Raw genomic sequence first — 1,120,278 nt, forward strand, 5'->3', positions numbered from 1 at the left:
GACTCTTCTTCTCAAGGTCAAATTAGTCTTTGAAGAATATTTGGGATCACTGAAGGAAAATTACTCCTAGGCATCCTAATGATAGACGATAGAAAAAGAATTCAAATCCCTTCTTAGAGTTAATGAGAATTAATCAAATGCTAAACTTAGGTAATGGGAGAAGTATGCACTGTGCAGAGAGAGGCACACTCTGCCTGAGATGGGCAGGCAACCAGGCCCTGAGTGAGTTCTGTGCAGGCACCAATGCTGGTTCATGCCAAGTGTCTGACCTGCATGTACGGAAGCTGCTAGAACAAAGTCCCCAGGTGTGTTTGCAGGCTACAATAAACTGTGTTAAGGTAGGTTGCAGGAAACACACTATGCTTACCAGGGGAACAAGACAGAAAGCTGTTACAACAAAACACTGGAAGTTCACATGTCCTCCTGGTTTAAACAAAGACATGAAAGGCACAAAAAATAAAGTCAAACTGTGTAGTTGAAACAGCTTGGGAAAGAAGACACCAAAATTCAACTCAAAGTTAGCTTGAAATTCATCTAGCTTTTGACATTCTCTCTCATTTTCATCCTTGTTCTCTTCCATTCTCTCTGTGCCAGTCCAGGACTGCCACAACCACCACCTTCACCTGGAAATGTGTGTTTTGGGAAGCAGCTACAAGGATGGGTCTGAGTGAAGGGCACAGCCAAGGTCATGGCTCTGATGCCTCTCATTAGGGCGACTACCTATCATCTGTTCTTGAAGGCCCTATTCCCACTCAGGATAGTAACAATTGTTGACATCCACATTCTCAAACATTCATAAACTAAGAGCATTTTCAAAGCCCAAACTGACTTCTTATCAAATTGTCTTTTGAGTGGTGAACATATAATAATGAGAGCCATCTCATCTGCTTCAGTAATAACCTGCATTGACTGTTTACTGGGTGCCAGGTACTGTGCTAGCAACTCTCCCATGTTATCTTATATCTTCTTTACAATGGTAAAGATTTTCATTTCACAGGTAAAGAGATTGAGGATGAGAGAGGTTAACTTGCCAGGAGACATACAGGTAGATGAGGCCTAGGACTCTGGCAGGGTAGCAGACCCCAGAGCTCATGCCATCAATCCTGGATAATTCAAGTCCACCTGAAGTTGGCCCCTGGAGGTGGTCACTGACAATTGTCACTGTGCTACACAAATCCGGTAGCAAGGACCCACCTCAAGGGCAGATCTGCCCCCCAGAACATGGCTTTCCTATTCATTATCTCCACAAATACACGAGCACTTCCCTTGAACCAAACCCTATTCTGGACACTCAAGATGTAGCAGTGATCAAAAGAGGCAAACTCCATAAAGCCAAGGAGCTCATACTCTAGCAAAAGGTAACAGACTAACAAGCAAAGAGTATGTTCAGTGGTTAATGATAAAGAATGAAGCCAAGTGGGGGGTAGTGTTACTTCATAAAAAGCAATCAGGGCAATCAGCCTGGTTGCCTGCCTATCCTGATGAGGTGACCCTGTGCAGAGACCTGAAGGAAGTATCGAGGAAGACATGCAGATAACCAAGGGCAGAACATTCCAGACAGCGGGAACAGTGAGTATCAGGCCTCCGAGCAGCAGTGTGCTTATAGGAACATCAGAGAAGGATGCTGGACTCAAGGGAGGCAAGGCAGTGGGATTCTATTAGCACTTGCTCTCTCCAATGTGTCCTGTGAGCTGCAGGGCCTGGGGAGAAACAGAGAAGCAATCCCAGCCTTTGAGGTGGTCACAAGCCCATTGGTGACTTAGGACACAGAAACCTGTATTACTTGAGGAACAAGAGAGGGTAAGTGCAAAATGACCTATAATGGGAATGCAGAGGAGTCAGGAGAGATCCCTGTGGCCCAGGAGCATCTGAGAAGATATGAAAAGAAGTGGAAATGTTCCCTGACCTTGATGGATGGCAGGATTCAGAGAGGTGGAGGGAAGGGGCAAATTTTATTCAGCACACAGCACAGTGCCTGGCACGTAGAAGATACTCAGTGAATATTGGTTGCACAGACTGAATAAATTAACGAATGAACAAGGAAGCTGTGGGAGATAAAACAGGAAGGCTAATTGGGGTCAGACTTTAAAGAGAGTTGAATGCCACCCTATGTTCTGTAGAGAATTAGGGCATTTCTGTTCATTTCAAACTGAAAAACAATTATTAATATATTGTATAAATTATAATCTTCTTTTTCATAGTCAACCACTTCAGATCACATTGTGTAGGCTTCTAGAGCTACAAGGAAATCCAGCACACGGGCTTAAAATTTTTTCTTTGAGTGACTTTGGCCCAACTGTCATTAATAAGATGGGTCTGTAAAAGCTTGGGCTCAGATTGCACTTTCCACAAAGAGATGCGACGCCAGGCGGCACCCAGATCTTGTGAAAGAGACACTCAAAGATTCACAGGTAATTGCCTCAGTCACCCCAGATCCTTACTAATTTTAGGGATGCATGCCAATATAAATTTAAAGCTCTGATGGGCCTGTTTCTTGGGAAATGTCTGCCGTATTTTAACACAATCACTTATTGCACCAAAGCACTTGAAGGAGACTGGTAAATTATATCACATTGGTTGGGGTGGGGGGAATCTTTTTGTGTTGTGGACAAAGTCTCAGGGTAGGTGAGCTGTTCATTTTCCCCCTCAAGATCCAGGGCAGCATGTAAACTTTAGAAATGGACCATCCACATCCAACTGTCAAGAGAATCAGTTTTGATGTGAAATTGCAATTTGGACTGAAGACCAATATCTTGCATGCCATATTAAATAAAACATCACATAAAGCTCAGAAGCGGTAGGAGAGAGAGAAAAAAAAAAAGGTTGAAAAAATTTAGCAGAGTCACAGATGCCAGTTAAACCGAAGACAGAAGATAACTTCCCAAGATACTATATTATGGCCTATTGCTTCTGGAACGGACTGCATAAACAACACGAGGCACTGAGCCACTATAGGGCTCAGAACTATTACTGGAGAAAGGAATTTGTTTATTTGAGCAATAGAACTCTCTAACAGCAGCATCTGTGCTGCAAGAGGTAATTCACAATCAACATCACTTGGCTCTGCTGCTGAATTTATTAAAATTTTAAAAGAAATCAACCTCCTTTTGTCAATTGGTCTGAGAAAACAAGGCCAAGTTCAGAATCTCAGGCTTGCGAGGTGGGGTGACAATGACACTGGAGAGAAAGGCCACCTACAGAGCACTAGCTTTCGGCTTTCTCCGCACATGCTCTACAAGCTGGTTGCCCCTTCTGCCCTTCCCAATGAGTCAACATGCACACTCTACACTTCAACGTGGGCTTGGTTGGGAGACAGGTGAGAAGGTTTTCTAGCTTCCTGCCATCTGTACACACTTTTTCACCCAAGCATCCACCAAAGGTGTGGGCACCTGACCTTTTCACTTTGTTCTGCTTCTGCCTTGACCAATGGCAAGAGGTCACCTAGAAGTAAAGTTCTCACAGCTGACAGAAAACTTGGCCTGCCTGGGAAAGATTTAGCAGCTTCTTTTTATTTTTTATTTTTTTAAGTGTACAAAGGCCAATAACTGAGTACCTCCCTGAACCTCGTCAGGGCAATGACTCTAGCTCCAAACCCAGGAGAGACAAGTTTGATGAATTTTCAGGAGATAAGAGCAGAGACTGCTGTGATCGATCCCGCAGAACCACATGTCGTTTGGGATGGAAATGGGCATGTTTCCTGTGCCCTGATGAGGACTTTATCTTCTCAGGTCTGGAAGAGGAAGAAAAGCTCAACTGATCTTTCTGGTGACTGCATTATTAAAACTTTCTATCTCCCACCATTCCATTTCTTTCTCACTGTCTGGTGACCTTTTTTATTGGATGGTGACGAGAGAGCCTCGTTGCCTTAAACTTATGATCCATTGCCTTGATTTAGTATTCTATTTACTCAAAAACATATCTATTGCTCAGAACCTCTGGCAATATGTTGGAAATACAGATGGAAAAATATGACTCTTATCAGCTTAAGTGCTTTGTTTAAAAAATAGCCCAGAGCATTATCTAGCAGAAAATATCAGACATCATATGCAATGTGTTCTATCTCAAGCAAAAAGGTCAAGAAAGTGGGAAGGTGGCCAGGTATGGGGCTGCTGTGTTTCCAAGGACACTGGAAAGGTTCGAAGACTGTGGGTGCCAAATTGAAGGCAAGGATCTGCCCAGACATATGGGTAAATGCTTATGTCCTAATTCTTCCTTCTTTGATACAGCCGTCCCATTTATATATTTGCTTTGATGAATTATAATAATGGCTCTGAATGGTATAAGAGTGCTTGCAACGTATATTTATAGAAAGCTAATTTATTCATCAGATAATCTCCGGGGAAGAGGACTTGACTCATGGTGTATAAACCCGCACATGTGAGCAAGCACACACACTTCTAATGGAAAACAAACATGCATTTCCATTGCCTATGCACAAAGTCAGAAGTTCCAGGTAGACAAATACAGCTTGAAAAGCCCAGTTCTTCATAAGAATGTTTGTTGTGGAATCTAAACCTTGGAAATGTGTGATTTTTCTAGAATGCTGTTGAACTCCTGGTGACCTTAGAGAGAAAGGCAATGGGTCAGGATCCTCCTAACATCTGGGGCTGAGAGGAACTGCGATCTTCAGGGGCAGCCGATTAGGAAGTGAAACCAAAGAATCAAAACTCCTGGAGGTTGTCAAGCCTCTGTTTAACATCAGCTCTGACAAGCATGACTCAAGTCCTAAAATGCCTGTGGTAGGAGGTGCTATGAAAACAGCTTTGTGGCTTTTATCCCTCCACTCTTGGTGATTATAGCGTTAGAGGGAAACCTACTGAGGTTTGCACTAGGGTTTTATTTTTCTCTGAATTAACATTTGGCAAAGAATTAGGGAAAGACTTTTTCCAAGGCCCTTCTAATCCTAGAAAACCTAAGTTTGCTACTTTAAAAAAATATTTGCTGGTCAACTATAAAAATCACGTTAAAATTTAAGAAGCAAACACTAGTCAAGAAAAAGGATATTTCTGCCAAAGAGAGAGAGAGAGAGAACTATTTCAGATTCAAGGCAAGTTCACAAGCTAAATATAAGGTCAAAAAAGAAAGAAAGACATTCATTTCAAATGGTAGGAGTTCTAGAAATGTTGGCATGAAAATAACAACAACTACAACAAGTGGTGGAATGCAAACTAATCATGGCTCAGGGTTTGTAGTAAACATGCCCCCCATTTAGGATACTGGATAACATCAGTACCAGTTTCATATATTGACCTGGAACTCCATGTCTAGGTTGGAAGCTATTCCTGAGGATAGATACTCCTCCAACAGGTAGGGGGCCCAGAGGAGACAGACCTGAGACCAGAGGCCTCACAGCCTTCCCACTGAAGTGGCAGTTAAAGCTAAATCAGACAAGTCCTTTAGAGAAAAAGAACACTAGATATCAGGACCTCTTCATAGAATAGGTGCATTCAAGGTGCTGCATTGAAATGTAGAGCACAGTTCCCCTCCCCTGAATCAGGGCTGATACTGTGACTTCACCAGTGGAAGACCGTGGAAGTGACATGGGCCATTTATTTATTTATTTATTTATTTATTTATTTATTTATTTATAGCAGCAGGGGTCAGTGACAGAGGGAGAGAAAGAGACAGTCCCCAGCAGACTCCATGCAGAATATAGAGACTGACTTTGGGACAGGACCATTTCTGAGCCTAGCCTTTAAAATTCTTTCGTCCTGGAACGTGTTTGGGGGGAGGCTGAACCACCAAGCACAGAATCTGGCTACCTCGCTGGAGAGGACACATGGAGAGACTGACTAGAAAGAGACTCAGAGACTACCAGAGAGAGAGAGAGATGCCTAGCCTTCCCAGCATTCCAGTCAGTCTTCTGATAAGTTCAGTTCCAATTTACTATCACCACGTGAGAGACCCAAGTGAGACCAGCAGAAAACTTCCTGGTTGAAGCAATTCAAGCCCCAGAACTGTGAGATATAATCAAATAGTTTTGGAGTAATTTGTTATATAACAATGGGTAGCTGAAACACAAGGACATCTGAGTGTTGTTCTTTTCATCCATTGGTTGATGGACTCATTTATTTGTCCATTTGGCAAACTTGCTGAATATCTGCAAACTAGGAGGCACTCTGCTCATTGCTGGAGAATCAGCAGGAACATAACATACCTGTTGCTGCTCCCTGGGAGCCCCCAACAGAGCAGCAGAGATATCCATAGCCATCAAACAAGCTACTGTAATCATGATGGGTGCCATACAAGGTGAAGGCTAGGGTGCTGTGGAAGGAGACAAAATATTTAGCACCAGATATATAAATCAGGGTGTCTGGCATCCATTCAAAAATTACCAGGCATGTTAAAAATTAGGAAGGAACAATTCATAAGAGGAGAAAAATCAGTAATAGAAGCAAATTTAGGAATGACATAGATGATATAATTAGTACACAAGGATATCAAAACAGTTATAACTATATTCCATAACAAGGACATGTACTACGTCGAGAGGGAAAGGCTCAAATCAAGCTTATGAGATGTAAAATACAATGAGATGGGAAATACATTGGATGGTACTAACAGCAGGTAAGACAAGGCAAAGAAAAGATTGTAAACTTGAAGACAGAGAAATAGAAAATACTCAAAATGGAGCACAGAGAGAGAAAAAAGACTAAAAACAACAAAGTAGAAAACAATGGGGAGGAGGTAGATAAAATATTTGAAAGATATAGCCATTTTTTTTCACAAATCTGATGAAAACTATAAATCCAGATCCAAGAAGTTCAAGGAAACTTCAGCACAAAAAATAAAAATATTTTATATGTATACATACATATATACATGTACATATAAGTTTATATATTGCATATATATATGTCAGGTTGCTTAAAATAAGTTTGGAAAAATATTAAAACCAAGCAAGAAAATATATATTATGAATAGAAGAATAGAGATAAGGATGACAGGAAATTGCTTGTCAGAGGTGATGCAAGCCAGAAAACAGCGGATTGACATTATTCAAGACCTGGGTGGCTGGAGGGTAGAGGAGTAAGGCTCTCAACCTAGAATTCTATAGCCAGCAAAAACATCTTTCAAAAACGAAGATGAGAAGCCAAGTCAGCTCTTCATCTCACAATTTCTGGCTTCAGAACTGTTTTTTTCTCCTTTTAAAGTTGAGGAAATGAGCTTGGAAAGGCAACTTGTCAATTCTCCTCAAATTGATCTATAGGTTTAATGCAATCCTAATCAAAATCTCAGCTGTCTTTTTTTTTTTTTGTCTAAAACTGACTAGGTGATTCTAAAATTTATATGAAAATGCAAAGTACCTAGAAAAGCCAAAACAAATTTGAGTAGGAAGAACAAAGTTGGAAGGCTCACACCAAATGATTTCAAGACTATTATAAGGCTACCTACAGTGATCAAAGCATATGGCATTGGTGCAAGATAGACATATAGGTCAATGTAATAGAAGAACCTGGAAATAGATTTACTTAGGTCTTTTTGACTCTGACAGTTTCCAAGGTAATGTAGAAGGCATCATCTTTTAAACAAATAATGCTAGAATAACTGGATAGCTAATAAATAAATAGCTCAATAAAGCAAAAGAAGACCTGATTGAAAGGACCTTAACCCTTACCTCATACCATACCCCCAAATTTATTTAAAGTGGATCATAGACCTAAAGGCAAATGTTAAAACTTCAAAACTTTTAAAAGAAAAAATAGGAAAAAGTCTAAGTGATCTTGGATTTTACAAAGATTTCTTAAATAGGACATGAAAAGCAGAAACTACAAAAGGGATAAAATCAACAAATTGGGCTCCATCAAATCTAGTGTCTTTGAAAGACACTATTATGAAAAAAAAAAAAAAAGAAAGACACTATTATGAATCAACAATGCAAGCCATAGTATGGGAGAAAACATTTGTAAAACATATATTCTAGAAAGGAATGTGGACAGATTATATAAAGAACACTTATGTCTTAACAGTAATAACAGAAATAAGCTACTTCATCAGAGAATATATACACATGGCAAGTAAGCTCATGCAAAGATGCTCAACATCATTAGTCATTAGGGAAATAGAAATTAAAACCATATTGATATACCAATGTACACCAACTGGAATGATTAAAATTACAAAGCCTGACCAAAGCAAGTATTGGCCAGGATATGGAGAAACTAGAACACTCACGCTGCTCTTGGGAATGTAAAATAGCACAACTGTTGGAGAATAGTTTGACAGTTTCTTTAAAATGTAAGAATATAGATACCATATAACCAGTAATTCTATTCCTAGGTATTTACCCAAGAGAAATGGAAGCATGTGTTTCCATTAAGACATAAAAATTAATGTTTATGGCAGCTTCATTTGTAATAGTCAAAAAGTAGAAATAAACCAAATGTCTATCAAATTGGAGTATATCTATACAATAGAATACTACCATTATTAAAAAAGAATAAACTGTTTATATACACAGAAACATAGTGAATCTCAAAATAATTATGCTGAGCAAAAGAAGACAAAAAAAATCAAGATTACAGGCTGTATGAGTCTACTCCTATAAAATTTTAGAAATGCACACATTATACCACCACATGCAATCCATACTGCCTCTTTTGAGGATAACTTGGCAAAATGTATAAAAATTCAAATGCACCCAGTCCTTAACCTGGCAAACCTACAGATAGGAATTTATATTAGAAATACATATAAAAATATTAGTATACAAACAACCTAATTTAAAAATGGGCAAAGGTCTTGAATAGATACTTATCCAAAGAAGATATACAGATGGCTAATTAGCACATGAAAAGATGCTCCACATCACTAATCATTAGGGAAATGCAAATCAAAACAAGAAGATGCCATTTCACTTCCATTAGGATGGCTCTGATTTAAAAAAAAAAATCTAAAACAACACTTAAAGCAGAAAATAACAAGTGTTGACAAGGATATAGAGAAATTGGAACCCTTGTGCATGGCTGGTGGGAATGTAAAGTAATACAGTCACTGTAGAAAATAACATGACAGTTCTTCAAAAAGCTAAATAAGAATTACTGAGTGATCTAGTAACTCCACTTCTAAGTATTCCCCCAAAAGAATGGGAAACAAGGACTCAGACAGATGTTTGTACAGCCATGTTCATAGCAGCATTATTCACAATACCAAAAAGTAGAAACGACACGAATGTTCATCGATGGATGAATGGATAAACAAAACATGGTATAAACATATGATAGAATAGTATTGAGCTTTAAAAAGGAAGGAAATTGGGACCTATGGTATAACATGAATGCATCTTAAGAACATTATTTTAAGTGAAATAAATCAAACAAATATCATATGATTCCATTTATATGAGGTACCTAAAAAAAGTTAAATTCGTAGAGACAAAAAATAGAGTGGTGGTTAGCAGAGGATAGGAAGAGGGGGGCTCGAGTGGAGGATGGGAAATGTTTAATGGGTACAGAGGTTCAGTTTTGCATGACGAAAAAATTCTGGAAATGGTTGGTGATGATGTTTGCACAACCATGTGAATGTGCTTACTGCCACTGAACTGCACAGTTAAAAATGGTTAAAATGGCCAATTTTACATTATGAATATTTTATCACAAGAAAGGAAAAAAAATACTAGTGTAAGATATTCTCTGCAATGCTGTGTTGTAATAACAAAAGACCAGAAATAACCTAAGTGCCTGTGAACTGGGGGTTGGTAAAAAATGATAGCACATTAAAGAAAATGTAGCCATTAAAAATAATTAGATGGCCCTCTATGTATTGATAGAAAATGATCTCCAATCCTTATTTGTAAAATGAAAAGGAAAAAAACACAATAAGAAAACAGTGTGTGCTCCCAACTGTACAAATAAAAAAAGGGGTCTGGGGTTAGAGATGCACACCTGACACACACCTAGTTGCATATGTAATTCTGTATTTCTCGAAGGCTACAAAAGGCACTGGCACCAACGGTTGCCTCTGGCAAGGGTGGAAGAAACACCTTTTCATTCTCCAAATTTTTACCATGATCATTCATAGCTTTTTTATTTCAAAAAGGCTAATTAAACCAAAACTCCTCATATGCGCACTAGATTTCATCCTTTCTCAGTTCCTGGGAACTCCACCCCCACACCTAGCTCCTCCCTCTAGTAATTTTCCCAGCTGGCTCTGCACCAGCGTCTTCCAGGGTGCGCTCCAAAGAGCATAGGCCCCCTCCCCACCCCCCACTGCTTCTGCTCAGATCTGCTGCCTTCTCTAGAGAAGCTTGTCCCTTCTTCCTCTTCCAGATACACCTGCTGGAATGACAGTGATGGCTGCTGTGTCTTGTGCAGTGTGGCCTCTGTTCTCTCCATCTCCTGAGTCAGCCCACTCTCTAGGCCCCTGGCCTCTGCTGCCTTCTTGCCAAACCCAAAGGCTTTCCTCAGGACTCCTTTTCCTCACTGACTTCTTGGCAACGTTCAGTAATGACTGTTTCTGAAATGCTGTCTTTTTGCCCCACTGGACTGTATGCACCAGGAGTCTGGGAGCTGGTTGGGTTTGGGGTATCGTCCTCACCACCATGCACCGTCAGCACCATCGTGCTGCTTTGCATACAGCAGGCATTCAATAAATACTGAATAAATTCAATAAATAAATTCAATAAATACTGAATGAATCAAGCCCTCCTGCCCGGCTTCCTGCTTCTCCATCTGTTCCTTTTTTCTCTTGCAGAACATCCCTACTGTGGCTGTTCCTTAACACTCAGGCTGTGCCCCATGCCCTTCTCTGCATCCGCACAGGCCCACACCTTTGCCAGGTAACCAATGCCATCCCCCACCCCACCCCCAGTCCCGCGCTGCTCTCTGGGACAGCCCCTCAGGGCGTTGTAGAAGCCACTCCTTGCATGGCTCCTTATCAGTTCAAAGTAAGGGTGTATGAATTTATCTGCTCCTCCAAGCTCCTCCTGTTTCCAGGAAATTTTGTCTGTTAATTCTCACTTTCTCGTCTCTCCAGTCAGTGCCTCTGACTGGCCCTGCCTATCAAAGTTGCTGTCTTCCCTTTGCCCTCATCTTGCCCAGCTCCTGCTTTCCTGGGACCAGCCTCAGCTGCTCAGACCTAGTGCCTGCCCAGCCCTCCAACTGGCCTCCCTGTCTCCCCCAACTCTTGCCCTGCCCGTACATCCTTCCGATCAGATTCACATATTTTAAAAACCCTTTCTCTACCACAACTAGAAATTAAGCTACTCACTTTAAAATGGTTAATTTTATGTTATGTGAACTTCAATTTAAAAAATTCCAATTACTGAACTACTTGTAATATCTTCCTGGTTCCCTCATTAATTAATGAGTTAAATAAAATCTTCAACACACATTTATTTTAACAAATTAAGCTATTTTTACCCTCATGTAACCTGCTTAAAAACCGTAAATGGTTCCCCACTGCCCTCATGAAAAATGTCCATATGAGGCTGTGTTCAACATTGTGGGATGCCTATTAGAACTTTCTACCATGATGGAAATGTTCTATAACATCAATGTCCAATACAGCAGCCACTAGACATATGTGACTATTGAACATTGGCAATGTGACTAGTGCAAGCAAGGAACTGGAATTTTAATTTACTTAATTTAAGCTAATTTGGACTTAAATTTAAACAGCCACATATGGCTACTGACTGCCATAGCAGACAGTGCATTTCTAGAATTTGGTGGGCACTGGTCTTTCTTTCCATTTCTCTTCCTTGTCCCTAGTGTGCAGTCCTTTTTCTAGCCATGCTGGTCTCTTTTGAGTGGGTCATATCACTAAAGATTTCCATTCTCAGCTCCCTGTCCTCTGACTGCCCTTTGCACTCCCCTCTACGTATGAAAGCCTACCCATCACCCCAGGCCCACTCTTTTTTTTTTTTTTTAATTTTTATTTATTTATGATAGTCAGAGAGAGAGAGAGAGAGAGAGAGAGAGAGGCAGAGACACAGGCAGAGGGAGAAGCAGGCTCCATGCACTGGGAGCCCGACATGGGATTCGATCCCGGGTCTCCAGGATCGCACCCTGGGCCAAAGGCAGGCGCCAAACCGCTGCGCCACCCAGGGATCCCTTTTTTTTTTTTTTTTTTTCATTTTTATTTACCAGGCTCACTCTTTACCGGCTTCTCCCCGTCTTACTGTCAGTCAACAGTGCTTTCCCCTTTGCTCAGGTCTTGGAAAACTTCACCTGCAGTGCTTACTCTGGTGCTCAGTAAAACTCTGCTCTTGAAGAAAAGGTGTCTTCTGTGTTTGTCCAGATTCATTGCTCTTTATTGTGAGCTCTTGGTCAAGAACCCTTTGTATCATTCCCTTTCCTCTCCAGCTTTTCCCATCCCTCACCCATGATCAGAGCATGGTTCAGCACAGCTGCAGACTGAACAGGTGACTGCAGTGAGACCTTGAGCTCACTCTTCTGCTCACACTGGCCACTGTGATGTGCAAAGGAGCATGAAGTGTTAAGAGGGGAAGGCTTCCCTGGGCTTCTATACAGAAGAGAGAAAATGTGGAAGAGTCACACTCGGTCTTCATGTTTTTATCCAATGAGAGATTTCCTTTTCAATTTAAACCCTAAAAGCTGGGGGATCCCTGGGTGGCTCAGCGGTTTGGCGCCTGCCTTTGGCCCAGGGCGCTATCCTGGGGACTCGGGATCGAATCCCACATCGGGCTCCTGGTGCATGGAGCCTGCTTCTCCCTCTGCCTAGGTCTCTGCCTCTCTCTCTCTCTCTCTCTCTCTCTCTCTCTCTGTGACTGTCATAAATAAATAAATAAATAAATAAATAAATAAATAAATAAATAATTAAAAAAAAATAAAGCTAAACCCTAAAAGTTGCTTCACGTGTCTCACCAATCATGGGTTTGGGCAGGATATAAAATGGACCAATTCAACCCAAGGTAAATTTGTGACTCGAGCTTGGAGAATGAGAAGCCATTCCTGGGGTAATGAGAAATGTTGGCAATTTAGAGGAAAACACAGTATTTTTCCCCCAAAATTTTATTTATTCATGAGAGAGGCAAAGACATAGGCAGAGGGAGAAGCAGGCTCCCTGCAGGAAACCTGATGCAGAACTCGATCCCAGGACCCCGGGATCACAACCTGAGCCAAAGGCAGACCTCAGCCACTGAACCACCTAGGTGCCTGGAAAACACCATCTTTTGTGAAACAGAGATGGTAAGTCTATGCTTAATTTTGAGCACAACCAAAATTAGACACTGAAAGATCTTAGGACAATGAAACAAAATCTGAGTGCCAGGTTGGAAAGCATAAGGGCAGAGTGGCACATACAGCGTCTTGAGAATGTGGACAATGTCTTGGAAAGCCATCAGTCTTCAGCCATGATGTGTCTTCTCTTTTTAACTATTTATGTTGAAAATTTGCTGGTTTTTTAGTGAAAAAGAACCAGTGAAAAAGAACTAGAAATTAACCAAAAGCTCCCTAAGTATTACCACCACTACTACTACCACTACCGTTACCACTACTTCTACTGCTGCTATTACTTACTAATCATGAGGACAAGGAGCAGGAGGAGACACATTGAGAACAGTAGTTGTACTAAATATCCTAGTTGACTATAGAAGCATGTAGAGTTTTTCTTCCACTATGGTTTCAGTTGTTCCCAACTAATTTGTTGGCTGTCTTTATAGAGTCCCCAGTGAAAGAACATTTTGACATGCTGTTACAGATAAATATCTGAACCAAGCAGTCCCTGCCTGACTTTGCAGCCAAAGTTACAGTGCCCGGATCAGATAAAAGCATGAAAGCAGTCAATTCCCCTACAGAACTGTGGCTTAACAAAGCTTATTTCTCTCAGGATAAGTATAACTCCCAGGCTTAGAAGCAAGTGACCCTGGAAGGTAATGGGTCATTCTCACGGTCAGAGATGTAGGAAAAGACATAACCATCCCCACCTTGTACAACTCTTGTGCAACTATTAGGGGGATCAGAGAAAATGCCCGTACCTGCTTGACACATAGTAAAGGCTTAATAAATAGTGGAGACAATGAAGATTATAGGGACTTGTCAATGAAGTCATAAGGGCCTTCGTGGCCTGTGTGCCTGCAGAAGTGGGCTCTGGCTTTGAGGGGTTTTGCCAAGCCTGCCTCATGGACACAAGGGCTGTTGCCATATGAGCTAGGCTCTCTGCATCACCCTAAATGGATATGATGCCCTCTGACCATGCATCCCTGGTCTGCTGGGATGTTGACTTAAGGAAGGAGGTATGGGGGAGAGAAAGAGAATGTCCTGCCTCAGTTGCTCTGCCTCTGGAGATGCCAATGCTTCCCAACCAGTTTACAGATTCATCTGTCCTTGGTCATATTTATGTAACACATTCTGTGTCCTATTGTCTTTGGGGACCTTTCCTGGCGATTCCAGTCCCCAGCCACCTTCACCCTATTAATTTCCGTGTACAGGGACATGGTGTCTACTTCCCAAGTGGACTTGCCACAATCTTCCTTAAACTGTTCTGTGGCTCTTGCCAAACAGCCAGTGGGTGCTGAGAGCGAAGCCTGCTATCCTGGATCTGCCTTGCTCAACACGGGAGCCACCAGAGAGAGGGATGGGGCTGTTGAGAACTTGAAATGTGGCCAGGCTGAATTGAAATGGGCTGTAAGTATTGAATACACTGGATATTGCAGCCTTAGTCCTAAAAAAAAGGAAAATAAAGTAGCTCATTGGTAATTTGTTTATATTTATTCCATGCTGAAATCATGGATAATACATTAATCCAAATAAAATACATTATTGAGTCTAATTTCACCTATTTCTTTTTCACTTTTTTCACATAGCTACTAAAACATTTATACAGTTGTCTTCGGACAACACAGCTTGAACTTCACCTATAGAGTACTATCAATGTATTTTCTCTTCCATAGGATTTCTTAATAACATTTTCTTCCCTCTAGCTTGCTTTATTGTGAGAATACAGTATAGAATACAAAAAATATACGAAATACGTGTTCATCAACTGCTTATGTTTTCAGTAAGGTTCCTTAGCAGTAGTTGGCTATTAGTAGTTAGGTTTTTGGGGAGTTGGGATGCCTGGGTGGCTCAGCGGTTTAGTGCTGTCTTCAGCCCAGGGCGTGATCCTGGAGACCTGGGATCAAGTCCCAAGTTAGACTCCCTGCATGGAGCCTGCTTCTCCCTCTGCCTGTGTCTGCCTCTCTCTCTCACTCTCTCTCTGTGTCTCTCATGGATAAATAAATAAAATCTTTAAAAAAAAATAATCTCATTATTAAAAAAAAGTTTTTTGGGAGTCAAAAATTGTATATAAATTTTCAACAATGGGGGGCTCAGTGCCCCTGAACCCTGTGTCGTTCAAGGGTCAATGGCACTTTCATGTCTCTTACATTACTTTTCAATTTGACAGCTCTGCCTTAGGCCACAACATCTCCCCCAACACTGTCTTGGCTTCCAGTCCACACAAGGTGAGCCTCTCAAGATTTTGTTGCCACTGCTGCCACCCCTCCCCTGGGAGCTCAAGGGCACAGCCCACTCAGGTGACAGGACCCTGGGGCCTGTGAGTTAACTCAAAGCACCCTCCGAGGCAGCTCCAGGTACACTGGGCTTCGCCGTTTCCCTGTCAGTGTACAAGATCCAAGGGGAGTCAGGGACAGGGCAGCACTGGGTTAAAAAAACTCAGGAAAATCCACATACGGCTCTTATGAACTTTGCCTCCAAAGGAGTTTTGAATAATGAACAGGGGAAATAAAAACTCAATTTGCAAAAATAAAAAAAGAGAGAGAGAGAGAGAGAAATTAAACTAAATTGAAAAAAATAACTTCTCGAGGCCGACAAACACCAGAGGAGAATTTTTGAAAACATATTATTTTAGTTTCAGGGGTTTGCCAGATAGATTGATTTGGTGATAAGGGGCTCCGAAAGCTATTTTCTCAGCTTCAGCAGAAGTTAACCACCTCAGAATGCCTCAGTATTTAGTTCTGCAGCTGACAGCAAACATGTCGGGGAAAAGCAAGATAAATGAATGAACATACTGGATCAGAGCCCCTAGCAATCTCTACAGCTCCATCCCATGTGGCCCTGATTAACACCAAGGCCAGTTTAGAAATCTCACATTGTTTTTCTGGGAGCAGGACAGCAGCCAGAGTTCAGTGACATGGAACCTGTTGTCAGTAGCCCCATAAACGGGCAGGAAAGTTTTAATTGGGTTTTTAGCAGGCAGACAAAAGGGAAAGGGAGGATGCTTTTTTTTTTTTCTTTTTCTTTTTTTTTCTAATCTTCTCCTATAAGCTACTTCCAGCCCCCAGGCCCCAACCCCCAAAACATGTTTTTTTTTACCGTTGTCACTCACTCTTGCCCTGGGTGGAAAGCAAAGCAAAATCGTTTATTTATGTTCCTTACCATGAGACCCAGCAAATGACACACTTATAAACATTTGTTCTTGCAGGGAAAAAGAGAAACCTAATTTCTTTTGTGACACTTGTACAACCCCACTGGGTTTGGATATTTTTCTGAGACGAGCAATAAAAGCTCTGTCTTCAAAGGCTGCTTTGTTCTTGCCTTTTCTTGAAATGAAGGTGCTCTCGAGAACATGTCTAGAAAATGCTCATGAATTCCAAATGGCACTCAGGTTCTCAATCCCTTCCCCCTGCCCAGCCTCCCAGGGTAAATGCTAATTTCCCGTCAGATCCCCAGCCCCCGGATAGGCAATATCACTCTTCTAGGCTTCAGGGAGAGGGAAATGCCATTTATGAAAGACCGAAAGATCCAAGTGACAGGTTGGAAGGTCTTGATGGGATTCACAGGTCTGAATGTGTCCCTGGTCCTGGTTGTTTTGTCTGCATGGGACAGTTGTCTTTCTGACCTCTGTTGTATTCAGAGAATATATCAGAGCAAAATTCCTTCTGCTTACTCCTTCATCAATCAACAAACCCATAGAGAGGGAGGCTGTATGCCCTGCTTCTAGAAGAAACTGAACAAGTCAGCCCATTTCCTGAGGCAAGCAGAGCTATGGAAAACTCCGAGGCTGGGGCTCCATGGTTGATCCTGAAAAGGAAGGACTCTCAGCTTCCGCAGGTCCAAGGAACGTTGACATTTGTGACATGCCATCCAGCTGTGTGAACTACTTAAACACCCCCCTCCTCCATTAGCCCATGGGTGGGCTTTAATCTGTTGTGAGAATCAAAATACACTCAGTGAGCCATAAATTTGGGAGACAGCAAAACGAAATAGCCATGTGTATAGTGTTTAGAGCCAGAAAGACCTGGGGTCAAATCCCAGGTCCTTCAATTACTGCCCACATGACCTTGAGTCATTTATTAACCTCTCTGAGCCCAACTGTCCTCACCTGTAAAACGAAAGTAATAGCACCTACAATCGTGGCGCTGAGGCAGTGATATCCGACAGAAATGCACTGAGGGCCACAGGCTCAAGCCGGGTATGTAATTTGAAATTTTCCAGCAGTAACTTTCAAAGAGTAAAAAGAAAACAGATAAAATTAACTCCTGATTTTAATTATGTTGTTTATTTTGCCACCCTGAAGCTCAACATTTTCCTATGGTCTACCACAAGAATTCTGTGTGGTATTAGAAATTCCTTTTCCTAACAGCTTCATGTGGAATCCCAATATATGGTGGAATTGGGCCCTGGAGGGTGAGCCCTGGGCTAAGTTAGTCAGATCTGACCCTCTCTGTGCTTTTAGCCATGGGAGCTGGACTGTTATGGGGACGAGGATGCACAAGATTAGGTGAACAAGAGGCGCCATGACACCTCTGTCATTTTCTCTGAAAGCTGTCCTAGTCTACTATGTTAGTGTCCTAGGGCCACCATAGAAAGTACTACAAACCAAACATAAATTTACTCTCTCATTTCTGAGGCTAGATGTCTCAGGTCAAGGTGTCACATGCTCCCTCAGATGTCTCTAAAGAAGGATCTGCTCCAGGCCTCCCTCCTAGCTTCTGGTAGTTCCTTGGCTTTTGGTGACATCATAGTCTTCACGTGGACTTCTTCTTATGTGCATGTCTGTCTCTGTGTCCATATTTCCCTTTGTTATAAGGACTCCAGTCACACTGGATTAGGGCCCACCCTAATAACCTCATCTTAACTTAATTACTTTCTATCTCCAAATTAGGTCAGTTCTGAATTACAGTAGCTTATGAATCCCACATATCCTTTTTGGGAGACACAATTCAATCAGAAGCGTCTTTGCTTGTGCCCCCCCCCAACCCCAGCTAATTCCCCTTTCCTCTCTCTCTGTAGTTCTTACTGCTCTGGCTTGAATCTCAAATGTCTCTCTTTCAGAAGGTCTTGTCTTTATATTTCCATAATTAAAGGCTTCAGTTGGGTGTTTCTCCCAAAACAAAGAAATCATTTACCCCAAAGGAATTTTGACATCACTACTTCTTTCCAGATAATCGGTTTGGGTTCTGAAAAGGCAGGTGGGTGTTCTCCATGGCTTCCTCGCTTCAGCCAAATAAGATTTCAAAAATATTAGGGTCTCCTTTTCCGCTTAGGTACTCTGCAACATTAATATAAATTTATTTCATAAGTCCAAATGATTAAACATTTGTGAATACAATGAAGTCAGTCAGTGAGAATAATGAGGCTCTTTTGACAGATGTAAAAACTTGAAATCTGGGTTTATTGAAGAAAACGGCAATCTTCTATCAGCCCCAGCGTGTAATTTACTTCTGTATTCGATTTAAGTTGCATAAAATGGAGAAAATCTTGATTCCTATCAGTAAAACTGACACCATTTGCAGCTTCATAGCACATGCTGCAATCTCAGAATAGTCTCCAATTAAACAGCTATGGTCAGAATTTTATTCAGAGAATTGATCGGGTTAGCACAAGTTAACCCACTGGAGGTCGACAACGTGTTAAAATTTAGTGTAAACCAAATTTGTGTGTGCCGATGTAATTGTATTACTGTTTAAAATATGTAATTTGGAAAATTAAATTTAAATTATTTACAGAGCTCCTGGAGCACTTCTGTAGTGCCCTGGGGCTCTTTGGAAGACCATAATTAGAAAATCTCTGATTTACTCAGCCAGGTCCAAGCTCACCTGCATTTCACTTTCCCCTCCAACCTCCTTCTCCTGTGCTCCCCCTACAGGCACTTCCAGCTTCAGGGGGCTGACTTTCCAGGGCCCCAAGTTAAGCGTTTTTCAGATGTTCTGTTTATGCTGCACCCCTGCTGGAATCACAGCCCTCCCCTGACTAGAGTCCTGCCCATGCTTCAGGTTCAAGTCCATCTATTCACCTCCCATTCGCCATCCCTTATTGAGGTCAGGCATCTGTTGCAAACTGCAGAGTGTAGCGTAAAGGTGAGGAGACCGCAGTGGTGTCCTCCCCTGGCATCCCCAGAAGCACGAGCTGGAGAGAAGGGCAAGAGCAGGCATTGCAAAGCAGTGAGACTGCAGCGCGAGGAGGAGGCTGGCTACCTGCAGGATCACAGAAGAGCAAGGACCTAATGCAGAGGCCTCTAGTGCCCCTTGATCCTGCAGAATGGAAACTTCAGCTTGCTGCCAATTTTTCACTTTGCCCTTCATGAATTTATTCACAAGTTTTAGCTTTGTTTTATCCTCCTCCCCCCTGCACCCTAATTTCTTCAGAGGCAGAGCTTCAAACATCTTTGCATGTTGCTCAGTACAGGCACAAGGATAGGCCCATAAATGTTCAGAAAATACTTGGCTGATGCTGCTGATCAACAGGATAAACTAAAAGGTAAGTGTGGGTAGGATCAGAGGAAGAGACCATTGTAGGTGAAAAGCATGGGGAAGGGGTGCTAGAAGGTTCTACAGTATAGAACAGGAGTCATGTTGGCCCTCCCAGTGTGGCATCTTGTAGGCACACACCTGGTTGTGCTTTGAGCCCTGGCTCCAGTGATGGTGTAGCCTTGTTCTGGCACCTTTTATTCTCTCATATGTCCTTAAATTCAAAATTAAGACTTTGTACCTTCACAACAGATGTGGCCGGCCAGCCGGGAGTCAGTACTGTTCTGGTAGATGATTAACAAAAGCCTGATCTATGGAACTTGCCAATTTCTGTGGTGTAAATGCTCCCACCACAGGTGGTTTCCAGCTACTGCTGTGATGGCACTGAACAGGCTGCCTGGAAGAGATGCACACCCTCAGCCTGTGTGAGCAGGCCCAAGCGCAGCCCTGTTCGGAGTCAACGTTGCATGCTAGGGCTTGCATTCAAGAAGGCTTCTATAATCAGACAGGACATTCTGTCTTTGATTAATTTCAAGTGCAGTCAAAAATAGAATATGCAAGAGCTTATTCACAGTACAAGACAGAGAGATTGTCTAATGCCTCCCTTCCTCTTAACTGTCTGTTTTGATGAGTAAATAATGACAGACTAGTTTACCGATGAGACAGATCAAAACCAAGAACAAGGTGCTGTGCTTTGCAGGACTCTGTGAAGGTCTCGGCTCCCATGTGTCTCATTACATCTGAATTCCAGAAGCAAAGGCCCTTTTAAGATCCTACACAATGCAGATCAGCCTGTAGAGCACGCAGCTTATAAAAGTTCAGGTTTCAGCCTCATCCCAACCCCACTCTCAGAGTCCAATCTAATAGGTCAGCAGTGAGGCCCATGAATGAGCACTAAAACTTAAGAACAACTACCCTACGGAAAGATTTTGGGGGCACCTGGGGGCTCAGTTGGTTTAGCATCCAACTCTTGGTTTCAACAGAGGTCGTATCTCAGGGTGGTGGGATTAAGTCACGCATCAGGCTCCACACTCAGTGTGGAGTCTGATTGAGAGTCTGTCTCCCTCTCCCTTTGCCCCACCCACTCATGCTCTCTTCTCTCTCTCTCTCAAATAAATAGATGAATCTTAAAAAAAGAAAAAGAAAGAAAGAAAGACTTTGGGGAGAGATACAAGAATGTTCCTGCAATAAGATACTATTCTGAGTTTGAGGAAACAGTGACAAACAAACCAGGTGCAGAATTTAAGATTTAAAAGGGAGAAGGAGTAGCTTACCCTTCCCCACTCACCTGACACCCACCTCCTCTTACTACAGGATTTGTCCTCCCCAGAAGACTGCTGGATCTGCTTTCCAAGGGCCAGAGGTCTGGACTTGGCATGTGTGGCTCCTTGGAGCTCAGCCCCAGCCCAGGGGTGAGGCAGGGGATGCACTCAGCCCCGTGGCCCTGCCATCATCTCGCTGTGGGAGCCAGAGAGAACAGGCACCACACGTGCCCGATTCCAAGCCATTTTCAGAGACACAAGCCCTGGAAAGGAGTAGGCTTTGTCAATGCACACCCATCTATCAGAGACGAAACTTTCTCAGAGAGACACTTCCACATCAAATGTCCCAGGGTCCCACCTTTGACAAAGTTAGTGCAGCTCTCCTATTAGCCACATGGTTTTCCTTTTTCAAGGTCACAAGTTCCCACTCCCTGGGAGAAGCTTCATGGGGTGTAGAGAATTCAAAGGAGTTGAGGTCTCTTGACCACACTTCAGTACCACATGTATAAAAGCTGCACGTCAGTAACAGTCGTGGCTTTGACTGATGAGCCCAAATGTTAGTTATTCAAACTTCTCTTTCAATTTCCTAAGCCATTGTCCACATTGATTTTGAAATGCAGATGGTGGACATTATTGTTCTGTGTGCAGAGACCCTCCTTAGAAATCTTTTCCTGCCATGGAGGAAGAGACAATCCTTTGAACTACATGCATTTAGAGCCCATCTGCTGGCGTCCTCCTCTGACAGGCACCATGGGTGTAGGCACTCCTAATTTGTCTCTGTCCTCACCATGGAATGGCCCAAAATTCATGAATGGGATTCTTTGTTTACCTCCTGTAATTAATCTCTGTCTCATTGGGAGAAAACTCTAGCAAGCAACAATGCAGTTTGTGTATCTGCAGGCAGCAGACTCCACACCTATTCGAAGCTCATGCACCAATCCATTGTCCCAACATGAATCCCTTCCGGGTTTCTAAAACAAGACACATGGGTGAGCAAACAAATGAGCCTGTGCACAGCGGCTGGGCCACCAGGGTCAGTGGGAAACGGACCAGGCACGTCTTGATGATGCATCCAGTGGAAGCTCATGATTTGTGGAATCTGTTGAAGCAGAGCTGATGGAGCTTAGGTAGGAAGTGGGAAGGAGAAGAGGGGCTTTTCAAAATGTAGATGTTTGTTATCTGAGGCCAAGACGGGCATACTACCTTTTGGAGGGAGGTTAAAACAGAGTCTTTAGAGGAAGTCTGCACCTCCTTACCACTCCTCTGGGCCTGGCACTTTGGGCACCTGCTCTCCTCCTGCCTCTCTAGAAGTTCCTGCTCAGCCTTTATCAGAACATTCTTCTACTATTGCAGAAGGGCAGCCTTCCTCAAACCGGATATCCAAAAAAAATATATATATATATTCTTACTGAGATCAGAGTGGAGAAGTCTGTCCTTTGTCCTGGACACCCATAAGCTCCAATAGCACTTACACATGCTGGGAGGACTGGTGGACTTCCAGACATTTATTCCGTGTGCCCAGGCCCCAGCCCCAGATGACCGGTCCAACATAGTCATGCTAACTCCATCCCCCTTGCTACCGATTGGTTCAGGAGTAGGTTTGCAGCCTAACCCCAGCCAACAACATTTGAGGGAAAAAGAAACTAGAGGAAGAGGCAGCTTCCTTCCTCTGTTCAGCAGAAGCATCCAAGTCCCCACCCAGGTGAGCCAAGTTATCCCCATTATAGAACTGATTCCCAAATATGCATTTTCAGTTTCATTTCGGTGTCTCTCCTGAGCTCCTGCCCCGTCTCTAGCTGCTTGAGGGAAGCCCGGCTTGGTACCACAGAAAAGCCAATCAGGACTGCCATTGTCTCCAACCTTGCCAAAATTGTTTATCTAAAAATGTTCCACAAGACTCACGGTTGGGTTCAATTTTTGCAGCCAAATTGAGACAGCTAGCTGCTCCTTCTGTCTGTCATCTCTGTTGATAGGTGTCATCACTCTTCTTTCCATAGGGCTCTGTGATTTCTTCAGTAAAAGTTTCCTTCTTTCCAGGCTGGAAAACTGGGGTTCACCTTCAATTCTTTTTTCCTTTATTTCCCCACATCCAGTTATCCAACCCACACCCTTCTTATAATCCCATCATGCTCCTGCCCCTACCTATGAGCTCTGCCTCCTTGCACGTAAGGAGGACAATTATAAAACCCCAGACTGGAGGAGCTGCATGCTTTCCTCTGGAATTATCTACTACATGGATACCACACAGTTTCTAAAGGCACTGATCTGATCCCCTCTGCCCCCTGTTCAGAAAAATGAAAAGGTAACCCATTGCCTTTAGAGTAATTCCAAACTTTGTTCATGGATCTGCATGATCTAGCACTGAATTAAAATTCCAGCTATGTAATTTGCTATACTCCCATTTTTCTTCTTTTTTTTTTTAAAAAAAGATTTTATTTATTTATTCATGAGAGACACACAGAGAGGGGCACAGACATAGGCAGAGGGAGAAGCAGGCTCCCTGCGGGGAACCTGATGCAGGAGTCGATCCCAGGACCCCAGGATCACACCCTGAGCTGAAGCCAGATGCTCAACCACTGAACCACCCAGGCGTCCCTACTCCATTTTTCTGATGCATCTTCCTCAGAGCCCGGACTGGGCTGAATAGTGTCCCTCCAAAATCTGTTTCTACCAGAACCTCAGAATGTGACCTTATTTGGAAATAGGGTCTTTGTAGATATAATTAGTTAAGATGAAGTCATGCTGGATTAGGGTGGGCCCCAATCCAGTGACTTGGTGTCCTTATAAGAAGGCCATGGTGAGACACAAGATATATACCAAGGGAAGATGGTCATGTGAAGGTGAAGGCAGAAACCAGATCTGTGCTGTCATAAGCCAAAGAACACTAAGGATTGCTGGCAACCAGGAGAAGCTAGAATGGCAAGGAAGGAGCCTTCCCTAGAGACTTCAGAGGGAGTATGACCTTGCTGATACTTTGTTTCAGCCTTCTAGCTTCCAGAACTGTGAGGTTAGCATTCTAGGCTAAATTTCTGGTTTAAGCCCATCAGTTTGTGGCACTCTGTCACAGCAGCCCTAGGAAAGCACCAGAGAGCCTTTCCATAAACCACTTTGTGTTGCCCCACACATATGCTTTGGTCCATGTCTCTGGAAAGCCCTTCCCTCACCTCTTGTCCTTTGACATGTCTACATTTCTCAAGTTTCAACTAAAATACCACCACAAACAGTTGTACGTGGCCTGGAAGTTCTCCCCTCCTTTCCTATCGCTTGCATGATGGCTTTCTAATTGTCTTCCCATAGACTGGGAGCCAGATGCTCCAAAATGGGTGCTCTTCCACCTGACGTGATAGGTGCACGCTTGTGATAGGATCTCAAATGTAAGACAGGACAAACAAATGAGTGTCTAATATGCTCCTTGATAAAGGTTGTGCTGGGCTTCTTTTAGTGAGAAAGGGGGAAGACAGAAATACAAGGCAATAGTAACAAGATAGGAAGGGTTATGCCTATCTGTTCACTCTTCCAGGTGAACTCCAAGATAAAGTATTCGGGGGCGCTTGGGGTGGCTCAGTCAGTTAAGTGTCCGACTCGATTTCAGCTTAGATCATGATCTCAGGGTCATGAGATCAAGCCCCATATCAGGCTCTGCGCTCAGTGGGGAGTCTGCCTGAGATTTTTCTCTCTCCCTCTCCCTCTGCCTCTCCCCCCAACACACTCTCTCTCTCTCTCTCTAAATTAATTAATTAATTAATCAGTCAGTTAATTTAAAGAAAAAAGATAGTGTTTTCAAACACTTAAAAAGCATCCAGGCAGACTTCACAAGAACCCAAGTCTTTATACCATTCAATTCCTTTGATTAAACGTTCTAAACAGCTTTACCAAGGTATAATTGGCATATAATGAATTATCCATTTTAAAGTGTACAATTTGATATTATGACATTTGTATATGCCCATGAAATCATCATCGTAATCAAGATAATGAACATACATACCATCTCCAAAAGTTTTCTTGTGCCACCTTTAAAAATCGTGATAAAATGCACTGCAACATCAAGCTTACCATTTTAACCATTTTTAAGTTTACTGTTTAGTGGGATTATGTATATTCACATTGTTGTGCAAATATCATCTCAATGCATATCCAGAACTTTTTCATCTTGTAAAACTGAATTACTGTACCTATTAAATAATAACTGCCTATTGTCCACCTCCCCCCAGATCCTGGCAACAACCATTCCATTTTCTGTTTCAAATCTGTTCCCACTCTAGAGACCTCAGTTAAGTGGAATCATACAGGCTTTATCTCTTAATGACTGGCTTATTCCACTTGGCATAATGTCTTTGAGGTTCATATACATTGTAAAAGGGTCAGAATTTTCTTCCTTTCTAAGACTGCATAATATTCTGTTGTATGTGTATTCCACATCACATCAAATTCATATTTTAATTTGGGGATAATTGACATTTTAACAATATTGAATCTTCTTATCTTTTAACAAAATATTTATTCATTTATTCAGGATTTCTTTAATTTCTCAGCACTTTCAATAAACATGTCTTGCATGTCTTTTTGCTAGATTAATCCCTAAACTTCATATTTTTGATGCTACCATAAATGGTATTTTTGTTTTAATTCTCAATTGTTTGCTTCTAGTAGTTAAAAATATAATTGACTTTTTATATTGATATTGCCTCCTGCAACCTTACTATACTCACTTATTCTTGTTGGTTGTTTGGGTAGATGTCTTTTGCAGATAATCATGGTGACTGTGAATGGAGTTACACTCCTTTATTTCTAATCTGGATATTTTTCACACCTTTTTTTTGCATTATTGCACTGGCTAGTATCTCCCAGTATTGAATAGATGTGATGAGAAAAGACATACATCTTTGCCTTGTCCAGATGTTAGGGGTCAACCAATCATCACCATTTAGTATGATGTTGACTATGTTTTCCATAGATGCCTTTCTCTTTCTCATTTGCTGACATCATTTATGAGGCATAAATTCCAGATTTTGTCAAATGATTTTTTTCAACTATTGAGAAGATTATAAAGCTGTGCTTTTTTTTACTTTGTTAATATGAATTAAATTGATTGATTTTCAAATGTTAAACCAATCTTGTATTCCTAGTATAAGCCCCACTTGTTATGATGCATGGTTCTTTTGATACATTGTTTAATTTTATATGCTAAAATTTTGTTAAGAATTTTTACATATTGGGGCACCAGGGTGACTCAGTGTTTGAGCATCTGCCTTTGGCTCAGGTCATGATCCCGGGGTTCATGATCCTGGGTTCAAGTCCTGCATCACAGTCCCTGCAGGGAGCCTGCTTCTCTTTCTGCCTATGCCTCTCTGTGTGTATCTCATGAACAAATAAGTAAATATTTTTTAGAAAGAATTTTTACATATTTGTTCATGAGGGGTATTGGTCTGTAGTTTCACTGCAATGTCTTTGTCTAGTTTTGGTATCAAAGTAATCCTTATCTAGAACATTTTGGGAAATATTCTTTCCCCTTCTATATCTGAAAGAGTTTGAGTAGAATTGATATCACTTGTTCCTTAAATATTTGGTTATAATTTACCTATAAAGCCATCTGGGTCTGGAGTTTTTTCATTTGTTTGTTTGTTTATTTTTTAAGGGAAGATTTTAGATTAATTTAAAATTAAAATAAACTCAATTTGTTTAAAACTATTGGGTTATTCAGGCTATAAGTTTTCCTTCTTTAAAAAATTTTATTTAAATTCAACTAATTACCATACATTGTATTATTAGTTTCAGAGATAGAGTTCAGTGGTTCATCAGTGGCATATAACACCCAGGGCTCATTACATCATGTGTCCTCCTTAATGCCCATCACCCAGTTACCCCACCCCCCCACCTCCCCTCCAGCGACCCCTGTTTGTTTCCAATAGTGAAGAGTCTCTTATGGTTTGTCTCCCTCTCTAATTTTGTCTCATTTTATTTTTCCTTCCCTTCCTCTATGATCCTGTTTTGTTGCTTAAATTCCATATATGAGTGAAATAATATGATAATTGCCTTTCCCTGATTGACTTATTTCCCTTAGCATAATACCCTCTGGTTCCATCCATGTTATTGCAAATGGTAAGATTTCATTTTTAATGGCTGAGTAATATTCCATTATGTATGTATGTGTATATATATAATATATATGTGGTATATAGACTATATATATTTATATATATATCACATCCTCTTTATCTATTCACCTATTTCTTCTTGAGTGAGGTTTTGTAGCTTTCATCTTCCATGGAATTTGTCTATCCATCCAAGATGTTACATTTATTGGCATATATTTGTTCATGATATAGCCTTATTATTGTTTTGATATCTATAGAATCACAGATGTGTGGTAAAGTCACCTCTCTCATTCCTGATATTGGTCGTGTGTGTGTGTGTGTGTGTCTTTCTCTCTCTTCTTGCTTAGTCTAACTAGAGGTTTATTGATTTTACCAATGTTCTCAAAGAATGAGATTTTGGTTTCATTGTCTCTATTTCCTACTTCATTGATTTCCACTCTGATCTTTATTATTTTATTCCTTTTGCCGATCTTTAGTTGAATTTGCTTTTCCTTTTCTTAAATTGGAAACAGAGGTCATTTAATTTCTCTTTCTTCTTTTCTTACATGGTGTTTAATACTAAAAATAACCCTATAAATATTGCATTAGCTGCATTCCAAAAATTTTGACATATTGTGTTTTCTTTCTCATTCAGTTCAAAGTATTTCCTAATTTCCCTTTTAATCTTTTTTTGACCATATGATATGTAAATGTGTATTATTTACTTTTCATATAGTTGGGCATTTTCCAGATATCTTTCTGTAACTGATTTCTATCTTAATTCCGCTGTGGTCATAGAAATACTTTGTGTGACTTGAATCCTTTTGCATTTATTGAGACTATTTCAAAGCCAGAATATAAACTATATGTTCCAAGCATATTTGAAAAGAATGTGCATTTTTCTGTTTGGGGTAGAATGTTCTACAAATGCCAGTTAGGTCAGATTGGGTAATACTATTGTTCAAGTCTTTTATATTTTTATTGATTTTTTTTTCTTTTTCTTTCAATTATTGAGAGAGGGCTGATGAAATCTCTGAATATAATTGTGGAGTGTCTATTTCTTTCTGCAGTTCTTTGGGGGTATGGGGAATGTGGAGGTCAGAATGTTGAGCACCGCCCCATCAAGAGTGGAGAATAAAAGACCATGGTTGATCATGGCTAGGAAGGGCAGCAGCTTACGGCACTATGGGAGTGTGGTGTGCAAGTAGGAGCCCCATCACAGTGGAAAGATAGTGACAATGTTTCCTTTAGAAAGAAAGATGCTCAGTTGGGCTTACCTTGGGCTAAATGCTTTCCTATTCCTCCAACACACTGGTTTCCAGAGTAGGATGTGCATCAGATCACCTGAGGGCTATTTACACAGACTTTTGGGCCCTGTCCACAGGGTTTCTGATTCTGTACATTTGCCACAAAGTCCAAGACTTTGCATTTCTAACAAGTTCCTAGGTGATGCTCATGGTGCTGGTCCAGACCACAGTTTGGGAAGCACTGCTCTAATGCTACAAACTTTGCCTTCACTTTGGTCCTTATACCTGATATCCCTTTGCTTTGACCCCTCATCTACCCCTACAACCTTGGCCCCCAGCCCTGGCTAACATTTCATCAGCTTCCCTGAATCTCCATATCTATATTAGTTACTTTCTCCAGATGCTCCTAATACCCCATGTCACATTATGCAGTGATTGCCTGTTACCTGTCATCTTGTCTTCTCTATGGACTACTGGACCCCTAGAACAAAGTCTCTGTCTGGCTTGTGTACCATTGTCCTTCCAGGGCAGAGTTCACACTCAAACATTCACTGTACAAGTAATGTCTAATTCCTTGAAGTCTGAGCGGTCACAAAAGCCTCACCTGAGCTTTCCATAGAGTCTGTGAACTGAATAGCAATTATAATGTTGACATCTAAGATATCTGGAGATGGGACCAGAGTCTCCTGAGATCATGCCTTCCTTCTTGGATGTTAGATTTGGGCAAGAGATCCATGGAATAAGGTAGGAGTGTTGGGGGGCGATAGTCTCAAACACACCTCCACTCTTTGGAATTTCTTCCTCGAATGAACACATCCTGAGTCAGTGTACTGAGGCCTCCTCTCAGAGGAGCTATTTTGTCATTTCTAACCCCTCAGGGAAGTGTCTGCTTTGTGTTGGCAGCACCTGCCAGGCTAAAGATGGATGATCAAGGTTCCACCTTGATGGATAGCTGCCCCCAACAAATTGGCACATGATCTGCAGAGAGATCTTCTTTAGGAAATGTGACAAATGGTGACAGATGAGCAAGGTGAGCTTCACTTCTGCTTCCAGAGACACCAGCTCTGATGAAACTTTCTGTGGCAGATGAAAAATAGCCCACCACATGAGATCTAAAAGAAAGAAAACACCCAGTTCAAATAGCAAAATTAATAACCCTGTGCATTTGAATGACTTTGCACTAACGCAAAGATTGCTTCCTCTCCATTTTTATAATTACCATTGAGATAGACAGGATAGGTAGTATTATTCCCATTTGTCCCATGGGTAAACTAAGGCTAGAAGCAGTTAAAGGTCACCCCCCACCCCAAGTTACATGGTACACAAGGACAGAGCCAGGGTTACAGCCTGTCATCTGTTTTTCCATCCAGGGCTTTTCATACCCACTAATGGGACATTGGGGTGGAAAAACGAAGCTCTTTATTTTACTATAAAGCAGCAAAAATAAAGGCTGACTGGTAAGAGAGGTTTGTTTGTACACATGCTTTATTCTCAAGGCTGATTTATGAGAGAAAAACATCATGGGAAAGCATTTGGCTGGAGCCGAGAAAAAAAGAAATGCACTCTGTGTCATTTCAGGTACACCACATGCCATGTTCCCCAGCAAGCCCGAGGTGATCTGCGTGGTGGGCAGGCGGTCTCTGCTGCATGCCTTCGATGTGGCAAGCATGATGAGGCTTTATTCTTCATGCAAAGGGCCTTGCTGGAGCTATTCACCGCCTCCCTGAGTGCAATGCCACGTGCATCGCTTTAGGGGACAAAGCTGGGGTCCATGTACCAGCCTCAGGCCAATTAAGCCTAAAACAAATTCTCAGGCTTCCAGAGCACCGATTACACTTGAAGTGCCGTGGGCCCCGACCTACAGTGGAAAGCCTGCTGGACGCGCCCCAGTAATTGGGCTGGTGTACTGGCTCTGTGTCCATGGCTTTCCTAATGACCAGTGGTGCCGGCTGTTTGTTTAGGAGCATTTTAAAATATGAAAGCACTAGAAAATGCAGTCAGTGAGCCCACAGGCCAGGCTCCCCTGGAGGCCATTTGCTGGGCACACACTCTGGATTTTTTCTAGTAGGTCTGGGGGCATAAGTACGAATGCAGAGATATAAAGGTCAAAGAAGCCAGAGTTATTAAAGCAGGCCTGAGAAGTCCCCAAATGTGAAGAGTAACCTCAGATCAGGTGGCGGAAAAAAAATCATGGATTTTTCATCAAGAAAACACAAGCTCAGCATGGAAGAGGAAACAATTATTCATAAAACCCACAGGTTGCAAATACATGACCTCTCATCCCATTGGAGAGAGATTCTAAATGGCTAATAGCTTCAGGGTGATTAACTTGGGTTGGATTAACTTTGTGTTATAAATGGATCAAATCCACACAGTTTAGAGGTTACAGAATTGTTCTTTCCCACCAATGTATTTTCATAAGCAGCAGATTAAAAAAATGAGACTTAAGAAGATAACTTCATTTGTTGGATTCCACCAATGTTTCCTGAGTGCCTACTATGTGTTGATGAGGAATATGCCCAACTCTGGCAAGAAGTAAGCTCCTGGGAGTTACAGGCTCAGACAGGAGACATACCCTGGCCAAGCATCTGGATGGAGAGGGACACTGATGATCATCATTTTCACCAATTGATCTCCACCAAAGGGCACACATCAAAGTACACAGGCTGCTCCTCCTTCTGAGTCTATCAAGTCTGAGGTGGGGACCAGGCAGGTATAGTGTTAAAAGGCTTCCAGGTAATTCTGCTAGACAATAATCTAGTCTAAGTCTTCCATCATCCAGATGCGCAAACTGAAGCCCAGACTGGGGAGGGATATGATTAGGATAAACTACTCCAGCACAACTGGGGTGTAGATTTCATAGCCCCCAGGTCCCCACCAACACTCTTTCTCTTCCACCTTATGACCACTCAACAACATAAGGCAGACTCTGATGCCCATGGAGCTGGGCCTTGGTGATAGGTAGGAATAATTCCAACCGGGCAGACCTGGGAAAGCTTCTTGGCAGAGGTCAGACCTAACTGAGCCTCGACACCTGGGCAGTGGTATTAACAAGGCCGTTATTTCCAGCAACACATGCCCGTCCACCCCCTGGCCTTACTGCATCCCTGCCAACATCTTTGCTGATAGGCAACTCTCCTCCCTTCTGCTCTGGCAAGGGCATATCTTCTTAATATAACAGCAACTTTTGGAAGAAAAAGAACAATCACTCAATTGGAAAATGGGCAAAATACAGAACCAGACAGTTCACAGAAAAAGAAATACAGATGATATTTATACCAATGAGAAGATGCTCAACCTCATGTGTAAAAGAAAGAGAAATTAAAATCATGCTAGAGATACCATGTATTTCCTGAGAGATCAGCAAAAACACAAAATCTTGCTAACAGTTGGGAAACCTGGAGCACAATGGACATTCTTGATGGGAGTGCAAAATGGTACAATCCCCCATGCGGGGCAATCTGACAACATCTACCAAAATTACAAATTTAACTTATGATTCAACAATCCCACTTCTGGGCATATATCCTTCTTTTCCGCCCTCACATACCCAAGCTCGCATGAATACAGTCAAGGTTGGTCAAGGAAGCATTGTGTGTAGTCACAAAAAGCTGGAATTGGCTAAAGAGTACATCAGTAGAGAATAAATAAGCAGTGGTCCATTCACACAGTGGATCTACTGCACACTTACATAAAATCAAGAACCTGTACTAACATGGAGACATCTCCAGGACATATTTTAAGAAGAAATAGCAAACCATTCATTTATTGTATGAAATGCTGTATAAGATATGTTACATTTTGTGCAAAAAAGGAAGAAAATAAGGTATTTGTATTTGATCAGATTTGTATGAAGAAAGAGTGCACAAATTCTCAATAAACAGATAAAAAGTGAACGTGGATGTGAGATGTGATAGACAAGAATGGGTGTGAACACAATCTGTGTATCCCTCCTCGTGTGTTTTTGATTTAAAAAAAGACTGTTAGAGCTGTTTTAGGTTCATAGGGAAATTGAGAGGAAGGTATGAAGATTTTCCATATACCCTCTGGCCCCACACACCTCCATCATCAGCATCCCCTACCAAAGTGCTACACTTGTTACAATTAATGAGCCTACACGAACACATCATCATCGCTTAGAATCTGTAGTTTACCTTAGTGTTCGTGCTATCAGTGCTGTGCATCCTCTGGGTTTGGACAAACACTATAATGACTTGTGTCCACCATTATAGTATCATACAGAGTAGTTTCACGACCATGAAACTTCTGTGCTCTGCCCATTCATCCCTCCTCACCCCAACCCCCAGCAACCATTGATCTTTTTACTGTCTTTATGATTTAGCCTTTTCCAGAATGTCTTAGAGTTGCAATTCCATACTATTTAGCCTTTTCAGATTGGCTTCTTTCACGTAGTTATATGCATTTAAGATTCCTTCATGTCTTTTCATGGCTCAACAGCTCATTTCTTTTTAGTACTGACTAATATTCCATTATCTGGATAGACCACAGTGTATTTGTCCATTCAACCTACTAACAGACATCTTTACTGCCTCAAAGCTTCAGCAATTATGAATAAAGTTGCTATAAATATCTGTGTGCAGGTTTTTGTATGCACTTTAGTTTTCCTCTTCATTTCTGAATGATGTGAATATATACCTTCTCTAAAAAACAAAATTTCATTTTAAAAAGTTCTTTCTCACGTTCATTCCGAATGTACACCTGTGCCCTGTGATCTTCATGCCCCACCTTGGGACCCAACCACTGCACAAAATTGGCTTTGGAAACCTTGGGGGCAGAGGTTGGGGCAATTGTTTCAGTCCCTTTTAAAAGTCTTCACTCTTCCAAACTCAAGGAGAGAGGGCCCTTTCTTAGCCCACTGTGCATGGACAGGGAAACACAGGATTCATGTCCACTCGGTCTTTATAATTCTGAGCCTGTTCTGGGGCTCACACCTCCACTTTGAGAGCCAACATTTAGGAAACATGCATAGCATCCCCTCATATCATTTTTGCTGCGGTCCTGTAATGTAGCACCCCCATTTTAGAAGAGCAGACCAAGACCTAGGAGAGATCAATAATTTGTCCAAGCACCCCCATTTTAGAAGAGCAGACCAAGACTTAGGAGAGATCAATAATTTGTCCAAGGATACAGAGCCAGCTCGGCCTGGCGTTGGGGCTCTTGGCTGCTGTCTCTGCTCACATGCAGTAACTTACAACCAGCCTGCCTCAAAATGAATAATAGTGATAAAAAGTAATAACAGGCAGCACATGTAGAGAGTGGCCAGTTGCCAGTCTCCATGCTAACCAGCAACACACATTATTTCATATATTCCATTGGACAAATCTGAGCAGTAGGCACTGTCTCCTTTGTACAAAGAGGGAAACTGAGGCTCAGAGAGGTTAAGAAACATCAGTAGGGTCACAGGCTAGTGAGAGTAGAACTGGAATTTCAGCTGGGATGTGACTCCAATGCTACCGGGGCTCATAACACCATCTGACCCTGTGCCTCCTGTTACAGGGTTTCTATCTCTTTCTTACTCCAGCTCACTGTTACAAGGCCCATAATCCCATTTTTTTTTCTTTTACTTTTTTTTTCTTTTTTTTAAAAGGTGTCTTTGGAGAGGGTAAGCAACTTGCCCAAGTGACAGAGCTGAGATTTAAAACCAGGTCTGTTTTCATCCTCAAGCCTGAAATGTCCAGTGACTTTCTATGTTGCTCTTCCCAAAGGAACATTACTGGACAAGGCAAGAGCCAACAGGAGGTTGCACCTCTGGAAGCATCTGCTGGTCTTTGTACAGGGGCTGGATCCATTCAATAAAGGGCCCAGGACTTGGTGACTGAGAACCAAGACAGATAAGCCACTGCCCCATCTAGGTGCTGCCACCTCTGTGGAGACAGGCTGGAGACAGACTGCCCTGTCCTCCCTCTCCCACAACCCCAGGTCCTCATCAACCTGGCCATGCTGATGCAGGAAGCAGAACTTCGGGAGAGTCCCTCACTGGCCATGTGGCTGGTCAACGGCTTTCAGCTACTCTATGTGGGTGATGCTCTCTGGCATGAGGTGAGGCATGAGGTGAGGCCTTTCTGGAAGTGGCATAATGGGATTATGGGCCTTTCTGGAAGTGGCATCCACAGCTTTCACCTGTGTCACAGTGAATCATCAGCCACCGGTGGGCCTTCCAGGGTCTTTACCTCTGCTTGCTGCCTCTTTTTTTTTTTTTTTAAGATTTTATTTATTTATTCATGAGAGACAGAGAGAGAGAGGCACAGACACAGGCAGAGGGAGAAGCAGGCTCCATGCAGGGAGCCTGATGTGGGACTCGATCCAGGGACTCCAGGATCACACCCTGGGCCGAAGGCAGGCACTAAACGGCTGAGCCACCCAGGGATCCCCTGCTTGCTACCTCTTAATTGTTATTTTTTTCACTATTTCACTGACCAGGAGGGAGAGAAGGAAGACACCTACCTTGTCTAGTGATTCCCATGCCTTGGACAGGGGAAGGGCTGGGTGGCTGGGGCCACCGCTCCTTGTGAACTTCATCTCCCCTGCGTGTGGCAGCAGCAGTGGGGGTGGCCCCTTGTCAGCGGAACCCTGGGACAGTTCTGGGGGCTCTAGACACTACAGATGGCCTGTGCATCCACAGGCACTGAATGCAACACGGGGTGCCCTTGCTTTGTTGTATAAACTATGCTTGACATTCAAATACCTTGTGATGAGAAAGCCTGGGCCCCGGGCAGCACTCACGCGGGCAGGGCAGCATTTCTTCTTTCTCTTCCCATTGACCGCAGATGTCCTAAATCCCTCCGGACATACTAAGACTGGAAACCAGAAGGGGGATGACACGAGTCTTCTCCCGGGTCCCCCGGCTCAGGGACCGTCAAAGCCGGGGCACCAGAGAGGACTCCAGGCTCGTGAGAGCAGAAAAAACCCGGGGACAGTCAGCTTTAAGAAACCAAACCCAGGAAAGAGCCTGAGTCGAGTAAAAACTGCATTTGTTAGAATTCTTGGGGAAAGAAAAAAAGTCTTTACAGGAACAAACATGATTTTTTATTAAAACTCAAAACTTTGCCAAGTGCGGGGAGCTCGCTCTCTGTCGTCCACAGGGAATGTGAAAATCTTGGGGAAAATAATGCACTGGAGAAAGTGTGCTGTGTCAGGGAAACGCGGTGCCCAAGCAGCGGAGGCCCGGAGGCCGGTCACTACCGATGCGGGCGTGGCCGTGTCGCGGCTCAGAGCATCATCTGGGGGCTCGGGGAACCGCGGCGGAGGGAAGGAGGCCAGGGGACCCCTCGCCCCTGCATCTTGCAGTGCTCCCCGTGTGTGGCCCAGCTGCCAGGGCAAGGGCCCTTCCCCCGAGGGCCGCACCGGGCCGGGCCAGCCCGCACCACCCGAGATGAGGACTCTGGTCCCACCATGTCCAGGAGCTACTGTCCCCAGTGCCCTCCCAGCGGGGGGCAGACTCTGGCCCGGCCACTCAGGCGGCCCCAGCGACCCCCTGTTTCCTGCCCTGTCTCCAGGCTTCCCAACAAGTCTTTGCTGGGCAGATAAAAAGAGAAAATGTGAAGGCCGCTGGCCTAACACCTTGCGCATACCAGGAATTCAGTGTCTATTGATTCATTTGTTCATTCATTCATTCGTTGTCCATAACATAACTGTCTTTACTTCTTCTCCAGAAATAAACTTGGAGTAGGTGCTATACATAGAGTTGCCAAATAATAAAGTTTAAAATGAAATAAATCGCGTGCAAAAACTCTTTCCGCCAAAACACAACCAAAAGTCTGAGGCAATAGATGTAGTTGCTTCAAACATTGTGATTCTGTACAATTTTTTTGTTGTTGTTGTTGCAATTTTAGCCTGTCTTTGTGTGTCCGGAATAACTGTCCAGCGCTGCTCAATGGAGCCCCAGCCCTGTGAGTCACCCCGTGGTTGTGATGATGGGAAATGTGAAGATTTGTGGCATCACCCACCGCTGGGAAGTGGAGAGCGCAAATCCACGGCCTGCTCCACAGACATCCTGCGTCTGCTTGCCACTCAGATCTCTTGGAGCTGAGTTATCTCTTGGGACAAATCTCAGGGTGGGAGTGGGCTCTCCCTCTCTCCCTATGGCACCTGCTTAACTCATAATTACACCAAGCAGCTGGGTTTTGAACAGACAGGGTGAAACGGATTATGTCACAAAATGGATCATGTTACATATTAAGTAGCATCTTCAAATCTTTGTTTGCAGGTCATTAAATACTTAGTCTGGGGTGAAATGGAGGTGCTCTAAAACAAGTGCTGATTAAGCCACAACTAGACTTTTTTTTTTTTTTTTTTTTTTAAGAAATAAATCTGACAATGTAGTGACAAAATAAAAATCCCTCACAAAGGGAGGCACAGGCATGGAAAGTTGTATTCTGTTGATTGCTTTTATTGTGTGATTTAGAGTAGGCAACTCCAGGGCCCTGGGGTACCCCATCAAGTTTCCTGGGGCTCAGGCTCTGGGGAGACCACGGTTGAACGCCTCCTTCATCCAGGTCTAGGGCATCAGCTTTTCTGCTACTCCAGGTCCAATTTCTGGAACTTGACTTTCAGAAGGGCCTTTTGAAAGCCCTTGAGCTGACGTGCACTCAGAGCTGCTTCAGACCAAGGGTTTCTAAATCCCTTTTCCCCAGGAGAAGGCATAGCTTGAGGAGCTTCCAAAATTGGCACCATTTGGGACAGCATGATATTTAGTCTAACAGGCCTCCCTACTTCTGAGGCAGTTTCCAAAAGTGGAGAAGATTCCGGCTGCATCTGAAAGAGTCTACTCCTGTAGGCTTTCTTTCCTGGGCTCCATGTTCTTTCACAACAAACAAGATCTTGAGAAGAACCCCAGAGCTTTCACCCCGCACACCCTGAGCTGGCCCAAATAATTTCTCCCCAGAAGAGAGGGAAGTTGCTCAGACAGGGCAGGGGAGCAGGGAACCAGGAGGTGAGTAGGTCTGGAAAGGAAGATGGATGGGTCCTCCTCCCCCCAGCAGAGGCCAGGGGGCAGGCCAGAAGGCCAGGCCCCACTGTCGGGCAACTCCCTGGCTATAGATTCTGCTCGACTAGAAGGAAACGGGCCAAGGGCTCACGCTGAGGGCTGTGGTTTCCTGTAGTTGGCCAGTCAGCCTTTCTGGAGCATCTATGAGCTAATTGCCCCAGAGCGGCACAGAGCCCCTGTCCTGATGGAAGGGCCCAGTGAATACATGAACTGGGAAAGGAGCACGAAGACCACCAGTAGAGGCTGCTTGGTCAGAGCCTGCCACGTCTCCCATTTGGCAGAGGCTCAGAGGCAGGCAGAGCAGGACAGCTTTATAGTGGACACAGGGAGGGCGTCCCTTGGGCCCTGAGAGGCCGACGGCAGCCGCCTGGAAGTGGGGCATCCCGTGTGAGGTTAGGGGAGCCTATTTGGCTTTGTTACGTAGTCCTGAATTAGAAGGGGGTAAAAATTAGGGGGAACTGCACTCACTCACCACGTCTGGACCATTTGGGGCAGGCTGCTGCAGAGGCGGTGGGGCAGAGTTCTGTGTCATATACGTCTGGCCACTGTTTGTATATTTGGTCTCACAAACCACCGCGACCCTCGTGTGTTGTTGGTGGAAATGTAAAATGGCACGACCTTTCCGGAAAAGGGCTTGCCAGATGCTTATAAAGTTAAACAGACACATACCACACAACTCCGCAACCCCGCTCCTCGTTTTTTACCCCCCGAAAGGAGAACTTGTGCGTACACAAAGATTTGATCACAAGTGATTACAGCAGCTGTAATCAATCACATTCACCCCAAACTAAAAACAATCCAAATGGTCTCACCCGGGAATGGATAAACGAACCGTGGTCTATCCGCACAATAGAGGGATCGGCAGCAACCAGAAGGAATGAACCATGATACCCACCACCATGAATGAATCCCACACACATTATGCTAAGTCAAAGAAGCCACATGCTAGCTGATTCCATTTATGTGACAGTCTGGAAAAGGCAACTCTATGAGGACAGGAAACAGATTGTTGGGTGCTAGGGAAGAGGTGGGGAGGTTTTGATTCCAAGGGGGCATGAGCAAATTTCGGGGTGTGATGGAGCTATTCTGTATCTTTTTTTTTTTTTTAAGATTTTATTTATTCATGAGAGACACAGAGAGAGAGAGAGGGAGAGGCAGAGACACAGGCAGAGGGAGAAGCAGGCTCCATGCAGGGGGCCCGATGTGGGACTCGATCCCAGGACTCCAGGATCATGCCCTGGGCCGAAGGCAGACGCTAAACTGCTGAGCCACCCAGGGATCCCCGCTATTCTGTATCTTGATGTTAACTATAGGGCTACCTGTTTTCTCAACATTCAGAGAACTGTGCATTAAAAGGAGTGGGTCCCACTCTGTTTAGATTACATTGGAAAAATAGAAAAAAATAAAGTGAGAAGTTATCACTGCTATGAAGAGAAAAAGAGCAGGAGAGAAAGAGGGAGATGTGAGAGTGCACTTTAGATGGGTGGTCAGGGAAGGCAGGGATGTTTGAGCAGACACCAGATGGAACAAATGGGGCAGGTGTGTCTCTGGGAGAGATGCCTCCAGGAGGAGGGCCACAGGGAGGGGCCTGAGGCCCCAGCAGCAGGGAGGGTTTCAGGAACAGTTGGCCAGAGAGTGGGGCGGGCGGAAGGACATCAGAGCTGTGGCCTTAAACCTCAGCAAGAAGTTCAAATTTTAAGTTGTCTGGCAAGCATTAGAGGGCTTTGGGCCAGAGTGACATGATGTCACTTACACGTGCAGAGGTCCACCGGGGGCATGGTGTGGAGATGGGAGGGCAGTACCCAGGAGTGCAGCAGGGCCAGCTGGCTGGTGGCGGGTGACAGCAGAGGGCCTGAGGACAGCTAGATTGGGGGGACCTGGGATGGCAGAGACAGGATTGACTGCTTGGTTATCTGCGGGCTGTGAGAGAAGGAGTTAGGGTGAGGTTATCAATGCCACTGGGTACGGGGCAGTGGAGGGGGCCTGGGGAGACCTCATGCCTCAGAGATCCACCTGCGGATCCTAGGCTCTGGCTTCTGCAGACACAGTCCTGCAGACACAGCCGCAGAGGAAGCTTCCACCCTCTATCTCCAGGTCCCTACCTGCACTGGCCTCCTGCCACTCTCTTCCAGGGCACCCCCCGCCCCCGGGGCCAGCAGACTTCCCTCTGCTGGCTCTGCATCTCCCTGTGCTCACCCCTGCTCCTATTCCCTGGGCCCCGGCCCTGGCCTCTCTTCCTGCTCCCCTCTCCCGTGACCTCCTTGTAAGAATTCTTTCCATTTCGAAATGCCCGCCTCTCCTTAGCCCACTCGCAATCTGCCTTGCAAGTCCTGCCCCGTTCCCATTGGCTGTCCCACGTTTCCTTTTGCCCGTGGGAAGCCCCCTGGTGGCACCCAAATTCAGGAGTTTGGAAATCCAGCCTGCCCCCTTCCCCACACTCTCTGTGTTTTTTTGGGGGGACCCACCCACTTTCCTCTCCCATCGAAAAGCTCCATAGCTGCAAGAGTTTAAGCTCCTGGGCACCTTCCTATCATTGTCACACCCTTGCCTGGGCTCAGGCCACATACCAACCCCAGTGCTGGGCTCCTGATCTGATGAGTCTTCAGTTCATTCCTTCTCTCCCACCTGCCTCTGTACCCCCTATGCCATCATGATGACCTTTGCCACACTTCCAGCCATAGCTGGAACCTTCCTTATAAACCCTGCAGGCCTCAGCACTTGTAGGACAAAAGGTTTATTCTTTCTGTCCCCAGTGACTGTGAGCTTTATCATCTAAACCAGGACATTTCTGAGCAGAGGGGGCACCATTAGAAGCCAGGCTTAGGCAACAGCAAACACTGGGGTTCACAGGCATCTGACTCTGGCCACATCTGCAGTCCCATCTACCCCCCTATCCCAGGCACGACTCCTGGGGTGGGGGGCACTGGCATCAGGTCAGCCAAACTCCAGACCAGTCTTTTCCCTGTGGGCCATGGTGCTTCTTTGGTTTGAAAGGACTTTCCTCCTTTTCAAATACACTTAACCCTGCTTCTTCTTCAGACGTGGCCCTTCGCTCACATATCTGAGAAAGTCAGCTGGAAAGCTGCCGGGGTGCCCTCCAAAACTCATTCTGTTCCCTTTGACTCTGCATGGATGCACATAAGGCTGCAGCCTTGAATAGTTCTTTAAGATTCGACATCTCAGTTTTCACATCCATAATATGGGTGTAACAACACCTTCTGCATCCAGGCTGTTGAAGGCACCAGTTGGCATAACACATGTAACCCATGAAGATCAGTGTCTGGTGAGCAGAAGAACTCAAGTGTTCACTCTGATTATTTCCTCACAGCACTTTATCACACGTACTGTAGATATTACATCATAAAAAACTTAAAGCCTTGGTTTCCTCCTCTCTACAACTCTTGGTACAATCCTGGCTCCTTAGTGGGTGCCCAGCAATCATCTGAACAATGGATGACACTGGAAGAAGGGATGGTGACAGCAGGTTTCCTGGTTGGCTAGGTTGGAGGCACTCAAGGGTCCAGTAGAACAATTAATTGCTCTTTCTCAAGGGGTCAAGGGGGAGCCAGAATCCCAGGAAGGTCTGGGAGAAGGGGTGGCTTATCAGAAGCAGACGTGGAGGGGATCCCTGGGCTCAGCGGTTTAGCGCCTGCCATTGTCCCAGGGCATGATCCCGGAGTCCCGGGATCGAGTCCCATGTTGGGCTCCCTGCCTGAGGCCTGCTTCTCCCTCTCCCTGTGTCTCTGCCTCTCAGAAGAAACTCACTCTGTGTCTCTCATGAATAAATAAATAAAATCTCTAAAAAAAGAAGAAGAAGAAGCAGAAGAAGCAGACGTGGATAAAAAGTCCATTTGCAGGGTCACCCCTCAGGTTCTTCTTCTAACAGTTGCATTGGGTGTGCTGTGAGCTCATTGGTTAGATGCTCATGTCATTGGTCTTTAATCATTGAAAATTTCCCCCATCTTTTAGTACATCTTATATACTGTTTAAATTCCACCAAATGCCACACTCCACTACTGTTAAGCAGCCCTTCCCAGTAAGCCTGTTCTTGGCAGAAACCCTGTGCTTACCCACAAACGTGCTTCCCCTTCCCCCACCCCCACTCTGTTCTAAAAGGTTACAAGAGGCTCAGTGGATGAGAGGGTGGTCCAGAAGTCTTTCCTTACCCATCCTGTGTCACCACGGACTGGATGACCCCCTAATCCAAGGGAGGTGAGAAAGGTGAGAGAGAGCATGCAAGACTCTAAAGCAAAAGCTGTTTGCTATTTTTCTAGAGTTGGAGCAAGAGGGCTTCTTCTGTGGAGGATAAAAGACTAAAAATCAATGACAGGGTTGTCTGAAGACTCAAGTTTCATCTTATCTCAAGAAGCAACAACAAAAAACTCCACATAGGAATCAGTTATTTCAGTCTTTATCAGATTTAGCTCAAAGATGTCGCTTGCATTGGCAGTCAAGCGGTATAGGCTATTTATTTGAAGGATACTTGATTATCCATTTGTTTATTGATTGAGTTAAGCAAGTGTGTGTAAGCCTGTTTCCTTGGAAGAAAAAGAGGTCTTCTATTATGTGAAAGAGAGTCCTGTTAATATAAAAAAAGAGAAAGTTGGACAAAATCAAGCACTGTCTAAGCTCTCAATCAATTCAGGAGAACCCAGAACGTTATGAGAAAATGATAATCTGCAAAGATGACGGGATGTTTCCTGTAAAACTCAGAAGTGGAGAGAAATGAACTAAAGGGCCTGGAAGCAGGGTGCAAGTGGGGGAGTTCAAGAGAGATGGTTCCCCATGTTTCATACTGGATGCCTATGGACATGAATTCCTATGAGGAGCATGAATAGTGTTGGAGGCTCAACCATAGAGACAGCAAAGTGGAATGCTAGTCTGTGTGAAGAGGGAAGCATGCTGGAGGAAGCTCACTGGAGTCTTGCAAAGGGTCAGGCATTTTAGACAACAGTGAATTTCTAGTTGCTTAAAAAACTTTTAGAAAACAAACTACCCATGGACCAAGTTGTAAGTTAGTCCCTCTGAGATGTGAGTGAAGAATCTCATAAACAAATCTGTGTAGCTTTTAATGGCATTCATGTCACCCAGGGCAGCAGGCTCTCTCAGGAGAAAACCACTTAAAAAGCTACCCTCTAATCTTGCTTTGTCTTCTACCACTGGACATCTAGAGCTTTCTGAGATTTCCTGTTTGGCTCCAATGGTGGTAGTAGTTATTGTGGCTATCACAAGGAGTGGGGTGTGCACAAGGCATGAAAGCCCAGAGAGTCAGCAAGACAATGCCATAAAATGCCTTTGTGTGCCCTCCCAACATGGCATCTCTGCTGAGGTGACAAGACAGTGCAGGGCTACTGACCACCAGCAAGATCACAGCTCTCTAAGGAGGGATCTTCAAAATATATGCACATCCCAACCACCTTTCACCACGCAGACTGCTTCCATCCTGGTCCAGGCAATACCCATACCTGCCAGGCCATCCCCTAAGCCTTCTCACTGGTTTCTTTCTGTCCATCCTTGCCATTTTGAGGATGTTCCTAACACAGCAAGCCAGAGTAATTCCCTGAAAACACACTTCACTTCTGAAGCTGACAGCATCCCTTATGATGTCACTTCAAAATATGGACCTATGTTCCCCAGAGAACATCTATGAGAATGTTCACAGCAGCACTTTTTGGAAGAGTCTGAATGATCCATGAGCAACAGAATAGAGAAATACATCATGGTCCATCCATACAATGACACAGCAGGAAGAACTAAGCATCTACAACCACTCCCACCAACAACTCGAACAGAAGAAGCCAGACACAAGAGAGAACATACCTCATCATCTACTGAGACAAAGTTTGAAATGAGACCAACCTAGTCTATGGTGGTGGAGGTCCAGAGAGAAATCACCCCTGGGTAGAGTGGCAACAGGAAGAAGCCGCAAGGCAAGCTTGGGGAGGCTGGAATGTGGCTCTCCATCTGGTTCTGGTTAAAGAGGAAACTCACTCTGAGAAATTTCATCAAGCTGTATGTACCCTTATGATTTCCATGCTTTTATATATGTATGCCTCATTTCAATAAAGTATAAAACCTTTGAGATAATTGTGCAAAGTAAGATTTAAAAATAGACAGTATGAAGATAATGTAAACCTCTGTAGCTATTCAGAGGCAATGGCTGTAGAATATTTGGTGCAAATTTTGAGTCCTCTGGATCTGTGTATATGAAACAAGTACCTTTTAAATTAAAGGAGTTCAGGTTTGTAAAAGAAAATTTGTACTCACAGTGTTGGCTAGGATGCAACAGGAAGTTTCTCAAATAAGAGGGCTGAAAGCTCTCAATAGGTGGGAGGAAGGGAAGAGACAGAAGCAGGGAAGAGATGTGTTGTTGTTGTTTTTTTTTTTTTTTTTTTTTGGCCAGACTAACAGTTCCAACCAAGGAAATGCCCAGCTAGGTGTTTTACCTGGTGGACCTTTGCTAGATGTGTCTCACCTGATAGCCCTTCTGTGAGCCAGTTTGTGTTGATTACAGCTGAGGACCTGTGCAGAAGCCCCCCTGGGTTACCCTGAAGTTACCCTTAGCTCATTATTATACTAAGATCTCCTCCTATGGAAGGACTTTTCCACCATTTATTGAGTGTATATGTATCCACTAGCATGTTGACACTCTAGGTATGCGTAATTAAACCTGGGTTCCATATGAATTGGCCTCTACCAGCAAGCTAGGCACACTATTACCATAGAGCCTTTGGGCTGGCTGCTCCTCTTTCTGGAACATTCTTCTTCCAGCTTAAGTCAAGCCTTGCTTCCTTACTTTTTTTGGTTTTTGCTAAAATGTTGCCTTCTTAGTGAGTCTCTTCCTGCCACCAGCCCTCTCCACCCCTACTTTGTTTTTCTCTATAGCCCCTGTCATCTACTATTACACTATATTATTTAGTTACTTATATTTATTGTCTGTCTCCTACTACAATGTAAGCCCTATAAGTGAAGGGATTTTTGTCTATTCTGCTCATTACTATATCCTCCGTGCCCAGAAAAGAACTTGGCACATAGTAGAAATTCAATGAACATGACATGCATGAAAAGGATGAGTAGATATCGAGAATGTCTTTGAATCCAATACAGCATGGGGCAAAGTGGTCATTTATGTGACAATCTGGTCAACAGAACTGGATTGTAGGAATTCCTCAAGCCAAGTTAGAATCAGATTGCAACTAAGGAAAGGGGGAAATTGTGAATTTCCCTACATATACCCTGATCTCAGTCTCTGCAGTTCTTATTTTGGGTACATCAGGTCACTCCATCATTCACACAAAACTATATTGGAGTGCCCACTATGTGCCAGGCACTGTGCTAGGTGCCAGATCCTGGATAATTGAGCACCTTGATGAAAGATGCTTGCTGACAGGTGAGACAGATGATGATAATTGTTATTGAAGCTTATGCACTATGGGCATTATCTCATAACATTGTCACAGAAGCCACTGGAGAGACCATTACCTCTTGATTTTATATCCTAATTTTACAAAGAGTTATAGAAGGTTAAGTGACCTGCCCATTGTCACATGGCTAAGAAATGGCATAATCAGAGTTTGAATCAGCCAGCTTGACTCTGACCAGTCCTTAACTATGACTCCCTTCTTTCTGTGGAGAAAGTCGGCTTCAGCTGAGTTCTGTGAACCCCTTAAGGAGCTTTGGGGGAGATGAATGTGGAAACAGCTAGTGTTGTAGTATAACATCAGATGCAATGATAGGCACACAGACCCCAAAACCAAAGCACTGGTTTTTGGGGATGTGGTCAGAGAATGCATTACAGACGCTTTTGAGGGGTCCTCAAAGACCAACAGCATTTCAGCAGACAGAGCAGGGAAGTCAGGAGGAGTGGATATAGAATCAAGGAAGAAAGAGCCTGAGCGCAAGGGACCCACATGGGGCAATCCCAGGTAAAAGCAACCCAAAGAACTTTTGTGACATCCACTCCACAGCATGAGTACTATCATAAAGGCTTTCCAGACTGATAAGGGTGTACAAAGGGTCTGGAGCATCGTTGCTATTCAATAAATATCAACCTTCCTTCTTAAGATGCCCCAGGGTGGGGGGATCAAAGACAGGACACAGAAATGGAGTATGAGATTTCTCCTAAGCAGCTCTGGCTCTTATGAATACTTTGGACTGATCGCATTTATTCAGGGCTATATTTCAGTTAGGTGCTATGGCCTGAATGTTTGTGTCCACCCAAACATCATATGTTGAAATCCTAACCCAAAAGCTGATGGTGTTAGGAGGTGGGGCATTTGGGAGGCGAATAGGTCATGAGGGTGCAGCCCTTGTGGTTGGGATTAATATCCTTTTGAAAGACTCCAGATAGTCTCTTCTGCAATGTGAAGACACAGTAAAAAAGATGAAGCAGACCCTCATCAAACACTGAATCCACTGGTGCCATGATCCCATACTTACCAGCCTCCAGAAATATAAGAAATAAATTTCTGTTGTTTCTAAGGCACCCGGTTTATGGTATTTTGTTATAGCAACCAGAATGGAAGAAGACACTGGGGCTAAACCCACTTTACCATAATTAGAGAATAACAGTGTGTTGGAACTTGGACCAGCTCCAGCTATCCCTGATACTCTCATCTTGCAGAGAAGAACATAGGAGAGGTAACTGATTCCTGATCACATAGCTACTTGCTCAGCAGAAGTAACTGATCCACAATCACAGAGCTAGTTTCTCACACCCTTAGAGGCATATCAAGGCTAGCCCATGTGTGTGCAATTAATGTCCACCAACATGAGGGAAAGGTCATTTGAGGAGATGATGAAAGACAATCCTACACTGAGAGATTTCTCCAGAGCCAATGCCTCCTCATCTCATTACTGATGTGAGTAGGGTGGATGGCAGTCAGTGTCCCTTGGGATATGCCTGGCTTTTTCACTTGCAAATGGCACTTCACGGATTTCTAGGTTCCATGTTGGAAATCGTGGTTATACTAGATCTTACTAGCAGGCTACCAGTGGGCTTATGACTTTCACGTGACCTCCATTTAATCAGACTGTTTAGTGTTCTAGAACCCAGTATTTACTGATCATGCCTTATTTTGAATTTGTTTTCTTAACCATCATCTACCACATCCAGTCTCTGGAGACACGGTCTGCTGGGTTCAGGGATATCTAATGTCCCCAGGGAAGTCTAATACTTCACCCTCTCACATTCACTGTTAGGAGCGACTTTAGTTTTTGCTGAAGCAGCTTGCTGGGGAGGGAGATGAGGAGAGCCTGCCTAACAGGAGGGGCTCCAGTATCACCAAACAGAAGGAAGAGTTGTCCTGAGCAAAGGTGGGAGCCAGCAGTGAAGTATAGAGTGGTTGAGGGCAGCACCCCTGAAAGACAGGACAAAGAAAGACTCAAAAAAAAAAAATCTTAAAAACAAAGGATAAAGCAAGTGGCGGGAGGAAAGGCCCAAGACTTTGCCATCAAGCAGACCTGAATGTGAATCCTGCTCCACCCATTAGCCCTCAGTCTTTGGAAGTAACTTAGATCCTCTGTGATTGATTTCCTTGCTTATACAAAGAGGTCAGTGATACCTCACGCAGAAGCATCAGGAGAGTGAGTGGACAATCCGGACCTGGCTGTAGCAGGATCTCCAGGGCCTTGGCTGCTCCCTTACCTTGTTCAAGTAGATGGTACTATTTACCACGCTTGAGTCTATTAGGCTGGAAGTCAGATTGATTGCCCAGAAAACGCCTCAGTTCTCTGAAGCCTGTTGGGTCATTATCTTACGGGCTGTGTCAGAGCAAACGAGTCTTGCCATTCCCAATTTCCAAAGATGTAAAACAAGGATGCATGAGAGGTCCCACTTATTCAAGAAGCCTTCTTATACAACTAGACGTTATGGAGCAACAAGGAAACTGGTTTGTGAGTTCGATTCTGAACCAGCTCCTTGGGGAGAGTTTCCCAGCTGCTGAGCTGGTGAACCCTGTCAGCTGATCCCAAGGCCACTTAATAATAACAGCCAATGTCTTCACTGCACTAACCCCATGCCAGGTGCTGTCCTAAACATCGTATGCATATTACTCACTCATGGGCTCACTGCCTTGAAGCAGAGAGTGCTATTACCTCTGCTTTGCAGATGAGGAAGCTGAGGCATAGAGAGTTCAAATGACTTGCCCTGGACCAATTTAAGATTTGGACCCAAGCTACTGGGCTCCAGAACCTTTGTTTCACCTCTGTGCTCTACTACCTGTCCACAGATGAAGGGCACAGGTCAGGTGAGCCAGGTTGTGTCCGTCACCACGGTCTGCACAAGGATGCTGCCAAGGCCAGGGGACAAGCCACCTGGACCCTCTTCTCTGTTCTAGAGAGAATGATGGTCTGCAACTGATTGCCCTGCTCCCTGCTCCAGCACTTGTCACCAACATGCCCTTTCTCCATAAACTGTCCACTTTTGCCAATGCCCTTTTAGGGCTGTGTTTTCAGAAGGAGACTGAGGCAGAGGGAAAGTGGTGGTCAATCCTCAAATTTGTTCTAAGTTGGCATTTTCTGCCTTCTAACTCTTCCAGCTTCTGTGTATCTTATATTCAGTGTGCTTCTGAGTTTGTTTGGCAAGGCAGTTCAGGACAAGTCACGCATCCTTGGCTGGGCCACCAGAGCTTTGCCTCCTTCTCTGTAAGTGGAGAATAATAGCAGCCACATCCCAGGTAATCGGTCAGACTGAATGGAATAAGGTACTATTCATCATGTTTCTGGAACAATGGCATCATAACAAGTCCTTAATAAATGTTAGTCCCCTTTGGGTGGCTATTTGCTTGTAGCATGAATATTTTTAGGAACGCATAAGCTGCATTCAGTGAGCTCACAGGGTAAATGAAACCACTCAGAGGAAGCTGTCATCTGTGCAGATCTGCTCTGCTGGGAAGGACGGAGAAGGAAGTAAAGGCTGATGAAATGCATCCAACCAAACTCTCTTGCGATAGGGAGCGGAAACCTAGAGCTTAAGACTTTTAAATTCACTGCAGGTGTAATAACTCAGCATATTGGGTATATGACTTCATAAGCCATATCCTTACATGTGTAAAATGGGTAACTATTCCCTTCTAATTCAATCTATTTTTTTCTCAAGCTTCCATTTCAACTGTGGCAGAATGTTAGGGAAAGGCAGCTACTTGGATTTTCTCTTGGGGTTTCCAGTCATTTCAGTCCCTCATGCCATGTCTACACGTTCGTTGGATAGAGTGATGGGTATACTTCCTTGTCAGTGGGGAAGATGTTCCCTGTCCCCTGCCACCTTCTGTCTATGCTAATATCTCTGGTGATGGCCACAACCCTGTTGCACTCTGATCGTGCAACATCTATCCTCACTGGTATCTGCTGAGGCAGCTGGTCTTCCACTGGCCTTGGACTTGCCTGATCCACAGGCTGCTGCCAGTAGACAAGACCTTGCACATGTGTGAACATGAACTCCTGCACACCGTCAGTTTTAATCTAGGAGGGCAAAGGCTCAACTCTATATCTAATTCTCTCTTCTTCTATAGATTCTCCCTATTTTCCATGTAGGCATCTATCATGGCCCCTCTCCATGGCAGGGGACAGCTGAGGGCAGGAGCCTATTGGCTAAATATTCCGTCAAACCTATTAGGTGCTAGGCCCTGGGCCACAGGAATCTCAAAATCCAGAACTGAATACATGTATTTTATTTCTTTCTGTTTTTCACTCGATTCTTCTTTCTTTGGAGAGCGAGGGTCAAGATCTGCTTTCCTTGATGATCTGTTTTATTTGGAGAGATGTACCAACAAGATGATGTCGACAGAGGATTTTCAGACAAAGTCCAAAACACAAAAGCAAAAACGGAAACCGACCCAACAAACTTCATATATGAGCCCTTTCCATTGATGAAAGTTTATACCATAAGGCTCAGCAATGGCTGCAAGGGAGCCAGTGCTGAAAAGTAAGCTGTCTCTTTCCAAGCAGAGGAGTCAGGACCAGGGAGGGTGGGAGGTGAGGCTCCGTGCCGGGTAGAACCAGCGGTAGACAAGATGCCTGGTTCACCTCCCGGCTCATAGGTGGTGGAATGGTGGCCAGAGTGGGCCAGGCATTATTAGCACCATTTAACAGTGCATGGAATTTAGCAGACAGACTGCAGGGCTGAGAGCTTATTTCTGAGAAAAAGCTGTGCTTGCAGGATTGTGACAGCTTCTTCCCCCTCCTTCCCAGCAATGAAAACAATGATTCTTCACATTAGTCTGCCTCACTTCAGACCCTCATCCATCTCCATCCCAATGGCCTGAGATGAACAGTGTCCAATGAGCATCCTTAAAAGCCTCCCTCAGCACAGACGTGCCAACACCAGGAACAGCTTGTTCTCCCCACTGGAGGTCAGGCCCCACCATCTGCAGGATTGTGGCCACCCCCTGGGCCTGAGCTGTGGCCTCTGCCCATCAGGTATCTGCTTTGCATGAGATCTCCCTGTCCACTCTAAGTCTTTTCCAGATCCATCTCATGAATCTTCACAGCTGCTAGTGACCACCCTTTATTGATTTTGGTGGCATGTTTAGTTTCCTCACAGCCATAGCTTTCGGCCTTACTCAGTCTTTATTGTCCTGTCCAATGGTTTTGGTGGAGAGAAGAGTAATTGACTGGGCTCACTATAGAATGGAATCTGGAAAGGCTATGTGAAGTGGGTTTTCTAAGTTTGCTTTTTTTTCTGCTTTATGAGCTGCCTAGCTGTGTGTGTGTGTGTGTGTATGTGTGTGTGTGTGTGTGTTGGGGGTGTGTGTGGCGGGGAAAGGCAGGGCAAATCACAGGCCCTCTCTCCCTCCAGTCACCCTGCTGCTAGAGGCAAGATGATGATGGTGACTGAGGACCTGAAACTGTGATGGGCAGGGAATTGCCTCTCTAGGCTTCTGAGGGCCTAATTTCTTATCCTAACCTAACTAGGATCTTATTTTAACAGTATTTAAGTGTGTTATAAAGAGTGATCTGTAATTCCATCTGTAAACTATATTATTATTATTTTTTAAAGATTTTATTTATTTATTCATGAGAGACACACACACACACACAGAGACAGAGACAGAGACAGAGACTTAGGCAGAGAGAGAAGCAGGCTCGATGCAGGGAGCCCAATGTGGGACTTGATCCTGGAACTCCAGGATCATGCCCTGGGCCAAAGGCAGGTGCTCAACCACTGAGCTACCCAGGCATCCATATAAACTTTATTAAAACAAGACAAAGGTAACATGTCTGGATTTAAAGTTGTGACAAAGGGATTCTAGGGGCTGTGAGCTGGGTGTATTCATTTCCTGTGTCAACTGGAACAAAGTACCATAAACCTAGTGGCTCTAAAACAGCAGGAATGAATTGTTTTAGAGCTCCAGAAGCCAGAAGTCCAAAAGTCTTCTAGGGCTAAAATCACATTATTGGCAATGCTGGTTCCTTCTGGAAGCTCTAGGGGAGGATCTATTCCTTGCCTCTCCCAGCTCTGGTGGCTGCTGACATTCCTTAACTGCATTACTCTGCTCCTTGCTTTTGCTTCCATGTCACCTTTCTCTGAAGTCAACCCTCCCTCTGCCTTACTCCTATCAGGACATTTGCTATTACAGTTAGGGTTCCACTGGCTAATCCAGATCATCTCCCTATCTCAAAATCCTTACCTTAATCAAACCTGCAAAGTCTTTTTTTCCCATAAAATATAACTCATACAGGTTTCAGGGATTAGGACCTAGATAACTTTGGGAGCCATTATTCAGTCTACCATAAAACAGGACCACTTTGAGCTTGGACCCTACTCAGGAAGTGATCTTTCCTGTCTAAGGGAAGTGAGATAACACGTGTACCCTTTGCCTCAGCACTCAAGGAGAATAGTGACACGATCCAAAGGCCAGAAGACAAAGGAGAGACAAAAGGCCAACTCAAGTGGACCAAAACCATTCCCTGGGTTAACATGTCATGTTAGCAGACAGAAATTTGCAGAGCTTTTTGGAGAGAAAGTAATCGTCACCAAAACAAGTGATGATCCCTGTAAAACAATGAGGGAGTACAAGATTGTAGTAGACACTGATGGTTGCCTACCCAAAAGCCATTCCCACCTTTCTTGTCAACCTAATCCTGATTTTCCTAAATTGCAACGTGCCCAGCCCAAGTGGGTGAATCATCTTTGGTCTTAAGTTGGAGCTCCTCACAATTTCATGTCCCCACAATCACCAGCAGAGCTCTTGTTTGATGAAGATTCAGACTCAGTAGTTCTGGGGTGGGTCTAAGACCCTGCAATTGTAATAAGCTCACAAAAGGCATAAATGTTCTTCCTCTTGAGTAAAGAGGTCTAAGCCAGTGACAGCAAGCACATAGTCCCTTGCCATGGATTGGTTCAGAGTAATTATGTGACCTAACCTCAGCCAGAGAAAGCTAAGAGAAGGTATGCCAAAGAGCAGGGTGGGCTTCTGGGAAAGACTTTCTTCCCTGATGAAAGATAAGAGAATTGCAAAGAAAACACAAAATATTCTGCTTATAATATTGCCTCTCTTTTCCCCTTTCCTGCTTTATGCCACGCCACGTGAGGAGGTGAGATCCTGAGATGTGGCAGCTATCTTATGACCAAGAGAGATGGACTTGAGGCTAAAAGCTTATCCACTGAGGATGGGGAGGAGAGGAATGTCTTTGAGCCATCAAAGCCCTAAGATGCACGCTTCCAGAGATTTTCTTGTTAAATGAAACATGAACTCCTTATGGTTTAATCCACTGGTTTTCAAATTGTTCATTATTTGTAGTTGAATACACCTAACTGATGGGAAACAAACATAGGAACCAACACAACAGGGACAAAGCCCAGAGAACTGGCATCCAGATGTGCCCAGCAGAAGGAGACTCATGTCCCTCTACTCTTCACAAGGAGCAACATTAAATGGTGGTCTGAAGCCACCGCACGGCACACTAGCATTGCTGGGCACCTTTGTGCAGTTACTATACAGTCAGGGCACCCACCGTCCTCATTCTTAAATTTGTAACAGAGTCTCAAGAACACTTTAATCATCTTTATAAGCCACAAACTCAAGATTCTCTTGTAGTGTGATGATACCTGCCTGAGTTGGCTAAACTCTCCCTGTAATAATTAAGATTCAGATGCCAATGCTGAGCTGCTAATCATTTGAGTCTCACTTCCCCTTTTATCTGCAATATCTAAAAGCCCTGTTTTAGATCCTCCATGCATGTCCTTCTCAGTATGCTTACTTCGGGCTGGGTGCCATCATGTCTCATGCACACACTTTCCAAATCAACCAGTGCTCCCTAGGCTCCATGCATCACAGCAATCAGCTTTAGGGTTAATTAATCCTGGGAGTAACTTAAGCCACTTTAAAGAAAATCCAGGCAAATAGACAGAAATGCCTTTTTTTCTTGCTGAATTGTTTGTTTCAACTCCCTCACTGATATCGGACCTAATTATGCAATATCTTAGAAATAACACAAACATCTGCGATTTTATTTCTAAGCACATTTGAAAGACAAAGATTTCAATGTCCCGTGTGGTTTCAGCAACATGATGGATCTCCTTGAGTCTAGGAGGTGGGAAGGGAGAAAGAAGAAGGAAAAAATAAACTCCTTTATTCAGATGGTAATGGAATTCAAAATATGTCCAACAACCGAAGGAGAAAGACCCAGGACATTTCATAATGCAGTTTTTAAGTTCTATACTGATTTTTCTTTTAAGAGATAAATCCTAAGGAAATCACCACCTCCTTTGGGATATGGGTAAAGTATGCCTACAGCACTGATTAGCTACATAACTTTTAATCTGGAAGGTTACTGATTTGTCTGACAACTCCCCTCCCATCCAGTCCTGTCTCTCTATTTTCTGAGTCAGCACACTCACTCTTAGAGGAGCCTGCATCTTGCAGAGCTGTCACTTCTATCAAACACAATGCCCTCAGGGTTTATGCTCATCATTAAAGAAAAGAAAAAAAACTTGTTAGAGTATTAGCCGGGCCCAGTGCAGCGCCGTTAAATTAATTTTTAGAGATGTATCTAGGTCATACATCTGCATGTTGCATATAAACACTCCAGCTAGTTACCTAGTATTTGCTTCTCTCTAAACTGTTGGGGCCACGCTTGATGGAGAATTTCCATTTATTTTGGCCCTGAGTGGAGGATGATTGTTACCCTTCAATGTAACCATAAAATAATTGTTATGATCTTTCTAAAAGTTGGCTGCCACAAAAATATTTCCAACGATCTTTTTAGGGGACTAAAAAACATTAACATTCCTGTCTCTGTTAACTAGCAGTTCTTTATATAGAATCTTTTGATGCCCAAATCATTTATTAATTCTCTACATCTCATTTTATCTTCTGAGTAGAAAGAATGTACTTCATAAGGTCCCTTTAGAGGCAATGAAGTTTCGACACATAGCCAGAACAACAAAGTCACAATACACTGTCCTTTGGGTAGATATTAAGCTTCATGGAGGAATAAAATAAGAAGTCAGTGTTTTGGTGGTGGGGAATAAAAAATATTTGAAGAATGTACAGTTCAAAGGATCTCTGTTAGAAAGACTCAGGAAATGAAAAGGCTAGTATACCCATTTCTCTCAATATGCTACCCTACCAATCCACAGCGTAACCAAAGCAGTCCACAATCGCTGAACCCAAACTTTGACCTTGTAAATGCCTATGATAATTTGTGTGCCATTTTAAGGACATGTGTTTCTTTGTGAAACTGAGATCACTTGATGGGTTCTAACACAGCCTTCTTAGGGCTGATGTCATGAAAATCTAAGGCACAGTAATCCAGGCGAGCACAGTCACATTGTCACCCCGTAAGAATTCAGAGAGAACCAGCCGTCAGGTCCAGAGATGGGCCTTCAGCAGACAGGTGAGAAAACCGAGACTGAAAAACAGAAAGAACCTGACTAGTCCCCTGGACATGCTCACTTTCTGTTCTTGTGGGACCTGTATAAGGAAAGACTTCCTAACTTACATTGTACTTATGGTAGCAGCCCTACAGAGCCAGGGAAAGATTTGCGGGCCCTTCATTGCAACCTGTAATGTTATTTGATCTGGTGCAAGCCAGGAGCACCCGTTATAACCTGTGCTTTCTTTTTTGAGAACTTAGAACCCCGGATAGGGCTTGGTAAGCGAGGGTGCAAGGCGGAACCCAGCACGGGAGAATTGCCCCGTAAAGGGCGCGGAGGGAGCAGGGGAGGGTGGTGTGCATAACACTATCCAAACTAAGTAGTAACGTGGGCAAGCGAATCATTGCAAGGGCCCTGACCACCTTTCTGATGACTGTTTGCACTGAGCTTTGAAAAGCATTACAGCTTCAGTCTGGAGGTCTGTAAGTCCCAGCAAAGTGGAATACTGACAATATGATCACATCAAGACGTAACTTGTAATTGCAAAGTCACTTTCGATTAGATCACTAGCACTTTTGTGACCCAATAATATGACATGATTAGGTCTGAAGCCAGCCCATGACCGTGCAGGACGATTGTGTGATTAACCGGGCTGACTCATGGGCACAGGGGTCATGGGCATCTGAAAGTCTGAGACCGCCTCTAGCAGAGTGGAGTAGAGCTCATTTCTATACATAGGAGAACCATGATAACTCCAAAAGATTTGATTGCTCGTTAGAAAAGAGACTATGTCCCCCTTGGTTAGAAATGTTTCTGGCATTAGGTAGTATAGGAAGGGGACGATTGTCGGAGTTTCTGACATCATTCTTCCTGCCATTGTCTGAAGGTTATGTGTTCATCGCTGGCAGATTTGGGGGAGGAGCATGGTGTGTGACATTCCTTCCCACATCTGCCACTTGCGCTCAACTGAGACACATTGGCTAATTCACTGCCTACCAACACAATCATGCCCCGTGTCAGGAAAAGCTAAGCAAACGAGGTCAGCTGGTGCAAGGGGTGCCCTAGACAGAGGCTTTATGAATGGGCTTTCCACCAAAGCTCTATATAGGCAATTTTAGTAGCATTATAAAGAATAGTTCTAAGGGAAAAGAATTGGGTCCTTAAGTAGAGTCCCCCAAACACGTCTGTTGGGTTACTTGGAGCCCTTATTAAAAATACAGGTGCCCGACAGAGCCCCAGATCATTATTATCAGCAAAGTTGGAAAACATGGCATCCTGGTGTACCTTTTTATAAGCCGGTTTGGCTTCTGGCATTGCCCATTAGCACAGCTGTACTAGATCGTTATTTCCATTCAAAAGTTTGTTTTCAAATGTTTGTAACTCCAGCAAACCTCCAGGGGATCTCTATGAATTAGAATGTAGGCATGAATGTCATTCCTTTGTCCAAGTGCAGCACTAGCCCCTGTCCAACTGGTCCAGAAATTCACCCAGAGGCCACTTCAGAGACACATGAGGCCTGCCTGCTTCCTGGCAGCGAACACATGAAAAACACACTGGGATATATGGAGAACGCAGAGGCATTGCCCAGTGCTGCATTCAAACCATGGCCACTTCATCCTGATTTGTTTATAACTAGAGTTCTCCCAGTGAGGTCACCAGCCCCAGCCTCAACATAATCCAAAAACTTGTTAGAAACGAAAATTCTCAAGCCCCACTCCAGACCTACTGAGTCAGAAGCTCTAGGAGGGGGCCCTAGCAATCCATTTTAACGAGCCCTCCAGGTGATGCTGATTTATTCTAAAGTTTGAGAACCACTAGTTTGAAAAAAAAAAAAGTCCGTTTTCCCACCTATTTCAATACAGTGAAGCAGTAAGTATTTAACTAGTTAGGCCTCTTGAGCATTTCTTGAGATTTTTTTTTTCTAGATTTCAGTTAGAGGAAGGAGAAAAACCAAACAAACTTCATTTTCACATGATTGACATTCCTGCAAAGTAGACTTGATTTAAAGACATCAGAGTGAGATGGTCAGAAACTGAGCAGTGGGGAAAACAGAGGCAAGGCTGAGACCACCTCTAGACTTCATTACTTTGATCATTTACTTTCATAAGAGACAGTCACCTGATGAAGTCATCTTTTCCATACACTAAGGTCCAATCATACTGTAATGCCTTTTTCAGGTGCAACGGCTGCATAGTTTTTAAGTGTTTCATGTACACGATGCAATTTGATTTAGCAGCTCAGGTTATGAATGGCCACTCAGGCAAGTTGTCCAAGAGGTGAAAGAATGTCTTAAACCTAATGCTCAGTCATAACATATCTTCCATTATTCTTTGGGTACAGAGATGTAAATATGCCCTTACATATCCATCTTCTACATTTACAAGTATATGTAATAAATAAGAGTGTAAGATAGATGTATAAATACATTCTAGATGGAGAGAAATGAAAGTTGTATACGAGTAGGCTTTAAATGGACAACATCCATTATACATGCATACAAATACATAAGGAAAATGGTCATATGCAATACAATAAGCTCTATTTAATAATTCTCATATCAGTTTATAAAATGTAAAAGAACATAGTTAAATGAACAGGAATTGAAAGTGCATGATGGATGTGTCCCTCATAGCATTTAAATCTCTTCCACTTGATTAAAAATTCCTAGTTCCTCTTCACTGAATTGTTTAGAGTTTTTGAGCAGCCTCTGCCCTGATTAAAACAAATTAGCATCAAAGATCCCCTGTTGAATGAGAAATCATTAATTGAGAAACATGCAATGCTCCTTAATTACCTTTAGAACAGTGAGAGAACAAATAATCTCAGGTTCCAGAGGGACATGCCTGCTCTGTGCTCTGGACTCATTTCGTGTAGCTGCTGGAATAAAACTCAAGTTGCAAACACTATTGGGGAATATCAGTGCAAGCTTCGGTAAACACACTGTAGATTGTTTATCTAAAAGAAAAATATATAGATAATGACTAACAGGAAGAGAGGAACATGTTTTAGTTTATTATTTTGTTGAGAGTTTTAAAAGTGTTTTACATATGCCAATATTGATTGAGGAATAATATGAGCTATTCTTTCAGATACAAATTTTAGTGCTTTGTGTAGAATATTTCATTTTCGTAATTACCTGATAAAACTTCAGATACTTCAGTATGGATGAGTAACTTTATCATTTAATGCTGGAACAGAAAGCACCTAAGTATTGAACTTCAGAGAATCCAGCTACACATGGAAATTCAAACCGTGATATGGCACCTCCTTCATTCATTCCTTTGAATACTGAGACAACAGTTACAGTAGCTTTGGCAGGCTGGTGAAATATGATAGATCTTTCCACCTATAAAATCTAGAAAACACTGAATGATAGCCCAGCATTTCCTAACAGCGTTAGGAAATCAAGTGTTATCATAATGTAAGGCGTATTATCCACAGTGCCATGTGCACAGCCTTCTGATAATGGCAGTGGTATGTATGGGATTGGATCTGAGGCTCTGAAAACTCTGAGTGTATTTCTCACAAGCACCCTGGAAGGAAGGAAGCAGTGTCCTCATTTTTCTACATGGGGTAAATAAAGCATGGTGAGGTCATTCAGCTAAGTATAGCATCTTGGTTTTATTCTAGTTTTTCCAGGTCTCCATGTTAACCCCTAGATCACACATCCTCAACAGACTTTGAAAAAATTGACAACACTGACTCACCTATCACCATTTCTTTGGATGTTTTTGGTTTATACAGACTGGTATATATAACATAAAGCACAAAACGCCCAAACGGTGCTGCCATTTGAGATTGATAGTACGCTTAGGTTAAGACCCAATTTTGGAAATTTGCACTTCATTTTTAATGACATGAAGTGATTTGTTTTATGAGTGGAATTAAACTTTATACCAACAGTCATAATAGGCCTCAAACTCTGTAGAAGTTATTAATCATTATTTTTTGTCCTATACTCCATCAGAATCATAAACCTGATGTTGCCATAATCTTTGCAAATATTAAATATTGTAAATAATCCCTTAGAAAGTAAATTATAATGGAAATTATCAAGAATGCATTAAGAGTATCTATATTAAAAAAAAAAACAGACAAAAAGAGAATATCTCTACAAGGTAATTTGTGCAGGAAGAAGAGGAAGAAGGAGAAGCCCCAGCAACAGGAGGAAGAGGAGGGGGAGGAGTGAGAGGAAGAGAAGGAGAATGGGAAGAAGAGGGAGAAGGTGATCGTTAATTGTATTCATGCAGTATGGAAGGATATAACCATGGTTATAACATTTTGATAGAGGAGTAAAATTGTTATTGTTTTTTTCCCAAGGGTTTTGGACATTCCACTTTAAGACAAAATAGTTCACAATTCACTAATGTGCAAAATGTAAGTGCAAATATATATATATATATATTTGGATAAATATATATCCAAAATAAGAATTACCAATAAAAAGTCGACCGCAAACCATCCTCTGGTTATGGTTTAGAAAAGGAAAATCTGGTCCCTAAAACAGTGTACATTATGTGTAAAAGCACAAACACCACATCCTTAGGTCTTTACCAACGTCTAGTTGGTGGAGCTCATCATTGGGATGGCCTTCCGAGAAATCAGGTGATGCTATCAGGTAGATTTCCCTCACAGAAAGGTGGTTTTCTTTAACAGCCCACACGGATTGAATTTTTGCATTCCAAAGTCAAATTGGGGCTGTCACTTCAGAAATCAGCAAGAAGTGGGCACTGCATACTTAAACTTCGTTCCCTCTTCCCAGAGTCCCTCTGCACATCAATGTCTGGGGGACCACATTCTTTCATCCCCACCAGGCAGGGAGCTTCAAATGAACCCAGAGTTCTGACTGGAGCCAGGAAGACTCTTGATAAGTAGAATATCCTGCTTGCCATTATCTATTTGAGTTGCAAGGTAATCCATTTTGGGTTGAAATCAAATTGTTTTAAGCTGAGCTGTTATTTTTATTGGTGTCCTTCCAGCCGGCCTTCCTTTTAAGTGCCGTCGTATTTCAAACAAGCTGATCTGAAGGAAAAGACAACTGCTGCCAGCGTGCATCGTCACAAGGGAACGAAGATGTGCAAGACCTATTTTAGGTTATTTCTTTATTTTTCAAGCATCAATAGAGGTATGAGATGTTCGTTTACTGCTGGGGGAAAATGAGCTGACTTGTCACTGAAGGGTCAGGAAGGATGTGTGATGATGGGAAAGAAAATCTAACACAGTCTTTAGTATTCGCTGCAAAATTATCATTTAAAGTTGAGGAAGGTAATATTTGAAATATACTATACATGTAAAAAAAATCCTGAAAAGCGCAAATCTGAATCACCAGGTAACATGTATCATTGGTTCCTACTGCAATTTGATTATTTGGGAGCTTTGGCACATATATATACTTTAGCGTTAGCAGGAAAACTTCAAGGGAAAATCATTGCTTGTGATTTACCGAATTTAACCTGAGCCTTTTCACAGTAAAAGTTGAACACATTTAACTCTGATGCACTTCCCGTTTCAACAACAAATACCCATCGCAATACCTAGGTGAGGCAGGTGAGCTTTTTTATCCTGGGTTTCTTAGAAATGGTTAAGACAAATCGCCGAAGGCATCAAAAAAAATAGTTGTGATTTGAGTTTAGAGTGTGTCCTCACACAGGACTAAGTTAACTCAAAAGCACAAAATTTAAGATATCTTTCGGCAACCAGGGCTATAGACACACAAAGAACTGATATAAGAATTTGCCCACTAATGCTATTTTCCTAGGCGGATTTACAGGAGCGGGGTCTCCTATCTGACCATACACAGAGCCGATTTAAAGAAGCTTATGCTTAAACAGCTCTCTTGCCTGAGTGAAAATTTCACTTCTGCCAAAAATAAAATTGGTGAGAACTTTTGATGGTTAGCAGAAGACAGCAGTGGTCTTTGAGGGGGTTGGTTTCTTGCTCTATTAGGACTGCTCTACAACAAATCCTTGAATGGGGCAGAACGATTTCCTGGAGAAAGGGTGGGAGCCCCGGGAAGCAGAAAGGTCAGGCTCGGGGCAGGGGCCTGGGGGGTGGTACAGTTTACAAAAGCTCATCCAAACTTGGAATGTGGTCTCAGATTTGGAAAGCAAAATGCTAAGATTTGCTGCTTTCATTTGTAGGGGTGGAGAAAGTAGAGCTCAACAAAATCTTGGCTGCTCTGGCTATGGCAGGCACTGTCATGCTAAGCAGGCAGAGAAACCCATTCAGATTGGGTGGGAGGGGGAGAAAGGGCTGTGTGGTTCGCACAGAAGGAGTGGCAGCCCCTCACCTCAGCCCCTCACAGGTGACTTCTGCAAGGAAGCTTCTTCAGGGCAGAGAGAGATCAGTTTTGAGCTGAAATCTGCAAATCTGATAGCCATTGACTCATCATTAAAAAGCTGAAGAACATGTAAGAGGCTCAGATGTTCAGAGAAGCTCTTCCTTTTGTTTTAAAAGAATGGGGCTCCAAGATCCACTCGGTGCTCTGCCTGCTTTGGGCACATCTTTATTAGGACCTGTACCAAAGCTTCTCTGCCTGTTCTCAGGCTTCTGGGAGATGCTGGCCAGACTGGGCATGTTTCTCAGGGTAGAGTGGGGCTCCTGATCTCAGCCTCTTCCCTGGCCTGACCCCTGGGAGGTGTGATGGGGGGCTACCTGGAAGGAGACCACCAATCCACCCTCAGGGCACAGGTGGGGCCAGCTGCAGGGTTAGGTCCAAGACCCTGAGCCCAAGACGGTCATAGGTGCTTGGTCCTCCTGTTTGGGTTTCAGAGAGGAGAGATGTTTTGGATCCTCCCTGGCAGCTCCTGCTCAGTAATCCCGGACGGAGGCCCGGCAGAGCAATGTCACTAACATAAATTGAGGACCCAGATGGCCACATGGGGACAAAACCCAAAGCCTGCCAAAGAACAAGCAGACTTCTTAGAAAACTGCTCAGCTGTGCCATGATGCTACCAGTTTCAGAACGCGGACTGTTATTTTCAGGAAGAACAATGTTTGTAAACACAGAACACATGGCTGGGGCAGAGACCCTCAGTTAGAACTGGAATCCTGGCCACTCAGGCTCTTGTGGGCTTTGTTTCTATTCTCAGAAACATTCCAAGTGTGTTCAGCATGCCATTCAAAGAGAACATGTAGAAAAGGCCAGTGAAAATCAGGTGAAGAGGGGAAGAGAGAAAAGAGTGTTTTGAATGTGGAATTTGATAACACAATTTTATGACCCAGACTTTGATGGCTGAAGGTCTTTTTCAGGGGTTGAACTCATTGCCTGTGTGATTTTGGAAGGGTAAAAACAAAACAAAACAAAAAGCTGTATTTAGCAGTGAGTGTTGGAAGATCCGGTGTTTTTATTTCAGTAATTAAACTCTTGATTAATAGCACACTGTAGCATAAAATGTTGACTTTTCAAAGCAGGTTTGAACTTCTACACAATCTGTTTTAACACTGGCATGCACACCTGTGTACATATATACTGATATGGTTATAAGTCATAATTTTAAAAATTTGATCAAACTACACTGTTAAAGGTATAACATGGTGAAAACATGGCTGTAACACCAACCAGGTGGCTTGTATTCCCTGGAAAGTCATTTAAAGCATTTTGAATTAGTGATAACTTTGTTATTTAAAGAAATTCTTCTAACTGTAGATACAGGCAGCTCTTTGGCCTGTGACTCCCTCATTTGCCTAATGGTGAGAATCACTGAGGTGCTTAGTAAGCATATTAATCTCCAGGGTGTAATCCAGTCCTTCTGAGTCTTAATCTCTAGAGGTAAAAGTAGGAATCTGTACAAATTCTTATGATCAAGTAAGTTCCACTCACCGCAGTAAAATGTTAAATGGGCTTTGGAAGTCGACTTGTTCTTAAGTGTGTGCAGGAGAATTTGTTCATTTGATCAATTTTAATTTTTTAAACTCTTTTATATAAAACACTCTTCTAATCATAGTTTTATGTTTAATGAAAAAAAGATATGTACTCTGTACGACCAAATGTAAGGGCTAGTTTCTTCTTGCCTGATTGAATGTGAAAGTGACAAAGTTCCTGACTAATAGTCATCAAGCAGTCCTTTTAATAATATGCTATTAAAGTTGTATATATTTTGAAAGAGTCAAAGCATCTAATGACTCAACTATCAAAGTAGTTGTTTTAGAAATCTCTATACCCTAGAAATATAGGAACTTAGGTTTGTTATAAAACTTTCACCTGCAAAAACCTACTTGACCTTCAGCTATGGTGAAATGATGGATGAAAAATTAATTAGATGGGTTCATAAAAGAGTTGGTAGAAAAAGAGTGGCCTGGGAGCTCCTCGATGGTCAGCTACCAGCTACACTGCAGGAAGGGCCTGCTGTGGGAGCTTTACGGTTATCACCTCTGGGCCCCCCACAGCTCTGCAAAGGTGGGCACCACCACTTCCCCTCACAGATGGAAAGTCTGATGCTTCTAGAGGTCAAAACTTGCCCAGCACCATGTGGCTTGAAGTTGATTCCAGCATTCGTTCTCAGGCCTGTCTGGCAGTCTACACTCTCAATGACCTTGGAGCAGAACAACAGCCATATAGTAACTGCTTCTCACAGAATTCCCCTAAAATGAGCTCTTGGGAAGCACAGCAAGTATTGATTTCACATTGAAATAGGTCCTATTGGAAGTTTTCCTGCTAAACATAACACAACAGTATGTGGTATACTCTTTCGGCCTATGTGCATCATTAAAAATAAATTTCTACTTAAAAGCAATTATGAAAATCACAATCCTCTTAAAATGTATTAAATTGGTGTAAGTATGTACATCTCCTTCAACAAGAATTCTCTAGTTGTCCAAATAGTGTCTGCAGGTAAAGTTTTAAATTTATTAATTTAGAGAGAGAGAGCACGAGTGGGAGGGCTAGAAGGAGGAGAGAGTCTCAAGCAGACTTCATACTGAGTGTGGAGCTGGATGCGGGGCTGGGTCTCATGACCCTGAAATCATAACCTGAGCTGACACGAAGAGTTGGACGCTTAACGACTGAGCCACCCAGGCGCCCCGCCCCCTAGGTACATTTTTAAAACTCCATTCTATTTAACAAAAGCTTTTCATACTTGAAAGAACAAGAAATCCTAAAATCCAAAGGACTTTTCAAAGTTACTCTAAACTGAAAGGTACAAAATTCCATTAAGATAAACTTTTCAAGGGAATCAGTCATTTAACTGTACACTTCTGGAAGAGTATTTGCATATACTTGTGAATTGATTTTAAAAAGTTAAAAAAAAAAGGAGCATCTAGATTTAAAGTGTTTGGGATATGGGGACAGAAAGAACGTGACACAGATTCAAAGTGATAATCTCCAAGGTCTTTTCAATCTACTTCACCTGAGGGTGAAGAATTTTACTGCCAGTAAAAAGCTTTGATAAGTTGAGAAGATATTGCATAATTAGTCACAGAGTTAGCAATATTTGGCCCAGACATATACAGTATGACTTTAACTTCACATTGCATGATGTCCTGTAATTCTCTAAAATTCAAATTTTCAAGTGTTGGGAACCCAGAGGGATTCAAGGTGGATGAAGCTTGGCGATTTTTTCATAGTAATACTGTTTGCTTGGTCTCTCCAAAAGTATAACTGAAATAAATTCTACATACAATTGTACACTTTCATGTTTTTGTTATATTAAGCCTTCTCTCATGACAATCGTTAGAGAATTAAAACAAATTGGGCAATCGTTTTATTTTTAAATGATTATATTTCTGTAGTCACCAGTTTTGTCGATTTATTTTTCCAGGAGAAAAATCAACATTTAAAGGGTTCAAAAAGAAGCTAATAAAGTTACTTGATTGTTTTTAGGAGACATTTACAAACTTTGCTCACTTCTTTTTTTGAGAGAGAAAGTATCACAGGGAGGCAAAAACAACCAGCTCCACTCCCGCCCCCCTCTCCCAAAAACCCACAGGCTATAGATAAAATTATTCTAAGAATTAGTCTTATTTTTAATGCATAGAAAATAGCAAAATTATCATGCCAACATAAGGAATATATACTATAATTAAGAAGTGCCTAATTATCAAAACAATGATAGTCATGGTTAGATGCAACCTAGCAATCTTATATACGATGCAACTACCTATTGTATGATCATTCCTGTTACATATTACATTCGATCCTCATCAAATGAAGCTATGTATAAATGGCATCATGAAATAAACATTGAATATCACAATAGGGTCATATTCTGCTACTGCACGACCACGGCATGCAAGTACTATGCATTAGCTGTAAACAGTAAAGTGTCATTACCTTCCAGAAATCCAAAGAACATGAAAAGTACATGTATCGTACTAAACGCCAATTGTATTTAAATGACTTTCAGAGTGAACAAAGCTAATTGTATGAAACAGCTTTGGATCTCTGTCACTGCTTTCTACATATATCCTGTAGTCACAAGATATAGCCAAACAAGATCTGTTAATGCTACAGAGTTCTAGTGAACCGTTGTCAACACTAGGACACAAATGATTCTCCGTTCCAATGCAAAAGCTGTTTTAAATCATTTTTCCTTTCTGCCATAATTCAGATTTTTGAATCATTAAGAATACACTAAATGTGGACAACGATGCACTTATTTTTTAAACTGGAAACTTTCTCTAGTGACACCAATGTATTCATGTCAGGAATAAGAATACTGTAGCTCCTTGCCAACAAATGCTTTTCTCTACTTATATTCTAAGTGGATAGTTGGCAAGAAGGAACCTGGATTGTATTAAAACTTGGGGGGGGGTGTCACCTCTAAGATACTTTCCATATTTGTAAAAGGTAGATAAAATCTAGCAGCTAGGAGAGGAAGGCCAACAGAAGATGATCTGTTCTTACAGAAATGCAGATGGATCATTTAGGTCTGATCCAATGATTCCTAAGCAATTAAAAAAAATTACCACACTGGAGCTGAAGCTTGCACACTATAAAATAACTATTTCAGCTCTCTTCAGGTTTGGTATTGGAGGGTTTTTGGAAAGAGGGGAAAAATAGATTGCTGGGCAGGTTTTTCCATGCTCTATCAGCTCTGATAATGAGTTAGGCAGTTGGCGTGGACGACAGGAATGTCCTTTTCACTCAGAATTCTAATAAACCTCCTGTGAAGTTGCACATACCATCCATCCAAATGGACTCATTTTGGTCTGCGTTCCAGTTAGGTGGAAATAGTCACATTCTCAAACTGAGTGTGGACATGATATGGTCATGTGGAATATTTAAATACATTACCTATATCCTACTAAATCAAAATCTTGCTTTTACATTTACAGTGAGATAAAACAACATTTAAAGCCATTGCAATTTGTCCATTTCCTGTTCATATACAAGTGATTTAAGTTTGCTTATGAGGCAAAAACTGTACAATTCTCATCATTCAGGCATTATAAAATGTCTTTCTTTAAAGTCTTGGGATATAAACAGTTTGGTTTATATGAATTACATATTTTCCTTCTGCATTAAGAAACAATATACATCTTTTTCCAGAGTAATTTAATGTTATATATGATAAGCCTAAGAGAGTCGTAAAAACTGACTTTATCGCCCGTGACTGTCAATATCGTTACTTTCTTAAAAGTCACAAACGTTCTCTGGCCACTCGGGTCATTGCCCATTTGGAGGGAACTGTACTTGAGCCCTGGGACCATACAGAGATTTGCCTCCATAAAAACTGAGGCCATAGACCAGCCTCAATAGAAGTCATTTATAAAATCAAACATTTCAGAATATCCGGGAGAGTTTCTGTTTCTCAGACACAAGTTCCTTGACGTGTTGAGAGGTGATGTTTTCGATTTCGGACTCCTGAAGTCTTGTCTTTACTATCTGAAGGCTTCTGTTGTGAAATATCTATTAGGGCACTGGCGATTGCAAGGCCTGAAAGAAGAGGAAAAAATCATTCAAATATTTGGTTAGCCATTTCCAGGATACAGTGTCTTAGCACCGTATTTCTTATTGTTTGATATTTAGTCATCAAACATACAGCTGTTTACTAGAAGTTATCATGTAGCTTGTTATCATGTATCATGTAAAATGTTTCTCAACTGAGACATGATCTTCACACATGAAGAAGAACAAGGATCTAACAGTTAATTATCTGTCTGACCTTCGACAATCAAATTCAGTGTGTGACAAAAACATCACAACCAGCTTAGTTCCCACACCTTAGTTCCCACATCTGAATACAGGTTTGTTCTAGCTGTACACAGATTTTTCAGTGTTACTATTATTTTTGTAGAATACAAGCCAATGTATTAAGATTTTTCTAAAAATTTTGAGCAGTCTTAAAGAAAAATTGAGCCAATATTAATACATGATTATCAAGCAAAGTCCATGGTTTGCATTAATGTTCACTCTTTGTATTGTATATTTTATGGGTTTTGACAAATGCATAATGTCACATATTCAACATTAGAGTATCATACAGAGTAGTTTTGCTACTTTTAAAATCCCCTGTGCTTTACCAACTTATTCTTTTCCCGAGCCTCTGATAATGACTGATCGTTTTAAAAAGTCTCTAGTTTTGCCTTTTCCAGAATGTCATATAGTTGGAGACACATAGTTGGAATCATTGTAGATAGCCTTTTCAGATGGTCCTATTATTTTTTTAAAGATTTTATTTATTTATTCATGAGAGACACAGAGAGAGAGAAAGAAAGAGAGGCAGAGACACAGGCAGAGGGAGAAGCAGGCTCCCCGCAGGGAGCCTGACAGGGGACTCGATCCTGGGTCTCCAGGATCAGGCCTTGGGCTGAAGGCAGCGCTAAACCACTGAGCCACCTGGGCTGCCCCAGATGGTCTTATTTTGCTTAATAATATGCCTTTAAGTTCCATCATATCTTTTTTGGTTCAATGGTTCATTTATATTTGTTGCTAAATAATATTCCATTGTATGGATATGCCACAGTTTGTTTATCCATTCCCCTATTAAATTTTCACTGCTTTTAATTTTTGGGAATTATAAACAAGGCGGTATAGACATACGTTTCCAATTCACAAACAGCTTTGAAGGAAACTATCTAACTGTCTTCCATAGGGGCTGTGCTATTTTGCATTCCCACTGGCAATGAATGAGAGCTTCTCATTCATTGTACCACATCTTTGTCAGTATTTGGTGTTGGTGTGTGGGATTTTAAGCCATTTGAATAGGTATGTAACTATAGCTTATGGTTGTTTTAATTTGCAATTCCATAGTAACATATGATGTTAAGCATCTTTTTCATAAGCTTACTTGTCAGATGTGTATTTTTTGAGGTATCTGTTGAGATCTTTTGCCCATTTTTTAAAAAGATTTTATTTATTTATTCATGAGAGACACAGAAAGAGAGAGACAGAGACACAGGCAGAGGCAGAAGCAGGCTCCATGCAGGGAGCCCCATGGGGGACGTGATCCTGGAACTCCAGGATCATGCCCTGAGCAGAAGGCAGACGCTCAACTGCTGAGCCACCCAGGCATCCCCTTTTGCCCATTTTTAATTGAACTGTTTCTTTTCTTATTGTTGAGTTTTAAGAGACTTCATTTACATTTTAGATACCAGTCTCTTTCAGATCTGTGTTTTGCAAGTATTTTCTACAAATCTGTGGTCTGTCTTTTCATTCTCTTTTTTCCTCAAGTGTTTTTAAGAAGAAAACACCCAGGCACAGAGTTGTGTTATGTATAAGCAGACATGGAAGAAAGTTTGATATTTTTTAAACAGGAAAAAAACCTTGAGTATTAGCAGCAGCTATCAGCACAAAAGTGGATCTCTAGCTATCATAGGGAATTTAAAGAATACTATTTTGTTACATCATTTTGTCTACTGATTGACAAGAACATTAGTAAGATGTTCATAGATAGTCAAGACTTTTCTTAATTTGTACAAGCAATGGTCTAGCCAGATACTTTGGTGTATCATAAGCATACATGAATCATTTTAGTTTCTGTTCAGTCTCATGTAATTCTTGAGTAAAACAAAATGTGACAAGTCACCATGCTAAACCAAGAGACCAGTCTGCTTGCTTTAAGGAGGTCACTAAAGAACTTTTGGTTCATTTTCCCATCTCCTGGGTCTTGGAGACTTGAACTTGAAAGTTGAATCAAACCCTGAGCCCTGCAGACATCTCCTCAATGTGCTGCTCTTAAGAAGAAGCCTCACTTTTGGATCTTAAACTATGTAAGATACCATTGAATTATTTTACTCCTGTGGGTCAATTTAGGGTAAGACTTAAAGACGATCTGGCAAGAACAGAACTCGAAAGGCTTATGAACAGAAAGAAATACCAGTGGAAGGAAACAGATAGTGTAAGAGGAGGGTCAACCAGCCTAGGACAGCACTGCAGAAGTCAAGGGATGCCAGGGTTCAGGAGTCGGCCAAGAGCATCAAATGGGCCAGCAGTGAGGCTGAATGCAGAGACCATCAGATCTTTCTCAAAGAAGATTCAGCTGGCCTTTGAGTCATTTCCATACCTAACTGAGGAAGGAGATCTGAAAGTTAAGCAAGGAATGGGGTGAGAAAAAAATGTGGCAACATATATAAGTTCCATGTCTCAGCCATTTGGCCCTGGGAAGAGGTAAGTGAGCTGGTACACAGGGGAGGCAACAGGTCAGATGAGATATATGGGAATACATAGGATTATCTGAGTACATCTATTTTTTAAAGGAAAAAAGGAGTTTTATGTACATGTGAAAACAGAAGAGAAAGTATTTGTGGGAAGGAGAAATTAATGATGTGAGGGAGGAAAAGGATTAAAAAGTTAGAGTAATCACTGGCCAGGCTGATAATCTTAGATATTTACCTTTTAAGGATTCCTATTAAATAATCTGCTCTTTCAGGATACAGATAATTATTCTGAATTACTTAGAGATAATGCAAGTTCAAAGGTTCAAAGTTTAAATAAAAATTGCTTTCTTGGTCTTGGAAGAGCATATATGAACTCCTGAAGTGTCCAACATAGAAGTTTCAACCACTTATTCTGCTGTAGGAAGTAATTAGTTCATTATTTTCTTCAAAGGAGGGAGCTGAAGTACATGTTTAAAAAAAAAAAAAAGACTTCACAGTACATGGTTGTGCTAACAAAAAGTTCAGTTCAGGCAGACTTTAAGTTTCCACAGATCTCTTGGCATACTTCTGTTATAATTCACAACCTTCTGTTATTTCATTCCTGGCACTCTCTTATCCAGAGACAGCCAAATGTGACAAAGAATATATGTCTCTTTTAATGCAGACAGAGACCACTTACACTAATTGCAATGATCACAGCATCTAAATATGAAATCATGTTATTCATTAAACTACTGCATGATCCAGTCCAAAGAAGCTCTGAAAAACCATGCTTTTCCATTTACCTGTGGCTGCAAATGTTGTTTTCCTTACAGAAGATATAAGGATTCAGGAGAGAAGCAAACAGTTTGAGATGCCCAAACAGGAAGTTCCATGCTAATCAGAAACTGCCACTGTGCCTTTGTATTTCAGGGTTTTTGAAATCCAAAGCTTAATTAAAGTAGTGTCTCTCACAAATATCCTGGGTTCACTAGTGAATTTTAAGCTTGGAAACACATCCAGTTGAAAATAATAAGCCATAGACCATATTTCAGTCCTTAATTTATAAGTAAAATCACAAATCATGCTTATTTTTAATTTGACAAATTTTTGTTCTTTCTTATGGAAATGGAACTATCAGCTACACTTACAGATTCTGCATAAATGGCAATATGTACCTAGGAACCTTGGGTTCCTACAGGCAGTGATATTTGAGTGTCCCCCAGGTGTGCTCACAGAGGATGCTCCGAGGGCCACGTGCCCAGCACTCATCCTCTGGATGGGCCAAACGATGTTTTTGTTTAGATTTAAGCTTGGGTCCTTTACAGGACTACACAGCTGTGGCACACCATGAGTTGCTCCTTTTTACAATCTTGTAATTTAATTATGAACGGCATAATAATCATAATAACTGCATGTACGTTCATGTAAAATTGTGTAAGTTTTTATTACTATTTTTGCATTTCTTCATATTATACTATAGGGAGAACTCTAAAACAACAGCCCAGAAATTGCTAGTCCCCAGTCAATCTACAAGAAAGAGGGCCTGGACAGAAGAGTAAAAGGAGAAACCAGGTCCCAGTCTTCCCAAAGTGTCTAGTGTGTGGAAGACTCTTTTATTTTATTTTATTTTTTTATTTTTATTTATTTGTGATAGTCACAGAGAGAGGGAGAGAGGCAGAGACATAGGCAGAGGGAGAAGCAGGCTCCATGCACCGGGAGCCCGACATGGGATTCGATCCCGGGTCTCCAGGATCGCGCCCTGGGCCAAAGGCAGGCGCCAAACCGCTGCGCCACCCAGGGATCCCAGAAGACTCTTTTAAAAAGAAAGAGAGGATTGAGAAATTAAAATAGTTTCTATCCTTGCCCTTTAGTATACTTTATTGTAGGGAATCTTAATTGATAAAAAGAAAAGTTGTCAGTAGCTCTTTAAGAAAAACAGTATTATTCCCCTCTGCGTATAACATGTATATGCTGGTAAGAGACTATATAAATAGGAAACAGCCAGACCATGACATAAAAATAGAACTCTGGCCCACACCTGCAGCAACATGCTCAGGAAATCAATCTCTATCTCCAATAACCAGAGTAGGAAGCCAGCCTGCATGTCAGGTTTGGGGGAGGTCAGGCTGCTATCTCTAGTAACAATCCAGGAAGTCAAACAATTGCCCCTGTAACAATGGGTCCCATCCAGTCAACGTGATTAATAACTGACAAAGTCCCTAATTTTTGTCCCTACTTCTAACTCAGGACCAACCAGAGAAAGGCAAATACGCACCCCTAACCAATCATACAGGGCACGCTGTTTCTAGTTAACCTGATTTTAGCTTTCCTGTGCCAGTGGCTTCCAATCAGGGCATACCTGAAGCCTTCTCTTTGTTCCACTATGTCCCACACATTTGTCTTTTTTTAAGTGTCTGGCAAACACACACACACAACAATGGAGGACTCCATTGCTAGAATAAGTTCTGAATAAATAGCTTTCATGTTATTTGGTTGGTCTGGGTTTATTTTCACACTGGTAATGAAGAGATAAAGGTAGCTTGAGATCTTTCCCGGATTTTTTTTTAATGCATCAATAAAATAAAAACAACTTAAAAAAAAGTTATCCATATTGCCCTTTGAGGGACTTTCTCCTCCTTTAGATTTCCCTGGGAAATTTGTCCCCCAGGGAGACGTTTTCCGGTGACGACCCCACCCTCCTGGTGCCATTGGAGGAAGCACTTCCTGACAATAGGATGCGGTGCAGTGGCACAGGCTGCCTGCAGTTTGAGTTCCATTAAAATCAGGTCACTCTAGAAGATCATTTTTCAAAACGTCACACAAATCATCTGATGAAATCCACTTATTGTGTTCTCTAGGCCTACCATAGTTCCTTGTTATCAAAGCAATACAATTAACTGGGGGAACAATTCATTATTTTAGACTGGTGGTCTAAAGGAATTTCATTTACCATGTCAAGATGATGCACAGACGCTGCAGGCTAGCAGAATTTACATCAAAATATGCCGGTAGATTCAATAAAAATGCTGGGGTTTAAATATTTATTATAAGCTTTACCTTTTTGCACTTTTAGTTCTTAAATACCAGACACTATGACATTTAGATTATTTAAATATGAATTATACACCTCAGAAGAAAGAAAGAACCATCTTCTGTTTCCTATTCCATTTGCCATGGCCTTGTGGTGTTTTCAACTATCCCCTGCTAACGTGGACAATCCCCAGTGGCTGCTCTGGATTACCCAGGGCAGGGAAGGCTGTGAAGGAAGCAGACCCCTTTGGGACCATGCAGTTTTCCTTCAGAACAGGGGCACAATTTAGTAGCTACTGGTTTGAATGCCAAGAGCCACCAAAGAGATTTAGTAATAAGTAGGAGATATACCAAAATCAGACTTTTACCCGGATTCTTAGAAAAAGACCTACTACTTCTTCCTAAAATTAAGAACTTTGGTTCTCAATGAACACGTGCAGACATGCCCTAAAAGAAAGCAACAGAAATGACTAACAGCTACATATTTAAATGATAAATATATCTTTTTAAACCACTAAATTTGCAATGAAAACCACCAAGGAGAAACATTAGGAGTTGAGTTATCTTTAGTAAAACTCTAGTTTTTCCTAATGGAAGTGAAATGGTATTAGTAGACTCCAGCAGTAACAATGTAATCATAAAATTACTGATGTGTGGGTTTTTTTACAATTATGCAGAACAATTAATAAGTACAGTAATAAAATACTGCACATCAAGTGAAATTGCCTTGGAAAGAACACTCTCACTTTATATACAAACATAGCACTTCCATTTTACATTTGAACAAAGCCTCCGAAAAGTCATTCATTTTGAAACGCTCTCCTCCCAAGTCTGTGTAAAAGCAGGCACCACTATATATTTTAATTTTCCAGGAAAACAGCTTCATTAGGCGTGAAAGGTTAATTGCAGGTTTAAGTGGAGCTCAGGGAACGGTGCAGGGTCTGCAGTGAATTACATAGTCTGCTTCAGGACGACTTGAATGAACGCTGTAAACTGTTTGCCCTGCTGAAATGTTTTACTACCTCATTTACTATCTGTCTTCTTTTACGGCTTGTATTTGTAGTTCTTCTAAACCTTTAATGGCTACAGTTTTATTTCACTGTAATCAGATTTAAATGGAAATACCATGCTGGGATGTTTAAATGTTTTCCCTCTGATTGTATACAGCTACATACTACTGATCAGAGTCCTGGCTATCCTTCACATGATTAAGAAAGTGACTTTGGGAAACTTTGGTGTTACATAGACTCTAGCTATTGTGCAGGCTTAATTTAGCATTCAGTCTGGCCACCCTTGCCAATACGCAACTAGGGCTGGATGCATAATTAGAAAATATGCATTTCCATTTTAATTTATCTGTTGGAAGGCCAGGGCAACTGAAGTCATTATTAGGCAAAACTCCAAAGGTTACATTGTTGAACCAAAATTGAAATACTTCAAATAGTGAAAACATTGGAATGACAAATGGACTAGTCATATTCGTCTGAGAGTTTAAAGAAATGTTTCCCTTCATCTACTCAAAACCAATGACAACTGCAGATGTCAGTGTTTAAATAAAAATGATAACTGTATTCTGGTTATACTATTTTGTTTGGCCTTTAACACATCATAACATTTTAAAGTTTGATTTAAAGACACACTGTATAAGCTTTATGAAATGTAACCCTACAGATGCCAACACAGATGCCACCTTGTATAACATTGCCAAGTACTCCCTAAATTGTATATGGACTGTTCTCTGATTGGTTAGAATGTGCTGAGTAAATCATGGTTATTACTGTCTCAAGGCATTGTTTAATGCAAATCCTCATGCTTTTTTAAAAAGTAAAGTTTCTTTTATATCTTACTAGTTCCAATTTTAATTACATGTAAAAAAATTGTGCTGATTCATTTAAAAACATATATATATATATATATTTTATTTAGAGCCACAAACATGACAAGAATCAGCCTTGCAGCTCTTCCACATTGTTAAGTAAATTTCCAATTGAGAATTCCCTTATCCTAAGCTACCTGGGGAAATATTTTCTAGTATTCTCTTCTTTCAATTAAGGAAATCTAAAAAATGATAATTTTTATTTTAAGTCCCAATCACCTTTAAATTAATTAAAATGCTTACTGATCATTCATTGTAAAGATCAAACTGTGGCAATATTATAATCATATCTTATTTTTCATTTGGTAGAGACATTGTATTTTAGCATTTCCAGTACTAAAATGTCATTGATTGCTTTAAATTAAATGAGACTATATGTGAAAACATTTATAAAGTAAAATGTATTACACAAAGCTAATTAATAATTTTAATTAAAAAAATCAGCTACTACTACTACTAGTAAGAAATCACAATCAAATTATAAATGTCCAGAAAACTCCAAAATCCTAAGTATCAAGAAAGTGTCTGAAGAGCAAATCACTTCACTCAACTATTATTTCTTGAGTGTCTACTATATGTTCCAGGCACCACACTGAGTCCCTAAGAATTTAGCAATGAATCAGACAGATAAGACATAAAAAAATTCCATATTCCATGGAGCTTCCATTATACTAAATCAAGCTCTTGTATTATTTTGACCAAGTTATTGTGAAGATTAAATGTGAAGGGCTTAGGAAAGTGCCTGGCACCTAAGAGCTCAAATATGTCAATCATCACCATCACCACCATCATTATCACCATCACCATCATCAAAATGATGAAGTGAGAAGTTTGAAGTCAAGTAGGGAGCAGCTGACAAAACACTGGGCACTCAAAACTTTGCCTCTCTCCTTTAATGGCATTCATTCATTCATCCAAAAAACTAGTGTGCCTTTGTGAAACGCCAAATAAGGAACAAAATTGGATAGAAGGGTGAACTCAAAGACTTGCAGACAGCACCAATTTAGAACAACATTGTTAGTGAGTTGGTACTGTGTTCAGTCCTCAAATCAGAATTATTTTGATGACTTGGATAACAAAATTGAGAACTTGTTCATAGAAGTACAGATGACTTATATGTGTTGCCACTCATTAGAGAATATGAAAATAATTGAAAGTGGCAATGGCAAGATACAGAGATGACAACATTCTATAGAGAAAACATTGTTTATATTAAATTGCTTGTATTACTGGAAATACTACTAATAATGAACTTCTATACACTTTTTAGAGATAAAGTGCTTTTCCATTAATTATCTAGGTTATTTCTCAAGACTATTCTGCTATCTTTATCAGGGCTCTTTCCATCCTCCCTTCACTAATGGCCCAAATGAGTGATGAAATGACTGATCCAGGCTTACACAACTGGTTCTAGAGGTGGTACCTGAACCCAGGCTTCCAGATCCTTTGACTTGAACTCTGCTCACTTTTTATCATTAGAAGGAACTTGCTACTTTAGTACAAATGAGCAACACATGATTTTGAGCCAATGAGGGGGAAACCCCACAAAATTAAAAAAACTGGTAGAGGTATGAAATCAGTTAAGGTCAAAGGCACTGATTAAGGCTGATGGTAATAAAAACAATAACAATAATATTTTTTAAAAGCCCTATTCTATTAACATTGAGTGAATGCTTACTATATGCTGGGCATTGCCCTCAGCACTTGATGTGCATTGTTTTATCCATTTATGCAGATAGGAGTAGATGACAGCATGGGTTAAATGGATGAACATGTGTTGAGGGCAAATACAGCTAGCATGGTTGAGGTGGGCTGTTGTCAAAGAGCTGTTATTAAACAGCATTAAGCTAGGGCAAGAATATAAACGCTCCTAGATTTGCTAATAAGTGCGCAGAGACAAATTCTATGAAGTAGGCCCAAGGCATGCGGGGAGAAAAAACAGTGGAAGCGAGATCTCTGCGGTGGGTGTGGAGGTCAGAGATTCCTAGGGGAGTTGATTTCTGAGCTGAGGTTTGAAAGATGAGAAAGGGCCATTCAGGAGAAGAGTCAGCTTGTGTTCTGGTTAGAGAGAACTAAAACTTCAACCAAGGGCATCTGAAACTTCTGGACATTTGCTAGGGGTGGAGCACAGGTGTGAACAAGAGAACAGTGAGACAGAAGGAAGAGAAGGAAGCAGAAGGGAGTCCATGAGACAACCCCAGGGGGCCAAACCTGGAAAGAGATGTTTCATCTGTAAGCCAGAAACAGCCAGGGGATGATTTTAAGCAGTGGAGAGGCATAACCAGTTCTTTATTTCAAAGAGACACTCCTAGTGGTAGCTCGGATGGATGAGAGTTGGGGATAAGGCCAAGATAATTAAAACCAGATAAGAAAACGGCAATAAAGAGAGAGAAAAATGATGAACAGGAAAGATATTTTGGGAGAGATTAATACTGAAGATGAAAAATAGGGAGTAATCTAGAACAACTCCCAGCTTTCTGGCTTGCGTGGCTAAGCGCATACAAATGCTATTCGCTGATATGTGAAGGAGAAACAGAACAGCCAAGGAAGGTGGTGGATCATTTGTTCAGTTCTAGATGTCCTGAATTCGATGACCTGTGGGACATCTTAGTGGAGACGTCTAGCCAGATATGCTGCTAAGAAGCTCGGGAATAAAGTCTAGCCCAGAGATACCCAGAATGTTTTGCATGGATAGACTCTGAAGGCTTTGTAAGAGGTAGAGGTAAGTGATGCTAGCTGTTATAATAAAGTTAAAGCCTGAAATCTCAGTGGCTTAACATGTTAGATTGTCACTATGTAAAGTCCAAGATGGGCTTCCCGTTTGGTGTCAGGACACATGTGGAGGAAGGAGGAGGGAGTGAGTACAGCATCTGACCATGTAGTTACTCAGGGACCTGGGCTGACTGTGGTTCTGCCATTTTCAGCTGGGGTTTCCACGGTTGCCTTGGGCACTGACATTTGGTGGCAGGTGGGAAATGCAAGGGTAGAAAAGCTCATGACACTGCCCCACTGCCATTAGCAAGTACTGCTCTGCAGAAACAACTCTCAATTAAATGAGGGCGGTGCAAATCTTGGGGTGGATGAGGCTGTTCTTGGTAGAAAGAACAGAGTGAGAAGGAGAGAAGACCGAGAAGAGAGGACTGGCAATGGGGCGGGGGGAGCCCAGAAGAAGACAGAGCACCAGAGAGGTGGGAGAAAGGCAGAACCGAGATTGTCCACAGACTCTGTAAGAAGACTAGTCAGAGGCTAGTTCTAACCCGTGGATCCTGTTTCTGTTTGCAACAAATAGCCACAAAATTCCATGACAACTATAAGCCAGCTGAGTTTGTGGCTTCCAAGCATTTCTTGATCTGAAATTCAGAATGTCCCTTGAGAGATTTCTCTTGGAAGGAAGTGGAGTAGGTGGTTCCTAAGGTCACTCTGGCTCTCCAAATTTATGACTGCAGCTGCCTCTCTTCAGCAGGCCAGCAGCAAGGACCCAGATACCACTGCTGGCCTCCTCTCCTGTACACGCTCTCGGGTGGCAGCAGAGTAGGCTGCCGCAAGCATCACTGTGAAATCTGGGGATCGATAAGCTGAGTCCACTGACTTCCTTGCTAGAGATGTGCATTTGTTCTTGCTGGTTAAGGACTCATCAAGGACTGGACATACTTCTACCAGAGTGAGAACCACACCAGTAGTATTAGGTATGGTTTGTACTCACTGTCAGATGTGGGTTATATGATGCCAGTAACACTAATTGAGGATTGGCTCTAAGTTACATATCAGAGAAGTAGGAAGGGTCAGTGTCAAAGACAAGGCTGGGGTTAACCTTATATCTAGCAATCTCTGGACAACCGAATAGGTTTCTTTTTTTTTTTTTAAGTTTAATTTTCTAACTCTTTATGTGATAATACAATTTTGTATTCTAACTCTGCCTACCCATGACTGGGAGCACCTTAAATATAAGAGCTATGTTTTTACTCACCTTTATATCCCAATGCTTAGTCCAAAACAGTGGGCAATAAATATTACTTGAATGAGGATTAAACGATGTATCATGACCCTTTGCGCTGCTAAGGAAGTAAATTCTGATTAGAAGTCTCAGTGTTGTTTTACCTTGAAGGTATTCAGAAATAGGGGCTGACTTCCTTATTTTCTCTAATCCCTGTACTTAGCTGTAAAAGAGACAGTGAGTGGAGCATGGGAATAATGCAGGACAGGGAGGGACCACCACAGCACCAGTGTACCTATAAATAATATCTTGTCCAAGAAGGTGACCCAGGGGACAGTCTCCTGCATGGTGCCACCCCTTAAGGCCTGAACATGCTTATGACCAGACAGTGAAAGCTACACTAGTGAGCATCTGGCTCAGTACCTTCGTCAACATTGTCTATAAACAGGTTTTAATATCTGTGGCTGTGTGTACAATATTGATGAAAAATTGAAACAGCTGCCACACTTGCTTGGCAGCGAAGCATTAGCAATTCAAGTCTCCCTAAATGTCTTTGGAGAGACTGAGAATTTTAAATCAACTCTGGAAGTTCCATCATAAGCTTCTTTCAGTTCCTGAATGAACCACTTCTCAAAAGGAAAAATCAGTTTGCCTTTCACGTTCTGATCTCTCTCTCTCTCTGGAGATTTGTGCAAAGTTAGGGCCAACACAAAAACACAAATAATTTTTTCGAGTTCAGATACCTATTTATAAGAAACTAGATTATAATTTTCAATCAAGGTTAAACAGTGTTGGGTGGTACTGTGAATCACTGTTCTCCATAGCATTTATATAAGAATACATGAGAGTACAGTAGACAGATTCAAAGCTTAAAATGCCACGTAGTACGTAGAGACCACAATGATTATTTAAAAACAAGCTAAAAAAGAATGAAGTTTAGTATTGCACAAGATGATATTTCTGCTCCCCTAAGTTGATACAATTTATGTCTTCTGTATAAAACTCTCAGATCATGGCAAAAATGGGAGGGAAAAAAAGCTAGATGAAATTATGCAAATCCTCACTTCTAGCCATTTAGATAAAATGGAAGCGAAAAATGCCATACCAAATCATGATTTTTCCATTAATATTATTATAAATTGCTTAAACCCTACCAAAAGTTATTACAGATAACTTAATGGCCAAAGGCATTTTAACAAAAACAGATGTATCTGTAACCAAATTGATCATTGATAAATCTCCTTTGCTGAAGGAAAAGGCAATATAGTTGGACTGTGTTTTTCCCAAAACAGACTCCAAACCATCCCTCTGATGTTTGCTAAGTGATCCAAGACCCCAGATAGTATACACTTTCTCCAGTAATTCAAAACAGGGACTTCGGGGAAGTAGTTTGTTTAAATGACCTCCTTTAATCTAACAGAAAATAGTATAAAAGAAACCTTCTTCATTCTCTGAAGCAATTTTGAGAATCTGACTGAGCATGTCCCATAAATGCTGACCCTTCTGAGTGAAAAAAGTGCCATTTTGCCCCATTTTGCCTTTGGAAACCATCAAAGTGTCCTCTGAGCTACTGTAAATTGAGAAGTGTCATAAAGAGTCAGCACTAGTGGGAATCTTTCAAACTCTACAGGCAGGTAAATCATAGAGGGAACAGACTTCAGAATGATCTGGAACTTTCTGACATTATATCCGGGGGGGATAAACATTTTCCTGCATTCATTCCAAGGTATCTGCAAACACAAAAAGAATTCCCATACATTGTTCTACAATCCTTGACCATAGTTTCACAAATGACTTGCCATACGTATTTATAGAAGGGATATCTTGCTAATCATAGGTTCCTGACAGAGTGACAATGAAATGGGTTAAGAGATGGATGGAGACAGAAATTCTTATTCATACACGTATTATAGAAGTCCCACTGGAGAATCAGAATGTCATTTGTGGGGAGAGATGGAATACTTTGCCTTCTTTATTAGGCATATTCACTTTGGATTTTATCTACCTACTTTCAGTAAGTGCCTTAGCTGGCAGGAAGATGAAAAAACTTGCTTTCAGGTCAATAAAGGAAATCTCTTATGATCAATGGTTGATTAGAACAGGATCTTCTGAGCAGCAGGCTCTGGGCTGCATTCTGTAAAGGGTTTTCAAATTAGTCTTACTCTGAGGTCTGGGCAAGGGGCCAGTTCACCATCCAGCTGCCGCTGACTTTCAGCCCAATGGTTGATGAGTTCCCATAATTAGAGGAAAAGTTTTTTTTTTTTTTTAATAAAGAAAAGAAACTTACATTTTAGAGGAATTAAATCTAAGAAAGTATAGAAGTACAGCAGAAGTATGGTACTATAAAGTTTTAAATATATATTTATTTCAAGACACATAGATCAATGCACTAGGAGAGAGAGCCCAGAAATAAACCCATGCATGTATAGTCAATTAATCTATGACAAAGGCAGCAAGAATATACAATGGGAAAAGACAGCCTCTTCAATAAACAGCATTGGGAAAACTGCACAGCTACATGCAAAAATGAAAGTGGACCACTTTCTTACACCATACACAAAAATAAACTCAAAACGGATTAAAGATCTGAACGTTGAGACCTGAAGCCATAAAACTCCTAAAAGAAAACATAGGCAGTGATCTCTTGGGCATTGGCCTCAGTAACATATCTATGGATATGTCTCCTCAGGCAAGGGGAATAAAAACAAAAATCAACTATTGGGACTACGCCAAAATGAAAAGGTTTTACATAGCAAAGGAAACCATCAACAAAACAAAAAGGTAACCTACTGAATGGAAGAAGATGTTTGCAAATGATATATCTGATACTGGGCTAATATCTAAAATACATAAAGAACTTCTACAGGTCAGCACCAAAAACAACAAAAACATAATCTGATTTAAAAATGGGCAAAGGACATGAATAGACATTTTCCCAAAGCAGACATACAGGTGGCAAACAGACACATGAGAAGATGCTCAACATTACTCATAATCAGGGAAATGCAAACCAAAAACCACAGAGATACTACCTCACACCAGTCAGAATGCTAGTATCAAAGAGACAAGAAACAACAAATGTTGGTGAGGATATAGAGAAAAGGGAGCCCTTGTGCACTCTTGGTAAGAAGGTAAATTGGAAAACAGTATGGGGGTTCCTCAAAAAATTAAAAATAGAAATACCATATGGCCCAACAATCTCAATTTTGGGGTATTTTCCAAAGGAAAAGAAAACACTAACCCCCAAAGATATAAGCTCCCCTATGTTTATTGCAGTATTATTTACAATACCCAAGATATGTAAAAACCTAAGTACCCATTGATAAATGAATGGATAAAGATGATGTGAAACTATATATTGGAATATTGGAATATAATGGAATATTACTGAGCCATAAAAAATGAGCTCTTGCCACTTGTGACAAGATGGATGGACCTCAATGGTAATACATTAAGTTGAAATAAATCAGAAAAAGAAAGACAAATGCCATATGATTTCACTTACATGTGGAATCTGAAAAAACAAAACAAATACCAGAAATGCACTCATAAAGACAGAAATCAAACAGGTGGTTGCCAGAGGGGAAGGGAATGGGGGAGGCGTAAAGTAGATGGAGATTAAGAGGTACAATATTCCAGTTGTAAAATAAATAAGACACAAGGATGAAAAAGATAGCATAGAGAATATAGTAAATACTGTAATAATGTATAGTGACAGACGGTAACCACACTTATTGTGGTGAGCGCTGAGTAATATACAGAATTGTCAAATCACTATGTTGTACACCTGAACCATATAATATTGCATACCAACTACACTTCAATAATAGAAATTTTAAAAATATTCACACATGCATGCAAAAAAGTACATATATTTCATCAGAGAAATTTTAAAAATATTCACACATGCATGCAAAAAAGTACATATATTTCATCAGATTTTGTTTTATATTCCTTACTCTAAACCCTCACTTATTAAAGTTGGAGAATGCAAACAGTAATTTTTATTTAATTTTATTTATTTATTTTTTTTTAGTAACTTTTATTTTAAAAGGTACTTAAGACTTGCCAGTAAAGGATGTAAAGAAGATCTTGAAAGGACAAACTATAAATGATTTATTTATAATTAAGCACATTGAGTCTCCCTTGCTTTTACAATTTTTATTATTTTTTTGTAAAAGACTACCATTTAAACACATTTGGACAAAGATTGTAATAATCAGAACAAATGCACGTGCCCTATGAATAACTGCAGAATTTAATGGATTATATTTCATTCCCATTTCACTTTCCAGAGTTGCAAACAGCAAACCAGCTGTTTTTATTTCTTTGGTCAAGTACTAATTGAGAGAAAAGAAGGTAGAACTAAAGTACTGACCTTGAGTCAATAAGCCACAATGCCAAAGGGCCACCCACTATTTATAGAAAGGTAGGATAATCTGCAAAAGATAGTTAGTGTACAAAATAGCAGATTCTATGGCTCAAGGACTAGATGTCTGAAGTCCATCAGCATTACTCCCAGCTGCATATATATTCTTTGAAGGGGATTATAAACAGTGTTTTCTGTAAAAAATATTGAGTGAACTGTCTTAGACAAAATATGGCTATCTTTGTACAGAAGTACTTGTATGGCCAGAACTGACACAGCTGAATCAAAGAGTTAACCAATTATACCCCAAATTTAATTTTAATTCAAATAAAAGCAACAATTAAATTGTAGGTGGCCAAACTGCCTGGTTGTCATGACATGTCCAGATGATGTCTTGAATTTTATGATCCAACAGGCAGAGTTGATACACTCCAATAGTGAACATAGCCTGTATTTAGATGTGCAATTAAACACGCAGAAGCATCTTAGGAGCAAAAGTCTGATATATATCTCTAGAACTACTGTGGGATGAAATAAATTTTTCAGTCATTTCAGCTAATTTGGGAAAAGACTGGTTTAGAAGAAGGAAACAGGCTGCAGGATGCCACCTGAAGATAATTTTAAAATATGGAGCACTGGTATCAAATTGTAAATTGGACATAGTTAATCAACCCCAGCTACATCCCTTGAATCCAGGTATATGATGAGATACTTCCCTAACTGCTTAAAATGACCAATATTTTAATATGAAAGGATCTATACCGCATTCTCTGAAAGGATTTTAGAAACTACACCACAAACTTCACAAGATGCTCTCTCACAGATTACTTAACCTTTCTCAAACATTTATATTAGACTGACATTTGAAAAGAGAAAAAAATATATTTTTATATACAAAAGCAGTCCGTTCAACTTTCCATCTTTAACATATTGACATGTGTTTTGTTCTAGTATTAACTCAAAATTAGCTTTGAGATAAAAGTTCATATTAATTATCCCATAATGTAGTGTAATCACTGCTGACATTTTGAAAGATGTTAAGGCAGCTCAGATATACTTAAAAAGTGGGTGAAGATTTTACATGTGTTCATCAGAGGAAGCCCATGGTGCTCTTCCATAAGTTCATTTTCTCTTAAAGTAAAACCCAACAGAGACGACTATTGCAAGCAGGATAAAGTAATTGACGGTCTGACCTACTCAAGCACGGTGGACTCCTTCATACTTGGTACTTCTCTGGTTCCTAGATGATGAGCCAAAAAGATTTTGGACCTATTTCAGCTTTAGTCTCATTGTTTTATCGATTCTTATGACTTTAGTGTAACATAAAAATAAGATAGAATGTATCAAAGATTCATGTTTTAGATTTCTCTTTCTCAATTTAAATGATTAGTCCCGAAATTAGTGAGCATTAAATCTAATCTAGCACTGCCTTTTGAATTTAGTAAATGTTGCAAACTTTAATATTAAAAAAAAAAACAGGTACTTTTATTATTACACAAAAAATTCCTGAATCCCAGTATGAAATATATGGAATCACACTTAGCATTAACAAAATTTTCCTTTTTAAAGATGTGAGCATAAATTAGCCACTATAGGGGCTATTCAGTCATTGCAGGTTTATTCAGGTTTATTCAGTCATTACAAAAGTTGAAATTTCTCCTTGTTGACCTGAGTGAAAATCAAGCACAAATGCAGTTATAATACAAACGTAAAGGAAAATATTGACTTTGATTTTCTCATGTTCTTCAGAGAAGGATTCTATAAAATGGGTTAGTTACATCAAAGAACACAAGGATTCAATGAGTTTGATAATGCCTTTGCTTCTTATACTCCTATTGAAGTGAATTTAGACATTGTTATGAGTATGAAAGAATCAAGCTTACAGGACATATTTCTAAAATCATTCTTAAAATCTGATCCTTCCAATGAAGATGCTTTACACACACACACACATACATACACCACACTCACACACACACACACACACACACACACATTATGGAGTTTCAGATTAAGTCCTAAGAACCAACAAATTGCAAAATATTCTATTAAATTTATCCTGGTACTTACTATATTGCCCATAGGAACATAAGCAAAATACTCCCTTATTTTTTTAAGCTGTTTTACTTCTGGTTTTGATGAGAATTTCAAAGGAAAAAAGGTAAGACAGTGATCATCAGAAACTGAATTTGGTGCCCTTGGTTTGGGATAATTAACTAATCAATAGACAATTCTCCTTCTTAGGGACACATAGGACCAGACATTTATTAAGGAACTTTTCAGAGTTTCATACAAGGTAATTAATACAGGCTTCAATATAGAAAATTACTTTTTAATGACTTTCTGTTCAAGTTACATGAATTTTATGTAAGGAAAGGCTTATGAAGTCTAAGATTTTCTTTCCACCCAAGTTATTAAAATTTGTATTTGAATATAGTTCCTTTCATTAACATTAAATCAGTTAGCTTTAATTTATGAAAAAGGACTGCTAAGTTTTACAATAGTTTGCACGGCTTTAATTTGCATTCATGAAAAAACACAATAAATTAATTTGCTACTTGGAAAGAATTTGACAAATGCATTAATCATGAAGAAACTGAATTCGGTTTTCTTTACTCTTTCTCACAAAGATAGATATAAGATAAGAGACTACCGATTTAACCTCCTTTCAGCAAAATGAGATGTCATGATAATAATGGGGATATTCAGAGAACCAGAAAATTTTAGAGCTAGACGGAATCTTAGAAATTTCCCAGTTTAATACATGGGGAAAAAATAATTCAGTATCACAAACTGTCCAGGGGGCAGAGTAGTGAAGGGGATTATTTCATTTTCTCCATTGGAAAACACCGAAAAGTTAGAATTATTAAGGACTAATTTGGTGTTTAAATAACTTCGGTTCCTCCTGAACCCTGCTGCTTCTTGTTCCTGCCATTTGAGACTATAGTTTGAGCTCGAAGATGATGCTGAATCATAACATGAAACACTTAGTGCAGAATTTAGATTTTTAAGCAATAGCATGAAAATAGCACTCAAACTGTTCCTGACACCTACATTGTGCATTGATATTTTTGACAAGTCAATGAATTGATATTTTTGACAAGTCAATGAAATACTGTCAAATACATTTACAAGTTTGTATCACTGTGAAAAGGTTTGGATAAAGAAACATTCAACAGCAGAATACTGTGTTGCAAATATTTCTCTAATTTTGCTATTTATCTTTCTACTTTGTTTTACTTATTCTCTTAGCATAAAACTTGCTTTCATATGTAGTTCAAATTACAGACCATCTTTATGATTCCTATGTTTTATGTGTTATTTGGAAGAGCCTTCCCTAATAACAAGGTATTCCTACGCTGTCTCTGCTTGTTTTATTTTTTATTTATTATTTTTTAATTTTAAAATTTATTTATTTATTTTGAGAGCAAGAGAGAGTTCATATGAGAGGGATGGAAGGGGCAGAGGAGAGGGAGAGAAGCAGACTCCCTGCAGAGCAAAGCCTGATGTGGGGCTCGATCCCACAACCCTGAGATCATAACCTAAGTCGAAATCAAGAGTCAGACACTCAGTTGACTGTGCCACCCAGGTGCCCCAATTGATTTTTTTAAAATTTAAACTTTACTATTAATAAGAAAATACAAAAGTAGTTGCCAAAGGCAACAGCGATCACAATATTCTTAGCAAATGTTCAAACCTTGTTAATCACTTTTGAATGAAAGGTAATTCTAATATTTTATCTACTACATACATATTACATATGTGGTGATATGCATGCATATATATATATATATATATATATATACACATTAATTGCTGGGCTGCATGAAGGTGTGCATATAACAATTTAAATAATTTAAATCATGGGACCACTTTATCATAACTAGAAAAATTTCAATCCTTAAGTAAAGGCCCTGGACAAAAAAGACTATAAGTGACTACAGAATGATCTTAACAAAAAATTGAATAGCTCTTTGTAATTCACATATTACACTCATTTGTGGAAATGATTCATATTCTCTTTTTACTGCAGGGTAAAGAAACACAAATATCTTAAGGATAGGAAAAAATAATCCATGTGTCCACTTACTACACAAGTTGTATTTTCCTTGTGCTAAAAATTCTAAATTAGTTTTATTCTTTTAGGTCTTTGTGTCTATAGAAGTAAATCTAATTTCTTCTCTTAACTTACAACTCTTTTTTTTTCTGTATGTTATTCTTTTTATGAAAGATATCACTTTACTTATTTTCTTACTAATTTTTAAATATTAAAATCTCTTCTTTATACTACCACATAGGCCAGAAAAAAAAGAATATTTTTTTGCTAGAGGTAATCCTTACTACTAAGAAAGAATACTACTGGGGCATGTGGATTGCTCAGTTGGTTAAGTGCTCAACTCTTGATTTTGGCTCAGATCATGATCTCAGGGTCATGGGCTCTAGCCTCGTGTCTGGCTCCCTTCTCAGCAGTGAGTCTGCTTGAGATTCTCTCTCTCCCTCTGCCTCCCCTGGAACACTGCTCTCTTGTGCTCTCTAAAATAAATAAATTGGAAAAAAAGGGATATTATTTATATATGAAAATGGTTATGTTATTTTATTTTAAAGTATACTTAATTTTGATGGGGATATTATTTATATTATTTATATATGAAAAGGGTTATGTTATTTTATTTTAAAGTATACTTAATTTTGATGGGCTATTTATCTTCAGAAAATTTTTTAACATTAAATTTTAAAGATTTATTTACTTATTAGAGAGAGAGAGAGAGAGCACACTTGGGCAGGAAGGTCAGGGGGAGAAAGAGAGAAACTTAAGCAGACTTCATGCTGAGTGCAGAGCCCATACATTGCTCAATCTCACCACCCTGAGATCATTACCTGAGCAAAACCAAGCTGCTCAACCATCTGCACCACCCAGGTTCCCCTTAAATTAAGTGAAATTTTAGCTAATAATTACAGACAGAGAAACCACTTTTGATTCTAGTTTCCTTAGTAAAACATACTAATCTCACTTGACAAATTATGGTGTTTCTCTAAAAAATAAGGATTAAAATAAAAATATTTTCCCAGGAACGCCTGGGTGGTTCAGTGGTTGAGTGTCTGTCTTTGCCTCAGGGCATGATCCCTAATCTAGGGATCGATCCCCACATTGGGCTCCCTGCGAGGAGCCTCCTTCTCCTTCTGCCTCTGTGTGTCTCTCATGAATAAATAAATAAAATCAAATAAATAAATAAATAAATAAATAAATAAATAAATAAATAAATAAATATTTTCCCAAAGACAGGCAATGCTAAACTGCTTATGCATATCCACAGACTTTTTCATTTCAAGTAAATCTTAAGGCCAAAATTTTGGTAAGCATGTGGGGCTGGGTTCAGAGAAGTTTCAGGCCCTCATCCAATACCATCTTGACCAATAGCCCGGGTAATGAGGTGTGCAACAGCCTCATCAGCTAAGTAAACCTTTGTCCTGCTATTCCAGGTGAGTCGAAATCACTGGCGTAGGGAAGCCTAGTGTTTGAGAAACATTTTCACTCATATGTTTGAAACACAGAAACTTTTGGTTAACCCTGAATTACTACAGTATTCAGTTAATCTGTTTTTTTTATTTTATACTATTTGAAAATACAGAGTTATTGGGGTGCCTCAGTCAGTTGTTAGGTGTCTGCCTTCGGCTCAGGTCATGATCTCAGGGTCCCACATCAGCTCCTTGCTCAGTGTGGAGCCTACTTCTCCCTCTTCTCCCTGCTTGTACTCTCTTTCTCTCTCTCTCAAATAAATAAAATCTTAAAAATAAACGAAAATACAGAGTTATAAAAAGGTTATTAAATTTAGGATAATTTCATTTCAAAATCAAGGGATTCACTGATATTTCATACTGACACCACTTTTTAGGAAATCAGCCACTGCCTAAAGATTATTTATGTTGTATTTTTTCTGATATCGATACTAGGTACATTTATGTGGCACCTACTGCTTGGTACTCTCTAACCATAAAGAACAGCATTGGCTAGAAGGTAAATGAGGAATGTATTCTCCAACTGCAGTCCAGTGAAACCTGGAGATGAAACTTAACATGTTGATGGGCACCTGGGTGGCTCAGTTGGTTAAGCATCTGTTTTCATATCAGGTCATGATCCCAGGATCCTCATATGGGATCGAGCCCTGCATCGGGCTCTCTGCTCAGCGGGGAGCCTGCTTCTCCCTCTCCTTCTGCACACTGCCCACCCCTGCCACTCCCCGGCCGCGCTCTCTCTTTCTCTCAAATAAATAAAATCTTAAAAAATAAAACAAAACACCATATTGTAACTTGTGTCTCTTACTTCATCCTTTTTTTAAAAAAGAAGTTGCTAATTCTATAGTTTTCTTTTTTATCTTTTCATACATACTTCACATATAAACTTTTGAGAACTAAATACCGCAGAGCTATGATCTATGCTCATCTCCTTTAGACTCTATGTCATCATTTTTCTCTACCTTTTGTCATTTGTTCTTCCCCTGCCTCTTTTTCAAACACCCTCTTTAGTTTCCAGGCTCCTTGACTTTAAAAAGCAGGTAGTGTGATGGCTGGTATTTGACATTCTTGATTAAATAATTGCATTATATAAACCATCTTCTAAGTTTTCAGGGAGCTCCTTTTGTGAAACTACAGAAATGTGTACTAAAATTTCTCTGAAGCTATCTTATTCTGTGAGCAACTTGGACTGTCATATCATTATTTGATAATGTGGAACATAGAGGAAGTTTCAGATGGTTTCAATAACCATTTCTGTTATTGTGCTATTCTTCTCATTTTGGTTCACGGGCAATTTATATTTAAATATCCTCTATATATACATCAGTTATAGAAAGAAGTACTGATATTTTGATAATTCTTAACATACTCATTTTTTCTCTTAAAAGTTTTTTTTTGGTAATTTTAGTACCCCTTTCTATAAAATAATTGAGTTTATATAACTTCTCTTTGTGATACTGACTAGAAGCCTTTCCTCTTTTATTAATGCTTCCATCTGAGGTTATGAAGGTGATTTTTTTAAGAAGCATAATGAAAATTAATCCAGATTTTGGTTAATAATGCAAGGTCACTTTAAAGGATGGCTTAAATCCATTCCTTGAATTTTAGGGCTTCTTTGCCCCTTGTAAGGGTTCCCCCTGGGTGTTCTAGCAAATAAATCTCCTGCCAGACCTGGCTAGCTGGGTTCTTGTGCCCCTCTCAGAGTCTAGGTGTCTCTAAGGTGGATAAACAGATTACTCCCCAGCAGGAGACAGTTGGGTGTCTCAGAATTACAGTCTTAATATTACCCCCTCTTGCGCATGGTCTGGCTTTTCCCATTTCTTTGGAGGTGCTTGGGATAACTTTGGCTTTTGATGGCCTGAGTTCCACGAGCAGTAGCAATGACTGGGTTGAGGACAGAACACATTTTGGCACAAGTGTGCTAGAGTCAGAAGGAGGTTCTACCCATTAATGAGCACAGAGGAGAGATCAGAAGACAGCATGCACCCAAACACACCGATTCTCAATAGTTGTCACTCCGTCATTGTCTCTGCATGGAGAGGAGGGATGTGGATAGTGGAATCCATCGTGACTCTGTAAGAAGTGTAAATCCCAGATTCACTGTCTTTTATTGTAGCTTTTTATAACCTTTTGTGGTATGGGGGACAGTTACTCTCTGCATCACAAATATAACTGAAAATGCTAATCCATAATGGAAAAAAAAAAAACTCTGGAGATCTCTTAACTTCCTAATAATTTTAACCTATACTTCCAAGCTCACAACTGACTGAAGAAGCTCTGTCTCTACTCTTAAGCTAAATAATTCCTTGTATCTCATTGGGTTTCTCTGTTATTATTTTAAATCATGACTATTGTTAGGTTTCAGAATCAAGCTGGCATCCTATCTAGCACACCTGGGAGGAATAAGCACACCGATTTGCCATTACGGAATGGATCAAAACATGTATTATTACTTCACACGATATGTGTCACTATTACACAATCACAACGGGCCAGGTACTACCCTGAACACTTTATTTTATTTTTTAAAGATTTTATTTATTTACTTATTTGACAGAGAGAGAGAGCATGAGCCCAAGCAGGGGGAGTGGCAGGCAGAAGGAGAAGTAGGTTCGTGCTCAGCAGGGATATGGGGCTCTATCCCAGGACCCCAGGATGATGACCTGAGCTGAAAGCAGGTGCTTAACTGACTGAGGCACCCAGGCTCCCCTACCCTGAACACTTTAAAAGATTAACACTTCCAACAATCTGCAAACATAGTTGTTATTACCTTACTATACAGGTGGGAAAACTTAATCCTGAAAGAAGTAAAAAGTTACTAATCACGTCAAATGGTAGAATCAGGATTTGAATCCAAGTCTGACTATTACTCTGCTCTACCATACTGCCTCTCAGCATGTCTGTAATGATTGAGAGCAATGGTTCTCCATATGGCTTGCATATGGCTATATTATGAGTAGCAAGATACTTCCTACCTACTTGTAGAATTCTTCAGGTATATAGGTTGATGTGAGTACATTGTTGGTAACTTAATACATGAGGATCACTGTTATCACTGAGGTAGTTTTGAACAATTCTAGAGAAAGGTTCTATTTAAAAATATCGTTTATCAACTTACACAGTGTTTCTAAGTGGAAAGTGCAGTATATATTAAAAGTGTTTAAAAATAAAGTGTTCAAAATGAGTTTAATGTGGAATAGAAATTATAAGTTCAGACAGCTTTTAAGAATTTTTTTTTCATCTTTACCTTCATGAATGGCCAGCAGGGCACGCTACATTGGTAAGGGGTAGGATGATTCTTCACTGTGTTGTATTGTCCCATGCTCCACAGGGCATCTAAGGCTACTGTGCCTTGCCTACTAACTGCCTTTAAAGTGGCCCCAATTATGAAAACCCAGAATGATCTGCAAATTTCTCAAAACAATTTATGGGGTGGATTGCCCCTGCTGAGAATCACTATTGTAAGTGCGTCCTCTTGGCTAAAATGTGAAAAACACTAGTGGTGGACCAAAGCTGATTCTTCCTTTTCAAGGCCTATCAAAAAGTGAGGAATTCTCACCTAATTCTTTGTAAGACTTTTTTACATTGGGATAGCCCATTACTCTGTTAGGTCATTGTAACAAACTGCACCCAAAGTTATATACTTAAGATAACAAGCATTTATTAAGCTCACAGTTTCTGTGAGTCAAAATCTGGGAGTAGCTGAGCTGAGCTCCAGGTCTCTCCTGAGGTTGCAACTATGATGTTGGCCATGGTGACAGTCTTCTGAAGGCCTGACTGGGACCTAAGGACCTACTCAAAGCTGATGCTTGTGGCAATCAGCAGAAGCCCTCAGTTCCTTCCTGACTGTGACCAGAGGCTTCCATTTCTTATCCCATGGCACTCTCCTCACCATGGCAGCTGGCTTTTCTCACAGCAAGTGATCCAAGGGAAAGAATGAAGAAAAGCTGAAGTGCCTTTCATAACCCAGCACTGGAAGGTGCACCCTGTAAATTCTGTATTCCTCTGTTAGAAGGGAGTCACTGAGTCCAGACCACCCCCGGGGGTAGATTTGGGCTCTACCTTTTTTTTTTTTTTTTTTTTTTTAGCAGCTGATCAGCATTTAATATTTTCATTTACATTGTAGATAAAGATACAATCTCTGTGTTTCTATATAACTAGAAGAAAAAGACCATACCACCAAAAACCGGGCCACAAACAGGCCTTATTTAAGAAATTAATTAGATAGGCTCTACCTTTTGAAGAGAAAAGTATCAAAAAGTTTGTGGATATACTTTAAACCTACCACAGTCTTCAGAGCCAGAGACAAGCCGTCCCTGCTTGTAATACAAAAGACCTAGAAATGAACAGAATTCCCATGAATTAATCTAACCTGGGCATGGAGCGATGGGGAACCTTATGAGGAGAATGGCCGGCAGCAGTTTGAGGGGAGTCAGGAAGGATGGGGTTGCACTGGGTTGGGAAGAAGGTACTGAGGGACACGGGCAGGTAAGCAGACTTTCGGGGCAACTGTAAGTTTCAATTTTACATCATCTCTACCTCTGTAGCTATATCTCTTGTCTGTAGTCCAGATCTCCAATACCTGCACCATCATTTTATATGACGGAAGATAGACAACATTCACTGGACTTTTAAATGTTTCCACTTTTTGATGATAGACTTAGCAGGAAATAAATAGACATGTGGAAAGCTTTCAGAATGCCTTCTGTCCCTATCACTGGAGAACTTCGAGCTGAGATCATAATGAGGAGAGTCGTATTAGAACACATTCTCCATTCTGCTGCACTTGCTCCAGGCTGAACGAACCCAACGTTTCTTATCAATGTGTTCTATTTTGCATTTCAGCCAGCTTTCCAATTTAGCTAACTTTCAGGTTCTCTTGTTTACTATTTACTTGTGCTCCCAAGAAGAATCGGAATGCCCCATTTGCATAAACACAATCTGTTGACCCCTTATCTTTTGAAGATCTGCATGCAAAAATTCAGGGCAATGTTGGATGCCAACTGGAAGGGTGGGCCTCAGTGGGAGTATTTCCTCTTCCCATGGGGTCACCGCTGTGAAGTTCTCCTGCTGAGGAAGGGCCAACCTCTTTAGCCACTTACAGGTTCTCATGTTTGCTAATTACCAGGAAATATACACTAAAATTGTGAGGGAATTCGCATATTCCTACTGCAGATTAGAGGTATAAAACCTGGAAGGAACATGTTTCCTCTGCATATCCAAATTCTGTTCATACATCCTGCAAAATCCAGCCAAAGACAAGCTCTTTTAGTTACTTACCACTAAAATTCCTCTCCTGAGCTTGAGCACTTGAAGCCTGCAGTACATAACCCAATGGTTATATCATTTATTGTTGTTTTTTTAATCAGCTAAGGCTAAAGTAGATCCTCAAAGCCCTGACCCCACTACACCTCCATTATGGAAATACTCATTTGTTAATTTTTTTTTTAAATCTAGTTCTTAACAGTTATTGAGGCAAATGTCCTTAAATTATTTAAACTTTTCCGAAGAATTTCATAACTGTATAATCCACAAAGAATGTAGCTAGCACTCCTCGTTGATCTACAGAACTACTTAGAAGGCAAGGAGAAGACACTAGAAAATAAATGGCTGTCAGATAGGACACTCATCACCTGAATCTCAGATTCTTCATTTTATGGCAAGGCAAGAAAATTTTTTAAAAAGATTTTATAATGATAGTAATTATTATTTCTGGAACCTATTATTTACTATTTTAACAATTATTAGAAATAGGATTTCATATAAGAAAAGTCAATCAACCAAAGAATACTTGTTTGTAATAAATATAATAGCAGTGATTTCTGTTGCCCCCACTTATTTGTTGTTACTTGTTTACAGGGAGAATACCAGGTGAGTGAGCAATGAGCAAACGTGAAATAGTAATCAAGGTCTGCAGAAAATTTTCATTTAAGCATTTTTATGAACAAAATGTGATTATCAGAGCTATTTGGTGAGCTATTTCACAGGGCCTTTGTTCCTTATGAAATAGGATTTGAGAAAAATAAACAAGAGGTTTTTTTCTTTAAAATATTAATCACATATGGACTTCTTACTCCACAGAAAATCCATAATACATTTCAATAACCCTTCTCATTGAAAACAAAACAAAACAAAACAAACAGAAAAGCACTACATACTGAGCTGACTTTATGCATACTTTATCATAGCCTGTCCATGAACACTCCAGAAGGTGGATATTATGGCCTCACCTTCCTGAGGAAGAAGCATGCCAGAGATTTCCCAAGGTCTCATAGCTCCTAAACTTGAGGGCAGAATTAGAGTCAACCTAAAGCTCCTGCAATATTCCTATAATTACCACCACGCTGCAAGGTGATAGCTTTGCCACGTTCAGGGTGGGCTGCGCAACCCACATGGCAACCCTCTTCACCTGTATTGGAAAAGTGCAAACTTTGAACTCCATTTCTGTGCCATACCTAGAGACAATTACTGATGGAGACCAGTTCCGAGCCTGGTCCTACAAAGCATTATAAATACCTAGACAAAAGAACAGAAAGGTGTTGAGGCATGAAGGCAAGGTATCGCAAGCTGTGGAAGAAATACCTCTCTAGGCCAGAGAAAGAGCTCCCAGCAAAGAGAAGATCCTGAGCTCCCAGGGCTATAACCTGTCCCACATTAAGAAGCCCCTCAAAGACATAAACTAGCTGTGGAGCTGGGATGTCTGGCAGTCCACATCACCTAGATCTCCTCCCCCACAGGAGTTTTCAAATAAGACTTTCATGAGCTCTAACAACGTGGAACTGTAGAATGGATATCAGTCGAAAAATAGGATTTGCTTTACAGAAATGTACAGTACAGCCAAATGCTTAACACATAGTCCATAAGGTGAGGGAGAGCTGAAATCACAATGCTGTGCTCACCGTCTGTGCAAGTTCAGTTGCTTTGAATGTTCTGTTTGCAACCATTTTTCCTCTTTGCACTAGGCTGGTGTATGACCAATGGACGGAGACAATTTCAAACAAAAGGTCTCTGAGGATGGTGGCTGTGCCGACTTAACTTGCTGTCTGCAGCACTGGTCAGAGCCCAATAGGCATTGTAGAAATTTATAATGTTATTTGGGGTTGGTAATTATGATTAGTCTATAGCTTAAATCTAAAACAATTCAGCAGTAAAATTGAGACTAAAATGTGAGGTCATTGCCTCCCAGCAGTCACATCAAATTACTGGTGCATGAGTTTGACACTGAGATTTTAGGGAAGGAGAATGCCCTTTAAAAAGGGTCCATTCAAACTGGAAAGCCTTCTGGACAAACGAGGGAGAAGGAACTGACTCACTAATGTGCCTGCAAACATTTTAAGACTGTACTTTAAATGATGCTCTGCTTTGAACAGATAATTGGCCCAATTCTTCCCTTTCTCTGTGTCTCTAACTCCCATTGAAATCAATGAGAATTGCATATTCAAAAGGACGGGAGAACAAAGTTGCAGGTTGAATTAATGGGATAAAAGACTGCAGATCTCTTAAAGCTTGTGCAATTAAATTGTGGCCTCACACAATTCTCTAGGGTCACCAGCAATTTGCTGGCCTCGGAAAGCCAGCTGACTTGGTTTTCAGAGGTGTCACAATTTATAGAATGCGTTTACTTAGACATCAGCACGTGATCCTTCTCAACTCAAAATCTACCTCCCCACTCTAATCTCTCTTGGACCTGATACCTCCATGTGTGGGATATCATTTACGTGCCCTTATCACTTGCCATCAATCAATGGGCAAAATCTCCATTTAAAAGTCATGCAAACTAAGCACATATGGATATCTTATTTTTCTATAAAAATATTTGTCTATGCATTATTTATATCCATGTTAATTATCTGCTGTCTTTCCCAACCAAAATGAAAGCACCAGCTGGCAAGAATTTTTTTCTTATTTATCATTATTTCCTTAGCACTTGACCTGGTTGTAACTGTCAAATATTTTTAATCATCAAAACACCTACAAGCATATTTGATTAGATACTCATAAAAACCACAGGCACAATATTTGTCAGCAAACATTGCAAATGTATAAAATGCATTATTTGCATTTAAACATTTCTCCACTGAAGGGAAGGAAGGTATTTACTAAGTGCCTACTCTATGCGAGTTTCTTCACAAATATTTTTTTTCAATGAATTCTCACAACAGTGAGGTGGGACATAGTATTTTTATGTTTATGTTATGAATATAGAAATGGAGGCCTAGAGAAATGAAAGTAACTTTCCCAAGGACACAGAACGAGGAAGCCACAGAGCTGAGGTCTGAATCCTCTACGGACTCCCAAGCCCATACTTACTTCTCTATCTCACAGCTTAGCATTTGCAAAAATAAGGAAATGAAGTGTATTTATAAAATGGAAAGGGTCTCAAGCAGTCAACAGCAAGAAAGGGTGAGGACTGTATGGCCATGAGCGTAAAGGATGGAGTAGGTTTACAGAGAAGCTGAAGGAGCATGAAGGGACAGGAAGGAAGGGCCCAGGACTGGCTTTCCAGCAGAAATCCATGACATACCTTGAGGCCATGCCCCTCACGCCCTTGTTTGCTGACAGCCTGACCACTCTAGGTGGGTGCATAGGGAATGTGAACATATTTCCATCTGCTCTAGCTCATTTGTGGCCTTTCTGGGAACCCCAAATCCCTGCTCTTTGGTCCTACTATCTCAGAATTCCATCATTTCCACAGGTTTTATGGACCACACTGGATTTCTTCCTCTGCGCCCTGGTTCTGTTTCTCCTAACACAGAATTAAGGCGTTTTTACATGCTAAACATTCCCAATTTGGGCTCATACTCAAAACCTACCTCAGAATAGGGGCCTGCACTTTGGGGGATCACAGTTTAGGGGTATCCATGAGCAGTCTGGACATCCATAAAGGTTTTCCACCAATACTATTACATCATCTGTGCTTTCTGCACTGGCTGATATCGTCCCGGGCTCCGGAGGCTGCTTCAAACCTCCTTAACCAGGCTGTGCTGGGAGTGGGGGGGGGGGAGGCCTAGCACAAGCACCCTTCCTCAACTAGAATCTGATAGCTGTCTAGGAGTTAGGGGCAGTGGTAATAATAAAACCACTGGGCCTCCGTGGTCAGGTGCTACTTTGGGCAAACCCTTTACCTGGATCCTTTCATTTAATCCTCCCACTACCCCCGTGAGGTAGAGGCTGCTGTCCCCACTGCTGGTAGTTGAGGGAACTGTGGCTTTATAGCACTTAAGGCCCTTGGCTAAGATTTGCAACTGGGTTTTGGCAAAGCTGGGATTTGAACCACTGTCCTGATTCCCAAGCTGGAAGCTGGCATTCTTAACCACAGCGCCAACCCTGCAAGGCTCCCTCCCAGGGAGGCTGCAGCCATCTCCCAACTCTGGGAGTCGTTGGGCGTGCAGGTGATCCCAAGATTCAGGACTGTTTGTGGAGGACATCGCATTAGGCAGTTAGGATGGTATTTAAGGTATTGGCGACAACTGGGGAGGTGAATGTTCTATATGTGGAAAAAAATGAAAATTAGGCATCGGTTAAAATATTACTTATACATATACTGCAATTTAGCTTACAAAGTACATTTCACAGTTTATTCTCTAACTCACTAATAATTTTTTCTCTCGAGTGCCTGTGTTCTGTGCTAAGAGGAGCCTGCTGCTTCCCGGCAAGGTAGTTTGAATACACACCATCTCTCAGTTCTCCTGCGGTAGAAGCAGGGGGCAACAGCAGCAAAAATCTAGAGGAGGGGGGGACTGGGCATCTGGTGACTTTGCCCAGACCCCAGGGTGAGTCGGTGACAGCAGCAGGGGCAGTCGGCCCTTGGCCCAGGGACCGCCCCCACCGCTGGCCTTACACACTGGCTCAGGTGTGAAGCGCCCTGCCTCACCACTGCCACAGTTGAGAATAATCACCTTCTTCCAAGATTGTAGGTGAACGGATTTTGACAACCTGATATTTCTCCAGGTCATTAAATATTCTTTGCATTATTGTGATATAACACAGAGCTACATAATTTCTGTAAATTTTTCTTACTGCTGTTCATTTAAGTTCCAAATTTTCCACCATTATAAATAATGTTGGGTTGACCATCTCCGCTTTTGATTATTCGAGCAAATTTCTGATTGTTTGCCTCAAGTAGATTCTTAAAAGTGAAATTACTAAATGCAAGAATATGAATCATTTTGAAGCTCTTGATACATAGTCCCAATTTATTTTATGGAAAGACTTAGGCTCTACCTCTACCAGCAGTGTTTAAAATGTGCCTATTTCATCATATATATTTATGACCTATGTTTAATTTTTCACTAACTTGTAGGTAAGGATTATCATTTTAATATCTTTTTGTTAACTACTAGTTAGACTGTAGGCTTTTCATATTTTTATTATTCATTAGTCTCTTTATCAATTATTTGTATATTTTGTCCCTTTTTGTACTGATGTTAAATTTCCTTATTTGTATGAGCTTCCTCAATAATAAAGAATCAATGTTGTATCATGTTTGTTAGTAATATTTCCCTAGATTCTCCTTTCTTAGGGCCTTCCCATGTCTTCATCATCAACAAAGACCTTTAAGACAGGGTTGCCTCTGTTTCCTGTAGTTCATCCCACCGCATTCTTCCTATCACCCCAGTGGATGGGAAGCTTTTTATGTCAGAAGCATGAGATTAAATTATTTAATAGTCCTATGTTAGCACAGGGTGTGGTGGTAAGAAAAACAAGACATAAAGGGAGCACATCATACAGGGCCCTGGTAGGGTAGGCAGACAGACATAGGCAATGAGCCCCAAATTATGACTTTCCAGGCTACAAACCTTCCAACTGAGCATGGACAGCTACTGAAATATAAGCACTCAAATTAGGAATAAGTGGGAGACGCACAGGGTGATGTGTTGGAAAAGCAAGGTGGCAGCTCCTTGAGGGGAGAAACTCTAGCTCTCTGGCCTGCATTTCCATTGTGCTGTCATTAATGCCTGGCACATATAAGCTGTGTGTTAAGGGCTTGTGGGAGGAAGGGTACGTGCATGACCACACCCTGTTCTCTGCCTGCCACTGCCTGGCTCTGCTACTCTGGACAAGCCAATTCCTTGTTCAGCCTTCATTTCACCATCTACTTCTTTTAGGATGTTTGTTTGTTTGTTTATAGAGCCCGTTACCAGGGGGAGGGGCAGAGGGAGAAGGAGAGAGAGAATCTTAAGCGGGCTCTGTGATGGGCGTGTGGGGTTCCATGTCACAACCTCGTGATCAAGACCTAAGCCAAAATCAAGAGTCCAGCGCTTAACTGACGGAGTCAGGCGTCCCTACATCACCATCTATAAAATGGGGATTGCACTGGGCTGTTGCTAAGATCCGGTGAGATAATTAATAGGAAAACAATCCTATGAACTATGCAGCAAAAAGGAACTGTAAGTCAGCATTTTCATGGAAGTTTTTGCTGTTCTTTTGTATCTTAAAGGAAACGTTCATTGACAAGCAAGATAAGAAGCCATGTTTCTTTTTTTTCACTTGACAATTCTTATTTCTTTTCATTCTCCCTCTCTTGCTCCCTGCCCTATGATATATGTACAGATGTCCCTAAAACACAAGTACTAAAGTTATTTAACTTGATTTCTATGGTGGCCAGCATAGGCTGCTCAACAAAATGTTTTGATGAAAAATCTGCAGGAAAATTCTGTCATACATGCATACATCCTGCATAATACATTAAAGGTTAGCATACAATATTAATTAATGACCTTTCTTTGCTGTGTGTGTTGGGGTATGCTGGTCATTAGGAATGAAGCTTCACAGATCTGATGCTGAGTACTGGCAATGGGCAGGAACTGCCTGGTGTGCACGTGGGGAGGGTAAAAGGGTGGTTTTACTGGAAGAGTGCATAGGAAGTTCCCGAGGTATGAAAGGGCATGGCATGGGTCCTGGGTAGCTTCTCTGAGAGGCAGAGATGGCTGCTCTGGGAAGCAACCTGTCAAAAATTCAGCCACCCAGAACAATCAAATTGAGCACCCCTATCTGGGCTCTTAAAATTAAAAGACATCCGGGATCCCTGGGTGGCGCAGCGGTTTTGGCGCTTGCCTTTGGCCCAGGGCGCGATCCTGGAGACCCGGGATCGAATCCCACGTCGGGCTCCTGGCATGGAGCCTGCTACTCCCTCTGCCTCTCTCTCTCTCTCTCTCTGTGACTATCATAAATAAATAAAAAAAAAAATACTAAAAGACATCCGTGTAAAGGGTATAAGGACAAAGAATGAACCTGACAATGTAGTAACAACAACTTCTCTCCTCTGTTCTTGAGACTCTGGTCCCTTTGTAAAATATTCTAGTGGTTTAGGCATTCTTCCTCCATCAGAAAGTGATTTGTGAAGGATGTGACATCACTGGCCCTCCAGCCTGAGTTGTCTGTGTTGCTTTTCTCCAGGTAAGTGGTACTAAAGCATCAGGTGAATAAGAAGAGGTATCCTTCAGGATGGATCCTTCTCATGGTTTCCATCCCCATCCCTCCCCGAATCAGGTTGCAACGTCCCAAGTAGAAGCTGACTTTCCATTTATTTACTTACTCCAAATGCCCACTGAGTGAAGCAGGAACTCAGTTATCCTTGGCCCTACCATCTACTTTATTGAGGACAGATACGATTTAATAATGCTTACAACATCTTTCTGGCCAGGGATCCCTGACCGCTACAGAGTTAGCTCTGATCAGCTCTAAGTTCTAAAATGATGCATCCATTTTCTCCAAATTTAAACTCACACACCATTCGTTTCCTTTTTTCAAAGCAAGATACACATTGTAATAGTTTAGAAAATCCTTCCAACAATGATGAACACTTGCTCTCCCCACCCCATCCCTTTTTCCTAGCCATCGAAATGGGGTGGTGGTGGGGGGGAGCCACAGAGAGAGGAAGAGAACTTTAAGCCATGTCCTCTCTTTGGCCTATTGGGGTATGACAGGCAGATGGGTTTTGTGGGAGTGTTGTGCGCAGTGGAAGCAACCGAAGCCGAAGCTGGCAAGTTCAGGTGGGAGCAGAGTCTGAAGAACCTCCCTGCTGAAGCGTTTGGCCTTTTCCCTGTCAGCCTTTGTCTGAGGTAGCCTGATGGCTGTTTCAGAAATGGAATGTGAATGTGTTTTAATAAAGACAAAGATGAAACACTAGCTCCTGAGTGTGCTGTGAAGTGGAAAAGCTGCTATGGAAATTTTATCTTTATATCTATGGAAACGGAGGCCCCACGATCGAAGAGCGGGGGGTACCACAGCCAAGGGGCAGCTCTGACGGGGGCAGCTTTGCCCTGGTGTCACCTCTGATCCGTGAACGGGCCTGACCGAGCAAGAAGGGCTGCAGAGGCCCCGGCAAGGAGCAGAGGACAAGTTCCCTGTGGGCCACGTGCATTGCCAGGTCACCTGGTGTCTTGAAAGGATTCCTCCCATGTGGTGGTAATTTCCTAAACAGCAGCAAGAATTTTTCTTAATAAACAGTAGTGAGAACCCAGAGATCAAGATGAGAAAGGAAAGTGCTGGTATGGATATGTGAGTGTCTTACCCCCGAATCTGGGAACACTGCTTCCCCCAAAGGGTCTCTCTCAGGGTATTGCTATGAGAGAACAGAAGGAAGGTAGTGAGTCATCTTCCCCATCTTAGGTTTCAGGGAAAAGTAATGAGTGGGAAGAGAGGCGGCAGCAACTCCAGAGGTGGAATTAAGGTGCATTAGGGAAGCCGTGGCAGGAAAACAGCAAGAGAAACTGGACAAGCTTCTGGGAATCACTCAAAACAGAATATTAGCATCTGCCCAGGTGCCCCTGCAGCATCTCCTCACTTAGAGTTTGCCAAGTGCTTCTGTGGTAGGCACAATAATGTCCTGCCTCCAGAGATGCCCACGCCCGTGTCCTGATCCCTGCAATATAGCTTAAATGGCAAAAGGGACTTTACAGGTATGACTAAACTAAGAGCTCTGCAATGGGGAGACTCTTCTCGCTTACCCGGGTGGCCCAATATCATCATGAAGTTCCTTCAAAGTGGAAGAGGAAGGCAGAAGAGTTGGCCTGGCTATGTAATGTGAGAAAGACTCCAGCATATACTGCTGGCCTTGAAGGTGGAGACAGGAGACCATAAACTGAGGAATGCTGCAACTTCTAGAAGCTAGAAAAGGTAAGGAAACAGATTTCCTCCCCTAGAATGCAGCCCTTCTGATCCATATTAGACTTCTGACTTCCAAAACTGTGAAATAATAAAACTGCATCGTGTAAGCCCCCCTCGTCTGTGGTAATTTGTTTATAGCAGCATTAGGAAGCCAAAGAGTCTTGTCCATGCTCAGCACTGCGCTAGGTGCTGACTGGGAGTCATGGGATATTTAAAATAATGCAAACAGGCTCAGGGCTCTGGGATACATATTCATAGCATGGGAGTTTCATGGGCCGCAGATGGATGTGCCATCATCCTCTGGGGGATTATGATCCAGGTGGGGGTGGGGGTGGGAGTGGGGGGTGGAGGGAGAGGGGGTTCATCAGTCATTCCCAGCCCTCCACCAACCTCAAGCACTTCCCCTTCTTCCTTATAATGCCGTTCTCTGCTGCTTCTTGTAGGAAATATTCTCGGGATTACAAAGTCAGAAAATGGAGAAGGAGGAAAAATTCATGTATTTGGAATCTTTGGAAAGGTCTTCATAATTTTTTATTTTTAAAATATTTACTATGAGTATCTTATATAACTTTTGATTGGTTATGATTATTCAGTAATGATCCTGCAAGAATTCTAATGAAGTGAGCAAATTAAACCTACTGGTTGTTTGCAAATACACTGAAATATTTATGAATATTAAATGTAACAATTAATAAGGTTGACATTATATTACATTTTATTAATACTTCTTAATTTCAATTTTGTAGTCTCCTTGTTTTAGAATAAAATTTTTGTTTCATTTCTTAAACATTTTCATAGGCCCAAGGCACCGTGGCCATAGTGCTAATGGATGAAACGGTCCTGCAGATCAACATCACACTTAGGACTCTGAATGCTTCTTTTATAATGTACACACACCAGGTGGGAAGAGTTTAGGTTACTATGGAAACTATAATACAAATTCTAGAACTAAATTATTACTAATTCAATCAGCCTGCTACTGCAACTCCCTTTTTGGTGATAGGATCATCATTTTCACTGGGAAGGAGGAACTCTGCTATGGGATCACGAGGATGGAGTTTGAAATCACTGGGCTCCAGTTCTGGGCTCTCCTGCTTACTTAGCTGTGTGGCTTTGAGCCTTCTAAATCTTAGATTCCCCATCTGTAAAATGGAGGTAGTAACAGCAGCCACCTCAGAGGATTCTGAGGATTAAGTGCGTTGATATTTACTAAGCATGAATAACAAAGACTCGTATGTTAGTTCTATACATGTTTTCTGCATTAAAAAATATTTATTCAGAACTTACTCTGTTTAACTGTATGGTCCCCAAGATGAAGACTAGGACACAATCTCTATGCTTAAAGCACTAAATTGGGGATGCCTGGGGGGCTCAGTGGTTGTCTGTTTTCGGCTCAGGGTATGATCTCGGGGTCCCAGGATCGAATCCTGCATTGGACTCCCTGCAGGAAGCCTGCTTCTCCCTCTGCCTATGTCTCTGCCTCTCTCTGTGTGTATCTCATGAATAAATAAATAAAATCTTAAAAAAAAACACCCCAAAAGCAAGCACTAAATTGTAGTGGGAAGCATGTGCTGGGACACAGGTATAAAGAAAATTTATAGGAAAGTTCTTATTTTAATAATGAAAACTGTTTTACCCAGTTATAATTGAAATTATTTAAAACATCTTAAGGATCTCCAAATATTGAAAATAAAATTAATCAAAACATAATAGTGCCCATTTTGTTTGCCGTCCTATGTAGTCCACTGTGATTGCTTTGTATAAAGGCATACAGACAGCCTGCTCTGTGCCAGGGGCTTTTCAGATTTTTTTAATTTAACTCTCTCAACTTCCCAACAAACTTTAAGATGTCCATAATCACTCTATTTTATAAAAGAATTACCTGAGCCTCAAATACGTTAAGGCAGAAAGGAATTTGAATCTGGATAAAACTCTCAGGATCAAAGCCAATTTTACTATTGCTGAATCGGTAGATTCCAAACTTTATTTGTAGAAACTTAGCTTTAAAAAGAAAGTACATGGTTAAATGTGTCATTTTATTAGTATAAATATGTTACACTTACAACTTTTTAAATACCTACAGTTATTTGTCATATAGTTAATCAATGAAAATAGTGTGGCTATTCTGATGAACGTAAAAACTTAAAATCAGAGGATATGGATGATGGCCATAGTTATGCTGGTCTCTGGGCCTGATTTATTTGTGTTTTTCTTTTTGTTACCTAGTATTTAGAAAATCCTGCAACACACAGTTGTAAATCGTAACATATTTTTAACAGGTCACCTTGTAACCGAGGCTATTCTTCAACTAAGGTAATATACAAGCTTGAATGACAGGAGAAGGAATTAATTTCTATTAAATTCTATTTTTATTACAATTACTTATCAGGCCTCTTCTATATGTTAGGCATGGTGCTGGATGCCAGGGATTCCATGGTGCACATGACAGACATAGTTCCTGGCCTCAGGCTAAGTGTTTTGAAAGGGTCAAGAACATTTACTGGAGTGGAACATTTACACAGATGGATTTTTCCCCATTGATAGAAATATATAGGGTCTAATTAACCTCTCATGGAGAGATTTTTCCCAGTAGAATTTATACTCACAGGTCACAGATTCTGGGCTTTAGGCATAGTCTGACTGGCATCCTTAGAAGACTAAAAGATTTTCTCCATCTACCTTCCTTGACTCACTCACCACTGAATCTCTGCTCTGGTTTTGCTAACCCTGGGTACTGGGACAATTACTCTAGGGGCTGGCAACCAGTTCCTTTTCTAGTTTGGGTAAGTTCGAGGCTGAGGTTGTAATAATCTTGAGGTTCCTTTGAACTTGTTTGGATTCTTTGAAGATTAGGCTGTAATTTAGGAAGCACTGAAGGAACTGCAACCATCCCAGTGATGGGTAGTCCAGATTGGAGTTAACGAAGCCCTAACTCCCCTTTGGTATCAAGATCTCCACCAGCTGCCACTGAGCAACATTAAGAAATTGGAGAGAATAACCTACGGACTTTAAAAGAAAAAAAATCACCAGGACAAGAGAACCTAAGATTGTAGACTTTATTTTCTTTGGACTTCGATTTGTAAAGTAATTAAATATTTGGACTTCAGTTTTTCTCCAGGAATTCGAAAATGGGAGTGGGTTTGCATTCAAACTTAGTGCACCTCTGTGTCGGCAGTCTATTGTCAGAGTATCTTAATTGTGTTTTATCTCTACAACCTGTTATGCGTCTTTTGGAAACTTAGCTGTATGTGATTTGGAAGAAGGAAGAGGAAATGATTTTCAGCCCTGGCTACAGCATAGGCTTGGAGCTAATTTAATTGATACATGGTTTTCATCTATTTCAAGGAAAAAAATCTACACTGCCTATCAGTAATCCCATAATAATTCCCAAAGGGGCAGTAGTTGGCATGGGAAGAATGGCCAGCAGGAGCAGAACTGTCCAGATCGTTTTTGCTGATATGCTCCCCCCGAGGGCAGTTGCCACACTGCAGGTGGGAGAACAAACAGCTGGGTGTGGTGGCCTAAAAAGCTGCCAGTCGGATGTCCTGTGTGGCTCTGCCCAACAGCCCCAGCTGCCACCCCTCTGGGCCCCACACCATGTACCCTGAGGCCAGGTCTCACTGGGTGCTGAGCATGGTGGGAGCACTAGGGCGGCCCTATCTCTGCCTGCACGGTGACGTCTCTAACAGGTGACTGACTGCAGGCCTCTCCCACTGTCCTGTCCAAAACCTAGAAGGGTGCCATGCCTACCCAATCATTCTGCCCTCTTGCCTCCACAGGTGTCAGACATATACATACATCCTGATCTGAGGCTCTCCTTACTTACTCATGCTTTCTTCATGCACCCTTCACGGGTACCTCCCCCAACAAAGATGGCACATTGAATCTCCTCTTGGCATCACCCTTTCAGAGGACCTGAATGGACACACTGAGGAATGTTACAGAGAACGAAAGCATTTTCAAGATGCAAAATGTAAAAAAGAGCCTTCCTTCTTGCCACCTCCACTGCCCCTGCCCCTGCCCCTGCCCCAGATTCCACTGGATGTTATTACACAAATGCGTCATAATACCAAGTATGGAAAAAACATGGCCTTCCTGTGGGAAGAATATAAAGATGACTCTAGGGAATTCTGACCAGAGCAGATCAAGGTTGAATCGGATCCCAAGGCAAAAGGAAGGATATTAAAGGTGATAAGTAGAGGACAGGGATCCAGTCATATTTTAAGCTAAAAAAGGAACTCTGGCTAAAAAGTTGAATCTCCTGGCTCCAAAGAAAGTTGCAGGTGATTCCCCAAAGCAGGACATTTGTCATAATTAAGAAAAGAAGTGATTAAAAGCAGAAAACATCTCAGAAGCATTTTCCAGGTCAGTATGAATAGTAACATTCCAGAGGTCGTGCTAAGCAGGCTTGGGGAGGGACAGAGTGGAGGCAGGAAAGATACTGCTGAGCCTGGTTTGAGTAGTAAATGAAAGTCCAGGCCAAGGAAGCCCAGCACTTCCTTGGAGGGACACCAAAGAGAGGGCTGTCACTCAGCAGCCTGACTGCTTATGTGTCTGAAGCACGTTTTCCAAAGGTTAAAATCTAATTTGAACGCAACATCCACCAGATACAAAATGAATGTGTGAATATTTTTAAAGACAAGATGTTAGCATGGGGAGCCGGTCACGCTTTAAATAATTTAACTCCTAAACAATTAATCAAAACATGAAATGATAGAAAGGAAACATCTCCCAATTTGTGTCAGGTTATGTTAGTCTGAAATTTAAAACTTTCATAAGGTACGCAAGAGGGCTAAGAGGATCACAGATTCAGGGGCTCCACTGAAGTCAGAATCAGTTCCCAGATTTTGATAGACTTCAGGCAAGATGTGTCAAAAGATAAGCTTGACACGGACAGGCTGTTTCCCTTGAAAATTAAGCTTCTGTGTACAGAGTTCTTCAGGTAACCAATTTCTACTTTCACCTCTGCCTCCAAAAGCAGGTCTCACAGGACTCCACTTCAGCTAAAACCTGTCAAATCCCCCGACTGCTTTTCATTACTGAATTCCTTCTGCAAGTTGTGCCATTTGTTAAAATAACAAATTCACATCTGATTGATTTGTGAAGGAAGGAACTGCCTCCAAATTATTCACTGATTTTCTTTAATATACAAACAAGCAGAAAGTGTAGGGGAAAAACACATTTGTGAATTGAGCCATTTGCTTTTTGTGTAGCATTTCTAGGGAAAAACATGGAGACGTTCACTCCAGATTCTGCTTTTTTTTTTTTTTTTTCACTTTCTAATATGATGGCTCCACTCATCTCCATGCAAGTGTTTCCCTTCCATTAATGTTAATGGAAGTCACTCTTGTGTATCAGGGGGAGAATAGACCCCTTTGTCTTTTTAATTGGGCCTATAAAACAATAAATGAATGCACTATATGAGTTCTATCTAGAAATGAATTCTGGCCATCCATACTAGGGTGCTTTTAAAAAAACATTTTTTTTTAAGAGATGATAATATGTAGCTTCCTGGTTGGACACTAGCTAGGATCCAAATATACATAAAAAAGTACATCAAGATTAAAGGGATAATAGGTAATTTGGTTCTTTAGGAAGATGATGTTACTAAGTGTGTCTGCAGAGCACGGGGCAGACTACAAAGCACAAAGCGCCTGTTAAGATGAAGCAATTGCAACCGCAATTTAATGGAGGACAAGAAAGCAATTAACAGTGTAAAGTCATTGATGAGAAGGATAGACCTCGAGATTACAATCTTATTAAAACAAAGGCTGGTACAACTTGATTATAATGAGTTAAGTTGAAAGATCTCCAAAACAATCTCAGCGTGCAGATGTGGAAAAGAAAACATAATTTACCCTATTATTATACTTTGGGTCCCTAAGCTGCTGACAGCGTTGGGATCTTTCACAGTTCAATATCTCTAACAACCTGGACAAAAGCTGCCTTCAGGACTCGATTTTTGCAGGACTGCACTGAGGGGTCAAGGGACATTCTCTCCATCACTACTACCTAGTCAAAAATGATGGTTCAAAGCACAGTGATTTTTAGCACTGATGTTAGGAACCTTCTCCAGAACAGCAAGTTTTTCTGTTTTTTGTTTTTGTTTGTTTTTTTTTTTTTTTTTTTGGAGGGAGGCTTTGTTTTTTGTTTTAAATTCTTTTCCTCTCTGGCCTTTTTGTAACATCACTAAGACTGTTTTGCAGGTCAGGGTAACGTAAGCAGTGGTTTGAGATGAACTGAAATGTAATCTTTTGACACTTCCCTTGCTGATTCAATATTTTAAGATAAAGATCCTATAAGAACAGTGAGAAATGAGGCACCAGATTAAATGATGAAAAAAAAAAAAAAACCTAGCCTAAAAACCTGTGATGGCAGGCTGCCCCCAAATAATGCCACTTTGACATATTGATTATTTTGAATTAAAGTTATTTAAGAAACAGCCAGAACAAGAAGGACACTCTGACCCTCCTCTGTCCCCTGGAAAGCAGGAAATATATTCTCCATGTGCCAGGACCCTCCCTGCACCTGGTGGATAGAACGCATCCTTATCACCCAAGATAGGGAATTTAGAGCCTACAAGGCTGTATAAAAGCAAATCTTGTTACTTCTTCATTAATTTGCTACCCCAAGCCCAAACTTTGTCTTGTCAATTCTTCACAAATTTATTGTCTCTTTTGCTGAAAGATATAAAAGCAGCCTGCTTTTGGTCATTTTGAGTCTCATATTTTTATGAGCTCCTGTACGTGTGAAATTAAATTTTTCTCCTGTAATCTGTTTTATGTCAATTCAATTATTAGCCAATGAACCTTCAATGAAGGAAAGGGAAAATTTTTCCTCCCCTACACCTGCAGTTGATTGAGTTAACATTTTGGTTTGTCAACCCCTCCCAGTTGATATAAACCTTCTTAAATAGGCTCCAAAGAACAAGTTAAATAATTTTTTTTCACTCAAAAATGTAACATCTTTTTAATTAACATAAACCTGAACAAGGCTCAATTTTTCAAACAATTTTTAAAGACTAATTTTATATTTTACAAGCCGTTTAAAACACTGTCTATGCATATCCGCTTCCATATTTAGTGGGGCTATGCCATGTGTCCATGTTAGATAAGCTGTTGTGTCAAAGAAAAATGTAGCCTAAAAAGAAAATAGATTTTTTTTTTCCCCACAAAACTTTACAAAGTACTGGGTGCTTCGATAGCTCAGTTGGTTAATCATCCGACTCTCGTTTTTGGATCAGGTCATGGTCTCAGGGTGGTGGGATGGGGCCTCTGGTCAGGCTCTGCACTCGGTGGGGAGTCTGCTGGAGGTTCTCTCTCTCCCTCCCTCTGCTCTTGCCATCTCTCTTTCCCTGCCATTGTGTATACTGGCAAATTTCTTAATCCTTGTCAATCAGGTGATGCGATTGTATTCTTATGTAGCTCTAATTTGCATGTCATTGGTTGCTAATGAAATTGAACACTGTTGATATGTTTATTTACCATAATATTTCCTCTTGTGTGAAGTAATTGTTAAGTTTTTGATCTCTTTTGTTTTTTTTTTTTTTTAAGATTTTATTTATTTATTCCTGAGAGACAGAAAGAGAGAGAGAGAGAGGCAGAGACACAGGCAGAGGGAGAAGCAGGCTCCATGCAGGGAGCCTGATGCAGGACTCCATCCTGGGACTTCAGGATCACGCCCTGGGCCGAAGGCAGGCCCTAAACCGCTGAGCCACCCAGGGATCTCCTAGTCTTTGACCTATTTTCATTGCATTGTCTTTTTGTTATTGATTTGTGGGTATTCTTTATATGTTTTGGATTATCTTCCTTTATTTAATATAGCTAAAGCAGTATAATGGTGTTGAAGTGGTTAAAAGAACAGTCTGCCTGCATTCAAATTCTAGCTCTATTACTTACTGTGGGGACTTGAGCAAATTTCCTAACCTCTCTGTGCCTCAGTACTATATCTAGAAATAGGGATGATACAACTTGTCTCACAGGGTAGTTGTGAAAATAAAAGTCATTCATATATGTAAAGTACTGCATACAGTGTCTGGCACATAGTAAGTTCTCAAAAGCACTAAATATTATTATTTGCCAGTTACAGGTTTTTAAAATATCTCCTGTTTGGTAGTTTGTATTTTCATTTTTTAATCACATCTTTCAATGAACAGAAGTTCTCTAATGTATTGGATTTTTTTTCATGGTTTGAACTTTATATTAAGGAATTCTTTCTCCTCTCTTCCAAATTCATTAAAATCCTCTGTAGAATGTCTTCTAAATGTTTTATATTACCTTTTACATTAAAATTTTAAGACGTGGTATTAATTTTGAGCTATGATGTGAAGTAGGTGTCCAATCTCATTTTTTTATATGGACAACCAATTTTTCAACACCATTTATTGGAAAATCCATTCCTTTCCCACTTGTCCACAATGCCAACTTTGTCATGAATCAAGTTTCTGGATATGAGTAAACTCTCAATTTTTCTTTTTATTGGTTCATATACCTATATTGTGCCAATATCACATTGTCTTAATTACTATAGCCTTATAATAATTCTTGAAATCCTGATAAGCAAACATTTGCACTCTTATTTTCTTTGGGAATGCCTTAATTAGTTTTGTCTCTACAATCAAATTTTTATGAGAAGACATATACTTACTTTTTTGGGGGGGAGGCAGGAATTCTCCAAACAGGATTATTTTATAATGTTCTATGTAGCTTTGAGGTTTTTAAAAAATCATCAATCATGTAAAAATATTATTTTCTTTTTACAAAAAAGGATTTGACTAAAAAAACGCAGGGAAATGCAAAAACAAAAGTAAAAACTGTCCTAAGTGCTACATCTCAAGATATTCACCAACAACAATTTTTATATACCTTTCAGACTTTTATTTCATACATATACCTATATCGAGATATATTTATATACAAGTTTTTACATAAAAAGTTTCATATTATGCATTTTTATTGCTCACTTTTTTTCATTCAATGACACATGGCAAAGGTCTTTCCATGTCAATGAAAATTGTCATACTTTAAACAGTTTATTAGTCACTTTGCTGCAATATCAACCCCAACAGTTCAGTGCTTTATACACACAAATATTTATTCTTTTGTGTACATGGCATGTTGGAGGTTGGGGGGTCATCTCCTATGGTTCTGCTTCACATGGTATTTCATTTTCGACTTCAGGTAGCCCCTATTTAGGACAGAGGTGGAGGGAAATATCAGGTGGAGGAATGTACTGGATCTTAAAGCTTCTTGCACATGGTGTGTGCTACCTCCATGCACATTTGTTTAGTCAAAGTGAGACACGTTGCTGAGTCTGACATTAATAGGGTAGGGCAATATACTAGTCCCACAGGAAGCACTGGTAGGCACAGCAGAAGATGAGAGATAAAACTCCTTTTCAAGGAAGGAAAAGCAGATGTGGGAACAATCTACTACAATGATGTTTATATAGTATTTCATTGTATAAGTCAGATGGTACAGATTGGTTTTATAAGTCAAATTTGGCATGCATATATATGACCCACATAGTGTCTTCTTTTGCAATTAGATTTCAAATCCAATTTCTAACTCCTGTTTCAGAAAAATTGGAAAATCTTGCAGCCTGGCTTAGCATTATTTCATGGCAACAAATAGTTGGAGCTGAGAATGGCTATCCCCCTTGAGAAAGGAAATGCTCTTCATTATCTGTATCCCCATCCCTTTCTACTGTCTTATCCCTGACCCATTTTCTTTATTTAACTATTGTCATGATCCATCTTAGGCATTTAAGTATTTTATATTTACCTAGATGAACTGTATCCTCTTCTGATTAGTATGTAGGATATTTCTAACTTGTCATTATTATATAAAAAGCTGAAATCAACAGCCTTGACTCTACCTTTGAATTCTCATTCCAATATCTAATTCTTAAGAGAAATTGATAAAATACATTCTGCGTTTTGATAAATATTGCCAAACTATTACTCCAACAATGCACAAACATGCTCCTTTTTTTGCATACTGCCAATGCTAGATATTATGAAGTTGTTTCTTCTTTGTTTATCTAATAGGTTATAGGTGATCATTTATTATAATCACAGCTTGCATTTTTAAATTATTAGCCAAGTTGGATATATTTTAATATCCTAACAGGCCTTTCCTCTTTCTTTCATTGGTAACATATGCATGTCAATTGCCTGTTCACTTCCTTTGCCTAGTTTCCTATTGGCATATTTATTTTTCAGAATTAACTAATCAGGACTCTTTATGTTAGGAATATTGACTCTGTTATAAATGTCCTAAAGTTTCCCAGTGGGTTTTAGTCTTTCATTTGGCTTTGGTTATAGAATTTATGCATGAATACTGCAGTCATAACCATTAGTGTTTTCCTTTATGGGTCCTCCCAATTAAATTTGTAAAACGTTTACTTGTATTTTAATTTAATATATTTATGTGCATCTTCTTATAGCATGTTATTTTACCCACGTGGAACTTATTTTCATGGAAGGAGTGATGCTCAAATTCATATTTTTTGAATAGCATGTAGCCAACTCTCTTGTTAATATTATTGAAAAATCATCCTTCCTCCACTTATTTGATATTCTTTATTATTGCACTAAATTACCATGTATACTTGTGATTATTTCATTTTCTTTATTCTACTGATTTCTGTATCTACTGTATTTCTGTATTCAGTTAAACCTGATATTGTTTTAATTCTACAGCTTTATGTTTTAGTAACTAGAATAATTATTCTTTTTCCATTATTATATTCATTTTTTCCCAGATATTTTAATATTTTAATAATTTTATTTTTTTTAAGATTTTACTTATTTATTTGACAGAAAGAGAGAAAGCACAAGCAGAGGGAGCTGCAGGCAGGGGGAAAAGCAGGCTCCCCGTTGAGCAAGGAGCCTGATGCAGAACTTGATCCCAGGACCATGGGATCATGACCTGAGCTGATGGCAGATGCTTAACTGACTGAGCCACTCAGCTGCCCCTATCTCTAGCATTTTAAATAAATTGTATAACCATTTTGTCAAGTTATCTTTTTACTTCTCTGTCATGTTTTGCATTATGGCCTCAAAAAAGTTAACTTATTTCTCTATGCTCTGAAATAGTTTAATTAGCATTGGAATTACATATTTTTTAAAGTTTTTTTTTTAATTTTTATTTATTTGTGATAGTCACAGAGAGAGAGAGAGAGAATGAGGCAGAGACACAGGCAGAGGGAGAAGCAGGCTCCATGCACCGGGAGCCCGACGTGGGATTCGATCCCGGGTCTCCAGGATCGCGCCCTGGGCCAAAGGCAGGAGCCAAACCGCTGCGCCACCCAGGGATCCCGATTTCTTAAAGTTTTAAAACAATTTTCCTATAAAATCATGTGGATCTAAGCATTTTTTTAGGGAGTATCTTTTTTTTTTAAGATTTTTATTTGTTTATTCATGAGAGACATACAAAGAGAGAGAGAGGGAGAGAGGCAGAGACACAGATAGAGGGAGAAGCAGGATACACGTAGGGAGCCCGACGTGGGACTCGATCCTGGGTCTCCAGGGTCAGGCCTTGGGCTGAAGGCGACGCTAAACCGCTGAGCCACCCGGGCTGCCCAGGGAGTATCTTTAAAATAGCTTTCTAAAGTTATTTTGTGATTATTGGTCAATTTAAGCTTTCCAACTTGTGGGTTATGAGCTACTTTGTAATTTAAAAGTGTAGGCAGATAATAATCAACAAGTGTATGTTATATATAGAAAGACAAGAAACCACTGGATCTACATAGAATGGGCAATATGGCTTTTTAAAATCAATCCGGTAATGTATTAGGGGAATGAATTAAGTAAATATGGTTCAATTATGATGAAGATGACAGTGATGAGAGAAAATGAACTGGGTTCCTACATGCACCCCTTTTGCTCCCTTTATAGTCCTTTTCTTGGCTTATGGCATCCTCACCCATCTGATCGATCAAGTTAGCAAACATGCAGCCATCCTTTTTTTTTTTTTTTAAGATTATTTATTCGAGAGAGAGAGAGAGAGAGAGAGAGAGGCAGAGAGAGGCAGAGACACAGGGAGAAGGAGAAGCAAGCTCCATGCAGGGAGCCTGACATGGGACTCGATCTTGGGTCTCCAGGATCAGGCCCTGGGCTGAAGGGGGTGCTAAACCGCTGAGCAACCCAGGCTGCCCTCAGCCGTCCTTTTTGCCTTCATTCCTGTTCTATCCTCTGTCCGGTTACATCTACACTTCTTATTTGATGCATCTGATGACCTTCTCACATCTTTCTAGACCCAATTCAAGCACCAGCTCCTTTGTGAAGGCCTCTCTGATTCCTCTTCCATACATCACCTTTGGATACAATTAGGTGTTCTTTTTGTCTATGTCACTTTCTGGGCATCTCAATGAAGAGTCCTTATCATACTTTATTGTAATTACTTGCCTAAATGTCTGTCTCCTTCATACAACATTAACATCTTTGAGCACAGGTAGTCTAGGTCTTATTCAATCTTCCGTCTGCCTGGTATTTGGCAATGTCTGGTATTAGTAGATGTTCATTAAGTGTCCACTGAATGCACAAAGCAGGAGTGGTGGCTTTCTTGGGGTAGGGAGTGGGGAGGCAGAGGCAGGTTGGAGATATTTCACCGGGCATTTCTCAGGTGGAGGAGTCATAGGCCAAAAGGGGGAGGAAGGAACCATAAGTTCTTGTTGGAGTGTCCCAGAGTTGGAACTAGTGCGTGCACATTACAACAGTAGGATGAGCACAGACTGTCCAACATGCTACTGGAACGGTAACCTTTTGACGGCTGGGAATGTACTGCACTAGAGAAATAGTGAATTACAACAAATACCTCTGGGTGATTCAGCTCATATCCCTAATGGACCAATGTGGCGTTGTTCCTTCGCTACACACAACCACCTTGGACTCAGTGCCTCTTGTTTAATTTCAGGTTATGCAAATCTCTAATCATTTGTGCTACAGTAATGAAGGTACAAGGCTCTTTTTATTTTATTTTATTTTTTTTTTAGGAATCATCTTTGGAGGAACCAAGAGAACATTAACAGTATAACAGCAATTTAAAATAAGAAGCTTTTGATGAAATTGTTTTAATTATGGAGCCCACTTTGGCATACTTCAGTTTTGATCATTATTTTGGATCTCATGCACATGGCAATTTGAGTTTTACTTAAGAAAACAAGTAAACTAGAATTACCCACACACAGCTTGTGAGTGAAACCACAGTTACAACCGAGCGATTAGGAGCCATCTAATTGACCTAGAGGTATAGTAATTAACTACCAGGGGATAAACTAAAAGCTCATTTTGTAGGCTCCAAGTGTTTCTACACAGGCCCCACATGTTATTTCAGTCTGCCAGAAGCAAAAGTCATTATGGCTGCCTTTTTATGAACCGAAGGAGGTAGATATTTGTGGTGGATTTTAAAAGAAATGATATTGCCACTCTCTCTGTCCAGGAATGTTATATGGTAGCATCATAGACACCTATGAATTTGCTGTTAACTTTAACAAATAGGATAAATATTTCTTTTACAACAATGGTCAATATCTTGGTAGCTACTTCAAAAACTAATTTTCCTTCGGGTACTTTAGAGATTGCCAGAACATTTATATTACAATTCCAGCATTTTGCAAAGGCCTGATAAACATCTTTGTAATTTTAGAAAAAAGAATAAAAATTCCCTTGGTACTACTACCTTACATCCATTGCACTTGTCTGTAGACAATTTCAAATCTCTCAGATTTTTGTGGAAGTGGGATGAAAGTACAGCTTACTGGATAAATAGTGACAAGGCCGGCAAGGTCCTGAACAAAGCTCAACGTGACTTCCCAAAGAAGAGCAAAATTAAGGAAAAGCCACACGATGCCAAAGTTCTGTTCCAGTCATTAATTTCATGGCCTATAAAGTAGGGAAATGCAGCTATCATCTCAATCCCATTCCTCCAACCATTCTGGACAATGGGCCATCTAGAACTCCTTCTGGTGCATCTTCAAAGCTTATATTAATTAGCATCACTGAATCTGTATCAATTATGTTCAAGGCATTAAGCTTTATATGTAACACAGGAGTCCACTCAGGGCTTCCTCACCCTCTAAGTCTTATTAGAAGTCCCCTAGAGTCCTCTTGTCTCTTTGCTCATCCTGTGGAAATATAGAGTCCTTTCAAAGATTTTTGTTCATTCTTGAATATGTGGTTTTAGTGGTCTTTTGAATTTCCTTGAATTCTGGCTTCCTTGAGAATCTTTCTTTGTCCTGTTGACAAAGGTCCTTATTTGGTTAACAAAGGTCCTTATTTGCTTAACACCATAGAAATACCCATGTAGAGCATTTGTGAGTCCAAAAGACATTACAAATATTATTTTTGGAGGAGGTTCCTAAGAAGGAGTCACATTTCAAACCATGCAAGCTGCCTGTCCCATGGCTGGCCTTCACTTCTCATCTGCCTTTCCAGGCACCCAACCCCTGTGTTCTGAATCTCCTGTGGGAGCAGCCAGGTCTCTACGCTCTAAATGCAGGGCAACTCAGCTTTCCTCAGGCCTGCTCCCAAAGTGCTTATGCTAATCCATCAATATGCTCAGCAGAACACAGTCTTCCAATTGGACAAGATTCACCCTTCCTAGGAGAAAGCTGAAATATAAGGAAGAAAAAAAAATTCTGCTATATAATCTACATTTAATTTATCCACCTAACAATCTTTTATTTTATTTTTTTCATTTAAGAGAGAGAATGAGAGAGACAGCATATGCAGAGGAAGGGGCAAAGGGAGATAGAAAAGCAGTCTCCTCACTGAGCGGGGAGCCCCACGCAGGGCTCGATCCCAACACCATGAGTTCATGACTTGAGCTGAAGGCAAATGCTTAACTGACTGAACCACCCGCACCTCCACCCAACAATTTTTTAAATTAGGTATCATTATTTCAGTTGTACAGAAGGAACAGATAGTTACTCAAGGAGTTAAACATATTGCTAGAAGGCACATAGTTTGCAAAGCCAAAAACTTGCTCTTTTCTTCGGCACCAACCCTTTAATGAAGTCCTTCCCAGCTGTAGATTGCCATTTTCTCTCCCCACTTCACCTGGCTGCTGAATGATCTCCGTAATCACAGTCTCTGGTCCTAGGCCCTTCTCCCTCCATCTCATGCTTATCATCTTCAAATTCAGCTTTTGCTCTTGCTCATATAATGAAACTCTAAATTGCATGGTGAGCAATGGCTCCTGAGTTGACAAATCCAAGTCTTTTCATATTCTTTATTCATCTATTTTTGAGGCATTTGACACAATTGAACATATTCTTCTTGAAACCCTTTTCTCTCTGGGTTTCTATGACATACATGTCCATACATCCAACAGTGATTTTTTTTTAAGGAACTTGTCTTGATTAAGTGTTTCTAAAGCATTAATTTTAATAGAAACATTTTTTGAGTGAACATTTTATCAGTATAAGGAATATTTAATTAGATCACTTAATTATAATATAGTACAAATATAATTAGAGTTACAATTACAAGCACAGGGGCATAAGCAGCTTATGAAACAACTCAATCCCTCTTCTTTCCCAGTTGTCTGAATTTTCTCTGTCTAAATACTCCTTGATCATGAAAGATTTCTATCAGACTTCAAATCTGTTGTATAATATGCAGTGCTATGACTTATTATCATGGGTGGCTTGAGGGGGCTTTAATTCCCCTGTAATCTCCATCTGCTTCCTCCCCAAATAAGCACACAGTATAGTTTAAATGATATAGTTGCTATGCCTGCTTTCAAAGAGCTCATAGTCTGACAAGATATATGTTATCAGCATGAAACATTGCTAGCCTGGAATCCACTATTCTTATTATAAAGCAATAAGAAAAGCAGTGTTACTTTGAATGATTCTGTGTCACATAAAAGTTTTTAATAGTTTCTGTACATATTGAAATTACTGGTGGCTAAATAGGACAGAAAATGTATTACTAGATGTAAATATTATGAGGAGAAATTAGAGAATTTCAACATCATACATTCAGAAACTGTAAATTTCCGTTTATTGGGTAAATGATTCCTTATGTGAAACTTCACCCTACTCCTTCAGGAGGGAATGATCATTGGCTGTATTTGCACTGTCTAGAGGGTTTCTTTCTTTCTTTCCTTCTTTTTTTCTTTCTTTTTAAAGAAAAGCCATAAAATTTTGCTTTAATTAAAATTACCATTACAACGTCTTGAAATTTAAGAAATATGCTTCTGAGAGAAGAAAAAGTATCAATGTGCTCTGATTCTAGAATAAGCTGGGTAAATATAGCAGAAGAAAAGAAAAAAAAAACTATTTGACAGCACTTCAGCAGACTCAATAGATGCATTAGTATTCCCATTCACATGAGTCTTAGTTCACAAGGTTTTGCTGTCACTCACATAGGATGGGGTTGTTTTCCCTACCCTGCCTCTATGATTCAAACAGTAAATGTATGAGCATCCATACCACATCTTTGTAATAAGTTGATGAGTTGAATTAATAATAAGGAATAATAAGTCCCATTTAAACTGTAGTACATTTAGAATATATAAAATTATCTAACCAATGTAACACAACAGTATGTTTTACTAAGAAATAACAAATTTTTACTTGCTAATCTAGCCAACTTCAATGATACTCATCCAGATAACTTAAATGACCAGAATAAAAGAAAACTGAAGCTATGGTTTCTTATGTTATTTGAAAGTTCCCGTCCATTTTGAGGACAAAAATGCACTACTTGGAACTAAGTGAGTTATAGCATTTGGAGAAAATGCATTTGAAGCAAAAAATTGAGGGAAAAATATCTAATCAATGGATCCAAGGATAGAGGAGTAACTTATGGGAGATCCATGATAATTTACTTTCAAACTAAGTCATTTGCTCCAAACATGGCATAGCTCTATGTGCAATTTAATCCGACATATTGTCCACATGAAGATTCTGCATGAAAATAGTTATGTACCCTTCTTTTATTTGCCAAACTCTGCATTTCAAAAGAGAAGGACAAAGCCATCAAACCTAGTCCCAATTCTGTTCTTGGATGAAGTTCACAGGCTTAGGCAGTTTAAAGGTAACAACTGGACTTCCCACTTCCCCTGGCTTCTGGGACACTACACCTTACATTATTTTCTTCATGACCTGAATTTCCCCTTCCATAAATGTCCTTACTCCCAATTCTCTTCCTTGGCCATATATATATGAAGGAAGAAAGGAAGAAAAAACTATTTTTTTTTTTTAAAGAGAGAGATAACACAAGCAAGGGAAGGAGCAGAGGGAGAAGCAGACTCCTCGCTGAGCAAGGAGCCTGATGCAGGGCTTGATCCCAGGATCTCAAGACCATGACATGAGCCAAAGGCAGAAACTCAACTGGCCAAGCCATCCAGGCACCCCCATATTTTTAATATAATAATTGGTGCTATGTCACATATTGCAAGATTTCATTTACCACTAAAAGAATATTTAAAATATGATGAACATATGATTTTTTTTTTCATTTTACCCACTGAAGATAGGAAACATTTTACCAAAGAAAAACACCCATTAACGCCGTGGCTGGAGATACTCTCATGCTCACACACCTTGATTTGCACCTTAAAAGCCAAACAAGAGTTTCCCTGGCATTTCATGATTACCCAGTTGGCATCAGCAGTAAAAAGTGCCATCTGAGATAAACCAGACTGACTATCTCCAACTTGACAACCATAAATCTAATATCCAAACTAAATATTCTCATCAGAAACCTCCCTCAACACTAATTTGACACAGAGGAAAATAGGCCATTGAGCAAATCTGTAAACCAAAGGTGTCAGATACTAAAAGGTACCATTAAGCTGATAAAATATCTCTGCATATGAGTAGGCATATTATGAGGCTATATTTCTTAGCACCTAAAGTTTATTGGCTCCTTTTCCAAACCTGACAGTGTCCTTCATGAACTATCAAACATATTATAACATAAGCTATTAAAGAAAATAAAAAGTGTACATTTCTTTAAATAATCTTTTCCTATAGAAGGTAAGCTTAGTGCAGTTAGAAAAAAAATAATGTGAAATAACAAGAAACAGCAATTTTCAAAGATGATCTGAGAAAAAAAAATCTTATTTTATAGGCACTGTGAGTCATACAAAGTCCTTTATACAGTACCATTACTGCAAATTTTAACAAAGATACCATGAAAATAGGTGGTGAATGAAGGTGACAGAGAAAGATTCATACTACCAAGTGCTCAATCAGATGTCTTTGTGTTCAATAAATAGCTTCAAAAAATTAACCATATTATAGCTGGTGGAAAATGGACCCAGTTTGTACTTCCTAGGTTCCACATTCTTTATACTACACAAATGGCCACTTTTCCTGATGTGCTTCCCTGGCCACAACGCACAGCAAGAGGGGTGAAAAACAATGATAAAAGGGCTAAGAGGGCTTCTCTGGCTTTGCTGTGATGAATGCCTTCATGATTGACTGTTTTGAATGTAATAAAGCCAAGCATAAAGCCAAAAAGCTAATCTTACTTCTACAAACACAGACGGGTGTACAGATCAGAGGGAAAGAGGACAAGACACTTTGGGGCCACAGTCTCCTCTGGAAACCCCCTGCCCTCCACACACACCAGAAACACGTGATCCCAAACAACACTGACCAATGGTGAAACTATACCTTGGCTTTAGAATTGGTAACTTAATTAAATACAGACACTTAAATTCTTTAGAATGTGCCACCAGTCTTGGCAAAATTCTACAAGTTATCCTTCAGAGTCTATTATCCAAGTCAGGTCATGGAGATTGCAATGGGTAGATGAACTCTACTACTTATATGTACTCTTTCTAGAGGTTGATAAATATTCAGCTGTTTCACAAACTCTGCAGTGTGACATCGTGGTTAAATATGTAGGTTTTAGAGTCAGACACATCTGAGCCCACCTCTTGAGGCAGTTAACTGTGAACTGTGTGATCTAGAACAAGACACATCAGCTCTGAGATAGGAATGACTACATTGGAGAATTGCTCAAAGAATCACCGTGTGGCGGTATATACAAAGCGATGTGTGCACTATTCAGAACATAAATAATTTTTTGAATGAGTTTATGGATTTATTCATGAAACACACAGAAAGAGAGGGGCAGAGACATAGGCAGAGAGAGAGGGAGAAGTAGGCTGTATGTAGGGAGCCCAATGTGGCACTTGATCCCAGTACTCCAGGATCATGCCCTGAGCCGAAGGCAGATGCGCTTAACCTCTGAGCCACCCAGGCATCCCCAGCACATAAATATTATTCTGAAAATTTTCATTTATATCACCATGGCACAGGAAGCAAAAATATTTCATCAAAAACTGACTTTCTGTGGAGGGGAGAGGGACTCAAGTTGTTGACTAGGTTAGTTAGCATTGCCCAAATGTGTGTCAGTGCTGGAAACAAGTATCGATGGGTAAAGAAAGATATGTCTGCTAGTCTGGTTCTGTATCTGCCATTCTGCTTCTTGCTGGCTTTGTCTCCCTCTTATTTTTATCTTCTGAAATCTTTAATTATTCATTGAACCAGTAATTTGTATTAATTGCTAAACATGTGAAATATCAAATACACCCATGTTCTGTAAAGGTGACTCAGACTTAGATCTTGTCCTCTTTGAGGCGTTTCTGGCTCAGTAGAGATGACTAGTTTTCACTCGTATCTGATTCTATGCATGTTCCTGGCATATGGGAAGACTCTATTCCATTGTCCTGTCCATTTAGGAGGGGTCAGATTACTAGTTCTAGTAAAAGTGACATGTCATTTCTGGGCTAGGACATTTAAGAGACTGAGGCATGTCCATGCTGTGTGACAGTACATGCCGTTCATTGAAGAAACGTAAAGTGGATAAAGCCATATGCAAGGAAAACGGCAGGATAAGATGAAGGAACCTAATCCTCAAGTTCCTGGATGGAGAACTGCTTCAGTCAGCCCATTGGACTAGATGTCAGTAAAAATTAAGCTTTTATTTATCTTTTCAGCGGCTAGTGGTTATTTATACCAATTAATACAGAGAGAGGAAAAATGGCATAGTAATTATTGTCGAAGGTAATAAGTACCAATCCTTCAATTGGAGGATTTGAAGGGCACTTCCGCTGTGAAGACCCCATGTTGGAGATGTCATTTTAGTCTAATCTGAAAGACAGGGATTATTTAGCTATCTGACTACAAGGAAGAAAGGAACTCACTATGGGAGAACTACTCACGAACAAAGGTAGAGAGAGGTGAGAACTGGTAGGGCTTGCCGATCATCCACCAGGTTATGAGCTAGGTTTTGATAGCGGGAGAAAACATGCATGGTCCCTGACCTAATGGAGCTGGCTGTCTCATGAGGGAGTCAGATATTAATCAAAGAATTACAAAAAATGAATGTTGAGTTACAACTGTGACAAATATGCAGCTGAATAAGTGGTGTAATGAGATCACAGAATAAGAGGAACAGATTCAATTACAGAGGCCAGAGAAAGTTCCCTGAGGAAGAAATGATTGAGCTAAGACCTAAGGGAGAACAGGAGTTCACTAGATAAATGATGTTGGTGGCAAGAGAGCAAGATGTGAGGGGACAGGAATCTCAGGGAATCTGGCCCACAAGTCTGGGGGAACAGGTGGGGAGAGATCTCATATGACCATATTGTAGATTTTCATCTTTATCATAAGAACAATGTTAAATCATTGGGATGTTTTAAGCAAGATGATGATGCAATCCAATATGTGTATCCAAAGATTACTCTTTTCCACAAACTATTGTGGAAAATAAACTGGGGGTGGTGAGAGTCAAACCAGGGGAATCGGTTAGGATATTGGGAAATGTGCAGGTAACAGACAAGGGACATTTGGGCAAGGATGGTGGCAGAAAGGAGGGAGATGGAGATAAGAGGAAGAATGTGAGAGATGGAGAACTAGCTATGGTGAAAAAAATTATGAGTTCTATTTCGAACCTGTTGAGTTTGAGGTGTCTTTGAGACAAGAAGAAATGCCGGGGAAGTCTTTTGACCTGTAGGCCTGGTTCTTAGAAAAGTGCATCTTAAATATGCCACAGTCAACTGGGGACCCAGTTAAAATGCAAATTCTGATTCAGTAGGTCTGGGATGGGGTTGATGATTCTGCATTTTTAACATGTTCACAGGTGATGCCAATACTGCTGATCTACAGACCACACTTTAAGTAACAAGGGTTGAGGACAAGTCTAGTTGGAGCTAAGATTTATGAGAAACTATAATTGAAGCCTTGGGTGTAGGCAGGAGTGCTTAGACAAAGTCCAGAATGGTAGGAGAGCAGGGACTAGAATTGAGCCTCAAGTAACGCTAACTTTTAATAGCTGGATAGAGGCATATGAGCCCACAAAGAAGGCAGAAAGGGATAGATAGAAAGATAGAGGGAGGGGCACCTGGGTGGCTCAGTTAAGTGTCTGCTTTTGGGCTCAGAGCATGATCCTCTGATCCTGAGCTGAGCCCCTACTTTGGGCTCCCTGCTCAGTGGGGAGTCTGCTTCTCCCTCTCCCTTTGCCCCTCCTCCTGCTTGTGTGCACTGTCTGTCTGTCTCTCTCTGTCAAATAAGTAAATATTAAAAAAAAAAGAAAGAGGGAAACCAGGAGAATATTATACAAATGAAGTCAAGGTAGGGGAGCATTTTAAGCAAGGGGGGCAAGATTGTTTTGGTGTAGGATGAGGCCAGGAAGTAGATTGGAGCAGACATGAGTAGAAGGTAGGGAGATGGGGTCACAGTGTATAGTAAGTTCTTCAGAGAAGCTAAATGTGAAGAGGATGAGAGATGAGGCAACAAATGTGGGGTCCTGGACTTTTTTTTTTTTTTTTTTTTTTTTAGTGCTATAACCTTAAGCAAATCTCCTATTCAGCCCTCCTTTTTTTTGTATTGTCACAGCAACTGTGCATATCCTCAGCATCTAATAATCCTATTCCATAGCTGTGGTTCTCAAAGTATGCACCACAGACCCTGGGGCTCCTTGAGCCTCTTTCAGGGGTGTCACAAGATCAAAACAATTTCATAATATTAAGACATTATTTGCCAAAATAACAGTAGACGTCATTTGCCTTTTTCGTCGTGCAATGGTGCAAATGGCATGGTGGGTAAAATTGCTGGAGTTTTGGCATGAATCAAGGTAGTGGCACCAGACATCAGTAGCAGACAGGTATTCTTTACCTGCTACATATGCGTGGCAAAAAAATAATACCAGTTTCACATAAGAGTGTTTTAATCCACTAAATCCTGACTGTTGTATACATGTCTTTTAAATATTTTGTGTGATGAAATGGGAAGCAAACATAAAAGCACTCCTGCTGCATACCAAAGTGTGACAGCTATCTCAGGGAAAGCACTTACATGATTGTCTGAATTGCCAGCTGAACTAGCTGCATTTTTTTTTTTTTTATGGGATGCCATTTTTTTTTCCTTACATGAAGGACTGACAAATTATGGTTATTCAGACTTGGGTATATGGCAGACATTTTCTCAAAAATGAACAAAATAAGGCTGTCACTTTAAGGAAAACAATGGATAGTACATATGGCCAGTGATAAAATATAAGCTTCAAAGTGAAAATGAGAATTATGGCATTTACAAATTTATTCACTTTCTAATATAGTAAATAGCAATAATATAACCCATAGAAACAAAAGCTCTTTGGGTTCTCAATTGCTCTTAAAAGTGAAAACAAATGTTTGAGAACTGCTGTCTTCTGTCATTGCCTTCCTATTAGTGGGTGGGCTCCTCCAGGGAAGAGATGAGTTCTTTCCATCTTTGAAGGCCCAGTGGCAGCAAGCATGATGCCTGCACAAGGTAAACACTCGATAAATATTTGGCAAACTCAAATGAATGGATTACTGTGGAAAATATTAAAAATAAAGGTGATACTAAAGGGAGAAAAAGTAACTTGAAGAATCTGTACTCACATTTGACGGAAACATCAAAAGCTTTCAAATGTTTGCAACAGTTGACAGTAATTTTATGTCTAGGAAATTTCCCTAAGGAAGTAATTTATTCTAAGGCTATGCATAAAGAAGTAGCTATTCGAACAGTACCCAAACTGAGAAAATGTATGGATCCACTTTAAAATAAAACTTCTTATAGAACTCCCCATATTAAATTATTTTTACTGTTACTTAAACGTGTGAAAATATGAATTCCACAGTAACTCTTCATAATTATAGCTCTTAAACTATACCACCCAAACAAATTTAAAACAGATTTGCAAATTAAACACAATACACACAAACAAATACATTTCAAACCAACAGCATTAATTTAGGGTGCCTGATGATATATTTCTTTTAAATTTTTATTTATTTATGATAGAGAGAGAGAGAGAGAGAGAGAGAGAGAGAGGCAGAGACACAGGCAGAGGGAGAAGCAGGCTCCATGTACCGGGAGCCCGACGTGGGATTCGATCCCGGGTCTCCAGGATTACGCCCTGGGCCAGAGGCAGGCGCCAAACCGCCGCGCCACCCAGGGATCCCGATATATTTTTTAAGATTTGATTTCTTTATTTTAGAAAGAGAGAGGGAGAGTGTGAATAGGGGGAGGGGTAGAGGGAGAGAGAGAATCCTAACCAGACTCTGTGCTGAGCACAGAGCCAAACACAGGACTCAATCCCAGGACCCTGAGATCATGACCTGAGCCAAAATTGAGAACTAACTGAGCCACCCAGTTACCCCAAGTGCCTGATAATATTTATTTGAAGCTGGACTACTGTTTGCTAAGTAAATATTATGTCAACTTCATGTGGATTTTTTGAGTTTGATGTATATACACTACTGTTACGGGATGACAATCTTGTAACTATTGTTCTCTGTTGAACCTGCATTTGTCCTATACACTATGAAGTCTTTTGGTTTCACGTGGTGGATCATTTGTTCATTAAGTTGACCTCAGCCAGTCCATAGCATTGGACATGACGCACCATGGCTCTAGGACACTGAATATAGAGGCAGACTCAGGCACTGAGATTGTCCCAAGGCAATTATTTAGAATGGATGGTCTAGAATATGCTTTCACGGAAACACAATGTTTAAAAATTCTTTTAGAGAATACTTACACGGTGATGAGTAAAATAATGATGATTAATGATGAACACCTGGAAATAACCCAAATGTCCATTAAAAATGGTTACATTATTTAGGGACTGTCAATATAACAGAATATTATGGTATCATGGTCAATATGATGAGAAATAATACTTCATTAGAATGTCATAATATACTGCTTTAAAAAAGCAGGTTATAATATTTGATATATATATATATATATATATATATATATATATATATATATATATGGAGGGAGAGGGAGAGAGAAAGAAGGGAAGATTCTTCTAGAAAAGGGACTGGAAGAACAAAACGCTAACATTGATATGGTATTGTAAGTGATTTCTATTTTCTTCTGTGGTTTTTTTTTCAATATTTTAAAAACTTTCTACAATGGATGCATATTAGCATTTAAAATCAGATAAAAATTAGTTTTTAAAAGAATTCTTACACAAAGCATCTGACACAAAACTACTGGACTTAATAGCTTAGAGACAGGTCATATTTAGTAGGACAGCTTTTAAGTATTTGTTATTTGATGTGCACCTAGAAAAAAAGACAGTGAGAATTGCTTGGTGCAACTCGTCCCTGGCCATGAGATGAACTGCAATGGACATCTTCCTGACAGTGGGGCAGTATTATCATTGTCCCACTTCCAAGGAGCTAACAATATTATTATTAATTCTTGACATACTATACAATCTCCATGAGAACAATGGAATTTAAAATGAGACATGGTTCTTTGAGTCTGTTTATTATTTTTTTTTTTTGGATAAGGCACAAATTTTACCTAAGTACTCTCTACTTATACAGTCACTGTTCATCATTTAATTATATAGTTAATGCCATGGATTACAATAGTGAGTGCACAAAGATGTAATTATAGGATAAGTACCTGGTAATTTCTATTCTCTAAAGTGAAGACTGAATGTTAATTAGCTTTAAGCATATTACAGTAGGTGTAATTATCAGGTAATCTTTGGGAATGTGTACTTTTTGGATCAGCATTTATTAAGAAAATCCCATGCAGTTACTGAGGAATGTCATAAGAAGCTGCAGACCTTTGTGCATTGATAAAAAAGAATAATTAGAGAAGCTGATTCTACTGTCACCTTTTTGGTATTATTATATTCCCACTGCTCCCATGTATTCCTGTTCCTCTAAATGCTCAATTATTCAATATTCCCAGCTACCTGGGAAATCTGGAAAAGCTGTACACGTGATGCACATCTAAGTACAAAATGCCTGAGGAAGCCAAGTCCATCAAATAGAGCCCCTCTTCAGCAGTTTTTGCATTTAAATATGAAATCATAACGAAGTGTCCAGGTGGTAAAATTTTTTGCTCTAGCAGCTGCTGTACCGACTCAGGAATTCAAAAGCAGAAGCCCAACAGATGAACGATTCCCCATAATATTATCTCTGCAACATGCAATTTGTTCTCAATGATAATTAGATATTTAGAGAGTGCCATAATTAGGAAGAAGCGGCTTAATGCTTTTTGTTGTTGTTGTTTGCAGAGAATCTCCTGACAGCCGGGGGGATCCACTGTGGGAGCAATGTGATTCTGTTATTGGAATTTGCAGTAGCCAGCTCTACGGAGAAACAGCTTACACACTCTGCATTGTGAAATAAAACCATCCTAAATTCAAACCTTTCTATAGTTAATTAGTGTGTCATATCTCCCATCCTTGAAAATAGGCCAGGATTCTGTTTATAAGTGCTTCTGAGCATGGATTATCAAAAGAAATATTGGGCCAGATATAAAGAGCAATGAGGTAAAATACAGTTTCAGATCTGTTTTGGAATGATGATGTCTAAAACAGCCATGTAAAGGTAAGGTCCAGATGGAAAGTGCTATTTTCTTTTGCTTGTTTATGATGACTCGTTCCCTTTTTCCTTGGCTCTAGAATTGCTGCTATCAGGGCCCATATCTGAGTGCACATTATTTTTCCTGGAATTATATTTACAGAATCAACTACCAGGTTCTCTTCTATGAACAGAATGGACATGACGAAGCTACTGAAAGATGTCACCCCCCACACTGACCTCAAATGCCCCACTAGAGGCCGAGCGAAGAGGACGAGAAGATTGTATGTACAGCTGAAGGTTGCAAGCTATTTCTGAACAGCGCTGAGACCCAGCGGAAGACCCAAACTTAGAACATTCATCTCTAGAGTCATGGTTTTCTCTATACCCAAATCCCAGGAGATTCCTTCTGTGCTCTCTCTCCTCTCCAGAGGTAACTACCAAATTAATTCCTATCACCAATGATTAGTTGTTATTAAGAGACAAAAACAACTTTAGCAGCGCCTGGCTAGCTCCGTTAGCTAGGTGTCCGATACCTGATTGGGCTCAGGTCATGATCATGAGATGGAGCCCCCATCTGGCACCATGCTCAGCGGGGAGTCGGCTTGAGATTCTCTCTCTCCCTTTCCCCGGCCCCTCCCCTTGACGCATGTGTGTGCCCTCTCTCTCTCTCTCAAATAAATAAATAAATCTTAAAAAAAAAAAAACAACTATAAATGGAATCATGCAATATGTACTGTTTTGTGGCTGGGTTCTTTTGTTCAACCTTACATAAGTGAGATTCATCTGCAATGTACATGTAGAGATGGTTTATTCCATTGCTGTATACTAGTCCTGTGTGTGGATATGCTACACTTTCTCCACATCATCTACTGATGATGGCTGCTCGGCTTGCTCTCAGTGTTTAGCTATGAACTAGCATATTACGCTGCTATGAACATTCCTATTTATGTCCTTTGGTATACATATATGCCCATTTCTGTTGGATTTAGACCTAAAGATATAATTGCCCTGCTGAATCCTAACAGCTAAAACTCACTCACTCATATGTATGACAGGCTTTGTTTTTCTACAAGAGAAGAGGGTTTTGTTGAGGAATAGGTCTGAGATGGAGTGAGAAGTGCAGGAAGAAATGGTGTCTATTTTTCCTCTAGGGTTTGTGGGCTGGATGTGAGCCCCCTGTACAGAGGGGTAAAGTGGTGCTTGTACATTGCAATGGGTCTGAAGATGTGTCCAGGAACCAGAGGGTACACTCCCACCACCTGCATAAAGTGAGTTCAGGTCTTTTGCCTTAGGAAATAGGAGTCCGGGACTATCAAGAGGCTGCAGCCTTGGAAGCTACAGGCACCTGTTCCCCTGACAGGCCATGGCATTGCAAGGTATCTAAAGACTTCATGGGCAAGGGACAGGGACAAGGGACAGCTGGAGTCAGAGGGTTCAAACGGCACTGAGGTCACACGATAACCATGGTTCATTCATCTGGGGACTTCCAGAAATAACTAGCAGTCTACTGGGAGGCAGGAAACACTAATGGCTCTCTATCTGGCAAGGGTTGAAGTATTTGTAGACATCTGGTTAATTATAAATCCAGCCAATACTCAACAGTGGTTAGTGCTATTAGCAGTATGATGAGCAAATACCCAAGAGCCAGTGGGACTAGATGCCATTCCATTCCCCACTCTGCTTTTCACTCCAACTCCGATCCCTTCCTCCCCCAAGCTTTCTCTCTACCCCTCTGTGACAAAGCCAGCAAAACAGTTTTAACACTGCTTGGAAGGACTCTGGAATGCTTCACAGAGGAGGTGACAATAATGTGTGACCCTGGAGAGTGACGGGATTTTTCCAGGTGACTAAATGACATATCATTGGTGACGGCAGAGAAGTATGAACACAAAGGGCACCTGCAGGACACCAGGAAAGCTAAATGTGGATGTCAGAGCCGGAGTGGTGTTTTTAAGGTAACTTATTTAGTCAGTTCGTAAACATGGACCCAACAACCCCCAAAGGGGAGAACCTGATGGCTGGCTTCATCCCCATGCTCACCACACATCCAGCTTGTCTGGGCACCCTGCAGGCACTACAGTGAATGTACTTCTCTGCCCAGCTGTTTTCATTCAAGGCCCCTGGTGGCTCGAGATCCCTCCCCAGAGACAACACCTGCTCATGAATGCCAGGTGCTGAGCCTGCAGCATCTCCCAGTTACCCTTTGTGCCCAGGACCTTGGCTGTCCTGGTGTCAGTCTGGGTGCTAGGAAATGAGTCTGAAGAAGGTGAGGGCTGCCATGTAGAGAGGTTTGAACTTTACCTCCTCAGAAACGGCCAGACCTCAAAGACAGGTAAGTGAGGGAACAGGCTGCATGTGTCTCAGAACATCACCTCTAGCCCTGGTGTAGGGAAGGGAGGAGGAGGAGGGAGGCAGGGAGGCCATGCAGAGTCCCTGGAGCAACTGCTGGTGAAAGGCCATGGGATTTGGAGCATAGTGACCTTGGGCGGTAGCACCCACTTGAGGCCAACATACTTGAATTGTGTAAGCCTTAGTTTCCACGTGTACACAATGGGCATTCGAAATGAGAACACTAACCTAGGGGAGTGAAGGCATAATCCAGTACCCGGCTTTGTAAACTACAGAAGCAGTCTCTGAAATCAGGGGTGGGATCCACACTCCTGTTTGACCACATGCAGAGGTTGATGAGGGGGGAAGGCAAATGTGTGTGTGTGGGGGTGTTGAGAATGACTTGATCCCTTGGGTTAGGCAAACACAGGAAAGAAAGATTTGGGGGAGAAAGCTGTTGAGTGAAGTTATGGCCTTGGGGCATCTGAGTCCTGTGCCTCAGTCAAAGGAAGGCAGTCCTTGGGGTGCTGCGAACGAATGTCTGTGCCAGCCGTCCATGCACAAGAACCCCTGGGGAAGTGTGAGTACGGGCTCATATGCAGCTCGTGCTCTGGGTGCCAGTCTGCAAACTCTGGCATGGACCTACATTTGCTCAGAGGCGGTACATGTGCCAGTGGCCAGGCCAGCGAGAAAACACTCCCATCCACAACTGAGAAGTGAGCAGGGTGGGCCGGAGGGAGTGCTCAGAGATGGGAGGACCCACGCCTCACACCAGCCAGGTGTCACCTTTGGTGCTAAACTCAGAAAGCCCTTGGTGGGGGGAGCCTGCAGCCCCTGAAAAGACAGGTCAGGCCCCGAGGGCACAGATGCCCTGCAGCCCCACAAACACATGGGTCAGGAACCCCCAGCATCTATGAGCAATACTCTAGGGATGTCAGGAGATTCAGATACTCCAAGAATATCAAAGTGGGAAGGGGTGACACAACTGCCCATCCAAAACCGGTTCTTTTTGTTTTCTTAAGTGGAAAAAAAAACCACTCTTATCTTGTGATTAAGTGCTTCCCTCTCTCTTGTAAGGCAGCTTTTCACTCCTGTGCATAGCAAACATTTCAGAGAGCAAAGCACTTAACCATACACATGTGCACGAGAGACTCAGGATGAAAACTCAACACTAGTTTGGCCAGGGCCAGGGCCACCACTGGCCGAGGTATTTTACCACATTAAATCACAGGCTTCTGGGTCCTTCCAGGTCTGTGCCCATTTTAATTATCACAGGACTTCCCCAGCCAGAGCCTGGGATGCCTTGCGTTTCTCCTTACACCCCTCCCATTCCCGTGGCCAGGCGCAGGTTGAAGTCAGTGTCTCTGATCCCTGAGGCCTTCATAAAGTGAGTTTTTCAGTGTGAGCTACTGATCTCCCTCCTGGGCTGACAGCAGCAGCCAGTCTGGGTGAAGCACGCTACTGGAGGGCTTGAGCATGAAGACTATCCTGAAGTCATTCTGGCTCCTGGTCCAGCATATAAACTGCCTCCCATCTGAGGGGGTCTTTGCCTCCGTTCCAGACACTTGTTGGCATCATCTCCGCTGTGTTGGCTTTTACCATCTGGTGAATTTTGATTTCTAGCTTCTCAAAATGTTCCTGCCTCCTGAATTCAGCTTTTATTCCTCCATCATGGCCTCAGGCTTCTCCACACTTTTCTTTCAACTAGTTCCCATCCATCATCCGAAGCCTCTGCCTGGCTCCCTGACTTCCGGGTGCCCATCAGTGAGTGCGAGCTCAGTTTCAAGTTGAAGATGCTCTGCTTCCAGCCACTTGAACCACAACTGGGCCAGAATCTCTAGTATTTCCCTCAAAAAAACCAAACCAAAACAACAAACCAAAAAACCCAACCCTCTTGGTGACAATTTTTTATTTAGAATTTATCTACTGTCTATTTCCAGAAAAGGATTTAAAGGAGCTAAGTAAAGGGAAAAAAAGTTTAAAAATGTAGCTAAGTAACTATTATTTTTATTTTCAGTTCTAGTCATCATAGTCAAAGTCCGGTTAACCTGTTTTCTATTCCTTTCCAAGTCCCTAATTTCTTTCCTCTCAATTCTCTTTACCCTATTCTATAGCCTCACCAAGTTCACATCCACTTTTTGGCTGAAAGAAATCTGCCCTCTACCTACACAATCCTGCCGAAGACCCTCCTAGCCCCCTGACTGCACGGGGTTCTGCTAAGAGTGCTGACTTGGCAGCCAGACTGTCTGGGTTCAGATCCTCACTCTGTGTGATCCTGTGTGAGGTGCTTTCCCTTGGCTTCCCTATCTGTAGAATCTCAGCCATAAGTGTGGGGCTTATCCCGTGGGGCTGCTGTAATGTTCAAGTGAGGATGTGAATGCATGTACTGAAGCCTTTTTAATAACATCTGGTAGAGGATATGTAACATGTATATGATAGCCATTGTAATTTTTCTCTTCCTTATATTATTTTTGTGTCTAAAACTCCACATTTTCATGTTCTCTCATTCTTACCACTGGAATCTTCCAATCCTTCAATCAATTAGTATTTGAGGAGTGAGAAGTGAAACTTTTCAACTACAGACCATGCTGCTTCTGGGCCCAGGAGGAGGATTGCATGCTGCACTACTCATGCATACACAGTACTAAGGTGTACCAGGGTACCACTATTCACAGAACATGTACATTATGTATCAGAGAGCAGAGAATCTAGAAACTATAGCCTTATGTCAGATGGGACCATCTTACTCTCAGGTCCCTCTTGGACAGAGAAAAAGCAAAAGAAAATGGCTCGTAGTGTATATGTTCCCTGCCCGAGATTAATCTGGCCCAACTAGAGACACCGTGATCTAATTATCTGATACTCTACAAGTTTAGACCCCTTTGGCAGGTTCAAAGCATTTGGCTAACATGAGAGTGTGTGTGTGCATGTGCACACGCATGCATATGTGTTAGGCACACTGAGGTTTCTCATCAGTTCTACATATCTCTTTCTTATAATTACGGTTTCTTATAGTTGTCTATTTCTTGGGAGAAGAGTCTTGTAGTGGCACTCTCCTGCCTAAGCCATGCCAATAAGTATGCTGTGTTTCTCATTGCAAAGGGCAAATTGTGGAGCATTAGGCTGGTTAGAATGAAATTCTGGGTCCATGGTGTATGGCTAGTGTGGTGAGGCTGGCCAGCACCGGTAGATTTAGCCAGGATGATATCCTGCAGAGCCAAGGCTCCCCATCTTTCTGCACATCTGACCACATGTAAAATGATTTTCAGACTAAGTCTGCAGAGCCCTAGAAAAGTTTGCCAAGAGGGCAGTGAGGAGGAGGGGAATGGTGGGTTTCTTGCCCTATTTCATTTCTACCAGAGCTGCTCTACTTTTATCCATTAGTGTTCCTTCAAAGGTTTCACTTGAAGAAAGGAGACTGTGGCACCATTTGATTCCTCTCTGTCTCTCAGGGTAGACTGTAAGTATCTGAAAGGCTAGGAATTGGTGTTTGTTTTGCTTAGTGCTATGTACCTAGTACCTAGCACAGTGCTTAGGATTTTGCCTATACTCAGTAAATACTTTTGAGTAAATGGATAAAATAGGGAAATCTACTTGCACCCTTCCCCCAAAATACTTCTAAGTCCCTAAGAGATTGAACCAACACAGTATTTTTATAAATATGTGTTTGGCTGAAATATTTAAAATTAACTGAGTACATTTTGTTTACTGTTTATATTTAATAGGATTTAAATATACTCAAGCAATGCTTTTATTCCTAACGTCCAAATAAAACAATTCCATCTTGGTATTATCATAAAGGAAATATTAAAACACCAGTGTACCTTACTGCCTTGTCACTAACCTAATCCTCATAAAACTGTTCACATGAATAGGTACTACTTGGATTGGCCCAACCTGCACTCCCATATTCAGAAGAAAGAGTTAAGGAGGGGTTTCACTAACTCCCCCACAGACATTGTTCATTTGAACAAGTGTACATAGTCTTCCCACTGCGATTTTCAGAACAGTTTCTAGGGTCTGACCAAACTCAGGGATGTCTAAGTCTATACAGGCAGCTTCATTTCTAGCTATGTGTATTGGCTGCAGATCTTTTTTGCAGGCTACATTCTGAAAAGAAGTGATCTCTTTATTCACATTAATAGCAAATAAAATGACTACCATTCTGCCTAAAGTGAAGTACAAAGCAAGCAACATTCTAGCTTCAATCAGATAGATGCCTTCTTCTCAATTCTGTTCTCATGCTTCTAAGAGAGCCGGAAAAGTATTCTATGGTAATAGCAGCTCAAAGCTGCTCTATTACAATATACCAGTTACTCATTTTAGTTTGCAATTGCTTATAAAGCACAAAAGTTGCATGGTTCTTGGCTTGGATCCATAAGGCAGAAAATTTACAGAGCTGTGCTTCTAATTGTCTACTATCCCTTTTAAAGGGAATATCATTCTAGATAAATTGTGTAGCTGAAATGCTAGGAATGTTTTAAACAGAAAAAATGTTTCCTTTCCCGGAACTGTCAGAACAGTTCTCTAATTAAAATATGGTAGGCTTATAGCTAAGAGAATATTCAGTGAGCAGGAGGTTAGAATTCAGTTTACTAATCACTTAAAAACACAAATTACAAAAAAAATGCTTTAAAATTATTTTTTTAACATATACTATCTTCACAATTAATTAACTATGCTCATCACTGTCAAATGTCTGTAATTAGACAGCAATCATTCATTCATACAGTCTTAATTGAACACAGGCTGAATTTTATTTCTAAATGAGTAAATTTACATACTAATCCCTTGACCCTCCCCCAATCTGGAGATTTCATTTCAAAGAGCCTCCAAGTATGAAACATGATTACAAATCAAGAAAAAAAGTGGAAAAGAGGGGAAGATGGCAGAGTAGGAGGACCCTAGGCTCACCTCATATCACAGATGCAACAAGATAACACTCCCATCAGTGTAAATAACCCAGGAAACGACACAGAGGCCACATCAAAGAGGGTAGGAAGGGTGGAGACATGGTTGGGAACAAAAGGGACTCATAAGACTGTCTGCAGCAGAGAGGGACGCTGCAGAGATGGAGAGTGGGGGAGGAACAGACCTCCACACCTGGAAACCCCCACAGGCAAGACAAATCCCCATAACATTTGTCTTCGATAAACCAGAGGGGCCTAATTTCATGAGTTTTTACAACCAGCGGTACTCAAAACCTGGAATTTTAAAAAATCGATAGGTTTGGCTCTGGGAGAGCTGGGAGGGTGAGAGGAAGCTGAGTCCCCATCCTTAGCACAACAAACGGCCCCCAAAGATACAGCATAGAAGCAGCAGTATGAAAGGCCTTTGGGGAATAAGGGAAGGACAGTTATTTACCAGAGGAACAGAAATTTCTGGGGAACTCCTCTGGGAGCAAAGGAACTGGCAGGCACCATTTCTGTCCCCTGCCCCACAGCATAAACACATAGCCACCTGCCGGACTCTACCTAACTTGCTAGCATTCCTGCCTTGCTCCCTGTACTGTGCTCCCACCAGTGCATCCAGAAAGCTTGTCTCAGTCCCAAACAACCTAAACTTACATCTAAAGGAGCTAGAAAAATAACAAATAAATCCAAAACCAATAGAAAGACATAAATAATAAAGATTAGAGCAGAAATAAACAAATTAGAAACTTAAAAAAAAAAAAAAACCAATAGGGCAGGTCAATGAAACCAGGAGATAGTTCTTTGGAAAAGTCAGCAAAATTGATAAGCTTTTTATCTAGACTCATCAAAAAAAAAGAAAAAAAAAAAGAAAAAAAAAGAGAGGACTCAAATAAAATCAGAAATGAAATAAGAGGAATAACAACCCAGAGAATACAATTGTTAGAAGAGAATATTATGAAAAATTACATGCCAACAAGTTGGACAAACTGGAAGAAATGGATGGATAAATTCCTAGAAACACACAATCTCACAAAAGTGAATCAGAAGGAAATAGAATATTTGAGCAGATCAATTACCAGAAATGAAATTGAATCAGCAATAATAAAAAAAAAGAAAGAAAGAAAAAGCTCCCAACAAACAAAAGTACAGGATCAGATGGCTTCATAGGTGAATTCTACCAAATATATTTTTAAAGATTTTATTTATTTATTCATGAGAGACACAGAGAGAGAGGCAGAGGGAGAAGCCGGCTTTCCGCAGGGAGTCTGATACAGGACTCCATCCCAGGACCCAAAGATCACCACCTGAGCTGAAGGCAGATGCTCACCCACTGAGTCACCTAGGTGCTCTGAATTCTACTACATATTTAAATTAGAGTTAATACCCATTCTTCTCAAACCATTTTAAAAAATAGAAGAGGAAGAAAAACTTCCAAATTCATTCTATAAGGCATGCACTACCCTGATACCAAAACTAGATAAGGAAACTATGAATAATAACTACAGGCCAATAGCTCTGGCACAAAAATCCTCAGCAAAATATTAGCAAACAGAATCCAACAATACATTAAAAAAATCATTCACCATGATCAAATGAGACTTTTTCCTGGGATGCAAGGGTGGTTCAGTATCTGCAAATCATTCAATGTGATACATCTCATGCATAAGAGAAAGGATAAAAAACATATGATCATTTCAATGGATGCAGAAAAAGCATTTAACAAAGTACAACATCCAATCATTATAAAAGTCCTCAGCAACTCAATATACCTCAAAATAATAAAGGCTATATATGAAGAACTTACAACTAACATCCTACTCAATGGGGAAAAACTGAGAGCTTTCCCCTTAAGATCAGGAACAAAATAAGGATGTCCCCTCTCACTGCTTCTATTCAACATAATACTGGAAGTGCTAGCCACAATAGTCAGAAAAGAAAAGGGTATAAAAGACATCCAAATTGGTAAGGAAAAAGTAAAACTTTCACTATTTGCAGGTGATATGATATTCCATATGGAAATACTCCAAGAAATTACCAGAACCGATAAATGAATTCAGTAAGGTCACAGGATATAAAATCAATGTATAGAAATCCATTGCATTTCTATACACTAATAATGAAGCAACAGAAAGATAAATTAAAAAAGCAATCCCATCTACAACTGCACAAAAATAATAAAATACCTAAGAATAAACTTAATCAAGGAGATGGAAGACTTGTTCTCTAAAGATATAAAATGTTGATGAAAGAAGTTGGAGATGACACCAACAAATGGAAAGATATTCTATGCTCATGGATTGGAAGAACAAATATTATTCAAATATCCATATTGCCCTAAGCAATCTATAGATTTAATGCAATCCCTATCAAAATACCAACAGTGTTTTTTTTTTTAAATTTTTATTTACTTATGATAGTCACAGAGAGAGAGAGAGAGAGGCAGAGACACAGGCAGAGGGAGAAGCAGGCTCCATGCACCGGGAGCCCGATGTGGGATTCGATCCCGGGTCTCCGGGATTGCGCCCTGGGCCAAAGGCAGGCGCCAAACCGCTGCGCCACCCAGGGATCCCTCAACAGTGGTTTTTATAGAACTAGAACAAATTATCCTAAAGTTTGTATGTAACCAAAGAAGAAAAATAAAGCTGCAGATATCACAATTTCAGATTTCAAATTATACTACAAAGCTGTAGTAATCAAAACAGCATGTTACTGGCACAAAAATAAGCACATGTATCAACATAACAGGGTAAAGTCCAGAAACATACTTATGATTATATAGTCAATTAATCTTTGACAAGAGAGGCAAGAATATACAGTGGGAAAAGACAATCTCTTCTACAAATGGTGTTGGGAAAACTGGACAGCAACATGCACACAAATGAAACTGGATCACTTGCTTACACCACACACAAAAATAAACTCAAAATGTATTAAAGACCTAAATGTGAGACATTAAACCACAGAAATCCTAGACGAGCGCATAGGCAGTAATTTCTCTGACATTGTAGCAATATTTTTCTAGATATGTCTCCTAAGGCAAGGGAAATAAAAGTAAAAATAAACTATTGAGACCATATCAACATAAAAAGCTTCTGCATAGAGAAGGAAACAATCAATAAAACAAAAAGTCAACCAACGAAGTGGGAAAAGATACTTGCAAATGACATATCTAATAAATGGTTTGTATCTAAAATATATAAAGAACTTATACAACTGAAAAGCCAAAAAACAAGTAATTCAATTACAAACAGGCAGAAGACATGAACAGACATTTCTCTAAAAAAGACACACAGATGGCCACCAGACACATGAAAGGATGTTCAACATCATTTATCATCAGAGAAATGCAAATCAAAACTACTATGATGTATCACCTCACACCTGTCAGAATGGCTAAAATAAAAGATACAAGAAGCAACAAGTATTGGAAAGGATGTGGAGAAAATGTAATCCTCATGCACTGTTGGTGGGAATGCAAACTGGTGCAGCCACTGTGGAGGACAGTATGGAGATTCCTCAAAAATTTAAAAATAGGACTACCATGTGACCCAGTAACTCCACTACTGGGTACTTACACAAAGAATACAAAACCACTAATTTGAAAGGTATATGCTACCTATGTTTATTGCAGTGTTAGTTACAATAGCCCAATTATGGAAACAATCCATTTGTCCATTGATAGATGAATAGATAAAGAAAGTGTGGTATATATACAATGGAATATTATTTGGCCATAAAAAAGAATGAAATCTTGCCATTTTTAATAACATTGATGGAACTGAAGAGTATAATGTTAAGTGAAATAAAACAGAGACAGACAAAAACTACATTATTTCACTCATTATGTGGAATTTAAAAAACAAAACAAATGAACACAGGGGGATAAAAGAGAGACAAACCTAGAAACAGACTCTTAACTATAAAGAATAAATTGATAGTTACCAAACTGAGGGGAGGTAGATAGGGAGATGTTTGAAATAGGTGATGGGGATTGAAGAGTATATTTATCATGATGAGCACTGAACCATGTATAGAATTGTTCAATCACTGTGTTGTACATCTGAAACTGATAGAACACTGATAGAACACTGGAATTAAAATAAAAAACTTAATAAAATTTCAAAAAAGTGGAAAGGAGTCAAACAAGCCTGACAAGTAACAAGGAAAATGTCATTTATAAAGTTCATGCATTTTATGGGGTATGTGGGTATCAAGTTATTAACCAAATAAATATGAGCCAACAAGAATGGCAAAAGTATTGATGGCATATGAAGGAAGAACATAATATCATCCATCAGGCACTGAATTAAGCATGTTATGGACATTACCTCTTTTGAGCCTTATACTGTTTCTAAGAAATGAGCCTTACACCATTGTATATAATGAAAAACTAAATTTGACAAAAGCTAAGTGTTTTCCCAGAAAAAACAAAAACAAAAAAACAAAAAAAAACACCTAGGAAGTGATCCACAGGCATCTTGACTACAATACTGGTGTTCTGACCACCAAACCACACTACCCTTTCCATTTAGTCTGTGCCTGTAGGTTCTGGGAAGGGTGATATGAGGACCTCACAGGTAGTGGTTGACCAGGTTATACTCACATCTGTTCCATTTTTCTTTGTATCCAAGATTCCCAGTATTTGGTTTTCTATTTTGACTTTCAATGTGTCTGTGATTGAATGTTCCACTGAAAAGCCCCTGGTCTTTAATGGTTGGTTTTATCTAGACCCTGGACTGAGAGAAACTCTCTGCAAATGAACTCAAGTCTCTCCATAACTAGATCTCAATCCATGCTGCCATAACTTTGCAATGCCAACAGCTGGTCCTCTGGCCCCCTCTGAATCACTGGCCTCACTTGTGCCCCAAATCTCTTTTGTTCCAGTCTTTGCCCAGCTAATTCCTGGCTATCCTGCAAAGTTTCCACTGCAAAATCATCTACTCAGGGAGGCCATCTCTGACTATGAAATCTAAATGGGGAGCCCTCATTATACTCTTTCATATTGCTTTGTATTTTCCTTCAGTGCAATTATCACAATTTTTTTTAATCTCTTTTTTTTAAATTTATTTTTTATTGGTGTTCAATTTACTAACATACAGAATAACCCCCAGTACCCGTCACCCATTCACTCCCACCCCCCGCCCTCCTCCCCTTCTACCACCCCTAGTTCGTTTCCCAGAGTTAGCAGTCTTTACGTTCTGTCTCCCTTTCTGATATTTCCCACACATTTCTTCCCCCTTCCCTTATATTCCCTTTCACTATTATTTATATTCCCCAAATGAATGAGAACATATAATGTTTGTCCTTCTCTGATTGGCTTACTTCACTCAGCATAATACCCTCCAGTTCCATCCACGTTGAAGCAAATGGTGGGTATTTGTCATTTCTAATAGCTGAGTAATATTCCATTGTATACATAAACCACATCTTCTTTATCCATTCATCTTTCGTTGGACACCGAGGCTCCTTCCACAGTTTGGCTATCGTGGCCATTGCTGCTATAAACATCGGGGTGCAGGTGTCCCGGCGTTTCACTGCATTTGTATCTTTGGGGTAAATCCCCAACAGTGCAATTGCTGGGTCGTAGGGCAGGTATATTTTTAACTGTTTGAGGAACCTCCACACAGTTTTCCAGAGTGGCTGCACCAGTTCACATTCCCACCAACAGTGTATGAGGGATCCCTTTTCTCCACATCCTCTCCAACATTTGTTGTTTCCTGCCTTGTTAATTTTCCCCATTCTCACTGGTGTGAGGTGGTATCTCATTGTGGTTTTGATTTGTATTTCCCTGATGGCAAGTGATGCAGAGCATTTTCTCATATGCATGTTGGCCATGTCTATGTCTTCCTCTGTGAGATTTCTGTTATGTCTTTTGCCCATTTCATGATTGGATTGTTTGTTTCTTTGGTGTTGAGTTTAATAAGTTCTTTATAGATCTTGGAAATTAGCCCTTTATCTGATATGTCATTTGCAAATATCTTCTCCCATTCTGTAGGTTGTCTTTGAGTTTTGTTGACTGTATCCTTTGCTGTGCAAAAGCTTCTTATCTTGATGAAGTCCCAATAGTTCATTTTTGCTTTTGTTTCTTTTGCCTTCGTGGATGTATCTTGCAAGAAGTTACTATGGCCGAGTTCAAAAAGGGTGTTGCCTGTGTTCTTCTCTAGGATTTTGATGGAATCTTGTCTCACATTTAGATCTTTCATCCATTTTGAGTTTATCTTTGTGTATGGTGAAAGAGAGTGGTCTAGTTTCATTCTTCTGCATGTGGATGTCCAATTTTCCCAGCACCATTTATTGAAGAGACTGTCTTTCTTCCAATGGATAGTCTTTCCTCCTTTATCGAATATTAGTTGTCCATAAAGTTCAGGGTCCACTTCTGGATTCTCTATTCTGTTCCACTGATCTATGTGTCTGTTTTTGTGCCAGTACCACACTGTCTTGATGACCACAGCTTTGTAGTACAACCTGAAATCTGGCATTGTGATGCCCCCAGATATGGTTTTCTTTTTTAAAATTCCCCTGGCTATTCGGGGTCTTTTCTGATTCCACACAAATCTTAAAATAATTTGTTCTAACTCTCTGAAGAAAGTCCATGGTATTTTGATAGGGATTGCATTAAACGTGTATATTGCCCTGGGTAACATTGACATTTTCACAATATTAATTCTGCCAATCCATGAGCATGGAATATTTTTCCATCTCTTTGTGTCTTCCTCAATTTCTTTCAGAAGTGTTCTATAGTTTTGAGGGTATAGATCCCTTACATCTTTGGTGAGGTTTATTCCTAGGTATCTTATGCTTTTGGGTGCAATTGTAAATGGGATTGACTCCTTAATTTCTCTTTCTTCAGTCTCATTGTTAGTGTATAGAAATGCCACTGACTTCTGGGCATTGATTTTGTATCCTGCCACGCTACCGAATTGCTGTATGAGTTCTAGCAATCTTGGGGTGGAGACTTTTGGGTTTTCTATGTAGAGTATCATGTCATCGGTGAAGAGGGAGAGTTTGAATGGTAAAAGGTTGGAGAACCATTTACCATTCGGATGGTCCTCAAAAGAAAGCAGGGGTAGCCATCCTTATATCAGATAAACTAAAATTTACCCCAAAGACTGTAGTGAGAGATGAAGAGGGACACTATATCATACTTAAAGGATCTATTCAACAAGAGGACTTAACAATCCTCAATATATATGCCCCAAATGTGGGAGCTGCCAAATATATAAATCAATTATTAACCAAAGTGAAGAAATACTTAGATAATAATACACTTATACTTGGTGACTTCAATCTAGCTCTTTCTATACTCGATAGGTCTTCTAAGCACAACATCTCCAAAGAAACGAGAGCTTTAAATGATACACTGGACCAGATGGATTTCACAGATATCTACAGAACTTTACATCCAAACTCAACTGAATACACATTCTTCTCAAGTGCACATGGAACTTTCTCCAGAATAGACCACATATTGGGTCACAAATCGGGTCTGAACCGATACCAAAAGATTGGGATTGTCCCCTGCATATTCTCAGACCATAATGCCTTGAAATTAGAACTAAATCACAACAAGAAGTTTGGAAGGACCTCAAACACGTGGAGGTTAAGGACCATCCTGCTAAAAGATAAAAGGGTCAACCAGGAAATTAAGGAAGAATTAAAAAGATACATGGAAACTAATGAGAATGAAGATACAACCGTTCAAAATCTTTGGGATGCAGCAAAAGCAGTCCTAAGGGGGAAATACATCGCAATACAAGCATCCATTCAAAAACTGGAAAGAACTCAAATACAAAAGCTAACCTTACACATAAAGGAGCTAGAGAAAAAACAGCAAATAGATCCTACACCCAAGAGAAGAAGGGAGTTAATAAAGATTCGAGCAGAACTCAATGAAATCGAGACCAGAAGAACTGTGGAACAGATCAACAGAACCAGGAGTTGGTTCTTTGAAAGAATTAATAAGATAAATTATCACAATTTTTAATCAGGTACATTTGTGCACTAATTTGTTGATGCCTGTCAACAGCTTGTAAGCCCCATAAGGGCAGGGACCAGGCCTGTTTAGTTTGCCCTGAACTAATACCTAGTTAAGTGCTCAGTGTGTATAAATAAACTATGTGAAACTCTTAGCATTTAACAGTTGATATTATTTTATGAAGGAATGAACTTTACTTAGATCCTTGGATACTTACAGAAATTCCTTTTTTTTTTTTTTTAAATTCCAGGTTTTTTGTCTCAAGGACTGATATCTTGGTATAGAGGGATTTCAAAAGAAATCCCTTTGCTGACTATTAGAAAAATCAACCCTGAGCTGGTTACTCCATTTGTCCCTCAGGATGATCTAACCCCAAAGTGCTATCTGACTCTCTAGTCCCTCTCCCTTCCCAAACTGTGTAGGCAGTACATTTCAATGGTCTGAATGCTTTATTTATATAGATTACATAAATTTTAATGAGTCCTTGCTTTCTAAGATCTTCAGGGTAATTCGAACAGCTCAACAACTTTATTCAAATGGAAAAGAGCTCTCAACTTAGGTTAAGAATTTTGCTATTAACATAAAAATCTCTTTAATGGTTTCACTTGTAGAGATGTATAATGCTGAGATGCACAAAAGAATAAATGACTTATTAGTCAACATAATTCAGCTTTGTCACCAAGTCCTATCAATTCCTACGTTGCCATAACTTTCAAATTTATCAGATACTCTCATTTTCTATCACTATCTGAACACTTACCTGCTTGGATTACTATATTTTTTTCCTAATTGGTCTTCAGCTTTTAGTCTTAATCTTGGACAGCTGAGTTTGTATAAACTGCAGGAAGCTAATTTTCTTAAAACTTATTTTAAGGGCGTGAGGGCCCTCCTACCATCTTCCATCTGCCTTAGCAATCCTCTAGCCCTACATCACTCTGACTTCTTGCTCATGAGTCCCTTGGTTTAGATTGACCTTCTTCTATATTATTTGCCAAAGTCCTGCCCATCACTTGAAGATCTCAAGTTCTGCTGACTCTGTTGAACTTTTAATGTATTGGTCTGCTAGGGCTTTGCCATAACAAAGTACCACTGACTGAGAAGCTTACACAACAGAACACAGTTCTGGTGACTAGAAATCCAGGATCAAGGTGTTGGAAAGTTTGACTTCCCCTGAGGCTTCTCTCCTTGGCTTACACAAGGCTGCTTCCTCACCTTATCCTCATATGGTCTTTCCTGTGTATGTGTACATTCCTGGTATCTCTTCCTTTTCTTATAAGCACACCAGTCCTAGAGAGTTAAAGCCCCATCCAATGACTTCATTTAACCTTAATTACCTATTTAAAAGCTCTATCTCTAAATATAGTCACACAAGGGGTTAGAGCTGCAACACATGAATTTGGGGGAACATAACTCAGTCCATAACATTTAGAAAATGCTTTTTCTCTCTCATTTTTATCTTTTATAGAAATGGAAGTTTTATATATTCATTTATTGTCTGCCCAAGGAAATTATAGTCTCCCTCAGGAAAGTAATTACTGAAATTTTCTATTCCTAAAGTTTGTATATTAATTAATATTACAGTAATTTCCTTCTTCAATAGTGCCCTGTACTTGAGAAATTGACTCTCAAGAAACACTTGTAAAGGTAAACATCTTCATGTCTTAAGTCAGTAATGGAGGGCAACCTAAAATCAGGCAGGAACCTGACTGCCAAGAGATGATGCTATCTCCTTCAATTAGTACTGGTCAGTGTGAGAATGGAAACTTTAGTTGAAAGGTAGGCCAATCAGGGAGGTAATCTTCAAGGTGGAAGAACTCAGTCCAGCAAGTTAAAGGCATCTCTGGCTGTGGACCCTGCATTCTTAGAAGCCATAGGGTAAAGACAAGATGTGGAAGGGGATGTCACTGACAGGCAGAAAGACAACAACTCTTCCCCAGCAAGTTGTCAGAGAGAGCATTCACACCTGCTCCCACGTTGAGAAGCATGGTGATCTCTGTAGGAGATAAGAGGATGGGAAAGATAGATACAAGAGAGGAGAATGGTGGTACCACCTTTGGGCATTATTGCGTGGTCTCATTTTGGTTCTCCCAGACCTACTGCTTCCAACAATTCCCATTACATATTCAGAACCTTTCTTTTAGCCATTCCAGCAGTTATTTATATCTGGGTTAAAATCCTTAACCGATCCATCAATGGAATTACCAAAAACTTTCTTAAAGAATCCTCAATATTACCCTTCCTACCTGAACACTAAAATTAATTAATACTATGAAACAATCTGTAAGTGTTCTGAAACTAGTTTTTGAATAAATGAATGAAAAGCTGCCAGTATATTTTACTAATAGATAATCAGTGGAGTAGATCCCAGAATAAAGCTCTGGAGCAACAAAGTGCTTTCTCCTTGCCAAAAGGGCCCTCACTCCTTCTTTTCCCCAACTAGGAACTACATAAAGTCATAGAATTTCAGACTTGAGCAAGCTAGGGAAAGTATTTTATGGGTGGAGTAGGGTGGTGATGATAGGCCCCAGATCTTAAAGTCATGAAGTATAAAATTTCTTACTCTAACAGGAGCTTTTTGGGTGCTCCTCAAACTCACCTTTTGGATGAATTCAGTAGGATGAAATAGTCCCAAAGACTCCTCCTCATATTGGCTACTATGGGGTCTAAGTCCTGGTTCCTAGTCATCATTGGCTTGGCAACAGCTTTCTCTAATTGTGTCATCACTAGTGACTTATAAAAACAGATTCTCTGCTGACAGTGCAATCAGTACTGTCTGAAGGTCATAGACAAGTGAACAGGTAGAGAGACAAAGGAATATCTTTTTGAAACCAGCCACACTCGGCATGTAGGTCTCAACTGATAATGCTCAGCTGTTGCACAGCTATTGTCTCCCATTTCAGGGTACTTATCTTAGAATGATGAAAACAATGAAAGGACACTGAAATATGATCGGAAGGATCTCCTTAAATGGCCAATAAATGGTGTGTACAGCTAGATTTTAAGGAAGAATAGCCATGCTGTAATCCTCGAAGATTCCGGGAAAATCTAGGCTTCCCAGAAATCTGGCCTGATTTACATAAACAAATCAAGGAAATGTTTTCCTCATGGATTCTTCATTATTTCTCTGACAAATACTAGAAAAATTGGCAAGCTGAAGCATCTGCCTGTTTCACAGTTGCTCTTTCTCTGGAGCTCCTGCAGTCAGGTTATAACAGTATCTCCAGGAAACTGCAAATATTCACTTTATTTCAATTAGTTTTCTCCACACAGTCCACTGCCTCTTCAGCCAGCTCAGAAAACATGACTTTTAGTATTGCTTAAGCTGCTTGACTTGTGAGATAAGCACTGAACTCCTACCTCGTCATTCCCTAGGAAGATTGGGTCCTTTGTGTCTTATCAGTTTACCTGCTGGTATTTATTTAACACCATTTGTGATGAGCTCTCACTTTTTTATGTTCATTTGAATTTTGACTTGATATTAATTTATCTTTATCTTCTGATTAACACAATTCTAGTTTTGTGACCTAGAGTCAAATTTTTCTTTGAATAGGCTTTTCTAAATACAAACCTCAGAACTGAGCAGTAGCCACTTTTGAATAAGACTGTTAAGCTGGCACAGTCCCTATTAGGCTTTTGAACTTTTAACAAGAGAAAGCTCTGACATCTTTCTGTCAACATTTTCCTGAACCACAAATTGCTCATGCATTAGAAATTCTCTAGAAATGACATAAAAAGGCTATGAAGCAAATGTATTCTTGTAGTGCAGGTCTGCAAGTCAGGGTAATTTCAGAATATACCACATAAGCTGAAAAGATGGCAGATGCAAGAATTGGATTTAACCATAGATGATAACCCAATTTTCTCCATAGGGCTGTAACTCAATAAGTCTTTAATGGCTTCTTAGATAAACAGATGGATGTCATCAAAAGGCACAGGATGATAAATCTGATTGGTGTCTGAATAATTTGCACTGCTTTATCCCCAAAACAAGTAGGAAGAGAAAAATGGGAAAACCCACCCTTAAGCCCCAGCATGGGAGTTTAAATTATTTGATTAGAAACAGTTGGATTTTCCCAGTGGCATAATATTGAAAACAACCAGAATGGCAAAGTCTAGGAAGTGCAATATATCTTTTTAATTAGGGTTCTTCTTTTGAAGATTTATACTGTTTAGTTGAGCTGTGTTTATTCTTATTCAGTTGACTCAGTTTATTTTCATACAGATTTCCAAATGTTCAGTTAAAGCCCTTGGAAGATTATGACTTTCAATTATCCATGATTGGCCTAGAGTTTTATATACTCTTAAGTCCATGGCCCAATTTCTGCTGGTCAAGCAGTTCCTGATTCTTTGAACAGTCCCTTTACTTGGATGATTTTTTCATTTAGTTCACTTGTTCATCAGGATCATTCAGTGGAATTAGATTTCAGACAGTTCAAAATTGGAAGTCCTGTGTGTGTATACCATCTATATATTCAATATTATATATATATATACATATATTTTCCATATTATATAGATTCTCTTTATATATACATATATATACACATAATATAATTGGAAGTCCTGTATATATATCATCTACATATTCCATTTATATATATATATATTCCATATTATATAGATTCTCTCTCTCTCTCTCTCTCTCTCTATATATATATATATATATATACGCAAATTCTAAACACACATGTATAACCTCAGTGAGATTTGTGCAGATGAATCTAGGAAGAAAGGGTATAGCTAAAAAAGTTCTAAAAGGAAATACACCTTTTATTGTCACTGCCATTGTTATATTTGTATTGTAAGATTATGGGAAAGTACCATGGTTTTTAAGTGTTACTTTAGGGAATTCTTTACCTTAGACAAGATAGAGTGCTAAATTTTTTTTAATGTTTAAATGTCTTTAGTATAGATACTGCTTTCAATATTTCTGAGAGATCTAAAAGTTTACTTAGTAGAGTTACCATAAAAAGTTTTTCAAAGATGGAACCAGAATATTCTTGGGAACCTAGTTTAAAAAAAGTCTTCCTTTTACCTACAGGGTCCAGGCAAGTGCTTTAAAATACTATTAGCTGACATTAGTTCATGTGTTGAAGTTAATTCTTAGCAACTTGAAATAATAGATTCATACGTAACACTTACTACGGGTACTTGGTAAGTAGTAAGTTCCTTGTACTGTACATGTATTAAAATATTTACTCTTCATGACAATCCTAAAGGAAAAAACAATGAGTATCCTCAATTTATAGATAAAAAAGCTAAGGCACAGAATATTGAGTAGGATAACAGGATAACACAGCTATTAAATGATAGAGCCAGGAATGAAACTTAGGCAGTCTGGCTCCACAGTCTATATTTTTAACCATCTTAATGTTTTACTGTCTTTCATAAACAGCTTGATTGATGTATAAAGGTATTCATGATATTATCAGTAATCAAGATGAGATGTATTGGTTAGGCCCCACTGAACATGGGAATAATTAATCTCTGCTTTGGAATCTGGTTAGTCAGTTATGCAGGTTTGGGAGCTCAGAGAACACTCCATCAGGAATAGTCTCAGATGATCAATGCTCACCTCAAATGCTTTCAGGATATAGGTGGGGTGTAAATAACAAAGTACATACTACCAAGTGTACTAGATATATATTGGCAACCTTACTACCAGCTTCTTCATATGCTAATAAATGTCCTTGTCTTAATTTCAGATGCTTTCTACTATACTTTTCCTCTACGAGGTCTCTGTGGATGCTTCTGGTTTGCTGAGTGCAGGGACCTGTCACTAGTCAGTTGCAATTAATCCCTTTAGTATGAAATCTGACTGTCTCCCTCTGTCCCATGGGTATTTTCATTAGGGAGGGGATGTGGCCATAATTTACTACAATGGTTTTCATGATGTTCAAAGGCCTCAGTCGACTGAACTTAAATTGGTAAAATTTTCCTGAAAAGCAACTTAACAATATGTATTGAAACCTACGAAAAAGAAAAGAAAAGAAAAGAAAGAAAGAAAGCAAGAAAGAAAGAAAGAAAGAAAGATTGATTGATTCATTCTTATGTTTCAGAACTAGTATTGTATCCTGAAAAAATTATTAGAGATGTGGACAAAAGTTTTACATAAGAATCTTTACTGCAGCATTATTTACAACACCCCCCCCCAAAATGGAAGAAGAAACCGGGGAACAACATAAATAGCTAAGAAGAGGAGAATAATTAAGTTTATGACACATCCATAAAATGCAATATTATGCAGTCATTAAAATTATGTTTCTGAAGAATTTTTAATGACACAGAGAAATACTCATTATATAACCTTCAGTGGAAAAGCAGAATACAGAACTTCATTAAAAAATGATGCTCCTGAAGTAAAAAGAAAAAAATATAAATGTATCTAAAGTCCTGAGAGGAAATACATCTTTTGTTAGTTATCTCTGGTTTGTAAGGCTTTGGGCTGTAAGACTTTCCTTTCTCTTTTCTCAATTTTTAAAAATAAAAATTAATTTTATATTCATAAAACCAGCTGATAAAACAAAATACCCCTGAGCTACAGGGAAAAGACCTGGCAGACGTTTGTGTGTGTGGCGGTGGTGATGGAGAGAGGTAGGTGAAAGTGGGTACCAGAAGACAAATAAGGCTTCTTTTTCCATGAGAAATATCCCAAATCTCCTGCACCTTTCTCTACTCCCCAGCCCTTAGCACCTCTGTATGAGAGACTGTGTGTTCATAGGCACATTCACATATACAGACAAAAAACCTGATTACCAATCTCAGGTAGCTCCTTCCCACAAAGGTTGGAAATATAAACAGAGTCAAATCATCCCAATGCATATTTTTAAGCAAATTACTCGGAAACCTGACTCTGATAACCTTTTCATAATGGGGCCTTGAATTCTTCAGGCTGAAACAAGGCTGGATTATCATTTTACACATACCTTCACAGATTTTTGTAATGCATTAGATAGATTGTAACACTCATTGGCTTCTTCTCTTTTCTTTTCACTGAGCACCAAGTTCCTGTACACTTTCTGGCTTCCACTTAGTGAGATATAAGAAATATGAAAACATTAGTTCAACCAATGTTCACCTCCTTCCCTCTGCCATGACAGCTCAAATTCTTGTTTGGGAAAGAACATGAACCATGATGAGTAGAATCTGGACATGTGAGGAGTGAAAGAAGAAGTACGTTCTTGGCAGAGGGCACAGCATAAGCTGTGTTCTCAGAGCTGGGAACGTCAGGCTATGTATGACAAATAGTGAACATTTTCTTTCTATGAGTAAAGGTGCTAGTAGGGGAGAAAGGTGGTCTGAGGCCAGATCAGAGAGGCATTAGGATGATTCCAAATATCAATGTTATCACTCAAGAGAATAAAGATTTGCCACCGAGTATATTCAAGAGAATACACTGTGGGCTTTGAGAGCAATTGGAAAGAAGAAGCAAACACTTATTTTGAGCAATGTCTATATCATGTGAAACCAATTGGCCTGAGAGACAGAAGACCTAGGGTCACCTGCTTTTCTGCCAATAATCAGCTACATGACCTTGGGAAAACTGTACACCTTTTTTAGGGCTTCTGTTTTCATACATATAAAATTACAGGGATAGATTGTATGAATTTATGCATTCCTTCACTCAGCTAAGTATTGGCTCATTGTGTCACACACTATGCTGGACATGGAGGACACTGTGATAAAGAAAGAAGCTCACAGTCTAGTTAGGGAGGCAGACAGATAAATAATGTTTAGTGTGATGAGTGGTTTAGGGATATATGTACTTGTATAATAAGTATATTTAACCTTCCAAGGTAACAGCCTTGAAGGGGGCAGCAACTAATTCAGTGTATAAGCTCTAGTATGTTTGTATAAAAATCAATCATGCAGTGGCCACATTCCAAATACTAAAAGGAAATTAAGATCTGGGAATTATTATAGTGAGAACCTGTGTAGTCTCATTCTGTGGATATGTTTAAAAATATGACATGGAGGCTGCACAAGACAGGGGGCTGAACAAGATGAACTCGAGTTGTCTGATCCTGTTATGCTAATGATCCTGAGATTGAAAGAGAGGAAAGAAGGCCAGTGCAGGGAGCAAAAATCATACCAGGAATCCTAGACAGCCTAGCAGGCTACTGTTTCCAGTAAGCAGGCTCTGACCTTGTCTCGTACCATTCTTCTGCTACCAAAGATGGTGTAAACAAATGGAAGCTTCCTCTGATTATATGACATTAAGAGAGACATTAATACTTAAGCAGTTAGTTAGTTGCTTGAAATTCCTAGAGCATTACCAAGATGACTCTAAAGCCAACAGGTGACATATAGAATACTTGTATTCTAGGAAAATGTAACAGTTTTATTAAACAGCTACTATTTGCAATGAAAATTTCTGGTGATTTTTACATGATCAGTTTAAGACAGGTAAGTTTTTATTTTCTAAAGGGAATACATATAAAAATATATATAAATACATGCAAATAAATAAATAAATATACACACACACACACACATACACACACATATTGAATTGGTTCCTGACCCCTTTAAGGCTGTTACCTTGGGAGGTTAAATATACTTATACAAACACCTATATCCCTAAACCACTTATTACACTACATATATGTTTATATATATATATATTTACTGTGTGAAAATATAGGGATTCCAGAAAGGCAGTTACATTAATCTTTGTGGTCAGAATTCAGTTACTATGGTAAAAGTTCAGATTTTCTTTTCATTAGCATTTTATCGATTGTACCAATTAGTCTGAGCAAGCCTGAAATTCCCAGGATTTCCAAAACTGACATCTGTGCCTTTCTTAAGCTGCTGGTGACACACATGATGTAAATTTACCAATTATGAGACACAGAGACGGATGCGCATCAGCAGCAGTGAAGCCTTGGGTTTGAATCTGAAGTGCTCTGGGACAAAAGATAAAATAATGTTTGATCTCTGAAACACACTTTAAAATCCCTTCTTTCTTTTTGCTCTAGTTTTTTTTTTTTTCCAAATAACAAAATAGAGCAAATTAGATGTAAGCTTAACATATTTCATGTAAGTGCCTTTTTTCCTTTGTATTTTTTCCATGCTGTTTTTAATATTTTCCTAAGTGGGAAATAGAGTATAGGAATTAAATGCATACATTTTAGATTCAGGAAAAAAAATGGGTTGAAATCCTGAGTCTGTCAGTTATTTCAAGTTTTTGAACCTCAATTTTCTTTGCTTGCTAAGTACAAATAGTAGGCTCCAACTTATAGAATTAATACAAAATTAAACGAGAAAATATAAAAAATATTATTACAGCAACTGACTTATACTAGTGCCCAATAAATCGTATGCTTGGGTTTGTGTGTGTGTGTAGTTGTGTGTATGTATATTTTTGCTCATTTCAGACATTTGCACAGCCTACTGAATATATTTTCTAAATTGAGAAAAATCAAGAGAAATGATATTTGCATTATAAGGCTCCTCCTCTCTGCCATAACTGTTCAGCAGGACATGTCCAGGTCAACATAACTTAAGAATATTTTTATTAGAAAGAGCTTCTTAGACTTTTCATGGTCTTGGGATGACTAATTTCTTTAAACATTTTCAAAACTTTAACAAAAAATATGGTAAAAATGGGGTGCCTGGGTGGCTCAGTAGGTTAAGTATCTGACTCCTGATTTCAGCTCAGGTCATGTTCTCAGAGTCTTGAGATGGAGCTCCATATCAGGCTCTGTGCTGGAGGTGGAGTCTGCTTAAGATTCTCTCCCTCTCTCTCTGCCCCTCCCTCTTCTTTCTGTCTTAAAAAATATGATAAAACAAATGTATATCATCTTGTTTTAAGCTTTTATTAGTCTTGCTTTTCATGTTGCATTATAAGTCCTACACTTTCTGAGGTACCCAATGAAAATGATTTAAAGATGGAAGGCAGAATTAGAAAAAAAAATCTACAAACTATAGCAAACTAACAAACAAAATAAAAATGAACATGTAGTTCAAGAATCACGGGGGAAATTCAAGAGGATAGCATCAGGCCTTCATAAGATTTGCTCATTTTCAACATCATTAATATATGAACAAGTGGCCTGGCAGATGTGACCTCAGAGACTTCAACAGTAGGACAGCCCAGCATATGGGTCACATAGACCAGGCTTTAAAACCAGCTCTCGAACTTGCTTACTGTAAAATCTTCAGCAAGTAAAACATTTTTGGCAGGTAAAACAACCTTTCTGAAGTATGGTTTCTTTAGCTGTAAAACAGAGAAAATTTCTCCCAGGGGTTATAGTAAGAAAATTAAATGGTTTAATATACATAAAGCACTTGGGAGAGTGGCTATACATGGCAGGTGCTCAGTAAATTGTGGCTTTATCTTATGTTGTTATTTAGTTATTATGAGTTAAGGTATATGTTTTTATTTATAAGTAAACATATCACGTAATAATGGCTAGATAGATTTTCACCAAATTTGGATGCATGTTTGGGATGGTTTGCCTTAATATAAACTATGTGGTATATAGAAGATTCACTTTGGAAATCCTGCAGAATAGTTTTAAAGACTGTGACAGCCAGTCCCCTGAGCAGCTGAAACCAAGACACAGAAAGCCTACATGGTTGCTGATTGGGAGAGACCATGGACAGACAAAACAGTGCTTTCAAAATTTGAGCCCCAAACTGAAAGTCTCAAGGACAGATATTCCAAACTGCACGAGTAGCGCCTCATACAGCCCATAATCTATAGGTTGATTTTTAAAATATGACCCATATGCAGAAGAATCCTAAAATATGTTTTACTAACCAGTCACATTGAAATAATTTTAAACTTAACAGAAAAGTTAAAAAGGAGTAGAGTTCTCACTTGCCCTTTACCTGGCTTCCCCTGGTACAATTTTATACAAGCACAATATAATTATCAAAACCAGAACAATCTAGTACTATTGAATCATCTATAGGACTTACTTGAATTTCACCAGTTTTCCCACTGATGTTTTATTTCTGCTCCAGGATTTAAATCAGGATCTAATTGCATGCAGATGTTATTAGTCTCTAATTAGTGTTAATTCTTTAGTCCCATCCTTTGTCTTTCATGACCTTGACACTTTTGAAGACTTTTTGTCAGTTTGTTTTGCAGACTGTTCCTCAATTTGGATTTGTTCTGATCTTGCTTCATAATTGCGTTAGACTTAGCATTTAAGAACAGAAGTGAGGTTTTGGTCTTTTAGAGCAAATATCAGGGAGTGTATGATTTCTTTATGTTTTATTATTGCTGGTATTATAACCCTGATCATTTGGATAAGGCCATGTCTGCTATATTTTTCTACTACAAACTTATTACTTCCCCCTTTGTAATTAATAAATGTCTTGTGGGAAGATACTTTGAGGCTTTGCGAATGTGCTGTTTTACATTATATTTTCTCCCATTTATTTTAGACTCTGTCAATTGTTCTTGCCTGTTGTAATTACCACTGTGGTATTTGTCTAAGATAACTTTCCTATCTCCCTTATTCTTTATATATCCATTGACTAGAATTCTACTGTAAGGAAGAGCCATCTTTTCTCTGCTACAAATTAATTTATTAAATTTTGTATCTATGTTAGTATGGACTCACGGACATTTAATGTATTCCTTGAGTCATAATTTAATAGTGTATATATTTATTCTATTGCTCAGGTTGTTTGAGGTTTGGTGGATGGTTGTTCCCTCAGGTGGGTTCCTTTGTCTTCCCAACATGTCTTCATAATGTTTTGAACACTTACTCTTAAACTCTGGAGCCATAAGACCTCCCAAGCTCATCTTGCATTTTCCCTTCCTGGCTCTGGAGTCAACCATTCCTCCCAAAAGCTCTGGTTCCTTTTATTGGATGATATTGTTAGGAGATCCAGAGATGTGAATAAGAGTGTTCATTGCTACCAAGGTTATCCTTGTTTCCAGGCTCTCAGGGGACACAGCTAAGAAACATTCATACATACACCAAACCACATACACAAATCTGAATTTCTACATATACCTACAGGTATGTGAATAAGCTCTTGCTGATGCTTCTAATTCCAATCTGGAACCATAGAACTCATTCTACTCCTCTCATTTTCCCCATAGGTGTATCTTATTTTCTCTGACAGTGAGTGAGAAACCCAGCTCTCATTATCCACAATGTATTTAACTTGTTTGTTTAATAGTGGCATAGACATCCTGTCAGCATTGCAAACCCATGCCCACCCCCTCCACCATTTCCAAAGAAACGAATGTACTAACTATAGTACAATGTTTGCTTATAGTTCTGTGTGCTTTTAGCCTTACAGTGTGCAGTCACAATATTATTTCCCCAAGTTACTAAGGCTGTTCTTTTCTTTACTATCCCCTCAGTGCCAGTATGTTACCATTTGAAATACCCTTAGGCTCATTTTTTATGGTTTTCTTTCATTTTGGGTTGCCCACATGCTGATTTTCTTTGTTTTGAGTATGTGAAACACTACAATGTTTCTAGCAGTATATAAAAAGGTACTTAGAGAAGTGTCACTCCCTCCTCATTCCTCACTCCTATACCCCCCACTCTCCTATTCCTCCATTTTCAAATTCTATTTCCACCCCACTCCCTGTAGGTAACCAATCTCATTAGTTTTTGTTTTATGGTTTTGTAATCTTCCACAAAATTGACTGGATATCTGTATATTTTAAAAATTTTCCTTATTTCTTGAAATATATACATATATATGAAATATATATGAAAGATAGCATACTCTTGATACTCTTCTGCACTTTATTTCTCACTTAACAATATTTTAAAAGATTTCATCTATTTGAGAGAGAGAGAGAGAGAGAGAGTGTGTGTGAGAGAGTACAAGTGGGGGGGTGGAGAGTGCAGAGGGAGAGGGAGAAGTAGACTCCCTGCTGAGCAGGGAGCCTGACATGGGACTCCATCCCAGGACCCTGGGATCATGACCTGAGCAGAAGGCAGATGCTTAGCCAACTGAGCCACCAAGTGCCCCTCTCACTTAATAATACATCCTGGAAATAATTTCATACCAGTTTATTGACATCTTCTTCATCTTTTCTTTAAAGATGCATTGTACTCTATTTGTGGATGTATTATAATGTATTTTATTACTTTCCTATGTATTCTCATTTAAGTTGTTCCCAATAGTATGTGATTAAAAACAATGCTGAAATGAATGCCCATGTAATTGCTGGAAGTATATTTTAGGGTATATTCCTATGAGTGGAATTGCTGGGTCAAAAGAGTGAAGTGTAGTTTTGTTAGGTATTTATTGCCAACTCCTTTCCAATAGGGCTGTGCCAGTCTGCATTTTCACCAGCAATGTGTTGTCATATTTTTAATTTTCACCAACATGATAGGTGAGAATACTTGTAATCTTAAAAGTCCTTGTAATGCAGGTGAAAAAGGAAGTTGAGGTAAAACCTCAGATGGAAAGAAAAGAGCTATACAAAGAGCTAAAATGAGATGGAGTGTCCTGACAAGACTTTACATCATCTAAGAAGATTAGGATACCAGGATGATTCTGAAGAATTGAGGAAAGTGAAAACCATTAATGCAAAAACTAAATTGACCTCTGGAGATATAAAGGGAAATAGAACATAATCTGTAATGCACTAAGCATAAGACAAGTTTAAAAATATTGACTTGTTTTTACATGTGAGAGAAAAAGCTAGTAACAAATATTAAAATAGAGAAACTCAAAGTGTTTGAAAAATCTGTCTTAAAGAATAGCTGTGATCTAAAAACCCACAACAAAGGAATAGAAGCCACATAGCTAAGCAAGAATCAGAGCAGACTGTAAAAGGATGGTCAAGCAACAGAAGCAGAGTCTGGTGACTCACTCCTAAGCCACCAAGGAAAGGAGTGGGGACTCTGATCCTGCTTAAAGCACCCAGAATGAAGAGGAGCCTATGAAGCACTCATTTTTAAGAAAAGAAAAAAGAATGGTCGTAGAAATGGTCAATGATCTTGTGAATGACCAAATCATCAAAGTGAGATTTTTATCTATGAAAAAATATATTAAAAGACACAAAGAAACCTGTTAAATGTAAGGAGAAATAAACCACATATTGCAAAATGACTAACATGACTTGAAACAAATAGTCCTTCAAAATGCGGCTGGAACAATAGTCTTAGTCAGCAATGAAGAATCAAGTGATTTAACCTCAGTAAAGTTTTTGATCCTATTTCAGAAGACAAGCCTTAGGCCAGAGATTAGGGAGGGTGTTTTCATTTTAAGACCAGAGAAATAAAAAATAATAATAACAAAACCAGAGAGATATATAGAATTAATTCATAGTAAGGCATCTATAATAAGTACACGGGCAAAATGCAGTTGAAAATTTGCAGTAAGCTTAAGAGCTGGACTCTGGGAAGTTAGCACCAACAAGGATAGATGAGTAAAAGAAAGGAGTAAAATAATTAAGCACATGTACTGAGTTTCTATTATGTTCTTGGCACCATTTAGCCCCTGGAGATATAATGATAAATAAGGGGGAAAGCCCTGCCCTTAGCTTGTCTGGGTAAAATGGAGACACTATAATAAAAACGTTAGAGTAATAAATAAAAACACAAAGGAGTGGACTGAGGATGGAAACAGGTTTCACAGAGGTGGTGACCCTTGGAGCGACATTTTCCTGTTGGAAGGGGAGGTGTGCGTTGGTATATTTTGGAGGATAGTTCAGGCAGAAGGACTTGTACATGCACAGGACAGGGGTATGGTGTATCCATGACATCAAAGTGTATCTTAAAAAATCACTTTAGCATCCAGCAATGTGAAGTATTTCATATCTCCCTAAAATCCCATATTTGCAGATAACACAAATAGGGCATAGGGCATGAGAAAGAAGCTTAGAATAGGGGGTTAAGCTTCAAAAATGACCTTGAAACATCAGAGAAACTAACTGAAATGAACTGTTCCCTTTTCCTGTGCAAGAAAAACAGTAGGTATAAATACAAAATGCAGAATGGCAGGAAGGGTCAGGAAGGAACAGAGGAGTCCTACTGAACTGTGGGGGAAAGTATCCAGCAGGGCAGAGCAGCTGGTTTTAAGAGAGATGTTAGCATTAAGGCATAATGAGACTAAAGCCAGAGAGAGCCCCCTGGGCTCTAGAACGGTGGGTACTAAGGAAGTCTGTTCAGGTGAACTTCAGTTTCCTCATCTTTCAAACAAAGGGACAGAACTATCTCTAGAATCTCTTTCTACTCCATGACTCTTGAGAGGATGACATTTGGGAAGGTTGAAGAACATTCTGAGAGCCATGAGGTGACCCAAGATGGAAGGCATAGGCTTTACAAGGCATGGATAGAAAGACTGGGAGCAATGTGTTGAACCTGAGCTGGGAGGTGATTACAAAATGTGATGGATTAAAGAACATGATCAGCTGTTCTCTATTTCTGGAGGGATGAGAACAAAAACAAAAGAGAGAGAAAACAAAAGAAAATGGGATCAAAATGCAGTTAAAGACTGTTAAATAACAGAATGCATTAGTCCCAGAAGGTATGCGCATGCCTTTTGGAAAAGTCTTTGGAAACAGTCTATCTGTCCAAAATGATTCTGGAAAGGGTCACCAGCTGTGGCTGCAAGCCGCTGGATGAGCCAGATGTCATTTCAGTGCCCTTCCTATCTCTGTGTTTCTGCAATTGTATAATATTACGCATAAATAGAGTAATACCAAATTACCCCATTTATACATTTTATGTATCTATTAATATGGACAACAGTTTCCTTTCCATTTTACCAGTAAAGTTTTGAATACAAATGTGACTCAGCCTCTCCCCATTACGGTTCTACATTCAGAGCTAATTGCCTCACAGAACACTTAAGGAGTCATTTTTCATTATGATGGTGAGCAGGGGGAAAGCAGATGGCACAGTCATGTTATTGATTTGATGATCCTTGCCTGGCTTGTTGAATAAATGGAACTGAATGTATGGTCACTGCATCCAGACTTTTAGGGCCTTCAAGGTTCAGTTCAAATTATTCAGATAGCCGGTTCATGAGGCAAGAATTCATTTATTCCTCCAATGCTTCTAAGTGAAAATTCCAGGGACCAACTAGGTCTCCTCAAACTACACCTTTGGAGTCATGTTCTTAAAGAAGAGGATGAGCTCTTTCTTAAATTTTGCCAATGCTTTATCTGCATGACTGCTCTGAACTTGCTGCCCATTAGTTAGGGATGTAGACTCAACTTACATGGGCTACACTCATTTGCAAGTAATACTGTGGATAAGAGGAAACAACTTATTCACTTTTCAGAGGACCATTAATTCCTTCCCTAAAAGTCCTTAGAGAGAGATAACTCTGGCCTTAAGTGGTAGTGTTGTTATAATCAATGTTTACCTTTTTCAGAGTTACAACATTGTGATCATTGGTGCTTGTGCCTCCACTGGGTCTTTCATTAAGAATGAAGGGATAGTCACACTAAAAGATGCCTTTGGTAGGTTTTGTGGCACCATTTTACAGTAAATAATAGGGATTAAATCAGCTATCAGTATAACATGGAATTTTTATCAAAACTTGAATAGACTCCATCCCAATGAATTTGCTAAGGGACCACTGGCCCTTTGGAGTGGTCACCAGAAAAATGTTTATATGAAAAGAAGAAATTCCCAGGGCCCTTGACCCACATTTTATCAGTTTGCTGGTAAGCAGACATATTTTCTCAAGCCATTTAATTTTCCTTTTCGGACCTAGGGAATTCATTTCTGTCTGCCATTTCTGGGGCCTGGTGAGGGAAGGTGTGCAGTACTGCCCTTCTGGCAACAAGGGGATTATTACTGTTGTCTTTTCTTGCCAGGTTTTACAACATGGCATAATAAACATGAGGTAGAGGTAAATTCCCTCCCTCCACAAGGGATCCAGAGACCTTGGCTCTGGTCTGCACTGAGCTATGAGCTTGACAAATCTCTCCCTGTCTCTGGCTCTCAAGGTTTTTTGTTTTTGTTTTGTAAAATGCAGGATAGAGTTAGATGGTTTTGAAGTCCTTTCTGAAGCTCCGAAAATTCTAAAATTCTCTGGTATTCCAGGATTACCCATTTCTCCTTGTTAAAGGCAGGAGGTGGCCTTCTGCTAAATTCCCCCGAAATATATGTAAAGCAGGACTATTTAATTCATGACCAATTAAAAGTGAAACATCTTACTAATTGGAAGTTTTACATAGAGACCACGGTGTCAGCCATCATAAGAAATACTGGCAGGCTGATTTAGGCTTTACATTTTATTAATATCTGCAAAGTTCTTATTTTGTTGTTTGGTTGCTTTGAAGGCAGCTTACTTATTCCAGACAAATTTTGATTTTTCCCTTTGGCTTTGTAAGTTGATTTGTTGAGTTGCTTACTTTTTCCTATTTTTCTCTTTGATCAAAATAATTATTGACCAGCCAATTCTAGAAATACCTGAACAGGGTGGCAGGTGGGGAGGAAAAAAAAGAAAAGAAAAATGTGCTGGCCATGCTTTCAGTGCTGAGGGTCTCATTTTTCATGTCCATAAGTTCTGACTTTTCATGTGGGTTTGTTTTTAATTGCTCTATCTTGAGAGTATTTGAGTTAACTTTTAGGCTGTACCAGTCACTTCTACAGTAGGCTTAATTAGCCATGTTCACTATTCTTCATGTTTCTTGTCCTTATTTTCTTCTTCGTTCCTTCTGCACATTAATCAATTTCTCTCAATTAACAATGGCACGAAGAAAAAAATCACAATCTCAAATGGGAGGACCATGGCCATGACACTGGGAAAGGAAGGAAAAAACTTGCACTATCCCACAAAGCACATAGCTAATGGTCTCTGATCATAACCCACCCCACTTCCCACTATCCCCATGGGGGAGATAAAAAGATTTGGAAAGAGCATTATAGTGTGAGATTTTCTGGTTTTAAATTCTGGCTCAATAACTTCTTTATCATGTGGTTATAGGAAAGTGACTTAAGTGACTTACCCTCCCTGAGTTTATTTTTCTTATCTGTGAAAGCAAAGTGATAATATATACTTTAAAGGGTAATGACAATTCAAAGAATGGTAATGAGCACAGAGCAGAATTACAGCAGATGATATGTGTTAATAACAAATACAACAGCAAATTGATACTTTTTATTTGTCAGATGCATTTTTGAGATTACCTGCCCTGACTATAACTAATATGTAGATTCAAAGTTATTTTTCTTGTCATAAAGGATCAAACCTGGTTGTGCTCTTTCAAACTGAAATAACATGGTTTTGTAAAAATTATTGTCCAAGAAAGAAATCAACATTCACATCACAAAAAAAAAAAAACAGAATAAATTTACGGTTTAAGTATATGCTACATTGGAAATATAAAGTGTCTTATTGTTTGTGTCATTTCCTCCTAATATTCTCATTTTCCTTGAACCTTAAATCTAAGCAACCACGTTTTAATTTCTTTCATCAAAGGTACAATGTTGAGCTTGATTTTAGTCCCCAAGACATGTAACTTAAATCCTATATGAATCATAAATACAGACAATCCAGTGTATCAAAGATTATGGGCCTGAAGTGAAATTATAACTAGTAAATTTTACATTTGTATAGCTTATATCTACATATTTTCTACATATTTTTTGGTGAGGAAGTTCTATCATTTAAGGATAATTTTTTTCATCAATTAAATATTTATCAAGCAACTACTAAGTATCAAAAATTTGTTAGCAGCTGGGGATTTGAAGACAAAATAAGACACAGCCACTGCTCTCAGACAGCTTACTATCTGGGAAGAAAGTTCAGAAGAATACACAGTGACTCTGGTACATGTGATGGAGCAGTAAAGAATTGAGCCAGTGAATCCTCTGGGATTTCAAGGAGAGTGAGGTCACATTTATATGGAGGAGGCTTCATGGAAGAGGAACTGGCTTTTGGACTGGGCTTGGAAACAGGTAGGAGGAAGAGGGCATTCAGGCATGAGGAGCAACAGTGAGTATGCCAGACAACACACACACTCATGGAATCATAGGAAGAAACACCCATGTGGGATTACAGGCCTGGCATCAATCATAAAAATATACCACGTAGCCATTGTCTTATCTTATAGGTGAGAAAAGTGAGGATCCAAGAGGTTAAAACAACCGCCCGAGGGCAGGCTCAGCAGCGGGGCTCTGCAGGGAGGCGCGGGTAGGGATCTGTAGGTGAACACCAAACCTGAAGGAAGACTGAAGAGAGGTTGAGGAGAACCTCACACCCCAGACTACATGTCTGGACTCACTTCAACAGGCAATAAAACACCAGCAAAGGTTTATGAGGAAGAGAGTGATATGATTAGAACTGTGCTCTCTTTTGGCAGAAGTCCAGTGAGAGCAGCCAGTGCCCAGATAAAAACTGGAGATAAAATGTCAAAAACATGATGTCTGCTCTATCTGCCACCGGGGGCAAGATCTAAAGAGCTTCGTGATTATTTGGACATAAAATGGGAGAAAGAGAAAAGGGGGCAAGCGACTCCAGGATTTCACACTTGAGCCACTCTGAAATGAACTTTACAAAGAATGGTAGGGGAGTCGGTGATGGTCACAGGGAGGGTGTGAAGGAAGAGGGACAAGCCCGAAGAGCAGCAAATCCAGGTTCCAGTGCTGGTGCTCAACAGGTGAGCGGTGGTGGCTGGAGATCCAGAGTCAGGAGTTTGCCCCCCTGTGAGTGGAGAGGGAATGACCCTCAAGGGATAGGGGGAGAAGGATGAGAGGCTGGCCAAAGGATCAAACCTCAGAGATCCCCACCTGAATGTAGAGGCAGATGAGGCAGATCAAGAACAGAGGGTACTGCTCTACGTTCATCATCTCTAAGTAGGTGCCTCAGATAGGTCACGGCACACCAGAGAGGAGAGCTTCCAGAAGTTGAAGAGGCCAGGTGGGGACTATTCAACTGTCAAGCAGGACAGAGACATGGTGGCAGGTGAGAACTGAGAAAAAGCCTTTGAATGAGTTTATCATTTTGTTACTTCCTTAGAATGATAATACACATTAGTAACTGTGTATCAGTTTCAATTCAACTTTCTCATAGTCTACTCTGTGTCCATAACACCTAACACTGTCTGTAACTATGGGTTTATTTGCATGATTACTTATTTCATGTTTATCTCCACATAGGCTGTAACCCCTATAGGTACAGCAACTCTGTTTTTGTTCACTACCATCCATCCACTGCCTGGCATATAGCAGACACTTTTAAATATTTCTCAAATGAATAAAGGTAGTACATGAAGATTCACAATCACTATATAGCTATATTTTGGATAGAAGATAAAGTTATTTCCTATTCTTGATCTGTGGGCCTTTTTAATAGCAGGTGTATTTTTGACATAGAGTCATATTTATTACAATAATTTCAGATGACTGTGTTTTGTTGTTGCCTGGTCTCTCTGCCTGATTTTATAGTTTATTTTGCCATGAAATGCCCCTTTTTTTTCTTTCTTCTTTATGAAGATACATATGGTGGATGTAAATAATATTTGGATTTGAAGTTAAAAGATAACTACCATGCCAGATTTTTTATAACGAAGTCTTGATATGGTTCAGTAATTTTATTTCCTATTCTAGCCACCTCTAACAGAGAGAGTGCTAAGATTAGATCAACAGGTGTGTTTCTACAAGTGTGAAGATCAAAGTTATGGAAGGAAAATAGAGAGTCTTAAAAGATAGGAAAACTCCAAAGCTTCTGGAAAATGTGAATTATTTTTAAAAACTGGTTTCAGAGGAAAGAGTACTATACTGAGAAACTGCAGACCTGGAGTCTGTTCCCAATCCATCTCTGGGATTGCAGAGGACCTTCTACCTTTCACTGGTGCTACTTTTCAGAATCATGAAGAGGGTAAAGCCAATGACTAATATGGAAAGCGCCAGAGACAATGCTCAGAATTACTAGTTCCTTTATTCCCCACCTCTTTTTCATTTAATTAAACCAAGGTTTCTTCTTTTTGTCATCATTATCCATGACACCACGAGTAGACTATCATTTTAAACATTATACAATATACTAGATTTTTCAAAATAACCTAGTTATCCTGACAAAACATGTAAGCCTAAAGAAAAAAATCAAAACCTTAGACTTTCTATAGTATTCTTTTTGGTAATGTTAGACTCAATGAAACATGAGGCAAGATCAGGGAAAAATTCTACCTTTAGTTGAAGCACATAGCTCCTTTTTGGCAGTGGAAATCTGGGTCCCTGGGATTTTTAATCCACTGAGAAGAGTTAATTTGCTTCTTATTAGTGAGAATCCATAAACTATGAAATCCATAATCTTCCATCACAAAGTGACAGCAATCATTATCATTTTCAATTTATGCTTTTCAAGGGCTCTATTTACTTTGTCCACATTTCATCTTAATGTGACTCTAAAACGCTTGGGGATCTTGCCGTCCAAGGTGATTGGAGACATGCTTGGTTGTTTAGTGTCATGCAGCAATTACTTGATGGGCCCTGTTTTCATGGGGATGTCAGTTTTTCAACAATTCTGAGGTCAGTAGAGAAAGTGGTGTATAGTGTACATATGTCAACAGCAGAGATCTTACATTAAACCAAACAGTCTGGCATGGTTGGCAGTAGTTTCTCTCTCACACACACACACAAAAATAGAGAAATGAAGCAGCAGGTTTACTGGGTGGGGGAGCTGGGAACCTAATTAGTCCAGCTCCAGGAATGCCAAAAAGCCTATTTAATATCTTTTGCTTTTACTCTTCTAAGCCACCTAGAGGGAGAATTGCTACAAACACCTAAACTCATTACATTAAAAAAAAAAAAAAAAAAAAAAAGATTAGTGCATGGGATAATCTGAAGGATGAATCTGCAGTTTTTCTTTTGACCTCTATTAAGATGAAAGCCATGGAAGGGACTTCACACATTTTAGACCCTTAATACTTGCTAAGAATTCCCAAAATATCTGATGGAAAGAGAATAAACTCCAAAGACAGTGTCATCCTTTAAATTAAAAAAGAGTTACTAGCTGCTGCTGAAAAGAGATGACTAAAAACTAGCACCTGTGTGTCACTGAATCATTGATTTGTCAGTGCTGACATTCAGTTTCAAAGAGAAAACCACCATGCTCCTCAGATGCTTCCGCCTTCTCTTTATGGCTGAACTTATCCTTGTCTTAAGGGCTTTTATTCATGGTAATGAAGAGCGTATTATGAAAAGCATCACTCCACATTTGGAAAGCTACATTTCAAAAAAGGGCTTCATAAAAAATTTTGAGACTATGCTAAGTACTGCAAGAGAACTTTTAATCTAATAAATAATACTAATTAGTCATTGAATAGATATACTAGTAACTGGAGACAAATCACCCAAGATCCAGGAGAAGGTTCCTGGCACTGTGTTCCTCTCATAGTGATGATGGGGTCAGGAGTCTATCCATGGAGCTCCTCCTCTATCACCATCATCATCAAAAGTATTTATAAACTGCATTCTATGTGTAGGGCACTGCGATAAGCACAGGCACATAAATGCATTTCCTATAAAATAAGAGATAAAGCAAATTCTGGAAATGAAGATAACCAATGTCAACATTTCCTTTCCAAGAGCTAATATGGTTCTTTTTTTTTTTAATTTTTTTTTTATTTATTTATGATAGTCACAGAGAGAGAGAGAGATAGAGAGGCAGAGACATAGGCAGAGGGAGAAGCAGGTTCCATGCACCGGGAGCCTGATGTGGGATTCGATCCCGGTCTCCAGGATCGCGCCCTGGGCCAAAGGCAGGCGCCAAACCGCTGCGCCACCCAGGGATCCCCTAATATGGTTCTTGAATGATCACTGGAATGCATTTCCTCTCAAACAGTGGATGGGACTATGTTAAGTTTTAATTGGCTGTGTACATACCAAGTATCTTGATGAAGAGTAAAAGAGATAAATCCTTTAATTTGTACATTGTTGTTAATATTTGCCTTGTTTAGGGAAAAATGAGATGTGAACATCAGAAAATCTTTCTCTACAAACACTGTTTTTTTAATTTTATTTTGTTTGTTAGGTTGCAGTGAAGTCAGGAGTTTTCTGTTTGTTTCCCAACATCTTACTATAAAATATTTCAAAGGTGCAGCAAAGTGGAAAGAATTTTAATGACATTATTCCCACCACCTGGATTATACCATTAACATTTACTTGCTTTATAATATATCTGTCCATCCATTCATCCTACTATACATCCATCAATACCATGTTTTTGATGCATTTCAAAGTAGACTGCAGACAGCAGGTAATACTGTATTTTGAAGTAGACTCAAAGAATATTCCTAATCCTATAAAAATACCTTGAAAACATTTATTAGTTTTTTTTTAAAAAGCTCATTCTGAATTATGCACACAGATATTCAATCTACAGGCTCTGTAAAAAGTATGGTAAGTTAACTCAAGGTTTTGTCTACCTGTATCAATACCATGGGCATTTTCAGTACTCCCTCCAGTGTTGGGCTTTGTGAAGACAAGGGCTATGGATTATAGAGAAATAAGCTCTCTGCTACAGATCATCAGGGAAAATGACCTGAAATGTTAGCGAGAAGCTTTTTTTTGTTTTGTTTTGTTTTGGTGTTTTTTGCTCTATACTCTAGTAGTTTCCTATTTATTCCTTGAGTATAGAAATAGATTTCTATGCCTCAATTTCCTCATCTACAAAGTGAGTGTTATAATACTGATCTCACGGGCTTGTCATGAGGATCAAATGTGAAAAATAGGAAAGCACTTCGTAAAGAGTAAAGCACTATGCACATCTAAGGTCGCTTTATCCTTAGTAATCATAATGCATCTGTAATAGAACACAGCTGAGGTAATGATCCACACTGCTATTTGGTTCTTTCAGATCAGTCAAAAAGATTTCAAAGGTTAAAGGGACAGAGTATTGGCAGGTGCCTTCACTCTGCCCATCAGTACATCATCTTGTCAAGGATCTAGAAGAACCTTGGTGTGTATCACACAGACTTGTTTTCATTAGGGAAGTGTTTGCTTTGGAAATCATCCCAGCCCTAAAACAATACTTCCATTAGCTGGGCACAGTACCCATAATTATCCATCTTATCTGACCAGTGCCAAACTATTCTACTTACTGCATACCATTTACATTTACCTTGGTGGTTCTGAAAGAAGATCAAGGCATTCACTCATCATATGAGAAAGTACAAAGAATGTTTATTTCTTTGAATAAACACCTACAAATGAACTTTGGGTAGAAACCCCTGCAACAAGATATCATCAGGTACCATAAATTACAAGACTAAAAGTGATGGAAACCCTCTGTCCTCATATGGGAAAAACTCCTTTACATGAATATCTTAAGTTTATAGGCTATAAAGTAATGGAGCTTCCGTTTGTGTGTCAGGTTGGATACAAATCAAAAAAGTGAGGAGCAAGGTCAAATCTAGCTAGGAAACCAAGAAGAGATAAAATAAGCAGAGAGGTGAGTTCAGCATCAGTTACTGTTATTGAGAACTTGCCAGATCTCTGACACTTTTTGCTTAAGGGGAATTGAAAAGAAAGACAGATCTGAAACAACCCTTGCCCTCAAGAAAGCATCCATTTCATAAGAGTTGGATGGAGCAAATAATCAGGAGACAGAAAAATAAAACATTGTAGTAAATAGAATAGAATATGTAAAAAGAGGAATAAGCATGGTTTGTGATTTAATTGCAAATTATACTCAACACTGTGCATGTGTACAATGTGGACCACATCACAGCAATGTGAAGACCTCTAATAGGACACATACAGTTAGCCCCAAATTCAAAAAATTCAAAATATGTTTTTCATGTAGGAAAAGGAGAATCAGAGGCAAGGCTTGTTGTGATTGGTGGGATGGTTCCCTGGCCCATGAGCTCCAGCTGTCTGGTGCTGATAACAAGAAACTATAATAAACATCCTGAGATGGTGGCATCAAGCTATCATCCTCTGACACCACTACACATTCCAAACATGCAAGTAAATTCCTTAATTTGCTTCCATATTTATAAAGCAAACTTCTAATCACATTTATAATTTGGCATCCTATTTGGGAATAAATAAGCTGCCCAAAAGGGTCAAAAACTTGTTTGCTGTGCTAGTGAGAGTTCTCACTGTAGTTACAACAACTTGGGGATGGGGGTGTTGTGAGCATATATACACAGGTATATCATACACAAACACACACATATTTAACATGTAGTTTTAAGAGAAACACTGGCAAATTTGAATTTACAGCAAGGCAGACTTCTAGATATTTTGTCAAAGTGTGCATTCTAATAAATTCTATCATGCTTTAAATTAGAACCATGTCTTCACTGTAGTGCCTGATACTATTATTTATTTCTCCTGGTTAGTCTGCATGTTTTGCTTAACTGCTGATGGTTCCTCATTCATCTTACCAGACTGTCCAGGAGGAGGGGCACCTGATGATCCTCGTGGTAGACAGAGAAACACAGTCAGAACAGCGGCTCTGTTCCCAGCACATGGTTCAATGGCTATTGGCTTGGGTGCTCCCTGAAAAAGAAAACCCAATTTTAAATTTGCATAATTGACACGACACTGTTATTTTACTTTTCTCCTACTTATGCTTCAGTCAACTAAATTGTACATTTCTAGTGGATGGGGACATACAATGTCTTATTTTTTAATAGTTCAATCGAATATTTCCTCAAAGTAATACTTAGTGTTTTTGTAGTGGTAGTCATTAACATGCAGAAGACTTTTTTTTTCCTTTGGGGAGTTAAGTATAGGTACATATTTTTGAAAAGCATGCTTTGTTCATTTTTAGCTTGTTTTTCTTTAATAGACTTTATTTTTTTAAAATTTTTAGACTTTATGCTTTAGAGCAGTGCTAGGTTCACAGTAAAAGTGAGAGGACAGTACGAGATTTCCCCTCTACATTTTGCCCTAACATATGCTAGTCTCCCACACCATCAATGGCCCCCATCTGAGAGGTATATTTGTTACAACTGATGAACCTTCATTGACACATCATACTCATCAGAGATCTATCGTTTACATTAGGGTTCACTCTTGTATTCTAGTCTATGGGTTTAGACAAACATAAATGACATGTATCCAACATTATAGTATCACTCAGAGTATATTCACTGCCTAAAAATCCTCTGTGCTCCACCTATGCATCCCTTCCTCACTACCCCAAAGCCTGGCAACCACTGATGCTTTTACTGGTTCCACAGTTTTGCCTTTCCCAGATGGTCATATAGTTGGAATCCTATGGAATTTAACTTTTTCAGATTGAATTCTTTCACTTAGTAATATGCACTTAAGGTTTCTCCATGTCTTTTCGTGTCTTGATAGCTTATTCTTTTTTTTTAAATTTTTTTTTTATTTATTTATGATAGTCACAGAGAGAGAGAGAGAGAGAGAGAGAGAGGCAGAGACATAGGCAGAGGGAGAAGCAGGCTCCATACACCGGGAGCCCGACGTGGGATTCGATCCCGGGTCTCCAGGATCGCGCCCTGGGCCAAAGGCAGGCGCTAAACCGCTGCGCCACCCAGGGATCCCTAGCTTATTCTTTTTTAATGCTGAATAACACTCTATTGTCTGGATGTCCCACAATTTATTTATCCTTTCACCTTCTGAAGGACATCTTGGATGCTTCCAAATTTCCACAATTAAAAATAAAGCTACCACAGGGGGTGCTTGGGTGGCTCAGTCAGTGAAGCATCCAACTCCTGATTTTGGCTCAGGCCATGATCTCAGGATCATGGGATCAAGCCCCATGTTGGGTTCCACACTAAGCATAGAGCCTGCTTAAGATTTTTTCATTCCCTCTGCCCCTTTCCCCCACGTTTGCATGTGTTCTCTCTAAAACATAAATTAAAAAAATAAATAAGAATAAAGCTACTATAAACATCCATGTGGAGGCCTTTTTATGAACGTAAGTTTTCGGTTCCTTTGGGTCAGTATCAAGGAGTGTGATTGCTGGATCATATAGCAGGAGCACATTTAGTTCTTTAAGAAACCATCAACTATCTTCCAAAGTTGCTGTACCATTTTGCATTACCACCAGCAATGAATAAGAGCTCTTCTTGCTATACCTCTTCACCAGCATTTGGCGATGACAGTGTTCTAGATCTGGGCTATTCTAATAGGTGTGCAGTGGCATCTTGTTGTTTTAATTTGAATTTCCTATGATGATATATGATATGAAGCATCTTTTCATATGCTTATTTGCTATTCTGTGGGTCTCCTTTGATAAGGTATTTGTAAGGTCTTTGGACCAGTTTTAATTGCGTTGTTTCTTATTGTTGAGCTTTAAGAGTTCTTTGTCTATTTTTGAAAGCAATTCTTTTCAGATGTCTCTTTTGCAAATATTTTCTCCCAGTGTTGTTTGGCTTCCCATTCTCTTGATATTGTCTTCTGAAGAGTAGAAGTTTTTGATCTTGATGAAATCCAGCTTAGTAATTATTTCTTTCACAGATTATGCTTTTGATGTTGTATCTAAAAACTCATTGCCATATGCCAGGTCATCCAGGTTTTCTTCTAGGTTATTGTCTAGGATTTTAATAGTTTTGTAGTTTACAATTAGGTTTATGATCAATTTTGAGTTAATTTTTGTGAAGAGTGTAAGGTATTTGTCTAGATTCTTTTTTTTTTTTTTTTGCATATGGATATCCAGTTGTTCCAGAACCATTTACCTAAAAGACTATCTTTGCTTCATTGCATTCCCTTTGATCCTTTGACAAAGAACAATTGATTATATTCATGGGGTTCTATTTCTGTATTCTATTCCGTTCCATTGATCTAATTGTCTATTCTTTCACCAATATTATACTGTTTTGTTTACTGTAGGTTTATATTAAGTCTTGAAGTCAGCGTCTGGCCTCCTGACTTCAGTACAGTGTTGGCTATTATGAGTCTTTTGCCTCTTCATATAAAATTTAGAGTCAGTTTGTAGATATTCACAAAGCTGCCTGCTGGCATTTGATTTGGATTGCTTTGAATCTATAGATCAAGTTGGGAAGAACAGACTTCTTGACAATATTTATTATTCATATCCACGAACACAGAATATCTTTACCTTTTCTTCTTTTTATTTTGTTCATCAGAGTTTTGTAATTTTCCTCATGTAGATACTGTACATACTTTGTTAGATTTATATCTAAGTATTTCATTTAGAAGGGTAGTAGTATAAATGCTATTGTATCTTTAGTTTTATATTCTGCTTGTTCATTGCTGGTATGTAGGAAAGCAACTGATTTGTATTTTAACCTTGTATCTTGCAACCTTGCTGTATTGTTTAGTATTCCAGGAATATTTTTGTTGATTCTTTTGATTTTTCTACATAGATTATCACATCATGTGCTAATAAAGATAATTTCGTTTCTTGCATACCAAACTGTATAACTTATATTTCTTTTTTTTTTTTTTTGTCATATTGCATTAGCTGCAACTTCTAGTACAGTGTTGAAAAGGAGTGGTGAGAAGGGCACATCCTTAACTTGTACTTGATCTTACTGGGAATGCTTCAAGTTTCTCACCATTAAGCATGATGTTTGCTATAGGTTTTTTTTGGCAGATATTCTTCATTAAGGTAAGGAAGTTCCTTTCTATTCTTAGTTTACTGAGAAATTTTACACAGTTTTAATAGGAAAAGTGGGCTAAATAGTTTATTACTTCTATAATAATAATTTATTATTTATCAATTTTAAAAATAACTACTTGCTACCATTCTCCAAATATGACAATTTATATTATTATCATAAATTTATAACTTTTAATATTTCTGATGTTTCAGTTGATAGCAGTTATAATTTTGTTATTAGTTTTGTTAATTGTTCGAATTGTACTATCTTTGGACAATGAGAATGTCTTCAAATTGGCTCCTGAGTTCTTCTGATACGATCACAAAAGCTTTTGATAGCTTCCTTGTCTTTTGCCTGTCTCAGACCTGTAATTAGACATTTCTCTAAAGAAACTTGCTGGGAAAGTAGTATTAATTCCAGGCATAAGAAGTATTTATTGCTACAGGTTTGGCCATTGTTCTAGGAAGTTTTAGGCAACAGAGCTCAGTGTCATAAATTGGATTCCCAAAGAAGCAGACTCCCTGTGAGACAGAGTTATTAGCAAACAGAGGTTCTTATGGTAAAATAATAATAATAATAAATAAAAAATATAGATGGAAAAGGAAGGAAACCTCATTAGACATAGGAAAAGGGCTGAACTGAGATGCAGGCCCAGGAGGAGACCTGGAGCCAGAATGATCTTTCACAACCAAATTGGGCCAGGAGAGCCAGGCTGTTATACTCCTTCAAAGATCAGTTCTTACATATCACTGCTCTTGGGCAGAGTCATAACCTTGGACAAGGTGGCTCTCTGCTGTTATGGTAATACCTGAAGGGCTAACAGCTGAAGATAGTCAATAGGATTCCCAGAAGCAGGGCATCATGTCTTCACTGAAGGTGATTTGTGTAAAGTATCAATGTGCCCTCCATACTCAGAATGTTTTTAAAGAGGAAAAATATACCATGAATTCATAATGATATTGCCAATTCAAATTTAATTTGTTTTATTTAATTTCTTTGAGTTTTTGTATCTTCTTTTCTCTTACTTTGAAAATCTTGATACCTAGTAATACAGATAACTACTTTTATGCTACAATACAATTTAAATATAGTATTATATATTATATGTGATAATACAATTAATTAAAATTGAATTCTTTGTAGTTTTTTTTCCATCTTAAGGGTATATATCCTACTAAGAATATATTGCATGTTTAAATATTGCATGTGTAAAATCACTTGGAAAAAATAAAATAAAATCACTTGAAATTGGTCCTCTCTATGTGGTTTTGCCACTGATTCCATCCCAATTTAGGTAAGTTTGTGAATTCAGAGGCTGATTGTTTTGAAGGATTGTTCCCCTTTCCATTTTTATTTAATATTGCTTTCTAATTTTAAGACACTTATATAATTCCAGGATCAGATCTAAAAAATAAAGTACACTTAGAGACGTTTACCATCCACCTTTGTTCCCTTCATGCCGCTCCCTTTTTAGCAAGTTAAGTTTTTGCGTGGATTTAAGTTCTCAAATCCTTGGAGTAAATATCAAGGAGTATGACTGCTGGATTGTATAGTGCCATGTTTCATTTTAACACCAAATCCTGGCACAGAAAAGATGTGCAGTAGGCCTACATTTGAATAAATGAATGCATGTCACTAAATTTGATGGATAGTCTGTGTGCCACAAAATTATGCAACTTTTGTTGCTTTCTTATAATTGTTTCCTGCCACCAATGATGTACTACGCAATACAGCTTATCTAATTAAATTATCACAACCTAAAATATTTTGTTAGCATATCTTTAATATCACTTCAGTGAAATACATGTCATAATCACCAATAAGTCACTTGTATAAATAATATGACCTTAGGAATAGAATAAATGAAAATATGATAATTATACAGTAGTAATAACTAGTCTTATATTAAGTACTTACTATGGTTTAGGTATTCAAAATTCTTTACATATATTAACTCATTTAAATCTTATAGTGAGAACACTGAAGCAAGGTTAAAATTACCTATTCAAATTTATACAAGTAGGAAGTAGCAGGGCTAAGATTTATATACAGGCAAGCTGCCACCTAAGTCCATCCTCTTAACCACACAATGTGGTTTATCAAATGTGTGCATGTACAAACAAACCTGCACCTACACACAGTGGATGTATGATTTTGTACATGAACTCATGTGTCAGCACACAAGTGTGTGAACAGATGCATTCCATGCACACATGTGTGGACACAAACATGCACAAGGGATTTAGGTTTAAATACAATGTCATCTCTGAGACAGTGAGGATATCATTTTTGCATAGGAATGGTGATTTTGGCTATTTCACTGAAAAACTGTAGGTGAGATGTGGCTGACATATCGAAGCAACATCTATGCATGAAGACAAAATAGAAGAAAAAGTGCCAGTGGTTTAATTATCAGGACAAATAATTTGTTTAGTTTTTTGTTGTTGTTGTTGATCATATTTGAACTTTTCAGAAGAAAAACAGACATACGTAGTCATTCACCAAGAATATTTTAGAATACTGCCGTTTCCAGAAAGTTTAACGAGGCATTAAAGATAAAATATGTCCCCTTTCATGTAAAACTTAAACTGAAATTTCTGGTGACAACAGTTTTATGTGGTTATAAACGATTTCTCCTTTATAGCAACATAAATCTCATGTTTTAAAATTATCCTCATACAGATACATTTTGGGAGTTTTCAATATAAAGGTGAAAGTGGCCATGATAGAAGTAAAGGGCATAAAAATCTTCCAGGAATATGCTGTAAGCCATGTTGCAATACTTGTATCAAGTTACATGATCTACAGTTTTACACTTTAAAGCTTACATTTAATTTAACAGACTTATTTTTGAAAATGTTAAGTCAAAATCAGCATAAGTACACAGATATTCTCCAATGATGTAAATATTTAGAGAATAGGCTTGTCATATTCCAAGGCTAACAGAAAAATACTATGAATGTTTTGAACCGTATTTCTACCTTCTGAAATTTATTCTAATTTAATAAATGCAAAGTATATGTAAAGGTCAATTGGTTAAAATATACTAAGAGAAAATAAAATGAATTCGGGTTTAAATAATGGTGATATATCAGAAATATTAAAATTCTCTTTAATATACCTAAGAAATACTTATCCTTTCTACCATCACGTAAGGTTTTCTTTTTTGCTTTGTTTTTACGCTCAATGCAATAATTGGAACTATTCAAAATATCCAAATTTATTTAAAAATATTTGATTATAAAAATTAGAAGAAAATAAGTTTATGATTACAATAAAATAAAAGAAAATAACAACCAAAACCAGTTGAAAAACAGTGGTTCTTGGTTTAGGGGATTTAGAAAAACAGTAAACAATTTGAGAGTACATCATTTGATTGTGTTGTCAGGCTACCATTTTGCTGTTTAACACTAGAAGAAAAGGTTTTAAACATCAAATGCTAATGCCAAAAGCCCCAACTGAGAGAAAAATTAGTAAAAAATAACTAAATTTCAGGTGGAAAATGGATTAATTATTTAACATCAATGAATCAGCAACAAATGAAGAATGTAGCAAAATATCTGGACCACTTTTCCGTGGAACTATGCTCGTATAAAAGCCACTTCTGTAAAAGCGTCCTTACAATAATTCCTTACTATTAATTCTCCTGCTATTGTACAGAAAACATTCAGAAATTTCTTTATATTGATAAACTCTATGAAAAGAGCTTATAATTCTATTTTAAAATCCAATTGGCTTACAACTTTTTCTATTTTGGCTATAAGATTTTCATAAAAGGATATTAGCAAAAATATGAATTATTCATTATGTTAAAAATATTAGTGACTAGCACAGCTCTTTGATGCTTCTGGCAAGAATTCACATAACTTAAAAAATTATTTCTGAAGAATTTGTGGCAAATCTCACCTTCAATAAAGAATTTTAAATAAAAAAGAAAAAACCCCACTTTATAGCACTTGATTTTTGCAATGGAATATAGCAAAACCCCACGAATGATATTTCTGATACCTTGAGGTTTGCCAGTTGTTTAGCGATAGATACATAACCATGAATCAAAATCATTTCACAATGACATAACATGTTCACTGAACTGTGCAATTTATCATGCATTTTCCATGGCTGCCTCTGAAAGAGATAAGGTATGGGTTTGTTTGCCCATAGCACTCAGAGACTGTGATTTACTTCCAGGCAGTTTCGTATTTGTTGTACTGCAAGAAGCTGGTGTTAGACCGTGCCAGAAAATATCATTGACAGTTATATAATTAGCAGTCCTTGTTTATTAAGCACACAGCAGTTTTAGAGTGAAAAAGACTTGTTTTGTTCACTCTAGTGGTTTTGAAACTATTGTACTCCTTTTTTCAAGTTCTTGTTTTTGTAGGCAACAATTCTGTGTTCTCTCTCTCCATTTTTCAGCTATTGAAGACAAATAAGTTACCAGAGAAGCTTCTGGAATCATAAGGATTTTCAAGATAATTCTTAAAGTTTATAATGACTGAAAAGAAATATTCTGAAAGTGAGGCTACCATTTGACATAGCCTAGGAAACTGCTACTGTAAGAATCACATGATGCTTGGAAGATACCAATGGGCAAAATGGGCTATGTATGTGTTCTTTCTTTCACTGGCCTGCTCAAAGAGTGAGTAAATGCGGGAGTGATTCACTTCCAGAAATCACACTGAAGCCTCATCACTGGAAACCCTCAGCCCAGCAGCAGAGGATTTAATAGAATTATTTGATGTCCTTGGACTAGTCTTAACATTTAGGTAGGGTTTAGTCTAATACTCTAGACCTCAAAACATTAAAAAAAAAAAAGATGTTTTCTTTCTCAATAATGTTCCCAATGTAAGGTTGCAAATTCAAATTCCTTTAAGGGCTAGGTGGTAATTTAATAATAGCTAACATTTCTTTTTTTTTCTTACGATTTTTTTAATTTATTCATAACAGAGAGAGAGAGAGAGAGAGAGAGAGATGCAGAGACACAGGCAGAGGGAGAAGCAGGCTCCACACAAAGAGCCCAATGTGGGATTCGATCTCTGGACTCCGGGATCACACCCTGAGCTGAAGGCAGACGCTCACCACTGAGCTACCCATGTCCCAGCTAACATACATTTCTTAAGTGCTCACACTATGGGTTGTGCTATGCTACATGCTTACATGAGTTTAACCTGACTCCATGAGCTACAAACTATTTCCACTTTACAGATGATGAAACTTAATCACAGAGAGTTTAAGTAACATAACCAAAGTTGCAGACCTAATAGGTGACAAAAGCATGATTTGGAACAATGTATGCTTGTGCTTGTATGCCTAACCACTAAGCATAATGTTAGTATAATGGGTAAGAAGACCTCTTAACTTTGAGAATAAGACCATAAAAAGTAGTGGGTACTGGAGTGAACTGGAAAGTATAAGGTTTTTTAAAGACATTGAATCTCAAAATTGTTGCTGTCAAAAGATGACATCTATGCGTTTGGTGGCTGGCACTCTGTGATTTCTATAACATGGAGTCCAAAATGGCATTTCAGGGTTGCCATACTCTTATATCTACCCACTCATCAAACACCATCTTTTATTCTGTGCAAGCTCTGTATTTTAGTCAATATAAGTAAGTGTTCACTATTCAACAACTGTGTCCAGGGTTTCCATAATCTGTGTTGTCTTCACTCATAATATCCCTACTGTCTAGGAGATCTTCCTAAAGGCCTCTAATTTTTCTAAGATTATTCATCCCTCAAAGCCAACTCATCCATGAATCCTTCCTTGGTTGGAGGTATTGAATCTCTCCCCCTTTAGTTCTTTAATTATACCTTTTATGGCCCTCCTCATTTTCCACCTTGAATGATACTTGCATAAATACTCTATCATCCCACTGAAACAATCTCTTTGAGGAAAGGCCCAGTTTCTTACTCATCTCCATTGCCCCTTCACTCACTTTCTCTTTTTGAAATGCCTACGTTTGGTGCCTGTGCCACCTTTGGGAACTGACATGTTGTATGTCTCTGTCAGACTCCCGCTCCACCAAGCTAGATATCATGTTGGTTCCTCTTTGCTTTACCTATACCTTCTATCAGAGTATATGTTTCACATGATAAGTGAATGAATCAAAGAATAAATGAAATTATCACATATTAGGCATGACTCAGTTTCTCCAAATTATGGATAGTAAGAGGATAATAAAACATTGAAAATTAATATTAACTAACATTTGTTGAGTACTTACTAGGTTTCAAGTGCTGTGTTAAGCATTTTACATGCATTATCATATTATTTTATAAGAAGAAGAAATTAAAATTCAGAGAGGTCAGATAATATTCTCAGGGTAGCAGAGTGAGGGAGGGGCAGATCAAGGGACAGACTGAAACTCAGATCTGTCTGATTCTAGCATCTTGGTTTTTAACTACCAGATGATACTGCTAAAAATATAGCTTAAAATGACAAAGAATATTTCATTCTTTCAGCTTGACTATTAATAGTAGGAATGAACTTAAGATATCAGTTTTAAAAATCATATGCATATACCTGCCTCATTCTTGACCAGAGTTCAGAACACTTGAATTCTTGAGCCAGCTCCGCTACTGTGTATTTATGCGATACTGGGCATGTTACTAAGTCATTTCCCCAACCAAGAAATGAACAAGTAGGTTATATGATTTTTAGGGTACCTTTAACATTCTATGACTATGATTTATGGACAATCTCCAGCATGTGTGACATACTAATATCTAACACTTTGTTTAAGTACAGTGAAATTTGAAATTTCCAATCTTTAGCAATTTTTTTTCTTGTTCAGTTACTTTAAGTGATACATCTAATTTTTAAAGCATATTATTATACCATATGATGAATACATCACATAAGACTAAATGGCCACCATCGCATGCCAAAAAAGCAATTAGAAAATTGAATCAAGAAATTAAGGATTAATGTGGATATGTTATACCCGTCAGCAGTAATAAGTGTTTTGACAAGGACAGAATAAAGTCTGACAGTGTGCACAAATACTAATCTGATATATGAGTGAAATATTAAAAATGCAAACAACTGCACATTAATCACTCTAACATTTCCCTACGAAACCACTTTTAATGCTATTCTTATCAGAATCCATCTATAAATAAAAATGAGTCTTTTCAACAGCTTGCACAACTTGGAATTTGCAGTTTAATGAGTGTTTATATTGATATGAAATTTAGTTTTTAGTCACATTAGTAAAATAGAATTAATTTACTGAGCATAGAATTAAGTCAGCCTGATGGCTTGGCTTACAGCTAATCAAGGGCCTCAATTCCATAGGATCAACAAATACCAAGACTCCAGATCTCAAGCACAGATTTTCTGATTTCATTGTATACACTTGGGAAAAATGAAAGTGAAAATAATATTCCTTCCTTATTTACTATTTGCTTTGCATGAAATGATAAAGGGAAATAAAACACATTACCAAGCTTTACTCACTAAGAAAAGAATTCATATTAATAAAAGAAATTAAGTTGATGGACACTGTCAAAACCAGGGTTAAACTGCATTAGAAGCAAATTCAAAGAGAATAAAGTATTACATATGGGAATAGGTAAAGGAATAAAACATAATATTCACAGAATCAGTATGCAGTTCTTGAGATTCCAAAGGTATTCCAATTGTAAGCTTAATTTTCATACTGTACCAAATATTGTTTTTTTTCTTTGTTGAAATGCCTCCATGTTCAGTCTCTGTTCAAAATCTCCTGTTACACACACACACACACACACACACACACACACACGCTTATATCTATAGTATAATACCTGATTCAAGCGAGCTTTGCTGTTATTTTAATTGTGTGGCACTGATATGGAGAGTGAAGAGGCTAGTTGTGACAGCAGTAGTTTTACTACTTAGTTTTAAAGAGATAGTTAGGTCCCAGAAAATGAGGATATTATTTTATTTGGAGATATTATATAACCAACCATGCTTTACTCTGCATTGGTCAATAAATATGAAGGAGGTGACTTTGAACACATTATTTTTAAAAATTGATTCCTGATAGTATTTCAAAATTTTGAAATAGATAATTTTCAAATATTTTATTTACTTATTTGAGGGGGAGAGAGAGAGAGAGAGAGCGCATGGGGGGGGGAGGCACAGGGAGAAGCAGACTCTGCTGAGCAGGGAGCCTGATGCAGGGCTCCATCCTAAGACCCTGGGGATCATGATCTGAGCTGAAGGCAGACACTTAACCCACTGAACCACCCAGGTGCCCCTGAAATAGATTATTTATTAAACAATTGCCAACCTGAACTTTTCTCCAGTGCAAAAGCAAGTTATTCACTACACTTCATATATTAATTTCAAAATTGGGACCATCCTTTTTGACCTTGAGAAGCATTAAGTGTGAGAGACAAATGTGCCTGCCAAATTGATTGACTTCCCGTCTTGCTTAAGCCCAGCTCTGTGCTTTTGTTCAGGCCATTCTATCTACCTAGACTACTTGCCAACATCTACTATTTCTACAAGATTTGGCACAAAACTCATCTGCAAGAAGTCTTCCCAGGCCATCCTAGGCCACTCCATCCTAGGCCCTCCTCACTTTATTTTCTCTCAATATGTAGGAGTTGGGGTGTCAGGGTGGCTAAGTTGCTTAAGCTTCCCACTCTTAATTTCTGCTTAGATCACGGTGCCATGGGATTGAGCCCCATATCAGGCTCCATGCTCAGTGCAAAGTCTGCTTGAGATGCTTTCCCTCCCCCCTCCTTGTTCTTGCTCTCTCAAATAAATAACTAAAATATTTAAAAAACATAATTAGGAATATATCAGTTTTTCTATCATAACCATTACAGGGAAGCATAATGTAATGGCTAAGAGAACAATCCTTAGCAACCATTGCCTGGTTCAAGGTCCTGCTCTCTCATCCAAGAGACATTGGTCAAATCACAACTTCTCTGTGCCTCAAGTTTCTGATCTAGAAAATGGAATAACTATACCTTCCTCACAGTGTTGTTATGAGGATTGAAAAAATTATGGCAGCCTGGGTGGCTCAGCGGTTTAGTGCTGCCTTCAGTCCAGGGCCTGATCCTGGAGACCGGGGATCGAGTCCCATGTCAGGCTCCCTGCATGGAGCCTGCTTCTCCCTCTGCCTGTGTCTCTGCCTCTCTCTCTCTTTCATGAACAAATAAATAAAATCTTTAAAAAAATATAATCTATCCATCTATCATCTATCCATCTATCTGCATCTATATGTCATAGGGCAGAGACAGTATTTTTAAAATCTCTGTTAATGGTTTGAAATAGATTTATTAAAAAATTCAGCCTCCAGGAGAGAATTTTATTGATGGCTTATAGGGTGGGGAAAATTCAATCTCAGTGTCAAACTTCCCATACATGTCACATCAATACTGCCACTGAAAATCTGCCTGTTTCCCATTTTTGTTCTCTGCTTTTATCAGGGTGTCTAATCTGACTGTGAGTATTATGTGTTACGCAGAGTGGACTTTCCCTGGCACCTAAGACTGTGCTGTTCAATAAATATTTCATGAATAAATGGATATTTGTTTTTTCTTTTCCAAACTGTGCTCAAGGTAAATCTCTAAATTTAGTGGCAAAAGTCACAAACAGAAGCTCAATCTATTGCAGATAGATATAAACCAGGAGGAAAGTTAGAAAATCAAGATGTTGGTATTATCCTCTAGGCTGGTCTGTTCCAAAACACATTACATTATTAATGCAAGATGTGACCTTAGCCATGTAATTAATAGGTCAATTCAATTTAGAAGGCAAATGTGCTAGGCCCCTGCTGGCACGTAGGGGTAGAGTGTTCCACACACCCAGTGCCTGCCCTGGTGGGGCTTCCCTCAGGAACTATGACTAAGGGCTGAACAGGCTCACAGACCCTTGGAGGTGGTAGAGGGAGTCTCCTGGGGAAGGATTTTACCTGGCAGAGGATGACTAGGAGTTCATTAGGAGAATGACGAAGGATGGACATTTCTAGCATAGGGAAAAGCGTGAATGCAGAGGTACAAAGGCACATAGCTTATTTGGGAAATTGCTAGAAGTTCATTGGGGATAGAGCCTAGGAAATGTTCGGTAGGCAGGGATGAGAAGAGACTAGATAGGAACATTGACCTCTGTGAAACAGGTCCCTCATCAGCCCCTCAGCACACTTCTTGGCTGGGATGGCTGAGATCGTCACTACCTGCCTTGAAAGGCAGACTTAGATGCTCATATGGAACCCTAAGTGTAGCACATAGTGGGTGTCTGTGTGACCTTCATGAAGACATGGTGAAAATCATCCCAAATGGATACCAGCAGACCTTTCTCTATCAGGAACTCACAGTACTCTTTTATTAAACTATTGGTCAAATCTGTTATACCAAGTGAACATTAAATTAAAACATTTATTCCTGAAACTTCAATCATAAAACTAAATCAAGAAGCACTGTGAAAACTAACTGTCAGCAGAAAGAATAAAATTGCAGACAAGGCAATATTCTTAATGAGGAATCAAATGTTAATAGATCCAGCATAATAAATGACTTTCTACTATGGTTATTAAACCAGTCACAGCAGTAATAATAAGTAACAAAAGCATGGACAAAACTCTGAATGAAAGAGTTTATTTGACTTGTTACAAAAACATGTATGCAATTAGGATACAGTAAAACCTACCTGGATTTCTTAGACAATGAGTTATTGTGGCTGACAGAGTTTTCCCAGGAAGCTGAACATTAACCCTATGGGGGCCAATACTTGGCTATTTTGGGTTTTCTGTTTTGTTTTGTTTTTTTTCTTAAGTGTGAAATCTCTTAAAATAAATAACCATTTAGAGCACTTGGGTGGCTCAGTGTTTGAGTGTCTGCTTTCAGCTCAGGTCATTTTTTTTCCTAAAAAGCCACCAATGCTAGCTTCATTTTTGCTTGTCTTTATATAAGGCAACCTGAAGATTGCATGGCTGCCAGTGGCTAACACAACTACTTTTCCATAAAGCTCATCAATGATGCAAACACTAAAGTGACATTCTTCTCAAGGAGTTTTCTCATCCTCCCCAATATCTCTACCCTGTTGTTATCTGTGTGCCATGACCTGTCAGCATTATTCAAAACACTGATGCATGTCTGTATCACCAGTCCTATGGACATCTTCTTAACAGTCTGTAACAGTCCTTCTATGTCCCTTGAAGTTTGTGGGCAGAGTAGCTTTTCTAATATCAATAATTTTGGTGATACCGTTTGGGAGTGATCTTATTTATAAAGTCTAGATATATTCATTAGGCCCAAATGCCTTTACTGCATGTAAAGCAGACTTAAAATCTTATGGGATCTTAGGCAAATTATTTAAATTTACTATGCCTCATGTTCTTTAGATGGCAAATAGAATTTATAACACCAATCCTCCAAAGTTACCCTGAGGATGATAAAGGACAACATATGAGTAAGGTATTTAGCATAGTGCCTGGCAAAAACACAGGTGTTTACATTTTTTGTATTAGGTCAAATCATTTGCAAACACAATTTTTAAAGTCACATCCAACTGAATATCAGTCACGTTATCTATCTTCATACACCACCCCCCTTCCCCTTTGTTTTGGTGATTCATGGCAGTGTAGTAAGGGAGGTTAATGTGTACAGATCTTTTCTTATCTTTCCCTCCTGGGCACTTTCATTCACTGAGACTTGGTTCCAAAGTGCGGAACTGGTATTGCAGTGTCTATACATTATAGTTGGAATGAAGCCCCAAGTTTGCAGGGAAGATGATAATTGATCAGCGCAAGTGGTAGAAAGTTCGGGGGGTGGGGGGAGCTATTAAAAAGATAAATATTCCACTGAAACCTTTTGGCTTATACAGCAAAGAGAAAACTATCTTATGGACGGATAGGCTCCTAAATGTGCTTTTATGTGTCTCCATGTGGCCTGGGAAGCCTCTTTGCCCCACTAGCTCTCTCACCATTATTTGCTAGATTAAATTTCCTTAACTTTATAATCAAAAGGGCTGAGAGGGGAAAAATGAAAGTGAACAGCAGGCAGAGGATGCTTTTAGCAGAACCACGGAACACTCAGTCACCCTGGTCATTCTCAGGGTCTTTGGAACCGATGGGGCAGGCTTGCTGCCCTGCCTAGGACCTCAGACATGTAGACTCCTTACATGACCAAACTAAATATATTTGTATAGCATTCCTTTTGGCCTTTCCTATAGATGATTTGATTGTGTGAACTCAACTACCTCATCAGAGCTTGCTTTAAAAATGAAGTACGTAGAAGTGAATAATAAAGTATCTCTCCAAATCTTTTTCCCCAAAGCTCCTTTTTCAGTACGACTAAAAATTAATGGTCAGAGTCTGTGTAATGATCCTTCTTTTGGTTTTACTCATGCTACTCCCTCTTGGTCCTACTAATTATCTGATTGATTAAACTTTTGAGGAGCCTTCTGTCACTGGGCGTGGCCCACTGAACACATCTGGCTCACTGTGTTTTCTTTAAAAAGGAGAGCAGGTTAATTAAGATTCATGGCACAAATAAAAATGCCAAAGGGGAGGAAATCCTGTTTGTTTCTCACATTGTCTCTATAGCAGATTGAGCAGTATCCCCCAAAAGGTCATGCCCACCCAGAACCTCAAAATGTAACCGTATCTGCAAACAAGGCCTTTGCAGATGTAATTAGTTCAGGGGAGTTCATACTGGATTAAGGTGGGTCTGATATCCTTTTAGAAAGAGAAGAGGCCATATAGAGGTGAAACCTCCATGAGGACACCAGAGACAGCGGAGTGACACAGCCACATGCCAGGGGATGCCCAGGTTTGTCAGCAGCCACCACAAGCAGGAGAGTCTTGGAACAGGTTCTCCCTTGGGGCCTCCTAAAGGAACCAACCCTGCCAAGCCTTCATTTCAAACGTCTGGCCTCCGGAGCTGTAAGCAGATAAATTTCTGTCGTGTTGAGCCATGACGTTTGTGATAATTTGTTATGGCAGCCATAGGAAACAAATAGTCTCCCTGGTCACAATCTGACCTCTAACAGAGAGTATTGATTGGTTGCCAATCTTTCTCTGCTGTTTTGGAAATGATCATGAAGTATAATACTGAAACTGTGACTAATACCAATCCCTCAAGGCATTTCCCCTCTTTTGGGGTCATTCAAGCTACTTTCATTTGAGAAATAAGCCACATATCACATAGCATGGCAAATGTCAATGGGAAAATTCACTTAATTATGGGAGTTTTGTGATCATCATAAAACTGATGACATTCATAAAATTGGAAATACTCATAATAACTACTCCTTAGACTGTAGACATAGTATATGTTGTATGTCAGGTTTCCTAGGAAACGGATTCTGAGACTCTGAGATTTGTGTGCAGGAAGTTTATTGGGAAGTACCCTCAGGAACATCCATGTGGGGTGATGGAATGAGAGATGTGCAGATGGAGAAGGTAATTTGTGATGAGTGGAGTGGTCATTTAGGGTTGTATCAAATGGAGACAAGAAGCCAATACCTCAAACACCTCCATTGATATAGGGAGGTGGCACAGTGTTGGGTGGGGCAGCTTCTTTCAGCAGAGTGCAATTCCTGGAGAGGGACCCTTAGCTGTGAGCTGTGAGAATAACAGGCTCTGTCCTGAAGGAGACCCTAGGCAGTACATCCCAGGCCCACCACAGTATTCATGGTTCTAATAAAAAAATGTCCTTGTTAGCTAAGAAAGTGACTTTGGCCAGATCCATACACAATGTTATAGTGCAAATAAGGTTATTAGACATGTACACTTTTGTTTTTCACGGGGTTTTGTCAAGCTGCTGTAATACTGCCATCACTAATCTTTCCATAAGAATGCCTGCTCTTTGGGACCATGGCTTTCCTCTTTAATTTTTCCTATCTTGCCTGGCAAACTCTGATGGTTATTTTTCCCTTCAGAAAAGGGCAAAAATTATTATCTCAGTACTAACTCCTTGGCTAGGTCAATAAAGAACTGAGAAAGCATTGCTTACCCTTCACACTTAGTTTTCAAACGATTCAATGTATCTTATTTTTTGTTAAGTCATGAAGCTTCCAGAGAAAGAGGTCATCCTTATTTTGCATGCAGGCACAGTGGAAGATGAGAAATTAATTAATATCACTGAGGTTTTATAAGGTGTCAAAAGGAATGGTAGAGAAAATACCAATTTCTTCTTTTGCCCTGCCAAGTCATATGCTTTCATTAAACTATAAATTTATACACTTTTCTTTAATAATAATAATAAGAACAAGAATGGAAACTATTATTCCTTGAGCACTAGTTATTTATTAAGACTCTCTTGGGCAGAGTGAGTAGGTGAACTAAAAAGCAGTTACTGGACACTGTGCTAAATACTAATATATGCTCTGAGTATTAGCAAGATTACAGATTTTTTTTTAACCCAGAACAGGATTAAGTCTTATTTGGTTATAAAATGTACTGTTACAAATTAAATACTTTGGGAGGTGCATTTCCATCAATACTTTTATATAAAGGTAACCTCCTCTCACAATAAGGCAAGAAGATACATACCAGGGTATAATTCCTCTCCTTGAGAATGAATACCTGATAGAAGGAAAGAGGGTAAGGTATGAGATAACGTAACTGTAGTACTACAGTGCAGACATCTAATTAGAGAAAAAACGAGGATGATGTTTCCTTATACAGATTCTAAACCTAACACCAGATACATGGCTGCTGGCAGTCTATTCTGTTCAAAGCAACTGATGATATTATATAACTTAAGTGGTTGACAGTTTCATTTCTTAGGCTAAAAGAATAAAGAAGCGGATATTCTGGAATAAAGAAGCACAGAACCAAACAGGAATGCAACAAGAACTTTCAAGAGCATGACCATGCTCTTTTAGAATTTAAAATACTGGACAAAAATAATACGTTCATCCTACAGATACTTTTTAAGCACATACTTTAAATAGGACTATTGTAGGCATTAGGCAAAGAAGAGTGAACAAGACAATAGGATCTTTCCCTGTACAGAAGGGAAGAGGATGATTAAAAAACACATAAATATTTAATGTAACGTCATAGAAGAATAAGTGATTAGAGCAGGTTAAGGGAGATCATGAGAGGGTACAGGGAAGGCCTCTCAGAGGAAGTGAACTGTACACATGATCTGAATGAAGTGGGAGGTGGGGGTGAAGCATGTGAAGAGCTAGAAGCCAAGGAGAAGCAGCAGTAAAGGCAAAGGTCCCCAGGGAGGAGTGGAAACAGTGCCCTCAAGCACCAGCAAAGAGACCAACAAATGGATTTGGGCAATGTAGGATTTGGCAAAGTTATGGTCATAAGGTTAAAACCTAGAGATTTTTGTTTTGGTTTCCTCCAGCCTTTTTCTGCTGCTTGTGTGCAGAACTGGAATAGACAGAGAACTGGGTCAATTCGGTTTAACTGAGGCTAGAGGAAGTACGAGAGGAGACAGGAGCAAGGGAGGGAGGTCAGTTGTTTGGTGTACTGAAGGAAATACAAAGTAGGGTGAAGAGAAGATTGCAATGATGAGGGAAGGAGGTGTTCACATCTAAGAAAGTGCTTGGGTTTATGGATTGGAGGTCCCAGTGAAGATCAAAGACTGTGAAGTTGAGGTTAATAGAGTAAGTGAGCTGGAACTACAGAGGGGAGGGGTCAGAGAGTAGGATGTATGAAATCCAGCATTTGGAGGCAGTGATGGCGTAGCTTCCAAAAAGGTAGAGAAGTGCATGCCCCGCTTTCAGGTCTAGTGGTGGAAGGGCCACAGGAATGCCTGCTGAGAGAGGTGCACGGGAAGTCGTTTCCTCAGGGAACAGCCAGGTCTGAATTAGAGCAACGAGGTAAAGAGAACATTGTTATCAGCTAAAGAGGCTGAAAATACAGGGGTTTGCTTCATGACACTGGGAGTTCCTGAAGGCAACATGGAAGATTTTGAGGGGCAGGGTCGAAGCAGGCAATTAGGTCACAAAACCAGAGGTACCAAGTGCTATGAGATGCAGACAAGGATACTAACATCTAGGAAAGTAAGTTTCAAAAAGTTCAGGAAAAATATTGCTATAATCCTAACACTAAATAACCTAAAATAATATGGCTCAAGGGACAGGACATAATCTAAAACAACAGAAAGGATAAAGGAGGAACTTTGTGTCCCTTCTAATGGATGGCAGGTAGCTAAGCGAGAGCATGCAGCATCAGAATCAACAGGCCTGTTGGGGGAGCAAGTTGTTGGAGAGGGCCAAGGATGTGGGGCTTGGAAGGATGCGATAGACAGCTGACTCTTGAGAATCACTGATTTTACTCTAGGTAAGGAAAAGGTCAGTTGCAGGTACATCCATCATGGTGTACAAGTGGAGTGCTCCAGCAGTTGGGCCGGGTACTGACAGGAAGAATCGTTTTCTAAGAAATATTTGCTTCCTTGTATTTCTTCACCAAGATTCATCCAGGTATTAAATACAAGTGGTGAAAGGTAGGTCACTGATGCCGATGACACAGAACTTCCCACCACAGCTTTAAAAGACAACACATTGTATATCAGAATTCAGAGCAATTAGAACACAGGAGTCAACTTTAGTAGGGGGTTGGCATAGGACAGAGGTTACAACGATAGCTTCTGATTCAATGCTACCTAGAGGCAATTCTTAACCCCACCCCTTACCTGTGTAGACTTGGGCACATTTCTTAAACTCTGTGCTCAGTCTCCTCATCTGTAAAAGGACAATAAGTATACAATCTACTTAATCAGGTTGTTGTGAGGATAAAATAAGCTGATACTTTTAAAGTGTTTAGGCTCCTGCCTGACCTAGGGCAAGTGTCCAGTAAAAGCTAGTATTGTTCTTTTGTTTTGTTATTTTGTAATAGTCTGTTTAACTTATCATACATTTTATTAAAATATTTATTTATTTTAGAGAGTGGCAGGGGAGAGGCGGAGAGGGAGAGAGAGAATCTTGAGAAGACTCCCCACTGAACCCAGAGCCCAACACGGGGCTTGATCTCACAGCCCTGAGATCATGACCTGAGCCAAAATCAAGAGTCGGACTGACTGAGCTACCCAGGAGCCCCAAACTTACCATACATTTTTACTCTTAAAATAACTTATTCGGGGCATCCCGGGTGGCTCAGCAGTTTAGCACCATCTTCGGCCCAGGGCGTGACCCTGGAGACCCAGGATCGAGTCCCACATTGGGCTCCCTGCGAGGAGCCTGCTTCTCCCTCTGCCTGTGTCTCTGCCTCTCTTTCTCTCTGTGTTTGTCATGAGTAAATAAATAAAATCTTTTAAAAAATAACTTATTCTTATAACTCCGCTTAAATATTCTAATTTATAATAGAACATTTCAGGGTTATATGTGGTTCTGATATGACACAGACTTTGAGGACCTTCTTTGCAGGCAGGTATATTGTACAATGAAAAGCAAAACCAAGTTTGAACCCTTGCTTTACCACTTACAGACCATGTGACATTAGGCTCAAGTGTCTTCAGCTGTAGAAAGGAAATAAAAATAGTGCCAGTAACTCATGGGGTTTTTGCAATGATTAAACTAGAAAACTTATCTATAAGTACTTGGTATATTGTGTGGCATAAGGTAAGCATTCAATAAATGGCAGCTATATTATTTAGCCCATTTTTTCTTCTTAATTAGAGATACCTTAACTGGCCTACTTATTATACTTGAACATCATAAATTCTTAGTTTGCTATTTCAATTTCCTTTTCTTCTCCTTTCTTACACGTCCTGAAAGAATTTTTTTTAATGCACTAAAATGAAATACTGCATCATGAAAATACCTGTGATGGTCATTTTCAATTTAGAAGGGAATTACCTTGCTACTTAACTGCATCTCACAACCATAGATCTTTGTCTGTTGAGACTATAATTTATGTTATTGTCAGAGCTGGGGCAGGGGCAGCCAGGGGTCAGTCAGAGACAAGCTTCAGAGGCACGGATTTGAAGCAAACAAGGACAGCATAAGTAAGGAGAGTTAGAGAATAGTTGGTTGTGGATTTAGAAGTGGTATGCATGATTAATGGTGGTGATTTTTTTGAGTGCCCAGAGCTTTCCTTGTCTGTGCAATGTAAGCAGAAGTGTTGGGACTTGAACCCAGGCCTGTCAGGTTTCTAATGCCTAGATCTTTCTCCCTTCTCTGTCTCATCTAGAAGTTCTGAGATACCATAGGAGACACATGACTATTTTAAGTCCAAGGCTGAGAATCCAGAGATTTAAAGAAATGAGACAAGAATAAAAAAGAATGTCAAGTTATGAAGAAAGGCAAAAAGAATCTCCAAACACCTATCCCTCCTTCAGTATGTCCTCTGGTTCCTGGTGATAGGAGTCGATCTTCCCCACTGTGCTGGTGGAAGCAACAGGCCACTGGTAGCTCCTCACTAAGATGAGGCTCACCCAGAAGAAGCCATCAGTACTAACTGTGAGAAAATTTTCTATTTTACATTGGCTCCCAGACAGCTCTCTGACTAGTTTTATTTTCAAAAGGACCATGCCCCCTTTCCACAAACCTAAACATTTTTAAAAACATAAACCAATTTTTCTAAGTCTAGCAAACACAGCCTTCAAGTTTTTCCATGTCTTTAGCTTTTTTACCCTTTATTTGTCTCAAAAAAGAGAAGGTAGGATCTATTAATCTCTGTAAACAGCTCTTTATTTCCTGAGATCACCTTAGAAAAAGGCTATTTGGATAAAATAAAATTATTTGTCAGAGAATTTAGTCATATCATTTTTCTTGGTGTTAACTGTAAAGTTATTTAATGCTTTTTTAGTTAATAGCAGGTAGTTATGGTAATTTTAAATCACCTCTTTGGATAACAATCTCTACTAATCCCTTCTGTAAGCACCTAATAGTTGACAAAACTATTTAAAATCTAACTTGACTCTTACAGCTACTCTGTTGGGTGGTTAGAGGAACATTTACTGTCCAAACTTGACATATGACACAACTGGGGCTCTGAGAGTTAAGATTTGTAGGGACAGAAATTGCCATGTTATGCCGGCAGGTGCAAGAAGTGAAGGTGTACACAACGCCTCCTGGGCTCTTCCCAGTACAGACGCACATCTTCCCAACTGATCTGCTTTCCACATCCTGCTCCACCCAACCTCATGTCCTTTCCATTGGAGGAATTTTCTTATGATATTATGTGGTCTCTGGGCTCTGTCAGGCCCATCCATTTGCACTCATCTGTGAGATATTTTTTCCTATTTATTAAGGAGTAGCGACAACTGTAATCTGTTGACAGAAATTGTAGATCTCATGTTCTGCCTCCTTTAACAATTCCGTTCACTACTGTAACTATGGAAGATGTAATATGGAGAAGTTGACGGGAGATGCCTAAAAGGAAGGAGGACAAGATGCACAAGGAAGGAGGGGACCACAAACAAGCATCTTTGTTGTCACACTTTCTCTTGAGCAGTAAGCAGTTGGTAAGGGCACTGAGGGAAACCTCCCGGTATGGAACCATGTAAGAAAGGGGAAACAAGCAAACATCAACAAACAAACCAATCTGTGTATGTTTCTTAGCAAACAAGGGAAAGGTGGTATATTTATTCAAGAAAATGGCTTGTCTTGATATTTCCCACAAAAGATGCATGCGGGCAATCTGTGTAGGAATACAGAAGGGAAGGGAGCAGTAGACAAATAGAATATGTGACTCAGTGGGAGCTCACTGGAGTAAGAAGGCAAGTCCTGAACTGTGTTTTTACAGGTTTCCATCTGCACATTTTCATATGAAGTAGAGAAAAGTCACTCAGGCAGTGAGGATGGATGGGTAGAAATTAGCTGACATCTGAAGAGCTGTCAATAAGCATGACTGGCCAAAAGGAATTCGTTTTCCATGAAAATGCCCAAGAAGGTTGAGTGGAGGTGCTCCAAGGGGAAGAGTTCAATTTTGGAAGCTTCTTCAGTATGTTTCCAAGGGCTCCTGGTTCCATCTGAAATCATGAGTGTAAAATAGTCCCAGCTCTGTGCCTTTTACTTGAAAAGCAATAGATTTCCAGATAGTGCAATATTTTCTGACAGAGGGTCTGCAGCTCTCTTACTTGGAGCTTAAGAATTTGTGAGGACAAACCCAATTTGAACTATCATCATCGCAACTCATCCCACTCAAGCAGATGGTCAGACTAAAGTCTCTAAAGCTTATTGCTGCAAAATCTTGGTAACAAGACGGTCATTCAATAAATGTTTATTGAGCATAGCCTATGTGCAAGATACTGTAGCCACGCCAGATTTCTTATTACTCAGTGTGCTGCTCCATATAATGAGAAGGTTGGTCTTGCTGAATTCCTAATGAAGAGATGCCTCAAATCTTACCTCAACCACTTCCAACAACATAAGGAGAAAACAAGAATTTATTCTGGCTGTAACTCTATCTCCACAAGTTCTTAGGTCACTTGGCCAGATGAATTTGTTTTTGCTAAAAAACCTTTCGTTTGTTCATTTGTATATCCACACACCACATATTTATCGAGAGGTTGCAATACACCAGACACTACCCATAGTGGCTAGAGCTGCATGCCTTTGTCAGTATTAGGGAGGAGAATTTTACAGTAACAATGGATTATCTTGTTGCAGGTCTATTCATTAAGCAATAATAGCTAACACTTACTGCACTGCTGTAAAAGAGGGTCAGTCCTTATATTAAGTGTTTTACCCAGACCAAGTTGAATTCCTATCACATAACTAAAATTATGGAATATTAGTCATGGAAAGTTAAAAAAATTAGGGCTGAGGTGGCATTACTGTATGTTGAAAAATGCCTAAGGAACTATTCCCTGGATAATCTGACAAGAGGCTGAACTATTAAGAGTATATCTTCTAGGGCCATCTAGTGTTGACTATTTTTCTGCTTTAGCTCTTAGATAGTCCCCAGCGCCAAAAAGGAAAAGTACATATTCCCTGGTCCTGCACTCCTGAAGTGGAATTCCTTGTGGCATAAGATATAGGGACTTGGGAAAGGGCATCCTTTTTTAGCTTGAAAGAATATGCTAGCTCATAAAGGGAAGGCATAATATATACCAGGGAGCCCTGTGCTGCTTGGTTCTCAATGCAAGCAGCAATACTTCATTTTCTTTCTTTCTTTTTTTTTTTAAAGGAAGCTCTCTGAAATCTCCTGAAGAAGACTGTAAATATGGAAATCAACATAAACTTGATCATATAACACATATAAACCTTTCTAACACTCCTATCTATCCACCTGCGTGTCTCGCTGTGACAATCTCTCTTTCTGCTGGCTCCTGTTAAACCCCGTCCCAGGCAGGAGCTAGTTTCTTCACATGCTGCTCCATCAGTCCTCTACCTAAGTTCTCTCATGCCCTCAACTTGGGTTTGCCAAAAATTTCCCTTATCTTCCCTAGATTAGGGAAAATGTGTAGGGACAAAGTATCATCTTGCTGTAAATCTGGTCTTTCCTTGCATTTTTTTCCCCTCAAATGCTATGTGGCACATCACTCTTGTGCTCAAAATACTTTATAAATCATTACCTTTTGCTTCTGGTCCTCATGTGATATTTATAGAGGAAAATTCTACAGATAGGAAGACTGCAGAAAAGAATGATTATAAAATAATGGCCTTGTGCAGAAGTCAGGACTCTCTCCTTAATCCAAGCTCCTCTCCCCTAACCATGCTGTCACTAATAACATAAAGAATTTAGAGAGGGCCAATAATGTGACATCACACCTTTTTAAACAAGAATTTAGTAATGCTCTTTTAAACTTAGGCAAAAACTCTCAGATGTCTCCTTCAGGGGCTGATCAGTGCATATGGATTTCACTACTTTCACAGACTGGATTGAGGTGAAACCTAGCAGCCATTTAATACACGATTGTGAAGGTTAGATTAGCAAATAACTTCCCCCATAAATGGACTTGTGAAATAGTCATAAAATTTAGGGAGGTAAATACCATGACTAACATTTGAGCTCGCCCAAAGAATGTGGAGATATAAAACATTAATAAAACCCTGAGAAGTTTGAAAGCAAACAACAACAAAAATAGGTAGACAGCTGTGACCACGCTATGCATCAGGGTGAGCAAACATTGGAACTGTAGCTACCCGTCTATTCAAACCTTTCATTGCAATTGAAATGTCCTTTAGAGTAAAATAATTGACAAGCCATGAAGAATCTCCGCTTTATTTCCTTGATTTCCATTTTCCACAGCGCCTTTCCACACAGCCTTAACAGCTGCATGCAGTCTGCTGTTCTGAGCCTCGCGCCAGGCTTTGTGTTTCTTGAAGCATTCATTCCATTCCGCATGTTTTAGGGCCTTTGCAAACATCTCTGCCCTCTACTTTATTTGGGCTGCTGCAGTTCTCTGGGCCCTTCTCTTGGGTGCTGAGTGAGAATCAGCTCTGTGGCACTGCCTTCAGAGGCAGCCCCATGGGAACATTCTTTAGTCATGATTTCATTGTGAGCAATGCTGACGGTTAGTCTGGGTTTCATGTTTGACCACCTGCATGCTCACTGAATCCTGGGTAGTTCCCTTGTGTCAGTATTTGACAACTGTCTTTGCTCTTATGTCATCTCTTACCTATGCCAACATCTGGCACATGGAAGCCATTCTGTTGACAAGGGAGCTCTCGTCCCTCCCCTGGTTTAATATCTATCCTAGGCAGCAGTTTGGTACAGCTGTTAGGATGTTGTCAGAATTCTTTTGTCCATAAGAAAAGTGAAACCCACACCACATTGTGCAATATGTTCATAATGTGGTCATTCCTTTGGATAATCATCAACAATAACATCAACCAATACCCTGCCTCTGATCTCAGAAGGCTTTAGACTGATGCAACAAAACGGGAAACAGTGTCTGAGACAGCTTGGGGCCTGCCAGCATTCTTTGCTGAATGTGTGTGTGTGTGTGTGTGTGTGTGTGTGTGTGTGTGCTGGGTTAATACATTAACTGTAGGCACTAATCAAGCATATTTTAAATTGTGAAATCCCAGAACACAGGCCAATGTTGCAAGTTTTCTATCTGAAACAGTTCACAAGGTTGTAGCCTCTACAGTTGGCAGGCTATGCTGCAATGCTTTATTTCTTCCCTCATGAGTTTAGTTGTGTACTTTCAATAAATCAATGACTTGGAATTATCCTATCAGATTTTCAGATGTTGAGGGTCCCAGTAAGGTAGGGGCATTGTCTTCTGGAGCTCTGACTTTGGGCATATTTATGTCCTATCACATGGCACAAGAGTGGGGCAGACTGGATGCCCACCTCCACTCAGTTTCACAAATGAATCTGTCTGTGGGTATGTTCGCCTTGGTAAAGTACAGCTCCATGATGTATGATACCTGAATAAAGGATGCCAGTGTCCAGCAACTCAAGAGAAATTCTGAGACAAACAGATCTGAAAAAAATGGGATAGTATATTGGTTGATCCATTTCTGAAAATGTAGTGGGGCTACGATCATGGCTAGCATGATCATCTATGGTATCCCCATAAGGATAAGGAACAGCCATCCAAGAAGCTAGTTTTTATTAGATGTGTATATTTCATGTTAGCTCAGCCTGGTAAAAGGCTTCAAGATGTTTACCAACAAACCAAAAGCTAAATCAATAAAAGCTAAAACCTCATGTCACTAATTTCTGTGTACAGCACTCGCTTATTCAGCAAACTAATATTTGTGTGCTAGACACTGAGCACTGAGCTCACCAGAAAAAATGCCTAAAGAAATGGTCATGATGCAAGAAACTACAGTCATACAAGCTTACACAGCTTGCCTAGCCATTTAAGGACTAACCGCTAGGGCCATGGACCTTCCTTGAGAGTAGCATTTGGCCTGGGAGCTGGGTCTTAGTTTATATTAGTGTGTGTGAAGCCTGAGAGAGCTTGGTATGAAGTATGATATGACTGAAACCTAGGAGTTGTAAATAGGAAAAAGGTGGGAGATAAGGCTGGAAAGGCAGAATGTGGAGAGATTTCAAAAAGACTTCCATGACATTTGTAAGTCAAAGATATAAAACTTGAAATATGTTTTAAGTAATTGAAGCCATGATTGAGCAGAGGGTGCGGTGAAAGCTAAGGAAGATTTTAGACATGGGTATAGCAGGCTAATATTTCCAAACACAGGTACAAAGGTTAATATGTGCTAGGTACTTTTCTTAGCACATTGCAGGTATAACATATTTAATCTTTATGACTACCAATGAGGTTGGTGCTTTCATCCTCTCCTTAGAGAATGAGGAGATTGGGGCACTGAGAGGTGAGACGCAGTGACAGAACTATTACATGGTAGAGCCAGAACAGTTTACCTGCAGAGCACACACTCCTTACCACCCTGCACTGTCTCTCAGATGAAGCTCTGGAGGAGGAGTTCTAGAGACAAAGAATACACTGGAGAGAGAACACATTGAAACCAGAGCCCTCTGCCTCTGACAGACTGCAGTAAGTGGATGTGATATAGTTCAGGTTTATCTACCATCATCAGAAAAAAAACCAAACTTTCAGAAGTCAGTTGTTAACTCATGAAAATCTAAGGCCTTGACATGTATAGCAAAAAGTACTTGGTGATTTTTCCAAAAGATGGCTCTATCTCCTTTCTGGATCCAGATGAAGGAAGCAGCATAGTTCTGGGGCACTCAGGTCATGGGGCTCCCTGCAAAGAACACTGCAGAAAGGTGAAGATGCACACAGCTGGAGGAGTCAATCAATACATTCTATGGTAACAAAAACATACCAATCAGTACTAGAGTGAATTTGATGGGCATGAAGATGACATTTACTTGATAATTTATGGAATTGCTGTCATTGTTAAAGCCACAGTGATTTTCAGAGTATTAGGATCAGAGAAAAAGCTGTATCTTACTCATGCTTAAAAAGAGTTTTACATAAATGGTAACAAGAAAGCAGCCTCTATTGGGCCTTGTTCTGGAGGCCATTTGCATATGTGGATTAAGGCATGGTAAACAGAGTACTGTTAGAGGATCTTCTGGTTTCATCTCCTGGGAAACAATCTAACTGCCTCCTCCCAACCTAGTACTATCCCCCTACTTTAATAAGAGGCTAGGAATTTACGAGATGTATTTTCTGGAAAGAGGATTTTATCTTATAAATGGAAGAAGAGAAGAGAGCTGTTTTTGAGATGAGATGATGGTCAGTGTTTAGTGGCAAGGGCCAGTGACTGGGGGTGGAAGAACATGAAAAGAGTCTGCACACCTCAAGCAACTGCATCTAGGCGCGGTATTTTACAAAAGAAAATTTGATTTGGCATAAAAAGTACATGGGTATGGGTGCTATCTGGAAAACAGAGATAGATAGATAGACAAAAAGTATCTTAGAAGGATACAAAGGATACAAGTATACAAGTAAAATGTGAAGATGATGACAAGGGATGAATTCTAGAAAGATGGTGGTGGTATAATTTTTTCAGAACTAAAGAATCACTTGAATATATTTTATTACTAATGAGGGAGACAGAAGAGCAAGAAAACCTCTTTATTAACTCAGCACATGTTTTGAATATCTGTATTTATTAAGAACTTGAGATGCTGACCTGGTCAGAAAAGTTCTCTGTTCTCTAAGGAAATAGTGAAAATATTCTAGGTGGGCAGTGAGGCTATTAACTAAGAAAAAGAGTATAAGTGGAGAGGGGGAGAAAGGTCTGAAGAAAAGATATCAAGTTGATGAGGTCAATTTTGAGGTGCCACAAGGACCCTCGGGTGGAGATGTCTAGCACATTGTCAGCTATTGGGTTGCAGATCAAGGGCATTACAGGCAAGCAGAATGTCAAAATCTGACAAGGGGATAAGATCACCTTTAGAAAACAGGTAGAGTAAAAAGGGGGCTAGGAAGGAAGACTGAATAACAACAGTGTTTAACATAAAGGAGGTCCATCCAGCAAACGATGTGATGGAAAGGTCTGAGAAGACATAAAAATTAGGATTGAATGAATTCATGAAATTAAAGAGAAGAGAGAGTTTTGTTTTTTGCAATTGCTGTTTTCTTCAATTTCTTTGCTGGATGAGAAGCTCTTCCCAATGACTAACACAGCATCTGGCACAAGGGTGGTCCTTAATATCTATTGTTGAATTAATATCTATTAATACAGCTTAATTATTAACTAACACAACATGCTACAGCCATGTGAAGAGAGTCAAGGACTAGAAAGTATCTATTGCACTTGCCAACTAGGAGATTTCTTGGTAATAGATAATATAAATAATAAATAATAATAAATAATAATTGGCTTTTAAAATGTTAGAAATGTAAAAAAAAACTGTTAGGAAGGGCATAGCAAACACATAGTTTCCAGGTCATAATGTCTTTTTTTTTTTTTTTAACAACAGTTTAACTAAAATGGAATTGCATTTTATTACTTGGCTGACTGCTGGACTTATAGGAAAATATAATACAAAATAATTCTAATAAAAGTATTAAAAAACACAGGGTGTTCAGTCATCAGTGTAACACCAAATCATATTTACATCCTAAATAGCACAATAAAGCAAATGAGCTCCAATTGTTGCTTAACCTGAAACTAGTTTAGGAATATAACAAACTTGTTTATAATGTGACTCCATAGAAATGGACATTTCTTCCATAAAGCTTCAGCAGCTCCATGTCTCTGGTTCTTATTCACAGAAAGTATAACTAATGAGTTAAGGATTGGCTGATTACCAAAAAAAGAAAAAGAAAAAGAATCAAATAAATCCTGGATTTTAGCTTGGACTTAAGAAAATTTGTTTCTAAACAAGCACTTAAAAGCCCTGGAAAGTAATAAAATGAAAGGCAATTTGCACAGACTAATGGAGCAGCAAAAGGAGGAGGGAGTGGAGAGTGGGTACTGTGTAATGGAGGAAAAGTTTTGTTTTTGAATTTTGTTGTAAAATAGTCTCTCCCTAATGATAAAACATTAGCTAATGACATCTACAACTTTCTGTTGGAGCCATGATAACTTCAAGTTTGTATAACTGAACATTAAAACAGGAAACAATGCAACATAAAATATAAGCCATATACTAAAATTTTCTATTTGGGGAAGTTGCCTAGGTCACAGGGCTAAGTATCTCCCAATCAAAAACAAAATAAAGCAACAACAAAAAACCCCCACTTTTTATGAACCATTTAGCTTAGACATTTAATGCTAAGTGCTAATTCAGCCCATGAAACATCTTGACAGTTTCTTTTTCTCTTTTCCTTCTTATATAAGAGGTAGTTTTATTTTTCTAGTTAAACAGAAAAGGTAGATGAAAAACGAAGATTAATAAGGTCTACCTCAACACAATCACTCTTCAATATTTATCAGTGGGTACACAGGCAGCTCACTCTTCTTTCATTCCCTTCTACCCTATGTGTAGGTGTTTATCTTTATTAGACTGTAAATAACTTTAAGGTCAAGGGCTATGTCTCATTCATTTTTGCCTGAGCCCCAGCACTATATTTTATACTTAGTGCTCAATAAATATTGGTTAGATAAACAAATGATGGTCTTTCAGGTGCCCTCAGATAATTTGGTCTCATGAAATCCACAGTAGAAAACTAAATCATGTTTTTTTATTGCCTCATAAATAATCTTAAATTTTTTTTTGAAATTTAAAAAAATAACCATAGTCCAGGATAATCATATTTACTCTTCAAAGAGTCAAAAAAAAAAAAAAAACCTTATATTTTTGGTTACTGAAGTTAGACCAGGAAGTGGAGCTTAAATTCTTGGCTTTAAAGGAGATGTCCTTAGAGTACAAGTAAACATGCAAATGAAGACATGGGCATTCCCAAGGAGCAGTAGTATGATACACAGCACCCCAAAGTGGACTATGAGCTCTTCTAATCTGTCCTGGGCTTTGCATTTAGAGAATCAATTTCCTTGCAAAGTATCCAACAATGCAGTAGGGAAAGAAATATTTAGGTAAAGGAAAAGAGTTTCTATACAATGTAATAGGAAAATAAGATTTGGGGAATACCTGCTATAACCCATAATAGAACTCTATACATGATTCTATTCTAATTGCCAAGAAGAGTTGAGAGATATACAATAGACTGAAGATGCTCATTTTCCCCCTCTACTCTTCACATGAGTATATATGATGTAGATGAAAGAGAACATACCTTACAGGCAGAAATATCTGGATGTGAAATATATATTTATTTATTTTTAAATAAACTTGTATGTATTTAAGGTGTACAATATGATGATTTGATGTATATATACATAGTGAAATGATTACTATCAAGATAATTTAGATATCATTCCCATACATACTGACCCTTTTTTTTTTTTTTTTTTTTTTTTTGGTATGTGTGACGAGAGCACCTGAAATCAACTGTCTTAGGGAATTTTATATTCAATATAGTCATCATATTATAGTCATATTATAGTCATCATGCTGTACAGTCCCTCAAGTTACTCATTCTGCTTTTTACCCTTTGACCATAATCTCCCCATTTTCCCTACCTTCCTACTCTGAATAACTACTACTCTACTATCTGCTTCTATGCATTTGACTTTTTCATATTTCAAATAAAAATTCTTACAATGCATGCCCCAGTATGCACACAGAAGATGCTCACTAAGTGTTGAATGGATGGATGGATGGATGATATAATACATCTGATTCTTAAGTCACCGTTTGAATGGATTTCCTATTGTTTAGCATCACTCATGTAGGGCAATATTCAAAAGCATAAGGACCTAGTTACAATGCCAGGGTTCCCTTGCAGAACGAAGCATCAGATTGTAAGAAACTGCAATTGGCAAATCAGATTGTGTGACCACAGGCACAAAGAAACTGAGCAATTTGGCAGGTAGAGCTAGATGTGAAGAGATTAAAGTTTGTGCTCAATGGATTACAGTGATAACAAGAATATTTCTTGTTTCCCACTGTCACATTGAAGAGTGGTTTCTTTTTGCTTAAAATTGTCTTGGTTAACCCCAAGATTGTAATTCACTGAACCTGTTTTTAGATACTGTTCCCCGATAACATAATTAGTCCCACACTGCCTGTGGGCCAGTGCAGAAGGTTCATGGGATCAGCGTGGCTTCCTATTTATTCTGTTCTTATCCCGCAATCTGAGATTGAAATATGATTTTTAAAAGAATTATAAGGCAGGAAATCACTGAGAAGATGAACATATATTCAGAATACTACTACCTTCTCATCTTCTAGCCTTTCTGAAATAAATGTGGGTCTACAGGCTTCTCCCACTATGTTCACTTATTCTTGGCACATCTACACATATATACATTGTTGCTTTTTAAATACTGCCTGATAAGGAGACAAAGAGAAAATATAAATTAAAGAGAAAAAAAATCTCTGAAGTTCTGAAGTAACCCTCCACTTAAAGATATCCATTCATACTGATCTGAAGATAGTAGGCTGTTTCGCAACTAGATTACTAAGTTTTTTGGATACTTATCAAGCTTCACATACTCTGTAATCTAAGAAAAGCACTAAGGAAGACACAAAAAATCATGAATTCAGGGTATTCTGTTCTGTATATACACACATGCCATACACACATACCAATGAGTATCTGGATGTGTGGTGAGGTAATTCAATAGTAACATTATTTTTAGAAAGTTAAAATGAAAATACGTGAACAGACTAATTTTATTACTATTAAGCAATAAAAGCGTACTTTTCTATAATGCAGTATTCTCACAATTTAGGAGAAGGTTCTCATCTCCCAGTCTCAGCTCCTGTCTTTATTATATTCAATTTGAAGTGAAATTAACATAAGCCTGAAGTATGAAATGGATTATGGATTTCATACTACCATGGGACTGATATTTTGGTGTTTGGGGTTTGTTTAATGGCTACTGCCTATTCATATCAAAATTATGTGGGCAGATAATTTCAAAAATGTGCTCCTCACATTTTTCCCTAATTTTATCATGTATGTGAGTTGTAATTAATATATATATTATATATATATAATTAATATATATTATATATATATATATATACACACACCATGCTTTGCATTTGAAAATGTTTTTTTCCACACAACTATGGAATTTAGGAGGCATAATCATTTTTAGTAGATAAAGAAACTTAGGCACAAGAGGCTAGATAGCTTGCCTCTGATTTTATACCTACCAGATGTAAAGAGCTAGAATTCACACCCAGGTTTTAGGACTAATTCCTGCGTGCTTTCTGATTAAGCTAGACATTTAGATAGGCATTGTAAAAATTAGAATACTTTGTCTGCAACCATACCAGAGCTGCATCCTCCTCTTCTTTCTACCGTAAGCTCTTGGCTAAAGCCCTTTCTGAGTCCTGAGGGTTAAGGCTCTGTAGTAACTTCAAGGGCATTTTAAACAACACTATACATAATCACACTGAAGTAAGAAAATACTCCGTTTGCCGAGGCTAGTTAGCAATTGCTCTTTTTAACATTTGAACCTCAACATGGCGAGTAGCTCACTACCACATGTGTGCACATACCTGGAATGCTTCCTGCAAAACAGGAACTTATTTTTAAAGATTCAACCCTGGTATTTTGATTTTGATAAGATCTTTTGGGTAGATTAAAAGAACTAAAATGGTTAAATAAGTATGTATATTTTTTATTAAAAAAGGAACCACTACAACATTCTGATCTCCTGCCAAGAGCAAAATTTCTTTAGAAATAAACTTTTTTAAAAAAGATTTTATTTATGTATTTGAAAAAGAGAAAGAGAGTATGAGTGGAGGGCAGGGGGAGGGAGAAGCTGGCTCCCCGCTGAGCAGGGAGCCCTATGTGGTGCTGGATCCCAGGACCTTGGGATCATGATCTGAGTGGAAGACAGATGACACTTAACCAATGGAGCCACCCAGGTGCCCCAGAAATAAATTTTTTAATTAAAAAAATACATATTTGGGGGTAGGTAAGTTACTATTGCTGACCAAATCAACATCACAATATTTTCCCTGCTATGGCTGATATTATGATGACTCAAGTAGAATTTTAAAAATTATTAACTGATTCACTAATTATACTTTCAAGTTTCATGTTTTCTACTCTTTACATAAAACAAAATATAACTTTAGCTTCCTAACAACAACATAATGAAAATGAGATTCACCATTATGGGTCATATGAAAAAGTAAATAACTCTTATAAGGTTCTCCTTTTCAGATTGCACTTGGTTGTCAAAGAATATTTTTTGTAGGTACAAGATGTTCTAAGAATGTCTGATTCAAGTTAATTAAGGGAGTAAGAAAAAATATACTTGAAAATGTCTGCTATAATTATGTTTTCTATAAATAGATAAACCACATTTCTCGTCAATACTTATTACCATAATTTGTCCTGTAGGGATTTTTTTTAAAAACTACACATTGTTCTTTAGACATCTATCTATTATTTAGTACCATTTTACAATTGCTGCTATCTTGATGTATTAATGGTGATGAATTTTGTAGAAATCGAAAAAAATCAATTTAGAAAAAGTTATTTAAATATTTCATAATAATCTAATACAAAAAGAATGCTGTTTCATAAGGGTACCAAGCACAACCAGCAGCTATCCAATTGCAATAGCATAAAATCAGATTTTGGTACTCTGCCAGTGGGACAATTCAGACCACTACTAGTGAAAAACAACAGCAATGAATTTTCAGCAACTCAGCTTCAGTTTTCTAGACATATACACATGCTTTCTTATTTTGATAAAGATAGAAATTATCATAGAAGAGAAACTTCATTTGCTTCTTCAAAAAACAATGATATAAAAATGCCTAGCTACATTTTAAACAGATTATACGTAAGGAAGAGACATCCCTGCAGAGATGTTAGGGGATTCTCTTATTACTTTAACTGAGATGATACAGGCAGGATGGGGGAAAACAAAACAAAACAAAAAAAACTCTGTAGAACTACTCCAAAATGAGATTCCAAGAGTGTGATGGAGTGGGAGACTCCCATGGCAATCTGGCTAGTGGGTTCTCCTTTTGAAGAAGAAGACTTTCTCATTCACTCTAGCATACTCCTATACAAAGCTTAAATTAAACAACCAATGCTAATATAACACATTGTAGGGTAGGTGAAGCAAAGACAGGGAAATGAACTTACCCCATGCTTGAAATAAAAGAAAAACTTCTTAGAGGGATATAATTTTTTGTTGTAATCTGAAGGATGAGCAAGAATTAGTTAAATAAAGTTGAGAAATAGGGGAAGAAAAGGCAGGATATACTAGGCCGAGAGAAGAGCTTGTGGAAATATCAGGAGGCTGTGAAAATTTGGCCCACTGAAGGAATTAGAATAAACTTGTATTGTCTACATGTAGAGTAGAAAAGAAATGTGAAATATGTATGAGACTGTAGCAGTAGGGCAAGACCTAAGCAAGGGTCTTGTAAACAAATAATAAGAAAATAGATTTTAACCCAACCATATTGATAATTATATTAAAATTAAGTGGTGTAAATAAATGAATTACAAGGTAGAATCATATTGGATAAAAAAGCAATATCTAATTATAGCTGTCTATAACAGACTCATTTTAAATATAAACAGAAGGATTAAAAGTAAAAAGATGAAAAAAGATACTCTATGCAACCACTAATTAAAAGAAAGCTGGACTATATTAAGAGCAGAAAGAATAAATCTCCAAAAAATATTACCAGGAAAAGGAAAGAACATTATATAATGATTAAAAAAAATCAATTCAACAAGATAACATAATGATCCTTAATACGTACAGGCTTAATAATACAACTTCAAAATACACAAAGCAAATCCTGACAGAATTTAAAGGAGAAATAGACAAGACCATAACGATATTTGGATATTTTAACAATTATCTCTCAGAAAGAACAGGAGCTAAGGACAAACTAGTAAGAATTAAGAATGTAGAGTACTTGACTAATATCATTGGTGAAGTTAACCTAATTAACATTTCTAGAACTCCACAGAAGAACAGACTATACATTCTATTCAAGTTATACAGTTCATTCACCAAGATAGATCATATTCTGAGCCATAAAAAACAGCAACAAATTTAAGAGGATGGAAATCATACAAAAATATACTCTGATCACAATATAATATGTTGTGATCAGAGAATATATAAATTTAACAATATTAAACTAGAAATAAGTCACAGAAAGATATTTGAAAAATACCCAAATACTTGAAAATTAAATAACTTATTTCTAAATAACACAAAATTCAAGGAGAAATTCACAAGAAAAATTTGAAAATGTTTTGAATTGAATGAAAGTGATAATACAACCTAATAAAATTTATGCAGTGTAGCCAAAGGAGGGTTTAGGGGAAAATTTATACCTTCAGATGTTTATACTATAAAGAAAGGTCTCAAATAAATCAGCCAAGCTTAATCTTAAGATATTAGGAAATAAATAATAAACCCAAACAGATAGGAAGAAATAATAAAGATACAAATATTCATAACATGCAGAACAGAAAGTAGAAGGAAAAAACATAAAGCCAAAAGTTGTTTCTTGGAAAAATACCAATAAATTTGATAAATCTGTAGCCAGACTGATCAATGAAAAGAGAAGACATATATCTGTAATGAGAGAAGACATCGCTATAGATTCTGTAGACATCAAGAAAATAATGAGAATATTAAAAAAATAATAAAGGAATACTAACTAATTTGAAAACTTAGATGAAATAACAAATTCCTGGAAAAATGCAAACTATCAAAACTCACTCAAGAAGAATTATATAACCTGTACATCCCTATAATTTATTAAAGATATCTAATCTATTAAAGAATTAGTTAAAACTATCCCACAAAAAAAATCCTCAGGGATCAGATGGCTTAACTTGGTAATTTTTAACAAACATTTGAGGATGATATAATATCAGTTCTATACAAAGTCTTCCATAAAACAGAGGAGGAGGGAACATATCCTCACCCATTCTTTTAAAAGCCAGCATTACTCAGGTATCAAAGTTGCACAAATACTTGATAGGTAATCAAAATCAAAGACCAATGTACCTAACGAACACATAGGCAGAAACAAAAACCCTTTAAAATATAGCAAATTGGGGATCCCTGGGTGGCGCAGTGGTTTAGCGCCTATCTTTGGCCCAGGGCGCGATCCTGGAGACCCGGGATCGAATCCCACGTCGGGCTCCCGGTGCATGGAGCCTGCTTCTCCCTCTGCCTGTGTCTCTTCCTCTCTCTCTCTCTGTGACTGTCATAAATAAATAAAAATTAAAAAAAAATATATAGCAAATTGAATTCAGCCATATATTAAAAAGATAGTAAGTCATGACTGAGTGAAGTCAATCCCAAAAAGGCAATATTAGTTTGACACTGGAAAATCAATCAACTTAATTTACCATATGAATAATCTAAAAAAGCAAAACCAATAAGATTATCTTAAAAATTTAGAAAATTATTGTCAAAAGTCAGCATCTAATCCAGACAAAAATTCTCAGCAAACAAAGGAGATTTTTTTTTAAAGATTTTATTTATTTGTTCATGAGAGAGAGAGAGAGAGAGAGAGAGAGGTAGAGACACAGGCAGAGGGAGAAGCAGGCTCCACGCAGGAAGCCCAATATGGGACTTGATCCCAGGATTCCAGATCACTCCCTGGGTGGAAGGCAGGCGCTAAACCACCGAGCCACCCAGGGATCCCCAACAAAGGTGGTTTCTTAAACCTAATAAAGAACATTTTAGAAAGTCCTAAATTTAACATCACACTTAATGGTTGGTAAAAGACTAAATTTTTTTTTTCTAATACCAGAGATAAAGAAAAGATACTGGCTAGCAACATTAAAATTCAATGCTGTATTAGAAGTCCTAGCTAAAGCAATAAGGCAAGTAAAAGAAATAATAGGCATACAAATGAGAAAGGAATAAGTCAAACTATTTGCAAATGACATGACTCTCTACACAGAAAATCCTAAGGAATCTACAATAAAACTATTGAAATTGATAACTTGACTTTTAGCAAGATCACAAGATAAAAGGTCAATATGCAAAATTTAATTGTATTTCGGCATTCAATGACCACAAGCAATTGGGAACTAACATTAAAGAGTATCATTTGTGATAGCATCAAAAACTGAAATAAGTATAAATTTAACAAAACATTTCACTATGAAACATCGCTGAGAGAAGTTAAAGAAAATTTAAACAGGTGAAGAGATACTACCCAGTTTACAGATTAGAAGACACAGAACTGTTAAAATGTCAATTCTCTCCATATTAATCCATAGATTCAACTCAATTCCAATTGCAACCCCAGCTGGGGCTTGGTGCTTTTTTTTCTTTTTTTTAGAAATTGAAAAGTTGGTTTTAAAATTTAATTGGGAATGCAAAGACTTAGAATAGCCAAAACAAATTTGAAAAAGAAGTACAGATTGTAGGACTCATTCTACTTCTAAGACTTGCTATAAAGCCACAATAATCAAGACACTGTAGGACTGGCATAAAGATAAACACATATATTAACATAATCAATACATTGGACAACACATACACAGTCAATTGATTTGCAACAAAGCAGCATGGTAATTAATAAAGTGGGGGCAAGGAAAGTGTTGGAATGATTAGGTGTCCATATGAAAAATAACAACCAAAGAACTTAGGCCCTTACCTCATACTGCTTGAAGCAAAACCAGAACAAAACCTCAAAGTGCAAACAGATCCATATAAAAGAGCTAAATCATACAATTTTTAGAAGGAAACACAAGAAAATCTCTGTGACTTTGAGTTAGGCAAAGATTTCTTAATTTGATATCAAAAGTATTATCCATAAAAAGAAAAAAATTAATTGCACATCATCTAAAGGAAAAACATCTATTCTTTTTTTTTAAGATTTTATTTATTTATTCATGAGAGACAGAGAGAGAGAGAAGCAGAGACACAGGCAGGGGGAGAAGCAGGCTCCATTGCAGGGAGCCCGATGTGGGACTCGGGTCCCAGGTCTTCAGGATCAGACCCTAGGCTGAAGGCAGACGCTAAACCGCTAAGCCACCTGGGCTGCCCATCTATTCTTTTTTTAAAAGATTCTATTTATTTATTCATGAGAGACACAGAAAGAGAGAGAGGCAGAGACACAGGCAGGGGGAGAAGCAGGCTCCATACAGGGAGCCTGACGTGGGACTCGATCCTGGGTCTCCAGGATCACACCCTGGGATGAAGGTGGCGCTAAACTGCTGAGCCACCCAGTCTGCCCCCCAAAACATCTATTCTTCAAAAGGCACCTGGCAGTTTTTCAGGAAATTAAATATATACTTAGTATATAATCTACCACTAGAGTATCACTCTTAGGTATTTAATCAAAAGAAATGAAAAAAAGTGTCTACAAACAGATCTGTATGCAAATAGTCACAGAAGCTTTATACATAATAGCTTTCAAATGGAAACAGGACAAAAGTCCATAAACTGATAAACAGATTATGAAATGTCCATACTTCCTCAATTTCTTTCAGAAGTGTTCTATAGTTTTGAGGTTATAGATCCTTTACATCTTTGGTGAGGTTTATTCCTAGGTATCTTATGCTTTTGGGTGCAATTGTAAATGGGATGGACTCCTTAATTTCTCTTTCTTCAGTCTCATTGTTAGTGTATAGAAATGCCATTGATTTCTGGGCATTGATTTTGTATCCTGCCACGCTACCGAATTGCTGTATGAGTTCTAGCAATCTTGGGCTGGAGACTTTTGGGTTTTCTATGTAGAGTATCATGTCATCGGCGAAGAGGGAGAGTTTGACTTCTTCTTTGCCAATCTGAATGCCTTTAATGTCTTTTTGTTGTCTGATTGCTGAGGCTAGGACTTCCAGTACTATGTTGAATAGCAGTGGTGAGAGTGGACATCCCTGTCTTGTTCCTGATCTTAGGGGAAAGGCTCCCAGTGCTTCCCCATTGAGAATGATATTTGCTGTGGGCTTTTCGTAGATGGCTTTTAAGATGTCGAGGAATGTTCCCTCTATCCCTACACTCTGAAGAGTTTTGATCAGGAATGGATGCTGTATTTTGTCAAATGCTTTCTCTGCATCTAATGAGAGGATCATATGGTTCTTGGTTTTTCTCTTGCCGATATGATGAATCACATTGATTGTTTTATGGGTGTTGAACCAGCCTTGTGTCCCAGGGATAAATCCTACTTGGTCATGGTGAATAATTTTCTTAATGTACTGTTGGATCCTGAGGAATTCTATTTACTTATAATAAAAAGGAAAAATTTCTTCCTAGCACTGGTTTAAGTGTGCTGCACTAAAAAAGACATCACTTTGAAAATTTTCCAAATGTCGTTACTAACATGAAAAACAACAAATTAGCAACATTTTTCAAATAATGTCCTTCTCAAGTGTAGCCCACTTAAACCACTGTTAGGAAATAAAAAAACAGCAGATGAGTGTGCTAGCATATGTATTTTAGTCATTTTATTAACATTTGTTTCAGTTATTCATTATTACTTCATAAAGAGTGTTAGTTTAATAATTCACAGAGCAAAGTAAATCATACAAGATGGAATGATAAAAGGTACCATTCCTCCAACATCCCCCCTCCCAGAAAAAAAAAAAAAATCTCAAAACTAGGGAGCCTGTAAATGTAAGAGAAACCTTTAATTAACTTGGGAAATTAAAAGCAACTTTTATAAGGCAATCCTAGTAACAAGACATGCTCAGATGAGCACATAAGCACATAATAAAAAAAAGAACAAGAAGCTATTTCAGGTATGTCACTGACTAGGCATTTACATGCAGTTCAAATGAAGCCAAAACTAAGATTTGTTAATGCTATTAACTAGATAAACAATACAGTGTTAATTCTACATTTAGTTATGTTTTTATTTAAATTGTAATACATATTGATTGTAGAACGAGCACAAGCATAACTATGAAACTTTTCCATATTCGGAAAAGCCTGCTGCCCTTACCAATGTGATTGAATTGCAGATCTAAACACTAGTAATCTAAACAGCAGTAATTAACACTGCTGTGTTTCTTTGTATATTCTAGACAATTGGCAATATTCTTCCAATTTTTTTTCAAGAATTTCTGGAATCTCAGACAAATTCTTTTTTTTTCTTTTTTTTTTATTTATGATAGTCACACAGAGAGAGAGAGAGAGAGAGAGAGAATGAGAGAGAGAGAGAGAGGCAGAGACACAGGCAGAGGGAGAAGCAGGCTCCATGCACCGGGAGCCCGACGTGGGATTCGATCCCGGGTCTCCAGGATCGCGCCCTGGGCCAAAGGCAGGCGCCAAACCGCTGCGCCACCCAGGGATCCCAACAAATTCTTTTACAGAAAAAAAATTATCAGATGCTTGGAATATGGTACCCATAATATTGACTTAAAAGGTATGTATATGCAACTTCGACCCCTTTGGATTCCTAGGTAAATCATTTAAAAACTAGGCAAAGTTACAGTGAAAGACTCAGAAAGGCAAAACAAACTCTGGCAATATTTTAAGAACTTTAAGTTCTGTTCTAAAGATTTGGCTCTGGTAGTTGTAGGAAGAGATAGCTAAATTAAAAGATTTTTTAAAAAAATTAATATTGAAGAAAAAAACGCTAAGTGCAGTCAAATGTACCACACACTACGTACCAGGTACTACACAGATTAACTCAATCGCCCACATTACCACTACTGGTAAATGGCAGAGGCAGAACTCAAACTTAGACAATCTGTTTCTAGAATCTAGTTTATTAAACAGTAAGCTACATTGTTTAGTAAAGTTTTCTATCTTAACCAATTTAATAATGTCCTTTATATTAGAATTGACCATTTTTGAATGGCTCTGTTTCTTTGTCAAATTCGCCTTAAGAATTAAGAAACTCTGTAGAATAAAAAAAAAAAAAAAAACAAAAAAACAAAACAAAACAAAAAACAAAAAACACCCAACTGTGCAGCTTAATGTATTCTGATGAATTTTAGTGACTTGCAACTGTAGCATGTATTTATTCTTGTTGGCCCCCCTCTTTCATTTTATTAATTTCCTACAGGAAATTGCAAGTTAATAGAAAAAGCAGCACTGGAACTGCCTCACATCCTATAGTTATTAATTAAAGCAAAATCTGGTTCAGTAATTTTGGATACTAAAAATATAGAGTTAAACAAAGCTGACTGCCTCTTGAAATGAAATTTCAACTTCAATAGTCTGTCTAAAAAATTTATGCATTAAAATCCACATCTTCCCTTAAAGAAATTCTCCACAAAATTTTTAGTGAATAAAGCAACTCAATATCTGACCGTTCCTCTCTAAGACTTCAGAAGTGAAAGGAATCCGAGAAACCTGAAATAAATTATTCAAGTTTAAATAAGTTTCTTTTAAAGGCAGTTAGTCATATCATTCTACTATACTCCCATCTACAGGTTATTACCCACAATCAATAAAGCAAGAAACTGTATAAACTATCTTATTAATTTTATATAATGGTTAGTAAACTTTAAAATACTGTACTATAAAACTTTTAAATGTTTCGGATGGTTTTAGATTACACTGGATAATCTATCGTTTTATGTGGCATAAAGTGTTAGGTAAGTAGATATCATGCTGGGAAAATGCACATAATTTCTGAATGTGAAAATCCATTCTACTGTAGAGTTTTCTTACACAATATAAGGTTATTATTGGGTTGATTTTTAGAATCTAGGTCTTTAAAAGCCCCTAACTGACAAACATGCCTGCTATGTCTTCAAGCTGCAGGTTGCCTGTGTGTACATGCATCCTCCTGCTGCTGCTGAAGAAAACCAGGGTCCTGTCCAGTTAAAGTTGCTTTTTGGTTCCATCAGGATATGTGCAACTAAACTCTCTCAACAGTTTTAGCAAAGCAGAGGTAAGTATGTGGTGCTGCAGTGTAGTGAAATAGATGGGGAAAATAGTGATGAGTAAATGTTGGATCCACCTAAAACATGAGTGGTACGAAGTTGCAGATTATCTAACAATTGTTTTATGCATTTATGAAAAGCACCTTACTGAATTGGAAATGGTGAACAGAGAGAATGAACCTGTGGAAGTAGAAAACTCCAAGAGGTGAAGAGAAGAATCATGGCACTGTTAAAAAAAAACATATTATCTTGAAACCACTACAAATTGCTTTCACAGGAGAGTGAAGCATAGAAAAATGATTTTAGATATCCTCTTCTGGGACTGGTAGAGCTTCCCATCATCAAGGGACTAGGACAGACTAAAAGGGTTGCAGGTAAGACCAGTGGATTGTTGGGCCAAATAAAAAAGGAACATCCTTTTCTACTATTAGTAGGAAGATGGGGAATGTTTGAGTGTGGAATGTGTACCGCCTTGAAAAAAAATACCTCCTAGATTTTTGCATGTTTTCCTAAGATGCATACTGTATCGAACTCCATCTTCACTCACCCAACCCACATATAAACACGCGGTTTGCAAATTATTCTTTAGACTGAACTGATATTTTGATGGACTAACCCATAAACTAACCTATGATTACATTAACCTTCTTTAACATGAACTGGGATATGTTACCAAGGAGTTGTAGAAAATAAACTCTTTGCATATTAAACAATATTTTCAGGATGACTTTCCTATAATTTTAATATGGGCTTCTCACTGGTGACACTTGTAGGAGGGAGAAAATCACTACATAATATCACAATGCACTCAAAAAATTGTGGCTTTCATTTTAGGGTTCCTGTGCCTTTGACATTTGTAGCATGCATGCATTCAAGTCTTTTATATGTCCCAGGGAGATGTTAGTCAAATGGACAATCAAAACAAGTTAGTTTGAGAGACAGTGCATAAAAGTCGTGAGAGCCCTCTAGCGAGTAGTTGGTAAACCCCAATTCAAGTCCTTGGCTCCTTTATTGGTTGCTGTGAGTCCTGGACAAGCCATTTAATGTTCTAACCTTCCTGTTGTTTCTTCCTAAAGTAATGATAGCAATGGCTCTTACAAGAATTACAAAGATGATTATGTGACATGCCATTTTAGTCATTTCAGGCTGCTACAACAGAATACAATAAAATAAAATGTCCAATAAAATGAATGGCTTGAACAATCGACATTTATTTCTCACAAAAGCTCTGGAAGCTGGAAATCTACGATCTGGGTGCCAATATGGTCAGGCTGTTGGTGAGGGCCGTCTTCCTGTTCTGCAGGTGGCCAGTTTCTCCCCATGTCTTTACACAGCCCAGAAAGATCATCTGTCTCCTGTCTCTTCTCTTAAGGACACTCCACCCTCGTGACCTAATTACCTCCCAAAGGCCCCACAAAATATCATCACCATGGGGATTAGGGTTCCAACATATGAATGGATGGGGATGGGTACAAATGTTCAGTCCATAGCACATGCTCACCACACCACCTGGCACAGAGTAAAAACAAATTAAATTTCAGCTATATGAACTGACACATTCATTTAAAATGCACATCACTTATTAAATATATAAAAATGTATTTCATGGTTCATACACATCTCATTATATTTGTACCTATTGGCAAGGCCAAAGCCCTAAGTACCAGGGAGTTGTCCATAACTATAGAAAGACACAAGATATAAAACTGGAATACGTGAATATGTACATAACTAAGTACACCTGTTCTGACTCTACTTTTGGAAGAGCCTATTTATATGTGAATAATTATGGCCATTATTACCATAAAAGAGGAAAAATATGTGGAAAAAAATGATCTATACAGAAATCTCCTCAGGATTCAATCTGTAGTAAAGATTGTGCTTAATCAAAAAGATATACAAAAAGACCATTCATTTAAAACTGAAATAGCACTGTGGCAAAAAATAAAAACATGATAGAGTAAAGCCCCTTCCATATTTCTAAGTGGAAAGTATACATGAGAGAGGAAGCTAAAAATAGATGTGATTCTATTTATTCTTATTAACAGTTTACGCAGTGATGTTTTATCTGCAAGGTCACAGAAAATCATAAATGTAGTCTGTGTAAAAATGTAGTCCTTGTTCATATTTCAAGAATGGGTTAATTTACTTCTTTCTTTAATGACTGTTGGTAGATTCTTGTCATTGCAATATATTGTATCCTTCGGGGGAAAAATGATGCACCATTTAAAAATATTAACATATAAATTTCATTGTAAGAGGATTAGGGCCCAAGTAATCCTGCCAAATTAATTTAGGTAAGTATACTAGGTAAATAAATCAGCATCTTTTTACTTCTAGAAAGCACTCCAAGCAATTTCAAGTCATTAAAAATACTTTTAGCTGCAACATTTTGCCTTTTAGTGCAGTCCTAATGGTTACATGACAGCATTTCTACTACTGGCTGTATGGCATTTATGTCCTGAGAGCAGCAGCATTTTAGAGAACTACAAAGAAAACTAAAATCAGGAGTAATTTTTAAACAAGTCTTAAAAAAATTGTTAAATAAAAAAATGACATAATAGTTATAATCTCTTATAAATTCTAATTTTACACTTTTTTTCTTTTTTTGGCCAAACAAGCAATGGGAGATGAGCCCTTCCTAAAAAGACATATAAAACAGGCAACAAATTGCAAAAGAGTAAGGAGTCCCTGGATAGCATTTTAGAAAAGTTTTACCAATTTTTTGATTTACTGATTTATGAACTAGTCTTATAGGCTTGTTATTTAATTTCTCTTAAGTTTACCAATGTCTCATATAGATGAATGTCATTATGTTTCATCTCTACTTAGATTAAAAGCCAAGTCCCACAAGAGATAGTCAATTATTTTCATTTTATGAAATGAAATACTATGAAATACTGTTTTTTTTATGTATTTTTGGAGAATGAGAATTGTTCACCAACATATTTTAAAATGAATTTCAGGTGTCTGAATGCCAGAGAGAATAATGTAATCTCAAAATATAACTTCAAATGAATTGTTTTTATAATGATTTTGTATTTTTCCTCACTGTTTTCTTTAACAAATATGATTAATTCTTTTTTTTTTTTTTTTTTAGTTTCTGTGCCTCCTATTGTAAACTTTTGAAAATTAGTATATGTTTTTCAAGGAAAACTGTGAGTTTATAGATTCTATAGGATAAAGATGAGAGGCCTCTCTTTCCTAGACAGAATTAGGCCTTTTTTTTTCATTTCATAAGCCTGAGAGGAATGGCTTCAATCACTTCTATGTTGAATGGTGACTCCCTCAAATATTGACAAAATTAGTTTTTTAAAAAGCCTGTTCATAAGACAAAGCTGAGTTCCCACAAGAGAGACCGCTTCCTTAAAACACTTTCAGATACCTCCTAGAGAAGGGAGAGCAAGGTGGGATATTTCAGAGATTTCCTTAGGGTAGAGTTGAGGGTGGAAGTTTTGGTTTAAGGTAGGTCCTTCACCAGGGAAAGGCTTGATTGGGGTTGCCCAAGGATTACTAGTTTAGGATTGGTGGACACACAGGTGAAGGGTTCAAAGTGAATCTTGGTGATTAAGCAATCATCTGATGCTATTTATTGAAAGTTGAGTAGTTTAATATTTCTTTAAATGGATTTTCAAAAAGTTCTAAAAGGAACAAGAGTGTTATTTGCCAATTTTATCTTTCTGGGCAAGAGTTTCTTGGAATGGTAAAATCATGTCTTCAGAATAAAGTCATATTAATGAAGGCAACTGAAAAGTGGTTATGTTAATGTAAACACAAAGTTGTGTGGGTATAGATCATTTTGGTTCTTAACCAATATAGTCCATGAACAAGGTCCTTCCCACACATTAAATAATATAGGAGTTTAGAAAGTGAACAATGGTTAACCACATAATTTGCATATCAAATATAATATTCCAATACTCTTAGTGCAAATAAAAGGCAGAATGATTTATTAAACACAACTAGAAGCATAATAATTCACTGAAATTTCAGAACTTTCTGCACTCAAGTTTTATTTTCTCTCCCTTTTACTGACCTCTACTCTTGTTCTTCCTCGTTTGTTTCCTCCATGGCAAAGCACCCTACCTCATTTTAGATTTTCTAAATTGCCATGAGATTATAGTCCCTGAAGGATATGTATTTCCTTAAGGTCAAAATAGGCAATCATTTAAAGTAACACAAGAATTGTCTAACCTACCATTACCAGAGGTCTGAGCCATTAACTAATAGAAAACTCAGGGCACTAAAACAAGAGAGGCTTACCCTTACCAGAGGTAAGGACTAGAGTAAGACTAGATAGATGGGAAAGCCTTGGGTATGGGTGCAGACAATGGACCAAAAAGACAAAAATCTGCCATCTTGATCAAGAGCTGCAAAATGGGGATGTGATCTTGCCTCTGAGGCAGGTATGGCTCAGCAAAAAGCCTTTTACTTTCATAGTTAAAAAAAATAAAAAGTCATTAACCTTAGTCAGTTCAGCTGCTGTAAAAAAAAAATACCATAGATTAGATGGTTTAAACAACAGACATTTATTTATCACATCTCTGTAGGTTAGGAAGTCTGAGATCAGTGTGCCACACTGAGCCTCTCCTCCTGGCTTCTAGCAGGCTGCCTTTTTGGCAGTATCCTCACATGGAGGGGTAAAGAGGGCTGGGACTCTCTGGTCTCTGGTTTCTTCTTCTAAGGGCAATAATCCCACCATGAGGACTTCATCCTCATGACCTCTTCTGAACCTAATTACTCCCTGAGGTCACACTTACTAATACCATCACATGAGGGGTTAGGGCTTCAACACTGGAGAAACACATTCAGTCCTTGTGATTCATGGTGGGACTCTCTGGTGTGAGAGGTAAGCAGGGAAGGAACAGACATAAAGGACAAAGCTGGAAACTTCTATTTCTTGGGCAGAATCAGACCTCTGGGGCTAAAGAAACAGAGATGACAACAGATATCATTACTTTCCTTGTTTCAAAAATGTCTTTCTCTCTTCTCTTTCTCTCCATTCCTCCCCGCCCCCCTCCAATCTCTTCTTCCTTTACCACGGAAATTATGAAGAGTACAGTAGGGGAGTCAGATAGGTCTTGATTCTTACCTTAGATGTATAATCTTAGGACAGGGACTTTTCTTTTAACATCAGATTGATTAACAACAGAATAAAAAAATTAGTACCTACTACCTTACAGTAGGTTACTATAAGGATCAGAGATAAGACATGTAACCTGGCTGGTACAGTATCTGATCTTAAAAAATGGTGCAGTAGAACATTGCCTAATGCAATCAGTGGTGTCTGCTACAGTCTGAATGTATGTGTCCCCCTCCAAATCCATACATTGAAATCCTAACTCCCAATGTGATGATCTTAAGTATTAGGAAGTGAGGAGTGAAGCCCTCATGGAGAGGATTAATGACTTTATAAAAGACCCTACTGCCATGTGAGAAGATGACTGTCTATGACCCGGGAAGTGGGCCCTTGCCACAGGTGGAATCAACCTATATCTTGATCTTAGACTTCCCAGATACCAGAACTACAAGAAATAAATTTCTTTAGTTTATAAGCCACTCAGTTTACGGTATTCTGTTATAGCTGCTAAAATGGACCAAGACAGTGCTAAAAAAACTGAATTGTGTACAATATGAGGTAGTCTTGTTAAGTGACAGAGGTGAGCTTGTGCAGCCGGCCACCTGGGAACTCTGTCTGCTTGATCCGAACTCCACCTATCCTGGGCTGAAGTTTGGTGCCACCTGGTGGTAACAGCTCTAGCCAACAAATTGATGGGAACACTGGGACTTCCAGGATAGCAGCAGTGATTGTGATTCCAGAAATCTCCTGCTTAGTTGATAGACATTTTATTGGCCTGAAGCAGAGACTGGACTGGGGGAACACTGAGGACCTACTGCCCACCTCTCTGCTTCCTAAGATAAAGTTATCCTAAATTTTCCCTGTCCAGCATCATCTTAGACTCCCCACACAAGGGAGTGTCCCTACTCCCCTTCCTGATGAGCTTTGAGTAAAGGGATCAGATAGAGGGCAAGAGTCACTTGCCAATCACTCGATGTTTAAATTCAAGTTATTCTAATCTGTATTATTGTTATGTGCATTATTGCAGGATTACTGTTTTACAAGTGATATTGGTTGTGTTAATATTAAATTCAACAAACATTTATCAATCACATGTTATGTGCAGAGCAAGCACATAGGTATTATGAATGGAAAGATAAATGAGACAGAGTCTCTAACTTAAAGAAAGCTTACTATCCAGTGGGTAGAGAGGTATTTAAATAAAATTGAAGCCGGGTAAGTACAGGCAAACCTCAGGGATACTGTGGGCTTATTTCCAGACCATCATACTAAAGTGAATATTGCAAAAAAAAAAAAAAGGAAAAAAAAAGTGAGTATCATAATAAAGTGAATCAACTAAATTTTTTTCCAGCACATATAAAAGTTATGTTTATATTGTGTTGGAGTATATTAGGTATGCAATAGCATCATGTCTATAAAACAAGGTCCATATATTAATTGAAAATACTAATTATTACTTTAAAAACGCTAACCATCATCTGAGTCTTCAGTGAGTCATAATCTCTTTGCTGGCGGAGGGACCGGCCTTGATGTTGATGGCTACTGATTAATCAGGGCGGTGACTGTTGAAGGCTGGGATGTCTGTGGCAATTTCTTAAAATAAGATTGAAGTTTGCCACATTGACTGGCTCTTCCTTACAAGAAGGATTTCTCTGTACTTTGTGATGCTGGTTGATGGTATTTTACCTTCAGCAGAACTTGTTTCAAAATTAGAGTCAATCCTACAGCTACTTTATCAACTAAGTTTATGTAATATTCTAAATCCTTTATTGTCATTTCAACAATCTTCACAGCACCTTCACCAGGGGTAGATTCCATCTCAAGAAACCACTTTCTTTGCTCATCCCTAAGAAGCAACTCCTCATCCATTACAGTTTTATCATGAGATTGAAGCAATCCAGTCCCATTTTCACACTCCACTTCTAATTCTAGTTCTCTTTCTGTTTCTACTACATTGGCAGTTACTTCCTCCACTGAAATGTTCAACCCCTTAAAGTCATCCATGAGGGTTTGAATCAGCTTTTTCTAAACTCCTATTAATATTGATATTTTGACCTCTTCCCATGAATCATAAATGTTCTTAATGGCATCTAGAATGGTGAAAACCTTTCCAGAAGGTTTTCAATTGACTTTTTGCCCAGATCTATCAGAAGAATCACTACCCATGGCTGCTATAGCCTTACAGAATATATTTCTTAAATAATAAGACTTGAAAGTCAAAACTATTCCTTTATCCACAGGCTAATACCACTGGATGTTGTGTTAGCAGGCATGAAAACCATATTAATCTCATTGTACATCTCCATCAAAGCTCTTGGGTGACCAAGTACATTTTCAATGAACAATAATATATATGTAGATACACATATATGTAATATATAATAAATATACACACAATATATATTTACACACAAATATATATTTTAAAGATTTATTTAAGAGAGAGAGAGTGTCCATATGAGAGACAGCATGAGTAGAGGAGGGAGCAAGAGGGAGAGGCAGAAGCAGACTGCCTGCTGAGCAGGGAGCCCAAAGCAGGGCTTGATTCCAGGACCTTGGGACCATGATCTGAGCCAAAGGCAGATGTTTAATCAACTGAGCCCCCTAGGTGCCCCAATGGACAATAATATTTTGAAGCAATCTTTTTTCCTGAGTAGTAGTTTCAACAGTAGGCTTGAAATACTTAGTAAACCATGCTGTAAACAAATCTGGGCTTTGTTGTTTCATTTATAGAGCACAGGGTATATTGAGCCTACTTCTTAAGGGCTCTGGGATTTTCAAGATGGTAAATGAGCATTAATTTTAAGTTAAAGTCACTAGCTGTATTAGCTCCTAACAAGAAAGTCAACCTGTCTTTTGAAGCTTGAGGTCAGGCATTGACTTCTCCTCTGTAGCTATAAGAGTCCCAGATGGCATCTTCTAATATAAGGCTGTTTCACTACATAGAATACCTGTTGTTTAGTGTACCCACCTTCATTAATTATCTGAGCTAGATCTTCTGTATAACTTGCTGCAGCACATGGTGCTTCACCTTGCATTTTTATGTTACTGATAGCTTCTTTCCTTAAGCCTCATGAACCAATATCTGCTAGCTTCCAACTTTTCTTCTACAGCTTTTTCACCTCTCTAAGCCTTCATAAAACTGGAGAGTTAGGGCCTTGCTCTGAATTTAACTTTGGCTTAACAGAATGTTGGGGCTGGTTTGATCTTCTATCCAGACCACTAAAACTTTCAACATATCAGCAAGAAGGTTGTTTTTCTCATCATTTGTGTGTGCACTGAAGCAGCACTTTTAATTTCCTTCAAGAACTTTTCCTTTGCATTCACAACTTAGCTGTTTGATGCAAGAGGCTTTGCTTTTGGCCTATCTCTGCTTTTGACAGGCTTTCTTCACTAGGTTTAATCATTTCTCTCTTTTGATTTAAAGTGAGAGACATGTGACTCTTCCTTTCACTTGAACACTTAGAGGCCACTGTTGGGGTTATTAATTGGCCTGCTTTCAATACTACTGTGTCTCAGGGAATAGGGGAGTTCAAGGAGAGGGAGAGAGATGGGGAATAGCCAGTTGATGAAGCCATCAGAACACACACATTTATCAAGTTCACCATCTTACATGGATGCAGTTCAAAGCACCCCGAAACAATTACAATGGTAACATTAAAGTGGTAACTGATCACAGATGACCATAATATAATGAAAAAGTTTGAAATATTGTGAAAATTATCACAATGTGACAAGAGATACGTACAAATGAGCAAATGCTGTTGGAAAAATGTCTATAGACTTGATGCCACAAACTTTACTTTGTAAGAAACAACAGTACCTGTGAAGCACAGTAAAATGGGGTATGCCTGAAGTTCATTTCAACCAGATAAGTCAGGAAACATTTTAGGGAGAGGGTAGCACTGGAACTGACGTTTTGATTGTGCCTAAGTTTTCAATAGCGTGAGACTGGAAGAATATATTCCAGAATGAGTAAAAGCAGGGAGGTGTCAATGTGCAACTGATGTTCCATTACAGGAAATAACCAGATCCTCTAATGGTATTTTAGGGATAACATATGATCTTACACTTCCGTATTTTGGTATGAGTGACAGCCACATGGCTGGGTTTCTGAGTGAGAGGACACAGTCAGCTGTGTAGGGAAGATGGGTAGGAAGAGGGAGTAGGCAGAGAGATTTCAAGTGCGGAGTTAGACACCTCTTGTGATAGGTGAGAGATGGCAGGAATCTCAACTGAGATAACTAACCTGGGAAAGGAGATGGAGCCAATGCCAGAAACAGGGTTAGTGATATGGAGGAAGGCAGAGAATGAGGGGGAGACGTGGAAGATGATCTGGGAAAATGGACTTTATAAATAGAAATATTTGTAGCATTGACTGAAGAGAATTTGCATTTGCTCTTCCTTCTGCCTGCAGCAGCAATCTTGCCCCAAGTTATCCACAAGGCTGGCTCTCTCATGATCAAGTCTTTGCTTGAGTATCATTTTAGTGAAGCTTTCCTAACTTCCCCATTTTAAGCTGCAGCCCATCTTCTTATCCAACAATGAATACCCCAAGCCCCACTTTTTTGTTTTATTTATTTATTGTCACAAGATTTATCACTATCTAACTGATACTGCATACACATACACATTCTCACTCATTTTTGATGTGTCTTCTGTTGGAATGCAAGTTTCATGATGCAAGGACTTTTTGCCTGTTTTGTTCACTCTACGGTCCCCAGTGTCAGTCTAGCGAATGGCACTGCACATAGTGTCTACATCCCTACCACTGCCCCCTCTTGCCCTTAGTGCATCTCCTAGAGACCACAGAAATCCACACTTGCCTGATGAGTATTCCAAATGTATGATTAAATAGAAAATAAAAAAAAAACACCATACAGTGAAAAGAGAGACCAGTGTAGAAAGGAAAAAGTGTTACATTTCAATGAGAATAAATGAATGGATGAATAAATTTCCCAGGTATGATACAAATGAATAAAAGCTTGCTCCTGTCAATAACAGGAACTAAAAGTCAATATTGAAATATCTAAAAGTCAGAATAAACTGTCAGTTTTTGTTATTCCTATATAATTCTTCATTCCAAACATCATTTCAATTTTCTTTCAGTGCATTATGATTCTTGGATTAGCTGTAAGAGTGAGCATATATGGAAGCTGATTCACTTATCTGTATTATGAAAATGAAGGAAATAAGCATAATTCTGATAACTTATGATTTTTGCTACTAAATAAGAAAAAAGTTGTGTATCTGACATTGCTGCCATTAAATGTATGGTTTCAAAATAAATCAATAGATTTGGTTCACATTATCAGCAAATTGTATAGAGAAGTTTCAGCCCTTGTGAAAAAAACAAGTTCATTTTGTTGTACTTTTCCAGAAATACCCTTTGAAGGACAACTGCAAAACTGCTTACGACTCACCTTCCTCTCTATAATAATGCTCAGAAGATTTTACCGAGATCATTGATAATAGATAAAGCCTGGAATTATAGAATTCTCAGCTTTCAATTTGGATAAGGTTGATTTAACAAGCATTTATTGAGTTCCTACCTGTATGTGTCAGATACTTTGTTAAGAGCAGAGAATTAAAAGATGTAAAAAGTGGTCCCTTCCCCCACAGATATCATCTAACAGGTAAGAAAGACACGTCAAGTTAAAATATAATGTGAACATTTCCCCCTCCCCTTTCTGAACAGTTCAGTCTTAAAGCCATTAAGTGGGGCAGAACAAGGGAGGTGCCCATTCCAGGGGAGAAAGGGGAGCCACAGTGTGCTGGAACAGGCTGTCAGAGCCCTAGTGGTGAGGAGGCATCTGTCGAGTGGGAAGTTGTTGAGTGGGAAGTTGAGTGTGGTGAGGTGGGTAACCACAAGTGAGCATGGCCTGAACTGTCTCAAGTAGAGTGATAAATGCATCTCCACAGAGACAGCCTAGCATATATGGTGTCAGTAGCCCCAGAAGGGTGAGGAGGGTATGGCCAAACATGGGGATTCAGGTCTTGAGTGGGGTGGGAAGTGTGTACATGGGGCGGGGGGCGGGGTTGGGCAGGGAGGAAGGTCATAGACTTGGAGTCCTGGTACACAGACAAAGTGAGGAGGGAATCCAGGTTTAGGAGTGTCTGGCATACAGTGTGAGAGCCTTAGCAGGGTGGGGAAGGGATCCATGTGGGGCAGAGACCAGCCCAGCATGGGGTGCTGGAGACTGATTTAGGGGAGAATGAATTCTGCACTGGAGAGGGAACGGCCACTAAGACCAGAGACTGGTTATATAAAAAGGATTGTTATTTTTTAAAAAGTTAATATATTAAGGATAATGGAAAACAGGTTCATCACCTGGTTAGAGAAAGGAGTTATACATATGGAAAGAGAATTAAACTCTATGATATTGAATTGGAATTACAGCTATTAGAACAAACTCATGGTTTTCAATATAGAGAGAATACACATGCCACTATATATACATGTACATATATTTTCTTGCTCTGTCAACCTAGAGGTCTGGCAGCAGCAACACCTCAACAGCAAGGGTGTGTCTAATGCCGTATCTTGACTTCTACATACCATCGTCACCTTGAGGAATGAGGACTTGCTGGAGAAATGACTAGGGCAGAGAAAGACTAAGATGAGACCAGAACAGCTTGTGGCAGAAAGCAAGGGAGTACTCAAAGAATATGGAGACTCATCAGAAGGACACAGGAGCCATCCTAAAGAGGATATTGATGCCCAGATCTTGGGCAATTTGAGCATCAATGTCATATTAGTAATGGATTATTATTCAGTGAATAAAATAAGAAACTGTCTTACAGAAATAAGTAAATAACAAAAGGATGGTCTGATGAAGAATGTGAAATAGATGGACTTTCAGAGTACCTTCCATAAAATACTTATAAAAAGAAAAAGAGTAAGTGTATATTGGAGAAGCTCTGGAGACACTACCTTAATAATTAAAGGGAACATCAACAGTACTGGAACAAATTGAAATTGCGCACATCTTGATAGGATGTAATGAGAAGAACACAGAATCCCTTCTGTAATATGGCTGCTAAAGATTAGATTACCTGAATGTAATCATGAAGAACTGTGAGAAAATCCCAATTCGAAGACATCCTAAAATCCACTATAAAATAATTCTTTAAAAGTATCAAGTTCATAAAAGTCAAGGGAAGATTGAGACACTATTTTAGACTGAGAAAGACCAGACACAATGCATGATTCTAGACTGGATCCTCTCACAGTAATTTTGGTATAAAGACTGAGACAATTGGCAAAACCTGAATGGGGTCTGATGACTGGATGGTGCTAATATGGATATGTGAATTTCCCTGTACTGATGACTATATTGTAGCTGTGAGGGGGAAATGTTCCTATTTTCAGGAAATAGATACTGAAGTATTGGAAGGATTTCAGGTGGCAATTTACTCTCAAATGATGGAAGACATAAAGTTCTGACGTGTAGATTTTATATGAATTTTTATTGTTCTTTTTTTTAAAATGCATAATGTGCCACAGGGCCTGAGCTTTCTTGCACATCAATTGTGCAAGGAGAGGAGAATGAACTCTACTCTCAAATGCAAGTGGCCCACCTTCTTCAGGACTGCCTCATAAACTGTACATACTTGAGTAGTTGGTTAACATTGGCTCTAAGCCAGTTTTATCATGAATCTCATGATTTTTTTGTCTTTCATGAATAAAGCTTTTTTTCCTAAATAGCTTTACTGAGATATAATTCATATACCATAAAATCTCCTCTTTTAAAATGCATGAAAAAAAATGCATGTGCATAATTCAGTGGTTGTTAACATATTCAAAGTTGTGCATCCATCATTACAGTCTAAATTTAGGACATTTTTACCTTGTCCCTCCCAAATCTGATGCCTCCCAAGTCATTCCTCATTTTCACCATTGCTAATTTAATTTTTAAAACTTATTTCACTTTCTACTGGTGCAGGATATAGTGGCACATAGTAGGTAGTCAATAAATATTTGACAAATGAATGGCCAACAAATGATTGATAATACATCTATTTATGATTGGCAGCTTTATAGCTATTTGCCGCTTGCTATTTTTCATACTTAATTTAAAAAAGTGGTCCTCAAGTATCTTGTACTAAAATAAATTAAGCTTTCAGCTTCTTCAAAGTTATTTTATAAAATCCATGGTAGTAGTATCTTTATTGTGGTCTAACAGAATATAGATAATGAGATATTATTATATCAATGTATTTTGGAAAGTGCTGAGTTCACTTTAACATAGATACAAGTAATCAGCATAGTTAGACTTATATGACCTTTGCCAAATTGGCAACCTACCATCAATTTCTAAGATGATAGACTAAATAAAATTCTTCAAGTGCAAGATAACTTTACTAGACAATTGAGCTAGGGACAAGCATATAAAAGAAGATATTTCCTTCAACATAAACTTATGACAAAAAAAAGTGATGAGTACAGATTATCCATAACTACAGAATTAGATTTTTTATAAACTACATTTTATTTTCATTGAAGACTCACCAAGACCTTCTTTTCATGAAAAATTCAATGCAGACCCTTGAAAATGGTCAAATTATTATTTTGTAGTAATGGTGAAAAAATGTTTAAGTTTCTACTTTAAAGTACCTCCTTAAATTTTTTTGTACTTATATGGATACAATCATTTATAATTGCATTCTTACAAAAACTACTTATTTGTAAATGTTTGACAGTAATAAATCTCTCAAAGAACAGGATTAATCTGCTACAGAAAATAGATGCTATCTCCAGAAAGAATAATTTTTATATAAAGTAAATTTCTCAAACTGAAAAAAAGTTCAATTATATTTTTTGAAGTAGAGTTCTGTGCGTGTGTGTGTGCGTGTGTGTTAGCCTATTTAAACTTCAATTTATTAAGCAGAGGGTATAAATATCTCAATCATCACTTAAAAATCTGCTTCTTGAATAAAGAAAGAAATGCAAAAATTCTAAAGCTAATAAAGAAGAAAATTAAATGAAAACATTATATTTTTTTCTTACAGAGTTTTCCATATATCTCCTTTACCAAAGGAGCTCCTAGATTATGTATGGATAATCTATTGCTCCACAACTTTTGTTTCCAGTAAAATGCAGCCAAGGAGACAGAAGGCAGAACACTGATAATATCAATGCCTCAAGGGAAGTAAATTTAGATATTATACTGTTAAACTTACTGCATACTGCTTTGGATAGGTAAAATGGCAATATTCTCAATGGAAGATTTAGATGCTACACCTAATTTATGTTGATAGTTTAGTGATTGCAGAATCTAAGAATTCATTTCAGGGGCCAGTGACACAGTGATTGCTGCTATTGTAGAACTCAGATTATGGATGAATGGTACATCTAATTCTAACAACATTAAAAGAAAGTGAGCACTGTTCTCTAGACTCTATAGTATACAAAAGAAAGGTGGACATTGTTCAACTGAAAACTCTATGAAGAGAATAATGGATAACTTCAACCAGATGAAAAGGAAGGACACTTGCAAATAGGCAGAGGTCCCAATGATGATAAAGTTTCATTTGCATCACCTCTGATTACACATTTTGATTGTATATGAAATGATTGGGCACATTATCAAAACAAAATGAGATCATCTGTGAAGCAGTATGCTTGCTAGAATCCTTGGGATCAATCAAAATGGAAATTGTGGCTTGTGCATGCCATAAGCCTAAGCAGAGCAAAGTCATTCTGAGGATTGGGCCAGAGAACAAAGAGAGTTTGGCTATCAAGGCAAGCCTGAGCTTTCCTGCTATTGGAATGGATAACATATCAGAAACTATAGCCATTTAAGTTTGTTTCAGGCATGAAAGAAATGAAGGAAATTATGTGTTATGTGACCAATATCTAGCATTTGCAATCTGAGGGGTGAGTTATTTTCAGTAGAATTACATTACTTTGGTCAGTTGATTCTGACTTAAGTCAAAAACAAAGATTGTCCTGTTAAGGGAATTGGGAAAGAACGCGAAAATCTAGCAAGGGTAAATATCAGAGGTTGAAATGAACGCTAAACTAGGGAATAAAATCTGGGAGGGAGTGGTTGTTTGGGGTGATATATGTAAAGCCAAGAAAACTGGTGAAGAAAGAGGCAAGTTGGTTGGGCTAAGGATGGGCCTGGGGTGCTCAGGAACAGGTCTAGAGACTCATCTGTACAAAGAATGCCAAGTATCTTAATCTATTGGTTTAACTATAATTAATAAGTAAATGATATATTATTAGTACTGTGTACATACATAGATGATATAATAAAGAAATGTAAGGGAATGATTATCAAAAAAAAGTTGGGACAGTGGCTACTTCCAGGGACAACATTTGGGAGCTTCTTATTTCTTAACCTGGGGGGGTAGATACACAAGTGTTTTTTTTTATCCAGGGTTTTTTTTATCCAAGTGTTTTCTGTAAACTTACATATATATTTTACACTCTCCTGTATGAATGATACCTTTCACAAATGAAATGAGAAAAAGCACATGGAAGATGAGGATGAGTGTTACAGAGAAAGATAAGGCAGAGAGGGGAGGCGACTAGGAGTGTGTGAGCATAAAGAAGGGGAACATAGAATTTTACATAGGTGGACTTGGCAAGACCTCACTGAAAAGGTGATGTTTGAGGAAAACTTGAAGCAGGTGAACGAGCACACTACGGGGATCTCTGGTGGTACGGAAAGATTTCCAGGAAGAGGCCACAGGACTTGAAAAGGCCCTGAGACAGGAACATGTCACAATATATTTCCCTGAAATTACCATGGTTGCTAGTAATCATCCGACAGATTCTTAGCGTTCATTGATGTCTTTGATTCTTTTGGGTTGCTTCATGTAAATCACCCAGAAACTGTTTGGTTGGGCAATGGCCAGACTTAAAGAAAATGTGTCCACCTGAAAACCCTCGAACACTCCTTCCTTTTAAAACTAATGAAATTTCTACATGAAGTATGAAATATAGCCGAGGTGAGAAGCAGAGTAAAAAAAATAGGTGTCTTTCATTTTTTTTCCCATGGAAAGCTTATTAAAATAAAGTAGGAGGAGAAAGAGAATATAGCTAGAAGTGTAAATGAAATGTTACCTTAAGCACAGAATCTCTAAATACATTTTCAGGTTAGGTTTCTCTGACAGTAACATAGTCCATTAATAAAAAGTCAAGTTATAAGTTTTTACAGTTAACTGGGGTAAAATATTTCATTTTCCCTCCCTCTTTCCACCCTGGAGCCAATCTGAAATAATGTACCTCTGGTTGAATACACATTTAATTGAGCTACTGTTTTGCCACTGTTTAGGAACAGTTAACAAGACTGTCTTACAATATATTTTAAGCAAGGTCTGCTTATTCTTTATTTGTTGTGTAATTAATGCCTCTAATCCCTCTTCTGTATTATCCTTCAATCAGTTAATTTGTAAAATGACCTCCTGGTTATGTATTTATTTTGGATATTCTTTTCCAGGTGTTAATCCTCCATTGTGCTCCAGTGTTTAAATTGCTCAACCATTATGGCAAATTTGCTTTTGTTTTGACTTTTACTTCAAGGTAAGTGTTTTCTACAGTCCTAGACCCTTTGCCCTGTGCACAAGGCAGGAGGTCCTGAATGAAGTAAACCATTGGCACTGGCAAGAGGAATGCTGGAAAAATAGAGGGTAGGGCAAAGAACTTTAAAAAGAGGGGGAAAAAAGACAAAAGCATTTTTTTTTCCCCATTTAAATAGCGAATTCTTCTGGCACACTTGTTCTATTTTTGGAAACTCTGACCTTCACCTTCTCAGCTCTTCCAGGCCAGGATCTAGGCACCACCCCCAGGCTCAAGGCCTTCTGTTCTCCCAGGGGTGGTGCTGGGGGTTATGGGTGGAGCTCCAGTAGAGCGCTGTGCTTACCCTAACCTCTGAGCACTCTCTTATTTGTGCTAGGTACTCCCATTGTGCAATGTCAGGAGAGACAGTGATTCAGGCCTTTTCCTTTTTTCTTGACACCAGATTTTATATTTTCAGGTATATTTAGAGCACCAACTTTCTCAAGTTTTCTTCTCTTTTTAAAAATTTATTTACTAATTTTTTTTGAAATTTAAATTCAATTTGCCAACATAGTATAACCCCTAGTGCTCATCCCATCACATGCCCTCCTTAGTGCCTGTCATCCAGTTATCCCAGCCCCCAGCCCCCTCCCCTTCATCAACCCTTTGTTTCCCAGAGTCAGGAGTCTCTCATGGTTGGTCTTCCTCTCTGACTTTCCCCCCACTCAGTTTCCCTCCTTTCCATTATGGTCCCTTGCACTATTTCTTTTTTTTTTTTTTTCCCTTGCACTATTTCTTATATTCCATATATGAGTGAAACCACATGATAATTGTTTAAGTTTTATTTTTTTGTGACCTGAGAACTAAGTTTTTGACTTCACAGTCAGAGACAACCAATTTCCCTTGTTACCCTTTCTGGTTTGCATGGGATCAGTTTATGATTGTGTGAGGAAGAACAAAGAGCACAATCAGAAGCTTAATGGGGCAGAAAACCTGTGGGGATTTCAAAATACAACTTGCCAACCACAGGAAGCTTTCTGCTCAGGGAGAATTTGCTGAAGCCTTTGACTGAAGTTCTGTAAAGAAAAGAGCTGGTCAGGTACAGTAGGAAAAACAACCAAAACCAAAATGATGTTCCTCACAGGACCTTTTATATTACAACATGTGGGAAGGAGATGCTGTTAATACAACAGCATCAAAACTCACTACTCTAGATTGATTTCACAATATATTAGTTCCAGAAACCAAGGAACTTAGATTACAGCATTCCTGATGTGCATAGAAGTTTAGGTGCAAGTGTTTTTTTTTTTTTTTTTTTCTTTGACAAATTATTACTGGCAATAGGAAAACAGCCCCAAAGGCAGCCCTTTGCCAGAGGTGGAAAGACTCTTGGCAGCCCCTTGGAAAAGGTGGCTTATAGATCCAGGAAGGCCTAGTTCCTGGTTTGTTTTACTGCTTCTCATTAAGATATTGCCAGATGTAGTAGGTCTCCTATCACTTTCCAGAGACTGGTTTTCTGCCCAGTAGACACTGGTACCATCTTGGTGGGTACAATTTTCATTCTTGTAATTAGTTGTGGGCACTACTAATTGCTTTTCTAATTACCTGCCTGAGAATGCCAATTATCTCCTTGCCCCCACATAAGCATATGCAATTGGCTAATTAGACCTTCAAGTAGGCAACTAGAAATATAATTAGCCATTTGAGAGAACAATTAGTTGTACTATCAATTTTGCACCCATAAAGGAAGGAAGGTTGGGTTTAATTTGTAATTTATAATATGAAATGAAAACTGAACAGAATTTGAGGCTTTATGAAGGAATATGAATGTTTACAGAAAGGGGAAATCTGAATTATACTATTTAGGTGGGGAAAGATGTGACTCTTTTTAAGAGACATCACTGAAATAGTTTCCCAGTTTAAGAACCAATTCTATAGGGAAGTTTGAAGTTAATTTTGGCAACTAGATTAGGTATTACACCTAAATTCAAAGGTAAAATGCTTTACTCAAAATTCAGTATCAACTTAGAGGATGAACTTACTCCATAGAACTACTATGAAACATAATTACTATAAATAAATCGAGTAAGTAATCCTGTTTTTGATGGAGCATGGTGTATCTCATATCTCCCAAGGGAAAATGTTATATACCTGTATTAGTTTCTTGAGGTGGCTATAAGAAATTCCCCAAATTTGATGGCTTAACACAACAAAACTTATTCTCTCACAGTAATGGAGACCAGAAGTCCAAAATCGATTTTTCCTGAGCTAAAATCAAAATGTGGGCAAGGCTAGAGACTTTGTGGGAGAATATACTCCCTGCCTCTTTCAGCTTCTGGCATCCCTTGGTTTCTGTCTCCCGTTCTCCAATTTTTGCCTTTGTGGTCACATTGCCTTTTCCTCTTCTGGTGTCAAATCTCCCTCTCTTTTCTATTTAGACACTATCACATTCAGAGTCCACAAGGATAACCCTGGATAATTTTCCATCCCAATACCCTTAACCTAATCATGTGTGAAAGGCTGTTTTCCCAAATAAGAGCACATTCACGGGCTTTTGGAATTAGGATGTAAATATTTGGGGGTGGTGGGTAGCGGAATGGTTTTAGCCTACAACAATACCCCTATGAAACAGGTGATTGGAACACATTTTCAACATGAACTTCAAGAAACAACATCCCAGTTTATAACCAGTATGAGACAGAATGTCTAAATATTATATCCTTAGTACATAGATTGCTATGAAGATAAGACAAGTAAAATCTAACAAATGTGTTGGTGAAAGAAGGGGCTTTCCTAAAACAAAAAGAAGGGTATTGTTAAATAGATTTCAAATGGTAAAACAGACATATATTTTCTAAGATCCAAATAAGAATAGCATTCTTGGAATTAGCTGTATCATGTGAAAATAATTAAAGCTACAAGCATCAGTCTTAGTAGCCTGAATGGGCAAAGCTCACTATATATTGATACTGTAAATCTCTACTCTCAAGAGCTTAGCAAGTACAATGAATTTATATAGTCTTAGATATCATTCTTTTCTTAAAGAATGACCTTCAATTACAAACAAGGTACAAGACTATTGAATACAAAGATACTTTTAAAATCACTAGCAGCTTACACATCGACTTTGCCATTGATTGATATGTTAAAGTAACAAATCCCAGGCTGGGTAACCATGGCAGACCATGTATTAAATATCAATTCACAGAATCAGTTAAAGAACCCTTGATATTTTCAACTTCAACAAGTAATTATGAACAAAAACAAAGACTATTATTTAACCACAGCAAGTAGCAGACATATTAATCCAATGAATTAAAAATGTTTCACTGTTTCTGACCTCACCTTGGCAAAATTCCCATCTCCGGATAAACATAACATTCAGATTTCTCAAGATATCGCATCAGTGCATCTGTCAGTTTAAAGGTTTAACATTTAAGAAACACAGTTTGAAAAGAAACAGGGGATTAGGATGCAGACAGTAGGTCAGATGAATAAACTGTCACCATAGCAACTTAATATTAGCATGGTCAACCGGAAGAGAGCTGAAGGAGAATCAGGAATCTATAAGAACCTGTAATGAGATGAATAGTGTCCCTCCAAAATTCATGTCCACCAAGAACCTCAGAATCTGACCTTATTTGGGAAGAGGGTCTTTGCAGATGCAATTACTTAAAATGAGTTCGTATTAGATTAGGGGGGGTTCTAAATCCAATGAATGGTGTCCTTAAAGGCCATATGAAGACACACAGGGAAGAAAGAAATTCATGTGATGACAAAGTCAGAGATGGGATTGATAAAGCTACAAATCAAGAACTTGTGACGACTACTGGAGCCACCAGAAGCTAGGAGAGTAGCAAGGACGGATTTTTCTCTAGAGCCTTGACAGACTGGTCCTGCTGGCATCTTGATTCTGGACTTCTGGCTCCCAGGACTGTGATAAAGAGAAATTAAATTTCTTTTGTTTTAAACAATCCAGTCTATGGTAATTTGTTATGGCAGCCCTAGGAAACTGATACAGATTTTGGTAAGAGGAAGGGAAGTGCCTCTATAACATACACCTAAACTCTGCAAGTGATTTTGGTATTGGGTAATGGATAGAAGCTGGGAGAATTTTGAGGCACTTGAGAGAAAAAGACTAGATTTCCTTGAAAAGACTGTTGGTAGAAATATGGATACTAAACGTGATTCTCATAGAGCTCAAAGGAAGTGAGGTGAGCTGGAGAGGAAACTTCTATTGTCTTGGAGAATAACATATATTGTCATTAAGAATGTTTTTTTATAAATCTGAACATTAACAGTGTTTCTGGTGAGGTCTCAGATAAAAATATGGAAAATAAGCAATGGAATAAGGCAAAGTGTGGAAGGTATGCTTGTTTTCTTCATGGTGCTCATAGTAAAGTATGAGAAGAAAGAGGTAAGTTAGGGCAAAAACTGTGATAAACAAAAAGGAACCAGAACTGTGTAGAGAGCACAAATGTTGTAGCTAGACCACATTTTGTTGAAGAAACTAGATATCTGATTCCTGGATCCAGTCAACCAATCTTAGCAGAGATGGGATTAATGGGGTTATCAAGGAAAGATGTGTGGAGACCCTCTTGTGTGATGGGGCAAACTCTCCATATTGTACAGGAGACCAATAAGATTTTTGAGAAATTTATACCAACAGAAGCACTGCCACAGCTTGGATGGAAAGATATGGAGTTGGAAGGAAATGAAGAATGACTCTGAGGGCAGAGCCACAGATGCAGAAGCTAGAAGGGGCCACCACGGGTCCCAATGATAGAGCAGTGAGCCAACAAGGATTATTCTCAGGCCTTGAAATCTAATACAACTTGCTTTGCTGGGTTTCAGATTTGTTTGGACCAATGATCCATTTATTCCTTCCATTTTCTTCCTTTCAGAATGGGAATATCTTTCTTATGCCTGTCCCACGATTGTATTCTGGAATTAGATAAGTTGTTTTAGTTCTTCACAGATAGATAGGAATTTTGCTCTAAGATGGATTGTATCCAACTATACCTGACTTACATGTTGATATTTGAAACTTTCAAGTTGATATTTAGATGAAAATCTGGATTTAAAATTAATACTGGAATGTGTTAAGACTTTTGGGGATGTTAAGATGGGGCAAATATATTTTTCACATAGGATAATATGAATTTTGGGGGACACAGGGCAACTGTACTCGGTTGAATAGTGTCCCCCCAAATGTATGTCCTCCCAAACCCTCAGAATGTGATGCTTCTTGGAAAGAGGGTCTATATAGATATAATTAGTTAAGATACAGAGATATACTGGATTAAGACATGGACCTTATTAAATCTAGCGATTGGTATCTTTGTCAGAAGGCCCTGTGAAGACCATGGCTGAAATTGGAGTGATGCAGCTATAAGCAAAGAACACCAAAGATTCCTGGCAACTACCAGAAGCTAGGAAGAAGGTATGAAAAGGTTTCTCTTTCAGAACCTCCAGAAGGAACCAATTCTTCCAGCTTCCAAGCTGGCCGATAATAAATTCTGTTGTTTTGATTCACTCAGTCTGTGGTAATTTGTCATTAGGAACTAATCCAGAACCTATCTTGCAACTGACACATATCTTACTCATTTGTCAGTCCTGAGTTTAGGACATCTCCTGTAAGAAGTCTTGTCCTATTCTACTTCTCCATGCTCCCTGGGCATACCTTTATCACAGGACTTATCACACTGTGTTGACATTAGCTCTTTATATGATATTTCCTCCACAGTGGTCTATGGATATGAAGGCAGGGCTCAAGTCTTTTCCTATTTGTATCCCCAACATCTAGGACTAAGCCTGGCATAAATAAAAAATCTTAACAATTCTAGTAGCTAATAGGACGTGTGTGCTTATACAGTCCCCTGTAAGTTCCACACCAATGCATAAAGTGTACTTTTCTGATTTTATAGGAAAGGAAACTAAGGTTCAGGGAAGTTAATCTCTTGCTTTAGCTCACAAAGCAAATAAGTGACAAAGCTAAGTCTTCAATGCAGTTCTGACTCTAAATCACTTTATACTTCTCTCTTGATACTATCTGACCTAAGGAATTCCTGCTTACCACCTGTCAGTAATTCACTTACAAGAACTAGAGGAAGAATAATTGCTCTATGAACTGAAATAAAACTGTATTTGAATGTTAAAACCCAAAGTAACCCAAAGGTTTTGTTACTATATTACATGTGTAGGTTCTCTGCAATGTATACATATTTTAATATTTATTGTTATAGTTAATTTTCACAACAAACTTAGGAATTATTGTCCTATTTCAAACACGTGGAGGTTAAAGACCATCCTACTAAAAGAAGAAAGGGTCAACCAGGAAATTAGAGAAGAATTAAAAAGATCCATGGAAACTAATGAGAATGAAGATACAACTGTTCAAAATCTTTGGGATACAGCAAAAGCAGTCCTGAAGGGGAAATACATTGCAATACAAGTATCCATCCAAAATCTGGAAAGAACACAAATATGAAAGCTAACCTTGCACCTAAAGGAGCTGGAGAAGGAACAGCAAATGAAACCTTCACCCAGCAGAAGAAGACAGCTTATAAAGACTTGAGCAGAACTCAATGAAATAGAGACCAGAAGAACAGATATGGAACAGATCAACAAAACCAGGAGTTAGTTCTTTGAAAGAATTAATAAGATAAAAAAAATTAGCCAGCCTTATTAAAAACAAAAAAAGAAAAGACTCAAATTAATAAAATCATGAATGAGAAAGGGGCAATCACAACCAATACCAAGGAAATACAAACGATTTTAAAAACTTATTATGAACAGCTATACGCCAATAAATTAGGCAATCTAGAAGAAATGGACACATTTTTGGAAAACCACAAACTACCAAAACTGGAACAGGAAGAAACAGAAAACCTGAACAGGCCGATAACCAGGGAGGAAATTGAAGCAGTCATCAGAAACCTCCCAAGACACAAAAGTCCAGGGCCAGATGGCTTCCCAGGGGGATTCTATCAAACATTTAAAGAAGAAACCATACCTATTCTACTAAAGCTGTTTGGAAAGATTGAAAGAGATGGAATACTTCCAAACTTGTTCTATGAGGCCAGCATCACCTTTAATTCCAAAACCAGACAAAGATCCCACCAAAAAGGAGAATTATAGACCAATATCCCTGATGAACACAGATGCAAAAATTCTCACCAATATCCTAGCCAATAGGATCCAACAGTACATTAAGAAGATTATTCACCATGACCAAATGGGATTTGCAAGGCAGGTTCAACACTCGTAAAGCAATCAATCTGATTGATCATATCAACAAGAGAAAAACTAAGAACCATATGATCCTCTCAAAAGATGCAGAGAAAGCATTTGACAAAATACAGCATCCATTTCTGATCAAAACTCTTCAGAGTGTAGGGATAGAGGGAACATTCCTCAGCATTTTAAAAGCCATCTATGAAAAGCCCACAGCAAATATCATTCTCAATGGTGAGACGCTGGGAGCCTTTCCCCTAAGATCAGGAACACGACAGGGATGTCCACTCTCACCACTGCTATTCAACATAGTACTAGAAGTCCTAGCCTCAGCAATCAGGCAACAAAAAGAAATAAAAGGCATTCAAATTGGGAAAGAAGAAGTCAAACACTCCCTCTTCGCAGATGACATGATACTCTACATAGAAAACCCAAAAGACTCCACCCCAAGATTGCTAGAACTCATACAGCAATTTGGCAGTGTGGCAGGATACAAAATCAATGCCCAGAAATCAGTGGCATTTCTATACACTAACAATGAGACTGAAGAAAGAGAAATTAAGGAGTCAATCCCACTTACATTTGCACTGAGAAGTATAAGATACCTAGGAATAAACCTAACCAAAGAGGTAAATGATCTATACCCTAAAAACTACAGAACACTTCTGAAAAAAATTGAGGAAGACACAAAGAGATGGAAAAATATTCCAAGCTCATGGATTAGAAGAATTAATATTGTGAAAATGTCAATGCTACCCAGGACAATTTACACATTTAATGCAATCGCTATCAAAATACCATGGACTTTCTTCAGAGAGTTGGAACAAATCATCTTAAGATTTGTGTGGAATCAGAAAAGACCCCGAATAGCCAGGGGAATTTTAAAAAAGAAAACCAGGGCTGGGGACAGCACAATGCCAGATTTCAGGTTGTACTACAAAGCTGTGGTCATCAAGACAGTGTGGTACTGGCACAAAAACAGACACATAGATCAATGGAACAGAATAGAGAATCTAGAAGTGGACTCTCAACTTTATGGTCAACTAACATTCAACAAAGCAGGAAAGACTATCCACTGGAAAAAACACAGTCTCTTTAATAATGGCGCTGGGAAAATTGGACAGCCACATGCAGAAGAATGAAACTAGGCCATTCTCTTACACCATACACAAAGATAAACTCAAAATGGATGAAAGATCTAAATGTGAGACAAGATTCCATCCAAATCCTAGAGGAGAACACAGGCAACACCCTTTCTGAACTTGGCCACAGCAACTTCTTGCAAGATACATCCATGAAGGCAAGAGAAACAAAAGCAAAAATGAATTATTGGGACTTCATCAAGATAAAAAGCTTCTGCACAGCAAAAGAAACAGTCAACAAAACTAAAAGATACCCTACAGAATGGGAGAAGATATTTGAAAATGACCTATCATATAAAGAGCTAGTATCCAAGATCTATAAAGAACTTATTAAACTCAACACCAAAGAAACAAACAATCCAATCATGAAATGGGCAAAATACATGAACAGAAATTTCAGAGGAAGATATAGACATGGCAAACAAGCACATGAGAAAATGCTCCGCATCACTGGCCATCAGGGAAATACAAATCAAAACCACAATGAGATACCACCTCACACCAGTGAGAATGGGGAAAATTAACAAGACAGGAAACAACAAATGTTGGAGAGGATGCGGAGAAAAGAGAACCCTCTTACACTGTTGGTGGGAATGTCAACTGGTGCAGCCACTCTGGAAAACTGTGTGGAGGTTCCTCAAAGAGTTAAAAATAGACCTGCCCTACGACCCAGCAATTGCACTGTTGGGGATTTACCCCAAAGATACAGATGCAATGAAACGCCAGGACACCTGCACCCTGATGTTTATAGCAGCAATGGCCACAATAGCCAAGCTGTGGAAGGAGCCTCGGTGTCCATCGAAAGATGAAGGGATAAAGAAGATGTGGTTTATGTACACAATGGAATACTCCTCAGCCATTAGAAACGACTAATACCCACCATTTGCTTCGACGTGGATGGAACTGGAGGGTATTATGCTGGGTGAAATAAGTCAATTGGAAAAGGATAAACATCATATGGTCTCATTCATTTGGGGAATATAGAAATTAGTGAAAGGGAAAGGAGAGAAAATGAGTGAAAATATCAGTGAGGGTGACAAAACATGAGAGACTCCTAACTCTGGGAAATGAACAAAGGGTAGTGGAAAGGGAGGCGGGCGGGGGTTGGGGTGACTGGGTGACGGGCACTGAGCGGGGCACTTGGGATGAGCACTGGGTGTTATGCTAAATGTTGGCAAACTGAACTCCAATAAAAAAAATTTAAAAAGGAATTATTGTCCTAGTTTTTGAAATAAGGCTGCTGAGGTGAATAGAGGTTAAATAATATGTTCATGGTTATTAAGTTAGTGAGTCTAAGGAACTTGAACCTCTACCTCTGTCTCTAAATCTTAACTCTTTTTATTAGATCACAAGTGAACTCCATATCCTTATCAGTCTAATTTAGAACTTTAAATACATTTATCTTTGTCTTTATTACATGCCATACACGCACACTTAAACATGTGTTTGTGTGTGTGTGTGTGTGTTAGTCTGTGCATGTGTGTGTATTAAGTATCGAACTGGCAATGGGAATCCAGAGCCTCTAATTTTCCATCCTATTCATTAGCTATTGACAGCGGCTAACAATTTGCTATCACCTCCACAGAACCATGACTTTTACTTTTTACTTTTAGGATAAATATGAATCCATGCTGAACAATACCAAGCAGATCACCAAGCACTTTTTGTATCCTCAAATGTAGTATCTAAGACTTGGAGACTTTTATTTATTTATTTATTTATAAAAGGACAAATCATGTGTACTGATTAATAAAACTACCCCCAACAAATATACCCCCAATTAACATGCCAAGCACTCTCCAGGACTTACCACTATCCTGTCAATTTTAACTAATGTTTCACAAAAATATTTGCCCCAAGAGCAATCTCCTGGAAATTCTTCATAGAGTTATAGTCATATTTTTGTGACTACTCTTATGTTAAAAGTCACCATTTAAGAATATTTTGTTGCCAAAGGTTATTGTTTACTTATAGATTGAAAATATGAAGACCAGAGAGGCAAAATGATTTTACTGAAGGCCTATAGAGTGACCCATGGAATCAGAACTAAGGCTCTCGATTTCAACTTCACAGCCCTTTGCTCTTTTCCAAGCACTGAAGGGCCATTCTACAGAGTGAGCACAGTCATTTTATAATTGGTCTTCCACAGCCATGTAAGTGGAATCAGATGCTGTCAGATGACCTCAACAAATAACAGAATAGTAAAATTTGATATATCAACATTTCTTTTCACTATTATTCTTTGAACTGGAATAATAATCAATATTAGGGGTAAAATAATGTCAAATGAACCTAAAGGAGTAGTAATTTCCCCTGGTTTCTTCCTTTGATCCAAAATTTAATATGGGTGCTTTGAAAACATCCTTTGATGCATCAGTTGAAATTCTCTAAGAAGTCTGGTTAAATAAACCATAAAGTTGAGACATTGCATGTAGGCTCTATGGTATATATCTTCCTTATATACCACTTTGTATGTGTTAAATCAGTATGAGGGCACTTAGACACTTGTAGCCCTTCCATTTTCAGAAACAAAGTTTAACTCTTTCTTTAGCCCTTTTCGGGGTTTATGAATGATTGTTTGGCACAAATATCTCAAGTTATCTAAATTTTTCCATGGATCCATGAAGTTGCCATTTAAAGCAGGAAGGCATCAGAACAAAAAAAAAAATGTTGTGGATAAAGAGTTGCTATCAACTGACCATAAGTACCCAACCTAGATTTGAACCAGTGGATGATGACTTACCTTTTTTTTTTTTTTTTTTTTGAGGGGAAGAAGTTGTCACTAAAATGTAACATACAGGTAGATAACTACATAAACTCTTAAATGTATCCCATGATTAATTTTCATGACATAAACATACTTGTGTGACGATTAAGCATATTAATAAAAACAAAACATTCCAGCTTCTCAGAATCTTGTCTTATTCCCTCTTCCAGTCATTTCCTTCTACACTCACAAGGGTAGCCATTATGCTGACTCGTACTGTCATAGATTAGCTTTGCCTGTTATTGAACTTTATAGAAGTGTGATACTCTTTTAGTGCCTGGCTTCTTTTGCTCAATAGTATACTTGTAAGTCTCATTCATATGGTTGCATCTAGTTGTGACTTGCTCTCTCTGGTATTCCATTATGCAAATATACCAAAATTTATCTATTCTAACATTTTTGTGTGTGAGAGAGTTCCACAAAACACTTAGTAAGTTTCAATTATACAGTACAGTGTTATCAACTATAATCACCATGTTCTACATTAGATCCTCAGAACTTATTCATCTTCTAGATGAAAGCTAGGACTCTGCTATCAATTTCTCCCTATTTCCCTCACCCCCTAGCCCTTGGCAACCACTTTTTTTTTTTTTTACTGTTTCTGTGAGTTTTATTTTATTTTATTTTGCTTTTTCGATTCCACACATAATTGATACTATGCAGTATGGTCTTTCTCTTTTTGACTTAGCATAATGACTTCAAGGTTCATCAATGCTGTCTGAAATGGCAGGATTTCCTTTCTTTCTCATTGCTGAAAAATATTCCATTCACACACACACACATATATATATATATACATGCATATATATATGTATTTTTTACATCTTCTTTATACATTCATTCATTGAAGGACATGTGATTATTTCCATATCTTGGCTAATGCTGCATTGAACTGGGAAGGTAAGAGATAGTGGTAGTGCTACATATATCTTTTCAAGTTAATGCTTTCTTTTCCTTTGGATCCAGAATTGGGATTACTGGATCATATGGTAGTTCTATTTGTAATTTTTTGGGAAACCTCCATACTGTTTTCCAAAGTGGCTGCACCAGTTTACATTCCTACCAACAGTAAATACACAAAGATTCCCTTTTGTCCACATCCTTGCCAAGATTTATCTCTTCTCTTTTTGTCAATAGCCACTCTAACAATAGTGCAGTAATGTCTCATTGTGGTTTTGAATTGCATTTCCCTGAGGATTAGTGATGCTGAGAATCCTTTCATGTATCTGTTAGGCATTTATATGTCTTCTTTGGAAAGATGTTTATTCAGTTCCTCTTTCCAACTTTTAATCAGATAGGGATTCTTTGGGGGGAAGGAGAGGTTATTTTGATGTTTAGTTGTGTGAGTTATTTATATACATTTAATATAAATTCTTTATATATATTAATTACGTATAAAACCCCACTTATCAGACATGTGATTTGCAAACATTTTCTCCCACTCCATAGGCTGTCTTTTCATTTTGTTGATGGTTTCCCTCACTGTGCAGAAACTTTTTAGTTTGATGTAGTCCCACTTAGTTTATTTTTGCTTTTTTGCTTTGCTTTGGTGTAATAGAAAACAAAACAAAACAAAAACAAAAAAACATTGCCAAGACTAATGTTAAGGAGCTTATCCCCTATGTTTTCTTCTAGAAGTTTTATGGCTTCAAGTCTTATATTCAGTTTTTGGTCTACTTTGAATTGATTTTATGTAGGGTGTAAGATAGGGGTCCAATTCCATTCTTTTGCATCTGGCTGTCCAGTTTTCCCAATATCATTTGTCGAAAAGACTAATCTTTATAATTTATATACCATTTATTATTACATTGAAAGAATAAAATACTTAGGAATAAATTTAACTAAGGAGGGGAATGATCTGCACACTGAAAACAATAAGATATTGACATTGAAGATGACACAAACAAATGGAAAGATATTCCATGTTCATGGATTAGAAGAATTAATATTGTTAAAATGTCCATACTACCCAAAGTAATCTACAGATGGATTGCAATTTCTACGCAAATACCAATGTCATTTCTCACAGAAATAGAAAAAAAAAAAACCCAAACTTTAAATTTGTATAGACTCACAAAGATCTTACTTAAGTAGCAAAACAATCTTGATAAAGAACAAAGCTTGAGGCACCACACTTCCTGACTTCAAACTATATTTTAAAGCTACAGTAATTAAAACAGCATAATATCGGCATAAAAACAGACACAACAGACACACATTGGAATGGAATGGAGAGCCCAGAAATAAACGCATGCATATATGGTCAATATATGACAAAAAAGTCAAGATGATCTACTTAAATCTTGATGGGCATTTGGCTAACATGAATAGTACTGCAATGAACAATCTTATACACGTGTTTTTGATGAACATGTATATTTATTTCTGTTGGGGTTGTATCTGAGAAGGGAATTGCTTGTTTATAGGTATATATATATTTAAAATATATGACCCATTTTTCCAAATGGTTGTATCAAGGTACACTCCCAAAAGCAATTTATGAGAGTTATGGTTGCTTTCATATCCTAGCCAAGTTTGGTGACGCCTTTTTTTAATTTTAGCCATTTGCGTGGATATGTAATGATGTTGCACTATGATCTTAATTTGCATTTTCCCAATGACTAATGAAGTCTAGCACCTTTACGTGACTTTATTAGCCATTTGGATATCCTCTTATGAAGAGCCTGCTCAAATGTTTTGCTCTTTATCTTACTGAGTTGATCGCATCTTATTGATTGGGAGTTCTTTATATGAAGAATGAACTTCTTCATATGAGTTGTGTATTTTTTAAATATGTATTTGTAGGAAATATCTTGTCCCATTGCATGGTTATATTTTCACTCTCAACATGAAAGAGGTTCTTAATATTGTTTAATATACCAAATTTTCCATTATGGCTACTATTTTTATGGCATATTTAAGAAATCATGAAATATCCCCAAGTTGTAAAGCTATTCTGCTTTTCTTTAAAAACTTTGTTTTATATTTTTACATTGTAGACTTGCAGTCCATCCGATTTTGATTTTTCTGAGATGAGAATCCCAATAATTATTTTTCTTATATGGATATACAATTGATCATCATGATTTATTGAAAAGACCATTCTTTTTCTACTGCAATGCAAAGTCACCTTTGTCATGTATTATACTACACTATCCATTGGTCTCTGTCTACCTTGCATCAATTCCACAGCTTTATAATACGTCTTGATATCTGGTAGCATACAGATTTCTTCTTTGGATATTCCTTGCCTTTTGATTTCCACAAATATTTTAGAATCACTCTGTCAATTTCTACATAAAAAAAATGTCTCTAAGATTTTTATTGGAAATACACAGAATCTATTTTCAGTTTGTGGAGAAATGGCATGATTGTAATACCACATTTTCTGATTCTTGAATATAGTATATCATTCCGTTGACTATGATATCTTTGATTCTCTCAATAATGTTATAGTTTGGGATGCCTGGGTGGCTCAGAGGTTGAACATCTGCCTTCAGCTCAGGGTATGATCCCACCAGAGATCGTGTCCCACATCAGGTTCCCTGAGAGAAGTCTGCTTCTCCCTCTGTCTGTGTCTCTGTCTCTCTCTTTGTGTCTCTCATGAATAAATAAAATATTAAAAAAATAATGTTATAGTTTTCAGTGTAGAGGCCTTACATACTTCTTGTGTTATATTTATTCCTAGGTATTTAATAGTTTTGATGTTATTGTAAATGGTAAAATTTTTATACTTCATATTGTATTGATTGTTATCTCAATTTCATTCTAAAATCATAAAGAATCAGACTTTAAATGTCCCTTATAGGCCAAGGGAAAATAGCTAGTAAGTGATAGCAACATATTTTGGGCACATGTTCTAAAGACAGAGCCTTGAGTGGACAAAATACATCCTCCGGAAGTTAGTGAGATCTTTGTTTTCTATGTTCCCAGCCTCAGGCTCTCGTTGCCTTATGGTCATTTTGCACTTAAGACTTTTCTTCTTCCAATTCTTATACAAGCTACCAGGGTAAAAACAAATAACAAACAAGTTCTGAACATTTCATTCCTCAGCTGATAATCCCTTAGTAGCTCCCTGTTACCAACAGAATAAAGTTCAAAATTGAGCTTTGTATTCAAGGCCTTGGTGGTCTCCCTCTCTTTCAAATACCCTTCTCTCCATACAGTTTCCAGAAAGAACCACAGACTCTATTTCATGTATATGCTTTACTTCTGTGACTTAGTCCACTCTGATTCTTTTCCTTACTCTTTCACCTCATCTCTGTCTAGATTCTACTCATTCCTCTTCAAAGACCATCTCACTGTTAACCTCCCACATCAGTATCTCCCTTATGTCAACTGCAAGAAAACTCTTCTCTGAGTATGCCTAGCATTTTATCTGGTCTCTTTTATGGTGTTTGATACTTCATACTTTGTATATCACAGATTTTTTTTCTTAGCTTTTATTATAGACTGTAAGCTTCAACTAGCCTGGCATACACTTGGCATTTAATAGATAATTCTGCTTACTTATTGTTACTCATAAACTCCTTGGAGTTAGGGCCTCAGCAACATCCCAATTCTTTACATTTATTCTTTAAATAAATACCTCTTGAAATGAAGGAAGTATATAATATTCAGTTACTAATCTTGTGATTGTTGTTAAATATTCTCTTTTTGTTCTTTCCTCCTGTTCATAATTCCCAAGGAAAGGCCGGCCCTGAACAATGCTATCTATTCAATTGCATTTTGCTTCCCATCAAAACCACATGTTCTCAATAAGTTTCTTTCATGTTCTAAAGGGTTTAAATAGGCATAGAATCCCCAAAACTTTCGTTTTAAGGCCATTATGAATTTTCTCTTTTTTGAACTCTCAGAACATATTATTTATATTATTCATTTGGTTCTTAATCATATATTTCTTTGTTACATGTCTTATATTTTTAACTCATGCATTGTTTTTTTTCCCCCCAAGGGCTGGATATTTCTTCCTAACCACAATGAAATTCTTTTGTGGATGAGGGCCTTGTGTTAAGCTCTGTTTTCCCTCCCAACATCTAACACAGGGCTATTTTTTTTTTTTTAATGAATTGTTTTGTTGAAAGTATGTTGGCTAGAACTTTATACTAAATACCTCCCTTTTTCTTATTAGTAGAGTTAAATTTAAATTTGGTAAAATTAAAGTTGAAATACATCAAATGCCATGCAATTCTTGTCAATTAATTTTCCTTAATCTTATAGGATTATAAGACTGAATTTAGAATTATAGAAAATATATTAGTTACTCAGCAAGAACTTTACATAACATTAAAGTCACAATTCCTATACTGAAATTGATCTTTTGATTTTAGAAAGATTTTTTTAAAATATTTATTTATTTATGAGAGAAGAGAGAGAGAGAAGCAGGCTCCATGAAGGGAGCCTGATGTGGGACTTGATCCCGGGACTCCAGGATTATGCCCTGAGCCAAAGGCAGACGCTCAATCACCGAGACATCCAGGTGTCCCAAGAATTTAGGAAGACTTTTAAAGGAAATTAAGATACATAAATTATTTTATTATTCAGTTAATAGTGGATATGAAAACTAGTAACAATTGAAAAAAATTAATATCTTCTGCTCTTTGAATGTTTATTGATTCCAGATACTTGGCATATATTTAATTCTTACATATACAGTAGATGGTAAGTATTATTATACTCCTGTTATAGATGATAAAATGAGAGCTTAGTGATAGAATTAACATGGCCAGGGTCACACAGACACTATGTGTGAAAATAGGGATTCTACTCTTGGTCTGACTATAAACCCTGTGTTCAAATTGGTAGGTTGACTGTTTTTCCAACCAAAAAAAGGACTGTTCCCCTTTTCTACTGATAAGTGCTTTTCCCAATAACAAGTCATTATGAAAATATTCACACATGCAGAAAAGTTAGAGGAATTGTATAGTAACCATCATACACTTGCATTCTAATTCTACAAATCTTAACATTTTGCTATATTTGCTTTATCACAGCTTTATCAAATGGATCTATCCATTTGTCCATTTATCAGTCCATTTCTTTTAAAACATTTCAAAATAAATTGTGGACATCAACAGATTTCATTGCTAAAACTTTCAGTACATATTATTAACCAATGTTCATGCTTAATTGTTTTGAGGAGAGTTTTAATATAATCAGGTGGAATTTTTCTTAATCACATAGACTTTCAAAACTTCCTTAGAAACATTTTTCTTCATGTAGCAATTCAAATCTTCAAACTTTCAGAGTTCCTTGGTGGATCAATCAGCTAAGCGGCTGCCTTTGGCTCAGGTCATGATTCTAGGGTCCTAGGATTAAGCCCTGGGTTCATGATTCCAGGGTCCTGGGATTAAGCCCTGGGTTCAGAGTCTGCTCAGCAGGGAGTCTGCTTCTCCCTCTGCCCCTCCCTCCTGCTTGTGTTCTCTCTCTTATTCAAATAAATAAATAAAATCATTAAAAAAAAAAGAAAAAGAAATGGCCTCACTTTAAAAACAAACAAAAACCCAAATCTTCAAACTTTCTCTACCATCTTTCAAAAATATGTATCTGTTTCATAGGGAATGTGATGTGAAAGTGATGGTTTTCACATTTCTTTAAATGAGGCAAGCATTCCACTACCTATGTCAGTTTTAAGCTGGTAGGTCAAGTCTGAAAATGATAGCCTCTTTATGCTGTCTCTGGCTAGTTCCTTTGATATACATATATATTAAAAAAAATGTCAATGATGTCTAATGTTTCCTGTGGCAGTTATAATTCAAGATCCTGAATAATAGAACAATTTATGTGTTCTAAAGTTTTCTTATCACTCTGACAATATGCACAAATGCACATTACCCCTTGTACACACTCCACACTACTGTGATAACTTATTTGCTTAATGATATTTGCTAATGAAGTCATATTTAAGCTGTTAGCTCTTTAAGGTCTTCTGAGAGTGGTCTTAGAGTTTTGTGGTGGTACTGATATAAACAAGAGATTCACATATTCATAAAGCTCCTCCTCAGTGCTGATTCGTACCAGGACCTGAGTTTTCGGTAGTCTCTGTCAAACTGTGAATTATGGAAGTAGCTGTGAAAAACTGGTATTTTTCTAAAATGCTGTTGTTGGTTTTATTCATTAGGATTCCTAGGTAAGTGACTTGTTTCAGGGTTCCTGCTCTGACACTAATGCCTGCTGGGATAGGGCATTTCCCTGTTATGTTCACTTAAGATTACAGTGGGAATCAGTGTAATCTTACACAGTGGGAAAATCCTTACTTTTTTTTATAAGATGGGCCACAGAAGACAATCCTACCAGTATTGACTGAGTGGCTCAGATTAGAATGTTCTGAGTCTTATTCATTCACTATCTCCAGCCTTCCTCTTTTATACTCTTGCCATTTCGGCAAAAGTTACAGGAAACAAAAATGTGTCATTTAGAGTATTAGTTCTCCATAATTAGAGACTCTAACAGTGGTTAGAGACTCAACAGACCTGATAGGAGTGCTTATTAAACTAAAGAATTCAGAGCCCTATTGAGATTAGCTAATTCACAGTGTCAGAGGGGACTAGGTTTGAGAATCTTCCTTTTAACAAGCATTTCCCTGGTGAATCTGAAACAACTGTAATTTGAGAACCACTGATTAGAACAGGTTTCTCCTAGAGAGAAAAATCTTACAGGTAAACTATAGTTACAATGTAATAAAAATACAGACAACGGAATGACTTGTAGGTCAAATCTTACTTGAATAAAATCCAGAGGATAACTAAGCTGTTTGGAAATGTTTAAATTTTGTTCTTAATAAAATTTCCAATTTGTAAAAAGTGACCTTAACACTTTGGAGTAAATTTTCTTTCCATATCTATAAGTGCTCTGATCTCAATAGGAGAAACACACCACATTTTCAAACCTACTTAATTCTTATAAAATTCCTAGAGAGTTGTTTTGGTTGCATAGTTATAAGGGATTTTTTGTTTCGTTTCGTTTTGCTTTTCTTTTTCTGGTAGGTACCTGAGAGGTTTCTGGCAAAAGTGATCACGAGATGCAAAGGACTAGAGTCCTGCAAACAGTCATTTCTATTTGATGGTAAAAGTAAAAGGAGTAATGTAATCCTTTCTTATCTGTAATGTAAACAGCAGCTAGTCTGGTCCCTTCATTAAGAGTGAATATTTAATCAATGGGTAAATTCAACTACTTTGTTCAACATACCACTAGGCTCCCAGGAGGATTTCCCAGAAATATAAGATTTGTTAATGGCCTTTCAGAATATCACAGGCTTTTGAGAGAGGTGTGATGTGGATAGAAAGAAACATAAAACAAAGAAGTCCATATGTTCCACCAGTCGTACATAGAAGTATGGGAGATGGAGAAAGGAATACCAGCTGCTATGATTAAGAATGGTTTCACAAAAGTTTGAACTTGGTCTTTAGAAGTAAGTAAGACTTTCCGTAGAATAAGAAAAAGAAAAGGTTGAGAATTTAATCTGATCATGCTGCAGAGGTGCATCCAGGTTAAATACGGTTAAGGGGAGAGGTTTGGTCTGGAATCACAAGGTTGAAAAGTGTAAATGGTACTTGATTTCAGATGCAATGGCAGACTAAGGAATTTGAATTTTTTTAAAAAGGATTTTATTTATTTATTTATGAGAGACAGAGAGATAGAGCGAGAGAGAGAGAGAGAGAGGCAGAGATACAGGCAGAGGGAGAAGCAGGCTCCATGCAGGGAGCCTGACGTGGGACTCAATCCGGGGTCTCCAGGATCACACCCTGGGCTGAAGGCAGGCGCTAAACCGCTGAGCCACCAGGGCTGCCCAGGAGTTTGAATTTTATAGGAGGTTCTGATGAACCCGGTTCAGATTAAGGTAATGATTGAATGTGAGTGGGGGATGGGTGAAATAGGTGATGCGGACTAAGGAGGGCACTTGTGATGAACACCAGGTGATGTGTGGAAGTGTTGAATCATTATATTGTATACTGGAAACTAATATTACTACACTGTATGTTAACTAACTGATACTTAAATAAAAACTTTAAAAAAAAAGAGAAAAGGAAAGGAAAGCTGTTTTCAGTTCCTCAAAGAACTGGGTTGCAAACCAAATAACATTATAGTTGATGTACTCATTGACTACATCTTCTTAGAAAATAAAAAGATAATGATTGAATGGTATGACAAATGGTTTTGTATCTTTAGGAATATGTAGCTGAAAAAAACACTTCTACTTAGAGAAGTTGTTCTAATTAAAAAGCAACAACAATAATGACACAATATACCCTACTTATTCTAACTATCCATTGGCACACTCCAATAATTATGGATTTAGCACTGTTCTTGATGTGGGCAAGACCTGTTCTGAATACTCAGTATACATGCATGTGCATTAAGCTTACCATCACCAAACATTCTAAGGACTAAGGATGACACATTTCTCTTGCCTTTGTGAAAGGGATATTATCCTGTTTCCCAATGTAAAGAGATATTGGGGGAAATGTCTAAAGAAAAAAATGTAAGAAAGCCAAGGACATACTCTGTCTCCTTCAATCCTCTATTCTTTCCTACTTTGGCTCTTTACTTCCCAAGCATTCTTATGATACAGTTAGTATCCTGCTGCAAATGCAGGAGCCAATCCCAGAACTCCTTGATTCAATGGAATCTTTAAATTGGGCAGCTTATTTCTTGGAGGGGGTAGCTTATTTCTGAAGATCTCTTCCAAGATGACTCACTCATATGCTAGCAAGGTAGTGCTGACATTTAGCTGTCAGCTCAGCATGAACTGTCAGCAGAGGCTTTAGGTTCTTTTCAACATGGTCTTCTCCATACACTGAGATGTATAAGCTACTTAATAGCGTGGCAGCTTGGTTTCAAGAGTGAATATTCTGAGACACAGAATATGGAATCTTCCAGCCTCTTAAAGCATAAACCCTAGAACTAGAAAGCTTCACTTGCCCTGTATTCTATTGGTTCAACCCAGATTCAAGGAGAGGAAACTAGACCACCCCCTTCTTGACAAAAGGAATGTTAAAAAATTCAGACATTTTTAATTTATCAAAAAGGTAAGATTACTTAGCAACTGTATATTATTATGAAAGCTTCCTTATTCTTTACCAGTTCATATTCCTACAAGGAAGGACAAATGGTACTTGTGCAGTAATATATAACATCTAGGTACAGACACATCATATTAGGATTAATATAGGCCTTATATAATTGGAAGCAAAGATCTACTTTGAAGTAAGTCTTCATATCTGATTTTGGTGCTGAACTTACTTTCTAAAAAACTTACTATTTACTCTTTAACTATCTCATTTATTTTAAAGATGTGTTATCTTGCATTCATGATTAAGCTTGGTAACTAACTGGACTAATTGGCTATGCCATCAAGAAAGCATAAAGCCTATTAACACTGTTTAAATGTTACCTCTAGCACACTAAAGTTCCTTTAATAAGAGTATTTGACTTTTCTGTAGATTTACTTTCTCTTCTCTCCTAAACACTTTGCCTCAAACAAATTATTGTACTGATTGTTCCAGATTTCTTATATATTTTGAAGTCTACATGCTACATTTGTCTTTTTAAGTTCAAACATCATAACTTTCCATATTTTGTTACAGAGCCTTGGCTGCATGTTTATTCTGTTATATTGGATTATAACTGGAAGCCCATAAAATCTTTAAAAGCTTCATTTTAGAAGAATAATCCAACACTATAAAATGATACTTAGTGGGCAAACAGTTTCTGATTGAAGAGAAAATACTGTCAGTTCTGTTTCCTCAAGTCAAAGTAATCTATTGATAGTGGAAGACTTTGCATATAATACATAAAATAAAAAAGAGTACTATTTTATATAGTGTTTTCTTTAAAAAAGATAAAAGAATCACACTATTTTTAAAAACTCAGTCAAGTATTACAAAGATGATTCAACATTTTTTAACCAAACTATTCACATTCAAGGAGAGGTACATTGAAAACTATGGTTGTATATTTTAGAAGAGAAAATTTAGAGACAAATATTTTAGAAGTATATACTTAGAATTGCATTAGACATAATGTACTTACTCTATATTACTAAAAAAGAATTTTAACGGTCAACTATGATCAAAAACAAGATTTACAATTATTTTCTAAATTATAACATTAAAAATTAACAGCAGATTATTCAAAACCTCAATGTTATTCATTTCTCAGCTAATGTCTTATGACTATTATTCAACATCATAAAAATGCCATTATTTCATTTAATTTTTTCGATGCCTGTGGGATGGGACTGGGAGAAAAAAAAGAAAGCCTCATATCAAAAGAATGACCTCATTTACTCTAAACACAATTGAGTAGAAGATTAAAAAGTCAGAAGAGTTATTGGTAACACTTGATCTTAAAAAATAAAATAAGAAAAAAAATTCCTGGGGCATTCTGTCAGTGGTGGGATTAACGTAAACTAATTACTGTGATGTGTCAACAAAAGAAGAGACCATTTAATAGAGGAATCAAAAAGTATCCTACTGTTGGGAATATGTTAGAAAGGAAAGGAATATTGGCTTAGATAACAGTTTACTCAAATTTAGATATGAATGTGAAATCTATTCTACCAAGAGGTGTCATCTACTTATTCATTTATTTATTTGTTTAGTTATTTCTATACCCAAAATGGGGCTTGAACTCATGACCCTAAAATCAAGAGGTGCATGCTTTACTGAATGAGCCAGCTAGTCACCCTCTAAGGGTTACTTTTAATGGCTTTTGTGACCAAGACTCTTATAGGCCTAATTTCCTCATTTCCTGGGATCTTAGAGAATCTTACTCTAAATCACCCCAGCTTTCATTAATGTACTTTAGGATCTGGCATAGCCAGATATTATCCATACACATTCCAATCTCAAATCTGGGGCTGGTAAAATGGTTGGTTGTTCTAGATGAGTGCTTATTTGGGGAGATGCTAGGAAGCAATTCTTGACTTTATGCACCTGAATGGCTCATGAATTAGGAATGAGAAATGGGGACTAGGTTTTTGAATCTCAGGTTTAAGGGTTAGGGCACAAGATCTAAACCTGAAGTAATAAGGTTGGAACTCATGAATCATATACATTCCCAAAGAAGGTCAGGTAAATAAGGAAAGATAGAGAGGCAGATAAAATAGACCATTCATGCAGAATTTAAAAAGTTAAATTTAATTATTTCTAAAGCTCTACATTAACTTACAAAGAATTCGGTTTCAAAATGTTGGTATTAGTATTGAGAATTCAGAAGTCAAAGTACTTGACTATCTATCTCTACAGTGAAATGTTTTTATTAACCAAGCTTAGAGTTCACCATTTCCATTACAATGAATAAAATGAGGATGGACTTCATGGGCATGTGGGCTGTGCAGTTGTACAGAGCCCTGTGGTTAGGAGTGCCCCAAGCTTGGTTAAATGCTCTGAAATTCTTGAGATTCTCCATCTTGAAATTCTTAATAATTTTTTAACAAAAGGCCCCATATATTCATTTTGCACCATATATTATGTACTTGCTCTTGAATAAAATCTCTTATGACTGGGCTATATATTAATATTCAGAGAGAATAAACAAAATATTTAGAGAAAATGGAGTGTTGGCTACAGTAATCCTTTGTAAATACTCTTTTCTGATGCCCCATCTTCCTAAAGCAATTTTTTCGTGTTCTCCTTATACTAAGGCTGGATAGGAAAGTACCTGATGTAGGAAGATTTTAACTCCTTCTGGACATAAGAAATGTAAAGGGAACTGATAGACAAACCTAATGAAGAAATCTAATAGGAATGAATTCCTAGTGATAAATGCTTAGGGTAAATGTTTTTGGTGATAGATTTTTCTCCACTTTTCCTTTTACACAAATTACGGACTTGATTTACTTTAATGCCTGAGCTGAGAAAAGGAGCCGTTTACTCTATACTCTTGCTCCCTACCTTGACTTCACTTCTGCTAGCAAGGAAAATCCCTTTCCCTGCTTCCCCACAACAATTTTCTTTACTAACTCTTCCTCAATGTACTTTGTATAGTTTTCTAGCTCTCTGTATAAAGGGGTGGCAGGAAAACATTGCCTCCCCAATCAAATACCAATTGAAATTGCCCATTGGTTGTGGATGATTTTTACCTCAGTCACTAGACACAATTTCCAAGACGATTTCTCTTTATGCTCCTTTACATCACCCCCAAACCTTCCCTCCCACAGCATAATGAATCTCAATGCAGCTGAATCATGCAGGTCTGATTTAGCCTGCAAAAATGTCAGTCAAAGCAAGCAAGATGTACTCTTTGGCCTTGAGTGCTCTAAGCTGCTATGAATCATAGGTTTAGTTTTTGCCAAATGAAAAGTGATTTTACTTGCAAAAAAATATCTGTGGAGATACTTATGGCTTTTAACTCACAGGGAAAATGTACTAAAATCATCCAGGGGAAAGGAGACTCTCTGTGTGTGTGTGTGTGTGTGTGTGTTTCTTTTATGAAACCTAAAAAAAGGAACCAGAATTTACTGCATTTGCTTTCAATTAAAATCTTTTCATTTTTCAGCTTCAACTAACAGGTGTTAACCATTAGACTAATAAATTGCTTCTTCAAATGGACCATATCAATGAGTTAGATATTTAATAAGGTTCAAATTTTTTGTAAGGGAGCAATTCAGTTAGGAAGACTTTTAAAATTAGTTGCCAAAATATTGAGCAACATGATATTTTCTCTAACTCATACTTATAAGCACAGTATAAAAATGGTTTTGTGAATACTGCATTCTATAATCTTGGAGTTTCTGTTCTTAGGAAAGAAAAAAATTTACAAAAAATTGTTGACCTTCTTGTTCACCTTGGAATCCAATTCCACAAATTGCAAGCGCTGTTCTGTTAGTATGGCACTTCATCCTTAGCCACAGAACACCTATAATGGTCAAAGGAGCTTTCATTTCTTATGAGAACTGTCTATCCTGACTTTTAAAGTGCAACTTAAGACATTGTTCAATATGTTCAGTCTCTACTAGCCTTCAGCTAATCCAAGACTCCTCTAAACAATGGTTATCTAGTACAGTGGCAGCCCCATTAAGCTGTCTGAAACATCTCATCTTATTTTTTCCCCAAGATTGTTCTTGTTATGAACAATTTTTGTAGCATAGAAAAAAATTGTGAAGGAGTAAGCATTTCAGATAACATTTCAGATTAGGCTATTATAGTAAAATTGAACATCCCAATCAAGTCATCGAGCTTCTAAACTGATTTACTACATCGATGATCTTTTATGTTTTTAACTATTTGGAAGAGACAGAAAACTAGAACTGATTTCTCTCCTGAAAATATACTCAAGAAAGGAAAGCACAGAAAAGAGTAAAGCTGGTATATTAGATTCATAGTCTGCTGAAAACATAATAAAAAAGGGCATTTTCTAAAAATGCTGAGAGATGATATGACCTAACAAGATTAAGAGACAGACTGTAAGCAAGAAGCCTGTGAATGCTTGTCTTGGTTGCATCAATCACTTTGGGAAAATTATTTAATCCTGGTTATCCTTATATTTCTTTCTCTGTAAAACGGGGATGATGTTTCTTACCATAGTGCTAAGGCAGCATATCTGATAAATAATGGATCTTTTCTGTTACTAAATATACTTTAATTTCTGTAAGACCTGGCTTCCTAAGAAGTTAATACCATTTGTTGCATAAGACCGAAATGTTGTATTTTTTAAACATTTTTTGCTTTTTAGGTGAAACATTTTTAATATACTTCATTTACCCTGAAGCAGATACTTACTTTTCAAAGGTAGGGACATATTTTTAAAATGCTTGACTTGTAAATCAAGAATATTTTTCTAAACTGTTTGCACTATATGTTTTGCATTTCACACCTACTGAGCATGCAGGTATATTAAGAAAACCCATCAATAAATTCTTTAGAAGACCATGATTAACAGTATGTATTCCAAGGCATTTTCAGTGGTTTTATTATGCTTTATTCAAACAACTAATTAACATCACCAGAAAGACCTCTAAGAATTTTTTTCTCAAATTTTGGAAGCTAACCATTTTAAATAGGCATCTATTTTCTGTAGACTGCAGCTTATTTTTACAATATCAGTTTGTTTTATTGACTTCAAATATGTAATTTTCTCAGCTTCAATTATTGTATGTATGAGTAATAGACATTTAATTGCTAATTTGTTGGAAGATCTATGTCTCAATATGCTTTTGACATACCTTAACTTGAAGAGGACTGATATTCATTTTAAGTAAGTTTAATCAGTTAACTTTCTCACTGATCTGTTCAAACTATTTTTCTTTTTTAAAATTTCTCTTTCTTTATGAAAAACAGCTTAGTAGGGCAGCCCCAGTGGCTTAGTGGTTTAGCGCCGCCTTCAACCCAAGGTGTGATCCTGGAGACCCAGGATTGAGTCCCACATCAGGCTCCCTGCATGGAGCCTGCTTCTCCCTCTGCCTGTGTCTCTGCCTCTCTGCCTCTCTCTCTCTCTCTCTCTCTCTCTCTGTCATGAATAAAGAAATAAAATATTTTAAAAAAAGAAAAAGAAAGACAGCTTAGAAAATATTGAGTATAAAAAAATAAGACAATTCCATATCATTGATTACATATCTTTAGAGTTTTACTGCCATGCTCCAGTGACCTCTAATCTTCATTGCGTCTAATATGCCATTTTTACTTACAGCTTCATTTTGAAGATTTTAAAAATTTATTGGATTTGGGTTTAAAATAGTAATACTGCTATCAATGTGTTCATTAGATGGCATAAATTTTTAGACCTCCTCATACATATTTCCCTTTGAATTTTTCAGTTAAACAAAACAAAACAAAACAAAACAAATAACATTCAGGGCAGTACAACCTTGATCCAGGTTTTATGGAACCTAGAACTTTTAGAGTTTTAGAATCCCTCTTTAAGAAAAAATAATATAAAATTAAGAATACAGTATTAAATACCAGTATTTACAAAGGTCCTGTGCATATAAGGGGCCTTTACACTTAAGCTTCATTCACTTCAAAGCCAATCCACTTCTTGAGCAAAAGCTGTTTGACTCTTCCATTTTGTTCTAAGACACACATGCAAAGAAATCTAGAACCCAAGACACTATGTTTAGTAGTAAAAATAGGAATAATAACCATTACTAATTAAAAAGTGCTTATAAAATGTATTAGGTGCAGGAAAGCCCTTCATATGTATTGATCTCATTAAATTCTTGTAACCACGCTATGAGGCTGCTATAATTATTTTTATTTTATGGATGAGGAAACTGAGCTCAGATAAGTAATATAACCTAAAACATCCAACTATCAGGTGATGCATCTGAAATGTGAAACCAGCTGTGAATAACTCCAAATTCAGAGATAATCATGACTAATTGAAACAAAGAGCCCTTGCTTGCTTTCTTTTCTCTCTATAAAATGTGATTAATATCTTTAATAATTCTATTACTTCTAAATCCTTACATAAAAGGGCATTATAGTTTGTAAACACATCTTTAAAAAAAAGATAACCCTAATGTTGAAGTTATAATACAAATTTTTAATTACTGGCACTACACTATAAAGCAAAATGAAGAACATTTTATTTAAATAAAACAAAGATAATATTTCACTGGGAATAAATCCACATCAAACACATTTTTCTTCTCTATGTATCTGTAGCAAATGGTGGTATTTTATAGGCTAATTTAAAAACAAATGAAAATTAAAAAAATAATGAAAGCCATATTTTTCTCAGGAATACTATTGTATATATACCACATAGATTGTTTTTACAGCAGATATTAGTTTGTCAAACTTCAATGGCAAAACACTATATGAGTTTAGTATTGTCCATTTAGCTGTTTCTCGTGGCCCCAGAGAATCTAGTGGTGACTAATGTTGAGAAACACCTTGTTGCCACCATTTCTCTTCTTACCAGGGACTCCACTGGGATAGAACATCATATCCTTAAGATGCAAGGCCTGGCAAAAAGCCTCCCACAAGTCCCCTGGATATCAAATATTCTATTTGATAAATTCTAGTGCTTCTTTAATTATATTTTGGGTACTGCATCATTTGCTCATTTCTTAATCTGTCTTTTTGCTTTGTTTACATCTTTTTCAGCTCTCTTCCAGTCAATTCGCAGGTAGCTGCTGTGACTGGCAATCTGAAGAAGAAGAAAGCCACCACCTACCGTGGTTGATGCAAGTTTTCCATCCTTCTGGAACAAAAATCTTACATAGCAGCCAGTCACTCCACCCGTTGCAATCAGGGTGACTACTGAGAATTTTTCTACCATAGATTCTGAACTGTAGCCAAGCACTCGATTGCACCAGTAGTGTCTTCTCGTATACTCAGTTAAATCCGACACTTTATAAGATTCAACTCATCCCTTTCATGCTCATGGGGAAGGGGCTTCCAGGTTGCCATAATACCGCTGTGGCCAGCTCTGCTCGTATTCCTCTCTCCACTACCTTTTTCCTTTTTTCCCCATAGAACTCCCATTTGAAACCCACTATAAATCACAAATAGAAAAATATAGACTCTTGGAGAAGACACAATCTGGGTTATGCCTCTCCTCATACCATCTTCTAGAAACAGTATGCTCCTTTACTACAATGTACTGAACGCTATGTGTCAGTGCCCATGCTGAGTTCATTTAATCCTTCCAACAACTGATGAAGTATCAATACATTCATGTAACAGATGAGAATCAAACATACATCTGACCCCCTATATCCACTGTAAGAAGGATAATTCACAAAATGTTTCAAGCACTTTCATTTCAACCCCAAGCCCTCAGTATTGTTGACATCTGCATAAATTTCAGCTACAACAGCTTTGGAAACTGAAAATGTGCACTGTTGAGCAATGCTGGGTCTTCAGGTTTGATTAGCTTATGGGAACAACTGCCATGATAATAAGCATTCCAAACATACCCGCATAGTTTCTAGTTACAGTGTAAGAGGAGTTGGCCTCCATAATTACCTTTACAACTTTGAAAGTGAAAATGAGTATAAATGTCCATGCTTGAAGAAATGATTTTCCCCATTTAATTGCTCTGGACATCTTTTCCCGTATTATGCTTGACAATGTATCACCTTGGTTAATTCCTTTATTATTATTTTCATCTAATGTAATGGAGACAAGTTATTAAATAATACTTGTTTTTCATACATCTGTATTTTTTACTTAAAAGTGCAGTTTTAATTTTTTCATTGGTAAGAAAAGAAAAAGATGAAAAATGACTCACTTAAGATGTAGAACTTAATAAAGGTAATTCATGTAACAACCTTCTTCTGTTGAAAACAAAAGACTATGCATTCTTGCTAATTCTCACCAGAGCACAATAAATATTGTGAGCCTAAATTTAATAGAATAATGTTACCATTCCCTACTTTAAAATTAATTATAAACTGTACAATAAAGTGAGCTAAATTAATAAATTAAAATCTTCCTTTAAAGTGCAGTTAGGAAGAAGAAAAAGCCACTTGACAATGTCAGGTGAAGTGAATAGGATGCATAAATTTATCATGTACATGGCTTAGAGTTGCTGCTGACAAGAAAAACTGTAACAGCACATATTCTCCTATAACCAAGGGAACAATCAATGAAAGGATGGTCAAAAAACAGACACTCATTTGCTTCTTGAAATGAGAGAATGTAATTAGATTTAAAGGACAAAAATGGCACAATTATTTGATAGGGCCTTGCTATCCTGTCTTCCTAATTCCAATAGTAATGTAGATAAGCATATCTACCAAGTCATAAAATAGCATATCTTAAAGTAAGCAAAAAAAGGGGGGGAGGGGAAATTCCCAGTATCTCCAGAAGAGCAGAGAAAATATAATGTTAATACTAACAAAAGTGGCCATTATTTATCAACTATTAGATATGATGGATAATTTATATGCACATACATGTTCTCATAACACTTAGAAAGTTAAATGTTATTATTGTCATTTTACACATGGAGATACATGAGGCTAAAAGAGAATAAGCAATTTAAGTTATAGCACCAGAAGTTGGAGGAGATAGGATACAAATCACAGGCTTTGCAGAAAATGAATATGAAAAACTTTGATGTTCAAACTATTGATCAAACAACCAATTATTGACCATGTATCTTCATCATTCTTACCACCACTTACAACTTCTTGGTTGGGAAGAGAAAAACAAAATAATTACAATATCCACAAGAATGTTCAAGCCTGTCAGTGTCAAAACTACAATGACTAAGCCCCACTAAGAATTAAGAGTCTTCAGAGGGTGGCCCTGGGATTAGGGACCAAGATAACAAACAAAACTCTTGTAAAGTGATTCTGATGTGCAGCCAGGCTTGAGATCCTGCGGTACACTAAGTGAAACTGGCAAAGAAGGATAAGAAGTAATAGGAATGATGTAAGCATTGAAAGATAGTTCTGGTTGATAAGTGAAAGAACAGATAAAGAAAACTGTAGGACAGAGAACATTATGAATAAAAGCATAGGTGCAGGAACGGGCCTGGTGCAATGAAAGGAAAAGTAGTTACAAGATTGAATGGGTGACAGTAATAATGAGCGCTAGTAAAATATAACTTGGATTTTATGTGGTAGCCAACAGGCAGCTCTCATAAGCTTAAAAATCAGTGAGAGGGAACTGAAAAAGGTGGTACTCTATCATAATAAGTCTGGTCATGGAAAGTGGATCAATAAAACAGGGAACACAGGCAAGGTAGATGACTACAAAGCTCCTACCCTTAAGACTAGATTAATAATAGCATTGACAAAAATGGAGCTGTTCAAAAGGAAAGTCAGCTGGGGGGAAGATAATGGGGCTTTATTTAATGTTCACTGAATGAATCAATGAATGATGAGTCTGTCTTGGACTTGCTCACTTATGAGGAAAACTGTACGATAATGATTTAGGACTATAGAGCTGGAGGAAAGGTATGGTAAGGTACAAAATGTCTATGTTTAATAAATAAATGAGTGATAACAGTTAGAAGGGATTACCCAAGCACTGAGAAGTGATAAACTCTCGGGACACTATGAGTCATAAGATAAAGCAGTGGGTAATAAAGCCTTCATAATAATTATCCTACGCCCTTGCCATTATGAAAAGCTTCACAATCTAAAAAAATAATAATTCTTATCATAACTCAGTGATATAGACAGAACAAATGTTATTATCCACAATTTTTATATGAGTAAATTGCAGCTTGGAGTTTATGTGACTTCCCCAAGGTAACACAACTAATAATTAGGAAAACCTGCACTCAAATCCTCATCTTTCAACTCTAAATTTTGTTCATTAATTAAGGCCAATTTATATAATTCTATATAAAGATTCAGCCCATGAAGTCATAATAGTCTGAAAATAAAGGATTTGTAGAAAAAAAAATAAAAAATAAAAAGAAAGGATTTGTAAAACATCATTTTTGGACGCCTGGGTGGCTCAGTAGTTGGGCGTCTGCTCAGGGCGTGATCCTGGAGTCCTGGGATCGAGTCCCACATTGGGCTCTCTGCATGGAGCCTGCTTCTCCCTCTGCCTATGTCTCTGCCTCTCTCTCTCTCTGTGTGTCTCTCATGAATAAGTAAAATCTTAAAAAAAAAAAAAAACTTGGACATTTTAACGAAGAAAAGTAAGGGCATATAATAGCATTTTTTTCCGAGATGATTCTGGACTTCATATATTCCCTCTCTTCCTCTCTACCATGGAAAGCCAAACTTCCTTTAATCACTGTAGTGCATGATGCCAGGGGTTCATCATACCAAAGTTCTATTAAATGTGAATTCATATGGAAGCTTGTAAACTATGAGGTGCTGGTTTTTACCATCATATTTTAAAGAGGAAAATGTTTAGGGTCTTGGCAAGGCTGTAGGAAACAGTCATTACCATAGCTGTTGATGGGAGTCTAAGATGGTAGAAGGTAGAATTTTTTAACCAAGGACACTTGCAATGTCTGGAAACATTTTTGGTTATCACATCTAGTAGCATCTGGTGCTTAGAGGCCAGAGATGCTGCTAAACATCATACAATGCATAGGCCTCCCCAAGGAAGAATGATCAGGGATAAAATGTCAACAGTACCGAGGCTGAGATATCCTGCTGCATAAAGATCAACTTGGGGATCTTTGTCAAATCATAAATGCATATTCCTCTTGAATTAGAAATTTTACTTCTACTACTTTTTCCTACATATAATTACACATGTGCCAATTCATTCATTCAACAAATATTCATTGAATATTTACTCTAGAAGCTAGGATTATATCAGGGAACAAACCTGAGAAAAATCTTTGCTGTTTGGAATTAACATGCTAGTGCAGGGTAGGTGTAGGAACTGAAAATGAAACAAATAAGGAAAATACATAGTGCATTAGATGATATGAATTTTAGAGTGGGGGGCAAAGGATGGTTAATAAGAAGATATGGACAAGAATATTTACTGCAGCATGTTTTTAAATAGATAAATATTGGGAAAAGCCTAATCGTATATCAGTGAGGGACTAGTTAAATAAATTGTCATGCCGTGGAACACTATGCAGCCATAAAAAAGTAGTTTCATAGGTGCTAATATGTAATTATCTAGCAAAATGATGAGCCCTGCATCTATAGAGAAGAGAACATTGATATTAACATCGGTATGAAATATGTCTGTAAGGAAGCACAAAAATCCTGAAAATACTGGTTACCTCTAGGAAGATGAATGGGTGGTTAGGGGATCAAGGTGAGAGAATGGCTTAATTCTCATTTTATTACCCTACTCTGTATCTTTTGATTTTTTAATATGAATGCTATATAATAGGCATTGAATACCTACCTAGTAAAATAGTTCAATATTTTTTCTAAAAGGGTCTTCATGACACAGAAGTTTTAAAAAATATACATACTTAAATATATAGATGTATATAGCAATGTGTATATAGATGTGTATAGACATGTATATATATATATGCATATATTATCTATGCATCATTCATCCATATATCTATATCTATATCTATATCTATATCTATATCTATACACATACTCCAAACACATGAAAGCATCTTAATTCTTAAAAAATACAACATGAATCAAAGGTTTACTTAGAAATCCCCCTTGTATAAAGAAGATGTGGTATATGTATACAATGGAATATTACTCAGCCATTAGAAATGACAAATATCCACCATTTGCTTCGACATGGATGGAACTGGATGGTATTATGCTGAGTGAAATAAGTCAATCAAAGAAGGACAAACATTATATGGTCTCATTCATTTGGGGAACACAAAAAATAGTGAAAGGGAATAAAGGGGAAAGGAGAGAAAATGAGTGGGAAATATCAGAGAGGGAGACAGTACATGAGAGACTCCCTAACTCTGGGAAACGAACAAGGAGTGGTGGAAAGGGAGACAGGCAGGGAGTTGAGGTGACTGGGTGATGGGCACTGAGGGGGGCACTTGATGGGATGAGCACTGGGTGTTATGCTATATTTTGGCAAACTGAACTCCAATAAAAATAAATTAAGAAAAATAAAATAAAAAAGAAAAATAAATAAAATCTTAAAAAAAAATCCCCCTTGTCCTAGACAAACAACTGGGTAAGGGTGGGAAAAGAGTCCCTGAATTCTTTCCTATCTGGGATATAAAATTCACAACAGGAATTTTGTCTGCTTTTTCAGTACTGAATTACTAGTGCCTTTAACAGTGTTTGGCATATAGCTGGAAATCAAATATTTGTTGACATAATGAATAAATGAATGAATAAACAGCCTTACTTTACTCCCATTTCTTTTCTCATTATCTGACAGGCTCCTAGTATCTTTCTCTGCCTTCAGTCTCTTTTTCTCAATTTATTCCCCATAACATCATGAGAGGGATTTATTGAGAATACAGATTTGTTGTGCTTTAAAATCTTCTCCAGTTCCTCACTGCCTACAGGAGTAAGACTCTTTGTGATCCTCCACTACTCCCTTTCTCTGCCTCTCACCATTTTTCTTGGAGTCTATATGCAGCTATACCAAGTATACCATGCTCCCGCTTGACTACCTTTCTGAAACGCCCTCTCTTGTCTAAGGAACTCTTACTTTTTTCCCCCTAAACTCTTGCTCAGATATTGAAACAATTCTAAAATAATCTTGCTTTCACTGGAACAATTACTCCTCTTCTCCTATGATCATAATTAGTTTCTTCTTTCTCTCTGTTCCAGAAAATATGTACATCTCCTTATTATTATGTCACAGTCAAGTGTGTCTGTCTCTCTCTCAACAGATTATGAGTGCCTAAGGGGTAAGGCCTGAATTTTATTCATCTTTGCATATGCAACCTTACCATAATAGCAGGCTTATGATGGGTTCTTGAACTCCATAGGAATGTAACAATTGGAAGAAAGTTCTTGGCAGGCTACCACCCCTAAGGCACTGCACAGACAATAGACTGAAACATATCCAGTCTTCCAGTGGAAAAAGGCCTATTTACTTATCCTGCAGCTTCAGCCTGAGGGACAGGCTTCATTTTTCCCATTCATCTAGAGGCTAAGGAAGTGCTCACAAAGAACATAAACAGAGAGATTCTATCCTTACACATCCCGCTACAGCTTGATGAGACCTCCCAAAAGGGGGCTTATACACTTATCTAGAGCCCAGAATTTTGCAACTGTCACCCAGGGGATAGCTCTAAATCTCCTGGTCTGCAGGCCAGCAGGGATTACAACTGCAGCCCCACAGGACTGTATATATTCATATGCTTTAAAAGCTGCTGCCTGAGAATCTGACTTCCAATCAGCCTGAAATTAGATGATAAATGAGATTTCTCCCTGTGCAACACTGACAGGTATTGGCACACCCTCACCAATGAGTTCTATATCAAGAATAAATCAGGCAGTTTAAACAGTCATGGAGATTTGAGAGACAACTAAGAACTAGAACAAGGTTGAACAAGGTTCATCACCTAAACAAAGCCACCTCTTCAAGACTGAGAGGTTGTTGTTTTACCTAATACATAGAAACAAATGTAGAGTCCGGCAAAATGAAGAAACAGAAGTATTCTCCAAATAAAAGAATAAGATACAATCACAGAAGAAGACTTTAATGATATTGAGATAAGTAATATATCTGATAAAGAATTCACAGTCATGATCATAAAGATGCTCACTGAACACAGAAGTTCAGTGGGAAGTAGGGAAGAATGGATAAATATAGTAAAAACTTTAACAAAGAGACAGAAAATATGAGAGAGTATCAAACAGAAGTCACAAAACTGAAGAATACAATAACTGAACTGAAAGATATTCAGTAGACTAGATGAAGAGAAGAACAGATCAGCAAGCTGGAAGACAAAGCAATGTAACTTACTTAGACAAAGCAGCAAAAAGAAAAAAATGATTTTTAAAAATGAAGATATTCACAGAACCTATGCAACAACTAGTAGAATAACATTCATGTTATAGGGGTTCCAGAATGAGAAGAGAAAAGGGGGCAGACAGCTTATGTGAAGAAATAATAGCTGAAAACTTCTCCAATCCAGGGAAGGAAACAGATATCCACATCCAGGAAGCCCAGAGAGTTCCAAATAAGATGAACCCAGAGATCCACACCAAGACACGTTATAATTAAATGTCAAAAGTTAAAGAGAGAATTTTCAAAGCAGCAAAAGGAAAACAAACAGTTAAGTCAAGGGAAACTCCATAAAGCTATCAGTAGATTTCTCAGAAGGCACTTTGCAGGCAGAGTGTCATGACAAATTCAAAGTACTGAAAGGAAAAAACTTGAAACGGGAATACTCTACCCAGTAAGGTTATCATTCAGAATTAAAGAGAAGAAAAAGTTTTCTAGACAAGCAATAGCTAAAGTAATTCATCACTGGTATACCAATCTTATTAAAACAGTAAAGGCATATCTTTAAGCTGTAAAAAAAAAAAACACTAATTAATAACAGGAAAACATAGATAAGTAAAAATCTCACTGGAAAAGATAAATTTATAGTAAAGATAGTGGGTTGATCATTTATACCTCACTATAAAGGTTAAAAGACAAAAATAGTAAAATTAACTAAAACTATAATAATTACTTAAGGAATACATAAAATAAGAAGATGTAAATCGTGACATCAAAAACAAGATGTGAGTGGGGTTGGAATATATTCAAATGTAAGCTGCTATTCAACTTAAAATAGACTGTTATATACATAATATGATATATGTAAATCTCATACTAATCACAAAGCAAAAACTTATTGTAAATATAGAAGAAAATGATAAAGGAAATCTAAACATAACAGTAAAGAAAACCATCAAACTATAGGGAAGGGAGATAGAGGAAGAAAGAAAAGAACTACAAAAACAACCAGAAAACAATCAACAAAATGTCAATAAGCATATTCCAATCAGTCAATAATTTCCTTAAATGTAAAGGGTATAAATTCTCTAATCAAAAGACACAGAGTGGCTGAATGGATTAAAAAAAAAGAAAAACAAGATAAATCTTTGTACATACAAGAGACTCACTTCAGCAGTAAGGACAGGTACAGAGTGGAAGTGAAGGGATGAAAAAGTGATTCAATGCAGATGGAAACAAAAACAAGGCTGGTGTCATCATATTAATACTAATAAAATAAACTTTAAAAAAACATTTTAATAAAAGACAAAGAGGGGCACTGTATGATGATAATGGGGTCAATGCATCAAGAAGATATAATATTTATAAACACATGTGCAGCCAACATAGGAGTACCAATTTATATAAAGCAAATATTAACAGATTTAAAGGAAGAAATTAACAGCACTATAATAATAGTATAAGACTTTAACACCTCACTTTCATCAATGGATAAATTATCCAGCCAGAAAATCAGTAAGGAAACATTGGCCTTAAGCAATACATTAGACAATATAGACTTAATAGATACGTATAGATCACTCCACCCCAAAACAGCAGAATACACATTCTTCTCAAGCACACATGAAACACTATCTAGGGGTGATCACAAGTTGGCTACAAAACAAGTCTCAACAAATTTAAGAAGACTGAAATTACATTAAACATCTTTTCTGACGACAAAAGTATGAAACTAGAAAACATTACAAGAAAAAACCCACAAATAATGGAAAATAACATGTTACTGTATAGCTCTATGGTTACAAAAAAAATCAAAAGAAAAATAAAAAAATACCTAGAGACAAAAGAAAAGAGAAACTCAACATGCCAAATTCTATGGAATGCAGCAACTGTGGTTCTAAGAACAAAGTTTATAGCAATATAGGCCTACCTCAAAAAACAAGAGAAGTATCAAATAAACAACTTAACTTTACACCTAAAGGAACTAGAAAAAAAAGAACAAAGCCCAAACTTAGTAGAAGAAAGGAAATAAAAAAGATCAAGTGGAAACAAATGAAATAGACACTAAAAAAGATGACAGAAAAGACCAATGAAACTAAAAGCTGGTTGTTTGAAAAGATAAACAAAATTGACAAACCTTTAGCTGTCTCACCAAAAAAAGAGGGATCAAATAAAATGAGAAATGCAAGAGAAGTTGTAACTGATACCACAAAAATACAACAGATTATAAGAGAATACTGTGAACAATTTTATACATGAACAATTTGGACAATCTAGAAGAAATGGGTAAATTCCTAGCAACTTATAATCTTCTAAGACTGAATCATGAAGAAAAAATCTGAATAGATTAATTACTAGTAAAAAAAAACTGAATTAGTAATCAAAAACCTCCTCAAAATGAAAGTCCAGGACCAGATGGCTTCATTGGTGAAATCTACCAGACAATCAGAAAGATTTAATACCTATCCTTTTCAAACCCTTCCAAAAAATTGAAGAGAAGGGATTGCTTCCAAACTCACTTTAAAGGCCAGCATTTTCCTGATGCCAGAACCAGACAAGGACAGCATAAAAAACAAAACAAAACAAAACAAAACAAAACAAAACAAAACTACAGCCTAATATCCTTGATGAACATACATGCAAAAATCCCTAACACAATATTAGCAACTGAATTCAACAATATATTAAAAGGATTATACACCATAATCAAGTGGGATTTATTCCTGGGATGCAAGGATGATACAGCATCTTTAAATCATTCAACCTGATACACCACATTAACAAAATTAAAGATAAAATTATATTATAACTTCAAGAGATACATAAAAAGCACTGAACAAAATTCAACATACATTTATGATTCAAAACAACAACAAAGTGGGTATAGAGGGAACACACCTAATCATAAAACTATTCATGACAAACTCACAGTTGATATCATACTCAACAGTGAAAAGCTATAAGTTTTTCCTCTAAGATCAAGAATAAGATAAGGATACACACTTTCACTATTTTTATTCAACATAGTCCCTGAAATCCTAGCCAAAGCAATTAATCAAGGGGAAAAAAGGCACCCAAATTCAAAAGGAAGAAGTAAAACTGTCAGATGTCATACTATAAATATAAAATAATAGATTCTACCAAAAAATGTTAGAACTAAGAAGTAAATTCAGTAAACACTCATGTCACCAAATTAATATACAAAAATCTGTTATGTTTCAATACACTAATAATGAACTATCAGAAAGAGAAATCAAGAAAACAATCTGATATATAATCACATCAAAAAGAATAATATCTAAGAATAAATTTCACTCAAAAAGTGAAAGATTTATATATTGAAAACTTGACATTAATGAGAGAAACTGAAGATGACACAAATAAATGGAAAGATAATGCATACTAATGCATTATTAGAATTAATATTCTTAAAATGTCCATACTACCCAAAGCAATCTATAGATTCGGAGCAATCCCTATCAAAGCTTCAATGGCATTTTCAGCAAAACTAGAAAAAAGAACTTTAAAATTTTTATATAAAATCACAAAAGATCACAACTAGCCAAAACGATCTTGAGAAAGAAGGACAAAGCTGGAGATGTGTTATCCCTGATTTCAAACTATATTACAAAGTTATGGTAACATTCTTGGGAGAGGAGCTGTGAAGACTTCTGGAGCACTTTGGGGGAATCTGGAGTGTAGTGTGCATGGCCAGGGTCAGACCTATGCTCAGAAAAGACCTGAAAGGACCCTCCACTTATACGTGAGGTTGATCTCAATTCCACACTAGCAGGAGGTGAAGGCTAAGGCAGAGTTGTAGTCAGTTTGGCTTAGCATTGATGGAGTATCCTAGCTCAGAGCCAGTATGCAAAGACCAAGGGAGTTATTTTTCTTTTTTGTCTCTAGGCATTGAGTAGTATCTTCCTGTCATTACCTGACTGCTGAGATAACAGAACAGAGGCTTGAAGGAGCAAACACGACAAGAAATAAAATCTTTGCAAAATTAGTTTAGAGAAGTCAGTAAACAAATGGACAAGAGCAGCCAGGGTAAGAAATGGGGGGACGACTGAGGTGATAGCTAAAGGGAACAAGGTTTTTTTTTTTTAAGATGTTATTTATTTATTCATGTGAGGGTGGCGGGGGAGACACAGGCAGAGGGAGAAGCAGGCTCCATGCAGGGAGCCTGACGTGGGACTCAATCCCAGACTCCAGGTTCACGCCCTGGGCCAAAGGCAGGCACTCAACCGCTGAGCCACCCAGGCGTCCCCAAAGTTTTTTATTTTTAAGAGGACTAAATATTCTAAAACTGGCTGTGGTGATAACTGTACATATCTGTGAATAGACTAAAAATTGTTGAACTTTACAGTGTAAATGAATGAAATGCATGGTATGTGAATTATATCTCAATAAAGCTGTTTTAAACTTGAATAAATAAAATGCGGCACCTGGGTGGCTTAGTCAGTTAAGCATCTGCCTTTGGGTCAGGTCCAGGAAATGAGACCTCCATCAGGCTCCCTGATCAACGGGGAGTCAGTTTGTCCCTCTCCCTTTGCCCTTCTCCCCTGCTTATGTGTTCTCTCTCTCTCTCTCTCTCTCTCAAATAAATAAAATCTTTTAAAAATAAAAAATAGGGGTGTCTAGGTGGCTCAGTCAGTGAAACATCTGATTCTTGATTTAGGCTCAAGGCTCAGGATTGTGAGAGTGACCCCAAATTAGGCTCAATACTTAGTGGAGTTTATTTCTCTCTCTCTCTCTCCCTCTGCCCCTCACCATGTGCTCTCTTTCTGTCTCACTCTTTCAAATAAATAAATCTTTAAAAGAATTAAAACGTAAAAAATAAAAATGAATGAATAAAAAATAAAAATTATAAGCTGTTATTTTCTAAACCCACTATAGAAATTAAAAAGTGAAGTGCCTACAGAATGATTTTAGTGATTAACTGTTCACATTTAAATTTTTTCTGTACTTAGAATCTGTCAATAAAAATTACTGAGTTACTTTCTAAAGTATAGAAGCATTTATTTTATTTTTATACAGTATTTTTTGAGAGGCTTAGCCTTAGATGGGATGTAAAACCACTCTTTTTCCCTAACTTATGTTATAATCAAGCGAAATTAAATAGTAAGTTTCAGTCCCCAAATTGATCCTTAAAAAAAGAATTTGTAAGTCCTGACTTTTTTTTTTCAGATACTGAGTTCTATACCATTTTGTCATTTGTTTTCACATTGACTATCCTAGCAATAAATTCTTAGTCTTGAACTTTCATTATTACTTAGGAAGTACTAGGTTTTCTGCATTGAATTAAACTGTCGCATCTGTATATTTTCAATTGTCATGGATAAGGTCATACAAATCCTAGCAAATCTGTCAAAAGGTTAGGCAGCTCTTTGAAGAGGTCATCACTGCTGTCTGAGCCAGGTTGAATATAACTCTCAGATCTAATGACATATCTACTAAGGGTTTTCAAAACAGGAGGGAAGAAGAAAATTGAGGGTTTTGTTTTTGTTTTTGTTTTATTTCGTTATTTGAGAGAGAGAAAGAGCACAAATGGAGGGAGGGACACCTGGAGAGAATCAAGCAGACTCCCGCCAGGCACAGGGCTCCACACAGGGCTCCATCCCAAGACCCAAGAGATCATGACCTGAGCTGAAACCAAGAGCCAGACATCTCATTGACTGAGCCAATCAGCCCTTCCCCCAACCCCACATTTCAAGATTCCTTTCTCCAAAAACCAAGGGTATTTCTTGGTGGGGTTGGGGCTGCAACTGCTTCTCATACCCTCCACAGTTATGGAGGTGTCTTACACAGAGTAGGTGCTCAGAAACAGTTTGATAAATAAACGAATAAATGAATGCTGATTTCTTCATATAAAACTTGGATACTTTTTCATTGCTGGGCTCTTACATCCTTCAAAGATAATGCTTCGATGGAAGAGAGAGAAAAGAGCCCTTCTAGGCAAGCTTCCTTGAAATCTCCATCTCCTTAGGGAAGGGAAAACCAGAAGGGAAGAAATGTTCATTATTGAGCCTGTCCTTTGTTCTAGATATTCTGCTAGATGTTTTACCAGTTTAAGCTCATTTAATCCTTGCAACAATCCTGAGGTAATCACTACTGTGCCTGTTTCAGTTTCAGGAAGCAAAGTTCAAAGAACTGAATGAATCTACCCATGATGAACATAAGAGAAAAAAGCTAGGATTTATACCCAAGCCTGTCTGACTCCAAAGTTTATTCTACTATGCCACTCTTTTCTAAAAACAAACTAAACCCCCCCAAAACTACAAAAACAAAATCCAGCAGCAGCAACAACAAAAACTGTGCTTTTATTTTGTCTGTCCCTTTCATTCTGAATCACTTCAATTCTTTTTTTTTTAAATAGGAGAGAAAATAATAATAATGATAATGATGACGACAACGACAACAAAAACAATGCTTTCAAAAAGACATTGCTCTTTATTCTTATTTACCCAAATGCAGAATTTAATTGTCAGCGGTATTTAACATGATAAATTAGTTTTTTTGTGTGTCTTTTCAACATACACACATATATACATACATATATACATAGAGATCACCAGGTTCTGCACCCTTTTTTCTAAGTCAAATCACATACTACTAATGAATGAGTGTTTCTGCTTGTCTCACCCAAGTCTTTGTGTCTTCTTTACCCCTCAAATTATTCTACTAGGAGATGGCAAAAGGTACTTACAAACAGGTAAACTAACAAAGTGTAATTACTGTCTTCTTTAATATGTATTTTAGTATTATTTGAAGCCTATTTCAAGCATTTCAAATAATGTATTATTATAATAAAGGTTTTTCTAATAAAAACAGCCTTTTGCTATCATTTTTAGCTTTCTTTTGATAATGTGAATTGATTTTTTTTAAAAAAAAAAGAGCTCCAAATGCACGGTCTTTGAAACTCTATCTCAAATAGGTCAGATTCTTAACTTCCCTAGTTGTGCTGTATGGCATGAAAGGCTGCCTGTGTTTTCTCATGACTTTACTCCTTAGGGGACCTCCCATGGATCATTTCTCTTAGTAAAAAAGAATCCATTGACTGAGCCTATCCTAAAGCTAACAAACTGAGCTTTCCAGGGAGGAACAACAGTAAATTGAGTACAGCTATTGACCAGCCTTCTGTAGTTAAAAATACAACAAACTATATCTTGTCCAATTTATTCTTGAATTACTGGTCATTTTCATGCTCTGCTGGCATTACTTACTACTTGATAACCTTTCAGACAAGTAGGACAAAAAATTCCAGTTACTTTCTCTGTTTTTGTTATCTTTAATTCAGTATATAAAACATGCATTTTTTATTCATATCTAATAAGAAACTGTAATGTTATATATATCAAATACATGTTTTGTTTCAAAAGAAAGGTGTTTAAATTACACTAATGATAGCACATTTATATTTATCTTTTTTCAAAGCAGGATTAATAGGATAACAGAAATGATATGCCCTGAAAAGTAGTATGGGGGCAGCCACAGTGGAGCAGTGGTTTAGCACCGCCTGCAGCCCGGAGTGTGATCCTGGAGACCTGGGATTGAGTCCCGCATCGGGCTCCCTGTGTGGAGCCTGCTTCTTCCTCTGACTGTGTCTCTCCCTCTCTCTCTCTCTCTGTGTCTCTATGAATAAATAAAATCTTTAAAAATAAAATAAAATAAAATACAATCCAGCATCAATGAAAAATATAAAAAAATATATATTTTTATATTTTTCATTCATATACTGCTTTTTAGAAGGAAGAAATGTCATGTAATTATAAAAAACATCTATGAGATGATACTAAATCTACTTAGAGAAAAAATAAAAGTAAACTTCTTTCCTTCAAAAATTTAATTACTATTTGTAAAATCAAAACCAAAACCAATATGCGGTGATGAGTGGCTCAGTCAGTTAAGCGTCTGACTCCTGATTTTGGCTCAGGTTGTGATCTCAGAGTCCTGGGGTAGAGCCCTGCATGTGGCTCTATGCTCAGTAGCAAGTGTGCTTGACAATTCTCTCTTTCTCTCCTTCTCTGCCCCTCTTCCTGCATTCTCAAATAAATAAATAAATCTTAAAAACAAACAAAACCAAAACCAATGAAAACCAACACAAATATATTTAGTACAAATTTAGTTTAGTTTTGATTTCTTTTTTTTTGGTAAAAAGGGTAGGGTGGTGAGCAGTGTTTGTGAGAAGCATTATAGAACAAATCATATGTAATAGGTAAATGGAAAAAATCATATATATATTTACATTTATTATGACTAATATTCACATTTTTATTTCTTTACATTTTTATCAGAATAATTCCATATGTTCACAATTAGAAAATTCTACTAACTCAAATATTACTGACATCATAAAATATCTTAAAAATTATTATCTTTACTTCTAGTATAAAACAAAACACACTAATCAGAACCTCACTAATTAACTAATTAGAACTTCACTATGCTAACATTTAAAGCAATGGTTCTTATTGGTTTTCACTCACTAATCTTTTCTCACAAATATCCTCTGTACCTGGATTCACTTTTTTTGCATGTGGATGTCCAGTTGTTCCAGTTGTTCCAGCACCATTTATTGAAACAACTATCTTTGCTTCTTTGCATTGTCTTTGCTCCTTTGGTAAAGATCAAATGACTGTATTCATGTGGATCTATTTCTGGACTCTCTATTACATTCTATTGATATAATCGTCTATTCTTTTGCCCAAAACACAGTCTTGGTTACTGTAGATTTGTAGTAAGTCTTGAAACTCTGTAGTGTCAGGCTTCCAACTCTGTTCTTCAGTATTCTGTTCGCTATTCTAGATCTTTTACCTTTCCACACAAGCTTCAGAATCAGTCTGTCAATATCCACAAAATTAACTACTGGCATTTTGATTGGGATTGCTTTGAATCTATAGAACAGGTTGGGGAAAAATGACATCTTGACATATTGATTCTTTTTATCCATGGACACAGAATATCTCTCCATTTATTTAATTCTTTTTTATTTTGTTCCTCAGAGTTTTATAGTATTCTTCATGCAGATCTTGTACATATTTTGTTAGACTTACACCTACGTTTTCATTTTGAGGGCAGTAATGTAAATGCTATCGTATCTTTAATTTCAAATTCCACTTGTTCATTGTTGGGATTATAGCAAAGCAACTTATTTTGGCATGTTAACCTTGCAACTTTAAATCCTGCTATAGGGGATCCCTGGGTGGCTCCGCAGTTTAGTGCCTGGAGTCCCGGAATCAAGTACCTCATTGGGCTCCCTGCATGGAGCCTGTTTCTCCCTCTGTTTATGTCTCTGCCTCTCTCTCTCTCTCTCTCTCTCTCTGTCTCTCATGAATAAATAAAATCTTTAAAAAAAATCCTGCTATAATTGCTTATTATTCCATAAGTATTTTTTGTTGATTGTTTTGGATTTTCTTTATTTTATATATTTACTATTATCAGTATTAGAGAAATAGCATGAGCAGGGTGGGGAAGAGAAGGAGTCAGAGAGGGAATCCCAAACAGACTCCACATGCCCAGCAGAGAACCTGATGCAAGCCTCAATCTCATGACCCTGAGATCATGACCTGAGACAAAATCAAGAGGTGGACACTTAACTGACTAAACCACTGAGGATCCCCTCTTTTGGATTTTCTACATAGATAATCATATCATGTGCAAATAAAGAGAGTTTCATTTCTTCCTTCCCAATCTGTATACCTTTCATTTCCTTTTCTTGTCATACTGCATTAGCTACAACTTCCAGTACAATGTTGAAAAGAATTGGTTAGAAGGGGACATCATTACCTTATACTTGATCTTAGTGGATATGTTTCAAGTTTCTCACCATTAAGCATGATGCTGGTTGTAGATTTTTTTTTATCAAGTTGAGGAAGTTCCCCTCTATTCTCAGTTTACTAATAAGAGTTTTTAAATGGGTTTTATAGGAAAAGGAGGCTAAAGATTTATTTCCCTTTATCAATTTTCAAAATAATTACTTGCTAGCATTCTCCATACATGATTTTTATTATCCTTATAAATTCATAAGTTTTAACATTTCTGACATGTTTTAATTAGTAGTAGTAATAACTTTTGTTAACATGAGTTTTGTTAATTGTTCAAACTGTACTATCTTTGAACTATGAGAATGTCTTCAAATTGGCTCCTGAGTTATTCTAACATGACCACAAAAGTCTTTGATGGCTTCCTTGTCTTTTGCCTGTCCCATACTTATAAACAGACACTTCTCTAAGAATGCCTGCTGGGGAATGGTATTTAGAGATCTCATTCTGAACATAGGAGATATTTACTGGTACTGAGTTGGTCATTGTCCTAGGAAATTTTAGGTAACACAGCTCAGTGTAATAGATTTATTCCCAAAGAAGCAGACTCCCTGGGAGACAGAGTTCTTATGAACTTAAAAAAAAAAAAAAAAAAAGATAAAGAAAAGAACCCTCATTAGATAGAGAGAAAGGGTTAAACTGGGTGGCAGACCCATGTGGGTATCTGGAGCTAGAATGATCTCTCAATAATCAAGTTGGGCCAGGAGGCCAGGTTTTTATACTCCTTCAAGGATCAGTTCCTACATTCCAGTTGCCCTGGGAATGGTCATGATCTTAGGCAAGGCAGCTCTCTTCTGTTGTGGTAATCCCGGAAGGGGCAGACAGCTGAAAATAGCCAACAGGATTCCCCAAAGCAGGGAAACACATCTTTAACAAAGGGGAATTTGTATAAAATAGCATCAATGTGCCCTCCCTACTGAGAACTTTTATATTTATTTATTTTTTAAATTTTTATTTATTTATGATAGTCACACAGAGAGAGAGAGAGAGGCAGAGACATAGGCAGAGGGAGAAGCAGGCTCCATGCACCGGGAGCCCGACGTGGAATTTGATCCCGGGTCTCCAGGATCGCATCCTGGGCCAAAGGCAAGGGCCAAACCGCTGTGCCACCCAGGGATCCCGAAAACTTTTTTAAACAGAAAAAATATAGCAATTCAAATTAAGTTGTTTTGCTTAACTTCTTTGAGTTTTTGTATATATTGAAAATCTTAATACCTAATGATATTGATAATTAATTACTTTTGTGCTACAGTACATTATAAATATATAATATTATATATTCTATCTAAAAATACAATGAATAAAAATTGATTTTTTAAAAAGTTTTATTTATATAAGTAATCTCTACACCCAACGTGGTGCTTGACTCACAACCCTGAGACAAAGAGTCACATGCTCTTCTGACTGAGCCAGCCAGGAACCCAGAATAGGTTTGATTTCTTTGTTGTTTTTGTCATAAGAATATATCTCACTAAGGATATATAGTCAAGTACTATGTATTAAAAATCACTTGAAATAGGTTCTCTCTGTGTAGTTTTGCCATTGACTCCATCACTATTTAGGTTAATGGGCAAGGATGGGTGGGGGGTGGATTGTGCTCTTTCTCATTTTTATTTAATTCTGCTTTATAATTTTATGGCATTGGTACAGTTCCAGGGTCAGATCTACAAAATACTGGGCTACCATCTATCCTTGTTCCCTTCATGCTATTCCCTTTTCAGCCCTATCAATAACCACCAAACACACACACACACACAAATAAATTTTTAAAAGAAAATATGTGTATTTATTTATATTTATTTATTAGCCAGTCAGTTACTAAACGTACTTTTTTTTTTCATCTTGCTACTTTCACTTAACAATAATGCTTGAGATCATTTCATAGCAAAACACAGAAATACTACTTTTAATAACTGGATAGTACAGTGTTGTATCACACTTAATTCAACGAGTCCACTATTGATGGATATTTGAGCTGTTATCACTCCTTTTTTTTGCTATTACAAATAGTGCTACAATAGCCTTCTGCATATCTTTTTATATTTTTGACAGTGCAGAGAAAGGTTTGTGGGATCTGAGGGAAAGTATATATGTAAATATAGCAAAATTCTTCAAAGTCATTGTACAATTTCCATTTCCAACAAGATATGAAAGTGTCTGTTTGCTCACAACCTTCCTCTTAAGAGAATTGTGTTAGTTAGCTACTGATACAGTAACAAGTTACCACAAACAATAGATTAAAACAATACAAATTTATCATCTTATGGTTCTGGAAATCAGAAGTCAAAAAATATGTCTCACTGGGCTAAAAGTAAGATGTCAGCAGAACTCTTTTCTTTTCATAGGCTCTAGGGGAGAATCTGTTTCCTTGTTTTTTTCCATCTTCTAGATCTTCCCCAATGGCCCCTTTCTGTTTTCACAGCCAGCAGTCACATCCTGACCTCTCTTTCCCTCATCACATTTCTTCTGAGTGACTCTCCTGTCTCCTCTTTCACTATAAGGATCTTGGTAATTACATTAAGCCTATTTAGATAATTCAGAATCATCTTCACATCTCACAATCTTCAATTTAATCATATCTACAAAGTCCCTTTTGCCATGTGAAGTTCTGGGGATTAGGATATAGACATCTTTGGGAGTCAATATTCTACCTACTACAAGTATGTGGTCAATCTTTCAGATTTTTAAAAATCTCATTTGCAAGCAATGGCAATGTCAGTTAATTTTCATAACATTTTTATGATGAGTAAATTTGAACATATAGATCCATGTCCTATGCCCTTTGAATTTCTTTTCCTGTGAACTGTTTATATCTCTTGTCCATTTTTTATAGACTTGTTGGTTTTCTGTTTCCCTTTCATTTTAAAAGCTCTTCATATTCTAGGTATATCAATCATTTGTCCACGTATAAACTGCAAATATTTTCATATTTTTCATTTTACCTTTTAAATTTTGGGGCATGGAAAGTTTTAAATATTTTGTATAAAGTCAATCTTATTAGTCTTTTAATCCTTATTGCTTCTAGATTTTGAGTCATGGGAAACTTTGGCCACCCTGAAATTATAGAGTAAAATTCATCTTTGTTTTTTTATTTTCTAGAAACATACACCATTTACTGAGAAGCCCATTTTTCCCCCACTGATTGATATGCCACTTTTTATATGCTAAATTTCCATAAGTAATTTGATCTATATCTAGCTTCTTAATTCTATTTCCTTTTTGATCTTTCTTTTAAATATTTATGGTATCTCTTGCCAATATAATAATTACTTGTACCTAGAAAACACTCAACCAACAAGTCAATTAAAGTCAATGACTGAAATTAAAGTCTTTTATTATGTATTCATGTTTTCCCCACTAGAATTTCAGGTGGTTGGGTATTATATTACATACTTTTATTTCCCTAGTGTCTGGCAGTGTTCCTTGCACATTGAGGATAATCAATAAATCATTATTAAAAATGTATAAATGAAAATGTTGGACAGCAAATCTGCTAGAATACTGTATGTTTAGAGAGCAATGTTGCATTTGCCATCTAAATGTAGCAAACCTTATCTGATGCAAAAAGAACTCTGAATTATAGGCATAGAAGGTATTTCTAACCTCTATTTTATAAATGAGGAAACTGAAGCTCACAAATGTTTAAGTTACTTTCTGAAGGTCACATACATATAAGTAAAAAGTAGAACTAAAGCTGAAATGAAGTTTTCTGACTTCAAATTTAATGTTCTTAATGTTAGAGAGGTAAAAGGACTACATTTTTGGCCTGGATTTCATTCTTTTTTATTCCTCTTCCAATTCTGAAATAACATTTATCTAGAGATGTACATGTTACTAAGGTCTAAACCTAATTAATAATTTGATTTAACAGATATTCTCCAACAAAAAGAATGTATGAAAGCTGATAGAGCATTTTAAAAATACCAGTTTTAAACATATTCTGAGTGACAATATTAATTATAAGTTTGAAGGTGATTTAGATTAAAAAGCATAATTTTTGTTTACTTGCTACTGTTTATATGTCTTTTATTGTTTTCATACTTCACTTTTTCACTAAAAAAGCATGAAGACTAATTTTTACTAATTTTTAAAATTTATATAGGAGTCTGTAATGTTCAGATACTACCTCAAGGTGACAGACAAAAGAAACACAGTAAATGCTAACGTGGTGCTTCTAAATACAATTAACAGGACAAACAGAAATGAACAAGAAGAAAAATACTGAATTTTCCTTATTTTGGAATCATTGGGTCATTGTGTCCAGTGATAAAAGAGGAAATAAAATAAAATAAAATAAATAACCATAAGAATACGGTTGAAATTCACTATGTTCTTATATTTAAAAGGCATAAGATCTGTTTAGCAAAGTTGCTCCAATAATATGGTATTATAGTTCAGTTTGTTAGACATATTAACTAACTGATTAATTTAAGAACATCAACTTTGCATTTGAGCTCTGTGATTCATCTTGAAAGTTTTTCAGCAATATTTGTAATTCAAATCAGTTTCATTTTTTATTATATTTAAAATCATCACAGATGCTAATAAAACACCTTATACATTTTACTGTTTCTCTATATGTCTATCATTTAAATATGTATTATATAAGCTAAAATAAATTTGCATTTAATAAATGAACATTCTGACTCTAAATGGAATGCTCATTTCCAGAATTAAGGTTCCTAGGGGAGAAAATGAAATTTCTGCTTGTGGAAGCTAAACATAATGCTGTATAATCGATTGCTTCACTTAAAGGCTTCAGCCATGCTCCCTATGATGATAGATTAAGTAAATATGAGAGGAGACAGCACAAACATTATGAGTATTTTACAGCATATTGTAGTAAAGACTATGAAAATTGGTCATGCTCTAGAGTAAGCAATATGGATGAAAAAAATGCAGCCTGAGAAACACATTTATAAGGAAATTGAGAAAAAATGTTTATATTAATTATATAAGTGGCGAATAAATAGTGATATATAGGGTGAATTAAAACAAAAAAATAGTTTTAGGCTTTTTCAAAAGCAGAAAAGAGTTTCAGACCTCTAAAAATAGCCAAAATTATCATATAGGTTTATTCTTTATGCAAAGAAAAAAACCTGCATTTGCACATGAAATATGAAAATTTAAAGTGAACAAGAAGAAACTCCAATCTAACAATCTAAACTCCAAACTAACAATTTACAATAGAGAGGTAAAAATGGTACAGCTGATGACAAACACTAAACAAATGGATTATAAATCAGATGAGCAAGATGCCCTCTTATCCTTCCTTAACCATATAAAACAGACTTGAAGTTTCATGACAGATAATTGTGCTCCATGCAGCCGCCCTAGGCATGGGATTCTGCATAAACCACACCAGGAGAACCATGACAACACTATACTGCACTATACTCACAGGTTTGGCCAACAAAGCTAGTAGGGCAGCCAGTGTAGGAGTGGTTTCATGCTTAGGGGCTAGCTAGCTATCTGTAAACAGTTAAAGTAAATAGCTTTTTCTCTTCTGATCTTCTATTCCCACCAGAGATATGTACTAGTTCCTTCTCTCCCTGCCACTGTAAAGTCAAAAACAAGAGCATGTATAATACAACACAAACATCGATACTGTATTTGAGTCAAATTCATGACATGTCTTCGTTAAAATCAAGCCCCTGATAAGCACTGGATGATTTAAAAAAATATATATTGTATTTATTTATTCATGAGAGAGACACAGAGAGAGAGAGAGAGAGAGGCAGAGACACAGGCAGAGGGAGAAGCAGGCTCCATGCAAGGAGCCCAACATGGGACTTGATCCCAGGTCTCCAGGGTCAGGTCCTGGGGCGCTAAACCGCTGAGCCACCCAGGCTGCCCAATGGATGATCTCTCAAGTACCTTGAATCTATTCCCAATTTTAGCACTGAATGACTGATCCAGTTTTCCCACCTGCAAGAAGAGACCACTACCTTGGTTTTCTTTCATTGTTAAAAAAGATGTGCCAAAGAACAAAGAGAAAATGCTTTCAACTGTTTGGAAGAATGAAGCACTACAGAAATCAAAGGTATTCTAGTTGCAACTGAAAGATTCACAGGATCATCATCCTAGTACCTGTCTGGGAAAATGAATAAAAATGAATTTGAACCCAAAGCCACTATCAATAGAGGATGACATGACACAATAAGAAAAGGCTGTAGGCTATATTTTCTTTCCTATCTATGATAACTCTGTTCCTTATCAAAGTGAATACCAACTCCTACTCTCATTAAGGCTGTCATGTTTTTCACAGTCTCATCTGGCTTATAATTGAAATTCTTATTTTAACAGCATTATCTTAATGTTATTGCTAGCTATGGAATGTCTTGTGAAGAGAGCAACATTAAAGTTAATTTGGCCCTACATCTTTGGTAATGGATACTGTCTGCAATATAATGAACTATAGATACTCATACTTGGAAGGAAATATGTCAAGGTTACTTCCCCAATTATTGTAGTCATAGGTGCCCCTAACATGGTTGCTTATCATTCTTCACATCTCACTATCTGACTAATCTCATATTGCTCATGGTCTTTTTTGCTAGAGTGGCAAAACTCAGAAATTCCTAATGATGTGAAGTTTCTTTTTCTTTTTTATTCTTAATTAAAACTGGTTATGTACTTCAGTTGAGCTACCCAGTGAGAAAAATTAGATCAGTATAATAATAAGAATTAAGAAAGTATCCTAGGATTATACTCAATTTGTAATTTTAAATATATAATATACTAAATTTAAAAAAATCAAATAAAAAAAATCAAATGACCTCTATTGTTAACTTAAGCAAAGTCTGTGGTTGTTTTAATTTGATGTCTATACAATGCTTCTAAAGAAACTATATATACGATATGTCAATAAAACAAAACAATCTCAATGAGTTTTTATTTCTATTCAGGTGTGATGATTTCCCATTGCTTATTGGATAAATGCCTGGGATAATATACTTAGCAAATACTTTACATATAAATAGGTCAAACCAGAAAACTAGTAAAACCTTAGAGATAAATACTAGAAATTAATTTTTAAAATTTAAACATCTTAAAATAGTTATTTTCAATGCTAATATGATAAATCAAGAACTCTGAGATTCTATTAAAATTTAATCTTTGATGCCTGGGATTTGGCTTCAAAATAATCACTGGTGGGGTTACAGGGAAGTGGGGATAGAGATGAAACAAGATTGGCCATGAGTCACCACTTGCTAAGGGTAGGCAATGTGATTCATTTTTCTATTTCTATGCATGCTTAATTTTTTTATTATAAAAGTTAAAAATTAATCTTTGATATTAATATTTTATTTTGTAGTTAATAGAGTTATTTCACTGAAGAGGATCTCATAGGAAGCTAGAAAAATACAACTATTTTATGAAGATATTTTCTCAAAGTTACTTTCTGAATTCTTGTTTTGTAGGCACATATTAGATATTCCCTGCTCCCTGCCTTTTATTCCAGAATATCCCTCAAGTAATGTCTATCCATATGTCTGTGGAAAAGTAAACATTTGAAGATATGCATACCTATAAACAGAATGGCAGGGCTCAACTATATTGAAAGAAATTTAGGTCTCCTCCAAACCAAATACAACAATGATATACCACCACACACCTATTAGAATGACAAAATAAAATACAAAAAAATCAATAATACCTTATGCTGATGAGGATGCAGAACAATAGGAACTTTCAAAAGCTGCTGACAGGAATACAAATGGTACAGCAACTTTGGGAAATTACTAAATGTAAACAGCATACTTTTACCATATGACCCAGCAATCTTACTGATAGATATTTATTTACCCAAGATTTCCATACATAAATCTGTATGCAAATGTTAATGGGAGCTTCATTCACAACAGCTCCATAATGCAAATAACACAAATGTCCATCCCTTGGTGATTGGATAAGTCAAGTGTAGTGCATCCATACAATGGAATGCTGCTCAGCAATAGAACAAACTGCTGATACCTGTAATGACATGGATAGATCTGGAAAGCATCATGTCAAATGAAAGAAGCCAGATACCACAGGTTACATTGTACAGGTTTCCATTTATATGACTTTCTGGAAAAAGCAAAACCACAATACCATAAATCAAATGAATGGTTTCCAGGGCTCTAAGGTAGATGGACGGTACTGCTGCAGAAGGGCAGGAGGGAACTTTCTGCAGTGGGGAACACATTCTACATCTAGATAAAGGTGGTCCCTACATGACTGCATCCATTTATTAGAGCTGATGGAGTATGGATGAGGCTTTGTATTTTTATAATATACCTTCCTGTATTTTCCAAAGTTTCCATAATTAGAATTTTTAAATTTTGTAATCAGAGGAAGAAACTAACATTATAAACAAAGTAATAATGGGGGGCACCTGGGTGGCTCGATTGGTTGGGTGTCAGGCTCTTGATTTCAGGTAGAAATAAGATAGAGCCCCCATGCCAGGCTCTGCACTCAGTGCAGAGTCAAATATTTAGTTAATCAAATAGTCAAATATTTAGTTAATCAAAAAAATAAAAGAAATAAAAAAGAAATAAAATAAAATATGCAAAAACCCACAAATATTTAGTTAATCAAATACTGGAGTTTTTTAATCAAATATTATGGTGGAAAGGGTGATCAAATATAAAGGTGTAACCTTTATAAAATATCAGTATTACTGATTATACCAAAAGTAAGCTTTCTTTGGTGAGTCAAAAGTATTCTGGGATCTTCTGGTGCTTCAGGCTTATTATGATCATACACAAATCGGTTAGCATGATGCAGGAGAACCTGCACTGGTAACAGAACCAGCCCGAGAAAGGAAGAAGCAGCAGAAGAAGAAGGGATAATTAAATAATGAAAAGTGAGGTAATTCATGTCATCCTCCACAGGAGATTCAGGGTGATATGAGCAGATTTGCACCCTAGAAAGATCACTTTGGTAGCAATGTGGAAAATTCCACAGGGAGACCAGTAAAGAGAGTAATAGAATACATTCAGGAAAAGGGTTTTGAAAGCTTGAAATTACAGCAGTAGGAGAGTGATGAAGTGATGGATTAAAGACATATTTTGGCTATACAATTGACATTGCTCAATGATAGAAAATGAAGAATAGAGTAGAAGGAGAAATCTTGGATAGCTCCCAGTTCTCGGTCTTAACCTGTTATCAAGCCTCTCCCACAAGTGTTCTATGCCTCTTCTATAATTCTTAAGCCTCAAACTTATACCCATAGCTTACTCTCTGCAGGTGACCTTCCTTCTAATATTGCCACACACACAAAAAAAGATCATCATCAAAGATAACCTCCTATCATGTGAAACTGTTCAAATTCCCTTTAATTTACTGTTTTCTCATCCCGTCTTCCCCAAATTAATCATCTTGTTTTCTTGATCCTGTCTTTGCTTTCATCTCTTCTCTATGCTAATGTACAGTTTTTTCCCTTCAATATTTCTTCTCCCAGAGGAGCTTTTTCTCGGATCTGCCAATTTCTTAAATTACCATCTCAATTTCTTCCTTCCTTTTGACATTACCAATTTCAAAATGGTAGTCTAGCCTTGTTGCATGCACCTTCTCGTCTACCCAGTCCTTTAAATCTGGTTTCTGCCATTCAATCGACTTCCTCAATAGTCACTGATGAGTGCATAATTACCAGATTCTACTCCTCTCTTCAGTTCCCCTCTTCCTTGATTGCTTATGAAATGCAAGGCATCTTTTGCCACTTCATCCTTTTTGGCATACTTTTAATTCTTAATTCTAATCGTCCTAAACTTCTCAATTTACTTCTTTCTCAACCTGTCATTTGATACTTTCTTTCATTCAATGTGCCTCCAACATTTTAATTATAGCAATTTTCCTACATTCTGTCTTTGATTCTCCTTTGACTTCTCACTCCCATGACTTCAGGTATGTATGAAGAAAGAAGTCCTGCATTATGGCCCTCCCCTTTGCCCCAGGCTCCATCTCCATATTCAATCCATTATTTAGTTCTGTAAATTCTGCTTCTTTGCCATTTCCAATATATTTATTTCTTTACATTTTGAAAGCCACTAGTTCAGGGCTTAACTTGCCCATGTTTCTCAATTATTCTTTGAAACAGCTGATGCTACAAAATGCTGCCAGTATCATTTCCCTAAAGTCAGCCATAAAATTCATGTGCTCAAAGACCTTCTATGTGATCCCTGTCATTTCATTAAAATCGATTTTCATAGTATCTTCTATACTTCTGTTTTGATTTCCACAATTCATTCCCCAGTAGCTAATCTTGCCTTCTTACTGTTTCACACGTACACCACTCTTTTCGTCTCTGCCTTTTGCTCATATTGCCTCTTCAGCTTGGCATGTCTCTTTACTCTTCCCATCTCAACCTTACCCTTAGCTCTGTCTATTGACATTTTATCTACTTTTAAAGGCCATGATCCCCTACTATAATCTCTCATGATACACTCACCAATATCCTGAGATTTAAATTCTTTCCCCTCTCTTCTTTGTGTTTTTCTTTTAGCATTAATCACATTATATTTTTTAGGAGAGGTATTTTCACATGCCTTATATTTCCTCTTAGTCTTTTAAGTTTCTGGAAGATAGAGACAATGTCTTTCCATATTCATCTTCTCTACTGCTTTGCACATAGTAGGTTTGGTAAACATTTGTTGAACCAATTTTTCATAGTATAGAGATTTTCTTTTTAAGATAGTTTTTCCATTTGAAATATGGAAAAAAGAAATTGGGTTAATTTTGCTTTTGTTTTCTAAATGCGTTGGAGATGAGAAAGACATTAAGAAATAATGACTCTTTCTCCATCAAAAATTGCACATACACTTTACCCATATGATATTTAATCTGCCCTAGTTTAATATGCCATGAATGGTTGATGCAGAGCTTTTCTTTATGAGCCCAAAATTAAAAGGCACTTACAGTACACATGAATGAAATTATAAGGTATAAATATGAACAAAGGCTTTTTGTATGACTAGCATAACACTATAACCGGTGTAGAAGGAAAATGTATATTAAGATACGAGGTAAAATTTCAGATTTAATACCCTAAACTTTTATCTAGTTGCTGTTTTATTTTCTAAGAAAGCAAAGTATGAAAATATTTACTTAGCCAAAGTATAACGTTATTAGTTTCTTTGATGCTACATATAAAATATCTAGCACTACACTTCTAATATCTGAGATTTCACTTTATAAGATTTACATTTTATTTAACAGCATTTTATAGAATTCTTACAGTCAGTTATTCCCTTGAGGATATAAACCTCATCAGACTATCTCTCAATGGAAAGGAGGAGGAAATAAAGGTTAAATTACTAACTGATTTTACATGAAATGTAAGCAAAAAATATATTAAACAGAAACATAAATTTAATGTAATAGCTGTCATAGAGAACTACATCCTAATAAAATATTTAAACAATAATCAGAAAATAACTATTGCATACTATCAGACACACAGAAAGTGCTTCAAGGCAATCTAAAAAGTTAGAATAAGGAGACTAAAACACCATAATAAGCTTTTTGTTATTGTTATATAAGAAACCAGTATTAAGATATTAATATTAGTTTTATGTTAACGTATCATACATTACTAGTTTTACACACATTTAAAAATGATTATTAAAAGTGTTTGACAGTACTCAAAAATACCCTGTGTTTCACAGACTGTGGAATGTTCTTGGTTGCAGCATGTGTAATCTGCCCAGTATTAAGGAGCACTTTCTTTTTTTTAATGGGTCCAATATATTACCTGTTTTATCTGAGAATGGGTGAAGGATGGTGGAGGGTGTTGGAAATTCAGTCTTCTTTATTCAGAGCTGGAACACTGCTCTCAAGAATTGCTAAACTGCGATTATAACTTTCCAATAAATTATATTACGGCCTCACTTTATATAGCTATTTCTTACTTGTAAGACTGTTATATATACACATAATTTATGCTACCTTTGCTTCAACTGTGATATGACCATACCTTTAAGTAGGGTGATGTTCTGCTGAATGATAGCCAATATGAATATGGGTGCTTAGGATTATAAGACTTTGTATTTGCCAGGGATCCCTGGGTGGCTCAGCGGTTTAGCGCCTGCCTTTGGCCCAGGGCGCGGTCCTGGAGTCCCGGGATCGTCTCCCACATCAGGCTCCTGGCATGGAGTCTGCCCCCCCCCTCTCTCTCTGTCTCTCATGAATAAATAAATAAAATCTTAAAAAAAAAAAGACTTTGTATTTGCCAATTTTTCTGTTTATCACTGAGAAGTGAAAGTGGGCTTATTATTTTGTTATTCATTTTCATCTTTATATTCTTCTTCATCATAGTTTATATTCATTTTAAATGACTGAAGTAAGACAACCATAAAGTTTTAATATCTTGATGAAAACTTCCTTTAAAAAATTTTAATTTTGAAAATATGTAATAAATATAAATGTATGCATTTAGCCTTGAACTCACTGAATTCTGCATGAAATATGCTAGCAGTATTTTACCTATATGTAGTTTACCTACGGTATTAACAAGCTATTTACTAAAAACTGTAAACATATGACTATTTTCCTGCTTAAATGTCTTATGACTTCTGATTACATTAATTTAGAACCATGGAGATTCCAATAATTTAAGCATATATTCATACCATGTTATGAGGTAGGTTCTATTCATATCATGTTAATTCTGAAGAATCACATTTAATTCTTAATTCATGCTCCATTCATTCACAAAACTCATGCGGTTATAATTCCAAATCTTATATTCCTAAAATTTTTTTTTGAAAACATTATATTTTAAGTGGTTTTGGTGATGAAAGGTATTTTATAATTTTAAAATAAAGAAAATTTGAAAATGCACCCTGGAATCCTTATCCTTCCATAATTCAAGAACCAAAAGTGTACCTATAAAAATCTCCCATTCACTGTAAATATTTTTCTTAAAATAAGAAATACTTTATCTTCTAAAGCATTTATTATGAGGAATATGAGACGATGTGACCTTCACACCATTTCCTTCTCTCTATTACCAACTGAAAATCATCTCTGTCTTTAAGGCAAATCTCTCCTGGGGCTTACGGGGAGTTATTTGCAGATAGGGCTTGTGTCCTGTTGGGGTTCTGGCTAAGAGAACTTTTCCCTAATGATGACCTCTTGGGACAGGGTAAGTTCATAGAAACTAGCATCAAGGCTCAGGGTAAGGATTTTACAGAGGTTTGGTCTGGAGAGATCTATAAACACCAAGAGGGAAGTCAACATAGTCCGTAAAAGAATATCCTTGGACTGTCTGGCCCCCAAGAGGCTGAGAAAAAAGCAGAGTCATTGGTGAGAGTCCGTCCTGTTCCTGAGCCTCACCTCCGTAAGGTCAATAGGGGGTTGGTGGCTCACTGCTTCCATACAACCAGCCTGCAAAGAAGTAGTGAGACCTCTCCCATCAGAGGTTGCCAGAACTGGAGTCTGGAAATGGTGATGATGAAACTAGCAAGCCAAATGCCAGAGAGAGAAACAGCAATCCAGAAAGAATTCTGTCCAGTTAAAGCAGAGCTGCTATGGAAGACGAACCACAATTGTCAGTAGGGTCCTCCCACTCTAAAATAACCAAATTCTTAATGCTTTTTAATGCATTTCTGGCATTGCAGGCAGTAGAGAATGCTCCAGGCAGACAGCCAGAGGAGGGTAGAAAACAACAAGCAAACAATAAAGCAGAGCAGCCCAGGAGACCAAAGCCAATGGAGTCACCCAAAAGATAAGAAAGCAGAGCTTGAGGGGTGCCTGGGTATCTCAGTGGTTGAGTGTCTGCCTTTGGCTCAGGTCCTGACCCTGGGGTCCTGGGATCAAGTCCTGCATCAGGCTTCTCTGCAGGAAGTCTGCTTCTCTCTCTGCCTATGTCTCTGCCTCTCTCTGTGTGTCTATCATGAATAAATAAATAAAATCTTAAAGAAAGAAAGAAAGAAAGAAAGAAAGAAAGAAAGAAAGAAAGAAAGAAAGAAAGAAAGAAAGAAAGAAAGAAAGAAAGAAAGAAAGAAAGAAAGAAAGAAAGAAAGAAGGAAGGAAGAAAGAAGAAAGAAAGAAAGAAAGAAAGAAAGAAAGAAAGAAAGAAAGAGAAAGAAAGAAAAGAAAAAAGGAAAGAAAATGGAGCCTGAGATTCCTGCAGTATGTCAGGGACCCCGAAAGAAGTGGTTAAAGAATTATGGCAGGCCCTTGGTCTCCGGCAGAAGCAATCCTCTTTGGAGGAAAGCATACTTTATTTAGGCCAATAGAAAACAACAGATTAAGATCAAAGAAGTAGGAGCTCACAAAGCTCACCAAATACACAAGGCAATATGCCACAACAAATGAGAGGCAACAGAAATAAGCAATAGACTTAAGGTTTCCAAGGATTTCAGTTATTGGAATGATCAAATATAAAATAAAATAATTATGTTTGGAATGACATGAAGTAATAAAAACTAGTAAGAAAAGAGACTTTCAAAAACTGCTAAGCAGATTTGAAAAAGAACAAAATAGAACTTTTAAAAATGGAAAAAAAAAGCAATGAAAGTAATCTAGTGAATAAGGTAGAAAGCAGATTATATACTACACAACAAAAAATTAGTGAACTGGAATAAAGCTCTGAGGAAATAAATCAGAAGAAACACAGAAAGAGATGATGGAAGATATACCTGAGAGGGTAAGAGAGCTTGAAGATAGGATAAGAATTTTCAAAATGGATAGAATCAGAATCTCAGAAGGAGAACAGAGGAAATGGGGGAGAAGAAAATTCAGAGAGAGAAGAAATGACAATTTTTAGAACTAAACAAAGACTTAAATCCTCAGACATAGAAGTGCAAAACAGGCCAAGTGATACTAACACAAACAAATTCATGCATAGAAAATCAAGGTAGGGGTACCTGGGTGGCTCAGTGTGTCTGCCTTTGGCTCAGGTCATGATCCCAGCATCCTGGGATTGAGCCCTGCATCCACCTGGCTTCCTGCTCAGTGGGGAGCCTGCTTCTCCCTCTGCCCTTCCTTGCTGCTCATGATCTCTCTTCCTATCACTCTCTCTGTCTCTCTCAAATGAATAAATAAATAAATTCAAAAAAAAAAAAAAAAGAAAGAAAGAAAGAAAGAAAAGAAAAATCACAGTAAAACTGCAGAACACCAGAAACAGAAGCCATTGAAAACAAAGGCTAGATTAGCTGCAAAGGAATGGCAATTATACTACTAGAGGATTTCTCAGGTGTGACACCAGAAGCCAAATGCAAGAACAATTTTCAAGTAAATGAAATATACAAGTATGCAAAATAACTAGATGCTTGATAAAAGTATATTTTAAAACATTTCTTAGATTGTAAGCAAGGGAGGGATGCTCTGAGTCACTGGGTAAAACTGACAAGGAGAGCTGTAAGCAACAAACTAAAAGAGTTTATTATTAAAAGACATATGGTAAAGGAATTTCTAACGATACGACATGGGATAAAGGAAACATTCTGGAAGAAAGCTCTGAATGAAAAGAAAAACAGTGAGCAAAGAAATAATAAATATGTAAGTAGATTTAAACACATTGATTGAGGTCCCTGGGTGGCTCAGTTAAGTGTCAGCCTTTGGCTCAGACCACGAACCCAGGGTCCTGAGAAGGAGCCCTGCATCAGGCTCACTGCTTAGCTGGGAGTCTGCTTCTCCTTCTTCTTGCTAATGCTCTCTGTCTCTATCTCAAATAAATAAATAAAATCTTAAAAAAATAAACATAATGATCATGTAAAGCAACAACAGCAATAATAATGTTTAATTCAACTAGTGGCAAAACTCAGAGGTACAAAAAAGAGAACTATGTCCTATAAGATTCAAATTATTCTTAGGTTCCTACATTGTTTGCAAAGAAGTAGAAGTGTTCACTAATTTCAGACTTAAACTATGCCTGTTATAGTTTTAAGAGTAATAACTAGGGGCACCTGGGGTGGCACCTGGGTGGCTTAGTGTTGAGCATCTGCTTTTGCCTCAGGGCTGATCCTGGGTCCTGGGATTGAGTCCTACATTGGGTTCCTTGCAGGGAGCCTGCTTCTCCCTCTTCCTAAGTCTCTGCCTCTCTCTCTGTGTCTCTCATGAATAAGTAAAATCTTTTTTTTAAAAAAAGAGTAAGAACTAAAAGAAGAGCAAGAGTGCATAACATACAAATTAGTTGAGGAAAAAAATGAGGAAATTTGAGGAAAAAGTTGAGAGATACTGATTTTTTAAAAAGTCTTCAATTCAAAAGAAGGTCAGCAAAGAGGGGAAAATACTAGAAAATTCGGGATAACATAAAACAAGGGTGATGGCTGAAAATACTACTAAGACAGTATGATTAACAGAAAAAAAGAGAAAATGTAAAATTTTAATGGCAATATCCAGAAAGAAAAATATTTATAACAAAAAATATACAAATATTTTATATGTTTGATTTATAAATAGGAAACAATGTTCCAAAACAAATTCCAAAACAATTATTTATAATTGATAATTGAATAAAAATCTGAAAATGTTAGAATAGTTTTCAATTTTTTCTTCATTATATAGAATATCTTGTGCAACCAGATTACAATAATAAATGCTATTAAAATAAAAGAGGACAAAGGAATACTGGTCAATGAAATGAATGAGGAGAAACAACAATGATCAAAGACATATGAAAATATTCAGTTTCACTAGTAATGAGAAATCTGATTAACATTTCATGTATCAAAATTAATAAGACTTTTCTTAAAATGCTTTTAAAATCATTTCTGAGGGGCACCTGGGTGGATCAGTTAAGTGTCTGACTCTCGGTTTCAGCTCAGGTCTCCATCTCAGGGTAGTGAGACTTGCTTCATGTCAGGCCCAAGCTCAGTGTGTAGTATGTTTAAGACTATTTTCTCCCTCTACCCCCTCCCCCCCGCCCCGTCCCCTGCTCTTGCACAGTCTCTTGATCTCTCTCTCTCAAGGAAATAAATCTTTTTAAAAAATCATTTTTGACAAGGATGCTGGAAAACTGTAATTCTTAATCTTTTCTAAAGGTAGTGTGAATAGGGGCATTTGGGAAAGTAAATAAGCAGTACATCTTAAGATCCACAAAAGGTTATAATTTTTATCTAATAGTTTCTCTTTTATAGATTAGGATCACAAGTTACATACAAAAAATAATTATAGTCTTATTTCTAACAGTGTGAAATTGGAATCATGCTAATTGAAAATAAAATAGGAAATAAATTATGTTATACTACAAAATAATTAACATGACATTTTAAAATCAAACCTAGAAGTAAAAAAAAAGTTCTTATTAACACTGAGAAAAAAGGATGTAAAATCAACTATAGAATATATTTTCAATTTTGTAAAAATATGTATACAAAAGGAAAATGTTACTGGAAGGAAATAAAAGTTCTGGCAGTGAATATTTATGGGTGGTGGGATTATGGAAGATTTCAATTTTAACTTCGATTATTTCTGTGCTATTTTTTCTACAGTGAGGATTTATTACTTACATAATTAAAAACTAATGGTAAATGTTAATACAATAATTAAAATTCAAATATCACAAGATGGCTATAACACTCTGAAAAATTAGAAACCCAGGGAAAAGTACATAAGCCACTGAAACCAACCACAGAAACTTTAGTCCATGAAGATGGTAGGTGGGAATGAAGTGCAGGGGTCCACTGGCTGTGCCCAATATCTCATGGCACTCCTGCAGTAAAGCTCACAATGCTCTTAGCATATAGCTGTTCACTTTGTCTGGCCTGGATAATGTGCCACTTTGGACAAGAAGGTTCCTACTAGTGTATTAGGCTGAATTGTCTCAATTCTTCATGTCTATTTGAGCACCTGGAATCAAAGAATACTACATAAACTTCAAGTAACTTCATGTTCACAGACAGCTTTATGAGAAAATAGTCCACTGATAATACATTAGTGCCTAAGAGGTATTCTCAATTTGAACTAAAATCAGCATGTTTAAAGAATGGTATAAGAAAGAAACTTTTTGGTCAGTCTGAGATTCAGACCCTGGTCCTTGTTCTACTGGGGGATGAATTTGTGATCCTGAACAAAGGTCTTAAGTTCAGAGAGCCTCAGTTTGCTCAATGGTAAAACAGAACAAAAGAAACTGCTGTGTGCCTTTTTTCTAAGATTAATGTAGGGCTCAAATGAGGTTGAGACAGCATATGTAAATGAATGTTGAAAAACACTATCTTAAACTCAGTATAAACATTTCAATTGTTCTCATGACCTAGGAAGATCAAATTCAGGCTCCTTACCTTGGCATGTGAATCCTCATTTCTACTGTCTCCAAAGTTCTTTCTGGTGCATGTGTGATGAACACCTAAGTATCTTGTAGAATATACCCCAATTGTCATCTACATTATCAAAAATTGAAATGTAGATAAGTTAATTACAGTGGGTTAAGAGGTAACAACAGAAGAGCCCAGAATATGTGCAATATAAATAAGGAATTTTTTTTCCTAAAATAGAAATGATGACTGGAAATACTCATTTTAAATAACTGGCAAAATTTCAAACCTGAATATATGCAGAGTGAATGTAAGAGTCTAAAAATTAAGAAAAAAATAGCCACATTTTATACTTCCATTAGATTGATACTTTTTATTAATTCTTTGTTTTTTTTTAAAAAAGCAGTGCATGGCATCACAAAAGGAAAGTACAGCTATGTAAGAAGAATAGCATATATATCACCCATCTAGATATAACTATTATTAAGAATTTGCCCCTTTCCATGTTTATCAAAATCAGATCACAATGTATAGACTATTGTGTAACATATAATAAATTAACAAATTCTTTCTTTTGGTTTTGTTTTTCAGTGTTATAAGTAACAGGGTAAGAATAACTAGCTAAAAAATAATTAGAAATATAAATAGAAACAAAGAATAATATCCCAGCAAAAACCATCAGTGATACTTAAGGACTCATACAAGTTTATACTCCTAGTGAAAAAAAAAAGGCAAGAAAACAAAACAAAACAAAACAAAAACATGAATAGGGAATGCATATTTTTAACATCATCATCATTTCAGCTAAGGGGCTATACACTCACTTGTTTGTGAACCAATTGTATGCTGGGCTCTTAGTGTGATACCAGATATAACAAACCTAGTCTGTCTAAGTCACATAAGGGGCAATAGATGTTTTTGCCTTCATTTCTCATGGTTTCTATCAGTTACTGAAGAAAAGCGTGTATTTTGTGGTTTGAGAGATTATATTAAGACAGAATGTGACTATTATGTATCTCAATGAATACATACAGCACCAGAAGAAGTTCTAGAGCTATTACAGTGCCATTTAAAAGGAGAAAATATTTTTTTCTGAAATTTTTTGAGGTATAATTGACAAAAAACACTATTAGTTTCAAGAGTACAACATAATGAGCCAACATAATGATTTGATATTTGTATATATTGCAAAATGATCACCACAATAAGTCTAGTTAACATCTGTCACTGTACATAGCTATAGGATTTCTTCTTGTGATGAGAACTTTTAGGATTTATTCTCTTAGCAACTTTCGAACATACAATATGGTATTATTAACTACAGGCACCACACTGTACATTACATCCCCATGATTATTTGTTTTATAATTAGAAGTCTGTTACTTTGATTCCCTTTATCCATTTTGCACAGTCCCTCACCCTTGCCTCTGGCAATCATCAATCTATTCTCTGTGTCTATAAGATCACTTCTTTTGTTTGTTTGTTTAGATTCCACATATAAGTGAGATCATATGACATTTATCTTTTTCTGTTTGACTTATTTCAGTTACTATAATGCCCTCAAAGTCCATCCATATTGTTGCAACTGGAAAGATTTCATTATTTTTTATAGTTGAATAGTACACAAACATGGGGTATATATGTATATGTATATGTATATAAGGGATACATACATAGTGACATATATATACATATATATATAGTGTGTGTGTGTGTGTATATATATATATATCTTTTTCAAAATTTATTTATTTATTTATTTGAGAGAGAGAGAATGAATAGGGGTTAGGAGGGGTAGGGGGAGAAGAAGAAGCAGTGTCTCCAACGAGCTGGGAGCCAGACACTGGCCTCAATCCCAGGACCCTGGGATCATGACCTGAGCTGAAGGCAGATACTTAACCAACTGAATCACCCAGGCGCCCTATATCACATCTTCTTTATCCATTCATCTATCAATGGACACTTAAAATGTTGTTTCCATATCCTGACTATTTCTGCAACAAATATGGGGATGTAGATACCTTTTCAAAATAGTGTTTTCATTTTCTTTGGATACATATCCAGAGGTAGACTTGCTGGATCATGTTGTAGTTCTATTGTTAATTTTTCTTAAGGAAACTCCATATAGTTTTCCACAGTGACTATACCAATTTACATTCCCATGAACAAAGAGTTCCTATTTCTCCACATCCTTGCCAATACTTACTATTTCTTATATTTTTGATAACAGAGCATCTTTTTCTTGTACCTATTGCATCATCTGTGTCATCTTCTCTAGAAATTTATATTCAGATCTTCTGTCCATTTTTTAAATGATTGTTTTGTTGCTGTTGAGTTGAATGAGTTCTTTATATATAAATACACATATATATAAATATATATACATAAATATTCATCTATACATATAAATATACATATACATTAATCCCTTATCAGATATATGATTTGCAGTCAGCCTTTAGAGGTTTATTTAAATGAGAAGCCGGGCCCTCAAGCTACAGTTAGAATGACAGACTAACAGGTCTCTTTCCCAGAAAGATTGAGCTCCTGAGTCTGTTGCCTCTTTCTGTGCCCTGGGAGTGCTAGGTATATGATGTCTTTCTCCTTTCCTCACAGTCCTATGGGACCTGTGAGCATAAGCCCTGCTAGTTCCCTGAGCCAAGCAATGAAGAGGTGTCCCCTGGCAGCAGCTACAAAAACCAGGGCACCAGACAAGGGTATAAAGTCCACTCCAGAAGATACAAGCAAGCTGGAGCAAGGAAGAGGGAGAGGACAAAGATTGTGTCCACCAGCCCACATCACCTGAGAATACCTCTGTGGCCCCTTCGAAGTATGCCAAACCAGAAGCCTGCTCCTCAGGCACAGCCCCAGTAGTCTTCAAAGTCAGATCTCTTGGGGGATTAACTCCCAGGTAAGGGTCTTAAAAGTTGGTATTCCTGATGTGAGATACAAATCCTTTCTCCTCAGGGAGAAGCTCTGGGTATTGAGTTCCTTCCTGACTGAGCTGTCAGATGGGGTTTATAGTAAGACAATGTCTCACCTTTTTCTACCTGCTTCAATGTGGCATCCCTCTCATTTGCTTGACAGGAAGGGTTTTGCTCCATAGTTTTTAGGGTTCTTTTTTTTTTTTTAAGAGGAAATTGTTCCTCATTCAGTGTGTCTGTGGGAAGAGGTAAGTTCAGGATCTTTCTATGTTTCCATCTTGAGCTGGAACTGAAAAATCATTTTCTTAAATCTTTCTCTTTAGATTTTACAAACATAATTTCACTAGAAAAACTTTCAAAATGAGAACATTATATTCATAGGAATCTTAAAAATATAGTCCGAATGTGATCACTCCCCATGACTTCAACTTTTCTTGCCACCATTATCTGTGGCCTGGATTCCTACAGTAGCCTGCTATCAAGTCTTTCTCCTTCTATGCTCTCCCAGTAGCAGCAAGAATAGGTTGATTTCCATTACCCATCAGATAGCAGGTCCGTTTTTCTGCTGACTACCAATGCCAGAGCCAGCGTTTCTTTGCCTGAGGCCTTTCTCTAGCCTCCAAGGAAGTGTCCCTCAACCAGTAACAGAAAAGAGTTGGGCAATAAATACTTGGCCCTATGCCTCTGGCATCCATAGTCTGATGTGTGGTTCCCAAGGAAATGCAGCTTTGGTTGTTCACAGTGGTATTGGTAGCCTGCCATTTCCATTTTTCATGGCTCTACTTCCCCGTCACATATTCTTCAATCCCAGATGAACAAATTCATCTTCTTGATGACAGTTTCTCAGGGAACTATACAAAGACATTTTTCTTCAAAGTATTCTTAACCCAAAAGGCAGAGTGATCCTTTTAAAAACCATCAAATTATGTCTGTCCTCCAACGAAACCTGCAATTGGCTCTTCTCTTCACTCAGAAGTGAATGTCAAAGTTTTTATAAAGGTCTACGTGGCCCTATTATCATCTGCTTACTCCCACTCCATGCTTGCTGTTCCATGAGCTTGACAGGAATGCCCCACCTGAGGGCTTCTGCTCCAGCCATTCCCTCTGTCTGGAACACTTTTCCCCTCTGGGAATCTTCTGCCTGCTTAACTCCTTTACTTCTTTCAAGACCTGCTCAAATCTCACCTTCTAAATGAGGTGACCCTGACTGCCACCCTATTCAGTACTTCACCCTCCTCCACCACCACAAACCATTCCCCAAACCCTTGTCTTGCTTTATTTTTCCTTTTTCCATTGAACTTGCTACCTCATAATGTATTAAATAATTTCTTTTTCCTGGCTATGATATAAACATGGTTCTTTGGTTGTATTCTCTGATGTTTCTCAAGCACTTAGGAAGTGTTCCATAAAAACCTGCCGAACAATTACCATTAATGTTCATGTTATTGCTGGGTGGAAGAAAAATGACCCATGGGTACTATAGGTCACACTATTACTGCAAAAATAATCCTCTTTTTAAGTTAAGTTTAAACCCACTAATATGTTGTGCTTGTATATAAATTTACATTCTAAGTGCATTTATTAAATTTTAACAATGTATTTTAATTTGTCACTCTAATACAGTAAAATGTAGTGATTTATACTTGCTAATAGAAAATTTAGAATGTGATTATTCAGACTACCTATATATTTTTTCAGTCACGAAAGGTTTTACACCTATGGCTTTTACACAAAGGTCCTATAAAGATTCAACACTCCTCACTCATTAAAAAATATAATTAATATATATGTAAAAATTTTCAGGAACACATCCACTTCATAGAATAGGCCATTTGGTGTATAGTAGCACACAATTACCCGTAGATGTATCAAAAGTAATTATTTCATGTTGTACATTACATTTTCCCCTGACTGTACAGATATGGAACTCAGTGGCACATGAGTCAAATTTAATTTAAAAGAAATCCATTTCTTAACCTACTACATCATGAACACTCAAAAAATATTTACACAGCAGCAATAGCCAGCTAACCTATGACTTTGTGTTGAATTTAAAAACCAAATTTTAAGAAAAACCCAGCAGAAGAACTTTAAAATTACTTAGATTTTTAGGTTTACATAAAATCCTTAATGTGATTTTCAGGGCCTAAGCTTCAGAATTCACTGTGTAAGTAAATCAATAAACTACATTGTATTGTTATGTATATAAAAAAGAAATTAAGACCAGTTTCCAGTATACTATAAAAATGAAAAAAAAAGTTTCACATATATATGTGTATGTTTAGTCATTTCAGATAGATAACTTCCTCTTAATAGTAATTATCACAAAATGCTTAGCAAAGGAGAAAAGAAAATAAAATTTTAAACATTTACTTCTACTGCTATTATTTTCTAAAGTATGTCAAAGGAATATACCAGCAGCTGCTCAGATTTACTTCTGGTGTTTAATTTTACAGGAAGAAATAAACAATTTAAGCTCTAAAACAATCTACTGAACAGCAATGTTTTCAGCTTGTATTTTTAAAAAATCTATGTTGCTGATTTATTTGAAAAGGTTAGACATATGTAGCTATAGGGAATTTCAAATATCAGAAATCATAATTATTTACGAAGAGGAAGGAAATCTTATATGGAATTTAGGATTTTAGGCATGGAGGAAGCATGAAGGTACTCAATTAATGAAATTACCACCTCAATAAGGTAGATGTAAAAATATAACATACTCCCCCAAGTTGATGTACAGATTCAACACAAGTCCTATCAAAATACTAGTGGGCTTCATTGTAGCAATTGACAAACTGATCCTAAAGTTAATGTGGAAATTCAAGAGACCCAGAAGAACCAAAATGATCTTCAAAAAGAACAATGTTGGGAGACTCATATTCTCGAATTCCAGAATTTACTACAAAGTTACAGTAATCAATACAGTCTGGTACTGTCATATGACAGACCTATCAAACAATAGACTATATTGAGTGTTCAGAAATAAATCCCTACATCTATGGTCAATTGATTTTCAACAAAGGTCTCAAGATCATGCAATGGGGAGAGAAATTCTTTCAAATAAATAATAAAAAATTATATGACTCAACGATTCCATTCTTAATTACATAGCCAAGAAATGTCACTCGTTTACAAACATTCATAATACCATTTTTCAGAATATCTAAAAAGTGAGAACAACCTAAATATCTCTCAGTTGGTAAATATATAAACAAAATGTGACATCCATACAATATAATACTATTTGGCAATAAAAAGAAAAGAAGTACTGATCCTATGCCACAATATGAGCGAACCTTAAAAATATTATGCTATGGTAAAGAAGCTAATCCAAAAAAAATACTGTATGAGTCCATTTACATGAAATGAAATGAAAACATAGATTAGGAAAATCTATAAAAACAAAAGTAGATTAGTACCTAGGGCTGAGGAAGAATGATGCGGGATACATGGAAAGTGACTGCTAGGCAGTATGGGGTCTGTGTTGGGGATGATAAAAATGTTCTAAAAATTGATTTTGGTGATGGTTACACAACTCTGTACTAAAAATCACCAAACTGTATAATTTAGTTGGGTGAATTGTATGGTACATATTATTAAACCTGTTTCCAAAAGAACCCCACAATACTGTACATTAATAAGTAGAACTTGACTCCCAGATAAAAAGGGCTTGCTAAAGGAGAATATGGAGGTAGATATTTTTCTTCTTGGGCATTTCACTGAAAACAAGTGGTACAAAAGAAATAGTGGTATGCCCATTATTTGTATAATTAAGCAATGAAATGAGAAAAATAACAAGACAATCAACATTAATAGAATGCTCTAAAAGATACAAAGCACTCGCAGGCATGCCTGGGTAGCTCAGTGGTTGAGCATCTGTCTTTGGCTCAGGGTGTGATCCTGAGGTCGTGGGATCAGTCCCACATCAGGCACCTCTCAGGGAGCCTGCTTCTCCCTCTGCCTATGTCTCTGCCTCTCTCTTGGTCTCTCATGAAAAAATAAAATCTTTAAAACAAAAACAAACAAACAAAACCCACAAAGCACTTGCTCCTGCAGCCAACAAATGATAAACAAATTACCTGTCTCCTTCCCTGAATTCAAACATAGTGATAACATACAAGATATAAAAATGTTGCTGATTATCAAAACATACTCAGCAATTCATACAAAATCTTAAAAGAAACAGTTGGAAAGATAGAAGGGGATTAGGTGTATTATAGGAAGTAAATGGTGGCCTGAATTAGGAGAGTGCCAGAGGTCCACATTCTCTGGATGCTCATCTCACCTGCAGGGGTCAGGAAAGCAGCAGAAACAGCCCAATGCCAGACCAAGGCTGCAAATTAATGGTAGGGTAGCTTTAGAGTTCAGCTGGGATGTGGAATCCCAGAGCCATACATGCAGGAGCCTGGGCAATCCCTAAGCATTCACCTATCCCCACCTCAACTGCGGACCTGCACCTTCATCAGAGGGAGGCTACCATCTGATAGGAATAATGATTGGGAAGGAAGTACTTTAAAGTTCTCAAGTGAAAGGAACATGCATGACAAATGAGCAGTGGTGACTGAACCCAGATTATACACTACAAGCAGCTTCCTCACGCCCAACCACTATATTACTCGAAAGAGCACAATTGAGAGTCAAGGATTTTATCCCTCTTCCTAAGTGTGGATCCTAGTAGCTAAAATAAATATGTGTACATAGAAAAAAAGAAAAGAGAACTCTGAAGAGTGAATGCACCATGAAGAAATTGAAAAATGGAATGATCTATACCAGAGGAAGTCAAATACAAGGGAAGGCATGGAATAGTATTTAAATTAAATATAATGAATGGCTTCAGAAAGACAGGGAGGGCATTAGAAATATGAGGTATCCACAAGCAGCTGTGAAGAAAAGAACAATTGCAGCTATTAACAACAAAATATATCATTGTTGATATGAAGTCAGTGAATGGGTTAAATAGCAGAAAGGATGCACTCTTCAGAAAGCAGTATACTAGAATGGCAGATCGAGGAATGTTCCCAGAGGCAGCTGGAGAAGATGAAAGAGTAAAAATAATGAGAGACAAGCTAAGAAATATAGATGATGGAAGAAGTATCAAGAGTGTCTAGTGGGAATTCCGGGACAGAATACAGTAAGAAATATTAAAAGAAATAGTAACCAAAGATTAGTCAGCATTATACAAAGTTATAGGGCTACAGATTTAAAGGGGGGCACAGATTGGTAAATACGAGGTAACATATACATGTCAGAGAGAGAGATTTAAGAATATTGAGAAACAAGAGAAAATTCTAAATGATTGCAAAAAGGAAGTGGAGATCATTTACAAAGGACAAAGAATATAACTGACATCAGACTTGAGACAAGGGCATAATACCTTTAAAGTTTTGAAGAAGGGAACTTTGAAACTTAATTTTATATCTAATTAAACCATTATTTACATGTGAGGACAAAATAAACATATTAGTAGGCATCTGAGGTCTCAAAGAGCATGCCACATAAAATTTCTCTTTGAAAAATATAGTGAAAGATGAAAGAAATGCATGAGTAAGCATCTAGATATAAAGAGTAAAGAAGACAGTTTATTGTTAAATATACCATAATAAAAAAAAAACTATGCCCATAATATCTGGATTAAAATTTCCAAACAGGGATCCCTGGGTGGCTCAGTGGTTTAGCACCTGCCTTTGGCCCAGATCGCGATCCTGGAGTCCCAGGATCGAGTCCCACGTCGGGCTCCCGGCATGGTGCCTGCTTCTCCCTCTGCCTGTGTCTCTGCCTCTCTCTCTATGTCTATCATGAATAAATAAATAAATAAATCTTTAAAAAATTAAATAAAATTTCCAAACAGATTAACATAGGGTAGGAGGAACACAGGAAGTTGAGAGCATGCTAAAATATTAATTTTGTTTGAGACAGATAGGGCAGGAATGTGTTTTAATAAACTTTTAGGCAGTGATGAGGAAAATAACCATCACTATGAATCATGGTAAGTAACAGGTAACCATCAGAAACCGAGATAGAATGTGGAAAATTGTTTAGTAAAAGGAAATCAATTTATCCAAGAGAAACAGAAAAAGAACCAAAAAGAAGGGTAGTAACAACAAGAACAACACACACACACATACACACAGGTGCACACATGCGTGCGCACACACAATGGAGCCCCTAAAATAAACTTTGGGAGTACAGTAATTATTGTCAATGTAAATAGATTCAGGCAATTAATCAAAAGATAGACTACAGAATGACTGGGTAAATAAAAAGTGAATAGTCACTTCTTTAAGGGATAGGTAAAAAACAAAAGGACACAGAGAAGTTGGAAGTAAGGAATAAAAGGACAGTAGGCAAACGAATTAAAACTAAGTAGAGGTAGAAATCTCTAAACTCTACAAAATAAAATTTAATGTTAAAAATGACAATGATAAAGAAGGAAATAAAATTTGGAAAAAATAAAAGAAATGGAATGATTATGAACACACACAAACACGCACACACACACACACACCTAACAATACATTCCTGAACACTAGTAAGCAGCAACTGACACACTGGCAGTGTGCCCATGCGTGTGAATTACATTTGCTCCTTAAGTTTGTGAGTTTTCTAGTTCTCCATTGGTTCTGTTCCTCTGTGAATTGTGTATGTATTGTTTACATTCATTTTTCTCCTGTGACTTGTGTTTTCACAGTGTTTGACAATGTTTTTAACAGATGAGGAGAAAAAGAAGTCGGATTCAAATAGTCCAGGTTTCCTATTTGTTAAAGACTTTGTACTAAAGTGATGTGATGCAAAGGGCCAACATGATATTACAGTATCTACTGTAACTTTCATTTAATCATTCTGTCTTCTAATTTCTCCCCCAGTAATGGAAGATATACATATTAATTTCCTAATGTTCTAAGCTTCCTTAGAACATGGCAACCTGTGATGTAGAATAGTAAAATATCAAGTACACAAAAGCTAAAAAAAATCACAGAGAAACGTCCTCTAAAAATCAGCTCTCTGGATAACATCCGCACGGCCTGATTCAGTTGTTTAATTCTTTTTTCCCCAAAATAACCAAACTGCTATAGACAGAATCAATTATATTTGTACCTAGGTTTTTGGAGGAGTCTATTTCTTTTGCTTTCCTTGAAGAAAAGCAAGATTTGAAAATAGCAACATGAAATTAGTCACATAAGGGGATTTAAAAAAAAAGGGGGGGATACAATTTTCGAACTTCATAGCGTTTCTTAATCTTTCTACTTAAACGTCTTACCATCCATGAAATGTAAATAAAATAAAAATAATAAGAATACAACTAAATGACTATGCCTCAAAATGCTTTGATTTTTGTAAATCACAATCTGTGGATTTTTTCTCTCTGTGGTCATTCTTTTCTGAAGCCATTCCATGCATTATTTCAGGAATCTAGTACCACACATTTACTTGCACATAATGATTTCTCCTTCACCATACTCTATTTCTGCATTTGCAATAAAAGAATACACTAATATAGCCACTGCTCCAAATAAAAATATTCACTACATTCTACAATTCTCAACATTCAAAACTGAAACTATGTAATTAAAATGCAACTCCTCTCCCCCCACCTGTTACGGTCAACTTCATTAAAGATAAATGTGAATTATTAACTAGAATATTGGGCACTCCAAAGACTAAAAATAGGGTGCTTCGTTTCTTCAATCACACCTGTATCTTAAATTCCTTCAGCTCCTATCTGTCAGAGAAAGGCTGCAGGTGAGCAGTCTGTCACTCTTGCCTAGGCTAATAGATTCTCCAGTGGCTTTTGTTACAGCTCATGTCATGCTATTAAAACTATGTGCCTTGGAAGTGGCATAACATATGTAGCTGAATCTTGTCAACTCTACATAATCGGACTGTATTTGGCTGCACAAGCAGATGCAGATTAGAGAAGCAATATAAATATGCAAATCACAGTGGTCCCCTTTCGGCACCACAGTTCCTACCTCTAATGGCCCTCGTAGAAACTCGGTTTGTTCAGCTCCTACTTCCAGTGCTACATCAACGGAAGCAAAGGGACGGCTGGCCATCTGCTGTCGTTCTCGAAGTAGTTGCTGGAGGGGGTTAAAAATGATTTGTTTAAAATAGGTTAAAAACACATGAAATTCAACAATACCTGGTTCCATTTTTAACAAATGGTACTCAAAACTTAGGAATCATCTGATGCCCGTATCTATAGCTAGATCAATAAAATGAAAATTGTTTTTTCCCCATGGCCAGGGTCATAAATCCACAGAGGCTTTAAACACATGGTACCTGCAAAGAACTTTTCTCCTGACCTCTATCCCACAGACCTAATGAAATGTACCCAAAAACATTTTGAAAACTTAAGGTGGGAGGTGCTACCTCAGTAAAAAGTGTTACTATGATGGTGGCTATGTCAAGTTTTGCCTCGCAAAATAATGCAGCTTTTGTCTCAGCTGAAAGTAAATACCAATAAAAGTGTTTAACAAAAGATAGTAAAAAGTTTCAAAATGCATTAATAGAGATTAAAGAAACATATACCTGCCAAGACTAAGTCTTGGAAGTTGTCAAGATCCTGTCAACTGCTGTGGAACCAGCAGGAATTGTTACTGACAGTGTTTGTAACTTGATTCAAACCATCTGTGTTCATTATTGAAAATAAGGAATGATTAGTAGGCTGCAAAAATTTTGTGCTAGGGCTTCTAAAGTACCCCAAGATACTTGTTTCTTTTTCCTCATGCCTACTCTGGGCTTTGCCCAAGCTAAAAGCAATAAACTAGCAAGTCCCAGCCAACTCCCAACCTAATTTATATTTCTGCCTTTCCTTGTAATTATAATATTCATTAAGTCATGATAAGAAAAAATTGATGACCAGCAGTAGATATTGCAAATCTTGCCCTTCTCATTCTACACAGCTAATAAAATTATTATTAAATATTAAAAGTGGATGAGCGATGCAATTAAACACTTTCAAATGAGAAGAAAATCCTATCACTGAAAAAGGCAAAATCCTTGAACACAATGAATAACTTCATTATTCACAAAGATTTTTAAAGATTCACTGGCATTAACTTAAAACGTTAACAACTGGTATTTGAATGTAAATGTATGTCGTGCTGTGATGCATCATTCATAAAATTTCCTTTTAGATGATGAAGGAACAAAAGCCAATACTTGATGGCAGTTTATTATTTAACATTTTCATTTTAACACTTGTAACACAGCAGTGACTGTGTTCATGAAATGAGCATCTAAAATATAATTTAATACCTGCTTTGTCATTATTAAAAAGAGAACATCCACATGCCAATATGGATGGGATAGAAATAATATAATTATCACTGAGTAATAGCTGAAGTTCTTAAATTTTATGTTTATTTAAAATAATGAAGATACACTATAAACATATTCAAAGTAAAAAGTAAATGATCTAAACTACCAAATTATTCACTTACTATAACCTCAAAATTATATTATTAAAAATACAGCTGCTAGAAAATAGAATCTTGTCTGTGCTTCTCTTAGGAGTGGTCAATAAATCTGAACATTTTGTCTAAACAAAATGCAAACATAATGTTACTTCAAATGCCAAGGGATACTAACTGTAAAAGACACCATACCCCTTGTCTCTTAGATAAGAACATACATACAGACCCACACAGAGACATAGACACACACACACACACACACACACACACACACACACACAAATATACAAACTACCTTTCCTATGGTAATGTACAAATTGCTATGAGAAAACTGTTAATTCTAGTTTGGGTTTAAACACAATTTTCTAACATTTGTATTAAAAAGTTTCTTCATCTGCGGTACCTGGAGGGCTCAGTGGGTTAAGCATCCAGGTCATGACCTCAGGGTTGTGAGATCGAGCCCAGCATCAGGCTCCATGATAGGTGTGGAGCCTGTTTAAGATTCTCTTTCTCCTTTTCCCTCTACCCCTCCCCACCCACATTCTCTCTCCCATTCACAAAAAAAAAATATTTTTTTCTTCATTTGCACTAGTTTTTCTCAGATTACAAATGGCATCTCATATAATTAAGAGATTTTTCTTCCACCTTTTTATTTAAAATCAAGTTAGTTAACATAAAGTATTGTATTGGTTTCTGAAGTAGAATTTAGTGATTCATCACTTACATATAATACCCTTGCTTGTCACAAATGCTCTCCTTACCTATCACTAATTTAGCCCACACCCCATCCACCTCCCCTGTAGCAACCCTCAGTTCTTCATAGTTAAGAGATTTTTAACAAAATTAACAGCTTCTGCTTCCTTATCTTATATTTTCCCTACATCTGAAAGTAAAAGGTCTACAAAATACAATTCATGAATACTCAATACCACATATTGTAATAGAGTCCTATAAATATTCCAAATTCACTATCTTTGACAAAGAATAAATTTCTCTGTACTATAACATATTATTGTGATCTGCAAAACTCATAATAAAGAAAAATCAGTGATTATCGTATACTTATGTTCATTTAAAAAATATTAGTCAAATACAGAGGTATTTTTAAAGACGCTGATTTGTTCTTGAGCTTTCAATTTCCACTTATTTTTAAGAATGGAATGACTACTACAGTAATGTTTGCAAAGCAGAAGAAAAACATTGTTCTTGCCCAAGACCATAATGCTATAGTTCATAAAATGAGACATGGTAATGTAAAAATAATTAGGGTACAAGATAATGTACAGTAAAGGATACAAATAGGAAATTAGCCAAATGAATTCACTCCAGGCTACTTAGTAGAGGACTAGTTCGAGGACTCTGGCTGAGAAATTTGAGTTTCTGACCTTAGAAAACTTATGCAAATATTCTGACTGAAACTCAGAAAAGATAAGTCCCCCTTCTCCCTGAAACACTCTTGCTTCGATGTTATGGCTCTAAAATAATAACATAAAATAAAGTGAGATTCTCTTTGTTACTAATTTCTGGCTTTCAGCCATATCCTTATCAATTGTCCTCCCTCTTGCCAGTTGACATCTTCCTGAATTCAGTCCCCTCTGTGTCAGAACAGACATCCTTGCGACTTAACTTGTGTCAAAATTTGTCTGACATGCAATATAGTCAGACTCTGGACTTTAGAAGGATCTGTGCCTGAATACCAGTTCTTCCACTTATTAGCCATTAGAGCTTAACTGAACTATTTAGACCTCTCTAAGCCTTAATTTTGCTCATTTACATAGTTGGGATATTAATAGTGCCGACACCTACACCTATACCTCAGAGGACTTGTTTTGAATCCCAGCTTCTCCATCCACAAATGCTTGGACCATAATCAAATACTCAGACCTTTCTAATACTTATTATTTCTCTCCATAAAATGGGAGTAGCAATAATATCATAAGGGATAAGGCACTGTAGAGATAATGTACTTGGACAGCTCAACACAGAGGCTGGCACCCTGTGAGTACTCAGTAACTGTTCATTGGTACAATTATTATGTTAAATTTCAAGCACTAATTTTGTCTTTGAAGGTGGCACACTAATTACCACAGGCCCATTTTCTTCAGCACTAGTGACACATTTTGCTCCATTACTCTCCCTCTTGACAAATGTTGCAAATTTATGAGACAGTTGGAAAATGTCATGATTGTGGTAAAATGAATTTAGACTTGGAACGGCTTTCTGCTATTTGTGACTAAGAATGATAAAACCTCAACCTAAAAATTAGCAGGAAAAAATAGAGTACTTTCTTAAGAACTTTTGAAATTTAATTAATTAATTTTGTGATTGTGATTTTTATATAAAACGAAGTTTAACATTTTGCACAGCAATAAGAAGCCATAAAACAGATGATCTGTTTTATAACTAATCTGCTATTGCCAATTATTCAGCATAAAGATAAAGCCAAAAGAACAAATTGACCGTAATACAATAGATTATAATCATGCTGCCATAAACACTGTTGTGAAGAAAATTTAAAAATTAAAGAGATGTTCATAGTGTCATGTTTGTTGTCTATAATAACTTTTATTATTCAAAATGTCTTACAAAACAACCATGAAATTAAAAATATGAAAATCCTTGTTTAAATATGGCAACCAGGAATAGTCATTGATTTTATCAAGTGTATATATGATAATTTTTCCACTCAATACCTCTCTCTCAAATGCTGTATCATTCTTCTAAGTTCATACTAACCACCTTTCCAGCAAAAGGCAAACAACTCTCTAACAGATTTTAGGATAATAATCCTTAAAAACACACAAAAAGCAGAACAGTAACTAACTGTCCCCAGTTGTCTTCATGTCTCCTTCCTGCTATGTCTAGGTTCTATCCATCCTTCTCCCCAAATTCCAAGTCTTTCTACCTGACCCCAAGTTTGAAATGATCATCTTACCTATGAATTACTTACTATATTAGTATGGTACTATCTCTTTATATCCTTATATTTTTCTGAAATCTTCTTCAAGGAAAAAATATCTATTTTTATTTTTTATTCCCCACAGCTCTTAGTTGGTAGTCAGTAGTATTTGTTGAATGAGCAACTAATGAATGACATAAAGTATAAAAAATCTGTATCATCCAAATGTGAATGAAAGCAAGTTATGATAAAACTAATTTCAATTATGATTGAGCTTTTTAAAGTAAGTGTCCCCTGATATTCTAGAACTTATGTTTTATCATCCAAAGTAACATAGATATTTATTTTTTTAGAATGGGGCAATTTTGTGGAAACAACAAATCAATAGCAGGTTTCATGTTGCTTCTCATTTACTTTATTGTAATACTGCAAATATTATGAAAAGAATCTACCATAAAGTCATCATAGTGCATTTATATTTTTAATACCAATTACATTCCTAAGATTTTGGAAAGGCATAAATGGAGCAATCAAAATGATTTAATGATTACTCTTGAGCTTACATACTAAAATGAACAAAGTGTTTGAATTAGAGATTAAGCAACATTTCGTGAAAAGGAGTATTTCAGTTATTTACACAAACACATTTAACAGAGCAATAGAAGTGAACAATCGATTTTGTTATTTTGGTACCAGTATGGTACAAGGAAGTAAAAAGAAGTGACAATAGCTTTTTGTATCCTTAAATTAGGAAAGTATGATATTCTATCATTTTACATAACAGAAAATACAAGGCACAAGTCTTAAAATCTTATTCCGAATACTGGGAATATACTGCTTCCCAGTCTATCAGTTGGAAGTCGGTATTAGTACTTTATTGGAGTGGCCTGGCATAACACCTTTGTTCATGTTACTTTATTTTTTTTTTTAAGATTTTATCTTTTTTATTCATGAGAGAGAGAGAGAGAGAGGCAGAGACCTGGGCAGAGGTTCTTGGGAAGCAGGCTCCTCGCAGGGAGCCCGATGTGGGACTTGATCTCTGGACCTGGGATCACACCCTGAACCAAAGGCAGATGCTCAACTGCGGAGCCACTCCAGCATCCCAGTGCAGGTTACTTTAATTACCCTTTTCTAGATTTCTGTAATCTTTGACCTATTGGGACTATGTTACTCTTGAAATGGTGGTTTACTTAAAAATAAAAAACTTTCAAAGAGCTTCTTGACAGGTATTCATCTAGTTTACGTAAAGTGTTCACTTTAGGGATGCCTGGGTGGCTCAGTGGTTGAGCATCTGCCTTCAGCTCAGGGCGTGATCCTGGAGTCCCAGGATCTAGTCCCACATCGGGCTTCCTGCATGGAGCCTGCTTTTCCCTCTGCCTATGTCTCTGCCTCTCTCTCTCTCTCTGTGTCTCTCATGAATAAATAAGTAAAATCTTAAAAAAAAATGAAAGTATTCACTTTCAGTGACTTTTGAATTGTTTTTTTTTGCAAATTTGTAGTAACTTGCAAAATAAACTTCAGTGACAGTCCAGGAGAGATTTCATCATTCAGAAGATTCCACTAAACCTGAAGTTCACTCATTTTTCTTCACTATTTTAAGGCAAAATGTCCTCAGTTGTCAAATGGCCATAACAAATTTTCCTGGTAGGTTGTTCAGGTACATAGGGTTGTTTGAGCAATTAGGTGACAAAAATAAAACCTACCTTTAATATCATCAAACCTGTGACCAGAGAAGAAGAAAACCAAAATGGAAAATGCATCTAAGTGTTCCAAAATATAAAGTTCAATATTTCCTCTACATTGGTAATAGGTTGTTTCAGCTTACAAATATGTATATTTATACATGCATGTCAATAACTGTGTGAAAGTGTCTATGTGAATACGCATAAAATTCACATATGATAATTCACACTCAAGTTACAGCTAAAACTCATACATAATAGGCTAAGATAAGGATTAAAATATGCCAGCAAATGAAAGTCATTGTTGTCATTTTGATAACACCACGCATATAATTGGTATGCGTAAGGCAAAGTCCTCATGGATTCTTAGCTTGAAAAGGAACTTAGAGATCTCTAAGCCACAAATTCTTCAACCTATAAACCATAGATCTCTAAATGATAAATAGATGAATACCAGAAAATCTCTGCACTAATAGATATTTTTCTTCAAAAAAGGCTTTTTTTTTGTAGTTTCAGTGGATTCAATAATTTAACTTACTGCTATCTTTAGAAGCTAATTGCCCCTCATCCAGAACCAGAATGTAACTCAATTACTTTCTTAAATTCTTTCAACAAATCTCTTAATACATATTAATGCTTAAAAATAAAACAGAATAAATAATGAAAGCAAGAAAGACTACTTTAGAATTCTCTACACATCCCTATTTGTTGGATAAGAACTTGATACATATCTCAAAAGCAGCATGGGTTCAAAAGCTCAAACATCTATTTCTAAAGTTTCTTTTTAATTCTTCATCTAGCTTAGTGGTTCTCAAACTGATGTTTAGGAGGTTGTATGTGCAATATCATCTATAATCTATAGTGAATGATTTTGTCTCCATATCGGCCTTATATACTGACTTTATTTTATTTTACTTTATTTTATTTTGTTTTGGGGGGAGGGGCAGAGAGAGAGAGAGAGAGAGGGAGAGAGAATCTTAAGCAGGCTCCATATTCAGTGCAGAGCCTGACATGGGGCTCGATCTCACAACCCTGAGATCATGACCTGAGCTGAAGTCAAGGGTCAGGCACTTAATTGACTGAGCCATCCAGTCACCCAGTTAACATACTGATTCTAGATAGCTTCTATGTAGTGTAATCTTCATGGAACTCTAGAAATTGTCCATATTGTCAGCAGCAGAGTGGTATAAACTGTATGGCCTGATAGTATCACCATCATTTGTATATAATAAGGTCTTAAGAGCTCTCTACCGACAGGAGTTAAAGAAAACACATCTTACTTTTACAAGTAGGGTCATTTAAGTGTGGACTGACTTTGTCTAGGTTAATTTAGGCAGTGTCAAATAAAACAAAGTATGACAGATCTTCCTTATCCTTATGTATTCATGGTTATGTATTCTTAACATCAAGGGAGCCAAAACTGTACTTCTCACATGGCACAATTTTTCCCAATTGAAGTTTGAATCCAAGAAAATAGAAAAAGCACCTGACAACTGTCTCTATATATCAATCAAGGTAAGTCTGGATGGAAAGTAGGTTTAATCTAAAAAAGATTAGACCTTTACCAAAATTTGATTTTTTTCCCACTACAAAAGCTATCTAGAGCATCCACAAGATTGCTTATCAAATCAGTTAAGCTTTGTATCATTGGATAGACCTTGGGAGAACCATTTTGTTTGGAAAGATCAAGCTGGTTTGTGGTGTGGAAAAAAACTAAGAAAAGTAAAACAAAACGAAACAAAAAAAGAAAAGTAAAACATTATTCCTGTCAAATTGTCACAAATCCACTCCAGAAATTACTAGTATTTGCTAGCATATTTGCTAACATTTCTTTTAATATTTTGAAGTAAGTTAGAATTGGTAACTTCATCATTTCTCTGTACTTTAAGTGAAATACTAACGTGTTCCAGCATAGTCAATTCCTGGTTTTCATCAACTGCATGTGCCTGTTGACTGTATGAATGAAGAATTCCATCTTGTGAACACTTTCAAAAGAAAATCATTTGTATCCTGATAATAGTAAATAGCTGATTTTCTATTCAACACTTTGATAATGCAGATGATATGCTTTGTATATTTCTTTTTATCTTACAGTTGGCAATATATTATTTAATTCGCTAATGAAAAAAGAAGTATGACTGTATGTCACCTCTTTATGCATTAGCAATAAGAAAATAATTCTCAGTAAAGTCTCCCTGCCTTGTCAAGGAATTTTATTAAGGAACAAAAGCAGATTCTGAAATTATTTTTTACTTGTCATTCCACAACATGAATCTTAAAGAGTTTATAATTCTGAGCAGAATTTTTTTCTTTCCTTCCCTCTCTTCCCCTCCTTTCTTTTCTTCTCTTTTCTTTTTCGTTCATTCGTTCTCTCTCTCTCTCTCATAAAAGCTCATTCTTAAAACCATTTGATAGAGAATTTTTTTTTACCTTCATCCACTTAGTGAATAAGTTTGGCTTATTAAAAAAAATCTTTACTGAGTTCCTACTGTGTGCCAGACACTTTTCTATATATATAAAAGGTGACTCTTTTTATTCTATTCAACAAGCTTTGACATGCTATTAAGAAAATATATCAGGGACTCTTTTAGACTATCTACCAGGAGACTAGAAGCAGATAACTGGGGAATAATCTGATGTTGAATGAAGTACTTATATGGACTGGATTTAAAAGCAAAATAGTCTTGCTATTTCTTAGTGGACAAAAACCTTAAGATATGTAAGAATGTTGCAGAATTTTGGAGGTTACTTCAGGAAATTCTAAAATTTGGATTCTTAATCCTTTCTTTGTGACATAGATGGCATCATTGATTTAGACTTTGCCAAAGATGACCTCACTTCTGAATGAAAGAAATCATGCAGAATGGATTTATGTAGAACCGAAAAAAACTCGGCTCTTGCTTGATACCAGAACATCCTTTCTAGTGATCAATAGGAAATACAATGGACCTTTGCAAGACAGTATTTTGTTTTGTTTGCACTTCTTGACATTAAAACAAAAAGTCAAAAATAAAATGCTGATTGTCAATTTTAGAGATTACTCTAGGCACTTAAAAATCATTACTAACAGCATATAGAAGTCTTGTTTGTTCAACATGTACTTAAATAAAATATTACCAAAAATTACTAAGAAAATATATAATGATTGGGAAAAAGAGAGATAGCAGAGGGAGAAAGTGCTTTAGGTAGGGTGATTACAGAAAGTCTAAGAAATGTCATTTAACCTGAAACCTTGAATACTCAGGACACATCCTCAAAAGCTCAGTAGTTTAAAATAGAAAAGTGTATTTCTTGCCCACACAAAATCTACAGGTCTAAGTAACTTCCCCATCTGGTAACCCAGCTATAAAGACTGCTTCAGTCTTGAGGTTCTGCATCCCAACTCAAGGATCCTTTGAGTGTAAGGGTAGAAGTGCTAGTGAATCCTGTACGGACTTTTCAGTGCCTTAGATCAGAAGTGATATATATCACGTTCCATAAATAGTCACATGGCCCACCCTAACTACATGGAGGCCAAGAAAATGTAGGGGAACAAGTGAGGTATTCAGTTAATGGAGCAAAGGAAGCCAGAAAAGATCATTTCACGCAGAGGGAACAGCAATTCAAAGTTCTGGAGGCAAGTGTCTGCTTAAAGTATTCATGAAACAGAAAGAAGTCCGAGTCTTATGAAGTAAGGCAGCAAGGAGCAGAATGGTCAAAGGATAATTCTGGCTTTATCAAAGTTAAGAGAAATAAAAATAACATATATAACTCATCAGACACCATAGATTTAAGGAAATCATATCTATTACTTTTTAAAACATGATTTCTTTTTGTATTATTCAGAGTCCACTCTTATCGTGTCAGAAGTAGCTCAGAACAAACAAGTAAGAAAAATAGGGTTTACCATCCTCATATAAAGTTATTCAAGACATAACCAAGAAAACAGCAACAGCAGTTAATCTCAAATACAATGAACCTAGCTCTCCCAATAAGTATCAAAAGGTCAATTTTGTACGTAACCTTCTTTAATACAAAAGGCCAGGTGGTTGTAATTTATCTGAGCAAATCAAAATGAGCAAAAGGATGAGTGCTGAAAAGGTCATTTAAAAGCTAGATCCCCAGAATACATATTACTCCTCAAAGAGTGAAAATGGGAAATGGATAATTTCAAATTTTGGAACACGCACTAGAGAAAAAAAAAAAAGTTCCCCCCACAGGATACGCTCCCCCCACAGTCATATTGTGGAATACATGACTTCCCCAAGTTAGAGGTCTAAGTTGTCAGAGAAATACTTGTCCTGCTTTCAAGAAGAAGAGCAAATGAATGCCTTTGACATCCAAGACATGCACAATATAATCCAGTCAACCTTGACGAGGGGAAATATAAAAGCAACTGATTACAATAGAAACGACACATCGACTCCTGCCTGTGTGCCGGTAATTTATGACTGGAGACTCTTGTTACAATAAGGCTCAGATCAATTCTTCAGTAGCGTTTCCCCGCTCTTAAGAATTAATTTACTAAAGAAGTATTTTTTTCTCCCTGATTCTGGGAATCAATACGAAGCTCAAGATTCATTTTTGAACCACAATATGCTAGCTTCTAGGTTAAGAAATTCTAAATGTAACATAATCTAGTTAGCTTTTACATTTAGTGTATAAGAGGTTCATGGTGGACATTTAAGTAGTTTGGGACAATAATTTTAAAGTTCTTGAAGAGGTACTTAAATCTTCCTGGAGACATAAGTGACTCAAACACTGGCATTTTCCTCTTAATCAATATTATAAAAATATTTTTTTTTCCTTTAAGGAAAATGTGATTATTTTGCTATTAGTGAATGGAGTCATTTTCAGTTCAATATTGAGAAACTCTAAAAATGTTTTTTCTGTAAAATGTTCCTTTGTAAAATAAGACGTCTGTTAATTACAATTTTCTAAAGTCTATTGAAAGATACATCTTGTGTTCATGTACTAATCATTATGATAGATTAATATGCAGTTACTTGTTTTTAATCTTTTGTGAAAGGAGAAATGATACAAATATTTTCTAAACTAATTTCAATCACTTGAATTTTTAAATGTGAAGGGCAGTTAGATGCAGCATAGATTATTCATGACTAATATAAATTGCCTTTCTTATGTACTTGGAATTGTATATGAAACCACAAAAATCAAATTGTAAGAAAAATAAGTGGTCATAGCAGACTCACTGAAATGACTCATTCTCAGAGTTGGAAGGAATCCTAGAGGTTATCTAGTCCAATGTTCCCATTTAAGCAGGGCCAAAAGTGTTCTGTATTTTCTGACAAATTGTCATCTAGCATCCTTGAATATACATAGCAAAAGAATCACTTTTTATCAAGGCAGTATTTTTTCCCCAAAGGTTTATAACACAGAATTCATTATACTGAACAAAACCTTATATTTTTGGGATCTTTTTGGATCATTAAAATTAAATAGGAAACCTTTAATCTCACTAACAGTCCTTTAAATATATAGTACATATTTGAAACTTTTCTTATATGTTCAAATTAAACAATTCCAGTATCTTAAATTTTGCATTCATTATTCATGCAACAAACATTTATGGGATACTTCAATGTTCTGGGAAGAAGGCCAAGCACTGCCATTTAAGAGATATGAAATATAGTCCTGTCCTCAAGGAGTTTACTCAGACTCTCATAAAAAGGACAAAACTGTTTCTCATTTAACATAGCTTGCAGCATTTCGTTTTTCAATGTTCCTCTTAAAATGTAAAATGAACACATACTTTAGATGTGATCTGGTTAGTGTAGAATATGGTATTATTTCTCTTAATGTAATCTAAATTAACATGCACCTTAACATAGTTTTTTTGTTTTTTATTTTAAGAACTACTCTGCTGTTGGACCCAATCAACAATTCCAGGTCTTTTCTCACATGAACTTTGATCGAAACAAATGTTCCCACTTAACATTTCTACAGGTGAGTTTTAAAATCTAAATTCAGTACTTTATTACTGAATATTATTCACACAGTATTATACTGTGTTTAATTTTTCATATTTTAATGTTATTGTTTTTAACCTATTTTTCCTTGAGTGCAGATTTGTCTTTGATCTTCTGAATTTCCAACTAACATAACTAACAGTTAATCCCATATTATCAGTTATGTTAAGCCTCTATACCACTCTCTCTGACCAGGGCAGCAACATTTGATGGCAAGGAAAACTACCAAACAGTGAGTTGTCTTGCTTGCTAGTAACCCAAGGTAAATTATAAAAGTGATTTATGTCCAAGAGAAGGACTATGTCATAAAAGTCCAAGAGAAGGACTTTGCTTTTTATGTGGTAGGGTTTCCTCCATATAGTAATGTCAAAAGATGAAACAGATAAAGCGTATGGATGTAGAAACATCTGGTATATTTTCATGGGCCACATTCAAATATCTACTCTGGGAGAAAATAGATGGTACCTAAGAAGCTCCATAGCTGGTATACAGTCTCTTTATTTTTTATTATTTTTTAATAATAAATTTATTTTTTATTGGTGTTCAATTTGCCAACTTACAGAATAACACCCAGTGCTCATCCCGTCAAGAGCCCCCCTCAGTGCCTGTCACCCATTCACCCCCACCCCCCACCTTCCTCCCCTTCCACCAGAGTTAGGAGTCTTCATGTTCTGTCTCCCTTTCTGATATTTCCCACACATTTCTTCTCCCTTCCCTTCTATTCCCTTTCACTATTATTTATATTCCCCAAATGAATGAGACCATATAATGTTTGTCCTTCTCCGATTGACTCATTTCACTCAGCATAATACCCTCCAGTTCCATTCACGTTGAAGCAAATGGTGGGTATTTGTCGTTTCTAATGGCTGAGTAATATTCCATTGTATACACAGACCACATCTTCTTTACCCATTCATCTTTCGATGGACACCAAGGCTCCTTCCACAGTTTGGCTATTGTGGACATTGCTGCTAGAAACATCGGGGTGCAGGTGTCCCGGCGTTTCACTGCATCTGTATCTTTGGGGTAAATCCCCAACAGTGCAATTGCTGGGTCGTAGGGCAGGTCTATTTTTAACTGTTTGAGGAACCTCCACACAGTTTTCCAGGGTGGCTGCACCATTTCACATTCCCACCAACAGTGTAAGAGGGTTTCCTTTTCTCTGCATCCTCTCCAACATTTGTGGTTTCCTGCCTTGTTAATTTTCCCCATTCTCACTGGTGTGAGGTGGTATCTCATTGTGGTTTTGATTTGTATTTGCCTGATAGCAAGTGATGCAGAGCATTTTGTGCAGAATTTAGATCTAATCAGGCAGAAATTAAAAATCAATTGAATGAGATGCAATCCAAACTAGAAGTCTTAACGATGAGGGTTAACGAGGTGGAAGAACGAGTGAGTGACATAGAAGACAAGTTAATGGCAAAGAGGGAAACTGAGGAAAAAAGAGCCAAACAATTAAAAGAGCATGAGGATAGATTAAGGGAAATAAATGACAGCCTGAGGAAGAAAAACCTATGTTTAATTGGGGTTCCCGAGGGCGCCAAAAGGGACAGAGGGCCAGAATATGTATTTGAACAAATCATAGCTGAAAACTTTCCTAATCTGGGAAGGGAAATAGGCATTGAGATCCAGGAAATAGAGAGATCCCCCCCTAAAATCAATAAAGACCCAACACCTCGACATTTAATAGTTAAGCTTGCAAATTCCAAAGATAAAGAGAAGATCCTTAAAGCAGCAAGAGACAAGAAATCCCTGACTTTTATGGGGAGGAGTATTAAGGTAACAACAGACCTCTCCACAGAGACCTGCCAGGCCAGAAAGGGCTGGCAGGATATATTCAGGGTCCTAAATGAGAAGAACATGCAACCAAGAATACTTTATCCAGCAAGGCTCTCACTCAGAATGGAAGGAGAGATAAAGAGCTTCCAAGACAGGCAGGAACTGGAAGAATATGTGACCTCTAAACCAGCTCTGCAAGAAATTTTAAGGGGGACACTCAAAATTTCCCTTTAAGAAGAAGTCCAATGGAACAATCCACAAAAACAGGGACTGAATAGATATGATGACACTAAACTCATATCTTTCAATAGTAACTCTGAATGTGAACGGGCTTAATGACCCCATCAAAAGGCGCAGGGTGTCAGAATGGATAAAAAAGCAGGACCCATCTATTTGCTGTCTACAAGAGACTCATTTTAGACAGAAGGACACCTACAGCCTGAAAATAAAAGGTTGGAAAACCATTTACCATTCAAATGGTCCTCAAAAGAAAGCAGGGGTAACCATCCTTATATCAGATAAACTAAAATTTATCCCGAAGACTGTAGTGAGAGATGAAGAGGGACACTAACTGAATACTTAAAGGATCTATCCAACAAGAGGACTTAACAATCCTCAATATATATGCCCCGAAGTGGGAGCTGCCAAATATATCAATCAACTAATAACCAAAGTTAAGACATACTTAGATAATAATACACTTATACTTGGTGACTTCCATCTAGCACTTTCTACACTCGATAGGTCTTCTAAACACAACATCTCCAAAGAAACGAGAGCTTTAAATGATACACTGGACCAGATGGATTTCACAGATATCTACAGAACTTTACATCCAAACTCAACTGAATACACATTCTTCTCAAGTGCACATGGAACTTTCTCCAGAATAGACCACATACTGGGTCACAAATTAGGTCTTAACCGATACCAAAAGATTGGGATTGTCCCCTGCATATTCTCTGACCATAATGCTTTGAAATTAGAACTAAATCACAACAAGAAGTTTGGAAGGACTTCAAACACATGGAGGTAAAGGACCATCTTGCTAAAAGATGAAAGGGTCAAGCAGGAAATTAAGGAAGAATTAAAAAGATTCATGGAAACTAATGAGAATGAAGATACAACCATTCAAAATCTTTGGGATACAGCAAAAGCAGTCCTGAGGGGGAAATACATCACAATACAAGCATCCATCCAAAAACTGGAAAGAACTCAAATACAAAAGCTAACCTTACACCTAAAGGAGCTAGAGAAAAAACAGCAGATAGATCCTACACCCAGCAGAAGAAGAGAGTTAATAAAGATTCGAGCAGAACTCAATGAAATCGAGACCAGAAGAACTGTGGAACAGATCAACAAAACCAGGAGTTGGTTCTTTGAAAGAATTAATAAGATAGATAAACCATTAGCCAGCCTTATTAAAAAGAAGAGAGAGAAGACTCAAATTAATAAAATCATGAATGAGAAAGGAGAGATCACTACCAACACCAAGAAAATACAAACGATTTTAAAAGCATATTATGAACAGCTATACGCCAATAAATTAGGCAATCTAGAAGAAATGGACACATTTCTGGAAAGCCACAAATTACCAAAACTGAATCAGGAAGAAACAGAAAACCTGAACAGGCCAATAACCAGGGAGAAAATTGAAGCAGTCATCAAAAACCTCCCAAGACACAAAAGTCCAGGGCCAGATGGCTTCCTGCGAAATTCTATCAAACGTTTAAAGAAGAAACCATACCTATTCTACTAAAGCTGTTTGGAAAGATAGAAAGAGATGAAGTACTTCCAAATTCATTCTATGAGGCCAGTATCACCTTAATTCCAAAACCAGACAAAGACCCCACCAAAAAGGAGCATTATAGACCAATATCCCTGATGAACATGGATGCAAAAATTCTCAACAAGATACTAGCCAATAGGATCCAACAGTACATTAAGAAAATTATTCACCATGACCAAGTAGGATTTATTCCCGGGACACAGGCTGGTTCAACACTCGTAAAACAATCAATGTGAAAAACAAAAAAAAACAAAAAAAAAACAAAAAAAAACCAAAAAAAAACAATGTGATTCATCATATCAGCAAGAGAAAAGCCAAGAACCATATGATCCTCTCATTAGATGCAGAGAAAGCATTTGACAAAATACAGCATCCATTCCTGATCAAAACTCTTCAGAGTGTAGGAATAGAGGAAACATTCCTCAACATCTTAAAAGTCATCTACAAAAAACCCACAGAAAATATAATTCTCAATGGGGAAGCACTGGGAGCCTTTCCCCTAAGATCAGGAACAAGACAGGGATGTCCACTCTCACCACTGCTATTCAACATAGTCCTAGAAATCCTAGCCTCAGCAATCAGACAACAAAAAGATATAAAGGCATTCAAATTGGCAAAGAAGAAGTTAAACTCTCCCTCTTCACTGATGACATGATACTCTACATAGAAAACCCAAAAGACTCCACCCAAGATTGCTAGAACTCATACAGCAATTTGGCAGCGTGGCAGCATACAAAATCAATGCCCACAAGTCAGTGGCATTTCTATACACTAACAATGAGACTGAAGAAAGAGAAATTAAGGAGTCAATCCCATTTACAATTGCACCCAAAAGCATAAGATACCTAGGAATAAACCTAACTAAACAGGTAAAGGATCTATACCCTAAAAACTATAGAACACTTCTGTAAGAAATTGAGGTATACAGTCTCTTTAATTTTCAAACTGTGTAAAATCATCCTCTGACCATGGTAAAAAATTTGTCTAAAACAAATGCTCCCTAGACCTCCCCCTGAAGTACAGCTTTTTGGATCATATGTTGTTGAATCCTAATTTCAGTAGTTTGTATATATATCATGAGGAACGGGCCCCAAACATTGGGCAACTGAAAGAGGTCCTTGCCTATTTCAGTCTTAGCCAGACCCTCACCAAGGGTAACTAAACAGTTTTCTTGGTTTGAATGACCATCTTATGGTCCAAGAATATTCCCAAGAACTTGATTACTTCTTCCTATGTATTTTATCTGCTTCACTTATCAACATATATATATGTCGTCCTGAATTTATTGGCTTACGGCATATTCCTACTAATAAAACTTATCTAACCATATAATTATTTTCCCTATACCAAATATATTTTAACTCTCACCAAATATATTCTATATGCTTAATAACATACAGATTCCCTTTATTTTACCACAATATTCTTTCTACCAATTTGCCCATAAATCTCTAAATTTCATAATAAAGCTATTTATCTCCTGGTTGATGAAAATTTTAAATTGATCCCAGGGGAAAGAAATGAACACTTTATTACCTTATTAGGAGCCTTTTCTCTAAAAGTGGATACTTACCTAGCATTTGATAATGAATCTATTCAGCTGCTGGGGTCTCTGATAAGGTTTCCAATCAGTAGCCCTCTTATCTACTTAGGATTATGAACAAGTTGAAAAATATAAAGTGAAGATAATGGACATAATATCGTTTTTATTAATGATGCTGTTTATTTCACCTGCCTTTGCAAATTCAGTAAGTCACTCTGCTTTCTTAAAGGCAGAACAAGTATTCAGGGAACCTAACAAAGACACAGATTATTGGGCTTCAGGTAGGGCCAAAACCTTCAGGTGTAACTTATTTTTCAGTATGCCTCTTCCTAAGCAGGTAAGCTGAGGCAATGATTTAACTGTATGGACAAGAAAAGCCTTTAGAAATTGGTGGGCAGAAGAATATTTGCTATTATTAAACTACAAAGAAGTCAAGTCCCATGTACATATTATGTACAAAGAGGCTAAACACTGGCCTGTTTTCTAAATTTGGTAATTGTGGGGCCAGTGCTGTGAAAGCGTTCTGTGTGTAAGGATTTGTATTCTTTAAAAATAAGCCCAAAAAAAAAATAAAAAATAAAAAAAAATAAAAAATAAAAATAAGGCCAATGAAAGACTTGCTACTGAACTAATACAACTGAAAGGAACTTTCATGCATCCTGGAGAGAAACAGACAATTTCAATTCTACCTGTGAATGGAGAATGCATCTGGCTGAGAATACATAATAAATAATATTGAAGGGTAGTCTATGGAATTCATTTGAAGAATTTTTAACTCACGAAGGCAAAATAATTTTACTTTGGACTTTACGAATTTAACTTGAAAACAAATATAATCTTTTAAACTTTAATAATTTCCCCTCAAAACCTGATAAAGCCAGGTGGCTACTGAATTTAGGGCATGTCTACCTTACCGAAATTTTAGTACTAATGTACCTTTATGCATTTTAGTATTTAATGCAATTTAGCATTTAGTATTTAATGAGTTATTTAATGTGGTCATATAACTAGTTAGACACAGATGGAGAATAGATCACAGATAAATTTTCAGGAGTGTCATGAAAGTTGATTTGATATATGTACTGACTGTTGTGACCCACTTCAGAGTTTTCTGGGTATGAAATAAAAACTGACCACCAAGGGTGCCAGGAGAATACCCAGAGAAGCAGTCATTGGAATTGTTACCCTTCCTCCTGATGGTGGGCACAGAGCTGTCCTGACAAGCTGCTGTTTTATTTCCCAGGGTATATAACCACTCCCAAGGTTGACCACAGCAGATGGAAGGTAGAGTGAGTTTCTCTATTGATGAATTGGAGTGTGTTCAGTTTAGGTCTGCCTCTCTTCCTCTTAGAGGCCAATCTGCCAACAGATTATGTGAATTATACTCTGATCCTTTATCTCATAACTTCTTATCTAGGAAGATCCCCATGGGGCAAATTAATCTAGCATTATCCATGACAGGTGACTAAATATGAAGTTCGGAATTAGCAAACTCATTAGGTTTATATACCTAAAGCCATTAAATTTTTCAGCTCACATTTGCTTAGAACGGAGAGAGAGAAGAGATTGCTAATAATTGGTCCCCACTCCTAGAAAGCACCAACAATAATTAACTGTTACCCATTGTCCATTTTTCTATTTCAAAAAAACATCTGATATTGTCAAATCCCTTGTTGAAGTCAGGATGTATCATATCTTTAGACTATCCTTGATGTATCAGCCAAGTTATCCTAACAAAAAAGAAAAACAGTTCAGTTTTGAAGTCTTAGGTAACTGGTAGCTTTTGACTTTCTAACACCATTGCTTTTACCTAGTGAATGAATTTTAAAAGTAAATGTTATTTAGGATACCTTACTTTGGTATCTCTTTCCATTTGATTGAACATTGCTTGTCTTTAAACATTTTGAAATCTATCTTGCTAAAATGTGTAACACATATATGCCTACCTCCTCTGTTCATTTTTCATTACTGTTCTATACCCTTAAATGACATGATCAATTTTCTTTCCCTTAGGACTTCCATACCCCCAACATGGATGGTAGTTTCTTTCACTATGCTGTCTATCTTCTCAGAGTCGAAGCTGTCAGCAAAGCAACTCAAGAGTTGATCATGTCTTCAGCTTTCTGTGGAATGTGCCTTTTAAGCAGATGTCCAGACGGTTTCTATTCTCCTACAATTACTCTATCTTGATACAGTGCCAGTTTTGTAATCTGTCTTGGGACAAAGACAATTTATCACAGGTCATGCAATTATGACTGCACATACTTTCAGCTCAAGGGATATATTTTGGAATTAATTCAAGTGTAGTACTCATTAGAACCACCATCTCTAAAATGTAAAAATCTTATTCATGTACTCCTTTTCCATTTACTACCCCCTTTTATTGATACTATGTCGGCTCACAAACACCAGTCCTCCATCTCAGATCTATAATATGACCAAAATAAATAACTAACTGATGAACTATATGCTTTAAAGCTTCTAAATTTCACCCAAGTCTTTGAATGTTTTTAATGACATTTTATTTTTTCTCTTAATATTGAGTGAGTGACTTCCTTTAGTGAATGCTATACTATACTCAATTATTAGGAAAGTGAGAGTCCAGTACGATGCAAGATACAAATGCAAGTTAAAAAGACTAGCAAGAAATAGGACAGAGTGCTTATCTTCTAGATTTATATTATCCTTAGACTGATTTAAATAATGAAATGATAACTTACAATAGAAGATTTTAATGATTAAACAAATAAGAAACATAAATGTGTGATCACTTGTTAAGTGAGTGGCATAAGCAAGTGCTATGATCTCAGAAAAAGAGAATTATCTCCAGGGACTGGACTAGTACTAAGACTTCAAGAAGTCTGTGAGGCAAAGCTGATACTTAAAGGAATTGCTGAATTTGAGGAACCATATTATGATACTTAAACAATAATTTGGGTATTTTAAAGATTTTATTTTTTTGAGAGAGAGAAAGAGAGAGCACAAGCAGGGAGAGTGGCAGAGGGAGAGGGAGAAGCAGGATCTCTGCTGAGCAGGGAGCCCTATGCAGGGCTTGATCCCAGGACCCTGGAACCATGACTTGAGCCAAAGTCAGATGCCTAATCATTCTGAGCCACCCAGCACCCCAATAATTAAACAATAATTTGGGTCAGAATAATTCTTCCATTTGACAATCATGTTTTCTAAGAATAAACAGAGCCCTTTATTTTTCTTCTTCATACTACAAATTCCTGCATATCCTTCCTTATCATTTGTCAAACACTATATATTGTTTCCCTTTTCTGTCTTCTTTCTCTTGGAGTCCCTCAAACTATGCCAACTCTGAATTCCATAGATCTTTTCCCACTCTGCCTTTTTAATTACAGTAACCACAGGAAATGAGTTTTTGCCCTTCAAACACATTGGAATAAGTCTGTAATACCAAGATTTGAAAAACATACTTACATTTGCATCAATCATTTTTGTGACATAATCTTTGCTCAACACACTGCAGTATATAGTAGTTGGACAAGCATGGTAACCAAATGTGTGATGAGCCAACAAATACCAAAAGAATTCTACTACTGATTTGAATGTTTTAGGCTTTGTTAATTAAGAAATCACCTCTGATCCATAAACAGTTTGAAGGCCAAGTAGGTCAAGAGTCAAAGAAATATATAATTAGAGAGTAATGAGTTTTAATAAATACTATTAAAATAGGCTTGAAAATTTAACCAGCCTCAGCTAGTTTTCCAACAACTTTTCTAGAGTTTTTATTAGTAATAAAAGTAAAGAGAATACATAGCATAAATTATTACTCAATCCACTAAATGCCACAGTTTTTGACAAAACACATGCAGGTTCCCTTTCTAAGAATTCCAAGTAAAAAAAAAATTATAATTTATTTTCCCAAATCAATGCCTACTTGCTTCAAAAAAAAGTGAGATGAATAACTAAGCAAATGTTATTCCAATTTAAATGTTGTTTTGACCTTAAAAAAAGAGACCAACACCATATATTACTTCAAGTTAGAAGCTACTGCAAGTTCATCAATCTAAGTAATATATATGTATACCACAGACATTGGAAAATACACAAAGCCAGTAAGAGTTTAAATGCTGCCCTTTAGCAATTCTCTTGCCAACATTTCAGCTTGAACTTACAATAACATTTATGATAATTTACTGTATACTGCTGACTTAAAACATTTAATTGGAAATGATGCAAACATACCTTCAGAGAATAATGTATTAGATTTGGCAAGATTTTCTTTAGTGCAAACAAAAAAAGATGAAGGATGAGTATAATGCCATTGGAAATGATGCCTTCTTTCTATAAAAAGATCTCTTAACCGTTTCAAATAGATAATATTAAAAAGTGAAGAGTTTGTGAATTTTCAAATATATTTTTATTATCTATTGATAGATCTTCTTATTAAAACAATAATTAATTCCCTTTAGGAATATTACACTTTGAAAATAATTGTGTCCTTGCAAGAACCTTATGATATCAGGTTCCAATTCCTCAGGGAACAATAAGTCACAAAGCATATGTAGGATTTGCTAAAAAAGCACAAAACAACTCTAGTTAAAAGATCCACTTCTATTTTCCTTGTCTCTCTATTGCAGTAGTGACAATTCTGATTTACACAAAATTAGAAGCTAGAGAACCCTAAATTCCACCTTGTAATTTCTGCCATTTTTAGAAATTATATTTATCCTCCCAAATGTTTCTTTCCCAAATATTAGTACAGCAGGATGAATGATGACTTTTATATCAATTTTATTATATATAATTAAAACAGTTTGAAAGGAAGAGATTCATAAGATAAATTGATAACAAGAAAATATCAAGGAATATTTTTAATTAGCAAAGATTAATGAATAACTTCATTAATTGTATTAAAAGAATACAGTTGGTTGGCTTTTTTGGAAAGTAATTTGCTAATAGATACCAAGAACATCAAAAGTGCACCTATCCTTTGACTCTGTAATTCCACTTCATGACTCCCTATCAATGAAATAGAGGCATGAGCAAGATTTACAAATTTCTGACAAAGAGCAATATTTACAAATTCCTGCCAAAGTATAGCTTATAATAGTGAGAAATTGGAGATAATTTGGTTAAATAAACTGGAATATGAAAAAAGGTAAAATAATATATGACCATTAAAATTATATTTTCAAAGAATTTTTAATGATATTGGAAAAGGTCAAGGACAGAATTACATGAAAAATCAGATAATATGTACACACATATATAAAATCATATGTAAAATTATATATGATAAAAATAAGATTTGGAATGATATTTACTCTGGGTTTGGGAATGACAGAATGAAGGAGTACCAATACAATTAATCTCTATTTTGCGTGACGTACAAAAGAAAAAGGTCACTGTGAAGTATGATTCCAATTATGTGTCTATATGTATTATCATCCATACCTACATCTTTATGCCTGCGAAGAAATACAAGAAAGTTTTATCTTTAGAACATGAATTTTAATTCATTTAAATTTATATTTTTCCTGACTTTTCTATAGAAGTTTCTATAACAAAGAAAGGAGAGTATTTGTCATTCTTTTGAAGCCTCTGAATTGTTGTAATTATTACCATAAGAATGTATGATTTGAAAAACAAAGCCAATGAAGTAATAACTTTTGGTATTTTAGAAAGCTGGTGTGCCTATTATTTTTAATATATGTTACATAATACTACAGGACAAAAGTGGCAACGATTAGTACTTGTCTAAGATAGAAGTACTAATGAAACAAATTCTAGGAGAATTTGTATGTAAATAATTACAATTAAGATAAATAATAGTCAATAGTCAATTATTTATCCTAACTGGTACTACATATACCTTTTTTTTTTTTTTTTTTTTTTGAGAAAGAGAGAGAGAATGAGGGAGGGCAAAAGGGGAGGGAGAGAATCTTAAGCAGGCTCCATACCCAGCACAGAGCCCAACCCAACCTCCCTCTCAGGACCCTGAGATGATGACCCGAGCTGAGATCAAGAGTCAGATGCTCGGGCAGCCTGGGTAGCTCAGTGGTTTAGCGCTGCCTGCAGCCCAGGGCATGATCCTGGAGACTAAGGATCGAGTCCCATGTCGGGCTCCCTGCATGGAGCCTGCTTCTCCCTCTGCCTGTGTCTCTGCCTCTCTCTCTCAGTCTGTGTCTCTCATGAATAAATAAATAAATTTTTAGAAAAAAAAAAAAAAGAGTCAGATGCTCAATCAACCCAGGCAACCTGGTTCTATATATACTCTTAATATAATTTAAGAAACTTACAAAGAATATAGTGAATAAGTGAATATAGCATTAGAAAAACCTTCTGTTAAATGGAAACATAAATGTTGGAACTAGAGAAGTAGTTTTCTGTTTCAGAGGCCACTGACATAGCTCAGAGGACAATTTTAAAGCTCTGATTGTGTGCAGTCATTCTCATCACAAGTAATCTAGATAATACAAGTTCCATTGATCCAAACTGCATGACATTATGACTGATTTTAAATTGGCATATTTAACTCTTTAGACTTCAAAATTAGATTAGATTAGTTTAGAGATACTATGACAAAGTTTGCCATCTGGTGGTTACTGGGATACAAAGTGATGTCTTCACTTCATGTTTCTATGTCCGAATTTTGAAGTAGGACTAAGATGTGAATACAATTTTAGTACTAAATACATTCATGGATAAATTAAAGTCATGGCAGAGAAAAGTCAATTGTATGATTTGGCCAGATAATAGCTGTGTGTAGGCTGAATAATGCCCCCTGAAGATATCCAGGTCCTAATCCCTTGAACCTCTGAAAGCTATTTCATATAGGAAAAGGGATTCTGCAGATGTGATTCAATCAGGGATTTTAAACTGGGGAAATTATCCTGGATTAACCAGAAGAACCCTATAAGTAATCATGATGTTTTTATGAGGGAAGTAGAGAAAGATTTGACTACAGAAGAAGTGAAGGCAAGGAAATTTCCAAAACAAGATGAGATACCACAGGCTTTGAAGATGAAAGAAAAGAGCCAGGAGCCAAGGAATGCAAGGAAGGTAGCTTTAAAAGCTAGAAAAGGCAAGAAAAGGGCTTCTCTCCTCGAGTCTTTGGAGGGGGTATGCCCTGACACCCTGATTTAGCACAATAAAGTGGATTTCAGACTTCTGACCTCCAGAATTATAGGGGGATAAATGTATATTGTTTTCAACAGAGTTGTGGTTGTTCATATTCATGGACAATGAATGCAATAGCTAAGTGGAAGAAGGCTTGTGCAGAGAGTGACACAAGTATTTAGGAAGAGGTGTGGGAAATTAACATTCTGTACTGACTGATCCTAAATATGGCCCTGTCTGTCAGTAAACAATGCATTATTACTCAAACTAATTTTTTCCATCCTGTAAAAAAATTGTCAAAATTGTTCAGAAAGAAACAAAACAGAATGCATACACAAACTCTTTTCAGTCATAATCCCTATGACCTGACTAGATAACTTAGAAGAAAGAAAAGTGAATTTATTTTACTCTACAGGTGTTTTTAAGCTCTTCCTTAAAGAGTGGCAGAAATCTTAAAAGTGTGTACACATTTCACTAACTAATGTAATGTGATTTAAAATATTTAAAATCTTAAATATTAACGAAAGCAAGGAGTTAGCTGTGGAGGGGGCGGGGCCCTTAAACCAATATGACTTGTGTCCTCCAAAACTTATAATGTGAAGAGGCAGAGACAAAGGGAAAAGGCTATGTGAGGATGAAGGCAGAGATGAATGTGAAGCCAAGGAGAGCCAAGATGGCCAGCATGCCACCAGAAGCCAGGAGAGAGGGATGAACAGATTCTCCCTCCCAGCTTTCAAAGGAAGCAGCCCTGCCAACATCTTAATCTTGGACATACAGCCTCTAGAACTGTGAGACGACAAATTTGTGTTCCTAAGTCACTCAGTTTGTGGTACTTCGTTGAAACAGCCCTAGGAAACCAACATTTAGAGAATGATCATCCATGTATTTAAAGTTGCTTTAAGTAATTGAAAGAAAATGGTCAGTAGCTCTGAGGCTCCAATGTTCCTTTCCCAGATTATGTCTCTATCTGTTTTCAGATGATACCAGATCCTGAATATTGTATTAATTGTTCTCTTTATTTTAAATAGTTGTCCCCATATGTATCACTAAACAATAAAATGCTCAGCCGTTTTCATTCTTTCCACACTGTGTATATCCTGCAGCTTGCTCTTCCCACACACTACAGGTTTCCCCCACCATCTGAAATTAGAGTGCTCCTATGAAGCCTTTAAAATTTTTTTTTAACGTTTATTTATTTATGATAGGCACACAGTGAGAGAGAGAGAGAGGCAGAGACACAGGCAGAGGGAGAAGCAGGCTCCATGCACCGGGAGCCTGACGTGGGATTCGATCCCGGATATCCAGGACCGCGCCCTGGGCCAAAGGCAGGCGCCAAACCGCTGCACCACCCAGGGATCCCCTATGAAGCCTTTAATAAGCCAAAATGGCCTTAAGCAAAGAAGCAATTCCTATTAATTTAAATGAAAAAAAAATATTTAGCATTCCCAGACCCCGAAATAACCTCTCTTAAGGCTTTTCTGATACCTTAAGATACATCTTGGGGTGCCTGGGTGGCTCCGTGGTTGAGCATCTGCCTCCAGCTCAGAGCGTGATCCCAGTCTGGGTATAGAGTCCCATATTGGGCTCCCTGCAGGGGGCCTGTTTCTCTATGTCTCTGCCTCTCTCTCTCTCTCTGTCTCCCATGAATAAATAAAATCTTTAGAAAAAAAGACACATCTTGCTAACAGATGCACAAAATAAATTGAAATTAAAGGAGATTAAAGCATAGATGCTCACAGACACAGTTTGGAGCTCTGGCAGCTGAGTGTCCTGGGAAGAAGCAGGGTTCCTCTCCCCGCTCAGGATGTGTACTGACCAAACAACGGATGGGTGCAAGATGCTAAATGCTGTTTTTGAGTTTCACCTTTTTTTTTTTTTTTTTTCTTGTAAAGGTGAAAATCTCTTCAGATCTCTTTTGGTTAGCAAACACAAGTATCAATGTAGTTCCTTCATAAAAGCAAAGTAACACAATGAGAATTTTCAAAAAGTAGGGGATATCTGTGTTACATTTTTGAGTCTTATTCATATTGATACCTCTCTTTGTAGTTAATTCTCTCTTTTACTCATACTGTTCCATATATAAATATAGCATAATTTCTTTATAAATGGACATCTGTTAGTTCTAACTTTTGCTATCATGAATAATACTGCCAAGATAAATTTTATACATATCTCCTATTGCACATATGCAAGTTTCTTTAGGATATTCACCTACAAATTCATAATGTGTATCTTCAACTTTGCTAAAATATTGCCCTATAATTTTTTCAAATTGAAAGTTTTGGCTTTTTACCTTAAATGAAATTTGATTACCTTTAATCTGTCTGAGATTAATCTTTGAGCCTGAGCAAGTTTGGCTCCTATTTCCTTTTTCCACATGGATAAGCAATTGTCCTACCATCATTTATTAAATATTATATTCTTTCCCCACCAATATGTGAATCAGCCATAAATCAAATTCCCATATAGTTTCATACAGTCTCATGGGGTCTACTTCTGGACTTTCTATTCAATTCCATAAGTGACATACCCTTAAGCAAGCACCACAGTGAATTCTGATATATGGAAAGGCAATTCCCCCAAACCTTTTCATGCTTTTCTAGAGTATCCTGGTTTTCTTTTATTTATTTATTTTTATAAATTTTACCAAAATTTTTATTTTAATTTCAGTATAGTTAACAGTGTTATATTAGTTTTAGGTATACAATATAGTGATTCAACAATTCTGTGCATTACACAGTGCTCATCATGACAAGTGTGCTCTTTAATCCCCATTATCTATTTCACCCCTGCACACACCGACCTCCCCTCTAGTGACCAAGAGTTTGTTCTCTATAGTTAAGAGTCTGTTGGTTTTTCCCTCTCTCTCCTTTTCCTTTGTTCAATTGTTTTCCTTTTTGTTTGTTTGTTTAAAGATTTTATTCATTTATTCATGAAAGACAGAGAGAGAGAGAGGCAGAAATACAGGCAGAGGGAAAAGCAGGCCCCTTGCAGGGAGCCCGACATGGGAATCAATCCTGGGTCTCCAGGATCACACCTTGGGCTGAAGGTGGTGCTAAACCACTGAACCACCCAGGCTTCCCTATGTTCTCCTTTCCTATTTCATTACCCTGCTTCCCCATTCTAAAGGTAATCACTATTGTAAACAGTTTTGCTCTTTCTGATGTTTATAAAAATGTCCTCTAGGGCAGCCCAGGTGGCTCAGTGATTTAGTGCCACCTTCGGCCCAGGGCATAATCCTGGAGTCCTGGGATCAAGTCCCACGTCAGGCTCCCTGCATGGAGCCTACTTCTCCCTCCGCCTATGTCTCTGTCTCTGTCTCTGTCCCTCTGTGTCTCCCAAAAATAAATAAAATCTTTTAAAAATGCCCTCTAGCTATGAATAATACTTTACAATTCGCTTTTTTCACTTAAGCTTATGTTTCTAATATTCACCCGTATTGTTTGTGAGGCCATAATTTATTTATTTTATCCCTAATGATTTTCACTAACATAGATACTTGCTCTTCTGTGTAAATTTCAAGGTTATCTTTTATGTTCTATAAAAACCTGTTGTAATGAAAATTTCATTAAATCTATAGATCAATTTGAATAGAATTGATAACTTCATTACATGGAATCCTCCTATCCATGTAGATATTTCTCTCCATTTGGTTGGATCTTCATTATGTTTCTCAATACAACTTTAGGAGAGTTTATTATTTTATAAATTTATATTTTTCTACATAAAAAATTTGCACATCTGTTAAAATTGTTCCTACATAGCTAATATGTCTATTGCTACTATAAAAAATATTTTTAAGACACATTTACTATTTGTTGTTTTTTTATACAAATTTTTCTCTTGTGTATTTAGTGTACTTCTTGTTACTTGCTAACTTTTTAATATACTTTTTAAAGATTTTTATGTATTAATTAATGAGAGACAGAGAGATAGAGGCAGAGACATAGGCAGAGGGAGAGGCAGGCTCCCTTTAGGGAACCTGATATGGGATTTGATCTCAGGCCCAGAGATCACGCCCAGAGCTAAAGGCAGATACTCAACCGCTGAGCAACTGAGGTGTCCCAACTTTTTGAAATTTACAACAACTTTTCAATGTATTCATTTAGATTTTATACATAGACAATTATACAATCTATAAATAATGAAAAGTGTATTTATTTGTTTGTGATCTGTATATCTTTTACTTTTTTCTTGACTAATTTCACTGGTTAATGCCACCAGTACAATTTTAATCTTCACAGAAGTGAAGATCCTTTCCCTGTTTATGATTTTAAAAGGTGTGCTTTATACATTTCTCCATTAAGTTCCATGTTTGCTGTATGTTGGACTTCTAGAGATATTTCTTATTAGTTAAAAAAAATTTCTTTGTATTTCCAGTTTGCTAAGATTATTCTTTTAATCATGAATGATGCTGCATTTTCTGTATCTACTGTAACAACCATATGGCTCTCTTCTATAAATATGATAAACACTAATATTCAGAAGTTGAAGAATGGACAAATAATAAGGATTAAATCACAAATGTGGTTAAATAAGCAAGAATACAAGTTACAATTGCTGGAGGAAGCTCCCAAACACTAAGAGTGTTCAAATGTAGTAGACATATTCTCCTGACTTTTGTCTCTGACCTTTGACTTGATCACAGTGCTTTTTATTCTTCTTGATATTGTCCTGACCTGGTATCAGCAACATTATTTTTTAATATATCTTCTTGATTGAGTTCATGCACCAGTGTTTTTGAACGGAGTTTGGCAAGACGTTTCCATTTCTTAAGAATTTACTCCATAATTCTCTTTAATTTTCCTGGCACCAAACTGTTATTATACTCTTGATAACTTAGAAGTTTAATAGGAAGGACCTGGCTTTCTTCTCCTGATAATAATTTTTCACAAACAGGAAACTGAAATTTCAGTAGGTTGTAGCTACAACTCACAAGATGCACTTAGCCCATCAATAGCACTGGATGGTCCTTACTCCAAAGAACTCATCTTGCTGCCCCTGTCATTTAGGACCATTATAATTCTTCATTAACAAGACAAAATAAAAGAGAACAAATACAAAATACAAACAAGCAAAACTCAAAAAGCATATAATGCACAAATGAGACTATGGTTTGGATTTGAAATTCTATTTACATTAGGAAGCTGTGTGATATTTCTGCTTTAGGCTTTTTAGTTAAAATTTTATTTTTAACTTGCACTTTCTGAGTGTACTTCAGTCTATTTATCATGAGAATGCCACTGTTTAATCAATGATTATAGAAAAGCTCCACTCTCTCAATTCATGAACTGCCAAATTTAATGATTAGCAACTTTAGTGTAGCCCTTAACACTTCTGCCAAATAGTTAAAGGTATGGGAATATTGTTTAAGAAACTCTTAATTTTTTTCTTGTTCCTCTTTGTTAGCTATCCTACACAGATTACATAAGCACAAAGCCCTGTTCTGTGGATGTGCACTGTTGATGGTCGTTTTGACATAACTCCTGGAAAAAGCACTGAACAGAATATTGCTAGTAATGATAATTTCTGGACAGTTGCTCTTTTTTGCCTCCTTACATTCCATCTGGATACTTAGACACAATGATAACACCTTTCCATTCTACTGAATTCTATCAGCATATGCTGGGAAGGTTCATCATGCTGAGATGCCTATATGATTTCTCCTGTTGAAAATTTTGTCATGTATTGTAATTCAAGGGCATTTAGAGTTACTAAAATTCATGAAAATCACAGTGATATAAATCCAGGATTTTACTTGGACTTTTTTCAGTTGATTTTTTTCCCTTTTGCAATAATTTGTTTTCATAGCATTTGATTAATTGCTTTACTCTTATTTTTTAAACTTATTTTTTATTGGTGTTCAATTTGCCAACATATAGAATAACACCCAGTGCTCATCCCATCAAGTGCCCACCTCAATGCCCGTCACCCAGTCACCCCCACCCCCCACCCACCTCCCCTTCCACCACCCCTAGTTCGTTTCCCAGAGTTAGGAGTCTCTCATGTTCTGTCTCCTTTTCTGATATTTCCCACTCATTTTTTTTTCCTTTCCTCTTTATTCCCTTTCACTATTTTTATATTCCCCAAATGAATGAGACCATATAATGTTTGTCCTTCTCTGATTGACTTACTTCACTCAGCATAATACCCTCTAGTTCCATCCACATCAAAGCAAATGGTGGGTATTTGTCATTTCTAATGGCTGAGTTATTGCTTTAGTATTAAGTTGGTAACCTCTACATCTCCACCCCACCCTTCTCTCTTGGGTAGTATTTCTCATCTCTTCTTTCCTTTTTTTTTTTTTAAGAGTTACTCTGGTAGTATATTTAAGCTGGATTCATTTATCTGACTGTTGTACTGTCAAATACACAGAAACTATGGAAGTATCCATAAAAGAGTTAATGTCCTGTTTCTCTATCACTACAATGAGTCGTCCAACATCAGTGTGACAAAGGGCATAAATCAAAATACTCTGTCTGAAAGTTTAAGCTCTACTCAGTGTCTCAAAAAGGAAAAGTGGAACAATTCAGAGTTCATCAATTATATCACATTAAATTAGCCTCCATCATTGACTTGGCTCGACAGCTTCCATCTATTTTAATTTACAACAAAAAGGACAGCCAAGTGCAGGATAGTAGCAATGACACGGTCAAAGGGAGGCTTTGTCTTCTTAGTTATAAAAAATGCTTTGCCTTGGTGCCATCAAGATATTATTAAAGACTTCTAAGTCAAAGGAAGTTTAAAAGTAGTGTGAAATAAGGTATGTCCCGTAATATTTACATTTGTAAACACTGATTCATAGTGGAATTCTATATATAGCACACTAAATTTTTCAATTAATTTTAAAAATATGTGATGCATTCATATGATAAAGTACAAACTCCAACTGTTAACATGGCACTACGCAAGTTCTCTACATTATTCACCATTTTTTTCCTTTCTATTTCTCATATAATACACATTTCTCCATGCACATTTCAAATGTAATAGGAACAATATTTTACATACATTATTGGAAGAGGTATTAGTAAACCCATAACACCAAACAGGAAGACTAAACATTTTTTAGTTAACTGGAATCAAGGAAAATGTAAACAATAGCCAAGGCAAATTGTGCTGATTTGTCATAGAGTTCTTGCCTTTGAAGTTTAATAATAAAGCAGATACATGAGGTGGACCTAATCATGTTAACTGATATCATAAAACACTCCCAGAAATAGAAAATGGAGTACAGTAAGATACAACTTTATGCATGGTAAAATAAGAACATGCAGGGAAAAGATAGCTACAGTCCTAGAAATACTATAAGATGATAAGCCTTTGTAGATTTAAAAATAGTATATTGACTTAACAAAGTCTAATTGAACATCCTGTTATAAACCTGGTACTGTGCTAGGTGCTACAGCTACATAGGAAAATAAGACACAATTCCTGCCTTTTAGGAATTTTGAAAAATTCTGTTGTGACATTCATTCTTCAATATTATTGAGTTAATACTAAATGGCTGGATATATTTAGTCAACTGGCTGGATATATTTAGTCAACTAACTTCTTATTTTATGATTTTTCTCACTACCAACACTTGAATACATAAGCATTTTCTTTTTTACTTAATTTAATAACATTAACCTTTTGTTATAAAATTTATGGCACAGTTCATATATATATGTATATATACATATATATGGTTATCAACACCATGTATATGTATTCTACAGAATGTAAATTAAAATACAAATCACATTTACACTTTGTGGTTTTATTTTTTGTTTTTTATGTTGAACTCTTTTCTTTTTTTCCAGCTTTTTTGAAGTACGATTGACAAATAAAAACATATATGATTAAGTAGTATGCTTTGATATATGTAAACACTGTGAGGGGATCCCTGGGTGGCTTAGTGGTTTAGCATCTGCCTTCGGCCCAGGCGTGATCCTGGAATCCTGGGATCAAGCCCCACATCAGGCTCCCTGCATGGAGCCTGCTTCTCCCTCTGCCTGTGTCTCTGCCTCTCTCTGTCTCTGTCTCTCATGAATAGATAAATAAAATCTTTTTTAAAAAAGTATACATTGTGAAATGATTACTATGATCAAGCTAATTAACAAATCCACATTTAATTTGCAACAACATGGATAAACTTAAAGAACATTGTACTACATGAAATAAAGCCAGACACAGATAAATATGACATGATCTCACTTACATGTGGAATCTAAATAATAATAATAATAATAATAATAATAATAATAATAACAATAATAATAAACTCAATGCCATAGTAACACAGAGTAGAATGGTGGTTATCAGATGCTGGAGGCAGTAAAAGGAAGATACCAATCAAAGGGTACAAACTTTCAGTTATAAGATGAATAAATTCTTAAGACCTAGAATATCACCATGTTGACTATAGTTAGTAATAATGTATACTTGAGATCTGGTAAGAGAGTAGATTCAAGGATTCTCACTATAAAAAATGGGTTTTACTAAAAATAGTGCATTTTACTTTTAATAAGATATGTTTAATATTTCCTTCCTAAGAACTTTTTCCAGATTAGTTCCACAATGTCAGAACACAGTCTCTTTTGTAATTAATTTTATCTATGCAAAACAAACCTTTATATATTAATGCATTTTAATCTTTGTATTTATCTATGTGTATATATATCTATAAGTAATTTATTATAAATGTGTAGATACTTATAGACATAACCAAACATAAGTCTGGTTTTATACCCCAATATACAGAATAACTAGCACTTGAAACTGTCAGTAGAAAGGGTTCAGGTTTGCTATTGTGTGGACATGACAAATCACTAACCTACCTTTCAGCTTTGATTTCGTTAGCTGAAAAATGGATATAGAACAGCTATACTCTCCACCTGGGATTTTTTTTTTTTTTGAAGAGCAGATGAGTTTCTCAAATTCAAATAATTCCAGCACTGTCTTTGTAAATTTTGTCATTCCCTAATACTACCTGTGCTGTTATTGACCTAGCCTTTTAACTTAAACATGCTCACATTTTTAATAAAAAAAAAAAAAAAAATTCAAAATAAACTAGCGCCAAAATGAGGCTTTCTGCTTAGGATTTCAAAAGATAAAAAGATAACTTACAAATGAACATATATTATTTAATTCCAGGTGTTTATGTATCACATAAAACTGTGTTGGTCACTACTTAAAATCATATTCCAGGGGATCCCTGGGTGGCTCAGTGGTTTAGCGCCACCTTCAGCCCAGGGCGTGATCCTGGAGACCCGGGATCAAGTCCCACGTCAGGCTCCCTGCATGGAGCCTGCTTCTCCCTCTGCCTGTGTCTCTGCCTCTCACTCTCTCTCTCTCACTCTCTCTTTCTCTGTGTCTATCATGAATAAATAAATAAAATCTTTAAAAAAAATCATATTCCACATCAGAGGTGGTCTGGTTAACATATTTTGGGAAACACTCAGCTAATATATTTCAAGAATTTAAATTATAAGACTATAAAAATCTAAGACATTATCATTATTATTAAGTGGTCATCCAACTGTATGATATTCATAAAAATATTTAACCAGCCCTACCACTAAACTTCCATAAAACTTAATTCTTTGTATTACACAACTGAATATAATAGTGTTAAATATGATGACAAAGAAGAAACTAAATAAACTCATTGTATATTATTAATAAATACACTATCTGTTTAATAGGTGCAGGTCACTTATTAGAGCTTTCAGAGAATGAACTTTAACTTAGGGTAGGTTGACTTCAATGGAGGGCAAACAATTGAGAAAGTTGAGTGCTACACGCCCAGGAAAAGGAGCAGTGGCCGAGTTCAATTGGGGAGAGATTACCTAGAGAAGATAGAGTAGTGATGCATTATGCATCTTCTTCAGGGACTTTAAAATTTTACTTTCGACCTGATCTTTGGCCACCATAGGATGAGCTAGTGTGGTGTGTGGTATGTATGTAGACTGTGGTGTTGGGGGTGATGACAGGGGTGGAAGTGAGAAATAGGAAAGTGGTAACTAGGAAGGAGTAATGGCAAGTGGAAAAAAGAGGCATATCAGAAACCAAGTATTATGACTAGTTTAGGATTTATAATTAGATTATCAGAATATTGATAGTCATTTAATTTACACATTATATTTTCCATTCAAGTATCCTTTTCTGAATTGTACTTTGGTAGCAGAGACACGGGGCTAGGCAAATGGCAGGATAAAAGCTGGCAGGTTCTGGCCCTTTCTTTCCATCCTCCTCACCAAAAACAGCAATTTTTCTTGTATTTATTTTACATTTAGATTGTGAGTAATTTGGTTCAAAGGATACTGAAGATAAAAAAATGTGAAAATGTTCTATTTCAATGTTCTATTGAAAATGTGTAAACCAGCCATTGGATAAATAGATTTTTCTGGTCCAACAGCTTTTCTAAATCTCAACCAATGTTCACTCACATGAAATAGTGATACATTTATAGCTATTAGAGTATTGGTAATAAACTGAATTTAAGTCCAGTTTCACTTCTGCCCATAATAGGATATTAACAAAGAAATAGGTGTAAAAAACATTTTGAAGTAAGTAGTTACCTTTCTGCTACTTAAATAAGTCACAAAAGTATTGGTATCTTTCATAAAAACAAAGGTTGGTGATATACCCTTATCTGAATAAAACCTTCCCTTCTACTCTACTACATATAAAAAAATTCAACTAATTTAGGAAAGAGTTTTCCACAGAAATTGCTCCTCAGTACATTAATGTATCAACTTTCAATGGTTCTGCTAAGTGCCTTTTTAAGAGTATGATAGCTTGGAGCAATAACACTGATATTTAAGGAGGTACATTGCATTTAAAAGAGGCTATGGAAAAACAAAGACTCTGCTTTACTCATAGATTATACCTAAGGTCAAATGGTAACTTAAGCTACTGTGCCTAAGCACATTGGGCACACACTGAACAATGAGTCAAATATTATTTTCTAAAATATCCACCTTTTGTGCAACTATTATTTTGTTTCATAACTATCCTTTACACATTATTACTGGTAGATCTCACAAAGTTAAAAAATCCATTCTACAAATTTCTTATGAAGCTATTTTTTTAAAGTTTTTTATTTATTTAATCACGAAAGACACAGAGAGAAGCAGAGACACAGACAGAGGGAGAAGAAGGCTCCTCTCAGAGAGTCCAATGTGGGACTCGATCCCAAAACCCAGGATCACACCCGGAGCCAAAGGCAGATGCTCAAACTCTGAGCCACCCAGGTGTCCCTTGTGAAGCTATTTTTAAAAAGTGATTTAACAATCTAATATCTGATGTCAAGTAAAGCTCTCTGGGACCCATTGGTTCATAAGAGTAATAGAATGGCCTTCACCTGTTAACATATCTAGTAAAACATGTGCTTAGGGTTCATGGCTCTTCACTACAACTTGGTACCCTGCCAACACCACATGGCAATTTATTACATAAGTTCTTGGACTGTCTTGCTTGCTAGCAATTACTTCTCAACTTCTGTTTCAGGAGTCTAGTTCTGGTTTTGATGGGATGCCTAGAGCAATGAGGTCCCATCAGACATCTATCAGCTTCATGTATTATTAATAAGACTTTTGCTATCTGTTAATAGCCAAAACTTTGTTTCACTGTAGATGAGGGGAAGTGTGTTTTTTTAATTGTTCAGGAATTAGGAACTTAAAATATATTATTTTATTCTATTCTAGGGAAGTGTCTCAGAACATCGTGCATCAAAAATGGCTTCATTAGTGAAGTTCAAAATTTTATATTGATCATTAGGTTAAGATTTTTGGCCAAGTTTTGTTCCAAATGTAGTATTTCTGGATATTTGGATATCAAGCCTACAAGTGTGAAACTGGGATTAAATGACTCACTTGCAAGTAATTTTACAATTAAACTCATATTTGACATGTGCTGCTTTGGCAGCTGGCTTGATGTGTATTCATTCTACAAATACTCACTGAATATCTACAAATACATCAAGCAAACATTATACTAGGTACTAGAGGTGAAAGGTCAATAAGGTAGAGTCCCAGGGCACCTGAGTGGCTCAGTTGGTTGAGCAATCGACCCTTGGTTTCAGCTCCGGTAATGATTTTAGGGTCATGAGACTGAGCCCTGCATCAGGCTCCATGTTCAACACGGTGTTTGCTTGAGATTGTCTCTCTCCTCTCCCTCTGCCCCTCCTCCAGCTCATGTTCTTTCTTTCCCTCTCAAATAAATAAATAAATAAATAAATAAATAAATAAATAAATAAATTTAAAAAACCTTAAAAAAAAAAAGGTAGTGTCCCTGCCACCCAGACCTTACTTACAACCCAGGAATAAAATTTTGTTATTGCTGCAAAAATACAGATTAATGAGGATACATGTGTTTCCTGCCAAATCCTCTCATTCTCTTATGAGGACAAAGGGTAAAGTTTTCATTTTTAGGAAAATGTAACTAAGGTTTTAAATTGAGATATCTCAAGAAATGGTCAGAACGCAATGTTTTAAAACAAAGCCTGTAAGGGAGCTCTGTCTTTGCTTCAAAGGAAGCATTTTCAGTACTGTATTTTCCTCAAAAGGAAACTTTTTATCTTCATCCATTCAAGGATGTTGTAGGTTTTCTTTTTTCCTATAGTATGGTATGGCATTAATAACTCAAAATTAACACAATAATACTTTCTTCTGAGAAAACAGAACAAATGCTATTCAAACTAAAGGAAATCCTTCTAGGAAAGGAACAAGGGGTAGTGGAAGGGAGGTGGGCGGGGGATTGGGGTGACTGGGTGACAGGCACTGAGGGGGGCACTTGACAGAATGAGCACTGGGTGTTATGCTATATGTTGGCAAATTGAACTCCACTAAAAAAATTAATTAATTAAAAAAAAGGAAATGCTGAGCTTTTCAAAAAAGAGTTATCTAGTTATTGTTTTTCCTCCTTGTGATGCCTTACAAGAATAGCAGAAACAGTAAATAATAAACACCATTCTAACTTCCCTAAACTTCTAGAAATAAATTAACTCAATGTGAAAAAAATGCAAAATTATGCTTCATATTTCACAACTGTTTTTATTTACAATAAAATATGTAGGCCTTCATCATCATTCAATTATTATATAGTAAAGCTTTGCTCTAAGAAATGTGAGAAATTAAGAGGAAAATTTGATAAATTAAATGAAAAATATAGCCAAAAATTGTTTTTTTTTAGCTGAAAAAAAGCATCAAAAGCCTAATCTAATATAAAAATAAAGACACGTTTTTAAAAATGACCAAATAATTATGGGTGGTCTTCAATGCTGGTATTCAATGTATTGCAGAAAATAGAGATATTTTGTAAAATACTTTCACATACAATAACAATCTCATAGGTCTACAAAGACTATCTCTTTCAGGTATTATATCATTCACAAACATAAGTTTTCTTTACTTCAAAAGTGATCTTGACATAAGACGAATTATCTAAATGCAAGGTTCCCAGCAGTTTGGATTCAGACCAGTGATAAATGATAGTAATTTTAGCTTGCTATAAGAATGCTTAATATGTTCCAGTGCTGTTCTATGAGTTCTTTATTTTTTTAAAGATTTTATTTATTTATTCATGAGAGACAGAAAGAGAGAGAGAGAGAGAGGCAGAGACACAGGCAGAGGGAGAAGCAGGCTGCATGCAGGGAGCCTGACAAGGGACTCGATCCTGAGGCTCCAGGATCATGCCCTGGGCTGAAGGTGGCGCTAAACCACTGAGCCACCCAGGTTGCCTGTGTCTTGACATATTATCTAATTTTGCTGTAACAACAAAGAATAAGATGATTACTATTGGTATTCCCATTCTACAGATGAGACAATGCATGAGAGAGGTTGAATAAATTGCCCTAAATCACATACATAATGAGTGGCAGAGTTGATATTTAAAATAAAGTTTAAAAGAAGTTTGGGTCACTGACCTAGGAGTTCCACTTTCATTTGCTATAAAGAATATTTTTTAAAACTCCCAAATATCATATTTGTACTATAATATATCTTAAACACAACACAATGAGAAAGAATGTAATATTTCAATGAAATTAATTTAGCTTTATGAAAAGTTTTAAAAATTGTTCTTATTTTTCTAGTTATAGAGTGAAAAAGTAGCCATGAACCAGTACTCATCCACGCATTCATTTCTGGAAATCACTGATGTACTCTAAGTCATTAGTCCTACTGAATGACAGATATCCATTTTTCATGTTTTAAAATTTATTGTAAAAAAATATTGTAGAATATACTGTACTCTGCAACTGCAGTGACAAATCAATTAAATTACTGAGAAAAAAAAAGAGGATGAAGACTAACATTCAAATGCCATTACATGCTAGACACTGATACATACAGTATCCAGTTCACCCAACAACTCTGAAATAACATAATGACATTCCCATTTCTATAGATGAGAAAACAAAGATTCAGGGAGGTTAGATATTTAACCCAAGATCACTGACATAGTACACAGAGGAGTTTTTCTTAGAGAAGTTTTACTCAAAGGCTCATATTTTAATTTAAATTATTCTTTCTTCTGAACACTCATTGTCTCTTATGAACAACTCAATTCTATTTGAATGAAGGCTAGTGATAGTATTTCTTCATATAGATATCCCGGCCCAAAAGATTAAAAAATAACCTTAGAGATACATATTTGTTTGGGAAAAATTAAAACAAAAGCTATAGTTTTAAAAAAATGTTTACTTGCAGTAACACTATACACACACATAGACAACACAAAATCTTCACAGTGAGTCACTAGAAAATTGGAAAAATGATCCCTGCTATGCTTCATATTCAAGTTGTAGCACATCCTTAAAACACACTGATTTTGGAGGGCCCAAGATAAATTATTGTCTTAGAAAGGTTTTACTTAGTACATATTCTTTTTTTAAAAAGATTTTATTTATTTATTCATGAGAGGGACAGAGAGAAGCAGAGACACAGGCAGAGGGAGAAGCAGGCTCCATGCAGGGAGCCCGATGTGGGACTCGATCCCAGGACTCTAGGATCATGTCCTGAGCCAAAGGCAGATGCTCAACCACTGAACCACCCAGGTGTCCCTAGTACATAAACATTATGTAAAATATATACTAAAGAAATATTGCCAAGCAGTAGGAAGTTTAAATTAAAACTCTTTAGCCAATAAAAGTATGTTTTACAGCAATTATCAGGTTTCTAAAAAACAAAACAAAAACTCTTTCCATTCAATTTAACTACAACGTATTAATATATTGCCAAACAGTAGGAAGTTTAAATTAAAACACTTCAGCCAATATAAAGTATGTTTTACAGCAATTACCAGGATTCTAAAAAACAAAACAAAAACCCTTTCCATTCAATTTAACTACAACGTACTAATATAGATTAACAATAAGATATTTAATGTTAACAACTATTGGGAACAGCATATTAATATTATTCCTAGAATAGCTCTTAACACATTATTAGACAAAGAGTGTGTATCCAATATCTGGTTAACTCTCTCAGAATTTTCTTTTAAAGATTTTTAATGTATTTATTCATGAGAGACACACAGAGAGAGAGAGAGAAGCAAGCTACATGCAGGGAGCCGGACATGGGACTCAATCCCGGGTCTCCAGGATCACGCCCTGGGCTGAAGGCGGCGCTAAACCGCTGAGCCACCGAGGCTGCCCAACTCTCTCAGAATCTAATTGGGCTAAGACAGAGTGGCCAATAAAATTTTCTTGGGCAGGACTTATTTACATGCTATTTCTATGTTATATGTTTTATCAGTGTTTTTGAAATCTATAGTAAGTCTTTTCAGAATACTGCTGCTTATACAAATTTCAACCTCGGAACTTGCTTACTAGGTTCTACAATTCTCTGTGGACTCATCTGAATTTCAATTACTTGTACTCTCTGGATATGAGAAATAAATCTGAGTGAAGTTTTCTAGCACTACCACATATTCATTACAAAATCTTAGTTGAATATTTTTATTGGTAAGTGACCTAATTAGTGGGGTTATTGTAAGGTAAGTATGTTACAAAGTCTTTAACATATTAGGCATGCAGAAATTGCTAGCTCCTTTCTCCTCCCATATATCTTGCTTCCTTGTAAGGTTCCTTTCAATACAGAAAGCACATTCATATTCATTGAGGATCTTCACAAAAACTGTAGGCATATGTATTAGAAATAATAATTTCCTTATATATAATGAAGTTGAGTCTCAAAGAGGCCAAGTGACTATAAATTTGAGACAAGGAAAGGTTCTTTCTTTTTATGATAATTCTATAAATGATTGTCTTGCTTTTTGCTTTGTCTTCAGAGTCAAATCTAAAGTTAAGTATGTTTGCACCATTGTTGGTCAGAATTCCATGAAATAATAAAAAAATATATTTTTAGATTTATTCATTTATCTTTACAGATAGAGACAGTGAGCATGAGCCAGAGACAGGGGCAGAAAAAGAGGGAGAGAGAATCCCAAGCAGACACTGTGCTGAGTGCAGAGCCCACTTGGGGCCTGATCTCAAGGCACTGAGATCACAACCTGAGCTGAAACCAAGAGTTGGATGCTTAACCAATTGTGTCACCCAGGACACTCCTAACAGAAAAAAAATATTTCCACATGGAATAATACGTGTTTGTAAAGTATGTTTAAAATTTTGTTCGTTGATTTTACAGACACTTAAGTGATGCTCATATGTACCTGATGATAACCCTATAAGAAAAGTAACTAGTACTCTCATTCCAGATTCTGTGCTTTTAAACTCTATTCTAATAGTGCCTCTATTGTGGTATTTAAGAAAAACCTAGTTCCTATTTTATAGATTCTTTTAAGAAACAGTGTGACTTAGAAGTCTAAAGCTGCCAACTGTTTTGTTCTGTCGGTGGGAGATTTCCACTGGTGGAGGCATAAGAACATAAAGGTAGTGAATTAGTTAGCTTGTCTTACATAACAGTAATTTTCACCACTACATCTATTATTATTCATTGAGTGCTTAGTATGTAATAGGTACATTTCTAACCAGTTTGCAAGTAACTCTTGATTCTCACAACAACACATGAAGTACATATTATTATTTTTCTATTTAACACATTAGGAAACAAAGATGCAGAATCATAAACTAATGTGCCTACATTTACACAGTGATTAAGTTGTGCAGCTACTATATTTAATTTATCCATCTAGCTATCAAAGTGAACAGAAAGCAATGCCCAAGAGACTTTTATTCTCACAGCTGGAGTAAGAACCAGTGTTAGACACAGAGTCTTAGGCAGCCTAAAAAATATCATTGCGACAATGAAAGGCTGCATACAAAGTTCACACTTTGATCACCATTATATTAGTGGTGATTAGTCCTTTAGTCTTTTAGTCTTCACCTTTATATTACATTTCACGATCCTTTAGTCTTCACCATTTACATGTAATATAAATTACATCAATATATTACATCAATTTATATAACATCATTATACACAATCAATTTATGATAAGCCTTCCTGAGATCAGAAATATTTTAGATATCACTTTTACCCTTACATTGGAAAAAACAGTTGCTCATATAAACTAGAGCAGGGTTCTCAAAAGGGTGGTGGGTGGAGAGGTATATTAAAATAACATAAAAGTATTTTTTAAAGGTACATTCACTTGGGTAAATATATTAAATGGGTAACAGGAGGGTAGGCGAAAAGAGTAAGAATAAGATCTCTGCAACCTGAAAACTTCCCCTTAGCCAACTATGACATGGTGACCATTGAATTGAAATCTAACAACACAAATTCTCAAGATGGTTCAATTCAGTGATGCAGTCCAAACACCTCCTATCATACAATGGGGTCAGCAGTGGACAGCAGTAATTGAGGATATGGCCCCTAGAGTCAGACTGCTTGGTTTGGATACCAGTTCTGCTACTTGTGTGATCTTGGATCAGTTGGGGAACCTTACTGCCATCATTTCACTACCTCATAGGATTATTATGGAAATAATTGAGATAATGCATGCAAAAATCCTTAGCGTGATACTTTAATGAATAACATTATATTATTATAGTTTTTCCAGTATTTATTTTGTATTAATTTTAATCTGTTAACTTTAGGTCTAAGCCTATAACTAACAAATGGCATAAAGGACCAAACATATCTAGTCTCTTTAGTAATCTTATTAATTGACATTGACAGCTATATAGTAAATACTTCAATTTCATATGTAAGGATTCATCATAATCCTTTTGGTAGTACTTGTAGAATCTCATTACATGTCTGGAAAGAGGTATGTCATGTACATTTTGGTAATTTGCAAAGGCTCATCATTAATAGACATAATAGTGAGTCAGAGAACCATGTCTGACTTCAAATCTAGATATAAGTGTAAGTCATTTCTTCTGAAACACACACAAAAAGTGCTATACTTGCTCAGACAACTGAACTTTCTAGTCCACCTAAGGGTCTGCTTGTTGGAGAGTATGGTATTCACATGTTTGCCTTTTGAAGGATACACTTCAAACACCATTTGTTTCCTACGATTTACACTTTATAGACGGAGCTATCTTGAACACATCTCTTTTTTGAACCTACTCTATAATTTTTGCCCATATCATCCTTAAAGAGTTTAATAAGTGTATTATTAACTGAAAGAAACATAGTTTTATTTATCTGAAAATACATTCCAAGGCTACAGAGAAAATTCCTAGTAGCTCTGAAGCTACAAATTTGGCAAATACATAGATTCTTTAATTTATCTATATTTTTCATAACTTTATATACTTTAATAATTTTTCTTTGTAGGTGAAACTGCAATGCTTATCAAATATTTCTTATGACTCCTTAAGTTTCCTAGACATCTTGCAATTAGGCAGGGCCATGCAACTAATTCTGTCTAATGAGTTGTGAATGGAACTGACACCTATTCTGGGCCAAAGCAAAAATGGAAATTCTCCATACACTTGTTACATCTGCTTTGACTGACCAGTGAGAAACTAGAGGTTGATCTGTTAGCCTAGGTCTCTGAGTTACTATGTGGAAGAAAGACCCTTGCTGATCACTATTAGACATGTTACAGGTTTTAGAAATAAGCCTTTGCTATAGCTTGTGATTTCAAGGTTAATCTATTATCTCAGTATTACAAAGCCTATCTTGCCAAATTCAGAAATTGTACCAGGGTAGGAGACTGCTGTAACAAAAATCTAAACTATGTGGCATTGATTAGTAGTCAGGTTATGAGAAAACTGATATTGGAAATTGAACAGGTGGCAATACATGTTATCTGGTGGAAGAACATTTGGTTAAGTATTTCCTTTAATAAATTGGAAAATAAATCATGTACCTAGTAAGTTTAAGATTTAAGGGAAGAAATTGGAAAACACCATTAGTAGAATATGTTGACTTACATTTGGCATGATACTAAGAAAAGACTTTTAACCAGTAAAGAATTAGTTTGCAAAGAGACATAAAATGGAATAGAGAGTCCAAAAATCTAAAGTCTTGCAATATTGGAAAACTAACCGCTATAGACCCTAAAGAGTAAGAAATAGAGCTGAGAAGGTCTTTGAGTGATAAATGCCCATAAAATTTAATCTAGCGTCAAAGATTACATTAAAGATATAGCTTATGCTCATTTTAAAAACTGTTGAGTTGATTATGATACTTCAGACAAATTTTAGCTTGGGGTGATGCACTCTAAAATATTTCAGCTGGATAAACTGACTCAGAGCAAAGATCTGATGGAAAACTTTGACTTTTTACAAAAGTCAGAGAGCCTCAATTCAGCCCTGATTAAGTCTAGAAAGTGAGGCATGAGGAAAGAAAAAAGAAAAAGGCAATGTAGCAGATCTGAGAATTATGTCTCTACAAAAACTGTGGGCAGGGTTACTGGTACATGGAACTCACTGTAATCAAATAGAGAAGAAGCCCCATGAGTTTCTGAGAGAGTTGTACTGCCAAACCTGTAATAAAAAAATAATATTACTGTTCGAGACTTAAAATTGCACTGAGACTTCCAACTTTCTTTGAGCAGGAAGTAAAAAGAAAAAGCTTCACAGCCCTAAGGGATATTTGATAACCTCTATTTCAGGTACAGGAAGTACCTTCCTGAGAGTCCATCTAAGGTCTGAGGAGCAACAGCCAGCCAGATTCCTCACCCTCAAAGTCACTGTGAGTTTTCAGAAAGCTTACAGACAGGTAACCAGCTGCTTGTCTGACATTCCTCACATTCTTGGATGGGAGTGTTTACTCTGCTTACCCTGTCTCTCTTGTACTGTTATCTATTGATTATGGAATGCCTCTTAATCCTCTTTATCTGTTTCACTCATCTCCCACCCACCTCCCTTATGATATTTTATATCATGGTTATTTACTGTTACACAAATAAGCCAAAGAGGCTCTCTGTATATTAGCTACTAGGTTGATTATTTCTTCACAGAAGGATGAGACCCATAGCCCAAAGGCCCACCAGCCCCAAACTCAAAATTTAACACATCCAATTTTAACCAGAGGCCAAATAAGCAGATATTCTTAGTCGGTTAGAGCTCGCCTATTTTGTCTACCACACGAAACTACGTTACACATCTGCTAGCCTCAAGCTACTAATAAATGTCAGGCTGTAAAGAACCTAAGCCACTGATGCCCTTTGGAGGTCTGACCCAGAGAATCCCCTAGGTGCTGCTGAGCAACATCACTTAGACTTGTAGGCTCCCTCTGTTTCCCCCTTATCTCCTAGGAGTTTCCTGGTCATCTGCCCCATCTGGTAGTGGCCCCCACATGGTAGATTTTAGACAGTCTCCTATCTTGAAGGACTTCTACCTATATGCAAACTTGTCAAAGCATAACCCAAATAAAGCTTGTATGTGTTGCTGCCACCTTGTGATCATATCTTTATCCTTGACCAGACCCTAAGTCCCTTGTATCCTCTATACTTTCATAACATTTATGCCATGAGACTAATTATGTATATTGATTATCCTTTATCAACTAATTTTCTTTTATCTACTTATGCATACATGTAGATTCAACAGACATTATCCACATGCCTGCTATATATAAGACACTATGATGGATATTGAGAAAATGAAGATAAATAGAGCATGATCAATTCTCACGGAGGCTTATATATGCTAGTAAGGCAGCCAGATACAAAAGCAAGTAACTACAGCAGTGGAATAATAGAAGCAACCACATAGTTACAGCACAGAGTGGAAAGGACTCTAATGGACCTGCATTCTGGGTCAGGGATGGCAAATAGGTTTGCTATCCTGTACTATATCTAATCAATTAGTGATGGCTGCCTAGAGTACTATTCTTGACCCTTGAACAATGCAGGGATTGGGGATACAAATCTCCTAAACACTCAAAAATCCATGAATACCTTTTGACTCCCTCAACTTCTAATAGACTAATAGACTGATGCTGACAGGAAGCCTTATCAATAACATAAATAGTTGATCAACACATATTTTTGTATGTTTTATGTATATATACTATATTCTTTTTTTTAAATTTTTATTTATTTACTTATGATAGTCACAGAGAGAGAGAGAGGCAGAGACACAGGCAGAGGGAGAAGCAGGCTCCATGCACCGGGAGCCCGATATGGGACTCGATCCCGGGTCTCCAGGATCGCGCCCCGGGCCAAAGGCAGGCGCCAAACCGCTGCGCCACCCAGGGATCCCATATATTCTTACAATAAAGTAATTTAGAGAAAACCGTTATTAAAATCATAAAGAAGAGAAAATACATCTATAGTACCATAAAAAATCTGCATATAAGTGGACCCACACAGTTCATTCAAACTCATGTTGTTCAGGGTCAATTGCATTATTTTTATTCAAGCATAATTAATATACAGTTACACTAGTTTCAGGTATAAAATATGATGATTCAACAATTCTTTATTTGTAAAGAAAAAAAGATATTTATTTAATGTTGTTTGCACGGGCAAAAAAGAACAAGCTGGAAACAACCTGAATGAACATTAATAGCAGAATAGTTGGATAAATAATAATAATCTTTACCACAAACTCTTATAGCAAAATTAAAAAGAAGAAACCAGATTTATATTTAGTGAACTGCAAAGGTTCCAATGATATATTATTACATGAAAAAAAAAATAAGTTGGAGATTAATGTATAACACATCCCATTTCAGATTAAAAAGAAAAATGCTAACAAATTTACCTTATTGGAGCATAAACATGTAATATTTCTGTTTTCTTCAATAACTGTCACTTTCATATCTTTTTCACATTTCTTCCCTGCTGAGTAATAGGAATGCTTAGTGATATTCATCAAGATCCATAACTTTTCCATTTTTAGAATCTCATGTTGGTTCTCAAGACTTAGCCAAAGTTCTGCATGAGCTGTGCGTTATACCCCAATTTCAACAATTAGGTAAGTTGCTTCTCCTCTCTTCCAGAGGAGCAAGAGGGTGGAGTTGTTGATGGAAGTTCCTCAAGAAGGTGGACATGTTTGTGAAAGTTTCTATTTTATGAATCCAGACAGAACTTTATGGGAAGAAAGAGATTGACTTACCCTATATTGATTCACATCCATTGTTGATAAAAGATGGAATTAATAGACTACTGTTAGTGATCATTCCACTTGTTTTTTCACTATATCCATTTAATTAATTCCTTGTTAATTAGAGTAGTAAAAGTTAAATATCTAATGGAAAACTAGTTTCCAATGTGCATGATACAGAAAAGACTATTCAGTAGAAAGAATGTCTAAGGGGCTAATACATTAAAATTCAAAAAAACACAAAAATATGTTTATACATATCTAGTGAAGTGCTTTCCTTAAAAGCCCACATAGAAATTATGACTTCCAATGTCCAAAGTCTCTCCACTAATAGGAGTACCTTTGCTCACTGGGTTTTCCCAAAGAATCAGAATTGACCTAATTATTGTATATTTATAGGTCTTTCTGAGGGCATTTGAACTATTTTCAAGTGAGTTAGGCATTAAATATAGATGCAGGAGGTCATATATATGTCTACTACCTTTCCTTCTATTTTCCTCTGGTTCACAAGAGTGTCCTTATTCCCTCTCCCACTGTTTGTACTGATTGTCATTTCCCACTTGACCTCTATTTGCATACACTGTGTGAGATTCTATTCTCATACCATCAATCCCACTTGACCTCTATTCTCATAACATTGCTGAGCTATCTCTGTTGACTTCTCTTGGGTCTGTTGTTTTTTCCTTAGTCCAAGGATAAAATCTCTTATATCCTATGTTTTTATTCTCTTTGTCCATGGTTAGATTATTCAATCTTCTCTCTTCCCTAATATCCCCATCCCCAATATTACTATTCAAAGTAGCTGAGAACTTGGCACAGTAGTTGAAATCTCCACCAGATACTGGCCCTGGCCATGATACTGATTTCTAAGAGTGGTCCACAAAGATGGCAAGTTACATGATGCTTGGATTTGCTTCTCTGTAAACGAAAATCACATACAGGGCATCTCTATGTAAGTAGTTGCTTTCACTCTTGGCCTGATCTTTTTTTTTTTTTTTTTAATTTTTTTTTTTATTGGAGTTCAATTTGCCAACATATAGCATAACACCCAGTACTCATCCCATCAAGTGCCCCCATCAGTGCCTGTCACCCAGTCATCACCACTGCCCACCTCCCTTTCCACCACCCTTTGTTCGTTTCCCAGAGTTAGGAGTCTCTCATGATCTGTCTCCCTCTCTGAGATTTCCCACTCATTTTCTCTCCTTTCCCCTTTATTCTCTTTCACTATTTTTTATATTCCCCAAATGAATGAGACTATATGTTTGTCCTTCTCTGATTAACTTATTTCACTCAGCACAACACCCTCCAGTTCCATCCAACAATTCTAAACATTACTCAGTGCTCATAAGTATACTCTTAATCCTCTGTACCTATTTCACCTACCCCACCCCCATTTACCTTTGGCTGTTGCCAGAGGTGAGGCCAACACCAGTGTGTTCTCTATATTTAAACATCTGGGTTTTTTGTTTGTCTTTTTTCTGTTTGTTTTGTGTCTTAAATTCCACCTATGAGTGAAATCATATGGTATTTGTTTTTCTCTGATCGACTTATTTCACATAGCATTATACTCTCTAGGTCCATCCATGTTGCAAATAGCAAGATTTCATCCTTTTTTATGGGTAATATTTTAGTGCACATGCACACGTGTGTGTATATACAGGACCCCTTCTTTATCCATTCATTTGTGGATGGACACTTGGCTTCCATATATTGGATATTGTAAATAATGCTGCAATAAACATAGGAGTGCATATATCTTTTTGAATTAGTGTTTGGATTTACTTTGAGTAACTACTCAGTAGTGGAATGATTGGATCATACTGTATTTCAATTTTTAATTCTTAGGAAACTTCATACTGTTTTCCACATGACTGTGCCAGCCTGCATTCCCACTAACAGTGCATGAGGTTCTTTTTTCTTGATATCCTCACCAACACTTATTATTTCTTGTCTTTTTGATTATAACCATTCTGACAGATGTGAGGTGATAGCTCATTGTGGTATTGACTTGCATTTCCCAGATGTTGAGCATCTTTTCATGTGTCTGTTGGCCACCTATATAATTTGTTCAGGAAAATGTCTACTTAGGTCCTCTGCTCATTTTTTAATTTAATTATTTGGTTTTTTAGTGTTGGGTTGTATATGTACTTCATATACTTTGGATGCTAATCCTTTATTGGAACATCATTTGTGAATTTCTTCTTCTATTCAGTAGGTTGTCATTTTATTTTCTTGTTGGTTTCTTTCATTGTGCCAAAGTGTTTTATTTTGGTATAGCCCCAATAGTTTAATTTTGCTTTTCTCTCCCTTGCTGAAGGAAATATGTAGGAAAACGCTTCTATGTCTGATGTGAAAGAGACTATTGTCTATGTTTTCTTCTAGGGATTTTATGGTTTTAGTTCTCACATTTAGATCTTTAATCCATTTTGGTTTATTTTTGTATATGACATAAGAAAGTAGTCCAGTTTCATTCTTAAGCATGTAGCTGCCCAGTTTTCACAACATCATTTGTTAAAGAGACTCTTTTCCCATTATATATTCTTGTTTTCCTTTATTATAGATTAATTGACTATAAAAGTATCAGCTGGGCAGCCTGGGTGGCTCAGTGGTTTAGCGCTGCCTTTGGCCCAGGGCGGGATACTGGAGATCCGGGATAGAGTCCTGCGTCAGGCTCCCTGCATGGAGGCTGCTTCTCCCTCTACCTATGTCTCCGTCTCTCTCTCTCTCTCTGTCTCTCATGAATAAATAAATAAAATCTTTAAAAAGAAAGTGTCAGAAAAAAAAAAAAGAAAGTGTCAGCTTATTTTGCCTTATTTTAAAGAGTTTGTTAATTGACTATAAAAGTGTAGGTTTATTTTATTTTTTTTTTGAAGACTTTATTTATTTGATCCTAAAGTTTCATAGAAAAGTTGAGGGGATGGTACAGAGATTTCCCATATACTCTCTTTCTCCAAACATATATACCTTCTTCCATTATCAATATCCCCCACCAGAGTGATACATTTGTTACAACTGAAGGATGAACACTGACACATCATAACACCTTTCCTTTAAAAAATATATTTGACATGATATAAACTGGCACATCATAAGTTGGAACAATCAGGGTTGTGTTCTCATCTTCATACTTATTGAATTATAAATAGGTAAAAATATGGATGAGCTAGAGACAGAGATCTCCGTTACTCTCTCTAGATCATATATAATTAATCTACCATATATATCATTCTTGTCTGTATGTGAAGTTGCCAAAAAAGGATTACTTAGTTAACTGACAAATAATTCTACTAAAATTTGTATAAACTATTAAGCCAAGCTATTGCTCAATTAACATATATTTCTACAGAAATATTTTTTTTTACTATATCTTTAATAGATTAACCTGTGTTCTACTCTAACAAAATGTACAATGTCTTTGAAACAATTTTTGGTTCCAGCCATGATTACTTGGAAAACTTGATTTCTGTAGTTTTTGTAACACCAGTATATCACAACAACCTTCCCTTATTGTCACTGTGGATTGCTTCACATGCCACAGTAAATTTCATCTAAGTTAACAATTATCCTCAGGAAATTAATTAAATGCTCTGTGAACTTGTTGTTACTAGTTAACAATCAATGAAATGGCAATTGCATTTTCTTTCCAGAAAGACTTATTTGCAAATTTTTGCCCCAATTTATACAGGAGCAACTACTTAGGGTTTAGAATTTCCTTCCTTGCTTAGAACATTGCCAAGGGTGCTAGCTCTGGTGATAGACAGTCTGAGATACCGGGATCCTAACACACTGTTTATAAGTTTGCTAGCTTTTCAACCTTGGGCAAGTTATTTAACCTCTCTGTGCCAGAGTTTTTTCATCTATAAGATGGTGATAACAATAACCTACCTCATGAGGTTTTTATGAGAATTAAATTGAATAATGTATGTAAAGCATTTACGAGGCTGACTGGCAGATAGGTGAGCACTCAATAAGTGTGAGCTAGCACAGCCTAATTAATGACATTTGGCCAGGTGTATAATCACTATAGGTACTGGAATAGAAATCATTTGACCTTCTGCATTTTACCACTCTTGTTTGCTGCAATAAAAATAGCGGTTGTGAGTAAAATGAACAGTAAACATTGGAAGTTAATATGTCTAGAGGAGCATCTGTTAAAAGTACCCTCATTACTGTGTATTTCCAGAGGAACAAGAACATAAGGCAAAATAGAATCTCTTGAATAGTCTGTTTGGCTGAAGCAAGTAAATAATATGGTCCAATATGGACATAGAATAAGACTTTCAGTCTGAAACTTAGGAACACTGTTGGTTCATGCCAAACGTTAACATAGTTTAATTTCCAAGTTTAATTGCATTTTGAAGCCAGAATAGATCATCTATGTAGCTAAGCATATCTTTTTTGTCACTCTACAAATATCTGTACTTAGAGGCGAAATTTGATGATTTGGAAGCATTTATTTATTAATATTAAATCATTAAATAAATGGTCAGATTTATATAATAAGTTTAGATTTATGGATATTATATTTTATAGGATTACAGTGTTATTTCTTAAAAGATTTTATTGATTCATTCATGAGAGAGGCAGAGACATAGGCAGAGGGAAAAGCAGGCTCCCCGCAGGGAGCGTAATGTGGGACTTGATCCCAAGATCCCAGGATCATGACCTGAGGCAAAGGGATACTCTCAAACACTGAGCCACAAGGTGCCCCAGGATTATGGTGTTATTAAAGCATGTTGACATTTCAAGTCTTTTTCTCTTTCTTCATTTGGTAAGTTTTAACATGGCAATCCTCTTTTTATAACAATAATGTTGAGGCACAGTACCTGGAATTCCATTTGTATGCTCATATTATATCACATTTTCTCTTAGACTTGTAAGATTCATGATGCGTTCATGAACAAATGATGCAGGTGAAATCAAGTTGCTGTGTTCAACTCAGTTCACATCAATAAATAGCTGCTGAATACTCACTGTGTGGAAGATTTCATTCTAAGTGACATATAGGATACAGAAATAGGTAAGTGGTCCCGTTCTCAAGGATACACTATTGTGTAGTGGGGCCAGAGTACAAAGAAATGTGCTCAAATTGTCAATGAGGTTTCAGAGGAAAATGTATCACATTTACTGAGGTGGTCAGGAAATATGTCATGGAGATGTAGTATTTGAATTAGGTTATAAAGAGTGGGTTCAATTTTTATAAATAGAGGTAATTTAGATGGTTTTAGGCAAAATTAACAGCATATGCAAAATCATAAAAGTCTATAAAAAGAGGCCATTTTTCCGGAAAATGAGATTTCTTGTGTGGTTGTAATGTGTTAACAGAAAATAATATAGGTATGATAAGTTAAGGTCATATTGGAAAGTCCTTGCATTCTAGGTTGAATAATTTAGACTTTCAAATACTTCTTCTGAAGAAAATGTGTAAGTGGCAAGTAAGCAATTAAAGCATTTAGAAAAAGTTCACCATAAGACTCTAAGCTCCTTGAGAACAGAACTGTGTCTTATTCATCTCTGTATTTCCAGCATTTGTCTGGCACACAGTAGGAGTTCTGTAAGTGGAAAGAATGAGTGATTAAATAAAATGGAATAATGAGAAATGAAGAAAGTATATTATTCAAGAATAGTTTGGTGTTTCTACTCCAAAAATAACCTAAGGATTCAGTATATCTAAATATCAGCTAATGCATCATTGATCATGTCTGCTATAGCCAGGAAGTGACATTTATCATTGCTGCTCACAGCCTATTTTTTCAGGTTTAATCACTTGTCCCTAATTAATTGCAAGTGGCCTAGACATTTGGGAGAACACATGGAATATTTAGTGAATATTACTGTTTCTGTCACATGTATCATTCTGGTCACCAAATATCACTTTGCTTTCTTCTTTACACATAGAGAATTTCACTCACAGGTACCTGGTTCTAGGTTGGAATGACATGTAACTGGGCTCAAGTGGGTGTGTCAACTGGAATGCCTGCATGTGACCTCTTCATGTGGTCTAACTTTTAACACCATGGCTCTTCCCAAAAGGAAGCATCCAAAAAGAAGCATCCAGACAGCAAGTGTTCCAAGAGACTAGGACACCAAGGAAGAAGCATCACTTCTACTGTTGTCTAATGGTTATAAGTGAGTTGTTAAGGCCAGTCCACATTCAAGGGGAGAAGAATGATTCCATTGCTGATATGAGAGTAGCAAGGTCACACTGTAGAAGGGCATGTGAGCTAGGAGATATGGTGGCTATTACTAGAAAAGAAAGTCTGTCACAAATGTTAGTGCTGGTTATATTCATTTGGTTTACTTTTACTTTAGCTAGAACTTAGCTGAATATAGTTCTTGATCTTAATAAAACTATACTTGACTTAAAAATCAGTAGTGCATATAAATGGCCTCTCCTACAATTCCATTTCCTCTATCACTGTTTTCTAGAAAATGCTGCTGTCACTGAGACTTCCATGCCTGTCTGGGATTGTAGTCCAGCGGCCTTTGCACGACACCTATCACTAGAATAGCTTCTGCTTCTGGGAGTCTTAAGATATGAATGGGGCCAAGAGTGCTCCAGGTCTCATTCTAGGGTAAAAAAATGAATGTCACATGCTTTTCAACTTGATTCTTGATATACATTTTTCCAGGAATAGTTAAATTCTAGTGAGTCTCTAGTACTACAACTTTTATTCAATGTGAATGATTTAAATTTGGAAAATATGACATAGAGAATACAGTTAATAATATTGTGATAATGTATGTAGATACATGGTGGGGAGCACTGAGTAATGTATAGAATTGTTGAATTAATATGTTGTATACTTGAAACTAATACAATGTTGTGAGTTAATTATATTTCAATAAAAATTATGGTAAAAAAGATGTTTTTATAAACAAACTGTTTATACATTTTAACTAAGAAAAATGCATTACAAATTGAAAAACTAAGCTATAATTAAAATTTGTTATCTTGTGTACACTTCTATAATCCACTGGAATATAACTTCTATGAGAGTAGGAAACGTGTCTATTGCTCATTGCTATATTTCTAGGACCTAGCTCAAAGCTTGGTATATAATAAGCAGCAAAAAAAACAAAACAAAACAAAAAATACGTGTTAGAATCAATGAATCACTGTACTTATTACATATACCATTCCATATTCGTAGTAGGTTTTAAATGATTTGAGAGTTTCAATCTCTTAATACCCTTTATTGCTTAGAAGTTGTGTCTTGTGTTAATTTTTATTAATTAAAATTAGTAAATATCTTAGATGTGATCACATAATGATTAATGTGCATGAGAGAAACTACAAATTAATTTCTAGGTCCCTGTAAGATAAACTAAAATCAAGGGCATTTGAAATGGGGAAGAAAGTGTTAATAGGAAATAAGGCATCTGATATTAGTTCAAAAACAGCTTGTTCATAAATCTTTGTGGCTTCATCACAAAAAGGTTTTTATGCCTAGAACACTGATCCCAGAGCTGGATCTCTAGGTTGGAAGGAGAAAGAAAGTAATGAGCTATATGGTGAGCTGTGATGTGTCCTGTTGTGGGTTCTGTACCCTTTAGTTTTAATTGTCTCAGTTTTGAGTGTTTATTTTAATAGTCTTATGCAAGTCAGGAAGCAAGGTGGACTTAACCTGGATTTGTTGTTAATAGCACTGTAATTGTCATCAGCTCCTTTGTCTTTCTCTCTAAAATATCTAAGTGCCCCTGTCGTACAGAAATTATATTTAATTCTGTTTTGCCAGACATTACTCAATGTTTGACCCAATCAGATCTCCAAAAGTATTGACTGAATGATGAAAACAATATAAGCATACATATAAATCCTTACACAGACACATAACCTTAAAATATAACTCAAGTTATTTATTCAAGAAATATTTATGGATAAGATACTAATCTACACAAGACAAATGTATATAAAAATAGAATGAGGTTATAATATATCCATAATTGCATAGTTATTAAAATAGAGAACTTGATACTTATCTATAATTGCATATAATCATAAAATATATATCTTGAAATATTTAATTATATGGGGAAGTGCTGATAATATAATGATAAATACAAATAACAAAATAGTAAATCATACTCATAGCATGATCCTAAATTTCGTTAGGTAAAAAACTCTGATATTTAGTAGGATCACCAAAAACATTGGTTGAATGGATAAAAAGATATATATATATATATATATATATATATATATATATATATATACACATACATACATATCCTTACATACTAACCCTTACTAAAAACTCTTAAGTTATTCATTCATTTTGTGACAATTAGAATAAAAGAATAAAAAGATATGCTCTAAAATTTTAGTAGTGGCTGTCTCTGGACCTATAGGTGATTAAGATTTTCCTTTTAAGCAGTTATATTTTCCAAAATTTCAAAAATGAAATTGTATTAATTTTATAATAAAGAATAAGTAAGTGAAAAAGCATTATGGTGTGAGAGATAAGATGTATTTGTTCTCAAGGAATATACAATTGAGTAGGGTAATGATATACACATAAAATATTTTATTTTATAAAGTATAATTAACATGCCATTTGGTAAGTATGTAAAAGAAATATGTGTGATTTTTATAGGGGTTTAGGGGAGTGGGATCATTTAATTATATTCAGAATGATTAAGAAAGACTTCTTGTATGTAAAGCTAATATAATATTGTATGTCAACTATTCTTCAATTAAAAAAAGAAAGAAAGAAAGACTTCTTGGAAGCGGTAGCATTGTATTCAAATCCTGAGGAATGGACAAATTGTGACAGGGCGAAGTAGTATAGAAAGTCTTCAATTTCTTCATCAGAATTTCTATTTGGGGTATTCATTTTGTTTAAATTTTTAAAGACATTTTAGTTTTGATTTCATAACTTTATAAGAGTAGTAATTTATTATATCTAATTTAATGTTTATATTCATAGAAGTAAGAATAAAAAATAAACCTAAGTCAGCCACAGGTTGGTGACATTTCTTTTACTTCCTTTAAGGGTAGGCCATTATATCACTCACGTTTGAAACTATTGTTTCAAATAAGCATCCTAAACTCTGACTTCAGGATCCCTGGGTTGCTCAGTGGTTTAGCGCCACCTTCAGCCCAGGGTGTGATCCTGGAGTCCTGGGATCAAGTCCCACATCAGGCTCCCTGTATGGAGCCTGCTTCTCCTTCTGCCTGTGTCTCTGCCTCTTCTTTCTCATGAATAAATAAATAAATAGCAATCTTTTAAAAAAATAAAAATAAACTCTGACTTCTCTTGTATCATGCCAAACACCTGCTAGGAATTACAATGTCCTATAACACTTCAATATCTATATGCTCTACTCAACACTAGGAAATAATTAATACAAATTTCTGGGATACCTTCAAGTCAGGAAGATCATCTTTGCTGTTTTCTCCTCATCAGAAAAATAAAATAGTTGAAAATGGTAAGGAAGTAAAGCGAGAAGTGGCAAGACTTAGCAATAAACTAAGTTGCTGAAACAAGATGTGGTGTGAGTGGTCGAAAGATACTAAAGCATCATAAACTGAACAAATAAGACTACTTAATTTACTATGAACACAAACTTCAACGTGTATGAAGGTCCAGGATAGGATTTCTTTTCTCTTTTTCTTTCTTTTTCCCCCAAACCCTGACACAAAATGAGATAGGAACACAGATCAAAAGTAATTTAACAAATACAAAAAATGGCCAATATAAATAATTCAGTAACCTGGGGATAATTACAAATGACTATTTTTGTTGTTGTTGTATTTTAGTAATTTATGCTTTACATAAAATAAAGTCTCTAATAAGAAAGGCTATTGCTTTGAAAATCTAAGATGTTTATATTCTTAACTTCTCAATATTCAGCTTAAATTTGCTTAAGTTATATTATTGCCCTGGGTTATTTTTATCCTCTTAATTATTTTCTTTGTTCCAGTCCAAATTTGTTCCTCTTTTTTATATACTAGATTCTAAAATGATGTAATTTAAGGTTTGATTTATGAGATTATAAATATAGAATTAATGGGAGATGCATCAAATAAGTTGTGTTCTTCCCAAAGGAACATAGTAAGTTGGAAAAATAATAGGCTTTTAGGGATGCCAGGGTGGCTCAGTGGTTGAGCATCTGCCTTTAGCTCTGGTTGTGATCCCAGAGTCCTGGGATAGAGTCCCACATTGGGCTCCTCACAAGGAGCTTGCTTCTCCCTCTGCTTACTGCCTCGCTCTCTGTGTCTCTCATGAATAAATAAATAAAATCATAAAAAAATAATAGGCTTTGGAGTCAATGACAGGTGAAATTTGAGCTCTGCAGCTTTCTGGGCTGTGATCTAAGGCATATCACTTGACAACCACACCCCCTTTTTCTCATCTTTAAAAATGAAGATATCAACATATCAGCATTCACCATGTTTCAAGTTATTGTTAACATCAGATGATATAAAAACACCCAGGTAATTCCTGGGTGTCACTCTCATATGTGGTAATAGTCTTTATCATAAAAAGAACAATATATGTCATATAATTATATTGTCCTTAGATCTGTCAATCACTGACTTGTCTAGAAGTTGTGGCCAATAATACCATTTAAAAATTGTATTTCAAGTGAACATTATATAAAAATCTGGTGGCATTGTTTATGTATTTTTTTAAAATAAATCTGCATGCAGAGATTTATTGAGCCATCTTGTCCTCTTACCTTATGGCTACTCTCAGCATCAATATCACATCTAAAAATAACAAGTACCCATGAACTCACTAAAAAAATTTGCAGTAAAATATAAAAGTTCAGTGGCTGTTTCTTTGGAATAAGAAGAAGAGTTATATTATTACCTAAAACCAAACTTCATAAACAACTTTCTTTAAACTTTTTGCTCCAAAGGACCACTGTCCCAATTGCTCTCTCTGGCCCTACTGAGTCAGTGGTCTTCTGTGCTTTCCCCTCCCCATATTCAACTACCCAAGCTCTCATCTTTGTCTTTACCCCACATCCTGATGAAGATAATAATGGATCTCTTTTAGTTATTTGGGAAGGAGAAACATAGATACTTTCCTTAGTACATTGCTTCTCAAGTAGACCAACAGGATCCTGAAGACAAGGATCATCTTTGTAACTCCACCAAATGTGTAGCACAATAAATACTTGTCAATATAATATAAATATTTTTCCTTTTTCTTATACAGCATTCAGATAATTGGTAATTGTTTCATATTATGTGCACCTAGATTGGCTATTATTTTTTTCTTTCTTTTTGGCTACTACCTACAACCATTAACAACATCCCCACCATAATGAATAAGGATGAAAAGGAGCAATGATTGAACTCTGTTAATTTTATCATGTATTGATAATCCATAGAAAAACATTTGATAGGCAATTTCTCAAAAGCTTTTGGGCAAATATAAGGCTTCTAAATCATCTTTTGGACACCATTAATCTGGAAGGATTAAGTAACTATCACTTCTGTCAAAGGCAGCCTGTGCTTTACCATCACTCAGTTCTGAGAGTTGCTGTCCCACTCTAAGAATTGGTTAGAAATAATTATTTTCCCTCTCCATAAGCATGAACATCAGCATGGTTCTGCAGTATCCTAACCTCACTTCTACATAATGCATATTAAAAATCAGCTTAATCCTTAACCTCTTCATCAGGGCAGAGTTGCTTCTAAAAAAATTAATATTACTACTTTTTATTTACATAGTATCCAAAATGTTTTGACTTATTTTCATATCTGATTTTTACAATAATCACAGGGTTGGCTAGTAAAGAAACTATAAGTCACAAAGGTAAGAGATCAACTCAGGATCATACAGTTGTCGAAGCAGAGCTAGGGCCAGAACTCAGGTGTTCTCCCTTCTCCTTCATTGTTCATTTTACTGTATTTCAGTTGACTCACTCAAGAAATGCAAGGGCTCTTCCTCTCTCTCTTAAAGAAATATATCTTTACAAGGACTTAATTTCCCATAAAGGTGAGAAAAAGAAAAATATCAACTATTAGCATGTTTAAAGAGTAATATATCCATGGCACCCACAGAATGGGGTGATTTTAAAGAGACTACTTGTTTATTATTAGCTAAGACAACAATTTACTTTCCCTGGTTAGGATGGTGTTAGAATCTCTCTGAGTGGAAACATCACTCAAACAAATTATTATTAAATTCCCAATATCTAACATATTGTGAAACAGCATGGGACATTTCATATATAAACATGAAAAATACAACTTAAAATATCAAATAATGGCAAGGGAATTCATTGCACTCTTTTTCGCTGTAGGGAAATTGAAATAAATTAACAACAACGACTGAAACTAATTATGTTCATTGATTAAAGCAAATGTGTCTTCATTTTTTTCAGTAGCAATAATGGTAGCAAACACATAGAGTTTACTATACGACATCCACAAATTTAAACACTTCACGTATATTAACTCTTAATCCTCATAACAACCTATGAAGTATTATTAATAATTAGTATTATTAATACTAATAATAGTAGTATTATCCTACTATTCCCATTTTTAAAGATGATGAAACTAAAGGATAGAGAGGGACAATAATAGGCACAGAGTTAGAAAGCAAGGAAGGGTCACCACTGAGACTAAAAACCCAGGCTGTCTGGCTTCAGAATGTGTTTTAACACTATATTAGCATAATCCCTCTCAAATTATTTTTTGCATATATCAAATATGAACACTTTCAGGAGTATAACGCATTTCAAAGGCAAAAGAAAATGAAATGACAAGTTATAAAATTGAAGAACTGTTAACACCTCTAAGTAATAACACCTCTTCTTGTTCTCAGTTTTTATATCCAGCTGGAAATTCAGTTGAAAAACATAATAATGTATATATGGAGTTCACAAATAAAATTATATATGGAAATTAAATACCTGAAATTTTACCAAAGCTGCAGAAGAAAGAGCATTTAATCAAAATCTCACTACTCAAATATCAATTTTACCTGGTAAATCGCTGAAATATTTTTGTGCTCCAGTGAATATATAGATGATTTATTGCTTGGCAGAATGTGTCTGGCCTATTGTTACAAAGTAATGCTTTACTGGAAAGCTTTTGCACTTGTATCATGTCAATAAAAAAGTCACTGTAGTTCACAAGGAAGAGATTCTCTCATGAAAGGAAATGATGGGAATATGTCAGGAACACAATGAACCTGAACATAGAATGTCAGTTACAAAAGTGATACATGTTGCAAAGTTAGCATTTACCTTATGGTAAGTCATACAAATGTCTTATAGCTGCAATGAAATACCATAGTGATATGATCTCAATAAAGAAACCTGGTATTCCTCTATCTAGTTACCAAATTTTGGTGTGTATCTGTTACATCCCCATTTATAAACATTGTATATTCTCCAGACTACTATTACATTCTATTAGCAGTATGAACAAGAAACAAAAATTCAGACTTTCAATGACATGACATAAATATCAATAAATAGTTTAGTACAAATGCTTCCTTAAGTCTCAGGGTAGTGGTCCAATTTAATTAAGGTAGCTAAAAACTTTTTTTTTTTTAAATCAGAATCAAAAACAAATTTTAAAGGAATGTAATATAACACAAATATTTATAAAGTAATCATATGAAAATCCATTTTTAATGTAAATTCAGAAGGGAATAGCCTTCTTTTTTGAATAGAAAGCTAGTTAAAAAAAATTCTAACACAATTAATACCAAGAAAGCAGTATATCTGAGGGAAACACTGAAATTTAGTTTTGAAACTCCTGGATCCTTAAAAGATTGAAAGATCATGTGATCAGCTGTTTTAAACCTCAAGTGTTCAAACAGAAATCAATTATGTCAGGATGGAAACAAAAGAAATATTGATGGAAATAGTGAAGGGAATGAATTCTATGGAACACAGACAATTTAGAAGGTTAAAGTGAAATGTATTAGAATTGCTTAAGACACAAAAGCAATAGATTTATGTAATCCTAGAAAAACAGTAGACATTTTAATGTACTGACATAGAAACTCGACATAGAACTGAGTCATGGAATTAGAATTTGCCAGTACTGTCCCTAAAGATTGTAGATGTTGCCAAACTGTGATATGTGAAAAGTCTGATGAATACCTCATTAGTTAAACTTAATATTCATTCTCAAGCTTAAATCTATGTAAAAAATTGTAAAAATTAAATGTAAAGCAAATTGGGTAGAGGAAATTCCTAGATACCTATAAGTGCTAAAAAATAAAATTAATGGAATTATCAACAAATACAGGTACAAGTAGTATTACTAATATTTAATGCGCTGAAACAGGAAGCTAGGGGAAAATAAAAAGAAATATTGAACAAGAGGTGGACAAGTTTAAGAAATTCACAGAGTACCAGTACTTTGGGATTAGTAAGAACTGGGAGTCACACCACCCCTGGGCTTGGAGGGATAAAGGGAACAAGTGGTTTTTGGGAAAGAAAGAGAGTCTTTATAAAGAGCCCTTTCACTGATCTATGACTTGTATGGTGGATATAGCCACCAGCAACTCTTCCCATCTTTGTGTACTCATGCTGCTTCTCCAATTCAGAATTTCCATTCCACCCCTCGAAACTGGGCTGATTTCATAACTTGCTTTGACCAATATGATGCAGTGGATGTAAGGCTGTACTAGTTCCTGGCCTTGGCCTTAAGAGGTCTAAAAACTTCTGTTTTCAACCTCCTGAACCTCCGATCCACCATGTAAAGGCACCTGACTACCTTACTTGAAAGAGAGGACCATCTACTCCCAGCTGTTCTGGCCACTCTAGCTGAGGTCCCAGACATGTGCTGGCTCCAGATGACATCCTTCCTGAATGCACTCACATAAGTGATCCCAGTCAATACAACATGGAAAAGAGGAACTCCCCAGAGAGAGAAAAATCCACAGAGTTGTGGAAAAAAATATTGTTTTAAGCCATTAGAATTTGGGATTGTTTGTTATGCAATAGTAGGTGGCAGATGTAGCTTGGGTTGTGGGATATAGTCAGCCTATAGAACCTTGCAAGGTGGGAACTGGTGACATAAATATCCTGATCTTATACTTTACGTGAAACCTACTGGGAAAAGGAGGGCAAAGAGGCCAACTGGCATAGAGTGAGACAGAAAGGGATGAAGAGTGGACCTGAAGAGGCATAAAGAATATATCTACCACACCTACCAAGATATACACATTCGAGCACTCAAAGTATTCATATATAGTCTCTCAACTGCATGTATTTAAGATTTTACTCAAAATACGTTTGAGTAATGAACTTTCCTTTAGAGCCGACAGAAAAATACCCGGAGTATCTTTAGTGTTGATAAATATTTTTACCCTTTAAAAGTGGATGTGAATATTGCAATATTTAAAACCTCTAGTGAGAAGACCTGTGAGGAAGGCAAATGGCTAATCTGGATATGTACTAGTTCACACCAATAGAACTTGCTGTGATGTTGGAAATACTCTATATTTGCAATGTTTAATATAATAGCTACTAATAACACGTGGGCTTCTGAGCACTTGACATGAGGCTAGTGTGACCTAGGAACTAAATTTTTAATTCTATTTAATTTTAATTAAGTATAAATTAGGTAGTCATATGTGGCTAGTGGCTACCATATTGGAAAACTCAGATCTCTTTAATCTTTTCAGGAAAAAACAAGAGGCATAACTATAAGCAGTGAGGTTGGTTCTTTATGTGATTTACCAATTATTTTTGAAGGTACTTCCAAATAATAAGTTTGAAATATATTTTAATTGCAGAATGGCAGAATGTGGAATTGTAGAAATACACCTTTCCAAACCAACCAACCCAACTCTCAATAAACCAAAGTAATAGGATTTAAGGAAGCCATGAATAATCCAAATACACATTAAAAATAAAAAAGCAACAACTGGTCAAAATTTGATTCAAAGAATTGAATATAGATTTTATAAATTAATCATGACATCGAACATGTAGACAGTGCCCAGCTACCCCAGCTGGACAGGATGCTACTCAAGATGACTTCTTCTCTCTCACCTTACCCAAAATACTGAGGTGATCTACACAACTGAGGGACCGAAAGAGCTGGGAACACAGCAGCCAGGGCTCACAGTTCATTAAATGGATGCAGATGCTACTAAAGATTTCACAGACTGCATCAGGAAAACCCTCCCCATGCGCCACAGGGGATGCCTTATCTGTGGACCCTCCCCACTGGTCCATGGACACCACCAGCACTCCATGTGCCTCACCCACACAGAAGCACATGGCCATCTCTTGTGTGTATACCCACTGGCAACAAGTTCAAACCTTTGCAGATGAATAGTGAACATACTCAGAGCTGGTCCAACTGTGCTCAATTAGAAGAAAGAACACATTTGGAACATTTCAGGGCACCACACTAAAGACAGCGAATAGGAGGCTCTCAGCACCTGACCTGATTTTGCAGTATCAAGAGAAAACACAGGGTGTTAAATTTAAGTATCCTTCTCTGCTCCAACCCCAAGAGGGAACAGGAAATGTAGAGGGAGGACATCCATAAGAAGGGCCTGAGAAAGCACCAGAATCCTTGGCTGGACTGATGGTGAGGGTGTTTCTCTCTGAAAACCAAACACTAAAGACTAGAGGAAGTGACTATTTTTGTAAATGCAAAGAAAGCAAAACAAGACTGTAAATAACATTAAAATATCAAGGAAATGTGATACCACTAAAGGAACACAATAATTTTCCTAACTAACTGCAAAAATAAAATGGAGATCTACAAATTGCCTAACAAAGAATTAAAAATAACTGTCTTCAGGAAGTTCAGCAAGTGACAGGAGAACACAGATAAATGACAATATGAAAAAAAAAAACAGGGCAGTCCCGGTGGCACAGCGGTTTAGTGCTGCCTGCAGCCCAGGGTGTGATCCTGGGGACCCGGGATCGAGTCCCACATTGGGCTCCCTGCATGGAGTCTGCTTCTCCCTCCGCCTGCCTCTGCCTCTCTCTCTCTCTCTTTCTCTCTATCATGAATAAATAAATAAAATCTTAAAAAAAAAAAAAAACAATGTACAAGCAAAAACAGAACTTCAACTGAGAGATAGAAATCATAAAAAAGAACGAAGCCAAATTCTGGAGCTGAAGAATACAATGGAAGAGAGACATCATTATCATACTTGGTACGGTAGGAGGGAGACCCTATGGGGGTGCCTGGGTGGCCCAGTTGATTATGCGGCTGCCTTTAGCTCAGGTCATGATCCCGGTATTCTGGGATAGAGTCCCCAAATAAGGCTCCCTGCTCAGTGGGGAGCTTGCTCCTCCCTCTCTCTCTGCAGCTCTCCCTGCTTGTGCTTTCTCACTCTGTCAATTCAATCAATCAATCTATCTATCTTTAAAAAAAAAAAAAAAAAAAAAAAAAAAAAGGAGACCCTGTGAACAAGAAGAGACCATTTGAGTCTAGTCAGGGGAGTTTCTCTAGGGGGCATCTTTGTTCAGGCTGCTTGTAACAAAATACCATAAACCGGGTAGGTTATAAGCAACACACATTTATTTCTCACAATTCTGGAGGATGAGAAGTCCAAGATCAAAGGGCTGTCAGATTCAGAGACTGGTGAAAGCCTGGTTCCTAGATGGATGCTTTTTCCTTGAAACGTCATATGGGAGAAGGAAGGGGCAGGCTAGGTTCTCTTTTATAAGGGCTCTCCCCTCATGGCCTACGTACTGCCCAACTCCTAGTGCCAGTTGCACCAAATTACAACAAACCAAACTGTAACCTGACATTACCAAACACCCCCTAGGCATCAAAATTGCACTTCCCATCCACCTCAGAAACATTTCTGTAAGGCAAGATATTATACATAATTATATCAGATGTTTAATTATATGTAATAATTATAATCTAATATACAAATACTAATAAGAGATAATAATTTTAATATACAAATAATATAATTATTTATAATACTCAAAGTACAGATAATTATTTTTCAAAATAATATTGCTATTTTCACATTGAAAATGTACCTGGACATAAATTACTGCTCTACAGAACAACATTGTTTTCTTGAGTTCCAAAAAATAAAAGTATCTGATGTTCAGAGAATAGTTAAATAATACAATACAACTGGATTCAGGATTTCCGATTCAAATCTCAAAGTGAGAAAAATGCGGAATCTAAGAATCCTAGTTATATGTACTAAAGCTTATTCACTTAAAATTATAAACACATATATTTTATATAAAGTTGTAATAAATAAAGTACAGGATAAACTCATCTTTTTATCCAAAGATGATAATGTTAAAAGTTTCTTGTACATTCTCCCCCAAATGTTGGTGTACATAAACACAAAGTTATGTTTGTGTTTTGTTATTAGGCCAAAAAGTACTGAGAGAAAAGAGATGGAGTCCTAGCCTTGGTTAATTACTAACTGGTTAGGTGCTCTTGGGCAGGTACCCTATTTTCTCCATGCCTAGGAGAATTAGTTTTTACTAGATCTTTCAGTATCTTCAGAATTTTAATAATCCATGACTCTGCAATATGTCTCTAATAGAAATAATGCCTCAATTTCTCTCCCCAATTTCTGTCCCTCCACCCATATCAGCAGTCTTTAGCTTTTTGATAGCTCTTATTTTAATGCTGGCCACCAAAACAAACGTATTGTTTCTATCACTGCATCCTCTGAATTAATGAGAAACCATTAGATGTTCTCCCATCTGGTCTGTAGATTCAGTAGTCAAATGACCAAATACACATAACATTTCTGGGATAATGTTCCCAAACTGAACCAATTTAGCCATGGCTTTAAAATTAAATGTGCAAAAACTCAGAATTTAATGTCTAATAATATGTATTTTAAAATGTAGAAACAGTGAAGAAGTGGAGTAGCTTGACACAGAGCAAGGTGACCTTGATCCTGTAGATTTCACCACTGGATATAATTACAGTGAGGTAAATAAAAAAGTAAGCAGTAAGATATCTGCAAGTGGTCTGGATTCTAACTGTAGGAGTAGAAAGGAGAAAAAAAAACTTATCTTTTCTACATCTAAAAATAAACTTTGAAATGTGAAGAGAACAAAATTTTATGTCAAATTATTCATATGGTAATTTTCATATATTGGAAAGTGATTGTAAACCTTGAAGATAAAAATAGATTAATTTGAAAAATGCACAACTATTTTATGCCTGGATTTTTTTTACTGGAAAACATTAAATTGTTTCAAAGCTATATTCTTATTTATACGTGATGACAGGACATAAAAAGTTAATAAGCAAAATAATGATTCACTATCTTGAACAAAAATATTTGTATACATATACATATATATCTATATCTGTATTACACATAGAGAATTAGAAATAGAAATTACCTAAAATCTACATACTATCCTCATAAATTATAATTGCTCATATGTAACAGCACAGCAAGAAAATGACATTTGGGATTTTAAATGGTGTGACAATTCACTGTCTTTCTTTGCCATGCTTTTGTCATGGTGAAGTTGTTCCTGCTACTAAAACACAAGTGCAGGATATTTTTTTGCTGTCATGGAGACCAAAATGTTACTGACTGTGAGGCTTGCCGTAGATTAGTACAGGGAGTCAGCAAGTGCTGGGGCAGTTGGACACTGAAGCTGGTGAGTAGTCAGTCATCCCTTCAATGGACAACATTGGTAATGGGACCAGAAGTTAGGCTTAATGAGAACAGAAACCAGGGCAGAATGTTATGGTAAGAAGGCTGCCTTAAGATGGAAATATGGTAGAGCAGATCCTCCAGAACAAAACAGGAGTTGTATGGAAATGGTATGGGTCAAGCAGAAAGATGATCAATCAACCAAGATCTGTGCCAGCATTCTAAATAAGCTGCCTTGGCTACATCAGAGAAATATATAGGGCCACTGCGTTATATGTACCTTCAGAACCAGAAAATGCTTGGTATCATTCAGTTTAAGAGAAACCTTAATCCTAAAGTAGATGTACCTCAGCATGCTACTTTGTGAATCCAAATCAATTCAAATATTTTATATCCATTCAGTGCTTAGTTCTTACCTCCTCCAAAAAGCTCTCCTAAAGACATATGACATTCAACTCTTTTTTAAAAAACTCCTATAGGGTTTACCATCTCTAGCAAACATACTTTTTGCATATCATCCCATTATGTAATAATAGATGCCATACAATTTGAAGTATACCATCTCTGTTTTATTTATTTACATCACTCTTTTCTAGCTAGATTGAATATTCCTTTGAGAGTAGACAGCTTATTATACATTTTGAAACTCATAATGCCTGGAGCTGTTCTAGGCATAATAATAGGTACTATATAAATATTCTTTTAATGCATTTAAAATATATAAACAGATATTGCCATGTTTACTATGAATATATAAATATTATACTTAAAGTATAAGTAAAATGTTACAAGTTGTCAAGATTATGATATACATGTGTGTGCATGAGTGTGTGTATATATATATATACACACACACATATACACAGCACATCAGAATGGTCAAGAACTTTGGCTTCGAAGACTAACCCAGATAAGTCCTGTTTTGACTAGTTACGAGTTCCTTTTTTTTTTAAAAAAATGTATTTATGTTATCATGAGAGACACACAGAGAGAGGCAGAGACATAGGCAGAGGGAGGAGAAACAGGTTCCATGCAGGGAGCCCGATGTGGGACTCGATCCCGGGACTCCAAGATCACACCCTGAGCTGAAGGCAGACGCTTAACTGCTAAGCCACCCAAGCATCCCACAGTTATGAGTTCCTGATCAAATTAAGTTATGTAAACTCTCTGAACCTTTGTTTACTCATTGGTAAAAGAAAAAATAATATTTTATAGGGTTATTGTGTAAATTAAATGAGATAATGTATGTAAAGCACTTGACACAGACCCTGACTTATACTATCAAGGCAATAAAGAGAAAACTAGTTTAAAAAATTGCATTTACTCTAAATGTTAACACAAATTAATCTAATTTTCATCAGCTAATGTCAAGGATATATTAACTGTTTTCTTTTTCTCTTAAGTTAATAAGATTTTCGGTAAAATGACTTGTCTTATTTGGAGCATTCTTTCTTATGATATATGAAGATCAATTTCCCATCAAGTCAATAATTCTACCCCTGGAATGATTCAGGTAGTTGCAATTTATCTTTTCCTACCATTTAAATAATAACTATTTTTGCTGTTTTGAAACTCTATTATGAGCAATAGCATCTAAAGTTATAAACTACATGGTATTCTCAAATAAGTATTTCACCTAAAACCCTCAAAATATAAAATATTTCTAACAGTATATAATTATTCAATATACTCCAGAGAATCACAATAAGCTCAAGCTACTGATCAAAGAGTACACATCACACTCACACCAAATAATATCCCACTCCTATCAATATACTTAGGTGAAATTTCATTTAATTGAGCCATCTAGCCAAGCTCCATGAACTATATTATGATTTATTATTACAGAATCTAGATTGCTTCTGATCATTTATTAAATTTGAAATTTTAGTATGACAGAAAACCATGTGGCTGGTATACAGTCTAATCTAATGTAAAGAGACTTTCTCCTGAAATAGGATCAACCAATAAAAAAGAACAGGTGAGGTACAGGGCCAAGAAAACAAAAGCTGTCTGCACATAATCATCTTATTCTTAATACTGGAGTCTGTATATATGAAGAAGTCTTTGTCACCTATCTTACAGATATTACTCTAGAAATAATGTAGGTTCTTCAATTTGTATTTTATTAGATTTAATCATATTGATTTAACTCATTTCTCACATTTATTACTTTTTAAAATTTATTGTATGCTAGAAGAGCACTAAAATTATATACTTAATGGTAATTCAAAAATTATTAAAAACATTATTTAATGTCTGAGAAAGATAATTTAAAATATTTCTATAGATGAAATATATAAGGAACACAAGTTTGGCAATTTTTGAAGGTGGGTTATAATGAAAATATGGGTACAGGATCTTGGAATTTGAGTTTTCAGGTAAATTAACTCTTTTAACAGGCTACAGTTCCTTCTCTCCTACAACTAAAATATAGAAGATCCTAGTTTCTCTAGATAATAATCTATGTGCTGAGGATACAAAAAATGTATTGCCTTTTACGGGCACAATATAAATTAGAAAGCACAATATAAATTGATAACAATATTGTTCCTCTACTACCTTCCCATAAATCTAAATCTACTGATTATCCTCCTTTCCCTAACCTTTAAGCTACTCTCTATTGCCTATTTCTATTAGCATTTAAACCTCTTTAAGATACCTCCATTAATGTATATACATGCACACAAACTTGTATGTGCCCTCACAAGTAACCCATGTCCCTGAGCCATCACCATATCCACCCAACTACAGCCCTATCTTTTCCTTTGCAGAGAAAAAAAAATTTTTTTGAACAATACTTGTCTTTACTTACTCCCTTTACTTTCTCACATCTTACTTCTCTAAGTTGGCTTCCATCCCCACCTCTCCTCAAAAAGGCCTTAGCTAAGGTTGTTTTGTCAACTTGTTCATTTCTTTCTCTGAGCCCTTCTCAGTCCTTATTTTCTCTTCTCAAAGCATTCTTACAATGTCTTTTCCTTGACAAGTGATACAGTGATGTCCTAATTTGCTTCCCTGGCTGCTCCATCTTAATCTCCTGCATTTCAATGATCACTTTATACTGAGGACTTAAAACCATATTACCAATCCTTGTCTTTTCCATAAAGTATGATCTTGCCCTAATGGGGTTATAACAGAAATGAGTATGTGTATGTACATGTTTGGAAGTACATACACAAATATAAACAGATACATATATACATCTACTAAGAAAATAAATTAAGTACAGAGTATGAGTAATGTTAGCTAAGCAATATAGTATTAAAAGTATTAAATTTAGATGTTAAGATTTATGTATATAAAATTTACGTAGTAAAAGATGTCACAAAAAAACTATGTTACTACATAAGTTTGGTAACATTTCCTATTATATTTAGTTAGGAGAAATTATTATATGTTAAGCTAGAGAATTCAGGAAGAGTATACTGTCAGCAAGATGCTGGGGTATAAATAGGAAGAAAAAGAAAAGAGTGTTTGAAGCAGAAGTTCATAAGTCAATCAGAAAAAGACAATTATCATATGTTTTATTCATATGCAGAATATAAGAAATGGTGCAGAGGGCCATTAAGGGAAGGGAGGGAAAAATGAATGGGAAAAAATTAGAGAGGAAGACAAACCATGAGAGACTCTTTTTTTTTTTAATTTTTTTTTTATTTATTTATGATAGTCATACAGAGAGAGAGAGAGAGAGAGAGAGAGGCAGAGACACAGGCAGAGGGAGAAGCAGGCTCCATGCACAGGGAGCCCGACGTGGGATTCGATCCCGGGTCTCCAAGATCGCGCCCTGGGCCAAAGGCAGGCGCCAAACCGCTGCGCCACCCAGGGATCCCCATGAGAGACTCTTGACTCTGGGAAACAAACTGAGGTTTGCTGAAAGGGAGGTGGGTCAGAGGATGGGATAACTGAGTGACGGGAATTAAGGAGGGCACATGATGTAATGAACACTGGGTGTTATACCCAAATGATGAATTACTGAAAACTATATCTGAAACTAATGATGTACTATATGTTAGCTAATTGAATTTAAATTTTTAAAAAGTTTATAATTGGTGGAGGTGCCATCTTGTAAGGGCATTATGGAAAATCGTCAAGTGTGTGTTGGTGTGAGAACTGTTACAGTGAATGAGAGAAATGGCTGGGCCAGCATTTAATAGGAGAAGCTAAACACTCTAAAGGTCCTTCAATGCACAAGACACTTCCCCACTACAAACTTTCCTGATTCCTGCATGACATTCATAAGCCTTAACGGGTACTCCTCTGTTTATAATTAAGTTCAACACCTAACTACATTTTTTTATAAATACTATGTTTTGCACGGTGTTATTAACAATGAATGTTTCATGGATGCAACTACCATGTATTTTAAGAAAATATATTCTTTGCTTTGTTCCTAACATCACCATGAGTTGTTCACACTTTCAAAAAATCACATGACTATACGGCAATGCTGCTCTTATGGATGAGTCACCAATACATTAGCATTTCTCTGTTAGCATTTCTAGCTCTCATATTTGTGGTAATTCTATGAATAGATTAAAGCATTTGACTACTTCATTATATCTTAAAGCACAGATATATATAAGCATTTGGGTATTAAAATACACATTAGGTTTTGATACATAGGACATTTTACTGCTTTTTAAAATCATGGATATATGTAAATTATACTGGTAATATGTTTCATTCTATGTTAATAAAGGGGACACTCTAAAATATTTGTTATAATGTCATGGAGTTGAGAATTACTGAATTAAATTCTTGGAAGGACAAGAGTGATATGAACCAATAGCACTGCTGGAGATGAACAAGTATAGCAGAAGGCCTGGCTGATACCAAACAGTGGAGGTGCTCTTCCCTGTTCTGGTCATGAAGTCCCAGACTTATGCTAATAACATCGTAACAAGGTAACCTATGTGCAAATAAGGAATATTTAGCTGCACTAGTACAGATGGTCAGGCTTATTTTCCCACTTACTGAATGATCTAAGGAGGAATTTGGGGAGGAATTTTTACAGAAGACAAAGGATAAAACTATAAGGTGAAGGACTTTAGTTAAAAATAAAAGAAAATGTAGTATGTCTAACAGTTCAAATTGTTTTTATTCCTTCTACTGACATAATCACTATGACAGTAAACTGTGTTTTCATTAAATCACAGTGCATCATCATCTGAAGTTTTAAGCATTAACTTATGGAAAGAGCCCAAGTTGATTTGGATTACTAGGAATTGGCAGCAGTTTGTTGCTTTAATTTCTCTCTCCTCTCTTACTGCCACTTAAGTGGGTTGGCCTCGCCCAAAAGGTGTGAAATTAAGCCTCAAGATAATAAGCAAATCAAAGAAGGTGTTTGAAAAATTCAGAAAAGATAGTTACTACAGAATGAGATAATCATCTTGGATTTCACTTTATCCTCAAAACTATTATTTAGAGCACCGCAGACTTTATGCCAATATTTAAAGCAAAAAGCAAAAACAAAGTAATTTATTCATTAATAAGAAGCATAAAAAGAAACATGGCAACATGTGATGGTTGTCAAGAATGAGAAAGATGTAACTCATAATCCACTCTTCTTTAAGCTGTATAATAAAGACATTTCAACATCCTTTAACAGCTTTCAATAAAATAAAATAGCCTTGATAATATATTTTATACTTATTATTCATGAAGTAGAGACTAAACTATGTTAAGCTTTTATGTTTTCTATAGATTTATCACTCTTTCTTCTGATAATCTATTGTAGTTTAACAAATTATACCAATATTTGATTCATAATTTTTTTGAGTCAAGAATTCTGGAAAAACTTGGATAGGTGGTTCATTTCTGATTCATGTGTCACCTGTGGGTAATGGTACTGGAATGTCCACTTTCCAAAACGGGATCTTGAGTCACATATCTTGTATCTTGATTCCTACTGCCTCTCTAGATTTTTCCCTCTCCTTCCTTCATTCCTCTCTTCCCCCATCTCTCTCTCTCTCTGTCTTTTCCGTTCCCCCCATTCTTCTATCTACATGCTCTGAGCTTCTCATAACTTGGTGGTCTCAAAGAAGACAGACCTGCTGGCTTATCCTGAGCAAATATTCTAGGCAAGAAGTAAACACTGCCAATCTTTTAAGGCCTGTGTCTAGCAACTGGCATACAGTCACATACACAGTGTACAACTGGAGGAAGCCATCATAGAGTCCTCTCAGATTCAAGGGAAGGGAATAAAATGTCACCTTTCTTTTGAGTAATATCAAAGAATTTGTAGTCTTCTTAAACCTACCCATCTTGATTGAAGCAATAATGAAAATCATTCTATTTCCTGTCAGTAATTCTTACACTCTGCTAACAATGAATACCAACTACAAGTAAAGCACCATGCTGAGATACAAAAAAGTCTCTTACTGCAAAGAATTAAAATTTTCATTCAAAAAAAAAAAAAGGAAAATTCAAGTATAAATAGTTAAATAAGAAGTTTCCAAGTAACATTTTAAACTAGTCAAGGAAAATAGGAGGATAACAGCAGGGAGAAAAGATTTGTTAGAAATCCATAAATTTTCATTCTGTCTATAACAGCAATGCCAACCTCTCCTATGTGCAAATAACTGGAAAACATTCCCTGTTTTGACAAAATGTCAATAATTAAAAGAATGTCATTAGCCTGCTTATACTGCATTCAATTCTGAGGATAAACACATTTTCAGAGACAACTAGGGAGAGCTATTTCATTGTCCCACAAGAGAAACCAGAAATGATCAAATTTAATATTAGATTCAAGATACATTATCTAAACTCAGAAACAATGCAGATAAGAAGATGTGATCATAGGCACATTTAGACTACATTAACAGGTGGACCTCCTGAATAATTTTGTTTAATAAACAAACCTTTATTGAGTCCCTGCTATGTACCAGGGCATTGTGCTGTACTGTGAAGACATAAAATGAAGAAGGCATCACCTTTGCAAACAAGAAACCTAGAGTATTGGGAGAGAGAGGTGAGTAAGCAGGCAACTAACTCTGTGACAGTATGACAAGTCCCACAATGGAGGTAAGTGCAGGCTACTATAGCGGGACAAAGGTGAAATGCTTAGCTCAGAGTGAGGGCTGATTGCCTGGCAAGACCCTCCAGAGGACAATGATAACCTGACAGCTTAAAGTCCTTTGGAAGCATATTGCTGTTATTGTCTGAGAATGGAGGCCAGTTTTGAGTAACAAAGAAGCTAGCAAACATCTTAAACAGAGGGGCAAAGATTGCTAACAGATTTGGAAGAGAAAAATTACGGTGGATTCAAGGCAAACCCAGTGTAGTTTTGTGAGAATATGGGGCAGAAAGACATACTGAAAGATAAATGTGGGGGAGAAACTATGATCACATCACCTAGTGTCTTTCATTTGATGCTGATGAGTGTGGATTTCATACTGAAAGACATGAGAAGGGACTAATGGACTAAATAAATGAACATAATTTCAGATGGCTATATAAACATATATAAAAACGTATTTGTAAACAGCCAGTAAATTTTTGAAAATGCACATATCAGAGCTCAAAAAAAATAAAAGCTTGCAAAAGCTTTTAAACATAATGTCATAAATCTGAAGGGTTTTATTTATGAGCCAAATGTGTTTTTTCAATTGCTGGCATTTATTAGATTGCCTATTGATTTAGTGTTTACGGTTTTAGTGTTATAATCATTTTATGCAATGACAAATATAAACTATTACTTAAAAGGTGACTAATATAAAAACATCTGCCTAATTTTTAACTAGAAACTATATAACTACAATATTTAAATTGGTAACAATAGACTTCCCATTTTACTAAACTGAAAGGAAATCTACATGCACTACATAGACTTCTAATAATCCATCTATAATAAATGACCAATAATGATTTAGAAAATAAGACAAACTCAGAAAAAGGTCCATCTTTATCATAATAAAATTTAGACAATTGGCAAACATTTCTTATCTCGTGTTTTTTAAGCTTACTATTACATATAGTCAGTTACTATATGACAATGTAACCATTACAAGCAAATATTTAATCTTTAGGTGCTCTACGTCTTTTAAAAATAAGATGTATGCAGAATAGTATGCTTTCATTCTATTGAGATGCTTGAGACTATATGAGACCCTGAGCATACTGCTTCATTAAGGTTTTGCCCTTAAAAAAAATCAATGATATTTTATCATCAATTAACAGGAATGGCAATATACATGTTTCCATTATTCTGGTTCTCCTAAATGTTTTTCTCCATTCTGCAAACCCTCTGTCCAGGCTCACTTGCACTGGCTAGGTATATTTCTCAAATTACATGGATAGCATGTGTTACTGAAGTGCTGCAAACAAAATGTACATCAGTACCTATTATTGATCAGTATAGGGATTTTCTACACATCTGGCTTTTCACTCACATTGTATTCACTGAATTCTTTTCTAATAATTAAAAATGATGATCAATTTTACCATCTCAAATGTACAGTGAGAAAAATACAAAACAGAAAAAGTTCCAACTCTCCTCAGACTGTATTAGTCTAAAGGTAAAACAAACAAAGTGATCTGGTAAGTACTTTTTGATAGAGAAATGCTATCTTTAAAGCTATGAAAATATGCAAAATTATGTGAAAGGTTAAAACTGCAAAAAAAAATAATTCTTTACTAACAATTATTTAGGATTCTACTATGTGGCATGAATTTATTAAAATCTATAACCATATTTGTTAACAAGATGGCCCTAAGTGCATAAAAAATAAATACCTGTAACTTATTTTATAAAGCCTTTAAAAAACAAAACTATAGTTGTTTTCACAATTACAATGGGAGATAACTAAAGAGTTTATTCTAGTATATATTCCTGGATCATTTGGTTGGTCAACTTAAGTTCCATATACAGTATTTACATACTGTTGCCACAAAAAAGGGAGATGATTTAGCATGAACCAACCATTTGTAAATGATGAGAACTAGAAAAGTCAACTTCAAAGCAAATAATCAAAGCAAATTGGTCAAAGGTACTATTTATTCATTTTATGAATCTGAATAGAAAGACATTTAATAATTCCTAGCAAAATACTTATGTAAAGGTCTCCCATTCTAATTTCTCATAATCTTTATGACTTTTACAATAAACGTTAGTCATCTTTTCAAGCATAACTTCTCTTTTAATTCATGCCAACTTTGGGAACACTGATCTTTCCCTAGTTTAGAAACTAGGTGGTGGCCAATAGCTGAAGTAAGAGCTTGTGGTTAAGTATTTTTCCACGGCAAGCCAAGAAAACGGACTCTCATTCTGCCTAGAACTAAGTATACTTAATGAAGCACATGTGGATGCTCCTAGCCAGTATATATCCACAAGGTTAAATTAAAATATATTCTGGGTTATAAAAATTAGGAGATTTAGTTCAGCAAGTGGTCCGAAAACATACTGCAGGGAGAAATTATCCAGATTGAAATGGCCAACTAAATAATGGCAGAAATGGGGACAAGCTAATTAAAAAAACACACACAACACTCTATTAAGGTCTTTCTTTTATGAGGCATCATTCAGTGCTTTTCAGATGGCTAACTTAAATATGTTGTTGAATACTTATTGCCAAAAGAAGACAAAACAACAATACAATCCTCTTTTACCTTCCTCTTTGGTTTCTTTAAAAATCTTCTTAAATCCACATGGTCAATTTTTCTATTCAAGTGAATATACATGTGTGTGCATATATGTACATTCTATTGCGAGTCATTTATTTGCTTTGCTTTGCTCATTTCATTACGTATCAAATTTCTCCTAGACTTGCTACCTCTTTAATTATTAATACTAAACATCTATGAAGTATATTACATTCTAACAGTAACATGATTTAAAGAAAATAATCTTCTTATCAATAAAATTTTATTACATATACATTATGATAAGCAAAGGCAAGACAAAGCATGTAGACTGAAACACCAAAATGTTTGGACAATAATGTCCAATTGCATTAGCACTGCATATGCTAAGGTTTCAAAGTCTTTGAACATATTGGGAAGAAGGTCATTGAACTGATTTATTCTGCATGTGCACAGCTTAAGTACTATAATAATGAAATCACGTTCACTTGGAAGAAAATTGTCCAGTGTTAAGTTGCCAACGGCCATGTTAATAAGGCTTCCTACCTAACTAGGCTGATAGAAGCTTCCAGCTCAAATGCTATTAATTTATTTAGTAATTCTAAAACTCACAAGTGAAAGAGGGAGAAGAGATATTTTCTAAAGAAACATAGATAATTCAGGTCTATTGTTGTTCTTCATAACAATGGAGCTTTTAGTTCTATTCTCTAATTTGCTGTCACTTTATCACTTTTATCTTCCACTTTAAGTCTGTTTCTTTTATTGGACTATCTATTCAGCTGATAATTCATTTAGACTTTTGAAGTTCTATGCCATAAAAATTCCATTTAACTGCTTCCTAAATAGTGGCTAATCTGCACAAATTTTAAATTTGACCTTAATGGAACAGCTTATTCCTGAAGTTATTAGGACATTGGGAAACAGATCATGTCCTTAAAAGTATACTTACTTTAAAGTTTTTAAAAAATCATTCACAAAATGAATTTTGCACAGAAAGATATTTGCAAAGTGTCTCCTTTTACAATAAAATGCAGTGTCATTTTCCCATTTGAATTCCTTCTACACAGTTCAGAATTTCACTCAAGCATCAGATGAGATGTCAAAGTGCTTTGTTAACAAACTTATATCCCAGATGTGGATAGAACAGGGACAGAAGGCTCAAATGCTCTAACATACCTAACAATTCAATTACAGTTATCTTATGGTGCCATCACATATTTTTCTTCAACAATCAAACAACCTCAGCTGGAAACCTCTAGCAATAACATAAATAAAGGACCATCTGGCTAGAATAATTAAGGAAGGCTGGAAATAAAACATTAATTAGTGCAGTATTTCAAACGACCTTCAGAGGCCTTATTATGAAATTATATCCAAACAGGTAATCATTTATTTCATGTTGCTGTTAAATTTAACTAGGCATGAATAAATATAAGTACCAATTTTTTACTCTTTCAGTGAGGACTATTGCCTTAAAATGATGATGAAATTATATTTCATTTAAATTCAAGCAACAAATAAACAAGTGGAAAAATGACACTGCAAACTTTAAAAATGTACATAACTCATTTCATAGAATTTTAACATTGAAAGCACCTTTGGAGATCATAAAACCTCTTCAATTTATGGATGAGGAAACAGAGGCACCAAGAGATTAAATGATCTTCCCAAGGTCACACACTTAAAGAAAAATAGAGACTAGAAGCAAATAGACCTGTTCCTCATTCTAGAAATACTAATCTTAGTACTGACGATGAGCACTTACACATAAATATTCGACAGAAGCGTGGTGGTTGTTATTTGCCACTTCACTGAATTAAAACAAAATTTCACAAAATGCTGGTAATGTACAAAATTACAGGCCACACAATGAGACAATACCTAAAGTGATAAACTACCCTGTAGAGTCTGTGCCAGAGATGCCCTGCTATCCGTCAATGGGTAAAATTACTCTTTTAAGGTAGCTTATTACAATTTCAGCCTAATGAAATACACCAGATGTGTATGTGTATCACTTCAAGGCCATGGTTTTTAAGAAGTGTGCTTCCTCCAGGTATTTACTAATCTGTGCACTGGAATACCTCGGGAATGAGGGAGCCATAGATGAAAGGGAAAGGGCTCCTTGACTCATTTAAAGGGAGAAAGTAGCTTACTGGCAGGGACAGATACAATAACTGGTCCATGAGAGAGAAATAAATTCCTTCGGTTACTAGCATTTTGGTTAGCATTGCTGTATTATTCAACTAATAAAGGGTCCAACACAGACCTGATGGACACTGATTTTCATACAACAGAAAACATTATTACAAAATATCAAAGTAGTGTTTAAAGGAAGATTATAAAAAATAAAGGAACATTAGAAGAGAAGTATACCTACTTCTTAAAATCAGTATAACTTTAAGTCTCTTTAGATAAAGATCATCTCTTTCATATGTCTTCCATAACTTCTGATATTCCCTTGGGTTAAATGCACATATAGTGCAAATTTTAAAAATTTGCAAAAACAAAGAAGGATGGAATGGACCAAAGCATAGTATAGACAAAAACTATGGGATCTGAAGGCAGATATCTGGTTTCAAGTACCAATTTTGCCTTGAGATGCCAAGGACTAAAACATATCCATGTTCATCTTCACCATCTTCACTCTTCAGCTTTCTACTTCAAACACAATTGGGTTGGGGTGGCAGGAAATGAGTAAGGCTTCAAGAACAGTTCAATAACAACTCCAGGCGAACTCCACCCTAAATCACTGCCAGAAACAAATAGAAGAAATAAAACCACTAGATAAACATTCAGAGTATGTTTCTAATGTCTGCTGTTTCAAGTCTCCCAGCAGGGCATACAATAGATCCACATGATAGGATGCAGATCTTTTCATCTTAATGTTTGTGGCAAGAACCCAGTTTGGTTAAATGCCAAGATTCTTAGCAAATCCTATGGTGTTTATATGTGCATTTAAAAGGGAAATCTCTGAAAGGATATATATGAAACTAAAATAAGTGGAAACCATTAGGAATGGGGTGGGAACTGTGTAGGATGAAGAACAAGGGAGAAAGGAAATTTTTCAATTTTATGTTTTTGATGACCTTCTTCAAGAGGGACAGTGTATTTAAACTGAAAGAATGCCTTTTTTCTCTCATGAGCAAGTCATGGATTTAAATTGAGGAGTATCCCACATAGTTTTTCATTTATGTTATAAAATCTCACATGAGTGTGTATGGGCTTGACAAGCTGGATATATACCTTCCTATTGTTGAACACAGAAAAACACAGTATGTGATGAAAATCTTACTAAGTGCATTTCAGAGTCTCTTAGAAGAATAAACTATTCAACCTGTCCATCAGGCTTGAGTGATGAGGCAAAGTTTTGATATCCCATATAAAGTCCCTGACCATATATTCTCTAAACTCAACTGAGAAATAATGTCAGAAGTGGTAATAACTGATTCTGTCTTGCAAATGACTAGTTCAGAGCTGTGAGTGCTTCACCAGAAATGTTAGATGAAATATGAGATACTTGAAATGATTCTAAGAATAAGCCTATTAGAACAAAGGAGGTTTCCTCAAATAACCATGCTTGACAAATGTAGGAATAATAATTATAGCTACCACTTATTTTTTGTTAATAACATGCCAAATATGTTACTCTAAGCACCTTAAACATAGTTTTCTAAGCACCATAAAACCTCTAGTAGGGTACCAGATGAAGAGAGCCATTGAGATGTAGTAATAGTTAACACTTATTTGTATATATTTTGGACTAAATTTTACCCATTTTTTAAAAATCTCATAGCACTGTGAAATAGGTACTAGCCAAATTTCCATTTAATAGCTATCAAATCTTAACAGTAGTAAATGATTAAATAAGAATATGAATTCAGGTCTGTCTGCCTCCAAGTGTGTATACTATATGATCAAAATATTTAGGTTTTAGAATAAGGCCTGAATAAAAATCTTACTAGCTGTATGACCTTAAGCAAGTTATTTCCTCTCAGAGACTCATTTTATTCATCTGTAGGAATGAATTTAAAATGCCTGTATACTGGGTGCCTGGGTGGCTGAGTCAGGTAAGTGTCTGACTCTTGGTTTTTGGCTCAGGTCATGATTTCAGAGTCATGGGCTTGAGCCCAGTGAGGGACTCTGAGCTCAGTGTAGTCTGCTTATCTCTTTCCCTCTGCATCTCCCCATGCCTGCTCTCTCTCTCTCTCTCAAATAAAGAGAGAAAATCTTTTACAAAAATAAATAAAATGCCTACATACAATATTGTTGTGGAAATTAAATGTGAGAATGTAGCAGTGCTTCATGTAGTGCGTGGGCTCATGGTTATTACATTTAGTTAAGATACAGGTGGTTGTTGTCACAAAGAGATCCAACAATAGACTGATTAAAGAACAAAGGAATTTATTTCTGTATCACAAAACAATCCTAATGTTATTGATTCAGACCTGCCAGAGCAGTGCAGCTCCTCATGGTCATTCAGGACACCTGTTTCCTTACAACTCACTGGTCTTTTACTTTTCTCAAACTTTTCTCTCTTAAAATATGTTGTGGATCTCAAAGAGCTTTTGTTGTATAATTTACTACTATCAAAATTTGCTACATTAGAAATTTAAAAATGAGCATTTGAAAAAAATTATTAATTCATGTAGAACAGCAACAATGCATTTTTACAAAAAAATACATTTAACAACTAAAAACTTGTGAGAAGAGTGCCATTGTTTTATACACTTGCAAATCTCTTTAATATCTAGAGGATGATTAAGTTCTTGTATATGCTTCTGCTTTCACTGTGTTAAGACACACTATTTTGGTTGAAATATATGAAGAAAATCCATATTCACATACATATTTAGTTGGAAATAGGAGCAAGCGGTTTATTTATTTTTATTAAACAGAATACACTGGATAAAGTTTTATTTTTTAAAATAAAAAATAAATCCCTGGGTGGCGCAGTGGTTTGGCGCCTGTCTTTGGCCCAGGGCGCAATCCTGGAGACCCGGGATCGAATCCCATGTCGGGCTCCCGGTGCATGGAGCCTGCTTCTCCCTCTGCCTGTGTCTCTGCCTCTCTCTCTCTCTCTCTCTCTGTGACTATCATAAATAAATAAAAATAAAAAAAATAAAATAAAGTTTTAAAATCAGATGTTTTGAAGTATAACTTACATACTATAGGATTTGCCTTTTAATTAGTTTTAGGAATATATATATATATATATATATGTATATATATATATATATATTAACCACCATAATCGAGAACTAAAATAGGTCCATAATCAAGAACTAAAATAGCTCCATCATATCAAAATATTCTTTCATGACCCTTTTTAAGCTAATCCCTCCCCTTATGATGAGCCCTTGCTACCACTGATCCACTTTTTCCCTATACTTTTGTGTTTTCCAAAACAAATGGAATTAAATAGAACCTTCTGAGTTTATTGAGTTTCACTTCTTTCACTCAGCATAACGAATTTGAAATTCATGTTCTCTCAGTAATTTTGTTTTTCCTCAGTGTCAGGTAGCATTCCATTATGTGGATATACCATGCTTTGTTCATTTACCAGGTGAAAAACCTTTGAATTACTTCCAGGTTTTCATGTTTATGAATAAAGCCATTATAAATGTTCATATATGACTTCTGTGTGCACACAACTTTTTATTTCTTTTGGGTAAATATGAAGGAATGGATTGCTATCACATATGGTGTGTATTTGTTTAACTATATAAAAATCTGCCTGTTTTTCCAAAGTGACCATATGACTTTGCATTTCCAAAGCAGTGTTTGGCAGTTCTGTTGTTTTGCATCCTTCTCTGTTACTGTAAGAGTTTTCTTATTGTTTTTTTTTTATTTTAGAGTGTGTGTGTAGTAGTAGTACTAATGATACAGTAATAATAGAAGTAGCAGTAGTATCATAGTGCTGTTTTATTTTGTGCTAAGACTAATGGTAAAAGTCTCCTCAAGTCTTTATAGGGTTCCATGCATCCTCTTTGTTGAAATGTATGTTCAAATCTTTTGCATATTTTAAAAATTATAGTTTTTTCTGTTTTGAGAATTCTTTGTACGTTTTAGATTGAAGTTCTTGGTCAGATACGTGCTTTGCAACTATTTTGCTTCCAGTCGATGGTTTGTTTTTCGTATTTAGTAAGCCCAATTTACCAGTGTTTCCTTCCATAGATCATAATTTTGATATATCTAAAAAATCTTTGTCTAATATAGTTCACAAAGATTTTTCCATGTTTTCTTTTAGATATCTTATGATTTTAGGTTTCAAATTTGAATTTCTAATCAATTTTGAGTTAAATTTTATATATTCATGTGAGGATGAATTGAAGTTTATTTATTCATTTATTTTTTGCATATTGATATCCCGTTGTTCCAACACCACTTAATAAAGAAAGGGTCTATCTGTTCTCTATTGAAATATCTTTTAGCCTTGGTTGAAAACTGACTGACTGTATATATTGGTATACTTTTGTTCTATTGATCTATGCATCTATCTTCCCACCAATGCTGCATTGTGTCTTGATTACAACAGTCTTAGAGGAGAATTTCTCAACCTTACTGTTATTGACATTTGGGGCTTGATAAGTCTTTATTTGGGGGCAAACTGTGCATTGTAAATATTTATCATCATCTCTAGCCTCATCCACTCGATGCCACTAGCAGCCTCCTAGTTATGAGAACCAAAATGTCCCCAGGCCATTGCCAAATGTTCCTGGGGGTACAAAACAGTCCCTATTAAGAACAATCACTTCTTTTCATCATCTGTGAAAGTTAAGAAACAAAAAAACAGATGACCATAGTGGAAGGGAAGGAGAAATAAAATAAGATGAAAACAGAGAGGGAAGCAAACCATAAGAGATTCTTAACTATAGGAAATAAACTGCGGATTGCTGGAGAAGAGGTGGGTGGGGTATGAGTTAACTGGGTGATGGGCATTAAGGAGAGCACTTGATGTACTGATGAGCACTGAGTGTTATATGGAACTGATGAATCACTAAATTCTACTCCTAAAAATAATAATATACTATATGTAACTAAATTGAATTTAATTAAAAACATTAAAAAAAGAAAAAGAAAAATCGCTTAAAAATAAGCCTTGAAATGAAGTGTTGTGAATTCTCCAACTTGGTTCTTTCCCAAAATTGTTTAGGTAATTGTAATTCCCTGTATTTCATATAAATTTTAAAATCAGCTTATTGATTTATACTAAAAATATACTGGAGTTTTTATCAGGATTATGTTAAATCTATAGATCAATTTGAGGATCACTGAAATCTTAACAATATTGATTTTTCCAAGCCATGAAGGAAGTATATTTCTCCATTTAAAAAAGGTCTTCTTTGATTTCTTTCATCAGTGTTTCAAAGTCTTCAGTTAAATTTTACCTAAATATTTCATGTTTTTTGGAGATATCATAACTGTCACCCTTATTTATTTCAATTTCTCACTGTTCATTGAGATTATATAGAAATACCCTTGCTTTCATGTATTGGCTTTGTATCTTTTGTCCTTGCAAAACTCACTGATTTTGAAATGTTTCGTATTATATTACATAATGTACTTTTAAACTTTTTCTTTTTAGTTTTTAGTTTTATTGAGTTATAACTGATATACAAAGAAAGTATACACATGTGATGTATACATCTTGGTGAGTTTGGACATAGGCATATACCCAGAATACCATCACCACAACCAAGGTATTAAATATATCCACCATCTTTACACCATCTTTAATAATTTACTTGTATTCTTGTGCACATGTGTGTGTGGAGGGGTGTTGGTAAGAACATTTAACTTGAGATCTATCTACACCAATCCTCTTAACATATTTTAAAGTGTACAATATCACATTTAAAAATGTGATACATGGTACAGCACATCTCTAAAAATTATTTATCTTGCATAACAGAAATTTTATACTCTCTCAAAAACAATTCCATATTTCCCTCCTCCAAGCTCCTGACAACCATTATTCTACCCTCTGCTTCCAGGAGACTATTTTAGAAACTGCATCTAAGTGGAATCATGAAGAACTTGTCATTTCATAATTAGCTTATTTCAGTTAACATAACATCCTTTAGTAATTTTCATATTATTGCAAATGGCAGGATTTCCTTCTTTTTTAAAACTGCATAATATTTCATTTTGTGTATACATCACGTTTTCTTTATCCATTCATCTATTGGTAGACATTGGGCTGTTTCTATTACTTGGCTATTGTGAATAATGCTATAATGAAGATGAGTGTGCAGATATCTCTGAGATACAAACTTCATTTCCTTCAGATACATGCCTAGAAATGGGATTGCCAAATACTATGGTAGTCCTATTTTTAATTTTTTGAGGAACCTCCACACAGTTTTCCAAAGTGGCTGCACCATTCTACGTTCTTACCAACAGAGCACAAGGGATTCCATTTCTCCACTACCTTGTCAATACCTGTTATCACTTGTCTTTCTGTTAGCCATCCTAACAGGTGTGAGGTGGTATCTTATTGTGGCTTGCATTTGTATTTTCCTGTTGATTAATGATGATGACACTTTTTCATGTACCTGTTGGCCATTTGAATGTCTTCACTCAAGATATATTTATTCAAGACCTTTGCCCATATTTTAATCATATTTTTCTTAGTATTGGTTTATAAGACTTTCTTATATATTTTAGATATTTACCCCATATCAGATAGATGGTTTGCAAATATTTCTTCCTATTCTGTAGGTTGCCTTTTCATTTTGTTGTTTCCTTTGCTGTGCAGAAACATTTTAGTTTAATGTACTCTTACTTGTTTTCATTTTGTTGCTTATGCTTTAGGTATCATACCCAAAAATTCAGCAAAGACTAATGTCAAGGAGCTTTTCCCTTATGTTTGCTTGTAGGAGTTTTATATTTTCAGGTCTTATACTCAAGTCTTAAAACCATTGTGAGCTAATTTTTTTGAGTGTTGTAAGATAGGGGTCCAATTTCATTCTCTTTCATGTGGATATCAATTTTTCCAAAATCATTTATTAAAGAGACTATTCTTTTCTCATTGTGTGTTTGGTGTCCTTTTCAAAGATTACTTGACCCTATATAGCATGGATTTATTTCTGGGCTCTCAATTCAGTTGACAAGTCTTCAAAATAAGTAAATTCCAACCTCTTAAATTCCAGCCCAGAAGACAATACAATACACAGCTCATCAAATGATTATATGATCTAGTTGAAATCAGATTTCAAAAGGAGGATGTAATATTGGGCAAAAAATATATGGGCAAAGAATAAAAAAGCCCATTTTGTAATTATTCACAATAATGAATTATCTTATTATTTCTACTGACTTTTCTTTTGCGTTTTAACACATATGTTTCTTATACACTTATTTTGGCACATCTTCCTGAACGATGTAAAATAACAGTGGTTGTAAGTACAGCTAACCCTTGAACAACACAAGTTTGACTTTTGCAGGTCCATATATTTGCAGATTTTTTTCATACAGTACTTTAAATTGTGTTTTCTCTTCCTTATGATTTTCTTAATAATATTTCCTTTTCTGTAGCTTACTATATTGTAATAAGAGGATACATAATACATAAAACATACAAAATACATGTTGACTGTGATAAGCCCTCAAAGTTTTGGGGTATCAAAGACACACTGATCTTCAAATGTGAGAGGGTCAGTGCCCTTATCCTCTGCATTGGTCAAGGGTCAACTGCAAATGCCTTTTGTTACTATCTTTATACTTTTCACATTTCATTATATTTCATTGTATGTGAGTATGCTTTAAATAATGTCAGTGCTGAAACTACAAAGGGGAAATCAGTGAAGAAAGTAGTTCAAATTCAATTCTACGGTCTGGGAAAATAACCAAACTTAAAGTGCTGGAAATGATAATCCTTACCTTGTTTTTGATCTAACAGGGAAAGCATTCAGCCTTTCATCACTAAGTATGATGTTAACCATTGTTTGTTGTTTTTCTGTAGATGCTCTTTATTAGGCTCAGGTAATTCCCTGTTATTTCTAAACTGCTAACAGTTGGGTTTTGTTTTGTTTTTGTTTTTAAATTATGAATGGGTGTTGGATTTTGTGAAATGCTTTTTTTCCCCATCATTCATATGAATATATGGTATTTCTTCTTTAGTAAGTTCAAATGGTAGGTTACACTGACTTTCAAATGATGAACCATCATTGTATATCTGTGATAAATCACATTTGGTCATGGTATACAATTATTTTTACACTGATGAATTAAGCTTTCTAATAATTTGTTACCAATTTTTCTAAGTTCACAAGAGGTGTGGGACTGTAATTTTCTTTCTTTTTCTTTTTCTTTTTTTTCTTTTTCTTTTTTTTTTTTTTTTTTGTAATATCTTTGCTGGGTTTTGGTACATTTAGTAATAACAAACTTTATAAAATGAGCTAGGAAGTGCTCCCTCCTTTTCTATATTTGAAAGGAGATTATGTAAAAGTTTTGTTAATTCTTCTTTAAATGTCTGATGGGATTCTCCATTGAAATCAATTGGGTCTAGAAATTAATTTTAAGGAATGATTTAAAATTATAAATTTCATTTCTTTAATGGTTATTGGACTATTTGGATTATCAATTTCATTTTGGTTGAGTTTCAGTAATTTGTTCTTTTTGAGGAATTGGTCCATTTCATTGAAGTTGTTAAATTTATGGGCATAAAGCTTTCCACTGTATTCCCTAAATAGCTGCAAAATCTGTAGTAATAACCTCTATTTCATTTCTGATACCATTTGTCCTTTCCCTACGTTTCTTCAATTCTCCCCTTCAAGGTAGATTCAAAAGATCTACCAATTCCACTGACTTTTTTTTATGAACTAGCTTTAAGTTTCATTGTTTTTTCTCATTTTCTTATTTTGAGTTTCTTTGATTTGTTTTATCTTTACTATTTGCTTCTTTATGCCTGTTTGTGTTTATTTTTTACTTTTTCTTTTCTAATTCCTTTATGTAGGAACTTAGATTATTGACCCTTCTCTCTAACACAAGCATTTAGTGCTATAAATTTCCCTCTCAGGGCTGCTTTAGCTATATCCCAAATATTTTGATTTATTGTATTTTTGTTTTCCTTCAGTTTCCTTTAGTTCTAAACTTTTAAAAATATTTCTTGGAGACTACCTCTTTGACTCATGGGTTATTTAAGAAGTTTGTTCTATAAATTCAATATGTTTAAAGACTTTTTTCCTTGTCATTGTTGCTAATTTCTAATTTGATTTCATTATGATCAGAAGAGACATTCTGTATGATTTGTATTAAATTTGTTATCTTCATGGCCTAGGAGAATTTCTATCTTAGTGAATGGCCCATAGACACTTTAAAATATGTATATACTGCTGTTGGGTAGAATATTCTTACATGTTAATTACATACTGTAAACTGACAGTGTTATTCAAACTTTCTATATCCTTGGTGATTTTTTTTAAAGATTTTATTTATTTATTCATGAGAACACAGAGAGGCAGAGACATAGGCAGAGGAAGAAGCAGGCTTCCTGTGGAGAGCCTGATGCAGGACTCGATCCTGGACCCAAGGATCACACCCTGAGCTAAAGGCAGATGCTCAACTGCTGAGCCACCCAGGCATCCCTCCTGGGTGATTTTTGGTCTAGTGGCTCTATCAGTTCGCAGGGTAAGAGGCATATATGAGTCCCCAAGTATAACCGTTGATTTTATTATTTCACCTTTTAGAACCTTTTAGTTCTATCAGGTTTTGCTTTATGTAATTTGAAGATATGTTGACTGGTAATCTTAGGATTATTATGTCTTCCTGGTGGACTGATCCTTTTATCATTACATAATGCCCTTCTTTGTCTCTAGTAATTTTCTTTGCTTTCAATTCTACTTTCTCAGATATTAACATACTACTGTTTTTAAGTTTGCATGATATATAATTTTTTCCATCCTTTTACTTTCAACTGGCCTACGTAGATGAATTTGAAGTTGGTTTTTTGTAGGCAGCAGATAGTTTCATTGTTTTTCCCACTCTGCTAATCTTTAGCCTTTAATCTTTGTCCTTAATGTTTATTTAAAGTAATCATTCCTATGTTACCATTTAAGTCTGCACTTTAGTAATTATTTTTTGTTTGTTTTCTTTCCTCTCTCTTTTCTTACTTTCCTTTAAGTTATGTGAACATATTTAAAGAATCTGGCTCAATTTATTTACTGTGTTTTGAGTTTATCTTTTGTATAGTGGCTGCTCTGGGTATTATTACATGCATATGTGACTTAAAATGGTCTACTAGAATCAACATTTTACCACTTAGAGTGATATGTGGAGCCTCACTTCCAATTTTTATTTTTATCTTCCCCATTTTAAGTATCATTGTATTGAGTATCAGACTGAATTATAATTTTTGCTTTAATCATCAAAGATGTATAAATCTTATGAAGGAATGGATAGTCTATGGTATATACCTATATTTCCACTCTTCTTCCTGATGCCATAAATTTCTTGCCTTTATCATTTCCCTGCAGTTTAAAAATCTCCATTACATAACTCTTAAAAGTAGGTCTGCAGGACATAGATGCTTTCAGTTTTCTTTTATCTGGGAACTTCTTATTTCCCCGTCATTCCTGAAGGATAATTCTTCCAAATGAGGAATTCACAGTTGAAAGCTCTTTTCTTTCATCATTTAAAAAAATATTGTGCCACTTCTTTCAGGTTTCCATTGTTTTAGAAGACAAATTCACTGACATGCAAACTGTGCTGTATATATAGCACATTATCTCTCTCTCTGATTGCAATTTTTTTCTTTATTTTTTTTACTATGATTATGATGTTTCTTGGTGGGAATAATTTTGGGTATATCCTTCCGGGATTTAATCAGCTTCCTAGCTCTGTAGGTTTAAGTCCTTTGCCAAGATCAGTAAGTTCTCAGCCATTATTTTTTCAAATACCATTTCAGCCTGACTCTCTTTCTCCACCACTTCTGAAACTCAGATGACAGGAATGTTGGCTCTTTAGTTCTTATCCCACAGGTCCCTAGTGTTCTGTTCATTATCTTACTCCATTTTCTCTGCTGAGTGAATTCCACTGTTCTGTCCTCAAGTTTAATAATTCTATTATGTCATCTCCACTCTAACATGGAGTCCATCCAGCAAGAATTTTTAAAAGTTTCTATTACTGAATTTTTAGGTTTTATCATTTTCTTTCTTTTTACTTAAATACAGTTTTTCTCATATATAAATGACATATAAAAACATTCACCCTCTTCAGGTGTCAAAATTGGTGGGTTTTAGTTTATTCACAGAGTTTTACAGTATCACTGCTAATTCCAGAATGTCTTCATCACCTCCAAAAAATGCCCCATACTGACTTGCAGTCACTCTCCATTCCTTGTGCCCCCAGTCTCTGAAAACTACTATATGGACTATTTGGACATTTCATATAAATGGATTCATACATTATGTGGCCTTCTGTCTGACTTCTTTCACTTAGCATAATGTTTTCAAGGTTCATCTGTGTGATAGCATGTATTAATACTTCATTATTTTTTATTACCAAATAATATTCCATTCTGTATACCACATTTTGTTTCTTCTTTCATCAGTTGACAAACATCTGGGTTGTTTCCATATTTTGACTATTGCAAATAATGTTGTTATGAACATTTGTGAACAAGTTTTGTATGGGCATATTTTTTACATTCTTCTGGGTATATACACAGGAGTAAAGTTGCTTGGTCAAATGGTAATTATATGTTTAACTTTTTGAGGTACAGCCAAACCTCCAAAGAGGTTTCACAATTTTATACTCCTGCAAGCGGTTTTTTTGGAAGTTCAATTGCTCAACATCCTTACCAACACTTGTTGCTGTCTGTCTTTTAGATTAATGGTATACTTGTGGATATGAAGTGATGTCTCACTAGTGGTTTTAATTTCCATTTTCCTAACCACTAATGATGTTAAGCAACTTTTCATGTACTTAATAGCCATTTATTTCTCTTTGGAAAAAAATATTACTTCAAGTCATTTGCTTAATTTCTGTTTTAGAGTTTTTATATTGAGTTGAAAGAATTCTCTATATTTTGAATACATGTCCCTATCTTGATACAAGTAATCAGATTTGCCAATATGTTCTCCCATTCTGCAGCCTGTCTTTTTACTTTCCTCATGGTGTCTCTTGAAGCATAAAAGTTTTTCATTTCATGAGGTCCAATTTATGTATTTTTTCTTTTGTTGTTGTGATTTCTGAGTAATCTATGAAACCACTGCCTAATCCAAGGTCATGAATATTTATTTACCCCTATGCTTTCTTCTAAGAATTTTATAGTTTAGTTTTACATTTAAGTGTATGATCTATTATGATCTATTTTGACTTAATTTGTGTACATGGTGTGAGGTAGAGTGTTCAAACTCATAATTTTGCAAGTGTGCAGCAAGTTATCCCACCATTTTGTTAAAAATATTATTCTTTCCTCCACTGAATTTTCTTGGCAACTTAAGCAGAAACCAATTACCCATAAATGTTAAGGTTTATCTGGATTCTCACTTCTGTTCCACTAATCTGTATTTCTAATTTTATGCCAGAACCACATTGTCTTTATTGTTGTAGCTTTACAATTAATTTGAAATTAGAAAGTGTGAGTACTCTAGCTTTGTTCTTTGCCAGAGTGGTTTTGCAACTGTGGATCCCTTGCATTTTCATATGACTTTTAGAACTAGCTTTTTAACATCTGCAAAGACAGCAGCTATGATTAATAGGAATTGCATGAAATCTACATACCTACTGGGGAGTACTACCTTCTTAACAATAATTAAGTCTTCTAATTCATAAACATGAGGTAGCTTTCTATTTATTTAGGTCCTCTTTAACTTCTTTCAACTACATTTTGTAGCTGTCAGTGTGCAAGTCTTGAAATTATTTTGCTACATTTGTTCCTATTTTGTTCCATTTTATACTCTTGTAAATGGAAATACATTTAATTTCAGCTACAGGTTATTCATTCCTAGTGTATAGAAATACAACTGGTTTTTGTAAAATGGTTCTTTATACCTTCTATTTTTTTTTTTTTTGCTGATCTTTTCTACTCTTAATTTCTTAATTTTTAAAGAGAATTTGTATTTCATTGTTGAAAATTTTTATAATGGCTGCTTTAAAATCCGTACTTGAAAATTCCAATATTTCTGAATGAGATATGTTAGCATCAGTTGATTATCTTTTCTCAGGTATATTGTGATTTGCTTGGTTCTTGGTAATAAGGGTGATTTTTTTTATTGCATTCTGGACATATTTTCTATCATGATAGACAACTATGGATTCTACTGAATATCTTATTGTAGCAGACATTAATTCTATTTAGTTTTAGTACTCAGATCTTGGCATACATTTTTTGGGCTGTGGTTCTACTAGCAGTTTCTCGGAGTCTTAGCAGTCTTATTTTGGTCTGTATGGCAATGTTTGGTGCTTCTTGGGCTCCTAGTAACTACTACTACTACCTGAGGGGGTAGAAGAGATTCCCTAGGCCTGGCCCTAGGATTCCTCTGTGGGATTAGGACATGGTGAGGTCTCTCTGTTGGTGTTTTTAGGCTGCCTCTATGTCTCTGGCATGAAGGAGGGGAGTCTTAGGCCTTAGGGGGCAAAGAGGCTTCTAGGACTGGTCTCCTTGTTATGACTGGGTTCCTTCTGCTGTTTACCTGCCCACACTAAATATATTTTTAAAGTTTCATTGAAGGAGAAAATACACAAAAGTCTATAAATCATAATTACACAGCTCACTTGATTTTCAAAAATTAGGTATATCTGTATAAATATGATTCAGAATAAGAAATATTATTAACAGCACCTTAGAAGGTCCCCTTATACTACTCCCAGTAAATACTATGTATGCCTCACATAGGTAAATACTAACTTGATGTAACATACTAGTTAGTTTTCTATGTTTTTAAACTTTAAATAAACTGAATCAGCATTTATTCTTATGTTTCTGGTCTTTTTCTTCCCCTTTGGTAGTCATTAGTCATCTATATTGCTACATGCAATTGTAGAAGTTCACTCATTTTCTTTCCTGTGTGCCACTGAGGGTATAAACCATTATTAACTTGAAAAAATTCCAACTGTTGAGGCACATTTGAGTACACTAAGTTCTGGCTACTACTAGTAATGTTACTGTGAACATTCTTGCATGTGTTGTTAGTGAACTGATCTATGCATTCTATTGGGTAACTAGGAATAGAATGTATCAGTCATAAGGTATGCATATGCATATGCTTAGCTTTAATGGACATTGTCAAACAGTTTTGTAAAGGATTTGTATCAATTTACATTCTTTACAGTATTGAATAAAAGTTTCAATTGCTACATATATTTGACAACACTTAGAATTGTCTCTTTTTCATTTTAGCCCTTTGATAGTGATGTAGTATTATCTCATTATAGTTTTATTTTACATTTTTCTAATGACTAATTAAACTGAAATTTTTTTAGACATTCTTATTGGGTATTTGGATATCCTCTTTTATGAAGTGTCTGTTCAAATCTTTACCCTTTCTTTAACTGGTTTGTCTATCTTCTTTTATTGATTTGTAAAATTGGTCTTTATGAGTATGAATCACTTGTCAGGTTTATGCACTGAAAATATGTATTACTACTCTGTAATTTATCCCTCTGGAACTAATCAATTGCACCTACTTTTAAAATACTTGAACATAACGTTTACTTCCATTTTAAATTATATATAATAAAAATTATATTATATTTTAAGTTATATATAATAAAAGTTATATATAACTTAAAAACTTTGAGATTAAGCATTTGTTCTAAATTTTATTTAAACAGTAAAAGATGGCAATGATTATCTAAAATACAATTTTATAAAATACTTTGGCATATGTAGCTATATTAGGCTTACCAGATTACTAAATTACACAATTTTCAACATCTTATTTGTTTACTGTCTGGTGGTCAATTAAACTCATTGGTCTAGTATGAATTTTATCAGCCATAAAATATGTTATCTTTTACCAGAATCTAAGACTATCAAAATCCAAATATATATATCACCATTCCTTGAACCATTCTGGAAATAGGTCAGTGCTTAACACGGTTGATTGAATTCAAGTGCCATTATAGACACTAATGAATTGCTACTGTGTAGCATGAAATGGAAAATCTATTTCACTGTAGTAACTTACAAAATAGTAAGTTTAATTTGCCAAAAATAATGAAAGTGCATAATAATCATTGTGTGTTGTGTATATCAAAATTTGAAGTGATTTAAAATGTTTTAATGGATAAAATTAGTTTAGTTGACTTTTTTTCACAGATACTAATTTTAGTTTTCAGATCTTGGTACTATTAATATTTAGTTAAAAGATATTACATATAACACTTGCTTTTCTCCCTCTCTTTTCTCTATTATAGGAATGATGACAGATTTGAGGATAAAAAATAAAGACAACAAAGGTAAATTGTTTTTACAAATTAGAAAGTATTTACTCACAGCTAATACCAAATATAGAACTTGCCTTGTGCCTACCATGGGAAATTTGAAAAGGCTCACTTTCTAAGGCATCACTAGTGTCAAATTACTTCAGAATCTCTATGCTTGATAATTTCTCAAGTATAAAGGTTTTGTTGCTAAAACTGCTAATGAGTAAAAAAAAAAAAAAGCATTATTAGGTCATGCTTGCAATACTGACAACTTTTAAAATGCTTATGTCATACACTCAGGATAGCATGGAGAGTCAATGCTAATAAATTATTATTCATTCTATTTGTCTTGTCTTGGAAACAACTGGAAACAAATGCAAGTAGCCATGTGTTAGTGTTATTGTCTGGACTTATTTTTGATTCCAAAATTATGACTATAGGCCTGGTACTAAAACATTTCAACTCATGCCTTTGAAATGACTCTAAAGTGCTATATAGGAAAAGAATAAGCTTGTATCCTTATAGCATAAATCTATACATCAATTTCAAACACACAGAAGGAAACTGTCACAGATGAATCCCAAAACAACCAAATATGCAAACCTGTAGTGATAAAAAATACTTACATTAGCATAGACAGAACTAAGACTCACACATTTTCTGTATTTCACGAGAGAAGTGCTTTTCCCTTTAGAGATATGTGCATTTTTGTAATGAATAATGGACAATAAGACTGTCTCTTGAAATTTTAACTTTAGGACTTAAGATTTGTATTTATAATATTGACTGAGGATTTTAAAGCTTGGCTTTATATTATTCATGTATTGTGGCTTATCAAAAATTTGTGTGTATATGTGATAATCTCACTGTTCTCTACCTACTAGAATTTTCCAGTATGATAAATTACAAATAAATAATGGAGTATATTCCATCACCAGATGCATATTCTCTTTATATTAATGGTTTCTGCGAACTCTAAAGGAATATCAAAATATCACACCAAGTAAAATTAGATAGCTTGCTGGGATAAATAAAATCAGCTACATATTTGAGTAAAATAAGAGAGAGACAGTTGATGTCCTAACCCAAATGGATTCTTTAATAAAAGTTTTAAAACACTTATTTAAAGAAAGAAACATCCTACTTCTGGTCTCTAGTTTTATTTTGAATATAATAGATAAGTTCTTACTTATAGCCAACCTGCTTATTTACTGAAGATCATAAAAAATAATCAAGCATTAATCTTTTTTCTTTATTTCTATCCTGGTCATAAACATATTATGCTTCTTTCACAGTAACATTTATTGGATTCACACAATCTGATTCAGTTCCAACTTCACAAGCCATAGGATCATTTATTACTACCCATTCAGATCATCCAGTTATCTGAATATGATCACCAATATGACTCATCCATATGACTCACCCATATGATCTCCTTATCTCTGCCTATTCCCTAAAAGTCAGTTATCCATGTTGGTTTTTTTTTTTTTTAACACTAGTAATTGGTAATAGTGAATTTTAGATAGGTACAAGACCACATAGTTAAAGATCATATTTCCCATATCTTCTGCAGCTAGTAATTTAAATTTTGAACAGTGGAATGTGAACAAATAGTTATGAATGCAACTACCAATATATACTCTTTAAAAATGAACTTGAAAAAGTTCTGATTTTTCATTTCTCATGGTCTCATGGGCTAGAAAATAAGGACATGGCTGGCACCTGAGAGCCACCTCTGGCATGTAAATAAGGACAACACCCTCAAACACAGCAGAGAATGAAAATGAACTTCATTCACTTCCTTTGTGGACTTGTAGAACAAAGTTGTCTGTCTGCCTTGAGCCATTCACCAGCCCTGGTATACCATGGTAGATTTGTCTACCATGTTGGTTTATCTGAGGTCTCCATTGCAGCACTAAGTCTGTACTCTAAATGCAAATAATCTAAATCATATAAATTATATGGGTATGCTATGAAAAATCAAGATGTGTTTACTATGGGTTTGTAACACAATTATATAAAATATATATATGACACATCAGAATGGTTCAGTTGGTTATGCATCCCACTCTTGGTTTCAGCTCAGGTCATGATCTCATGGGTCATGGGATCAAGCCCTGCATCTGGCTCCACACTGATCTGGGAGTCAGCTTGAAGATTCTCTCCCTCTGCCCCTCTCCCCATTCGTGCTATCTCTCTCTCTCTCTAGAATACATAAATCTCTTTAAAAGGAATTATAATATATGATGTATATGTTAATGAGAGAAATCAAAATTTATTCTTAAGGAAACTAATGTTTAAAGGATAAATATGCACTATTACCTAAGTGTTCTTTTCTAGAAGATCTTCCTGCATTATCTTTTAACTGAACTTGCTCTAGAATAAGAAGCATCCACATAACAGGAGGTATGATTTTGTAGGAAATATGTTGCTTTTGACCAGTAGAACCACTTTGGGGAACATTTAACTGTATTTGTTTATAGAAATCCTACTAATCTGAGAACAAAAGAAGCAAGAGGACTAGAACACTTTATATATTCATTAGGCAATGAAATGATCACAGGATTATGGAGTCAGGTGACTAGGGTTCAGGCCTCAAGTCCAACAATTACTTGCTCTGTAACATTGGGAAAATCACTTTCACTCTAATGGCCTGTTGTCAGGATTAGTTGGCTACCTCTACTATTGTGTCATGGGATGCAATATACCACACATGCCATGGATAAAAGTGATGTATCCCAAGGACAGATTCTATTTGCTGAAGCATATCCTTTAGTAGGGATAACTTAGCTGCCCCAGTACAGCACAACATCTGGCCCTCAGTCTCATAGACCTGTGAAGTGGTTTTTATCAATGATTTGAAGGAATTAGTGCCATAATAACTGAACATTAATAAAATAGCTAGCAGAATAATATTCATTGACTACTAACTTTATGCCAAATACTAATCCAGGACACTTATGGATATAATTTAATTTTTTCCATGGATAAAATTTAAGTCTTACAACAATTAAATAAGAAAGGTTCTATAACTATTATTCCTTCATTACAGATGAGGGAGTAGGCAGAGAGCTTAAGTGACTCTCAATTACCAAAATGCTGTAATTAAGTTGGTACAGGAATCCAAATAGTCAGTCTGGCTCCAGAGTATGCAGATATATATATATATATACACACACACAAGTAGGAGGGAGCAGCAGAGGAAAACAGAGGGAGAAGCAGACTCCCCCCTAAATAGGGAACCCAACGTGGGGATTAATCCCAGGACTCTGAGATCATGACTTGAGCTAAAGGCAGATGCTTCACCGATAGAGCCACCCAGGCCACTCAGGTGCCCCCACAGTATGCAGTCATAACCAATATATCATACTGCTTTATCAAAATCAAGACTCAAAATACCCTAAAAAAAAATTTCAACTTAATTAATTGAGCCTGGGTGGCTCAGCGGTTGAGCATCTTCCTTTGACTCGGGTCTTGATCATGGGGTCCTGGGATTGAGTCCCATATCCTGCTTCTCCCTCTGTCTATGTCTCTGCCTCTCTGTGTATCTCTCATGAACAGATAAATAAAATCTTTAAAAAAATTAATGTCAGACACAATCAGCAGTTTTGTCATCTTGAACAGAAGATTCTTTGACTGACCTCATCCCATTTGGGAAACTAAATCACAATGAAAATGTGTCATGAGGTAATAAGCATTTCTACCTGAAGAAACAAAGTTTCTACCATAGTTGCAGGTATTCCTCTCTCTTGCTAAGCAGACTACACTGACATTCTGTCAGGATACCACTACCCATGTTCAGTCCTAGAAACCCACTGAAAATGGCCACTAAGTGGTCTCCTCCTTTCAAAATGCAATCTTGATCATATTGGAAGGTACCACCACCATCTTGGATTTGATAACAGCACTGTATATCACAGATTTAACATACTTCCATAGGCAGACATTAACTAGAACATTTCATGATCTCCTAATTATATTTGAAAACTCCTCAGGCAAGTAGTATCAGCACATCTGGCCTCTACAATTATTTGTTTACTTAATTGTGTTACTGCTGAGGTCTGTGACTCCTGAGTGTCTCTCCTATTCATTTCCTTACACTCACTTATCTTTTTTTTTTTTTTTTTTGCCTCTACAATTATTTGTTTACTTAATTGTGTTACTGCTGAGGTCTGTCACTCCTGAGTGTCTCTCCTATTCACTCCCTTATACTCACTTAGCTTTTCTTTTTTTTTTTTTTTTTTTTTTTTTGAGAGAGAGAGAGAGCGAATGCAAGAGCAGATGTGGGAGAGGCAGAAGGAGAAAGATCTTAAGTAGGCTTCACACCCTGCACGAAACTGGACACAGAGCTCATTTTAATACCCTGAGATCACGACTTGAGCTGAAAACAACAGTAAGACACTTAATCGACTGAGCCACCAGCCACTCTTACCTTCTTAATGTTGATATGAAAACTAAGAAATATAACATATGAGAGTATGCATCATCTTTTTACATCCATATTCTATTAGCCTAATTATATTGTAAAATCTTTATTAGCAGGGCTCATGTTTTCCACTTTGTAATTCATATTTCGTGTTCCTTCTTGCAATGCCATTCTCCTTTTTTACTTAGCTAATTGCTAATAATTACATACAATTCAAATACCACCATTTTGGGGAAGCTGTATTAGAACCTCAATCACACTTACATACGCCTCTGGCACCTTCCTCCCCATATTATGGATATTTCATCTTCAAGAAACCTAATTTCATGTTCAGACTGCCATTAATAGTGAGCAAATTTATGAATTCACATAAAGCTAAGTGAGTCTTCAGGGTTGGTAGAGGCAGAGGTTCAATCATGCTATCAAGGACTCAGTTCATTTGTTTTTTTTTTTAATCAGTTTTTTTAAAGATTTTATTTATTTATTTATTTATTTATTTATTTATTTATTTATTTATTTATTTATTTATGAAAGACACAGAGAGAGAGGCAGAGACACAGGCAGAGCGAGAAGCAGGCTCCATGCAGGGACCCTGATGTGGGACTTGATCCCGGGACTCCAGGATCACACCCTGGACCAAAGGCAGGTGCTAAACCTCTGAGCCACCCAGGATTCCCTCAGTTCATTTTGGATTCTCTCCTCTGTAGTCTCCAGTGTGGCTTCATGGAAGACTGCTGGTATTCTTTGGGGGAACACATTTCCTCATTAATTTTCATTGGAAAGAGATCAACTTCCTATGACTTTCTCTTAGGAGTGACAAAACTTCCCTTCACAAATCCCTCAGTAAGCTTTCCTGGGGCCTCCCCTGGCTTAATGTTACTTAGGCAACCCATTACTGAAAATGAAAAATCCCTGGAAAGGGGAATAGGATTCTGTGATTAATTTAGACTACATGCTTGTTGAATGGACATCAGTTAGTACTCATTTTGTCCCCCACACTCCTATAGAATCATGTACCCATCTCAGTATTAGTCCTTATTAGACTAAACTTAAAATTGTTGATTTACTTATGTTGGCTCCACACTAAACATTAAACTCTTTCTTGAGAGAGGGATAATGTGTATTCAACTTTATGTTCCTTCTGCCTAGCAGAGTACCTATAACACAGTATCTACATAATTGTGACTTCATTAAAAATTACAGATAAACTTTTTTCAAAATGTGTGGATAATTCACAATTCCTATTTCATTCAGCCTTAAAATATTTGTAAAGATAAATATGCTAACCAATGGAATAGAAATGAGAGTTCAGAGATAAACCCATACATCTATGAGCAATTGATATGGGGAACAGGACCATTCAAAGAGGAAAAAAGATAGGTCTTCAAGAAATAGTTCTATGGCAACTGGATTAAAAAAGAAGAAGAAATCAGAACCCTACTTCACACTTTATACAAAAATTAACTCAAAGTTGATGAATGACTTGACTGTAAGAGCTAAGACCATAAAACTCTTAATACAAAACATAGGGGTAAAACTTCATGACCTTGGATTTGGCAATAAATTCTCAGATATGACACCAAAAGCACAAACAAGAAAATTAAAAAAAAAAAAAACTTGCAGATTAGATTTCACCAAAACTTAAAACTTTTGTGCATCAAGCAAGATTTTCAAGAAAGTGAAAAGACAATATATGGGAAAAAATATATGCAAATAATACATACACTAAGGTCTAGTATCCTGAATATATTACAAAAACAAAAAGCCAATGGCCAAAATGCTCCTAAAAAGATGCTCAAAAATTTGTCATTAGGGATCCAAACCCAAATCACAATGAGATATCACTTCACATTCATAGGGATAGTAATAATTTTTTTAAAGTGGCAAATAGCAAACAGCAAAAATGTGGAGAAACTGGAACCTTTATAAATTGCTGGTGGTGACATAAAATGGTTCATTTGGGACTATGGAAAACATGTTGGTGGTTCTTCAAAAAGTTAAACATAGGGCAGCCCCGGTGGCGCAGCGGTTTAGCGCAGCCTGAAGCCTGGGGTGTGATCCTGGGGACCCGGGATCGAGTCCCACATCGGGCTCCCTGCGTGGAGCCTGCTTCTCCCTCTGCCTGTGTCTCTGCCTCTCTCTCTCTCTCTCTCTGTGTGTCTCTCATGAATAAATAAATAAAATTCTTTAAAAAAAAAAAGTTAAACATAGAATAAACTGTATTAATCAGAAATCCTACTCCTAGGAATACACCCAAAATAACTGAAAACTGGTATTTAAACAAATAAATATACATATACTAATGTTCATAGCAGTGCTATTCACAATATCCAAAAGGTAGAAATAGTCCAAATGTCCATTAATGGATAAACAAATTGTGTTTATCACACACACACAATGAAGTAATATGTCATAACATGAATAAACTTCATAATATTGTATGAAATCAAAGAAGCCAGATGCAAAAATATGTGGTCCTACTTATATGAAATATTCATTATAGGTAAATCCACAGAGACAACTTAGCTTGGTCATTGCCTAGCAGGGGGAGAGGAGTATAGGGAATATCTGATTAATGGATATAGCATTTCATTTTGTAGTGATGAAAAAATTTTGGAACTAGATATAGGTGGTGGTTGCACATCATTGTGAATGCTCTAAGTGACACTGAATTGTTTACTTTAAAATGTTTAATTTTGTTTTGTGAATTTCATGTCATTCAAAAAATACTTTAAAAAAAACTTACTTATTGGCCTAATTACATTTCTATCATCAAAGCAAGAAATATGGAATTTATATGAGGGCAGGAAACATGTTAAACATCAGCATTTTGGAAATATATATATGCCAAAGATTTTTCAGAGTGGCTAATCAAGAGTATACCATATTTACTGATGATTTCTATATGAGGAAATGACTCTGACACAGGTGCTAGATGATAGATTCCCTCTTGTTCATATGTAAGACCAAAATAATATCATAAATTGATTTAGGGAAAATATATTTTATATTAGATCTATCTATAAATCAGTAATAGGATATCTTCCTCTGGACAAATAACTTGTTTTTCTTTCATGTTGGAACTAATTCAGCTGGTGTACTCTAAGAAACTGATTTGCAAGTGCATTACTAGTATCAAATATAAATAGGGTGAAAAAAATTTATGAAGAACAACTTAAAGTGATTTAATTTGCTGCCTGTCTAAGAGAACATATTAAATATTGTCCAAGGACTACTTAGAAAATCTATGGTTTTATCTCATTATCTCATTATTGTAGCAAAACCAAAAATGCCAAACGTGAACCAGAACATATTGAAACATTACAAAAACTAATTCATGAGCAGATGCTTAAGCAATATAGAGACCGAAAATAAATAATTTGAGCCAAATTACTGTTAGCTCTAAGTATGATAATTATCAGAACAGCTGATGTTTCAAATGAACCTATGCTGCTTTGGCTACCAAGCAATTTTTAAAATACAATTATTCCTAATCCTTATTCCCCACTCTACAACAACTGGCCCAAGAAAACAAACTATCATCCCACAATTCATAGGTTATGAATATCATCATACTTAAAAGTTTTAATTAGTTACAATTTACATATTCTTAACAAAACTAATTTGCATATACATGTGTCTGTGAAAATGATGATATATATCCAACCTATTTTAGAAGGGTTTATTATACTGGGTATCTTGTTTCAAGTCAGTGCCAGTTTCAGATGATTAGGACACACACCAAGTGGCATAAATTATAATAAATAAGATATTTGCTCTTCAAGGGGCAAATTCAGGAGGTGAGAGAGAAGGTATGGGGATCAGTTGAGTAAGGGTGCACAATTTAGCATGATCTTTATACTACTAGAAGGGAACGTTGGGGCTGCCTAGGGGCTTTGATATAGGGGTGCTGAAGTTTCCTTTGGAGAGAGAAGAGATTGTTCAATAAAGTAGAAAATATATAAACATATAGAGTCATTCATCTCTCCTTCAGCATTGTCCTTGATTAAATGGTTCTCAGAAGCAAGAATGGAGTCCTGGGAGCTCAGTCAGGGACATGGCAATTATCCTTCCAGGCTCAATTCTGGTATACAAATAGGAAAATACCACAAATTATAGGGTAAATGATGACTGCTATAATATTAATGTAATAGGCAAAACTTTCATCAAATACTAAGTATATATATAGTGATATTAGTTACAGACACATTGCGTGGATTACTGCTTGAAGTAGACACCAATTTCAACATCAGAATGTGCTACTTTAGAGAATGTCACATTTTGTTAGACTAAATTTTAAGCAGTTGCTATGACAAAAAGCAAGAATCATATTAAAATCAATATCAAATAGTAAATGAATGTAGCATAATTTGATTCCAAGATTTGAAAAGCTGCATAGTGTCCAGCAGTCATTTACATCTCATTAGTGGGTGATGAAGGTTATTTAAGAATGAAATATTATTTTTTTAATGTGTGTGCATTTTTAAAATACCTAATAAGTCAGTAGGATACAAATACTTGTTGAACCATTTGAATGTAACCATTTCATAAATATAACTGCTAGGTACTTCTTTGGGCGTAACTGTGAAACAGTGACTGGTAGTCTAAAGGTGCTAGAACACAAAAAGTTTTGGAACTTTATGTTTGGAAAATATAGCTCTCATGAAAGCTTTCTTTCTCTTTCCTTTCTTTCTTTCTTTTAAAGATTTTATTTATTTATTAGACACAGAGAGAGGCAGAGACACAGGCAGAAGGAGAAGTGGGCTCCCTTCAGGGAGCCTCATGTAGGACTTGATCCTGGGACCCCAGGATCATGCCCTGAGCTGAAGGCAGATGCTCAACCACTGAACACCCAATTGTCCCTCTGTGAGTTTTCTAAAATAAACAAACAAAAAACTACTTGACAATAAAACCCAGTCAATGAAGAGATAGATCAAAATACAAGAGTCAGCTGTGGTAAAAAGATTGGTAGTATGTACCATATCCATCAAATATGTAACTAATACTAACCAACTGTTAAGTTTCATAGAACAGAAAGTCAATTTTACAAATTAGGACAATCTAAGAAATATACAATCACCAAAATTCAGAGGGCGGGGGAGGGGAGATGTAAAGTGTCAATGAAAGCACTACTATTCTCTTTTATCAAAGCATATTATGAAAAGAATATCTAAAGCTAAAAACATGAAGTTTTAAAAATCCATTTGATTCTAAATTCTCAATATTTTTCAAAATTTCTTATTTTAATCCTAGAGGATATTTTAGGAATTGATACTTCTTTTGGTAATGGAATCTCTGACGTTCAATACTTATTTTGGTTTAACTTCAGTTTTCACTTCTTCTGCTGAATTAAAGTCAAATGAAATCAAATTATTTTCATAAAAGTGGCACCTACACTTACCATAAATCCTTACCCCTGCTTGTTAGCCTTCCTTTCTTTCATTCTGCATTTTTCTATACATAGAAAGTTATTTCCAGAATGTTATGGATAATGAGATCTAGACAGAGAAATTTTGGGTTCTTTTTTCTGTCACTTTTATACTTTTCCTTTTAAAATATTTTCAATAAATATGTTTAATATTTTTATCAATAATGATTTCTTTTCATTTAAAAAAGGGAATAAACTCATAAGTAAATATGCCAAGACATTAGCCTCATTTCATTCAAGGTGGTGGGAATATGAATGATAATTTGTTTCTTTGTAATTTATTACATGTTTTTTTAAATTGTCAAAACAAAAAACTTAGGGAATTCCAAACTTCTATCAGCTAGAAAATATGTACTGACAGTTCCTCTATTTTCAAATTAATCTACACAATTTCCAGCTAAATTCCAATAATCAGTATATGTGGCTACAGAAGGCATTTGGCTTAAAGAACAAAAATTGTACTTTTTAAAATATATTAATATTTTTGCATTAAATGCAATGTCCACTAAAACTAAAATATCATATAGGCCGATCTTATGAAACCGATGATCTTACTCAATTTCTGCCATTTACTGTTTTAAGATTTTTAATTTATTCATGAGACACACACACCACAGAGAGAGAGAGAGAGATAGAGAGAGACAGAGAGAGGTAGAAACACAGGCAATGAGAGAAGCAGGCTCCATGCAGGGAGCCCGATGCGAAACTCGATCCCAGGTCTCCAGGATCACACCCTGGGCCAAAGGCAGGCACTAAACCGCTGAACACCCCCAGGGATCCCCCTACCATTTACTTTTATCCTGTGATGAGAAAAACAAATACACATCCACACAATGTAATATTACTCAGCCATGAAAAACAGTATCTTGCCATTTGCAGTGATATGGCAACTGGAGAGTACAATGCTAAGTGAAATAAGTCAGTCAGAGAAAGACAAATACCATATGATTTCACTCATATGTGGAATTTAAGAAAAACATATAAATATAGGAGAAGGGGGAAAACAGAGAGACGGACAGTAAGAAATTCTTTTAACTATAGAGAACAAATTGAGGCTTAATGGAGGGGAGGGGAGCAAGTGATGGGCTAAATGGTTAATGAATATTAAGGAGAGCACTTGTGATGAGTACTGGGTGTTATATGTAGGTCATGAATCACTAATTTCTACTCCTGAAACCAGTATTACACTATATATTAGCTAACTAGAATTTAAATAAAAAATTTAAACAAAATAAATAAATAAATAAAATAAATCTTCACATCTGTTCTACTTATGTATCATTTCTTATGGTTCTTGCTCTTTATTTTCTATGTATTTGGTAATTTGGGGGTGTATACTCTTTATTTGCCTTTAAAAACATATATTGGAAAATTTTTTGGAGTTGGATGAGATGAGCTCCTTCAGAGATTTCCTTCTTCTTTTGCCAGAGGCTATTCTTAACCAAACTAAAGGTTCAAGATATTTTTGGATCATGCAGGTAATTAAGGGATAGCTTTTGGCTACAAAATGAGCGTGTTGCAGACTAACTTCCAGTTCACACTTATCTGGAATGTGCATCTCTTTGAGGTTCAATTTTACTATAGTGAACACTTTCTATCAGATTTCTAATGCTGAAAAAAAAAAAAAAGATTTCTAATGCTGGGTAGAGCTTTTACTTGTTCTCTCTTAAATTCTGAGGTCAAAAAACTAAATGTCAAGTTTGCATTTACAAGGCCAACAAAGCAAAACTTCTGCAGTACTCTTCTTACTTCTCAATTCTCCCTTCCCCTAGTTTTTACCTTGTCATTACTATTTGTCAATTGGACTCATTGATGCTTTCAGGAAATTGTAAAAATTGTATAGAATGTTTTGAAATCTAGTGAAATGGTTGATTTAATTAACCTATCCTGTCAACAGATCCCTTTGCATCCAAAGCATAAGATACCTAGGAGTAAACCTAACCAAAGAGGTCTATACCCTAAAAACTACAGAACACTTCTGAAAGAAATTGAGGAAGACACAAAGAGATGGAAAAATATTCTATGCTCATGGATTGGAAGAATTAATATTGTGAAAATGTCAATGCTACTCAGGGCAATTTACACATTTAAGGCAATCGCTATCAAAATACCATGGACTTTCTTCAGAGAGTTGGAACAAATCATCTTAAGATTTGTGTGGAATCAGAAAAGACCCCGAATAGCCAGAGGAATATTAAAAAAGAAACCCAGGGCTGGGGGCATCACAATGCCAGATTTCAGGTTGTACTACAAAGCTGTGGTTAATGTATTGTTGGATCCTATTGGCCAGTATCTTGTTGAGAATTTTTGCATCCATGTTCATCAGGGATATTGGTCTGTAATTCTCCTTTTTGGTGGGGTCTTTGTCTGGTTTTGGAATTAAGGTGATGCTGGCCTCATAGAACGAATTTGGAAGTACTCCAGATTTCAGGTTGTACTACAAAGCTGTGGTCATCAAGACAGTGTGGTACTGGCACAAAAACAGACACATAGATCAATGGAACAGAATAGAGAACCCAGAAGTGGACCCTGAACTTTATGGGCAACTAATATTCGATAAAGGAGGAAAGACTATCCATTGGAAGAAAGACCGTCTCTTCAATAAATGGTGCTGGGAAAATTGGACATCCACATGCAGAAGAATGAAACTAGACCACTCTCTTTCACCATACACAAAGATAAACTCAAAATGGATGAAAGATCTAAATGTGAGACAAGATTCCATCCAAATTCTAGAGGAGAACACAGGCAACACCCTTTTTGAACTTGGCCACAGCAACCTCTCGCAAGATACATATAAAGGGCTAGTATCCAAGATCTATAAAGGAACTTATTAAACTCAACAGCAAAGAAACAAACAATCGAATCATGAAATGGGCAAAAGACATGAACAGAAATTTCACCGAGGAAGACACAGACATGGCCAACAAGCACGAGAAAGCGCTCTGCATCACTGGCCATCAGAGAAATGCAAATCAAAACCACAATGAGATACCACCTCACACCAGTGAGAATGGGGAAAATTAACAAGACAGGACACAACAAATGTTGGAGAGGAATTGGAGAAAGGGGAACCCTTTTGCACTGTTGGTAGGAATGTGAACTGGTGCAGCCACTCTGGAAAACTGTGTGGAGGTTCCTCAAAGAGTTAAAAATAGATCTGCCCTATGACCCAGCAATTGCACTACTGGGAATTTACCCCAAAGATACAGATGCAGTGAAACGCCAGAACACCTGCACCCCGATGTTTATAGCAGCCATGTCCACAATAGCCAAACTGTGGAAGGAGCCTCGGTGTCCATCGAAAGATGAATGGATACAGAAGATGTGGTCTATATATACAATGGAATATTACTCAGCCATTAGAAACAACAAATACCCACTATTTGCTTTGACATGGATGGAACTGGAGGGTATTATGCTGAGTGAAATAAGTCAATTGGAAAAGGACAAACATTATATGGTCTCATTCATTTGGGGAATATAAAAAGTAATGAAAGGGAATAAAGGGAAAGGAGAGAAAATGAGTGAAAATTCAGTGAGGGAGACAAAATATGAAAGACTCCTAACTCGGGGAAATGAACAAGGGATAGTGGAAAGGAAGATGGGCGGGAGATTGGGGTGACTGGGTGATGGGCACTGAGGGGGGCACATGGCAGGATGAACATTTGATGTAATGCTATATGTTGGCAAATTGAACTCCAATAAAAAAATTTTTTGAAAAAGATCAGAAAGCTAGACAACAACAACAACAACAAAAAGAAGTCCCTATATTTTAGGCACTAATTTTGGATAAATTATAAAATATCCCAAATTATAAAATATGATTCAAATAATATCAATCAAGCTAATATTAATCAATAACTCTATGTCTATATGCATTAGATGATACCAGATGGTATTTAGTTAAATATTTCATACAAATTAGCTATTTACATTTTTGAAATCAGTGGAAGACATAATAAATATGATACTTCTTGCCCTATTACAAAAATATTTACATTAGAAAAAAGAGAAAAACTTGACAGAAGACTAAAATCCTTCATTTTTAACTTATTAAGACATAAGCTAAATAAAATCTATTGAACAATATAATACTAAAAATGGTCAACTATCAGTTTATTACTTTCTAATATGTCTACTTCTAATTGTAAATGCTTTATTTTGATAACTAACAAATAATATATGAAATAGAATCTAAACAATATGATATAAGTAAAAATTTCTCTCCCAATGAAATGTACATATTTTATAAGCCAAAAAATGCCACATATAATTAGAAATAAAATTATTTTTCCAATATTCTTATTATTTTCTTTCTTTATGTATTACTCATATTAATCTGCTTATTTAACAACTCAATCTCATGGATAATTAAACAATACCCACAGAGGTATACAAACGTCCAATCCAATCAGTTCCACCTTATTAAGCTCTTCTTTCATTATTTTATTGTATCATGAAGTATATAATAAAAGAAAACATCATTTGAAAACTACTGTGTTGTTTGGAGAGGATTTATATCTTGAAACTCTACATGTGTATAATATATCTATATATTTGAAATTTTCTTAAAAAGCAAATGATATATTTGTTATTTACTTTTCATGGTAATCTTATTAACTCCAAATTTCACAACAAAAATAGTTTTCATTTTGTCATTTTGAATACTTCTTACATATGTAATCAAAATTGATGACATTTAGTTGAACTTTCTTAAATAGAATTAACCTTGAATTCCACAATTTTGACATGCAATCTTCTTTTATAATAATTGCTAATTAAATAACCAAAGTGCTTAGACAAGGCAAGAACTTCACATGAAGCAATTTATTTATTCACCGCAATCCATGATGCAAGTACTATTATTTCCCTTAACTCACAGATAAGAAAACTGAGGCACAGAGAAATTTAATAACACAACAAAGATTTGAACAATTCTTGATGAGGCTTTAGCTCATCATTTCTATAGAAATAAAGCCAACAAGAGAAAATGAAAGTCTTTTGTAGTCATACAGATTCTATAATATAAAATAATTTTCATAGAATTCAATTGATTTCATTTGTTTATTACATTTGTTCCATTTGCCACTCAAATTTGGTTTTATTTCAAGTTTGGACAAGTCACATATGTACCACAAAGTAGTGGTTAAAAGTATATTTTTTAGAATAATGACACCCTGGGTTTGCTTTCTGGTTTCTCCATTACTAGCTATACCATTTTGGGTAGTTACATAACCTCTACAAACTTGATTTACAAAGTGAGGATAATGATTTTGTCTACCTCACAAGTTGTGAAGAAAACATGAAATAGTTTTTTTAGAGGGCACTTAGCATAGAACTCAGCATAATAAAATGTACACAACTTTATTACTTTCACCAATTATCTTATGTCCACCTAATTAGATTCCTAACATCTCACATGATCAGCAATGTGCATGTGCTCTTGTCCCAGAAGCAGAGACAAAGGAAAGTATGGTTTTCTTAATGGGATTCTATCCTCTTTAGACTACTTTTGAAGTTACTACAAGCCCCAGCTCTTTCATCCTCCACCTCTGCTCAATGTAACCAAATGTTTGGGTATCACATCAAAGCCTTTCTGCCTTGTACTGAGGGTGCCAACATTTGAGATTTAATCCCTTGCTATCCCCCAACCCACCTCACATTGCTCATTTCTCTGTTTTTAGGTAATGTGCCCAAAAAAATGAACAGGAGAAAGTAAACAAAACAATCACTCTCATGCTTAGAAGGTATAATAAAATATATCTATATATACTGGTAAACATAGGAAATAATCTTCTCTCTTAAAATGTGAGTTCCTAAAGGACTGACATAATTTTGATGATGACTATAAAACTGATTCACAATAGAAAGATTTACTCAGGCACTTTTTTAAACTCTAAATTAAAACTCTTAATTTATAATTATAACTATATTAAGTTGGGGTAAGATAACCTGTAGATGCAATTCCTGGCAGGTCAGAGAAGAGTTTCTTTCTTTGGATTTCACTGTGTGTTGAAACAGCACTCTCTACAAGATACATTCTGGATATTCTACTGTCAGATACTTTGAATTTCCTCCCATATCAACAGGGTGCAAGGAAACTAAGGAAGTAGTGATGCTTGTGAAGAAAACTATACAATTTTGATAAAGTGAAGCCTCTATAATCTTATGAAAATCATATGCCTTTTTAAAAAAATTCAGATTTTTCACCAAACACAATCTATATTACTGTTACTCTATTTTAAAAACACTAAAATAATATTTTAACTCAATTTCTATGTTTAAATATATCTAACCACAAAAGACCCAGATAGAAAGAACAATCTTGAAAAAGAAGAACAAAGCTGGAGATATCGCGATCCCAGATTTCAAGATATACTACAAAGCTGCAATAATCAAAATGGTATGGTACTAGCACAAAAATAAACACATAGATCAAAGGAACAGCTAGAAAGCCCAGAAATAAATCCACAATTATATGCTAAATTAATCTTCAACAAAGCATGAAAGAATTTCATGAAAAAAGACAGTCTAGTCTCTTCAAAAAATGGTGTTGGGAAAACTGGACAGCAACAGGCAAAAGAATGAAACTGAACTATTTCCTTTCACCATATACAAAAATAAATTCAAAATGGATTAAAGAGCTAAATGTGGGGTGTCTGGGTTGCTCAGTTAGTTAAGCGTCTGCCTTTGGTTCCAGTCATGATCTCAGGGTCCTGAGATGGAGTCCCACATTGGGCTCTCTGCTCAGTGGGGAGTCTCCTTCTTCCAATCACTATCCCTCTGTGATCTCTCACTCTTTCTCTCTCTCAAATAAATAAATAAAATATTTTTTTTAAAAGACCAAAATGTGAGACCTGAAACTATAAAATCCTAGAAGAGAATAAGGCAGTAATACTCTCACATCAGCTGTAACAACATTTTTCTAGATATGTCTCCTGAGGCAAAGGGAAATAAAAGCAAAAGAAAAACAACCACAAACTACTAGGACTACATCAAAATAAAAAGCTCTGCTCAGTGAAATCAACAGTCAACAAAACTAAAAGGCAACCACTGCATGGGATGAGATATTTGCAAATAACATATCCAATAAAGGATTAATATATAAAATATATAAAGAACTGATACAACTCAACATCCCCCCCCAAAAAAAAACAAGTAACATAATTTGAAAATGGACAGAAGACATGAATAGACATTTCTCCACAGAAGACATACAGATGGCCGACAGACTCATGAAAAAATGCTCAACATCACTCATCATCAGCAAAATGCAAATCAAAACTACGAGAGATCACCTCCCACCTCTCAAAATGGCTAAAATTAAACACACACACACACACATACACACACACACAAGAAATATTTGATGTGGAAAAAAAGGACCCCTTTTGCACTGTTGGTGGGAATGCAAACTGGTACAGCCCCTGTGGAAAGTGGTCTGGAGGTTCCTTAAAAAATTAAAAGTAGAATTATCATATGGTCCAGTAATTCTACCAGTGAGTATCCAAAGAATATGAATTTGAAGACATATATCCACCTATGTTTACTGCAACATTATTTATAATAGCCAAAATATAGAAGCAGCCCAAGTGTCCACTGAAAGATGAATAGATAAAAAGATATGGGGAATACACACACACACACACACACACACACACACACAGGAATATTATTTAGGCATAAAAAAGAATGAAACCTTGCCACTGGCAATGACATGGCTGGACCTAGAGGATATAATGCTAAGTGAAATAAGTCAGCCAAAAAAAAGACAACTACTACACAATTTCACTCATACATGGAATTTAAGAAACCAAACAATTGAAAAAAGAAGAAAAGAAACAAACAAAAATAGACTCTTTTTAAAAAAAATTTTATTTATTTATGATAGTCACAGAGAGAGAGAGAGAGAGGCAGAGACACAGGCAGAGGGAGAAGCAGGCTCCATGCCCCGGGAGCCCTAGGTGGGACTCGATCCGGGGTCTCCAGGATCGCGCCTCGGGCCAAAGGCAGGCACCAAACCTCTGCGCCACCCAGGGATCCCCAAAAATAGAATCTTAAATATAGAGAACTATTGGTTACTAAAGGGAGAGTGGGAGGAAGGGCAATGGTCAAAGAAGGTGATAGGGACTTACACTTAACAGTGATGAGCACTGAGTAATGTACAAAATTGTTGAATCACCAAACTGTAACACCTGAAACTAATATAACACTCTAGGTTAATTACACTGGAATTTAAAAAAAAAAAGAAAAAAAAGAAAAAAGAATAAATATGTATATTAGCTATAAAGTATTTTATATTAATAGAAGTACTTATGCACTTACACATAATCAGTAAACTCACATCATCCAAACAATTAAAAATTTAAATCCCTAGTAACTATTGCCATTTTTGTGTAGTGTCTCAGACAAAAGCTTAAAGCAATTTTTTCAGTCTTGTTTATTGAGACTGTAAACTATTGAGGAACTCCTTATTGCCAAGCAAAAGCTCAAATCATATTCTTTAGAAAGTGAAAACTGAGAAAAACTAAAGTAAGTAGCTTAATCGACAGGCATTCTTGCTGAACCTAATCCTTTTAAGAACTGAGGTTCCAAAAAAAAAAAAAGCAAACTAACTTCAAACTTCCAACAATGAAAATTCTATTAGTAACTGTAATATATATTTTTGATATATTATGCATTTTTACTTTATAGACCTTTAATAAAAAATATAATTACTGTCCATACATCATAATCAAAATGGCTGAAAATCTGAATGAATGCTTTTAGCAATAACTGAATCCACTGTCACATATTGGGGCTAAAACAATATATGTTTATAATAAACTTTTGTCCAAAAGTATCTATGTAAAGGGTGCCTGGGTAGCTCAGTCAGTTAAGTGTCTGCCTTTGGCTCAGATAGTGTTCCTGGGGTCCTGGGATCTAGCAACAAGCTCTCTGCTCAGCAGGGAGTCTGCTTCTCCTTCTCCCTCTATGCTTTCTCTCTCTCTCTCAAGTAAATAAATAAAATCCTTAAAAAAAAAAAAACTACATGAGCAGAGAGTGTTCATGATCCTTGTTATTTGACCTACAGGAAGCTTTCAAAATGAAAATTCTGACATAGAAATTCACAGTTCAGATCTGCTTTTCAAATTACCTCTGGGTACTACTTCTACTGATCTTCAGTATTTTTGAACTGCAAAGTTCAGATATCTGAATATATATTTTACTCTTTCAAACTCTTCATTGCAGAAGGGTAGTTATAAGTAATGAAAGTTAATTGATGCATGTAGCATTGCTAATAATACAGAATTTAAAAGATTTACAGAGCATGCTTTTAAAGATACCATTGATAGTGTAAATTTCAATGCAAATTGAGTCCTCAAAAAGTCTAAATATGTTATGGGGAAAAAGTAAAGATCATTTATGACATATAGGTAGATTGGAATTGGAGTATAAGAAATAGAGAAAGGAATTATAAGGGGAAGGAGGGAAAATGAGTGGGAAAAATTAGAGAGGGAGACAAAACATGAGAGACTCCTAAATGTGGGAAAAGAACAAAGGGCAGTGGAAGGGGAGGAGGCGGGGGATGGGGTAACTGGATCATGGGCACTGAGGAGGGCACTTGATGGGATGAGCACTAGGTGTTATACTATATGTTGGAAATCGAACTTAAATTAAAAAAAATTTTTTTTAAAATAAAAGGAAAGACAGCTCCTGTTAAGCCAATAGCATACATTGGTTCCCATTAAATCAGTAAAATGAAATTATCCCATGCAAACATTTGTAATCAATATGTAATCTATTCAGTGAAATGAGGCCAACTTCAGTAAATGAAAATCTACAAATAATGGCCTCTCTTATCTGAGTAAATATTTCTCTTGGAAAATGGTTATATGGATATATGAAGACATAATAGGGTTGGCAATGAAACACTAAAGTTTTTCAAGTAAAAAAGTGACATACTCAAAGTGATGATTAAGAAAGGTTAATCCAGAAGCAGTGAATATTTAATTGTAGCACTGGTAACTTTGTTTTTCTATAAAAGTACACTGTAATATTTATACCACTGCAATCTTCAGATTTTCAATAAATATAAAGAAGCAAGAATGGAATAGAATGAAAGATAGTAAAATTAGAGTCAAAAAGCCCAACTTTAAGTTTAATCTGTGTGAATTTATGATACTAACATCCCTGAATTTAATTTCCTCATCTGTAAAATAGGGGTAATATTTTCTAAAATTTCTACTACATAGAATTGCTATCAGGATGAAAATAAATATTGCCTGTGAAGACAAGTTACAAATTTTAAAGCATTATATGAATAAGAGATGATTACTGAATGAATACTTGGCTATCATTGAGCAATTATTATTTTATAAAATAATTTTTATATTTATTGATGCCATAAAAAAGAAGAAAATTTCAATACGAAATCCAGAATTCTGCTTCAGGTCATCTCTTCATAGATAGCAACAAAAAGAACATATGAGAATGCTGCTTATTTATTTTAATAGATAAACTGAGAAGTCATAGTTGATTATTTAAAACAAAATTAAAGGTTAAAAATGACAATTCTTTAAGTTGTAACATATATTTACTCCAAATTTAGAAAGTACCTAATAAACCTGAGGAAATAGACTAAGATGGAAAATATATTGGGTAAAAAACAAATTGTTGCAAAATACAGATGAATCTCATTATTTTGACCTTGAGTAAGAAGTCACTGGGAAATATCATTACTGCGTTAATACATTTAGCAGTGCGGGAAGACAATGTCCCTCACACTTTGTCATGCATCACTGAACTGTAACAAATGCTGACAGTTGAGAGCCTATCTCTAAATATTATGACACCATCTTAGTGACAGATAAAGAAGAAAGCTGAATACAATCGTTTCATATTTGCTACCATAAGCATAGCTAGAATATATAAAAATACATTAATTTAAGGTATTTGGATAAACATCTTTAATTCTGGCACTTTAGGAAAAAAGAGGTGGGTGCATTTGTTTAGTCTTTTACCACCAGCAATTTATCGTAGGTCTTATGTATTAATACTGTCATAGACACATCTATTTGAAAAATAGTGTTCAGTAGCTTTGCTCTATTACAAAGCAATTCATGACAAAGGTCTTTTGCAACAGCAATAATATTTGCATAATAATTGCAAGCATAGAAAAAAAAGGTTGAAATGCTACCACCATATTCCAGGAGTTTTCTTTTTTATAAATTAAATTTTCCCAAAAGCACTTCAAAAAGTCAATATTTTATTTCGAAATTCGTTACTTAAACATTCATTTTTAATGGGATGTAACAGTCTCTTGTTGTACCTTGAAAATGAAAAGTAGATAAGAATACTTCTTAATGAATTTTTTTGATTGAATATATTGAACAAGAAGGGATATGTTTTCAGTGTAGCACTAAATTAAGCATGCAAATCCCATTAACAGTTTTGGCAGCTGTGCATTTAATTCTATGAGTGCCATGCTGAAAATGTACATTCCTGGAATCAAATATGAAAGCCTAATCTATATAACTGCTATCTGAACTTTTGCCTCTCAATTAAAGGGTCTGTGTAAAATATATTTCTGAAAAACACAACATTCTACCTTCGTAAAATGACCATCAAAATCATCTCTAATACATCTCAATTTATTCCAGAAGGGTAAATGTCAAAGAGTGGATCCTGGACTTCAACACATGGGAATATGACAAACTCAAATAAAAATATCCTCAGTTACCTTCTTTTTCTCCCTTTTTTTGTTCAAATCATTATACATGTAAATTTCTTACTAGTCGCAGATATCATAATACTCAAATTTTCATTTAAGAAAACTAAGTTACAGGCTATAGAAATTAAGATAAAAATAATTTAGAAATAGTTACCATAATATAAAAGGATTAAATATTTTGATGAATGAGAGTCACTGGTATTTTACCTGGGTATTTCTGTATGTGTGGGTGTATATTTATGACTAAGTGTATATTTATGTATATGACATATATTAAGAGATATTTAATTATTCACTGCTCTACCATAAAAGCTGTTTGAAACACATAAAGAATAACTGTTTATATTCTACATTAAGGTGTATCATTAAATAATTCTCTTTTTCTCTCTCTTGCTCGCTCGCTCTCTCTTTAACTGTACCTACAGAATGTTCCTATTATTAGTGGTTATATTGGTACATCCCTGTACAGGTTAGCCTAATCCATCTCAAGACCTAGCATGTTATTTTTTATAAGTAAGGCAAATTACTACCATCAAATGGAGAGAGAAACCAACAACTCTGTTTATTTCCAGGGATAAAAGCTATGTTTTCTGGGGGATCCCTGGGTGGCGCAGCGGTTTGGCGCCTGCCTTTGGCCCAGGGCGCGATCCTGGAGACCCGGGATCGAGTCCCACGTCAGGCTCCCGGTGCATGGAGCCTGCTTCTCCCTCTGCCTGTGTCTCTGCCTCTCTATCTCTCTCTCTCTCTCTCTCTCTGTGACTATCATAAGTAAATAAAAAATTAAAAAAAAAAAAAAGCTATGTTTTCTGGTGAATAAAACATGATAGTAACACTGGCCCTAGATGATCTCTGTGAGCCAAGACATTATAAAGAGATAATAACTATAGTAAATAAACATGTAAGTTTATGTATGCTTATAAAATTGCAGAAAATGCACTAAATATACATATCATATTTGGTGAATAGCTGTCATGCATACTTAGCCATCTCTTAACATAGCATCCACATTACTTCATGTAAAAATGTTAATATTTCACAATACTTCAAAATTTTACAATTCTTTACTATTTAGACTCTACACAAAGCTCACAGTGTAGGAGAAATATCTTTGAATCATTTAGAAACCAAATTGGAAATATAAAATTTTTTAATTAATTAAGATATCCACATCTGGCTTTGATTAATAGAGAAGAGATTTATGCTTCTGCCAGAAACAATTTGAAAATGGATAAAATATGTGAAAGAATTGCTTTTGAGTATTGGAAATTGTCATAATAGCATTGTTATTCCTTAAAAAAGAGAGAAAAACAAACAGTATGCCAACATTTGCCCTGGTTTTCTATCTGTTACATATTGTAATCTATGAGGCAGAAAGGATATCCTAAATGAGAGCTGACTTAGGAGTAAACACTCTAAATTCTGAGGTGGGCCTAGCTGCCAATTGTAGGACTCCATTCTACAAGAGAGGGACTTATGCTATGAAGAAAAAAAGCTCCCAATATCCTTTAAAATTTCTGGTGAATACTAACAGGGGCAAGGCCAGAAGTGAACAAGAATAATGTACAGCTTGTTTAAGTAGAATGAGCACTACTCATCTCCAGTTAATTTGTCATTTTGGATTAAGTATATTGTATCTATTCTTACGTTTTTGTTTTTTTTTTCATAGAAGCTGGCAATCTAAATTTTTAGGTAAATTTTAAATTTTTAACTTTTTAAAATGTTTATTTTACCCAATAGAAAACAGAGAATTCTTATTTTCCTTTTTTATCAAAATTACTTAAGGCTCTCAATTAAGCTAGTGAATTGCATATGTCCTAAACCATATACCATTAGTATAAATATACTAACATATTAACCAAATACTTCAATCCTAAATCAACTTAATTATACAGTTTAATTTAGCTTAAATAGATACTCTAGATAATTTAAACTAAATTGATTTAAGGTTGAAAAAGATATCAGTTCTTTTTTAGAATTTTTGCTGTTGTTCATACTTGTTGTTGACCAAATAAAATTAAGAAATAAATATAACATTAAATATCAGTTATGATGTATAATAAATTTAACTTGAATTTAAGATACCAATAGTGTGATCCTATGGACAAATAATGATCTCTGAACTGTATTATTTCAAATACTAAATATTAGAAATAATATTTTAAACAGATATTAAAAATAAATGGGTTAGTACTAACTAATAATTTCATACTACCTTAAAGCTTGACAAAATAATTTTTCACATACAATCTTGTTCTCATGTTAAATGTCAGTTCATCTGACATTCACAGGTCTCCTGTACTGTCCTCGCTCTACCTTTTACCCAACTGCACACAAACCAGCCTGCAAAAATATCTTCAATTTAAGTCAAGTAAATCTGCCTATTCACTGACCATGACTACTGCTTCTACTCCTTTACATTATCCCATTTTCTCTCCTATAAAATGTTCTGTGAAATTACTAAGACAGAAGAAAGTATAAAGACCTTCCTTTCCATTCATGACTAATTTTTTTAATCTATGAATGTCATTGTGTTGGGCATGAGCTGAAAAGAGTATGTGGACACATATTTAAATGATAACCTACACCTATTAACTCAAAAAGAATAATGAGGCAATTCATTGTGACTCATTTCCAAATACAAACACAATAGACATGTAAAATATTACCACTGTCACTAATTGGACTTATTACACTCATACCTATTTTTTACTTACAAGATCACAGAAAATATTGAAGGATAACTTAAAGACAGTGTTAGCTTAAGAACTGTGTTGGGATATTTATGATTGGTGATTGTCATATATTAGTGAAATTATCAGCCCATTCAAGTAGGTTCATAATAAATATACTGACATTTTGATTTCAAATTCTAATTATCAATCTTTAGTGCTTCATCATAATTAATTATAACCTTTCAAATTGAGAAAAAATTGTAACATTTCAGTTGAAGGGTATATCAATTCATAAATGCTGAGTCATAAATTTAAAAAATCTGAATGGCTATATTGCTATTTTCATGTCTAAAAAGATAGACATGAATCAAATGTTATCGTGATAGCTGAGTCTTTTTTTTTTTAATTTTTTATTTACTTATGATAGTCACAGAGAGAGAGAGAGAGAGAGAGAGAGAGGCAGAGACACAGGCAGAGGGAGAAGCAGGCTCCATGCAAGGAGCCCGACGCGGGACTCGATCCCGGGTCTCCAGGATCACGCCCCGGGCCAAAGGCAGGCGCCAAACTGCTGCGCCACCCAGGGATTCCGATAGCTGAGTCTTAAAGAAAAAAATAGCTCTATCTACTTAATAAAATGAGTGGGAGTACAATACATAAATACTCAAGAAAAAGAACTGTTTATTTCTTTTTGCATAAAAATTTAGCTCTTAACTATTGCCTTAACAATTTTCTTAACATATTAGCCAAATAATAATTTATATTCAAAAATGAAATACTAAATGAAAATTGGTAAAGCAGCTTTTAGTAGCTATTTTGACTCAATAAAATATAATATTACATAGCTCATGGAGGTTTATATTCAGACAAAAACACATTTCATTTACACTTGGTGTTTTCCACTTGAAAATGAATATTACATACATTATATCAGAGCCTCATATTTGACTCCTTTTAAAGTTAAAAAAGTAAAGGATGGAAGGAAGAAAAAGAAGAAGAAAGAAAGAAAGAAAGAAAGAAAGAAAGAAAGAAAGAAAGAAAGAAAGAAAGAAAGAAAGAAAGAAAGAAAAGAAAGAAAGAAAGAAAGAAAGAAAGAAAGAAAGAAAGAAAGAAAGAAAGAAAGAAGAGAGAAAGAAGAAAGAAAGAAGAAAAGAAAAAGAAAGAAAGAAAAAAATTCAAACACCTAGAATAACCACAGATGATGTTAGTTAAAAAATCAGAATAGGGGATCCCTGGGTGGCTCAGCGGTTTACCATCTGCCTTTGGCCCAGGGCATGATCCTGGAGTCCCGGGATCGAGTCCCACGTTGGGCTCTCTGCATGGAGCCTGCTTCTCCCTCTGCCTGTGTCTTTGCCTGCCCCCCCCAATAAATAAATAAATAAACAAACAAACAAACAAACAAATAAATCTTTTTAAAAAATTCAGAATAGTCATTGTTTTGCAGAGGATTGTGACTGGAGGAGAGCTAAGTGGACCTTCTGTGTCAAATTATTTCCTTACACAGATGTGGATAGAAGGTGGTTATATACAAGTGTTCATTCTGTAAATAAGCTACATGCTTCCAATTTGTTCCCTGTTCTGTATACAGATTATACCTCAACAGAAAGTTGATCCAGTAAAGTACTTATAAAGCAAACAGTTAAAAAGAAAACATCAAAGAAAGAATTACTAATCTCTCAAGAATCGAGACTTGAAAAGGGGAGATGACCAAAGAAGGATACATGCAACTTCTAAGAATTCTCCTTTGATTTGGAGCCATACATTGCCTGGTGAACCTCTTTGGGCTTCTGAAGGATTTCAGGGAAATAGAGTTACTGAGGAATTACTTTCTTATCCTAGAGTACCTGGTGAGGAAATGCAAATTAAGACCCATCCTGACTCAAAAAGAATAATGAGGCAATTCAGTGTGACTCATTTCCAAACACAAACACAATAGACATAAAAAATATTATCCTGATTCACACTACACAAGCCTCTTCATCTAATTCAAATCTTTAGAGTCCTTAGCAAGTATATTAAAGCAAAGATGAAATTTACCCAGGGTAAAAAAGAAAGGCTCTAAAATCAGGTAAAATTTAGCTTAAAATGTATATAATAAAAATATATCAATCATATAATATGTAAAATTTAAGGAGGAATAAGAAATATTAGGTATATTTTATTTATAATATTAATTCATATATGATAAATATAATAGTATACAAAATCTTGAAGCATTTATTGCTTTCAGATATCAAGGATGTCTGACTTATTTCACTTACGATATACCCTCCAGATCCATCCAAGACAACTAGTGAATGGGAGAAGATATATGCAAATGGTGTATCTGATAAAGTATTAATATTCAAAATACATAAAGAAGCAACTTAACACCAAAAAAAAATCCAAAGAATCCAATTAAAAAATGAACAGGGGATCTGAATAGACATATTTCCAAAAGGAAAAAAAACCCACTATCTCAAAGAGATTATGCACCTCTATGTTTACTGCAGCATTATTTATGGAAGTAACTCAAGGATCCATAAACAGATAAGTGGATAAGGAAGGTATGTTATATTTATACTATGGAATATTACTCGGCCCTACAGAAGAATGAAATCTTGCCATTTGCAACATGGAAAGTTTATATGTTTTTTAAACAAAATAATCACATACTACGTAGAGAATAGGTAAAATAATCAATTAAGTCTTCACTATGAAACAAGACAATAATAAGTATTAACAAAATATTTTTTAAAAGGCTTCTTTCTTTCTTTCTTTCTTTCTTTCTTTCTTTCTTTCTGAAAGAGAGAGAGCATTGAATGGGAAGGGGAGAGGGAAGGGAGAGAGAATCTCAAGCAGACTCTACATTGAGCATGAAGCCCAATAGGGGGCTCAGTATCACAACCCTGAGATCGATCATGATCTGAGCTGAAACCAAGAGTCAGATGCTTAACCAAATGAGCCACCCAGATGCCCCCCAAATATTTCTTTAATAGGAAAAACATACCCATTTAACAATAATATTGGAATGATTTTACAAAGTGCCAACACCAACTTTGTTTCCATGTAAGTTTTGGATTGATTATGAAAACTCTATCATTAAAACACAGATGTGTTGAAAATGTGTATTATATGCTGTTGACTTAAACTGACCTAAAAAATAATATAAATTTCCAAATATACAATGATCCTAACAACATATCAGGTTTGTATGTAAGTAGGTATCTGTGGTAAGATGAAGGGATTATGATGATTTGTTTCGTGCTACTTTCAAATTTTACTTTAATGATATATTACTTTTTAATAAGAAGGAAAAACTTTTAAAATTAGAAAAATGAGGGGATCCCTGGGTGGCTCAGTGGTTTCGCGCCTGCCTTTGGCCCAGGGCGCGATCCTGGAGTCCCGGGATCGAGTCCCGCGTCAGGCTCCTGGCATAGAGCCTGCTTCTCCCTCGGACTGTGTCTCTGCCTCTTTCTCTCTCTATCTCTCTATCATAAATAAATAAAAATAAATCTTTAAAAAAATTAGAAAAATGATACATGGTTTATTATCTTATAGTTCACACAGATATAAGACTAAAATAAATGTACTAGTAATCTCTTGAAATCAAGTTTAGAATCGCTTGATTTTTTGAGAAGCTGTCCAGAATAAAAAAAATTCAGATCAATTTTGTGTACCCAAACCAAACCCTTTGCTCAATGAAATTTGTGGGGTGGAACACATCTAGATATTTGTAATATTCTAAAATGGTATAAAGATGGGGATTAAGGAGGGCACTTGTAGTGATGAACACCAGGTGTTATATGGAAGTGCTGAATCACTATATTGTGCACCTGAAACTAATGTTACACTCTGTTAACTAACTGGAATTGATAGATAGATAGATAGATAGATAGATAGATAGATAGATAGATGATAGATAGATAGATAAGGGCGCCTGCCTGCCTGGCTGGCTCAGTCGGTAAAGCGTGCAACTCTTGATCTCAGAGTTGTGAGTTCAAGTCCCACACGGAGTGTAGAGATTAGTTAAAAAATAAAATCTTACTAAATTAATTAATTTTAAAAATGGCATATGAGCTAATGTTTATGTGATTCAGATAAACTATTTTATAAAATGATATCACTTTGTGTTTAGAAGCCAAAGTTTCAATAGTGATTTTTTTTTTGGATTCCCAAAATCTAGTCATTTTCAGTGTTTAATCATCAATATTTCAGCCCACATTTGAAATAAATCTTTAATTCCAGGATAGAAATTATTTTTCTTTTAAGACTTAAATGTAGCAGTAAACCATATAAAATATTCTGAAACAGTGAAAAATCTATATAGATAGAGATAATTTTTTGAAGTTTCTATTTAACTTCCAGTTAGTTAATATACAGTGTAATACTAGTTTCAGGTGTACAATTTAGTGATTTAACACTTCCATATATCACCCAGTGTTCATCACAGTAAGTGTACTCCTTAATCTCATCACTTATTTGACTCATCCTCCCACCTACCCCCACTCTGCTAACCAGTTTGTTCTCTATAGTTAAAAGTTTCTTTCTTGGTTTGCCTCTGTTTTTTCCCCCTTTGCTTGTTTATTTCTTAAATTCCATGTGTGAGTGAAATCATGTGGTATTTGTCTTTCTCTGAGTTATCTCACTTATTATACCCTCTAGCATCATCCATGTCATTGCAAATGCCAAGATTTAATTCTTTTTTATGGCTAAGTAATATCCCATTGTGTATATATACCACATCTTCTTTATTCATCAGTCGATGGACAACTCATCACTTAATTCATTTTCTTAAAAACTGAGAGTTGCAAATAGATCCTACACCCAGGAGAAGAAGAAAGTTAATAAAGATTCGAGCAGAACTCAATGAAATCGAGACCAGAAGAACTGTGGAACAGATCAACAGAACCAGGAGTTGGTTCTTTGAAAGAATTAGTAAGATAGATAAACCATTAGCCAGCCTTATTAAAAAGAAGAGAGAGAAGACTCAAAATAATAAAATCATGAATGAGAAAGGAGAGATCACTACCAACACCAAGGAAATACAAACGATTTTAAAAACATATTATGAACAGCTATACGCCAATAAATTAGGCAATCTAGAAGAAATGGACGCATTCCTGGAAAGCCACAAACTACCAAAACTGGAACAGGAAGAAATAGAAAACCTGAACAGGCCAATAACCAGGGAGGAAATTGAAGCAGTCATCAAAAACCTCCCAAGACACAAAAGTCCAGGGCCAGATGGCTTCCTGCGGAATTCTATCAAACGTTTAAAGAAGAAATCATACCTATTCTCCTAAAGCTGTTTGGAAAGATAGAGATGAAGTCCTTCCAAATTCATTCTATGAGGCCAGTATCACCTTAATTCCAAAACCAGACAAAGACCCCACCAAAAAGGAGAATTACAGACCAAATATCCCTGATGAACATGGATGTAAAAATTCTCAACAAGATACTAGCCAATAGGATCCAACAGTACATTAAGAAAATTATTCACCATGACCAAGTAGGATTTATCCCCGGGACACAAGGCTGGTTCAACACCCGTAAAACAATCAATGTGATTCATCATATCAGCAAGAGAAAAACCAAGAACCATATGATCCTCTCATTAGATGCAGAGAAAGCATTTGACAAAATACAGCATCCATTCCTGATCAAAACTCTTCAGAGTGTAGGGATAGAGGGAACATTCCTCGACATCTTAAAAGCCATCTACGAAAAGCCCACAGCAAATATCATTCTCAATGGGGAAGCACTGGGAGTCTTTCCCCTAAGATCAGGAACAAGACAGGGATGTCCACTCTCACCACTGCTATTCAACATAGTATTGGAAGTCCTAGCCTCAGCAATCAGACAACAAAAAGACATTAAAGGCATTCAAATTGGCAAAGAAGAAGTTAAACTCTCCCTCTTCGCCGATGACATGATACTCTACATAGAAAACCCAAAAGTCTCCACCCCAAGATTGCTAGAACTCATACAGCAATTCGGTAGTGTGGCAGGATACAAAATCAATGCCCAGAAATCAGTGGCATTTCTATACACTAACAATGAGACTGAAGAAAGAGAAATTAAGGAGTCAATCCCATTTACAATTGCACCCAAAAGCATAAGATACCTAGGAATAAACCTAACCAAAGATGTAAAGGATCTATACCCTCAAAACTATAGAACACTCCTGAAAGAAATTGAGGAAGACACAAAGAGATGGAAAAATATTCCATGCTCATGGATTGGCAGAATTAATATTGTGAAAATGTCAATGTTACCCAGGGCAATATACACGTTTAATGGATCCCTATCAAAATACCATGGACTTTCTTCAGAGAGTTAGAACAAATTATTTTAAGATTTGTGTGGAATCAGAAAAGACCCCGAATAGCCAGGGGAATTTTAAAAAAGAAAACCATATCTGGGGGCATCACAATGCCAGATTTCAGGTTGTACTACAAAGCTGTGGTCATCAAGACAGTGTGGTACTGGCACAAAAACAGACACATAGATCAGTGGAACAGAATAGAGAATCCAGAAGTGGACCCTGAACTTTATGGGCAACTAATATTCGATAAAGGAGGAAAGACTATCCATTGGAAGAAAGACCGTCTCTTCAATAAATGGTGCTGGGAAAATTGGACATCCACATGCAGAAGAATGAAACTAGACCACTCTCTTTCACCATACACAAAGATAAACTCAAAATGGATGAAAGATCTAAATGTGAGACAAGATTCCATCAAAATCCTAGAGAAGAACACAGGCAACACCCTTTTTGAACTCGGCCATAGTAACTTCTTGCAAGATACATCCACGAAGGCAAAAGAAACAAAAGCAAAAATGAACTCTTGGGACTTCATCAATTAAGAAGCTTTTGCACAGCAAAGGATATAGTCAGCAAAACTCAAAGACAACCTACAGAATGGGAGAAGATATTTGTAAATGACATATCAGATAAAGGGCTAGTTTCCAAGATCTATAAAGAACTTATTAAACTCAACAGCAAAGAAACAAACAATCCAATCATGAAATGGGCAAAAGACATGAACAGAAATCTCACAGAGGAAGACATAGACATGGCCAACATGCATATGAGAAAATGCTCTGCATCACTTGCCATCAGGGAAATACAAATCAAAACCACAATGAGATACCACCTCACACCAGTGAGAATGGGGAAAATTAACAAGGCAGGAAACCACAAATGTTGGAGAGAATGCGGAGAAAAGGGAACCCTCATACACTGTTGGTGGGAATGTGAACTGGTGCAGCCACTCTGGAAAACTGTGTGGAGGTTCCTCAAAGAGTTAAAAATAGACCTGCCCTACGACCCAGCAATTGCACTGTTGGGGATTTACCCCAAAGATACAAATGCAATGAAACGCCGGGACACCTGCACCCCAATGTTTATAGCAGCAATGGCCACAATAGCCAAACTGTGGAAGGAGCCTCGGTGTCCAACGAAAGATGAATGGATAAAGAAGATGTGGTTTATGTATACAATGGAATATTACTCAGCTATTAGAAATGACAAATACCCACCATTTGCTTCAACGTGGATGGACCTGGAAGGTATTATGCTGAGTGAAGTAAGTCAGTCGGAGAAGGACAAACATTATATGTTCTCATTCATTTGGGGAATATAAATAATAGTGAAAGGGAATATAAGGGAAGGGAGAAAAAATGTGTGGGAAATATCAGAAAGGGAGACAGAACGTAAAGACTGCTAACTCTGGGAAACGAACTAGGGATGGTAGAAGGGGAGGAGGGCGGGGGGTGGGAGTGAATGGGTGACGGGCACTGGGGGTTATTCTGTATGTTAGTAAATTGAACACCAATAAAAAATAAATAAAAAAAAAAAGATAGTAAGACATACCAAAAAAAAAAAAAAAAAAAAAAAACCAAAGCTGTGGTCATCAAGACAGTATGGTACTGGCACAAAAATAGACACATAGATCAGTGGAACAGAATAGAGAATCCAGAAGTGGACCCTGAACTTTATGGGCAACTAATATTCGATAAAGGAGGAAAGACTATCCATTGGAAGAAAGACCGTCTCTTCAATAAATGGTGCTGGGAAAATTGGACATCCACATGCAGAAGAATGAAACTAGACCACTCTCTTTCACCATACACAAAGATAAACTCAAAATGGATGAAAGATCTAAATGTGAGACAAGATTCCATCAAAATCCTAGAGAAGAACACAGGCAACACCCTTTTTGAACTCAGCCACAGTAACTTGCAAGATACATCCACGAAGGCAAAAGAAACAAAAGCAAAAATGAACTATTGGGACTTCATCAAGATAAGAAGCTTTTGCACAGCAAAGGATATAGTCAGCAAAACTCAAAGACAACCTACAGAATGGGAGAAGATATTTGCAAATGACGTATTAGATAAAGGGCTAGTTTCCAAGATCTATAAAGAACTTATTAAACTCAACAGCAAAGAAACAAACAATCCAATCATGAAATGGGCAAAAGACATGAACAGAAATCTCACAGAGGAAGACATAGACATGGCCAACATGCACATGAGAAAATGCTCCGCATCACTTGCCATCAGGGAAATACAAATCAAAACCACAATGAGATACCACCTCACACCAGTGAAAATGGGGAAAATTAACAAGGCAGGAAACCACAAATGTTGGAGAGGATGCAGAGAAAAAGGAACCCTCTTACACTGTTGGTGGGAATGTGAACTGGTGTAGCCACTCTGGAAAACTGTGTGGAGGTTCCTCAAAGAGTTAAAAATAGACCTGCCCTACGACCCAGCAATTGCACTGCTGGGTATTTACCCCAAAGATACAGATGCAATGAAACGCCGGGACACCTGCACCCCGATGTTTATAGCAGCAATGGCCACAATAGCCAAACTGTGGAAGGAGCCTTGGTGTCCATCGAAAGATGAATAGATAAAGAAGATGTGGTTTATGTATACAGTGGAATATTACTCAGCCATTAGAAATGACAAACACCCACCATTTGCTTCAACATGGATGGACCTGAGGGTATTATGCTGAGTGAAGTAAGTCAGTTGGAGAAGGACAAACATTATATGTTCTCATTCATTTGGGGAATATAAATAATAGTGAAAGGGAATATAAGGGAAGGGAGAAGAAATGTGTGGGAAATACCAGAAAGGGAGACAGAACGTAAAGACTGCTAACTCTGGGAAACGAACTAGGGGTGGTAGAAGGGGAGGAGGGCGGGGGGTGGGAGTGAATGGGTGACGGGCACTGGGGGTTATTCTGTAGGTTGGTAAATTAAACACCAATAATAAATAAATAAATAAATAAATAAATAAATAAATAAATAAATAAATAAATAAAACCTGAGAGTTGCTCATTGATATAAAAGGAAAAAGGATCATGCTTTCTTTCTTTCTATGGAAAATAGAATTATTAATCACAGATACATGTCTTGCCACCCACCTCTCCTCTTGTGTGTCCTGGAAGTAATCTTCTTTTATTAATTTGGGGTTTGATCATGCTGCTTGCTTTGGTCAGTGAAATATGTGGTGCCATGATATATGTAATGTCCTAACAGGCTTTAAATGCAATTGCGAGGTGTAGCTTGACATCTCTGTTACTACTACCATCTGCCAAAAGAAGCATGTCCTCTCAAGTATGCAGGTGTTCCTGCCATCAAAGAGTCAGGATGAGGAATGCCTGGGTGGCTCAGCAGTTGAGCATCTGCCTTTGACTCAGGGCGTGATCCCGGAGTCCTGGGATCGAGTCCCACAATGGGTTTCCTGCATGGAGCCTGCTTCTCCCTCTGCGTATGTCTCTGCCTCTCTCCTTCTGTGTCTCTCATAAATAAATAAATAAAATCTTAAAAAAAAAGACTCAGGATGAGAAGAATGTAGAATAGACTCACACTCAATCTGTGCCTAGAGTAGGACCACAGCTAAATGCCATGACCATCATATAAAATGAGTGGCTTTTGTTAGCTACTATGATTTGAAAGTTGTTACTACAAAAAAAAAAAAAAAAGATATTTTAAAAGGGCATATAGAAGTGGTACTGTTACACTAAACTAAATTATGTGGCACTAACTTAACGACTAGGAGGTCGATAAGAGGTCATTACTGGAGGCTAACTTTTGTCATGTACTATGAAAACAGTAAATCTATAACCTTCTAACGATAACAAATTGTTTCATGTAAAATCATTGTGTGGTGGTGGACAACCAGTTTCAAAGGATGATACTACTAATGTGAACTAGTTATTATTGCTAAAAACGAGAAGTTCATATAATATAAAATTGAGCTAAGGAAACAATTGTCTTGTTTTCAGGAAGAGATGAAAGAAAAAATAGGTCAGAAATTCAGTGACATGGCATGCCTTTTTTTACAGTCTCTGGTTCGATGAGTTTGTCCTCAGTAAATCCATCCACTTGGACAAAATGTCTAAGGAAGATAGATCAAAAAAACATGCCAAAGAAGACTGATAACCTCAAAGAAAAAGCCAAAAAACCTGTAATTAGATAGGTAGAAAGATAGACAGACTGGCAGACATCAGACACTAGCATTTCCCATAAAAACTGTGTAATCAAATAAACATATGGTGGTAACAATGAAAGCAAATGTTTTTGAGGTCTTTGCGCCATCACAAGTACTACCACTCTGGATGAAAAGAGACTATGACTGCTAGAGATATGAAAAGGCCAAAAGACTCAACAATATATAGGAATGAAGTACTGCTATATGCTACAAGATTGATGAATGTTGAAAATACTATGCTAAGTAAAAGACCCCCATCACAAGGACTACATATGGTATGATTTCATTTACATGAAATGTCCAGAATGGACCCATTGAGACAGATGGTACAGGTGATTGCCTAGAGCTTGGTGGGAGAAACGGAGTGAGAAAAATGGGGAGTGACTGCGAATGCATATGGGGCTCACAGGAGGGTGATTAAAATGTGCTAGAATTATAGTGATGGTTGCACCATTTTATGAGATTAGAAACATTGTTGAATTGCACACTTTAAGTGGGTGAAATGCATAGTGTATGAATTATATTTAAAGAAAGTAATTAGAAAGAAAAAAAAGGACCATCTTTGGAACCCCCAACTTCTAGGAGTGAGACAAGTTGAGGAAACTTACCAATGTCAGGAGACAGTACTCCTTGAATATTTTCATGTTTCTGCACAGTCAAGGTTTTCAGGGGGAAAATATTACTGGCAACCTTGGTTAAAGGGTGACTGAACACTAGACAAATCTTATCTGTTAAAGACTGAGACCTCCAAGAAGATTTAGAAATATTTCTCTCAGAGATCTTCATTTACAATCCAGAGCAAATGTCCCTCTCTCCATATCTGGAGGGGAAGGTCACATGTGCCAGTTGCTCTATAGAAACTCCAAGATTCATAATTTATCTGTGGTACAAACCTCACTGCATATGCAGAATACATCTGGTTTTCACTGTGTCACCCTATGGATGAAATGACAAAGGGACATGATATAGCTGCTGTGTGAATTGTCTGTCTCCGAAATCAGTGTGTGAATGTGGAGGGGGCATATATATAGGCATGCATATGTGCATATATATATATGTATATACATGTATCTGTGCAAATAGAGTAATACCAAATCCTTCATAGTTTCACATTTAAGACTCAGACTCTCAAGAAGGTAGATTGTGCATACTCTTTTTAGATATGACCAAGGAAAAGAATGAAAACAGACGGATTTCCTAGAGGATAGAGCCAAGAGCTGTGAACAACAAACTAGGGAACCGCTCCCAGAAAACCTAAGCAAAGATACTTGAGTCATAGGAAGTGGGATGGTGAAACATTTGACCTAACAGTTTAGAAGTGCTGTGTGCAGGGACTGCTGTATGCCCTCTATCCTTTCCAGTGGAAATGCTTATAATGGTTACCCTGTCCCATTTCACCACTGAATATTGAATATGGAAGGAGAGGTAGCTAGATAACTTGCATTTTTATTCAAGGTTATGAAACAAGTAGATGGGACTTTTGAGTTTCTTCCTAGAGGAGGTAGCTGGCAATGAGTGAATTCCATATATAAAAAGAAGGGAAGTTTGTATATGTGAGAAAATGTACTGCAGTAGATTTCTATTATTGTTCACAAATATTCATTCCATTTCTCCTTCCACTTCTCTGCTCCCCCTTTCTCTTTTTATATTTGCTTACTGACTAGACAAACAATGAATTTAGAACACAAATAGTGGAAAGCACAAACAAAAAAATACTAAATATCTACCAAAGGAAACAATAATAAGACAACTGAAGGTTAAAACACACAAAGAAAGCAAAGTGCTAAAGCAAAGAACTTAAGAGCATGATAAAAACAGGCTGAAAGTGAAGATGCAAGCGTGCTCCATGCGATGAACAGAAGTACAATTCATGTGCCAGAATAAGCCTCCTAATCTTGTTAGAGTATGCATTCATGTAAAATTAGTCTCTGCATCTCTGTCTAAAAGAAGCACTTAGACCTTTTTAATTTTTGTGGCCTATGGCAGCAAATGATTGTATTCATTTAACAATCAGACTCCTTACAATTCAGATTTATTCTCAGGGCTTCTAGTGTCAATACTTTCAGTTTAACTAGTACAACAATGAATTCATTTATTTTGCTACAGTATATTCTATACTGGGGATTTCATAGTGCTGGAGTAAGCTGCCATGTTAGGGCACTTTTACAGAGAACCAACACTAAGATGTGTCAGCTATAATTTAGCTTCACACAGAAAATGATAAAAGTAGCAAAGGAGGTGGCCTGTTGCCAAATGGAGTGTTGGCTAAGACTATTACTGACCATGGACTCCTGACCTTCTTAATGGAAGGTTAACAGGCTCATCTCTCATCAGTACCCACTCTGACACTTTTGATTCAAAAGACTTTGGGGGGAAAAATTATGTGTTACATAAGCAAATTTAATTCAAAACAATGTCACTCAAAGTTAAAATCAAAATTAATGAGCTGTTAAATCTTTGTCAAAAAATATTGCCAAAAATTAGACACAAGTGTATATAGATTAACTAGGCCCAGGAAAGCTCTTATCCTAAACACGCAAAGAATAAAGAGGAGAAGGAAACTTCATTTGTCTTTCTGAAAGCATTTGAAAGTGGTCTTTATAAAATAAGAATTTAAGACCAGCTGTGTGAGGTCTGGAGCTCTTACACAATTATTGTCAAAGGGCCAAATATTGAAATATAGTCCCTATGACAATTCAAAATGTTTTCTTCATTAAGCAAATGAGAACCCAATGACAAAGCAAGGGTATAATGATAAAAGACTGTGAATAAATATGATAATTCCCATACTGGCCTAGTAGCCCTTCTGAAAGATGGTTAGGACTGTTTGCCCAAGATTATTGCTAAAAGAGTAATGGATTCTGAGTAGATCATTTAAATATTTCTCCAGTTTCATACAACTAATAATCATTGCACAAAATTCACTGACATTATTAGGAGATTTTAGCTTATGCTTTATAGATCATAAGTATGTTAATAAATTTTAAATAGATTTTATTTTTACTGTATAGTCATGGCTTAATTTTATCTTAAATTATTCATTTTTCCCCATATCCACCATCACAACTCATAGAGATATGTATTTTTAAATTATTTTGTTTGTTGATTCCCATGACCACTACTGTTCTCTTTACTATCAGCTGGAATGATAGAGTACTACTAACTCCTTAGCTCTCAATATTAATGGTCTAATCATCTGCAAAAATCCTCTACATGGAAATCGCTAACAGTTGTTTTAAGTCTACTTGAATTCTACATTTAGGATGTTTGCGAAAATATAGTTGTGGCAATGAGGTTTCATTAACATGCAAAAGAAAATAAGGTTTCTAATACTTGGAAAACACTACGAGGAATTGAAAATGCCTATGTGATCAGCAATGAAAAGAAAGTAAAGCACATTATAAAGTATGTTGAAAAATACTCCAGATGTCAACAACATTAAACCTTCAGACATTCAGATAATAATAAACACAACAATGTACACACAGTTTGTTTCTTAACTTAATCCTAGTTAGGGTAAAATTCTTACACTACTGGCTACCTCACTGCAAATGAACATGAACATTCTTTAATGCAATGCATTCTGGTTTTAAAGGTTTTACTACACACATAATTGCTCAGATCTCAGTTCTAGCTTAGTAAACAAAATGACTTGAAAATTCATGGCCCATTAACAATATACATTTTCTAAAACTCAGCATTAAGTGGAAAAAGATGAATATAATATTATATACTGACTACATCTCCAAAATCTGATGTTTTAAAATAGCATAATTTATAAATTCTTGAATAAAGAGTATTTAAATATTTTTTACTAAAATAAGTAAACAGGCTCAAGAAAAAAGCATTAATATTTACTATAATTCTATTTTTAAATGGTATTATCTTTAAAATTAAGCATCAGACCTATAGTGCTATATATTGTTTTGAAATATTATCTTAAGTTCCCACAGTTAGAACCATTTCAAAATGATTTACATCTGCTTATTTAATAATTTTATTTAATTGGGAGATGCTTCTAAGTATTTACAAATAAAATAGGCAATGTCTAAAATGAATAGCAAGGAGAGAGATGAAAATTTTTGTCTTTGCACTCTTCTAGGAGTAGAAAAATTATTCGTCAAGAATAGGGTTGAGAAACTTTAACTGGTTTTGATGTGCGCATTGACCACAGTTTCTGGGGCTACTGGAAATCTTCAAACAAAAATCAACTAAAAAACATTTGGTGTCCAAAGAAATAGAATTTAAATGTAACTAGGATAGAAGAAAATGATATAATGCATTTAGCAAGGAACTGTTCCAAATAGGTTGCAGAAAAAAATATAAAAGATTGAAAAGATAGATTTGTTACTAAAATACTCTTAATAGTTAATGATACACCAAATACAGTCTGCTGATATAAGTTCATAAAAACAGCCAATGTAAATTTGAAAAAATGTATTTCATGGAATAATGTTGGCAACTCTAAGTTTTTTTTGTAAAAATGTAAAAGCATGCTGTATTCACACTTCATGTATATATGGATTTTATATACATTTATGAAGGCTTTGGTTTCTTATCAAAAGTAGGACAAAAGGCATCATGATTTTGTAAGTAATAATTGAGATAACCACTCCCCAAAGAATATACTGCTTTAAATGATTTTTCCAATTGTCTGTTTCCCCATTTTTTTCATTGCCTGTCATAACTTCTCTTATCAGACACAAAGTAACTTTATGCTTTATCTTTTAACTTACACATCCACATTGGATTATTCAGTATTTTTAAAACAATGGGTATTCCATATCTTCCAGTATTTTCCCATGGTGTTTCCTCCACCCATATTGACATTGAATAACATCCTAAGCAATTTCTCCATTGAACAAATGTGTACTCCTTGATAGCTCAGATAGTTCCTTACTGGGTCACGCCTATTTCTAATCATCTACCCTCCATCTGGTGGTGAAATCCAGAACAGTTTGCATATACCCACTTCTTTAAATATACTTTCTCACTGAGTTGTGAAGTCCCCCAAGGCATTGTAACCTCTACTCTTAAAACAGTTCCTAGAAAACATCATTTAACACTCATCCAGTCTTAGGTCTTAAGTATCGTTTTTATGGCAACAGTTTGCAAACATATATTCTCTCTAGATCTCTCTCTCTGGAAATCCAGACTTGCATATCCAACTGACTATACGTCCAGCTGCCTACATCACCTCTCCCTTTAATATCTCTTAGACATCTTAAATGTAACAACACCAATTAGTGTTTTTGATTGCTGCCTAATTCCCCTCCCAGCATTTTTTCTGTTCTAGTTCTTATCATCTCAAGTTATACTACCATCATATACTCAGTAGTTGAAGACAAAACCATAGGTAATATAGTGAGACCCAGTCTTTCTCTGACCCTTACACAACCACGCAATCTGTCAAATACTATGTACTCGACCTCTAAAACAAATATTTACTTCTGTTTCTCCATCTGTACTACCATCTACTTAGTTCATATCACTATCATCCCTTCAAAACCACCCTAACCTTTAAATTGGTCTTCCTACTTCCACTGTCCACACAATAACCAGAGCTATCTGGCTCTCTTTGATTTTAACAATTTTACTACAGTATAAAGTACATACCCTAAAATTCACCATAATGTAGAATCCAGTGAACTTTAGTTTATTTGGAGAGTTGTGCAACCATTACATCATCTAATTAACATTTTCATCATGCCAATAGCTATCTCTTTTTGCCTTTCTTCATTCTCACATCCTGCCTTCGGTAGTCTCTATATATTTGCTGCTTCTGCACATTTCATGTAAACATAATCATACAACATATGGTATTATGCCTTCATTCACATTTTATTTATTCCTTAACCAGTAGATGAATAATTGGATCATTCCACTTTTCTGACTATTATGAATAGTGCTGCTATAAACACACACACACATCTTTGTGTGGACAATTTTTTTCATTCCCCATTCCCGGATACCTAGGAATGGAATTGTGGGGTCATGTGGTGACTCTGATTAACATTTTGAGAAAGTGACAAACTCTTTTCCAAAATAGCTCCACCACTTTAAACTACCTTCAACAATGCAGGAGACTTCCAATTTCTCCACATCCTTGTCAACACTTATTATTGTCTGTCTTTTTTATTGTACCATTCCAGGGGGTATGAAATGGTATCTCATTGTGTATGTGTACTATTTTTTCATTGTGAAAGATACATACACACCAAAATTTACTGTCTAAACTATTTTTAAGTATACAATTCAAAAGCATTAAGTACATTCACAATGCTGTGTGACAATCATGACTATCGATTTCCACTATTTCTCAACAGGAAACCCAACACCCCCATAGCATGGGCCCCATACCCATTAAGCAGTAAGTTCCATGCCCTTCTCACTATGGTTTGACTTGCATTTTCCTAATGACTTTGGTATTGAGCACCTATTAAAGTGCTCAATGGTCATTCATGTATGTTCTTAGGAGAAATGTGTAGTCAAAGACTTTGCCCATTTCTAAATTGAGTTATTTGTCTGATTATTAAGTTGTAAAGGTTCTTTATATATTCTGGACACTAGATTCTTATCAAATATATTACCTACAAAATGTTCTTCCATTCTGTGGGTTGTCTTTTCACTTTCTTGGTAGGGCCTTTTGAAGTGCAAAAATTTTTATTCTGATGGAGTCCAGTGTGTTACTTTTATATCTCTTGAGCATTTGGTGATATTTCTAAAAACTCATTGCCTAACCAAACGTAATTAAGATACATTCCTGTTTTCTTCAAAATGTTTTAGAGTTTTAGCTCTTATATTAATGTCTAAAACGTATTTTTTAAATTTTGTATTGTAAGGATCCAAATTCATCTTGCATGTAGATATCCAGCTGTCCAACAACAATTTGTTAAAAAAAAAAAAAAAAAACATTTTCCACAACTGAATTATCTTGGCACCTTTGTCAAAAACCAATTGGCCATAAATGTAAAGTGTGTATTTCTCAACTCTACGTTTTATTTCACTAATCTATATAAGTCTATATCATTATGACACTACCACACTATTTTGATTACTATAGCTTAGCAGTAAATTTTGAAATCAGGCAGTATATGACTTGTTCTTTTCAAGACTATTTTGGGTCCTTCGCATTTTCATGTGAATTTTAAGATCAGCTTGCCAATTTCTCCCAAAAGTCAGCTGGAATTCTATCATGGACTATGCTGAATGATCACTTTGGGGAGTACAGAGTACACTTACATCTTTTAAAAGTGTAAGTCATAGGGATCCCTGGGTGGCGCAGCGGTTTGGCGCCTGCCTTTGGCTCAGGGCGCGATCCTGGAGACCCGGGATCGAATCCCACATCGGGCTCCCGGTGCATGGAGCCTGCTTCTCCCTCTGCCTGTGTCTCTGCCTCTCTCTCTCTCTGTGACTATCATAAATAAATAAAAAAAATAAAAAAAAAAAAAAAGTGTAAGTCATATAATGTAATTCCTGCATAAAATTTAATGACTTCCTAGCTTCTTAAAGTGAAACTCAAATTTACTAAATGAATGATTTAGAGAGGACACTAACTTCATCTCGGAGGGTAAAGTAAATCTTTATTAAGAAAGTGACATTTGAACTGTGATCTGAAAGATGAATAAATATTGTCAGATGAAAATTGAAGAAACCAGAGTAAGGTCAGCATTCTGGTAAAGAGAACAAATACCCTCAAGACTCCTAGATTAGTCTTCCTTGGGGTTTATCAATTTGATCAATTTTTTTCAAAGAATCAACTTAGGGATTCATTGATTTCTTTATTGTATTTTATTTTCTATTTCATTAATTCCTGCTTTTATCTTTATTATTTATTCCATTCCATCCATTATTTTTTATTTCATCCCATCCATTTCATTTGGCTTTAATTTTGTTCTTTTCCTAACTTTTGATATGTATACTTACATCACTGATTTCAGTCTTTCATATTTTCTGACGTAAGCTTTTAAGACTACCAATTTCTTGGTATAAGCATTGTGTTAGTTGCATGTCACAAAATTTTAATACATTGTATTTTATTTATCATCCAATCCAAAATATCCTTTAATTTCTATTATAATGTTATCTAGGATCCATGGATAGATTAGAATAGATTCTTAGAATAGACTTAGAATAGATTCCTTAGTTTCTAAATATATGGAAATTCCTATTTATATTCCTATTATTTAGCTCTAGCTTAATTTCATTTTGGTAAAAGAACAAACTCTTTATGAGTTTATATGTATTTATCATATTATGAAAATAATTTTAATAAACTGGATTAAGTAATTCTCACAGATAGAAAGTCTGTATAGACACATTCCACAGAAGTAATGAAGTAATTGTCAGAGTTAGCCCTCCAGAAAGCAACAATCCAGTCATTTTCACAGAGAATTCTACCAAAGCTTTAAGTAACAGAAATTCCAATGATATTTAGACTATTCAAGGGCAGAGAACTAGAAGGAATACTTCCAAATCTTATTTGTGAAATGAGTACCCCATTAATGCTAAAGGCTGAAGATTATACACACACACACACAAAAAAAACCACTATAGATCAATATCACTTTAGATATTGATGCAAAGTTCCAAATTAAACAGATTCCAGCAACACATTAAAATAATTTATAATGATTGTGGGAATTAAATATTAAAAATATGTTATTTCTATATAACACCGTGCTTGACCTAAGAAGAAAATGACATATTTCCACAGATAATTGAACGTATTTGATAGAAATTCAACATAAATTCTTAATAAACACAATATGACAGAAATATAATTAAATATGATTTCATGGATAGATAGATTAATCAATCAAGCCAAAAGTCCCATAGTATTTTACTTAATGGGAAATCTCTGAAGACATTTCCACCGAAGTCAGAAACAAGACAAGGATGTCCAACAAGACCACCATTACTCATAACACTGTATTGTAGATACAGTGTATTATAATTACCAGTATAGCCAGTATAATTAGATAAAATAATTAAATCTGAAGTGTAAAGATTAGAAAAAAGAAGAAATAGGGCAGCCCAGGTGGCTCAGTGGTTTAGCGCCACCTTCAGTCCAGGGCATGATTTTGGAGACCCGGGATGGAGTCCCACGTCAGGCTTCCTGCATGGAGCCTGCTTCTCCTTCTGCCTGTGTCTCTGTCTCTGTCTCTGTCTTTCTGTCTCTGTCTGTCTGTCTGTCTGTCTCTCTCTCTCTCTCTCATGAATAAATAAAATCTTAAAAAAATAAAAGAAGAAATAAACTTATTTTTGTTAATGTGACTGTATACCTGGAAAACCCACAAGTATGAACTGAAATACTATTACAAACAATAAGAAAATTCAGCACAGCATACAGCATGTTAAATTAGCAAATATAAATCTTTATGTGTGCATATCTCTATATACATGCGTCTGTACTTATAAACTTAAAGGAAAGTATACAAAATCTATTTGAAAAAAGCTTTAAAACATTACAACACAAGAGTAAATGGTAAGAGATAATTATATTCCTTGATTAGGAATAATGAAAATCATAAAGGTAACAGTTCTACCTAAATTAATCTATAATTTTAATTCAATTGGAGTACACCAATAGTCTTTTTTTTCTCCAGAATGTGACAAACTTATTATAAAATTTATTTATAAAAATAATGGTCAGAATACACAATAAAATTAAGAAAACAAAAGAACGAGAGGTTGCCAACCTATCAGAGAGAAAATATATTATTTATAATATATAATATTTATAATAAGTGGTAGTGGTGCATGGACAGACAGACCTATGAAAGCAAATAGCATAGAAATTATAAGAATTAGAATGTGGTAATGAGAATGTCTCAAAATACTGGGAGAAAGGAGAATTAATTAATAAATGGTGATGGAATAATCTAATAGACATTAGAGAAAAAATGAAGCTGAATCAAGTATCTAAATTTGTGATGGATTAAAGATGTTCAAAAAATTCTTTATCACTTCTTTTAAAAGAAGGTAGGACAACCTATTTCTTAATACCTCTGAATCTGAGATGATATTTTGACTGCTTCTGCCCACATACATAGTACAGTGGGGAGAGGTGATGCTGTGGAAATAATAGGCCTATCCTTTAAGAGAAATTGCAGCTGCCACTTCCTCCCTCTCAAAACTCAGCTAACATATATCAGAAAAACTAGCAGCCACATGGCTCACATAAAGGAAAACTGAAGCCCTTAGCCAATGGCCAGTCTGTCATGAAGTCTTCTTTCAAGAGGACTCTCCAGCTCACCTTAGAGCTGCCTCACTTGATACCATGTTGGGGAGAAATGTGCTATCTCTCTCTCTCTCTCCTGAGCCCTCTCCAAGTTATAAGCAAACAAATGATTTGTTATGTTAAGCCACTAAGATTTGAGGTGATGTGAAACAATTTATCGACTTAAAGCAACAATGCATTATTTCTCACAATTCTGTGTGTCAAGTGGAAAGTTCTGCCCCACTTGGTGTCTGCTGCTGCGCTGGGATGACTGCGGTCAATTGGGATAACTCAGTCACTTGGAGGCTCCCAACCCACCTAAGATGGAAGGTCCAGCACACCTGGATTCTCTTTCTCATCTGGAGACCCGACTGGGAACTCAGTTGAGGCTACTGTCTGCTGGTGCTGATTCTCTCTGAAATGGGCCTTTCAACTTGGGCAGCCTTATCACATGGTGGTTGGGTACCATGGAGTGTTTAATTGGTAACCTTCCAAGAAGAACTGCCAGCTTAATCAAGGACTAAGTGTCAAACTAACAAAGCATCACCCCCAAACATAATTGATGAGTTGAAGCAGTCAGAGCCCCAGTCTATGGTCAATATAGAAAGGCTTACCCAAGAGTGTGAATATCTGGATATATGGGCCATTGTGGGGTTACCAATGTATGAGCCTACATCAAATGTTAAAAAAAAAAAGCCATAACATTTCTAGAAGAAAACATGGAAAATTCCGCTATAATCTATGACTCAAATTCCATAAGCCAAAAGGAGAAGTTTGAGCTATTTGATATTAAATATGAATAACATCTTCATATTTTAAAAAACTAGGCAAAGACTCGATAACAAGCTGAGAAAATAATCCCAACTCATACCAGAGAAAAGGCTAATCTCCCTATCTATAAAGAATTCCTAGAAATAAAGAATAAAAAAATGAACCATCTAATAGAAACATGGGCAGATTACATGCAGTTTACAGAAAAAGAAAAACAAATGGCCCTTGAACATGAGAAAATATTCTTGACCTCATTCAAGAAGTACAAATTAGAACCACCCTCAAATACCATTTCTCACTTCTCAATTGGCAAAAGTCCAAAGTCTGACAACATACTCTTCATCTAGTTGGTTGGAAAATACAGTGGTAAAACTGTACTTTCTGGTAAAAGCTATAAAAATTACAAATGTGATTACCATAAGCCAGCAATCTCACTTGGAATTTATACTGTAGTTTTACCTGCAATTCATTAAAAATGACCTAAGCACAAAGTTTCAAAGACAGGAAAAAATACCAAGTGTCCATTTATAGGAGTTAAATAAAACCAGGCTACAATCATACTATGAAATATTATGTACCTGTAAAAAAAGATAATAAAGAAGGCCTGCACTGCAAAGATAATCAGGTTATGTTCTTAAATGACAAGAGTGATGTGTAGCAGAGGACACATACCATATTTCTGTATTCTAAGATATGAATTTATTTACAATTTAATATTTCTGACATTGTGATGCACTCTATAATCAACACCATGTCACATTTTAATTGCCAGCAATTCTTCTTAGTTGGTGTTACATTAAAATGCTATACATTACATTCCATGATATCTCAGTTCTGAAAAAATATGGAAATATATGATTTTGTATAAGAAATGAGGCAAGTAAGATACAATTGCATTTCTTGATATTTGCATTAAAAAATAGAAGGACACCTAAGAAACAGTGCTCTATGGGAACAGGGGGTAAAGGAATAGAAAAAGTTATAGTCAGATGTATAACCTCTCAATTTATATATTTTTACTTTGTTCTAGTTTTTTTTTTTTTTTTGTCCCCAGGGGTTAACTACAATATGCTGAATACTTTGTACAAATCTTGACTTTAATTTTGCTAGTAGGATATAGGAATGAAATTTGTGCAGATCCTAAGTTTAAGTAATAGCCTACCCCACTGGTGTGCTGGAGGACTAGTTTCCACTTTTTTTTTTTTTTTACTTTTTTTTTATTTTAATTCCAGTATAGTTAACATACAGTGTTATATTAGTTTCATGTGTACAATATAGTGATTCAACAATTCTATACATTACTCAGTGCTCATCGTAAGTGTAGTCTTAATCCCTCTTCACCTATTCACTCATCCCCCCCCCACCCATCTCCAATCTGATAACTATCAGTTTGTTCTCTACAGTTAAGAGTCTGTTTCTTAACTGTTTCAAACTCTGGTTTTTCTCTCTCTTTTCCTTCATCTGTTTTCTTTCTTAAATTCCACATATGACTGAAATCATATGGTTTTTGTCTTTGGCTTATTTCATTTGGTATTATATTCTAGCTCCATCCATGCTACTGTAAATGGCAAGATTCCATTCTTTTTTATGGCTGAATAATATTCCACTGTGTGTGTGTATGTGTGTGTGTGTGTGTGTGTGTGTAAACACATCTTTTTTTTTATCTAGCTGTCTGTCTATGGACATTTACGTGGTTTCCACATTTTGGCTATTTAAATAATGCTGCAATAAACATAGTGGTGAATGTATCCCTTGGAATTAGTATTTTTATATTTTGGGGGTAAATAGTAGTGGATAATAGTGTGGTTCTATTTTGAACTTTGTGATGAACATCCATACTGTTTTCCACAGTGGCAGCACGAGTTTGCATCCCCACCATCAGTGCATGGCGGTTCCTTTTTCTCCACATTCTTGCCAACACTTGTTGTTTCTTATGTTTTTTATTTTCAGTCGTTCTGACAGGTGTGAAGTGGTATCTCATGGTGGTTTTGATTTGCATTTCTCTTATGATGAGTGATGTTGAGCATCTTTTCATGTATCTATGGGCCATCTGTACGTCTTCCTTATAGAAATGACTGTTCATGTCTTTTGCCCATTTTTAAACTGAATTATTTATTTTTTGGGTATTGAGTTGTATCTGATCTTTATATATTTAGGAGACTAATCATTTCTTGGACATGTAATTTGCAAATATCTTCCCCCATGCAGTAGGTTGTCTTTTAGTTTTGATTGTTTCCTTCACTGTGAAGTTTTTTATTTTGATGTAGTCCCAATAGTTTTATTCATTCATTCATTCATTCATTCATTTTTGTTTCCCTTTGCCTCAGGAAACATATCTAGAAAAATGTTGCTACAGCTGATGTCAGAGAAATTACTGCCTATGTTCTTTTCTAGTATTTTTATAGTTTCAGGTCTCACATTTAGGTCTTTAATACATTTTGAATTTATTTTTGTGCATAGTGTAAGTGGTACAGTTTCATTCTTTTGCATGCTGCTGTTCAGTTTTCCCAACACAATTTGTTGAAGAGATTGTCTTTTTCTCATTGAAATTCTTCCCTGTTTTGTTGAAGATTAATTGACCATATATTAGTGGGTTTATTTCTGGGTTTTCTATTCAGTTCCTTTGATCTCTGTGTCCTTTTTTTTACCATTACCATACTGTTTTGATTATTACAATTTTGCAATATAACTTGAATTCTGGATTTGTGATGCCTCTGGTTTTATTTCTCTTTCAAGATTACCTTAGCTATTGGGAGTCTTTTGTGGTTCCATACAAATTTTAGGATTCCTTATTCTAGTTCTATGAAAAATGCTGTTGGTAATCTGATAGGAATTCATTAAATGTGTAGATTGCCTTGGGTAGTATAGACATTTTAACAATATTTGTTCTTCCAACCCATGAGCAAGGAATGTCTTTGTTTCTTTATGTCATCTCGAATTTCTTTTATCAGTGTTTTACAATTTTCAGAGTACAGGTCACTAACTGATTTAGCTATTTCTAGGTATTTTATTCTTTTTGGTGCAATTGTAAATGGGATTATTTTCTTTCTCTTTTGCTGCCTCATTATTAGTGTATAGGAATGCAACAGGTTTTTGTTCACAATAATTTTGTATTCTGTGACTTTACTGATTTTGTTTATCACTTCTAGTAGTTTTTTTGAGTCTTTTTCTAGGGTTTTCTATATATAGTATCATGTCATCTGCAAATAGTGAAAATTTTACTTCTTCCTCACCAGTTTGGATGCCTTTTATTTCTTTTTGTTGTCTGATTGCTGTGGCTAGGTCCTCCAGTACTACGTTGAATAAAAATGGTAAGAGTGGACATCCTTATCTTGTTCCTGACCTTAGTGGAAGAGCTCTCAATATTTCCCCATTAAGGATGATATTAGTTGTGGGTTTTTCATATATAGTCTTTATTATGTTAAGGGACATTTCCTTTACATCTACTTTGTTGAGGCTTTTATCATGAATGAATATAGCACTTTGTCAAATGCTTTTACTGAATCATTGAAATCATATAGCTTATATTCTTTCTCTTTTTCATGTGATTTATCATGTTGACTGATTTGCAAATACTGAACCACCCCTTGTATCTCAGGAATAAATCCAATTTGATTATGGTGAATGACATTTTTAATGTATTGTCAGATTTGGCTTGCTAGTATTTTGTTGAAGATTTTTGCACCTACGTTTATCAGACATATTGGCCTATAATTCTCTTTTTCTGTGGTGTCTTTGCCTGGTTTTGGTATCAGGATAATGCTGGCCTCATAGGATGAATTTGGAAATTTTCCTTCCTTTTTTATTTTTTTGAATACTTTGAAAAGAATAGGTATGGACTCTTTTTAAAATGATTGATAGAATTCCCCTGTGAAGCCATCTGGTCCTGGACTTTAGTTGGTTGGGAAGTGTGGGTTTTTTTTTTTTTTAATTATTGATTTTATTTCATTGCTGGTAATCGGTGTGTGCAAATGTTCTGTTTAATAGTGATTCAATTTTGTGAGCTTAAATGTTTCTAGGAATTTATCCTTTTCTGCTAGGCTGTCCAATCTGTTGTCATATAATTTTTTTGTAATATTCTGTTACAATTGTTTGTATTACTGTGGTGTTGGTTGTTATTTCTTCTTTTTTTCATATACTTTTTTTATTGGAGTTCAATTTGCCAACATATAGCATATCACTCAGTGCTCATCCCGTCAAGTGCCCCCCCTCAGTGCCCATCATCCATTCACCCCAACTCCCCGCCCACCTCCCCTTCCACTACCCCATGTTTGTTTCCCAGAGTTAGGAGTGTCTCATGTTTTGTCTCCCTCTCTGATATTTCCCACTCATTTTCTCTCCTTTCCCCTTTATTCCCTTTCACTATTTTTTATATTCCCTGTATGAGTGAAACCATATAATGTTTGTCCTTCTCCAGCTGACTTACTTCCCTCAGCGTAATACCCTCAAGTTCCATGTCGAAGCAAATGGTGGATATTTGTCATTTCTAATGGCTGAGTAATATTGCATTGCATATATAGACCACATCTTTATCCATTCACCTTCCGATGGACACCGAGGCTCCTCCAGTGAGAATGGCAAAAATTAACAAGACAGGGAACAACAAATGTTGGAGAGGATGTGGAGAAAAAGGAGCCCTCTTGCACTGTTGGTGGGAATGTGAACCGGTACAGCCACTCTGGAAAACTGTGTGGAGGTTCCTCAAAGAGTTAAAAATAGAGCTACCCTATGACCCAGCAATTGCACTACTGGGGATTTACCCCAAAGATACAGATGCAGAGAAAGACTGAGACACCTGCACACCAATGTTCATAGCAGCAATGTCCACAATAGCCAAGCTGTGGAAGGTGTCTCGGTGTCCATTGAAAAATGAATGGATAAAGAAGATGTGGTATATATATAATATATATATGCAGCCATTAGAAACTAAAAGACAACCTACAGAATGGGAGAAGATATTTGCAAATGACGTATCAGATAAAGGGCTAGTTTCCAAGATCTATAAAGAACTTATTCAACTCAACAGCAAAGAAACAAACAATCCAATCATGAAATGGGCAAAAGACATGAACAGTTTTCTCCTCTCTTGTTTGTGATTCTGCTTATTTAAGTCCCCTCTCTTTCTCTCTTTGTCTCTATCTCTCTTTCTCTTTTTGGATGGGTTTGGCTAGAGTTTTATCAATTTTGTTGATCATTTCAAAGAACCAGCTCCTGGTTTTATTGATGAGTTCCAGTGTTTTGCTTTGTTTTACTCATGGATCATTTATTTCTGCTGTAACTCTTATAATAATAAAGCTTATTCCTTCCTTCTGCTGGTTTTGCGTTTTGTTTGTTCTTATTTTTCTATCTCCTTTAGATAAGTTTAGGTTATCTATTTTACATTTTTCTTGTATCTCAAGGTAGACCTGTATTGCTACAAACTTCCCTTTTGGAACTGCTTTTGGCTGCATTCCTGAGATTTTGGACCATGTGTTTCCATTTTTATTTGTTTCCATGTATTTTTTTAACCTCCCCTTTGATTTCCTCATTGATGCATCCATTGTTTAGTAGCATGTTATTCAACCTCCACATATTTGTGTTCTTTCCAGACTTTTTCTTGTGGTGGATTTCTAGTTTCATAATGTATTTTTCAGAAAAGATGTATGGTATAATTTCAGTCATTTTGAATCTGTTGAGACTTGTTTCGTGGCCTAATATGTGAACCACTCTGGAAAATATTCCATGTACACTTGTAGAGAATATGTATTCTGCTGTTTTAATCTGGAATGTTCTGAATATATCTGCTAAGTCCATCTGGTCCAGTGTGTCACTGAAAGCCATTGTTTCCTTGTTGATTTTCCCTCTGGGCTCTCTCAGAGCTGAGTCTGCTGATTTTTAAAGTTCCTGGCTTTAAGTCATGCTGGTTGTAAGAACTCATGCTGGCCCCTCTGATTTTCAAAGCCAAATGCTATGGGGATTTGTCTTCTCCATGCCAGCTCCCCAGTTTGATAGTCTGTTTCTCAGCCCTCTCCAGCAGGAGGCTCTCTCCCTTCAGTGGGGCGGACCACAGGGGTTTAGCTCCCCACCCCTCTCTGGCCCATTTCATAACCTCTTCTATGCAGCCTCTCTGTACATTTAGTTGTGGAGTTTGTTTTGCCGGTCTTTGAGGTGTTTTCTGGGTTATGTGCATGAATGTAAGTGTTACCTAGTTGTACCAATGGGACGAGGTGAGTTTAGAGTCCTCCTAGTCCACTATTTTCCTTGGAAGTCTATTTTGTTCTAAGTTTTGAAATATATGAATGTATTACTTATCTCAAAATTAAACTTCATTAAAATAAGAACTTGCACTGCACAATCAATTTAAAGATATTGTTCAAAAGAATCTATATTTACTTTTTACCTAAGATATGATATTCTTGCTAAGATAAAATCTGTTTTAGCCAAACATTGAGAACTTGCTGAGGGCTTTATATTTAAAATCTAAATTCTAGCAAAGAAATTTATGGTAATATCCAGTCCTAGTACATATAATCAATATGTCTTTATGGTCAACACTAACTGAAAATATTGTTAACAAAGTGATATTTCTGGAACTTAAAGTCTTTAGTAAGGTAAAAAGCTAAAACATGACTTTAGTAATTGGATATCCAATCTTCAGTGGATATGGTTTATTTTGTTTAATGCTCCCATACTCAGATTAAATTCATTTTCAATATTAAATTTTTGACATTCAAAAAAAAAAGGTGAAGCCATGTAGAATTTGTTCCATTTCTTGTAAATTTCAATATTCAGAATATTCATAATATCCTTTTTTCTTCTAGCTGAAATAACACATATCACGAAGATTTAATAGCTTGCACAAAATATGCTGGCCACTTACTATGTATGACAACAACCTCTGCCAGACGTGAGCCTATGTACCACACACATAAAAAGTTATTTCACTCTTATCGTTAACTGCCAGCTTTGAGCATCAAAGTCACCTTCATTTGAAATCAAACATTTATCTTAAGAAAAATAAAAAGTAATTCTGGGTACAATAATGAGGCATATTAAGTAGAATAACAACTAGATAAAGGATGATAGCACTCAAGGTGCTACCAAATATTTCACTCATCAGGTAGCAAGACGATAAAGGTTTTATAAAAGTTAAACAAAAAGGAATTACAGACATTGTGATTGTTACTTATTATGTATGCATTATTCTCTTGTAAGAACTTTCTGGAGATTTTATTTGGTTTTCACCATCCTAATTAAACTTACTGCTATTAAAATACCTTCTAGTTGTTCACTAATGAGCAGGTAATTTGCTAATTAGGAGATGTAAAAAAATGAGTCTTAACAAAATAAGCAAAAAATATGTTCCAACAATGATCTAAATTACACCTTAACATAGAATTTGAGTCAGTATATGATTATACTTTTAAATTAAAACTATACTAAAACTATCAACAGAGATATCAAAGTGAAATGAATCTTAAAGATTTTTGATCATTTAATAGGTTATTGGCAAGCAAGGCATTCCTGGCTGATTCATCTGATTTATACTTTCGGTTAGTATATATTTTTCTTGATAAAGTAGATCCATCAAAATTAAATGGAAAACAAATTTAATTAGGCAAATCTTAATTATGAATTAATCTCTAAAACAAAATGAGATGTTTTCATCTGGAAAAAAAATTACCCCAATACATCTCAATGATATATTAAAACACAGTAATCCACTTTACAATACATACTAAAGAAAAAACAGGATGGCAGTTTAAAACATGGGTTACCTCCAGTTTGTGAAATACTAAGATTAAAAAGCTAGGATCTAAGATACCAATATTCTGAACAATCAACATCCAGCCACTTAAGTTTCTAGCCACCACAAGATTCTACTCCCAATCTTAAAAACCTATGAATTTTTTGAAGTTTTAAAATGAAAGACAACAGAGTTGTTTACCCAATACTGGGTAGTTCCTAAGCAATATGTGAAGTAAATAAGGTGTTCCGAGCAAATATATTTTGCATGACCTAGCTGACAGGCAAGTACACCATTTACCATGTCTCTTCCAAAACTGGATTTTAGCTGCCAGTAACTAGGGTATGGTTCACAAACTAGCGTGTGATTAATTGGTTATTAATGTATTGATGCTCTCACTTCTTGGGAAGCCTCCAGGGGTCTATGTTAGAGCTCCTGGGCAGGATTCCTGCATTCATAATCAGCCTTACCTACTTACCTCAGTGTATTTTATGAACCTATCCTTTTAATGTATACCTTGACACGAAATAGGCTATTATGGCAAAAAAAAAATAGTATAATTTCTAAATACAGAATATATTAAAAAATTCAATACTCTAAATACTTTCATTTGTTTCAACTGACTGATAAAATAACTTAGTCATCCATAAAGGTTATGATTTAGCCTCCTTGTACCAATTCCACTCAGACTCCTTAAATATCCATAGTAGTCTCTATAGTATCATTTAGAATATAACTACCCTAAAATATAGTGCATTTTAATTAGATGTTACCATTACAAAGCGTTTTCTATATAGAAAGCAATTTTATGCAACTTATATCAATACCCTATGATTAAAAAAATAGCCAAAGGTTATATGTAAATTACTAATTATCTAAAGGAAGTAAAACTGATTTACTGCTTAATTCATGTTAGTTCATCTGTTAGGTAAATAACTATTCTGAAAGCAATAATAAATTGTCTGCATCTATTTGAGATAAATGTTTTATATTTGATGACATAATATGAAACCAGCTCCTGAGAATGGTGTATATATCTCTCATTTTAATTAGTAAACTGAGACTGATATAGAATTGTTTAAACAATTATGTATGGTTTTTGAAAGTCAAAGACAGTATTCCAATTATGAACCTTACTGAAGTCCACAACGTCAGAACTTTAGGATGCATTAAGAAGTAATAAGAAGTACATATTATTGAAATTGATGTTCTTTTACAGAAATAACTTGGCATTCAGTTTTATTTTTATTTTTTAAATTCCAATATAAATAATGAAGAGCATTACATTAGCTTCAGGTATATAGTATAACGATCCAACAACTCAATACATTACTCGGTGTTCATCACAATAAATGTACTCTTAATACCCTCCATCTATTTTACCCATCTCTCTACCCATCTCACTTCTGGTAACTACAAGTTTGTTCTTGATATTTAAGAGTCTGGTTTATTTGTCTCTTTAATCCTTCAGTTGTTTTGTTTCTTAAATTTCTCATATGAGTGAAATCATATGGTATTTGTCATTCTCTGACTGACTTATTTCAATTGGCATTATACTCGTTAAAGAGTATACTCGTTAACTCCATCCATGTTGATGCAAATGGCAAGATTTCATCCTTTTTTTGTGGCTGAGTAATATATATATGTATATATTACATATTATATATAATATATATATATGCCACATCTCTATTGACAGACATTTGGTTTGCTTCCATATTTTGGCTATTGTAAATAGTGCTGAATTACTTGGCATTTTTTAAGATAAATATGTTTTTATACCAGCAGAAAAAATTGATAGAGAGCAATAATTACATATTGGGAAAGGGAAACTACCAAAATAAATTATAATTTTGGATTTTTTACTATCTTACATATTTTACTTGAAAATACTATGTGTAGATTTTAAATTTGGATACATTTTAAATTATTAGAAGGTGGGGGCACCTGGGTGGCTTAATAGGTTAAGCATTTGCCTTCCGCTCATGTGATAATCCCACTGTCCTGGAATGTAGTCCTAGAGCCCACACTGGGTTCCCAGCTTAGACAGGAGCCTGGTTCTCCTTCTCCCCTCTGATCATGCTCTCTCTACTGCTACCGTGCTCTCTCTCTCTCTCTCTCTCTCTCAAATAAATAAATGAAATCTTAAAAACAAAAATTATTAGCAGGTGGAGAGTTTGTGTTTCAAAATCATTGCAAGTCATTTTCCCAAGCAAGGAATCTGGGCCAAGGTAAGTAAACACAGGTTGCTCTAAATGTACTATATTGAAGACCAGTATATGAGTGTCATAAGTGTGTACCATTCTTTCACACAGTGATATGGTACAAATTTATAATTGCATGATATAGTGACTATACAATTAGAAAATCTTTCTATATCAACATAAGAACCAGTTATTTATATATAATTGGTTCTTTTAATTTAATGAAGGAAAAAGTAGCAAAAACCAAATTTTATTTTCCATTTGTTCATCATATTTCAAACAGTCTACAACATGGTCTAAAGTAATTTTCCAATATTTTAATTATCTCTCTAAGGTTATGATTTAGCTTGCTGTGCCTTAAATTTCTTACTGAAATACTTAGTAATTTTTCTTATATGACAATTATAAATTTGAAAAAGAGCCATGAGTTCTTAAGAAGTAGTCAATGAAGAATAGTTTTAAGAATTATTTCTCAGAATTACATGGCTAGACTGGTATCCTGGAATTCTTATAAAAATCTCTTTGATAGAATATTCTAAGTGTATGACTCCATTATAGAAATAAATAGAACAGAAAAAAGATTTAAAAATAGTCGAAATGTGACATATCATGAAAGTTAATTGATACATTTTGACTGCTCATTAATAGATGTGAAATATTACTTTTAAGTTAGTAAAAATTTAGAATTACAAGAATTTATTAGACCTTAAGTGTTATGTAAAAATCTGCCAAATGGGGTGTATATATAATATGCTACCATTAGAATAAGTAATGTGGAAGAAGAATGTATGTTCACATTTACGGGTGTATCAGATAACTTCAAAAGAATACACACAACATACACACATAAAACTTGATTACACTGATTCTGAGAAGGGAAGAAGTAAATGAGTAGGTAACAGGGATGCACATTTCAAATTTTGAAACACAGATATATCATCTATTAACAATAGATATTAAGACAAAATGCAAAAGGTAAAAGGAACAAAATTGATGTTTAATTTGATAGCAATCTGCTCATGTTTACTTCCAATAGAGAGGAGAATGACTTTTAAAAATCTCCTCCATGACTAGAATGAAATGTTTTTATATCAAATTACCCAGAATATGGAAAACATGTATCTAGAAAAGAAAGGAAGAAAAAGGAAATCATGCCTGTCCCTAGCTACTCAAGAAGTAGGAACAAATTGGTTGCATAAAATGAGTTTGAATGGTCTGGGGGGAATAAAAATTTAAAAAAAAAAATTAAGCCTTGATTGTCTGTCCTTGTTCAAACTATTGGTTATAACAGTATAATTTAGACTTAGAATAACTAATACACTAAAATGACTAACATTTTCAATATTAGATTAATAAGTAAATCTAATACCATGTTCACTCAATATACTCCAAAAATGGCTCACATAAATATCACAATTAAAGTATATGAGTCAGGGATCCCTGGGTGGCTCAGCGGTTTAGCGCCTGCCTTTGGCCCAGGGCATGATCCTGGAGTCCCAGGATCGAGTCCCACATCGGGCTCCCTGCATGGAGCCTGCTTCTCTCTCTGCTTCTCTCTCTCTCTCTCTCTCTCTCTCTCTCTCTCTCATGAATAAATAAATAAAATCTTTAAAAAATAATAAAATAAAGTAAGTATATGAGTCATTTCAGTGAATAATAAACCCAATTAATCTATAATTATACTGATATCAAAAAAAACTTAAAAAAATAAACACAATGTACCATGTGGCAAGAATACCAGGTAAGCTCTAGATAATAACAATGTGTTAACAGCCAGTTTACCATTACACTTAGTACAGCTGCAACTAAACGAAGTCACTATGCTCAGCTCACATTAAGGACCATGCTCGACTTCCCTAAGGGCAAAATATCTACATAAATTATTTGGAATGTCTCTGCATGACAGGACATCAATTCTCCTCCGTTTATTTATTTATTCAATTACTTGTTTATATCAGTATGGATTCACTCATATTTATTTTATACTTTGGGTTATAATACAGTACTACTTTGTTTATTTTACTGATCAAATTGTTCCAGCTTTCATCATTGGGAGCTGTCTGTAGTGGCTTCTGTGTCTCTTTGACATACTCCCATCATGGTTGGGTGTGTATTTGAGGACTTTGTTACATTTTGGCATTATAAAACTCAGCCTGTGTATATCTCCTGCTCTGGTTCTACAATCAACCAGTTAGTTCTCCAAGGGGTCCTGGTTCCTTTTATTAGAAAGCTGTATTAGCAAACAAGATTGGATTGTACATGATGAATCACTAAATTCTACTCCTTGAAACCAATATTACACTACAATGTTAACTAATTAGAATTTAAATAAAAACCTGAAACAAACAAACAAAGAAAGATTGAGCACTAGACATGCTTGTTGTAGACAGGTTGTTGATGCACCTAGTGGAAAGTTTTAAAATTTTAATGCAAACTTTTTGCTTTTTATAGATCTATTCAGACTTTCTATTTCTTCTTGAATCAGTGTTGGCAGTTTATGCCTTTCTAGGAATTTTTCATTTCTTTTTTAAAAATTTTATTTATTTATTCATGAGAGACACACAGAGAGAGGCAGAGACATAGGCAGAGGGAGAAGCAGGCTCCATGCCAGGAGCCAGGATCCTACAGGATCCCTGTAGGGAGCATGATGCAGAACTCGATCCCAGGACCCCAGGATCACGGCCTGAGCCGAAAGCAGACACTCAACCACTAGCCACAGTTATGGTCTTCCAGGTGTCCCAGAATTTTCCATTTCATCTAAAATTTTCAGTTTGTTGGCATACAGATGTTCATAATGTACCCTTAGATCACTTTTTATTTCTGAAAGGTCAGTAATAATACTGCTTCTTTTATTATTGATTTTAGTAATTTTATTTTATTCTTGATGAGTCTATCTATTTCATTCTTAGTAAGTCTATTCTGTCAATTTATTGATCTTTTTTCAAAGAATCAACTTCTGTTTTCACTGATTTTCTCTGTTGTTTTCCTGTTCTCTGTTTCACTGATTTCTCCTCTAATCTCTATTATTCTCTTCCTCTTCTGTTTCCTGTAGATATAATTTGTTCTTCTTTTCCAAGTTCCCTAAGGTAGAAGAAGATTAGGATGGAGCTAGAGAATATTATGCTAAGCAAAATAACAGAGAAAGACAAACACCATATGATTTCACTCATATGTGGAATTTAACAAACAAAACAAGCAATGAGGAAAACAGAGAGAGGCAAACCAAGAAACAGACTCTTGACTCTAGAGAACAAAATGATGATTACCAGAGGGGAGGTGGTGGGGCTATGGGTGAAATAGGTGATGAGGATTAAAGAATGCACTTGTGATGAGAATCCGGTGTTGTATAAAATTGTTGAATCACTGTATTGTACATCTGAAACTAATATTACAGTGTATTTTAACTAATTGGAGTTTAAGTAAAAACTTAAAAAATAGGTTATTGATTTAAAATATTTTTTTCTTTTAAATACTGGCATGTACAGCTATTTATTTCCCATTGACTACTTCAGCTTCATCCCATGAGTTCTGGTATATTGTGTGTTCATTTTTATTCATTTCTAAGTAATTTTAAATCTTAGCCAGCCTTTCTTCAAATATTTTTTCTGCTCCTCTCTTTCTTCTTTCCTTGTTATGCTTCTTGTATTCTGTATTTCTCTTAAGCTCTGTTTACCTCCCTTCATTCTTTTTTCTCTCTGTTCTTGTTTCATAATCTCTACTGATCCATTTTCAAGCTCATAAATTCTTTCTTCTGTCAATTCAAATCTATCATTGAATCTCTCTAGTAATTTTTTTAAAAGATTTTATTTATCTACTCAAGAAAGACACACACAGAGAGAGGGAGAGAGGCAGAGACACAGGCAGAGGGAGAAGCAGGCTCCATGCCAGGAGCCTGATGTGAGACTCGATCCCAGGTCTCCAGGATCATGCCCTGGGCCAAAGGCAGGCGCCAAACTGCTGAGCCACCCAGGGATCCCTTTAGTAAATTTTTTGTTGTGGTTTTGTACTTCTCAATTCCTCATTTTCCATTATCTTTTTCTTTTTCATAATTTTTCTCTTTATTGATATGATCTATTTTATGAGGTATTTCTATCCTACCTTAATCATCGTTTCCTTGAGTTCTTTGGAAATATTTATAACAGCTGCTCTAGAGTCTTGGTCAGTTAATTCTGATAGCTAGGACCTCTCATGAGCATTCTCTCTCGCCTGCTGCTATTTGTCATGTCTATGAGCTACAACTCCCTTTCTTTGCATGTCCCATAACTTTTGCTAAAAAGCACTGACATTTTAGGTTAATAGATTGTGACAATTCTGTATAGTGATTCTCTTTTCCTCCCCCACACAAGACTTTTTTTATATACTTATTTGTTTAGTGACTTGGCTGGGCTATTTTAGTGAAATCTATTTTCTCTGCAGTGCAGCCTGTGATGTTGTCCCTCAGAGGATGCAGCTTTGGTGCATGGTCATCTGGGACAACTGGTTTGATCAGGGCGTTCTTTGTGTCTATGCAAGATCTTTCTATTACTCCCCCTGATTCCTTTGGAATCACATCCAGCTGTTAGCCTCCATGAATTGATTATTGTTTTTGATAAGGCTGATAATGCTCTGATGCTAAAATTGCTCCCTAATCTGATTCAATTAGTTTTGGGTCCATTATAGGGTAATATTTGAGACTACCTGACTTTTTTTTTTTTTACAATCCCAGGAGTGATCCTAACTTTCTCTATCACTGGATCTTTCTGGTCAACCTCTAACTGATTTATGGTGAAGCTATCAGTGTCCTCTGCATTGTTTACCACCACAATGTCCATTTTTTTCAAGGAAGCCACTGGGTTTGAACTTCTTCAGTTTGTTTCAAACAAACATCTTCCCCTAGATAAAATTTCTGTGCCACAGCTCCAGAGGTGATGGTGGATACAGTGGTCTCTCTCATATCTCTCTCAAATGACTCCCCTATTTCATGAGGATGGTGCCAGACAAGGGTGGTAGCTTCTTGTGTTTTCAGATTGTCTCTTTGGACACATAATCTCCACCTTTGAGCAAAGTGTGATGAGTGCAATTGGAACCCCAGAATTCTCAGCTTACTCTTCCTGAGGAGGAACTCTGACCTACAAGACAAGGCTTGGTAAAGGAAAAGAGCCTCAGATCTCAGTTGCTTTTACCTAAAATAGAACCTCTGCAATACATAACTAGGCAAGGGTCAGGGTCAGGTGGGAGATGAGAAATGCTGGTCATACTGAGCTGAGAGAGGATAAGAGGAGTTCAGGTCACACTCAAATGCTACAGATTTTTTTTTAAACTGAGATTTAGAGTCTCTTGAATAAATGCATTTTCATCTGCTGTATGCACTTAAGATAGATTCCAGAGATTAAAATGGATGTTTAGGGCATCTGGGTGGCTAGAGGCTGAGTATCTGCCTTTGACTCAGGTCATGATTCCAGGATCGTGGGATCAAGTCCTGCATCAGGACTCTCCCTGCATCAGGATTCTCCCTCTGCCTATGTCTCTGCCTCTCTCTCATGAATAAATAAATAAAATCTTTAAAAAAAAATAAAAATAAATGAATGGTTATTTGTTTTAAAAATAATTTTCACCAGTTATAGTTGTTCATCAGCTAGGGTTATAAGTCTTTGGAGCTCTTCTTACCGCTACTCTAGAAGTCATTGTTTCCTATTCTTTTTTAATCACATTTTAATTGAGCTTTCGTAGCTATTGATCCATTAAAATGGCTCTTGCCAGGGTCACAAATGACTTCCAAATGGCTAAATACAATGATCAACTTTCGGTTATAATTTTTCTTTGCCCATCAGCAGCCTCTGAGACAGTTGAAAATTCTATTTTCTTCTAAAACAATTGTTTCCTCAACTTCCAAGAGCCCACATTCACTTAGCTTTTCTCCAACTTCACAGTATTTTGTTGCAGATTTTGTCTTCTCTTTGATTTCTTGAATGTCTTAATCAGCTCAGGCTGCTATAACAAAATATCATAAACTGAATGACTTAAACAGGAGACATTAATTTCTCCAGTTCTAAAGGCTAGGAAGTCCAAGATGGAGGTGCTGGCAGATTTGGTTGTTGGAGAGGGCCTTCTTCCTGGCTTTCAGATAGCTTCTATCTCACTGTGTGCTTACATGACCTCTTCTTTTTATACTGGGCACTAATTCATCATAAGAATATCAGTATCACATAAGCCTAAAGACCTCCTTAGGACCTCAGTTCCAAATACTGTAACATTGGGGTTTAGGGCCTCAACACATGAATTTAGGAGGGGATATATTCAACCTATAACGTTAAGTTTGAATGCCTAAGGGCTTAATCCTCCTCTTTTGGTGATACCACCAGTCCCATGCCTTTAGATACCACTGATATACTGAGACTCTGAGGTTTATTTCTCCTGCTCATTTTATCTTTATAGTTGTTAAGACAAAACCTTCAAGTCATGCTTAGTTTAGATTCTTTTTAAATCATGATTGGTTTAATTCTTTCTCACATCTCCCCAACCACCCAGGTGTGTTATCTTCAAAACATATCCAAAATTTGATCACTTCTTGTCATATACACTACCACTTCTTGATTTGAGCAATCATCATCTTTCACCAGGTAGGGCATTAAGCTCCTTATAGTCTCCCTGCGTCCACAGTTGTCTATCTTAGTCTAGTCTCAACACAGCAACAGAATTATCAGTTTAAAATCGTATCTTTTTTAACTCAAATTACTTCTCTGTTGAAAAACCTTCAATGGTTTTCCACCTCTCTGAATAAAAGCCAAAGTAGAGTTTCAATGCCAATGGTGCATATTAGAATCAATTGTGAGCTTTAAAAATAGATTCATAAAACAGCCTCACAGAATTCTGATTTATAGGTCTGGTAGGGGTGGAACAGTAGAGTGGTTCTCAAGAATATATAAATATAATTTTTAAGATCAACAGCTGATTCTAAAGGGCATACTGAATTGAGAACAACTGTATTAGAGTACACATGGATCCAAGATATACAGGATTTCCTGTTACTAATATTAATGAATAATAATATAATGTTAATCATTATTTGTATTACATATCAATAATGATAACAGCTAATATTTGTTGAAGTAAAAAAGGCAAAAAGGTGAGCACTTAGCATACATTAACTCACTTAGGACTAAAAACCTTATACAGTAAGCCCTACCATATCTTGATTCTAAGACACATTTTGTTTTCCCATCTTAATATCTCTAAAACCTGATATGTCTTATAATCAGTGAAATCATACAATCACTACTGGCCAGAAAGTATGATATATATATCATGGCCTGAACAATTGCAAATTTTTTTATTCTGGACCATGATACTATGTGAAACAAAACATTTTTTACCTGAATCAAAAAGTCATTTATAAAAGGTGCAACTATGAATGTGAACAAGTTTTAGCAATACCTTACTAATTTATTTTGCTTCTGCTTTCCTTTCAATATATATTTTTGAATGATAAATAATAAAATTTCTATCTAAGTAAGTCTATAAGAGCTGTTTCAGAAGTACAAAATAAATATTCTTAGTAGTGAGGGTACTATGGGATTAGTTTGTTACTCTATTTTTCTTCTAAGCGGTACATCAAATAATGATTGCATTATCATACTACTAGATGAAATACAGCATACTCTCCCTATAACAAACAGATTCATAAATTATATTATAAGTGGTCAATTATAACTATAAGCAGGAAATCAAACCTGTTCAAACTCAGGCTATCTTTAAAGTATGGTCCAGAGAGCTTGAGTTTTAGAATGTGAGAGACTTAATTAAAAAGCATTGCTCTTTCATTTACTACTTATGAGCTTTGATCATTGCACACAACTTCCCTCAAATTCCTTATATAGCTAAAAGGGAACTAATATATATCTTCTAGAATGAGGATTAAATACTATTTTTATTAAATGCCCAACTCCAAAATGTTAGATTATGCCTTCTACTTTCCTGATATTCAGTTGTTTGTGTTTCAATTTTGAAAGGACATAATCACTTTTTTTTTACCAAATACCAATCCCACAATCCAGAGATAATCTTGGCAAGTCTCTTAAAATCTCCATGAATACAATGCATGTGTGTGTGTTTGTGTGTCTGTGATTTACACAAATGGAAACATTATAATACTCTATCAGCACCTCCCAGTTAACAGCATATTTTTAAGACCAGTAGTATTCAAGAACTATAATTCCTGTTTGTTCACTGCTATATTCCTCTAAAAATGTGCGTGGAACAATACTAATTGTTTGATAAATATTTGTTGAATGAAGGAATAATGTTTTATTTTTTACACATACTTTTCTGTCATTCTTAGTTTTCAGTTTCATAATATCCCATTATAAGAAAATAGAATTATTTCAATAAGTTTTTTGAATGATATAAAATTCCTGATATACAAAAAAACCCTATAAATATCTTTGCATTAATATATTTTGAAAAAGTAGGCAGGCTTATATTTCTAGGATTTATTCCTACAAAATTAGTCATTAAGTCAAGAGTTTTTCTTTTGTATCAGATATATAACATTTTCGGGATCCCTGGGTGGCGCAGCGGTTTGGCGCCTGCCTTAGGCCCAGGGCACGATCCTGGAGACCCGGGATCGAATCCCACATCGGGCTCCCAGTGCATGGAGCCTGCTTCTCCCTCTGCCTATGTCTCTGCCCCCCTCTCTCTCTCTCTCTGTGACTATCATAAAATAAATAAAAATTAAAAAATATATATATATAACATTTTATGTTGAATCTGATTAAAATTTATTGACAGAAATTCAATATTCTGGGCTATTTCTTAATCTATATAAACAATTGGTCCTAATTGATGATAATATCATATAATAAATAAAAAGTATAATTTTAGGCAATTTTTACATTGTATTAATACATAGTACAAACAATGCTAAAAGTTTTTATCATTTTTTAGAAATTTAATCCATATACAGTTATGTAACAGTTTTCATTTAATTCTATTACTAATGCCACTTCCAGAAAACATTTTAATATACTATATCTCCACCTATGGATGACACCACAACAAAGCAAAATGAAGTATTCCTTAGAGATTGTGTTTGTGTATGTATCTTATGAAATTGCTAAAGCTATGAATTTTCTAAAAAATAGGATCTGTGTATTTTTCTTTATATCTGCAGTATTCATCAATCTGTCTGTAATATTGCAGGAGATTAATATATCTTTGCTGAACAAAATGAAAGCACTATATACACAATAAGATTTTTGGCAATAGGTAAAGAAGGCAAGAATCAGTTAACTTTCAAATCATATGCTCCCATACATATCTGACTTCTCAGTTCAAATTATTTTTAAGCAGACAGGCTAATTTTTAAAACTATATTTTAAATAGACATGGTGAACATCTGTAATTTCTAATCTTACCAGATAGAGAGAAAAAAATAAAACAAGGGAATCATTACATTTTGGAATTCAGTAAGAGAAAATGATAAAAAGTAAGTTAACACTAAAGTCACTAAATACAAAGAGAGACTTATTTGAGTGCATTATTTATAGTTTAAAAAAATCTTGCTTTTTTGACAAAAGAACATGTTTTACGGAAAGCTATATGTAGATATTAAAATGCTTAAACATTATATAAAATAGATTAAAATACTAAGAAATTATGTAAGAAGTTGCATAAAGTACATAATTTTAATTTCTCAACCCAAAATAACATTTTCTCATTACTCTCTTCACTGTGCCCACTCCTCTCTAAGTAAGATAGGTGCCTAAGGAGGTAGAGCAACTCATTTTATAAAACATTGCTACACTGCATTAATAATAAGAACCATTTTACCACAAATTTAGCATCTCAGAGAATATTTTATCATTAATTATTTACCCATGACATGACCTCAGTAAAGTATAACTTGATATTATTACTTCTTCTATTTTTGTTCCCATAAAATAATTAGATATAGAAGGAAAGAAAATGTATTTGCCTCTAGAAAAGTAGTTTGCTACTCAGAGCTACTAAAACCCCATCTCTGGTTGTTAGTTTATTTTTAACTCAAATTTCACGCTGATAATGCTAAATTCAAATTTAGGTTTTATGCAGTATGATTATGAAATGTGCAAGAAAGTAGTGTATCATAAACACAAGGTCAGTCACTCAGTGGACACTGTCTTATCCCAGGCAATGCTGTTTTTATTGATTTTTAAGCATTAGAAAAGCAGACCTGAAAGATAAGCAAATAATGTGGTAAAGCTCCATATATTAATATATTTTTTTAACTTTTGAAGAACTGCAAGTTTAAGATAATTAAAGAAGGAAAAATTGCAGATACAGAAAATGTAATATCATTCAAACATACAGACCCACTAGTAACATTAAGTTGATCGGAAATAACCTTAGGAGTGCCTAGGTGGGTCAGGTGGTTAAGAAGCCACTACTCTTGGTTTTGGCTCAGGTCATGATATCAGGGTAGAGAGAGACAGCCCTGTTTGGAGCCCCACTCCAGCTTGGCATCGGTGGGGAGTCTGCTTGAGATGTTTTCTCCCCTGGTCTGTCCTGTCCACTGCCCCACCCCATTCTACCCCACATCTTGATAGCTAAAATAAATAAATATTTATTTAATTAATATTTATTTTTTTGATGAATATTTTTAAAAAATCCTTGCATTTAAGGATCTATTATTCTATGAATTTTGCAGGTTTTTTTCTTAAGATTTATTTATTTATTTTAGAGCATAAGAGAAAGAGCACACACATGCGCAAGTGGGAGAAGGGCAGAGAAGGAGACAAAGCAGACTCCCCTCTGACCACAGAGTCCAACGTAGGCTGGATTTCAGGGTCTCTGAGTGGCAATCAATAGTCGGGCACTTAACTGACTAAGCCACCCAGGTGTCCCTACTGAGATCATGACCTGAGCCAAAAACAAAAGTTGGACACTTAACCAACTGAGCAACCAATGCACCCCTGCAGTTAGATTTTAACTGATGCAAATTACAATTAAACTGCTCAAAATGTGGTAAAAAATGGTTTCTACTGAAAAAAAAAATAAGTTCTTGTAACTATTAAGATATGTAGGATACTTTCACTAACCTTAGTCAAATATAAGATTCACTACCTTCAATACAAGCAGTAACTAAATATTTTGATGGGTTTTACCTTATGATACTTATTTAAAACTCAAATTTCAGTTTAAAACTGAAGATTATTAAGCATGATAATATTTCAAGAGACTCCTTTTACCATATCCTTGCTCCTAAGGAATATTTTTGTAATGCAGTGACAATTTATCTAAAATTGAATGTAACATTGAAATTAAATGTTTCAATACCTCTGTAATAACCACAAACTATAAAAAAAATGAACTCATTCTTCTAGTGTATTATAATATTTCTACTGGTCAATACCCACTTATTGTTTCCATTCATTAGCACAGCACCCCACCCAAAATAAAATGTCTATATTCTTAATAAGGTTATCATAGAAATGAATGTGAAGTTCCGATACGAAGAGGTATATTAAAATGAAAGTCCTTTGTAGTTGTGTTTTTCTGTTTTTAAGAGCCCTTGAATTGTCAATAGTGTTATTCAGAAAGTGTTACATCAATAATAGGCCTCTGTTATTAAAATTATATCACAAAAATAGTATAGATGTGTTTGTGAGAAACCAAAGCTTCAAATAGCTTCTTTTTAAAAAAGCACCATGCCTGGTTGAATTAAATAATATATTTTAAAAATCCAAAGAATTTTTTCATTTTAAACCAGACCTAATATTTAGAAAACCAAATAGTATAATTCCTCTAACAAAATCATGGAAATATTAAGAAGGGAGAATCCTTTAAATAATATTCATATAGTGTTACAAATAAATTACCGTTATACTATAATAAAGGTCCTCTGAGGCTTACAATAGTTGATGTCTTAATGTTAGAGAAAGTGACATATCCACATAAAGCAAACATTCTGGGATCTTTCCCTTTGGGGAATATTTGAGTTAACCTAATAGTTAAAACTGAATAGAGGATCAAATAAAAACACATTTTTACCTCCATCCAAATAAAGTCTATAAATGGGGTAATTACAGTAGCTACAACTAGTGTAATTAAAAGTCTTTGGATCTTTAAATCAAAATAAAATCTTTTAATAATGTAAAATTATTATCTAATAATAGATTACTGTTAGTCACCTAATGGCATCTTTATCTGTACATCAACATAGGAATGGTTTCTAAGACATTAAGAATTCTGTATTTGAAAGATTTAATAAAATTAAATGTGAGAAAACACATCACAATATTTTTAACATGACATTATAAACAATCACATGACCTCTCAACAAGATAAATTTTTGTACTTCAGTAGGGGTAGCAAAATGAATTCAATCATTACTATAAGACTCACTACCTAGATGAGCTCTAGAGAGAGGGGCATTATATGGAGGGATTTTCAGGAAGACATGGTAATATTTAGAAGGACAGATTAGACCTGGCCCAGTGGTCTTAATCTAGTTTCACCCTTTGCTCTGTCCATGTGCACCACATATCTTGAAAGATTTTGACTTCTGATAAAAAGATACATTAAATTTGTATTTTAAAAATTAAAGTTTAATATCGGCTTGCCAGAACTTCTAATATGCAAAAATAACATTATTTCCTTGAATTGATATAATCTTAACCAAAAGCAATTTCTCATCTTGAGAAGTGTGAAAGTTTTATAGGTAAGTGAACTATTCACATTAGTTTTCTCAAATATTTAATACTATTTCTAAACTTTAGTTATTAGATTTAAATATTCCTAGAGCTTGAGGAATTAGTTATATAGTACAATCACTCCTCTTTAGAGGAAAGGAAATTCAATTAGGACACTTACCCATTTTCATAAACTAGTTAATAACAGAGTCATACAATGATCTTCTCACAATGCTCTATTTCATATAGTTGCATTTTATAAACTTTAAAAATCAAGTATCTAAACATTGGTAGTCATAATGAGGTCTGAACCCAGGCTCCCTGATTGATCTCGACTTCTTTTCTAATGATTAGAAGCATAAATTGTCATTTGCCCTATGCCATTATGGAAGGCCTTCACAGTGCCTGCCTACGAAATGTTTTTCGGTTCCTGAACCCATAATTTCACCTAACAGATGTTTTAACGTGTAGAAGACCCCTATAAGGTGCCTGGGTGGCTCAGTGGTTGAGCAGTCTGCCTTTAGCTCAGGACATGATCCCATGGTCTGGAATCAAGTCACACATCAGGCTCCCTGCATGAAGCCTGCTTCTCCCTCTGCCTCTGTCTCTGCTTCTCTCTCTCTGTGTCTCTCATGAATAAATATATAAAATCTTAAAAAAAAAAAAAAGACGACTGCTTATCTCCACACAGAATTCCACTTCTTGCCAAATATTTATGTATTTATATTTAATAAGATCTTTTTCAATTAGATCACTTTTATCATGGGGTCATACCAGTATATTCTTACTGATGTTGCCTTGGCATTATACAGAAAATCAAAAAGAGAGACGATCGAGATGAATTATTTATTTCTGGGGGAGGGCTGTCAGGTAGACACTGAGACACTGAGTTTTAATTAATGTTTGAAAACTGAAGAATAATTAAGAATGCCTCACCTCATTCACTAAATATATAGCTTAGAGTATACTGGACTGGTTTTAAGTCTATAAATATAATATCTTGTATATGGAGAAAAAGATGGTAAGCAATTATACCACTGCTTTACATTGTTGCACAAAATCATATACATAAAAATATACTGGGAAATGCAACAGCAAATAAACACTTATAATACTAACAACAGCTTACTTATATTGATACTAATAGATTATAATACTATTGAAAGCAGAAATTTGCTTTTTATTATATAAGTATAAAATAATAAATCTGCTGCACATTTATATTCCTCAGATTATTATATTGCTTTATTCCTTTCAATTAACTAATATATACAAAATTAAGGAACTATCTAATATATTTATATCATTAGTTATTCTGCAAGAATACTACTGTTTTTGTAAATTTTAGGATTGAGGGAACATACATGATTAATTCTGACACAGAAATGTATCAAATTGAGGTGCACTTCAAACATACTTGAATTATCAGATAATCACAAAATGGTAGATTTGATTACTTTAAAAAATCTAGGAGATAAAAACCAAAAAATAAATATTTGTCATTATAAAACTAGTTTATATAACTATCTAAATTAAAGAGATTGCAAATCATTTAATCAATATGAGTTCTAACACTATTTAAAATAACTGTCTGCAATTAACATTGCAATTAACCAATGCTTCTACAGATACTGACTTAAAATGACAGTGGTAAAGTTTGCTCTAAAGCCTAAAAATTCTAGATTGATTTGTTCAGTATTAATAAGTAAAGCTGATTTGAAACTCTGTACTTGAGTGGCACATACTAATAATCAAGCAATACAGATTCATGTTTACTCAGATCCTTAAGCAAAATATTAAATAATATTATTGATACCTCTCTCCGTCGAGAAGCCCAGCAGGTTTGTTTGATCTTCCATACCACTGCAGCTACCAGCAATAAAGATAAAAAACAACTGGAAAATAAAACACAAGTAATTTTCACTTAAAACATTGGAAATATGTAATGAAATATTCAAGAATATGTATAGAATTTAAAAATATATAGAACTAACCACTCTGTCTTGGAAAATAATTAAAGCAAAAATGGAAAAATAGCGCTTAAAATGTTTTCAAGTAAAAAACAAAGTATACAGGTAGAATAAATATTTATATTCCTTTTTAAACAGTATAGTCTATCTTTAAGATATTCCCTGTCAAAGAAATATAAATTTGTAACTCTGTTAGTCTTATGAAGCAATAGAAATCTATTTAGAATTACTATTGAGTCATAAAAGCTGGGAATTTTATAAATTTAAGTTTCACACAGATTCATTCATTTTATCCATATTAGCAACTATTTTAGATATGAGAATATTCTAGTGGTTCTCAAGTGAATATAATTTTGCTCCCCACTCACCCCTAGGACACATTTGGAAATATCTGGAAACATGTGATTATCACAATATTGGTAGGGGTGCAACTTGCGTTAAAAGAGTAGAGCCAGGGATGCTACTAAATATCCTGCAATGCATAAGACTGTCCCCAATGACAAGTTCTCCAGTCCAATGTCAGTCATTTTGAAGTTGAGAAAAACCAGTATATGCTAATGTTTACACTAGGAAATAATTCAGTTACAGTGTTCATACCTATGGTCTATATATATTAGGTAAAACATGCAATAAGCTATGAACATGCAGGATACTTTGTTAGCAGTGATTTGAGACTAACAAATCTCAAAATAAAAGAATCATATATATTTAATTAATTGGTTCCAACTATGTGTCACTCTTTTCTCTCCCTTTGCTCTGAGGTCAAACAGCATGCTACGAAAAGACCCAAGGGCGAGCAGATAAATTCACTAGTCACTGGTCACTACAAAAACCTGGTACTCATCCTTAACTTATAATCCTTGTATTCTTCAAAACATTCACTCATAAGCTATGCAAATTTTAACACTTTCCACTCTTGTTAATTTCTTAATATACTTTTTCTCCTTGTCTCACTTGAAGAGAAGATCGTCGAATATCCTACAATGATGATGAAAGTGGCAATTCTAGCATCTGTCCATTGAATGCTGAACACATTTCAAGATACTGTACTAAATAATTCATTCACACTGATGCTTGGATTTAGTTTTATGAGAACACTTCAAGATAGAATATATTATTCTTATTTTTAAAAAGAAAAATCCAATGCTCAGGAAGTTCAAAGTAAATTGCTGAAAGTCACAATTGCTTTGCTTTTTCAAGGTTGCTTTGGCTATTTGGGGTCTTTTGTGGTTCCATGCAAATTTTAGGATTGTTTGTGGTAGCTCTGTGAAAAATACTGTTGGTATTTTGATAGGGATTGCATTAAATGTGAAGATTGCTTTGGGTAATAATAGACATTTTAACAATATTTGTCTTCCAATCCATGGGCATGGAATGTTTTTCCATTTCTTTGTGTCATCTTCAATTTCTTTCATAAGTGTTTTATAGTTTTCAGAGTGCAGGTTCATTACCACTTTGGTTAAGTTTATTCCTAGGTATCTCATGGGTTTTGGTGCAATTGTAAATGGGACTGATTCCTTGATTTCTCTTTCTGTTACTTTATTTTTGGTGTACAGAAATGTAACACATTTCTGTATGTTGATTTTGCATCCTACAACTTTACTCAATTCATCTATCAGTTCTAGAAGTTTCTTGGTGATATCTTTAGGGTTTTCTATATAGAGTATCATGCCATTTGCAAATAGTGACCGTCTGACTTTTTCCTTGCTGATTTGTGTGCTTTTTATTTCTTTTTTTGTCTGATTGCTGTGTCTAGGACTTCAAATACTATCTTAAATAACAATGGTGAGATGGACATCCTTGTTTTCTACCTGACTATAGAGGAAAAGCTCTCAGTTTTTTCCCACTGAGGATATTAGCTGTGGGTTTTTCATATATGGCCTTTATAATGTTGAGGTATATTTCTTCTATCCCTACTTTTGAGGTTTTTATCATGAATGGAGGCTATACTTAGCCACATGCTTTTTCTGCATCTATTGAAAGGATCATACAGTTCTTACCCTTCCTTTTTTTAATGTAGCATATCACCTTGATTAATTTGTGAATACTGAACCACACTTTCAGTCCAGGAGTAAATCCCACTTGATCATGGTGAGTGATCCTTTTAATGTAATTGCTGGATTTGGTTTACTAGTATTTTATTGAGAATTATGGCATCCAGGTTCATCAGAGATATTGGCCTGTAATTCCCCCCTGCCTTTTTTTTTTTTTTTTTTTTTTTTTTTGTGGTGTCTTTGTCTGGTTTCAGTATCTGGGTAATGCTGGCCTCAGAGAATGAATTTGGAAGTTTTCTATTTTTTGGAATAGTTTGAGAAGGATAGATGTTAACTCTTTTTTAAACATTTGGTTAAATTTGCCTGTGAAGCCATCTGGCCCTGGACTTTTGATTGCTGGGACACTGTCTATTACTGACTCAATGTATTTGCTGGTTGTCAGACTCTTCAAGTTTTCTATTTCTTCCTATTTCAGTTTTGGTACTTTATGTATTTCTAGGAATTAATCCATTTCTTCCAAGTTGCTCAATTTATTGACATAGAGTTTTTCATGATATTCTCTCATAATTGTATCTGTGATGTTAGTCATTATCTCTCCTCTCTCATTCGTGATTTCATTTACTTGGGTCCTTTCTCTTTTCTTTTTGGTAAGACTCACTAGGGGGGTTATACGTTTTATTAACTTTTTTCAAGAAAATCCCTTTATTTTCTTAGTTTCCCTTTATCTTTCCTGATGTAGTAGAAGGTCAGTGAAGGTAGGTCACATTCCAGGTTTCCTCTTTTAAATTATGGACATTCCCTAAATCCCAGTTCATACCATGCTGTTACCTTCTCTTGCTCTCAGAAAGAACGAGTTCAGTTATCCTCATGGCCTCAACTATAACCTCAATTGGAATGATTTCCAAACCTATATTATTATACCTGCCCTAATGAGAGCATCTTATCATTAAAGGTGATCTAAGGGATTTAATTCGGATGCCCTCCCAGGAAAGAAATACCCAGCACAACTCTGTGATCCTGCCTCTAATCGCTCATCAAAGCTGAGAAACTGCTTACTCACTAGTCACTGCATTCTATTTTTAGCTAGCTCAAACTATCAAAGTGTTCTTCTATTAAGCTCTTTCTAACCTTTGTCAATCAATGCTGCTTCCTTTGTCTTCTGGTTTACACTGAATCAGTCCATTCTTTCTTCTATATGGTAAGGTTTGTTTATATATTTGAAAAACCTGCCTAATTCCCTCTAGTTCAGTGGTTCTCAATCAGGAGAGTTTTGGGCTCCAAGGGATATTCGGTAGTGCCTGGAGACATTCTAGTTTCACCATTTGGTGGACGTCTAGCGGAATGCTGGTAAATACCTTTCAATACACAATCTCACTCTCCTGCCAGTAACAAGGATTCTCCTAACTCAATATGCCAATTGTGCCTTTGAATCCTGTTCCAGTCTGAATTATTAGAATTGTGGTTACACTTCCCTTATTCAGATTAAAATTTTAACTGGTAAAATATGGTACTAATGATTAATACTTCAGATAAGACCAAGGATCCATATATCTGAATTTCAGTCCTATCAATATACTTAAGAATTTTAACATAAGAGATATATCACCTCCAATCTACTATGCCCAAACAGAACTCATAAAGAGCATTCATAATAATAAAATAACATCCATCCAGTAATATGTACCAAGAACTATGTTAGGTGGTTTACACATATTATTTAACTACCACAAATATGCATGATATACTATGTATACTGCTATGTATTTATTTAAATGATAAGAAAGCCAAGTCATGGAAACTTTAAGTAAGTCACCTAAGTGACAAGTCTTAAATTGCAGTTCTCCCTTCCTCCTAACTTTGTTTCACCATTATTTTTCAGCTAAAATGTAAAAACACATTCAACTTTAAAATCCCTGTAATGAATCCAACAACAAATCTCACCAACAGTTTCTTTCAGAATTTGTGCAGTAATAGACAATACTACATATGCTAAAATTCATTTACATTTAATAATTAAAGACAACTTAAGTATCAAAATGCATTTTTATTTAATAATTTGTAATTCACAGTATTTTCCCCCAAAAAAAGTTACATGATAGAGATTCAGTTCAAGATGCTGGAGACTGGTTCAATTTCTCCATGAGGGATCTAAATTCTTTGTGATCTAAATTTCATGACTCAAGTAAAAAGTGTCGTCTTAATAATGGTGCAGAATGCCAATATAAAATTTTGTTTATAATTTCACCTCCTTGTGAAGAGGAGATATGTACTTTAGGGGTTTGCAGCAAATGCTTTCTATGTTTATTAATATTAGGTTATTGGTAAAACCTATCAGTAAAAAGAAACCATGATGATACAAATAAATAGGCAAAATAAAGAAATAGTTCAAAAAATCCTTCTAATAAAATTTTATAATCTCCAATAAATATTAAAAACCCAGTAGAATATATCTCTGTTACTGGCATATAGTAGGTGTTATTAAGCTTTTGTTAAATGAATGGAATTGGTTCTTTAATTGATGTAAAAATCTAATAATTGTTCTGACAGTAGATGTCCTTATTTGGCAATTTTAACCTTATATGAAGGTAATGTTTACAAATGCTTTAATTTGATTTTTTTATGATTCTATTTATTTATTTAACAGAGAGAGAGAGAGAGAAAGAGTGAGAGAGAGTGAGCACAAGCTGGGTGAGCAGCAGGCAGAGGGAGAGGAGGAAGTAGGCTCCCCACTGAACAGGGAGACTGATGCCAGGCTCGATCCCAGGACCTTAAGATCACAACCTGAGCTGAAGGCAGATGTTTAACTGACTGAGTCACCCAAAAGCACCTCATGCTTTTAAGAAAGGAAACTGCAAATAAAAGTTACAGTTCTTTTTTTGAAAATCTACATAAAACAAGAAACTGCAAATAAAAGTTACAGTTCTTTTTTTTTAAATCTACATAAAACAAAACCAGTTTACTAAGAACACTTGCTTTCTTAAACAGCAAAAACCTAAAACACTTGACAAATTTACCCAGCATTGTGGAAAACTCATCCTTTTATGATCATCAGAAAATCCCAGTCCCTAATGACAATGCTAGAAACCTTCAGGATGACAAAATTTCCATCAGTCTTACTTACTTGATGGAGCAGTGCCCTGCACATTACCTTGTCCTTTCCACTGGTTCCCTTATGCCCAATGGACGTGAGTGACAAATAAACTGTTATTCAATAAAGTGACTAAGTTTCTGAGTTTCTATTTAATTAGCTTTTCCCTAATATATTTCTTAAGTCAAAGGTCTTAATAGGCAACATCAAGCATTAGCATCCTTTAATCCACTATGTGGCACTTTTGTCAGAGAAAAACTAGTTTCACTGCTTTCTTTCATAATTTTTTTCCTATCATATTATACAACAGCTCATATTGCTCCTTGGTATATGATATGGGGAGGACATGCAGGAATAATTGGGCTTTCATTTTTTAATAAAGTCTATTGTATAATAATGCCAGAAAATCTGAAAGGTTCAACGTCATTCAGTAAAATCCTCCTAATAGAAACAGAAGGAAAAAAAAAAAAAAGGCAAGAAATATTTTTTAAAAATTAAGTACATGAGCTACAGGGATAAAAAAAAAAAGGGAAGCATAGGAATTTAGGGAGAGCTATTTCAATAATTTGATTTTAACCTTCATAAAATGGTCATTATAGAAAGGATTCTTAATGTGAAAACCATAGAACTCATTAGGTATTCTCATTTAGCAAAAATTAAAAAGAATTTAATAAAAGTAACACAGTGTGGTATAAGGTTATATTGTAAAACAGGTTTCCAGTGACAAAGAAATATCCTCTGGTAATAATGTAGTTGGCCAAATGCAAAAAGAGATAATATTGTCACTATTTTATAGCAATTTGAGGTTAATTGGTCATAAAATTCAGTCTTAAATACATATTTTAAAAGATGGTTTGGGCATATTAATATTTTATTTCAGTAAAAAATATTACAAACTAGGGAACTGTGTTGAAATATAGAAATATATTATTTTAAAAAGTAATTTACCTCCTAATTATTGCTATTCCAGAAAATATCTTTCAAGGGTTTTAAAAAGACCTTCCTAACACTTGAAGGATGTCTTTTTTCTTATCAACTAAGACATTAACAAAATAAATTGCTAACTTGGAATGCAATAAAATTTGCATATTTAAAAAAATTATTTGTTTCAGTTATTAGGTTGGCAACAATGAGGAATCAACAAAACCTAGTGGGTAAAAGTGGAAAAGCAATGTGTTCATTGCAATAAATTGGTACATTTTTGAGGATTGTTAAAGTAAGAGTTAACAATACCTTAGGATGCTTTGTCAGTTAAAATGATTTCAAAGGCAAGAGACAGAACTCTATCACAAAAATGGTATAATATTGGGACTAAATGGATATTATACTCCTTGCTATGAAATAAATTGTATTCCACCCAAATTTCTATGAGAAAGCCTGACATCCAATGTGACTGTATTTAGAGATAGACAGTTTAGGAGGTGATCAGGTTAAATGAGATCATAAGGGTGGGCCCTGATCCAAAAGGATTAGTGTTCTATAAGAGACCTCAGAGGGCTCTCTTTTTCTTCCTTCCTTTCTTCTCTGTTCCTTCCTTCCTTCCTCCCTTCTTTCCTTCCTTCCTTTCTTCCTTCCTTCCATTCCTTCCTCTCTCTGTCTCTCTTCCCCTCCCCCCCTTTTTTCATGTTTTCACTGTTTTTATTCATTAATTTTGTCAGATGGTTTAGTAGGGTATGGGGGGTGGATGGACAGGAGCTGTTCCCCAGGTCAGGACAAGCTGGGGGCTCCTGGAGGAGGAGGGAAGACTGTGTCAGCCTAGCCCTCAGACTTGTGCGAGAGCCCCCAGAATGGAAGGATGGTGAGGGGATGGGTGTGCCCTTCGGCCCAGGGTAGGGAAGCTATAACAGGCTATGGACCCACATCAGAAACAAGTTACAAAGTTAGAAACCTGGGGTAGGGGTCAGGAGCTCCCATCCCTCCCTCCCTCCCTCCCTCCCTTCCTTCCTTCCTTTCTTTCCTTCCTCTCTCCCTTTCCCTCCCACCTTCTCATTCTCCCACCCTCACTCTCTCTTCTTCCAGTGAACACACACTGAGGGAGGGCCATGTGAGCACACCCCAAGAAAGCAGCCAACTATAAACCAAGCAGAAGCCTACATCAGAAACCAACCATACCAGCACCTTGATCATGGATTTTTTTTAGCCTCCAGAATTGTGAGATAATAATTTCTGTTGTTTAAGCCATTAGTCTGTTGCATTTTGTTATGGCAACATGAACAGAGGCAGATTTTGGTACTATGAAGTGGGTGCTGCTGTAACAAAAACCTATAAATGTGAAAGCAGCTTTGGAACTGAGTAATGAGTAGAGACTGGTGAAATTTTGAGAAGCATGCTAAAGAAAGCCTAGATTGCTGTAATGAGACTGTTTTTGAAGAATTGGGATATTACAGGCAATTCTGGTGAGAGCTCAGAAAGAATCATGTACAGGTAGAGAGAGAATCTCTCTTTTTAGATTACCCATAAATAATCACAAACAGAATGTTGATATATAGATGGATGTTAAAAACTGTTCTGGTAAAGTCTCAGATGGAAATGAGCAACAGGTTAATGGAAACTGGAAGAAAGGCCATCCTTAATATTTTTTGAAAAAATATTTATTTATGTAGTTATTTTAGAGAAAAAGAGAGCATGAGCAAATACACATGAGCAAGGAGAGGGGCAAAAGGAGAGGAAAAAAGTCTCCAGCAGACTACCCGATGAGCATAGAGCCCCAGATGGTGCTCAATCCCAGGACTTTCAGATCATGATCTGAGCCAAAATCAAAAGTCATATGTTCAACTGACTCAGCCACACTGGTGCACTGTGGCCATCCCTACTATAAAATGGGAAAGAACTTAGCTGTATTGTGTTCTAGTGTTTTGTGGAAGGTAGAACTTGCTATAAAACTGTAAATTTAACAGAGAATAGTTCTAAGCAAAGTATTGAAGATGTAGTTTTGAACCTCCTTACTGCTTATAGCTAAATGCAAGAGGAGAGATGAGTTGAAGAAGAAATTGCTTAGAAAGGAACCAGAACTTGGGAGATTTGGAAAATTCTCAGCCTATCCATATCGCAAAAGCTGAGAAATCATGTTCTGAAGATAACACCAAGGGGGTGGCCGAGCAAGGATTTATAGAGGAGATCATGGGTATGATGCAGAGATTTAATCAGCCATCTCCTCAGAATGAGGAACAGAGATGAGATTATACCAGTAGAGACACTATGAGTTTGAACTAAAGGGGACAATGAAAGCAAGACAAAATGAAAAAAAAAAAAAAAAAAAAGCTGTCAGACTTCTTGGATTCAATAGTTTGGGACCATAGAACTATTCAGTAAGAACATGTTTTATCCTTTAAGGAAAGGAAGTGAGCCTGAATTTCAGTCAGAGATCATTAGGGCAAGACTGGTTCCACCTCAGTTTTAAAGGGTGGGGCCTTTCTGGTTTATGGGGACCAAGATGCCACTACCCAGTGTCTTGGGGACAAACCTGCAGCACAGTGCTACAGGGTCAGAGCCCCCTCACCATGCTAAAAGGACAGGGCCACTCTGTAAGGCTGTATGGTGATGCTGTCACCGGAATGGACCTGAAGGTAGGGTACTGAACCAAAGAGGATTATTCTCAAATCTTTAAGGTCTGATAGAATTTGCCTTGCTAGGTTTTAGACTTGCTTGAGACCAGTTACCCCTTTCTTCATCAGAAGCCAATAGAATTAGTGTCCCTATAAAAAGAGACCTCAGAGAGCTTGCACTCTCTCTCCATGTACATGCACTGAAAAAGACACAGCAAAAAGGCAGCCATCTACAAACCAAGAATTCTCACACCAGAAACCAACAATGCTGGCACTCAAATCTTCAACTCTCCAGGCTGCAGGGCTGTAAGATTAAAAAATTTCTGTTGTTAAAGCCATTCAGTCTATGGTATGGCATCCCAAGCAGACTAAGACACTCCTCAAAGTCAAAAGGAAGAATAATTCCCAGGTTTGGACTGACTGATGAGTGCCCTAGCTCCATTGTTCTCTGATTCTCTAAACTATATACTTGGCTGTGCATCAGCTCTGTCCTCAAACTTATTTCCCTCTTGGGGACAAAAATGGATGCAGGGATTCCAGAATTCACATTATATACCATTACACATGCCCACTCTTCACCCAGCACTTGGCTATTGAAGGCTGTGAGCTAACTGGCTTTAGCCCGTTAGTGAAGCTAGTGAAGAATCAATCCCACACAAATAAAATCATTGCTATATAGCCATATGGAAGGAGTTAAATGAAGGCTGAGAAATAATTCATAAATCCATTTCAGCTATCATTTATGTAAAATTCATAGGAAGACAACTAAATGAACCTCCCCCAGACTGCTAACAGATTTACAAATGTATAAAGCATATCTGATAACTCTTCAATTCTTCCTTGAAGTATTTTACAAAAAGTGGAGTGCTCTCAAGCCTCCATGGCAAGATATTAAAAATACAACATCTAGTAAGAAAGATCTTCCTGGTTAACTTCTCCTGTTACAAATAACCTGCCTAGAGAATATCTTAATCTTCCAAATTTGCAACAAAAATGATAAATGACCACAGCTTTGTAGTACAACCTGAAATCTGGCATTGTGATGCCCCCAGCTATGGTTTTCTTTTTTAAAATTCCCCTGGCTATTCGGGGTCTTTTCTGATTCCACACAAATCTTAAAATAATTTGTTCTAACTCTCTGAAGAAAGTCCATGGTATTTTGATAGCGATTGCATTAAACGTGTATATTGCCCTGGGTAATATTGACATTTTCACAATATTAATTCTGCCAATAAATGAGCATGGAATATTTTTCCATCTCTTTGTGTCTTCCTCAATTTCTTTCAGAAGTGTTCTATAGTTTTGAGGGTACAGATCCTTTACATCTTTGGTTAGGTTTATTCCTAGGTATCTTATGCTTTTGGGTGCAATTGTAAATGGGATTGACTCCTTAATTTCTCTTTCTTCAGTCTCATTGTTAGTGTATAGAAATGCCACTGATTTCTGGGCATTGATTTTGTATCCTGCCACGCTACCGAATTGCTGTATGAGTTCTAGCAATCTTGGGGTGGAGACTTTTGGGTTTTCTATGTAGAGTATCATGTCATCGGCGAAGAGGGAGAGTTTGACTTCTTCTTTGCCAATTTGAATGCCTTTAATGTCTTTTTGTTGTCTGATTGCTGAGGCTAGGACTTCCAATACTATGTTGAATAGCAGTGGTGAGAGTGGACATCCCTGTCTTGTTCCTGATCTTAGGGGAAAGGCTCCCAGTGCTTCCCCACTGAGAATGATATTTGCTGTGGGCTTTTCGTAGATGGCTTTTAAGATGTTGAGGAATGTTCCCTCTATCCCTACACTCTGAAGAGTTTTCATCAGAAATGGATGCTGTATTTTGTCAAATGCTTTCTCTGCATCTAATGAGAGGATCATATGGTTCTTGGTTTTTCTCTTGCTGATATGATGAATCACATTGATTGTTTTACGGGTGTTGAACCAGCCTTGTGTCCCAGGGATAAATCCTACTTGGTCATGGTGAATAATTTTCTTAATGTACTATTGGATCCTATTGGCCAGTATCTTGTTGAGAATTTTTGCATCTATGTTCATCAGGGATATTGGTCTGTAATTCTCCTTTTTGGTGGGGTCTTTGTCTGGTTTTGGAATTAAGGTGATGCTGGCCTCATAGAACGAATTTGGAAGTACTCCAGATTTCAGGTTGTACTACAAAGCTGTGGTCATCAAGACAGTGTGGTACTGGCACAAAAACAGACACATAGATCAATGGAACAGAATAGAGAACCCAGAAGTGGACCCTGAACTTTATGGTCAACTAATATTCGATAAAGGAGGAAAGACTATCCATTGTAAGAAAGACCGTCTCTTCAATAAATGGTGCTGGGAAAATTGGACATCCACATGCAGAAGAATGAAACTAGACCACTCTCTTTCACCATACACAAAGATAAACTCAAAATGGATGAAAGATCTAAATGTGAGACAAGATTCCATCAAAATCCTAGAGAAGAACACAGGCAACACCCTTTTTGAACTCAGCCACAGTAACTTCTTGCAAGATACATCCACGAAAGCAAAAGAAACAAAAGCAAAAATGAACTATTGGGACTTCATCAAGATAAGAAGCTTTTGCACAGCAAAGGATACAGTCACCAAAACTCAAAGACAACCTACAGAATGGTAGAAGATATTTGCAAATGACATATCAGATAAAGGGCTAGTTTCCAAGATCTATAAAGAACTTCTTCAACTCAACAGCAAAGAAACAAACAATCCAATCATGAAATGGGCAAAAGACATGAAGAGAAATCTCACAGAGGAAGACATAGACATGGCCAACATGCATATGAGAAAATGCTCTGCCTTACTTGCCTTCAGGGAAATACAAATCAAAACCACAATGAGATACTACTTCACACCAGTTTGAATGGGGCAAATTAACAAGGCAGGAAACAACAAATGTTGGAGAGGATGTGGAAAAGGGGAACCCTCTTACACTGTTGGTGGGAATGTGAACTGATGCAGCCACTCTGGAAAACTGTGTGGAGGTTCCTCAAACAGTTAAAAATAGACCTGCCCTATGACCCAGCAATTGCACTGTTGGGGATTTACCCCAAAGATTCAGATGCAATGAAACACCGGGACACCTGCACCCCGATGTTTATAGCAGCAATGTCCACAATAGCCAAACTGTGGAAGGAGCCTCGGTGTCCATCGAAAGATGAGTGGATAAAGAAGATGTGGTCTATGTATACAATGGAATATTACTCAGCCATTAGAAATGACAAATAACCACCATTTGCTTCAACGTGTATGGAACTGGAGGGTATTATGCTGAGTGAAGTAAGTAAGTCGGAGGACAAACATTATATGTTCTCATTCATGTGGGGAATATAAATAATAGTGAAAGGGAATATAAGGGAAGGGAGAAGAAATGTGTGGGAAATATCAGAAAGGGAGACATAACGTAAAGACTGCTAACTCTGGGAAACGAACTAGGGGTGGTGGAAGGGGAGGAGGGCGGGGGGTGGGAGTGATTGGGTGACGGGCACTGGGGGTTATTCTGTATGTTGGTAAATTGAACACCAATAAAAAAAATGATAAATGTCAATGTATCTTATGCTCCTTTCTACACTTAATTTTTATTTAAAGCATATCTTTTTTAAGTTATGTAGTTAGGATAATGTTTTAATTATAAAATTTTCTTAATATTTTAAAAGTAGGAAATGCTCTTTTTAAAAACCTTTCCCAGAACATCAGTGCATAACACACACAGAGAAATCACAAGCATACAGCGGAATGAATTATTAGGAAGATAATAAACCGATGACCAACACCCCAATAAAGAAATAGTAATTTGCCCATTCCTCCCTCCTTGATGGTAGCTATCATGTTGATTTTTAACATCATAGTTTGGTTCTGCATATGTCTGAACTTCATACAAATGAAATCCTACAGTATTTATTCTTTTGTTCAACACTGTTTGTGAGTGACATCTATATTGTTCTTATAGGATTGGTTTGTTCTTTTGCATTATTCCATATTTTTCCATTAAATGACTATATTCTCCATTCCATTATTTTAGGTATTTGGAATATTCTAATGTTTTGACTACTTAAAACAGGCCGCTATTACTATTTTTACATGGCTTTTGGTGTAATGGAAAGTATGTGTCAATTTAACTTTAGAATGTAAGTCAAACTGTTTTTAAACTTGTTGCTCCAGTTTCTAGACTACCAGAAGTTTTGAGAGTTCCACATCCTCTCCAAAATTCGTTTTTTTTAATTTTTAGCCATTGTGATGGGTATATGATAAGCACTATTATGTTGTGATTTGTAATTTGCATTCTCCAATAAAAATTAAACTGAGCATATTCTTATGGTCACTCAAATGTCCTTTTTTGTGAAGTGCTTGTCCAAGTCTCTCATCATTTTACAGGGAAGGGCTGTAATTTCAGACCACTTTATTGATTTATATGAGTTATATATTCTGAATATAAGACCTTTGTCCTTTATGCAGGTCATAAATATTTTATACCACTGTATTGCCTGACTTTTTATAATACTAAGGATATCTTCTGATGATAACAATTTTTTGTATTACTGTAGTTTAATTTTATTGTAGTGCTTTGTGCCACGTTCTATGCTGGGAGGACAGAGAAAAGGAAAAGGCAATGGCGATTGTCTTGGCCCTCTGGTAACCACAGCTCTATCACTTGTAACCACAACTCTATCATAAGTAAAGGAAGATTGCCCTCCCTTGGAGATTTGGCTCTTGCAGCTTCTCATTCCAGTCAATGTTACTGCAGGATTGCTTGGGATTGGGGGTGAGTGAATTAAAGAAAGAGAGAAAAAATGGGGGAAGAGTCTCCACTACTTGCTCTGGCCTTTAAGAATTTCCTTTTCCATGCCCTACTCAGAACTAAGGGATATTTCCAGGAAGTTTCTTGTCTAGACCTGAGGAGTCACTCTCGGGTTTCAGCCTGCATTAATTTTCAAGTCAGGGGATACCAGGAGAAAATAATAATAAATTCCCAAACAGTTCAGTGGCACTTTGAATTTTGGTCTTCCCTGATCTTCCTGCTGATACTTTTCAGAATTATCAAATAGCTACCCATACATTTTATCCAGGTTTTATAGTTGAAATCCAGTGCGAGGTAAAAAGAGATGTATGTTTACTTAGTGTTGCCTGGAACTGGAAGCCCTATGGTGAATGAGCGCTGGCTTCAACTTAAAGTCACTAACTGCATTAGCCTTAACAAGAGTCATTCTTTCTTTTGAATCCTTGAAGCCAGGCACTAGTTGATTTCTCCTTTCCAGCTCTGGAGGCCCTAGATGGCATCTTTTTCCAATATAAGGCTGTTTCACCTACCTTAAAAATCTGTTCTTTAGTGTAGCCACTTTTGTTAATTATGATAGCTAGATCTTGTAGCTATGATAATTTGCTGCAGCTTTACATCAAACTCAGTGGTAAAAAACTAAAAGTGTTTCCCAGAAAATAAAAAATGGGGGGATGGCGCCTGGGTGGCTCAGTTGGTTAAGTATCTGATTTTGGATTTCAGCTCAGGTCATGATCTCAGGGTCCTAAAATCCAGGCCAATACTGGGCTACCCACTCTGCAGGGAGTCTGCTTCAGATTCTCTCCCTCTGCTCCTCCTCACACTGACACACACACACTCTCTCTCTCAAATACATATATATATGTATATATATGTGTGTATATATATATACACACACATATACATATATGTGTGTGTGTGTGTATATATATATATATAAAATCAGGAACAAGTTTCTGTTTTTGCTACTTCTATTCAACATGGTAGTGGAAGTCCTAGATAGAACAATTGACAAAAGAAAAAAAAAAGGCATCCAAATTGGAAAAGAAGTAAAATTATAACTGTTTGCAAATGAAATGCACATATAGATAGAAAACTCTAAAAATTCCACAGCACAAGAATTTATAATTAATAAACAAATTCAGGGACACCTAAGTGGCTCAGTGTTTGAGTATCTGTCTTTGGCTCAGAGCATGATCCCAGAGTCCTGGGATCAAGTCCTGAATCAGGCTCCCCATGGGGAACCTGCTTCTCCTTCTGCCTATATCTCTGCCTCTCTCTCTCTCTCTCTCATGGATAAATAAAATCTTTTTTAAAACCCCACAAATTCAGCAAAGTAGCAGAATGCAGAGTTAACACATAAAAACCAGTTGCATTTTTATACACTAACAGTAAGCCATCTAAAAAAATTAAACACCTCCATTTACAATATCATCAGAAAGGATAAACTATTTGAAAATTAACTTAACCAAGTTGCTGACTCATACAATAAAAAAGTACAAAATATTGCTGAAAATAAATTAAAGACAAATAAATAGAAAGTCACCTTGTGTTCATGAATTTGAAAACTTAATACTGTTAAGATGTTGACACTATCCAAAGCAATCTACACATATAATACAATCCTTACCAAAATCCCAACAATTTTTTTTAAAAATTCATCTGAAAATTCACATGGCTCCTAAGGACTCTAACTAGCAAAAATAAATAATTTAAAAATTAAAAGAAAATAAAATCTTGAAAAAGGACAGAGTTGGAGTCATACTTCCTGATTCCAAAACTTACTACAAAAATATAATAATCAAAATGTGGTAGTGGCATAAAGACAGACATATAGCCCAATGGACTAGAATAAAAAGCCCAGAAATAAACCTTCACATATGAGGTCAAATGACTTTACAAGGGTGCCAAGAGCATTCAATGAAGAGGTGATAGTCTTTTCAACAAATGGTGCTGGGAAAACTGGCTATCTAAATGAAAAAGAATGAAGTTAGACCCTTACCTAATACAATACAAAAAAAAAAAAAAAAAGCCTCAAAATATATCAACAACCTAAACACAATAGCCAAAACTATAAAACTCTTAGAAGAAAACACAGGCCAAAAGCTTTAAGATATTGGCTTGGCAATGATTTCTCAGATACAACAGCAAAGGCACAGGCAACAACAGAAGAAATAGATAAAATAGACTTCATAAAACTTAAAACCTTTTATTCATCAAAGGACACTATCATTAGAGTGAATGCAAGATACTTAGTGCGAAGAAATAAGTGAAAATAATATATCTGACTATTCATCAGGGATTAATACCTACGATATATAAAGAGCTCTTATCATTCAACAAAAAACAAAGAACCTGATTCAAAAATGGGCAATGAATGGACATTTCTACAACGAAAATATATAAGCAGAAAATAAGCACATAAAAAATGTTAAACATCACTAATCATTAGGGAAATGCAAATCAAAACCACAGTAAGATACTACATCACACCCATTAGGATGGCTATCACATACATAAAAAAAAAAAAATCACAAATGTTGGTGAGAATATGGAAAAACTGGAACCCTGTGAACAGTTGGTGAGAATATAAAATGGTGCAACTACTGTAGAAAATGGTATGAAGGTTCCTCAAAAAATTAAAAACAGAATTGCCATATACCCAGCAATTCTAGACAAAGAAAATATGGTATATACATACAATGGAATACTATTCAGCCTTGGAAAGGAGGGAAATTATGATATATGTTACATTAGGGATGAATCTTAAGAACATCATCCTAAGAGAAATTAGCTAGTCACAAAAGGAAAAATACTATATGATGCCATTTGTGTAACGGACTAGACTAGTCAAAATTACAGAGACAGAAGGTCAGAAGGTCAAATAGTAATTGTCAAGAGTTCAGGGAAAGAATATGGGAAAGTAGTATTTAATGGCATAGAGTTTCAGTTTTGCAAGATAAAAAGTTCTGGAGATGGATAGTGGTAATGGTTGCATAATAATATGAATGCACTTAATATCACTGAATTGTTCACTTAAATATGGTTAAGATGGCAAGTTTTATGTGTACTTTATCATAATAAAAAATTTGAAGGAAAAACACAATAATTCATAAGAAAAATTTAATAATTCTAACTTGTTTGCACCTAAAGCCATAATATTAAAATGAAAAAATATAAAGACAAAGTTGACAAATGCACAAGTAATAGAATGACACAGTAATAAATCTCACTTAATAATATGGAGATGGAACATGAACACTGAAAAAGGACATACAAGAAAAAATAACAAGTTTTATCTAATGAGCCATCTATAAAAATCTTGAATGCAATGATTTAAGAAACCCAAAACCCATTCTTATTAAGCAGGTGGAACATTTACAAATGTTGATCATATATGTGACAACAGGAAAAAAAAATCAACAAATACCAAAATATCATAAAGATCTTTTACTGACTGAAGACAGGCTAATAAAAAAAGATACATTGAAAAAATCCTACTCATTTGGAAATCCAAAAATAGACTTCTAGATAATTCATGTGGAAATCATAAAAGAAATTAGAAAATATTTTGAAATACAGAATGATAAAAATGCTATATATTAAACTCTATGGAATACAGATGAAACAGAATTTTTTTTTAAAAAAATGGTAGCTTTAAATGCATATATTAAAGTCATATAACTAGAAATTAAATGAGCTTGATTATGTTTTAAATAAAAAATTTGGAAAAATAGGGACGCCTGGGTGGCTCAGCAGTTGAGCATCTGACTTAGGCTCAGGGTATGATTGTGGGATCTGGGATCAAGTCCCACATCGAGCTCCCTGTATGGAGCCTGCTTCTCCCTCTGTCTGTGTATCTGCTTCTCTCTCTTGTGTGTGTCTCTCATGAATAAATAATAAAATCTTTTTAAAAAAAAATTGGAAAATCAGAGAGCAAACCCCCAAAAAAGTAGAAGTAAAAGTAGAAAAGAATGAATTAGAAAACAATAAAACAATGGATTAAAGCCATGAAACTGGTTTTTATTTTTAGTTTTTTTGATTTTTTTTATTTGAGTTCAATTTGCCAACATATAGTATAACACTGAGTAAAATCCTCAGTACCCATCAAGTGCCCCCCTCAGTGCCCATCACCCAGTCACCCCATTCCCCCACCCACCTCCCCTTCCCGTACCCCTTGTTCAATTCCCAGAGTTAGGATTCTCTCATGTTCTGTCTCCTTCACTGATATTTCCCACTCATTTTGTCTCCATTCCCCTTTAGTCTCTTTCACTATTTTTTATATTCCCTGTATGAGTGAAACCATGTGATGATTTTCCTTCTCCAACTGACTTCAGTCAGCATAATACTCTCCAGTTCCATCCATGTTTAAACATATGGTGGGTATTTGTCATTTCTAATGGCTGAGTAACATCCCATTGTATACATAAACCACATCTTCTTTATCCATTCATCTTTCGATGGACACTGACGCTCCTTCTACAGTTTGGCTATTGTGGCCATTGCTGCTATAAACATCGGGGTGCAGGTGTCCCGGCGTTTCATTGCATCTGTATCTTTGGGGTAAATCCCCAACACTGCAATTGCTGGGTCGTAAGGCAGGTCTATTTTTAACTCTTTGAGGAACCTCCACACAGTTTTCCAGAGTGGCTGCATCAGTTCACATTCCCACCAACAGTGCAAGAGGGTTCCCTTTTCTCCGCATCCTCTCCAACATTTGTGGTTTCCTGCCTTGTTAATTTTCCCCATTCTCACTGGTGTGAGGTGGTATCTCATTGTGGTTTTGATTTGTATTTCCCTGATGGCAAGTGATGTGGAGCATTTTCTCATGTGCATGTTGGCCGTGTCTATGTCTTCCTCTGTGAGATTTCTCTTCATGTCTTTTGCCCATTTCATGATTGGATTGTTTGTTTCTTTGCTGTTGAGTTGAAGAAGTTCTTTATAGATCTTGGAAACTAGCCCTTTATCTGATACGTCATTTGCAAATATCTTCTCCCATTCTGTAGGTTGCCTTTTAGTTTTGGTGACTGTATCCTTTGCTGTGCAAAAGCTTCTTATCTTGATGAAGTCCCAATAGTTCACTTTTGCTTTTGTTTCTTTTGCCTTCGTGGATGTATCTTGCAAGAAGTTACTGTGGCTGAGTTCAAAAAGGGTGTTGCCTGTGTTCTCCTCTAGGATTTTGATGGAATCTTGTCTCACATTTAGATCTTTCATCCATTTGGAGTTTATCTTTGTGTATGTTGAAAGAGAGTGGTCTAGTTTCATTCTTCTGCATGTGGATGTCCAATTTTCCAAGTGCCATTTATTGAAGAGACTGTCTTCTCCTTCTACAGTTTGGCTATTATGGACATTGCTGCTATAAACATTGGGGTGCAGGTGTCCTACTGTTTCACTGCATCTGTATCTTTGGGGTAAATCCCCAGCAGTGCAATTGCTGGGTCATAGGGTAGCTCTATTATTAACTCTTTGAGGAACCTCCACACAGTTTTCCAGAGGGGCTGCACCAGTTCACATTCCCACCAACAGTGCAAGAGGGTTCTCCTTTCTCCGCATCCTCTCCAACATTTGTTGTTTCCTGTCTTGTTAATTTTCACCATTCTCATTGTGGTTTTGATTTGTATTTCCCTGATGGCCAATGATGCGGAGCATTTTTTAAAAAGACTCTCAATACTGTCAAAGCTCTTACATGGCTTATCAAGAAAAAAAAATGAAATAGGAAAAGAGGCAAAACTCACAATGAAAAAGGAGACATAATTCTAAGATAAGAGAAATTCTAGAATATTAATTTTGGAAAATATATGGCAATAAATTTTTAAAATAAGGTGAGATAGACAATTTCCTAAAGAAAACTGCCACCTGTGTTAAGAAAAAAATAGAAGTCCTAGGGGCACCAGGGTGGCTCAGTGTTTGAGCATCTGCCTTTGGCTCAGGTTGTGATCCCAGTGTCCTAGGATCTAGTCCCACATCGGGCTCCCTGCATGGAGCCTGCTTCTCCCTCTGCCTGTGTCTCTGCCTCTCTCTGTGTGACTCTTATGAATAAATAAAATAAAATGTTTAAAAAAAGAAAAGAAAAAATGGAAATCCTGAGGTGTAAATATTAATGAAATTTCATAAGAAACTGAAAAATCTATCCACAAAAAAATAAAACCATACAAAACCAAACTGAAAAGCCTTATCAAATACATATCGTATTATAGGGTGGTTCTACCAAATCTTAAGGCAAGAGACAAATCTATTGTGCCAACCATTAAAATTTACGTTACTGATCACTGACTACAGACAACACAATTCACCAAGAGTACCAACAACTGCGCTCTGAAATCCATTGCCCTGTTCACTTCCATGCTTCCCAAGGATGGTCTCTAGTCAATGACTGAGCATTGCAAAAAAAAAAAAAAAATGACTGAGCATTGCTGTGATGACAAAGCAGGCCTGATCCTGAGAGAGGCAGAACCTGATGAGCGATTTGGCTTTAGGAGTGCACTGAAATCTCAGGCTCTTTCACTCAACTTCCCTTTCTTATGCTCTACTTCACAAAGGTCAGATCAGCACTGCATGTTTAATCCTGTCTTGGTGTCTGCTTCTCTGAGGACTTGTAGTTTGGGTAATAATGAGGTTAAAAAAAAGGAGGGGATTTGAGACTGGCTCACTTATTCTTTGACAGGTTAAAAGAACACTATCAATGTTGGGAGTGGGGCATGGACAGTCTCTGGGAGAATACTTCAACTGCTAAAACTTTCACCAGTGGGAACCTGGGAAAACTGCCTTCAAAAGAGACTGGGTTAGCTGATTACTGCTATGTTGTATTATATCAGCACTGTGATAACGAGACACTGAAGGCCCTTGACAAACATTAGCAACTAAATATAAAACCTAGAGAGTCCCTCTCCTAGCTTTCACTGAGGCCCTTATCTTTGACACTGGAAAAGCCAATATGGATGAACAGCATGCTGATGATCTAGCCGTTAGAGCTGCAAAGCCCAAGATTATCAAATGCTCAGCTAGACCAGTTCTTTCATGCATAGACAGGGCTGTGGTTGGGAAAACCTTGCCCTTGAAATATGGGATAGGAATATTTAGAATGGAATATAGAGATGAATGCTTCTGAGCATGCTTCTGCTGGTTCTACAACCCCCTTCCATAGTAATAGAGGCAATAGACATGCCCCTAATGAGCTGCCACCTCCTACTCTCCTGCTTGCCAGACTGATAACTAGGTTTGTTTGTTTAAGCATTTATTTATTTATTTATTTATTTATTTATTTATTTATTTATTTATCAGAGAGAGTATGCACGTGCACAGTAGGGGGAGAAGCAGAGGGAGAGGGACAAACAGACTGCACATTGAGCACAGAGCCTGATGCAAAGCTCAATCTCATGACCCTAAGATTATGACCTGAGCAGCAATCAAGAGTCAGATGCTTAGCCAGCTAAGCCCCCCAGGTGCCCCATAACCAGGTTAATGAAAGCATAATACATCTTGGCCTGATAAGAAAGGGAAGCTATTATATACTTAAAAGAGCTATAAAAATAAGCTAGAGTGTACTGGCAGGAACTAGGGGAGTATGATAGGAATTGCATTTTGGTGGTGTTTAATCAAGAAGGATAGCAGGTAAGACTGGATAAACAAGAACTCATGAATTTCGGTGCATATTCTCAGGACCACAGGAAATATAATTCCTTACTGAGGACTCCTGAGGATGAGATAGGCAAAACTTGCTGCTGGAGTGATTCTTAGAAACCTAGAAAAAACAACAGCCAATTGAAAGTAATGGAAATGTCCTAGTTGCCCAAGCAGATGGAAGAGAAAGGAATAAAGAAGCCAACAGAGACATTGAATGTGCTAGAAAGGGTATACTATGTAAGGGCAGACGAACTACCAGTAGATTATGTTCCAGGGGACACATCCTTGACCAAGGCCACTAGAGAAAGAATACACTGATGAGAGGGGCATCACTTCACTAAGAAGTTCAGTGGTGACTTTCTTTTGCAGACCAGAGCTGATGAGAGGCAGTAATAGGGTTAGACATTGAGTAATGGGGCTTCAAAGTAAAAGATGCCAGGTGTCAGGACTTAACTGACAAAATCCAGAGCCCACAATTATTACCATAACGATCAATAAGACTGTTGGAGGAGACAAGGGGGTTGGCCCACAAGGAGCTGTGGAAATGATTAAAAATGCCTGGCATCCTTAGGGGTCAAATAGGTGGGCAGCCAACAATGGTGCTATTTAGCATTTAGTTTATTTTAAGTAAGAATGAGGAAACAACAGGCTGAGAATTGCTGGTCCAATAGAAAAATCATGGCATTCTGCTCAGTTCCCAGATGAGCTAATTTACAAAGCCAGATCCCCATTACAGAGCAGGGGAGAAGAAAGGACATCTTGAAACATCTTGAATAGTCTGCAAAATGATCCCCAATGGGACCATTGTATGATCCCTACCCATATTTGTGTATATTTGTGTATATATACAGGTATATTCACAGTAATATATACATTACAAGAGGAATAAGTAGATATTAAACACTGGGTAAGAGATGATGACACATATTCAAGGACTAAAATCTAGTGGCCCCTTGTTAGATTTGGAGTGTCCTCAGGAGTCATGCAACAAATTTTTGCTAAATTTTGGCTCACAGGGGACCAACTGTGTCTATGGATCCATCCAGTGATAATTTCCCCAGTTCTTAAGTATATAATTAGAATTTATGTACAAAGTGTTTAGAATAACCTGTACATTATATCCCTGGCCTGTGGGGTAAGATCTGTCATGGTGAGAAAAACCACTTAGGCAACCTCTAAACCCTCTATCTCGTTAAGATGGTAAATCAAAAATATTATGTCATCCCAGTGAGATAGTGAAAATACATGCCACTACATATTTTAAAAGGTCCAAGGGCAGTGGTCCCTACTGTATCTCCATTTAATTTACCAGACTTAACTTTTCAGATTCATAAAGACTTCCTTTTCCATTTTACATACCAGACAGAAACATTTATTTTTAAAATAACTCCCTTCCAGTTTTCTAATCATTTAGTATGCTATACTACAGACTCACAACAACCACAAAATCATTTAATTCTACATATGAAAGGACTGAGATTTTCACCTACTAACTATGAGCTTTCTGATGGTATAGAAAGCTAAGATCAAAGCCAGGCTATGCCTATAAATGATCTCCCTAGTACTTGCCCAATCATGTTTACCCCAGAACTATGCCCAATATAGAGGTTAAAAACTGACAAGAGTTTGTGAACTGGCCTCTATCGAATCAAGGCTAAACTGAAAAGCTGACATATTCACCTCTGCTACATCAGTAACTCAGTTAGAAACAGCAACAGCAGTTATAGTGGCCTGACTGAAGGATGTCCATACACGCTGACCTGTTTAAAACTCTTAAAATTTAGCAGTGGCTTTATTTAAAAAAAAAAACTTTAAAATAGTCTATCCATGTTTTTTCTTAACAATGAGATAATTTTAAAACAATCTAATTTACATTTCCTACTGAAAGAAATTTAAATGACAAAAAAGCACATCAAATATATTTTATCTCACACAACAGGTAGAATATTTTATTTCACTTTGTCCATGATGACAACATAATAAATAGGATCATCTCTAAGACATGGAACACATTAACACTAGCTTTCTTTTAGTTAATAAAAAAGCTATTGAACTTAAATATGCATACAAATTCAAAAGCTTAAAATAAAACCTTAAACATTTAATAATTTACATATATATTCAATTTTGTGGATTTTTATACAGAGTTGAACTTTTCGATATATTTCCATCCACATTCTTCTGCATCAAAAAACAGTTTTATTTTGATGCTTTAATAATGCTTGTTTTATTCTAACTTCTAATACTTTCCAAAAACATTCTATAACCTAATAAAGAGCCTCAAAATCCATTTATACTCAGAAGTACAAAATCATAAAACATAATATATTTGTTTCCTCATTACATTTTTAAGAGACAAATTTAAAATATGCATACATACTTAGTGATTAATATGTTGATAGCATTAAATCCTGGAAATCACAACTTCTAAAGGGAAATAGACAAACACGACTGTTTTCAGAGCAAAGCGACCAACATGACAAAGGTTTCGATAACAGAAGAGGATAAAGAAATAGGGAATATGTAAATTGGAAAAAAGTTTAGAAACTGAAGGGCTATATAGATGGAGATGAGAGATGAGGCTTGCTCTGTGTTGAACCATATGGATGAATGAGAGGTGATATTATGGGGAGACAGATTTCATCTCAATTACAAAGAACAATTAGTTATCTGAAGATAGAAAATGCTATCTCAGGAGATGGCATGTTTTCATCATTAAAGGCATTCGGGCATAAGCTAGATGAGGGGTTGGGCAAATTATGTCCACAGGCAGAACTCAGCCCACCAGCTGTTTTTGTAATAAAGGTTTATTGGAACAGAGCCACTCCCATTTGCTTCCTTATTGGCTATATCTGCTTTAGCACTATAGCAGCAGGTTTGCATATATACAACCGAGATGGTATAGCCCACAAATCCTGAAATATTCCCTATCTGGCTCTTTATAGAAAATGTTTCCTGACCCTGTGGGGAAGGTAATAGGAATTCAAGTATTGTATGGGTGTCTAGACAAGATAACCAATAATGGTTACTTTGGCATTTAAGAAAGTGCTTGGCATATCATCTATGTCAAGGATTGGGTTGTATAGGTTTCTTCATGAAGTACAAAGCAACTCAGCCAATTTGGTAAGTGGAGGTCAAAATTCATACTGCACTCTATAAAGCTGTATGCTACGATCTAGGGCTATGTCTGCAAAAGGAGAACACATTTGTCTAATTCACATAAAGGCACTCAGTGGACCAGTACAACCTGTACGTACAATAATCATATTAACAAAAATAGCATCCCTTCCTATCCAGATGACCTAAGATAACATAACATCTGTGTTATCGTATCACTGACACACTTCTCCCAATCCAATGTTTCTTTATTTACATCCTATGGAAATAATAATAGATGTTCCCTGGAAAGAATTTTTATAATTTGGGAAATGCTGCAAACTCTACCCTCTCCTTTAGAAAGATACATCACAAAGTAGCACATTAAAAACTCTAAGGAGGGCCAACTTGATGCCTCAGTGGTTGAGCAGCTGCCTTTGGCTCAGGTCAGGATCCTGGGATCGAGTCCCACATCAGGTTCCCCTCAGGGAGCCTGCTTCTCCCTTTGCTTATGTCTCTGCCTCTCTTTCTGCATCTCTCATGAATAAACATAAAATATTTTTTTGAAAAAAAAGTGAAAACTCTAAGAAAAAAAAAACTCTTGTAATGTCAGTGGTAGAAGTAATATCAGCTATAAACAAACTAAAAGAGCCCTATTTTCCAAAGTTGTTTAATTATAAAATCTTTGTATGAACTTACTGCTAATACCTCAGATAACTAATGTTCTAGGGAATGATGCTCTATTCAAAATCATAGTATTTCCAGATTTGAAGCTCATTGAGGAGAGAAAATACATTCCTTACAGATTTTTAGCACATTGCTAAACATATATGATAATTACCTAACAAATAATTGAAATTATTTAATTCTAGAAGATATACCTAATCCAAGGTGAATATATTGCTAATTTCATTAATGAATTACTTATGTGACAGGAACATAGTTATCATCTTCTTTTCACTGATTCCATTAGCAATTAAATAGTACAATAGCAAAATCATCTTGAAAAATATATTTCAAGTATGTTTCCTCTGCTGTATAGTATATATTTAAGCATATAAAACTATTCAAGACACACCACTAATATTCAAGGTTAGAGATTTGATAAATTACCTAACAGATTGGTAGAACATTATCAGAATATAGGTTTAATAAATTCAAAGTCAGTAAAAGCAAATTACCTGAAGAAGGTGACAAAAAACTGCACAAGATCCATGATTGTATTATGTTGTGAGAATGCAATCTGAAAAATCAAAATAAAAGACAGTTTGAAACCTACTCAATATATGTTCTTTTCCAGTATTGGTGGTGATGTTTCATGGCATTTGTACATACAATATTTTTAAACCATCAAAGGATTTGGATCACTACATTATAAATGTATAATTTATACATTTATACACCTAACAAATTTAACAACCGACAATGAGCACTTCTATATAGGCTATTACATTAAATGGTTTTAAAAAACTATTACAAAATTACCTCAAGAATGTAGGCAAAGTTTCATGTACAATCCTATGACATATTAAATGTGCCTAACTAAAAGATGCAAATGAGATTCTTCATTGAATAATGATCACATTTTCTATTAATACAACTAATAATTTCTTGTATGCCAAAAGAAAAATAAATTTCAACTCTATTAAAGAAACAGGATATGTTTTTCCCCATATATTTTTGTCTAGAGAGGTTGCATGCAGCATGCATACAATTATTTTATTATACTCTACTCAAAAAATAAAATGTCGCTCATTTTACAATTTCATGTTAATAAGAAATTATTTTTGAGAGGTGAAACTAGCCAATAAGGTAAAGTTGTTTTACATTTCTGCTAACATAGAGACTATACTGTAACACAATTCAGTAAGTACTACATAGGTATATTAGTCAATAATACGGTATCTGAATAGAGAATTTCTGATTTTGAAATCACCTTTTCACTTACTAGGTATAAATATTTTGGAAAATTATTTATCTATGTCTTGGTTGTCCTAAATGTGAAAAGTAATAATAAAAGTACCTACTTCACAGTGCTAGAGGAAAGATTAACTGAACTAATAAAAATTCTTGCCATAATACCTAGCATATAGTAGGTATAATAAATATTTTATGCTTTTACATCATGTATAGAGCAATGGTCAACATAAGTGAATTTTCCCAGATAGCTGAAGCTAAACCATTAAGTTACTGAAATCTTTTTCCTTTAATAATCTTTTATGAAGATCATTCAAAAACATGGAAGTGAATTTCCATTTCCAGTACAAATAGACTAACAGGGATGAGAAATATCGCCTCCCTTAAACAACTAGAAAACTATACAAAGTATATCACACACACAAAAAAAAATCAGACATTGGACAAAAGATATAATCCAAGAGTAAAGGAAAACGAAAGAGATGAGCCTTACAATTATCCCAGCTTTCATTGCGAAGAAGTAACACTAAGGAATTTAAATGGCATTTTAAAAAAGAAAGACCAGTATTTCTTATATAAAATAAAGAAGTATAGTCAGTTGAGAAGACAGTTAAATTTTTGGCATATACATTATGGCTTAAATATAGTGACATTCATTTCCAAAAAGCTTCTAAGCATTTGAAGAATTACAAAGCACTTATACAGAGACTGAGGAAAGATAATTGCTGTAGGAGATTGGTTATAGGTGAAAATGTCTTAAAAGATTTAAGAAAAAAATATCTTTTTAAGTGGAAAAAATACAAATGAATTTTCTCCCCAGGTGACTATCCATGAGAGTACATTTGAAACAGATATTACCCTTTCTGCGTCCACATAACTAAGTACCTTGGAACAAAAATCATGTTTAGAGACAAATAAGCGAAACACTGACACAAATGAAAATATCTACAATATCTTACTTTTTCCCAAATAATATCTGAATAAAGTAGTAATTAAGAGTCTCCAATTTATAACCATGAACTTCAATTATGTTACCTATCTATACCTATTAATATAAAAGAAAAGAAGAAAGTTTTCATAATAGATATGAATGATATTTTGACTCCAGCTTGTATGTAGAGGATAATCTGGGATTCCACTACCAGAGGGTGATGAGACACCTAGACTTTCCAAATTAACACATTTTCTAATTTGTCACAATGATAGCTGCAGTTGTTCACAAATTAAGTTGCAATGTGATGATTGAACAAGAAGTAAAGTACTGTTTGGAGACCTTGACCAACTTTTGTTACAGATAATACTCTACTACCTTTCACAATGAGGAGTATATGACGGCATAAAAACTGATGGGGAAGGTCTCTGTCAGAAACTATATCTGAAATTCAAACTGCCTTAAAAATAGAAGCAAGTTATGCCCTAAAGTAACTAATCTGTTAACATAAATGCACTCAAGAGTAAATGCAGACTTAGCACAAACAATCTTTGTACTCAGCATATCATCTGGATGCTAGAGCTCCAAGTTGAAAAGCATTCCATTTCATTTGTTCAAAAGGAAAGTCAGCAGGACAAGGTGTTGTGAAAATCTTTTAACATTTTTCTCCCCCTGAGACTTTCTATAGGAAGTTCTACAGGAGACAGCCTCTGAAAAACACTATGTCAGATAGTTCATTCTCAGCCAAAGATGTAATAATCAGATTGGACTGATGTTAGAAATGGAAGGCAGATCTAAGGATGATTAGGTATTATCAATGAATAAGGCCCAGCAGACACTAATTCAAGCAAATTCCCTCATATAAAGTGCCAATTTATTCATCCAACAAATATTTCACTTCATATCTACTATATTCTGAATACCATATTAAGTTCTTAGATGTATCAGTGAAAAATAACATCAAAATTCCTAATGGTGCTGATGACCGCAGACAAAAACAGTAATAATAATAAATTATATAATGTGTTAGAACTTGGTAAGAGCTAATGGGGGAAAAAACATTAAAAGCATCCTATTTTGATTATATTGTGTGTCAACTATACTTAATTTTAGAAAGTATCTTATTTTCTATATTTACATATGTAAGACAGGGAATCCACTCCTCGGTGTCTAAAAAGTATGTGGAAGTGCTGAGAAGAGACAGGAGGAAAGGTAAGAGTAGCAGAGAAATATAAAACATAGCATTAGATTCAATGTATCTGGCTGTCCTCAGTTTTTCTCTACTTAGAACAGAATCCAGCAGTTCTAGGCCCTTTCCAATGAAACTGGACAGCCCACAGGGAAAGGAATAAGAAGACAGAGAGGGAGAACCATATTAAGTGATGTTGAGCATTGGTCTTCACATGGCTGGCTCCTTATTATCCAGATCTCACCTAAAATAACACATTTCTCTAAAACACTCTCTGAAGTAGGTGCTGTCTCTTGAACCTACTTCTTTTACACTTCAGTCTGAAACTACCTTATCTTAATAGTTGATCATTAGTTAAGATGTCTTTCTCCACTAAAATGTAAGCTTCATGAGAATAATAGCCTTGTTCATATTGTTCATAGCACTGTCCCAATACCTAGAACAGCATTTGGTACATAGCAAGCATTTAATAAATGTTTGCTGAATAACTGAATATACTGAATAGCAAAATTTGGCATAAGAGTATCCTTAGGACTTCATATAAGCCATGAGACGAAACAGGCATCGATGTTATTCTGAAAAATATTTTTAAATTGTTTATTTGAATTTGTTTTATAAACCAGTAATCATATATACTATAATTATATGCTAATTATACATAATGAAATATCATTTTTCCTTATAAATTGATATTTACTGTGAAGTTCAGAAGTTACAGAAAATGTGTGTTCCTTATATAAAAATGTTTTTATTTATTTTTAGTCAAAGAAAAATTTTATAAGATATACCATTTACGATTTTAGCTACAATATTTTGAAATCAAAGTAACAAATGATTTCTTAACATGTTTATTTACCTCAGCTTCTTAATTTCAACAATGAACATTTTAAACTATGTTGGCTTCTAGAAATTTCTTTCAGAAGATGAATTACATCAGACTGAAATCTTCTCAACTAAATATTATATTGCCTGAAATATTATTTTTTAAGCCAGTGGAAAAACAAATGAGACAGCTTTAAAAGAGTGATCATTTAGCCAATTTTATCTAGAAAACAGTGAATCAAATCAATAACAATAACAACACCCTAACTTTGTAGTGTCTCTCAGAGTATACCTCCTGAGGATATAAAACAATTCTGAACCTAAAATCTATAATGGTCTAATCTATTGGCTGATTTCATTGCTAGAACATGGCCCTTTACAGATAATCAATATGTTCCATTTTGGTTCTGTGGTCTTTCCCATGAAAAATATAAGAAGTTTACACAAGGTGCATTAAAAGTCAGTTTTAAATTTTAATTTTTTTTTTTTTTTTTTTTTTATTGGTGTTCAATTTACTAACATACAGAATAACACCCAGTGCCCGTCACCCATTCACTCCCACCCCCCGCCCTCCTCCCCTTCTACCACCCCTAGTTCGTTTCCCAGAGTTAGCAGTCTTTATGTTCTGTCTCCCTTTCTGATATTTCCCACACATTTCTTCTCCCTTCCCTTATTTTCCCTTTCACTATTATTTATATTCCCCAAATGAATGAGAACATATAATGTTTGTCCTTCTCCGACTGACTTACTTCACTCAGCATAATACCCTCCAGTTCCATCCACGTTGAAGCAAATGGTGGGTATTTGTCATTTCTAATAGCTGAGTAATATTCCATTGTATACATAAACCACATCTTCTTTATCCATTCATCTTTCGTTGGACACCGAGGCTCCTTCCACAGTTTGGCTATCGTGGCCATTGCTGCTAGAAACATCGGGGTGCAGGTGTCCCAGCGTTTCATTGCATTTGTATCTTTGGGGTAAATCCCCAACAGTGCAATTGCTGGGTCGTAGGGCAGGTATATTTTTAACTGTTTGAGGAACCTCCACACAGTTTTCCACAGTGGCTGCACCAGTTCACATTCCCACCAACAGTGTAAGAGGGTTCCCTTTTCTCCACATCCTCTCCAACATTTGTTGTTTCCTGCCTTGTTAATTTTTCCCATTCTCACTGGTGTGAGGTGGTATCTCATTGTGGTTTTGATTTGTATTTCCCTGATGGCAAGTGATGCAGAGCATTTTCTCATGTGTATGTTGGCCATGTCTATGTCTTCTTCTGTGAGATTTCTGTTCATGTCTTTTGCCCATTTCATGATTGGATTGTTTGTTTCTTTGGTGTTGAGTTTAATAAGTTCTTTATAGATCTTGGAAACTAGCCCTTTATCTGATATGTCATTTGCAAATATCTTCTCCCATTCTGTAGGTTGTCTTTGAGTTTTGTTGACTGTATCCTTTGCTGTGCAAAAGCTTCTTATCTTGATGAAGTCCCAATAGTTCATTTTTGCTTTTGTTTCTTTTGCCTTCGTGGATGTGTCTTGCAAGAAGTTACTATGGCCGAGTTCAAAAAGGGTGTTGCCTGTGTTCTTCTCTAGGATTTTGATGGAATCTTGTCTCACATTTAGATCTTTCATCCATTTTGAGTTTATCTTTGTGTATGGTGAAAGACAGTGGTCTAGTTTCATTCTTCTGCATGTGGATGTCCAATTTTCCCAGCACCATTTATTGAAGAGACTGTCTTTCTTCCAATGGGTAGTCTTTCCTCCTTTATCGAATATTAGTTGCCCATAAAGTTCAGGGTCCACTTCTGGATTCTCTACTCTGTTCCACTGATCTATGTGTCTGTTTTTGTGCCAGTACCACACTGTCTTGATGACCACAGCTTTGTAGTACAACCTGAAATCTGGCATTGTGATGCCCCCAGATATGGTTTTCTTTTTTAAAATTCCCCTGGCTATTCGGGGTCTTTTCTGATTCCACACAAATCTTAAAATAATTTGTTCTAACTCTCTGAAGAAAGTCCATGGTATTTTGATAGGGATTGCATTAAACGTGTATATTGCCCTGGGTAACATTGACATTTTCACAATATTAATTCTGCCAATCCATGAGCATGGAATATTTTTCCATCTCTTTGTGTCTTCCTCAATTTCTTTCAGAAGTGTTCTATAGTTTTGAGGGTATAGATCCTTTACATCTTTGGTGAGGTTTATTCCTAGGTATCTTATGCTTTTGGGTGCAATTGTAAATGGGATTGACTCCTTAATTTCTCTTTCTTCAGTCTCATTGTTAGTGTATAGAAATGCCACTGACTTCTGGGCATTGATTTTGTATCCTGCCACGCTACCGAATTGCTGTATGAGTTCTAGCAATCTTGGGGTGGAGACTTTTGGGTTTTCTATGTAGAGTATCATGTCATCGGCGAAGAGGGAGAGTTTGACTTCTTCTTTGCCAATTTGAATGCCTTTAATGTCTTTTTGTTGTCTGATTGCTGAGGCTAGGACTTCCAGTACTATGTTGAATAGCAGTGGTGAGAGTGGACATCCCTGTCTTGTTCCTGATCTTAGGGGAAAGGCTCCCAGTGCTTCCCCATTGAGAATGATATTTGCTGTGGGCTTTTCATAGATGGCTTTTAAGATGTCGAGGAATGTTCCCTCTATCCCTACACTCTGAAGAGTTTTGATCAGGAATGGATGCTGTATTTTGTCAAATGCTTTCTCTGCATCCAATGAGAGGATCATATGGTTCTTGGTTTTTCTCTTGCTGATATGATGAATCACATTGATTGTTTTACGGGTGTTGAACCAGCCTTGTGTCCCAGGGATAAATCCTACTTGGTCATGGTGAATAATTTTCTTAATGTACTGTTGGATCCTATTGGCCAGTATCTTGTTGAGAATTTTTGCATCCATGTTCATCAGGGATATTGGTCTGTAATTCTCCTTTTTGGCGGGGTCTTTGTCTGGCTTTGGAATTAAGGTGATGCTGGCTTCATAGAACGAATTTGGAAGTACTCCATCTCTTTCTATCTTTCCAAACAGCTTTAGGAGAATAGGTATGATTTCTTCTTTAAACGTTTGATAAAATTCTCCTGGGAAGCCATCTGGCCCTGGACTCTTGTGTCTTGGGAGGTTTTTGATGACTGCTTCAATTTCCTCCCTGGTTATTGGCCTGTTCAGGTTTTCTATTTCTTCCTGTTCCAGTTTTGGTAGTTTGTGGCTTTCCAGGAATGCGTCCATTTCTTCTAGATTGCCTAATTTATTGGCGTATAGCTGTTCATAATATGTTTTTAAAATCGTTTGTATTTCCTTGGTGTTGGTAGTGATCTCTCCTTTCTCATTCATGATTTTATTAATTTGAGTCTTCTCTCTCTTCTTTTTAATAAGGCTGGCTAATGGTTTATCTATCTTATTAATTCTTTCAAAGAACCAACTCCTGGTTCTGTTGATCTGTTCAACAGTTCTTCTGGTCTCGATTTCGTTGAGTTCTGCTCGAATCTTTAGTAGCTCCCTTCTTCTCTTGGGTGTAGGATCTATTTGCTGTTTTTTCTCTAGCTCCTTTATGTGTAAGGTTAGCTTTTGTATTTGAGTTCTTTCCAGTTTTTGAATGGATGCTTGTATTGCGATGTATTTCCCCCTTAGGACTGCTTTTGCTGCATCCCAAAGATTTTGAACGGTTGTATCTTCATTCTCATTAGTTTCCATGAATCTTTTTAATTCTTCCTTAATTTCCTGGTTGACCCTTTTATCTTTTAGCAGGATGGTCCTTAACCTCCATGTGTTTGAGGTCCTTCCAAACTTCTTGTTGTGATTTAGTTCTAATTTCAAGGCATTATGGTCCGAGAATATGCAGGGGACAATCCCAATCTTTTGGTATCGGTTCAGACCCGATTTGTGACCCAATATGTGGTCTATTCTGGAGAAAGTTCCATGTGCGCTTGAGAAGAATGTGTATTCAGTTGAGTTTGGATGTAAAGTTCTGTAGATATCTGTGAAATCCATCTGGTCCAGTGTATCATTTAAAGCTCTCGTTTCTTTGGAGATGTTTTGCTTAGAAGACCTATCGAGTATAGAAAGAGCTAGATTGAAGTCACCAAGTATAAGTGTATTATTATCTAAGTATTTCTTCACTTTGGTTAATAATTGATTTATATATTTGGCAGCTCCCACATTTGGAGCATATATATTGAGGATTGTTAAGTCCTCTTGTTGAATAGATCCTTTAAGTATGATATAGTGTCCCTCTTCATCTCTCACTACAGTCTTTGGGGTAAATTTTAGTTTATCTGATATAAGGATGGCTACCCCTGCTTTCTTTTGAGGACCATTCGAATGGTAAATGGTTCTCCAACCTTTTATTTTCAGGCTGTAGGTGTCCTTCTGTCTAAAATGAGTCTCTTGTAGACAGCAAATAGATGGGTCCTGCTTTTTTATCCAGTCTGAAACCCTGAGCCTTTTGATGGGGTCATTAAGCCCGTTCACATTCAGAGTTACTATTGAGAGATATGAGTTTAGTGTCATCATGATATCTATTCAGTCTTTGTTTTTGTGGACTGTTCCACTGAACTTCTTCTTAAAGGGGAATTTTAAGAGGCCCCCTTAAAATTTCTTGCAGAGCTGGTTTGGAGGTCACATATTCTTTTAGTTGCTGCCTGTCTTGGAAGCTCTTTATCTCTCCTTCCATTTTGAATGAGAGCCTTGCTGGATAAAGTATTCTTGGTTGCATGTTCTTTTCATTTAGGACCCTGAATATATCCTGCCAGCCCTTTCTGGCCTGCCAGGTCTCTGTGGAGAGGTCTGCTGTTACCCTAATACTCCTCCCCATAAAAGTCAGGGATTTCTTGTCTCTTGCTGCTTTAAGGATCTTCTCCTTATCTTTGGAATTTGCAAGCTTCACAATTAAATGTCGAGGTGTTGAACGGTTTTTATTGATTTTAGGGGGGGATCTCTCTATTTCCTGGATCTGAATGCCTGTTTCCCTTCCCAGATTAGGAAAGTTTTCAGCTAGAATTTGTTCAAATACATATTCTGGCCCTCTGTCCCTTTCGGCGCCCTCGGGAACCCCAATTAAACGTAGGTTTTTCTTCCTCAGGCTGTCGTTTATTTCCCTTAATCTATCTTCATGGTCTTTTAATTGTTTGTCTCTTTTTTCCTCAGTTTCCCTCTTTGCTGTCAACTTGTCTTCTAGGTCACTCACTCGTTCTTCCACCTCGTTAACCCTCGTCGTTAGGACTTCTAGTTTGGATTGCATCTCATTCAATTGGTTTTTAATTTCTGCCTGATTAGCTCTAAATTCTGCAGTCATGAAGTCTCTTGAGTCCTTTATACTTTTTTCTAGAGCCACCAGTAGCTGTATAATAGTGCTTCTGAATTGGCTTTCTGACATTGAATTGTAATCCAGATTTTGTAACTCTGTGGGAGAGAGGACTGTTTCTGATTCTTTCTTTTGAGGTGAGGTTTTCCTTCTAGTCATTTTGCTCAGTGCAGAGTGGCCAAAAGCAAGTTGTATTGGGAAAAAGAGAAAAAGAGAGGAGAGAAAGAAGGAAAGAAAAGAGAAAGAGAAAAAAAAAAGGGAAGAAAAAGAAAAAAAAACGAAAGAGAAAAAAAAAAAAAGAAGAAGAAAAAGGGAAAGAAAAAGAAAGGAGAAAAAAAGGGGGTGGGGGAAGGAAACAAATCAAAAAGCAAAACAAAACAAAAACAAAAACAAAAACAAAAACAAACAAACAAAAAAAGAACCACCGGGGAGTATCTTCTGATTCTGTGTACTTTAAGTCCCTTGGCTTCTCCTGGAAGTTGTCAGTCTAGCTGGTGTTCTGGGGGAGGGGCCTGTTGTGCTGATTTTCAGGTGTTAGCAGTTGGGGGAGCTGCTGTGCCCCTGCCTGGTGCAGGGCTCGGTGGGGGTTGTTTACCCCGTGAGGCCGCAGGAGGAACAGCCCCAGTGGCGGGGCAGCTCTGGAAACCTGGATTCAGCTCCGGCAGGAACTCCGTCTGCAGGGCCTGGAGGCTCCGGGGCGGGGCCGCTGCTCTGCTCAGCTGGGGCAGGAGCTTCCTTGCTGTCCTGGGCCCTCCCGGCCTCTGCCTGTCCCGGGGGAGACCGGATCCTGGGCTGTGTCCCGGCGCCCTGTGCTCCGGAGCCTGCGCTGGTGGATTCGCGCTCCCGGGCCGCGCAACCCCCTCCGCGGAGCTGCCGCCCGAGCCCCTCCGAGCTGCTCCTGGAACCGCGCAGCCCCCTCCGCACGGAGCCTCTTCCTCTGCCCGAGCCCGGCCGAGCTGCTCCCGGGGCCGCGCAGCCCCCTCCGCGGAGCCGCCGCCCGAGCCCCTCCGAGCTGCTCCTGGAACCGCGCAGCCCCCTCCGCACGGAGCCTCTTCTTCTGCCCGAGCCCCTCCGAGCTGCTCCCGGGGCCCCGCAGCCCCCTCCGCGGAGCCGCCGCCCGAGCCCCTTCAGCTGCTCCGGGTCCCGCCGGGTCCCGCCGCCCGCGCTGCAGCCCTTAGGGAGCTCGGCGCACTCTCCTGGGCGCGCAGTTGCTGTTACTGTCCCCGGGAGCCCGAGGGCCTCCTCGCCCTCCTGGTCCTGCTCCAACTCCCCGCGAGCCCCTTTCCGCCCGGGAAGGTCGGTGCAGCTCCTGCTCCTCCGGGACGGGGCTCTCCTGTCCTGGGGACACTCGCCCCGGCCTCAGCCCGGCTCCTCGCGGGGCCCCTCCCCCTTGGAGGCCTTTGTTTCTTTACTTCTTTTTCCCCGTCTTCCTACCTTGATAGATGCGCGAACTCTTCTCACTGTTGCATTCCAGCTGGTCTCTCTTTGAATCTCAGGCCGAATTCATAGATTTTCAGGATAATTTGAAGGTTTTCTAGGTAGTTTGGTGGAGACAGGTGATTTGGAGACCCTACTCCTCCGCCATCTTGCTCCTCCTCAGTTTTAAATTTTAGCCAGCATAAATGCACCATTGAAATAAATTCCTGTTTCTATAATGATGTTATTCAAGTCATCCAATAATTATTCAAAGAAAATTAATCAAAATCAAGAGACCAATTATGGTAAAATGGTAAAATTTCAAAATATCCTAATTTCCTCCATGTTTTTAAAAAGCCCCCAAACAATTAAGTGACATACTAAAAACTGAGTTGGCTGAATCTATGGCAATAGTGATGATGATTATATACTTTTACCATTTGATCTTACATGCAAATTCATATGTCTAAAATATAAAACCTGAATTTAAGATATGTTATATTTTTCATTAATTAATAATAATGATCAACGTTTTGAGTTAGTGACTTGAAAGCTGCATTAAATGCCTTTGGATAGAGAAGTAGATTAATAGCTTGATATTTACCACAAAATGTCAGAATTTGTAAGAGAGAAAAAAATGTTAATTTGAAGGACAAATTGGTGTGTTTGTGCAAAATGTCAGCTTGCCATAAATAAACTCTGATATAATATGAAATAAATAAAAATGAAAATATAAAGGGATGTGTTGAAATTATCAAGTTCTTTTAACAAACTGAAAGTAAAGGAGAAGTTCTTCAAAACATTGTTTGGATCACAGTCTTTCAAAATGCTGACATAAAAGCATACTTACATAATGAAAGTTGGTCAACTATACGCCAAAGCAAGCTATTTTTCAGCTAAGCAATTCAAGATCACAGATTTTTATTTATCCAATTTTTTAAATAAATAAAAGCAAACTGGGGCTTAAGTTAGCTATTACTGGATAAAATCCACCACAATAATCTATCTATTCCAGATAAGCATAAGCATCCTTTAGATAATTAACATGACGGTTATTAATGTAATAATATGTAAATTCCTTATAAAGAAAGATTTCAAAATACAGGGTTAAATGGAAAATGAATGATTTTTAAAAGAATAAAACCTATTTCTGGAAAAAAAAACAAACATGTGGAATGAACATACCAGACAATTCTGCATAAATAGTACACAAATTTCTGATTATAATTTCTTGAATATTGCTTAAAAAATTTAATGGGGGATGCCTGGGTGGCTCAGCAGTTGAGCATTGGCCTTTGGCTCAGGGCTTGATCCCAGGGAGCCCTAGGATCGAGTCCCGCATCCAGCTCCTCATGGGGAGTCTGCTTCTCCCTCTGGCCTGTGTCTCTGCCTCTCTTTCTCTCTGTCTCTCTCATGAATAAATAAACAAAATCTTTAAAAAAAATGGGTTTAATTCTTCTTAGAGCAAATAATTGCTTAACTTTCCTCTTAGTTTTTTTTGCTTTAATACTTCCTTACTTTCTGGCACTATAAAATACTACAGGATTAGCTTATGTATTTGCTACCCTAGTACATGAATCAACCATTTCTTCCAAGTAGTTTCTTTACTGGATAATGGTATTAAAAATCAAACCTTAGACAGTAGGTTTGCTTGTGGATACTATGGTATCATTGTTTTTAGGCCTTCCTAGTATAGTGTGTTTACTAACATGTGCATATATACATATCTATACATTTAAACATTTGTATCTATATTAAGCTAACCATGAGTTCATATTGATATTTGCACATGTTTTTAGGATGGCTTTCATCAGATAGAGGAATATGTGTGTGTGTGTATACATACATATATATATATATATATATATATATAATTAATATTTATTTCTAGAAGCTGGTTCTTTTAAAAGATAACGAATTAGCAAGCCTCTGGTCAGATCAAGCAAAACAAGTGAGAGAAGTCACAAATTTCCAATATCAGGAATGAAAGAGGGGACGTTACCATAGACCCTACAGAAATGAAAAGGATAATAAGATAATTTTTCAAATAAACTAATGCCCATAAATTCAACATCCTTGACAATATGGAAAACTTCACTGCAATACACAACATGATAAAGCTCTCTTATGGAAAAATAGATAACCTAAGTAGTACTGTAACTATGTAACTATTAAGCACATTAGATTTCTCATTTAAAACCTTAGAGTGGGCAGCCCTGGTGGCTCAGCGGTTTAGTGCCGCCTTCAGCCCGCGGCATGATCCTGGAGACCCGGATTGAGTCCCATGTCAGGCTCCCTGCCTGGAGCCTGCTTCTCCCTCTGTCTGTGTCTCTGCCTCTCTCTCTCTCTCTCTGGGTCTCTAATAAATAAATAAAATATTTTTGAAAATAAAATAAAAAAATAAAACCCTGGAGCAACACAACTAAAATAACAAAATAATCAATAATCAAACATAGGACTTCATTGGGAATTCTAAATATTTAAGTAAGAAGTAGTATCATGTCTACATCCTCTTTTAGAACACAGAAAAGGAAATAACACTTTTAGTAACACTTATTTTGTGAGACCAGCAGTATCTTGATAAGAAAACCAAACAATTATAAGAAAAAAAACACTAGACACAAATATTTTTCATTAATATAGAAGGAGAATAAAATCTCAATAAATACTAGCAAACGGACTCCAGCAATATATAAAAAGGATAATAAATCAATACCACCTTTGGTTTATCCCAAAATGCAAAACTGGTTCAACATTCAAAATTAATCAATGTAATTTACCAAGCCTAAAGACTAAAAGTGAATTAGCAGAAAATCATTCCAATAGGTACAGAAAAAGTTTGGAAGAATTCAACATCAACTATTGATGTCAAAAACTATCAGTAAAATAATATCCAAGAAACGTCTCTAAAATTCTTGAAAAACATTTAGCTAACATAATAATTAATGGTGAAGAATGGAATGTTTTCCTTTTAAGACTGGCAACAAGGCAAGAATATCTGCTTTCGGGGCAGCCCGGTGGCTCAGCGGTTTAGCACCGCCTTCAGCCCAGGGTGTGATCCTGGAGACCAGGGATCGAGTCCCACATCAGGCTCCCTGCATGGAGTGGAGCCTGCTTCTCCCTCTGCCTGTGTCTCTTCCTCTCTCTCTTCCTCTGTATCTTTCAGGAATAAATAAATAAAATCTTTAAAACAAAAAAAGAATATCTGCTTTCAAAATGTCTTATTACCACACTGAAGCTCTTATCAGACAAGGAAAAAAAAAAAAAAACCAAGAAAAAAAAATCAGAAACAAGTGGAAAGGAAGAAATAAAATAAAACTCTAATTTCAGACACCATGATTTTTTAATTCTCAAAACTAATATAAATAATAAATGAATTTAGTAACTTCACAGAATACAAATTAAAGTTACAATAATCTATTTCATTTCTACATACTAACAATAAACAATTGAAAATAGAAGTGAAAAACTACAATTTATAAAAGTATCAAAAAAACTATGAAATTCATTATAGGTCTGATAAAATATGCACAAAGCATGTATGTTGAATATTACAAAATACTAACAAAAGAAATCAAATTAGACCTAGATACAGATATACTGTAGTCATGAATTACAAAGCTTAATAGAATTATGATGAGAATTCTCCCCAGATTCACCTATAAATTCAATGCAATTGCAATAAAAATCCCAGAAGGATTTCTTGGAGAAATTTAAAAAGGGAGATTCCAGTATTTATAAGGAAAGGCAAAGAAAATAGAATAGCCAAACCAATTTTTGAAAAGAGGAACAAAACTGAAAAAGTCACACTATCATGGTGTCTGAAATTAGAGTTTATCAAATTATTTTAAAAATTATAAAATCACAGGAGAAATATCTTTGTTACCTGGTTTAGGCCAGGATTTCCTATACACAACATCAAAAACATGGGCCATTAAAAAAGAGAAACTGATAAACTGGATTTGATAAAAATTAAAAAACTAATTTTATGTTTTATATTAAGGCCTATAATCCAATTTGAATTTTTTTATATGTTTCGATCTGTGATCTGATATTTAGTCTTTGCATTTGGATATATAATAGTTTCAGCACCATTTATTAAACAGAATCCTTTCTTCATTGAATTATCCTCAAACCTTTGTCAAAAATCAAATGATTCTGTTTGTGTACATTTATTTCTAGATTCTTTGTTCTGCCCCATTCAGAACGTGTCTCTCTTTTCATCAGTTCACATTTCCTTCGTCACAATAGCTTTTTTGGAAGTTTTGTATCTCAAAACCATAAAAACATGGGCAAAGATTGGAACAGATACTTCACCAAAGAAAATATATGAATGCAAACTAAACACACGAAAAGATGGTTAATATCATTAGTCTTTAGGAAAAATTAAAAACAAATGACCACTTTGCATAAATTAGAATACCTAAATTAAAACAACAAAATTGACAATATCAAGTACTGTTGAAGATGGGAGCACCTAGAATGCTCATACATTACTAATGGAAATGCAAAACTGTACAACAATTTTAGCAGATACTTAGAAAAGTAAACATACAGTTACTGTATGATCTAGTTGGATAACATGAGAACATATACCCACAAAAATAACTATATGTGAACCTTTATAGTGGTTTAATTAATAATCACCTCAAATTGGACAAAGCCCCAAAATTCATCAACTTGTGAATAAATAAATCATTATATAACCATTCCATTGAAATTGTCAGTAATAAAAAAGAATAAAATGTTTAAACAGACATCCACTTGAGTAATCTCAAATATATTATAAAACATATACACAGTATGTAATTCCATTTTAAAAGGTGTTCTTTTTTTTTTTAATTTTTATTTATTTATGATAGTCACAGAGAGAGAAAGAGAGGCAGAGACACAGGCAGAGAGAAGCAGGCTCCATGCACCGGGAGCCCGACGTGGGAATCGATGCTGGCTCTCCAGGATCGCGCCCTAGGCCAAAGGCAGGCGCCAAACCGCTGCGCCACCCAGGGATCCCTGTAATTCCATTTTATAAAAATTATAGGAAGGTAAATCTTAATATATGTGCTCCCAAAGGGAGCACAGAAAGGCAAATCTATGATGATAGAAAGTGGATCAGTTTTCTATGAGGGTCTGGGGTCAGTGAGAGATGATTAACAGCAATGGTATGCAAAGAAAATTTTTGGCTGATGAAACTTTCAATCTTGATTATAAAAAAGATTATATGATTGTGTATGACTGCCAGAATTCGTAAAACTTTGCATTTAAAATGAATAAATGCCAGATTTCAGGTTCTACTACAAAGCTGTGGTCATCAAGACAGTGTGGTACTGGCACAAAACAGACACATAGATCAATGGAACAGAATAGAGAACCCAGAAGTGGACCCTGAACTTTATGGTCAACTAATATTCGATAAAGGAGGAAAGACTATCCATTGGAAGAAAGACAGTCTCTTCAATAAATGGTGCTGGGAAAATTGGACATCAACATGCAGAAGAATGAAACTAGACCACGCTCTTGCACCATACACAAAGATAAACTCAAAATGGATGAAAGAGCTAAATGTGAGACAAGATTCCATCAAAATCCCAGAGGAGAACACAGGCAACACCCTTTTTGAACTCGGCCACAGTAACTTCTTGCAAGATACATCCACGAAGGCAAAAGAAACAAAAGCAAAAATGAACTATTGGGACTTCATCAAGATAAGAAGCTTTTGCACAGCAAAGGATACAGTCAACAAAACTAAAAGACAACCTACAGAATGGGAGAAGATATTTGCAAATGACATATCAGATAAAGGGCTAGTTTCCAAGATCTATAAAGAACTTATTAAACTCAACACCAAAGAAACAAACAATCCAATCATGAAATGGGTAAAAGACATGAACAGAAATCTCCAGAGGAAGACATAGACATGGCCAACAAGCACATGAGAAAATGCTCTGCATCACCTGCCATCAGGGAAATACAAATCAAAACCACAATGAGATACCACCTCACACCAGTGAGAATAGGGAAAATTAACAAGGCAGGAAACCACAAATGTTAAAGAGGATGCGGAGAAAGGGGAACCCTCTTGCACTGTTGGTGGGAATGGGAACTGGTGCAGCCACTCTGGAAAACTGTGTGGAGGTTCCTCAAAGAGTTAAAAATAGACCTGCCCCACGACCCAGCAATTGCACTGTTGGGGATTTACCCCAAAGATACAGATGCAATGAAACGCCGGGACACCTGCACCCCGATGTTTCTAGCAGCAATGTCCACAATAGCCAAACTGTGGAAGGAGCCCCGGTGTCCATCGAAAGATGAATGGATAAAGAAGATGTGGTTTATGTATACAATGGAATATTCCTCAGCCATTAGAAACGACAAATACCCACCATTTGCTTCAACGTGGATGGAACTGGAGGGTATTATGCTGAGTGAAGTAAGTCAATCGGAGAAGGACGAACAGTGTATTTTCTCATTCATTTGCGGAATATAAATAATAGTGAAAGGGAATATAAGGGAAGGGAGAAGAAATGTGTGGGAAATATCAGAAAGGGAGACAGAACATAAAGACTCCTAACTCTGGGAAACGAACTAGGGGTGGTGGAAGGGGAGGAGGGCAGGGGGTGGGGGTGAATGGGTGACAGGCACTGGGGGGGCACTTGAAGGGATGAGCACTGGGTGTTATTCTGTATGTTGGTAAATTGAACACCAATAAAAAATAAATTTATTTTTAATAAATAAATAAATAAATAAATAAATAAATAAATAAATAAATAAGAATAAATGTAATTGTGTGTAGGGGTGCCTGGGTGGCCCAGTCAGTTAAGCTGCCAACTCTTGATTTCAGCTCAGGTCATGGATCTCAGGGCTGTGAAACTGAGCTCTGTGTCAACTTGATATATCTTCCTTCTTTGAACCACCCATACCTATCACAAACAATCTTAATTTTGTTGCTATCATAAATCTTTCCATTTGTCTCTATAAGAATGTTTTCTTAGGTATGGTTTTACATATTCCTCACATTTATACTTTCTGATTAGTATAATTGATATATTACTTAAGTAATGAATGAAATTTATTTAACAATTTCCAATACTAACAATTCTTGAACTTATGTCAACCTACTTTAATGAAAAAAGAACTGAAGCTTGGGGCACCTGGGTGGCTTAGTGGTTGTGCATCTGCCTTTGGCTCAGGGTGTGATCCCAGGGTCCTGGGATCAAGTCCTGCACCAGGCTCCCCTAAGGGAGCCTTCTTCTCTTTCTGTGTCTCTCATGGATTAATAAATAAAATATTTACAATAAAAAAGGTGGGGGGGAATCCCTGGATGGCTTAGCGGTTTAGCACCTGCCTTCGGCCCAGGGAATGATCAAGTCCCATGTCAGGCTCCCTGCTTCTCCCTCTGCCTGTGTCTCTGCCTCCCTCCCTCCCTCTCTCTCTCTCTCTCTCTCTCTCTCTCTCTGTCTCTCATGAATAAATAAATAAAATCTTTTAAAAAATAAAATAAAATTTAAATAGATAGATAGATGATAGATAGATGATAGATAGATAGATAGATAGATAGATAGATAAATAAATAAATAAATAAATAAATAAATAAATAGTGCCTGAGTGGCTCAGTGGTCGAGCATCTGCCTTTAGTTCAGGTCATGGTCCCAGATCCTGGGATCAAGTCCCATATCAGGCTTCCTGCTGGGACCCTACATCTTCCTCTATGCCTCTCCCTATGTCTCTCATGAATAAATAAATAAAATCTTAAAAAAAGGAAGAACTGAAGCTTAAAAAAGGAAAACATTGAAAATATATATGGTAAATTTCTCAAGTTTATAACAATTTGGAAAATGACAAATAAAACAATAACATTAATAACAAGAGGAGGGAAAAGAAAATAATTGGTCTTTTGGGATAGTTTGAGAAAAACGTATATAAGGGCATCTATATCAGCATATTTGTGTGATAACATTTACTTTTCAAACCATATGCATAAGATCAAACTTCCTTTTTCTTTAATATCTACATATCCAGTAGATTTCCAAACTTATTTTGTGCTCAAATGATTCATCTTCTGTGTTCAAAAATGCTAATAGACTTCTGATAAAAATTTACAGACATCAGCATTAGGATTCTGTTCTTTCCTATTTTGTTCTGTATAAGTTAACCATTATTAGTAAGGGGATGTACCTACTCTACTATGAAAATGAGAATTGCAAATTGAAGAATGATTCCTAGCATCATTCTCATAGAAAAAAAAATCAAATCTAAATTATGACATCAGTTTGCAGATTGACTTAATAGTAAATTACCAAATCCCATTTACTCAGAAACAGGTAATTTAGATTCAATCTAATTCAATTTAATTTAAGTGGTGATGTATAAGTGTTGATGAGTAGCACTATTGTAGGAGAATACAAAGTACTTAAGCTCAATGCACTCTTTGTGTTTTTCAAGTTATTTGCATTGCAGTTATGTAGTATTTTTCCTTTTTTATTATCAAGATTCAATTGCATGGCATTACAATTCATAAAGAATAAATGTTACCAAAATAAGATCTCACTTTAGGAAGTGACGCACATCAACTCAGTAGCATGATTCTTAGAATTTCAAAAGAAAAAAAAATCATGTTTAATTAATAGATTATTGACATATCTATCATTTAATGTTTCTGGTATGTATCTCACAGTCACAAAATTTGTAAGGATATTTGAATGCTAACGTGGTTGGTGATCTATAAAATACTCTACTGAAGACAATGAAAAAAATTTGTTTGATGTTAGAATGATTTACATTAAATTGAAATAGCCTTCTTAAATATATAAATTGATCAGATAATGTATTAAAATGGCAAAAGTTCTCAATGGCCAAATTAAAGTCTGAATAATTGTGTATAAATAATCACCTACTCAAAATTTCCTACTGTGGTAAGTGATCTGACAGAAAAAAATAATCATTTTCTTAATTTCTAAAATTCCTCTAGCAAGTATACAATTTATGATGCTATAAGAATTAAACTTTTATAATACATATAACTCAGCAACAGGAAGTAAAAGAAAAAATTTGGTACAATACTAAAAAGAAAGTAAAATAAAAATCCTCAAATACTTTCATAAACGTTAAAAAAAAGTCATTGAGTCAGTGGATTTTGGCAGTAAAATGATTTCAGAATGATAGGTCATAATTTTCCCTTTAACCTAACAATTATCACACTCTACCTACATGCAGGTTTTACACCACAAGGACTCACTGACACATTGTTCACCTAAAATATTTTATAGAATAAAATAATTTTAAAATATTTTTGAAATTTAATGGGATTACTGAAGAAAAGGACAAGAGATAGGTAAAGAACAAAAATAGACTTGATATTATAACTTGTATTAAAATATAGATTATTAAAAAGAGAAAGTACAACTTTTAATGAAAATGTAATATAACTATTATTTCAGTCAAGATCTTTATACAATAAAATCAGTTTAAACAATTTTCCATTTATTTTTACTTTTACCCCAAGTCTAAAGATTCATTTATAATGAATATTTCATATAAATGTATATGTAACATTCCATATTAATTGATAATATCCAGTTCATTAGTTGCCAAAAAAATTTGAAACGGTTTACTTCTACATACTCAAAATGCATTAAACTATTTTTATTTCATGAATCTAATTTTACAGAAAATCTACTGCCTACTTAAAACAAAGTGTGCAAGTAACAATGGCTCCAAAGTCTCTAATAAGAAGCTTTTCAGGGGATTCCTGGGTGGCTCAGCGGTTTAGCACCTGCCTTTGGTCCTGGGCATGATCCTGGAGACCCAGGATTGAGTCCCATGTTGGGTTCCCTGCATGGAGCCTGCTTCTCCCTCTGCCTGTGTCTCTGCCTCTCATGAATAAATAAAATGTTTTAAAAAAGAAGCTTTTCACATAATTACCATTTTGCTGTTGTCATTATGAGAACATTTACTATTCTCATAGCAACTTTCAGTACGTAACAGTACATTGTTAACTATAATCACCATGATGTACATTAGATTCCTGGAACTTACTCATCTTACAACTCAGTTTATACCCTTTGGCAAACATGCCTTCATTTCCACCACCCCTCCTCAGCCCATGGCAACCACCATTCTACTCTATGAGTTCAATATTTTTAGATTTCACATATAAACAAGATCATACAATATTTGTATTTCTCTGACGCATTTCACTTAGCCTAATGCCATCAAGGTCCTTCCACGTGTAGCAAATGGCCAAAATTCCTTCTTTCTCATGGCTGGATTCCGTTGTATATATAGGTATACCACATTTTCTTCATCCATTCATCTGTTGATGGATACTATGCTGTTTCCATGTTTTGGCTACTGTAAATGATGCAGCAATGAATATAACAGTGTAGCTATCTCTTCAGAGATGCATCCAGAAAAGAAATTGCTGAATCATATGGTAGTTCTATTTTAAATTTTTGAGGAACATCTATACTGTTATATATGGTAGCTATATTAATTTACATTCCCATCAACAATGCATCCTTGCTAGCATTTGTTCTCTCATCTTCTTTGATAACAGCCATCCTAACAGCTGTGAGTTAACATCTCATTATGGTTTTGATTTGCATTTCCCTAATGATAAGTGGCACTGAGTACCTTTCATATACCTGTTGGTTACTTGTTAGTCCTCTTTGGAAAATTATCCATTCAGTTCCTCTGAACTGGTGGTTTGGGGTTTTTACGGAGTTGTAGGAGTTCTTGAAATACCTTGGATATTAACCCTTTATCAGGTACATGATTTGTAAATATGTTCTCTCAATTTGTAGGTTTGCCAGTTTATCTTGTTGATGGTTCCTTTTGCAATACCAAAGCTTTTTGTTTGATTTGCAGGGGCCCTGGCTGCCAGCTAAGGGACTCAGTTTTGAATAAATGTTTCAGATGTGAAAGTTGCTATGAGAGTAACGTTCTCACTTAACAACAATGATAAAATGGTTAACTATCTGAGGTGAAGAATATGTTAACTAACTTTATTTTGGTAAATATTTTTCAATATATTCATGTATCAAAACATATTGTACACCTTAAATTTACAGTTTATATCTCAATAATGTTGAGGAGAACGCTGAAAAGAAAAACAAAACAATCCAATTCTCTTTCTGTTTGCAAACAAGGTACAGCTAGCTACCACCAGAATAACATCAGTTGTTCTGTCCACCATTGTTTCTAAAGTACTAATGGAAGGGAGTGAGAGCCAGAAAAGAGGACATAAAATGATTTTGCCAAAAAAGAATGTCCCATGTGACAAGCTGAAATATAAGTCTAAGTTATCTCATTTCCTAATCATACGAGAACATTTAAAACTAAATTATTTTCACTGTTTTTATCATTTAAATTCAACCCCTCAAAAAGAAAGTTTTCATAAATCAAATATATCAATTACTACATTCTAATAACTAAGTGGTATAAAAATTTCATCTATTTAAAACCTTAAAAGTAAAACCTTATAGTGTAATTATAAGATTATCGAATCTTGAGGTATTAGAGATAGCCAGAAAGTCATATATATCTTTTCTAAAATATTATGACTATAATAAAGCCTTTGCTCAGTTTTGGAAGTGGAATGCTCTATTAAGCCTGGCAAATCATTTTTTTGGACAACTCTATTCATCAGAAATTTTGTCTTAAACTGAATTTTATTTCTCCATAACATCTGACTGATTTCCATAGAAATTCTATTCCATGTAAAAGTTACAATTCATAACATCTTCTTCATCTATAGTTCCATCTATAGTACCTTTTCTGGATATATCCCAGTTTATTAGTGTCCCTATTCCATGAGGCAACCAGAACTGGCTATCTTCTATATGCTTATAGTACAGTAAAATCAAGCAAGATTTTGTGAATAGATCATAGAGTATATCTTTGGACAAGTTAGTTTTTGAAATGCCTGTTATATATTCAAGTGGGCAGATCAAGAAAGTAGCTGGATACGGACATACAGTGTTTCTAAAAACACTAGATGTTTCTAAAAAAGGTCTGGGCTTGTATAAATTTAGAAATAATAGTTTTCTAGTGACCTGAAGATTTCCATCTTAGAAATTTTCAACATCCTTCCCACTGGAGTCATTTGGCCCTGGTCTTCCCCCATATGCAGTACTTTTCAGAATAGTCAATAGCTCTAGGCCCAAAAATTTGCCTAAGAATTTCAAATTATATTAAAGAGTATATATTAAAAATATAAGAGAAATTAGCAGTAATGTGAAAGGAGAATGAGAAAACTCCAGTTAGGCTGAGCAATTCATAAAGTATATAATAAATGTCAAATCACTATGTCGTACACCTAAAACTAATATGATACTGAGTGTCAACTATACTTCAATTATAAATGACTAAGTAAATAAATAACATTTAGAAATAAAATATATGAAATAAAATATAGAATAGATATATGAATAGAACAAATTAGCATCCTGGAAGACCAGATGGAGGAGGAAGAGGGAGAGAAAAACTAGAAAATTTAAAAGAAAACCTAGAGATATGGGAGAGAGAAATAGAAATGTGATCTGATGTTAGTATTAATATTCTTAACATTATTAAGAATCTCAAAAAAAATAAAAAATAAAAAATAAATAAAGAATCTCAGAATGGTAAAGAAAATGGACTGGAATAAAGTATTTTAAAGCACAATCAAGATAGTGCTCAGGTCATGAGCTCAGGGTCCTGGGATCAACTCCTGTGTCAGACTCCATGATCAGTGATCAGTGGAGAGTTGGCTTGAGGATTCTCTCTCTTCCTGTCTCTCTGCTCCTCCCCCTACTGTCTCTCTCAAAAATAATCTTTAAAAAATAAAAAGTAGCTCATGAAGTTTAACATATGTGTAGAACAAAAATACGTGACAACAATAATGCAAAGAGCAATGAGATAAACAGAACTACTGTAGTCTAAGTAGCAATATCAGTGAAGATTGTAAAAACTTGGAAATAGGCAAAAGTGATTATTCTCGGACACCTGGATGGCTCAGTGGTGGAATGTCTGTCTGCCTTTGGCTTGGGGTGTGATCCTGGGGTCCTGCCCACATCGGGCCCCTTGCAAAGAGCCTGCTTCTCCCTCTCCTGTGTCTCTGTCTCTCTCTGTGCATCTCTCCTGAATAAATAAATAAAATCTTAAAAAAAAAAGAGTGATTACTGTCTAACTTATCAGTATTATGCTAGGTGTTGTATAGTAGACTCCTCAAGGGGTTAGCTAATTCTCTAGAGTTTATAACTTTGATTGATTTGCTATTATTTGGAATAATGTATAGTTTTTAAAGACAGCAGAAAAAGGAAATTCTAAAGTTCAGGAACAAGAGGGGGAAAGCCACCATTTTTTCTAGTCAAGGAGTCTAGAAGTCAATTTTCTAATCATGAAAATTTCTATCATTTTCATATTTAAGGGAAGGTATATAAAGGGTGTGGACATTAGGCAATGGGAATCTTGTGGACCATCTTACAATTCTGACTAATACACTATCTTAGAGTAGTTTCACTACTCAAAAAGATAATACGTGTTATACAAAATGTATAGTAAGTGTTTAATGTTAGCTATAATTAATATTATTTAACTGAAAAACTCTTGTTTGTCATTAAAAGCAGACAAACTTTCTGACGTGAGCTGAAACCAAGAGTCGGTCACTTAACCAACTAAGCCACTCAGGCACCTTGAGCTACTTTTTATAGAGTCAATATTTACTTAAGTTTCCTTATTCAGTTATTCTTCACTATCATCTTTATATGTTTATATCTGAGATTATTTTTCTTTCGCTTAAGGTCCTCTACTTCTTTGGTGCCAATATATTGTCCCTTCAAATATTGACTGAAAATGTCTTTATTAACCATGAAGTGGAAGATATTTTTGTTGTTTATACCCGGCAGATATTTTACTTTGGCACATTAAGAGGTAGCTCATTTTCTCCTGGGTAATGATTTCTGTTGAGAATTCACCTGTCAGCACTGGGACAAATACGCTGGTCTGACCATGAACTTCTCACAGAGATGGGAGGGGGGCAAGTAGAAACATGCAAGCTCTCTTAAGTTTTAGGCTTAAAACTCACATACCTTACTTCAGTCTCTTAATTAACAAAAGCAGGACAATTGTCCAAACCCAAAGCCAAAGATGAGAAATATACTCTACAACTTTAATACAAGAAACTGTAAAATCACACAAAATAAAAAAAAGGCGTAATTACCAAAAAGGTGAAGAATCTTGGACAATAATGCGATCTATCACAACTATATTCTAATATTTCTCTTCCTCTGGTCTAATCTGTGAAACCCATATATGGAGAAACTAATTCTGATGATTTTAATTTTATTTCAAATTCTTTTTTCCATTTGATTCTTATTATTAAAAATTATATTTCTTTTAAAAAGTTATCATTTTTGTTAACCCTTTTCCTGAAGATATTAAGTACAGATATTTTTAAACTAATAAAATCTTCTTTACCATTGGGATCTTTTTCTGTAGTCTTTTCTTTTTCCTTTTGGATTTGATCTCTTATTCCCATTTCTTCTAATAATTGGGAACTTTTGATCCTTTACTTGATATTGTGTATCAAAAATAGCAGATACAGTGGATCCTAGTTTCTTCCATGAAGATTCTTCTACTTTTCAGAAAAATAAAAAAGGACTGATCACTCTGATCAAATCAGGGAATGAAATAATTTGAGGCTATCTGCTGTGATCTTATTTATAGGATACAGCATTTAAGGAGACACAATTAAAAGCTTAGAGCATCTGCCAATGACTCTTCTCCTTGGCAGGAAGAATATTGGATTTGTGAGCCAATTTTCATCTCCCTAGCACTATGCTGCTATTTGAGCATTGCCCATAACTTCTCAGAATTTACATTGTAGTGAATGATAGAATCTTCATATCAGGTAAATGCATTTGTAACTGAGACCTTTCTCTGGCTATGGAACTATGTTCAGCTCATATATACACATGGCAAAAAGGTATAGCAAATTGTGGTGTAAAATACCATTAACTCTTATTCATAGAAAAGTGAACCAAAATCCTAATAGATGTTTACATTTGTTTCAGTTTGCCCTTTTTGAAACATCAACTCCTTGACCATTTATAGATAATGGCTTTTACCACTTCATGCAGGATAATTTTTAATTGAAAATTTTATCGACATAATTATATATTCACATGCTTTTGTAAGAAGTGATATAAAGAAAACCCTTCCACTTAAAACTCACATACCTTACTTTATCCAGTTTACCCTAAAAATAGTATTTTGCATAACTATGGTATAACACTCCAGAGATTAACATTTATCTTACCCATATTTCCCTAATTATACTGTACGTATTTATGTGTGTATTAAGTTCCACACAATTATATCTCATGTGTAGGTTCATCCAGCACCAGTGAAAATACTGAATAGCTCCAACACTAACAAGGATTCCTGGTGATGCCATGTAAAATCCACATCTACCTCTCTCCCATCTCTGCTTCACCTTACCCACCATGGTTCCTACTCCTAGGCATCATTAACTTGTTCTCCAGTTCTAAAATTACATCATTTAGAAATATTAACTAAATGGTATCATACAATATGTTGCTCACTGAGACCAGCTTTTTTTCACTCAGTATAATTTCTAAAAGATTCACCCAAAATATTACATGAGTCAATAGTTTGTTACTTTTTATTGCTGAGAATTATTACATGGTATGTAAGTACCACTGTTTGCTTGACTATTCCACTGCTAAAAGAGGATTGCAGTCTTTGGCTATCACAAATAAAGGTGCTGTGAACATTTGTGAACAGGTGTGTAAACACAAGTTTTCACTTTTGTGGGATAAACGGCCAAGAGTACAACAGCCAAGAGTACAATAGTATGATAATTTTATATGTAGTTTTATAAGAAACTAATGTATTATCTTCCTGAGTAGTTCTACCATCTTATAATGCTGTAAGAAATGTATGAGTGATCTAGTTTCTCCATATCCTTGAGTGTTTTTAGTACATCACCATTTTTTATTTCACTCATCTGATTAAGTGTAGTGATATTTAATTGTGGTTTTAATTGTCATTTCCCTGACAGTCAATGATTTTGAACTCCTCTTAATATGTTCATTTAGCAATTTTATATGATTTGCTTCAAAGTCTTGTCCAATTTTCTAATCAGTATATTTGGTTTCTGAGTATTGAGAGTTCTTCATATATTCTACATACTAGTCTTTTCTTGGAAATATGACTAATAAAATACAAGCTATACACTTGTATTTGTATAGCTTGTATTTTAATTCAATATGGGCCCTTGAAAGGCAAGTTTATAATACTGATGAACTCCAATTAATCAAATCTTCCTTTAATAAATCAGGCCTTTGGTGCCAAGTCTAAAAACTCTTTGCTCAGCCCTACATTCTGAAGATTTTTCTCTCTTTTTCTTTTCTAGAATTTTTATAGCTTTAAATTTACATTTTAGAATATGATTCATTTAGAGTTGATATTTGTACAAGGTATAAAGTTTAGGTTCTGGTTCATTTTTGGCCTATATATGTGTCCAATTGTTCCAGTACCATTTGCTGAGAAAACTATCCTTTTCATTGAGATACTCTTGCCCCTTTGTAAAAAATCAGTCAAATATATTGTTGTGGATCTATTTCTAGATTCTTTATTCCATTCTACTGAACTATATGTCTGTTCATCCACCAATCCTATACTGTCTCGATTGCTGCACTTATGTAGTAAGACAATATAAGAAAGAGTAATTCTTATAATTCGTATCTTTGTCAAATTGTATTAGCTATTCTATGGTTTGTTCCTTTCCATATAAATTTTAGAATAAGTTTGCCAATATCTACAAAATAATTTCCTGGGATATTGATAGGAATTGCATTACACCTATAGAACAGTTTGGAAAGAACTGGTGTAGTTATTATGAGGAGTCTTCCAATCCATAAATACAGTATGTCTCTCCATTTGTTTAGATCTTCCTAGATATCTTTCATCATCGTTTTATAATTTTCAGAACCTGTATATGTTTTATTAAATGTATATATAATTTCATGCAGATCTTATACATGTTTCATTAAATGTATATTTCATTTCATTTTCTTTCATTTTCTTTAGAGCAACTATAAATACTATTGTGATTTTCATTTCAATTTCCACATGTTCATTGACAATGTATAGACATATACTCTTAAAAAGTTCTATTTATCAAGTTGAAAAAATTCCCCTCTATTCCTAACTTGCTAATATTTCTTTTTTTTTCTTTTTTCAGGTTCTTTTCATTCAGGGCAACATATTACAAAATAGGCTAGCTAGTTCATCAGAGAGAACAAGAGAAAAAGAGGTAATGAAAGCCTACCTAGGGTTGATGAGAAATAACAACTAGCCCTAAAACTACTCAGGCTTAAATTTAATTGGATCAGAAATGTGGAACAATTAATGCTCTTGGACACTGTTGAACACAACACATCAATCAGTGGCAAATCAGTGGCAAATTAGTGCAGACTCACAGCTAATTGTGAGTCCAAATGTATATTTGCTACATACCAAATGTAGCAGAGAGCTTAGTAGGGAGGTCAGGGAGTAAGACACTCAAAGAGAACAATGTAAAAGCCATGGTGACTGCACCCATGCCAAGGCAATACCTTTGGAGAATAAGGTCACAGGCTTCCCACTGCAGAATAGACTTCATTAAAATAGTCCAGCCAAGTCAAATAAACAAGCAAACAACAAAGGAAAATAGTAACCAAAGCTGACATAATAAATATCCTAAAATATATAGTTTTTAACAAAAACAACAATAAAATACAAAACATGCAAGGAAACAGAAAAGTGTAACCCATCCACAGAATAAAAAACAAGTGACAAAATCTGTGAGAGGGCTCAGATATTGGATTTAACAAAAATGTCGAAGAAGCTATTACAAATATATTCAAATAGCTAAAGGAAAACTGCTGAAAGGAGTAAATAAAAAAAGATGCAATAACAATTTTTCATGAAATAAAGACTATAATCAATATAAATTATTTTTAAAAGCATCAAATGGAAATTCAGAAGTTAAACGTAAAGTAAATGAAATGAAAATTTCACTACCAAAGCTCAACAGTAGATTTGCCCTTAAAAAAAAAAAAAAAAAAGTTAACAAACATAGTTCAAGAAATACTATGCAGTCCTAGGTACAAAGAGAAAAAAAATGAAGGAAAATGAACAGAACCTCACAAAAATGTGGAATATTATTAAGTATGCCAACACAAGTATGATAAGATTACAAGAAGAGAGAAAGTAGCAGAGAAAAAAGAATTGAGGAATAATTGCCGAAACTTCCCTAATTTGATTAAATACATTAATCTATATATCCAAGAAGTTCAATAAACTCCATATGGGATAAACACAAGGGGAAACTAAACAAGAAATATAGTAAAGTTTTGAAAGACAAAGACAAAAGTCTTGAAACCAGCAAGAGAAAAATGAGTTAGAATATGCAAGGGATCTCAATGAGATTAATATCTGACTTCATATCCAAAACAATGGAGGCCAAAAAGCAGTGGGATGTCATGTTCAGAATACTTAAAGAAAAATATTGTCAACCAAGAATCTTATATCTAGTCAACTATTTTTTTTACAAAGGCAAAATAGACATTCCCAGATACATGAAAACTTAAATAATGTGTTGCTATCAGACTCACCTTACAAGAAATACCAAAATAATTTCTTCAAGCTGAAAGAAATTGACCCCAGATGGTAATTCAAATGATAGACAAAAAGTACCAGTAAAGATAATTGTGTAAGTAGGAATATATAAAATAAAGCATAGATGAATATTTCTTCTTTTTTCTCTTAAATGATTTGAAAAACAATTGTATAAAACTATGTATATAACAATAATGTTAGGCTTATAATATATAGAAATGCAATTTATTTCACAATAAAGGCAAATAGAAAATGCATATTGGAGTAAAAAAAATTAGATCATAACTCGAATCCACAAAAACAAATGAAGAGAACCAGAATGACAAATAGGAAGGTTTTTATAAGAGACTCTATAAACATACATTTCTTTTCCTTTCATTTCTCAGCTTTTTAACAAACATAAAGTTATATAAAGCTAATTATAACAGTATATTGGATTTGTAACATATATAGATTATATAATATATTTAATAATTACAGCACAAAAGGAGGGAATATAGAATAGAGCTAACAGTAAAATTTCTATACCTCACTGGAATTTAGTTTAAATCTGCAGTAGATTCTGGTAAGTTAACATATAAATGGTAAGCCCTAAAGCAACCACTTGAAAATAAAAAACTTACTGAAAAACAGTTAAGTGAATTAAAATGCTGCACTAGAAAATATTGACTTAATCCAAAAGAAAGCAGTAAAGGAGAAACAGAGGAACAAAAATGATAGGAGACATACAAGAAACAGTAAATGAAATGGTAGACATAAATTCAACTATATCAGAACCTTAAATATCAGTGGACTAAAAATCCAATTGAAAGGCAGAGATTGTGACATTGGATTTACAAAACAAAAATAAAAACAAACCCAGACTCCAACTACCTGCTATCCACATGAGACACAATCTAGATTGAAAAATACAAGTTGAAAAAATAATAAGAAGAAAAAAGATATATCATGTAAAAAGCAATCACAAGGAAGCTGAATGGATATGCTAAATAATACACAAACAACAAAGAAATAATATCCTGTTATATGGCTTACTAATAAGAAAAACTTCTGTGTGGAAAAAAATATTCCAAGAATTACTTTATATACCATACAATGCATTCCAAATCACTGCAATACACCTCTTTTGACAGTGGTCACCATTATAACCAAATACTATTATATGAAATACAGAAGAACAGATGTTCCCCAAATTTCGATTTGATAAGAGACTTTCATAATGGTATTCCCAAAATCAGAATAAAGGTGATAGTGTACCAGAAACTTCATAATCTTCAACATTCTAGTTTAAATGAAAGGACTGCTGAAGAATCCTTTGTTAAATATTTAATAAAAATAGGCTACAGTAAGTGTAATGGCTTCGATTAGTATTTAGCAAATATGTACTCCCTATTCCTTTGAGTGGAATATATTTTCCCACCTGTGTATGTTGGGTGTGACCAGCTAACTTGCTTTGGCCAATGTAGTATATGGATGGAGACTTAAATGTTTTTGCACTGGGATGCCTGGATGGCTCAGCGGCTGAGCATCTGCCTTCAGCTCAGGGTGTGTTTATGGAGTCCCAGGATCGAGTCCCACACCGGGCTTTCCTCCAAGAGTCTGCTTTTCCATCTGCCTATGTCTCTGCTTCTCTGTGTCTCTCATGAATAAATAAATAAAATTTAAAATATATATATATATATATAAATGTTTTTGGGGGGATCCCTGGGTGGTGCAGTGGTTTGGCGCCTGCCTTTGGCCCAGGGCGCGATCCTGGAGACCCAGGATCGAATCCCACGTCGGGCTCCCGGTGCATGGAGCCTGCTTCTCTCTCTGCCTCTCTCTCTCTCTCTGTGTGTGATTATCATAAATAAATAAAAAATTAAAAAATATTAAAAAAAATGTTTTTGCACTGTCTTCTCTTTTATGATCCACTATTAAACCATTTCCTAGGTACCCACTACCTCTTCATCTGGGTGCCAGAATGAACATACATACCCAAACCTGAACTAATCCTGGCTGGCCTGCAGCTTGAATCAGAGCCATCCAATGGATCTAAACCTAAATCAGATGAACTGCAGTATACCTGCAGATTCAGAAGCATAAGAATAAATGAATAGTACAAGCTCAGAAAGAAAAGTAAAAACTAAGTGAAAAGGAGAAGAGTACAAAAAAAGAGCATATATTAGAGCCCAGAGGAGAGAAAAAACTTAATACTTTCAAGCACTGAAGAAGTGCAGTATTACTAAATCGTGGAGCTCAGAGGAAAATGTGATAAGAAATGTGGCTAACCACATGGACAGGACTATATTTTGTAGCACCATATAAGCCATTTTAAGAATTTTGAGCTTGATCATGGGGTTATGAGATGTATTTGAAGGTTTTAAGAAATTGGTGTAAACGGATTCAATTTGAATATTAGAAATATAATACTGTTTACAATGTGAAGAAATGATTGAAGGAAAGCAATACTTAGGACAAGAGAAACAGTCAGGTGCTATTACAGTAGCCTGAGAAGGATGTTGATCTAAACTAGTTTGGCAGTAGGTGCTTGAAAAAAAAAATGGATTAATCAGACACTTAAAAAAATGGAATACTTGACAATGCAATTAGTTGAATGTGAGTTATGTGCCTGTTCACTGAAGAATAGACAGAAGCCAACAGTCAAAACCCAAATCTGTGGTAAAAGCAAAAGGTGTGTGTGTCTGAGACATGCAGCAATGGATGAGAAGATGTATGAGATATACTGGAACGTATACCCAATGCCTGGTAATATTGATTTATAAATAATCTGCATATAAGTGACCACCGAAGCCACAGAGTAAATGAAACCAAAACAGGAAGTTTGTTATCTAAGGACAGAATAAATAAATGTAGACCCAAGAAACATAGGAATCCAAGTGATAACAAAAGGAAATACTTTTATTTAGTAAATAAAACTTGATTAGAATGTTGGAAAGAAAAGTAGGAGAACGTGGTGGCACAGAAATCAAGAGAAGAAGTGTTTTAAAAACAGGACCTAATAATGCTGTTAATAGGCAAATTAAAACTGAAGGAAGAAACTGAGAAGTTAGTGTCTGTAAATTATCTATGACTTATGCCTTAGTAGCTCCAAAGGAGCAATATAGGTAGAAATCAGATTGTGATAGAGTGAGAAATAAATTGTAAATCATAAATTGACAATGTGAATAGCAATTATATATTTCCTCCTAATACATAGTAGAGTGCCTCACCATCCTAGGCATACAATTAACATTTATTGACTTGAATAAAGTAAAGAAAAAGAGACTATTACTTTTTCTTTTTAAAAATTTTTCATTTAAATTCCAGTTAATATTATAGTGCAATATTGATTCAGGTATAGAATTTAATGATTCAAGATTTCCAGGGATCCCTGGGTGGCACAGCGGTTTAGCGCCTGCCTTTGGCCCAGGGCGCGATCCTGGAGACCCGGGATCGAATCCCACGTCAGACTCCCAGTGCATGGAGCCTGCTTCTCCCTCTTCCTGTGTCTCTGCCTCTCTCTCTCTCTCTCTCTCTCTCTCTGTGACTATCATAAATAAATAAAAATTTTAAAAAATTAAAAAAAAAAAAGATTTCCAAACAATACCTGGTGCTCATCACAAAAAGTGTCCTCCTTAACTTCATCCCCTATTTCATCCATCCCCCCCACTCCACCTTCCTCTCTGGTAACCATCAGTTTGTTCCATATAGTTGAGAGTCCATTTCTTGGTTTTTCTCTTTTGAAAACTAGACATTTTAACTCAGATACACTCCAAGAAAAAAATTTCCCCTTTTTGCATGGGCATTTTAAAATCCTTTTGATTATTTATACATATCTAACAAACTGTGTGCACAATAATGGGAAATTTCTTAAGTAGGAACATCTTCTTTAGGGATATGTCAATATCGATCTTGAGGACGATCGTCTTATTGTTTTGGCTGTCAATTCAGAATACACAAAATTCCTTTTTTAAATGTCAAATTTTAAAGAATAAACACAACTTAAATTTAATTTTCAGAAAATTCTCTCTAGTCCAACCCTTCAGCCACGTGATTGTCAGAATTTTCTTTCTAAAATGCATATTTCAAGGGTACTTGGGTGGCTCAGTTGGTTAATCATCCGACTTGGTTTCAGGGTTTCAGCTCAGGTCATGAGGTCAAGGTGGTGACATCAAGCCCCACATGGGGCTCTACACTTAGTGTAGAGTCTGCTTGAGGTTCTCTCTCTCTTTCCTTCTCTCTCTCTCTAATAAATAAATCTTTTAAAAGAATACAATTTTTTCAAATGCACATTTATTAACTCTGTAAATACTTTACATTTTGTTCCAAGAAAATGTTCTGGCCACATTTCCTCTCTATTTTCAGCCACACTTGTATAATCCCACATGAACACCCTATGCTTCGCTATCATACAACCTGTTTTCTCACCATTAAAAATCAGTTTCCTCCCTGATAAAAATCATTTATTCATAACTTTGAAAACCTATTCTTCATGTCCAGAATTCCCTTTCATGTATCATGTCCCTTTTCTGACCTCTTAGTCATCCTTCAAGATCTTACTCTAGTATAACTTTTTCCAAGAACCTTTCCTGCTTTAGTATCACCTCTGTTACTATCACAGAGATAGACATATAATCTAGAACTTTCCAAGTCATAAATACCCTTCCAATCCATATCAGTGACAGCAAATGGCTCAGAGCATTTTATGACCTAAACAAAACCAAAATATGCCCCTGAGCCTCTGTATAAAGACACTAAGAGAGTCTTTTCCTTTTTCTCTCTTGGACTGCTAAGTTTGGATGCTATTAAATGCAACTAAAATAAAATACAATACCGTCATACAATACATTGTGAAACTAAGTCAATTCAGTAATTATTTATATAGCACAGTATAAAGAATGTAAAGGGATGGAGTTTTATATAGTATCAAGCCATCTGCAAATAGTTAAAGTTTTACTTCTTCTTTGCCAATTTGGATGCCTTTTATTTTTTGTTGTTCTTGTCTGATTGCTGTGGCTAGGACTTACAGTACTATGTTGAATAAAAATGATGAAAGTGAACATTCTTGTCTTGTTCTTGAACTTAGGAGGAAAGCTCTCAGTTTTTCCCCATTAAGAATGATGTTAGCTGTGGGTTTTTTATACATGGCCTTTATTAAGTTGAGGTATATTCTCTCTAAACCTACTTTGTTGAGAGTTTTTACATGAATGGAAGTTAAAGGGATGCAATTTTAGGGAAGGGGTCAGAGGAGGTGTAATTGGGTTCTTGAAGTACCCAAAGGCATTTCTTCTGGATGCCTCTGTTTTCTAAGCCTATCTAATTTAAAGTTGGATTTATTTACAACAAAGAATGCTTACTAATATATTTTGTGAGCTACATGAAGGTAGAGACTATTTTGTATTCTGATTTATATACTAGCAAAATTTCTTGCATATGACTTTAACTTATTAACTGCTTGAAAGTGTAGCCAGAATTTTATAAAAATATTCAATATCTGCCATTTCTGTAAGAAGTACTACTTTATATTAGTCTTTGACAAAATAGAGAAGATACTAAGTAAGCAACAATCATTAATATTTCTTTTTATTTTTTTCATTATTTGTAGAAATGTACAAAGTTCTATTATCATGATAGTAAGTTTCATCCTATTAATAACAAGATTAGACCCAACTTGGATGAAGCTAAAGGAAGCATTTTTCTACTTTCCTGTATATCAGTAAAAACCTCTCCTTATTCAAATAATACCTTTTAAATTAATCCGTTCAATCTATTCAAATATATATGGAAATACTACAACTGAAAGTGCTCAAAAGAATTGTGATGGAAAAACATAGGTACCACATAAAATTATGAAAAAATACCATTGATATTGGGCAGCCCCGGTGGCTCAGCGGTTTAGCTCCGCCTAAGGCCCAGGGTGTGATCCTGGAGACCCAAGATTGAGTCCCACATCGGGCTCCCTGCATGGAGCCTGCTTCTCCCTCTGCCTGTGTCTCTGCCTCTCTCTTCGCTCTCTCTGAATGAATGAATAAATAAATCTTTAAAGAAAAAAAAAATACCATTGATATTAATTCACACAAAATCTACGTGAAATGGTTGGCTTACCAAAAGGGCATATGATAAAAAGGAATTTTGTTATGCAAACAAAAAATAATTAAATATTAAATTCTTCATACATCTTTTATGCTATAGCATGTAAGAATACAAAGAATTAAATTACAAAAAGAAAGGCTAAAGAAAGGCACTTTCTTTCAACTATATTTACAATGTTCTCTCCCTGTGTAGCAACTCTACTGAAACAAATATTAAAATAAATTAAGTAAAAGTGATAAAAGTTAAGTGTTAACTTCTCAAAAACAGTATGTTTGCTTCTTAGAAATATCATGGAAAAAAATTTTGTGAAAAGAAAACAGTGATTTTTTTTGGATGTTTCTTAATATCTCATGGTCAGATGGAAATTTTTCAATAGGAATTAGGTTTTTTGAATTTTTTTATTTCAATCACTTTTCAAAATAACTGCTTCCATAGAGTGTAGTCTGCAAATATTTATGAACAATTTTATCTATGGACTGTTAATTTTCTAAAAACTTGCAGTTTAGAATCTACAATAGTATATGCTTATGAAATCTAAAATACATAGACATGTCTATAATCTGACTACCATTTACCCACAAATTACTCGAAAGCTTAAATCTAAGCTACTAAATAAAACATATTACTAATAAAAACATAAAACCACATACATTATAACTATATATGTGGTTTCCTCATTTAGTGAACAAACCTATGGCTAGGTTTATCATTTATTTATTATTTATTCAATTTACTATTTAGATTCAAAATCTAATGATTTTGTAGGATATCTTCTTCCTCCCAGATTTAAAATCTAATGATTTTGTAGGATATCTTCTTCCTCCCAAAGTGGAGGAAATGAATTTATCATCCTGTCAAAATAATGAGTAAGACAGATAAAATATATGAAATGGCTGTTTTCAGAAACTGGGTATCAAGCAATGTAGGACAAATGAGGGGGGCTTTAAAGATGGAGTGAGCATTTAAATGTCAGAAATTATTGTGATTTTTGAGGCTGTTATCTATCAAAAGGAGAGGGAAAACATATGTATCCCAGAAATTTTCTGGAGTTGAGGAGATGAAACTGACAATCTATAGAGGCCAAGGTAGCTAGACTTTATAGAACAGTATACTGAAGAGAGGACTTCCCAGATTGCTCAGAGATTTGCTGAGGGTCCCCTTGAGTCTTCAGGTAAATACTACCTACTGATAAAGAAACTATCCAAGGCTAGGGGAAAAGCTAATTGAAAGGAGCAGAGAAAAAATTATCAAAACTCACATAGAGTTGGAAATATTTCATGGTCCCAAGAGTCAGAGTAGAAAACTGTAAGTCATGCATCATAGTGTACAGCACCCAGAAGAACAGTAACTCAGTAATAAAAAGATTAACCCCAGACTAAATGCTGCTTTGTTAGTGCCTAACAAAAGACAAAAAGAAGTGTTGGAAAGATCAATTCTTTTTCAAGAAAATTAACTCTATCCCAGAACAAAGCAAAAACTTATTTATCAAAATTGTACCGAAAAAAATAAAATTCAAAATGTTTGTTATCTAATAAAAATATGACCCATAAGGAGCTGCAAAATAAAAGAAGAAAAAAGAAACTCAGAAAAAATACAAATGATAGAATCTGTAGACAATTTATAGGAGAGTTATAATAATTGTATTTCATATATTAAATAAGGCAGAAAATATAAATATTTTCTAAAAAAACTTATCAAAATTCTAGAGATAAAAAATATAATATCTGAGATAAAATAAACACTGGATAGGATTAATACCAAATTGGACACGAGGGGCGCCAGGGTAGTTCAGTGGTTGAGTGTCTGCCTTTGGCTCTGGTCATGATCATGGGGTCCTGGGATCAAGTTCTGCACTGGACTCCCCACAGGGATCCCACTTCTCCCTCTGCCTACGTCTCTGTCGTTCATGAATAAATAAGTAAAATCTTTAAAAAAAAAAAAATAATAATAATAATAATAAATCAAATTGGACCCTATAGAAAAAAGATTAATGAATTTAAGGATACAGGAAAAGAAACTATCTAAAATGAAACACAAAAATAAAAATAAAGAGTGTATAAAAAATATAAACATAGCATTAGTGAGCCAAGGAACAATTTCAGCCAGTCTGATATATGTACAATTGCAATTCCTAAAGGAGAAGAAAGGAATGGGGGAAAATTTTTAGAAATAAATTTTCTAAATCTGGTAAAAACTATAATTTTATAAATGTATGAAGCTCAGTAAAACCCATGCACAAGAAACAGGAAAAAAACCAAACCTATGTACACCATAATCAAAAGTTGTGAAAAAATGAAAAATTTTAAACTGCAGAAAGAGGAAAAAGACCCATTACATACAAAGAATAAGGTTAAAAGCAGATTGCTCACTAGGAGCACTGCAAACCAAAAGACTGTGGAGAAACACCTTTAAAAAAAAGAAAGAAAAAAGCTACAATTTAGAATTCTTCAACCTCCTAGAAACTAAATTAAAGATGTTCTCAGAATACAGACTGATATACTTCATTGCCAGCAGATCTACACTAGAGTGTTAAATGCCTAAGTCCCTCATAAGGTAAGAAAATGATACTAGATAGAAATCTGAATCTACAAAAAGGACAAATGAAAGATGAATACTAAAAAGAGTAAATATGTAGGTAAATCGAAGATTGTGCATTACTTTTAATATAACTAAATACAATTGATTATATCAAAAATAGTAACAGTATAGTATTTTATAAGAAGCAGTAAAACATATTCAACAATAGCACAATGCCCAGAGGATGAAAATGAAAGTATATTGTCTTAAGCTTAATATATTTTAAAAAATGTGTGCTGTAATATTACTGAACGTAGACAATGAAAAGTTTAAGAGGAATATGATAAACTAAGTAAAACAATGTTTAAAATAACACAACAGGAATTGTATCTAATAAACCAACAGAGAGGATAAAATGAAATCATAAAAAATATCCAATAAAAAAGACAGAAAAGGAAGAAGGAATAAAGAGCAAAAATAAATAAATAAATAAACAAATAGATTTAAACCCAAAGATATAAATATATGTGTATCACATGTACATGGTTTAAGATTGGACAAACTACATGCTGCCTAAAAGAAACCCATTTTAAATATAAAAGGAAAAATAGATTAAAAGGATGAAAAATAATACAGCATTCTAGAGCTTTCTAGAGAGGGATCATATGGTGGAGTAATAGGGGAACCCTACCCTTGCCTCATGCCTAGAACACAACCAGATAAATATCAAATCATCTGAATACCCAAGAAATTGATCTGAGGGCTGAAAGAACACACTGCAAAAATATAGGGAGAAAGGAGGCCACGTTGTACAGGTAGGAGGTGCAGACATGATTGGGGGAAATAGTATGGGGGCTGCAGTGGAAGGGAGAGAGCGTTGATCACAGAGAGACGAGAAAGAGGAGGAGGGAGCAGCACACAGGATATTGTGTGGAAAAATACTTTTCCAAAACCACTGCCTGGAAAAATGAGAGGGGCTGATTATCATGAGTTTTTATAACCAGTAGACTCAAAGACTGAAGTTGTAGCAGTCCTTACTGTGGATGGTGTTGAGCCTAGGGGCTGTAGTGGTGCCCCTGTGGAGAAAGAGGGCAGAGACCCAGGGGCAGACAACATTGTCTGAGGATAGCCTGGGTTAGACTGGGAGAGTCAGTCCCCCTCCTTGGAGTATATTTGGGGGCGGGGCGGGGGGGGGGAGGGAGGTAGCACTGCCTCTCAGGAAACAAAAGAGACAGAAAGCACCATTACCCTGGCCTGTTCATTAGCACAGGGTCAGAGACACGTGCTGAGGGCAGCTAACCATGTTGCAGCTTTTTGCTGATCTTTACTCTAAACTCCTAGCTCCTATACATTTGTCCAACTGTCCTTTTGAGACAAATCAGCATGGGTCCCAGCACAGTGAACTCTCTCCCAGAGAATCAGCATGCATCTGCACCATGCCAGGTCCCTAAGCTTTGGAGTTTTGAAAATCAGCTGGCATGCTTCAGATAAAACACAAGTGCATGGCACTGCCAGGTGAGCAGAGAGCTGGGACACAGACGGGGGAAGGCATGGATCTGAAGGACACCTAAGACACATGAGAGGAGACTGCTACTCTTCTGTGAAGGCTTCCTGGACAGGGCAAGCATGAACTCTCCTCTCTAGAGCTGAGGGAGAAGCCTGTCACCAACAGCACAGAGGGACTTCAGTGAGCAGCACAACATCCCCAGTGGAGGTTTTAGATGCTTATAGCAACCTGACCACTCTGCACTCTACAGGTAGCTCTGTACTCGGGCAAGCACACCTGAGAGCCAGAGCAGCAGACCCCTCCCCCAGAAGACCCACAAAAACTCCCACATGCACAAAATCTACTGACCAGAGAGTGCTACAAAGCTTCAGATCTAGATGAAACAGAATCAGGCTCCTTTTAACAAGCAGACCAGAGCACACCTAGTTAAAACTTGCCACACACTGGACAAGGTCCAAACACTCCCCACTGAAGGGAAGGAGAAACTGAAGAGGACTGATCTGAGAGAAAAAAAGCAGCCATAACACAGCAGCAGAGTACACACTGAATACACCATTAAGACTTCCTGAAGCACTAGGTCCTGGATATTACATGACCTCTTCTTAATAAAGCCATTATTCTCAGGACCAGGAAACATAACAGCCTTTCCTAACAACAAAAGAAGAAAGAGACCTAGACAAATGCCAAGATGGAAGAATTCATCACAAAAGAAAGAACAAAAAAAGGTCATGGTCAGAGATCTAACTGAACAGTAATGCCTGATTCAGAATTTAAAACAACAATCAGAATGATGCTAGCTGGGCTTGAGAAATGCCTGGAGGACACCAACAAGTCTCTTACCACAGAGATAAAAGATCTAAAGACTAGGCAAGCTTAAATTTAAAAATTTAACCGAGATTCAAAAACAACTGCACAAGAATGGAAGAAACAGAGGAACAGATAAGTGATATAGGAAACAAAAATGGAAAATAATGAAGCCGAAAAAAAGAAGGAAAGAAAAATACTGGATCATGAATGTAGACTTAGGGAACTCAGAGACTCCATAAAGTATAATAACATTCTTATCATAGGAATTGCAGAAGAAGAAAGGGAAAAGGGGGCAGAAGGTTTATTTTAGCAAATTATAGCTAAAAATATCCCTAATCTGGGGGGAAAAAACAGATGCAAATTCAGGAGACATAGACAATGCACATCAAATGCATCAAAAGCAGGCCAACATCAAGACATATCATAGTAAAATTTGCAAAATACAGATGAGAAAAAATTCCAAAAGCAGCAAGGAAAAAGAAATCCCTCACTTACAAGGAAAGACAAATTAAGTTAGCAACAGATCTATCCACAGAAACTTGGCAGGCCAGACAAAAATGGCATGATATATGCAATGTGCTGAATGGGGAAAAAATGCAACCAAGAATACTTTATCCAGCAAAGCTGTCATTCAGATTAGAAAAAAAAGGTAGAGTTTCCCAGACAAACAAAAATTGACAAAGTTCATGGTCACTAAACCAGCCCTGCAAGAAATATTAAAGGAGACTCTTTGGGAAAGAAAGACCAAAATCAAAAAAGATTAGAAAGAAACAGAAAATCTCCAGAAACAATGACTTAACAGGTAATATGATGGCACTAAATTCATATCTGTCAATAACCACTCTGAATGCTCCACTGACTAAATGTCCAATCCAAAGACATAGGATATCATAAGGAATAAAAAAAAAAAAGACACACCTATGTGCTGCCTGCAGTAAGAGACTCATCTTAAACCTGAAGACACCTGCAGAATGAAAGTGAGAGGATTGAGAACCATTTATCATGATAAAGGACATCAAAAGAAAGCCAAAGTAGCCACACTGATCTCAGACAAACTACATCTTAAAATAAACTGTAACAAAAAATAAGGGGTCTATCCAAGAAGAGAATCTAACAATTATAAATATTTATGCCCCCACTTGGGAGCACCCAAATATATGTCAACTAATAACAAACATTAAAAAACTCACTGGTCATAATACAATAATAGTAGGGAACTTTAATAGCCCATTTATAAAAAAAATAAAAAATAAATAAAAAAAAAATAGCCCATTTATAGCAATGGACATATCATTTAAGCAGAAAAACAACAAGGAAATAAGGGCTTTGAATGATGCACTAGACCAGATGGACTTAACAGATACATTCAGAGCATTTCATCCTAAAGTAGCAGAGTACATGTTCTTCTTGAGTACACATGGAAATTCTCCAGAATACATCATATACTAGGTCACAAATCAGGCCTTAACAAATAGAAGACTGAAATCATACCATGCATATTTTCTGACACGATGCTATGAAATTTGAAGTCAATCACAAGAAAAATTTGGAAAGACCACAAATACACAAATACATGGAGCTTAAAGAACATCCCATTAAACAATGAACTGGCTAACCAGGAAATTAAAGAAGAAATTTAAAAACATGCATGCAAACAAATAGAAATGAAAACATGACAGTCAAAAGCAGTCCTAACACATCCACATGCAGAAGAATGAAACTAGACCACTCTCTTTCACCATACACAAAGATAAACTCAAAATGGATGAAAGATCTAAATGTGAGACAAGATTCCATCAAAATCCTAGAGAAGAACACAGGCAACACCCTTTTTGAACTCGGCCATAGTAACTTCTTGCAAGATACATCCACGAAGGCAAAAGAAACAAAATCAAAAATGAACTATTGGGACTTCATCAAGATAAGAAGCTTTTGCACAGCAAAGGATACAGTCAACAAAACTCAAAGACAACCTACAGAATGGGAGAAGATATTTGCAAATGACATATCAGATAAAGGGCTAGTTTCCAAGATCTATAAAGAACTTATTAAACTCAACACCAAAGAAACAAACAATCCAATCATGAAATGGGCAAAAGACATGAAGAGAAATCTCACAGAGGAAGACATAGACATGGCCAACATGCATATGAGAAAATGCTCTGCATCACTTGCCATCAGGGAAATACAAATCAAAACTACAATGAGATACCACCTCACACCAGTGAGAATGGGGAAAATTAACAAGGCAGGAAACAACAAATGTTGGAGAGGATGCGGAGAAAAGGGAACCCTCTTACACTGTTGGTGGGAATGTGAACTGGTGCAGCCACTCTGGAAAACTGTGTGGAGGTTCCTCAAACAGTTAAAAATAGACCTGCCCTACGACCCAGCAATTGCACTGTTGGGGATTTACCCCAAAGATACAAATGCAATGAAACGCCGGGACACCTGCACCCCGATGTTTCTAGCAGCAATGGCCACGATAGCCAAACTGTGGAAGGAGCCTCGGTGTCCAACGAAAGATGAATGGATAAAGAAGATGTGGTTTATGTATACAATGGAATATTACTCAGCTATTAGAAATGACAAATACCCACCATTTGCTTCAACGTGGATGGAACTGGAGGGTATTATGCTGAGTGAAGTAAGTCAGTCGGAGAAGGACAAACATTATATGTTCTCATTCATTTGGGGAATATAAATAATAGTGAAAGGGAAAATAAGGGAAGGGAGAAGAAATGTGTGGGAAATATCAGAAAGGGAGACAGAACGTAAAGACTGCTAACTCTGGGAAACGAACTAGGGGTGGTAGAAGGGGAGGAGGGCGGGGGGTGGGAGTGAATGGGTGACGGGCACTGGGTGTTATTCTGTATGTTAGTAAATTGAACACCAATAAAAAAAAATAAAAAAAAAATTAAAAAAAAAAAAAAAAGCAGTCCTAACAGGGAAGGATATAGCAATACAAGCCAACCTCAAGAAGTAAGAAAAATCTCAAATACACAACCTAACCTTACACCTAAAGGAGCTAAAAAAGAAACAGAAAATGAAGCCTAAAGCCAAAAGAAGAAAGGAAATAATAAACATTAGATCAAAAATAAACAATAAAAAAACTAGAAACTAGAAACTAGTTCTTTGAAAGAATTACTAAAATTGATAAACCTTTGCCAGACATTTCAAAAAGAAATGAAAAGGGAAAGGGCCCAAATAAATAAAATCATGAATGAGAGAGGAAAGATCACAATCAACACCATAGAAATATAAAAAATTGTAAGAGAATATTATGAAAAATTATATGCCAGCAAATCAGGCAATCTGGAAGAGATGCATAAATTCCTAGAGAAATATAAACTACCAAAACTGAAGCAGGAAGAATAGAAAATTTGAACAGATAATCAGCAAGGAAATTGAATCAATAATCAAAAATCTCCCAACAAACAAAAGTCCAGAGCCAGATGGTTTCCCAAGGGGATTCTACCAAACATTTCAAAAAAGAGTTAATACCTATTCTTAAACTGCTCCAAAAATAGAAATGGAAAGAAAACTTCCAAATTCATTCTATGAAGTGACCACTACCTGCATTCCAAAAACAAAGACCCAACTAAAAAGGGGAATTATAGGCCAACATCTCTGATGAACATGGATGCAAAAATTCTCAACAAAATACTAGCAAAACAAATCCAACAGTACATTAAAAGAATCTTTCGCCACAATTAAGTAGGATTTATTCCTAGGCTGCAAGCATGGTTCAATGTCTATAAATAAATCAATGTGATACACATTAATAAAGAAAGGATAAAAACCATTTGATCCTCTCAATAGATGCAAAGAAAATACTTGGCAAAGTAGAGTGCCAATTCTTGATAAAAACCCTCCACAGAGTAGTGATAGATGGAACATATCTCAACATCATAGAGGACATATACAACAGACCCACAGCTAACATCCTCAATAGAGAACATCTGAGAGCTTTTGCTCTATATTCAGGAACAAGACAGGTTATTGTCCAGTCTCATCATTGTTACTTAACATAGTACTATAAGTCCTAGCCTCAGCAATAAGGCAACAAAGAAATAAAAGGCATCCAAATTGGCAAGGAAGAGGTCAAACTTTCACTATTTACAGTTGACATAATACTATATAGAGAAAACCTGAAAGACTCCACCAAAATATTGCTAAAACTGATACACAAATTCAGTAAAGTTGCAGGTTACAACATAAGCATGCAGAAATCTGTGGTATTTCTATACACTAGTAAGAAGAAGAGAAATGAAGCAATCGATCTCATTTATCATTGCACCATAAAAACCGTAGGATACTTAGGGATAAACCTAACCAAAAAGATAAAAGATCTGTACTTTGAACACTATGGAACACTTATGAAAGATGTTGAAGATGACACAAAGGAATGGAAAAACCTGCCATGCTCATGCATTGGAAGAACAGATATTGTTAAAATGTCTATACCTCCCAAAGCAATCTACACATTTAATGCAATCCCTTCAAAATACCAACAGCATTTTTCACACAGCTACCACAAACAATCTTAAAATCTGTATGGAACCACAAAAGACTCCAAACAGCCAAAGCAATCTTGAAAAAGAAAAGCAAAGCTGGAAGCATCACGATTCCAGTCTTCAAGCTAGACCATAAAGCTGTAGTGATCGTGACAGTATGGTACTGGCACAAAAACAGACACTTAGATCAATGGAACAGAACAGGAAAATCCAGAAATGAACCCACAACTAAATGGTCAACTAGTCTTTGACAAAGCAGGAAAGAAAATCCGATGGAAAAAAGACAGTCTTCAACAAATGGTGCTGGGGAAACTGGACAGCACCATGCAGAAGAATGAAACTGGACCACCTTCTCACACCATACACAAAAATAAATTCAAAATGGATGAAAGACCTAAACGTGAAACAGAAACCCATCAAAATCCTAGAGGAGAACACCAGGCAGTAACCTCTTTTTGACATTGGCCATAGCAACTTCTTACTAGATACGTCTCTGGAGGCAAGGGAAACTAAAGCAAAAATAAACTAGTGGGACTTCATCAAGATAAAAAGCTTCTGCACAGCAAAGGAAACAACTAACAAAACTGAAAAGCAACCTACTGCATGGGAGAAGATATTTCCAAAGGACCTACCTGATAAAGGGTTAGTATCCAAAATCTATAAAGAACTTATCAAACTCAAAACTCAGAAACCCAACAATCCAGTTAAGAAATGGGCAGAAGACATGAATAGATATTTTTCCAAAGAAGACACATGAAAAGATGCTCAACATCACTCATCATCGGGGAAATACAAAACAAAACTACAATGAGATATCACCTCACACCTCTCAGAATGGCTACAATTAACGACACAGGAAACAACAGATGTTGGCCAGGATGAGGAGAAAGGAGAACCTTCTTACACTGTTGGGAGAATGCAAACTGGGGCAACCACTCTGGAAAATAGTCTGGATGCTTCTCCAAGAGTTAAAAATAGAACGACCCTATGCCCAGCCATTGCACTACTAGGTGTATATCCAAAGGATACAAAAATATTGATTCAAAGGGGCACATGCTTCCCAATGTTTATAGCAGCATTATCAACAATAGATAAAAAACAGAAAGAGCCCAAATGTCCATCAACTGGTAAATGGATAAAGAATATGTGGTATACTATATGCAGTGGAATATTACTAAGCCTTAAAAAAAATGAGATCTTGCCATTTGCAATGATGTGGATGGAACTAGAGTGGATTAGTCTAAGCAAAATATGCCAGAGAAAGACAAATACCATATGATTTTACTTATATGTGGAATTTAAGAAACAGATCGTCATTGGGAAAAGAAAAAAGCAAAATGAAGGAGGCAAACCATAAAGAGATTCTTAAATATAAAGAACAAACTGAGGATTGATAGAGGGGAACTGAGCAGGGTGATGGGCTAAATGGGTGATGGAGATTAAGGACAGCACCAGTTTTGGTGAGCAATGGGTGTTATACGTAAGTGATAAATCCTTAAATTCTACTTCTGAAACTAGTATACTATATATTGCTAAGTAGAATTTAAGTAAAAACTTGAAACATAAAAAAATTATATTGCATTCTGGCTATAATGAGTAGTAACCTGGAGTAACTATAATAATATCTGGAAAAATAAATTTAGAGCAAAGAATATTACCAGAAATACAGAAAGTGATTTACTAATGATAGAGTCATCAATTCATCAAGAAGACATAAAAATGCTAAACACTGTGCATCTAAGTAAGAGAGTTTTAAAATACATGAAGTAAAAATTGACAGAACTGCAGGAACAAATAAACTAATCCACAATTACAGTCTTGGATTTTGAACACTCATTTCTCAAATTGACAGAATATCAATAAAAACATTAGAAGACTTGACAAAACCATCAACCAACTTGACATAATTCACATTTGTAGAACACTCCACTCAATGACAACAATATGCACTTTTTTTTTCTTGCAAATGTCCAAGGAATAATTACCAAAATAGATCATATGATTTGGATGTTTATGCCTCTCCCCACAAATTTATATGTTGAAATTCTAACTCCTAAAGGCAATGGTGCTAAGGCAAACCTCTGGAAGATGAATAGGTCACAAGGGTGGATTCCTCATGAGATCCCACAGAGCTTACTCTCCTCCAGCACATTGTGAGGATACAGTGATAAGGTGCTATTTTATGAATGAGAAAGAGGATACCTGACTATGCTGGTGCCTTAATCTTGGATTTTCCAGACTCTAGAATGGTGACCAAAAAATTTGTTTTTTATAAGCTATCCAGTGTTACTTTGTTATGGCAGTCCAATGGACTAAGACACCAGATTTATTCATTTTGCATTGCTGTGGCATTAAATTACCATGAACTTAGTGGCTTAAATAACAATACACATTTACTATTATGGTTCTGTACATTAGAAATTTGACTTACTTATTTTTATATTTCTATTGTGAAAAGTCTGACATGTTTCAATGGACTAAAATCGAGGTACTGGCAGGGCTGTGTTTCTTTTTAGAGGCTCTAAAGAAGAATCTGTTTCCTCCACTTTTCCAGCTTCTAGATCCCTTTTCTCCTATATTCAAAACTAGCAAGATTGCTTCTAAGTATTCTTCAGTAGGTATATCTCTCTCTAATCCTAACTTCAGCTACCAAACGTTACTTTAAGGACTCAAGTGGTTAAATTGAGTCTACCTAGTAATCTGGGATAAGCATCTTAATACCCTAATCTTAATCACACTTTGAGAACCACTGAATTAGATATAGAAGGCAATCAAGTTTCATAACCTGAAGGAAGGACAGGATCTACTGGCTGCATGAGTGAGTGACAGTTATCACTGCTGAGCCACAGGAAAAGGAAGTGTTAAAGTAGCAAGGGCATCCCTCTCGATGAGATTTTGCCCCCCAAAAAAGGAAAAATAAAGGAGAGAGAGAGACATGCTGCCTGAATCCGGTGGCAGTTGTGGTATTTTGAACCCGGAATCCAGTTGTGTCATCCTTCCAAGCTCCTGAGAATAGCTGAGCCCATTTTTTCATGGCTTTCATAACTGTGAGAGGCGTCAAAGGCCTGGACATAGAGATTGAGCAGATCTGCGGTCTAGTGCAAAGCCCAGTGCCAAGAAATAAGACAGCTTCCCACCCCCTTCCTGGGCACCAGGCCTCAAACTCTCACCTATACTTTTATCAAGCCAAAGCCCTCCCTTTGTGCTAACATAAAGGAGAAAGCCATTTACTTTTGACCTATCTTCTATCTGTGCTGGGTCTTAAACTTGGTGACCACATAGATAAACCTGAACTTGGATTCTGTTCTCCTAGTGTTCTTAGCCAGAGTATAAACTAGGTGAAATAATATTGCCCCAGCAGGTACTCCATTGTTACTCAAAAAGAAAAGTGTAATTAACATTAAACCAACAGATCTCCAACAGTCAAAAAAATAAAGATATTCATCATAGACAATGTACCCTTTCATTCAAGTGTCACGCGTTTCATCTTTTTCATAACAGAAATCTTATCCATATCTTTACTTCAAACAAAAACAGCATTGTTGCCATTTGTTTTTGTGAAAAAATAATATTAAGTGGTCATTATGTTAAGTACTATTAACACTTACCTGTATTTTAATAGGCCAGGAAAAGTTGCTGACGTACACATAGAATGTAATGTTAGGATTGCTTCTAAAGTTAAATTTTTCATAGGAAAAACTATCTCTGTATTCCTTTATATTAGTCTTGGAAACTATAGGAGTCTCCTCCCCAGATATTGTTCCAGCTAAAATGTAAACAACAACAACAAATTAGGGGAAAAAAAGGATCTTTTGAATTTAAAAATATATATTATATTTGCTTAATTATTATAACTGTACTTATAAAAATATAATTATCAAAATAAACTTGTTTACTGTTTAGAGTGACAAAGGAGAAATAAAATAAGATTCATCAGAGATATAATGGAAATAGCACAAAAATTATTTTTAAAAATGATACCACTGATTAAGTGCTATGTACTGGGCACTGGTGCAGAAGATTTTATATTCTTCTCTAATAACAATTTTATAAGAGAGGTATTCTATTTTTCAAATTGAAACCTGATCAGCAGAAAGATCAAAACACTTGCCTTAAGTTTATAGCTACTGAATGGTAACTTCCTCTTTTAGCCCCAGATAGTGAGTTACTTCCATATACTACTCCACAGAGCCTCTCAAAACAAATCAGGACAGATTTTACATGTCTTAATCCAATTAAAAAATGGAAAAGAGGGATCCCTGGGTGGCGCAGCGGTTTGGCGCCTGCCTTTGGCCCAGGGTGCGATCCTGGAGACCCGGGATCGAATCCCATATCAGGCTCCCGATGCATGGAGCCTGCTTCTCCCTCTGCCTGTGTCTCTGCCTCTCTCTCTCTCTCTGTGACTATCATAAGTAAATAAATAAAAATTAAAAAAAAAAATAAATAAAAAAATAAAAAATGGAAAAGAAATCTATTTGTCTTAACCACAAATTGAACAATCATTACTTTGAATAAATTGAAAGGAGGCTACAATTTAAAACATGAGCTAAATGTTCAATTACTTAAACACAGATTATATACTCAATAAATATTTACTGAAATTAACCAAATGGAACAAAGCACTTCCAACAATCTTACCACGTCTTCCACCTTACCAAAAAGTAAAAATATTTAGAATTAATATACTGAGCAACTGAATTAATTTCTAAATCATCACCTATTCCAAAATTACTTGGGGTACTTTTACATATTTCCTGACATCATCTCCTAACCTCATAAATCAGAATTTCTGAGAACTTAGTTTTGGGAATCTGAAAGTTACAAGCAATTTCTGACATACTAAAATCACTATTCTAAGGTAATTACAGAGGTTTTCTATATTTTTCTTGACAAGTTTTAAAACTCTTCTAGAGTAAGTTTATTGTGCAAAAGTAAATTTTGAATAAATAGTACAAGTTTTCATGAATTCCTTTTTTTAAATGATTTTATTTTTAAATAATCTCTACACCCAACATGAGACTCTAACGTACAACCCCAATATCAAGAGATACATGTTCTACTAACTGAGCCAGTGTTCCATCATGAATTATTAATAATGAAGCTCACACTGCTAAGATTTTAACTAAATGTTTGGCAACATTGTAACAAAATGTTATATATTTGCCCAAATTTCTCATTTTTTAATACATATGATATATAGATTCTAGAATTGCAAAAACCACATCACTCTTGAATTCTATGTCTCCATGATTCTACATATTAAAATAGCATAATGATTTGATTTTCAGAAATAGAATATAGATATCTGAGAATCCACATATTTTAAGAACATCTCAACACTTTAATGCAAGAGTGTATCTTTGATATAGAAAATAAAAATCAATAGAATTTCCTAACACGTAAATACAAAAAACAGTAAATATACTCTTTCATAATCCAACATACACTTTGTATCTCATCTTGGTTACATTTTTATGAAGTCAAAAATTTCAACTTATAAATCTTAGAGAAGGCATATTTTTTTAAAAGATTTTATTTATTTATTCATGAGAGACAGAGAGAGAGAGAGGCAAAGACACAGGCAGAGGGAGAAGCAGACTCCATGCAGGGAGCCTGATGCGGAACTTGATCCCGGAACCCCACGATCAGGACCTAGGCTGAAGGCGGCACTAAACCGCTGAGCCACCCAGGCTGCCCCAGAAGGCATATTAACACAGAACTTTTTTTAACCACTCAGCACTGAAGCTGACAAAGGGAATGGTATATTTCTAAGCTTGGCAGTAATAGAAAACATGTTAATTTATCAGCATGCACAGAATTCCATTGTTTTATATCAATATTAAGGTTAATAATTAAATTTATAGCTCCAATAGTGACTCAAATAATTGAAATCTCAATCCCTAGTCATTAAAGAAGTAATCTATCTTAATTAAAATCATAGCAAATCATAACACTGCCATTTTAAAAAATTAAGTAGTGAATAATATTTGTTACCCATCTAATTTTTAATTGAATAAGGGATAAAGTTAACAAAGTAATGAAGCTTTATTAATATTGCTACTTATTTTTTTACCTGAATCAGCAAAATGATTATGACATATTTTTTAATTTCAATTATTTGAATTAACAATAAAAGGTCATGTTAGAACACCTTCCATACACAAACAGATGTGAAAGACATGAGACAACAAAATTCTCTTACCTGTTGAACCAACTGACCAGGTAATGTTGAGATTAAAGTTGTTTGATGCATTAATCGAAATATCCAAATTTTTGTTTGACTAACAAGAAAGAAAATATTAGGGTTAAAAATCAAATTGCACTAAATAGTTTTATGTTTTAATTATGCCCACACTATATTTCACAGAGTTTGTACATTTTGTCAATATTCAACTAAGTGTAGTTGTCAATTATATTTTTTGAATAAAAAATAGAGGTGATAAATTCAAAGGTAGTTAAAAGTTCCCATTTATCCTCTCTACTCTAACCCAGCCTTCTGTATATAAGCCAGAGGCTGTTATAATTCATTGTATTTTGATTCTCTGTTTACCTGTGGTTAATATTTAAATGACACGTGTTTGAGATTTGTCCAAAGTAATTTTACAACAATGTAAGATTGTTGTTTTGTGAAAGAATTCTTCTTAGGTGCATACTGTATTATTATACACGCATTTTTGTAGTAAAAAAAATATATATAAAATATAAAAACTCGAACTCTCCAGTAAAAATGGGTCAGAATTAAACCTATTGTCAAAATGTAGGAAATGCATAAATAATTAAGGTACATATTTATTATTTTTTTATGCAGGATAAGTAGGAAGCTCTGACTACTAAACTATATTAATTTAATTTTATTTTTTTTAAGATTTAATTTATTCATGAGAGACACAAAGAGAGAGAGAGGAGAGACACAGGCAGAGGGAGAAGCAGCCTCCATGCAGGGAGCCCAACATGAGACTTGATCCCGGGTCTCCAGAATCAGGCCCTGGGCTGAAGGCAGTGCTAAACCGCTGAGCCACCCGGGCTGCCCTAAATTATATTAATTTTAATAACTGTTCTAAGTTGAATATCCTTTTAATTATAAATTATAGTATGTAATTACATATAATGATGTTATAAGCATTCTTAGTGATACCTTTCATGATAGTTTACCACCCTACAGTTTCAAAGAAAATGTGTCTGGGCTCTTGGCTTCAATTGGACAAGACAGTAGACAGTAATATAGAAAGCTATGATATTTAGAAGGAATCAAGTATTTCAGGAAATTGGGGTGTCTGGGCAGCTCAGTCAGTTAACTGGCTGCCTTAGGCTTGGGCCATGATACCAGGATCTTGAGATCAAGCCCCATGTCGGGCTTCCTGCTCAGCTTCTCCCTCTCCCTCCCCCCAACTTGTGCGCTCTCTCTCTCTCTAATAAATAAAAATATCCTTATAAAAGAATTTCAGGAAATTGATAAAGGAAAAGAACATCAAGAGAGAAAGAAACTAGGATTATAGCTAATCTGGATCTATGTGTATGACACTATGGATAATATTGTGGAGAAATGTTATTCACAGCCAGATTTTTAAAAAGATTTTATTTATTTTAGAGAGAGAGAGCACGAGCAAGGGGGATGGGCAGAGGGAGAGGGAGAAGTAGACTCCTTGCTGAGCATGGAACCCAACATGGGGTCCATCCCAGGACCCTGAAATAATGACCTAAGGCAAAGGCAAACACTTAATGGACTGAGCCACTAAGGCACCCCCACACCCATATTTTGAGTCAGATATTCCAATCATATGAAATTTTTTATATCTTCAAAGAAGGCCATAAAAGTTTGGAATTACATTCCCATTACTTGGAATTTAACATTCAAGAGGCCAATGGTAAAGAATGAAATTGTGATACATGCTACAACACAGATGAGTCTTGGAAATGTTAGGCTAAGTGAAGTAAGTCAGATACAAAGGAACAAATATTGTATAGTTATACATATGAAGTTTCTAGAATATACAAATTCATAGAGACAGAAGGTAAAATAACTGGGCTGCAGGGGCAAGAAAAAATGAGGAATTATTCCTGAATGGATATAGAAATTCTATTTGGAAGTGATAAAAAAATTTTGGTATGGATAGTGGCGATGATTGCAGAACACTGTAAATGTACTTAATGTCACTGAATTGTATACCTAAAAATGGTTAAAATGACAAATTTTATTTTATGCATATTTTATAATAAAAAAGTCAATGGTGATTATAATGCTTTTATAAAAGCTTTCTTATCACACTGAAGAAAAAGTTACTGACATTTTTAATGTCTTGGTAAAAGACACACATTATCAGTAAAGAGATGATTATACCTGAAAAACTATACTCCTACAAAATTCTTATTTAAGAGTTAAAAATTCAAATGTATTTCCAAGAATAGAGACATTTTCTTAAAAAGAAAAGGAAAAGGAGTAACATAAAATGAATTATTCTACTTTTTGAGAAGAGGGATCTTATTTTACTGGAAAAGGAAAATTTAAGAAATTATATTATTTCTTGACAAATCAAATAAAATAGTTTAGAGGAAAGAAGCTAGCAAATAGCAGGATATATTTTGAGGTTTCATCTGTTTGAAAAGTTATTTAAATATATAATATAGATGAAAAGATAGATTAATATATAACAAAAATAGAACAATAAAGAGTGACATCTGCAAGATGGGAAAATAGGAAGTGCCAACACTTATGCTCCATAAAAACACTGATTCGACAATGTTATATGAACCAAAATATTTTTATTAGAGAATCAAAATTCAGTTAGGAAGCTACCAAAGATTAATACAAAACCAAGAATAGCCACATTATAATGAGTAAGACGACTAATTATACTTTACTAATTTCAGCCCCTGCCCCAGGACAGCGCTCAGCCTTAGAGACCACCTTGGCTTATGACTTCTCCCTCAAGGAAAAGAGAGAGTGTACCATATACCCAACATCTCTGGCCTTTTACTGCACTGCCCAAAGGATCTGTTTCTGTTTCACTTCATCCAGAGAACTAAGAGAACAAGCACAGTTTGGATATCTGAAAACAGCTAAAAATAAAGAAAATTAGTGAGAGTTTACTGCTGCTATCATGGCTCCACAAGATTGGGAGACAATCTTAAGGTTGTGTAATCTACACAACCCTAAGACTTTCCCTTCGGGAGGGAGAAAGAATGGCATGTGCACTAAATACCCTGGATTTTCTGTGCATTTTCCAAGGTGGAAAGGTAGACAGCTCACTACAGCCAGAATGGCTCTGTGAAATTGAGAGAAAGCATGCAACCCTAAGAATTCTCCCCTAGAAGGAAGGGGGAGTGTGGAACATGATAATTCAGAGAAAAGTTTTCAGATGCTCCCAGGATCTCTAGCTACGGGCTGACGAAGATTCTTTCCCTTTGAAGCCAGTCCATAAAGACTAACTAGGAGAAGCAGTTGTTTCTGCAAATGCACAGAACTAATGAAAAGCTACAAGAGAAATGAAGGGTAAGAGAAATATGACACAACCAAAGAAACAAAATAAATCCTCAGTAACTGAATCTAAAGAAATGGAGCTCTAGAATTGTCTGGCAAGTAATTCAAAATAATTATATTAAAGAAGTAATAAGAGAGTAATAAGAGATCACAGAAACATAATTAAATGAAACAAAAAAAAAATATATGAACAAAACATCAATATCAACAGAGATGGAATGATGAAAAAGAACCACAGAAGAATACAATAACTTACATGAAAAAAAATCCATACAGAACCTCAACAACAATCCTGACCAAGCAGAAGAAAGAGTCAGTGAACTCAAAGGCAAATTGTCTGAAGTTACCTAGAGGGGCAAAAAAAAAGTAAAGAAAGCCTAGTGGAAATGGAATACATCAAGAAAAACCAATATATACATTACAAAAAATCCCTGAAAGAGAAGAGAAAGAAGGACATAAATCTTATTTAAAGAAACAATAGCCTACAATGTCCCAAATCTGAGAAGTATAGATATCTAGATTCATGAAGCTGACAAAAACAGAAGGAAGATGAACCCAAAGAAATCAAGTCAAATTGTTAAAAGTCAAAGACAAAACTAAAAGTACCAATAGCAAAGTGACTTATCATATACAAGTGAGCCCCATAAGGCTATGAGTGGATTTTGCAGCAGAAACTTTGCAGGCCATAAGGGATTGGGATGACACATTAAAAGTACTGAAAGAAAAAACATGCTGACCAGGAATACTATTCCTAGTAAAAATACTCTTTTAAAAATTGAAATATAAAGACTTTCCCAGACAAAGAGAAGCTGAGGGAGCATATCACCACCAGATCTGCTTTACAAAAAAAATGCTAAAAATGTTTGTTATGACATCAATAACAGAGTTAGAGGGGTAACAAAGGTAAAAGTATAGACTTTTGGTATGTGATTGAAGTTATATTTTGTCAGCTTAAAGCAGACTGCTATATCTATATTTCATGCAAATCTTATGATAACTACAAAGAAAAGACATAGAAGATATAGAAGATAAACAAAAGAAAAAGAGCAAGATATCAAAGCATATCACTACAAAAAAACAATAAAACACAAAAAAGACTGCAGGAGAGAAAAGAGGAGTCCCCCCAAAAAATGACTATAAGACACAAAACAATTAACAAATGGCAAAAGTGAATCCTCTCCTATCAATAACTAAACAGAAATCTATTAAACTCCTCAATCAAAAGACATGGAATGGGCAACTAGGTTTTTTAAAAAATAATAATAATATGCTGTCTAAAAGAGACTCATTTCAGATTTAAGAAAATGTTTAGACTATAAGAGAAGGGATAGGAAAAGATATTTCATGAAAATAAGAAACAAAAGAAGGAAGGGGTAGCTATATTTATATGAGACAAAACAGACTTTAACAAGAGACAAACAAGGACATTATATAACGAGACTTCATTCAATACTTTCAACAGTGGATAGAATACTCAAAGAGAAAAATCAATAAGGAAAAAGGTGGACTTGTGCAACACTACAAGATACACATGCTTAACAGACATAGAAACAAAATTTCAAATAACAGCATCAGAAACCACATCTGTTCATATGCATGTGGGAGAGTCTTCAAAATACATTACTAGTTATGTCACAAAACAAGTCTTAACAAATTTAAGAAGACAGAAAACATACCGATTATCTTTTATGACCACAATGGATTGAAACTAGGAATCAATAGCAGAAGGAAAATTTGAAAGTTAAAAATATGTAGAAATATAACAACACATTTCTGAACTAAGGGATCAGAAAAGCAATCAAAAGGTAAATCAGAAAAATCTTGAAACAAAATACGATGAAAAAACTTATGGAATGCAATAAAACCAGTTCAAAGGGAAAATTAAAAACGACAAATGCCTACATTTGCCTTAAAAAAGAAGAGAGCTGGGGATCCCTGGGTGGTTCAGTGGTTTGGCGCCTGCCTTTGGCTCAGGGCGCAATCCTGGAGTCCCGGGATCGAGTCTCACATCAAGCTCCCGGCATGGAGCTGCTTCTCCCTCCTCCTGTGTCTCTGCCTCTCTCTCTCTCTCTCTCTTTCTCTCTCTCCCCCTATGTCTATCATAAATAAATAAATAAATCTTAAAAAAAAAGAGAGCTCTCAAATAAACAATGTCACTTTACTCCTCAATTTAAAAAAGAACAAACTATGTTCAAAGTTAGCAAAAAGAAGTAAATATTAAAGATATTAGTGCAGACATAAATAAGAGAAAAATCAATAAAGAAAAGAAAAATCAATGAGTTGTTTTTTGAAAAAAGTAATCAAAATTGATACAACCTTCTGTAAGACTAAAAGACTTAAAATGTAAATCATAAATGAAACATTATGCTACAGAAATAAAAAGGATTGAAAGAGACTAATATGACTAATTACATATGAACAAACTGGATAATCTAAAAGAAATCAATAAATTCTTAAAATCATACAAACTACCAAGACTAAATCACATAGAAATAAAAAATATGAATAAAACAGTAACAGGCATGGAGACTGAGTAATCAGAAACCTCCCAAAAAAGAAAAAAGTCAGGAATAAATGGTTTCACTGGTAAATTCTAGCAAACATTTAAAGAATATCAATTTCTCAAATTCTTTCTAAAAACTACAGAGTAGGAAATACTCCCCATCTCATTTTATGAGGCCAGAAATAATCTGATACCAAAGCCAGGCAATGATACTATAAGAAATAAAATCTCTAGGCTAATAACACTGATGAACTCAGTTGCAAAAATACTCAACAAGTACTAGCAAATTGAATTCAAAAGTACATTAAAAGGATCATTCACCATGATAAAGTGAGATTTATCCTTAAGATGAAAGGATAGGTCAACATACATAAATCAACTAATGTAATATACCACATTAACAGAGTGAAGAATAAAAATAACCATCTTAATAGATACAGAAAAAGCATTTGGTAAAATTAATCATCCTTTCATGATAAAAACTCTCAACAAATGATCTATAAAAGGAACGTACCCCGATATAATAAGGGCCATAACTAAGAAGACCAAGTAAACATTATACTCAATGTAGAAAGGTTTTCCCCTATGATCAGGAATAAGATAAGGATGTCAATTCTCACCACTTCTATTTAACAAAGTATCGGAGGTCCTAGGAAAAGTAATTAAGTAAGAGAAATAAATAAAAGGCATCCAAATCAGAAAGGAAGAAGTAAAATAATACCTATTTGCAAATGACATAATCTTATATGTAGAAAAACCTGAACACAGTGTTCACACATGCACACACACACATACACACACACATACAGAATAGAACACACGTATATACAAGCCTATTTAAGAACTAATAAATTTAGTGAAGCTTCAGGACACAAAATCAACATTTAAAAAATCAGTTTTATTTCTACACATTAATAGCAAATTATGTTAAAACGATGTTAAGAAAATAATCCCATTTATAACAGTATCAAAAAGAAAATACTTAGGAATAAACTTAACCAAGGAGATGAAAGATATACACTGAAAATTATACAACACTGATAAAAGAAGACATAAATAATGAAAAAATCCTGCATTCTCAGATTGAGAAACTTAATATTGTTTAAATGTTCATGGTACTTCAAGAAATCTATAAATTCAATATCATCTCATCAAATTCCTAGTGGCATTTGTATAGACATAATACAAAGTTACAGTAATTAAAAACAGCATGCTGGCATAAAAATAGACAATGGTCCAGCATAATAAATAAAGACTCCAGAAATAAACCTACACATATGTGTAGTTTAAGATTATGTAATCTCCAATAAGGATACCAAGAATACCCAATGAAGAAAAGATGGTCTCTTCAACACACAGTGCTGAGAAAACTGGATATCCATATGAAGAATGAAACTGGATCCTACTGTCTTAGTTCACTAGAGCTGCTTTAACAACAAAACAAAACAAAACAAAAACAGGAATAGAGGGAGGAGGTAGAAAGAGCAACAATAAAGAGCAGAATTATATTTCTCACACATTTGGGGGCTGGAAATTCCAAAATAAAGGTACTGGAAAAGTTAGTATCTGTTGAGGTCAACTTCCTAGTTAATAGACAAGCCTTTTCTTGCTGTGCCCTCACATGGCAGAGGAGGTGAGGGAACTCTCTAGGGCCTCTTTTATGAGGGCACTAATAATCCCATTGATGAGAGCTCCACTCTCATGACCTAATTACTTTGTAAATGTCCCATCTCTAAATGCCATCACATTGAACATTAGGATTTACACAATGTTTGGGGGCACACAAACATTCAGTCTGTAGCACTAAACTTACACCATGTACAAAATACAAAGTGGATTAAAGAGGCTATGTAGGAAGATGGTGAGGAAGGGGAGGACCCCTAGGCTCATCTCCTCCCATGAACACAATTACATAACTATTGAATCATCCTAAATACCCCAAACATTGACCTTAAGACTGACAGAACAAATTCCACAACAAAAAGAAGAGAAGAAGCCACATCAAAAAAAGGCAGGAAGTGTGAAGATGTGGTTTAGGGGAGAAGTGGATCATGGGTGCTGTGGCAGGGAGCTATGGTCATAGAGAAGGACGAAAGAGAGAGAGAGAGAGAGAGAGAGGGAGGGAGGAACACACAAGAACATGTCCCCAAAGCCACTGCCCTGGAAGATGAAGGGTGCTGAATTTCACAAATTCTTGCAACCAGCAGATCTAAAGCTGGAGTTTTAAAGGTCAGCAGGCTTGACTGGGAAAGGGCCAGAAGGCTACTGTGCTGCTCCTGAAGAAAAAGCAGGCAAACAACCCAGGGGCAGACAGTGTGAAAGCAATGACCTAAAGAACACCTGGGGAACATAGGGGTAGATTAGTCTGTCTTCTTGGATCATATCCCTAAGAGGCAGCATTCATGGATATACCTCTACAGAAACAAAGGAGCTAGCCATTTTCCTCCTGTGCTGCTCAGCATAAACACAGAGCCACCTGCAGGAAGCACCACACTGGGCTGCCTAACTTGCTTATTCCAAGCCCACCCTGCATTCTGGTGGGACTCCCCTTCCCAGTCAAGCTTGCTGCAATCACACACTCCAGACACACTCCCTAAAATTCCAGGCCCTGAAAACTACATGATCATAAGGCCATTACTTTAAGACGAGGGGGAGATACAATTGCCTTTTCTAACACAGAGAAGGAAGTGGAGACTTAGGCAAAATGCCAAAATGCAAGAATTCATCCTAAATGAAAGAATAATATAAGGTCATAGCCAGAGATCTAAGCGAAACTGATATAAGAAACATGCCTGATGGAGAATTTAAAGCAATAACCATAAGGACACTCACTGGACTTAGGAAAAGAATAAAACACATCAGTGACTTCATCAAATATAATAACATTCCTATTATAGGAGTCCCAGAAGAAGAGAGAGAAAAAGAGGGCAGAAAATTGTTTTAAAGAAATAATATCTCAAAACTTCCCTAATACAAGGAAGAAAACAGACATCCAGATGCAGGAGGTACAGATAACTCCCACGAAAATCAACAAAAGCAGGCCGACATGAAGACATAGTGTAATTAAATTTACAAAATACAGTGATAAATACAAAATCATAAAGGCAGAGCACCTGCGTGGCTCAGCTGATTAAGTGTCTGACTTCGGCTCACATCACGATCTCAGAGTCCTTGGATTAGGACCTGAACCAGACTTCCTCTCCTGCTGCCCTTCCCCCTTGTGCTCAATTGAGTATACACACTCTCTCTCTCAAATAAATAAATAAAATCTTTTTTAAAAAAATGATAAAAGTAGTAAGACAAAAGACATCCTTAACTTACAAGGGAGGACCCATAAGGCTAGCTAGAGATTTCTCAACAGCAACTTGGCAAGCCAGAGGGAGTGGCATGATATATTATAAGTGCTGAATGGAAAAAATCTGCAGCCAATACTCTATCTAGCAAGGTTATCATTCAGAATAGAAAGAGAGATAGTTTCTAAGACAAACAAGAACTAAAGGAGTTCATGAACACTAAATCAGCTCTGCAAGAAATATTAAAGGGGATTCTTTGAATGGAAAGGAGAGACCAAAAATGACAAACAGAAGAAAGGATCAGAGAAAATCTCAAGAAATAATGAAAAAAACAAGCAATAAAATAGTAATAAATACATATCTGTCGATAATTACTTTGAATGTAAATGGATAAATGTTCCAATCAAAAGACATAGGGTGCCAGAATGGATAAAAATCAAGACCAATGTATAAGCTGCCTACAAGAGACTTATTTTAGACCTAAAGACATCTGCCGACTGAAATGGGGGGATGGACAAAAATTTACCATGTAAATGGATGTCAAGGAAAGACTGAGAAGCATACTTATATCAGACAAACTATATATTAAACCAAAGACTGTTTTAAGACACAGGGAAGAGCACTATATAATCATAGAGGATAATAAAAAAAAACTTATAACAATCATAAACATTTATGCACCAAACATGGGATACCCAAATATATCATACAATTAATAACAGATATAAAAGAAATAATATATAGTAATTCAATAATAATGGGGAAATTTAACACTCCACTAAAATCAATGATCAAAATCATCTAAACAGAAAGTCAACAAGAAAACAGGGGCTTTGAATGATACACTGGACTACATGGATGTAACAGATAGAACATGCCATCCTAAAACAGCAAAATACACATTCGTTTCGAAGGCACATGGAACATTCTCTAGTATACAGAACATATTACATCACAAAATAGGCCTCAACAAAGATTGAAATCATACCATGTATCTTTCCTGACAAAATGCTATGAAACTAGGAGTCAACAGTAAGAAAAAATACGGAAAATTTACAAATACATGGAGGTTAAACAATGTGTTAACTAAACAATGAATGGATCAAAGAGGAAATCAAAGAAGAAATTTAAAAATACATAGAAACAAATGAAAATGTAAACTTAAGTCCATAACATATTTTGGTTGCAGCAAAATCAGTCCTAAGAGGGAAGAACATATCAGTATAGGCCTACCTCAAGAAGTAAGAAAAATCTCAAATATACAACCTAACCTTATTCCTAAAGAAGCTAAAAAAGGAATAGCAAATGAACTGTAAAGCCAAAAGAAGTGAAATAATAAGAATTAGACCAGAGATAAACGATATAGAAACTAAAAACCACTAGAACATATCCATGAAACCAGGAGCTGATTCATTAAAAAATTATTAAAATTGGTAAGCCCCTCATGAGACTTATGGAAAAAAAAGGGGGGGGCCCAAATAAAATCAAAAATTAAAAGGGGGAAATAATAACACAACAGGAACAGAAACAACTATAATAGAATATTACCATAAAACATATGCCACACACTGGACAGTCTAAAAGGATAAATTCCTAGAAACATATTAATTCCCAAAACTGAAAACAGGAAGAAATAGAAAATGTGAACAGACTGATAACCAGCAAAGAAATCAAATCAGTAATCAAATATCTTCCAACAAACAGAAGTCCAAGACCAAATGGGTTCACAGGTAAATTCTACCAAACATTTGAAAGAGTTAATACCTATTTCTTCTCAAACTATGCCAAAAAATTGAAAAGGAAGGAAAACTTCTGAATTTATTCTATGAGGCCAGCATTATCTGGATACTAAAACCAGATAAAGACTCCACAAAAAAAAGAGAAATATAGGCCAATATCTCTGATGGAAATGCGTGCAAAAATTCTCAATAAAGTACTAGCAAACCAAATACAACAATACATTAAAAAATTATTTACTACAATCAAATGGGATTTACTCCTGGGCTGCAAGCATGGCTCAGTATTTGTAAATCAGTCAATGTGATACAATACATTACTAAAAAAAAAGGGAAAAACCATAGGATCATTTCAATAGATACAGAAAAAGCATTTAACAAAGTACCATATCCATTCATGATAAAAGCCCTCAACAAAGTAGGTTTAAAGGGAACATACCAGGACACCTGAGTGGCTTAGGAGTGATCCTAGAGTAACGGGATCAAGTCCCACATCGGGCTACCTGCATGGAGCCTGCTTCTCCCTCTGCCTATGTCTCTGCCCCTCTCTCTCTGTGTCACTCATGAATAGATAGATAGATAGATAGATAGATAGATAGATAGATAGATAAAATCTTTTTTTAAAAAAGGAACATACCTCAACATAATAAAGGGCATATATGAAAAACCCATGGTTAATATTATCCTCAATGAAGACAAACTGAGAGCTTTTCCTCTATGGTTTAGAACAAGACAGATGTCCATTCTCATCATTGCTATTTAACATAGTATTGTAAGTCCTAGCTTCAGCAATAAGACAACAAAGAAATAAAAGGCATCCAAATTGGCAAGGAAGAGGTCAAACTTTCACTATTTACAGATGACATAATACTATATAGAGAAAACCTGAAAGACTCCACCAAAAAATTGCTAAAACTGATACACAAATTCAGTAAAGTTGCAGGTTACAACATGAACACACAGAAATCTGTGGTATTTCTATACACCAGGAAGAAGAAAGAGAAATCAAGCAATCGATCTCATTTACCATTGCACCATAAAAACTATAAGATACCTAGGGATAAACTAACCAAACAGATAAAAGATCTGTACTCTGAACACTACAGAACACTTATGAAAGACTTTGAAGATGACACAAAGGAATGGAAAAACCTGCCATGCTCATGCATTGGAAGAACAGATATTGTTAAAATGTCTATACCTCCCAAAGCAATCTACACATTTAATGCAATCCCTTCAAAATACCAACAGCATTTTTCACACAGCTACCACAAACAATCTTAAAATCTGTATGGAACCACAAAAGACTCCAAATAGCCAAAGCAATCTTGAAAAAGAAAAGCAAAGCTGGAAGCATCACAATTCACAATTCTAGTCTTCAAGCTAGACCATAAAGCTGTAGTGATCGTGACAGTATGGTACTGGCACAAAAACAGACACTTAGATCAATGGAACAGAACAGGAAAATCCAGAAATGAACCCACAACTAAATGGTCAACTAGTCTTTGACAAAGCAGGAAAGAAAATCCGATGGAAAAAAGACAGTCTTCAACAAATGGTGCTGGGGAAACTGGACAGCACCATGCAGAAGAATGAAACTGGACCACCTTCTCACACCATACACAAAAATAAATTCAAAATGGATGAAAGACCTAAATGTGAAACAGAAACCCATCAAAATCCTAGAGGAGAACACCAGGCAGTAACCTCTTTTTGACATTGGCCATAGCAACTTCTTACTAGATACGTCTCTGGAGGCAAGGGAAACTAAAGCAAAAATAAACTAGTGGGACTTCATCAAGATGAAAAGCTTCTGCACAGCAAAGGAAACAACTAACAAAACTGAAAAGCAACTTACTGCATGGGAGAAGATATTTCCAAAGGACCTACCTGATAAAGGGTTAGTATCCAAAATCTATAAAGAACTTATCAAACTCAAAACTCAGAAACCCAATAATCCAGGTAAGAAATGGGCAGAAGACATGAATAGATATTTTTCAAAAGACACACAGATGGCTAACAGACACATGAAAAGATGCTCCACATCATTCATCATCAGGGAAATACAAAACAAAACTACAATGAGATATCACCTCACACCTCTCAGAATGGCTACAATTAACGACACAGGAAACAACAGATGTTGGCCAGGATGAGGAAAAAGGAGAACCTTCTTACACTGTTGGGAGAATGCAAACTGGGGCAACCACTCTGGAAAATAGTCTGGATGCTTCTCCAAGAGTTAAAAATAGAACGATCCTATGCCCAGCCATTGCACTACAAAGGGGCACATGCTTCGCAATGTTTATAGCAGTATTATCTACAATAGATGAAGCATGGAAAGAACCCTAACGTCTGTCAATTGATGAATGCATAAAGAAGTTGTGGTACATAGATATACAATGGAATTATTACTCAGCCATAAAAGAGAATGAAATCTTGCCATTTGCAATGCTGTGGATGGAGCTAAAGATTATTATACTAATCAAAATAAGTCATCCTGAGAAAGACAAATACCATATGATTTCACTCACATGTGAAATTTAAGAAACAAAACAGATGAACATGGTGACGGTGGGGGAGGAAGAGAAAGAGGCAAACCAAAAAACATAACTGTATGTTACGATAGAGAAAAACAGGGTTGTTGGATGGGAGTTTGGAGGGGGAGGGAATAGATTAAATGGGTATTTAGGAGGGTACTAGTGATGAGCATTGCTATATGGGAATAGATTAAATGGGTATTTAGGAGGGCACCCGTGATGAGCATTGCTTGTTGTATGTAAGTGCTGAATCATTAACTTCTGTGCCTGAAACTAACATTACCCTGTGTTAACTAACTGGAATTTACATTACAACTTGAAAAAATTAAAAAATGTACAAAGAATCTGAATAGACTTCTTAAAAACTTTTTGAGTATAGTTTGACAAACAATGTTACATTAGTTTCAGGTGTCTAACATACTGTTTCAACATCTCTATATGCTATGCTCAGCACAAGCTACCATCTTTCACCATAAAACACTATTACAAGATCATTGACTATGTTCCCTCTGTTGTATCTTTTATTCCTGTGACTTATTATAATGAAGACATCCTGATGGCCAAGAAAAGGTGACCAACATCAATATTTATCAGGGAAATTGAAATCAAAACCATATTGAGATATTACCTCACACTGGTTTGAATGGCTATTACTAAAGAGACAAGACACACACATTGTGTGATAATGTGTCAAAAAGGAGACCCTTATGTACTGTTAGTGAAAAAATAAATTACTGGAGACTCCATGGAAAACCATTTGGAAATTCTCAAAAAAATTAAAAATAGAACTATATGATCTAGCAATTCCACTTTTAGGTATTTATCCAATGAAAATTCTATGTCAAAAATATGTGTACTCTATGCTCTCTGCAGTATACAATATCCAAGAAAGATATGGAAAGCATTGTAAGTGTCCATCACTGATGAAAGCACAAACTGTGGTATGCACATGCAATGAAATCATATTGTCATAAAAAGGGAAGAACAATCTTGGTATTTGCAACAACCTAGAGATCTTGAGGGCATTATGCTACGTGATTTAGGACAGACAAAGACAATTATTGTCTGATTATATATATATATATATATATATATATATATATATATATATATATTCTAAACAAAACAAAACCCTGATCTATCTCATAAACACAGAGAAAAGACTGGCAATTGCCAGAGGTGGGGATGGGAATTGAGTAACAAGATATGAAGTTACAGTTATGCAAGAAGAATCTACTTCGTGTAACAGTGTCCATAATTCACAATACTGTACTGTATTCTTTAAAACTTTTTGGGAGAGTATATCTCATGTTAATTATTCTAACCACAATAAACAAACAAACAAAAAAAGAATCATTCAAACATTTCACTAACATCTTCATTTTGAAAGAGTTGTTTTCAGTTTCAAAAGAACTAAAATTCCACCAAATAAACTCTATGGTTGATATATACATTCCCTTGGCTTTTTAACTTTATAAAGTCTCAGATGGATAGGGAAGTATGTGTGTTATTTCCAAAGAAACTTTGAGCCTTTTCCTATGATAACTGACAATGTTGCATAAATGCCCTTCTTTGTTTCATAAATTTAAACTTCATAAAATTTTGCAATTATAAAATTGTTGCAGTAATTTGCTTAAAGAAACAAGCATTCCATGATGCTAAATGAGATAAGTCAGACAAGGAAAAATACTTGTAATGATATCATTTAAATAAATAATTTAGAAAAGCCAAACTCATAAAAGCCCTTTGGGCTGGGGATTGGGAGGAATTGGGAAGATGTTGTTTAAGGATAAAAACTTACAACCAATAGATAAATAAGTCTTCGGCATCAAATGCACATAGTTACTATAGACAGCAATTCTGTATTATATACTTCAAAGTTACTAAGAGACTAGAGTTTAATTATTCCCACCACAAAAAAGAAATGATAATTATGTGACATAATAGAGGTTTAGTTGATGCTACCATGGTAATAATATTGTAATACAGAAATATTCAAAGCAACTTTTGTATACACTTGAAACTTATACAGTGTAATATGTCCATTACATTTCAATAAGATCATAAAAAAAAAAGAGGCCAGCATTCATCTAACTTAGATAAACTAGTGGACATTAAAAAGTACAATGGAAAACCTACTACTGCATAACAATGTATAAGAAAAAGAACATATTTACTATAGCATGTTTTGAATTTATGGTTTTTATTTTCAAAGTAGGCTACCCCCAGTTTGAGAACATAATTATAAGCACACACACACTGTCATGAAACCGAAAAAATAATAAACATGTATCATTTAAATTGTAGGACTGTTGGCAGAATCTGAAATATAAAATGCACCAACTCCCCAAATCACAAGGATATGTAAGTTTTATGAAAAGAAAAAAGTAACATGGTTAGTCTTTCTTCAAAAGCCCTATAGTGTGATAATTCTGAGTAGTTAAAATTACAATAAAAAATGACAAAAAAATGTGTATCCCATGATATGAATATAATTCTATTATAAAAGTTAAATTATCCTCTCACCTGCTCTGGGTTCGCTATGAAGTTTATGGCGGTATGGTGGCGATCATCTTCCTGTAATAAGCTGAAGGTAAACTGATAGTCAATCAAAAGGCTGTCTGTGGGGGAAAAAAATACAATCCTGATATGCACTTTTACAAACTGATAAAAACAAAAGTTCGGTGAAAACATACTGTATATTAAAAATTAAAATATTTATCAGTTGTTAAGATATGTATTTTATTAAATATACTTTAAAATCTATTAAAATAGTTATTAATTAAATCAATTAACACAATTTTAAAATATTTTATTAAAATAATTTTATGAAAAATAACTGTCATTAATTATTAGTGGTCCATTCAAGACTGGCAAAATATAAATCTTTGTCATCAAGCAACAAAAAGCAAAATAAAGATATGAAAGAAGTCCTATGCTTTAAAAACTGTATTTATTACCTCAGTTGTCATTACAAAAGTTCTAGAAACAGAATAGACATTCTGGAAAGTACACAAAAGTAAGAAAATAAACTAATAGTCACTCATAACCTTACAATTAGAGAAAAATACAGGCAATATTTTGGTGCATTTTATTCCAGTTAAAATTTTGTAGATAGAAAAATAGGCAGGCAGGCAGGCATTTTGGTACCCTACTTTCAAAAAACCAAAATTCCTTGAAAACATGAACTTTAATAGATAAATAATATTCTATCACATAGTATAATGCATTTATTCCTTTATTATTGTGGTAATTTTTATCGTTAACAATTTTAAAATGCCTGTGTGATAAGCATCCTTCTACAGAAGTGATTCATTAACAATTGACAAAAAGAAACTGGGGATATACAACTTTTAATTTTGTTCATGTATAATGTTGAAACCAAGGTACAACATCTGAGTCTTTTTTTTTTTTTTTTTTTAGTTTTTTTTTAAATTTATTTCTGATAGTCACAGAGAGAGAGAGAGGCAGAGACACAGGCAGAGGGAAAAGCAGGCTCCATGCACCGGGAGCCCGACGTGGGATTCAATCCTGGGTCTCCAGGATCGCGCCCTGGGCCAAAGGCAGGCGCTAAACCGCTGCGCCACCCAGGGATCCCTGAGTCTTTTATATCATGAATAGCTTCATATTTTACGTAAGAGTGAAGAATTACTCATTAATCAAACTGCCACCTTTACAAAAACATTTCAGATTATTTTATTTTAAAGATTTATTTACTTATTCATGAGAGACACAGACTGAGAAAGAGAGGCAGAGACATAGGCAGAGGAAGAAGCAGGCTCTTCACAGGGAGCCTGATGTGGGACTCAATCCTGGATCCCAGGATCATGACCTGAGCCTAAGGCAGACACTCAACCACAGAGCCACCCAGGCGTCCCCATTTCAGATTATTTTAAACAGAGATAACTTCTATTCTTTGGATACACACCTTTCATGTTATGCCCTCAGTCATTAAACACTATTAAAATAAAAAGTAAAGATAGGAATACTATCACTGCAATTATTGTTAAAATTACCAAGGCATCATTCTTTATGTTGATTACTACATACTTTATAAGATCTACCTTATATATTACTTGTATAATTTAGTATAAGGCAACATTTTGTCTTCCTCAGAACTTGTATGAGATAATGAGAATTATGCAATAGGTCATATTTCCAATTTCCATCTGACTGCCAGAAACTGCAGAGGCAAATTCAATAGTCCAGTGTGTTCTAGGCACTGGAGACACAATAAAAAAATAAAATAAAAATAAAAAAATCTCTCCTCATGCAACTTCCATTCTACTGGAGAGACATGGGAAATTAATAAGTAACTTAAGTATATAGTATAACAGATGACAGTAAGAGTATGGAGACTAATAAACAGTGAAAAGGAGAGAAACTGTTGTCAGAGTAGAATGGTTGCTATTTTGAGAAGGAACACTTAAAGATCAAAGATAGTATGAATATAAGCAATAGAGTTTACTGAAGAAAATGCAATCCAGGCAGAAGAAACAAGCACAAAACTCTCAAAAAAGATAAGTCTTAACTATGAGTCTTGTAAAAAAAAAAAAAAAAAAGGTATGGCAAGATATAGGCCACAGGTGATAGTGGCAAGGCTACTAAGAGTGGAGGTTACAAGAAGAGGTCAGACACTTGGAACGTACTGGTAGGTACAACATACAGATTAGCTCAATAACTGCATGTACCATTTGAAAGAAAAGTAGAGCTTTTTTGATCCCAGACTACACAAAATGTCAGCATTAACAAAGATGAGTAAGAAGACTAGGTTTTATTTTGGAGGAGCCAGAGGAAACATTAGGAGCCTAGTTTTGGAGATATGAAGGTTGAGTCACTTATTGAATTTCCAAGTGATATGTTGAATCGAGTTTAGAAGCTTGTTTAGTAGGTAACAATTTGCAAATTATCGACATTTTGGGTGAGATTTGAAACCCTGAAGCCAAGAAATTACCAGTTATAAATAGAGCAGAGGTGCAGGGGATAAGCCCTGAGGCATACCAATGTAAATAATCAGATCCTCAGGAGGCGGAGATAGCAACCTGTGAGACAGGAATAAAACCAGAATTTAGTGTCGGAGGAGTCAAGTAAATATGTTGTTTAACAAAGAGGAGTAACCACCCTGGTCACTTTCAGCTGGCAGGGGTTTAGAGGTAGGCTGGCAATATTGAGGAAAGGTAGTATCTATTCAAAGTGAGGGTAAAAATAAGACTGAGGAAAGGTAAGCACTTCAAAACTAGCTTCAAGAATTTGCATAATTCTATTTACTTTTTTCTAGCTTGAAACTAAGTACTAAAAAGTCGGGAGTAGACAGCTCTGGGAGGTCAGGACTAGTAACAAGGGACACCTGTAGCAGAGGCTGAAGCCTGAGAAGAGGCTGAAGCCTGCAAACATTCTTTTGCCTTTATGCACTCTAGGCCTGTGTCACAATCATACTCCATCACACTCGACCAGGCATTCAACTTTGATTTTATTATTCCCTCTTATTTATTAGAGTTGGAAGTACAAGACTAGCACAACGTATATTATATATATGCTATGATCAGTCCTAATGTCACTTGGGCTAAAAAAATAAGTCCGAATCCTGAAACAAAATTCGTAGGAGTATTATTCAATTCAAGTGAGTGATAAGAGTACCTGTCAGTGAATGTTAATTACTATAAGCTGAAGAAAGTTTATACTTTTAACAAAATGTTTTCTTTTCAAGCTTAGAATCAAAATTCCCCAGAAGCCAGCTGTGTAATTTTCCACTTAACCAGGAGATAGGGACGCCTGGGTGGCTCAGTGGTTGAGCATCTGCCCCTGGCTCAGGGCGGGATCCACAGTCTCAGGATCGAGTCCCACATCAGTCTCCCTGCCTGAAGCCTGCTTCTCTCTCTGCCTACGTCTCTGCCTTTCTTTCTCTGTGCCTTTCATAAATAAATAAATAAAATCTTTAAAAAATAAAATAATAAAATAAAATAAAATAAAATAAAATAAAATAAAATAAAATAATAAAATAAAATAAAATAAAATAAAATAAAATAAAATAAAATAAAATAAAATAAACCAGGAGATAATCTATTTCTCCTCACACCAGTTTTAAACATCATGTTGGTGTATTTTTAGGGGAATTGCAAATGAATAATTACCTGGCACTTAAAATATGTATCTCAAAGCTGAAATTTACTCTGAACTTCTTAGCTAAATAGAGTACAGCACATAAAATATTAAAATTTAAAGAATATAAATAATAGTGAAAGGGAATAGAAGGGAAGGGAGAAGAAATGGGTAGAAAATATCAGAAAGGGAGACAGAACATAAAGACTCCTAACTCTGGGAAACAAACTAGGGGTGGTGGAAGGGGAGGAGGGCGGGGGGTGGGGGTGAATGGGTGACGGGCACTGAGGGGGGCACTTGACGGGATGAGCACTGGGTGTTACTCTGTATGTTGGCAAACTGAACACCAATAAAAATAAATTTATTATTAAAAAAATAAAAAATAAATAAAAAATAAATAAAATAAAATAAAATTTAAAGTATGTATCAAGTTTATGAAAATGTACATACTTTGAAAATTACTTTTTGTACTGCTTTAATGAACTACTTTATTATGCTATAGAAAGAAAGTCCTGTTTGACTACAATCAACTCAATTTATTGTGTTATTCATAATTAAGGAATAATGACAAAGTAGCAGGAGGAGTGTGATCAAGAGAGGTGAAAAAATTACTTTTATTTTTAATTCCAGTATAGTCAACATGCAGTGTTAAATTAGTAAATTAGTTTCAGATGTACAATAGAGTAATTCAACAGTTCTATACATTACTCAATGCTCACCAAGCTAAGTGTATTCTTAATCCCTTACACTTATTTCACCCCTCCCACCCCTCAACCCACCCCCCCACTGGTAACTATCAGTTTGTTTGCTCTGTATACTTGAGTCTGTTCTTTTCTTTGTCTCCTTTTTCTGGTTTGTCTCTTTTTATTTTTCCTTTCTTCATTTAAATCTTCACTCAAATCTCACGTATGAGTGAAATCATAATGGTATTTGTCTTTCTCTGGCTGACTTATTTTGCTTAGCATTATACTCTCTAGATCCATCCATGTTGCTGCAAATGACAAGATTTCATTCCTTTCTATCATTGAGTAATATGCCATTGTATATATATGCCACATCTTTATCCACTCATCTATCAATGGACACTTGGGCTGCCTCCATATTTTGGCTATTATATATAATGCTACAATAAACAGGGATGCATATATTTTTTCAAATTAGTGTTTTCATATTCTCTTGGTAAATACCCAGAAGTGGAATTACTGGATCACACGGTATTTTGGTTTTTAAATTTTTGAGGTTCTTCCATACTGTTTTCCATAATGGCTGCACCAGTTTGTGTTCAAATCAACAACGCACAAGGGCTTCTTTTTATCCACATTCTCATCAACACTTGTTGTTTCTCGTGTTGTAGATTTTAGCCACTGTGACAGCTGTGAGGTGATATCTCATTGTGGTTTTGATTTGCATTTCCCTGATGATCAGTGATGCTGAGAATCTTTTTATGTGTCTGTGGTCATCTGTATGTCTTTCTTGTAGAAATGTCTATTCATGTCTTCTGACCATGTTTTAATTGGATTATTTGTTTTTTAGTGTTGAGTTGTATAAATTCTTTTCATATTTTCATTTCATATTTTCATAAGTTCTTTTCATATTCATTGAGTTGTATAAGTTCTTTTCATATTCATGATACAAACCCTTTATCAGATATCTGTTCCCATTCATTAGGTTGTCTTTTAAAGAGAACTACTTATTAAATTGGGAGAAGTAGCATGTTTTCATACTGACTGGCATAAATACAAATTTAGTAAAAAGGGAAAAACTGATAAGACAGGAGAGAGAGAAATTAGATATACTAAGATAATGTCCTTGGGTAGATAAAAGGCAACGAGCTGAATGGTCCAGTGGTGCATTCCCTAGATTTGTGAGGTTTTAGTTTGTTTTTGCTTCTTGTATATCCCCATCTCAGTGCTAGAGCAGCTACAATCTAGAATCAACAAGTTCATACCAGAGACTATACAGCAGAGCCCTGTAAACCATGTTCATCCTGCACCAAAGGGAGCAGAGCTGAAGCCTGTATTGCTACAGGAAATACAGAAAAATGTTGAGTTTTACTAAAACTCAGTAACATACACAACTTTCAAATGATATTATATATACTGCAAAAAGATATACATACATGGAAGTACATGTACTACACTTTTCAGGGTATTTTAAATTTTCATAATATAGAAATTATAAACTGTATACTGCATGTTTATATTAACTGGCTAGAAACAATTATTTGAAAACTGTCAACAGAAAAATACCAAAGGGATATCTGTTACAATTTGAAGAAACCATAAACACTATATAAATCAATACTCTGATTTCACAGACTTAGCCCTGAAGTTTGGAAAAACTATAAGTGATACAGCCAACTCTTAAATATTTTGGCTAACCCCTAACATCAGAATCATGACAGGGATGTCCAGTCTCACCACTGTTATTCAACATAGTACTAGAAGAAAGAGAAATTAAGGAGTCAATCCCATTTACAATTGCACCCAAAAGCATAAGATACCAAGGAATAAACCTAATCAAAGAGGTAAAGGATCTATACACTAAAAACTACAGAACACTTCTGAAAAAAATTGAGGAAAACTGAAAAGGATAGAAAAATAATCCATGCTCATGGATTGGAAATACAAATCAAAACCACAATGAGATGCCACCTCACACCAGTGAGAATGGTGAAAATTAACAAGACAGGAAGCAACAAATGTTGGAGAGGATGTGGAGAAAGGGGAACCCTCTTGCACTGTTGGTGGGATTGTGAACTGGTACAGCCACTCTGGAAAACTGTGTGGAAGTTCCTCAAAGACTTAAAAATAAAGTTACCCTATGACCCAGCAATTGCACTACTGGGGATTTCCCCAAAGATACAGATGCAGTGAAAAGTCGAGACACCTGCACCCCAATGTTTATAGCAGCAATGTCCACAATAGCCAAACTGTGGAAGGAGCCTTGGTGTCCATCGAAAGATGAATGGATAAAGAAGATATATATATGTGTGTATATACATATATATACATATATATATGTATATACACACACACACACAATGGAATATTACTCAGCCATTAGAAACGACAAATACCCACCATTTGCTTCAATGTGGATGGAACTGGAGGGTATTATGCTGAGTGAAGTCAATCGAAGAAGGACAACCATTATATGGTTTTACTCATACAAGGAGTATAAAAAATAGTGAAGGAGATTATAGGGGAAAGAAGGGAAAATGAGTGGGAAAAATTAGAGGGTGACAAAACATGAGAGACTCCTAACTATGGAAAATGAACAAGGGGTAGGGGAAAGGGAATTAGGCAAGGGGATAGGGTGACTGGCTGATGGCCACTGAGGGGGGAACTTGACGGGATGAGCACTGGGTTATACTAGATATTGGCAAATCAAACTTCAATAAAAAATAAATAAATAAATAATTTAAGGGCAAAAAAAATATTTTGGCTAACAATTAGCAATCTTTAATAATTCTAGGAAAATCAGAAGTTCACAATTAATTTCCCAATTGTATCTAAAAATGAAGTCTACAAATACAGGTACAACAGATGTAAGAAACAGCCACTCTTCTTTACAGCACTTTCACTGTTTGTATGAACTTCACAGACCTTAAGTTGAATATGAAGCTGTTCATAATTCTGGCTGTGAATTCTAATTGTATAGATTTTTAAAAAGCGAAAACAAAGAGAAAAAAATTGACATCTACTATTTTGTTAAGTTAGACTTTCATAGTGAGAAAAATATCTATTTGTGAACATAGAGTATATGTAATATTATATGTAGAAGTACATATAATAATATAACATGAGTAAATGGTCTAGTCATTTAAAATATCTGTTTGATATGTATCAAAGAAAAAAGGAAAATCTAAAAAACTCCACAAAATTAAAGATGAAAGATGAGATAATAACACTGAAGACTACATTAAAAAGCAGCTAAATAAATTGAAACTGTAAAAAAAAATACAGAAATAAGAAAGTAATAAAATAATGATAAAATTAAACATAAAAAGAGAATCAGAAATAAAATAATTAAAACAACATAAGACTAATGAGTGCTATGTAGGTCCAATCTAAAAAGCCTCCCAGAATAGAGACAAAAATAGAATAGAGACAAAAATCACTCAAGAGGAGTAACAGGCATAGAAATTTTCAATATATGCATGTTAATGTTATTAAAGCGGACATCACAACAAATCAAAAAAAGTACGTATTATATATACATATTATATACACTTATGTTAAATATATGATAGAAAAGATGTACTGAAGACTCAAACCTAAATATTGATATACCTTATATAAAAGATAAAAAATAATCCAGCATTATTCATAGTAGCCCAAAAGTAAAGCAATCCAAATGTCTATCAGTTGGTGAATGGTAAAAAAAAAAAAAAAAAATTAAAAAGGCAGTATGTACACATAATGGAATATTATTTCACCATAACCTGAATGAAGTACTGATACTTGATATAACATGAATGAGTCTTGAAACATAATAAATAAAAGAAGTCCGTCACAAAAGACCACATATTCCACAATAACATTTATATATATGTCAGAGTAGACAAATCCATAGAGACAGAAAGAGAATTGTTAGGGTTTGGGGGAAGGAGGAATGAGGAGTGACTGCTCATATGTATTGGGTTTCTCTTAGGAGTGCTGAAAATGTTCTAAAATTAGATTATGGTGATGGTCACACAATTTTCTAAATATACTAAGAGATACTAAATTGTACACTTTAAAAAGAGATTTGGAGTATATGAATTATATCTCAATAAAGCTGTTATTGAAGAAAATATTACTGACATCTAAGCACATCCCTGTATACAGGCATGTGCAAAAAAGCACACACATTCACACAGACAAATGAGTTATTTACAAAGGAGGATGAGGCACGATGACAAGTGTTCTTAAGTAACAATATATGTGAAAAGACAAGAAACTAGAGCAATATTTATGGAAAATGTATTTTCAGCAATGCTGTCTACACAGAAAAACAACACAGTGATAAATTTCAGGTAAGCAAATGTCCTAAAAGGACATGATCTATATACTCTCCTGAAAAAAAAAAAAAAAATTCATCACATTCTACAACTAAGAGACAAATACAAATGAGGAAAGAGCACTATAAAAAAGTCTGGTAGTGAATATATGACAGATTCCAAGTTAGAATAAAAGAAGAAAACAAAGTTATCTTTTTATGTATAAAATCAGATTGTTTACTAAGAAATATAAAACAACTAAAATAATAAACAAGTTTAGTATGTAGCCAGATATAAAAATATAAATACTGAGGTACCTGGCTGGCTCAGTCCATGGCATATGAAACTCTTGAGAGCTCAGGGTTGTGAGTTCAAGTCCCTCGTTAGGTGTAGAAATTACTTAAAAATAAAATCTTAAAAAAAAAAAATATATATATATATATATAGGCACCTAATTAGGCACCCAAGTCTTATTTTGGGGTTATTTTACTACACTGGTGATTATGCTTATCTCTACTCCCCCCCAAAAAAACCCACAATGCATTAATAACAACTATACAGTTAGCCCTAAAACCTGAGATCTCCAGACTCTTTTAAATACATACTTCCTGCTATAATAATGCTGTCCTAGGAGTATGGAGTGTTTGGAGTCCAGTAAGCTTTTTTAAAAGTTGAACACAAAATATTAATGCATAACTAAAGTATATGTAGAAATCGAGGTTAGGAATCATGTCAAGAGGGATAATAACAAAAAGACAATGAGGCAGGTGAAAAAGTAGTAAGTAGATAAAATATTAAATGGAGTACACAGGATTTCCATGAAAGGTAGAAACAAGGAAGGTGGAATATTGCTTCAGAGATTAATTTTTTTGAAGTTATAGAAAAGCAATTATTTGTCAATGTCAAAGGGACCAAGGCAGATACTATTTCATCTAGATTCTGAAGTATCAACATCAGACAAGAAAAAACAGTCAACTCTTCCCTTAGGGAACAAATAGGTTTCAGAATACAGTGAGTTTTAGTTACAAGACAGTGGAATTCCATAATACTCTCTAGAGTATTATACTAAGCTAAATAAGTCAGTCACTGAAAGATAAATATCATATGATTTCACTCATATGTGGAATTTAAGAAACAAAACAAATGACCAAAGGGGGAAAAAGAGAGAGAGGCAAACCAAGAAACAGACTCTTAACTCTAGAGAACAGATAGTTACCAGAAGGAAGGTGGGCAGGGGAATGGGTGAAACAGGGGATGGGGATTAAGGAGTGCAGTTGTTGGGATGAGCACCAGGTGTAGTATGGAAGTACTGTACACGTGAAATTAATATTACACTGTGTTAACTAACTGGAATTTAAATAAATGCACTTTAAAAAAAAGATACTAGAGTTCCAAAAGAAGAAGAAAGGGGGCACGGGAGAAGGTGGAGGAAGAGGAGGAGGAAGAGGAGGAGGAGGAAGATACTTGATTTAATTTCAAAAATAATTTTTCAAAAAGGAAAGAAAGAACAACACCCTAAACCAAATAAGCATACTTAGCTCTTCCTATATATTGGTTTCTAAATACCATTATCCAATTATAAGAAATCATGACTTCCTGGAACAATGGTTGATTCCAGGGCAAAGGCAGGAAAAGTACAATATGAGTCTGAATTATCTTGTAGGACAAGAAAATACTCAGAAAATTATGGGATCATGCCAAAAGGAAGTAGGAGCCGACTGGAGGGTGTTCCTAATAGCCAAATCTAGAGCAGTTTCAGTTATTAAATAATGATAGTAATTTATTTAAGCCATAAATACATATCCACGAGGCAAATATGATATAAACAAATAACTGAATAAACAAATAAACAAGGGAAAAGGAACAGTTTGTTCTTGTAGTTAATAGATGCAGAAGAAATAATAAAATAGAAAAATCACCATTTGGCAAATACGTATAACTCTTTCAGGTAAAGAATTATCAATGTATGTTAAAAATAATGGATGATAGTAAGATAATAAACAGGATATTTACATAATATCAAAGAATTTCTTCATAAAGTACTCATTAGATACAAAAAGGAACAGTAACTTTAGAGTGAACAAAGTGGCACACACCACAGAGTAACAGCTGATCAAAAATAATAGCATCAATGATGGAAAAAAATGGTATCATATACTTCCAGATAGGATATACTGAAAAGACATCACTTCTGTGCTATCCTTACTAAAAATATACAACCTGAATTTAACAATTAAAAAAAAAATCAGACAAATCAAAAATAAGAGATATATTATAAATGTCTGTCCAACACTTTCCAAGGTCAGGGTCATAAAGAAATATTTGTAAATATATGTAAGTCGGTAATTATTTTACATTGAAAAATTTTAAAGAATTTTTTTTAAAAAGCTGTATATATGTCCTCAGGTTTCATCCATGACACATAATACAGGATTTCCATTCATCGGTCAAGGAACATTTAAGTGATTTTTACATGTTGGCTATTTTGAATATTGCTGCAATGAACATTAGAATGCTATTACGTCTTTGAGATCCTGTTTTTAATTCTTTTGGGTAAATACTCAGAGGTAAAACTGCTGGACTTACGTGAAATAAACCAGTTACAGAAGGATAAAAACTCCATGATTCTCCTTGTGTAAGGTCTTTAAAATAGTGAAATTTATAAAACAGAGAGTAGCATGGTGGTTGCCAGGGACCAGGGAGTAAGGCAGCAGAGAATTGCCAACTAAGAGACATAAAGTGTCAATTATGCAAGATAAATAAGTTCTAGAGATTTGTGCTACAGCATTGTCCCCCTATAATTTTCAGTACTGTGCTGTACACTTAAAATATTTTTAAACAGATTTCATATTAAAAATAAAGTGAGATAAATTTTAATTTAATTTTTTAAAGTGACAATACAAAAAAATGAATTATCTTAAAACTATAATATACTGACAGTTATAAGAGAACAAAATAATGGCATACATAAAGATATTAAGGATAAATTAAAGAATAAATAATAATAATTAATAAATAATTTTGAGGACTATTTCCTTTGTGATGTGATGTTTGGAGAACATCACTTACTGCTGCTATAACAAATGACCACAAACTCAGTGGCTTTAAACAATATGAATTTATTCTCACAGATCTGGAAGTGTGAAGTCCAAATGAACTTTACAAAGTAAAGGGAGTAAAAGTAAAAGGAAAGTTCTAGGTGTGGTTATTTCTGGGGGCACTCAAAGAGAATTCATTCCTTTCCCTTTTCCAGCTTCTAAATATTGCTCATTGCTTGCTTCGTGGCCCCATCCTCTTTCTGACCTCTTGTTTCCATGATCACATCTTCCACTGTTGTAATCAAATCTCCTTGGCCCCCTTTCATAAGAACACTTGGGATTACACTGATCTCTAAGGACAATCTCCCCATTTCAAAATTGTCAATTTAATCATATCTGCAAATTCCATTTTACCATTTAAGGTAATATATTCACAAATTTTAGGGATTAGGATGTGTACATCTTTGGGGGAAGGAGGGCATTATTCAGCCTATCATAGTGTCAGTTCATAAAATAAATGACTGGGAAAATATCTAATAAGATTTTAGCAACAGTTTTCTCTAGGTAGAAGAATTATCAGCAATTTTAATTTTTTTGTCTATCTCTCTTCTAGAATGAACATGCATTACTTCCAGAATTGGGCCAAAAAAGATTTTTAAAAGGGGTGCACAAAGGACTATTGATCCTTGACCTTTAACATGTTTTTTTCAAATGATTTACACTATGCATTAAGTAATTAAATTTAGATTGTTATATACTTGTCCAAAAAAAATGGCATATCTCATTTCTAATTGACTTACTTCTTAGGTATAGAGCAAAAAAAATCACATAAAATAATCAGTCTCTCTTGTTAGTCTTCTATGACTAGAGTAAACCAAGGGGTGAGTTCCTACATGCAGCAGTAGATTTTTCTAGGTAGTTCAGTCAATACTGAACCAGCAATCATGGAACAACAACAACAACAACAACAAATGGCTACTATTTACTACAAAGAATTAGTAACAGGTTATATATAAAATTAAGTTCATGAGTAAAACACAGCATCATAAAAAGGAGGTTATGCAAATAAAATATCAAGATAAAAGACTCTAACATGTACAAAATATTTAAAGAGGTCAGATACTATGCCAAAGTAATGATTAATTGGAAATGATGACTAAAAGTTTAAATGCTACAGCAAAAGATCTTTTGAAACAGAACTTAAACCATAAAGAAAGAAAAAGTTATGTGAGGTGATGAAAAGCAAATGATTATTTGATGTAGTCTTTCAACAAAAGCTACGTAAAATTATGTATTTTCTAAGTAAATAATAACCAATGTTAAAAAACATCAGAGTATTTGTTGGAAATATCTACATATCTGAGATGCAAGAAGGCAAACATCAGGATCATATGAAATTGATCTTGATTTGCATATAATGTACGAATGATACTGTTCATATAAATTTCAGCTCATTTGGGAGCCAGAATAATAGTTATATAGATTTTGAATTGTTTCAGAAATTTTTAATTTGAATATTTTGAGAAAGGAACTGAGGCTTTACAATTTGCTTTTTCACCATTCATATTGTATTTCACTTTTGAGCATTGTCCACAGTATTTAAGGAGATCTCAACTGTAATTTCCCATTCACCGATTGGGTTGGGTTATATTATGCAGGTTAACTAACCTCAGTGAGATTTGATGCCACAATCAGGATAAAACTGCCTATCCCATAGGATTACTATATGGGTTAAACATAATTGTGCCAGTGTGTATTTGGCTTGGAGAAGACTGTCATAAAATAAAGGCATTCAATAAATGTTATTTCACTTTTCTTATTTACTATATTGGCTCTCAATGAATTCTAAAAAATTTCAAAAGTCAGATTCCCATATGTGTATTTATATATAATTACGTATCTTTTCAGAAATATATGAGTTCATGATCATATATATTTGGTTCTATGTGGTTTCACTATAATCATCTTTGCCACAAGTATATTTATTGCATAAATAATTGGCCAAAAGGCAATTTTGCAATAATAAATAAAAAATAACTGGTGGCAGTTTGGTTTGACAGATTTTTTGGTTCCATCACCTGTTTGGTCTCATTTCTCCATTGATGCAGTGCTCCTATTCTTAGACTAAATAAATCTTAGCCCTCACAATGGTCCATATGGTGGTACATGGTTCTGAACCTGCTTTTCCTGCAGAACTTTAGAAAGTTTATTAATGGACACTTGACAACAAGGCAAGAACAAAGAACAGTGTAGGATGTTTTCACAACGCAATACAAGCCCAGTTACCAATATGCATACTAGTATTTGAAAACTGATATCCGTCTTAATGAAGGAAAAAATTTTCGCCATAAAAAAAGTGATGCTAAAATGTGAAAACAAATCAACAAGCAAAAAAAACCGTATATTAGTATGAATAAAAGACTTTGAAAAAAAGTGCTTAGATATCACCAGCAAAATAAAATCAGTTATTTGTGCAGTATTGCCAACACACAATTTAAATGTATTCAAATATTTTTTATTTCACAATAAAGTTTTTAATTTTGTTAATTATTTTCATATTTCATTATGTCCTTTTTAATAAATGTCCCTTTTATTTTTTCTGATTTTATCTTTCATGGCAAAATTGACTTACAGCCAAGTTAGTTATGTGGCGAAAATGCTTGCAGCAAAGCTGTTTAGGAAGAAAATACCAGACACATGTATTTAGTCATCTTGAGGGGTCAGAAAAGGATGCACCTAGACTTTGATAAAAATATCAAGGATCTAAATATATTTTAAACAATAGCATTTGTATAAATACATGTTTGCCAACTTAGACTTGGTTTAGTAAATGAGAGAATTTGTGTGAACATAAGTTCAAATATATTCACAGCCCTGAAGTTTCATATTTTACTCATAGCTCCAGAAATATGCTTCAGAAAATGATCATTTTTAAATGCTTTTTTCATGCTCTTTGCCCTTACCAAGCTGTCTGACACACTGAAAGCAGACGGATTATTTTAAAACTAAAATTTACCATTTTAGTCTCCTCTTAACACCCTTCAATGGCTCCCATTTTTCTCACAATATAGGCCCAAATCCTCTCATTCTATAAAGCAGTGCATGTTTTGGATTCTGCAAATCTTATGTACTTTATCTCTTTGCCTCTCTTCATCTGATTCTATGTGTTTATCAAATGCTATGTTTCTCCCAATCACAGACAAACTTTGTGCATGCCGCTTCACCATTCTCACATCCACACCACTCCACTATTAAGTCATCTGCACATCAAAGCACCATCATTCTCTTGCCTGACCCATTCCTGCTCCTTCACCATCATTCTCTTGCCTGACCCATTCCTGCTCCCTGTCCCAGAAATTAAATCAGGTTTTCTTATAATATATTCCTAAGGCATCTATAGTTCTCATTCTGAGTTGTTATGGCAATTATATATCTAGGTAATTATATAACAGGTATAATACCTATTTTCCCTACTAGTTAATAAGGATCAATGGAGCAGAACCCATTTTGTTCACTATAATATCCCCAGAGTCCAACAAAGTAGATAGTCAATACATACATGTTCAATGAATAAATAACAGTGAGTCAATTCCAATAACTGACATTCTCTCCAAACTCTAACAGTGTAACTCTTCAGTAAGTAAATTAAGGAGAAAAAATATGTCACTCTTGTGAGTATTAAATGAAATAATTCATATTAAATTGGTTTCTACATAATAAATATTCAATATATACTAGTTTTTCTTTGCTTGCTGAACAGTACTATCCATGTACTATCCAAGTACTATCCACTTAATTATTAATTAAGAATTTCTATTGAGCTTGGAACATGTAGAATAATTCCAAAGTTAAAATTTGAAAGTTGAACATATGCTAGATATAATTTCAGAGAAAACACAGAAATTTTTATTATTCACACTCTGAAAATGACTGATTCCATGGCCTAGGATATATACATAAACTCATTGTTCTTACTTTTTTCATCAATGAATAAAAAAAGATTGATGATGATTACTTGTGTCTATACATCACTGATTCTAATTTAGGGGTCTTCATATAATGTGCCCTGGCTTCTTCAGAAGCCACCTTACTTTACTTCCTAGTATCTCCAAGTAGCTAAACTATGTCATTACTCTGCAATAATATATGAGAATCTACACAGATTTTACTTGAAACAAATGTTCTATAGACTGAAAAAAAAAATCTTGAGATTCATTTTCACATAAATGAATGACTAATACCTAAAGTTGTTCAATCATGAACTCTACTACTTAATGAAATAAATTTAAAATAAATATAGGGCAGCCTATAGGGAAAGGGAGGGGAAAAATAAAACAAGACAAAATCAGAGAGGGAGACAAATGATAAGAGACTCTTAGTTATAGGAAACAAACTGAGGGTTGCTGGAGGAAAGGGGGGTGGGGGGATGTGAACAACTTTTTTTTCTCACTGATATCTGACTCATTATTTAGTATCACTTATTAAATAAAACAGTTTTTGTCCAATCTGGAAAACAACCACCTGACTTTAAAATAATGTTAATACTAGTTAACATAGTTAACACATAGTTAACATAACTGGGTGATGGACATTAAGGATGGTACGTGATGTAATGAGAACTGGGTATTATATAATAAGAATGACGAGGGCAGCCCAGGTGGCTCAGTGGTTTAGTGCCGCCTTCAGGCCAGGACCTGATCCTGGAGACCTGGGATCAAGTCCCACGTCAGGCTCCCTGCATGGAGCCTGCTTCTCCCTCTGCCTGTCTCTCTCTCTCTCTCTCTCTCTCTGTCTGTCTCTCATGAATAAATAAAATCTTTAAAAAAATTGACGAATCACTAACATCTATCTCTGAAAGCAATAATGCATATGTTAATTAATTGAATTCAAATTTTTAAAAAAAATTTTAAGTGTATTACTTAAAATAAATTTTAAGGTAATTTATTCTAATGTATATACTTCAAAAGACAGGACCAAATAAAATTCTAATTGCAATTCCATAAAACTTATATATCAATTTGGGTTAAGTATGGTATTTTCATATGAAGACTTCTTATTTAAGAAAATGGTTTGAATTTTTAAATATTTAGACTTTCTTTTTATTTCCTTCAAAATTATGTTTCTATTTAATTCATTTAAAAACACTTGGGATAAATATATTACTAATTTTTGTTGCTATAATTTTATTACTCATAGTCAAGAGTATGGGCTATAGACTTAGGATGCTGGATTGAAACTGGCTTCGCCATTTCATAGCCATGTGATTTAACAAAAATTAAGCTCTCTCTGCCTCTGTTCCCTCAAACAAAAAATGTTCATAATTAGTGTATACTTCTCATTTGATGATTAAATAAGCTAATAAGTATTAAAAGCTTAGACTAGCCTGGCACAGTAAATGCTCAATAAATGTTAACTAGTATTAACATTATTTTAAAGTCAGGTAGTTGTTTTCCAGATTGGACAAAAACTGTTTTATTTAATAAATGATACTAAATAATGAGTCAGATATCCCAGTGAGAAAAAAAAGTTGTTCACATTGAGAATATTATATATGTCGTAAACTTTTATGTAAAATCATTCTCAAGACATGATTTATTTAGAAAGGCATGCAATGCCTTCATTTGCCCATTCAGCATCTTTATACACATTAGGAACTATTAACCCTTGCTCAAGACAGATACAACCCCTCACAAGTTCTGTGGCTTAGTAAGAAATATAAGTACAGGATATCAGTGCCCGTTCTCTCCTGCAAGTAGGCACCTCTGCAGAGGACACAGACTGTACACCACCACTGGGAAGCCCTGGCAGGAGGTTTTCAGACATTTTTATTTCTTCCTTAAACTTTATTTAATTTTGCAGTGAGACTGTATTATTTATATAACCAGAATAATTAACACTTTCATTATAAAATATTTTGCCAAAGAAAACTTTCATCTCTCTTCCATGTTAATTCAATAGCAATTTTTTATCAGCTATTTTTAACTTTTTCATAATTATGTTATATTGTCCTTCATTTTAAAATATGCCAAAATGTCATGTAATACTGAAATAAATATCTAAAAATACTGGTATATAAGCTTAGGGAAAATTAATAAAAGCACTGATGAATCAAAGAATAAAGTTTAATGCCAACCATGTGGTTAAATTATGTTTTTCTGGTAATCCTCAATCTATCATGTCTTTAAACTGTGAAACAGAAGAATTTAGATTCTCTGTGTTCATCAGGGTCACTTCGCACTTCCAGATGGACCAGCCAGATTCTGTTCAAATACCTATTTATGCTCAATGGTTAAAATCATAGAAAACACAAATAAAATACAGTATATTTAGCTTAAAATGGGAAAATTCTTTTATGCCTATTTTAGAATAAAACATAGAATAATTACACTAAGTGTAAAGTTAATTTAAGTTTCAATTTCTTTGTTTTGTATGACATAGTATTTTAAGTAAATAGAGAATGATGTTCATAACATATCTATAATAACATTAGAAATATTATCTCATATACAAAAAATTCAAATCCTTAAATAATATGCTCATAAATAATTTTTCAGTCCAAAACATAAACATTAATAAACATTAAATATATCAATAATAACTAAAGAGCTTACAGTGGGATGAATGGATATTTTTTTTTACCAATATAAACTAATGTAGGATGTGATAAGTGGCAGAAGTGAACACTGAATATAAAAGTAATAATTAAATTCTTTACTTTTAAAAGACAGTGTACTATTATCATCACAAAATTGTATCCTGAACTCTAACAATAGAATAAATTCAAAATAAAACAGTAATTTTTAAAAATAAAAAGTAAAATAATCAAAATATGTTAGATTACTTAGAAATATACTAAAATATCAATAACTAGAAGTTTGGACATTACACATCCTTAAAGAATTAATGTAATAATAGCATAAAATAGATAATTGTAGACAGTGACTTCCTGTATTCTGAAATATATCATCTATATAACATTTTCATAGTCCAGTCTTTCATTTTATTTATGATTTTCTTTATTATAATTGTTATTGTAATTAAAATAAAAGCACTTATTTATTTATTTTAATTTATTTATTCATGAGAGACACAGAGAGAGAGAGAGACAGAGAGAGAGAGGCAGAGACACAGGCAGAGGGAGAAGCAAGCTCCATACAGGGAGCCTAATGTAGGACTGGATTCTGGGACTCAGGATCACGCCCTGAGCCAAAGGCAGACAGACGCTCAACCGCTGAGCCACCCAGGTGTACCAAAATGAAAGCATTTAAAAAGAAAAAAGAAACTACACTACTGTAACTACAATTTTCATATTTGCCAAGATAAATTGAGTAATTCAATATTACAAGGACCAATCAAATTAGATATCATTGCTAGGAACTTCCTTTTGTGTTCCATTAAGGAATGATCATTTCTATTACTTCAGTTTTGGATTTTAAACTGAACTTTAAAAAACTACTAAGCCTGTCTATAGGATACAACTGCTGGTATATTACTTTCAATTAAGTTAACACCACATTCCGTTCAATTGCTTTAAGCTACAGTGTGGGCCTGCATTTTAAATTTCACTCAAATCTTTAAAATCAGAATAGTTTTCATTAACACTATTACAAGAATTACTGACCTTTTCTTTTTTAAAACACCGTTTCTTTCAAATGTTATTAAGTTTTGAAGGTCTAATAACAAATGACAAGGCTGCCATCTAGTGCTTTAGGACTACTCCTTTAACATTTTTAAGAGAGTAAGAATCCTATATAATCTAGAGATGAGCTATCCAATATGGTAGCCACTATTCATATGTAGCTATTGAGTAACTGAAATGTGACTGATTTGAATTGAGATTGCTATAAGGATAGAATACAAATTGTATTTCAGACTTGGTTTGAAAAAAAACTTAGAAAAGGTATCTCATTGATGATTTTTACACTGTTACATGTTAAATTGACATTTCAGATATGCTGAGTAAAATAAAAGACTATTAAAATTAAGTTTACCCGTTTCCTTTAACTTTTTTTAATATAGCTAGTAGAAAATTTAAGATTGTATATGTGATTCATGTTATATTTATATTGGACAGCACAGATCTTAGAAGGAAAATTATCTTAAACATATAAGATTTATATATTTTTTTTAAATGGAATATAACTCATATATGTTCATAATTTTAAGTAGTTACTACTTTGGGACATGATAAAAGCTAAAGATTAAAAAAGAATCAAAAAAGAATTTCTAATTTTAAAAAATCATTCAAAAATATTCCCCTCCTCCAAAATCCAGAATCTTTGAAAGAAGAAAAACAGAATTAATGTGGGAAAGTTAGAAAATAAAGATAATTTAAGTGATATAAAAAAAAACAATTTGGACATCAGTAAGATTAATAACTGCAAATGGCTTTAAACATAAAAAATATGTATGAGTCCATAAGTTTATGATAAACAGAACATTTTAAGATAAAAAGCTTCTGTACAGCAAAAGAAATAGTCAACAAAACTAAAAGACAACCTACAGAATGGGAGAAGATATTTACAAATGACATATCAGATAAAGGGCTAGTATCCAAGATCTATAAAGAACTTCTTAAACTCAACAGCAAAGAAACAATCCAATAATGAAATGGGCAAAAGACATGAACAGAAATTTCACCAAAGAAGACATACACATGGCGAACAAGCACATGAGAAAATGCTCCACATCACTGGCTATCAGAGAAATACAAATCAAAACCACAATGAGATACCACCTCACACCAGTGAGAATGGGGAAAATTAACAAGACAGGAAACAACAAATGTTGGAGAGGATGAGGAGAAAGGGGAACCTGCTTACACTGTTGGTGGGAATGTGAACTGGTGCAGCCACTCTGGAAAACTGTGTGGAGGTTCCTCAAAGAGTTAAAAATAGATCTGCCCTACGACCCAGCAATTGCACTGCTGGGGATTTACCCCAAAGATACAGATGCAGTGAAACGCCGGGACACCTGCACCCCGATGTTTCTAGCAGCAATGTCCACAATAGCCAAACTGTGGAAGGAGTCTCAGTGTCCTTCGAAAGATGAATGGATAAAGATGTGGTCTATATATGCAATGGAATATTGCTCAGCCTTAGAAATGACAAATACCCACCATTTACTCCGACATGGATAGAACTGAAGGATATTATGCTGAGTAAAGTAAGTCAATTGGAGAAGTACAAACATTATATGGTCTCATTCAGTTGAGGAATATAAAAAATAGTGAAAGGTAATAAAGGGGAAAGGAGAAATAATGAGTGGGAAATATCAGAAAGGGAGACAGAACATGAGAGACTCATAACTCTGGGAGATGAACAAAGGGTGGTGGAAGGGAGGTGGGCAGGGGGTTGAGGTGACTGGGTGACGGGCACTGAGGGGGGCACTTGATGGGATGAGCACTGGGTGTTATTCTATATGTTAGCAAATTGAACACCAATAAAACATAAATTTAAAAAAAGGAATATTACTCAGCCATTAGAAACAACAAATACCCACCATTTGCTTCGACGTGGATAGAACTGAAGGATATCATGCTGAGTGAAGTAAGTCAATTGGAGAAGTACAAACATTATATGGTCTCAGTCATTTGAGGAATATAAAAAATAGTGAAAGGGAATAAAGGGGACAGGAGAGAAAATGAATGGGAAATATCAGTAAGGGTGACAGAACATGAGAGACTCCTAACTCTAGGAAATGAACAAGGGGTGGTGGAAGGGAGGTGGGCGGGGGGGGGGGGGTTGGGGTGACTGGGTGATGGGCACTGAGAGGCGTACTTGATGGGATGTACATATAGCATAACACCCATATAGCAGTGGGTATTATGCTATATGTTGGCAAATATAAGTTCAATAAAAAATATTGAAAAAATAAAAATTTTCATGTTTGAGAAATATAGAGCAAATAATTCTGTACTTTGAAAACTGGTAAATATAAATAACTAATATCACATTTATCATGCCTTTCCTATATGAACTGTAGCAATGAGTAAACAAATATCTGATGAGATGAAATATGTTTTTTACAGAAGTTTTCTAATCAAGAAATAAAGAACGAACTGAAATATCACAGTTCTACAACTTCCAATCAATTACATTGAGCATCAATGTCTGCTAAAAACTAGGTGGAAAATAATGTTAACAAGAAACAATGACAATTAAAAAGTATATAAGAGAAGGATATTACTAAGGACAAATCCTAAAACTCATGAACTAGAAAACTAATTTGATGTAAAGAATGAATAAACCCAAAGGCCATATAATATAGCAAAGAGAGAGAGAACTACCAATAAAAGGCACAAGACCGGGATCCCTGGGTGGTGCAGCGGTTTAGTGCCTGCCTTTGGCCCAGGGCGCGATCCTGGAGACCCGGGATCGAGTCCCACGTCGGGCTCCCAGTTCATGGAGCCTGCTTCTCTTTCTGCCTCTCTCTCTCTCTCTATCATAAATAAATAAAAAAATTTTTAAAAAGGCACAAGACCCCAAAATTTTATTTGAATTTCACTAATCTTTGAAGTTCACTTAATATTTTTAACTATTTCTATTTAAAAGAGGTCTTCAATCTTCTAAAATTAAGTTTTAAAAGCTATCACTATAGTTACCCAGTATGGAAATAAAAAAGAAAAACTGAAACATTACAGTCAAAGGTTGTTTCATTAGAAAAAAATGTAAAAGTATAGTTTATATTCATTCAAACTGAAAATACTCCTAAAGAGAATATAAACAAGCAATATTTAGCAGTATCCCAAATAATAATGTGCCATGCCCAGGTTTAGTTTACCCCAGAATTAAAAGATATTTATCGTTAGAAAACCTATTAATACAACTTCACACTGACTCAGGTAAAGGAAAGTCATTCATGATAAAATTTTATACTAATGTAGATAATAATTTTTTAACTTGATAAAGGAAATATTCCATAAGTTACAGCAAACTCTCTACTTGATTGTGGTTATCTACCACCATAACTTTGACTTAGTACTTAGAGAAACCAACCATCCCAGGAAGTGGTTAAAAACATTGGAAAGATGTAAATATTGTTACTCCAGCATTCTTTTTGCTTATATTTTGATGGTAAATGTTTCCCCATCCCTTCACATTCAATCTTAATGTGTCTTTAGATCTGAAGTAAGTCTCTAATAGGCAACATATAGATAGAGGTGGCTTTTTTATCCATTTAGTCATCCTATGTCTTGACTGGATGATTTAGTCCGTTTCCATTTAAAGTAATTATTGATAGACATACACTTATTGCTGATTTGTGATTTGTTGTACAGTTGTTTTGTGATAGTCTTCTTTAGTGCTATGCTTGGATTCCTTTATCTATATTTTCTTGTATCTATTATAGGTTTCTGATTTGTGATTATCATTAAGTTCATATATAACATCTTATGCATATAGTAGTCAATTATTAAATTGATGGTCACTTAACTTTGAACCCATTCTAAAAATATTACATTTCTACTCTCCTCCCTGTGTTTTATGTACACAGCATCATACTTAACATTTTTTTTATTTTATGAATTCCTTTAATAATTTTTGTAAACATAATTGATTTTTCAGCCTCTGTGCTTTAACATCCATACTGGTATTAGAAATGATCTACCTACTGCTTTTATTATATGTTTGTATTTATCTGTGAAATTTTTTCTTTCATAATTTTCTTACTCATAATTATGACCTTTTCCTTACACTCAAAGAATTTCCTTTAATGTTTCTTGTAAGGCTAGTTTACTGGTGATGAACTCCTTTAGCTTTTCTGTGAGAAATTCTTTTTTTAGTTTCTTGTTTTTGTTTTTTGTTTGGGCAACTCTTTGCCTCTCCTATTCTGAATGATAGCCTAGATAGAGTATTCTTATAGTTGCAGCTTTTTTTCCTTTACACATTGAGAATATATCACACCTCTCTCTTTTGGCCTGTAAAGTTCCTGCTAAAAAAACAGCTGATGGCCTTATGGGTTTTCCCCTATGTAGCTGTTTTTCCCTGCTGCTTTTAAATCTTTTTGTCATTTTACGTATTATGTATCTTACTGTGGACCTCCTTGGGTTAATATTGGGGGAGTAACAACACATAAATTGAACAAAATAGACTTTAAAACAAAGACTGTAATGAGACAAAAATCATAGAGAGAACAATCCAAAAAGAGTATGTACCAATTGTAAATATCTATGCACTCAACATGGGAGGACTTATAATATAAAGTAACTATTAAAAGATATAAAGGAAAAAAATTAACAGTAATATAATAATAGTAGAGGACTGTTACATCCCATTTATATCAGTGGACAGATCATCTAGACAGAAAATCAGTAAGAAAATGATGGCTTTGAATGATTCATTACACTAGGTCAACATAACGGATATATTCAGAACATTCCACCCCAGATGAATATGCATTCTTTTCAATTGTACATGGAATATTCTCCAGAATAGATCATGTTAGATCACAAAAAAGTCTTAATAAATTCAAAAAGATTAAAAGCATGTCATTCATCTTTCCAAACACAAGAGTATGATACTAGAAATTAATCACAAGAAAAAAATCTATAAGAACAGAAATACTTGGAGGCCAAATAACATGCTACTAAATAATGATTGGATCAACCAAGAAAACAAAGAGGAAATCAAAAAATACATGGAGACAAATGAAAATGAAAATACAATGGTTCAAAACCTTGGGATGTAGCAAATGCTGTTCTAAGAGGGAAGTTTATAGCAATACAAGCCTGCCTCAGGAAACAAACAAAAAATCTCAAACAACCCAGCCTTATAATAAAAGAGTTAGAAAGAATAAAGCTAAAGCCACTAGAAGGAAGGAAATAAAAATAAAATAAAGAGCAGAAATAAATAAAATAAAGACTAAAAGAACAATAAACAAAAATCAATGAAATCAGGAGGGAGCTGGTTCTTTGAAAAGATAAGGAAAATTGATTTACCAAGATTTATCAAGAAAAAAAGAGAGGGCTAATAAATAAGAAATCACAGAGGAGAAATACCAATCAATACCACAGAAATACAAAAGTTTATAAGAGAATATTATACCAACAAATTGGATAAACAAGAAGAAATAAATTCCTAGAAATATATGAGCTTCCAAAACTGAATAAGGAGGGAATAGTAAATTTGAGCAGAGTGATCAACAGCAAAAAGACTGGTAATCAAAAAACAGTAATCAAAAAACCTCCAACAAAAAAACTGGATAGAAGGGAATAAATCTATTTTTATTTGTATGTAATATAATTAATTGTATTTAATCATCAAACATATCTGTGAACAATTCGAATAACAGTTCATTAAGGTTTATGAATATCTAATTAATGTACTAAAATAAATAATTTTTACATATCAAATATAAGTAGAAAATATAATTTAAAAGATGCCATTTAAATAGCAACAAAAGAATTAGGAAAATTAGGATTTTATGTATCTAACAAAACATGTTCAGGACATGGGCACATGAAATTGAGCTCAACATTATCAGTCATACAAGAAATACAAATTAAAACCACAATACAATTTGATATTCTAAAATGGCTAAAATCAAAAAGAGAGATAATATTAAATGTTGATAAGAATGTGGAATTACTAAAGCATCTATAAATTTCTAGTAGGAATGTAAAATGTTGTAAAATCCTTTGGCAGTTACTAAAAACTTAAAGTTTATCATATGACCCAACAATTCTACTTCTAAAAATCAGTTCAAGGAAAATGAAATTATATATCTATACAAAGACCATATGAATGTTCATATCAGCATTTTCCATAATAGCCAATGGCTAGAAATAATCACCATGCTCATCTAGGATGAATAACAACAACAAAAGGAGTATATCCACATGTTGTAGCATTAACTGCTTTTAAAAACTAAAATTGCTACATTAACAAAGTAAAACAGAAACACCTTGTGATCATTTCAATTGATGCAGAAAAATTATTTGACATAAACACCCATTCCTAACAATAATCCTCAGCAAGTAGGACTATAAGAGAATTTCTTCAACCTAATAAAGGCATCTAGGAAAAACCTACATCATACTTAATAGATAAAGACCAAATGTTTTCCTTCTAAAATCAACAACACTGGAAAATTTCCATACTCATCACATCTTTTCAAATGGTACCAGAAGTAGTAGCCAATGCAATAAAACAAGAAAAAGAAATAAAAGGGACCCAGGAAAGAAAGAAATCAAATTCCATTAATAACAAAACACGTTATTGTCTGAATAAAAAATGTAATGGAACCTAGGGAAAAAAAAGGTATGACAACTAATGAGTAGGTTTAACAAAGTTTATGGAGGATCAACATAAAAATCAATTGAAGTTGTACTAACCAGACACAATTGAAAATTAAATATTAAAAATACTATTTACAACAGCATCAAAAATATAAAACATGTAAAGATAAATCTGACAAAAACTGGGAAAGATCTTCACAGTGAAAAATACCAAATATTGCTAAAAATAAATTTTAAAATAATTAAATTTTAAAAAGAGAAAGATGTTCATGGGTCAGAAGACTGGTTAAAATATCAATTCCCCCCATACTGTTCTATAAATTAAACACTATCTCAATCCAAATTCTAGCATGTGTTTTGGAAAAAACTGACACACAGTTTCTAAAATTCATATGTAAACACAAAAGAAATGGAACTCAAAGACAAAAAAAGTTTGATAAAGAAGAAATGAAGTTGGAAAATAAATGATATGATTTCAAGACATATTAAACTACAGTAGTTATAATGGTGCTATTTTGGCATAAAAGTAGGCAAATTAATTAATAGAACACAATAGAAATTCCAGAAATAGCCTTTAAATTCTTTTTTTTTAAGATTTATTTTATTTATTTATTTGAGAGACAGAGCGGGAGTGAGCACAAGTGTGGGACAGGAGGGAGGGAGACGGACATGCAGACTCCAGGCTGAGCATGGAGCCTGAAATGGAGCTCACTCCCATGACCGTGAGATTATGACCTGAGTCTAAACCAAGAGTCAAGAACTTAACTGACTGAGCCACCCAGGTGCCCCAACCTTTACAGTCTTATAATCATATATTGGCAACTGATTTTCAACAAAGATACGAAAGCAATTCATTGGTTAAAAGAAAGTCTTTAATAAACTGTGCTAAAACATTTGGCCATCCATATGAAGAAAAAAAAATTGATCCATTTCTTGAAATATATATAAATATTAACTCAAAAGGGACTGTATTCATAAATAGAAAACATAAAAATATACAACTTCTGGAAGAAAATGGGAAAATTTTGTGATTTTAGGTTAGGCTAAGATTTCTCAAAAGAACAAATTGATAAATTGAACTTCATCTTAATTAAAAACTCCTCCTCAAAAAAAAAAAAAATACTCCAAATAGAGTGAAAACACAAGCCATAAACTAAAAAAAAAAATTTGCAAAAATTTTGCAAAAGCATTTGTATCTGGAATACATAAAGTGCTCTGAAAACTCAATAATGAAAGTAATAATGGTAAGTGGGCAACATATTTAAACATACTTCATCAAATAAAAATATATACATAGCAAATAATCATTTGAACAAATATTTATCATTATTAGAGAAATGTAAATAAAATTAGAATTAGATACCATTACACACCTATTAGAACAGCAAAAATTAAAAAGACTAACCATATGAATCATTAAGAGATTTGAAAAACTGAAACTCATACAGACCTGGTGGGAATGTAAAAAGATATAACCATTTGAAAACTTGTTTCTTAAACAGCTAAACATACATCTACAATGTGATCACTTCCCAGTGAAAGTATCTTTCAGTAAAAAATGAACACAGCTTTTTAATGATGACCAAAACTGCCTCCTGTAAAAATCTATCATAAAATTCTATTTATTCAAAATTTAATCAAAATGAAAAGATTACATTAAATCAAGCTGAAGTTACTAAAGTCCTATATTTGTTTTCATGTTAAGAATAAGATCTATTGCTATGTCACTCTTCAAGAGTAGAAAAAAATGCACCAAGTATAATTAAGAAAATACAGCAAAAGACTGCCTTTCTTAGCAACATATATAGAGTTCTGTTTTAAGATTTAAGAAATAAAAAAAGAAATAGATATTGTAACATATTAATGACATCAGCATGCAAGATGAATTTTATTATCAGCAAAATCACCCAAAACTAAAAATACACACTAATTATTTAAAATGAAAAAAGTAAAAATACTTACAATAACATGTTCCTCTAAGTGGATTACCAACATAGCGATTTTCAGAATCGCATCTGTGGAAATAAAAAACTCATTTGCTACTGAACAACAAAATTCAAAACCTCCATATTTTTCTTCAAGCAAAAAAGTAATTAAACTCTACATTAAAACATTTTAAAACCTATACCATTAATCAAAGTTTTAAAAACAAATCTTCAAAATAATTAATGTAGAAGGCCAATATTTGGGCATGAATAGAGAAAAGAAACAGTAAAGACAAATAACCACAAACACAAAATGATAAAAGGGAATGTCAGAAAGCAGATGGGATAAAGACTAGGAAATTGTGGTTTACATTGTTCCTTAATAATATAAGAAGAAATTGAGAGTCTTAATAGACGCACTTTTAGGTAAAGGAAGAAAATTTTGGAAATTCAAAATCTACATCATTTTCTTCTGATATTCTTTGAAATTAATATATTTTAGCCCAGTTTCTACATAATGAATCTACACTTTAAAAAAGATTTCCCGATTGTGTCACAAAGAAAAGTTTCTCTCTGAATTGTCAAACCTTAAATTCAGGAGAATTATGTAACCTGATTATAAAAAATTTATGAATTTATATAAGCAGATTATAAAAAATGGAAGAACATAAGAGCATTTCAAATCACGAATTCTAAGTTAAATTAAATTCTTCAAAATTATGGTTAATTACAGCAGTGGGAGAAGATCATAAATATTTTTAAAATGTCTTAAGTTCACATTTTTATATGTTTCCAGAATTCAATTAAAATGACAGTGCCTAACAGAGATACAGCTTGATTTTACATAATGGTTTTTCTTGGAACACCCTCCAAAATAAATTATAACAAAATGGAATACACTAGGCTAACTGAATAAAGTGACTTAATATTTAAAGTATGTGTAAAAGTTGAAAAGATAAGAAAGGCCTTCCAAAATGTCTTTAGTTTAATAGAGTTATTCAGAAAAGAGGAATAATTTTAATATATATTTTTAATTATTGAAAGGCCAAACAGTTGAGGATAATAAGTTAAATAATCAGGTCACATTCTGAATTCATTTTTCAGCCATGTGTTGCTAGTTTTTTCACTTACACAAAAAAAACTGAATTAAAGAGTAAATCTTTTTCTACACTAACTGCAAAATTAAACTACAAATATGATAGTCCTTTATACCACTATTTAGTCTCTATAAAACAATAAAACCTTAGATATTAGGTTTCCTACGATTTCCCCAAATGCAACTTTCAAAACTTGTGATATATAGTTTTCTAGCTATAGAAAATGATCATATTCATTATCGCTAGGTTAAGCACTTCAGATTCTCTACTATTTCTATATTTTGTTCCTCCCTTTAGGCTCATTCCATAAATCCCATCATTTTGTACCAAATATATACATACAATGAAGGGATGATTTACAAACTTATTACAATTCCTTTTTCCATCACAAAAATAAATATGACTTGTGGCAAATGGATATCTCAATACTACTTTTAGAATAGAAATAGGAAAATATTCAAAACAATAGTATCTGCATTGTTATGCATGATATTCCCCGTGAATCTTATTTGTCTAAGCAGATGGCTTTCAAAGTACCATAGCAATCTAAAATAACTAACTTTGACAAATGTTAAGGATTTCAAATATTTTTTAATTTATTTATATGTTGACTTTAAAAGTTCTGGATACAGACTTATTTTCCCACATGGAAGTTAGACAATTTTTATTTTCTTTGATAATATTAAATTTATTCAAAAAAATTAATATTATATTAAAATAGAATTTACTTGTGATATGTTACCTTCAACATAATATAATTATTATAAAGACATGGCTAAAATTTTATTTTCTCCAAACAGCAAATTATCTCAGGAAGATTAAATTATATGCTCTTATTTAGTAATTTTTGCTAGCTTTCACTACTCAAGCTCATTATCAGAAATAAGGAATTAATACCATCTCATTAAGACTTAAGCTGAGGGGTGCCCAGGTGGTTCAAGTTGGTTAAATGGCTAACTCTCAGTTTCAGCTCCATTTGTGATCTCAAGGTTGTGAAATCAAGCCAATGACAGGCTCCAGAAACAATAAAGAGTCTGCTTCAGATTCTCTCTCCCTTTCCCTCACCCTCCCCTGCTGCCCCTCCTCCTGCTCGTGGGCACAAATGCTTGTGTTCTCGTTTTCTCTCTCTCTCAAATAAATAAATAAATAAATAAATAAATAAATAAATAAATAAAATCTTAAAAAAAAAGGAATCATTAAGCTGAGAGGCTTATGGAGTTCTTCAAGGTGTCCAATATAAGAATTATATCCTCTCTTAAATTTTCAAACTCAATAAAGCAAATTAGAATCATATATTGCCTAAAGATCTTTATATATTAATAAGTAGGAGACAATTTTGAATGTATTAAAAGTATTTTCAAAATGTATGAGTGGAGTTTAAACATCAATTTTTAGTCATTTAATTTCAGCTATCATTTAAAAAATCACTAGTGCCTACAAATAACTAAGGAAATAAATAGTTTCAAAGGAAACATAATGAAACTTTAGGCATAAAACTCAGCCTGCAAAACAAAAGTATGCATAAATATACAAACACATCCCATATTTTTCACTGGGCTATCTCAACATCATCAGGGTTAGCAGTTAATTTGAAAGGTAATGTTCAATTTTACCAAATGAAAATTCCAATAAGCTTTAAAGGAGCTTGAAAAGTTGACCTTAATGTTCACATGCAGAAGTAAAGATATAATAGCCCGAGTATCCATTGATAAATGAATGCATAAGGAAGACATGTTTATATACAATGGAATATAAAATATAATATAAAAATACCACTTTTATTATATGTGGTGTTTTAAAGGATTGGGGTAAAGTTTTTTCATAAATTATATTCAGACAACTGGAGAGACATCTGGAAAAATATAAAATCAGATCCAGTCTTCATACTAAATGCATACAAAAAAATCTAAATAGGTTAGACTCCTGAGCATACAAATAAAATTTTAGAAGAAAAGACTGCATGATAACACAGGTATACTAAAAGGCATGGTAAAAAGGAATGCATTTGCAAAATCCAAATATATGACAAATTGTGGAAAAACTGACAACCTATGTAACATACAAGGGCAAAATCCTTAATTTATAAAGAACTCTTTAAAAATAAGAGAGGGACTGACAAATCAATAGAAAAACTGGCAAAAGACATAAAAAGACAATTCACAAAAAATATCAACTTCACTTAAAACAGGGAAGTATGAACTAAAACTATACCAAGATGCCATTTCTCCCCCATCAGATGGTCAAAATTTCAAAAGCATAGCAACTTGCTCTGCATATAAGACTGTGGGCAAACAGTGCTCCTGTACAATTATGAGCTGGTGGGAATACAAAATGAGAAAATCCCTATGCAGGAGAGTTTAGCATTATCTAATGAATTTATCTAAGCATTTATTCTTCAACTCAATATACTCACAGGAACTTAGAAGTAAACCACCAGCAATATGAAAATATGTGTACATATCTATAATTATAAAATATTGTAAGTTACCTAAATGCCCATGCACACAAAATTTGTTAAATAAACCACAGTATATAAACACAATGGAGTACCAAACATCTGTAAATAAAACCAAACAAAAATATAATGAAGATCTTTATGACCTAATACAAATACATATCTATATGTTACGTTTTGTGTAAGAAGGAAAAGAATAATGTGTATGTGTTATATATACACATATGTATGCATAAGAAACATATGCATGTATATAAAACATATATATATATGAATCACAGGAAGGATAAATAAAACAATGAAGTCAGTTACCTACTGGAGGAGAAAGGAGGAAATGGGAACTTCTCTGAGTATATTTTCAAGTACTTTTGTCTTTTTTTTTTTTTTTTTTTTAATTTTTACTTATTTATGATAGTCACAGAGAGAGAGAGAGAGAGAGAGAGAGAGACAGAGACACAGGCAGAGGAAGAAGCAGGCTCCATGCCGGGAGCCCGACGTGGGATTTGATCCTGGGTCTCTAGGATCACGCCCTGGGCCAAAGGCAGGCGCCAAACCGCTGCGCCACCCAGGGATCCCGTACTTTTGTCTTTTGAAAGAATATCAATGTTCAACATATTCCAAAATATATGTATTAAACCAATTAAAATGAGAAAGAGGAAAAAATCCGAAAAACAGAAATTAAAAGAAATTAATTTAGTGAATTTCAAATGAGGAAGGAAGGAAGGAAGGAAGGAAGGAAGGAAGGAAGGACGGACGGAAGGAAGGAAGGGAGACGAGAGGAGGAAAATAAAAAGAAGGACTACTCCGAATAACTTAACATAGTACCTGACTATATTATCAATTCTGGGAGTGAGGTGCAGGAGTCAAACTTTGAAATCTTTTTGGGTTCTCTTATTAAAGTGATACAAAGCAATTCTGAAAGTATTTCTTTTATTACAGAATTGAGCAAATAAGGAATGTGTTAATGTCATTGGAAGCCAGGGTTTTCACTGAGGAAGAAACAAATATTAAACTGGAGAAGGCCCCAAAGAACCTTGGAGAGATACATTGGAATTAGAAGTTTAGGTATGAAAAAAAAGAAATTAAAAAAAAACAAAGAAGTTTAGGTATGAAGTAATGCTTTCTAAAATTGTTTATGTGTGTATATGCATTCATATGTACATATATATGTAATTAATTGTATATAAAAATAAATAATTATATCCTAGTTCTGTCCACTCAACAGTCCACTAAATTAAGACACTTCAGTAGCAAAGAGCATATCTAGCACCAAGATTTTGGCTACTAATGTAATTCTTAACTGTAAGGAATCATAGATCTACAAAAATATTTTTTAAAAGGCTGATCTGAGGCAGGACAGGTTTAAGATGAACCTGGGACATCTTCTTATACTAGAAAGTAAGAACAGATTCCCAAAATGATGGGTTTATGTCACAAAAACACAAATGAGCTTGAAGTATCTCCCACTGGACAAATCTGGAATAAGACAAGTATGAGATGATTAAGTATGACAGTGATTTATAAACCACTGGAGAAAAAAGGAATTCATGAGTTCATGCCAAAAATAAATAAATAATGGTGGGAAAGAAAGAGCTCTTGCTAACGGGAAAATTTCAAGTACTGACTGTAAATATAGAGGATGTATGGGAATTGGTAGTCATCATCATAAAGATGGAGACCAGGTAAGAATAATCAAATTTTTCTTATAAATATGTCATATCCCGGGATCCCTGGGTGGCGCAGCGGTTTAGCGCCTGCCTTTGGCCCAGGGCGCGATTCTGGAGACCCGGGATCGAATCCCACATCGGGGTCCCAGTGCATGGAGCCTGCTCCTCCCCCTCTGCCTGTGTCTCTGCCTCTCTCTCTCTCTCTGTGACTATCATAAATAAATAAAAAAATTTTTAAAAAATATGTCATATCCTATAAGACAAATTTGTCTCATATCTAATTCACTCAAAAAATATTTGTCATATCTCTAATCAAAAATCCAAGATCTTGCATTCTAACAGCAGTCACCACCCATGGAAAAATATATTCATTATAAGGGATGAAATAAATGAAATCTCAAATAAGTATATGAATTTTATATGTATAAATTTATAAATGTATCACTTAGACCTAATGCTGTGCTATGCAAATGATCTTCTCATCTCATTCTTCACATGTCAAAATTGATTGGTATGACCATTTATGCAATTCTATTGCAAATATAATCAGCTGATATATTGAAATGCTTGGCACACCCATTACAGATTTTCATGTAATCTATATAATAATGATTGGAAATTAAGATTATTATAATCTATAAATTCCATTGTAGACCTAAATGAAATTAAAACATCAGAATGGAGCACCTCACAATCAATGACTTTCAACAAAAGGAGAGAGCAATATTACAAAGAAAATTCTAAATTCTTTCTTACTAAAATTTTACATATACAAATATGAAATAAGCAGATTAAGAAAAATTAATTTTAAGTTTTTAAAAAAGATTTTATTTGTATATTCATGAGAGACACACAGAGAGATGCAGAGACATAGAAGGAGAAGCAGGCTTCCTGTGGGGATCCTGATGTGGGACTTGATCCCAACCCCAGGATCATGCCCTGAGCTGAAGGCAGATGGTCAACCACTGAGCCACCCAGGTGTCCCAAGAAAAAATATGTTAAGGTATTTTTTATTTTTTTAAGATTTTATTTGTTTGTTTGTTTATTTATTTTAGAGAGAGAGAGCACTAAAGTGGAAGGAGGAGCAGAAGGAATGGGAGAAGCAGACTCTGTGTTGAGCATGGAGTGCAATGCAGGGCATTGCATTGTGATCTCACAAAGCTGAGGTCATGACTTGAGCCAAAATCAAGCTGGATACAACCAACTGAGCTACCCAGTGGCCCCTAAGCTATGTTTTATTCTGTAACAAACCACAGTGTTAAGTAACACAAAAGTAAAATCTCTTTTAAAATAGTCAGGTTTTAGAAAAGCCTTAATTTGCATTGTTAAAATTATTTTACCCATTCAGAAAAGCATATTTTTTCTATCAAATATTGAGATGCCCTTCATTGTTTGAAAATCATAGAGCACATATAATATATAGCACATATAATAACATATATTATATATTTAATACACAAATACACATATAAATCATATAAATCAAGTAAAAATAAAAGATCAATTGAATATATTCATACTAGTTATCTATTGCTAAGTAACAGATCACAAAAGCTTAGCAATTTTAACATCTTTATTATCTCACAGTTTTTGTGGGTCAGGAGTCAGAACATAGAGCAAAGTTGGGTTCTCTGATTCTGAGACTAGGTAGGATGCAATCAAGGTATTGGCTGGAGCTGAGGTCTGCTGTACAGCTGCAATCAAGGTGTCAGCTGGGGTTAGGTTCTCATCAGAGGTTTTCTGACTGTGGATGGGCTGCTTCTAAGCTCCCTCAGGTTGTTGGCAGAATTTATTTCCTTGTGGCTATAGAACTAAAGGCTTTGGTTTCTTGCTTATTATTAGCTGGAGGCTGCCCTCAGCTCCCAGAGGATGCCTGAAGCTCTACTTACTTCTTCAAAGCCAGCCAGAAAGGGAGAAACTGTCTAGAGCAAATCTTCTGGCAAGACACAGACTTAAAGGGATGCCTGGGTGGTTCAATCGGTTATAAGCATCTGCCTTCGGCTCACGTCATGATCTTGGTGTCCTGGGATCGAGTCCAATATTGGTCTCTCTGCTTAGGGGGTGTCTGTTCTCCCTTTCCCTCTCCCTGTGTGCACTCCCTCTCCCTCTCTCCCTCTGTGCTCTCCCTCTCTCTTAAAATCCTTAAAAAAAAAAAAAAAAGACATGGCCTTAAACCACATTCATGGAAGTGATATGCCGTAATTATAGAAGGGATATACCATTACCCTTACCATATTTTCTGGTTTAGAAGTCAAAGATCCTGCCCACATTCTATAATAGTGTGAATACCAGGATATCATTGATAGTCATCTTAAGGTCTGTCCACCATAATATTTTGTTATATATAAAATTCCTTACTATAAAAAATTACAATAAATTTGAGTTAGGAACATATACTAATCTAATTCACAAAATAATTTAAAATATTAAATTATTTGATCAAATTCAAACTCAGATTATAGAAGGTAAAGTGAATGTAAAGGGAAAGTATAGATATAAATAATACCTCTTTAAACACATTAAAATTGCACTATATAAATACAGTAATATTTCTAATATGTAAGCTTAAAGTAATATTTTTTAAATTCAGAATCTTTCTGTATAAAGATTAGATATAAACATTAAAAGCCTTCAGAAGTCTTCTGAACGGTTTAATTAAAAACATAAGTTCAAAGAATTCTGTGTCTAAAGCAAGGGGATAATCATCCTCTATTCCCAGTAAACAAACTAAGCAAACAGTCAGACCTTTTAAGAAAAGAGATTTAGGTTGAAATATTTATTAGGGACTTTGAAAGGGCAAATATTGTCATTACATGTCACCTAAATAATGACTATAATTTCTTTGAATTATCATATTGTATTATAAATAAAAGTACTTAAAAAACAAAATATAAAAATAATTCTACATTCTAAGTGCTAAAATATAGCATTTTGTTTTCTTCCTATTGATTTAAATATTTAAATATAAATACATATGCATGTTATCAGGAGATATCCTTTTTCTACTCAGAAACTAAAAAACAGGGGATAGACATCTAATTGCTTTAATTTTGAAATATCATGACAGATAATTTAATACAGCTGGGAATCTGACTGCATTTTCATGAGAAACTATAAAAAGTACACACAAGATAAAACACACTTGCTTTTTTTGTTTTTTCCTCTAAAAAAATAATAAACATGATATATAATATGAGCAAAAATATATTAGGGTATAGCACAGAATCAATATTAATAACATATTTCTAAGGCAGTTTAACTTAAAAAAATCAGAAGTAAAGATAAGGTCAATCCTCAACTAATATAAGAGGTACAGAATTTAAAATTATAAGGCTGTTTATGGATTTCAGAGACCAATAATGAACAAACCAGATTGCTTTAGTTGAAGGCAACTAAAAAAGGTAACTTTTTAGTATTTAAAACATTGGAGAGCAAAAGAGTGAAAAATTACCAGGCCTAGATGCAGAAAAGGATGGAATCCTAGGATCATTTGGGAGATTCTTTTGTCCCTGATTATGGATAGGGACAATATTTCACAGGAAAATGCTTTAGAGTCTAGTCCACCCAAAGTATGGTGAGCTAAGTTTTAAAGAGTAATCTTAGGAATCAGAGCATAGTGAGGCCTTCCAGAGACTGTAGATCTACTTTGAACCAAACTTATCTCTGAAAATAATTAAGGTTCTATTGTTCTCATACACATAAGAGAATTAAATTTTCTTTGGAAGTATTTTATCTCAATCTATATTTAGATTTTGCAAATATAGTATTGGGGACAAAATAAAAAATAACCAGACATGGAAACAGACAAGAGAAGAAGAACAGGAGCTACCAGAAACAAAAGATGATAAAATAGGACAATGGGAATCTAGATATTATCAGGAAAAAAATATAGGTCTTAAAATAATGATTTTTACCATAATGGAACAGATAAAAGATTAGAAATTCTCCTAAAAAAATGGAAACAATAAAAGACAGTAAGAAACTATAATAGATAAGTTTAAGAATTTAGTCTGAAGAAGTAGAACTATAAAAACAACAATGAAAATACAATAACTAAAATTAAGAACTGAATGGATGAGATTAATAGCAAAAGTAGGAAAGAGAAAAGTGAACTGAAAAATAGGTCAGGAGACAGAGAAAAAATATGAAAGAGACATAAAAGATATGTTACTTAAGTCCAAAAGCAGAAGACAGAAGAAACAAAGAAGAAACATCTGAAGAATACTAGCTGAACTTTCTAAAACTCCTGACATGCTAAATGAAAAAAAAAAATTTTTTTTATAAAAAGAATTAAGTGTATTATAGTAAGACTGGTTTTTATTATAATAAAACAAAAACCAAAGAATAAAATGGATATAAGAAGAAATTTCAAATCTGAATGATTTATATTCTTTTAAAAAATTGAATAGTTTATGTCTTATTTTAAAGAAATAATTAAAACCTTTCTAGGAAAAAAAATAAAATAAAACCTTTCTAGGGTCATTTGGCCATCTGCAGATATCACCTAATAATGCAGAAGACAGGAAGTTTTAAACCGAACCCTTCCCTCCAAAATCAGTAACCATGTAGAAAAGACTGGTGTTTCAGATTCCATTAAAATTAACAACTTATCTTCATTAAAGATACACAAAACAGTGTTTCAGATTATATTAAAATTAAGAACTTTCTCTTCGAAGATGTACAAAACTGGGAAAATCCAAACCACATAGTGGTATTTACCACACATGTCACCAACAAAAGACATACATCCAGAATGTATAAAACATTGTTACAAATGATTAAAAATTCAGTAGAAAAAATTACAAGAAATTTGAAAGAGCACAAATTCAAAAAAGAAAAAACTCGGTGGTTATACATATGAAATCTTTTAAAGATCAGACACATAAATCTTTGAGAACTAACTTTAGTTCTTAAGAAAATCCAAATTCAACTTGCAATATCAGAATCCTTAAAACTAAAATGTCTTATAATTTCAAGTATTGTCAAGTGTATAGACATTAAGAAAATATATATAGCCCTGGAAAAGATTCAGCACTTGTTCTCCTTATTACTGGCCCAAAGAAAGTGAACATTTATGTCCACAGACATAAGTGCACATGAATATTTACAGTGACTTCATTCATAATTGCTAAAATGTGGAAGTAATCAAGATGTCCTTCAGTAGGTAAGTGGACAAAAAAACTACAGTACATCCAGACCATGAAATATTATTCAGTCCTAAAATGAAATGAGCTATTAAGCCATGAAAAGACATAGAGGAAACTTTAATGTATATTATTAAGTGAAAGAAACTAATCTGAGAAGGCTACATACTATATGCATCCATCTACATAGCATTCTGTAAAAGGCAAATCCATGGAGACAGTAAAAAGATCAGTGCTTGCCAAGAATTAAGGGAGATGGATGAATAGTACAGACACAGGGAATTTTCAGGGCATTAAAACTTCTCTGATACTATAGTGGTGGATACAGGTCATTTATGCATTTGCCAAAGCCCAGAGGATGCACAAGACCAAGAGTGATCCCTAATGTAAACTCTGGATTTGAGGGGGTTTGGGGTTTTGTTTTTTGTTTTTTGTTTTTTGTTTTGAGAGAGAGAGAGAGAAATGATACAGAGAAGAGCAAAGGGAGAGGGACAATCAAACTCCACACTAAATTAGAAGCCCAATGAGGGAGCTGATCCCAAGACCCTGAGATCATGAACTGAACCAAAATCAAGAGTAAGACACTCAACTGACTAAGCCACCCAGGCATCCTGGGACTTTGGGTTTTAGTGACATGTCAATATAGGTTCATAAATTATAGCAAATGTATCACCCTGGTGAAAGGTATTTTGAGAAATTATTGTATTTCTTGTATTGTATTGTATTAAAGGTATTATGAGAAAATTATGCATATATGTAAGGAGTATATGGGAAGTTTGTACCTTCTTTCAATGTTGTTGGGAACCCAAAACTGCTCTAAAGATTAAAGTCCATTAAAAAAAAATCCAGATTAACAAAACAAGTCAAAGAAAAGATTAAAAAATACTAATTCAATGTCTTTAAAATTAAGGGGAAAAAACTAAAAATAATTAATGGATCAAAATAAAATAAAAATTGAAGTTAGTGATAAATTATAAAGTATTTCACATTAATATATAAACTTAAGAGCTATTAATCTGACTTAGTATAGTTAAAGCATAAGTCTCTGAAGAATAAAATCAATCTCTACATTATGTAATTCTTTCCCTAAGGAAAAAAACAGTATTAATAATTTTTGTTATCTAAAGAATACTTAATTTTAATTAATTATTAAATATTTTATATTAAAGTTGGGTTTTAAAAGGTAGAAAAATATATAGCTCACAATACTATTCATGCATTTCCCAAAAAATCTGGAAATAGTGCCTCAATTCTAATTTGCCAATTATCCATAAAGAAATGATGGGGGTGGCACCTAGGTGCCAGTGGCTAGGTGCTCAGTCGGTGGCTAGGTGGCTCAGTCGGTTAAGCGACCAACTCTTGATTTCGGCTCAGGTAGTGATCTCAGAGTCATGGGATCAAGCTCCCTGTCAGACTCCACACTCAGCACAGCATTTGCTTGAGATTCTTTCCCTCTGCCCCTCCTCCAGCTCTCTCTTTTTCTCTGTTTCTCCTTTTCTCTCAAATAAAAAAATAACAAAATCTTCTTAAAAATAAAGAAATGATGGGTATACAATAAGTATAGAGCACTGGATTTTTAGTTATAGAAACCTACATGGAAGTTCTACTCTAAGACTAACTAAATTGTGACCTTGGACAAACTAACTTTTCTAAGGTTCTATGTCCTTAAGACTAAAATGGGGATGATAATATTACCTACTTCACAGAATTATTGTAGGAATTAAATAACAATACCTAGCCCAGAGACAGGCTTTGAGAGAGTTCAGTATATGTGATGATGACGGCAATGACAGCAATGAAGAAGAGTAAAAACATAAAAAATAGTATTATATTTGCACCTGTAAATATCAAAGCAAGACAAAAAGTTAAGTATTTGAGAAAGAGATTCCACTGGAATATTTTAAATCATCTATCTTTTTTCCTCAAAATAAGAGTGCTGCACTGGGGCCATCAGAAATATACAGTAGTGTATAGCAGTAATTCATCCTAAAATGCACATGCATTTGAAATCCATCCATATTTTGATAAAACATCTACACATATACTAGATATATGTTTTACATTAAAATGTTGAAATTTATTGTAATTTCTTTCTTCACAGAAGGTTAAGTTGGAACATATTAGGAGACTATTTTCCTCTAAATTTTTAAGATAATTTTTAATAATATAGAATGAAACAAATTGAAAGTTTACATTTTTTTTGGTACTTAAGTCTGTTTCTTTTGTAATTGTTTCCAACTTATAATTAGTATATTCTACACATTAATTTGATACTATGTTCCTTACTTCTTTTATACTAACATCCCAACAATTTTATATGTGTTGGGACCTATTCTGACCATCTAGAATTGAAACCACTTAACTTTGCTATGCCTTATATCAATGTAAGGACTATATTAAGACCAAGGACTATACTAGTCTCCTAAGAGATAGCCTCCAATGAGAATAGCTCTGATAAAAGAAATGGAAAGCGTACAAAGGTTGTAAGAGATGATTTTGGATAAAAGAACAAACTGACCCAAATGCCCCACAGACGATTCACTAAACTAACACCAGAAGACACACTTAATGAATACCTTTCATTTAAGGTAATTCAAATGAAAAGTGCATTAATTAAGGATGTCAAGCAAGGTGCCAAAGGACAGTAATTACTCATGGAAAGGTATACTAACTCCTGTAAAAAAAATTCCCTAAAATTTCAGCAGTTTTACACAAAACAAGCCTGATTATAACTTCAGGCACAGTCCAGTGTAGAGAAGTGAAGTTGGGAAAGATGTCTTGCTCCAAACAGTCTCCCAGGACTGAACTATTCTTGAGCTGCAATCTTTCCAGTCCTCATCCTCCTCTCCACTGCACTACTGAATGGGGTAAAAGAGGATATTTGGCACAGATCTTTTTAGGGGCCAGGCCTGAAGTGATGGACATCACTTAATGTTTATTGGTCAGAACCCAATTACATGACCTTCAACCTAATCAATAGTACCTGGGAAACAGCCTAGTTGTGTTCAGAAAGTTTTTGCAATTGATAACTAAATTAAATCGAATCTAGTACAATTCTGGGGCTTAGAAAGACTAATTGCAGGGCTAATAGATTTGGAAGTATGTTCCTAAAAACTTAAAAGTTTTAAATGCTGGAAGACATACTCCAAAAGAACTTAAACATTTTCTTGACATAGAGGGTTTTTGTTTTTTTACTCCAGTTGGACTTCTTAACAAGAGAGCCCCTTCCTGGAGAGTTGGAGATAAGACAATATCAAATCTGTTTCACTTGGGGGCAAGCTTAAACTGAATTGGTAATCTGCTTTCTCAACTGATATTTTGAGATTTATGGCTTTATGGTCTCTCACCAAATAAATGCTTTTGAAATAAAGCAAGCATAGATACCCCTCAAATATCTTATTTCTTAGATATTAAGGCAGCTTGGTTCATCAGCACAAATAAATCATTAGCATTATCTGTAGTTGTGACTACAGACTATCTGTAGTTGTGTACTGGATACAGTATAAAAAAGGTTATACAGCAAGAGATTCCTTTATATTGCTTGTATAAAAAGTTAATGTAGATTAGAGCACAATGAAGAAACAGGCACTAAATTTCCTCATTCCCAAAATAGAAGACTTTTTAAAAATAACAAGAGAAATTGGGAAAAACAAATACCCTACAATACATTCATTTATATTGGTTTTATACAGCCCTTGATATGTGCCAAAAAGTACTCTAGAAAAGAAGGCAAAAGTTTGATCTCTCTAAAATGGAAAAGACACTGGCATCATCCTCTGTCTCCTTCCCATTAAAAAAAAAAAAAAAAAAAAGACTAGATGTGCAAAATCAAAAAAAAAAAAATAGAAAACATGACTAATAATCTTAGATATTGCTGGTAAACCAGGGAAAAAGTATTCAGGAAGACTATCCTCCTATGTCAACATTTCTCAAAGTATATCAAATGTATGAGATGTAAATCCTCAAAGTATATCAAGAACTATTATTTCACAGTCACCTAGAATAATTGTAATAAAGCAAAATTTTAGTTACCAATTTAAGTCACCATATTCCTACAGATTTTTTTTCACACTAATTTTAAGTACCAGTGTCTTGAGACTAAAATAAGTAGTAATGAAAAAGCTATGACCAATAAAGAAAAAAGATTATGAGGAAGAGAAACTGACATTCAATTATGAGTTAATTTACTCAATTAAGGATCATGCTTAGTAATAGTGACCTGTATCTCATATAATTATATTTTATAATTCCAAATTTAATCTTCAATTTGTTATAGAAAAAAATAAATTATGATTCTGGATCAACCCATCAATTTTCATTAATCTACTAATATAATAGCTAACAATATTATCAATATATATAACTTTCTCAGGAAGTCAGTAAATTGCTCTAGGAGCTTATGTATAATAAAGGAAACAACAAAATTTCTTTGGGTAAAAAAAACACAAACTGATCAGGTAAGTGGTTCTCAATGGACATAAATGTTAAGTGCAACAATTAGTTATCTCCATAATTATGGATTTGTAATGGATTTACAAAAAGGGCTAATAGCGGAGGAGTAAGGTCACCAAGTCACCTGCCCCCAACAACTTACCTAGATAACTTTCAAATAATCCTGAAAACCTACGAATTCAACTGAGCTTAAAAGAAAGAACAGTTGGAATGCTACAGAGAGAAGAGTTTGCGCTTCTAACAAGTACAACTCGCTTTTAGCCCTCTGCACTGAGAAAAATGACTAGAAAGAAGAACTCACCACAAAAGAAAGAATCAGAAACAGTACTCTCTACCACAGTGATACAGAATTTGGATTAAAATTCGATGTCGGAAAGCCAATTCAGAAGCACAATTATAAAGCTATTGGTGGCTCTGGAAAAAAGCATAAAGGATTCAAGAGACTTCATGACTGCAGAATTTAGATCTAATCAGGCTGAAACGAAAAATCAATGAAATGAGATGCAATCCAAACTGGAGGTACCAATGACGAGGGTTAATGAGGTAGAAGGAAAAGTGAGTGACATAGAAGACAAGTTGACGGCAAGGAAGGAAGCTGAGGAAAAAAAGAGAAAAACAACTAAAAGACCATGAGGAAAGGTTAAGGGAAATAAATGACAGCCATGGAGGAAAAATTGGGGTTCCATAGGGCGCCAAAAGGGACAGAGGACCAGAAAGGATATTTGAACAAATCATAGCTGAGAACTTCCCTAATTTGGGGAGGAAAACAGGCATTCAGATGCAGGATATAGAGAGACCCCCCTAAAATCAATAAAAACTGTTCAACACCTTGACATTTAATAGTGAAACTTGTAAATTCCAAATATAAAGAGAAAATCCTTAAAGCAGCAAGAGACAAGAGATCCCTAACTTATATGGGGAGAAATATTAGATTAACAGTAGACCTCATCACAGAGACCTGGCAGGCCACAAAGGGCTGGCAGGATATATTCAGGGTCCTAAATGAGAAGAAATACAGCCAAGAATACTTTATCCAGCAAGGCTCTCATTCAGAATAGAAGGAGAGATAAAGGCCTTCCAAGATAGGCAGAAACTGAAAGAATATGTGACCACCAAACCAGGTCTCTAAGAAATATTAAGGGAGACTCTGTAAAAGAAAGAGGACACCCAAAGAAATAATCCACAAAAACAGGGACTGAATAGGTATTATGATGACACTAAATATATATCTTTCAAAACTAACACTGAACGTGAAAAGGCTTAATGGTCCCATCAAAAGACGCAGGGTTTCAGACTGGATAAAAAAGCAAGACCCATCTATTTGCTGTCTACAAGAGACTCATTTTAGACCCAGGACACCTACAGCCTGAAAATGAAAAGTTGTAGAACAATTTACCATTCAAATGTTCCAGGGGTAGCAATCCTCATATCACATAAATTAAAGTTTGTCCCAAAGACTGTAGTAAGAGATGAAGAGAGACACTATATCATACTTAATGATTGGAACTGTGCAACAAGAGGACCTAACAATCATGAATATTTATGGGCCTAATGTAGGAGCTGCCAAGTATATCAATCAATTAATAAACAAAGTAAAGACACACTTATAATACACTAATAATACTAATACATACTAATAATACACTTATACTGGGAGACTTCAACACGGCACATTCTGCAAATGACAGACCTTCTAAGCACAACATCTCCAAAGAAACAAGAGCTTTAAATTATACACTGGACCAGATGGATTTCACAGATATTTACAGAACTTTACATCCAAAAGCAACTGAATACACATTCTTCTCAACTGCATATGGAACTTTCTCCAGAATAGACCACACGCTGGGTCACACATCAGGTCTTAACCAATACCAAAAGATTGGAGTTGTCCCCTGTGTATTTTCAGACCAGAATGCTTTGAAACTTGAATTCAATCACAAGAAGAAATTTGGAAGAAATTCAGACACATGGAGGTTAAAGAGCATCCTGCTAAAAGATAAAAGGGTTAACCAGGAAATTAGAGAAGAATTAAAAAGACTCATGGAAACTAATGAGAAAGAAGATACAACAATTCAAAATCTTTGGGATACAGCAAAAGCAGTCCTGAGAAAAATACATTGCAATCAATACAAGCATTCCTCAAAAAAGTTGGAAAAAACTCAAATACACAAGCTAACCTTGCACCTAAAAGAACTGGAGAAAGAACAACAAATAAAACCTACACCAAGCAGAAGAGAGATAATAAAGATCCAAGAACTCAATGAAAAAAAGACCAGAAGAACTGTAGAACAGATCAACAAAACCAGGAGTTGGTTCTTTGAAAGAATTAGTAAGATTAAAAAAAAAAAAAAATTAGCCAGCCTAATTAAAAACAAAAAAGAAAAGACTCCAATTAATAAAATCATGAATGAAAGAGGAGAGATCAAAACCAATACCAAGGAAATACAAACGATTTTAAAAACATATTATGAGCAGCTAATGCCAATAAATTAGGCAATCTAGAAGAAATGGTCGCATCTCTGGAAAACCACAAACTACTAAAACTGGAACAGGAAGAAATAGAAAATCTGTACAGGCCAATAACCAGGGAGGAAATTGAAGCAGTCATCAAAACCCTCCAAAACACAAAAGTCCAGGGCCAGAAGGCTTCCAGGGGAATTCTATCAAACGTTTAAAGAACAAACAATGCCTATTCTACTAAAGCTGTTCCAAAAGATAGAAAGGGACGGAATACTTCCAAACTCGTTTTATGAGGCCAGCATCACCTTAATTCCAAAACCAGACAAAGACCCCACCAAAAAGGAGAATTTTAGTCCAATATTCCTGATGAACACAGATGCAAAAATTCTCAAAAAGATACTAGCCAATAGAATCCAACAGTACATTAAGAAGATTATTCACGTGGGATTTATTTATCCCCGGGAAAGGTTGGTTCAACACTCGTAAAACAATCAACGTGATCATCAACAAGAGAAAAACCAAGAAACATATGATCCTTTCAATAGATGCAGAGAAAGCATTTGACAAAATACAGCATCCATTCCTGATCGAAACTCTTCAGAGCGTAGGGATAGAGGGAACATTCCTCAGCATTAAAAGCCATCTACGAAAAGCCCACAACAAATATCATTCTCAATGGGGAAGCACTGGGAGCCTTTTCCCTAAGATCAGGAACAAGACAGGGATGTCCACTCTCACCACTGCTATTCAACATAGTATTGGAAGTCCTAGCCTCAGCAATCAGACAACAAAAAGAAATTAAAGGCATTCAAATTGGCAAAGAAGTCAAACCCTCCCTCTTTGCAGATAACATGATACTCTACATAGAAAACCCAAAAGACTCTATCCCAGGATGGCTTAGAACTCATACAGCAATTCGGCAGTGTGGCAGGATACAAAATCAATGCCCAGAAGTCAGTGGCATTTCTATACACTAACAATGAGACTGAAGAAAGAGAAATTAAGGAGTCAATCCCATTTACAATTGCACCCAAAAGCATAAGATACCTAGGAATAAACCTAACCAAAGAGGTAAAGGATCTATATCCTAAAAACTATAGAACACTTCTGAAAGAAATTGAGGAAGACACAAAGAGATGGAAAAATACTCCATGCTCATGGGTTGGAAGAATTAATATTGTAAAAATATCCATTCTACCCAGGGCAATTTACACATTCAATGCAATACCTATCAAAATACCATGGACTTTCTTCAGAGAGCTGGAACAAATCATCTTAGGATTCGTGTGGAATCAGAAAAGACCTTGAATAGCCAGGGGAATATTGAAAAAGAAAACCAGAGCCGGGGCATCACAATGCCGGATTTCAGGTTGTACTACAAAGTTGTGATCATCAAGACAGCATAGTACTGGCACAAAAACAGACTCATGGATGAATGGAACAGAATAGAGAACCCAGAAACGGCCTCTCAACTCTATGGTCAACTAATATTCGACAAAGCAGGAAAGACTATCCACTGGAAAAAGGACAGTCTCTTCAATAAATGTTGCTGGGAAAATTGGGCAGCCACATGCAGAAGAATGAAACTAGACCATTCTCTTACACGATACACAAAGATAAACTCAAAATGGATGAAAGATCTAAATGTGAGGCAAGATTCCATCCAAATCCTAGAGGAGAACACAAGCAACACTCTTGTTGAACCTGGCCACAACAACTTCTTGCAAGATACATCCATGAAGGCAAGGGAAACAAAAGCAAAAATTAATTATTGAGACTTAATCAAGATAAAAAGCTTCTGTACAGCAAAAGAAACAGTCAACAAAACTAAAAGACCCCTATAGAATGGGAAAAGATATTTGCAAATGACCTATCAGAAAAAGGGCTAGTATCCAACATCTATAAAGAACTTATTAAATTCAACAGCAAAGAAACAAACAATCCAATCATGAAATGGGCAAAAGACATGAACAGAAATCTCACAAAGGAAGACCTACACATGGCCAACAAGCACATGAGAAAATGCTCCGCATCACTGGCCATCAGGGAAATACAAATCAAAACCACAATGAGATACCACCTCACACCAGTGAGAATGGGGAAAATTAACAAGACAGGAAACAACAAATGTTGGAGAGGATGTGGAGAGAGGGGAACCCTCTTGCACTGTTGGTGGGAATGGGAACTGGTGCAGTCACTCTGGAAAACTGTGTGGAGGTTCCTCAAAGAGTTAATAATAGAGCTACCCTACGACCCAGCAATTGTACTGCTGGGGATGTACCCAAAAGATACAGATGCAGTGAAAAGTCGAGACACCTGCACCCCAATGTTTATAGCAGCCATGTCCACAATAGCCAAACCATGGAAGGAGCCTCGGTGTCCATCGAAAGATGAATGGATAAAGAAGATGTGGTCTATGTATACAATGGAATATTACTCAGCCATTAGAAACAACAAATACCCACCATTTGCTTCAATGTGGATGGAACTGGAGGGTATTATGCTGAGTGAAGTAAGTCAACTGGAAAAGGACAAACATTATATAGGTTCATTCATTTGGGGAATATAAAAAATAGTCAAAGGGAATAAAAGGGAAAGAAGAGAAAATGAGTGGGAAATATCAGTGAGGGTGACAGAACATGAGAGACACCTAACTCTGGGAAACGAACTAGGGGGAGGTGGTCGGGGGGATGGAGTGACTTGGTGACGGGCACTGAGGGGGGCACTTGACGGGATGAGCACTGGGTGATATGCTATATGTTGGCATATCAAACTCCAATAAAATAATATATACAAAAAAAAACCACATAACTTTTGAACAACATGGCAAACAAACAAGTTTTTGTTCTTTTTTTTAAAAAAAGGATTTTATTTATTTATTCAGGAGAGACACAGAGAGAGATGCAGAGACATAGGAAGAGGGAGAAGCAGGCTCCATGCAGGGAGCCCAACATAGGACTTGATCCCAGGACTCCGTAGCCAAAGGCAAACACTCAACCGCTGAGCCACCCTGGGATTGATTTTTTTTTTTTTAAGATTTTATTTATTTAAGTTTTTGTTCCTAATTATTTGACCTTGGAACTTAACTCCATTTTACGTATCAAACAGAGTAGCTTTGCATGTTTATAACATACACTGAATTTTCTAGAAATGCAACTGCCACATAAATTGAAAATACACCATATAAATTTTTATCAGAATTTAACAAATATGTGTTCATCATTTCAGAAAATCTCATCACCAATAGCTATGCTGTCCATGGCATGTACAAAACACATCTTTGAGTATCCATATGTCTAGAGAATATTTGAGACTCCTTGTAATAGACTAAGAATGAAATAGTAGTAGTAGTACCAACTTATTAATAGCACTGGATTTCACTAACAAGGTGATTAAAATCATATTAATTCTATCCTATATATTTTTTTAATCTGTAGCACTATAATATAAAATCATCATGGTAGAAATTACATATCAAAATTATTTACTTGGAGGTTATCAATTGTTTTTCTTCTTAAAAAAAAAAGATTTTAGGGGATCCCTGGGTGGCGCAGAGGTTTGGCGCCTGCCTTTGGCCCAGGGCGCGATCCTGGAGACCCGGGATCGAATCCCACATCGGGCTCCCGGTGCATGGAGCCTGCTTCTCCCTCTGCCTGAGTCTCTGCCTCTCTCTCTCTCTCTCTCTCTCTGTGACTATCATAAATAAATAAAAATTTAAAAAAAAAAAGATTTTATTTATTTATTCATGAGATACTGAGAGAGAGAGAGAGAGAGAGAGAGAGAAGGGGAGAGAGAGAGAGAGAGAGAGAGGCAGAGACACAGGCAGAGAGAGAAGCAGGCTCCATACAGGGAGCCCGATGTGGGACTCAATCCTGGGACTCCAGGATCACACCCTGGGCTGAAAGCAGCGCTAAACCGCTGAGCCACCCGGGCTGCCCACCAATTCTTTTTCAACATGAGACTCTTAAAATGCTCCCCGAATCCTACAATCCAGTTTTACAGACTCTAAAATTATGTATCTTTTCCAATCTAGTTCTTAAAATCTATTAAATGATTTAGTTTCCGAAGTCTCTTTAAATATCAGAAACTGAATGTATATCTCGACATGTGGTGAGACTTCAAAACAGAAAATATATTTTCTGTGACATTTCATCATACTCCTGTCCATATTTTAACCTCTCAAAGATCCAGCTCATATTTGAAATACAATACTTGCTCATTTTCTCAATGTCAACAGCCTGTTATTTGTCTTGTCATGAGATCTCCAGTTTCTGATTTACCATTTTGTCTGGGTCCAGAGTGAATGAAAGGAGTTTCAGGGACCTCTTCCACTTTGCCCTTTCTAACTTAATGGCTCTTTTCTCACAGGTCAAACAGCTAATATGAGAGTCTACCATGGGCTACATATATCCATTCCATTTATTCACTTCGAGACAGGGAAAACGACCACAGAGGAGTCTGCAGGCCCAATTTAATCAATTAAACAGATTTATATCAAAATTCCATTTATTACCTATTCCCCATAAGTTCCCATTTTAACAAAGGGGCTATGATTCTTCATCACTAAATGCCAAGAGCACTCCCCTAATTTTCAAGATAATTAATTATGAAAATCCATAAAGTTCTAGAGAACATTATTCCATCCCAATTGAGAATCATTGACCTAATAAGGTAATGTTTTCCTTTGCCCAACCGAAATACTTCGGACTTCACATTTACTGTGTACATGACATAAGAACACTTGATTGGCTTGCTGGAATTTAGGTATTTCCTAGTAATCAGAAGCAGATTAGAAAAGGTCTCAGGACACCTGGGTGGCTCAGTCAGTTAAGCATCTGCCTTCAGTTCTGGTCATGATCTCAGGGTCCTGGAATCAAGCCCCATATTGGGCTCTCTGTTCAGTGGAGTCTGCTTCTGCCTCTCCCTCTGCTCCTCCCCACTGCCTGTGTTCTCTCTCACACATGAATGAGTGAATGAATGAATGAATGAATGAGAAAAGGTCTAATCTAGGGCCAATCCAGAAACATGTTTTTTTTTTTTTTTTGGTTGTTTTCTTTACATGCAGTTAAGATAAAATTTGTCTTTGGTGTCTTCAGAAATATTAACACTACTTTATTTTTTAAAAATCTTTTAATTTTTTTAAGATTTTATTTATTTATTCATGAGAGACACACAGAGAAGAGAGAGGTAGAGACACAGGCAGAGGGAGAAGCAGGCTCCATGCAAGGAACCTAACATGGACTCAATCCCAGGACTCCAGGATCACGCCCTGGCCTGAAGGCAGGTGCTAAACCACTGAGCCACCCAGGGATCCCCAACACTACTTCTTTAAATACATAGTAGCAATATTGAAAATATTTTGTAAGAAAATAAATTAATATTATAGTGATAAATATTAGTTCAATACCTTATCCAAAGCCCTTCTGAATTATCTGTGTTCCCTTTACCACTGACTAATTATGTACTAAATGACTTGAGGTCCCACTGAAGAAACAGTGGATGAATATTTATTCTGTATATTGATGAGACGATATGGGTGCTTCCTCAATTTTATTTAATGGGTGCTGGGAACCAGAGATTCAGATCGGAATCATAAAAAGAGTGAAGAATCACAGCCTTCCGTTGGGACAGCTGACATCAACCTTCTGCTTAACGGTTTGTGAGTTTTTTCTGGTAGTATAAGTCAAACAATAATATAGCTGGCTGCCAAGTTAATTCATCCCTCAGAACTCACTTGGGGTTTACCACAAACTCCTGCCAACCAACACACACTACTGGCCACTGGGTCTTGCTAACTGTTAAGCTAATTAAGAGTTAGGTGCAACTATCTGGCCTTTTCTATTCTGGAATCCTGACATACCCACTGACACTAGGGAGCCCAGCTGACTGATAACATTTTCTCTTGTCTACCATGGCCTACAGAGAACAGCCACCATTGAGTTTCAAAGGCTCCAGAGCTCTCCTGAAGATTGTACTCTTTATCATCTTAGTGAAGAAAGTGTTCTGGAAAACGTCCAAGAAAATAGAATCAATTAATGGTCTATCTGATACTATGTAATACATGTGTTCCCATATATCAAGCTTCCTGAGTTTTCTGACTCCAATGCTCAAAATTTCCTCAAGACGGCTCCAGCATCTCCCCACCTATTTACTAGAGGCAATCAGCATGCCCACATTTTAAAGATTCATCAACAATTACAGGTATATCACTAAGACGTGAAATCCTGGCTCTTAGGAGAGTGATATCTTATCAATAAATTCTCCCTTCTTCAGGCTTAGATTTCATGCTCCCTGATCCAACACCCTCAAGGTCCACTCTAATATATGCACTACTAATTCCTGCCTTTGCAGATTTAAGCCCTGCAGCTTTTTCAGTATTAACCTATCTCTTACCTATCTACAGCAGAGACTGCATCTTCCCAGTCATGCTACATTGAGACCTGACACTTGTTAATGATCTGGAGATAATAAATAAAGGCAAGGGTACGTTCTGGAAGAGGACAAACAACTCTTTAAGAAGCATAAACATCAAGTAAAATCTATACATTGTTGTCAGGGACAGGGAGGCTACCCTACTCTATCAAATGACAGAAGACTACCACTTGGAGCCAGGAGTCTTCAAGGGAATGAATCTAGGATTCAGGGCTCAGAGGTCATACTTGTGTCTCCACTGTATGCCTCAAACTCCCACTCTTCAACAGGCAGTGACTCTGCCATGGATGAACTGTGAGAGCTGACCTTTCAGTTTCATTTGCAAGCCAGCCAACATTATGATTAAATCCTGGGCATAATTTTCAACATACTCTGCTCTCTAGGGGTAAAAGGTAAGAGTCTTCAAATGTTGTCATTAAGGCCATGAGATGTTCACAGCATGCCCTGAGTTGATTGAAGGCTCCTTCTTCAAGACTTTATGGCAGTTACCAAAAGCAGTCAAGTCCACAATCATAGTTACTATCCCCCTATAACTTTCAAGTGAAATGATTCCTGCACAAACTAGCACTTCTCCTCCAACCTAACTTCATCCTATCAAACACAGTTAATATTCTCAATAATTATACTATAGCACACCAGGATAACCACTATCCCACTTATAATTAGCATTATAGTGTTCACTGCCACCTGAGAAGTCATCCAGAACTCTCACCCTTCGTTGGCTGAGGATGATCCATCTTGGCATAAACTATCTTACCCTTCCTGGTTGCACTTAGGCAGAAATGAGTGCCTTTGGAACTAAAGATGAACAAAGATTCTCAGACTTTATGTGGAATAGGGGAAAGTACAGGAAACTGTCCACTATAGCTTTGTTGAAACTATCACAGCCATGGGAGTTAGGAAGATACATTGTTAAGTATCTGCCACAATATTTTATCAAAACTTCTTTCACCTATTTTTATTTTGTTAAGATAAATTATCTCCCACTGAAGAACACCAGGTTTTATTCCTAGGATTGTTAGAAGGCTAAAGAAAAAAATTTAAATATCACCAACCTTCCTTACACTATTACATTGAAAAGGATTTTGAGTGAGACACTGCATTTCACAGAATGCAGTATGTGATGCCTTTACAGTGTAAAACTGATAAATTTTACAAAACTAATATACTGTTTCCTTTAAAGTCTACATGTTACTCCTCAAAAGTAAACAAGTTTCATAGATAATATCACCTCACTCATTATATATTTATCTTATAGTTCCTGTCCCCATTAAATTCATGTTTTAAGTTACCATTTCTGAGTTCCAGCTGTGGTTTAGGTCAGAGCCAGAACCCTGGCAAGATAAACAATGTAATGCCCCTTTGAATGAACACTTTGGCCCAATATTGAAACCCTGCCCACTGTCTCTGGTATTCCCCTTCCCCCAGCTTAGACCACAGGAAACACATTCTTAAAATTTTCTCCATTTTATTTCTTGAGCAAATGATGGAGTGCATGGGGGTAAAAAAAAAAAAACAACTTTAAAAAGGGCATGGACCTCCCCTCAATTCCTGTGGCCCCCAGGAGCTCTGCACTTTATTTTTTTTATTTTGATTTTTTTTTAATTTTTATTTATTTTTATGATAGTCACAGAGAGAGAGAGAGAGAGAGAGAGAGAGGCAGAGACACAGGCAGAGGGAGAAGCAGGCTCCATGTACCGGGAGCCTGACGTGGGACTCGATCCCGGGTCTCCAGGATCGCGCCCCGGGCCAAAGGCAGGCGCTAAACCACTGTGCCACCCAGGGAATCCCAGCTCTGCACTTTATTAACCTTGCAAACTTGAGCTCAAGTCTTCTACATTTCCAGTTAGTTTTGCTCCAGGTAAGACAGCATTCCTGTCTCATCTCTCCCTGAAAGTTCTTGTTTCCCTTTAGATTTGGGGCTGTTTACCCTGTAATCTCAATTCTCCAATGATTTCCAGAAAACTCATGGATTTACAGTTTGCCCAGTTCTTGTTTCTTTCATTGTAAAGGTGGGAGTGATGCTCTTGCCAGGCCTCTTTGTCCTTGAACAAAAGCTTGAAATGCTATAACCATTTTCATATTCATTCCCTTGCTTTGCTAATATAATTTCTCCTTCTGTTTACTATATTGTCCACCCAGAAAATTTTACCTCTCCTTCAAGTTCCAGCTCAAGTATCCTCTTCTCAAACTTTCCTGATCCTTCCAAGGTAAATTAATCCTGCCCTTTTGGTACTCCTTCAATACCTTCTTCATTCAATTCCATTATAAACTTATTAAACACTTACACTGTGGTACTAATGACATGGTCCTCAAAGAATTTCATTCTAGCAAAGTATACAGGCAAGTGCACAGATAATGCAAAGAATAAATTAGCACACCAGAAGAGAATCAAGTGTAGTTTGAGGAGGTTATGAAAAATACGCAAGATGTGATATCCAACTACATATTTAAAGCCAAACAAAAATTGTCCTGTGAAGAGGCAAAGGTTAGCAAGCATTTTAAATCAGTAATAGAGGAAATTAGTATATTATATTTTGGCTAGTCTCTCCACTGTTAGCCTGAAAGATACTTTCAGCAAAAACTATGTGATATTCATCTTCATTAACAGTACAAGCACTTACTTGATAATTATTTAGTGATCTGAATAACTAGCTTTGCTTCCTAACAAGAATTTTTTTTAGTATAAGCACACTGTAAAAAAATAATTGCTTTAAGAATGATGATCCTATTTTCATTGCCTCGTACTCAAAAGCCAGACAAATGAAACAAGGAAAAAATAATGAATATAATTCTATCTATAAAGGCTATCTACAAAATACTGTACAAATTAGTATTCCAATTTTTCACTTGCTTTTAAAAATCATAAAAAAGAATTAGGGAAAAAAAAAGAATTAGAATTAGAGTTCATTCAGAATCTATAGTTTTCTACTTTTTCATACATATGCCAAACCCTGTAACTCTGTATTTCTAAGCTTATAATCACATTATTTCAATTAATTAAAATACTGCTCTCACTTTTCTGGAAACAAAAGTATCTCACTAAAGTACCACATCACATTAGAGATAATTATTATAGATGGTTATATCACTTAAGCAAAACTATAGTACAAATTTAAATTGTCAGGGTTTTTTTTTTAAGATTTGTATTTATTTATTCATGAGAGACACACAGAGACAGAGACAGACAACAGACAGACAGAGGAAGAGACACAGGCAGAGGGAGAAGCAAGCTCCATGCAGGGAGCCTGATGTTGGACTCAATACCAGGTCTCCAGGATCATGCCCTGGGCTGAAGGCAGCGCTAAACTGCTGAGCCACCAGGGCTGCCCAATTGTCAGTTTTAATTGATGAAATAATGGAATCTTGAAACAAAAATAAAATATTTCTTGTTAATGACTAGGACCTTATACATAATTTGTGGCAGGAGAGAGGGTGGCAAGAAGTAGTGCCAAACAAAAATGTAAGGCTCTTGTTAAAAATTTAGTTAAGAATTTCAAGATGGTGATAGTTAAACCAAGCACAACATGCTTCTATGCATGAAGGCCTGTGCAAATGCACAGGGTACGGACCCAAGAAGGTGTTCCTACTCATGGATACCAGTATTCAACAAAATATTAGAAGTATCTTCTGTCCTTGAACAAAGAACTCTGATTTAAATCCATTGGTATTGAGACCAAAATAGCCTTCCTTAATAGGAGTTTCCCTAAGACCTTATACTTTGATCTCCTTTTTAAGTTTAGAGATTATGAAGGGATAAAAACTGGTTATGTTCACCTTCTCTGAACTTGAAAACCTATGATACCTCAGTGGCTAGCCATAGTTACGACCATCTAACTTGAAATGTTTAAAATAACTCTATAGCAAATAATATATTTGTTTTAAATTAAAAGAAACAGAATGATCATTTTCCATGGTTAACAGACTTCTTTGTATATGAAAGTTTTAGAGAATCCTTTTTTATTAGAGTTGATGATTTGTGTCAAATACAGTACATTTATGTCTAATGTAAGTACATATATACAACTCAGAAACAAAAATTATTTTAATATGATATGACATATGTAAATTAGAAAAAAGGAATGTTTAGGTAACATTAAACGACTACTTTTAAGGATTAATTTTTTTTGAGAGAGAGGATAATCTTGACAATAATTATAAAAAGACAAAAATTATTCATAAAACTACTGAATGCAGAGTAACAAAAGTGGGTTCATGTCTAGTGAAATAGAGAAATAAGTATAAGGAACCACTTGAAAGGGTTAAATGACTACAATTATAATTAATAATGACACACTCAAAAGAAAGGCAAAAAATACATACTTTGAGTTATTTATTCAACATATGATGAGCTATTTATTATATTTAACAATTATAAAAAGAAAATGCAAATTTGATGTGTGTGTTTTCCCAAAAAATTAAGGATGTTTCTCTTTTTAGAGATACCAAAGACAAACATGTTCTATGGATTCCTTTAAAGCCTCCACAAAACTGCCAATTTTCTTTAAAATTTTTAATTTATTTCATGAGAGACACAGAAAGAGGCAGAGACATAGGCAGAGGGAGAAGCAGGCTTCCTGCAATAAGCTTGATGTGGGACTCAATCCCAGGACCTTGGGATCATGACCTGAGCTGAAGGCAGACACTCAACCACTGAGCCACCCAGGCATCCCCAAAACTGCCATTTTTAAAAGGCTTAACTGTTTATGAGAGTTGATAAAATGCAAGCAAAAACAGTTTACAATAATATTGGCTGCTTAACTAGCACAACACTAAGCTTAAAAAGGAAAACGTATAACAATCAGTTTATAGCAAAAATTCAATCCACATTAAGTTCTAAAAAGTCATTTTTACTTACAATTGGCATTGATCACCTTTTATTCCTTTGGTTGTGCAGAAACATTTTCCTGTGTGCATATGACAAATATTTGCATGGCCACTACATGTACAAGCTGTAAGTCAAAACGAAAATGACACTGAATATTCTCCATCACAAACATGCATCACATTTCATGCAGGTTTTATTATTATCTTATTTTTGTACTGTGTATTTTCCTCTTGCTATCCAAAAATATTGGCTACACATAAGTTATTTTTTATTAAAGGGAAATAAGTTCACTTATTTAAAAATTTTGTGAAAACTCCTTAAAGTCTTTGAGGGTATCCTAATGTCTAGTATGGATCCAAGTATTATTACATTCTTCTTTAGACTCCTTTCTATTTTTCATATGATTCATGTATTTAATGAAATGAATTTCAAAAAGCACAAGAGTTTTGGAGTCAAACAGCTTAACTTCAAAATTTTCATCTATAATCACCAGCTACCTTGGGCAATGTATTTAACTTCTCTGCTTTAGCCTATTCATCTGCAAAAAAAAAAAAAAATAATAATAATAATACTTAGCTCTTAATATCCACAGAAGATTAAATGAGATCATGTATTTTTAAATATCTAACACATATCAAACACTTAGTAAGTACAGCTATTACTTCTACTATTATACTGCTAACAATAATAATAATATAGTTATATATCATGTAAAAAAGCATGTCTATTTATTGCCCCCAAATCATCTTATTAAGCTTCTGAGATCATCCTCAGTTTTAATATTCCAGAATATTAACTGAAACATCCCAGGGCATAATAGTTACACACAGTCAATTTGGTTCAGATGAACTCGTTTCATTTTCTTATGTTGCATTCCTTGTTAAAGATTAGCATTCCAATTATTTGAGACCCAAACTTTATACTTTATTGGGTCCAACATACAATCAAATGGCAGGTTCTAGTTTCAGCATGCACAATCTCTTTTGTATCTGACCCCTCCTTTTCATTGTCATAACCACTGTAATTGGTACTTCACATTGCCATTCACCTTCTCTTAATGACATCAATCACATTATCTGATCTTTGTACTGTCAGTTTTACTGACAGAATTACTGTCAGAATTACTGTCAGTAATTCTAGGCTACAGTGCATTTGCCAATCTTGAGACAGTCTAAAGAGACGAGGCCAACCATGCCACCAGCCCTTTCAAAACTCTTGTGAGAACTACTGTGTGCCTGCATGCCTCCAGCTAGTTAAACTACTCTCTGATATAAATGAAACAATGTGTTTTTTTCCTGATTCACATACACATATAAAAATTAGTAAACGTGTCATAGGTTTTGATCAAAATATAAAATTAGAATTATAGAACACTAAGCATCTTGATCATTGTTTTTGATTACTTGCTTTGAAAAATAATAGATGATTAATATAAAGTAAATATACACACCCCTACACACACATAAAAAGTAAATTTTGGTACTAGGTAGATTCTTAACAATCTGGCTTTTTGCTACAAGAGATTTCTACATAAAAGTCTGATTTTTTTCTTCCTAAAGAATATTTAAATAAATCAGCATAATTTTCCTTTAAGTTTGTAGAATTAACTATGGAGACACACGATGTAGAATTACAGAAATGAATGACAAGGTGTAGTATGGTAAGGAATAAAGAAACCAATCAGCGAGCAATAATGGGACCCTAAGATATATTGATAACACTTAACTTCATAAATAGTAAATGAATATGCCATGATAGCTTAATATTAACTTGCAGAGTTTCATATTAATAGTCTTATATCCAGAAATTTACTAAAAATAATAATGTACATTAATATTTTAAACTTGGATAAACCTTTTATATATATACCCTTTATGGCAGAAAGGGATACAAGTTATGTTTGCAGAGTTCCTTAAAAGAATTATCATTGTATAGTAGCTTTAATAATTTCTGAGACAAAAAAAAATTGTGTTAAAATATCTTTTAATGTAAGCTCATTTTGAGAGAATTCCCTTGTGGTTCTGTACTCCAGGCTAAAATGGCACAAATGTATTTTAAATTCAATTGTTTAAAATTTATACTTCATGACAGGGTTGAAATTATTCTGTTGTCAGCGTTTGAGGTTATCTTTTTACGCTGAATAAGCACCTATGAAATCATTATATGGTGGCCTTTGTTTGGCAAATTTTATATGATGATGATTTTAGAGCCTAGACATACACTAGAGGGACATTATGTGGTCACATGTTATCTCTGTTCCTCTAAAGCATAAAGTTGCAGTATCAACTTACAACCAAAACTGAACAATACAGACAGAAAAAAAAAAAAAAAAAGGATGCTATAAGGGTTATTCTAACAAGTTGTACATGAATATACCTAGAAATATGAAACCAAAAAGTAGTAGTCATTGACAGCACTTGTTTCAAAGTCAGTTTATGTGCCAAAGTCCCTTTCATTGCTACATCACTGCTATCTGTTGAATACTTATAACAATAATTTCTGGAGGTTAGAAAATCATGTCCATTTAATATGCTTCATATACTTCTAGCATATTATACATGTTATTTAGTAGATACAGTATTTCAAAGGAGTAAGAATTCTGACAAAGGCAAATGTTCAAATAGCTGACCCAAAATTCTATTTTTTTAAGATTTTATTTATTTATTTGTCAGAGACAGAGAGAGATCAGCAAGAGAGCACAAGCAGAAAAAGAAGCAGAGGGAGAGAGAGAAGCAGGCTCCCTGCTCTGCGAAGCAGGGCTTGATCTCAGGACTCTGGGGTCATGACCTGAGCAGAGGGGAGATACTTAACCTACTGAGCCACCCAGGTGCCCCTAAAATTCTGTTCTTCAAACTTACATGTTTATTTAGAATTCTAAGCACAAATTTTCATCAATGTTTGGTTTATGAAAAGAGGAAACAATATAGCTGTTTCTTTCTGATATAAATAACATGAAATGTTGATACCAATAATATCTTAGCAATCTAATATTTTTCTCATTAAAAATGCCTGAATTACAACTATTGCTATATACTTGTGGTTGAGAGTGTAATTTTTTTCTACCAAAAAAGTGATATTGCTCATAATTAAAAATAGGCCACTGGGCTTACAGGGATTGCTTTGTTTAGTTAGGATATTTGATACCTGTATTGCTTAAATAAAGAGTAAGTAGTAAAACTCAGTAATCCAGCCCTAGCTCCAGTATTTTCTGAATGCTATAGAGTGTGAGGCACTGTTCTAGAACTGTAATTAAGATGGCAAACAAGGGATGCCTCGGTGGTTGTCAGCTGAGCTTCTAACTCTTGATTTCAGCCCAGGTCGTGATCTCTGGGTCCTGAGATGGAGCTCCTCACTGGACCCCATGCTCAGTGGGGAGTCTACTTGAGGATTCTCTCTCCCTCTCCATCTGCGCCCTCTCCCCTCTCCCCCTGCTTATGTGTTCTCTTTTCAAGTAAATAAGTAAATCTTTAAAAGAAAAAGATGGCAATAAAAAATCTAGAACTTAATTAACTGGAATCTTCAAACAAATGGCATTGTTTCAAGGATTTCAGTAATAGGTTAAAAAAAATCTAAAGGGCCCAGAGGGCTGGAAGATTTATATTTTATATTCCAAAGCTTTCCAACATACTCAAAGATGGAAAGAAGAGACTCTAACCATCTATTCTAACTATATCCCTGGGGACAAATCTGGCCCATTTCCTAATTTTTGTATAGCCCATAAGCTAAGAATGGTTTTTACATTTTTAAAGGATTGTGAAGAAAGAGGTAGAGGAGAAGGTGGAGATGAAGGAGGAAAGAAGGAGGAGAAGGCAGAGGAAGAGGCAGAGGCAGCAATGGCAGCAACCATAGGTGGCCCACAAAAGCAAAATTTAGTATTTAACCCATTAGAGGAAAAAAAGCATGCCGATCCCTGATCTATAATCGCAAAGCCTGGAATCACATATTTGCCAGTTTTCCATTCTGATTTATTTTTAAAAACTGAAACCATATTTAAAACAAGTTGGGTCATTTTTTCCTAACAGAAAAGGGTTAAGCAAAAACATTCAAATATTAAAAATTTCACCATAAAAATTTTAACTCAGCCTCTGGAATTATATTCTTAATACCCTGTCTACTTTCATATGTTTACTTTTAAAAAAAGAGTAATTTTAATCTTGTGTCATTTTCTTTGATAAAAGAATAAACCCTTAGTCATATTTCATTTTCTCACTCTAGCTAGCTAAATTTCTTGACTATTGCTAATGACTACCATTAAAGTATTTAAATCCTTTAAAATGACTCCTTATGCTTTATTTATATAATCTGGTTTACATTCATCTAAAAAATAGAATAAAATATTAATATCCTGAGCTATAACTGAAGATTTAAGAATGACACATTATTAGAAGCTATTCACAAAGATTACTACTTGCCACAAGTTCAAATTCTTAAATTCCAACTGAATTTTATTGTATCTATTTTGAATCTGCATTGTTTTCAATGAGATTACTTTGAAAGATTGCCTTGAATAGATACTAGACCATGAATCAAAGAGTCTGAAAAAGTATTGAATATTATGTTAAAAACATAAAACATTTTGTAACATAATAATATTTTGTATCTATATGGGGCTGTACTACTTTTGAAGTACTTTCATACATGTTACCTCTTAAAACTTTCAGTTTACATATTATAGCCATCTGACAAAAGAACAACTTCAAAGAAATGAAAAAAAGATTTTATCAGAATTGATAAATTGATTACATCATCAAACAAAAAAATGCAAAAAAAAAGCCAGAAAACACTAAAAAAAAAGAAAAGCTCAAGAAAAAGAACCAGCGTATAAGATATTAAAGCATTGATAAGCCCTCTATAATAAAAAACCCTGTGTTACTGGCACATCAATAGACAAACATATCAGAGTAGAATAGAAAATCCATAAACAAAACCAAATATATATGAAACTTCAAAATATTAAAGGCTTGTATATTAAATCAGGGATCAAAATGAATTTTTTAAAATCAATGTCAATAGGACAACTGGTGGAAAAAGGTCAATTTAGATCCATACCTCAAAACATACACAAAATTAAACTCTAAAAGCATTAGTGATCTAAATGTAAAAAAAAAATAAAACCACACAAGTTAACAGAAGAATACATAGGTAACTTGGATAACTTGGATGTAAAAAAAGTATTCTAACTCTAATTCAAGAGTGATAATTTTTTATTAGATTAAAATATAAAGACCAGCATGGCAAAAACAAACAAAAATCACTATAAGCAACACGAACGGACAGATACAAACTTGGAGAAAACTGTTCAACAGATAGATAATATTCCTAATAAGAATTCCCATCAAGGGCAGCCCGAGTGGCTCAGCGGTTTAATGCCGCCTTCAGCCCAGGGTGTGATCCTGCAGACCCAGGATCGAGTCCCACGTCAGGCTCCCTGCATGGAGCCTGCTTCTCCCTCTGCCTGTATCTCTGCTTCTCTCTCTCTCTCTCTCTCTCTCTCTCTCTGTCTCATGAATAAATAAATTAAATCTTTAAAAAAAAAAAGAATTCTCAAATTAAAGAAAAAGGATAAAAATATCTCAACAGAAAATTGAGCAAAAGACATAAATAGAGGGATCCCTGGGTGGCGCAGCGGTTTGGCGCCTGCCTTTGGGCCAGGGCGCGATCCTGGAGACCCGGGATCAAATCCCACATCGGGCTCCCGGTGCATGGAGCCTGCTTCTCCCTCTGCCTATGTCTCTGCCTCTCTCTCTCTCTCTGTGACTATCATAAATAAATAAAAATTTAAAAAAAAAATACATAAATTGAAAATTCACATAAAATATAAAAATGGTCCTTAAATGTATGCAGATAAGATTAATTTCACCTAGGATGAGAGAACTAAAAATTAAAATTTTCATCTGTCAGACAAAAAGTTAAAAAGTATAAAAAATAGGCATGCCTGGGTGGCTCAGCGTTTAAGTGTCTACCTTTGGCTCAAGGCATGTTCCCAGTCCTGGGATCAAGTCCCGCATGGGGCTCCCTGCAAGGAGCCTGCCTCTCCATCTGTGTCTCTGCCTTTCTCTCTGTTTCTCTCATGAATAAATAGATAAAATCTTAAAAAAAAAAAAAGTATAAAAATATTTTGTTAACAAAGCTATATGGAAACAGGTACTCTCATACATTGCTAGTGGAAATACAGACTGGTACATACTAGCAATACAAAATATGCGTTTATTTCTTAAAATCACATGCTCCCTTCTAGGAATTTGTCCTGAAGATAGACCTCTTACAGTACAGATATATACATGGACACAAAAGTTTCCACTACTGACATTTGAAGTTACTGTCATTCACATAAACATTCTTAGTTGGAGAATAGTTGAATAAACTAAAGTATATCCTCATAATGTAGTACTGGGAAGCTATAAAAACAATGAGGAAGAATCTCTATAACTAAGGTGGAATAATTCCCAAGTTATATTATTAGATGACAAAAAAACAGTACAAGACAACATTTTTTGTGGAAAAAAAAGAAAATATGCATGTTTCTGCATATTTAAATTTAAAAAAATAATATAGGGAGGATAAACCAGGGAATGGTTTGAGTTAGGTTACGTAAGGCATGAGTGAGAATGTCATGAAAAGAATGAGGGGAATGGCAGGGAGGACACTGACATTTTGTACATTTGTGATTTTGAGGACCATGATAATATGTCACATATTCAAAAAAGAAAATAACATCAACAATACTGGTGGGGTGCAGGTGGCCCTGAAGCTAACTAAACACAGAAATAAATTAATGATCCTTACTCAAATGACTAACAATCACACGGAAAGAGGAAAAAAGAATGAACATAAGTACTTTTTAATACAATTACAGACTATATGTCCTCATACAGAAGATAAAAAGAAGCAAATAAATGCTAATCTCTAATTAGTAGACTTCCTTTTTACAGAGGTATGGTTCAGCAATTCTGAAACTACCTTCTGTTTATTCTAAGATTGAAGAAATTTTAAAACATTTTATAGAGAATGAAAGTCGGCTAAAAATTTGGACAGTAGGGAGAATCGAATGAAACTTATAGTAAGGGACAGAAAATGAAGCATTAGTGTAAACTCAAAGATTTTATTATTTTTGTAAAGATTTTATTCATTTGTTTTATTTTAGAGGGAATGTACAAGCAAGGGGAGGAGCAGAGGGAGAAAGACGGAGATGGAAATATTCCCAAGTAGACTCCATGCTAAGCACAGAGCCCAAGATGGTGCTCAATCTCACAATTCTGAGATCATGACCTGAGCTGAAACTGAAAGTCAGACTCTCAACTTACTGAGCCACCCAGGTGTCCCTAAACTCATGGATTTTAGTATAAAGTATAGATGAATGTAGAAATGTACATTAAGGGCAGCCCTGGTGGCCCAGCGGTTTAGCTCTGTCTTCAGCCTGGGGTATGATCCTGGAGACCTGGGATCGAGTCCCATGTCAGGCTCCCTGCATGGAGCCTGCTTCTCCCTCTGCTTGTGTCTCTGCCTCTCTCTCTCTCTCTCTCCCTGTGTCTCTCATGAATAAATAAAATCTTAAAAAAAAAAGAAATGTACATCAAAATATTATATGTTCTTAGAAACATTAATATAATGAAGTGCTAACTCTATATCAAGCACAGTACTACCACCTATGGAATTAAGATACAAACATAATATAAAAAAATTCAAAACAAGTGAGACGAACTTTTCTCCTCAAGTTCGTTCGCATCCTCCTTAGAAAAAGAAGTAAACGATGACTTAAAAATACTGATGGCTATCATCATGGAGGTACCAGCACTGCCTGAAGTTAGGAGAGACATTACAAAACATTTTCAGGCTAAGCTGAAATCTCAGAAATGACTTAGGAAGTTCAGAGGTACAACAATGTCCAGGGAAGTAAAAGTAGTTCAAATGGGAAAAGAGCTGGATTTACATGAAAGGGTGGTTGGACCTGAAGTAAAAAGGTATACAATGTTGTGAATGTCCTAGCAACAAAATAAAAGAATAATTAAAACAGAGAGAGGCTGATCTGTTTGGAAACTACTACCATAGGCTAGGCTAATATATAGACACAACTGGACAATGGCAGTTCAATATTATGGCTTTGAAATGGTTAAGACTTGACCACTGATTATAGCTGAGATTCAAAGAAGATACAAGAGCATCTGGTTTGGAGTACAAGACTGAGATGATTCACATATGAATTCTGGTTCCTGCACTCACTGGCTTAAACTTTAACACGGCACTTAGGTCTATATCCTTGGTTTACTCATCTATAAAATGGGTATAATAGTAAATACCTTATAGAGTGCTTAGAATAAAATGTAAAAATTTAGGCAAAGTTCTTAGCAATGTTCCCGGTACAAATAAACTATTATTAGCTATTTGTTACATACACTGTTTCATAATATTATATACTTATTAATATATAGTTAAATTATAGATAACTTATTATGCTTGGTGCTTAACTGATGAAAAAAAATGTTAGCATCATTAACTAAAATATGGACATATAGAAAAAGAGAAGTAAATATGTGATGGAATATGAGAAACAAAGTAGAATGCATAACCAGAAAAATTATCTTAGGTCACAGCATAAAAGGCATTGTAAGTCTTATCGAGCAGTTTTTAATTTTTTCACAGACACTTTTTAAGCAATAAAAGATTTCAGAAATTGTAATAAAATTACTAAATATTCTTAGGAAGAAAAGTACGTCTTTCTCTTCCTACAAAGGAAATATAAAGGTGGATAACAAATGGAAACACTGTATGGAGGGTACAGACACTCGACTTTTTTGTTGTTGTTTTGTTTTTTAAGCACTAATTATATTTTATTAATTGCCTTGTTATGTATAAAGTAGTACCTATTAACCAGAGACTGTACTACCTGTAATTCACATTATAACCCAGTTTCTCTTTTTTCCCCTCCTGCTATCTTGTTTAATGGGTGTTGATGATGATTAATCTAGTACAGTCTCTAGGCCGTAGGATGCAGGGGAGGTGTATCTGGACCAGGAGAGGAATCAACATGCTTAGACACACAGGGGCCGGTGCATCTCTGACAGTGGCTACAGGATGTTACGCCAGGGCTGGGTGCTGTTGTTGAGACTGGAAGGGCAGCAAGGTAGGAGGTGGGTGGGCACAGGCATGGAGAGCCCCAAGGGGATTACCTTCTTTGGCCATTTTTGCCTTAAAGTTTGGGTGGGGTAGAGGAGGGAATGAAGATTGTGTGCATCGTGCATAGCTGAGGAAATCCTAGGGCCATCTCCAGTTGATTTGCTTAGAAATAAGGGTATTTTATAGATATAAATTATTTTATGCTGTGTTGAATTAATCAACAGAAAAGGAGGGAAATCACCTCCTTCAGACTTTTTAACTGATTATCTGAAACTTTAAACATGCTTTTAACTTACTGTTTTTACCCAGCTCTGAAGGTCATTGTTCCTGCCTGTGTCTGAATAAAATCATATTGGTATTAAAAAAAAAAAGTATTCATTTATTCATTAATTCATTCAACAATTATTTGATAAGAAGCTATTGCATTTCAGCTAACCTGTAATATCCAACAGCAAAAGAAGAAAAGGGGAATCATGGAAGTTTTACTGGTATTATCATTAACTAAAATGGGGATGAAAAGAGAATATATTTAAATAAAAAAGTCACTGAATTCAGTTTTTGAATGAATTAACATGAATAATAGTGGCCTTATATAGGAAATTAAAAAACAAGTTAAAATTGCTTATTAAAATAAATATACAATTAAATGTTCATATACTTCCTTTAGTCTAAAAATTATAGATTATTGTTCTTATAAAGTCAGTAGATGGACCCACAGAGCAAAAGATGAGAAGTACAGATAAAATTAGTTGTGATTAAGAGAAAAGCAAATATTTGCATTCATATCCTATAGTATATAAAAATGGACCTTTGAGAGAAAAGGTGTTTCTTGTTAATAATACATTAAGAAGGATTTTAATATGTTTATGAAATATTTACAGAATATATTTATGCTGATGCTCACCTACCCCTGCTCTAGGTGTTTCTAACATATAATTAACTTTTCCACCATCACTAATTAGTTTTTGTGCATTACCTGAGCAATGAAAAAGCGTGTATCCAAACTGGCATTTAGAAAATTTCATTCTTTAAAAAAATCCATAAAACCAAATACATGCTTAGTTTCTTAAATTAACCTCTAATTTTCTGGAGTATAATAAATAAATGTTTTGTGCTTTAGAATATGGGAAATATGTCCCATTTTAAATTTACATTTTAGTTTCCATCCTAGGCCTGTTATTTGAGGGAAATAAGAATTCCTTAACTTTTGTAGGTTTGTATAAAAGCCTTTTGTTGTTGTTTTTTATTGTTAAATTAAATCATAATATCATCACTTTTTTTATTTTTATTTTTTTTTAATTTATTTATCTTAGTCACACACAGAGAGAGAGAGAGAGGCAGAGACACAGGCAGAGGGAGAAGCAGGCTCCATGCAAAGAGCCTGACGTGGGATTCGATCCAGGGTCTCCAGGATCGCGCCCTGGGCCAAAGGCAAGCGCCAAACCGCTGCGCCACCCAGGGATCCCCTCTTGTATCACTTTTTAAACAACCAAATAGTGCCAGATCCTTGTAATACAAAACCTCAAGCAATACATAAGAGGACTAAGCATCACATCAAATAAAATTAAGGAGAAATATTAAGATAAAATAATGGCTTCTATCTAGTCCCTGAAAGATAAGTATTGTACTTGTAGATTTAAAATCATTAAGTAATTTTTAAAATTCCATTAGGTATATTAGTGAATTTATTAATGAAAAGAAAGCATGCAAGTGACATACTTCATTGTCAAAAACATGCAAACCAGAGGTGGAAATAATCCATAGCATCCGGCCTAGGACCTTAAATAACACTAAGGAAATGACAAAAATTGAAATGAAGATTTAAAGTTAGAATAGGTGGAAAGTAGAAGTTTATGCAAACAAAAAACAGGGAAAGAGATCTTGAGGAAATAGGGTGGATATAATAAAAGTGCAAAAGTAAGCCAAGCGAAGTTCCCCAACACTCAAAAGTCCAGTGACTATGTCTCTGGCAGTTTCATTAGGCTTGGCCTATGAAACTCTGAAAAGTTTCTGAAAAGAAAATAGTAAATTGCACCTTCTACTAACCACAACCAAGGTCATTCTGAAATCACCTGACTTAATGTCAGGTCCAAATACTTTTCATAGTCTCAATTCCTCTTGTCCTTTTTGATTCCTATTTTATAAGGATAAAAGGAATGAAAAGAGCGAAAAAGGATGGAGTAGAAAAGGAAAGCTTAGGGTTATAAGTATTTGAAGTTAAAGGACCACTTCCCCCAGAAATAGAAAACATTTCAAAATAATTAGAACAGAGAGAAGACAATATTATAGAACCTATGAAATAAAGATTTTTTGAAATCATTCAGTTTAAACAGGTAACTTTGCAGGACTTAAAAAGCCTTTTTTTTTTTTTTTTTTGCTTTTCTTAAAGTATTTCTGAAGAAAATCTTTTTTTAATAAAGCTTTTATTTTTTAAAAAAGACTTTATTTATTTATTCATCAGAGACACAGAGGGAGAAGGACATAGGCAGAGGGAGAAGCAGACTGATGTGGACTTGATCCCAGGATCACGACCTAACCCAAAGGCAGATGATCAACCACTGAGCTGCCCAGATGCCCCTTTTTAAAGTTCTTATAATACATCTTTTTATGAATAATCAAAGAAAACAAATATATATAAATATTTTTAAACATTTTGGGAATTAATAGCATTTTAGCTTTGTCTCACATTTAGAACAAGGTATAATGAAAAGCATGCAACTAATGATAATCACATAAAATTAAAACTTATAAATTGAATTCAACTCCAAAGGGCCTACTCAAATCCTTCTTTAGAATTCATCTCTCTGTCCCCTGTGGTATCATTCAACCTCTCTCATAACACTATTATAGCAACCTCACAATGGATAGATTCAAGCCCTAGCACACTGTTTTGCAAATAATAAGTCAATAATTGTGAATTCAAGAATAATCCTTCATCACAAAGCAATACAGTGTAGAGACTATTGAGCCACTATATTATACTGAGCCATTCTATTCCATGAAATTTTCACTTATTTTCTTTTACTAAAACTTATAAGTCAGATTAGGGAAAATACAACAATAATAATATTGTTTCAAAAGTCTAAATCATACATTTTCATTAACATACATAAGCCTACTGATGTTATAAATTATAGTAATAAAAAGAATGGTAATAATGTTAATAATAGCATTCTAGAGTTAACATTTGCCAGAAACACATATGATTTCTTATGTAAAGTATCTCATGTAGGCCTCACAATAAATTAAATTAGTCACATAATTTTTAGGTAAGGATATTCAGACAGTAAGATGTTAAGTAATTACCCAAGAGGACACTGATATTGCCTAGATATGGACCCAGCAATATAATGCCATATCCCTAGGTGTTTACATTGGTTTATTCTTTCATAGCTACAAAGATTGATAAATGATAGATAGATAGATAGATAGATAGATAGATAGATAGATAGATACTCCATAGCAAATTCGTATTAGAGAATCTTCTTGGACATCAATGAAAAATTTAAATAATTTTAATTATAAACCACATTTTAAAGTTTTTTTGTTGGTTTCAAGTTCTTATTTAAATTCCAGTTAGTTAATATACACGGTAATAATAATCTCAGGAGCAGAATTTATTGATTCATCATTTTTTTTCACTCCCCACATCACTATTTTATTTTATTCATTACACTTATCACTATCTAAAAGTCCTATTTATTTTCTTACTTACATTCTGTCTACCCTACTATATTTGCATTTTTTGGTATATTTATTGGAGTTTAATTTGCCAACATATGACACCCAGTGCTCATCCCATCAAGTGCCCCCCTCAGTGCCTGTCACCCAGTCACGCCCAACTCCCCTTCCATTACCCCCTGTTCATTTCCCAGAGTTAGGAGTCTCTCATGTTCTGTCACCCTCTCTGATTTCTCCCACTCATTCTCTCTCCTTTCCCCTACAACCCCTTCCACTATTTCTTTATATTGTGCGAATAAGTGAAACCATAGAATGATTGTCCTTCTCCGACTAACTTACTTCACTCAACATAATACCCTCCAGTTCCATCCACCTCGAAGCAAAGAGTGGGTATTCGTCATTTCTAATGGCTGAATAATATTCCATTGTATACATAGACCACATCTTCTCTATCCATTCATGTTTCGATGGACACCGAGGCTCCTTCCACAGTTTGGCTATTGTGGACATTGCTGCTATAAACATTGGGGTGCAGGTGTCCCGGCGTTTCATTGCATCTGTATCTTTGGGGTAAATCCCGAGTAGTGCAATTGCTGGGTCTAGGGTAGCTCTATTTTTAACTCTTTGAGGAACCTCCACACAGTTTTCCAGAGTGGCTGCACCAGTTCACCATCCCACCAACAGTGCAAGAGGGTTCCCCTTTCTCCTCATCCTCTCCAACATTTGTTGTTTCCTGTCTTGTTAATTTTCACCATTCTCACTGGTGTGAAGTAGTATCTCATTGTGGTTTATTTGCATTTCCCTGATGGCAAGTGATGTAGAGCATTTTCTCATGAGCTTCTTGGCCATGTGTATGTATTCTTTGGTGAAATTCCTATTCATGTCTTTTGCCCATTTCATGAGTCGATTGTTTCTTTGCTGTTGAGTTTAATAAGTTCTTTTTTTCTTTTTTTAAAAGATTTTATTTATTTATTCATGAGAGAACCACAGAGAGAGAGAGAGGCAGAGACACAGGCAGAGGGAGAAACAGGCTTCCTGCAGGGAGCCATATGTGGGACTCGATCCCGGGACTCCAGGATCACGTCCTGGGCTGAAGGCAGGGGCCAAACCACTGAGCAACCCAGGGACCCCCTATAAGTTCTTTATAGATCTTGGATACTAGCCCTTTATCTGATATGTCATTTGCAAATATCTTCTCTCATTCTATAGGGTGTCTTTTAGTTTTGTTGACTGTTTCTTTTGCTGTACAGAAGATTTTTACCTTGAATAAGTCCCAATAGTTCATTTTTGCTTTTGTTTCCCTTGCCTTCATAGTGTCTTGCAAGAAGTTGCTGTGGCCAACTTCAAAAAGGGTGTTGCCTGTGTTCTCCTCTAGGATTTTGATGGACTCTTGTCTCACATTTAGATCTTTCATCCATTTTGAGTTTATCTTTGTATGGTGTAAGAAAATGGTCTAGTTTCATTCTTCTGCATGTGGATGTCCAATTTTCCCAGCACCATTTATTGAAGAGAAGGTCCTTTTTCCAGTGGATAGTCTTTCCCGCTTTGTCAAATATTAGTTGACCATAGAGTTGAGAGGCCGTTTCTGGGTTCTCTATTCTGTTCCATTGATCTATGCATCTGTTTTTGTGCCAGTACTACGCTGTCTTGATGATCACAATTTTGTAGTACAACTTGAAATCCAGCATTGTAATGCCCCCGGCTCTGGTTTTCTTTTTCAATATTCCCCTGGCTATTCGGGGTCTTTTCTGAGTCCACACAAATCTTAAGATGATTTGTTCCAACTCTCTGAAGAAAGTCCATGGCATTTTGATAGGGATTGCATTGAATATGTAAATTGCCCTGGGTAGAATGGATATTTTTACAATATTAATTCTTCCAATCCATGAGCATGGAGTATTTTTCCATCTCTTTGTGTCTTCCTCAATTTCTTTCAGAAGTGTTCTGTAGTTTTTAGGGTATAGATCCCTTACCTCTTTGGGTAGTTTTATTCCTAGGTATCTTATGCTTTGGGTGCAATTGTAAATGGGACTGACTCCTTAATTTCTCTTTCTTCAGTCTCATTGTTAGTGTATAGAAATGCCACTGACTTCTGGGCATTGATTTTGTATCCTGCCACATTGCCAAATTGCTGTATGAGTTCTAGCAATCTTGGGGTGGAGTCTTTTGTGTTTTCTATGTAGAGTATCATGTCATCGGTGAAGAGGGAGTGTTTGACTTCTCCTTTGTCAATTTGAATGCCTTAATGTCTTTTTGTTGTCTGATTGCTGAGGCTAGGACATCTAGTATTATGCTGAATAGCAGTGGTGAGAGTGGACATCCCTGTCTTGTTCCTGATCTTAGGGGAAAGGCTCCCACTGCTTCCCCATTGAGAATGATATTTGCTGTGGGTTTTTCGTAGATGGCTTTTAAGATGTTGAGGAATGTTCCCTCTATCCCTACGCTCTGAAGAGTTTTGATCAGGAATGGATGCTGTATTTTGTCAAAAGCTTTCTCTGCATCTATTGAGAGGATCATATGGTTCTTGGTTTTTCTCTGGCTGATATGATGAATCACATTGATTGTTTTATGAGTGTTGAACCAGCCTTGTGTCCCAGGGATAAATCCTACTTGGTCATGGTGAATAATTTTCTTAATATACTGTTGGATCCTATTGGCTAGTATCTTGTTGAGAATTTTTGCATCCATGTTCATCAGGGATATTGGTCTGTAATTCTCCTTTTTGGTGAGGTCTTTGTCTGGTTTTGGAATTAAGGTGATGCTGACCTTATAGAACGAATTTGGAAGTACTCCATCTCTTTCTATCTTTCCAAACAGCTTTAATAGAATAGGTATGGTTTCTTCTTTAAACGTTTGATAGAATTCCCCTGGGAAGCCATCTGGCCCTGGACTTTTGTGTCTTGGGAGGTTTTTGATGACTGCTTCAATTTCCACCCTGGTTATTGGCCTGTACTGGTTTTCTATTCTTTCTGTTCCAGTTTTGGTAATTTGTGGTTTTCCAGAAATGCATCCATTTCTTCTAGATTGCCTAATTTATTGCTGTACTGCTGCTCATAATAGGTTTTTAAAATCATTTGTAAACCTTGGTATTGGTTTTGATCTCTCCTCTTTCATTCATGATTTTATTAATTTGAGTCTTTTTTTTAATAAGGCTGGCTAATGGTTTATCTATCTTACTAATTCTATCAAAGAACAAACTCCTAGTTTTGTTAATCTGTTCTACAGTTCTTCTGGTCTCGATTTCATTGAGTTCTGCTCGAATCTGTATTATCTCTCTTCTTCTGCTTGGTGTAAGTTTTATTTGCTGTTCTTTCTCCAGTTCCTTTGGGTGCAGGGTTAACATGTGTATTTGAGTTTTTTCCAATTACTTGATGGATGCTTGTATTCAGATGTATTTCCTTCTTAGGACTGCTTTTGCTATATCCCAAAAATCTTGAACAGTTGTATCTTCATTTTCGTTAGTTTCCATGAATCTTTTTAATTCTTCTCAAATTTCCTTGTTGACCCATTAATCTTTTAGTAGGATGCTCTTTAACCTCCATGTGTTTGACTTTCTTCCAAATTTCTTCTTGTGATTGAGTTCAAGTTTCAAAGCATTGTGGTCTGAAAATATGCAGGGGACATATTGGTATCAGATTACACCTGATTTGTGACCCAGTATGTGGCCTATCCTGGAAAAAGTTCCATGTGCACTTGAGAAGAATGTGTATTCAGTTGCGTTTGGATGTAAAGTTCTGTAAATATCTGTGAAATCCATCTGGTTCAGTGTATCATAAACCTCTTGTTTCTTTGATGATATTGTGCTTAGAATACCTGTCATTTGCAGAAAGTGCCATGTTGAAGTCTCCTACTATTAGTGTATTATTATTTATGAATATCTTTACTGTGATTATTAATTGATTGAAATACTTGGCAGTTCCTACATTAGGCCCATAAATATTCATGATTGTTAGGTCTTCTTCTTAGATAGACCTTTTAAGTATGATATAGTGTCCCTCTTCATTCCTTACTACAGTCTTTAGGACAAACTTTAATCTATCTTATATGAGGACTGCTACCCCTGCTTTCTTTTGAGGACCATTTGAATGGTAAATGGTTCTTCAACCTTTCATTTTCAGGCTGTAGGTGTCCTTAGGTCTAAAATAAGTCTCCTGTAGACAGCAAATAGATGGGTCTTGCTTTTTCATCCAGTCCTGAAACCCTGCATCTCTTTGATGGGGTCATTTAGCCCATTCATGTTCAGAGTAACTAGTGAAAGATATGAATTTGGTGTCATAATAATACCTATTCGATTCCTGTTTTTGTGGATCATTTCTTTGGACTTCATCTTTCTTTTACAGAGTCCCCCTTAATATTTCTCAGAGGGCTCATTTGGTGGTCACATATTCTTTCAGTTTCTGCCTATCTTGGAAGGCCTTTATCTCTCCTTCTATTCTGAATGAGAGCTTTGCTGGATAGAGTATTCTTGGCTGCATGTTCTTCTCATTTAGGACCCTGACTATATCATGCAAGCCCTTTCTGGACTGCCAGGTCTCTATAGAGAGGTCTGCTGTTAATCTAATATTTCTCCCCATATAAGAATCTCTTGTCTTGAGCTGCCTTAAGGATTTTCTCTTTATCTTTGGAATTTGCAAATTTCACTATTAAATGTCAAGGTGTTGAATGGTTTTTATTGATGGGTGGGCGGGGGGGTGGGGGGGATCTCTCTATCTCCTGGAACTGAATGCCTGTTTCCCTGACCTAATTAGGGAAGATCTCAGCTATGATTTGTTCAAATATGCTTTCTGGCCCTCTGGCCCTCTCAGTGCTTTCTGGAACCCAAATTATAAATAGATTCTTCCTTCTGAGGCTATCATTTATTTCCCTTAACCTTTCTTCATGGTCTTTTAATTGTTTTCCTCTTTTTTCCTCAGCTTCCTTCCTTGCCATCAACTTGTCTTCTACGTCACTCACTCTCTCTTCCACCTCATTAACCCTCATCATTAGGACATCCAGTTTGGATTGTCATTTCATCTGATTTTTAATTTCAGCCTGATTAGATCTAAATTCTGCAGTCATGAAGTCTCTTGAATCCTTTATGCTTTTTCCCAAAGCCAGGAGTAGCTTTATAATTGTGCTTCTAAATTGGCTCTCTGAAATACAGAGTATTTCATACTCTGTAGCTCTGTGGCAGAGAGTACTGTTTCTTATTCTTTCTTTTGTGGTGAGTTCTTCTTTCTAGTCATTTTGGTCAGTGCATAGTGGCTGTATGAGCGGGCTGAGTTAAGAATATCAACCACAACCTAAGTAAATTTCACTCTAGATGATTCTGCCAAGGTCAGAGACCAGAAAATGAAAACAAAGATCAGAATAAAATAAAACAAAAGGACCACTAAAGTGAAAAACAAATTTTAAAACAAAGTATTAAAAAAAATTAAAGGCCAAGAATCCCAAAGAGGAAGAAAAAAGAAAAAGAAAAAAAGAGAACAAAGAGAAAAAAAGAAAACAAAATAAAAGAGAAGAAAGAAAAAAAGGGGGGACTGGGAGATGGGGTGGTGACAAAGTTGCAATGGAAGGAGAATGTGGTCTACCTTAGGGATCCTAGAAGATGGTCCTCTTGTTTCTGACAATATTAAGCTCTGTATGTTAGAAGATGCTCAGTCCCAAATTTATATAAACTAGAAATACTTGTAGAGGGCCCCAACAATGACCACCAAAACATAAATGAGATAAAAGAGGGGGGCAGAATGGGATTGAGGAATCTCACAGAATGAACCAACATAGTATACCACTTCGTTCTGTAGCATACTGGTCATGTTTTAGAAGGTATTAGCTTCTGCCACTGTAGAACAAAATGAGGGAATGAAAACCAAAAACCGTATCTTGTAGATCTCCCAAAATTAAGTTGAGTATGTGGAAGGGAATCTAGAAGTGGAAAATATATCTAAGACATGTAATTGTATAAATATGAAAGTCAAAAAAGAAGAAACTTAAAAATGAAGAGGTGGTAAAATATTGTATTTATGGTGGGAAATGAGAAAAAAAATATTGGAAATTTTTAGTCTGATATGAAAACGAGTTGCACCAGAAAAAAGGGGGGGGAAAGGAGGGTTACCGTCTGGTTCTATATACTGTAAATCCCTCGGCCTCCCCTGGAGCTTTCCAGCGCTGCTGGTTCAAGAACTGGCTCTTCCCCTGTCCTTCCAGCTGATCTTCTGGGGGGAGGGGCTACTGTGCTGAGTCTCAGGTGTGCACACCTGGGGGAGCTGCCCCACCCCCTGCCAGTGCCGGGCTCAGTGGGAGCTGTTACCCCGTGAGGTCCCTGTTCCCTGGCCACCCCATCCCTCCCAGGCACAGGGTGACACCAGGAGGGACAACCCCACTGGCGGGGCCAGCTCCCCAGCCCTGGAGTCAGCTCCCGCAGTAACTCCCGCAGCTCCCGGTCCGCAGGGGGCTGGATACTCCGGGGCAGGGGGCGCTGACCTGCACAGCTCGGGGGCGCCCGGGGCAGGAGCATCCTCGCTGTCCTGGGCCCTCCCCGCCTCCGCCTGTCCCGGGGGAGCGCAGGGTCCTGGGCTGTGTCCCCCGCGCCCTGGGCTCCGGGGCCTGCGCTGCTGGGATCACGCTCCGGGCCGGGGCTCCTGCAGGCAGCAGGCGCAGCCCCCTCCCCCGGAGCCCCCGCCTGCCCCCCGGCTTCTCCCCGAGTCCCACTCCCCCAGCTTCTCCCCGAGGCCCCGCTGGGCGCTCCAGCCCGTTACCGAGATGGGCCCGGGTGTGTGGGGCGCTCTCCCCGGGCGCCCCTCCTGTTAGTGACCCCGGGAGCCCGGAGGCCCCGCTGCCCCTCCTGCTCCTGCCCGGGTTCCCTGCTGAGCGCCTCTCCCTCTGGGAAGAGTCCGGTTCGGATTTGTTAAAGTTCCCGCTTCTTCTCCGGGGCTGGGCCTTCCTGTCCACCCTTAGCTGCCCGGCTTTAGCCCTTAGCCGGCGTCTCGTCGGGCCCCTCTCCCACTTGATTCTTTTTTATTATTTTTTTTTTCCGCCTTCCTACCTTGTTAGAAGCGAAAACCCTTCTCTCTGTAGCATTCCAGCTGTTTTTTCTTTAAATCTCAGGTGGAATTCGTAGGTGTTCAGGAGGATTTGAAAGCTATCTAGGTTCTTAGTGGGACCAGGTGACTTGGGGACCCTTCTCCTGCTGCCCTTGCCCCGCTCTTCTGATTCATCATTTAAATATAATACCCAGTGCTTATCACAAGTGCCCCCCCTTAATATCCATCACCCATTTAACCTATCCCCCTACCCACCTCCTCTCCAGCAACCCTCAGTTTCCTCTCTATAGCTAAGAGTCTCTTTAATGGTTTCCCTCCCTCTTTTTTTCCCTCTATGTACATCTGTTTCATTTCTTAAATTCCACATATGAGTGAAATCATATGGGATTTACTGTCCTCTGACTGACTGACTTCACATAGCATAATACACTCTAGCTCCATCCACATCCTTGCAAATGGCAAGATTTCATTATTATTGATGGCTGAATAATATTCCATTGTGTGTGTATATCTATACATATATACATATGTGTGTGTGTGTATCACATCTCCATTACCATTCATCAGTTGATAGACATTCATGATTTTTCCATAATTTAGATATGTTCATAATGTTGCTATAGACATTGGGGCACATGTGCCTTTTTGATTCAATATTTTGTATCCTTTAGATAAATACCTAGTAGTACAACTGCTGGATCACAGGGTAGTTCTATTTTTTGCTTTCTGAGCAACTTCCATCCTGTTTTCCAGAGTGGCTACACCAGTTTGCATTTCCACCAACAATGTAAAAGGGTTTCCCTTTCTCAGCATCCTTGCCAACATCCTTAGTTTCCTATGTTGTTAATTTTAGCCATTCTGACAGGTATTTTTTTATTTTTTTATTTTTTTAAAAGATTTTATTTATTTATTCATGATAGACATAGAGAGAGAAAGACAGAGAGAGAGAGGCAGAGACACAGGCAGAGGGAGAAGCAGTCTCCATGCTGGGAGCCTGACTCAGGACTCAATCCCGGGACTCCAGGATCATGCCCTGGGCCAAAGGTAGGCCCTGAACTGCTGAGCCACCAGGGATTCCCAGGTAATTTTTTTTTAAGATTGATTGATTGATTGATACTTATTTGAGAGAGAAAAAGAGAGGGAAAAAGAGAGCAAGGGAAGGGGCAAAAGGAAACAGAGAATCTCAAGCAGACTACGCTGAGCATGGAGCCCAACACAGGGCTCAATCTCACCACCCTGAGATCATGACCTGAGCTGATATCAAGAGTCAGATGTTTAACTGTCTGAGCCCCCCAGGCGCCCCTGACAATTACTAAAAAAATAAAAATAAAAAAATAAAGCTTTTAATAGTTAATTGTATTAGGAGAACAGCTACAAATATGCTATAGTCTAAAAACAATCTGAGAAAATCTACAAGTACATTTATATAATATCAACAACAATGTTAAATTGACTTTAGTAGGTTAAATTTAATAATAAATAATTTCTGAGTCTACAGTACCTCTAAAGTCTTACCATCCAAATATAAATCTATTTCCTTCTTTCCTTTAATATCAGCAGACTTTGAATTTTACTAAATGTATCTACTAATGAAAAATGAACTTTTCTCAATAAGGTGAACTAAAAATGAAGAAATGGCAGTAAATTTATAATACTCATTTTTTTATAAATTGATTTTAGCCACAGCTGCATTAAAAATAGTTCACCAGATGTGATATTCTGTTGATTTAGTTATATAGCTAATGTGGCCCTAAGAAATAAAAATGACTTTCATATATTACATCACCATAGAGAAGACATAGACAGCAAAATATTATCTTGCCAACTTTAGGAAACAAGTAAACTACAAGGAATTATTTAAAGCTCCATAAAGTACCAGAGAATGTGCAATAGTGAATAAGATAGGCATTTATCTTTCATCCCCTTTAATTTTCCATTGCATTATGCCTCAGCTTGCCAGATGTGCAATGTCAGCAACAAAAATGAATATGGAATAACTGAACTTAGTCTTAAACCTAGCAAAGAAGTATTATCCCCAAAGGGGAACATATTTCTAAAAGCACTTATGCCTATTGCAGTGATAAAACCTACCATTGTAATTTAAAACATTTTGTAGCTAATATAATTATTCAAATGTTCCTTTTGCCTATGTTGGCAAAAAATTAATACTTTGGTAATCCTCATGACATTGCATTTGGCATTGGATTCTTAGATATGCATCAAAAACACAAGCAACAAAAGAAAAAATAAGCTGGACTTCATCAAAATTGGAAACTTTTGTGTTTCAAAAGAAATTTAAAGGAAACTGAAAAGGCAACCTTACAGAATAGGAGAAAATATTTGCTAATTAATTATCTAATAAAAGCTTCATATCTAGAATCTATAAAGAACCCTTACAATTCAATGACAACTCAAACAACCCAAATAAAAAATAGGCAAAGGACTTAATAGACATTTTTCCAAAGATACACAAATGGCCCATAAGCACATGAAAAGACACAGGAAACTGAACAAATACTTGTACACCCATGTTCATCGCAGCATTAAGCACAATATCAAAAGGTGGAAGCAACTCAGAGTTCCATCAATGGGTGAATGGATAAACAAACTGCATATACGTAGATCAGAGAGTATTATTTGGCCTTTAAAAGGAAAGACATTCTGATACATGCTACAACATGAAAGAAACATGAAGACAATTATGCTAAAAGAAATAAGCCAGTCACTAAAGGACAAATACTGCACAATTCCACATATTTCAGGCCATCTAGAAAAACTGTATTCATAGTGACAGAAAACAAAATGGTGGTTGCCAGCAGCTGGAGTAAGAGTAATGCAAAATTAATATTTAATGGGTATAGAGTTTCAGTTTTGCAAGATGAAAAAAATTCTGGAAATGGATGGTAATGATGGTTTCACAACAGTGTAAATATACTTAATGCTGCCTTTATCCTACACAAGTAAAAATGGTAAATTTTCTGTTATGTATATTTTACCACAATTAAAAAAAAACAGATTGTTCTAAAATGGGCAAAGGACTTGAATAAACATTTTCCAAAGAAAATATACAATGGTCAACAACCACATGAAAGGACAGTTAACATCACTACTCATTAGAGAAATGTGAATCAAAACCGCAATGGGATATCATTTCACATCCATTAGGATGATTAGAATTTTTTTTTAATGGGCTATAGCAAGTGTTGGCAAGGATGTGGAGAAATTGGAATCCTCTACATTTCTTGTGGGAATGTAGAATTAAGCAGCCACTATGGAAAACAACTTGAACAATTTGGCAATTCCTCAGAAAGTTAAACATGGAATTACAATTCCTCTCCTAGTTTATGGGAAAAAAAAAAAAAAGAACTGAAAAGCAGTATTCAAAGACTTGTGCAATAAAGTTCACAGCAGCATTATTCATAATACACAAGCAGTGTTAACATTCTTATCTAGGCCAGGCCCAGGGCCAGCTCCCTGTTTAGAGAGTCTTCAACTTTTCATAGCCAACAATGGAGTCTTTTCTGTGGGTGCCGTATAGGCAACCTCCATGTAAAAACAGAAGATTAAAAACATAAGGGACAAGGACCAACCTAGAGATAAAAAAGGATTACTGTAAAATTACAATCTAAAAGGAAAATTTTTAAAGAAAAACTAAAAATTGTCTAAAAAGTAAGAATGAGCAGGACGATAGAGAGGAAGATAGAGAAAAGTAAAGGTTGGTGAACAAAAAAATGTGATGAGAAGAGCATTTTAAATGCTCTTTTAATGTGCTTTAATTCCTGGGCAGCACTCAGTGGCTGAGCGGTTTAGCGCCACCTTTGGCCCAGAGTGTGATCCTGGAGACCCAGGATAGAGTCCCATGTCAGGCTCCCTGCATGGAGCCTGCTTCTCCCTCTGCCTGTGTCTCTGCCTCTCTCTCTCTCTCTCTCTCTCTCTCTCTCTCATGAATAAAATCTTAAAAAAAAAAAAAAGAAAGAAAAGAAAAGAAAAGAAAAGAAAAATGTGCTTCAATCCTTATTACATGTGCCTCTATTTATATGATCTCATTTGATCTTTATCATCTCCCTTTTACATATGAGAAAAATGAGGCACTGAGAGGTTGAGTGGTTATGGCTATAGCATGAGAACACACAGGGGGAGATTTCAACCCAGGATTGATTCTAAACCCCAAAAAGGTTATCTGATATAAGGCATATACAAAACCTTTAATTATTTATTTCTAAAGCCAAAATAACTTACTATTATTAAAAAACAATCAGCAGTAATTATTTTTGAATAGTGAACTATAAGTGATTTTTAATGTGTCTGCATTTGCTAAATTCCTATAATAAACATATATTCATTTTGAAATAAAAAAAATTTTTAAGTGTATCACAGAATTGTTATAGTTCATATCACCCCTAAGAATAAATATTAATTTCAAAAATATTGAAACTTAATTTAAAATATTTTCTTTTATAAAATATATTTTCTGTAAGAGGTATATCTTTCGCATTTTCTTTTCTGTAGTAAAAAATGCACTGAAGTAAAATAAAAAATACTTACCTGTGCACTGTCCTCCATTAGTCGGATCACCATAATAACCTGGCATGCAATCTTGACACTGCTTTCCTGTGGTAAGATTTTTACACTGTTCACACACATTATTATTGATGCAAGTGCTATGTCCATTACACTGGCAAGCTAAAGAAAAAAGTAAAAAATATTATGAATATTTGTAAAACAAGACCAAGTATAATAGCTATCAAGACAAAGAATTTATTTTACAAATTTGAATGGTAGAAATGTCCAAAGGACATTTCCCAAATTTTTTTTTTATGTAAAACCTGTGACTCAAAATATTAATGCAGGACAATATATACAATAAATTCTGTGTTGAAATTTTGTCATATGCTCCTTAAACTATAGGGACAAGAGATAAAGTAAAACATAAAAGCTATACTAAAAAGGTAATAAACTTTTTCTGAGAGTGAAAGAACGGGAGAGCATACGCCTGAGCAGGGGTGAAGGACTGAAGGAAAGGGGGAATCTGAAGCAGGCTCCATGCCAGTACAGAGCCTGATACACATTGGATCTCATCACCCAGACATCATAACCTGAGCCAAAATCAATGGTCACTTTACCAACTGAACCACCCCAGCGTCCTAGAAGGGAATACTTTTCTAATCCTTCCTGATTCATGTGAATATTATGTCTAAGTTATACAAACACAAGAATGAATAATGTAGCTTTGGTAAAAAATGTTAAAATACATCTTAATTATATTTACACATGAAAACAAAGGATCAATAAATATAGAAAACTCTGTGGCTATAGGTCCTTCAAAAAACTCCATGTATGATTAACAAAAATAGCACTTTTAAGTTAATTTGCATAAATGTTTATCTTCCTTGGATAAGAAAAGCTTCAAAGCTTAATCAGAATTCTATTGAATGTGAACTAAACAGAATCACATTTAAAACTTGAGACTTTTTCATGTCTTCATCATATAAGATTTAATAGGTTTTGGTATTAACTTTACAACAGAATTTCAGATGAGAGATAAAGTTCATATATGAAAGCTCATACCTTTAATGTCTATTTGGGGCATAATGACTTAGTCAAGGTAACCACCTACACAAACACCATGTGGCTTCATTGACCTCATATGGCCTCATAATCATTTTCATCATTATTACAACTAAGATAGCATTTAATTGAGCTTTCTCTTACTCTAGCCAGAGAAGCCAATATTCAGTCAATCCCAATTGTTTATGGCCAGCATCTAATCTGATTGGTCTCTGCACATACTGCATCAGTTTTAAAATACATAAATACCACCCCTTTGTCAGATAGTATACCAGGTGATATACATAAATTGTATCATTTAATCCTCACAACGATTCTATATGGAAGGTACTACACTGGGGACCATTTCTAAGATAAGGAAGCCTGGGTTATGCAACAACCCAAAGTCACACAGCTAATCAATGGCAGAAACAAACACACAATCAGAAAGCATGATCAAAAGACCAGGCATTAAATACCATACCTCTTGTATATAGAAAATCTGAAAGGGAGAGAAATCCTAAGAGACTAGCATAGGGTCATTGACAAGAGTTAACATCAAAGAGTAAAGAAATACACAGGCAAGAATGGTAAAAACCAAACACCTATACCTTACAGAAATTTTCAGAGGCACAATTCTACTGTAAAATAGTAGAGAAATAACAAAGTCATCATGGGAAAATGCTAAATAATCATTCTCTTTATATCATCATTCTCTTTATAAAAATAAGGAAAATTATAATACAGTGTTTGCATTTTATATTATATTATGAAACAATGAGGAGGAAATTTAGACCAAAAATGTTCATGATAATTTAAGTGAAATCAAGATGCAAAACATTATATTTAGAATGATAACAATTTGGGATCCCTGGGTGACTCAGCGGTTTAGCGTCCGCCTTCAGCCCAAGGCATGATCCTGGAGTCCTGGTATCAAGTCCCACATGAGGCTCCCTGTATAGAGCCTGCTTCTCCCTCTGCCTGTGTCTCTGCCTCTCTGTTTCTCTCTGCATCTCTCATGAATAAATAAATAAATAAATCTTTTAAAAAAATAGAATGATAACAATTTTGTTTTAAAATGTAGAAGCATGGGGGTGACTGGGTGGCTAAGTTCGTTAAGCACCCCACTCTTGATTTCAGCTCAGGTGAGGCCAAACCCAGTGTCAGGCTTCATGCTCAAAGGAGTCTCCTCCTCTCCCTCTACCTCTCCTTTGCCTTCTGCTGCTCCCCCTGTTCACTCTCTTTCTCTAAAATTTAAAATCTTAAAAAAAAAAAAAAAGAAAAATAACAAAGTTTAAAAAAATTAAGTAAAATCTATAAGGATGCCTATTAGAAAAGTGAATAATGGTTATCCTAGTTTAGTAAGTTTTTTTTACATCAGTTTTCTATAATAAGTTCATATGACTTCTATAATAAGAAACAAAAATGTTAAGAACTTTAATTTTTTAACATTTCTTTGTTGTTTCATAGAAATGCGACAACACTTATTAATTCAGTCAGGTAAAAACAAAATTTATTGAGTGCCCACTCTATAGAAAGTACTATCTGAAAAGGTTAAAATAGGAAATGGGTTACTATAAGTATTTTATGTATCTCCTGGAAGATTTTTCATCTCAGAAAAACAAATGCTTTAACTCCTGAATAAGATGTCTAAATTTAGCAATCACAACTAACATCCTCCCTTCAGCTTACCACTAAAATAATAAGGAAACTTGGCAGCAACTAAAGGAATTTAGGTATGGTGACAATGACACAAATAAAACTAGAAAGTAATAAACTACCTCTGGAAATTAAAAGAGGATCCTTGGTATAATGCTACCCACTGTCCTTCCTGAAAATGAGAAGTTCAGAAGGCAGTTCTGAGCCATACGGCAATCACTAAGAATATTATTGGCATGATGCCATACAGCTTGTAGAAAGTATGACACAGAAAAGTCTAATGTTTGAGGTAATGAATGTATCAGACAGAAAGCTGGTACAATTTACACCTAACTGCAGGCCGAATTTGCAAGAGAAGAAAAAGGGGATTCCTGGGTGGCTGGGGGGGGGGGGGGGGCGGGGGGCATTGTCATGGCTTGTAACTAGAATGCTGGCAATGACAATAGAGAAAGCATGTTACAGAAAGTAGAACCCAGGCATAATGGCTGCAGCAAACACAGACAAGAAAAGGATACACAATAAGCCTATGATTATGTTTTATTCCCACCAGCATCAGGGTGCTGGATCAACAGAGTAATAGAAGCTTGCATCTAATAGTTCTTCCAGGATACATCGTTACTCGAAAGATTCTAATAACAACCTGGCTGAGGAACATGAATAAAACTAAAGAGAAGCTATCCATACTATTTTGTCTAAATTTTAAAACCAGCCCAGATGGTTCTTTATCTATGGATACACAGACAAAAAAAAGAAAATGAAATATCATGGAAAACTCAGCATTTGATATGCAAATAAAGTACATAGTTTTGAAAAATATGTGCTCTCTAAAACAGATGTAAAACATTTAAAAATATCTGCTTGACATTTTCAATAAAATTCAAAAAATATATACACAGAAAATTTACTCAAAACATTTTTAAACATATACCCTATCTTAAAAGGGATTATCAGATGCTAGAAATCAGAGCTGATTCAAAATAGTTCAAAATAAGAACTTTAAAGAGAATTTTGAGGTAGCAACAGAATTTTATTATACATAGGATAGACAAACAAGAATAAGAGACATGAGTTTGAAAACCCAGCATGGCCAGGTGATAGGATCTCTGGCATCCAAAGGAAGATAGCTAAACTGAACCGTATTTAAAATGCTGGAAGCCTTCAGTTTCAGCCCCTATCTGTGGAGAAGGAAACAAGGTACTAAAGCACATCACATACCCAATGAAGCTAAAAAGAACCTTAAGGATACTGTGGTCTGTGTATGAAAGAAAAAAATCACTTGTGAGAACTTGAAGCCTATGTAAGACATATATGTTGAGTAAAATTCACATTGTCCACATAGTAGAGAAACTCCAACATCAAATACTAATGTAAAATCAGTTCTTTAATCAAGAAAAGTCTCATCCACCTTGCAAAATCAGATGTAATGGCCCCATGAAATACTCCTAAAAACTCAGGTCCTACAAACACAACACAGAATATACACTATGAAAATTTTGTTTTTCTGTAAAGGGCTAGATGGTATAGGCTCTGCTGATAATATAATGATATAATTTCTATCACAGTTGCTCATCTCTGCCATTATAGTGCAAAAGCAACCATATGTAATACATGAACAGTTGAGCATATCTGCATTCCAATAAAATTTAATTTACAAAAATAGGCAAGGGACCATGCAGGTCTGACCTTCAGGCCTCGGTTTGCAAACTTCTGACTTGGAAGGGGAAGGAGGGGAAAAACCAACAAAAACACTTACAGAGTAAAACTTCAAAAAGAAAATTGACAAACCATCAAAAAGAAGAGTCAGAAGAAAGAGGGAGATAGTAAAAATGAGAATTGAAAGCCCAAGAACTGGACTCACAGAACAATTAGAAGACAATGAAAATATTAAAGTAATTAAAGACAGAAAAAACAAAACTCTGCTTAAAGAAATAAAGGTAAGTATGATAATACCTGATCAAATACGGAACAATAATAAAAAAACAGAAACTTTTTAAAGTGAATGAAAATTGATGAGTAGAATAATTTAATGAATAAAAAATACACTACAGGGACTCCACAGTAGATTAGAACTGTCAGAAGAAACAATTAATAGTTCAATAGAAATTATGTAAGTACAGAGAGAAAAAAGAATGGGGAAAAGTGAACAAGACCTCAGATAAATGCAGGAAACCATCAAGTACTCACACTTACATGTACTGGGAGTGTTGAAAGGATAAGAGAAAGAGAAGAGACTAAAATTTACTTGAATAAATAATTTTGAAAACTTCCCTAATTTGATAAAAAATATTAACTACATATTCAAGAAGTTTAATTCTACAATAAACATGAAAAGATTGACAGACCCATTAAAATAAAAATGATCAAAACAAAGAGAAAATCTTGAAAGAACAAGAAAAAATAGGACTTCACAGTCACAAAGAAGCCCAATAAGATTAGCAAATGACCTTTTATCAATAGCAGTGGAGGAGAGTAGGCACTGTTAAATATATTTAAAGTTGTCAAAGAAAAACTGTCAACCAAAAATTTCATAACCAGCAAACCTACTTTCAAAAAATTTAAGTGAATTAAGACATTCAAAAAATAAACAAAAATTGTCAGAATTTGTTGCTAGCCGATTTACCTTATAAGGAATACTACAGGAAGTTCTTCAGTGAGAAACCACATGATCCCACACAGTAATTCAACTCCACAAAATACAATAAAGAGCACTGGTAACAGTAATTATGTCATTACAAAAGACAATAAGGGATATATTTTGTCTCCTTTCTTCTGCTACCTAAGTTTTAAATTATATTTAAAAGACATATATAATGAGATTTTGTGCTTATAACATAAAACTGTATTTCCCAATAACCTTACAAAGGAAGTAAGTGGAACAAAATATATATTGGGCAACAGACATAACATGGTCTTAACAGATGGTAACTTGAATGCACAGGAATAAATAAAGAAAACCAGAATTGGTAAATATAAAAATTAACATAATGAATGCTATAGACTTGCCCTCCTTCTTTCTCTCAGATTCTTTAAAAGATAAAATTTGATACAGTATTAACTGTAAATATGTATTATTGGTTTTGCAACATATAAAAGATGCTATAGATATAACAATTCCACAAAAAGAAGAGAAAAAGAATAGATCTATATGAGTAACATCATTTTATCTACTGAAATTAAGTTATTATGAATCTGAAGTACATTAATAGGTTAAGTTGTATTTGGTAAACACTGGAGCAACCATTAAAGAAATAACTCCAAAATAAAGTGAAGAAATCATTAAATAAATTTAAATGCTACATTGGAAAATATTGACTTACCACAAAATAAATAAATAAATAAATAAATAAATAAATAAATAAATAAATAAATAAGAGGCAGAGGACATACAGTGAGACATATAGTGAAAAAAGTATAGTAGCACACATAAATCCAAGTATATCAATAGTAACGTTAAATGTGAATGTAGGAAACAATTCAATCAAAGGCAGAGGCTGACAGACAGTCTGGATTAAAAATAAAGATATAATTGTGTACTGTGTATAGAAGACATACCTAAAGATGCAAATATATTGAAAGTGAGTAAATTAAAAAAGATATGACATACAAAGAGCAACCACAAAGTTGCAGTAGCTCTACGAATTTCAGATAGACTTTAAAATTTTTAACAGAGATAAAGAGGGACATTTTATAACAATAAAGGACATTCCATGAAGAACATATAAAAAGCATAAATATACATGCACCTAATTATAGATCTTCAAAATGCATGGAGAAACATTGACAGAAATTAAAATACATAGAATGGGAGAAAATATTTGCAGATGACATATCAGATAAAGGGCTAGTATTCAAAATCTATAAAGAACTTAACAAACTCAACACACAAAGAACAAATAATTCAATCCAGAAATGGGCAGAAGACATGAACAGACATTTCTCCAAAGACATACAAATGGCCAACAGACATATAAAAATTGCTCAACACCACTTAGCATCAGAGAAATATAAATCAAACCTACAATGAGATACCAGTTTACACCAGTCAGAATGACTAAAATTAACAAGTCAGGAAGCAAAAGCTGTTGGCGAGTATGTGGAGAAAGGGGAACCCTTGTACACTGTTGGTGGGAATGCAAACTAGTGCAGCCACTCTGGAAAACAGTATGGAGGTTCCTCAAAACTACCCTACAAGCCAACAATTGCACTACTGAGTATTTACCCTAAAGATACAAATGTAAAAAAAATAAAAAAATAAAAAATAAAGATACAAATGTAGTGATCTAAATGGGTACCCACACCCCAATGTTTATAGCAGTAATGTCCACAATAGCCAAACTATGGAAAGAGCCCAAATGTCCATCAACAGATGAGTGGATAAAGAATATATTATTTATATAGTATATATAATGAAATTATATATATAATGAAATACTACTCAGCCATCCAAAAAATGAAATCTTGCCATCTGCAATGATGTGGATGGAACTAGAGGATACTATGCTAAGTGAAATAAGTCAATCAGAGAAAGACAATTATCATATGATCTCACTCCTATGTGAAATTTAGGAAACAAATCGGAGAATCATAGGGGAAGAGAGGAAAAAATAAAGACAAAATCAGAGATAAAACCATAAGACACTCTTAATCATAGGAAACAAATTGAGGGTTGCTACTGGGGAGTGGGGTGGAAGGATGGGGTAACTGGGTGATGGGCATTAAGGAGGGCACATGATGTAATGAGCACTGGGTGTTATATTAGACTGATGAATCCCTGACCTCTACCTCCAAAACCAATAATACATTATATGTGAATTAATTGAATTTAAATAAAAGTTTTTAAAATATGAAAAGAATACAATAAAACACAATTCAACAATAACAGGTGGAGGCTTTAATACTTTCAATAATGAATATAACAACTAGGTAGAAGATCAGCAGGGAAGAGACGACTCGAACAACACTATAACCCAACTAGACCATACAAACATAAGAAGAATCTATACAACAGCAGCAGAATACACATTCTTCTAAAGGGCACTTAAAACATTCTCCATGATACACTACCTACTAGGTCATAAAACAAACTTCAATAAATTTAAAAGAACTGAAGTCAGGTGTCTAGGTCACTGAGTTGGTTAAGCATTCCAAACTTTGATATCAACTCAGGTCGTGACTCAGGGTCGTGGGATGAAGCCCCCCGTTAAGTTCTATGCTCAGTGTGGAGTCTGCTTGGGATTCTTTACTCCCTATGCCCCTCCCCACCTCTTATGCCCTCTTTCTCTCCCTTTCTTTCATTCTCTAGAGAAATGTATTCTTTTAAACAATAAAAATATAATAAAAGAACTAAAGTCATTTAAAGTATGTTCTCTAAACACAATAAAGTGAAACTGAAAATCAGTAACAGAAAAAGTCTTAGAAAATCGTGAATATGTGGAAATTAAGCAACACATTCTTAAATAACTAATGAGCCAAAGAGCAAAATGTAAGGAAATTAAAAATTACTTTAAGTGGGGCAGCCCCGGTGGCGCAGCGGTTTAGCGCCACCTGCAGCCCGGGGTGTGATCCTGGAGACCCGGGATCGAGTCCTACATCAGTCTCCTTGCATGGAGCCTGCTTCTCCCTCTGCCTGTGTCTCTGTCTCTCTCTGTCTCTCTCTCTCTGTGTTTCTCATGAATAAATAAATAAATAAATAAATAAATAAAATCTTAAAAAAATTTACTTTAAGTAAATGAAAATGAAAACATAACATACCAAAACCTAAAGGATGCTGCAAAAACACTGCCAAAAAGAAACTTATAGCTATAAAAGATTACATTAAACAAAGAAGAAAAGCTTCAAAACAATCTAAATTTTCACCATAACAAAGTTAAAAAAAAAAAAAGAAAAGAAAAACAGCGATCTAAACTCAAAGCAAGCAAAAGAAAGAAAATAATAAAGATTAGAGAGGGAAAATGAATGCTAGGGTAGAAAACAACAGAGAAAAATCAATAAAGCAAGAAGTTTTTTTTCCTTGTAATAAGCAACAAAACTGACCTAACTTCAGCTAAACCAACCAATAAATACAAGAGAAAAGATATTCCCAAAATATAGATACTGGGATTGGAAGAGGAGACATACTACCAACAAACGGTAGGAAAAAAGAATTATAAAGAAACATAATGAATAACTGTATGCCAATAAATTAGGTAACTCAGGGACAGCCCGGGTGACTCAGCAGTTTAGCACTGCCTTTGTTCCAGGGCCTGATTCTGGAGACCCAGGATCGAGTCCCACATCAGGCTTCCTGCATGGAGCCTGCTTCTCCCTCTGCCTGTGGCTCTGTCTCTCTCTCTCTCTGTCTCTCATGAATAAATAAATAAAATCCTAATAAATTCATTCATTCATTCATTCATTAGATAACTCAGTTAAAAAGGACAAATTCTTGGAATGACCCTAACAACCAAACTGACTAAAGAAAAAAGAAAATATGAATAATGTCTAAAAATAAAGAGATTGAGGTATGGGTTACCAGTTATGGAATGATTAAGTCAAAGAGATGAAAGGTGCAGCACAGGGGATCCCTGGGTGGCTCAGCGATTTAGCGCCTGCCTTTGGCCCAGGGCACGATCCTGGAGTCCCGGAATCGGGTCCCGCGCCGGGCTCCTGCTGTGAAGGCTGCTTCTCCCTCCTCCTGTGGCTCTTGCCTCTCTCTCTCTCTCTCTCTCTTTCTCTCTCTATCATAAATAAATAAATAAATCTTTAAAAACAAAAACAAAAAGAAAGGTGCAGCACAGAGAATACAGTCAATGATACATACGAGCAAGCGAGCATTGTATGATGACAAATGGTGGCTACATTTGTGGGGAACATAGCATAATGTATAGAGTTGTTAAGTCACTATATCGTGCACCTGAAACTAATGTAACATTGTATGTCAACAACACTTCAAAATTAATACATAGGGATCCCTGGGTGGCGCAGCGGTTTGGCGCCTGCCTTTGGCCCAGGGCGCGATCCTGGAGACCCGGGATCGAATCCCACATCGGGCTCCCGGTGCATGGAGATGGAGCCTGCTTCTCCCTCTGCCTGTGTCTCTGCCTCTCTCTCTCTCACTGTGTGCCTATCATAAAAAATTAAAAAAAAAAAATTAATACATAAATGAATGAATGAATGAATGAATGAATGAATAAATGGAGTTAACAACAAATTACCAGAAAATGTAGCCCAAAATCATTGGCTTCACTCATGAATTCTACAAAATAGTTAAATAATAATCAATACTACTTATTTAAGAATATTTCTACAATAGAGAAGCAAAGGGAAAATTTCCTAACTCATTCTGTGAGACCATTACTTACCCAATATAAAAACCAAAGTCATTACAACAAAAGATGACAGTCCAATACCAAATATGCTTATAGGTGTAAAATTCTCAAAAAAAAAAAAAAAAAAAAAAACAGTAGCAAATTGAATCCACTAGCATATAAAAGGGATTATACATCATGACAAAGCAGAATTTATCCCAGGAATTCAAGGTTGTTAAACACATAAAAAACAATCGAGTAGATAAAGAGAGAGGGAAAAACAATATGATCATCTCAATACATGGAAAATACTCAACAAACTAGGAAAAGAAGGGAATTGTCTCAATCTGATAAAGGATATACGAAACATACAAGACTAATATTTAGTGGCGAAAGACTGAAAAAGCTTTCTTTTTAAGATAAAGACAAAAATGTCCACTCTTGTCTCTTCTATTCAATATTGTCCTGGAAGTTATGGATAGGGGAATTAGGCAAAAAGAAATGAAAGGCATCCAGATTTCAAAAGAATGTTTAAAACCAAGTCAATTTGCAGGTGACATGATCTTACACATAAAAAACTATAGGATCCACACAAAAAATTACTTGAGCTAATAAATGAGCTTAGCAATATTGTAGAATAAAAGCTCAATTATACAGATATCAGTTTCACTGAATTTCTATATACTTACAATGAAAAATTCAAAAATTAAATTAAGAAAACAATTCCACTGACAGTAGCATCAGAAATAATAAAGTACTTAGAAGTACATTTAACCAAAGAAATGTTAAAGCTTATACTTTGAAAACTACAATACATTGTTGAAAGAAATTAACGGAAAGACTCCTTCTATTCACAGATTGTTAGACTTAATATTAAGACAGCAATTCATCCCAATTGATCTGCAAATTAAATGCAGTATCTATCAAATTCCAAAAGACTTTTTTTTATAGGGACAGACAAGCATATCCTAAAATTCAAAAGAAGTTACTGAGAATCCCAACTCACCAAAACAATAAAAAAAAAAGAAAAAGAAAAAGGTTAGAGGCCTACTGACATTTCCCAATTTCAAGACCTACTATAAAGCTACAGCAATCAAACCAGTGTAGTATTCACATAAGGAGAGATATATAGATCAATTAAATATTATTAGCCCCAGAAATAATCCTATACATTCATAGTTTACTGATTTTCTTTTTTTTAAAGATTTTATTTATTTATTCATGATAGACACAGAGAGAGAGAGAGAGAGAGAGAGAGAGCGCGCCAGAGGCACAGGCAGAGGGAGAAGCAGGCTCTATGCAAGGAGCCTGATGTGGGACTCTATCCCCGGACTCCAGGATCAGGCCCTGGGCCAATGGCAGGCGCTAAACCGCTGAGCCACCCAAGGATCCCCAGTTTACTGATTTTCAACAAGAGTGCCAAGACCATTAAATGGAGAAAGAATAGTCTTCTTAACAAATGATGTTGGGATAACTTGATACCAATAAGTGAAAGATCAAATTTGGACCTGTACTTCATGTCATATATAAAAAAATAACTCCAAACAGATCAAAAATCTAAATAAGAGCTAAAATTATGAAAATGTTAGAAGAAAATATAAGTGTAAATCTTCATGGTTTTGAAATAAACAACAGTTTCTTAGATATGACATCAAAAGCAAAAGCAACCAAAAGAAGAAAAACAGATATATTGGACATCAGCAAAATAAAAAATCTTTATGCCTCAAAAAACACCATAATGAAAGTGAAGAGATCCCACAGGAGAATATATTTAAGAATCCTATTTTTGATAAGGATCTATTTCCAGAAAACATAAGTAACTCTTAAAATACTGTAGTTTAAAAAATTAAAATGGGCAAATGATTTGAATAAGCATTTTCCAAAGAAAATATATAAGTGGCTAATAAGCATATAAAAAGAGCATCAATGGTCATAAGGGGAATACAAATCAAACCCACAATGAGCTACCGCTTAATATCCATTAGGATACTAATAATCAAAATAATGAACAAAAATTAGTGTTGGTGAGGACAGAATAAATAGAACCCACAAATATTGTTGGTGGAAATGTAAAAAACCAGTGAAGTACCTCAAGAAAACAGCTTGGCAACTCCCTTAAAAGTTTAAATACACATTTATCATAGGACTAAAAATTCCTCTCCTAGGTATATGCCAAAAAGTCTAAAACATGTCTATATGAAAATATTCATGGCAGCTTTATTCATAAAACAAAAGAGTGGAAATAAGCCAAAGATCTATCAAATGATGAATGTATAAACATATGGCGTGAATAAATGAATGTTATTCAGCCATAAAAAGAAGGAAAAGATTAACAATATGCAACAATATGAGTGAACCTTAAAAACATTATGCTAAGAAGCCAGACACAAATGCCCACATATTATATGACTGTATTTAAATGTCCAGAATAAACAAATTCATAGAGAAATAAAGTATGTTAGTGGTTTTCGGGTGCTGGGAGAAGGAAAAATAGGAGGTGACTTTTAAGGGTATGGATTTTGTTTAGGGGCAATTAAATTATTCTGGAACTATATTCTGGTGATAGTTACACACCATGTTATATTACAAACCATGGAATTGTATACTTTAACATGGTGGATTTTTTTTTTAACATGGTGGATTTTATGGCATGTGAGTTATATGTCAATAAACAAACATACAAAAAAATTAGAAGTAGACAAGCTGAAAAATAATTGACACAAATTCTTCCTATATCTGTATGGGCAACCTTCATTACATTATTTTATCCTTGTCCTCACCAAACAAATGGGATTTTTCACACTTTTTGAACATGGAGTGGCATCAAGACTTTCTCAAAACAATAGAATGAAGAAGTGATGGCATACAAATTCTAAGCCTAGGCCTCAAGAGGCATACATACTCTTTCTTCTCCCTCTTAAAATTCTAATAACATGTACAGAGCACAGTCTATAAAACTAAAGGATGAAAGGACAGCAGAAAAGAGTCACCCATAAAGGACCCCTAGATCAACCAGCCAGCTCAAACTACTAGACATGTGAGGGAAACATTTTTGAGACTATCCAACGCATGTCAAGAAGCCAGATATAACTGTAGTCACACTTTTTTAAAAAAACAACAAAAAACAAACAAAAAAAACAAACAAGAGAGACTGACAGAAGACTGCCTAGCAGAATTCAACAAGGAAAAAAGATGATGCAAAATCATGAATAAAACTGCTTTAATACTACAAGCTTGGGGTAATGTGTTAAATAGTAATAATTGAAACAAGTTCACCAGAAAACTGGAAACATCCAAAGAAAGAATTAGTGAATTGAAACACAGATCAAAGGAGATGCAAGAATATAAAATACAGAGAACACTACAGAAAAATTAAATGTAGTGAAGACGCCTAACATAAATAAAGCGAACTCCTAGAAATAAATGATAGAGTGACATGATGGGACAGATGCAATATTTGAAGAGATAATGGCAGAAAACTTCACAAAAATGATGAAGAAATTAAGCGATGAGGTAAATAAACCATATAATTCACAATCAAAATGAAAAATAAAACTGATCCTTAGGTACATCATACTAAAATTACTGACATTCAAAAACTAAGAAAAAAATCTATTTAAAAAAGCCAGAGGCAGAAAAACAATATATATATATATATAGCTTTCAAAAGAGAAAACAATAAAACTGATAGAGGAATTCTTAAGAGAGTGGGAACCAAAAGAAAAGAAAATTACATCTTCAAACTATTGAGGAAAATCTGTCAACTTAGAATGCTATTTCCAATAAAAAAATATCTTTTAAATATAAAGACATGCAATTACACAATAAAAATGTTTTTCAGATATTTGAAAGCAAACATCATTTACAGCCACAATCGATAAACAGTATTTATAAATCTTAAATAAAGTTCATCAAGCTAAAGAAATACAACAGAAGTGAATTCAAATCTATAGGAAAAAAAATGAAGATCACAGAAAATGAACACTACATGGGTAGGTAAAAGGACTTTTTTCTTATCATGATTTCTTTATAAGAAAATCATCTATTTAAAGCAAAAACTAATAATGTATTGTGCGGTTAATAACATACAGAAGTAAAATATATGGCAATAATTACACAAAGGACAGGAAAAGAGCAAATGAAATTACACTAGTGTAATATTCTTACCTTATACATGAAGTAGTATAATATTGATTCAAGGTAGACTGTGATAAGATAAAGATGACTATTACAATCACTACAGCAGTCACTAAAAAAAACACAAAAGAAGTATAGCTAAAAATCCAATAAAAGTGATAAAAATGGACTTTAAAAACACTCAATTAATCCAAAAAAGGCAAAAGGAAGAACCAACAATAGAAGAAAAAATAAAGGAAATTTTAAAAACAAGTACCATGATGGTTGGTAGGACTAAAACTCAATTACACCAGTATTATATTAAATCTTAATTGTAAACACTCTGATAAAAGGCAGAGATTGTCAGACTAGATCTAAAAAAACCCCAAAAATAATAAAAGACCTACATGTTGTATACAAGAGATTCATTACTGTAAATAAAAACAGATAGAAGACTTCTATTTCTGCCCATGAGGCATTAACCAATCTAAAAATTGACCTCCACTTGTAAACAACAAAAACATGAAACAGAATATATGAAACAACTTTAAAATAACAGGCAGCTCAAGAATTGTATCTAAGAAAAATGGAACATGAGCCTATGACACCCCTGGATTGCTACCCGGAGGCAGATATAAGAATGCAGCCCAGGCAGGCAACCCCCACCCCGCCCAAAAAAGCCAGAGAGCTCATTTAGTTGAGAAAACGAAGATCAAAGATTAGGGAGGCCATGGTGGCTAGAATTTGGAGGGCAAAATAGAGAGAAGAGAGCTACACATATCAATCTGCTGAGGAGTTGTCTTAAATCTTTGCCTAAATAATGCCTAAACACAGAGTGTGAAACTCCATGAAGCTAGAGAAAATACCACCAGAAAACAGTAAATCAATAATGCCAGTAGCTCACATAGGACTAGAATACTTTGTATTCCAACGAGAGTGTAGAGACCTCATAATACAAAGAGCACTCTATAGAGACCACAGAAAGGGACTGACTTAGCAGTGGAAATAAATTAGCACTGGACTTAGGACGGCTACGTACAGAATCTTAAAAACAATTTTTGGAATGATCATATAGATTCTAAATAACATAACTGCATGTCAGAATAAATTACAACACACTAAATGAAACAGAACAAAATCATATAATAAAACTGCAAAAATTCACAATGTCAGGAATACCACAAAAAAATAAGCAAGCTGGAACATTTTCTCTATAATCAGTAAAACAAACAAAAAATTCAATAGAACAAACAAACAAGAAAACATCACACACGATGAACGAGCAGAGAATGATTTTTAAAACAGCCCTTTAAAAGTACACTTTATTGGGGTGCCTGAATGTTCAGTCAGGTAAGTGTCCAACTCTTGATTTCAGCTCAGGTCATGATGTCAGGGTTGTGAGACAGAGCCCCACATCAACTCTGTGCTGGATGTGGAGCCTGCTGAAGATTTGCCCTCCCTTTCCTTAGCCCTTACCCCCAATCTCTCTCTCTAAAAATAACTAAATAAATAAATAAATAAATATGCTTTATATGCTCAAGTAAATAGAGTAAAACAAAAACATTAAAAAGGAGAGAAATGGAAAATATAAAAATGACTAAAACCATTTTAAAGGATGTAAAATAAAAAATAAATTCAATGGGAAAAAAATTTGTCTTTCAACAAATGGTGCTGGGACACCTGGATAGACACATGTTAAAGAACTAAGTTGGATCCCTATCTCATACCACACACAAAAATTAACTCAAAACAGATCAAAAGCCTAAATATATTAGCTATAAAACAATTAAATCTTTGGGATCCTACATTATTCATGGTTTCCCAGATGCAAAACACACCAAATGCAAAAAACAAGAAAAAATAGATAGGTCACCACCAAAATTTAAAGTTCTGATAGTGCCCTTAAACAAAGGTCACTATCAAGAAAATAAATGGACAATCCAGAGAGTGGAAAATATATTTGGAAATCAATCTCTGATAAAGGTCTTATATTTACAGTATATAAAGCACACTTAGAGTTCAATAATAAAAAGAATACTCCAATTAAACAATGGACAAAGAAATTATGGGGATTTCTCTGAAAAAGAATGGAAATGGTCAATAAGCACATGAAAAGATACTCAACATCATACCTACTAAGAAATTGCATATGAAAACTGCAATGAGATACCACTTCACACCCACCAGGATAACTATAATCAAAATAACATGCAATAATCAGTGTTGACAAAGATGTAGAGTAATTAGAATCACTTGTGCACTGTTAGTGGGAATGTAAAATAATATAGCAGCTTCTAAACGGTTTGGCAGTTCCTCAAAAGGATAGATGTAGTTGCTATTCAATCCAAAGTAATTTTATCTAGTAAGATTCTCCATTCCAAAAGTAATGAAAATAGGTCCATAAATAAATTCTTGCATGAAAGTTTATAGAAGCATTATTCAAAAGGCCCTAAATTATAAATACCCAAATTGTCCATCAAGTGATAATTTGATAAACAAAATGTGGTATATCCACAAAATTGAATATAATTTTACAATATAAAGAAATAAAGTATTGCTACATTCTGCAACATGGATAAACCTTGAAAACATTATGGAATGTGAAAGAAACCAGTCACTACAAACTACAACTGTATGATTCAATTTATTTAAAATGTCCAGAATACGCAAATCCGTAAGAAATATAAAGATTAGTTTTTGCCTACAGTGGACAAGGGTAGGTGGGGGTTTAACAGTCAGTGACTGCTAAGAAGTATAAGGTTTCTTCTGGGGATGATAAAATTTATTTTAAATTGATTGTGGTGCTGGTTACACAACTCTAAATACACTAAAAAATCACTGAGTTATATACTTTAAATAGGTAAGTTGTATGATATGGTGGTTAATCTTTGGTGTCAATGAAACTAGGTTATAATATTCAGTTATTTAATCAAACACTAGGTTTGATTGTAGTAGGTACTCCACTCCTCTTGAGTGTGGTAGGGACCTGAACATATGATGGAACACTCATCAACTTATTCTGAATAGGTTTTATTACATAGCACAGTTGACTTTAAGAAAGGAAAATCATCCTAGATGAAGCCAGACAGAAGATCACTTAAAAGGAGCTGGTCTCTACTTGAAGTAAGAGATTCAAATGGAGAGATTCCGTTTGAGCTTTTGAGCCTACGTTGCTAGTTTTAGAGATGGAGGGAGGAAATGTGGGAAAGAATGTGGCATACTTTACAACCTGAAGGGATTTACTAGCCACCAGTGAGAAAACAGGCACTTAGTTATACAACTGCAAGGAGCTAAATTCTGAGAAAATTTGAATGAGTTTGGAAGCACATTCGTCTCCAGAGCTTTCAAACAGAAACTCAGACTGACTGACACGTGGATTTAAGACCTCAAGCAAGGAGCCAACCAGGCCACATCCAACATGTGACACATAGAACTGTGAGCTATAATTTGGTATTGTGGAAGCCTCTAAGTTTGTGGTAACTTGTGATGCTGCAACAGCAAACTAATATACTCTCCAAAATAAAGCAGTGAGAAAAAAACAAAGTGATGTGGTGGCAGCTACTTCTCTCAATAGAAAGTGGTAACCTACAGTACCTCTGGAAATTAAAAGAGAAGCCTTGTCATATACTGCTGAACCTTTACCTATTTTGAAAATCTGTTCTTTGGTAGAAATGTTTTAGGAATGTTATATCCTCCTAATGAATTCACCGACTTATCTTTATGTACTGGTTCTCTTTATTTTAGGTAATATTTTTTGCTCTAAAATCTGTCTGATATTAATGTCACCAATTCAGCTTTTCTCTTGTGTTAGCATAGCATACCTATTTCCATGCTTCTACTTTTAAAATATGTGTGTCTTTGTATTTTAAATGGGTTTCTTATAGGGAGTGTATATTTGAGTCTTGCTTTTTTGGCTAATATGAAAACCTCAGCCTTTTTATTGGAGTGATTAGATCATTTACATTTAGCATAATTATCCAAATAATTGAAGTTAAATCTATCCTTTTGCTATTAGTTAACCATTTGTCCTATATAGCTCTTTTTCCCTTGTTTTGCCTTCTTTTGGATTATTTTATTTACTTTCTTAGCTATGACTCTCTATGTTATTTTAGTAGTAATTTGAGGATTTAGAATATACATCTACAAAGTAGATCTAATGACTTTTTGCCTTAAAACGTTGACTGCCTTTTTTAGATATAGAAATTTTAGGGGAAAAAAAAGTCTTTACCCACAGTGCTACCATGTCCTTTGTTCATTCCTTTGTATAGATCAGATTTATATCTGGAAATTATCCTTCTGATTGAAGGACTTAACATTTCTTATACAGTAGGTCCACTGGTTACAAATCCTTTGTAACTTTGAAAGAGTGTTTCTTTTACTCTTTTTTTTAAAGATATGCCATTAAGAATTCTAAGTTAACTTTTTTCTTTTGCTCTTTTAAAGATGCTCCATTTCTGTTGCTCCACTGTTTTCTGAATTTTCTTTTTTCTGATGAGAAATCTGATATCAGACTTATCTTTGTTCCTCCATACATACTGAGTCTTATTTCTCTGGTCTGATTTATCTTTGTATCATTGGCTTTAAGCAATTTTATTATAATGGGCATTGGTAGAGATTTCTTATGTTTCTTGTACTTAACATTTATTGACATTCCTGACTCATTGGATTATAGTTTTTATCAAATTTAGAAAAATGTTGCCATTATTTTTTCTGATTTTTCTAAGCCCATTTCACAGCTCATTGATGTGCTATTCATTTTCCTTCAGTTATTCTTCGTTCTGTGCTTTATTAAGTACTTCCTATTGTTTGTCTTGGAGTATATCAATCTTTACTTTTACAATGTCTAATTTGATATTAATCCCATTAATTTTTCATATCAGAATATTTTTCATCTTCATCAATTCTACTTTTTTTGTTTTCTGTGGCTCTACTTAACATGCTCAAAAAGTTTAGTTTTTAATATATGATATAGTTTTTTATCATTGTTTCAATATCTCTGTCTACTCTTCACATCTATTTAACTTCTAGGTTGGTTTCTATTGATCAGTTTTCCTTTTTCATTATGAGTCAAGGTTTCCTATTCCTTGTATACATGCTAATTTTTTAATTGGAAGCCAAACATTATAAATTTCAAATATTACATCTTGGGTACTGAAAACCTTTTGTATTCTTATAAATATTTTTTAGCTTTGTTCTGGAATTTGGCTAAGTTAATAGAAAACAGTTTGATCCTTCTGGCCATGTTATACAGGACCACTGCAGCATTGAGTCTACAGCTAATTTTGCCACATTAAGTAAAGCAAAATTCTTCCAAATTATGCTACCTAATGCCCAATGAATAATGCCGAGGCAATTCCCAGTCCTGTGTGCTATTTGGTGACTATGTCTTTTATTCCACAAGTAAGTCCTTCTGTAAACACAAGTAGTTTCCTACAATTTTGCACTTATTTTTTAGCTGAATATTCAGGGATAGCCCTCTATAGGTTTTGACAGTTCTCTGTCTCTTTTCAAGTCTCTCTTCTTTGGTTCTACTCCCCAAAGAATCTAGTCATCTTGGCCTCTCCTCCCCAGATTCCCAGTTCCATCTCTCCAACTCAGGGTAACCAAGCTCTACCTGTGTCCCCTGACTGCACTGCCTCATGAAAACTTTTTTCTAGCAGTATCTGGGGATAGTGGTAGGGCTCACCTGATTTGTTTCCTATTTCTAAGGGATCATTGACCTTTGCTGCCCGTCCAATGTCTTAAGAAGTGTTCTTCATCCACTTTGTTCTATTTCTTAACTGTTTCAAGTAGGGACAGTTAAATTGAATCATTTTAGAGTAACCAGTCATCTCACTTTGCCCAGGACTGTCCTGGTGTTTGTACTGAAATTCCTACATTTCACGAAAGACCTCAGTCCTGGACACATTCCAGGATAATTGGTCACCTTACTGTCACTCCATTTCTACTAGATGACAAAATGTCTTTTTTATTTTAAAATCATATTTAAAAGATAACTTGCCATTTAAAGTAAAAGTAATAGAAGTATACTACATGACTTATGACCTATTTAAAAATAATAGGGCTCTTACACGACAGAGAAGTATAATATCACTTAAATGTAGTTAAAAAAATGAATAGAAAACCTAGAGCAACCATAAAAGGAGGGTAATATAGTCAACAGACCAATAAATAAAATGAAGCATAAAATATGTTTAATTAATTCAAAGGAAGGCAGAAAAAGAGGTAAACAGAAACAAAAAAAAACAGATGGAAAAAGAGAAAACAAGTAACCAGATGGATATTTAAGTCAACCCTATTGATAAAGACATTTAATTTAAAAGGCCCAAACACATCAATTTAATGGCAAACACTATCAAATTGTTTAAAAAGAAAGAGCCTAACAATGTGTTGTCTATAACAAACATACTTAAATACAACATAGGTAGCATAAAGTAAAAATATGGAAATAACCTATCACAAAAACACTACTCAAAAGCAGTTTTTAGAGGAAAATTTTTAACATCAAAGGCTTAAATTAGAAAAAATTATCAGCTCAATTATTTAAGTTTCAACTTTTTATATAAAAAGAAAAACAAACTATGAGCAAGCAAAAAGGAAAAATCAAGAGCAGAAACTAATGAAATATTAAATGACAATAGGAGAAAATCAATATAACAAAAAGCTGTTTATAAGATCAATGAGGGCAGCCTGGGTGGCTCAGCAGTTTACTGTCGCCTTCAGCCCAGGGTGTGATCCTGGAAACCTGGGACTGAGTCCCACGTTGGGCTCCCTGCATGGAGTCTGCTTCTCCCTCTACCTGTTCCCTGCCTCTCTGTGTGTGTCTCTCGTGAATAAATAAATAAAATCTTTTTAAAAAATAATAAGATCAATGAAAACTGACAAACCTCAAGACAGACTGATCAAGAGAGAAAACACAAATTATCAATATTTAGAATTAAAGAGAGGCTATCACTACAGGTCCTTTAAAGGATAACAGCAATTATTATGAACACCTTTCTGTCAATAACATCTTAAATTAAATAAATAAATCTCTTGAAAGACACAGCTCACTCAAGAAGAGTTAGTAAACCTGAATAGCCTCATGCCTACTTAAAAAAAAAAATTGTAGTCAAAACTCCTCTCCCAGAAACACTCCAAGCCGAGATGTGTTCACAGGTAAATTCCACCAAATATTTAAGAACTAATTCCAGCTTTATATAAACTCTTTCAGAAAAAAGAAGAGGAAAAAGTATTTCTCAACTCTTGAGACTGATACCAAACCAAACACTAAGAAAACTACAGGCAAATATTCTCTCATCAATACAAATGCAAAGATACCTAACAAAATTTAAGCAAATCAAATCCAACAATACAGTAAAAGGATGAGACAGTATTAAGTGGAGTTTATTTCAAAAATGCAAGATTGGTTTGACATTTGAAAATCAATCACTATGATTAATGACATTAACAACTAAAACAAACAATAATTATATGATCATCTCCACAGGTGCATGTATTTGGAGGAATTACATATCTAATCATGACTAAAAAAAAAAAAAAAAAAAACACCTCAACTAACTAGGAACAGAAGGGAAGTTCCTCAATCCGGTAAAGACATTCATGAAAAATCAACAGTTAACATTATACTTAAAGGCTGAACACCAAAGACTTCCAATGAAGACTAATATCCACTCTAACTAATTCAATCCCATGTTGCACTGTGGGTCTAGACAGTGCAATAAGAACAAAAAGAACATGTAGGATTTGGAAAGGAAAAAAATAATACTGTGCTTATTGAAAAGCAATGTTAAGAAAATCCTAAGGAATCTAGAAGAAAACTACCAGAATGAACAAAAGAAGTCATCATGGTCATATAGTAGAGGGCAATATAATAAAATAAATTGTAGTTGCTATAAAATAGCAAATTAGGGGCACCCGAGTGGTGCAGTTGGTTAATCATCCAACTCTTGGTTACCCTCTGAGGGCTGTGGGATTGAGCCCCACTTCAGGCACTGTGCTCAGCAGAGTCTGCTTAAGATCCTCTCTCTCTCTCTCTCTCTCTCTACCCCTCCTCCCACTTGGTGTGCACTCTCTCTCTCATAAATAAATCTTTTAAAAATAATAATAATAAATAAAATAGCAAATTAGAAAATTATGTCTTTAAAATCCCATTTATTATTATGAGGAAACACCATAGAACTTTTTGGTAACTAAAAATAATGAAGTTTGCCTAGGACTATGTCTCCCAATACATACTCCAAAAGAAAGTACAAGAAGAGGAAAAAATATCCAAGAACTACAACTTCATCAAAACAACAAGAAGAAAAATCCATGGAAGCAGTCTCATATGTTCTGATCCCACTGCAAGATTTTGTGGTTAGCAAATGCTCACCAAGATAAAACAGAAGAGAGAAGAAAGTAACTAGCAACAAGTTTAAGTTGATATAAAATCTCCCCTTAAAAGAGTAAATCTATCCTAAGTATGGAAATACCAGGACAACATCACTGTAAATCAGAGCATGTTATATATGAAAAGGTCTTAGGGGTGGTTGGCTGGCTTAGTCGGTAGTATGTGCCATTCTTGATCTTGGGGTTGTAGGATTGAGACCCATACTAGGTGTAGAAATTACATTTTAAAAAAACCTTCAAAAAAAAAAAAAAGAAAATGACTTAAAAGCAGGGATAATTTGAAGACTGGTCTTGATTATAACTTCTAGGAGGAAAAAAGGTGGGAAGTAAAAGAGGTCCTTTTGGGACCAGGCGGATAAAGAAGTAGAAAGTTAAATTCTCACAAGACAAAAAAGAAAGCCACAAATTCAGTGGACATACAATCCTTACATTAGTCACCCAAACTTTGCTGTTCTAACAAAAGAGAACTCCATAAAACATCATACAAACTACACCAATGCCAGAAAAATGGAGAAAAAAATTAATGAAGCTCCACACTATTAAAAAATCAGAAAACAAACCAGGAATTCAGATCTAACATACATAGCTTAACTGACAAAAATTCCCCTAAAATATATAACCAAGAAGCAGGAAACTGTGACAAGCTCTCCAAACAAAATAAATATAGTCAAACCACCATTTGAAGAGTTTAAAAAACTAACTTAATTCAGCAATTCAATTAAGAATAGAAATGGGACATAAAAGAGTAAGAAATGAAAAAAAAAAGAGTTGACTGGACTAAGAAAGGTAATGAAAACAAACTCAGAAATGAACACTGAATTATAAGATGCCTATGAGAAAATAGACAACCTTCACAATTTAATGAGGCATTAAAAACAAGGCAAAAAACAACCAAGAAAGTGAAAACATGATTCAGAGAGAAACAAAGAACATCAGAAATGAACTAATATTTGAAACTATAACCCAAGAAAACTTTTAAAATAAAATAATTCCTTTGTATCCCCTTTCATCACTAGCTGCTATCCCGCTCCCCAAAATAACCACTTCCCTGATCTATAATACCATAAAACAGTTTCACCTGGGGGCACCTGGGTGGCTCAGTGGTTGAGCTCTGCCTTTGGCTCAGGTTGTGATCCCAGGGTCCTGGGTTCCCCACCGGGAACCTGCTTCTCACTCTGCCTATGCCTCTGCCTTTCTATCTGTGTCTCTTATGAATAAATAAATGATATCTCTGAAAAAAAAAAAGTTTTGCCTATTTTTAAACATTAGGTAAACTGAGACAGAAGAGTATTTTGTTTGCGTCTGGCTTCCTTCTCTCCACACTATGTATAGAACCACCAAATTGTCCCATTCAACTGTTGGTTAATCATTCTCATGCTGTAAGTTCTGTTGTGCATAATATTAACTTCTTTAATCATACAACTGTAGATGAACACTTGGATGAGTTTTAGGTTGGAGCTATTAAAATAGTGCTGCTATGAACATTCCTGTGCATGCCCTGCAAGTGAACATAAGTATGCTTTCTAATGGGTTATTTGGCCTAACCCAGGATCAGCAGACACATTTTCTGTATAGGACCAAATATTAAGTGTTTTAGACAGTATGGGCACATATAAAATGTCAAAGATTCTTCCCCTTCTTTTGTTTCTTTCTTTCCTACACTCCTACCTTCCCTACTCTTCCTCTTTCAATTTTAAAAATGTGAAATCACTCTTGTTCACAGGCCATGTAGAAACAAGCCACAGGCTAAATTTGGCAGCAGACTTTATCAGCCACTGGCTTAGACATACAATTCTTGATTCATTGGGTATGCATTTGTTCACCTTTAACAGATATTTCCAAAATGATTTCCAAAGTGTTTATACTATTTAGGCTCTCAAAAAGCAATATATGAGGCTTCCATTTGCTCTATATTCTTGCTAACACTTAAAATGATTTTTTTTTTCATTTTAGACATGCTGGTGGGTGATTAGTGGTATCATTTTGTGGTTTTCATTTGCATTTCCCTCAATACCAAAAAGATTAAACACACACACACAAAAAGATTAAACACCTTTTCAGATGTTTATTGGCCTTTTAAATACTCTGTTTTATGATGTTAAACTATCTTGCCCTGTTTTTGCTTGTGCTATATTTTTATTACTGGTATATAATATCAATTCCGGATAAAAGGTTTTATTAGATTGTTAGTATTGTCAGTATCTTCAATTCTATAACTTTCTTTGCTCACTTTTTTATGAATTTTCATGAAAAAATTTTCTTAAATCTTAATATAGTACAGTTTATCATACTTTCCTGTATGGTTAATCTGCTGAGTTCTGTTTAGGAAGTGACTGCTAGGGGGTAGTTAAGACGGTGGAGCAGTAGAAGGACCTTATGCTTGCTTCATCCCTCAAACACACCGAGATAAATACCAAATCATTCTGAAGATCTAAGACATCAATTTGAGGACTGAGAAAACAAACTGCAACAACTAGAGGGAAAAAAGAGACTACACTGTGGAAGGTAGGAAGTACAGAGACATGATTTGAGGAAAGAAAAAAATCACAGGTGCTATAGAGGAGAGGAGGCCTTGATCATGGAGAGAGGAAATAACAGGAACAGCACAAAAGGGATCGCACGAGAAAAATGCTTCCCCAAAACCAATGATTGAGAGAACAAGAGGAGCTAATTATTGTGAATTTTTACAACCAGCAAAGCTCAAAGACTGAAGTTTTAGAAGTCCATGTGATGGATGGAATGGAGCCCAGTGGGCACAGCTCTGCTCTTGTGGAGAAGGTGGGCAGAGGCCCAAGAGAAGACAACATGACCAGAAGATCGCTTGGGATGCACTGGGAGAGCTGTTGCCCCATTACTGGAGTGCTTCTGGGAGAGGTTGCTCTGCCACTCAGGTGACAAAAGGCCAGTAGGCTCCATTGTGCTGCCCCATTCTGTTGCATGAGGACAAAGGCAGCTAACCTGAATGACGAATTTTAGTGAGCTTTACCATAACCTCCAAGCTGTTGTGCATTCCTGCAACCACCTTTCTGGGGCAAATCTGCACCAGCTCCAACATGATTAAGACCTTCCCCCAGAGGACTGCATAGATCTATGCCACACTGGGTCCCTAAAGTTTGAGGTTTTGAAACTCAGCCAGCATACCTAAGATAAAACACAGGTGCACAGTGCTGCCAGGTGGGCAGATAGCTGACACAGACAGGATGAAGGCTGAGGAATGCCTGGGACACAGGAGAAGAGATTATATTTGTATCATTGGAGTCCCAGAAGAAGAAGAAGACAGGGAAAAGGGGGCAGGTTTATTTGAGCTGAGAAAGTTATAGATGAAAACTTCCCTAATCTGGAGAAGGAAACAGACATCTAAATCCAGGAGGCAAAGAAAATGCCTATCAAACTCAACAAAAGCAGGCCAATACCAAGACATATCTTAGTAAAATTTGCAAAATACAGATGAGGAAAAAATCCTAAAAGCAGCAAGGGAAAAGAAATCTCTAACTTAAAAGGAAGACAAATTAGGTTAGCAGCAGATCTCTTCACAGACACTTGGGAGGCCAGACAGTAACAGCATGGTATATAAAAGATGTTGAATGGGAAAAATATTCAACCAAGAATACTTTATCCAGCAAGACTGTCATTCAGAATAGAGGGACAGATAAAGAGTTTCCCAGCAAACAAAAATTAACAGAATTCATGGCCACTAAACCAGCTCTATAAGAAATATTAAAGGAGAGTCTTTGAGTGGGAAAGACCAACATCAACAAAGACTAGAAAAGAACAGAAAATCTCCAGAAACAACAACTTAACAAGTAATACAAGGGCACAAAGTTTTGTATCTATCCATAATCACTCTGAATGCAAATAGACTAAATGCTCCAATCAAAAGACAGTGTATCAGAATAGATAAAAAACAAGACCCACCTACATGCTGCCCATAATAGATTCATTTTAGATATAAATATACTTGCAGATTGAAAGTGAGGAGATGGAGAACCACCTATTATCATGCTAATGGTATCATGCAAAATAAAGTAAAAGTAGCCATACTGATATCAAATTAGATTTTAAAACAAAGCCTGTAACAAATGAAAAAGGTCACCATAAAAAAAAAGAAAGAAAAAGGTCACCGTATCATAATAAAGTGAACTATACAACAACTTGATCTAACAATTATAAATATTTATGCCCTCAAATTGGGAGCACCCAAATATATAAATCAATTAATAACAAACATAAACTCATTGGTAACCATACAATAATAGTAGTGGATTTTAATACCCCACTTACAGAAATGGACAGATCACTTAAGCAGAAAACCAACAAGGAAACAAAGGCTTTGAAGGATGCACTGGACCAGATGTACTTAACAGATATTTTCAGAGCATTTCATCCTAAAGCAACAGAATATACATTCTTTTTGAGTGCACATGGACATTCTCTAGAATGTATCACATAGTAGGTCATAAATCAGGCCTTAACAAATACAAGACTGAGATCAAACCATGTATGTTTACTGACCACTACATTATGAAACTTGAAGTCAACCATAAGAAAAAATATGGAAAGGCCACAAATACATGGAAGTTAAAGAAATTCTACTAAACATTGACTGGATTAACCAGGAAATTAAAGAAGAAATTTTAAAAATGCATAGAAACAAATAAAAATGAAAACACAACTGTCCAAAACCTTTAGGATACAGCAAAAGCAGTCAAAATCAAGAATACATCCCTAAAATAGAAAGGAAATACATCCCTAAAAGAGAAAGGAAACAAAGTCACAAATGAGAGAGAAGAAATCACAACCAATACTACAGAAACACAAACAATTATAAATAGAGAATATTAGGGCAGCCTGGGTGGCTTAGCGGTTTAGCACTGCCTTCAACCCAGAGCGTGATCCTGGAGACCCGGGATCGAGTCCCATGTCAGGCTCCTGCATGGAGCCTTCTTCTCCCTCCGCCTATGTCTCTGCCTCTCTCTCTCTCTCTCTCTCTCTCCTGTGTATTCTCATGAATAAATAAATAAAATCTTAAAAAAATAGAGAATATTATAAAAAATTATATGCCAACAAACTGGACAATCTGGAAGAAATGGATAAATTTCTAGAAACATATAAACTCCCAAAACTGATACAGAAAGAAATAGAAAATTTGAACGACTGATAACCAGCAAAGAAATTGAATCAGTAATCAAAAATCTCCCAACAAACAAAAGTTCAGAGCCAGATGGATTCCCACAGGAATTCTACCAGAATACTTAAAGAAGAGTTAATATCTATTCTTCTCAAATTGTTCCAAACTTCCAAACTCATTCTACTAGGCCAGCATTACCTTGATTACAATACCAGATGAAGACCCCACTGAAAAGGAGAAATACAGGCCAATATCCCTGATGAACAAAGACGCAAAAATTCTCAACAATATACTGGCGAATTGAATCCAACAGTACATTAAAAGAATCATTTACCATAATCAGGTAGGATTTATTCCTGGGCTGCAAGGGTGGTTCAATATTAGCAAATCAATCAACATGATACAACACATTCACAAAAAAAGGGATAAGAACCATATAATCTCAATACATGCAGAATAAGCAATTAACAAAGTACAGCATCCACTTTTGATAAAAACCTTCAATAGAGTGGGATAGAGGGAACTATGTCAACACCGTAAAGGCTATAAACAAAAAAATCACAGCTATTATAATCCTCAATGGGGAACAACTGAGAGCTTTTCCTCTACAGGCAGGAACAAGACAGGGACTTTCACTCTCATCATTGTTATTTAGCATAATACTAGAAGTCTTAGCCTCAGTAATTAAACAACAAAGAAGTAAAATACATCCAGATCAGCAAGGAAGAAATCAAATTTGCACTATTCAAAGACAACATGCTACTCTATGTAGAAAACTCAAAAAACGCCACCACAAAAACTGCTAAAACTGATACAGAAACTCACTAAAATCACAGGATACAAAATCAATGTATAGTAATTTGTTGGATTTCTACGCACCAATAATGAAACAGCAAAAAGAGAAATCAAGAAACCATTTACAATTCTACCAAAAATCATAAAATATCTAGGAATAAATTTAACCAAAGAGGTAAAAGATGTGTTTTCTGAAAACTTCAAAACACGAATAAAATTGAAGAGGATACACAGAAATGGAAATATATTCTCAGCTCATGGATTGGAAGAAAAATATTGTTAAAATGTCTATACTTCCCAAAGCAATCTACACATTTAATGCAATCTCTACCAAAATACCAAAAGCATTTTTCACAAGGCGACAACAAACAACCCTAAAATTTGTATGGCATCACAAATAGCCAAATACTCTTGAAAAGGGAAAGCAAAGCTGGGGGCATTACAGTTCCAGACTTCAAGTTATATTACAGAGTTATAGTGATCAAGTCAGTATAGTACTGGCACAAAAACATGCACTTAAGATCAATGGAACAGAACAGAAAACGCAGAAATGAACCCACAACTATATGGTCAACTAATCAACAAAGCAGGAAAGAATATCCAACAGAAAAGAGACAAGTTTTTTCAACAAATGATGTTGGAAAAACTGAACAAGACACCAACATGCAGAAGAATGAAACTAGACCATTTTCTCATGCCACACACAAAAATAAATTCAAAACATATGAAAGACCTAAATGTGAGACAAGAAATCATCAAAATCCTAGAGGAGAACACAGACAGTAATCTCTCTGACATTAACCACAGCAACTTCTTACTAGACGCATCTCCACAGGCAAGGGAAACAAAAGAAAATGAACTACTGGGACTTCAAGATAAAAGCTTCTACACAGCCAAAGAAACAATCAACAAAACTAAAAGGCAAATTTCAGAATGGGAGAAGATATTTGCCCATGACATATCCAATAAAGGGTTAGCATCCAAAATCTATAAAGAACTTAACAAACAACACCCAAAAAAAAACAAATAATCCAGTTAAGGAATGGGCATAAAACATGAATAGATATTTTGGTGGGGGGGGGGGGGCGGGGGGAATGATTACCAGAAGCTTTAAAGCAACACAAATATCCTGTTTCTCCTTAAGGTTTCACTCCCCAATTTCAATATTAAGTGGATTATTCTTTTTTTTTAAGATTTTTTTTTTTTATTTATTTAATCCTGAAAGACACAGAGAGAGAGAGAGAGAGAGAGAGAGAGAGGCAGAGGCACAGGCAGAGGGAAAAGCAGGCCCCATGCAGGGAGCCCGACATGGGACATGGGACTCAATCCGGTCTCCCAGATCACACCCCGGGCCAAAGGCCACACTAAACTGCTGAGCCACCAGGGCTGCCCTAAGTGGATTATTCTTATAGCAATTATTACTGTGGGATTCTAACAGTGATTTTTTAATTTCTCTCATTCCTTCTACATTTATTATTTAGAATATTTCTGTAAAGAATTTTTGTTCATCTTCACCAATTTATTATTTATTAAATCACTTAAATCAGTATAGAATTAGATTATTTTGCTTTTTGAATAAAAATGCAATGCAATCATTATATTATTTATATTTCATCCATTGAGAATTCTTTTTTTGTTGTTGTTGTTGTTTTTGTTTTTTTTTTTTGAGAATTCTTTTAAGTTGGCGCTGTGTCCCTTTGGCATGATCATGACCCCGTCCTTTCTTTTTTTTTTTAAGACTTTATTTATTTATTCATGATAGACATAGAGAGAGAGAGAGAGAGAGACGGGCAGAGACATAGGCAAAGGGAGAAGAAGAGGGAGAAGCAGGCTCCATGCAGGGAGTCCGACGTGGGACTCGATCCCGGGACTCCAGGATCACGCCCTGGACCAAAGGCAGGAGCCAAACCGCTGAGCTACCCAGGAATCCCCCCCCACCCCCCGCCCTTTTTTTTAAGCTGTTTCTTACTTTCTGACACCAAACAGTCCTCTGGGCTCATCATGTACTTTCCCTGTCCCAGCGCTAGAATTACCCATTTCTCTATGGAGCCCTGGTTCTTCTCAATAGAAAACAGTATTTAGAAACCAAGATGTAGGCTACTGGGATGTCATGGCTTCTAGACCCTCTTGACAAATAGAATTAGGAAATACATGTATATATACTAACCTATGTATACACACATATCCATATTTACTTCTTTGTATATACATTAAAATAAGCAGGAATTTATACTATTATCTCAGACCCTAACCCAACACTACAGGATTCACTGTTTGTAGTCTTCGCTCTTTGTAGTCTTCACTCTTTATACATATTTTTAACCTCTTTCTCTGACAACGGAAAACCTAACTTAGATTAAACACAATTTATTTGCCCAAACCTAGTAAACATATAAAGTATTGTTAGAAATGTTAATTTATACCATGTGACAAATTTACTAACCAGAATACAATTTTACATAGTTTTTTTCTTTAGCTTTACAGTATCCAAACTGTCTTCCGAAGTTACTTAGATCTGCTTTTTTTTTCTTTTTTTTTTTTATGTTATGTTATTTGTAATACAATTAAATTTACTTGTCACAGTTTACATCCTGGGATCCTCTGATATTCTAGTCGACTTTCCTTTGTAATCTGCATTCAGGAAAATTGGTTCTTTGTGGTACACAATACAGGTTTTTGACCTATGCATGGAGTCATGTATAACCTAACACAGTATGATAAAGAACAATTCCATAACAAAAAATTCCATCTTGAGGTACCCTTGAAATCAATCCCTACCTTTGCTACTCCTGGCAAATACTGATATTTTCCATCCCCATAGTTCCAGATCATTTGATACATGAAATAATATAACATGTAGCCTTTGGGTCTGGTTTCTTTCACTAAGCAAAAAACATTTAAGATTCAATCATGTTGCATGAACCAAAAGCTTTTTCATTTTTGCTTTTCACATATTTCAAAGTTTATGTAGCAGGTATCATTGCACTCTGTCCCCATTCCCACTGTCCATTTGGTTTCAGGACAATGCAATGTCAGTGACTCACTGAAAGTAAGTTCTGCAGTATCTCTCTACTTTTCAGCCTCAAAATTTTCACTAGTGCCAGGACAAGCTATTGATCAGACATTCTGGCACAGTTCAGAAATACAATACCCCGCCCGCAAAGGCATCACTCAACCAATGGAGGATGAGAATCCTTAGATAAGTACCCCACCCTCCTAGTCCCTTGGTGGGTTAACTTTGAGAAGCATTCTAGAAAGTTCTTTGTAGGTCCCCAGTGGGTGTGAGTCCAAATTTCTAAGTACACTAGCCAGCTTAACAACAGACATATTATGGGTTTTTCTCCATTCTTTGAAACCTCTCTGTTCCCTCAGTTGTGCTTTCTAGGTTCACCTCCCTAATAAACTATTTCACCCAAGTCCTTGTGTCAGGCTTGGGATTATTTGACCCAAGTCCTTGTGTCAGGCTATTACCTGTTCTAGAATACTCTCCCCGGGTATCCCTATGATTCACTCTCTCATCTACATGAGGTGTTTACTGCTACTTCTCAATGAACTCTTCTCTCACCACCCATTTCAAATTGCAAGCCGTGCCCTCTTATTTATTTAACAGCACTTTATCCAATAGCACTTAACTTCACCTATATATGTGTGTATAATTAATTTTGTTAATTTCAATTAGAATTTAGGCTTCATGAATGCAGTGATTTTAGTGTAATTTGTTAACTGTTGTGTCTCTAACACTTAAAACACTCCTTGGCACATAGTAGGCACTCAATAAAAATATACTGAATAAATTAATTTTTTCAGAAGGTTGGTTTTATTCAATATAAGAACAGATTTCCTATTAAAAAAAAAAAAAAACCTGAAAACTATTAACCTTCAAAACTGAATGGCATTCAAAATGAAGCCAGCTGATTCCATCATAAATATTATTTAAAACATTCCCACAGTTAGCATGAAGTCTAACTGGATTTTCTGAATTGCCTTTGAATTCTAAGGTATTATAATCATATAAACTATAAAAGACTATAGGATGAGATTATTCTTAGCAATTCAAATGAAGCCAAATATAATAACTGTATGCCATGCATTTGGTTAGCCTATTTAATGATTCCAAATAGAATGACACCTACACAATAGAGATGGATATAGGGAAGAATTTTTTTCATCTGTGAAATTATTTTCATTATATCTTTATTACCTGGGCACTGGATAAAGGACCACTCATAGTTCTTTTCTTTAGGACAAAGACTGGTATCAAGAACCATCTCATTATTGTGCATCCCAACAAGCTTCATTGGTCCTCGTGAAGATCCTTCAATGCAGTGTCCTCTTCCTGTATTACTAGGATCATTGCACCAACCACATCCAGGCTGTTCCAAACAATGTCCACAGGTTCTCAAGCCAGAGCAATTTTGAGCTGCATGACAGGAACATTAACAAAATACGTTATATGACTTTATTTTTTTTATATGACTTTATATTCAAATAGAATTGTAAGCTAATGGAAAAATAATACTATCCAAAAAAGACTATAAAAAGTTGTCTATAGTTAATATAAACATTTTTTGTAATAATATCTAAGAGCTAGCAATTACTTAAAGTGAATAAAATGTACATCATGAGCAAAGAGATTTTCACTTAAAGGTGAAAAAGGATATAGTAACCATGACATGGAGAAAAATGAAGTAAGCATTTAAAGGGTCCTGGGAACTTTGCCTGTTTTTAGCACCTTTTGGAAGTTGATCCAGGGACCTACAGACCACACTGACTCTTGTCCATGATTTAGAGCCATGTAGCTGCTCTTGTTGTGCCTAGTGAGGGCCTTCATGAAAAAACTCTGCATCTGCCTGTGAACATCCACTGTAATTGCTGCCTGCCCATCCCATGAGACAGCTTAGCCCCATGTGTACTGCCTTTCATTGACAATACTCTGCCCAAGGATCTAAGATACCAGCATTGGCTATCATGTGCTGAGTAAACTCAGTTTCACCCAAAGAACCAAACTGAATGGGAATATGGGCACCAGATCACTATGTCAACCAAGCAACCAGCAAAAGCTCTGACACTCAGGGCTGCAGAATATCCCTCCAAGACTCACACACTATAGCTCAACCTTTTTGTTTAATTGATCTATAATCTATGAGCTTCAACAAAGCTTATGAATACTGTGATGCCTTTTACAAGAATGAACATGTTACAGTTTGTCATTATATTTACTACAGTTGCTATGTGATGTTTTAAATTTTAAATTCATAATTAGAGTATCCTATATTAGGCTGAAACTTCCTTTAATTACTTTTACTGATATTTTGCTAGAAAAGGCACTCTTTGTCTTGGAAATTGTTTATCCATAGACGATAGTGACAGAGGTATAAGACATGAATAATGTTTTAGCCACATGCTAGAAAAAACCTAGAGGGAGAAAAAACTGTAATTCTGGCAGACTGAATTTCATTGTTATGGAGGCAATAACTTAATTGCCACTCGGTGTTTTAATATACTGAAAACAGAAATGTTTCTCAGATTGCTGCCAACAGGAATGGCACAAGCTTCTCAGTGAACATCAAGAACTCACTATAGTGAACTGTGCAGAGATAATAGAGTATTGGATTAAAGAATTAATCAATTATAACATGATTTGTTATGAAGAATTTTTTTGTATGCTAAGAATTTAAGAGATAAGATTGAAGAAAGTGGAAAATGAGTGCTCTCCTATATTTCCTTAATAATAATTTAAAAAGAAAAAATAATTTAAAAAGGAAGAACACTCTGAATCATTGAATACAACTGACTAATGTTATTTCTGTAGATAAATAATTCATTGACATGAACATATTTGCTTTTGGAATATATATTTCTTCAGCAGTACAGTGTTAAAAGATCCTAGATAACTGAATGTTTCATATATTACCATACTCTGTTTAGCCTTCAGGCTTTGAAACAGTTCTCACATATATGATTGTAGCTACCCCACAGTACTGTTGACTGGATTATCCTAATTGTCTTCAAAACTACGGGTTGCTACAAAATCAATAGAAAACAATGGAAAATATCAAATTAGGTATGTTATCTTAACATTGCAATTATTTATTATCATGTGATGATTTGAAGTATATCTTTATTTTATTAGGTCTCACCCAGAATAAATATAGTTTTATATTTATAGTCTATGGATATCTCCCAGGAAAGTAAATTTTATTTTAGGACTATCTTTTTAAGAAAATATAACCAATAAAATGTCTTGAAGAACCATTACATACAAAGTAAATCTAAACTATTCTCAAGTACAACATTCCTGTTAATGCTTTCCAAACTGCTTGGGAAATCTTAGATGAAAGAATGCTGGGTTTATTGCACTGGCTGAATGGCAAACTATGAATCTTCTAGTTCTCTTTATCTATTTGATTTTAGGTTTTAACAAAAAATTATAAAATGTCATTTTCAGAATGATATTTTATTTCTCAGATTTTATTTTACATATGAAACTATTATATAAAGTAATGTTGGTTTTCCTTTTGCTCAAGAGCAGAAAGCAACAGGCACTGCTTAAAGATTAAAAGAAAATGTATTATTTAGTATTTAATAATGATTCAAAACTTGACAGATTCTGTTTTTTAGACAATACAGGAAAGCTTTTGTAGGCTATGCCATTTTTTTCTGTTATGAATAGTATAGAGACTGTATAAACTATAAGTACGTAAAGCAATCACTTTTATTTATTTTTGGGTTTTTTAAAAATTAAGTTGTAAAATATTCAATATGGTTATTGAAATGTGTAAGAATTTGAAAAATCAGTCTGTAAGAAATTATGTCATCAGATGATTACTGGAGACTTCTGGTTTCTGATCCAGCAGCACCTTAGGAATTCAGAAGTTACCATTCCATCCTAACAAAAAGTTAAAAAGTAGCACAAAATGAAAAGTCAACAACTCTTCTGAGTTCTGTCAGAGAAGTGAGGTCACAGGGCAAATCACTGCCTGTTAAGACTGGCAAGAGGGAGGATACAGAGAATCAATATACCAAATTTGAAGCCTCTGGAGGAGCCAGTGTCTAGGGAAGAAACCCTAAACTGTGGCTGCTCAACAGCTGGAAGTTCAGTGTGGACGACTCTGAGAGCTGAAATTCCCAGAAGGACCCAGTCACCAGGGGCACTCCCACACTTTTGTGAGTTTTACCTCCAGAACTCTACAAAGTCCTCACAATGCACATCAAAGAAAAAACTTCTTGTGCTTCCAGCACAGGAACACAAAAATGAACCATTCTGAAACATGCCAGAGCATTCTGTTCTTCTTAACAAGCACTGGAAAAACTATTTAACAGAGCCTAAACAGCTGAAGTTTTCTCAGAGCCTACCTGACCTGTTAAAGGGAAATACCCAATTCTAGCCTGCTCTGGCCTTCCACGTGGGAAGAAGAAACATACAATTCTAGCTCCCTTCAGCTATCCAGTACCACCTGAGAGAGGGGGAGAAAGCTGAGAAGCTCTAGTGAAGTTCACAGCATGAAGTATAAGTTCACCAAAAGACTGAGACTTAATCAGTTACAGACCACTTCTGCTCCTTCCACACCCTACCACTACGTTAAGTAAAGGCCTACTGACAGCAGTCTCTCTTATCTATAAATAAAACCTGGCTATCAAGAAAAAAAAATTACAAGGCATGCCAAGAGGCAAAAAACACAATGTGAAGAGACAGAGCAAGCATCAGACCAGATATGGCAAGAATATTAGAATTATCAATCCATGAATTTAACTTTTAAAAAGATTTTATTTGGGATCCCTGGGTGGCTCAGCGGTTTGGTGCCTGCCTTCAGCCCAGGGCGTGATCCTGGAGTCCCGGGATCGAGTTCTACGTGAGGCTCCCTGTTTGGAGCCTGCTTCTCCCTCTGCCTGTGTGTCTGCCTCTGCCTCTCTCTCTCTGTCTCTCATGAATAAATAAATAAAATAATAAAAGCAGGCTGATGTGGGACTTTGATCCCAAGACCCCAGGATCACAACCTGAGCCAAAGGCTCAACAGCTGAGCCACCCGGGTGCCCCCAGACCTGGAATTTAAATCAGCTATGATTAATATGCTAAAGGTCCTAATGGTAACATGCAAGAACAGATGAACATTTGTAAGCAAAACTAGAAAACTCCCAGAAGAAAGCATATAAGATCTAGATGACCTTGAGTTCGGTGATGATGTTTTAGCTATGAACCAAAGGCACAATCCATGAAAGAAAAAAAACTGATAAACTAGACTTCGTTAAAACTCAAATTTAAAATTTCTGCTCTGCAAAGACACTGTCAAGAGAATGAAAATGAAAGCCATATACTGTAAAAAAATATTTAGGAAAGACTCACCTGATGAAGGACTGTTTCTAAAATACACAAAGAACACATAACTCAATAAGAAAACAAACAACCCAATTTTTAAAACATGCAAAACACCTAAACAGATATCTCAGCAAAGAAGACATACAGAGACAAGTATGAAAAGATACTCCACATCACATGTCACTAGAGAACTGCAAATTAAAACAATGAGATACCCCTATTAAAATGCCAAAATCCCAAAACTGACAATATCAAATGGTGGTATGTAAGAATGCAAAGTAACAGAAACATTCATTGCTCATGGGACTGTAAAATATGGCCACTTTTAAAGACAGTTTGGAGGTTTCTTACAAAACTAAACATAGTTTTACCATAAAATCTATCAATAACATTCCTTGATATTTACCCAAATGAACTGAAAATTTATGTCTGCCCAATAACCTGCACATAGATTTTTACTGCAGCTTTATTCATAACTGCCAAAACTTGCCAAAAGCAGCAAGACTTCTTTTAGTACGTGAGTAGATAAATTGTGGTACAACCAGACAATGTAATGTCATTCAGCTCTAAAAATAAATAAGCTCCCAAGCCATGAAAAGACATGAAGGAAACTTAAATACATATTACCAAGTGAAAGAAACCAATCTGAGAAGCTACATATTATATGATTCCAACTATATGATATTCTGGAAAAGGCAAAACCATATAGACAGTAAAAATATTAGTGATTGCCAAGAGTTAGGAGAAAAAGAAGGATGAATAGGTGGAGCTTAGAAGAATTTTAGGCAGAGAAACCACTATGTATGATACTATAATGATGGATGCGTGCCATTATATATTTGTCAAACTCTACAGAATGTATCATACCAAGAGTGAACCCTAATGTAAACTACAGACTTTGTGCTATAATGATGTCAATGTAGATTCATCTGGGTAGCAAATGTACCACTCTGGCATGGGATGTTGACAGGGCAGGGGTAGATTGTGCATATGTAGGGGCAAAGGATATATAGGAACTCTGCATCTTCCTCTCAAAATTGCTATGAACCTAAAGCTACTCTAAAAATTAAATTTTATTCAATTTTAAAACGATTACCTTCCCTAACTGCCAAGAGAAAAAGATGTTTAAATTGAACATGTACATAGACCTGCAAAATACTGAAAGAAATACAGATTTGTGAGACGTGTACTGTATTCTCACATTTCCTATTATTTCATTTTTACTGCATCAACTTAATTGCATTTTTATATTTGAACTTTTATATATTAGGAACTAAGTCTTCTATTATTGTTCTAAATTATCCTTTTGAAATTCATTTTCACAAAGAGAATAACCAATATTTTAAGTAAAAGTGTCAATTTTTAATAATTGCAGTTATTAAAAAAGCTTTCCCAGAAAACATTACATAAAATTTGTCTTAAGATATATTTCTTTTCTTCAATTTGTGGATTTTAAGTACTAATATCACAATATTATAACTGAAAAACTCTTGGGATTATTATAAAATCCATATTTGTGTTTCATTAGCAAAGAAAAGTTTCCTTCAAGTTCCATTTACTTGGCAATCTCAAATGATTGCTGAAACAACTTTCTAAAAAGCAACATAAAATATATACCATTGCTAATAAAGCTTAATTTATAATTCTAAGAATGTTTTTAAAGAGTTACTACTGTTAACTGTTTAGGGAAGGACCAGACACATATAGCAGAAATGATCATATAAATCCATTACGTATAATTAATGCTAACAAGATATAAAGTTAAAGGCAAAAGTATGACAAAAAAACATTGCCCGAAAGGTGATGTCCATTAAACAATAACACTCAGCTACTTTTTAGCACTCATATTTTGAGCAAGGATGCCACCTTTATTACTAGTCCTTATTTTATGTTCTGACATTCCTTATTGCTCATTAAAAGCATGTTGGTTAAAAACAGGGAAGAATGACGTAACAGAGAAGGAGTTTGTTTCTCACAAGACGTAGATCACCGCTAGGTGAATACTACTTCCAGAAAACACAAGGTCTCCTTGAAGCAAAGTCCAATGGCCCTCTTCCCCACAAGGATGTAAAGGACATATAATTTAAAGGGCTATGGGACAAAAATAACTGTTATTGGCTATTATCAGCACAAATAAGCTATAGACAGCCACCAAAAAGGCAAATGTGGTAACAGACATAAACAGTGAAACAAGAGGCTTACAGAAAAGAAAAATCCATCAGACTAGACTAACTGCTCGAGAACAAATGGTTGAAGTAGAAAACAAAACTCTTAAGACATCAAAAATCAAGACAGTAACAAAAGAAAAGGGTCAAAAACAAAAAACATAAAAGCAGAACTTAACAACTGATCCACACAACCCTAGCAGACAGACCTACCAGCAGTACATATCCTAATTTAGTTCATCAGTGGTGACGATGCACTTCGTACCAGTGTTTAATGTTTCATTTACCTTCTCAAAAAAAAATATGGTTACAGTTTTTATAGTGGAAATACAGGTTACAGTTTTTATAGTGGAAATACAGGTTCTCAGCACTTTAAAATAGATTAAAAGTCCACAAATAAGCAACCATAAAGAAGAAAAATATGAATTGTAACAAACAGATGGAAAATACAAGTGAATTTAAGACATTGAGATTTACTTTGAAATTCCAACCACTACTTTAAGATTTCTAAAAACAATATATGGAAGAAAACAATCTAAGCATTAAAGACCATTTTTAGCAAGTAAAGAAATTACTCTTCAGATTCAAAGAGCCAATGAGAATCCATTTTTTAAAAGCCAACTCAATTACTGGAAAATTAAATTGAAATAAGTTACAAAATTTGGAATGCCAAGGATAAAGAGAAAAAAATCTTAAAATCTTTTATTTCTTAAAGAATTTCTTTTAAATGATTCCCCACAAAGGAATGAAAATCAAAGTCACATGAGAATTCTCACTCATAGCATCAAATGCTACAGGGTCTGAGGAAAGAATTACTTAGAACTCCCACATCCAGCCACTTTATCATTCACATGAACATAAAAAAATACACTTTAGACATATACAAATTAAATGTTTATTAACCACAAATTTATTTGAAAGAATTACTGAAGACTATTATCCAAATGTGAATAAATGAGAAGGAAGATATGGAATACATGAAAGATTTGTGAGCAGTAAAAACGACTTAGATTTAACTCTAAATAACTTTTAGAAAGTTCTTAAGCGTATAAGAGCTTAGAGACTTTACATGCTTCTTTTTCCCTGCCTTTTACCCTTCTACCCTATAATACCCACAGAGAAGTTCATAAAGAAAGATGTGAGATTAATAAATTACTGTACAGAAATGCTCTGTGCCTGCACCCAGCCTGGAGATAGAACAGTGCCTCCCTTGTGCCCCTGTCCTAGTCAGCATCCCAATCTTTTCTCAGCAGTATCCACTATCTGTCATTTATATTAACTTTTGCCTCACTCTACAGTTTTGCCACCTAAATATTCATTCCTAAACAAGAGAGGTTAGTCTTGCCTGTTTTTGAACTTTATCTAAATGGAGTCACACAGTATGTCATCCTTTGTGTCTGACTTCTTTTACCAAACATTAATGTTTGTGGAAAGACAAATATGACTATGAAGATATAAGAAGAAGAGTCTGAGTACTCTCTAAATTGCCCCCAAATCTCCAGCACTGGTATGGGCAGCTGACACCTAATAAGATGTTTTCTGTGGGAGTGAGACCATTTTATGCTTGCAACAACCACAATGCCATGCACTGAATGAGGTACATCACCATTCCCTATCAAAGTTCCTAAAAAAGGATAGCAACAAGGAGCTCAATGCCTAATACACCCAGCCATGCCCATCCCAGAAACACCCCACCACTTGATGCCAAGATCCTGAGAAAACAAGTACATACAATAGCCATATCCTAGAACTTCTAGCCTGCATTGTGGCACTTATTTGCTCTTCATTCAACATTGGTGCCTGATATGGAGCAAATATGGGTTTGGCTGGGTTGGTAGACTATGGAGGTATCTTTGGGAGTGATGTAAGCTCTGGAAAGGCCAATGAGTCTCCACCTGCACTGTCTTAAGCAGCTAGCTACCTCTAAATGAGAAGGTCACTCATCCAAGAAAGAAGGGCTTATAACTGGGTGGCCATGTTGTCTGTGGGCCACTAGATCCAGGGGCAAGCCTCAAAACAGAAGATTCACCACCAAAAGGTATCTCAGACTTAGGGAGCCCCTCTTAAAAGCAGCAGCTCTTCCTTCCTCTTAGAGTATAAACAAGAGAGCTCAGAAGAAGGATAGAAGGAAGAACAGATGGGCAAGTAATGCATGTTACTCCTAGGATACTTATCCATACTTTATAATAGTTATGTCGATAGTGGCTACTCCTATGTAAGGAAGCCAACAGGCTGATAAGTCCAAAAGAAACTTTAAAAAGTTGTAGGAACAAGTTGTGTTATGGGCCAAACTCCCAGGAAACCTGCAAGTGCCTGTTTGTAGGAGGGAAAGAAACAGAGGGAAGCCAGTAGACTGATGCAAAAACCTGAAATGGACATACAAGAGTTGTAAAAATAGAGTGAGAGAAGACATGATAGGGTAATTGTTAGAATAAAAAAAATAGAATAGGGATGACAAGACCCCCTGAAAAGTATTCCCTTATAAAGATTAAAACTTCCCCTTCCCTATTCCATTGAACACCCTTCAACTACAACATATTCCTGAGTTTAACCCACAAGGGGCTTCAAGTGGCTGCTGTTTTGTCTCCTTTCATGGCACTGTCACTGCAGCTCCTTTGGGATCTGACACCCATTAATCAGATTCACTAATTGTAAACCCAGCTTATTGCAGGTAAAAGTCCTGGGAAGAAAAACAAAACTAAAGAAACCTAAGGACTCCCGTTAAGCTTTGCAGACATTCGGGTGCTGGGAAGTGTGGTAATGGAGAGGAACAAAATATTCCTCTCATTTCATCTGTGCCTATTTGGATTTAGCAAGTGAGTAGATGTTTTACTTTGTCTAAATAAAGGATTTCTGGATGAACATACACTTGAATTCCAATTTTATCTAAGGTGATTCTGTAGCTAACTGTGGTTGTAGAATGGTGACCCTAGGCACCTGCAGAGTATATCCCCCAAAAGGATGTAAAGTATAGATCAGTCACAGGAGGGACAGACCCCAATTAGTGTGGCATGAATGAATTGATTCAACATTGAAAAGCAGATAGTAGGAGCAATGGAAGTAAATAATCCTTCCATCCTTCTTATTATAAATCTGAACAGACCAACTAATTCATGCCCCTGTTGGAAAGGCATTTTTTTTTTAATGAGGCCCAATGTCAGAGGATAGATTATGGAAAGAAACTCTACGTTCTGCTAGCACAAAGCTAGCTGAGACCCGCAGCTTCTACATTTTCCCAAGCCAAAAAAAAAAGGTGCATGTGGCCTCAAAATCCTACAAGGACACCAGGTGCTATCAGTAGTGTTATGCAAGTCTTTAAAAATATCAGTCATGTAAGACATGGGAATGGGAACAGTTCTAGAACAAAGGACACTGAAGAAGCAAAGGACACAACAAAGCAGTATGTGTCCCTTGCAGTAATAAGCACTTTCTTGAAATGTTACACTATTTGCAATATACACTCAGAGTTGGGGAGAGCACAAATGTGGCAAAATGTGTGACTTTGTGTGTGTGTAGGGTAAAATAATTAGTAAAATTCAAAATAATGGTATAAATCTGGGGCTTATATTATTAATAGGTTTTAAAACTAGCTACAAGTTTTTCCCATCTTAAAAACTTCTTCAAATGTTTAATACCTCCTTCCACCACAGAAAACTGATTTATGATGCCTTTAAATGAAAAGTCACTCTAGATAAATACTTACGAGAGCAGGTGGCAGTTTGCCACTCCAGACACTGTCCATACGGAAAAGAGATAATGTAAGCATTAGAGTCAACGCATCGTCTGGTACTACTGCACCACATACACTCCATGCCGTTGCTTGTACAGTTGGAGCAGGATGTCCTTAGAGAACATGGCTTTTTGCATGGCCTGGCATTTTGATTTGGACTAACTGGAATAAATCAACAAACATAATTATTTTATTTGTTAACTGTATTTTAACACAGGTATATGGGTTTCATTCCTTTTGCTATTTAGGGAATGTTTCAAGTAAGCCAAGTATGGGATAGAAATTATTGCAAAAAATACATGAGAAGGTAAATGAAAATGAAGATATCAATACTTCTTGAATTTATTATCAAATTTGAAAATTATAATTCTTTGGAGAATTTTAATCCTTTAACAAAGTACATAAAGTTACATAACTTAAAAACTTGTAAGTAGAAATGTAGCCCATGACATAGTTTTCTATCTTTGGATAAATACTACAGACACTATCATTATTTACTTTCCTGCCACAAATTTTTCCATAAACATTCCATACCTTATCAAAACAAATGCCCTGTCAGTAAACACGTCTCTGATATAAACAAACAATAAAAATAAAACAATATGCTATAAAATCTTTACATGAAATAGAATACCACTCCCATTAGGATAATTTTTTTTTTAATATTAGCAAGAAGAGGTGCCTGGGTGGCTCAGTCTGCCTTTGCCACTCCCCCTACTTGTGTTCTCTCTCGCGCTTACTCTCTCTCTCTCAAATAAATAAATAAATAAAATCTTTTTAAAAACATAAAATACTAGCATGGATGTGAAGAAATTGGAACCTTGACATTGCTAGTAGGAATGTAAAATGGTACAACTTCCATGGCAAACAGTATGACAATTCCTCAAAAAATTAAACATAGAATTACCATATGATACAGCAATTCCACTTCTGGCTATATACCCAAAAGATGTGAAACTGGAACTGGAAAATATATTTGTATACCCTTGTTCATAGCATCATTACTCACAATAGCCAATAAGTAAAAGCAACTCAAATAAATACACACTTATTGATGAATGGATAAACAAAATGTTGTAGGTGTATATAAAATGGATAATTATTCAGGCTAAAAATGGAAGGAAATTCTAACATATGCTACCATAGGGATGAACCTTGAAGACATTATGTTAAAGGAAATAAGCCAGCCATAAAAGTTCATATACCTTATGATTCCATCTATATGAGGTACCTAGATTAGTCAAACTCAGAGACAAAGTAGAAGGTGGTTGTTGTCAGGGGCTGGAGGAGTGAGTTCTGGAGAGTTATTACTTAATGAGTATGGAATTTGGGAAGATGAGAAAGTTCTAGAGATATATAGTGTTGATTGATTCACAATAATGTTGATGCACTTAGTAACACTGAACTCTACATTTTAAAATGGTTAAAATGGTAAATTTTATATTATGTGTATTTTACACAACAAAAAATATTTAAAAAGAGAAAATTCAATGTTCCTTTCTTACTTAACAAAAATCCATTTCAAGTCAAATACCATATGATTGCACTTAGATGTGGAATTTAAGAAACAAAACAAAACAAAACAAGAGAGAGGGATACAAATAAAAAAAAAGACTTTCAACTATAGAGTACAAACTGATGGTGACCAAAGGGGAAGGGGGCAGGGTAGGATGTGTGAAACAGGTGATGGGATTAAGGAGGGCACTTGTCTTGATGAGCATCAGGTGTTGTTTGGAAGACTTGTACCTATCTGTACACCTGAAACAAATATTACACTGTATGATAACTAAATAAAAACTTAAAAAAAAAAACAATATCCACTTCTAACATTTTATACTGGCTAATAAAACCAAATAAAAAATTGCAACGGGTACGGGTTGGGGTTTGAATGCCATGTCCAATATAAAAATAGTAAAGGTCAATCACCACAAAATGACATATGATGCAAAAAAATAAAAATAAAATAAAACCCAGAAAAGTTTCTTTTTACTTTGCCAAATTAAATAGATCTCTATGATAGGAAAAGAATTCTAAATTAGTTGTTAATCTTAAAAATAAATCTTTCTTCCACACACTGTTATTATAAAAGTAAAAGATGTTAACAAAATTAAGAATAGATTCAACCAAGAAATAAAGATCATATTAAAGAATAAAATTTTCCTATTTTCATAAGTTAATGCTGAGGTCACTAAGAGTAAGTGGGAAAAGTGGATAAACTAAAATTTACCAAAATATCAGGAAATCAACATCATAAAAAGATAGTGAAAGTTACTTCAGGCACAGAGACTCTCACAAGTGGAAGGGGGTGGTAGGAAGAGAAGTTGGAAACAGAATATTTTTAAAGAATTACTAGTTTACTACTTACCAACGGGTTTTTCACAGACAAGGCCATCTGCCATAGATGTACAAGGATTAGCTTTTAGGCCTGCCACTGCAGCCTTTTCTAGATATGCACAGAATCCAGAATCATTTGGTTCACCAGGAAGCCACTGCAGTGTTGTGTTTGTAAAAGGAGACATGTCTTCCCATCCCCAGTAGGATATATTGATCTTGCGTAAGCCTACCCACGGTGATACTTTCTGCAAACAACAGCAAAAGGAGCGTTAAAAAAAGTTAGATATAAAAATACTGTCATATTCCTTAGCAAATAGTTCATTATCATTAAAAATGACATTTAAAAACATATAGAACTGGCTTTCTAATGACTTCTTGGACCAAGGATAATTAACAATTCCAGCACATTTTGGAGAATGATATAGAACAGAACACGATTTTCCAAACACAGACTCTGCACTCAAGCTACATGACTGGGGTCAGTTATTTAGTCCTTGTGAACTTCAGTTTCCTCTTCTATAAAATAAGGTTATAAATATCTGATATAAATACCTACCTTATGAGGCAAGATTATGAAAAAATTAACATATTGCTGCTGCTGCTGTTGCTCTGTTACTGCTACTATTGTTACCAGTTTAATCAGTTCTGGAGATAAGAATCTACAGCTAAGTTGCCATTACATGCACTGTGAGAGAACAGGAAACAAACTCAACAAACTGTATATAGGGGTGAGTGAAGACTTCATAACATGTTCACGAAGGACCAAGAAGAATAACTGCTAGTTCAGACTTGTCTAGTACATCAGAACTTTCATGCAATTTTAGATAAAGTTATGTCATCTACTTCCACATTATGATAAAATCTGACTCCTTTGCCTAAAATTTAATAGATTGCTAAATACCATAGAACTAAATATTCTTAGTGCTCTCATTAATATTTCAAAAAGAAGCTTGAAAAGAAAATATCTTCTATAGATCTTATTTTTAATCATTAATCAATTTTAAAATGTGTTTATTCATATGATAATTTTAAAATGATATATTTTTGGTCCAAGCTACTCTCTTTACAAAATTCTGTTAGATTATAAACAACTCTATCTTTTTATTTTCTTATTTCTGCTTTAGAACTACATGGGGGGTTTTTTAATTTTTTTTTCTAACTTCCTTCAGTGATAATTGACAAAATTGTATATATTTAAGGTACACAATTTGATGTTTTAGTACACGCAAACAACATGAAATGATCACTACAATCAAGCTAATTAGCTTACCCATCACCTCACACAGTTACCTTTTTATTTGTGGTGAAACATTTAAGATCTAGTCTCTTAAATTTCAAGTATACAATACAGTATTATTAACTAGAGTAACCACGCTATACATTAAATCTCTAGAACTTATTTATCCTGTATAATTGAAACTTTGTGCCTTTTGTCCTACATCTCCACATTTCCCTCATCCCTTGCCCTGGCAACCACCACCATTCTACTATCTTCTTTTATGAAGTTTGACTTTTTTAGATTTCACATATAATTACAATCAATGTAGTATTTTTCTCTCTGCATCTGGCATAGTTCACCTAGCATAATGTCCTCTAGGTTTATGCATGTTGTTGCAAATGGCAAGATTTCTTGCTTTTGTAAGGCTAAATAATATTCCATAATACACTATATATATTTACATTTTTTTTATTCATTGACCCATCCATGAACACAGGCTATTTCCATCCCTTAGCTATTGTGAATAACGCTGCAATGAACATGGGCATGCAGGATATCTCATTGATACCCTGTTTACATTCTCTTTGGATATATATACCCTCTTCGGATATATCCTATATATAAGGGATTGTTGGGTCACATAGTAGTTCTATTTTTAATTTTTTGAGGAAACTAATATTGTTTTTTAATTTGACTATACCAATTTACATTCCCACCAACAGTGTACAGGATTCCTTTTTCTACACATCTTTGTCAACTTATCCCTTTTCTTTTTGTTAACAGCCACTTTAACTAACAGGTATGAGATGCTGTGTCACTTTGATTTTGATTTGTATTTCCGTGATGATTGATGATATCAAACTTTCTATCATAGTTGTTGCCACTTGAATAACCTCTTTGGGAATATGTCTATTCTTTTAGATGATTATTTTGAATTATTTGTTAGGCAGTTTGTAGCTCTCCATTTATTTAGGGTCAGTTACTGGTACTTTATTCTGTTGCTTTGATAGTGTCGTATTTCCCTGATTTTTTGTGACCCTTATGGCCTTGCATTCGTGTCTCATTTGCAGAAGTGACTACTTCTTTCTATCTTTACAGACAGACTTCAGTAGGGAAAGCCCCTCATCATTCAGCCTATCCAGAAATTCTAAAGGTCTATATGGTCGATAGAATCCAAAGGCAGGTTTACTACCGGAGGACTCAGCTAGGCTAGCCTCGTACCTAAGTCAGTGGGCAAGCAGGCCTAGAGTCTGAATCCACAGGGGCCTGCCTGGTGTCTGGATACAGAGGGGCGAGCCTAGAGCCTAGGACCACTGCAGTAGGTCTAGAGCTTGCATCCACATGAGCAGGCCAACTGCCTGGGTTCATGGCAGTGGACCTAGAATCTGTGTCTGCAGGTACAGGCCTGGATCCAGAGTGTATGGGCACCACCTGGTACAAGGGTCCACTGATGCAGGGATGGTGACTAGATCCATGAGGGCATCTGGAGCCTATATCCACTGTGGCAGGCCTACAGCTGGGCCCACACGGGCCAATCTGGAGCCTGAATCTCTTGAGCTGAAGGAAACTGGAGGTTAACATGACACTGGGATAACCTCTGACCCTAAGTCCATGGATACCAGCTTAGTGCTAGGGTGAGCATGGCACCTGAACTCATAGGTATGGACCTGGTCATGAGTCTGTGGGGACTAGCCTTGGTGCCAGGGTTCAGTAAGGCAAGCCTGGTTCTGAGTCCATGAAGGATGGGCCTGGGACCTGGGACCACAGGGGTAAGCCTGAAGGTTGGGTACACAGGGAAAGGCCTGAAGCTTGAGTTTCCAGGGGTGAGCCTGGCCTTGACTCCACAGGAACCAGCCCAGTGCTAGAGTATACTGGGAAGGTCATAGACATTAGGTTTCCTGGAGCCTAGAGCCGCAGGCGGACAGCCTGGAGTACGAGGCCATGGGTGTCAGTCTGGAGCATGCCTGGTGCCTGGGTCAGTAGCAACCAATCAGGCACTGGGATTCACCGGGGAAGGCCTGGAACTGGGGTCAGAAGCAAAGTCAAGTGCTCACTTCACTCTCCTTCCCCTTTGCAGAAAGTTATCTCTCATCATGCTTCACTGTCCTGCATGAGCTTAGGGGAGGGATGATACAGGTATTGTGAAACTGTCCTTTCTTATTTCTACTTCTCCTGAGTGCTATAATCTCTTACCTAGATTACCTAGCTCTTGCATTTTTGTATATGAATGGTTGTTCAAACCAATGTTTCTGTGAGGGGACAAGAGCTGGAAATTTCCATTCTGTCAACTTGCTGACATTATTCCTAAACACTTCTACCTTAATATACATAATATATTTATTTTCTAAGTTACTATGTTAATAATATTATAATGTGAGATGATTTCAAAACCCCACATTACCCTTTTTATATTGCAGACTGTCAGGATAGAGAGAAATATGTGTCTCCATTTAAGTGTTTAACATACAGAAATAAGATATATAGATCCAGTGTTTATTCTAAGTATGTTATACAAATGGTCCTACAGAACTTATAAAGATAGCTATAGACCTAGAAATTTGCAAGGCGTATAACTACAATAAATTTCATAGTAAACACTCAACAAATATTTCTTAGATACAATTAAAATATCTATGAATATTCATTATGACAGATCTCTTATCACCTAGCAGAATACAGATTAGGTAATCAATAAATTTTATTAACAAAAGTTCATTAAAACAGATATGGTTATTTTCCACCATCCAATTCCTGAGACAGAGATAGTACTTAATAAATGTTTCTAATTATAAAAATATACATACTGCTTTGTCTTGTCATCACTACATATTTCATACATTATTCTGAAAGATATTTTGATACAAAAAGCTACAACATTTTTACAGTTCTTGATAATAACAGCAGGAGTCAATCCAACATAGATATTTCAAATTAATGATTGTCTTTCACATTACAGTGACTCTGCCTACATTTCCGACTATCTATAGTAAAGACAAGTCATTTAAAATGAAATATTACTCCCTAACTCATCATGATAAGGATCTGAGAGGAAGAGGAGAGAAATAGAAAAATGAAGCCGTTGATAAAACATTTAAAGTAACTATTACCCAGTAAATGAACTGGACAGGCAGTTGAAAATCAAAGACAAATTACTATATTATGAAAATTTACTATAGCACACCATTAATCATAGCAACATTTCATTAGCCATTTCCGATAAGTAAATGATTATTTGACCCAGGATATCTCTTTAAATTGCCTAAATTTGTCTGTCTTTATTTGCCAAGGAAGGGTTATCTTAAGTGTATACAATTGGAATGACTCGGGATATAATTCATTTTACATAAAGGTAAGCTTAATGGAATGTCACCTTGCAGAAGCATCCACCTTTGAAATTTTGCTAAAGCTCAGCTTTCTAATGAAACAAAACATTTTTCTTTTTGAGGGCATTCTAGTCCACAAAGTCTCAAATTTAAGTTTATCACACATCCAAAAAACTGTTAGTCAAATCTTTATGATTTATAATAACAAGAAAAGATGAGGAACTAACACAAAACACTTTGAAATATGCAACTTCTAAAACAGCACATTTCAAGATTATAGTGTAAAACTAAAAATATTATATTTTGAACAAGGAAAAAAGCAAGAGAGCTCTAATGCCAAATACTAAGTACTTTCTAAAACTCACAAGATATGGATCTACCAATAATAAGCTCTTTAAAAGTGATACATATTCAACAGAACTAATTTTTTTCAAATGCTCATTAATAACTGTCCCCCAATTTTGTAATTGAAGAAATGAAGCTCCTGGTATCAAAAGAATTAAGAGATTTAATTTGTTATATGATAACCATACAATTAAAAATGAAACTTTACAAATACACCTTCTCACTTTTTTCTAAAATATTTTTTAAAAATCAATTAGTGCCCGTCCTACATGAAACCACAGACATCTTACCTTTTGGCCATAAGCTCTCAAATAAGACAAAGAAAATAAATACATAGATGCTTTTATGGCCTCGTTACAAATATCTCCATATACTGGCTAACACAAAGTCCTGCAAGAGTTAGCTAGAGCATCACTCTAGGAAACTCCTTAAGTCCACATTACTAAGACATCCATCTTCTTTCTTCATATGTCCTGTGTTCATCTATTATTGCAATTATCACACTTCAGGGTAACTGTGTGTGTCTTCCTTGCCACTAAACTCTTTGAGAACAGTGATTCTCTCTCTCTCTCTCTCTCTCTCTCTCTCACTTTTTTTTTTTTACAGATTTTATTTATTTTATTTGACAGAGAAAGCATGAACAAGGGGAGGAGCAGGGGCAGAGGGAGAGGGAGTCTCCCTGCTGAGTAGAGACCCTGACGTGGGGCCTGATCCCAGGATCCTGGGATCATGTCTTGAGCAGAAGGCAGATGCTTAACTGACTGAGCCACCAGGCGCCCCCAGTGATTATCTTTTGATCTCTATTCTCAGCAAGCAATAGACTGCCTAGTACAATCAAGGTACTCAATAATTACGTACTAATTGAACGAATACTGGTCCACAGTTCACACAAAAATGATTTCATAGATTAGCTTCTCATATAAATTTAATTATAATAGTTTTTTATTCTATTAATATCAGCCATATAATAAATGTTTGACAGCCAACAAATATATTGTGATGTCTGCTTCACAGTTTTGAATATTTACAAAAGCCAGGGATATAATTAATTTAACCATTTTATTAATGCGTGGGGCAGAGCTTTCAATCTATGATTAGAAACTGAAATTAAAAGTTAAATCAGGGACACCTGGGTGGCTCAATGATTGAACATCTGTCTACTTTTGGCTCAGGATATGATCCCGGGATCCTGGAATCAAGTCCCAACTCAGGCTCCCCACAGGGATCCTGCTTCGCCCTCTGTCTATGTCTCTGCCTCTCTCTCTGTCTCTCATGAATAAATAAATAAAATCTTAAAAATAAACAAAACTTCTTTTCAAAAATAAATAAATAAAAGTTAAATCATCTGGTGTTGATACTCATAAGAAATATACATTCTAATATTACCAAAAATGTTAGGGTAAGAAGTTAACAGTGAAATGAGTGTCCATACAAAAATTTCAAAAGGGAGTATGAGTAAGTCCCTCTAATCTTTTCCAACATTTATAAAAACTGTCCCTATATCACTTCTTAAACACCAGATGCATATTCCTCTATTACTAGTAAAAGTAAAATCAATTACCTATTCTTCATCAAAAATCAGGAATGATCTTATGAGATAAAAGGTCCTAGTACAACTACCCAGGGCATTGGGGGGGCAGAGGGAGCTGTCAGAAGGATTTCTCATTCACCAAACAAAAATTAAAATACTAGTCTGAGGCAAATGTTTTTCCAAAATTAAGATCAGTATTAATTTTCATCAAATAAATTCATTTAGTTATCCATGAATTCTAAATAACAATTCCTGGAAATAGTAAGAATAGCAGCAGTGAGAAAAGTGATACAAAAATAACAATCCTCCAAATGTAAACCATAATTACTGTAAACAATCAAAAATAAAATTTATATTCTTTATATACATTAGTTTATTTTTTCTCACAATAAATCTACAAAATAGCTATGATTATTAACCTGTTACAGATGAAGAATACAGAGCTGGAGAGAATAACTTGCTACTAAGTTTTAAAGATAAGCAGTATGTTCAATTGCACCCTCTCCATCACTTTGATTACAATTCTCAATGCTTCTTTAAAATCAGCTATACCTAGAAAACATTACTTAAGTATTTCTATAGCAAGTAATTGGTAATAATTTCTAAAATACCTAGAAATTGGTAGTCTATTTTATTTGTCCACATAAAAATCATAACTGAAAGTCAAGACAAAGTTGTTGAGATCTGGCCCATGAGTCTTCAAAGTAACAGCTGAATTATAGACATACATACATTATTTGTATAGAAATTATGCCACTTGGTGCATTATTTACCATAGGGTGTCTATGTGTATGTTGTGTGTGTTTATCTTAAACATTAGGCCAAATCAACTACAAACTACAGATTTAAGGCATCTAAAATTATTTAGTCTTATCGCTTATCTAATCATACCTTGATCTAGTTTGAGTTCTAATTTTATTTTTGAAACAAAATACATAAATATGCTATGATGCTATGACAGTTCATATTAGTACATTTCAAGTAAATACATGAACTAAAGTACTCCAAAACTAGGTTTAGTAAATTATTTCCAAACTTCCTAATAAAATCTACTCTTAAGAATTGACTAGATTTTAACAACCCAATAGTAGAAAATAAATACTGTAAATTCCTCTAGAAATATCTCATAAAATATATTTTGATAGAGTTTTCAAAGAACTATTCTAATTCCCCTGAAATATTGAAAGCAGTTTCCAAGTGCTTTATGTTCCAATAGCTTCCACAAACTTTAAAATTTGATTTTATTTCTGCTAACCTTTATCATATTATTTCAAGCAAATCTACACCTGAAAAAAAAAGCATAATCCAAAAACCCAACTTACAACACACAAAAAAAATTTAAAAATATGCAATGTAACCAATGTGTTAGTCTAGTGTTTTAATTACTTTTATTTATTTATTTGAGAGACAGAAAGAGAGAGCATGAGTTGAGGGAGGAAGAGAAAAAAAGGGAAAGAATCCCAAACAGACTCTGCCCTGAACACAGAGCCCAGTAAAGGCTCGATCCCAGGACCCATGAGATAATGACCTGCACCAAAACCAAGAGTCAGACTCCAAATGACTCAGCCACCCAGACATCCCTCTAGTGTTGTAATTATAAGGGACATCTCAAGTTATGAAGTAATTACCCTTCAAAACAAATTTGTAAATTTTATACACATGTATTTTAAGTGTATTTATTCATATAAAATGATCACTTGGTAAGAAATGCAGTAGTTTACTATGTAAAATGCAAGATGAGTAATTTAGAAAATCTTATTCTCAAATATATATACAGATTAAGCCCACTGCCAATTGACTTCCAAAGTCAGTTCCACTTTACTTCCAAGATTTAATAAAAATAATTTATTTTTTTAAAGATTTTATTTATTTATTCATGAGAGACACAGAGAGAGAGAGAGGCAGAGACACAGGCAGAGGGAGAAGCAGGCTCCATGCAGGGCGCCCGATGTGGGACTTGATCCCAGGTCTCCAGGATCACGACCTGGGCTGAAGGCAACACTAAACCACTGAGTCACCTGGGCTGCCCAAAATAATTTATTTAAAAACAAAAGGAATGAACCATTGCTAGTGATTTTAGGACTTTCTGCATATTTCCATGATATAAACAAGTAGAGTTGTTACCTGTTGTGTATACTTCTGTATTTCATCCAGAACAAATTCTACTTCTTTTGAGGTTGTTAATGAAGCAAGATTTCCACTAAGATTATAGCAATAAAGTTTTGCATTGTCATAACTTTCTCTACTGGAATTGATTCTAAGACAAGCATCACCAATATGATTCCATCCTTCTCCACAAAGGTGAGCTAGTCAAAAAAAAAAAAATTATATCTTATTTTTAGATTACCAAAAGGCATGTATATTTTTCAGTTATTTTAGAATTCTAAATACAACTTCCGTATCTAAGTAACTTTTAATGATTAAAAATTCTAAGGATATCAATATAATTTACTAAACAAAATTTATCTAATAGTTTGATGAAGAATAAAAACAGAAGATCCTATTTTTTTCTTTAATTCTTGAGCATAATATAGGGTATGGCTATAACATCTATTAAAATGTGTTGACTGCTAGGTTTTCTAGTGTAGCATATGGTACCTCAACTAATAAAATCACTACTATTTTTACATCTCCAGGTCCAATTTATATTCTATAAGATCACTTTAAAGAAAAATAACCAGCACATAACAAAAGTAATTTCAAAGTTATTCCTACTCTCGTATCTAATTTCCATAGCCCAGGTGCACTATTTTGACATGTTAGGTTCTTTCATTCTTTAATTATAACTGTGGGGAAAGAAGTCTCATTTCTTTTATGTTTAATAAAGAAGCTATAATCTTTGCTTTCTAATGTTTATTTTTAAACACAGATATTCAGGTCTTTCTAACATTTAAACATACTACTCAATAACAGTGGTTTATCCTTAGAATACAAGTTGATCTTAAAACAGTGTCTATTTTCTAAAACAAACATTTCGAAATACATTAAAAAGTTATGCTCTAGTGTACACTAGTTAATAATGCAGTGCTTCATTAATACACTGATCTATAAAGTTTGACTACATTTCAGTTTCCATATCACATTAAATATATCAGTGCCTTTTGCCCTTTCAGGTTTAAATGCAGTAGTATAAATTTTCTGGAAATATTCTAAAGCTGCAATTCTCAAACATTTTGGTCTCAAGACCCCTTTATTTCTTAAAAATTATTAAGGACTCATAGATTTTTTCTTTATGCATTTGTTATCTATTGGCTTTGACCATATTAAAAATTAAAACTGGCCATTTAAAAATATATTTATTTATTAACTTAAAATTTTAATTTAAAAATTCATTGCAAACACTCTTCTAGCTTTTGGGAGGTCTTGTGCCTTTATGTTACATACAGGCCCACAGGAGACATGTCATCAAATTCTCTCCCTGCGAAAGAGAAGCTGACAATTCAAATCAGACTACTGACATCAAAAAAATAAGATAGACTGATAAATGAATAGGGGGATGGACAGACAGATCAGGCATAAAGAAAGGAAAATGTTCATGTACAATCTGGGTAAGGGTTTTGGGTGGGTGTCATCTCTAAGATTCTTTCCAGTTTTCTGCACATTTGAAATTTTTCTAAATAAAACGATGGGGGAAAAACATTTTAACTTAAAATAAAAAGTAGATTTTATTTTAAAAGAATTATAGTCTTCAAAATAGAAAAAAGAATAGTGAAAAGTGTAGCACTGTTTTGCATTTTTGCAAATCTCTGTAGTGCTGATTTAATAAAAGACAAATGTATTCTCCTACTTCTGAATCTACTGGAATTATATATCACATAGCTTTTGGAAAGCTCCATAGTAAACCCATGACAGAATCAGAATTTAAAAAGCAAATAATATCTTAGTGTTACTAGTTTTGACTTCATGAATCCTCTGAAAGAGTCAATGAGCAGGGGACTCCTATTCTTTAATAACTGCTGTTCTATTGAATTGGGTACCAGGAACAGTGCCTAGAACATAGTAATACTTCAAAAGAGTGGAATTATCATTTAATAATTGTCACTTCCTTGAAATAAGATGAGTGGAAAACAAACTGTATATACCCAATTTGCTACTTAGTAAATATGAATGTAGAAGTAGGGAAGTTAGTTTATAATGTGATTTTTATTGTATTTTCTGTATGGTATTTATCATTCTTCAAGATACCCTGGCCAAGTGGAGCCAATAAACCAAACCAACATTCTTTCCTGGGCAATGAGTAGACGGGTACTACCAAATGCAACTTCACTTATTTTTCCAAACTTCCACTAGCAATCAAATTCCCTTCTTATTATAGCGATCTTCCTTTAAATATATATATTATATACCCCTTCCAAGATTTTTTTTAAAACATTTATTTATTTATTTATTTATTTGAGAGTGTGTGTGGGCACATGGTAGGAGGGGCTGAAGAAGAGAATCTTAGGCTGGCTCCATGCCCAGGGCAGAGCTTGATCTCAAAACCCTGAGATCATGGCCTGAGCCAAAACCAAGAGTTGATGTTTAACTGACTGCCCCACCCAGGTACTCCTTGGTCCAAGATTTTTAAAGGAACTTGGTAAATATTTTTACTAATATCTACATGTTGATTTGTAGAATATAACACTTAGATATCAATATAACTTTTAAGTTTAGTGTCATCTTACTATTGCTTTTCAAAATCTAGCACTGTATGAATATTCTCTAATTTTTTCAAAGTGAACACACATGCATATAACACTGTTTAAAAAATTCAAAGGTCAGTATATAAACAAAATCCAAAATTTAAATTAACATTCTAAAGTCTGAATGGTACTTTTAAGGGCAATCTAATTTTTATTTTATTACATGAACTTCGAAGCATGACATAAATCCTTTGATGGGATTTTCAAGGACTTTTTAGAATTACATAGGCACAGAAATTTTTCTTTGAAAATAATAAAACAAAACTAAGAGATAAAGGCAAAAACTGGACAGAAATAGAACACCCAGCTAGTAGTTACATCAGCCTTTTACAAGCCATGCAGCTTTGAGCAAGTCACTTAACCAGTTATGTCTCACTTTACCTGTATAACAAGAAGATGGAGCTGGTTAAATATCTCTATTACTTTTCTATTTTGTGATTTTATCTTTTATACTTAAAAGAGGAGTACTTAGGGTCTACCAAGAAGAGTGTTAAATGTAAAAAATAAATTGAAATTGCTTTTTTAAATTGGGCTTTTCTGTGGTTTACAAAACTTAGATTCTCATTAAATCATATAAAACTTATTATAGATACTGTAATTGTAATAAAAAAGTAGTCAGTAAAAAATAGTTCCCAGAATTTCAAAGATAGAAAGCATTTAAAAAACAAATCAAATAGGTCAAAATGTTAACATTTAGTAAATTAGGGTATTAGTCTGAGTATTTATTATTTTCTGTTTTTAAGATACAATTTTTTTAATTGAAAAGGATTCTGATCAAGTCACTAATATAATAAATACAAGAAATCCTGAACATCTTTAAACAATTGGAAGCAAACATACAATTTTTTCCTATAGAAACAATACTATTATTACTCCAATATTACTGTTTATTTGCTATCGATTTAATTTTAGAAACTGGAATGTTCTTACTAAATGCTCTTTCCTATAATGGTACTCATCTGTGGACTATAAAATTCAGTTACCAAACTGAAATCTTTACCTGGTAAAGCCTGGCATTCTTGTTGTCGCTGATCCCACTGGCAATTCAAGTTTAGTGAACAGCTTTTACAACTAGTAAGTTTATTACAGATCTGCTCATTTCTCACATGACATTTGGTGTAGTTTTTCACAGACTAGAAAGTTAAAAGATAAAACATGTTATTTTTCACCTTTGTATAGCAATAATTCTTAAACTTCAATGTATATATAAATTACCAGGTGATTGTAAAATTCAGATTTCTAACCCCAAATGCAGTTCTACTAAATCAGAATCTCTTTTACTCATTTCTCTAAACTATAGTTGTTGGAACTACAAATACGCTTATTGGAAAAAATGTGCAAATTCCACAATTTGAAATAGAAACCATCTAATGAAAATCTTTTCTATTGAATCTAATAACAGGTTTCTGATTCAATAAATAAACCCTATGCAGAGTCATTTCTCTTCATGATCACATGAAATAATTCTAGTCATAATAAAACTATCACGCAAACAAACCCCTAGAAATAAAGTAGAAATGATAAGTTGTAAAAAAGTAAAAATATACTTTATCAAAACCAAATACATCTAATAAGACAAATTATTTTCACAATGACTCAAATTAATTTTACTTTCCCAGACACTAATCATTTTGGTTAATTTATGTTTCTCCTTTATTTGTCAAATTTTCTTTTTATGGCTACAAAGAAGTGCAGAAGTTAGACTTTGATCAATCCTACTATACAATATAATCATATGTCAACTAAATTCCAGTATTAAGAGATTAAAGGTTAAAGATTTAAAAAGGGGGTGGGGCAGCCCCAGTGGCCCAGCGGTTTAGCACCGCCTGCAGCCCAGGGCGTGATCCTGGAGACCCTGGATCAAATACCACGTGGGGCTCTCTGCATGGGGCCTGCTTCTCCCTCTGCCTGTATCTCTGCCTCTCATTCTCTCTCTGTGTTTCTATGAATAAATAAATAAAATATTTTTTTTTAAAAAATAGGCAACATAGGAACTTTGGTGGGAGTTCCCTATATACACCAAGGTTCAGATGTTTCACATGATGTCATCAACACTTATGATCAAACTTTTTGGCTTAATTCCTTCCATGACTCTTGAGGAAAAAAATGTAAAGGACTTAATGCTGAACCCTGAGCCCCACTTCAATCTTTTTTTCTCTATAGATGCTTAACTAGACATTAACTAAGAAAGCTAAATATTTCTTTTTAGTCAATAAAGTTAACAGATAAAATTCAATTTTACCTATCCCACATATAAAATTGGTTGAAGCAACTTCTATCCTCTTAAATAATTTAAATGTCACCCATCAAGTATTTATTTATAAACTACTGTATATCCCCCCGTAAAATACACTGCAGTCACCTCAGTTCCAAAGACATTAATTTCTTTGAAGCAATCAAATTACATATAATCTAAGGTAAGAGATAAAAAAAATAGCTGTATACTAATGTTTGTCTTTATTTATCCAGAAAAATCAGAGAAGATACATTTTTTAAAATCTCAAAGTACTTTGTGACTCTTATTCAACCACTACATTTTCATTCAGAACATACTTTTTATTGCTACTTTTTCTCTAATTCATAGCTTTCTGTCTTCATATAGAATATAAATCTTAGCATTATTAGAATATAGCTCTGGGATGCCTGGGTAGCTCAGCTGTTGAGTGTCTGCCTTTGGCTCAGAGATCCTGGGGTCTGGCATGGAGTCCTGCATTGGGTTCCCTGCGAGGAGCCTGCTTCTGCCTCTGCCTATGTCTCTGCTTCTCTGTGTGTCTCTCGTGAATAAACAAATCAAATCTTAAAAAATAAAAAGAATATAGCTCCAAACATTTGTCAGCTCACTGTAAAGGAAATTTCCTCAAATCATCTGATAATAGAATAACCTGTAAAAATGACAAGGGAATTCCTAAACAACTTATTAGGAGAAAAGAAAGAAGAACAGTTTTTTTTAAGATTTTATTTATTTATTCATGACAGACAGACAGAGACACAGAGAGAGAGAGAGAGAGAGAGAGGCAGAGACACAGGCGGAGAGAGAAGCAGGCTCCGTGCAGGGAGCCTGATATGGGACTCAATCCCAGGTCTCCAGGATCACACCCTGGGCTGAAGGCGGCGCTAAACCGCTGGGCCACAGAGGCTGCCCAAGAACAGTTTTAATGCCAGTCTTTATAGTAACAATGGTGTCATTAGAGTCACCATCCAAATAACTCAACTGCTCTTCATTACACATGGTAGTCATCTATTGACACTGAACCAGCACAATAGATGAAATTATATTTCAATCACACACAGGGCTAATTTAATCAATGATGAAAGAAAGTTGACTGTTATTCTGAAAGATGGCTGATATTTTTTGGTCTAATGAACCAGATCAGTAAGCAGGTTTGAACTGTTAGAGCACAAAATACCCAACCTGGAATAAGTATGACTAAATAACAAAAAAGGGTATCAGTAGACACCATTTACACTAAATCTCACAGACCTTTCTGTAACCATTAGCATTGGGGCTTAGCTTAATCACCAGACATTCTGATAAAACTGTCTAAAAGACATTACGTCAAAGTCTAAATTACAAGTGAATACCATCTGCTCACTTATACTATCTCACCCAGTGCCTTCCTTGTTTACACATCATTATGAAAAATAAAATATAAAGTATAAGGTCACTTTATGAAAGGAATACTTGATAGCAATTTATATAACAATTTTTGAGGTACACATATTTTCATTTAGTATAAATGTCTAAACACAATGTCTAGATTTAGAGCCATCCAACAGAGCTTTAAACACACTCCGCCTATAATTTTTATTTAATAACATTCTTCACTTTATTCCCTTATTCCCATGCTTTATTTTACTTAACTCCTCTTTCCACATTACTCATTAAGATAACCCCCATTAGGTAAATATTAATGCAAATATTAAAAAGTAATTCAAATTTTCAAAGCAGAGTCAGGTCCTATTAACAAAACTCAAATAAAATTGAAGTATATTTGTTATTAAAGCAACTTATATCACTGGAAAGTATACACCAACACCATACATATAAAACCAAAAGTTTCATCTGCTAAGTCAGTAACTGAAAATTTTTCTCCATTTTAAGTTTTGAATATTATTTTACCACAGAACCATAAAACAATTATTTTGAAATATGACTGTTTATTGAAGAAAATTTTTGTTGATACAATAAAAATTTTTTACTTAGTTTTCAAACTTCCTTTTCTTTACATTTTACCTCTGCATGGTATCGTTAAAAGCAAATGAATACTTTTGGTTATTTATAGAAACTCAAAAAAAGAAATAATGTATGTTACATTTAGTTGAAAATCTGTAAGCATATCATTTAGTTGTTTAACCTACAGCTCAGTAAGAGAATCCTCAGTCCTACTACAGTTTTTAATTCTTTTAATGCTATACTTGTTAATACTTTCTGAAATTTTTCTTTCAATTTGTTGACATCTTAAAAACATGAGATATTTTGATACTACCTACTAAAAACATTAATTTTTGCTTTCAATTTTCATCTACCATAAATGTTAATTTTATCAGTTTTTTCAATTGTCTACCTAAGGTAAGGTTTTTCCAAGTTATCACTATTGACATTTTGAGTCAGATACTTGTTTTTTGTGGGAGAATTCATGCATTACAGAATTAACAGCATTCCTGGCCTCTTCAAGATGCCACAGTTGTGACAACCAAAAATGTCTATAAACATTGCCAATGTCGGTTAAGGCACAAAACTCTGGTTGAGAACCACTCATCTACACAGATAAAGGGAAAGTCAACCTCCAGTTAAACTTAAACACAAAGCATGTAAACAAAACATCAGACCACACCACCATCGTGCATGTGCATGTCTGACAAGAATCCCATGGAAATAATCTCTATACTTACTTACCTATATCACATGTCTATCACCACACAAGACTAATAATCTTTTTTTAAAAGACATAGGAGGAAGTAAAAGTTACTAGAATGTAGGCTGACAAATTTGAGCAAGAAACTAGAGTGAATTTACAACATAGTGAGTGACTCCCTCAAGTGTCTTGATGTAAAAAAATGCTATCTGTACAATGCTACTGAACAGTAAGCTAATGATTAGAAAGCAGCAAGGTTAACAACATCACCATTTGCCCATAAATACTAACCACACTGCAGTTACTGTTTGCTGAAATGCATTTCTTGTCATCACACCATTGGCACCCGTTGGTATTGGCAGCACAGCTGGCACAGTCTGCATATCTGTAACATCTGTCATCAGGAGCAGCTGCAGGACAAATGGGAGATGAACGCATCAGGATGAGAAAGAAAATGTCACACTTCTTAATTCACACATTTTTAACATCTGTTTAAGAATCACTAAGACTTTTTTACAATATAAATACGACCAACAATATCAAAATAACATCTTCAATATGAGGTGAACTTCATATTGAATTTGAATTGTTTCTAAGTTTCAAGATACTTCCTACCCTCATTTTAATTATTCAATCTACCAAGATCTTATTGCCATTTAAAATTTATTCTTTATGGGGGAGGAGGAAAGACTTACAAAAAAAAAAAAGCATTACTACACAACTAAAAGAAACATTGTAACAAACACTCATTGTTCATTATTCTTCATAAAGATATTTAGAGTCATCTGAGTTATCATATACTAGCAAACCCTGAAAATACATAGCCAATTATAGTACAAAAAATGCATAAAACTCCCACTCATTTAAAGAAAATTGAATTGACTTATCTAAATCATTCATAAATAAATATTTACTAGTAATTTTTCATATGTTTGATCTACTTATTCAATATTTTATAAAAGTTATTAAACTAAAACATTAATCATCAAAATTCTAGAAAATCTTTTAACTCTGTGGTTGGCTTGGCAATATTAAAGAAAGAAAAAAACTACCAAATGCAAATAAATTATTTCATTGTATTTCTTAGAAAAACAGTATTTCTTAGGGTATACTTTAAAGCATTTTTTACTTATATAGGAAAGTAGTTCACATGTTACACATAAAATATTGGTATTATAATATTACATATATAATTAAAAAGAGAACACTAAAAATAATTTATAAAAATATTAAATTATTAATCACTGCTAAGTTCGAACATTAAAATTCCTAATTAGAGGATTGTGACTTCTTAATTTCTAAAAGCTATACTAAGGTAAATCTTATAAGCAAAATGTATTACTCCTTCTAGCCCAGTAGAGAAGCATTATGCCAGAGAGGGAAGAAGAAAAAAACTTTACCTGTTTTAGGAGGGCACTTTGCTCTAAGGATATTATTAGTATTCCCGGATTCCCATGATTCGCAGTGATTTTTATTCCAAATACACTTTATTCCTGGACCAGCATTCTTACAAAGTTCTTCATCTCTGAAAGCCTTGCAATTTGGAGGCTTGTAAACAAGAATATCATTAAGGAGCACACTAGAAAATCCTCCAAATATATACATGGACCTATTGGGAAAAAAAAAAGAATCTTAAACAATATTAAGAAAAGTCTAACATATTAGCTTCTTTTTTAAAAAATATTTTATATATTTATTTGAGAAAGAGAGACAAATAGCAAGAGAGAGCACAAGTGGGGAGAAGAGGGAGAAGCAGGCTCCCCATTGAGCAGGGAACCCCATATGTGGCTTAATCCCAATACCCTGGGATCATGACTAGAGCCAAAGGCAGATGCTTAACCAACTAAGCAACCCAGGCTCCCTAACATATTAGTTTCAAAAATAAATTTAAATATACATTTTACCAAGGTAGCAAACAATTTTTTGATAAAAAGAAAACAGCTGTTCATGGATAAGATACACTTTAGAACAGCTATCTAGAATTATAATTTCTGAATACTGAAAATGAATTTAGATACTGGATATTTGGGATGCCTAGGTGGCTCAGTGGTTGAGCATCTGCCTTTGTCTCAAGTCATGGTCCCTGGGATCAAGTCTTGCATCAGGCTCTGCTTCTCCCTCTACCTATGTCTCTGCCTCTCTTTCTGTGTCTCTTATGAATAAATAAATAAAATCTTTAAAAAAATAGATATTGGATACAGAATCTATGTTTCAATGTTTTACTATCCTCTTATAAAATAGAAAAACCCAAGAGTAAAATAATCAAAAAGATATTCAAAAATTCAGTTTGAAAAGTCCAGACAATTATTAAATTAATTCAACTACCACTGTCTTTGACTGCTCCCCTTTCACTTAAATATATTTGAACACAAAAGAATGAAGGATATGGTTAACAAGCCAAAATGTATTCCATGGTAGAGTAGGGATACCCAATGCCATTAAGTATAAATGATAAATGATAATTTTTAAAAAGAGTAACAAATATGGAGATAGTGTGACTGATAAATGTACATCTATTACCCATTAATAACAACGGCGGAGTGCCCAAATCTGTTGACATCTCTATGAAGATTTGGTTTTGGTAATATTTTCCATTCATCACAAGCTAGAAAAAAAGAGAACAGCAAAACAAAAAATGAAATAAAACAATAAATTAAGACAAATACTATAAAACAATCTTTGGTCAAATTAAAGATACAATAATTAAAATTAGGAAGCCTTTCATTAATTTGCCATGACCTACAATTTAGTATCATTATTCAAACTAGCATCGTTCCTTAAATTAAAACAACTTCTGCATAAAATTCCCACAAATAAATTTAAGTATATGAGAACAATGAAAATGAAAGGTAAAAAATATTCAGTGTACTTTATATTGGAGGATAATTAAATAAATCAAGGCTCATATAGTAAACTTCATGAATGTCAAAACTGGGCAAACCTCTTAGAAAGTGAAATTACTAAACCAAATTTTATATGCGTACTTAAGATATTAAATGCAATATACAATATTCAGTGAAATAATGCCTAAAAATGGAATCAAAATAAAATGTTTAAATCATTTTGACGATTTGATATTTTAAAATAATGGTGTTCATTTTATGCAAAAGAGAATGACTTCAGTTGCTAAAAATAAGAAAAAATAAAAAACCTAAATAATCCATGAGCTATATAAAAAACATGAAAAGAAAAATGGTTATAGAAAACTGTATCATTTCAATATAACTTAGCTTCAAAATTGACACATATACCAATATAGCTTTTGAGATGTCGAGTGATTCAGTGTCAAGTGATTCAGTTTTCAGTGACTAGGGACATCCTTTTCTTAGATTTCATCTTCTTAGACATGACATATCTAAAGATGGGCAGTGGTATTTAATAAAAACATATAGATGTAATAAGCTTTTAAAAACAAATTTTATTTTTAGGTAGTTTAGAAGCCTTTTTGGAACAAGAAAATAATCTGAAATACAGTTAGCTGTAAAGAAGTTGTATAAATTACTTGTTTCCTATTTATGTGATTATAACACTGGTAACAAAATAATAATTTGGTTTTAATTCAATATGATTACTAATGAAACCAAAGAAGTTATAAGAACCAAAATCATAGTTTAGGAAATGAAACTAGAGATGGAGAGCAATAAAATACATCTTGAATTGTTTTCCTAAAGTCTATTCCAAAGAACATAAATCCCCCAAAAGAGGGTTTTCCTTAGTTTGTATAATCTCTCTTTACCTCACAAAATACATCTGCCTATTAAACACTCTCAAAAGAGAGAGTACAGACAAATAGAATAACTATACCTAACCCAGTCCTTTCCCAATATTTTATCCACAGGAGTACAATGGTTCATGTAATACTTTTTACATTAACATTCCTAAGAGCCAATACTCTGAATATCACATTTTAGGAAATAATATTAAAGAGGCCTACACATAGGACTAATAACCTGGTCAATTTTACATGTTACAGTTCATTTAAGAAGTGTGCTTACACGTGCACAGTACTATAAAACTTCCAAAGTGCATTCATCTACATAATTTAAAATGGTCATTGTGTAAGAATCCAGTGAAGCTGATTGTGCAGGTATTATTATATGTTGGAAATGAAAAATTAAATGTAGGAGAAGTTAATAATTTGCTTAAGGCCCATTTGACTACCTTTGTTTTTCTATAAATTATATTTACAAATATTTGATATTTAAAAGTATATTTGTAGTAGGTTTTAAAAGATTACTTCCTTTAGAGAGAAGGGAGGAGGCATGGGCTTTGAAAAAGAAAGAGATGAAAATGTTAGAGACAGTTTATAAGTCAGGGCAGATAGATTTCAATCATTCCTTCCAACCCTCCTCCATCCCCCCCCCCCCCCCCCCGCCACATACACACAGGGTCAGTGATTTACAAATTGTGTTGACTGTAGTATTCCAACAACAGAATTAGAAACTTGAATATGCTTCAAAGAAATGAAATAGAAGAGTCAGATGAAGGAGTAAGACTGCCAGATACCAGTTTCTTACAAAAAATCTCCAAAGAAGAATCTTTAAGATCATTTGGGGGCATCTGGAGTCCAGAAAACAAACTGACCCAACAATCTGAGCTTACCTAGGTCTAACAGGTAAGTAACCTGGCCCACTATCTAACACAAATGAGCCAAAGGGAGAGCATATTTTCAAGATGAAAACCACAGAAAATGCTCAGAAAAACTAAGGAGTTAGGAGAAAAAAAAAGTGCTAAGGATGAAGACAAGCATTAACTAAAAATTTGGCTTTCTGAAGATTTTTTTTAACTCCATAAGCCAATTTCTTTTGGTAAAAGATGAAATTTTTCCAGTGCATATAACAGCCAAAAAAACAAAACAAAACAAAAAAACCGGCATTATAAGCACCTGTGTACCACTACCCAAATTTGTCAAATCCAGTACTTGACCATATTTACTACAGATTTTTTAAAGAAATCAATTACTATAGATATGACTTAGGCTCCCTGTGTACTCTCATCCCAACTCAAGCTTCTTTAGGTCTTCCTTCTTTGGATGCAATTACTATTCTGTATTTGCTTATCAGTGTTTCTATATATGATACACATAGTAATTTTTGTAGATGGTAAAGCTTTTTTTAATACAAAGATATGTTATATAATATGGATCCTTCTGTAGCTTATTTTCAACCCATTGTTTTGCTCTTTGTTTTTGTTTTTGCTTTCACCATTTTAACCATTTTTAAGTGTGCAATTCAGTGACATTAAGTACATTCACATTTTGGAAACATCATGACCATCTACTTCAGCACTCTCTTGTTTTGCAAAACTGAAACTCTGTACCTGTTAAATAATTCTCCATTCTCCTCTTTCCCAGACCCTTTCGATCACCATTCAACTTTTTTGTTTATAAATCTGACTACTCTAAGCACTTCAGATGAATGAAATCATTACAGTATTACTCCTTTTGTCTTTGGTTTATTTCCCTCACCATCTTTAAGGTTCATCCACATTGTGCCATGTGTCAGAATTCCATCTTTTTAAAGCCTGAATAAGGGGGAATCCCTGGGTGGCTCAGTGGTTTGGCGCCTGCCTTTGGCCCAGGGCACGATCCTGGAGTCCTGGGATCGAGTCCCTCGTCGGGCTCCTGGCACGGAGCCTGCTTCTCCCACTGCCTGTGTCTCTGCCTCTCTCTCTCTCTCTCACTCTCTCTCTCTGTCTCTCTCTCTATCATGAGTGGATAAATAAAACCTTTAAAAAAATAAATAAAGCCTGAATAATATTCCATTGTAAGTATATACCACATGTTGTTCATCCATTCATCCATCAATGGACAACTAGATTACTTCTAATTTTGGCTATTGTGAATGATGCTGCTATGAACATAGGTGTGCAAATATCCATTCTTGTACTTGCTTTCAATTCTTTTGGGTATATACCCAAAGTGGAATTACTGGGTTCAATGGTTAAATCTTGTTTAAATTTTTGAGGAACAACCATACTCTTTTCTATAGCCACTATACCATTTTACATTCCAACAAGGAATGCACAAGGATTCCAATTTCTCTATATCCTCACTTACACTTGTTATTTTCTATTTGTTGATAATAGCCATCCTAATGAATGTGAAGTAGTATTTCAATGTGGTTTTGACTTGCATTTTTCAAATGATTAGTGATATTGAGCATCTTTTTGTGCCCTTATTGGCCATTTGTATATCCTCTTTGGAAAAATGTCTATTAAACAACCCATTTAAACTTACATATATATGTGATGCTATGTTTTCATTTTAATCATGTTACAGTATTCCATATTATGATTATACCAAAATATATCTATCCTTTTAAAGGTCATTTAGACTTTTTTTCTGATTTTTCCTACAAGTCCTTTTAGTTCGTTCATGGTTACACACATTTTCTTTTGCAAATTCTGAGAGTTTCTCCAGATAAATTTCAAAAGGAAAATTACTAGGTTTAAGGAAAGACACAGTTCAATTTTACTAGATTTTACCAATTTGCTCCCCAGAGTAGTTGCACTGACTTAAATTAACAACAGCCATGTATGATAGCTCTTATTTCACATTCTTGCCATTATGTAGTTCTCTCAGACTTTTAAATTTTTACCAATCTGATGAGTATTTTTGATACTAGTGAGATCAAGCATGTTTTCACATTAATAGGCCTTTTTTTTCCACCCTTCTATAAGATCACTGTTCAAGTATTTGCCCATTTTTCTATTTGATTTTTTATAAAGATTTTATTTTTAAGTAATCACTGCACTCTATGTGGGGCCCAAACTTAAAACCCTGAGATCAAGAGTCCCATGCTCTTCTGACTAAGCCAGTCAGGTGTCCCAAGATTTTTTTTTTAATAATTTTAAGAATTGTTATAAATACCAATCCTTTGCTAATTATACGCATTAACATATATTCTCCTAAGCTGTGATTTGCCTTTTCATGTAGTTTATGGAGTCTTATTTTACAAACATTTGTACAAAAATTTGATCAAACCTACCATTTACCTTCATGATTTATTCTTTTTTTTCTTAACTCAAGATTTTAAAGATAATCTCTAATTTTCTTCTAACAGAGGTATAGTTTGGCTTTTACCATTTTGATCTTCAATCCATTTGGAACTTATTTTTGCATCTATTCCAGGGATCTAATTTAACTTTTCCAATATATCATGTTACCGAGATTTTTCTGTGTATTACCATATACCAATCTTCCCAGAACCATTATTTTAACATTTATTACCCACTAATTTGTGCCCGACTTAGTTAGGTTGTATGCTATTATGGCATGTTCTTATTTTGCTTGTTTTCAGCTAAACATATGTATGTGCAAAGCTTAAAAGTCAAATAATCCCACAAGGTTTATCACAAAAAACTCTTCTACTCCCTATCTTCCCAATGTTACTCCTGAATCACAGAGGTAAGCGCTTTAAATTCTAAGTAAAAAAAACTAGAAGGAGCTTGTTTTTTATGTTCCTATTCTAAATGGCACACTTAGTTGTTAGTTTCAGATAATAACTCTTTCTCTTTAAAAGATGAAGATTTAATTCTTATGCAGACATATACACATATACTTCTCTTCCCTCCATCCTCCTCATGTACTTATAATTTTTAGGCCAATATTAAATATTTATTATTTATTATTCTACATATAGATGAGCCAATGTAGCATATTATAATTCATTTTATCCTTGAACAACTTTCTATTTTTCCCGCAAATTTTTGCTTAGATTTCTATAGATAAACTGCTAATTACATCCCTGACTCTTTACGAAACGTGTCCACCTTTTCACAATATTTTCTAATATATCAAGCTATCTAGTGGCTTTATTTACTTCTTTAAGACATCCCCACAAAATTCCATATTTCTTTTATAATTCAAACTTGTCTCTAGGCCTCCTGCAAAATTCTAAGGATTCTCTGCACATGACCTCTCTATTATTTACTCTATTTCTTGGACTTCAAGTTTTATCAATTTTTATTTGTTTAATCAAATATATCAGTAGGAGACATAATTCTACATCTTCCAGAGAAAGTGTACATTGGAAGAAAATTTCTGAGGTTGCAATTCTGGAAAGTGACTTTATTTCACTGTAATATTTATATGATTATTTGATCGGGCTTAGTACACTAACTTGGAAAGCATTTTCAGATATTGAAGGTATTACTCTCTAATCTTCTGGCTCCTGGTTTTGCTTTTGCAAGGCCCTATCCTACTGAGTCCCATGACTTATTAGGACTATTCCTTCTCTAAATATATAAGCTCTGAGGGTCTTCTTTCTGTCTCTACTTTTTTCTTTTATTTTTAAAGGAGCTATCTGGAGTTTCTCGTGGGGTTGCAGTGTGTCAAGTGACTCTTTTTTTTTTAAGATATTATTTATTTATTCATTCATGAGAAGCAGAGAGACAGGCAGAGGGAGAAGCAGGCTCCATGTGGACATGAGACTCGATCCCGGGTGTCCAGGATCACACCCTGGGCCAAAGGCAGCACCAAACCGCTGAGCTACCCAGACTACCCTGTCTCTACTTTTCATGATGAGTTTTGCTGTGAGTCTCTTCTGGGGCTTAGTGATATCTTTTATTCTTAAAATTCATGTATTTCAAGCCCAGATATTTTTCTTGAATTATTCATTCGATAATTTCATCTAAAATTTTCTGTTCTTTATTTTGGCCCCTCCTATTATTCAGACAGCAAATTTTCTGTTATAATCATCTAAATTTCATCTCTCTTATCCTATTTTACATCTATTCTTTGTTCATAATACTTTTGGAACATATACTTCATTTTATCTTAAAATTTATTAATTTAGTATCCTAATTTTATTTTCAAAAGCCCCATTTTTTGTTTTCTGAATGATCTATTTTTAAGTCACATTTTTACTTCATAAATGTGACATCTTCTGTCTATAATTATTGAAGTTATAATCTCCTTCCAGTATTATCTCAGTTTCTTTTGTTTTCTTATTTTTTCCTATTTGTTTGATATTTTCATCAAATTCAGCAGCTTTTTGTGAATGTCTATAATAACTAACTGCCCTTTCAAATTTAAGAGTGGGCACAACAAAACTGTTTGGAAATTTTGTGCTTGGCCAAGACATATTGTTGACTGTTGGAATACTTCTTGTTTGTTTGCTTTCTGAAATACAACCGATATATACTACTGTATAAGTTTAAGGTGTACAACATGATTCAACATATACATATATACACTTAGTGAAATGATTAAACACAGTTAGTTTACTTAACATCCATCATCTCACATAGACATCAAAAAATTAGAAAGAAAAAGAAAAAAATGTTTTTTTCCTTGTTATAAGAACTCTTTAAGATTTAGTCTCTTAATAACTTTCATATATCCTTTTCTTATATACTATATAGCAGTGTGGAAATTTTGATCAGGTTAGACCATTTCAGTTGAAGACCTCCAAATGTTAGTTTTTGTACATGCCTTCTTTTGGGCTCATTAGATTCTTTGAGGTAAATCCTCCAATCTCCTGCCTAGAAGCTATAAACCTGGCTAATAGGATTCTGGACATAAGTAGAAGGAAAGAGTTAGAGGTTTCCTTTGTAAGTATGTATACTTGCCCTAAGTCCCACTATTTCCAAAATTGTATAGACATCCTCAACCATGTTCTGGTACCTGGGTCAACATTCACAAAGAGTAAACCTCTGTCTTCTAACAGAGTAGAAACATGGCAGACACTCATCACAAGCTTAAGAAGGGGATTTGGGAATGTAACAGCTAATTGTGTAGATTTTTTATCAAACTTTATGTTTCAGGCCCACAAGCACACCCATTTACAGAAACACTTAAAAACTCTAAATAAATAAATTAATTAAAAGCCCACGAGAGATAAACAACTCCAACTCAACTCACAAAGAAATGGAAAGAGTACTGGGAGCTTGTCCAAGACAGTGAAATAGTGGGATTTAACTGATCAGACCACATATCTACTGATCCCACACAGTTAACGTAAGTAAGCAAGGCTCAAAACTCAGGAGCATGGGGTTTCCAGATTTATCCATTGAGTTTCTTCCTATTAAGGTGATATTTCCTTACACATTTAAAAATCAAATATCTCAATTTAGTAACCATGCTGAAGATCAGGGAGTCTTCTGAATGTTCTCCAAACCATGTATTTTTTCATAATAGTATATCTTGAAAAATAGAACAAAGAGTAAAAGATTAATTAACCTGGGTGTTTCAATCTCAAGTAAGGAAGACTGAGAATTCATCAACTGCTCTTAACTAAGAATAGGAAAAAGAATTTGTGAAATTTGGGTTAACAAATTTAGATAAGCTAAGGAAAAAGAATGATTATTATTTAAGTAAATCAACTCAGATGTAATGAAGATCCAATGACACAATGACATTATGGATATAAACCTGAATGAGACTGAATTCTTGCTCTGAAGGGATGACAATAGGATGTGATAAGTATTAAAAGAGACATAAAAAATGCTATGGGAGGCCTCCTCTGAAAAAGGAAAAGCACATAGTTGCTTCTAAAAGTTAGATGTTTTTAAAAATTACTATAATAATATATAAAATTAAGTGAAGAATACATAAAACCTTCATAGTCTTTTTAAATGGATAAAATTTCCTAAGATAAGTGGTCATAACCTTTTACCTAATAAAAACAATATGCCTATTGCTTATCAAAGCTATGTAATATTTAATTCTGAAAATAACTCTAAGGAGCAAATGTTTTTGTCACCATGTTATAGATAAGGAAATAGTATTTGGAGGTTTGGTAACTTCCTTAAACTCATTAAATGGTAGAATCCGTATTCAAAACCAGGTCTTCCTAATTATTACATTATACTGCTTCACTACATCATCAAAATATACTCTTCAACATAAACATTAATTTCATGAAACTAAAAAAATAAAATGTTTTTAAAGTACACAAGTCCCTACAGAGAAATAGTACAGTACACTATTAATATATTAATGATACATGAGAATAATTAACTCAGACCAGTAAAAGTACAACAAAATTCTACTACAAAAGTTGGCTGCCTTTTAACACATGTGATGGTAGGAGGTGAAGGCTTTGTTACTATCTGCAAGATATCACCTTCAATTATACTAAAAGTTTAAAAAGAATTACAAACAATATTTGTTATATACGTATTGGTGTTATTTAACAAATAATTCCAGTTCTCTTCTTTTGGGCCTATAGTAAAACTAAACTCTCACACTTCCTAGAAGTGTGATAATACGACTTGTTTTAGCCAACAAAATGCAAGCTAAAGTGACACCTGTATTTCCAGATGGATCCAACCAAAGAAAATGAAATTTCGTCCTGGTCTCTAGTGATGACAATAAGCTTATCTGCCTGCTAATCAACATTAGCCATGTAGCATGAGTGAGAAATTAACTTTTATTGGTCTTAACCTCTGAAACTTTGAGATTTATAGTGGAGATGAATATGTGCTGCCGAGACCTCATTCAAGGAAGGAACTATTGTCTCTGTTGCTGGGAGAGCATCAACAGCTGCAAATTACTTCAGCAATTGCCTCAGTATCTTTGGGCCACTTCACTCAAGGACACATCTTTTTAAGGATGACCCACATACAACTGCTGTTCGACATGGGATTTTAAAGGTCCTGTCACTTCATCCCAACATATCAACCATTTCACTTCCAGAGATCTTTGTGTGTTTGACTAAGGTTATCTGTCCAGCATTACTACTCAATTTTTCCTTTTGTCAAATCCTCTTTTCTCCCCTTACCTCTTCCTTTTTATTTTAAGATTTTTTAAATTTATTTATTCATGAAGACACAGAGAGGCAGAGACATAGGAAGAAGGAGAAGCAGGCTCCCCTCGTGGAGCCTGATGTGGGACTCAATCCCAGATCCCAGGATCATGCCCTGAGCCAAAGGCAGATGCTCAACCACTGAGCCACTCGGGCATCCCTCCCCCTACCTCTTCCAAAGGCATTGATCTCTTCCAAAGGGTACTCTAAATGAACATCATAAACACTAAACTCTATCTCAGAGTCTGCTTCATAGAGAACCCAAACTATGATGGCTGGTACCAGCAGCGATACAAGAAGAGCAGGAAATAAGAGGAAGTTTGTGAGCTGAATCACATACTATCAGGCTGGCTATGAAGAACCCATCACTGTTGGTAGGTGTAATATAGAAAGCTGCTGCCACCAGATGGCCATCAACTGCTAAAACTTATACCAGTGGTAAATTAGGAAGGTATGCCAAAGGAAGGGCATATTCTAGCAAGTGTGAAGTATCAGATGTTTGAAAATAGTAATTACTAATACACTACTAATTTGCAGACCTTCTACATATGGCAGCCTCTATATGTGGTATTAAGGAAGCCCTCAGGCTTTCTCAGCCTTTCATCATCTTTTTATTTTATTATTTAATTTTTTTAATGTTGTATTTATTTGGGAGGGGGAGCAGACAGAGGGGGAGAAAATCTCAAGCGGACTCCTCACAGAGCCTGATGTGGGGCTCAATCTCATGACCTCTAGATCACAACCTGAGCTGAAATCAAGAGTCAGATGCTTAACCAGCTGAGCCACGCAGGTGCCCTTCATTATCTTTTTCTATAATTCAGTGGGGCAAATCTGGGACTGCTAAGGAAAGAAAGAGACTATCTATAAGACCCAGACAGCAAATATCGGCAGATGTTGGGGAAGTACACACAGTACTAAGTAATAAAGGGAGATTGATTCAAGAGGCCAGAACCTTACACTAGATTAGGGAAAGTTTACTGATTTAAAAGCACTCTACTGGGAACACCTGGGTGGCTCAGCAGTTGAGCATCTGCCTTCAGCTGAGAGCATAATCCAGGGTCTGCGGATCAAGTCCCACATTGGGCTCCCTGCAATGAGCCTGCTTCTCCCTCTGCCTATGTCTCTACCTCTCTCTGTGTGTAAATAAATAAATAAATAAATAAATAAATAAATAAATAAATAAATAAATAAATAAAATATCTTTAAAAGAAATAAAAGCACTCTTCTGATTTAAAAGAACATGCAGTATTTATGCCCTGACAAGGACGCCAGGAGATGGTTTGAGCATACTATTAAAATGACTCCTATTTACAGCAAAGGTAACAATCATCTGAGTGAAAAAACAACCTAAGAAGGGGAGAAAATATCTGCAAATCATATATCTGATAAGGGGTTAATATACAAAAATATATAAAGAATTGACACAACTCAGGAGCAAAAACAAAACAAAAGAAAATCCAATTAAAAATGAATAGACAAAGTGAATAGGTATTTTTCCAAAGAATATATCCAAATGGTCAACAGGTACAAGAAAAAGTGCTCAATATCACTAATTATCAGGGAAAAACAAATCAAAAACACAATAAGCTATCATCTCACACATGTTAGAATGGCTATCATCAAAAAGGCAAGCGGTATCATGTGTTGATAAAACTACCATGTATAATCCAGCAATCCCACCTCTGAGCATATATCCAAAGAAAATGAAAACAAGATATCAAAGAGATATCTACACTCCCATGTTAACTGCAGCATTATTCACAGAAACCAAGGTATGGAAATAATCAAAGTGTTCATCAATGGATGAATGGATAAAGAAGATGTGACATATCTACATATATATGTATATGTATTATATATTTATATATGTATAAGTATATATACATATACATACACAATGAAATATTATTCAGCCATAAGAAAGAAATCCTGCTATTTAAAAAAACATGGATGGACCTTAGGGATATTATGTTAAGTGAAATAAGTCAGATACTACATGGTATTTGTCTTAATATGTGGAATCTTAAAAAAAAAAAAATCAAGTTCACAGAAAACAAGTTAAAAAATGTTTGCCAGGGACTGAGGAATATGGGAAATAAGAGGTTGGTTAAAGGATACAAACTTACAATTGTAAAATGAACCAAGTATGAGGATTTAATATATAACATGGTTACTATAATTGATAACACAGTATTGTATAATTGGAATTTGCTGAAAGAGAACTTACTCTAGAAAGAGTATCAAAAAATTTTTTAAAAAAAGGAAAAATATGTGAGCTTATGGATGTATTAACTACACAAGAGGAATCCTTTCACAATGTATACATATACCAAATTATCACAATGTACATGTTATATATCTTATAATTTTATTTGTCAGTTATACCCCAGTAAAGCTAAAAAAAGAATAAGAAGACCCTTAGGAACAGAAAAAAAATACAGCCCTTGCTAAGTAAAGTCAAAATGCTAGAACCACTCTTTGCCATAGCAAAGAGTAAAAGCAGGGATAAAAAGGCCAGAAATATGGGCGTTTTGAAGTAGATATACTAATATAACACTGGAAAACCTACTAGGTCATTGTATCTATAGAAAGGGCCAGAGGGCATGCCATTTATGAAAGCCATGAAGAATGAGATAGAGAAAGGGACACTAGAATCAATAAGAATGTACTGGCTCTCCTCCACTGGCTAAAGCTAATGGTTGGGGAAACTGTAACAGAACTGAGCTCAATGATGGAGACAATAAATAGGACAATAGAGCCCAACTGTTGACACTTAACCATCAGAATCCAATCCAAGTAGAGGGGAATATTTATAATAACCAGCAAAGCTGGAGTGTCAGTCTAGGAGACTAACCTATTAAAAATTATAGAGATGTTTAATAGACCACAGCATCCCTAGAAGCAAAATAGGTTGCCAACAAGGGCACTTCTACCTAACTTATATCATCAGAAGAAATCAAGGATGCATGATCAGAAGGCTGATGTTAGATGCTGCAATAAAAAGTCACAATTTATTGCTCAATTTCTGGAATTCAGCCATTTCTGAAGTCCAGATTTGATATATTTAAAATTCTGATACCTAGGAGGAAGGACCCTGCAGTAACATAGTAAGTGTACATGGTAATAACTCTATTTCTTCATCAAAGGCACCCATGGTCATTTCATTGCATAGCTCTAACCCAGAGGAAAAAGCAACACAAACATTTCAAGTATAGTTGGACACAGATCTGAGTTAGCACCAACACCACAGATATAAAGTGTCATCATCCACTCTCTTTATAGGAGGGATATAATGCAATAAGGTAATTAACAACATCCTGGCCAAGGTCTCGTTCAAAATGAGCCACTAGGTCTGCAGACCTATGCAGTGGTCACGCCCTGGATGTTTTCAGCAAATGGCACAACACTGGCATTGGGCCCTTGGCTATCACAGTGGAAAAGATCAAGTGGAAATTTTGAAACAACTACCACCTGGATAATATGTTAAAATTTAAACTAATGTTGCATTCCAGAGGGTATGAGTGGCAGAAATTCATATTACTCTAAAGAATCTAAAGAATGCAGGGATAATAGACCCCACCAAATCTCCATTTAAAACACCATTCTGGGCCATGCAAACTAAACAAAGCCTGGAGGATGACAAGAGCCTACTACCAAGTAGTAGCTCAAACTGCAGTCACTATGTAAAATGTGTATCTTTATTAGAACAGATTAACATGGATATTTTCGGCAAATGTGTTCTTTGCTAAACCTTTCAGAAAAGGGAATCAAAAATAGTTTGCCTTCATATGGAATAAAAAATGGTACACATTCACAATTTTGCCTCAGGATCATATAACTCTCCCTCCTTTTGTCATAACATAAGACACATTTGGTCCAATTGGACATTTTGCAGAACATTATACTGTTAGACTACATTAATGACATTACTCTGTGCCAGATGAGTAAGAATGGCTTATGCGATGAAGACCTTGTTAAGACATATATGCTTTGATGGGTGGAAGATAAAACCTACAATGATTCAGATTTCAAATTAGTAAAATATTTAGGGATCCAGTGGTCAGGAGCATTTTAAGACAGCTCATCTGAATTGAAAGACCAATTATTACATCTTATAATTCTCATGAAAAGCAGAAAGCAAACCATCCAGTAGGTCTCTTTGGATTCTGAAGGTAGTGTACTTCAGTCCTGGGAATACTGCTTCAGCCCACATGCTGAACAACATGAAAGGCTGCCAGCTGTGAGTACATGCCAGAGTAAGGAATAGCTCTGCCACAAGTTCAGGCTACACTTGTAAGCAGCCTTGCAGTTAGGACTGCATGATCCAGTAGAATTATAGCTATTGGTGGTGGAACTGTTGGAAAAAGTAATACGTGAAATATACAGAAGTTCCCAGTGAAAAAATCCCAATGCAGACCCCATACACATGTCAGAAGCCATGCCATCTGCAGTAGAAAATTTTATACTCTATTCCTGTTATGTTATTGGGCCCTGGTAGAGATGAAGTCCCTGGATTATCAATTGACCATGTGTTCAGAGTTTTATATCATGAGCTGCATCTATTACCAAGAGTCATAAGAACATAAAATGCAGTGGCACCCAAGATCAAGTATGAGCAAGACCACATAATGCACAAGCAATCTGCATGAATGGGTAGCTCAGACCCCATATTACCTAACACTGTTGCACCAACACCTACCTATCATCTTTCAGTCATGGTCATGTGAAGAATTCTATATGCCCAAATACCAAGAAGAAAAAAATGCAAGTATTTCAGCTTGATATGTGGACACAAGTCAAAAGTGTACATCACTTAGACAACCTCACTCAGGAGTGACCCTGAAGAATGAAAGAAAAGGAAAAAGCCTCTCAACAGGGCAGGTCTTTGGGCAGTGTGTCCATCTACTGTGTATGCTCTACCCTAAAACAACAATTCATTAGGACAAGAATAGATACATATTCTGAGCATGTATCTCAGTTTGCTTTTTTGCAATTAAGGGTCTTAACCAGTATGACTGCCTTAGACATTATGGAGCATTTAATCAAGCAGCATGGGATCCTATGTAATCAGAAGACACAGGACAGCAAAGGAAGTACAAGAATGAGCCCATAACCATGGGATCCACTGGATCCCATAACACACAATGTCATAGACCTTTGGATAGGCACAAATGAAACACTAGGATGCGAGATACATATACCTTAAAATCAAGCAACTTTAAATGGTGCTGTCACTAATAGGAAGAATATGTAGGTCCAAGAACCAAGGAGTAAAAGCCACTCTTGGTGGCCTCATTTTCAATGATATAGTTGAGTAATTTGTACTTCATATCCCAGAAATCAGTCTTACAGGATTAGATATCCTATTCCCCAAAGCGGAAATACTCTGGCAGTGAACATAGCAATGTTCCACTGAACTATAAACTATAGTGCCACTCGGGCACTTCAGGTTCCTTCTGTCAAGATACTAGGAAAAAAGGAGTCACCACCTTGGAAGGGATAACTGGCCCTGATCATCAAAGGGAGGTAGGACAGCTGTTACAAAATAAGAGCAGAGGAAGATGTTTGGTACACAAATGACCCGCTAAGTGTCTCTTGGTATCCTCTTGCCAAGGGTGGTGGTAAATGGGCAAGTTCAATACCCAGAGCAGGAGGTATATGATGACTAGGGGTTCAAATACCTAAGGGTAAAGGTCTGGGTCATGCCACCAGGTAGAGAATGGAGATCAGAAGAAGTTCCAACTGAGGGTAAGGAATATTTAGAAAATTAGAAAAATTAATAGAGGGAGAACATGATGAGTATCAGTTGTAGCCCTGAGACTAGCTGCAGAAGCCAAATCAATAATCTAGGTTTCCCCCAGGAAGAATGGGTCACTGGAATCCTAGAGGACCTTTTGACAAATGTATTTGAAGTGGCTTGAGTAGCTCAAAAATGAATTCTGATGCACATGGATATGCACTGCCTAAATACAACTTCAGAAAGGATCTGTTGCCCCTGCTGCTAGGATTGCTATCACTGAAGATCATTGAGCTACCAGCCCTTGTGGAGACTGCGTTAGCCACGTACAAAGAGCTTCCTTACCCAAGTTCCTGCCCTCCTAAGAATCACTCTCATACAATGACTGATCAAGGCCTAGCTGTTTCATCCTAAAAAAGGACAACACTGATGGACATTTCAACTCCAAAATTCCCCTGGGATTGGCTGTAGCTGTTAATATCCATTTGACTTTTCCCTCTGCCCAATCATGCTTCTTCCTCCTCCATTTCACAGCTGTTCATCCCAGTGACCTAATAAGTACCCTGAACTTATCTCAGAATGTGCTTTCCAGAGAAACCAGACTGTGAAAGGATTTTTTGTTGCCACACTATAACCTAATCGGTACTGATTGATATAATACAATAAATGTGAGTTTTCCTCTATAGTATCTTAAAATTGCTGGCAAATTGTTTTCATTCATAAAACTATTTAGGGACAGGGTGTGTAGGTGGCTCAGTTGGTTAAGCATCTGCCTTCGGCTCAGGTCATGATCCCAGGGTCCTGGGATGGAGCCCTGCATTGGGCTCTCTGCTAAGTGGGGAGTCTGCTTCTCCTTCTCCCTCTAACCTTCCCTGCTGTCCTGCTCTCTCGTGCACTCTTTCTCTCTTCCTATCTAATACATCAATAAAATCTAAAAAAAAAAAAAAAAAAAAAAAAAAAACTCTTTAGAAAGAATAGAATTTAACTTGCAAACTTAAGAAAAGTTTTTTGAGGTAAGCAACTGTTGCAGATATAGACACTTTTTGATACTTGCTGATATTTGCCCAATATGCCAGGATTTTTCAACAGAATAAGAAAAAGATAAGAGCAGTTGTTACAAACAGGCTTTCTATTTATCCCTTCCAGCTTCTTCAATAACTACAAAACAGAAGGTTGAGCTAGATAAATTCTGTTGCTGAATTTTTACATTCTTGATCAGGATTCATTATAAATCATAGATTGGCTTTCCTACAACATGTATAAGTTATGAAATGCCTTAAAGCTCAATATTAAATATAATTTGTTTACATATAATCTATTCCCATTATTACATTATAAAGTTTGTTATATTATTAATCTGACTACAATCTATAATTGTATTTCTTGCCAAGAAGACAATGTATTTCCAGAGTACTCAGGTCATTATCACTTAACAAACAGTTCAAGGCTACACAAATGAAAGCAAAACACACATGGCTACTGACATCATGAAAACTGACAAAAATACCATTCCATGACGACAGAAAAATCACACAGGACTAACGACCAAAGTGAAACATACTCTCTGAAATATAGATTTTTAAAAAACTTACACTGAAAGGTACTAAATATTAATTTACCAACTGCACACTCAATATACATAAGATCAAAAAAATAAAGTTATCATTCTCTCAAACTCAAATTTCAACAGTCAGAATACTGTGCTGCCAGAACTATGTCGCTATGAAGAGCCACATAATTACATTAAGAATTTATGCTGAAATTTAGAGACTGGTTTAATTTATCAATGATGCATAAAATAGTACAGGTGGAAAATGCATACTCACTGACTTATTTTTCTCTAAGTATTCATATTTTTCATGAAAGTATCTGTACTACTTCAAAACATATTTTAAAGATTTTTAATAATCCAATTGAAATGCCAGTTCAGAAGTCAGTCAGTATTCATATTATGAAAAAGAACACAGATTGTATATATAAGACTTAAAACTAGATTGAATATAAAGAAAAACTTCTATTAATGATTTGTATATTTTATAACAGAAAACCAAATTTTTGGATGTTGCCAAAATGTTTTTCGATCTGCCCCTTAAGTGATGGTGCTTCATTGGGTTTTTTCCCCCATTAGATCAAACCTTCTCCTAATACTGTAAATGCTGCACATTTCTCCTAGGTTATCTCACCACAGCCCTACTCAGGATTTTGTCCCTTGGCATTCATTCAACAAGTATTTATTTAGTTTCTTACTCCCTACCAGGAAAAATGTATATCACTATTCAACTCTCAATCTTAACTGAAATTATTTCATAGTTTTAACATACAATGTTATTTCCTGTTGGCTTCTGTACATAGTCCTGATGTAAAAATGATATTTAAGGATTCCTTGATAATAAATCATACATCAATTCCTAGAATAACCTCAACTTGGGCATAATTTATTATACTTTTGAAACATTGTTGAGTTCTATTTGCTAATGATTTATTTTAAAGTTTTGATTCTATATTCACGACTGCTTTCCTCTGCCTTCTTCCCCTGGGGAAGACATTTTGTTAAGACATTTGAAAACTTTCTTTCAGTTTTATATTTTATTACAAGAATCTGTATTCAGTAATTTTTACATTCAAAACAATGTCTCCAAATGCTAATAGATATGTTAAGAGAAAGAGAGATTTACTGTTCACTATTCTTTTCTTTCTCCTTGATTTTCTGTCTTGAGATCAGTATTTTCTGGTTAATTTGTGGGAGAGGAGAGACACAATAAAATTCAAATATACCATAAAAATTTGATTAACTCTGCTAATAAAATTTATTTTCTTGAGTGTCTTGCCACATTACCAAATATTATACATCCATTCCACAATTAAAGACCATTCAAATTTCTTCCTGTTAAAGGGAAAAATCATTATCATAGCATAATGGTAGAATCAAAAGAAATTTGAACTTAGGCTTGGCTTCAAATTCTGAATATACCATCTCATGACCTACGTGACTTTGGGTTTAACCATGCTAAATCAGTTTCTTCTCCTATTAATGAATATCATAATATGTACTATATAGGTGTTATTAGAGGTTATGAACATTACATCATAAAGAACATGTTAAGTGCCAAGAACCACAGGAAACATTTAACAAATATTAGTTCTCTCTTTTCTCAAAATGAAAGGTCGTTTTTTCCTTTACTTATTGGCCTCTTTTTTAAAAAGGAAGAAGTTACTATTTCTTCTATATAATAGTATTATAGAAAGAAAAGAATCCTTAAGCAAAAAAACAGAGTCAAGCTAAAAACAGTTCTTGGCTAAATGCAGTGAAAAAAATGTGAGAATAATTTCAAGAGTTTTTCTGACGACAAAGAGAAACAAACAGTTCTTTCAAGTGATCAGGCAAGGGGTGCTGCTTTCACCAAGGAATAACCCTAAGAACTCAACTAAGAGCATAGGGAAATATTAACAAAGAAAGGAATAAAATGTCCTCCAGAAAATGAAAATAATTATAAACATGAAGCTCAAGTAGGTTGGAATTCTTATAATTTCACTGGAGTGTTCAAAAAATTAAATAATTAGAGACACCTGGTGGTTCAGTGGTTGAGCATCTGCCTTCAGTTCAGGTCCTGATTCGAGAATCCTGGGATCAAGTCTCACATCAGGCTCCCTATAGGGAGACTGCTTCTCCCTCTCCCTATTTTCTGTCTCTGTGTGTGTGTCTTTCATGAATAAATAAATAAAATCTTTTTAAAAAATTAAATAATTAGATGTTTTCATTTTAAAATGATTTTTAATGAAATTATATACCTTATAAAATTGTATCCATTATACATATACACACACACACTCCCCAGGGGTGTACAAAAACATGCATGCCATGCTTCATAAACTAGTCAAGTGATTTTAAAGGGTATAGTGAACTACAACTTCACTGTGTTTTAACAGTGTGGTTAACTATACATACTATTACATATTACCAATTAAAATAGTACTACTTCTGCAAATATAAAATTACTTTTAAGTTTTATCCTGAGTTTTTTTTTAAATAATCACCTACCAAGAAATTAACATCATAAGTAAACTGTCATGCTCAAGAAATTTATTTTAAAAACTCTTAGATTATTAGAGCACTGGCTTGCTCACTTGGTAGACCACACAACTCTTGATCTCAGAGTTCTGAGTTCAAGCTCCACAATGGATGTAGAGCTCACTTAAAAAAAATAAAATAGGGGTGCCTAGGTGGCTCAGTCGGTTAAGAGTCCGACTCGATTTTGGCTCAGGTCATGATCTCAGGGTCCTGGGGTAAAGCCTCATGTGGGGCACTGCGCTTAGCCAGAAGTCTGCATGAGATTCTCTCCCTCTACCCTTCCCTCTGCTTGACTCTCTCAAATAAATAAATCTTGAAAAAATACAACAAATTTTTTAAACTCATTATTTTGATCTGATTTGAAATTTCAGCTTTAGTTTCAATATATCTGCTTTCTGCAAGATGTATTTCTAATATAAATCCTACTCCTTACTCTATTCTGAAGTAATCAGAAAATCATATTTTCTTGTTTCTATTATCTTCTTGAAGAAAAAATATGATCATTCTATCTCTGAGTTATTCTTCATCTTGTTCAGAATTCTATACATCCTCTTTTTTAAATTTTTATTTAAATTCAATTTATTAACATATAACATACTATTGGTTTCAGAGGTAGAGGTCAGTGAATCTTATATAATACCCAGTGCTCATTACATCACATGACCTCTTTACTGGTCATCACAGAGTTAACCCCACCCCCTTACCCGCCACCCCTCCAGTGACCCTGTTTGTTTCCTCAGTCTCTTTTGGTTTGTCTCCCTGATTTTGTCTTGTTTTATTTTTTCCTCTCTTCCTTTATGATCCTCTGTTTTGTTCTGTCTTAACCACATTGCTCAGAATTCTACACATCCTCTTAACCGCTAGGTAAATTTTCTTATTAAAGAGTAAAAACTACCATTTATAATTAAAAGCATCATAATTCTATGTTAGGCCCACCAAAAATTCTTGTAATCCCTCTTCATTTGATGATTCTGAAATACAGTCTGAAAATTCAGTTTGATCCCAAGGTATGTTTCAATTCATGACAATCTCTCACTTGTAAATGTAGAAATCCTCAATCACCTAGTGACACTTTAGAGATGTGAAAAACAAACAAACCATCTGATACCTTTTTTCCTTCAAACCCTAGAAAAATGACTTTTATGACAATGTGTACTGTGCACAGCCAAATAGTTTGAAAGTATAAATGTCTAACAACATGAGATCAACATGCATGTTTTTCCATTACATATTTAACAGAAAGATGTAATTACATCTTTACCACAAGGATTATTTTAATCTTGAATGAAGTGTCATGGTAGCTTTCTGAAAGCAATAAAAATACCACTAGCAATAAGAAAAAAAAATAAGTTATCTGATTTCAAGCTAGATTTACAGACAAGAACATTAAGTAATATATCATTCTTTATGTTATGGTTGACTGAGTCTCATTCACTAGCCCTGAGTCTATTACCAATTGCACTTGAGTTACTTTTTTAAAATATAGGTGCCCAGTGATAATCTAAGAAAATCAGATTATACAGATCTAAGTTTTTTCCCTACAATCTTCAAGGTGGATGCCAAGGTACAGTCATGTTAAAAAAATCACAGGTATGTGCCTTCCACATCTATCATCTATAATATAACAATGAGAACTGTGAAAGCAAGGTTATATACTCAAAGATTAACAATATTCACTATGTAAAATTTACTATGGCATTAAGATTGAAATTGTACTTTTTAGAGCAATGAAAAATTAGTATTGGAGCAAATATTCTTGTTTATTTAAACATCGTAAAACACAAAGCAACCAGCTAACTCCTCAGGTGCACTCCAGTTAAATATGCCATAAAAGTCCAAGGGTAGTATACTAGACAAAAATTAGCAAGATGACCTTTTTCAAAACACATCTATTTTTAAGTTGGTTCATTATGCAATGGTTGTATTTTATTCCCAAAAAATATACTCCATAAAGAAAACAATTATTTTGGAAGACATTTCTGAAATATAAAAAAATACTTTTCCCAGGAAAATATTCCAACATTTGATACCACAAACCCAAAAAAATAAAAACAAATTTGGGGGGAGAACTTTATTAGGAACTACACAAAAATAATCAAATGAGATAAAACAGAACACTTTTATCCTATGTTAAATTGCATAGTTGCTTTACGTTTTTGTTAATATTGTTAATTGTTAATGTTATGTTGAAATGTAAAACTGTTTGAAATGTTATTCTTTCTCCCATCGAACAATTTGCTTAAAAAAATAAAACAGATATTTGCTTCTATCTTTCCACAGCATTAAGGAATATTAATAAACATAAGTGTCTGAAAATGTATTGTCAAAATTAAGAACATAAAAAAAAATAAGAACATACAATGGACCCAAATAAACAGCAGCATGTGGTACTCAAGCAAAAAGATTATCACAAGTTTTAGGAGTTACAAAAGCTAGATGTACCACTTACTGCCTATATGGTTTTGGGCTTACTATTCTGGAAAGGAGTTTATTAACACGTTGTTACAAAATTATAAGAAAAGTTAAGATACTATATATAAAGCCTTTAGCATACTATCTAATTTTTGGAAACACTCAGCAAAGAGTAATTAGAATAATGATAATCTGATCTCTTTCTCTCAAACTAACACCTCTAATATTTTTCAGCTACATGAGCTTTTTTGATAAACTCCAAAATATAATAATCTTGAACAATATGGAAAGAATAAAAATAATTTCCCAATATGTCAGCTGCAAAATAGTTCAACATTAATTTCTCCATTAAAGTACAAATAATAGGTGAAACTCCTTGAAGAATCTTCTGAAAAAGTTCAAAACCTCCCTTAGGTTTTTAACAATAAAAACAAATTCTACACTTTTCTATTTTTATTCAGAAGTGAAAAACAAGACAAAACAAAATAAAATCCCTTCATCTACTTCCAGAGAAATAACCTTACTGTCTCATCATCACGGTCAAATGACAGATGTTGACAGCCCCGGCCTGGCAATGACAGATCATAAAATGGGAGCCTAGATTCAGTACATCATTTAATCCATTTTTCATGATCTTAGCACTAATTTATAAGCCTTCTAAAAGCCGAGACAATCCAATTTTGAAAATGAGTTATCACTTCAAATTATTAGTCCAAAAAGATAAAGACTTATTTAGTATCTAAAATTTCTAAAGGCAGTGGATTATTATTTTTTAATGATTAACCACAGACAGATACTGTTTAGAGTCAAAAAATATGCTTAATTTTTTTTAGTATGTTTGATTTTATTACCAGGAATTTCCTTCCAAATGTACAGCAGTATAAAAATCAAAGTTCTTATTAATAGGCATAATTTTCTTTATATGTCACCACTTGAAATAATTCTTCAAAGTAGACTAGGCGCCTTTTTGATGTTTAAGAGCCAAAGCATACCTCTCAAATCTATTAAATGTATTACTCTTTGATTTCTTTTATTTTTATTTATCAGAAATTTTCTTAATAGGTTAAAATTGGCATATTACTTTGCACCATCAATTAAAAGCTCTCTGAACTACTGCTAAATATATTTTAGAGATCGAGTAGGCTTGATCTATAAAACGATACGAAGAGAAGAAATATTTTCACTACAATGGTCCACTGGGATGCTAAATTTAGTATTTAAAAAAATACAATCATTTAATATTTAAAAATTGATAGAAATATAGATAGCATAATTGAAATTAAGCAAACTGTATAAATGTACTGTATTTCTGGTTCTCTGGAAAATATTCTTATTCAGTTACCTCCATTCCTAGATACATTCTGGGTTCTATTTTATCTCCAAATCTTACTTTAGCTCTACTGTCTTTATTCTCCTTTCTTTACTTCTATCATCTTCCTACACCAAGTAACTGTATCTGTATGTTTAATTTAAATGCAAATTTGGGGCAGCCCGGGTGGCTCAGTGGTTTAGTGCCGCCTTCCGCCCAGGGCATGATCCTGGAGACAGTCCCACATCGGGCTCCCTGCATGGAGCCTGCTTCTCCCTCTTCCTGTGTCTCTGCCTCTCTCTCTCTCTCTCTCTGTGCTTCTCATGAATAAATAAAATCTTCAATAAATAAATAAATAAATACATCTTTGCTCATACCCACTAACACTAAAATGGTTGCATTCCCACTATTTATAATTTACATAATTTGACAGTGCTCCATATCTACATGTTATCAAAACCAATATGGCAACAGTCAATACAATAGACTGATAAATTACTCACGTAGGGATACAATATACAACAGCCTTCAAAAAGGACGTTCAAACCTAGAATGTCTGTTCTCTTGACCCTATGCTACTACTGTGCTGAAATTAGAATTCCATTCATAATCTGTCACTGAATTTATCTCTAAAATGACATATACACATGCTGTTGATTAATGTATTTGAGAATCTCTAAATGACAAATTTCTGATATTTCCTACTTTGTACAATCCTAACAGATACATACCTATGTCATATGCCAGGAAATCGGCAGAAAAACATTTTGCACCGTTACTCAAGGAAGTGTCATTATGGGTATTTCCTCCAAAAATAAGCATAGCTCCATTGATAAGAACAGCTGAATGAAGGTATCTGGCAAACCCACTTTCTTTCAAAATAGTCCTACAGGATAAAATTTAAAAATGTATTACAAAGGATAAAAAGACCTCCCTGATTTTATATATATATATATATATAAAAAGGGTCTAACTCGCTTATAGAATTTTCCTTCGAATTGTGAAAATAACATGCTTTATTTTAACAACTCATAAATGGCCTCTAAGTTTCAATATTTGTAAAATATTTTGAGATTCACAGTATCTTAAAATGCTTTGAGAAACACAATATTAAACATAATTGTTCATGATTTTATAATAATTTATATTTTGAACTTTTATTTCATCTATAAAATAGGAAACAAGTATCCTTAAAACTAGAGGATGAGGTACCACCAGTTTTAAATACCAAAGCAAATAAAAAGTTATTGAATATAATAAATTTACTGAACTGTATTCAGTTCAGCAAAACTAATAATTCATATGGATCCCATATTACACTTTTTGTTTTTATTTAAATATAACATACACAAAAGTGCACATAAGTCTAAAATTCAATGGATTTTTCACAAGATGAATATAACTAAGTAAACAGTATGGAGATTTTTTTTTTAAAAAAAAGAACACCACTGTTCTGATTCTTTTGTGGTTCCTTATCAACTTTAGGATTGTTTGTTCTATTTGTATTGCTGTCATTGTACTTTTAAAATAGAATTATATAGCTTGTATTAATTTGCATGTACGTTCTTTTGCTTAAGATTATTTTGATAGATCCATATTGCATAAAATCACAATGCAGTTTTGAGAAACATTAAATTAATATAAATGTTCTTTTAATTAAAATTTAACTGAGAGAAAGTACTATAAATATATGCTCATAATTGTATTTTACCTTAATGTACTGACATATAATAAACTGCATGACAATATGAATCAATATTTCATAAGTATTCTAAATAAAGCACTGGTACTAAAAATGAATCAGAATGTAAATCTAGTAAATACAGGAAAGTAAGGCATATATAGTATATATCTCAAAACACTATAGAAATTAATGCTTAAAGAATGTGGAGCTGACTTCCAGAATGTCAATATAGGGAATTCCAAAAACTATCTATAAGGAGAGAACTATAATTGGTAAAAATTACCAAGAAAAAGACATTTAAGTTCTCAGAAAAAATTAGTAAGAGCAATAACAAATAAATATTTACTCAAGAATATCTACTAAATTTCAGTAAGAACAGAGTCGTCCATGATATCTGACCCATTATCTACTCCAATCCTTCCCCATATCAGTATCCCCCGTCACCACATAAATACACAACCAGTTTGGCAAGACAGAAGTTCAACCCCCAGTGGGTAGAGCTAAGAACAGAGAGCTCCTTCATTCCTCAGCTCCTAGTCCAGACCACTGATATCTAACCAGGAATAGCAGACAGCCAACTTTTCTCATGGCCCCCAGGTCTGAGTGACAGAAACTCTATTCGAGGAGAAAGCATGAGAGGTCTAAATGTTCATCCTCTTCCTAGCCCCCATTTATAGGGTGCAAGCTATACACCAGGTCTCACAGGCTAAGAGGGCCAACAAATTTTCACCCACATCAGTCATAGGAAAGGAGTTCCATGCAAGCTGGGAAGAGCAAAGGCCACCATCCCCATCTATTACCCTGCACAGTAGTATCACTCCAAGAGGAACTACTAACCCCACTTACAATTCCAAGGTACTAGCACAGACTCTCATCCTATCCCACACCAGGGAGAGGCAAGCTAAGAAAAAAGGAAGTGCCATAGATCTTCCAAGGGAACTGAGTTTATTTGTAACAGAAAGTAGGAAACTTTAAGCCTTAAGGGCACTCTCAAAAATAATGGAGATTTCTTTGTAAGCAATTAAGAGACAGTTGGCAACTCCATGAGAACATTCAGCTAAAACATAGAAATTTGCCAGAGAAAAGCAGGGGGAAAGACAGCTAATAAAAGCCCTATGAGGGTCAGAATCTCTAAGATTGGCCAAAGACTGCCCCTGAAAAAGGGTTGAGATTAAATTCAAGTACAATAAGGAGCAATTTATGACCCAGATCATGGTTGAGAATAACAGACAGTCAGTCAGCAGTTAGTTGTTGCCAGCAGATGGTTGTAATAGAGTCAGACAGTTTACCAGGGAGGTCAGAGGAAAAATTCAGAAAGCCCGGCTAACACTACTGTCATCTAGGGGTGATTCAGTGCATCTCCAGGCTGCTTCCTTTGAGGAGCAACACCAGAGGATCCACTGGAGGAAGAAAAAGACTTCACTAACACAGTTCAGCGAAGTCGCTAAATAAATAATATTATAAAAATTCCAGAAAAGGAGGAAAAAGCAGGATCCAGAGTTGCTACAATATGTTATCTAAATTGTCCAGTGCAGGCAACAAAATGCATGCAAATTATGGCATGCCATGAACTAGGATTGAGTAACCTATAGACAGGGGGAAAAGCAGGCAACAGAATTGCCTTTGAGAGACCACAGATGTCAGATGAAGCAAAAAAGACTTCAAAGCCGCTATTATAAATATGTTCAGCCTTAAAAAACACAGGTTTAAAAAAGTAAAGGAAAACATGACAGTTTTATCAAATATACAATAAAAGATACAGAAGTCACCAAAAAAAAGAAAACCCAGAGTTCAAAAGTATAATAATAAAAATTTTTAAATTTACAAAGGAAGCCCAATGGTAAATTTCAGCAAGCAGAAGGAAAAAAATAAAAGTAGAAGATAGAAAAATAGAGATTCTGCTATCTGAAGATTAAGAAAAGAAAATGAACAGAGCATATAAGAAATGTGGAACATTATTAACAACTACATACATTTACTAAGAATATTAATGCAGAGGAGAAAGAAGTAAAAAGTTTTCCAAATATGTCTTATAACTTCCTAAATTTGATGAAAAATATTAATATACACATCCAAATAGCTCAACGAACTCCAAATAGGAAAAAATACAGGAAGAACCACACTCAGACATAAAATAGTAAAAATGCTGAAGACTATGGAGAAAGAGAAAATCTCAAAAGCAGCAAGAGGAAGATGATTTTTTTTTTGCTTGTATACAAGAGAACCCCAATAGGACAAACAGCAGACTTCACATTAGAAACCATAAAGGCCAAATGGCAGTGGAATGACATATGCAAAGTGCTGAATGAAAAAAAAAATGTCAAAATACTGAGATGGAGGTCTCAGAGACTGAGATATGAGGTGGAAGAAGAGTTTTCTGACCTCATCCTCCCACAAAAACAGATTTTATCAACTATGAAGAGATAGGAGTAACTGTGTGGGAGCCCAGAAGTCTCAGTATCACTTGAAGCAAAAATTCTAAGAATAGGACGACTGAGGAGGGTAAGAAGAACAATATCATATTACCACATCACCTCTTCCCCAAGGCAACACAGCTTATTCCCAAGAGAAACCCCTTCAACCTACAATTACTCCCAAGGGGGAAGTGGGAGCATAATACGTATCTGGCTTCCACAGCCAAGTAGGATTATGCCCAAGAGGACCACTTCTTTCTTACCCCATCCAGAATGATGAAAAGATTGGAAGAGGAAGAAAAAGGGTGCTCACAGCAAATGAGGCACAGAACCCAACAAACAATTCCACCAACCACCTCGTGAACTCCACCAAGAGGCCTACCTATGAACTTCATAGGATACACCACCTGCAGACTTACCCCAAATAGCACAAATATGCCCCAAGCAATCCATAAATCCCTCTCCCCCATGTAGCACACTTGAGCTTCTGCAGATGGTTCATGAGCACACACAGATAGCTGGGTCAACTCTGTTTTTTTGTAGAAAAAGCATAACCTTGAACACTTCAGGCACTGCCCAAGGGAAAAAAAGTGGGAGGCCCTCAGCACTGGACCTGGCTTTGCAGAATGGAGAAAATATAATATCCAAATTATATAAAAACTCATATATCTCAATAAAAAAGAATAATCCAATTAAACAATGGACAGAGGATATAAATAGATATTTTTACAAAGACATACAGATTGCCATCAGATAATGAAAAAGTACTCAACACCCATAATCATCAAGGAAATACAAATAAAACCAAAATGAGATGTCACTTCATACCTGTTAGAATAGCTATAATGGAAAAGACAAGAAATAACAAGTGTTGCTAAGGAAGTGGAGTAAAACGAACCTTTTTTACACTGCTGGTGGGAAAGTAAATTGATATAATCAATTACAGTTTCGAGCCTCCAAAAAAAATTAAAAATAGAACTACTAAGAGCTATCATATTATTAAGCAATCTCACTTCTTGGGTATATGTCCAAAGGAATGAAATCATTATCTCAAAAATATATCTTCATTCTCATGTTCACTGAAGCATTACTCATAGTAGCCAAGACGGAAACAAACCTGTGTCCATCAATAGATGAATGAATTTTTAAAAATGCAATATAAATATAAATATATATAGTATTATTCAGCTTTTTAAAAGCAGGAAATTCTGCCATTGACAACAAAATAGATGAATCTGGAGAAAATTATCCTAAGTGAAATAAGCCAGACACAGAGAGACAAATACTGTATGATTTGACTTTTATGTGAAATCTAAAAAAGTAAACTCAAAAGAGAAGAGAGCAAAATGGTGTTTGCAAGAGCTGAGAATGGGGGAAATGGAGAGATGTAGGTCAAAGCATACAAAGTTTCAGTTGTGCAAGATAAATAAGCTCTGGAGATCTAATGTACAGCACGGTTACTACAGTCAATAAGACTGTACTGTATACTTTAAATTTATTGGCTAAGCAGTGCATCATAAGCAATCTCACCATACACACCAAAAAAATGGGAACTATGTAAAATGATGATGATGGTGATTATTTTCCAATGTGTATGTGTATCAAAAATCACATGTATACCTTAAATATACACAATTTTCATCTGTCAATTTTACCTCAAGAAATCTGAAAAAAATGGTCAACCAAGAATCTCATATTTATAAATCTCTCAAAAATAAACCAAATAAAGACAATTAGCACATGAATAAAAATTAAAATTTGTTGGTAGAAGATCTGCTTTACAAGATATTAAAGGAAGTTCTTCTATCTTAGATCAGTTATTTCAATCCAGAGTGCTCGAAAAGACAATTATGTAATTATAAAAGTATGAATGCATATTTCTTCTTCTTTTCCTAATACATTTGAAAAACAATTATTATAAAACAACACATATATAATTGTATTGTTGGACCTATAACATAGAAATGTAATATATTGAACAATAACAGCACAAAGTAACAGACTGAAGACGTTGATACCAAATAGTAATGCAAATCAAGAGGAACAAATGAAAAATAAGTACACAAAAATATTCAATAATAAGTTTATATAAGAAATATATATTTGTTCTTCTTTCCTCTGTTCTTTGAAAGAAAAAATCATATAAAGTTAGTATAATAACAATATATTATTGATTTTTGGAACAAATATAGATATTCTATATATAACTGTAATACCACAAAAAAGATTTTAAAAAAGGGAAGAGAGTTCTGTAAGAGGAACATTTTTATATTTTACTGGAATTAAGTTAGGGTGAGTCTGATGTATATTCTGATAAGGTATATATGATAAGCCCTAAAATCAACACTAAAGAAGTAACTAAAATGATTATATTTTTTAAAAAACTATTAAAGAATTAAAATGTTACACTAGAAAATATTTAATTAATGCAAACAGAGCTATAAAAAAGAGTAACAAAAAGTATTATCTAGAGTAACAAATGAGATATTTAAAAAATAAAATGGCAGACAAATTCAACTACATCAAAAATAACATTAAATTAAAACTATTAAATATACAAATAAAAGGCAGAGACTGTGAGACAGGATTAAAAAAAAAAAAAAGTACCAACTAGATGCTCTCTCCAGGAGACATACTTTAGATTTGAAAGGTACAAATTTTAAAAAAGGATTAAAGAAAAATGATTTTTTTTAAGATTTTATTTATTTACTCATGAGAGACACAGAGAGAGAGGCAGAGACACAGGCAGACGGGGAAGCAGGCTCCGTGCAAGGAGCCGGACGTGGGACTCAATCCCGGGTCTCCAGGATCACAAACCTGGCCAACAATGGCGCTAAACCGCTAAGCCACTGGGGCTACCCAAGAAAATGGATTTTTAAAAGATACTATATAGATAATAAACATTAGAAAGCTGGAGGAACTATAATAACATCAAACAAAACAGACATTAAAACAAAAATGTTCCTAGACTTCAACAGTGATATTTCTTAAAAGGATAAAACTGATAAAACGATCAGTCCATCAGGAAGATATGGCAATTATAAACATACATGACTTTACAACAGAACCTCCTAAAAATGAGGCAAAAATGGACAGAGTACAAGAGAGAAATAGACAAATCAATAACAGTAGCAAATTTCACTAATCATTTTCAAAAATGGATTGAACTATATGATAAACAAGGAAATACAACACCTGAATAATACCACAAACCAACTAGACCCTACAGATATATGGAGAACTTGGTAGCCAACATTACCAATATACAAAATCTTTGTAAGTGTATATGTAACATTCTCTAGGAATGACCAAATGCTAGGGCATAAAATAAGACTAAATAAATTTAGGCATACAACGCATGCTCTATGACCACAATGGAGTGATATTAGAAATAAGTAATAGAAATCATTTGGGATACAATAGCCAAATTATGGAAGCAGCTCAAGTGTCCATCGATAGATGGATAAAGATGTTATGTATATATACACAATGGAATATTATTCAGCCATAAAAAATAATGAAATCTTGCCATTTGCAATGACTTTGATGGAGCTACAGAATACAATGCTAAGTGAAATAAGTGAGTCAGAGAAAAACAAATACCATATGATTTCATTCATATGTGGAATTTAAAAAATAAAACAAACAAAGGAACAAAAAGGGAGAGAGAAAGAGACAAACCAAGAAAAAGACTCTTAAATATAGAGAACAAATTGTTGGTTATCAGAGGGGAAGGTGTGAGGGGATGTTTAATCGATTAAATACATGATAGGGGGATGCCAGGGTGGGTCAGTGGTTGAGCTTCTGCCTTTGGCACCGGGCGTGATCCCGGGATCGAGTCCCACTTCAGGCTCTGCCTATGTCTCTGCCTCTCTCTCTGCATCACTCATGAATAAATAAATAAAATCTTTAAAAAAATACATGATAGGGATTAAGCAGTTCATTTGTCATGATGAGCATAAGGTGCTTGTGGAATTGTTGAATACTATACTGTACACCTGAGGCTAATATAACACTGTGGTAACTATACTGGAATTAAAATAATTAAAACAAAAAGAAGGTTATTTGGGAAAATCACATATATGTGGAAATGAAACAAAAACTTCAAAATAATAAATGGGTCAAAGAAAAAATCCCAAGCATTTTAGAAAATACTTTGAGATGAATAAAAATGCAGACAAGACAAACATGGAATACACCAAAAGTAGTATTTTAGAGAGATATCTTATTTGTAGACACATATATTTAAAGAAAAAAATAAAATTCCATAACTTAAAAACCTCCACTGTAAGAGACTGGACAAAAGGGCAAACCAAGCCTATAGCAAAAAGATTTTGAAAATTAAAACACAAAATACTATAAAATAGACTGAAAAACACAATAAAGAAAATGAATGCAGCTGGAAGTTCTTTCTTTTAAAAGACAAAAAAAAAAAAAAAAAAGAAAATCCTGACAAACCCTTAGGTATACTGTGCAAGAATAAAAAGAAAGAGAAAACTCAAACTACTAAAATGAAGAATGAGAGGTGCCTGGATGGCTCAGTCAGTTAAGCATCTGCCTTCAGCTCAGGTCATGCTCCCAGGGTCCTGGGATCAAGCCCTCCTCAGGCTCTCTGCTCAATGGGGTGCCTGCTTCTCCCTCTCCCTCTCCCTCTGCCCAACCCCTGCCCCAGCTCATAGTTGCTCTCTCTTGCTTTCTCTATCTCAAATACATAAATAAAATCTTTTTTAATAAAGAAAATATAATAAAATCAAGAATGAAAAAGGCAAATGACTACCAATCTGACAGAAATGTCAGATTATAATGCAATACTAAACAACTATATACAAACAATATGAAATAAACAAAGTCCCAGAAAGATATAAACTACCAAAATTGAGAAAAGAAGAAATATAAAATCTGAATAGACCTACAACAAACAGATTGAATTAGGAATTTTTAAACTTTCCTCCAAATTAAAAAGTAAAAAATATTTAAAAAGGAAGGCCAGATGGCTTCACTGGTGAATTCTACCAAATATTTAAATAAGAGTTAAGGGTCTTCACAAACTTTTCAAAAATATAAAATAGGATGGTACACTATTCACCTCATTCTATGAGAAACTATGAGTCTGATACCTAAACCAACAATATCACAAGAAAATTACAGACTAATGTTCTTTTAGAAGAGAGACACAAAAATCCTGCACAAAATAGTAGCAAACCAAAACCAGTAAGATATATTCCACCATGACTGAGTGGAATTTATCCCAAGAATGCATAATTGGCTTAACATCTGAAAATCAATGTAACACACCATGTTAATAGATTTTTTTAAATGACAATCTCAACAGATAGAGGAGAAATTTTTGACAAAATCCAACACCCCTTCTTGCTAACAACACTCAACAAAACAGGAAACTTCCTGTGAAAGGAACTTCCACAACCTGATAAAGGCCGAATGGCACTCCACCCCAAAAGATAAATCCATGTTTAATCCCTAGAACCTGTGAATGTTACCTTATTTGGAGTAAGTATCTTGCAAATGTAATTAAATTAAGGATCTTGAGATGAGATCATTCTGGATTATGCCTCTAACTTTAATCCAATGACAAATAGGTCTTCTAAATATAAAAAACCCAACTTTAATCCAATGACAAATAGGTCTTCTAAATATAAAAAAAACACCAAAAAAGAGGAGCGGGTAATATAACTTGGAAGCAGACAATGGAACAATTCATCCACAACTCCAGGAATACTGGTTGCCACCAAAAGCTGAAAGAGGAAAGGAAAGTAATTTCCCAAGCACTTCTGGAGGTGGCACGATCCTGTTCACAATTTGGTATTACATTTCTGGCCTTCAGATCTGTGACAGAATACATTTCCATTGTTTTAAGCTACATAGTGTGCAGTAACTTGTTACAGCAGCCATAGAAATCTAATATAAAAGACATTTAAAAAAAAAAGCAAAAAAACAAAAAACAAACAAAAAAAAAAGCAGCTGACATAATACTTAATGGTGAAAGACTAAATGTTTCTCCGTAAGATCAGAAACAAAACAAAGATGTCTGTTCTTGCCAATTCTATTCAACATTGTACTACAGGTTACTGAATGGGAAAAAGGCAAGAAAATGAAATAAAAGGCATCCAGACTAGAAAGGAAGAACCAAAACTATTTGCAGATGACATGAACTTGTATATAGAAATATTAATAAATCCACAAAAAATTATTAGTAATAATAAGTGATAATAAGTTAGTTTAGTAAGTCAATAGGGTAAAAGAACAATATATAGAAATCAGTTGAATTTCTATACACTACCAATGCAAAATCCTAAGATAAAAATAATTTAAAAATCAATTTACCACAGTATCAAAAAGAATAAAATATTGAGGAATAAATTTAGCAAAGTAACTATAAAACTTATGCTGTGAAAACTAAAAAATATTAAGGAAAGAAATTAAAGATGATCTGAATCAATGGAAGTATAGCTCATTTTCATGGATTGGGAAACAAAACACTGTCAACATGACCATATTCTACAATACAATCTACAACAGATTCTTAGATATGACACCAAAAGCATAAGTGACAAAATAAATAACAAACTGGACATCATTTAAATTTAAAAATTTTGAGGTTCAAAGGACACTGTAAACTAAGTGAAAAATAGCACACACACAGAAACATCTGCAACTCATATAATTGATAAAGGACTTACACTCAAAATATATAAAGACTTCATAACTCAATAATAAACAGATAAATTCAAATAAAATAATAGGCAAAGGATCCTAATAGGCATTTCTCCAAGGGAGCTATATAAATGGCCAATAAGCATATGAAAATATGCTCAATTTAATCAGCCATTATAACAATGCAAATCAAAACTATAATGAGATACCACTTCATACCCACTAGGGGGGCTATAATCAAAATGTTGGACAGAAACAAGTGTTGACAAGGATATGGGGAACTTAGAATCCTCATACACTGCTGGTGGAAATGTAAAATGATGCTGCAGCCACTATGGAAAACAGTCTGGCAGTTCCTCAAAAATTAAATTGTAGAGTAACTACAGAGCTGGCCAATCCACTCCTAGATATATACCCAAGATCAATGAAACCAAGCCTCTACACAAAAACATCTATACAAATGTTCATAGAAGTATTAACAATAGCTAAAAAAGTGGGAACAACTCCAATTTCCATCAACTGACAAATGGATAAATAAAATGTGGTATATCCATACAATGGAATATATTTTAACAAAAAAATAAATAAATTAAGTGCTGATACATGCTACAATATGAAATCATGCTCTCACTAATGCTTAAAGAAGTCTATTACTAAGAAAATAAAACACATACTGTATCATCCATTTATAAGTCCTGAAGAAAAATCTTTAGAGACAGAAAGTAGAATAATGCTTACCAAGAGCTGTGGGTTTGAAGGGAAATAAGGATTAACTACTAAGAAGTATAGGGTTTCCTTTTGCATGGATAAAATGGTTCTAATTTGGGGCAATGATTGAACAACACAGTAAATAAACTAAAAACCATTTAACAGTATATTTTAAATGGGTGGATTTTATGGTATATGTATTATATCTCAATATGCCTATAAAAGAAAGAATACCAGGCTTTCATAATAAACGACAAGAGTCATCTAGAAATTTGACTCCCATTCTCTCCTAAGCCTTTCTGGTTACAAAGAAACCTATAGATTCAAAATTATATCACTATCATGCTCACTTCAGCAATACATATACAAAATTTTACCATTGACAAATATAGAGCACTTTCAAGTTGACTTTTTTAAAAAATATGGCACATTTCCCTTCTAAAATCTAGGGCAGCCCACGTGGCTCAGTGGTTTAGCGCCACCGTCAGCCTCAGACCTGATCCTGGAGACCTGGGATCGAGTCCCATGTCGGGCTCCCTGCATGGAGCCTGCTTCTCCCTCTGCCTGCGTCTCTGCATCTCTCTCTCTCTCTCTCTCTCTCTGTCTCTCTCTCACACACACACACACAAATAAATAAAATCTTTTAAAAAGTAAAAAATAAAATATAGTTGTGTATGATTTCTTTTTACAAAATAAACACTATCTAGTAAATAGTAAAGGAAATACATGGATCAAGGAAAAAACATTCAGTTACTAGAGAGAAACTTAAGCTGAAAACAGTTTTTAAATCTTTTTTTTTTTAAGATTTTATTTATTTATTCATCATAGTCACAGAGAGAGAGAGAGAGGCAGAGACACAGGCAGAGGGAGAAGCAGGCTCCATGCAGGGAGTCCAACGCGGCATTCGATCCCGGGTCTCCAGGATCGCACCCTGGGCCAAAGGCGGGCGCCAAACCGCTGCGCCACCCAGGGATCCCTGAAAACAGTTTTTATCTAATGATTAAGCAGATAGTATTTATCCAGGTATGCAAGGCTGATTAAACATTTGAAGATCAAGTGATGTAATATATCACATCAATAGGAGAAGAAGAATCATAGCATCATATCAACAGATACAGAAAAAATCATTTGACAAAATCCAGCATCTATTTATGATAAAAACTCTCAGCAAACTAGGAATAGAAGGGAACTTCCTCAGTTTGATAAAAGAATTTACAAAAAACAAAAATCATACTTAACAGTGAGAAACTAGAGTTTTTCCTTTTAAGAAGAGGAACAAGGTAAAATATATTCTGTAACCACCTCTATTCAACACTGTACTGGAAGTCTTAACCAATGCAATAAGACAAGAAAAGATACACAAAATGGAAAGGAATAAATAAAACTATATTTGCTCACAGATGACATAATTTTCTACAGGGAAAATTCTGAAGAATCAAGCAGAAAATTCCAGGAACTAAGTGATTATAGCAAGGTTAAGGAATATAAGGTTAATAAACTAATATCAATTGCTTTCTTATATACCAGCAATGAACAATGAATACTTGAAATTAAAGACACCATTTATATTAGCACCAAAAAAGAAAATTAAATGGGCATAAATCTAACAAAATATGTGTAAGATCTATATGAAAAAAATTACAAAACTCTATATGAAAGAAATCAAAGATATTTTTTGATCCAGGTTTCTCACTGTCAGAAGGGATATACAAATGTGGAAGAGAGGAAGGCTAGAATAAACCCTGTGACATTGTACTACATCATTATGCAGCTTAGACAAGGTTTAGGCAGACAGATACATAGAGACAGAGATATATATATTTCTATAAATAGATATAGACATGTATGTTTGCACATTTTCTGGCTCTATCTTCTGAAATGATCTGTAAACACATCAAAAAAACAATAAACACCCCCCCAAAAAAAAAACAATAAACAAACCTAGTGCCCTAATCTTGGTTTTTTAAATGTTACTCTCCACTAAAATGAATGTGGGTTCCTTGGGGAAATTACTTATTCCAGCAGGGAAAGAATAAGATGTAAAATGAATTTTTTTTTTGTATGTGTGCCAGAAAGTGGAGGATTGCACAAAAAACAACAGGGACATGTGTAAAGAACACAGTAGCCTGGCTGGAAGGAGCTCAAGTGGCCAAATGTGGGACACATTAAGCAATAAAATAAAAAATAATATTAATTCATTATAAAATACTGAATAAAATAAAATCTATCAAGTCATACTGATTTAAGTGAAGAAAAATTCAGGGCACATTAGAAGGAATAATAAAACTAGATATCACCATTCAGTAGCCATCATGGTAATAATTTTCTCACAAGAATGATCAGTGGGAAAAAAAAAAAAAGAATGATCAGTGGATACTAAAACTATTAGGTAAAGTTTAATAAGAAACAAAATACAAAAAAAAAAAAAAGAAACAAAATACATAGTCTAAAAGTATCTCTAACCAGGTGTTTATTAATTTAAAAAGGAAAAACTGTCTTTACAGTTGAGAAAACTGGAACCATTTTAATCACCACTTTACCGATATATAAAGTTAACCCCTACAAGAATGTTCATAGCAAAAAAAAAAAAAAAATGTTCATAGCAGCCTCGTTCTTGATATACTAAAGTGAAAATGACTGAAATGTCCATCAACTCATGAGTGAATAAACAATATGTAATATATTCATATAGTGAAATATTATTTGGCTATAAAAAATGAAATGTTAAAATAATACCACAGGCAAATCTAGAGTCAGAAAGTAGATTAGTGGTTTCCAGGAGATGGAGGAAGAGTGTTTAGGGAGGTATGTGATTTCTTTTGGGATGATGGAAATATTCTGGAAATAATAACGATGGTTGCAAAACATTATCAATATACTAAAAACCACTGAATTGTACATTTAAAAAAGTTAAAGTGGAGAATTCTGTTATATGAATTTTATGTCAATAAAAATTGTTTTAAAAAAAATCACAGAAGGATACAACATCTTGGTATTCTACCAAAAATTAAAAACCTGAATCTGGGATGCCTAGGTGGCTCAGTGGTTTAGCACGTGCCTTCGGCCCACAACAGAATACTGGAGTCCCAGGATCAAGTCCTACATTGGGCTCCCTGCATGGAGCCTGCTTCTCCCTCTGCCTGTGTCTCTGCCTCTCTCTCTCTCTCTCTCTCTCTCCCACTCCCTCTCTGTCTCTCATGAATAAATAAAATCTTTTAAAAAAAATGATGCTGCTGATATTAAAGATTCTAAAAGAACATAATGAACACCATTATAACAATTTAACAGAAGACATTGATTTCTTGAATAAATTCCTAAAAATATATCTCATCAAAACTTACTTAAGAATAAATATAGCATCTAAATAGGTTTATAACCATTACATATGTTGGATTTCACACCTTAATTCTACACATAAAGTTGTTTTCTAACTCTTGAATTGAAAATTATCACATTAAACATTCAGGAAAAAATACTCCCAGTCTTACACATACTGTTCCAAAGTATAAAAAGGAATAGTCCCCAACCTATTTTATGAGCCCCACATAAATTTATCACCAAAAAGCTGATAAGAATATGCAAGTAAACAAACAAAAAAAAAGAATATGCAAGTAAACCACATGCAAATTTCACATATTGATATCAATGCAAAAAATTTTATCAAAATGTTAGCAAGCCAAAAAATAAGTAATACATATTAACTTAATAAGTAATACTAAGTCAAATATTAACCATATTTGACTTAACTCAAATTAGGTTAAAAATAACATGATTAAAGTAAGCACTCACAGTAAATTATTTACTAGAAAAATCAGATAATCATCCTCCAAAAATACCTTTGATAAAATCCATCCATTCATGATATAAACCCTTAGCAAACCAGGGAGAAAGGGATCTTTCTTTTTTTTTTTTTTTTTTTTTTTTTTTTTTAATTTTTATTTATTTATGATAGAGAGAGAGAGAGAGAGAGAGAGAGGCAGAGACACAGGCAGAGGGAGAAGCAGGCTCCATGCACCGGGAGCCCGACGTGGGATTCGATCCCGGGTCTCCAGGATCGCGCCCTGGGCCAAAGGCAGGCGCCAAACCGCTGCGCCACCCAGGGATCCCGAAAGGGATCTTTCTTAAGAACAAGAGGTATATAGAGGTATATTGATGTTCCACAGGGAATATCATTCTTACTAAAGAAACACTGAAAGCATTTTGTTAAAGCTCAGAACTCAAAATGGATGACTTTTAATTCCTATTCAACACTGAACTGGAGGTAGTTGCTAAAATGATTAAGGTGAGAAAAATAAAAAGCTGTAAGACCCAGAAAGAAACAAAACTACCATTATTTGCATATAATCTGACCATCTATTATAAAAAACTGCAACAATATCTACATATAAGTGACTAAAATACAGCAAGTTATCAGACATAAAGGTAACATAAAAAACTACATCTCCATATATCAGTCCCAAAAGAAATAAAAAGATAATGTACTAGTTGAATAGCATCCCCTAAAACTCACGTCCACCTCAAGTTTGAGAATAAGATCTTACTTGAAAATAATCTTTGCAGATTTCATTAGCTAAGTAAAATGAGATCTCACTAGATTAGAGCAGGCCCTAAGTCCAACGATTGGTGGCCTCATAAGAGGGCCATGTGAAAACACATACGCACACACAGGAGGAAGGCAATGGAAAGACAGAAGCAGACATCAGAGTGATGAATGCAATTATAATCAAAGAATACCCAGGACTGCTCAGTTACCAGATGCTAAAAGGCAACAAAGGATTTTTCCCCAGAGCCTTTGGAGAAAGTATGGCCCATGTGACACTTTATTTTCCTTTCTGACTTCTAGCCTACAGAATCATGAGAGGATACATTTCTGTTGTTTTAAGGCATCAAATTTGTGTAATTTGTTATCTCTGCCTTAGAAAACTAGCGGAGATATCATTTAGAAAACTATAAAAAATATAAAACACCTAGCAATAATTCTAACAAAAATCTATTAGTATTACAGGCCATTAAAGGTACAGCCACTCTGGAAAACAGTGTGGAGGTTCCTCAAAGAGCTAAAAATAGAGCTACCCTACGACCCAGCAATTGCACTAGTGGGGATTTACCCCAAAGATTACAGAGGCAGTGAAAAACTGAGACACCTACACCTCAATGTTTATAGCAGCAATGTCCACAATAGCCAAACTGTGGAAGGAGCCTCAGTGTCCATCGAAAGATGAATGGAGGGATCCCTGGGTGGCGCAGCGGTTTGGCGCCTGCCTTCTGCCCAGGGCGCGATCCCGGAGACCCGGGATCGAATCCCACATCGGGCTCCCGGTGCATGGAGCCTGCTTCTCCCTCTGCCTGTGTCTCTGTCTCTCTGTCTCTCTCTCTCTCTGTGACTATCATAAATAAATAAATAAATAAATAAATAAATAAATAAATAAATAATTAATTAATTAATTTTAAAAAAAGAAAGATGAATGGATAAAGAAGATGTGGTCTATGTATATGAATATTACTCAGCCATTAGAAACGACAAATACCCACCATTTGCTTCAACGGGGATGGAACTGGAGGGTATTATGCTAAGTGAACTAAGTCAATCAGAGAAGGACAACCATTAAATGGTTTCACTCATATGGGGAATATAAAAAATAGTAAAAGAGATTAAATGGGAAAGGAGAGAAAATGAGTGGGAAATATCAGAGAGGGTGAGAGAACATGAGGGACTCCTAACTCTGGGAAACGAACAACGGGTAGTGGAAGGGGAGGTGGGTGGGGGGATGGGGTGACCGGGAGATGGGCACTGAGGGGGGCACTTGACCGGATGAGCACTGGGTGATATGCTATATGTTGGCAAATTGAACTCCAATAAAAAAATATATATACAAAAAAAATGTATGGTCCAGGACAATTGGATATCCACATTAAAAAAAAAGAAAAAAAGAAAAGAAAAGAAAGAAAGAATGGATCCCCACCCAGTTGGATTAAAAACTAAAAGAGTCAAAACTATAAAATGTCGGTAGGAAATAATAAAAAATATTGAGATAGGAAAGTATTATTTATGCAAAACACAAAATACAATCCACAGGATTTTGAAAAATAAAAGATTGATCATTTCTGTATTTAAATTAAAAATCTCCATTCATTAAACAATGCCATACAAAGAGCAGAATGAAAATTCGCAATCTGGGAGAGAAAAGGTTTGCAAAGTATTAAACTAACAAATAATTAACAGCAAAAAGAAGGATACACAAAATAACCATTATGATAAAATGGGAAGAAGAGATATATGGACAATAAACACCTATTTAGTAATCAGGGAAATGCAAAACGAAATGGGAACATCATTTCACACCCAGTATTTTGATAAAATTTATTTTAAAACACAAACACCACAATTTGAAGAGATTGTAGAGAACTGGAAACTCCCATTCATGACTGGTGAAGGTATAAATTAGTAAAATGATAATGGAGTATAGTTGGGTAAAATTGAGCATGGTACTGCATATGACCAAGGATTTATAATACAAGGAAATAACCTAGAGATACCTATATATGAAATAAGAGAAGAACAGTAAGAACATATAAACGATGACTGTCCATAATAGCAAAACTTGGTACATTTCAAATACCATCCACAATAGAACAGAAAATATAAAAAGGATCTATTTTCACACATTGTCTCTTACGCAAGACTACAACTCTGCCAGCAACTCTACCATACCTCCCACTTTCCTCCTAAAAGATCATTTCATACCTTATCTCCTCTCTTCAAACCTCAAATGTCCAATCCCCGATTCTTTTTTTTGGGGGGGGGGGGGAGAATAATTGACACAAAACATTACATTAGTTTTAGGTGTACAACACAGTGATTCAACAACTCTGTACCTTATGTTATGCTCACAAGTGTAGCTATCATTTGTCACTGAACAACACTGTTATAGTACCATTGACTATATTCCCTCTGCTATTCCTTTTATTCTCATAGTTATACACTCCATAGCTGAAAATCTGTATTACCCACTTAACCTTGTCCATTTTCCCCATCCCTCCACCCTCCTAAATATCCCTCCTTCTCACTCCCGAGTGGTAACTTAACTTTCTATTTCATTAAGAATAAAAAAAAAATCAAAATCTTCACAAGTTCTCACCACTTCTACCCATTTGCCTGCAACCATATTCATAAAACTTGCCTTTTCTCCTATTCCTGTGAATAAAATGTCTATGCTCCTAAAAGCTATCCTATTTATGTTCACTAGATCCTACTGCTACTTGTTCTAAGTACATCCCTCTAGCAAATTCCTCCCTTTCTTGCATCATTTTTATTTTTTACATCTTATTGATCATCCTGTAAGCCAAAAACCATATTTCTCCAAACTTAAAAAAACAAAATCCCTCTTTTGTTCCCACCTCCTTTAACCCCCACTGCCCAACTTCTCTCCCTTACAACTAAACTCCTCAGAACATTTACCACTTATCTGCAATTCCTCTTCCATCCTGACTAGAATTCATGCGGATCGGAATTTCATCCTACCACTCCACTTATATCAAGGTCACCAAAAAAACTCCAGTTTGCCAGATTCCACGAACATTTCCTAATTCTCATATTATTTCACCCAACAGCAGCTTCTGATGAGTGACAAATTTCCTCCCTCCTTTGAAACACACTCTTGGCTTCTAGAACATATACTTCCCTGGTTTTCCTGCTGACCCATTACCTGCTCGTTCTGTCTCTTTTTCTGATTATTTATCCTTACTTCTCTGACCAGAAAATTAGTGTCCAGATGCCCTAATTCCAATATCCAGCCACCTATTTAACATATACACTAGGATGTGTAATCTATATCTCAAATTAAATGTATCTAATACTTCTAATCTTCCTCTACACCAAACTTACTCCTCTCACAAATTTCATCATCTCCATTAATGCCAACTCCGTGCTTTCAGATCTTAAGGCCAAAAGCCTAATTCTCTTTCACTTGTTCTCTCTTCCACTCTATTTCCAATCCCTTAGTCTATGCAATCTCTCTTGGCTCTACCTTGAAAATATATTCAGGATCTAACCAAACTTCATCACCTGCTCATTGCCTCCTTGGTCCCAGATGCTATCATTTGTCTCTTAGATTATTATACTAGCCTCCTAAATGGTGTTCTTTCTTCTGCTCTTGCATCATAATCACAACACAGCAGCCAAAGCAACCTGTAAAAACCTAAGGCAGAGCATCTCATATCTCTATTCAAAACCCTCCAATGGCTTTCCATATTAGAGTGAAAAGTCAAAATCCCTTTATTGAGCTTGATGTCTCTATGTGACAGTGTTCACAATAACCACTTTAAGGTCATCTTCCACCATTTCACCCAACCCACTCTAAGACCCTCTACTCCAGCTATACTGGCCACTTTAATTTCAAATGATAAGCATATTCCCATTTCAAAGTTTTTGCACTAGCTTTCCATTTGTCCCTCAGATTCTGGCATGGCTCCCTCTCTAACCTCTTTCAGGTCGTTACTCACATATGGTCTTGGTGATGTCTTCTCTCACTACCCTATCGAAATATAGAAACCTAAAACTAATCCTCTTTCCATGCTTTCTGTTTCCTCCATAGCGCTTATTGACATTTAAATATACTTTACTTATTTCCATTTTTATTATCTACCTCCCCCATTAAAATATGTCTGTAACACATACATTTGATTTTTTAAAAAGATCTCTAAGGAAAACATACAATGTTTAACAATAAGATTCAAAATCCAAAAACAGACAAACTAAAGAGACAAACTAAATTTTTTTTTACATATTAAAAAAAACAATGGAAAGCAAAAAAAATAATACAATATTAAGAATAATGGTTATCTCTTTCAGGGATAATGAAGGGAATGCCGTCATGGAGGTACACATGAGATCTTCTTGGGGGTATTGTAATGTCCTCTTACTTAGCTCAGGTGGATGAGGTGTTTACTACATTATTGTTCTAAAACTATAAACATATGCTTTCAGATGCCATATTCATTATTTCCCAGTTTATAAAAGAGTACTAGGAAAAAAGTAAGTACTCTATATCTCAAAAATTACCTTAAAAGGTAGAGCTCTAAAGATATGTGTATTTCTTCAAATTATCAGTATGTGATTTTAACTACACCTTCCAAAGTTCCAAATCCCATAACATATCATGATGTTTATTTTTTTAAGATTTTATTTATTTATGGGACGCCTGGGTGGCTCAGCAGTTGAGCATCTGCCTTCACTTAGGGTGTGATCCTGCGGTCTGGGGATAGAGTCCCACATCAGGCTCCCTGTATGGACCCTGCTTCTCCGTCTGCCTCTGTCTCTGCCTCTCTCTCTGTCTCTCTCTGTCTCTCATGAATAAATAAATGAAATATTTTTTTAAATAAGAAATATAAAAGATATATATTTTATTTATTTGCAAGACAGAAAAGAGAGAGCCAAGCAGGGTGAGGGGTAGAGAGAGAAGTACACTCCCTGCTGAGCTGGGAGCTTGATGCAGGACTCAATACCGAGCCTCCAGGATCATGACCTGAGCCAAAGGTAGACATTTAACTGACTGAGCTACCCAGGTGCCCCATATCATGATGTTTATAAAGACAATATTTTTTTTGCCTATATATTTTTTTCATTTTAATAAATCTGCTGTACTTCTTTACACACATGTATGTGTATTTCTATTACTTCTCACATACACATAAATCATAAAATTTTAAATTATCTGTCTTCCTTACTGAGAACATCTTAAAATTATTCCCAACACAGTACTTGATAGAGTCAACAATTTTGCTAAAAAGATTTCAGACACTAATCATGAAGAGAAATAAGCAAAGATGAACACCATATCATGTTCATCAGTATTTGCCAAAATGTAAGTAAACTAATAACATTTATAAAATTGTCCTGCATCACTTTCCAAAACCTGACAGCTAAAATGTTAGAGAAATCACAAAAATTCAGTAATTTAATAAAATAGTTTTGAATCATTCAATGTAAAAATAACTCCTGTTATATCAATTTTAAGGAGGTAAAATAAGTCATTTTATGTAATCAGACATAGCATCATTATAAAAACACATTTTAAGTAACTGTGATTTCAAAAATTTTTATATATTATTCAAAGAATTAATATAGTACCACAGAAGCATATCATTAGACTTGCACTTAACTTTTTAACATTTTTAGAAGTATAACTGAATCTGTTTTCTTTCACTTGAAAAAAAATGAAAAAAAAATTACCTAGTTGATCATTAAAGCTGTAAGTTGTAAATGATAATGTTTAATATATTCCTTATGTGCTAAAGTTTACTGGGCTTTTTCACAGACTGAAAAAACACAGCAGTAGAGGAAAGGACCTCAAAAAAAGGTCTAGAAAATCTGAAGTTTCCACAGAAAAGCCTCCTACTATAAGCTCTATAAACATTATGTGCAAAGAATGTTATGAGATATCTAACAAGGCTAAGAAATCAAGACAATGGCCCTGGCACCTAAAATCATTACAGCAGACTTTGAAATCTCTTAAAAGATGATACCAATTACTAGTACATTCTAACGATATAGAAGGAAACATTTTTGAGAAATAGAATTCCCATAAATACAGGAAGGAATGAATGTTTGCTCTCTTTTACTCTTTAAAGAAACCTAACTCAACTAGTCCTGAAGCAGTGGAGTAGCAGCAATGGCTTGGGGTATATCTGAACTTTTATATCTCAATCCTTTTTTAACAATGGCAGAAAAAAAAATGTATTTTGGTAACTATATATTAAAAATTGACCCTCTTTCATTATTCCAATTATCATAAACTATAAGCATATAATATTAAACCCACAGAGTCAAATCAAATACAGATTTCTATTTTTAAATAAACTTTTATGACTTTATACCAAAAAGTAAGCATAATTTAAGAGTATAGTTCAATGAGTTATCACAAACTGATACCCATGTGCAACCACTCCAGAAGCTTCCCTATTGCTCATCAATTGCTATTCAATTCTTTCTAGCCTAAGACAATCCCTGTTATAACTTTTTAAGACCATAGATTAATTTCTGCTGGTGCTAAACTTCATTTAAGTAGAATCATACTATATTCTGTGTCTGACTTCTCTTGGTCAAAATTATTTTGGTGAGCTACAACTGCATGGATGCCTACAGAGATGATTCTTTCATTTTCATTATTGCATAGCATTCCACTGTGAGAATATATAACATAACCATTTGAATCAATGACAGATATTTCACTTGTTTCCAATTATTGATTATTATAAAGAAGCTGTCATGAATACTCTTTTATATGACTACAGTTCACACATATATGCAGTTGTTGGGACACATCCTAGAATAACTATTTCAGAGGATTCATACATTATGAGTGTGAGTGTATTCAAATTTAGCAGAAACTGTCAAAAGTTTTTTTAAGATGCTTCTAGCAGTTGATACACACTTGGTATTTGCAGTCTGGTAAGTTTTAGCCATTTAAGTGGATGTATGGTGGTACAACAACATTGTCTTAATTTAAACTGCCCTAATGACTAATAAAGTTGAGCGCCTTTTAAAATGTATTTTGGCCATCCAAATATCCATTTGTGAAGTATTTGTTCAACACTTTTACATATTTTCTATTGAGATATCTGACATTTTCCTATTGATTTGTAGTTCTTCTCAGTATTTTCAGAAAGAGAGTCCTTTGTTGGCTTCCTGTGTTGCAAATACCTCCCACAATGCAACTTGTCTTTTAACCTTCTTGTTTTTGGATATTTTTAGACATATATAGTTCAGTTTATCATTTCTTGTTTATTAATAGTATTTAAATAATAAATATTTAAATTTAAAACTTAAAAATTAAATTTAAAAGTCTTTGTTTACCAATGATATAAAGATATTTGTCTGTGTCATCTTGTACAATACTTATCATTTTATCTTCCATATTTGGATCCATAATTGATCTGAAACTGATTTTTGTGGATGGTGTGAAGTAGGTCCCAATATTCAGTTTTTCAATCATATATCTTACTAGCCTACAATAATTTATCATAAAAATAGCTCTATAGTTCAACTTTGTCATAAATTAAAAGTCCACAAATGGGTACATCTGGAATTCTTAGTTGCCATATTGGCCTACTTCCTTATTTTTGCAACAACACTTAATTACTATAGCTTCAAAATCATGAGATCTGGTAGAGAAGTCCTCTAGCTTTGTTTTTCATATAATTTTCAGAATATTCATGTCAACTTCTAAAAAAAAACTTGCTATAATTTTGTTTAGGATTACATTGAATTTACAAATCAATTTCAGCAAAGTAGAAATCTCTACAGGGGTGCCTAGGTGGCTCAGTTGGTTAAGTGTCTTATCTTCAGATGAGATGATGATCCCAGGGTTCAGAGCCTGGCATCCAGTTCCCTGCTCAGCAGGTAGTCTGTTTTCTCTCTCCCTCTGCCCCTCTCCCTGGCTCATGCATGCTGTCTCCCAAATAAACAAATAAAATCTTAAAAAAAAAAAAAAAAAAAAAATAGACATCTCTACAATATTCAATTTTTTGGACAATTATCATAATGTATTCTCCATTTATTTATATCTTATTTATTTCTCACTTAAATAAGGTTTTATAATTTGTGTAAAGTTACTGCATACATGTCATTGCATTTACTCCATAGGTATTAATGTTCTTATAATCACTTAAATTGCATTGCTTTTACATTACCATTTTCCAAACAACTAACTTTGTTGATTTTTGGTAGCTATATGGATAATCTTCATCATGTTTCTTTTCTATTTCATTAATTTGTGTTATCTCATGTTCTCTCCCTTTTTCCTATCTTTATTTAATTATTCTTCTTTTAGGATTAATCTGCTATCCTTTTTCTAATAATTTCTTGAGATTATGTTTACACCACAGATTTTCAGGCTTTTTTATATATTTTTTAATATTTTATATATTTTATATATTTTATTTATATTACTTATAATTATATTATTATATAAATATTATAATAGTTTATATATTTTATTTAATATTTTTATATTTTTTAATATTTTATTTAATTTTTCATAAGAGAGAGAGAGAGAGAGAGAGAGGCAGAGACATAGACAGAGAGAAAAGCAGGCTCCCTGTGAGGAGCCTGATGTGGGACTCGATCCCAGGACCCCAAGATCATGACCTGAGCCAAAGGCAGAAGCTCTACTACTGAGCCTCCCAGGTGCCCCTGATTCTCAGGTTTTTTAAAAATATTTTCTAATAAATGAACTTAAAATTATAAATGCCCCTCATGGTGGCACCATACACATTTTGATCTGTTATCATTCAGTACAAAATATTTTCTTTTAGTATAATTTCTGTGACCAATTAGTTTTAAGAAATGTATTAATTAAAAAAAAGAAATGTATAAATTCTAGACATCTTAGGGTTTTTCTAATTACTTTTGTGATCAATTACTTTGTATGATTTGAATCTTTTTAAATTTTTGAGACTTGCATTAAAACACAGCATATGGTAAATTTGGAAAATGTTCCATTTGTACTTGAAAATAGTGTATATTTGGCAGTCATAAGATAATATGCTCTCAAATACCAAAGAATACAAAATTATTAATTAGGCTATTGAAATCATTTATATTTTTTCTGTTTTCTGTTTTTTGTCTCCTTAAACTATCAGTTCCCAAGAAAATTGGATTTAAAAATCCCAATATAATTTGTCTCCCCCACCCCTCTTTTTTTTTTTTTTTTTTTTGCTTTAACACAGTATTATAAGGTACATATAAATCCACTGTTATATCTTCCAGGTAGATGCCTGATTTAAATTCTTATCTGTCAAAAAAATAAAAAATAAAAAAAAATTCTTATCTCTCTGATATTAGTAAAGCTATATCAACTTTCTTTTATTTAGCAATTGTGTATCTTCTTCCCATTCCTTTACTTTCAAATTTTCTAAATATTTTTAGACTTTTGTATCTTTTCTAAGCAGCATACAGCTAGGCTTTGCTTTACACCAGGTCTAAAATCTCCTTAGCTTTTGATTGAAATATTTAGTCTCTTACATTTAGCATAATTTGAAATATTTATTTCCTTACATTCAGTGTAATTATTGACATACTTGGAATTAAATACACTTCCTAAATAAATAAATAAATAAATAAATAAATAAATAAATACACTTCCTACTTCCTTCATATGTATCTCAACTAGACTTTCTCTTTTTCCATACATTTCTTGTCTTCCAAAGCCATTAAGTAATATTCTTATTTTCGCTTCTATTAGCTTGTTAGATATGAAGTTTTACTTTTATTTTTGTTGCCTAATAATTACATTATAAAGCCTTAATTATTAATGTGTACCATAAATTAGTTCTCTTATCAATTTCTACATGTAACAAAAAACCTTAGTATTTTAACGTCCTTTACCCTTCTTCCTAATTTATGAGCTGTTATTACCATGCAAATTTTATATCTATTTAAGCTTCTATTAACTTTTATTATTTAATATTATATTAATATTATATTAATATATATTAATAATAATCACTTCAGTTTACTAATAATTTCTAAATTCCTTCTAGTATCTGGTAACATTTATCTTTTTCTTCAATAGTATTTCCTTTATTTTGTATTTCCTTTCATGGAAGTCTGCTCTTATCAAATTCTCTTAATTCTTGTTTTTCTAAAAAATATCCTTATTTTGGCTTTATTTTTTAAAGTTATTACACTGGGTGCAAAATTTTAGGCTGATTATTATTTCCTTCCAGCAATTTAAAGATCATGTTTTCTAAATTTCATTTTTTCTGTTAAGATATTAGTTGTCAGTCTTGCTGTTATTCCTTTAAAGAGAGTACAACTTTCTTCCTTTGACTCCTTTTAAATTTTTCTCTTCATGTTTGGATTTTCATTAGTTTTATCATGATATTTCTAAGTATAACTTTCTTTGTAGTTATTTCCCTTGGTGCTCATGGAAGTTTTCCAATTTGTAGCTTGATGTCTTTTATCACTTTTGAAAATTCTTAGTCATTAAGACTTCAAATCATGCTCTATAAAATTTTCTCACTTTTCTTCCTCTTGACTCCAAACACATGCATGTTAGACCATTTCTACAGGTCCTTTATATTTCCTTTCCTATTTTATTTTCATTCTTCTCTTTATTTAGGTATGCGTTTTTGTTTTGATCTGTATTCCATCTCATTAATTCCCTCCTCAGCTGTATCTAACTTGTTAAACTCATCTAAGGAATTCTTAATTCATTTAATGTATTCTTCATTACGATAATTTCCATTTGATTCTTTAGTAAAAGTTTCCATTTGTCTCCTAATATTTTCTACATTTTATTTTAACGTCTCCATCTGAAAACACCATTATCCTATAGCTATGTTTCTTATGACTATTTTTTATACCTTTTACTAACACTCACCATTGTTTTATTTTGTATCAGATATTGCATAGGGTTTTTTTGAAGAAATAATTTGAGGCTCTGTGTGATACCTTCCCCAAGAGAGAATTTACTTTTGTTCTACTTAGTCTATGGGCAGCTCACCATAATCCAATGATTCAAAGTGGACTTACCTACACTAGCAGGCTTAGACTTCAGAAACTAAGCCAAATCCTTAAGTGTGTAGCAAAGTCCATCTTCCTTAGCACACCTGAAGATCCAATTTTGGACCTCTATATTAATCAACAAAAGCTCTGCTCAGTTTTTTAGACAGCTTTCAGTATTTGTAATTATCTAAAGGAAAATAGTTTCACAAAATTCCAATCTTACCCACCTTGACATTCCACCTATCCTAGATCTTGACCCACAAATTCTCACTGCCTTGGTAGTTCTAAAATGCCTAAAAATATGTAATTCCTAATTTTTCTCAGTAAAAATAATATTCCAAAATAATCCATTACACCAATGAAAAAGAACTCCTCCAAACATTTACTAATACCTCAACAAAGCAGCCTATCTACTAAACTATATCTACTAAAAAATGAAACTAGATTATTTTTAAGGTGGTAAAAAATTAAAATCAATCTGTACAATGGATATATATTTGTGATATTTTTAAATTACATATTTGATAAACTTGAAATATATTTTAATTGTTATATGAAAATAAACTTTAAAATTAAGCTAATGAGAAGTATTTACAAAACTTTAAGAATAATAGAAAAGTAATTTTGTATTCACTGATAATTTTACTGATTTTTATTAAAAACAGAACCAGTAAAATATTAAACTATCATATGCACCTATATTTCTAATAAGGTGCTGTAAATAATTTACAAATTATTTTAATAAATTCTCCTAAGGAATAAGTACCCAATGTTATTTGTGCATATATTAAAATTGCCAATATTGATAATATTCTTCTACACAAAAGTTCACTATGGGAAATTTTCAGGAAGGGAAATATATTAAAATCTGAGCAAATCCCATTCAAGTGGTGAGCAACAAGTAACTCTCATTTTGACTTCATTCAAATAATACCCATGGTTCTCTTATCCATTCACATCACAAAAATATGTTAGGCTGACTGATAGTGCTTTAGTCACTAAATCACAATTCCTCTTGCTATCAAAACAAAAAGTGAAGGAGGAAAAGTTAGAAATGTTAAAGCATAAAATAAAATGCAATGGATAAATTATATAAAAAAGTGATTTATTGGTTTTAATATTATAAAAATATAAAGAATAATAATATATTGATTAGACAAAAGGTAATAAAAATTACCAAATCCTCCAAAGGAAAAGTCTTATCTTTTTTAATTCCATCTTTCTTTTCAAATAAAATAAAAATTAGAATGTATGTTTGAAAGTGAAGAGGGTAGAACAAATCAAACTTTGATGAAAAACTATTTCATTCAAACTCATAAAGTAATTTCATGGTAAGAGTTTATAAGAATGTGTATAGTGTCTTAAAACTACAGAATCATTTCCAAGGTTTAACAAAGGTAAATATTTGAGTACAATAAAAATTCTACTTTAAAACTCATATATATATATACATATGTATATATATATATGTATATATATATACATATATATGTGGAAAACATATAAATGGAAAAAAAGTGAAAAAATAATAATATTTCAAACATAAAGAGAACATTATGTTTACAAATAGGCAATTCACTAAATAGGAAACACAAATGGCAAATGAATACATAAAAAGATGCTTAGCCACAATAGTAATCTTGAGTATGCACAGTAATTATCATTAAGATACCATGCAAATCCATTGCAAGTGCAAAAGGAAAATAGCTTCACAGTTACCAAATGTGGGTGGTAATATGAAGAAACAGGGACATTCACACATAGCTGGTGAAGTGTACATTACCACAGTGACTTGAAATGCAAATGGGCAACATGTAGTAAAGTTGAGGATATAAATATCCTCAGACACAACAATTTATGTATATGCCCTACAGAAACTCTTACATATCTGTATGAGAAAACCAGCACAAGCTGTACAGTGTAACACTGTTTATAACAAGGACAAAAATTTACCGAAATGCAGAAGCTTTGCATTTCACAGGAAATTAGATGATGAAACTGAAAAATGCTTTTAAAATTTACAAATTATATTAAAATATGAGTGCAAAGAAAAAAATCATAGAGCAGAAAATATCAAAGCTCAAAGTTACGCTGGTAAGCAAACTTGCTCATCTGAATTGAACATGAGATCAGTACTTATAAGTAATGCATACAGAATAAGTATATCTATGTAATTAGAAAAAGTTTTAAAGTCAGTCACTTAAAGTGATCATGAATACACTGAAAATGTGTTATTTTGTGCCTGTGCTATACAAAAGAATTGTATTAGTTGAAATAAACAGGGAAAAAGGTAAAAATTTTTCCCTGAAAATATTTAATAAACACCACTATTATACGAATATAAAATAAAACAATGGCAAAGTTTCTCATCATATTTTTACCCAATCTACTCACCAAGTCTTAGTGTTAACTTCATACTTATAAAGATCATCTACCAATCCATATTTATTGCCTGGTAATGCTTTATAGCCTCCATGAACATAAATGGACTTTGTTATTTCATCATACACACTGGTATGGCCATATCCACCTTGGACTATAGCTCCTTTAGTTTCTGGAACAAGCCAAGTGTTTGATGCTGTAAGAGAAAGAAGATGAATCATGAAATTTAAGGAGTTTTTAAAAATTAATATGTCACTCAACTACCAATACATAAATTCCAATAGCACATTTTTATGAGTAAAGTATAATTAACATTCACTTAATCAAAAACAATTATTAAATATTTGCTAGTTTACTATGTTAGGTGTTAGACATTGAAGTTGAGTAAGACTGGTCTTTCTGTAGATTAAACTCTGAAAATTGAAAATGCCAAATTTTTGGATGTACAACAGAAAAAGGAAAACTTTATTCTCACATACATTTCTATATTTGTAAAGAACTCTGAGAAAAAGACTAACAAATAGTTTATGAAAGCCTATTATGTGACAAGCTCTGAATTAGTCACTGATATAGCAAAGATTTAAAACAGATATGATCCTCAACCCTTAGCAATTTTTAGCCCTGTGCTGGTCCTTCATCTCTTCTACAGAGCTGAATGAAAACCTAAACACTAAATTTCCAAGACTCCCTCGACAACTGTATGAACAGGTTTTACCAAGGGGGTACTTGTGAGAGATTAGAAGATGAAAGTAACAAGACATTCTACCTTCATCTCTAGCAGCATAACAGGCAGATGCTACAGTGGATAATAGCAGTGTGTGATCTTAAAGTAACAGCAGCAGGGGTAGAGTCTGCTCAATGGCAGCAGTGGCACCTAGAATAGTTCAGTGACAAATGCAATCCTAGGCTTCAGCCTGGGTGTTTGGCAGCTCCCAGATTTCTGGGTGACCCTCTCATTTTGTTGTCTCTAATACTCTTGTTATTATTAACTTCCTATACCTAAATCCCATTCCGCTTAGTATAGCTAAAAGGAACTTATTTCTTACTGCAAATTCACTGATATGATCATCAATCATATGCAAGACATGCTTCTAAGAATATGCAGATAAATAAAACACAGATCCTTGACTTGGAAAATTTCAATTATAAAGAGTAACTTTATAGAAATCTATCATTGGTCTTTAGATATCCACCCAGCCTATACCTCCATCTTCCCACCAACTAGTCATTTAACATTGGTATAGTAAGCATCTCAACTACAAATACTCAAATCAAGTAATAGAAAATAAAGGTGATCTTAAAAATTGCTCACTTTTACATAATTCTAAGGTAATTAAGAAAGTGATACTTTAATGGTCAGAAAATACAGAAGTATCAAAAAGGGTCACTAAGCTAATTTTACTTTGATAAAACTAAATATATATGGAGAAATTTCAGAGCACACTTGTAACTAATAAGTATTACAGTTTGGAGGTAATTTCTAAAAAATGACATTAATAATAACTTACCAGAAATAATCTAATATCCTTTAACCACTTATTAAAGCTCTACTCATCTAACCTAATTGAAGGTTTCCATATTTTTATTCATTCTCTTTTTAATAAAGATAAGTTTGCCTCTTATTTTTAAAAAAATGTAGAAATAGAAGTCTTCAATGTACAAGTGAATATTACCTTCTCTCCCAGCCCACTACCTAGAAGTATTTTCACAATTTAGTTATGTTCAGACTACTTTCAGAATATAGTAATAAATATTTTTTACACATATACCAAATATATTTAAATTACAAACATGTGCATCCATACCTATAAATACTTGTATCAAAAAATCATCTATTTTACTTTTTTTTCATTAAAACAAATGGGGCATTCTTCCATGACCCATTTATTATTTTTCAACACCTAAATTCCTTTCTATTAAGGATACATAACTTATTTAAATAACTACATCGTGACTCATTTGGGTTTCAATTTGTTCCAAAAACCGATAATGCAATAAACAACCTTGCAATCAGCTCTAATATCATTATCTAATAGAACATATACTATGTCTCAAGAAGTATCTCGTTATTTTATTTAACAATAACCCTTTTACAGGTTTGCTATTGCATTCTCTTCTTTATAGCTGAGGAAATTTAGAGTTAGAAAAACTAAGTACCACACCAAAAGTTTAAAAGTTGATAAGTGGAACAAAATGGTGTAGACTCATTTATTCCTCTTCTCCCCACTAAGTGTGACAGACTCTAGAAATAGTGCAAGAGACAACCAAAGGAGAAATCTGAAAAGTGTAAAGGCAGTTAATTACAGACTCCAGGACTATAGGATAGGTGTCTCCTTCCCCTCCAACAGAAGGCTATGTAGGCCCAACATTTCTCAGCTCCCCCATCTAGCAAATTAAAGGCAACTCAAGTAGCCTTATTCCTCCTCAAAATTGATCAGGAGTCCTATGGACAACCCAAATGATCCTAGCAGCACCAGTAAGAGGTACCCAGTAAACACTGTTTAAAAATAAGCTGGCAGGGAAAGGGTTCTTCATCCTCCAGATCAAGACTGGAAAAAGAGATCCCACAAGACCAAAGAATGAACCTAAACCTTGACTGCCTGCTAAAACAGATTTAAATGAGACCCAAAAAGTCTCAATACAATAGACAAATGCCCAGGATACAATTAGAAACAAAAAAATCATTTATCAAAAAAGAAAAAAAAATCATTTATCATACTGAGAACCAGTAAAGTCGCAACTCTAATGAAAAAGACAATCAAGTGATAGTAACTCTAAGATGTTGAAATTGCCTGACAAGCATTTTTAAATAACCATGATAAAAAAAAAAAAAAAAACATTTGAACAAGCAATTACAAAATCTTTGAAACAACAAATCTCAGCTAAAAAAGAAAGTAACAAAGAAATTTAGGGGAAAAAAGAAAAATGCAGTAACGAACAAAAACTCTATATACAGGCTCAATAGTAGAGTGGAGCTGATAGAAGACAGAATCAGTACATTTGAGGACAGGTCAATAAAACTTACCCAATCTGAATAATAGAGAAAACAGACTGAAAAAAAAGTCAACAGAATCTCAGAAAGCTTTGAGACGTTAACAGTTGATTCAACATTCATATCATTAAAATCCCAGAAGAGGAAAAAGAGAAAGAAACTGAAAGAGTATTTGAAGAAACAATGAATAAAAACATCTAAATTTTGTACAAGACACAAACCTACAGATTCATGAACATTAAAGATGTCCAAATAGGAAAAATTTAAAGAAATCCACACCATGATACATCATAACAAAATTTATAAAAAGACAAAAAAAAAAAAAAAAGATCTTGAAAGCAGCCAGAGAGAAATGACACATTACTTATAGAGGAACATCAATTTGAATAACTGTGGATTTCTCATCTGAAACTATAATGGCTGAAAGAAGTAGCACATTTTTCAAGTGCTGAAAAACAAGAACTGTCAGGCATGAATTCTATTCCAGCAAAACTATCCTTCAGGAATTAAGTGGGGGGAAAAAAGAGAGAGAGACTCTTAAATGAGAAGAAAAAGAAAAAACTAAAAATTTTTGAAATATGTCCCTCTCCTGACAGAATGGTTAAAGGAAAATTTTTAAACAGAAGTGAAATAATAAAGGACGGAGTCTCAGGAGGCACCTGGGTGGCTCAGTTTGTTAAGCATCCAACTCTTCATATCAGCTCAGGTCATGATCTCAGGGTTGTGAGACTGAGCCCCATGTAGGGCTCCACGCTGAGCACGGAGCCTGCTTGGGATTCTCTCTCTCCCTCTCCTTTAGCCCCTCTCCTTTCCCACTCATGCACCTCTTTAAAACAAAACAACAAAAAAAAGAAGGAATCTTGGAGCATCAGGAAAGAACAACAAATAGTAGAAATATGATTACATACAACAGACTATCCTTCTCCTCTATGAGGTTTATAAATTTTTGATGAAGAAAAAATTATAACATCATGTAATACGGAGACAATGATATTTAAAATTGGAGAAGGTAAAGGGATGTAAATGAAAGCAAAGTTTCCACACTTCACTCGTAGTGGTAAAATGGTGATACTAGTAGACTGTGATAAGTCACATACAAATATATATGACTGCATATTTGTATATATATATTTATATTTTTAAGTAGATTCTATGCCCAATGTGACCCAAAGATTAAAACCTGAGCTGAGATCAATAGTTGGACGCTGAACCAACTGAGCCACCCAGACGCCAGTCAATGTCTTTTTAACCCAGTGTGATCTCTAAAAAAAACTATACAAAGAGATATATTCAAAAATACTATAAATAAATCAAGAATGGAATTTTAAAAATCATTCAAGTAACCCACTAGCAAAGAGAAACAGAAGCACAAGAAATGGGAAACATAAAGGAAATAAATAATAAAATAACAGAGCATAACACTAATATATCAAAATTACCTTAAATGTGAATGATTCATTTATATAACATTCTTGAAATAACAGAATTCTAGAACTGGAAGACAGATCAATGATTATGAAGGGTTAGAGATGGGAGGTGAGGGAGGGTGAAAGGGTGGTGACTGTGGTCTAAAAGGACAATGTGAAGGAGTTTTATAGTAATATAACTATTCTATAGATATAGATAGATATAATCTTGACTGTGGTGGTGGATACCTGAAACAATATGCAATAAAATTGCACAGAACTAAGCACATACACAAGTGCCAAATACACACACACACATGCACATACAAATAAGTATAAATGAAACTGGGGAAATCTGAATAACATCAGTGAACTGCATCACTGATGCAGTGTCAATATCTAGGTTGTAATATTGTAATATATTTTTGCAAGAATGACATTTGGGAAATTTTCATAAAGGGTATATAGGATCACCCTGTTATTTCTTACAAGCATATGTGAATCTACAAGGATCTCAAAATAAAAAGGTTAATTAAAAATATATATATTCACCTTACAAGTAATGGGCAGTTCATCATGAAATACAATATTTCACTCAACTACTTGTCAAACATTAAAAATAAATAAAAGTGTAAGACCTATGAGAGAAGTCTATCACTGAAGGCTGTATTCTTAAATACTATAGCAGTATTTCTTAAGAGCTACTCACTAGCAGTTCAATTAAGAACCCACAGGTGGTATGGTAGTTTCAGATGAAAAATTAAAGAAATAATCTTGTTCAGATACAGGTGATAAACTCAAAATGTAAAATTAATTATGATCCACATCTCATTATATTTTTATTATTTTTATATTTGGAAGCATGTACATATTACTACAAGGAACCAATTTTCCTGGGTAAACAAAGTAAAAACACTGGTCATCTCAGAAAAAGCATTACATATCATTTGTATGTTATTATTTGCATATGCATGAATTTTGCTTTAACGTAGTAATGTGCTCTATCTTATCCCCAATTTATAATGAATCACTGATACAAAAGTAGTTCCTTAGGGAAGAGATATTGATAATAACAGATACATGGAATAGTTCATAACAATTTTATAAAAGTCAGAAGCAAAAATGACTCAAGTATTCCAAACCTTCTTTATTAGGCCATGATGGAATAATCTAGAGAGTACTGAATTACCTGCCATAAACAACTTAAACAGGAAGAGAAACTGCAAACAGATTCTGATTATCTTACTGGATTAAGAAAACAAAGATCAGAAAAAAAAAAAAAAAACAGCTAGAATTTGTAGATGAGGTAGCTGTACACTGAGAAAGCTCAAGAGATCTGCAGAAGATTCCCTCAAGTCCTAAGCTGATCTGCATACACATAAGAAAAAAATACTTGAAGCCATGTAAAGAACCAAAAAATTAGCAGGCTGAACAACTCTTAGATCTCACACATGCCAGGAATAGTTGTGCTCTTAGCAGACACAAAAGAAAGACCTAATAGAACAGGAGGCATTAGGTAAAGTCTTGAAAGGGGCTGTAATACTGGAATAAATTAGCTATAAACTCAAGGTTACTCTGGATTCCCTCCTACTAACATAGAAGTAATCCTCCAAAATGCTTAAACTGTGCCACATAACCTAATTATATGTCAATCCAAAGTCCAATATTCTTTAAAAGGACACAAGAAAATCCAGCAGCCAAGATGATAAAAATATACAATATTCAGAATACATTTAAAAATTAATGGACAAAGGAAATATGGCCCACAACAAGAAAAAAATCAGTCAACAGAAGGTGACCCAGAAATAGCACAAAAGATAAAATTAGCTGAAAAGAATGTGTTAAAAGCTACTGCAAATATATTCAAATATATTCAGTAATGTTACAGAAAACGTGAACATGATAAGAGAGAAAGAGAAGATAAAAAAGACAGAAATAGAACTCCTAGAAATGGAAAATATAATATCTGACTGTAAAATACATTGAGTAGAATTAAGACATTTAGACATTTTATGAGAAAAAAACATTGAACTTAAGATATAGAAATAAAAGCTATCTGAAAAGAAGCAATTCAGTCAAATAACCCTGAAAAACCCTGAACCTGGAGCCTGTAGGAAAATATTAAAGTAGTCTAATCCACTGTGATAAGAGTTCCAGAAATGTAGCAGTGATGGGTGGACAGAAATAATGTTTTAAGAAATAATTTCTCAAGTTCACAGAAATCCATAAATCCATAAAACCAAGATCAATGAAATATAAGTAGGAAAAAATACAGAAAGAAATAAAGAAACCCACAACAAGGAACATCATGAAGTAATAAAAATGTACAAGCTAAAGAACAAAAATAAGAATTACAACTAACTTGTCAGAAAGAATGTAAGTTAGAAGACAATAAAGTCTCATATTTTTAAACTACTCAGAAGGGGAAAAAAAACTATCAACGTAGAATTCTCTATCAAAAGCAAAAAATAATTAACAAGGTAGAATTCTATACCCAACAAAGTATTTTCCAAAAATGAAATAAAACTTTTTCAGACAAAAAAAAAAAAAAAAAGAAAAGAAAAGAAAGATATCCAGACTTGCCCTACAAAAAATAGCAAAGGAAGTTCTTCAAGGTGAATGAACATAACAGTTGATATCAGATAGAATCTGGATTTATATACAAGAATGAAGGCTGCAGGAAGAGTGATATGTAGGTACATATAAAAGACATAATATCTCCTTTTTTGTCTCCCTAAAATGATAACTTACTTTCTAAAAAAGCACAACAGTTTACGATGGTGTTCATGAGATGTAATATTAGCACAAAGTAAAAGAGGAGAAATTCAGAGGTTCTAACCTTATATGTGAAGTGTTAGAACTTCATTTTAAGATAGATTCTGATAAGTTAAAAATGTATATTATAACTCCTAGAGCAACCTCAACAAAAAATTTTTTAGAAGGTATAGTTAATATATTAATGGTCCTATAGTTCTAGAAGCTGAGGCAATCACAAACAGGATAAATTGAAAGAAATCTACACCTAAACACATCACGATCAAGCTGCTGAAAACTAAAAATGAACAAAATATCTCAGAAGTGGTTAGAGAAAGACAAATTACAAGTTCAAATGACTGTGGTTTTCATTCTAAGAAACCATGGAGGGACTCCTGGGTGGCTCAGCGGTTTAGCGCCTGCCTTTGGCTCAGGGCATGATCCTGGAGTCCCAGGATCGAGTCCCGCATCAGGTTCCCTGCCTGGAGCCTGCTTCTCCCTCTGCCTTTGTCTCTGCCTCTCTCTCTCTTTCTTTCTGTGTCTCTCATAAATAAATAAATAAATAAATAAATAAATCAATCAATCAATCAATCAATCAATCAAACAAACCACGGAAGCCAGAAGGAAGTGCCCAACACTTTTTAAAATGCCAAAAAATAACTAACTCAGAACTCCATGACAAGCAAAACCATTCTTCAGGGATGACTGTGAAATAAAGAGATTCCCAGATACAGAAAAACCAAGATGATCCATATCCAGCAGACTACTCTAAAAGAAATGCTAAAGAAGCCATTCAAACAAAAGATGTTAGCAGAAATGGTAACAGAAGATAACTTGGAATGAAAGTGGACAATTTATTTTAGGGACCTGAAAATTCTAATTGCATAAATACATAATAACAAAACATCTAAATGTATGAAGCAAAAATTGATAGAACTAAAGAATTACATACATAAATCCACAACCATAAATGGAGGTTTCTTCATTAGTCTTTCAATAACTAAGGAATATACTAAAGAAAATAATGGTAAGGATATAGAAGACTTGAACAACTCCAACCACCATCATGCATTTGGCATTCAAAGAATGTCCTACCCAACTGCAGCAGAAGACACATCCATTTTAATTGACCATATTCACCAAGTCAGACCATATTCACCAAGTCAGACCATATTCGCAGTCAGATAAGACTCACAAAAATTTTAATAGCAAAAAAATACAGTTTCTGACAATAACTAAATGAAATAAGAAATAATGACAAGAAAGATATCTGAAAAATCTTCATCTATTTGGATTAAACTCAATACTACTAAATAACCTAGGAGCCAGAGGAAAAAAGTCACCAAGAAACTTAGAAAATATTTTGAATTTTTTTGAATTAAATGGAAACAAAAATACATTTCAAAATACGCAGGAGACAGCTTAACCAGTGCTTAAGCTATCATTCTCAAGTGAATAAGAGAATATAATTAATGACTTCATGACAATATTTTTAACACCTTTAAATGAAATGGGCAAACTTCACACAAACTACCAAAGCTCATTCATTAAAAAAAAATGGGTAATTTGAACAACTCTAACATTTATTAAAGAAAATAAATGCAATAGTCAAAATCTTTCTGATAAAGAAAGCTCATGAAGAAAAAATGATCTTCTCAATAGACGCATAAAAATTTAACATCATTAATGAAAAAGACTCCTGGCAAACAAGGAATAGAAGTGGATTTCCTTGACCACATAAAAGTTACCTACAAAATGTACCACTAACATAATAATTAAAAGACTGGCACTTTTCCTCCTAAAACAGGAAAAAACGGCAGAAATAGCTACTTTCACTACTCCTACTCAGTACTGTACTAGAGATATTACCACTGCAATACAAAGAAGATAAGTAAAAGGTATGTAGTTTGAAAAGGAATAAGTAAACAACATTTATTAGCACGGTTTTAACACATGATCATCTATGTAGAAAATAAGGACTCTACAAAAAGCCACAAGAATTAAGAAGCGTGTTTAGCAAAATTGCAGGATAGCAGTTCAATATGAAAAATCAATTGTTTTGCCATATATTAGCAATCAACAATTGTAAGTTGAAATTTTAAGTGCCATTTACAGGCAAACATGACACTCACTATACTACACAAATACGTGAAAAACACCATTTACAATAACATAAAAATTTTAAATATTTAGGTATAAATTCTGCAAACTATGTGCGATACCAGCACACTAAAAACTGTGAAACAGTGCTGAAAAATTTAAAGACGACCTAAATAAATGCTGAAATATACCACATCCATGAGTTAGAAAAACCAATATTATTAAATTTTCCCATCTGTATATGTATTTCAACCACAATTAATATCCCTACAAGCTTTTTTTTTAAGAAATTGACAAACTGATTCTAAATCTTATATGGTAGCATAAAGTATGTAGAATAATCCAAATTTTTTTGAAAAACAGAAAAAATAACATAGTACTTATACTGCTTCCAATATAAAGCTACAGCAATCAATAAACTGTGGTTGTGGTGAAAACATAATATATCAATGGATCAAAATAGAGTCCAAAGATTAACTCATATGGTCAACTCATTTTTCAATACATTTACCAAGGTAGTTCAACAGAGAAAGGAAAAACTTTTCAACAAATGTTACTGGGAAATTTCAGTATTTATTAAACAAACAAACAAAACCTCAGCCCTTACTTCATACCACATATGAAAACTAACTCAAATAGATGAAAGACATGAAGATAAGAGCCAAAACTATAAACAGTTAGTAGAAAAATGTAAGAGAAAAACTGTTGTGACCTTGACAAAGATCTCTAAGGATACAAAAACCACACACCATAAAAATTAATAAATTATATATTTTATCCAAACTTAGAATCTCTATTTTTAAAAGACACTGTAAAGAAGAAATGCATATTTTTTAGAAACTTTTAAAAAGCAAAACCCGAAAGACAATGAATTACATATCAATATAAAGAAAGGGAGAGGGGAGGGGCAAGACGGCGGAAGAGTAGGGTCTCCAAATCACCTGCCTCCACCAAATTACCTAGAAAACCTTCCAATCATCCTGAAAATCTACGAATTCGGCCTGAGATTTAAAGAAAGAACACCTGGAATGCAACAGTGAGAAGAGTTCGCGCTTCTATCAAGGTAGGAAGACGGGGAAAAAGAGATAAAGAAACAAAAGGCCTCCAAGGGGGAGGGGCCCCGCGAGGAGCCGGGCTGAGGCCGGGGCGAGTGTCCGCAGGACAGGAGAGCCCCGTCCCGGAGGAGCAGGAGCTGCACCGACCTTCCCGGGGGAAAGGGGCTCGCAGGGAGGTGGAGCAGGACCCAGGAGGACGGGGATGCCCTGGGCTCCCGGGGACACTAACAGACACCTGTGCCCCGGGAGAGTGCGCCGAGCTCCCTAAGGGCTGCAGCGCGGGCGGCGGGACCCGGAGCAGCTCGGGGGGGGGGCTCGGGGGCGGCTCCGCGGAGGGGGCTGTGGGGCGGGAGCAGCTCGGGGGGGCTCGGGCAGAGGAAGAGGCTCCGCGGAGGGGGCTGCGGGGCGGGAGCAGCTCGGAGGGGCTCGGGCAGAGGAAGAGGCTCCGTGCGGAGGGGGCTGCGCGGTTCCAGGAGCAGCTCACGGGGGGTGGGGGGCTCGGGCGCCGGCTCCGCGGAGGGGGCTGCAGGCTGGAGCGCGAATCCACCAGCGCAGGCTCCGGAGCACAGGGCGCCGGGACACAGCCCAGGATCCCGCCTCCCCCGGGACAGGCAGAGGCCGGGAGGGCCCAGGACAGCAAGGACGCTCCTGCCCGAGCTGAGCAGATCAGCGGCCCCGCCCGGAGCCTCCAGCCCTGCAGACGGAGAGCTCCGGAGTTCCTGCGGGGGCTGCATCCAGGGCTCCAGACCTGGCCCCGCCACTGGGGCTGTTCCTCCTGCGGCCTCCCGGGGTAAACAACCCCCACTGAGCCCTGCACCAAGCGGGGGCACAGCAGCTCCCCCAACTGCTAACACCTGAAAATCAGCACAACAGGCCCCTCCCCCAGAAGACCAGCTAGACTGACTGACAACTTCCAGGGGAAGCCAAGGGACTTAAAGTACACAGAATCAGAAGATACTCCCCCGTGGTTGGGTTTTTTTTTTTTTTTTGTTCTGTTTTGTTTTTTGATTTGTTTCCTTCCCCCACCCCCCTTTTTTCTCCTTTCTTTGTCTTTCTCTTCTTCTTCCCCCTTTTTTTTTCTTTTTCGTTTTTTTTTTCTTCCCTTTTCTTTTCTCTTTCTCTTTTCTTTCCTTCTTTCTCTCCTCTCTTTTTCTCCTTTTCCCAATACAACATGCTTTTGGCCACTCTGCACTGAGCAAAATGACTAGAAGGAAAACCTCACCTCAAAAGAAAGAATCAGAAACAGTCCTCTCTCCCACAGAGTTAAAAAATCTGGATTACAATTCAATGTCAGAAAGCCAATTCAGAAGCACTATTATACAGCTACTGGTGGCTCTAGAAAAAAGCATAAAGGACTCAAGAGACTTCATGACTGCAGAATTTAGAGCTAATCAGGCAGAAATTAAAAATGAATTGAATGAGATGCAATCCAAACTAGAAGTCCTAACGACGAGGGTTAACGAGGTGGAAGAACGAGTGAGTGACATAGAAGACAAGTTGATAGCAAAGAGGGAAACTGAGGAAAAAAGAGACAAACAATTAAAAGACCATGAAGATAGATTAAGGGAAATAAACGACAGCCTGAGGAAGAAAAACCTACGTTTAATTGGTGTTCCCGAGGGCGCCGAAAGGGACAGAGGGCCAGAATATGTATTTGAACAAATTCTAGCTGAAAACTTTCCTAATCTGGGAAGGGAAACAGGCATTCAGATCCAGGAAATAGAGAGATCCCCCCCTAAAATCAATAAAAACCGTTCAACACCTCGACATTTAATAGTGAAGCTTGCAAATTCCAAAGATAAGGAGAAGATCCTTAAAGCAGCAAGAGACAAGAAATCCCTGACTTTTATGGGGAGGAGTATTAGGGTAACAGCAGACCTCTCCACAGAGACCTGGCAGGCCAGAAAGGGCTGGCAGGATATATTCAGGGTCCTAAATGAGAAGAACATGCAACCAAGAATACTTTATCCAGCAAGGCTCTCATTCAAAATGGAAGGAGAGATAAAGAGCTTCCAAGACAGGCAGCAACTAAAAGAATATGTGACCTCCAAACCAGCTCTGCAAGAAATTTTAAGGGGGACTCTTAAAATTCCCCTTTAAGAAGAAGTTCAGTGGAACAATCCACAAAAACAAGGACTGAATATATTTCATGATGACACTAAACTCATATCTCTCAATAGTAACTCTGAATGTGAACGGGCTTAATGACCCCATCAAAAGGCACAGGGTTTCAGACTGGATAAAAAAGCGGGACCCATCTATTTGCTGTCTACAAGAGACTCATTTTAGACAGAAGGACACCTACAGCCTGAAAATAAAAGGTTGGAGAACCATTTACCATTCGAATGGTCCTCAAAAGAAAGCAGGGGTAGCCATCCTTATATCAGATAAACTAAAATTCACCCCAAAGACTGTAGTGAGAGATGAAGAGGGACACTATATCATACTTAAAGGATCTATTCAACAAGAGGACTTAACAATCCTCAATATATATGCCCCGAATGTGGGAGCTGCCAAATATATAAATCAATTATTAACCAAAGTGAAGAAATACTTAGATAATAATACACTTATACTTGGTGACTTCAATCTAGCTCTTTCTATACTCGATAGGTCTTCTAAGCACAACATCTCCAAAGAAACGAGAGCTTTAAATGATACACTGGACCAGATGGATTTCACAGATATCTACAGAACTTTACATCCAAACTCAACTGAATACACATTCTTCTCAAGTGCACATGGAACTTTCTCCAGAATAGACCACATATTGGGTCACAAATCGGGTCTGAACCGATACCAAAAGATTGGGATTGTCCCCTGCATATTCTCAGACCATAATGCCTTGAAATTAGAACTAAATCACAACAAGAAGTTTGGAAGGACCTCAAACACGTGGAGGTTAAGGACCATCCTGCTAAAAGATGAAAGGGTCAACCAGGAAATTAAGGAAGAATTAAAAAGATTCATTGAAACTAATGAGAATGAAGATACAACCGTTCAAAATCTTTGGGATGCAGCAAAAGCAGTCCTAAGGGAGAAATACATCGCAATACAAGCATCCATTCAAAAACTGGAAAGAACTCAAATACAAAAGCTAACCTTACACATAAAGGAGCTAGAGAAAAAACAGCAAATAGATCCTACACCCAAGAGAAGAAGGGAGTTAATAAAGATTCGAGCAGAACTCAACGAAATCGAGACCAGAAGAACTGTGGAACAGATCAACAGAACCAGGAGTTGGGGGATCCCTGGGTGGCGCAGCGGTTTGGCGCCTGCCTTTGGCCCAGGGCGCGATCCTGGAGACCCAGGATCAAATCCCACGTCGGGCTCCCGGTGCATGGAGCCTGCTTCTCCCTCTGCCTGTGTCTCTGCCTCTCTCTCTCACTGTGTGCCTATCATAAATAAATAATAAAAAAATTAAAAAAAAAAAAGAACCAGGAGTTGGTTCTTTGAAAGAATTAATAAGATAGATAAACCATTAGCCAGCCTTATTAAAAAGAAGAGAGAGAAGACTCAAATTAATAAAATCATGAATGAGAAAGGAGAGATCACTACCAACACCAAGGAAATACAAACGATTTTAAAAACATATTATGAACAGCTATACGCCAATAAATTAGGCAATCTAGAAGAAATGGACACATTCCTGGAAAGCCACAAACTACCAAAACTGGAACAGGAAGAAATAGAAAACCTGAACAGGCCGATAACCAGGGAGGAAATTGAAGCAGTCATCAAAAACCTCCCAAGACACAAGAGTCCAGGGCCAGATGGCTTCCCAGGGGAATTTTATCAAACGGTTAAAGAAGAAACCATACCTATTCTCCTAAAGCTGTTTGGAAAGATAGAAAGAGATGGAGTACTTCCAAATTCGTTCTATGAGGCCAGCATCACCTTAATTCCAAAACCAGACAAAGACCCCACCAAAAAGGAGAATTACAGACCAATATCCCTGATGAACATGGATGCAAAAATTCTCAACAAGATACTGGCCAATAGGATCCAACAGTACATTAAGAAAATTATTCACCATGACCAAGTAGGATTTATCCCTGGGACACAAGGCTGGTTCAACACCCGTAAAACAATCAATGTGATTCATCATATCAGCAAGAGAAAAACCAAGAACCATATGATCCTCTCATTAGATGCAGAGAAAGCATTTGACAAAATACAGCATCCATTCCTGATCAAAACTCTTCAGAGTGTAGGGATAGAGGGAACATTCCTTGACATCTTAAAAGCCATCTATGAAAAGCCCACAGCAAATATCATTCTCAATGGGGAAGCACTGGGAGCCTTTCCCCTAAGATCAGGAACAAGACAGGGAGGTCCACTCTCACCACTGCTGTTCAACATAGTACTGGAAGTCCTAGCCTCAGCAATCAGACAACAAAAAGACATTAAAGGCATTCAGATTGGCAAAGAAGAAGTCAAACTCTCCCTCTTCGCCGATGACATGATACTCTACATAGAAAACACAAAAGTCTCCACCCCAAGATTGCTAGAACTCATACAGCAATTCGGTAGCATGGCAGGATACAAAATCAATGCCCAGAAGTCAGTGGCATTTCTATACACTAACAATGAGACTGAAGAAAGAGAAATTAAGGAGTCAATCCCATTTACAATTGCACCCAAAAGCATAAGATACCTAGGAATAAACCTAACCAAAGATGTAAAGGATCTATACCCTCAAAACTATAGAACACTTCTGAAAGAAATTGAGGAAGACACAAAGAGATGGAAAAATATTCCATGCTCATGGATTGGCAGAATTAATATTGTGAAAATGTCAATGTTACCCAGGGCAATATACACGTTTAATGCAATCCCTATCAAAATACCATGGACTTTCTTCAGAGAGTTAGAACAAATTATTTTAAGATTTGTGTGGAATCAGAAAAGACCCCGAATAGCCAGGGGAATTTTAAAAAAGAAAACCATATCTGGGGGCATCACAATGCCAGATTTCAGGTTGTACTACAAAGCTGTGGTCATCAAGACAGTGTGGTACTGGCACAAAAACAGACACATAGATCAGTGGAACAGAATAGAGAATCCAGAAGTGGACCCTGAACTTTATGGGCAACTAATATTCGATAAAGGAGGAAAGACTATCCATTGGAAGAAAGACAGTCTCTTCAATAAATGGTGCTGGGAAAATTGGACATCCACATGCAGAAGAATGAAACTAGACCACTCTCTTTCACCATACACAAAGATAAACTCAAAATGGATGAAAGATCTAAATGTGAGACAAGATTCCATCAAAATCCTAGAGAAGAACACAGGCAACACCCTTTTTGAACTCGGCCATGGTAACTTCTTGCAAGATACATCCACAAAGGCAAAAGAAACAAAAGCAAAAATGAACTATTGGGACTTCATCAAGATAAGAAGCTTTTGCACAGCAAAGGATACAGTCAACAAAACTCAAAGACAACCTACAGAATGGGAGAAGATATTTGCAAATGACATATCAGATAAAGGGCTAGTTTCCAAGATCTATAAAGAACTTATTAAACTCAACACCAAAGAAACAAACAATCCAATCATGAAATGGGCAAAAGACATGAACAGAAATCTCACAGAGGAAGACATAGACATGGCCAACATGCACATGAGAAAATGCTCTGCATCACTTGCCATCAGGGAAATACAAATCAAAACCACAATGAGATACCACCTCACACCAGTGAGAATGGGGCAAATTAACAAGGCAGGAAACAACAAATGTTGGAGAGGATGTGGAGAAAAGGGAACCCTCATACACTGTTGGTGGGAATGTGAATTGGTGCAGCCACTCTGGAAAACTGTGTGGAGGTTCCTCAAACAGTTAAAAATATACCTGCCCTACGACCCAGCAATTGCACTGCTGGGGATTTACCCCAAAGATACAGATGCAGTGAAACGCCGGGACACCTGCACCCCGATGTTTTTAGCAGCAATGGCCACGATAGCCAAACTGTGGAAGGAACCTCGGTGTCCAACGAAAGATGAATGGATAAAGAAGATGTGGTTTATGTTTACAATAGAATATTACTCAGCTATTAGAAATGACAAATACCCACCATTTGCTTCAACGTGGATGGAACTGGAGGGTATTATGCTGAGTGAAGTAAGCCAGTCAGAGAAGGACAAACATTATATGTTCTCATTCATTTGGGGAATATAAATAATAGTGAAAGGGAATATAAGGGAAGGGGGAAGAAATGTGTGGGAAATATCAGAAAGGGAGACAGAACGTAAAGACTCCTAACTCTGGGAAACGAACTAGGGGTGTTGGAAGGGGAGGAGGGCGGGGGGTGGGAGTGAATGGGTGACGGGCACTGGGGGTTATTCTGTATGTTAGTAAATTGAACACCAATAAAAAAAAATAAAAATAAAAATAAAAATAAAAATAAAAATAAATAAAAGGAGGTCACATAAAAAAAAGAATTAACTAAATAGACAAATGAGTATACAAAAAATCAATAACTCCCAAAGTTGGTACTCTGAAAAGTATTAATATTTAAAATCTTCTGGAAAATCTGCTTAAGACAAACTGAAGGTCCAAATAAGCCAATATTAGGGACCTAAAGGGAGCACAGTGATAAAATATTCGAAGCCTCACTAACAGCATATTATGAAGAACTCTAGATCAATACACTTGAAAATTTAAATATAATAGACAAGTTCTGAAAAACTAATCAAACGCTAACTCTGACAAGAGAAAAAACTTGAGTAGCTTTATAACTTTGACTAATTGAATCTGTAACTTTAAAACCTTGCCACAGGGCAGCCTCAGTGTCCCAGCGGTTTAGCACCGCCTTAAGCCCAGGGTATGATCTAGCAATCCCGGGATAGATTCCCACGTCAGGCTCCCTGCATGGAGCCTGCTTCTCCCTCTGCCTGTGTCTCTGTCTCTCTCTTTCTGTGTCTCTCTGTGTCTCGAATGAATTAATGAATGAATGAATAAATGAATGAATCTTTAAAAAAATAAAACCCTGCCACAAAGAAAATCCAAACCCAGATGGCTTTGCCAATTCCTACCAAACATTTTTGGGAAAAGTATTAACAACTGAAAGACTACCAGACAACAGAGAAAAGAATTATACTCAAATAATAGGCAGCAGGTCTAGCGGAAAAAAAAAAAAAAAAAAAAAAACTGTTCCTCAAAAAGTAATCTGTAGAAGAGATTATAGTTTTGCTCCAAAACCCTGGAACCTGCACTGCAATTCTCCAAAAACAAAAAACAAAAAACCACAAAACAAAAGCAAAAGCAGACAATTAATAATCATCTAATATGAGGAAGTTTCCAGGCAGTGTTCAAAACTCTAATGATTTTAAAACTTTAAGTTTGTTGGAATCAGGACCTAAATGAGATCCATACACTAAAGTTGCTTGATAGTCTGACATGTCCATTAGATCTTTTCATTTATATATTCTCCATCTCTTTCTTTTATTGCCAGTGGTTTAATTGACATTTTTTGTCAATTCCCAGGATGAAAGCAAAGTTGTACTTATTAAATGACCACTGACCCAATAAAGGATGAGGTAACTAATTCTTTAGATATCAGAATTATGAATCTATAGCAATGATGGGCTGGTTTTCTTTAAGCTAACTATAAGTCATTACAGTAATATCAGTATAAAAGAAAATATACCTAGAACAAGGGAAAGTAATGGTCTCACATTAGATAACACACCACGCTCTGTTAAACCCTGTTAAGTCTGAATGGGTCATTACAAAATACAGTTGTTCCAGAGTGGGTGATAAAGGTAACAAAAGGTCAACGCAGATAATATGTATCTTATATTTATATAATCTTGATTTTCCCATTTGCTAGCTGGGTGACCAATGGCCACTTCTGTGAGACATCTGTGTGTCAGTTCCCTTGCCTAGAAAATACATGTTCATTCTGAGTTAACATGGGTTAACTCACCAACACCACCTAGCACAGAGTAAGTCCTCAGCAAATAAATGTTAGCTGCTATTATCATTATTTTTGTAATATTAGTTATTACAATATTACAATTAATAATATATAATTATAATTACCATTATAATCACCATTAATAATTGTGATATTACATTAATAATTGTAATATTCTTTAAATATTCTTTAAATAATTAACATTTATGTTAATGTAAGGCATTAACAAAAAGCTGTGAATGGAAGCCCTGTTAAGTGAAGACCAAAAATGATAAAGATGTTTGTCTAAAGAGCAGAAGGCAGGGATGCCTGGGTGGCCCAGTCAATTGAGCATATGCCTTTAGTTCAAGTCATGATCCCAGAGTCCTGGGATCATGCCCCACATCGAGCTCCCCACTTAGTGGGGAATCTGCTTCTCCCTCTGCCTCTCCCCCCTACCCCCTGACACTCTCTCTCTCAAATAAAGAAAATCTTTGAAAATTTTTAAAGTAAAAAAAAACAATGAATAGAACGCATGTCGAAAATAAGATCTCAGAATTTTTGTAAGGCCAATATGTGAGTGTGAAGTGTGAGTTACTTTGTACTTGTACACTTCTATATAGTCATGAAAAATCAAGTACAAATTTACAAGAAGTGCATATTTCTTCTGAACAGAAATAGAAAAAATAATTTTTTTTAAATAAACATAAATAGAATTTTAAAAATACATACAAAAATGCAGTGGCTGCCTTGTAAGGGATTAAGATCTCCATCAATGAAAGAATGTTAAAACAGAGAAAGACCAGAATTTTCTGAATCCTGAGTATATATATAGTGAAATTTTTTAATGTCACCAATACATATTTTTAAATATATAATATTCATATAGCTTATAAAGTTTTATAATAATTTCACTCACCAAAACGTAAGCCTTTTCATGTGATATTTTCTGAAACATTTAGAAAATAGAAAAACATATATAATCTGAACAGCAGCCTTTGTCACACAGACTGAACAATTTATTAAAGCAATATTTTACTTATTACATTGAAACTGCTTCACTTTACCTAATTAGTTCTGAGAAGTTCTTCACAAATGAAATTCTGTATCAAATGCCAAGCCTAACTTAGGATGGTAAAAGTATGTGTTTTATGATTCCTAAGATAGAATTTTTTTAACGGGAAGATTTCCTCTATTAAAAATTCTTAATTTCCACCACCTACATCTGTTCTATAGATCTATATTTTCAGACATTAATTTGCTGAAACCATTGTCCAATTTACACTTGAAATCCACCACCAAATTTTGAAAAACACATGATGTTAAAAACTGAAGAGAAAGTTACATGACATATCACTACACTTACAGAGGGGGGAAAAAAAACTCCCTAAAAAATATCATATCTAATGGTTTTTAAATCAAAAGGAAAAAAGTTAAGATATAATGGCATTAATACTGGCTTCCCAACTACACCTTCCAAATTCTAAAACCATGAAAAATACGAAAGCAAAACATTAATATTATACTAACCTTGAGATTCACATTGAGATTCTTAGAAAGTTTATGAGGTATTGCTAACCTAAAGTGAAATAAATTTCCCTCAGGACTAACTCAGAATAGTTTTATGGTCCAAGTTAGTAAAACCATCCACATAAGTCCCCTCTGAGATTTACAGATTCCCTAAAAGCCATAATTCTAAGTACAGAAGAAAGGACAAACTGATGTTTCCTTTACAGCCAGAGGAAGTTCACAGGAATTCTTTATAATCTTCAGCTCAAACATATATCCTATACAAACGAATATAAAAAAACATACATCCACTTCCTGTAATCTATTTTTAGCATTTTATTTGGAAATTATTTTAACAGTACAAATGAGTTGCAAGAATAGTCAAAGAATTCCTATATACCCACTTCTCAGGTTAACTGTTAATACTTTGTTCCATTTTATTATTTCTCCTTCTCTCTCTCTCCCACTCTTTCCCTCTCCCTCTCACACACACACAAATGTGGGCACACACAAGCAAAATAACTGTATACATCATTTCTCTTATCCCTATATATCATGGTGTATATTTTAAGAACAAAGGCTCTTTCTTTACCTAATCATATTGCAGCTATTCATGTCAAGAAATTTAACATTTACAGAATGCTTTAATACACACAAATATTTTAGTTTGTAAAGAGCCACTAATGTCCTTCATAGCATTTTTTCATCCAGCATAGAGATACAGTCAGAGATCACCTACTATATTCAGTTGTCATGTTTCTTAAGCCTCTTTTTATCGGGAACAATTTCAGTCTTTGTTTCCCATGACATTGACTTTTTTTTAAGATTTATTTATTTAGAGAGAGAAAGAGAGAGCACAGTAGGGACAGAGGGAGAGAGAGAATCTCCAGCCAACTCCCTACTGAGTGAGGAACCCCACTCATGGCTCAATCCCACAAACTCAAGATCACATCCTGAGCCAAAACCAAGAGTCAGACACTTAACTGACTGAGCCATCCAGGCACCCCGACATTGACATTTTTGAAGAATAAAGTTCTTTGCCTTTTTTTTTTATTTATTCATTTGAGAGAAAGTAAGAGAGAGAGAGAGAGAGAGCACAGAGGGAGAGGGAGAAGCAGACTCCCTGCTGAGCAGAGAGCCAAACTCAGACTCAGGGCTTGATCCCAGGATCCTGAGATCATGACCTCAGCCAAAGGCAAACATTTTATTAACAAAGCCACCCAGGCGCCCAACTCTTTGCCTTTTTAAACAACAGATTCCTCACCTGAGGTTTGTCTGATACTGCTTAAGGATTAGATTTAGGTTTGCAGTCCCACTCAGAATACTGGGTAGGAAAACTGTCCCATAGGCCAAATCTAGCTGGCGGCTCATTTTTGTTAATAAATATTTATTGGCACACAGGCATATTTTTCATTTACATTATTATCTATGGTGTGCTTTCAAATTTCAATGGCAGAACTGAGTGGATGAAACAGAAACTGTATAATCTACAAAGCCCAAAATATTTACTGTCTGAACCTGCACAGATAAAGTTTGCTAAACCCTGCTATATAAGTGATGTTTCTCTCAGCAGCTATCATATCCAGAGGCACACATTGTACAATTTCCCATGGTCTGTGATGTGAATTTTGATCACTCAGACAAGGTACTATTTTTCCCTGCATCCTGTAAACAATCTGTGGGAAAGACATTTAAATAGCATGCATATCTCATCAAAAATTTGTCCCCACCTCCATAAAGTTAACACCTATTTTTTTTAAAGATTTTATTTATTTATTCATGAGAGACACAGAGAGAGAGAGAGGCAGAGACACAGGCAGAGGGAGAAGCAGGCTCCACGCAGGGAGCCCGATGTGGGACTCGATCCCGGGTCTGCAGGATCACGCCCTGGACCGAAGGAGGCGCTCTAACCGCTGAGCCACCAGGGCTGCCCAAGTTAACACCTATTGATGATTCTTTCCCAAACCAATTGCAATTACTACAGTTATTGCAAAATCATGATTTTTTTTCAACTCCAGCAATGCCAGTTAGCATTCTGTGTAAGAAAATGGTTCCCCCCTCCCCTATTTGTATCTCAGTCTGCCCATTATCAGTGTAAGCTCATGGATTCCTGTTGTTTCAAGTTTATAATTTACTACTATCCTAAATTATTTTAATGCTGAGTACCCCAGATTTTACCAAAGGAACCCTCTTCAAGCCATTCATCTGTTTTGACAAGACCCGTCATTTTCTTGAACACTTCCTTAATTTGATATAACCAGAAATACCAGGTTCATCCTTACTTTTCCTGCCACAGCCCTACCTAGAATCAGCCTTTTCTCCAAGAAGCCTTGCTTTCCCTTCTGGGAATGTTATTAGAAACTAGATCTGGGAATATGGGTGGTCATTGTGCTCAATACTACTAGAGTGTCTTAGCTCCTAGGCCCTTTCAAAAGAATCTACACCTGTAACTATGGGCCTGCCTACTTCTCTGTCCACCTACCTACCTACCTCTGTAACCACAGGCTCACACTGATACTGCCAATTCCAATCCACCGGGCAAGATTCTTTCTTGCCTTCCCCATTTCATATTTGTGTCTCCTGTCTTCCATGTTGAGAATTTTAGCCCCCAACAACAATTTACTCTTTTCATTCTGTCAATAAATCCAAAATAATGTAGAAGTGCTTCACCAAAACCTTCAAAAAACAAACCTAAACAATTTGTTTGCAGTTCTTCCCATCCACATCTAGACTGTGGACATGCAACCAAATACCATGTTAAAAAGGCATATGTATTAGTTATTTTTTCCTTCTTCGGTGTGATTTGTGTTATTCATTTGAAACATGGTTGAGTTTGTTTCCATTTGCGTTGTTCTAGCATTTTCTTCCTTGATTTTTTTACATGTAGATAATCAATACGCTTCTGAAAGCCAAAACTAATGTTAAAGAGAAATACAGTTTCATTTCCTGTCCTTTCCACACCATTCTTTACCCTCTTTTATAAAAGTAACCAACATCACTATCTTCTAGTTTATCCTTACAGTGTTCATTTCTGCTCATATAAGTAGGCATAAGAATATCTTCTCTTTTCCTCTACTTTCTTACACAAGCAGTAGTATGTTATATATGCTATTTTGCAGTTGGTCACTTAATGTATCCTGTAAATCACTGCATATGATTTCAAAGAGTTCTTCATTCTTTTCTACAACTGCATAGTACTCCACTAATATGGATGTACCATATTTTATCCACCACTCTCTTATGTTTGCAACTGAAGCAGTTTCCAAATAATGTTACAATAACTTTCTCCATAGCAAAAAAAAAAAAAAAAAAAATCTGTTTCTGTATTCCAAAGATATAACTGAAGAATAAATTCCTAGAATGGAATTGATATGTATTTTTATTACATATTTAGGTGGCTTTTTTCTGACTTTCAGCAATAGTTTATAGTTTCCTTTAAGCAGATTTGAACACTTGTTAGACTTACACCTAAGTGATTTAGCTTCATTTGTAGCTATCCTAAATGTGTTTTTCTCTTCCTTAGGTCTTCCAATTGCCTACTGTATACAGAAAGGATTTTTATTTTTGCATATTAATTTTAAGATTTATTCATTTGAGGGGGGAGAGGCAGAGTCTTTTAAGCAGACTCCGCCCTGAGCAGAGCCCAGTGTGGGGCTCAATCTCAACCTAAGATCACAACCTAGCCGAAACCAACAGTTGGATGTTTGACTGCATCACCCAGGCACCCTTTTTGCATATTAATTTTATAGCCTGTTATCTTGTTGAATTTTTTTTATTGTTTTATTGTTTCAGTTAGTCCTCTTATTGTGTAAGGCTTTCCAGGAATTCTTTATCACCTGCAAATAGTTTAAGTTCTCCTTATCAAATTCCTGTTGCTCTACTGGTTTCCTCTACTACCTTCAGAAAAATGTTAAATAGTAATGAAGATTATGAGCATCTTTGTTTTTATCTTAACCTTCACACAAATGCCTAATTCCTCATTTAAGATGCTGGCTTTGGTGGGATCCCTGGGTGGCGCAGGGGTTTGACGCCTGCCTTTGGCCCAGGGCGCGATCCTGGAGACCCGGGATCGAATCCCACGTCGGGCTCCCGGTGCATGGAGCCTGCTTCTCCCTCTGCCTGTGTCTCTGCCTCTCTCTTTCTCTCTCTGTGACTACCATAAATAAATAAACATTAAAAAAAAAAAAAAAGATGCTGGCTTTGGGATTGACACAGATACATTTATCGTGTTCAAAAATCCTTGGGCAGCCCAGGTGGCTCAGCAGTTTAGCACCGCCTTCAGCCCAGGGCCTGATCCTGGAGATCCAGGATTGAGTCCCACATCGGGCTCCCTGCATGGAGCCTGCTTCTCCCTCTGCCTGTGTCTCTGCCTCTCTCTCTCTCTCTCTCTCTCTCTCCTCTCTGTGTATTCTCATGAATAAATAAATAAAAATCTTTTTTAAAAATCCACTCCAATTTTTTAAGAGTTTTAATTAGGAATGGGCTTTTTCTAGCATGGTCTCCCTAGATATACAAATATAGTTAATTTTATTAATGTACTTCTTAATATTGAATCATCCTTGGAATCCTAGTTAAATATCCCACTTGATCATGGTATACTCTTTTGGTGTATGTTGAAATTTGTTCATTTTATTTAAGATTTTTGTGGTAATATTTAAGAGAAAACATTTTAACTCATTTTAAATCACACAGGTCTACAATGTCCTATTTCTGAGATAACTATATCAAATTTAAGTGGCAATGTTATACTTGCTTTCTAAAATAAATTTGTAAGTGTTCCTTCCACTTTTATTCTCTAAAAGAATTTACAAGCATTGCTAAAGTTAACCTATAATATCATCTATGCCTGGTGCTTTCTCTTCTTTTCCTATGGAAATTCACCTATATAAACTTTCTATCTCTACTGGGTTCAATTTCAGAAAACTCTTATTTTCTAATAAATTATCTATTTCTTCTAAATTTTCAAATTTATTTTCATAGATGTACAAAGTAGTCTCATTTTTTTAAAAAAATTTCCGATTTGCCAATATTATTCTCCCCTTAACATATTTTATTTTGTGTATCTGTGGTTCCTCCCTTATTTCTTGATTAAATGAGCTAGCTAGTGGCTTATCTATTTTAATATTTTTTAAAAGAAATAAAATCTATTAAGTTGATTTATTGTCTTTCTGTTCTTACATCAATAATTTCAGATGCTATTTCTATTATTTGCTCCCTAGCAATTCTGGGTATCTGTACAGTTTGTTCTATTTCTTGCTTTTGAGTTGGGAATGTGGTTCAACTATTTTCACTCATATTAATACAGTTATTTAATGCTATAAATATTCCTCTGATAACTGTTTTAAACTAATCTTCTTATACGTATTGCTTCTACTGTCATTATTTTTCAGCAATTTTTAACTTAAACTTGTATCTACCCTTTCACCTATTGGAAAGGTTTTATTTAATATTTCCAGTTTCCAGTTTGGGGGAATCTACTGATATTTTCTTTATACCCTAGTATATAATCTAGTCACTTTTTGTGAATTTTCCATGCATACTTGAGAAGTCCACAAGAACATTGTCCATAACCAGATTGTGTTCATATATATATTCTTAACATTGCTTGATTATGTTGTTCAGATATTTTTACCTTTTCTTACTTTCTGTCTTGTCACGTACAGAGTAATGCTTGAACTGCTCTGTAAAGACATTGCTGCTATCTGTATCTTCGCATTGTCTGTAGTTTGTTTTAAATAGCTGGTTGTTGGATTATTTGGTGAATAGATATATCTTTATGGTGAACTGTGGTTTTTAATATAATAAGGTACTCTTAACTCATACAATGCTCTGAGGTGCCTGAATTCTACTTTTTCTGACATTTGAATCACAACTCCTATCTCACTGAATCTAATTAGTGTGTTCAAAAAAAGCTAAGAGCAGGCTACAATGATGGTCCCTCCAAGTTTTCTCTTATGCCTTCTTTAAATGTAATAATATACTCTGGGCACTGCAATAAGAAACGTGAAAGTGACCATATATTTTGTTCTGGCATCACCCTCCTAAGTAACTTGTTTTCTTGTTTTTTATATATATATTTTTTTTTTTAGCCTTTGCTGGTAACAACTGATGAGCAATGAATTAATTTCTAGGACGATGAAATAGCAAGTGTTTTAAAACATAATAAAAATAAACACTAAGATCCTACATTATAGCTTAGATTTTTAAAAACATCCAATAGATCCAACCGTAATTGCAGATAGATAGATAGAATATTCTATCTTTTTTAAGTAAGTAAATATTCTCTTTGTCCTTTGGAAGACTTCTAGGAAACAATGAGGTTTACAAAATAACAGTCTTCACATAATGTTAAGCCTGCTCAAAAAACTACAATTGGCCTTTATGGTATACCAAGAGTTAAATAGCATCCTTTGACTCCTATCAATTACTTATGTAAGAATCCAGGCTCTTTTTCTGTTATCCCCCTTTCTCTCATCCTCCTCTCATTTTTAGTTGCATTCTTTCTACTTGGAAGGAACACATGATATCTGCACACTAGTCGTCTACTGACATCTGTACCCTTGTTTTTAGTCTTAGCTCTAAAATTAAATACACATACCCCACCCACCACTCTTTTACCTGAAGTGTTCTCATTCATCTCTTTGTTAGATGAAGCTTATTCTCTAGGAAAGGGGTTGACAAATTACAGTCCACAGGCCAATTCCAGCCCACCAACTGTTTCTGTAAATCAAGTTTTATTGGAACACAGCCACACTCATTCATTTATGTATTTTATACACTGCATTTATACAGACTCCACAGAACTGAGTAATGACAATAATGGCTATGTGGCCTAAAAGCCTAAGTTATTTACTATCTATACTTTTCAAAAAAGTCCGTACATTTCTGCTCTACTAGATTTCCCAGGTAAGGACACAGATACACAGAATTACCTGAGTTTTTCCATGTTCAAACTGTTTTTTCAATAACCTTGACACCTGAAGGACAGTTTGGCAAGATACAAAACCCTTAACCTATACTTCTTTGAGTTTCTTGAAAAATTTGCTCCTTAGTTGCCTTGATTTATATGTTGCTTTTGAGAAATCCAATACTAAGCTAATCTCTTACCCTGTAAAACATTTTCTTTCTGCCTGAGAATCCTACGGATATTTTTCCTTACCTTTTAAAATATAATATTTTTATCAAGATGCCTCAAAATTGCCGCTGTGGAAGAATTTAAGCAAGTACCCAACCCAAAAGCTCATGAACAGAGGAGAATGGATAAAGGAATTGTGGTAGAGTCATATAATGAAGCACAGTAATGCAGACATTAAGTACAATAATACATAGCATAGATGAATCTTGGTAATACAGCAGTGTAAAATATTACTTCCTGTTTATAAAACTCAAAACAAAATAAACAATATGCTCTATAAGCATACATGTAATAAAAAGCTATTTTTAGAAACAAATCCGTAAGAAATTCTACATTTTAGAATAGTGGAGAGGCAGAAACTTTTTTTTTTTAAATCTAGCAATTTTTTTAATGAATATGATTATAAAGAGAAAACTTAAAGGACTACATTAAATGGTTATGTTTTTTCATGTAACATCTCTTACCAAATATGCTTTTGGGGGTGCTTTTGCTAGTAAGACATCATTACTTTTAGATTGATGACTTAATAACCAAATAAAGTTGAGTCTGAGTAAACATAATTATAAACCAACAAGTGGTTATTTTAAAAAATAAACAAAAAGCTGGCTCAATCGGTTGAGCATCCAACTCTTGGTTTCAGCTCAGGTCATGATCTGAGGATTCTGGGACTGAGCCCTGTGTCTGGTTCTGCACTCAGTGTAGAATCTGCTTGCCTCTCACCCTCTTCCTCCCCCAGCTCGCAATATTCTCTCTCTCTCAAATAATCTTTTTTAAATAAATAAACAATAAAATAAATGGAAAACAAGCTGTAAGCAAGTAAAAGTGCTGCTTATTGCAAAACCAGAATAGCTAGCTAATGCTCTTAAAATGTTAAATAAATACAACAATCTCTAACATTAAGAGAAAATAAAATGCTACAAAGGACCATACAGTATTAAAATTTTTATTCAATAACAGTAGTAGAAATGGACCAAAGGACCTACCTCCATGCTATTCTAAAAGGTTTATACTTCTGCTGAAATTTTTCTCCACTAATAAAGGATGAAGTCCTCTTTTTTTTTTTTTTTTTTTTTTTTTTTAGGATGAAGTCCTCTTATAAAACATCTCTTTCTCCCACCCTCCAGGATCCTAATGCCTAAATACGTATCAAGGATTATTTAAATCTCTAAAGAACAAATAGCAGCTGCAATCACCAGGGTCTTGAGAGGAAACAGATGATATACTAAAAATGAGCAATTATAAGGAGTCTAATAAAAAAACTATTTTCAAAACTATGACCAGGGCAATATCCTGGAACTAACAAAACAGGAAGTCTTTACTATCTTTTAGTCCAAAAAAAGCAAGAGGAGGGAGTGGTTTCCAGAACTCTTAGAGAGTAGCTGTATAGACAAAGACTCCTGACAGTCCAGCCTTCAGTAGGGCAACCCACCTAACCCAAGATGACCCCGCAGGCAGGGTATTGGGGAAATCAAACACCTCAGCCTCACTCCTCTTCCACCCTCTGATCTACAGTGGGTGCCCCAATGAAAGATAGAGGGCACAGGAGCAGGACAGAAATGGTAAATAAAGAGACACATGGAGAATATCAAGCACAATACTTTGAGTCACCACTAGAAAGAGAATAACATGTATAGTCTACAATTTTTAACACTTGGCTAATGTACTTTAAACAACACTAAGGAAATATATAGATTCAACTTTTAAAGAATATGTGCTCAGAACCCTCTACATACATGCAGATATTTATCAAGCATTTACTACAGGGTACTTTACTAAAAAGTACACATTCAGAGAGGCATACTGAAGTTGCATACTCTAAAATTAATTTTGTAGAAGAAGAAAAAGTACAAGAAGAATACTCATTAAAAGCAGTATATGTGTCATATTCATTTATAAACAAATAGAGGAAGTTAGAGGAAAATTAAGCCACTTCTAAAAAATGAAAAATGCAGCAAATGTAGCTCTGGATTAATAAATCTTTTCACCATTATACAATTATGAAGGCCACCTTTACTTTCTTAATTAAACAAAAGGTTAGCGAGCCTTTACTGCAAGCTGATCTCTTCGTTATGTCCTGATTGTTCCAATAATTCTGCACATGAAATTCAATTTCTGTCACTGCTAAGCACCTGACATCCCTCCGTCACTTTGTAGAAGTTGTACTCTAGGGCACCCTCGTGGATAATTCCCTGCCAGATCTACTGATGTGTGTCCCACATAAGCCATTTTACCAAATATTGTTCTTATACATCTACACACATTTCCACAGAAATCACACAACAATGAATGAAACGTATCTTCAGCTAAACAATGGATTGATTTTAAAGACATTGTCCACAGGATTCATCAACTAACAAGAACTTTAAAAGTTAAAGAAGAGATTTCAAAGATGAAGTGTTAATTTGAAGCCTGGGTCATTAAGCTCCATTACTCCTGTGGTGGCTGGTTTTATTAGTGGATCCTATTATGGTCACCTTCTCACGCTGGCATTATTTCTTAACTCCTCGAATAGCATTACCAGCATTTTCCTAAATAAAATTCTTTTTCCTGAATCATTGTTTAATGGTCTGCTTCTGGGAAAATCCAAGTTTAAAAAGATCCTGTATTTCCTGCCAACTACTGCTACCTTCTTTGCTCCCCTTTACAAGTGAATTTTCTTAAAAGTGTTGAATTTGCCTATTGTTTCTAATTCTGCTCTTGCTCCCTCTAAAATCCAATCATCAGGCTTTTTCTACCCTTCCCCACTACATAAAAAGTATTCTTGCCCACATAACCAGTCACTTGCACAGTACTAAATTCAATGTCCAATCCTTAGAAATCATATTCCTTGAGAGGTGCCTGGGTGGCTCAGTCAATTAAGCATCTTGATTTCAGCTCAGGTCATGATCTCAGGGTCGTGAGATCAAGCCCCATGATGGACTCACACTTGGTGTGAGGCCTAAGATTCTCTCACTCTCTCTCTTTCTGCCCATCCCCTGCCCCCACTCGTGTGTGTGTGTGCATGTGCGTGCGTGCACACACATGTTCTCTCTCTCTAAAAATGTTTTTAAAAATCATTTTCCTTGAGCCATCAGCAGAGCAGCATCTGGCATGATAGACTACTTTTCTGTTTAATCATCTTTCTTCACTTAGCTCCTAGTTCACAACATTACTCTTCCTTGTTCATCATCTTCTCCTACTTATGGAACGCCATGAAGCCCAACCCTTTTCTTCTTTTTATCTATACCCATTTCCTTAGTGATTTGATCCAGTCTCAGGGCTGTAAATGCCATCTACATCCTAAGCATTCCCAAATGTACATGTCTAGTCGACTTTATGGTCTAGTGGATATCTCACATACAACATATCCAAACTAAACTCCTGACCTTCAAACCACCTTCACTTTAAACCTGCTTCAGAATCCTCTACGTTCAGTATAGCAACTTCATCTGTCCAACTGCTCAGACCAAAAACCTTGGAATCATCTTTGACTCCTCTCTTTTATCTCAGACTCCACATGCAAACCCTCAGCAAATACTATTGGTTCTACTTTAAAAACATATAGATGTTGATGAGAAACTAATTCTCATCATCTCCAATATTACCAACCTCACTGTCCTACTGTAACAACTCCTGAACTGGCCTCCTTGCTTCTGTTCTTTCCTTCCTAGAGTTTATTTGCAACACAGACAAAATGTTGCATTTCAGAATTGATGTCATCACTCTACCCAAAATCTTGCAATGTCTCTCCATTTTTAACTCAGTAAAAAAAACAAAAGCAACACAAAAACCTAATGATCTTACTTCCTTATTACTTGTCTAACCTTATCTATTCATTTTTACTTTCCATACTCTCTTCTCCAGACTTCGTACTGTTCCTTAAACATGCTTAGGATGTTCTTGCCTTGACACAGCTGCTCCCACTTCCAGGGAACACCCTTCCCCCGGATATTGATGTAGCAAACTCTTTTACATCCTTCAACTCTCTGCTCAAAACTCATCTTTTCAATGAGATCTACACTCTCCTTCCTATTTTGTAACCACTTCCCACACTAAGTACTATCTATCAATCCTCTTACCTTGCTCTATTTTTATAAAATTTACTATCTTCTAACATATCATATAGCATGCATACCTATTATATTTATTTTTTATTGTCTGTATCATCCTGCTCAAAATAAGTTCTGCAAAGGTAAGGGAACATACCTGATTCATCATTTGCTCATATGCATTATTGCATCTGGGTGAAACCAAGCAGAACCAAAATGTGCTTTTATAAGCTACAAAGTCAACCCAATGGTTGGAGCTCCTTAGTTCAACAAAACTAAAATTCATAAAATAGCAATGGCAAGACCTACAATCTCAGCAGTTAAAAAATATTCTCTAAAAAAAAAAATATATATTCTCTAGTATCCTCGATTTTTTAATGCTAATCTGTAATTCTCCAATTAAAATAATTAAAGGTAAGTTAACTAAATGGTCACTTTGTTCTAAATTATATTACAAAAATCTCAAAGAAGAGTCATTGTACTAAATGCAGAACAAGAAATACCTTATAATCCTTTGCAATATTATGAAAAGTTGAATAAGGACCATTCTGAAGTATGTTAACTGGGAGTTTTTTCTGTTTTTTAAATTTCTACATAATGATGAGATCAATATCCGTTAAGGTATATTTCTGAGTGAATTATCATCTAGCAAAATACCCTGTTTTCATGAATTACTCTGCTTAATGAATGTCAGCCTTCTTTTCAGTTATCCTCACCACAATGCTGGTTAAAGAGATAGTCCCTTCTTTAATACAAAAACATTTTTTTCCTTAGTTGTCTAGAAGTTTTAAACATGTAAGGATGGTCAAAGTAAAACCAACCTGTATTTGGGTACCTGATGCCATTAAAATTAGTCAGGAAAAAAGAGCCTAAACTATCACAGTATAATAATTCCCACTAAGAACAGGAAAAAGTTAGTAAGTAAATAAATATAAATAAAAACTCTGTGGAAATAAGTAATCACTTATAACTAAGATGATAAATTATCCTATTACATATGTTCAAAGCAGCACTACTCAATATAATATCATTCCCTAAAGAAATACTTTTCTATGATATATAGAACTTAATTATTCTAACATCTTTAAACTATATTTACCCACTTTTTTGTATTCTTTTATTTGTAAGTACTTTTCAAAGTAAAAGTACTTAGATTATTTTTTATACCTATGTTCATAAGCAGTGAATTCAAAATGCATAGGAGTAAATAAAGTAATAATCTTATTAAGATATGATTTTACAGAAAAGTTGATGAGTTCTACTTTGTACTTAATTCACAGAATTTTAAAACTGCTCATAATTCATCTATTATTCTTATAAAGCTCATAACCTATATATTCCTCCCATATCTATCTTATACTATATTTATAAGTATGCCTGACAAGTAGTGCAATTAATGAAGTCAAACCAAAAATACCTTGTAGATAAATTTATTTATAATTAGTATTTTTTTAATAGAATAAATTGAAAGAACTCTAACAAATAGTTAAAATTTTAACTTGAGGGGCAGCTGGGTAGCTCAGTGGTTGAGCATCTGCCTTTGGCTCAGATCATGATCCCAGGGTCCTGGGATCCAGTCCCACATCACACTCCCCACAGGGAGCCTGCTTCTCTCCCTCTACCTATGTCTCTGCCTCTCTTTGTGTCTCTCATGAGTAAATAAATAAAATCTTAAAAGAAAAAAAAACTACGATTGAAATTATATAATCAAATTACTCCAAATGAAAACAAAAACCTACCAGAAAATGAATTTATCAGTAATCAACCTGTATCAATATTTACCATTCAGAGATTAGAATAAATCTGATGTGCCTTCCTAGCCATCCCTGGAAAGCATAATCACCACCATGTCTCATAATTGAATGAAACTATTGTTCAATTAAGGGAAGTATGAAAAGAGTAATGTATTCTGTGAACTGTAAACTGTATATTCAGTAGGGAGGCAGAGTAGGGAAGATGTATACTAATCAGGTAACCTAGAAATTTGGTTTTAATGGTCAATACTGAAGGTGAGCCCATGGAAGTATTGAATCAGAGAACTTCTACATAAAGTCAAGGTGATATCCTCCATGAAAAAAAATTTTTTAATCTGCTCTCTAGCAGTTGACAGAAAATGCCCTGGCTCTGTATGCAAGGAAAGAAAAGCTTCCCTTGGAAACTTCTGGTTATAGACTAAACATTGTGCCACTTTGGGTATGAATTCACCCTACATATAAGGTCCCAAAAAAACCGCATGCCAAAATTTTAATTGAATTTGGACCAGGGTTGCTAGGCCCGCCCAAGAAGCAAACAATCTAAGACCAAGGGGAGCCCAATCTGGAATAAAGCCATGCTCATTTGTGTATGTATTACCTGTGGATGCTTTCATGTTATAACAGCAGAGTTGACTAGCTGTGACAAAGACCATATGGCCCACAAAACCTAAAATATTTACTATACGGCCCTTTACAGAAACAACTGTGACTCTTAGTATAAAATATTGATAGTACAGTCAAATTTACTAAAACAAAACAAGATGAATTAAAGCAGTAAAAATCAGTAGCCTGTACATTGAATGTTGATCAAAGAGTAAAAGTATTGGTTAACTTTAGACTCTGTTTTTTAAAACTTCAAAAGTCATATCCTCTGGTTCAATTACAAGCTTGGTGATAGTTTAATTCTGAATGTTCCCATTTTCCTCAGAAAAGACATATAAAACAATAAGGAAAACATAAAGGTAATAGGAAAGAAAAAGAAAATTAAATATCCAAAGAAACTAGAAATTAAAAAAAAAAAAAAAAACTCCAAGCTACAAGTAAGGTGTGAATATGCAAAAAGCAAGTGAACCTAAGAGAGTCACACAGAAGAAGCCATAAGAATGCAGAAAAGAAGATGAGAAACAGGAATGTGGAAGAAGCCTAATGGTAGCAGATCTCAAAAATTACCATGCTCCTTCCCACAAAAAAAATAGGGGGGGGGAAGGCTTCACTCTCCCTAAACATAAGAACCATAATTAAAAACAGGAAGACAACAGAGTGACACAAAGTATACAAAAACCAGATGGAATCATGAAGCAAAATCCAACTATTTCTTGTACACAAGAGATATACTTAAAGCAATTCTGAAAGGTTAACAATGAAGGAAGGGAAGGGCAAAAGTATACCAGGAAAATATTGAACTCCTTCCCACAAAAAGCAAAAGCCATAATACTAATATCAGACAAGGTAGAAATCAAGTCAAAAACATTAAGCAAGCAAAGCAATTTGTAATATTAAAAAGTACAAAAAAAAAAAAGTACAACTTGAGGGACGCCTGGGTGGCTCAGTGGATGTGCGTCTGTCTGCCTTTGGCCCAGGGCGTGATCCTGGAGACCCGGGATCGAGTCTCACGTCTGGCTCCCTGCATGGAGCCTGCTTCTCCCTCTGCCTGTGTCTCTGCCACTCTCTGTGTGTCTCTCTCATGAATAAATAAATAAAATCTTTTAAAAAAAAATTTTAAAAGTACAACTTGCAATTAAAGATATGGCAGTTATGAATATCCATAATAGCAACTTTCATAAAGTATAAATTCCAGAATATATAAGGAGAAATAGGCAAAAATAAACTAACATTTTTAACTTTAATTCAGTTTTCAGAGCATGACCAATAAAGTACAAAAGAAAGTAAGGAAAGAAAAGAATATCTAAACAGATCAATGAAGTAGACATGATAGTTGTGTATGTGTGTGTGCGTGTGTGTATATTTATATTTCAAATGCCATACCTTGATACAAGATTTACCTCCTTTTTAAGTATCTATAAAATATGAAGATTAGCCCACAAAGAAAATCTCAATTACAAAAAGTAGAAATAATACCTACAACATTCCCTGAACACCGTAATAAAACCAAAAATTAATAACAAAATCAAAAAACAAAACAATCTTTCTACATAGAAGACTTGTAACTGTTGCTTAAACAACTCTTGGGCCCATCTAAAAAATGCAATGACAGCCACATTTGCTTCAATGCCACAAGTCTGTGACAGCAATAATATGTGTACATAGTAGTTCATTCAGCACAGCATTGCTTATTAACCATAACACTCCAAAATGTTCCCATCAGCAGTTGTTCTCTTTAGATATGTTCCGTTTGCCTAGTAAAATAAAAAGTTAAGGCCACTGATGGCTGAGAGTAATCATGGGGAAGAAGTGCTGGAAATTTGAAGAGAGGGAAATGTATGAAATGGTCAATTTAGGAGACTTAGAGGAAAGACTGGTGATTATGAACTTCAAGTTGGGTAAGGTTAGAAGTACAGATAAGGGAGTGACAGAGAAAAATTGATAGGAGGTTCAGTGGACTAACAGCTCTAGTAAGGCTGGAGAATGGACAGGTTGGGGTACTAGAAGAAATAAGCTGGAAGGAGCAGTGGCACTCCAAGAGTAAGATACCTGAAATGGAAATGACAGGATTCACTGAGGTACACAAGGTCAAGAGTATGACAATGGGAGAGAGTGACTCAAACTGAATGGAAAACAAAATCTCTGAGAGACTTAAAAAAAAAAAAAGAGAGTCCAAGTATTAGAAGAAGTATTTAAGTGGATACTGAAATCAGAAAAATATTTAGCCAATATATTGTATCGTAATGTATTATGTCAGATGGAATGTTAGTAAACCAGAAGCTGTATTTTTCAAGGAATAAAGGACAGTGATCTGAGGAGCAGCAGAAGAGTGAAGAAGTAATAGGAAGTAATAGGTAACACAGTCTGATGATCTAAGATTGAGTGCTTTGAAGGAGGAAGGACTGGAAACAGTGTAAAATGGCAATAAGAAAGGAGAAGGACACATATCCCAGTACCCACTCAGCTGCAGTGGGGATTTCAAAAAGCAAACTGATCACTTGAAAGGACTGCAGGGGGAAAGGAGGAGTATTTTTAGAAAGGGAGTCTTCTGAGCACATCAAGGACTCTCTTGTTGCTCTGCAAGTAAGATTCCTCAGTAAGACTACACAAGGACTCTAAATAGTTGGATATAGCTGTCTATACACAAAAGTTCATAATACTGGCCAGATCCAGAAATGGAATATAGTCTTCAATCTAAATAGGGACCATATGGCATTTTAGACAAATTCTTAAAAAAATCTTGTGTTTGAAAATGTCCTAAGATTCAAAATAAAATTAAGTATCAGAAAACAAAGACAAGTATTTAAGACTATAGTACAAAAGTCACATATAGATTGTCTCGGTCACCTTCATGCACCAGATAATAATCTCTTATAAAAGTAAACATACTATCTTCAGGAAGCTTACTTTAAAAGAATAATACATATATAGAGATATTGCAGTAAGATTAGAAATAGAACCCTGAAAACTGAAAATCCTGAAATCATGGAATGCATAGTAAAGAAACTGGGTTAGTTTTAGCTCCTGGCTCATAAGTAAAATTCAAAGAAATAGCACCATCTGTTGGAATTTCTCATATTTTTAAATATTCTCAATTCCTGAAAAATGCGTAACTGGTATGTAACATTTCCCCACTTTTAGCTAAGAAGATAAATTTAAATATTAAAGGACAAAACCTAATACAAAATCAAAAGATTTATATTAAAAATTATTAACTCTTAGTTCATAATTCTGATTCAAAGAACTCACCATTTGGCTAAACTCATAAGATTTTATTAAAGATAAAAATATTCTCAACTAATAAAGAGTATATAGTTACATTTTCAAAGTAACTCACAGATATGGTATTCCTGTATGCTGCTTGTATAACCATATATTGCAGAATATCCAAATATTATGATCATGACAACATCTCTACTATCCAACTCCATAATGTGTGCTGAATGTCCCTCCACAGCATACTGCTGACCATGTCCAAGAACAGTAGGAGTTTTTGTACTCCATGACTGACTATGTATGTTAAAAACCCATAATTCGTCTGTGACATTGCCATCATTTGTTTCAATTCTGCCTCCATACATAAAGATGTTTTCCTGTAAATTAAAAAACATATATTAATAAGCAAAATAATTGTAACTTAGCAATATAGATTAATTAAAAATAAAGGTTCAATTTTAACACTAAACTTCAGTAATTACAACATGTATAAGACATAGTTCTTATTTATAGAAAGTCAAATGGGAATTAATGCTTTTCCCTACAAAAAGGTTGGGGGAATCCATGCTTTCAAAAAATTACTTTAAGATACTTTATTTAAAAGAGCTATATTAAAAAAATAATAAAAAAATAAGAGCTATATTATATAGTTAAATTGACTATGTTTTTTAACTATCTTAGTTGTCGAGTTCTTACATTTAAATATTACCATCTAGGTGTACCGCTTTGTGCTAGTCTCATTCACTGTTTTCATCAAGCACTGTACACCAAAAAGACCACATTGATACACTATGTGGAGTACATTTTTATTACCATTTCTCATGGCTATGGGCAAATACATTATAGCACTTTTTAATTATACAAATAATTTCAATTACATGACTTAAATGGATGATATATAAATGACATACATTATTACTACCCTAGGAATAGAAAGGAATTTCATCAGCCTAATAAAGAGCACCTAAGGAAAACACACAGCTAATAATATACTTAGTGGTAAAAGACTGATGCTTTCCCATTAAGATCAGGAAATAGACAAAGATGGCCACTTTCACCACTATATTCAACATTGTATTGGAGGTTTTAGCCAAAGCAAAAAAAAGCAAAAACTGAATAAAAGCAGCCAGATTGGAAAAGTAGTTTAATATTTCTATCATGGATTATATGAATTTGTACATAGACAATCCTAAGAAATAAAGTAATTAGAGCTAATAAATGAATTTAGTAGCATTACAGAATACAAAATCAATGTACAAAAAAATCTATTACTATACATTTAAAATGAACAATCCAAAAGATGAAATTAAGTAAACAATTCCATTCACGAAAGCATCAAAAGGAAAAAAAAAATACTTAGAAATAAATTAAACAAAAGAAATTACCAACTCTAACTCTGAAAACTACAAAGCGTTGTTGAAAGAAATTTTAAAAGGTCTAAATGAATGGAAAGACATTCCATGTTCACAAGTCGAAAGATTTAATATAGTTAAGATGGCAATAATCCTCAAATTGATCAATGCAGTCTCTTAGAGGGTTTCTTTGTAGAAATTGACCAGTTGATTTCATAACACATGGAATTACAAGGGACCTAGAATATCCAAACAATCTTGAAAAAGAAAAATATAATTGGAGGACTCATACTTTTCGACTTCAAAACTTACTACAAAGGAAAAGTAATCAAAACAGTGTGCTACAGGCATATAAATCAATAGAACTGAGAATCCAGAAATAAATTCATACCTCTAGGGCCAACTAATAGTTAACAAAAGTGCCAAAAACCATTCAGGGGGAAAAGAAGAGCCTCTCCAACAAATGGTATAAAGAGACTAGATAGTCAACATGCAAAAGAATGAACTTGAACCCTTACTGCATACCATGTTCAAAAAACTCAAAATGGATCAAAGACCTAAATGTAAGAGCCAAACTATAAAATTCTTATAAAGAATTTTAACCTTCATAACCCTGGATTTGGCCAACAGTTTCTTAAATATGATACCAAAACACAAGCAAAAAAAGAAAAGCAATTATAAATCAGATTTCATCAAAATTAAAAAACTTTTGTGCTTCAAAAGACACACAGAATGGGAAAAAAATATTTGTAAATCACGTATCTGATAAGTGACTCATATTAAAAAAAAAAAAAAACCCTTACTTCTCAAAAATAAAACAACCCAATTAAAAAATGGGAAGAGGGAGATGCAGGGGGTAGGGGTGAGGGGGCAGTATTCAGTCAGTTTAAGCAGCTGCCTTTGGCTTAGGTCATGATCCCAGAACCTGGAGTCAAGCTCTCTGCTCAGAGGGGAGCCTGCCTCTTCTCCCTCTGCCCTCTCCCCTCCACCACTTGTGCTTGCTCTCTCTCAAATAAATAAAATCTTTAAAATAAAGAAAATTAAATTAAAAATAAAGAAATAAAAAATGGGAAGAAGACTTGAATAGACATTTCTCCAAAGAAAATATAAACAGGCAAGAAGCACATGAAAAGATGACTCATATAATTAGTCAACAAGAAAATGCAAATCAAAACAAAATGAGATACCATTTCACAAATACTAGGATGGCTACAATCAAAATGATGTCAACCTACCAGTTTGGCAAGGATAGAATAGTAAAATAACTAGAACCTTCATATATAACTGGTAGAAATATAAAACGGTGCAGCCACTCTAGAAAACAGTCTGGCAATTCCTCAAAAAGTTAAATATAGAGTTACCATTTGGCCCAGCAATTTCAATCCTACATATATACCCAAGAGAAACATAAGCATATGTCCACACGAAAACTTACACATGAATTTCACAGCAGCATTTTCATAATAGCCAAAAGGTGAAAACAACCCAAATGTCCATCAGCTGATAAATGGATAAAGCAAAGGAATAGAATAGAATAGAATAGAATAGAATAGAATAGAATAGAATATTATTTAGCCATAAAAATGAAATACATACTGCAACATGCTAGTCACAAACCATATAGTACATAATTTCATTTATATGAAATGTTCAGAAAAGACAAAATCTATAGAGACAAATCTATAGAGACAGGAAGTAAATTCACAATTGCTTAAAGCTGGGAGGATGAGGAGGTGTGCAGTTATAAAGAGTACAAGTTTCTTTGTGAGGTAATAAAATTGTTCTAAAATTGATTATACAACTCTGCAATTTTATGCAAATCTGCAAAAGACTGTTGCAGAACTCTGAATAGACTAAAAAAACTGCACACTTCAGATGAGTAAACTATATAGTATGTCAGTTACATCTCAAAAGCCATTACCAAAAAAATGTAATAAATCGAAACACTAAAACTAAAAACCAAAATTAAAAGAAAGAAAGCATTTATATATACACACACACATATGTACATAGAGAGGTTTTTATATTATCTCTAAAATATGCATATGCAAAGAAAAGAGTTGCAGTTTATTCTTTATATCACTCCTGTATTTTCCACATTTTCTTAAATAAGCACAGAAAATATGTAGTAAGTTCTTATTTAAAGGGTCTAGCCACAGACCACAAAACATAGGAATCTTTGATGATACAAAATAAAAACCAGTTAAGACCAGTTAAGTAGCCTATCATTTTAATCATACTAAATTCATGAATTACACAAATACCCAGAGTAACTGAGTACAGTACAATCTCTATCAAAATCTCAATGACATTTTTTGGAGAAACAGAAAAAATCTATTCTAAAATACATGTATGGAATCTTGAGTGACCCTGAATAGGCAAAATAAACTTGAAAAACAACTTTGGTCTCAAAGTTGGAAGTCTCATACTTCCTCATTTCAAAACTTACTACAAAACTACAACAATCAAAATTGTGTGGTACTGGTACTGGTACACAGATACAAATCAAAAAAATAGAGAGCCCAGATATAAACCCTCATACATATGGTGAAATGATTTTCAACAAGGGTACCAAGACCATTCAGGAGAGAAAGACAGTTTTTTCAACAAATTGTGCTGGAAAAACAAAATATACACATGCAAAAGAACAAAAGTGAACCCTTACCTTAACAAAAAATTAACTCAAACTGGATTAAAGACCTAAATATAAATATTAAAACTTTAAAACTCTTAAAAGAAAACATAGGGAAAAGTCTTTATAACATTGAATTTGGCAATGATTTCTTGGACAAGACACCAAGAGCCCAGAGAACAAAAGAAAAGAATAGATAAATCGGACCATGCCAAAATTAAACATTTTTGTGCATCAAAGAACATATCAACAGAGTAAAAGGACAGCCCACAGAATGAAAGAAAATATTCACAAATCATGTATCTGATAAGGGGTTAATATCTAGAATATATAAAGCACCCACAACTCAATAACAAAGAAATAACCTGATTTTAAAAATGGGCAAAAGACTTGAATATACTTTTCTTTAGAGGAGGTATACAAATAACCAGTAAGTACTTGAAAAGGCATTCAACATCACTAATTATTAAAGAAATGTAAATCAAAACCACAGTGAGATACTATTTCACATTAGGGTGACTATTATAAAAAAGAACAATAAACAATAACAAAATAACAATTGTTAACAAGGATGTGGAGGAGTAAGAACCCTGTGCACTACTGGTAGGAATGCAAAATTGTGGCTGTTACTGGAAAAAAAAAAAAGGAAAATAACAAGTGTTAACAAGGATGTGATGGAATTAGAACCTTAGGAACTGCTGGTGAAAATGTAAAACGGTGCAGCTGCTGTAGAAAACAATATAGGGGGACACCTGGGTGGCTCAGCGGTTTGGCACCTGGCTTCAGCCCAGGGCGTAATCCTGGAGACCTGTGATCGAGTCCCACGTCAGAGCCTGCTTCTCTCCCTCTGCCTGTGTCTCTGCCTCTCTCTATATATCTCGCATGAATAAACAAATAAAATCTTAAAAAAAAAAAAAAAAAGGAAAACAATACGGTAATTCCTCAAAAAATTAAAAATAGAATTGTGATATAGTCCAGCAACTCCTTTTCTAGCTATCTACCCAAAACATTTAAAGTAAGAACTTAAATAGATAATTATAAACCCATGTTCACAATAACATTATTCACAAGAGCCAAAAAGGTGAAAACAACCCCAAGGGTCTATCAATGGATAAATGGATAAACAAAATGTAGTATTATCCATACAATGGAATATTACTAAGGCTTAAAAAGGAAGGATATTCTAGCATATACTACATGGATGAACCTTGAGGGCATTAGGCTAAGTGAAATAAGCCAGTCAAAAGACAAATACTATATGATTCCACTTACATGAGGCCCTAGAGTAAATTCCCAGAGAAAGTAGAAAAGCGGTTGCCAGGGGCTGGGGAAGGAGGAAATGGGAAGTTACTGTTTCATGGGTGTAGAGTGTCAGTTCTGCAAGATGAAAAAAGGTCTGAAAATAATGTGGTAATGGTTGTACAATTTGAATGTACTTAATATCACTGAAACTACATTTAAAAATGGTTAACATGGTACATTTTATGTGTACTATAATTTTTAAAAAGTGATTAACCTGATAATTAGGTATAAAGCCATGGACAAAAACTCAATCTTCATTTCTTCTCATGTTCAAAGAACTGTTCTACAATCTATTTTTTTTAGTAAAATACCATATGAGTTTGTGACATCTCAAAATCTCAAGTTATGTGATCTATGATCTACTACTGTTCTCATTAAGTATTTGAAATAAACCTGAGATTTAGTATTTTTCTCCTTAAAGGTAAATCTAAAAAAAAAAAAGATTAGAATTTTAAAAAGCAGGATCCATACCTGATATAAAGCAAGAGAGTGTCCATATCTCTGGAGAGGACCCCTTGATAAACTTCCTACATTCCATATACTGCTTTCTAAGTTGTAACTAAAAATGAAAAAAAAGAAAAATACTTTATAAGCTAAGGTTCATTTTTGTTTATTTAATTTGCATATGCTTTCCTCACTTGTATTCAAGTATTCATTAAATTCAAAAACAATTATAACTAATAAACTCATAGTTTTATGTACCATATTAGAAATTGTAAATAAAGACTCATTCAAGATATACCTACTCTAAATTAGAATTCAATCACCTAAATGTGTAATATACATTAACTTGACTAGGCTATTTATTACTGGAATTAATTTGTTCAATTACCTTTAACAATTTCAACCAATTAAAAAAAAAAAAAAAACAATTTCAACCAATTGATTAGCCTAAACAATAAGTGAGCTGTTCTGCATTTTTGACTTTTTTAAAAGCCAGCTTATCTTTTTCAAAAAAGATGAAAATTATCTCCATTTTTACAATAGCCATTTGCTTTATTTTTATTCTTTTACACAAAGTTTAGCATTATATAAATTAACTAAGAAGTATGTATTTCCTATGCCAACTCATTCACAGATCACTTTTTGAGATAAAATGAATATAATAAGTAGAAGCTTCTGTAAAAATAAGGTACTTGTTAGATTGTAGGATACAAAAAGAAAATTAATGTTTGTTCTAAAAATGTACATATGAAAACAGAAGTTCTAAACTATGAATCTCAAATGCTTATCTAACAGAACTCCAGTTGTCACCATCATACTCTACACTCAAATTTCCTCAATTTGCCAAAACATACAAAGGGAAGCACCCAGCTAAGAACTGACTAGAATATGTTTAAGAAGTTCATTATCCATTATTTTTCCCCCCTCTTCTCTTTCTTCCTCCAACTTATCAGAAAAGGTTAGGGAGCTCTCTTCACAGAAGGAAGGAAGGAGAGAAGGAAGGACAGAAGGAAGGAAAAAAAAGAAAAGATTATCAAAAATTGTCTTCCGTATTATGTTTAGCTTATTTCCCACCTATAAAGTATGTGTATATGATATAAATGAGGAAATATAATCAATCAGAACATAATTTCCACTGACTTGTACCTATATCTATACTCAACACACTGCTTTCCACCAAGTTACCATAAATTAGGGCCCAGCAAACTATTTCTGTAAAGGGCCAGATAGTAAATATTTTAGGCTTTGTATAACACATTGGTCTCATACATTCTTCTTCAGCTCTTTTCTACAGGCCATTTAAAATGCAAAACTAGGAGATCCCTGGGTGGCTCAGTGGTTTAGCGCCTGCCTTCAGCCCAGGGTGTGATCCTGGAGTCCTGGGATCGAGTCCCACATCGGGCTCCCTGCATAGAGCCTGCTTCTCCCTCTGCCTGTGTCTCTACCTCTCTCTCTCCCCGTGTCTCTCATGAATAAATAAACAAAAACTTTAAATTAAATAAATAAAATAAAAAAATAAAATAAAATAAAATAAAATAAAATAAAATAAAATAAAATAAAATAAAATGCAAAACTATTCTTAGCATCTAGGTCCTAGACCCCTACTTGGCAGTTGGCTGTTGCTGCTCTCAATAAACTATACTGGAGTTTACTAGAGTTCTAGATCCCACAACATTCTAGCAGTTTGCTCATCTCCTTCCTACCTACATCACCACTTTTCTGATCTTACTGGATAATTCCCATCGGCATAAAAACATGATGTTATTTTCCTCACTTATATATATATATAAAAAAAAAAGCAAGAAAAATTTCTCTTGACCACACTACTGCCCCTTCAAACTATCACTCCATTTCTTTACAACCTCTTTTTTCCTTGCCCCTCCTTGAACCTTTCCACTCTCTCTTCAACTAACTCAAATCAAGCTTTTACAAACAACACTCCAGCAAAACTTTTTGTTAAAACCAACTTGCTAAATCCCTGGCCACTTCTCAGGCTTCACTTTCCTTGACCTGGTTAATCATAAGCATTTGATACTGCTAATCAATCCTTCCTACCCATATACTCTCTTCCCTTGCCTTCAAAGACACCATACTCTTGGAATTCCTACCTCACCAGCCACTCCTTTTCAGTCTCCTCTGTTGGTTTCTCCTCTTTTCCCCTGACCTCCTAATAATATGGTGCGTCCAGATCAGTTCCTGGTCCTCTTCTCCACCTAGAATTCATTCCCTTGATGATCTCATCCCAACTCAAGCCCCATTTCTACTCTTCCTCTCAATCCCAATACATTCTTAACAAAGTAGGCAAAGTGACTCCTTTAAAATATAAGTCAAAGCATGCTCAAACATTCCCATGACTCTCGAAAGATCTACAACATCCTACATGACCGGTCTCTCTCCCCCACTATCAATGCAATTTCATGCTTCCTTCTAGCTTGAACTCTCCAAGTACCTACCACATTAAGGCTTTCATCTGGCTGTTTTCCCTGCCTTTAGATAACTGCAATGCCAATGCCTAACTTCCTTCAAGTCTGTTATCACCTTTCTTGTGATACCTCCCCTTGACCACTGAATTTATAACTGTAGCTCTTCTCTTTGGCACTCATGATTTGCTTATCCTATCTATCTATCTCTATATATATGCGCATATATAATAATTTACTTACAACGTACTTATTTATTATGGTAATTATGTTTTTTCTAATTGCCTGTCTTTCCTCACTAATTCCATAAAGATAGGGACATTAATTATGTCCACTGATTTGTCCCAAGTATCAAGCATACAGTAAATATTCAAAACCATTTGCTATGCCCATAAATACATGTTAATTCTCACTAACATGTATTTACATATATATAAACATATATATGTTCTGTCAAATATTCTAGTTTAATACATTAATATAGAACTTTTATATCTTATTGAATAATTCTGCTTAAAATGTAACATCTACATCGCAATTAAATTCTATATAGGATAAATTGACTTATGACTGGCATCACTTCTTTTTTATTTATTATGATTTTTTTTTACATCACTTCTAAAAGCTAGTAAATAGGGCACCTGGGTGGCTCAGTGGTTGAGTGTGTCTGCCTTTGGCTCAGGTCGTGATCCCCGGGTCCTGGGATCGAGTCCTGTATCGGGCTCCCCACAGGGAGCCTGCTTCTCCCTCTGCCTATGTCTCCCTGTCTCTCATGAATAAATAAGTAAAATCTTCAAAAAAATAAATAAAAGCTAGTAAATATCCTTACCTACCTAAAATTGAACTACATTGAAAATAATAAAAAAAATTCTCTAACCTGTGAAAACAGCAACAAGTTTACTTCTGACACCTCCCAGCTTAGTACAAAACTAAACACAATAAGCAAAAGAACCAAGTTTCAGACAAAAAAAAGTTAAACTGAGTCACATGGGAAATATATAAGTTTAGGGGAGTATCAAGTAACATTTACCACTTCATTTTAAATATGCTATTAAACTGGGCAGCCCGGGGTGGCTCAGTGGTTTAGCGCCACCGTCAGCCCAGGCTGTGATCCTGGAGACCCAGGATCGAGTCCCACATCAGGCTCCCTACATGGAGCCTGCTTCTCCCTCTGCCTCTCTCTCTCTCTCTCTCTCTCCCCTCCCCCGTGTCTCTCATGAATAAATAAATAAAATCTTTTTAAAAATATATGCTATTAAACTTGTACAGAACACAAACTTTTAAGAGTCCCATGTTTCCTTGACAATTGTACTGTCTTCACAACTCAACTTTGCAAATACCACAATTTATTTCAAAGTTTTACTTTATTTTCATAGGCTTTTCATTTTCATTAATCTTAGTTAATTTCCTTCTCATTTCCACATTTAAATCTTATTTCTTCAGGTTCTTTTCATATCTTAACAACTCATTTAATCCTACCAATTCTCCTACAATTCCTTCTAGAATATTTTATCTTTCATATATTGTGATGCATAATTCTAATTCTTCACTTAAATATTTAACTCTTCCTTTCCTTCCTCTCCAGAATTTACTTTATACTTTAATGCCTATCAAATTCAATCATAGTTTTAAAGCAATCTCCTCTTAAACACAGACTTTTTTTATATTCTCCAAATTAACAAGGTTAATATTTTCAGTGGGTAGGGTTGTCAGATAAAATATAGGATGCTCAGTTAAATCTGAATTTCAGAGAAGCAACCAACATATTTTAGTCTAAGTATGACTATTTGGGACAAAAGCAAAAATACATACTTAAAAAATTGTAAGTACAATGCCTATTTGCAAGGATCCTATCTGCAATATATACAATATTACAAAGAATACTAACAAAGTCAGTTATGATTGATTAATGCCCAAGTTGTATCAATTATAATATATTATGAATATCACCCTTGAAAACAACACTGATAATCAAATTACTGATTACAGTAATCAAATTACTCTATTTCCTCCTTTATTCTGTTAATAGAGAGCTGATAAAATACAATCGCCAGCTGAAAAAAAAATCAGATAAAGCTGCCACCCATATGATTTCTCATATTATCCAATCTTGCAGAGGATTATCTCTATTGCACCAACAGTTAATGAATGATTTATAATACTGGCACTGTTTTCCCAAAAGGTTGTAAAGTAAAGGCAAAGTAAAAGCTCAGGTAAATTAAAATTTACAGAACTGAAAGTATTTTTATATAAGCAATTACACTTCATTCTAAAAAATAAAAGGTGACAGGATTTATAATATCCAATATAGGCATGGCCCCCTACTTATTTGAAGTTAATATTTTCATGCTAAGAATATGCAAAAAGCACTCTCTAGAAACTTCTATAAAACAAACCTAGATGCACAATGGCAAATAATTAACTATGGATATACTGTGTTCATATATTCTCAAGTCAGTCCCATGTAGCAAGTAGATACTATCACTAATATAAACATTTATAAATTTGGACAGCAATGAAATAAGACATTTAGTATAGTCTTATTGCCAAAGTAATCTAGCTAAAAAAAGAGTAAATTATGAACATTTGAAAAAAAACAAAACTTACTTCAGGACCATTTGAAAAGAACTGTAGTTAAAAGTATATCCACCAATCACCCACATAAATTTCCCATGTAAAACCGCTTTATGGGAAGCCCGACCTACAGAAGGACTGAAGGGTTTAACATTTGGCAGAATCCAGTAAGACTCAGTAGAAGGAACATTCAAAGAACAATCAGGACCTATTAAAAAAAAAAATCAAACAATGCATTATACAAAGGCCTTACGTTATGGAAATAGAATATATGGATTAAGATTTTTTAAGACTTCAATGCTCATTATATTAATAAATATAATATACATAGTAAATGGTCTGAAACATAACTTACAGAAAAAATTCTAAGAGCATACATAATGCCTACAGGGGAAAAAATTCTAATACCTAATCAGATACAAATATCACAACCTGAAAGAATCATTTAAATAACATAAAGTTTCATATTTACTTTAATATGTTACTAGAATATTAGACTGCAAATCAATGTACTCAAATCCTGGTTTGGTCACTGACAATAAGTATGACCTTGGGCAAGTCTGTTTACCTCTCCCATCAGCAATCCTTCATCTATAAAAGTAATTACCATCTACCCCTAAAAGCTATTTTAAATATCTAAATTTTTAAGACAGTGGAAATGAAAGCATTTACAAAATATAAACTATTAAATATAAAAATAAAAATTACATTTTTTCTTAATATCATTATTAAGAACAACCAAACTAGGGACAACCAGGTGGCTCAGGGATTAAGCACCTGCCTTCGGCCTAGAGCGTGACCCTGGAGACCCGGGATCGAGTCCCACATTGGGCTTCCTGCGTGGACCCTGCTTCTCCCTCTGCCTGTGTCCCTGCCTCTCTGTGTGTGTGTGTGTGTCTCTCATGAATAAATTAATAAAATCTTTAAAAAAAAAAAAAAGAACAACCAAACTGGCAAACTGGCATCAGTAGGGAGGCTTATCATCCTCAAACAGAAAAAATTATTATGCATAAAAAAATAAAAAGTATTAGTAAGTGCAGGATAACTTAAATAACTTCAAGTTAATAGCACTGCCTTTACCTACCCATATTCATGTTACTCATGAGACTTGGGTCTCCTCTTCTGTAAAATGTAGACTAGCCTAGATCAGGTTTCTCAAACTTAACTAATTGAAGAAATGCTCCTTAATGAAATATATTTTCACCAAACCTAAGGTTCATTAATTATTTTAATTCTAAGGAAACTAAAATACACTCAAACAAAACTAGATATTAATTCTTTATGTCTGCAGTTCTTTATAAATATAAAACCAACAGAAACGTATAAATTGTATATAAACAAACTTATAAAACCAACAAAATTAATGTTTACTTAATATGATGGATGACATTGTTTTGCTCAAAGTAAATCATAGGTCCCAAGTAGAAAAAGTTATTACTACAGTACATTTTTAACACAATTTCAACAGATCTATATTTTCTTGACACAATTCTATCACTTTTGTTTCCTTTACCTTTAATAAATCTTTTAAATTCATATGCCATGTTATCATTTAAACTTCACTTATCACAAAAGCATCAAAACACCTCAGTAATATTCTTTTTAGCCTATAAGTGATACTACTTGTTGCCAAATTAATAGTCAACAGGAATGCTGCCGTTGCAATCAAGTGACATTTCTACTCAATTATGAGATCACTTGCCTTAAATGTTAATATCAAAAAGTTTTAATTATCTTCAACCACAAAATTTCCAAACAGACCCTGATGTGAGAAACATTAGCCTATAAAGTTCCCATTTGTTTATTTGTTCACTCACCCACACATTCATTCATTCATTCATCTTCAAACTCCTTTTCAATATTTACATGCTATGAGTATATTTTTCAGGTACAAACCAGCTAGCATTCTAGATTCTCTCTTTGATAATGACATAATCTTTTAAATCAGATACATAAAATGTTACTATTTCTGAGTGAAAAGACTATAATCATTTCTTGGTAACTGAAGAAATTTAAGGAACATACTGCTGACAAAAAAACTTTTTTTAATTCCAATTCTAAATCATTTAGAATTCATTCAATTCAGGTCGGCAAAGAACCAATGAGCAATCTCCAGTCCACTATCTCTTTCTATTAATAAAATCTTATTAGAACATAGCATGCTCCTTCATTTAAGATATCACCTGTGACTGCTTTTGCACTAGTAGAGTTGAGTACTTGCAACATAGATCGTATGGTCTGCAAAGTTTCCAAAACTCACAGAAAAGTTTGCCAATCTCTAATTAAACTGAAAATAAATGAGGTCATATGGACATGATATATAAGTAATATCTCCATTGGTACGAATTTTTATATCTTGCTTTCTTAAAAAGGAAATGTAGATTTATTTTAAATCATTTAAGTCAGGAATAATAAAGAAAATATGTTAACAATAGGGGAATCTGGGTAAAAGGCACTTGGATATTCTCTGTACTATTCTTATTCTTGCAACTTTTCCATAAATTTAAAACTTTCACAATAATAATAGCCTACCATCTAAAGCCACAGAGATGGGAACAAATAACCTGCATATTATTTGGCAAAGAGCTTGATAGGGAATAACAGCATGTAAAACTTTTAAGAGAGTCAGAACTGTTGAAGCAGTAATATGTTTATGAAATCTGCACTAAAGCAAAATATTTCAGAACAATATTTCAGAGACCTTAAATAATGGCCCCCAAAGAAATGTAGGTCTTCATCACTGGAACCTGCAAATATTATCTTATCTGGCAAAAGGAACTTTGAAGATATGATTAAATTAGAAATCGAGCTGGGGAGTTTATCCTGGATTATCCAAGCAGACTCTAACTATAATCACAAGTGTCCTTACAAGAAAGGGAGATCTGAATACAAAAGAAGAAAGCAGTATGACCACTGAAGTTAGATGCTGTGCTGCAAGCTTTGAAGATGGAGGAAAGGAAAAGTCCAAGGAACTAGAGCTGGAAAAGTCAAGAATGCAGATCTTTTCCTAGAGCCTCCAGAAGGAGTGTGATGCTGACATTTGAGGCTAGTGAAACTGACTTGACTTCTTACCTCAGAATGGTAAGAGATTAATAAATGTATTGTTTTAAGATATCAGACTTTTGGTATTTAATACAGAAAAACAGGATTCTAGAGTTTTTAATTTTACTCAGTAATCTAAAATATCTGATTTTCTACACAAAATAGCAGTCAAAATTCTTATCTTTGTTACTACCATATCTTAGGTTAACTTCCAGCAATTATTAGAAGGAATGGTCTAGAGCCAAACTCTATAGTTCTCTATTTTGTTCTAAATTAGTAAGTTTATAATAGAATGGGATTTATGAATATGACTTAAAAGTTTAAAGAAAATTAGATATTTTAATTTGTAGCTTTCTATATTCTATAAAATGATTTAGAGTGTAACTTTATAAGGTATCTGAGTGGCTCGGTCAGTTAAGCATCTTACTTAGGGTCAGGTTATGGTCTCAGGTCCTGAAATTGAGTCCCCAACTGGGCTCCCTGCTCACTGGGGAATCTGCTTGTCTCTTTCCCCCTGCTCATTCTCTCTTTCTCTGAATAAATACAACTCCTTTTTATTTTTTATTTATTTTTTAGAGAGTAGGGGAGGGGCAGACAGAGAGGAAGAGAGAGAATCTTAAGCAGGCTCCATTCTGGACGGGGCTCAATCTCAGGCCCCTGAGATCATGACCTGAGTAGAAATCAAGAGTAGGATGCTTAATTGACTGAGTGATCCAGGTGACCCAAGACTCTCTAAATAAAAATATATCCATGAAAAATCCTCTATCTACCTCTTCCTAATGTGGCCCCTTATGCAACCTCTCGGCATTAACTCTCTCTGCAAACTTTTTTCTAGCATTATGGGAATTTCCTCAAGGTATGCAGATCTCAGCTGTCTTGAAAAGGATGTAATAAACTAATTCATATTACAGTGGGGATTTCATAAAGATTTAATACACTACCTTTTCCACAGATTACGTGTTGTTTAATAATCCAAAGAGCATAAATGAATTTCTAATGCTGGAACTACAGGCATTAGTAAAGGCTGCTGAGAGATTTTTGAGGGGAAAAGGCTATTCTACAATCATAAAGAGTAGAATTATACTCTGATCCCTCCCCAATGTATTACCTCTAGAATTCCAGATTCAAAGACGAACTACCTACATAACATCACCCTTTGGATATCTAATAATCACCTCCAACTTATGTCCAAAACTAAAATCTTAATTCTTCCCTTTTTTTTTTTTTTAAAGATTTTATTTATTTATTCATGAGAGACAGAGAAAGAGAGGCAGAGACACAGGCAGAGGGAGAGGTAGGCTCCTCACAAGGAGCCCGTATCGGGACTCGATCCTGGGACCAGGATCACGCCCTGGGCCGAAGGCAGGCACTCAACCACTGAGCCACCCAAGCGTCCCATTAACTCTTCCCTTTAAGATCTGCTCCTTCACCAGTGTTTACCACCTCAGTAAATAGCACTTCCATTCACCTCACTGCTCAGGGCAAAGACTATGGGGCTATTTCTGAGATCCCTCTTTCCCCCCACACTCCATATCCAATCCATCAACAAATCTTGGACTGACATTCATTAGGTATCCAGGCGTACAGCCTATCTGATTTTTAAAATATGGAAAGGTTTCAACATAAGTAGATGCTACCTCAAGTACCTGGCCCTCTCTCCCAGTTCCCTTGGCCCTTGTCCTGATATAATCCAAACCTCTCTAATCAACAACTACAGGGGTAATGCCTGGCACAGCATAGCTCATCCAGGATCTTGCTCCGGTCCTAAGGCCAGCATCTGTTTTGACTGACTGGTGTCTGAGTGTCTGCACCACAGCAATTATAAACATCTTTAAATTCTGTCACTTGTACAAGACACCAACCACCAATTCCTTCCTTTATAACTACCATCCTAGTCCAAGCCACCATGCTCTCACCTGGACTACTCATAACAATAGTCTCCAAGCTGGTCTCCTTATTTCCATTCTGGTTCCCTTTCCATCACATTCAACTCTCCACCATGCAACCAGAATGATTAAAAATATAAATCCACTCCTATCATTGTTTTTCTCAACATCTTTCAATGGTTTCCCATCATGCTTCAAACATAAGGAATAATCTCTAACATGGCCTACAACTCCTATATGATTGGCCTTAGTATATATTTACTGAATGAATGGTTGAATGAAAATAACCTTAGAGCTTAAAAAGATTAAAAAAGCATGAGCTATGAAGTAAACCTGGTTTTCCCACCTACTAGATATGAAAACTTGGGATAAGTTACTTCTTTAAGCTTCAAATTATATCATAAGAGCACAGGATTCTGAGAAGATAAAATGAGATCATACTTAATATTCAATAATACATAAAAGCTTCCTATTCTTAAGTCAATCCCCTCATTTTATATGTAAGAAAACTGAGTATACTTCAGGCATTCTATGTTAATGAAGACTCATGTTATTAGATATTACAAATATACATGTCAAAGAAAAAAGTGAAAATTACAAGTAAAAAGTACCTATAATACTAGGGGCCGCTGGGTGGCTCAGTCAGCAAAGCATTGGGCTCTCATTCTCAGGGTCATGACATGGGGCCATTGGGTGGGGAGTCTGCTTGAGTCTCCCTCTGTCCTCCCCCCTTAACTTCTCTCTCTCTCTCTCTCTCTCTCTCTCTCTCTCAAAAAAAAAAAAAAATATTCCTATAGTCACAGGGAAATCAAATTGAGAAAAAAAATTTGCAAGGACAAAACCTAGAATAAAGAAAGAGCAGCAAAGTTTTTAAAGTTTTTCCAAAGTAATTCCAGACTACTAAATTACATTCTTTCTTCCTTTCCAATGTATTCTAATCATTTTGCACTGCAAAAGGTTTTCTAAAGGAATCTATCTCTGATTTTATAATGGAAATCAATACAAAATAAAAAATTTTTTACACAAAATGTATAAAATAACTTTGCTTCTACATAAAGATAAAACTTTAAAGTCTTCAGGTGAGTGATAAACAGCAATTCTTCAAAGGTCCCCCCAAATTTGTGAATAGATTTATAGACAAATTTTTGATGTTACTAGAAAATCCATAATTTTTATGTACAAAGATACAGAACAGGAAATCTAGCAATAAAATTTGATATCCTCCAACGAGGAAGAAGAATTATTCCTTACTTAACAGTAGGTTCTTATTTCTAAAATCAAGGCTCTAAGTGGAGTTCATATTATTTAAAGCAAGAAAAGAAACCAAAATGTTATACAGTCAAGTAAGGGATTTTCAGGGGAAAAATTAATCTTACTCTAGAATTCTGGACTTATTGACACAGTTTGAGCTCATACTTTTAATTCATATTTAATCAAAGTCATCATGAAAAAATATTTTACTATTAAGGTGGTATAGATTTAAAAGGCCAAATTATATTTACTCTTTTTTTTTCAGTTCTCAATTAAAAACACTAAATAAATGCAGCTAACGTTGAACTGAATCAAATGCAGACTGTTAAGCCAAGTTTCTATCAATACCTCTATATTGTAAATACCACTTTTGGTATTTTAAATAAAGCTAATAATGGAAATACATAAAATGTATAATGTATACATACATGTATATGCCCTCTAATAGTATCTCTTGTATGGTATATCAACCAGATTTCTCTGGTTGTAAGCCACAGAAACTAATTTTGGCTGTCTTAAGGAAAAATGGGAATTATTGGAGAAATTCAGAAAATTTCAAAATAAAGCAAAAAAATCAAGTTTAGACTAGGCAGGTATCTGGATTTACCAGCTCACCAAGACTACTCTCACTAAATGAAAGGCAATTTCCCAAAAAGAAATTGGATTCCTAGCAACAAAGGGAAAATATATTGAGAAGGGATATTTTAAAAGAGGTGTACATAACTTGTAATCATTCTAGAAATAATTTTATGACTTAATATGCATACTGAAGCTGAAGTTCTCCAATAAAAGGCAAAACTAGATAATTGTGTAAGAGACTTATCTTCTAATGTCACCGGATTTTGTTTCAGTATCCAAAGTATTCTAAACACTCTTTGGGCCCATTAAACCAATCTCCAAAGTTCAGGCATGAATTTTAGTATATTTTAAATGCTCACAGCTGTTTTGACAATATTTAAATTTTATAGAACAATGAATTGTGAGTGGTAATCATTATACTCTTCTGTTCCAAGAATACTTGGTTCTCTCAGTTTAGGTCAATGATGCGATTATAATATGGAAAGGAAATGTCCTGTTAGCAAAGAACAGCGCTTTCTAACGTATTGTGGAAGGCTTAAAGCAAAGCTTTACAGACTTTGGTTCTGATTAGTTGAAAATGATAAATATAGAATTAGCTAGGATTTAGAGCAGGATTTGTTTACTCTACTTAAGTTAGAGGCAATAATATATTGCCTTGTAAATATATTGCCGTGCTTGTAAATATTTCAACATCAAGTAAGCTTCTGTAAGGAAGGAACCTGTATGTCTAGTACAGAGTATCCTATGAATTATGTTGTGACTCACAGCTCAGTCTGTTCTATTCTCTCTCTATACTCACTTTCCTGGTGATTTCATCTGATTTCATGGCTTTAAGGACCATCCATAGTTTCTAATTTACTATTCTTAAGATCCAAATTTATAGCTATAGTACAGACCTCCTCCACTAAACCCCAATTGTCTCTTCAACGTCACCTCCTAGATGTCTAAAAGACATCTCAAACTTCACATTCCAAAATCAAACTGATTTTCCTCCTAAAGTCTTCTTCGTATCAGTTGATGACAACCCCATCATACTCTGTGGTTTAAAAAGTCTTAAAATCACTTTGACTCTTCTTTCTCTCACCCCCTCCCATGTCCAGTGCATCAGCAAATCTTATTAACCCTGCTTTCAAGTCGTTCTTAGTCCCTCCACTGCCTGCCCACGCTACTATCACCTCTCATCTGGATTATATCAGGAACCTCTTACCTGGTACTCTACTTCTAGTCTTCTCCATTAGAAGCCAACAGAAACCTTTTATTAAAACTAAGACAGACTATATCAATCTTCTGTTCAAAATTCTTCAATGACTCCCCATTTCACATAGGGTAAAAGTCAAAATCCTTACAGTGGTTCCCCAATGCTAAGGCTTAGCTGATCTGGCTCCATTTTTCACCTACCTCCATTACTCCAACAACCCCTTAACCCCACATTCCCAGGCCTCTCCTTTGTTCTGTAACTCTCTGAGCTCATATCTGACTAATCTCCCCTCAGTAATTTAATTCCAGGCACACTGGCCTTTTGGCTGGTCATCAAACAAAACGGGCATGTTTCTACCTTAGGGCCTTTGTACTGACTGTTCCCTCTACCTGGAATATTCTTCTCCTAAATACCTATATTGCTAATTCCCTCATTTGTATCAAGTCCTTGAGCAAATGTCACCTTCTCAATGAGTCCTAACCTGAGCACTCTATTTTAAATTGTAACTCCCATCCCCAGATCTATCCCTCTTTCTCAGCTCTACTTTATTTTTCCATGGCACTTATCCCTTTCTAATATGCTATACTTAATATAAGTATAGTCTCTCCTAGCTTAAATGTAAGTAAGCTACACAAGGATCCTTGCCTTTTTTGTTCCACAATATATCCAAAAGGCACAGAATCACTATTCTAGTATGTAGTAGTTCAAAACATTGTTACATAAATGAGTGAATTAGTTAATAAATCCTGTCACATATATATTTGTGTGTGTGCATGTGTATATTCATATTCTCAATGCTACCTTTACTTTTAGTGGGTTAGGAATAAAAACTTAATTTTACTGACTTGCAAAAAGTCAGATCTGCTGATTTTGCTAGTGGGAAAATGAACTAAAAGAATCTGGGCTCCTGGATGGTTTAGTCAGTTAAGCATCTGCCTTTGGCTCGGGTCATGATCTCCAGGTCTTGGAATGGAGCTCAGGTGGGAGTCTGCATCTCTCTCTCCCTCTGCTCCTCCCCCTGCTTGTTCTCTCTCTCTCTCTCTCATAAATAAATGAAATCTTTTTTAAAAAAAAGAATTTAATTTAGTACATTCATTGTCATTAAAGTTAAATAAAATAGATCATATTTATTATTAAATATAAAAAGGAAAATATAAGCTATCCTGTGAATTTCTTCAAGGTGCAACCTATACTCTGATGTGTACCAACACACTATGCTAAAGTAACCATGCATGTCCTAGAATGTCATATGACTAACCCAGAAAAAAAAAAATACTTCAGGATAAAATATTCATGAGTTTGAATTTAAAAGTTTTATATAAAAAAAAAAAAATAAAAAAAAATAAAAGTTTTATATTTTTCTAAAACAAAACTATCATTTTTACAACCTGAATAAAGTCATAGTTTAAGTGTATGTTCTGGTAGTCAATACTGCCACCCACTGGCAAATGTTAAAATCTAAAACCAAAGGAATACAATAAACAGAAAACAAAGAATCCTAGAACCACATGCTCAAATTCAGTTGTTTTTCTTAATATTTAAAATTATTTTTACATATCAAGTACAGTACATAATTTATTATAGTATTCATCCACTGAAACATTTCTATTTGAATTTCTGTATATCATTAAATTAGCTAAATAATACACTTCTAATTCATTTATTTATTACAGAAACCAAGACCGTACTGTATGTTAACTAAGCGAAATTTAAGTTAAAAAGAATAATAATCATTTATTCAGCAACAACAAAAAACTGGAATGCCTATGACATGTCAAGCACTATAATATGTACTAGGGACACACAAAAATGATGAAAACATAAATCATTCTTCACTTCACAGAGCTTATACTCCAGTAGGAAAGATTTAAAAAAAAAAAAAAAAAAATAGGGATCCCTGGGTGGCGCAGCAGTTTGGCGCCTGCCTTTGGCCCAGGGAGCGATCCTGGAGACCCGGGATCGAATCCCACATCGGGCTCCCAGTTCATAGAGCCTGCTTCTCCCTCTGCCTGTGTCTCTGCCTCTCTCTCTCTCTCTCTCTGTGACTATCATAAATAAAGAAAAAGAAAAAGAAAAAGAAAAAGAAAAAAAAGAAAAATAAAAAAATAAAAAAATAACACATACATAAATGTGATAAATGCTATGACTATCATAAATAAATAAAAAGAAAAAGAAAAAGAAAAAAAGAAAAAAATAACACATACATAAATGTGATAAATGCTATAAATTAAAAAGGTAGGGTCCCATTAAAGCATTTAACAGGAGGATCTGACCATGTCCTAGAATGTTAATAGGCTAAAGTACTGCAGGATGAAATTCAGAAATAAGAAAGACCATGAAATAGGAAGGGACATAGAAGCATGAAAGAAACTGAAATAAGTTCAAACAAAGCAAGAGTTTAAATAAAGAATCAAAGATACTATATAAAACTAACAAATTCTATGATTTACATATTTAGTTATTATCTTTTAATCAATATTTCAAAGGCTTAAAACAACAAATTCCAATCCTGGGACGCCTGGGTGGCTCAGTGGCTAAGCACCTGCCTTCGGCCCAGGGTGTGATCCTGGAGTCCCAGGATCGAGTCCCACATCAGGCTCCCTACATGGAGTCTGCTTCTCCCTCTGCCTGTGTCTCTGCCTCTCTCTGTGTGTCTCTCATGAATAAATAAATAAAATCTTAAAAAAATAATAATAAATTCCAATCCTTATATGAAAACCATGTATGAATTAAACTGCAATAATGAAAACATAAAGCATATCCTGAAACATTTAAAAGGACTGGACAAGAGGATTAATAAGCAGGACATTCTGGAACAGGAAAGGAACATTACAGGAACAATTTTTAACTAGTTAAGTAATGGTCTTGCACATAAAGACGGTGGCCTATTTTTCATTTGATAAAATAGGGGAAAAGATGTCTTGTGTCATGGATTAAGGGAAAAAAAATCAGACGCTAAAGGCTACAGGTTTATTTTTTTAATCTGTCTACTCCCACTACCTATTCCACATTGCACAGTTTTTCAGAGTGGACATGAGAGAACTACTTACCCCATTCATTGTCAAATAAGGCAATAATCTACACCTAAAAATATTTATTTGGATTTTGTAATTGTTTGAGAGACTCCAATGATTTCAACCCCCTTCCCGGTTGGGAATATCTCTTATTGTGTGAGATTCAAAAACAGGATCCCTTCCCACTATATAAATCCGAAAAGTTAAATTCTCCATTTACACATCTCCAAGCAGCCAAGGTATGAAAAAGACCTATGGTTAGCCAAGTAGATGCTACTAAGCAGGACTTTGCATCCTCCCAAGTGATATAAAGCTGTTGGAACCATTTGGAATGCATTCTAGCCATGCCTGAAGAATGTAGAATACACAGGAAGGATGCCAGTGGTGGGATCCAGGGTCCAGTGGAATGACAGGAATATCCTAATCAAACATCCCTGTGCCTTCATCTTTCAGGTAGCTGTGAACCCACCCACATGGCTTTCTGTTGCCCCTGCCCCTTTCAACAAAGGTTTTTCCAGCCTTTCATCTCTCTTCAGAGCTAGTAAGGATGCTTCTGTACTAGTTAGGGTACAGGTTAGGAGAACCCAAACTAAGTTGCTTAAATAAGCTAAAAGTTAATTTCTCCCTAATGAAACATTCTAGACCAAATAGGTAAGTAATACTGGCTATTCTAGTTATGCCATCTACTACCATTTGGAAAGACCTCAATGATCTAAAAGTTCCACACATCACTTCCACTCATGTCCTATTGACCTGAACTTAGTACAATAGCCATTCTAGCTGCAAGAAAGGCTAAGAAATGTGCTATGTAGCTGGAATGCCATCCTGAGCTAAAAACTCAGTGAATTCTATTACTAAAAAGAAGGGAAGAATGAATTCTGGGAGATAATGGTCTCTGCCATACTTTCCAATAACTTTCTTTTCTGCTCCAGTAAGCCAGAACTGTTTCTGCTTAGAATCAAAGACTTCCATTGGTTCAGATTTTGTTTAATTTATGTAAAAGACACCTGGAGCCACTCTAATTAGGGAATTAATGGGATGGGGGGAGGGAAGCACCACAACTTGGAGACTGCTTCGTAAATTAATGTTATACTGTATTCTCTACATATGAACATAAACTCTATTTGTTATATCATGATTTTGATGTTTTTTAAAAATTCCTCATTTGGGGATGCCTGGTTGGTTCAGCGGTTGAGCATCTGCCTTCGGTTCAGAGTCCCAGGATCGAGTTCCGAATTGGGCTCCCCACATGGAGCCTGCTTCTCCTTTTCCTATGTCTCTGCCTCTTTCTCTCTGTGTCACTCATGAATAAATAAATAAAATCTTTATTAAAAAAATCCATCTGTTTCAATGTTTGGAAGCCATCGTAAAAGAAAACTGCTTTTTAACATTGCCTTTGCCCCAACAAATTTTATTCAGTGAAAATTATCACAAAAGCAGATGAGTCCACAGAGGTCCCTACCCTTTAAATAATCTATTTAATATGTATATATCATCCTTGACAACCATATATTATGACAAAATTACACAGTATACAACAAACTTGCGTGCTTTTCAACATGCTACTTAGTATTTTCTTTATTCTTTACTGTCTCAGCTTTTGGGTTTTCTAAGTCTTTTCTACAGGAAAGGGGGGACAGTTGACATTGATGGTGCCATTTACCATTAAAACAGACTCCTGTGTAATTTGGAAAAATTACTCAAGCAGTAAAAAAAAAAAAATGATAGCAGATGATTAAGGAGGAAAGAAGAGACAGTTAAGGGAGGAAAAAGTATGGTTTAAACTGATTAAGGAGGAAAGAAGAGAAAGTTAAGGGAGGAAAAAGTATGGTGATGGCTGAGCACAAGTCTTCAGAGGTGCCCATAAAAAACTAAATGAGAAAAGAAGGAGACATGAAGACCAGGTGGGATAAACACTACAGAAATGTTAGGAAGGGAATTCAAGACCTAACATAAAGCTGGGCTTCCCCTCCACATTCATCGTCTTTAATAAAATCTTGGTTTCTAAAAAGTAATACTAATTTTTCTTATACTAGCATAAAATCAGAGTAAGTAAAATTAACCATCATAAAAGAATAAAATATAATGGAAGTAGCAATAATCTGTTATTTTTAACCCAAGAATCTAATTCCAAACAACACAGTACAAAAAACTGCCAGATTTTGAATCTCACAGATTGCTTCCTCAGCTCTCATTTTTAAATATCTCAAGTTCTTTGATCATTCCGCAGATGTCCTAGAAACAAATCTCTCTCTCTCTCTCATTTTCCCCTCAATGATTCCTCCCCAATTCATATATCTGAAATAGAAACATCATTTTCCCCTCATGTTCTGGTAAGAATCCTAGCTAGTTTAAGCTATACTGCCTTAAATAAATCAAGGATCAGGTTTGAAGCTTAAGGGAACCAATCTGTACATCATCTATCATGAAAGAAGCACAATATCACTTGCACCAAGCGCTCCACCATAAAACATTCACATCAATTCAGAGATCAATTCTGTAACTATTAAGAATAGTGGCATAAAAATGTATCTGATTTCTGTACATTTTACAGTTATAAAAAAGATATGTATAAAAATATACACGTTTGTGTGGATATATATATGAAACTATTCATATTATCACTTTCCTTTATTTTTTTATAGACTTTATTTATTTATTCATGACAAACACAGAGAGAGAGAGAGAAACAGAGACACAGGCAGAGGGAGAAGCAGGCTCCCTACAGGGAGCCCGACATGGGACTCGATCCCGGGTCTCCAGGATCACGCCCTGGGCTGAAGGCAGCGCTAAACCGCTGAGCCGCTCGGGCTGCCCTATCACTTTCCTTTAAAAGTGAACACACCTTCCCCCCAAAAAAGTGAATACACCCAGCATTTGGGTATATTCCTTTTCCAACTGCTTATAGACATATGTAAGAGTCAGGAATTTTTTTTAACTTGAGACACTACTGACTTGAATAAAAATGTGAACGGCCAACAAAAGTCAAAAAACAGAAGAGAACATTTGAGGCAGATATTATAAATCCCCAGAAAATAAAGCATTTTAAAGAAGGACTAGTAAAAAGAAAAAAGTAAAGAATAAAAAAGGACAGAGATGTTTATAGAGAATAGCATACAAATGTATTCCTCTTTTCCTTTCAAAACTGTTGAAATAAGATAAAGATGACAGCAACTGAAGACTACTTTGAAAAACCTTATGTGTATAAGCTATCCTTCTATTTCTCAGGCTTTAATTTAAATATATTTCTGATGTACCATTCTCTCCATAGAAAAGAACATTATTTTAGTTTCAAGACTAAAATGAAAAAAAAATTGGTGTATTGAGGCACTTGTTAGAAGGTCACAAACTATTAAAATAGCCATTTAATAAAATATATGCTCCAATAATTAAAGAACATAGAGAACTCTCTATCTGTCATAATCATAATAGGTAATCAAATTCAATTCAGTAAGAAATGACTGGTATTTTGTGTCAGAGTAATATTTTTAATGAGATAACATAGGTTTAAGATGGGCATAATCTATACAAAGACTAAAATAATTCCTCTAAATAAGTATACTCGGTAACTCAGCATACTCAGTAACATTTTTTTTAAGTCATCTTTAAAGAATGATGAATACAACCATATGAGGGGCACATTCTCTTTCATTTTTGCTTTGGTCTAACAGGACCTACTGCTACTACTGCTATCCTGTACTAAAACAACACATGATCATGTAACTTTGGATTACGTATTTCTTGAGTCAAAGTTACCTCAATCAACAGAATTAGCATGCTGGCACAAAGCTAGCTCAATATGTAAATATAATTAACAAAAAGTAAGCTCTGGATAGGTAAGCATATGGATAACTAGATGTATCTCTTCATTTAATTCCACAATGACAAAATTCATGATTTTATACCCAAATACTTAAGTAAGCTAAAACTCTTCAATGTAATCTAAAACTAATATTTAATCACAGATATGTATAAAAACTGTTTAGAAATTCTCCTTCAGGAATCTTACTTTTTGCAATAAGCAGCTGAAATCCTTAATATTAATTCTAAATTAGTTTAATCCTTTATGAAATCTTTTACTTTTAAAAATATTCTGTTCTTTTAAAAATAGCCACAAGAGGTCAGTCTTTCCTAAGATATGTTTAACATACTTCAGTACCATAGAAGACCAGTATTTTTGCAGTATACTATGTTATCCATTATAAATCAAATTTGAATGCAACACGCATTAAAGTCAGTCAAGTCATCAAACCTTTCAGGATTCAACCAAAAATTATAGATCATATTGATCACAAACCCACTATTTTAAAAGATCACCAAATCTAATTTCACTTGTCAAAACAGGGTGTAGACAAAATCTTTACCAATTCCAGTTGTGAAGAAACAAACTATTAAGAAGTTGATTGTTCATCTGAAATTCTAAAAATAAAGTACATGAGATTTGGCTGTGCAAACAAAGGAGTATAGAATTTCTTTTAATCTTATTAGAAATATGAATCATTGTTGCAAAAAAGCCATCACATGCTTACCTTGCCAACTATCATTGCAGACGCACAATTTTTCTCCCGTTAGGTCGCAGTAACCATGATCAGGACTGCCACAATTGGCTTTACAGTAAGGGATATCACAAGCTTCACCCTTCCAGTATTTATCACATTCACAGTATACTTGACTTGGAACAGAAATACTGGTCGTACACTTCCCATGACCAGAGCAATTGTTAGGACAAGAATTGATTCTGTAAAATATAATTCATATATATTCAAATTCAAGGTAATTACAGAAGAATTTTGGTTGATATTTTGTAAACTTTACCACTTTTATGCTGTTTTATGTACTGTTAACACAATTTCACAATGTGGCTTCAATGCTTTACTCTGTATCCTTTTGTCCCTAATGCAATTCATTTAATATTTATTTGCAATTGATCTTAATTCATTCAGGGAGTTTACTTTGTCACCCAGACTTCAAACTTCAAAGGACTACACACTCCATATTTGCATAATCTATACAGTTCCAAACACAATGTTTTATAAAGACTTAGTATTCAAGTGTTTTGAATATACATTTTACAGAAAATAATTAAATTCATGAATACCTGAAACTACATGAAAAGCCAAGATATAACCTGGTTATATAATATTATTTAAATAGCATGTTATCATTTATATACTATCATAGAAGAAAAGGGATAATTATCAAATTTTATTTTAAAGCCTTTTAACCAATTATATTCTACTATATACTTATTCTTCCTTGCATACACGCTTGAGATAAAATAAATCCTAAACAACTTGCTGATTTCAAATTCTAACAATCTAAAGATACTTAGAGGGATGCCTGGGTGGCTCAGCGGTTGAGCGTCTACCTTAGGCTCAGGGCATAATCCCAGGACCTGGGATCAAGTCAATTATCCGGCTCCTTGAAGGAAGCCTGTTTCTCCCTCTGCCTGTGTCTCTGCCCCTCTCTCCCTCTCTCTCTCTCTCTCTGTCTCTCTCTCTCTCATTAATAAACAAAATCTTAAAAAAAAATACTTAGAATATTTTATTCATGATGGAAAATTCTCTCGTTATATTCTACATTCCTGAAAAAAAGGAAAAAAAAGAAGTGTATCAAGTTCCTCCTGTGGTCATTCCTGTGAAAGCATCTGACATCATCTCTGATTCCTTCACTACACCATGGGACTTCCAGACATAAAAGTTTATATAAACTGCCAGATACATAATAGATTCTTAATAAAAATTATTTTTCTTCTTTTAGAGGAGACAGTGGTATATCCATCTACCTTACCTTAAGCCTCCATTTCCTCATATGTAAAATGGGAAAAATACCCATTTGACAGAATTGTTGTAAAGAAAATCAAAGAACATAATGCACACAGAGTATCCAGTACTGTCTCTGGAGAACAGAAAGACTACACAAAGGTAGTTCACATACCCATCTTCAAATTAGGAGTACAATACCTTCAAGCAGAGACACAGATGAAGACTCCCACTAATCCCACAACTGCTACCACAAGTAAGGTTACTCTAGTTTATACTTCTTTATTTAATCATTTACCAACAATTTTAAATTTCTTTTTTTAAAAAATTTATTTATTTATTTATTTATTTATTTATTTATTTAAGATTTTATTTATTTATTAGAGACACAGAGAGAGAGGGAGAGAGAGGCAGAGATACTAGCAGAGGGAAGAGCAAGCTCCACTCAGGGAGCCTGATGTGGGACTCGATCCCAGGACTCCAGGATCATGCCCTGAGTTGAAGGCAAATTTTAAATTTCATAATTAAATGTCAACCAGACTTGCTACCATAAAGTTCTGACACTTAGAAAACAAGCTTAGAGATAGTACTTTACAGCATATGATTGAGATTTTTATCCTATTTTAATCCTATAATTTTGAAATTTACCACACTAGCTTGCTCCTCACAAAGAAGATATCTATAAAAACAAATAATTTGAAGTTATAAGAATCATTACAATACAAAATTTTAAAAAATACTTACGAATAAAAAATGTTGAAACCAGTTAGATTATATGCAGCATCACTAAAAAAATGTAACAGTGCGTAGCCAGATGTTGTAACAACTTCAGGCACAGTTTCATTTCCCCTGATTTCAGGGACTATTAAACCACTGTAAGAAAGTAAAATCGAATGTAATATATATTAATACACATACGACTGTTAATCACATTAAAATTTACTCAAAAATACCCTTGTCAGCATCCCTAAATATGTATAACAGAATAAGCAACTAGAATGATCAGTCTAAAAAAGTTCCTCTCCATCTTCCACCCAATCGGTCCTCCTACTGCTGCCAATGGATGAACATGTGCTCTCATGCCACGACCCTCCTTTCCTTCCTTCACACCATGTGCACTGCAGCATCCCATTTCTCACTTTATCCTGCTATACATTCTGTTATAATACCATGGGGTGATCTCTTAACTTACGTGTAAACCATCTCTTAAAGCCACCATATAGGCTCACTATATTCCTCTGGTTGCAAATTCTTTTTTTTTTTTTTTTTTTTGGTTTTTATTTTTTATTTATTTATTTTTTTTTTTTCTCTTTTTTTTTTTTTTTTTTTTATTGGTGTTCAATTTACTAACATACAGAATAACACCCAGTGCCTGTCACCCATTCACTCCCACCCCCCGCCCTCCTCCCCTTCTACCACCCCTAGTTCGTTTCCCAGAGTTAGCAGTCTTTATGTTCTGTCTCCCTTTCTGATATTTCCCACACATTTCTTCTCCCTTCCCTTATTTTCCCTTTCACTATTATTTATATTCCCCAAATGAATGAGAACATATAATGTTTGTCCTTCTCCGACTGACTTACTTCACTCAGCTGGTTGCAAATTCTAATGAAGCTAAGAGAACACTCCACAGCAGCAAAGTGAGTACAGTGGCATTCTAGTTAAACTTGTACACCTCCAGGACACTAATCTAGGTTATTTTAGGTCATCTAAAAATATATATTATTTATATTTCTTTCAAATTTTGCATACTTTTACAAATTAAATTAATATTCCAAAGGACACTTCAGCCCATACAAAAGAAAACTAATGGTGGGAGTGGGTAGATTTAACATGCAAGAGTTTTGGCGCGGTAACCAGTTAGTAATTGGTACTTTCCCCCTTTTCAATCTCCTATTCATGAGGAAATATTACATATCTTCATTTACTTATACCATACTACTCTCTCTAAATCTGTAAAACATGAAAGCAAGTTGCTAACAAATTACATTACTCGTAATAGTCCATTCCTTTAGGCAGTGTTAAATTTCTGTGTAGGCATCACCAGGAGTTGAATTCTCTCATTCAAATCATATTTAACAGAACGATATGAAATAGTCAAATAATTTATTTTACAAACATATTCTCAAAGCAAACAAAAAGTAATCAAATCTTCATGTTTTTCTAATTATTACTGCATCTACTAATTTATGTTTGTGAAGGAACAAAAAATTTTAAAAGAGGACTATCAGAAGAATTCAAATTTTCTATAATACCAGTCTTAGTTAGGTATATTTTTCATTATAGTGAAATTACTTTGAAGTAAGTACATTGCTAAAAATAATATTCCCAGGTCTTTATAATAGATATATAATATCTATTTATAATATTATATATAACTAATATATAAATATATCTGTCATATTTTTATATTTTTATATATTATAATCTATATATATAAATTAATTTCTCTGAAATAAAGAATAGATTTCTTTACTGGTTATTTATAAGTTTTCTAAAAAAGAATATTTTAAAAATAAATAAAAGAATTTTAAATAAATTGTTTATTTTTTAAAATAAACTTTAAAAAAGAAGGTTTGCATATCTTGTATGACACATTAAGCAATTTGGACCAACTAACCCCGCCACTGAAGTCAACTAGAAAAATGACAAATTACATAAAAACCAAAAAAATTAATTTGAATGGAATTGGAGAATTAAGAAGATGGTGAGCCCAGGTACTGGAGTCATTTCTCCTTATGGGCATTTGCTGGTTTCAAAGTTGGAGATGAAGTTTAAAATTTAAGAAACTGGGTTGTTTTACAGAGCTAGGAGAAAAGTGGAACCCAGGTTCCTCGCTCTGACCTGGGACCCCAAAGACTATAAGTAAAAGTGAACTAGTAAAAGACCAGCCCTCCAGGAGATTGTACTGCAGCTTGTGTGTGAATCACCTCAATATCTAAATTCAGTTGACTGGATTGCTACTGTCTTCAGGCACTCTCCATAGGAATATATTATCTATCCAGGCCCCAAATTGTTAAATGTGATTTTACAAACATGCAATACAGCAAACAGTTGTCCGCACACAATAAAACAGTAACACTTCTCTATTTGTATCCATTCTCCACATTCTAAAGTCTTGCCTATAGAAGAAAGCTCAATTCCCTTAGTGTGGTATACAGTGATTAAAGGATTAAAAAACCAGACTTATTAGTCTGACTACATTACTTACTAGGTAGGCAACTTTGAGCCACTCACTGAATCTCTCTGTGCCTCAATTCCCCATTTACGAATGGAGAATTTATAAACTTCTTGCAATAATAATCCTTAACTAAAGGAATACTGTACAGATTAAAGGAGTTAATATATATAAAGAACACTTGCTTGCATACTGCCTGGTACATAATAAGCATTCGGGAGATGTACTGATTACTGCTTATTGGGTAATCTGGCTCCTACCAATCCCTTCACATTTCCTATGATCAAATTACTCACAACTACTTATATTAGCCTGAAACATAATGCTCTTAAATGTGTCTATGCCTTTGTACATGTTTTTTCTACCAAGAATGTCCCATCTGGCCCCCATACTTTGCCTATTATTCTTCTACCTATGATGAAATTCACCATGAAGAATTAGTTACTTCTAAAATCATATACCAAAAAAAAATTAAAATAAAATAAAATCATATACCACTCTTTTCATAACCTGATTATAATACTTACTGTGCTGAGTAAAAAATTCTGTGTGCATGCTGCCACCAGTGCCTAACTGCTGTGTACTGATATAGACTCCAAATCCTTGGAATTTTCCAAGTGATAGGAGTCTTCTTTATTCATGGGGAACTCTGATGTTTATGCTAGTGAGGTGACTCAGGGTGGAGCTGGCCACACCAGAAAGACCAATCATACAATTAAAGGGTTGAGGGGATCCCTGGGTGGCGCAGCGGTTTGGCGCCTGCCTTTGGCCCAGGGCGCGATCCTGGAGACCCGGGATCGAATCCCATATCAGGCTCCCGGTGCATGGAGCCTGCTTCTCCCTCTGCCTGTGTCTCTGCCTCTCTCTCTCTCTGTGACTATCATAAGTAAATAAATAAAAATTAAAAATAAAATAAAATAAAATAAAGGGTTGAGGCTTTGAGCCACAAGAAATCAATCCAACTTCCAGAGAGGAGGGCGACTAGAGATTGAGTTCGAACTTGTGGCCAATGACTGAATCAATCATGCCTATATAATGAAACCCCAACAAAAACTCTGGGTACCTGTAGCTCAGGTAAGCTTCTTGGATGATGATACACATTGGTGTGCTGGGAAGGTAACACATCCCAAGGACAAAAAAGTTGTTTGTGATCCTCCCAGATCTCATTCTATATGTCTTTTCATTTGGCTGGTAATTATTTTTCTCCTTTATTTTAAAACTATAATCATAAGTATAGTGTTTGCCTAAGTTCTGTGAGTCATTTTAGTGAATTATTGCACCAGAAGGGATGGTAGGTACCCCTAAATCTGCAGCCAGCTAGTCAGAAGTGTGGGTAGGACCTGAGGATCTCTAAACTTGAAGCTGGTGTCTGAATTGAGGGCAGTCCTATGGAGGGCTGTGCACTCAAGCAGTGAAGTCTGGCCCAACTCTAGGTAGCTCGTGTGTGAATTCATTGTAATGCCTGATCATATTCCTTACTATATCCTCCAGGCTTATGACAGTCTCTGGAACTGAGAAAGTTATCACATATTTGCTGAATAATGTACATTTACATAACTGGAATCATTCAAACACAGATTCTGAATTCACAGTATACAGGCTTTTAGATCAGGAGACTGTCATGTCCTAATTCTGGCTCCATCATCTATTAGAAGTAAAACAATTCCCCTGAGTCTCAATTTTCTCAGCTATAAAATGGGGATAACAGCACTTCTTCCACAAGATCCTTGTGAGAATTAGATAACATTTAAACTGCCTACTACATTGCTTAGCTCAAGTGGATACTCAGTAAACGTCTTCCATCTCTTTCAAGATAGCTAATAGGAGCACTTGCTAACAAAAAGTCACTGGTTCCATCTTCACAGACATATACTAAATTCCATCCTGCTAATTATCTTACAAAGTTTCCTTTAGTACCAAAAAAGCACTGGTAAGAGTGTTAATGGATTACTGTTAATTAATGCAAAGTCGTTACAAGTATGAACAAAACAAATGGAAAGGCACACATCTAAATAACAGTCAACAGTATCATAAAAATAGAATAACGATAGCTGAGTAAAATCTAAATTGCTAAAAATTAATGTATGAACCCAGAATCTTACCTAATTGTTACTATGAATTATCTTACAATATAATTATTCGTAAGACTATTCCATTTTCTACCTCTTGTCCTTGGATGAAGGGGTATTTGTGGCAACCCTTTAAATAATTTTCAGACAACTCAAAAATTAAATTCTGAAAGTCTTTAGAGTAATAGCCATAATAGTATTGCTATGAATAAGATGCTAAGATGCTAAAGAGTCACTGTGAAATATTCATTCAGAAATACAAGTCCTTACATGTCTATCCAAAAAAATAATAGTCTACATTCCTGGTAAACAGAGTAGCTGCAACATAAATAAAAAGAAAAAAGAAAATTTAAAAATTTGAAGGGAACAATAAGCTTTTATCTTCATTTAAATTTTTAACAATAACAGAACATATAAGCAGTACTACGGATATAAGAAATATAAGAATAAATAAATCAGTAACTTGGTCAACAATCATGTTAGTTAATTGTATTCAAAATCAACACTGATCACCACAATCCTAATTTTTCCTATGTCAAATATATTTTCTCCTATTCATGAAACATTTTATAATAATTTATATTACTTACATAGAAAAGATTTTTAAATTGATATTGAAAATGCTGTAATTTTAAAATTTAAATCTGACTGCCTGACTACTAACAATAAGTATTCTGAAAGAACAAAAACTCCCAAATTTTGAGAACTGAAAGAAACATACCGATTATTAAACCATTACATAAAGTGTAACTTAACTTTTTATTTACAGAATTGGAAATTTTATCATTTCACTAAAATAAAAAGACAACTATAGAAAACATACACATCTTTATCTCTTTGTCATCTAGAACTCATATTAATCTGTCTAATAGGTAGCTCTGGAAACATTCACATCATTTTAAAAGAACAAACTATATGTGGCAAGAATAAAGGATACTTTTTAGGAAATCTACATTTCTGAAATGAGTACTCATTTATCTTTACTAAATCAAAATTTACACTAATATATATGTACCTAAGTTGACAGTCACAATATGCAACATAGTATTATAACATCTCTGAAACTTAGCAATCAGTATCTCTGCTAAATTTATTTTAAAGCCCAGAGTAGTATATATTTAAAATTAATAAATTACACTTATTCCTCTACAACTGTCAATTCACCAATTAAAACACAATTACTCACCTAAGAACCGCTATTAAAGGTGCATATATTGAATCTCCATCATAAACATACATATGATCCCAGCTACATTCTGTTGCAAAATGATTGAATCTTAATCTTAACACTGCATTTGGACTGAAAAAAATATTAAAATGTTTAAATTCATATGTAATATTCAAAGCATAGTCAGAAAAAATGTTGAGTACTGTATTAAAAACCTATTTACAAAAAATAAATTAAAAAATTTTTAAAAACTGATTTACAAAAAATTTTCTATTTACTATTAAGTTACAGAAAAAGAGTATTATATACATTATAAAAATGAGGGACACCTGGCTGGCTCAGTCAGAAGAGCATATAACTCTTGATCTCAAGGTTGTGAGTTTGAACTCCAAGTAGGGTGTAGAAATTACTTAAATAAAATTTTAAAAATAAATCAAATGTAAAAATGACATGCGACTTCAAAATCTATTAACAAACTGTATATATAAATCACCATTTTCTAAAACTTTAGTCAGCAGTAAATGTTCTATGTCTTGATTAAGGTGGACATTACACAGATTGTATATATTACTGGAGCTATGTTGAACTGTACACTTAACATGAATTTTATTGTATACAAATTAAACTTGAATGAAGTTGATTTTTAAAATTCAACACTCAATAAGTAACATCTCGTATTTCTACATAATACTTATTAGCTAAAGGCCCTACTATGGTATTGAAATTTTAATCAAAAGGTCTCAGTAGGATATATTATTAACAAATAAATAAGATGAAAAAAAAGGGTGGGGGACACTTGGCTGGCTCAGTTGGTAGAGCATGTAGCTTGGGGTCATGAGTTCAATCCCCATGTTGGGCATAGAGATTACTTAAAAAACAACAAACAAACAAGACAAAAATAAACAAAATGAAACTATCAATGTACAGGAAATTGATAATTTCTAAAAACCTATCTAAATAACCTTCCCCAAAAATAACATTTTCCAAATACACTCTTTAAGAACCATAAAATAACTTGTATCAATTCATTTATGATCTATTCACAGTATGTTTAAATAGATCAATCCAAACTCAGGCCCTAATTACTGAAAAAAGCTCCTAAAAGGATAATTAACTCTCTCTTACAAAATGTTCTTTTTAAATACCCTTATAACTAAAATACTGAAGAGTATAAACCAATGGCATAATTCAGCATGGAATATTTTTATCTTCTCTATGGCATCTTCAAATTCCATAACAAGATGTTTAAAGTAAGCCAAAAACGTCTACTTACTGCCACACTAACATAACTCTAAAATATATGTAACAAACTATTATCACAAGTAAAGGGATACTATAATTTATATTAAGGGCAGCCCAGGTGGCTCAGAGGTTTAGCGCCACCTTCAGCCCAGAGCGTGATGCTGGAGACCCGGGATAAAGTCCCATGTCAGGCTCCCTGCATGGAGCCTGCTTCTGCCTCTGCCTGTGTTTCTGCCTCTCTCTCTCTCTCTGTGTCTCTCATGAATCAATAAATAAAATCCTAAAAAAAAATAGTTAAAAAAAATTTATATTAAATGTAATATCTAAAAGTTGCAAATCTCATTTAAAAATATCATGAATAATCACTGAATAAACTATAAGCAACTGAATGAGCTATATACCTATAAAATTACATTTTAATACTTTAACATTGATATGATCATTTTCTTTATCATTTCAGAATAAAATTTAAAAATCAATTTAATCCAAATTATATACTTACTAGCCTTCAATTAGCCATGTGCATTTAGTTTTATATTTATAGTTAATTGGACCGTCTGTTAAATATCCAGAAGGTTCTGTTAACCTAGAAAACAAAATCATGAAAAAATTACCTTAAAGTAACTTTAAAACATATAGTAGCATAAGAAAATTAAAAAGACATTAAACCGAAGAAATGAGATGTAGCATTTTCCACAGGGAGAATTTATTTACAAATTAGAAAAGTTTTCAAATTGCCCTGTATCTCCCTACAACTCAAAAGAATTTATTCTGGATTTCTCTACACCTTGACATATTTCAAATGTTTCATTTTGCACAGGTAAAAAAATACACTGAAAAATTGAACACTCTACTGATGGATTTAATGCAAAAATAGATGAAGTTAAATTGTCTCTGTACAAAAATAAGATGGAGGCAAAAGAAGGAAGGTCAAATGCACTTTAAAAGATGCAGATCAGGGCAGCCCCGGTGGCGCAGCAGTTTAGCGCTGCCTGCAGCCCGGAGTGTGATCCTGGAGACCCGGGATCAAGTCCCACGTCGGGCTCCCTGCATGGAGCCTGCTTCTCCCTCTGCCTGTGTCTATGCATCTCTCTCTCTCTGTCTCTCTCATGAATAAATAAAATCTTAAAAAAAAAAAAAAAGATGCAGATCAAAGAAATAGAGAAATAGTATATGTACATAACCACTTTCAGAGTTACAGTGTTAGCTATGTTTGCTTTTGGTTTTGGCTTTCTTTAGTTCTCATGTTATCCATTCTCAAGCAATTATTTACTTATTCATTTATTTTAATTTCAGCTAACACACAATGTGATACCAGTTTCAAGTGTACAACTCAGTGATTTAAGAAGTTTATATATTATACTAGATGCACCACAAGTATCGCCACAATCTGTCCCATTACATCTATCAGAATTGCTAGGGTAGTTGTCACCAGACTTCACTGTGTGCAACTACCTGTTTTTATTAAGATTTTCTCTTGTCTATTTTATACCAAGAACTCAATTTTGAAAATAGGGTAAATCAAAGGCTTTATAATTATCTTCTATTTCAAACATAAAAAAGACAATTCTTAGAAAAATTTCTGTTTTTATAATTTAAAAACATTTAAAACAAGATCTCAATTGTACTTCATTTTGTTCTCCTTAGCTCCAGCCCAATTGTTTTATCCACAAAACACCTTATTTTAAGTAATTAAGATATCTTCCCATTTAGATTCTATATATTATACAAATACATATATTTATATAAACACACACAAGGACTTATCAGTCTTTATATATTCACTTATACATAAATACATATACATAATATACACATATGCACATAGATCTCTAGGTCACTATTTAGTTTTAGATAAATTAAATTTTCCTTATAGTATAAACTCATCTTAACTACACTAGGAAAACAAAAGTTTCATTTACCTAAATCGTGGTTCACAGAAATGTCAGTCAATAAAAACATTATTTGTAAATCTTTCATAATCCCTGCAGATTATTTTAGGCAATAAAGAGGCTAATTCGGGACACCTGGATGGCTCGGCAGTTGAGCATCTTCCTTTGGCTCAGGGCGTGATCCCGGAGTCCTGAGATCAAGTCCCACATCAGGCTCCCTGCATAGAGCCTGCTTCTCCCTCTGCCTGTGTTTCTGCCTCTTTCTCTGTGTCTCTCATGATTAATAAATAAAATCTTTTAAAAAATAAATAAATAAATAAATGGGCTAATTCATGCTTGGGAAAGTTTTTTAAGAACAACAAATTCCAATATCTCAAATTAGTAATAAAATGTGCATTTTCTATGTGTCAGGATCTACTGTAAGAGCATGATGTGTTACCTCATTTAAAAATCTCAAAAAAACCTTACAAGATAATAAATAATTATTAACGCCATAATACAGATGAGAAAACTGAGGCACAATCTATAAAGAACAAGTTAAATAACTTGTCCTGATTTTTCACTTCCAACAATACCAGATAAGGTAATTCGGACAAATCCTGCACTGAAAACAACTTTAAAAAGCTGAGGAACAGGGGATCCCTGGGTGGCTCAGCAGTTTAGTGCCTGCCTTCGGCCCAGGGTGTGATCCTGGAGTCCCGGGATCAAGTCCCACATTGGGCTCCTTGCATGGAGCCTGCTTCTCCCTCTGCCTGTGTCTGTGTCTCTTCCTCTCTCTCTCTCTCTCTCTCTAATAAATAAATAAAATCTTAAAAAAAAAAAAAGCTGAGGAACAATTTTAAAATCTTAAAGGCATCTTATAAGCAACAAAATAGTAAGATCTACCAACTCAAGACCCAGACCTTGCAAATTCTTTAAGATGAGGCAGGCATTCAGAGCTGCTTTTTGCTCTGGAGAGACCTGCCTATTGAGAGGACAATATCAAAAAGCAGCGTGCTTTTGGCAGCCTGAAACAGGGAGGGACACGACAGTTGAAGGCAATGGCCCACAAAACGTACAGGCTCAAGACAGCACAGCACTTTGAATTGAGATGCAATGACCTGTTATTAGAGTAAGGGTGTACCAGAAGTAAACTAGGCCCTGCATGGACTGCAGCCTAGCTATGAGTTCACTGGATGGCTAGAAACCTCAAGACTTAAAACTGGCTTAAAATGATACTGGAAATGCCAGTAGGCCAAAGTTCGTAACAGAAGATACAAAAATACTCTAAAGAAAGATAACATCATTCTAGACCTCAAATTATTTCTAATAACAACTTTTCAAATAAAACGTCTACCACAATTAAAGATACTAAGACATATGAAGATGCATGACAACAAAATAAGAACCAACAGACAACAGAAAGAGAACTGAAGATTTCAACTACAGAGATTATCAGATGTGTCATATAAAACAAATATGCTTTACTAAGCTCAACAAAAGACAAGATTTAAAACTTTGGCAATTAATTGAAAACTGTAAAAAGTAAGAGAGCATATTTGAAAAAATAATAGACATACTAATACTGAAAACTACCCTAATCAATATTAAGAATTTGATGCACAGGTTTACAGCACATTTAAACATAGCTAAAACAGGATGAGAGATCCAGAAGATAGGCCCATAAAAAATATTCAACCAAAGCAGAATGACTGAGAAATCAACCCACTGGACTCTACCAGGTGAAACTCCAACAGCCTGAGACTCTAGCTGAGAGCAGGGGAAATAAAATAGGGAGTAGAAGAACAAAACCACTGATATCAATTATCATCTTATAACACATAAAAACAAAGATCATAACAGTTTTGCACAGTTTCTATTTGCTTGTTACAAGTATATCTTCTCTCCTCATTTTTATTTTACATACAATTTGTTTTAAGTTAACTCTACAATTTAGACTTTAGATAATGGCATATTCAATATGACTATGAATATGAAGAGTAATTAATACAACCAACCACAGATATAATGACCCTTCGAACTGTGTACTTCTTCTTTTTGGTCAAAGGGTGAGAACCTCAGTTGGAATATGTGTATCTTCTTAGATAGAAATACAGTGTTGTTGTTTGCTAGGGAATTCACATATGTTTAGAAGGAAACATAAAGAAGCTGAATAACCAAAGGGTAGACTGTGCCAATTATCCATTGCCTCTTGCCTCAAAATCCACAGTTTACCTACTCTGTGAAAATAGATCTGGGCCCTTTAAATATGTTTTCTTTGTCAGATGGCATGATGTTAAGCTGGCATGCTTTGTCAACAGAGTGCACTAGAAAGAGTATAGGAGACAAGAGTTTTGTTTCCGGGTTCCAATGTACTTAACAATCTCCTGCAGCTTGGCTTCTCCAGGACTAGGATCCTATAGAATGTGATGGCCAGCAAGCCAGCCACCAGTAGCTTCTCCTAGCACCTCCCCTCAGGAAATTCTGCAGCAGAGTGCCTTCAGTGAGACACTGCCTCACGAACAGCATTCTTCATCTCTCAGTGAGATAACCATAGCAAGTTCCAAAGGGCAGATATCAAATAATTTCTACCAGTGCAGCATGACAGCAACTGTACCTTTCAGTGAGCCACAGCCAGGCCCTCTCAACAAGGTCTGGATCTCAGGCCAGGAGGTGGGAACTTGTACGTAAGTGTTGTATCTCAACCATAAGGTTAGTAGTGGCTCCTCCTTATATCCACTATCTCTACATCGTTTGGAGAAACCTTTACTTCTTACTAGCCAATTTCTCATTATCCCAATCCCTGGTACAATCAAAAATTATTTACATTAAACCTTCCCTGTTAAGATTATGTGATTCTCCTTTCTGATTGGACCCAAACCGATCAATAATAATCAAGGATATGCAAAATACAATCACAATTACATACCACCACTGTGCACACAACAAAACTAAGTTAAAAAGAATAATATCAAATATTGGCAAAGATGTGGAAAAAAGAATTGTCATACAACTTCGCAAAGTAATTTGGCATTATGTTACATAGTAGAAAACAGATATATCTTTTGAAGTAGCCAACAGTGTCTGTGCTACCCCCATACTCTCTCAGACCCTCTTTGCTATTTCCATACACTCAGCCTGACTTCCTTAGGTGAGCACCTGCATCTTTGCTGGAGGACTCCCCTCTGGCTGCTGGAACCTACACTTCCTCTGCATGTGATGAGCTGAAAGTGCTTATAAATCAATATCCTCCCAGAGGTATCCCCTAGTCAATGAATGATTGGATAAAAATGTAAATACCCTAAGCTTCCTTACCTCTTTGTTGGGACTATACTGCAGTGCATTTTCTCCCCAGTACTTCCCAGTGGGATTAAGCTCTAGTCCCCCCCTTTGGTAGGTGACTTGATAACATACTTCTTATTGGCTACTTCTCTGTATGATTCAGTCAGTGTCCCTGCATCTCCCAAGTATATTATATGTGCTAATTCTCAGTGTAAAAGCAGATACTTCTGCTTCGGGAGGGTGGGGCGGGTGCCGGTGACCAAACTAATAGTTACCAGCAGGAAGCAGATCTTCAAGACAGGATTCTAGGATTGGATCACTCAATGGGCAGATGGTAGACAGAATGGTAATAACTCCTGGCATGCCACAGCATCACAATGACTAAGACTCTTAACCTGTGAGCTGAGATGGGATACCAGTAGAAAGTTATGCATGGACAACAGGCTGTTGCAATAGCTCTAATATATGAGAAGTACAGTAGCAAGGGTAATTCTAAGGACTGTGTAGAGTTAGTTGATTTGCTGTAAAAAGTCATTGATAAGCTGAAGGAAGAAAACTCCAGCCGAGTGCCTCTATGAGACGCCTGCCCATAAGCAGCTTTTCCCAACATCCTATAAGACCCAAATCACCAACCACTAATTTTAGATACAGTGTAAAAGCCAGGGGACTCTGTAACATTTAAAGTGAAGGAATCTCTACTCCTGAATTCAGAGTGAAGATCCAAGCTGAAAAACAGCCCCAGGCTCAGACTGTGAGAGGAACAGAATCATAACAAAAAAAAAAAAAAAAAGTTTAATTCACAACTGTAACAAAATTACAGTGCTAAAGATAGTGCCCCTAAGAGGAAGTAAAACTCTGATACCTAGGAGGGTACCATCTGGATAGATGAGCTTGAGGACCTTAAACTCTCATATTTTTTTTTCACACTTTGAGCCTGCAAAAGTCTTCAGAAGCCAAAGCTGACAGTGAGAAAAATTAATTCCCACCCTCTTTATAAGACTACTTGTTCTTAGGCCATGCCAGCAAGTAACATCAGAATTTAATTAAATCAACTTAATCAATAACAACTGGCTACAGTAATCACGCATCCAAATACCATGAAATTAGTGGCAGCCCCATACACACTGACCACACAAAAAAGATAAATTTAAAATCCCCAAATATTTGCAAATTGAGCAATATACTTCTAAGTCCCCAAGCCAATTAGAAAATATTTTTAACTGAATAATATGAAAATCACAACATAGCAAAATTTATGAGATGAAGCTAATTTATGAGATGAATTTACAGAGAAATTTTAGCTTTTAATGTCTATATTAGAAAACTGAAAATCAATTATTCAAAGTTACAGCTTAAGAAGCTAGAAAAAGAATAGTGAATTAAAGCAAATGAAAGTATATGGAAGGGAATAATAAAGAACAGAAATCTCTTACAGCACCTGAGTGGCTCAGTCATTTGAGTGTACGACTCTTAGTTTCAGCTCAGGTCACTTAGGGTTGTGAGATTGAGTCCCGCCATCAGGCTCCATGCTCAGCACAGAGTCTGTGTGGCATTCTCTCTCTTTCCCTCTCTTCCTCACCCACTGGTGCACACTGTCTTCTCTCTCAAATAAGTAAATAAATATTTTTTAAAAAAAGAAGAACAGAAATCTCTTAAATAGAAAAGTCATACAATAAAGGAAATCAACACAATTAAAAACTGGCTTCATGAAGATTAAAAAAATTAATAATTTCCTAGCAGAACTTACCAAGAAGAAAAATATTAATTACCATTATCAAAAAGGAGAAGAGAAACCTCACTACTGATGCTACAGAAAGAATAAGACATTGGGAACAACTTCCTGTCAATAAATTTGATATTTTAGATGAAAGGAATACTTCTTTAAATAGTATAACTTGATGAAACCAACAGAAGAAGAAATGAAAATTATAAATATCCTTCACACAAAAATCTTAAACTAAATGTAATCAAACTTAACCTAGCACTATATAAAAACAATAAACATAACAGTATTGCTGACTGAAGTATATATAAAGACTTAGTGGCTCATGAAATAACATTGCTTTGTTGGGGAAATGCAAATCATTCAGTGAATCAATGGGTAATATCTAACAATGAGACCATAGGGCAATCCAAATAACAATGGTTACAAGAATGGAGAAGAAAGATTTAACAGTTATTCAGATTGGTTTAACGAAGGAACCATAAATTTAATTGCAATGACCCCTTGAGCAACTAAAATTTACCTAATATTTTTACATTTAACTCATGAAATCATTTGCTGATACAAGTATTGAAAATCATCCCATACCTAGCAAGAAATCCCTTCAGAGCAAAAAAGCAGTTATACAGAAGGATTCCTCAAAAACACTGAAAGACAAATAGAAACAACCCCTGCTTCATGAAGCAAAAGGTGACAGTGGAAGTAAATAATAGATACACCAAGAGCCTGGGAGGAAAACCTTGGGAGAGATTCTTTGAAGAATTAATTGAGAAACTATACAGTATGTGAGCCCATACAGGGGAATTTGGGAAGCCACGTGCATCCTCAGGGAAGACTACATGCTCAGAAAGCACCTAAGAAGACTCTACTATATTTTATCTCTGGCTAACTTTTAGACTGAAAGCAAAAAAGAAAATGGAGGCTAAGGCAGAGTCATAAACAACCTACCTATGCACCAAAGGAATGCTCCAAAAGAGTCAATCTGCAAAGACTAGAAGAATTTTTTTATTTTTTCCTTGGCTCCATGCATTCAAAGAAATCTGTATCAAAACACTAGCTGACCACAGGCTAAAAGAACAGAAACTTTAGAGACCATACACAACAAAGAATATAGTCATTACAAAAGCAGTTTAGAAAAATCATGAACTACAACCCACATACACACACACACAAAAACAAACAAAAACCTGTAGAGAAGACTCTAACTTCTAGACTTATCACGTTACAATAATCAACAAGAAACTACCAAGCATGCAAAGAAACAAAGTAGGGCCTATTTGCAGAGGAAAATATATACCCATGGAAACAGACACTGAACTAGCTATTTCTAATATTGTTTTTACGAAGTATTCTAAGTTTCAAACAACTAACCTATTTTTTATTGCGGCACTCCTGTTCTTGATTTGAGGTCATACTGACATGTTAATCTAGATCAGAGCTCCATAAACTACTGGCCCACTGTCTGTGTAAATGAAGATTTAATGGAATTCCACTACATCCATTTGTTTACACATGTCTAAGATTGCTAACATGCTACAAGAGCAGAGTTGAGCAGTGGCAACAGAAACCATCTGGCCTGCAAATTCTAAAATATCTATTATCTGGCCTTTTACAGAAAAAGTTTGCCAATCTCTATCCCCATGCCTGTCATGTGCCCATATGCCTTCAAATGTCTCATCTTGCTAAAACTGCCCAATCTAGAGTCCCTGATCAAATAAACATGCTAAGCTATTTAAAATACAGGAACAGCCACTACTAAGTATAGGAAAACAAGCACAAACATTAAACTAAAATCAAAGCAATTGAAGTATTATTCTCTATCCTGGCTATAAATAAAAAATTTGATTAAAACATCATAATATAAGGGCAGCCCGGGAGGCTGAGCGGTTTGGCGCCACCTTCGGCCCAGGGCATGATCCTGGAGACCTGGGATTGAGTCCCATGTCAGGCTCCCTGCATGGAGCGTGTTTCTCCTTCTGCCTGTGTCTCTGTCTCCCTCTCTCTCTCTCTCTCTCTCTCTCTCTGTGTGTGTGTGTGTCTCATGAATAAATAAATAATCTTTGAAAAAAATAAAAAAATAAAACATAAAATAAGAAAAAATCAGTAGTTTTAATACTACAAAGTCTCTGAGACAATAAATCCTGTTTATCAGAAAAAATGGTTTTAGTGCTGACAATAACCACTCAAGAAATAGTCAAATCTACTTGGAGAATCTTTATAGAGAGTCGCCTTTGCAAGCCATCGTCATATGGAAGTCTTTTTAAAAACAGTATTTTTAATTAAAATATTGTTTAATAGTTTATACATTTTTAATTAAAACATTATACATTTTACTATACTATTTTATACATTTAAACAAAATGAAGAGTACCTCTAGATTATATTCATTGGTATTAACTTTTTTTCCTTTCTCCACAGTGATACTGTATTACACTACTGAGCTTATATTTCTTCCTGCTTCCTTCATAGTATACTGTGCATCCTCCACTTTTAAATGTGCATTCTCCATCCACCTGACTCCTAATAAAAACTTAGGTGACCTCATCTGCTAGAGTAGTAGTCTTCAAACCTTAATTACATGCTCCTTTGTCAGTAAAAATTTTTATTACATAACTCAAATATATGTATATTTACATATAAGTAAACATGTACTACTTAAAATATTGTGCACTAGGGGTGCCTGGGTGGCTCAGTCAATTAAGTGGGCATAAAGCCCACTCAAAAATAAAAAATTAAATTAAATTAAATTAAAATAAAATAAATTAAAATAAAATAAAGAAAAATATTGTGCACTATAAAGTACAGATTTTAAAAATCAAAATTAAAAATAACAATACTAGGAGTCCTAATATTTTCTTCCCACTTTCCAGTGAGTTATCTTAGTTACCATCCCACTTTAGAGAACACTGATTTGAACAAATCATATCCTGGCCACACAGTATTCCTTCACATAAAACACACTAACCAAGCTGACTACAGTAGTTGACTGGCACCACATACACAAGATTCCTCTATAGACTGGCCTCAGTGGTAACAAATATAATGTGCTTAGTCAGTTCTCACATCTGATAGAAGAGGAAGGAAATGTTTATACCCTACCCTTTGCATGATTTGGGGTGAAAAATAATTGATTGCTGGTAGCATGCCCCTGGTAAGACCATCACCATTTCTCCTCTAGCAAATAAAACTTTTTTCCTATGATCCTTTAAAATACTGTATTTCCATTGCAAATCTTTCCCAATCTCATGCAGATTTCAAGTAATTGCCAAAACAGGGGTGCCAGTGTGGCTCAGTGGGTTAAGCGTCTGCCTTTGGCTCAGACCATGATCCTGGGGTCCTGGGATAACGCCCCTCAATGAGCTCCCTCCTCAGCAAGGAGTCTGCCTCTTCCTCTCCATTTGCCTCATCCCCAGCTCATGCACTCTCTCTCTCTCACAAATAAATAAATTCTATTAAAAAAAATAATAATTGTCAAGACAAAACAATGCCTTCAGGATGAATATTACTAAAACCAGTATCAAAAAAGTTTTCAGCATTTTAATCTTTTAGCTACTGTGTATCAATACTTCTCTGTGGATAAGTTACATTGGAATTGATAGTTGCTATTTGGGGGTACTCAGAAGTCTTTCACTCAAATATTTGAAAATCAGATTCTAGGCCAAATATTATAATTAGGCATTTACTTCAAGATTTCTGGCCATGTTAAATATGCCTAATGTCAAGCTAACTTCATATTGAGCAAAGAAGCTACAGATGTAGGAGGAAGAAATTAAGAAATTAAATTGCCAGGCAAGATACTTCATTTTGAAAAGATCTGATTCAGTTGTACTCATTTATTTTTTACTGTGGTTAATATTATGGTATATAAGTTAAAACTCGATAAAGCTATTATATAAAAAAAAGGAAGGTCATGTATGCTAAACCAAAACAAGTTGATTGCCTCCTAAAGCAGAATTTTTAAACAGGAACCAGAATTTCATGCACAATACTTAAAATATCCAAGATATAATCCAAAATTACCTGCCATACCAAGAAACAAGAAAATTTGAACTCATCTGAAAAAAGATAGAGGTACCACGATTGACATGGTAAAGATGCTGGAATTACCTGTCAAAATCTTAAAGCAGCTATCAGAAAAATGGTATGACAAGCAGTTGCAGATACTTTCAAAACAAATATAAAAATAAAAGTTTCAAGTAAAGAAACAAAACATAAAGAAATGGAAATATGATAAGTGAAATTTTTTATACCAACTCACAAGATGGGCCCAATAGCAGAATGGAGATGATAGAAGTAAGAATCAATGAGCATAAAGATAAACAAAAGTTATCCAACCGGAATGTAAAGAAAACAGACTGAAGAGGGCTTTTTTTTTTTTTAAAGATTTATTTGTTTATTCATGAGAGAGAGAGAGAGAGAGAGAGAGAGAGGCCGAGAGACACAGGCAGAGGGAGAAGCAGGCTTCCTGCAAAGAGCCAATGTGGGACTTGATCCCAGATCCTGGGATCACATCCTGAGTTGAAGGCAGACACTCAACCACTGAGCCACCCAGGCATCCCTGAAGAGGGCTTTAGTGACAAAGAAGTAATATTTGTCTCTTTGGAGTCATGGGAGAGAAGAAAGAGTAAGAGTGTGAAGCTGAAAAAAAATACCAGAAAAAATGATAACAATTGGGGTAACTGGGTAACAGGCACTGAGTAGGGCACTTGATGGGATGAGCACTGGGTGTTATACTTATGTCGGCAAATCAAGCTTCAATAAATAAATAAGTAAAATGCAAAAATAACAAAATTTTACAAATTCTGAAAAATATATAAACCTACAAGGCAAGAAACAGCAAATAACAAATAAACTCAAAAAATTCTATACTCCTATACATCAAAACCAAATTTCTGAAAATTTAGAAGAAAAAAGGAAGCCAAAGGAAAATGAGAGCAACAATTTGAATGACAATAGATTCTTCATCAGAAACCTTAGAGTCGCTGCTTTAAACATTCTAGCTCTTTTGCAAAGAAAAGATATGATCAAATTTGTGTTCTATGAAGCAAACTCTGGTAGCAATAAAGGAGAACAGCAAGGGGAAAATTAGAAGCAGAGAAATCAATTCAAGAGCTAATGTGAGAACCCAGTAGAAAAAAATTCAGGATTTTACTAAAGCAAAGGCTAAGAGATGAAAAGGATGGCAAACCTTGAAAATGACAGCAAAACATTCATGGGCTCTTAAAGGAGAAATTCTGTCTTTCCAGCACGAATGGCCAGGAAAAGGTACCCTGCACATCAGAGTATGCAAGGTGTCCGAAGGAACAAAAGCTGAAGATGGAAATACCCTAATTCTGCATATGAACTCACATTAAGACTCAGGTTCAATCTGAGTAGCTCATATGAGGAACAGACCCAAAAAGCAGCTTAATGAAGCCTTTGAGAAATTAATTAAAACTTAAAACACTACACAAGTCTCAGACTAGTCCCTGAGTGGCATGTGTGCATTCAGATCCAAAGGCTTTGAAAACAGAACTGAGATTAAAACCATTACCCTCAGAAAGCATGACGGAGAATTTGCTACTTGAACCCAAATGGTTTGTTCCTTACTAAAAAGAACTAAACAAGTAAACTGATAGATCAGTAAATGGACATTCCCCAGAACATAACAAGATCCATAACTTATACAAGATAACTTTCACAATGTCCAGAATAAATAAAAATCACTCAACATACAAAGAACTAGGAAACTATCAACATTTCTCAAGGGAAAAGATAATCGATGTCAACCCTGAGAAGATCCAAAACTGCATCATCAGACAGACATTAACTATTATAACTAGACGCCATAAGACAAAGATAAAGAAAAAAAAAGACAAAGATAAAGAAAAAATGAAATGAGAGCTCTCAACAGAGAAAGAAAAATTATCAAAAAGAACATGATGGAAAGGTTAATAATGAAAAATACCACCTCTTACACAATTTAAAATGACTGGATGGGTTCAAAAGCAGAAAGTATATGATAGAGGCAACAGTCAGTGAAGCTAATGATAGTTCAAAAGAAATAATACAATTTGAAGAAAGAGAAAAAATTTTTTTAAAAAATCAGAACCTCAAGAACCCGTGAAGCTAAATCAAAAACCTCATGAGTGTCACTAAAATCCAAGAAGAAACAAAAAAGATTACTGCAGAAAAATATATTAAAAGAAATAATGCTTTTTTTAAATCCCATTTTGATGAAACACAGAAATACAAATTCAAGAAGATCAGCAAACCCTACCACCTATGGTAAATTTAAAGAAACCTACATCCAGATACATCATAATTTGAACTGCTTAAAACAAAAAATTCAGAAAAATCTTGAAAGTAGCTAGAGAAAAATGACATTATATATAGAAGAAAAACAATTAGAATTACTGCAGACTTCCCATCAGAAATCATGAAAGACCAGAAAAGAACTGTGCGACTTGTTTAAAATGCTGAAAAAATTAAAAACCTAAGATTCTGTACCTGCAAAAATATCCCTCACTAAACAAAGCAAAATAAAAGTACTGTTAGGCCAAAAAACATTAAGAAAAGACATCAGCAACAGTCATGTTTGAAAAGAAATGGGGGGAAAAAAAAGTGGTTCACACTAAAGAAGAATGATCCTAGAAGGAAATTTCTATCTATAGATAAGCAAAAAGCAAAAGAAAGAGCAAAAATCTGAGAAATATAAAATAGACAGTTTTTCTCCTCTTAGGTTCTTTAAAATATGTTGTTGAAAGAAAAATTTATAACTTTATCTAACGGGGTTTGTCATACAAGTAGATGTAATGTACAAGACAATTATAGCAAAGGTCAGTAGAGATGGATAAATGGACAAATATGGTTATAAAACTTAATTTAGCCTGCTAATTTTAAAATAGCATTAACTCTGAATAGATTACAAAAAGTTAGGTATGCATATTGTGAACAATAGCATAATCAATAAAAAATAATACAAAGCCATATATCTGAAAGGACAATAGCAAATTAAAACAGAATACCAAAATATATCCAAATATACTAAATGTAAATAGTCTCAACAAACCAATAAAAAGAGATTATTACATTGGATTGAAATATATATATAACAGAGTGGCTATTAATATCAAAGTAGACTATAAAGCAGAAACAGTTCCAAAGAAAAAGATGGAAAAAATGATACTATGACAAATGGGTCAGTTCACCAAAAAAACACAGCAGTTCTATTTTGTATCCACTCACCAAAAAAAAGCCTTGAAACATAAGCAAAACTGACAGAAGTGAAAGCAGATGGACAAATCTATAATCACAGGTGGAGACTTCAACACTCCTCTGAATCAACAGAACTAAACAATATCATACAGATAAATTACCTGAACAATTAGAATCAACTTGACTTAACTGACATTTCTATAACATCCCACTCAACAGAAGAATGTACCTTCTTTTCTATTGCAAATGTTAATATTCACCACAGTGCACCACATTTTTTTTCTAGAAACAAGTCTTAACAAATTTGTAAGAACTGAAATCATACAAGGTATGAACATAGTTCTTTGAACATAGTTTAACTAGGAATAAATAACAAAAATCTTTGGTAAATCCTCAAATACTTGAAAGTTAAACAAAATTGTTCTATATGAGCCAAAGAGCATGTCTAAAAGAAAATTAGAAAGTATATTGATCTGAATAAAAATGAAAGCACTACCTATCAATATGTGAGAGGCAGCTAAAGCAGGGCTCAGAACACACATAGCATTAAAATACTTTTATTAGAAAGGAAGAAACATCTCAAATTAAGGATGTAAGCTTTTCATCTTAAGAAATTAGAATAAGAAAAGCAAATTAAAACCAAAGGAAGTAACAATCAATGAAACTGAAAACAACAATAAAAGAAAAAAGAGCAGGAATCAATTAAACCAAACATATTCTTTGAAAAGATCAATAACGTCAATAAATATATAGCCAGACTAAGAAAAAAGAAAGAAAATGTAAACTACCAATATCAGAAATGTGAGAAATATTACTAAAGACTCCACAAACTTTAAAAGGATAAGGGAATATTATACACAATGTTATTCCCACAAATTTGAAAACTCAGATGAAACGAATCAATCTCTGTAAGACAATCTACCAAAACACACTCAAAAAAAAAAAAAAAAAAAGGAAATGAATGTCCCTACATCTATTTTAAAAATTGAATTCATAGTTGCAAGCCTTTCCTCAAAGAAAATCTCAGGCCCAGTTGGCATCAGTGATGAATTTTACTGACATTGATGAAAAAAGTAAGATCAATTCTACATAAATTCTTCCAGAAAACAGAAGAAGGGGCAGGGGGCACTCTCTAACTTTTTTTATAGGGCTAGTGTTATCATGATAAGAAACCCAAAGCCATTATAAGAAAAGAAAATTACAAAGTAATATCTTCTGAGAACACAGAAGCAAAAATCCTCAACAAAATAATAGCAAATCAAATACACCAATATATAAAAAGTATAATATATTATGACCAATGGGGACTTATCTCAGGACTATAAGGCTGATTAAACATTTGAAAATCAATCAAGTTAATTCACCAATATCAACAAACTAAAGAAAAACCAAATGATTGTCTCAACAGATACAGGAAAAAGATAAAATTTAACATCCATACATAATAAACTGTCAAAATAAGGAATACCAAGGAACTTTCTAAACCTAGTAAATGGCATTTACCAAAAAAGCCTACAGCTCACATAATACTATATGCTTAAAAACTGAATGTTTTCACCTAAGACTGGGAACAAGGCAATGATATTCACTATTATTTTCTTATTCAACATCAAGTTGAAGGTCCTAGCCAGTACAATACAGCAAGAAGAAAAATAAAAGGCATACATATAATTGCAAAGGAGGAAGTAAAACTGACTCTACACAGATAACATAATTGTGTATGTAGAAAATCCCAAGGAATCTATAAAAAAAGCTACTGAAACGGAGTTTAGCAACATTGCAGGAAGGATACAAAGTCAATATACAAAAATCAATTGTATTTCCACATAATAAAGATCAACAAACAGAAATTGAAATTAAAAGAAACAATATCAATTACAATAGCATCAAAGTACATGAACTATTTAGTATAAATCTAACAAAATACATGTAGGATCTATATATGATAACTACAAAACATGCAAGAAATCCATGCAAACCTAAATAGATGAAGAAATGTTGATGGAATGGAGAAGTCAGTATTGTTTATATGCTAGTCTTCTCAAAACAATCTCAAGCCAACACAATCCCAACCAAAATCCCAGGAGGATTTTTTTTTTTTTGATCTGAGAAACTGATCCTAAAATGTGGAAAAGCAAATGAGTTAGAATAACCAAATGAATTTTCAAAAATAAAAATAGAGTTCTGAGAATCTCATTACCTAATTTCAAGACTTACTATAAAGTTATAATAGTCAAAAAAGAGACTCTCAAAAGGACAGAACATGAATCAAAGGAACAGAACAGAGTCAAGAAACAAATATAGAGATAGATATATCCAACTGATTTTCAAAAAAGGTACAAAGACCTGAATGATAAAAGGATCATCTTTCAATAGTCATCTCATAATGAAAAAATGGGTCAATTTATCAAGAGGAAATAAAATTTCATGTACTTAATAAAAGAGCTCCAAAATACATAAAGCAAAACAAGAAAGACTGCAGGGAGAAATAGACAAATGCAAAATTAAAATTGAAGATTTTAATACTTCTCTCTCAATAACTGATAAGTAGACAAAAAGGTTTTAGAAAACTTGAATAAAACTATGAATCGACTCAATCTAACTGAAATTTATAGAACATTCCACCCATCACACACATTCTTTTCACTTATACAAGGAATGTTTATCAAGATGGGCAATATTCTTGCCAGTAAATTTGACCAAATTCTAGTTATACAGTCCTATATATAATACATAAATTGAACTTGTGGTATTATATGCTAAACCAAATGAATTTATATTAAATAAACTGAATTTGGAGTTAAAGAAAATTCCAGACCTTAAGGGCTTCACTGGTGAAGTGTACCAAACATAATGAAGAAATAATGCTAATTCTATACAAACTCTTCCAGTAAACTAAACAGGAAGGTCCCAACTCATTCTAGGAGGCTGGTATTACCCTGATTCTAAAACTGCACAAAGACATTATACAAAAAGTACAGACCAATATCCTTCATGAACATATATACAAAAATTCTAAGCAAAATCCTAATCAATCAATTCCAAACAACATATAAAGAAAGAAAACATAATCGTTTCAGATGGTGTTTATCTCAGGAATGTAAAGTAGTTTTAACATTTAAAAATTAAGCAACAAAATTCATAATATCAAGAAACAAACAGAAAAATGATATGATGATCTCAACAGATGTAGAAAACACAATCTAATATCCATCTCCAATAAAAACTCTTAGCAAACTAAGAACAGAAGGAAACCTCCTCAATGTGATAAAAGGAATTTACAAAAAACTTACAGATAACATCATACTTAAGAATTAAATAATAGGGATCCCTGGGTGGCGCAGCGGTTTGGCGCCTGCCTTTGGCTCAGGGCGTGATCCTGGAGACCCGGGAATAAATCCCGCATCGGGCTCCTGGTGCATGGAGCCTGCTTCTCCCTCTGCCTGTGTCTCTGCCTCTCTTTCTCTCTCTGTGACTATCATAAATAAATAAATAAATAAATAAATAAATAAATAATTAAATAATAGAGGATCCCTGGGTGGCGCAGCGGTTTAGCGCCTGCCTTTGGCCCAGGGCGTGATCCTGGAGACCCGGGATTGAATCCCACGTCGGGCTCCCGGTGCATGGAGCCTGCTTCTCCCTCTGCCTATGTCTCTGCCTCTCTCTCTCTCTCTCTCACTCGCTCTGTGACTATCATAAATAAATAAAAACAAAATAAGAAGAATTAAATATTCTCTCTATGGGCAGCCCAGTTGGCTCAGCAGTTTAGCACCGCCTTCAGCCCAGGCGTGACCCTGGAGACCCAGATGGAGTGCCATGTCAGGCTCCCTGCATAGAGCCTGCTTCTCCCTCTGCCTGTGTGTATGTGTGTGTGTGTGTCATGAATAAATAAAATCTAATATATACTGTAATATGTATACATATATATATATAAAATCTCCCTAAATCATGAATTGCTTAGAGTTGACCAAAGTCACCACAAGTATAGATCACTGCAATGGAGGTTCTAGCCAGTGAAATAAGGCAAGAAAAAGAAAAGGCATCCAGATTATACAGAAAGGAGGAAAGGTATCTTTATTTGCAAACAACATAATCTATTCAGAATATCATCAAGAATTTACAGAAATCTGTAACTAATGAGTTTAGCAAGACTGAAAGATACAAGATTAATAAACAAAAAAAAAACGTATTTCCAAATAAGAGGAACAATCAGAAATTAAAAATAAAAATATATATAATTTATAATAGCATCAAAAAATGTGAAATATTTAGGGAAAAATCTGAGAAGAGCTGTAAAACCTGTTCACTGAAAATTTTAAAATACTGCTGAGAGACTAAAAGAGACCTAAATAAAAGGAGACATATACCATGTTCATGAGCCAGAAAATTCAATATTAATATTGAGATTAATTTGAGGGACAGGTGTCAACTGTCCCCCAAATTAATCTATAGCTTCAACATAATTCCAAGTAAAATCCCAGGGTTTTTTTTGTAGAAATTGGCAAGCTGATCCTGAAATTCATATGGAAATGCAAAGAACCTAGAAGAGCCAGAGTAACTGAAAAATGAACAAGATTAAAGGACTTAACACCTGCTGACTTCATGACTTATAAAGCTACGATAATCAAGACATTTTTGTCTTGATGTGCAAATAAAGAGATCAATGGAACAGAAGAGAGTTCAGAAATACACAAATATATGAACAAGTGGTTTTGGCAAAGATACAAAGCAACTTATCAGAGAAAGGATAGTCTTATTTTTTTTAAGATTTTATTTATTTATTTTAGAGAGAGAAAGAGGGCAAGCAGGGAAAGGGGCGGGGAGAGAAGGAGAGAGAGAATCCCAAACCAAGTCCATACTGAGTGCAGAGCCCAATGCAGGGCTTGAACCCAGAACCCTGAGATCGTGACCTGAGCCAAAATCAAGAGTTGGACACTTAACCGACTGAGCCACCCAGGCACCTCAAGGATAGTCTTTTTAAAATGGTCCTGGAACAACTGAATTTCTATATGCAAAAGAAAAAAAAGAAAGAATTGAGATCCATACCTCTCACCGTATGCAGAAATTAACTCAAAATGGACTATAAACCTTAAATGTAAAATCTAAAACTACAAAACTTCTAGAAAAAAAAATTAAAGAGAAATAACAATTTAAGCCAAGGTTTCTTAGATCTAACACCAAGAATAAAATTCATAAAAGAAAAAAAGTGATAAACTGGAATTCATCAAGTTTAAAACTTGTGTTATTTGAAAACACTGCTCAGAGAATGAAAAGACAAGCCCCAGCCTGGGAAAAAATATTTGCAAATTATAAATCTGAAAAGGAACTAGTATCCAGATGTGTAAAGAACTCATAAAAATCAGTAACAAGAAAGAAAAAAATGTTTTTAAATGTGCAAAAGTTTTGAACAGACACCTCACCAAAGAAAATATATAGATTCTAAGTAAGCATATGACAAGACGTTCAACATCATTAGTTATTAGAGAAACAGAAATTAAAAGCACAATGAGATACTACTACAAACCACTTAGAACCCTCATAATTAAAGACTGACCATACCAAGTGTTGGTGACATTGTGAATTAACATTCATATACTGCTGGTGGGAATGTAAATAATACAACCACTTTGGAAAAGTTGTCAGTTTGTTGAAAAGGTAAATATGTATCAGCAATGTGATCTGGCCATTCCATTCTTCTGTATTTACCCAAGAAAGCAGATGTCCATATAAAGACTTCCACATAAAAGTTCAGATGTGCTTTATAAAGAATGGCCAGGGATCCCTGGGTGGCGCAGCGGTTTGGCGCCTGCCTTTGGCCCAGGGCGTGATCCTGGAGACCCGGGATCGAATCCCATGTCGGGCTCCCGGTGCATGGAGCCTGCTTCTCCCTCTGCCTGTGTCTCTGCCTCTCTCTCTCTCTGTGTGTGACTATCATAAATAAATAAAAATTAAAAAAAAAAAAAATTTAAAAGAATGGCCAAAAATTGGAAACAAACCCAAATATCCATCACTGGGTGAAAAACAAATTGTGGTATATCCGTACATTGGAATACTGCACAGTAACTAAAAAGAATAAATCCTTGATACACCATTAATGAATCTCAAAATGAATAAACTGTGAATAAAGCCAGATAAAAAGGAGTACATAGTATATGATTCTACTTACAAAAAATTCTAGAAAGTCCAACAAATCTATAGTGACAGAAAGCAGTTCAGTATTTGCCTGGGTACAGGGATTATCAAGAGGCACATGGAATTTTGGGTGTGGGTATTTTTATGATCTTGACTGCGGTGATAGTTTCAGAGGTGTATATGTACAATAAAACATTACAAACATTCGGTTTACTGCATGTCAATTACACCTCAAAAAAAGGTCTTAAAAATAATGAAAAAATTTTAATCATAACTGAATAATGCCTCTTGAAAGTATCAAAAAGGAAAAAGAACACTATAAGAGTATATATAATAAGGAGTGACATAGTCTGACAAGTCCTTACTGGGTGTGGAACCTGCTTAAGATTCTCTTTCTTGGGGTCCCTGGGTGGCTCAGTTGGTTAAGTGTCTGCTTTCCACTCAGGTCATGACCCCAAGGTCCTAGGATCAAGCCCCCAGTCAGCTCCCTGCTCAGTAGGGAGTCTGTTTGAACTTCACCCTCTGCCCCTCCCCACCCATCCACCTTCCACCCCACTTATGCTGTTTCTCAAATAAATAAATAAAACCTTTAAAAAAAAGGAAAAAGACTCTGTCTCTCTCCCTCTGCCTCTGCCCTCCCCCCATGCACACATACTATCTCTCTAAAAAAAAAAATAATTTAATTAAATAAAGAAGACTCTTACCAGAAGGTGGTAGAGGGAGGATGTTTTAAGTAAGTGATGGGGATTAAGGAGTACACTTATTGCAATGAGTACCAAGAGTTGTATGGAAGTGCTTTTAATGACTGGAATTTAAATAAAAGCTTAAAAAAACCTTATGGGTAAAAATATTAACAAATTAAAGAAAAACAAACATACTTGAGGTCAGGGAGCATTCAACGCAACTTTATAGTTACTGACAGTTTTTCTATTAATAGAAATGATTCCAAATGTGTTTTTTTTTTTTAGTAGTAGTAGCTAAGGAAACATATTTACACTTTTAACCCTGTCCCTTTCTGTTTATTTTTTTTAAGATTTATTTATTCATGAGAGACACAGAGAGAGGCAGAGACATAGGCAGAGCAAGAAGCAGGCTCCCTCTGGGGAGTCCAATGTGGGACTTGATTCCAGGAAATTGGGAATCATGCCCTGAGCCAAAGGCAGATGCTCAACCACTGAGCCACCCAGGTGCCCCCCTTTCTGTTTTTAACAGCAATGAAGTCCCAATATTATATCTTCATCATTGCTGTCACCAGAAATAGAATACTTCTACTAAAAATGTGAGAATTTCCGTATCTACATTTGATTAACCTAAGAGATTAAGAAAAATCTATCTACATTACAGGGCACCTGGGCGGTTCGGTGAGTTAAACATTTGCCTTCGGCTCAGGACATGATCCCGAGGTCCTGGGACCAAGCCTCCAGTAGGGCTCCCTGCACAGCAGGGAGTCTGCTTCTCCCTCTCCCCCTCCCCCCAACTTGTGCATCCATGTGCTCTCTTCTCTGAGATAAATAAAATCTTTTTTAAAAAATCAATATACATTAAAAATACAATAAGATGTAATAGATTTTTTAAGTATTCAATAAATGTTTTAATAAAGTTACATTTAGAAATTATTCACAGTATGAGATATTTTCCAATTTCAGAGCATTAATTTAGTTTTCTTGCTTACAAATTAGAAAACATAGGTTCCTAAGTCACATTAGCCTGAAAATGTCCAAGTCTGAACATGAAATATAAATTTATATAAATATAAATCTCAACTACTCTACAGAAAAAATTCTAAACAACTAGTTTCTAAAAGAAAATGTAATTCATTTAAACAAATCTTGTAGTAAAATGTTCTCTAGTCTAATGTTATACTAAGGTACTCAAGTAAATATACTTCAAATTAGCGTATATTACATCCTTAATTATTAGATTTCAAATTGGCACTGTCTTTTCCCAAGCCTTTCAGACAAGGTTCAAAGTATTCATTTTGTTTTACCTATGCGAGAAATGACTTATAATTCTGAGTGTTTTGTTCTTTTCAAATAGAAACAGAAGACTGGAATCAGTGCTAAGAGAACTAAAGTACCACTTTTGATACCATAGTTGCTTCTGCATCCCTCCCCACCATCAATCTTCCATTCTAAAGAACCATTTGAAGAATACTCTTATTCCCTAGTGAAATCCCCACCGTAGAAAAAAAAACTAAGTTACCATGGAACCAGCCAATTAATTTTGACACCTGCTTACCAAGATTGATCATTTTTGATATCTGTTTGCTAGGTTGCTATCCTTCAGCTTAGTAAAAGATTTTCAAGATAATTAATGAAGTGAGAATTTCTAGGTAAAGTCTTTCTCACTATGATATTACTTCAAATGCTGAGTAAAACAAGCTATCATCCTTTTTTAGCTTAACATATACTTTACCAGGAAGAATTTTCTTCTGAATTGATTCTTCCCTTTAACATTAAATACTACATTTTACCCCTAAGAGTATACATAAAACAGAGTAGTACCAGTTATATTTACTCTGATTAATAGCTTGTATTCCATAAAGAAATGAAAAAATACTTATCAATACAGTACAATGAATCACAGGAAATAACAGTTTCCAAGGAAATGATTTATATTCAATGATTAGTTCAGGGCTAGTTGTTATTTAACTATATTTAAGAAGCTATTCCTCTTTTACTCACTAATGTATTATGTTTATGAATACCATCTCCTTATGTTATTTAAGTTAGTTTAAATTGACCTGTGATCTTTCCAACTAACTGGGACAACATCGGCTAGTGAGGTTACAGGCTGCTGATCTAGTTGATTAACAAGTTCCACTACTATAAAATGTAAGAGGAGCTTCTTGGGACTACAGGAATCTTTGTCCTCTTTAGACAAATGGAGCAAATCAACCCACAAAAAGGTCAAAATCTCTCAATCACATATGTACCAAGTTATCTTCCTACTTATTTCTAGAAAGATATCAAAAATCGATGCAGCTGTTTTGTTGGCTATCAGTCTATATGTTCAAAATTCGTGCTTGATAAAAAGGCTCGCTGCAATTGTCATAGCCAAAGTTTAAAAACACCTAAGTAGAGGTGCCTAGGTGCTCAGTCGGTTAAGAGTCTGCCTTAGGCTTAGGTAGTGATCCTGGGGTCCTGGGATGGAGCCCTCTGCTCAGGAGGGAGCCTGCTTCTCCCCCTCCCTCTGCCCTCCACTCCCCCTGCTTGTGCTCTCTCTTATAAAATTTAAAAATCTAAAAAAAAATTTAAAACCACTTAAGTAATAAAGGCTACTCACAAGCACAATTCAGTAAGATAGCTTTCCTTATCCTGAAATACTTAAAACTTTTAATTAGCATCTCTTTCAAATAAAAAAAAAAGTATCAAAAAAACTACAGTATTATACTAGTTTGTGACAGTAGGAAGAAAACATTTCAATCTATTGCTACAAATGGATTTCATCAACTTCTATTTTGAGATTTAACTTCCAAAAATCTGCTGGAAATTAAATAGTAGGATCTACCTAAAATTATAAGTGCCCTTTAAGCAGGCATTGTTCAAAATTGCAACAGTTTAAAAAAAAAAAAGGAAAATATGCTGTATTTAAAATTTCCAGGACATCCTCCTATAATCCATTAATAAGGTGAACCATATTCCTCTGCCTTAGAACCCAAGACATTTCACTTAGATTTTGCTATCATCCTAACAGCAAATATCAGTAATCTATATAGCATAATCTCGGAGCCACAAAACAACCAGCAAATTTCACAGTAGCTACCTAGAAGTCTAAAAAGTTGCCTTACTTAATGACTATTATCTGCAAATGGTTAGATGGCTACCCTAACGGCCTCAACTATGGTACTTACTGCTCCCCGCACCCACCCACCCATCCATTCACCTATTTCTTTTTCATATCAGGCCGGAATTTAATAAACATCGGCCAAGAGAGGGGAAGTATCCTTGTTGTAAAGCAAACTCCTTGGGGCCTTGAGCTTCAGAGAAAAACCAAAGTCATGGTCTCACACAACAACTGATAGTGAAATAAACAGTTGGAAAAATCCATTATCTTCACGTTAAAAAGTCCAGGCATTTCCTCATTTCAGGTTACCCAAAATCACTCTTGTATTCTCAATTAAACTTGTCCTGGCAAATTCAATTTATTGGCTAAAATGTACACATTCTAGAGTTAGGCTAGCCGATTTGGAACCACAACTCAGACCTTACTACCGTGTAATAATCTTGGGCAAACGACTTAAATTCATCGCCTCGAGTTCTCTCTGTAAATCCGGCCTAATAATCCTAATAACTCACAGAGTTGCGAGGAACAAATGAGATAATCCACGTCAGGCGCTTCACGGTCTTTGGCACCTTGTAAGCCCACCGTGAACTCTTAAGATCACTATTATAACACTAAATAAACCGAAATGTCAGCAGTGTTACCTCTCTAGAGAGCAGGGCGATGCGAGTAGAGGGAGGCACCGGTAGACCGTAACTTTTAACCCTTATACTTCTGCATTGTTTGAATATTTTTGCAACGTTCAAGCATTTCAAGAGTTACCTGCATGATTTTTTATTTAAAAAAAAGGGGGGGGGGTGGTACCTAACAGAATGGTGTTTGGCACCGTGAACGGAGTACGCAAATGCCCAAGGGCAGGGGCGCACAAGTCGCTGCGGGCATCCCGACCACGGCGGGGCTCCGCGCGGGGCCGAGTGCCCGGGGCGCCCGGGATGCAGGGGCCGGCGAGCTGCGGGCGGCTCCGGGACCGGGATCGGGACCGGGACCCGGGGGCGCGTGGAGGGCGGGGGCGGGGCGGGCGGGGCGCGGGGGCGCGGGGTCCGGCGGAGGCACTTACTTGAACCGGCCCTGGCAGTGCTGGCACTGGTCCCCCACCCAGCCCGGGTCGCAGAGGCAGGTGGAGTTGACACAGCGGCCCGAGAAGCAGGAGCCGGTCCTCTCGCACGGCTTGGACTGGGACACCTGCGCGTAGAGGGCCAGGTAGAGGAAGCCATAGCACAGCAGCCAGCTGTTCCCGTCCAGCAGCCAGGAGGAGGCGCCACCGCCGCCGCCGCCGCCGCCGCCGACCGGCCGAGCCTTGCACAGCCCCGGGGCCGCGGGCTGCGGGGGGCCCATGCGGGCCCGGCCCCCCGGCTGCATCTTCCCCGGCGCCCCTGCCCGGCCCGGCTGAGCTCGCAGGCGCCGACAGCGATGCCCGCAGGGGCGGGGGGCGGGGGGCGCGGACAGGGGAATCCGGCCGGAGGAGCCCGCGCCGCCGCCGCCGCCGCCGCCGCTCCTGCTGCTGCTGCTGCTGCTGCTCCTCCTCCTCCTCCTCCTCCTCCTCCTCCTCCTCCTCCTCCTCCTCCTCCTCCTCCTCACCGGCGCCTGCCCCAGTCCCGCTCCCGGGTCAGCAGGGACAGACCCCCGTCGCCGTCGCCGTCGCCTCCGCTCGGCTCCCGCCAGGCGCCCTCGGGCATCGCCTCTCGCTCTCCTGACCTTGTCCTCCGCGAGCCGAGCCCGGCGCCGCGGCGCCCCGGGGCCCGGCCGGAGGCGGAGGCGGAGGCGGAGGCGGAGAGCGGGCGGCGCGGGCGGCGCGGGGCGCTCCGGAGGGGACCTGCGGGCGGGGGAGGGGGCGGGGGGCGGGAGGGGAGGGGAGGGGAGGGGAGGGGACCCGCGCGCGGCCCCGCCTCGCCCGCGGCTCGCGCCAACTGCCTGCGCTCCAGCCCCGCGCGCCGGGGAGGGCGGGGGCCGCGGGAGCCCCGAGGTGGGCGCGCCCAACGCGGGAGGGGAATCCGGGAAGCGGGGCTCAGTCCCGCACCGCCGGGCCGGCGGCCAGCGCGCCCCCGGCCGCCGCCGTCTCCCCCGGGCCGTCAGCCGGGCGCCGGGGCTGCGGCTGGAGCGCGCGGGGGGCCGGGCCGCCTGCGCCCCCCGCGCGAGCCCACGTGTCCCCCCCCCCGGGCCCAGCGCCGTGGTCTCGCCCCGCCCTGACAGGGACCGGGGACTCCCCCGCGCCCCCCCCCCGGCCCGCGCGCGCGGCGGAGGCTGGCCCCAGGTGCGGTCCTCGTGCCCTCCCCGGCCCCGCTCGCACCACGCGCCCCGCGCCCCGGAGCCCCAGCAGCCGAGGGGCGGACCCGGCCGGCTTCGCAGCTTCAGCAAAAAAGCGGCCCTTCTCGTCCGCTGGCCGCAGCTGCGAAAGTGCAGCGCGTTCCCCCCGCGTTTCCCCCTCCCCCGCCCCAGCCTCCTGCCTATTTCTTCTTTTTTTTTTTTCTTAGAAAAACTCCGACAACGCACAAAGAGCTGAGCATGTGCAGCAGGCAGAAGTCTTAAAGGCACCGCAGTCCACGCGCTGTGGGGTCCGCACCAACTGGGAGGGGCGGGGCCTGGGGGCCGCGGGGGTCGCGGAGCCCCGAGCGCGAGCGCGAGCGCGGAGGGACTTGGCCGAGGGGAGCCATTTCTTCCACGGAAATGAGGGCTCCCCCGCCCCCAACAAAGAGCTGCGAGGCTCTGAGCCCAGGGCGCCCCCCCCCCTTCCCGGTGCTGCCTCCGAGCCCCAGGTATCTCCTTTTTTCTGCTTGTCAGGGTTTCCTCCTCCATCTGGGACAATACTCTGCCTTGAAAAATATTGCAACATCTGGGCTTTTTTTTTTTTTTTTTTTCCCAAGAAGAGCAGAAATGATGCCCAGAAAAGAGCCTTTTTCCTTTCTCAGCGGCAGTCTTTTCCTCCTTTAGATGACTTTCCAAGATTTGATGGCATGTGCTGAAATTTTTGCTTTGTACTTTTGTGTCTTCTCTTAAAAGCTCGCATCAGCCCTTGAGAAAGGAAGCCGAGCGCACATTGCAGCCCTGTATACTCGAGTTACAAGCCATGTAATGGGATCCCCCACCAAAGAAGAGCAGACTGTGTGAAAAAGAATTTGAAATCTACCGAAGGCATTTCTGACAGCGAAAGGAGAAAAAGTTTTAGCTGTAACCGCACAGTCATATTATTGTTAAGATTCAACTCATGTATTTTCGGGCATAAAGTACCCACGTCATCTCTTTTCATCTCTTTTATCCCCCACGTTGCAGATGAAATCCTCCATTAACCCCATTTTGCAGATGAGGATAGAGAGACTCAGAAAGGTTGAAAGATTTGTCAGTGGCGGGCTGGGTGAAAGTAATGAACCGAGCTCTAAACACAAGTCCCGTGGCTTCCATCAGTCCTGTGTTTTTTTCCACTAGTTATCAGGCTATTTCTATTAGCAGTTGCTTTGTTCTACTTAAGTGAATAAAATGTAAGTGTTGGCTTGCTTTGCAAATGCCTCCGCAGTGACTTAAGGAAGGAAGACCAAGGTCCAGAGAGAGGTGGCTCCTTTGAAAGGGAAAGGGGGGAAAAAAAAGAAAACCATGATTTTCATTAATACAACAAATCACAATCCCCCTATAATATCAGTACTAGAAATTTCATCCTCAAATCTGAAAATGAGGACAGCCCCTTCTTCCTTTGACATCTCTTTTGTATCAGGATGCTCCTTAGAGACTACTTGGGATGAAGGAAGAAGAGGAACAGAACATTCTGGGGGGGCGGGCGGGAAACAGTTGAAAGGAGGATATTGTTCTGGATCACACCTTTTAATTTCCATGACTATAAAATCCAGAACGCTTTCTTGTGGTGGACATACATGAACAATCTCTGCTGTCTTCTCCATTCTTCTCGCATGCCAGCCAAAGTTTAAAGTGAGCCACATCTTTCTCACATCTAATGTAGAGTTGCTTTCAGAAATATGGAAGGTAGCCAAGCCCTTAAAACAGTCAGTGAGTGTAAAGGTAATTCAAAGGGTACACTGGAGCCCCTTTAACAAGAGAGATCACTGCTCAGCCACACACTGACTGTAGCCTATATTCAAGCAAAGGATTTGCCCATTAAAAATATATATCTTTTAATCTCATAACCACTATAATCAGCTCAGTACTTCATGTTACACTAAAGAACATGCAGCCCCACAGCTTCCTCTCAACTTTGCCTTTAGAATCAAGCTGAATATACTAAATCTATATAAAATTACCATCACGAGGATCACACAGGATTACCACTTGCCCTATATCCTTTTTTTTCTTTCATACCCTTTTAGTCAACATTTACTGAGTAACTTTTATGAATTTAAGGAAGAGAAAACAAAGATGAATAAAACATGAGATTTACCCCCTGGATAAGCTTATCTATAATATGTTAGGCTCAGTAGATTGGGAGTTCCCCTATATAGTTAAGGGTTATGTATTTTATAAATGTAGACACAGAAAACTTACATGATTTACAACAGTCACACAAAAAGTCAGTGATAAAGCTTGCCTAGAATCTGGACTAATGTTTCAGTGTCTTCTATGATCAAGAAATTTTAATGCTCCAACATGGTTATCTCTTTTTTTCTAAAAAAGTAGAGTCAGCATCCTCATAGTGCTATCCAACACTGTAATAATTCATCGTATTGGTAATAGCAGTCATAAATCCAGCAGGAAGGTGAAAATTTACTCCAAAGAGGTAGTGGAGAGAAAATCTGTTTTATTGAAGTAGGATGAAACTGTTAAGATTGGAATTATCTATTACAATTTCTCCAAGGGGAAGAGATAAGAAAAATACTTGTTTTCTCCACAATTAGCTTTATATCAGGACCTTCAGATATTTGGGGAATGTGTTTTATTTCCATTCATACCACTTAACAATGGTACTATAAAATGATGGGCAAGAAGCTAAGACTTCACACTGCCAAATGAAGGAAATTCACATGATTTTTTAAGAAGAACAAGAGAAATGACAGTCCCACTGATCTTTTGATTGCAACTCAAAAAGTAAAAGATCCTATTTGGACTAATGAACCAAAGCAGCCCCTTCTCAGTTGCTTGACTGAAGAATGATCTCTATTGTTCACCATTTGGCTCATATGAGGCTTCTGAAAGCAGCCAAGATAATGAGAGCTGCAGATAGCCTGGCCACAAGAGCCAGAAATGCATTCGTTCAAAGGGATCCTTAGTGTAATTGGGGCAGTATTTTTAAGACACTGATAGAGCATGAATGGTCTGTGGCACTAGACAGCAAAAAAAAAAAAAAAAAAAAATCAATCATAGGTACTCGTTAAAAAACTATTGATGATATTAAAAACATGTATGCAGCTAGGTGCTGAAATACCAACAACCTTCTCCCCACCAAAATCTATCACTGCTTTTCTCTTGGATTCTATCGGTTTCTCTTGCTGTCACACTTGCAAACACACACATACACTCTGATCCTGCCAATTTTTCTACTTAACACATTTCAAGCATATTGTTATAAGTAAATCCAAGGAAATAATTCCAAAGATTCTAAATTCATACTGCGGGGCTAATAACATTTTTTAACTGGGAAATAAAACGAACATACTTCAACTTTCATGCTAAATATTCGACTTATTACTCCCAAAAAAGTTTATTGCTAGTAGTCAATTGCAGAAATTTGTCTTTCATGAAATTTAATTCAATAAAAATATGGGCTAGGACTTTCTGTTAAACATAGTAGACTAAGTATGAGCACTTACCTCTGCTCCAAACTCTACCAACTTGACAGGACAGATTTTTTTTTTTTTAATTTTAAAGGTATAAATTCACAATAACAAAATAAGAACCAATTTGTTGATAAGAGGTCAAGGCATTTGAAAGTGTCAGTGCATTGGAAAGAGGAAAGGGAATGGAGAAGTGATAACTAAGTCATTTATGCCTACAGAAATAATAACAATAAGAAACAAGCCCAAAGAGCCCAGGACTCAGAGGTAAGTGGTACCATGAAAGGTAGGGGTGGGGCTCAAGGATGAAAACAAGGAGAATAATTAAGGGCAATATAAGGGCCCAAGGTCCCCTTCCTCACCCCAAGCAGCCAAAGATGACCCCAGACTCAACCCTGACAGAAGGTTAAATCTCAAGAAATTGAATCTCAGAGGCTCCAGCCTTAGAGCACCAACCATAATGGAAGGAGAGAGTGAGGTACACAGTTAAAAATGAGGCATTTAGGTAAATATTTTTATAGTGATTGGTGGATTTCCCTACCACATTTTCCTACCTGTTCCCAGAATACCTACAGTCAATGAATACTCCCGGAGAGAAAACTGAAGGATATCTATCTGTAAAAATTGAATAGTCCAAGAGAAAATGCATTGTCATTTGGGGTCTCCAAACTAAAAGTCAAGCCAACCTCCAGCTCACCCTGTAGTGGAGCCTGCTGAGTAAATAAGTCTCACTCAATCATTTTTTTTCCATGACTCTCTTAAATACAGACAGTAAGGATTCATTAGTTTGGTTCTTTCATAAAAGAAACCAAAACAAACAAAAAAGGGAATTAGAGGAAACACAGTCAAGTGATAAGGGAATATTTATGCAATCATAAAACAAGAACTGGAGAAGTGTCTGGGTGGCTTAGTCAGTTGGATGTCTGCCACCAGCTCAGGTCATGATCTTGGGGTCCTAGGGTCAAGCCCCACATTGGGCTCCCTGCTCAATGAGGAACCTGCTTCTCCCTGTCCCTCTGCCCCTGCTCCTGCCCCTGCTTGTGCTCTCTCTAAAATAAATAAATAAATAAATAAATAAATAAATAAATAAATAAATAAATAAATAAATAAATATCTTTAAAAAAAAAAGAGCTGGATACTCTTTTTTTTTTTTTTTTTTTTGGATACTCTTTAATAAACAAAAGGACACTCAGAGAACAAAAAATAAAAGGTGAAAGTAGGGTAGCCAAAATACAAAACAATTTTAAAAATTTAGAAAATAAAGTCTGAAAATCTCCTAGAAATTAGAATAAAAAGACAATGTTTCTGCTCTTATCGAGGAGGGAAAAACTAGGGGAGAAAAGAGATTCACTAATGATTATGCATAACAGACTCTCTCTTAAATTAAGAATGTATAATATTGTACATTTACTAATGTGATAGTACATTAATGCACAACTCCTGTGTAGGAGAAGACAAAACTTGTTTGTGTTAACTTCAGTGTAAGATTTCCCAGAACTGAACTGAACCTCCATATGAAAGACCCACTACCACCTAAAACATTGAATTAAAAGACTCACAAATGGAAGAAAAAAAAGTGAGGGAAAGGCAAATGCAATGGATTAGAAGAATAGCATTAAAATTCTCAACAGCAAAATTAGATGCTAAAAAGTAAGTAAAGATAGAAGAGAAATTATTGTCAACCTAGAATTCTATACCCAGCCAAGCTATCGATCAAGTATGAGGATAAAGGCATTTTCAGACATATGAACACTGTTAAAATTTATCTTGTAGGGTACTCTTCTTTTAAAAAAAAAAAAAAAAAAAACTCCTGGAGAATGGTAAAGGGAGAAGAGACTGAACATAAAAGATTTATAAAGAAATATCTTAGAATGACAGACAGCTATGCCCCAAACCAACAGAGCAACCAGTCCAACCTGCAGCAGAGGGCTGGGGAGGGAGACATAACTAGAAAAAAAAATTGATAGGACTGCTTGGAACTGTTTGAGCTTTAGAAAAAAAATACTAATAAAATGTGATGGATCTTGGAGTATTTGGGTTGAAAATGGAATAAGCACATAGAAAATCAAGTAAATGAACAAAATGAAGCAATTGTTGACTAAGAAAAAAGGGAAACTTGTACATGACAGTTTATTGGTAAACAATATTTACATAGTCATATAAACACTATTGATTTACAAAAAAATTTATAATATGTCTACATTTAAAAAGTGGGAAAAGGATAAAGATGGGTGGGGGTAAATCCTTCATTATTTAATACAGAGTAATTGCATGTTCAAAACTGATAAATCTAGACAGCAGTATAATCATGCTACACTGCTTTGTCTTAGGAAATAGGGAATAGGAGCAGGAGATGCAGCATTATAGGCTTAAAAGCTATAAGCTTTGGTTGAAAATTAAGATTTACTTCTAAAAATATAATAATAAATTAATTTAAATTATGTGGGTTCATAAAAAATTTAAAAGGTGGCATATGGTCTATGACAAAAACTTGGGTTTGAGTTCTAATTCTGCCTCCTATATAGAGATGACTCTTGCATGACCCATTAACTTCTATGCATCAATTTTCCCACCTGTAAGATGCAAAACTCAATGTCCATTTCTGAGTTCACACGAGGGTCCAAACAGAATATATGAAAGCGCACAACAAATGGTCAAGCACCATACAAACTTTGATATTGAATGTTCATCAAAAACTACTCTTAGGAAAAAAAAATACTCTTAGGAACAGAATTCATTCTAATTCCACATGAGGGGAAAGATTATTGAAAGAGATTTAAGTTGATACAACACACAAATACAAAATAACAAAACACACACACAAAAAAAACAGAGCTATAGGAAAGTCTCATTACTTTGAAGATGGATCTAGTCTATTTTACAAATGAGATGCTGGGACCCAAAAAATTGAAGTATCTTATCCAAACTCATAGAGTGACAGAGCTAAGGACAAAGCAGTTTTCTTTGTCTTATACCTCATAGTTCAGCCTAATGCCAGGCATGTTCAGGTTAATTTATCATCCATGCTCAGTTCCAGAAAGGCCTTCCAAAGCTCTATGAAGTGACTTGCCCAATGTCACACAAGTTAGTGACTGCAGTGGCAAAACTAACCAAAGGACAAACAACCAAAGAATGAGCCTTGAATCTGAAACTTAGAACCAAGTGCAAGTATACTAGCAGAGCTAAAGAGATACACTGAAAGCCCAGCTCAGAACCTGCAACATAAAAATTATCAATTAATACTCATTAACTGGTTGACTAAAATTTCTGCCTGAGTATGGAAAGAAAAGCCAAAAAGGAAATAGGCATACTTTAAAAAAGAAATGCAATTAGACAAGCCAAACCAGCAGCAAAATTCCTCTTGAAAATGGAGATGTAAGAATTTGATTTACTGAATGGGAGGAGGATGTAAGAAAGAAAAAATAAAGGAAGAAAAGGCATGGCCCAATGCCTGACAAAATGTGCCAAGAAGGGATGTCTAAATTTGAAACTCTCCAACCTATTGCAAGACACCTAGTAGGCTTCCTATCCTCTCCTCCCCAGGGTAATGTTGAAAGGAATGAGGGCGCCCAGAAGATAAAAAGTCACTTTTACACCCAGGAAATCATTTCCTGTCACTTTCCTTCATGAGAAAGAAGAACAAAACTCTTTTTAAAAATAGAGTTCTGGGGATCCCAGGGTGGCTCAGCAGTTTGGTGTCTGCCTTTGACCCAGGGCATGATCCTGGAGACCTGAGATTGGGTCCCACATGGAGCCTGCTTCTCCCTCTGCCTGTGTCTCTGCCTGCCTCTCTCTCTCTCTCTCTCTCTCTGTCTCTCTGTGTCTTTCATGAATGAATAAATAAATTTTTTAAAAATGCAGTTCTGTCAATAAAAATGAACAAAAGTCCAATTTGAATCAGATAACAGAAAAGAAAGTATTACATTCTTTTATTTTCAGAAATCATAATTTGTCACCAATAGATAATTCTAATTTCTCAAGAGGACTCTAATATTAGCAATCACTGCACTATGCAGCATCATGCATCTTACATCCAAACAAACCAACTTTAACTGGGGTCATACACTGAAAAGTAGTGTCATTGGACACAGGGAGATACTTGTGATTTTGAGTAATAGAAAGGATTCTTTTATTTGTGAAAAAAATCCAGCTGCTACAAACAAACTCCTAAGGCATTGCCCACATATGGAAAAAAACAGGTAGAATTTCTATAAACCTTTAGTGAAGTTGAGGTTTGTTTCATGTTCCTTCTGTTTGAAGAGAAAGCGAGTCATAGGAAGAAAAACAGGAAGTACTTAAAAAACAAAAGCTCCCAAGCAAAATAAACAATTCATAAGAATAACATACTAGCTTTTAGAAAGCTGCTTGGGGTCCTGACACAGGAAAATATGTTTATGTTTACAAGGAAAAGAGCATGAAAGAGAATTATGGACCTTCTGATCAGCAGAGACAAAGCCATCAGGATACAGGGAGGTTTCCCTGAATAGAGCTCAGAGACAAAGAACTGCAAAACAGCACATATATAAAAAAAGAAAAATATCTGACAAATGATAGCCAGGCCCCACAAATCCCGATAACACGACATTCTACTTATTAAAAACATCAGTCTTGGAAGACTCCAGGCACAGTAATTTTGAAAATGTACACAAGTAAATTAAAACCAGCCTTACAATTCTTCTTATTGTAAGTCCCTTGCCCATGTCCCTCTGCAAAGCTGATGTGAAATTTTGAATTAAATGAAAAAAAAAGTCAACATGAACATTGCTGATTTTTTAAGCAAGACTCTCACGTTTTCCATTTTTTAAAAATTAGGATGTAGTCTGAAACTCTTTCTGCCCATGAAGAGGACATGTATTTTTCTAGGAAAATTGGTTCTTCAGTAAACAGAAAATGTTTTATCCACAACTAGAAAGCATGTGCAAGAATTTTGTTTATTAAATTATCTAAACCACTTGATAGACATTTTTTTTAAATACCTTATGGCCATGTTTTTTCCCACTCGACACAGTCCTTCAATTTAGGAAAGGTAGCACAAAACAGTGCCAAGAGAACAGCACACCGAGCCAGGAGACCCAAACTCCACAACTAAACATATACCTCACTCACCCGTAGCTCTTTTATTTGTAAAATAGCAAAAATTATTGGCCCTCCCTGAATGTTGTTGGAAGAGTTAAAATTCCAAATGATATAAAATGTTAAGGCTATTGTTTTAAACTGTGAAGCTCTACCCGATAATGCCTGCTTTTAATCCTTCTTAGAAAACACTGTTAGGACCCAGTGGAGCCATGGGATACTAGAGAGCCACAGAGCAAGCTTAGTAATTCCTCTGCATCTTGCTGCCCATTACCTTTTTCTCAGGTGGCAGCAACTTCACAGCCCACTGCCTTATGCTGAATGAGGTTAGTGACCAACGTGTGGGGTGACCACAGTGACTATTGGAAGCTTCAGAGAACAAAATACACTACCACCACAATCAATGAAAACTTGGAACTCAGCAGGTTTGCCCTTTGAATGTAAGGATTTGGGGGCACTTGTTATATTGCAAATGCCTTTAAAGAGCTGGCTCATTTAGTTTGTATCAGTCATTAACATCTTAACGTGAATGACTATGCCTATTTCCTGAGAATAGTTTTGATAGATAAGGAATATAAGAAAAGTGTAAAGATGTATGACCTCCATTGCCATCCCCAACAACCTCTCCCTGCCCCTGTACCAGTACGCACACACGCACACATATAATATGAACATTCCTTGACTACTACCTGGCCTGTTCAAAGGAAAATGAATCTGAGAAGTCCTAACACCCTTTGGTGATTTCGTAGAATATAATCTCTGTGGAGGAAATGTTTATATTTTTCAAAGAAGGCCAATGAGGGAAAAAAACACAAAGGAATTAAATACTGATGGTGAGATTTTAGACAGAGTAGCTCCTGGATGAAAGATTTGACACATACCTCAAGTCAATCATAGTAGATAGCTATGTATTTCCAAGTGGAGATTGGACTACAATGAGACTTTCGCATCTCTGACTACACAATGAATAAATTTAAGGGAAGAATTAGAATGAAAGGTTAGGTCTTCACTAGGAAGCACCCTCCCCAAACTCAAGTCTGGCAGGAATCATCAGCAACAGCCCTGACTATTTTTAATGGCTAGGGGGATGCTTAAGGAAATGTCTATCTCTAAGATTACCCCAAGTCTCTTCTGCATAAATAATAACATCATTACTGACAGATTCTTGGCTCAACTGATCTTCTTTTAAACATGCAGACTAGTCAAAATGAAATACTTATTAGAGAAAGATTGGAAAGGGTGAAACTGGAAATGATCACTCAAAATAAGAAAAAAATCAACCTCATTAAAAGGGAAAAAATATGGGCGATTATGAGCTAGCCAGACACCAAAAATATGTATGAATAAACAGCAAAGCAGCAATATTGCATTGGTATGATGCCTTTGAGGGTGCAGTAACTCAAGAGAGACCACCAAAGAAACCAGTGCCAAGCCCTTACACTCTTACAAGGCTTGTAGATGCCCAAGAGTCCTGGCGGGTCTACAATGTTATATCAGGTAGGAACATTTCCCCTGACTTATGATCAGTGTATGCCCTATAGCCTCAGGACTTCCTACTGCTCATTATTTTTATTCTAACTCTGTTGCTGCAACTGCTATCCTCATTCATATGAATGCCTAATCTTTCTGAATCATCTTAAACTATCTGTAGCAATTATCCCATGATTTAAGTTTCTAAAGTTAATTGTTAAGTTAAAAAAAAAAAAGCGTCACTAGTTTAAATTTTTTCTGCTTTTTCATTTTATCACATGTCCTTTTAGTCCTGAATTACTAGAAAATATAAATAAGATGTCCAATTATCCTTGTCTTTAACATTTATTACTTTATAGCTCTTATCAGATTTCTACTCTTTTTAACCCAACTATAAAGTAATTCACCCCTGGGTTCTAGATTGCTCCATGGGCTATAATTATTTTAGCTGACCTTATCTAAATTATTTCTTATCTGGCTCAGTCATTTTTGAGATGAAGAAGATAAATGGAACACTCCATTTAAAATTAAAATATATACTTCCTAAAAAAGAACATATATTTATCACAATATTGTCTACAAACATTTTTAACCAGGCTAGTTTCTTATTATTAATTGCCACTGCTCTTTAAGCTGTATTCTTTAAACTATTTGTGATGATATCTACATATTTTCCAAAGACTTAGACCTAATTCAATACTCATAGTATATTGCTTAAATTATTTATTTCCAAGATGCATTAGATTCATAGAATTTCTTTTTTTTTTTAATTTTTATTTATTTATGATAGTCACACAGAGAGAGAGAGAGGCAGAGACACAGGCAGAGGGAGGAGCAGGCTCCATGCACCGGGAGCCCGATGTGGGATTCGATCCCGGGTCTCCAGGATCGCGCCCTGGGCCAAACACCGGCGCTAAACCGCTGCGCCACCCAGGGATCCCAGATTCATAGAATTTCAAGGTAAATTTCTACCTTTGGTATGTTCATCTACGCAGTTAAGTAAAATGTCTAGGTATTTGCAGATTTCCATGATTATGGATTTTGAATAATCCACTGCTCCTTCACCATCTGCACTAGATAATAATGAGAGATAAGCCCTTAACTCCTTGTGAGGATATTATCCTTTCCATATCCTTCATTGATAAAGCCTACTTAGGCAGCCATGTTTTGTACACATGATACTGCTCATCCCTGCCACAGATAATTAGCACAGAGGCATATGCCAATCCAGGGGCAGCCAATCCTTAGGCTCACCACAGTTTTACAAGGTGACTTGGCACAAAAGCTCTAATCAAACAGGGATGAGCTGGGGCAATCCAATTCTCACTTTTGGGAATTTGTATTAAGAAATATAAAAAGAATTAAGCAATCAAGAACAGGAACTCAAGTTGAAAATGTGTGCAGAAAGAGATAATGAGACTACTTGGGGAGAGAAGGGGCAAAAAAAGGTAGAACTCAATTTATGAGAAGGTTGAAATTATGAGGAAGAATGATTATAAATGGTACCTGTGACAAAGAGAAATGATGAGAACACAAGATGAAGAGGAAAAAGGCAATTTACTTGTGAAATAACAGAGTTTGATTCATTTTCATGGGTTTTTAAAATATCAAAAAAAATCTTTTTTAAGATTTTATTCATTTATTCATAGAGATATACACAGAAAGAGAGGCAGAGACACAGGCAGAGGGAGAAGCAGGCTCCATGCAGGGAGCCCGACGTGGGACTCGATTGACTGAAGGCAGCGCCAAACCACTGAGCCATCCAGACTGCCCTAAAAAATCAAAATTTAGCATGGAAACTTGTATATGACCAAAGGATATCTTGTGCTTAGGAAGAACATTTCAATTTTTTGAACTTTGACTTTTACACAGGTGAGAATTTAGTCATTCCAGGGTCTGTCTTTAAAAAAAAAAAAAAAAAGATTTTATTTACTTATTTTTATTTTAGTGGGGGGAGGGGTAGAGGAAGAGAAAGAATCTCAAGCAAACACCAAGCTGAGTGCAGAGCCTGACGGAGGGCTCCATCTCATGACCCATGAGATCATGACCTGAACCAAAACCAAGAGTCAGATGCTTAACCGTCTGGGCCACCCCACCAGGGTCCTTTTAAATACATTCTAGCTGGCATTTCTATTTTTTGATACCTTAAACAACATCTTTGCCAAAACGCCTAGTATAAGTAGCACTCTGTAAATGCAACTTAAGTCCATGTATTGAAGAGTATTAATAAACACAATTCTTTAATTTCGCTATTTACTTTCAGCTCTTTGCTTATTGGTCACACTGCTGGTGATGGGAACCAGATATAATTTAGAAAGAATATTTGAGTGTCCAGCTGATCAATAGTCTACTTTGGCCTCGATATCTAAGATCCTTGCTTCTTTGTCCACACAGAGAACATTTTCCAGCAATGTACAAGCTGTGTCAGAACCTTCCTTAAAAGTAACATTTTAGATCAAATTCAACAAACAAGAATCTTTTTGTTATGTTAAAAATAGAGATAACCGGAACTTTTCCAATAAATTTTATAAAAATCTCCAGATGTGAACTTCACTTCAGAAGACAGTCTGTTCCTAATTTTAAGGGATTTGATTTGTTTTGCTTGTTTTACTGCAGAAACAAATTTCCCCTGGCAATCGGGGTTGATATTTCCTTAAACTATTTTTTCCTTAATTTTTCCTGTGAAGGGAAAACTATTTTAATTGGCATTTATCACAAGACAGAATAAGAATCATTTCAGTTCTCAAATTTTGGAAGAAACATTTCCCATCTGTTTCAATAACCCCTCTGGCTAATTATATTGCCAAGAATAATTTGTCACAAACAGAAAGACCATTCTTTTGGAGGAAAACTCTTACTGCTTTATCTTATATCACATACTGATTGATGAGCAATTTATAGAAAACTTATGATACTAACTGATGCCATGGATTTATTTCATGAATTAGATTGCAAAAGGAACCACAGAAGGCTGGTTAATAATTTACGCTGCTTTAAAAACAGGATGAAGTCTCTTGGTTAGTTCAAATTATATTAGAGAAGTGGCACATCTTATCCATAGCCTGTTTTTAAAGTGTAGTCCTCTGGAACATGAATGGATTTATCTAAGAAGGAGGATATGGAAATGCTGGCACTGTGTCTGCAATACCATCACTTATGTGATTTCAACACTGCAAGTGGGCAGTAGAGCTCGTGAAGACTGTGGCCTCTAAGCTGGACTGCCGGGGCTTGAATCCCAGCCTGAGCACTGCCTTGCTTGGCAAATTATTGGTGCCGTGGATTGCTTATCTGTAAAATGGGCATATTAATAATAATAGTAACTATCTCATAAAGTTGTTGAGAGTTAAATTAACCCACTGAAAGCTCAATGAATATTAGCTATCAGTATTAATAACGTTACTACTATTATGGTTGTTATTGTGAATAGTGCTATTACATGCCTTTTTGTGTGTTAACAGTTTCCTGGTCTTCTAGATTTTTACGAAAAGTAAACTCTCCCTGAGAAGGGTCACTCTTTGAGCTTTCTTTCATTCATAGTGCAGTTTTCAATGCGGGCTGCACATTAGAATCACCTGAAAAGCTTAAGGGAAAAAAATAAATAAAAATTAAAAAGTAACGCCCAGGATCCACCAAGAAGAGATTCGAAGTTAACAGATCTTGAATAGGGCCCAGGCAACTTTTTTTTTTTTTTTTTTTTAAGTTCCCCAGTAGTTTCCTAATGTACAGCCAGGGTTGAGAACAACGGACTGCTTGGTCTTAGCAACAACAGCTGAATGTGAGCTGAGAGAGCAAACCTTAGGAAAAAGCACACCGGCACTAGAAAGGCAAACATGAAGGAGCTACTGAGGACTAGTGAGTCAGAGAAATTGAAGAGGGAGTACCTCTCGTGTTTGGCAGGAGGATCCAGACTGAAGAGTTTGCATCTTAGAGCTCATTCTAGCATAGTTATTTCTTGAGGTGACCCTAAGGTTAACCTTAACAATTAAATTTCCTGATGACTTCTGCCCTTCCCCATGCCTCCAATTGCACATCTTACTTCTACCTTTTGGTGTCCCCTCTTAAAAAGCATCAGATCCCTCCTTTGGACACACAATTTGCAAATCCCAACAAGGAGCCCCATTTCTTTAGTGATAAATTATACCTCAGACAGATGGCTGGTAGTTACTCTGATGAATGGTTTCAACTCAAGGGACTCTTAACCACTAAATAGATGTGTTTATTCTTTTGAAGGAGTAAGAGGCTGCAGACCTTGGGGATGAACTAGGTGGTTGTTCATGTTTTGTAATAGTGTCAAAAGCTCACTTTACTCTGAACCTAAAAGAGATGGGGAGAGGAGGAGGAGAAGCATAATACCCACATTCATGGAGTCAGAGAAATGAGCCATGCAGAAGGAGCAGGAAGAAAGTCTCACATTTCTGATGCTTTATAAAACCCTGAGGGGGATCCTTGGGTGGCTCAGGGGTTTAGCGCCTGCCTTTGGCCCAGGGCGTGATCCTGGAGTCCCGGGATTGAGTCCCGTATCGGGCTCCCTGCATGGAGCCTGCTTCTCCCTCTGCCTGTGTCTCTGCCTCTCTCTCTCTGTGTCTCTCATGAATAAATAAATAAAATATTCTAAAAAATAAAAAATAAAACCCTGAAATTCTGAGCAATCTTATCCTTTCATTTCTGTCTTCACTCCACAAGTTCATTAGAGAACAATTTCAAAAAGTAGGAAAAATCACAAAAAGGAAGTAAAAAATGACTCACACTTCCAACATTCTTGTCTTTCCTTTATTTTTAGTGCATAAAATGAAGAGTAAGGAGCACCTGGGTGGCTTTTTTAAGCATCCAACTCTTGATTTCAGCTCAGGTCATGGTCTCAGGGTTATGAAAGCAAGCCCTAAGTCGGGCTCAGCATTGGGCATGGAGCCCGCTTAAGATTCTCTCTCAATCTCTCTCTCTCTCCTCCTACTCTTCCTCCTCCTCTGCCCCTCTTTCTTTCAAAAAAAAAAAGTGAAGAGTGGAAGTCTACCCCCATCTCTTCAAAGATAAACCCCAAAATGTTTTATATCTATGTGTTTCATATACACATCTTACCATTATTTTATGTTTCTGTGGCTATACTAAGCACTTTATGGGAGTTACCTCATTTAATCCCCACAATAACCCTCAGAGATAGTTACTACTAGTAGCTCCCACCCCCAACCCCATTTCAGAAGTGAAAAAACAGCCCAAATTCCCCTCATTTATTCACTCAAGAAATGTTTATTGAATCCCTACTATGCCAAACTCTATACCTAGGCATAGGGAATATAAGAGTGAATCAACCAGATGTATCTATAATGTACCTCTTATCTCCTCTGCTGCTAGCATCCAAGTATAAACCACCACCATCCCTCCCCCGAGATTATTGAATCCATAAGGTCCATGCTTTTACCCACTTCTCATCTTCAAACCCATGTCCTCTAGTGCCTGTCAGTGTCATCTAGGACGCTGAGACATGGACTGTTCCCCTCATTGCTACAGGGACCATGCTCTCTGAACTCAAAATATGAATTTACAAGGTCACTCTGTTAAAGCTAAAGGATAATTAAGGAGCAAATGAAAATACAGATTACTTTCTCTGAAAGTAGAAGAGTGCATTAAGTGAAATACAGGTAATTTTCTAATGCTTGCAGGTAAGGTCATAGGATCTAAATGATTTCCTCTTTCATCAACAACTTTTATTTCTGAAGCAAAGTAAATTTAGATTCATAACTGCAAGTGTTTATGCTTTATGTCCAGTATCAGGCTCCAGTAGTTGCCTTTGCAATGAAGTTGAAAGCACTGTTCAACGATATGGGGCAAGAACAGAAGATTACGTTTAATGCCCAAGAACTGAATGAAGTGTTTCAGTGATGATGCAGATTGTTCCGAGAACTTTCTATTTAAACAATATGACACTATGCAGGAGATACAGATTGGATCATATTTTACCTCTAATATTTTGAGATAAGCCAAGGCTAATGAGTTAAAACTAGATTTAGGGCCATCAGCTCTGAAGTCTTTCTTTGTGGATACCTGATATCTTTCTTTTTTTAATTTTTTTTTTAAGAGAACTTTCAGTTACTGTGATAAAAAAAAAAACATTGAGGAAATATACAGTAAATTGGCAGCACAAGACAAACTGGACATCCTGCTTTTCCTCCACATTTTTGTTGTAGAAACTATATTAACATATGTAAAAATAAACTGCTTAAATAAAAAATATCATCCATAACCATACTATCAAGGCACAATAGTTCTTGTATTTTTCTCCTTCTCTGTCTAGTCATTGTCTAGGCTCCTTCTTTTTTAAAAAAAATCAACAAATTTCAATTTAAAGGAAGAATTGGGTCACTCACTATAGTTCAGTTAAGTTACTGCCACACTCTTTGTAGGAACCTCTTTATGTAGAGAAAAGATATGCTGAAATTGCAACATGGTGGAGCTGGAAGGCGCCTTGGAGATGATCTGGTTCAGGCTCTGCATCTTCGCAGAGGCTGTATTGTCCGCATTATCAGTCTTAGCAGTTAGTTATAACAGATGCTGCGGTTCATTTGACATCAGGAATATGTGCTAGATATTCCTATTGCCTCTATTCTTCCTGGCAATTCTCCAAAGAGGGAGAGGGTAAAAATGGTTTACGTTTGAGTCCTATAACACAGGAACAACAATAGCACCACACTCCTAGGGTTATAGAAAGGGTTCATGGAGGCAGCATATGTAAACCACTTGGCATGGCACCTAGCTATTTTTATTACCTGTTTTTCAGATGAGGAAACCAAAGCTCAATAAAGTTAAATGATGTGACCACATAGTCTATGTGCTTCAGTTTCTCACATTGCCACCTGGGTAGTGCGGGGATGGTGTTTCATAAGTATACATACTTCAAAATCCCCTGGGGTGTGTGATAGAAAATTCAGTTTCCTGGGCCCTTTGCCAAACTGACTTAATCAGATGCTGGCTGTAGAGAACCAGGAACATGCATTTTAGAAGCTTGCTAGGTACTTCTGTGCCTTAAAACGAAAAATGCTGATGTTCAACTTTTCAAACTCATCAGCCACATTTCTGGGCTCTAGCCCATGTTTCTCACTCTGTGAAATGGGAATAACATTACTTCCCTTGGCCTAGTTGGGAGAATTAAAATGGTATATTTTATAGGAAAGTGCATTGTAAACTGCAAAAGCATGATTGTTTCTCTCCATCTCAGTCAGGTCCTTGCCAAATAGAGAAGAACAAGGTCCAATGTTTCCAAATTAATAGCACCATTGCAGATACAGTCCATGCTAAGCCTAATCAGATAGCCAATGAAATTATACTTCGTTTTTTCTCATCATTTAACCTTAGCTCTAAATATATATACACTGTTCTGAAGACTTAATGTCTTCCCCTTCCATTCCCTACTGCATGGTCTTCCCAAACAAAAATTGGACATTGCCACAATTGATATTAAACATTATTCTTCACTATGTTCTTTCCTTGCCTGCTCCAGTAGAATTACCGTTCCAGTGACCAGAAAGCCTGCAGTTTGCTTTGTACTCCGTGTTTTATATCCTGAGCTATTAAAGTGTGTCTGACATTTTCTTTTCCAGGTCTATGATTACAAGTTAAATCAGCACATAATCAAACCAGCCCACTTGGCTAATCTCCCTCTTAATAGAGTAGCTTTTAGGGAAGGGAATATGAGCAGCATGTAAAGAGAAAAGAAAAGGCCCATAAGCCATAAGACTATGGACTAACGTGTGAGCCGTGGGAAGGACGGGCTGAAATAGCAATAAGGATGTGCCCCAGTGAGAAACTGCATGAGCTGTGTTCTTGCTACTTTACCCCATGAAGCTAGCCTCTCCATGGAAACTCCTCACAAAGAGAATGGAAAAATTTTAGCTGGATGAATGTGGGTTTTCATCTGCCTGAAAGAAAATGTCCAGGCCATCTAGTCTTAGGATGTCTGCTCTCCCAGACCCATATACTATAAAATCAGTGGACATCTGCTGTTTTCTGTTGGACTAGTCTCTACTTTGCTCCATTCTTGTGAGTATTGTGCAGAGACCAAGCCTAGTTCTGATTTCTCAACTTAAAGACCATGGTAGACATATAACCCAGGCCTAGCAAATACATGCTCTGTCCTTGGATTCTTTTTAAAATTTGAAGCTGGAGGGGATGCCTGAGTGGCTTAGTGGTTGAGCGTCTGCCTTTGGCTCAAGGTGTGATGATCCCAGTCCACATTGGAGTCCCTGCAGGGAGCCTGCTTCTCCCTCTGCCTATTTCTCTGCCTCTCTCTGTGTGCTCTCATGAATAAATAAATAAATAAAATTTAACAAAAATAAAATAAAATTTGAAGCTTTTTAGGAGGGGAAGAAGCTTTGTGGTTTTGGTCACAGAGCTGAAAAGAGGAGACGTATGAGATAATGTCAGTTATTATCACCACCGTGTAGAGAAAATCTGTTTGTAGAAAGAGAGAATAAAGCCTTGTAGAATTCGGGGGCGCCTGGGTGGTTCCGTCAGTTAAGCACCTGCTTTTGGCTCAGGTCGTGATCCCAGGATCCTGGGATCCAGGCCCTAGAATTAAAGTCCTGGGATCAAGGCCCCGGGATTGAGGTCCTGGGATGGAGCCCCTGGGATAGAGCCCCGTGTCAGGCTCCCTGCTTAGCTGGGGGTCTGATTATCCGTCTTCCTCTGCCCTACCCCATCCCTGCTTGTGTGTATGCATGCTCTCTCTCTCCTTCAAATAAATAAAAATAAAATATTTTAAAAATAAAAAAAAAATTTAAGGCTTGTAGAATTCAGGAAAATCGGGAATAATGGGGGACCCTGCTTCCTGGTGCCTGTGATTACCCAGTACCCTACTGAAAAGTTCTCTTATGGCTTAAACTAGTTTGAGTTAGCTTTCTGTTCCTTGCAAACCACAGTTTTCACCAAACACCACTGTGTGCTGCCCCAGTTCCCTCCTATCTTCTCACACTGCACCTGAATACACAGCATTACTCATTTCCAGACTCCAAATCTGTAGGGAGTTATCTCTACACGTTTCTCATCTCAATGAACCATTCTTTTGGGAAGTAGCATAAAAATGCTAGTAAACTAACTCCCTTGAGGAAGTTCCTGACTAATCCTGGCTTAATGTGCTATTTTCCCCAGGTTATCATGCATCTTAATACTATTGCTACTACTAATAATAATTATTACAACAACAATAGCTACTATTCATTGTGTTGGGTACTGTGCTAAGCACATAAATGCATCAACTCACTTTATGCTTATAGCAACCTGAATATCTCTATTTTATAGGTAGGAAACTTAGATATGGGAGCAGGGAATGGCTGTGGGAAAGGAAAAGGAGGAAACTCTTTAACACAAAGAAATAATCCTCAATAGTATAATTTCAGGAACTGTAGTTGGGGTTATCTGCCTACCCATCTTTAAACCTATGTCACCACCCAATATTCTGTAGCTCTCCATGCACAACCAATCAGGGGTACAAAATTGGCAGAGCTGGGCAGGGAGACCCATGTTTCTTTTTATCTGGAGACCTAATGGCTAAGAGAGGCCAGAGTTCAGCATTTACCAGACAGAAAAGAAGGTTATGTACTATCTGTTCAAAACAAGCAAGGAACAGGCTGGAAGCCAAGGAACCCTGGCCAGAAGAGACCAGAGCAAGAGAATATTCATCATCAACTATCATCCACACAGTGATCACATGGCTGAATAACTCCCTAGAGGAAAGGGATCAATGACATTGGAAATGTGGTTCAGAAAGATGAGCCAGTGTTTTCTAGCCAAGCCCCTTGCAAGACTGAATCTTGCCAAGCTTAGGAGCAGAACAAGCTCTACCCCAAAGTTCCTTCTATCCCATCCCACCCACCCTCCCTCCCTCTCTCTCTTTCTCCCCCTTCCTCCCTCTCTTTGTTCTTCCCTTCCTTTGTGAGACAGAAAGGCAGCTTGTCTTCCCTCTCTTTAATAGATATTTAGTGAGCCTCTATCACATATTAAGGCAAGTTTCCTGCCCCTAGGGAAGGTATCTTTCACAGGAAAACCAGGCAAGAAAGCTAGCAGTAAGAGTAGAGTATGGAATGTGTGGTGATACAGAAAAACAAACAAACACACAAACAAACACAAAGGTTTGGAAGCCAATAGATTTAGCTCACAATTATGACTCTGCCTCCTAGTAGCTATGATCTTGGGCCAGTTATTTAACTGTATGTATTTAAATTTCCTCATCTGTTAAATGAGGATAATAATCATATCTATTTAATAGGTCTGTTGGGGTGATTAAATGAGGTATGTAGTCCATGTAAAACACTTGGCATGGTATCTGGCAACTACTAAGTGTTCAATATATGTTTCTGTTACTTCTCTGCAAATGTTTTCCTGAAGAGGCAAGCTGATAAAGCAACCCCTTGTTATTTTTTAGTTCATTCAACAAGCATTATTAAAAGCCTACTCAGAATATAGTATCTTGGTAGGCAATTTAGGGGGGAAAATCAAAGAATATAAGACCTAGTACTTATCATCAAGCAATTTGTACACTAGCAAAATAATAGATGCATAGGATATTGTGTATATTGAAACGTCAACAAGTGTGATTCTAATAATAAATGTCCTTAGAGAACCTAGAGTGGTCAGAAAATGTTCTATGGGAGAAGTGGACCTAGATCTGGACTTTGAAAGAAAGATGAGATGTGGTGAGCAAAAGGAAGGTATCCAAGTTTGGAAAATAAGCTTGAGTAGGTCCTGGTCTAGGGAAGTGGTAGAACCATCCGGCTAGGGTCTTCTTCCTTTTGGGAATCAGTAGATTAGAAGGTTGGAATGGTTTATTAGGCTCTGTATACCAGTGTGGGGAGTGGAACTTGATTCTGAATTTGGTGGGTAGCCTGAAGGTTTGTATGCTACAGAAAGGTACAGGTTGAGTGCTATTTTAGGAATATAAATGGTTCCATGTATGTAGGCTTGATTACTTGGTAGTTGGGGACCAACTTACAAGGAGATGGAAGTGGGAAGACTAGTTTGGTAACTACAATTGTCTACACCTGCAGCAATGGAACCTGAATAGGGCAATGGAAACTATAGGAAGTCTACTGTAACAGATATTTTTCTGTTTCTTTTTAAAAATCATGATAAAATACACACCACATAAATTTTATTATCTTAAGCATTTTTAAGCATATAGTTCAGTAGTGTTAAGAACATTCACATTGGTGAACAGCTAATCTAGAGAACTTTTTCAACTTGAAAAACAGAAACTATACCCATTAAACAACTCCCATTACCCCCATCCCACAACCACAACCCCTGGCAACCACCATTTTCCTTTCTGTATGACAGCCATTTTATATCACTTAGAACTCGTTTGGTGGGGCACCCGGGTGGCATAGTCAGTTACGTGGCTGCCCCTGGCTCAGGTCATGAGCCTGGAGTCCAGGTATCAAGTCCTGCACATCAGGCTCCTGGCTTGGTGGGGAGTCTGCTTCTCCTTCTTCCCCTTCTCCTGCTCATGCTCTCTCTCTCTCTCTCTCTCACTTTTTCACTTAAATAAATAAAATCTTTAAAAAAAACTCCTTTGGTTTCGAGAGCAAAAGAATTTAAGCTAACATGCAAAAGGGTGGGAAGAGACTTATTATCTAGTTACAAAAGATGATCATTGACAAGAATCCATCTAGGCCTCCGAACTGACTGGAATCTAACTAGAAAGGTGTCAGGCTCCTCTAAATTCATGTGTGCTTCTCTCTGCTATTTCATTCTCTTCACGCAGGCTGTCTTCCTCTGTGTCTCTCTTCACTTGGTAGAAAATTGCATCCCTACAGCCTGAATTTATGTTACAGTTCTAGCCACACACAGAGACTAAAATGGTTGTTTCTGAATCTCAATTTGAAATTCCAGAGAAAAAGAGATAGAGAAAGAGATAAAGAGAGAGAATTTGATTGGCCCAGCTAGTGGCAATTGTCTATCACTGTTCCAATCAGCTACTATCTCTGAAAGAGTCATACGCACAAGTAAGGCTACTAGGGTTGACTTCAAGAGAGGACAGTGGTCTATAGGAACCGGGCAGACACTTGAAAAGATGTCACTACACATGTCAAAAAGATAACTAAAATGGCTTGGCAACTGATGATTGGAATCTGTGGTGTGGAAGTGACTGGAGAGATCGAGGAGGAGTCAATGTTAGAATTCCTGCCTTAAGGAGCTCACAACCTTATTGGGAAGACAAGTTATACATGAAGCATTCAACCCAGAGTTGTCTGCAAAGACGTCACCCATTTTGTAAAGTGGCCCTTGTTGTTGCCCCCTTCCGGAGGGGCTGATACAATCTCAACACTGAACAAGATATCACTGGACAGGGAAAATAAACTAAAATTTATATCCTCTTATGAGAAACAAGAGAGAGAGCACCTTCTCTTCTAGGGTCATTGCAAAAGGAGAGTGGGCACATCTTGGGTTTCAACCTAAAGGCTGAGAGTTACTAGTCCTATGAGACTACCTCCAAGGGCAGAGTAGTTTTTGTGGCCTTTTTATAGCCAGGCTTCCTGGGGAGATTTCTACAAAGATACAGTTTGTTCCTACCACTGAAGAGAAAAAAGACAAAAATGAGAAGGCGGAGTTCAGAGAGGACCCAAAATTAAAAATAAAACTCAAATCAAATCAGTCTCTGATACATCCTGAGAACCTCCCACAAACCATTCCAGACTTTATTATCAGCAGATTGGTGACTCCAGCTGCACTTAAAATGCAATAAACAGAATTAAATACAGGATTCTAAAGGATAAAAATGATTTAGTCACAAAGCTACTGGAGGCTTCTTTTCTCCAAAATATTTAAGCTCGAGCTTCTTTAAATTTAATTTTACCTGAAAATTTCAAGAGACCAGTTAAATTCTCTGAGATTACATATTCTGTTTTAGATGAAAGCTGAGCAGTTCAGTGAATTATATTTCAACTCATTTCTCTAGACATCAGTTACCAGAAACCCTTTTAATGAAAGCTTTGAGGACTGTCTGTCCATTATGCTGCTAAGGAGCCTGAGTCAGCAAGCTCATTCAGATTTAAAAATTTAACTGGCCCTCGTCCAACCTTTAATCAAAAGCTAATGCACTTTTCCAACCTAAGTCTTCTGCATGCACTGTCTGGAAAGGATGTCGGATAAAACAGTCTCGGGAAAAAGACGCTTCAGCACGTAAACTGCAATCACAGTTGTCTTGCAGTAATGTGTGAGTGTGTGCACATGTGTGTGGTTTTTCCTAAGAGGAAAAACCCTGCTTCTCCCTATTCCCCTTCCAGAGAAGGTCCTCATTGTCATCGAGCATTAATGTGCCTTTGTAAGGTCAGCCTTGCCGCACAGGCTTTTTCCCCCACACAGGAGAATGGGGAGGGATGCTACACTTTCTTCGTGCCTGTTTCCCAGAGTCTGTGGACAGAATGAAACAATTGAATGGACTTGAGTAATGACAGGGAGGATACAGATTCTGCAAAAATCTAGGTTTCTTCCTTAGGACATCTTCGCAATAAGGCTGTTTCCTGAAGGGCAAGGAGTTGAATAGGTAATTTCCCGTGCTTAAACTGATCACAAATGAGAGAAAAATTAGCAGTGTTGGGGCCTTGGACAGCTTTAAATGAACTGGAAAAGGTAACACCAAATAAAAACCTGGCAGAATGATTTCCCTTGAAATGGAGAAGGTGTTCTAATAGAGGGATTTTTTATTCCCTTCCGTTCACTGAAAGACTAAAATGCAATCTGGAGTGCTGTTAAAAGCAAGCCTGAGCACTTCTCACAGTACCTGTGCCAGGTGAGAGTTTTATGGCAATGTCACCATTCTATGGAGACACAAAAGGCCAAAGAGCTCATCACTTCCCACTTGAGTCAAGAGAGTGCTCACCATAAAGAAAAAAATACTTTGTAATACTCTCAATGACCTGATTAAAGAAATACTGTCTTTCACACAATATCTTTTGTCTTATTTTTGCATCGGGCAAAGTTGATCTGTTTTTTTAACTACATGGATTGAAATTTTTGTTCCTTAGCCAGTGACTTCTTTGTTACAAGTGTGTAGAGAAACTGACAGATGAGTTTATTTCAGCCAATCCAATAAATTCTTTACATATCTAAATAAAAGATATTGGTATCATAGTACTCAATATCCCTTTATATGCAAGCTGAGAGCCATAACACATATAGAGCATTTGCACTTGAGAAACACAGCTCTCATTAATAGATATGCATTAACAAAGCCAAGTGTTGCATGAGAGGGAATTGCATGTGAATGACTTACAGGAAAGTTTTACAAATTATCCATGGATTCAAAACAATTATGCAATAGAATTAGGGGACTTGTAAAAAACAAGGTTTATCTAAAGAGCTCAGCTTTCTCATTTCTCTCTCATAATCTATCACAAGCTTGGAGTCTCTAGCACTGGATGCTTTCTGGGACTGTCAGGAGTACTCACTACTCCTAGTGATGGTTTGAGGATTCAGGTACTGCCTTTCCTGGGGAGAATCAGCAGAAAACACAGCTGACTTCTGAGGGAAGGAAGGCTGGCCACACAAAAAGCTGGCTTCACTTCTGAGGCTACATTCCGTGAGATCAACTCCATGGGCATGACAGACCTGGCGGTGTTAATTTCAGTGCTGTGCTCTAAGCAAATCTTTTGGAGAATATGTCAAGTGCCCCAAGTACAGCTCTCTAGAACATCTCATATTTGGGCCTCCTTACACTCCAGGGTCAGTCTGGTTGGTGTTGGTTTCAGTGGGAAAATGCTTTAGTTCCAAAGTGTGAATAAATTCTACAACATGTCAGAAACAATCCATTTCTAGAATGTCTATTGTGAACCATGCATTTTCTTTTCCTAGGAGTGCTTGACTTAAGCTAGGGTGAAGGACCATGGTGCAATTACAGGAGGGGGAAACTGGTCCAGTGGCCACAGTTTATCAGGTTTAGGATAATGTGAAGACTTTGTCATTCAGCATGACAACAAAAGCAAAGTTAGGCAGTCCATGCAAACAAGCCATCAGTCCCAGAGGTTAGGAGAGGAGGGCGATCACTGTGGTGAAGCAACAGAGAGGGGATAGAATCATGTGAGGAACCCAGCTTGGGAGCAGCCTTGTAGAAGCTTTTCACAGAGCACCTACAGCCTCAGGTATAGGCAGTGAGTGAGCTGTTCAAGGCAGGCACAGGGTTCATGATACAAGCATAGCACCCACTAGTTTAGACTCTGTGTTCTTTTCCCTGTTGGTTGAAAGCACTTGCAAAATTTAGGAAGACATCAAAGGAAACCATTTTTAAAATGGTTGTTGGCCTTTATCTTTATCTGCTCAGCCCTCCCCTGCCCTAACATATACCCCTTCTCTAATAAGACTCCATGTCACCACTACCACCTCTGGGATGGGCAATTGACTCCCATTGGATTAATCCTTGTATCCCATTCCTTTGTCCCTGAGGGTCCACCTACCCTGCCATGTTTGTGATAAGATTGCATAAAGCAATGTACTTTCCTTTTTGACTCAGGCTGGTTTGAATGGAGTGTCTAGCATTTGCAAACAAAGGGTTCTGAATAATATACAAGATAATCTAGTTTTTACTCTTCTTCTTTTTCTCTCCTACAAAGAAGGATATGCTTATCATAAACACACACCAGAATACTCAGTATCTATACTGCCATCATTTAATAAAATAATAAAATAATAATAGAATTTCTTCTAACCTAGCCCCTTTTAGTCTCCATGGAGAGCATGGAGTGGGTACACAGGGGGAGGAGCTGAGCAAGCAATCACCCACACACACACACCACACACACTGATATTTGTCATGGACCATCAGAATACCAAGGACATGATACCAGGGCAGGATGTATCAGGACTCTCTGGGTCCTCTCCTAGCTGCTTTGAGGATAGAACCATAGCTGCAGGTAAAGCAACGTGCTTTCTCTGGGACCCCCACTGAGGTGTTTGATATGACTGGGGAGGAGCTGGAGATAAAGAAGAAGAAAATGGAGTAGTCAATCAATATCTATTGCGGACTTTCTTTGTGAAAGGTGCCACTAGGTGCTATAAGGCATCTACAGATGGACAGAACATGGTCCAACACTCTTAAAAAGACCACATTCTATTTGAGGAGATAAGACATGCACACAAATAATTACCCAATAAGAGGAAGAAACTATTAAAAATCCATAGGTGGATTAGACAGGAAATGCTGGAGAAGTTTGGAACCAACACAGATCATTGCAAGCTGGTGTTTTATTAGTCCTCTGGTTGCAAGGAGGCTTTGGCCAACTTAAGCCAAACTGGAAATATAGTGATGGGGCAGTTCCCAGGACTGAAGGAAGAGCTGACCACAGACCTCCAGATGGACAGGAAGTAGGGTAGCCCCAGAAAACCTCCTTCATGGTCATCATAATAGTGTAGATGAGGAATTAGGGCCTGGACTAGCAGGGAGACAGTAAGAAGGAAAAGCGGACAAGAAGAAAGACATTTCAAAGTCCTTTACTTTAAATCCAGTAGAATATGTACTTATCACTCTTGGAGACTGGAAAGAGATCGTTGATCAGATACAGATTAAGGGATCTGAGAAACGGGAAAGATTTGAAGAACAAAAATAACATAGCAGTATCTCAGTCATAACCAGCAACTCTCCAGACTTGGATTTTTAACCACTTAGGAACCAAGACAAATTTTCTAAAATTGACTGCCTGGAAAGTGCTTTTGCACAGAGAAACCCGACTCAGCAATCAGTATGCAGAAGGAAATGTTTGGCCTTGTGGCTTTATTGAGCACTATTGACAGGACCAGGCATCCATGACAGCTAATCACAAAACTCCAATTAGCTCTTGTCTCCTAATGCCCTTCCATGGGGCTTCTGCTGCCCAAATGAGGCTGGCACACACTCGGACCTAGAGGGAACCCATAGACACATAGAGAACAAGCAGCCCAAGTGGTGGGAAACAGTTACATCAGACAGCAAACAATGCATGAGTGCTGACAATGAGCTGTATTTTATAGGAGAGGAAACACATTTTATTTTTTAAATGAATAATATGAAGGGAGTTTTATGGCCACATGGTGAGAAATTAAAGAGTGGGTGTGGAATTACAAAGTTGACAAAATTGTATGTAGCAGCCACAGATGGCTCCCTTCAGCTCAGCCAAGTGGGAGGCAGTATCGTTGAAGAACTACTCCCCGTGGTCCTTGCTTTCCTAATACTAATAAAGATTCTTCACTGCTTAGGGAAACTTTATTTTCTCAAACCTCATATTTCCATATCCCCATAAAGATTCCCAGAAGGGTAAACCTTGGGAGTCTTCAGACCTTTTCCCTGTACCACCTCAGTACCTTTGTCTAGGACAAAGGATATGATTGTTCACTTAGGAAGGAGGACCCGACCATGTGGGCTCAGTGCCATTCACATTTGTGTTGTGGGACAGTCTGCCTTTAGCCAACTTTCTCCTCTACCACCAAGTACTAAGAGATTGCCCTATAGGACAGACATGAAGGATCCAGCTCTGTCAGCGAGGGGTGGGTAAAATCTATCTCCTTAATCAGTCATGAAGTATTAGGAAGCCCATTGTGGCCATGCACTTAAACCACATCCCCAATCCAGCTGATGTATTTCATGTTCATCTGTTGGGCTTGTATATGTATCCCAAATGACTTAGAACTCAAGGCAGAAAGGGATGAATGGATATCCCAAGGCCCCAGTATTCTTTATGACCTCTTATAAAGGGGGTTTGCTCACTCTAAATCATTGCTAACTTTAAACCCCATGGGGTCTGCTAACTCTAAATCATCATGCTAATACTTTACATTTGTATAGCACTTTCCTACATTATCTCTCTGTGTTTCACCAAGTCCTATGGGGTGGGTAGAGTTGGTATTACTATTTAAGTTTTATAGATTAGAAAAGGAATTTTCAAGGAAATTGAGTGAATTTTCCAAGATTATCCAATTATAGGAGCCCAACCTGACTTTCTGACCCCAGGTTCTATAAGAGCAGGATTAGGATACAGTTTTATAATGAGGGTTAAGGGGTACATGGATTTGGGTCCTAGTATCAGTACAGCTTTGGGAAAGTTAATCAAGTTCTCAAAGTTTTCTTTTCCTTACCTATAAGATAGGGATAACAATAAGGTTATCTTGAGGAGTTCATGGAATAATGCAAAGCCATTAGCAAAGTGTGCATTAGCTGACTGTCAGCTTTTTATTACAAATTTAAGGCTCTTGAATACACAATCTGTTCACCAGCCTGGGTGTGGTGCAAACTAACCCGTAAATGCCTGTTTGGCCATAACTCCACCACATCTTATGAACACCCAGTTAAATTATTTTAAAGCTAAACCGAAAGCACTCTGTTCCTATATCAAGTACTTTCAACACAGCATCTATTACAAGGTCCTTCAGAACGGAAAGGCAGATTTTATAGTATTTTTTAGTAATGTTTACTGTAATATAGAAAATGTAAATTCACGTAATCCTCTTTAAAACATTTGAGCAATTTATATTAGGAATCAGAAAAATGTTCATATCTTTTGACTAAGTAATTACACTTCTGGGAAATTATTTCAAATATATAAAAAGCCATTATACACACAAGAACACACACACAAAGATGTTTATCACGGAACTATCCTAAGTAGTAAAAATAACCAAAATGTCTAGCAACAAGTCTATCATTTAGAATTCCTTAGTTGCAAAGAACAGACTGCAATTCTGACTGTAGCAAAAGAGAACATTGGAAAGATTGGGTAGTTTCTCAAATCAATGACATTGGGAAGTATGGGAACCAGGATAACTCCAGGAACCTTCATATAATGGTCTCATGGACAGTCTTCCTTTGGGTTACTGTGTTTGAATGACCCAGCTTCAGTCATCTTCGGCTTATCAGTGAAACTTGAATGGGATGACACCATGCTTAAGACTCTCTAAACAGAAGATATGGAGGTCATATCTAACTGGCCTGGCTTGGTCACCTGCTTGCCCTTGGTGAGATAAAATGTAGAGTGAAAACACTGTGATCAGCGTCTCCTCCAGATCCCATGAAAAGGGGGAGTGGCAGTTCCTGAACTGAAAGAGTGATGCTGAGCAAGAAAAACAGCAGATATCTACTACTATGGCAGAATGACCAAATAAATCATTATATATCAATTGGAGATTATTTTATTATCCTAAAAGTGACAATTACAGAGATGATATAAAGTGTTTAAAATGTAATTTTAAAGCAAAACACAAGATATTCAAATACATGCGTGTGTGTACTATTCTAAATACGAAAGAAAAAAGATATTGGAAAAACATTGGAAGGAAATTTACCAAGGTCCTTGTGAATGGCTATGTTTTCTGAATGATCTAGGCCCACCATAGGGCTAGACCAAGAGGGAAGGAGGCACATTAACCTATTCAGTCTGATAAGCCAAATCAGGTCATAGGACTTGAACTAAAACAAAGCCAAAAGTCAAGGGCTGAGAACAAATTGGAGGTAAGAAGTGGGTCAGTAGCGTTGGTCTGATCAGTACTGAGCCACCCAGACCTCCCTCTTGTGGAGTGCCTATATCTCAAGAAAAAGCACACATCTGAAGGAAATAGTTGGAGAGAAGGAAAGTGGGTGACTTTTCTGCCCTCTCCTTTTTTCAAAGCTCTTATGATGATTTAAAAATTTTATGTGAATGAGAATGAATAAAAAACACATTTTAGTTTTAAATTGTTGACTCATTCTATTTATTTTTTCTTAATATCTACTGTGGCAGTACTTCTGTTAGCCCGGTGAAGGAAGCTTTACATTTGGAATGGGAGAAGTCTATTATACTCAAATGTTGTCAATATTTCTGAATAGTAAAATTATATTTTTTTTACTTACAAGTTACCTAGGCTTATCAGAATCTCAAAATGCAATTTTTCTATTCTTCTATAACTTAATGATCCAGGAGGAAATTTTGCTTGTGCTTAAAAGTAATGACTTCACAATTGTTTCTCTTGAAGGTTCAGTAATCTATTTGTTTTTATAACTCCCCAAAGATTCAAGGATAAAAACATTGCCTAGAGCTTTCTTTAAAATTTCTACAATTTTTCCCTTGATAATAAGAGGACAAGAAAACTGTGAATAACAAATTACATTTCTTAAAGAGAAGGGCCTCTTTGCAAAATGAGGTAAAAAATAGGGGGCTTCAGAATTTCTTCTACCCGGTTGGAAATACGGTATTCCTCTTTCATGTCTACAAAATAATAATAATAATAATAATAATAATAAGAAGAAGAAGAAGAAGAAGAAGAAGAAGAAGACGACAATGTCGATGACATTGTCCTAGAGTCATGCAAAGGAACTTCAAAGATTCTGAGAGGGGGAACAAATACCAAGGAGAGAAAATATTCATGATTATAGGGTTTTAAGGACCTTGAAAAAGAAGCCAAAATATATATACATACATATTATATACATATATTATATACATTATATATAATATGCTATTTTCTGACTGCTGATATATATATATTTTTTCATATTTTGAAAAATACATTCTGTAGGGCAGGAGAAAAAAAAAAGAAACCTGTATTTTGCAGGAAGATTGCCAGCTTTACTGCGGGGAGCTATTTAACACTTTCATGAGGAAAGGATGTACTGTAAGTCCAATGAGCTACTAAAGTCTTATCATGAAACTTCCTTTGATTTGAAACTATATCCTCATTCTTTGAAATGTCCTTCAACCACAGAAGATTGTTTTTCTTTTAAAAAAAATCTTGAAGAATGTAAAGAGAATATCAAGAAATACAGGTTATGGGAGAGGAAGGAAGTCTGAAGATGCACAGAATCCTTTAAGGGGCTGAGAACATCTTGGGAAGGACCACACACTTTCATCTTCAATGCTGTCATCTTTTTGTGATGAAAGCTTAAAATCTTAAAATCCAAACCAAAAGTTTCCAAGGAAAATTAATTTGTTAAATTAGAAGGAGGAAAGAAACACAGCTTGTCACTTGAAATAATGAATGCCATAATTCAGTGCTTATGCGATATGTCTTAGACTTGAATATGCAAATATACCCATTGGGTTTTGATTTGGGCTTTTATGCTTGCTGAGCTCTCTTCTCTACAAAGGACCAGGGAAAATATAAGACAGCCCTTTTTTCTCCCCTCTGCACAGGCTATGGTGCACAAACCTGCATATGGAACCACTGCATTAAACCAGTTCATAACGGCTCTGGCTACCCTCATAAAATCTACCCTAGAACCTCATTCTTCCCTTGTCACTGCATGAACATGTGACTTTTCTGGATGCTCTTAGGTAAGAAAAAGAATTCTCTTATCACTTTAAGCTACCAAACATGCTCTTGCTTTAATAATTGAAGTATCCAGTCCCAATGTATAAATGCTTTTAAATGAAATAACACATTTCCTATTTAAAAGGAAATTTCTTCCCGCTCCCCACTCGGGCCTGTGGCAAGAGAGAATTTATAGTTGCAGAAGGAGGGCAAATGTCTGGTCTTGTTTCCCACCAAGGGTTTCTGCTCCTCTCCTGCCCATCTTGCTAAGATTCCCAGGGTTAGGAGGAGGAAAAAGAGATAAGGGGAGCCAGAAAGTTCTTACTTGCCAGATATCTTGGTGGTGATTTAGTATTTGAGTTTTCTAAGACGTGGCATGCGTTTAAAGCTTGACTGCTTTTGGGTGTGTATGTGGGGTGGAGAATTGTATCTATAGAGACATCCCCATCCCCCATCACTGGGGATCTTTCCCATGTCATTCTGTCTACAGGGTGAATGAATCTAGGTCCCAATTGGTCACCTACTCCTCTTTCAGTTCCAAGTGACCTCTATCTTCTCTGCAGTTCTGTGTTCTTTCTTCCAGGGGCACCTCTCAGACAAGACCTAAGACAACCCCCACAAGGCTGTTCAGTGCAGCCAGTCTTGACTCCATCATCAAAGCAGCCAGCCAAACTGTGTTTCCCCCTTTAGCTGAGTCAGAGTCCAGAGGACTACTCCCCAGGCAAAAGTTTTCCCATAGCAGGCTCTGGAGGTGGTCATGTGGAGGGTTCTTTCCAACGATGCATTAGGGGAAAGACAGGTCTCCCCTAGCCTGTCTCCACTGGGAGAGGGGCAGGGTTCATTCAGAGCAAACCAACACCCCTCTCCAAAAATACTCTCTTCCTGATTTCCAACTTCCAGCCTTATATACTCTTATCAAGGGTGAATTACTTAAGGGTGGCAAAACTGATTTTCCTCCCGCCTCTCCCCACCCCCTCCAGCACCATTCTTTAAAAAAATCCTGTATGGTGGCCTGGCATTCACTCCTATTTTAATATATCAATGTTCACAAGAATGTTCTAGTTCAATCCTAAGATTTCAGAGAACAGAGATATATGTCAAGTATTGGATGCTCCAGATTTTAATAAAAGTTACAGATCCTCGGTGTAACCTGAAGGTAATACAAATGTGAGTGATTATAAATTCAAGAATGCAAAAGAAAAATATCAGGAAGGAAATGCCCACAAGCTACTTACGGTTCTGTTATCGTCCTATTAAGCAAATCAGTATCAAAGAAAATATGTTGAGAATATTTTCGCTGCAGAAGTTATTTACTTTTATCAAATAGTCATTGTTTTCACGCCTGTTCATCTTCTTAACACTATATTTGCTGCCTCTCCAGAGACAGCCTAGTCAATTACATGGTCCTCCTTTCACACTTACGTCAAGGCCAAGAGTAAACTGTTCCAAGCACAATGCAACAGCCTGTTTCTTTTGAAGCAAATAAAATAGGACCATCATTTTCAATCTCGTCTTTTTTTTTTTTTTTCTCCCCGCCTGAAATGTGACAGGATAAGAATTAGGCTAAAGAGAGAAGCATGAAGAAACATTTTCTTCCAAGAGGCTAAACGGCCTTATTTTAACAATACACTTCCTGATGGGTAAGCAGTGAGTTCTTTTGTTTACTAAAATACCTCAATCAATTTTTCTTTTAATGACTTTCATCGCCACTACCTACATAGCGCTGAAGGACATTTCAGTCCTGAATCGTATCTTTCCTCGTGTTCTTTATTGTTCAGAACAAGCATACACCATGGTCATGTGATATTCCTTATTAGCTGTAACTGAAGCTTAACGGATATAATTAATGGATTATTGCAACCCTCTCTTTAGTTCCTTGGTTCCTTTTAGTCTTGAAGAGATGAATTCTAATAGTGGCATTATCAGATTCTAAATACAGTAGAGACAGATTAGAAGTATGAAATGCCCCTTATGACTTACCATGTGGCTTATTGTAGTAACAGACTAAATATCCATCCAGAGGGATAGTTAGATTTTTAGCACTTCCCCCTTGACTACCTTTGGAAACTAGAAATCTCGGTTCCAATATCCTCCCAAGCCCCTTCCTCGCTGTGTGAGATTGGCTAGTCACTTATTCTTTCAGTAATGTCATCTGTAAAATTACCTCAGCAAGAAATGTCCAGCCTAGATAATTTAAGTCAATTATGCTCCTCCAAACTTTAACCTTTATTCCTATACTATATTCCTAGCATTTACCCAGGGCTTTAAAAAAAAAGTATGGTACCATTATGGGTAATTTTTATCTTATTTCTTTATTTATCTACTATTTTCTCACATTTCTATAATGAACAGGAATTATAATGAGAAAAAAGTTATTTCAAAAGAAAAATTTCTAATCACATCGGTTGTTAACTTCCAGGAGTCCACGTTCTTATGGTATGACAATGATGAGGCTCCTTTAGCTACCGCTTCTTTTACCTTCTTGTTCTAGTTCTCAGATCACTCCCTGCTCTGTAACAGGGGGCTGTTGGATGAATCCAGTCTTCCTCTATTTGCATTTCTTCCTGGCTAGTAAACTACAGATGCACCCAAGTTACAGATAGAAAATGCAGTGTTTGACCTGGGTGTGTACAATCAAATTTTGTTCAGAGCTCCCCTTCTTCATTATTTTTCTTTAAGGCATATTGATTAAATGTGAGGTAGGGCAGGAGGCAAATGTAAAAACTTGTTAAATTAGCTGTTCTTATAATTAACTGGCTTTGGCTGTCATTCTAATTTAAGGGCATGCAGAGCGCTCATACTTTCTTTTTAGTCATAGTGATTTTTCAAGTTTCTGTGAATTTTACACATTAACCTTGAAGTCACATGCTTTTCTGACATTCTTTGAATTCCTTAAATAGATCTAGGGGGTTGGATTCAGGGCTGGCTTTTATTAGCATTACATTCTCAGCAAATAACAGCCACTTTGCTTTCTCTTTTAAAGAGCATTATTATTGGATCCATTCAAAGGAAGAAGCGTGTTGCCAGCATTTGATGATCTACTCATGACAAATACAAGAACAAGTTATATATGTAGATGAAGCCATTGTCCTGTTATTTATTAAAACACATGTGAAAGTAATGTTTTAATTTATTCATCCATTTAATTAAAAAAATATTTATTGAGCTCCTGCTAGGTGAAAGGAAAAACATCATTAAACAAAATGACCCATCCTTTCATGTGAATTTATTCTTTTCTCGTGACATTAAAATGATTCAGTCCTTTAAAGATTCTCCAGAAACTGCGTGGGCTGTTGGATGAATCCTAAAGCTGGAAGGACAATTGACTAGAACGTAAAAGAGAAAAGGAAGCTTGAGAAGGGTTTCTCAACTTTGGAGCCATTGACATCCGGGGCTGGATAATTCTTCATTGGAGACTGTCCTGCACTTTGTAGGATGTTTAACAGCATCCCTGGTCTCTACCTACTAGATGCCAGTAGCAACCCCCAAACTACTCCCAGTGTGACAACCCAAAATACCTCCAAATATTGGCACTGTTGCCTGGAGTCAAATTCACTCCTGGTTAAGAACCATTGGGCCAGAATGATTCTGATAATGTGCTACTCACAGAAGTTTGTTCTTTCACTTCTTAGAGATGATAGCAAAACTCACGCACCTCCATCTGTATACATTTAGATCTCACATAAAGCAAATTCCAGTCCTGCACCTCTAACTCTGCCATCAAGGGTAATAATAGTAATAATGATTATTATTATTAAAATGCTAATTAATATTGTTATTGTCCCTTAATGTAAGGGATTGCAAAAGTGCCTACTGGCCCAAAGTCAGAATTAGAACTTAGTTTTCCTAAGTGGGAGTGAATTTGTACTAATAGAGCTACACTGTCTGGTGCAGTCTCTCTCATGACTAACATGGTATGTGTGGCACAGGGGACGGCAGTGTGGTGCCCCCAGGAACTTTAAGCTACATGTGTCTTGGGAGTTAAATTCAGAAATCAGTATTTTTATGTATTGAGTGGAGGTATACAAAGAAACTTCAAGCAGTGGTCATCAGGCTTGCAGTGTATATAGAAATTGCCTAGTAGCTTGTTGAAAATACAGATTCCTGGGCCCCACTAGCAGAGATTCTGATTTAGCAGATGTAGGGAAGGCTGAGTAGCTACGTTTTTAAGACACATCCAAATGATCCTGTTGCAGATGGTCCATGAACTTGTCTTTGAAAGACAGTGCTTTAAAAATGAAGAATAGCTGCCAGGTTTTGACTATAACCTGATTGGAGTCATTGCCCTGTGTTAAGAAAGGGTAAGTTCATCAGTAGGGGCAGAAAGGCAAGGTCAGCTATAATCATGTCAAGAAAGGAGGGCCCCTGGGCAAAGTGGACAGTGCCCATCTAAGGTCCAAAGGAGAGGGTGACCTGCCCAAGGACTCCGCTTGCCCCTCCCTAAGTCAATGAGTATCCCAGTTGTGGAGAAGAATGTTCAACATCATCTTGGCATAATGTCATTAAGCATTCAAAATGTATGACTAACTCCTCTTGCCTTCCCTGGGGTATGTCCTATGATAACTCTCGTTACAGTAAATTAATAAATGGATATTCTGATTGTATATATATCAGCCTGTGAGCCTAGGTAATGAGTCCTTTGCATAGAAATGGTTCTATTTTCAGCATATTGACAAATCTCAGTTTCTAAGGAGTCAAGTTCTGGAGTCAGAACTTGAACTGCGGTAAATTAACAAAGGTAAGACCAGGGGTTTACCAATGGTGTGTTGGTAAATTTTTGACAGACAGCTCTCCAGAAAAAGAAAAAGAAGAAGAAAAAAGAAAGGCCTAGATTTGTAGCATTGGCCTATCTCCATGGTGCAAATACACTCCTACCCTGGCCAATTTCAACCTACTGGCCCAATATCAGTCTCTGGAGTGAGGAGACAGCACACCATTATAAATACTGTTTCCATCTGTGTACAAGAAATGTGAATAATCTCAAGGTATAGTAGTAAAATAATTATGAATAGAAGAGTATGGAGTAATTATTACCTTTGTTTTTAATTTATTTAATATTATTGTAAGTTTATTTGTATAACTCGGTTTTTGTAGTGTCTGTTTTAAACAACCAATTTACAAAATTCCAGAAGGTTTAACAGTTGGCCCGCATGAGCTGTATAGGCTGGCTCTAGCATACCACTGGGAGACCAATCTGTATGGATTAGTTTGGGTGAACAAATCACCTTCCCTGGATGACACCTCTGTTTTAAACGTGCATATTCTTTAGAGTTTCTATGTGGACATAGAACAGGGTCAATCTTACTACCCACTTGAGCTTAAAAATCACCAACCTAGCCCCATTAATCTCTTAAATATGTCTAATCCTTTTAAAGTGTACAAAGAGCTGTCACAGACATAATTGCAACTGATTTTTGTAACTACCTTGTGAACAGAGTATAACGGATATCTCCTTCATTTTACAAATGAAGAAACTAAATGGAGAACAGCTTAATTATTTGCTCACACTGAACCAGCTCATATGCGAAGAGCAGAGAAGCAAGGAAACTACCATTTATTGATGTCAGCCTTAGACCAGACATCAACAACTTGTTTAATCCTCCAAGCAAACCTGTAACAAAGACATTATTAGGCAGATTTTAAATATGAGAAAATTGAATTCAGTGAGATTATGTAACTTATTCAAGGTCACATCCCTGGTAAGTCTAAATCAGGATCAACTATACAGTACTTCTTAAACTCTACTGTACATCAGAATCCCATGGGAGCCTTCTAAAATACAAATTTCATGGCCCACACTTAAGAGATTCTGATTCAGCAGATTTAGAGTCAGACCCAAGAATTTGTATTTCTAACAAGTTCCTCGGGTAAGTACCCATGATGCCAGGCTGGTCCACTGCTGGAATAGCCTTACGCTGTACCATGCAGCCTTATGTAGTGCTTCCTGGGAACCCAGTGTCCTGACTCCTAGTCCTGTTCTCTGTCCACTGCAATACATTCCAATAGTTTCTTCTAACCTCTAAACTAACCAAAGGATGATACTGCGTATATATTTGTAAATGTTTATTACACATAATAAATCAATTTTCTCATTTATAACAATTAACATATATTTTCTTGTAATCAATTGACAAACACATAGTGGCTTTTGTATAGACTGATATTATATAGAAAATTTAATGGTCCCGAAAACTGTTTATGAAAGTATTTTAGAAAGCTCCCATGGGGGATTATTGTTAAGCTTCTGGTCAGTTCTGGAAAGAAGAAATTTCAAGTCATAATTTGTCGTCAATAGTCCATTTAGGAAAAAAATTACATATGTGTTGCAGAACCTCTGGAATCATACATGGCAAAAGAAGCTCCTCCAACTTGCACTTTCAAATTTCCATTTTGCTTCAGGGAAAACTGACTTCTGACTCCGTTGATATTTATACTTGGGAGATCTGTACTAAGGCAATACTTAATGATAACATTAATTATAATTGTTTAGAAGACATCTTTCCATGAGGCTCTCCAATAACTGCAGTCATGTAATCTTTTTCTCAGTGTGGGCTCAAGATAAAAATGGGATGATCTGCGGTTCAACACAGATCTTAGGTGTCTTCCTGAAGGTCATTTGCAGACTTAGCAATCAAGAGAGAGTCAGAACCTAGGCCTCAGAATCCTAGCTCAGGACAGCCCCAGTTTTACAATCATTCTTTCATTTAACAGATGAAAAGTGTCTGCGCAGAGGGTCAGGGGAAGGGTGAACACCAAACAGTGAGACTCAAGCCAACCAGTCTGGTTACTTGGTAACAGCTTTGGTGAAAGGACAGGAGAGGGACACCTGGGTGGCTCAGTGGTTGAGCATTTGCCTTGGCTCAGGCCAAGATCTTGGGGTCCTGGGATCAATTCCCCCATTGGGCTCACCACAGGGAGCCTGCTTCTCCCTCTGCCTGTGTCTCTGCCTCTCTCTCTGTGTCTCTCACGAATAAATAAAATCTTTAAAGGAAAAAAAGGGACAGGAGAGAAGGAGCCAAACTCTTGTCTAAAATTAAACTATAGGTTTGAACCACTCATTTCTCTTTATTTCCCATTACCACAGAAAAATATGAGTTGGCATTTATTCTTTATAGCTTATCAAATCTGACCTGGGAGAACCTATTACAGCTTCTGAAAATTGATGTTTTATTAAAATAGCTTCAGTTCAATGTATCATATTTGTACATGAACAGTTAGGAGGCAATTCAAATAATAAGGGACCCATGAATGCTTACTCAATTAAGATTATAATTTAATTATCTTCTATTGCCGTAGATGATTGGAGGAAATCTATTAAAGTTTTTGCCCCACCCCCGCTATTCTTCCCTTGGCTATCCTCTTAAAATACCAAGTATTCCCAGTGAGCATTCATTTTGCCCTGCTCAAGGGTGGTGCATCAACTCACTGCATCTCCCCAGAATGTTCATTTCACGGATGAATGAATCTAGTGACAGTGTTTTACCCCTTCCAAATGATGAGCGGCTTTATGAGTTGAGGAACTTGGATTCTTTTTATGGTTCAGAGTGCCATTGTTATTAGAAAGCATGAATAATATCCAGAGAGTTCCAAAGCAGGCTTTCCATGGGTGGCAAGTCTCCTTATTTCTCAGGAGCCTAGCCTGTCCCTGTTGGCCCAGGAAGAGGCTGGAAGCACCTCCACAGGTGCAGCGTTGGGGCTGAATTTGGCAGGAGGCAGAGTTCTCAGGCTATAGTGAAAATCTCTCTTAATTCTGCCCTTTCTTTTCTTTCCCCCTCCTTTTTTTTAAGGTTTTATTTATTTATTCATGAGAGATACAGAGAGAGGCAGAGACACAGGCAGAGGGAGAAGCAGGCTCCCTTTGGGGAGCCTGATGCGGGACTCAATCCCAGACCCCAGGATCTTGCCCTGGCCCCAAGGCAGGCGCTCAACCACTGTGCCACCCAGGCGTCCCCCTTTCTTCTCCTTGACACCAAATTTGCTCAGGCTGCTTTCATATCTAAAACATCTGCATGCTTCTGCATGTGGCTGTCCAGTTTTCCCAGCACCATTTATTGAAGAGACTATCCTTTTTCCAGTGGATAGTCTTTCCTGTTTTGTCGAATACTAGTTGACCATAGAGTTGAGGGGCCCTTTCTGGGTTCTCTATTCGGTTCCATTGATCTATGTGTCTGTTTTTGTGCCAGTACCACACTGTCTTGATGTCTTGATGACCACAGCTTTGTAGTACAACCTGAAATCTGGCATTGTGATGCCCCCAGCTATGGTTTTCTTTTTTAATATTCCCCTGGCTATTCGAGGGTCTTTTCTGATTTCACACAAATCTTAAGATGATTTGTTCCAGCTCTCTGAAGAAAGTCCATGGTATTTTAATAGGGATTGCATTAAATGTGTAAATTGCCCTGGGTAGCATTGACATTTTCACAATATTAATTCTGCCAATCCATGAGCATGGAATATTTCTCCATCTCTTTGTGTCTTCCTCAATTTCTTTCAGAAGTGTTCTGTAGTTTTTAGGGTATAGATCCGTTACCTCTTTGGTTAGGTTTATTCCTAGGTATCTTATGCTTTTGGGTGCAATTGTAAATGGGATTGACTCCTTAATTTCTCTTTCTTCAGTCTCACTGTTAGTGTATAGAAATGCCACTGATTTCTGGGCATTGATTTTGTATCCTGCCACACTGCTGAATTGCTGTATGAGTTCTGGCAATCCTGAGGTGGAGTCTTTTGGGTTTTCTACGTACAGTATCATGTCATCTGCAAAGAGGGAGAGTTTTACTTCTTCTTTGCCAATTTGAATGCCTTTAATTTCTTTTTTGTTGCCTGATTGCTGAGGCTAGGACTTCTAGTACTATGTTGAATAGGAGTGGTGAGAGTGGAATCCTTGTCATGTTCCTGATCTTAGGGGAAAGGCTCCCAGTGTTTCCCCATTGAGAATGATATTTGCTGTGGGCTTTTAGTAGATGGCTTTTAAGAATGAAACTGGACTATTCTATTACACCATACACAAAGATAAACTCAAAATGGATGAAAGATCTAAATGTGAGACAAGAATCCATCAAAGTCCTAGAGGAGAACACAGGCAACACCCTTTTTGAACTTGGCCACAGCAACTTCTTGCAAGATACATCCATGAAGACAAGGGAAACAAAAGCAAAAATGAATCATTGGGACTTAATCAAGATAAAAAGCTTCTGCACAGCAAAAGAAACAGTCAACAAAACTAAAAGACAGCCTACAGAATGGGAGAAGATATTTGCAAATGACATATCAGATAAAGGGCTAGTATCCAAGATCTATAAAGAACTTATTAAACTCAACAGCAAAGAAACAAACAATCCAATCATGAAATGGGCAAAAGACATGATCAGAAATTTCACAGAGGAAGACATAGACATGGCCAACACGCACATGAGAAAATGCTCCGCATCACTTGCCATCAGGGAAATACAAATCAAAACCACAATGAGATACCACCTCACACCAGTGAGAATGGGGAAACAACAAGGACACAATCCTACAATTAACAAGACAGGAAACAACAAATGTTAAAGAGGATGTGGAGAAAGGGGAACACTCTTACATTGTTGGTGGGAATGTGAACTGGTGCAGCCACTCTGGAAAACTGTGTGGAGGTTCCTCAAAGAGTTAAAAATAGACCTGCCCTATGACCCACAAATTGCACTGTTGGAGATTTACCCCAAAGATACAGATGCAGTGAAACACCAGGACACCTGCACCCCAATGTTTATAGCAGCAATGTCCACAATAGCCAAACTGTGGAAGGAGCCTCGGTGTCCATCGAAAGATGAATGGATAAAGAAGATGTGGTCTATGTATGCAATGGAATATTAGCCATTAGAAATGACAAATACCCACCATTGCTTCAACGTGGATGGAACTGGAGGGTATTATGCTGAATGAAATAAGTCAAATGGAGAAGGACAAACATTATATGGTCTCATTCATTTGGGGAATATAAAAAATAGTGAAAGGGAATAAAAGGGAAAGGAGAGAAAAGGAGTGGGAAATATCAGTGAGGGAGACAGAACATGAGAGACTCCTAATTCTGGGAAATGAACAAGGGGTAGTGGAAAGGGGGGAGGGCGGGGGGTTGAGGTGAGTTGGTGATGGGCACTGAGGGGCGCACTTGACGAGATGAGCACTGGGTGTTATACTATATGTTGGCAAATTGAACTCCAATAAAAAAATTTAAAATAAATAAATAAAATAAATAAAACATCTGCATGCCTCATACATTCCAAGGCCATCATTGGCACTCAAAGGAGAGCTGCTCTGGCTATTGCTTTGCAGTCTTTTAAGACCATCGAGTTTCTCTCCTCCTAATCAAGATTTCCTCTGCCCCAACATAGATGTCTTCAGGTTTCTACCCTGCTTAAAAACGCTTGATGGCTCTCTATGAGTTCTATGAATGTTTCTCAAAGTGCATTAGAACCACTTGGGTTGCTTTTTATACAATTGCACATTCTCAGGCTCTACCCAAAACTTATTGTATCAGACCCTTTAGGGTAGGGTTGGGCCTGAGAATTGTAGAAGAACAAGCTCTATAGGTGTCTCATCCACTCTATTAATGTGAGACTCACTGACCTGTAGGATTGTGTCCACATATCTTTGCATGACTTTTATTACCCCTGAAAACTAGGCTCCACTGTCTTTCCAGTCTTGCCTCCTGCCATACAGAATCACTGATACTCCCTTATCATAAAAACAACTGTGAAAGATTTTGAAATGAGAAAAAAAATTGGAGGCAACTTGTCTAGCATACCCTCTGGGTTGCTCATGCTCTCATGGTCTTTGAGCTATTTTACAGCTCTGCCTATTGTATAAAATTGATAATCATGCAAATAATTCCTGCCCATAGAAATGCACCTGAATCATGTTTAGTGGAATATAGCAGTTTTGCATCTGCTTATAAGCTCACTGCAGCATTCCTCATTGCTTATCATGCGGATTCTCTTTTGAACCAGTTGTAACATCTTACTGGTTCCCTCATTAATTAATAAATCAAATAAAATCTTCGACATATGTTCATGTATTTGCATGTAGTCATGGTTTTACCTCTAAAACAATTATCTCCTAACACCCCAAACATGCTATAGTATCTCCGGGTCTCTGTGGTGGTACGGTTTCCTCTGCCTCCTACCTGCCATACACCCTCTTTCCCTACCCACCAATTTCTCTAGTGAAGTCCCTTTCACCCTTCAAGGCTCCACAGAGATGGTCAAGCATCAGCTTCTCAATCAAACTTCAAGGCCATCCCATTCATCCCTCTATCCCCAACTGGGCAACTGAGTCTCAGTGCCCTTCAGCTCCTTGTTCCCACCTTGTTCAAGCATTTCTCACGTCAGATTCCAGGTGATATTTGTAGGAACTGCTCAGAGACCAAGGGCACAATTATGACCACTTCTCTACTTAACCCCTCTGGACTTCAGTTTCCTTGTCTTGGGGGTAATGACAAGCACTGACTTCAAAGGGCCATTGTCAGGGTTAAATGAGTTGATCCATGAAAATGCTTAGAGTGCTATCTGGTGTATAGTCACTTTTGAATAAATGTTAGCTATCACTATTTTTTATTTTATTTTTCTAATTAATTGCTTTGGATCCTCCATATCTTAGGTGACAGAAACTGTGAGCTGTTCACAAAATCTGCTTCCTGGGCTCTATTTCTCAGCCCCTGTTCTAGCTAGGTATGGTCAGAAGTTGTATATATACATCTCAACTCTGGCCCATGAGAATTCCCCTCTGTGCTCCTCCAAGCCATCTTCTTTCATGTGGGCTGCAGTAGAGACATCAATGACTGGAATAACCTTGGAAATAAATGTTAAAAATGGCAGATGTGCTGTCAGCCAGGTTCTTGAATGCTGCCTGAAGCAGCCCTCACCCTCCCTCTATCCCTTGTCAACACCCCAGAGAGTGCAATACATTCCTCCATAAGGTTTCCTTCTCCTAAGAGTTTTAGGCTTTGCGGAGCACAAAGATGGGTCCATTTTTTTCAACACCAAATGGAAATGGAGGCTACTTAGGCCTCCATTTACACAAGATATCACAGTCACTTTCATGATGCCTTTTTACTAGTCTGATCATGCCTTTTCTAGCCTAGAGGAAAGGACACATGCAATGGGTTTCTACAGGATAAGAGCCCTCTTTTGGGGCCAACCTTAGCCAAGGATGTGCTGCACTTATTCCAAAGCTACAGCTGTTTGTGATTAGCTCTTGCAGTTCATGCACAAAGCCAGGGGCATATGGGCTGCAAGTGTGAAATTCATTTTACTGTCTGCCACCTTACAGAACCAGATGTGCTGGGCCCCCTTTACCTGGGTGACCTTTGTCTGAAATCCTTTACCCAAAGAGTGAGGCAGATTTTTGAATCCCAGAAAATACAAAGATCTCTTTACACTTTTGTTGAAATCATTTATATAATGAACAGCAGACATTTACCTGGCTCATCCTTAAACCAAGAGATCTTCATTTTGGGACAGTGCAGAAGCTGGAGTTTTGGTTCAGCCTTTAGTGAGCACCATGGTTGGATGCTGTCTTGACTAGTACCCTCTTACATAATTACATTATATCTCTTTTCTACAATGAGTACCTCAGCAATAGAAGCAATACATAGGATTTGGAGAAGAAAACACGATTACTATGTTTACAGGGGCCCAAAGAGGGTAGCTATTGCTGTGTGCCCTTATTGTTTGTTTGTTTTTAAAGATGTTATTTATTTATCCATGAGAGACAAAGGGAAAGAGGCAGAGACACAGACAGAGGGAGAAGCAGGGTCTCTGAGGGGAGCCTGATGCAGGACTCAATCCCAGGACCCCGGGATCACAACCTGAACCAAAGGTAGATGCTCAACCACTGAGCCACTTAAGTGGTTTTTGCTATTGGTTTTTGCTCCATACACACTCCCTTCTGATAACTGTGAGGACTAGATGTCCACTAGATACAGCAAAGTGCTTCAATCAGCCCTTGACACGTGGTGAACCCTCAGGAGACATCACCTTCCATAATCCTGGGAGTAGAGCCATGACCTGCTGTTCTTTACTGTCATCAGGGCAAGAATACTGGCCAACGTGCAGTGTACATTCTCAAGAGTCTGTGCAGGAATAAGTGTCTCAGCCTTAAGGGGTTCCTCTGGGCCCTGCAGTAGGTCCTTGTGAACTTCTGCCAAGTTATTTCAGAGCAGTTACCAAAGGGCTGAAGCAGTTATTCGGGCTAGATCCTTTATGTCATGGTCTGGGCAGCCAGCCTGACCTCTACATACATTTCTTCCTCCATCTTCCCTTCAGGGGGCCTTGCCCAGGACTGCTCGCTGCCGCACCTTCCTCTCTCCCTCAGAAGCTGTGAGCATGGAGGAGAGGAGAGAAGACTGCAGTTTTGCCAACCCTTGGCAGGAATCTTTCCATCTTATTTTGTTTAGAGGACTGCTTCCACCAGGCCCTTCAGCTGTGCAAAGATAAAGGCATAAAGCACTGTCTCAACAATTAAGAGCAAGGTTAGTCAGCATGGTCTTCATCAGAATGAAGTTTCTTTCCAAGAGGTAAAGAAGCAACTCTATTTCTGTTGGCAAGGACTCTGTGTGTGTGTGTGTGTGTGTGTGTGTGTGTGTATGTGTGATGGGGAGACAGAAGCAGGCAGATGTGAGGGGGAGGGAGGGAACAGATGAGTGTTCTCTGCAATGAATATAGAAAATGTAAGCACCCTTTCAAGATCCAGTTCTAGACCTAAACACCATGTTATGAGAAGTCAGACTTTCTGCATTTTTTTTTCCTTGATGAGCATTTTATTTCCTCAGTCTGCTGGGCAGTTACTTAGAGAGCACTTTCCAAAGAGGATGATACAGCACAGTAAATGGCCCAAGGGACTGCTCTGTTCAAACCTAAATCAAAAGTCATTAACACTGTTGATTGCCATTTGGCAGCCTCGGTGAAAGGAGTTCATATCAGCAGCTACCCACCTCCTTGGCTCCTGACTCCTCCAGCCCCCTGACCAGGTCAGGACAGACCCAGTCCTGAGCAAGTGGCCTTCCAGGTAGCTGGGTGAATCCTGCGTCAACCTGCCAACCCTGGAGAGCCACAGCTTTGAAGACCACAGGTCTGATGGGGATCCAAGGCCTGACATGCCCATGCTGGGAGAACGAGCTAGAAGAGCTGGATATTTAGAAATAGAAGACCTCATCATCACACATATCTGGCCCCCAAAATGTCTACTTTAAATCTTTTTTAGATACATCCATAGGTAAGAACAGGTGAACAAATACTCTTGCTCGCTTCATACCAAATACAATTAAAATAAATTTATCAACTCAGAATGAGCCAAAAATGATATATAATTATCTGGAGGAACAAGTTTGGTATCTACTAACTTAGTTTAAATTACTGGCTTATGAAGACTTGCAGTGAATTTGGGGGAACAGGAGAGAGAATGTACAAATAACTAAGTAACAAAGTTTTTAAATAAATATAAATGTTGGCCAGTGCTAGAAGGGAGTTAGCAGGGTGCAGAGAGTGAGAAGAACGGGAGGGCTCACTTGACGCTGGGTGAGGAGACATCTGAGCGGAGTCGTGAAGGACCGGAAGGAGGCAGCCTTGCCAAGAGGCAAGACAGCAGGTGTAAGGATTTGGAGGCAGGACTGAGTTCGGTTCATTAAGGACCGGAGCAAAGGCCCCAGGGTGGCTGGTGCACATGAATCAGGAAGAGGAAGGGAAGACAGAAGGGGAACACATCCAGAGGTGCAAGGGAGAGATAAGGGAAGCTGGGGTGAGCAAGCCCCCCGACCATGGCAAGAATGGATTGAAAGTACATGAGCACCATGTGGAGAGGAACTTTCCAACAGTTCGAGCCATCCAGATGGAACAGGCTGCTCTGGCAGACAAAGACGTGCCCAGACACCAAAGCTCATCTCCGCTGTTCTCAAGAATGGGGTGCTCAACTCATCTGGTCTGAAGTTTGGCTTCAAGATCATCCTTACTGCATATCATCTTGTTAGATTTAGTCCCTCCCTCCAGCCTGACTGGCTCTTTCCAGAGCAGCATGCTTCCAGTGTTCTCATCTGGAACATCTTTCATCTCATGGATGAAACTGTCAGCTAGAGCAAGGCTCAGGACAGCTGGCTGCTAAATCTAACCTCCAACAGAGGGGAGAGGCTGTTCTTGGGGACGTAACGAAGAGGGTTCAGGCTTTAGACAGGGAGTAGATGACCTGTACTATCTGCTATTCCTGACAGAGTTTATGAGATCTGTGTGAATATATCACAAAGTTGGTATTTAGGGGAACTTGTCTTTGTGATGATTCACTGTGTCAATATGGGAAAAGCAAATTTCTTTTTCTTTTTTTTTTTTTGGTAGCATTTAAGTAAGACATTTTTATTATAATTAATCAATATTTCTTTTTATGCCAACAAAATATTTCTGAGGAGTGTCCAGTATCTTTTCTACAGTTGCTGCAGCTTTCAGATCCTGGGATTGGAGGCTGGCCAGGCATCCACTCATCACCTAGGGAAAGGGATGTGTGATAACCATTATGTCGTGGGTCCCTTTTCAATCCAGAAGATGATTTCATTTTTGCTACCATTACAATATTCCTATTTAGGGAAGCCAGGCTTTCAAAACTAGCATTTTGAAGAACCACTTACCTTAAGCATTGATGCACCGTGGGCAGAACCAGTTCTTTTTGGCAAATGCAGAGCATCCAGCCACAGGTCAATAGTTTGCACAGTGGGCAAGTTCACCATTCACTGCTGTGAATCCCCTGGAGCTGGGAGCATCTGGCTTTGGTCACTTGTTCCCCTAAGTGCAGATGTTTATGCTTTTGTTTCCTTATTTATAGAATTAGAGAAAATGAGATTCATCTCATAAAAATATTATTTTTTAAAAATGCCATCTCCTGAAAATACAGAAGAGTCAGAGAAGGCAGCTGCTGGTGTGCCCATCTGTCCATACAGCACAGACACAGCGCTGCTTTGGAGGAGACTTGTTACTGTCATTCCAGGTTCTCACTGCCTGTTCCCGAAGAGGCACCTATAAGCAGAAATCCCAGAAAAAGACCTTCGACACAAGGCCTTAGAATCTCCTTCTTCTCTCATGTAAGATACGCCAGGTAAGAAATGGGATGTGGTCAGAGCCACTTTTGTGTGATTCCATTTCTCAGATCACCTGCAGCAGAATCACATGGGGTGGGGTTGGGGGATGCCTGTTTGAAGTGAAGATTTCTGGACTATAGCCCAACCTAGTGAGTGAGAATCTCTGAGGATGGAATCTGGGAATTTGCTTTATTTGATAAGTTATACACATGATTTTTAGATATACTGAAGATTGAGAACCACTGGTATTGCTTTTCTTGGATGGACTTTTTGGTCTATATTTAGTTTAGTAATTAAAATAATGGCAGACAGGGTGCCTGGGAGGCTCACCGGTTGGGCATCTGCCTTTGGCTCGGGTCGTGATCCCAGGGTCCTGGAATCGGGTCCCACATCGGGCTGCATGGAAACTGCTTCTCCCTCTGCCTCTGCCTCTGCCTCTGCCTCTGCTTCTGTGTGTGTGTGTGTGTCTCTCATGAATAAACAAATAAATAGTCCTTAAAAAAATAAAATAATGGCAGGCAGTGCTTACTCTATGTTAGTCATTGTTCTAAATACTTCTATTTATGTATGTATTATTAATTTGACCCTTACAAAACTTTATGATACAAATCTATTATAATACCCCTAAGAGTGGAAACACAGAGAAGTTAAGTAACTTGCTCAATAACACACAGCCAGGATTCAAACCCAGGCAGAGTCCGGTTTCAGAGTCCACATTTTTAACTCTAGATCAGGCTATTTTATACCTTAGTTTCCTGTAATATGAACACATCCCCCCATGTCCGATCCATCTGGCAAAAACTCTTCTTTCAAAACTAACTTAGCATTTTTGCCTCTGTGAATTTTTTTCCTCACCCCCTTGAGGCAGAACACTTCCTTCCACTGTGTGTGAAAGGGGACATGGGAGCACAGGCAGTAGCAAAGTTACCGTCTCGCCTCTTGGCCTTCCCCCCACACCGTGACATCTACTACTTGTTAGCATTGGCATTAAAGCCACAGGTTTTAGGTTGTTAAAAATGACCCTACCTTACAACATTCACTGGCATTGAGTTTACCTGTCAATCAAACTGTGAAAACCCAGGTCGGATCTCCTAGGCTCGAAGTAAAAGTTCCCCTCGTTGACTCATCAGAACAACTCCATGTGAAAGGCCGACTGGTTTTTTGAAGAAGTGAATGAATGAATGAATGAATGAATGAATGAATTGTTTGACCACATGTCATTCTCTGGTATCTCATCAGTGCCCCGGGGGATCAAGTCCTTTCCCTCCAAACCAGAGGTCCTGCTTTGCTATGGAGGGTCATTACCTTTCTTTGGCAGTTGCAAATGTGCCGATGCACATCATAATGCCTCATGTTATGCAGCGCTTTTATCCGAAGTAGACTGCAAATCCTTTTGAATTGTCAGATCCATCCTACGTTAGAGCTGGGACTTGGGCACTATTATCATCCCCATGGTGTATGCAGAACCAGTAGAAGGTTAATGACTTGCCCAAGGTCACCACACATGAGTGGCTCAGGCGACCTCGGAAGCACCTTCCTGACCCACAGGCTTGCACTGCCTCCCGTGCTCCTTCCTGCTCGCTTGGCCTCCTCTGCCATGTGCTTCAGTGCACACCTGCAAGCTCTGGTCACTTGTGCGTTTCCTGGTATCAGATACTCTTTCACTCCTAACGAGTCCAAGTGTGACAATCACTCCATCAGCGCCTCAAAGCAGGAGCATTTGAAAGGAGGGCGGCTATTTTCCATGAGTACAATTATTTATGTGCACAAATAATCGTGCACATAATTGGCTAATGGAGAGTGCAATCGGCCACATGTGGGCATAATTAGCCACTTGCCCCTCATTTGGAGGGGATAATTATCAAAGCAGGCAATTTTATATCTGCGGATAATTGTACAATGCAGAAGAGAATGGTGGATAGGAAATCCGGTCCTTAATTACTTTTCATGTCGTTACTTCCAGAAAAGCGTTTTAAGATAAAGGTAACTTTCTGTTTTCAATTGCCTCCTTGGATCAACTGTCAGATCTAGTTGTGAGGAGAAGGCAGAGAGCAAGGGATAGGAAAGAATGTGCCAGCATTTTGTGTACCAAGCTGAAGTCTGACGCTTCCTCGCCAGAAAAACCCCAGCAGCCAATTACCCTGGACATTACACCGAGGCCCACCTAGTGGCCAGCCATCTGCCCACGCAGACGATAAAGCTCAGTTTTTATCCTTCTCCATTACTGCGTATCATTTTTGCTTTAGCAGTTTTAACGTTTTCCTCACTTTGTGGTTTTATAATCTCAGAAACGCCAGTTGGCTTGGCACAGTAAGTGATTTTGTTCACTGCTGGAAGTGGGTCATTTAAAATGCTTTAACAATACCTTTAACTAGTCATTCATCTGGGGATGTACATTGAATAATAAATTGAGAACACGTCTCTTTGTGGTTTTTCCAAGACGTTAGATGACAGAGATTTTAAAGTCTCCGCTGTGCCCCCTGCATTCCGGTTTAAACAGCTCTGCAAAACTTTCCCACTCTCCCACTCAATCACATAAAAATACACTTGCTAACAGCAGATCCTAAAAATACATGTCACATGCGAGCACAAGGGAAATTATTTCTTAACATGAATTGACTCTTTAGGAATATGCAAGCTGAGTAATTTTTTAAAAAGAAACTCCAAATCTCCCATTACACTACCCTTCATCTCCATCAGAGTCTGGAAGGGGGAGGGGGCTGGTATGCCCAGTGGTTGGGGGACACGCTTTTTGACATTAGAAAGGCGTGGGTTCCAAGCTTGGTTCTGCCGCTTGCCAGTTGTGTGAACTTGAATAAGTTGTTTAAAATTTCTGACTCCATTTCCTCATCTGTTAAGTGGGTTGTATTGAAGATCAAAAGGATTGCAGGTAAAGTACCTAACACAATGCTGGGCACATTGTAAGAGCTCAAATAAGTGCTGGCTATAATTAATATTAAGAGCCTCATCTTTCATCTATAGGTTCGTAACCTATATCAGTCACATGACACCATTTCCTGTGTACAGGCCTCATCTCCCTACTAAATGGATAGGCACATGGTCTTATACATCTTTATAATCCACACAGCATCATGCCCATAGAAGATGCTGAATAACTGGCAATGGATGAGTCGCATAGCATCACGTGACATCTCCCTCTAACAGCCACTGACCTTGAGCACAATGTCACACTGCCTTCTATGGCTTCGGGACCTAGATCATAAACTCTACCCTCTACCCTTTTCTCCACAGTCACCCTCCTGGATGGGGTGGGGGAGGGGTCCTTCTAATCTCTGTGTTCACCTCTTCAGCTTCATGACCTCTGCATCACTCTAGCCACTCTTTAGACTTCATCATCCCTCATAGCTAAGGCACCCCAGGATCTTGAGTTTTCTTTGATCTTATTATGTCACCTTCCTTACCTTCCACCTTGCGGGGGCCCAACCGTGCACATCTCTTCCCAGCTCTGCTTTTAGTGCCTTCACATTTATAGCTTGAAACTAGTCACTGTGGGAGTATTTATACCACATAATAAGCAAATGCTACAAATCGAGGCTTTCCCCACCCCAGGAGAACGAGTGGCTAACCATTTTCCAGCATAACATTGCATATGGTTACATATATTTATATCATAACCCCTAATCCCTTCCCATCTCACTGTTGTCCATCATCCCCTATTAGCTTTTACCTTTCTATTTTGTAATCCAGAGTCATCTCTTCCAAAACACATAATACTGCCCTTCCATGCCATGTCCTTTGATGGTCTGCTCATTCCTTTCGCCAGGCTCTATTTATGGGTGACTCCAAGTCTCCTCTGCTCCCACTCATTCCTTCTGTTACCCGTGTCTCATTAACTCCTAATGTACTCCTCTCAGCTGACATTCTTAACCTGCAATTTCTTTACTTTTTTTAGAGATTTTATTTATTTATTCATGAGAGACACGGAGAGGCAGAGACAGGCAGAGGGAGAAGCAGGCTCCCTGTAGGGAACCTGATGTGGGACTCAACCCCAGGACCCCAGGATCATGACCTGAGCCAAAGGCAGACACTCAACCACTGAGCCACCCAGGTGTCTCTTAACCTGCAATTCCTGATGCCTGCATAGTAAGCGGCGTTTTAAATATGGTGGACACTGTCTGTCTGCATTTATTGTTCTGCTTTCACATTACCTCTTTAAGAGAAGGAGAGAAAGACAGAGGGGTCACATGCAGGTCTTTTAATGGCTGGCCCGCTGGTGCCTTTAGAATTTTTGAACCCAGTTTTAAGTTCTGGCAATGACTTTCATGTGGCATTGGATGCTTTTTTTCACTCATTTCAGAATGGAGCTCTCTACTATGTATCCTCATACAGCCCTGACCCATGTCAACCTCGAAGTGCTTTCTCAGACCAGTACAGCTCTTCCTTGAAAGAAGAAAATCATAAATATTTCCTTTTTTAAAAAAAATTACAAATCTACAGTCAGGTGCTTACCCCAGAGTAGTGTTGCTCAAGGTTGTTTATACTGAGCCCACAACCAAAGCTCAGTGTTCCTCTGGAACATTCACTGAACCGGGGCCTGGGCCAGAGCAGGCTGGGGGAGAAGAACCCTTACCGTCAGGCAGGAAGGGGAAAGGTAGGGCAGGGGATGATAAAGAATTCCGTTGAAGGGCATTGCACCCTGCTCTCTGTGATCGCTCCGCACGTGGCTAAGTGGGAAACAGCTAACTGAGCTGGGTGCATTTGGCCTGCACAGTCCTTTTGAGGGATTTTACCCAAAAATTGAGATTTCTGGCTTTTCCTGAGAAATCTTCAGTATTGGCCCAACCGGTCCTGCATTTCTGCATGGGAACACAATTGGCCGGAAATGAGTAGCAGCTGCCCCTTTAAAACAGGAGCAGGGCTCCAGCTGGAAACAGCCCACAGCCCCCACCCAACCACCCCAAATTGTTTTACATCCAGCCCAAATCACTCATTTATGTTGTTAGCTGGGCCTCTGCAGGCATTTGAGTGTGTGACTTCCAGCCTAAAGGAAGACCCTTTAGGGGCTTTACCTGTATTTTAAAAAATCTCCCAAAGTGACGTTTTATAGGCAATAGTAGAACCTCAGTGTTTTTCTCATCTATGAGCCTCCACAGAGAGGGCCTTCTACAAAGTTAGATGTTAGATGTTCTACTAACTTCTTCTTTAGATGTTAGTTAGTTCTACTAACTTCTACAAAGTTAGTTAGATGCTCAGCTAACTAGAACGAAGTGCTCACTGAATTAAATGGATTGCACATCTGGGTAGCCTTGCTGGAGCTCAGGCATAAAAGCCTGCTCTTGGCGGGATGAGCACTGGGTGTTATGCTAAATGTTGGCAAATTGAACTCCAAAAAATTAAAAAAAAAAAAATTGCTGTTCAAATGTCACTTGTAACAGTTTGGGCTTAGGTCTCTTAGCAAGGGAGGCAAGGTCCCCTCGGAATGCACGTGTATAGGATGCACAGGCCCTTTGAAGAAGATGAGTGAGAATCAGTTACTTAGGGAAGCTCCTTTCATTGGGCAAATTTATTAGCGGATCAAGATTTCAGTGCTTAATAAAAGGACCAGAACCCTTATTAGTCGTTTAATCCTTACTTTGCCATGTGGGCCTCTGTTTCCTCATTAGAAAAGCAGGACTTGGTGGCAGCGGAACATTCTGCATGATTCCAGTCTGGGCTCCTCCAAAAGAAGGGGGGGGAGGGGCGGCAAACTAGTGTTAATCCCAGCACCTTCACAGCAAATGTCTTTATAATTAGTCTTGTTACTGACTTTAAAATAATTTTTAAAATCCCTAAATAAAATAATGAACGTTATGCTTCTGATGGAGAAGGAAGTGGGAGACTGTGAACAAGCCATTTTCTCACCATCATGACTTGTTCTTGGGGAACAGCACCTGGCTCAGGTTGTTCAGCGTCTCCCTGGGCCAGTCAGCCTAGAACGTGGAAGAAACAGAAATCCTGCACGGAAATTAATAAAGATCTCTGATACACCGCCTTTGAAGCATCTGCCTGCCCTCAAAGTCATGCACTTGCTCCCATACTAATTAGAGCGGAACAAAGTGGGTGCCTTTCCTTTTTGGTAGAAAATTAAAAACCAAGAAACTGTTTCCCTGTCCTTTGATGTAACCTGACACCACTGTGCATAGGAAGCATCTCCCGTATTGAAATGAAGGATCAAGAAAACACCAAGGTGCTAATTGAATTCACATCTCCTCCTCTCCCAGAAGCCAGAAAAACAGAACTAACAAAGCAGTTTTAGTTCACAGAATCTAAAGAACCCAAACAGACCCCTTCCTTCTCAAATCGAAGTCCCTTTAAAGCATCTGAAATTGTCGCACATCAAATTTGATGTTGTGTATTTATTTCTACGGAGGACGTTCCTCCAAAGGCAGCAAGGCTATTATTTCCACAAATAATTTGTTTACCACATAGTTAATGATATAAAATCTGTGAGGGCTTGATCAAAAATGGCCAGAGATACTCATAGCAAGTCAAAGTAAGTGAACAAAGAGGAATTTCTTAGCTGAAGACAGGTATGACACATTTAGATCATTTCAAAGCTCTTGAATCACTAAGAAAATCTATGATTAGTTTTTTAAAAATTCATTAAATCGTTGTAGGACAAAACCAGAACTCAAATAAATCGTCACTTGCAGCTACAACTTGTCAAGTCCCTACTCCATACCAGATGCTATTCTTGACATTTTTCGTAAGTTTATTCCCCACTATAAGCGATCAGTATTCCACTTTACCCATGGAGAAACATGCTGAGAGGCAAGGTCGTTTAAGGTCATTCAGCAAGCGGCAGCATCGGGATTTGGATCTGGTCTAACTAAACCTAAAACCTATGCTTTAAATACCAGAAAGCCTTTATGATGATGAATTTGGCAATGAGCACAGGTTTGACCACATCCCGTAAATTAAAAAAAAATCACTCTTCTTGTTATTTTCTAAATCGTCTGTTGAAGTTTTTATTTCTTTCTTTGCAGACGTGTCTCTTAAAGTCTTAAATTTTTGAAATGTATGGCTGAAAGTTGTTACACTGTAACATTAGTAGCTTATTCCGTTTATCATACCTGTCTCGACTCTTTCCTCCTACTTGTGAGTACTGCCTGTCGAAAATCTACTCTCCTTGGTTAGACAGTCTGTCATTTTTGTTTTATTTGGGACTGGAGAATTAATGGATGGGACTTAAATAAGACATGGTGGAGGGATGGGAGGTTTAAACAGATAAGCAATGAAGAAAACAAGTGTTTGTATGGATAAAAATGTGCAAAATTGGGCAGCCCCGGTAGCTCAGCTGTTTAGGGCCGCCTTTGGCCCAGGGCGTGATCCTGGAGTCCTGGGATCGAGTCCCACGTCGGACTCCTTGCATGGAGCCTGCTTCTCCCTCTGCCTGTGTCTCTGCCTCTCTCTCTCTCTCTCTCTCTGTGTGTGTGTGTGTGTCTCTCATGAATAAATAAATAAAATGTGCAAAATTAAAGATTCTAGAGGAAATAGCATAGCAGTTTTAAGAGTTTCCAGGTTTTCTAGTGGCTCTTAACAGCTATTTATAAAAATACTGAAGCATCTTATTTATTTATTCATGTGCAAAGCAATCAATATCATGCTTCTCTAATATAACACCTAGTATGTCCCATATCAAACTCTCGAAAAAGCAATTGATTAAATAAAGGCAATGACATTTATTTCCATGACCAGTGATAGGAACGCTATTGTTGAATTATACTCTTCTAGATATTCTTGTCATACTTGTGGGTTTACTTTTCTGTCTCTCTGCTTCCCTGGTGAGCAACTTAAGGAAAGCTACTGTGTCTACTTAGCTTAGCATCTCCTGCGCCTAGCACAATGCCTAACACAGAATTGGCACGTGGTAAATTCTCATTGAATGAGTAGAGGCATTGCCTGGAAATCCCTAAGTGACCACTGGGTTGGACCCCAAGAACTAGTTTTGACCCAGGTCCAGCACAAGTTCTCCAAACCCCTTTGAACACCAAGCATAAAGCTACGAGGTCTCCCAGCCTAGAGATGGGTCCATTTCCCTAGCCCTGGCCTGACCTGCTTCCAGCTTCTTCCTCTTCTCCCTGAATGTCTGCACCAGCCCCAGGTAGAAGGATATACGAATTATGATACCAACTCATGAGCTACTTTGAAGACATCCTAGGTGAACCGACGCCTGAATACTGAGTAGGGCTCCAAGTGAGGAGCGGAAAGTGAAAATCAGACAGGCAGACAGGAGGCTAGTCAATTAAAAAAAAGAACTCAAGAAATTCCCTTAGATTAATTGCTAACGAGCTTGGAGGTCACTGTCACATCTTTGCCATATAGTTAGGAGGTGAGAAAATGAAGACAGAGGGGACACAGAGTTACTGAAAAGCGTTAGTACAGAGAAGAGTGAACTAGGATAGTAACCAGTGGCAAACCTCGGTCAAGGAAGATTTCATTGTTTTGGCTTTTGTTTTAAAAGGCCGGTTGCAATGCAGGAGACAAAATATGGAGCAAAGGGAAGATAGAGCCCCTCACCCTCAGAACTCACACGGAAGGGAGACCGTAATAATTTAAAAAGTGATCTGAAGTCAGCCGTGACATAACCTTCAAAGATTACAAGAAATGAGGAGGAGAAGCAACGGCCTTGGAAAATGTGACCGTACAGCTAAATGTCATTTTGACAGCTTCTTTCTTGGAGGTACATTTAAGATTATTTGAGTTGTCATTTTCTCTAGGAAGACTTCACTTTAATTATACAAATATTGAATATTTTTCAAGATAAAAATGGTAAAGAATTTGCTTTGAAGTCTTTAGCCTTCAAACACTATTATATGAAATCCTCATTGGAAAAACAGTGAGGAATATGGAAATACGTGCAATCCGGCCTCATAAATGAGGAACTGTGAATGTTAATAGTGCAGTTTTACCACAAACCTTTTAAAGGGCCCACGACGGAGAGGCTTTGTTATTTCAAATATCACAGATCTGAGGGCTCCCTGAGGGAGGTAGTGATAAATATTGGTAAAATGCCTATAAAGACAGCACGGCAAAAATAAGCCAAAAGTTTGAGTTGGCCATTTAAAAAAGCTGCGTAACCTTTCATTTAATTGCCTTTTCGCAGCAAACCAGAAATAAAATCTGAATGCAAAATGTGCTGGTTACCTCTGAACATGCTCAGTAATATCTGCCATCAGGGGATTTAAAGTGTAATTGCTTTGTTCTCGGCTTAGGTGCAACCAACTAGGGAAAAATTGAACTGTGGTGTGCCAGGGGCAGTATGTGTCTCTGGGCAGGGCTGGGGGCCAGGGCAGAGGGGGACTGCAGAGTGGTGAGCAGCCTGGAATAGTGGAAAAAGCTAGACACGCATCAAAATCCCAGCTCTCCCATTCTGCAGCTGAGGATCTTGCCTGAGTTACCAAACCTTCCTGAGCCTCACTTTCCCCATTTGTAAAATGGTTATAATAATACCTAATTTCGAGACCTATAGTTAGAATTAAAAGGCATAATTCATTCATTCGACAAGTACTCATTGACTACCGTGTGCCAGGCTCTGTGCTAGGCTCTGGGAACATAGCAGTGAACAAACCAGGCTGACATTCTAGTGCAGGGAAGGCAGACACCATAGAAAATAAATGTCTGTGGCTCCATCAGCTAAGCATCTGACTCTTGGTTTCAGCTCAGGTTATGATCTCAGGGTCATGGGATAAAGCAGCCCTGCACTGGGGTTCCGCAAAGTCTACTTGTCCCTCTCCCTCCCCCTGCTCATGCATGTGCACGCTCTCTCTCCCCAATAAAATCTTAAAAAGAAAGAAAAGAAAGAAAAGAAAAGAAAAGAAAGAAAAAAAAGAAAAGAAAAGAAAAGAAAGAAAAAGAAGAAAAGAAAAGGAAAGAAAGAAAAGAAAGAAAAGAAAAGAAAAGAAAAGAAAAGAAGAAAAGAAAAGAAAAGAAAAGAAAAGAAAAAAAAGAAAAGAAAAGAAAAGAAAAGAAGTCAGGTAAGTGGCACATGAGATGAAGAAGTGAAGGAAATACAGCAGGTTGAATTGTTCACACGTGGCAACAACGGTATCTCCCACCCCATGGACTCCTGCTACAATGTGACCTCAATCCTTCTTCTCCAATTAAGAGATGGGTTCTTTGTTTCCTTCCCTAGAAACGGGATAGTTTTGTGACATCAACCAATAGAACATGTGGCAGTGGTGCCTTGGGAATTCCGAGGCTAGCATGTATGAGACGCAGCTCCCACCTCACCAGCTGGAATGCTCACCTCAGGCACCATATAAACTAGTCCACAGCCTTGAGGCCCTGGTGCCATGAGGTAGGTCAAATGAGCCCACATGCAGAGTTCCCCTTCAGGGACCCGAGACTATGAAGAGAGAAAGAGAGACCTGGCCAGCCCCAGCTGCTTGAAACTTGCATTCGTCTAGTTCTAACCACCTTCTGACTCTGACCAGTTGGGAGAGATCCAGAAGCCACAACCTCCCGGCTGAGTCCTTGAAGGATTCCTGACCCTCCGAGACCATGAGAAGCAAAATGTTTGTTGATGTTTCAACCCACTAAGTTTTAGGGGAGATTTGTTACACAGCAACAGACAAGCGGAGCAGTAGAGAAGCAGAATAGAACAGACAATTTTATATAAGGGAGAGAAAAGCCCTCACTGAGAGTTTTGATCAATGAATTAGGGGAGTGAAGGGGTGAGTGAAGATATCTGGGGCGCAGGTGTGCCTGGTGTCTTCAAGGAACAGCAGGGGACCTGATTGTCATGAGCCAGGAAGGGAGGGAGCCAGGAACAGCAGGCAAGTTCAAAGACCAGATGGTCCAGGGTCTTGCAGGCCACTTACAGACCAGTTTTTACCGTAAGTTCAGAAGCTATTGGATGGTTTTGAGCAGAGCAATGACAGGATATGATTTATGTTTTAATAGGAACACCCTGGACACTCTGCTAAAATTGGTACCTTGATTATTACTTTCATTACAACATCTCTATAAAAAGCAAAGGTCGGCTCAGTAAGGTTAAGTAATTTTTCCTAAGTCACTATGCTACTAGCGGCAGAGATGGGATGCAGGCCCACATTATCTGTTTCAAGATACCTTCTTCTAAGACGAGGATGAGTTTTACAGAAACAACACCGTACCATAACTTCAGGGCTGGAAGGTGCCATTACCCCAGATCCTCTTATGCAGCTGCTCCCCTTTTGTGGAGGATGTAAGGCTAAAAACATGGTAGTTACAAACCTGGACTCTGGAGCAGGAGTGGAGCTTAATGGAGCTTAAATTCCGCCTTTGCCATCCATCAGCTACATGACATTGGGAATGTCTCTTAACTTTCTGTGCCTCAATTTCCTCATCTATAAAATGAGGCCAACTGACTATTGTTAACTGACTGGAATTTGAATAAAAACTTTAAAAAGTAAAAATAGAATGAGGATGGGGCACCTGGGTGGCTCAGTCATGGAGTGTCTGAATCTTGATTTCAGGTCAGGTCATGATCTCAGGGTCATGAGATCGAGCCCCAAGTCAGGCTCCTTGCTGGGCATGGAGCCTGCTTAACATTCTATCTCTCCCTCTCCCTCTGCTCCCCACCCTGCTGGCATGCATGTGTGCGCACGTTCTCTCTCTTAAAGAAAAAGAAGAAAGAAAGAAAGAAAGAAAAAGAAAGAAAGAAAGAAAGAAAGAAAGAAAGAAAGAAAGAAAGAAAGAAAGAAAAGACGAAAAAATAAATAAAATAATATGAGGACAACTCTACCTCAGAGGGATCAGGTAAGGGTGGTCAGACAGGCATCCCAGGTACTTTGCCCAGTGCCTGGCCTATAATAAATGCTTAGTCATGTCTCACTGGCCATAAGCACAGGCATCCAGGGGCTCCCCAAATTCTGTCTCCCTCAACTCTACATTAGAAAATCATCATCCTGCAGGGCCTGAGTGGCTCAGTGGTTGAGTGTTTGCCTTTGCTCAGGTTGTGATCCCTGGGTCCTAGGATCAAGTCCTGCATCAGGCTCTTTGCGGGGAGCCTGCTTCTCCCTCTGTCTGTGTCTCTGTCTCTCTGTGTGTGTCTCTCCTGAATAAATAAATAAAATCTTAAAAAAAAAAAGAAAGAAAATCACCATCCTACCTTCAAACCCCCATCTCCTGCCCCTGTTACCCACATTCTCCCGCCTTTTGGCTCAATAGCACCTTCCCTCTCACTACCCTAGGTAGAACTTCTAATCTTATATCCAATACCTGAGGAATTCTACTTTCTCCATCACTGTGATTTCCAACTCCTGTCCATGACCACTTTGTCAAAACCCCTGTAGGAAAGAAGGGAGCTTAGAGAAGCTCTCTTTCCATTACCCTTTCCAGGCTCTGCTTCCACCTCTATTTTGCAATAACAACTGCTCTTGGGCAGTCCTCCTCATCATGTCCCACCCATTTCCCACTCTCTTCTGCCTCTGGAACATTCTCTCATCTTCCTGGATGACACTAGACCCTGGTTCATGGCCTTTTCCTCTGGCAGCACTAACAGGATTTCCAACATCCTTGCTTATCCTGGTCCCCACACCCTGCTCATAAAATGGGTCAAACTCATCTCTTCTCACCACTTTGATCTTGGCCTCCTGTCAGTCACATCACAGCCATGATGACGGCATTGCTTTCATGGTTTCTCACAGCGGCTTCACCTCTGTGATTGTGTTAGTCTGTTCCAGCTGTTATAACACTACGTGGACTAGACGGCTTATAAACAAAAGAAATTTATTCCTCACCATTCTGGAGGCTAAAAAGTCTAAAAGATCAAGGCACCTGCAAATTCAATGCCTGATGAGAAACTGCTTCATGATTCATGGAAGACTGTCTTCTCCCGTGTCTTTATGTGGCAGAGAGGCAAGGGAGTGCTGTGAGTGCTGTATGAGGGTGCTAACCCATTCACAAGGGCTCTTCACTCGTGTCCTGATCACCTCCCATGTGCCCTACCTCCAAATACCATCACTTTGGGGATTAAGTGTCAACGTGAATTTTAGAGGGACACAGTCTATAGCAATGATCTCTGGGGTGGGGGAAGGAGTGCTGTCATAAGACTCCAAAGCCCTGGCATCACTGCCTATGGACTTGAGCATGCCTCTTTCTCTTTCTGAGTCTTTAGTGAGGAGACAAGAGCCAGGACATTGATCTGGGAGCTTAAGTCCTCCCTTATCTGTGTGACCTTGAGCCAACCATCGAAGCTTTCTGGGCTTTATTTATTTATCCATAAATTGAGGTGGTTGGAGCAGAATGGTCCCTGATGGTTCCTACAAGCATGAAAACTTCGTATTTTCTAAGATTGAAATTCTATTTTTGATCCCCACTCCTCCTTCCTGGTCTCCCACTTCCTCACTCTGACTGAAGCAGTTTTGTTTTGTTTTTTCTCATCATGAAAATGACCCTTCCACCTCCTCCCTATCCCCTGTGCTGAAGCCTCATTGGCCCACTTATAATTAAGTGGCCATATCTCTTCCCTCTGTGCTTTTGCTCTTGCTATGACCTTACTGGGGGAAACCCTCACTCAATGCTCCTCCAACACAGCTCTGAGTCCTCCTGTACAACCTCGCTGGAAGCCTCTCTGGATACCCTTGTCCCACCACCACCTCTCTGACTCCATTGCTTCCTGTTTGATCTCTGTCATTGCCCTTGTGCCAGGAGACAGTCTATAATGATTTTGAAACCCAGAATGCTGTCAGCCATTTTTTGAATCCCCAGCTCCTGAAAAGTGGTGAATTGCTACTCAATGAATGAGGAGATCCCACCACAAGACAGATCTGACAAGGGTACATGTGCCATTAGGACATATCCTGCCAGATTTGCATTCTAAAGGAAGACCAAACTTGGAATCTCAATCCTCTTATTTTAAAAGGTATATACCATCAATGGGACATCTCCTTTAGAACACCTAACCAGAGCATCATGCTCTGTATTTCTAGTGTAGAATTCACCCTAGCCTCCCAGGTGAGCCCCACTCGTGTCCCCTATTTTAAAAGAAGTGTTATCTTCTAAAGGCTCAAACCTTAGGACCATCTTTGCCTTCTACCAATGTCCTGGTCTCATGCTGCATACTCTCTCCTGGACTTTCCCCCTGGTTTCCTGCTGGGTCCCTGATTCTCCTCTATCACACTTGAGTATACCTTGCAGATTAATCTTCCAAAAGTTCAATTCTGATTGTGCCATTTTTCTTTTTAAAAAAGTCTTTGCTGCCTGATAAATAAGATTTAAACTCCTCTGGCTCTCATTCAAGCCTTGTATGATCTCATTCTAATCTCACTTTCCTAGATCAATGGTCCATTGGTGGAAGGAAAAAATACTGTCTTCAAAGCTGTGGGTCTTCAGCTGAGTCCTGAAAGATCGATAGAATTCCACTTGGTCTGGTGGTCAGAGCAACATAGATGTGAAGATTCTTAATCACAGTTCTGTCGTTTACCATTTGAGTAAACTGGACAGCCACTTCAGTTCTCTAAATCTTAATTTTCTTAATTAAAAACAAGAGTTCTGACAATTTTCCTAGACCCTTTTGGAACAGAAAAGCAGAGAAAAGCTCCCATGTGAAATGGGAACACAAAGTCCTTGCCTTCATGTAGCTAATTTCTTTGGTCAACCAAATCTTTTTTTTTTTTTTTTGGTCAACCAAATCTAATATGATGACTTTAGTTTGTTTGTTTCCTCCCAAGAGAAATCCTGTATACATAGTTACAGAAAGTCTCCTTGGAGAAGACTTTTAATTTTTTTTTTTTAATTTTTATTTATCTATGATAGTCACAGAGACAGAGAGAGAGAGAGAGAGGCAGAGACACAGGCAGAGGGAGAAGCAGGCTCCATGCACCGGGAGCCCGATGTGGGATTCGATCCGGAGTCTCCAGGATCGCGCCCTGGGCCAAAGGCAGGCGCTAAACCGCTGCGCCACCCAGGGATCCCTGGAGAAGACTTTTAAAAAATTTTTTGTCTTGTTAATGAGTTTCCTGGGTGGTTCTGTTGCTTACAAAAATGCAGGCAAGTAGGGACCTATTATCCTAGGTTAAGGTTACCTAACAGGGTATTTTACCTCCTGGTAAAGAGTTGCCTCCAGCTATGCAGAACTTTGGGAAGGGGAGGTGTATTTGTAAACAGTGCCAGCCACTTCCACACAGAGTGGGTAGTTTGCAGGAAAAGGGCTGACCAGGGGCATAGGAACTAAAAGGGAGTGTTTTCCAGGACCAACAATCAGCTGGTACTCTTTATAAGTCTGTCAGATATTAACAGCTAGAAATCATTCTAATTGCTTGATGCCCATGCTTTACCAATATTTAAATATTTTGATATCACACTTGCTGTAGTGAGTAAGTTAAATGGGGCATACGTGCAGCCTGAGCAAGAAGCTGGCCTAGCAAGGGTACCACTATAGAGTGGACAAAGGTCCCCAGATCTGCCCAGGACCAGTTTTTGAAAGTGACATTCATACGGATGAAAATGGTTCCAATCTTTCTCTCCCTGATATTTAGATATAAGATTGACACCTTTTACAAACCAACTAATCAATCTCCCAGATTGGGAAAAGGAAGTTTTCAAGAAGATACTGGACTTCCTACAGATGAGAGAAAGGGGAATTCAAACAATTAATTAGAAATAGAAAGGAGATTTTATTCTATTTGTTCTTTAAGTTGAAAAAGTGGGTCAGAATGGCAAACACAGAACACAGTGAACAACAAAAACTATCTACATGCTTGGCTGTGAAGGATAAAGTGTTCCAGAAATAACAGAAGAGAAAGTCTATTATTGGAAGGTTCAAAAGAGATTTTTTTCCTGAGACCTATAGTCCAGTTTGTTGAACCAAATCTCTGAATGGACTTCAAACAGAATCTTTTTTTTCCTCAGAAGTGAAGCTATTACTCAAAATCAACCAAGAGCAAAAGAGCCACATTATAGCAATGGAAATTGGTCAGCTGTTCCCATGCAGAACTGAACTCAGAAAAAATATTCATTTTCTCAGCAATAGCTTGTCATTAGCTATAAGTTCTGCTTGGAAAAAGCCAAGTGATGCTAACAGTGCGACGCTACATGGATATGAAATGGATGCAGTAGCCACTCCCCCATTAGCAAAAGAGACAAGCCAGCAAAAAGTGATTAAAAGAATCATTTGCATCCCCCGAGGACTCAAGATTGGCATGACAGTGCTTGGCTATTCGTGCCACCTGCTTCAGCTAGGTTCTTGGTGGCATCTGCTGAGAATATTGGCACTGTGGATTTTCTGTATTAAAGTGGGAGCTGTGTGTATACATAATGATACACACTCAGTAAGTGCCCCAAATACTAACTGTTGATGTTTCTGAGTGTACGGAGGGGGCTTTAAAGCAGCTATTATAATACTAAGGATGGCGGGGAACAAAAATGATTTTCCTAGGCACAAGAAAAGATCATAAATTTGCAGAGAGTGAGAACGTGAAGAGCCACAAGCCAGGAATCAGAATCCTGTAACTAACACCTCACAGTTTATGTGGTATTTCTATGCCGTGGCTCCTGTTTAAGTCATTGATGATCTGAGTTTCCCCATATATACGATGAATACAGCAGCCCTTCTATCTCCAGGGGTACTAGGAGGGTTAATGGTTCATGTCACCTGTGACTTCATCAAAACTAAGGTGCAAAGAAAGTGAACTAACTACCAAGGGAAGAAGGATTATTACTTACCTTTTTTTACCTTCTTAGATTGTACTAAGACAGTATGTTTTGTGTGTGTGTGTGTATATATATATATATATATATATATATATATATATAAGATTTATGCATTTCAGAGAGAGAGCATGAGTGGAAGGGGAAGAGGGAGAAGGAGAGTGAGTCATTTTATATCATAAAAGCCAGGTGAGAGGCACTTTATTATTTTTTTAAGGTTTCATTTATTTATTTGAGAGAGAGAGCGAGCATGTACACGTGTAAGTGGGGGGAGGGGCAGAGGGAGAGAGAGAGACCCTCAAGCAGACTCCCCTCCCCACCATGCGCTGAGCTCAGAGCCCACTCGAGGCTTCATCTCATGACCCTCAGATCATGACTTGAGCTGAAATCAGGAGTCCGATGCTTAATGAACTGAGCCACCCGGGCAGCCTGGGAGGCGCTTTAAAGGAGGGAATCACCAACACAGTCAAATATTCCAAGAGCATAAGTAGAACTGAAAAGAGGTCACTGGACTTGGTCATCCTTAGAGAGAAGTTTTAAATAGTGATGAAAGGGCCCTGATGATTCTGAATTAAGGAACCAAAGGATGAGGAAGAAGTAGAAATGATGACAGAGGCCAGGCCTTTTGAGAATTCCAGCAGTCACGGAATAAGGGAATCAGACGTAACTGGTCTGCAAGGAACTGTTTTCTTTACTTTTTAAAGTCTGGGAGGATCCTGGGCATGTTTATAGGCAAAGAGGAAAGACTTGATGGAGGGGAAATTGATGGTGAAAAAACTTAATAGTCATGTTAAATTTTCTGAGTGATTGGAGCCATCCTTTTCAAAGTTGGAGATATAGTTAGTGAAAACAGAGTGGCTGGACTGTGAACAGAAGTCTCGTAATTGGACAATTATTGCATATGAGGCTGCAGCTTAAGAAAGCCCATGAAATATGCTTTACCTGGAAGAATGCTCCTGTGTACCCAATTAGTCATCTGGCAAGAGAGCAAGCAGCAGTTTTTTCAGTTGGCACAGAAAACAGAGATGTTTACTACCTTGAAACACTGTTATGAGCCATCATAACATTAGGCTGTTTGTATAAGCGCTTGAAAATATTGAGCTGTAATGCTTCAAGGAAAATGCTAACGTCCTCAGACTCTGCATAGGGCAGATTAAAACCCAGTCCTAGCCAAGAGGAGCCAACGGGACATGAAAATCAAAGATAATGTGGTGTCCTGTGGCTTCCTGGAGTAGAAAATATCAGATATTCTTTGGTTAAAAACAAAGAATATCTGAGGAAGGGATGTGCTTCAGTTAATAATAATGTATCAGTATTGATTCATTAATTATAACAAATGTACCACGCTGATGTAAGAAGCTAATGAGGGCGGACATTGGTGTGGGGTATATGGGAACTCTTTGTACCTCTCTGTACTGTTTTCTCAATTTTTCTGTAGATCTAAAACTGTTCTAAAAAAGAAAATCTGCTTTAAAAAAAGCAAAGAAACTCAGTCCTAACTGCAGTAACTAGAAACCACACCTTAACTCTAGCTATTTTTATTCTGTAAGACATTAGAGATTAAATGCTTGGGCTACCTGGAAAATGAGTCAAGTTTTATTATATATGTGAGCAGAGTATGTTCATTAGGACACCCTATTTCTCTGCTTTGGGAATTTCTTTTTAAAGTAAGTTCTCTTTTTTTTTTTTTTTTAAGATTTTATTTATTTATTCATGAGAGACACAGAGAGAGAGGCAGAGACATAGGCAGAGGGAGAAGCAGGCTCCCGGTGAGGAGCCCAATGAGGGACTGGATCCCAGGACCCAGGGATCACGACCTAAGCCAAAGGCAGACACTCATCCATTGAGCCACAGAGGCATCCCTTAAAGTAAGTTCTGATCACACTTTCTCTTTGGCTATTAGAAGACAGAGTCAGATTTGTGGCCTGCCTCTGTCCATGTTGATAGCACATGTATTCACTTAATGTGCTTAATGCAGCGACTGAGAATGTAGACTCTAGATCAATGCTTTGGTTCAATCCCACCTCCACCATGTTAGCTATGAAGTTGGGCCAGTTGCTCAGCCTCTCTGGGTCTGTTCCTCATCTGTAAAATGGGATGATAAAAGGATCTGGGGGTGGGGGTAGTGGTGTACAAATTTATTTTTGAAAATTAAAAAAAAATCGGTGTTACAGATATATGACACAATTTCATTAAAGGGAGTTGGGGAAAATTTGCCTATGTGCCTTAGATAATGAGTAAAGACTACAATACTAAGGACCACAGGACAGAAACTTTATAGAAGCACTGGACTATAGTTAATAAAGTCATTTCCCATGAGAGTACAGGTTAACATTCTGACATCACTATACATGTATCCTGGGATTGGGCAAACAAGCTAATAGATAGATGATAGATAGTAGTAAAAAAGAGAGAAAGTTAAGACAAAATAGAAATAAGTGCAACTTGAAGTCTTCCTTCATACTGTGCCAAAAACAGAACAGGGAACAATATCCAGCTCTTCTGTACGGTCACATTCTACTATTTTTTTTTCTGCTTTTATACTTGCTCTTCCCTCTCTGCAGGTAGTATTCTCTGCTTAGTCTACTGAATTAATTAGTACTCCTCAAAAAAAAAAAAAAAATACTGCTTACCTCAGAGTTTGCTTGGGAGATTAAATGAGTGAATGAGGGATCCCTGGGTGGCGCAGCGGTTTGGCGCCTGCCTTTGGCCCAGGGCGCGATCCTGGAGACCCGGGATCAAATCCCACGTCAGGCTCCCGGTGCATGGAGCCTGCTTCTCCCTCTGCCTCTCTCTCTCTCTCTCTGTGACTATCATAAATAAATAAAAATTTTAAAAAAAATAAATAAATAAATGAGTGAATGAGTAAAGTACTCAGGCCAGGTGCTTCCTAAGAGCTCAGCAAATGCCAACTATTAATTTGTGGGGGGGTTTTTTGTATTAGTCTTATCGTTTGTTTTATTCATTTCCTAGCCTTCATCTTGCCTGGGCCTCAATGTCCTCATTTATTTAGTCTTTATCCCCTTTATTCTGTCCTTTTATATATATTTCATCAGACCACTTGGAGTCCTTAACCATGTTAATCTTCCCTCAGGTAAGTGGGATGATTGATTGTGGACTGTTGATATTTTTCTTATTAGTAATTTTCTCCAATATTTTTATTGTGGTAAAATAGACATTGCATAAAATGTACTTAACCACTTTCAAGTGTATACAGTTCAGTGGTCACTAGTACGTTCATCTTGTTGTGCAATCATCACCACCACCCATCTCTAGAATGCTTTCAATCTGTAAAACTGAAACTCTGTACCTGATAAATAAGAACTCCCTATTCTTCCCTCTCCTCCTCTACCCCTGGCAACCACCATTCTACCTTCTATCTCTGATTTTGACTATGCTAAATTCCTCAAGTAAGTAGAATCATATAGAATTTGCCTTTTGTGAGTGGTTTTTGTCCTCAGCTTCAGTCATGTGATAGCAAATGTCAGCGTTTTCTTACTTTCTATGGTTGAATAATATTCCATCATATGTACAATCACTTTGTTCACCTACTTATCTTTTGATTGACCCTTGGATGACTCCCATGTTTTAGCTCTTGTGAATAATGCTGCTGTGAAAGTAGGTGTGCAGATGCATATGATTGTTCTATTTTCAATTTTGGAGGGATCTACCATACTGTTTTGCACAGCAGGTCTACTGTTTTACATTCTCACCAACAGTGAACAAGAGATCCAGCTTCTCCATATTCCTACCAACACTTATTATTTTGTTTTTATTTATTTTTTTTTCCTTTTTCTTATGGTATCCATCCTAATGGGTATGAGATGGTACCTCATTGTAGTTTGATTTGCTTTTCCCCAATGATGAGTCATGTGGAGCATCTTTTCCTGTGCTAACTGGCCATTTATGTGTCTTCTTTGGAGAAATGTCTTTTCACTCCTTTACTCATCTTTGAATTGGGTTCTTTGTTTTTTTGTTGCTGACTTTTAGGAGTTCTCTCTATATTCTGGTTGTTAATCCCTTATTAGATACATGATTTGCAAATATTTTCTCTCACTCTGTGGGTCGACTTTTTTATCTGTTGATGTACAAAACTTTTAAATTCTCATGAAGTCTTTTTTCTTTTGTTGCCTGGCCTTTGGGTGTCATATCTAAGATATCATTATCAAACTATTATTAATAATTTTTAAAAGATTTTATTTTTTAAGCCATCTGTGCACCCAACGTGGGGCTTGAACTCATAACCCTGAAATCAAGTGTCACATGGTCCGCTGACTTAGTTAGCCAGATAACCCTAATTAGCAATATCTGAAACACGGAAGTACAGATGTTACACATGTGACTGGTGTTGAATAAGCCTGTTGAATAAAATAGTTCATCTTGATCAAAATCAAAATTCCCAGTATAAACCATATCTGTTGGTTCAGTAAACGGGTTAAATCATAAAGTCTCCAAGCATGTGTACTCTACTAATGTTACCTTGTGTTAATGGATGTCATAATTGGCTCAACCTTAACTGTGACCCCCTATGCAAAGAACTACCCTTTCCTGATGCTTTGGGTAGGGTTTAGTTTTCATGAGGCCAAAAGGACTAGCTGACTTATTTTTTAAACATGAAAGGCTCCTATATTGAATCTGAGGTTGAGTTCATCATTTGATAAGCCACGTCCCATAGTAATGCTCCTTCAGAGAATACATGCAGAATTCCTTAAAAATAAAATTCTCTTAAAAATAAATATGCTTTGGAAAAGTAGGTCTGGTTTTCTGTTTTGTTTTGTTTTTAGTAGGTCTGTTTTACATTTCTGCATCTTTATTTGATTAGTGGCATGATCGGTTCCAGCAGATATTCTGAAAACTTTTTTCAATATATTTAGCATACACAGAAATCTTATATCCATCTCTAATTTACTTAGTATAAGAACTGAAGTAGGGAATAAGCTTATTTATTTCCCAGTGACCAGCCAATTATCTCAATACCAATTATCACATGAACAATTTTTCCCCACTGGTTTGCCATGTTACCTTTATTTTACATTAGATTAGTTTATGCATTTGAATCTATCCCTGGACTTGATGTCTGCCTCATTGGTCCGTTCATGTATTCCTGCAACCAGTTCTGATTTAATTACTGTCGCTTCATAATACATTTTCATATTTTATATTTTCCATTACAGAAATTTGATTTAATGTTTCTTAGGATTGGGATCCTTTGCTGTACAACACTGGGAAGGATTTAGAATGGTGGAGACAGTTCTGGAGTACATTTTAAACTCTCTATAGCACCAAGCTTCTCTTTAACAGAGTGGTTTTGTTCTTTTTTATCTAAGACAGTTGTGATTTTAGAGAGTGAATGGTAAGAACTCACACATGTTCCGCCAGTGAACTGCCTGCTTGCTCTTTCTCTCTGATCATTCTGTCTTGATTATATTAAAGTTGAACCAAAAACTCTTCATAGTTTGGAGGAGATGGGCAACCCTCTGCAGGTGGGTTCAGCACCTGCCATGGTGTTACACTTCTTTGAATGTCCTCTTTTTTTAAAAAAAAAAAGATTTTATTTATTCATGAGAGACACACAGAGACAGAGAGGCAGAGACACAGGCAGAGGGAGAAGCAGGCTCCATGCAGGGAGCCCGATGTGGGACTCAATCCCAGGTCTCCAAGATCACGCCTTGGGCCGAAGGTGGCGCTAAACCGCTGAGCCACCCGGGCTGTCCTGAATGTCCTCTTAATTGTATGTACAGCTCTGATTATTCAGAAAGAATCAGAAAAGATCTCTCTACAAATTTGATTCCATAGAAATCTACACGAATATAAATAATATTTATTTTCTCTGATGTTGCTTTTCTAAAAATAGGTCATCTAGGTTATTGTTTTGTTTCTCTCTTGCCTCTCTTTTTCCCTTTTTTTCTCTCTGTCAGTTTTTAATTCAGTATCTTTTCATTACTATTAGTATCGTACCTCATTTATGCTTTCATTTTTATGGGCAGTTTTTAGCTCTTTTACTTCATTCAGTAAAAGGTAAGTGGTTTCCAGGTCGTTTCATTTCCAACAGAGAAGAGGGGAGGCAGAAATCATAGCATAATTAAAATAGGTTCTGAAGGTACAGAGCCCAGAAACAGGGAGAGAAGGAAGCGAGGTGAGGAGGGGGGGAGGGACGTATGTATGCCTTTCCTGTTAAGCTGGTTGCTAGGAGGAATGTCAAATCCCTCCAGGTGTCAGAGAGTCTATCTGCCGCAGGAAGAAGATGAACTTTCCATCTGCTCTCTCCCTCCTGCTAGGAAAGGCCTCTCTGTCTTGCCTTGTAAGGATAGGATGACTTTTCACTATGCTGTGTGCTCCAAACTCTGATTCTAAGAAAGAGAAAGAGAAAAGTAGGCCTGGCAAAGATGGAAACATCCAGGGGGCCCTGCAGTCAGAGGCCTTCTCATAAAAACTCAGAACGAACTGAGTGGCTCATGGGTCCTTCCAGTGAACAGTCTCTGAGTAGGTGATGGTGACAGCTCTTTCCTAGGAGCTTGTTTCTATGTTGGTGTAATTGTTCTGCAGAGAAGTAATATCTGACAACTGTGGGTCCCTGAAGGGGTCAAACTGCAATGCCAACGAGTGGATGTGGTAAAGCTGCCCTGGTGAACCAGAAGAGCAGACCTAGAGTTTCTCCATCAGCTGGCAGTTGAGAGGCTACTTGCGACAGGAAGCCATCTCTACCTCAATGTAGATCAAGCTTCAGCAGTCACGTCTCTTCCATCCTTCCTGCTTCATGCATACAACTAGATCTGTTTCAACTCAGGGCTTTTTGGAGACTGGGTCCAGTGACCATTGCTCAGGTCCAGAGGTGTCTCTTTCCTTCAAATTTTTGCTATGTCCATGTTGGTTGGGTACTACATCATTTTACTGCGCTGTATGTGGGCACCACTTTCAGCAAAAGAGGAGTAGTAAGCATGCAGTGTAGAATATTATAAAAGATCAAAACAGCTAACAGTCTGCTACTAGCATGCAGTCAAAAGATAAGACATACTAGAAAAAAAATCTGTTAGAAGCTCTTTATTAGAATAGCCAATTAGACCTAAAAGGTAATAGGAGACCAGAAGCTTGATGACAAGAAATGGAGACTGGTCAAGAAAAATTAGACATGTGGTTCTAAATCCTGAGTTAGAAAAATGAACAATTTGAAAGAAACACTATCAACTATACTGAATATATTTTTGTAAGAATAAGAAGGGAACCAGAGAATATTCCAAAGATACTCAATTGTTGAAAATCTTAAATGTACTACTTCCAAAATGAACAGACAGAAATGGAGGCTTGAGAAACAAAATACAAGATCTGAGAAAACATAATCAAATACTTCTCTAAAGACTGTCAGCATTGAAGCAAACTCTCTAATCACACATGGCAAAAAACAAAAACAAAAACAAAAACAAAAAACAAAAAACCACCTCACTATATTGGGTTTTGGAGCATTTTCATGGAGTATGATTTGGAAGTTTCACTGGATGTGGTGTTGAGTGTAACTTGACAAAAAGTTTTAAAAAGAACAAAAGCACATTTTTTTCTATCAGATTCCTAGAGGAATAGAGACACAAAGTCCAGCACTTTAGCATATCCACGCAGAGGCTTATATTCTGCCTGAAGAGGATTCAATGTTTGCACAACCTGTGATCCGCAGTCAGAGCTTCCAGTCTCTGGTTGGGTTTGGTGGAGCAGCACTTTCTGACAATCCCAGCATCTCTCCATCCTACCTGGGCCACTAAAGATGTGGATCCTTCTCTGAAGCTCAGAGTTCCCCCAGTGTCCTGTTGGAACCATGAAACTTGGGCCTGGGCCAAGCACAGAATGTTCAAGAGGCACTGAAGCCCACCCACGGCCTTCCATAACATGTCTCTTCCAAGAACACGTACATAGATGCCCAGCGCCTTGTAGCTCTCTTGTCTTTGGGTGCTAAGTGATTCCAAAGAATCGTTTGCTGTTTGATCCAGAGGAACATGACCGCCAGAGGGAAGAAAGGACTACCGTTGAGCTGAAATCAGCAGTATTTAAAGACCTGCAAGAAGTGGAGGAGGAAGCAGTCACCAGGACAGCTGCCCTGGAGTATGCTGAGCAAATCCTGCCTGGCTATTGGCACATCAGTATATCACTCTGTTGAATCCCCTGGTGTTATCCTGACTCGTTCCCCTCAATTTGGGATCACTGCCAAAATTACAGTGCTCTGCTCCTGGGTTGTAGGTAAAATCAAATGAGATAATGCCCCTAAAGCGCTGCATGTTGTGAGCACCCAATGAAGAGAGCAAAACCATGGAGCATTCTGCAGCAAGTAGAATCAATAGATTATAGAAATACACAGAGCAACAAGGATAAATCTTAAAAATCTTAAAAACCTAGTTGATTGAATAAAGAAAAAGAATGATATATAACACAACACTGTTATGTAGGTTGATCATACGTGTTTATACAATTCATAAGAATACATGCGAATAATGAAATACACATGCATTAGAACAGTTACCTATGGGGGGGACAGGGTGCAAGGGGAGCAGTCAGGGAGAGAACAGAAATGAGGAATAAATACATGAAAGCAGAGAAGGGACTGGAAAACATAACAGCGTAAATGTGCCACGAACTGAGGAGTGTAATTAACTCAACTTCCTGCATCTGAGCTTAAAAATAAAAAGATAATGATAGTTATTATTAATACTCTGAGATTTTCCACATCCTTTCAACTGTAAAATGTTGGAATATCCTTCAGATGGCACCCTTCTTGAACTTGCTCAGGCAGGGGAGCATTTTCCTCCAGCTTTCCGGGTGATTTAACACATCAGGGAACAAGTATATAAAAAGGCCTGGTGCTCTCCTGTGTAGCCATTCTGGACTTCAGAGCTAAATTGCAAAGTCGGTTCGACACATGTGATTTCATCTATGAAATTAGGGCAAGGTGGGAAACTGACACAGAAAAAAAAAGTGATTTATTATATTGTTACCATCCCTTACAAGTAGAGGGTCAGATACCTCTTTTGCCCATTAGTTTAAGGCCAGATCATCGGAACGTGGCTATTACCACATCCCTTAAAAGCCCCCCTCTGGTCCAACGCCTGCAGGGGCCGGGCGCATTCCCCATCTGCTCGGATGGTGACACAGTAATTGTGGCATCTTGATGGTGCAAACTCTCGCACTTAGCTTGATCGGGGCTGACACAGCAGAAAACAATGGATCGAAAAATGTTTGGACTTCAAAGGTAACAGAACGAAGTCGGAGAACAACTACTGGCCAAGCCCGAGAGGTTTGGCGGCGGGTGCGGGACTGTGTTTTCCGTTGACAGCTGAAAATGAGCCCGGCTTCGCGGGAGCTCTCTCCCTCCCTTCCCCAAGGTTACCTGCAATTCTAATGATCCGTTCTCTCGGAGAAAGCAAGAAAATGGATTTGGGGGGCAGACGTTTGTTGTAGTTCTAGCATCCGTTACAGGATGGGAGATGTGTTTCCCCCACCAAGTTTTCTGCCTGTAACAATACTCTTCTCCTGACACCGCTGCATCTGCCCCGGGGCTGGTAGTAAGGCAAGTGTGGACTTAGCACCCAGAAGGCACCCTGTCCTGCTGCATCCGCCTGCGACAGTGCTGGCCTCTCTCCTTGGACAAGACAGCGCCCCTCCGGCCCTTTCCTCACAAAGTCCTATCCCTCTTCCCTGTTCCTCTCTCCATCCCTGATAGACTCTCTTTTTAATGGCCCATCTCTCCAACTTTCTCCCTCCACCGGCCACATCAGAGATGTTCGTGAGTGTGCATGTGTGTGTGTGTGTGTGTGTTCAGTCTGTGCATAGATACATGTCAGAATCTGGGAGAGGACATAGAATTTGAAACCGAGGCAGCACTTTGTCCCCTTGCCTTGATTTCAGTGACAATATTTAATATGACTGAGGTTATAAATAGTATTCAAGGGAGGATATGAAGTTTTGTGCTCATCAAAGGGGATGTGAGTTTTTAAGAGAGGCTAAGACACCTGCCTCTGTTTGAATATAAATTGAAGGTTTAACCCCCAGCCAGTGAGTTCTTCTGTTGTTTGTGGGTCTGCGTTTTTCCTGCTCTTACTTTCTGATTTCATCTGTTCTGACAGTTCTACTCCCATGTGAACAAGTCCTGGTACTCTAGTCCGGAGGTATGCGCACACTCTGCCATAGTCTTCCGTGAGCGTCAGTCTCGTAATTAAGAGCATGGGCTCTGGAGTCAGGCTGCCTGGGCTCAACTCCTAGCTCTGCGCTCATCAGCTGGTATAGCCTTAGGCCAACTACTTAATTTCTGGGCCTCAGTGTCATCATCTGTAAGCTGGGAACGATGGTACTAAATCTAGAAGGTTTCTGTGAAACTTCAACGAGAGTAATAGAGTGCCCGGCAAGTAGGAACCATCAATAAGGATTTGTTGGTTTTCTGGTCTCTTTTGCACACACCCAACAAATCTTGCATATAATTTTAAGGGAGTTTCAAGATTACTAACAAACTCAAGTTCTCCATGTCCCACAACAGCTTCTCTGTTCTGCTTCTACTAGTTCCCTCCATAGCACGGACCAGTCCCTCCTTGAAGTACTTTTCCCCTCGAATCTGAGATTCCACCTTCCCTGGCCTTTCCTCCTACCATATCGGCTGACTTGGAATGACTAAGGCCTCAGAAGCTGGTGAGCCTCTCCACCTATACGCTCCCTAGAATAATGACCTGATCCTATCCCATGGTTTTAAACACTTGCCATACATAAGAATCTCAGCTCTTCAGCCCCCATCTCTCCCTTGAGACTCATCTGATTGCCAACTTGTGGATATCTAACACTCCTAACATGTCTCAAACCAGCATATGTACAAGAGTCTTCTTCCCCTCTATACTTGCACATCTATCTGTCCCCCAGTCTCATCTCTGCCAGTTGTGCGGAGAGCAGATTTGTGCAAGAGAGAGAAAGGAACCCATTGCAGGAGTCCAGTCAAGAAATGTGTGTGGCTTTGATTGAGTTGTGCAAAGGAAAGATGAGCAGTGGTCATATCCCCAGATCCTCCTGGCAAGCAATGGAGTGAGGAGGAAGGCTTCCTGGAGCTGGGTGCCAAAACACAATGCACCGGACACAGGCAAGGTTAGAGAGGAAGGCAGAGAATATCAAAGACTCTTAAAGACAAAGCAACAGGGAACATCGTGGGGACCACAAAGGACATATGTTTGGCTGCCTAAGATCGAATAGATGTGTGAGAAAGAAGTCTCTTCTCATGAGAGATTTTAGGGAAGCCAAGTTACAGGTAAGGTTGCAGAAAAGGGAAAGTCATCACAGATCCTTATAACTAGATGTGATCTCCTAGTTCTCTAATCTTCATGGTACTACTTAGACATAGATTCTTTGTGAGTTTTTTTTTTTTTTTATTTTAGGAATCTCAATATGCAGCTCAAATTCATGACTCTGAGATCAAGAGTCATGTGCTCTTCCAACTGAGCCAGCCAGGCACCCCAAGATGCTTTAAAATGATAAGTTATTTCAAACATGCAGTTAATTATTATAGACTGTTGCAGGTATCTTCATTCCTACACCCAGCTTTATTGTATGTCCCTTTTTAATGGTACCTGCTATGTAGTATCATGATTTTATTTATTCACTTTATTTCCTTGTATTATAGAGAAGTACCTTGAGTGGCAGGGGCCGCTCTCCCCTTTGTATCTTAGAAGTACCTTATACAGTGACTTACACACTTTAGGTCTCCCGAATATTTGCTGAATTGACTTGTGTTCTTGAAAGACCTCAGAAACCTTCGGGAAAAAGGAATATGTGGCAAGCAGCATGCACCATCCTTACAGATTTGAGGAGTTGCAGCTATTTTAAGGTATATGAATTCAGAAGGAATTACTGTAAGTGAAAATAGGCCAGTGGCTGCACCTCGTGGCATGTAACAGTGAAAACATATTTCATTTGCTGACATCTTTGGCTAATGTTTCTGATTCTGGAATCGAAGTCATAGACAACCCAAATCCCAGCTCTCCCAGTAGGCAGTCAATTTCCATGCCCTCCCCCATTCTAAGTGCCTTTGATTTATGAAGAAAGATGGTTAGCCAATAATAATAATTTACCGTCAGCTGTAGCAGGTTTATTAGACAATGTTTACACCCTTTGTTTAAGTCCCAGTTGCTTTGTCTTCTGCCCTAACATGCCTCTCACCTGCTACAAATCCAGAAAGTATTATATTACCTGATGTATTAGAATTCCTACCATCTTACTCCTTGACACAGAGCTGCATCGATGACTTAGCAGAACTCCTAGAATTCCCAGAAGAATGTGCTGTACATCATGGTAAACGAGACCTTTAATGGAGTGGCAAGCTTCCCAGTTAGGGTGACAGTGGCATTTGGTTTGTCCTAGATGGTCCCAGTTTACAAACTGTTGTAATCAAGTGATGTCTTGTAATTATTTAGCATTCCCCTCTCACTCTGTGGGTTCAGATGATAAGTTATATGGTCACCCTATTGATCTCTCTACTTCTACTTCTCATATCACCTGACTGCCTTATGTGGCTGGACTTCCATTTTTCTTATTTGTGCAATGTCTTGACAGATGGGGTGAAATGACACTCTCTGCTTGGTGAGAAAGAGCCACACTAGACATCACAAACAAAGCTCCATTTCTGGCAAGCTTTCCAAACACAACACAAACTAAAATAAATCCGTTCACCCAGATGTTACCATCCCAAATTGTGCCGACAACACCACAGCCTTTCCATGGGGAAAGAGTAAACCACCCAAAACAGTGAGAACTAAAACTTCAATTACATAGTAAAAAATGTTCAACATTTAGTGCAGGACTCTGGTGGCTGAATTTAAGTCAAAACCAGCTTAAAATTTTAAAACAGCAAAATCCAGGAGGGCTTTTTATTAGATGCAGGATCTCTCCCTCTTTTATTTCATCTGCATCAGCTCCAGAAAAGGAAAAATAATATAATATTAGAATAACATGTAGTTATAACTATATTTTCAGCCCAGCAATTTCAGTCCAATTTCCAGCAGTAATGTTCATTAGAATCAAACATTTCCTAGATGGTTTAAAAACACAATGAAAATCTGGCACTTTGGGAGCTTATGTGAATACAGCTTTAACTTCTTATTTTCAAAGAAAAATGAGATTCAGCATTAAAAAAAAAAAAACTAAAGCAATGTCCCCAAAGCTTCTTTAAAAAAAAAATAAAAGGAAACTCAACTTGCTGTACACATTAAATAATTCAAATCAATGATCCTTTTAAGCCCTTAGCAATGCATGAGCCAATGGGGGCAAGCAATCTAATACTTCATGCATTTAGGGGACTGCACTAGAAAGACTTTTAGTCTGTTTCTGCTTTTATAAATGCAAATGTATGCAGAACAGACAGATTGGGATCTGTACAATTTAGCAATGATCAAAACTTGTAATTTTTGAAAATGGGACAGATGTCCAGACTAGTTTTATTAAGACGCTTCTTAGTGAAGAAGAAACCAAACAAACAATCCAATTCCACCTCCTCCTTAAAAAGGAAACAAACAAACAATGCTACCACAAATTGGGATAAGTTAATCTTGTTTCTTTCATAGATTCTTAAAGTCGAGAGGCAGTTTAGGGTAGTGGAATAAATATCTCTAGCATGTATCACTGCATTACTCATCCTTCTGTCTCTAAGATGCAGAAATGGGGGGGGGGGGGATGTTTCCTCCTTTAAGGACCTGCAATAGGCTCAAGGTTAACTTAGAGGTCAGCTAGATCTCTGGTTCTGAGTATCATGCTCTCCTTGAACTATAGACAGGAAAGCAGCTGGAATAAAAAGCAGAGTCAGTAAATATGTGCTGAATAAATGCTTCTCACTTTATTCACTCAAACTTGATGAGTGCCCCTCATCTTCCCATCCTTGGAACAGAGTTCCAAGGTTTATCTGATCATAATGAGTACCCAGAATGTACCAAGCAGTGGGGAAATCGAGATGAAAACAGCATTTGCTCTCAAAGGGGCTAGAGTGTGGTGGGGAAAACAGGTATGCTTAAAATGGGGTGCTAAGTATGGTAATGAACGTATATATGAGGTGCAATGGCAACCAAATGAGGATGGATTTATTCTGACCAGGCTATCAAAAAAAAAAAAAAAGACTTCACTACTACTCCCCTTAAGTTGAGTCTCAAAAAACTGCTGGGTGGACAAGGGAAATAGCCACCTTCTGGGCACCTACAAAGACACAGAAAAGCCACTGAGGTTGCATGCATTCGATCAGATCTTCATTGAAGAATGTCTACGTGCCAGGCAAGATGTGAAGCACCAGGGAAATAGTAAAAAATAAGTTATGTCCTTGTCATACTTTATCCTATAGGTGCTAAGTGTTTAAACACAGGAGCAAGACAATCAGCTGTATTTTGGAACAGCCACTCTGAAGGTGGAGGAGAGAGGCTTAAAGGAGAGACTAGAGGTGAGGAAGCCCAATTATGGAGACCACAATAGCCCCAGTAAAAGATGATAAGGGCCCAAGCTAAGACAGTGACCCGGGGCTGGAGAAAGGAGGTCTGTTCATGGGATGGACTCAACCAAACGTGTCCTCCATCCAGCCTCTGCTTTATTTTCAGACAGCTCCGGAGGTTACACAGTCCATCTCTACACTGGGGTGGAATCAGCCCCCTTCCAACCACCATGTGATGGCCTAGTTGTGCACTCTGGAAAAATGTAGACATGACAGGTCCTCAAATACTCGGTCTGTGTTCATGCTTGATTGCTACCAGTGAAATTCACATAAAATATTTATATTCCTCTACAAACAAAAGAGCAGAGTGAGGGCATATATTCCAAAAGCTTCCTAAATCCCCTACCCTAAACATTCAGATCTGCCTGGAGAAGCTAAGGGAGAGAAGATACTTTTTTAAAATCTTTTTTTTTTTAACACTTCACCTTCATAGGTGATTGCTAGGTTTTGAAATCTTTCACTTTATGAATTACCCATCTTCTGGCTTTTCAAACAACAAACAAAAGGGAAAAGTGTTTCTTCACTGAAGAGAATAAGATTTAGCCATTCTAAGGCACCTCGACCTCTGCTCAATGGCCAGTATTTTCCAGGAACAAGAGACCAGAGAGGTCAGTTGTTAACGGTTCAACAATTTTACTCTGTTAGAAATTCTACCTCCTGAAGCTACACTAGAGGCCTACAAATCTAATATTTTTTTTTGGATTTCTATTTTTTTTTAAAGATTTTATTTATTTATTCATGAGAGACACATACACACACACGCACACACACACACGCACACACACACACACACACAGAGGCAGAGACACAGGAAGAGGAAGAAGCAGGCCCCATGCAGGGAGCCCAACGTGGGACTCAATCCCGGGTCTCTAGGATCATGCCCTGGGCCGAAAGTGGCGCTAAACTGCTGAGCCACCCGGGCTGCCCTTTTCTTGGATTTCTATCTCCAGTTTTAGAGTCCTTGATCCCAGCTCAATCTGCAATGCCAGAGTGAGACAGTGAACAGAGGCATTTACCCCTACATGGTAGGCCCTGGTCAACCAGAAGTCTGCCTGTGGGGCAGGAAGGCTTTTCTATCCAGGGAGGCCAGGGATTAATATACTACCGAGTTTTGTTTAGGAACATAGATTTTAATTTTTCTTATTATGAAAGTTTTCAAACATACATAAAAGCAAAGAAAAAAAGTACAATGAACTCACACATTGCCTTCTTCAGATTCAATACTATCAGCACTTTGACATGCTGGCTTCATCCCCTTTCCCTTCTATCTTTTTTTCCTCCCTCTTTCTCTTTCTTCTCTTTCTTCCCCCCTCTCTTCCTTGCTGTAGTATTTTTAAACAAATGTCTTACATCATGTTATTCTACTCTTATACTTCAGAATAATTCTAAAAAATGACATGTTATTATATAACTGCAATACTACTGCCACACCTGACCAAATGAATAGGAATCCTCTCACGTCATCTAAAACCTAGGTTCCAGGAAAGTTTTAGAAGTCATAAGGCTTGAGATTTCTGTTGCTTCTCTAGGGAAAGGCTATGCCACAGATAGCCTTGATTATCAGGCAATTTTTTCCTTATCCTCAGCTTAAAGTTTCATCCCATTACTGCATATTATACTCATGTATCATGCTAAATAATTAATCTTCCTTTTTAATGTTTACACATTTCAGATATTTGTATACATTTGGCTTGTTTTTCCTTAGTCTTTGCTTAGCTGAACTATACATATTTAGTTCTTTTACTCTTATTAATCAATGCCATAAGCTCTTAATCATTTTGGAGCTTTGCTTTGAACCTCGTCCAGCTGGTTTCCATAAGCCTAGTAATGAGTAGCCCAGAACCAGATGTAGCGTTCCAAGAGCCGTGTCACCCAAATCAAACTGCTCCCCATTCCTTCTCTGAATGCTCAATCCCAAACCACAAGAGCCTTATTTTCTGTCATATTATAACAGAAACAAATGTCTTGTTTTCTGCTTTTATGCCCAGTTATTTTTTGGCATTACAGCATGTGTTTCATTCCTCCCACTAAACATCTGTGCTTCAGATCACTTTCCTCCAGATGTAATATAATCAGTATTTTGGAACCAGAAGAGTACAGAGACCCAGCTCTGCCATGCTGGCTATGTGACTCTTGGCAAGTCACCTCATACTCAGCGCCACTTCAAGTTCCCCACCTAAATGACAAGACTGATCCTTTCTACTCTCTACTTCACAGAATTGTTGGAGGGTTAAATAAGATGATATAAATGCAAAAGGTTTACTAACTTTAATGGCATGTGATGCAGATATATATATTTAATATACTTTAGTACACTTAATATACAAAACATTAACTTCTACATTCTCTAGACTTTTCTACTTGCATCAGTAGCTTATTGCACCATTTAATCATCTGTACTATCAGGAGTTCTTTGTTTCAGCTCAATTCTTCCTATCAAAACAGTATCTAATAAAATATTTTTTGAAATGTATACTATGAATCCATAAACCATGAGACTTTCATGTTTATTCTTCTATTACTTCTAAGTCAGGTATATGGCATTTGCTTCTGTTTACTATTTACTAAGTTCTAAGTCGTGCTAAACACTTTACCTGAATGGCCAATTTAGACCTCATGATTCTATGAAGTAGATGCTATCAACATTCTCACTTTAAAGACGAGGAAACTGGGGCTCAGAAAAGCTAATTAACTTGCCTAATGTTAATAGTTGGTCAAAGCTGTAGAGCTTGGAAAACCTGCAACTCCAGAGCCCATTCTCTCAACTGTGAGCATGATTTAATATTTCACATAATTACTGCGAACCTTTAGCTATAGATTAAATTCAACAAACCTCTATGTGCCAGACACTGGAGACCAGTGAGAAGGCATGGCTCCTTCCAGGAGGCTGTTTGCTCACAGAGAAGCTCAGAGCTGATTAAAAAGGAACAAAGCACAATGGCTGTCATTAGCATAGGCAATTATACCAATTACCCAACATCCACGAAAATGCTCTTATACAAAAATACTACTCTTATACAAAAATTCAGATTCATTCCCTTTAGATAAACTATTTGATGGCTATTGCTAATCATTTTATCCTCCAATTCCCTGGCCCTTGGCTATCTAATAAATAAATTGAATAATGCCAATTTTCCTTTAAACTGTTCGCTCAAACATCCATTATCTGATGATACTCTGGTTTGGAGTATTTTATTATCTCAGTCCTGGATCAGTGCACCAGACTCAGTTTTAATTGGGTTCTCTGCCTCTTGTTTCAGCCTCTTCAGTTCTTGCCACACATCACTGCCAGATTAATCTCCTTAAAATAAAGCTTCCATCTAAACCAGTTCCTCCTCTGAAGCTTTATTCATTTCCGACTTTCAAGGTTCAAAACGATGTAATGCTAACCATCTTCATGCAAATGTTCCTCTCCACTCAGACCTTCTCTTTTCTCCCTACATATGCCTTGTACACTGCTCTCTTGCTGGAACTACTATCCCCTCCTGAATTCCTCTCCTTTCTTTTTTTTTTCTCCTCTCCTTTCTTAACTCTTTGAATACTATCCCTCCTCTATGCACCCATCCTGATCACTAGACACTCTGTTCTCCCTCCTCTCTTCTCTTTAGAAGCTCAACAGATGTTTGCAGAATTAATTATTGCTCCATTAAACATCACTAGAACTTTCTGGTGATACCACTCACTGATATTCCTGTATCGTACCATACTTATCTCTTTGTATGTAGTAAGTAAGCGAAGTAATTAAGTGAAAGCTTCTTAAAGGCCTGAACTATGTCTTCAAGAACTCTTTAGTATGCTATACATTGTTTCCCCATGCAAAGGTATTCATGAATATTTGACAATGACATATTTAAATTATATAAAATAAAACACCTATTTGCCACCTTTAGATCATATGGCCAAATCCATGAGCCAAAAGATTATTAATGACTTAAGATATCTGACCTCTAAGTTCTGTTCTTAATAATGCATTAATTTGGAGTTGGGAAAAATTAGTTTTCTATGTCACAATTTTCTCACTGACAATGGAAGAATCCAAAAGTCAAAAGAATTTCAAGGCACCCTTCACACATGAATGCTAATTTATTAAATATTTTGCCATGATTCAATGGATAGTCAGATTATTTTCTAAACATATAAAATGAACTACAACATTAGAGTACTGCAGCTCAGGTATGTTCCCCTCACTGCTCTTTTGATATGGAGAGTTCCATTTCTAACAAAAACAGGGAATGAAACAGCCTCAAAACCCTTGCAACTACAAATGCTGGGAAAAATATAAAAGCATCATTTAAGAGGTAAAATGAACTCAAATGGGTGACAAGCTCCTCTGACAAGAGATGGGAAACATGAATTTTTCCACTCTTGGCATACTACAGAAGGAAGAGGCAGTCATCATAAAAGCACGGAAGATGAAAACAACTGAAATTGTAATAAATTCTTGAAGGCCAAGAGTGATAGCTTAGGAATTTGGGGAGTCTCAGACAGAAAGGAAGTCACTTCCTAGTTCTTTACTGTGGGTCTTCACATATAAGAGTGATTGGGCGCAGGGCAGTAGACCTGAGAGACCCTGTGGGTGGCACAAAGGCATTGAAGCCCACCCCCTACATGAACCCTCCCTTCACGTGAAGCAAAAGCCATAATCTTTTAGGGAGAGAGAAAAAGCCAAGCAAAGATCCATTGCCTTTGGGGGAAAGGCAGAAGCAAAAGCTGCCTGTCACTGCAGGAACGGTAAGAAATGAACTTGGGTCAGGATCTTGTACTGTTACAAAGCAGAGATCTGCTATCCCTGGGAAAGGGGCAGAATTGCTGAAAAACCTCACCCCTGAAGTCCAGAAACACAAGGCCTAAGACAGGCTGGAGTGAGAGGACCAAGAAACATTTCCTTGAACCCACCAAGTAACAAGTAATAGCAGTTTACCCCTGGGAAACGTGGAAAAGCCTTGGTCAGATTCCTTCTACGGCATAAATATGAAAGACTTGTGAGCATGCAGAGAAAAACTGAGGAAAATCCTCCCACAATCCATGAGTCCACTAAACAAAGTAGAAGCAACCTACCCTAGCAGCAATTACAAGTCTGCTATGTTGATAGTAAGATCAACACCAAACCCAAGCCTGTTTCAACTACTGACTAGACTGCCCCAACACCCCACTCTAATGGCTGGATGGAAGATGTGTGCCCATTTACAGATGTAAATACTATGTAGCTCAGTCTGTTTTAAGCACAAAATCTGGCCTTCAATTAAGAAATAAGAAACACACACACAAGTAAGAAAAGGCTATGTGACAAAACAATCAACAGAACTAGACTAAGATATGGTCCAGATGTTAGAACTACCACTTATTTATTTATTTATTTATTTATTTATTTATTTATTTATTTATTTATTTATTTATTGTATAAATTTATTTTTTATTGGTGTTCAATTTGCCAACATATAGAATAGCACCCAGGGATCCCTGGGTGGCGCAGCGGTTTAGCGCCTGCCTTTGGCCCAGGGCGCGATCCTGGAGACCCGGGATCGAATCCCACGTCGGGCTCCCGGTGCATGGAGCCTGCTTCTCCCTCTGCCTGTGTCTCTGCCTCTCTCTCTCTCTCTCTCTGTATGACTATCATAAATAAATAAAAAAATTAAAAAAAAAAAATAAAATAGCACCCAGTGCTCATCCCATCAAGTGCCCCACTCAGTGTCTGTCACCCAGTCACCCCCACGCCCCCCATCCAGACAGACTTTAAAATAACTTTAATATGTTAATGGACCTAGTGGAAAGGTAGACAGCATGCATGAACAGATAGGGAATTTCAAGAGAGGTAAAAACTGAAAAAAAAAAAAAGAATGAAATCAAAATGCTAGAATTAAAAATGTATCAGAGATGAAGAATTTCCTTAACAGGTGTATTGGTGCACTGGATTGAGGAAAAAGTCCGTGAACTTAAAAAGAGGTCACTAGAAATTACCCAAACCAAAATATAAATTTAAAAAAAGAGCAGAGCATCCAATATCTGTGTGCCAATATGAAATGTTGAATATCACAACAATTTGAGTCCCAGAAGAAAAAAAAGAGAGCATGGAGTAAAATAAATATTTGAAAAGATAATGGCTGAGAATTTTCTAACACTGATGAAAGAAAATAAACTGAAAATGCAAGAAATTCAGAGGCCTAAAGGGAAGATACAAAGAAAACCAGACCTTGACACATCAAACTGAGAAACACTAAAAATAAAACCCTGTAAGCAGCCAGAGAAAACACACAAGTCAGAAGATAATTAAATGACATCATTTAAGTGTTTATTGAAAAAAAGGTGAATATACCCAATTTATATACCCAGCAAAAATAGCTTTAAAAAATGCAGGTGAAATAAACATTTTTCAGACGAAACCTGAGAGAATTTATTCCTGTCAGACCTGTGCTAAAAGATATATTAGGGGATATCTGGGTGGCCCAACTCTTGATTTCAGCTCAGGTCATGATCTCAGGGTCCTCAGATCAAGCCCCACACTGGGCTCCACACTCAGTGGGGAGTCTGCTTGGGATTCTCACTCCTGCTCCCTCTGCCTCCACCCTGCTCACACACTCTTTCTCTCAATAAATAAATAAAATCTTTTAAAAATAAAAGCGCTATTAAAGGAAGTTATTCAGGGGGAAGAAGTATGATAGTAGAAATTTGGATCCACATAAGAAAAATGAAGAACACAAGGATATAGAGAAATATAAAGATACATTTTTTTGCAATTTTTAATCTCTTAAAGATAGCTGTCGGTTTAAAGCAGGGGTCAGCAAGCTATAACATGAGGGTAAGTGTATTTTATTGGAACACAACCCCATCCATTCATTTATATGTACTGTCTATGGCTGTTCTCATGTTAGTGGCAAAAGTGAGTAGCTGCAAGAAAAACCATATACTGCCAACTCTAAAATATTTACTATCGAGTTTCTTACAGAAAAAGTTTGCTGAACCATGCTTTAAAGTGATAAAGTAAAAACAACAACAAAATCTCAATATATTATAAGGTTTATATTATTTGTTAAAGTAAGTTGTGTGAATAAAGCACAAAGATAGGAGGTAGGAAATGGAAATATACTATTATAAAGTTTCTACATAATATATGAGGTGGTACAATGAAGGTAATTTGTGATAAGTTGAAGATGTATATCATAAATCCTACTACAGACACTAAGACATTTTTGAAAGAGGTAGAACAAGCCAAAAATGAGACAGAATGAGTGAAATATAATGGAATTCTAAAAAAAAAAAAACAAACACTCAAAGCTGAAAGCTCATCAAGTGCCCATTATCCACTAGAATCAATAAAGGGTGGTATATTTACACCATGGAATACTAAACAATAATGAGAATGAATGACTTATAACCATAGGCTACAAGATCCCAGAATCTCACAAATGTAATTTTGAGCAAAAGAGGCCAGGCATCGAAGAGTATATATTACACACTTCTATTTATATAAAGCACGAAGGCAAATTAATAATCTATGCTAGAAGTGGTTATCCCTGGTGGTAGGGTGAAGGTCAGTGGCTGATGACTGGAAGAGAACTTCAGGAGGCTTTTGCTAGACTAGTAATATCCTATTTCTTGATTTCGTTGCTGGTTACACATGTATTGTATATGCAATTTTCTGTATACATATTATCAGTGTAAGTGAAAAACCTCCACATGTTTAAACTATATTTAAATATATATGTAAACTAATATCTGATGAAAGAACAACACATGAGGGATTTTGGGGGGAAAAACGGTGATATTCTAGAAATTTTCTAAAAATACAATATTCATTAAAGTGAATATATAGGTAAACAGTAAACTAAAATGGCAGAAGGAATTCATTATCTGGAAAAGATTCAAAGCAAATCCCCTAGCTACAGCACAGAGGGATAGATAGAAAATATGAAAGAGTAAATTAGAGACATAAAACAAAATGAGAATGTAAGACATAAATCTAATATGACAACTGGATGGAAGAGATGCAATACTCAAAGAGACAAAGAATGGGAATTTGATGAACAACATGAAAATTCAGGTTATTAGGAACGAGCTTCTGAACAGAAGAAACATACATTTGTTTTGTACTCAGAAGCTTCCTACTTTAGAGCTGGGAAAGTTCTTAGAGATAGACTAGTCCGCCCTTTGTTTCAAAGATAGGAAAACTGAGGCCCCCAAAATTGAAGTGATTTGCCTGGATGAAAAAGTTCATTAGCAGTAGAGACAGAAATGATCTTAATATGTTATATTTTAAGAGTCATGGATAAGACAAGCAAAATAGTCATTTCTGACTTTAGCTTCCCTGCTGGTATCACCACTTACTTACAGCAGCAATCTGAAATATTCCTGTTCATAGAATCTAACTCAAATTGAAAATATGAAGGCATTACTGATTCAAATGTCACATAATAAGTGTTTAACAAATGGTACTTAATGATTAGGCCAGACTAGGGCTGCCCACACATACTGTAAAGAAATAGTTTCAACACAAGTCTTCTACAGATTTGACTACAAGGCCATCATAATGATTTCAGTATATAAACTATCTATTATATACTTCTATTAAATTTTTAACATTTTAAAGTGCTTCGTGAATTACATTTTCTCTATTATATACATAATGACAGAAGGTAAATTACTTTCTTCCTTTGAAATAGAACAACTCACTATTTAAATGAACCTCTAACAGCCCACTGTCAGTCTAATGCAAATTTCAACCTGGTCAGGAGTATAAAATGTACTGAAGAACTGATATAAAGCACACTTTATTTTTTTTCAAAATAAATTATTTCTGATGATGGATTAGTAGCCTGTATTAATTCAAGTATTTAAGAATGAAAGATCTAGTCAGTATAGGAAAATGTATGTGAGGTTAAATAAAAAAAAGGAAAATGTGAGGTTAGCCCTTATTCAAATTTTATAATTTTGAATTAGTAGAGGGAAAGTCTATATTATTATTTTAATGCTGATGAATTTTAAAATCATAAGTAAAACAATCCTATGATCACCTTTGATGACTTTTAAGACAAAAATATTTTTCAGAAACTGGGGATCCCTGGGTGGCTCAGCGGTTTAGCACCTCTCTTCAGCCCAGGGTGTGATCCTGGAGTCCCACATTGGGTTCCCTGCAGGGAGCCTGCTCCTCCCTCTGCCTGTGTCTCTGCCTCTCCCTCTTTGTGTCTCTCATGAATAAATAAATAAAATCTTTAAAAAAAATTTTTTTCAGAAACATAAAAAATCTAAAGTGTAAAATTAAGTGATTTGGTATATTCCAAGTTGAAACATTTTCAGAAAGTTCTTCTTACAATCAAAACAGAACTTTATCATATCATTAAACTTTCGGCCTAGAACTACATAATGAAAAAAACAAAACAGTACTTAGATAATGGACTCTTGGAAGACAAAAAAATAAGGAGTCTTGAACCTTTCAAGAGCATCTGTATCAGTTTTAGTTGTTTATGACAGGAATATTTTAAGGTTAAAAAATTTTAACCATTCATATTAATAAATCTGACAACTAGAAAAGAGGTACAGTTACTAAAATTAATTAGCAAATTTAGTTAGCAAAAAATGAAAATGAAATGAAAATTTAAAAGACAACAGGCCAGGAGTGCCTGGGTGGCTCAGTCGGTTAAGCATCTGCCTTCTGCTCAGGTCATGATCTCAGTCAGGGTCCTGGGATCAAGTCCTGCATCAGGCTCCCTGCTCAGCAGGGAGTCTGCTTCTCCCTCTCCCCCTGAGCCTCTCTCTGCTCATGCTCTATGTCTGTCTCTACTCTCAAATAAATAAATAAAATCTTTAAAAAAAGACAACAGGCCATGAAAATACTTCTACCAAGTATTTACTGCATAAATAACTCACACAAATGTATAAAGAAACCATTAAGACCATTTATTTCTATAAATGAACAAAGTATATGAAAAAGTCACACAAAAGCAAGAGCAGTCTTGAACCGTTATTCTTACTAAATTAGCAACAACATATAAAATCCCCACCCAAAGCTGTAAACTTTTAATGAGCTGATATACTGAAAGGGTGCCACTGTAAAATGTTATAACTCTGGGAAAACAATAAGGCAAACATATGAAGAGCCATAAAGCTGTTCTTGTTATTCCCCTTAATAATCCCATTCCCAGGAATTGATCTAAGAAAACTGAAAATAACGTAAGTGCTCAGCAATAGGGAAATGGCTCAAATAAACTGAACATGAAGTGATATGATTAAAATAATTACCAAAACTAAACAGAAATATAGTCTGATAATATGAAATGAAAACACAATTAGAAAATATAAATGCCTTAAGACTGTAACTAGGTAAACAAAAAAATGGGAAGACAGGAATACTATATTAAAGCTCTGAAGTCACTGCATCAGGAAGGTAAGGATTATGGGTAATTTTTCCACTTGGCAAAATTTCCTTCAGTGTTGTAAATATAAAAAAAGATAAATTCTCTATTATTTTCCGTTGGCAAATTATATATGTCAATTTTTAAGTGGAGAAATAGGGCACAGATGCCCCAGTTGTTCTCTAAAACTTGAATGTTCCTCTATTTGGACCTTAATTGGCAATGCATACAGACGTAACAAATGAGAAGCTGTGCTGCTCCAGCAGGCAGGGGCAGCCACTGCCACTCTGGTTGATACAAACTGCAGGGCATGATATGTGATTAAGTAAAATTGTAAACTCTCAACTTGTAACTGTGTGTTTGGTATTTTATATTACAGCATCAAGAGATCAAAGTCTTTCCCTTATAGTTTTGTGTGTCATAATTAGAATTAGTTTTAATATTCTCATTTAAATTATATCGTCAAGGCGCACCTGAGTGGTTTAGTCAAAGTATCTGACTCTCGACTTCAGCTCAGGTCTTGGTCTCAGGTTGTGAGTTCAAGCCCCATGTCAAGCTCCATGCAGGGCATGGAGCCTACTTAAAAAATAAAAAATATAAATAAATAAATAAATAAATAGCCAATATGATGAAAATGATCTACTAAACCATGTAACTTTTTATACTTAATTTATATTAGATTAACTACAAATAAAATCACACTAGTTTACATATTTCAATTTTTGAGTTAGAGGTTGCAAACAAACAACTACTTTTACAAGAAATGCAATCCATAAAAACCTAGAAACTCCTAAATTATGAAATTTTAAACTATTCTTCTTTTAGAAAGTATACTTATTTGAATAAATGAAGCAGGATTCAGACATTTCTGAAGACTGGCCACATAATATATTGCTTTCCCGTAACAAAAATATGAAGCACTCCTTATATGTGAAATTTGTCATTTTGTAATGTGACTACATTTTCAGAATTATGTTAAAAAGGGACCTGGAACTTTCAGTAGGCTATTTGAATAAAAACATTTGAGAATAACGGTTTTAAAATATTTAGAGCATAAGTGATTAACTGGAAAATACAGGGTAGCTATTTCAATATCTATAAATATAATTTGAAACAGCAAACTAAAAACAAAAACCAAAAAAACCCCACAGTGTCATAGGGATTAATGCCCTGTAGAGATACAAATACTAAGAAATAGGGAAAAGAAATTCTAAATTAAAGATACATTCTTTAGCTTAATTTTTAAAAATTATGCTATTTAATAACTTGGTGCAGGGCGGTTGACTGTGTTGAGGAAATCATTAGGAAAAGATCACAGAGCTGCCAAAATATAAGCCACAGGCTGTCCTTTGCACTCATGGTAGAGGTCAATTTAATTAAATATTTAGTCTTCTATTTACATTCTGGTAGTGGTAGCAGCAATAATTTATTTACAAATATTTATTACAAAAGTTTATTGGTTTCTAAGATCTAAACAAACATAGCTATTACCAGGGTAGTACAGCCTTATCAAATAAATGTTCTTAATAATTGTAAACTTCAGAACATGAGTTAAATAATGGCCTTTCCAAACATAACGAACTTCAATACAACAGCCACGAGGAAGCCAAAGTTAAGTCAATATAACACTAATTTACACTCACTCTCGTGACACCAAAGAAACATGTAACTTGTGTTTCTTTTTTCTCTGATTAGAAAATGTGTTCAACTTTTTCCAGGAAAAGACTTTGAAGAAAGATCAAAATCAGAAGGTCTGGTTTTCCTGAATCCAATCTAACAACATAATAACATCCTAAAAGAACATTCCATAGTAAGGCAAACAACTGAACAACTAACTGCAAGGCTACTTATAATGTAGAGCAGATAAATTGTACACCATAAAAACTGTAAATGATGAACGTTTTTCTTCACACACACACACACACACACACACACACACACACACACAATCATGCGGAAAAAAAAATAGTGGTTGTCTTTTGCACGTAGCTTGTCATTCTGTACACAGGATTCAAATGTCAACCAAGAAATGATGACAATCCCAAACCAATCTTAATATGTCTTAATGACATCATCTTCTCCCTTTGTCTCACTGAGCGTTATATATTCACAGCTCAAAACTTGTTCATTAGATTCCTCAGGTTTTGATTTTTTAAGTGCCAATTCTGCTGGGAGAAGAGATGAGCAATGTTCCAGAGACTGTGCAATGTCATCAATCGTCCATTTGTCTTCAGGCAGAGCGTGCTCTTCTAGTGTAAATGGTCCCTGTTTGGTTCGGGTCAGCTCTAGGACATTGGCACAGGAAGAGAGTTCTAGAACAACAAAAATCCACAGGGCAAATCATTCAGGATTTCTTTTTTTTTTTTTTTTTTTTAAATTTTTTTTTTTATTTATTTATGATAGGCACACAGTGAGCGAGAGAGAGGCAGAGACACAGGCAGAGGGAGAAGCAGGCTCCATGCACTGGGAGCCTGACGTGGGATTCGATCCCGGGTCTCCAGGATCGCGCCCTGGGCCAAAGGCAGGCGCCAAACCGCTGCGCCACCCAGGGATCCCTCATTCAGGATTTCATAGTCATAATCATATTCAAATGACAGACGATCTTGATTTAAACCTCTCAAAACCACCCCAAATGTAAAACTGTAATAATCTAATCTAAGAACCAAAGCAAACAATAAAATAAAATAAAATAAAATAAAATAAAATAAAATAAAATAAAATAAGAACCAAGAGCTTTGAGATTAAGAAATGATCAAGTAGAAAATCATATTTAGCAACTCACCTTGTAAACTGCTTTAAAGTCTACAAGGAACTGGCAGATACTTTTCTCATTTAACCATGAAGCAAGCCCATAAGGTAACTATTACTCTCCTCTGCAGATGAGGTAATCTGACTTGTCCAGTGCCACAGCTGCCAGCAAATGGCAGAGCCGGAACTGTAACTTTCTAGCTGTTTATAAGACTGTGGCTTCCAGTTAAATTTTTTTTTTTTACTTGTATCAATGAAAGTAACTTTGAAAAGGATGAGTCTTTTTATCTTATCCCTTTTTTTTGTGTTAAAATATTTTAATCTGAAATAATGTTTGTTGGTTCTTACACTGATTATTCCCATCATCATTTCCTGCTCCTCTTTTTCTCTTTCTCTCCTGTTCTAAGCATTTCATGGCAGCTGCTGATGCTGATAATTGTATGCCATAAACCTTCAATGCTTCTGAAGCTGAAGGCAGCAAGAGTACAGTTCCCTAAGGCCAGCACTCAGACATATGAAAAATAGAAATTCCCTCTTCCCATCAAAAAGGAATATTACTCTCTAAATGATAATTCATAATTCATCTTTATGCTTACCTTTACCAATGTCACTGACCAAGCTTCTGATATAAAAACCTCCTCCACATTCAACATCTGGAATGTTAACAGTGACATGGTAAATTGCTAACCTCCTATGAAATCCACTTTACATAGAAATGATGCCCCTAAACAAATGTAAAAATGCACTATGCAAACAATCGAGTGATAAAATATTTATGCACTAAAACATAAATTATTCATCCAATAGCATATGTGTTTGTGAGATTGAAAAGTCAGAGTGTGGAGAAAGCAAACAGCAGAAACTCATGAACACATTTTAAATTAACTGGCAAGTCACACCAACATTAATACTTCAGCCTTGTTCATTTAATAGGTTTTAAATAGTTAGAAATCTCAGCTTTGCTATTATGAGCTGTACATTTAAAAAAATATTTTCAGATTTGTACACTTTGTTCACTTAATTAGGTTTAAATAGTTGGACACCTCAGCTTTGCTATCAAGAGTTGTAGATTTTTAAGATATTTTCAGATTTACACACTCAAAAAATACATCAAACAAAAACCCCTTATCATAAGGGACAGTAATTATGTTTGGGAAAATACAGTAAATGGAGAGTTCAGTCTATTTGTACATTCTCTTAGAAATATTCCTAAAGAAATCACAAAATAACTAAAATTACACAATGTTGCAGACTGAATGCAGATCTAAACATCTTAACACAGTATATTACCGTTTATTGGTTAAGAGCAAGGCTCTGGACTATTTTCATTCATCCACAAGATATCCTGAATTTCCAAACAAAGGGACTACACTCCTGCTGCTTACAGTCTTATCATACAAATAAAGCCACTTGAAGGAATTAACCAAAACTCACAACCTGGGGATTTTAATTCTTTTTTTCCCCATCAGCTCAAGGTTGGGGGCCACTGCTGAGATAAAATATGAGCACTAGGATCAAAGCAGGAATGTAAACATTCTTGGACTATATTTGACTTTAGTGAAAAGACAACTCTTTTGGCCTATTACAACCTCCAGTGAACAAAATAAGTATTTACAATTTATTGCTGGAAACTGGAAAAACTCCAGTTTCTCTTTCACAGGTAATATCTACTGCACCAACCTAGCTGCTGCATTTTCATGAAATGAAGCATTTTTAGTATGTTTTTCCTTATTATTTGTCAAATGGCTTAGAATCAGGACACTAAAGGAAAGAAATGACTTTGTTTTTTAACTGTACAAAAACCACATTCTTTAGGAACTTTACATCCATTTGTTAGTATGTCAAAGCAACAGAAGTTAGGGGAAAAAAGTTTTATGAAATTATTTCTAAAGGGAATCCTATTTAGTAGGCACTGTGAAATTAAGAGCAGATCAGTTTAAAGAAGCCTGAGATTCTAAAAGAGCTACAGCTTTTGATTCTTCATAGCTTATATATATGATCATGACTTCAACTACTATTTTCTGCAACTAGGAGATCATAAAATTTCCAAACAATAGAAACAAACCTTTTGGTTTTTAAATTTATTTCAAATATAGATTTATAGATAAATTCAAATTGATAACCTGAATTAAAATTTACCACACGTCCAAGAATACATTTCTGTCTTACCCATTATTTCCATATTGTCAGGATCTTTAGCAGTAACTTGCAGGTAACAAAGAAGGGGGAGAAATAATCACTCTACTCTTAGGAGTTTCTTATCCAAAAACTAAAAATGCTCTATTTTAAAAGGACAAATTAAATTTTAAAACCAAATGTAAACTACCAGGTATTAGCCAAAATGAGGGAATAAGCATCCATAAGATAATAAAACACAAAATGTAAAATTTTGACAGTATATACCCCTCACTCTTTGCCATTAGAGACCGAAAGTATTTACCTCCAACTTTATAATATGATATATATATATATTTTAAGATTTTATTTATTTATAATATGATATATTAAAAATTCAGCCTATTTAGAAAAGCATTTCTGAACTTCCATGTAGCTATCAGTATTTTCATTAAATGTGTTATCAAAAAAACAAATGTGTTATCAAAAAGGTATTATTAAACCCTAACCTTACTTAAATTCAAACGTTAAAAATCTCCAATATACTAGGAATCCATTAAAACAATAAACCCTAACTTTACTTAAATTCAAATGTTAAAAATCCTCAACATATTAGGAATCCATTAAAATACACAAAAGTAGCCAAATGCAGAATAAAAGTACATGTAACTACAAGTGATTTCAAAGTATTCCACCTTACCTAATGTGAAAAATGGTGGCTGGAATTTTTGAAGGGAGAGACTGTATACGGTAACAGGCCTGGCAGGTTTTGCTTCTACTACTTCGCCTCTCTTCATCAAGGTTGAAAGTCTCTGTCCATCTTTCTTTAATGCAGAATAGCTTGCAAGATAAGGGAGGGAGAGAAGGAATGAAGGAGCAAGAAAAGATTAAGAAAGAATGAGAGAGATTAACTCCAGATTACGGGATGGAAAGAAAGGAGGACCAGCAGCTCTTAAATTGAATCTTTCTAAAATACAAACTATTTTTTTCTTTCTAATCAACTCCTTAACAGTGCCAGGGATGGAGTTCCTAAATACTTTTAAAGCTAAAGCTCAATCTGCTACCCAATGAACAATATTGTCAATTTTACACGTTAACCTTCTCTCTGGAGATGGTCTCTTCATATGTTCACTGGTCCTGGTTCTGGGTTAAGGGCACAAGGCAAAAAAAAAAAAAAAAAAAAAAAAAAAAAAAAAAAAAAAGGCACAAGGCCTCTGGTCACAATGATCTCAGCTATATTTCCCTGAAACAACTTTCATTACAATAATAATCATTTTCACATAAAAGTTACCAAAATATTTCTAAAATGCAAATAAGCAAATAATCTACTTAACAGATCTTAGCTTTGTGTGATAAGATTTTTAGACCACAAAATCCTTGGAATAATCAACAGAAGAAATTTCTAAAACTGCTCTTATAGATATAAATGTTTAAGCTATTTTAACAATAATGATCGAAAAAATAACATTTACTCATATTCTGCAAAATTTTTTGACTTTCATTTGAGGCAAAACTTTGAAGACATATTTCTCTTTACATATTCCAGTGTTCTTGAAAAAAATAAAGATTTTATAGTAAAACATAAATACTAAATTCTAGGGACACCTGGGTGGCTCATGAGTTAAGTATCTGACTCCTGATCTCAGCTCAGGTCTTGATCTCAGGGTCGTGAATTCAAGCCCCACACTAGGCCCTACGCTGGGCGTGGGGCCTTCTTAAAAAAAAAAAAAAAAAAATTTTAAGAAATAATTACTCAATTCTAAAAGAACATCAGTAACTTCTCCTAACATCTTATAACAATTCAGCGATTTTTTAAAAATAAAAAGCAAGCTACTTGAAATGGGGATGTGCACAAAAAATATGGTTCAGTGGTACTCAATATTCTAATACTTTTAATAAATTCTAACTCTCATCTGTTTCATTTGTTCCAGAGAATTGTGAAGCATAAGACTCCTGGCCTAAAAAAATGGTCCTCACACCTAAAGAAAAGTACCAACTGGACTATAAATCACAGCTCCGATACCAGTACTAGACTGGACTGGTTCCTTCACAGCAATTCCAGGAAAACTGACATTTCTGCATTCCAGAACTGCCCTGAGGTATACACACAGAATCAAAAAAACCAATAAACACTGGAATAGCATAGATGTCAGGCTGTGGCAACATCCAGGGACAGAGAAAACCACATTCCACTACCTCAGAGAGTGCTGAAGTTCTGCAACCTGTCTAAATAAGGCTCACCTTGACTTGATCGTATGTTGTCAGATTAAAACATGACTCACTATACATAAAATGAAGCCCTCTTTTTTTCTCATTAAAGTGATGTTAATAAACACTAAAAAATAAAAATTAAACATTTATTCAAATTCAATAATTGAACTTACAGGGGAGGTACCTGCATTATATTCCCAGTAAATTTCTGTAGAATGCCTTCAATATCTTCTTGTGTTATTTTATCTGTCAAAAATGAATAAAAAATATAATACTAAACCAATCAGAAGTATACGTGCTATTTTCACAGCATTAAAGGGGAAATTTTAAGAATTTTCTAACAAAATATATTTGTAGGCCAAATTCTCCCTTATCGCGGTGAATAAAATACACATTACTGGGATAAAAGGGGGAGAAAGTCTTATATTTTGTAATATTAAGACTAAATTTCTTTTTGCTTCAATTTTTTTCTCTAAATTTTCTCCAAAACTGGTCCAGTCATCTTATACACACTTAATTGGTTCTTACTATAGCCTTTAGAAGACCTGAGAAAGGGATCCCTGGGTGGCGCAGCGGTTTGGCGCCTGCCTTTGGCCCAGGGCGCGATCCTGGAGACCCGGGATCGAATCCCGCGTCGGGCTCCCGGTGCATGGAGCCTGCTTCTCCCTCTGCCTATGTCTCTGCCTCTCTCTCTCTCTGTGACTATCATAAATAATAAATAAAAATTTATAAAAAAAAAAAAAAAAAAAAGAAGACCTGAGAAAAATGTTGCATTAGCTACAGAAATGGTACTGTAGTATTCAAAAATGAGGCAATCAGAAAATAGAGAAATACAGATAGATAAGTTCTTTTTTTAAAGTATAATTGGTATACAATGTTATTATTAGCTTCAGGTGTACAACATAATGATTTGACAATATATATTACCTAGTGCTCACCAGATAAGTGGTGATGGGCAAAATAAGTAAGTGAGATTAAGAGGTACAAGCTTCTAGTTGTAAAATAAGTAAATTATGAGAATGAAAAGTACAGCATAGAGAATATAGTCAAAAATACTGCAGTAACTTTGTATGATGATAGATGGTAAACACTGAATATGTTATCCACGTGAAACTAATATAACACTGAATGCCAACTATTTTTTAATTAAAAAATAAATCAATTAGGGACACCTGGGTAGCTCAGTGGTTGAGTGTCTGCCTTTGGCTCAGGTCATGATCCCGGGGTCCTAGGATCGAGTCCTGAATCAGGGTCCTGGAAGGGAGCCTCCTTCTCCCTCTGCCTATGTCTCTGCCTCTTTCTCTGTGTCTCTCATGAATAATTAAGTAAAACTTTAAAAGAATAAGTAAATAAAAATATATCAATTAAAAATTTTTTTAATTAAAAAAATTTTTTTAATTTTTTTTTAAAAAAGAAAGTGGTGCCTGGTTGGCTCAGTTGGTGGAGCATGTGACTATTGATCTTGGGGCTGTGAGGTCAAGCCCCACCTTGGGGGGTGTACAGACTACTTAAAAATAAAATCTTTAAAAAAAGAAAAGCATCCATAAACTGTCTTAAGTTTCTCCAGGCATCAAATACTGTAAACAACTTAATGCAGTTATCAAAGACTATTAAGTATTGGCCATATTAAAAACTCACCTGCTAGATTTCAAAACTGTTCTGTGGTATGGCATAAAACTGACATTCACATTCAATTCTGTCCCCAGGTAAAGTATTTATTTGTCTCCTTCCCTCCCTTCACTGCTCTTAGAATTTTTCTGTTCTTTTAAACAAACACTGTCAGGAGTCTGACTTTAAAAAATAAGCCAGGGCAGCCCGTGTGGCTCAGTGGTTTAGCGCCGCCTTTCAGCACAGGGCCTGATCTCGGAGATCTGGGATCGAGTCCCATGTCGGGCTCGCTGCATGGAGCCTGATTCTCCCTCTGCCTGTGTCTCTGCCTCTCTTTCTCTCTGCCTGTCTCTCATGAATAAATAAGATCTTAAAAAAAAAAAAAAAAAAAGCCAGTGCAAGAAAAGATAGTGGAAGGATACCATGATTACTAAGCATTTTTTAAAGAATGATTTGAGAAGATTTGAATGAAGACATAAAGCTTTCAGTGTCTGTTAGTCTTATTTCCAGCTTTTGATACTCTTTCCAGTAGATTAACTATATTATTAAGTATAAATATTATTACTATAATATTACAACATAGTTCTAAAATTTTAACACATTAAAACTAGACACACTGAAATTCAGTATTTGGGGTTTTCATATTTATATATGACTATATATATTTCATATTCAATAATTACAAAAATATCATATACTTCTTTAGGTCTCACAGTGGAAATTCTAGTGCTTCTTTTTCACTTAGAAGGAAATTTATTTAAACTTTTTATTCTAATACATACATGCTACATTTGATTTTATTAAAAAATATTAAAACAAAAACTAATGTGCTTTGAATTATCATTGTAACACCAGAATAGAAATTAAAGGATAACATGGAATACTGTATTCAGATTTCAATATCAACACAGCAAGATAGTCTTAACCTCAGTGTGACCTGGATCCTCAAGTTAAACACAAACGAAAGACCAGAACCTACTAGACTCAAAGAGCTACAAGAACTAAAGAGATTTCCTCTAACACCTAGCGGTCCATAAAGACAGATCTCAGATGGGTATTCTCTTCATACTGCTTTTTAAACAGATGCAGCTCATGACAGATATGATGAGGATTTTTCCATGAAAAATTTTCATTCTGTTGAAACATGTTAAAACAATTACTGGTGGCACTTTAGTGATGCAAAACTTCCAAATTTAGACAGCCAATGCCACCTCCTTCCTGACTACTGCTAAAGAAATGCCATTGCTGAGAATACTACAATACTTCATAACTTAGCAATACATTTTCGAAATAAATATCTACCTCTGCCAATGTCTCTTTTTCTGACTTAACGTCTCAGGCATTTCTGGTTTGTGCTGTTCATTCTGCAACTAATCATACACAATTTTTTAACTGATACCTACTATATATATGCAGGTATTATCTCACCAATGAAACTCCAACGTCCTAAAAGGCAAAAGCAGCTTTTCTTCTTATATAATGTACACAATTACAGAGACACTCAAGATATTCTTGCTGAATTAGCTGAGGAATAATAGAATCTCAAGGTCAAAGGGCATTTAAAAGTCACCTAGGCCAATCATTCATCTGATGTTGAATTACTGGACAGAAAGCCTACGCAGCAAGTTTTTTCTTTTTTAAGATTTTATTTATTGATTGATGAGAGACAGAGACATAGGCAGAGGGAGAAGCAGGCTCCCTTCCAGGAATCTGATGCAGGACTCGATCCCAGGACCCTGGGATCACGACCTGAGCAGACACTCAAATACTGAGCCACCCAGGCGTTCCTGTAGCAAGTTGTTTTATGATAAAAATGAATGTAATATTTTAGAATGAAACAGGATTATTTTTTATCATATGATTATTATATTCACTACATGAGTATGTAGTGAAGCATGCTGGCTTATCTCTAAAATATGATATTAGTCCAATCCAAATAATAATCAATAATAATAATAAAGACTCTAGGCGAGCCTGGGTGGCACAGCTGAGAAAGCATCTGACTCTTGGTTTCCACTCAGGTCATGATCTCACAGTTGTGAGACAAAGCCCCATGTTGGGCTCTATGCCCCAGGGTGAGTCTGCTTGAGATTTTCTCTCTCCGTCTGGCCCTCCCCGACTTGTGCATACTCTTTTTCAGTAAGTGAATGTCTCTCTTAAAAAAAAAAAAAAAAAGACTATCTCCAAAGGATTTACAAAGAAATGAGAAAATCTCTAAAGCAATTACATCCAATAACTATCTAAAAGACATACATTTGGTAAAAGAAGATGGGTATGATAAAAGTGTCACAGGACTTGGGTAATTATTCTTTGTTTAGGAACTAATAAATCATCAATGTGGCAGTATTCATTTGAAATTAATTTTAAAAAGTCATTCTCACAATAATGTAATATATGCAAGATCATGTCACACATTATTATTTGCTTAATATTTGTTGACTCTACTTACATCACGATAGCTGGTATTTAACTGAACTGTATGGTTAAAAGCAATATTCCACCAGGGCAGAGTAACTGTTCCTGGACAAGCTCTACCCCTAAAAGCAGCTTTTCAATTGAAAAAAATATATAGTGCAGAACTGTTTTCGAACATTTAGACAACAGATAGCAAAGACTGTAATCTCTGAAAGAAGGGAAAGAAACAGGTAAGCCTTTCTGAGGATCATTTGCTTCATTCAGAAATGCTTTCTGGACCATGGTACAAGGAGGAAAATCCCAAAAGAGCACTGTGATCTTGCCAGAATCAGGAGATAGATAAAAGATAAAGATGAGCAAGAGAGGAGAAAGGATAGCAAATGGAAAACTGCCAGAGACCACCCAGTCTCCATGCAGAGACCGCTCCCTCTCCCTTAGACCAATCCCTTTTGCTATGTTTCTGGAGTGTACTTCCCCTTTGCTAAATAAAACCTTTGGTGCTTTAATTCTCCATCAAGTCCCTCAACTGAATTTTTTCCTTCAAGAAGACAGGAATCAAGAAACTTTACAGTCCATCAACTAGTAACAATCTCATTGATAAAAATCAGAAATTGGGGAAGCAGCAGGTGGAATTTGAGAGAAACACAGAGAGAAAGAGATGTCTTAGAGGGGTCCACTTGAGACTGGCTAAATTCCACACTGCATATAATACAGTGAGTTGCCACATAGTTAACCAAAGAACTACGACTAAAGCTCTTACAAGGTGGGAAGATGTGTGAATTCCAACCATCAGCATGAAGAAAGTTGGCTGAATACCCAGGGTATTTGACAGAGACCCCAAAAAGCCACGTCTGAGGAGTAGGGCTAATGGAGACCTGGAAAAATATCTACTTTAGATCCCCCCTCACAAGGAATCTACACAAAAGTGACTTGAATTAGTGAGTTTAGCAAGGCTAAAAGACATAAAACCAATATTTAAAAATTAACTCCATTTTTCTATATTAAGAATGAATGATCAGAAACAGACATTTTTAAAATTCAATTTATAATAGCATCAAAAAATATGAAGGACTTAGGGATTTCATATACAAACCAAGTGAAAGATCTACATACTGAAAACTATAAAAATATGTTTGATATTATTTCAAAACAAAAAGATCATAAAGGAATAGTATAAACAACTTTACACTAGTAAGTTTGAAAATTTAGATGAAATGAACAAATTCTTAGGGTAAAAATTATCTAGAATGACACAAGAAGAGATATTGTATGATATTTAATAGAGAAAGCCATGATTAAAAACCGTCCTAACAAAGAAAACTCCAGATGTCAGATGTCCACCAGTAAAAATTCTACCAAACATTAGAAGAAGAAAGAAATTCTAGAGGAAAAAAGAAAAAAGAAAGCGAACACTTCCCAACCCATTTTATGAGGTCAGCATAACTCTGATATTAAAACCAGTCAAGGGATCCCTGGGTGGCGCAGCGGTTTGGCGCCTGCCTTTGGCCCAGGGCGCGATCCTGGAGACCCGGGATCGAATCCCACATCGGGCTCCCGGTGCATGGAGCCTGCTTCTCCCTCTGCCTGTGTCTCTGCGCCTCTCTCTCTCTCTGTGACTATCATAAATAAAATAAATAAATAAATAAATAAAACCAGTCAAGGGGGATCCCTGGGTGGCGCAGCGGTTTAGCCCCTGCCTTTGGCCCAGGGCGCGATCCTGGAGACCCGGGATCGAATCCCACGTCGGGCTCCCGGTGCATGGAGCCTGCTTCTGTCTCTGCCTCTCTCTCTCTCTCTCTCTCTCTCTCTCTGTGACTATCATAAATAAATAAAAATTAAAAAAAAAAATTAAAAAAAAAAACCAGTCAAGGACATTAACAGGAAGGAAAAATAGAAGGTAATCTCAGAAACAAAGATGCAAAAATCCTAAACCAAATACTGGCAAACTAAATTCAACAATTTATGTAAAGGATAACATATTATCATCAATTTGGGCTTACTTTAGAAATGTAAGGTTAGTTTATTTGAATAAGGAGAAAAATCAACAGATATTAGGAAAGTATTCAATGAAATTCAATGTCTGCTCATGATTTAAGACAATACAACAGTTTTTTAACTGGGAACCAAAAGAATTGGACTAATCACAAAGGAAAAGATTTGATAAAGTAAACTAAATTAAAACTAAAACCTTCAGGTTGCGTGAGTGGCTCAGCAGTTGAGCATCTGCCTTCGGCTCAGGGCGTGATCCTGAGGTCCTGGGATTGAGTCCCACAAGGGGCTCCCTGCAGGGAACCTGCTTCTCCCTCTGCCTATGTCTCTGCCTCTCTATGTCTCTCATGAATAAATAAGTAAAAAAACCTTTAAATAAAAAAATAAAGACATAAAACTAAAACTTTCTTTTTTCTAAGATAAAATTAAGAGAGATAAAAGATAAGCCACAGAATAGAATAAAATATACATAAGACATACAACAAAAGAGCATCCATTGTATACAAAGATCTCATACAAATCATTGTTGTTGTTTTTTTTTAATTTTATTTATTTATTCATGAGACACACAGAGAGAGGCAGAGACCTAGGCAGAGGAAGAAGCAGGCTCCATGCCGGGAACCCGATGTGGGACTCGATCCTGGGTCTCCAAGATCACACCCTGAGCCGAAGGCGGCGCTAAACCGCTGAGCCACCCGGACTGCCCCAAATCATTTTTTTTTAAAAGGTGACTCAATACAGAAAGAAAAACAAAAACAAAAGCAAAAAGAATGGGCAAGAGACCTGGACAATACACAAAAGAATATGGCTAAGAAGCCAAAACACATATGATTAAGTGCTAAATCTCATTAATAATCAAATGAAATCATAATAAAATACCACTACACACTTAACAGAACGGCCAACATTAAAAACACTGTTAATACCATGTGTTGTCCAAGTCAGTGGAACTCATTTACTGTTGGTGAAAATGCAAAGTTATACAACTGCTTTGAAAACTGTTGACTATTTTCCATACAATAGGATTACCCCATTACTCAGCAATTCTACCTGGGGGTATATCCAAAAGAAATGAGTACATGTGTCTATCAAAATACAGGTACAAAATACACATAGCAGCTTTCTTCATAAAGCCTCAAACTGGGGTCAAATGTGTATCAACAGAAGAATACTATATATGGATTAGGGCTTGAAAGGTATCTCTAGGAATCTTCTATTTCTTGACATGACTGGTAGTTGCAGGGAGGTTTGCTTTGCGATAGTTCATTGAGCCATAAATTTAAGTTTCATTCACTTTTTATTTTTGTAATACTTTATAATAAAAAGGTTTAAATACAAACAAAAGGCACCATAAGATGACTGATCCCCAGCTTCACAGCAGCCCTACTAAAAAGTGTGCTCTATTTGTTTAAATCACAGTTCGAGACCCAATTCAACTTGTCAGCTTCCTCCAGGAAGTGTATGCAGCCAAAGCACAGACCAAAGAGGAGCCACTCCCACTAGATATTAGCTACATCCCTTCGAGAAGACCTTGGTAAGTTCCTATCTTGGGATCAGGAGGTTTGCAGTGTTTAGAACAGAGGATAAGCATAAGATACTTTTTTTTCCCACATTTTTTTGCCTTCCAGTAGAAAAGCCACAAAAGAGACTGAAAAACCTATTCTTATTGCAGAAGCAGTCAGGCCTTCCCAGAAGCTTGGCCCACATCTAAGAGCCTGGGAAGCCATGGCCTTCGTATCCTGAGCTCAGTGAAGAGCAGATGAGCACAATGAAGCCAAGTGTTCACAGAAATCCAAGCAACTGTGCCTGAGACTTCAGACCTAGATGTGGATGAGAAAAGAGCAGCAGAAGGTAGGAAGATGCTTTGCCTTTTGTATGACTTAGTTGCAGTCATCTTTGCCATATTTCTATTGCCTGCCTTATTTATTCACACACTATACTTTATTCTATGTGCCACATATTGTCCTAGACACCAAGAATATACTTAGGACTGAAAGAGACATGGTCTTGCCCCATAGCTTGGGGATTAACATGCGAATGTGTATTTATAAAAGGTGAAAAGTTTCTTAGGGATAAAGGAGGGTGACGTGAAAGAGAATAAAAGGAAGGGTCCTTTAAATATGGTTTGAGCTTTGAGTCTCCTGAGCCAGACTCATTTTTTTATTCTTCTGAGCTTTCAGGTATCTGAAACAATGGCTAAAAATAGTGTTTGTCTAGATAGAACAAAAATGACGTAAGAGCATTCATTTACCATTTACTGCATCCTGTCTTAGTCACCATACCCATATGTCAGTTATCCTCAACAGGTCAATTAAGAACTGCATTTTTTTATTGTTACCACTAGTGACCAGGTGGGGTGGCAACACTAGCAGCATTTCATAGTTGAGGACCAGAAATGCTGGGTGTCCTACAATTTGAAGGATGGGATAGCACGATGAAGTGTTCTGTGTGCTACATAACTTCTGGATGTCTGCCAGATATTCTTGTGGGTTTATAATCCCCTGAGTCCAGAATCTAAGTCCATTTTCCATTTAAACACAAAGTATTTTTTGTGCTGTTTTCCATATACTGAATTTTCTAATACTGCATCACCAATACAACGTACCTGCATCAGTCTGCCTTTGTACTTATGGCATTCACATTTTTAAGTGTCAACATCTAACTACTAAGTTATGACTTTTAGTGCAGTAATAGTCATGCATTTACATAGCAACACACTTATTTCATTATAAAATCCTTAATTTGTTCCTTATATTGTTTATTGTATTTTAGTGACTTTTTCCCTAATGTGTAGGTAGAAGAGAGTATCTCTGAATTTTAGTTCAAGACAGTGAAGAAGCATTGTAAAATACTGATTAGAGGTCTCGGTATTGGGTCTTAGAGAGTTGAGAATATAGGTCCTAGTTTTCCATTAGACAGAAGCTCCTTAAGGATACAGGTTAGGTCTCATACTTATTAATCTTCCCCTTGGTACCTGCTATAGCAGTTGAAATCAATGACCAACATTTGTTAATTTACTAAAATTACATAGAAAACTCATGTTAATAAGCAAAATTCTCTGAGCTTTTATTTTTTGGAACTACAAACACTATTCAATAAACAATAAGGAGGTCTCCCTTCCCGTTCTGAAGAAAGTTACTTGGTTTCTCCATGACTTATTTCAACATATAATACGATGATTTTAATAAACTAAGTTTTCTTTAAAGTAAGGTTACAAATTGCACAATACAGAATTTTTTAAAATTCCAAAATGCCTATTAAGAGCAGGAAGGAAGGGAATGTTTAAATATAGGTGACTCCTGAACAAAGGGATTAAGGGGCACAGAACCCCCATAAAGTAAAAAATCCATGTGTAACTTTTGACTCCCGCCAAAACTTAAATACTAATAGCCTGCTGTTGACTAAAAGCCTTGCCAAGAACATAAACAGATAATTAACATGTATTTTGTATATTATATATATATTATACTTTATTCTAATAGTAAAGTAAGCTAGAAAAAAGATGTTACTAAGAAAATCATAAGGAAAGGGCACCTGGGTGGCTCATTCAGTTAAGTGACTGACTCTTGATTTCACCTCAGGCCATGATCTCAGGGTCATGAGATTGAGCCCTGCATGGAGCTCTACACTCAGCTTGGAGTCTGCTTGAGATTCTCTCTCTCCTTCTGCCCCTCCCCCTGCCTACAAGCACACACTCTCTAAATAAATAAAATCTTAAAAAAAAATCATAAGGAAAACACATTTACATTTTTAATACCATACTGTATTTGTTTTAAAAATTCATGCATAAGTGGACCCACACAAGAAAAATTTGTGCTATTCATGGGTCAACTGTATTTTCATCACCTTGGTCTTCTTCTAGTATCCCTACTCAGTAAATTATCATCACATAACCAACTTTAAAACCTAGAAACCTAGATCTTGGTTGACAATGTCCTCTCCCTCACTACTTTATCGTATCAAGAAGTCTTACCAATTTTACTTCCTCACTATTCTTCTAATTCTATAGGTACTGACATATACTTTAGTATTTCTGGAAATCTCTGACATCCTCCAATTGTCCTATGCCTTTCTAATCTCTCAAAAGCTTTTTATTGAAAATTATGGTTGGGTTACTATTAAGTGAGGGTCTGCTATTATTCCTAATAATAATAATTCAAAGCTAATTTAATATCTATTTTTTAACACCATAAATCAGTGATTTATCTTTTGATTATATTGCTTGATTAATCAATTAAGACACACTAAGTTACATATAAATGTTAACAAGACAAGTGAAGCTACTATGACCAAGGAGAAGACTGGTCTTAGTACTAGGGCAATATGGAATATATATTAAGGACACTCAACACAAAAACTTAGGAAAGCCAGATGTTGGGCTGGCTAAATAAAAAGAGGTAACATTAAACATAGGCCAAAAAAACAAAACAACCCAAAACAATAACAACAAAAAAGCCTACAAAAATAATTCACAATTGATGACATAATAATGTAGGTGAACTGACTACAGAGAATGGCAACCACTGTATTATGAATAGTATCACACCCTGACAGTTGCTAGGAAACCACTTCATTTATCTATCCTTACAGTAGTAAAAGAAGGAATGGTAGAAAAATCAAGGTGGGCCCCAGTGAGTTCTGTTTTACTTCCAGAGAAATAGCTTTCCCTCTGTCATGTTTTTTTACATACACCAAAAGCACAGAAACAAGATTAGTTGTAAAGCACTAAACCTGATACACTTCAAAAGCTAAGAAATAATTGTTAAAAAAAAATAAGTAAATAAACAATGACAAGACACAAGTAAAATCCCTAATTCCTAGCTATATGTGTTTTTTTTTGGCAAGAGAATTCTTTGGAAGAACTCTGAATATTAAAACAATTGATCAGAAGAAAAGAGGCAGTTATGATAAATCTTTTTTAACAAACTCATACCAAGTAAGTAAAAAGGTGGTCAATAATTTGCAATCCTATTAACTCAGGGAATACTAAAAACTGTAACAATCACTGTTAATATTCAGTAAGAGATTTTTTTTTTAATTTTTTATTTATTTGTGATAGTCACGAGAGAGAGAGAGAGAGAGGCAGAGACACAGGCAGAGGGAGAAGCAGGCTCCATGCACCGGGAGCCCAACGTGGGATTCGATCCCGGGTCTCCAGGATCGTGCCCTGGGCCAAAGGCAGGCGCCAAACCGCTGCGCCACCCAGGGATCCCTCAGTAAGAGATTTTAAAATTCTGATTTCACAGAAACTTTCTCTAAATGTTAAAAAGAGAACTACATTAGATGAACATCATACCGTAAGGTTTTTCTTCTGTTACTTTCCCAGTAGAGTCTAGTGTGTCAGTAGCTTTCCCCAGTTCTCCAATGGCAATATACCTCTAGAGGAAGAGAAGCAAACAAGAAAAATAGGTCATAAGGTAAAGGAAAACTGTTATAGATGTCTAAAAGTTTTTACAGAATTTTACTAATACTGCCAACTTGACACAAAATAAAGGCAAAAATAAGAGACTGCAGCTGTTTTATTAATTTTTGATATGTAGTAAGTGAGGAGCACTCACAAACTTCCCACACCAGCCAATATGACAAAGAAAAGTCTTATTTTATTGACAATTATGACTTATAAACATAGTTATTACAAAGGAATTTCTTTTTTTTTTAAGATTTTATTTATTTGTTCATGAGAGAGGCAGAGGGAGAAGCAGGCTCCCTGGTGGGGGCCTAATGTGGGACTCGATCCCAGGACCCCGGGATCACAACCTGAGCCAAAGGCAGACACTCAATCACTGAGCCACCCAGGCATCCCACAAAGAAATTTCTAAAACCAGTTTTATACTAGGCAGTTTTGACTCTGAAGGAAAAATTCAAATATACTTATGAAGTGCAAAGAATGGTACAATAAATCTCTAAATGGCCATCACAACATTCAACAATCTTACCACCCACATAATTAAAATTAATTTAAAAATAAATAAATTTACTATTTCTTACATGAAATACTAAGACTAATTTCATTAACTTGATTAGATAATTAAACAAAAGCTAAATATATTGAAAGTGAGTCAAACTAGCACAGAAGAGGTAGTGTACTTAACAGTACATGTGTTTTCTTAATAAAGAGAAATAGCTACTTCTTGAGCTCTCTGAAAGGAAAAAAGTCACTTCTAAGAACTGATCATTTATACATAAGCGAAGAATTAGAGCATTCATAGTTAACCAAGGACTATTTTACTTCGTACCTCAGGGCACACTTGTGTAATATATTCTTTTTTTTTTTTCAAGATTTATTTTTTTGAGAGAGAATGAACACACACAGGTGGGGAGAGGAGCAGATTCCCCGCTGCTGAGCACAGAGCTCAATGTGGGGCTCAATCTCAAGACCCTAAGATCATGACCTGGGCTGAAATCATGAATCCAACGCTCAAATGACTGAGCCTCACCCAGGTGCTCCTCAAAATAATTTTTTTAAACAATGGAAAACAGGAGGGAATGTTCCAATGTATTTGAATTAACTTTTAAGAATTTCATTGGTATTGTCAGAGAAAGACAAATACCATATGATTTCACTCATATGTAGAATTTAAGAAACAAAACAAATGAACAAAGAAAAAAGAGACAAACCAAGAAACAGACTCTTAACTAGAAAGGACAAACTGAAGGTGACTAGAGGGGAGTTGGGTGGGGGGATGGAAGAAATGGGTGATGGGGATTCAGAGTACACTTGTGATGAGCACTGAGTAATGTACAGAATTGCTGAATTACTATATTGTCCACATGAAACTAATATAACACTATATGTTAACTGTAATGGAATTAAAATAAAATTTTAAAAGTTCCCTGCAAAATTCCATTAGTATTAACAAAAATTAGTTTCTTGTAACTAAACATTCAGTCTCATTACTCGACATGCTCCATTCCTGCCTCCATATTTTGGAACGATCAAGCAGGATTAAGCATACTATGGAGAGAAGTACAAACAGCAGGGTGAATGGGAAGAGTGTGGACTCCAAGGTTTGAATCCTGACTCCATCACATGAGTAAAGTAGGTTAAGGCAGTCTTTCCTGCTGGATCCTTGTTGTCCTTATCTTAAGACAGAGATGATGATAGTACCTCAGGAGGGCAGAGTTGAGAACTACAGTACCTGGCCATGGTAAGCAACACTGAACAATACTATTATCATCATTATTATTTTTTAAAAAATACAGAAAGATTCACAGTAACAGTGGTTAGAGTAACTCAGCTAGTTATAGTGACTTTCCAAGAAAATGCTCTGATTTTTGCCTTAATCATCTGTCTCACTGCATGAGAAAAAACATGCAATCATGTTTACTGTGCCTTGGAAATGTATGAGCTATTCTATGTAACAAGTTTTAACCAGGAACCTTTTAATCTTGGAACATGCTTTCTGTGTGCAATGCTCATTTTAGTCTCTCGACTTCAGGGGTTCTTGCACATGTACTTCCCTAGCCTTGAGCTTCCTCTCTTCTCTAAGAATCAAATCCTACACCCTGTTCATCTTTCAAAACCACCCTATTAATTCATCTCAACTTCTAAACACCACCTGCCAGAATAGTTGAGTAGGTGCCCAATATAAGTTCCTTACATAAGAAGAATGAAAGCCTGTATCAAACCCACATCACGTATTCATTCATTCACTAGTGTGTTCATTCATTCAATCATGTTTCTTAAGGACTGTGAATGTACAAAGTACATTCTAGGAGGTGCTTGTGAGAAAGATAAATATTGATCCTTATCTTCTCCAATTACAAACTGTTAGCTTGGATTTTGCACTGCTCTTCTATTGTTTCTTACTAGATGGAAACACAGTATAGCTACTTAATAAAAAGTTGTGGATAGAATTATATCCATGTTGGGGAAGTTCTTATCTGTGCAATTTTCCACATTTCACCATAGTTTGGGACATGAGATTGTATTCACCAAGTTTCAAATCCTTTCAGGTTCTGCGCTCACAACTGTGAGCTACATGCTGGATTCTTTTTAAGGGAAATAATACCTAAATAGCAATTCTCAGACATTGTGGTTTTAGACCCCTATATACACCTGAAAGTTATTTAGAAACCTTAGCAGCACAAGTTTGTTTTCATGAGGTTTATCTGTTGATACTTATCTGTTAGAAATTAAAACTCAAAAATGTGTAAAACACTGATACACATGCACACATCCCATTAACTATCAGAGCCATGCTATCAACCAGGTAACCTCTGAAAAACTCCACAATATGCTTATCAGATTGCAAAGCTACGAAAACAGTTTTGACTTCAACAGACCCCTCAAAAGCCTCAGAAGTCCCTGGACCATACTTTGTGAGAAATACAAAGGACTGCTGATCAAATCATAGCTGTTTTCTAGATCTCCCTTGTCTTGGCATCTAGTGATAATTTTTTAATTCTAGTCAATGGTCCCAAAGCTACTAAGAAAAATCCACCCAGATAGGTAAGCCTCCAAGAGAAACAAAACCTCACCACCAAGAAGATATGGGTTAGAGGAAAAAAACAAAACAAAACATGGGAATACACACACACACACACACACATGCTACCATTTTATCCTATGGGGTCTAAAGTATTTCTGTTTACTGTCCTAAATTCTACACAGAGATGGGTTGCATACCTGGTAATTCTAAATTCTATTAAGGTATTCACTACAACATAATTTAACTACAACAAAACAAAAAGAGGTTCTACAGAAGTCTTAAAGAAGTTTCCGGTGAACTGTGTGCTCTTTGGGATTCATAGTTTCTCTCTGATACTAGTAGTATGTACTCTCTATTTCACTCATCTTTAAGCTCCCTGAACTCCTGAGCAAGCTCAACAGCTCTAAGAGCAAACTGCATTCTGTACTCTTCAGTATAAAGGAAAATGTTTTTATATTACAGAAAGATACATAATCATCTTCATCTCAACTAGGCAACTGCTTTTTCCAAGATTTGATTTGAAAGCTTGTGATTCAGAGTTTCACAAACAAAGGAATATTATTTACAACTAGGAAGAACCTTTTTTTTTAAACTTACCAAACCAAGACCACGTTTCCTTAAATGTCTTCATTAAAAAGGAACAACTCTTTACAGATAGTAAGTGTAAGCCCTTCAAATTTTCAATATAGTACTTATGAAATGTATAATATTAATAGAGTGTAAAGACAAGGTACAAATTGGACTAGCCTCTGGAGAAAATGACAGAAATGTGCAAGTCCTGGAGAGTTGGCTTATATTTCACAGGAGTAATATTCAAGTCCCATTTCAGAGTTGACATTGACTGGTTAACCTAAAAATGCTACTGTATACTTGGCGGAAGGTTCAATGGGAGGGATACAAAGCTGCTTTCTGAGGAAATGTTGGCTTTGCCTTCAGGTACCATTTTAGTTTATTTCCACAGAGACAGGGGAGTAGCCTTACATCTGGAAAATGCTATTAGTCTTTATATGGCATCAGTAATTTCATAATAGGACATCAACCCTTCCATCTGCTCATGTGGTTTCTAAAGCACATATAAGTAACTGACTTTAATCAGCAATATAGGAAACTAATAAAGGTAGCACTACAAAACCTCATCAAAGTTTGTTACTTCTAAGGACATCTGCTATCCATCTTCTGCTCAGTGATTAGCGTAAAGTCTAATTAAGAGAGGCTAGTAGAGGGACCATGCAACCACTGCCGCCTTCTAGGAATTTAGATCAAGTTAGGCCAAAGGGACACATTAGCCTAACTTCTCTCAGAATTATCTTACCTAATACTTCTTTAAAAAAATATATATATGTTATCACTTGCTTTCCTTTGCTGCTGGTGTGTTTTTTTTATTTTAATTTTTTAAAAAGATTTTATTTATTTATTCATGAGAGACACAGAGAGAGAGGGGCAGAGACAGGCAGAGAGAGAAGCAGGCTCCATGCAGGGAGCCTGATGTGGGACTCGATCCCGGAACTCCAGGATTACGCCCTGGGCCAAAGGCAGGCACTAAACTGCTGAGCCACCCAGGTGTCCCTTACCTAATACACCTTATTTAGATCCACTTCTGTATCTGTTATAAAACTATTTTTGAGAACCACTGTCTGTCATGCAATATCCCTCACGGTAAGAAATTTCTTCCTCATTTTAATGACCAAAGAAACTTTGCTGCTTAAAGAAATGACAGGTAATGCTTCCTGCTTCTCATGAGTACCATATTTTGCCTCAGCTACCAGAAATGACAGATATGAAAAAGAAATGAAATTAATTGTGCTCAAGATTTCTAACAGAACTTGCTTAGATAAAATAAATGTCAGTGTCTATGGCATATGTAGTAAGAGAGATCCAATAGGCCTAGAGATCTGGGAATACATGAAGCCCTTGGCAACAGTAATATTACTGATCCTTGAATAATATATGTTTGAACTATGTGGGTCCACTTATATGCAATTTTTTATTGTATAGCACTGTATTTTCTCTTCCTTATGATTTTCTTAATATCACTTCCTTTTATCTAGTTTATTTTAAGAATACAGTATAAAATACAAATAACATACAAAGTATATATTAATCGACTCCTTATGATGTAATGCTTCTGGTCAACAGTAGGCTATTGGTAGTTAAACTTTTAGGAAATCAAAGTTATATAGTGATTTTTGACTATGTAGGGGGTCAGTACCCCTAATCCCTGCATTGTTCAAGGGTCAACAATTAAGAGGATTTATCAATCAACTTCTGTACACATGGTATTATACAGAAAACCTAGATGCTTTTTATACACATTATATATACATGTAATCCAAAAGAGCATGCAGTGAAAAAAAAATGACTCAAGAGAAACATGTTCATTGGCAAAACAAAAAGTACTACAAGACAGGAGAGGAAGTAATGAAGAACACAGAGAGGGACTCTTGATCACACACTGATGTGAATATCAGAAGGAAGGCAAGAAAGGAGGTGAGCAGTTTCAATGGTCTCTGGTCTTCAAAGAATAAGAGCAAAATAATCTGATGGCATAAAAATTTTATTTAAAAAGTCACTCATTAATTGACAGTGGCTGTATGAAGTGGCATCATATTGAAATGAATTCTAAGGATATTGCTTGATTCAGCAGGAAAGAGTGTTAGGCCGTGTTCAATTAGCAAGGTCTCTACTCAGGACTGGATGGTAAAGGAAAGATGTACTGTGATACGGCTGTAATGTGAACATCAAATATCTGCCATCCAACAGCTAAATAATTCTACTCTTGAGGCAACTCCACCCTACACATACTGTAAGTCTAATTTTTCTAGTAGCATTGTAATGAAAATAAAATTTGGTTGTAAAAGTATAAAGTAGAAAAGAGCAAACATTAGGGCCAATGGTAGGTCTGTGCCTAGTTAAGAGGCTGCAATTTTTCTTTCTTTTTTTTTAAGATTTTATTTACTCATGAGAGACACAGAATGAGAGGCAGAGACAAAAGGCAGAGGGAGAAGCTTGCTCCCCCCACAGGGAGGCCAATGTGGGATTGGATCCCAGGGCCCCAGGATCATGCCCTAAGCCCAAGGCAGATGCTCAACCCATGAACCACCCAGGCATCCCTAATTTTTCTTAATGAAGTAGAAGGAAAAATATCAAGAGTACATTGTACACAGGGTTAAAGGCTGTTTGATGAAATTTTTGTTTGTTTTTTTAAGATTTTATTTGAGAGAGAGAGTGCACATGTGCATATGAGCTGGGGGGAGGGGCAAAGGGAGAAGGAAAAGCAGACTCCCCATTAAGCAGGGAGGTCCATACCAGTTTCATCCCAAGACCCTGGGGTCATGATCTGAGCCAAAGGCAGACGCTTAACCAACTGAGCTGCTCAAGTGCCCCTGAAATTTTTGTTTTTTAGACATGTATGTGTATATAGGATCACAATGTAAAATTAATTTCTCACTATAGGCCTTGGTCAAAAAAATTTTGAAAGCAATCTCAAAGATTCACTCTAGTGCTAAAGACAAAATATATTTTTAAAAATTCATTAAAAATTTTTAACTGCTTTTGATAAAAATGTAATATTCCACATACTTAAATTTAAATGACTTAATTTTTAACAGATACCTAATCTAAAATTAAAAGTGTAAGAAAAAGAAATAGCTAACAAGATAAAAATGGCTATTTTTGAAATGTGAAGCACCCAAGAACTAGGTTTCTGTAATAAGATGCACCTGGGATTTTCTATTTAGGATACAGTCATCCGAGGATCAGTGATTTCACTGTATGACATTCAGCTTTCCTAGCTGAATACCAAAATGGTTCATGATAAATAAAGCTTAAACCAGAGCCAATGATGTATTCACATTTCCGGTCATATTTCTGGAAATATGCCTGGAATTTATATGTAAAACTTTTCAATAGTGTGTTGGATTTGTGGTTTTGGGAGAAGGGGAAAGGTGAATAATGAATATTCCAATGAATGCAACATCATTTATCTTGGAGTAAGAGAACAAATCCTTAATGCAAATATATCTTTTTTGTTATTATAAAAGTGATTTATTCATTGTAAAGATTCTGAAAAATACTAAATAATGTGAAAAAGAAACTAAATATCATCCATAATCCTGCATCAATATAACCACTGTCTATATTGTAGAGTCAAGAAACAAATATTAAGCAAATGGCAAAATCCTGTACCAGAGACAAAATCTAAATTACATGCGTAATTATTTAAGCAGAAGGTACAAATTAACAGTCAAACTCTGCCATTTAACACAATTTTTGTATTAAAAAATTTTGATTTTTCAACACCAACATCTTAAGGATTACACAGCAAGACACACTGAAATTTTTCCATTTATCTAAGGTATAAAGATCCTTTCCAACTGAAAGACACAGGTTTCTATTCCAGTTGATAACTAAAATGGGATGTCAAAGACAGTATGTTCTCGAGGGCTTTTTATTTTAAGAAAAGCTTACTTAGACCACTGCCACTCAAAGTGTGCTCCACGAGCCAGTATCCATGATGAGATAAGCTCAGAAAATGAGCATGTTTAGAAACTTATTTAGCAATTTGATGTTGCCAGAGCATTTAAATTCTATTTTATAAATGTCATCAGTCTGCAATAAACTGGAAGGTTTTTTTTTAATGGTCTTTGACCATCTACATATTTTAAGAAACAATTTAGACAAATTCACTTTACAACTATTCATATCCCACTTAGAGTAAGGGTTTTAAAACAAATAAAAAGTCCAGGAACTTGCTAAAATTCTTCTCTACCTAGAGGCTTATTAATCTTCCTGCATAGGCATTTTCACTGATCCCTAGCCCCAACTATTATAACCAGCATCTCACTGCTAATTAGAATACAGACAAGATTGTCTCTTTTAGAGCCACAAGAGACCCTAAAGGGGAATCAAATCATTCTTCCTAAGGAAAAACTGAGAAGCCCAGAGAGGTTAACCCCTTTGACACACTGACCTCTGTTTCATGCTCCTTCTACCGTTGTGCTTTGCAGGAGGGTTCCCAGTGAATGCCTGAAGCTACCCACAGATTTACAAACTCTCCCTGCCTCTGTGTAAACCTTCCTCTCCCTACTCATCAAGTGCCTCAAAAAGTGTTTTTTGATTTAGCCAAGGTTACTCTCACAGATGAATGACAGAACTTACCATCTCCTAGAAAGCTTCACTTGTCTTTAATAAACATTTTGTAACTGCTGAACAAAGCAGTTTTGTTTTTTTTGTTTGTTTGTTTGCTGAAAAGTGTATGGGTTACAAAATGGTATTGTTCTTTTTTTTTTTAATGGTTTTGTTTTTATAAAAATTCCAAGGTTTAAAAAAAAACTACCAATAGAATTCATGATCTGTTAAGTTCTCTTTCATCTAAGAAATACATAAAAAGACAATATAATTTTTTAAAATTATAAGCACTACAGAGTTTCTGATTCCATAAATCAATTTGTTTAAGAATTTCCAATTTAGGGATCCCTGGGTGGCGCAGTGGTTTGGCGCCTGTCTTTGGCCCAGGGCGCGATCCTGGAGACCCAGGATCAAATCCCACGTCAGGTTCCCGGTGCATGGAGCCTGCTTCTCCCTCTGCCTGTGTCTCTGCCTCTCTCTCTCTCTCTCTCTGTGTGACTATCATAAATAAATAAAAATTAAAAAAAGAAAAGAATTTCCAATTTATAGTTTCAATATTTTGAATCTCAGATATCATGACAGACCTAATTAATACTTGGAATAACACCTGTAAATGCAACATACACAGTTTTTTAATTATTAAAATCCAAAACATAGGTCATTAAGAAAAATATTCAAGAGAAAATAAAAAGTATTCCAGTGTTCTTACCTTGGACCCTGACAACATACCGGTCAACATTTTTGTTCCCCTTCCAATTCCAACCACTATAAATCAAAGAAAGAGATATTATGACATTCTATTCTGAAAACTAGATTTTCTAATTATCTATATACTTTGGTCATAATTTTCTGGCACATGTAATATAAAGTTGAAAAAACATATTTAGCATAACAAGAGGGCTCCTATCACTCCTATCAGTTGAACTTGTCCTGTAACTTAGAAATTCTGAAGAGATGTGAGGGACACTTTCTTTTTTCTCACAAAGTGTTAAACATGATAGAAACCTCAATCCAGACCACTACATAATGAAAAGTTTTAGAACAATCTCAGAGGAATTCCTGTAATCTTATATGAGGATCAGTGAAAAATACATGGTACAATTTAACCACAGTATGATAAACCCTTTTGATACAGTTTATTATCAAACAAAGTAAAAGTCCTCATCATAGCTAATGAACCATTTACTGATGATCAGTGTCCAGCAGTATACAATCAAGAAAACAGAAACATAACAGATCAACCAAACACAGAGGAAGAATACAGGGTAAAAGGAGAGCTTGGAGAATGTAAAGTCACACAGACTATACATTAAGTACAACACACAACCCATGTATTAAGTATCTCTTCAATTTCAAACATCATTTACCCTTATGACAACACATTTCCCCACATGAGAATGAAAGTTTATAATCATTTCTTCAGTTAACAGAAAGCAAATTTTTATAATAATTGAAGTATTTCTCATCCATGGGTATAATTTTGTAAAAACAACAGAGTATAAACACCACAATTCAGAAATTACAAGGAAAACAAAACAAGAAATGATTGAGCAGCTGAAAGAATTATCATGAATATTTATAGCAGATATCATTCATTGAGCTTACCATGTATCAAATTCTACTTTAAATGCTTTCCATTTATTAGCTCATTTAATCCTTATAACAAGCCTAAAAAAATAATACCTATTTTAAAGATGAGAAAACTGAGAGAGACTAAGAACTTTGCCCAGCATCTCACAACTAGTATATGGTGGAGTTAAAATTCAGACCAGGCTAATAGTAGACCCCTCTTCCTTTTCATCCTTCCACCACCTTACTCATCTAGGCTTTTTTCCCACTGCCATAAGCCTAAATTAGCCTAAATCACTACCAACCTGACTGTTCTACATTCTATCCGTTTCTCTTCCAATTCATACCATTTTATAACCATTTCTGATTATCTGTACTGCACACTACAAAGCAGTAGTCTTCAATAGGGTCCCAATGACCACAGCACCAACTCTTTAGTGTTCAAAATCCATCCTGTGAAATCCAGCTCAAATCTCAACCCCTACATAAAGCCATCCCAAACCCTCTCTAAGCTTCTATGATAGATCGTATTAGTTCAAAGACTTAGATAAAAAATTGCCTTTAGTATCCTCTGTTGAGCATCATATTATGTAAATGATAGCTGCTGCTGTCCAGGGAGAACTCTGTATAATAATAACAAAGATCTAATGCAATTTCATCCCATTCAAGAATCCCCAGCCTTGGGCAGCCCAGATGGCTCAGTGGTTTAGCGCTGCCTTCAGCCCAGGGCGTGATCCTGGAGACCAGGATGGAGTCCCACATCAGGCTCCCTGCATGGAGCTTGCCTCTCCCTCTGCCTGTGTCTCTGCCTCTCTGTCTCTGTGTGTGTGTGTGTGTGTGTCTCATGAATAATGTGTGTGTCTCATGAATAAATAAAAATCTTAAAAAAAAAAAAAAAGAATCCCCAGTCAATATTTCTGGAGCAGCTACTATGCACACAGTCCCAAGAACAATACTTTTCATGGAACAGAACATTTCCTGATTTGAAAGAGTTTAAAATCTCACAGGGAAAATAAAATATAGATAAGGGAAATTACAAGTGCTCAAAAAAAAATGGTGCATGAATCATTGAGTAAATAATGCTAAATAGCAATAAGATAGTATATGATTAAGAGTCAAAATGAACACAGAATTGCTGCAGGAGGTCAAAGAAGGGAGTACTCTGAACCACTAGAGGCCAGATAATGCTTCATTCAAGCATTTCAAACAGAGCTTGAGATAGGCTTTAAAGGAGGTTTAGAATTTGAAATAGAGAAAAGCATGTTCTAAAAAAGTAACAAACTGCATAGATTCTCAGGATGAGCATAGTGGGTTTATCAACCAGAGTACAGGTGTCTTAGAATAGACTCACATGTTTGACTTTATCATGGTTGGAATGCTGATTTCTCTGCTAGGTTAGTGATACAGAATGACAGTTTGAAATAGAAGGCATTTTAAAGTTACCCAACTTAACTTTCTCATTTTATATCCAAGAAAACCAAGGCCCATTGAAGTTAGGTGATTAGTGAAAACAGAATTCTAGGAAGTCTACTACAAAAGTGGTATGTAGAAAGATTATCTGGAGTTGAGGCCCACCCAACCAGTAGCTTTTCATTCAAGGGACAGTTTATTTGACAGAATTTTTACTCAGGTTTTTCTCAATCATTCAACATTCAATCACTTAACATTTTATTCAGTACTTATTATACAGGCACAGAACAAGTAAGACCTGGTTTCAGCCCTTCATGAGTTAACAAAAGAAAGAATAGAATGTAAAGTTTTACATTAACATAAAAAAGCAAGGTGCACAGGCTGTATAGGAAGAGAGCATTTCCACCAAATCTGGAAAGGTCAGTAGGATTTCTAATAATAAAGAGATGAGCAGTTTGTCCAAAAGAAAGGCATGAGCAGAGACACAACACTTTGAAAAGTGGGAAGAATGGAGAGAATGAATGAATAACAGGATTTGCCATGCACTGTCTCACAATTATTTATTTATTTATTTTAAAGACTTTATTTATTTATTCATGAGAAGAGAGAGAGAGGGAAAGAGAGAGAGAGAGAGAGGCAGAGACACAGGGAAAGAGAAGCAGACTCCATGAAGGAAGCCTGATGTGGGACTCAATCCCGGGTCTCCAGGATCACATCCTGGGCTGAAGGCGGCACTAAACCACTGAGCCACCCGGGCTGCCCTATTTATTTATATTTTAATATTCTTTTCTTTTTTTAAAGATTTTTATTTATTTATTCATAAGAGGCACAGAGAAAGGGGGGGGGGGGGCAGAGACCCAGGCAGAGGGAGAAGCAGGCTCCATGCAGAGAGCCTGATGTGGGACTTGATCCCGGGTCTCCAGGATCACACCCTGGGCTGAAGGCAGGCGCTAAACTGCTGAGCCACCGGGGCTGCCCCATATTTTAATATTCTTAAGAGTTTATTATAAACCAGTTTCACAGGCGACAAGGAAATAAAAGGACTGTGCACAGCCTGACGGGAAACAGACAGGGAGCTGAGGAGGGCCAAGATGAGTCTAAGGCCTTGGTGAGCACATTCACGGGGCAGGGGGCCCTGAAAGGGAAACCAGACAATCTTGTGAGACTCTAAGAACAACGGCATAACAAACATGTCTGTGGTAATCGGGCCCACGCCTCTGTGGAGCTACTTCCATAATTCTGTGGCCAAGGGTCAAAGGAGGCCTCACATGCCCGGGGAAGGGGGCCGCATCTCCGGCAGCAACATGCCCATCCCCGTCGGAGTTCCTTGACTGGGAGGGATCCCCATCAGGGGGCCCATGGGAGGCCTCATGCCAGGCGGTGGGCCCATCATGCCTGGAGGCGGGGTCCCCTGGCCCATAGGTGGGGGAGGACCCCCAAGGCCAGGTGGGTACTGGGTCGGGGCCTCTGCAATGCTGGCGGTGGCAGCAACTGCAACAGCAGCCACAGTGCCTCTTCCCTGCAGGGTCATCACCTGCTGGGATGGCCCATCAACCCCTCCGAATGGCCCTCATGTCCTACAGGAGCCTAGGGCATTGGAACACCAGCTGGAATTCCTCTGCCAGCAGCCCTGCCGATCCCTGAGTCCCCAGCAGCTCCAGCAAGTGGCACTTGGGCAATGCCAGTATCTTTGGGAGGAGGTCCCTCTACCATCATCGAGACCAGGTTCTCCCCCCGAAGCAGCACCAGACTGAGGACTTGCTTCTCATCTCTTTCTGCTTGTTTGACTTCTTTGGCTTGATCTTCCTGAACTCATCACAGTCACAGAGGATCAAATTCATATGCTTGTCAAAAGCCTTGAAGGTGCCAATGAAGATCCGGCCATCTTGTAGGATGCACCTCATCCTATAATCGATGTGTTGCAGCATTTGCTGCTCTTTCCCACAGTCATGGTGGTGGTTCTGATGGCTCCAATTCCCCTGTCTCACAATACCACTCTCTTTCTCCATCTCCCAAATTTTCTGTGCTAAAATATTTCTCTGTAAAAAACTGTCTCCAAACCTATCCAAATGCCCTAGTATTCTATTCTCAAATCATAAGACAGACTTCTTTAAATGAGGAAAGCCACTTTGGAACAGGCAAGGGTACGATACATGTAATTCCAAAGCTTTTGCAGTTAGAAGTTTCTATTGCCATTTATCTAATTCTCCAACACCCTTGCAATCATCTTGAAAGACAATTAATTCCATTAATAGAATTATAAACCCAAATTTCAGATTATATCTTAAATTGTCAGCTAACTTCTTAAATCTGTACCATTAATATAGCACAGGAAAACTCCAGCAAAAACAGTCTACGTTTTGAAAGTAAAAGTATATTTTTTCGCACACAGGTTCAGTTTTATTTTTTTTAAAAAATGCCTTTATAAAGCACTTGACAGAGTACAGCATATATCTGTGTATTATAGATCTTTCATATTTCAATAAACCTACTGAGAGTTATAGTAGATATTACCCTTTCAAGAGATAAACAAGTAGAGATTCAGAGAAGTTATTTATAGATATTCCTAGGCTGTATTTGGTAAATAAAGCAGCTAGTTCACAAACTCATGATGATTAGAACACAGTGTTTATTCTACGATACAGCAAAAATCAAATTCTAACGGTCTCCAGAACTACTAATTTAAATAACAAATACTCTTTATTCTGTGACAAAATACCTACATTTAAAAATTTTTTTTCCTCATCAGGAACTACAGGTATTAGAAGAAAAATTAATAAATTTGATATATGCACAGATTATATCATCATAAAGTCCCTGGGTAATAAATACATATTAAGCCTCCAAATAGGAAATTATTTCCAATGCATTTTCTTCCACCCATACAAATCTTAGTCAAATGCCAGCCTTTCATAAGACTAAAATGTAAATTTCAACAAAATCCCTTAGCTGTAGGGTAAAAAATAAACTTATTTATTCATCGCCTTGAATATCACTATTTTCTGCATACCAATGAATAAAAACCACCAGAAACTAATACAATTGGTCTATATGTAAATCAACAGCAGACCTTATCCTGTCTCTTCTTATATTTTTGGTGTTGTGCCTTGGAAAACAGTAGAACAGAATGGTTACCACAAATAGGCTTCAACTTAAGGAGCGCTGAACTAATAAAAACTGAAGTCACTTTTAGGACCAATAGCAAAGAATGCTGTGACTGCTAGGTAACCCTGCAGTGGGCAGGGGAGGAGGGCAGGAGGCCCAGATATTTGCCACACCAGGTTAGGGCAGAAGCTCTGGAACTGAGCAGCTCTGGTTCAAAACCCTGACTCTGCTACAAACTATGACAATGCACTCTCTTTGAGTCTTCATTTCTTCTTCTGTAAGATTAGGAATAATAACACCTACCTTATAGATTTAAAAAGAGGACTTAAGTATGTAAGTTATGCATGTCCTAATTGAAAGACTTCACACTTAGCAAGTTGCTCATTAAATGATTATCATTAGTTACAGTAGGAAACAATAACTTTAAGGTGTCAGAATTTGCCTATTCAAGTTCTCTAATTCTGGAAAATGGATTTGTGTTTTTTTTTTAACTTATTTAAATCTTCAGTAAAAATATTTTTCCTGTAATCTTAGAAAGTTCAAATCAAACATTATTTCTAACTTTCTTGAGAAACAGAATTTTCTTCACCAACATTATCCTTTACTTCCAAATAAGCACTCATTTCCGTTGGATAACTTAGACCAGGTTTGTATCTAATGTTTGTATCAAAATTTTTAGCGCTAATAAAATGGATTGGACACTGCAGTACAGTATTTTATAAACCATGAATCACAGCCTATTAGAGCATCATGAAATCAATTTAGTGGATTATCAACATTAAAAAAAATGAAATAGAATAAATTACCAAACACCAGACCATGTAAAAAGTAAGCATTGTCCTACAGAAGTTTGTTTCTAGGATGTGGAAACAAGAAACCCAACATATGTATTTCTGAGACTATGGATAGAGTTGTATAAAAAGATTGTAAAACATACCCTAGCCTTTGGATACACACTTTAGCAATCTGCAAACTTTAGAACCTCTACCAGAGGCGAAGAAGAAGAAGAAAGAAGAAAGAAGAAAGAAGAAAGAAGAGGAGGAGGAGGAGGAGGAGGAGGAGGAGGAGGAGGAAGAGGAGGAGGAAGAAGGGAGGAGGGAGGGAGGAGGAGGGAGGAGGAGGGAGAAGGAGAAGAAAAAAGGATAAATGCTTTTGCTCCTGTCAATCAATTCCACCAATCTGCCTCCAGAAGCAATAATGCTCACTATATCTTCAAAAGAAAGTGTTACTTTCTCTCAGGAACCATACGGCTCACTTTCTCAAGAGGGCTGATCTCAGAGATTAAATTTGATATAGGCAAAAATAAGAGTCAAATATCTTGTCAGGAATCCCTAACACCAAGATTCATATACACTGAAGACTTACCACAGTGACATAGTAATGTTACATAGCAAGATCATAATGGAAAAAACACCAGTGAAATCCACACACAGGCTTTCTTATTTTCTCTTCTCCTATGACAGGGGACACTTGAGCATGCTCCTTTCTCCAAAATGTAAAAAAGCAGCAACACATGGGCAATGCTCCTACTCAGGGAAGTCCATCAGAAATTCAGTTCTCAAAGTTCCTAATTGGAGAGGCTGAAGATGATTACCCAGGCACACCTGCCTAAGTGGGACAAAATTTCAGACTTCTAAAAGGAAAGCAGGTGGTCACCATACACCACACTTTTCACACCAAGAGCCAAGGCACAGCAAACCAGTCAACAGATAGAGAAGGGTGGGAACACTCTCAAAATCCAAGTTTCCAGATGCCTGCCAAGGGCAAGCCATGCAAGCAGGCCTTTCTAAACATAGTGATTTCAGACCTACTGCATTAACTCTTTTCTTTACAGATACAAACCCTTTCAAAGCCCTATCTACACACGCAAGTGACTATTTCTAATAGCTTTGTATACCTTGTGCCATTCTAAGGGCTTCTTTAGAAGATGGCATTATAAATCCTTGGAGATCTGAAATACTCCAAAATAGACTGAAAACAGCATGGCTTTATCTGTTCTCATTATTTCTTTCTATAATAAGTGATAGTTACATCAAGCTTCCATTCATATTTCTTACCCAGAACTCCTCGGGCTGCACTGTCTAGTGTCCCTCCATGTCCAATTTTCAAAGTCTGTTTTTTCCTTTTGGTCCATTCTGGAGAAGGCATTCCAGCTTCTATGAGAGTAATTGGGATGAGAAATGGCAATTAGTAGACAAATGAAGTAAGATCTCCATAAATATAGGAGGGATGGAATATTCAAAACAAAAAATATTGTACAAAGTTAACAGATTAAGATAACATTACTAGCAAAGAACAGACTTAAAAATGTGCAGACACTCCCTAAATTACAAAGAAATAGTATTCCAAAATTAGTTTAGAAACTAGAATTCATTTTCTAACAGGAAAAAAAAAAAGTTTTTTTACACATTGAGCAAATATCTAGGCTAGCCCTGAAAACCCTAAAAATTCCTAGTAGTAGTGGATGTCAGGGAATAATGAAAAGAAGTTAGTTTTTATATAGGCAGCTAGTTTTAAAAGTTCTTGACTTCATTTCTAATTCTCTATTTCCTGGTATTCTTTGCTGGTACCCCCCAGCTACCTATTGTCAGGAGTACCTCTCAAAAGGCTACTTCTAAGAACACGAAGTTCCCAAACTATCTATTTTTGTTGCCCTTCTCTCCAAATCAAAACCCTCAATTCCTTCAGGAAGCTAAGCTTAACAAAAGGTTATGTGGGAAGTAGGCAACAGTTAAATTGCCTCTTAAACTCTGAAGCATTTAGATTAAAAAAAAATAAAAAAGAAAATCCTAATCTGGACCATCTCATCTTCCTATTGTAAAGATCAACTGAAATAGTTATCTGAAAGTGCTTTGGAAATTACAAGGCACTCTGACAATAAGTTATTATTATTATTACTGTTAAACATATATCCATATATCCATACATTGACATAATATTGGCTACTGAACTTCAAATGAGAAAGGAGAGAACAGTTCTATTCTATTGATCTACATCTCCCAAGCCCACCAAACTTCCCTTATAACCACTGACACGGAGAAGATAAAAAACAGAGCAAAAGAAAATGAAAAGAGAGGACAAAGCAAAGAAGGGAAGCAAAGCAATAATGGAGAAGCCAGAATAGATGACCAAAAGGATGTGCCGGGTTGCCTGGCCCAACCACATAATTACAGAACACAGTCTGTCTGGAACTCAGTCCTAATGCCACTCTCTAATTATATCACCATGCTGGGAAGGGCACGGCTGTCTGCTTTAGCACAAGCCCATAAGGACAGGCCCAAAGCTTCAAACCCTTCACCTTTCACTTGCAATTCATTATGGATCTCTCATCTATAAATTTATAGAAAACTTTTGGAGAACTCTCTGTATTTTTCACCTTGACACTTCTTAGAGGATGAAGGCCCACAAATCTACTTCGCCCCTTTGCATCCAAATTTACCTCTTTCTAGTTCAAAGACATACCTACCACCTCTACTACACTGGAAATGTAATGTAATCTGTAAATGTACTGTAAATGTAAATGTAATGTAATCTGGCTCACCCTATTGGTAACATTTATGGAAGAATATTTCTTAACGTCTTTTCTAGCTACAAAATTCTGTTTTGGGCCTTGAAGGATTCCTATAGACAAAAAAGGGCGAGGATTTTTAGCACAACATGAACCAATATAGGGAGAGGCCAGAAGTGTTAATGGAGGCTATGACCATTAATAAGAGTGGCTTTGGTCAGTGGGTGTCAAACCTTGCTGGCATCAGAATGTGCGGCTTTGTAATTTGTATCTTTTACAAGAATTACCTTCCAAAGTAATTCTAACAGCTGGTTACAATGGCATTTGAGAAAGCCTGGTCCAGCTAACATAAATATAGAATAGACCAATGAAAGCAATACAGAAATGGAGTAATGAGAACGTCTGCATCTGGGTGACAGGCTTCTAGAGGATGGCCTAGCAACAGCCTTGAAACAATGTTTTAACCAAGTTTCAACAAGAAACATCAGCTGTTAGAGACAGATGAACCAGAAGGCCAGGCTATGTCTTTGATCCTATCAGAAACCTATCTGAGAGAAAGAATGGTAATCATTACTTTGAGGATCAAAAAAGCTATAGTTTAGCTAACAAATCAGGCCAAACGAAAACAATTCTATATAGGAAACAACTCTGATGACACCACAAAGCTTGGTCTTAATTCAATTCTTCCCTTCAACATCCCTTATATGACCCATACTTATAGGTAACAAAGTATAAGGAAAACGTAACAAAAGAACGAGTAGATATAATACTGGAATTAAACATCTGCAAGAGTGTGCCTACTGCCCATGAAACATTAGAATCTGTACTGCTTCCATTTTATTCAACAAAGTCCTATAATTTGCTCTCGCATTAAAAAAAAAGGTAAAAAGTTTGCCAAGGCACAATGTAAAAAATAAAATTCCTGGGGTGCCGGGAGGGGGGGGGCGCTCAGTCTGTTAAGTGGCTAACTCTTGATTTCGGCTCAGGTCAGGATCTCAGGATGTTGAGATCAAGTCCTGCCTGTAGCTAGGCGCTCAGCGGAGGAGTCTGCTTGAGATTCCCTCCCTCTCCTTCTGCCTCTTCCCCCTGCTTAAGTGCTTGCTCTCTCTCAAATGAATAAATATATCATTAAAGAAGGAAGAGGAGGAGGAGGAGGGGGAGAAGGGGGGAGGACCAGGGGAAGGAGGACGAGGGGAGGGGAAGGAGAAGGGGGAAGGAGGGAAGGGGGAGTAGGAGTAGGAGAAGAGGAGGGGGAGGTGGAGAGAAGGACCAGGGGGAGGGAAAGGAGGACAAGGGGGAGGAGGAGGGGGGGAGGGGAGAGGGGAGAGGGAGGGGGGAGGAAGAAATTTCCTTTACTGTTTTTCAACAGAAAGACAAGCCAGGGCCAAATTCAAGAGGGTTCTGAATATGCAGCTAAATAGTTTTATCACCATTATCTGCAGAAATTTCTGCTATGAGCTCAGTCAAGAGAAAAGATATCTTTCACCTTCACATCTCTACATAGATTTGGCTTCTTGTAGGTGTCCAAAAAAAAAAAAAAAAAAAAAAAAAACCTAAGGTTCCTTGATGCCACTGCCTGAAAATACTCTACCGGGCTGACGAACTGAGAGATTCTTCAGACTTTTCTAATATTCCCCGGTGTACATGAAAAAAAAGAGAAAAAAAAACAACAAAAAGATGCTCTTAAATTATACTTAGTGTTCCTCGAAATGTGGTCCACAGACCACTTACACCAGAATCACCTGAGGGGTGCAGATTAAACATGGTTTCCTAAAAAAAAAAACAAAAAAAAAACCACCACCAGAATCTCCCAATCCCAATCCCTGGGAAAACCACTGCATTAAAGTCTTGGTTACTTAAGTAATATCTGCATTACCAAACTATGTTTAAGAATGCAGGTCTGGCGGGGGGGGGGGGGGGGGGGGGGGCGAGGCCAGGCTTCCTTCAGGAGGGGGTGCGTCACCGTGGGCCAAATGCAAAGGCTCCCGGGCGGCGGGACTGCAGACTGTTCGTCCTGCCCAAGGAAGGAGGCCTCTCCGTGTACGTGTGAGGGTCTTGTGCTTAGTTTTTTGTCCTTCCCTTGGGAACAACGGCCACCTAGGCTAGAGGAGTCCACGCCGGGACAAGTCCAAGCCCGAGAGGCCCCGGGCTTCGGCCCAGAGCTACTCCGGGGCTCAGCCCTCCTTTCCCCTCCTTGGACTTCTTGAGCCACAAGAAAGAAAAAAAAAAAAAAAAAGCCCATTGGCTCCCCGCGGCTTCCGCTGTCGCGGCCGTCGCCTCGGCCTGGTCCCCACCCGGGCTGCAGTACCTGCCAGCAGCTTCTCCTTCAGCCGATTCAGCAGCTCGGCTGAAGTGGGCCCTTTGGGCTTGTGCACGGCGAACACGCCGCTCAGGGACAGCAGCTTAGTAGCCAGAGCGGCCTTGGAGACCCTGGCGTCGGGTCCGGTCCTGGCAGCGGCCGCCACGGCCGCGGCTGCAGCCGTCGCTGGGGAGGTGGCGGCCGTTGCGGCGGGTGTTCCTGCAGTTTCAGGGACCAGGGCTGTGTCTGTTTCCAAAGATGACGACGATACCACCGCCGCCTCGGTAGCTGCCATACTTTTGGAGCCCACACCTGGTCTGTATCTGGGGTCGCACTCTAGTGACGCAACAGGAGTGCGCCCGACGTCCCTCCATGTTTCCAGTGCTTCGGAGCTGGGCCGCCGGGAGGGGCGGCCGCAAGGGCGTGTGGGAATTGTAGTCCATGGCCTTCTCCTGCGTGCTGAAATGGCAATGCCTTGCGAGGGCTCTGATGGAGTCCTTTTCCTCCTGTAATCTTACCTGTCTCTTGGGTCGGGTGAGTTCAGTACTGCAGGTGTAATTTGGAGTTCCAGCCCCAAACTCCTGAACCCAAACCCGAAGTCTATGTGTATATATATTCGGCGGGCAGTCTCTGTACATCCCACTGCCCACCCACCTTCCAGAACTAAGAGGACCCAGCTTCCAAGAATAGAAAATTTAAAATACTGATTTTGCTGCGGTTTGTGAAGAATCCTAGCTCCCTCAGTTCCCTGCTTGATTCGATTCATCGTGCCCTTGGATTCACGATTCAGAATTAAAATACACCTAAATGTAATTCACCATTTACCTGTTCACTGCTGTATCCCCACTGCCTCACACAGAGTAGGCGCTTAACTAAATATTTCAGAATGAATAAATTGATCCGAGTTCTTCAAATTCCCAAAAGAAACTCCTAGGCCAAGCCAATACTAAATCACTTGGGCTTATTTTGATGCATTTCTGTCCACCCCACCCTCTGCTGTACAATAATGACTTCGAGATTAGAGGGCCTTTTCCCACTGGTCTACCCCTGCTGTAATTCTTAATAAGTTTAAGATTTTTAATACTAACTCTAATGTGGATTGCATCCCTTAGTAATCCATTGCTTAGGTATCAAAAGGCATTATTGCAATTCGTAAAATTAAGCTTTACTTTCGATTTGAGACTTTCTGGAAGTTATTTACACCCCCTATCAAATTCAGTAATATTGTTCTGATGCTGGTACAGAGTGGAGAAAATTTCTTCATTTTACTCTCCTTCAGATACATCAAATAGCATTATGAGTATTGTGAGAAAGATAATGTTGGTCTTCATTGTTACCCCACATTTTCTTACAGCCACCCTTTCTCCTCATCATCCTCTTGTACCTTAAAACCTACGATACTAATGATGCGTCTTTGCTGCTCAAAATGACCAATTAGGGAACTTGCCCCATTCACTCAACAAACACTTGAAAAAACAATGTTTCAAATATAGTATTTATTTCTATATTTTCATCCTTCCCCATTTCAATCAGATCGGCAGTCCTTCATTAAATCTCTGGGGTATACAACAATGTAAATGTACTTAGTGCCACAGAAATGTATACTTAAAATGGCTAAAATGGAATATGTTATGTTATGTATATTATGCCACAAAAAGAAAGGCCAAAAAAAAATCTTTGGGGAGTTTTTGCAAGCTAAAAAGCTGAATTGGAAGTGGGAGTCTCTTACTCTTATGGTTTATTCTAAAAGTCTAAGCTAAATGAAAACATTATGCATGGAAGTGCTTTGGAGGCCAGAAGAGAATAGAATTATTTTGAGAAAAAAGAGAGAAAGGGAGAGTGAGTGATTTACAGGTACCATTATTACCTGAGTGGATACTTGATCCTGCTTCAAGATTTTTCTTTTCCAGGGAAGTGTCACAACTTCAGAAGGGCTGACTGCACCCTAGAGAGCAAAGTATCCTTTAGCCTTAGCACAGATTTCTGGGTTCACCTCATGGTGAAAAGCAGAGAGCCAGAAACCTTAAGAGAAAGTTTAAAGCAGGACTGTACAATAATGACTTAGAGATTAAAGGGCCTTTTCCCACTGGTCTAGACATCCGTAAGATTCCCTAATTATTTTGTGACTCCAGGATGGAGAGAGTGGAGGGAGAACAGAAATAGAGATGAAATATAATGCTTCCATTTGAATTTTCCACAATGCCAATATAGAATCAGAGTTGGTTCAATTAAAAGATAACAGAAGAACCCTCCCTGGGTGTCATATGTAAGTGATAAATCACTAAATTCTACACCTGAAACCAATTTTACCATATATGTTAACTAACCAGATTTAGAGAAAAACTTGGGAAAAAACCAGAAAAATGGATATTTCTTGCACATTTTATTTCTGGAATGCTAGGGAACAGCAAAATTAATTCTACTCTGCTATTAAATCTGTACTCTTGGCATCAGAAGCATCAAGCTCTGGTTCTCCGATGTAACCAATGTGTCCCACATTGAGCAAGCCTTGAATTTACAAGTTATCTTACTTAACGTGTATGAGTTAGGATTCTTTGATTCAGAGTGACAGAAACTGATCCAGTTTAAAATATATCAGAAGGATTTTTGAAAAAGGATTTATCAGAAATATACTGGAATGTTACCCAGAACCTGGAAAATTCTGTCTCAGGTTCTCTCTCCACTCTTCCTGCTATTCTCTTGTGTCTCATGCTTCTCTTTTGCTTCTACCAGGCTTCCCCCCGCCCCTACTCCACAGTCTTGGTTTAAACCATCCTGTTTTGATCTAATTCCAAAAATATCCTGGATGAAGTCCCTCCTGGCCACCTACAAAACATAGTGCTTCTCTCACTTTGTCTCTTTGTCTTTCCTTGTTCACTTTCCTGCTTGATTTTTCTCCATGGCACATTTTATGTGACGTACCAAATAGTTACTTATTTCGTTTAATGTCTTATTTCCTCCATCAGAACGTAAGCTCGATGAGGAATTTTGTATATTTTTTTCATTGCTATGTCTCTAGGGCCTGGAATAGTGTCACACATAGCACTCAATAAATAGTTGTTGAATAACTGAATGAATAAACATGGCATATCCAGCAGAAACCATGTAAATAAAGGGGAGTTAGTGCCAGTTTCCAGAAAAGTAAAGTGCTAAATACATAAAATAATAGATGTATATTCCAAGTGTAGCTTACCACAGGGCTTTTATCTCCATTTTTTTTGTATGTATGGAACTGATGCAAAGAGAAAATGATCACCTCGTGCTATATAATAAAACCCCAACTTTCTAGACCAGCTTCCATGCTGCCTTCAACTACCCAATCCCTCCAAGGATTGTTAATTAATGAGACTTAAAAATTGATAATACTGTCAGGTTTGATTCCAAATCTGTCATCGACTCCACCATGGTTGCATTCTTGGGGCACTTCTTTGACCCTTGCCATAGGCAAGGATGCCTGGGAAAGCTGTTCTTTGCAAAGGCTCCTCCAATTGTTGCTCATCTATACAACTTCCTGCAGATGGTAGAAACATAGACAATAGTGCTTGGGGGCTGCCTAGGTGGCTCAGTTGATTAGACGTCTGCGCTTGGCTCAGGTCACGATCTCAGGGTCCTGGGATCAAGCCCTGCATCCAGCTCCCTGCTCAGTGGGGAATCTGCTACTCAATCTCCCTCTGCCTCTGCCTCTCACCTATGACCTCTCTCTCTCAAATGAATAAATAATATCTTTTAAAAAAAGAAGCAAACAGTGCTTGATGAGAACTTCAAGACCATATAATGTGAGACCCTCATTTTAAAAGTGAAGCACAAAAGGGTGTTCCTGATAACCAAGAAGGGAAAACTGGAGATGCTCAAACCTATACCATGGTCTTGAGAAAGGCATATTTTTAAAAGATCAGAGAACAGATGGGCATGTTTCATTACATGAAATTTGAGAGAGCTGAAAAACTCTCCAAAAAAATATTCTGAAAAGAAAAAATTCTGTATGTGCAATTTCAAATTATCCTAACAGAGAAGGAAATTATCCTAATAGGGAAGATAATTAAAGAAGCCAGTGATTGAATAAGAAACTCTGCTGTGAACTAAGTTATTTAAAGAAAACACATTTTTGGTTTCTTTAGAGTTAGACTTCTAAAAAAGGGTTTATTTTCTAAGGTATAAGTATTTTTAATGTTTTAATTTGGATCATAAGTTTTATAATTAGGAAAAATAGTAGCAATAATGTAAAATTTTTAATTAAGCAAGGAATTTTTTTAAAGAAGGGGTAGATAGCATCACATATTTTTAAAGAAGGGGCAGATACTATCACACACATGTAGGAAGGAGTAAGGTCAGAAAAGTTAAAGTCCAAATGATTCAGGAATGGGAAAAAAATTTAAGAATTCCAGAGATTAAAAAGAAAACAAAAAGGAACTTTTAAACAAGATCAAGAAAGATCAATGTACTACTTGAGGCCAATCAGGTGACAAAACTCAAGCAAAGATCCTATTTTACCTGACTTTTCCATCAAGGAGATGATTTTTGGATGAAAATGGGAAAAGTCAGCCACTGATAAGAGGCGAGTGAGGTCCATGAGGGGTGAGGAGTTTGGAAGTAGACATTTCTGCACTAGTTGAAAATAAAGTATAGGCTGAGTCCCAGAACTTCACTACAAGGTAGCTATTAAACATATTATAATCTCCATCTACTGATGAGAAAATGAAATTAAGGTTAGAGCATTTGACCAAGGATATATAGCTAGCAGAGCATACATGGATATGTGAGGGTCCCTAAGACCAACTTCAGAATGGGTTCTCTAGAAGGACTCATAGAATTCAAGAAAGCAGTTATACTCATGGTCACAGTTTATTATAGTGAAAGGATACAGATTAAACTCAGCAAAAAGTATAAAGGCACTTAGGATGAAGGCACCAGAAGAAACCAGGCATGAGCTTCCAGTTATCATCTCCTAGTAGGGTCACAAGGACAGCACTTAATTCTCCCAGTAATAAAAATGTGACAACATATGTGAAGTGTTGCTAATCAGGTGAGCTCTCCTGAGCCTTGGTATCCAGGGTTTAAATTGGGGATCCAGCATGTAGGCATAGAGTACCTACATGACTGACCTTAGCTGTTCAGTCTCCAGCCCCCCCAGAAAACAAATTAACAAGTGGCCCTGGGCCTCAGAAGTACAAGAACAGGTGCTCTAAGTCATCTTGTTAGCACAAACTTTCTTGTCCAACTGATACATTATAGCCCAAGACCTCAGGCATACTAAAACATTGTTATCAGGCAGGATATACCAAGGAGTGAGAAGTTATCCCCTGGGTATTAGTCAAGGACTAGCCTCTTCTTTGGAAAGTGCAGAGTTAACACAATAATTCATCTAACCCACATGTAACTCATTTAATGACTCTGAGAAGTATTAGTGGCATGTAAAGATGAGTCAGTTAAGACTCAAAATGAGTAAGCAGTTTGCTAAAGGTCCAACAACCAACAAGCGGCAGTTAGACTTAGTAGAATCCAGGTTTGCCTGACTCCAAAGTCCAAAATCTTAACCCAGTATTCCATAAGCACTAACCAGATTGTAGGGGCTAGAGAACTAAGCTGGATTGAAATTATTTTTATAGAGGTGAACATTAAATTACAGATGCTAAAAACCAATTCTCAGGGACAAGTCCTAGAAAACATGGCTTTGAATCAACCTAAATGAAAATGCTTGGGGGATTTCAGTGTACATCAAGCCTTACATGAGTGCACTATAAACTTTGCATAAATATAAAATGGCCATATAAGATATAGAATCTTGGAAGCAATAACGGAATCATTATGCCCAGAATGACGGAGGTGTCATAGGTCCAGATAATACAGCTGACTCTAGGCAGTACTTCATACTCCAGATCTTTCCCTGTCTCAGAGATTTCTTGTCCCCTCTCTTCTCAGTTCAATAACAAGGTAATCTCATGAACTATCCCTAAGAAGGTGTGATGTTGAATCAAATAAAAATACTACTTACAGGGATCCCTGGGTGGCGCAGCGGTTTAGCGCCTGCCTTTGGCCCAGGGCATGATCCTGGAGACCCGGGATCGAATCCCACGTCAGGCTCCTGGTTCATGGAGCCTGCTTCTCCCTCTGCCTATGTCTCTACCTCTCTCTCTATCTCTGTGTGACTATCATAAATAAATAAAAATTTTAAAAAAATACTACTTACATAGGTCAAAACATCTGAACATCAGCGATTTTAATCTAATATTAACACTTGATGATAGTTGTAGGTGTCGTTCCTCCAGGAGTATTTGCAATTCGGTAGAGGAATCCAAGACACAACAGTACAGATGAGGAAGAAGAGGCACTTGTGAACATGGAAACATTCTTGATGCTTGCCAATCACATCATACGCAACCTACATTTTCCTGACAGTTTATTCTATTAAGCTATACCAATATCTCTTTATGACATTGTCATTTCATGTCCATTCAAATAAATTAATGTTCCCATCTCAGCTGACTCATTTGGCAGTAAAAGTTAGTTCACCTGCCAATGCATTAGCTGGCTTACAGGACCTCTCTATAAAAAAGGGACAATTTCACAGTAATAAGCAAAAAGAAGCCACATACCCTCTCTCCCCACAATGTAGCAGTTTATTTTATTTATTTATTTATTTATTTATTTATTTATTTATTTATTTATTTATTTATTTTAAATAAATTTGAAATCAGGGTTTCTTTTTTTTAAGATTTTATTTATTTATTCATGAAAGACACAGAGGAGAGAGAGAGGCAGAGACACAGGCAGAGGGAGAAGCAGGTTTCATGCAGGGATTCCCTATGTAGCAGTTTAGATTAAACAAATGTGAAAATTTTTAAGGGCAAAGAGATAGAAGAGACAGGACATGACACAGAAAGACTCAAGATGATAGAAATATTTTACAATGTATAAAATAAAAATACTTGACATTTTCTTGCTTTTTAGGTCCATAAAAAGATCATTTCTACTTCTCTCTCCTCCTGTGTCTCTGCCTCTTTCTCTCTCTCTCTATGTCTATCATAAATAAATAAATAAATAAATAAATAAATAAATAAATAAATCTTTTGAAAAAAAGTGGGGGGGATCCCTGGGTGGCTCAGCAGTTTAGCGCCTGACTTTGGCCCAGGGTGTGGATCCTGGAGTCCCGGGATCGAGTCCCACGTCGGGCTCCTGGCATGGAGCCTGCTTCTCTCTCCTCCTGTATCTCTGCCTCTCTCTCTCTCTCTTTCTATGTCTATCATAAATAAATAAATAAATCTTTAAAAAAAAAGATGATTGTAATTACTTCTGAGCTCTCAGAACATTCATTCAAAGGATATAATTGATTCCCTACAATGTATACAATGTTATCTATATACATTGAATAAATTCTCAAATTACACCAATATCCACAATAATAAATATTGAATTTGTATAAAATGACATTAATAATATAAATATTTATAATCTAATGTAAACACAATATGTGTGACTATATACATTAGGTAAATTACAAACACAATAGAACAGGCTTCGTTAGGATCCGTCCAATGGTATCTTTAATGCTGCCAAAGTAACACTGCAGATCTGATTGTTTTTATGTTGCTTAACATTGATTTGTTCATTTGTTCGTTCAACAAATGTTTATTATGCATTTGCTCTGTGATAGGCACATGAAATAACGTTCATATTGACCACTGGTGCAAATAAAGTCATTTATAAACAGCTTGGAGAAAGTATCATCAGTATCTGTTTTTAAGTAGGCTCTGAGGAGTTGGAATATTTAAAACCATTCTATATTCACATTCCAAAGATAATGTACAAATTGTCTGCATTGATTAATCTATGCTATCATAAGCTGGGGAAATGTCATTCTGTGACTTCAGTTTTCTTTAAACATTTAATAACGGTCTCCGCTTGAAGACCATTTTAAGGCTGTACTCAGAGGTGATGGATGTTTCCCATTAACAGGTCGAATGAAGAGCCTCTTATTTAGCCTGGACTATGCTTAGAAGCTGGCAGAGGAAGAAGGCTTTACCTCCCGTCATTTGTTATCTGAAAACTCCTGAAGGCTTCAACCTTTCCTATTACTACTTAATTGAATTTAGAAAATCATGATCTTCCTTTTAAATATTTTACCAGTTTTTAAACGTACGATTGATTTGAGGGGTGGGCGGGCCTGAAGAATGTTTGGATACCTTCCTCCTAATCTGTGATTTGGTATATATTCTACAATTTTAGAAATATCTGAATGTTTTGGCTAATGTAGAAAATAAAAATATGTTCTTATTTTTGGAGCCAAGGCATGTCCTCCTAAGTTTCTTGATTGTGCAGATATGCTTGGGCTTCAAAAATTTCTTGATTCTTGTGGTTAATCTTAGGTATGGATAAACATTTCAGAACAAGTGAAGCTTGACTATGAAATTCTAAAATTACTTTTTACTATTTAACATTGAATTACATGTAATATACCTTCATTACTCTACAAACTATTTTAAGAAGCTCAAGAATAAGTTCTAACCTGCATCCACATCTTCTATCAACAATAAATGTTTTTTTTCCCTTTCCACCCATTCTACTCCCCTACTTTGAACAAACACTAATTAACCATGAACACCCTGGTCATTCTCCCGAAAAATAAAATTTATTTCTCCTTTACAAAATTTCTGAAAGGTAGGAAAACAGTTAAGATCATACTCAATGTTGCTGGGCTTTGATCTGTCCTAAGCTGTAACATGGGAGCCTAGTTCATACGTGGTTTGTGAATTGACCATGACACCTTGTCAATGGTTGAATTGACTTAGTTTAGCTTATCCTGCTAAAGGTTATATCCCTCCTGTAGTGGAGGAAAAGGTTTTCCTTCATCCTCTTAGGATTCCTGGCTGGATCTGAAAATTAAACTGACAAAGTAACAAGAAAAAAGCTTGCAAAGTGTATTGAATTTTTACATGTACAGAAGGCCCTTCACAAGAGAAGAAATGCCTGAAGAAGTGGCTAGAGCAGGAAGCTTTTATACCTTTTAGATAAAGAAATAATAAATTTGTGAAAAATTGATAAGACAAAGGGATTTGGGCTAGAGGTAGCACATAATGAAGAAATAGCTAGAAAGATAAGAGTTTAAGAAGGTTTGTTTGTACTGCCTTCTCAGTCCCAAATTCTCTGTCTTTAGTGATAAGAATGTCTTCCTTCCTCTTGGTTCAGGGAGGGTACTTTTCACATGGGAGATTTATCTCCAGCTTTCAGGGGAGGAGGACAAGCAAGGGAAGGTCACAGTGACCTTTCTGCACCTGCCATTTTCTCAAATGTCTTCAGCTTAAGAAATTCAATATGCCAAGGTGCCATATTTAGGGGTAGCATATCCTGAACCCCATCTTACCCAACAAATTTATCTTTGGTAATAAATATTCCAGCGCAAACATCTTCCTCTCCCTCTTACATGCACTTTTTGGAATAATATGTAATCCTACTATCTATATTATATATACAATAAATATTCCATATTTTATCAGAAAGCTGAGATACTTAGAGTACTCATAAAGCTGCCAGTCTGTGTAATTCATCAAATAGATGAGCACACCCATCTATGAAATTTTAGCCTTCCTTTACTTCAGTGTTTGAAACAAGCCAGCTTGTTTTATTAAACATATGTATCTAATAATTACATATTTCTTGTGCATAAATTCTATTTTCCGATTACTATGAAGGCATATTTAGTTGACATTGTAGCATATAGCAGATAGGGATGCCAGGTAAGATTTTTGAGATATGGTGTCATTTTATTAAGAGATATTTTCTTTTCTGATAAATGGCTTTCAAAGCAGCTCTAAGACTTTTCCTTTCCTCCTCTCCCCCACCTCACAGTTTGTCAGTGCACCTTTGTAACCTGCCTGAAGAGAATTATAATCTGCCGTGTGACTTTGCCTGCCATTAATCTTCCTCCCATTTCAAGGATCTGAAAGAAGAAATCCCTAGAGCATGTTTTCCCCTGGCCTCTGAGTCATCCGGTTAGCTTCCTTAGTCACAGATAAAAGAGCAGTCTTGTGCACTCACTGCAGGCCTCTGGGGGCAGGGAAGCCATGCAACAACTCCATAGCTCAGATTTTTCCATGAAGGATTCATGCTTGTCACCAGCCAGCTGAAAATCAACCCTATCAACTTCAGTCAAGGTGTCACCATGAGCAGAAGATGTTTTCATGGCCAGGACACAGCTCTGAAAATAAGGAAGTGACACATGCAATTGAAATCTCAAATATATTATCATTCAGGGCGTGGGGAAAGATTTCTTTTAAAAGCTTTCATAAAATAACATTTTCTGCCAGCAGCAGCATTTTATCATCAGTTGCAATAACCAACTCCTTAAATGCATGACTTCCCTTAGAAGTCATGAATAAGCCAATTCTGATTCCTGGGTACATAAATTTTCCAGGATGTCTCTTCCAAGTACCATATTATATGTCTATATTCTGTCCACAGAAGAGCCCTGAGATCATCTCATGGTCTTGTATTAGTCCCTGAAATACTCCACCAAGGTAGGGTAAGGAGCACAACTCCCAATCAACATAGTATGTAAATGACACCACTTAAAAGTATCTTTGATATCTGTCACTAAGTCCCATGACCAAAATTACTGGAAGGTTCACCAATGTGTCAACACTTAATTCTTTCTTCACCAAGAAATATGAGTCAAAACTCAGAAAAGACTTTTACCTCATGGGTCACTGGTCACTAATTGTTCCAGTCAACATTCATCAAGCACCTCCTGAAAATTCCCTTTGTTCCAGAAACCTGCTAGAGGAACTCTAGGGCAGAAGCGCTTTGGAGTGGCCTGATTCTCCCAAATGCCACAGTAGTAGGCCCAGGAAACAGCTAGCGGTTTACTGTGCAGGAAACAGAAAAGATCTATTCTGAAAAGAGAAGGAAGGGAAGAAAAAGCAAAACAAAGGAATTCTGGGTATCCTAGTGTATGTCTGGAAAATCATATTGTTAGCTTATTAATAGCAGCTAAATTTCACTTATTTGTATTCACAGTGACCTAAACCAGTGCTTCTCAAACTGTTTGTGAAGGATCAGTTGTTTTTTTTTAAATATCAGATTCATGTAGACTAATACTTTGTTAAAATACCATAAAAATGGAGTACTAGAAAAAAATAAATTAAAAAAATCCCAAAATGGAATGCTACATTGTACTATTATTGTTATTCTATCGCCATCACTATTATGTATTATTGTATGTTATTATCTTATATAATTATTACTATTGTTACTGTACCAAATTGCTATAAAAGTTCCTAAATGCTTACTCCCAGTTTCTGGGTTTATCTCATCACATAGTTCACCTCCTGGTGCTGGTCTATAGATCAGGCTTTAAGTAACACTGATCTGAATCATAGCCTTTTGTGCTTTAAATATCCTTACATGCTTTAAGTGTGTGTCTTTATGAATTGTAATCAAACTGTGATGCAGAGAAATAATTCTGCAGAAGAGGAAAGATCACATACTTATTAGTGTGGTGGTAAATACCCCCCCAGCTCCCTCCCTTGGAACAGAATATAATTGTGGAGTAAACATGGGCTTGGGATCCAAATAGATCGGTTTGAATCCCAAATCAATCATTTAGTAGCTGTGTGAACTTTGGTAGGTTAATAAGCACTCTGAGTTTTTTTTTTTTTTTAAGATTTTATTTATTTATTCTTGAGAGACAGAGAGAGAAAGAGAGAGAGAGAGAGAGAGGCAGAGACACAGGCAGAGGGAGGAGCAGGCTCCATGCAGAGAGCCCCATGTAGGACTCAATCCTGGGTCTCCAGGATCACACCCTGGGCCGAAGGCGGCGCTAAACCGCTGGGCCACCGGGGCTGCCCTGAGTATTTTTTCCTATCTGTAACATGTTGTTGTCAAATAACCTCCTCTCAAGATTGTTTGAAGATTAAATACAATGATTTAATACACCAGGAATGAAGTCAACATGCAATAGATGGAGCTATCATTACTACAAATGATAGCTCACTAAACCAGGGGATCCTCTGAGCAGGTTGTGGTGAAAAAACATGTTTCTTTAGATATGCCTCAGCAACTAGCTCAATACCCACCAATATATGCTTATGAGAGTAAATAGGAAGGAAGGGGAAGAGGAGGTGATGTAAAAAAAGAGAAGGAAGGGAAGAAAAAGCAAAACAAAGGAAGGGGGCACTGCCAGTAGGGATAGATCAATATTTCTCTCCTTTTTATGAGTTTCAGAAGGTGCTTTATTATAAGTAGCAGAAATTGGAATGGATGAGACGTAAATTCCTTGGTTTGTAGCAAATGAGGGTTCAAAAAGGGTCACTATCTTTCATTTGGCATTGGACATCCACTCTGGCTCATCCACAGTGTCCCTGAGCAATGTACCCAGCAATGTGCTAGGCCTGCAGAGCAAAAGGTGGAGTGACTTTGGAACACTTAATTGTGTGGAGAAACATGACATAACTTGGTATCATCTTGAAAACTAGAAATTATCCATAGCTTCAAAAAGAGCCAGGCTTAGCAGTTTTTTGTGAACAAATACAAAGGAAGTGTGTCAGTGGTTTCTAATGTGTAACCGAAGTTGGGTATCATTATTCAGAAGGTCGATCTAGCGGAGCAGAGCTTGCTTCACAGACAGAAGTGGCAGTGTGGGCTTAAGTGAGGTTATTTATAACTTCCACGGTTCAGGATTGCTGATGGAGACTGCAGAGTACTATTTCTTTTTGCAGATGACGTCAATTATTTTGGTGTGTGTTCTTGGAACGTGGTCTTTTCTAAATGGTTGTTAACGGGCCGCAGCTGTTATAGGAAATGATATTGGTCTTTGGCCTTTTGTGATTACAGTAATAAAACCTGTAACTGGGTATTAGTGTTCAATGATTTATTTTAAGACTACAGCCTTTTTCTTCACTCCTCTTGTGTAGGGAAGAATTGCCTTTGGAGAAAATACATTTTATTCCTCCAAAGAAAGAATCATCATTTCCAATATTCCCTAGAAGTATATAACACAGTGTCTTTTTTTTTACTTGCACTTAACCAAAAATAAAAAAATAATAAAAAAAATAAAGCGTTTCTGTGATTGTTTTAAGTGCTTGGTACTTCGAGTAAGAGAAAGATTTTAGTTTTCACTGAAACTAATGTAAAACATTCACCTATCAGCAATACTACAATGCTCCATGCTGTAAGAATACCTAATATGGTATTTACTTCTCTGGATAGAATTGATAATGACCTCTTTTCTCTGAAGTGATTCCCTTTTATTTCAAAGGGTAGATAAAAGAAAATATATAGGCTTACCAGGGCACTAAATAATTCATCTCCATTCCTACAAGAAATTCTGATTTTCATCATGTTGAGTTTAGGAAGTTCTTTAGTTGACTTTAATTTTGATTTTTAAAACTAATTCTTCAGTTGGAAAAATCTTCCTAAATTAAATCTAAGAGGATAAGTCCTAGAAGCTGATAAATGAACTAAAGGCCCAAATAAAAGCTTTTGCAGGACACCTGGGTGGCACAGTTTGTGGCTCAGGTCAAGATCCCATAGATCATGGGATCAGGCCCCCCATTGGGCTCCCTGGTCAGCATGGAGTCTGCTTAAGACTCCCTCTACCACACTCCCTCACTTACTATCTCCCTCTCTCTCTCAAATAAATTAAACCTTAAAAAATAAAAAGTCTTTTCCCTTCCAATGCATTAAACGTCTATAAGCATCAAAACAATTTTTTTAAGATTTTATTTATTTATTCATGAGAGACACAGAGAGAGAGGCAGAGACATAGGCAGAGGGAGAAGTAGGCTCCCTGCAGGGAGCCTGATACAGGACTCGATTCCCGGACCCAGGATCACCACCTGAGCCGAAGGCAGATGCTCAACTGCTGAGCTACCCAGGAGTCCCTAAGCATCAAAATTTTATGTGTATAATTATTAAGTAGAATGTAATGCCTCATCTTGAATACGCGCATCCTTCAGCCCACCAGGACAAGATAGTAGGCAGAGCCTGACACTGGAAGAATCAAATGGCCCAGGGGAAAATGATGTGATACATTTTACAGTCTTTTGATTTCCTCCTAACTCAGTGGGTCTTTGATTCCTGGTTTAAATTTATAAGATTTATTATCATTCTACTTGCAAGAAAAATATGCTCGTTTTTCAAGTAGTACTTTCAATTAGTACTCTAATTAAGAATTGAGGAAGAAATTACTGTAACACAACAGAATGTGGAGCTTTAAGAGTTTTCAAAAAATTACCAATATAAACAACTGGCTATTTAGGGTCGATGATGGATCTTATTTTGTTCTGGCAAGATATGAGAGAGAAAAATTATTCCTATAGTTATCTTCCTTTGTCAGTGATAAACAAAGACAGAGATTAAGACCCCTCCTGGCATGTATGCATACCATTCATAGTGAGAGTCATTTATGCAAACCCCGGAGCGGAACTTGGCTCTGTGTCCAAGCTGCGATGATCCCCAGCTGGGGATCGCCTAAGGAAGCAGTGTCCTATGTTTAACACCATCTCCCAATTTTTAATGATATCTGGACATACCCAGATCACACCCTCTGGAATTTGTCTCCAGTGACCTTCTCTTGACCGCTGGCCATGATGTAATAAGCCTTCCAAAATGAGACACACTCAAGCTGATTTCATATTGTGTATCAGAAGTTCCAAACCATCTCTCCTTTCTTCACGGCATCTTCATTTCTACCTCGCTGAGATAAGGGCTCAGCTGATTCATTATCCTAGTAAGTTGGATACTTAGAGCATCTGTTTTCATACATTCTGTTTCTTTAAAACCTTAGTGCAAGGTCCTGGGAGAATGGTGAAGTTGGAGGTTTCTGTGCTTCTCTCCAGTGCTGAAGGCCTTGTCCCTTCAGTGTTGGTACAACTGCCCTTGTTATGTTCCCTCATTCCCTATCAAACGTTTCTTTGGATCCTCATTTAAACTATGGTGCAAATGACTGCTAACATCCTAAAGCAATGGTTCTCAGTGCATGGTGCCCATCTGCATCACCTGAGGAATAAAAATTCAAGTGGTTTAGTTCTGCTCCAGACTTCGTGAATCAGAATTGCTAGGAATGGGAACAGGAATACTTATTTCCTAAAAGACCGTGAAGATTCCTGATTAAGAATTACTGACCTTCCACTGAATCTTCATTTTATAAAGGTCAAAACCTTCAGCTAAAGCCACTCTGATCAACTAAAGAATTTTAAGCAGCCACTGAGGAAGAGACATGCAGAAAACTGAGAATTCCCAGGACATGATGGGTGGAGGACTTCAACTTCAAATTCCTTGCTTATAACAACTAGATTTTTAAAATAAAATATTTTTATGACTTTTTCTGACAAAAGACCATGTTCTTTACAGGGAACATGAGAAGAATATAAGGAAGAAAATGAAAACTGTAAGACATAGAACTTTTAACATTTTGGCTTATTTCCTTGCATTCTTTTGGCAATCATTTGTATTTTGATTTTTGATTTTTTTTAAATGGCCTCATCTTTTTCAATTTCTTTCCTGCCAGTAAACATTCATTTTGTTCTATGAATGTAGCGTCTACATCTGATTGTTTCTCTTCCTCTCTCTCTCCATCCCTGCCCCTCCCTGCATATCTCTCTCTCTGTCTCTCTCTTCCACACACACACACACACACACACACACACAGTGCCTAACAGTACCTCTTCTTTTTTATGTGCTCAATAAATATGTGCAGGCTGAATGAATTTAGTGACCCAGTTTTGGATTCCTTTCTGGGCATTCGCAGAAACATAGTAACAAGCATTATAATGGTCTCTATTCCTTGCTTTCTCAACCAGCTTCAAAAGAAAATATTTTTTAGGATAATTGTGTAAAAAAATATCTAATAGAATTATTAAATACAATTTGAGGGACTCTTTGATCTTTCAAAATAACTCATTGGCAATTTTTAAATTTGAAAAAAAAATCTGTCTTCTACGAAATAAGACTTCTGCTTCTTTCTTAATTTCTTCCAAAAAGTATCACTTTTGATGCCATTCAGCAGCTGCAACAGTCAGGATTAGTTTTGGTTGTATATATCAGTAACCCCAAATAAGAATAGCTTTGAACAAGAAAAAGTCCAAAGGTAGATAGTTCAGTGCTGGCATGGCATTTCTGGGGTCAATCAGAGACCATAGCTCCTTCTTTCTTCCTTCTCTACCATCGTTTGTATGTATCTTTCATCCTTAAAGTCTACCCACAGTCAGATTTAGCTATTACAGTACCACCCTTTATATCCACATTCCTGGCAAGAAAAAGGAGGAAAGGGAAAAGGGAAAAAGAGAGCATCTGGATTGAGTTAGTGCCTGTTAGGGAGCAATCCTAGAAGACAAACCCATCAATTTCTGTTTACATCTCTGTTGAGCCCTGGCTTCAAGGGAAGCTGGGAAATGTGGTCAGCTGCTACCATGAACACAATCATGGTTCTGTTAATAAGAAACAATGGACAACAGATATTGTATAGGCAGCTAGCACATAAGAGACCACGGCAAAGTCTCTTATGTCATTCAATAGTCAAGATGCAAATAACAAAACACCTCCAAACAGGGAGCTTAAATAGTAAATTTTATCCTATAAACTTAGGCTGGTTCAGGGTTGTTTCAGAGGTTCAAGGATGTTATCAAGGTCTGGGCACCTTCCAACTTTCTGAGATGCCATTCAAAAATATATCAACAACATCTTTCTCTGTAGCCAAAAAAAAAAAAAAAAAATGGTTGCATTGTGTCTTCACATTACAACATCAAAACCCTCAAAAGGGCAAGTTCTTATCTGTATCTCTTAAAGAAGAAAAATCCCAGCTGACTAATTGGGTATCATGTGCCCATACTGCACTAATCGTTAGCAAGAGTAATGGAATTACAGCAACCAGTTACAGTAGTGAATCAGTGATTCCCTTCTGGGACTGAATATGTGGAAAGGTAAATACTTGAACAAACTTCAGGTACCAAGGAAGACAAGAAGTAGTCAAGGTGATGGGGAGAATGACTGCTGGATAGATGGCTACCACACTTATTCTATGTTTTATAAAGCACAGATTTATAGCTATTCTGAGTAGTACATACTTAGGAAATTCCCTGATACCTCATTTATTACTTAATTAGCATTTTCTTTCTAAAGGGCAAAATACAAGCGTGAGATGAGACAATGAATCATTAAACATTAACACAAAGGCATAGATTTCTCTTTCTATAGTTGGAGAAAAAAGGAATGGTACTTTATGATGAATGGTATCAGTACTTATTAAATGTTATACTTTTCACATTACAATGGCACTGGGGAAAAGAAGAAAAAGTCCCAATTATTCTAAACTTCAAATAATTTGCATTTCTCCCACATAGATGAAAATACATTTTTATTGTATATTCCACTTAAACTGCTAAGGACATTAACTGATCAATGTAAAAATTTCCTTTATTCCCCCCCCCCAATAATAGTATTGCTTATGTGTCCTATTGTATGTGTCCCCACTTTGGTTGTTCCAGATAAAGTAACACAGCCTTGTATGTTGAAGATTTGTATTTCCTTAACTCTAAGAGGAAATATTTGACTTGAATTCTTGAAACCTGGGCTTCTACCTGCTGTGTTCTTGGGGGCAACCGTACCTGCCTCTCACATGTGAGGCCAATGAGAATAAAAATAACTTACCGAGAAGTACTTTCCAAAAAGTACCTTTACTCTTTGGGCTCTTCTGCTGGGAATGAGGAAATCGTCCAAAAGCCATCCTTTAACCCGGCAGTTGGAAATCACTCACTGAAGGTCACAGAGTAGAAATAAAAGAAGTGTGTTGGTTCCTGGTGACAACCTGGAGCATCCATACCAGCTCAGGGTTGCCTCCATCTGAATTTCTACATGAAAAACTAATCCTTACCTATTTTAGCATTGTAATTGGGTCTCTATTTTTGGCACAGACATTAATGTCCTAACCAATTCATGTAACTGCTTCAACAACCTTAGAAGGATTATTATAACTGATCCCATTTTTTTTTTCATGATGACAGACTGATATAACATGGAGTCAAAATTCAAACACAGTTTTATCTGGCCCTAAAGTACATATGTTTAATCTCAAACCATTTGGTAAGCCAAGGTGGGATGGTCTATCTGCTAAGGCAGGGATGGGATGGGAGAGGGGCAGTGTAGACACCAGAGTAAGAACCAAGTCACCAGAAACCAGCAGAAGAAACTCTTGCAGGAGGATGTGTGTGCACAGTAACAAGGCCCAAGAAATATAATCATGCTGATAAGCACTGCCCCACCTGCTTTTTAGTCCTGATCATTGCACTTGAGGTATTTCTGGGCCCAAAACCTGAAGTCAAAATAAAACATATACCTAGCAGTTAGATCACTGAGTTGATGCCAATCCCGATAAGTCTCAGAGAAGAAATTTTTATCTGAATTAACTAGTTTAATTGCCTGTGAAATCCAAGTTGTTCAAATAATTTTAAGTTAATCCTCTCATTTAATGCTGTTTGGAACCTCCCACTCTGATTTGAAAGGTGCTATTTGTATTCTTGGAGTCCTCTACCTCTATGTAACAGGTGTGCCTCCTCTCTCTAGCATGGGGTACAAATATCAGGGGACATTTCTCAATGTCTGGAGTCATTTTTGGTGGCCACGACTGAGCAATGTTACTGGCATCTGGTGGATAGAGGTCAGGGATGCCACTAAACATCCAACTCATAGGACAGTGCCCAGCCATGGAGAATTATCTAGGCCAAAATGCCAGTAGTGTTGCCCTTGAGAAACCATGCTGTATTCAAACAGCACTTAGTGAAAGGAGAACTAGGCACTTTAACCTGTTAATGACAGTCCAGTCAGTGATTTCCAGCTCCCAAGTAATATTTAAACCTGGCCTCTTGATTCAACAAATTAAGCAGCTAATTGATCAAACTCTATTGTATATTTTCCATTGTAGATGCAGCCAAAAAGTGTAGCTGATAGGCTTCTTAAATCCTTCATCCTTTCTGTTTCAAGTCTTCATGTTTACTGGAAGGTCATTAAGTTGCTTTGCTTTTGAAGTCCATTTATTACTTCTAAATCTAGTGCAGTCTATTTAGTTCTTTCTTAATGCTGTCTAGTGAAACATTAATGAGGAGCTCACGCATAGTCATAGAATTTGTCTGATTACCTCATTTATTTTTAATAAGCTTGCAGCTTACACTTCAGGATAACCTAACAGAAATTGGATAATGTAATTCTCTCTAGGTGGAGTGCCCCTAAATTTGACTCTAAATTATTAATCATGTACGCTGAGGACATTAAAGAGTCTTTTGCCCATAAATTTACCTAAATCTTTGACTACATAATTCTATCAATATATTCTCTTCCCAGAAATGTCTTTTAACCAATTATTGTGGCTGAAAACATTCAATTTTCTTCAGAGTGACGTCCTCCGGATTCAAAATCTGAGAAAATTGAGCTCCATCATAAGATCCAAACTCGAGCCCACAGTTAAGCATTAGAATTACATCAGTTTCTTCAGAAGAAAAGTGAATAGCTATTTTAAATATCAATTTGTGGCTTTTGGGATCAAGGTAGTATCTTCAATTCAATCTATCTCTGTACCTACGTCATCTAGGCTTGTTATGTATGGTTTTGAAATTCTCACATTATGGATTTGGGCACAAATTTTCTTTTTTTTTTAATTTTTATTTATTTATGATAGTCACACAGAGAGAGAGAGAGAGAGAGAGAGAGGCAGAGACACAGGCAGAGGGAGAAGCAGGCTCCATGCACCGGGAGCCCGACGTGGGATTCGATCCCGGGTCTCCAGGATCGCGCCCTGGGCCAAAGGCAGGCGCTAAACCGCTGCGCCACCCAGGGATCCCTGGGCACAAATTTTCATTAATATTCTACTAGTTTCATAGTTAGTGAGTACCCTAAGTGCCATGGTAACAATGATTATAAGATTATTTGACAGTAAAAATTTATTTGACAACTGGAAACATCTTAGTACAAAAAAGATTAAATTAGTTGTCCTTATCAATAAGCCCAAAACTTCTGAACCTAGCCCTGTTCTAAGAACAGTAACAGATATGTCTTTCCAATAGCAATAACAATAATGAAACTCAGACTGTAAATGTTATGAAGACTTCTATATAATCCTGATGCTACCAATCCTAACTACTCCATCTCAAAACAACCACAAACTAATTCTGTCAATTCCTGAGAGCTATAAATCAATTCAGGCGGTGTTTATCCTAGAATCATTACGAAACATGACAAAAGAAGCCTTCTACTGAATTAATCAGCCTCAGCTCATCAACACAAGAGAATAATGAGAATGACCAATACTTCCCAGACTCTCCTAATCCACCAACGTTTTTCTCAGCCAAAACCAGTTGGTTTGATTGAAAGCTGGAGCAATAATGTTGCAGTGAGTGCATCAACTCTGTAGCACGACTTTAGTGGAAACACCACAAATAGGATAGTTGTGTGGGTCATTTTGGTCATGGAGATTAACGTGTTAGGGCTCCAGTGGGCTAATTAGTCTTACTCTTTTGCTGAATCAGTTCAGAAATAGACCCAGAGGTCAAATGAAGATCAAGATATAAAATTTATTGCCAGCAAAGCTGGATTAGAATAAGCTGATAGTACCTATGATGAAGTCAGATTTCCTGTTCTTTCCTGAGCTGCACAAAGAGGGAGGACTCTCGGCAGGCCAGGGTTTGCCCTTGTGCTTGTCATCTAAGGTGAAGAGTATGTATGCCTGGATAGGCTGGTTAAGAGAAGATGGATGCCAATAAGCTCAACACTCTTCTAGCAATCCCTCCATGGAAGGAGCTAGCAGAAGAAGGAAGGCAGAAGCTTCTAGCCAATACTTCCAAGAGCCTGGAAGTTCTTACTTTATAAGCTACGGCTGGAAAGCCAAGACAAGGAGAAAATGTTCCCTGATTACCCCCAAATCTCATTGCTTTGCAAAACAAGCGACTGAGTTTTTCAGTTTTCAGTAGTCAGTCTTTAGGTATAGAAATGGAAATAATCTTTATCTTTAAAACAGATTTTGCTTTTAAGATCATATGGAATACATTATTGAATTGATGGCTCAGACAGTGTTGGATGAAATATTTAATTTCATCAACCAGTGCTGTTTTGGTATGGAGATGACCAGACTATATTAATCTCAATTTTTTAGCATATCTCCAGTGTCTCTTTGATGATAAGGTTAAGATTAGACACTTAAATAATAGTGCGGTCCTCAATACAAGAAAAAAAAATTTTAACTATGTATGGTGATGGATGTTCACTAGACTATTTTGGTGACTTTATCATTATGTTGTACGCCTGAAACTGATAAATGCTCTATGCCACTTATACCTCAATTTAAAAAAATAACATGGTAAAGGAATCTTGGAAATAATTCTGAACAGTGGTTCTTAATTCTGGTTGCACATTGGAATCTCCTGATGAACGTTAATAGCTAAACATGGATGGCAGTCCGCATTCTCAGGGGTTTTGATTGAATTGGTCTCAGGTGTGGCTCAGGTGTCAGTATTGGAAGAGTCCCCAGAAGGGCCTGCATATTTGTAAAGGAATCTCTTGTGGTGAATGTTGCCCCAAGCCAGGAGTCAGGGCTTGGCTCAGGCTATGCTCTCTGCTCGAACCCCTTAGTAGGGCTTTTTCGATCTGTATAAAACTGTCTGAATATTCACACTGCTCCTGAGGCCCTAGTACATACATGTGAAAAGTAGAGCCCTGAGTTGTGTAAGTCTGGAAGTCGAAGGGCAACTGAATTGAGTACAGCCCTAATGTACAATTAGAAGCAGCAAACCCTGGGGGCTGTCACTTACAAACTGTAACCTCAGAGGCCTCTGCTCTCTGGGACTCTGTGCTCTCCTTTGCAATAAAGGATAACGGGAGTGTGTTAAGTCTCTGTTTCAGCGACAGATGGGGACTCTTGAGCTGGTTTTTTCCATCTAATATAATTCCTAATACAGGAAGTGTATTAGACTAAGAAGTGGTTTTCTAGTTCCAGAGGAGATGTGAAAAGCAGCTTATTCCCCTAAATAAGTGGCTTTTTACCCAGAGACACATTCACAGAGCAGGAATAAAGCAGAGCAAACTTATTATGGATTCTCATCCTCCTTAAACCCAGTGAGGAAGAAAGGAGGGGATCCCTGACCAAATGTGGGAATTTATGGGGTACACAATCTCACTACTCCTGGCAGGATTTGGGGCATGCCCAAGGTGGAGAAAACCTGTTCTACTTGGTCTGGATCCAGAGGAAGACTAGTGCCTTTGCTCAAGCCACTAGTTCTCAAAAATTATCATGTGTCGGAATGACTCAGAGAAAGTGCTAAAACCCAGATTGCTGATCTCTGCACTATCCATCGCCCCCTCCAGAGTTCCTGATTTATTAGGTCTAAGATGGAGTTTGAGAATTTGCCGCTCTGGGGAGTACACTCTGAGAACCACTCCTCCAGGCCAACTTAGAGCCATTAGGCTCTCCTTCCTACAAGGCAGTCGCAAGGAGTTTGGGCCACTAAAATCCTCTGGAAACTTCTGGATACAATTATATTTTTTTGTGAAAGATATTTTCAAATTTTCGGTTTCATCGGGATTTTTGCACAATATTGTTGTTAACTAAAGACAAATTCGTTATTCCATTAAGTCACAAAGACAAAACACACACACACAACTTGACCTTTTATTTGACAGATTAACATCACAGATAAAGATCACATCGAGATTTGCTTCTACATATCTTTTTTGATAGTTTTAAAAGTTCCGTATGGTGACTAGTAGTAAATATGCCCTTTTCTCCACTTGTAGCCAAGAGACTATTTAACTTTTTTGCTATTATAAATAACGCCCCAATGAACACTATTTAAGTAAAATATTTTCCCCCGGCATTTTGGATTGGAAATACAGCTACTGTCATAGTGAAATTATCCTTCATGCACTGTATTAGCCTGGGCTCTGCAGAGAAACAGAACCAACAGGATATAAAAGGAAGTTCAGTAAGAGGAATCGGCTCATGCAATTATGGAGGCTGAGAAGTCCCACCATCTGCCATCTGCAAGCTGCAGACCCAGGAAAGCCAGGGCTGTAATTCAATCTGAGGTTGAAGGCTTGAGAACCAGGGGAGCTGATGATGTAAATCCAAGACAGAGGATGAGATGAGATGTCTCAGCTGCAGAAATGAGGCAGAATAAAAAGGGAGAAATTCCTCCTTCCTCTGACTTTTTTTTCTATTCAGGTCCTCACCAGAGTGGATGATGCCTGGCCACGTTAGGGAGGTCACCTGCTTTACTCAGTCTACCAATTCAAATATGAATCTGATGCAGGGGTGCCTGGGTGGCTCAGTCAGTTAAGCATCTGACTCTTTTTTTTTTTTAAGATTTTATTTATTTATCCATGAGAGACACGGAGAGAGAGGGGCAGAGACAGAGGGAGAAGCAGGCTCCTCACAGGGAGCTGGATGTAGGACCTGATCCCCAGACTCAGAATCATGCCCTGAGCCAAAGACAGATGCTCAGCTTCTGAGCTACCCAGGCCTCCCAAGCATCCAACTCTTGATCTCAGCTCAAGTCTTGATCTCAAGAGTTGTGAGTTCAAGCCCCACGTTGGGTTCCATGCTGATTATGGAGACTACTTAAAGAAAAAAATTTAAACACTAATCTGATTCAGAAACGCTCTCTTAGACAAGTCCAGAAACAGTGTTTAACCAGATATCTGGGCACACTTTGGTCCAGTCAGGTAGACAAATAAAATTAACTATCATATACACATTTTAAAAATTCCTCTTCTGGGGCACCTGGGTGGCATCTGCATTCAGCTCAGGTCATGATTCCAGGGTCCTGGGATCAAGCCTCGAATTGGCTTTCCTGCTCAGTAGGGAGCCTGCTTCTCCCTCTCCCTCTGCCTGTTCCTACCCCTGTTCGTGCTCTCCTTCTCTCAGTCAAATAAATAAAACAAAAATCCTAAAAAAAAAAAAAAAAAAAAAATTCCTCCTCCCAACAAATGGTTCTTACTATCCCCTCCACTTCCAGTCCTGGGGCCTTGTCGGATTGTGGTTGCATTAAATATTTATTCACCCAAACAATAATTGTTGAGCACCTACTATATAGTTCTGTGCTAGGGGATCCCTGGGTGGTGCAGCGGTTTGGCGCCTGCCTTTAGCCCAGGGCGCGATCCTGGAGACCCGGAATCGAATCCCACATCGGGCTCCTGGTGCATGGAGCCTGCTTCTCCCTCTGCCTATGTCTCTGCCTCTCTCTCCCTCTCTCTGTGACTATCATAAAATAAAAATAAATAAATAAGTTCTGTGCTAGATACTAGGAATACAGTGGTAAACAGGACTAATTATGGTCCCTAGTTTTATGGAACTTACATTTTTTTGGGAGAGACAAAGAAAAAAGAGAGAGAGGTGTATGTGTGTGGAAAGGAGGAGATATCAAGTAATTGCAAGTTGTAATACCTACTATGAAAGAAAAAATGAGATATTAAGATTAATAGAGATGGGTGGTGGCCAAGAAAGGCCTCTCCAAGGAGTCATTTAAGCTGAAACTGAGGATAGGGAATAGCTAGCCATGCTACTGTGGGTAGAAGATTCCACCTTTAAAAAATTGTAAGTGTAAAAGCCCTGTGGTGGGCAAGAGTGTCAGGTAGAGAAACTAAAGGAAGAACAGTGCAGCTAGAACCAAGGAATAGGAGAGAGAGAGATACAGGGTATAGGAGCAAAATATTTTGTAAGCCATTATAAAAAGTGGGGTTTTATTCTCAGTGAATGGATGATTTTAAGCAGGGGAATTTTCTAATCAGATTTTCGTTTTAACAAGATCACTTTTGCTAGCGAGTAAAGAATGTATTAGAGAAGAAAGACTGAAAGTGGGGAGACCAATTAGAAGGCCATTGTGGGGACACCTGGGTGGCTCAGTGGATTAGCTCCTGCCTTGGGCCCAGGGTGTGATCCTGGAGTCCTGGGATCGAGTCCCACGTTGGGCTCCCTGCGTGGAGCCTGCTCCTCCCTCTGCCTGTGTCTCTGCCTCTCTCTCTCTCTCTCTCTCTCTCTTTCTTTCTCAAGAATAAATAAATAAAATCTTTAAAAAAAAAAAAAAAAAGAAGGCCATTGTGTTGTGCAGGCAAATGATGGTGCAAGGGGCTAATGGGACTGGTCAGTAAGGGGCAGAGACGTGGTAAAGGAGATATATTAAGAGATAATCAATCCAGGGTTTCCTGATACAAGGGGATGAGAAAGTGAAGGAAAGGGAAAAATTGAAGATGACTTTAGATTTCTGGCTTGAGAAATGGAGAGAGTAATTCTATAAGTTACAGCTCCCGGTAAGACTTGGGCAGTGAAGAGAAGGGCCCATGAGGTAAGTGAAGTGTCAGTGGGCTGTCCAACTGAGGCATTCGCAAGTGGTTTTCCAGGACCCCCTATCAGGAAACCAGCCAAGTGGGAGACTGGGAGACAATACTCTGTTTTCTCTTCCAATCTCCATGATCTCTTTCTTTTGGCATCTCCCCAAACCAGGCTACAGGGTGCAATGGTCTTCCCAGTTACCTCAATCTCGGAACCACAGCCCCTCCCACCTACTCTCTCTTGTTACTTCTGTAGCTTTTAAGGATTATCCTGCTAATCACACACAAAAAACAGATATTAACAACAGTTAAGTTCCAATTCCTGGTTCCCTTATTCCATCTAGTCATGGTAAATAGCAGCCCCGATGAGTTCCTTGCTCTGAGATTTTACCTCTAACTGAGGATTTCCCCAACTTCTCCATCTCAACTCTCTTATCCTCAAAGTTCTCCTTAGACACAGCCCTAGTTCCGATAGACTGCTTCCTCCTATAAACTTTATACACCTTCATTTTGTACACCATGGGCTTCTGAAGCCATTAGGTACTCTCTTCTTAAATATGTGTATTATTTCCTGGGGGTGCATAGCCAGTTATCACAAGCTATGTGGCTTTACAAAAAGGAAACTTATTCTCTGATAGTTCTAGAGGTTCAAAATCAAGGTGTCAGATCTGTGTTCCCTCTGTAGGATCTGGAGAGGGATTCTTCTATGCCTCTTCTGGCTTCTGATGTTGTCTGTTTGTGATAGCATCACTCCAGTCTTGCCTCCATCTTCACATGGTCGTCTTTCTTCTGCGTCTCTATCTGTGTCCAAATTTTATTCTACTTATAAGAACACCAATGATGTTGGATTAAGGCTCACCATATTCCAGTATTGCCTCAATTTAACATCTACAATGACTTAACATCTACAATGATTCTATTTCCAAATAAGACCACATTTTGAGGTACTTGGGGTAGGGCTTCAACATACCTTTGGGAGTGGGGAACAATTCAACCCATAACAGTGTGCATAAGAAATCTCATGATTTCTTTTTCTTTTCTTTTCTTTTTTTTTTAGATTTTTATTTATTTACGCATGAGAGACAGAGAGAGAGAGAGGCAGAGGGAGAAGCAGGCTCCATGCAGGGAGCCTGATGTGGGACTCGATCCCAGGATCAGGCCCCGGGCCGAAGGCGGCGCCAAACCACTGAGCCACCAGGGCTGCCCAATCTCATGATTTCTTATGATTATAGACTGTGTGATGTCCTGTCACCTGCCACTCACAGTGTACCACAGTGGGCTATCCCATTGAGGCATTCTTTCTAAACTAGTCTAGTAGCCTCAGAAACTTCATGAAGATCCAGAGATGATGTGCTTGTACAGCTCACGGCACACTATCATACAATCAGGGCACCTGCTTATACACTTTTAATATGAAAAATAATTATTAGACATGCTGGATATTTTTGTTGGCCTGATCAATGCATTTTTTTTCCATGTAGGCAAGCTGCATGGGAAAATCAAGTTATCAATTGCCTCTTGGCCTTTTGGCTAAGATCAAGTGTGGAAATCAAGTTATTAGACACTTTTTGGAAAGAATCGAATCAGCTGGATGGTGGGCATGGGAGGCAGAAGTTTTATAATTTGGACATTTGGTGGCATCCACCCAGGACTACAATAAGAAGGCAATGAGAAGGGCCCCATATACAGGACACCTGGGTGGCTCAGCAGTTGAGCATCTGCCTTTGGCTCAGGTCATGATCCCTGGGGTCCTGGGATCGAGTCTCACATCAGGTTCCCCATAGGAAGCCTGCTTCTCCCTCTGCCTCTTTCCTTAATAAATAAATAAAATCTTTAAAAAAGAAAGGGCCCCATCTACAACCTGCTTAGATGACACAGCTAATCTTATCTCTGGCAAGTGATTTCTACCTCCTTGGCTGACAAAATCCTCCCCTTCCCCCATTATTTAGATATATATTAATATTTTTAATCTGATTAATGTCTGTTCTTACTGCCCTGGGAACCATTTGGTCCTGTTAAGATACTTACTAATCTCTGCATTGATCCATTAGGAATTCATTTATGTTTAACTCTGAGAAGGTGACTTTATTTCCAAGGTTTTGAGGGACACAGTCCACAATACAAGGATTTTGTTTTCCTTCAGTGTCTTTGCCTTCATAAGAGCAGAGAGAGCATATTCAGATGGGTCAGAGGGAAAGAAGGTAAAGGTCCCAGCAAAGGGAGTACCTTGTACAGTACACTGCAAACTCCCAGAATGTGGATAGATAATAGGAAGACCTAAGGAAACGAGAGGCACAGAAGAGTGAAATGAGAGTGGAAACTGACCTCAACTTTGCAATTTTCCTGTAGAGCCAATTGTGACAGTGTCTTTACCCCTTTACAAAGAGCAGCCAGTGAAAACTGAGATGACAACAATGTGGGGTTTTTTTTTTCCCTGTAAAGCTGGGCTCAATTTGAGATGGAATATTAATGGCAAAAGGCTCAATATCTCATTACCAATCCCCCTGGGCTTATAGTACCCAGGAAAGATAAATATTTGAATAGATGGTAATAATGTGTATGATAATTTGTAGTCAGCTTGCCACATGCATTTTCATTGAGTCTTTTATTTTAAACTAGTGCTTCTGAGTGACATTTGCAATAATTATATACATATATTTTTTGAATTCTGAGCTCAGGATTTGATGATCATTAAGCTCACACAAGCCTTCGAAAAAGAGCAGCATTCGTATTGATTTACCCAGGACAGGCAACACATTGTCTAGATTCTTTCCCTTTTTTCTTTCAGTTCATTGAGTAAAAATAGATTGAGGCTTACACCAGTTTCCTCAAAATTTTGTTTGAAGGTGAACTTGAGGTCACCTTAATAGCTATTAAAACCCTTCTTATTGTCAAGCTTGGAAAACTTTCCCCAATTTTCTGTTTGAAATGCTGTCTTTGGGGGAACTTTAACCTCTTTCTGACTTCTAATTAGCTTTTCTTCAATAACAAGAGTTCAGTGGGAAGGAAAAACAGTCAGAGAGGTTGCCTGGGGCACACAGGTTGCAAAAGTAATGGCACTCCTTTCATCTCTTCTTCTGAAGCAATTCCAAGGATTAATATTGTTGTCTTTAAAGTATGCTTTGGAACCAAGCCTCCCAAAGAAGGTATTGATATATACAAGCAGACACAATTCCCAGATGAGCCATTGGTTGATTTATGCTGATCCATGTCCTACACTGTCACAGATTTGTCTTCTGTGACAGCTTTTACAAGGTGAGTCATTCTTCCATGGACCCTTCATAGACAGCCTATTAGAGATCCTTCCAAATCCCTGAAGTCAGTACGTTCAAAAGTCAAGTAGTTTTCCATGAGATAGGGAAACAATCCTCAAGTGGAAAGGAAAACTTCCATTCATTTGGACGTGGATATGGATGATTGGCCAAGATTCTTTGTCTCAAAAGTCTCCATTCCAAAAATTCCTTGCTCTATTTTCACATTACTAAAAGACCCAGCCAAGTGATTTTTTAAAATAAAAAAGAAGTATGTTCCCAAATACAAAAGGACTTGTCCTTTGATTATTCAACAAATATTTACAATGTCTGTACTGTGTGTCTGGAAAAGGTGCTAGGTTTGAAGCATAACTTTAATCCTCATAGAGCTTACATTCCATTACTGAACATGGATAATAAGCAAGCAAAGACATAAACAAGCCCAGTTGTTTCCAATAGTGATAGTTTTTTGTGTTTTTTTTCGTTTTTTTTTTTTTTTTTTAAGCGAAGAGGTTGATTGGAGGGTAACTGGGGAAAGAAACTTTATATAGAGTGATCATGGAAATGACATTTTTTTTTTGCTGTAACCTGAAAGATGAGAAGGAGATAGTCATGAGAAGTCAAAAAAGACTCTTCCAGGCAGGGCAACGATCAAGAACAAAGGTCATGAAGCCAGAAAGAAGAGAAGTGAAATTTTTAAGACATGAAGAAGCCAGACTACCAGGCTCAAGGTTAGATGAGAATTGAGAAGTACGGGAATGTACTGTGGGAGACCTAGGAGACTGAGGGAGACTCCAGTCCAAGAGTTTGGTTTCCTCTGAGGAATGAGAAGCCATTGGGTGGATTTCAATCATGGACTGACTGAGGTGACCCACTCAATAAATTTACTCATTGACTAGAACCTAATTTTTAAAAAAAAATATTTCTAAAGTTTAGAGCAATATGTAGTGGATTTTATTAGTCCAGTTTTGCAGCATCTCAAATTGGATGTGATAGTTTTAACAGCTTTTGAAGATTCCTGTGAAGTTTTTGTTGACTGGTTCTGTCTTGTCTCCATAGCAGCATGTTTTGAATGGTCAGCTGGTCAACCACTCCTGATTTAGAGTGGTTTAGTCTTCTATAAATACATTTAATATAAAAAATTATCCATAGCTGACATCTCAAGATTGTTTTATGTTTACATTGATTCCTAATGCTTGTTAATGAGATTTTGAAAGTATAATTTTATTTCCTAATATTGACTAATATTAAATATTATTTACATTTAATTATATTTTATAATATATAATTATATAATTATATATTATAATTATATATTTATATTTAATTATTAATATTACTATTTAATATTTACTAATATTTTTGCACTGTTAAGATATTTTCTCCATTATTATTTCAAGTAACAGATCAACGTTTCTTATTTTCAGCTATTTATAGCTTGAAATTATTAGGTGATGTAATTGATCCTGTCACTTTCCAGATCATTTCTCCATTTTTAATCTCTTTAGGATTTTTAACCCCTTTTAAAATTCTTCTTTTATAATTTCATATTTAGGGTTAAGATAACTCAAGTTTAAAGTATTAATCATACAGTACATTATGCTGACTCCTTCTAGGCATTCTTTCCATGCAATTGAATAATTTTCATTTTACTACACTGAATCTTTCTGCAAACTGCTACTGTGTTTTTGTATATAGTATCTAATGGTTAGAAATAGAATTTGCAGGGGTGCCTGGGTGGCTCAGTGGGTTAAGCATCTGCTATCAGCTCAGGTCATGATCTCAGGGTCCTGGGAATAAGCCCCACATCAGGCTCCCTGTTTCGTGGTTAGTCTACTTCTTCCTCTCCCTCTGCAGCTCTCCCTGTTCATGCTCTCTCTTTCAAATAAATAAATGAAATCTTTTTTTTTTTTTATAGAAAGAAAGAATGAAAACTTGCAGCATTTAATATATGTCAGGATTGTATAATACCCTTCTCATTTGTTTGGGATAATTTAATGTTAACGTTTGAAATGTAAGAAATAATATTGAAATTTTTAAAGGTTTTTTTTTTTTGATAAATCAGAAAATTCAATAAATTTGGAGATGTTCCTTTGGTAAATTGTCATTGAGCGTATTGGATTTCTGTAAACTGGCATTCGGGAAATGGATTTTCTGATAATTCACCCAGAAGTGATTCAATTTCCATTAAAAAAGAAAGAACTCTTACATAAATGTTGAAAATTTATATTGGATTCAAGCCTCTCCCTTTTGAGAAAAACACAACCTGCTTAGAGAAATAGATGGGTGTTTCTTTTTTTTTTTTTTTTTTTTTTTAATTTTTATTTATTCGTGATAGTCACAGAGAGAGAGAGAGAGAGAGGCAGAGACACAGGCAGAGGGAGAAGCAGGCTCCATGCACCGGGAGCCCGACATGGGATTCGATCCCAGGTCTCCAGGATCGCGCCCTGAGCCAAAGGCAGGCGCCAAACCGCTGCGCCACCCAGGGATCCCTAGATGGGTGTTTCTTAAAGCTTCCAATTATCAAAGTTGCAGAGAATCTTGAAGTCCGCTCTCAGCCTGCCATCTTTTATATATGGTTTTAAACATTTATAAAATGTCCTATTTTCTACTAGATTTTCAAGGCAGGCTTTTCAAATGCCCACCTTTCACAAATAATCCTTTTCTAGGGTGAAAACTCAGTTACTAAGGTCAATAGACCAATCCAATCCAACAGAGATATGCATTAATGAGTGCTTCTCATGAAATGTCTTCCTGGATTTTTTTCTCCAGTAAAGTTCCTGGTATACTGCCGGATGACTACCCAAAATGCTGTTACAATTGTGGTATTTTATGATTTAAAAGTAATTTAAAAATCAATCCCCTTTGCCATTTACTTTCAGAGACACTCATTTGCTTTGTATTGTCTTGAAATGTGGTTAAATGAAGCTTTCCCTGGCCCTCGGCACCTTCCAAGCCAGAGGTTACACCCTTCTCTCACTTAAGTTCCATCTTATGAGAATGGCAAATATTTTGGGTATGTGTTTGCTTTTTTCCTTTTTTCCCCTCCCTTTCTGAAGCAATACTGACAAACTGCTTCTGAATTTTTGTCCACCTTCTATTCTGCATCTTGCTCAAATCTTCCTCTTTTCTTGTTCTTTTTTTTCACTTTTCCACACTGCTCAGAGAGCCACATACAACTCAAAGTGAGTGTATTTTAAGAAAAGAATGAGCAGTATCATTTCTGCAGAAGAAACAAATGTGTTTGAATTCCAATATCCTTCCTTACCTAGAGTAAAGCAAAATGGAAAACATCTGAATTAGAGGTATTTTTACTCAGAAGACAAACAGTTCCACTGAAAAGGTAACTTCAAATTTTTCATTATTGTTATTACAATAGTATTTGTAATATTGTAACACAATATACACAATAATAATGAAGGACAGGGTTTTGGTTTGTTTGTTTTTTTTTTTTATAGTTCAGTAGTAGTTTAAATAATGGCCCCCCCTACAGATGTCCGTGTTCTAATCCCTGGAACCTGTGAATTTGAAATTTACATGACAAAAGGATCTTGCAGATGTGATGAACTTAAGGAGTTTGAGATGGGGAGATTATCCTAGGTTATCTGGGTAGGCCCAGTGTAATCACAAGCATCCTTAGAAGAGGGAGGTCAAAGTCAAAAAAGGAGATATGGGAGTGCCTGGCTAGCTCAGTCAGTATAGCATGTGACTCTTGATCTTGGGGTCATGAGTTCAAGCCGCATGATGGATGTAGAGATTACTCAAAAAAGGAGATATGATGATGAAAGCAGAGATTGGAGTTATGACATTTCTGGAAGGAGGTCATGAGCTAAGGAGTGTGGGTGGCTCTTAGTAAATAGAAGAGACAATGAAGCAGATTCTCCCTTACAGCCTCCAGATAGACAGCCCTTTACCCTCAGAAAGAATCTTAAATGGTCAGGGTTCTCTACCTGGTGAAATGACCCAAACCTTCATTACTTCAGAGTCTGAGTCCACAATCCTCCTGCTTTTTGCTTGTTGGGTTCTATAGTTTTCTATTAACCTTTACTATTGAGCATCGAAGTATCAAGAACTCTAGAGAATTCTCTGTGTTCCAGACAGTCTTCCTTGCCCATACTGTGTAGCAACAACTCACTTTCCCCTTGGCAGTTGGGATCAATGATTCAGCCAGTGGCGCAACATCTTTATCTGCTATTGGTCTGTGGCGTAAGGAGACCTGAATAGCCAAACTCCAGTCTCATCTTTTAGCATGGTAATGAAGGGTGGATTTGGAGCCAAGAGATAATAAGTTGATAACTGGCATGATTAATTCTGTTTTTTTTTTCAGTGCAAGAAGTAGAGTTCAGAGAGGTTGACTGACGTGTCACGTCATCTGCTAACAAGAGGCAGGGTTCTAGGTCCTCAGACCTCAGATCTGAATGGTCCTCTCTGCTCCTTTAAATGTAGTAGTTCAGATAGAATGGATCAAACACCAGATCTGGGTCTGAATTCTAGCATTTTCTCACTGTGAGACCTCAGGCAACTCACTTACATATTTTGAGCCTGTTTTCTCAGCCGTAAAGCCAGGGTAACAGTCCCCCACTCACAGGGTTAGAGTGAGAATTGAATGAGTTAACGGTTTATGAAAGCACCATGTAAATTCCAGCAGATTTTACAAAGGTAGGCTAGGATATCGTTATGAAGGGTTGTGCAGACTCTCCATTTACTTCTTACCCACTGAAATTGTGATTAATTCCTTAGCATCTTATAGTTTATGAAGAATGGCCTCTGTTAAGGGAGGATGCTGCCCTCCTGGCAGCAAATGGGGGTAAATTCTAAAATCAGCAGGAAGCATAGAGCAAGTGGGCATAGTCTGGTATGGGAGAAACTGATAGAGTTCTTTGTACTGGTAATCTCTGAATCTCAATTATTTTTGCCAAATATTTCTTTCAAGTCATTTTGGGAAATGGCTCACTGCCTTTTCCTATTTTATTAAACCTAAGAACCTCATTAAGTCAAACTATCAGTGATGCATTGTCAGCAGGCAGAAAATGGGGAAAATCCTCTTTCAGTGTTTGATCATGAAAACCTTTCTAACAAACCCAAGACAAACACATTCCCCTCCTACTGCCTAGTCATACGAGATTAACTATTGTGCCTGTTCACAATATTCAATCATCATTTCTTAGCCATTTAAGAGCTGCTTGCATGAATTAGGAGTTGGAGACCAGAAGGCTCTAGTGCATCTTTCCACATTCTCAGCATCAGACATATGGCTTCATTAAATGCAATTAGGACATTGACACAGTTTTTATTAAGAAGCTAAAGCTCTCTTCCTCCAAAATAAAGAAAAAGACCATAGGAGAAATTACAATTTATTTTTCCCTCTCTAATACTACTGCCATTTTTTAATTGTTCCACATTTCATAGACCATTATTCCCAGTCCTAACAAACACCTGTATTTCTCTTTTTTACCTTCCCTTGCTACGCTGATGGTCTGCACTAATAACAAGCAGCTGAACATGTCTAAAAGCAAAAGCATAATTTCAGATGCTAGGGCCATTTACGAAAATGCCCTTTACCACAAGGTTTTCAGGGAAGTGTTACATCATTTATATCATTAAGGTGGGACATTCCCTTCGTACCTGAGTGCCTAATGTGGTATCTGGCACAGAGGCCACATATTTGTTGAATTTAGACCTTTACATACATAACAGGGCTTGCTTCGTCAGTGAAAGAATCTTATGAAAAGGACACATAAGAGGTGCTAAACTTTATAGATGGTGTTTAAAATTAATTGATTTGGTGCTATAGTGCTAAGCCAAGATGTTTTTTTCAAAAACAATCTTCCTCCCTTGTTGTAAAAGTGCCAAGTGTCATCATAGATTTTTTTTTAAAGAAAAGAAAAAAAAAATAAAGACGAAAAAAGTCACCCAGAATCTCACGATCCACATAGAATCACTTTTAATTAACATTTTGGTGTATTTTCTTTCTAGTCTCTCTCTCTCTCTCTCTCTCTGTCTCTCCCCCTTCCTCCCCCTTCATCTCTGTTTCTCTAATTAGAATCATACAATACACAGTTTTGTATTCATCTTTTCTGCATAATAAATTTTGAACAGTTTTACTTGCCAGTATATGTCTTTGAAAATAAAATTTGTAACGAATGCATTAAACATGGATGGGCATTCCATCATAGGTCTGTATTTATGTATATATGTGTGTGTGCTCCCTCAAGGTGAGTATACACAGACAGACACACAGGTGCATGCACACACACACAGAGCTGAGTTTATTACTAAAGTAAATACACACACAAAAAACACAGCACAATACAAAGTTGAATTTGTTGTCTGCTATATAGTAAGGGGCAAATGTGCTGGCCAGCCACAATCTCAAGGATCATAACAGACTGATGATTTTATATAGGGTTTTGGGGAAATGTGGAGTTCAGGGATTGGCAGATTTTCAGGAGCATAAATAGATTGACATCAACTCCAGAAACATGGCTATTCTAGTGAGTCTACTGTTGATTGGTTGGCATTGAGAAGCATATTTATTGGCCTAACTTTGTCCTGATTGGCTGACTTTGGGTCATAAGAGACTGTCACTTATTGGTTGGTTAGCCAGAGCTTGTTTGCTGAAACAAGTTGTGTTGAATCATAGAAGGGTGTTAAAACTAGTTATAGCAGCACTTGTTACCAGGAGCACAGAACAGTAAGCACTTTTCTAGGAAAAAGAGAAATATTTGTATTCTCAATACCGTAATTTGTTTAATCATTTTCTTATTGTGGAATAATTGCAATAATTGTATTATTTACAATTCTCCTTCTCTTATAAATAATGCTGCATTGATCATCCTAACCAGTCTTTGAGCACACTTCTGGTTATTTTCCTAGGAAACATTCCTAGAAGTGGATTGTTGATTCAACAGAAGATTTTAAGGAAATTTTTATAATAGTAATATAGGTTCATTACAGAACATTTAGAAAATATAGATGCATAAAAAGAAGAAAATTAAAATCATCTATAAGCCATCCGCTTCCCCACCATATAATTGCTGTTGAATGTTTAGTGCTTATCCTTCTAGCTCATTCTCTGTGCTTCTGTAAAAGTATACAAATAAACAGAAATGAGAATCCTGGTAGTCTTTTTCAGTTTCTTTCTTCATCTAATTAATTGTCCTGGATATCTTTCCTTGCCATCCATCATATAGTCTCATTTAACAATTGAAAAATATTGTGTATCTGTGTTGGTATGTAACACAATTTCTTTAACTTTTTCCTATTGTCGCATACTCAATATGCGACAAGATACTCCCACTTCTTGGTGGAAGGAAGGAGGATTTTTTAAAAAGATTTTATTTATTTTTTTGAAAGAGTCATAGTGCAAGAGCACAAGCCCAAGGCAGGGGGAACAGAGGGCAGAGGGAAAAGCAGACTCCCCGTTGAGCAAAGAGCCCAACACCCGGCTCCATCCCAGGATCCTGGGATCATGACCTGAGCTGAACTGACTGAGCTACCCAGGTGCCCCTCCCTTTCCTCCTTTTTGGTGTTCATGCCTGCCTGCCTATCTTCCTGCTTTTCTTTTCATTTTATTAGAATTAATTATATTATACATATTTTAATGCTATTAAAAGCAATGGTTTATTACACATATTTGTACCTAAATATTTGCATAAATCTCTGTTTATTGTTCTAGGATAAATTCGTGAAAGTTGAATTTCCAAAGCAAGTATTACAGCAAAGTTTTAAGACTTTGGATAAACAGGTCACCCTCACTAGAAGGGTGACGTAGGCACCCTCTATTGCACAGGTAGCAGCTCAGTTACTAGACTTCAACTCTGGTGACCTGGAAAAACGTCAGGTAGAAGGAATGAATTTTGAGGCCGACTGATGAGGGGAAAGAATATGAAACCAGAAAAGCAAGAATTCACTGGTTTGGGGGCATTTTTCCAGCATGTGGGCTTTAGCACCTCTGCAGAGGGAACGCGATGTTTCTTCCTCTCTCACACTACTGCGACACTCATGGCGCTTCCGACACTAGATATGTAGGTTTTCCACACAAAGCAATTCCGTGACCCTGGCCAGGTGTCAGTTCAGTTCAGTTCTGACACTACCTGGAGTAGCATCAGATGTCAGAAGGCTGCCCCCCTTCGGACACCAATCAGCAAGCCTTAGGTTGTCACACATACTTCTGACTGATTGGCTGTAAACTGGGTTTCCTGTGACTTCTTCTTTGTGTCAGGGATTTCCTAGCTTGGCTCGCAGAACTCAGGGAAACACATTTACTGTGTTTATTATTGTATAATAAAAGGTGTGATGAAGGAAACAGATGAACAGGCAGACAAAGGGTTACATTGTGTGGGGTTTGGAAGGATCCTAAGCACAGGGGCTGATGTCCTGGGGTGTTGGGATGTGCCACCCTTCCAGCACATAGATGTGTTCACCGACTTGGAAGCTCTCTGAACCCAGTGCTTTTGAGATGTTTTGGAGGCTTCATCATGTAGGCATGACCAACCATTAGTTCGATCTCCACCCTCTCTCCTCTTCCTGGAGGACAGGGAGTGGGGCTCCAAATTCCAGGCTAATTATGGCTTGATCTTTCTGGTAACTTGCCCCCCATCTGGAAGCTATTAAAGAGCCCACCAAGAGTTGCCTCATTAGAGCAAAAGGCGCCCCTATCACCCAGGAAATTCTAAGGGATTTAGGTACTCTATGCCAGGAACTGAAGGCAAAGACCAAATATCAGAACGAAAGATGCTCATAGTGCTGTTGTCACTTAGGAGATTACAAGGGTTTGAGGAGCTCTGCCAGGAACTGAGGCAGAGACTAATCCATATTTTTCTATTATTTCACATCCCCTAGCAAGAACCTCAAGGAATGGGGCAAACTCACAGCTGGGTGGTTCTTGGAAGCCTGGCAAAAGCAGGGACCAACACTCAGAAAGTAGCAAGGGCAGAGTTGCCCTGACCAGCTTGAAGAAAGAATGCTAAGGAACAGAGGCCAAGAGAAGCAGGCATAATAGAATGGCTGTTAGGTATAAGGCTGGAAGTCCCATCAGAGGATTGTGATCCTTGGAGGGCCCAAAGGACATGGCATTTACCAAAACAATTAGGAATGTGCTGGTGAGGCGACACCAGCATTGCTAACAAGTTCAGTTGCAGTGGTTCTCAGATGGTAGAAAAGATGGACTCAAAGTTGAGCTTGTTAATATTCATTGGGGTGATGGGGGCCCAAAGGTAGTCAGGCTAGGTGATAGCATTTAGCCACCAGAGACTAGGCTGTAATTACTGTCATGATTAGCAATGTAGAAGGGGCAGCCACGGCGGCTGGACTGTGAGGAATTATGGAAATAACTAATAGGGCATGGCATCCATAGGTAAACAAAATAAACAAGATGCCAACAAAGAAAATGCTTAATATCTGTAACCAAGAGAGGCAAGAATAGAGGACTAGTAGAAGAAAGGAAGAAACTGTCCCATGTCTCCTCATCAGCACTCAGTGTTGGTTTTAAATGGTATTAACCAATAATTTAGTTATGTTTCACTACGGATTATGCAAATAAAGGCAGAGAATAAGGCTTCTTCTGTAACATTTGAGCATTCACTGCCTCTTTTCCTCAAAGCTTTCCTTTGCTGATTCTTCATGTCCAAATCACTTGTCCTAAATGAACTTTGTTGGTCACATCCATTAACCACACCCATAGCTACATATCAGCAGTAGTACGTGTGGCCTAAAAAATTTCAGAATCTGACAGAGCAATCCAAAACCTATCGCCCTATCACCCCTATGTTCTCCTGAAGACCAGACCCAGCACTTCATCTCACTCAGCGTCCCCAAACCCCATTCTAGAACACTTGGTAAGCCATATAGATTTTGCTGAATTCTCCATAAGGAAATGCAAGGAAAGGTCATATGACAAACCACACAGCAAAACTACATTAGAATCCGCACCGTTGTGATTTAAAACCTGCTTACGTAGGCTTAATCTTTTTGCTTCTCATCTTGAGCAGTATCTAGTAGCCACTTGTGGTTCTTAACACTGTCTATGCTCTACACGACGCTAGCTTTCTTTCTTTTCACTCGCTGTTCTTTCTTTGGAGCGTATTCTTCTGTATCTTCTTTCCCAATCTGGATAATTCCTACTCGTCCTTTAGAAGTCATCTTAGATTTTGCTTCTTCTGAGGAGCCTCCCCTTTCCCTCTGAGTCTAGGTCAGGTACCTTTCTGTACGCTCCTCCCATGAGAGCGTCTTCTCACATCTAGTATCGGCCAGACTCCTGCAGGAAACAAATGTACACTAAGAGCTAATTCAACAAGGAATGATAAAGCTACCCCTAAGATCCTACCCTTTAGCCTGAAGAAGAAGAAAAAACCTGAAAAGAACAAAGGGAGGAAATGGTGTTGACAGGTGCCCCTGCAAGAGCTGGGCCATGAACAAGTAGTCACCCAACAGAAATTACAGCCACAGGGGATCATAACACTGCCAGGGCTGAAGTGGGGCAGTGCTGGGAGGCTGGGGAATGTACATACTTGTCTTCTCTCTCCTCCTTCTGTAGGCTGTACCTAACCAGAAGTCAGAGGGCAACAAGACCTGGGGCAGCTTCCTGGGACATTTGGTTTGAATGGTGTAGAGAATAAATGGAAAATAGACAACAGCAAACATTCCTACTGGAGTCCTGTATCACATGGTGTTGTCTTTGCTGATTTGCTTAGTTTAGCTTCCTGAAGACAGGGGTTGCATTACTATTATATATACACATATATACACATACATATATATACACATATATATACACACACACATATATATAAACATTAAATAAATATTTAGCTCATTTAGTAAATTTATTAGGTCATGCACCACACATGATTAATTCTCATATTAATCCCCATGGCCTAAAGTATGGGGAAAGGAATAAAACTACCACTTCTGAAATAATTAATGAGTGGCAGTGTAGGGCATGGCTGAGAGCCCAGGCTTTGGAGCAACACTGCCTAGGTTCAGGTCTGGCTTCACCACTTTGTCACTGGGTCACCTTGGGCAAGTTTTCTGTCTTTTGCCACCTCAGTTTCCCATTATAGAAAGGGAAGTAATATTAGGCCAACTTCATAGGGTTTTTGTAAGGATTGAATGATTTACTACATGTGAAATGCTTGGAACAATATCAGGTATATAGTAAGCATCATGAAAATGTAAGGTGCTTATTATTAATGAAATTAAAATGTAAGCATGTAAAATGTTGTAATTATTGGTATTGTATTTATCACAACTGTGGTCCATCTTGAAAAGGAGCTGCTTTTCTAGTATTGAAGTGCTTTTAGATCTTTTGGCCAATATTCACACAGTATAGTCACAGTGACAGTGTGTGTGTGTGTATATATATATATATATATATATATATATATATATATATATATCTAAGCTGATGAGCCTACCCCAAAAGGACAGCTTTGTGAAAATTTACAGAAAATGACTCCATGGTTGCCATCTGTGATGCAAAGTCAGCAGCTATAGGAAATGTATGGAATTGTGGCCTTTGGGCCAGAGTCTTATGAGTATTCAAATCCCATCTCTATTTTCCTTACTAGCTATAGAATCTTAACAGCATCCTTTCATTCTCTGGTCCTTAGTGTCCTCCTCTGTAAGAATAAAAAATAGCAGGTTACTACTTTGCAGAATAATTCAAAAATGAAGTGAGATAGAGTTAACACAGAATGCCATATTTGATCCACCATAGATATTCCATAAATGTTCTCTTTCTTTTTTTCTGAGAAAATGTTAAAGGGCATTTTACCTGGGTTTAAAAAAATTTTTTTTTTAAGTAGGCTCCATGCTCAACATGAGGTCAAGAGTTACTCTACCAATTGAGCCAGCCAGTAGTCCCTAAGGACACTATACAGATAAAACAAGATGAAAATAAAAATAATCCATCAATACGTATCTCCTAAGTGTCTGCTATCATGGATTCAAAGTGCACTGCTAGGGTTAGAGAGCCAGGACTACCACCTGAAAGCTGAGTGGCCTTCGGCGAGTTACTTAACCTCTTTGTTTTGGTTTCTTATCTGTAAAGTGGGAATAATAATAGTAACTATGTCATAGAGCTGTTTTGAAATTTAAGCAATTTAACATGCAGCGTGTGTAGAATAATGCCTAGCATCCATAAGCGCTCAGTAAATGTTGGCTGTCCTCCTGTTTTTTTTTTTTTTTTTTTAATTTTTATTTATTTATGATAGTCACACACAGAGAGAGAAAAAGAGAGGCAGAGACACAGGCGGAGGGAGAAGCAGGCTCCAAGCACCGGGAGCCCGACGTGGGATTCGATCCCGGGTCTCCAGGATCGCACCCTGGGCCAAAGGCAGGCGCCAAACCGTTGCGCCACCCAGGGATCCCTGTTATTTTTATTATATTTGAACAAAGCACTAAATTAAACACTAGAGGAGATACTGAGATACTTTATGCAGTTTCGCTGACATCAAGAAGATTGTTGTCTGGGGTGCCTGGGTGGCTCAGTCGGCTAAATGTCTGCCTTCGGCTCAGGTCATGATCTCAGGGTCCTGGCATTGAGCCCCGCGTCAAGCTCCCCATGCAGCGAGGAGTCTGCCTGTCTCTCCCCCTCTCTTTTTGCCCCTTCTCACACTTGGGCTCTCTGTCTTTAAAAAAAAAAAAAAGATTGTTGTCTTCCGCTTGAAAACTCCTTTCAAGCAACCACATCCACGCCACCCTTTTATGTTGCTAGAAAGGCTTTCTTTGACAACCGATGATGACAGGTAAACTATCAGTTTAAACAAAGTCCTGAGACATCCCCCATACACCACAGTAGCAAAACCTGGTGCCTTCTCTGCACTCTTTTTTTTGCCACAGGTTATATGCAAGCCCTAGTGGAAGTAGAGATGGGGTCTTGCAATCCCCACAGCCACAGAACAAGAAAAATGAGGGAGGATTATTCCTGAAGGGGCATCAATACAATCAGCATAAAGGCAACAAAACCGGGCTAATTAAGTGGCATGAATAGCACAGGGAATACGAACAAAGTGCATGGTGATTACATCTGAGACAAGATTGCAGCACAGCTGCTGGATTCTACCGTGGTTTTGTTGGCATAAAAATGTTTAGTGTCAAAGAGCTGCCACACCAACACCAACATCATTAATTAATATTGACTAAGTGTCCAATGTCTGTTTGGGCACTGTGGAGCAAGAACAATTCCTGGCATTGAGATGGAAAGAAGATCAAGAAGAAAGATCAACGTCTTTTCATGTCCATTTCCCCGAGGAAGATAGGCAAGATGGGAATCCACGCGATTCACTTAGGGGTATTCTTATAGGGAAATTGAAACCATGATCCCAATGATATAATCACAGCTACATTTATGGAGCTCTTGCCATGTGTCACTTACCGTCCTCGCACTTTACGCACACAGAGTCACACACACAGTGGTTAATACTCATTTCCCAATGAACAGAGAGAAGAATGGTGCTGACACTATTAGCCCTCAGTAAATCTCTGGCACCGTGCTAGGTTTTTAAACACACACTCTCATTGCATCTTTAAGTGATCTTTTCTTTTTTGGCTGAAAAAAAGCAAGTCCAAAGAGTTTATATTATTTGCTAAGGTCTCAGCACGAATACGTTAGTATTTCAAATTCAGTTTTGTCTGACCTCAAAAAGTCACGCTCTTTTTCACTCCATTGTGTTCTTCTGGTAATTATACAATAACCCCCAAAATGTAAACAGTAGACACATGCAGTTGCCAGTAGCTTTTTCTCTAGGCAATCTCCTTTCTCTTGGGAAGGGTTCCTTCTAACCACATGGGAGCTACCATCTTTATTCAGAGCCCACCTAAGAAGCCAAGAGGCCCTCCTCATCAGACCAGGAACCTTCCCATGGATCCGCTTTTTTCTTAGGTGAATTCAAGTTGAGTTTCTGACACTTGCAACACAATGTTTTCCAATTCATTCCCACTGCAAATGTAATGATGGGGCAGGGTGTTAATTCATTCTTGGCCTATTACGCAGTATGATGAACGTATTACTCTGTACATGATGCAATTACAATGAGATGGATTCCTGTGTACGAAGGAAACCAATCTTTTCACTAACTAGTCATACATTTCAGAGAAAGTATAAATTTACCCATAGAATGAGAAAGTCTATTGTGTAGTATGTCAAGCTGGGATGGAATATTCTTTTTATCTTTATCCAGTACAGACCAATCAGATGCCTTATCTCTTTTACTTTCAAAGACAGGCATTATAGAAAACTGCTTACTCTAATAGAAAATAATCAGGGCTGTAGGCGGTGGGTGTTGGGGGAGGGGGAGAATGTTCTAGAAAGCATGAGGTCTTTGGAGCCAAGGAATTACACCGTGGCTAAGAAGATAAGATACACAGATAAGAAAAGACAAGAACTAGCACAATTGGTAGAGAGACACAACACACTCTACAGCTTAGCAATTGGTTGGTTATGTTCCAAATGTCCCTTGGACGATAGATCGTGTAAAATTTGGACTATTACCCCATAGAAAGAATGTTTTAAAGGTCCTGTTATCTCAGGTATCACTTACAAAAATGATTTAATCCTGTAATATCACAAAATGATCCCAAAGCCTTAGCCTCCAAGGCCTTTTCCAGTCTGGATCTGGCTCTCCCTTCTAATCTCTCACCTCTCCTCCTTACTCTGTCCACCAACTATATCACCCTGGCCTCCTTTGTACTTCTAAAACTCTCCTCTGTCACAAGCTTCATGCTCCCTAGTCCTCCCCAACCCCATTGGACCATTCCTTCCTGCCCCAACTCTACTCTCACCTTCACCAGCCCTTAGTCATCCTTCTGGATGTAGCTTATATGTGACTTGCTCAGGAGGTGTTTTCTGACCTTCAGACCAAATCTTTCTGCTAAACACAGCTGCAGCACCACCTGGTATGTCCTTCATACTCCTTACTGCACCACAAAGAATTTTTGAGCGTCTATGTCCTCTCTTGGAGCATCGGCACGATGAAGTGTGTACCATGTGAGGTTATTATGATGAAAGAAGGAAATAATGCAAGTGAAGAGCATGACACATTGTAGGCTCTCCAATCACGTGAGCTCCTCCTGTCCTGTGAAGGGAACAGAAATGCTAGAGGCCAGTTTCTGCTTCATCCTTTGCTAAGAGGTGCATGCCTGAGGCTGCTGCTGGAGCTTCTCTGGCTCCTGGGAGGTGGTGAGCTTTTGCCGCCCGCCGGAGGCTGCTCAGAAAGAGCCCACAAGCATCTCTTCTGTTCACGGGTGAGCAGATATGTGCATATAGCAGCACACAGTGCTGATGCAAGTCAGCAAGGCCTAGCTTGCTGCTCACATTCAGGCCAAACAGGATGAGCTGTAAACAGTCTCATTAAACCAAGACATTACAAATAAGTAAACAAAGTACACACACAGGCACACACATGTGTGTGCATGTGCTCATGAGTGTGATTAACTCACTAGGTCTTGACTGTTTTGGAAATGGATTGGCTGTTAGGCTTTTAAGTAAATCTATAAATAAAACAGGTCATGTTTGGATTTTCCAGGAGAGAGAGAGAATTTGTGTCTGTCTGTGTGTACGTGTCTATGTATGTGAGTACGTGTGTGTGTATCTTTCTGTGTGTACATGTGTATATATGTGTCTGTCTGTGTGTATATGTGTATGTATGTGTATGTGTGTCTGTGTATCTAGCAGAGCTGTGAGATGCCCAGAATGGGCATTTAGGGAGAACCACTGGGCTAGCCATCCTTAAAATGTACAAATCTTCCTCATTCTTCTTGCCAAGGCTCTGCAGACCACAAGGCGCTGCCAGACTAAATTAGTGGCTCTGTAAGCCCAACCTCTGTGGCTAAACAGCTGGGACGAAAAATCTTTGAAGTTTCCTACATACTGGCAGGCTTCTCTATAATATTTACGGGAGGGAGGCAACATGGTAAGCCCAGGGACTTGGAGATCTGGGACGAAGTCCCAAGATGAGGCCACCACTGGCCAGCTGGGTAATCTTGGGCAAATCTCTTCTCTGAATCTCCTTTCTTTATCTGTGCAAAGTAGCTTAAAAGTCTCTATCTGCCTTCTAGGGCAAATAGCAAAGAGCCCAGATATAATCAGTGTCTCAGTCCCTGGTAAAATGATAGACAAACAACGGGGATTATTTTGCAAATATTGTTCGAGTTTATCTCCCTTACATCGAAGGCTTTTGGAAAGCTCTTTAGAGGCTGTGACCTAGTAATCAACTTGTATTTATTTGTCGGAAGCTTCTGTAAATCAAAGTCATAAAAAGGGACTCAGCTAAGGAAGCATTTCCGCTCACTGGGAGAATGAGTTTCAGGCCCAGGAAGGGGCACTGGATGGCTGAAGGGAACTTTTAGGCTCCCCAAACACTCACATCGGTACAGGCACAATGATTGTGTGAAGTCCCTAAGCCATCCTCCAGCAAATCAGTAACATTCAGCAGGTCAGCAGTGTGCAATTGTTTCCAGGGATTTCTGTTATTTTTATACTCGCAAGTTTCCTCTGGTCTCTGTAAGAATGGAATTTCCATATAATAACTGAGATGGTCTCTTGTGGAAGTAAAGTCCCTGTTGCAGCTCTTGCAAAGAAAGGAAGGCAGATTGACAAAAGAGAGTGTGTGAGCAAAAGCAGCTTTTGCCTTGTCTCTGAAACAGAGCCTTTTACAGTGGTTCCCAAATGCTTGTCTGATGCCCCACATGCAGAATCAGCAGAGTACTCCCTTAAAATACAGGTACCTGGACCTCCTGCAGGACACACTGAATTCAAGAATGGGCCCAGGATTCTTACCCAGCTAGGTCAAGACAAACAGCAGATGAGAGCTTTCCCTTGGATGTTTATTTTTTATTTTTTATTTTTTTAAATTTTTTTTTTTATTTATTTATTATGAGAGTCTCACAGAGAGAGAGAGAGAGAGAGGCAGAGACACAGGCAGAGGGAGAAGCAGGCTCCATGCACCGGGAGCCCGACGTGGGATTCGATCCCGGGTCTCCAGGATCGCGCCCTGGGCCAAAGGCAGGCGCCAAACCGCTGCGCCACCCAGGGATCCCCTCCCTTGGATGTTTAGTGCTCAGAGGACCCTTGAACTGGATTGGTGCAATCCAGTTCTAGATTGGCAGGGGTCCTGGGTTCCTTCAAGCCAATGTTTTTAAAATATTGCATTCAACACTTATTTAGAAGAGAGACACCTGGTGTTAAGTGGGAAAGACTTTTCTCTGCTGTCTGCCATGAATCTGCTCTTGTCCCAAACCTGCAAATTTTGCTCAGCAACCATATAGTGTGTGTTTCCATTTATATGAAATATCCAGAATAGACATATCCATACAGACAGGAAGTAGATTTGTGATTGTCTGGGGCTAGGGGTTGGGTAAGAGGATCGGGGGTGATGGCTAAGGGAAGTGGAGTTTCTTTGTGGGATAATGAAAATGTTATAAAGCTGTGGAAATGGAAGGATAGCCCTGTGAATATATTGAAAGCCACTGAATTATACACTTTAAATAAGTGAATTGTATGGTATATGAACTATATCTTAAGAAAACTATGTTAAAACAAACAAAACTTTACTCAGAGAAACCAAAACCCCACAGTTAACCATATTTCCTGCTCCTTACAAGGCAATTGAGCAACCATCTCTTGATACTGGGGGTTGGGAGAAGGCTCCACTCCAGAGTTCAGTCAATCTTGTGTGCGGTCCAGATATCTGGGCAAGTGCCTCTGGTGATTTTGATGTAGGGAGTGCACACACAGGTATTTGGGAACCACTATACAATTCTCTATTTCAGAGGTGATTTTTCCCTAGAAAAGTGTTAGTACTCCTGTGTGTGTGTGTGTGTGTGTGTGCATGTGTTTTACCATTCCATAAAAATTTATTCGCCTATGCTTTAGTCTGGCTCTAGTATTTTATAGATGAGATCAGTTCCCCCTTGTAACCTGATTTGGAGGTTTACCTAAGCCAAATCCCAGGGTAAAGAGGTAAAATAGGAAAAAGAACAGGCCACTACATAATTATGAGCTACCTGAGATTGCCTGGCATTGTGGAAACTGTGAGAGAGTTGGCTATCTGGGTTCAAATTCTGGTATACTTTTAATAACTGTCACCTTACCTCTCTCAGCCTGTAGATTTGGAATATTGGTGCTTTGCTCATAGAATGATTCTGAAGAGTAAATGATATAATAAATGCATACAACATGGCTCAAAATATCTGCTCAGTAAAAAGAAGCAAATATTACTATTATTTAATTTCTCATTTCATACACATTATGTTTCTTTTTTTTTTTTTCACATTATGTTTCCTTATTTGGATTTTAAGCCCCTCTGAGGACAGTCTTTGATTCCCACACAATTCCTATGATAGTTGTTTATGAGCAAAAGCTGAAAGAGTCAAAAAGGAAGAACAGGTTATAGAGGACACCCATGGGCCATGTGTCCAGGCTCTCCTTTCCCAGGGGTTATTTTGGTGCCACCATCCGTCTACAAGGTTACAGAAGTGGGCTTCCAGGGGCGCCTGGAAGGGTTGGTTAAGCACCGACCTTGATTTTGGCTCAGGTCAGGATCCCAGGGTCATGGGATAGAGCCCTGGCATTGACTCTGTGCTCAGCAGAGTTTCTCTCTTCCTCTCGTCTGTCCCTTCCACTTGCATGCTATCTCTCCCTCCCTCAAATAAATAAATCTTAAAAAAAAAAAAAAAAAAAAAAAAGAAGTGGGCTTCCAGCAGCTCCCATAATAGTGTGATCTCACCCTCACTCCTCTACCCAGGCGTAACTGGTTGGACTAAGTGAGGACACCCAATCCAAGCTTGGCCTATGAGTCCCTATCCTGGGAATTTGTAACTGGAGCCAAGGGATTCCAGCCAGTGTCTCCAGGACTCTGGGGAAGAGAATATGTAATCCTATAATAGAGCGCAGCTATTTGCTACTAGAAGCATAAAAACAAGGAATGGGCATAAACCAGACACTCTCATCTTCCACTGTAGCTGCATGATTTGACACATATTCATACAGTGATTCTAGGCTACTATTCACAATGCTTCTAAAGAATTTTTTAGGAGTGCCTGGGTGGCTCAGTCAGTTAAGCGTCTGCCTTCAGCTCAGATCCTGGGGTCATGGGATAGAGTGATAGAGTCCCGCATCAGGCTCCCTGCTCAGTGGAGAGTCTACTTCTCCCTCTTCCTTGGCCCCTTCCCCTGTTTGTGTGCTCTTGCGCACACTCTCTCTCTGCATCAAATGCATAAATAAAGTCTTTTTATTATAATGCTAAGGTTAGAGGGATAAAACAAATTTATGTAGCCCTCACAGGTTAAAAAAATAATATATGTGCATAAAATACTGGAAATACATAAAAATGTCAATAGTGAGAGAGGGGTTCTGAATGATTTTATTTTTTAATACTTTCTGACTTTTCAGGTTAAGTCTATATATAACGGAGGGCAAAGCCAATATAAATTTTCTTCCCCCTTTTGTGTAAAAAAAAAATTAAGCTCTTCTGGCCTCATTTGTATCAGATTCCTAGCTTTTTTTGATATCTGATAAGCTAATTTGCACACAGGTGTTAATAACTTGTTAGCTCTTGAAGGGTGTTATTGAAATTGGGCTTCCAGGGGCAAAATGACTTTATACAGCAGTTCTCAACCACAGATTCCCTCTAGAACTAAGCTAAGCAGTTCTACCTCTAAAGTCAAATATCAGTAGTGATTTCCCAATTTGTAGGAGAAAACATAACACAATTTTCTAAAATTAAGATTTTCTTCCATAAAGTGTCCCTTGATGTTTGCTACCAATCTCTCAACTAGAATCTTGTAGAATGAACATTAAAATTACTGAGGAGATTTAAAATATGCAAATACCATTGCTCTATCTTTCAGAGATTTTGATTTAATTGGTCTTTTGTGGGGTCCAGATAGCGATGGTTTTAAAAAGCTTTTTAGGTGATTTTAGTCTTCAGACAGGATTGGGAATGTCTAATTGAATACCTAGTTGAATACAAAATCCTATATTCAATTATTTCGTTGTCTCAAGCTTAATATATCCATATTTGTTAGGGTTTCAGAAGGAGCCTCATGATTTTCAAATGCCCTACAAATTGAATGAATTGGAAACTCAGGCTGGAACCCACCCCCTCGGCAGCACCTTTCCCGGTGGTGAGAGACTGTTTGGAGACATCGCCCTCCAGTGGCAGCACTTGGTAACTGTTTAACCAGGCCTGGGTTCACCCTTCCCGTTGACTGTCCTGGAACAGGCCCAAAGGCTGCTCCTGAGCCTTGCTTGGCCGACCCTCCACCCTGGTCTGCAGTCCTTTCAACCGATGACCAGCTGGGCATGGGCCTGCTCTTTGAAAACTCCCTTGAGTTAGCGAGATGCTTCCCCTTTCTGACATGTCAGCAACAGACTTGGAACCATAAAACCTAGGACAAAATTTCCAGACCGGTCCTTACTTGCAAGGATTAGCAGTTGCCGAGGAAAAGAGCAGGGTTGCTTTATGCTGAGCTGAGCCAGAATTATTCTTGTAACTTTATAGAAAAAAAATCACATTAACAGTTGTAGGGTATAGGAAGGAGGAAAAATGTAAATATTCAGCAAACTGAACTCTTCAGAATATTCAGTTTAGGTCTTTCTCTCGTGTGGGCTGGATATTAGAGGTAGGAAGCTGCACGACAGGGAGGGGACAGCTAAGGAGAGGATATGTCACCAGGACGGACAGGAACAATGGACCAGACTGCACACCTGGGTCCTGGAGCTAGCATGTGGGGGAAGACTGATCTGTGTGAAGAAAACCTTATTGCACATCAGAACCAGCTGGGAAGCTTGTCCAGAAGGCTTCTGCAAGGGCCCATTCCACCAGTAATGATTCAATTGGCCTAGGGATCTAAGGGGATTTTGAGAATAGATGATACCATTCCCATTTTACAGATGAGGACACTGAGGCTCAGGAAGGTGGCATTAGGTGCCTGAAACTTCATAGCTGGGCAGTGATGAACTCCAGACTGCACTACCAGATTGAGAGTGGGAAGGAGCAGATCACAGGAGCAAAGTCATAAGAACAAGTCAAATCCTTAACTCCTACACCGGATGCCAAATGTCAGAGAGCAGGACCAACAGCAGGACAGGCTGGCAAGGCGAGTCTACAGAACTCCCCTAGGACCTTCTGTTCTTGAGGACAGGCCCCAGAGTCTGGGATGATGCCCAACCGATGCTGGTGGTGACAGAAAGTCTGGGGGTAAAGTGGAGATGAGGGGGGAGGGAGGAACAGAAGGTAGAGCTGCAGAGGAGGCAGGGCCCAGAGACCAGGCAGTCACTGCAGAAAACACAGGAGGAGTCCAGGCACCGGTGAGCTTGGTGAGCTTGGAGGATGGGGGACTAGGGTCTCCTCCACGTTGCAGCCTCCGCAGTCCTTTCTCCTTGAGCTCCCTTCTTTCTTCTGGATCTTTTCATGTTCCTTTCTTCTCCCACATCCTTTCTTTCTGTTTCTTCTCTTCCCCCGCAGAGGAGGGGTTTTATCTTCCCTCACAGATCCAAGGCATGTCTGCACAGCATGTCACACTCTCCTCACAGGATGTAAAGGAGAACAATCGATCATTTAAGTAAAGAAAAACATCAAAATCTGCGCTGTCTGCAGTCAAAGCCCACACCTGTCTTCCTTCCTGTGGTGTGCACAGCCTGGGCCCCAAGCCTCCTCAGCCTCGCCCTCCCCACAGAGCTGAGATCATCCGGGGCCGCCAAGAGCGGCCTGTAATTCCCTGTGGCAACAGCACTTATCAGCCTCTCATGTTTAATGCAAGCGGGCCTCTGAGACAGAAAAGCTTTCAAGATACAGCTTAAGATACATAAATGCTGCCCTTTACAGAGCAAACACAAGTGTACAAAACCAATGTGGGTTTTCCTATTTTACAATAATTGTGTTCTCATCTGTACAGATTTAAACAAACCGGTTTTGTCAGAAGAACGGAAAATCCATATACATAGGCCCTTCCACTTTTTGGCTTCCAGTAGTTGTAAAATGAAGAAATGCAAAAATAAGGTCATGAAAGTTGTAGTTGTAGTTGATTGTGAATGATTATCATTCGCAATTTAATATTTTTGACACAAAAGATATCAGACAATACAATTGTTCTAATTAATTACAAGCTAATTACAGGATTTGTAGAAAGCGATGATTCATAGTGCATCAGACGTAATGGGATACAGGTGTAAGGACATATTTTGAAGAACTTCTTCTGATTCTAGCAGTATATGATTCCTTTGGAAACAACATAAGCCTAAAATTGGAATCTTTTGTACAGCCATGTTCGAGTAATAATATTGGTGATTGTGGGGGTTTCTGTGCTGTTAACAGGAACACTCTTGTCTCTAAATAAATTCTACTGCTCTTTCCACTGTATCACCCATTCTAAACAGTTCTGTTAGTATATCAGTGTCCTCTAGCCTGTCTTAATCAGGTTGGAAGGGCTTTACAAATACCATGCATTTAGTGCAACAGCCGTTCTTAAATCTCTTTGGACCCAAAGCACTATGCCAAGTCAATGCATTGTTGCAGAATTCAATTTTTTCAAATGGCCCTGGTGCTCCTCGAAGAAGCTGCTAATTTCAGGATTGGGACAGGTAATGTGTGAGATGAGCTTGGAGCAACTAGCAGTGCCAGGAAGACAGGACATGCTCAAAACCAGAGAGATCCTTTCCTTGATGGTAGATGTCAAAGGGGCATAGAAATCAATGGAAAGAGTCCCATGGCTAGACTGGAATAATCTGAGCAATATTGGATTATAACCTAAAGTATTGGATTATAAGCAATATTGGATTACAACCTAAAGTATAAAATAAATATCCACGAGTTGATATTGATGTAAATGATTAAACAAATAGGGATGCCTGGGTGACTCAGTCAGTTAAGCGTCCAACTCTTGGTTTTGGCTCAGGTCATGAACTTAGGGTCCTGAAATTGAGCCCCACATCAGGCTTCAAACTTGGTGTGGAGTCTGCTTGTGATTCTCTGCCTCCCTCTCCTTCTGCCCTTCCCCTCACATTCTCTCTCTCAAAAATAAATAAATAAATAAAATTTTTCTTAATAAATAAATAACTGATTGAACAAATACATGGGAAGGAGGATGCAAATTTTCATATAGAAGAAGAATTCCAAATAATTTATGTAGCCTCTCCAGCCTGAAGGAGATAGGATATAACTTAACTCTGCATTTCTTAAGTGTGGGCTATGAGGGCGCCTGGCTGGCTCAGTCAGTGGAGCATGTGACTCTTGATCTCAGGGTCATCAGTTTGAGCCCCATATTGAGAGCAGAGCTTATTTAAAAGAAAAGTGGAGGTGTGCACTTGCTTCCAAAGACGACAGTATGGAAAGAGGTGAGGCACAACTTTATTGGGAACAGAGTCAAACAAAGATAAAATAGAACATTCAGTCAGGCCAAATGTATGGACTTGGATGTACTCACCTGAATTTGGATTAAGTGGGTTAGTTCACCCAGCTGGAAGTGGCCCAAGGGGTTTTCTTGGTTCATTCAATGAAATGTATTCCCATTAGTGGCCTACCGTCAATCAGTTGAGATGCCATAGTTTCCTGGTGTCATGCAGAAAGCTAATCCAAAGATTTAGGGAGAGGGGCACCTGGCTCCGTGGTTAAGTGTCTGCCTTTGGCTCAGGTCGTGATCCCAGGGTCCTGGAATGAAGTCCTACATTGGGCTCCCCAGAGGGAGCCTGCTTCTCCCTCTGCCTATGTCTCTGTCTCTCTCTTTCTGTGTCTCTTATGAATAAATAAAAATTAAATTAAAAAACAAACACTTAGGGAGATAGGGATGTGGATTTCTGTGGAGTATGAATACCCAACCATATCTCCTGATGGGGTCCAGGTGGCAATATCTTCACTAAAGTATTAAGAAAGATTATTAACGAGGAAAGCATCAGCATCCTTGAAAATTTCCGTGGAGATTATTTTCCCTAGGCTGGAGTTGACAAAGGAAGATATTGACACTGAGATGGGTCCTTTCAAGAAGACAGAAACTATGTCACAGGTATTTCAGCAGAGGGAATTTATTTATTTATTTATTTATTTATTTATTTATTTATTTATTTACGATTTTATTTATTTGAGAGATAGAGAGAGAGCACACAAGCAAGGGGTGCGGCAGGCAAGGGAAGAGGAAGAAACAGACTTCCCATTGAACTCCAGGGAGCCCAGTGGGCTGATGTGGGGCTCGACTGCAGGACTTTGGTATCATGACCTGAGCGGAAGGCAGGTGCTTAACCCACTGAACCACCCAGGTGCCCCCAGCAGAAGGAATTCAATACGGATATGAGTTGCCCTAAGGTTGGGGGCTGAATGAGGAAGAAGGATCATTCCTGGAGTTCACTCATTAATACTAACCCAGGAAGCAGGAACCCAGGGCTGAGACAGCAAAGGGAAGAGGCAGGGGTTACAGTCCTGGTAGCATGCAGGAAAGCTCTGGAAAGCTGAGGCTCAGGCTCCAGTAGAGGGTGGGAGTGTGGGGGCGCTGCTATGCTGCCTCTAGGGGAGCTTAGAGAATACAGAGGCTGAAACCAGTTGCAAACCCAGTGCTGAGCTGACAGGTCAGGAACAGCGAACAAACGCAAGGAAAGACGTGCCTTCACCTCTCCTCCTGTTTCCCCTTCTTCCCATAGAAAACTCTTACCGACACAACCTAGTAGAAAGCCAGCCGGTAAAGAAGAAATCTAGTTCGTGGGATCCTAGCACAGCATCATTAAACAGAATATAGAAGAGCAGATTTGGGACTGAGGGACCATAGCTTGATAACCTGCACTGAACTTGCTTTATTAACCTCTTCTTGAAAAAGCAAACCTCTCAGAGAGAGGCACTTCTTGAAATTCCCTCCTCTTGTCATAGCCAGACAGGATTTTAGTAAACAGTGGTTGAGCTTCATGGATGATGTTACTATAATCCTGGGACAAACAATCCATTTTGGACCTCAGACCTCAATGTGTACGGACAGAGCATTTGATTATAGTGTTTTATGTATCTAGCTAAAAAGTATTTTCTACTCCGAGGATTATTTTGGAAAGTCCTGTTGGGAACGCAGAGCTGTGCCTTTGTATAAGCGAAGTAGCCTCTTACTGTCAGTGGTCTGATGAATAGAAGTAATGAGGGCAGCTTAACTACCCCTGCAAAATACCTTCTTCTTTTTTAATCATGGTAAAAAGCAGGTATCAGCTTCCATGGTGATGTGGAGATTTCTGAAGCATTTGCAGATAAAAAAAATATAGCATACACACACACTATATATATATATATGTATATATATATATATATAAACACAGACTCTGAGAAACTTGCAAGGTCTTTCCAAACATAATCCGGACACCGGTAAAAAAAAAAAAAAAAAAAAAAAAAAAAAACCTCAGCATTTATATCTGCCCAACATCTTTCTTAACCAAAAAGGGCCAATAGTGAGGATCTCTGTCCTAAGGAGTTAATGGCATTAGCTGAATGTGTGATCACATAATTTACTGGAGGAAAGACCAAAATACAATGTGCTTGTATCAAAGTATAGCAGTGGCATGGTGTATGAGGACAAAGAACTTTTCATAATGGCCTCAAAATGGTATTGATAGTGAAATGCTCAGCCCAGAATTATCTATGTCAAATTAATTACACTTCCCTGTCTTTTTCTTTCTATTGAAATAAAAATGATAATGAATGAGCAACACTACTTGGCAAGATATATATCAGCTTTTTCTTTGAAATACTCAACTCAATGAATATCAATTATGTCATATGTTATGCATGAAAAGACTCCAACCATTGAGAACCATGCAAGATTTTTTATTTCAATGTCAAATTCCAAAGAAAAACACCCAGAAAGTGCTATGCACATTTGCACTTATGGCTCTTATTATTTTTAGGATGTGATTTTGAACCCAACTTCCAGTGAGTCATGTGCTCTTGCCAACAGTATTTTCTGGGAAAGGTTTACGTGTAGCTGCATCACATTAGATCACTTCAGGGAAATGATTGTCAGGGGATCCGAAGGTACACGGATTTGGGGGCTAATATTTATATCCTAAAAGGAGATGTTTTCTCGACTTCCAGTTCTGTTGGAGCCCACCACCAATTCAACTTAAGAAAAAGATGATCTATTGCCTAATAATTTCTAAAACAGAATGGGAATAAAGATTGCAGGACACTAATAATTGAAGCAGCCAACAAAGAGTCTAGAGCTGTAAAATGCTCTGTGACTTGCTACATTGTTGATAAAAGCAACAGGATAAAGAGATTTAAGAAGGAAAGTGTATTTTAAACATGGAAGAATAATGTTTAAGGAATGGCTAATTTGTTTCCCTCTAGAAATCTTCAGTACATGATTCTCTGGGGAAGTCTAATCAATTAAAACCCAACATGCTATTGCATTTGTGAGTGGCATGAGAAATACATTTCTCGTGTTATTACATAAATGAATCTCATCTTCAGGGCTTTGAAATATAACTTCATCCAGACTATAGTGAATTTGTATGCCATCTCATCTGTCTGCATTACAGTGAAATTGATTTTATGATTCCTTACTCATAAATTACAGGCCTGAGGCAGTAACAGACTTGGGAGATGCCTTTGCTTTGTCTTCCCTACTCTCACAGGCTGGGCGTGTCACCTGTTCTCTTTTTCTGAACCGCATGGAGCTCTTCGAGCTTGCACATCTGGTTATAGTGCTCAACCTAAAAAATGTGTTTTGAAAAAGAGTAGTCTCTTAGACCCAGGATGTGTTCTTGGCTTGTTTGGATCCTCTAACCTGAATATTATCCCTGAAGCCTTTGTTTGGCTCATGATCGGAATTAAACATTTTGTTAAGAATTAATAGAATGATCACCATGCAAATGAATGTACCTAACATGAGTACCATTAGGAAACTAACAGCTACAAATGTCAATGGATGTCTTATTTCCTCACCCTCACCCCCTCAAATGAGAACAGAGTAGCTCATGGTCGTGCTTGAGTTTCTGGCAGTCCTACTGGGTCCTACTTTCATGTCAGGATTTGGTTAGTCATCAAGAGTCAAGGGAATATGGGGCACTTGGGTGGCTCAGTAGGTTGACCGTCTTGACTCTTGACTTCAGCTCAGGTCATGATCTCAGAGTTGTGGGATGGAGCCCTGTGTTGGCCTTCACACTCAGTGCAGAGTCTGCTTGTCCCTCTCCCTTTGCTCTTCCCATCTCTGCCTTCCCGCTCATGCTCTCTCAAATAAATAAATAAAATCGAAAAAAAAAAAATCCAAGAGAACTATTACATAAATGCCCCCTCCTCTACCCTTTTTTTAAAATAAGATTTTATTTGACAGAGAGCATGAGCAGGGGGAGGGGCAGAGAGAGAGAGGGAGAAGCAGATTTCCTGCTGAGCAGGGAGCCTGATGTGGGGCCTGATCCCAGGATCCTGGGATTAGGACCTGAGCCAAAGGCAGACACTTAACCAGCTGAGCCACCCAGAGGCCCCTCCCCTTCTCTCTTCAAAAGAGAATTTCTGTTCGTTGATATAGTGACTAGTCTAATTAGAATGAAGAATAAGATCAAAATATAAACCTATGAAGCATGCTGAATTTCCTTCAATTCCTCAGATTCACCCTTGGGAGACCTGGTGGTTTGCTGAGGGTACCTCCAGAAGACTGAAGATAGGAAGGGAAACACATCAGGTCTCTTCATTTTGCTAGATGACCTGACTCCTAGATTGACCTGCCTTGTAGCCTATCAGGCTGAAATTTCAGGACAGGGAGTTATGAAATGAGAACCAGTGGCGGTTTAAGACATTCCATCCCTCTCACATCTCCAGCCTGTGGTTTCTGAATTCACCTCTTCTGTCTTGGTCAACCACAGCTGGTTTGCAACCGGATATGCAGCCACCTTGTGTCACAATAAAGAATGGTAGTCAAGGGAGCACAGAGTTAAAGCAAGGAGAAGGGTTTGGTTCTACAAATATTTTACTAAATCGAATTTTACGCTGACCATTTATTTGGGTCAGTTTTTAAGCTTACTTAAGTCTTTTGGTTTTAATATTTCAGTTGACTTTTTGCCTTCGATATAATAGTTCTAGAAAGAGATCATTTAAATCAGAACAGTTTATTATAACTATTCACCAACTGAGAAAGTATGGGCTCCAAAGTACAATTGTTTGGGCTGGTGTTTTATACCAATCTCAGAACGAAGAAGGTGAAACGAAACAGTTAATTGTGATACACGTAACAGGATACAGAACCATGTTCCATTTCTTGCTGACTTTACTTTATGGTTATGACTTCTCAGAATATCCAGCACACCTCCAGTTCCAAGTAAGAATATAATTCAGTCAAGACTTGAATTTTAGATTTTCCCTGTAGGTGATCTGCAACACTACTGTCGACCCTTGAACAAAACAGGCTTAAACCCCACACATCCAATTCTTCACAGATTTTTTTTGGCTATAGTACAGTATTGAAAATGTTCTTTCTCTTCCCTAGTAACATTTTCTTTTCTCTAGTTTATTTTATTGAGAATACAGTATATAATACACATAACACAGAAATGTGTTGACAATTTTTGTCAAATATGCATTTTTTTTTACTTCATGGGGTGAGTGAGGGGGAATCAGCATCCCTAACACTGGCATTGTTCAAGGGCTAACACTTCTTTCTCCCTGTGCTCCTACAGTTGGGTATTAACAGCATTCACCAATGTGGGCTGGAATTTGTGTAAACACACTGAACCCTCATCTGTGACTGTGACTTCTTGAGGGCAAAAATTGCTTGTTTTCCTAGCATCTTAAAACCTGGCTCATAACAAGTTCCCAATAAGTATTCATTGAATAACCAAATTATTGGTTTGTTTTTGATGATGCATTTTTGACATTTAGAAATGCTTTTATAACAGAAAAAACTCTGATGCACACAACAGTCAAGCCATGAGTAGTGAATGTATACTAGATGGATCTCCCTGATATATGTTGTTAGGTATAGATCAAGTAAAATTAACAGCCAGTCTCCTAAGAGCTAGGCCCATGAGCAACAACTTTACTAACTGGCTTAAGACCAACTAAAACCTAATCCATTTCTTACATCCTTGGATCCTTTAGCACCAAACTGTCATGCAGTGCTTCTGCTGGGGGGTTTTTTGTTTTGTTTTGTTTTGTTTTGTTTGGCGGGGGGAAGGATGGTTTGAGAAAGGTATAGCTTTTGAGAGTTACTCTCACAAAATTTTGACTTTAACAATTTTATTCAATTCTTTAAATTCCCTTGAGACAACTAGTTTTCCACATGAAACACTGCAAATTTCTTCATGAATAGCAGCAGTCTGAACCAGGTTTTTGGACTAGGGATCTGATTATACATCCCTAAAACGCAGTTTGCTTTTAAAGCAGTTCAAGGCAAGGAGGGAAATTTCAACTCCTCAATGGCTAAACCTACCTCCCCTACATCCTTTTAACCTGTTATCCTTTTTAAGTCTTTCTAAAACTATTCTGAATAACAGCTGCTGGAAAGAATCCTGAATAGGTGGGATGAATAATCACATTTTTCTCTCCCTGGCTATGCAGTATATTCCATGTTTCTTTCAGTTTCCAGTTAGGGCACTTTGGCAAATATTCAGATGAATGGAATAAGCCTCAAGTCTAATTGTCTTACACATCAGTTAAAAAAAAAGTTTTTATATGCGTTACAAATATATTAAGAGATAGTACTTCCCATCAATTGTTTTTCTAAGACTTGTATAAACATTCCTTCCTCAGGGACGTGATTATTAAAAAGTGGGGTGGACAATATATTATGAGGCTCACTCAGGAGGATTTCTCAAGCTATACATTATCCCTCACAAATATTCTGATTCTATTCCTTCTTGTTTTCTCCCTGGAATCAATGAAGTGACCCATTAATCTTTGTGTGTCATAACCTTTTTTCTTTCTTTTTTTTTTTTTAAGATTTATTTATTTATGATAGAGAGAGAGAGAGGCAGAGACACAGGCAGAGGGAGAAGCAGGCTTCATGCCGGGAGCCCGACGTGGGACTCAATCCCGGGACTCTAGGATCACGCCCTGGGCCAAAGGCAAGCGCCAAACCGCTGAGCCACCCAGAGATCCCAGTCTTTCTTTCTTTTTTTAAAGTAGGCGTATACCCAATGTGGGTTTTAAACTCATGACCTTGAGATCAAGAGTCGCATGCTCCACCAACAGAGCCAGCCAGGTGCCCCGATGTGTGTCATATCCTTTTGTGCATTATGAATTATTATTTTAGACTTATCAGTGAGTACAATATTTTCAATTAGAATTCTATAAAAATATAAGACATTTTGCTTAAATTACATTATTTATTTTTAGATTATCCCTCCTAGTCCTGCATGCATCATTAGCACAAAAAGTTGAACTTGATCACAACCTCCATTTGAAGAGCTGGTAGGTACACAATCATCATCTGAAGAGTTTTTCTTCACAGATGGCCCAAGAATTCTAGGCCTTGGTAATACTGTCAGTAACCTACACAAATATTCAATAGAAAAATTTATCAAATATCCTTTGTTTAATGTAAACAAGGCAGGAGGCCAGAGTATTACAGTAACACTATTTTACAGGGCCCAGAAATATGATTATCTATCATGTTTTAACATATCAAGTGTCACAATGACATGCATATTTTGATTAATCATACAACCCAAAATAGAACTACCATATAATTTGTGGTTTTAGCACTTCACTGCAACTTCTGTCAATACCTGTGAACTTCATAATTAAATGGTAATTGTATATGAATGCAATAATTTGTGGAAATATGTCACCATGAATTACGAAGTAATTCTATAATTTGTGCCCTGTAAAATTAAGTGTAACAATCTTTACACTAGCAACAGTGTAAGCAAGCTAAGGATTTTGGTCCATTTATATATATATATATATACACATATATATATATACACACACATATATATACACATGTACACACATAATAATGTACAATTAAATCAAAGGGCTATGAATCCCCTCATAGCTTCCATATTGCACAGACAGATACATTATGAGAACATTACATAGTTATAATGTGAGTACTACACTGATAATTGGCTAAGGACAAATCTGAGTTCTATCAAGTAAAGAATGTGGCTCATTATTAAAAATAAAGTCAGAGATTATACTTGTTAGAAAGTTAAAAAAATGTGCATACATATTTATATTGATGTGAAGCAGGACTAAAATTCAGCTCAGAACTTGCTATGGCAATCAGCTAAGGTAGTACTTTCCACCCCACAGTGCACTGGAGTCACTGCTTTACAAGTACTGAGTAACAGAAATATTCAGTTTCCAAAAAACAGTAAGAAAAAGGCTAGGAATGTAGTACATTGTTTCACTAACAAATCCAACTCACTGTGAGAACTTCTGCAGCTCTAAGGTCTGTCTGAACTAAACAAGGAAGAAGAAAGAGAGAAACTTAGAAGAGAAACAACTTATATTGCATGCTTTAGTTGACTACAGATCAAAATCATTACAATAACTTAAGAAAATAATTATGTTTTAAGAAGCAGCATACATACAGAAAAATGTAAGAGTTAAAGCTTTTCTGAGCTTGGTGTCATGTATTAGCTATAAGGTCCCATTGTGAAATCAAGGATAAAATAGTATTTGGCTTGAGAGGTAATATTGCTAATACACCCACTGAACACTACAAAAACATGAAGAAATACCTAATATCTCTTCATGCCTTCTTTTAAATAAACCTACATCATAATAGACCACGACTATGTCTAAAAATGGAAATGTTGCAGTGTTTCTTATATGGGCTGATCAATAAATAGAGAACTGAGCAACACTTCCCCATTATTAAAAATCATTTGAAGAAAATCATCCACAAAGTAACCATCTCCCACTTTTTTTCCCCTGTTCTGCTTAATAAATGTGCTCAGACTGAGCTAATGAAGATTTGCGTTAAATGAGAAATGTAGTCTTAATGTTGGTACGCATTCTAGAGCCAAGAATATTCATAATTTTTTTGATATTTTGTTCTTAATAAATAGCCAAAACTAACTATAAAATAAATCGGAAAAACAAATACAACAAAATTAGAAGGTGTAAAACATGCTTCTGTGCACGTGCCACATGATGCACATGTGCAAACATGCTACATAAAACAACTTATTATGAGGAGCAGCGACAGTTCCTTCCAAGCTGGAAATTCTGATAGTCTGCTCCCTAAAGTATCAGTAAATGGAAAGATAAAGCGCATAGTGCTGCTGCTTAATATTTCAACAGAAGAAGGAGGAGGTGGAGGAGGAAAGAAAGAAAAAGAAAGCTTAAAAGCAATATTTGAGTGACAAGCATCACTTAAAGGAAGAATAGAAAGTGGGTTAGCAAACACCATTTTGTAAATCAAGTAGAAGTGTGCTGTGCACAGCACAGCTTTGTGAACTACCACACTCTGTCCTTCACGGAGACCCAATTTACCCACATTCTTTAATGTGTAAACAGGACAGACTGGTTCTCTTTTTCAATCTCTTTAGAATCATTTAAAACAAAAGACTGAGCAAAATGAAAAAAATATGTAAACACAGAGGAGGCCACTGGCATTTTGATTGCTGCCCAAGAGTTAGCAGTCAGTTCCCCGCCTAGACACTACCACGCATTTCAAGAAGAAATCAAGTTATAAAGCAATATTTGAAAGCAACTTTCAGAAAGGGACAGATAGAAGGAAGAAAAGGTTCTCAACCCAATATATGTTCATTAGCTTAAAAAAAATACTATTTTAGCAAACATTACCAATGGTGAGCACAAATTCAACATTGTTGCAAAAATGACACAGTTTAAATATCCTGGGACCCATACGTGAAAATCAATCACTAACATGGCTATGTGCACAAAAGAGTAAAAGAATGTTTCTTTAAAAAATATATATATTAATCAAGAACTTCTTTATCATATTAAATTGTTATTCTTAGAAAAGCTGAAGAAAGTTAATGGTGCTCTATACATTTTTATCTTCTATTATTAACTCATCTCATTTGATGGTTTCTGAATTATATTTTTTCCATTTACAGTTTTTTCATATTTTGTTTGATAAGAATCCTGACCTTAAAAAGTTATAAAATTATGTTTTTTTTCTTTTTTTGCTACTTATTAATCCAAAAGAATATAAGCATTTGAGTCCCAGAGAATGTCAAAATGCCTTGCTACCTAAAAGGATATTAAAATAACAGAAATATCATCAAAGTCATGACATCAGAAATTTTGCAGCTTTTCACACAGGGATTAGAAATGCTTATTTCCTGAAGTTCCTTTGATTGTATCCTGGATTCAAGGACGTGCAATGTTACAGATAGAACCATTATGGTAAAGCCAATGAAAACAACATTATACAACATTTTACTGAGAATGTCCACTCCATGAGTTAATGGTCCTGTCCAGTTTATAGCAGTACTTCATTTAAAAGGCTTTTTATCCTCACGGCTGGGTGAAGCTGAGTCTTTTTTGATGAAATGTACATTACAGTTTTGCTTCCTTAGCTACTTGGAGGATGCTATTTACGGTGTGGAGGAAGTGTGGTATTTCACAAATGCAATTGCCGCCAGCTCCTTACAGAACTCTTCCAACACGATCACACCCTCTAGCAATGTGATGTGGTCAATACTGGTAAAAGGAAAGCAACCAATAAGTCAATTCAAGATATTAGCATTTTGTCAAATTTTGGTGAACTTTTTAGATTAAAAACATGTAAAGCACTGGCTTACATAGGGCCTTCCGGTTCCAAGCCAAGCAATCGCTTTCTGACTAACAGAAGCTTGGGAGTAAAGTCTGGAATACGCTGGATTCGGACCATAAGGTCTCCAACAACCTGCATCAGAGACAAAAGGAACTGCATTCCTGTTATCAACTACAGAGGGATTTTCAGGATTTAAAAAAATCAATTTCCTATTTCTAAATGAAGAATGTCACCTTTTGGCATTAGGACTAATAACCATCTTTGGCAAAGGACTAATATATGTTCCTTAAAATATAAAAATTACCATTTAAAAGAATGAATTTTTCTTTTTTTTTCTCCACATGATATAGTAAAATAATGACTTCTTGACGGTATACACATAGTATTTTCCATTATGTAACAGTAAGTGCGTACAACGGTAAGTAATGTTAGTGGACATGTTTATTGCAGGTGTTATCAATCCTAGAGAATATAACAAAACTAAGAACTCACCCTGACGATTACGGAGAAGAGGGATCTACAGCCAGAAGCAAGGTTTACATAAGGATCCAAAAGGTACTCGTGTATGTGTGGATGAGGAAAGAGAGAAAGTCTAGATAACACGGAGGTGACTTGTAAATTTACATCATATGGCTATTGAGAGGCAAAAAACAAAAAGACATTTGACATTATTTATGATGTATACACCTGAGCACTTCATTTACCATTTCAATTTATTTTTTTGCAGGAAAGGAAAATATTTCATCTTACTCCTCCCTCCACATGCTCTTCTACAATAAAAATATTGATGATGAAGTTGGCTCTCGCCATCTTAGTCAAAGTACATATATCACAATGCTAAAACTTAGGAGAAAAAAAGCACACATATAGATACAAAGAAAACATAAACACATAACATAGTCAGAATGTTTGTTTTACACAGGTTGTTCTAATTAATGAAAGTGTTCAAGATAGTATCAAAACCCACCAAAGTGTCATACGTAAAATTATAGCAGCATAGGGCACATTGAATATAAGATCAAAGATAGAAGGGAAGATTTTAAGATCTTTTAAAATATAGTCATCTAATCTTAGAAATCGTATTTTTCACCTCTTAGATTATTCAGCTACTGTCAATCATCAAGAGCATGTATATAATAAAATAAAGCTACACATCACAGAACCTTCTCAGTAGAGGGAGAGTACTTGGGATAGAAATGACCCCCACGTGCCTCCCAGTGAGTGAAAAGGTTCAAAATGGTGTGACAGACAAGGATCATCTCATTCACTGCTAGAGCATGAATTCTCCCCAAACACTTGTACATCTGGATACAATCCTGCACACAGTTTTTTGTATGTAGTAATGTACAAAGCTTCATAGCAGCAACATGATTTTACTTGAATTCTGGTTTTTAAATTTTTGATCTGTTTACTCCACATAGAAAACAACTTGGAGATGCTGTACAGACCACATCAAAATCAAAGCAAAAGGCACAACTGTACAAAAACAGTTGCTGTTATGGTGCCTAGAGCTTTCAACAGAAATCTCGTTCCTTCCAGTTTTCTTTTAAGCAGCCAAAGGAAACTGAGTGGCTGAGACAAAACTGACTCCCGTGGGAGGGCTGGGGGCGAGTGAGGAACACGTGCTGAGCCCGGAGGAGAGAAAAGGGAATTGGAACGAGTGAATGTTAACCACAGGCTTTGCCTGCTTCACTCCATTCGCTGAGCAGCTGCTAAGCCCTTGATAGAATGAACACCAATTAAGAAGTGAACATTTGGCATTCGGAGGACAGCACATGCTAGGGCATGTGCCAGAAGACAGCAAAGGTGCTGTTACACGAAAAGAACCACAAGTTCTGCGTTGTAAGTCCAACTATAGCTTTTTTTTTTTTTTTTAAAGCACGAGATTCGTGAACACAGATTTTCTAAAAGAAGAAAAACTATCCTAAGGCACTCTTATTCACAATTGAGCCTCCGGCAAGATTAATGAAAGGAGATACTATTCCTATAGGAGGATAATTTGAAGAGCATATTCTCCAATTTGATAATATGTGCAACAGAACATAGCCTCCAGGACTCAATTCTTAACAAGCAATGAATTCACATTAGGTTGTATTTTAGGCACAAAGGAAACGTTTGAAAAATCTTTAAGAAGAATGTATTTGGCAAAGCATGTGAACAAAATCACTTAAAATACAACTTCAGTACAGTTTTATATGTGACTTTATTTCTGGTAGTTCAGATTTTTAGGTCACTAAATTCTACCATTTATAGGAGCTTAAATAAGTCAACAGAATATGGCTTTCAGCAAGGATATATGCTGCCACTTAAACTTGGTATTTTCTTTATAGGGTGTTACTTTGGTTTTTAGCTTTATTTGAACAAGAATCTATGTCCTTGGTTGTTTGAGGAGTTTGAGGGTGACTCAGATTATATTTAATGTGAAAAGGAAAACAAATCTCAGCTACACAGAAACTGTCCTACCTCTGAAATGGTCTCCATTTCATAATGGTAATAACTTTATTTATTTTTAAAGATTTTATTTATTTATTCATGAGAGACAGAGATAGAGAGAGACATAGGCAGAGAAAGGAGCAGGCTCCATGCAGGGAGCCTGATGCAGGACTCCATCCCAGGACTTCGGGATCAAGTCCTAAGCCAAAAGCAGACGCTCAACCTCTGAGACATCCAGGCATCCCTGGTAATAAATTTAAAATAAGCTGGCCTTTTTTCTTCAATATGAGTAACTCTTTCTTGGGTTAACAGTTAAGTATATCTATTATTCTGGATCTCTTTATTTTCTACTTTACATACAGTATTCACCTGAAATGAAAGCTAACCAGATTTTTTTATGTGTCAAATGGGCTTTGCCCATCTTTGAGCTCACACTAAATATAAGGCCTGAATTTTAGGACAATAAACTCTGACTTAAAAGCATACTAATGACAAAAAAAGAAAAAGCATCCTGATGTCACCAGTAAACTCAGTCTCAATCTTCTACTAAAAAGCTAAATTTACAGATAGCCAAAATAATATGATTTAGTCATATTAAATCAAAATTTAATATGATAGCCTCTGAAATTTCAAAAAAATCCTGTACTTATCAAGATTTTGCATTTTTTAAGGTATCTAAAAATTGCTTTCTTCACTTAATTCTTAGAAGCAAATCTAAGTAGGAGGTTATGGCAAGTAATGTCAGCTTCACCTTGACAAAAAGAAAATGTGACAAGTGGCATAGTTGCCCAAGACTGCCCTCTTCTCTGTCAGGGCAGAGAGAAGCAGCTGAATCTCCCTACATTTTTCCTAGTGTTGTTTATATTCTGCTTATGAACCTCAGCATCTTACTATCTTTATAAAATCATCACAAATACTACTAAATGTTTGTGTTATAGGGTATTTTAGAAAAATTAACTTTGTGACAACACAATAATATTATGAATACTCAAGACATAATTTCTCAATTATGCACGCAGGAAACTAGCTACCTTCACTAATCATCTGGAGTAAATGTTTAATTCCAGGCTGGTTCCCTGAATCCTATTTCTTTTTTCTTTTTTTTTAAGATTTTATTTTTTCATGAGAGACACACAGAGAGAGGCATAGACACAGGCAGAGGGAGAAGCAGGCTCCATGCAGGGAGCCCGATGTGGGACTCAATCCTGGGAGTCCAGGATTACGTCCTGGGCCGAAGGCAGGTGCTAAACCGCAAGCCACCCAGGGATCCCCCTTGAACCCTGTTTTTTTTTTTGAACCCTATTTCTATACTAAGAAACTATAAGCAAACATTATCCTCAGCAAAAAAACATTTAGGAAAGAAAGAAAATGAAACTAAACCAAGCATGCTTAGCACACCAGGACTCATGATTATCTTTGAGATCTGACTACATAATGTTCTGACCAAAAAAAGGCTTGGAAAATCAAAGGTTTTAAAGACCAAAGCTTTGAGGCTGTGGCCGTAGCAAACTAGCTGCAAGTTGCATTAACTGGAGTGGGAATCCCTCACTGACAAAATATGCCCAGAAGTCTGTCTTGCCTGTCACTGACTCCGGGTTACAGAAGAATGGCTGAGACAGCGTGGATGAATCAGCTCTGCACTGTGATGTGCTATCTGCCTGAAATAAAAAGAACTTAAAAGCATTTCAGGGTATCTGCTTCCAAGTATGCTTTTATTGTTAGCACTCCACAAACTAAAGGAAAAAAATACCCAAGATCCAAATGAGGCTTAGCAAACCAGCACAAAGAACACAGTGAACTGATGAGCCCTGCTACCCAGGGGGCTGACACAGCCATGATGTTTATAGCATAACGGCTGCAAGAGCCAGATTTAACAACCAACCAAGCAAACACAAGAAACACAGCGCTTGCTTTTAAGAGGTTAAAAGAAAAAAGGACTTTCTCTCTTTACTGATTACTATCACAGTACTGACTGAAGTCTAACCCGGTAAAATACTTCTTAAATTATAATTTCTTTATTTGGCTTCCTGGTTATTGAGGACAGCTGCTTATGGAGTATATTTCTTTTATAACTCCCTATGCTCACATAAATATTTAACTAAAATGCTAAAAAAAAGAACAAGTACTTTAATATACAATTTTAAATTAATTCCAAATTGGTTAAGACAATTTCTATGTCAAGGCAAGTATTATGCCAGGTGGTTTTACTTCAAGTGTATATCCCAGGGTGGAAAGCATTTCAAAGCTCTATTCGTCACTTTGTTCATTTGTCAAGGAGGGAGGGAGGGAGGGACAGATTCTGTAATCCCAAATTCATTTCTCCTGACAGTCAGAGAGACACACACACAGCAACATACCAGCTGATGGTGCTTTTATCTACCTTGGAATAAGTAAATTCACTTTTTCCATTTCACCTCCCCCTTATGAAAATGGATATCATTCGTAACTTCTTTGTCTGAAGAAGCAGATTCATCTAATATTGTTCTGTAATTTTAATGAGACTGGAGTGCTCAGGATTCAATTTGAAATGACATTTAAGGTCCTTTGAATTGAACTTTACAAGGTTGACTCAATCTGTATCTGTAATAACTGTACTATCTTGAAAAAAAAAAAGGCTTTCTAAGTTATAAAAGGAAAGCATTCCAATCACCTCCAAAACATGTGAAGGCTATTAAGACAATAGTCTACAATGAGAAGTAAAATATATAATTCTATAACAGTCGTCAGGCCAAATAAAGGCTCTTTGAACATAATGAATGCATCAGAAATGCACCATTCATTGGCAATCAAGTTTTAATGAAAAAGTCATCTAGTGGAAAAACTAAGAAAACAGGGCTACTTTATTAAAGATATAAACTAAGACTTGAGATGAACCCATGGTGAATGGTAACAAAATAACATGAAAATTCATATTTTAAAGCTTATTACCTGATCAAGAATTCTTCCCATTCTGTCAAATAAAACTTTCAAAAAATGACCTTCAAAGAAAGTAGCTTCTAAATTGCACTTTTCCAATGCTTTTGGAGACCCAGGCCACTCCCATCTTAAGCAGATAGCACAGTAGTCCTGGAACTAGGGAAAAGCATTCACATAGTCAAAGGAGAACCAACCAACACAAACTGAGATTAAATAGAAATCCCTCTATTAGGCATATAAGAATCCGATTGAGGGTCGAGTCTCTGTTCCCTGGGAGGCACCCGTAACAGAGGGAGGGGCTCAGGTAACATGCTGACCTGTAACATGCACAGGTAAGCTTATAATAATCAAAACCAACATATGCTGTTGAAAAAATGGGCATGTGTTTCCCTTTAGAGGAATTTAACTCTACTTACTTCCATCATAGATTTAGGGAATACTGAAAAAGCAAAGTAAGTCCTAACCACATTTTCAAATCTATTTGAAAACATTGCATGCAAATAGATGAACAGAGGTGCATTGTCCAAGCAGGCAGGTCTGGCTCTCCTATGCTGTCCTGTCCCGGGACAAATCTGGTGGCCTAGAGTATGCTCTGCAGGTGGTTTGCTACCCTCGCCGTGAGAGGAGCACAAACCTGAGTAAGCATCTAGAATCCTTTACACTGCATTTAGCTGAGTAAATTTTAAGTCTGTTGAATCTCATAAAATAATCAGGGCTGGTATTTTGTGTATTTTTCTCTTCATCTTTCTAGTAATTCATTTTTATTATACTTTACCCAAGTGTCAGTCTGTAACAGATTGGAGATAATAAGGAACTGGTCCTTCACTACACAGCTTTAAACAATATGACTTAGATGAGCACAAGAAGATCTCATATAACAAAAATAAATTCGAAAAGTCTTCCCTGATATATAATTTACTTGAGTTTAAACAAAAGAAATTTAGAGCACAGTTTTTTTCCCCATCCTTTCCCTTTTCAGATTCCCCTTATTCAATAAAGCAACATTACTCTGACCTCTCTAGTTTGGAAATTACCTGAAATTAAAACAAGACATATTCTCCCACAAAGTACTAACTTCAACTTTTAAAAGAAAAACATACTTAAAACAATCAAAAAGCCAGCTTCTTAAAAAAAAAAAAAAAAAAAAGCCAGCTTCTTCAGTTATTTTGTGAGTTTTAAACAATTTGGCTTTTGATAGACTGTTTTCTATCCTAAACCACACCCCAACATTTAATAAGTTTTCCATTAAAACCATCTGAAATTCTCACCTAGAAAGTAATAGTTTTAAAGTTTTTTATCCCTCTTGTTTTCTAATATTTCTGAATCTACAATAAGTACATTTGTATAAAATGGAAATGAAACTTTACAGAAAGAATAAATGCAGTTTAAAAATCCAGTAGATAATACTGACATGGGTACCACTTGTCTTGCCTTCACCCTCTTGTCCCTGAAGGCACTAGCTACACAATTACTCTACTCACTCATGCAGTCATCTGGACTTGCATTCTGGCTATAGGCATATGCAAATTAATTAGATAGAATAGCACACTTCAATCTCAAGGATTTAAATGAAAATTAAATAAGCATTTTTCTGACTTGAAACATTTCAAAATTGGGAGTTCTGTAAAATGCTAGAGAGAGGAAAGAAGACCGAGGGAAGGCTACTTAGTTTAACACTTCAGAGAAGACCTTTCAGGGAGGTAGAAAACTCCAGCACAGGAGACAGGGCATGGGGTCCTTGTAAATAACCGTTCAGGCGAGAAAAGAGGTGGAGAAGGGAACAGAGAAGTCTTGAGACAGAGATAGTAAAAGGCAAAGTTAGGTTACCTGCCCAAAGTTAAAGTGGCAAGAAGGAGTTCAGGTCCTGCAGAGAAAGGGAAACCTTTGGAGAAATGGCTGTGGGCAATTGGGACAAAGCATGCACGTGCACTCATTAGAGTACATTTCCAAAAATTAACCACTTCACTTACCTGCCTATGAGCATCTCGGAGGTAGGTGTCATATCCAGTGCCCTCGACATGGTAGGATGATTTTGCTTCATCGGGTACCAGACAGAGAAAACTTAAATGAAAAAAGCCACAATCAGTAACATAAATATTCCTACAATTCAGTATCTATGTATCTTAAACTATCGAGCGATATCTTCAGTTTAGCAAAGTATGGCTGCAAATGGAAACTTAAAAAATAAAATGATCCATTCTTTAAGTACTTAATTTTGAATCAGTTTTACCGATTACTCTCTCATATCTTAAAGGTTTTATTTAAAAATCACTCATTCCACTCAAAGTAGAAGTAAGCCTAAAAGGACTCATGTTACAGCATAATGACATACTGCCACAGTATCTGTTAATTTCAAGAAACTGGCTTTTACGTAATTAAACTAGAGACTTTTATGCATCCTAATTTTGCATCGTGGGCCACATGCAATTTCTGTAAAGTCACCTGCCAGAACCAGGCAAATCATGGTAGCACCACGAAAGAAGAAAGAGAACATTTTCCGAGAAAGAGTACTTAAAAAAAAAAAAAAAAAAGTAAAACCACAAAATCAAAAAGGAATGGCCCTACGCTTCACATATGTGAGTACATGTCCAAGATGGACATGTTGTCAAAGTGGACATTTTCCATGTGGTTCCAACTGGGAATGACTTAAAATTATTTATATTAAAAAAAAAAAGCAGGGCACTCTGAAGGTTTATTTAAGCACTATTACTCGTTTTTGTTTCTATGTTAAGTAGAGCTTTCCTCTTTTGCTATGGATTGTTGCCCCTAGGCTGTCACTTGCTACATAAACATGACAAAAAGCTGATATAATCTTTAGACTAAAGAAGGGAAGACTGAATTCATTATATATCTCCATAACAATCTAAGAACAGAGCTATTACAGGTTATAAAAACAAGAAGAGATGTAAGTCAAATTTATACAGCAACTCACCTATTTACAATTTTATGGACTTCAGTTTTCCCATCATTTTTGGGGTGCTCTGGAGTAGCAGGGGGTGAAGAACTAAGCCACTCTTGATTTGACAGAGTGTTATCCGGTGAAATGTCAGTAAATAACGGGTCTTCTTCTAGATCTCTACATTTAATTTAATCACGTATAAAAAAAGACAACATTTTATCACATTTTCTAAACCAGAAGATTCTCTGCCATATTCTTAGAAAACATAATTTTGCTAATAAAAAAATTAAAGAATTACATTTTATAGGGAAATTAACATAAAATCTTACTCAAGAATATATTGATTTTGTTCTGTTTAATGAATACCACTTGTGATTTAAAGGGATGGTGATACCACGGCATCTAAACTTAATTTTCAAAGATCTTGTGAACCGTTAGAAGCATTTCTTTATGAATTAGGAAGAGGAGAGAGAAAATGCCAAGCTTGCAGAGTTGGGTGGAACTTACACAGCTCCTGCTATCAATCCATTCTCCACCACATCTTTATCTTCTGGACACACAGGTTTATATTCTGTATAATTTCTTTCTTCGAGATTTCTTAGGACCAAGTTGTAAAGAATGTGTTCGTTGGGTTTTTGTAAAAGATGTTCAAACATTCTTAATGTCATTATGCTTATCTGAAACCAAAATGATAAAGGGTTACTGAAAAACATCTCTGCATAAATGATTCTTCTGGCCATCCTAGAAGTCATGATTTAGATTTTCAAGCCACGTTAAGGAAAGAGGCTGTATTCAAGACATCACAAGGACATTCCAACTGTATTTCCAAGAATCTAAGACCAACTCTAAATCTTACATAGCTTACCTCATCAGATATGTGATCACAATGCTCTATTAACCTGTGTCTTAAAGGGTGTCTACTAATATCTGCCAGAGTTTCCGGTTCCCTCTGTTCTCCAAGGATAAAAAACACCATTTCTTGCAGCAAAACGTCAGAGGTTACTTGCCGAACAATGCGATGGAGCAGAGCGGTTGATGTCAGAATACCCATCTCAGAACTGGGCATAACAAACAGGTAATTATTAGTGGGGAAAATAACACTGAGTAGCTATTTGGGTTTTTTTGTTTTTTAAGGAAAAAGGCCACTCACGTTTGCATCAACTGAGGTTCCATAACTCCAATAAAGAATCTTTCATGAACGGCTCTGGCAAGAGCCACAGCAGCAGTCTAGAATGCACAAGGAGCAGCATTATCTTTCTCTTTAATGGAAAAGAGAGATTAACCTGTAGCACTGCTGTCCATCTGAATTAATGGGGAAACACAAATTTGCCTGTTGACCATCTTGCTGATGGCATATAAGCCTGGACTAGATGTTAGCTACGGGGTCATTTATATTTTATCTAAATTTCCAAGAACAAGATGAAAAGGACAAAAATATTATCCCAATCGCCTTATAGTAAATGGAGGGAGGCCAATGTCACCTCAAGGAGCTTTCGATTTTAATACTTAAAGAAATATAGGGCAGAACTTGAACTGGGGTTTATTACAGAGTTGTAACATACACATACACACCTACCCACACACACACACATTTTTAAATTTTATTTAGTTGTGTTTACTGTACTAACTATCATCCTAAAACAATTAAGATCTATTTGGGGATATAAACTGAGGAAGTTTTACTTAATAGACATTTATATTTTAAAATTATCAATAAGTAACAGAAACAAAAAAAACAAACCTTTTGTGCTTCCTTTATGAGTTGATCACAATAATCAAACCAGGAAAGAAATGAAATTAAGGCTCGTTTTCCTGGAAATGCTGAAGCATCTTCTTTATGACTATATGAGTCCAAGCTGTAAGGTGTGGGAAGAAATACTTAGTCCGAAGTTATCCCAGAGAATTAATTCAATTCAGTGCATATGGAACAATGAATGCCCGTGAATGAACTTAATGCAGTTAGACACATGTACACACATGTACACAGGCCATGCTGGATGACTATTAGAAGCAGGTCATATAAAAGAAAGCCATGGATAAGAGAAAACCTCTTAAATGAAAGTTGTAAATAACTTTCACTCATTAAGGGGGAAGAGAGAGACTAATGCAGAATGCCATCTGCAGAGGGAAAACCACATGGCAGTTCCTTGTGCTCCCCCATAAATTTGACCAAGTCGTGGGAATGAAATGTTGGAGGTTCTCAGGTGCTAGGAGGCGTGCAAAAGGAAAACAAGTGGGCTGCTTCTCCTCCCACCATAAAACACGATACAGTAGTAAAGGGAATCTATGGGTCTGCCCCACAGATGCTGCAGAGTATCAGGTGGAAAGAGACAAGTAAAATACACAGAAAAATTATGACAGGTTATTATACTAAAATGATGGGATTTGGGGTACTTTTCCTCATGCTGCTTATAAACTCATAAATGCTCTGCAATAATAATATTTTCCTATGAGAATTATGGGAAGCCCCAAAAGGTGGATCGGGAGGGTGGAAGCATAAGGTAGGAGAGGAGAGTCCATAAACACAAGCCACAAAACATGAAACTGCCCGAGAGGCTGCAGGATGTTTCTAAAAGGATGTTCCTTCTTTCAGGAATCAAAATAAATAAATGAATAAATAAAAGTTATTGGTTTTCATGTAATTAGGTCTTATCCGACCACTATAATGGAAAAATAGCTTAACTCTGTAACAGCTGGATTGTTCCCATACCAATTCATTCCTGACTAGTAACAAATTTAAAACAAGCCTCAGAAAATAATCCCATTTAATGATCACAAGCAATGTCACATTTTCCACGACAGAAGGTTTATATCACTGCAAAATAGAAGTGAATTTAAAAGTATAGGTGTAAGAAACCGCTCCTACAGGAAAACACAAGTGATAGTTCTTACCCCCAGTTAATTGCTTCCACTGTTTCGATATCTAACGGGTCCACCGACTGAGGTAGGGCCTTGTACAGGGAAGCGAGTCTGTCTGTCAGCAGTTCGCACAAACAAGTGCTCTGCGTGAGGCATTTGGCAGCTGCAGGCTCCGGCAAGCTTACTAACAACATCAAGCCTTCACAGGCCTTCACAGCTATTCGGCCATCCTGAGGGGAGAAAACACACACCCCTTCAATTCTTGAATTAGCTGCGTGTCAAGTTGTTTGGGAAAAAATTCAACTGAAAAAGATCTAATGTTTTACACAAAAATAAGAATAGACTTTTTTTTTTTCCTATTTCAAATATACGTAACTGTGATCAGGTTAGGGGGTAAGAGTAAGGAAGACTCACAGGACTTCTAGTGAGATTTAACAAGGAATTCACTAAGTTGTAATCCTGGTTTGGACGAACAACTGTGGCCTCTGGCAGTGAGGTGACAGCAAGATTATCTAAGCTGGTGGACAGGTCATCTATCTGCTGAGGAGGCTCGTCTTCCAACTCTGTGTGCTCCAGCCCCATGGCACCAGACAGTTCCTCTGGCTGACAGGACTGTCCTGTGTCTGTTGACAAGCAATCTTGACCTTTCAATGAGTCTTCTGAAATTACATCTGGTGTGCCTTTGGAAGCCAATGATTTCAATTTATTCTGAAAAAGAATACATGTTCTGCAAGATTCACACTAGAAGACTTATAAAACAGAAATCATATTTTTATCTGTTTTTCTATAATTCACATTCAATGTAGCAATAGATGAAAGTGTTACAACAAATGAAAATACTCAGACTTCAACAAGCTGTGCTTTAGATATTTTAAAATTGCTCAGGAATTTATAACACTCTTTCTGCTAAGTACAAAATGGTTTACCATGACCATAAGCGATGAACAACACTAGTGATAACTACGTGATTACTGCTAAAAACAACTGATGTTAGTGAAGAAAAAAAAGAATCAGGAATTCAATTGGAATTAATTGTTTTCTCATCACAAGGCTCTATAGAAAATATATAGCCTCGATGTTGATTCTTCTAAGATGAATTTCCTTAGATGATTTTTCTGTTTTCCCCTTGTACCTCTGCTTTACTAAAAAAAAAAAAAAAAAACCTCATTACTCTCAGGACCTTTTTCTTAAGTGTTCTTGATGAGAAAAGAAAGATTTACTTGAAATGTTGGCCCCACTTCCCCAACACATACATAAATATGAGGAGAAAGGGTGCCTGGGTAGCTCAGTTGGTTAAGCGTCTACCTTTGGCTCAGGTCATGTTAGTGGGGTCCTGGGATCGAGCCCCATGTCGGGCTCCCTGCTCAGCAGGGAGTCACCTTCTCCCTCTCCCTCCTCCTACTCGTATGTACTCCCCTCTCTCAAATAAATAAAATCTTAAAAAAAAAAAAAAAAAAAAGGAATCTTAACCAAAGCAAATCATTAGTTTTAGGGAAAAAGTGTTTTGCTTTCCATTTGAACCTAAGAGCAAAAATCAAATCATGCACACAGGTTAGAAGTCATCATGAACCAGCTTCTCCTAAGGGGCCATCTCACCGTGTTTCACCCATCACAGAGGTGAATTCAATGCTGACTGAATTCAAAGTTCTATTTCCAAAGTTATAGTATACTTATTATAAATCATTTTATTACAGTTAGACCAATCTTCTTGAGAAACTGAGCCCACAGCACGTTAAAACAACTTTGTAGAACTCCATGAATCCTCCATACAACTCTCCAATTTCCTACAAAATCAGTTGCATATCACAGTCCTTATGAATACAAAACACTTGATTCCATCTAAAATACTAGTAAGATTGTTGGAAATGGTATCTCAGATAAGAAGAGCAAAGGGAAGAATAATCTTAGAATAGCACTCGTTAGATGAGTATTTCTCAAAGTGTGACTCAAGACTGTTGGTGTCATGGTCTTCTGTAGAGCTTGAGAAAAAGCAGATTCCTGGGTCCCACCCAGACCTGCTGAATGAGAATATCTGGAGGTGAAGCCAAGGAATCTGCATTTTAATTTATTACTTATATTACTGAAGTATTCTTGACAACGTTATATTGATTTCAGGTATACAACACCGTGATGGAATCTGCATTTTTAAAAATGCTCTCTAGGTGATGAGGAAGTGCTATCTTCTCTCACACTTTGAATCTTTTTTTTTTTTTTTTTTTTTTAGATTTTATTTATTTATTCATGATAGACATAGAGAGAGAGAGGCAGAGACACAGGTAGGTAGAACGAGAAGCAGGCTCCATGCCGGGAGCCCGATGCGGGACTCGATCCTGGGACTCCAGGATTGCGTCCTGGGCCAAAGGCAGGTGCTAAACCGCTGAGACACCCAGGGATCCCCCACACTTTGATTCTTAACTGAAACTGTTCCCTTTCTACTCCTATCAGGGATTTAATGATAGCCCCCGCACATTTATACACATAACCTCCAAATCTCTTGAACCCAGACTTCTTTCCTAAATCACAGATTTGCAAGACCAAATACCTGCCAATTATCTCTACTAGGATACCAGGAGGACTCAAAACATCCAGAACCATAATTACCCTATGCCCCTCAAAATAAGCTCCCTTGAAGCTCCCTTCTTTCTGTTTGCAACAGCCTTACTAGTTCAAAAATTCAAGCACTCATCATCTTTTCTCTTGCTTCCTGCACAAGCCCATACAGAATCTACCTCTGACGTCTCTTGAACATATTCACTTCATTCCATCCCAGTGCTTCCAACTTATAGTCCTTGTTGGGGTTACTACCTCAGCCTCCAAGCTGGTTTCTTCTGCTCTTCTTTTTACTCTCAAAGGAATCCACGGGACAAGATGCCGCCACCAGTTTAACTGAAGGCATACACACCATCATGTAATAACAACCCTTCTCAAAAATCTTCAATGACTCCCCAGTGACTTCAAGTATGTTCAAATTCCTCATGCTGTCATTCAAAGCCTTTGACCCTTCCTAGTCAATCTCTCCAGGCCCTTTTCTTATCACATATCCTAATTACACTGTTTCATGAACACACCACAAACTTCTATATCTTCATTCCCTTACTTATGTTCACCCATTGTTATCTGAACACCTGTCAGGGTTCATATCAAAGATAACCTCTTCCATGACGTCTTTCCCAACAACCTAGAGCAGATGTAATCCCTTCATCCTAGGAAGACTTAAGGCACATTCACATTTACTTTGTACCCTTCTTATGATACTCACCTTACTCTACCTCAGGTTATATAGCCTTGTCACCAGACTATAAATTCCTTTAGGGCAAAAACTGTTCCTAACTCATTTACCTTGGGCACTTAAACCATAGCAGATGCACATAGTAGCTGATACACATGAAAAGAGAGATTAGATTTCAGGGGATACATGCCTGAGGACTACGAAGTACTTTTGTTACTCTCTATAGTTATCAGTAAAATAGCTGCATTTCTCTAAAGATTCATTCATTAAGTATTAATTAGGCAGTTATTATACATTATACTGGACACTAGAGAAGCTGTGGGAACCCAAAGATGAATGAGACAAGTCCTTGTCCTCAAGGAGCTTACTGAGCAGCAGGAAAAATAAAACACATTTCAATAACTCTAATGCCAGGCAGACTGAAATAAACACATCAAAAGCTTATGAATAGTCTTGAGAAAACAGAGATGCCTATCACCTCAGGCTGTAGAGAAGTACATGCTTTAAAACGGGTGTATTATAGCAGACATGCCACTGATTCTGAAGAGTGTTCTCTGTAAGCAAGGTCTGAACATAAATGCTTCTCCGAAGACAGGTAAACAAAGTACATCTCACCATCAGCACACATACGCTCACACATGTTCTCTGCTTCTGATCTATGGCTGTGTACTTAGGAACAGGTTTTAGAGATTCTGAGAAAAAGTCCTTAAAGCATAAGCTTGGGCAAAAATCCACTCACTGAAAATAACTAAGATCAGCTAAAAAAAGCTTTAGTAAGTGACCTTTGAGAAGAAAAATCCCAGACTTAGCTAGATTGAGATATTTGATATACTTATATCAAAAACCAAGAGGATTAATACCACCCTAATTAATAAACCCTTAAAATCTGAAATCATAAGTTTATTCCAGCTAATTTGAAGTATACCTTCAAAATATGAGGTACATCATGAAAAACTGGCATTCAAAATTCGTATCACTACCTAGAAACTTACGAGCATGCCACTGTGCAGCTTGGCTGCCTACTCATCTTCAGTAAGCATGCAGAAGAGGATCTTGGGTGACTTATTTAATAAAGTGAATCAGAAAACAAACCCATCTACTACAACGGCTAAAATTTTTAAAAACAAAGCAAAACAAAACCCTGACAACACTCACTCTGACAAGGATGTGGAACAATGGGAATTCTCCTATGTTGTTGGTAGGATGCAAAATGATAAACCCATTGGGGTAAAACAGTATGGCAGGTTCTTATGAAAAAAACTATACACTTGCCACAGGATTCAGCAACTCTGCCCTTAGGCATTTACCCAAGTGAAGTGGAAATCTAAGACCACACAAAAAAACTGGGTGTGAATGTGAGGCAATTCATAATTGCCTCAAACTGGAAACAACCACAACTCCCTCAACGGATGGACGAATAAACAACTGTGACATGTTCATGCAATGGGACACTACTCAACAGTATCAAGGACCAAACTCGTTAAATCTCAAAGGCTGGTGACATTTTGTGACTTTCTGTAAAAGAGGAAACCTGTGACAGGAGCATATCAGTGATTACTGGGGACGGGCAGGGAGCGAGAAGGGGACTGCAGGAGGGGGGCGGAACTGCTGTGTCACTTGATGGTGGTGGTAGCTCCACAACTGTGGGTTTGTTAAACTCAGAGAACCATACTCCAGAAAGAGCAAACTGCAGTGTACATCACTTACACCTAACCTAGGGGAAAAAAGAAAGACGACAAAAAGATGTAAAAAAGAACCAAAAAAACAAAATTCATTTTTCTACTATATTTCTAAATGACTTCACTGAGGAAAAAAAGTGAATGATAGAAGAAAGTACACAAAGTATTTTCGATTTAAAACTAGGAGTAAAACTCAAAATATCGATTGGTGTAACACGTAAAGTATGATCCAGTGACTATGGCTAAGACAAGACAGTACAGGATACTAGAGCGATCGCAACTGCTATGGAGAGGTAACTCGTGATTTTGCACATCCAGCCAAATCCGCACACACCACCCCCACCTATCCTAGGCCAGATTATCCACGCTCCACACTAGAGCAAACCTGGCTGAAAACATGATAGCTCATAAGCTCCTGTGACTTTGCCCTCCTTGATTTTCCCTTTCACATTGCACCCCTGCTAAACCTCGACTCTGTATTTGTCCAGGCTGTGTACTGCCCTGTGTATCCAGCTCAACTACTTTCTCTGAAAACTGTCCTCCTCAGAAGACTTCAAGTTAAAACAGGGATTGCCAATGAAAAATAATTCTAGGAAGTAAAACAAGCCCTATGACACCCATAAAATGTAATTCCTTCTAATATTTTTTATAGAATTCAATTCTTAAAATAATTTTAATACAAGCACGCTTTGAAGGTTGACAAGAAGAGTATCATACCTCCAGAAAAAAATTAACCAAGTAGGGATTTTGTTTCAGCTTTGCACACACGATACAGAGAAACTGGATTTCTTCGTTTTCTGTTGGTGTTGCAAGGACTTCACCACAGAGTCGAATTAATTTCTGTTAAAAAATTTTAAAAATGTTTTTCAAGCTTATGTTACTTTTTACACATATTGTAGTAGCCATCTGCTTGCCTTATGAATACTCTTTTCAAATAATGCAAATATACCATACCTTGCATTTTTCAGACAGAGCACTATTTACAATCATCCATAACAAGAGAGACTTACTAGTAACAAGTTTTTCAATACATTACCCTAAAAAATTATTAAGTACACAATAAACTCCTTGAGATATCATAGAGATAAATTAAAGGAAAAACTAATGTTTCAAGTTTTAAGAGAAAGATATATAGAGTATAAAATACAAAGTCATGCATACAAAAAACTCAAGTATTTGCTAATTTACATGTTATTTTTAGAATAATTTCCTTTATTTTAACTCTTAGAAAGATCACATTAAATTATTTATACTAAAAGAAATCAAACTAAATAATTTTTTTGTAAGGGGAACAAAAATACCTGCACTGGCCTGTGGACATTAATGTGTGGAAGCAGCGGCTGTTGGATTCTTCCCAGGAGTTTAGTGTAGAACACCAAAACCTGCTGTTTCATTCCTGGAGGACACTGGGCACATAAAAAAGGAAAAGCAAACAAGAAGAGAACAGATGATACAAACACACTTACTCAAAAGCTTAAAGAACAGGAACGTGAATGAATTTGCTGAACCTCAAATGTCAAGGCCATCAGCCAATTAATCAGTCTTTCAGAATAAAATTCACAATCAAATATTAATGACTGGTATTCTAGAAATAAAATTATATCTGGGATTATAATACCGCTTATGGAGCCACAGGCTGATGTAATGACAGACAGCATGGTAATAACACACTGCCGAAATCAGAGTTTGGTTCCAGCAACATCAAGCTGTTTGTATTCTAAATGCTAGGATAACATGAAACTATTATGGTTAACTCCATGGGCTAAAACAGAGGCAGAGTCTTGTTACCTCCACTAACAACAGGTAATCGATAACTTTCCATTACAGAGATGGAGGAGTAAACAAAACCTTCTAGCATGTACATGTAAGTAAAGGGAATCCTCTGGTATAAAATGCTGAGATTTATTCTAACAATGCTGTTTTGCATTAGTTGCAAAATTATTTACATTATGATTACTATAAACAATGAATATTTAATAAAGAAGTTTTTGTAACATGCCAGCTGCTTTAAATCTTTACTGAAAACTAGGTAAACCTGATGATTACTTATACAGTGGGTTAACAGAGCGCAAACTAACAAGGCTATCTGTTCTATGACTAAGCTGCTTATACTGCCCTGCAATTAAAATACAGTCACAAAATGAGCATTTCCACAGCATCATCATAGCCATGCTATCTGGAAATGGTATAAACGATAATCTCATGTACAGTAATATTTTTTTAGATAGCAGATCCTCTACATTATTCAGATAAAACAATAATATTAAACAATCACCAGTATCAAAATTAATTTGCTAGTGGTACAATTATTAACTTTCACTCAAAGAGCAATTAATCAATTCAACTTAGTGTTGTACTGTCCCTCTCTTCACAGGGCAGGGGAGTGGATGTCCTGCCTCAAAAATATAAATTGCATCAATTTAACTTAAAATGAATTGGAAGAAAAAAAAATGAATTGGAAGTATTAAAGACTTAGTTAAGAGGAAACTGTCCATAATACCACTATTCATAACTCTATCTGGTGTTTAAATATGTTGATTTTTTTTCCAGTTTGATTTTCATGTAAATTATAGGAATTCACAGAACAGAAGCTCAGATTTTGAGACTTGGAGGAGGCCCTTGGTGATCACCTATTTGATCCAAAGAGAAAGCAGATTAAGCAAAGGGACTTTTTAGATCATAGTATATTAGTGACAAAGCCAGGCACCCCAAAGTTCTTCCCCTTCCCTTGCACTCCCACAGGCTTTGAAACTCGCCCTTATAAGTAATCTGAAAGTTTCCTGTGGCATATTATTCATATCATAAATATCAGTTTTGCAAAGAGTTCCCAAGATTCACGAGGCCTCAAAACTTAACATGGCTGCACTCAGTAGAGATAATGTCAGAATAACCAGTGACATTCTCTTTTAGGATTATGAAAAATAATTCCTATTTTCCTAACCCAATTTTCACTGGGTTCCTTCTCACATCCTTTGATTGTAAGTACATGTACCTGAGTGTATTTTCATAAATGTTTATACGGTGATTCGAAGCAGCCTAAGTACCAATTGTTGTTTAGAGCCTTTGGGGGCTTTGCTAGCTCTCTGGAAAAATCACATCCATGCAGGCTGCACATTTTCTGTTTTACACAATCCTCACTTGAATCCCACCATGCTTAATACATACCTCTAAGATTAAATTTAGTACATGGCAGCTTGTTTATCTCTAAGACATTAATGCATGTATTACATGCCCAAGAACATAATGGGGGATTAGGAACTTACGTCAGCTTTTCCTAAGGTATATAATGTTTCCAAGATCTTGTGATGAAGTAAATATTCCATACATGGCCCTGTCACTCCGAATTCTCGCTCACGTTCTTCTTGCAGCAAAATACCCAACATCTGGTCCAGATGAGAGGGAATATTTGTATCTGTCACTGGGGCTTTATCATCTAAATAAAAAAAAAAAAAATACATCAAACATTCAAACCTTTTAAAACTGCCTATTTTGTACCTAAAGTACTCTTGATATTTCCCTGTTCCAATTCAAACTGAGAAAAACCTCAACTACACACTCAAGTGAAGTTTATGTTCATGGAATAATTATCTTTGCCAGGATTTAGGTGGTTCTTTTGCTATGTCCTTACTCAAAAATGGAATCAATATTCTGAAATATATTCTATTAACTTTGTCCATGCATAACCAAAATAAGAGCCACTTATATGGAAATAGCAACATGATCAAGAAAAATACACGTAACATCAAAGTTTTGTATGTACTTACAATTAAAATTTTTTTTTCAAATAGCCAGTTCAGAAGATCTGAACTTTTAGATCTGAATTTTAAGTCTCTTTATATAGAAACAGGTTCACCTTAAACATTAAGCTGAATTAGATAAGATATATAGAGAGGGCAGGTTCTGTTTCTGAATGCTCCTGAATCACAATGTAACACTGGAAGTCAGACCTCTTAGAGCTCCTAATTCATCTCCATCTGTGAAAACATGAGGAGCCCAAAGAAAAACTTCTGACATCTCTCATTAACAGGCAGCTATTCCCAAAGCCAAAACTTCTTCTCAGGAGAATTCTTATTATGTACTATCGATTTTTTTAAAGATACAAATTCATAGATACTTTTTCAAGTTCATAGTTGAACTTGAAAAATCACATGGTTTAATCAACTTATCCATATTGTATGAGGGCTGAATTGCTCTTAACAATATGTGAAGTTTTACAGAATGTTTAAATACAAAATATACTTGGAAATGCCAAGTTCTTACTCATGTCTCTGTTGTCTTTTACTTAGTACTTCCATAGTAGGTGCAACACAATCCTAGTTTGATTATGTTGCTTTGCCTGTGTGCATGTGTATGTATGTGTGCACACACCCACGAGCACACACACACACACAGTGTGAATCATAACTCTAAGCCTATAGGGAAAACAATGGAAAGACAATGGTCACCCTTGTTTCCAAGGACGATACATGTACCAAATCTGATAGAGTATGTGGCAGGTACTAAGAACATGGAGCTGGGAGTTAGACAATTTGCATTCAAATTTTGGTTCTGTCACTTGTAGCTGGATGACCTTGGTGAACTACTTAAGCCTCAGTCACCAACTCCTGTAAAATGGGGCTAATCTATACCAGTAAGTGTTATAGTACGACTACAATGAAACTATGGGTGTGAAGCTTGGTGCCTTGACACATACTAAGAAGAAGTGTTAACTTGGGATGTTTCATTTCATATTCTTCTAAAATGAATAGCCAGCCACTAATAGAAGATAATCTGCAAGTTTGCTTTAAATTTATTTTGTTTAATGTTTTCTCCCATTTAATTACAGACTTCATATAAACATCCCAGGAAAGAATCCATGTTCAAGCATGGTTTGATTACAGTTATTAGAGGAGAAAAATGACCAGAAAGGCTTTGTAAATTGAGAGACAAATGAATTTTAAATGTGATTTGACAGGATTAAAATCCTAGCTTCCCCTTCACTCCTGAGCTGTATGTAAGTCTCTGTGCCTCTCATATGCCATACCTTAAATCCCTTTGTCCTCCTTCTCGATCTTGCACTCCTACTCATCCTTCAAAACCCAGGCTATGGACTCTGCCTTCTGTTTCTCCCTGCTTTGTTCTCTGTGTCTCTCTCACACACACATTTGTACCATCTTTTATTATAACATACTTGTTTCTCCTAAACTGCAAAAAAACTCATTTAAAGCAAGAACTTAAAGCCTTTTCTTTGAAATGTTTCCTTAAAGCTATGGAGGAGTGAAAAATTCACAAGGGCTAAGAAGAGTCATTTGAAAAGGCAGTTCCTCTCAAAAAACTTTCCTATAGATCTGCTGTTTAAATACCTATATTAAGGTAGATATTATATTTTACATGGAAAGGTATACATACATTTTGCGTCTAGTTTTTATGTATTATACAAACATAAAGGATTTTTTTCTTTTAAGGAATTATAACCTAGGACCCCATCAGCTTCCCCAATCAGACTGCCTGAATACTCTATTTCAGGAGGTGCCAGACCTTGGCCTGTTGGATAAATCTGGCTTTGCCACCTGTTTTAAGTTGTACTGGAACAAAGGAACACTATTCTTTTACATATTGTCAATGGCTACTTTGGCACTACAACAATACTGAGTAGCTGTAACACAGGCCAAAGAACCCACAAAGCCTAAAATATTAACTATCTGGCCCCTTACAGAAAGTTTGTCAATCTTTGACCTAATTTATTTCACAATCCCCCTTACTCTCCACCCTTCTTTTTCACTGGGAAAGATAGAAGCAACCAGAAAAGAACTCTTGAAGACTCTGTACCACATCCACCCTCTTTTTTCATGTATACTCATATACTCTACTTTCTACACCTTATTTTTACGGATGGAATGTCCACATGCCTATTAAGAGTAAGTCTTCACTTGTGCACTAGACCCCACCCCTTAGCCTATTTAAGGGTACTGCTCAGAAATTATCGCATCTAACTCTTGCCTACCTTTCTCTCTCTACTAGATCACCCCATCAAGGTACAAACTGCAATATCTTCCATCTTTAAAAAAAATAATAATAATAATACCCTCTCTTTGAGGGGCACTTGGCTGCCTTAGGCAGAAGAGCATAAGACACTGATCTCAGGGCTGTGAGTTGGAGACCCATGTTAGGTGTAGAGATTAATTAAATAAATCAATTAAACTGAAAACACTCTCTTGATATCACATCTCCCCCAGGCTAATGCTCCACTTCTCACTCCCCTTTCCATTAACATAAGAGAGCAGTCCATACATACTGTCTATACATGTTCTCTGCCCATTTTCTCTTAAACATACTCCAATCAGTCTTCCCTTTCTGCCTCGCCATTAAAACGGCTCTTATCAAGTCCACTAATGAGCTCCATGTGGCTAAGTCCAAAGATCCTTTCCTAGTCTTCATTAGCTTGACATCAGCATCATTTGACATAATTAATCCTTCTCTCCTATCCTAGCTTCTAGGACACCATTTTCTCTTGGCTGTCTTCTATCCCACTAGCAAAAGTGGTTTCCTTTGCTATTGTTCTCATCATCCCAACCTGGACCCTGGGCCCAAGTGTCCATTTCTGAACATCTTCTCTCTTCCATATATCTTTACTCCCTAGAACATCTCATCCAGTCTCATGGCTTTAAATCCTACTTACATGTGATGACTTCATTTCATATCTCTGGTTTAGAACTCCACCTTAAATTCCAGATTCCTATTTCCAACTGTCTACTCAACAAACCCAACTGGACGCATAGTTGGCATCTCAAATTTAACATGTCCAGAATACTCTTATAAACCTGTTCCTCCTGTAGTCTCCCTGTCCTGGTGAGTGGCCTTTCTATTTTCCAACTGCCTAAGCCCAAAACTTTGGAATTTCCTTGACTCTGTCTCTCATACCCAACATCCAATCTGTCACAAAAACTTTCTGCAAAATACACCTAAAATACAATCACTTCTTACCAGTTCCACCAGACCAGTGCAATAGCCCCTAATTGTCTGTAGCTTCACCTCTTCATCCCTCCAATCTTTTTTTCACAGAAGCTAAAGTGGTCCCTTTAAAAAAGATTATGTTACATGCTGTTCAAAACCCTCTAATGGCTTCCCACCTTAGAATAAGAGCTAAAGCCCTTATAATAGCTTACCAGGACCTTGTAACTGCACCTGGCTCCCATCTCATGTCAACTCCTCACACTTTTGTCCTTGTTCACGCTGCTCTAGCCAATCTTGCTTCCTTGCAGTTCCTAGAATACGCCAAGCATGCTGCATGCTCCAGCCACAGGGTTTTTGCACTAGGTCCTCTTCCTGAAACCCCGCCCCCAGGCTTGTTTCCTCTCTCTTTCAGATTTCAACTGAGAAGTCTAGTTGGGCAATGAGGTTTTCTCTAACCTACAATAACCAATTGCCTCCTTCTCCCCATGTCTACACTTCTATCCCTTAGCATGTTTCATTTCCCCCTTACCACTTGCCATCTGACACACTATGTATATTTGTCCATTTATTGTTCGCTCCTCCATTGTCAACATATAAGCTCTATTAGGACAGGGATTTTGTCTGTTTGATTTACTGTTCTATTGCCCAGTGCCTAGAACAATTCCTACAGATAGTAGGTGCTCAACAGATACATTTTTAAAATGAATCTAAAAGAGAAATTAAAAGTCAAATAACTTGTTTATAAATTTAAATATAACTCTGAAAATTAATTTGAAATATATTTTAGGATTTCATAAATTTTGTTTAATTAACATTAGCTTTGTTTCTTACCCGAAGTCTCTATGTAGTAATGGGTAATTGCCTTCCAGTGATAAACAAAATCTTCTTGTAAAGGAAGAGAAGGTGCAAGCTACACAAACACACACACACACAAAAAGACCACAACGATTAAGAAAATGGCATTATACATTTCCCATAAAGTATAACTCTGTATTTGTCTATTAATAATATAAAAGCAGCATAAGCCTAAGGGATGAGCTTTAATTTCATTCTACACGTCAGGTATCAAAGAGAAACCAAAGGAATTAAAATCAAGAAAGATTGAGAGGAAAAATGTTTATCAATATTAAACTACAAGGACTAGTTTTTTCCTCCCCAAACTAGTAACTACAAAAGGTTTCAAAAATAGTGTTAAATGAAAAAATGCAATATCCTATTTATATTATCAGTAAAATGAAATTATCAATAACCAGGGATCTTTGTACCTAGTACTTTGAAATCCAAAACAGTAAAAAGTTGCTATGTAATTAGTTACACGTCACCATTACGAAAATATAGACCAAAGTCAACCCTGTAATCTGATTAAAACTGTTTCCTACTTCCAGTGACATACAGATGTAAACCATTTCTTTTTTAAGCCTGGATTAGGCAGTGCATATTTTTAGCAAAATACCTATGTGAACAAGACACTACCAATTTAAATTCCACAAAGCCAAAAATGTTTTACATTTTAGCTTTCAAATTTACTTCAAAAATTTTAAGACCAAAATTATATGCCTTCAGCCATCTCATAGCAAACCTGCCAAGGATTTCAAATGTGTGTTAAATGAATAGAAAAAGACCTGGATACACCTTCCACAACACTGTCTTTTCTTTAAACAGAGTGAGAAAGAGCAAGAGAGAATGCTCTGCTGGTCCTACTATTGCTCATAAATTTTGGCCAGAAAGTTCTCAGTTGACTCAACTTACTTAAAAACAAACAGGTTTCTATTCTGATAACCTATAGCATGGCAAGGTCATCTTTCTTTTCCATATACTTCACCTAAACTGATGACTTGAGGGATCATGTTACTTCTGTACTTTTTCCTATTCCATTTTGATTTCTTGGTGTCCTCAGGGAGAGACCTCTAAGTTTGAAATCCTATCAAAACAATCTCAAAACTATTGGGCAAATTATAAACATTGGTCATAGACCCCTAAGCGTTTCAACCCAGAAGATGAAATGTCCTTAGGAAAGAAGTGAAACATTTCACAGCAACTGACAGCATTTTAACGCTAGTTCCTATGCTTGCCTGTGGGCGCCACTCTGAATCGCAGAGTTGAGCGATTGTAAGTACCCACCTCATTTCCAAAGACAGTGCTGTGAATTTTTTTAAAAAGCTTTAGATTTTTAACAAAAGAGTTAAAACCTTTGGGATTACTATCCTTCAAAAAGAAAAATTAACTATCTGGCAGAGAAATTATTTGGGAGACATGGAGAAAAAAAATAGAAAATTAGGAAGTGTTACCTTGGGAAAATAACCTTCCTCAAACTTTTAGAGTGAAAAAATGTTTCAATCAGCAACTTGATTTTAAGATCTCCTTCAAAATATATATAATATATATATCAAAATCCTCTTGTTTTTTTTTTTTTGAACCTGGTTTTTTATTTACCATCTTTATATAGTAAAATGTATTAACGATTGGGATAAACCAAAATGAAATTTGGTGTTTCAAAAAAAAAGTACCTCGTTTCTTAAGTGTAAATGTTGTGATTTGTTAAATTTTTCTGAGGGCCATCTCCTTGGTATAGAAGGAATTAGAGCATCCTTGCTCCAGATTATTTTACCTCTGGGACTTAACTCCATTTCCAAGTTAGGTCACTAGATCAGAGGTCTTACAGGACTTGTGTTCGGACCTTTGGTGTTGTAGTCCAAATCAAAGCAGGATGGTGCTGCTTACCTGTAAATACCTCTCTCCCAGGAGTTTGATTTAAATAAAAAACCTATTTAAGTAGACAGTGAGACAAACTGCTAACAACTTAGTTTAGTAATAACCTTGTTCAAACATGAGTAAGTTTCCTTATTTATGTAAAACTTCCTACTAAAATGGTCTTTCATTACTAATTCTAACATGCAAATAACTTGCTTTATCATTGCATAAAATAAACATTTATTTAAAAATAAAAAAAGGAAGAGGTGTGTGAATCAGCATGAGGGGATTCTCACTTGAGTTTACCTTTTACGAAACAGATTGAATTTTTGAAAATTCACGCAATCACACTCTCAGCCAAAACTGGACATGAGTGCCTACCTGGGGCATGGCTTTCTCTGGGAAGCCTTGCCAGACTTCCTGCCGAGCATCCAGTTCTTCCCACAAACCGTTGCACCCTCTCCCAGCCTGCTCACTCTCTCCTAGCCCTTATCCCACATTTGTCATGGCTGGTCTCCTCCACTGGATTGTGTCATCTTTCTCATCACCGAATTCTCTGCTGGTTTCCAACTCAGTGATGGCACAAGTAAGCATTCAGTAATTTTTACCGAGTGAATAATCCATCCACACGGCAGTTGCTGTCATTTACTGAGTAGTTATGTGCCAGACACAGTGCTGCGAAGTTTTCACTTCCTATATAGTCTTAAATGATCTCACAATAAACTCCAATTTCCCCTAAACTCCTATTTTTTTTTAACTTTTTTTTTTTATTTTATTTATTTATGATAGTCACAGAGAGAGAGAGAGAGAGAGAGAGAGGCAGAGACACAGGCAGAGGGAGAAGCAGGCTCCATGCACTGGGAGCCTGATGTGGGATTCGATCCCGGGTCTCCAGGATCACGCCCTGGGCCAAAGGCAGGCACCAAACCGCTGCGCCACCCAGGGATCCCCCCCCTAAACTCCTATTAAGATCCAAAGCCAGTTAACTGCTTCACCCAAGGGGAAACACTGCTTGTAACTAGCAACCCAGACTGTCTCTCCCAAAGGCCTACCACACAGAAGGACCTACAGCGGTAACTCAGAGAGCCAGCATCTGTCAGAGAAGCCCGATGTGCTCACTCTCACCTGTAACATGGACATTTCACACCCTCAGCTTCAAAATGCTTCTTCCTTCCAGTTTCCCTCAGGTGCCTCCTATCTCCCTGGCCTCTTCCAAATCCAGCACAGGTCTCCCTTCTTTCTCCAAGCCCACTAATCCTAACTGCTTGTCCCCACAAAACTCACTGGCTGAACAATCAACCAAAAATTAATATCAATGGTTCACATTTATGAAGCACTTACTATGTACCAGGCACTGCACTAGGCACTTCACATATGTTACCTCATTTTAATTTTCACAATAATCCTATGAGATAGGTATATTTCCATTTTACAATGAGGATGTTGAAATGTACAAAGACTAACTTGTCCTGTGTAGAAGGGAGGGACAGAGGCAGGACTGACTCTGTTCTGGATGGTTCTAGAGGCTAGGCTGTACTCTTGTGCACCGTTTAATCTTTAACTTGTGTATTTGTTTTGTCTCCCAAATTAGGCTGTAAGCCTTGTGTTTCCTCTGCACTGTGCCATGCTTTCATGGTAGGCTCACAAACATTTGCTGAATGACTGAAGGACTAAAAGTTAGAGATCCCATCAAAAAAGAATACACTTTGGGCACCTGGGTGGTTCAGTGGTTGAGCATCTGCCTTTGGCTCAGGTTGTGATCCCGGGGTCCTGGGATCGAGTCCCGCATCAGGTTCCCTGCAGGGAGCCTGCTTCTCCCTCTACCTTTGTCTCTGACTCTCTCATGAATAAATAAATAAAATCTTAAAAAAAAAATACACCTAAGAAAACACTATATATATATATGTTTGATTTGAGGTTTTAATTCCCAGGGCAGAATAGCTTTTAAAACACTGCCAGTCCCAACAATCAACAACTCTTAACTATAATTCAAAAAGAAGATTCAAATTCTGAAGGATGACTTCCATTGAATTAAAGTAGATAAAACTTTCTTCCCCTATCCTCTTGGAATAAATCTGCCCTCAAAGGGTGAAACTGGCTGAAATTTAAAAAGAACCAGGCAATATTACCTGGGACAGACTAGGCCCTCAATATTTAATTGTACTAAAGTGTTTTACTTGTATTTTGGAGAAACTGTGCTAACATGATCTAGTCCAACCTAGGCACTAACTACAAGATTTCACTCATGACATGTGGCAACAGGCTAACAAAATGGATTCATTCGCTGCAAAACTTACTGGCCAATCATTTTTTTCACTGAGGGAAGACTCATTTCTGAAAAGGGAAGCAAGAGTTACATTACAGTTTTTGCTTTTGATCAAGGTATGAATTTCTCTCCTAAACTCAAAATGTAATCTATCAGCTTACTAACATGCTTTCAAATACTGATCTTGAAAATCTTATATACTTTTTCCTAGTACTAGTTAACAGAAAGTGAGGAGAAACCGTTAATTAAATAAGGAAAACTCTACATGTGAATCACATTTAAATGAATGTGTTTATCTGGCCAACCCTAAAAAAAAAACATTTGAAGATTTGAAGGCTGAACTAATTGAACAAAGAAACCTATAAAGTAATAATATCAAAATGGTTAAAAACAGCGACACTGGAAAAAGATGATGTCAACACCAGCACATAGGATAATGTCCCACCTCTGAAAAATCCAGATAATAATGTTAATTGCATTACTATATCAGAAATGCTATTCGGGCACACAAATTAAAAGGACTACAGAGAAAAACTAATGAACTGCTGAATGGTAAAAGTAGTTTATAGAAGAAAATGCCAGGCAAATAAACAGAACTGAAAAACTAGAAACCAATCTTAGGCTAGGCAAAAACATTCTTCAAATACCGCAAGGATGGCTTATTTATCATTATGTATGAGTTCATTTCCAAGAGAGAAAGGAAAAAGTATGCCAAATTTTTTCAGATTTAACCTCCTTATCAAAGTAAACTGGGAGGTATCACAGCTGGAAACATGAACTCTAATCAAGTAAAAACATTAGTTTTCCAAATGCAACATATCAGTTACTAGGACCAGGTGAACAAAACCCACTCTTTAACTTTTTCTCATCTCAGCAAAGTAGAGAACCTGGATATGCCAGAGTCAATTCCCACGGACAGTTTGGTAGACGCTAGCATACACAGTTATAAAAAGATAACGAGGACAGAAAACACAAGTCTCAGGATAAAAAGGACTCTTTAGTGGGAGAGTGTGAAAGCTGTCCTTCTTTTTCTCAGTACTTCTTTCTGTAAATATCAACCTGATAGGTAAAGGATGTAAATAACCTAATATATTTTTTCCTAGTTATCTCAATATCAACCTGTACTCAATGTTAAAATGAAATGATTCTCAGTATTTTAAGCTAAAGAATAATATAAAATGTAAATGCCACTGTTTTTATAAGTTTTGGTTCAATTCTTTTAACATAAAGATGCCATAGACTGTGTATAAGAAGGGAAAACTGTTGCCCTGAAGTCTAAAACTGTCATCTCCTTCACGTGTGATCCTGCTCTTCATTCATGAAAACCCTCTTTGATTTGATACACTTTTTCCTCAAGAACTTGGGCTGCGCTTAACGTGATCCCTAAGCATTTCCCACATATCACTTAAAACAATTGTACTGAGGTTTTTGTTTTCACACTTAATTTTAAAAATACCTTTTATTTTATCTGACCATGAAAATGGTTCTGTGGCAGCTGGGGGCGGGGGGGTGTTGTTGTTGTTGTTTTTAAGTTGGGTGGATTTTAAGGTGCTATTCATATTCGCACAAGCTAAATATAGAGAATGACTTTTTTTTTTTTTAATTAGGAAAGTACTGGTTTCTTCCACAGGATGCATTTTCCAAGTTGGGCAACTCTCCCTGGGTAAAGAGAAACCACCAAAGGGCAGCAAAGTAGACCTCTATCTTACGAAGACAACAACGAGGGAATTTTTTTTTTTTTTTTTTTTTTTAGTTTAGTGTGCTGGGGGGTCTGAACGGCCTTCTACGCTGGTGTGTGAGGTCCTGGAAGGGCAGCGTCCGGGAAGAGAGGGCAGGAAAGGAGACGGAGGGCCTGCGGGGGCGCGGCCCAGGGCTGGGGGGTCCTGACCCAGGGCTGGGGGGGCGCGGCCCAGGGCTCCTGACCCAGGGCTGGGGGGTCCTGACCCAGGGCTGGGGGGGCGCGGCCCAGGGCTCCTGACCCAGGGCTGGGGGGGCGCGGCCCAGGGCTGGGGGGTCCTGACCCAGGGCTGGGGGGGCGCGGCCCAGGGCTGGGGGGTCCTGACCCAGGGCTGGGGGGGCGCGGCCCAGGGCTGGGGGGTCGCGGCCCAGGGCCTGGAGGGTCGCGGCCCAGGGCTGGGGGGTCCTGACCCAGGGCTGGGGAGCCTCCCCGCAGCCGCGAGACCCCCGAGCTCGGGCTCCGGCTCCGCAGTCCCGCCGCCCAGGCCTGCACAGAGGCCCCGCGCCGCCCGCCCTGGGGTCGCCGCCCCCCCCGCCCCCCGCCCCGTCCTGCAAAGTCCCCCGGCCCCGAGGCCCGGGCCGCGCTGCCGCCGCTTTGTCCTGCCCACGCCGGCCGCCTTTCCCCGGGGCAGGCCCACGGCCCCGCGGCCCCACCCGGGAGCCGGGCGACCCCTCCCCCCCCTCCCCCCCCGCCCGGGAGCGCGGTCGTGCCCGGGGCTGCCGCGAGCCAGGCCCGCCCCGGAGCCTCGCCGTCCGCGGGAGGCCGTCCGCCCAGGCCCGGGCGCGGGAGCGTAGGCCGCCGCCATCCCCGGCCTGCCGTGGGCCCGCCGCCCGCCGCCTTACCGCCTCCACGGCGTGCTGCAGGATGGAGGTGAACTTGGAGAACATCCTGTCCCGGGACTGCAGCAGCCTCTCCCGGGACGACCTGGAGAGCTCCTCGATCCGCCGCCGCCGCCCCTGCTGCGGCTGCCCGGGCCGCTCCAGAGTGAAGGCCGGTGCGCGCGGGGCACGAGCGGAGGCCGAGGCGGGGCCCGGGCGCGGCGGCTGTCGGGGCGGGCGGGCGGCGGGCGGCTCCGGCGGGCGCTGGGGCGCGGCGGGCGGCGGGCGGCGGGCGGCGGGGACGCGGCGATCGGCGCCGGCTCGGGGCCCCCGCGGCGCTGCTGCTGCGGCTGCTGCGGCGGCGGCGGCGGCGGCGGCTCGGGCTCGGGCTCGGACACGGTGGCAGCCCGGCTCGGGTTCTTCCGCCCGCTCTGCCCGCCGCGGCCTGCAGGGGGCGCCGCCGCGGCCCGGGGAGGCCCCGACCGAGCCTGCCCAGCGGCGGGGCGGCCGGACGCGGCGGGGGCGGGGCAGGCGCGGGGGGCGCGGACCCGGACCCGGACCCGACGGGCGCCCCCGCACCGGCGTCCTCAGCTCGGGAAAATTCAGCCGGCCCCCAGTGCCGTGTCTGCAGGGGGCCTGCCAGGCCGATTTTGTAGGGGAGCCTCGCCGTGGCTGTGTAGGGCATAGCTCCGAGGTTTCCCCTCCAAGGGCAGGTTTGGGAGACTGGTAAGGAGCAGCTCCGTGCTCCCAAGGCAAACATGGTCCGTGCATTTAGATACGACGAATTAGAACAAGGCAGCCAATGTTGCTGAAATGGCTTTGCTAACTGCAAAATAATAATAATAATAATAATAATAATAATAATAATAATAATAATAGTTATTAATAGTTATTAAGTATTAAAACAGAAGTCCCGAATGGACAAATGGTAAGATGGCTCAGTTCATAATTTGTAACATGTTTGATAGGTGCAGGGCATCCAGTGCTGTATTTTATTTCTTTCTTTTTTTTTTTTTTTTTTAAGATTTTATTTATGTATTCATGAGAGTCAGAGAGAGAGAGAGAGAGAGGCAGGCTCCATGCACCGGGAGCCCGACGTGGGACTCGATCCTGGGACTCCAGGATCACGCCCTGGGCCAAAGGCTGACGCTTAACCGCTGAGCCCCCCACCCCCACCCCCCCCCGGGCTGCCCAGTGTTGTATTTTCTATTCTGTTTATCGAATGGAAAATAACTGAGGGAAACAACCTGAAGGGGTTCTGCTAAATGCATAGGACAGGTAAGTGGGGCTACAATGTAAGTGCTCGGGTGGAGGCTTCTTAAAAATACTGTGCAACAGTATTATTAGCCAGGCTTTGAAGAAGCACAATGCCCGGTGGTGAATTTTAGGTTGGGTTGATACAAGTTACGAAAATGTTCATGTCCTGGAGAACTTTGTGTTTGTTTTTGTTTTTTTGTTTTTTTTGTTTTTTGGTTTGTTTGTTTTTTTTTTTTTGCCGGTATTGGTATTTTATCAAAAGGACCGTTAAGTTCTTGATAAGGCGAGGGTGGAGTAAGTTTTGCATAACTGGTGATGGCGGTGTGTATTTGTCATTGAATTTGTTGAATAGGAAAAAAAAAAAAAAAAAGCAGAAAGGAACAGCAGTGTGCAGTGGTGTTAAGAGCCAGTCTCTGGAGGTGTGTAGCCTGAATTTAAACTCCTGTTTTGCCACTCACCGTGGCAGGCTTTTTAATCTCTTTATGCTTTAGTTTCTTCATCTGCAAAATTGGGGAGAGTAGCACCTACCCGGTGAGGTTGTGTGGAAATTTAACAACGTATGTAAAATACTTTAACCACGTCCAATCCATGGTAAGCATTATGCTGGCATTTGTTATTACTTCTATTATTAGTAGTAATAATGGTGTTTAAAAATAATAGGACCAAAAAAAAATAATAATAGGACCAGATATTAAGGTTTAAGTGGAGACTTTAACTATAGATCTCCCCTGACTTTCGATGGGGTTATGTCCTCATAACTCCATAAGTTGAAAATATCTTAAGTCGAGGTGCATTTAATACACAACCTACAGAACATTGTAACTTAGTCTACCTGTCTACCTAAATGTGCTCAGAACACTTACATTGACCTAGAGATAGTCAAAATCACCCAACACTACACCTATTTTATAATAGTGCTGAATACCTCATGTAACTTATTGAAAACTGTACTGAAAGTGAAAAACAGTATGTCTTTTTTTTTTTTTTTTTTTAGGATTTTATTTATTTATTCATGAGAGATACAGAGAGGCAGAGACACAGAGGGAGAAGCAGGCTCCCCACTGGGAGCCCAATGCAGGACTCCATCCCTGGGCCCTGGTTTGACACCCATAGCCAAAGGCAGATGCTCAACCCCTGAGACACTCAGGCATCCTGAAAACTAGAATGATCTTAAGTGCATCAGTTGTTCACCTTTGTGATCGAGTGGCCGACTGGGAGTCATGGTTGCTGCTGCTGCCCAGCATCAGGTATCCGAGAGCGTATCACTGCGCTAGCCTGGGAACAGATCCAGTTCCAAGTAGGGTTTCTACTGAATGTGTATCACTCTCACACCATCATAAAGTCAAAAAATTGTAAATCAAACTATTGTAAGCAGGGGACTATCTGTCGTTTTGTCTTCTTTTCTCTTTTGTTTTTGTTGCTTGTATCCTCGCAGTACAGGTAAATTTGGCTTTAATTTCCTGTGTACTGGTCTCCAGAATGCTGGAAGCACTCTCTGTTGTATGCCAAAAATTGAAATATGCTCCCTACCAAATTCTGACTAATTGTGTCTGCTTCAAGCAAGAGTACATATTTTTTATTATGCACACAGCTTGAGGGGGTTAGTCATATTAAAAACCGTGATTATTTTCCTGACCTAATTGTCATACATTTATATGATATTTTGTATTTTCATAATGTCTTACAACCACTAATTGTATAAGAAGGTCTGTTAAACACAGGCTTATTTAGAGTTGTTTGCATTTGATGATGCCTGTCTTTGTATACTTATTATGAATATAATAAAAAATGTTTTACTCGACAAAATATCAACATTTAGGATGATGATTCATCTCCCTGATGTCTGATGTATGTTCCAAGACATACACGCTGGGCTAGAAGTATAATTGAGCAGATAGCCTTACCTCTTCTCATCTTAGATAGTCTGTAGTGACACTAACATTAGCACCAGCCTCATGCGTGGACTGGACCTCCTGCAACAGAAGTGTGATTTGAGAAAGCATAATACAGGCTTCCCTAGCCTCCAGAACATTTAGATATGGGAAACTGAAATTCCCCAATTAGGATTTTATTTCTTCATTCCTTTGGCTTAAGCCAAATAAGAAATTTAGTCCCTGCTAAAAATTGAAATACTCTTGGGAGAGATAATGTGCCAAATTCTATCATTCATTATACTTCAGAGTGAATGAGTTTGTTAAATTCCTTCCTGAACAGGGACACCTGGGTGGCTCAGTGGTTGAGCATCTGCCTTCAGCTCAGGGGCCTGATCCCAGAGTCCTGGGATGGAGTCCCAGGATGGAGTCCCACATCAGGCTCCCCACAGGGAGCTTGCTTCTCCCTCTATGTCTCTGCCTTTCTCTGTGTGTCTCTCATGAATAAATAAATAAAATATTTTTTAAAAAAATTCGGGATCCCTGGGTGGCGCAGCGGTTTGGCGCCTGCCTTTGGCCCAGGGCGCGATCCTGGAGACCCGGGATCGAATCCCACGTCGGGCTCCCGGTGCATGGAGCCTGCTTCTCCCTCTGCCTGTGTCTCTGCCTCTCTCTCTCTCTCTCTGTGTGTGACTATCATAAATAAATAAATAAAAAATAATAAAAAAAAATTCTTGGAACACCTGGATGGCTCAGCGGTTAAGCTCTGCTTTTGGCTCAGAGTGTGATCCTGGAGTTCAGGGATTGAGTCCCACATTGGGCTTCCTGCATGGAGCCTGCTTCTCCCTCTGCGTATGTCTCTGCGTCTCTCTCTGTGTATCTCTCATGAATAAATAAACAAACAAACGCCAGAACAATAAATGAAAATAGACTCACTGTAGAGGATGTTATTTTGAAATTCAGAACTCTGAGTTCAGAGAAGATCTGAAACTACACAGTTTCCAATGAGAGAAAAGAGAAAAGAAGTCCATACAAAGAATTAAGGATTATGAAGGTATAACACTTTATAATGACATCATGGGAAGTAAGAAGGCATTAGGACAATGCCTTAAAAATTCTGAAATAAAATAATTTCAATCTAGAATTCTAGGAACCGAAGTTTCCTAGTTTACAGTTTCTTAGTAAATAAGTCATTTCAGATGTGCAGGGTATTGAAAATCTTTCCTACCTTCTACTCTCTCAAGCTATCAGAAGATGTGCTCCATCAAACCTCATGGAGTAAACCAAAGGGAAAAAAGAAAAAAAGATAAAGGAATCAGAATAGAGAGCCCATCATCAGAGGGAGGTGAGGGAAATTCCTAGGATGTTGCTGAAGTAGTATTCCAAGATAACAACTATGCATCAAGCTGAGACAGCTAACCAACCAGTCCAGACTGGAGCAGGTCAGAAGAGATGTCCTCAAGAAGATAAAACTTCTAGATGGATTATCTGTGTGTTTGAGAAGATTTACAAGATAGGAGAGTTTGAGGTTGAACTAGTGATAAATACAAAGAAAACTAAACAAAGAAAAAAAATGAGAATCATTATAAATACCAAGGAAAAGAAAAATATTCTGTAGGAACAAGTAATCATAATACATCCATGGCTCAGCTATATGTCTATATAACCATAGTAATGTAAACACTGATTTAATTAAAATTATATTATTGCTGCTGTATTGGGAAGATTAAAGGATGGTTATGTGGTGGAAGTAGGGGTGGGGTGTGTATGTGAGAGAAAGACAGAAGCTAAACCCTCATCTGTTGTGAGGAAACATTAGATATTGCTTAGAACAGAAATATGAAGTGAAATTATGGGCATATCTTTGTTATTTAAAGAAAGGAAGCAAATAATAAGAGTCTGCTCAGGTACTGAAAGAGATCCCTTTCCTCCCAGGAGACTGGGAGTTTTGGAGGAAGGATAAGGAGCTTTCAAAACAAACCGTGTAAAACTTCTTGACTAAACTATATACTGGTGTGAACAATATGCCCTTTATTTGGCAAGGGGAGAAACTGTAGGCAAGAAATCATCTTTGGTACTTTTTAAAAAGCTCATACAAGATTATAAAGGCTAATTACTATGGGAATAGAAAGGAGAGGTTATACTGGAGAGATGTACTAAGAGCAACCAAATTTTTGCAAGTGATTAAATATGAGTGAAGAATAAGAAAGCAAGAATGTTGCTGGAGTTTCTCGTTTGGATGGGGTTAGATGAAGATGCTTTTAACTGAGATGTGGAAAGATAATGAGATTTTTTTAATATGTTAGATTTGTTTACTTGTATGATAAGTCTATGTGACCATGTCTAGTCTGGGGTGATCAGTCTGGATTAGGAAGTCAGGAGAGAGATCTGCACTAGAATAAAAGATGGAAAAAGTTTTCTCTCATAGGTGGTAAATGAGATACAGAAATAAGGGAGATGGTTCAGTGAGATGATACAGTGAAAGAAAAAAGATAGAATAAATACAAACTTGAGGACTCCCTGCATTTAAGGGTTGGAATAGGGAGGAGGAATTCATGGAAAAGAGCAGTCAAATGGATGGGAAAATGTGTCATAAAAACGTTCACAGAGAAGTGAGTTTCTAAAATTGGGAATTTGGTTCAAGATAAAATGGCGAATTTGCATAGGCTACACACTTCATTTCCTGAACTCAACCCTACAACTGTCATGAAAATGAGAAGGAAGCCAAAAGATCTCAGAAACTTCCATAGCAACTGTGAAAACTCCTTGCCCAGCGTAGCAGACACTGCCGGTGTCTCTGCCACATCCTCTTAACCCATTTTTTTTTTTTAAGATTTTATTTATTTATTCATGAGAGACAGAGAGAGAGAGAGAGAGAGGCAGAGACACAGGCAGAGGGAGAAGCAGACTCCATGCAGGGAGCCTGAAGCAGGACTCGATCTGGGTCTCCTGGGTCTCCAGGATCACGCCCTGGGCAGGAGGCAGTTGCTAAACCACTGAGCCACCCAGGGATCCCTCATCTTGACCCATTTCTGATTACAGTTGACGCTGCAGTAGGCAGTTCTGGGCAAGCTCAACTCCCCTCATGGTTACAGCATCTCATCTCAGCCTCATGCTACTCCTTGGAATTTCTGCCACTGAAAATTCTGTATGGGGAGCCTGCTCCTTCCAAAAACATGGTAGAGTTAGAACCCATGGGGACAACTCTTAGCTAACAGGGATTGGAATCTAGTGGATACATACTCCAATGTCCCATCTCTACGGTTAGAAGCAATCCTAGGAAGTGTTCCGAGCACTTTTCAGGAGGTCCCAGTGGGGTCAAGTGTGAAAATCAATCACAGTGGTGACCTCAATAGCCCTCTTATGCCTTTCTTCCTTCATTCTTATTCTCCCTACACCCTCACTTCCCTGGATCTGAAATAAACTACTTACAGTCAAGTCTTCATCTCAGGCTCTGTTTTTGAGGAAACCCACTTTGTGTGGGGATTAGAGTGGAAGAAGTCCAGAAGGAAAGGCCAAGTGCCACAAATTGGAAACAGACCAAGAGAGATATGCCTTCATCCCACAGGCTAAGAGATTAATTACCATAAAAGAAACAATTCCTGGAATTGAGCTGGGCCCTGTTAGGTCCAGCTGCGTGTGACAAAAAAATCCCAAATAACAGTGACTTAAGTTTATTTCTCTTTCAGGTAAAAGAATTTTGCTTGATAGGTAGCCAGAACTAGTATCAGGACATTATCATAGAGACAGTCTTAAGTTTCTGTACACCCTCCAGCACTGCTACATGCAAAATCACTTCATGGTCCCAGAGTACCTGGGTGGCTCAGTCAGTGAAGTGTCTGCCTTCAGCTCAGGTCATGATCTTATGGTCCTGGAATTGAGCCCTGCATCAGGCTCTCTGCTCAGCCAGAAGCCTGCCTCTCCCTCCTCTTTCCTCCCCTCCCACCACCCCCACCTCATGTGCTTGTGTGCATGCAAGTACACACCGTGCTCTGTCTCTCTCAAATAAATAAAATCTTAAAAAAAAAAATCACTTCTTGGTCCTATATAGGTGCTGTAACTCCAGTTTCTAATTTTGGGGAAAGTTGCAGGAGGAAGCAGAAGAAAGGGGTCTACTTCTTCCCTTTTAACAAATTCTTTCTGAAAGTTCTACATTTCTACTTACATTTCATCAGCCAGAACTTCCATAACCACACTTGGTGGTTGAGAAATGTGGTGTTTAATTCTGGATAGCCACTAAAAAAATAAAAATGCAAAGTATAACTTCCAAATTCAATAGAAAAAGTTTTGCTCAATTCAGTGGAATATATGGGAAAATGAAATATATAAAAGCATGAAAAATAGAAAACATAAAATCGGTTTTTATAATTATAATAAACATAAATGGATTAAACTTACCAATTAAAAGCCAGAGATGCATCGATTGGATTTTTAAAAATACCTCGTACTATATTTTCTAGAAGAGGCATGTTCAAAACCAAGGGGAAAAGAAAGGCTCTAATAAAGAAATAGAAAAAGATATACCATAGAAATATGGATCAAAGAAAAAACAGGGTAACAAGTTAAGACAAAATAGAATTGAAGATGAAAAACATCACAGGGCAGCCCTGGTGGCACAGTGGTTTAGCGCCGCCTGCAGCCTGGGGTGTGATCCTGGAGACCTGAGATCGAGTCCCGCATTGGGCTTCCTGCATGGAGCCTGCTTCTCCCTCTGCCTGTGTCTCTGCCTCTCTTGCTCTCTCTGAATGAATAAATAAAAAAAATCTTAAAAAAAAAAAGAAAAACATCACAAAAGGTAAAAACATTTCTAAAACAATAATGGGTCTAAAAGACATAATTTTCATGTTCATAAATGTACTTGATATACACACAATATATATGATTTAGACATAAAATATAGAAAACAATAACTGACAGAACTACAGAGAAAGAAAATCTATTGTACTTAGAAGTTTTAATTAACCCTAACACAAACAGATACATCAAACTCTGAAAATGAGCAAAGATATAGGTTATTTGAATAACAATTTTTTAAAAAGGTTTTATTTATTTTTTCATGAGAGACACACAGAGAGAGAAGAAGAGACACAAGCAGAGAGAGAAGCAGGCTCCATGCAGGGAGCCCGATGTGGGACTCGATCCCGGGACTCCAGGATCATGCCCTGGGCCGAAGGCAGACACTCAGTTGCTGAGTCACCCAGGCGCCCCTTGAATATCACAATTAACAAGCTTGAACTGAAAGTTATGTGGACATTTATACTCATCAAAGAAATCACATTTTCAAGCATATATGGAGCATTCACAAAATTTGATTATTTACCAAGCCACCAAGGAAGCCGAAGGAAATTCCAAAGACTATATTCATTCTGTAATCAAATATTTATTGAGCAACCACTCATACTCACACACACATTACATCCTAAGGGGAAAAGACAAAAGGCAAATAATATAAAGTTTCAAGTAGTGATGAACACTATGAAGAGAATAAACTAGAGGAAGGGGAGAGAAGATGATTTGGGAAAGTCTTATTTTAATAAAGTGGCGTTGCTGAGGAGGTGCCGTATGAATAAAGTAAGGGAATTAACTTTGCACCTAGAAGAGAGAATATTTCTGGCCAAGAAATATTCTCAGCAAATGCAAATGCCTTATCTTGGGAAAGACATTGGTGTATGTGAGGAAGGCAGCGTGGCTGGAGCAGGTAGGTGATGAGAAGAGGAAAATAGTTGAATAGTAGCGAGGTGGCCAGGAGTCAGATCATGGAAGGCAGTTATTCCCAATGCTATCAAATCCAAAGATTCCTCCTTTTATTCATGTAAAAATGTTAATAGAAGTCTAACAAGCACAGGAAAGTCATGTGTAAAGCATAACAAATTGTCACAAAGTGAATGGCGGGGACAATCAACAACAGCCTCACCAAGAAGGAGCATTGGCCCCACTTCAGAAGCTTCCAGTGTCCATCTTCAGGCACTAACCCTGGCCACGGGCTCTTGTTAGTCTGACTTCTAACACCGTACATTACTTTTGCCTCATTTTGAACTTTGTATTCATAGAATGATGTAATATGCATTCTGTCATTGTCAGGTACAGTGTTTTATTTTTATTGTTTATTTTTATTTTTTGGGGGGTACAGTGTTTTAAAAGTCAAGTTTGTGGTTCTGATCTTCTATACTCGGTGACTATTTTCTCATTCTGTCAGCTTTTGAGAGATGTGATTAAGTCATCCACTATGGTTATGGCTTTTTTTTTTCTTACTGTTATGCCAATTTTCATTCTATATCTTTTGAAGCTATGTTACATGTATATTCAGATTTTGGCTTTTGATAACTTGCTGATGGATTGATTCCTTTAGCATGTCCCTGTTATGAAAATAATGCTTCTTGTCTTCAATTTTACTATATCTCATATAGGTATAGCTAGTTGCTGTTTGCACAGTATATTTCTGCATCTTTTTACTTTTCAACTTTATGTGCTTAAAAAATAAGATGTGTCTGTTATAAACATATGTTTTTCTTTTTCACCCAGTCTGACAGTCTTTAATTCTTTCCTTGGAATATTTAATCCTTTTAATGTCATTGCTGATATATTTGGATTTTTGTCTACCATATAACTATTTGTTTTCTATTTTATCTGTTTTTTGGTTTACTTTTCATTCATATCTTACCTTTCTTGGCTTAATCAAGATTTTTTAATTTCCATTTTGTAATTATAATTATTTAATATTGATATTGTAATATTATATAACAAATTAAAATTGTTAACTATACATTCTTTTAACAGCTTAGAGAGTATAACATATATCCTTGACATATTTTATTTTTTTTCTTGACATATTTTAATACAAACTATTACCTTTATCATTTCTCTGATAATGCTAGGACCTTAAAATATCTTAATTTCATCAATTGCCTTTTGCTCTTTGGACTGTTATCAGACATTTTATATAAATGAAATATATACATAGTTTAAAATTTTTTTTTTAATTTTTATTTATTTGTGATAGTCACAGAGAGAGAGAGAGAATGAGGCAGAGACACAGACAGAGGGAGAAGCAGGCTCCATGCACCGGGAGCCCGACATGGGATTCGATCCGGGTCTCCAGGATCGCGCCCTGGGCCAAAGGCAGGCGCCAAACCGCTGCGCCACCCAGGGATACATAGCGCCACCCAGGGATACATAGTTTAAACCCCACAAGACATACTATTATTATTATAAGCAACAAGTATCGATTTATATTTACTACATATTTATTTCCTCTGTTCTTCATTCCTCCCTTCAATTCCTGATTCTCTCCACATTACTTTCTTTCTGCCCTAAAGAACTCTCTTGAGGTTTTTTAGTGTTTTTTTAAGAATTTATTTATTTATTTATTTATTTATTTATTTATTTATTTGAAAGACTGAGAGAGCACAAGTGAGAGAAAGGGCAAAGGGAAAGGGACAAGCAGAGTCCCTGCTGAGCAGGGAGTTGAACACTTGGCTCTGTCCCAGGATCCTGAGATCATGACCTGAGTCCAAGTCAGACACTGAACCGCTTAACTGACTGAGCCACCCAGGTGCCCCTTGAGTTTTGTTTTTTGGTTTTAGGGGTTTGTTTTCTTTCTTTCTTTCTTTCTTTCTTTCTTTCTTTCTTTCTTTCTTTCTTTCTTTCTTTCTTTCTTTCTATATTTTTGCCTGAAAACATCCTTATTTCATCTTTATATTGAGAGATATTGTTAACTTTATGTATTTTTTTTATCTTTATCTGTTTACTCACTTATATCACTTTTAATGTTGAATTTTTCACTAGAATTTTTGGTTTTTCTTTCAGCATCCTAAAGATGTTATTCCATTTTTTTGGTTTCCATTTTTTTTTTTTTTTTGAGGAGTCAGCTATTAGTTTTAGTATTGCTTTCTTAAGGGTAATGTGTTCCCTAGCATGATTTTGCCCACTAAGGAAACTTAGAGAATATGTTTGGGAATAGATCTTAAGGCCACAAGATCAGGAGGGAAAGAATATGGAGTTGGATCAGACTAAATATTGGCTCACTAATCATAGATTCCAGATTCAGTGTGTTGAATGAGCATGGAATAGATCTAATAGTCTGTTTGGCTGACCAAAAATCTGGACCCAAAGGCACTTCCCATTACAGGAAGTAGAAATGCCAAACTTCTTTCATATATTACAGGGGAAGCTCTTCAGGAAATTGTAAGGTTTAAGGAAATTGGAATATTAGTGGATTAATCATATAAAACCTGCTCATCCAGCCTCCCACTATATTCAGGAGGACCCATGGGATACATTCTTTACCAAAGCAGTGAGATATCGAGTCATGAGGGGAGCCCCATCCTCTGTGAAGAGTTCCGTGATGGGTCTTCTCTAGGCAAGTAATTGCAGTTGGGACTACCACCATTGAGCTGGGATCCTTAAATTAAATGGAGATAATGGGCTCCTAGGATGGTAGGGGCCAAGCAGTAGCGTTTAATTACCAGAGTCAAGGTAGATTTAGTTGCTATAATGGGCAACAGAGGCAAAGTAGTCATTAGAGTATCCTAACCTGCAGAGATCTTTGGCATTAGCTAGTTAATCATGGTGTCTCGACATTTAAGGCAGATGAGTATCACCACTGAAGTCTTACTTGATCTCTAAGTCTAACGAACAGAAGTCTGACTTGAGGGATGCCTGGGTGACTTAGTGGTTGAGCGCCTGCCTTCAGCTCAGGGTGTGATCCCGGGATCCAGGAGCGAGTCCCGCATCGGGCTCCCTGCATGGAGCCTGCTTCTTTCTCTGCCTCTCTGTCTCTCTGTGTCTCTCATGAATAAATAAATAAAATCTGTAAAAACAAAAACAAAACAAAACAAAAAACCAGGAAGTCTGACTTGAATCACCAAAGTAGAAAGCCTCAGTTACTCAGTCATTTCCCAGACTTGAGTCATTTCACAGATCTGGAGCCACTTAAATGAAGGGAAAACCAGGTACTCTTGAGAAAGGACCATGCCATACTGCCAAGTATATATACTGTTGGTCTTCTTTCTAGCCTTCCATCCAAGGGATGTGTTGTCATTTACCAAAGTGACTCTGTACTGGGGAAAGAAAAAGAGCCAGACTTTTTTATGGGATTACTAGATCCTAGCTCTGAACTCAACTAATTTTTAGAGACCCCAAAATACCACAGTAGGGCCTTAGAAAAATATCACTATCAGGTGATCAATGGAGTTTTGGCTCAAATTCTTTTCATACTGGTCCCATTGGGTACCTGAATCTAGCCTGTGGGTATTTACCCAATTTTATAATGCATACCTGAGGTAGACACACTCAGCAATTAGCAGAATCCACACTGACTCCCTGACTCAGGGAGTGAGTGCTATTATGGCAGAAAAGACCAAGTGGAATCTACTAGAACTGCCTCTATTTATGAAAATAGGAAGGCGGGATCCCTGGGTGGCGCAGAGGTTTGGCGCCTGCCTTTGGCCTAGGGCACGATCCTGGAGACCCGGGGTCGAGTCCCGCGTCGGGCTCGCTGCATGGAGCCTGCTTCTCCCTCTGCCTATGTCTCTGCCTCTCTCTCTCTCTCTCTGGGTGACTATCATAAATAAAATTAAATTAAAAAATTTGAAAATAGGAAGGCAATATCATATTTATGGAAGGATTCCAGAGATTAGCGCCACTATTAAGGATTGAAAGGATGCAGTAATGGTGATTCCTACCACATCTCCATTCAACTTGCTGTTTACCTTACAGAGAACAGATGTAACTTGTATAACCGCAGTGGATGTTTGTAAGCCTAGTCAGATATTAACTCTGATTGCAGCCATTTTTCTAGATGCACTTTCATTGCTGAGGCAAATCAACATATCCTCTTGCACCTGGCTCATAGCTATTAATAAAACAAATGTATTTTTCTCAATATCAGCAACTTTTCTGTAAATAGCCAGATGGTAAATATTTTAGGATTTGTGGGCCATGGGTCTCTGTCATGACTACTCAAATATGCATTGTAGTGTGAAAGCATCTATAGACAATATGTAAATGAATGAACAGGGTTGTGTTCCAATAAAACTTTATTTATAAAAACAAGTGGTCGGATCTCTGGGTGGCGCAGCGGTTTGGCACCTGCCTTTGGCCCAGGGCGCGATCCTGGAGACCCGGGATCAAATCCCAGGTCGGGCTCCTGGTGCATGGAGCCTGCTTCTCCCTCTGCCTGTGTCTCTGCCTCTCTCTCTCTCTCTCTCTCTCTCTGTGTGTGACTATCATAAATAAATAAAAATTTAAAAAAATAAAAATAAAAAATAAAAACAAGTGGTGGGCCAGATTTTTTTTCTTTGGGCCACAGTTTGCTGACCTTTTGTAAAGATTATCAAGTGTGGTCTGTTTTCAGCAGGCAGAGCCAGCAATATACCTTCACTGTTCTAGCTGAAAGATATATTAACTTTCTGCCATTCTGTCGTAACCTGGTGTGCAGAAAAACCTTGATTACCCTTCCATTCCATAGCACATCATGCTGGTCTAATACATTGATGATATTCTGCTGATTGCTGAGCAAGAAGTATTAACATATTTATGCATGTTGTTAAGATACATATGGGCCAGAAGACGGGAAAGAAAACCTATAAAAATGTAGAGTCTTGCCACCTTGGTGACACTTCTAGGGGTTCAGAGGTCTGGGGCATGTCAAGCTATCTTTTCCACATGAGAAACACGTTGTAACACCTGGCCCCATGCTACCACCAATAAAGATATAGAATACCTAGTAGGCCACTCTGGAATTTGGAAGCAATATATACCTAATTCTTTGCCCAGTACTCTGAGCCATTTACTAAATGACCCAAAAAGATACCAATTTCGAGTGGGTCTCCAAACAGTAGAAGGTTTTGTACCAGATTTGGCAGTGATATAAACTTCTCTGCCGCTTGGGCCATATGACCTAGCAGATTCAATGGTGTATGAAGTGTTGGTGGAAGACATTACTGCGTGGAGCATTTGGCAGGCTCTTATACATGAGCTGCAGTACAGACTCTCAGGATTTTGGAGCAAAGCCATATAAAATTCTATATATATAAAACTATGCTTTTTTAAAGCAGCTTTTTACTTACTATGAGGCCTTAGTATGGACTGAATACTTGGATAGACAGTGGACACCAAATTACTATGAGATGTAAGCTGTGCTTAATGTCCTGGTACTGTGTGACTCATAAAGTCATCCATTAAGTTGGGCACGCACAGCAGCACTTCATACATATGAGACTGGGCTCAAGAAGATTCTGAAGATGCAAGTAAATTGCATGAGGAAGTAGCCCAGATGACCATGGCCCTACTTCTACAACAATCCGCACTCCTCCAACCCTAGTTATCATTTATGGCCTCATGAGAAATTCTCTGACCAGTTTGCTATGGGAAAAAAAAAATCTGTTTGGTTTGCAGATGGTTTTGCATGATAATACTGGTACCACCTGAAAGTGGACAGCTCTGGCACTACAGCCCCACTCCAAGATGACCTTGCAAAACAGTGAAGGGAAGCCTCCAGGGAGCAGAACGTAGAACAGTGCACCAGGTTGTTTGCTTTTCCTGAAAGTAGAGCTAGCCAGAGATATGGGTGTCCACCAATTCCTGAGATACAGTCAATAGTTTGGCTGTATGTCAACTTGGAAAGAACACGATTGGAAGATTGGTATACAAGGAGGTCTGAGGAAAAAAAAAAAAAAAAAAAAAAAAGGAGGTCTGAGGAATAAGTATGTAGATAGAGCTCTCTGGGAACAGAATATAAATATATTTGCATTCCATGTAAATGCCCTTCAGAGGGCAACCTCTACAGAATTTTAATCAGCTGGATAAGATGACCCATTTTGTGGATGTCAGCCTATGTCCTCAACCACTCCGATCATTGCCCAGTGAGCTCCCAACATGGCTATTTCAACAAGGATGGGAGGTTAAGCATGGGATAAGAAACATCGATTTCCACTCACCAAGACCAATATAGCAAAGCCACTGTTGAGTGTCCAACCTGCCAATAGCAGAGACCAACACTGAGCACCCATGGTAGAACCATTCCCTAGGGGCATAAGTCAGCTTCCTGTGGCAGCTTGATTCCACTTACTACTTTCATCTGGAAGGGGCAGCATTTTGTTCTCACTGGAATAGACACTTGCTCTGGATATGGACTTGCTTTTCATCCCTCAATGCCTTAGGCAGAACATAATTTACGGACTTAAAAATCTATCTACCATCAATGTGTTCCATACAGCATTTCTTCTGATCAAATAACTTCTAGCAAATGAAATGTGGCAGTTGGTCCATGCTGCTCATGTAATTCCTGATGACTACCATATTTCTTATAATCCTAAAGCAGCTGGCTTTCTAGAGCAGTGGTATGGCATTTTTGAAGCTCAGTTACAGTGCCAGTATCATGGAGTGTTTATGGGTCTGGAAATTAAGGGTGGAAATGAGTGTACAATGAGTGTACAAATGAGTGCTTTTCATCCGCATAACTTTAGACTCTGCTGGTTTAAAGGACTTAGTTGGAAAGAGAGGAATGTTTCCAAAAGGGGGCACACCAGCGATTCCATTGACCTGGAAGTTGAGATTCCAACCTGCCCACTTTGGGCTTCTTGCCAATAAATTAACAGGCAAACAAGGAGCGTTCTGCACTGACTGGGGTTATTTATCCTGATTTTAAAAGAAGAGTTGGATTGCTGCTACTCAGCGGGAACAAGGAGGAGTATGTCTAGAATGCAGGATATCCCCGGGGCTGCCTCTTAGTCTTGCTTCCAGGTCCTTTGATTACAGTCAATGGAAAGCTGCAATAACCCCATTTAGGCTATATTGCTAATGGTCCAGACTCTTCTGGAACAAAGGTGTGAGTCACCCAAGAAACCACAGCCAGTTGAGGCACTTGCTGAGAGTAAGGGAAATATGAAATTAATAGTAGAAGGTGGTATATACAAGTTATCACCGTATGACCAGTTGCAGAAATAAGGGCTAAAGCAGTTATGAGTAATTCTTCCTTATTTTTATATGAATATGCTTATTTTTTTGTATGTATACCAAAACTTGTTTTCTTCCCCCCTCTTATTCCCCTATCATCTCAGTGGTTAAATTGTAGGGTACCAAAGAGAAAGTATAAATTAGCTCAAAAAAGAATGAACATCACCCAAGACGAGAAGGAAGATTTCATAGCCTTTTTTGGGAATATGGTTAATGTGGTTTTAGTTATATATGGGATAATTGTACTTGTTAGGTAGAATCTTGGCTTTTTAATTGTCTTCATTTGGAAATTAAGTTTAATTTAAAGAGATGTGTATGAGTGCCAGGTTGACTGGGAATCCATCGACTGCAGAGGCTTTGTCATGTGTTGAATCGGTTGGGCTGAACTACATCTCCCACAATTCCCTCCCATATATGTTTCCAGGTAGGGTGTGCCACAAGAGACAGTTTTCGTGTGAGATGTGCGCACCAACAGGCCTCAGCAGACATTTAATTTCTTATGCTCAGAAAATTGTGGAAAGGTCTCCGGGTGCTTCTGTAGCTCATGCACATTGTTGTTTATCTGCTGACTCACCTCCTTGGTGTGCGCAGCCAGCCCACAGCTGCTTAACCTTCCCCTGGATCTTCCCTCAACCCTCTGACTCCTCCTCCAGGTGTACATTTATCTCTGGGACACAGGGCACCAGCTTCTCCTGCAAGATACCCACATCATTAAAGTTGGAGACAGTGAGACTGACACAGATTCCAGTCACCACTTGACATCTCTTTTCTCAACTGCCTGCCTGCAGATTTCAAGGTCTGGCATCAGATATGAAGACAGCTCTACAGAGACTGTCTTTTCTCAGCTCCCACCACCGCATAAGGCCCAATCTTTATAGTAAATCTGTGTGTGTGTGTGTGTGTGTGTGTGTGAGAGAGAGAGAGAGACAGAGACAGAGACAGACAGAGAGACAGAGAGACAGAGAGAGAGAAAGAGATCCTAATGGTTCTGGATCTCTGACCAAATCCTTACTGATACAGACCTATATAAGATGGTATTTAAAGGAACGTTATTTTTCCTTCTCTTATCATCTTCCTCGTTTTCCCCACTCATGCTCTATAAAACCAGTTTCACAGGTTTTTGCAATTTTATTAAAGTTTTCTAAGATACAACTTGAGAAAATCTAAAGTGCTTCATTTCATTACCTTGAAATACATCAAGGCTATATGTATTTTTTTTTTAACATGGTATTATAGTGGTCATCTTGTTTTCTCTTCAATTGAGTTTGGCTCATTCATTGCATTCTGTCATGAAACCATGTTGGTGGTGATGAGAATGTTTTGGGTTCCCATACATTGTGGATTAATCAAAACTGCAGTTGTAGGAACTGATTTGACAAGTGTGAACTGAGAAAGTGGGATCTACACTATGAATCTGTGGCTTGGCACTGACACTGTTTAAGGAGCCATGGTAGGGATAATAGAAACAGGAGGTCTGCTACTAACAACACCGTGACTTTAGCTGTGAAACTCGTCTTTCTAAAAAGAATCCTTTTTCAAAACTTTTTTTTTTTTAAGATTTTATTTTGGGACTCCTGGGTGGCTCAGTGGTTGAGCGTCTACTAATCTACTACTACTGATCACGCTCATCGTGTGATCCCAGCATTCCGCAGTGTCTTGGGTTCAAGTCCTGCATTGGGCTCCTTGCATAGAGCCTGCTTCTCCCTCTGCCTATGTCTCTGCCTCTCTCTCTCTGTATCTCTCATAAATAAATAAGATCTTTTAAAAAATAAAAATTTTATTTTTATTTATTCATGAGTGAACAGAGATATAGGCAGGGGGAGAAGCAGGCTCCCTAAAGGGACCCTGATGCAGGACTCGATCCCAGGATCCTGGGATCATGACCTAAACCAATGGCAGATGCCCAACCACTGAGCCACACCGGTGCTCTGAAAAGTCCCTTTTAAAGTAAGGACCTCAACCTGAAGTTTGGAGCTATTAAGCCATATCTGTCAAATAACAATCTTAATCCTGCATCTGACTTAAATGGTGATAAAAAGGGTTTGATTTTCTCTGCCTTTTAATCATCAAGTGGTCAAGCAGTTCCAGCAGTGTGGTGGGAAGCTGATAGGTTTGCTAGTTTACACACTATCTCTGGAACCTCTTGCAAAGGCATTTATATATCAGTACATTTGCCCTCATTCTATTTTGTATTCTTTCCCCCTTGGAGTGGTACTCTTCAAATCCATTTCCAACATTTTATCTTTATATGTATTAGTTTTTATCTTTCTATTTTAGAAAAACATGGAAATTCTTTGAGAGTGTAAGCTATGTCATCCTGGGCCAAACTATTCATCTCCTTGGGGTGTTCTGAGATCCGACTCTACTTTTGAGTCTAGAGTCATTCGGGGCTGGTCAGGGGATGTCTTGAGAATGATTGACATATCTTTGCAAGGCAACTTCCTTAAGGTGAGGTTATACCAGATTTTTAAGTGAATCTGGTCTCCTCAGACATGGGAGAGCAGGCTGTGCTGGCAAGAGGGGCTCAGAGAGACTTGGGAATTCAAATTCTCATCTTTGTTCAGTTCTATCAGAGGTCCTCATTTCAAGCCTCAGGTCTATTTCTTAATGCCATAAGTTTAACATAAGAGATGTGCATTCTGCGAATTCAACTTAAATCATTTTTTTGCAACCCAGACAACTAAATTTTGGGGATGATTTTCAGTAAGTCTGACCCTGCAGCTCTGAGAAATAGTAGGTTATGTTAGGGCTGCCATAGATACTCTCTAGTTCCTTGGCTGTGACCTGAGATGAAAGTTTAAAACCCTAATCTTGTTATTTCCTTTCCATAAGCTCCCTAGCATGGTCAGAAGCAGCTATTGACCCCACAGTTCTTGTAGTCATCATTCTTACCATAGCAGTCAAATGGAACCACCACCTGGTCCTGCAGGCCACTTGTTTCAGGAGGCACAATCAACTACAGGTAACACTTTAGGTAATCATAATGACTTATATGGCCACAGATAACCAGATAACAATTTTCTATTAGTAAATTGTTAATCAGTCAGTACTGATTGCAAAGTTAAGGACATAACTAAACAATCCCAAATCCCATCTTTGAGGGCCTGTTTCCTGGACCCACTCTGGCACCAAGTATTCATGAGAAAGAAGTCAAGAAAACTGAAACTACACCAGTCATTTCAGCAGAGAGAATTTTTTTTTTAAGATTTATTTGTGTGTGTGTGTGTGTGTGTGTGTGAGAGAGAGAGAGAGAGAGAGAGAGAGCACATGTGCAGGGGGGCAGAGGGAAAGGGACAGAGAATTTGTTTGTTTGTTTGTTTGGCAGAGAGAATCTCAAGCAGACTTCCTGTTGAGCATGGAACCTGATGCAGGGCTTAATCTTAGGACTCTGAGATCATGACCCAAACTTTAATCTTAGGACTCTGAGATCATGACCCGAGCTGAAATCAAGAGTCAGAGGCTTAAATCAATTGAGCCACCTAGACACCCCCAACAGAGATAATTGAATATGAGGAATGTGTTACAGTGGAGCTTGAAGGAAGGAAACATTGAGGCCCAAATATAATGACCTGCCAGAGGAACAAAGAGAAGATGTTGGTGTTTTCAGAAACTAGGGGCTTTAGAAGAGGGACTACATAGAGCTAGGGCTTAGACCCCTGAGAAGAAGATGCTGTCCTGCTCATACCAGTACTGTAGGGGGGCACCTTAAGGCTCATTTTGGAAGTGCCAAAGAAGCTAAAGAAGAGCCAACTGCCAGTAGCAGAAAGAAGCAGTGTTGAAGTCACTGTGGCAGAAACCACACACTCAGGATGAGAAGAGGCAGTCTATTTTCTTCTTCTGCCTCATACCCTCCCTCTAGTACCCTCTGCTGGTAGAACTGAACACAGCATTACCTGCTAAAGAACTGTAGCTTGAGAAGACCTACACCTACACCAGAAAGTAGAGTTGAGAAGGGTAGATTTGGACCAATTTAATAGAATTATATGCGTTTTAACACATAAATGCAGAGACCCAATTGCAATAGAGGAATATAAAAGATGTTTATATCTACATGTTGAATCAGCACGAAGATGATAGCTATAAATTTGTTCAGGTGTTTCATACAAGTGACACAAATTGCCAATGGTGTTGCCAAGAATAAGGTGATTTCCCAAAGTGGTGAGCAATTGTTGATAATGTTGCAAACAAAATAATGTGCCACTTCCCCTTAATTTACAGAGTAGTGGTTACCTGGATATTGTATTATATATTAAATTCTCAACTAATAATAAATAGGTTTGCCACCTACATAAATATCCAGCCAGAAATTCAAGAATTCTATAAAACAAGAGAGAATTTTTTTCTTTTATGGGCCCATACCATATATTGCAGGATATATGGTACTGTTCCCTGCTATAATCCTCCATAGATTTCCAAAACACCTACTCGGTTATGGTCTCCATTAGATCAAGTGCCAGAGGATCTTACCACAGGGCTTACCACAGGGGATTTGGGATTTTATTTTGAGTGAAACTGGAAACTATTTGAGGGTTTTTAAAAAGATTGTATTTATTTATTTATGGGAGACACTGAGAGACAGCCATAGACATAGAGGGAGAAGCAGGCTCCCTGCAAGGAGACTAATGTGGGACTCCATCCCAGGACCCCAGGATCACACCCTAAGTCAAAGGTGGACACTCAACCACTGAGCCACCCAGGCATCCCTAGAGGGAAAGAGTCCTAAGCAGACTCTGTAGTGAGCATGAAACCCAACATGGGGCTCAGTCTCATGACCTGAGATGAGGGCTTGAACTGAAACCAAGAGTCAGCCACTTAACCAACCATGCCATCCAGGTGCCCCTACCAACCACTATTCTAAGCACTTAATATATAGAGCTTTTTAAAAAATATTCATAAGCACTCTATGAGTTAGGTTAAATTGTTGTCTTTCTTTAATGATGAGGAAACTGAGGCAAAGTTGAAATATCCTACCAAATATTAAAAGGAACTGTAATTTATGAGAATATGTATGGGTGGTGAATGTACTGGATGTCACCGAATTGTTCACTTTAAAAAGTTTGATTTTATGGTATGTGAATTTTACCTCGATTAAAAAAATTATAAATGAAATAAAATAGCACAAAAGCAATAAAATAGCACAGTTATAATGTAGGAAGAAACTAATAAACCAATATAACAATGCATATTATTGAAAAAAAATTCTGTATTGCTATAAGGAAAACAATTATACTAGGTCTCTTCATCACAGTATATATAAAAACAAACACCAAATGGTTTAAAGACATAAACATGAAAGGAAATCTGTATCTAAAAAATGGAAGAAAATGTAAGAGACTATAGAATGGAAGATTCTCTTAAACAAGACCCCAAGAGGCAAACCGTAAAGAGGAACATTGAGGGCTTTACTATATCAAATTAAGTATTTCTGTTCAGCATGAGACATAATGTACTAACTAATGGCTAGGTAACAACTGTCAAAAGACTTGAGAGTCTATGTCAAGAAGCCAAAAAAAAAAAAAAAAATCTCAGATAAATAACCAAACATTACACCTAGAGGAGCTAGAGAAATAAGAATGAACAAAACCTTAACCCAGTAAAAGGAAGGAAATAATAAAGATTAGAGCAGAAATAAATGATATAGAAACTTAAAAAAATAGATCAACAGCAGATCAAGGAAACCAGAAGCTGGTTCTTTGAAGAGATCAACAAGATTGATAACTAGCCAGACTCAAACAAAAGAATGAGAGAGAAAGAGAGAAGACCTAATAAACAAAATCACTAATAAAAGAGGAGAAATAACAGCCGACATCACAGAAATGCAAACAATTGTAGCAGAATATTATGAAAACCTATATGCCAACAAATTGGACAACTTTGAAGAAATGGATAAATTCCTAGACGTGTATAACCTACTAAAACAAAAGCAGGAAGAAGTGGAAAATTTGAACAGACCAATTATTAGGAATGAAATTGAATCAATTATTTAAAAAAAAACTCCCCCAAAACAAAAGTACAGGACCAGATGGCTTCATGGGTGAATTCTACCAAACATTTAAAGAAGAATTAATACCTTTTCTTTTCAAACTATTCTAAAAATTAGAAGAGGAAAGAAAACTTCCAAATTCACACTATGAGGCCAGTATCATCCTGATACCAAAACCAGATAAAGACACCACAAAAAAAGACAACTACAGGCCAATATCTACATGAATATAGATGTAAAAGTCCCCAACAAAACAAGCCAACTCCAACAATACATTACAAAAATCATGCACTATGATCAAGTAGGATTTATTCCTGGGACGCAAGAGTCATTCAATACTCACAAAAATAACCAATGTGATATGTCACATCAGTAAGAGAAAGGGCGAAAACCATATGATCATTTCAATAGATATAGAAAAAGTATTTGACAAACTACAACATCCATCCATAATAAAAGCCCTCTGCAAAGTAGGTCTAGAGGGATCATACCTTAACATAATGAAGGCCTTGTATGAAAAGCCCACAACCAACATCACACTCAATGGTGAAAAATTGAGAGCTTTGGCCCAAGGTCAGGAACAAGACAAAGATGTCCACTCTCACTTTTATCCAACATAGTACTGGAAGTGCTAGCCATAGCAATTAGGCAATCTTTTTTTAAAAGGCTCCAAATTGGCAAGGAAGAAGTAAAACTCTCACTATTTTCAGATGATGTGATATAGAAAACTCTAAAGACTTCACCAAAAAAACTACAAGGACTGATAAATGAATTCAGTAAAGTCACAGGATACAAAAATCAATGTACAGAAATCTGTTGCATTCTTATACACTAAATGATGCAGCAGAAGGTGAAATTAAGAAAATAATCCCAGGGGGATCCCTGGGTGGCTCAGCGGTTTAGTGCCGACCTTCGGCTCAGGGTGTGAGACTGGAGTCCCAGGATTGAGTCCTGTGTCGGGCTCCCTGCATGGAGTCTGCTTCTCCCTCTGCCTGTGTGTGTGTGTGTGTGTGTGTGTGTGTGTGTGTGTGTCTCATGAATAAATAAAATCTTTTTTTAAAATCTCATTTATAATTACACCAAAAACAATAAAATATCTAGGAATATACTTAACTAAAGAAGTGAAGACGTGTACTCTAAAAACTGTAAAATGCTGATGAAAGAAATTCAAGAGGCACCTGAGTTTCTTCAGAGGCTCAGTCAGTTAAGCATCTGCCTTTGGCTGAGGTCATGATCTTGTGGTCCTGGAATCAAGCCCTGTGTTGGGCTCTCTGCTCAGTGGGGAACCTGTTTCTCCCTCTCCCTCTGCCTGCTGCTCTAGTTGTTCACGCTTTCTCTCTTTCTGCCAAATAAATTAAATCTTTAAAAAAATAAAAAGAAATTCAAGATGACACAAAGAAATGGAAAGACATTCCATGCTCATGGATTGGAAGAACAAATATTGTTAAAATGTTGATAATACCCAGAACAATCTATACATTGAACACAATTCCTGTCAAAATACCAACAGCATTTTTCACAGAACTAAAACAAACAATCCTAAAATTTGTACAAAACCACAGAAAACCTCAAATAATCAAAGTGATCTTGAAAAAGAAAAACAAAACTGGAGGTATCACATTCTAGATTTCCAGTTATATATATATATATATTTTTTTATTTATTCATGAGAGACACAGAGAGAGAGAGAGAGAGAGAGAGAGAGAGAGAGAGGCAGAGAGAGGCAGAGACACAGGCAGAAGGAGAAGCAGGCTCCATGCAGGGAGCCTGACGTGGGACTCGATCCAGGTCTTCAGGATCACACCCTGGGCTGAAGGCGGTGCTAAACCACTGAGCCACCCGGGCTGCCCGATTTCCAGTTATATTACAAAGCACTAGCAATTAAAACAGTGTGGTCCTGGCATAAAAGTAGACATATAGATCAATGAAATAGAATAGAAACCCCAGAAATAAACCCACAGTTATATGATCAATTAATTTTCAGCAAACGAGAAATGAATATACAGTGAGAAAAAAGACAGTCTCTTCAACAAATGGTGTTTGGAAAACTGGACAGCTATATGCAAAAGAATGAAATAAACCACTTTCTTACGCTATACACAAAAATAAACTCAAAATGGATTAAAGACCTAAATGTGAGACCCAAAACTATAATAATCCTTGATGGGAGCGCAGGCAGTAATTTCTCTGCTATCAGCCTTAGCAACATTTTTCTAGGTATGTCACTTGAAATGAGACAATAAGAGAAATGAAAGCAAAAATAAACCATTGGGACTACATCAAAATAAAAAGTTTCTGCACAGCAAAACAATCCACAAAACTAACAGGCAGCATAATGAATAGAAGATATTTGCAAATGACATATCCCATAAAGGGTTAGTATCCAAAATACATAAAGAACTGATACAACTCAACATCCCAAACCAGAATAATTAAAAACTGGTCAGAAGACATGAATACACATTTCTCCAAAGAAGACATCCAGATGGCCAACAGATACATAAAAAGATGCTCAACATCACTCATCATCAGTGAACTGCAAGTCAAAACTACAATGAGATACCACCTCACACCTGTCAGAATGGCCAAAATTGAAAACACCAGAAACAATCAGTGTTGGTGAGGATGTGGAGAAAAAGGAACCCTCTTGTACTGTTGGTGGGAATGCAAACTGGTGCAGCCACTGTGGGAAACAGTATGGGATTTCCTCAAAAAATTAAAACTAGAACTACCCTTTGACTCAGTAGTTGAACTACTGGATGTTTACCCAAAAAATACAAAAATACTAATTCAAAGGGATACACACACCTCTATATTTAAATCAGCATATTTATAACAGCCAAACTATGGATGCAGCCCAAGTGTCCCTCAATAGATGAATAGATAAAGAAGATGTGGTGTATATATACAAAATAGAATATTCAGTCATAAAAAGAATTAAATCTTATCATTTGCAATAACATGAAGAGAGCGAGAGAATATAATGCTAAGTGAAATAAGTCAGAGAAAGACAAATACCATATGATCTCACTCACAGGTGGAATTTAAGAAACAAAACAAATGAGTGAAGAAAGAAGAGAGAGAGAGAGAGAGACAAACCAAGAAATAGATATACCTACGGAGACATAAGTCCTGGGGATTAAAGAGTACATTTATCATGATGAAATATAAAAGCAGCATCTGGAGATCAGAGTGATTCTCATGCTAGCCTTGAAGAATCAAATAGCCATTTATGGGAGGGTCACATAAAAAGAACTTTGGGGGTCCCTAGGAGCTGAGAGCAGCTCCTAACTGATAACTAGCAAGAAAGCATAGCTTGGCCAATGCCTGGATTGCCATCTGTAAGACCCTGAGGAGAGGACCAATTTAAACTATGCCAACCCCTGACCCACAGAAACGCATTTCGTTTAAAAAAAGACTTTAGAGACTAAAATTAGTATATCAGTTTTCTATTGCTGCTTTAACAATTTACTATGAACTTCATAGCTTAAAACAACAAAAACTTATTATCTCATTGTTCTAGAGGACAGAGGTCTGGAATGGGCTCCACTGGATTAAAATTCAAAAAAACCCTATATTCAAATATTAATAGCATCTGCAGCATTATTAATCTTTTATATAAATACCTTTTATATATATTTATATGTCACTTGAAATGAGACAATAAGAGAAATTTATATCTTTTATATAAATACATCATATAATGTATGAGACTATATACTTTATATAATATACCATATCATGGTATATTAACTTTGTATATATACAGAGGAAAATATGTTATCTCATTCAGATAAAGCAGACCAGATAACTTCATAATACCAAGTCATGGAATAGAATATTTAGGAATTAGAGGTCAATCTGTCCCATCCCCTAGAAAGCCATACATTCAATATGCAATCAATATGGAAAGTGATTAAAGAGAGAATGTACATTCTTTTTTTAAATATTAAGTTTTTAAAGCAGTGAGGATTTATCATTTGGGACTAGCTATATTTCAAGTGCTCAATAGCTATATGTGGCTAGTGGTACCATATTGGACAGTAGATTTAGACAAAAGAGAAAGTCAACAGAATAAAACAAGGAACTACTTCAGGGAAGACAGGAAGATGGAAGTGAGATTGCACTGGGTTAAAAAGAGTCAGAGTTTCTGAGCTGGTGAGAGGGAATGGAATTTTAGACACGGACAGACCTCAGATGAGAGGTGAAACTCCTCTTTCATTATGATAAGAGGAAAGAAGAAAAGAATGAGTCTGGACACAAAGAGTCTCAGCTAATGGATTCTGTTTTCTTTGGGAGGTAAAAGAGTAAGTGAAGGTGCTAGGGGAGGTGGCAGGGGCAGATATGGAGTTTTGAGGGAAGTGGGGATTATTTGAAATAGCCTCTGTGGCACTGGACGATAGAGCTGACTAGGGAACCTTGACTATGAAACTGGTGGACAACTGTGGAAGCCTGTATTAATGTGAGGATCATCTATCCAGCCCACACTCTCACATGATTTTCTCCAGCAGCTTTCAGTGGTCTGGTTGTAGGTGATAGAGAAGGTATAAGATAGTTGAAAGCAATCAGGACTAAGGCTTTTCCAGGTGGATGTGAAAGCGATTATGAAATAAAGGATGTGAGGAATCTATCCAGAGAGTATTTCAAGTAATGGACTTTAAAATCCAATATGAAGTGAAGACAAGAGAGATCTGATACAGAGAGAACGTAGATGTGATAGTTTCCCAGAAGTTCCAACCAGGTCTGGGGCAGTTGATTAGAGAATCAGAAAAACAGGAACTTTTAACAAGAGAGGAGGTGATTGTGTTTATTGTTTACAAAGTTGAACAGTTTTGGTGATGACAAATTCAGGGTGTTAGTGTGAATTGGATTCTGAAATAAAGTAGCTAGGAAGGGCATTGGAGATGAGGAGGTTAAAGAACTGGAAGGCCATGGTGAAGGTTGGGTCACCCAAGAGGACGTAGAAGTCTTAGGCTAATGGCAGGACTTGGAGTGAGAAAGACAACTGTAGGTCAGGTGCTAAGTTACAGAGATGAAGAATGGTGACCAAGAAGTCTATAAATGACAACATAGATGAATGGAGGTTGGTACAGCTATATGGCTTAAAGTTAAGAAAAATAGGATATTTTTCTACTTTATTTTATTTTATTTTTATTATTAGTTTCAGGGGTAGAATTTATTGATTCATCAGTTGCCTATAACACCTAGTTCTCATTACATCAAGTGCCTTCCTTAATGCCTGTCACACAATTATCCCATTCCCCCCACCAACCTCCCCTCCAGCAAGCCTCCGTTTATTTCCTGTAGTTAAAAGTCTCTTATGGTTTGCCTCCCTCTCTGTTTTCATCTTATTTTATTTTTCCTTTCCTTCCCCTATAGTCATCTGTTTTGTTTCATAGATTCCACAGATGAGTGAAATCATATGGTATTTGTCTTTCTTTGACTGGCTTATTTCACTTAGCACAATACCCTCTAGTATCATCCACATCATTGCAATGGCAAGATTCCATTCTTTTTGATGGCTTAGTAATAGAAATAGAATTGCCAATGTGAGAGTGAAAATCAAGGTCTGGAAATGGCACTGGGGAGAGAGGAGGTCACCAATCTTAAAAGTCATCTAGTTAAAAGACCTCACATTAGCCTATGGCCTATGTCTTTGCCTCTTTCTCTCTCTCTCTCTCTCTCTCTCTCTCTCTGTCTCATGAATAAATAAATAAAATCTTTATAGATGAGGAAAATGATGTTAGAGTGTGGTAGGCAGCCTTCAAGATGCTCCCCAGAGATTCCCATCTTTTGCTATGCACACCTTTGTGTTGTCTGTCTCCCATTGCGCATCAAGGTAGGCTTACACAAGCAGTAGAATACAGCAGAATTGATGGTAATTGTTTCTGAGGTTAGGTGACAAAGGATATCACAGCACCTGTCTCATTACTCTCTCACTCTTGGATCACTCACCTTGGGGGAAGTTAATTGCCATATCATGAGCAACTCTATGGAGGAGCCCACATGGCAAGGAACTGAAGCCCTTGCCATTGGACGTGTGAGTACGCCTAAAAGCAGAGCCTCTAGCCCCAGTAAATCATCAGATGAGTGCAGCTTTAGCTGATATCTTGATTGCAAGCTCATGTGAATCCCTGAGCCAGAACCAGTTAAGCCATCCCTGAATCCTTCCATAACCTAAGAAGTAATCACATATGCACCATCTAAAAAAGTTCAAAGGATCATAGTTTTGTTTTTTCATCAAAGGAGAAGGAGAAGGAGAAGGAGAAGAAGAAGAAGGAGGAGGAGGAGGAGGAGAAGGAGGAGGAGAAGGAGGAGAGAAAAGAAAAGAAAAGAAAAGAAAAGAAAAAAAAAGAAAAGAAAAAAGAAAGGAGAAGAAAGAAAAGAGAAAAAAGAAAAAGAAAGAAACAAAGAAAAAAGAAAACTGGACCAGGTTTCCTCATGGAATGCAGAATAAAATTCAGTAAGATAAATGCTTTCTTTGTCCCCACCATATAATAATATATAAGCATTTCTAAAACATGCTTATATTGAGAAGACTAATTCAAGTGTGTACAATATCTTAGTGGTAAAACCAGAAATGTAATTTCTACTTGGCTTCTTTTAATCACTGACAAAAATGGCATAGACTCCCGGTAGTAGTTATATCATTTAAATCCTTCAATAATTCTGACCTTCCTGTGCAATGAATCAATGCCAGGATTGAGTGTCTGCATTTCTGTCTGTTGTCTCTAAATGTAATTTTCAGAGAAGGGCAGATTGCCAAAAAGGCACTTTGTGGCTTCTATTTCCAGGCCACAGAGTCTGCCAATTGGATGCACATAGCTATTATGTCAGAGAAATTTTGTATGACCCATTGACTTAAACTTTGGGACTCAGATTTTCTAAGTGTGATTAAATAATATTTTGATTTTATTTTTCTTTCCTTAAGAATATAGCTAGGAAAGTAGGAAAAGGAGAAAAGCAGGGAGAAAAGTAGGAAAGTGGGTTTGAATTTCATGAGAACATGATTTTTTGAAAAATTAATCTCAAGTGTGTTCAAGACTCCAATTTCATTAAATCTCACAAAAATTCAGATATATTTCCAATTACTTCTCATTACAGTCAGTAAGTTAATTTGCTGTCATATATTCCCAACATTAGGGAGATTTTTGAATGTTTTCCTATATATTTTTCTCTCTATGCTTGAAAAAAATAGATTTGCTAACTATTCCCTAGCATCACATATCCTCTCAAAAGTCATAGAAAGACAGCTTTTACTCCCTTGATATTTTAGCACTTTCCCAGTATAATCCAGCTAACTAAGTGTGGCTTAAGCTTTCTTGAGATAAAATACTATTTCATATTTATATGAAAGTTTAGTGATAAATGTGAATTTTGCTTTTTTAAAAATTAGCATTTTTATAATCAGCAAAAAAAGAAAACAAAACAAAAATGTATATCCTTTATTACTTATGGTAGTCATTTTTTTGGCTGTATTCTCATTCTTTAGAAAACTCCAATGTTCCTAATCAAACTTATGTTTGTAAATTCCTTTGATTTTTATGACCTTATACATGATCTTTAGTAAGAATTTTATTATTCAAGGAGCACCTGGGTGGATCAGTTATTTAAGCCTCTGACTCATGATTTCACCTCAGGTCATGATCTCAGAGTTGTGAGATTGAGCCATATGTCAGGCTCCATCCACACTGGGCATGGAGTCTGCTTAAGATTCTCTCTCTCTCTCTATCCATGCCCACCCTCTAAAAAAAACAGTTCATTGTTCTTATTCATTCAACAAAATTTATTAAGTAGTTATGTGCCAGACACTTTTATTTGTGTTGGGAATGTGGGAATGAATACAAAGTGTCTGTTTTCATGGCACTTGTGTTGTACTGGGGATGAGGGAGTCAAGAAGCAAATAAACAAAATAGATGTATAATATGTCAAATGGTGATTAAATGCTATGAAGAAAAAAATAAAGCGGAACAAGAGGATAGAGAGTGACAGACCTGAATGAGTAGAAGGATCAAGATTGTGTATGTCTGGGGCACAAGTATTCCGGAGGGAAAGACAAGTGCAAGGGCCAGCAAATTATACCGAGAGGGTTAAGAATAGCCAGGAGATTTGTGTAGCTGAAGCAGAGTCAGCAGAAAGGAGACGAGATCCATGGGTAAAGCAAGGAGCAGATCTTGTAGAGCCTAGAGCCTGAGGTGAAGAGTTTGGTTTTCACCTGATCCCTTCTGGCTGCTGTGTCTAGAGACTGTAGGGATGTAACTGTGGAAGCAGGAAGATTAATGAACAGACTGAGTTCATGTCAGCCTGAGTCCTCTGAGAATGCTGGGATTAGATGTGTGAGAGATTCATTAAGAGGCACCCCTGAAAGGGCACATGGAAAGGACCAGAATAGACATTAAGTGGCCTTCAGACTGCAGTGTAGGTCTGACCCAGGTAAGGGACAGATACGGGGCAGGAAGGTCAGAGGGGCAGTCTGAAACTGCGATTCTATGAAAATTTGGTAAGGCTAACAGAGAGGTCTGGAGCCAAAGTCACCTACCAGCAAAGCACCCCCACCCCGTCTCCCAGGAATGGGCCCGCCCCAGTATTCCTGACCATCCAGAAGCTAGAAGCAGTCCGTGGGAAGTATGGCCTCTGTGGGAAGTGTGGCTTCCGTGTGAACTCACTGATGGATGGAACCACCAGTCAATTATCCATCTGCACTGGGAGCTCTGAGAGGCATATTCTCATGGCCATCACAGAGACTTTGCCATAATCCAGGTAAGAGAGATGATGGTGACTTGGGGTAAGAAAGTGGATGGATTTTGCTTTCTATTCCTCTGGACATATATTGAAGGTTAAGCAGCCAATAGAAAGCTGTGGTCATCAAGACAGTGTGGTACTGGCACAAAAACAGACACATAGATCAATGGAACAGAATAGAGAACCCAGAAGTGGACCCTCAACTTTATGGTCAACTAATATTCGATAAAGGAGGAAAGACTATCCTTTGGAAGAAAGACCGTCTCTTCAATAAATGGTGCTGGGAAAATTGGACATCCACATGCAGAAGAATGAAACTAGACCACTCTCTCTCACCATACACAAAGATAAACTCAAAATGGATGAAAGATCTAAATCTGAGACAAGATTCCATCAAAATCCTAGAGGAGAACACAGGCAACACCCTTTTTGAACTCAGCCACAGTAACTTCTTGCAAGATACATCCACGAAGGCAAAAGAAACAAAAGCAAAAATGAACTATTGGGACTTCATCAAGATAAGAAGCTTTTGCACAGCAAAGGATACAGTCAACAAAACTCAAAGACAACCTACAGAATGGGAGAAGATATTTGCAAATGACAGATCAGATAAAGAGCTAGTTTCCAAGATCTATAAAGAACTTCTTAAACTCAACAGCAAAGAAACAAACAACCCAATCATGAAATGGACAAAAGACATGAACAGAAATCTCCAGAGGAAGACATAGACGTGGCCAACATGCACAGGAGAAAATGTTCCGCATCACTGGCCATCAGGGAAATACAAATCAAAACCACAATGAGATACCACCTCACACCAGTGAGAATGGGGAAAATTAACAAGGCAGGAAACCACAAATGTTGGAGAGGATGTGGAGAAAGGGGAACCCTCCTGCACTATTGGTGGGAATGGGAACTGGTGCAGCCACTCTGGAAAACTGTGTGGAGGTTCCTCAAAGAGTTAAAAATAGACCTGCCCTACGACCCAGCAATTGCACTGTTGGGGATTTACCCCAAAGATACAGATGCAGTGAAACGCCGGGACACCTGCACCCCGATGTTTATAGCAGCAATGGCCACGATAGCCAAACTGTGGAAGGAGCCTCGGTGTCCATTGAAAGACGAATGGATAAAGAAGATGTGGTTTATGTATACAGTGGAATATTCCTCAGCCATTAGAAATGACAAATACCCACCATTTGCTTCAACGTGGATGGAACTGGAGGGTATTATGCTGAGTAAAGTAAGCCAATCAGAGAAGGACAAACATTATATGGTCTCATTCATTTGGGGAATATAAATAATAGTGAAAGGGAATATAAGGGAAGGGAGAAGAAGTGTGTGGGAAATATCAGAAAGGGAGACAGAACATAAAGACTCCTAACTCTGGGAAACGAACTAGGGGTGGTGGATGGGGAGGAGCGTGAGGGGTGGGGGTGACTGGGTGACAGGCACTGAGGGGGGCACTTTACGAGATGAGCACTGGGTGTTATTCTGTAAGTTGGCAAATTGAACACCAATAAAAAATAAATTTATTATAAAAAAAAGATTTGCCAATCATTTGCCAATAGATTTGATATGAGGCGTGAGGGAGGGAGAAGAGACACAGACCTTCAAAGTTTTTTGTTCTAACTGAAGGATGGGATTGCTACTTACTGAATGAGAGAGAATGAGAGTCCTGAGAGAAGGAAATCAGCAGCTCATTTTGGCCAGGTTTAGTTTACAATGTTGACTAGATGCCAAATGGAGAGGTTGAGAAGGCAGCTGAATACATGAATCTAGAGTTCAAGGGAGTGTCCCAAGTTGGAAATACAAATTTGAAAATCGCCAACATATGGACAGCATTTATAGTCATGGGACTGGATTAGTTTTGCCTAAGGAGTGTATATAGATGGAGAAAAGAGGTTCAAGGCCTGACAGAAGGGGAGGATCATACACGGAGACTGAAGAAGGAGCAGCAGGCAGAGACAGGAGGAGACCCACAGAAGAGCAGTGTCCTGGAAGCCAAGTGAAAAAGGTTTTCTGGAAAGATACGTTTTCAGTGTTCTAATTCTTTAATCTTGATACCTCCTAACTGTTCTATGAAGTATTGGTTTCTTGCTAAGTGGGCCTACTAAATAATGAAGAAAAAATGAAGCTTATAAAGTATATTGACTTTGTGTCCAATTCAGGACCTGTCTCTACCATTCATTGTGTACCATTGGACAAGTTTCTTAATCTCTGTTTGCTTGATTCCTCATTTCTACAATGGAGACTATAGGGTTGGTAAGAGGATGGAGTGAATTAATAGTTGGGACAGTACGTAACACATGGTACGTGTTCAGTAAGTATTATATACTATTACATAATAAATATTGCAACTAAAGATCAATTTTACTATCTTTCAAATTTTCTAACAGTAGCAGCTAAGATGTAAGAGATTAATGTAGATCCTTTCGGGTTTCATTTCTCTGACTGGGATTCTGATATACTTGTTTATTCCTTTTTTTTTTTTAATTTTTATTTATTTATGATAGTTACAGAGAGAGAGAGAGAGAGGCAGAGACACAGGCAGAGGGAGAAGCAGGCTCCATGCACCGGGAGCCCGATGTGGGATTCGATCCCAGGTCTCCAGGATCGCGCCCTGGGCCAAAGGCAGGCGCCAAACCGCTGCGCCACCCAGGGATCCCTTGTTTATTCCTTATATTTCTCTTTTTACATTTCTTTTCTGTATTTTGAAATAAACATAGTTTTAAAAATCTGTATCAATCCCTTTATTTAAAGTTTAAAAAAAAAAAAAACAGTTACCAGCAGGGGTTTCTTTAAGCAAAGCATGGATAGCCATAGAGATAACATCAAAACAAGGAGAAATAATTTCATAGAACCGTGGTTTTTAAGTTTCTTTTGGTTATTGACCCTTTTGAGAATTGAATGAAAGCTCTCCCCTAAAAAATGCATATGTAAACACACACACACACACACACACACACACACACATAATTTTGATTATAATTAGAGGAAGTTTGTGGATCTCTAAAGCCAACCAGTAAGACCACCAAGCAGCCATGAAAATAGGCTTTGAATTGACTACAGAGTCCACATTCCTTTTTTTTTTTTTAAGATTTTTTTCTTTTTAAGTAGTCTCTGTACCCAACATGGGGCTTGAACTCATGATCCTAAGATCAAGAGTCACATGCTTCACTGACTGAGCCAGCCAGGTGTACCTGCAAATTCCACATTCTTATAAGCTTAATTTTCTTCTTGATTGTCTAGTAGGTCCATTTAGCAAGATCTTCAAAACGTCACAAATTATAAATTATTCATGTCCTAGTTTAAGCAAAAAGGAACTTCTCTTAGAGAAATCTCAATTCTAAAATCATTCAGTCTGGAGGAAAATGTATATACAGAGCAGGTGACCTGAGCAGCCAGCGATCTGCTCTTATAAGGGTTCATGCTTGGATTTGATGTTGGGTTGTATCATATTGAAGTTCTTAATCACTTTCGAACAAGAGGCTCCACATTTTTTATGTCGCACTGGACTCTGCAAGTTCTGTAGCTAGATACAAACAAACATACAGTTTAAGTTCAATAGGACTTTTGATTCACTAACATTCAAATAAGAACACAAAAATTCTCAGGAGATAGACTATTTCCAGTGTGTCTTTCCAAGGTAATATTTTTATGTAAGTTATGTGTTCTTATTAGTTTTTATCTTGAAGTAATGTATCATTTAATTATAATTTAAGTATAATTAATTTTGCTATAATTATAATTTAATTATAATTAATTTTGCTATAATTTTGACATTAATTTATTAAGTCTTGAGGCAAGATGTGATTACATAATAAAATTACCATAAGCAATATTAAAAGACAGACAAACTAGTAAACTTTACATTCTAGGCCAAGCAAAATACCTAAGCAAAAGAAAGATTTTGATGTTGATGGGAAGCTGATAGTAAGGAGAGAGGAGCCAGATGGGAGGTGAGACATGAAGGTTCTTACACACCATGTTAAGATGCTTCTACCTTCCGCTGAGGCCAATGAAAGGTTTTATGCAGGAGAGTGTGCTCAACATTATTATCTTTATTTTTAAAGGTTGCCAGATTTAGCAAATAACACTACAGATGCCCAGTTAAATTTCATTTCAGATAAGCAATGAAAAATTTCTATATCGGTATGTCATAGGCAATACTTGGGACATACTTATACTACAAAGGTATTGGTAATTAACTGAAAACAGTTTTAAGGGAGATTTCTGTATTTATCTGGCTATCCGGTCATTTTTCTTAATATGATGCCTGATACATGGCAGATGGTATTTTAGTGCCATTCTGCTTTTCTTGTCACCTGTAGGTGGCAGTCTGATCAAATGATTTAATGGGAGCCGCTTGGCAAATCCAAGGGTAATACTGTAGTACTTCTCCATCTATTAACAAGGTTATTTTTTAAGTTAAAAAAAAAAAAAAAACCACACACACACACACACAGTTTAGCATTTATTTTTCATAGAAAGTAAGTTTTCATAAAAGAAAGATAAATTTTGAAGGTGCTCAAAACTAAGTATAAGTCAGTCTTCAGGGGATCCCTGGGTGGCGCAGCGGTTTAGCGCCTGTCTTTGGCCCAGGGCGCGATCCTGGAGACCTGGGATTGAATCCCACATTGGGCTCCCGCCCGGTGCATGGAGCCTGCTTCTCCCTCTGCCTGTGTCTGCCTCTCTCTCTCTCTCTCTATCTCTGTGTGACTATCATGAATAAAAGAAAAATAAAGTCAGTCTTCAACTTTCCCACAACTCAACCATCAAAGATTTAAACACACATTTAGTCCAATCCTAGTGGCCAACAGTGCCTTTTATACTTTTAATGGTATTTTCAGAATTATGTAGATATTTGTGATATGGTAAATAGGATCTTTTTTCCCCTACGTTTTCTAACACATTGCTTCTGATGTGTAAGATAGCTATTGATTTTTGTATGCTCATTTTTGTGTTAGACCATTATAGTTCAAGTAGTGTTACTGTAAATACTCTTGAATTTTTTTTTAGTAGATGAATTATCTGCAAGTAATATACTTTTTCCTCTCGAGAAAATAGCAATTTCTTTTTCCTACTTAAAAAAACCTAAATGTAATTCTATTAAGTGTAGAATTAAAAAGAAACAAATGATCATATGGATGCCCTTAAAAAGCTATCTCTATGGGCATCTGAGTGGCATAGTCCATTGTGTCCAACTCTTGGTTTCAGCTCAGGTCATGATCTCAGGGAGGTGGAATCGAGCCCCAAATCAGGCTCCACACATATGGAGCCTGTGAAGTTTCTCTCTCCTTCTGCTCCCCACTCCCCGGCCCCGCATGCTTATGTGCATTCTTTCTCTCTCTCTCTCTCTCTCTCTCTCAGATAAACAAATCTTTTAAAAAACGATTTCTATTAGTTTGAAATTTTATATTCACTCAAAATTATCATTATAATAGTTTAGTATTGTAATCTAAGCATACAACATAAGCTTATAGCTTGTATTTACCCATGAATGATATGATATCAATTATAAAATGGAACCATAATTGTCAATTGCATTTACATACATGCCCCAACCTCTGATCTGTTCTAAGAATGCTTTCTCTGATCACAGAGATCTGTCTTTTTACAAAGCCAAAGGAAAAATATCCTCATGAAATTCAAGTCCCAAGTGTAACTTATTCCCTTATTATACCCTTGTACTCTAGAGAAAAACAATCATCATTTATTTTGAATTTCAATGCAAGAGGCTTCATTTTTTACAGAAAACTACATCATTTTCTGGTTCCTACCATTATTCATTGTCTTTTGAGCTGTGTCAGTGTACTCAGCACTACACAAAATTCAGAACATGGTCCCTTCCCATGTCTAATGTTGTGAAGTCATTTAAGAATTAAAATCTATGAAGTCATGAGTTTTGAAGGTTGCACCTTTAGGTATTTTAGTTCACAGATATTTTAAAATGTGTTGATTTATAAGCAGTAAAATACAATTAACGTTTAAATATTTATCTGAGAAGTAAGCTTTGTACTAGGTAGCACTGTTTGGTAATAGGCTATTTATGTTGAACTTGACTAACCAATGGTTTTCATATACTTTGCTATATCTCAGTAGTTACTCTGCAAATATAAAATCCATTATAGTTTTATAAGTATTTTTCTGATTATAAGAGTATTCTGTTAATGAAAAAATTGGAAAATACAGAAAAGTATTTTAAAAAATCATCTATAATTCTATGTTGTTTTTCTCTCTAGGGTCCAGGTAGCTCTAAATAAGGCATAAGCTTTAGAGTCCAACAAAGCTGGGTTCAAATCCTATCCCTTCCACTTATACTTATTTGATGTATTTTAGGGCAAAAATCTTAATCTCATTTAATTTTTTTTTTATCTTTCCTCCTCTTTGTTTAGCTGTCATCTCTTTAGAAAAGTCATGCATTGTCACTCCTTTTTTGCCTTCATTTTATTCCTCTACCCACTTCAAACTTGCTTCTGCCCTTAGAGTCTCAAACAACCTTTATTAAGGTCACTAATGACCTACATTTTGTCAAATTCAATGCACATTTTCTTGTGTTCATCTCATGCTTCCTCTCAGCAGCAGTGTGTCCTGGAGCCTAATAGTAATGGTACCTGACAGCTAATTATGTGTGGCTTTTTCCAATTTCCAGTTAAGTAAAGACATGTTGGTGGCTTGAAATTTATCACAATGAGAGCATTTACATCACAGAAAATCAGCAAATGCCACAAATTAGAACCTTTTCCCCCATTGTTAAACATTTACCCTCACGCTGAGGCCTATGTCTAGTCACCATTTCCCTGCTTAAAATCGTTCGGTGGTCTTTCATTATATTTAATTTAAAAATAAAATTTCAGGTTTTTTTCTTTTTCATTTTCTTTTTTTTTTAAAGATTTTATTTATTCATGAGAGACACAGAGAGAGAGGCGCAGAGACACAGGCAGAGGGAGAAGTAGGCTTCATGCAGGGAGCCAGACATGGGAATTGATCCTGGGACTCCAGGACCACACCCTGGGCTGAAGGCAGTGCTAGAATGCTGAGCCACCTGGGCTGCCCAAATTTCAGGTTTTTGAACTGGTCCCTGCTTACCTGTCCAACTGGAAATATGATAATTCAAGTTCAATCTGTTCTGCTCAAGCCCACTGTAGTTGGTTTTCTAGTCCTTGGACAGGCCAAGTCCCCTCCCCCTTTGCCCCCATACAGAACTCTTGTATAAGCACCCCTTGTCTAAAATGATCTGTTCTTTGCTCTCTTTATGATTAGCTCTTACAGTTGCTTTAATTATAAATCAATTTAAATCTACCTTTTGATTGTTCTTATCTGTATTTCAGCCCCTTGTTTATTTCTTGGTTGAATGAATGATGTTATCTACTTACATAAATTAGGATTTACCTTATAGAGAGATAAATAGTGAAAGAAGTACTAAAAAGTTCTTAGCATAAGGCCTCCTGCACAGTATGGGTTAAATAAGTGGCAACTTTCTTAGAGGGTTAGGGGACAACTATTTTAAAATTTAATTTAATAGTTAGCATTCCAGAGTTGTGAATAAGCATTCGTGTCCTGAAGGTGGCAGTATGAAGACTCAGGATAGTCTTACTTCCTAGTTTCACAGATGGATAGCCTTACTTAAGCAGAGCATCATTGGTATTTATGCCTCGAATTACTAAAAAGTACTTATGAGACAAAGAGCTAGGATTGCTAATAGAAATTGCATATTTATGATAACCCAAATAGTATAAGAGGAAACAAACACCAATGACAGTATGAAGCCATAAATACCTTTTGTTTTTCCCTGGTCAAACGTGTATTAGAAAGAGCATATTTGGATTTTGGCAATATAATAAGTTAGACTGTGATGATAATATGCTCTAGTTATATGATTACAAATTGAGTCAGTTATTTTGCTATCAGAGAGTTCTGCAACCTTAATCTTACATTAAAAATACAGCTTGTTTATCCTTAGAGCATGCAGTAAGAGTATAAGGATGGAGCAACATTTGTTATTATTTTTTCTTTTTACAAAAAGGGCTTCAGAGAGTAATATCAACAACTTTCTATACTAGGAGTAAATTCAAGTAAGATAAGATTTAAAATAACATTATAAATAATGTTTAAAATAACATTGTAAATAGCATATAAAATAAAACCAGTACTTACATCAAATTTTAAAGCCATTTAAAGAATGAAATGTATTGAAATACCTGTTGGTTTTGTCTCATGAGAAGTGATTCTGATGTTACTAATAATCACTAGCCACTACGTCTGTGACTTTTCTAGAGTTGTGAGGGGCATGAGGACAAGGGAACATCCAAGCAATTGCATATTGCTTCTAGCTAAATCTTCGGTCCTCATTCTCTCTGGCCTCTTGCCCTCATCTTCCTTAGGGATTAGAACAGAATTTTCCAGAACTGCTCACTCTGTGTTCTCTTAACCCTGAACCCTGTGCCGTCTAGTGTGGCCTTTCAAGGGTAAAGGGACACACCCTTGGCTTGGTCTTACCACACAGGTCACAAAACATAAAGAGAAACTAAAGAGGAGAAAGAAGGCTTTGACTCACTTCATTTTTTCTCACAGAAAATTCACTTCCTTCTGGCCTGCCACTTCCTTTTTTAGGAATCCTGTTGTGTGTTCTCAAGGACTCTGTTTATCTACAACCTACATCAAAACTCTTTCTTCCTGAAGATGAAGTGGTTAAGAGGGAAGACCTGGGCTTTCCTTCATGTGTCAGAGAGTGACAGTGTTTATATACAGAATTGATTTCCTGGAAACACAGCAGCCTCAACCCCTTTTATCTGTGAATGACAAAGAATAAAAGTTACAGTCTCACTGGAGGACCACTTGTGTATCACCATTAAAAAAAAAATGTTGACACAATCTTCCTCCCTAGCAATTTTATTTCTAAGTGTTTCTTCTAGACGTATATTTTCAAACAATTTTAAAGAGACACATTCAAGGATATTCATTTGCAGCATTGTTTGTAACGGTGAAATCAGGAAAAAAGGGAAATGGTTAACTAAACTAGAATGCATCCATACTATGGAATATGTCCACACTCTGCAGCATTCAAAGAATGGAATAGACCTACAAATACTGATATGGAAACCTGCAGCAATTTTTAGAAAAATATTTTTCTGTTTTTATGGACATGTATGCACGATAGCTATATGTATGTAAACAAAGAAAAAATGGGTCTAGAAGGATATCCACCAACCAAACAGTGGTGAGTACTTCTGCAGAAGAAATCTGGACTTGTGGGGAAGTTAAAGTGGGCTTTTGCTTTGTTTTTGAATTTTTCACAATATGAATTTCCTAATGTACTATTTATATAATGAACATTTAGGAGAAAGAGACAAGAGGGAAAGGAAGCCAAGAGGACATGCTGGATAGTACAGTGGTTATTTTTATGGCCCCTGGAACCAGATAACCTATACTCACGTTATAGTATGCTACTTATTTAACCTTTCTGTGCTTCTGATTTTTCCTCTGTAAACTGGGGTTAACAACAGTGCCTACCTCAGAAAGTGGTTGTAAAGATGAAATAAAATGATGTATGTAAAATATTTGGCACCTAGCATGAGTTATGTAAGTGTTAGCTAATATTATTAACTCAAGAATAAATCACTAGTTATCCCACTTTAGTCAGAGAGAAATGATTACTTTCTTCATATTTTGGCACTGGTGAGACCTCAGGAAATGTACCTTAAAAGAAAAAAATCAATGTCAACAGCATTGGAGATGAGGCTTCTAATGGCTTTGCTGTTATCTAGTCATCCTGGATCAAAATGCATTATGGCCCACTGGAGAGAGTACAGTTCAATCAATATTAATGCCAACCCATTGCACTGAGTGTTGGAGACAAAAAGACCAACGAGGCAAATTTTCTTTTCTTAAGGATCCCATTTTGTGTGACAGGGGGTGTGGTGGAGGGTGGAATCAATCAGTAAACAGATCATTTCAACACAACATAGTTCTGTGATAGGAATACAAAACAATGAATCGAGTTATAGAAGAAAGGAATGGCTGGTAACAAGGAAAGCTTCCAGCAAGAGGTGAAGATTCTAGGAGGATGAAGAGTTACCTATGAAAATAAGGAAGAAATGGGGATTCCAGGCAGAGAAAACATCATGATTTATCTGAGGAAACTACGGTAGTTTGGTATTGCTGAAATGCAGTATGTGTATGTTTTTATGTATGCGGATGTGTGTTTGGGTGGTTGATGGGATGGAGGAAGGGAAGAATTGTTGGGAGAAGTAAAGAATAACAAGTTTGGAAAGATCGTGACAAAAGGTGATCTTAATTGTGTAGTATTGCAGTGGAAAGATTACTGAAAACAACCTGCCTATTCAGACAGATCAAGGGATTCTATTGAGAGGTCTCACCTTTGACATACAAACTTTTGAAGAAATATTACAGGCTGATTCCTGACTTCTGCTTCTAAGGTAGAATATAGTAACACATTGAAAGCCAGTGCTCTTGCTGCAATAGGTAGGGGGGAAAAAGGATAAGTTACTGAATCATAGTTTAAAAGACATCAGAGATTGTAGACACAGTAAGACCATAAGAACCAAAATTCTAGAGAGAAAGGAGCCCTTCCTCGATGAGCTAACAATATCTGGCCATTTTCTTCTCTGGGGATATTTGCCAGTTCCAGGCGAGGACTAAGAAATCAGGCATGGCCTAGGAAGAGGGACCTCTCCAGGGAAAAGAGAAACTAGTGGAACTTTTTTTGGTAATGGTGTGGGGCTGGCTTGACAGATTGTAAACCAGTTTAGAACTGAACACAAAGGAGCATTTGTTGATTCCTGGATGCTAGAGGACTTGACTAGGAGCTTCTAAAAGGCAGAATGAAATATCCTAATTTCACAGAACTTGGGAGACAAAGTCCCACCAAAAGGAGAGATCCTGCCACAAATATACAATTACCCCCTTTAAACATTTGCTAAATATTGAAAGATGCATGGGGTCAGAAGGTAAAAAGCTAAATTCAAAACCTCTAAATGACAGAACCAATTCTGAAGAACTGAAGAGATAGAGACCCGGTAGGGTCTCAATCAAAAGCCAGGAGAGCCACACCTGAAGAATGGAGACAACAATATCCCTGTTTTGGTTGAGGTGATCTGCCTATTTAATGCAAGATGACATCATCTGCAGCCTCTGGATTCCTGTATACCAAGCCTGGCATACAATAAAAATTACAAAATTATGAAAAGGCAGGAAAATATGATCAATAGTCAAGAGAAATAATAGCCAATGCAAGCAAAGTCAAAGATAGATTTGTTCATTGTCTCATACTTATGATCATATATAGGTCCTCTGAAACTCTCTTCAGCACCCTGAGTTAGCTTCGCTTCACACCCTCTGAATATTACATGATTTGGGACTTTGCAAATGACATAAAGATCATCCATACCAGGCTGTGCAGATTGGAGTTCTATACCCCTGTAAGGCAATGTTCACGTTTGTACTCCACGGGCTGGACTTTGCAATCAAATCATAGCATCACTGTGATCTTCTCATCAAGAGTTGAGATTGCTTTGACCCTATTAGCAAGAGCTTTCTGCCCATATATCAGGAATATTACTTGTACTAGAAGCTTTTATTCTGATTTTTAAAACATATAATATTGATTTCAATGATTAGGAATATTTTCTTTTGAGGGGCACCTGGGTGGCTCAGTGGTTAAGCATCTGCCTTTGGCTCAGGTTGTAATCCCAGGGTTTTGGGATTGAGTCTTACATCAGGCTCCTTGCAGGGAGCCTGCTTCTCCCCCTGCCTATGTCTCTGCCTCTTTCTATGTGTCTCTCATGAATAAATGAATCTTTTTTTTTTAAAGGGATATTTTCTTTTGAGAGAGAGAGAGAGCGAGCATCCATGCACGCAGCGAGGTGCTCCACACCCAGCACAGAGCCTGACACCAGGCTGGATCTCATGACCCTGAGATTACAACCTGAGCCGAAATGAAGCGTTAGACATTTAACCAACTGAACCACCAAAGTGCCCCTGACTAGGAACTTTTTAGGCCATTAAAAACATCTGATTTGTGGCTTAGTCACAAGATATAGGCTAGGACATTGTTTTTTTCATGTTACTTAAGAATTTCCTGCACTTGGGACACCTGGGTGGCTCAGCAGTTGAGCATCTGCCTTTGGCTCAGAATCCTGGATTCCTGGGATTGAGTCCCACATCGGGCTCCTTGCATGGAGCCTGCTTCTCCCTCTGCCTCTGTCTCTGCCTCTCTGTGTCTCTTATGAATAAATAAATAAAACCTTAAAAAAAAAAAAAAAAGAATTTCCTGCGCTTGCAGTGTGAAGAGAAATGGAACATTTCAGTGTTACAAGCAGCAATGCCATCCTTCGACTGTTGGTCCCTTTGGTGTGATTTAATGTATCTAAATATTGGCTAAGCATATGTCATTTATGTGTCTCCAACACTCCTGGAGATTTGTCGTAAGTGAAACAGAACAGTGAGAACTTCCTGTGGCTAATATGCCCTTTCTGGCCTATCTCTGGTGTTTATACTTGATCTTAGCCCAAAGGCCAAGAAGCAATGGCCTATCTGTGGTGTTTAGAATGAGATCCATTATATATAGCTTGGGTGCCTTCCTCTCTTCTGAACTAAGGGGAAACTAGCCATCAAAGATGTCTAATCCTTGATGATTAGAGTTTGCCATTTGGCACTTCTCATCCCTTAAATGTCCCATGCAACATCCAGATCCCTTCTTAGGCTGTGTAGAATACTTTCCCTCTTATTGTGTTCTCTTTTTTTCTTTTTTTCCTTTAAGGGCAGTAGTCTCTGGAGTGGGTGTCTTTGGACAGCTAGTACTTTTTTTACCTGACTCCTGCTAGAGAATAAAATCTTTTCTTACCTACTGCCTTTATTTCCTTGTACTGATGTCTTTTAATGGCAGAGCCTACTTCTGAAATAGTTACAATCTCCACTCTGTCACTAGCCCTCATGTCTAAATTAAAGGTCCTTCAAGCTTCACGTTCTGGCCTAAATCTGGACTCAATTACTTGTTCCTCTGTTTTGACTTTATCTCCCCATTTTTGGTCCAATTTTTCTCTTAATATCCCCCCAGTTACTGCCAATTTATGCGTAACTCTTCCAGCATGCTGTATGATCAGCCTCTCACCGTCTGCTTCGAGCTAACAGTTTCATTATGTTAAGCTCCCCCGCCCCATACTGGTAAGTAAAGCATTTACTATTTACTGAAGGATAGAATAGATCCCATTCAGAACACAATTCCCAAGAAACTGACTGATATCAAACTCAGCAGTATGCTTCACATCAAAATAGCCATTTTAAGCATGATCACTTAAATTTCTGAAAGATGGGCACAGTTAGAGGCTGAGATGAATTGAACAAAGATTCCAGAATGGAAGTGGCAGACAGGTTGATGTCTTCATGCATTAGCTCAGGAGCTCCTTCGGTGAAAAATAAGACCCTCCTGGGGGTGTAAAGTGTTAGGATCCACAAAAAGTGCCTGTTATCAACCAGGTAAATAATTACCATTTGCCCAATGGTCTGTAATAAAAAGTTCTTTCATATACAGTATTAGACTTTCTCCTCCCAATAACCCTTGTGAGGTGAATATTATTCTTATTATGTGCATTTTTAATTTATTTTTAAAAGTAGGCTCCACAACCAGTGTGGGGCTCCAACTTATGACCCCAAGATCAAGAGTCATGTGCTCTACTGACTGAGCCAGGCAGGCACCACTATCATGTACATTTTGAACCAATAGCTAATTTTATGGAGTATCTACTATATGTCTGATTATGGTGATATATTTAACATTGATTACCTCTTTTAATTCATTAAAAATCCCAAAGAGGAAGCAACTATTTTTCAGACGAGGAAATCTGAGGCTCAAAGAGGTTGTGGTTAAGGATGTAAGAGTAGCAAATGAGAGAGCCAGGATTTAAAAATTCCAAGCAATTAATCATTAAATTTGGGAGTTAAATGAGTTTTCTAAGGTCTCCCAGCCAGGAAGTTTAGAATTGGAATTGAGCCCAGGGCTTCTAGTGATTTATTTAAATACAGCTTTATTCACATACTGTACAATTCACCCATGTAAAATGTAAAATTCATTGACTTTTTGTATGTTCACAGAGTTGTATGTCTATTTTAGTCAGCTCAGGCTGCCATAACAGAATATCACAGACTGGGTGGCTTATGCCACAGAAATTTTTTTCTCACAGTTCTGGAGACCAAGTCCAAGGTCAAGTACCAGTGTGGGTGATTTCTGCTGAGGGTTCTCTTCCTTGGCTGAAGCATGGCATTCTTCTTGCTGTGTCCTCACATGGTAGAAGGAAAGACAGACGCCAAACTCTGGTGTTTCTTATTGTAAGAATACTAATCCTATAGTGAGGAGCCTACCTTAACGCCTCATCTAAATCTAATTATCTCCCAAAGGCTCCCTGTCCAAATACGATCACTGGAGACTAGGACTTTAACATATATTTTGGGGAAACACAACTCAGTTCACAACACTTCAATTCTCAGGTCAGAGGCCACATAGTAGACTAATAAGTGTCCTCTCTCCCAATCAATCCAAATTCTCTGGAGAAAGAACTGGATTTGTCCAGTCTGGATCAAGTCTTCACTCCAGTCCAGTCAACTATGGCCAAGCAGAGACTGCTATATCACTGAGTTATAGTGTGGTTTAAAGAATTCTCTTGTTTAAAAAAAGTATTTACCATGCAAGTATGTATCCCTAGATGATACATTTTCTAGTATGGCTTGTTTTTAGCAATGTTCTGTTTCTACGATTCAACCATGTTGTCGGGTGCGACTGTGGTGCATTCATTATCATAAATTATAATATTCCAATATGTGACTGAACCATACCTCGTTTTACATATCTTCAAATTTGTTGATTCTCTCTTTAGATGTGTTCAGTCTACTGATGAGCTCACTGAAGAAGTTCTCATCTCAGATATATCTAGTATTTCCATCCTACTTTTCTTTTTTATTATTATTTTTTAAAAGATTTTATTTCTTTATTCATCAGAGAGACACACAAAGAGAGGCAGAGTCATAGGCAGAAGGAGAAGCAGGCTCCCTACAGGTAGCCTGATGTGGGACTCCATCCCAGGACCCTGGGATCCTGACCCGAGCCAAAGGCAGACACTCAGCCACTGAGCCTCCCAGGTGCCCTGCCATTCCACTTTTCTTATTGTTTCTGTCTTGTTGCTAAAATTCCCCATCTCTTTATGTTATCTGTCCTTCTTTTCCACCAGATCCAGATTCACTGTTACCTTAAAGTTCTTGTCCAGTCATTCTTTTTTGTTTTTTTCTTTTAAGATTTTATTTTTTGGGACACCTGGGTGGCTCAGTGGTTGAGCGTCTGCCTTTGGCTCAGGGCATGATCCCAGAGTCCTGGGATCGAGTCCCACATTGGGTTCCCTGCATGGAGGCTGCTTCTTCCTCTGCCTATGTCTCTACCTCTCTCTTTCTGTGTCTCTCATGAATGAATAAATCTTTAAAAAAAAAAGATTTTATTTATTTATTTGTCAGATACACAGAAAGAGAGGCAGAGACATAGGCAGAGGGAGAAGCAGGCTCCTCACAGGGAGCCCAATGTGGGATTCAATCCCAGACCAGGGATCACACCCTGAGCTGAAGGCAGATGCTCAACCGCTGATCCACCCAGGCATCCCTTGTATGGTCATTCTGAAACCTGGGTTATGTCTGAGTCTGGTTCTATTTGATTCTATTTGGTATCATTTTCTTTCTTCCTGAAAAATTTCTTTTTCTTCAACATTCTTTTTTTTTTTTTTTTTTTATGATAGTCACACACACAGAGAGAGAGAGAGAGAGAGGCAGAGACACAGGCAGAGGGAGAAGCAGGCTCCATGCACCAGGAGCCCGACGTGGGATTCGATCCTGGGTCTCCAGGGTCGCACCCTGGGCCAAAGGCAGGTGCTAAACCACTGCGCCACCCAGGGATCCCTTCAACATTCTTATAGTATAGGTCTGCTGGTGATGCATTTTCTCAGCTTTTGTTTGTTGAAGAAAGCTTTGAATGTTTCTGAAGAGTACTTTTGCTAGATATGGAAGTCTAGTTTGAGAGTTTTTTCTTTCAACACTTAAAAAAGTCTATTGTCTTCTTTATAGCTTAGCTCTGTTATGGAGTCTGTTCTGCTTCTTACCTTTCTTGTTCTGCATGCAGTATATCTTTTTTATTCTAGCCACTTGTATGATTTTCTCTTTGTTACTGGTTTATAGCAATTTGAGGGGTGCCTGGTAGCTGTTGGTTAAACATCTGGCTCTTGATTTCAGCTTGGGTCATGATCTCAGAGTTGTGAGATCAAGCCCCATGTCAGGGTCTATACTCAGTGGGGAGTCTGCTAGAGATTCTCTCTCCCTCTCCCCCTCTCTCTGCCTCTCCACCAGCTCTCCCTGTATCTCAAAAATAAATAAATAAATATTTGAAAAAAAAAAAAGTCTCATGCTCTTTTGACTGAGGCAGCCAGATGTCCCCAGTCGATAGCCTCTTTTTTAAAAAATATTTTATTTATTCATGAGAGACACAGAGAGAGAGTGAGAGAGACAGAGACACAGATAGACAGAGGTTGACACACACACACACACACACACACACACACACACACAGAATGAGAGATGCAGACGAGGAACAGGCTCCTCACAAGGAGCCTGATATGGGACTTGATCTCTGGACCCAGGATCATGCCCTGAGCTGAAGGCAGATGCTCAACTGCTGAGCCACTCAGGCACCCCTGTCCATAGCCTCTTTTAAACATGTGCTCTACCTATAGTTAAATATCTCTTTCAATTTCTAATATTGTTCATTAATGCCTTTTTTGTATCCTAACCAATTTCACTAAAGGTTGTATATTTTCTTAATTTTTTAAAAGAACAAAATTTTACCCTACTTTATCATTTCAAATGTGTTAACATTTGGTTAGATTTATCTATGTAAACAAATATTTTTCCCTTATTCTATCTCATACCTGTTAACAGGGATCATTTCTTTCTATATATTTACATTATATATATAATGTAGAAATTAGTGGAAATATCATTATTTGTTCAATCTTAAAATATCTTTATTTTGCCATCATTTTGTTTATTTATTTTATTTATTTATTTAAAAGATTTTATTTATTTATTCATGAGAGACGTGGAGAGAGGCAGAGACAGGCAGAAGGTGAAGCAGGCTCCCTGTGGGATTAAGCTCTGAGTTGATGGCAGACACTCAACCACTGAGCCACCCAGGTGCCGCTGCCCTCATGTTTTAAAGACATTTTTGTTGTTTATGCAAAATTAAATGACTAGTTATAGTCTAACAGAATTTCACTGTCTTCTGGTTTTCATCATTCCCATCAAGAAGTCTGTTGTCAGTCTGCTATCTCCTTATAAGCTGTGTGTCTTCTCTTTGTTTGCTTTTCGGGTCTTCTTTTTTTTTTTAAAATGTCTTCAGTGTTCAGTTTCAAGTCAATGTAATTTTTTTTTAATTTTTATTTATTTATGATAGTCACAGAGAGAGAGAGAGGCGCAGAGACAGGCAGAGGGAGAAGCAGGCTCCATGCACCGGGAGCCCGACGTGGGATTCGATCCCGGGTCTCCAGGATCGCGCCCTGGGCCAAAGGCAGGCGCCAAACCGCTGCGCCACCCAGGGATCCCTAAGTCAATGTAATTTTTATTCATTCTGTTTGATATATGCTGTATTTCCTTTATCTATGGATTTATGGTTTTCTATAAAGTTTTCAGCTGTTATTTCTTCAAATGGCATTTCTCTTCCATGATTTCTATTCTCTTGTAGGACTCCTATTAATTATAATTAATGTGTTAACTATACATTAGTCCTCATCCTTTTCTTCATATATCTTAACCTTTCTTGTATTATCCATCTCTTTATATTTCAGAGTTGTATTCTTAGTAGTTTTTAATATCTACGTTCCACTTCAGTAATTCTTTCTTTGGTTCCAACTAATTTTCTGTTTTACCTATCCATTGAATTTTCAAAAAATCTGTTGATATTTTAAATTTCTGTTTGGTTCTTTTTGAAATTTACTTGGTCGTTTTTGATAGTCTCTTGTTGGCTCATTTTTGTGATTTATATCTTTTATTATTTTATTTTATTACATTATACATTTCAACTTTTATTTTCTTTTTGTAATTTTTAAATTTTTTGACAGAGAGCATGAGCAGAGAGGGGCAGTGGGAGGAGAGAATCTGAAGCAGGCTCCATGCTCAGCACAGAACCTGATGTGGGGCTTGATATCATGACCCTGAGATCATGACCTAAGCTAAAATCAAGAGTCTTGGGGATCCCTGGGTGGCGTAGCGGTTTGGCGCCTGCCTTTGGTCCAGGGCGCGATCCTGGAGACCCGGGATCGAGTCCCACGTCAGGCTCCGGTGCATGGAGCCTGCTTCTCCCTCTGCCTGTGTCTCTGCCTCTCTCTCTCTCTGTGTGACTATCATAAATAAATAAAAATTAAAAAAAAATAAAATAAAATCAAGAGTCTGATCCTTAACCAACTGAGCCACCCAGGCACCCTATGTATTTCATAATTTTTTTATTATGACCTCATTTTTGGTTGATCATCTGTGGAATCCAGGGGGTCTAAATTAGGAATGCTTTTGCCAGAATAGGATTTTTGTTTGCTTCTCTTGGGAGCCACGGATGGTACAGATGTGGGATCATTATAACCCCTTTTAGTGCCCTGGCTTAATGAAGAGTCTTAGGTCTAGCTTCTTCAGCTTGTATATCTGTCTACTAGAATGCAAATGTCTGTGAGGACAGGGACTTTA

At 36.6% G+C, this 1,120,278-nt stretch overlaps 3 protein-coding genes, 5 long non-coding RNA genes and 2 pseudogenes across 16 annotated transcripts; 5 read left to right on the plus strand and 5 right to left on the minus strand.

Annotated features, from left to right (window-relative positions):
• Positions 1–63,765: 63,765 nt before the first annotated feature.
• ATRNL1 (attractin like 1) lies at positions 63,766–849,817 on the minus strand. 3 transcript variants are annotated; one of them, XM_077877514.1, is made up of 29 exons: positions 849,501–849,817; positions 824,958–825,041; positions 823,232–823,345; positions 817,546–817,674; positions 815,569–815,777; positions 800,103–800,277; positions 795,103–795,190; positions 789,467–789,722; positions 752,905–753,088; positions 724,256–724,410; positions 700,768–700,852; positions 699,648–699,856; positions 698,539–698,657; positions 694,392–694,524; positions 690,834–691,015; positions 682,323–682,536; positions 679,931–680,119; positions 669,947–670,165; positions 637,372–637,509; positions 613,040–613,133; positions 584,509–584,561; positions 556,716–556,810; positions 540,842–540,920; positions 538,248–538,405; positions 490,150–490,211; positions 464,677–464,755; positions 301,386–301,493; positions 167,755–167,869; positions 63,766–65,941 (listed from the first exon to the last, which is right to left on the minus strand). In XM_077877514.1, exons 1-29 carry the CDS (start codon positions 849,800–849,802, stop codon positions 65,817–65,819), a joined length of 4,152 nt encoding a protein of 1,383 aa, XP_077733640.1. In that variant the 5' UTR covers positions 849,803–849,817; the 3' UTR covers positions 63,766–65,816. The 3 variants fall into 3 exon arrangements, with proteins under 3 accessions (XP_077733640.1, XP_077733643.1, XP_077733642.1); XM_077877517.1 differs by lacking the exons at positions 63,766–65,941; positions 167,755–167,869; positions 301,386–301,493 and adding an exon at positions 377,097–379,933; XM_077877516.1 differs by lacking the exons at positions 63,766–65,941; positions 167,755–167,869; positions 301,386–301,493 and adding an exon at positions 462,416–463,511.
• Positions 248,164–320,925, plus strand: LOC144301069 (uncharacterized). Of its 2 annotated transcripts, none has more exons than XR_013367801.1 (4): positions 248,164–248,280; positions 252,929–252,984; positions 313,266–313,358; positions 320,506–320,925. It is a non-coding gene; the product is annotated as an uncharacterized LOC144301069 (long non-coding RNA). The 2 variants fall into 2 exon arrangements; XR_013367800.1 differs by lacking the exons at positions 313,266–313,358; positions 320,506–320,925 and adding exons at positions 266,389–266,529; positions 268,609–268,897.
• On the minus strand, positions 254,982–256,488 carry LOC144301068 (FUN14 domain-containing protein 1 pseudogene; annotated as a pseudogene).
• A 948-nt stretch (positions 849,818–850,765) lies between the features above and the next one.
• LOC144300786 (uncharacterized) lies at positions 850,766–852,057 on the plus strand. Its single transcript, XR_013367565.1, has 2 exons — positions 850,766–851,196; positions 851,441–852,057. It is a non-coding gene; the product is annotated as an uncharacterized LOC144300786 (long non-coding RNA).
• Positions 852,058–897,029: 44,972 nt separating this feature from the next.
• Positions 897,030–1,042,890, plus strand: LOC144301076 (uncharacterized). Its single transcript, XR_013367807.1, has 5 exons — positions 897,030–898,038; positions 946,276–946,443; positions 953,987–954,101; positions 954,240–954,418; positions 1,040,675–1,042,890. It is a non-coding gene; the product is annotated as an uncharacterized LOC144301076 (long non-coding RNA).
• On the plus strand, positions 908,038–922,199 carry LOC144301075 (uncharacterized). Its single transcript, XR_013367806.1, has 2 exons — positions 908,038–908,321; positions 921,203–922,199. It is a non-coding gene; the product is annotated as an uncharacterized LOC144301075 (long non-coding RNA).
• On the minus strand, positions 939,006–978,379 carry TRUB1 (TruB pseudouridine synthase family member 1). The gene is made up of 8 exons (XM_077877534.1): positions 978,027–978,379; positions 974,268–974,366; positions 966,836–966,891; positions 957,864–957,945; positions 946,729–946,801; positions 945,045–945,184; positions 942,826–942,882; positions 939,006–941,793 (listed from the first exon to the last, which is right to left on the minus strand). The coding sequence occupies exons 1-8, from the start codon at positions 978,310–978,312 to the stop codon at positions 941,534–941,536; spliced, it is 1,053 nt and encodes a 350-aa protein (XP_077733660.1). The 5' UTR covers positions 978,313–978,379; the 3' UTR covers positions 939,006–941,533.
• Positions 961,235–991,006, plus strand: LOC144301074 (uncharacterized). 3 transcript variants are annotated; one of them, XR_013367805.1, is made up of 3 exons: positions 961,235–961,656; positions 963,641–963,802; positions 966,006–966,205. It is a non-coding gene; the product is annotated as an uncharacterized LOC144301074 (long non-coding RNA). The 3 variants fall into 3 exon arrangements; XR_013367804.1 differs by lacking the exon at positions 966,006–966,205 and adding an exon at positions 987,861–991,006 and having other exon boundaries at positions 961,236–961,656; positions 963,644–963,802; XR_013367803.1 differs by having other exon boundaries at positions 961,238–961,656; positions 963,644–963,802.
• Positions 970,043–974,245, minus strand: LOC144301073 (small nuclear ribonucleoprotein-associated protein B pseudogene; annotated as a pseudogene).
• FHIP2A (FHF complex subunit HOOK interacting protein 2A) lies at positions 1,034,621–1,070,901 on the minus strand. Of its 4 annotated transcripts, none has more exons than XR_013367802.1 (18): positions 1,070,710–1,070,900; positions 1,064,004–1,064,082; positions 1,059,503–1,059,672; positions 1,057,541–1,057,645; positions 1,056,957–1,057,079; positions 1,051,746–1,052,039; positions 1,051,365–1,051,561; positions 1,050,214–1,050,328; positions 1,049,623–1,049,699; positions 1,049,338–1,049,530; positions 1,048,980–1,049,149; positions 1,048,506–1,048,649; positions 1,047,544–1,047,634; positions 1,045,586–1,045,729; positions 1,040,717–1,040,857; positions 1,040,253–1,040,356; positions 1,037,900–1,040,151; positions 1,034,621–1,037,016 (listed from the first exon to the last, which is right to left on the minus strand). XR_013367802.1 is itself a non-coding variant. In XM_077877520.1 (18 exons), the coding sequence occupies exons 1-17, from the start codon at positions 1,070,752–1,070,754 to the stop codon at positions 1,037,919–1,037,921; spliced, it is 2,208 nt and encodes a 735-aa protein (XP_077733646.1). In that variant the 5' UTR covers positions 1,070,755–1,070,901; the 3' UTR covers positions 1,034,621–1,037,016; positions 1,037,900–1,037,918. The 4 variants fall into 4 exon arrangements, 3 of the variants coding, with proteins under 3 accessions (XP_077733646.1, XP_077733645.1, XP_077733644.1); XM_077877520.1 differs by having other exon boundaries at positions 1,037,900–1,037,934; positions 1,070,710–1,070,901; XM_077877519.1 differs by having other exon boundaries at positions 1,034,621–1,037,934; positions 1,070,710–1,070,901.
• Between the last annotated feature and the right edge of the window lie 49,377 nt (positions 1,070,902–1,120,278).

This window comes from Canis aureus, chromosome 29 (genome assembly GCF_053574225.1).
Source record: "Canis aureus isolate CA01 chromosome 29, VMU_Caureus_v.1.0, whole genome shotgun sequence".
Classification (NCBI taxonomy): domain Eukaryota; kingdom Metazoa; phylum Chordata; class Mammalia; order Carnivora; family Canidae; genus Canis; species Canis aureus.

Bases quoted from the DNA above. Each gene is read 5' to 3' on its own strand.
- ATRNL1 (XM_077877514.1), bottom strand. From the start codon at position 849,802: ATGCAGCCGGGGGGCCGGGCCCGCATGGGCCCCCCGCAGCCCGCGGCC. The intron at 817,675-823,231 runs GTGAGTAATTGT...ACTTTCTTACAG, and splicing joins CCTTTAATAGCGGTTCTTAG to TGGTTTAATAGTCCCTGAAA. The intron at 490,212-538,247 runs GTAAGTGTTAAT...TTGATTTTTCAG, and splicing joins CCTGGCCTATTAAAATACAG to ATTGCATTCTCACAACATAA.
- TRUB1 (XM_077877534.1), bottom strand. From the start codon at position 978,312: ATGGCAGCTACCGAGGCGGCGGTGGTATCGTCGTCATCTTTGGAAACA. The intron at 946,802-957,863 runs GTATGATGTTCA...CATTTTTGACAG, and splicing joins AACAGAAGAAAAACCTTACG to ATAAAATAACACAAGAAGAT. The intron at 945,185-946,728 runs GTAAGTTCAATT...TTATCTTGCAAG, and splicing joins ATAATGCAGGTACCTCCCCT to CTATTCTGCATTAAAGAAAG.
- FHIP2A (XM_077877518.1), bottom strand. From the start codon at position 1,070,754: ATGTTCTCCAAGTTCACCTCCATCCTGCAGCACGCCGTGGAGGCG. The intron at 1,049,700-1,050,213 runs GTTTGTTTTTTT...TGTGCATTCTAG, and splicing joins TCATAAAGGAAGCACAAAAG to ACTGCTGCTGTGGCTCTTGC. The intron at 1,048,650-1,048,979 runs GTAAGTTCCACC...AATTAAATGTAG, and splicing joins GGATTGATAGCAGGAGCTGT to AGATCTAGAAGAAGACCCGT.